General features: G+C 37.0%; 7 protein-coding genes across 9 annotated transcripts; 2 read left to right on the top strand and 5 right to left on the bottom strand.

The window, feature by feature from the left end:
• Positions 1–375: 375 nt before the first annotated feature.
• On the top strand, positions 376–198,579 carry CACNA1D (calcium voltage-gated channel subunit alpha1 D). Of its 2 annotated transcripts, XM_086470607.1 has the most exons (50): positions 376–412; positions 2,582–2,900; positions 5,410–5,515; positions 71,597–71,736; positions 75,621–75,763; positions 77,135–77,287; positions 78,300–78,496; positions 91,353–91,456; positions 103,677–103,846; positions 112,675–112,762; positions 113,465–113,491; positions 119,677–119,837; positions 120,406–120,631; positions 120,777–120,984; positions 122,872–122,992; positions 123,887–124,001; positions 124,691–124,760; positions 125,388–125,457; positions 126,228–126,372; positions 128,169–128,298; positions 131,179–131,238; positions 131,319–131,378; positions 135,659–135,765; positions 136,880–136,967; positions 137,472–137,579; positions 137,738–137,790; positions 138,048–138,194; positions 138,909–139,110; positions 140,293–140,451; positions 141,166–141,276; positions 146,851–146,934; positions 147,264–147,347; positions 157,917–157,955; positions 158,376–158,504; positions 159,254–159,319; positions 161,035–161,126; positions 162,430–162,589; positions 163,813–163,940; positions 164,054–164,150; positions 165,671–165,773; positions 166,863–166,964; positions 172,583–172,713; positions 186,485–186,601; positions 188,132–188,499; positions 188,811–188,837; positions 189,739–189,888; positions 192,097–192,260; positions 196,065–196,186; positions 196,962–197,282; positions 198,286–198,579. In XM_086470607.1, exons 1-50 carry the CDS (start codon positions 376–378, stop codon positions 198,577–198,579), a joined length of 6,603 nt encoding a protein of 2,200 aa, XP_086326733.1. The 2 variants fall into 2 exon arrangements, with proteins under 2 accessions (XP_086326733.1, XP_086326734.1); XM_086470608.1 differs by lacking the exon at positions 131,319–131,378.
• Positions 198,580–204,979: 6,400 nt separating this feature from the next.
• On the bottom strand, positions 204,980–214,060 carry CHDH (choline dehydrogenase). Its single transcript, XM_009946099.2, has 7 exons — positions 213,307–214,060; positions 212,708–212,859; positions 209,228–209,357; positions 208,223–208,357; positions 206,903–207,045; positions 205,982–206,084; positions 204,980–205,398 (listed from the first exon to the last, which is right to left on the bottom strand). The coding sequence occupies exons 1-7, from the start codon at positions 214,058–214,060 to the stop codon at positions 204,980–204,982; spliced, it is 1,836 nt and encodes a 611-aa protein (XP_009944401.1).
• Positions 214,061–234,169: 20,109 nt separating this feature from the next.
• On the bottom strand, positions 234,170–243,690 carry ACTR8 (actin related protein 8). The gene is made up of 13 exons (XM_086469996.1): positions 243,568–243,690; positions 243,197–243,367; positions 242,227–242,337; positions 241,885–241,989; positions 241,094–241,267; positions 240,437–240,530; positions 238,260–238,392; positions 237,809–237,962; positions 237,174–237,269; positions 236,624–236,764; positions 235,948–236,212; positions 235,456–235,619; positions 234,170–234,792 (listed from the first exon to the last, which is right to left on the bottom strand). The coding sequence occupies exons 1-13, from the start codon at positions 243,688–243,690 to the stop codon at positions 234,649–234,651; spliced, it is 1,875 nt and encodes a 624-aa protein (XP_086326122.1). The 3' UTR covers positions 234,170–234,648.
• Positions 243,691–245,128: 1,438 nt separating this feature from the next.
• SELENOK (selenoprotein K) lies at positions 245,129–248,965 on the bottom strand. 2 transcript variants are annotated; one of them, XM_086470303.1, is made up of 5 exons: positions 248,912–248,965; positions 248,248–248,338; positions 247,410–247,490; positions 246,616–246,708; positions 245,129–245,424 (listed from the first exon to the last, which is right to left on the bottom strand). In XM_086470303.1, the coding sequence occupies exons 1-5, from the start codon at positions 248,928–248,930 to the stop codon at positions 245,421–245,423; spliced, it is 288 nt and encodes a 95-aa protein (XP_086326429.1). In that variant the 5' UTR covers positions 248,931–248,965; the 3' UTR covers positions 245,129–245,420. The 2 variants fall into 2 exon arrangements, with proteins under 2 accessions (XP_086326429.1, XP_086326430.1); XM_086470304.1 differs by lacking the exon at positions 245,129–245,424 and having other exon boundaries at positions 246,612–246,708.
• A 92,854-nt stretch (positions 248,966–341,819) lies between these two features.
• Positions 341,820–808,540, top strand: CACNA2D3 (calcium voltage-gated channel auxiliary subunit alpha2delta 3). The gene is made up of 38 exons (XM_086470039.1): positions 341,820–341,938; positions 342,560–342,641; positions 440,735–440,851; positions 483,402–483,461; positions 521,617–521,779; positions 541,711–541,842; positions 543,207–543,267; positions 543,360–543,510; positions 552,240–552,314; positions 567,726–567,815; positions 574,137–574,250; positions 641,223–641,301; positions 648,758–648,891; positions 672,760–672,777; positions 685,379–685,450; positions 686,228–686,308; positions 690,389–690,463; positions 703,526–703,609; positions 710,626–710,697; positions 710,910–710,971; positions 712,843–712,910; positions 714,744–714,789; positions 714,942–715,039; positions 715,830–715,923; positions 717,204–717,299; positions 718,608–718,729; positions 719,295–719,375; positions 761,962–762,023; positions 762,940–762,984; positions 769,046–769,108; positions 772,357–772,427; positions 781,409–781,484; positions 785,130–785,182; positions 786,246–786,301; positions 790,151–790,262; positions 806,603–806,715; positions 807,536–807,618; positions 808,448–808,540. The coding sequence occupies exons 1-38, from the start codon at positions 341,820–341,822 to the stop codon at positions 808,538–808,540; spliced, it is 3,273 nt and encodes a 1,090-aa protein (XP_086326165.1).
• Positions 731,874–742,041, bottom strand: LRTM1 (leucine rich repeat transmembrane protein 1). Its single transcript, XM_086470294.1, has 3 exons — positions 741,981–742,041; positions 735,281–735,877; positions 731,874–732,307 (listed from the first exon to the last, which is right to left on the bottom strand). The coding sequence occupies exons 1-3, from the start codon at positions 742,039–742,041 to the stop codon at positions 731,874–731,876; spliced, it is 1,092 nt and encodes a 363-aa protein (XP_086326420.1).
• Positions 808,541–987,706: 179,166 nt separating the features above from the next.
• Positions 987,707–996,421, bottom strand: WNT5A (Wnt family member 5A). Its single transcript, XM_009959823.2, has 4 exons — positions 996,288–996,421; positions 994,874–995,139; positions 989,764–990,056; positions 987,707–988,165 (listed from the first exon to the last, which is right to left on the bottom strand). The coding sequence occupies exons 1-4, from the start codon at positions 996,365–996,367 to the stop codon at positions 987,707–987,709; spliced, it is 1,098 nt and encodes a 365-aa protein (XP_009958125.2). The 5' UTR covers positions 996,368–996,421.
• Between the last annotated feature and the right edge of the window lie 112,556 nt (positions 996,422–1,108,977).

The raw sequence follows: 1,108,977 nt of genomic DNA on the forward strand, positions 1-1,108,977 counted from the left end.
GGGAGGAGGGGGACTGAGGAGGAACAGGCAGCGGCAGGAGGAGGGGGATCGTGGAGCAGGCGGCGGCGGCGGCAGGAGGGGGACCGAGGAGCAGGCGGCGGCAGCAGCCGGGTTGCTAGGGATGGAGAGATCCCGTGTCACCCGGATGTGAGTGTCATGTTGGCCCAAACTCTGAGGGATTTGGCAGCGGCGAAGCAGCAGCAGCGGCAGGAGGAGGAGGAGCAGCCCCTCGCACGTCGCTAGTCTCTACCATGGGGGTCGGGTAGCGAGGAACGCAGGGGGCAGCGCACACCTGGCTCGGGGTGGGGTGGGGGGCGTCTCTGCCCTTTTTTGTTATTTTCATTTTCCTCTCACACGCTGGAGAAAGTGGGAACAATGCACCAGCAGCAGCAGCCGGAGCAGCACCCAGAAGGTAAGAGCCCAAGCGCCCACCAAGGGCAGCGGCGTGCCCGGGGCTGAGGGCAGGGAGGGGGGAGCGGGGGAGGATTTATGAGGGATTTGGGAGTCGGGGATTCGGGGGATTAGGGAAAGGGTTGAGGATGGGGTGGGTTTGGGATGGGGAAAGGATGAGCGGCTGGGTCCGAGGAGGGACCGGGAAGGGCAGGGGCTGAGGTGAAGGCGAGATGAGGCGTGCGACCGACACGGGAGCGGGTTTATGCACGTCTATCTCTTGCCCCGAGGCCATTCGTACCAGCCGGCCGCGCTGAGGGAGGAAACAGCTTGCGCTACGTTTCCCCCTTATTTGTGTAACCGTGGATAAACCTGCACGGAGATGCGGCTCCCGGGCGCCTTCCCCACGCCGAGCGGGCAGCGAGGGTTTAGGGCCGGGCGGTGGGTGCGGTGTGCTCGGTCCCTGCCCCTCCGGGGCGCATGGGGGCGAGACGCGGGGCTTCTCGGCGTTAATCCCCTCCGGCGCCGCCACATCCCCCGCTGCTGTTTATCAATGATTCCTTCCTCCTCAAATTAGCAGTAAGTTTGTGGGTTTGCCCCTGCCGGGGGGCAGGGACTCCCCGCGGAACGCAGGCACCCTGGCTTTGTGTCAAGTATTGATTTAAAAAGACGGTGGGTAGATGGAGGATAGGTGGGTGGGCGGGTTGTTTGCGCCGAGCCACGTTTCATGGCATCCCGAAGGGCAGGCGGAAGGCGGGGGAGAGATGGCTGTGCCACTGCTTTTTTATTTGGGGAAAAAAAAAAAAAAGAGGTGAGGGAAGCGGGGATGCTTTGGAAAGATGTTGGAGATGCAGTTCCCACCTTTGCCCCCGGTGCCAGCCTGCCCCCGAGGCGGCTCTGCCCTCCGTGTCACCCAGCTGTTGATGCGCCGCCCGCTCCCCGCTGGCCAGCGCTCGCCGCGCTGGTGCCGGGTCCCGCGGCAGCCCGGCCGCCTCCGTGGGCGACGCGCGGCCCTCGGAGTGACACCCCCGCCGCCATCCCGGGGAGCCATCTTAATGCTCCCGCCGCCCCTCGCCCCCGGCGCGCGCGGCCGCCCGTCGCGCAGGCAGGGCGCGAGCGGAGCGGGGCGGTGGGAAGTGGCGGCGGCGGCCGGGCCCGCCCGCACCCACGCGTGTTCGCGGCTCTCGCGTCTTTCTCGTGGTCCGTCCCCCCCTCGGGGAGAGGAGGGGTGCGCTGCTTGTGGCTCCTCTGCTTGGGGAGCTGCTTTCCTCTCCTGCCTGGGTAGATCCATCTCCCAGTCATCCCGCCAGCCCCAATTCCCAGCGAGAATATTGTGCCGTTCCTCCATTTTTTTCCCCACCCAGGCAAGTTTTGAATTTCACTTCGGAGTCTCTCCTTCCTACAGGTGCGTGTAGGAGTAGACTCTGTTGCTCTAGTCAAAGAGCTCACAAGGAAAGATCCTTGTGAGGAGGTGGCATTTGACTGCTTTGCTGTCATCTGTACAAAGAGGACTTTGTTATTGTTTGGAAGGTGCAGTTTATTTTTTAAACCCTTGTGAAGATGTAAACCCAATCCCTTTACGGTGGTTTCACAGTTGTAATTTCTAGTGTGAAATATACCTGTGCTTTATGAACATGCTTATTGGCTGACAGTATTTGATTTTTCATTTGCGGATGGCATCCATGCTTTTCTCTTTGAGATTGCAGAACAGGGCAAGATTTGACTTGCTTACAGCACTTCCCCCTCCCCAGTGGGGGTTAGTCTTAATTGAACAATCTGTAAGAATTTTAAACAACTACTTTTCTGACCAAAATGAAGTGAGGAAATAGTAAAAAGTTACTAAAGCAAATTTGATCTTAAGGAGTAGCTATGTTTTATTGGATAAACATGGTGACGGGAAACCTACCATCCAGTGAGGAAAAAATACAGTCAGTGGAAGAATCAAAATGTGAAGTGTTTGTGTCTTGATACTTGCGTTAAGCTTGAAGTTATAATACTGATTCCAGAGTGGTTTTTGCTACTGTTCAGTCACATCTGTATCTATATATGCGTACAGTTGTGCTCTGTAGTATAAGTAATGGAAGCATCACATTGCCAAGAGGTCTTAAAATAATCTTTTTGTCAGAAATATTGTGACACATTTTAGCATAAAAAATATTATAACCAAGTACTTTTTTCTTTTGTCACGCAGAGGCGAACTATGCAAGTAGCACCAGAATTCCTCTCCCTGGTGACGGACCAGCTATTCAGTCAAACAGTTCAGCACCATCCAAGCAAACTGTTCTATCTTGGCAAGCTGCAATTGATGCTGCTAGACAAGCAAAGGCTGCCCAAAATATGAGTACCACCACAGCCCAGCCTGTAGGATCTCTGTCCCAAAGAAAACGCCAGCAATATGCCAAGAGCAAAAAACAGGGTAATACGTCTAATAGTCGGCCACCCCGTGCACTTTTCTGTTTATCCCTCAACAACCCAATACGAAGAGCCTGCATTAGTCTAGTAGAATGGAAGTATCCTTTGATGCAGTTTCCTTTTTTACAATCTGTTCTTTGCGTTTTCTGAATGTATCAAGGGGGTTGTTTTACAGCATCCCGTACAGCATCACAGCTAACGCATTAGTTCACTTGCACATGCGGGTAACTGTCATTAATGTTGATAGTAGTTAATTTTGCTTAAATTGCTGTTAAAGATAGCCTCTTAATTTGTGTCATAATGACACAGAATATCATTTTACTGAAGTAAGTAGTTCAAAATTGGAGAAAAGCTCATAGCTGTTCCTTTTTTCTTGGAAGAGATGGGGGAACAATTTCAGAACTCTTTAAATTTACAAGCTTATATGGTGTTCCAGCAAATATCTGTATTACATTTGTTGCCCTTCCAAATTAAGGCTGAATGGATATGAGTGCATCTAGTGGTGTTAATGGGGAGATGACCTGATATGTCAAACGTGTATCTTCCATATTGCAACTTGGTGTATTGTCACTAGGGAAAATGAGTCAGATGTAGAAATCTTCTAAAAAAGATTAATTTTCCAAGTACTGAAAGTAGGGAAGATTTTTGGTTAAGCCAAGGACTCTAAGTACATACAAATGTCTGAAATATACTGATCTTCTGAACTTTTACAACATGTGTCTACTACCAATGGTATCTTGTAGCACGTGCAGCTGAAGACAGGAGCTCAGATACACTGGCCTGTGTTCGTGCTGTCCCAGCATACATGTCCCAGATTGCTTTATCTTTAGTTCAGTGGTTGTGATGTGGAAGTATGTGGATTTCTTTGGCAGAACTGATAGCATGTTGATTTGGTGTATTATTTAATTCTCAAGAAAAGGTTTGAAATAGAAAATAGTTTTGTTGAGGTAGGAGGAGAAAATGTTTGCCTATTAGCCATGGCAACATCCCTGTAATGGGAAGCAGCTGTTCAAGAGAGTAGATTGCTGAAGTAAAACTCATTTTGTTACTTTAAACAGAACAGCCAACCTGGCAATACCTTGTTGTTGTTATTGGGGTTTTTTTGGGTTTTTTTTTTTTTTTTTTTTTTTTTTTTTTTTTTTTTTCCCAATTCTTTGAACACAATTCAATTGCAAATTAAAGATTCTGCTTTCATTTAAGCTGGTACAAGTCCAACTCATTTCAGTAAATTGGCCTCTTCTTGGCTAAAGTCGGTTAAATGAAATTACAGTGGATCTAGAGTGGAATAACTCAGGGCAGAATTTGTCCCAGTAGCACTACATCATAAACCAAGCTTGTCAGTCTTGTGCTGGTATCATTTGTTCATTTCAGTCTGGAGAATGCTGCATGCTGTGTGTTGTAACTGTGTTTTGTACGCAAGGTAGCAGCTGTTGATGTTGATAGGCTTTGTGAACATAAACTCAGCCCTTGAGGTGACAAGCTGTTATAAGCCAACAATCAAAATTTAACAGATCTTAAGGAGCATATGGGCTTTGTAGGGTTGTTTTTTCTTCCAGGAAAAATATTTTAAACTGACAAAAATATGCTTTTGAGTATATTCGGTGGTCTTCCCTCAGTCTTTTATGGGACTCTTATGGACATATATCAGGAAGTTGTGTATTAAATTGAGGGAAGGATGTCAAAAAGAATAGTTAAAGCCCAAAACTTCCCTTTCCAAACTTCCACAAGTAGATTCACCCGGGTACCCTCATGTTTGTAGTTATAAGAAAATAATTAAATACTTTGGGGGAAAGGCAAATTAATGATAAACTGAAGGATGAACTTCACAGGCATGAATTTTAAGAAATACCTTTTGTCTTCCAGAAGGAAAAATATCTCCAGGTTTCAGCGGCTGTCATCCAGATATGGTATAAAAAGCGTAGCTGCAATTCATGCTATTGTCAGTGTGAAAGGCTATAGTCTCTGTGTACATGGGGCTGCCAAGCCAGTAATGATATTCTATTCCCCAGTCCACTTACCTAAACCTTCATCTGTCCTGGCCAAAGCAAAATGATTGAGGAATCCAGCTGTCAGGCACATGAAGAGGGGCTCAGAATTTTCCTGTGTCCGTTGTACAGCTTTCCAGCTCTCGTAAAGGAGAACAGTTGTGATTTGCTGGGAATATTTCTCATATCCTACTACAAACTAGGTCCCAAATGATTTTCCTGCTTTGGCAAACACATTTCTGTTAATATTAATGAGATTTATGTGAGCATATGAGAACAGAACAGCTCAGTAAGTATTCCTTACCCATCATGATGACCCATATATTGATTTAAGACTGTATAATTATATTCATCTCTGGAATTTAATATAAAGTGCTCTGTGGCAGCAAGAGTAATAGCTTTCTCTTTATCAAAAAGAAGAGGATGTTGAAAGATCACTGTGATGGAAAATAATACAGTGTAGTGCGATAACTAAAGGTGATGAAGTGTTTGTCACAGTTATCAGTCAAAAGATTGCCTTAAAAGTAAGACTTGCTTTACAAGTGGTGATGCTGAAAGGAGAACTAGACTTAAAAGTTTGTAGATACTCATAATTCACAAGTTCCTTAACAAGATTTTCCAGACCATTTGACATATTTATACTACTGTCTATTTTTGCCAATTGTGTGGCCTTAGCTGTTTACATCCCATTCCCAGAAGATGATTCTAATTCAACTAATCACAATTTGGTGAGTACTCTTGAGTTTTCATTTCATATTCGTTTGCTATACTTTTAACTTGATGGTCATTATTAGCTGCTAGTATTTAAGACTGTGTTAAGTATAGATAATTTTAGTAAAAAAATAAAATTGGTATATAGTGATACTTTAAAATACAATGTATGTGGAATTGTCTTGGGTGGGTTTTTTTCAGTTTTAGTATGTGCTCCTCTGTCATGTTTAAAATGAGATTTTTCAGCAGTGAAATTCTTTGGAGGGGAATGTACATTAATAGGCTGCTTCATGTAGATGTGTATTTGTGCGGTATAAAAACTTTAATTTGAATTTCTATTTCTTGTGTTGATTAAAAATGTTTACTAGCTGTTACTGTGTTTATGACACTTGTTTCAATTGCCTTTCCCAGTTAACTTGTCTAGTCTGTTTTCAGTTTTTAATGGTGTTATTTAGCTGTGTATTTTACTAGATATTTTAGTTTTTAATGAGAAGATGGGAAATTTGACACTAATACTTTTTAAAGTGGTAAGAACATCAATGTGAATTTCAAAAGCAGTTACTGCTGGTGTAAGTGGCCTTTCAAAAAAAGGGATGGTACTGCAGTAAGTGTGTAGAGATGTATTTCTTTGAAAATAGTATACTAGCATTGTGCTTGAAATTGTATCATGAAAACTAATGTTGTTTTAATTGTCTATTAAAACTTAGAAAGGCTATCATACTCAAGGGAATTACTGCATTACATCACAGTAATTCCATTGTTTATATTAAACAGCCTCTTGAAATAGTGGAGTTAGGAGGTCCTGTGCACTCAAAATCCACATGTGACTTTTTGCTGGGGGAAAAGAGAAGTGTGTTCCTGAAATAAAGAATTGGATACCAGTCAGTAGGTAATTTTGTATTAATTTACCCAGAAAATTTAGGTTGATAGGAGGTCTTCTATTTATGAACATGTTTGTGTGATTTGTGGTGTGTAAGCTTGTTTATTTTACTGAAAGTAATTATTCTGTGCATATGACCCATTTTATATATTTTTTGTTTATCAAACTTAAGCAAATATGGACAATAAAAAATGCTGGTGAAAGGCAGAATAATTCAGGTCAATGTAAAGAACGATTTATGCAGCTGTGTATCTAGCCAACCAACAGTCTTTATCTCTCTCTTTTTTTTTTTTTTTTTTTTTTTTTTTCTCTGAGAAATTCAGGGCACAAATCTCCATAGCTGTCAATCCACCAAGAGATCTGCTAATAACTAATTTCATAAAGCATTACATGAAAAGGGTAAAGCAGTTACTTGTGTCAGAGGCTAATCATTTTGAAAGAAATGGTTTTTAGCATTAGTTTTGTTAGGCTAATGTCTGGTATTTCTGACCTAATTCTACAGTGCACTAGTATTTAGGGAGAAATGGATCTTTTTATCCCTGATGTTTTTTCTTTTTTTTAATCTGATGTGGCCAGGTTAGTCTAAGCAAAAATAAATTACATGTTGTTTTTCTAGAGATCCTTAAGAGATCGTTATCCATTTTAAGTAGAAAGGGTCTTGAACACCCCCAATTATATGTATATAAATTTTACTTGGCCATTTAAATTCTCTCAAATTCCCATTTAAATTTGCATCCTGTTTATACTGATGTTAGGCAATTCCACTGTTTGGTCAAAGAACAGAATGTATCCTGACAGTGTACTTTCAGGTGCTGGGACAGGTTTAAGCCCAATAAGGGAACACACAGGCACATCCTGTGTACCTGATCTAGTGAAATAAATAGTTCTGGAATGAGCAGCATTGACTTAGAACATTTTCTTACAACTAAGGTTCTACATCATGAAAACCAGTGGTCTGGGTCCATGTCTCTTCTTCTGATATTTCACTGACATGTTTCCTAGTGTAAATCCACTGCCTTTGTTGAGCTGCCAGTGTGGATTCAAGTGCACTGTGAAGGAATGGCATAGAAGATCTGAGTTAGAAACCTTTAGGCTTACTTGGGAACTTGCTTGAGCGTGCACTTCCTGATGCTTGAGGTGTATGTATGGATATATATTTGAGAGAAAGGGCCATCAGTTGTCTTATAGTGTAAGTAGGGATTATTGTGTTGGATAATGATCAGATCTTTTGTGATACTGGTCTAAAAATCAGTATTAAATCTTATGAATAAGTTTGGCAGGATTTTAGTACCCTGCATGTAGACATGTTTGTCTTCCATGAGCCCTATACCGCCAGTTTGATCGTGCTGGGAGACTGTACATGACTCTGGCTTTAATTCAGGTACAAAAGTTGAAGAGAATGAGATAATCTCTCTCCTTCCAGCCCAGGAAGTTTGGTCTTATCAACCCTACAGTCTCTTCTTCCTCCTTTCGTCTTTCGACATGAGTGTCACAGAATCATAGAATAATTCAGGTTGGAACAGACCCTTGAGATCATCAAGTCCAACCATCAACTCTGCTCTACCAAGTGCATCCGTAAACCCTATCTCCAAGCACCACATCTAAACGACCTTTAAACACATTAAGGGATGGTGACTCAACCACCTCCCTGGGCAGCCTATTCCAATGTCTGACAACCCTTTTGAGGAAAAAATTTTTCCTAATGTCTAGTCTAAACCTACCCTGGTGCAGCTTGAGTCCGTTCCCTCTTGTTCTATCTTAAATTACCTGTGAGAAGAGGCCAGGACCTACCTCTCTACAATGTCCTCTCGGGTAGTTGTAGAGAGCAATAAAGTCTCCCCTCAGCCTCCTTTTCTTAAGGCTAAATAGCCCCAGTTCCCTCAGCTGCTCTTGTTCTTTAGGCCTTTCTCCGTCTTTGTTGCCCACTGACACGGTACAGATTGCAGCACTTGTATCCTCTAGTGCCTTGGGGGGAGAGACCAGAGTGAGGAACATGGGCTGCCTCCAGTGCCTTCACTTCCTCATCATGTAAACCCCAGAAGTTCAGCTTGATAAATTTTAGCTTGCATATGGGTATTATATCTAGGGCTTGGTTCTTAGGGAGTAAATCAGTGTTGCTTCATTGAGTTTAACAAATTAATTGCTTACCATCAGCTAGCTGAACTGGCTCATTTTTTAAATTTATAAAAAAAATTTAAATATTTATGCATGTAGATTGTTTTTGCAAATACAAAATATATATAATTTGTAATCAGCTGCAGAAAGAGGAAGCCATGGTGCAAGAGGGCAAAAACCAGTGGAACACTGGTAAGTGGGAACTAGAAATGGAAACTTTTCCGGTTTTGCTTGGGCTAGGGAGAAGATTGTTTGCATATATGAGAATTTGAGCAGTTGAAGTGTTCAGCTTTTATGACTTCAGGAAGTCTACAATGGCAACCTCCATCCAAGGGTGTATGTGCACAGCAAGTATTTGTTCCCCTTTGGGATGTTAGAAGACATCATCTCTATGACGGAATTTTGAGGACTTGTAGGAGAAACTTGAGATACAATTTCTGAGTCTGTCTTCACCTGTGACTGAGCCAGTGAAACACTGACCGTATGTCAACCACGTAACCCCTGGTTGAGCTGTGAGTGAGCCCTGTTCTTACTTCCTCGTGAATGTTTCAACATGTGATGTCTAATCAGCACAAAGTCAGTTATACATTGCAGTAGTAATAGCAAAAGAAATTTTAGCACCAACTAACCAAAAATGTAACAAACATTTTAAGAAACAGGTACATCTGTCTTAAGAGAAATAGCAAATCAAATGTATGCGTTTTTATGTATTTTTTAAAAAATAGGATGTATCTTTGGTATCTTATTCTTGAATATGAGTCAATTTTTAATCTTAAATACCTTAAGATAGATAGTCTGTGAGAAGGTTCCACACCCTTGTTTTGGAACAGTAGACTATAGAAAATTGGCAGTGCAAGCGAAGTGTAAGGATGGGACAATTTTGTGTTTCTGTGTTGGTCACTCATCCTTTGCTGGTATATAAATTGTGATGATTGAAGTTTTTGTGGTGGAGCCAGCAGCATGCTATGAGATACTTATGATAACCTAAGAAAGCAAGAAAAGGTTTCTTCATGATATCAGTGACTAAATTAAGCAGTTGGTAATCACTGATGATGTAGGATAGAAGTCCCTTTCATTATTAGTTTTTTTGTCTGTCTTTTTCATCTTCAGACTAGACAAGCTTAGATTTCTGTTTTGCCTTTTTGCCATTCTCTGAGCAGAGGGTGCACTACAGCTATCTTGCACAGTGGATTCATGGTCATCCTTGTTCTCTGTCAAGAATGATGTGCTAGTACTGGGTGGTACAAAAAGATGCATTTCAAACAAAGCAGAAGTGCAGAGTTAAAGCCAGACTGGACTGTGCTTGACTACTTGCCAAGTGTTACAGTCCTGTTATCTAATCCTTTGTCTAAAACACCTTGGTATGTGTCTCTGTGTGCCAGGAGAGGCAGCAGGAAGGGATCTTTTTTTCTGTGCTTTGAATGGAGTAGTTCTCTCATGCTTTTCGGTACTGCAGAGAGTGCAACGCAGACTAATGAACTTTAAAAGCAGTTACTGAACTTGATCCTGAATTCTCCTTAATAATTAGTACCTAGTCAATTAGTGTTATTTCATAAGTGAGACCAGTTCTTCTGCAAGTAGGTGAGTGAAACTATTATTGAACCAGAGAAGTTATTTTTCTCTTACAGCAGAACAGTGCAAGTGTACTCTGGGATGAAATCCTCATAAGCTCACTGATCCATATTTTAATGTAGTTTCTTTCATCTGCCTTCAGAAGCTTCAGGTGATCTGAACTTTTCATGCTTGATTCAGCTCTTCTTTTGGCAGTGTTTCTTGTCTGAGTTTGCTAAGAAGCAGTTTCTGGCAGGAAGGGTTTCCTGTGTATATCTTTCTTCTGTTTCTGTCTTTTCTGTTTATTTCCCCATCTATGGTATGTTATTTCCCTTCATATCTTTTGTCTTTGATAACTTCCCACTCATTTCTTTCTTTCTTTCTTGTTATCTTTTGTCTCTACCCTCTGGCTTCCCTCTGTGATTACTCTTCTGTTTGTTCTCTTCTGCAGCATGCATGGCTTTATCTCACTCTCCCACCTCACTTTTTCTTTCTTGTATCATCCAGCTGTATCATGTTCTCTTCTCCTGTGCTTTGCCTCCTACTGACTTTCCCTTTGGTCTGACTAGTACTGGGCTTCTTACTTTACAATGTGCAGGCAGACTGGGACAATATAAGTCTGGATTTTGGCCATGATCAAGACATTTTTGGTGGTTCTTTTAATTTCCTTTTTTTTTTTTTTTTTTTAAAAATAAGTAAGTGTGAACGATGTCATCCATCCATACTGAGTCTATGAAAACTATACCCCTGAAGTTTGAGTTGAGTCTGCTTTGGGTGTACTGCTTTTCTGTGACTGGACCCTGTAGGTTTTCACTGATGACACGGTTCTACTTGAGAAGAGATTGAAAGCCTGTGGATTTTGGGAGACTTACTTGCATATATTACAGCAAATTGACAAGTGCAAAGTTATGTGAGCAAAGGGCTTGACCCTAATGCATAAAGGGCTGAAACCTAACGATAATTAAAAACTTTATGCCCTGATAGGAGGATTCTTCAGCCTTGTCTCTGACTACCATTGTCAGTGAGGAACCCTCTCAAAGAATGAGGTTCTGCATTAAAATAAGATCTCTGCAGTCTGTGCTTACACACAGGTCAGATGATGGCCCTGGGTACCTTCTCTTCTTTCTCCTGGGCAGATAGGATTGGGACTGCCATAGTAGGGGATGCTGCTACAGAAAGGTAATGTTTGTGTCCTGTCTTTCAGTCAAAGACTTCCTCTGTAAGTAGATTTAGGTGGATCTTTTGGTGCCTTCAGCAATAGGAAAGCTAGTGTTGTCCCTGAACTGTTAGTTATGCTTTCAATCTAGGGCACAGCAGGAGAGTATTCTGAGAAGAACTGGTTGAACTCTTGACTTAGAGGTGACAGCCTTCCTGTCCTTATCTCATTAGCAACCCTATGACTCATTCAGTTCTGAGGCCACATGACTAATTAGTCCATTCATTGAAAATGTTGTTGGTTTTTACCTTGCACCCAGTTATCCTCTATACATAGCTTATCTGAAAATATTGTTGTAGAATGTTATGAATTTTAACCACATTTAGTAAATAAATCTAAACATTTTTGTTTAATTACTAAATGTTCTATGATGTATTTTAGAAAGATTTCTGCATGTAACTACTGTCCTTGCTGTGTTTACTTTTTCAGTTCAAGGGTTCTTTGAGGCCTGTGTCTCTTTCCCCTCACTTAGACCGTCTTCCAATCTAAATAACTTTTGATTACTGTGTTTCTGATCTTTTCTGCCCTTGGATTCTTAGTTAATGCTCTCTCCTAATGCTCTCTGCTAGCTGGCATAAAGGTGACCCAAGTAAACTTTTCAGGAAAGATGCAAGGTAATTTGGACTCTGGTGAAAATACTTCATTTTGCTCATGGGAAAACATGATGGAGACATTACAATGTTTTGTATGTGTTTAGCCAAGCACTTGACTAGTGGTACTAAAGGCACTAGGTGAATTCTTTCTAAGGGAAAATGTCTTTAAGTTTAGTTTGAAAAAAGATTCAAAAACATTGGATCTAATTGTAACTGATATATCACAGGAATTTTGTTGCATGTTGATTCAAGTTAGTGAAGTGTATTTATAATTCTGTGTATGAGTAGTCAGGAGGGCCTGTGAGAAAGTCAGTACTTTAGGTTTGAAAAAAACCCAAACGTTAGGAGCTGTCCTTTTTCTTTTCACACGGGCTTAAAAATGAACTCTCCTTGTCAGTTTTTGTGTCTACTTTCATATATGAGTGCTGAGGGATAGTTTTGATCATTTTTTTCCTGCTATTTATGTACATTGATTACCCTGACATCTGTTTTCTCATTCAAAAAAACTGAAGTAACTATCTAACTACTGGAGCAGCCAGACTTATCTTTCTGAAAATTAATAGTAAAGCTGTTTGATGGTTATTAGGTGAGACAGGATGCATCAGTAAGTAACCTTTGCACAGCTGCAAGAATTCCTTAATAGATGACATTTCTGCAAGGGGATTATTAAAAAATATTATAATGTTATTCTCAGCCCTATCTTCATGTTTCATTTTTTTATATATTACTGGCAGCCCAAATCTTCCAGTAGTATGTTTTAGCTAATTGTTACGGATTTCTTTGACTTTTATCAGTGCAGATTATGTCTTCAGAAAACTTTTTTCCTTTGTGTTGTAATGCACACCTCTGCAAAATACGTGAAAATTCTGAGTTAGTAGTGTTTTACACCCACTTTGTCCTGCAGCCGGTTCCTAGGCCTGTTCTGTCTGTTCTGCACTATACCAGTAGCATGAAATAGCTCTTGAGTTTTCGTCGTAAACATGATTGCATGTGTCAAGTCCATCTCTAGTGGTGAATGAAATATAAATTTTCTTTCACACTCTGGCTTAGGAGAAGGGACATTCCTGAAAGAAAGGTATGACCAAGATGACTGGCAATTTCCAACTGTTAGAAAGGTCACTTGGGTTTGTAGAGGTATGGGAAGAACATAGACTAGTCCTTGTTCTTTATTTTGTTTTATTTTGTGTGTCCCAATACAACTTAGGATCTGGCTGCTTCAGCACAGATAAAAATGGCTGTTTGGAGTGCAAGGGTATGAGAAGAAGGTCCACAACTTAGTCTTACAGGTTTCAGTTAACGACCCTGCAAAAATAATTCCCCCTCCCCCTTTTTTTTTTAATGCAGGAGATGAGTTATTCAAACCAGAAGGCCTTCCAAAAAAATTTATTTAATCATACCCATTTGAAAGGAAATTTTTTTTCCGTGTTCAAAGTTGTAAGCTTGTTCCTGTGAGGAATTCCTACTAAGGGCTTGTGTCTCCTTAAAAAGATTTGCTGGTAGTGCATTACTGGCAAACTGCCTAGGGAGATACAGCATGCACCAGAAAGAGTTCTTTTTCTATGAGAGCCTAAAGTCAGTCTCCCAACTAGAATAGTGCTGCACTGGTAAAGGCTCTTTTTTTTTTTTTTTTTTGGTTTAATTGTGCTGTGAAGAGTAGTGGTTCCCTGACCTTCTTTTCCCTTACTCCTTGATTGATAAAGCTATGCCCACAAAACTTTCAAGTATAGATTGGTCACAATAAAAGTAAAGCTGTGTACTTCCAAACACACAGAATAATCTTGTTAGTTACTGTATCACTTGAATGGTTGGTGGGAAAGTAGTTAGTTTGGCATTAAAATTGTTGTAATTACAATCTAAAGAGAACATTTAAGATGAGTGGGAGAAGTTTGTACTTTTCATGCAGACTGTTGGAACAGAGTAGAAGTGGATTTTTAAATGCTCTGAAAAAAAATTATCAAACCTAGATTATAAAATCAGTTTACTGACTGTATGTAAACCCTGTGAATTACTAATTTACTCCAATAAATTTAATGAAATACTAATGTATAGTTTTATTCCTTGACCATAGCTGCTATGCTAAAGGAAGCCTTGAAGGTTGTTTCTGAAGTTTTTACTCAAAAAATGAACACATAAAATCGAGAATCTTTATTTTGCCACATCAAAAGTAATTGACATAAATATTACTTGGATTTGCTTTATAAAACCTGTTTTAAAACTCTCAATTATGCATAACATGGGTGTTCACTTTCTTTTAAAAAGATGTTTCATACAAGAAGTGTATTATGCATTGAGAACTGTGTTGTTTTTTTTTAACATGGCCTGTGTGTGAGTGCTGCGTCTTGAAATGCCACAGAGTGGGGATCCATGCCTTTTGAAAGTGCTCGTCAAGGCTTGCTTGCTTCATTTGAGCAGAAATGGGGAAGTTCTGGGTGTTTTCGAAAAGCTAGTCTCTTGGTACTTCAAAAGACTCGTAGCTGTTAAGACCTACTAAAATGTATTTTCTAATCTGGTGAGCTTTAATGACAAACTGTTTTCAGTGATGGTTAATTAAATGTGTGATTTGGTTTACCATTTATTTTGCAAGAGTTCAGATTTGTTTATCCTGCTGTCATGCACCAAAACCTCTCTTTTTGCTGGGCCATCTGGAAGGACAGGGCCATGAAGAAAGGTTAAATGAATATATAGTGATAGCAGGAGAATGTTAATTAGGATGGATTTGCTTTTCAATGTTAGGTTTTTTTTTTGTTATTGTGTAATCCTTTGCAATAAAATTTTCATTTAATGAATTGCAAATAGAACATCATTCCCCCCCTCTCTCTTCAGAGGAGATTGAGAGCATGTGCTTAGCTCCTGCTTGTATAAAATTCACTTGATAGCACCCATTATCAGCTTACTGTTGTTTGTGTTTTTTCGTAGTCATTTTTATGAAGAAAAGTGCTTTTAAAGTTCCGTTCTTGAAGAATCACAGAGTGTGGTTCTTCTCAGAAGCCTAGGTGTTTGACTTCAGCATCTGAAACCAACCTTTAAATAAAGATTGGAGATTTATACTCAAAATTTAACTATGAAAATATCATTTTCAATGAAATCAACACAGCTGACTAGGATACATCATTTGCCTGTTCAGTGTTAGTACGGAGTCTTATTCTAGAATAATACTGTAATGATTGATAATAATATTAAAGTTTAAAATGATGCACAGATTGATTTGCTTGAATTTATTTGTATAGTTGTGAGCAAAGATTTTTTTTTTTCTCCCTCTTATTTATTACTAAAAGGTATTATGCCAGTACATTTTCAGTTTAGTTGCATGGCTAAAAGTTTGGGCAGTGTCTAACTGTTGCTGTTACATGATGCTTTTCACAGTAGTCACTCTTCATATGAGTAGAGAGCTGCTTACAAGTTTGAAATCTTGTAGAATTATACCTTTTGATAATGTCGTTAGTAAGGATCTGAATCTTGCTATTTGTTACTGTGGTAAAATACATAATACAAACTGTGATCAGTGTTGGTCACTACAGCAGAAGGGATGACACTAGACAAAGAACTTGCAGAAGATCAGAATAAAATCTTCAAACTTACTGTGTATTTCCTTAGAAGCTAATACTTGATGTATCATAATCGAAGAAAGTAGTTTAGCCCAAAGATTCATTTGACCAATTGTTTTAGTTGTCCTCTTCTCATGTGATACAAAACAGGTGGTATGTTGAATTTCATCACACTTGACAGCTTTAACATGTTGTACTGAACTACCAGGTTGCATTTCAGTAGAATTTTGCAGATGATCAGTAGCACAAAGGAGCATACGGAGCCAGTTACATTCATGTGGCATAAAAGCTGGAAAGCTCTTTACCATGTAAGAACATAACCATAAGAACTGTTAATTAATAAGGTTCAGTAGTTTAATTATTATGCTTTTCTGAGTTGGCTGAAGGTGCCACTGCATTGCTGCAGCCTCCAGCAAGATTGCATCTTATGCCACTCAGCTAATCAGAAAAATACAGTCTTTCCAAGGTACTGAGTAGCAAATACCCCAAAGCTGTATTATGTTTATCAGACATTTTGCTAGGGCAGTTTTCACTCTGATGGGTTTATTATGATGTCATGACTTTTTTCAAATACGCATCCAGAACCCTTTAAAACACATACCCATGATGTGTGGCATAAGTCAGTTATTAATCATGAAATGTTATTTAATTAATGATGTGCTTACCTTCATCCCAAGAAGACTTACTAGTTCCAAATTTAGGTAGCTTTTATTGTTCAATAATTTATTTCTTGCTGTAGCAAAGGAAAAAGCTGAAAAAACCCAGCCTACCAAGTTATATAGATCTTGTACGTTTATTAAAATAAGGTCTCAAAATCTTTTGACGTCATTGACTTCAGAAAAACTAAGTGGAAAAAATGCAGTGATAAAAAGGAACAATATTAACCCGACTGTACTAAGTCTCATGGTATTAAACGATACTTACCACAGTTTGTCCTCTTATTGACTGCTGGAGGAAAGATGAATATGTCCAGGTACAAAGGCTCTGTGACTGGCCTGCATCAGTAGTGCAAGGCAGCTAGCTCTGCCTCCTGTTGAGGTGCCTCAGCTGCTGTAATTCTCGAGGTATAGTACAGAACAGAAAGTTTCTCTATGTTCTGGTACCAAAATGAATGCTACTTAAAAATGCTTACATTTTGTTTATGTATAATGAAACTATCACATTTGACTCAAATTCCCTAAAACATGGTTTCAGCAGAGGCCATGTGACTTTACTGGCTAATGATTCAGTTTTATGTTTGCATTGTCATGGATGTGTTGGTGTAAGCCCATCTTAAGACCAGACGTGCATGCCATCTGTATTCTTAATACAATAAGAAGATCTTACCCTGAACTCTGAAACTCACTGGAGGCTTTGCAAGCTCAACGCCCATAGTTAATGCAGATTGAGCATAGGTAGACTGAGCATGTACCTAGTCTGTCAGCATAGGTTATATTTCTGACTTTTTAAAAGGACTTTGTCTCCCGTAGTAAAAGATTATTGGCTGCTTCTCACATCTATGTTTCCCCTAAGCACTGTATGGCTGAGAGTGTTTATCAAGTGGATGAGAAATACCTGGGCCACAAGTTGTGATGTAACGCTATAACTTCTGAGAGCATCTGATTTCAACCAAATAAAGCAGAAACAAAGATTTCAAAGTTACTTTTACATGTTTTTTTTGAGAACAGGAAGAGAGAAACTTTGTTCCCTCTTTCCCCAAAAGACAGGCTGCAGCAGAAGCCCACATGTCATACCAAAACTCATCAACCAATGCCAGGCTGTAGAGATGGGGCTTGATTAATTTTTGTGCTTATAGAACTGCTTATCTCCTCTAAGAGGAACACCGAATTATGCGGGTTAAGGAAATAAAATAGTTTGGTGCCACAGCAGAAAAGGTAACAGAAAGTAGATTAGATGCTAGCCAGGAACTTCAGGAATGAGCATTGAAATTTTTAGTTTGCCCTTAACTTCTTGTGTGTTCTGGGACAGGCTATTTATCTTTTTAGTATTTTAGTCTCCCACCTATAAAATAGTTTTCTGCTCTAAAAGGATATCAGAAGGAAAAGTAAGTTTGAGGCTGTGAAACTTTAAGATACGGTGAATAGGTTTCATATGAACAGAATGAGATCTGGGGAGTTCTTTTAAAACAGTTTCTTCTTTTGTCTTTATTTGGAAATGATTTGGCTGACTTTCTGGTGAACACTTTCTGGTGAATTTTGTTGTCAGAGGCTATATTTTTAAGTCTGAGAATGTAGAATGTTCTGGCAGCAAATTTTGGCGAAGAAAAGGTGATTGGTAGTGGCAATATGGGAACAGAAGGAACAGCCACTGTTCCCATAGTGATACAGCAAAAGCAGTGACATTTAGGTAAACAGCAGTAGGAAAGGAAATTTGGGGGAGTTAATGTTAGATGTCTCAGAAGATACAGTAAGCTTCCATACGGTGTTTCATGTGCATCTGAAAATGCTAATGTTAAGCTTCTATTAGTTACGCTGGTAGCACAAGGATGCATCAGTGTGTGTTTGGCTGGGAGGTCGAGTGAACCTTGAACAGGTGATCTGTGGGTGAGACCAAGGCAGTCACATCGCATGCAGCAGAAATTGCACGTAGCGAAAGAAAGCATGATACTGTGAGTGTTCACAAATATGCTCATGTGAACTGTCCACCTGGTGGGAATGGTACCACCAAAGGTGTCATTAGCATGATCATGTGACACATGGATGACGGGTATCTTTAGAAACCTTTGCATCATTGTTACTATTGATTCAAATATTATGTACTTCTTGGCCCCAAATAATTATTTTAAATATATGTATTAAAGCTCAAATGCAGGACCTTAGTATTCATTTTACTCAATGAGTGCTAGGGCTGAGGCATTGCATGATGTTGTGTGTACCTTTATGTACTCGTCAGTGCAAATTCTGGAGTCGTGTAAGGACTTTAACTTGAGGACTAAGCAAATAACTAAGTGGATGGAACTTTCCTTGTAATGGTAATTGTTTGAAATAAAGAAGTATGAAGTAGGAAGAACAGGGCATTAGGTGCAGGGTAGGAAATGAATTTCCTACAAACATGGGAGAAATAGAATTCCGGAGGCTTTTTTTTTACATTGAAACTTTCAGGAAAGTTAGCTAATCGGTTAAAGCATGGATTAGATAAACTGTCTTCTGAAGTGTTACACAGTAAGACGGGGTGGGGGTGAAGAGCACTGGCTATTGGAATTGGTGTCCACACAGGGACTCTGCGCAGGGGTTTATCTAGTCCACTTTGTCCATGTTTGGGAATGAGACTGCTTCAGAAAGTATCAGAAGGAAAGGCAACAACTGGAAAGGCTAATGGAAAGAAAATTAACTTAAAAGAGCAAATGCACAAAGATGGTACATCTTAGTATATTTTAGTGAGGTATGACATAGCATATTTTAATAAATAGTCTGAATGAGCTTGATCCATTCTTTGAACAAAGTAAGGCTGTGCTAGATTGTCTTGCATGTGCTTTGCTCTGTTCCAGTGAAAATAGGGTGAAGATTTAAAGATGATTTTGAGGCCTTGACGCAAGTGGATGTTTAGTGAATCCGGAGTTTCCAGTTAAGGATTAAGTACCATGGATTGTAAGCACATTAGAATTGTCTTTTTCTTGCTGTTAAACAAGTGTAGAGGTAACAAAGTACAAATGTGTTAGCAGATAACCTTCAGGCAAAGTGATCACGATGACTGAGTTAAGAAAACTATAGATTTCTGGGCTGAGGATATCGAAAATATTTAAAAAGATGGATTAAAGTTCTGTGCTTAAGGGCTGCTGTGCAATAGCTGTTTTCCAGTGGTTAGAGAACTGATAAATTGTCAAGGGTGTATTAATATCCTTCATACAACATTTATCAGTATAAACGTATTTCTAAAGAATATGTTTACGCATATAAGAAAAGTAGATGTGTTATTTTGTAGTCAGTTTACTTCATAAAAGAGTGATTTGAAAATGCCTATTTTTGCCTATAAAGTGGGTATCTTTGAGGTGGTGATGCTGAAAAAGGCTGAACTATCCCATGTGTCAGCCTCAAGTTGCAAGACCTGTGCAGTCTTTTTGGAGAGCAAGATTCTATGTTCAGTAATGTTAGTTTAAGTTCTATATTCCATCACTTAGTATAAAAAGATAGAATCACAGAATGGTTTGGGTTGGAAGCGACCTTAAAGATCATCTAGCTCCAACCCCCTGCCATGGGCAGGGACACCTTCCACTGGACCAGGTTTCTCAAAGCCCCATCCAACCTATAAAGTTATTTTCTTTGCTATATGAGTTTGTGAAATACTACTAAAACTGTGAAATACTTCTGAATTTGCTTTTACGAAAGTACAAGACTGAACATTCTTACTCAAAAGTTTAATCTCTAATAAAGAACAAATTTTACGTGTAGATAGTTCATTATTTGATTTTGGGACCTTTGGAGTGCAGAACATCTTTATTTTTGTAAGATGAATGTTTGCACTTTTAATTTTATTTATAAGTCAGGGAAAAGAAAGGAACAAACTTATGAGCCCAAGTGCATGCCAGAAGATATGTCATCTGAAGAGGATTTAGTTTCTAGAAGACATCCTCAAACTTTTCTACCAAATGTATAAACCACACTTTTGCTGAATGTAGAAGAAAAATTGCACACCCAGAAAAATATTTTTTAAATCTTCTTCAAACTATTGAAAGTCCAAATGATTATGGACATTTTATACCACAGAAGTTTAATATTTTGTATTAGACTCTTGTTTCCAGCATGGCATTTTGAAGAGTTTGTGTTTGAGATATCCTGCCTGCCCTGTTATTACACCTGGCAAATGTGAAGGACAAATTAGGGTGCTAGAGGTCCAGGTACTCAGACTATTTTCCACTTAGTTGTTTACTCATTTCTTTTTTCCCCTTTTTCTCATTATTCATGAGAAGAAAGCTGATAATGGAGGCTCCAAGCTGATATTTCCACCATAATGTACTTTTTGTCTTGGCAAGTAGTGGAAGCTTATCTGCTCTTCTGTGAACTAAATCTTGAAGGATATGAACTGACAGGTAACCTCATCAGCTATCAATGAACTTAGAGGATTTGGGCATCTCTTCGTAGTCATTGTCTGCACACTCATAGTCTGTGTAATTATATAGTGCTGATGCCTGCTCTTCAGTAAACTATTAGGGAAGTCACTGAGAACAGAGATACTTCAGTTTCCTGGGCAAGGGACAGATATGTGGGCTCAGATATGTCTGGAGGAGGCATTTCCTCAACTGACAAGCAGCATTCACTGTGCCAGACACTCCAACACAGGGTCAGCACTTGGCATGTAAGGTGACCATGAAACATCAGCTTTTTCTGCATTGTATAATTTGTAACCCCTTCTCCATATGTGAAGACAAGACAGGGAGATCTTAGGGTATAAGAGCACAAGTTTTCCTGGCCGTTTTCCTATAAAGATGTGAAGGAATAACCATGGGTAAAAAGTCTGTGAGTTTAAAGTCTGTGGGTTTAATGTACACAGGGGCATTTCGGGACATACCCTACAAAGCTGTGATCGTGTATTTTAGCAAAGACTTGCAAAGTTGCAAATGATTCCTCATTTTTACTTGCTTTTACTCCAGTCATGAGGAGTGCGTGTTGAAGTCCTACTGGAATGAAAGAAAACCCTTGAAGTTGAATCCTTGAATATGAACGTTACTATATGAATTTTTTAAGTTTGTGGTGGAATATTTGTTTATCTAAAAATGAAAAAGGGGTAACTGTAAGTGTTTATCTTGACTTAGGGAAGTTAAAAGGGCTTATTCTGCTTTGAGATGTAATTGTCTTTTGCAGAAGTCAAAGGTTCTGGATTTCTGTGTGTGTTATAGATGAAGCTACATTGCCTCAGATTTCAGTCTGTTCTGCATTTTAACGATCCGGCAACTTAGCAGTAGTGATGGTGGTAGATGCTTCACTAGAAATGGATTTTACAGCTTTGGTTTGTAGGGGAAAAAAGAGATTTTGTGAAGTATATTAAAATATTAAAGCATATTATCATTCTATCTAGAAAATAAAACTGAGTGAAATTTTTATTTTAAAAATATTGTTTATCCTTAAACTAAATATTAATAAGTCTTTGTATCTTTTTGTGTATTGACTTGATTAGAAATGGTTGGGTGTTGTCTTAAGACAACCTGAGTGGCAGAGGGAATCATCTTATGCTGCATTTTTGATGGCTGCCTATATTTTAAATGAATGCATTTTACTTGGAGTTAAGATGAGTTAAACATGAATACTTAAAGTATGACGACTTATCTAATGAGTGGTAAACTGCTGTGGTCTTATGATCACATGAAAATACCTGATTCCCATGGAGCAGACAAGTTTTCAGCTTTCCCTTTGTAATTAATTAAATGTTAGAGTTCTTACAAATAGGATATAAAGACTCAAGGGATTGTGCTTTTTAAAGCCAAGCCTAGATTGTGGGTGTTGGACATAGAATTTGCCTTTCTAAATAACTAGCTTCATGATTCAACTACTTTACTTGTTTCAAATCAGAAGAAGCTTATCTAAGTTTATATTTTGCCATCAGTAGTATTAAGTCTATTATGGATACTTCATTGCATCTAGTTAACTCTTTCTGAAGGCTAAAGGTTAGGTATCAAAGGCTGAGCTCCCCAGAAGAAGACTGAAGAATCCACTCATCTTTGGAAACCTATAGATAAGTATGTTACAGCAAAATTGTTTAAAAAAAATCAGAGTGGATTAATTTTGATAAATGTAATGGCTTCGTGGTGAAATTTAAACTGTCGTTAACTGTTAAGTTGTTAAAAAGCTATGAGGATTCATTCCCTGATTTGTAAGTTAGCCATGTGTTGCATGTATATTCACTCTACCAAAATAGTTGGATTCTGTCTCATTTTATTCTATAGTTTTGCATAATACAGTTTTTTGTTCCCATATTAACAGATTTTTATAAACAGTGATTTCAATGATAAAAATAACAACACTTCAAAATACGTTAAACTTGGTGAATGGTTTCCTTCAACTTCAGTAACAGTTGGATGCTGCTGTATTTTCTAATACATGTGATGATTATTTCCACTTCCACTAATACATGCGACACTATTGAAGCATGCTGTATGTGAGTTAAGAAAAATATCACATATTTTAGCTTATAGTTGTTAGCTGAGATTTTATACAAGTGGTAACAAGCAGTAAAATGTGCACTATGTGGTTTGCAGTGACCTTCATTGCTGGGAATAACTGTAAGAAAAAAAAAAATCAGACGTGCTTAGAAATTCTGTGTTTAGCGGGCCAAATAAGGCCTGCATGCTGCTGTCCTAATTGTGCATAGTGATTGGAGACCTTTTCAGCTTGGACAGATGCAGATCTTCCAGAGGGAAGAGTCAATGCACTCGGTTTTGTTTTTATTTTACAATACTGTATATATATCAGCCTAAAATAGAACAATATGTTTATCCTGAGCTATAGATTTCTAGTCTGCATACATTCTTTTTATGTAAATTTGAAAAGCATTCATGCCTCTAAAAAGGACTAGAAGGTTATTTTTATCAATAATTTAAGCATCATAATTAGTTGGAAGTTAAATGTCAAGATTTTTCTTTAAGTTTGGATGTGCCCCAAAATTAACTTGTCATGCTAGAGGCAACTCTGTATTTCAGCAAGATTTTCCTTAATGTAGGAACAGCAAATTCTAACTGCTGTATTGGGTTATAGCATCAACCCCTCAATCCTAGCTCTAACACTGACCAACAGGGGATGTCTAGGAAACAAAATAAACGCACCGTACTGTATCCAGCAGTCCTCATCTCAAGAACTTTCTGAGCCAGAGGTAAGGTCTTTGTGCTTAATGGTTTTAAATGAGACTGTACGTATCACAGTTAATAAATCAGTAGTTTCATGCCGTACTTTCTTTAAATGTTCTGGGAGAATGTCATCTGGTCATAGTGCTTTCTTATTAACGGTTACCAAGTTTGTTTTTTTTTTTATAAAGATGTTTCAGCTGAGACATTTTCTAACATCTCCCCCATAAAAAAAAACCCTTCCATTATGGAGCAATCTCTCACTTGCCTGCGTTTTTTTTGTTAATCTTTCCATTGCTTCTTTAACAAGCTATTTTATCCTTTTATGTCACTGTAGTAGATGTTTTTGCTTTTTCTATACCTGTAAGGAAGTAAAATTTAAGAATGCAATGATTGTTGCTGCAGACGTATTCTTCAGAAATAATGTTTTGAACCAGAACTGTTCATGACATGATAACATTTGGATTCTTTGGAAAGATGATCTGAGATGCTGTCATGTATGGTGTGTTGTAATTCGGTATTGTATCAGATTGATTCTGACCCAGTATTTACCAAGTAGTGATCTGGGTTACTGGAATATTCTGGTTTTGTTTTTTCCTGCCTTTGAAGGCTTTCTGGTCTTGTTTAGCACGTAATAGATAGATACTGTTTATTCAGGAACAGATACTGTTTATGGAGAAATAAAAATTTTTCTGTTCAAATAAAGCAGATGTCTTTTAAAAGCTGAATTTAATAGGATCTTATCTGTTGTTATTAATCTATGCTTATTTTGGTAAGCATAAACTTTCAAATTCAAAAGTAGTTGAAATATTTTCTTTGTCAGATGTCAAATAGAATCTAACAGCCAAGTCGATACCTATATGGGTCTGATTTCACCCCTCAGCCGCCCTCACAATTTAAGAGTTACTTTTTGCATACTGCAACAACTCCCCAACCTCTTGATTTTCTGAGATTCTGAACAGTAGCAGTATTTCTTGTGTTAGGAAGGGATAGCAAGAAAAGTGCATTTTGAGGAAGTAGCAACTGTGATCGTAATGTATCTGCTTCTCCTGTACCACAGGTAAACAGAACATGCATGTGGAACTTCCTACGTCGTTTAGGCTGTGTCAGCTATGCCTTTCAGCAGATTTCACAGTCACAAGTTTATCATTTTAATTGTATCATTTCACTGTAGCGCTTTTGAGAAATTTTATTGATCGAAGGTAAAGCCAGTAGGTGCTGGAGAGGTTCTAATAATGGCTTTAGCTAAATCGGACATTCTCCAGGTATTTCAATGTTGTTTCTGCATATTATTTGTAATGATACCACATTACATATACCTACATATAATGATGGCTCAGAAGACTGTTTCTGAGTATACTGTGCTTGCAGTATTTCTCATAAAAGTATATTGTAGTATTGTGAAATATCTTCCTAGCTTACTTAGTAAATAGAAACATATTCTGCATCATGCTACCATAAATTTGTTCATATGCTCTGGTGTTTTTTTGTGAAGGTGGCAGCCGGTAGTGATGAAGTAAGCTGCAGAATACTGAAACATTTATCTGTGGATTGAAATGTGTGGTGGATACAATTTAACAACTATTTCTTGCTTTATTTTTTGTTCCAAGGTTTTAGTCTAATTTGATGTCTTTTGTTACTGATTATTGTGTAGCTTTCTTAAAAACAATTTTCTATTACCAGATTACCAAGTGAACATATGTATACAGTAAGCCAATAGCATATTCTTAGTCCTAAAAGATAATGAAAGAAGCTGGTGATTCCAGCTGAAGTAGGAGGAGGAAAACAAGATTGGACTGAAACTTGTCAACAATAGGCAGCACCTGTTAAAAGAATCAACTGTTCTGTTTTCAGCCCACTTACTTATCTTCATCACCTGATGAGTCCTGAATTAGTTCATCAACTAGTCAGCATGGAAGTATCTAGGAGGAAAATAAGACCTTGTAGTTAAACAGTAGGAAACAGAAGTTCAGTTAGAATTAAATTGTGACAAAATGTTTGTCTGTTTTGTTTAGAAATTTATCTTCCCTCCTTGCTTCCTAAACCCAAGAATCTTTGTAGAAGTACTGAAGGCCTTAAGGGGACAGTACTCCAATCCTGATTCATGAAGGTGTTGTTTTCCCCATCTATAAGATGATGGCAGTCCCATCACTTCCTTTTTTCCAGTGAGATTGACTAAAGTCTCTATATGAGGCCCGAATTGATAGAACCTTCCTAATTATTCATTGGAAGAGCTTTGGGATCCCCTTCAGACATGCTTTTCATGACTGTGGTGTTAAATTTGCTACTAAAGACACTGTTCAGGAAGGAGGAATGGGAATGCTTCTGGGGAGCAACCTTCATTATCAGGTCCTTATTTTGGCCTACAGACCAAATGTTGTCTGTCTTCAATACTGTGGTGGTTCTAATAAATGAATTCCCAGCCAAGATGGGAAAAGATGCACTGCCCTCTTGGTGAATATATATGATTCCACTCAAATTTTTCTTTTCCTAGCTTGTCAAGCAGTTGGTGTTATCCTGGCCTTCGTTAAACCAGGCATTAAGGAGATGTGGACTGCATATTTACTTCTCATATTTCCTCATTATTCAGAATCTTTTAATTACCTCATTGAGAAGGGTAGCTACCATAAAGCAGAGAAGATGACTAAAAGCAAGGGATAGTGTCATCCCAGAGATCATGCCTCATCTGTAAAATTGTTAACTTCAAAGTCTTCCAAACTCTAGAAGCTAAAACCATGGATTTTGTTTGGTAGTAGGTATACAGCCTTCATGCCTGTGTACTTACTGCTGTTCCCCAACAAAATTATACCGACACCTCTCTCTCTGCCACTTTTTTTTTTTTGCTCTGTCCATTGTTTCGTCAATGAAACACATTTAAAAATCATTTAAATTGCCTAGATTCTGGAAGGCATTCCTCTGACTTTTAACTACCATAACACAAATCTGAAAGTCTCCAGAATAAAGTAAATGTTTTCCATTTATGTAGGGATGTTGCATTGTAATTTAGGGTAAATGATGAGTCTTAATAAAAGTAAGAAATGAAGATGTGAAGGCAGGTAAACAAGCTTAGAAAAATCCCTTTAAGGAAAAAACGCTTGTAAATTCCTTATTTGCCAGGAACATCGCTGGTTGCTTGCAGATAAAATAAGTGGATCCTAGTTTATATTCACTGGTTTGTAATTTAATGTACAGTGTAGAAAGTCCTTGTGGATAAGATCTTCAGAACTAGTGCTTTGGAAGTCTGCCACTTTTATTCAGGAAATAGTTATTGCTGAAGTTGATATTGTTTCAGTAGAGTATCTGTGTTTGCGCGCGCATGCACATAAATATATATATCTCTATACTATAAGTTTCTGAGAATATACATGTGATACCACATCAGTCCAGAATGGTTCCTCTGTATGAGAAAACAAAGCTGTTGATATATGGAAATCTTTAAACACAACTAGACACAACAGTCAAAATGATCATTCATTGTCCTAATTTCTTTTTGGGCTGGTAGATCTGCTGGCAGAGTAACCATAATTTCTCCTCCATTTCTTTCCTTTGCCTTGATTGTTGAATGTAACTTAAATTTTAATTGAGAGATTACTTTCTTGAAAAGAGCTTTCCCTTTAGCAGCTACTGCTGAACTGAAGTATGTACTAATTAGTACAGTAATGATGAAACTATGTTACAGAAATTCCTTTTTCCATTGAGATGCTTTTGGATCACTGATGATAGCTTCTGTGAGTTTTTAAAGGGGACTTTGTCTCTAAGTAGGACAGATTACTAAGTAAGGAGCCATCTCACAAGCAACTACATTGCTTGGCTAAGGTCAGCAGACTCTGAGGAATCTTGCAGATTATTTGTTTTAGCTGAGCTTTGTGCCTTTACACCTTTTTTACATCTTTTAGGAGGCTAGACAGGAATCATTGAGCTAACTGGGTCTGTTTGTACCCACTATGTGGATACAGGCATGCCACAGTTTAAAAGAAAGTTTCCATTCAGGATGCCTACAAACTTCAGTTGCCCTTGCTGCATACCCTGTTGGGTGTCGATCTAGGATAGCCCCCAAGCTGACCTGCCCATAGGGCACATGGGAGTAGCTGGTCACCGTCTTCCCATCCTTCTGCGCTGGCCACAGGCGAGTGCTTTGAGTGGGATGAGGAGGTGGGAGCCTGATAGCATGTTCTTCACCGTCAGCACTGTCTTGTGTCCTCATGATGTGGGGATAAGTTGGGCTGAGGGCCTAAGGGGAACTCTAGCCGCTGTCCTGCTGCATTTGTGCTGGCAATCTACAATGAGGATGTAGTTCCTGATAAGAAATTTTGCAAAATAACCAACATGACTTATGCAGCAGGATGTACTATTCATGTTGGTATCTCATTTGACCAGAGACTATGGAGTTACTAGGAAAATACATTCTGGAACACATACATCGTTTCCCAGTCTCTATAAATTAGTGTGTTTTATAGTACTTTTACACTTGTATTCTGTGTTTTTCTGTTTTCTGTCATCCCCAAAATGCAGGTTAGTGCGTCTTTTGAAGTTGTTACCATAATTTTTATATAGTACAACTTACCATCTTTTTAAAATAGAAAGTTATTCTGTGCCGAAGGCTGATGTTTGTAAAAGTTCTTTTACTTGTGAGAAGAGCCTTTTCATTTAGCTCATCAGTCAGCTGTAACTTTCTTTTTTATCTTCAGATGTAGACAACAGCTGGGAGAGGCACGTTCTGGATTGCTTTCACTGCTGATAAACACTTCAAAAATCATTAAAGAGAAAGCTCTCATGCTGAGAAAAAAATCCTGCTTTGTTGTCTATCCTTTCATGAAAACGTAGAAGATTTCATGTGTCTTGCTAGCTTTAACGTTATCTGTTTCAAATCTGCCAACTACCTCTAGAAGAATAAGCCTGCAGTTTTTTTAGCATTATTCTCAGCTATCATAATGTTGTTTTATCCCTCATCAGCATCCCTTGCGAACAGCATTTTACACAGTGAGCTTGCAACTTGAACTCTGTGCCTTAATCTGGTTTTGCTTGGAGGGTGGAGGAGGGAAGAAATAGCGAAATCCTTGCTGGACATTTTGTGTGGAATTAGTATCGAGGTCATATGCAGTAAGAAATGTACTGAATATAAAATTCAGTTATTTGCAATTATAGTCTAGAAGCTTTTTGCTTTGAACCAGAACACTTTTAAAATTTTAGTTTGCGTCAAAACTTTGGCCCATATGAAGATTTTCTGGATAACTTGTAAAGAAATGTCAAGTTCCTGTAGCCAAATGTCTGTTTTGCAGTGTCAAAGCCTATTAAATGCCAGGTTATACAAAGCCAAGATACTTATGTGTAATCTGTGATTCTCTCTTTGGGCTTTTTTCTAGAATGAGATTCCTAGTATCACATTTAATCAACACTAGTATTACAGAGCTTTCTTGCTTCATTAGGTGCTTTATGGAATGTTTTTAGGCAAAAATATACTGTGATCTCCTGAAATTATAATTTATTGTTCGTATTTTAAACAGTGACAACATATAGAAAGTTAAGACAATAATATGTTCATTTAACACAAAGGTTAGTAGTTAGCCAAGGGGCGCTCGTGACTGGAAGTTCATAGAACAAGTGCTTTTGTGTTTTAGTCTGTATTCTAAAATTGATTACATGATTGAGGATTACAAAGGTCACTAGTAAATGCATATCTGAAATATTCATTTAGGTATTAGCGGTATAGTCTTCAATTCGCAAGCTAATTTCAGGTATCCAGCTGTGATAAGAATGTGGTCCATCACCTTTTAACAGTAGAAGTGTCAATGACCTACAAGTTTTTCAGTGGTTTTCTGTACCTGAGCCTGCAGTTATGGTGGAGGGGAAGATAGAAGGATATTGGAATGTGGATACTTTGATTGACAGCAGAGACAATGCACAGGAATGATGTTATTTTATTTGTCTTTTATTCAGAATGTTGCAAGAATTGAGGTGTGGTTTCTTTCTAATTACACTGTTGAATTTGCTTTTGGAATTTTTTGGGGGGGGATTTCAAGATCATGTAATTCTTTAGATTTCAGGTGTCAAACTATGCCATATAATGCCAATTTATATGCATGTGAGTTGTGGTGCTCAGCTCCTGTCTTTCTTAGAAATGACTATAATTTTTTTAAATGACAGTCTAGTGCTATATTTCCTTTATAATTACTCTATTTACCAATTTTTTTTTTTTACTACCAGTAAATTTGCATATATAAAGAAGTTATAGGCTTAATTTCAGAGTTGGGGGCGGAACCCAAAACCTTCTGAGAATAGAGAAGTTTTGAATGTTACAGCCAGCTGTGCATGGTGAACTTTCTTTATTTTAGCACTATGTTTTTCTTAAACATAAGGCTTGGGCATATCTGAAATCAAAGTAATGCTAAACTCATTTTAATATTTCTTGAAAATCCCAGACTTTATTCATAGTATCTGTTCAGATTTTTCAAAGAGCACGCACGTATTTTGGAGGAACATAAGTAGTCTTCTGAGAAAATAAATTTTTTTGAGGGGTGAGATTTTGTCACTTTTATGATTTCTTTTTTTGGAGTAGGCTATTCATTATGAAATTTCAAGAGAAAAAGAATTAAATGTTGAGAATTGTAAGAATGAACAGCTAAAATGGCAAAAAAAAGCACAAACCCATGAAGTTGAACAGGAACTTTCAAGAATCACTTCAGCATGATTGCCCACTGAAACATTTAGTTCACTTTTCTTCATCTTCCTAAGTGTCAGCTTCCTATTTAGTTTCCTCAATGTCTGGGATAAACGGTGAGATTTAGGAGACTGAATTTGTCAGTTTACTTCCTATCCGCTCATTGTGAGACTTGGGCAATATACTTGAATTCTATCAGCCAAAGTCTTAGCAAGTTCTTCCCTGTTGCTTGAATATATGCTCTGTGTTAGCTTTCCAGCCTGTTAAATAGAGGATTTTATTGCCTATTGAACAAGAGGCCTGGTTATAAATGTACAAGCCTTTAGCTGACTTATCCTATTGATTTCAATGAGTGTTTATTTCAGTAACTGTTAACAGTATAATTTAAGGGACCTTAATCTGTCTCACGACATTAAACGATTAAAAATTAGTGACTTGAAGATGTAGGAGATGTCCTTTCCTGTGTTGCTCATTTAACACTGGGCTCCATCTAAAAGGGATTAAATGAACAAAAACTTGAGTTTGCCTCTGATGTTCTCTTATCTAATTCCTTGTTTATAAATCTTTGGTTTGTCTTCTCGTTTCCCTGCTTTTCTTACAGTCTTCCTTTCTATTTCCACTTCTATTTTTTTTTTTTTTTGGATGCTTTTTGAACTGAAATTGCCAGGTGAGTTTTGGACTGGCTTTTTGGAGTTTATTGTGCTTGCCCTTGAATGCTGAAAATGTTTTTCACCCCAAGTAGTGTGACTGCTTGAGCTGTGTAGAGCACAGCTGTGTAAGGAAACATATGCCTTCTACGACTATGTATGTAGAAGACATTTAGTATTTCTTTGTTTTACATTATGCTGAAGGAAATTCTTGATACAGCTCACCAGCATTTCCTATCTGACACTTGGTGGATTGTCTGTTATTTGCTTTTCTTTCTGGATGGTGTTATTTGTACTCATTATGGTACTCCTTTCTTAGGACTTCAAACTTGTAATGATTGTTTGACTGAATTTGTCAGGTCTCTTGCAAACAGATATAAGAATGAGAGCCCATTCGTACGGCTTTGGAGAGAGGCTGACACTTCTGACAGTTTGGGGGTTGGGATTAAAAAGGAGCAGCAGTAGAAGATGGTGCCTTCATCTGCCCATACAGCCAAGGAATCTAACATACAGAGGCTGAAGGGCATGTCTTATAGTTAAAAATGATCCACTTTATGTTTCCTTGCAGAACAGAGATCAGAGCCTATAAATGGGTGATAAGGAAATTAAAGGTGATAGTAGAGGCAAGGCTAACAGTTATTGGAATGAACTGAAAGCAAACAATGTATTACTTCAGACCTAATTTTCACAGTAAAACTAAATTTGTGCCAGGATGTTTGGTGAGAATTGTCTGTGTTTAATATTCTTGTTTGAAAGTTAAGTATTTAATAAACTTGACTATTTTGTTCAGATACTGGGTAATGTCCCAGTTTATGATGCTGTTGAAATGAGGGAGTGTTTAGAATGAGTACTGTTGAAAGCTACAGCAGAGGCCTTAATATTGATGGCATTTAAGTATTAACCAGGAAAATGGCATGTAGTGGCAAGTAACTATGTTCTTAGGTAAACTTTGTTACTTTGATATGACAAAAGATTGTTTCCTTAAAACTTAAAAGAACTGGATTGATTCCATTTTTTAGTCACGTAAACTAGGAATTTATATCGAAACACAAAAATGTTTTCCACTTGTCTAAACTAAATATTTGGTGTTGCTGGCAGTATAAACCATTGTGATTCAATTTAAAATGTCCAGATTTGCAAGCATGGGAGTTGGATTATTTTGTATAAATATAGCTTTTGAACTATTGAGTGTTTATTATGACAGCACAGTAAGTCTTCTCATTCGTTGATGTGAAGTTAGTTGCTTTAATGACAAGGAGGGTGGTTACCCTTCAGGAGAGTAAATGGATATTATATACCATTAAAATTTCCACACATGGATGATTCAGGAATGCAGTCTGAAGAGTTTCATAGTTGTAATGCTTTTCTGCATGTGTAACCATTGATATCTGAAAGTTTAAACAGGGTATCTTTCTATAACAGGATAGAGTGCTGTTGAATATCAGAATTTTCTATCTTGGTATCCTTTATTTTATCAGTACCTGATGAGCAACCATTACCAACAAAATATTCTTTGAAGTCTGGTTTACGTAAGGAGAAATGATGGGCTTAAAAAGACTTTCTCGTTTTAGTAAGAATTACGTAGATCAAAGACTACAAAATATCACTAGCTTTATTCTGTTTTCCTGCTAGAATGCCTGATAGTGTTACTCTTCAGAAAAAGCAAACTCAAAAATTATTTTCAGAGGAATAGGTTTCTTTACATTTGTCAAGCTACTTTTCAAGCTGGAAGAAAGCTAAAAGTTTGCTTATGGTGTGTGTTAAGACTATAAAAACCTGATTTTTACATGCTGATTTTTCTAGTATACCGTATTGGTTGAAGGGTAAGTTACGAAAAAAGTATAAAACCTTTGTGCAGAAATCTAGCTTTTTAGATAAATTGTGTTATAAAATGAAGTAATGAGAAACCAGAGAAATGGAAAAGGATTTTGCTTAGTAGTGTAGACTAGTTATTCAATTCCGGGCTTCTGATTTTGATTTTTGGCAAGCTAAATGACCATATCTTGATTCAATTATTTTTGTGGGGCTGAGGAGGAAGGAGGGAAAGAGAGAGAGAAAGAAGAAAACTGTTAAATTTTGGAAAATTCTAAGCATTTCCAAAACATTCAGAATTGTCAAAACTGTTAGATAGGACTTATTTGCATCATGAATGTTATAACTACGAAGATTATATAAAACCTTTATGATTGCATATTCAGAAGACCTGTCTTACGAAAAGCCTTACTTTTTTCTTAAATCCAAACACTTATAACATGACCTCTAACTTGAAAGGTAGGGTACATTGGCAGAGGTGGGATATTTTGTATAAACTCACATAGACAGGTTTTAGAAACCTGTTAAATACTATTTTAAGACTGATGTTCAAATCTGAAGTCAAGTTCAATTATACATATAAAAGATGTTATGAGTAAATTTAAAAATATATTGGAACATTTTAAAATCCAGATTCATCATTAGCTCCTGTCTCCTCTTCTCTGCCAGAGGAAACCATTGTCTCATCTGCCAGCCAAACTGTTGCTGTGGTTGTTCCCTACCCTAATGTTTTGAAGTGAGTTAACTAAACCAGTTTAAATAAAAAGACTCACTTTTTTCCATACTAAGCAGTGATGAGCAGCTAAGAACAGACTGAATGGGGTTGTTCTTTCTGCTCTACAGCTTCATCCAGAGGATCTTTGCCCACAGTTTCGTGTCCAAGTTTGACATGCAATCTTTGGTTGACAAGTCTTCCCCACTGTGAGGGATTCAGCAGCCAGAATCTTCCTCCTTTTATTGGAAGCACATGAGGTGGCAGAGGTTGAGAGCTTTCTGTTATTACACAGCATTAAGTGTTGGACCAAAGCAGGCAGAAGTGTTTGAGCAAGGGGCTTGCATAAAATTTGCCTATGACGGATTACAGTCTATTGTCTTTCAGTAAATTTACAGCCGCGTTTGAATGCTGTGAGGCTTCCTGCATTTGTGGAGGGATGCAACTTCAGCATCAGTGAAGAAAAAGAAATGAAATTCTGGGAATATAAACCTGGGTTTTCTGTTTGTTTTGGTTTTGCCCTCTGTGAACCATTTCCGTTTTGCAGATAAATAGTACTTAGGTTAGCACATGGCTAAAATGTTAAATCTACTAGTTCAGGTAATTCAGAATTAATGTCTCTCTTTATGCTTCAATGCATATACAGCGTAGAAGCTTTAATACATACGTGAGCATGCAACTTTTGGTAATGAGACGTTATTATAAATTTAAGCACACAGATGGTACCTTTAATGCTATACAAGGCATGAAGAGACATGTTGCCAAGTTCTTCTTTTAGTTATACCCATGTTGACTATAATTCTGCAGTTCTAGAATTATATCTGATTTTAATCCTGGCTTTTGGTGGGGAGGGAACCAAACATAGTGTCTGAAAAATAATTAATGCTTTTTTTCAGGTAACAATGCAAATGGATGATTTAATTATTGCATTTAACTTATCATGTGGTGAGAAATTCTCTTGGGATGATACATGCAATGAAGTGAGCTCAAGTCTACTCTCAGGAGTTTATTTTTTCTGATTTCTGCATTATTATATATGTACAGTTTTCAGTTAGGAGCAGCTTCTCTATTTTCATATTTTGTAAGGGAAGCTGAGAAATAACTATGACAGTCTACATACTTGCATGTGAAAAGTGTGGATATAATTTAAAGCATGTTGTGTTGAGCTGCCATTACCTTAAGGAACAGCGTGCTTTGCCAGTAATAGAGCATCTGCTCTCTGTTGACATTGTCAGAGGTTGAGGTCAGTAATGGTATTCTGATCTACTGTATACTTAGCAAAGAGCAGGGTAAAGCTTTTCTGTTTCTAACATGTTTTGCAAGTTGTGTTTGCCTCTACCATCATAATTGATGTGTCTGATTATAAAAACCAGTGCTGTTTGTAGTTTTGTTATATGTATTTGCACATTGACTTTACTCTGCTCTCAGAGATGTGAAAAGCTGTTAGTACTCTGATCCAATTATAAAATATGAAAGATGTTGTCAGGCCTGCTTCTGGTGAATTTAACTTCTTTGATCATGAGTATAATATTCTCATCTATGTAGCATATCTTTTGAAACTTGGAACTTAGAGATCTGTGCTCCGAAAGGTTGTATCACACCAAATCTGACAGTATTGGGTATTGCTGAGGAGCAGTTATGAGGGCTTAGATGGCATCAGGGAGAGCTACTAAGGATAATGGGTAGGAAACGGAGATATAATGTAGATGATCTGAATAGAGCCCCTTGTACTGTCACCAGATGCAGCAGAGAAAGGGTATGTGATCAACAGTTGCTGTTACTGTATCATTTTAGTGACATTCTGCTGATGCAGCAAAACTGTGGCCACAGCAAATCGTACAGCAAAAATGTACTTTCCTGGGCATGTTTTGCTGGTGCTTCTGGAGGAAAAGGAACCTAAAAGGTGTTCCTGTACCAGTGAAAGCATTGTTGCATAGCATATTCATTTCTGGTAGAGTATTAGTATCTCTTGTGAAAAGCGTGAGAAACTGAATTCCACCACCCCCCCCCCCACCCCCCCACCCCCCCCCATTTGAAATTGTCACTGGAGTCTGCTTTGGTCTAACGAATTTCTAAGGGGTTCAGCAGTAAACCAGAAGACCTTCTTCATTGTACTGCAGTATTTAATTAAATAGGTTTAGGAAAAAATAGGACAAGATCTTTGTTTTTAATTAAAATGCTAATTCATAATTACAGGAGGCACATATGACCTTTAAATTACAAATAATCTGTTTCTTGTCAGATCTTCTAAATAGTATAGTAGCAGTAACATTTCTTGTAAGAGTTGTTTTGTTGATCAAAAGCAGCTCCAGTTCAGCACTCTCTGGTCACCTATATATCTTAGGTACTGAGTTTGTTTTTGGATTTAATATTGAGTGCCTTTCATTAGGAAGTAAAGTACAGCCGCTCTGAAATACTACCAAATTTGTGGTCCTGCCAGCTGATCTGGGCACACCAACTTCTACCCCTGTATGGAGAGCTATTAATTTTGCTTGTGTGCTACAGCACTGCCAGGAGAATGGAGGAGTGTGATCACACAATGTGGTTTTAGTCTTGCTTAGATGGGTAAGCAAAGTGCTCGAAGTTGTAATGTGTTACTGGGGTCTCTTAGACACGTGTAACTGAATCTTACTGATGACTCTTCCTGTCCCTCTGTGCTAGGTAAATATTTTATTAAATTTGAAACACAGATACTGATGTAGCGTGGAAGTACTGCTTTAGGCACATGTCTTTGTGTTTGTACTCCTGAAACTTTTGCTGGCTGGCAATGCAGAGGCAGTTCTCTCCTATGACTGCAGAGCTAAAGCTTATATGATGTTGCATGTGTGACCTGGGGGCTGTTTGATAGTTTATTCTTTCTCATTCTAGGATCTGCTTGGAGATCATTTTTATGTGTTTACTTATACTCTCACATCTTACTCTTTTTTTTCCAGTGGTCTGCAAGTTATGTGAATTTAGTATATATGGTGTCTTTTACACAGGTTATGTATTACTTTGTTCTCTTTGTTACCCCCAAATTGGTTTGCCCCACTCCAAGTCTGCATTTCTTCAACAGACTGCTAGTGAGTTGTTTGTAGCCTTCACTGTCAGCCTGTGTTTGCTCTCTTATCCCATGCCTGTAGAGCTCTATGCTGCAACTTGTCTTTCCACTTTTCAAGGCCTCTGCTGTCACACCAGGCCTGTATTCCTCCACACTAATCATAAATATTTCATTCTACACAAAATAACTAGTTGTTACCGGTGTCTATCTACAGCTATGATTATGCTATATATGCATGTATATACATGAAAATAAGCAAAAGTAAAAGAAATCAGGCATAGCTACAAGGTTGTTAGAAAGAACTGCTGTTACAGCTAAAGCAAGTGAAAAGAAAGCTTCAGGTGTTGAGACAAGTTCAGACGATGTTTGACATTAGGCCTTGGGCCTGAGATCCAGCACACTGAATACAGAGTCTGTGCACTATCATTGACAATACCCCATTTACAGGGCTACAGTTGTCTCTGTGACAGAGAAGAGATCAAAGTAATCCTGAAAAGTTGGTGTGTGAGAATGGATTGCAGTCATAAGAGTAATTAAATAATATTTTAATCTTTTTGGTTGCAAACCTGTGTAACTTCTGAGATGTCCCTCTGAAGAGGTGGTTATGAGGAAGCTGTGTAAATCATTTTGGCAGCAGATGATTTCCCAAAAATCTCATTTATCAGAAACAGTTTGGGACTGATGAGGGACGTGCATGCTTTGAGGAGTGTATACTTACAGACAGTTGTAGAAATTACTGGGTTTATAAATTTGTGACATTCTATAGCATTTATGTTACATTAACACTCTTTTGACTTAAAGTTATACATTAGAAATACAATGCATGTATGTTAACTGCAAGGAAAAGTTTAGAACCAATCCAGTAAGATCATAACTGTTGCTCCAGGGTGTGTTGTGGGACTTTGCAAACTGTAACACCGATCATTTTCTGGGGTTGGTACCTTCGGGGACAGTTAACTATTGGGGAAAAAAGGACCAGTGCCTTATACAGCCACACTGACGCTATGGTAATATCGGAGTGTCTGCATATGAAAGTTGAGTAGGGAATGACCCTCAGCAAGTGTACCTTGCACAAGATAATGCCATCACTTGTTCTCTTCCTGTGTTCTGTTTCCTCAGATTTGCAGATATCCTCCTGGCATAACACATGCTATTAGAGATATCTCTGAGGGAGAAATCTTCTACCACTGGAGTGCAAATGCAGTGATAAAACTCCTAGTTAACTAATTCATTTAAATATTAACTGGGAACAAACTGCTACTACTGCGAAACCTTACATGTCCAACCTACCTGTTCTCACTTTCAATATAGGTTTTGGAGTAGGAAGGAAATACTTGCATAGTTCATGGCTAACAGATGGCACAGGTATCTGTCATGGTACTTTTAAGGCAATAACCTTGAATTTTTTCCTTCAGAGAAATCCTGAGATTAATATAACAGTTTAGTCTTAGGTGATCTCAGATTCCTTAGTTGAATATAGAGTTAATTTCAAAGCAGCAGTGTTATTCTTGAGCAACTCTATAGCTTCCAAGTGTTGCTGCAATAGTTTTCTAAATTAAAATTTTGAACAGTCATAATAGTTTAATGTAATGATAATAAACTATACAGATTGTCTGTTCATTTTAAAAAGGAACTAAAATGAGCATAAAATGACAGAAAAAGACAATGGGCTGTTCATATGGGCTTAATTTTTGGATGTTCTCTAACAAAAGTTGGAGTACAAGAAATTAAGATGTTAAGAAATTAAGACAGCTCCTAGGTGCAGTTACAATTTATCAGATTGTTTACTTCTGTTTTTTCTTAATGTGCTCAAATGCTTGGATGTACACATGAAGAACTAAAACCAAGATGAAATAACAGTATTGTCCTCTCATCTGTTGACTGCCCTCATGATTATTTGCAGGATGAAATCATGAGTTTGTGTCTTTATTGGATGTGTTGTACACCATGCAGCCCTTGTACCGTGTGTATAAAAGCTGTCACGAAAGGAATGAAGTGATAGGATTTTTTTTTTCTTTAAAAAAAGAGTAGTGTATCTAGCCCTGTTCCTTATCCAGCTGCTCCTTGATTAGGAGGGGTTCTTCTCTGAAATCAGTTTTGTTTCAGTCTTACAGAAGGTAAGAGAGGAAAATATCGCCTTTGGAAGAGAAGGCTTCCTAAGTTCATTCTCAAAAATAGGGTCTTTTTTTCTGGCAAGAATAGTGGCAAAAATTATCACTAATAAATGCCCTTCTTACTGCACCAGATTAAACAAGAGCACAGAAATGAGGAAACTCCGAAAGTATGTAAGAAGTAGAGGAAAGGTATGTATGTATACATACATGTATATGTGTGTGCGTGCATGACTGCAGACTGATGAATGAGTATAGGAATAATCGATACTGGAAAAATTGCACAGCTTGAATAAAATTATAAGATATAATGTTCATAAACAACGTTAGTTCCCTAAAGAAGGGAAAATACACATTTTTGTCTTCCACAATTTTACTAGAGGTGTAAATCACCTCCACAGAATGTTTGCCTGATATTGCAATACCCAGGAGGAAAGATATGGAGAAGTTTTAAGGCTGGTGGAAAGCTTGTAAGTATGTTGCCTCTGCTTCATACTGTTGAAGAATGGTGTAAGAGACAGCATATATTTTTTAATTATAAGTAAATAGATTAATATTTCATATTTTTAAAGAATGCTGTTAATCAGCAGCATTCTCTTTGTGTCTCTTAAATGCCTATTTAATTTTAATGAAAAACAAAACAAGTCATTCTTCTGTTCAGCTGGAGTGAAGGGACAAATCAATAAACTTAGACTATAAACAGTACTGTGATTATTGCCAAATAAATATGCTAGGCCTGTAGGTCTAGTTTGATTTTTTAATGTGTTCCAAAATGACTTAGAAAGTACTGGAGACTTATGTTTGGGAGTCTGCTATTGAAATTTCTGCATCAGAAGAAGGAATGAATCATCTTTAATAACATGTTCAAGTAACACAATCCATACAGTTTTTGCTGACTATGTACAAAGATAGTCATGTTAAAGTGGTCATGGTTTATGTGTTCCTACCTGCTGTATCTTCTCAGGAGGTGGGAAGTACTGGTTTTGAGTACTAGGTACAGAGTCTGCCTATAAAGTTCTGTGCTGTTACAAAAAGCACGTTCTTAAAAGTAAGATTGACCAGTTTGGAAAGAATATTGTACCAGGCTGGCATGGAGATTCACTGGCAGAACACTTTTCTCCGGAATGCTAATTTCTTCTTTTTCAACCTTTTGATCAAGTTAACTTTCAATGGATGTGAACTGCACCTTGCGTAACATCACAAAACCCCACAAAACTGAAGTTCCCTTCTTTAAGACACTATCCTTGTATATGAACGTGTTACAATTTTGTATTTGTCCAAATCTTATGACATTTTTTCCTTATGTAGAGCCATGAATTTAAAAAAACTCAGACAACTCACCATTGTAACTTGAAAAGCAATTGATCTCTTTCTATTTTCTGATCTTGGCTAGGTCTCTGTGCTCACCTAATGCTATCTTTAAAATTCTGATATAGAGGTTCAAAGCATGAAGAATTATGGCTTCTTTTTTCTTTTAACTTTTCCCTGTGATTAAAAAAAATAGTAGTAAGGAAATGGTTGCATTTCAACACAGCACATGAGCATTTCTATGGGAAATTTGAGCAGTTCAAAGACAGCAGCTGTGGTAGCACTTTAGATTGCTCTCAATGGAATGTGCTACTTTTACTGGGTATTTTTTGTGGATGGTTTTGCAAGCCAGTTACCAGGAGCTCAATTATATAATCCTGGTTTAATCACAGACTGGTGTAAATTGAAAGAATATTTTACACACAAGCCGAACTGATCTGGCTCATTGGCAAAGACCTGGCTTTGCAGGAAAACCTTCATGGTTTTGGTCAATAAAAATATGTAGTAGCGCAGGTTACCACCTAAGACCTTTCTGGGAAAGTTATTGGCTGTACAGGACACAAAAATGTTTGAAATTGTCATCCCTTCTGCAATAACTTTTATGTAATATTTTGGATTGGATTCTTGTAGCATGTACTGGAAGAGTATAAAGCATGAGTCTGTTGGCTGCATTCAAGTCTGAAATTAAAAATTCCTGAATTCTATTCCAAGCACATAGTGGAGAAAACACTTTTATATCTTAAACAGAAACAGTAATTCCATATAGGACCTTTGTATAGGGTTTAAGGTGTGACCTAAGCTTCTGATAAGGAAAGTGCAATACAAGTGCCACCTATTAATAAAAATTAACGTGAGAGAAAGAGGATGATAGGTTGCAAGGTAGAAGAAAGGCTATTTATAACAGATGCATGTTTCTTGTTATGGGACAGAATCTTTTTCCAGCTTCTATATGCACTTGAAAAGCCATGTTTTTGAACACTTTCAGTTTAGTGTTTCTATTTTTTTTTTAAATTTTTTTTTTTTTTTGGAGATGGATAGCTAAGAAACTGCAGGAAGGTCATCAGTAAAAGAAAAGTCTCTTAGAAATTTATGATTAAAGTTGTTTTATCTACCGTTATGGTAAATCAAAGATAGTTTTAATATATTCTGTTCTGAATTACTTTGCATTTCTCCTTGAGTAGTTACTCTGTAGAAGTTTTCCTTGTGGAGGAGTAAAGACAATGAATGCCAAAGTCACATGCCCTGGGAACTCGTTAGCTTTTCTGCAGTCTTATAATCAGAGCTCCACATAAAGAAGACCTCCTTTGTGAATGTACTAATCTAGGAAGTAGGCCTGTATTAATTATGTAATGGGAGTTGCTTTAGATGCAATTTCTAAATGTTACTTTGGATTCAGATGACCCTGCTCTTGAAGTGATACTACATTTAGTAATATGCTGAAGACCTCTAAATCATCTTTGTCAAAATAGTTAACGTTTTGTTTTCTAGCAGCAGAATTACTTTTATCATGTAAAATCTGATTGTTCATTTTTTGGGCCAGTCCTGACTAGGAGAAATATTTGAATCGATCTGTTTACTGTCCCTTAGTTTTTCAAAGCTACTTTTACACTTCCACTTGTGTAAAATCTTTGGATTGTAGTCAAATGAGTGGTTGGAGTCAAATGAGTAGAACATCTGAAGAAATCACAAAACTTTTTAAAGTAAACAATACTGTGGAAAGGGTAAATGTATGGATATTTATATATATAACTGTGAGATAAACACATTTCATTAGTCCTTACTAATTTAGTAATAATATGATTCATATGTGGTTGCAAATTTGGTTTTATTCACACTTTTTTAAAGTTACAGTTAAGGATACTTAGGTGTATTTACTGTTACTGTATTAATTTAAATTCAGAGGAGAAATGGTCAGCAAAAGTCAGCATCCATCTAATATTCTCTCAAGCATTGTGTTAACCAAATCAACTAACACTTTTGCGTGCAAAAAGCTAATTTTTCATTTCAATGCTCAGTCCTGTTCATTTAACCTCACTTAGCTGCTCTGCACTTTATTTTGTAGGCAGCAGTGTTGGTATCTTTGCAATAGTTGAACTAACAAAATTCTGCACCTGTATTGGCAATTTTTAGTACAGTATCTCTGGCTTTTTTTCCTTGCATAAAACCGGTTAAAGTAAGAGTATGACTATTCTTGCTAGAGGAGAAGTTTAAATATTAACTATCTTATCTGCAATATCTGTCAGGTTGAGCTGGTAAGGGAACATTGTCCCAGGTTTTATAATGACTTATTTTATGGCCTGTACTGTAAATTATATCCATATAGAATAACAAATACTCAGAGTTAATAGAAATGCTTTTATTTAATGAAATAGCTTCTGTAGGAATTTAGTTAAGTATCAGAATATGTATTCAAATGTAAATGAGTACAAAAGTACAGTCTATGAGTACACATTGGCATGAGAATGAAGTTCAGCTAGTTTTATTCTAAATACTCAGTTATAGTGGTGGAGAGCTTTATTGTAATAAATCATAGCTTCTTTGAAGCTGATGAGCACACTGTCCACAACCTTAGTCAACGACTAGCCAATTGTACAGCCTTCTGTTTTTCTCTATTTATTCTGAATTTTCATTTAAATTAAGGCTGCTGAAAACTTTTCTGACATGAATAACAAAAAAAATTGTGGTCGGGAGAAACAACGTTAACTGTGTCTCACATAGAGTTCACAACAGCATAATCAGATCTTGACAATTTCTTTTCACTGATGATCTAAAAAGTCTTTTGGAGTAGGGATACTGTGGTGAAGAAGTTGTAAAACTTGTTCACTTGTTTACAATTTTTAAAACAAATTATTTACTACTTTCAATTTCTGACAACCATGGTTTTTTTAGTTATTCTTCAGTCATTTTTGGTTTGCTCATTTTTTCATTGTGTTTGAAGTATTGTGAATATCAGAAAATGCCCAAGGAAACATTTACGTATATGTGGAGCCCCATGTAAATATCCCATGTTTATCTGTTGTCTTCCAAATAAGGAAATGATGATTCGTTTGAAGAAACTGATTTAAAAAAAGAATTTGATTATGTATATTGAGGAATGCACAATTTAGTTCCCTCTTGGAAATTTGGGGGAGACTTTCATAATCCATTTTTTTTTTAACTCAGGATGGCAGTTGTGATAGAGGAGCTTGTTGAAAGCATGCTGGTCTGTTGGGCACTCAGTTATGGCTAGGTTATTAAGAAGTCTTAATGCAGAATTGTCAAATTACTGTTTTCTGTAGGATGTATTTCTTAAGGTATCAGTGATTTGTTCATTAAATACTGTGAGCAATGTTCCTGCAAAGAACAAATTTTTTTTTTTTTTGAAGGTGGTTGCTGATTTTAAGTGTCTGAAATTGAGGCACTCCAAATTCCATATATCCTTCTGAAAATTGACTTAGAAGTAGAAATATTGTTCATTACAGATCAGACTTGTTGCACTGAGTTGTAAAGAAAAAAAAAAAAAAAAGAGAGAGAAAACCATTTGTCTTCCAGGCTTGTGAAGGAGTAAAAGGCAGAGCCACCTGTTTAATATTATTCTGTATCTGCCCTCATTGTTCCCAGAAATTAGTGTTTGGTCTTATGATTGAGGTTAATCTGACAATTAGAAAAGCTGATCCTTTAAATGAGGTGTCCAGTTTCAGTCACTCTTTGCCTCCAATAGATGGGTTCTAACCACTCTTCAGGGGGCATGTGGTATTAACTGGAGTGGTTTATAGAATCATAGAATCATTATAGTTGGAAAAGACCTCTAAGATCATCAGGTCCAACCATCAACTCAACACCACCATGCCCACTAAACCATGTCCTGAAGTGTCACATCTACACATTTTTTGAATACCTCCAGGGATGGTGACGCCACTGTCTCCATGGGCAGCCTGTTCCAATGTTTGACCACTCCTTCAGTAGATAAATTTTTCCTAATATCCAATCTAAACCTCTACTGGCACAACTTGAGGCCATTTCCTCATTTTCATGATTTGGAATAATACTGCTGGCATGTTTATTCACTAACCTTAGACCCAAAATATCAGGCTCACTAACCTATGGACTTGTGTAAGCCAAGGTCAAAAAAATTTCTCCCCCAAGCTGGCCTTTACTTGATCTGCTTATCAAATGGAGCAGTGCCTACTTCTGCCAGTTTTTTCAGTTTACAGTATATAGCAAATGACGGGTAATGAGTGGTTTCTTTGGCAAAATTTCATTAAATTCATGTCTCACATACATTCTAACTTCTGGAATTGAGAACCAAGATTTTAAACCTTGTTATGTGTAACCCATTATAAGTCGTGAAATTATTTATGCACACGATGGGACCTTTTAAAACTTAAGAATATGATTCAGCTGTTCATGCATTAAATCGTACTTACTCAAGGTGTAATTCTGTTTGTTTTGATTATTAGATGGTTATTGTAACACTTGATCAGAATGACTCTGCTTTTAATTAGTCTCCAAGGACGTGAAGTGACTCATCCTCATGCTGAACTATTTGTAGTAGATATTTATATTCTTACATAGCACTGAAAGAAAGTGGACCCCAGTATGTTGACAGAGGAAAGTGTAAGTCCCTACTCTGGTGGTGTTCTAAGGTGTAAATTAAATAGCAGGTTTTTTTCCCCCATGACTGTCTTCTATGAAATTAGGATTTTCTAGACCACATTATCACTGAACATGAACAAGGATGTAAGAGTTAGACATAAGACCTGAAATTCGAAGAAATTTCAAATCATTGTCTGGTTTCAGGTACATACTCTTTTTCTGTACTTAATACAGCTACTGCCCGCGTCCTTGAGCATGTTGGTAGTTTTGAGGGATGCTTTATACAGATGTGCAGAAATGAGAGACAACTTGTTTTTCAGCTTCCTGTGTAAGACCAGACTGGAGCGTGAAAAATGTAGTAATGCAGAGATGGAACTACTTTTTTGAATATGCAAAGTTTGGTGTTTTTTTTGTGGATATTGATATCATTCAGTAAATACTGGCTTAACAGGGACATTGGTTTACTTCCACTGGGTTGGTAGTATATTTCTCTGCACTGCCATTATCCTGAAAGCACAGAGTTTTGGGTGCTTTTTCTCAGATTGGTGTTGCACTAACTTGCGCTGATGTTCTTCAGAACATTGAGGCTTTTTCTTTATTTTAGTCTGTCATCGTGCTGTAAATTAAAGATCATATCATAACAGGTAATGAAAGAATATTCAGCATTTACCTACATTCCGTTCTGTACAATTTATGAGCTTTTTTCCTGTGTAAGATTTTGATCTCAGTATTCCCAAATAAGGTAGTAATATTTCAAAATTGGAAGACAGTCGTGCTGTAAAACATACTCACAGAAATAGTAAAGTTGTCAGCAGCAGCTTCTAAAATACATCCTTGTTAAATATTTTAGGATTCCATCATGTTCTCAATCATTTCCTTAGAAGGGACTGTGATCACAGTGGAGAATGTGTTACTTTTCTTTGAGCAACGCGTCTGTAGTCAACAAGAAATAGTTTGAGGCCCATGACCTTCTAAAGTCCTGCCAGAATTCTTGTTAGAAAGTTACTCCGTGGCTGGAAGGAAGGAATTAAGAATCCTGATGCATGAGAATGGAGGCCTCTGGGAGCAGAAGGTGATTTACATGTACTGTACTTTTCCTGAGGGGGCTCTGTTAGCCTGCTGTCTTTAAAGCAACAAGCATTAAAAAATGATATAAATAATTTCTGGGGACAGGTAATTTCCATATTTTTCTGCAGACGTCGCTATTGGGCAAAGCCTCCAGAGACTTGTTTTTTTCATCACACCAAGCTATCAGGAAGGTGTTCTTTCTCATATGTGAGCAGATCTTTCTGGTTATTTGTACTTGAGTGTTCAGATAGTAAGAAGAAAACACATTAGAAATGTAATATTTTAATGGTGTGGAGATAAGAGTGAAATTCATTCTGATAAATTTTGAATTTTATATTTGTGTTTTCAGGTCACCTTTTTTACTGAAAATATCTGTATTAAAAGTTTTTCAAAAAAATATGTAGCTAGAAGAACTTCATTAAACTATAGTAAAGATGAAGAAAATTTGATCCACTAACCAAAGCGTCCCTGTTGGTTTTCAATATAAACTATTGAACAAAATAAGCTATGCTTTCTTTAGGCCATGTGACACAAATATTGATGTATTCGTATAAGCATTTAAAACTAATTTGGCTTTGCATTCTTAAACTCCCCTCTCCAGTCTCCTTAGCATGAATCTAGTGAATTTTTTAATACAGTTTTGCCACATTTGAAAAAAAAAAAAAAGTAACATATAACCAAGAGGCAAGTTATTTCTCAGTGCACTAGAAATGTATGATTATTTCATTATGCATTCCAAGAAACTTGTTACAGCAAAATACTCTAGTGCAAAATTTGTTTGGAATAGGTCATGCAGCACAGGCCACTGACTTGGCTTTTTTTTGTTGTTGTTGTTAATGCAATTTTACTAAATATAGTGAATATGAAGCAAAGAACTCTGTTCAGGTAAAGTGGAGCTTTTGCTTAGCTCTACCTTGTGAGATTAGAAGACTGAACACGGTTACCTCCATAAGCTATGGATATAGCTGTAAGAGCAAAGAGAATCTGAAAGCGTTCTGGAGGGAAAAAATCATTTGGTCAAAATCTTATTTTCATCTAATTTTTGCTGTCCAACTGGGCTGTCAAAATCTTTCCCATCATGCTTTCTTAAACATACAGTTAAAAGGCTTCCTAATAAAATACTCTTCCCTTTGCTCTATTGGAAATAGATTCTTTTATTTAAGACTATCGATAACTCACTTCCCCTTCAGTTGCTGAAACAAGCTGGGTTAATCTTTGCAGTCTCAAAGAAAATCATAATCTATGAAAGCAATTTGCATGTCTTTTTCTTCCCTTGAGTACTCCTGCATTTCATTGCTATGCAATTGGTGCTAATCCGATTTGTTCCCATTATGCATTAGATCTCATGACTTTGCCTAGTGCAAATTACTGCCTGTGAAATTATGGTAGACTCGCTCAGTTTTTCTGAACTTACTTTTGTGTAGGCTGACTTAATTGTGACTACCGTTAACTATGTTCGTTCATTACATTTTGATTTGCTAATCAGTTTTTTTTTCCCTTACTAGTCTAGCTAGAGATATTTGTATCCTCTTTAACCTTAATTGCATCACCTGCCATTTTAGCATGCAACTCTGCTAATCTTGTACCTGTAATTCATTCCATGTTTTTTTAGATAGGTTATTGTATATTGTTATTTATTTTCAGACTAATCTATTTAGAGTATCTAAGGACATTTTGTCAAGATATGTCAATGCCTACATGTAACAGGACTGAAAGAGTTCTGGATAGGCCATGAAACACTTGGGCTTGATTATTACATTTTTTTTTCCATGCAAATCCTAAACCTCTCAGATACAGTCATCCTAAATGTCTTGATGCTGGAAGCTGAAGCTATATAAACTCTGAACTGTAAGGTGAGAATTTAGAACAAGTGATATAAATAACACTACAGCAGTTTGACAGTAGTTATATTAGATGCCCTGCATGCATCTGGCCACTCTAAAAATCTGGATGGGATGGTCTTTGCTGGTTGGCATGCTCCTCAAAGAGGGCAGAAGGAAATTTTATGGATTTGGAATTGCACACAAGGTTTGTTTTAGGGACCTGTCAGAGCTTTTGACTCAGCTCTCTAGTGAATGACACAAGGTTTGAGTATTCACTTCTGATACTTAAACACAGTTTCATGTGTTGTGGTTTTCTTCTGACAAGTTTACATAGGGTCTCAACCAAGAAAGAGTAGGGAAAGTCAGAAGTATGTTTTGGGGGCAAAATGGAGTTACTGAACTTATTAAAGGACACTTATTTATTCATAGATTAATTTCTTTCCTCTAGATTGATTGAAAGGCACTGCTTTTTGGCCTGAAGGAAGAGAGAAGCTGTTATTCACTGAGCTGAATCACTCTCTTGGTTTTGTAGCTATAAAGTCAAGTCTGATTAAAAAAAACATTTCCCTGGGTTGCTGTGGCAGCCATTGTTTCACGATGGCCAAAGGCAAAATCAGTCATATGGGAGATCACATAATGATGATTTCTGCTTGGTTTTATAGCTCTGTTGCTGTTATTAGTAACTTCTGTGGTCCCATTGTCAAATTCTTGGATACTGAAATCTGATATCAAGCTAGCTTTGCTATCTTCTTTTCTCTTTGTGCTTAAAGGATCCAGCTCTTGATTGTTCTTCAACAATTCCCCTGCTAGATATGTCTTCAGTTATGGTTTCCTGTGTCATTTTGGTTTTTATATGGACTCTCTATTATCTGAAGACTGCTTTTTTTTCCCCGAAGATGGAACATCTGACTTTAGCTTGATGAACAACTTTCAGTTTCACTGCGTGCTTGAGCATTGCTTTCATTCTCTGGTGCATGTTTCTGCTGCTTTCATCGTGCTGGTGTAATTTGTGTACAGCTGTGTTGAGACAGATCAACGAATGAATGTGTTTTAAAATGGCGCCTCCCCACAATGTTTAATAATTTTCTTTTAATTAACTGGATCAACATATGCCCAGTAGTTGCTCTCGTAGTTAAAACAGCATTGCCTTTGTGAGGAAGAGTAACAACATGGAAAGAGGGAAACATGCTCAGTTTAATTCGGTGCTGCTGCTGGAAAAAAAGGCTTGTCGGTGTCCTTCCCTGCATTTCTTACCCTGTAGCAGACTGGACCTGAAATCATAGGTAGCTGATTGTACGCAGAACTAATGTAAAATGAGGAGCTGTGGAAAACCTAGCCTTTAAGTCAAGGTCCAGTAAAGTACAGTTTGGTTTAGAGGCTGAAAGCACTAAACCAGAAATGCCATATGCACATGGTGTAGCATTCTGCACTCATGTAAATTCATGTAGCTGTTTCAAGTTTGATAAATATTGTTCAGTAGATAAACTTTTAATTGACACTTCATGCCGTGCAGGTATTATCTCTTTGGCCTACTAGGTCTTTTTCTGGTTTAGGGATCATTTGACCTACTATATCTCTCAAACTTCTATAAGCTCCATATTACATGCTGTGAATGATTGAAGAGACACATGGTCATGGGCCATGTCTGATGTGAATAAAAATTTTTACTACTGGGTGAACTGACATGCTTATACTGTGAATTTACAGCCTCAGCCTCCAGACTTATCTCAGTTTTGAATTCTCTGAGCAGAATTTTAAGGGAAGAACCTATTTTAGCAAACCATTGGGACTTGTGGGCTCAGACTTTCCAGCTATGGATTTCTGAAGTTTGAATGAATACATGTGAAATGATTGCAAAAGTATTCGCTAACACTATAGTAAAAGTAACTTTTTTGAGACACAACATTTTAAAGAATATTTCTGAATCCTGTCTTCTCTTCTATGTCTTTAAGTCTTGTAGGCTAATGAGTTTCCATTTGGAACTGATTTTGGTGATGGCAGTTTGGCTAGAAGTACATTATCATGGTTCCTTCTGTCACCGGGTGAAGTACAAGTATTATGTGCAGTTGTCAAGTGACTCAGTGTTGTAACAGCTATACAAGTTAGCTGCAGAGCATATAGTGTTTAGGCACTTGTAATGCTTCACTGGAAGGTAGTTATGAAAATGTTGAGGGAAAAAGATACCAGTTTAACAGACTTTGGTGTGTGGGTTTTTTTTGTTTGTTTGTTTGTTTGTTTTTAATATTGTGTGATTTTAGAATGAATGTAATGACGTCCATTCCACAGGAAGTTAAGAATGAAGTCTCAGTATATATTGTAAAGTTCAGGGACAGAAAGTCTTAAGCTATGTTTTTAAAAGTTGGATGGTTTCATGATTGATTATTTTTAATGAACTTTTTCTGGTAAATTAAGGTGGCATACAAACATACTAGCACAGTAAAATGTCATATGTAGGGGTGTGATGCCATATTAATAATATTCTCCTGCAAATTAACTTTAATTGCTAAAAGAATTTAATTTCTTTCATAACTGATGAATAAAATAACTGCTTGCTTACATCTTTCATGGAAGGCTGGTACAGCATTCATTGTATTGGTATCTAACCATCTGCATTCTTTGCGGAAAGTGCATTTATTGCTTGAAGCAAATGGAACAACTTTATCTACAAAAAGATACTATCCAGACAGTCTTCATGAAAGTTGTCAGATGCTTCATTATGAGGCTTAAGTACTGTAGTTACTGTTATCTACTTAGAATTTGGTCTGGCTGGGCAAGTGATTGCAGACAGATATTAGGATGGATTCTGAAGAACTTGACCTAAACTTTATGAAATGGATACACTGACATTTTTCAAGTAGGCACAATGTAAGGATTACAAGGTTCCTGCCATGTAATCTATAACTCAGGGCAGATCTCCCTCAGCGTACCAAAAGAATTCAGCTCTTTCCTTGAATTCTGCTGTTTTCACACTTGGTAGAAGAGCAGAAAATAGAAAAACAGTTGTTATGATTTACAAAGTTATTTCCTTCTGTAAGCATATGTATGATCCTTCACTTACATTAGAAGTCAAATTTATGATTAATTTCTGTACTGAATGTTGACTTCAAGATGTGCCACAATCTTTGCACGGCTAAACACAATCTCTAAATTTTAGTGTATGGTATAATATTTAAATTTTAGTAATGTTTACTATCTAGAAAATAACTTTGTCCATGGTTCAGTCAAGGGTAAAGTTAGAGGGCGTTAGCTTTTTTGCTCTTTCTGCCAAACAGATTGTCCAGCTATTTGTTATGTGAACACACGCATGGTAGGATTTGCCGTGAGCATCCTAGTGGATTATACAGTAGGCTACCAAAGAACATTCAAAGAATCCAATTTCAACCTCTCTGCACCTAAACTGAGTTTAAACAAATGATTGAAAAGTGAAAGGATTTATATTCTGTTATAACCTACCGTTTGGCTATGTTTTAAAGTTTTAGCCCTTCGCTAATCTTTACTTACATGAACTTTCTGTATATGTGTTCATTTTAAGATTAAGACACACAGGATTTTCCATCTTTTTGCCCTAATCTCATTTTCCTGCTAAAAACCAAAACTTCATGCGAGTCTTTTTGAAGAGAGTGTGAGTGATGTAGTTTTAATATTAACAGCGTATGGAAGCTGCCATATCATGAGGGGAAAAGAAGGCTTATATTTTGCCTTTTGCTTTTAAAGAGTAGAGATACTCAATACAGTGGGAAGCAAAAAATTAAGGAAATGTAATTTCATTTTTTAAAGAAACATTCATCTGTCTTATATTGGTGTGACAAGGAGAAATTCTCTGGGTTAGGACTGGAGCAAGGATAATTTAGATATAAATAAATAAAAGCTCTGCATTTACATTTTCAGTTTCTCACCTTTACTTGCTTCCTCTGGTTCTGTATGTAATGGTGTAACAAACGTATGGCAAAGCTTCTGATGGATATGTATTTTCATTTTCTCCCTTGCAGTCCACAATAGTTGGCCAGCATAAACATGTCAGGAAATAAGTAGGTCGCTATGACCTGGTTGTTATTTTTGAAAGGTGGGAGAGTACTTTTGTGTCCTTGTACTGTGCCTTAGATGCATTTGGAATAAGCCCAAATTGAGGGGATTGGTTTGAAATCTCACTTTCTCCCCACTTCTCAGACCATGCTACTACAAGGAGTCACTACCATTTACAACATCTGAAAAGTGTTGGACTTTTCATTCTCTGCTGTACCAGTAGTTTGTGTATTACATATATACAGACTATAGTGCAATATCCAGACTATAGTCTGTGTCTATATATATAGTCTGTAATATACAGGCTGTATATATTTTTAAGCTACCACTGTATATTTATCTGAGCTACCATTAAAATATTAAAGAAAATGAGATATATGTAGAATTTGTATATAGCAGTCTCTTAGCTGGCCCAATACTAGCAGAGTGGTGTTGGGCCAGATTCCTGGTCTCCATTTGCAGTGCCTGGTTTCATCGCTGCCATATACACTAGTGGTAGATGGAGAGTGTGTATTTCTGCATATGGTTCTTAGATGCTGGAATAGAGACCCTGGAGCAGCCAATACCAGGTTTTAGGGTGCTATCAAGCTGCTATGTCTAGCTGATGTACACTGTAGTCAGAGCTTTAATTACAGAACACACAGGGTAGATTTAAAACTAGCTAGCTTGGGCATGGAGATCAGTACAGCTGCAGTGTCAGTGACTTCACTCCACAGACTGCAGGTTACTAACCTGTGCTGATGTTTTGCTGCTACAACTTTAAGGCTGTTAGTACTCAGCTAGATTCAGCTGACACCAGTCTACCTATTTATGCTATGGTCACTTTGGTATTATTAGCACTATGGGTAATATATATGTAAATAAGATAAATACATCTCCCTGCATCTGTCCTTGATACAGTCAGGTTTACAGTATATATGTGTATTAATTACTTTTGACTCAGTTAAACTAGTTGAACAAATATGATCAAAGCTTGACAGGAGTTAAGAAGTAAAATATCTTTGTGATAGACAACATAAAGTAATGACACAAGGTGAATGCAAAATATTTTTCCCTAGCTTAGAGCAAACATACTTAGTAATGTGAGAAAGGCAGGAGATAAGCAACTATTCTGTATTTTTTCTTTCCTTTTTGCCCACAGGTTTTGCACTGAATTTTTGTCGAATTTGGTGAAACTTGGAGGTAAAGGGAAACTAGGGAGGTAAAGAAGCTTATTGGTTTCTGTCTACACTTCTCTGTCTTCAGCATATCAAATGAATTTCACTGATCCATCACTGTAGCAATATTTTGCTGCCTAACTTTAGACGTTAGCTGACTTGTAACGCCTCAGGTCCTCCAAGGCAGCAGTGTTCTACATGGCCAGTGGCTGGGAATTTTGGTCTGGAAAATACCCCGGATCACCCAGCAACTGAACTAAGTTATTGTGGCCTTTTCTTGAGACCTTTTATGCTTTTCCAGAGGGGAGATTGCATGGCGTCTCAACACATAATTCTTCAGAAATTAAAATATGCCCTGTAATTTAATCTTATTTGATAACACATCTGTACTGCCCTTTCTTATGTAGTGAACCAAAATGCAACTGAGTCATAAAACGTTGTTAGCAATCCACTGTTCTTGGTTGTTAGGATAATAGTTACAATAATCTAGAGTCTAATTTTCAAATTACCTTTTTTCAGCTTGGCTAAGTTGTATCAGAATGGTGCTGTCTGTGGTATTTTTGTTATCTTTTGGGAATGCAAGTTAATGTGAAAGGGTACACTCATTCAAGAGATAGACAAAGAAAAAATGACAGCATTTTAAATGATCTGTGTCAGTATATGCTATAGAAAGCTGGATAGCATAGTCCATGATAATCATACTTCTGGAAGACTACGAATAAAGGGGAAAAAATAATACTTCCTTTTAATAGGAACTATTTTTTACAGAAATGCGGGATTTTTTGAATAATCTCAAAGGCCGATTGCCTGGCTAACTTCTCTCTGCTCTTCTCGTTGCTCATTGCTGTGATGGAATCTAAATGACAAGTATATAGCCTGAGGACCTAATCCAACCATATTTTGTAACAATAGTAAAAAGACTTTGCATTTGTCCAACATCTTTCTTCCGAAGAAAACCTTACTACAACAAAGTATCACTGGATATTTTCCAAATTCTGGATTCTTTTTAACTTAAAAGAGGATATTATTTAACTCTAGACATAAATACACAGCAACACAGACATCATCAAGGCTTATGTAACACGGGAAAAGACCACTTTATGCAACAAACCAGAATAATCCTTTTGTCTTCTAAGAAAATTCATGTGTGTTTTAAGGATCCCCACAAAAAGGACTCCCCATATGTGAAATGTTATGAAGCTCTGTATGTTGATATAGAAAGGATAAATGGTTAAAGTGCCCTACTGAAATAGAAACCTGCAGTACTTTAAAAAAGAAATTTTGTTCTAATGTGATTGGAGAAACTAGTTTTTATTCTTTGGAGGTCAAGTGGTGAGAATTTTGACTCTAAAGTAAGGATTTGAAGGAGTTTAGAGAGAGTCACTGAAACAGAAATGTATAAGAAATGCATATTTTTAAATGACATAACAGACTTATGTGCGTACTTTGTCACACTGTGGAAATTGCTTTCTGACAGAGGGTAAATTAATCATCCTCCTTTGGATCAATTCAAATAAATAGGTGCAGAGGGAGGATGATAGGGTGACTGCGTAAAGAAAACTTACTTCATAAGAGGGAACTGTAGCAGCATGACATTTTTCAGCCAGGAAAATTGAAGAATGAGAGAGAATCTCATTGGGGGAATGTGAGGGGGAGAGAAAAGCTGCTTAAGCTAAAGGAAAGTGTTGACATAAAAACTGGTATTAACTAGCTGTGAATAAAGTTACATTAGGGATTGGAAGAGCTTTCTAAACACCAGAGGGGTGAGATAGAGGAATAGACTTCCAGTAGGAGTGAACAGGACATTCTTTTTTGTGGGATGATGCCCCCTAACTTTACATATTATCTAAATGCTGTCATGTCTGCTGGAAAAGAGTGCAACAAAGAATCAAGAAATAAAATAGGAAAAGATGCAAATCCAAATTTACTGACATATTAATAAAATATCTCTGGATCTATCCCCAAACTTAATAGTGCTAGACTACATATTTTTTGTGAAATTATTGTAAAATATTAGCTGTAGAATATCTGCAAAAACATAAAATACCCAGAGTTTTTTCAGAACAGTTAATTGGTGCTGCTGCTGCTTCTCATTAAAAACTTTGAAATTAGTGATTGATGGATTATTGAAGTACGGAGAGTCCTAAGCAATTCACCTGCTTCAAATACCTATAGTCTCTTAGGATTCAATAGTAGTGCATGTTTTATTATCTAAACGTATTTTTACTTTCAGGCTTATTCTTTGTAGAACAGGAAAGGTAGTATTTATAAAGCAAAGTCACTTCCTTAGTTAGAAAGGCCTGTAGGTATTTAATTTATATATATAGTTTTTGTAATGATGTGGATTAACGGCAATGATGGTTTATTGGAATATAGTTTCACTATGATTTTTGAGCTCCTTTCCTAAGTGATAATATGTTGGAAATACATAGGTTAATGCTAATCTCTAAAATTCAGAATAAATGAGGTACTTGGGCAGAAGTGCTGAAATGTCTCAGAGAAAGAAACTGTTGGAATTATAATGCAGATAAGACTAAAGATGGAGAACTATTTTAAATGTAAGTCATGTTTTCCTTCTTGTTGATTGTATATTTGGTACAATAAGAACCATCAAGTGTTGTAGATACTGGCACAGGACAAATACTATGTAATAGCATGGAAGTATTAAACTGTGAAGTGTATGCCTGTTTCAAAGCAAACCCTAGATTTATTTCTGAAAAGTGTTGAGTGATGTTGTTAAAAATGTGACAATAGCTAATCATAAATAAGAGGAATAAGGGTAATATGACCTTTTTATTTCAGTGAAATCAGGCATTTTTTTGTTTTTAATGTTGCTTTTCTATTGAAGAGTAGGCCTAGGTCTTTTAGCACACTTTTGCTGCAGGGACCATAGGAATGTTTTCTGTAGCTCTACACCAAAGAGTACTATAGGAAATTATGCAATTGCTGGATGCCTCACCAAAGCTAAATGACATTGTTAGACAACAGAATAATAGGTCTTTTAAAAGAATCACTTCTATTTATGCCTGAAGTGTTGTGTTTTGTGGTAGATCTTGAGTCTGGAGTCTTTCAGTGTTGATTCTTCTAAAATTCATATACTTATCTAATTTATCTGATTTCAGTGATGTTACTACCCATTTATGCTAGAAGAGAGTCAAGCAACTGATTTTCTTGTGGGACTATGTTCCATTTTACGTAATTGTAACTTTAAGGCTAATCTGCCTTTCAAAAAATAACAAATTATTCTAACCTATTGTAGAACTGAAACTGTCTTTGTGTTCCTGTTTTTGTCATCTTCGATAGTTTAATACTCAGTTCTGAGAGTCATCAGTGAACCTTTGTATCTTAAATATTATCATTTGTTGCTGTGAATGGATGAAAATTTGTATTTTGCATTCCCACAAATATCTAGTAGAAAAAAAAACAACCCGAGCTTTTAAATCTGAGCCACTTGTTAATCATGGCCGAGCTGCTTAACTTTTCAAGGATAAAAGCCAGATTCTTGGTCAACCCAACAAAAATACAATTAAGGAATTAAGGTTATTCTGTGGTCAACAAGGACATCATACTCTCTCCAGTCTGTTTTTGCATGCCACTTTTTCTTCTTTGGCATCTTTCAGTTTTAACTGTATTTCCAGGATAAACTAATCATGCAGATTAAAATGTCATTTTTTGTAAACTGTATTAATTATAATTGGAGAACATGTGTATTCAGTGCTTTGAAGAGCTTTTTTCAAGTGTGTAGCTCTGTCAAATAGGAGGGGAAAAAAAGGCTTAGTCTTATATGCTGTAAACCCCCAAATGACTAGTTAATACTTAAAAAGGAAATGGTATAATAGTTTAGATGCCAGATTTGAATTATGTGATCGTGTTGAGAACAGAGGTTCGTTCACTAGCATGGGCAGTACAGATTTTAATGTTTCAAAATAAATAGTTTACTATGTGACCTTATGGTTACTAAATCACCATATATTTAAGTAGTAGTAAGAAATTAACACATGCAGTCCAGTTGGTTGTTATGTAGTATCGTGCATTCTTTATTATAATGTACAAGGCAGAATTTGTTGCTGGTATTTTTGCCTATTTTTCTTTTTAAAAAAACCAAAACAAAACCAAATGCAAAAGAAACAACAAAACCTCCAAACATAAAGAAATTCAGATGCTTAAAAAAGATGTGAACTAAGCTATGTAATATGGCTGAATTTCCCTGAAGGAGGAGGAAGGTGTCAGTTACGATTAATGTGAACAACATTTATGGCCCTCGAGATGTGACCTCTCGTTACAGTAAATGTGACAGCATGAATTACTTTCAATTACAGTGAACTACATTCAGCTACATTAGTTCTGACACACCTCACTAGGAGACTGCTGCTTTGATAGCTTTAACCAAAGGAAAAAAAAAGGCAAGACTTTTGAGTGCAAATGTGTATGTCACTTGAGCAAAACCATTGGATTCTGATTAGGATGTGTTATTGCCTCAGGTTTTACGCACTTCTATTACATCATTTGTTATTTCCATTGGCACTTTCAGGTTTATGCCTTGGGCACTGGAGAATATGAAAACCACCTTTTTAATATGCCATGTATAATAAATATAAATGCTGATTTTTTTAAAAAAATGTATATTAATTATGAATTTTTTTTTGGTCGGATAATAACCTGTGCCTTTACTTGGAACTATGGCAAGTAGGGTTTACTGACTATCAACATGTCCCATTTGGTATGACATAACTACTTTGATGTTTATTAACACTATCAATTTATTCTTACAAATTAAATGTATTATAACGCAGGATATTTATCACTTGATAGAAGCAGCAGTTATAATGTCACTACTTTTTCCTTCAAGGTTCAATTACCATGCTTCAGTTTCTACCTCTAAGCTTTCATAGAAAATAAAAGATGCCCAGGGCAGAAGTCAACCTTTCACTTTTGCTACAGAGGAGATGCCATCTATTTCACGCTGTGCTAAGTATTCCATCGAAACATGAGTAAAACAATGCCTTTGGCAAATCGTAAGTTAGAAATAGCACTAAGCAAAAGAAATAACTTTAATTAAAACATTTTATTTCTCTTCAGGTCTTCATTTGCAGAGTATTGGGCATTTTTCCTGTGAAAATAAAGACCCTCTTTTTAAATTCTTGGGATTGTTGTTGTGGAATCACAGTAGAAAACTTGCAACATAAAATTGCCAGTTAGCAAAAGAGAACAAAAAATGGTGGTTGCTTATTCTAAAGTGATTCTGAATTAGGGCTGTGTAGGGTAAATTCCTTTTAGTCTTCATCCAGTGATAGTGATCCAGTCAGTGATAGATCAAAGGATAATGGTTGGAAGCTGGGAGATGTAGGTTTAGACTAGATACCAGGAAGAAGTTCTTCACCCTGAGGGTGGTGAGACACTGGAACAGGTTGCCTGAGGAAGTTGTTGATGCCCTGTCCCTGGAAGTGTTCAAGACCAGGTTGGATGAAGCCTTGAGTAACCTCATCTGGTGGAAGGTGTCCCTGCCCATGGAAGGGGGGTTGGAACTAGATGATCTTTGAGGTCGCTTCCGACCCAAACCATTCTGTGATTCTATGAAGATTCTTCTTTTTTCTTTGTGCAACAGGGAAGATTTAGGGGCTAATCTATGTATCTCCATTGTTGTAAACAGTAAGTGTGATACCACAGAGATAACGTAAATGGTTTAGAATAGGTCAAATAAAAAAAGGAGTTTGTGGCACGATCCTTATATCCTACCTGCATGGACAAAGCAGGATGGGTTAATGGATAACACCTTAGATTAATAACGATGACTTTTCTCCCGCTACTGGAGGTGATGCTTGTTATTAAATCAGTCAGTTTCTTTATGTCTTTTTGAGAAATGATGGTGTTTCAAGCTGTCAAACCTAAGAGAAGCTCACAACTAACCCCATTGGATTTCTTTCCTGTATTCATGCATTTAAGTCCTCACTTAAAAGTACTAATGGTATCTGGCTGGTTTTAGTTACAAGACATAGAATTTGACTTTATGGCTTTACGTACCACCTAATAACGCTTTCTCTCCTCAAAACAAAATGAGAAAATCTGGATGGAATGTCCATGTGGGCCATGTAGGCTGAGTGTCATTAGTAGAACTGACAAGTTATGTTGTGTATATATATAAAAGCATAGGAATGTCTAATATGAATTCCTGAGCACAGTTACATAGAAAGCATGTGAGATTAAATTAGTCTAGCTTTTGGAGAATTCCTAATGATTGCAGTTTCTTTTTTACAAGTATTGAAGTATATGAAAGCTGGAAAAATATAGAGCTGACTACACATGAATTTCTTCAGTAAATGGGTGTTTTTGAAATTCTGTGCATATAACTGAAGGAGAAAAAACTGATTTGTAGTAGAGACTCACGATTCTCTAGGGGAAAAAGCCCAATTTTTCCAAAAAGCAAGTAACAACTCTTGTTCCATGTAATTACTTTCAAGAACACAATTTTTGTATGTGCTTTAGGGGCTGTCTCACTGAATAGGTGAGAGAAAGTCACAGGGATTGTGACATTTTACATCAGCTGGAGAGCAGTTTTAGAAGTGGAGAAAAAACAGGTATTGGTATACTCAAAGTGTCTTATAGTGATAATGGAAGTGAACTTGAAGCAGTGACAGAGCACTTATGGATATATTGTTGTGGACAGTGTGTTCTCTGGAAATCAAAACATATCTCAGATAGGGAAATAAAGGGAAAAAAGGCTTAGATGCAGTTTAGATGGAAGTAATAGCAGTATAATTTTCCTGATAAATAGTGTGGAGAAGTGGAAAATGAAATAAGAAATTAGAAACCTAAATACATCTCCTGGGCTGCTAAATGGTATAGGACTGAAAGGAAGAAAATTGTTTTGCCTTGTAACTTCGAAATTTCGAGGACGCTCTTAGAAGTGTTTGAGATTTTTGAGTACTGCTTACCACCTTTAATATTATTGCTGGCTATGTGATTGAAAAACCCATGCATAGTCATTTGCAGAGTCTGGAACTGTAGTTGTAGTAAGCACTGGAGGGGCACTAACTAATGTTAGTAACATTCTGCAAGATAGAAGGAAAACTGATTCATCCATAGAGAAGAAAGAAATTTGGCTTCAGGACAGACAGACTCATATTTTCATTTCTATCAGAAGTTGAAGATTTTTATCAGCAAGGTTTGATCTGTAGATCACAGGCAGTGAACAAAAAATATTTTGTTCAACTGTATTCAGTTATTTCAGTTTGTTTTTACTGTAGCAAGTTTTCCTCATACTTTAGCAATGACTATCAGTAGCATTCCATGTGTTTATTTCTTTCAAAATTAGCACTTTTATTGTTACTGTTGTTAAACACTTCTCTGTCCTGTTAGAATGAAGAAAAGAGTAAGGCTTCATGATGGTGTTATTTCTAGAACCAATCCAAATATGTTTTCATTTTTTAATGAATTTCCATAAGAGTGGACCAGTGTTGTACCTGAGCATAGCTAAAATCAAAAGTTATATCACTGATCTTGTTTGTGGACTGGGTACATATTGGTGGTTTAGCTGTGCTATTTTTTTAATTTCTCTTGGAGCTCCTTTATAGGTATAGGAAGCGTTTCCACCTCTTAATATTTTTTTCTCCTTGTGCTCTGTTTTTCTGCTTGTGCAAAGTATGTCCAGGCTACTGTCCTTTAACTTTAGGGAACGAAGGGCTTCCATTGAATGCTATCATGGCAGAAGAGTACATCTCTCCTTGCAACCTTATCTTCTCTACAGATCTGCATTTTCTTGATTATGGAGAGCAGCCAGAGCAATCTGACCCTCAGATGTGTGGCATGTTCATTGAGCCTTCTGTTCAAGTTGAAAGAACTGCAGAGGTCTCCCCTTTCATAGTTATCCAAGTACTTACTGGGCACATAAAACTGGAATCTCCCTGCATTTCATTGCTACAGGGAAATACTAATTTCTGCAGCCAAATTGAATTTTGCATATCTGGAATTTACTACAAGATATTATTTCAAAACAAAGTCTTTTATCACTGGAAAAGCTTTGGGTTTTGATAATTGTGTAATAAAATATTTATTAAGTAGACACTTCAACTATTCGCTCCAAAAGCAACCACAGGAGAAGAAAGGCTGGATATTAGGAAGAATTTCTTTGCTGAAAGGGTTGTCAGGCATTGGAACAGTCTGCCCAGCGAGGTGGTGGAGTCACCATCCCTGGAGGTGTTTAAGATGGGTAGATGTTGTACTTGAGGACATGGTTTAGTGGTGTTGATAGAGCTAGGACAAAGGTTGGACTCGATGATCTTGAAGGTCTGTTCCAACCAAAACTGTTCTATGTTCTGTTCTAAAAGTACTAGGAGGAACTTGTTCAGCAAACTGAGACAATCAAGGGTAAGGTTGTGCTTTAACATTTTCATGTGTATTACAGAAAGTTCTCCTGTCAGTTTGGATAAATGCACATTTTTGTTCTTCACATTGTTGTTCTGAGCAGTGTCTACAAGGAGAATTCTATCTTGCTCTCTCCTATAGTTGCAAATTTATTTTGTTAACATCATTGCTGTTAAGATTTTTATAGTTTATGATTTCTGATGCCCTGGCAGGTTGTCTGCTCAGAAGTAATGCAGGACTCCTAGACTTCCTTGAGTGTTATCTTTTATAGTGCAGTACTGCATGTTACCTACTAACAAATATAAAGTAGTATGTATCTAAGTAGTTAAGAAATTGTTTCTAGAAGGGAAAAAGTTCAAAGAGATGTAAAACATGTAGCGTATCATTACCAGAAAGGCATTAGATCTTTCACAGTGGAACATGTTATTTACCAACCATACTTTCTTCTCAGTATAGTAGTGTCATATCCACATCATGTATTGCATTCACTGCCTTCTGTATGAAATTCTAGTGATGGTCTGATGTTAAGAAATACTAAACAAGAAACTAAGAACTAAATACATATTTCTGTGATCGCATTTCTTAATGCTTTAATCCCAATGTAAAGGGTTCATATCCTCTAGTACTTTTTAAAGCCCTTGTTGATTTTATTTTTTTAATAATACTTTAATTTTGTAACTGGTCCTGCTACAGAAGACCCAGTCCGTCATGGAATTTGACTGCTCTACAAAAGCTGAGGATTTGAAGAAAATGCTCTTTTCTTGATCTTGCTGGCTTGCAGGAGGCAATAGTAGACCTTGGGTGTAGGACATAGCTCCCCAGTTGACAACTGGTCTAAGGGTCTGCCATTTAAAGCTTGAGAAGGATGATTGGAAAAATTCCAGTAAGGTAATAGACCTGACCATGACCTCCCTTCACATTCTGAGACTTCAAAGTCAGACCAGGACATATGGTAGGTACAGATCTTGCTTGAGTGTTTTGAGGTTTTGAAAGTCTTATTCATGGGGATTTCTTAACCTCTTCACCATAGAAACAAACACACACCCCACCCCCACCCCCCCCCCCAAACCAAACAACCCCAAACTAACACTAAGTTATTTAGCCTTACATAATGAAAGTTTCTATCCTGATGAAAGTATTTAGAAAAACAGTCCCATTGGGTAGGTTTTTAAGAAATTATTCTGTAGTTTTTAAACTGGCAAAGGCAAAGAGCTACCATAGTCATATATCTGACAGATTAATGAGTAAAATACTATAATGAAACTATTCTGTTGGTTTTACCCAGTTCTTTTGTAATGAAAGTGGAAATTAGATTTGCAATCAGATGGATAAATCTAGGGCAAAAAACACCTACTCAATGAATATGTAATTGTTCTGTTTCACAACTGACACTATCAGTGCAGAAAATAACTACAAAACCAATCTGTTCTCTGTATTGTTTTTTAATCTTTTTTTTTACAGAAAGTCCTTGGCATTCTTAAACACGGCACTGGAACATTATAGAGTATTGATAAGTAGTTAACCACAAGAGTGTTACGTTTTTGATCTTCTCATTTCTCTTTTATTTGGGGTGCTGCGTTCCTTCAAAGCGACTTGAAGAAAGCTTGCATGAAGTATTCCTGGAAAATAATCTGTCTGTTAGGATAGACTTTTGCTTTGGCAAGCTTACCTACATAAAAGCTGAGCGCAAAGTAACTGTTAACTGGTATATGAGAGCCATGCTTCTTTCCTATGCTTCAGAATTATATTAGTAAAGGTTGGAAAACTATGAAAAAATCAAAAAATGGGCATAAGAAAAAGTGGATAGGCTTAAATCCAGGCTATTGCAATATCACCTGAACAGATTGACCACCTTTTTATGACAGTTTTTTGAGAAACTTATCTATAGTATCAATATATATATTTTTTTTTTTATGTATGGTTAGCAGGAAGATGCATATGTGCATACAGAAAACATGGGGGAAGGCTCACACCGGAGTATTTTTAGAGCAGAATTTTTTTTAATGTTTCATGTTGAAATGCTGAAATTCATTATATTTTGATTTAATTGGTGAGATTTTTGGTCTGGAATTTTTCTGTTTAAAGGAAAAATAATTTATTTTTGGCTTGTGGAGATTTTATTTTTTTACCCACCTTGCCCTTGTTTCTTAGTTTCTCTTCTGAATGCTCTGGGAAGTCTGTATCTAAGAAACACTTAAACACAAAAAGTGGGCTTGTTACTAGTCTTATAACATTTGAAAGTTTTCCAAGTTCCACCACATTAAAAAAAAAAAAAAAAATCAATAGAGGGTTTACTGCTATCAGTCTCCTATCTGTTTTCTGCTTGTGGGTTTCTGCGTGGTCAGATGTGAATTTATAGGGATTAGAAAATGCTCTTGTTCATAAATTCTCAGAGAATTTGAAGATGTTCACTGAAGTATCTGACACCTAGTAACAATCCCAGCCCCTCGTTTCTAGCCAAAACCTTCTCTGTTACAAATAAATAAAACTGCTAGCAAGTAACAAAATGTATTTAAAATTAATGCTGTGTTATGACTAGATGCAGGTTTAATTAATCACTTGACACTGACTGTAGTCAACTATGTAAGGTAAAATTATGTGATTATGTGACAGTATACATAAATATTGTCTCTTCTACTATCCTTATTTTCCTGAATATCATCAATTAGAGGGTGACAGAAAGAGACTCAAGTAATTTGGATTCTATTCCAGTCTTATATTCTTTATTGCTTACTTGGCCTGCTTTCTGTTGTGCAATTCAGAATCTTTGGCACACTGTGCTCCACCTTCAATATGAGTTGTATGAATTCAGGATTGAAACTCAGGTGTCGCTGCCTATTAGCATTTCTACAACTTGCCTTTCACACCTTGCAAGTATACAGTCATTGCGAAGTGATTGGTTCATTGTCCCTTTATTGATAATTTTTCACTAGATGGTAAATTTATGGGGGAGTCTTTACAGTTTTAGTCATTTATAAGCAAATTTCTAAAATCATGCTATTTACCTTGTTCAGAACAATATGAAACAGCCTCTGCTTCTGTAAGTGTATGTAAGGGAGTGCAAATAGTCTATTTAATAATGTACACACAGATATGTCTGTGGTTTCCACCTGGCTGTTATTCAGTGAAGCTATGTATTAGCTGTCAGAAAGCAGAGAGTTCCACTTAAATACAGCATAGGGGAAAAAACCAACTAGGTAAAAAACTTGGATTTTTCCTATTTAATGTTATGAATGGAAAATACTTATGTAGCATGTGTACTAAATAGAGCTTTTGCATGAACAAAACCATTGTGGATCCACAGATGTGCCTGTAATTGGTATGAAGATTTGTCATTTGGATGCAACATTTTCCTGTCTGTACAAATGCTTGTTTACAAAACTGAGGTGTTTAACTATCTCCATTATTGTTATTTACAAGGTAAAGTGGAAAAGACATGATTAAAAATATGAGAAGCAATCACACTCAAAGATGAAATGAAGGTCTACAGTGCATTTAGAGGAAGTGATTACAGAAAATAATGAAAAAAGTAATCAAAGTGTAAACCATGATCTGCTTATTCATCTATCTCTGGCTGCCAGAATCTGTCAGATGAAAGTATAGGTGTTACTGCTACCTAAAACTCTCTTTGAAGGTTTGAGATACTGTTTCAGTGATGTAAGTTATTCAAACGCTGCTTCAAACTTCAATAAAAAAGGGACTTTAGGAAACTTAATTACACTTAATCTTAATTACACTTTAGTGTATAGCTTGCACATCCATTTTGTTCATTTGCTGTGTTCAGTGTTTGAAATGTCCTGTTGCACATTCTTTTCTTGCAAGTATAAATGTCTGCTTGAGATCTAGAAGGTGGAACTGTTGTTCATGGGGGCTATACCAAGTGATAGTGGATTCCCAGTTCAAATGAGATGAAAAGATTTTGTGTCCTCTTTGGAAACAGTGAAAATTTCATAAGTGAGATGTGTTGCTTGGAGGTGGTACTGGGAGTGTGAAAACCCTTCAGTTTTATATAAAACTGGTTTTAGAATGTTTATGGTGTGTAGCACCCAGTTAGTTTTACTCCTAAATATGGAGTTTGCATTTGGTATTGACTTTTGAGTATCAAACTCGCTATGAGATGTACCAGTGCTAACTGCCAAAGCATCTGGATGTGCTGTAGTATGATGACGTCCTATAAAGGGCCTCAGAAGATTGGAGATATTTCTCAGCCTAATGCCAAATCCTGCCCAGAGTTGCCCTGGATTTTACATGTGAGCCAATGTATCCATTTCAGTTTTATTATTCCAGACTTACACCACTAAAGCTAAATTTCTTACAGTTTATGTAGCAGTTACTTTTGTAAATTCAGGAATGTGCTTGGACTCTGGTCACTGGATAGTATCATAAGGGTTAGGAAATGTATTCTCAGAGTTTCCTGCAACAGGCTTCTGAATGCCTAAAGACATGTTTTAAGTTAATATATGAAAGCAGCTTGTCCACATCAGTACTTTTTCCACTAATCCCTTCCGCATTCCTGAATTTTGGAAAGAACTACTCAATCTTTGTCCATACTTTTGTAAAACAGTTTTCTTTACCATATGTATCTCAGTGGGGTGCCTTTTTGACAATGTTGCTCAGCAGTTACTCTTGAAGGAGGAATGCTACTAAACAACTAGAAACAGAGGTAATTTAGTCACCAAGAGTGGCATCCATATGAGCAGTTAAATGATTCTTTAAAATACAATGTCTACACAAGCTGTCTCCTTTTCCACACTGGAATCCGAGTCCTCAGGAATTCTGAGGTCTGTCCAGCTTTTTGTACTCCAAGACGTGGCGTTGAGGGTGTCCTGGGAGTGATTTGAGGTCAGGAGGCATTGCTGGTCAAACATAAAATGGTCTCATGTATGTGGAACACCATGTGCACTCGGAAGCATGGAAACGATGTCTATTGGCCCATGTCTGTATTAAAGAAGTATGGGTATGTAATTTTTTATTTTTTTTTTTAGAGTTGCTGCAGAGCTCCTCTGTCAAAAAGCAAAGCTGCGGTTACAAGAACACTGATGCAGCCATCCAGCATATTTGAGAGCAGTAGTTGTGTTCCCTCAGGTGGCTCGGGACTGGTCAGGAAGATGCAACATGATTTAATTGGATTGCTCAGAACACAAATCCTTAAAATATTGTTTTTCAAATTCTTCATCCGTTGTTTGCTATTAAGTATCTAAAGACATAGTTAACCCAAGAGTTCTCACTGAATTCTTGAGTAAGAAATAATTCTAGTTCTTCTAATAAAGGGAGAGTAAATTCCATGTCTAATCTAGGAAGTGCATTATTTCATCAGCTTTAAAAGCAGAAACAAAGTAAAACTTTAGTGCTGGTTTTTTTCATTGCCAGGTATTTGTATTTAATTTTCTATATTGGGGAACTGCTATAACATTTTTCACATGTGGGAATAAGTAGGTTTACTTTCCTTTTATTTTTTTTTTTTTTTAGTATTACTGTGGTGCAGCTCACAAATTATTTTCAGGGGAATAAAGGTATATGAAGTGAAAAATTAAACTGTTGTATTTAAAAATAAAAAACTCAGTAACTTTTCTGTCTTATAAATGCTGCGTGTTCCCAGTGGCAGAATTTGAAAGAATGGCTGTATGTCAAAAAGATAGATGGTGTATGTTGTCAAGGCATCAGCCACAAATCTTACTTAATAGCACATGATTGAGTATTAGTTTCCAAATCAAGAATGTTAAAGTATCTGGTTTAGTATGTCTAAGCTGCAGAAAGCCAGTCAGTTTGGTTACTTTGCTTAAATTGAGTCACTTCTATCTGATAAGCAGTTTTTACTCTGATACATGCATGTTACTCTGGATGCAAAAATGTATTTCCCCACTTAAGAAATAATTTCCATTTCTGGTGCTCAAAGAGTAGAAATTAATATGAGAAGACTTAATTATGACTTAATAATAAGACTTAATAATAGATTAAATTTTTGCAAATTAATGACTTTTTATTTTGAAACAATTATCTTGTGAGACATCTTCCTTTAAATGCAGAGTTTTGGTGTTTCACATTATAACATATAACAGTAGCTTTGTGTATTTCTTTCAGAGATTTTGAAAATATGAAGATAATAAATGATGACTAATGTACACCATCTGGATGGCAGGGAAGGGAAAATTTCTTCCTGAGTAACAGGGTTTCTGCTAAGCTGATTTACTTAAAATAAGAAAGCAAATGTATTTTTTTGCTGAGAAAATAGTTTTAATAATTTCACTGAAATTCAGTGCATAAGGGTAGCCGTTGTTTTGTACTCCATGGTCAGTGTCAAAGTGGAGCTCATTGGTCTCTGTCAGAATGGCAGTGTATCTTATCTGTCCTATTGTTGCTTCATATATTCAGAAAAAAATGGCTGAGACTTGAAGATTTTGAACAACATTAACAAAAGTGTTACAGTCTTGCAGAAATCAGCTGCCTGTAAAGAGAGATGACCTCGCTCTGCGTGGTATCAAATCAGTGAACAAACTACTATTAATCTATACAGCTGTAGAATTAGATCCTTAGTAGCACAGACATATTTTTGTGCTTCATGTCTTTAGATTTACAGCTCAGTGTTCTCTCTACTTTTGTGATGCAATATAGAACTAAATGCAATAATAGATACTAGAAATTATGTTCCATTTCTAATTTAATCTGTGCAAGTTCCTAGGACCAAAATTGTCCTCTCTGTTTTAATACAGATTTTGTTTTTCAGGCAGTCACTTCATCTTACGTATTTAATGATTTTTTGTTTAGTTGTCATCTTTCTTAGTGTTTCTACTTCCATTTTTAATGAAATAAAATGTTCACTTAAAGATCTCAACTAATTTGAACAAAGTAAGATGTGCAGGGTTAGTTTTTTCCACTATAGTGAAAAGAAAGCAGATAACTCTGTGCGTCATAAACCACTAGGACTGCAGTCTTCAGTCTGTATCTTTAATTATCTCTTACAGCTTTAGATTTGTTTTTACATAGTAACCCTACCTCTGCAACTCATCCAATAATACTGAAAATGGTACGATAGGTTAAACTTTATTTACTCTTGAGCAATGGTTGCTTAAGCTCTGGACATGCTGGGTAATGTATGGCCTACTGATGTATCTCAGTTGTGGAGGCAAAAGTTGATGTCCATAGTGACTGGCAAGAAGTTACAGAAGTGTGAGAAGGGACTGCCAGTACCTTCCCGAGGGTGAGCAGGTTGTTAACTTTGCAGTTTGTGTTAGAACATCTGTTGGCTGCCTACTTATTTAAAAAAACAAAAAAACAAAAAACAACCAACCAAAAACCAAAACAAACCACACAAACCAATCTGTAAAGAAAGCACAGCCTGTACTTTAAATATGGTTAATTACTGGGCCAAATCATTCCTCTGTGGAAGACACAAGTTGTGATTTAATAAAAAATTGAGTGTGCTAGAGCCTGAAAGAAAAAGAAAGGAAAGGAGGAAGGGAGGAAAAATGAAACACTGGAAAATAGGTGTCTCTGGTTGTGCATGTATAGAAATTACCTGTGTTCCTTTTCTCAAGGTTTTCAAGAAATTGTGGCTCCTAGTGGGTAGTGTTACAAAGTATCTTTCCCCTGTGCCCTTGGCTCAGTTGATAGCGTCATCCCTGATTCTGTCTTGTATCCATTATGAATATGTTTTTCTAGGGGCAAATTCTGGAACAAGACATATATATGCTTTACAACAGGGAATGAGGATGGAAGAAAACATTTCTATTCTTCCACAGAAAGGAAGGAAAACTTTCTCAGTGTTCAACATTGCGTAGAATGCAGGGCGTTTTAGATGTTGAATGTGTAGTGGGTGTAAGTAGTTGTACATGCCCTGAATCTATCTGTGCTTTTCCCTCTGATTGTGTAAGTGTTATCTGAATCGTATCAGAATAATAGAAATTATACAAATATTAACCGGGAGAGACCTCTGGATTTTGCCTAGATCTTCAGCTCCTAGGAGGACTCTTGCCAGCACTAGATCAGGTCAGCTATACCTTTGCCTAGCTGTATGTACAAAACTTCCTGCTTTGAAGCTGCATGTTCCCATTCTGCACTACCTTCCTGATAAAATTTTTCTTAATATCTTCTGAACCTCCAAACCTGCAGCTTGTGCCTGTTTCACCTTATTTTACCATGTGCCGCTACTTAGCATTTGGCTTCTTAGACTTTTTAACCCCCCTTCAAGTAGTTGTAGTCTACTGTTAGACCTTCTGTTAGCTTCCTCTTTGGAGAGGAGCCTTTCCTTCACTGGAGTCTGCACTTTCTCAACACCCTGTTTGAACTGAGATCCAAAACTGTAATGGTGTTGTAGCCTCATAGCACTGAGTAGAGGTGGATAACAATTTCCCTCTATCTGCTCATCGTGCGGTTCCTAGTACAGCCCAATTTGGAATTTGTCTGATTTACAGTGGGCACATATTTAACTTGGTGCCCACTGTGACTTCCAGATCCTTTTTCAGCCCATATTTGTGTGGGATTATTTAACACAATGTGCAGAAATTTACATTTTTCCTTGTTGAGATTGATGTGGCTTCTGTTGGTCCAGATGTCAACGTTTCTTATGGTCCGTCTACTAAGTGACACACGTTGACCTTAAGCCCATCACTAGGCTTAAAAAATGAGCTGGTCTTACATCCTGTATTGTTTTAATAGAATATTTGCTGTACTGTTTAGGAAATAAGAAACAGTCCTGCCTCCATAAAAGAGAAATAAAATAAACAGGAACAAGACAATATTATTTTAGAAGTTGGATGCTAAATGATAGTGTTAGATTTGAACTATCACGTTAAAATGAACTGCAAGGGTATGTAACCATTAAGCAAGTTACACTGGGACTAGGACTGGTACCTAGCCCAAATAGCAGAAGAGCATTAGAACGTTCTTTGAAGGGGAGCAGTGAAGGGCAAAGATGCTTCTTAGGGTAGAAGCTGGTAGGTTGATGGGTGGAATTAAATGACATATTTGCCTGTAATAATGCGACAATGGAGATGGTGAGCCAAGAGGTTATCTTGGCCCAGAAGGTCTCATCCAGTCCTGTCGTATGTTCCCTTTATGTAAAGAAGCTGTTGAAATTCTGCATATGTGAAACTTCCTAGCTCTCTTGCCTCACCTTTTCTTTTACTACTATGATTTTGGTATATATTTTGCCCATAGCAAATGCCAACCGTAGTATTTTTGTCTTCCTTATGTTGTCTTACATTATTTATCTTTCTATATCTAAGCTACAGACTTAGTTATACGCAGGGAGACAGAAATAGCAGTTATTGTGAAATGCGTACATGGTAGGATTTGCTTGAATTTAAGTATTTTTGCAGTATGTTTCTTAGGAGTGCTGATAATTCATATTATTGTAACCTCTGTGGTCCTCTCTAGCCAAAGAAATCTGATGGCTTTTGGTGCACAAACCGTTCATATTTCTTCTGTGAGGCCACTTCATTCTTGTTATGCAGTAATTGTTCCAGTTTATTGGTGATAAATTAAAGGTAAGCGGAAGAGACAATTTTGAAAGAAGCATGAGAAAGTATAGGGAGAAGGAGGATGTCAATCAGTTTCACTGGGCTGGAAGATCTCATGCAAAATATAATACAGCTGAGAAGAAGCAGTGTTTCTGAAGGTATACTTAAAGCAGAGGAAAAAGGCAGGAGTATGGGACTGAGCTAAGCAGGAGATGAGATCCAGAATCCTTGCTTTGCACTAGGAGAAAGCCTTACCTCTCAGTGATCCCAGGGCGCTGCTTTCTGGAGTTGAAGACCTGGAGAGGAGTATGTAGTTTATTGATAAGCCTCTACATTTATTAAGTCACCATTGTCAGATTTAAATATGGATATATTACATCCTATACATAACCAACACTAAATGGCCCTTTTACGAGGAAAAGCTTCCCAAATTAAAGACTTTGCATGTGAAAATATAAAGATCTGTGTTTAAATTGCAAATGGTTAAGGTTTGTTTATTATTAGGTTATGTGTGTAAGTGCCAAGCTGTGTAACAAATATCAAATACGTATTTTTGTGTGTAATGTCTGTGCTATATCTGAGTATATGATAGAAGATTGTAATCCTTACTTGAGCAGTTATAGTCCATATAATTAATGTTGTGTGACAAGTGAGCAACATCATGTGTTCCAAGAGAAGTTTAAAAAAAATGAATCGTTCTCTCTGTGCCTTTTATTCTTGGCTCTAATATTTGCATAGCAACAGATAACTGAACAAAATATTATACAAAGTGATGAAATTATGATTTCTGAAGGTAAAACCAAATGTGTTAGCTGATCTGTATTGGTAGCAGTGACTTTTACAATTTTTCTAAATCAAATATGCTATTACTATAGAAAGAAGCAGTTACAAAAAATAGCATCCAATTAGCTAGGAAGAAAGATTCAATGTATAGTTCTGTTTAAAACAAAAATTTTGGTAAAATGAAGAAACCAATGTTTAAAAAAAAAGCATTGAAACAAATCTGAAGTTGGAGCTTCAATGATACGAGGTGGTGATATGCTAACTTAAAATTTCTTCAGGCATATTGGGATGATTTAAAAAAATTCTGGTGATGTAGAAGGAAGAATAAATCAATGTAAACATCCACGTCAAGACCAAAAAGTTTCAAGACAGTGTAAAATTAAATGAAGACCCTGTTAAATAGCCTATACTTCTTGAATCTCCTTAGTATGGGATAACACTACCTCAAACTTAGGTAGAACTCTGTGGGTCCTAATTAAAAAAAGGCTGATATAATGAATAGTGAAAATAAGTATAACACTGCGTACCTTTTAAGGATATTTTGAGGGCCCTGTTCTACAGCATTTTCTGGTTTTAATGAACGTAAGGGCTTCTATTGACCTGGACAGGACTATTTGCTTAAGCAAAGGTACAGTATACTTCCATGTTTGCAGAAACAGAGCCTTTTTCTTTCTCAGAATGTGAAAACAGGAGAATCTCATGCAATTATGTAATTATAACCTTGTCAGCACAGCTATCATTAAGTGCTATGCAATGAAAACTTGTAAAATAAACTGCCATCAAATATTGTATCTTCTTAGTCCTGATCAATACAACTTACCTGCTTACTGCAAATTCTAACTAGTAAAAGAGCTGTTACTGAATTTCATTGTACTTCTTTGTCTTTTACAGGAAAAAGTAGAATATGCCTTCCTGATAATTTTTACAGTTGAAACATTTTTGAAGATTATAGCATATGGATTATTATTACACCCCAATGCATATGTTAGAAATGGATGGAATTTACTGGATTTTGTAATAGTAATAGTAGGGTAAGTAACTTATCCTTATACAAACATTTGAAATCTTCTTTACAGTGAGGTAGATGTAGATCTGTTTGGCTGTGAGTAATGGCCCATGCTGGATTTCTGTTCCTTTGGAGTGAAAGAATGAACTGGTGTGAGTGAAAAATTCAAAACAAAGTCCTAAAAGTTTTTGACACTATCTGTGGCTGCCGGCTGTGTTGTACAATCTGTTTCATAGTGAAAGTTCCCAGGGAATTCTCAGTTCTGCCAAAAATTTTCCTTGCAGAATCTTTTCCATCTGATTTTTCCAAGGTGAACTCCTGATGTCTTTCCGTATGATAAAGATTGATCTGTTTAGGTCCATACATTGTTATATCATTTATTCATTTATCGCTATACTTTAGTTATGTGGAGTTCATCTATCCTACGAAGACCCCTGGGAGAATCCGTGTGTTTCAAAGTGGAGAAGAGTGGTCAGGGGAGGCAGTTAACTGAATGATTCCTTGACCTTCCTGAAATCTGAGACAAATTGGACTTTCTTTTGGGGTGCTGCATGTCAGGCCCCAGATACATACGTATATCTATATATCTATATATATGTGTGTGACTTTGTCTTGCCTGGGTGAAAATGTATGTTAAAAATGCCTTTTTTTTTTTTCTACCTTGTACCTTGCTGTACCAGGAAACCCTGTAGAGTTTGTTCTGCACCTCAGAGGAGGGACTGCTTGGCCCTTGTGCAGGTTACAGGACAGTGGAAAGTGGAACATCCCACACTTAAGTTATGCGCCTGCTTTTGATAAACAAAATTTTGTGTCAGTAATTTCATGTCAATGGTTTTGCTAGTTCATTAGAAGATCCTACCTTCTGCTATCTAGGAAATTTAATCTTGAGGCATATATTCCCCAATTGGTTAAATATTGCAGAGATTATGTTGAAAAAAAGGAATTTCCAGTACTATAAATCTTGTTTACTGGAAATATTTATCATGTAGAACGTGGAGAACGTTATCTGCGTAAACTTTGTATGTTGTGGCTGGCTTGCAAAGAAGACCTTTGCATGCAGCGTGCAATTCTAATTTCGTTTTTAAGTTCAAACTATATCAAGTGTGCCCTGTAATTGAAAAGACCCAGAAATCTAAGCATGTGTTGCTCTCAACTCATGTCGTTACATTAAGGGGGGAGAAAAAAAAAAAGACAGACACAAAGTAAAGGAATTTGTGGTAAAGCACTATTAAATTTGGGCAAGTGTTATGAATGTATGAATACCTGATTTCTAAGTATTTGGTTCTGAGATAGTAAATGTTATGGAGAAGATTGTATTTGGGCCAGTTCCTTGGAATTCAGACAGTTTTGGACCAGGACTAAAATTTGTGTATAAATAGATCCTTCATCAGGTCAGGTCATTCTCAACAGATTGGCCTCTGTGCCTGAAGGGGAAGCTTGGTGGGCAGGTGTGGATGCTATCCCACATAAGAACTCTATTCTCTTGCCAGGCAGTCACTTGAATAGACTTCTTCCCTTTTGTTAAGTGACCACGGAGTTACAGTAGCCCTGGAGCAGTCTAATTAACATGACCTCTTCTTTGGCTGTGTCCTAAATACATGATAACTAAGAAATTTTCCATTAACTCATAAAACACTCATTATTGGAGGCTAAATCCAGCTAGGTCAAATGCTCACACTAAATCCGTGGAAAACACGAATTAAAAAGGACTACATCTTATCAAATACCTAAAATAAAACACTAAGATTTAAATCCTAGTTCAAAACTAGACATTTTGGAATATAAACCGTTGTGTAGGTTGTCATCAATCTACCTTGAAGACAAGGTGGACCTTTCATAACATGTCAGCCACTGACAAAACTGAGCAATATTTTTGTTCTTGCATGCTGTGGGCAATGTTTTTGTTGTTTCTTTTAAGTAGAACACAACCTGCATAAGCAAGCATGAGTTCATTTATTTAATTAATACTTAAAAGCCCAGTGAAAATTGATTTTCATATATAACCCAAGGTGGATATGGAGTCGCTTCTGGATCTGATTCTATTTGACTAGTATCATTGTGAAATTTCATTAGGTATTTTAATAGCTTTGAAAGAGCTGCCATGATGTCCTGTATTGACTGTGTTAGATGAAATTTGCTTCATGTGCTTTTTCAGCAGAAACCGTAGCAGTCCAAATGAGTAAATCTTAATTGTACCAAAAGAAATCTCTAGTAGCAGAGGCTAAGCATGTATAGAGAGTTTTTTCCACAAAATCAAATTTGGCATTTAAACTTTGGTAAAATGTACAGGAAAATAAATGTGTGTTTTAATAAAGGAGATCAATGATTTTATACCTTAATGGCTTTATAGGGTAGACATAAAATGACAGAGCTGTAGACATAGCTGTGACTGTGATGTTTTCTCCTGTCTTTGTCAATTCTCTCTGAAGTCAGTCAGAGTATTAATTACATTCAGAGCAGTCTACTACTTGCCTGATGCTACGCCTCATAATTTCCATTGATTTCTGTGAAAGAATAAGGTCCTGGTAGAGAAAGCTTTCATAGCACCTTGCTATGCCTGTAGCCCTTTAATTTTCTGTGTGGTGTGTGAACTGACAGGCTGAAAGCAGATTCTCTTAATTCAGGACTTGATTCAGAAGTCTGTTTAATCATGTCTGCCTTTAGAGCAGGAATAGTCACTCTGAAATCACTGAGGTGGCTCATTTTCTTAGAATTATGCTCCTATTAAATTATAGGGCTGAATCAGGACCTGAAATATTAAATGTCTGGATTTCAATGGTTGTAACAGTATGTAGGTTGCTGGTGTTCAGTTTAAGTTCTGTAGTCTTCGTGGCTGGGTTTCCCTCTGGAGGAGAATGAAGCAGAATAAGTATGGGTATTGACTGATACAGGTCAGTTGCTTACTGGGGAAAGAGAAAGTATTCAATATTCTAGTCTGGGCAACCTATTAAATATTACATGATTTCTAGCAACTATTCAGCATGATGGAGTTGTGAACCAGAGTTGTGGAAACTTTTCTTGACAAAACCAAAACCCTGCACATTTCAGGAGTCCTTTACAAGTGTGAAACACTTTTCAGGATTACAAAACTATTACCTTGATAATCCTTTCAGGAGAAGTTCAGTTTTGAAACTACTGAACTGCAGGCTCTGTATAAAGGATAATATGGCTTGCGTGGTCAAGCCACAGTCTAGAAAACTAGGCATCTGAAATGCATGTCCAAACTAAAATAAATCTGAGATTACTTTGTACTTCAACCACTTGCGTCACTTTGAATTTCTGCTAGAAGTGGGAAAGAAAAATAAAACTCTTGTCTTCCAAACTGTCCTAATGAATGACTAGCTCACTTCTGCAGTGAAGAAATACAATACAATAAATGAGTCATCTGGGAGTATTTTTATCCTTAAAGATATGTGTAAGAAACAAATCTTTTTGGTGTTATTAAATGTTGGACCCTAATTATTTTTTAATATATTCAGTTTTTGCTGACTGGATTTAGAATACTGAACTGCAGTGTCACTTGGAGTTCATATTCAACCAAAATTAAAACAGATGGTTTCTAGTGATTATCTATTTCATGTTCTAAAGGGAAGACTGTTTCTCCAAACCTTGCAGCTAAAATGTTTGAACAAAGAAGTGGCAAAGTAGCTTCATTTATTTAAAAATAGCAGATTGTGTATACAAGCAGAATGTTAATTTATTGGATACTGTGTGATCATCGCTTTCTGGAGGGATTAGAAACTCTTGCACTTTATAACTCTTCCTGTCATTGTTTAACGTGTAAATATAACCCTCATTTTGACAGCTGAACAGGTTTTCAGAATTATCTGCGGTTCAAGTAATTTCATAATACTTTTAATTGCATGGTAAATGGATGGTAGTGACCTTACCTTTCATCTTGTTTTCTAGATTATTTAGTGTAATATTGGAACAATTAACCAAAGAAACAGAAGGTGGCAGCCACTCAGGTGGAAAACCTGGTGGCTTTGATGTCAAAGCCCTAAGAGCCTTTCGTGTATTGCGACCTCTCCGGCTTGTATCAGGAGTGCCCAGTAAGCGCTTTTCTATTTAATTCCATTGGAATGAATACTGTAACTGATGTGATTATTTAACTTTCTTGTTTCAGACACTAACATAAATGAGCTAACATAAAGTTGTTATATTTATCTGGTTACATATATAAAGTAAGTTTCAAGATGAATGATACCCTATTTCAAGTTGAACAAAGGATTGTGAATTCATTCAGTGTATGATCTTCTTACGCACTTCAATAAGCAGACAGGGGAATACACTTCCTTTTTGGAAGCTTTATATAAAAGTAAATTACATGTTAAAATGCAAATACACTAGAAATTTTTTTTTTTTTTTTTTTTTAATTCCAAAACTCTGCAGCTCTGAAAGTGTAGGTGGTCCTAGAATAGTTTATGTGTTGGTAAGCGTATGCCAAAGCACATTAGACATTTTGTGTTTCCTTCCCCCTCCAATGCACATGAATGCTTTCTGTTTATCTCAGTAGAGCTAACAGATAAATTAGGAAATTTAAAAATAGAGCAATATTATTTAAAGAAAGCAATTGAATTTTCTGATAACTTTCATGTTTTCTTTTAGTACGTTATTAATTACTGAAGCTATTTAGGCTGAATAAGAGGTTCATGGCTTACACTTCAGCTCCTTCCAAAATATTCAAAAGAAGAATCCTAATGCTGTGTTTGTTATATCGTAGTCTGTTACATGGAAGTTATTGTGATGGTATATGTTTAGCAAAAGAACTTCAGTGAAGAAAGAAGCAGCCTTATGAAATACCAGAATGAAGACCGTTATTAAGAGGCACGTTTTGTTCTCATTGGTGCTAGTCTGGGATTTACTTCTTTTGGTAAAACCAAAATTTAGCTAAATACTTAAGGGGAAAATAAAAGAAAAATGGAGTAATTCTGAAACTGATGTGAGGGATAAATGAGGAAAAAGTATCTTGTTCAGAGTAAAAACATGTTTTCCCAGGTAACTATGGGAAAAATTCCCAGACCAAAAATACAATTCTGTAGTTGGCTGAGTGTACATTTTCTCAGGTCTTACCACAAAGTTGTGGTTGAAGCACAGAACTTTTTAAATGTCATATAAAATTACCTACAGCCACACACTGACTACATGCCCTTTCTTTCTAAAAACCTGTAAATTCTTGTGACACATTTCAAGTATTGACGTCTACCACGTAACCTTTATTAACAGGGGCAATAATTAGATTTTGACACAAAATTTTAGATTGTTATGAAGTATTTTACGTTACAGGAACATTTTGTGGTGAAACAGTAGAATTTTTTTTTAAAACTGGTATACGTCTGTAATAATGTGTGATTACAGAAAATTTGGTAAGGCAAGACATAAAAGTCTGATTCATATCTTGTATTCTCTTTTTTTTCTTTTAGGTTTACAAGTTGTCCTGAACTCCATTATAAAAGCCATGGTCCCCCTCCTTCATATTGCCCTTTTGGTATTGTTTGTAATCATAATCTATGCTATTATAGGATTGGAACTTTTTATTGGAAAAATGCACAAATCTTGTTTTCTAATTGATTCAGGTAAGTCATGAAGCTGTTGACTAAAATGAGGTATTAATTCTGTTTTCTTTCAAGTCCGTGGGATTTCAGTTTGAAATAGAATGGGGGCCAAAGGACTAAAACTGCTGTGACCTCAGTTTTCACTGTGATTCATAATTGTAGGATGAGTGCATTAAACTTAAAAAACAAAAAAACTCCACCCTCCAAAAAAACAAAACCAAAAACCAAACCAAAAAACAACCCCAAATATGCAAACTAGTTACAGACTAGAACATGCTCTGAATGGGTTTTCATTTCTGAAATGTGTCAGTAGTGAAAATAGAGAGGGTGACTATCCACAAGGGACCACTTGGTAGTTTTTTTCCCTAATCTCTGATTGCTGAAAAGCTAGCTAGTCCTATTCCAGGGATGATACACTTTCCTGAGTTCACAATCTGGCAGTGTCCCTCCTTCAAGATTGTGGCAGTGTAGCAATAAGTGCAGATCTGAAAGTGAAGAAGAAAACTGTTCCTCCATCTAGGTGAAATAAATAAATGAAAGTGTTTCTTATGGGAGAATTTTGAAGGAGTGAAACATCATGAGTGAGAGATCTTATCTGATGGCTAAGGGTACATGTCTATTAGCTTAAGTAATGAAGTAGATGATATGTGTAGGAATTAGTCCAGGCCTGTTTTCCTTGGTGGTCCATGTGTTAGTATGAAGTGGCATGAAGTGAAGAAACAGCAATGAAGAGGAAAAAAAAAATAAAGTAGCGTGAGGGGATTCTAGAAAGTTATGCTGTATTGTTGCATGCGTCTTTCCACTGCTTAATTACTTCATCTCTTTTATACATTCAGTTTTGATTAACTTATTTTAAGGTTGTAAGACCTGGATGTGAGAGAGACTAAAAGCTCTGAAGATCCCATGGGTTGCTTTTCTCAGCATTTCTTAGGTTGATATCTGGATTTACCTTCCAACAGGGTTGATATTTCTTCACGTGAATTCACAAAAACTTGAGAACGGAAACTTCTGATTTTTTTTGCTCAATTTTCAGATATACTAGTTGAAGAAGATCCAGCACCTTGTGCATTCTCAGGGAATGGACGTCAGTGTGTCATGAATGGCACTGAATGTAAGGGTGGATGGGTTGGACCAAATGGAGGCATAACCAACTTTGATAATTTTGCATTTGCAATGTTGACTGTGTTCCAGTGTATAACCATGGAAGGGTGGACTGATGTATTATACTGGGTAAGTTCATAATTCAATGACCTTTACTTTTAAACATGCTTCAGTGTTCAAGTGAGAAGTAAGCTGTGTTTTACAATACCAACAGCAGGAGGTCTTGGTGAGTTTTGCAGGAGATGAGCTCAGCTGCGTACTTGTTCCAGTCACAGCATCTTACTGGACTCCTCAGGCTAAAAAGACATTTTAGAAACAAATGTATTCATTAATTATTTGAGGGCTTTTTTGCCTATTGCATTTGGATAAACGTAATATTACATTTATGTCCTTTGGACTTGCATTTTTTTGTGCAAGCCTGCAGTTTTTAAGTATGTCTTTTCTGATTAAGCTTAAGAGCTCTCTTTTTGCAGTATTTCTGCAATGTATTTCACAATATTAACATAAATTAGAGCAAAGCAAGCTCTAAGCTGTCGTTGCTTGCCATGGGGACTGTAAACCATTTTTTAACTGTTCAGAAACAACAAGTCGCAAGAGCTGTGAGCCTGACATTGTCTCTAGAAGCAGGAAGAGATTTTCAAAATATAACGGTGTAAGTCTCCACCTTTAAATGCTGCTCTAGCATCAGGTATGGAACCTCCACAATCTTACAACATAAACAGGCAGCTGGACACAGACTGGGAAACTGAAGGTGTATGTAGTCCTGTTTTTACAAATGAGAATGGAGGAAAAAGAACACACAGTTTTCTAAAGGAATAGGATCACCTAAATATACAGGTAGACATTTCTCTGCCTAACTCCATTCCAATCTAAGAACATTACATTCTTTTGTGAATCTTTAAGCACTAAATATCTGATGCGAGTGATTTGTCCAAGGTCATTCAAGAAGTCTGTGACAGAACCATGGTGCTGAAAATCAATGAGAATATTCTGTATTACATGGTACTCAGCAGTAAGTCTTTGCAGCAATTAGGTCCTTATAACAAGTATAAATCTAACAATTTGAATGTTGGAAAATATTTATGAAAGAAAGAAACAGATTACTAGTAAGGATCACTGTTAGCAAGCTGTTAAGAATGGTTGAACTATCTCAAGATATGTCTTACTGGAACTATACTCTGGGTTATGTTGCTCACAGGAGCTCACATTTTTAATTTCTTTACATTTGGCCAAGTGTGACTATTTACTAATAGCACATCTGTTGTGGACTATTGGATGCAATTAAGGATGTGGTATTATCCAGTGAATGCATTTTATGTGGTCATTTGTTGCAAATTAAGGTGAAATATGCTGTTGCTAAAAAATACTTTACCAGACAGTAGTCTTAGATAAAATCTGTGATACTAGAATGTAGAATATGGAGATGTTTTTAAGATAATGTCAAAGTTAAAGATAATTAAGACAGTAAACTGGCATTCTTTCAGGATTGGAAGTAAAAAAAAAATTTGTCAAAATATGAATTTCTGCTTCCACTGTTTGTTATCAGAGGTACACAATTGTCTATAAACATGCAAACCTTTGATACTAGAGTCTCTAACAATAATGCATAGCTACATATAGGCTAATGTATTGTTTCTCCTGGTGTTGCTTTATCAACTCTTTTGGTTTTGCTCTCCAGCTCTTCCTAATTTTCTCAGAGACTGTGTGAATGTAGACTTAGTATGTGCTTTATGATTTGTGTTCGTGATGGTGACAGTTATTTTTATCTCTCCTAAGAGAAAAGGGAAGCCTTGCTGTGATTCTCTAGGAAAAAAAATACACATTTAACATCTTTCAAGGCAAAAGTATGCCCACATTTCAGTACCTGATAATTCCTCCAACTGTCATCACTTTTTTCAAAGAAAATTAATGTAAAAACTTCAGGGTGTTACAGTTACTGTATTTAGACTATGATTGTTAAAAAAATATAAAACCAATTTAAGCAGGGTGGCTCAGTATCAAACATTTTTTCCCCTAAGATATTTTAATTTTGTTACAAATGATACTGGGATTATTAGACAGACAAGCGAATGTTTGTTGACCTAGTAAAATATAATCAAAGTCAGATATTCATGTGGCTTTGGAATCTGTCTTAAGTGATGTTTGTATAATTAAATTATAGATCTGGACTCTTTCTATCTGTAGGCCAACAAATTGCCCATTGTCAAGCTGAAATTACTTGCTGAGGACAAGAGGATGACAATTTACCTGTTTTAATTTTACCCCTGGATTAAGCTGAGGTAGATTTAGCTATTGTTAGCTAAAAATTGGAAAAGGTTTTGTTTTAATTGCAAACTGTGAAAACATTAGGGATATATTAAATTGTAAGAAAAATGTCCAGAGAACCTAAAGAAACCATTTTAGCTAGAGGTGCATGGGTTTTGAGGGTTGCTTTTTACTTAGAAATCTGATGATACAGAGACTGAATAAGCTTTGTATAAAATGTAAACAAATAAAACAATCCACAAATATTAGAAACCGCACAAAATTCTGATTTCCATTTGGTCACTGTGTGAACAGTAAAATTAACTATGTAGGCTTATCTTGCTAGCAGGTGTAATCTGAGTGGGTGAGATGTGCAATATTGTGCATCATGTAACATGGCATTCTGTTAGCAAGAATGACAGCTGAAAATGACAAGTTCCAATAACACTCACTAGCACAGCTCGTTATCACCTGGTTAACAACAACAAACTTGGCTTAAAAATTCTCCAAGCATCAATGATGATTTTTCTCTTATGGATTGAGGGCTTGATCCTGCTACTACTAGGCACCCTTCAGATCCTGGTGACTCACATGGACATCCTGCTGCTCACTAGTTTGCATCTGAATCCCATATGGCCAATTAGTTTTTAGTGTCTTCATCTGGCTATTTTTCTTTCTCTAATTTCTGCGTAACTTACTGAATAGCATGTGTTACATGTCCCATCCACAAAAACTGTGACTTCTTAGTGCCAAATGCTAGACTTAACTACAGAGGTTAAGGGGTAGTGTCCTTGTTTTCACCAGCCAACGCAGCACACGTGTACCCAAATTGTATAATATATTTGTGGCTGCACATCTGTACATCTTCTCCGTTTCTATCAGGACTGTGTTTATTCGCAGTCACAGTCCTTTCTGTTTGCGCTCTAGCTGTAACTGAAGGCTTATGCTATTAGTTTTGGATCCCACTGCAGTCCTCGTTATTGGCAGAGTGGCAGCTTCTGTGTGCCCAAGTTTTTAATGCTCTGGCTCACATTCTAAAGCTGAGAGCATAGTATTCTTTGCCTTATTTTCAATTTATGCTAGCAAGCACTCAGGAATTACAAAATCTGAGTCTGCATTTGCATATCTGGCTCTAGATTTTTTTCCATGTCTTTCAAACATCTACATTTATAGTCTATTAATGGCAAACATGTATTTTGTAAATTGCTCTTTATTTTTAGCTATTTCACTTGATACGTAGGAACACGCATAATGAGCAGCAGTACTTGCCAGTAAAACCCCCAATTTTTACGTGAGTACCAAAATTATCCCATTTAGTTCTTCTTGTTTTCACTACAGTGAAGTTATCTTGAGTTACTACACTTGAATAATCTACGCTGACACTACTGTAACTTGAATGAGAGATGGGCAGGGCCTCTGTGAAACTAAGTACTTTGTGATGAGTTGCCAGCACAGTTGATTCAATGATGGAGCAGCTCTGTTAGTGGCTACTGAATTTTACTGAGTCAATTTTATGGACAGACTTTGCATTCCTGCCTCAAATATTAAGAGCTCCTCAGTTCTCTGGCACCTAGCTAGCACTATTCAGATACATCTGGAGATTTTTGAGATTGAAGCACTCAAGCTGAAGTTGCTGAATAATGGTACATTGATGTCTTGTATGATTTTGCCTATTAATACTTTACAAGATGTTCTCTCAAGGATTCGTGTTTAAAATACACAGTTCATTACTTGAAATGTCTAAGTAATCTAAGATCTATCTAGAAGGTGCATAAGGTTTAAGGAAGGGGGTATCAGTTTTTTTAATATACTCTTTACTAATGTGTCAACTTCTTAAAACTGTCCTTTACTACTGTTTGGTGGTAACATACGTTATTGTCAAAGAAATATTTCAGTCTTAATTCCTCTGCTTTTATAACAAAAAAGTATGCACTTAGAAATATGTTTATTGCTTTATAAATTAAGCTTTATATGCCTCAATGTACCCTTTGAAGCATCTTAAAACATTTGAAGAAAAAAATCAATCAGTCTGTTTACGCTGCACTGCACATTTGTGTATGTCTAGCATACAAGTGTCTACACAGCCTTTGCATTAATGTTACTGGAAGTAACATATCAAGATAGAAAAGACTCTATCAATATTTCTCTAAATGTATTTCCATAACCAAATACAAGAGCTGTGGCTTCCTTACTGGCTTTCCAATGGTACAAGATGACTTCCTTTATTGTGCATAAATTAAAAGGTAGAAAATCACTACATGTTGGTTTTCTAACTGGATGAGAATTTGAAAAAATTACTGTAACTCCCATACAAACTTATACGTAGAAAAGAAAATAATTACAATAATAAACCAAAGCAGTCTATTGACAGTCTTCGAATCATGTCACTTTTTAGAATGCTCCTAGTTCAAGAATCTTAAAGGACAGCCTACTCAGAAGTGTTATAAGGGGATATAATGTACTAGACACCAGCTGATGTGCAGCCAAAGATTTTTCCTAAACACAAGCAAATATTTTGCAAATTTGTCTCACAAGAAAACCCCTTGGCTCAGGCACAAAATGTATTATTAGTCCATAAACAAAAAGTTGCAAAGAACGTTTGAAGTATCAAAACTGTCATCGGAGTGCTGAGCAGGAATATCTAAAAAATGTCTTTCATAAAATGTGAACAGACAAATAAGCAATAATACGCTAGAACGTTGAATTGAATGATTTAATAAACCAATAGGAAACAACTACTTTGGGTAATTTGTCATAGTAGCCCCATTACAGCTGCAGAAATGGAAGGCATGTTATTGCATCCAAACAAAACTTGTCAGCAATGAATTTCAGCTTGCAGTCTGAGAGAAGTCAAAGAATGCTTGACAGCTTTTTTCCCTTTGTAGATCAATTGCAAACATTCAGCAAACTGTGTAAAAATAGTCTAGAAAAATCTTAGAAAATATTTATTTCTGCCTTTGTCTGTTATGTGCTAAGGATAGCTTAATGCTCTTCTCTTAGCATCACTCAACACCACTCTCAGGTCATCTAAGGGAGACTCTTCAGTGAAACAAGTCAGCTCATCCCCAAAGGCATTGATGTGCTGGATGCACACTGCTCCTAGCCTTTGATGACTACATAGCCAGAAATTTAACACATGATATCCAACTGGAGAAAGAGTGATAGGGATTTTGGATGACAGTATTAATATACGGCATAAATCACACTTAAGAGCTAGGGATTACAGGTTGGATTTTTTTTAATTTCTGTATTAATTACTTGAATCCAATTTCATGCTAAAATCTAGTTTAACTCCCCCTCCCCCCCCCGCCTTGAGGTAATAATTTGGACTAATTACTTTGTTCTCTGGGTACAAAAATGTCCAAATCAACCCATTTTAGATTGCAAAGAGACTTAGATTGCAGATACTTTAGAAACCTCAGAAAAAGAGAAAAGGAATTATCAAATTCAGACATGCAAACAGAGCTACCAAGCCAAGGAATGTGCATATTAAAAGTTTGGATTAGCATCAAAAGGGATGACCATATAATACAATATTTTTTCAAATGAACATCTTAACAGAAAGACCCCACCTGAGGAGGATTTAAAACTACCACACAGGGAAATATCTCTCCCGTGAAGTGAATTTGATTTCCTTTGACAAGATATTGAGTATCTCAGTCTTGGCTGACTGCTGACCTGTACTGCAGTCAAAGCATGGAACTAATTTATTGTCATAGAGCATTGCAAATACTCAACATACTGTTCCTCCCCAGAAAGTTTACATAAAATGGATAGAAACTGGATTAGAAGTAGGCTAGACTTCAGGTTATGCCAAGAGCTGCACTAGTTGAATAGCTAGACTTTCTTCCAAAAACTTTGCCACAAGAAGCAAACAATCTGTTTAAAACCATTTAGTTTTATGTAAGTAAAACCAAGTTTAGTAGATAAATTCAGACCTACCTTCAGTATTGGGGTTTTGTTCATTGTTTCTACACAAACTAAGGTAAAAATTTTACGTCATCAATCTACATAGTACATGCTGTTATGCTTGCCTTTTTTTTTTTTTTTTCCCCAGCATATGGGAACTATTAAATACATCCAATTATTATATAATGTTGTATGGTAAATGTAGGTGGCATAGCAGATATGAAAAGTAAAAAGGTATTTAGTATGTATCACCAAAGTGGATCCTATTGCTCTGATCATTTTAGTACATTGTAGCTAAATATTTAAAAATAAACATGCTGTTCATCGTGTTTAATTTCAATAGTTTCTTGAGCACTTAGATTTAACAAACCAAATTAGTACGTAGGTTTTATAAATTTCTCATGTGAAATTAGTTTGGGCAATACAGATAAATAGGCAGAAGCACTACAAACGGTAATCCTAAATTAACATGCTACAAGCAATGAAGGAATCGAACACCTTTGTTCTACCTGGAATACAGGTTTTGTTAAACCTGGTAGAGTCCTTCCACAATCCAACACAAAACCTTCTCTGCGTTATTGTTTTGTTATGTTAGTGCTCTGCAGATTCAACCTGGGATAGCTACCTGAAAAAGAGAAAATAACTTGTTAGCAGTCACATTTGATATCTAGGCTTTCCTTGGAACAATTATTTGACACAACACTCCCCCCTCCCAGTTAAAGACAGTAAGCTGATTAATGAAATGCCAACAATAGTAATTAGCTAAAGTAGCATTATATGCAAAGTAAAGTATCTGAATGAAAAAAAAAAATTAAGACCTGGCTCTAAACTTTTTTCTAATCTATATTAGAAAAAAAACCCAGCTTTTGAAGAATAAATGCTTTATATGGGTACCTTAATGAAATACTTCATTAGCTAACAATGGATAAAACCAACAAAAGATAGGAACTGAGGTCCATTCAGATAATCAAGACAAATTAATAAAACTGAAGCAGTGTCTTACAAGCTGAGGTTTAGCTTGAGAAGGTCACTTGTATGTGTCCTATATGCGACTTCATAGCAGGATTTACATACAGAAGACGGGGTCCAAATTTAGAGGTGATTACATACTTAGGCTCTCTAGTTACTACAGCAATTTTTCACTACTCCGGGGGATATATTTCTCTTTAGGCCTACCTTAATGCCCAAGCCACGGAATTATGATTTTCCAGTTGTTGCTGAGCTGAAATGCCTAACAAAGCACTGCTGTCTGAGTTCACGTCCCTCCAGTGTATCACTCTGCTCATTTCTGTGTTGGCAGTACAACAAAGTTGAGTCTGGCCAACCAGGAGAATGTCAGGGAAATCTGTGCTTTAACTCCAGAACCCAGATAAGATTGAATATAAAATTACATGCTTTTTCAAACCAACCTGGAGGCTGTTGTGCTTCAAACAGCCTGTTTTAAGTCAGCTGTAAGTTAACTCCACTTCAGCCAAGAATATCCCAGGACACAACCTTTGAAGCCAGAAGTACTTGAAAAGCTGACTGGTATGCTCTAGAATGAGTATAATTCATAGCCTGTGATCTGAAGTTTTGTGAACCTATATCGTGTGCTTTCAAGAATGCAGGATTAGTCCTATTTCACAAAGTACTGATTTCTGAAGAATTTTTTGTAACTGTCAAGAGTCTGAGTTTGTTAGTCTTAATTTTTAAGATGATTAGTAGATTATAGGTACCAATAAACGACCCAGTTATGTGTCTGTTGGAATGTTATAAAAGGAGGAAGGTAAAATTGAAACCTGAGAAAACTAAGACACTGAAGAAATCAAGTGAGTTTGAAAAATTGTGGAAAATAATCCAAAATAGGTTCACAATCAGCGCATTATATCTGTAATAATATGAATGCAGAATTAGAGATGTTACTGCTTTGCTTTATAATTATCCTCAGTTAGGGCTTAGATTAATTGATACACATGGTTGTTGCAAAGAGCTTGCCACAATTTTCAGTAGAACAGTACCCGGTGAACAGAAAAGAAAGACCTTGATCTGCATGCAATTCCATATGGGAATTTTATTCACAATTATCACAGATAGGGGTAAATGAGACATTTTAATGATTTCTAGTTGCTGTTTTAGGCTGGAGTGTGCCATCTGCTGCTGTGTAATACTAATGGTTATGTCTGCGGTAAATCTCACGTTCTCCCTTTTTTCACTTCAGAGTCCTGGTCTCTAATCATATACACTGCGTTGTAATGCTGGGTGACTCTAGCTACAGCGCCGCTAACACATTAATGCGTGCCAAATACTAGAAGATAGTTCTTCAACATTTTGCAGACATATACTCACAAACATACGCATGTAAATATAAAGAGCCAAAGAGACAATGAAAATTAATTGTTCTCCACCAATTTAACTTGCATAGAGTAACTTGCCTCCAGATCTGGTAGCATCAACAAATGGGCCCTTTTACAAGGACTTTTGAACTGCTAGTTACTCTGTCATTCATGAAAGGGGTAGGAAGAGCTTCAGAGTTCAGTTCAAAATTCTTTTCAAATTTGTTTAAACGTACAAATCTAATTTAACATCTGTATGAAAGGAGTGAAAATGCCAGAGCCTAGCTGAAAGTGGCATCTCTGGAGAGTAAGTATTTTTAAACACTTATCAGAGTAGTACACATCTACTATGATGGTGAAACAGAATTAAATTACATGAAAAATACTTCGTCCTTCATATCATCTGTCATCTCATCTGTCTTCTGGTTGATGTGATGGACAAACGAATTAGAACTGAAATCCAAACAGTAAGACTAGACCTGGAAAAAGGCACAAAGAAGGGCAAGAAGGATGGCACTTTGGGGTGTCTTTGCAATAGGTGTTATGGATGCTACAAGCTTAATGGACTCAAAGTCCACTGAGAGCTGTTAAGTATGACACCTCCTTTGCTATAGTACATCCCTGAGCCACAGAGGGTGGGAGTCTTGTAAGGCTTTTTGCTGAGGATTTGAGATGTGATATCTCCTAAATTTCCTGGTGTTACTTTAGCGTAATCCAGGGGCTTTTATTGTTTATGTTTCTTAGTTGCAACTTCCAATGCATTTGGAATTTGTGTCTTCGTAACTCCTTATCCTGCACTTTGGGTGAGAAGTCAGTATTAATCCTTTCAACTGAAAATACCTTGTTTCTGAGGATGAAGATTTTCCTATGCTCATATATTAATGAAGCTCTGCCCCAATTTTTAATCAACAGTCAAATTGACTCCTTTAATCTTTCTTTAATTGAAAGTTGTGGAAAATGCCACTTGACATGCATGAAATGAGCAGCAAAGTTTTTCCAAAACGAAAGGACTTCTTTTAATACTTTCATCTCTGGCATTAATGCGATCATAAATACTACTTCATGAATAGGAATTACAATGCATTACTTGAACAGAGTTTGATTGTCTCTAGAATTAATTGGTAAAATTCTTGAGAGGATGCAGTTTCAGACTGTTGCTTTTAGGAGTTCAGTCTCAGATGAGTGCTAAGGTATTCTGCTAGATTAAAGGTTCCTGAGTTAGGAATGCTTTTGAATTAGTTCAGCATCTGCCCAAACCAAAACATTTCTTCTAGCACTGGTTAGCTGCAGTTTCAAATTTTTACATCACAGGGCATTAGTCCTAGATAGATTCGCCTAAAACATTTGGTTTAAAATCAAACTGCATAAATGGGAAGGATTTTTTCTTTGGTATGTTATGCACTATAAAGCGAGTGAAGGAAAGGGAAATCAGAGTTACCTATGCTAATAGAGCCTTTATGACAGCGTGGAAATTTCAGCTTTGCCCCTGGATTGCTAAGTTGGCACAATGACTGTTCTCTCTTTGTGAGCAAAAAGAGTCTATCAAGTTGGACTGCAGTAATTCCCAGAGCTCTTTTTTATCAAAACTGCAAATATTAATCTTTCAGGTTTTTCAAAAAGATTTATAGCAGGAAAATGTTGGCATCGACACCAGATAAATTTATGCCTTCACTCTGAACTCTGGTGACTTGCAAACAACTATTTGCCAATAGTACAATTCAGTTAGATGCAAAATGCACTCATATGTATTTGAAATTTAATCAAAACATTCACTTTTATCAGCTATTGTTAGAAAAACACTTCGACTGTATCATATGAATAATTTCTATGAAGCAGAGTCAATTCTAAAGTAATAAAATAATTAAGAATGTGCATTTTAAACAAAAGTTGGGTAAATTTTACTCCTAAACCTTAAGGCCGGATGCGTACAATTGAAAGAAGATGAGAAACTTCTCAAATGTAGGGGACTTGCTCTGAGGGAATAGGCATGGATGAAAAAGTCCAAACCACCACAACTGATTTCTTTAGCATAGGTGCCTGACATGCTAAGTATTGCTAAAAGTATTGCACAGGAGACTAAGTAGCTCAGTATAATGGCAGCATTATGAAAGACTGTATTTTCCATATGAATATGCTGTTGCAGAATTGGACTAGGGTTACTTGGGATCTTTTAAAATTGAAGGTAATGTTCCCAGACTTTCTGAATGGCTACAGCCCTTCTTCATTTTTATTTCTCAAAAATACAATTTTATTGAAATTTAAAGGAAAAAATCCAAATCAAATATATATTTTGCAGTTTTCCTTTTTTTCCTAGCAAGTATAAGTAATTTTAAGTTACTTTTCAGTACCTTGGTTCAATTACTAAAGCATTTTAAAAGGTAATACAGAGAGAGATTATTTTAAAGGATGCATGAAGTAGTTGTGTAAAATAATTTTCTTTGATTACTTAGGAAGTTTGTTTACTTTAGTTAGCATAAAGTGGCATTATTATAGATCACTATTGAAGAAAATACCTATGGACCTTAACCTGCAAAGACTTAATGCGTGTGCTTATATCTAACCATCCATAGGGCCACCTTGCAGAAACTGAGATTATGATACATTTTTAAAAGATAGAGGAAAAAATAAAATAAGAAGTACAGTTTGAAAAATGTTTGTTCCCATGTTTAATATGTCTTTTCCAGCAGAGATGTTAAGGACAGGAGTCAAACTTAACTAAATAGAGCTCAAAGCCTAATCACAAATTTCAGATAGAACTGATGCAAGAGCATTCACAGAAGAGGAAAAAAGGTTTGCTCAAAGATTTTTCTACAATACTATAACCAGTCTTGAATGCTTGTGCAATTTTTATTGTCTGCTGAATTTTCATAGCTGAAAAGCGTCCTAAGAAGAATCTAATGTAAACTTGTCAGTATAAACAAAAAGTCAGCGTAATTCCTCTCCCACAAGAGACACTTCCCAGAAGTTCCAACTTAAATTATTTTTGTAACTTATCAAAACGTCTTTTTGCACCTGAATGCTACCCAAAACCAATTTTCCTGTCTTTAAACATATCTATTTTTCTGAATAGGCCTTTTTAGATTTCCATGGGTGCGTTTAAGTCCATCTTCTGATAGGTACAATGAGCTCGCTAAGAATAGACAGTGGGAAAGGTCTTTATAGAAAAGTTTGTGTAAGTCTATAAAGAGTGTATTTAAAGCTCAGTTGCTTCAACCTTACTTAAAAAAAAAAAAAAAATCAATCAGTAACAACTTTTTAAACTTCATTTAACCTTGATCTCGATACAATTTTTGTTCAGAAGTGTTTCCGGAATGTTTCCATGTTTCCACTATGTTTCAAAAATTTTATTTCAGTTTTTCATTTTCATAAAACTGTGTTCATGTTTTTACATAAACTCATTCTTGTTTATTTATTTTTGCATTAATTTAAAATGTCTCACTGCATCCAACTGTAATAATTCAGGAAAAAAAAATAAAATTCCACGTTACAGAAAAAATATTGCTTGTACTGTTGAGATACATATTACTGCTTCTTTACTCAAAGGATCATTCACATAGCTAGGATATGTATGAACTATAATTTCTAATATTTCAATGTACTTTATAAGCATCATTTTACATAGTGAGATCTGAAATTTGATTCGTGTTCTAAGTGTTAAAGAACAGAGCTGTTTCAGCACTCCATTTATGTTTGATAATATTTTTGATCCAAGTGCTAGGTTCCCTCATTACTTTGATTCAGAATGTGTACTAGAAGTGCAAAGTGAATGTGGCCAGTGCCTTCTCTTGTATTGTTCTGCTTTGAATACTGAAGGAATGCATAGAATGCTATCTCACCTGAAAGATTAAATACTCTTTTTTTTCTCTGCTCTTCATTTCAATTACTATAGTGATCTACTCTATAAGATCATCTTATTTCTTGCAGATGAATGATGCTATGGGATTTGAATTGCCATGGGTGTATTTTGTCAGTCTCGTCATCTTTGGGTCATTTTTCGTACTAAATCTTGTTCTTGGTGTATTGAGCGGGTAAGCATACACCTTTTTCATCATGAAGGCAGAGTCCTGAATTCAGTTGCCATGAACACACAGGTTATCTTATACAGGTGAGACTTCAGTTGTGATGACATCTTTTAATAAACCTCTATTTCTTCCTCCTCTAATTAGAACAGAAACAGCTTTCTGTAGCTATCGTATAAATAACATACAAATACCAAAGTCAGAGTTGAGACATACCAGTGTATATTCTTCATGTCCATACTTGTGGCAAAATTATAAAAAGGACTAATAATTCTCCTGCACTTATGTAAATGTTATTTTAATTCATCTTTTAAGGCATCACATCTACAACATAATTTGGGTAAGTAAAGAAATAAAGCAAATGTTCGTTGATGATTCTTTTTAAGAACTGAATAAGCCATAAAATTTCACTGTTGAAACCTACGTGATCTGGCAGCTGCAAAAAGGACTCTGCTGTTTAATCAATGACTGAATCATAACTTATTTCCTTACATTTTACAGGTAAATGATGCAATAGGATGTGAATGGCCATGGATCTATTTTGTTAGTCTTATCATCCTTGGCTCATTTTTCGTACTTAACCTGGTTCTTGGTGTACTTAGTGGGTAAGCAGTTGAGTTAACATTGTGTATGCTACTGCTACTTGTAAGATGGCCTCTGCATTTACTCAAGCTTCTCAGCGATGGCTTTTCTGCATGCACTTGAGATTCTTCTGTCATCCTACCAGTGTTTGCTCTTTTGACTGAACTGTGTGATTCTGGTGCCTGTATCTGTCTGACATCACGTTCACCATGCTTGCCAAAAATATTCATTAAATGAGGCACTAATCTCCTTATTCTATAATATTCCAGCAGGGAGAAACATTATTTTGCACACAGAGATGGGTGGTGCACCTGTAAAAATATTCTCCCCTATAGTTATAGCCAAGTGTCCTTTTCTGAAAGCCCAACTTTCGCTTTTGTCCAAATATCCATAAAATAATTGAAGTGTTATTTGTGTTTGCCAGTCACATTGCAAAATATTTTTAGTGGATGCTCCAAGATCTGTCTTACAGAAAGAGTATGACTAGGTTACCTTGACACAAAGTGTTTAGTGCTTCCTATATAGCAGAGCTGTGTACTGCTGTGACAACCTGCACCAGCAAGCTGATATATTTATCAATAATCAAGTATCAATTTCATATACTTGTCAGTGGGAGATAGTCACAGCTTTTCGCTGGTTTGTGTACTCCAGACTCCAGCCAAGCACTAAAGTGTGTCAGTTGTAGCTGTATAATGTGGTTTAAAACAGTAGTTTATTTGCAATGTTTTTTCTTACAAAGCCTCCTTACTGAGGTTACAATTCCACTTCCTTTGCCATTTTCTGGTTTCAAACATACTTGAGCTTGGGAAACTTCAGTTTATGGTAAAGATATTTTCTGATAAATAAATAAATAAAAGATCCTGCTAGCATTTGAATACTAAAAGAAAACTGTTATAGTTGTATGTATTAACTTTTAGTTATACAACAAACAGTATTGTTCTGGCAATCTTAGGCAAGCTGTGCCATCTTTGTCAGTTGACAGAAAAATTTCTCTTGCATAGAAAGCAGTCTGACACCATAGTTGATAGTGTCATCAGACTGCTGATTGTGTGTGCAGCCCTATTCATGGTTTTGCCATGTTGTACATTAGATTTGAAAGGAATTGTAGTACATTATTATATTCCTGGAAGTCAGGCAATCAAACAAAATTTCCAGTTGCTGATGTAACTATGTTACGATAGTGTTTTTATTTGATGGTTTTACAATGTGTTTTTAAAAATCGTAAGTCATTTATCCGTGATAGATTAATGTTGCACACAGGAAACTAATGAAAGAATAGGTTTTGCTTTACTGTCAGAATCACTTTACAAAGCAGATGCCTAAAAGAAAAGAGGTAGTGCTAAAAACACATTGCTGACTTTTAGATTTAATCTCTTCCTTCCAAGTCTTACCCTGTAAAATCTGATTTATACAGTCATATCAGCTTTGTTTTATTCAGGGACAAATTTGTAAATTGTTGCAGAACTAAGGGCCTAGCTTTCATGTCACAGCCCCACTGGACAAACAAAATAAGCAAGAGAAGGACAGATAAATTAAGGGAGTTGTGGTGTAATTTATTTCTTCTTTGGATACTGTTACCTAACGTTGCTGTGTAACTAGACTTCCCTGAAATCATTAGGGGATTAGGTTTTCACAGTTCCTTTCCCTGGCCCTTAAGAAGGTCATAAGCAGCAATTAGTTTTCTTCCTGTCATGTGAAGGTGTCCTGTAGTAACAGTTAACTAAACATTCCACTTTTCACTTGCATGACTTGAATTGTTATTGGTTTCAGATTTTTATGTTTTTAAAAATAAGTTGTGGGGAAAGTAGTGCTAGAGTTGGTATTTCGTTGCACATATTAATTTCTTCTACTGAAGCTTTGGAAATCTGGAGAGACCCTCACAGCTAAACTTTACATTTGATTTAACACATTTAAAATACTTTGTAAGGTTTGCAACATTATGATATGTATTATATTTGTTGGAATATGGAGTCATTCTTTAGCTGCTGTTATGATACAGGGGAGGGGGTGTCCCCTTCTCCTTGGATTCCATTCTGCAGACAAGAAATCATCACTGATTTCTAGGTATTACTTGATCTATGGAGCTCTAATGCTCTTCAGAACCATTGCTGGCTTCCCTTCAATTTCCAGTGAACAGAAATCACAGAATCACGGAATGGTAGGGCTTGGAAGGGACCTCTGGAGATCACCTAGTCCAAACCCCTGCCAAAGCAGGATCACCTAGAGCAGGTCACAGAGGACTGCATCCAGGCGGGGTTTGAGTAGCTGCAGAGGCAGAGACTCCACAACCTCCCTGGTGCTTTGTCACCCTCAGAGTGAAGGATTTCTTCATCACATTGAGATGGAACTTCCTGTGCTCCAGTTTGTGCCCACTGTCCCTTGTCCTGTTGCTGAGCACCACTGAAGAGTCCCATCCTCTTGACACCTGCCCTTTAGATATTCACAAACATTGATAAGATCTCCTCTCAATCTTCTCTTCCCCAGGCTAAACAGACCCAGGTCTCTCAGCCTTTCCTCATAAAAGAGGTACTCCAGTCCCCTAATCATCATCATAGCCCTCTGCTGGACTCTCTCCAGTAGCTCCTTGTCTCTTGAACTGGGGGGTCCAGAACTGGACACAGTACTCCAGATGTGGCCTCACCAGGACAGAGTAGAGGGGGAGAAGAACCTCCCTCGACCTGCTGGCCACACTCTTCTTAATGCAGCCCAGGATACTATTGGCCTTCCTGACCACAAGGGCACATGGCTGGCTCATGGTTAACTGGCTGTCCACCAGGATGGTCCTTCTCTGCAGAGCTGCTCTCTAGCTGGTTGACCCCTAGCCTGTACTGGTACATGGGGTTATTCCTCCCTAGGTGCAGGACCCTACGCTTGCCCAGCTCTCTAGCCTGTCCAAGTCTTGCTGTTTTCTATGCTGAAGAAAATGATACTAGTGAAATGACACGTGATATATAAATATCACCAATGACTGATGTTGAGAGCAGAAGGAAAAAGGAAAAGAGAGAGTATTCCTAAAAGATACCTATCATACCATACTAATGTTTGGTATGTAAGTGAAAAAAAACCACATTCTGGCATACTCGAGATGTTGACAAGGGCCAGTGTGGAATACTGTTACACTACACTGATTTATTTTGATCACTAAATGCCATTTGTGTATAAATAATAATGATTATTTTTCACATATTTTCTATATAGAACCTACCTGTTTAAATTTTATGGGTAAAAATGATATACTAGTAAAAATCCTATGGGTGTGTTTGTATTCCTTAGTAGAAAGATAACATTCTTCATTTGGAGCCAGGCATTGAATATGTAACACATGCATTCTTTGTTTTTTGTTTAAGAGTTATAAGCTTGTACGTCTTATTCTCTTCAAACTATAGCATGAAACTTGGTTTATGATAAATCTACAAAGGAAGTTAAATTTTACTAAACCAATCAAACTTCAAGAATGCAAAAAGTATGCCAACTTACTTGAAAAGCATGGCTTTGCATACAGATTTTGGAAGTGGAATCTGAATGCCAAATACGCCTTTTCTGTGTGAAAGTTATTTACTGTAATATCAAGTTATGCCATGTACATTTAGATGTCTGCTGTTTTGATCTGTTTGCAGTTTTAAAATATTCATTCATCTCTTTGCACTCCTTTGTTACTCTTTGACCATCTGCCCCTTTGTATTTCTGTAATGCCTCTTGTGCACTGCATGTTTGATGTATTTAGATACTGTACAAATGGAGGAGAATGATGATTTGGGAGATCTTTTGTTTTATATCTAGCTGTTTCTGAAGGTGAGTATTTTCTGATGATCTACGTCAGTTTTGCCTTCTGAAGGTCACGTTCTTAAAAATAGTGTTCATATTTTTAATAGCAGATGTGTAAATTATTAGAAGTAATGTGTGAGAGGAATCCGCATGTGGTAAATATTTTAATTTCTGCATGGAAGGTGATTGTGGAGATTTTTTTTTTTATATATATTACCTTGAATAACAAACATGGAGAGAATTCATAGGCTTGAGGTAATTGAGTTTTTTTCAAAATACTCTATTTTTTGCTCTGTACTAGACACTAGTATTATTCACATTATTCTCAAAGTGAATTGAAAATCTATTTCAGTTTGCAGGACTCTACAGGAAAAGGCATTCTAGAAAAAGACCGCAGGTCAGGTTTTAGACATGGCTGCAGATCCAGCTCAGGCTCTAGTACATCTCAGAAATTGCAGAGCTAGATTTAAAAATGGTTCCAGTTCCAGCAATGACCTATACAATTTGTCCTAGACCTAGCTCTAGAGATGTGCTCCAGAAATGGGCTCTCGATTCAGCTCGAGAAAGGGAAGTGAGACAAACACCCTTAGAGCAGCTCCAGCAAAGAACTCCAGAAAGGGCTCTGGGAAAGCCCTCTGGATCATGCACTAAATCTGTCTCAAATAAATGGTTGGGCAGATCCAACTCTTTCCAGATCCAGCTCTGAAAAAGACCTCAAGAAACGGCCCTAGTCCTACTCTGGGAAGGGGCTCTAAAATTGGCCTAATATCTGTTTCTGGAAAGTGCCCTAGAAATGGCTCTAGAGCTAAGTAGAGATTGTAGCTCTAGGAAAGGGGTCTGATGATGGTTTTTGGTCCAGCTTTAACAGTGCACTCTGAAGAAGGCTGTAGCTCTGGCCTGAGAACAGACTTGACAAACAGCTCCTCCCTAAACATGTTAAAAAAAATTGGCTCTAGATCCAGCTTCAGAAATGTATCTGGAAATGTGTTTGGAGGTGTGGTTCAAAACATGTGTCTATTGGTAAATTGTTTCAGCACAGTGAATTTCTTAGGAATCTAGCTGGACACCTGGACCTGTCAGCTGATCTTTCATGATAAGACTGCGTTTTTTTAATTCTGCCAGTATTTGGAAATACAGAACAGAATACTTGCAGCTCTGGAAAGCTGCTATAGATGTATTCAGATATCTTTGCATTTTCATTATCTTGGGCTGATCTGCATTTGTTTGTTCACATTATAAATTTAAAGCTATATGTGACTCTGAATAATTATTTTCGCTCCTAGAAATCACAGGGTGATCATGACATGGTCACGCTCTATTTTGATTGCTGTGTCTTTTGAGCCAGCAGCAGGGTATGGGCTCAGTCTGTGAGAGATACCGGAGCACTTTTTTTTCCTTTGTAAAAATTCCTCTGGTTATGATGCAAGGATTAGGCAGTGCATCTTTGGGGCAACTTCACACTTGATGGAATGGCACAGAAATTGCCACTGAGGAGCTGCCCAGCTCTGTGAAGGGTGGAGGACTGCTTCAAGAGCCTGTTTTTACATGTAGCTTTGGTTACACACAGCATGTGTAATAGCCATAAACTGGACCTGTGTTTTCCAGAGCCGTGAAATACTAGGCACGGAAATTGGGAGCTGAGGATAGGCCTCCTCCAAATACTCCAGGATAAAAGACCAGAGCATATCATGACTATTGATGCAAGGGACAGTGAGCTGCAATCAGAAAGTTGTTAGAAATTACAAAATTAAGGTTATTGGGAAGTTAAATAAAGCTAAACCTTAAAAAAGGGAATTGAGAGATCCTCATCCACCCTGAAAGTACCTTTAAAAGAGTGTTGAAAGTTAAAATAAATATGCCAGTAATTCAGCATGCATTAAACTGCTTTACTATGAATAGAGAAAATAATAAATTATAAAACTTCATAACTTATTTATCAGGAGGCATGGCTTTTAATGATGCATGATAATCTATTCCTGAAGATAGTCCTTATCATTAGGGAATGGTTTTCACTGACGGCATTTTCTGCTCGAGGCATTAGTATTTCTTTGGGTAGCCATGGGAACAAATAAGACCTTTCAAACACACTTTAATAAATCTTTGTATGTTGAATTTATTGGCTTGCTAAAGGACACCAAAGCATAAGCTTTGACATGTCCTTACATACATCCTCCTGCTTGCAGGTCTTGCAGGTTACTAAGATAATGCTCATTTTTTCCATTTCTTTCCCACAGTATTTGCAATGTATATATATACATAATAATTCTAAAAGCTAAGGGTATGTACTCATCCATGCTAATCTCACGGCAATATCTGTCAATTAATGTCATATAAAATATGTAGGCATAGATAAGCTTATACACCAAAGAACTGCTGTCTGCAGTATATATGGAAAAAATTGTAGAAAAAGACATTTGAATAATGATGCACCAAATAGAAGATGGCAGTGAACTGTCATCTATAGTCTTTCAGCAAAAGGGAAACGAACTGTTTTTGACAGTGTTTCTTTTCACAGCAGAGGGAAGGCTTAGTAAAAAATAAAAAAGTTATAGATAAAAATTTAACTCCCTCACACAGATAAACAGAATATGCATTCAAACAGAGGAGAGGGACTTCAGCTCTAGATGTCAGCCGTTATGACCTAAAGCAGGTTCTTTTGATTGCTGTATAGCTGGCAAAAATAAAACTCAAACACAGATAGATACAAAATAAGGAAATACTATCCTTGACTGATCAGTTGAATATACTAACAACAAATAATCGGCAAATACTTTCAGCTGCATACAGCAGTAACTATAACCAACTGCTTTAGACAGAGACCACTGAAGTCAGTGTGAGTAGTTCAGTACTCTTGAAGAACTTGAAAGGAACTGATTTTATTTCAGTCCTATTTGAATTTATCACACCAAGGCTTCTTAGAGATTAGGCCTGTGAGATGCTGGCTGATGAGCTCCTAGCAAGCAACAAACCACATCAGTTTCAAAAACTGTGTTGACAGTGCACATCAGATGGTGGGATGAATGCACTCTGTGGTATGGTCCTACACCCAGTACTGCCAGTTCTTCCTCTAAGAAATCCAGTGTATGCTGAGCCAAACGGGTCTCTACTCAGGGCAGAATAAGCACATCTGAATATGCAGATATACTAACAGTCTAAAACATCGTGTCTCAGCGTTGTTCCCTATATTGCTGTTCCCACAGATGGGTCCATTACACTTGTGCACTCTGGCACAATAATGCCCTACAGGCACTCTGCGCTACACAGAGGTTGTGCTGGAGCCATTGAATGTACATTTTGTCAATAGCTAACAAACTATATAGAAGTAACTATGGGTAGGTAATACCAGTTTGCACTTCCCCATCAAGAACCCAGTGCTCCTTGCTCAAGGAGAATTCCTGTTAGAATTTTTTTTTTGTGCTGCAGAAATAACTCTATGGTGTTCAGCCTAGGAGTTTTTATTATTTCTAAAAGAAGAGGTAACAATGGTGTATACAAATCTCCAGTAACTAAAGATGTGGTGTTACTTAACCTTTTATGTCTCTCTGTATCTGTTACACATTAACACCCAGCTGTGAGCTGTTGTCCATGCTTATCTGTACAGTTGAAGCAGTTTGAGTTTTCTGATTTGATTCTGCTAATTTGTTGTTGGGTATGGTTACTACTGTATGAAACCTCTTCTGTGAGTCTGGAGGCCAACACTGTACTCCTATGAGTACATTTTGTTATTATGTGAATGTTCTCTGTGCATAAATGAGGGTCTAGGATGTCTGGGTGACAGTTCTACATATAGCACTAGCATAACACCTTCCACATACCAGACCCTGTGTGCAGTGAGTAGCATACTGCAGTAGATGAATTCTCTCTCTAACTGTGTTGCAGTGACAAAGAAGGGCAGTAATATCACCAATGAAGAATTAGTGTCCTGGTTTATGCTTAGACATCGAAGGCAATATTTTATTTCGTGTCATCAATGCCTAGTGATGCACAGCAGATACAGCAACACTTATGTTGCGGCACGAGCTCCCTTATGAAAAGTGTCTTTAGCATGGAAGAACTTTCAGCTGATAGGAGGCCAGGTCTGGGAATTACAGAGAGAAGGGAGAGTATATCAGATACTCACATTGAAGCAAGTTGTTACCTGAGGATTTTTGGTTGATGTGACCATGCCTCAAATTAAGGTGTGAGAACCAGAGCGGTAATGGAGTCCCAATAGGTACTCCCTGCTGCCACCTCCACTTTGCTGCATCAAGCCATTCCCAGCTGATGCATGCCAGCAGGAGTTATTTCACTCTGTTAAAGAAAAAAAACCCAAACCTGGCATGAAAATGATTGTCCCAGACTGTTGGAGCATGAACTCAAAACCTGCATTTTATATGCTTCTGCCTCAACAACCATTGATGATGATGATGTTGTGCCTAAACAGAAAACTGAGATCATCTTTCTGCAAGGAGATGAGGAATTTTTGGGCAATAGAAATAGAACTTGCATTTTACATAGTAGCTTAGTTATCACTAAAAATATGTTAGATTATGTAGATGAGTTTTCATATAATGCTTTATCTTGCAAGCGATGTCTCCTTTCTGCTGTATGTGCAACTGAGTTATTTACACTATAGATGCAATTTGAAACTTTACTCAGTTTACAGGATATTGTCGTATGCTGCTACTTTTAGTCAAGTTTAATTAGATCAAGATTAGGCTGTCTAGGGCTGGGTTGTCTGATTTATTTGCATTTGCAGTGAAATCAAAAAATGAGTTGCCTCCATCTAGGTAGTAATAGACTGTTTTGAAGAAAGATATCTTTGAAGGCAAACTGGTAATTAATTATACAAGGTGTTGTTATACAAGTTATGTAGGTGTGCTTTATAAGATTCTTCAGAAGTAGAGATTTGCAAAAAGCTCTTTCTAGCCCTGCTAGCCTAAAATACTAATTTTGAAGCATATTATCCTTTGAAATATGAGACAGTAGTAATCCTGGCTTTTTCTAGTTGTTGAAATTGGGACAAAAACGTGTTCATTGAGTCCTATGCTTTATGAAAATTACTTAAATCCATTTTGTTTTTAAACTGAAATCTTTCAGGCAATAGACCTGATTTTCATTTCACGTATGTTGGTGTCAAATCAGAGTAGCTCAGAATTTTTCAGTTTGCAACTTGGGTGGAGACTGATTTTAAATCACATTTTAGTGGAGAGACCCTTATGAATGCTAGCATAGTCATAACAGCCCTTTGAATACAATTTTTTTCAGTTTGGTCAACACCTCTCCCCTGCAAATATACACTTTCAAATGCCAGAATTTTATCAAACCACAATGAAATATGTATTTTGAAGTTAGCTCTTGTCACAGGCATTTGTGAAATCAAAGATTTACAGAGTTTAGGTCCACTTACTACAATTAATGTGCCATTTCCTAAATCTGTCAGCTTCATAGGCTTCTGGACTGAGTCCTGGGTTGATGACAGTTAGGGAGGACAGTTCAGGCCATTAATCTAACCATGCCAGTACCTGTGCTGCCTACATAGCCAGAACCTTTTTCTTTCTGCCCTGGACCCTACATTCTCCATAGCCGTGAAATACTGCACAAGTGGCTGTCTTACTCCTCATTCCAGGAGATCAGTCAGGGTCTACATATCTCTGTCTAAGTATTCAAATACCTTGTCTAAATGTCTTTGTCAGAAACTTTAAAGAACCAACATCTCTCCCTCATCTCACCCCTATCATCTTTTTCAAATAACTTCTTGTTTCTTGGAAAAAAATGGTTTTCTTCTGCCAACAGTAAACTCATTACATCCCAATTCCATTTAATTCCACTCTCTTATTCATGATGTTTCAGTAAAAGGACTATGTACATATGTGTGTCTGAGGGATGTCACTTCATTGTGACTGTGTGACAGAAAAAAGTACCATAGAGCCAGATTCTTCCCTCCCCTAAAGAAAATGCAGTCGTCTTAGGTGTTATATTTTCTTACAAACAGTCAGGTTTTAAAAATAAAAGTAAAATTTTTAAATATCATGGAAATGAAGCACCACTTCGTCTTCCTCTGCTGATAAATTGGAGCAGCATTTAACAAGACAGTCTGATTCTGTGCTGTATTAAAGGGAAAGGTCATTGTTAGCTGTGGATATTAAAAAAAAAGGTTTAATTCTCTGTGTGCAGCCATTTTAATGTAAAGTCAAAGTTAAAAGGTGGTTGTCATGGGTGAAGTGCTGTTGAAAGTACCAGCCTTGCCAACTGTTTAATTTTAAAATTATTTCTTTCACTTAACTCCATATAATAACAGCAGCTTTCATTTTACTTTACCCACACACATCACACATCCTTCACCCTAATGAAAAACACCTGAAGGACTTAGCTGAACAAAACATGAATACTTAGTAAAACCTAGCGAGGCTTGTTACTTCTGACTTCATACATCATAGCTCTTTTTTTCAAAGATACTGCCTACGGAATGAGAGTCACAAGTACGTTGCCTCAATCAGATGCAAAGGGCAGTCTCCTTGGTACTCTCTCCGAGAGAGGCTTAAACACAGCATTCCATAAACCAAAATATTTCTTATAGGCTTGTGATTTCTGCCAAAACAATTAAATATTTTGGTGGTTGTTTGTTTTTGTTTTTTTTGTTTTTTTCCCAAAACAGTTATCCCTGAGAGATCTGTTGAGATCTCTCTCTTTCATGAGCATTTTTGTGGAGATAGCCTTTTGAAGGACCTTGTCCTTGGATGCTAGGTGAAGGGTAGCAAATGCAAAGCAAGCACTGGCATTCTTCAGCTTCGTTACAGTGCCATCAGATGGAACAGGATGATCTCCGCATGCCAAACCAAATTTTTGTTGAATTAAGTCCTCAAGTGTAAAAGGTGAAGTGCCTGCCTCTTTGCTTTCGCAACAGAAGGCTTTTCAGCTTCTGCAACATAACATTAAAAAACCCAAAATCTGCACAGTTGCATGTAAAGAATTTAACTCTTAAATTTACTAATGTTAAAGGAGAAATTTAGTGTTTAGAAGATGTGTTTGAAGATTGCAAATAGAGCCATAAGAATAAAAAAAACCTGGAGAGATTATATCTTTGCAATTCCAAATAAATAACTGAAAAAGTATGTTGAAAAATTATGAGACTTTCTATTATTCTGCTATATTTTGTTAGCAGGGCAATATTATATTGATAGTTGTGTTCACCTTGTTAAAATATTTTGCAATTAGACTCCTTACACTAATTTCCCAATATTTTTCCACTTGAAAAAGGATATCATTGAGTGCTTTAATAAATTTCCCTGTGAGAGTGCATTAATTAGGGAATAATTTCAAGTGAAAGTTCATGATAAATAAAGGGGTGGCAAATTCATAATGAATTCAATATAAATAAATTCATATAGGCATTTTTTGGGTTTAAATTCAGCCCTATTGTAAGATTAACAGGTTAGAACAAGCTTAATTTTAAATACTGAATTGGTACATAGTTACAATACAGTTCAAAAGATGCTTGCCTACCCCTAATCATCCATATTGATACTCAGATAAATTGGAAAGTGTCTAATCCTTCTGGCGAAGGGAGTTACACATTTGAAGCTGTGTATCATTCCAAATGTTTTAATAACGTCAGCATATGAAATGTTGTGGTGCAGGAATTTACTTGATAATTGTCTTGAGTCATATAGCATTAAGGGAATCGTAGATTCAGGAGGTAATTCGTGTTGTAAGACACCTTAGTAGGCCATTTTATCCAGCCTCCTTCTCAAAGAGTACAATTTAATTGTTTTCAATATTCTGTGATAATTTAGGGATTGACCCAAATCATGAACTAAACTAGATTGTCTTGAGGTTGGGCCAATGATATAGGATTCAATTTATATAAACCAATGCATTTTTGATCTGTGAGGACAGGATTTCTAGGTTCTGTTAGTGAGCTAAAGGGCAGAAGGTCCAGATCTCAAATAGCACATGCATGATGTAAGTAAAAGAGAGCTTATTAGTGGAATTCTGTGAACCATGCACTGAAATAAGTATGTTTGGACATGGCCAATAAACCGTGTCTGGAAGAAGAAAGATTTTAGAACTGACTGTTGGAATTTCCTTTTCACTGAAACTGATACTTAACTCTTTGAAATTACTTGATTACTGCAAGTCAATTTCTCTTTGTAGCCATTAGGTAGAACTGATTTTAAAATCTGTATAGAAGAGCACACAACTGAATGGGGGGGGAGTGGGGGGTGTGTCTCTTTCCATATGGGGAGAGTCAAGAATACTGCTTAATTTTCAATTAAATCATAAAAGCTCTGAAAGTGTTGATGTAATGTGGTGGGGATTTGCCATGGCTTCTTTGCACCATTGTCTTGCTTTCAAAGAAGCTCTCAAATCTTTGGTGCAATTTATTCAGTTCATTTTCTATGTCAGTATGTTATTCTGCAATGTCAGGACCTAGGTCAAAATGCCTGAGAGTTTGACAATCACTATTTTTTTTTCTGCTTTATCTGAATTCGATAGAGAGTTTTCCAAGGAAAGAGAAAAAGCTAAGGCCCGAGGGGACTTTCAGAAGCTACGTGAAAAACAGCAGCTTGAAGAAGATCTGAAGGGATATTTAGACTGGATTACACAGGCAGAAGACATTGACCCTGAGAATGATGAAGAGGTTGATGAAGAAGGCAAGCGGAACAGTACGTGTTCTTTACTCTGTACTACTACGCTGTGGGGCAGTTTGACTGCTTTTAAGGATGTTACATTGGGGTGTATCAGCCTATCTGATGTCGCTTTCTGATTTCCCATTTGCAAAAGTGTTTGTTAGCAGAGCAATCATGTCTGTTAATATATTAAAAGTTAGTCATAATACATTAATAGAAACTTACATCAAAATTCTGCTCTGAGCTGTTCATGTGCAAATCATTGTCTGCACTCAATCTCTGCTGAGACTTTAAAAACTTTGTTTATCTGTGTTCTGTAAAAAGTTAGTGTGTACAAGCTGTGTGCCACTAAGTATCATCGTAAATCCTTAGTCAAGAAGAATATGTGTTTGCCAGTATGTGCATGTAATAGAAATAATAATAACATAAAAAGCTTAAAAAATATGGCCAAAACTACAGATAAGAAATAACCTTGTGCTAATAGTGAGGATTTTCTTTTTAGTTGTGAAATAGGAATATGATGTTCTGGATCTTTCTTTCTGATATTTAAGAAAACAATATAAAATCTTTTTTACTAGATGTATTATCCTGAGTGTGAAATAAATTAAGTCTTGTGGGATTTTTGTATAATTAGCACTTACAGTGTATTTATTCAACAGTAGTGTATAGTCTATTGTGGGAAAGGTAATTTATGCTGTAGTGGCCCTGTGGTGCTTCTGACCTGAGTCCTAACATAAAGGAACAAGTTAATTTCATGATATTGCAACAACTGTAAAAGTGATAATTTATTTCTCTATGTCAGAAATTTTGAGTGACAGCAGTATTATAATGTCATTGTTTAATAGATGTTATTTTAGCCTCTTAGCTGTGTTTACATAGTAGCAGTTAAAATTTTCATGAGAACTTTTAGTACGTAAATGAGAACATAGATTCAGGATGTGGTTTACGATTTTAATACTAAAGATTAAAGCCAAAATTTCAATATCTGTACTAATGCTAAATAGCACCTTATTATTCATGTGATACTGCAGAAAGTCATGGTATTTATTCATTTAGATACCATTGAGTATATTAAGAAAACATATCTACAAGTGGTTTGTCAAAGGCAACTCAGAATGTTATTTTCTGTATTGAAAGAATATGTTATTACTGTTCTTTTTCTTATGATGCTGCTAATTTATTGTGAGCTGTTCTTTTAAACCATAGTACTTTTCAGAAGTAGTAAAATAGTGAAAATTACATGGTTTGATACTGAGATATCTGTTTTTAAACATATCTCTGTTTTGCATGTAGTCAAGGTTTTTAAAATATCTATATTTTTGAGTTTCAGAATTTTATTAGTCCTTTAGTTGACAAGAAAAGCAGGGTATGAATCTGTGTTACTGACTGGAAGGAAACAGTTTTATGAGAGGCTGGAGGGGAACTTGTGGGTTTATGTTGATGGTAGCATCACCCAGAAAGGAACAATTTATCTATATGAGAATCTGTAACACAAAGAGGATTTTTAACTGGAGCAGAGCAAAAAAGTCAGAGAGTTCACTGTAATTCGTTATTGCTACTGATGTTGTGTGGAAGAGGATATATTAAATGTGGGTTTGACTATCAGTATAAAATCCTAAGACTGAGAAGTAAAAGATTGCATGTTATATGGAGTAAATACACTTCATACAAGATTGCCATGCAGAATTGTGGGCGATGCCCAGTTTGCACAGACTGTCGGACTGCCCCACTGTCAGCTATGGTGCTGATGGACTTGGTTTGCAAGTCTGCAAGTGAAACCCCAGGAACTTTTTGCATCCTGTTCACATTGGATGTTTGATAATATGCTGCAAAAGAACCATTTGCTCCAGCGTTCCTTAAACAGCTTCTAGGTCATACAGGTCTTTCCTAAATCAAAAATACTCGTTTGCATAGTTGTTGAGTTTGAGAGCTTTTGGCTTTAAACTGTTAACTTAGACATAATTTTAGGGTAAGTTAAGATTTGGAGGATACTTGCAGAGTAAAAGTGGGAGAATGAAAGTAATTAAGAGAACTTTAAACCAAATCACAAGAATTTAATTTCAGGCATGCATATGTATTTTGAGTGGAAATATCCAGCAAATTGACAATCTCCAAGCACTTCTCTGGGTTTGTACACATGTGCTTAAATATGTGGCTTGGAATTGCATTTTTAGTATCAGCTGCAAAAGAGTGTAAAGGAGGAAGCGTTGCTGAATTGCTCCACCTCCTTGCACTGAAGACATGCTCTGCTGTGTATCATGTTGCATGGGGAGGTATGATGAGAGGCAGCACAAGATATCTATCCAGTTATTCCATGGGAAGCTTTTGGGTTAGGAACATAGTTATGATAGAGAGCTACCTGTTTGGGAGTCAGGTGAAATTTATCTAGTTATCACCAGGTTAATAATCTTGAGTAGTAAGCTTAGGAAATAAATTTAGTCCAAATATACTGATGATGTGTTTCTAGAACTGTCTTTGAAGCGTAAGGTAGGGCAGCATCCCAAGACAGGCAGAATAATCATTTGCAGGCTTCTAGGCAGCTGGGTTGCTACTTTGAATACCTAAACCTCTGGATGATCAAGATTATTGCTGATTTATGGTGATAGAAGATCATCATAAAGCTCTTCAGCGATGTGGAAGAGCTCTGGGTTTAGGATACAGAAGATCTTTCTGTGACAGGAGAAGATACTTATTTCAAAGGCAGTTAAATCAGTGATTAGCAGCTTCTTACATAATCTTTAAAAATGTAGTTTATGTTCCTGCAACTCCAGCATTTTAAAATTTCTAACCAGAGAAGTCATTAAGTCATTTATATATGAACCCCCTGTATTTGTACATCTCTGTTGCTGATAGTAGGCAGGTATTCAGTGCTGTTAAATAGTGGAATCCCTTTCAACTACTAGAATTGTAAATATGCCTGTAGTAAAAGTCGTAAGTCTTTATTACGAAGCAATATCTAGTTACCCTGAAGCCAATTAGAAAACTTCCATTGACTTCAAAGCATTGCGAATTTAGCTCAAAATGCGAACATCGGTGAGAGGTGAGGGATTTAACTCTGATTAGTTACGCTGCCGGTAATTTCAATTTGTTTTGCCTAATATTGCCTGTGTGGTACGTACGGACACATTTTTATTTTTTGCGTTGCAACTGCTGCCATCTGCTGTGTAAATGCTGGGATTACATGTACCTAACACGAAGGGGTTACATTGGCTGACTTAATGGAAGAGAAGAAGAAAAGCAGACTTAGTTGCTTTGGCCGTTCTTCCAATAAACATGGTAAAATGTTCTGATGTGCAGTTGAACTTTCTCTTGTTCCAATTACTGCATTTGATGTGTTAGCTTTTGAAAGCAAATATGTACACATTTTCTATAACAAAGGCGTAATAGCTTTAGCATGTAGATTCTCATGCATGCAGTTCTGCTGTTCTAAGTGCATGTGGTGCTGCGGTGCTCTGCCTTCTTAAAACATACTCTTCAATCCCTTTAGATTTCCACTGAAGCGTGTTTGTCTGTGACTTCTTGTTGAAGCGTAGTTTTTCTCTTTTCAAGAGTCAGGTAAACCAGATACAAAAATGTATTTTAAATTAAGGTGTGAAAAAATTAATCAAAGTCTTTTACAAACTTCATAATGGACCATAATGTAAGCTTAGAACAGTATGATGATGATAATATTTACTATTTATTTATAATACTTTTAATGTATAATCTAACAAAACATAACAAACTTTTACTGTTTGTTATGGGTGGTTTCGTTTCTGTAATTTGTGTGTATTCAATTTTTTTCACATCCACAATGGAGATGGACAGGGGTTTTAGAGTATGATAGTTATTTTCAAATCTGCACTCTCTTAATACTGACAAATATACTGATTTGACGTAATCGCAATTGCAGTAATTAGGAGGGCTGGTTTTAATCCTACTTACAACAAAGTTGTTGAAGCTACTGACTTCCTTGCTGTCCTAAGAATCACTTTTGTGGCTCGGATGGAGGCTGACAAATCTCATCCAGTTACTTTAGAGAATGCAGAATATTAAGTCAGAAACTGCTAGGACCCGATGGACTCATTTTCTACAAATGTTGAGTCTGCTTGAAATTATCTGTGTAACAGTTACATATATTGTCTGACAGCTTGCACAGCTTTACAGGCTGGGATAATTTTTCCATAGAAATTGCTAAAAGACAGTGGTTGCAATTTTGCTTTGGATATGTTTCAACATAGCCTTTAAACTAGCAGGTTCAGGTTCTGTTGTCAGTCAGTCATGAAGCAGCATGTAACTGTCTGAAAACGCTGTCGTCTGCTGGCCGCAAATGCTGTCGTGCTGCTAGTACCTGACCTTGCCAGTCAAAAGCATTCTCAAGCATGTGTGCACTGACTTAGTTTCATCTGTCTTTTGCAGGGCATGTATACCTTTTATGATTAGGATTTTTCCAAATTACAAATTGGTGGCCTAAGTATATTTCTCTGTTTGTGAGGCTGTTACGCTGATCCTAGTAGCTCAGACTTAGACAGCTACTGGATTAGAAATCCCACCCTAAATACTTTTTTTTTTGGTTTGTTTTACCTCTGCCTCTATTTCTATTAAAAGCACCACATCTGTAGAATATACAACAATCCCAAGATTCATAGTGCCATCCTTCAGGCTAGAAGTGGTTGGTTCAGTGAGGCTTCTGTAATGAAGACTGATTAATTTGCTCTCCTTCCACTGCTATGCAACCGTTCAACCTTATGTTGAGTTTCCATGGGCTGCCTATAAAAAGAGGAAGCCTGTAAGAATGATTGCTGATAGTATCAACATTAAATCTGCACTATGAAAACAGATACCTCGCTACAGTCTCATGTAGAACATCTTCCAGGCAGCCCCTCCTTAAACTGAATTTACCCTGAGGAGCTTCACAGTCAGAAGAGATAGTGCCACTTCTTTCTGATGTGTTTTCTGGGCATACAGCAGACTTGGGAAAATTTGAGATTAATTTGTGATGATAATGTTGCCTCTTTGGGGATTTTTTTTGTTCTGTTTTCTTCTTTGACTACCTCAGATTTGGTGTAAAGGATTCAGAAAAATCCATGTCATGATTTGAGAAAGAATTAGGGAAATTTTGGGGCTCATGGATTTGGTTGGGTGTTACTAGCAGACAGAAAGTGATCATTTTGCAAGATTGATCTAAAACTTTGCCTTTTTTAATAATTGTAAGATTCTCTCCAGTGGCTTTTACTGAGTATCTGACTAGCTGCGCGGATCACTCTATTTCTTCAGCATATGTAACCAGAAAGCTACTCAAGGTGCATCAGTGTGGAAATGAGATCAGCCTATGGATCAAAAATGCATAGCTGAAGTTGAACCACATTAAAATATTAATTATATACTTTCTAGAGAAAAACATTTCCAACTATAATACTTGCCACCACAATTCTGTATTTCAGGGTGTAATTTAACCTGCTTCTGGATTCTACAGTGACACTAAATTGTCATATAACAGGATTATGCAATTTGTTTCTTCCAACTCCAGCTGACTAGGACATACCAATGCTGATGGACACTGACCTGCTCTTAGCTGTGCATTAGTTATGTTATGTCCTGGAGCAGAATTTGAAATCCCTTCTCCAAAACCTGAAAACTGTTTAGAGTAAATAGTGAACATTATAACATGAGGAAAACAATCTATTTTCTTATCCGCAGAAATAAAATGTAGTAGCTGATATATTTGACCTGTTTTCTATATACTCAGGAAAGCATTAAGCTGCATGCTATATGGGTTATTTATATTGCCTAATGCAAGCTTTCTTTTGTTTGAACCCAGTTACCATAATTGAAGAGCTGATACTATCTAGAAATCTAGATAACTTTTTATTGACAGAAGAATGTCAATAAAGTAGGGGCAAAAGTTGAATAAAGAATAGGGAAAATTTGGTATTTTCTTTTGAATATTGGAATACCAGTTTAAAGATCCCAAAGCTGGCCTTACTGAGATCAGACAGTCTTTCAAAAGTTCATTCTGTGTGCTGTACTTTGCCTAATGAACACTGCCCTTAAAAAGCTGTGGTCATGAAACTGAGTCTTTTCAAGACTTGCCAGGTTGCTTGCCTTAGAGAGAGTGGATGTGGTCATACAGTGCTGTTGTTGTTTTCTTCTGGCTAAAGATTTAATGACTTGCTAGCATTGCTGGAGCTAGACTTCCACGTGGTGCCTTTCTCAGTACTTCTGTCAAGTTTTTCTTCTGACATACAAATTACAGTATAATGACAGCTGAGTTTCTAATGTAAACCGAACTGTCTGTGGTTCTTTTCCTCTTCTGTTTTTGTAACACAGCACCTGCAAGTCACTAATAGAGCAACAGCCCTGTCTGAAATAGAGAGTAACATTCTGGCTGTGTTTAATAATTAGCAGAACTGACACTGGCTTCAAGAGGGACAAAGATTTTTTTCTTTTTCCTTTGGTATTTTGTTTTTCATCATGCAGTCATGTTCAAAAAGGGCTGGTATTTCTTACTATGGATTAACATGTCAAGTCTGGGTAGACTTGAATTAAGATTGTTACTTTACACTTTTTTAAATAATTTGCCATTTATTAAAACAAATATAATTTGTGTGACACTGACACTTTATGAGGAATGGGATTCTAGGTACTGCTTTTAGATGAGAGAGGGCTTGATAAATTTGAAACGCGAGTGTGAGAGACATGTTGCTCATATGTAATACTTTCAAAAGTGGGCCTAGCTCTATTTTGATGGCAGCTCTTAATAACAGTCTATGAAACAAGACTTCTGCACTCATATTTTGCAGTTGCCCATCGTAAGTACTGAAACGTTCATCATTAGATGGCTATAATGTTGTGTTTCCTAACAGCATGCAAGTCACCCAGCACAAGACAACTGTTTCAGTTCTTTACTGGACAGGGAAACTCCTTGCATTTATTGCAAAAGATCCTGGCATTTTTAAATAAAACCTCTTAGTTCTGAAGATCTGAGACTATGTCTGAAATAGTTTTATAATTATATTTTTTCTTAAACCCTTTGAAATTTTAGTACTTGAATTCGGATATCATCAAAGATTGTTTGCTTCACTTTTGAATGAAATGCCTTTTGAACTCTGTGACTGTGAAGTCCACACAAGACTAGCAATATTAATTTTTTTAAACTGATTTATAAAGAGAAGCATGGTATTAGAATTGAGGCACTTGCAGGTGCTAACCAGGAATTTTTCATATATAAAGCAGTTGCAATAATATTTTAAAAGATTGATCAAAATAGAAGAATCTTATGAAAGAAGATTTTAATATGCTTTCTGCCTGAAGTGCCTTCTTTATTCAAACACCTGCATGGACATTTCAGATCTTTCTTTCTTATGTGAACTGTGTTTAACATTTCATGTAAAGGTGACTTAAATTTATGGGGACAGATTCTCAGCTTTTCCAAATAATAACTGAGCATCTACCCTGCATAAATCTGTCAGTCTCTCAACTTGGATGGAATTGGTGGGCATGGAAACCAAACTGCCCTTTACCACTTCCATGTATCTCTGTGTCAGTGTTGAGGCAATATAAAGGCTGTGCACAGAAACTGTTATTAACATTCTCATTTTGTACCTGATCTGTAGACAAATCAGAAAATTCAAGGTCTGATACTGGAGTCTTACTTATATTAAGATGTGTGTAATTAAGCCTCCTTTAGGCTGCCAAAATAGTGAGACATCCCTAACAGAAATAGGCATTGTAGCCCTTCTGCCTTCAGTACTCTCAGTCCACAGACATTGGCTTAACCCCCCAACAATGAAACAAATTTAAAAAAACCAAAAAAGCAAACCATCAAAACAGCAGAAGGTATACCCCAGAATACCTTTAAGATACTCTGTTTTTCTTTTGTTCTTGCTGTTCCGTAATAATTTCAGTGTATCTTCCATCTCTCTTATTTTTTCCTACTTTATATGATATTTCTACTGTACAAACCACCAACATTAATTTACACTTTTCTTGTTACTGGGGTTTTCCTTTCATGCTTGCTTTGCAGACATGGAAGTAGTGTTCTCTTCTAGGAAGTACTGAGAACTTTAGCTGTTCATTGTTTCTTAACACCTTTTGACATAGGTTGTCGTCCCTCTATATTTCAGTTGATTTGAAGATAAACACTGATGATCAATCTGCAAATAATTTTGTCTAAAAATCCACTAGCAAATATTGCTAACTGTTAGTCATGATCCACTATATGTACAGTAATTCACTGTCACAAATGTAATAATCCCCTTTTTATTAGCAGTAATTCTCATAATCCTTGTAGTGCCCATTCTGTTGTTCCCAGTGCTCCTTCCTATCTGCTCATATAGTATTTGCAGGTACAGTTACTTTCTAGCATCTTGCCTTGATAATTCCTAATGGAAGTAAAAGCATGGAGTCATCCCTATGATTGGAGTATGATAGTTCCTATTTTCAGAAGAACTTTGATGAAGTTTCTTGGAATTAGTGAGCATGTTAACGACACTTAAACTGATAAGCACCTCCGAAGTGTTAACAGAACACTGCTTAAATGAGAGGCCACAAAATGTAGCTCAGGTTTGTTTCTTTACTAGAGGTAGCATGCTATTTGCCACAAACCTCCTCTACATTGCATTCTGTAGTGCATTCTCAACAGTTATGTTGAATCATTGAAAAGAAGCAAGAATGCTACAATACACTCTGGAAATCTGTGTGCTTTCTTTTGCTGTAAGAGGAGGACTGATGAAGTGTCTAGCTTTATCTGCTGTTCCTCAGATCTTCCAGTCTCTCATTAGACCTGCAAAAAGTGGAAGCATTCTTGCAATAGAACAGGAGATCACATTCTGTGTAGTGCCTTGCTTGGCTATCAATCTAAAGCAGTTTCTGTCTCCTAACAGCAAGCATGCCCACCAGTGAAACTGAATCAGTCAACACAGAGAATGTGAGTGGTGAAGGAGAGAACCCAGCATGCTGTGGGAGTTTATGGTGAGTACACGGGCTGTTTTCAAGTGCCCACGCTCATCATCTCAAAATTTAAAAGAAACATTATTTCCCCATTGTTTATTTAGCCCAAACTGCTTTCAAACAGTCAGGCTTTGTATGATGCTTGGGGTTTTTTTTTTTTGCCTTTCAGTAGTTTAATATTAGACCAATTATTACAGCATTAAAGCACTCCTAAAATTCTCAAGTTAAGATTTAAAACAATTCAACTAAATGTCCAGTGGAGTAATTTTTTCGTGAAAGTTTTTATAAAATAAACTTGTTGTCCAAAATAATAAGAACAGAAGTCCCCTATGATATCTAAAAAGAAACATTTTCTGTTAAATTGTGCATGATTTGGAGAATTTTTTTTTAGGCAATAACTGAATGTATGGGTGTATCTCCGTATTCCATGGTGGTCACTATTTATTTGCTCAGATTTTCATCACTTCCAAGCAGCTTCTACATGAGGACTTTATTTTCTTAGTTTTGAAGGAGATTTCCTTTCTTTCACTTAGAAAATTTGTAAATCTTTAGGAATAAAGAAAATAAATAACAGACAATAAAATTTCAGCATTCATGGTGCATCTTGTTAAAAGCTTACTTTTATGTAATTCCAATATATTGACTTGCAAAATTCTGAAGAGAATGAATTTGTGTTAACTATTTTTTCCACATTCTTAAAAATATGCTTTCCTTTTCTTCTAGTCAAACCATCTCAAAATCCAAGTTCAGGTCAGTATTTTTCGCTCTCTTCATTGCTTTTTTTCCTTGTGACTATTTACACATTATGATGATCTCATATAATAATTCTTTGTTTACTATACTTTAAATTTTACTGTGTGAAAATTCTTCCTAACAATTACTGGTGAATACAAAAGTAAGGTATCCATGAGCACTTTTGGAAATCAAACTCCCTGATTTGCTTTGCTGATATTTGTGGCTCTCTTTTACACTTATTAAGGAATAATAAGTAATAACTCATTTGGGAATGAGAGTTTCTATTTTCAAGTACGTTTGCAGAAGGGAAGTGTTATAAGCAAAATTAATAGTCCTGATATTGTAGACACTGAGTGTGCCAGTGCGAAATCAATATGTTTCTTTATTTTTATTTTATTTTCCAGTCTTATAGGACATATATTTAGTAATTAGGAAGGATAATTGCAAACACAGAAGAGATACCTCTTTCTGTTTAAAAAGGTTAGGCTACTCCATGAAGAAACAACAAAAAAAAACCGCTATGTGATCTAAGGTAAGTAATCAAGTGGTAGACTTAGTGAATCACAAAGGGCAAAGATACTCCTACAGTTGCAAACAACCCACAGAATAAATATTTTTCACAGAAAATTTTCAGTGGAAAAAAAGGGACAATCAAGAAGATTTGGCAACATCTGGCATCAGCAGTTTTGGCAACATCTGGAATCATTTCACTTTTTTAACCCTAGTAAAACTGATTTCAGTGTTGGATGTGTGGCAAGTAATTCATTGGTAACAGCAGTGTATTCTCCTTGCAGCAATGAAGAGGAATAGCATACCCAGGTTTATTCTACTAGCTTTACTATCTCTAATGACCTACCAGCGCTGACCAGTTGCGAACAGTTGGAGTGGACTTGTGTTCCTTCTGAATAGCCTTCTTTCTTTTTTGAAGAAGAGCTCCCAGGCAACAGTTAACTGGTGCTTTTCTACACTGAGAATTTTTTCATGTGATGCTATGATCAAGCTTTTTTCGTCATTCTTTTCAGCTAGCAAACTGGTGACAGCATATAAATGTGCCTCACTGCTGAAGACTCGCCATTTAGGATGGTAGTGAATACACAACTACCTCTTTAGAAATTTCATCATTAGTTATAAAAGTTGTATTATTTCTTCTATGCCTTCTGCTACACAAACTGGTCTTAGCTACACCAACTGAATGGACCAGCTATGTCCATGTGGACATTGAGCTTAACCCTCCATGCAAATTATGAGAGATGGGATTGCTTTTAGTTTAATAAAGAGAAGCAATTCAGTGTGCCTAATGGTCTGTAATTTTTCTTGCCATTGCTTCCAGTTACCATAACAGTAGGACAAATGGAACAATTCATTTAGTGTTTCATTAGCTGAGAATCTCAAACAGGCATGATTATTTTGAATCATGAGATTGTCTCCAATCAACCTTATAGCATACTATTTATTGCTATGAAGTCTACTCATGCTGGTTTTAAAGGAGAAACTCGAATATGAAGTGGTCGCGTGAAACTTCAAATACCAGGCAGTGCAATAGACTGCCATTATACTACTTTCTCCAAGTTTGGTCTGTTTGCACAGTGGTGGACTCAAAGAAGCATTATAGAGAAAGCAAAGCAATGTCTACGTTCTGAACCATGCCTGTTATTCATATTTTGAGGAAAAAGAAAACTCCAGAAGATCTGTAAAATGAAAGCTGCTACATCATCTTTGAGAAAGGACAATTTCTACCCAAACCTGATGTTTTTAATAGTCCAAGCAGTGAGTAAGAAGTAGTCAGTGCTATCTATCTTTACAATCAATGTTCATAATCAACACATCAATTTGAAAGAATATTTATTCGCAAGCCAGAGATTCACCAAAGTATCTCCAGCTGCCTAGATTTTGCCACTAAATTTTGTCCTAAATGTCTTTTGCATGAGCTCTTTGATCAGAATTTGTTCTCGTGGCATTAAAAAACACTAGCCATATAGAAGTTCATTCATACGAGTATTGCTGCATCTGTTCACAGAAGTTGTGGCAATTGGCAATGGGATGTTGGTGTCTCATTTGGAAGAGCTGCAGGGATCTGTAGCTGCTTGAAGTCTTCAGTCATACTTAAACTTTTAAGGCTGAATTTCGTAATAGGATTCCCCCTGCAACTTTCACGTCTTTACTCGTAGCATTGGAGAAAGATCTGTTCCTTTTATCTTACTGAGTCCATGTGAGAAGTAGTTTTGAGACAACAGAGCTCAAAATTATGGTTGTGCCATTGTCTTACAAACAGATGTGGCATGCACTGTGTCCCAGATCCCTAAAAACAGTTGACAAAATCTGTTTTCAGAGAGAAAAAGCACTGTGAAGAGCTGCTGACTTCGCAATGCCACTAAGAACAGAGTGTATTTGCTCTTCTATCTCTATAAGCATCTGCAGGCTCATGGTTCTCATCCCATTGCTTCTGGGCACCTAACATCTCATATTTGCAAAATCCGTTTTTCTGATATGTCAGAAGAATGTAAATTTGGTGGTTTTTGTTGAAATTGCCAGTTTCTAAAATGCTCTGTTTACCTAAAATACAGAAACTCCCAGTTTTGCAGCAAAGCCCTAGATTATGTGTTCAGCTGTCAGGGACATCCTAGCACAGTCTAAGCCAAATGCTGAATCTTGGTCTAATTCTCACTCTTCTGGCCTGATCCTTACTCCAACTTCAGGAATGTTATTCTGCAATGGTGGCACACTGTTTCGGGGCAAAGTAAATCAGGGCATAGCTTACCAAGGATAAGGATTTTGATCCAAACATCTTTGCCTTTGGATCAAAATAGAAAATGCTTCTTATTGCAAGATAGCCTACCTGCTGTACCGCAAGTTAAAATAGAAGTTAATCCTTGTAAATATGTTTCTGTACAGTCAAATGGGTACTTGATGAAGAGAATTACAATATAGCAATTATCTGCCAGCTTATTAAGTGAAGGTGTTTATTAACCACACATTGCGCTAGGATATATATGGGTAAATATGATCTGTGCTGTGTATTTGTGATCTTCCAGGTGGAATTTGAAATGTTTTGATACTAGAACAACTGTTTTTTCTCCTCACATGAAAATGACAGAGCTATGATTAGAGGAAGATGGAGATCTACTAGTTGAAGTGTCTCTCTAAAGATCCCTCTGTTTAAGAATTCAGTCCCTTATTCGTCAGTATGATTATATGATCACATTAACCTTCAAGTCATGCCAAAAAGCTGATACTGTGCTCTGAATCCTATAACTATGAAAAAGAGGAATGGAAAAATAACCTCAAAGGCTTCTGTTTTTTTATAAGAAGTGAGCACTCTGGTGCAGTTCTGCTGTCCCGTATTTTATAAATTAATAGTGAAGTCTAAGATTTCTGCACAAGTGATAGCACCCACAATTATAGAAGAATTAATCCTGGGCATTAATGTTTACTTCTCTGTGAGCTTACTGGTGAAAATATGAGGCATGCCGGTTTCGCAGATACAGGGGTTATGCATATGGTTCTAAACAGAAAGTCCAGTTTAGAAAAACACCATGTAATGAAAGGCTGCTGATAGGAAATAATATGAAAATTAATGTTCCTACCTTTGTGTAGGTCTAGTAGCAATACACAAACATGCATGAATAGCAAGTAAACAAACTAAACTTCATAGATTCTGCATGACTGACTAACACTGAGTTCAGTCAGACTAAATGCAAGGCTGGATTCCCCATGTGTGGATTCAAATTTAAGACCAAGGCCTAAAGGACCACCTAAACATGAATACCTGAGTCAATAAAAGTGAAATCTGGAACACGTTTGTAAGAATAATGATTTGCTCATACATAGCTCTGAAGAAAAAAATGATAAATTATTTAATGAGAACAAAAGCAGTGAATAATTCGGTTTGTTCTAACAAACTATGTCAACTGTAAGTGTCCTCTGTGATTTTAATGTTTATTCAACTACTATATTTTGTGAAAAATGCTTGATAATTTCATTAAAGCAATGTTATATAATTGCAAATTTTTGAAAATGGAATTTCTCTTCAAAATAAAAAGGTACACTTTGTTCTTCCAGAAAAAATTATGCTGTTTGGTTAAAACTAGGAGGGGTGGTTACTAAAAAATAGAAACTATTGAGGGAAAATAGTGTAATTTGTTTTCCTACTTTTGTGTAGCCGCAGGTTTTCCTGGCAGAACAGGCCATCTACTTCAGTCTGCTACTTACTGTTTATTTCTTTACTTTTATCAATCTAATGAAAGTAGAAAATCACTCTTATTCTCCTTTTTGAAATTTTGCTTTATTTCTGTAGGCTTTTTACATATGCTTATATTATTAATACACTTCTACATGTGAGTTGCATTGCACACCCTTTGGCAGCATTTTCATATGTTCACCACTTAGCTATAGGGTTTTGTCACTGATTCCACAGAACTTCGTGGGAAAAAAAAAGCGCACCTCATTGGCTTCAGAGAGCCAAGTTATACACTTGAGGCTGGTTTTGGCTCCTGTGAGTAGAGATATTCAAACAGTATTATTCTTGTCTCATTGACTTCAATGAGATGATGTTCTGTAAGCGTAAAAACGGCTGTTTTACCTAACCGGGGAGTGAGCCATCCTGGTGATGGCCATGGACATAGCACTGCTTAGCAGGGGACTAGGAAGATAAGAATGTTCTTGAATACCGTGTTGATTTAGGTCAGGACAGGATATTTTTCACTTATATGGTTACAATACTGCAAAGGCTTGAAACATCTTTGAACTAATATCTGAAAACAGTATTAATTTCCATTACTACAAGTACAAATTTCAGGTGTATAACAAAAACTCAGTTGATGCTTGAATGCAGTGCTAAGCTCAGTTATTTTTATGGTGGTGTTATTGCGTATTGGTTCTATTTTCTGAGGGATATTTAAAGCATTTCTGATTTTATTCATACTAAATACAATAGCTGCTAATACTAAAAATGTTAAGAAATCCATGTAGTTATTTGTAACAATTTTCCAAAGCCTCAGTTCCATGTTTTAGTACTGCCAGAAGAGCTGCAGTGCCCTTCCCCTGTCTCAGCTCTTCCCTCATTCTTCCTGTTCTTTCTGTGATGTGGTGATGCAATGAATGGAATCAACCCAGAAGAAAAGAAATTGGTTTCCACCAGTCAGTTCTCAGATCTGGCTTCACTTCAGTAGAGCTAGTTTTAGCAAAAGGGAAAGGAGATGATAGAATATGGAGGGCAGACCAGCCCTTTCCCTCACAGCAGGTTTATGCTAGACTGGCTTGATAGTGAAACTATAGGGGAAGAAGCTTATATGTGCACACTCTTCTCAGTTCTTTGCTATTTTAAGGCTAGGTCAAGCTTCCATTGGAGTCTGTGCCTGCTTTGTCCCTTGAATTTTGGATGAAGCAGTTGTCAGTTCCTAAAATTTCTTATCTGAATCCATGGCTGCAATTCTGAGCGTGTGAATTCTATATGCCTCCTGTTTAGGTAATATCAAGTGCTTTCTAATCCTTCTCTTCCTATGACTCAGCAACTTATTTTCTTCCTGTTTCACAAATGGCAATGCAACCCAAGGAGACTAATTGGTTTACTAAAAGTGAAGCAAAAAAATTAGACCTAGTTTTATGAATCCAAAGCTAAGCTAATACTCTCACTTGTGAATCCAACTCATATCTAGGTAGAGCCTGTTTACTTCTTGATTCAAGCTGCTATTACTCATTTCACACACATTTGTCCACTGACACAATTTCAGGTCGCATCAGTAGAAACCTCTAGGAGTCGCTGACTGAGATTTCTAACATTAGATTTCTAAAACTTGATGTCAATGTTCCTGCCTTGTTTAACCCTGCCAGAATTGTGTCTGTTGTTTAACTCAAAGCCTACATTTTCAAACTAAATGTAATTTGATTCTAAGTTGCTTCATTGTTTTTTCTTTGAATGCATCTTAATCTAATTATGTCACAGGCAATTAGAGTCTCTAAAAGTTGTGGGTTTGTACATTTAAAAATCTATAATGAAATCTAAAAAAAGGAATAACAAATTAGCACTCCCTAATCTGCAACTGGTAATAATTTACACAACTATCTGAAGTATCGTGCACATACTTATGAAAATACACCTGCTGACACGTATATACTTGCACAATGTTTTTTACACAGGAAAAACCCTCTGTCAGTTCATATTTTCTCTATAATAATAAATTTGGTTTTGTTTGAACTTTCAGTCGACGCTGGCGTCGCTGGAATCGATTTAATCGAAGAAAGTGTAGAGCTGCAGTAAAATCTGTCACATTTTATTGGCTTGTTATTGTCTTGGTCTTTCTGAACACATTAACTATCTCATCGGAGCATTATAATCAACCTGACTGGCTGACCCAGATCCAAGGTACAATCAAAAATTATTTATCCTGTTTTAACTATGGATCCTTGCATTCTATCAGTGGCTACTTTTGTACATTTTGTTGTTTGCTGTCATGAAGGATATACAGCCTAGCCAAAGGGAGATACAAGAAATGTCTGAATGTATTTGATTTCCACAACTGTAACACAGCTTAATGGCATACCAGCAAAAACCTAACAATACTAAATTGTAAATACCTGTACTTTTATTGTTAAACTGTGCTTGAAAGATGAGGAAGGAAATAGTACTTGGCACAGCAGAACATGCTGTGGGCTGTGTTGCTTAAGTTGCAGTGTTGACTCAAGCTGTGAGTTGAGCAGCCGTGAACTGCCCAACGGATTGGACAGATGAATAGTTTATAGGTGGCAGGAAGCTTTATACCCTTGTGTAACTTTTGCCACTTAAGCATTGTGAAAAAGCAGTACTTCCTTCTTAAGCAAAAGGCTGTGAACTACTGTAGAATGTACAGTACTAATATGTTAAAATAAAAAATAGAATCTATGCGACAATTCAGGAATATCTTTTTCTTTTCTTTTTTAATATTTTGTTCCAGATATCGCAAATAAAGTTCTTCTGGCTTTATTCACCTGTGAAATGTTAGTAAAGATGTACAGCTTGGGCTTACAGGCTTACTTTGTTTCTCTTTTTAACCGCTTTGATTGCTTCGTTGTTTGTGGTGGCATTGTTGAAACCATTTTGGTGGAGTTGGAAATTATGTCACCCCTTGGAATTTCAGTGTTTCGCTGTGTTCGTCTCCTGCGTATTTTTAAAGTAACAAGGTAAGATTAACTAATACTGCTAACTTTAGGGGTAGCTGAAGGGTGATCAGCAATTCTTTTGTAATACTTCATCATGCGCTGCTCTTTTACTGTTTTGTTTGGGGTTTTTTTTGGTGTGTGTTAACACACGCATTTTAATTTATAGGCACTGGGCATCCCTGAGCAACTTGGTAGCATCCTTGTTAAACTCAATGAAGTCCATTGCTTCACTGTTGCTTCTGCTTTTCCTCTTCATCATAATCTTCTCGTTGCTTGGAATGCAGCTGTTTGGAGGCAAATTTAATTTTGATGAAACTCAAACAAAACGGAGCACCTTCGATAATTTTCCACAAGCTCTCTTAACTGTATTCCAGGTAACTTTCTTTCATCCCGTATGAAACATTTTACCTTTGATGATCAACAAAGCTGTTTAAGTGATCAAGTTGCCTGAAATAAAATCGCAAATACTGTTTATTCAGTTTACTTTAAGTAGCATTCTGCTCATTAAATTCAGTACTCTGGTAACTCTGCACCATTTGTACCATTTGTTTCATGTCTTATTTGGTCTATCTATGCAACATAGCTGTCATGTTACTTCACAAAATTAAATCTCCTTTGTCCATCAAATACGTGCCTAGAAAAAGAGCTGGAATGTTATTTTTATTTTGATCAAATTGCTTTCTTTGACTTTGTTAGCTATATAAAATTTCAGCTAATCCCAAGCAGGAAGAAAAGAGAAGCATTGTAAGAGTGCATATTTGCATATGTGTCATATCACTCACTATAATACAAAAATAAGTATGAATTTCTTTAAAGATACGCTGTCAGGTTTATTAAAATTTTAAAGCAGCTTGTCCTTTACTTGTAAAAAGATAGGGCCATATTTACAGTTTACTTTTTGCTGTTTTATTATCCTTTTCTTTTCCCCCAACTTGGATTCTGGGATGAGGCTGATTGGTTTCACCTTTCTAGCCATTTTCACATGCAGCTTTGCACATTACCACAATGTTCGCTTTTAGTCAGTGTAGGTGAGTGGTTGAAGCTAACCCTGGAAGACTCAACTTCGTGTCTATTTCCTGTCTATTTGGTAGAAGTTCCATTTGATGACTGCCCAGAGCAAGCAAAAAATCTTACAATGTAATTTTAACATAAAGGAAATCTTAATGAGAAATTTCCTTAAGAGGAAAAGGGTCCACATTTGACCTGACATTGCCCCTTTAAAAAATGAAGGCTGTACTTTCAAACTCAGATGAGCTGGATTTTATTCAGATTTTAGACTGCCTCATTTTCAAAGGAAGGAGGCTTCCTTCATTTTCAGAATACACTAAGGAGCAACCAACCTGTTGGGTGCTTGACAACTATGAAAATCAGCTTGATGAGTTTAGCTCTCCAAAACTGAATTTCAGAAGTTGGCATGCATTTAATTTTTTTGAACAACCACTTAATTACTTGGAAGGAGAGTCAATATTACTCAGGATAGAACTGATAATTTTTAAGAAGTTACCTAGAAATATATAGAGTGCCCCTATAACCTGCATTGTAATAGTCAGAATTTTTGTTGTAGTACAGAAAAAGTGGAGGTGCCTCATTGTAAACTATCCTTTTAACTGAACAGATTTTAGAAAATTCTTTTAGACTTCAGTGAAATTATGTGAAACAATAGCCAATAAGAAAGTCATGTAGTTCTCCTGCAGCATTGAGCTCCATTCAGTTAAAAATAATTACCATTTCAAAAGCTATAGCAGTAGTGTAAGTGTGATAGGTGTATTATATAATTTACGATAAGGTGGTCAGTCCCTGTTAAAACTGAAGCTGGGTAGGCCAATTTGCAGGGCTAATGAATGGCAGACACTAGAAGAGCTTTGTGGCAACTGTTTCAAAAGAAGAGAACCTTCTATACTAACTTGATTTTTGAGTGATGAATATTTGTGGGCATTACTGCATATGTGGCATTACTGAAAGTCAGAGCTCTTACTTTTGCATGCCAAAATAAATAACATTATAGGCTTCTATTTTTTATTATTCTTGCCTTTGAAGTTCAGTGATGTAAATGTGTAGCATAAAATAAAAGCTAGTAGAGTTAAACCCAAGCTTTCAGGAGATGCTTATGTAAATGGAAATTTTAAAACAATGCATGAAAAGATTATGGTATTGCTTTATGTATGCAGAAGGTGAGCCTTATTGTGTATTGTGGTCAAGGAAATGTATTTCTCTATTGCTCTTTTTGATGTTGAGTTACTCACAACACATGTGCTTTGCAGATTCTAACAGGTGAAGACTGGAATGCTGTTATGTACGATGGCATAATGGCGTATGGTGGCCCATCATCATCAGGCATGATAGTCTGTATATATTTCATTATCCTCTTCATCTGTGGTAACTGTATCCTTTGCATGCACTGGAAATATCTCCAGATGGGGCCATGTGTCAGGGACATATGCAGAATTTCTCTAGGTGGTAGTAAATTGCAATGGACATGCAAATACTTTCTGTATGTGCTAAGTCCTTTAAATAGACTTTTCTTTGTACACCCGTTCCCTAATGAACGAGAATCAGGTGATCTCTGAGTCGATCTCCAGCCACCACAACAGCAGAAACCAGATAACTTTTTCTTTCTTCCTTCAGTGGGAAAACAGCCTTATTCTACCTGCTTGTCTCTTTGACATCTGTCCCTCTGAAAATGCAGGGATGTAGTCTGATATCTGTGGCAGTAGTTCATCATTTTGATGCTTGATACAGCCCTGTTAATTCTGACACACGCTGACAGTGGAGCCAGTGATCCACTGTATAGTGCAGGGATCAGATGAGAGAAATCTGCATGGAGAAATGATGAGTCAATTAGGATTAAGTCCGCTGAAGCATTCCTCTTCCCTGCCTTCAGTGGAAATACTTCCTTAGCCCCATGTAGCAACAGAAACTAGTGTCATTCTCAGAAGTTCTTTTGAAAATGTCTGAACAGTCTTCACTTTTAATAGACAATGTTTCATGTTTGAAACTTGCTTAGGCTAGCATAAAGTTGAATTTAACTTGTTTAAAAAATGTCAAGTATAGTGCTATTTTAAAATCAGTGGCCCAAATGGATCTCTGCTCATTTTACACCCAGTATTAATCTAGTCCATTAAATGAGTGTTATTTGCACTACAGTCCAGCATCACAAATCTTTACGCTGTATGTGGTGAATGTGTGTTTTATATCTCTCACATTGTCAGTGTTTATGCTGATAATAAACCAAACAAGTAAAGTAAGGCCAAATGTCCTTAAAATTATTTGAACTAGATATCTTGTTAAATGTCTTCTTGGCCATTGCTGTGGATAACTTGGCAGATGCTGAAAGTCTAAATACAGCTCAGAAAGAAGAAGCTGAAGAAAAGGAAAGGAAAAAGAATGCGAGGTAAACCAGCATGGGCATGTTGAATAAGCAGGAGAGGGAAGGAGGGGGGCACTGAATTCTTTCATAAAGATATTCTTTACCTTATATAAATGTGTTTACCATCTTCAAAATTTATTGGACTCAGGGAAAAAAAAATGAAAAAAGTTTACCTAGACATTAAAATTAGATCCAATTAATATGATTTTAGTTAAAAGTTGGGTAGTAATTGGGAAAATGGGATGTATTAAGGACAAAACGATAAGCCAGCTGGTATTTAACCACTGCAACAGTAGGATTTATTGCGCAATCAGAAGAATGTATCTGTTGTTGCTAGTGCACAACTCCCTGTGGAATCAGTTCTCTAAGCCTTATATGGGCAAGAGAAAAACCTTCCTTTGAAATTGGTGGAGGCCTATTGAAGTCAGTGCAAGTTGTTTGTATGAGTTCAAGGGCACAGTTTATCCCTCTAGAAAGGAGTAATGATCATGAGTTGAATTTTTTAGGGATTAGATTCTGGAGTTATATTCAAAATTATTATATTTTAAATGGATCGTTGCATTCAAATGCAATAGATCTTACTGCTTTGACACCTGCAGCTGTGCATATAATTTTAGATATTTTACTATATAGTTTTAAGATGGGTATAGTTCACTTAAAATCTTCTGTCTTTATATGACGTGCTTTGTAATTGTTATTGTATTGTTTTGTAGAAAAGAGAGTCTGGAAAATAAAAAAAGTGAGAAGTCAGAAGGTGACCAAAAGAAGTCCAAGGATAGTAAGGTGTTTATTCTAAGAATTGTGTCTTTTCTAAGAAGCAGTTTTACTGATTTTGCTAGGGAGTAACTTTTCAAGACTGCTGTGCATTGTACAATTTCTTTTATGAACACATCTTCCCTACATTTTTTTCCAGGCAAAGGAAACTTAGTTCTGGTGCTTTGCATCCTCACAGAATCTCTTAATCCAGAAAATCCTTTTGGTTTCAGGATATCCTGGGAAGGCAAGCTCTTAGAGCATGAAATAGTTAATGTTAGAACAATTTGACGTTGTTTCAGGATCCCTGTAGGTATTTTACCTGATAATCCAATGGAAGAGATTAGTGAATGATAAACTCTTAGTAGAATGTTCAAACATTCTTGGTAATTTTTACCAAAGGCTGTTGGTTATATTCTCATTGTGATCTACGCAGCCAGGAGAATGTGAATACTGTAGAAAAATCATCTTTTAAAAATATGTATTAAACTGTCAGCTCTCCTCTGTTCTTAGTTACCCTGTTTAAGAAAACTCAGACTAAACAGAGATAGCTTTACTGACTTCAGAAGCTTATTTGTTTTGCTTTCTGTTGAAATTTATACTCCAAGCTATATTTAAATTTATTTTTCTTCTTATGCATCCCTTTCCTTGCTATAGGTGACAATTGCTGAATATGGAGAAGGAGAGGATGAGGATAAAGATCCCTATCCAGCCTGTGATGTACCAGGTATGTGAATACCAGCCAGAAGACAAACACATTTGTTTGCCAAAATGTCCTAAACTTGCCCTTGCTGAACACTGAAGCAATTCCTTTGAAGTTGGTGAAGTTGTGCTCTGTTATCAGTGGACAAATGGGCCTGTAAGCTGCCAAGTATTATGTTTTCCTGCAGCTTCCTAGACAGTACAAACAGCATATGAGAGTTACTGCTGTAGTAATACTATCTGGATGTGAGAGCAAATTTTAAACTTTTCTGAAATGTTTGGCAAAAAAGGACATTCCAGGGCTGATGATATTTGGTCAGTTTTGTCTTGGCTTCTTCCAGTCCAGTGAACATATGTATCTAAAAATCTGTTCTGTCTGTCTGTATGCCTGTTACAGAAATCTGCCCTGCCTTTAGAGCACTCTGTGTCCAACCAGTGCACAGAGTTCCATGCCCCTACAACTCTGCTCAGGAATAGACTGATGGTTAGGGGCTGAGCATCAGTGGGACTCCAGAGCCCATGTGCAGGGGGTGTGAGTGGAGTCCCCAGATGAGGCTGGTCAGGGCCAATAAAGCCTGTTAGTGCACTCAGGTCACTTACACACACACCCCTGCATGCACATAAACATGTATATAAGCTTGTGACAACTATATGGATGTTCATATATTGATTCATAGGTTTTTAAAGCCATATTTCCTATAAGCCATATATATTTTAAGACAAGCCATGCTTTTATATTGCATGAACAGAACCTCAATGCTTTTTATTTTGTAGTAAAAAGTGCTTAATTTAAAGTAGGTGAAGATGAAGAAGATGAGGAGGATGAACCAGAGGTACCAGCAGGCCCACGTCCCCGTAGAATATCGGAACTAAATATGAAGGAGAAGATAACACCAATCCCTGAAGGGAGTGCCTTCTTCATTTTCAGCAGCACCAATCCGTAAATACAATTTTGAAAAGTACTTTTTTAGTCCATCACGGTTTAGCAGTGAAGGAACAGGCCACCTTCCAGTGAGGTTAGGAATAGAACTCCAGTATCTTCAACAGCAGAGAGACTGTCTTCTCTCCTAAAATTTTCCAAATTGGTAAATTAAAAGAATTGGATAAATACATTAGTTTGCTTCCCACTGTTGAAGATAATAGCATTTTATACATATAGTCTGTCAAGTCTGCACATCTGAAAAGTACCCTTTAATGTATATTAGCTATTTAGTATGTTAGTCACTGGATGTAAAAGCTGTGACATAAGATCTGAGCGTATTCGACATGAGATAGGATTCCTAGTAACCCTAGTAACCTTTGTGGAGCAATATAGGTGAGGAAGGAGAAGAGAAAATGAGAGAGAAAAAGAGAAGAGAAGGAGAAAGGATGTATATATTCCTCTTGGGGTAATTGCTTTTTCGCAGATTCAAGCAGACAAGGCAAATTATTTCAAAAATAAAGAATACTAGTTGGATTTTGGGGGGAATTGGAATCTTACACTGCTCAACTCCAGAGCATTTGAAGTTCTACACTGATGAAGAAAGCAAGCTTCAGTAGTCAGTAAAAGTCATTACTGACTGTTGGATGGAAGTGAACAAGTGAACTGAATTCAGTTCCTACAGACTGAACATAGCTGTTTCGTTTATATACGGCAATGTCATGAGCACTCTTAGAAAGGAGCTTAAGAGTTGTTTGGCAAGGGAGAATGCTGCCTTCTGAGTGGTAGAGGTCATCACAATTAAGTTTAGAAGATGATGTGATGATGAAGATGCAATGTTTTGGGCTTTTATCTTATTCATTGCATGGGTTTATCTAAAGCTTTTCAGAATTTTCAAACAAACTGGAAAGAGAACTATTTAAACTAGTAATTTTAAGAATACATATGCTGAATGCAAAAGCATTAGATTTGTTGAACATGTCAAATTGCTTTTGGCCTCAACTAATGCTACATATTCTCAGGCCAAAATGTTCCATCTTGCTTAACTAAGATACACTCAACTCAAATCATCTACTTAATAACAGGAGAAGACATTTTCCTCAAGAACCTTCTGATTCCTCAACAAAATTTAGACAGCTTAAGTGTTAGCCATTTACAAACCTGATCCTGCCTTTTTGCCACTTTAATCCCAACCTATTCTACCAAGGTGCTCAACAGCATTTGTAATAACCTTGGGCTCAGTGACTCGAAGCATATGTTCAGTTCCACTTCATGTTACGTGGCTGCAACTTGGCAGCTCTGTAATCTTCAACAACCACTTGTCCTGTAATTCTATAAGAACATCTTCACAGGAGATTCTGATTTGGATTGAGTCTCTAAGTAGCACAATAAGATCTGCAGCCTAAGCTGCATCTCACCAAATGAGTATTTTTGACAGGTTTAGTAAGAATCAAACCAAACTGGGGATCTGAAATGACTTACTATCTAGCGTTGGTCCTTTTGACATTGGCCTCTGTATGTGTGCAGTGGTACAAACACTGGAACTTGTAGTGGCATTCGTAACCAAATGAAAACCGATAGGAGCTTGGAAATCTCTCAGATTCCTTTGATAAGTGCATCTTCACCACAGGTGGGTTGGATTCTGAATTTATTTACATTTTTAGAAATCAGAGTAATAGCTTTAACACTTGGACTGCTTTTAACTGCTGATGGTTGCTATGTTCTGTCACTGTTGGCCAAGAAATAGAAAACATGTACATTAGCTGTCTGCTGAATTCTATTTGCACACATGGTATATTTTTGTTTCTCTTCTTCAGAATTCGAGTGGGATGCCACAGACTCATCAATCACCACATCTTCACCAATCTCATCCTTGTCTTCATCATGCTGAGCAGTGTTTCCCTAGCAGCAGAAGATCCAATTCGCAGCCACTCTTTTCGAAATAATGTAAGCCCTTCATTTTTCTGTCTGAGGATAAATATATCTTTACATATATGTTTATGTGTCTGAAGATAAATATATCCTCACAAAGGATAAATATATCCTTTGGGCCTAGTGCCTGATTTTAGTTTTCAACTTCAGAAACTTTCCTTTTCCTTTTTCAAGTTATAAATTTCTAATTCTTTTTGCTTTAAAAAACATAAGTCTTTAAAGACAAGTAACTTTATTGATGGAACATCTTGGGTATTAAAACCGTTTATTATGTACATACTGTTTTTCATTTGTTAGTTATAAATATATAAAAATAAAATGTGCTCAAGCTGAGCATAATCTTTACAATTTTCATATTTTTTCATAATTTTCAGCTGGTGTACCTGATATGCATTTCCTGAATCTCTTAGTGGCTCTCAGTGTTTGACACTGATTTAAAAATGCCAGTTAAAATTATCACTGTTTATAAATGTTGGGAATAGACTCTGACCTGTCCTCTCTTCTCTTTCATTGGCTCTATTGTATGGTCTTGGGGAACTCAGAGTGTCACTCCGTTAAGTGAGTGTATGGATCTGTAAGGATACTAACTCTTCTTTCAAAGAAGCTAGTGTGGCCTCACTGAGTTTGAGTACCACCACATCGGACCCGAAGATCCTTGGATTCCTGGTTGGCCGTATCAGACACTAAACAAGTTTCACTTTTTTCTAAACTCACACGTAAGACGAGGATCAGAGCATGCCCAACGCTTGCTTTGATTCAGCGTCAAATGCCATTTCAACCTATGTACAGACCAAAAATTTTGGAAATGTTTCTGCATCCTTTTTTAGGTATACTTGTAGAAACAAAATATATGTGAGAAAATTACTTTCAGGAATGTTTCTGTTACTCAGTAAAAGCGTATTTTACGTGGTGAGTAAACATCTGTGTTCTCCTAAAACAGATTCCTGAATCCCCCATTTTAAGTTCTTAATATAGTAGAAGACTTGCTTGTTACTCAAATGCACAATTATTGGACAGAGAAACAAACGTAAATCTGCTGTCGTGACCACTAAAGTTTAACTTGTACTTGTATTAGTGGTGAAGTAAATTCTCATGTTATTGTGAGTTGTGCATGCTTTAGATTAGGTATGAAATAGCAGAGACAATGCAACTTGGTAATAGTCTGTGGGGGCTTCTGAGATAGTCTGACAGAACTTCCAGGCCTCTCCTGTCTTAGGTATAAATTGATCTGTAGAGATTGCTGTGGAGTTAGAGAAACTCTTTCACCTCTTACAGGAAAGATGGGCATACTAGGTCAGTAGAGGTTGTATCTCTGTAGTTCTTGCTAGTGTAGATGCAGCCTCTGAATGCCCTCTTTTGGCTGTTGTCACTCTCTGAACGTTTTTTTGATATCATTAGTAAAAACCAAAAAGCTATAACTTTCTTCAAAGGTAAAAGGAGGTCAAAGCGCAAAGACACTCTTCATGTACTATTCAGTAGAGCTGTGTGCTTCCCGTATTTATAAAACTGGACAAGTGCAATCCTGTGTAAATCACACTAATAGATAAAAAGAGAGCTGGTTGGGAATAGTGAAATTGTTATTGTAAAAATGGCTCTAAGGGCTGATAATTGTTTTTGTAAATAGAGGAGTACTAGGAAAATGTGACTGGAGAGTGGTGATAACTGAAAGGATCATTCCTATTTGGGACACAGACAGGTAAAATGTGTTAATCATTTCAAGAAGGCATTGCCCTGTTGTAAATATTCACAAATGCACCAGACCTGCATATTTTTCTTGTTGCTACCTTGAATGATCACGTTCCTTCAACCAGCCAGCTCAGCAAGGGAATAAAAGTTTACAAGCTGGAATGCCTTTAAATATTTTCTTTTAAATCTAGAATGAATTCTTTTACCAATTAATCTTTGTGGAATGGCTTTAGTATTTGCCTGTTTTTTCAGCCACAGCAAGGGGCCGAAGGATGTGATCTTCAACTGAACATGGGGGGAAGATTTATTTCCTTTCATATGTTCTAATAGGAATACTTTCTTTGTATGTTGTCTATTTTATTTCTCCTTCCCATTTTATTAGTTGCTGAGCCACAGGCAACATGTTTTTGTGCACAACTGTTTGCTAGTTGGATTGCTGGATCCTTGAAACTGACTTGGACCCTACTGCAATGCATGTCAATCGCTAAATTAGGTACTAGCGATATGGCCACCTCGAAAGGGCGAAATCTTGGTTGTAGTAAAATATATGGCAGCTGTCCTATTGACAGCAGTGAGGTTAATATCACATCCACAACCTCTGTAAAATTTGCATATCACTATGCAACTGTTGTGGGTTCTTTTCAGTTTCCTACAGAAAATCACTGCCGTGTTTCCCAAGTTCAAGAAAGAAGAGTTGTAGTGCTGATTTTAAGTAATTAGTTATTTGTTAATTTGCACTGTGACACTCTAGCCCAATCTGTACAGGAACAATATAATGTAGCAGAATGTAGAATGATGTTCAATCTAGAAGCATCCATTGGGAGTTTTATTTTTTGATGCAATACTTCCGTTTAAAAAAAAAAAGACGTTATTTATAAGTATTTATTCTTTATATAATATTCTCTATCTCTGCTAAACGCTGAAGAAAGTACCTGTGAAAGCTGATAGAGGAAAGGCTGAATTAAAAAGACAGTGTTGCTTGTTGGGTCCTATTAACTCTTTAGGGGTGAGATCTAATATCACAGTGGCATCTGATAAATTTTTAAGTAAATAAAAGTGGTTGCACGATAGCTGGAATTTTAAACTACTTTGTCTAAATTCCCCATCTGCCTACTTAGATTAATTCAGGTGTTGTTGTGCATGTGGTCTAAATTGTAAAAAATTATTAATAGATGGATTTCTTACTGTGGCACGTATTATACCTTGCAGATACTTGGTTACTTTGACTATGCTTTCACAGCCATCTTTACTGTTGAAATCCTGTTAAAGGTAATGCATTGTTAATTGATCCTTGTTAGCTCAAAAGCAGCTTTAGCAATAATGTTTGTAACTTTTTGTTTACCTTCCAGATCCTAGGGTATGCAGATTATGTCTTCACTAGTATGTTTACATTTGAGATCATTTTGAAGGTAACAGGTTTTTAAAGGAAGTTTGTTTAAAAGGATTTTCCTTGTGTGTCACCTGCCAAGAAAAGGCACTTGAAGTGTTCTTCGCCTTTTCTCTAAGCGATCAAAGCTAAACTTTTTTTAAATCAGAGGATTTTTTTATTTGACAGTTCCTCATAGTTTTGATTGGTTATTTTTTTACCATTGGGTGCATGAAGAAGCTGATTTTTTTATCATTACATGAATTTAATAATTCATTTTTTACCCTTTTTAAACTTCCAGCTGTCAGAAAAGGGAAAAATAATCACTGCGCATGAGCTTTTCCTTCTCCTTGCTCTGGCATTTCCAAAGAGATAATCAGTCTTTTAAGGAGGGAGCATGTAATTTCTCATTTCTTTTGCTGAACTATATTCACAAAGCTAAAATAGTAGATAACTATTTTCTTGCAATAGGACTTGCAAGATATCTTGCATTTATCTATCTACATACTAAGAGAGTTTGCATTTCTCTTGGGCATACATTTAAATACACAGAAAGGCATAAATATGCTTGCTTAAATGTATTACCCATGCATGAGTCAAAAATTGGCATTTTAATGTATAGTTTGTGTACTGATTACTAAGAATATCCATTGGGGTTACTCAGATTTTAGATTTATGAAGCTTACTCTGGCAAGGAAGCCATATAACTGAGGATTAGGTTCACAAGTAAGAAAATACTCATTAAAGAAATCAAAATGTTGGCGGCAAAATATTTTTTCAGAGATTTACACGTAATTCCTAAAAGTTTTGTGCTGTGCATATTCACCATCAGTTTTTGGTTGAGTAACCCTGATCTATATGCTCAAGCATTTCTGGTACACTAAGAATCTGTACATAAACTTTGCATTTCCAGTTGAGAATTAAGCTTAACAAAATCTCTTCTCCCAGCTTTTGCTCATGTTGCTGTGCATACTCTTCATAATGCAGTTTGATTTATACTAATTGATGCAATATTTGGGCTGTTTACAAGATAAGCTGTACTGTAAGTAGTAGACTATTTTTATGTTTGCAAATATTCTCCCAGACTTAACGTTTATCCCCTTCTCATTTTCAGCAGTGAGGAGCTTGCTATAGTATTGATTAATCTTACAACATTTGTAGCATTCTAAAATAAATATCCAGTTTTTTCAATGCTAGGGAAAGGCCAAACTAAATGGAAGAACGAAGCACCAAAGAGAACTGTAGCATTAGATCAAACTAATTCCCAACTCTGAATTTGAGAAGCCATACAAAATGTTACCACCATTTCTCTGGCAGAAGAGAGCTGGTAAACTTCCACATGCACTGAGCCGCAGGTTGCATAGCTCCTGCAGTTCCAGTTGTGTTTCTCTAGGAGACAGAGGAATTATAAAGTGTGGCATAGAGGCATAACTGGATGTGCTAAGAAAAAAAACCATTCCCACTAACACTCAAAAGTTATCCAGGGAAAGCAGGAAGGTCTAGAGCTTGGACTGCTGAAATCTGGCATTGTAAAATATTACAAAGAAACAAGAAGCACCATCATAGCCAAAAATGTTGATGCTCCTGACTCCACTTTCTCCAGGAAGCTTGGCCCTGCAGTGCACTCACATGTATTTATAAAGGATAATAAATTGTACTATAAAAATGTAAGGGACATCCAGAACATGACACGAGTACATATACAGTGCCTGCTTTACTAACATATTCCAGACACTGGCTTTGCTTGCTTATGGCTGGAGTCCTCCACGTCTTCCATGCTGAGTTTTGCGCTGTGCTTTCCACAGTATCAAAGTCATACAGAAGCTGTGTGTATTCTGCAAGGCGTAAATTTGAGGCTAGACTTGCAGTAACAATGGCATTCCTTAACTTCCAAGTAAAAAGTATATGAAACTGAAATCAAGATAACCAGAGGCAATATTATCAGCTGCAGTGAAGAAACTTGTAAATGTTCAAAAAACAAGCATTAAAACAGAGTAACTTTCAGCTCGTGAAGGGTGTCCCTGTGCTCTATCTTTTTGACTGGTCTGCAAACATGAGGATTTCCACATTATATGGTGTCGAGGATCTGAATAACAGAAAAGCTGCAACATCAGTTTAAAGCATTCACAAATTCTCTTATGTAAACCCAACGTGGCATTGAAATCCAGTTTACCATCCTGTTTGCAGTACTTAGGAAATGTGACAACATCAGAGCATAGGTCAAGTTAGGGTCTTGTGCTTTTAACCTTGCCCCAGCTGTGCTAATCCTACACCATTTAAACCAGTCCCTGCTGGTGTGGAATTACAGGCAGGAGGGAAGGAGTGGCACTGGTGGTGCCCCAGGTGCTCAGCTTGTTGAGTGTCCTGCAGCATCTGCTCCACCAAAGGCAGTGTGACAGCGCTCACCATCTCCAATCTGCTCTGGGCTTCGCTTTGGTCTTGATCTATGCAAAGGATAGAATGATTTGCTATAGAGAGCTTTAGTCAAATGCTTCTGCTCGGATTTGTAGTGATGGAAATATGAGTCTCCATATAAAGATGGAGAGACAGATACTTCACCTGTATTTTTAGGTCAATATATCTTCACTTTTGTGTGAGTCTTTACATGAAACTTTGTGTGCTGCTAACTGATAACATACTACAGTGTATTTATAAACAGATGTAAGTTTGATATTCAGGCTTATTTTAGTGCTCAGCTCCCACTGATTTTAATAAGTTTAGCCATGTTCTATACAGCTGTAAGTGAAGAGAGCTAGGAATTTATGGGAAATTTTATTACATGTCTCATGCCATGGCATAGGTTAAAGCTTTAAATAAGTGTTACTCTTCTAGTTTTATGGAACAGTTAGTATTTTGATAACAAAGGAAAGTTTAACATGAGAATATGGAGAGAAGGGTTTCCAAGAAAAATGCATCTTTTGTAGTTCATTCCTTTGCAGATATATAACTTGCACTGACGCTGATAGCTTCTCATGCAAAAGGCCTACAAGTTGTGCATGTGACTATTGACACAGTGGACTGAGATGCCCGTTGACAGTCACTCTGTTCTACATTGTGGAACAGTCTTGAAAGATGTAATAATCTCCTGCAAGAGGAAAGGAAATAAAGTATTTTCATTTCATCTTGAGGAACAGAACAGAATAGAAAGTAATGGGTTTCAAATGCATAGTCAATACCATATGTTCTCTGGCTGGCACTGAGTTTGCTTAACTGTGGAAAACAATGATTAGCTGAGAGTACTCAGGTCTTTTTAAGAGGACCTTAAGGCTGAAGAAATTAGAATCTCTGTGCCTAAACTGACTACTAGGTATTTTTCAAAGGTATCCTTATTTTAATTTCAACTTTTTAGTTTCAGTGTTTCAGTCTTAATCCACAACTATGGAAAAACGCATGCAAAATTCTACTTAAGTGAAGATTCTATGCTTCTAGTGGCTTAACCGGATTCTTCTGTGCATTTTATAACTGGTGCTTACTTGCCGTTATGATAAGAGTCTAATCAGAGATTTAGGAGCTCAATTCAGCTTTGCAATAGCTGAGAACATCTGCCCAGACTTTGTCTGCAGCCATAATTAATAGAGCCTCTATCACTGGCTCCTAGTGAAACCTGCAAATGATGCATGCAGGTTCTTTCACAAGATACCCTTTGTGTGATTCGTTCATCATAATCTAGGCACAGAAAGCGAAAAATGAAGAGAAAGTCTGATAGGGAGAGCAGTGTTTGATATTCCCCACAGACCAGCAAAACTTGGGGACCCTTGTCCACAGGTAACACAAAACAACCTACAGGTCATTCCAGGTTATTCCAAGATATTAACATGTCTCCTGTGAGCCAAAGGGAAATACCGATGTAGTGCTGCCTTACGACAGCCTTGTGCTGGTTCTGTACCAGATTTGATTCTCAGGTTTTTGCAATACATTTTCAGCTCCTTTAATTCTTAAGACAGTATGAAGGATTAGGAGTCAGAATCTGTACCTTGTAGTTCAGTAAGCATGGAAATTTTATGGTTGTTGTAGTAATTTTTCTAACAAAGGCCAAATCAATTCAGTGTGATCACCTTAGCCTAATCAGTTCTTACACCAAATAAAACATTTGTTGACATCAGATACAATTAACCCATTTACTGGTGTTGCTTGAGTGGTATTTTTATCATTTAAATGAAAGATTTAATCTACATAGTGGAATTGTTTTATATCTCAATTGCTTTTAGAAAGTGAGATAGTATTTTATGCGTTCACACTGTAGGCAAGTGTCTTGTAAACAGCCTAAATGTGAATTTGAATAAACTGAAATGTAGACTAAACGTGTAACAATTCTATTTTTAGATGACAGCTTTCGGAGCGTTCCTTCATAAAGGGTCCTTCTGCAGGAATTATTTTAATTTGCTGGATTTGCTGGTTGTGGGTGTTTCTCTGGTATCATTTGGTATTCAGTAAGTACTATACTTACAATGTGAGTGATTTATTTTTGCTTTGGGGTTTTACACTGAAATCAGTGTTTCAGCTCCTTTTCTTCCCCCATTGTGTGCGGCTGTGCAGTATCAGTACTCAGGGTTGGGACTGGCAAGAGGTAGTGCTTTATATGGAGAGTGTGGTAACTCATTACTAATATGAGTTGGAAAGAAACTACTGCTTCCCACTATTATCAAGAACAAGGAAGAGCACCATGACACTGTGTTGTGTAGTAAGTAATTCCTGAAGCTTCAGGAGGTTTATATACCCTCTTTTGTGCTATTGCCACATCTATAATCTAGTTCTACAAGCTTGCTCTTTCAGCATTGACCTACTGGCATTTGTAACTTCACAATATTTGAAGGGGAAAGAAGTTGTACCTTAATCAGGACTGTAGGTGGTAGTGAAGAGATTTTCTTGCTTTGTTTGGAATAGGCTAAATGTGATAAAAGAGTCTGAAGGTGCTTATTGATTCACTGAGCAGTTGTGCCTTATTTAAAATCCTCTGTGAAACCCTTAGTGACTTAGAAAAGAGCAAGGGATGGGTGTCAGCCAGCTGCTTCCCGCTTTGTATTCTGCTCATACTAGAATACCTTTTACGCAAACTTTCAGATTCACAGTATGTTCTTTAAAAGGCTGTCTGCTACTGTCTCCTCAGTACTAGCTACTTAAACAAAGAGAATGTGAGTCATTTGAGATATTTTCACCTCCAGCTGGTTGGAAATTAAAGTATTCATTGATTTACAGGACTTACATAGTGTCTTCGAAAGAGCTTGTCAGCACTGAAAAATACTTTGGGGACTATTTTACTCCTGACCAAACTTAACTGCATTACAGTGTCAGACAAGCTTCTGAGCTGTTAATTCTCAAGTTGCTCCAGAAATCAAAATAATTTTTATGGAGTTTGAGATTGATACTATTTTCTAATATTAATAAAGGATCAATAAAGACTTAAAATTTTGTGTATATATATTAAGACATATATAAGGAAGACTTTATGTATAAGGAAGTTACAAGAACATTGTTATTCTCGGTAATAAAATCAGTTACCTTAGAAGTAACACAATAACTGTTGGTTTTTTTTTCCCCCCCTAGATCAAGTGCTATCTCAGTTGTGAAGATCCTCAGAGTTTTAAGAGTCTTGAGGCCTCTAAGGGCAATAAACAGAGCAAAAGGACTTAAGGTGTTTATTTTTATTTTTTAAGTTATATTTCTGTTGGCCTGATTCTTCAGTCCTGCCTCAGGTTAAAAATTCTTGCACAAGAAAAATGACCTAGAGAAGTTCACAGGGCAAAGACATAAATTGGATTCTGATTATTAAACATCCTAGGCCAGGTTCTGCCCACAGTTACAGCAGTTTGTATGTGAAGGGACATCAGTGCTGTGGAGAGCAGATTTTGGCTGTAATACTTGCTGTGAACCAAGACATCAGAGCAGTATTTTAACTGGTTTTCCATAATGCTTATGTAATTTTTAGTCAATTGATGTTGATAGGTCTATGTCAACGGACTACTAGACAAATTTAGAAAACGATTTTAATTATGGTAGTAAGTATAATACTGACAACACAAAAATTGTAATTTAAAAAAAATAATCTGAGTGTAATAAAATAGACTTCTGTGGTATGTATTCTGTGATACTAAGTAACAAGTTGTATTAAAATAGATATTTTTTTTTTAATTTCCAGCATGTTGTTCAATGTGTCTTTGTGGCTATTAGAACTATTGGTAATATCATGATTGTTACAACTCTGCTGCAGTTCATGTTTGCTTGTATTGGAGTGCAGCTGTTCAAGGTAAGTAGACACTCTCAAAATCAAGAAAAGCAAAGCTGGCTTGAATTCTTGGTGGCTTGCTGCTGAAACTGGGTTGGTCCCATTCTGAACCAATCATAGTATAAATGTGTTTGTTTTGCATATTCTGCATTTTGTCATTGCTTTTGTTTTGTATGTAGGGAAAATTCTACAGGTGCACTGATGAGGCAAAGCAGAATCCTGAGGAATGCCGGTGAGAACATCTTTGATCTAAGAATGTGATGCATTATATTCTGAATGATTTAAACTGTAGCAGATATGGGCATGTTTGTGTCAGGCATTTCGGTTTATGTAAATTGAACTTATCATCTTAAATCCACCAGAAAACACAGGTTAACAGGGAAATAAAACAAGCTTAGGGAGAGAGTGAGAAACTGTTTTGAATAGAGCATTGAGTAACTCTGAGGCTAATGTAATATTTCACTAATGGCATTTGTCTCTTTCCCACAGAGGGATATACATCGTTTATAAAGATGGAGATGTTGATAATCCAATGGTCAAAGAGAGGGTCTGGCAAAATAGTGATTTCAACTTTGATAATGTTCTGTCTGCTATGATGGCCCTTTTTACAGTATCCACTTTTGAAGGCTGGCCAGCGTGAGTGAATTCTCCATGTTTTCACAGCATTGTTAGGATGGTGACATTTTCCAGAACAGTTCTTTATCATTTACCAGGCCTTTTTGGACAACAAAGCAGTCTTAAATGATGGTATAAAAATGTATGAGTGGACGAAGGGAAAAAACCTACCGTTCTTCTGAATCTGTGCACTTTTCCTATATTTCTTCATTAACTTCTGTCTATAAAGGGCAAACTTTTTAAATATTGTTTGATTCCTAATCTTTTAGCTGCTTTTGCTATAATAAGCTATTCCTTAGCTCTAAGGGACGTAATCCTTTTAGATGTTTATCCATTGATGCCCTTTAAATAATAATAATAATAAAATTTTAGGCCTTTGAGTAAAACTTTTACTAAAAAAAATCAGGCAATATTACACTGTATAGAGAAACCTAGGAAGAGCAAACTACCACTCACTATTTCCCTAAATGAGAGAAGTCTTAGAGGATAGTTTATATAGGGAAAGAAAAAAAATAAAAATACGACCATCTAGTCATTGCCTTGATTCTTTTGGCAAAAAGTGTATAGTGTGGTGTGATTCTTCTGGTTTCAATATGCTTGCAAGCACTGTCAGTAACTAGAAAGAGATAACAGTAAACAGCAGACCATTTCTGAAACCTGTCCTTTAAGTCTGCATATTTTACTGTCTTTTGTTATTTTAATGGTAATAAAGAAAAAATTTTGTTTGTTTTTCAGGCTGCTATACAAAGCTATTGATTCAAATGGCGAGAATGTAGGACCTGTATACAACTATAGAGTGGAGATCTCCATTTTTTTCATCATCTATATCATCATTATTGCTTTCTTTATGATGAACATATTTGTTGGTTTTGTGATTGTTACATTCCAAGAACAGGGAGAACAAGAGTATAAGAACTGTGAGCTGGACAAAAATCAGGTTAAAATAAATAATGAACTCTTAACTTCTGAAAGTATCCTTTTTTTATGTGTGAAGAGTTTCCTTTCTGCTTTGGGTCAGAAGAGGGCACCAAACACATATCTTAGTAAAAAAATGGGATTCATAAATACTGTCAACTGGAATTCAGGTCGTTGTGTGTTCCTCTTTCTGTAAGCCCAACATATCAGTCTTTTTGTTGTGAAAAGTGTTACATAAAGCTTGTAAACTTGTTAGTGTCTCACTTGGTGTCACATTAAGAAGAATACAGCACTTGCCAGCTTATTCATAGGCAGATGTAGGTTTTACAGTAAGAACAGGAAAATAAATTTTGTGTTTTGAATAGTCTGAAAGTGTTCAAAGTGAAAGTATTCAAAATGTTCTACTCTTCCCCCCTCCTCATTTATTGAGAAATTCATGGGAATATTCAGATTCAAGTTAAAAATCTGTCCCCTCTTACTGTTTAGTCCTTTGACTGAGAAACTCATAACTCACCAGTCATGAATTTTCAGGTACTCATGTCCAGCTGCAACACATTTCATTTAAACTAAGTTGAGCATGAAACTTTAGCCAGCGTTCATTCTGCACTTTGTGCCCTGTCAGCTTTTGTAAGCATTCTTTAATGCTTAGATAAGTGGAAGGCCCAGCCTATGTGAAGATTTCAGGCACTAATAGAGATGAATCTGTGATTTTCCTACATAAATGACACTATTTCACTGGGCAATTTAACTGAACTATTAGGAATAACAGTTCCTCAGTATTTGTTTTGCTGACTCTAGGGTTTTATACTATGCAGTTTTGTTGGTGGTTAAAAATTTGGTAAAGACAAAGCATGACTTTTAGATGAACTAATGGTCATGCTGTATACTATACATGTACATACATATAGTCTGTGGTATACTACTGTATACTGCTGCACTGTATGAAGTCAGAATTTCCACGAGCATTATTTGATTCTTTGTATGTGGCTGAGTAGTGTATATGTATAGTAGTGTACGGACACAGTTGTAACTATCCAAGTGAGGACTGGTAAGCTACTTGATTACTTTATTAACACTTTATAATAAAAAACGATACACCAAGTAGATAGACTGCCTGTTTTTACGACTTACATTTAACAGTTTGCACTTAGTGATGTATTATCAGTTGATAGTCTGACAATTTTTGATGTCTTTGCTTTTACAGCGTCAGTGTGTAGAATATGCTTTGAAGGCACGTCCTCTTCGTAGATATATTCCAAAAAATCCTTATCAGTACAAGTTCTGGTATGTGGTGAATTCTACTGGATTTGAATACATCATGTTTGTCCTCATCATGCTGAACACACTTTGCTTGGCTATGCAGGTAGGAAAACGAGAAGCTCTTCTGAAGCTGTTGGCATGAATTGCAGGGTAGGATAGGGATGATATAATGCCTTTAATTTGTGGCAATCTGTATTTTTTTAATGAAGTGAAATTTAAAAAAAAGCACCTCTGATCATAGTACTCTTCTGTGACATGTTCTGGTCTGTTTATCAGTTCTCTGAAGTAAAATTGTTCAAAACAGCTTGATGTTGATAAATGTCTTCCTAACCTGATCAAGCTCTTTGAGCTTCATTTTGTACCTGCAGTGTAATTCAATTTGTATTATGCATGTGTACTCTCAAGATTATCCATGTGCAAGAAAATCTGAAAAGTCCAATTTTTGTTAGCAAACATTTCTCAACCCCTTAGATTCTTTTATCTAATATATTATTTTGTGCGATGCCTTTAAGCATTACTTCACCTCTGTGTAGTTTCTGTACTTGTTCTGTGTTCATTTTATATATTTACTACTCCATATTTCCCTGGATTGGACTAGATGATCTCTTTGGAGATTCCCTTAAGTTGTAGAGGAATGACAACTTTATTCCACTCAGTGCCTGAACAGAATAGATTTAAACTCCTTTCTTGGCCAGTGATGTTCAGCTAGTCTTCTATGTATTATAGGTGTGCATCATAAATACTACTAGAAAATATTGGGCTGCCTTTACTATTTTAAAGCCTTTACTTTTAAAAGTATTGTATTTTTCATTCACAGCACTATGGACAGTCTAAGCTCTTTAATGATGCAATGGACATTATGAATATGGTTTTCACAGGAGTGTTCACTGTTGAAATGGTTTTGAAACTGATTGCATTCAAACCCAAGGTAAGTTCTAGATGTGATTTAATTAGGTGATCACCACAGGAATTAAGTATAACGTAAGTTTCACACTAGCTGAGTATTATTCAAAGAACAAAAAGAAGATACATTTCGCACATTTATCTCTCAGTGAAATCATAATAGAAATGTTAGTCTGACAATATGTGTCTATATAACTCCAGGAAATGAAATGCAGATATCAAAAAAAAATATTACAAGGTGGTTGATAAGATCTGGAATATTTTGAGGTAATGAAAATGTCCCTTTATAAATCAGATGAATCATTTCATATTACAAGCATTAGTGCTTGTATTCATGGACTACATTCATAACTTTACGCTAAGTTAATCTCCAGTAAAGAGCTGTATGTTATGTTATATTTCCTATTTGAAAATGCAAAATTATTTCTTTGAAGTAGTTGGCTATAGTTTATAAACATACTCATAAATCATTTGCATATTCAATAGCCTTTTTAGATTTTTATGTTTTCAGTTATAAATACACAATACTTAGTTGAGGGCCCCACAGCAAGAAGTTGATTCCTTGCCTTAAAGGGACACTGTCAAAATGAATAGTGTGGACACATTTTCCAAAGTAGATTTGCAAGAGAAACTGGTAACTAATTACTAATTGAAAAAAATAAATAAAATCAGACTGTGAAAGTTAATGTAGTCTTTTTTTCAGTTCTCATACTGCATTTATGGCGGTGCAAAAGTTAATAATGAAAAACTAAACTAAATTTTGTTTTCAGTACAATGAAAGTAATGTTTATTCTGGGCTTATATCTATTTAAATAAGTAGAATGTGGTCACTTGTTATACATGGAATTTGAAAAAAGCCAGACATGCCATTTGAAGTTTACTGATCTCACCATCTAAGGCTGGTCTTTTTTTGCCCTTCTTTTAACGTATGTATCCACATCTGTAATTGGCTGTGAACTGTGCCCTTTCCTGGTGTTAAGTTGTGAACTGAATGACTGTAGGCTGTTTGGGCAATCTTATTCTTGCTTTAAACAAGCTAGCTCTCATACGTAAAGCAACATAGTCATGGCTGCCCAGAGCTCAGTGTAGGGTAGGTGTATAACTGCTTTCCAGCTTTTCAAAACTACTTACTCATCTTGCGTTTAGTCGTGAGCTTGGCTGTGGAGCCTGAGCTACTTGATTTAAAGCTAGCTTGTATTTGCCTGCAGAAGTAAACAAATTACACATCACTTGAGGTCTGCTGTTGAGATGTGAAGTGTGGAGTTCTGGGTGAATGCTTACCCACTCTGCTGTAGTCTTGCTCTGCACTGTCCAGTCCATTGTACATTTCTAATGAATTTATTTGTATTTTTGTGTCACCTTATTTAAATGCTATGAAAAATAACACAGTATGAGGCCCCAGAGGAGGTAGCTCAGCTATGTGGACTACAGCGTCATGAGTATGCTGATTGTGTTTCCTGATTTGTATTTACTGTTTTATATCCTTGTTTCACACTGAAGTTTCAGAAGACTTTGCTGCATTTTATCATCTGCTCTTTGAAAGAAGATTGTGAATCCTTGTATGGTTTTCCATGCACTTGTGACTGTAGTCAGAAATAGAAGCTCGCACAAAATATATTAGTCTGATCATAAGTGTATAAATAGCAGTGCTCCATTTGTACTATGGACTTCCTACTTGTTATCGAATGCAATGTCTTAATACTGGTCTCTAAGACTTTGTACAATTTGAGTTTTAACTCTGTTGTGACATGCTTTCTATCTGATTGGATGCTTTAACTGTGCGAGATCACTGGATCTGAACCCTGCGAATTTGAAGGGCAGACACTGTCAGTGAAAGGTTCTTATTTCCTGAATTGCGTTCCCACATGGATGCAGAACACCTTAAACTTGCTAACTAGCAGGACAAGGGTAAAAGGCCATAGTATTAATCAGACTTTTGGCAGAGACTACTTAGCAGGAAGGGAAGGGTGTTAAATATCTTTAAGGTTGTTCCTGTTATTCTTTGAAGACTGTCGCTTTTTTACTTGTCAGATACTCTTTAACAGAACACCTATTGGCAACATATGTTACGTAGTTCATTAATAATTGCAAATCAGTTAGCAGTCTTAAGCAGAATGTGAATGTCTCTTAGAAATCTAAATTTCGAACTAGATATACGCTTAAAACAACCATGAATTGCTTTAACTCATATTAAGATTTAATAATAGTAGGAACAATCTGAAATCCAACAATGTTTTGCTTTAGGGGCTGTGAGGAAAGACTGATTCGTGTCCTCTGTATTTGTGTCACTGATGGGTTTCTTAGTCTAGTCTGGCAGAATGGACAGTTTGCTTTATTAATTTTGTGTGCTTTAAAAAGTATTTTAAAGATGCTTAAAGATCGACTAAAAACTCCATTACCCACACTGTAAAAATGAGAATAGATAAAAACATGTTAGTTTTTATCTCCACTGCTTGACAGTGTCCCCTTAATATGGTGACAAAAGCCTGTGGAAACTGTGATGTTTTGGTTTTGCTGGTCATGCAAACTTAAGGCTACTATAAATTATTAATACTCTTACCATGATATTGTGTTGTTTAAAACCAAGGTACCGCAAACTTCTTCCAGCTCTGAAATATATAAAATTTGGATAAATGATAGATATTAAAGATGTTGCTGAGTCTCTGGCACACTTCTTGACTGGGAGATTGGAACACACAGTATTTTGCAAAATGAGGCCCTTAACTTTTCAACAGAGTACTAAAAGGACTAAAATATTTATGTGGTAGATCTATAGAAACAAATTTTGGTGTTAATTCTCTATGCCTACATATTCCCCAGGATTTATGATTTTATCCTTCAGCATTTCTCAATGAAAAAAGTTTTAATAATATAACTTAAAAAGCAGGCGGTTTTCTTCACATTGTTCTTCACATTTGCTAAAATGTTACTTAGCATGGTTTAGTACAGTCCAAAGCCTAATACAGCCATGAAATCTAAAATAATACATCAACACATGCCATATGTACAGCTTCATGATAGATAGCTGTTACTTAAACTTGTAATGATTTTCCATGTCATTTTACATCAGATTTTTGTAAGAAAAAAGGAAAGATGGCTAGTAAGTGAATTGATCTTGGGTCATTGCAGTGGTGAAAACAACTTATTTGCATGATGTTTATTTGCTGTGACTTGTCCATTCCTCCCTTTTCCAGAACCATCTTTATTTTCTCTTAGTTTTTTTGTTTCTTTGTATGCTTTTGCTTTACATATTACTTTGAACAATATTTGTCTATACTGATGGAAAAGGTTTCATAAAATAAATAAATGTGTAAAGTATTTTAGCTGTATTTAATCGAAGTGTGAATTTGTTATTTCAGTGCCTTATACTATAGCATGTCTAGTAAAGTAACTTTTTCCATAGCTGAAATTAACCTTTATTTGGAGGACCTCTTTTGGTTCCTGTTGTTGTAGAGGAAGATGGATAGCACAGCTCAGGATTGTGCTCATTATCTGTTTGCTGTTTGCCAGTAGTTTCTTATGTATGTATACAAATATCACTATTTTAAAAGGAAGAAGGAGACTTCTTTTAAATAAGAGAAGTAATGAATATGAATGATCAGGAAGTCTATTGTAAGAGTAGCTTCCCTTCTTTAGATGGCAGCTGCTAATCTCTTTAGGATTATGAATTTAAGTATTGTTGAGGTGGTTCAGCATGATGTTTAGTAGAAACTTTGGGAATGGCTTGTTCTCGTAAAGCAGGGCAAGTAAGGAAGGAACAATAGGGGATTGTGCAGGAGCTCTCTGAAGTGGATGCACTTGTCAGGAGGCCAAATCCATAAACACTGACTTTTGCCCCAAGACTGGAATTGATGACTAATCCCAAAGAGAAGCATGGGGCACAAAGGGCCACAGTGATAATCATACTCTGATTTATTTTCTTCTTACAGCCCCTTCCTTGAAGGAGGGAATAATTATAGCAATTTGTGATTTAAAAGAGGGTTAGAAACATTTGAAAGAGCATTAGAAACTTTAAAAGTAGCATTAGAAACATAACGTGGCTTTCCTGACTCTGCTCAGTGCTTACTCTCCCAGAATATGCTGTAGAGCTGTCTTCTGCTGTAGCAGCTCTCATAGTCTTCAAGAGTATATTTCCACATGAAATTAGATTTTTTCAAATAGTGATGCACTTGAGTGTAACTTTTCAACTGCGAAGTTACTAGAAATTCTAGAAGTTTAAAATCTTGGGAAAAATATTGTCCAATTCTAAAAAGTTTTGTAGCTCATTTTGCTTTTCTGTGCTAACAACACGTGTAACAAACTACTCAGCTAAAACAATTATGTTATAGTAAACAGTGTCATAATAAGTGTAACTAGGTGTAAGGTTAGATTTAGCACACTTGTAATTTTAAACCTTTTGCTAAATTTATTTTTTAGAACTTAATTGTAGTTGACAAGTCAGTATTTTTAAATTAATTACCAGGAAAGCAGAGTGTATGTGTACAAAATATACATTTCAGCCTTTGTCATGTAATGCACATTCCTTAGTCATGGTTGGCTGATAAATTAATATATCCGAATGAGAAAAAGGGCAAGGTCAGTAATTTTTGCAGTTCTGAATTTCTGTTATAACTAGGTGAAATCCACATATGGGAGAATCTCCACATATCTTGGCTCCGTAGAATTGCCTTCAACAGAGTAAAACATCTTAATTTGTTCCCAGTGACAGATCGAGCCTGGAACCTACCTCAAGGTTTCTTCTGAAATATCTTTTTGCTCAAACGTGCAGTTTTGGTGTCAATAGACAGCTAATTGCATGACAGCACTTTATAACCATTTGCAGCGGTGTGCCAGTAACATACACATAGGGAATATATTTAAAGCTGTAAAATGTCGGCAGGGTGACTAAGCAATTAACGAACATGAATTTTAAGGACTGGCTGAGTTAAAAGCATTAAGAAATTGCACTTAGCACTGACTTCAGTGGTTCCAGAATCAGGCCCTGACTGCAAATATAGTGTGAGTTCCTATATTAAACTTAGTTTATGAACAGAAGATTGTCAGTTCTCTAGTATTTATGCACAGTTCCACTTCAATAATTGTGCATGATTAACCAGTGATGAGCTTTGACCCTTTGAATATTTTTACCAGTCACTTAGATAGGACTATCATAAAGTCATTAATGTTAAGGAGGTTTCAATTGGCTTGGTGTTGTAGAAATACTATTAAAGGGACTTTGTCACGCTTCTTAGGGTATATATGTTAGAATTTTTCAGCCTTGGTCGAAGTCCAAAACCAGTTTTGGATGATGGCTTGCTTGCCAACATTGTGCTTATATGATGGTGTATTATGCATGTGTACTGCGTGCGTGTGTGCGCGTGTGTGTGTGTCTGTGTATGTGTCTGTACATGTATATATATAAAGTATATATATACACACACATGCACATATATGTTGCTTTTCCTTCAGTAGGCAATATTGTTTGTTTTGTTTTGTTTTCTCATTAGACCACAGGTTTTGTTTAACTAATTTCTGTTTATGCAAAACTAAACAGAAGTATGCAAATATTTGACATTTCATGTGTAATCACAAACGTTTGCACCCTGCCTGCTCTGTTCAGGGCTATTTTAGTGATGCCTGGAATACGTTTGACTCCCTCATCGTTATTGGCAGCATAGTAGACGTCGTTCTCAGTGAAGCTGATGTGAGTATACCCCAGCTTACTTTCCCCAGTCCCTACTTCTCTTTCTCTGTCTCCCCACTATTTCCATCATCTGGACAAGTCACAGATTTTGATCTGATGTTTCTAAAGTTTGAGTACAGACCAGTCATAGGTCAATTATGTTGATATGGGAAATAAATAGCCTTTTTTTTCTGCCAATTTTTTTTAGCTATGGAAAGGAAAGATTAGATTGTATAGTGGTACATCAGAGAAGCCTAGAGTGTTTCTGTGTTATAACACTGTCCTTTTCTTCTCTTTTTCTGTTTGTGTTTTTCTCTTGCTCTCTTTCTGCTGAATGCTTGTCCTAACAGCACTATTTCACTGATGCATGGAACACTTTTGATGCCTTAATTGTTGTTGGTAGCGTCGTTGATATTGCTATAACAGAAGTTAATGTAAGTAGCAACCGTTCATGCACTAAAAAGTAATTGCTGTCATCAAGAAATACAGAAAATGTAAACTTTATCCTCCGAAGTCTTTTTTTTTAGAAAAGTATGTTTTATCCTGGAATCAAAAAACAAAACATTGATATAGATGTTTGTACAAGCTATTATTATAAATCTGTATACCTGTCTAGTTGCACATGCACACAGCATAGTGAGACAATGAAAATTGTTTTTATATATGTACAGAAAATATTTAAAACATTTTATTTATAAAAAAGGAATTAAGCTTCTGTTACTATTTTACTTGAAGCCCAGTGATTTTTGTAGGTAGCTTAACCAAGATAATTCAAGATTCTACAAATTGTTTCTGTGGCTCAGTTTAACAAATAATGTTTTTTTTTTTTCCAGTGGGAGATTTGGTTTTCAGAGTGATATTAGCATTCATATCTCATGAGGTAGCAGAAGAAGAGTACATAGAGAAAGTAGTTTTCCATACTGTGGAAAATAGAATGTTTATTTTTTCCTATTCCTTTTGCTTTTCCTATCCTTCAGTAAATGTTTTGAAATTTGAATTACTCTTAAAGTGCTTGGAAAACTCTCATCTTTTCACCAAAATTTTGACTGATGGCCATTACATATATAGGTGTTTGGACAACAGAAAGATCCTTTTCCAAGAAAAAAAAAATAGGGAAATACTTGGTTTTTACCTGTTTTCTGTCTGACTTGCTGGTTTTAACAGGGAAAGCTGTATCACAAAAATGATAAATGAAAGATAACAAAATACATACCAGTTCTGTAGTAGACATGTAGGTGCTTCCCATACTCACATGTTTCTTAAGTAATCAAAATAAAATTTCAGAGGAAAGTGCCTCTTGCCTTTAAGGCTTCTTGAGACCTCAAAAAGAGAGACTGAAGAAGGTGAGACTTGGATCCAAGCCAGCCACTGAAAATGAGCACACAGCCTCAGTAGGTCAGGTTAGCATACTCCACCTGCTGATCTCACCTGCTCATCGTTCTGAGAACTAAGTTATCCAGAAATGCCCCAACATCCACATATTTTCCCTGTATCAAAGAATAGATTATCAGAGAAAGATGTAGATATAGAATCATTAGGAATCATTAGGTTGGAATAGACCTCTAAGATCATCAAGTCCAACCATCTTATATATACAAATAGTTGCTTGGTATCCTTTGAAGATATTTAGCTTGCATGTTTTTCTACAACAGTCACAGTTTATGAGCTGGCTAGTAACATTCCTTTTCTCTTAAATTTGTTTTAGTAAGGTACTTGATAGACATCTTTTCCCAAGTGGATGTTATTACTTACCAAATGGTTTCTTCTCAGTAGGAATATTTAATATGCATCATATTTCAGAATACTTCTAAATTTGAATAAATACTTTTCAGTGGTGAATATTTAAGTTGCAATACCTCTATCAAATTTTGGGGAAGCAAATCCATCCTGTGGCTATCATTGCCATTTAGTTGAAACAGTTTTTCAGAGAAAACACACTTTAAAATTTATTTTCCTAAGTGGTTCTTGTCAGGAACCCAGTTCTTAGGATTACATTCCTCCAGTCAGTAGCAGAAACGATACCCTTTACTCCATTTAGGCAGTACGTTGATTTTGGAACTGAGAATACCATGATAATAAAGCTGCCCAGGAACATAGAATAGAAATTGTATTTGAAAAACCTGTGATCTGTTCCAGGCATCCCAGGATGAGGGGGAAGAGAAAAAGGGAAAATGTATAATTCTCAAGAAGACAGTTTTTGGCCTTCAGTGTGTTGTTCAGATCAGCAGACCACTACTAGGAGCTTGGAGTTGTCAGGCTGGTCTTGATTGAGGCCATAGTTTGATGAGGATTTCTTTTGACGTCTCTGTGAGCTTAAGCAGCCTTTGTCCACAGCCCTTCTTACCCCCATAGCTGTGTGTGCTGCACTTCCACAAGAGTTTGAGGACTTCACAGTTGGCTAGAGAAGGTGCTGAGCACAAATTACTGGCAAAAGTGTGGGCCATGGTAGGGCAGAAATAAGCGGATAAGGCCGATGCCAAAGGAAATATTTCTTATACTATGCCCATACAGGTTTCCCTTCAGAGCATATTAGCATTGGCACAGACCACATCATTTAGCAGCAGTAGCTGCTGTTGAGAAAGTGGTGTACATAAGTTTCTTATCATCTTTGGTTGTAGCCTATTTGGTAAGCATGGTAATACCTATTATAGATGCGTTTCAACTTAATATAGGAAAGAAATGTACTCTATCTTTTTTTCTAAGATTACAGAATGTCTTCAAGCATACACAGAGTCTGTTATCCTGCATTAAAGACTTCAAATTTCTTTATAAAGCTGCAAATTCTACACTGCCATCTCAAAGAGTAAACAAAAATGAAATAATTTTAAGGCTGATTCACCTTAAAATTCCTTCCTGATTTTACATTAAACTGCAAGAATCTCAGTAGTGACTGTAGTACTGGAAAGAACAATGGAGGAGCAATATGATAGCATGGGAGCAGCAGGACCTTAGCCTGATCCTTAGATTTCAGACTGGTTTTGCTCGGTTCTCAGTGGGTGATGGATCTTTCCATCTGTGAACTGAGGGAACCTGAGCTGACAGGCAGGGTCAGTCAGTGCAGAACTGCATTGTCCCATTGAGACGTTTCTCAAAGTCCAATTAGAGTTAATGGAGCAGATTTCGAAAAGCTGCCTCTAATTTGGTTTTGGGGTTTTTGTTTGTTTGTTTTTTCCAGAAAAGTTTGGATTTAGGCTTTCAGCTCAAGTATTTACAATTTACTGACTATTTCCATTCACACTAATACTGGTATAGATGAGTATAATACCCGACGAGTGTAAAAAAAGCAGTAGTTTAGAATAGCTTTCCCTAATAACTGCAAAATGTGCTTGACTGTGAAGAGGTTGAAAAATAGCTGAAATGTACTCCCGTGACCATAGAAGATGTCCCAGTATTTAACTCCATATTTAACACTGTATGGACAGTGTTAATTTGACAGCATTACTTCTAACTGATCACTGCTGAGCTTTCAGCTATGAAGAACACTGTCATTTTAGTGATTCACACGGTTGTCTTCAATATATTCTGTAGATCAAGTAGTGATCTTCAGGAAAAGTTCACACTACAGTCAAGAACTAGCATTGTCGTTTCTTAGGGTTTGGGGTTTTTTCACTCACTAGAGGAAAAAGGTTCGTCTTTGATGTCTTTTAGTACTGCACAGCAGACCACTTGTGTCCTAAGTATTGTCTGTTTCTGATCTTTTCCACTTTTTTTTGTGCTTTGTTTGTGCAAGTCGTTAATGTATTACAGTTTTAATATATATTTCTGGGCTCGATTTCCCGTTTTCAACATGAAACAGTGAATACTGCAGAGCGTCCAGGGAATTTCTTAGATTTTTATTACTTTTATTGTTTTAATTCTACTAAATTATTCCTGCTTCATTAGTTTTGTATAAATTTCTATAATCCAAAGTCAGTGTTTGGGAATCTTTTTCTTAATATTTTTTGACGTTCTGAATTGTACTGTTCCACCTGTACTTTTTATCTAACACTGATAGTGATCCTGGGAAATCTACAGCTCTGCCAAGATGCTAACCAGACTTTGTTTTCAATGGGATTTCAAGCATGATTGAAATGGCGCCTGTGAAAATTCCCACTGTGGAAACTTCTTAAATGGAGGAAGCTCATCCTTGTTTAAGGGAGGATCTGGAACAGTGTAAATTGCTAGCACTGATGTAAAATCAGATCTTATTGCAGCTGTAACTGCACAAATACAGCCGCCTTAATTGATCAATGTAAAAGAAGACTTGAAAGAAATGTGAATACCTAAACCAATGTACTCAAGATGAATGAAACAGTCTTATAGGTTTGCATATACAATTGCCTCGTGCTGTGGAAACAACTCAGCTTCATTCTGATAGTCTAGCTGTGTACATTTAGACTAATTCCAAAGACCAGCAAGTTTTTCTAGTATGTAACATGTTTGTATCTGACCCATTTTTTGCAAGAGAGTGGATTGGACTTTCCAGTTACGCATCACCTTGATTTCAGTATTAAATTCTGGAAATTAAATGTCATCTCTTTATTTTGTTGTTCCATTGCTTATTTTTTTAACATTTTATAATAATGTATATGGTGCCCTGAGGCTGCTGCTTCTGATCCAGTAACATCCCGTTCACATATAATCCAGGAAATTACTGTGTTTTGAATATTTTTGGTTCCAATGGGAATCAGTGTTTAATTTGTTCAGCAATTTACAGGACCTCTCAGCATCCTCAAGGACTGGATCAGTAACCGACTCCAGAAGTGAACTGCCTCAGAGCAACATATATTTTGGCAATATGCTATTTTCTATGATTGATTTTTTTAATTTACTCTTTCATGTAATATCCCTTCCTTTTACCAGTTCTTCTTTATGAACCTAATTGGTTTTCATGTTCATTTTATTTTTAGAAATTTTTAGAGGCAAGTATTTATAAGTAAATATAAATATGGTATAGCAATAAAAAAATTAAACCCACTACTAAACCCTATGTAATTTTGGTTTTTGTGACCTTTTGTTTTCAAAAAGTTTCACATGACACACAAGTTCTTGTGTGGTCATAAAAATGGTTCCTTTTCAATTAAAAAAGCAGAGTAGTGATTTTGAGATGCGAGATGGACAGTCCATTCTGGGAGATGGACAGATAGAACTTAAGACAATGAGAGATAAATAAATTGGAAATAAATTCTGAATAAATGAGTTCTTAAATGGAAATAATAGACAAGTTTCAATCTGGTCTGACTATATAGAAATAAGCTTATTTGTCAGCTCTGAAACCATTTGGATGACCAGCACTGGATGACTTAAAGGCATGATCACATTGTTACAGTAGTAGTTACAAAGGTTTTGATTCACTTTTTATTTAAGTTTCTTTTTATCATTCACATGCTGCCAAAATGTCGAGAAAACAATGGAGAGTTCACTTTCCTCTTTTCTGCAAATGTGTAATGCAGGCCCTATGGGACTAATTTTATGCTCAAAGTAAAGTTCAGGTTCTTTGCTGAAATAGCACTGCTAATCTTCCCTCTGAGGCCCTCAGGAAAACCTATTTGTCTTGAATCACCACTGTAAACATGTGAGGCTCATTCAATGCTTATGCTGCCGTGACGACTACCGGTGGTTAGTAGCAATGTCATACATCAAAAAAGTCTCTCACAAAACCGGAATTGGATATTCTGCCATTTGGCAAGAAGTAGCACCACTATTAACATCTCAGCACTATGCAGTGCATAAAGTTGACTTGCGAACAGTGGGATGCTCTTTTCATTTGCTGGACTGCTAGTGGAGTGCATACTGGGAGGGCTGGTGCTTATTTTTATGTAGTTGCCCACTTGCCCAGTAACTGGTGGGACAGCTGATCCTGATTGTGCAGAGGAGTGGATTAAGCACCTCGTATCTCTCTCCTCTAAGAGATTCTAGATTCCAGTTTTGAACAAAAGCACTGGGATTTGGTTTGAATCCCACTTTATGCATCAGTATCATATGTTACAACTTATGTTTTGTTGCTAGTAATTGATATTTTTGGATACTGGTAATGCATTTTGTAGACTTTTGCAAGCGTATCTCTTTAGGCTTACAGATAGGTCAGAAAAATACATTCTGTATGGCTTTGCTTTCATTAGTATGAAGTTTTACTGCAATATGAAATGTATATTTTGTTGCGGTATCTGATTTAGAAATAGATTTAAATTTCTGAGCTGCTTTCATGAAGGTGTTACTACTACCAATTTATTTACTTTATTGCACAACTGAATATTTATTAGTTATTATAATAATACTCTATGTCAACATGTTAGTGATGAACTTAAGAGTTTTAAATACATATTTTGTAAGGAAAGAGATCTCTTTTTTATCTGCTCCGGGGTTCTTCACATTGATTCAAAATTTTTACTAAATTATGTATATGGGCATTTGGTTCATGTTGAACATGGACTATAGAGAGCACTGATAAGGCTATGAAGAAAATTACTTGCTAGCACATTTGAATTCCAATTATTCTTTGAACAAATCATGTATGTATATACAGAGATGCACACAGACACACTGCAGATTTCTGAAGATATTTTGGCAACCTGAATGCTTTTGTATATACAATAGTGTCATCATATGTATTTGTCATTCAGATGTTTCCTTCTGTATTTGTGATCATGATTACATCATCATTATGTGTTCATTTGTTTTGGCACACTCTCGTACCCTTTGGCACAATCCGTAAAAAAGAAGCATTTGACCAACACTGTATACTAATATCCACCGGTTTTCACCATGTTTATTTTTTCTTAGACACAGAGCTACAGTTTGCTTCCAATGCATGATGCAATCTCTTTCACACTGTTCACAGTTTTGACATTGAAGCTTTTTTCAGTTAGGATGTCTATTTTGAACTTTTGTTGCAACGTGAAGAGTGTAACGAGGAGTTACTGTTTAGGAAATGTGCTAAATTTTTTGTAAGCAGGAATAAATACTTGACTGAAATTGGTAGTGGTTTGCAAACATTTTAATCAATGACTCAGAAATTCAGGTTGATCATTGGTTAATCTTTTCTGAGGGTTGGGATTGTTTGGGGAAGAAAGCTGCTGTATCAAACTTTGATTAAGAAAAAGGAAAAGTCATATGTTACTGTCTATTTGAAGAATTGGCTTAAATTATATAGTTATAGAGCTTTGCTGAGGTAGGTTCTCGGTGTAGCTGCCACATGGCTGGCAGAAAAGGTAGAATGATTAAGCCAGTCTCTGTCCTTATTTACCTCATTGCAGTGTATCTGTTAGCCAAGCAGTGAAATCAGAAGCTGTTCGTTTATTGTAGCTGTGCTCATTAGCAGACTTCTAGCAGCGATCCCAGAAGCAAACCTGTTGTCCTAGGAACCTCATAGAGTCACAGGAGACAAAAAAAATCATAATGACCAGCCAGTGCCCAAGCATTTGGGACACAAGTAGAATTGCAATGATTGTCCCCCAGGACAGAGTGGAAAGAGGAGATTGTAGGTAATTGCCTTACCGCAGGAAATATTTTTATTTGGGTTCTTGTCAGCAGACATCATCCAAAGACACACTCTCTGCTCAACCTGCCCATGCCCCCGACTCAGTCTCGAGCCTATGCTAATACTTCCCTACATATACATAACGTGCCACCTGCTTATGTGTGTACAATCCAGGCAGGATTATGGAAGCTGCAAATATGATTAGGTGTTTGGGTAGTGTATGTTTTTTCCTTGGAAGCAGACATTCTCTGTTGTTGTCAGTCTGTTGTCATTGTTACTGAAGATTGTGTTATCTTGATCTTAGTTTCCCAGATCTCAGTATTACTTCATGCTGGATGGAGACACATAAATATTAACTAACTTTTCTCTCTTAGATGAGCATTTCCTTCATAAATAGGTAGTAATAATATTGTCTTTGTGGTATATCACTATATTAGCTTCATTATAATTAGTATTAATAATATAAACCAAGCTACTCCTATTATGAAAGGGAAATGCCAGAGAGGGTAAAAAATTAGATGCACTCACTTTAAAATGTCAGTACCCAAAACACTTGGCCAATGATGGACAGAAGTTGAATGTTTTCAGCTCCAATAGAATAAAAAAAACCAAAAACAAAACCAAAACACCTCTGGTATCAGGAGTTTGTTTTCATTGTTTCTAGCATCTCTCTCCACCTTGGTAATTTTGTACAATTTACTACTTGTAAACAGCATGTTTTCCTTTTTAATTCCTGGCCTGCTCTTTCCAGTGTCCATCTTTTATAATGTCTTGCATGTGACATCCTAACACTTACCAGCAGCAGATCAGCCATCAGAAACAGGCAATTCGGACTGACTAGTCCAAAGAAGCTGAGGAACTGATTTCAGAGAGGAGTCCTGTGCACACACGAATGTTCACACACGACTACATTCGGTGCCCTTCAGACAAAAAAAAAAAGTTGGGGGATTTTGCGCTTATCATTCCTGAGCATTCCTGCAGTAGAACTGTTCACATAGTTTTGTCTTAAGCTGATCTCTGGCTGCATTTTCAAAAGTGAGAATTAAGTAATTATTAGGATAGCTATATGTAGAAAAAAGGGGGTTTTTATTGACTTTTCCTTTTGTGAGGGTTTTTTCATAACTAAATCATAATGCATACTCCTCATGATTTTTTCTTTTGGAAAGCAATTAAATAGAAATCTGTAGGACTAAAGTATCCTTTTTCTGTTCCTATCTATCCCTTTACATATTGCTCTCCTGGTACTATCCCTGCCTTATTTGGGGCCCAATCCTTCTCCTATGAAAGCTAGTGGGAAAATGCAAATGCAAAACCAAATGCAAACCCCAGGATTTTTTTACTTTTTTAAGTGTAAATTTATGATGATACTGTAATATATGTTCTGTATCTGTCAAATACTTCATTTAATTTTTGATTATACAAAATATTGAATGCTAATTAAGTAATTTTCTCACTGATTGACAGTATCAAGCTCAGCATGAGCCAGTCACCACAGGTTAATGTGAAATTTCAGGCTTTGTCTGCAGAAGGTGTAATGAAACTTTTTTCTTTAAAAGTTTCAGATAAAAAGGGATTTTTTTCTATACCAAAAAGTCAATAGCAATGTGAGTTTGTGCTTGATGTAGGCAGACAGCTTTGCAAAGTTATTTCCATGTTTTGTGATATTTTGGCATTTATGATGTTTGTGGTTATAAATTTCTCCTTAATCTGTATTTTGATGGTTTTATTTCGAATTGTTGAAATCTGCAGGGAGTTTCTAATGCCGTAAATGTTTTTCATTGGCAGGATATTTTTTGTGTATTTTCTATAAGTGCTTACAAAGCTTAGATATAACAGCTGATTTTACAAATACTCTGAAGTGTAATGAGGAGATCTGGGTTTTGGTTAATATTAATGCCTCAATTTAGTAATAATCCCTTAAATAGTTTTAAAACTCTTTTGTTTCAGAAAATACTGATATCCTGGCAGGGCAGTAATGTATACTTATGTAGATTGCACATAGTTGAACAAACTTATTTTTACCTCATTTTGCCTTTATGATATCTTTATATATGTTTTGCAAAAAAGTAATAGACAAAACAATTTGTATTTTAATAAAAACCACTAATGATCTGACCTTAACAAAGTACTACCTATTCTTGGTTTTTTTACCATGGTATGTTTGTACAATACACTGCTAGTATTTTCAGCAGAATCAGCTCCTCTCTTTTCCCTTCCTTTTTCCCAGGTTTTATCTTGGGTAACAGCAATACTTGAGATTTTACTCAGTGAAGCATGGCGTTGAGAGTGTGTCTGATGCATCCACAGTATGTTGGAAGCAGCACTGGGGAGACATTGTGGTTATTGCCGTTATATGTGACAATAATTGTTGAAAGGTGCCCCTATATAAGGAGGATATTTTAGGCAAGAGAGTAAGACCCATTACTTGGGTCTAACGGCCAGACTCCCATATGTTCTAGCGCCATAAATGTTTTTAAAGATGCTTCCATTCACTTTTGGAAAAGGCTGCTGTGAATCTATCAGTGCACAAGCAAGCATGGGCAGTTGGTCCTTTAAGCTTCGCTAGCTGCTTTGCTAAGTGTCTGACCATTTACGATATCATAGAGTCATTAGTCTGGAAGAGACCTCTAATATCATCATGGCAGTTTCTCCACAGACAGACAGAGACATTATAAAGAGAGAAGTGAGTTTCTTCTTCACAGGACATAGAGTTTGGCTCTGTGAACAAGAAGTTGGTGTGTGCCTCTGTCCTCCCTTGTAGCCTCTGAGGGTTGTACAGGTCTGTTCCGAAAGGGTCAATCAAATCCAGAAGCCCTTTCTCCGTGGTTGATCCTGTTACACCAGCTGAGGTATATGAATACTTTGTAGATGCTGAGAGAGTATAAGTATTACCTTCTCATTGGGCTAACTCTGTGGAAGGGTTAGCCTTCGTGTCATTGTACTAAAAATGTTTTACTTTGGCAGAGTGAAAAATCTGTCCTTGTTAAGCACTACAAAATCCAGTGCTCGTCACTGAGTTAACTCAAATGAATTACTTTGCTTTAAGGGGACTCCTGATGTGATATTAAACACAATTACTTGAATATGGTTAGATTCCAGTGATGGGGTAATTCATCTTCAGAAAGAGCACAGCAGAAAAGTGGGCCTCGAAAGGCCAGTTTGGCTCCAAAGCTTTGTTCTTGAGTTTTACTCAGGCTTACAGCTACAGTTTTATGCAATCTGTGGAAATCGATGGCTAATTTTGTTTGGCTTACATGTGAGCAGCTTACCATTTGTATTTACTTTCCATTGAGTCTCTTAAACATGTTTTATACTGGCAGATTTTACTGTGAGCCAGCCAACAATGTTTTTGTATGAGCCAGCTAACATGAAATGCTAAAGGGAGGTTTTAATAAGGATATTAATGTTTTGCTTAGGAAGTATATTGAGTTGAAAGATGTTCATTTACATTTAGAAATGAAAAATGTCTTTCTGTTTATGGTTAAACTGATTTTTTTTAATCTTTTATTTGATTTTAATATTTAATATTCTTAATTTCTTAAAGCCAAAGCCAACTGAAACAGTCACAACTGATGAGTCTGGGGTAAGATTAGTAAACTGACCCCAGTGGTTTTACCTCTACTTGAGTTTATTCTTTTTACCATGTCTATTTTCCACCAATTTTTTTCTGTATTTTTCGTAACTGTCTTACTACAAAGGTGTTATGCAGTGGTTTGTATTCATTGTCAATGTACTTTTGAAGTCTACTACAAACAAACCCAATATGATCCTTATTAACAAACCAGAAAACTTGGAAATGCATGTGATGTGTGAAGCATTTCTACAGGTCCTGTGTTTTTAGCATGTAATTTTTCCTTTCATATCATGCTTATCAAGATGAAAAGGCCCTCGAGATACATTTTTCAAATCTTACCTCTTCCACCTGTGCATTTGTTGTTGTTTTTCTGGAAGTGTTGCATGCTTGAGTTTGTATTTGGTTTGACTTCTCCATGATGCTCTTCAGAACTCTGAAGACAGCGCTAGAATCTCCATCACGTTTTTCCGTCTCTTCCGGGTGATGAGACTGGTGAAGCTGCTTAGCAGAGGAGAAGGAATCAGAACTTTACTGTGGACGTTTATTAAGTCATTTCAGGTTAGCAAAATGTGTTTAAATTTGCTTTATAATTACAACCATTCATACACCAAATTTTATGAGGTAATATTCTGCAGAGTGCAAAAACCATTTCTTTTCAAATTCATGCTATCAATAATGACATATTTAATTATATTTGCATATTAATGCCAAAATAAACTTCACCAGTTACTTCAGGGAGTCCAAGGGTCATTCTTTCTCATTTAATATTAGCTGTTACTGTGAAATTTCTACATTACTTCATAAAAAAATATTTGTTATATCTAAAAGGGTAGGATAGGTTTGAAACTCACATAGGTCTCATACTTCCACACATTTTATTAGGTGACTACAAAAGAGGAATTTAATCTATTTTTTTAAATATAAAACTTATTTCATAAGTGTAACAAATAAATACTTGAATCCTTGCTCCTGAAAACTCTGATGAATGTCAAGTTAGTGGAACTCTATAACTGTATAGAAGGAAGTATCTCTGTGTTGTCAGAGTCAGTAATGAAAATAAAATTTAAAACTGCTAAAGATGATTTTTCTGCCTGGATTTCTGGCAGAAATAATTTAAAATATTATGAAGCTTGTATTCATTCTATGTGGCAGAATATTAAGAGTGACAGGTAATAACATTTTAAGCACTTGCAAAGGAATAAAAACCTTGGAAAAGCCTGTGTTGTACAGAGAAAGTATTTTTGTAAATGGAAATTGAAATTATGCTGTGAAATTATTAAAAGACAATGCATCTGTCCCATTTCTAGGCTCTGCCTTATGTTGCCCTTCTGATAGCCATGCTGTTCTTCATCTATGCTGTCATTGGAATGCAGGTAATTACAGAATTTTTTTAGCATTAAGCAAAAGTACAGTGTTGGCTACTCTGAGACTGGTTTGCAAAGTTGCTTATTGAAACATTCCTTTGATAGAGGTGCTATATATAAGACAGGGCTTTCAGAGTAAAGTGAAAATCTTTTATTGATTATGATTTTCGTAGTCAGAAAATCCAAAAAGATGCAAGAGAAAGGCTTAGTGTGAGCTTATAGTACTTGGTTTGCTGGAAGGAGCCACTCCTCTTCCATGTACTGTGAAGTCTATTCCTATGCATGAATGTATGAAAGAATGCATGGCTTCTTTTTACTATAGACTTGTTTTGGGAATCAGGCATTAGAACTCCAACTTTTTTTTTTTTTTATTCTTTTCATATGGGAAAGACTAGAGCTAGGAAAAGAATCTAGCTAAGGATTTAGGCACAGCTGAGCCTATGATTAATCAAGAGTAGGATAGACATACAAGATGTACAAGCACAGAAAGGATTTTGGTAACTTAAAATGTAAAAATGTGATGTTGGGATGAAGGTGCCACTCCTTCCACAAGCTGCAGTGCTGTGAGGGCAAAACAGGTTCTCCAGTCTTAATAATTGGAGATAGCTAGATAGGAGAAACCTGTCAGGAAACTGTTCCCAAAATTCCTACTACTGGGTTGTTTCTAGTGGGAGGATGGATGGGATAGCTAGTTGAGAAGGGACTGCTCAGACTGCAGGAAAGCAGCAGGTAAAGGCGCTGAGCATGGAGCTGTGACTGGGACTGCAGTTGGAGTTGCATGGTAGCCTCTGTGCCACACATGAGATCTGGTGCCTGAGGAGCATGGCTGGATGGTGCTCAACACTTTGGCAGAAGTTCCCCTGGATTTGGCTGCAGTTTTCTCTCTCCCTCTTTTTTTTTCTTCTCCTGATAACACTGGTTTTCCTGCCATAAGGCTGTAGGATACCTCTGCATTCCGTAAAACAGGTGTTTTCTTTTGTTCTCAGAGTTGTAAGGTTCTTCAAACTGGCACTAAAGGAGGTCCTAATTAAATAGGATGAGAAGAAATATGCTATGGAGGGTGGTTTTGCTTCCTCACTCTTTCTCTTCATCATTTATCCAAAAGCAGCTTGATGTCCTTACAGTCCAGCAGCATGTATACAGAGCAACATTGTGTTAATCTCTCTAAATTAAGTAACAGCCTTCCCTGTATTGTAAGAGGATATAAATGTATTATATTGGTGAAGAAGAACGATCTTGTGACCAAGGAATTGCAATTTAGTTTTGAAGAACAGAACTAATTTCCATCTTTGGCTGAGACAGGATGCTCAGATTCTCTGTACTTCAGTTTCCATCTTTGCATCTCTTTTTCTCTATTTAGACTCGAGGTTTTCAAGACAGCAATTATTTCTTTATTACAAGTATGTCCAGTATTTAATGCGGTAGGGCCTTAATATCAAAAAAGGACTCTAGGTGCTAGTTTAAAACAAATAATGTTTTCTCACCTGAAGTATAGGAATGTGTGTTAGTATTATAATGGTTTATTGATGCCAAAATAAATGATTAAGAATTATCTTGTATATGTGATAAATTTACGTCATTATCAGGAAAATCTAAAGAGAGTAAAGAAAGTGTATTTGTGAAAGTGTTTTTCATACATAGTGAAGCAAGTTTAGACTGCAAGGCCTACAGCTTCTGACAGTACAGGTCACTAGGATGAAAGTCAAAGTCCTATTTTATTGTAGGTGTTTGGAAAAGTGGCCATGAGGGACAACAATCAAATAAACAGAAACAACAATTTTCAGACCTTCCCCCAAGCTGTGCTCCTTCTCTTCAGGTGCGTAAACCTTAACTCTTACTTAATGCATCCCATTTCATTGTTATGTGAGAAATGTCTGTAGCTCTTGAACCACGGGTTTATTCAAAATGTGTTTGCAAGTGAGAAGCAATTTAGCATAGCAAGCACATACTCTATATGGCTGTATGCTGAGTGTCCATTGGCACAGCAGGGTTCTAATCAGGTGATACAGACCTAAACTCATTGCAGCTGTTGTGAAACATCTCATTTGTGGACTACTTGTCTTCAGGCAGAGCCCAAATATAGTCAGCCCTGATGTCACTGTGCAGGCGTGGGGAAAGGTGAAAAAGACTGTGCCCTTACTGTAATCTTCACAAGCATGGCTAGCATGACAGTTTGAAAAAATGAAAGGTTGTTGCAAAGATAAAGAAATAAACTGTTCTTTACATCTTTGCTGAAGAGAGGAGAAGAAGTAGAGGGTGTAACTTGCTGAAGGGAAATACCAGATAAGCAGTGGGCAAACCTTTCTGGTGGCAAAGGTAGCTAAATCTTGATGTAGGGAGGTTAGGGAATCTCCATCACTGCAGAGCTTAAGAGGAGGGTAAATATTTGCCAGGAGTGCTTCAAAGTGTTCTGGAGCAAGGAGAGGGAATGACATGGGACAGGGATGCCTCTAAAGATGACAGCCTTGAGGGCTCTCTTGCCTGTGATTCTGTAACTCCACTTGGCTCTTATATGTTGTTACTACTTTGGTTGGCAAAACTGGCAGGTCTTTCCTTGTCTGAGACCAAGGGCATCACCCCATGAGACCTAGGTCACTTTATGCATGTAAAGACTTGTCTTTGAAACTCAGTAATGAACACAGCCAAAAATGTCATAAATATGTAGTTGTATTTTGCTTATTTGAAATCATGGGTCTGTACACAGGCATTACCCAACTATGCAAAAAATGCAATAGCAGAAGTTAGAGACAAGCATTTCCTCAACCATGCTGGGGAAAAGGCAATTCATCTTTTACAAACAGATACCTTTAACTTTTATGACAGGTTTTCATACAGAACACGCTTTCATGCACAGCAGCTCCACTGCAATAAGTATTTAACTTGTAAATCACAGTTCGGGGTTCAAATTTTTACATGCTAGCCTTTATGGTACATTAGTCTGTCTTATAAAATGTGTCTGCAATCTCATATCGATGCTTGTCATTTCTGAAACATTCACAATCTGTCTTCACTTTTGTGCTTGTACAGCTCCAAGCATTTTCTCAGACCCTAACAAGTTAATACATCTTTATTCTGTTTTTATCAAAGAATGCCTAATTTATCTTTGTGACCTTGTAAAGGTGTGCAACTGGAGAAGCCTGGCAGGAAATCATGCTGGCATGTTTGCCTGGAAAACGCTGTGATCCAGAATCTGATTATAATCCAGGGGAAGAATACACATGTGGAAGCAATTTTGCCATCATTTATTTTATCAGTTTTTACATGCTTTGTGCATTTTTGGTGAGTCTATCTTGTGCTTATTAACAGAAATGAGCTTTGGAATTTTGACTTTCTTCTGAACTAAGAGTAGTGGGTTCAGTGAACAATTGAAAATCCCACGTGTAAAATATTTTTGCAGGGTTATGTTTTTCTATACACAGTCCTAAATCCTGTATCTTATACTGATTTTTGTGATGAGGGTGGTGAAACACTGGCACAGGCTGCCCAGAGAGGTGGTAGATGCCCCATCCTTGGAAGCATTCAAGGTCAAGCCGGACTGGGCTCTGGGCAACCTGATCCAGCTAAAGATGTCCCTGGTCACTGCAGGGGGGTTGAACTGGATGAGCTTTAAAGGTCCCTTCCAGTTCTGTCATTCTAAACTCTCGTGTGCAAGTTGTTATTCTGACTACAGGTATGCAGGAGTGATTGGTTGCATGTTTGAAAGCTAAGTTAACAGTCTTTTCATCAGCTGTTGTTTCATGCATTTCTCAGTAGTATTGAATATTCATTAATAATGTAATGGGTCTGCATGGCAAGGTTTTGGTGGCATACTGGTTAATGCTATTTGTATTATTTAAACTTAGCAGAATTTGGATTCGTATCTCTACAAGTGTACTCAAACTGTGGCATGTGAGATGTGAACAATAACCTTTCTTCATAATCCATGACATAATGGATTATTTGCTCTAAAATAGATGTTTTTCCTTGTTGCAGGTGTCTGGTCTAAGCTGGTTGATTTGTTCTGTTCGTAGTACTGTTCTCCTTATAAAAGGAGAGTGGTCAGAGTTCTGTGAACTAACGTAAACATACACGTTCTGCTGTTCTGTGTTATCTCCTGTGTTAACAAAACACATGCATAAGTCTTATTGTCATGACACTGAATCCTATTAATACAAAAGCCATTTCCCAAGACCTACACTGTGTCAAATAAATGTATGGGATCCATTCTTTAATTTGATGTAGTGGGATCTGGCAAATCAAGGAGGAGAAACAAAACTGTGTTAGAGCCTATGTCAAAGATTGAATACTCAGATAGAATCACACACTTGTCATGTCATTACCTGATAGAGTTCCAGTTAGTCGGTTACACGATTAGCAAGTATTTTCTGTGATATTTGATATTTGCCAAAAATCATTGTTTATGAGATCAATTTATTTGCTTGAATTCTTGACCTGCTACCTTTTTATTGAATATTTTTTTTAAATTTCAAAATAATTAAGGCAGATTGTTCTTAATTTTTTAGATTATAAACTTATTTGTGGCTGTCATTATGGATAATTTTGACTATTTGACACGTGACTGGTCTATTCTGGGTCCCCATCATTTGGATGAGTTCAAAAGGATATGGTCAGAATATGACCCTGAAGCGAAGTAAGTTAGATAGTTTTTCTGATAAGATTTATGTGGTAAAACCAATAAAAGCAGAGTATAGTATATTCTTTGGGAATGGTTGTGTGTTGGTAACTGATGTGTGTTGGTTCTAGGGGAAGGATAAAACATCTCGATGTGGTTACATTACTGAGACGCATTCAGCCACCACTTGGTTTTGGCAAATTATGCCCTCACAGAGTGGCCTGCAAGGTAGGTTTTACCCTGTTTTTTTCTTTCCAGGGTTCTCTCACAGTTCATTCATTCATTCTGCCCCTTATGTGTCACATATGCACACTGATCCTGTCTTCACAAGATCTCCTTCACTCTTGTTTTCCCCTTTTTTTGCAGGCTTAACTTAAACCAGCAAAGCTAGGGACATTTCTTTCAGTGTACTCATTTGAGTAGTTACCACCAATGTACAATTCTTCACAGAGCATCAAAATGAAAGGGGCCAGTCTGCAAATCAGTCACTAGTCTATTATTGTCACGTATATGAACTACCTCATCCCAGCATTTCTGGTGACTGTGTCACGTATAAGACTACTTCAACCCAATGACATTTCTGATTTCTTTTCAGTCCCAGGGAGGACAGTACAGTAATTTACGTTAATTGACCGTTAAGTTTGGATACAGTACTTCTACAGTCGCATCTATGAGAAGTTTGCTGCACATGAAACACAGAAATGAGATTGAAGTGTGGGGACTGCAAGATGATAAACCAAGCTGAAGTTAATAATGGCACGATGTGTAATTTAGATGAGGATTAATTGCATTTTAATATAAAAGTTTAAAAGCAAAACAAAGGAGATGAATAATTATTATGTTATTTGAGGATTTCAGAACTATGGATATTGTGGGTTTAGCAATTTCAGTACGAATAAGATCAGGCCTTTTAATTAAAGGATTGTTACAACAGCACTGGCAGTTGGATTTCTTTTATGTCTGTTTTATAAAGAGGTAAGTTGATGTATAAAACACTGGGTTCAAATGGAATGCTACAAGGGATACCTAAAGTGAACCTGTATCTATACATTAAGATAAGTTATCCAATTGAGTAATGCTTTTACACTAGAATAGAAGAAAATCCAAGTCAGACATTAAGAAAATATTTTTATAGATTAAATAGTGTTTCCTCTGACAGACAGCAGCGATACTGCTCTGAAAGATGAACACTGTAATGCAGAGATGGACTAATCCAAAGAGGAAAGCCCCCTTCACACCGTTTCAGTGTAGATAGCATAAGAGATGCATGGCGTCACTGAAGTTACCCGAGAAATGAATCAGCTTATACAAAACAGGCCTGGTGCTGTGGTTTTTCATGGAGCCTGAAGCTGGAGGAGCACATGGGAAACCTGGAACATGACTGCAACTGGAGTGCACGCTCTTAAATAACTGCATTTGTCCTTCAGACTTGCATAGTGTGACTTATAGCCAAGGACTGGGCTTCAGTGTTTGCAAATTAACTCAATAAATAGTTCGTGAAAACTACCAGACAGTGTAGCTCTTGTATAAGTGTGCATGTGATTAATACCAGCAAGAAGCGATAAGGGGTGGTTATTGTATGCAGCAGGGATGGCTCAACTTTTTTTGAAGACATAATTTTTATGCCTCTCAGTGGATATTATTCTTTGAATACATCAGCTTTTCAGAAATGAACATTACAGGAGGTTTGTTGGGTTTTTTTTCAAAGAAAGACACAGCAAAATTTGTTTTCTTTTTCTCATTTACAGAGGTTAGTAGCCATGAATATGCCACTGAACAGTGATGGAACTGTCATGTTCAATGCTACTTTGTTTGCTTTGGTTAGGACTGCTTTAAAGATAAAAACAGAAGGTAAGGTTCTTAGCTGTAAAGCCTTTACTGCACTTGTCAGAAGGTACAATGAGGAAGAGTTACAATTTACTTTGTTAGTTTTGTTGGACATGAGTATGAGCGTCTTAGTCTTACTGTATTTGGGTTGCTTTTGGATCATGAGTTGTATTCACTGTTGTAAGGAATGATTTGCTAGAAGATGAAAGGAAAAGGGGTAGTGAGGCTAGAGCCAAAGAAGTCTCAGAGATTATTATATGCTCTTATCTGGTCATATAAAAACATGTTCCAGTGGCATAACGGGAGTTCTAGTGCAAGGAGCAAAAGAGTTCCCCGTTCTATCCATCCAAGACGCTCCTTCCTCACTACTCTTTATCTTGGTGCCTTGGATCCCACGTTGGTGCAACTGCAACTTTTGCACACTTGAAAGCAACATCCCCAGTTTGGTCAAGGCCAGTTCTGACTGGGTTGAACGGATTTCTGTCATTTACTTCAGAGAGGGAGAAGTTTTAAAAAATACTAGTATGTTTCAAATAATTTTGCTTTCTATTTTCATATGTTTTCTCATTATTTTTATCACCTCTTTCTACTTTCTGTTCCATGTCTTCTGCCATTCTTAGCAGAATTTGAGTTCACTGTCAGTAACAAACTGATTAGATTAAGTCCCTCAGGCATTGCTGTAGCTTAGTGGAGCGCTGCAAGAGATGAAAAACCGCTCTGTAGTCAGTTGCCTGAACTTTGAAGCCTGTACGACTGAGTAATTACTCTGATTAAACAAATAAAGGCTCAGCTTTGGATCCAGAAGGAAGTGGCTTGCAAATAGCAAGTCATCACTTTCAGCACAGTTAGGCAGAAGCTAGTAAGCAGTGACAGAGTAGAGCCAAGATCTGTAAATTACTGTTCACCTATGCAGTACTCCAGAGACTGATTTGAAAGCCCCAGGAGCTCACTGTCTTAGGCCATTCTCTTTAGTTGTTATCTGCTACTTCTTGCTGCAAAGCATCCTTATCACTGTCTTTATTTGTATACAGCTAATTAATATCCAAAGGATTGTTCATTGCAGCTGCCTGAAATATAATTGCCATTTTGTGTTTTTCTGGTTTATTGCCACAGGTAATCTAGAGCAAGCAAATGAAGAACTTAGAGCGGTTATAAAGAAAATATGGAAGAAAACAAGCATGAAATTACTTGACCAAGTTGTCCCTCCAGCTGGCGGTCAGTCTGATAAACTTTGCAATATGCTATTCTCTGTGTGTTTTGGTCTTTCTAGACTGTTATGAAGCAAAGAAATAAAATTACTAAATTTTGCAATTACAATGTCATTAAAAGACAACAAACAATAATAACAAAATAAATATAGAGAAAATTATATCCTGTTACACTAGATAATCATGTAGGACTGATAAGTACAACTTCCTTAGATCAAAAAGAAAGAAAGGAAAATGTCACGCTTATTTTCTTGCTTGAAAAAAAACCCCTTATTAGACCTAAATCTAATCTTGATTTCAAGTCATTCAGCAAAATAAAATGAACTTAGTTTGATTTCAATGTATTGAGCAAAATAACATGTTTTGTACTAATCAAGCTTGACAATGTACACTATGTTATAGCTTAGATCCTTGTATACATTGAATACTTCTGGGAGAAAACTAAAATTTAATCACCAGCTTAAAAATTTTTTTTTGCTAAATTAATAAAGCAAGAAGCTAAATTTTCTCAGTTACACCAGTTTAAACCAGACCAGTTCCATAGTCAACAGATCATGGAAATTGTTCAGATTTATGCCAGTGTGACTGAGATACGGATATGGCCCACGTAAAGAGACATCTAAATTCTAATGACGCCAATACATTTGCGAGAACTACAAGGCACGCATATTAGTTGTTCCTACATGCTGTGAGGTCAGATATTTGTTATATCTCTCTTTTAAAATATATATATTCCAATATATATATTTAGCCTTTTTCAATATATACATTTCTATTAATATGCTGTAGTGTAGGTTTAGGTGACTGGGTTTTACTTGCTTTTTCAAGTTTTAAAGGTGCAGGATCTGTTGCACTGTCACCCATACCCAAGATATATTAACCGAAACATCCAATACCTAGATTCATTGTAATCATCTGGTATTTCTTGTAGTTTATTGTACTTTTATAGTGTTACGGCAGCTTTCAAGACTGATCAGACTCAGGTTTGGAAGCAGACTCAAGATCCCAGGCCCGATGGTGGTGGAGGCTGATCCCTTTCTGAAGGTGATGCTCTCAGTCTCTAGGGGAGGAAGAGCATGCTGGCTGCACTGCTGTTCAGCATGACCCAAGAAGCAGCATTAGCTTTGTTGCTGGAGAGAGCCACTTGCTATTGGTGTGGTGGCATCCAGATAATCGTGGGGATGAAAGCAAAAATCTGGCAAATTTGACAATCCAAAGGGGAACTGATACTGCACATTTAAAACAACTTTTTGTGTTCTACTCTGTTTTTAGCCTTACACCTAAGTGCTTGCATGGCATAGATGAATTGCTTTGTTATTGTTGTAACTATGTGCTTGAGCTTTTTCTGCAGCCTCTATTCCTTTCAACTATGAGTCTTTCCGAATATTCTGAAGCAATTCTGTTTTAGGGTGGTGGCATGGAATTAGCGTTGCCTCTTGCCAACTTTATTCCCCTACATTTTTTAATTGAAATAGAGATGCATGCTTCAGAATAGCGAGCTGTGCCTGCCTAAATCAATCTGACAAAGAATCTGTAAAGGTCACATTCCTATAACTAATCTTACATAGTAACTCACTGTTAACTTCAGCTTCATTTCATTGCTGAATATAAGCTGTATATTTGTTTTCAGCTGTACTAAAATTCATTGCTAATATTTATTCTGCAAATGTAGCTCTTCAGTGTAGCTAGAAGGCTGAAAACCTGGGTCATTGCTCAATTGATAGAAAACAGTATGGCTTCCACAGCCCAGTATAAATAAGAACATGTTGAGAAGTCCTTAAGACTTACGGATTTTTTCATTTGTTTGGTTTGTTTCTCTGTGGATGTTGTTGTGACTTACCTGAAAATTAAAAATATTTAACCCACCTAGAAAAAAGATGAATATAGCTATTTTACATTCATATGCCATAGGAGTGTAAAATAGCTTAGTATAGAGTAGAAATCAGTTTTTATTGATGCTTAATATTCAACAGAAAATTGTATATGAGAATAACACCAGTGACGTCTGATAATAACAACCTGCTAGAAGAAAATTCTCTTCAATATAAACCAACAAAGCATCCAAACTCAATATGTTAAAATCCCTTTCACTTAAAAGTATTAAGCAGTCTAGCTGACAATGTTTTTCTCCAGTATTACTTTTGCTGGTACTACTGAATGCTAGATCCTTCATGTGCTTGTGACCATACCTCCAGAACACAAACAGAACAATTATTTGCAGAGCAGAATGAAATTAATCCATATAGTATTTTTTCCTGATTTATAAATAGATGCACTAGAAATGAACAGCTAGTTAATTATTGGTACTGGTTAAATAACTCATTACTACAACTTAGTTAGTGACACCTATCCAGTACAGAAAAATGAAACTGTTTTGCAAAAACATAGAATGTCAGTCAAATGCCTGACTGTATGAATGAGTTAACATTCCTAGGAGACTAGAGAGTAAGAGAAATGTATACAACTCACTAAAGTCACCTGTATTCTCTAAACTCCCCAGTCTCCACCCGCAAGCCCATTTAATCCTGCCTAATACTTTTTGCCCTCTTCCAAAATCTTCCTACTGAAATGATTCCTTTTGCTGTCACTAATTGTAGTTATGGATTTGTCTATTCTGTGGTCAGTTATGCTTAGCTGCCTCCCTGTATCTGTCCATATCTGGCTATATGTGTGTTACTCAAAAAACAAAGTCAAGGATGGCTCTCCTGGGCCAGGCCTCAGTTCATGTGTGCACGTGTCTGCAGTGCAACTGACTGTGCCTGTGAAGCACATGTACATCTTGTTTGTATGTACAAACTTTGACATGCACAATTCAGCAAACTGATAATGCATTTGTCTAATATGCTTATAAAAATTCGGTGCATGTCCAGAGTGACCAATAAGAACCCTTGATTTCTGCATACTGAGACTTGGCAGGTATTGTCATCTCAGGCACAGTCAGTAGCCGTGCGATGTCATAGCCTGACTTGAGACATGCTCTAAGTGCAACCCATAGTAGTATATGTTACACGGAGTCTGTCACTTTTATGTGCTTGTTATTTCTAGGAGCTATTTGCTTCCTTAAAAGTTCTGTTCAAATACTTGAAAAAAAATAGTATAAAGGATGGGGAAAGACTTATCTGGGGAGTTTGACCAAGGCTATGTTGCAGATCAATGGATTCAGCTAAACTAAGGAAAGCAAGTTTAGATTACATGTTTTATAAGAGATCTCTTATAACAAAGCACTGTTAGTCTCCTGAGGGGCTGCCAAGGGAGACTGTAGATGAACATCAAAGCAAATGTTCACAAAAAGTTTACAAATTAGGTTTGTGGAGTCAATTAAAAAGCTTTTTACTGCTGAGACTGGATCTGTTCCTGCTGTTTCCTAGTGGGAAGTGGGGGGTCTTAGACCTTTGAGGAGATGTCAGTATTTGGCAGAGCAGGCTCTTTAATGTGCTAAGTTATTTCCCGCAACACACTGGTCTCCCAACCAAGATATTTTAAAGCAATTATTAACATTATTTTTGCTTTGATGCATTTAAAGACAAATAAAATGCTGGTAGAATACATCCCTGGTGCATTTTTACTGATATTAAAAGCTGTCGTACTTTCTCACATGCACACAGCCCATTTCAGACATTGTAACGAGAGAGGAGCTTATTTTGAATGGTAGAGGATTCATTTTGAGACAGACTTTGTCACAGAGGTAAAAATGAGTTTAAGCAGTATTGTACAGGGGTTGGATTTCCCCACCCTTTTTACTGATGTGAAAGCAAGTCATGAAAAATAAGTTAATTAAATTTAAATTAGCAAAAGCTGTCATATTACAGGTAAAAATACTATTAGATATATTATTGTTAGAGAGATACATTGGGACATATTATTATTGATAAAATGAAGACGCAAGGAAACTCTGTTTTAATCAAATGTTAACGTATGACATTACAGTATATGACAATCGATTACAGAATTTGCTTGACAATCAGAGAAAAAGCTTGCTTAACAGAACGTGTTTATACGTAAAAAAAAAACAACCAACAAATGAACCAAAATGGAAAAACAAACTCAAGTCTATCCTAAAGCTCCATTACAAAGTTAAAATACGGAGAAAACAAATGACATAAACCTAAAAAAATCCATACCTTCTAACAAAAGGTGTGTTACAATCTGTCTGGGCACATTAGATTTTCTGTATTTAGTCAAGCCACAACTGGGTACAGGGTAACCCGGATCCTGAGATGTGTTAAGCACCGGTCTGTCCCAGCAAGGGCAACTGGAGTGACGGGAACTTCCTTCCCATCAGGATGTGGGCCCTGACAGTGGAGAGAACTTTGATGCCTAAAACACACCAGCCCTCCTTTATGTATGGCAGTAGCCAACTAGCAGCCATGTTGCAGACAGCTGTCTCAAGACATTGGAAAAAGTTGAGAGATTAGGCAGCACAGCAGAAAGGGAAATAGCCAACTTCATGCCAGATAACTCTAGGGGAAAAAGTGTGTCAAAACAAAAGCAATGTTTTTGAATAGAAGACTATTCCTAGTTTTCTGGCAAGCATTACTCATCAAGAGATCAAACTTGCACAGATGAATGATTCAAGGGGAGTCATGAAACAGGCACATATATTCTTAACATGCTATGAACCAGGAGATTTTGATATCCTCACGAGGTACCTGCCGTTGAACTTTGAAAACTTTGAAATTTGGATTTTGTTCACAACAGTGACTCTGTAAAAATGCTAGGTTTTACTGTGCTTGCTGTTTGCATATCTTTTGAATTGTACTAAATTAACGGAGGGAAGTTATTTTCATTTCTGTCAGCATTGCAGAGCTGATACGATACAGCAATGCAAGAAAGTGACATATTTGTTTCATATTTACTATTATCATCATCACCTTAGAAGGTGGCTAAGGACCACATCTTCATTTAAACAAAGGCCTCATAGAAAATATGTGAAATTGTAACCTCTGTGAGATTTCCTCAGTCTAGAATATTTTATTGGGTAACATAAGATAGCAGAAGGTACAGCCCAACATGACCATCTGGGACACAAACATAATTCAAACTGGAAGATGCTTGGGTGTTACAGTGAGGGCATGACACCAATAAAAAAAAAATGTGCATAGTGAAGTAGGCTGTAAATATGTCAAAGTCCTTGTGCAATCAGAACAGTGCTATATTAATACACTGACTAAGCAAATTTGGTTCAACAGTGGGAAAAAAAGAGATGTTGTAAGCAGGACTTTTTTTTATAGAGTCACTCCTATGAACATAAGTGTATGTAAGTCATAGTAGCTTTTATTTTAATCCATTTATTCCAAGTAACTAAAGCCAGTCTTTTAGCTTCTATGCATATACAGACATGTTTGTGGTTTTGTTAGAAACTTACACAGACTTACGTAGAAGTACATGAGTCTTGGTAAAGTATTGTTATTGTCTTCTTAATTAAGGATGAGTTCACTTAACTGACTGAGCCTAAACTGCTTGCTAAAACATTGCTTTTAAGCTAGTTAGAGGTTCCATTGTTGTAAGCTGAAAGCATAGTACCTATTGCAGCCATCACATTTTTCCCCCCGAATCAGATATGAGTGTAGAGGCTATTGACAAATGTGCTGACTTGGGAGAGATCTGTCTGGTCTGTTCATTTAGATGATGAGGTAACCGTGGGGAAGTTCTATGCCACCTTCCTGATACAGGACTACTTTAGGAAATTCAAGAAACGCAAAGAACAAGGACTGGTGGGGAAATATCCTGCGAAGAATACCACGATTGCTCTGCAGGTGATTTTGTTTTTACATTTTTAACTAACCATTTTGTGAGCTTACTTGAAATAGCAGGTAGATGAATATTGATGATTGTGCAGTGCTGCAAGGATTTTATTTAGCTGGGACACTTTTGGCCCTTATTCGTCAGAAAAAGTAAAACGTAATCCTGCTATTCTGTCTATAACAAGGTAAGTGCAAAAAGTTGTTCTCTGTGGATTACTCACAGTAGCAATGGTTATAAAATTTCTTGGCAAGTCTAGTTGATACATCACAATCTAAAGTTGCTGATGTAAAATCAGATAAATGAAGTTCTGAGCTATCGTTTCTGTTCTTTGTTTTGCTTTAACTGTTCAATTTCTTGTGTTCCTACAATGCTATAAGCCAGTTCTCAGAAAACTGCCTAATATGCATTACCTCATAGTAAAGAGGGTTTTACATAGTATCATTTTTCTTCTTAATTCTCATTGTTCTTTTTCTTTTCCACTTATGATTACTGGTGAAATACCTTTCTAGCAGTATTTTTTAATATTTGCAAATTGTGAACTTCACATTCATCCATTTCTCTCAGGAAGTAATATTAGCATACTACGTTAATGTCATACGTCTGTCTGTCCCTTAACACAAGCTACCAGTGGAAACCAGGACAACAGATTTGGCCATCTGTCTCTCAGCGGGCCTGCAGCAAGCAGTCCATAGTGTATATGTGGTCTAAAGAGGATATTCTGAAAACTTCTGTCCAGTGAAACCCCTTGTATTATGAACTTTCAAACAGGCAAATGGAAGGCTGTCCTCAAATAATTCCAGACATCATACACTGCACCATTTTTATTGGATTGGGACTTTCTGAATTTCAGATAATGCTGACTAGATGCCTACAAACTATAAAGATATTTAATGTTTCTGATAGCTTTTTATTCTGATGCCAAAATTTAGCAATATGTTGTGAAAATCTCTTTCTAAAAGGGGTGAAATGTGTTAACCTGATTCAGATACTGTTTTCTTTTTTAAAAATCCTGCTGGTTTGTACTTTGATCTAGCAGAATGGTTTTTTCTGTCTTAAGTGGGTAATTTGTTTCATTCCTGTTTCCTGAGAATGCCTCTGCTGGCAGCTCTGACACACATTCTGTTCCAAGTCACCATAAGCATAACAGATGCAACAGGCAGAGAAAGATTCATCACAAATCTTGCTGTTGATTTGTAAGCACATAGCTTGCCAGGACAGTACGAACTGTATTTGCATATCATGAGAGAAGAGAAAATTATGAGGAGTAGAAGAGATTAAAAAGAAGACTGGAAACAACTGAGAGGGACGTGAAAGACATTGGATTTTTAGGAAGGACTTTGCAGACTTCTTCATTGCAGAAGCCTTTGAGCATAAGGAGCTCAGAGTTATTTTTAAGCCGCAGTATTATAATTTTCCCACTTGTGTTTTTGAAGTTGCACATATAACAATATAGAAACAGGCACTGAGTTTCCAAATGTGAGTGTGCTCTGTTGTTTATTATCAGATCACACTTCCTGTTCAGTAACAGGGCAAGATGAAGCCAGAAAGAATTAGCTCTTTCTCTGTCTTCAGACAAATATATTTCAATTCAAAACAGCTAAAAAAATGACCTTGAAGCTCTGCTAGGAATCTACAGAGGCTTATGGGATTTGAGGCATGGCATTTATTTTTTAGCTGATTAATACAATGCTCCTGTGGTAACCAAATGAGCCAGGCTGGCAGATGAGAAGGTTCATTCTTTCTTTCTCCCCATTTTTCTCTGTTCTACTTTTGTACTTTCTAACAAACCGGTAGTAACTCAATTTGATTTACCAAAAAAAAAGTGGAAATGCCATTTCAAAGGAATCTGAAACCTGTGGTTGGAAAAAAGCCCAGTCTTACAGGTTTTCAGTCCAGCATTTGAAGGAATAATATAATTCAGTACTGGAAGCTACAGCAAGTCAGACTCAAAGTCAAAAGACCGTGTTGGAATAATTAATTATATGAGGATACAGCTTTAAACAGACCTGGATAGCTTTCTAAAAGAGATGTTCTACTTCAAGGAATTGATTTCTTCTGATCAATGCCCCTGAGAACAGTCCTGTGGGATGTATTATGGAGAAGTTAGTATAAATTATCACAGATGATCCTTTTGGCCTTACAATGTGTAAAAATCTGATATCTCTCCATTTGCAGCCTCTTCATTCCAGAATTGCTTTGTCCAATGCTTAAATGCTTATAAAAATTTAATGTTTTCAAAAACCTATGTCCTTAACAACCCTTTTTTTGGCAGCATAGTTCAAGGGTATACCATCAAACTTGTTTTTCACTTACAGAACTTTTGTTGAATGATCTGTGAAAGGCTTGTAACTATGAGGATGTTATTTCAGTCCTTGAAGAGCTAATAGTAGCTATTTTTTCCATTTATTCTCTCAAATACTCTAAGTAAACTAATGTTTGCAGATATCTCTGGTAAACAATATACTAAGAAAAGCTGAAACATGCCATTTCACTCTGTCTCTCATCCAATTTCTTAGGGGAATTGTGATGACTGTTATGTAGATACACACCACATTTTCCTTATAAACACTAAAGGAACTTCATATGGCAGTCACGATGGATTTATATCTCTTGTTACTCAGTTCATCCGGATGAATTTTCTGTTTATTTGTATATCTCCATGTAAACTAATCATATGAACTGCACGTACAGTATTGCAGCACCTGACTTGCTTACTAAAATATACATGGAACAGATTGTGAACAAACAAAGTCCTAAATTAGTCAGCCTTCCCTCCTCTCTGGAGAGGAAGAATATCCCCAGCTACACCTGTGTTCCTGACACTGAAATTTGCCAGTAAATATTTTTATTCTTGGCTGTATTTTTCTTATCTTTTTGTTGTTTTGAGAACTTTCTTTTTGAAATGAGAAAATTCCTGTAACCAGGGCACGGACGTGACTTCAGCAGCCCCTTTTATTTAGTTTCTCTAAACTAGTTAGTATTTTGCAGTATCTAGTAGTCATGATAATACCACTGCAAACAGGGGCTGCTTTCTGGACTGCTAGAAGTGGTGAGAGCAGCAGAAGTTGGGCTGAGTCTGTCTTTTGTTTTTCAAGCTCTGTCGTTCAAACCTTCCTGTACTAGAATTGTTTGCTTAAAGCTTTAAATGAGATGAGGAAAATACTTTTATCAGGCTACAATAAGAAAAGGCTTTCCAGTGATCTAGTTCTTCTATTTGTACAGAACAAGACCAACTGTATTTTCATGTTCTCGTCAACAAGTCACCCTATTGCAGACCAGTTGTCATGTTGCAAAATCATTAAGCCAACCAGCAGATAAAAAGCAATGTCACCCGTTCCAGTTTGTGACAAAAGCTGCATGAGCAATAAATGCTCTCATACTTTTGCTGACATCTGTAACTGTCTCTTTGGGTGGTTGGAATTACCTGCAGAATTAGTTAATTAGTGAAGAACATGCTTCCTAAGGATCTCATAAACCCTGCAATTGCTGCGTTATCTAGCCTGGCCTTATCTCCTTCTCCTCCAAGAAAGGGAGAAAACAACATGCGATCAAGCTTTACAATCCATTCGTAACTGTTGAATGAAGCAAGAGGTGAGTTTTATAATCCTGCTGTTTTATAATCCTGCTGTTTCCTATCGTTGGACATGTCACACTTTTCTTGGCTTCAGGGAGTAAGCATCCAGTTTGAGAGAGAAGTTATATGCTCCTTGTGACAAAACCCATTCTGTGTTTTAATTATCAGGACAACTGTTGAGGCAAGAAATTAATGTATGTTGGCATTTTCGCTGTTTCTTGAGAATGTAACAGAATTTTTTTGACATAGATCGGTGTACTCTGCCTTCCTTTATTGTTCATGTTCTCAGCAGTATTTTGTTGGGGGGTTGGGGTTTTTGGTTTGGTTTGGTTTCTTATGCTACTTTTTTTTAGTACTGAAGGGAAAACCATGTAACTGGCAAATGGCCTAAGGCACAGCTTCACAGCTTCTCCCAAGAGAGCTACGCCTACTTTTTCTTTTTGCTAGTCCTTTAGTTATATTCTAGGGCATTAAGTTGGATGCCTTGCTTTTAGCTAAAACTGTTTAAAACATTTACTTCTCATTGTATCAGGAACAGCAACATGACTTATGTTAATGTAGGCAGAAAAATGATGTGCAATAATATAAGAACGATGACATTCAAGATAAAAAGTGTTGTAGAACTGCAAAGCAAAACCTTCACAATATTACAACTAGAATTTAAGATCATAAAAAATATTGTTTTCAGCAAGAAAAGCACTTGAAAAATCTAATATAAAAGATAAGGGATCATCTATACCATCTTTAGTTAGTTGAAGAGAATTGCATAACACACGGCAAGATTCTGTGAGCTCAGGAAAGTCCAGTGAGATTTCTCTGGTGGCCTACGTTAGTCATGTTAGTAAGTCCTGTTTCAACAAGTGTGGGAATAAATCTTCCCTTGGAAGCCACATTATTTAGCTAAAGGCTTCATCTGTGGACCCAGGAAGGCAGACTGAGTAAGGATCATGTGTAAAAATACTATTCTTAGAAGCTGTTATCTTTAGAGAGACAAAAAGGGTTTAATTTCAAGGTTAAATAAAAAGATTCACTTTTTTTGCAGGGGGGGGTTAGGTCAAGAACTTTTGGCAGTAGGTGTAATAACTAAAATCAATGGCACTTTAATTTTACCCTTTTCCCAAATGTCTTTTCTATCGTTTGCAATTCACTGGCTAAAAACATTCTATGCCTGCAGTTACATTGCCATCAGAATTTTTTTCCAGCACTTTACAGTCAAATTTCTACAGTAAAATTTACTTTATCAAGCCTTTATCCCAGCTGAACCAGTTATTAATGTATGTTTGTCAATAAAATATTCCTAAATTTCAAGAAACTTTTATCATCTTTGACTTTTGAAGCATGCAAGGGATGTACTTTTTTCTTACTTTTAAAGAATATTTTGAAATGTATAGTCACATAGTTACTGAAAAGCAGTTTGTATCAGGGGAGGTTCAATGGCTTGAGGAAATAATTAATAGGGTTCTTAGGCTCTCTGAATTAACTGTTTTACTTAACTCTGCTTTTTTACATACACACCTCTCACATCCTTAATTACTTCTAGTTAAAATTACGATGCAAACACTCTCAAATTTAATTTCAGGTAATGAAATTCAAAAATTCAAAGTTTGAAAAGCCAGAACTAGTGAAAAAAGTTTTCTGTTGCTTTAGTTTCTTCCTTTACTGTATTGCTTCGTAAAACAAAACAAAAATAATCATATGCATCACCTCCCTAGCCCTGATGGTATTTATGTATCTGACATCAGTGACAAAGATGTGCACAAAGAGGGAATCACACTAAGGGAGTCTGCTTGGCTGCTGCTTCTCTGATGTCACAGATGTTGAGAGACGCAAAATATCAAGAAAAACACTAAGAAAATAAGGTGTGGTTTTTTCCCCTCCAAGGTTCTGAGAGTTATGTAGGTAATGGGGACTTACCCTGCCTTTCTACCAACAAAATAAAGCAGTTCTTTAGAATCATAGAATGGTTTGGGTTGGAAGGGACCTCAAAGATCATCTGGTTCCAACCCCCCTGCCATGGGCAGGGACACCTTCCACCAGACCAGGTTGCTCAAGGCTCCATCCAACATGGTCTTGAACACTGCCAGGGATGGAGCATCAACAACTTCCTCAGGCAACCTGTTCCAGTGTTTCACCACCCTCAGGGTGAAGAACTTCTTCCTGGTATCTAGTCTAAACCTGCCCTCTCCCCGCTTCCAACCATTACCCCTTGTCCTATCACTGCAGGCCCTTGTAAAAAGTCCCTCCCCAGCCTTCTTGTAGCCCCCTTCAGGTACTGGAAGGCCGCTATGATGTCTCCCTGGAGACTTTTTTCCAGGTTGAAAAGTTGCACTTGTGTTCTGCATTCACTTTGAAATCAGCAGCACCTCTCATGCAGTGCTGTTAAAACTGCCGCCTCTGTCCTTTTAAACTGTTAGTAAGAGGATGTTATAGCTGATACGGATCAGTGACAAGTGTTTAACAAGACTAAACACATGCGAAATTGATACTGAACTCGCTAATAAGAAAACTATAACAGAGCTTTAAAAACATCTGTTGTAAAGATAACAATTTTTTTCTTCCACTCCCATTTCTTTTTAGCCTGCTTGAGTTTCTCTCTCTCCAAGGTCGTGATACTTGGTCCTTAATTTGATTTAAATATTTCTTAGAAATGCCTCTTTCACTATGCAGGTGGCTCTGTCGCATTGTAATTGTAGTGTAACAAGCTAAACTAGAGAAAGAAAAGGAAACTGATAGTGGTGGGTGGGCTGACATTTACTTCTGTAAGACATTTCATTCAACCATGTCCAGCATTTGATCAGACTTTTCCAGGCACTGTAGTGTGAGGAGTGGCTGTGTCTGCCTCTCAGGGGACAGCGTAGAAGCTGTAAAATCAGCAGCTTCTGAATTAACACTAGAATAAGTACAGAATACTCTTTTTTTGTCATTAAGACTTTAGGCATTTTAACACAGAAAACTGGAACTTGCATCCTTTGCCTAAATTTTATTTGGTTGTATGAGCCCAAAACTTGTGTACTGTGTCAAGAGAATGTCACTGGCAGCCCCCTACACATTTGGGGGCCAGAGCCTCAACCCAACTGGAATAAAGAAAACAGCTGCTTCTGATACTGGTTTCAGAAATGTTTTGGGGGGAGAAGAAACAATAAAAGTTTGGACTGAGTCAGCAAGTTAGAGCAGAGCTCCCTGCACGACTGGATTTGCTTTGTGAATGCCAGAGCATGCAGCAGGCAAGAATTCCCCTTCTCACTCCTTGATAATTGCATTCGGGGTGATTTTTATTCCGTAGAGCTCAGAATTTTCTCAAGGGTGCAGCATTTGCGGTTAGCCTAGCACCAGCTGCTGCTTGGGTACATGTAGTCAGAGAAGAGGAAGCACTCAAGAAAGCGAAGTGGGTCTCAGGAGATTATCTGCTCAGGCTATTCAGTAACATCTTTTTGCTGTGAAGTTTCAAATTCCTCCCCACTCAGAAAAGGACACTTCAGATTATAAACAACAGCAGTTTGTCTAAACTTGCGTATTGTCTCCAAAAACGTGTTCATAAATGAATTAAAGGTATCCCTTGGAACTACGACAGCCTGTATTCTGCGGACCCAGGGGTTTTCACTTCTTATGAAGGGAAGAAAAGTGAGTAGTTCTGAAATGATAGGTGGCCCGTTCACGTTAGCTGGCTGCTGTCACTTTTGTGGTTTTATACATGCTCCTAGGGCATGAGAAAAAAATTTCTTTAGGGCTCACAGTGCCTTTCTAATGTTATTGACTGATACTTATGCAGTGAGAACAGATCTGTTTTCTGGGTAAAATCAGAATGAAATTATATTTGTAGCAGTGGTTTAGAGACGTCTTTTTGTAGTGATGGAAATTTGTATTGAGCCAAACAGCAGTCACGTTGCTAGTATAATAAATGTTAAGTGAAGCATGAACAAGTTTAATTACTTTGTCTAGCACGTAGGGTAAATAAATTCATTCCACACTATTTTTCTTAAGGAAAATACTGGAAACTATGTAACATTAGCATCTATTTTTCACATTTATTTACATGTAACCCTCTTTGTTAAAACATACAAATAGAAGTGAAGGGATATTTCCCTTCACAAGTACACAAAAGCACTGATCTATTGGGCTGAACTTGATTTTGGGAACATGTTTCATATTAAACTAGTTATGCTTTTTTCTCTCTGCAAATTTTTAATATTAACCCTGCAGTAAACAGTGAAAGAAAAAAAAAAACCAACCCTCTCGTAGGCATCAGCTGAGGGGTTAATGTGTTGCTCAAGTTCAATTTAATTGTGGTCCCATGCTCGTGTTGTGTTCACAGAAAGGCTTAGCTTGAAGGGAGCCGGGGTTTGACTGAAAGCACGGAGATTTGTGTAGTTGTAGAGCAGTGCCCTCAGCTTCAGCGCTAGAAGATGGGCTCTGTGAAGATGAATAAGACTGGGGGACTGAGCCTTGACTACTATGTCTCTTATGTTCACTGCTATAGTGTAGGTCTATCCGGCTATTTTTCTGCATGCTGCTTTTCCTATTTTAGTGGTTCTTGCGTTGTATTCTGTTCGTACTAACCTCAGTTTACTTTTATGTTAGTGTGGCAGTGTAGCTTTGAGCTTTTTTGTTCTTTTTGGTTTTCTTTGCTATTAAATAAGCTGTTAGTAAAAACATGTTCATTATTTACAAATGGAATGGGTTTTATAAGTGTTTTTAGAGTCATAGGCTTTCTGTATTCTAAAGCTCTGAAGACCTAAGTATTTAGAATTCATGTTCATGCTTTATTTCAGATCTAGTGAGATTAATAGCAATAACATAAATATACATCATTCTTCTAAAATCTGTGAAGCAAAGTTTACAGGTGTGTCTTCCATTTCCTATAAGATACCTCAAAAGAAGGAGCATTGTGTATTTTATGTGACTAGAAATAGTGTAGATGATAGTGTTTCTTACTATTTGAATAAGGGTATTGTGGTTGCTCTTCTTAAACTAAGCTTAAACTGCCTCTGTCTGTAGGTTGCACCATATCTCTAAATGGATGTGGACTGAGTTTAGATATAAAGTAAATGAACTTTTTGCAGTTCCAGTATTTATAAGCATTTAAATGGTTTTCTAAAAGTCATCACGGGAGTCTTGCATTATACACAAATTTCTTAATATAAGACCTATATCTAGAGTGGTGTTAGTGCTTTACGTGTACTATAGACATGGAAAATTGATTTTAAATCTATTTGGCATTTATTAAAAGTAGTCTTTTCTAAATGTTTAACTGTTTAATATTATAATGTTTACTTTTAAATGTTTTGATGTTTTGATGTGAGGTGCTTTTCAAGCATCTTTAAGCTTATCTCTTTCTAAATGACCAGTTCAGAAATACAGTTATTAGTCTCATGACAGTTTTTCTCACTGAGGGACTCAGTTCTATTACTTCGGCATTTGAAAGCACATGTGTGTCTTCTCAATGCTATGCCAGAGTCAGTGGCATCATTAGTTGTCTCTTGAGATGCTATTTAGCACACAGCACTGGTGTATTAGTGCCTTGTGCCATCTTGAAAACATTGCAGGAGCTGTTATGCCACATAAAGCACAGCCGCACAGAATTATCATGTTAATTTGAAGTTGTCTTGCGCATTTACAGGAAAGCTATTTAAAGACGTGCTTGGGTTTGTTATGTAATTAATGTTGTTCAGTGCACTGTGTGTCACTGGTTTGCTAACTGACACTGGTGCCCCTCATCCTTCTCATGGCTACAAGGAAAAAATTAAGCAAGGAGGGCATCAAAAATTAAATTTTAGAGAGAAAGTGTCTGAATAAGAAATTTCTTTTTGCAAACTGGTAGTGAAATCTCTAGAATAGAATTAAAGGCAGTCAAACACAGTAGCATTAATCTCTTTTCTTCCTCTGCCACAAAGAAACAGTAACAAAATAGAAAAACCTGAGTAGAAACAGCACATGTCCTCTTGCACAACCACATGAATAATCAATGATGCAGTTCTGATCAATGTTATCCCTATAGAACTGGTGCCTAAACATCTCTTGCACATTTTATCTGTTCCATTACAGGACGTTTCATCTTCCAATGTCTTTGAAAACAAAATTTGCTAGAAGGTACAGGGTAAATGCACATAAAGATTAACACCCATGTGAGGAAAAAAAGAAGTATTTTTCCAGTTACAGATACATCGGGCAAAAATGTTTGTGTATAGCAAGTAATAACACTGTGTTGGAAAGTTAGAGATGAACAGAAAGGAAGAACTTTGTGTTCTGCAGTATTCCAGGATTATTAAACACATTTCGTGAGAAGTGTGGACCACCTGACTGATTCAACAGCCTTGCGAACCAGGCAGGTTTCCAGCCTGGTGAGCTGAGATGGATGTTAGGTGAATAAAAGATGGCAGAACTGGCCCCCTGCTTCTTGAAATGATGTGAATAGTATTTTGGTCCTCAAAAAATAGGAAATAAGTAAATATTTGTTATTCACATTTACATTTCTTTAAGGAAAAACTTTAAAGGTGTTTTTTACTGCTGAAATGGCATAAAATAATCTTGAGGCTTCCTTTAAGGAAAGGCAAAAATTCTCTTTGAGTATGAGAAAAATCTTCAGGAATTAAGAATCTGTCATAAAAAATAAGGATATAAGGAGACTAGAGAGAGTATGACCCTTCCAGCAATCTTTACCAACCAAATGAAATGTTATGAAAGTTCTTACATCAGTCTTCAGTATCTACTGGTTATTTTGTTTAGGGAAAGTAATGAGGATCTGGCTGTGATTTCCTTTCCTCTGCAGCTCTGAGAAGCATGCTCAAAGACTGTGAGGAAATAATTTCTGTATAACACTCAAATTTGACCTTTTTTTTTTTTTTCTTAAATCATTATAGCATGATACTTCAGGAATGTGGCCAGTCTTGAATTATTAGATGTGATAACAAAAAAAGGTCTTATAAAGTGTGACTTAGGGAAGTAATTGCCTCCTAAGAACTTAAGCAGTCATAGTGAAAAAGAAACAAGCACGCTTCAGGCAAAGGTAGATGCATCACTGTCCAGGCTTTCTTTTTGAAAAGTCCCATCTGCTCAGGTTTTTTTTTCTAAGACAAGAAATTATCTCAAATTCAAAGGTACCCTTTTTAGAACCTCACAAATGGAGGACAATGTATACTCCCGTTGCCCTCTTGTGCATTACAATGTCTCTAGGGTTCTTGCTGGGTAGAGTGAAATGAGCAACGTTATATAGGGGGAACTGTGGATCGGAAGGACCCTTCTTCCCTGTAAACTAATGGAGAGATGTGGGAAGGTTGGTTTGATTTTTATGTGTGTTGTTTTGGTTGAGAGGTCTTTGATTTGGTTCTGAAGTGCTTGAAGGTGAAGTCAAATGTTTTATCAGTCCGTGCTACCTCTACGATCTTCTCAGAAGACATTAAACGAGGTTCAGAGAAGGGAATTTCCTACTGACAGATAAGCACCAATTCCTGCATTTTTACATCAGCCCCACTTCAGTGGTGGGTGACTGATCTAATGAAGGATTGTTTCACCAGTAAGAGCTCAGCATAAGAGTTTGTCTTATTATGCAGTGTTCTCCTGGCATGAAAATTGTGCTTAAGATTACTTAGAATACTTTTAAATTACACCAGGTAAAATGAGGCAGTACATGGGAGTAGTCATTTTAATGACAAGAGTTCACAAAATTAATGCAGGTGGTTCTGTTAGAGCAAATAACTGAGGAATATTTTAATTCTGCAAGTAGATGTTACTTGTGGAACCTGTGGCTTCAGTACTGGCTGTGGGTGAATAGAGATGATTGATTTAATTTAACTCCATATACTTTTGTATATGGTGATCCAGGTTTTAGTCTTCTGCTGTTGACTGTCATTGCAAGAGGTCTGTTACATGAAAATGAGTATTATTGAAGAGAGGTGAGATGATAAAAGCTGTCTGTTTTTTTTTTAGTAAAGGAGTAATTCACCAAGAAGTAAACCAGAAGGCAGTTGGAAATGTAGTAAAAATTAAATTACTATTGAATATGGTGCTGCCAAACACATGGCTTTTCTCAGCTTTTAGGCATGTATTTGTGGGACTTTGTCACAGTTTGGCAGACAGCAATATAAGCTAGTAGTTTTTGCCAGGGTTAGAATTTGTAATACTGCTGTCTGAGAGTGTTGTGTTCACAGAAAGGCTTAGCTTGAAGGGAGCCGGGGTTTGACTGAAAGCACGGAGCTTTTGTGTAGTCGTAAAGCAGTGCCCTCGGCTTCAGCACTAGAAGATGGGCTCTGTGAAGATGAATAAGACTGGGGGACTGAGCCTTGACTACTATGTCTCTTATGTTCACTGCTATAGTGTAGGTCTATCCGGCTATTTTTCTGCATGCTGCTTTTCCTATTTTAGTAGTTCTTGCGTTGTATTCTGTTCGTACTAACCTCAGTTTACTTTTATGTTAGTGTGGCAGTGTAGCTTTGAGCTTTTTTGTTCTTTTTGGTTTTCTTTGCTATTAAATAAGCAGGTAGTGAGTGTGAAGTGCAAGTGACTATTCTTGCTAATGGCTGAATAACTAAAATATAATAGTAATCCCTTGCTAAATAAATACTCCCTTTGCCTCTGTTAAATAAATAGAGGCCTTTGGTCTTCTACTTCAAAATCTGTACCTTAAAATGTTAATTTTAATTCCCTTTAGCGCCTTACAAAATGATGACATTAGCAACCTTGCTAAGGTCTTGACTATGCTATTAGCATAAGAAGCAGGAGAAAGCACAATGTATTCATGAAAATATATATTAACTCACTGGTAAATGATTTTTAGAGCCTTGTTCAATTATAGCATAACTCTGAAAGTTTGTCCCTGAAGAAGAAAATATAATTGCCAAACATATGTAGCTAATATCATTAGTCAAGGGCCATTTTCAGGAAGTGAAATACTGGTATGAGTTAAACCTCAAGAGGAGCCTGTGGTAAATCTACACTCATACATACAAAGCTTTTTGGTTCATCCCTTTCCAGGTTCTTACTGCCCACACTGCATAAAAGCCATTTTGCTCACCAGCAAATGAGCTATTTACATTCTGAGCTGAAACCTGTCTGTGATGTTGTTGTGTACTCCAGGGAACGTGTGTGACAGGCAGCATGAGTGGGACCAAGCCACATTTGGTGCCCTCCAAGCTCCTTCAGCTCACTCTGGAGCTCTGAAGTACACAAAATTCTCTACACATCCTCGTGCCACCCCAGGGCAAGATGCAATTCCAGTGTCACACCACAGAAGTGCAGCTGTGATGGGCTGGGACAGCCCTCACATCTGTATCAAAAAATGCAGAAAAATAATAAATGAGGCTTTTAGATCATAATCAAGAATTGAGCCAAGTTCTGTGCATGAGTTTTAGTAGCATAAGTGTAATGTTAGTAAAGGGCTAAACAAGCAAATCTTTGATATCTTCTGAACCTGAGGAGATAAAAAAAATAATTGGGAAGAACAAGATTGTGCTGTTTGCTTCGGACCATGACAGCCGGAGTTAAAACAGGAAGAATACCTCCCTTTTTGAAGTAAGGCCTATGCAAAAGCACTGAATTCTTGCCTCTGAGTATGATATCTGTTTGCTCTCTAATCCAGGTCTGTCCTTGGCAGTTTCAACATTATTTCTTTTCCTAAAGCTTGCTTGTGGTAACAGGCTTGAGACGAATATGAACCGATATGCGCCAAGGTCTATGCTACTGTAGCTACATATTTTTCTGTCCTAAACTAAAGCTTTAAATCAAATATCTGTATATCACAGTGCAGTGCAGATGAACTGGAATTATTTCACTGCTTTCTTTTCCATCTGAGCTCTGCTAAAACTGCTGTTGCTATAGCAAAGATCTCCTTGTGTTTCCTTTGTGGACACAGGCTGCAAACATATTTTTAACATTAATATACATCTCATTGAAATGCATTTTATTATAGTTCTTGCTGATTACTTATGCTTTATTATAAGATGAATTTTGTTTCCATAAGGTTCCATAAAAATCAGTGGTCTGTTAGTCATGATCTACACTGTGATAATAAAGACATGATGACCTCAACAGGGTTGTACTGGAATATAAGCCTTTTATTACTAACAGTAGAGAGACATATTGTAGGATGCATCCTCTATAAATGTCAGGATACCAAAACTTGTTAACTGTCCTTTAAAATAGATTTACACGCCTGCAATTAAAGAACAAAAAAGAATTTGCGTTCCTAACGTATTATGATATTGTCATTGATTTAGGCAGGACTAAGGACACTTCATGATATTGGCCCTGAAATACGCCGAGCTATATCCTGTGACTTGCAAGATGATGAACCAGAGGAAAACAATCCAGAGGAGGAGGAAGATGTTTATAAAGTAATGTCAGAACACAGCTACATGAATTGTGTTTTATCATATAATATGAGATTAAAGAATGAGTTTATCCCAGAATATGGATTTATAGTAATAATAATTTTTTAAATCGCAAATCAGCTCAATATAAATATTTTATAAATAAGTGTATTTTATATGAATCTGTAAAAATGTTATTAACAGGACACCTGCATCTCATCATAAATTTAGGACGCAGTTCCTGCAGGGTGATTCTCCTGCCCCTAACTCTTTCTTATTAATTCTTATTTTTTTCTTAGGCAAATCCTAAGAAAAGGTATGAACCTTGCCATCTCAAATTTTCATAGTAGCAAGGTTTAAACTGGAAGTGTCTCAACTTCTGCAGTAGTAAATAGGAAGAAGAGAATGAAATTCTATGCAGCCAAAACACAACAGACACAGAGCTGCGTATTGTAAAATGAGTGCCTGGAATTACACGGAAGTCACGTAAATATAAATGCCATTTCCAATTTCCTGTGAGGGATGTCAATAAGAATCAATCAGAAAAAAAGATTAGTTTTCCTCTTTTAGGCTATAGCTATTCAGTCTAATGGTGAACACGTACAGTTGGCTTTATTATCAGGAGCGACCTGCAAACTATTTGTCAGCCAGCAAGAAAACTTAGTTTTTCATAAGCATTTCAGAAGAAGCAGATGTAAAAGCTTGCTTCTGCAGAAATTCTGTTAGAAGCCCCGTAGCTTGCTGTTGTCTTTTGCCAAAAAGGAGGATGTGGTGCTGGAGACAGTGCCGTAGCTGCCATCAGTAGATGCATTTCTCTGCCAACCATCATTACCTCCTGTCTTCCCTAGATTGAGCTTCAAGACAGACTGCTGTCATCCAAGACCCACACCTGGCTAGACAGGGAGGCTACATAATCTGGGTCAGATGTAAAAGAGAGCTGCATGTCATAGTCATAACTTAGCACGTCATTCTCTCTTTCACCATCCATTACACTCTCAGGGCTGATAAAGAGTTACTACTCTTTCTTGTACCTCTGCAAGAAGAAAGAATGGAAGCACTGAAGCTGAATGTTACCTACTTGAGATATGCTTGCAAGCTGATGCATGGCACTCCATCCTGTCTGAGTGACGCCTGTTGCAAACCGATGCTCTGGGAGAACAGGAGAGAATTCCACCAAAGTGTTCTCAAAAATTACGGAGACACATCCCTTTCTCAGGAAGCTGGTGCATGTTCATGTATGCAAATCTAGGCTTCTCCTGCCTAATCAAATGTGGAGAAAGCTGGATGTCACATTTAGTTGTATGGAAAAAGAATAATGATCACGGCATAATGCTGATTTGACTCCAGAATACAAATATTGTCATTATCACAGTCACATCTCTACCACTTCAGGAGATCCCACCTGAAGCACCATAAAATTAGAAAGAAAAATCACAGATTATTTGAATTGCTACTTTTGTATGCATGTAGGAGAGAAAAGTAAGCTATCACTGTCAAAAATACGTTCTGTTAAGGTATCTGATGTAATTTTTTCTTTCTCTTTCCCTAAAACAGAGGAATGGTGCCCTCTTTGGCAACCACATAAACCACATTAGCAGTGACAGACGAGATTCGTTTCAACAGATCAACACCACACACCGTCCCTTACATGTTCAGCGGCCTTCAATTCCATCTGCAACTGATACCGAGAAAAATATATATCCTCATGCAGGAAATTCTGTATACCACAATCATCGTCATCACAACTCAGTAGGAAAGCAAGTTCCAAACTCAACAAATGCCAATCTCAATAATGCCAACGTGTCCAAAGTTGTTCATGGAAAACACACAAATTTTGGAAATCGTGAGCATAGATCTGAAAATGGTTACCATTCATACTCCAGAACTGATCACGAGAAGCGTAGAAGGCCAAGCAGTAGGAGGTAAATTTACAGATACATATTTGCTTTTAAATAAACTTATATATTATAAATACTTTATAAGAAAACTTACGCTACATGAAACTAATTTGTATATTTAGCGTCATTTCTGTTGCCTACTGATGTATGAAACATTTAAAATATAGCTCTGATGTACAGGAAATGTGTATAACTTTAATAAGGTTGGAAAATAGTAGTTTTCTTTACAATTAAATTATTAGTTACAGCATGGACACTGTAGTCACCAATGAATTTCTCTAAGCTACCTGATTTTAATATATCCTTCTCCTTCTTTTCATGGCTTACCTGGGTAGAACCCGCTACTATGAAACATATATTAGGTGAGTTGATATTGTTCTGACATAATTGAAGAGGACAAAGTAGTTTCTTTTTCCTTTCCTTTTCCCCTTGTCCTATTATTATTTTTTTATTATTTTTTTTTTTTTTTTTAAAGCAGTACAGTAACTTAAGTGGTGATTTCTAAGACAAGTTTTCCACTGCCTGTTCTAGAAGGATAAACTTCTGGTGAAGTTCAAAATTATGCAAGCCCTTTTAAAAGTCCGGGCAGGTTTGTGCAGTTTTCAACAGACAAAAGATCACACCTGATGGCAGCCCTTGTTTAAAATTGACTTGCAAACACCGGAAAAACAGTGGCTTTATCTTTGATAAATACTAACGCATACAGTTCCATTTATAGGGGACCCAGAATCTTTCCTGGTCTTATGTCTGAATATTTTCTAAGGCAACTTTTAAAAATAGGATATATTGTGTTATTCGAAGTGCATCGCTAAATGTACATTCAGTGCTAGTTGTTAATGTCTAGATTTGCGTGCCCGTTCCCGATTTTCCTTGGCATGCACTTGAAATGAGCGCTCCTTAATATTTTAGCCATTTGGCAAACTTCAGTCATTTGAGAGAGGCTGTGTTTCTTCAAAGTACTCTGAATTTATATTTTGTAAAAATGTCTTAAATCTATTTGACTTCACTGAGGATCCCCATATTAATTATTTTAATGGGGATGGAAATAAAGTGAGGTCGTCTTTAAGAAACAGATGAAATAGTCATGTTCGGAACTGTAGTTCTATGCAATTTACTGTAACACCACATTCTGATAACAGGAGAGTTGTTAATGGTTGTCTTGTTTTTTTCTTGGAAGCACATTAAAAGAACTGTGTATAAAATATACAATATATCATTTAGATATATAAAATATAAAAAAATACAAATGTTTGCTACTTACAGATCTGACTCTGGTGATGGGCGTCGACCTACTATTTGCCGTGAAGAACGTGAAGTTCAAGACTATTGCAATGATGATCGTTATTTAGGAGAGCAGGAATATTTTAGTGGAGAAGAATATTATGAGGAAGACAGTATGTTGTCAGGAAGCAGGTGAGGATATTTGTTAAACTGAAAAATATTTAAATAAATTAGGTATGTATCTGTAAAGGCTTCACTAAGCACACCTATACTGAAGATTGACTAATGAAATTAATACTCAGCAACTGCTGGCAAGTGAAATGATGAATAGGAGTAGTGTGTGTACCAAAGATCTTTCGTATTTGGCATCATGTGCTGAGTCCAGCAAAAATGCTGTACCAAATTCAAAGGAAAGCATAAAGTTCCTTTGAACTGAACATGAACCGGACAGTGTGTAACCAAAGAAGCATTTTGTCTATAAATAAAATTCCACATACAATGGAAGCAGGATTGAGCTCAGATGGGGGAACCATTAGAAACAGTTCTCTTCTTTTAATTTAACTTGAAAGGTGAAACAGGTAAACTATGGACTGACATCATAAGGTAGTACTAGCTGGAACAATAAAGAATTGCATGACTTCCTTTTGAAAATTCTCATTATTAATAATCCTCCACTTGGCACCATTTTTTGTCTCCCTAGTACAAACACTTAACACTGTCAGAGTTGTCCTGGCCTTTGTATGTTTGGAATAGATGGTTTTTTCAGGTTTATGCATAAGCTTTATGGAAATGCCATCAACTGAATTTTAGTCAACAACTAGCATTTCTTACAAATTTGTATTACTGCACAATGTCCAACTTTGTATTAATATGAGGCTCCTTGCTGTAATTGCAGAGTTCTAGTTCTGTAACCTGGTTCCTCCCAGTTTTCTAACTAATTTCTGTTTTCTTCAGCCAAAATTTGGAGTAGTAACCTAGGTAGTTATAGTATTTCTGTCCAGTAGTGTTTTTTAACAACTCTTGCCTGATCCTGTGTGTTTAACTCCTGTGATGTTTGCATTCAATGTCTTAATTTCAAATTCAAGAAGAAAAGGCCTTGATTTAATTTTGGTAAATTTAAGATTTTCTCTGCAACTTTATTACATGCCGTTTCTTCAGAAATGGGCTGGGGTGGGTTTTTCTAACTTCAGAACAGCGGCTCCCAAGCTAGCTCAGCTTTGAGTACTACCAATTAGTTTGATTTGGGCACTGTGCCATTGGCTTCAGGCAGCGGTGGCTTCAACAACAGGGCAGGTCCTAACCTTGCCTTGGGACCACTCCTGTACTTAAGTAATAGGTTTCCAGTTGTTCAGGCAATGGATGGGTGCTACCTGGGGAGGAAGTCCTGATGTTTGAACATTTAGTCTTTAAAAGGTGAGACCATTGCAGTGTTTTCTGAGTATCAACCTGTCATGGAACAGAACCTATATTTGGTAATACTAAAAGGCTTCCTATTTGAAAAAAAAAAAGGCAACTTTTCCCAAAATCTCATGGTTTTTTTTCGTTCCATAATATTCACCTCATTATGACTTAGACATATGCATTTACAAGATCTTGAGTAGATTGTGCTCATCTTCCTTACAATAGATATTTTTCCCTTTTACTAAACAAATTCAATAATTTCTCAAAAAAAATCCTCCCCTTCTGTCAATAATTTATTTTGAAGTCCAGCCCAGAAGTAGAGGAACTTATTGTAATTTTATCTTAGATCCATAAGTGCCTATGCACAAGTGCCAGACGTGCTTAATTCGCCTCCTCCACTGTCCTTCTTTGTTATCTGAAGTCTGGCAAGATTGGCACCCTAATCTGCATCTTGTTGGTTTGCATAACAGCGAAGATTTGCATGAAAGGTAAATTTTACAGAATTCTCAGGTCACTAATTTTTTGATATGATAATTACAGCCAAATAACACCCTTCCAAGATTTTATTTTTGGCAAGAGAAATATCCAGAGCGTAAAAGGCTTAATTCCATTCTCTGAGTTTCTGTGCTCCGCATGTCACCCAGGGTTCACAAGAGTATGGCAGTAGAACCGAGTATTTTAATTTACTTATTTTTTAAGCAATGTACAACTAAGGTCCTACATTTTAGCCTGTACTGGTAAGAATAACTTTGTTGAAAACGTAATTTGATAAAAATTCCACCTGAGCACTTGCTATGTAGCTATACTAGTACAAAGTGGATGCTCACTGTCTCACACTGCATCCAGAAACTGAATTTTAAAATTGACTCCTGTAACTATATAATGTAATGTTTGGCTATCTTGCTGGAGAAAGAATAGATTTGAAAAGCTTCTAAAAGAATTCTAATAGATCAGTTTACAGACTGAAATAACATTTTCTTCATTGTATTTTAAATGCAGGCATGTATATGATTACCACTGTAGATATCACTGCCATGACTCAGACTTTGAGAGACCAAAAGGTTACCATCACCCACATGGGTTTTTTGAGGAAGACGATTCACAGATCTGTTATGATACAAAAAGATCTCCTAGGAGACGGCTGCTACCTCCAACACCAACACGTAAGTACATTAAGAACAGTTTGTTTGCAAATCCAGAATTACTTAAACGCATTCAGACATGTTCCAGTTTAAAAAGCTTTCTTTTTAACTTGGATTTCAAACAAGACATTTTTTGATTACTGTTGCTAGTGGATTGTTATGTGTGGCAGAAATATCTGTCCATGCTGAGAGATCGCTCAGAGAATCTGTGGATCCTAGTTGACAAGTCTCTTGCCTCGCTCATCCAATACTATAAAAATAACTAATTTACTTGCCAGTTTTAACTTGATTTGATAAATGAAGAAGGAGCAAGGTAGAATGCAGCAGTAGTTTGCTTTGGAACTTTGACCAGAGAGTTTCAGTCCGTGTGCCCTTTATTCACACCTGCAGCTGCACAGTGTTGCCGTGAGTCAGTGCCGCTGTCTCTCTAGTGACACACCTGCTGGCGCTTCCCCTGTCTCAACAGTCAGTGCTGCCAGACGATGCTGTAACCAGCCCCATTTACATCTTTACCTTGTACTAGTTTAGTAAACACTAAAGGCTGAAGTAGGATTTTTTTCAGGGAAAAGAGAACCAAGAGTGAGCTTAATGGTGTTTTGGGGCGCTTTTTTTCCCCTTACTTTTGAAGTGCTTTTAGCTTTTCAATGTGAGTTTCTCAAGTCCCTGTGAATAATAAAAGTGTTATCCTGAGCATAAGCATCTTATTTCAGTTTCATGTGGGCCCTTTATTCTGACAGCTCGGGACCAGTGTTTAATATTCTGTGTTTCTTCTGAGGGAGAAAATTATAGATCGAATTAGTGTTGACAATTGATTTTTTTACCTGTTTCTTTAATTTTCATTTGTTCTCCTCCTTAGATCCCTCCCTTGATTTCTCCTTATCTCAATTGATATTGCTTTATCTGCAGTTCTAAAAGCTTTCTTCCTTCTTATCTAGTAATTTTGGTTTTGTATGTTCCAGGCCACACTGCAGAGATTAGTAGTGCTAATCCTCTGGTGAAACCAGGCACAGATTCAAAGCTCTTGGATTTTGGTCTTTGACCTCTGACATTTCACAGGGAGGAAGCACTTGGGGTTGTGAAGTGCAAAATAAACCTCTTTCTAAGGCTTTTTCTTGTTGGTGCACAAGAAACAACACTTAGCACCATGTAACTCCACAGCGTCCCTAAGCATACCCTTAGGCATAGTGTGGTCCACACAGCCAGGTCTGTTACGTGTGTCTGGGTGATGCCATCTAACCAGTGCCACCAGGCAGGACAATACAGGGTCATTTCTACAAGAGTCTCCGTGTTTTGTCTGCTATAAGGTGGACTGGCTTTCTAGGAAAAACAGAGTTCTCTTTCATTCTGATGGTGCTAGCAGCCAGAATCACAGTCCATTTGTCTGTGGAAGCATGACTGTAAGGACCCCACGGGTAGGAAAATGGGTTTCAGTCCTTTCCTGCCTCAGGCACCCTAAAGGAAATGCAGGTATAGATTTAAAAAATAAACGTGTTTCAGAGACAAGTGTAGTGGGGTCATTATACAATGTCTAAGGTTTGGTAGTTTAAAGCTACCGAAAGCTGTAGTAAAGGACAGCAGCAAAATATTACGTAATAAAGGAAACATTCTTCAGCAATACCATCCGTGTTGGATTCTCACTTTGGCACTCAGCTCCTTGCAAGACTAGTAATGCTCTCTGCTATTTGGCTTTCTGACCTTAAGGCGCAGAGATGGAAAAAGCAGAAAGAATACGAGTCTTGCACTATGGAGGGTAAATAGCTCAGATGAATGGTAGTGAAATGTATGTAAAGCTGCTAGCTCTCTTCCAGTAGCAGAAGGAAAAGACATCAGACAAGGGGAGACTGTGAAAGGAGACTCCTGTACACCTTTCTACAAGCTTTTCTGATAGCAGAGGAATTTTAAGCCAAAGAAACAGATGGATGCTTTGTATATCCATTCCATACGTTGCAGGAGAACAACCTCCTTATAAAAATCCTCTGGGTCTTCCCATGGAAGTGTTGCAAGGGGAGGGGTGAAGGCTTCCTGTGCATGTAGCCTTTCATTTAACTTTTCTGATAAAGTTTGTTGACAGTATTAGGCAGGGACTTCGTTAGAGGAAGCTTACACTTTTTATCTTATGTACAAGAGACTAGATAAATGTACTAGATAAAGAGGGTATTTGATATCCTAGGATAGGAGGACCTGGTTCTGATCCAAGTTGCGTACAGGTAATGTAGGAAGTCCTTTGACTTACATCAGTATGTCACAAGAACACAGTCAGGCCTTTATTCAATGTTCAGGAACACAGCTGAGAAATTTTAGAGGCTTGGTACCTCAGCAGATTTTAAAAGAAGCTTAAGCCTATTATTTGTAACTAGCGTATGGGCTATTTGGCCTGGGGAGGAAGCCTTGATATTCTCATGTGAAAAAAGAAACAAGAAAAAGAAAAAAAACAACCTGCACCATTGCACTAAACAGTTCCTGCTAGCATCTGGATTCTGCCCAAGTTAATGTAGCATACAGTGCCTTGGCTGAGTACTGTAGATAGTCCACTGAGCTCCAAGTCAAGCTTTCTAGAGGTTTTTATACAAAACTCATCACCACAGTATTTGAGCAACTTCCAGAATTGTACTGAGAAATAATTAAGATGTTCTTTCAGACTTTTTCCTGGGGAGAAGCATGTGCAAAGCAGTGTCTTGTTTTGGATGGGGGGACTTTTTGGTTTGCTTTTTATTCGTTTTGGTTTTGGGACATTTAGCATTTGTTAGGATCAGGAGCTAAGGCTTACATTCCTGTATTTGGATTTACCATAGAGACAATGGAAAGAGATGCAAAGGTTGCATCAAGTGGACTGAATCACCTCCTGGAGGCACCTGTTCTAGTTCCATGGCTTTTTAAGGAACCTTGCTTGTTAGCATCCAGCATTAAGTGTCTGGTGGTAACTGTGAGGAATCCTCAGTCTATGGCACTTCAACTCTGTTCACAAATTCTTGATGTTGGGAAAAAGAATACCAAGAATAGTTTCAGTAATTCTCAAGAGAGCACAATTTTGTGTCATTGCTTTGTACACTCAGGCTCTTTCCAGTTTTCTACTGTGATGCTTGCAGCTGCGAGTGCGTATCTGGATTCAGCGTCCAGGCTTTCTTCACACTGAAGCTAACCCAGAGCGATGATACCCATGCGCCGCTTCCCATTGTTCCGCAGGCTTTCACCAAGACCAGCCGAAATCATTTCCACATCAGCCAAATGTCTTGATCCAGTTTAGATTTCTACTTTTTCCTTGCTAGCATTTACATGAAAAACAACCGCATACATAACAGCAGAGATGGTGGCTTATCGTTGTCATAAGTAACAGAATAAACGGCAGGAATAGACAACATGAGTCAACTTTGACTTGGCTATGGTTTTTCATATTGCACATTGCTTCCAAGGAACTGGGGGTTTAGTATTTCCTTTGGGAAGTCTGGTTCATTAGAATGAAGGGTCTGAAACCATGGGGAAGACAGAAGAAACTCTTTGTAACTATTCACAGCAGTTTATAGCAAAACTCTGAAGTTGAGCGTCTGAACCAGTCTGCTATATAACACAAGCTTGCTTTGTGAACCAGCTGTTCCACATTCTGTCATGTTAGGTTGCTCATATGGTTTCTACACAGGACTGCATTTGCTCCTATGATGAGTCTATCCTTTATCTTATAAGCAGCTGCTTTCTTTTGTTAGTACAGCTTGTTTCTTACTGGGGATATGTTCTTACTTGTGTGATAGTTGACTCACACTGGAATTCTAGAAATAATAGACTTTGAGGAAAAGTATTTTATTTTCCTAATGAATTATGGTTTCCCTGTAGCAAACAGACGATCTTCCTTTAACTTCGAATGCCTCCGCCGACAAAGCAGTCAAGATGACATACCGCTCTCTCCTAATTTCCACCATCGCACTGCTTTACCGCTTCACTTAATGCAACAGCAGGTAAACACAAAACTTCATTTAACTAATAATGGACTACATCTTTCCAGCTTCTGTATTGTCCTTTTGACTTTCATTGGTGTTTGAAACAGCACTACTGTATCATGTAGTTTGCCTGTGCATGACTTCTAGGCCAAGTATAGGCTTATAGTTGCTCGACATGAGGCTTCTCAAACACCAGCCTTCTACAAAACATTGAAAACGAGTAGTTTGCCCCTATGACTCTTTAAGTGCCCACAAAATGTCGGGATGCCCTAAGGAATTTTGACCAGGACTGCATAATATGGCAGCTGTCTATTAATCTTTGCCTGTGCAGTTACTTGTCTCCATTTGTGAGAATTTGCAAGTATAACACACAGTGGGCTCAGTGCCCAGCTCTGACGCAGCCAGGAGAAGATGGCAATTTCCATTGCCTAGAGACACCATCCAGAGTGCTTGGAAAACGCTGACGGCTTCCTATCTCGTCCCTACAGGACAGCAGGAATGTTTCTACACTTTGCTTTCTTTGTTTAACATATTGTACAAGAAATTATTTTTCTTTATTAATGCTAATACCAAGATTTTGAGATCAGAGTAATAATAGAAAAAAATACCATCTTATCCTGTCAATTTAGCAATTTCGGTCCCGTTCTTCCTTTACATGACTATTAAACATCAGAAAATGTTAGCTTTGCACAGCTGCTGCCTGAACAATTGGTTTGAACTAACTACTGAAATGAGAAATGAGTATGACTGAGCATTTAAAATCACTAACTTCTAAAATTCTTCCCCTTACCAGGTCATGGCTGTTGCAGGTCTGGATTCCAGCAAAGCTCATAAACATTCACCAAGTCGTTCAACGCGTTCCTGGGCTACCCCACCTGCAACCCCTCCCCACAGGGACCGCACTCCCTATTACACACCTCTAATCCAAGTTGATAGGGCTGAATCTACAGAGCATATGAACGGTAGCCTGCCTTCCTTGCATAGGAGCTCTTGGTACACAGATGACCCTGATATTTCCTACCGAACATTCACACCAGCCAATTTAACAGTACCTAATGACTTTAGGTATAAACATAGTGACAAACAGAGGAGTGCCGACAGTTTGGTAGAAGCGGTAAGTATTACAGAAACCTCTGAAGTAGCCAAGAGTGTCTGTTCAGGTTTTGTGTTAACTTTAAAAAGCATGTAATTCGGTTCACATTATCTCTCTGACAATTTGGTATTTTCAGTTTCAAAGCCCAAAACTGTTTTTAGGTAAAGACAAGGGAACTTATTGGTAGTGGTTATGTAGCAAATGATTTCTACTGAATCCAAATCTTAACATTAGTGTGTCAGAGAACAGAAGAGATCTCAGAGATGTGAAATTTAAGTTTTCTAGATGAGGATCGGCTACAAAGTGTCCTTCCACAGTGGCTAATAGGGAAGAGATGATGCATATGCCTGTTCTCTCTCTTGTTCCTATAGAAATACATCACCATTTTTGCAGTAATCTGAATAAAAGATCAAGAACTCCCTGAATCAAGTGTACTAAATGCAGTGAATAACAACTACAAGGACTGATTTGTAGGTGTACTAAAGAATGTTAAGAATTCCCTTTTATATTAAAAAAGATTCGAAGATAAAAAGTATATAGCTCTTCTGAATCATAGTTACTGTTCTTGCTTCCCTTTATCACTTCCTTTCTGTCGCAATGAGCTACACAATGCACTTTGTTAAATTTTATTTGCAAATGGGACTTCAGCATCTTTCTTCCACGTACTCTAAAGTACCAAGAACGTATCTAAAATTCTGTGTTTCAGGCAATTGTTGTAATTGCACCATCCTAGATATATTAGCTGTTGTCTTCAGTATATCAGCCTGATGACCGATGTTTATCAGACTACTCCCAAATTTCTAAAGAGAGAAGTCAGATGCATTGCATTATCAGTTACATGGTCACCTAACTGAGACAGTGTGGTTTGGAGCCGTTTGATTGTTCTTTACGCACACAGCTTTACTGGGGGTTGCTATAGTCATTCAGCGTGGAGTTTCTAGTATTTTCCACAAATGAGAAACATTATGACCTGTCTGTTCTGTAATTCCACTGTGTATCTCATTCTCTCCCCTCCATCTGCCAGGTACTTATATCTGAAGGCCTAGGAAGGTATGCGAAGGACCCTAAATTTGTTTCAGCTACAAAACACGAAATTGCTGATGCATGTGACATGACTATTGATGAGATGGAAAGTGCAGCAAGTAACCTTCTCAATGGAAGTATCAGCAATGGGACCAATGGGGATATGTTTCCCATTTTAAGCAGACAAGATTATGAACTTCAAGATTTTGGTCCTGGCTACAGTGATGAAGAACCAGAAACGGGACGATATGAAGAAGACTTAGCTGACGAAATGATATGCATTACAAGCTTATAGTATTTAGCAAGGAAAATTATTCTAATAACAGAAAAAGTGCCTCATAGTTTAAAGATGCTAGGCACTAGCTGGAGTGAATAACCAATCAAGTTTTGTAAAGTGATGTCACACCTCAAGGAAGCCATAACTAATAAATTTATTATCTCCAGGTTGCCGAAATGCGGCCAGAGCCGCAGTACATCAAGTCTCCCCCCACAGAATCTTCAGTTCCTCTGTGGGAGTAAGGTTATTTTGAAACCAAGCAGATTGTGACAATCAGTTTTTTGAGGGCTAGAGCAGGATTCTGAGGTGTAATATCTTGCCTGTCTTTCAACCTTGTGCTACTGTCCTTCATAGTAGAGCAGGATTTTGTCACTGAAAATGTCTGTATAAGTCAGCACAAAATTGTGTGGGAAATAGCAACATGAGACAAGTGATGACAACCAATAATGTCATTACCTCAGTACTCAATAGCATATCAGCCAGCTGTTGCATATCCATTCTAACATTGTTTTCAAACTTGCTTCCTGAATTCTTAATGCTCTTCTAAAGTACAGTTTGTCATGCTCTACTTGTTAGAGATGGTTGGGAAAAGAAGTTATATAAAGAATATTCTGTCATATGTAACACCAGTTTACATAGGAAAATATCATTCTGATAGTCTGTTTTATGACTATCACGTTAAGGGCAAAATATACTGGAATAATTGCATTCTTACTAATGCACTTGCAACCAGGTTATAGTAGAATTAGATAAGATAGTTTGCTAAAAATTATATAGTAGAAATTATTGTAAATGAATTGTAATATACAATGATTTGTATTTGTAAAGAGATGTTCTATATTTTGTAATTATTGTACCGTAATTGAACTGCAGCAATATTTATGGACCCTAATTATTGTAACTCTCCACAGAATTCTAGATAGAAGTATTTTTACTTGGAATATATAGATCTATAGCATAAATATTTAAATAGAGCCACCTCAGTGTAAATCTCTTTTTGGGATAAAGTGTCAAGTTTGACTTGGCAACAGAACAGGTTTTTTTTTTTAAATAATTGAGTCAAATCTCTCTGCATAAGGGATGCACAGTTGACTAGTTACAGTCTTATACTTGGAAAGGTAGAAGACTTAAAGTTATTTTAACTTTTTTGATGAAAAAATAAGCTCTAATTTTATTTTTGTATTAATCCCATGCAAAAAATAAATATTAAAATCATTAAAAATTGGCAAGGTCATGCCAGGATATTACTGGTCATGAGACAATTAGTTTTGAGAGAGTGTATTACCTATATACCCTACTTTGATAGGAAGCATCTTGGGCAGAAAATATTTCACAGATAAATGAAATCAGTACCACTTACTCTGCTTGGAAAGAAAGGAAATATGATAAATGATTCTTCACAGAACCAAAACCCTTGATATAAGAAGTATGCTGTTTTATTGCCTCTACCTTTCTGTTGTTCTACGTGTACTATTTCAAAGATTTATTTTTATGCAACCAAGAGAGGGCTTAGATATTGTTCACAATGCAGTGAAACCCTGAAATGACTTTGAGGCTCAAATGACCTTGGAGGAAAATCAAAAACCACTGAAAGCTACTGTCTATTTTGTTAGCACTGGATAACAGCAACTTGTCTACCAAGTTATCTTATCAGGTTTTACCTGTAGTTCATATGCTAGATAGCAATCCAGTTCACATTTTTACAAATGTGATGTTTAAAACATGTCAATAAACATTTTGTACATAAAGACAGTTTCCTATGAATAGCTTACAGACTTCCTCTGAAATCATTCTTATTTCAAATGCCAGGATAAGAACTTAAAGGTTTGTAAATTATTTCTTGACCTACATCATTTTGTATTAAAACAAATGCAAAATGTTCTTCAAAATAAAACTGTGTAATAATTTTATTATACTTGGGACTCCTTTTACTAATAGTTTTTCACCAAGAAGGTCCAAAAGGTAAATTCTGCTTGCACTGTTTGAAGAATGGGCGGGAATGTGTGGAATGTAGTCATTGGTCTGTGCTATCATAGCGTGCACGTCTTTTATGGATGATTGCTGTTAACCAGAAAGAAGTAAGTGATTAGAGTATTCATATGAAAAAGGATATTTTTCCTCCCCTACTATCTGGGGGATTATTACTTCCCTGGGTACAGATCTATGGAAACAATTAGGAAAATCGGACTAAAATCCCCTAAAACATCAAAACACATCTTTCATGCTGTCTGCCAGGAAACAGTGGGGTAGGTTACCCAGCAGTAGCCACTTTGTGTTACACTTTCTGCTTATAGAAACTTTAGGTGACTGATATGGAGCTTTCTGGATCTGTATCACTGTGAAATAACGAGTAGTCTTCAAAGTTCCACCTACTGCGGTATGCCCACTTCTGAAAACCGCCCTTAAGGTAACTGAAGTTGAACATTTAACACAAAAAAAAAATCCCAGACCAGGTTACTTAACTGCATCGACTTTTGCTAGCACAGCAAATTTGGCAGATTGAGCTGAATGACAATTTTTTTAATTAATCATTTGTCCAAGGAGACAGAAAACAATATGCTGACTTTACTGTATTCTCTTGCTAGTATGGTTAGTCCTGAGCTTTCAATAGTCTGATGAGAGACTCTTTAGGGCAGATACACTATTTTATGAGAAAACAGTCCTTACAAAAATAAATAATGAAGGAAATTTAGTTACAAACCATGTTCTATATAGTTAATGGTTTAAGGGAGAACATGTATATATGGATATACAGAGTATCTGTTCAATATCATTACAGAAGTATATGGAAAAAAGTAATTGATATATGCACAATTACATGGAAACTGGCACCCATCAAATGCTGCCAATCACAGTAATTACTCAGTACCGAAAAACTGGAAGTTATCTCAGCAATTAAAACATATATCATGGGTTTCCAGATTTGTTTATATACATATGACAGGAAACATTACTAAAGAATTAAACATTGCTATGTCTTACAGTGAAGTAACTCCATTGAAGAAGCGAATATATAAAATATATTCATATTTGAACAGTGTCATTTTTTGGAGCTTGGATGACAAAAGAGTAGAGACTAAAATTATAATACTGTAACAGATATGCTTGGGGTCTTTCTACAATAACTCTTCATTTTAACTATGATTTTTAAAAAATGCATAAATGCTATTATTCCTCAAAATACATTTCTATGTTTATTTTATAGAAAATGCATGTTCCAAGCCCACTTTCCAGTTTTCCAGCATTTATACACCTGCCTCATTTGGTTGCAGACTAATTGCAATCAGACTCTTGGAAAGGACTTTAAGCTGCAGAAACATCAAAAGTTCTGGTGTACAAAACCTTGAGTGGCCTTACATAAGTTAAATACAATACAGTTTCACAAATACTGCTGCTTTTAAAAGCATTTCTAATACTAAACTTGAACTGCAATATGTGTATGAAAGAAACATTTTTTCTTTCTTAATCTCATTGTCCCCAGCCAGAGACCTCCAACTGTGTTTGAAGCATCTGCAGCAAGCGATTACCATGGAAATGCTGGTGTGCTCACTCGCAGTACCGCTGCTGGTTCAAGCCATGTGGGCAGGTCTAGTAAATTCCAAATTCTTACATCAAACAGCTTTTATGGTTAACTGGCTTTGAATACATAATGTAGTACATCTGCACATTTACAGAGAAATTATATGTGGGTAGAACTGGGAAGAATATTCAATTCACACACCATATTATTTTGTTAAATAAGTAAAACTCTGGAATTACCAGTCTGTGTTCTGCAATCCAGTAAGGTGTAAAAGATGGTTAAGTTTAGCCAGCAGACTGCCAGTGCTCCACAGGGCATGTCAGAATATCTTGTACCAGTTCTAAGTATCCCTTAGCAGACTCAGCTCTGCTAGAAGTAAGAACAATTTTAACAGCAATTCAGTGTCAGCAACCAGACACGATGCAGGAGAAACTAATGGCAGCTTGATGCTACCTAAAGCTTTCCCCAGGGCAATAAAACTTTCAAATACCTGAGCCATTTCTTTAGCATGAAGGAGCCTCAGCGTTCTATAGCACTGAGGCCTAAATTAATAAAGCAACTGCAGTTCACAGCAATGAAAATGTTGAAGTGTTTAGAAGGGGAGGAATCTGCAAGGTGTCTGTGTATGTTTAGAACTGCAAGAATAGATGATGATGTTTCAGAAGAAATGCCCAGGTACCTGATTGCACAGTGCAGCCATGTGTACCTGAACATGACACACATGCAGTTTGGCACGTATATCTAACCTTGCTATTCCCTCATCTTTTTAGAGCTTGGCCCAATGGCAGAGGATAGCCCTGTGCATGTTCAGTAGCAAGTTATGTAAGACAGTGGCTAGTTAATCTGCTGCAGTTGCATAGTAACAATTCCCATCCTGCATGCCTAGAGCGGAAACCCACGTTGTAAATCTGCAAATGCAGGAACTTCAGTTTTCTGTCCTTCCAAACTGCTTCCCCACTCAACTGCAGCGGACTGTGGTAAGTGTCGCCAGTGTATATTACTCTGAGTATCCTAATAGTTTGTATTGCAAATGACACAAAGATACCTACTGAATACCTCTGAATGAAAATCTCAAAAGCTGCAGTGCTGAATAAAAATTATTTGCTATAAAAAGGTACACCTGACACAGTTCATGCTTCCCTTTCAATGCAGAATTGCATCAGGTGAATTGTCTTATTACACAGCTAACCAATCACCTATGGCTTAAAATATTCTTGCTCTTACCCTCATTCCAAAAGAATGCATCACACACAGAGAAAGGGTTTACCTGTCTCCTTCAGGTGCAGAGTTCACTACTACCATCTTCCATCTTCAGTATTTTTGTTTGTCTTTACGCAGATACTCTGATGAATTAAGTCCTTTCCCTCAGCAGCAGGGCTTCCAACCACTGCCTTCCAGCAAGCAGCACCAGGTAGAAGTATTTGCCTTAAACATCTGCAGTTGTCCCTCTAGCCAACATCTGAGTCAGCAAGTTTTTTTACAATCTGCTCAAATGATGTAAAATTCCATTTTTTCTGCAAAAAAAGTTTATTCTGTTTACCACAAGCCCTGAGCAATCTTAGACTACAGAAGCTTTTACTTCATAATTTAACAGCTGCTTAGTCAGAAGTTATTTTGGAATACTTAATAAATCCAAACAATTCAATGGATTCATTTCATTCAATGAATTCACTTTCTTTAGGCTTGTTTTTTTTTTTAAAAAAAAATCAGTACCCGAAAGTTAGATTGACACAGAAAACAGCCATGAAAGATCATGTATCTTGCTTTACACATCTGAAGACAGGAAAACAAAGATGTAAGTCCTAACTAAATATAGCATTGGTTCACTGAATAAGTCACTTGCCTTCTAATTTTAAGGTTTTTTTCCCATATAATTAATATCTGACCTTAGGCCATTATGGTGAGTAACTTTTCATTTTAAGTCTATCTCGGCTGTAAATTTTTTAATAAAATTTGAGTGATGTAAGGCACCATTCAGAATATCTGCTGAGAAATATCTTTTGCAAATGCTTATCTTTGAGCAAAGACCAGTAACTTTAGAGACCTTATAGGAAGTGCAGATCTCTTACTGTGCTAAATAATAAGTGGTACAACTAAATCAGCTTAAACTGTGAACTGAATTCTACTAAGCTCCTTGCCAAAAAAAGCAAGGAGAAATTTTAGTTTTCCAGTATATTTTTGTAACTATCAGCTCCTGCTCTGCATTTCTTAGAAAAATAAGTTTCTGATAAATACAATAAACGTCGTCTTTCTGAATACTATACAGTTAAGACTGCTAAGCGTGGTGACGTATGACTTTCAGTGAGGATTTGTAAACTGTGCAGTCCTCATAAAAAACCCACTTTTGACCAATTCCGAACACGTGCAGGTTCCTCTCTGTCCTATGAATTCTGATACAAATTACTCTGGCCTGTGAATATGAAATTGCATAAATGCTTACATTTATTAACCATTCTTTGCAGGATGTGGGGATTATTGACTAGCGGTTATCCTGGGTAACACTCTCCCGGCAGTTAAAATCCTTCCTTTAAATAACAAGGCATGTAAGTAATGATTTCCAAAATAGCATACAGTAATCTCTTCCATTCCTCATGCAATTGTACAGTATTTCTGGCTTATGTGCACAACTGCCTCGTCATTTAGCAATAGCTTCTCTTCAACAAAAAATCTGAATTGTACCACAAAAGGTCATGTTTAACTGAAATAAGCAGCTTAGGCCAACTCATTAAAAAAACAATGAGTAGACAGTCTAATATAAGAGAATGGTTCAAATCAATAGTTATTTTAATAGGATATGTTGTTTTGCATGGTATTTATTTTGTTGGCATGTTCAGTGTGATACCAACATGCTGATGAAAGCCTCAGCAGCAAAAGATGTGAAACGATGAGAACATTTGTTTATCTCTGTGTTTCCAAGGTCTTGGGCTTATATACAGGAACATTTTTCTCCTGAAGTGATGGGAGGCCCTTAATTATATCTGCAACTTTCTCTGCTATCATAATAGTTGGGGCATTCAAATTTCCACTGACAACACTGGGCATTATTGAAGCATCTACTACTCTCAAGTTTTCCACACCAATTACTTTTGTTTGGGGATCAACTACAGCAGTGCTATCTGAAAGCTGACCCATTTTACAGGTGCAGGAAGGATGATAAGCACTATCAGCCTTCTGCCTTATGAAAGCATCTATTTCTTTGTCAGACTGAATATGGTTTCCTGGTTGAATTTCAGGCCCACGAAATTTTTCAAAAGCTTTCTGAGCAAAGATCTCTCTGGTCAACTTGACACACTGGCGGAATTCCCAAATATCTCTTTCTGTATGGAGAGAAAATAAGAAAACTGTAAGTATACTCTTAATTGAGTTATAGAGACAGAATGCGTAACAGAAAAAAATAGCATCAAAGAAAAAAGGGTGGAGGAAAAGTCTCTCACTTATAGCTGAAAGGCATAATAAAGTAGAGTATTTTTCAAAGTCACAGATATTAACGTTGACTGTGAACAAAACTGTCACTTGTATTGCACAATCCCAAAAGGAACTAGGTGAGCTGTGAGGAATTGCTCTTTATTTGACTATACCCAGTGTCTAGCCAAGGACACTAGTCTCAGTGCAAAGAAGCAAATGAGATCTGTTCCCTCACAAGCAGAGGAGGGGATGAAATGAACAGCATGATGCAGCAAATACTAAGGACCCTGAGTGCATCCCCAACAGGGAATTCTTTTTGGTTTATACACTGCTTTGCACAATGGCCCCTTTTGATTCTAACTGACTTTTACAAATGAGACATAACTAACAATGTGCACACCAGCACTTCTGAGTAGTAGGAGTAGCTATGAAAAATCTGCTCCTGAAACAGGCAGGCAATCAGCTGACATTAGAGCAAGGAGAGGCTGCAGTTACCTGTTGACAAGTAGTTAGGCTCAATGATAGGATGGTCGTTTGGGTCTGTACTCTTCAGCTTTAGCCAGCCCACACTCGTGCTCCTCATGGGTCCTACGTGGACCTGCAACACCCACGCTATACTCATGACACATTCCCACCAGATGTATTTCCAAATTCAGTAAGAATTTTTTTTTGCAATTTGGACAGTCTTTACAAATTAGGCAAATGTAAACATTAAAGGGAGGTAAAGGAAAATGCCATTGAACATTTTTTCATTTTATATAAATTTGTTGTAAATATGATATTCCATAAGGGGAAGGGAACATACCTGTCTTATTGACTCACAGCTGTTCTTTTAATTTAAAATACAACCATACCAATTTAGCAGCAGTACAGAATTCTAATACAATCAGCAATCAGACCAAATTACTATCATCCTGAAGAAAAGAGATTAGCAAGAAGAAACATGTACATTCAGTGACAGTTCCCCAGCATTAGCACAGATTTTTTTTGTTCAAGACCACAGGCTAAAATGGGGCATAAACTTGTGCCAATGAATAAATGAATGGCCTCATACATTCTCACTTAAACCTGTCTGAACTGCAGTGCAACAGGGAACATCTTGTTTTAGCTTTGTACAGTAACTAGCACAATGGTATCCTAATCAAAAGCACTACGGACTTCAGTAGTGCAAATACTTAAACAGCAGTTGAATACTTGTCTGCTTTCCCAGAGACAAAAAGTAACATAATGTTGGTAGCAATATCACATAACAAGCTCGTGGGTTTTTTCCCAATGTAGGAGGTTAAGCCAGTTCTGTATTTTACTGAACAAAGTATTTTTCAGCATATAGTTGAATTATCAATATTTACAATAGAGCATAAGCCTCCTTGCTAATCGTTACAGAACATTATTGGAATATGTTCTTCAACAACTCACCTGGTAAGCTTCCATTGTGGAAGCAACCCGACCATGATCAATCACCTGAGAAGGGAGAAAGTGGAACTGAATGTCAGGGTGAGGAACCCCTGGTTCACTTCGGATAAAACCACCAGATTCTAAGTGGGCAGTGGCTCCCTCACCTAGAGAGCGTAAATGAGAGAGAAAACGCCATTAAAAGACCTCAGAAAGGCAAGAAATCCCCTTCTTAACCCTTGGTTCACCGCTATGAATAATTCAGAGATAACTGGCAATTGCAAGGAACACAAACCCGTTATGAACAGCTTGTAATTCAAGCAATACGCATCACTTTAATCTGCTTTATAATCACTAGATAAATGTAAATATGCATAACTCTGGAAACCCATTTATTTGAGAGTGGGATGTTACAGTTATGTCACTGTAACTGTCAGGCCTAGGGTCTAACTCTAGAGGCAGGTTTGGTCCCAGGAACCGACAGGTGCGGAGGGAACTGCCTGCAGCATCCTGGTGACACTGCGCTGCACGCTCGCTGACGTGCAGCATAGTTATCCCACCAGCCACGGCTAACAGGCACAACTGTCCACAGGACCTCCTCTGAAGGGGAAGGATGAAGAAGCAGCAATGCCCATCATGTTATGCTGTCTTCTCATCCATTTAAAACCATGTTCACACTCAATATTTACTTGCATGGTAAAAAGCCACAGATACCCAGCGTAAGTTGTCAAATACTAACATAATAATTCAGCAAGTGGTGAAGACCTCAACTTTGGCCCAACTATTTCACTGATTTCAAGGATTACTTTTACAGATGCTTTTTAAGCTACGACTTACAGTTGGGCTACTGTAAAGCAAGTGTGTCATTTTAACGGAAGTCACTTCTGATTTACATGCAAGCCTAAAGGGTTCTGCTCAGAGCAACAAACTAATTCTTTTGGGGCAATTATACAGAAAACTTAATTCAGTTCAACAATATGTTTTATTGACACAATACCTATTTCAAGTAGAATTTTTCTTCATTTTTTTTACAACATTTTTTTTCTACATTTTTCTCAGTAGCAACAAAATTTTTAAATGTAGAAATTTTCTTAAAATGAGAACTATAAAAAATGTCAAAAAACAGTGTATAAAAGGCTCCCTTGTTACTTAAGAGATAACTATTTTAAAATATTCTGATTTTTAAAAAAATAAATAGTTCGAGTCCATTTGCAAGCTCTAGTTATTTCTCAGAACAGGAAAAAATTGTATATGAAGGCTCCCAGACTTTGAAAGTCACGGATAGAAGTCTGTAATAATTCTAAATCAACCAATTGTAGAACGATTGCACATTTTGTTTCATACCTGTAAATTTCCAAAGCCATTCTAGACCAATCTTCACCATGTTAACTGGCTTTTGTGCATTATATAAAGTAATAGGTTGGGTGCACTTTTGCTGGACGTACACTTCTAAATGATCTTGAAGGTTCTGGCCTACTCCTGGGGGGAGGAGTAGAAATGGGGAGGAGGGAGAAGAAAGGGGAAAAAAAAGTTATTTCACACAGAACAATTGTACACAACATTTGCAACCAGAAAACAGCACAAATGGGAACTAAACTAACCTCTTACATGACTAAGACCAAGACTGTGAATCATATCAGCCTTTTGCTCATGTCAGAATAAGGTTTAACATAAACATAGCATTACTAGAATGAAAATGGAAAGTTAAATGGCAGACAGATCACTTGTTCTAAAATTGCCAGAACCGACTTCTAAATACAGTACTAGCTTTTCTAGTTTTAAGGAAAAGTTCATGTTATTCCTTCTATCTTTGGATATATATGACAATATATATACAATCTGTTATGGGTCAAAACTCATTCACAATTCTACACGATAATTATGCTGCTTTACTTTAAAAGAACTCAGTGGCATTTTTCAAAGGCATTTTTCACTGTTAAATGTAGTGAAGAAAGTATAGGAGTTTATTGCTCAGTTCTAAAATCAATGCATGTTTCCACTGATCTGTAACACATTTCAGTCCACACAACCTGACACAAAGACAACTGAATGGCATGGATTCATTTCATTTAGTGGTCTTTGAACTGCATCCATAGGAATCACAGAGTGGTAGGGGTTGGAAGGGACCTCTGGAGATCATCCAGTCCAACCCCTCTGCTAAAGCAGGTTCACCTACAGCAGGTTGCACAGGACTGCATCCAGGCAGGCCTTGAGTATCTCCAGGGAAGGAGACTCCATAACCTCCCTGGACAGCCTGGTCCAGTCCTCTGTCACCCTTAAAGTAAAGAAGTTTTTCCTCACACTGAGGCAGAACATCCGATGTAAGGTTAAAAGAAATAATAAAATTACCAGGAAGGTGGCAAACAACAGGGATCCCCAGCTTTTTTAGCTCATCTGCATTGCCAATCCCAGATAACATAAGCAGCTGTGGAGAATTTATGGCACCTCCACTTAAAATAACTTCTTTACTGGCAAAAGCCTAAAAGGAAATGAGCACAAAAGTCTTAACATTATTAAACCTGATCTGAATGCAAGCAACATGTCAAGAGCTTCTGTTCCAATATGCTAGTCTGAGCCAGATTAGACACCCTTCCCTCACATTTTTCTCATTCTAAATGTATTCCTGTCTTGCTTTCAAAGCTTTCACTTTGATCATTCCTGTGTTTATTCCCATGTTTACAACCCGTTCAAACTGTATGGCACACAAACATTCAGCTCAGCCAGTACTATGGCTGACAATAAACTCCTGTGTTACTTGCCAGGAAAAAAGTACCTCGGATCAGTCAGCCAAATGGCCCTTCCATTTTCAATAATGGTTTGTAAATTAAAACTGAAAATCTTATGGAAGATTTTGAATTCAGAGACATGCTAGCTCAAAAATTCTGAAGAGCTTATTTTCTTCATTCAGACAACACTAATTTGGTTTGGTTTCTTAGCTCACTGTAGTCCTCAGAAGCCCCTCAGCCACTAAAGCACCACTGAGACAACTCTGACTGCAGGCACATATATAATTCTGTTTTGCTGACAGACTTTTCATCAAGCAGTCTGAGCCCTGATCTGGTCAAGATACAGGCTGCTAAACTATTTCTCTGCCTTTGAGGCAGTTTTCTATGCTGTATACTTACTTTTCCAGAATCTTCTCTACAACCTCAAGAACTTTCATCTTCTTTTCAAGGATTTCTGCCCCCAAAAGTTCTCATTTAGTAACACCAAAATCCTTCTCTGTGTCATTTATATCTGGGGGCTACGTCTTCCCTGTTGCCACATCTCTTAAATTTAGGATCAGAGCTACCCCCTCCCTTAGTGCTTTTCACTGTTAAAAGGGAAAACTATGTGAAGTAAGGAAATACTGATACCCTCCTCCTTTTCCCTTTACTCTTTGAATGAGAATGATGTGGGTGAACACAACCTTGTTCAAACTATCCCTTTCTATTCAAATGAGGTGTCTCATGAACACACACACATTGGATGCACTCGATCCTCCCTAGTCGCACACTCGTTGCCTGTTAAAATATAAGATATCTTTTGTATACACACCAAGTTGGGTAGTTGATTACAAACTGCATAGTAACTCTTGCATGTTAGAAAAAAAAAAAAGATTCAAGATTCACCTGCCCTTAAGAAAGAACAACTGCACCACAGAAGAAACAAAAAGTATGCAACAATTTAATGGAAATTCTAATGCTACCTAAGCTAGTCCAATGTGTTAAAGCAACACACTTTTGCAAAAGTAATACCGTAACCTTTACCTGTGAATTCTAATAGATCAGGGTGGCCACAGTGAGGAGAAAATTGATAAGGCACACAGTTATGCCCCTGAACTTCTCATATCTGTGACTGCTGTATCAATACCTAGATCTGTATTTTGCATGTTATACAAATATAACTTCTTTATTTTTTCTGTGGTACACACAGAACTGGTGCTGGTTTGTTCCAGGTAGCATTCAAACGATGCTCCCTTGGTCTATGCTCACTGCAAAGTCAGCACTGTAATTATTCCTAGCCAATAAACAGTGTTTCATTGTGCTTAAAGTTAACACAGAAAGAAGAAAAACCGACTTTGAAATATTTTTGTATGGATTATTTAGTCTATGATACATTAAAAACATTTTTCCCCTTTAAATACTTTTCTGCGTGATTCTGAACTCAGAAACTCCAGGAATGTTCAGTCTACCTTCCCTGCTTTTGTCAGAGGGCTTACTGGAGTCCTGGGAGCTCTCCAGGACCCCAATGGCTACTGAAATAACAAGTCACTGGCTTCAGGAATAGGTTTTGGATCATGCTTGAACCAGGTTTTGATAATCTTTTAACTTTATTGGTGACTGACGTAAAAGAGATCCTATCTAAAATAGACTGTAAAAACAAAAACGTTTTAATGTAATCAAGTGTTTCATCTTGATGTTCATAATGTAATAAAATTATTAGTTCTTCCATCCTGACAGGTATAAAATTTTCCAGAAAGTAAAAGCAGGCAAGTCCTGCAATTTTGATGTTGGTCTAAAAAAAAAGGAAGGGAAATACTTTGAAGGTGTACTTTTAATGATATATGCTATAAATATATATTGTTCACTATGTATAATTCATACATGTATTAATATGTATGAAAATTCATAGCAATTAAAGAATTTTGCAATTAAAGTGGTCCAGTATTCAGAAAGTCTTTGATCATACATAATTAGCTTTCCAAGGCTTTCTTCAATGAAATTAATCTTGATAAAGGCACAAGAGCAGAAAGTAGAGACACTGTTTTCGCAGACATTTAATAGCTCATGAAATCAACTAAATTTTCTGCAACTTGTTTTACGTTGTTAAAATGATTATCATTACCAATCCACTTATTTAGAAAAAAACAGATTTGGTCTGTGCATTAGAAAATGAAAGAACAGTTTATATATACTACATTTTAACTTTTAGCAGGTGTTCAGTCACAGAACACTCGTCTGTTGAGTCTCGTAAGCCTTACTGAACTCAAACCATCAAAATTTGTACTCTCTCTTTAGGACACTGCTATTACACTTTTTAATTGTTTTATAATTGTTTGTGACTAAATATCTTAAGTTATTTACACACAATTCCCTTCTAGGCAATTTCCTAGTTACATACGCCATAATCAGCTATAATGGTAGAGTTAAGGGAAATCAGAATGTTTTAGGTCTTATAGAAGTCAATGGATTGAAAGCTGCTTAAAATGAACTGTTTAGCCACAGAGTTAAGTTGTAATTGCAAATCAAGCTTCCTGCCACATGACCACATGTTCAGTGGAAGTTGGACTGAGACTGAAAATTATTCATTCCACAGACAACCACATGGCACATTTCATCGTTATGTTTTGTAATTACTATCCTAAAATTCAATACATAATGCCAAAGTAGAAGTGAATGACTCATGATTTATCTCTTGAGGCATTCAGATTTCAGTATCTAGCTTTTACAGATTTTTGTAATGCCAGAACAGCATTTTCAGAATTGTTTTTCAGAAACATTGGCATTTCGGCACACTAGTCAATACACTGAGACAGTGCATGATGGCACCATAGGTTCAGCCAGAACCCTTACACAATGTTCCTGTGTAACATCAAGTTATGGCTTGTCCCCTCAGTACTGAGAAATGGAAATGTAATGGAGATATTAACCTCTAAATCAATACAGCTGAAATAGCACCTACTGTAAAATAGCTGACAAGGAGTCATACACTGGAAGAGACAACATAGCCTCTGAAAAGCAGACATCTTGCATAGTGAAGTGCCACTTTTAATGAAAGTTTGTGTTAAAAAAAATTTAATTCTGTTCTGACTCATGTCTTTCATACTAGAAAATAAAAATCTCTTACCTTTTTCCTTTGCCCATTTGTCACATACTCAACACCAATGGATTTTGTTCCTTGAAACAAGATTTTTGTTACAAGTGTCTTCTCTGCAACTGACAAATTTGGGCGGGATATGGCTGGGTGAAGGTAAGCACTAGCTGTGCTCCATCTTTGACCTACAATGTATATTTACATTAAACATCAGATTAGTTATGCTCAGTATTGTTCAAAATTTTGGCCAATAACAATCAGGATGTTTACAGGGGGAAAGCCTTCACACAGTTTATAGAGTTCAAAGCAAATGTGATTTGATATAATTACTAAAGATTTTATTTTAATGTAACAAATTTTGCAATGACATTTTGAAAACCTGCTCTCCTTCCCAAATTTAACTAGGAATCTAGACTCGCATGCCAATGTAATTTGCAATGAGATACACCCTAGACTGATAGAAGCTGCTGTGAAATGCACAGGGTGTAAATATAGAGTGCCATAGCTGTTCAGTAATCTAAACAACCAAATGGCATTCAGTGCAGATTGTATGTCCATATTCCAAAATGCTTTCAGAAGTACCACTGGTGCGTCAGAAATATAAATTACCTGAGGACCCCTTTATGATTTACCTTGGTGTACAGTCATGTCCATCCAGCCAAATCCTTCTTGCTGATAGCCATTCATATCATCTGTGAAGGGATACCCAGCTTGCTGGGCTGCCTCCAGGAATGCATGATGAAGAGGATGGTTTGTTTTCCCTCTTGACACATGCAGGGGTCCATTTCCACCTCTGTACTGATCTGGCCCCAGTTCATGTGTCTGTGCCTTCTTAAAATAGGGCAAGCAATGTTCATAGTCCCACCCTGTAGCCCCTTCCCTGCTCCATCGATTATAATCTTCTGCATGCCCACGAATGTATACCATAGCATTGAGAGAAGAGGAGCCACCCCACACTCTTCCTCGGGGCCAGTACATAATTCGGTTATCCATATGCTTTTGTGATGTTGTGTGGTAATACCAGTTATATTTCTCATCACAGAGGTTGTGAGTTAATGCAGCAGGCATGTGAATCTTCCACATCAGTCTTTTACTACCTAGAAGGGTATCTTTAGGGCCTGCTTCCAAAAGTAGTACAGTACTGAGGGGGTCTTCAGTCAACCTGTTGGCTAATACACACCCTGCTGATCCAGCTCCAACAATGACATAATTATAAGAGTTTGTCTTTTCAGAACTAAGCTGAGATGATGTACGTGAAATTTTGAACTGTTGTTCATTGATGCCCAATGTGTTCTTTAATATGTGTGATCTAAACAGAGTTCCTGTTGCTTTGTGCATCTGATTCACAGGACTGCAACATTTAACTCCTTTCATCAAGTATGACATCTTTACTGATAGTATCACTCTTGCAGAATTTCTAGCAGAAATCCAGTGTTTTACCCTAGAAAAACAAACAAAACCAAAAATCTTAATTAAGATGTAAGCATTAATACAGTGCATGACCTCTAAAATGTCAGTCATTTTCAGGTAAAACTGGTATACTTTACCATTTCTCGCTATTCAAAAGGTTAACAATGACGCAAATAAACCAACAAACATTTACTCTGAAACTTGCTGTCTTATTCTTTTAATGCAGTCTATGCACCAGTCAAGCGGCATACTATTTTGTATTGTATGCAGCCTGATTTTTATTTCCTTCTGGTTCCTGAGATAGATACATGAAACACATTTTCAAGTATCTGCCAAAACCATAAAGGATGGAAACCTTTGCTTACTTTGCAGTCTCTTTTCATCTGCCTCTAGTAGGTAAGAATTTAAGAAAAACAACAATTTGGCAAACTTCTCTGCCTAAGTTTGTGACAGTCAGTGATACTGCATAGCCAATTCACAACAATGGAAATTATGAGTATGCCTGCTCTACCTTCTGCCAGACCAAATCTAGGACAACACGGCTGAAGCATGGCTTCACCAAGGGCAAGTCCTGCCTGACCAACCTCGTGGCCTTCAGTGCACAAGGGAAGAGCTATGGACGTCGTCAATCTGGACTTCTGTAAGGCCTTTGACGCGGTCCCCCACAACATCCTTCTCTCTACACTGGAGAGAAACGGGTTCGATGGGTAGACTGTTCAGTGGATGAGGAATTGGTTGGATGGTCGCATCCAGAGGGTAGTGGTCAATGGCTCGATGTCCAGATGGAGACAGGTGACAAGTGGCATCCCTCGGGGGTCTGCACTGCAACCAGTGCTGTTTAGTATCTTCATCAATGACAGACAGTGGGATCGAGTGCACCCTCAGCAAGTTTGCTGACAACACCAAGCTGAGTGGTGTGGTTGACATGCCTGAGGGATGGCAATCCAGAGGGACCTGGACAAGCTCAAGAAGTAGGCCCGTGTGAACCTCATGAGGTTCAACAAGACCAAGGGCAAGGTCCTGCACCTGGGTTCAGGCAATCCCCAGTATCCATAAAGGGTGTGGGATGAAGGGATTGAGAGCAGCCCTGCCAAGAAGGACTTGGAGGTACTGGTGGATGAAAAACTGAACATGAGCCAGCACTGTGCGCTCGCAGCCCAGAAGGCCAACTGTGCCCTGGGCTGCATCAAGAGAAATGTGGCCAGCAGGTCGAGGGAGGTGATTCTGCCCTCTACTGCACTCTGGAGAGACCCCACCTGCAGTGCTGTGTTCAGCTCTGGAGTCCTCAGCACAAGACAGACACGGACCTGCTCAAGCGGGCCCAGAGAAGGGCCACAAAAATGATCATGGGGCTGGAGCACCTCTCCTATGAGGACAGGCTGAGAGAGTTGCGGTTGTTCAGCCTGGAGAAGAGAAGGCTCCAGGAGGGACTTTATAGTGGCCTTCCAGTACTTAATGGGGGCGTATAAGAAAGATGGGGACAATCTTTTTACCAGGGCCTGTTGCAATAGGACAAGGAGTAATGGATTTAAACTAAAAGAGGGTAGATGTAGATTAGATATAAGGAAGAAATTTTTTACAATGTGGGTGGTGAAACACTGGCACAGGTTGCCCAAAGAGGTGGTGGATGCCCCATCCCTGGAAACGTTGAAGGTCAGGTTGGACTGGGCTCTGAGCAACCTGATCCAGCTAAAGATGTCCCTGGTCACTGCAGGAGGGTTGGACTAGGTGGCCTTTAAAGGTACCTTCCAGCCCAAACTGTTCTATGATTCTATGAACAGTATCTATAAAACAAAGGTGTAAGGGCAAAACACATTTTCAGCTGTCCCTAAGGTGACAAACTGCTGGGTTTTGAGGCATGTCTATGTCTCCTAACATAGACAAAGGAAAAATCTATTCATCTATGGCTTTCTACTTTATTGCTAAAACCAGATCCTGCAGGAGTGCTCTGAGTGTAGTTACAATCTAACACCACCAGATCCTTAGGCTGAGTAGGAATGGCAATTTTTTCACCTTCAGAAAAGCCTGTGAGCCTTGCAGCCAACACAGGTTCAGCTCTGTGTTGCACAGGTTCAGGTACAGGGACTAAATGCAAGATTTTTAGAGCCCGTTAACTGTAACAGGTATCGATGCTGCTGGCCAGTCTCAACTGTGTTTCTCTTGCTGTCTCCCCTTGAAACCATTCCTCTCAGTATAAACCATTAATGAAAAAGGATAACCTTGTGCTGTAAATAGTATTTCTCTCTGGCTCATGGCATCTTTCTAAGCATTGCAGTGGATTTTAGAGACAGCAACCTATCCAGAGGCTGTTACACTGTAATGCACTGCCCATCTGAAACAAGCACACTTTCACCTGGAAATACGTTTAATACTTTTTTTTTTCAGAAATTAATTCGGTTGTTAATGTTGATTTTCGTACATTCGATTTTCATAGTTATCCAATATTTTGTAATATAAGACCTATATTTTTTAAAAAATATGGGTTTTTTCACTAAAAGAAAACATGCCCTGATGAATCACTGAAATAATCAGCTTTTTCTTACTAAAAGGTGGATCAGAACTATACTCGTTTTCTCAGGTGAAACACTACAATGTAAAGTTTCTGAGTGCACACATGAGCGTTTTAATGCCCAACTTTGTAACAAAATTAGGTGCAGGTTGCTGATAACCGTTAAAAGTCTTCCACACAAAACTACATTTACAATTTGATGTACAATCTCATGTGCAAAAGTGGTTTCTTTTTCTCTCTCAGGAAAAGGATGGGAAGAAGCATACATCTCTTGCTCTCCTTAGGAAAACTTGTCTGTACGAACTTTCAAGCTTCTGGAATAAAAACAACCCACACCAGAAGACAGTTTTCTTTGTTAAAAAAAAAAAAAAAAAAAAAAAAAAAAGGATGCAGGAGATAGGTCTGAGCCCAGAGTTCGCACAGATGATTCTCAGATGGCTAATTCAAAATTGATCCCAGCTAAAGGGGGGGGGGGTGTGGGAGGGGTGTCTTTTTACAAGAGGAGACTATTAAAGGATTCTTTCTTGAAATAGAAGGTTTAGCAATTTCCTGGGATGCAGCAGAGGAGGATGCAAAGGTAGAGAGGTTTTTACTTGTTTTGTGTTTCATTTGTGATGAGGAGGGCTACAATTCTGAAGCTCCTGTGTTTAATCTGCTGAAGTCGTTGGTCACAGGACTTCATTGTCTCAGGAACAACAGATTGTTGATGGTGTTGCTAGAATATGGGCCTGGGCCCTGATAATCTGGGAAAGATACTTTGTCCCTATAATGACAGTTGTTTCTTTTTTTCTGGTGGAGATTCACCATGATGAGGTGAAGTGATCAACCTTGCTTCTGAGGATGTACATATTCATATTTTAGTCCTACAGATGGTCAACACTTATTAGATAGGCAGGGCTCACAGACTCTGGAACAAGTACTGTTTGGCTTATTTTGACATGAGATCCCTAATGCCATCAAATTTCGCTGTGCTTCCTAACCAGAATGCTGGCTGTTAAGCCTACAACCTACTTAAGGTGTTGCCTGTAAAGAGGGTAGATTCTGCAGAATCCCTGGAATCATGTTCAGTCAGGGACTGACTTACTCTGGTGGTGCTGGAGGCTGTAGTTCTACAGCTTCCTACAGCATAAGCAGTGGCTACTGAGCTCACAAAAATACTATCTCCAGTGACACTCCAAAGGCAGCATTGATGTCATAGGACTAAGTGTTTGTGTCTTTGCCTTATGCCAGAATCCTAATACTGAGGTCTAGACCTTTTAAAAATTGATTTAAGAGCCTCTCACATGTGCAGGCTTCGAAACTCACAGAACAATTCAACCTTTTATTGAAGAGGTTCTATCAAAGACTGAGATTGTGAAGTCCTGAAGTTAGCACATGATGATACTTCTCTCTAAAATCATCTATGTAGTTCTATGAGCATACATGTGTTTATCACAGTTCAAGTTCTACAGAAGATAAGTCTTGTAGAATTTTGAAGGAGTCCCTCTTTGAACAAGAGAACATCAGTCAAAATTAACCTAATGCATCTTCATGCTCAACTTTCGCTCAGCTTTATCCAGCTTTTTTGCCAGAGAGAACTTACAACTTGTGCAGTGTTCCTAAGAACGGTATTGCAGCAAGACTGTGCTTTTCCCAGTAAACAGAAAAAAATCAAGTTGTTACTCTAATAAGTAGAGTCATCTGAGGCTCTGAAATGTGCTGGGGAAGCTGACCTAATTTACCTAGTAGGGAACTACAGTTTTATGGCCAGCTCCACTAAATATTGTAGTGGCTATGTCAAAACAAAATATGTAGAAATTTACACAACATGGTTCTACTGGGATGCTCTGTACTTACCGTCCACAAAAAGTTGTCTTCTGGGACTTACTGGATATTACTGCACGTTTTTATCACATATCATGACCTCTTTATGAACATGTAGTAAGATGTTCCTCAAGAATCAGTGAACAGACCTGCAGAAATGCACACAGCAGCACCATAAAATATATTCACTGTACTGCACTAGAGCTTCAAAATCTGGAGCTCATTTTTAAAAAGTATGCACTTGCAGACATTATTACTATTGAGCATGGCCTATAGACAGTGGTCTTACAAGAGCGAGGAGAGCAGGAGCATCTCAGCAGGAAAATTCAGTTGCTACAATTTAATAATATATCTAATTGTACACCAAAGTAGCTACAAGCAGGCAGTAGAGTTCTGAAGTTAGGTGTTTGGATCTCCTCGCATCATTGTAACACATTCTGAAAGTGGCATCAGGCTTTAATGAGAAATAGACCCTGATGTAACGCATGGGTACCTACTATGGCAACTCTACAGATGTTGATTTGGGGTCATATGTGAAAACAGACTTCTCCACGGGTCAATGAAGCTGTGAAAGGTGAATAATGTGTTACTTCACTTTTTTAAAGGAAGGGAGAGACCAAAAAAAGAAAAAAAAAAAAAAAAGAGAGAAAAAGATCTATAAGAGGCTGCAATAGGGTGTCTAAGGATTAAATTGGCTTGCTCTCTCTGTAAGAAAGCTAAGCAAAAGTGCTAGGATTCAGTCCAGGAACCTTACTCCTAGACTTCTAGTTTAAAGGGCTAGAGGAGGGTAGATATGCATGGGGGGAATATATTGAAAAATAGACAGTAGTGCATGAGGTGGATAATCTAAAAAAGTTACAGGGCACTGGGCATCATTTCTGTTAATCAGTTTTTTGATAAAACTGGACACAAGGGTGATCAAAAATATGTACCAAGACAGTTAGGGCACCCAATGTCTGAGCTAGAAGGCTGAATTAACAGGCAAGAAAGCTAAATCTAATGTTCCTTTCAAGGAGCTGAAGTAGTACTTTGAATCTATTCCACCATGTATGTTGGTCAGATTTATAGTTAGATGTTATTTTGTGTTTTTCTTTACCTTTTTTTTTGTTTGTTTGTTTGTTTTACATCAGATGGAACAGAACTGGGAGGGTAACATTTGAGAGAATTTTTATCTTGCAAGGAGTGAGTTGCGAGTGAAGTCAGTCAACAGTGTCCTGGTCATCACATTCAAGTGACTTTGAGAATCAGTGTGTAGATGATTCATAAATTTCTGTGCTTTTAAGTTCTGAAGTGCAGAGGTCAGAAATCAATCCGTTCTCGTTTAAATCCAACATACATAGTTGTATTGAATGGATTAAAATACTAGTTTCAATACATGATTTTTTTGTCATATTGATCCACACCCACTGTCATCTATGCATTGTTCTCCTACATGAGCACTATCTGACCTTACTTCCTCTAAAATGATCCTGAAACACAGGAGATGGTCACTGTGGCTGAAACTTTACTCCCTGTCCTATTTTGCCAGGGCCAAAACAAGAATATCCTCTCTGGATGATGTAAAATATGCCCTTCTCCCAGGGATGTCCAACAGCACGAACAATACATGGTGCAGCAGAGCAAATGGGACATGTATTGGATATTTTACCCTTCACTGAACTGCCAAATCCTGTCTAAGACGCAGGAGGAACAGCCTCTCGGGTAAAAGCAGCTCATGCCTTTTTTCCCCCACCACTGCAGACTGTGTGCACATTTTCAATTCATCTGCTATGTGGGAGTGTTTTGGACTAACATTTCCTTCAGTCCTGCTAGTAAAAAAAAAAAAAAGTTCATTCGCTCACGGAAACCTTGTGGCAAGTTTCATTTCCACGGCTGAGTCTCTTCAAGCCCACTTACCTCACCATTTCCTCCTTTATGGACAAACGTATCTGCCGCCTGGGGCGTCTGGCTGCTGTAAATTCCTGCAGCTCTGCGGGCTGCACGCGACCCGGTTCTGGGGGCGCCTACAACGGCTCTTGCTCCACACAAAGGCCGGGGGCCAGCTTCAGCCCAGTAGTCCCGACAAGGAGGGCGACCGTGAGCCTGTCCCAGTCCCTTCCGCAGGACGGGACACCCACAGGCCACGTCTCTCTGCTTCTCGGCCAGGGAGGCCTGTGCCTCCCCTCAGAGCCGCTTGTGTCTGGGGGGCTGCCACCAGCGGTGGAACAGAGAGGGCCGCGCTGCACGGCCGCGGCCCCACTCTCTCGGCCGCCCTCCCCGTCGCACCTCCCCAGCGCGGAGGATGGGGGTGGGCCCTGTGAGACGCTGGGGCCGCCGGCGGGAGGGCGCCGAGTGGAGAACGGGATGCGGCGCCGGGGCCTCTGCGCTCGAGACTGGCCCGGGCAAGGGGAGAGGTCCGTGGGGGAGGCAGGGCAGGGGAGCGGGTGGAACTTCCCACAGGAATGCACCCTTTGGTCTCCGTGAGAGGTGTGTCAGAGCCACTTCGTGCTGTTTCGAAACTGGCCAGAGCGGCAGCGGGCCGAAGTCCGCCGCCTCGCCAACCCCACGGCAGTGCCCCGGCGGCTTGGCGCCCCGCCGCTTCGCCCGCGGGCCTCCAGGCGCGGCGGGGCAGGCCCGGCCCAGCCTCGGCGCTGAGGCGTCCTCCGCGTCCCTTCGTGGGAGCGCTTTAACTTTTTTACCCAGCCCTCAAGTGGGGTAGACAAAAGGCATTTTTTTTCCTTAAAGCAAACGTATTCGACAGGGTCCCCACTTCGGCTGCGAAGCCGTTTTCCAAGGGAAGCGTCGGGAGCTGTCACGGGGCTGAGGGGAAGGGGGAGCGGCGGGAAACCGCCGAGGTGGGGCCGCACCCCGCCTGCTGTGGCGGTACCCTGGGCCGCGGCCCCTGGCGGGCGGCGTTCGCTGTGTTGGCCGGTGGGCGCTGTACTCAAGGGCTGCCTGGGTAAATTGGCTGGACCGTGCAATTCTAGGCTTTAACTGTGATCCTGGCTCACGTATTTCAAAGAGAACACGTTGGTTTGGAAGTGAACGAATAGCAAAACGAGTTGTCCTGCCGTGTCAGTCTGTGTTAGCTAGCTGGTTACCTCAGCAATGACGACTGGTCGTTTTTGGTAGTCATCATTGATGCGTGTGTGTTCAACAGCAATTCCCAACAGTACCCCAATGGGTAGCCAAAAGTACTAAAAATACTACAGTGCCTCTGTAACTGTCATATAACTTTTCTGTTGGCTTTGTCCTCTAAGAATCTTCGCTAAATCCTGCTTTAGTGCTTGTTTGTTGTAGGCTAAGCTGCATCAAAAGGTGGTGGTGGGAAGAAGATCCTGTAAAATTCCTTGGGAAATGGCCAAGGATCCATATTGTGCAAAGAGTCAGTGCTGCTGCTCTTCTGGGCTTCTGGAGGGTGAACCCAAGCGTCTTGTTTTTCGCATTCAGAATGCTCATGGTAGAATAATGATGATCCAGAGAAGACTCATCAAGATAGTTGTTGTAAAAACTTACACTTTCTCCAGACATCTGGTACTGACAATAGTCTCTGCTACAATACTTTCAATATTGCTTGTTGATGCTGGTTGTTTTCCCAAGTCCTTCCTTATTGCTCTGCTTGGAATGTATTGGATGATTAATAATTTTCAGAGATTATTGCCTGTTAATGCTCTTGCTTTTAGATAAGTCAAAAATAATGGATGGTCTCTGGCTGGTTGGTTATTCATACTTAGACACCAAACTGTCAACTTCTGAATAATTATTCATTAATGAAAAAGAGTAATTGTCCCCTGTGGGACTATTGAGTAAATGTGTAGTTGATGTAAGTAGTCTTTTATCTTTGTAGTGATTAAGAATGCATGAAACCAAGCTTTTGGATGTTTGCAGTGTTCGAATAATTTTGTACACCTTGAATGCTTTTATTCAGTAAGTAAATAAAGTCTATAGAACATATGCATTTGATGTGTATAATAATATACAAAAACATATAAAAATATGCATGAAATATATAAATTTAAGAACTGTTCTATTTCTTTTCAGTGACTAGTGGGAGTTTGATCTCTGATTGGATAGCTCCAGCATCAGTGGAGTCCTAGTCTTGGTCCCTTACTAGAGCTCTTAAGCACTCTGATGACACTAAGAATCAATAATTATTTTTCGTTTCCTACAGAAAAAAATGTTAACTTGTCGATTCGTTCCATTTCGATGATTTCTGCCCACAAAATGTGGCTGAAGCAAGACTTAAAAGTGTGGGATTAATTACTTGTGTGCAACCCTGTCCCTCACATGGAAGAGAGTCCCAAACAACAGCCTCTAGAGCTGACAATCAGGATCTTATGGCAACTGTCTATTGCTTCAATTTATCATGACAGCTCGTTTTGTTGGTGATGGAATTTCCTTCAGTCCAGTGTTTTTCTTCTGTATGCCTTTACGTAAGAAATACAAGGAATATCAAGTCTCATTTTTTGAAAATCTGCTATATGACTAAATGAAAGATCTACATGCTCAAAAAGAAGTAGTGAAAAAGAGGGCTAAAACTTAACAATATTAACTCCAAAACATTAACTTGTTGTCATTGTTTAAAAAAGTGGGAAATACAGAGGTTTTAACAATCAGGCTAAGATGACTTTCAACCACTTGGTGTTAAATTTTGTCTGTTAAGGTTGAAAAAAATGTTAGGATTATAAATGGGTACTTGTCATCGCCTGCTGTACTCCACTGCTTTCTGCATCTGCACTGTTCGCTTTCAAAGAAGGTACCAAAAGATTGAACATTTTCAGTTATTCCATTTTGTTTATTCAGTCTCCTGTTGACCAAGGTTTAAAGGGAGTTATAGCACTGTTAAGCATATCAAGGAGTGGACATCTGGTTCTGTGTTGTGCCTGTATGTTTGCCTCCATATTTTAAGTTATTTCTTCCTATATTTACTGACCTGCAGCCTAAGTGCAATAAGTTTTTCTTGAGGTGCTTTGAAAATATGCTGTTGGGAGTGATGGCATGGTGCATGGGTGGGGGACAGCACTGACATACAAACTGCCTGGGAGGGAAAAAAAGGATAACTGAAGGTCTTGGCGTACATCTTATGATGTATGAATGGTTTGTAGTGAAGTTGGTTTTTGGGAAGAAAAAGTAATTCTACCCAGACTGGAGAGATTGTATCACTTCTATTGATGGAGATGAGTTTGGCAGCTTGTGTCCTGCTGAACTGGGTACTGAGCAGCTGTAGTGGCAGGGGACAAGCTTAACCAGTAAGATGTAAGAAGGGCAAATCATCCCACTTCCTCTTTTCCCTGTCTATTCTGCATCAAAAGCAAATGAACAGTTTCTAACACTGACTTGAAGACCTCAAGGGAGACTGATTCTTCATGCCATAGAAGGAAAATGGATGCTACTGTGTTTTCCTGCTGTACGTCAGCTGTGGCTGCAGATAATGTCTACAGTTGAGTGACTTCTATTCCTGTATGGGAAAATGGCTTGAATCCATATCTGCTCTGCTCAGCTTTACTAATCAGGTTTCTTTCCTTTAAAATTGTAGTGAGGAGAAGCCTCTCACCTTAGCAAGAATACAGTTGTCCTAAAGGATTCATGGCAAAAAGGAAACTTTCTGAGTTCAAAGTCAGTACTTGGTGTTATCAAGATAGCCTCTTGCTCAGTAATGTTTGACTCCAAGACAACAAGTCTTAAATGTTGGTAGTAATCAGTGTTTTAAACATGATAATCTGCCTCTTAAAAGGGTGTCAGCTCTTTTCTGAAGAATAGGATTGTAGCGTAGAGCCAAAGCAATAACTCCTACCTGTTACAGGAAAAGTGTGCATAAAGTGCCCAGAAGTTTTGATATATTCTTCCTTTCTTATGGTCTGTCCTTATGGTCCAGACGGTTTTTGGTAAGTACTACACAAATATATATTAAAAAAATAGTCTGTTTTCCAAGATATTCACCTTATTTTCAGTCTCAAGGGTTTGAATAAGAAGCTAGATCTACCTTTATTCTTTTAAGTTCTGTGTTGAAGCCCCTAAGCATGATTTAAAAAAGAACACACAACAAAGCTATTCAGAAGCTATGTGGCTGCTGCGTGGTGACTATGGCTTGTCATGGTATTTTTAGTGATCTTGTCATTTTGTTCTCCCCTTGTTCATTTGCTATCTGTGAGCACACTTGTATACTTCTGGCTTAGGAATTTGCTGGAAATTGATTTAACAATAACTAAGTTTTTGTGCTTTTAGCAAAAAAAAAATTAAAAAAAATAATTGTGACCATAAACGCCCCCCACACCCCAACAAAACAACACAAACATCAAACATTATGGAATTTTCTTTTCTCTTGGTATGTGCACGTTTGCTGCAAGAAGAAATCGGCCATATAAGAAGACAGTGAAGATAATTAGACACAAAAATCCTACCAGATGTGCAAAACAAAAAGAGAGTTGTCATGTATGCTCGACAATAGCTCAAGGAGATTCCTGTAACTAGAGGAAACTGAAAGTGTGATTTTTGTCTTCAAATTAATGTTATTTCTTTAAAGCTGGGATTTTGAAAATACTGAAGATCGCAGAGAATACTGTCTTTATGTAGGTATGACTGCTCAATTTGTGCATTTAAAAAAAGTATCACTACTTTTCTTTCTTACAGTATGTGGCTTAGAAACAGGTACATACAAATAGAAAGCTTTTAAAAAATCCAATTCCAATTTGTGATTGCTAAAGCAAACTACAAGTGCCACACTTTCTTTACATACCTAGAGCTTGTGTTGCACCCTCCTTTAAATTTTTTCTCTTGCTGTCTCCACGATAAAACAGATTCCAGTTAAATCTGTCTTCCATATCTCAGTGCTCCCGGAAACTTACCTCCCTTCTCGGTTTGGATTTCTAGTTGCCTCCCAACTCCTCACTGACAAACTCTTAGGGTAAGGGGCGACGGTCAGTTCTGCAGGAGAGGAGGAGTTCTATGGTTGTTGCGGAACTTCTGGTCCATCCAAAGGAACTCCAGAATTCTGAGTTTGTTTCAAGCTCATTGCGTTGCCAGAGATACAGGATTAGTTAGCGACTCCCAGGGCTATTGCATTTTGCGTACTTTTAAAAAGTATAGCTTGGTTTCTTTTACAAGAAGTGTTTTTACCTTATGTATAATGGAAGAGATATGTATCTACAGAAAACATTCCACAAACATGTGGTGTACAAACTTATGCTAGTATTATGACTTTATCTGCTTGTATCATGTATCTTTTTTTTTTTTTTTAATTATTTTTATCAGTCACTGCAGCTTGAGAAAAATAGTTTTTGTCTAGCTTATCAAGAAAGGGAGTAAACATGAAGTTCTTTGTTCTGGGGTTTCTAGAGAGAGATTTTTCTGGGTGCATGGGAGAAGAATGGCTTTGTTATTCATAAACTGATACAGAAATTCAAAATTTGGTGTGGGGTTGTGTGTTGTGTCCTCGCCCCTTCCCCCCCCCCCCCCCCCCCCCCAGGTAAACATGCAATCCAGAGACTGATGGACAGATGGGGATATGTTAGCTGTGATCAGCCTGTTTTAGTTCCTGGCTATGTTCTTCACAAGGTTCTGCTCCTGAGCTGAGAAAGTGGTATGGCATTGCGCAAGCAGATCTTCATAATCCCAGTGCTGTATTGGTTGAAAAATAAGTTGGAGCCTCAGCACAGGTGATAAGTTTGTTGTCACAGTGGCTGGTGTGGATCCAAAGGAGAGTAAGAAAATGAACCGCGGAGGGTAATGCCAGAAATGTGGCATGAGCAAATGAAAGATATCCTACTGCCATTCAGTTTAGTTGTCAAAGTTTAAGACAGGTAATTGTTCTGAAGAGTTTGGGTTATATAAAGCTACATGCTTCCAAATCAGTAGAGGTGTTTTCTCCTGGGTTGACCAATATTAGCTGACATTGTGGCAGCTGGCCCCTCTAAGGAGCAAATCCACGTTCAGTAAAGCTTTTGATTTGTTAATGACGTGGTTGCAGTTGTAAATGCACAAGATACTATGCTATTGGGAACCATGAACAGCACAGGGCTTGTAGTCAAAAGCACTGTATTGAGAAAAAATAGCCAAGCTTTTGGGCATCAGACCTTTCTCCATGTTAGAAACAAAAGCAGTGGATGTCAAAGCTAGATAGAAGCTGGGGTAAAATATTTGGAGTCTAGGGAGGAGAGTATCTTACTGCTATTCTCAGAAAAGATATGTAGGTGTTATCTGTGGAGTGCAGGGGACATAAAAGTAGCTTATGGACATGGAGAGAAATTACAATCTCCTATAAAACTTGAGTCCAGTTTTCCCCAGCAGGATTACCCAGATGTGGGACCATACTTGTTAGGATATAAGGTATTTTGTATAGGATTTTCTGCCTTCAGTGGGATGTTTTTAAGTCTGCAATGAAAAGACTGAAAATCACTTTGTTAGAGCTACAAGGACAGACATGGGTACAAAGACCCAAGGCGAGTACACCTGTGACTGAGTGGAGAGTGGAGAAGCAGAGACTATTACTTAAATGTTTTGGGGGTTTTTTGTTATTACTTGGACATTTTTTTGCTTTAGAGTGATGAGCATGGCATGAACTGGATGAAACAAATTGAGAAAGGTGTTACAGTCTCTGGTGTTAGTTCTGTAAGCAGGGCAAAGGATCAAATACATGGCAAATTTTACAATTGCTAGGTTTTATTCAGAGAAATAATTGTAACAGAAACTTTCTCTGTTTAATACTCTATGAGGTGAAAAAACTTTTATTTTTTATTGATCAGCATATGTCATTTTTACTTCTGGCCAGCATCAAAGAACTGACAGCCACAAAGACCTGTATAACCAGCAAAGGAACTGTTGAACATTTTCAGTGTATTTGATGCAATTATACCAAAACCCTTTAAAGACAAACTGCAGTCGGTAATCAAACAGGAAGAATATTTTAAGTAGTTGTTTTCTTCACTTATTTTAGTTTGGGAAGAAGAAGGTGAGGAATAGGGAAGTGACATTTAAAAGTATGGAGTAAAAATTTCCCCTCTGCTGAAGTTAGTAAAAAGGGACATCAGAAAGAAAAAAAATAGTACTTCTATACTTCCTTCAGATGTTTAATGAAAGAGGGATTTAAACCCTATGTTTTGGGAGACTGAGAACAAAGATACGGGAAAATTACCCCATTTCTTTTCCATAATTTCATCTCTCCTGTTCTCAAATGGATTCTTGGAGCTACGGTAACACAAGCCAGAAGTACATGATCTGTCATTGGATTATCTGGGACAGAGGATGGTGTGATAGGGGACAACCTTGTAAGCTAAAATTTTAATTATTTCACACTGGCTGCAAGCTATAGGTGTGCCTATACATAATTAAGAAATTGACGCTCAGTATCTTGTTTCTGTCTCTGAGTATGGAATTACCTTTTCCTAAAAATCCATTTTTGCCTTTTTAAGTGTACTTTTAAATAAACTGTTAGCAGTTACTATTCTATATAAATTCTTCTGTTTCAAACCTGCTCACATTAGGATTGTAGATACCTAACTTTGTATAAAGTCATTTAAGTGAATTTTTCTACGTTTTTATTTTAGTGGCAGTTCCATTATATTGGATACCCTGTAGAACCAGAAACAAAATATTTTGTCTATGCTTGCAATCTACCTCCATCAAAATCTTATTTGCTAACTACACCAGGTAATTTATCAAGCATTCTCTGCTAAATGATACTACTATTTTTTTTTCATACATGTTATTGCACAGATTTCCTTAATAAGGCCAGCAATGGTTTCTGTTTTCAATGTGCCTTGAAATCTGTCTGGCACCCTATAGACACATAGTCATCAAAGCTGAGAACTCAAATGCAGCCTGCTCCTTAGCAGTGGATAGTTTTGGTTTGTTTGGTTGTTGTTGGTTTTTTTTCCCCATGCTTGTTTTGTTTCTGTGGTTGCTTGCCATTTATCTTTCAGCAACAGAGGAATGGATATTGTTTTTCAAAGGAAAAAAATGTTCTGCTGTCAATTTTAAAAGAATTTACACTTTTAGCTGTACAGTTCTTCAATGTAGTTCTTAATAAACATTAAACAGGAATATTCTTATTTCTCTAAAATTGTAAGGCAGCCTGTAAGTTTAGAGGTGCTTTAAAGAGTTTTGCTTGATGACTGTAGAACTGGTGATCTATGTCTCCACACAAAGACAAGCACCAGCTTGGTGCTTGTTTCCAGGACACCTGTCCACCAGAAGAGTGGGTGTCCTCCTTATTGGTGAGAAGGCAGCTCTGGTCATTATACCTCCCTTCAAGATTTGACTTCTCGGGTCAGGATCAAGGCATTGCTGCTGTGTACGTAGTACTCTTCCATACAGAGGACGTTCCCCAGCTAGAAGGAGTTGAATTAGCTACAGTTTGAAATAGGTTGTATCTGTTTATTTTGTAGATTTAAGCATGCAGATGTGTCATCAGCGCTAAGTACCACTGTTTCAAAATCTGTTGGAGGTTTAACAGGCTGGATATTTTTACCACATACCTTTTCACGCAACAGTGACTGAACTCAAACAATTGCAGGGAGTCCCTGTTGTAACTAACACTCCTGACTTGCCCCTTCAAAAGCACAAACGCTCTGTTAGGTCATGAGGTGCCATTTGCAGGGTGTACGGTGCCTATCACAAGCACAGACAGGAGAAATCCATTTCGTCACTTACATAGTTGTTAACGAGTTTAAACTGAAAACTTTTCAACCCTCAGGGAGTTTGTGGACTCCAAATACAACTGTTTGTAAAACAGAGACAGAATTAGAAGTGAATTTCACAACAAGCAGTCTTGGGCTTGAATATTTAATACTGTTTTATGAGTGTCAGAAGTATGAAGTACTTCTTAAAAAAACTGTGGAAGCAAAGGTAATTTTCTGTTAAATTGTAATAAATTAGAAGCATAGTTCTCTAAGTTCTCCTTCTGTATTAACACAGCAGGAGGCATATGCATCTAGTGAAGTCAGATCAGCAGAGCTGGCCAGCAAAGACCGAGGTGGAATAAAAGAACTGTGGCTGCTTTCCAAAGAGCTCTGCTCCACTGTTACAATATATTATTCTACTTTTTGAGATTATATTCTTTACTTTTAAGACTGTTTTTGAACAACATTATTTTGTCCAGAGTGAGATTAATCAATGAACATGAAAACTTAAGAAAATACATAGTAACTAGTAATTGGCTTCACTAACACGAAACGCACCTTGCTTGTAATTCCTATTCACTCTGTTTTGTTATATTAGACTAGTAGATTTAAAGATAAATATATGCACTATCTAGAATTCTGGTGTTAAGAATATGTAATAGTTTAAAGCCTATTAAATGCAATTTGAAATGCAATTAAATATTAAACGTGATTCAACTTAGTAATGACTCCTTTTGTGATAAATACCTTTGACTTTTTGTAGTCTCTCCCACACTCTTCTTTGGGATTTCATTATCAGGTAAATGAAACTAGAATTTCTGTGAGGATACCAGGGAGTGATGAGAGCACTGATATTTTTGTAGAGCTAAGTAACATTTTTTTATTAATTTTCAGTGAAAAGAGTATTTGCTTTTATATAGTTAATCGATGTAAAGATGGTACTAATTCTGACTAACAACCAAGACACAAGCATAGCACTGTGTATCACGTAATTTTTTTTAATTAAGATTTTTTTTACTTACGAATTGGTAGATATCAGGCCTCTTCTGTGGTGCTAATATAAGTCTATATTGTTCTGTAGTGTCCCCGTATAAAGCCTAAAGCAAACACTCCTGATATGTTAACACTGAAATTTCCTAGATTCTTACTTATCTCGTGAACCTCTCTTCATTTTTGTTATCTGTATCAGTTGTAAGAAACTATCTTTCAAGAAAATGGGGTAACAGTTTTAGAAAACACAGTGCTCCTGTCAGGAGCCCAAACCATAGTACAGAGAGCAATTCATTCAAGGAATTAATGTGTGCAGAAATCCAATTTAACTGTGTATTGGAATTATTCCGTGTTGGCTTTTTTTCCCCAGATAACTCCTTACTTTGCTAAATGTGGATATGACTGCCCAAGGCCTACAGAAAACCTAAAAAATCACGTGCAGATGAAAGCAAATGGTTAGCTGGGTGTTCATCACTCTTGAGTCAATAATTAATATAAACTAAACAGAAATTGCTCAATGTTTTCTGTTGCATTGTATCGTGTATATTCAGCAGATTTTCCCCTGTATGTTTGCAAAAATCTGGGAAAATAAATGGTTTGGTGTACAGATATTATTCGAATGTTGAAATCCTGTTAAAAAGCGTATGACTTTGGTCTTAGATGACTTTATGTGTACTGGTCTTGGCAAATTTTGCCTTTCATCTTCCTCTTTAAAAGTTGAAGTTTTCTGCTTAATACAGTAATGCTGCAGTTCAGCAATCAGTTGTTTTGTAACTACTGCTCATGGTAAAACTCTAAACAAAAGGGAAGAGAGGAGAACAACTGATGAGATGTCAGGCTGCAGGAGGGGGTACATTGCAGAAACATGGGAGGAACTTGAAGAGAGCAGATTCAGACTGATAAACATCTTTTCTTTCAAAGTAGGGAAGAAAATTAAGTCACTTAGTCAACAGCTCTGTAGTTCTCAATGTGATTATTAACTATTTTGCATTACCTTTTAGCAATTTCTCTTCTATGTACAGATATTGGAAATGCTCATTTGAATAATTCATTAACTGAAGACAGCTTTTTCAGCTGTGCAAGACTTATTTTAGAGATCCTCTTTTAGAGATCCGTAAATCAATTCAGCTGGAAGATTTGTCTGTTTTCTCCTTGCTGCTCTCCATGTGATGGTATGTATTATTGCTGCAGTAGCTTGCATCATCACAGACCAAAGTAAGAATTCTCACTTTTTTGAAATTTAGTGAAATTGCCGTTCTTTGAGTTTTGCTGCAAGCATCCTTTTGGATGAGATAAGATCATATGAAAGAGACTACCTTTTAGGTATCATTGCAATAGGAACTCTCAAGTTTGTCTAGGAAACTCCAGCTGTGGCTACATTAATGTTTAGTTTAAATCGGTATTGTGCTTTTGAAGGGAATTGCCCACCGGCTTCACTATGGTTTGGTTCGTGTTGCAGGGTGGTTGAGGAGTGCAGCCTTGATTGTCTCAGATGACATTAAAGTGGAAGATGTGCTCTAATGAATCTAACATAGTCCAACCACTAATGTGTAGGCAGGCCACAGGACTTGACCAGGGCTAGGCTGCAGTAACTCCCCTGAAGTACTTAGTGCAGAAGTCTGTTCCTTGGCCCCAATTGTTTTGCTTAGTGGTCTCTGCCATTCTATCACATTACCTGCTAATGTAGGCCTAGCCTTTTTCCTTCGGTTGTGTTTTTCCTAAAGGGAGAGTAAATATTTAATCTCTTAAACACTTGTAAACAGTGAATCATTTAGAGTGTGGGCAACTTTTGGTGAGTGCTTTCGTCTTTAGCAAACATCAACTGGAGTCAAGTAAGCATTTTGCTGTTTAATTTTTGTTTGCTTAGCACTTTTTTCCACTGTATTAGTTTTGCAGAGTGACCAACAGATTATGTACCATGCATCTGCTACCCTCTTCTCATCAGCCTGTAATGCAAGTCTGCTCCCTTGGTGTCGCAGACCTTAAACTGTTTTAGCCACTGAACACTGCTTTGCTAAATTATTTTCAACATTCTTGGAGGGATGAAGTGCAGATAAGTTGCCTAAGTTGGATCTATTTCATCATGAAGATGGGAATCTGAGCTCTACATTCTAATTTTAGTTTACTATTTTTGCTTTTCATACTTTTATGCAAAGGTATCTAATTTTTTTTCTAGGAAAATAGGAAAAAGTAAGAGGCACAGAGTCAACCCCTCTGTACCAATTTAGAATGCCATTCATGTTTTGTTTACATTGTTTCTAGAAATACTGACATTTTACGACAGCATATGGTGTCCTTTCTGTTCAACAGATTTATTTAGGAAGTGATTCTTCCACCAAGTGCAGCTAAAACTACATGTTAAAGTACCGGTTATATAGCTAGAAGCAGTGTGTTTTCATCTATCTAGAAGCAGTGTGTTTTCATCACATTGTCTTCTTTTGCTGAACTCCTGCATGAGGGCTGCCAGACTGATGTTATTCTAGCCATGTGGGAGAAAAGGAGAATTGCTCAAAAAGGTCCTGTGCCATCACTTGCTGCTCAAGAAGCGGCAGCAGACCGGGTGATTTTCCTAGTTCAAACGCTACCACTGCTGTATGTGATGTTTCTTGTAAAAGCATGAGAAACCACAATAACATGGAAAATATGTTCACTCTTTCAGTTAACCTCTTCTGCAGTGACATGACAAATCAGTCCTCTGTACAAAAACATATAGTTTCTTTCAATAACGTGAGTTCACAAGACACTTGACCAAGTGCTCTGGACTTCTGTCCAAAACGCTGTCTTATCAAGGCCATTTCGGAACTTCTGCAGAGACCTTTCTGTTTCACGCAATGCGGTGCATGGCAAGAAATAGGAAATTAACAGGTGTCTGGATATTGAACTCTAGTCTTACAAAACTGAGGACAAAATCATCAATAGCTGAACAAACATTAGGGCACTGTAGCAACTGGGCCATATTTAATACAAGCTTACTTATTTGAAATAAATCCTGAACAAAACATTTCTAAGTTGTGGCAAACTAAGAAGTGAAATTATAAGAAATGTGTGCTCAAATATAACTATCAGTCAGGAGTAATTGGTTGTGTAAATACCAGAACACCATCCATCAAGTAATTCAGAAGTACTGCTCTCCTCTGTATGGAGTTTGTGAAGTTACTTGATAGGAGCCTCAGGTGCAGTTAAGCAGAACAGGTTTTCCAACATGACTTCAAGGCTGTTACTTTGTTGAGTTACAGTGTGCATTTACAGCATGTTTGATATTCTGTTGTAAGAATAATGTAGCTTTTAAAGTAGAGTAATTTACCCTTCACTGTGTACAAGTGTCAGTACCCACTGATGTGAAATTGTGAAATGTTTGCCGTGGAGAACCATCTGGATACCAATAAATCTAAACAAGATCTTTGTATATATGTACTTTCTCTTCTGCATCACAATCACAGGACTTTAAAAAAACCCTCCATTTCTTCTAAAACAGAAATTCTGGACCCTGCTCTCGAAGGGAATGCTCCCCTCTCCCCCCAAAAAACAAACCCAGCAATGGCATCTAATCTTGCCAGAAGTAAAATTTGAAGTATTGTATGCTATCTTCAATAAAAAAGAGCACAAAGGTCCTAGTCTTAAATAAAACACAGTAACGTAATCACAGCCTGCAGTAAAATACTTTCAGATAAGATTGCAGCATAATTTGGGTGGAAATACCCTTCCTCTTTAGAACTTAAAAAGGAAGATTAAAAGGAAGTCAGTTCTTTCTTGTGTGCTTTGTAGAAACTATATGCATTGATCTTTGATATTTATTATATTGTTATATTGTTACAAGTGTTTTAATCTATAATTGCAGATATGGATTTGAGGTGTGATCTGAGGGTGAGGGAAGCCTTCATTACAGCAGAAAAAACCCAACAAATAGCGCTTCTTTAACTAAGGATTTTTTGTTGGGAGAAAAAGCCCATGTGCCAGTACCACAGGACTGAGATTGGTGCTGGCTCTATAAAAATGCATCTAGTTCACCTCAGTGTATTATATTGGATTTTATAAATAGGGAGATAAGTGGATAACTACCATGGGATAACGAAAAGCTAGAAAGAGCTTTTGATGGTGAGAACAGGCAAGAAAAAAAATACTCCACTTTCAAATTCTTAAGTCTTTCCACTGAATAATATAATTTATTATATAAGGAAAATACCAACATCAACTGTAGTTTGGGTTCTCCATTTCACTTTTTCCATAATGATCTTTTATATAATAATTTCATCTCCTGGTAACACTAGAGTATGAATCAGAATAAGGCATTAAACCCACAGCCTGCGCTCTTCAGCTATTGCTTCTGTGTACATGTTTCTGGAACGACTCTTGGCTTAACATCTAGCACAGCAATATTTTATACCTCAAATTCCCCCACTGTGCAATTTTAATATACATAACCTATATAATATAAATGTAGCTAATTTGGAGATTACTGTGATACTCTGTACACAGAATTCAATGCATACAATTCAAAAGATGCTGAAGACTTTTGCACCACTTCTGGAAAAAATCTCAGTTGAAGTTACATTGTAATAAAATACAAAAATATATATCAGCAGAAGATTAATGCATCTGCACTGGAAAAAGGGGGCATTTGGGGAAAGGAATCCTCAATTAATCATGTTCCACTGTAAACATCTCCATTACCATACGAATGCAGCTCGCTCTCGTAACATTCTGACACCAAATCGCTGCCATTCTCGCTGATATATCCATAGCTCCTGAGTTGTATCAAGACAGGCTAAAACTGCACCTCCTTTCCAGGCAATCAAGCGGGGATCCATATCCTAAATTCAAAACACAGTTTGTACACAATTACTGGTGTAAATTTGGATAGTTCTCAAAATTTGTATCCTCATTTTCCCAACAGTGTTCACCACTTAGAATCTCAGGGGTTAAGGGAGGAGAAAAGAAGTTTTTAAAAATTATTCAGGAAAAAGCAGTGAGATAAAAATATGGAAAGAATATTTAAGTTGTTTAGAGGAGTCATTTTTTTTTAAAATGCCTTCTAGGCATGTCATGAAATCCTGCCCTCAGCAACAGAGGCTCTGAAAAGTACTCGAGTTTTGATTTTACAAATTTTGCTTGATGAATGCCAAATGAAAACTGCTCTTTTAATGCCATACTTTATTTACCTTAATAGTAATGAAAACCCCCTAACATTTCTTGCTGACCAGACAGGTTAACATCATGGGCCAGTGCTAACTCCTTCTTTAAGAATATGGCCTTTAGCCAACAAACACTTCAGCTCAATACTAGTAACACTCTTGCTATACCTCTAACTTCCTGCCTATAATTGGAGAGTGCTATGTTATAACCTGAAAGCTCTCCTAAATCTCCTCAGATGTGCAACCAACCTGTGGTTTTGAAATAATTTTTTTTTTTTAATCTTTTGATGATCTCAACCAATCATAGTTTATTAGCCATTTAGCTATCCATTAACAGTATACCTTAGGTCTTGTGATGACTTCAACATTTTCAACAACTCTTCTAAAAGAAGGTGGCATTTTGTTGAGAATTCGGTGTTGAAGAAACTCTTGAGCTTTATGAAACATAAGGCCTCCTCCCACTACTAAGATGGAGCTGTACATCTTCTTTTTTGTATCATCAGATGCTGGAATGAATGGATATATAGAAATAGATCTGTTTTTTAAAGTTAATACAGCTAAATAAAGTTAATACAAATAATATCCGTATTATAAAGAATTAGTGCAAGTTGAACCAGATAGAAACTAGTGTTTGCTTTTAAAATTATTTTTCTGTTCCCTGGAGATTCAAAACGTCTAGCTCAAGAAACCTCAACAAAGATGCAAGTATAAGGAACAGCGTAGGTACTCTAGAGATGATGAAAACATGTTACTTTGGTAAAATAAAGCAAGTTGCCATAAATCCACACTGACTGGCATGAATATTTTACAGAACTGTACAAATGCAACTCTTACCACAGCAGTCAATACTATGAAGAATGGCTTTGTCAAGGCCTAAGGCTTTGCCTTCAAACTGAGAAATAGCTGTTTTCCTGGACATGTGTGCAGTTAAAGGTTCCTCTGAATCATTTCCAGATATCATACAATCACTCTGGGAAGATCCCAGTTCCACGTCTTGTGGGTAGATCCTCTCTGAAATGTCTGAGGCTTGGCCTCTCAAGTCTCCCTCAAACGCACCAGGCTTCGACATAGATTTTCTATCAGCTGTAGCTTTTGCAGACTTAAAAACGAAAAAACAAGTTGAACTACAAAAAATGCAAAAAATACATTCAGCAGGTTACACAGCAATGAAAAGACTTAACTAAACACCACTGTACTTCTCGTTACCTTTTTGCACAGAAAGGTTAAGCATTGTATTATTTCATTTTACTCCTCATTTTCCAAGTAAGGGTTTTATTTTGAACTCTATCAGATGTTACCAATGCCATAATACGAACCCCTCTTAAGACTCTTAAAATAAACAGTTCTAATTAAGCATTGTCTAGACATCTGTAATTCCTTACTCTAAATTTATTTTTTAATGCTTCTGGTCCAGATAACAAACTTTGGTTTCTGAGATGAGCTAATGAATCCTGATTTTATTCCTCAATTAAATAATACTTAATGAAAAATAAAACGAGCATTCACACACCTGCTCCTGCTTACTTTGTGTGGCTAGCAGATAATGTTCATCATGAGGATCCTCAGGGTCACCCTGTGACCTGTGTTGCAAAGTGGTCATTTTTTGTCCAACAATTCCAAAAGTTGCTGGATAAAACAGAGCCATTGGAGCCTGAAGAACGAGAGATTTGACATGGTTTTACTACATAGTGTTGGGGAATTTTGTGTTTACTATAAAAAAAGCTTGTTCTATTTTTCTCACAATTGAAAATTAAATACACATTTCTTTCAAATAGTTTGAAAGGTGTCTTCAGCTTTGTATAATTTAAAAAACCCCAAACCATACAATTGTACGTGTCTGTAAGTGTCTTTACAGATTCAGGCATTGAAGTCCTGTGCACCCACTAGTGCTGCATTAGGCACATTTGTACATATAGGAATTAATTTAAAAACTATCAACAAGCAGATGTTAAGAAAAATCCCACAGGCTTAGTAGCACTGGACCGATCCAAAGTGTGGCCCTGAGCCTGAATGCTGAATGTAATTCTTGTAATTTAAGAAAAAAAAAATTAAAAAGTCACCTGTAATTTTTCATCTCCTAATCGGAACTGGTATAATAAAGCTGGAGAATCTGGATGACGAATCTGGAACTCATGGTCTTGCAATCCAGAAATATCCTAAGGTCAAAAACAATGTAAAAAAAAAATAGTTGTATCTTTTACGTCTCTCTATCAAGCTGCATAATTTATTTAAACTGTAGGAAACAATAAAAAGTAACAAAACTCTTCAGACTGTGAATTTCATTTACATATTCTTGCACTCTTTTAAAATTCTTTTCTTTGTAGCACGATCTGCCCAAACAGCTTTCTACATGTCTAAACCTCTAAAATGTGGGTTTGTGCAGAAAGAGACCCGCTGGCAGATCTTACAAAACTGATGTTGAAAAACTGCAAATATACAGCTACTATCAGCTTCTTTCAGAGATAAGAACAAACTTTGCAAGAGTAGGGATTCTTTCAACTAGAAGAAAAATAAAACAAGTTACAAATACTTCAGGTGTAAAGCTTCTTCAGCTATTGCCAGTATTCTACTGAGTAAATTATTACATTTTATTCCCTTTGCAAGCAATTGTAGACTTGCAGAAGGGTTCCTCTCAGTAGCATTCTGTAATGGAAAAAAAGAATTACTTAGAGAATATACAATTTTCCCTTCTCACCTGGTCTAGATGGCAAAATGTCTCCTTTAAGTGCTGAAGCAGCAGGCAATCCAACTTATTAGTTAACTGACAGTCTCTGTACGGGAATCCTGCTCGTTGCATAAGCCAATAAAAACACCTTGACACATCAGATCCTCCATATGCAAGGCACAGCCTAAAGCACAGAAAAGAAAAAGATTATTTTATTAATTTGCTGAGATACTGGGCTTTTACAGCAGCATACATAGGAAATCAAGCAACATTTTAGACATGCTGTGATCATGACCTCCACATAGTTTGTAAAGCACAGCATCAGTTCTGCCTGTTTTCATCTTTTGAAGATGACAGAATTCTTTAAGCTTCATACCGTAACATGACGACCCTGTCATGCAGCTCACAGTAAAAAAACCCTTGTATTTGTAAAAAAAATTTCTGGTTTTTAAAATCAAGTCTTTGGTAAACAACTAGATACCTGGTGTTGCGATGGGAAACACCATCTTCTACACAGCAAACGCTTGTCTTCTGATCTCCCACATCTACTATACACGCGCTGCTTAAACCACTTCCGAAAGTAGCACAGACAGACTCCTGGTGTACAACAATTCCTAGCAATATGAGAAAAAATTAGATCCCATTTATGCCAAGCTCCAAAGCCATGTTGCTGACATTTAAAGGACATCTTAATGTCTTTTAAAATCTACTAATAGCCTGACTCAGCACTGAAAGTTTGTATATTTATTGAAGATGGGGGGGGCTACTTACAGATTTTTTTTAATTGGGTAGGCCCTTAAAAGTCCTGAGAAAACCTAAGAGCGGGGTGGATGCCTATATTCAAATGCTCTTATTTTTTGCAAGTTTAAAGATACTGCCTCCAAACTTTACTTGTTTTTGTACCCAGCGTTGCAGGGTCTTGGTTATCAGATGCACATGAAGCGTCTTCCCAATTTTTTCTAAATTTTAATGAACTATCATTACCATTAGCATTTTAGATATGTTTTTTAAATAGTTATAAAACAAGGTGCAATTTCACTGTCTGATTTCCTTTCAATCCACCTTTAATTCTGTAAAAGAGTATCTTTGTATTTGTATCACAAGTCCATACTTAAACCTGAGAAGTACTGGAGGCTTCAGTCTATCCTTCTAGCCAATGAAGGAAAAGAATAGCTCAATGGAGCTGTGCTTTGTAGACAAAAATGAAGTAGAATTACTGTTATAAAGGCAAATATTTTTAAATACAATACAAGAATTTAGTTATGCTGTGTAATTAGTTCAGCTCTTCACCAAATTATTATTTAGCAAATAGCACTCTGAAGACTTACTAATGATGCTTTCTGATTTTTCACTTTCATGTATAAGATGAATACGAAGCTTTGTATTTTCTTCTTAGTTTTCTTCCTGCTCCTCTGAAGCTAACACATTTCAACTGCAAATTCTTCTATCCTAGTGCCAGTACATTTTTACATAGTACTATTATTAGGTAATGTTCACATTACTTCTACGTAACAACTCAGGTTCAAAATAAAACCCTTACTTGGAAAATAAGGAGTAAAATGAAATAATACAATGCTTAACCTTTCTGTGCAGGAACTCAGGAGGAATCAAACCATTATGATCAAAAACTAAAACTATAACAGCCAATATGGCTTGTTCATTTTAACACAGTGAAACAAACCAAATATCTATATGAATGTGAACAAAATTTAGATCTCATGAGATCAGTCTCTTTTTTTGCAGTGTTTGTTTACAACGTGCTTAATTCTTTCAGATGGGAAGCAATAATATCTAAGCACATACTCTGCTGAGAGTAACACTTGGGAACTGTTTGCACTTTGTACTGATTAACTATTAAACAGCAGCGGTATTAATCCCCTACATCTTACAAACAACTTATAGTTTGACTAGTCTTTATCATTTAACTTATTCTTGTCCACTTTTTAAGCCTTTTTCCTTGCATACCTAATACAAAAAAAGGACTGTGCAGCACCAAAGGTACTACTGCTCTGATTATTTCAAATTAAGCTCCATATGGTTGGGCTACGGTGCCTTCTGTGATGACTTGCCGTGTTTTCTCTAACAGTGAGATCAGAGACAGATGGCTAAGACCACAGCAGTTCTTTCCAGAAGACTAGCCAGAACTTCCAGCAGTTTAACTGAGAGGAAATGGCATTGCTTTTTTTCCATCAGAGGGCCTTTCGGTCTAAAAATAAATATGCAGAAGCAGCTAACAATTACTTGGTTATTTTTTAAAAATTGTACTGCTCGTCTATATTTAGCATGTGCACTTTAGCAAGTCTGACATCTCTTATTATGTCATCCTGTAGACAGGACAGTAGCATTATCTTGCATCACTTTTGTTTTAAAGTCTAAGAATCTTAATACTCTGTGGATTTAACGTTGTGCATTTTAGAAATCCTTGAGAAATGAGGCTGTTGCTACTTTTATCTCAGCTGAAGTGAGAAGCCCACGGTTGGAATACCTAATAGCAAACGATATTGCCCCCTTAAAAGAGACAACAGTTACAGGAACAGGAAAAGATGAAAGGTGCTAGACCAAGCCAAACTGGGATGGATGTGCAAAAATGTGCCTTAAATGTAAAATAAAAATCTTTACATCATTAATCATTAAGTACTTGCTTATGTATGGTTTTACCTGAGAAGCCCATCTTCATTAGGATCATATTTACCAGTTCTTTCACGTGTTGTTTATTATAGATGTCTGGAATTAGTAAAATGCATCTGTAGTACTGAAGAGAAGAACAGTAAATCAAAGCCAGCTCTCAAATTAAGTTTCTCTTTACATTCTTGAATACCTGATGCTAAGGAAGAAAGCGTAATATACAAGTTATTAAAAGAAGCAAAATTATGGAAAGGGGGAAGGGTTTTAATAATTTAAAAAATGAGTTCAGAGTAAGTACCAGGTTAAGAGTTTATAGGTCACTAAAATGTTTAAAAGTACATCAGATATGAAAAAAACACCTACTTGGCAAGGAGAAATTATGAAAGTCTTAGGTACCCATTCATTAGTTGCCTCCTTTTTAGTCAACAAAAGAATCCCAAACAGACTAAGACTGAAATTTCTATAAAGGGACTTCCAAACCACCTTGGCAGAAGTTCTATTAACAATTTCAGTCTTAAAGACATGCGCAAAATTACACATGAAGTCTTAGAAACCACGCTCACCAGCAGAAATAATGTATTCTTTAAGAAAACCACCAGTAGGAGGCTAACAATAACAGCAGGTTGCTTCTCTCTTATCGTAACATTTACAGAAGTAAATACAGCCCACATTAACATGTTCACAGCTCACCTTTAGGTCTTTCAATGGTATTTCCAGATATTTTTGTATTGCATGTGACCATATAACTTCAAGGTCTGCTAATACTGCAGTGAGGGAGCCACCAGGTCCTGTGTGGAGATTCAACTGCCCTCTTCTAATAGGCCAATGTATGTTGTAAGAATCTAGTGGATTAACATACAGCGCCTGAAAATAAAAGATGATGTTCTATGTGTTGTTTTTCCCAAAAGATTAGTAACAAATCCTAGAAAAATATTTCAGAAGCAGATACAAGACATACAGCAGCACTCAGACAGATGTGACAGCAAAAGGATTGCTTTTTAACAGGGCTTGATTATAAAGCAGTAAAATAAGAGACATTAAATACACGTTTACATTGTTTGAATTTTCATATCCACGGACATCTACCAAACATAACGGTATATTTTTCCATTATCTCAAATTAATAACTAAAATAAGTCAAAGACTCGTTGAAGCTCATGAATATCAAATCACTCAGCAGTGATTTCATGGGTTATCAGATTCTTGCCTTTTCACTGAATTCTATCATATGGCCAAGGTTCTCACCTAGTCCCTGCAGAAACACTGATTTATAGCAGCAAAGAATCCAGAATACTTGTTAGGCAGATGGGAGAAACTGTCTGGTCTTGCTGAATGTAATACTCAATTAGTCCATAGTAAAGCTTCTCATGTATTGTTTGGCTAATTTCAATACATACTAACACATAGCAAACTGCTACTCATTACATAGCTGCATTAAAACATAACGCGAAGCCTCATTTCAGCAGAAAAATGAATCTTACCTCTTCTCCTACCAAAAATTCAGGATGGTTTGATGTGTTTGTCCACTTGGCCCCAGAGCTGTGATCTAAAATAGCTGGCCGCATCTGTCTGTTGTATGACCTGGCCTGAAATGTGATCAAAGCAAATGCTGTTGATAAATATTTTACAGGTCACTTTTTATGCATGAAAGAAAAAAGAAACTACCCACCCCTTGAATCATTTGAAATATTCATTTTCTCAGGTCACACAACAGCACTATCCATATTTGTTGTGTAAAGAATATCTGTTCTCCACTAAAATACAGCATCACACCAAATGACTAAATGAATGAACAATTTAATAAAATCTTAAGAATGCGTTACCTGATCAGGTGACACCGGTATACGCCTTGCGCCATTTGACATCTTTTTGGACCATATTGCTTGGTCCACCATTTTAAGGCCATTTTGTCTCTGCTCAGTACTCTCAGGTTTCTAAACAGAACCCACAAATATGCAATGTAAATACTTACTTTCCAACTACATGTCTGTACACTGGTAATACTGAAGCTATTGTTAAACATTGAAATCATTACTGTAGTTGATAGACTGTAGAAAGGACAGAGGTTTGTACTATGTAAAATGAACATATGCTTAATGTTAAATAAACTTTTTTTTATATTAGAGTTCCCAACACCTATTTGTGTAAGTCAACTTGAATCTTTTATCTGATTGTAATGGCTGCTGGACTTCATCTCCAGAGTGATGAGCTCAGGACATTATCTATTTAACTACAGAAATATTAAGTAAGAACAAAAATATTTAAATATATCTCAATCATTTAAAGGTGAGGTTTAGTAGTAGAAACACTGATTTGATTAACGATTCTTTTGTACAGATTCAAGTTATGGATTAGATCACTACATATATTTTTGAGCAGGGTGGACTAAAATTACCTGCTACATTATCCAAGTTACAAACCAACTTGTAACCAATGCATTCCCAAACGGAGCAGTCCAACTCTAGTTCTACAGCTGCCTTTCCATAAACAGAAATACTGTGTGTGCTTTCAGACCACAGAGCAGAGAAATCATCGAGTACAAGCCCTCAACCTATCAATTTATTTGATTTAGTTCATCACGAACAAATCAAATAAAGCCTTAACACAGGCTGGTGCAAACCTGCTGGCTTCAGTAAGGTGGCATCTACAGCACGTTAAAAGGGGAAAAAAGTTCTGTGGAAAAACATAATGCAAGAGGGGAAGATAGGCCTGACACGACTCAAAAAAGCCAGACAAAACCCATCCATTTCAGCAAGTTGTTTAGAGGCGCCACTGATGCGTGGCCCGGCTTACGTTGAGCCCGTCCCGCAGGAGCCAGCTGTCTCTGTAGGCCGCCTGCCCTTGCTGCTTGTGCCGCCGCGCGATGACATGGGGGATGCCCACGGGCAGCGTGTCCGTGGCCCTCCCGAGCCGCAGAGTCGTCGAGCCAGGGTGTATCACCACGATGAAGTTGCTCTGTATTTGCTGAAAGCACCACAACGCGCATGGGAGTAGGCCGCCGCCCCCGCAGCCGCCCCCCGCCCAGGCCTTTATTTAAAAGGCCAAGCCCGGGCCCCAGCCCGCACCAGCCCCAGCGCAGCCGCTCGGCCAGCGGGAAAGGAGAGCCGCCGTGAGAAGCCGCCACGGCCCTACCCCTCACCGCCCCGCGGGCGGCCGAGCCTCACCTCCTGCAGGGACTCGGGCACGGCGGCGGGGACGATGGGCCGCTTGACGCCGCGCTGCTCCCGCTCCCGGTCGCGCTCCTTGTCCTTCCCGTTCTCCGCCTCGCCCTTCTCCGCCTGGGTCATGCTCCCCGCCGGCCGGGCGGCGCCGGGCGGAAGCGGTTCCTGCGAGGGCCGAGCGGCGCCGAGCCCGGCGTTCGCGCGAGGCGGAAGCGGGCGGGCCCGCACCCGGCACCGCCCCTCAGGCAGGTACCGCGGGGGGGCTCGGTGGCCCAGGCGTCCCCTCAGCGGCGCCGGCCCCTGTCCCGGGCCGGCCGGGCCCGACCGGGCTCGCAGCGGGGTGCGGGGAAGCAGCGGCTGCCCCGGCCTCTGCGCCGAGAGGACGAGCAGCGGTAAGGTGGGAGCCCGGGGAGGGCCTCCGCCGCTGCGGCCAAACTCCGTCAGCTGGGCTGTTACCGCCGGTGGGGCTGGAGGAAGGGCAATACAGCCCTCCGAACGGCTGAGAAATACTGTCCGTAAAATATCATAGTACGGCTGATATACGCGTGATGCACCTGCAAAGAACTAGTGATGACCCACCTCCCCGTACACACCGGATCTGTGGGCGGGAAGTTCCGTTATGAACTATGAAGACGTGACGTTTGAGTGGAGCTGAGGAAGATCCGTTTATTAGACCGAAGCCTGCTGTTACACAGCAAGTTCAAAAGACGGTCACTTTGTGTTGCGTACGTGCAGCAGGAGCGGAAGCCACCGGAGGGGGCGATTCCACCGGAACTAGCTGGCAAAAGCCAGCTCATTAGGTTGCTTATGTTAATCAAGAGGCATTATTCGATGTTATTAACTCCCTGCTACAGAACCTATTAGAGAGGTTTAAGTAAAAAAAAATAAAATAAATGCAGTGGCACCTAGCAGATCAATCTGGATTCTTCGCAGCTAATCTTTTCTCAAATAGATGCAGCCAACTGAACAAAAAAAAAACCCAAACCCCAAACAAAACCCAAGAACTACAGTAAGAAACTTCCATCCTGAAATGGGGTAAATTAGTTAAAAGGTTGTTAGTTTGAAAGAAAATAACTCTTCTGTGTTAGCACTCAGTATGTGAGTCGGTGACCTTTTTGTTCATGTAATAAAAACAAAGCCTAATTTTATTGAAAAAAGTCATACCAAAATTCGTACAGCAAAATAGGCTTATATGTTTGATTAAGTTTATAATGGAGAAGGAAGCTGTTTCAAGAGGTGCTTATAAAACAGGCATGTTATAAACCCCATTATGGATCTTACGGAAGCAAGTTTGTAAAAGGCAAGGATGGTAAGTCATCTTCAAGTTGCATTTAGAAGTGTTTTTAGAGTATCATTGATACCATGAAAATACAGCAAAGTACAGAATGTTAGTACTGACAAAAACAGAGTAAATACAAAACCTGTTAGGAAGCACAGCTTTAAGTCTGACTCTTGAGGGATATTCTGTATCAAATATAAGTATGTTCAAATCTTCCTCATTTGAACAGAAAAGGGCTTACTGCAGACATATATTTTTTTTCTAAAAATGATGAGAAAGTCAGCCTTGTGACAAGCCAAATATAATTTACTTACTACTTTGCAACTACAGTAAAATGTTCAGAAACTATACAAAGACTTTAGACAGTAAACGTGTTTAATATAACTGTGGTTCAGTTACACTGGATCCTTGAAGAAGGAGTTCCCAGTACAACTTCATTAATCTGCTTGTATCACAGAACAGTTCCCAGTTAGACATACACATCCACAACATTCAAGCTCATTTGGTCCACCACTGAACTCTTCTTCCCTTTCATCTTGCAAATGTGTATGCTTTTGCCTGCCTCTTCAGCAGGAGTTTACCTAAAAGATAAGTAATTACAGTACATTTAAAGACAAGGCCTTTCTTTGTGAGATAAAATTATGTAACAATTTTTAATTTGGCTAAATGAGACATGCTAAAGGCTCGCAAAGTTCTGCTCCTGCACAGATTATTACCCTGCCATTATTACCCAAAAGCCTTCCCCACAGCCTGTGTTGGCCTCGTGTCTAGTCAAAAAGTAAAAAACCAAAACAAAAACCCATCCAAATGGAAAAAAAAAAAAAATGGGAAGAAGCGTATCCTTTTTCTAGGGGACTGAAATACTGGTGTATGTGTTTTTTTGGACTATAAAGTTTTTCCTACAAGACTTACAGGTATTAACCACCTGCAGGTGTGGTTTTTTGTTACCATAACAAAAGTTACAATGGGGAGTGATTCATGAAAAAGAAGGAATGTTTACTTAAGTCTTAAAGTAAATTACACCATACTATATATACATTCAGATGTATGTATAAAACCCACATTATATATATATATAATAATATATATAATATATAATTTATATATAATAAACACGTTAGATGAAACTCCCACCAGCCAAACTAATTACTAAAATGGAATTAAAGTTCAAGCAGCCGAAAGAAATTTAAAGACCAGGGCTTTTAAAATGTTTTTTGCCCCCCTTTTTAAGCAATTCTGATTTTTATGCTATACTAGAATTCAAGATTTAGTAGATTCAAGATTTAGATACATAGCTGTATCACTGTAACAGGAAAAAAGATTTTTACTAATAGCCTTTTAAAAACTTTATTATTTTTTCTTTTCTATTGAGAAGTATCTACTTTAAACCAAAAAGCCTCAAGTGTCATACGGTAACTACTAGAAACGCAAAAAAACAAGTCACTGCTGATCTGGACAGGACTTTAAATTAGCAGCCAAAAAAAAGATTAAAAGTTATAAATAATTTTTTATCAGCTGTGTTCAAAAGTCTTTGCTACACTTGATATATCTGCTTCTATGCAATTAAAAGTATAAGCTCACCATTTCTGAACCAAAAACCTTTTAACACCCCCTCTCCCTTTTCCCCCCTTACTGAAAGTATCTAACCGCTTTGATTCTCTTCCTGTTCTGATAACTTTTGCAAAAGGAGGGCAAAACACTCCATCCTGCCTTAACCTTCAATTATCATTGTTTAAAAAAAAAAAGAAGTTCGAAGCAGGGTTTAGACTTACCTTCCTCATCCACCTCCAGCCATTGGTGGTGGACTGGGGCCTCCACCCCAGTGATTTATTCGACCCATCCTTCGGCGAGGATGTGCTGGAGGCCTGAAAATCAAGCAAGGAAAACAATATCTATTTAGTCGGCATTAAATTGTTAAACTAGAAATATAATAACGCGGTCTCTAAATGATAGTAATTAGAAAGTTAGAATCTCTGTAAAAGTTGTTTGGGTTTTGTGTGAAAAGCAGTAAAAAACCCCACCCCTAATCCCACTTTCACAAAAATTCTCTTATGCAAATTGTTCTCGTTACCCCTGTCACACCAGACAGAGCTAGCTAAGGGTTTTACACAGTCCTTTTACAAAAAAGTTAGGCAACCCATTAAGAACAAAGAAACACACTAACTATAGACAGTGTTTATAGAATACTCTAACAAAGTATTTTGCTTTATCTGTAGGTAATCTAATACATTAAATGACTGATTTAATACAAATCAAATGCTGAGTATAAGCAGTGTAACAAAAGAAGAATTTCAACAAAGATACGTATTTTCAACAAAGATATGTATTTTCTGTTAGGCATGTCTGAAAAATAGTTTCAGTGAGGGTTAGACTATACTGTTAGCACAGCTGTCCAACGCTATGTATTGTTATCAACAGGTTTCAGACAAAATACTGCAAATGAACAACATTTTAGTCCTCTTAACATGACCTGATTCAATGCAAATCACAACTGTAATCTGAATAATTATGTGATTTTGCTAAGAGAGGAAAAAAAATCAGAACTAGTGTGAATATGAAAAAATACCCTCTTCCGTCACTGTATCCTGAATAGGAGGAAGATGTGTAGCCTCTTCGTCTCAAATCTGGTTGAATAATGCTCTGGAAACTGAAAAATAGAACATGAGTTAGGTGAGTTGATTGCTAGATACAGATTTGGAATTTTTGGATTGCAAGATAAGAAATGGCCTGAAGAACAGCAAGTAGTGTTCAGGAGTGAATAGTGTAACTTCTCAAGATCATTGTTGTTTAATACATCTTGGCAATTTTTCTCCTACATATGAAGAGAAAATCTGAAGTAATTCCAAATTACAGTGAGGCTCAAACTATAAAACCTAGTTTTCTGGTAAATATGCAATAAATAGGCAAGAAATGCATGAAGTATAAACCTGTAACAGAAATAATGAATAACTTTTCTTTTAACTGGCTTTGATCTGAGGCCATAAATTTGTGATTGTGCTGAGTGATTATTTTTACATAGCCAGAATCTATTGCCACCAGTAAAAATTCCCCAAATAGTATCTTCATTATTTGATCAGCTATTAGAAACTAGCTGTTTAACATAAGTATATGCTTTTTATTTTTGCAGTATTAAAATGGAAGAAATGTAAGAAAACTCGTTTGAGCTGCCAGTAAGTTAGCATCACTTTTCATATACTTTTCTTTTTATTAAATATACTATAGCGCTTAATAACCAAAGCCACACAGTCATAGTAAAGCATTCATGTATGTTTTGGGGCCAGTAAATATGGAATGCTGAAGAGTAAATCTAATATTTTTACTGTTGTTTCACTGATAGCACTGAGTAGCTTCTACCTATGGCAAATCTACAATAAAGCTCACCAAAAGAGTTAATTTCTACTTACAACAAAACCACAAAATCTGCTATTGACCAGAAGAAATCTGTTATAGATGACAAACGCCAAGGAGCCCGACTCTGGTTATCCAAAACTTGTCCTGTAACATATCAAGATACAAACCACCCAGCAACGTTTAGCATGTGACACTGTACAGTGCAGTACACAAACAGGCATCTGCTGAGTCTAGAATTTGCAAAGGGGATGGAGAAACTACCCTTCGTGGGCAAAGGCAGCAAGTTTCATTCCCTACAGGGTACTGCCCAAGTCCTCCAAACAACGGGATCCCCACCACCAGACAGACACGGGGTCCAGGTACACCGACAACCCTCCCCCCCGCCCCGTACGCGGTTAAGCTGCTGCTCTGTTACGCGCCCGGTGTACGCAGAACACGCTTGGACTTTTCAAAGTCCTTAAAAACTGTTCAGAAGCACGCCAGGCTCAGACCCAGGCCCCAGAGAAGGGCGTGGACGTGGGGCTCGCCCCGGACACCGTGCTGGGCTCTCCCGGGCACCGGCGGAGCGCGCTGGCAGTGCTCTGACCGGCATAGGCCCGATGCGCCCCAGCCGCCCCCCGCTCGCTGCCCAGCCTCCAGGCCGGCCCCCGCCGCCCCGCTGCGCTGCCGCCAGCCCGCTGAGAGGGAGGGGAAAGGCGCGACCCGGCCGCCCCTCACCGTTGGAGATGTACACCATCGTGACGGCCCGCGCGCGCTGCCCCGTCACCTGCCCTCGGCCCCGCTGCGCCTGCGCGCCCGGGAGGCGCATGCCCAGAGCCTGCCGTGGTGCCGGGCTCCTTGCTTCCGGCTGACGGGGCGGAGGCGCTGTGGGGTGTTACTGTGCGGTGGCGGCGTTTGTTTTACGGGTTCCCTCGCCACAGTAGTCGTAGCGGCCCCGCTGCGGGGCCGGGCGGCGTTCAGGTGGGGCATCTCCTCCCTCAGAGCGGGCCGTTCTGGTTCGCTCCTAAAATGCATTTATTGTAGCGTAACGCTGTGTCGGAGCTCCCGTGCCATACCCGATGAGCGCGTGGTTTTACCAGCAGTAACGGGAGACAATAACGGTTGTTAGTAGTATGCCAAGGTAGCTTTCATAGAAATTAAATGTTCTTGGTAGTCGTCCATGGTTAACTTCCGCTGGATCTTAGGTAAGAGCGAGCGCATTTGTCCTTTATCACGGCCTCAATTTTCTCCAGTTGTTGGAGGCAGCGTCGTCCATCCCTGTGGTTTTCTCTAATGGAGTATTAAAACTTGTAAGTCGCTGCAGAAATGTTAGGAATATGACCAAATGCAGGTGTTTATTTAAAACTTCTCTCCAAAGGGAACTTTTGTTCCTTTTGTGTAATGAGAGGTTTGTGGTTGAGTATATTCCTATTATGTTGGTGGGAAGTTCAGTCCAAAGTTGAACATTTGTTTTAATTTATTTAATTTTTATAGAAAACTTTGCTCTGCAAATAGTGGCTAGTGCTTCTTCTCCTGGAGAATCCATGCATGTAAAATTGGAGGTAGCCTATCATACAATGTATTGGGTTGGAAGGGACGTCTAAAGGTCATCTAGTCCAGCCCCCCTACAGTAAGTAGGGACATCTCTAACTAGGTCAGGTTGCTCAGAGCCCCATCAAGCCTGACCTTGAACGTCTCCAGGGATGGGGCTTCCACTACCTCTCTGGGCAACCTGTTCCAGTGATCCACCACCCTCACATTAAAGAACTTTTTCCTAATGTCCAACTTAAATCACCCTTTTCTAGCTTAAAACCATTACACCTCGTCCTATTGCTACAAACCCTTGTGAACAGTTCTTCCCCTGCCTTCTTAAAGGCCCCTTTCAGGTACTGGCAGGCTGCTATAAGGTCCCCCGGAGCCTTTTCTTCTTGAGGCTGAACAACCCCAACTCTCTCAGCCTGTCCTCACAAGGGAGGTGCTCCACCCCCATGATCATTTTCATGGCCCTCCTGTGGACACACTCCAGCAGGTCCACGTCCTTCTTGTGTTGGGGACTCCAGAGCTGGATGCAGTACTCCATAGCTATACAGGCAAATTTAATATTCCTTCTCTCTTTTTTTAAAACTAAACTAGTAGAGAAGAGATGTGTAATTCTGTGAAACAGCAGTAAGAAAAATTATTATAAAAGCATTTTAATACTGCCTTGGCAAGCTCTTTTTTTTCCCAATAATGATGAGGTAAAGTCTTTTGCTAAACCTCTTAATGCAAGAGTGTTGTCTGAAGTTGAAATTGTAATTTAGTATGTCTTTGAGAATGTAGTTGTCCCCTGGTAAAGAAATTTTTTGCAACTGCGTGGTGTTTATAAATGTTCAATGTTCCAGAAATAAACTCTTGCAAACAACTGAAAGAAATGTAGCTGTAACAACATACATAAAATAGATATTTATCATATAAGAGCTAGGGAATCTACCACTCAATAAATGGGAAAATACGGAAGTGTTTAGACAGTAGTGGGCGCTAAACAGTGCGTAATGGGCATAAATGCAGACAAATTGCAGACATATGCAGGGACAACATCCATCCTTTTTCTTAACTACTTATGTTTGTGATGATTTTTTGAAAAAAATGGTCAAGCTAGTCAGATCAGTTTCAGTTTACAAAGTGCAAAACACAGCCTACATAAGTATACAAGAAAAACAGATTCAGTCAGTAAGTTATTTGAACGTTGGTTTTAGATTCTCAGTGAAACCACATAAATGGAACAATAAACTGGAAGAAAGATGTATTGGTGCACTTTTAATGTATGGTATGCATAGTAGATCTCACATCGTGTGTTAGGTGATACTGTTATGTAAATACCAAGTTTATACGGAAAGTGAAAACATTACTTTAAAAGAGTACTGTACAGTACTTAAGGAAAGTATATGACAAACGCCTGCCTTTCTATTCGTATGCTAACGTGAAAATGACGTAGTCCTGTTTTTAAATGATTTTCATAAATATACTTTGTTTTCTTTTCACTAAGCTTTGAGACAAACCAGCAAATTATCTTCTATTTAAAGGACTATTGCACAAGTTGTAGATACAACATTTACCAAGAAGAAAACAGAGAGAGAGAGGATGGCACTGGAAAGAAAACGGTGGTAAGTAGAGATAAAGAAGGTATTGTAAATTTTGTGATGTATTGAAAACATACACAAACTGACTCTTGCTGGTATAAGAACAAACATGGTAGTCTGAACTTTTCACTGTACTTCAGACAGAAACATAATAGTGAACCTGAATATGGACAGATAATTATTCCACCTGAACTCATGCTCTGCCCGTAGTTGATGTTGTCCTGCATGAATTAATGTAATAAGAGTTTGAACAATTCATTCCCTTTTTGAATGTATTATCTTTCAGAGGGAATGTGTTAATCATGCAGAAAGGAACAGTGTATTTTTTGTTTGCCAAATGACAAAAAAAAAGCCTAACCCAAGCCAAAACAACAAAGATTAGTAGGTTCTTCAGTTATTTTATTTTTTTTAAAAAGTAAAATCATATGTGAGATAGTCTTGGTTTATTTCATAATAAAGTAATAATAAATGTTGTTTCAGTGCCCTAAAATTATGTAATTACAATGCAAACTTTCTCTGTGAAATGTATTTTTGTTGAATGAAATTAAAGAAATCTAGTTTTTAAATTGAGAGTACTAGTGTGTTCCTAACAGAGTTTTACTTTTCCAAGAAAGCATGTCCAGGTACTTAACAGTGTTAAAATAGCCAACTATTGCATAAAATGATACATGAAAATTTTAGTGTTATCACTATTTTTAAAATACTTACATATGCATTATTTATGTATTTATTTCCATATATAAGTTTTAGACACAAAAACGTGAGATTCAAAAGGTGGAGTTAAAAATCAACGGTAGCATTGCATTATCAAGCTTGTTATCCACCATCATGTCCTGGGATCAGGAATGGAGTAGAGAAGAGGAATAGGTAAACAGTTATTCATGTGCGTTTGCAGTTTATGGTGCAGTTGGGGCAGCAGGAACAACCATGTGGACACCCAGGTCAGTGAAGAAGGAGCGGGGGGAAGTGCACTGGAGCGGAGATTCCTCTCCAGCCCGTCATGAGACAGCAGGCTGACCCCCTGCAGCCCATGGAGATTAACAGTGGAGCAGATGCTCACCTACAGCCCATGGAGGACCCCATGTCTGAGCAGGTGGCTGCTCCCGAAGAAGCTTGCGACTCTGAGGAAGCCCACACTGGAGCAGCCCGTTGCTGGGAGGATGGCAGCTTGTGAGAGGGACCCGTGCTAGAGCAGGGGAGGGGGGTTGGACTGGATGGTCTTTCGAGGTTCCTTCCAACCCCTCACATTCTGTGATTCTGTGACTGCGAGGGCCCATCTCCCTGAGGAGGAAGGAGTGGCAGAAATGACTTGTGACGAACTGACTGATACCCCTGTTCTCTGCCCCCTCTGCTGCTGTGGGGAGGAGGTAGCAGAGCTGAGCCCGGGAAGACGGGAGGGGTGGGCGGAAGGTGTTCTTAAGACCCAGTTGTATTTCTCATTGTCCTTGTGGTGGTGGTGGTTAAATTAAATTGATATTTTTTTCCCCAAGTGGAACCATCTTTTGCCTGTGACCATAATTGATGAGTGAGCCCCCCCTGTCCTTTGTCTTGATCCTCAAGCCTTTTGGTTATATTTTCTCATTCCCATCCCACCGAGGGGGGCTTAGGAATGAGTGAGCGGCTGCATGGTGCTTTGTTGCCGGCTTGGTGGGCTTAAACCATGACATGAGGGATGACCTTTTATTTGTGATGCAAGAGAATTAGAAAATTGTGTATATAAAGAAGTGGTGATAGACCATCAACAGGGCTTGTACTCTAAAATTTATGCTACTTTTTTAATATGAATGTAAACTTTTAAAGATAAAAGGATTTTTAATTAAAAGCTGAACAGGGGAAACTTGACCCTGCCCTGAAGAGGATTTGAAAACTACTGACCACATTTGAATAGCAGAAATAGAAAAAGCATCTTTTTTTTTTTGCTGGCCTATAGTTTTTTATAGAATAGTGATTATTATGTTGCACCATCATGTAATTTAAATGGAAACATTCAAAACTTATTTTGGACTGGAATTATTCATAGAAGAGATGATTGTTGTGTAGTATTTGTCTATGCACACACAATTAATACTGTATGTATTAGAGTGAGAAGGTCTTCTAAACTCCAGATTACAATTGTAGGATGTTCATTGCAACATAAACATAAAATTTAGAGGCTATTTCACAAGATTCTGTTTTTAACAGCTTTTATTAAAAAAATTAAAATAATTTGCTGTTTGTAGAAGAACTGAAACTCAATTCTTGGAACCGAATGATGTTGATTTAATGTCAGAATTTTAGACAGAATTTATCTCTTGAAGTTCTGAAGAATTGATTGAAGACTTCTTTTTATTTAATTATTTGGTGCTCCGGACAAGGATATACACATGCACTGTGAGGTTTGAGTTAAAAATACCTTGTGCAGATTTCAACTGGAAGATATGTTTTGCAAAATCAGCAGCTCTGATCTCTGGCATAAAATCAGGTCAAGAAAATAAACACATAATGCTATGAACTATTTTTTCTCTCTAGCTGGGACAGAGACTAGATATTCTAGTAACAGAATTTGTCTGTGGATTGTTTTTTTTATACCATTTGTTGATATCTGAGTAAGAAACATGATGAGGCTTTAATGCAAACTTACTACAGTTAACAGTTTGAAAGCAAATATATGCTGGGGGAATGCCAAAGGACTGGCTTGTGCTTTTATATTTCTTTAGGTAACAGCATATCCTTATATACAGAAAGTCATAACCGTGTGTAAATGTATTCTTCTTAATAAAAAAGACTTCATCCCTCAGTAGAATGAAATTGTTGGTCCTCAATTTAAAGTCGTACGAGTCTAGAAAGAAGCTTCCACACACCTGTACACAGGGTGAATACTGTGCTGAGTTTTCTGTTCAGGCAGAAAAAGAGCATGTTCAGTAACTGGTGAAAGCACCTGACCATAGTGAAGAAATGTCTCATGCATGGTTACCGAGTAGTCGTGATACTTCGAGTATCCATCAGGTGGCAGTGTAAGTGTGAAATAACGCTATCTGTTTTGTTTAATTACACTGCAAACTTTGTATCAAGTTAGTCATAACACGTTTAGATTCTCCTTTATACAGCAGTACTTAGTCTGGTGCCACTAGACACATAATGCGTAAGTGGCAAACTCTTGCTGAATTAAGGACCAGTGTTGAATACACAGAGGTATACTGTTTTGGGAATTTGTTAGAAGTCTCCTATCGGTAGAGTTTTGGGTAAAGTTGGAGAAATACTTTTATGTTTACATATGGTTATTATATAAGAGGATAGATGGGGGATTTTTTTGGTTGTTTTTTGGGGGTTTGTTGGCCTCTCTTCTGCACCCCAGTTAGTCTGGGGAGAAGCTGAGAAGTCTGCTGTGGAATAGCAGACTTCCGATTTTGTTAGTGATACCTTTGGCAATTTTTTGTTATAGCTGAGAAAAGATGAACATAAATAAGTGTAATAATGACCTTTTGAAGTGTGGTAGGTAGGAAAAATAATGATCATTAGATGGGACAACTGAAAATAAAAATCACATCCTTAAACCTATGCGGCAAGTTAATGGCAAAGCCTGAAATAGAACTGACTTGCTTATTCTCATACCTGTGTTAATTTCTTGAGCATATGCTTGCATCTGTCAGGTAGAGGAAACAAAAGCAGTCTTAGACTCCGTTAGTATTTTGGTTTAAGGCAAATATCCTTTGCCTAGTTACGCTTTCTGCTAATGCATGAGGATTTGATTTGTCATGTACCTCATGAGACTGGATTGTGAATATATGCACACACAAAATGCCTGCTTTTGCGTGGTTTCTTTCCTACTCTTTTTCTGAACTCTCTTAAAAATAATGTGCTTTCTGTTTAGTGAAAAATAAAATTTAATGCAATGAAATTTGAAGAATAAATGTTCAAGTTAGGGATTATCCTTTTTCATTACTGTACTTACATTTTTAAATCTTTTTGTTTGTTTGTTTGTAAAGTTAGCTTGTAAGCACACCTACAGATTTCACATAGCTATTTTGACTTCCCAGATTTTAATTTGGTACCAAAAATTAAAACACTATCCCATTGTGGTATCTTCTAGAAATTAAAAGGAATGGTTAACCAGAGGAATTGATTGATTAAGACAGGTGGTGTGATGTGAATGTTGGCTTTTCTGCCAGACTGTTTAGCCCCCAGACCAAGGCACTACATCAGCTGCAGGTGACAATGTGGTTGAACTGATGTAGTCTTCTACTGTGATTTTGGTCTTATCTGCATGCAAAAATTTGCTTGTACCAATTTGTTTAGCACTGTGGTACTAGCAAACCAGGGAGAGGTGTTTTAAAGGCTGGGAAAAGATAAACATGTTAAAGACAAAAATGGCATCTCAGAGTGCTGAAGAGTGGTTTAAATGCCAGATGTTATCATAGCTAAGTAAACTTGATTTTGTTCAAAAGGCTTTACATTGAATGTGTTCTCTGGGGCCTGTTAAGACATATAGTGTGTTTCCGTTATCTGTAAAAGCTCTATTAAATGTTTGGCATATATTAGACTGTCCATTTTGGGTGATAACTGAGTTATGAATACACTCCAAGGAGGAAAAGTTTTAGCTCACTGATGCTGTAGAGCCGCTTGTAGATAGCTGGAGCTTTCTTATCAGCCACCTGGTGGGAGATGTATGGGCTACATGACTGAGAAAACTCGTACATGAAAAGTGGGAAAGGAAGCTGGAAAAACTTGCATTCCAACGAAGCACTACTGCTTGTCATTCATTTTTGTGTCTGAGACGACTACAACACAAAATATGTAATGGAATCCTCTGGCCTCACTGATATTCAGGTGAGCCTTGTGTGGGCAGTGCCTCATGGGATAGCTGGGGCAGGTGTGTGAAGACATAGCTGGAAAAGTATTAGATTTTAGTAGGAGTGAGTTTTTGGAATGTCTGTGCTGAAGGATGCATGTTTCTGAAAAAAAGAAACATGAATCACTCTGAATATTTCTCAGGTTCTTACTTTCTCATTTGTATGCATGTCAGTTTTGTTAGAGAGCTGGCTGCTCTCCGTTGTGCTCCTACATTTGGTTCAGTGTGGTTGGTTTTATCAGAAAGTTTTAGTCGCACAGCCTAATCCAGTTCTACTGAACATTAGTACTATCTCCAGCTGTAGCTCTTCGGAGACTTGCTGAATATTTATGGACTGAGATGTTTATACATGAGTTCTATTTCTTGATTATGTTAGTCCTTTTAGTATAATCATCATTCTTATTGCTAAATTGTTAAATATTCTTAAAGAACAGACTCACCTAATTGTTTCTTACTTCTCATATACTCAACTGAAATGACACTTGTCCCTGAAAATATATGCAGCTAGTACATAGGCAGTGCTGTTTTCTGCTGGGTATGCATGAATTGCAGCTACACTGATGATTGAGTGAGCAGGAATGTTCCTTCTTGGTGTACATTTGCTTTACTATGTCTGCCTTTGGAGGCTTGCGGTAGGCATTTGAACATACTGCTGTTGTGCTAAGAGTGGATTTCCTCCTGGTGAACCAAGGCTGAGATTGGGCAGCATCTGGAGCACTCCTGCAGCGTGGGCACAGGGTTATTAGATCTCTGTTCATATGCTCTACACACTGAGGGCGGGCTGCTAGCATGAACTTTGCTGCTGGTAAAGATGTAATGTGGATATGTGGTCCTGGAGTCGTACCAGATTTCAGCAAATGAAACCTTGTTTTTTCCCTCTTTGCAGCATAACAGCCAGCAGTGTGGATTTGTCAATGGAAATTGTATATGGCAAGTTTAACATAAAATTTGAGAATGTCCATTACTGCATTAGAAAGGGCGATGCAAGTAAGGTGACAAATTAAAGGCTTGAACTGTTGCTAGAGGCATCTCTGAGACTGGATCTACAGCTTTAGCTGTTGAACTTTCTTTAACTGGATCTACAGCTTTAGCTGTTGAACTTTCTTTAACTGTTTCAGACTTAACAGCCAAGGTAAAAATAGCAGTTGAGGTACTTGTCAGAAGTAGGTGGATGAAGCCAATTCCATAATCTATTTGGTGAATAAAACAGTGATGTGATAATTGACACATTGTTCTGAAGAGCTCTTATGGTTGTGTTGGAGTATTAATTTCAATTTTTATCTTCTGAAAAGTTATTGCTTTGATGGAATATGTTAAGGCAGTCAAAAAACCTTTAAAAGGGTGCAAACAGCGTAGCTATTTAAAAAACATGTAGTTATGATTTGTTAGGAGGTGTTTGGGAAGATGCGGGTACTGTGAAGCCTGGAGTGGGTGCTGACATGATGAATCCGTGGAGGTTTTAAAAGCACATTGCATTGAGGTTGCAGCATTCTTACTCCATTCCTATTGGTCCTGATTTTGGTGTTTCTCTGTATGCAACATGGCCATTCTTGGTTTTACTGAGTGTAAAAGGGAAGCTGCAGCCATGACAAAATATTCATTGCAAAACCAAATTGCCTCTTCTGAAACGTGTTTAAAATGGTGGTCTTCTGGTAGGAAAAATCCCCTACATGCTATAGAATTAATCTGGGACAACAGATCCCCAGAAAATTTCCCCATTTTGCAGGAGGTTGGTACGCCACGCTGTACGGTGTCTCATGGGTTGCAAAAATGGTTTTGAGTTACCATGCAAAATCAATTTAGGCACGTGTGAGACTTTTAATAGTAGAGTTCATTGAAGAAATATTATGTAATATCTGATTTGGAACATATACCTTTTTATGGCTTTTATGGCTTTTATACCTTTTATGTGAATATCATGTTTGATTCTGTCATTGTCACATGATAGAGGGCACCAAAGAATCTGTTTTTAAAATACAGCTGAGATTCTTTATTATCCTCTTTATTAATTTTCCATTTTTTCTCAGAAGCAGAACTAGCCCTCAATAAGAAATAGTTGCATATAAACTTACTTAATATTTTTGCCCATCTCCATCAGGCTGGGTGACAAACTCATGCTTTCAATTCTCCACATTCCTATTGCCATGACTAAAAATTCTCTTTCCTGCCTTGTTTAAATAAGTCGTTTTTAAACTTAGAAGGAATAAATTCAGGACATTGAGAAGAATCCCCAGTAACTTCTTTATGTTAAAAATTAATTGCAATTGAATTATCATGTGTTTCATGCTCAAGGAACAAAACCCCCTAGCCTGTAAAGAATTCATAAGTGCTAATTTCATTCACCCATAACTATAGTAAAAATTAAGGTTCTCCAGCAATCCAGTCAGCGTGAAGCTAGAGCTTCAATTGTAGGGAAAAAGAATGCAAGTTTAGACTAAGAGATGAGATGATAAAATTTCTTGTTAAATTCTTCCATAGAGTAGTATATTGAGTTCTAATTACTGCATCATTAAAAAAAGATATTAGTACAGAGGATGGTATTAAAAGTTGATTTATTCTAGAAGCAAAGTCAGGCATAAAACTAGATATGTGGTAATATCTAAGTATCTGAGAAGATAAATAATAAGAAAATTGAAATATATAAAAATGTAAATGGATTAAGCAGCGCAAAGTTTTGCATTTTCCTTGGTAACAAAAACTTTTGATGTCAGTGAAAATTAGTGGGTGATAACAGGTATCAGGGAGCCCTTTGTGCTATCTTGACAGAAAGACACTTCCATGCAGAAGGAAGCTGTGCTTGTTCAAACAAAAATACCACCAAAACTTGTATTGTAAGACTATCTTTCTTTAAAAAGTCTTTGGAAATCAAACATTTTACTTTTTATACTTTCAGAGTAGGATTTTCACATTCTAGGCTACTGTCAAATTTCTTTTTGGAAGAAGCAGAGGTGAGTTTAAAGACAAACGTTTTTTGCTTAGGCATTGGATTCCTTCATTCTTGTTGCCCTGGGACAGAAAAAAATAAATCAGCGAAAGTCAAAAGGAATTGGATGCTTTTGACTAAGTAAAGAGTTTTAATTTATGCTTTAAAAAAAGTCAAGGATATAAATGATCATGTCTGAGTCTCCAAGCAGTAGGAATTAAGCTGAGACATCTGACTGAAGTAGCTTATTTCCATACCTATCTCATATGGTATCTCTCGTACTTTTCTTTGAAGTGTTTGACATCAGGTACTAGAAAGAGCTATAGCAAAGCATTTGATGCCTGGAACTCCTTTCAGAGACTTTTCAGTCATCATTGCTGCCTCCTGCTTACCTTGCTGCTGCAGATCTGCAGCCTTTCTTATAGGTGTTAGAAGCAGTCATTAGGCTTCTGGAATATTTGCTTCTCACATTCTGTTTGTGTTACAGCTTCATTTTTTTCATCACTAACAAAAGTTTCTGTATACTGTCTTGGCAGTGTCTGTCTAACTTGTTGCTAAGGTGAGATAATAATGTACTGTGTGGTCCCATTGTGTGACATGGTCTTGCTGAGAGCCAGGAAGCATTGGATCAGGTTAATTGTGAGAGTGAAGTCAGGCACCAGTGAGAAAATGCAAGCATTCAAGGTCCTGTGACTAGCTTTCTTGTTAAGCATATATCCTAATCAAACTCTAAATGCTGCCAAAGCAGCAAGGCTACATTATCTATTAGAGTTCTCTGAAAGATGTTGGATTGCATTTGTATAATGCTTTAGGTGGATGTGACTCATGGAGAAGGTGCTCCTGAACATTCCCCACCTACAACATGACCCTGTAGGCTAGCCTTTGCTGTTGACCTCCCACACCAGGCATGTTCCCTGCTATGTAATAAAGGAGAAGAGATCAATATCTGGCTGTTCATATAGCCACCAGAGGCAAAGAACAAAAATGGCAGGCTTAAGGCAGCTGCTTTTGTTCGTTGTGCAGAAAGTCTCCAGGTGTGTGGCAGCAAGGTAAGCAAGAGACACTTGGTGATAAACCTCTGGATTTTCCTTGACTTGAAGATCCTTTCTGCACCCTTTAAACCTTTCATAATTCTAAGTCATTAAGAAGGCGAAGGGGTAAAGAGAATTGGTTTGTTTGGGCTTATACTTCCACCCTGAACATTTTGGCTCTCTATTTTGCCTATTTCTCAATTTCAAAAAAGACTCATTCATAGAGTCTTCTCCATCCTTTATGTTACAGGATTTTCTTCCAGGCTGTTAGCCAGGTACATGAATCACTGTAGTCCTGATCAGAGAAATGAAAACTAAAATTGTATGAGGGAAGCTTCCAAATAATTGAACTCACAATAGATTACAATGCTTTATTAGGCTAATAGACTTTAGAAAGTGCTTGTTTACAGATTTTCCTCTTGAAGCTGTCTGAAACATGCTCCTGAGAGCAATTAAAAAAAAAAAATCAATAAAGAGAGTAGTTTTGGCCATCACTTGCTCTTCTGCTGCAATGTTACTGGTCCCATCAGACTTCACTTGTTTAATGCTGAGCAGCAGAATCTAGGTTCTGGAACCAGTGAGCTGTATTTTGTCAGGTTGCTTTCTTTTGTCAATTTCAGCTGTTCTGAAGAGACAGAAACTTGACTAATAGCTTCTTAAAGTTCCTTCTGTTACTTTGGGTTAGTAGCTTTCCACGCATAGAACGGTGATGCTGTTGCCTTCAAATTTGAGATATGTTTCATTGCTTGACAGCATCACATGTTGATTTTGTGTTTGCCTAAGGCTTATTTTCTACAGCTGTTTTTCAGGTTACACCTGACTACAGTAATACATTTTTAAAAATAAAAATTTAATAGTAGCTTATGCAATCTATGGTTTTGCATGGAAATTGCATAATTTGATAGTAAATTACCTAATTTGCATAGCTAATAGTAGATTCCAGATATACTAATGAAGAACATGAGTCCTTTGGGGATGCAAATGTCGAGATCTCTTCTTACCAACGATATAAAATCAGAGGGTCTCTTTCATTGTGTAAATTGCTCATGGTTCCATATCTTTCTTGAACCTTAGCTTCAGCAGATTCTGATACATTTACAAATACTACAATGATACCATATCCCATGTCTGAATATATCCAGTATTTGGGTACCTATAAAGTAATGTTTCTGGAAAGAATGATTAAGCACAGAAGAGTAATTTATTATTAGAGATATGAATATGATATAAAAGAAAAACTGGAAGACAGCTTATTCCTTTCAGTGTCTGAAGCCATTATTTGAATCTCTTAATGTTGAATATATTTTTTTCTAGGCATTCTTCCTTTTTTGATGGTCTTGAGGCAACTCAACATTTTTACAGACAGAAGCAATTGACAGTATATGATTATCAGCATTTAAGGATCTGAGGTTTTGATCACAGCATCCTTTGCTTTCTTTCCATTAATTTTCCAATTAAGTTAATATTGCATTTTTCATTATTGCTATCATTGAAATACTTATAGTTGGCTCAAGGTACGTATAAAATAAACGTAGCGTATTTAACTACCCTGCATATTTCATTTTAAGGATGAAACTGAATAAACTTGATCCTTCTGGCAAAACCAGTTTCCTTAATAAGAATAATCAATTACATTTTCCTCTCTGCCACATGGCAAGACATGCAGAGCATATCTTTCCACCTGGATTCCTCATGTCATTTGAAAAAACAGAATTAAAAGGGACAGAACAGGGATTACAGTCCTCTCCATTTCATCACATAAACTTTCCCTCTGTGCAGCTGGTACACTGAAAACATAACTGCTTCAGAATAGACTCAATAGATATCAGCTGAGAACAAAAGAACTTTAATTCTATAGTGTGATTTTTGTCCTAGAGAATTTGTATTAATGATATTGTGCAGATCCATGATCATCTCAGCACCTCAGCATAAAATGAGCTTCCTTATATCTTTCTGTAAGTTTTGTTTGTTTGTTTTTCTCTCTCCTATTTGAAATCATAAGGGTCTTTGAGCTCCTAGCCTGCTGTGACTCTGTGGAAGTCCTATAGATTGTTGCTAATATTTTTGTAGGAGCTTTCCTACTCTTTGCATATTGATATATTGTGCTTATGTCTCATATAACTAAGGCAGCATTTTGTTATAAAATGTTGTTGTAAATCACTTCTATGTTTTCAAATGTCTTTGCAAGGTGGTGGAATGACTTAGCAGAAAACACTGCAGTTGCTGACAGATGATTCTTTCCCTTAACAGATAATGCTTGCGAAAAGAAGGCATATTATGATAGCGTAAGCAGAAAAAAAATCTGGAAGACTTGTTGCCCACTTCAGTTCCATGACCTTGGATGTAATTAAAAGACTTCTTGTGTTTGTCGCTGAAACAATGTAGATAGTCCTATACACAAACCTGGCTGATTTTATGAAGAAAGAGGAAAAAATGAGATAGAGTCTAGAAACTTGACATGAAAACTAACTATATTGGGGGGGTTTTCTAAGAAATTTTTATTAAAAATTGTGCTCTCTGAGATCGGAACAAATACTGATTTTTCTGTTAGTTCCATCTAATGCAGGAAATCTACTAAGGAAAAAAAAACAATAAAATAAGGGGTTTGGTTTTATTTTTGTTTTCCATGTAAACCTTTACCTAATTAAAGAGTATCATCTTTATTCTATGGAGTTATCTGATTAATTATATTATCTATTCCATTAGTCAGTATGTGTCCTTAGACCCTCTTAAATGAAAATAGAACATTTTAATCTGACCATGTACATGGTATGGTGGGAAATCCTATTCCAATTATTTCCTCTTTTCCTTTTTTCAAGGGTCCTATTTTAAATATCTGATGGCTGTGATAGCAGTCAGGTTGTGTAAAGCCTGATTCATACTCTCCTAGTACACACCCTGTTTTACATATCTTTATTTTATTATTGTTAACCAAATTGGATCCAAGTGCCATCAGCCATGATGTGTTTTTGTTTTATAGCATTCTGAATTAGTTCAATGCTACCATGTCTGTCTTTTCCTGTGATTGCACAGAGGCTAGCAAGACAATGCTATTTATTTTTTCTTTAGTCTGCTCATTCTTTGTTTTTCTGGGCCTCTGGAGGAATTATGGGAACTTTATGCGTTGCTTGAGCTCCTAGGAGAGTTGGATAGTCTTGGGGGAGGAATGTCTGAGAGTCAATGAATTTGTTGATGTATTTAGCCTGAAACTGTAGGGGAAAAACAAACAAACAAACAAACCCCCCCAAACCACCACAGGCTTTTCAGATGGCTATGGGTAGTATGAGGTTGCAGTGGTACTCAGTGGTAGGCTGTTCTAGGACCACGGTGCAACTTCTCTAAATCCTCTTGAAACTTCACATTAAAAAGACTCTGTAAACTTCCCAGACTGTCTTAGCCATGGTGGAACTGAGGTACGTGTGGCTATTTTGGGGGAAATGCTGCTCGTGCTTTCCAACAAAGCTAGTTCCTTCATGGTGAAATTTTTTAAAAAAGGGAAGAGTACATATGTTATAAGCGGAATGCCAATCATCTTAGGGCAGTAGCACTAGGTGACATCTCTCTCTCTCCTATTTTTGCCATCTTATCCCAAAATCAGTAACAGTTTTTGACCAGTGTTGATGTGACGAAGATAGACAGATTGCTTTGTTGAAGGTACTTCACAGAGTATGAAAAAAATAATTTGAGGACTGCTTAGGTTAATAATTCATAGTTAGCTGACATAGCAGGACAAACAAGTACACTCAAAGTTCTGGTTACCTGAAGATCATGAATGTCATGGCATCCTTAAGATAATGGACAAGATGCTGCTTCAGGACTTTCAGGGACAATGTATTCATTGTTCTTCAGTTTGTCCAATGTAGCAATTAATGTGATTAAGCTAGTGCCAAATCTGTTTTAAATACTGTTGCACTGGGTCGTTAACTTTAACACTGTCATCATGTTCTCCCTACTGCATTTACCTGATTTAGGGAAGACACTGATGCTTAGCATTCACTTGGATCAAGAATATATTAATGCTTCTCTAGTTCTCAAGATATTACTCAAACTGTTCGTATATTAGGAATTATATTGGACCAATAGGAGAAAAACATTCAGCCCTATATCCCTTAGCCACTTGAAACTCCCACTGAAATAGTAGCAATTATCTCTAGATCCATAATTTGCAAACTATTGGTGTTTAGCCAGTTGTGTCTGTGGTTTTTATCTTGATGGATGCTCTGTTAGGTTATCTTCAAGGTTGCCTAGAAGAAAAAAAGATAGAGCTGTTTGTGGGTCCTGTAAAGGATATGATGCAAGGTAGTTCAGAAGAAATCATCAGATAATTCTCAAGCATCTTTTTATTCAAAAGATATGTCAAGGTGTGCTGGATTTTCTAGTGAGAACCATTGGGATTGGCTGGAGGCAGCTCTAAGGGTTACCTGAAGATGAGGCAGCCGTGGGTAGTAGGTCTGGACACGGGTGAATTATTTTTTTTTAGAAATAACTTAAATGGTGGCAAAAACTGCATAGAAAATTGGTTGGTTTTTGAAAATTCACTCTTGTTTAGAAGTGTCCCAATGATCCATGTAACTGAAGTTCATTCTATAGAGACTTGGGGAAAGGTTCTAGTGTCAGCTACATGAACCTACAGAAACAGTTATTCATGTAGCAGTTGATGCAAGTGGCTTCTAGTCTTTTCCAAATATACCTATATACTTGAAACAAGGAAGTGAATTAATATCGCATATAAAGATACCTGTGTGCTGGAAACTTACTGTAAGAAAAGAAGAAAAATAAATGCGTTGATTTTGGTACTACAGACATCAGTCTGGCACCACTCTCATATTTCACGTGTGGGAACAAGAGTAATAAAAATGTCTAAAATAAATTCATAGTTTATAATTTGCATATATTTGATCTTAGGGGAACAAATCCTTGGTCTTGAACTTAAGATGAAGAGGAAATATGCTCATGTGGCTCCATATCTGAAGAAATTCCTAGGCAAGTGTTGAGTAGGCACGTGTATGTGCTAGTGGATTTCAGACATGATCTTCAAATGTTCATGTCACCTTACTTTTAAAACTCTCCCAAGTAAAGACAGATACTAAAATCTCAAGAATGTTGTGACCACCCATCATGACATGTGAAAAAGTAACTAGTGTGGAAATTAATCTGTGAACTCATTTTCACTAAGGTTAGAATACATTGACAGGTCTGAGATAGGATGTGGGAGTTCTTGACCAAATGATGCAAGAATGCAAGCTCAAAAAAAAAAAAGTTATCAGTGTCATCTGAAAGAAATAGAGGAATTAGGGATAGCATCACATAGATAGGCAGAAAGTTATTATACAGATTATAGGGTGTCCTAGCAATATGAAAAGAAGAGGAAAAGAGTGTAATAGAAGTCAACAGGAATATGAGAAAGGACACACAAAGCTTCTAGCATATGGGGGCACAGACCGTTTCCAGCCTAGGGAGACTGTGCATAGGGACTTTATGGGGGAAAAAGGAAATATGTAAGTAGGCCACCATGTGTGCAATCTGCTGTGCCTATGGAACGATAAAATGCATAATGTGCCTGGAATGATTTTCAGGGGGAGATAACAGAAAATAATTTTGGTTGTGAAGCTATAGTCGTCTGACTTTCCATTAAATCCTTAAATACTCCTAGAGAAATCAGAGTAGGCTGTTTTGTGCATGTTGAATGGTAAAAGACTGCCCAAAAAAGAAGTTAGGATGGACTAGTGAGTGCATTGTAAAGTCCTTGCTGCCTTATAGTGTACTGCTCCATGCGTAGAAAAACATGTAGATAGCTAAGGGCTTGTGCACATAGGAACAGTCATCATAGTTAAGGTAGCTTTACTAAAGAAAGATAAGACCTCAGTAAGTGAGATTTGTACCATATTAAAGATGTTGAGAGGGGCTGTCATTGAAGTGTAAAGTGATTGTGAAAACATTTCTTTTTTACTCGTGATACTTTTAAAAAATGTGTAACCTTCTATGAAGTGCATGAAACAATTGGGTCTCTTTCTGGAACAGGCAGTGTTATATTTTTATGTACTAGTCTCTGTGAAAATCTACATGTCAATACTTATGCTTGCTTTCAACCTCTTCCTTGGTTTTTGTGTTGTTTTTTCCCAAGTTCTCATAGTTTTCGAAGAAATTCCCTGTTTTGCAATTTGACCTGGAGGGTCAGAATGAAATGTGTACAAAACTGTTCCTATTAGAGCGGGTAAAGAATATAGCGGATTCTGTCTCCCTGGTGTAGAGCAGGAGGTGTGTTGTGTTAATTAACTTCTTTCATAGCTTCATAGTCATTCCTTAAAATACATTCTGGAGTAATGGTTTTAGTTCTGGAGAGAGGTTAGCTTGTTCACTTTCAGCCCTGGTGTATACTATAAACTGAATTACTTCTAATAGCCCTTCTGTTCTAGAATTGTTGAGTTTTTTGTCTAGGCAGCCTTTGAAAGCATATGTGTGCAGTACTTTTGTCATGAAATAAACTGAGAAAACTTACATGGTTCTGTAGATTCATCTGACTTGATAAGTACCAAAGAAGACGGAGTTTTTCTTGTGCGCTTGCCAGATGGATTCCACAGATTCCATATTGCACAGTCTCATCTATAGTCTTGGCAATAGTTAGTTTCTAATGTACAGCTTGGCTCCAGTTTTTTAATTTGTGATGAACTTCCCTTCATTAGTTAGTGATCCATCAGCTGTTTGTTTGATCCAGCAGCCATTATAGTTCTAGAAATTGCTTTCCAATAGATTCTCTTAGTGTTTTATGTTTTTGGAGGGAGGGTGGGAGGACGAATTTCTTTCTTCTTGGACATTTTCAGACTTTTACAAAGTTAGGATCAAGAATATATAATGCTTAAGAAAATTTCCTTTTAATGAGCTAGTTCACTTCCTTGTGAGAAAATTGGACCGTTTCTGGGCAAAATCCTTCACACAATAAATTTTTGGACAGAGAAGGTATACCTGCTGTTCTATCCTTTGCATCTTCCTCAAATGCTATCAAAATTTTCTATTTTAAAATGATAAAACATAGTGAATGTTCTTTGGAGATTCCCTTTTCCAGGTACTTGGGAAAATATGCACTTGTTTATCAGAAATGCTCAGTGTCTGTCACTCCTGCACAACTTAATGAGAGCTGCAGATGCTTGGCCCCTTTCACTGTAATGTTCACCATATAACAGGCTGGGAAATCAGCATTAGTGACTGTCAAAATTACACTCTAATCAGTTTTAAAACTGATTCAAGTGTGTAGCAAACTGGTTAATTCAGACAATTAGTATTAATCTTTCTGAAGCAGTATGATGTCTTTTAAGGAAACAAAGCCTTTCCCATGCAGCAATCAACTGAATGGAGTTAGAAATGCCTCACAGTTCCCCAGAGGACTTACTTTTTCTGTGAGAACTAACTGGACCCTGATTTTTTTTTATGGCATGTACCTGTCGTGAATAATGTAACGGGCAGGTAGGAAGTGAGAAGATACTTGTCTAAATAAGGCACCCTGTGAAATCCTTACCTGAGACACAAAGAGAAAGACAGACTTGTGTGAAGGTGCCATGGGCTTTGTTTACGGATAAAAAGAGAGGAATAATTTTATGACGTATCCCTCCAAGATAAAGTAGTAGCAGCCTGCTTAGATTTCATTTCAAAGGATCTGTGTCACATTATACAAATTTAGGAAGGTAAGAAACATTATGCAGTGATCCCAAGGCCTCTAAATGTTATTTCTTGTAGGTTCTGGTAAAAAATATCCAAATTTGGTGTATATTTTTTTCATATATGGTGAACTCTTTAGTTCCTCAAAGAACACAGAACTATCTGAGGATAAGAAACTTTAGCTCTGAGACTAGTGAAAAATTATCCCCAGGAGCAATTTTTCAAATCTTTCAGATGGAAATCATGCAGACTGAAAAAAAAAAAAAAGTGCATTTCAAGGTTAAAAGAGACTATTGTAATGAGATGAGTATACAAAAAAGTGCATAAATTATGTTTTCTAGTCAAAGCCTTTTAAACTATTATTCTTACTAGTGTTGCATTCAGTATTTATAATACAGAATCTATGGAATTCTGTCTGGTTTGAACCTAGACATTTGGAAGAAGAGTTAATGTTATTTGCAGACAGCCACTGTTATTTAATAATATTAAGGCCAGTATGGCATAGCAAAGAATTTGTGGGCATCTCTTGGCTAATAACCTGATTCTAATTCATTACTGGTGCACTGGTTTTGCTCACTGCACCAACTCTAAGAATGTCTATAATCAGCATCATAGGTCAAAGAGACTGTTCTCATTGATCGATGTAGTCATCGTTAAGATGCAGCTATTTTATGATAAATTTTCTCTTGGGGTAAAAATAAATAAATTACAGATGTATCTAATTAAAAGTATGACACTAAAGGAAAACCTTCATTTTATAAATTAAGTGACAGATAGTGCTTTGGTTCTTGTTTCTATAAATTGCTTTTATTGGCTTCTTAGAATGTCTTGAAGCAGCTGTATTTAAATTAAAGAGGAGTAGTTTATAAGCAGAATAAAATGGTCATAATGTTTCAAATTAACAATAAGTAAAATAAAATAACTGTACCATAAAAGTGAACAAAAGACATATAAAATCAACATTGTGTGCATTGCCCCTTCATCATGAAGGCCATCTCTTCTTAGGGCATTTGATTAGTTCTCTATCATTTGCTAGCACTTCAAACTGCATTTTGTCTTTGTTTCTAAATATATTGGAATATTTGGAGCTTAGTGGCCATGTCACGTAAAACCTACATTCAATAAATGGCGTGCAAGAACAGTATAAATATCAGTGTATATGTATAGATAACTAACAGATAATTACCAGTAGCTGTCATCATGCGTACAAAATTATGGTGATTCTGGGTACAGAAAATAACTACCTTTCTGCCTCTCTTTTTAATGCTAGTCCTTATTCTCATGTGAAAACCACAAGTTCTTTTCCAGGTCACTTTTGCACATGCTGTTCCTTTCTGTGAAAAACTGGGGAAAAAGAAGTCTGAAAAATAGAGACTTTTCAGGCCCTCATGGATAATCCATATTTGACCTTTTCCAGCAAATTAATCTCCTTTGCAAAGTAAATTCATTATAGATCAGATAGTTTTAGGCATAAAAACCAATAAAGCCAATGCAGTGTCTAAAATAGGTTTCCAGCAAATTAGCAAGAGTGGGGTAGCATGAAACAAATCAAGTATTTGTGATAGTTTGTAGCTTTTCCAGTTAAGAAATAGATCTTTTTCATGCAGTAATGGAAAATTCTCCCATGGTATGGCTTGTCTAGCATTTGTTTCCAGTGGGTGTCATTACAGATAATGGGCTTTGGTCTGCATCTCGGGATCTCAGAATTTTGCAGAGCAACAAAATTTGATTATCATGTTCTCACTGCATCATTGCAAACTCAGTGGCAGAAGCAATATCGAAACTGTCAGCAGACACAAGCAAACAAAACTTGGTAACAACTGTTAAAAGGCAAAGCATATATTCTTGTAAATAATACTGAACTTCAAGAGTACATTCATGAAAGACCCTGCTACTTGTGGGCTGTATTGTAAAATAACAGTTATGGTAAAAAATTATAGAACAAAAGTCAATAAAGTAAGGTAAAAGTGTCAGCCCTCACTGTTATTTGAAAAGGCCCGTTGTAATGATGCTCTTTCATGAAAGCATTTTAGATGTAATGTGAGGCACTTATAAGATGTTAGATATACATTTCAAACATGAAGATCCTCTTTCTTATCTTCATTGAAATGACCTTTCACACTTCTCCTCTCGTCAGTCTCTTTGCTAGAAAAATTTGTAGCTTGCACATCTCTGTTCATTTCAGTCTGTGGTTAATGCATATGAATTCCCTGATTTGGCAGGTGCAGATGCAGTTCGTTTCATAATCTCAAGGATAGCGATCCAGTCATTCAGTAAATGTGCAGATCGTCCGTCGCATCATTTATCTAACTACTCTGGCAGATTGTGTACAACAGATTTTCATTGCAGGGATCAACTCCAAATTACTGATCAATAATTTGTGTGTAGTACATGCTGTAACTGTTCCATTATAGCATGCACTGCAGAAGTAACTCCAGTCAGTTTCATCCATTTTAGCACAGAAGATCTGCAAGTGGCAAGTTAATGAAAAACTGTATGTGGTTCTCACCATGTAATTAGGCTGTGGAACCCTTCTATCATGTTGTAGATTTTATATAAATTCGAAAAGTGGCTGTGCAAATTTGTGAAAGAAAAATTCCTGAAAGAAAAATTCGTGAAGGATGGGGAAGCACAAAGATGTCACTTCTAGGTCAAGTTTGAGATAGAAACTGGTGGAGTTTAGGAGAGTATGCTTCGGCCTTATCATTCCAAGTTATTTTTCAATTTTTTTCCTCTACATCCGCTCTTGGTATCTGTTGGAGGCAGGGTACTGAGTTGGCTGGCTGGCTTAAAGCAGAGATTCTTATGCTAAGTTCTTACAATACTTTAAGGATTTTCACTAGAAAATTTAAAATTGTTTAGTAGCAAAGTCTTTTTCAAATGTCTTATGGGTGCTTCAGCACGTAGCGGGTAAGGTGGGGTTGTTGATAGCTGAGGTAAATATGTATCTTCTTGAATCTAAATCTTTGTTGCTATCTCCTTGATTGCTGGACCTACTGGGATTCTACCAGCAAGCTTAGGCTACCTGATTAGAAACACTGTTCCCCTGTTTTTCAGATAGTCAGTAGTTGCTGAGTTGCTAACCTGGTTAGGAATGGGAAGTAATGCGAATAATTTAGTTTATCATCTGGAAAAGCCAAATAATTGTAGAACAGATGGAATTGAACTGTATCGTTCCATCTCCTTCCATGTAGGTGCTTGGACTTGTCTGAGCATATTGCCTGGTTTCATCAGTGTAACAAATCCAAAAAACTGTCAGGTTTCCATTATCACCATCTCTTTGGCACATGAGGTAGATTTTAAGTAGATGATTCATGAGAATATGTTGTTGGAAAGGACTGCGCTGAAGTGTGTGTGACAGATGTCAAAGAAATATTGCTGATATATTTTAAGTGCTGCTTCTAATTGGGGCATCCTTGAAAGTGTAAATATCTTACAGCAACAAGGAAAAAATTCTTTCTGTGCTCATCAAGAAGTGCTTTGTATATAGTTTTCTGGACCCAGGCTGAACATTTCTAATACTGACAATAGACATTTTGCTGATAATGGACAGACATAGAATAACAATATTGAAGTCATCCTTCTGGACAGCATTCTTAAATACATTGCTGTGCTTCTACGCTACTTTGCAGATTTTGTGTAAAGGTTATATTCTCTTCTCTGCTTTTTGTTGTTACTTAGCACTGTAAATGGGACACTTATTTTGTAAATGACAGTTATAATAGCAGATATGCAGCTGGAACTTCTATTACATCACCCAAATTTCCTTGTATATATGAGTGGAACCATGTGAGTGGGACCAGCTTGGAAAAGTCAATCAAATGGAAAAGTTGTCACAGATACAAGATTTATTAATCAATTAAACCATATGAATAGTTGGTTACATGTCTACACTATGTTGAAGGTTCTTAAAAAATGAGACAAAGCAAAAAACAAAGCACAAACTCAAAAAACATTTTAGAAATTCCAGATAGGGTAGTAGGATAACAAGAGTAAAACCAGTTCATAGACGAGAGTGAAGGGATATGCATGTCAAGCCTCAGACAAGGACCCTTTTGCTCTTGTGGCTGTTCTGTAAGAACCATGAAAGGAAAAAGCTGAAATGAATGAGTTTGACCAGAAAGAGAAACTTGTGAATGGCTGTGAGACTGCCGTGTGTTGGAAAGGATGTTGCCAGGAAATCTAACAATACCTGAGGATAGTGGCAATAGAAGGGAGAGAGCTACTGAAACCCAGCCAAGGCTTCATGATTTAGTAGGTAACTCCATGAACTGAGTATGTTCAGTTTCTGTTTGTATTGGAAGAAATTCTTGCAACATAATAGATCTGAAATGTCTCTATAGTTAACAATGTTTAACAATTAATATGTCTATAAATGGCACTGAAATGAAACCTTTTTTTTTTGTTTTCTCAGCCCAATAAAATTGTTGTTTTTTTTTTTCCACTGCAAAATACTGAGGGAGTTTGGTTGACTAAAATAGAATACAGTACTTACAACTGCAGTGATACTGAAGAGCGAATATGAATAAAGATATGTGTTAAACTGAAAATAAACAGAATATCCAGATATTGAAAAAATGGCTAAATATACAGTTAAAGCACACTTTAAATTTTAGAAAATATATTTCCTGATCATAATTTCATGTTAACAGCTTGATAGCTTTAGTTCTTGCTACAGGATCAGGTTTGTATCAGGACAACAAGCAAAAGAAGTCTCTGTATATTAGATGTGTAAGTCCCCTTCCTAAGGTAAGAAGCAAATCTTTAGGATTTATCTCTTGTGGAGGACAGAATGATACTAGTGGTGTTTTTCCAAACATTGGCATGTAGATTTTCTGCAAGTATAAAATTTGCAAGTATAAATATGACAGAAGATTATTTGCATAAACTTCTCAGCCATTTTGTTTCAAGTGTCTCTTTGGATTCCAGTGGGGAAAAATCAGTTTGTATGATCAGTCCATAAAAATTAAATCCCCATTTAAGTTGGTATAGAGTGTGCTTGTGAGCAGGATGGAAGTGGTAGAGTTGAAGATTTGACTACATTCAAGGCTAGTTCTAGCAGCAGCAGAGAGCCTAAGCAGACTAAGTACCTATTTACCTTGGATCCAACTTCTGTCTGCTGAAGGCAGTGGCAAAGCTTCCAGTCAAGTCTTTTACTTCTGGATTTAACCAGAGAAATACACTTTAAAAAAGTGTTTGGAAAATGCAGGAAATTCTGTGTAGGTGAGATGTAGTAGTTGCCAGCTTTGAGCACATTTTGTAGTTAGGTTACGCATCACTATAAAGGGTTTCAGTGGAAATGCTGACAATCCTTAATTGTAGAAACAAAATGCACTGCGAAAGATTTTACTTACTGGTCTTTGGCATGGAGTATATACTTGTGGTTGCAATACCAACAATTTTCTCCTTGGAATAAACCATACATACATTAAAAAGTTAAATCCTTTTGGTTTTCTCTAATTAGGAATCAACTTCTGTAAGAATTCAGGTAAACACTGTTTCAGATTCCTCTCTTTCATCAGTATGGTCCCAAATGCTGATCAAAATAAAGTCTGATGCATTCAAATTTGGTGAAATATTCACTGGCAAGTTGGTTGAGTCAAGGCATTCATTTGTAAATGTATGTTCCCCCACAGAGTCTTGTCCTGTCCTGTGAGTTGAAGAACTGTGGTCTCAATAGAATACCTCCAATGATAATTTTTGTATCATGTTTTCTCAGGAACAGACTTTTAAAAATTATTTTTAATTACAGGTAAGATCATCTGGTCCATCTCTGTACATAACTAAGACAAATTTACCGGGACCAAAAATGCATAGGGAATTCAGAGAGGGGGCTTTGTCATCTAAAATTTTAATCTTCTGAACAAAATTATAAATGGTATAAAGAAATATATGCTAGGAACTTAATCAGATAATAAAGTCAGAATCAATTATTTTTGCCTAGAGAAGTGACCTTTTATATAGCAGCCAGTATTTTATTTTATAAGTGTTTGATGAAATGCTTAGACTGAGCTGGTTGTTAACAAACTACATAAATGGGTGTAAGCATACTGTGCTTGCCTTAGGCTTACTGAGCACTGTTGTCCATATCAGCTGCTGTACCTTTTAGGAGGCTGGAGGAGGCTGTGAGGAGAATTGCCATTGTGAATTTTGTTTACGTACCTTGCTGTTTGCAGTAAATGAAATTTTATAGAAGTCAGTATCATGATTTATGATACCATCACATATCTGTGAATGTATATATTTCTATTTGAAAGGCTTAATTCTTGCTTTGTGTCTGATTATATAATGGTGGAGTTAAAAGTCCGTTTCTGTGTTTTTATACTGTATAGGCCATGCTCTGAGCAATGGCCATAGAAATCATCTTTCCTCTTGGTTTCTGTCTGCAAGTTAAAACGAATTCCATGATGTGATACTGTCAGCTAGTTTTGCGCTTTCATGTACTTGCTCAAAAAGAAGTGCACTTTTGATGTTGTTCTACTTATGTCTCATCAAAGGTTTTGTAGCAGCTGCGTTTCATGGCTCTCTGCAAAACCACCTGGAAAACATCCGTCGTCTGAAAGTGATATTCTTAAGAGTGCCTTGCAGACTCAGATTTGCAGGTTGCTGAATGCTGCTAAATTGAAAATGACCTTATTTGAAAGGAAATAGATGCCGTCAATCCTTTAAGAATATCAAAAGCTGCAGTACAAACAGCTCACAAAATGTAATGGGTGTCTAGAGATCCAGCTGTAAAGCTACAGTGCTAGTGTAATCTGTTGAATTTTAGAGTAAGATTTTGTGTATCTCTTAAAATTATTTTGTATTGAATGGCTATTTTAAAAGTTTGCTGAATATGTGATTACCTTTGCTTATTGAAAGAGACAAGACCTATATTTAATGGAATTGTAGCTAAATACTCCTGTTACCTTCCTGTTTTCCCCTATCAAGTTGTCAAAAAGAAAATCGTATGCATTAAGATTTAGATCTTTTTCCAAATGTACATAACATTTGGATCATTGAAAAAGGATCATTGCTGCTGTTCAACAATAGTTAGAAGAGTATTTGAAATATTATTTTTTTAAAAGAGAGGTAAAGAATAAATTATGCATGTTCATGATGGAGTTACTTGTGAAATCCCACAAGGATCTGTCCATAGACCTGTGCATATACATGCGTAAATTATTAATATAAAAGGTAAATAATATGTATCAACAACAAATTTTGTTGCCTCACTTATTTTAAACAGTGAGAACTTAATTTGACTGCATGAAAAGGATTTTAAGTACTGTATGATGCAATAATACGAATTTTCAAAAAGTGCCAGGTAATATGAAAAGGGAAATCAAATAGAATTCTACACAGTGACCTCTAAATTGGCTATTGTTATTCAGAAAAAAAAAAAAATCTCTGAAGTATTCTGGGTGGTTCTCCAAAAATGCCAGCTGAAGGTTTACACTGGATTATTCCAAGTGGCTTTAGAATATACTCATTTTGCTGAAACTTATATGCTTTTTTAACAAATCCATTTTGGAAAAAAACTTTATTAAAAGTGTTTTCACATCCATTTTATTCCTTTAAAGTAAATCAGTCAAAGCTAAGATACTTAAATATCCAAAATTAACAAAAAATATTGAGTAAAATGAGAAGCTCTATTGCCTTTGTTTGTTTTGTTTGATAGTAATCTGCTATTCCTTTCCATCAATCATTTCTAGCAGCACTTAATGCTGTGATTCATACCATTAATTTATTCAAAGAATTACATAGATAGTATGTAATAATTAACTACTACACCTGGTAGTATTGGTTTCACTAACTGCTAAATGAAAGAACAGGTATCTCCTCACTGATCTGACATCTTTTACTGCTCAGGTGATATAAAGGAGCCAGATGCTGGCTGCAATTAATCAGTAGAGAATTATTCTGTTGATGGAAAGCTCTCAGCTGGAATAAAGCACACAGAGCTGGCTTTTGCTCCAAACACTTCTGCCTCTCTGACATCAGAAGAGGGACAAAATTTTGATCCATTAATCCAGCTGATGTGTAAGGTCTTATGAAAAGCATGTGTTGCTAGGATATTAGGTTGGTGTTGGCTTGCCCACAGAATTGAGCTGTAATTATTTCCCTGTTTTTCATTTGCTGCACTGGTTGGATGAAGAATGTAGATGATAACATAATGCAAGAAGAGTTTGGACTCTAGCATATTTCTGAGTAATGGTTGTCCAATTTAAAAAATAATTATAAAAAATATTAGGGAGACATGAAACTAAGTCTTTTAAACTATTTCTCCTGCTACATCTACAAAGATTCAAGAGGATCTCATTAGTCACAAGATGTACAATAAAGATACTTTAAATACTTTAAGCAAAATGTTTCTTTAAAAAAGGAAATTTATTGTTTCGATTTCTACACAGAAGAGCAGCTAGTAAGCTGCCCTTCTCTCTGGGTCACCCAAGTAAGTAGCATGCATATGTTTTCTGTTAAACCGTTTCCCCTGTTTCTGCATTACAGCACATTTTAAGGAAAGGAAGATAAAATCAGGTCAGAAAATAGAGTGAAAAATGAAATCTTTGTTCAAAATATAAACCTAAAACAATTTGTGGAGGTTTTTATGATTGTTAAAAAAGAAAAAGTATGAGATTTAATTCTTCCATAGTTTTATATCATCTTCTATTCCTTCCAAATCACAGAGAAAAGAAAAGCAATCTCAAAGAAGAAATCACTATTGGGAAGATTTAAATGTATCGTTTATTTGAGGTATTAGTTGTGTAGATTTTTTAACTGAGAACTTATCATAATTGTTAGCCAAGAGGCAACACTCAAATTGTTGGAAATAGCAACATAAATTAGATATACAGACGATTTTTCTTAACAGCAGCTCGAGTCACCATAACGTCGTTAAATTTCTGTGTTACTTTGTTTTTTCCGCTGGGTGTCTCCACACTACATAGGAAGGACATGCAAGTGTTTTCAAAGCAAATACATGAAAGCAGAGAGAATGTGTGAATACTAAAAAGCATGTTTTGAAATACATCTCAACAGTAAGTTATAGAAACTGGACAGATCTGACCGAACACTGTCTTCCAGATCTGAAGCCTTGAGCAGCAGCTGACTTTTATTCCATTCACCAAAGAATTTAGAAATGCATGCTGATAAAGTTATTCTTTCTATGTTGATCTAACTCTGAGGAATTCCTGTGCCAGTGTAGTATCAAAGTGGAAATGAGTGTTCAGTGGAAAGAGAAATTCCAAAGTCCTGCTCTTTTCTTTCTTTCTTTTTTTTTTTTTTTTTTTAAATCCTCTGTACATCAGTTACAAAACTCTGATCCAGACCCTTCTTTTGAATTAGACACTTGCTAGTACTTTCTAAATTTGTTTCACCTTTGGCTACAGACAGTCATTCCTGTTGCACACTGTAATGACAATGACTGATAGCTTTGAAATTAACCGCCACGTAATCCCTGGAGCCCATTTCTCCTAGGTGTGGGTTCTCAGCCACGCTCTTAACTGCAGTCATAATGGCCATACCCGCATTGCGCTTTAGTATTCTTCAGAGCACCATGACAGAGAGACTATTCTGTGCTGATGTTTTTCTCTCAGCATTCACACCATCAGGGCTTACAACCATCTCATGCTGGCTACAGATATGTGCAGAAGCACCTACCAGGTTATTCATCCGCTTTTGCTTTTTGTTTGGGATTACACTTTCCAGAGATGTGATGAAACCAAAGTGTGTCTGCATAGTAGACAGGATACATGTTGTAATCCACTTTCCAGTTTTGGGGTAATGAATAATTGTGACAATCAGAAAAGGTATCATTTCATCATAGTTGCCAAACACTGCGCAATTCTTACAGACCTTTGAGGTAGGTTTGCTTCCAGCATCACCCATACCATTTGGATTAATGTTGATACAATGCATTTCACAGTTAGCAAAATACTTCACACCTAGGAGTCCCTCCAACTGTGCAACTAAAGGAGGAAGATGTATCCTGGAAGTCCTCTTAATGCAATGTCAATCCTAAGTGCACCTTGAGGACCTCACCTGTGTATGATTTCTGGACAAAAGAGCCCATGAGAGACACCAGCATGGCTAAGAAGCTTATGACAAACATCTCCAAGGGAAGTAAAGCTTTCCATATCTGATGTCTTCATGTTAATACTGGATGCTTTTTAGGGATTTCTTTTTAGCCTCAGCTATACTTGACTTACAGCTCATTAAAGAGCAAAGTGGATGAAAACCTATGGCATATGATACAGTAAAAGACCATTTTTGTGGTAGTCTAAGAAGCCGTATTCAGCCCTTGACAACATAAGTTCCTGACAGTTTCTCTCACTTGCTATAAATATACAATAGAAAAATCTAAGAGTTAGAAATTTGGTGTTTTCTAGGCTGCTGCTGTGATGAATTTAATGTGCCAAAGTGGGTCATAGGTGAGCATGTAGAATGGGATCTGCTGTTCCATAATCTTATTACCTCATAGTAATATGAATGGTAAATTGCTGTAATAGTGATATTGTATATTCTGACATGTTAATCAAGTGAGACCAGTGTAAAGAAAAAAAACCTGTAAAAGCATTGAGATTAAAAAAATTAAGTCAAGGGTTTTTTTCTTAATGTAAAATGAAACATTTTTGAACAGCTTCTGTAGATCTTTCAATTTTGTTTTATACATTTAACTGGCTGTTAAGTAGCTCATAGATGTAGGGGCAGAGCTGGGTAGCACTGTTGGTTTTAGGTCTGAGGGAAATCTGTCTTAGAGCTGATAAACTAGTAAACCCTTGAGTGGATATTGAACATCTTGAACTTCTAATGCTGAGCGAAGGAATTGTTCAGTTCGGCAGGAATCATTAGCTTCTTCATTCATCATTATTCTCTGGAATTTCATGGGTTTTTTAAAAAAAATCTACAATGAAATGGATGTTATTTCTAAATTCTAACAGGAACCCACATAGGAAAAACACCAGGCTGCTGATGTAGGCATTTTCTTCATCACTCAGACTGGTTTTCATCAGTTTCTTTTCTAATGAGAAGACAGTCTACTGCCTATTAGCTTCCCTTTAGGGTCTGCCATCTTTTTCCCTCTCTATTGCAAGTACAAACCTAATGAATAGAGGTGTTGCAGTTCAGAGGAAGTTGCAACAGAGTTACTGTTAAGAAATGTGGAACACTCTGTTTTACAAGTGTACATCACATGTGGTTTTAATTATATATTTTTGCAAGGATGGTAAAATACAGCTTATAAATCACTTGCTCAGCTCAAAGTCACTTCCCTATTGATTTGACTACCTTCTTGCTGCTTTTGCCATGCAGACCAGCAAGCAGTTTTGTTTCCTTTTGTAAACTTTGTTGATTAAGGGAGAGAGAATGTGGAAGAAAATACGCTTGTTTATATAAAAAGATTTCTTCATGTGTTTCAGCAACGTTCACACCAAAACAATGTGCTTCTTGTGTTTCATTAATACTCCTGTAAGAAAAAGCAGTTTTTGACTAAGCATGGTTATTCATTTTCCCCAGAAGAGCATGGAATACATTCATGAAAAATACAGACAGATGCAACTGGTGGTACTGTTGTGTACCATTGGGAAGTCTTTGATGATTGGTTCCTTGTACATTATTTTCTCTGCGTGCTATGAATTGGTGTGTGTGAGAATAATTATTAGTTTCAGTACAATCTGTACCAGTGCCCTTTTTAACAGAAAGTTCAGGCTGCAGCGTCTAATTGCTAGATAGATGGATTTATAGTGAGCTGTGGTCTACAGGGCATAAGATTTAGTGGATACACCATACCTGCTTGTACACAGTTCTGCAGCTGCATGCTTCCAACTTTGTTTTTACAGATGACGGATGTTGTTAGTTGTGGTGTCTCCAAATGAATCAATAAGGAAACAAAATCTTGCCATCAGTACCATCATTTGCTTATAGTTTCTTGCCCTTGTATTCAACTACACTGGAATTAACTGAAGCATATTTTTTTGCAAATGCTTTTCTGTCCATATTCAGTTGGGTATTCCATGAGACACATTGAGTGCAAAAACTGTCACTTGTAACTTACCTTCTTATATTAGCTATACTTAAGTTTTAATATGGCTGTATCTGTTAAACAGTGTATGGTTTTGTTATCTCACCAACAGTGTGTTATGGCATTTCATATGCCTGGTGTTTTCTAAAACTGTTGGAAATATATCTGAAGAACATTTTTATTCCCACTTACAGATAGGAAAGCTGAAGCATAAAAACTGAAAGGTTCACTCAGAGTCCACAAAAAGGCTGTCGTATAGCTAAAAATAACCTGAAGTCTGGACTCTTATGCTCCTACTTTAGTATTCATAACTGATCCATATCATCTCTTATTTGAAACATAAGGTAATCAAGATTTTATTTTCCCCTACATTTGTTTAAATAGAAAATATTCCTGCTAATAGAGGACCCTGGGCTAAATACAAATGAGTGTAAGTTACTGAATCCACAATATGAAGATTGAGTTCTCTCCTTCTTTTGAATAAAGTGCTCTTTTTTTTTTTTGTGCCATGAAGTTACAATGAGAAAGATGTATTATTTTTACTCAGTGCTGGTTTTGCTATTGACATTGTGCAAAATCTCAAATTCCCATTCCCTCTGCTGAGAAGCTTAGAGCACAGAGGGGAGAGAGGCTGTAAGTAAGAAACTATTTGATTTGATGGTGATTCATCATAGTGTGACTACAAGTGTTTTTCTTGTTTTTCCCATGTATTATTAAATAGTAAATACAAAAATAATTGTCTTTGTTTTTTTTTTAATTGGGTGGAATGTATTTTCCTGACAGCAAATGAAACTGCATCAATGAAACTAATTGAGCTACAGAAAACATTACCTGGATGCAGACAAAGAAATGTTCTTTTTTCTTTATTTTCTTTTTGTCTGCCTTACTTTATTTTGAGTACTGTTTAGAATACTAGAAAGGATGAAGAAAAATCCATATCTGCATTGGAAGGCAGCCTCTTGGGAGCTGCTATCTGTTACTGAAGTACATTTTTTTTTTTAAGCAATACATACTGCTTTACTCTACAAGGTATCTTAGCTCATTAACATTTATTTCTATGACTGAGTCATGGCAATCATAAATAATTCTCTCACTATACCTCTTGCCTCTGTTATTAGGATTTGAGATGTTTATCCCTAGGAGTCCACTTGTATAAAGAAGTACTGTCCATTTCCATTCAAGAAAGGGCACTGTCGAAGGTAAATGTGGATGCACGCAGACTTGTCTGCCTTTCAGTGTTTGCTCTCTTCTCAAGGCAAATAGATGATCTGGGTTTGAATTCCACAGTCCTAATGCTAGTAAGCTTCTTGACTTTGCCTCTTCTCACCGTAAGTACATGACCAAAAATGGATGTATATTATGCGTAGAAAAGTGTCACTAACATGTAGTGTGTTAAAGAATATAATTTTAGTTTTAATATATACACACAGTCGTTTTTAATATAAGCAGGCTGTGATGTGATGCAAAGAAAGTATAAAATGAGAGGCAAGGAAAGATCCTTCAGTTATGAAATTGGTACAGGACTAATGAGTATGTCTGGTAAAATATAGTTCTAGCATTTCAAAGGACTCGTGGTCCACAGGAATGTGTTGGTATTAAGATGTGTACCACAACATGAAGCATTGCTGTGCAACATGTGTTAAAAATATGCTTCAAAGAAAATCTCTGCAGTTTTATTTAATTAGATTCATAATGGACTTTCACACAGCTTCCTGACTGTAACTAATTAGCTGACACAGAGCCCAAGCACATTCTTACTAAAGCCAAGGAGATTTGTGCCATGGATACGGGCATACATAGGAAGTATGTAATACAACCATCTACACTCTGTGGTGCAAATAGCTTTGCTTCAGCTCAAAAAATGACCTTACCAAAAAGGCTTTGCATTTAAATATATATATATATATATATACACACACACATGCAGACACATAGATGGACATATCCACGTATATTCATAAAAAAGGATTCTGCACAAAATAGTTGTTGTTTGTGTTTCACTATTAATTAATGTGAAATGTTTGTGTTACTATTTGAACAACTGCTTCCTTAAGTCTTTTTAGTGTACTTCTGAATTTTTATAATGTTCTCATAATGTTCTTGAGGTTACCAGTGACTGTGGTGATAGATTTTGAATCTTCAGTTTCTGAAAGCACAGTGAAGTCAGCTGCCAGTTCTTATTAATTTGTTTCCATTTACTCTTTCCTTAATATTTCAGCTTTCTCAGCTTGTAGTTCAAACTTCTGAGAAAGGTTGGTTTGCAACTCCAGCAAGTTCTTCAACAGCTGCTGCTGGTTAGTCAGCATTTTATAGATGGTTGTCATTGTATAGTGTGGCAGTAAAAATGCTGTACTGAATAATGTCATACATATTTAATAAATGTACAACTTTTGCAAGCAAAGTAAACCTTAAAATGCTTCCTAAAATAAAAAGCTTTCTAAATATCTTTTCATCTGGTATACCTACAAAAGGTATACATAGTATTTTCTGAGGCTTCTTTCAGAAAGTTCCATAGTCAACAGCCATAACCATGTTTTTCAGTCCTGCTTTGCTGGGCATGGGACTGCTTTGTGTTGAGGTGAGAATGCTTTCGTTTGCAGCTTTTACCATGGGGAAAGATTTTATTTTATGAGAAGGTTATGTGTGTGGTGCTTTTGCAATGAGCTGTGAAAGTAACTCTAAAATTTCTCTAATAGACCATTCCTCAACCTTAGGATCAGAACTGAGGACACCTTGGCCCTAGTCCTCAGCTGCACTGCAGGCTCTTTGCACCATGCCAACAGTGCAAGGTGACTCTAAAGCCAGTTTAATTGGCCATGGAGGGATGTGCTCAACACAAGGATTCTCCCTGGAGGCTGTACAGTGTGTGGTTGGGCCTTCCTTATAGAACTGCCAAACTGGCTAGTGCAGCAGCCTTTGGGAACATTGGCAGACAGTGTAAATCCTATTAGACTTTGGACAGCTATGATTTATGTGAAAAGACTAGACCAATGAATGTGCAGCCAGCCCACTTCTCAGCTAGTGTTTGTGGAGAAGTATTTACAGTGTACTCATGTGGTACACAGACTGGTTTGCATTTTTATTGTGTATGCAACCTATACTATGTTAAATGCATGACAGTTTCAGTTAAAATTCTAGGAAAAATAATTTAATCAATGTATTTGCTATTTCCATTTTTTTTTTGCTGCATAGTTATCGTTGTGATGGAAATGTCCCAGTCTGTGATTTAACATCAAGTCTATTCATACCTAGGATTACACACAACACGGTGTAGAAAGCTCCTCATTCCACTGGAAAGGGTTAATAGAAGAATAAGGGATGTGCAGTTGAGGTATTTGCATGAAATTGTTAGGGGAGTTGTGAGAAGCAATTTAATTTTATAATTTTTCATAAATTATTCATTTTTTAAATAACACCACAAATTTGAACACAGATAAAAGGTATCAGGCTTTACAGGATATCAGGGCTTCTGCAATCACAATGGAAAATGTGCCCCTTCAGATTCTTAGGTTTTCTTCAGCCATTTCTTTACTGAGAAAGAGAGTAAGGGAAAAGATATTCAAGCTTTTCTCTTTTCTTTCTCATACTCCTACCTAGAAAATTGTGGCACTGAGTCAGGTCGGTAATTCAGAATAAAAATAATAGCTTTTGTTTACATTCTTGTATCTAGTTTTTGGAGGTCTTTTTATCTTTCAAAATTATTTTGTCTGTTGGATCTGAGTGTATATTTTACAGGCTGCTCATACTGCATTTATTGATGATTCAATACCATTTGTTCTTCTCTGAGGAGGTAGTAGTGATTTTTTTTTTTCTGTTTTTCTCTCCTTCCTTCCTTCTTTCTTTCTTTTTAGGGCTCAGATCCTGGCAATAATTGACTCATTCCTCCACTAAATTTTTAAAAACATTCATTAGCATAAGGGAACTATCATTTAGAATCCCTTTGTGAGTCTTTATATCAGAAGTGTTCAAAAATTATAGGACTGCATACACATGGAAAAGTCTATATATGTGCTTTATGTGTCCTAGAATTTGAATAGATGGAGTATCAGAACTGAATGGATTGTTAGCTTCCCCAGTACTGTGTCCAAATGGTGACAATGGAGTTGTTGGAGAGGCAACAGGATACAGAGCTTGCCACTATTTCAACTACTTTCACTTTGGCTTGAGTTTGACACTGGTTCACTGGAGTGTCACATAGTAACTTAGTTGGTATTGATCTACACTGTGGCAAACAGATCGCATCCTTTGGATTACCAAACCCTCTTCAGAACAGATAAATTACATGTTCGTTTTAGCAGAAAGAGCAAGGACTAACTAGGCACGGAGATGGAGTTACCCTAGGATAGGTACATCCAGACAATGACTGAGGTATATTGTCAGGTCAGTGTCAAAGCCTGTATGGCTCTTTCCTCATCTTGAGTGGACCTGTCCTCTCAAACATAACTTTAAATTTCCATTGCTACCCAAAAAGTACTTCTAGTAGCATTTAATTATGTTTCTATTTTAAAAAATGTATTTATTATTGAGAAAAAGATAATTGCTATATATTGTGTATTTACAAAAATAAAGCTATAACCTAGCTGGAATATTTGCTATTTATCAAGTGATCAGCATTTTACATTCCTTCTCAAATAAAGATGTGAAATACTCTTCCAGCAAGAAATGCAAAGGCAGACGTCTCATGGAGATGCAGGTAATATTTAAAGAAGCAGGTTCATAAAGAAAGGACTGAGAATAGCCTGTTTTATTTGCATAATATGACATCTAAAGTTTCAGAGCAAAGCGATATAGATCTTTGCTTTGTCATTTTATGAAGAGCCCTATCAAAAACTTTATTTCAGAACTCTGTGTTTCAACTATGTGTTTGTGACTATATTTTGCAATTTTACAGTTTTAATGACACAACATGAAAGATTATTTCTGTAATTGCATTCATGACACTATGTCCCTTTGGTATTTCTGCTGTTGCTGTAGCTTTTTAAAGCAATCTTGTTCTGTATGTTTTGTCATTTGTGTATGAAAACATAATGTATTACTGGAAATTTTGATATGTGTTAAACCACATACTTTGTTGATTTCTGTATATTGAATATATGACCTATTTTGCCATTTTATTTTGTTTTCGACTTCTGCCAAAAATAGTTATGTAGAGGTTTTGTCATGCATTTACCATGTGCCTTCTTTGATAGTCCAATTCAGAAAAAACATTTATCTCCTGGACATAAAATACATGACAGAAGCAATGGTGATTAGCATTATGAGAGGATAAAAAATAGTCTGCAGTTAAAGTGTACCATTCAAACCGCTTGCCTAACATTTTTCCTCTAATCTCAAATGCTAATTGTGACTTCAAATTGGAGCAAATAGTGCAGCAAGACAATGTAACGTCACCTGAAAAATATGCCCCTGCAACATTTCACAGTGGGGGATGCAGCTATGCATGGCATGTGAAATTAAAGGTATGTCACATACTGGCATATCAGCTGTGTCATTTCACCCACACTGTAGCATTGCAGACTTTAGGTGACATGCCACAGTTGAAAAGCCAGCATATGACCAGCTCTTCATTTAACTGAGTATGCCAGATACTAGGAAATTCTGCAGTCTCCACTCATGGTTTCTATAATCAGTTTCCATGCCATTGTGCTCTCTCAAATGTGGTGTTTTGAAACATCATTTAGGCAGAACAATGATTATCTATACTTTAGGTATGCATCTGGAATAAAAAATGAAAATAACCCTCTCCCCCACTATCCTACCCCTACATCTGTAAAGCATTTAAATCTAGCTATTTATTTCAGGACTCTACGTTTGCCAAGGAATATCAGAAATCCACATGATGTCCCAAGTGCCAGATTTTGTATTTGGATCTCTGATTTAGATGAATAGCGTGTAAAAGTTCATGAGGTGTGAAATGGCATATAGATAGCTTCTCACTGGTTTATGCACATGAGGACATTAAAGTTTCTTCCAAGGTCGGTTCAATTTATACTCACCAAATACTATGAGAAATGTCACTTGCCTTCAGACATGGCAAATGACTAAGCATTTTGTTAATATTAAATTACTGTCCCACAATGCTCACTTTTGAAACCCCCATATTAAACTACAAAGGATTTAAAGACTCATACTTTCTTAAAGATATCATGATATATTGTTATTGTAATTTAAAAATAAGGACTGCTAGCTACTGTGACAGTCTTAATCTTACCTATGCTTCAGAGCTATGAACTACAGATTCTACAACAGGTTTAAAAAAAAATCACAATGGCTGAAGACATACCTATGCAGTTTTTTACAATTGTTTCAAATGTACTCATCCATTCTTTATTTGGACTCATCCATCCCATTTCTGTAAAACATGTTTATAACAAAATGTATTTTATTTTCCTGTTCAGTTGACCACATAAATTGCCAAGTGAAATTTTTCACTAAAAAACTATATTGCCATTAATAGCACTGTCAGTCTTTGATGTGAACAGTTAATAACTGCAGGCTATTGCAAATGCCACAACAAAGAGCTGTTTTTAAAGCATGCAGCTATATACTAAAGAACTTAGAGAATGGATTTGATTAAATTGGTTTAGATAATAGTGTTGGCTCATACAAAGTGAAGGGTCACCAAAGGATGTAAAGAAAATGAAGTGGTCATGAATAACACAAGATAAAGGAAACTGTTGGAGGAATCCAAGTAGAAGAACTCATACTCTTTATTTAATTTTAATTTATTATTTATTATACTTAATTTTGTAGTTCCCTGGTTCAAATGCGTTCCAGAAACAGAAGCTTATTGACATTTGAAAAATTTTGAGCTATTCTGTGCAAAATGATGCCCATGTTCATTGTGTCATAATAGCTTCCACATTTAAGTTTTAGATCCCTTGCTGGTGACTCATGAATAAGTGTAAGGATTAGCATGAACAGTAAAGATTCATGCCTACCTTGATGCAGGAATGGTCTTTTGTGAAAAAGGATAAGACATGTCATGTCTTCCTTACCAGCAAAGCTGTGCAGGGAAGCTTTTCTCTGTAACTGATCAGGTATGTGTGTCACTGAATCCAAATACTACCGGAATTCTAAAATGATATTCTTACTCTTTGGTCAGCATTCATCTTTGTGACTGCTAATAAGTTGCAAAAATAAGTGTTGGTATTTGCTGATTTTCCGTTTGTTTTGTAATCTCTGAGAAGCTGTTAATGAGAATAAATGCTTCTGAAGTTGTGTTTCTGAATTTCTGACTGTATCATATTTTGGAAAATAGGGCTTGAGGATTAAATCCGTAGCTAGTATAACATAAGAAATGACCAAATGAGGCATTCTTTATGTCTCATGTTGCCTAGAAGATAAGCTGCTGCATACTGTACTGTTTCTGCACTGGAATTTCTACAAGCATTTACTTTCAAACCTAAACTAAACTAAGTAGCCATCATTAGATACAATTCTGCGAGAATGTTTACTTTTAAGTCCAAACACTATCCATGATGTGATAATGAATACTGTTACAGTGTTTCAGCTTTAGGGTAAAACAAAAATAATAATCAGGGTGGGTAAAGGAATATTATTTATTTTTAGTGCTATTTGGATAGCCAGGAAATACTAAGTTGCGTGAGTTCCTAATAGTCATAAGGCAAACCTGGTTCGAGAGAACTTTCCTCTGAATTTGGCATTTTGGCATTGTATGCATTGCCGTGGCCCATCACATCTATGCAACAGTTTTGATTAAGGTACGTCAGGCACACTTAAATAAAAACAGAAAGTTCTTTACATATCAATGATCCTGATTTTTCAGATTTACCTATATATTCATATATATATAATATCTCCGTTCACTGCAACTATTTGCTTTAGAAAATTTGATCTTCATTTGCTCTGTCTTTAGGTATGCTTCTACTGATACTTGGCTTTCCTTAGGCACTATGAGGCTAAATTTATAAATGCCTGGTGGCTCTGTTAAGCTTTGTATTGAAGATGATATATTACTGTGGTAGCTAAACCCAAAAGAAACACAGAGGTAGTGAGGCACAGCAAAATGAACACAAGTTTGCAGAACTGTATATGGCAAGAGCAAAAAAGCTCTAGATACGTAGACCCTGAGCCAGATGATGATAGATCATGGCACTAAGCTACATATTACATATTCTTAAATGAATTTAATAGTCAGGCATTGATCCTACCTTATACTATCCCTGTTTTCTTTACTTATATAATTACTTAATAAAACTTATGTATATATATATATAAATAATAAAAAGTGTTATGAGGGTTGCATAATTTCTTAAGCGTTAGTGCTTGAAAATATATGTAAGATGTTAGAAAATTAGGGATAGTGACATGACTTGTTTATAACAAAGTCAAACAGTTTTATGTTCACTTCAGTGCTTACTACTATTACACGCTCGTTTGCCTTCTCACTCTCTATATGTTATGGATTGTTTAAGCAGAAGTAATGAAAAACTTTCTTTTTCACTGTTCCAGTTGATCCAGCATTTTTGCCCAACTGCATCCTTTAGTCCAGCCTAAGTAAAGGATCAGATCTTAAAAAATGCTTTATATTCATGATTGCAGCACCTTCTCAGGGAAAGAGCTGCCTTCATTACCTGCAACCATTCTTTGACATCTTCTCCCAGCGTCTTTTAAAATAAGATGCTGAACTAGTGATGATTCTTGAGAAAAGTACTTACATCATTGCCATGAAAAATAATGTTTATTGAATTTAAAGCCACAGCCCATTAAAAATCTGGTCTAGATCATTTTGGTCAGAAAGATGTGGCGTATTTTGCATAATTTTAATACAGAACTCATTTCTATAACTTTTGTTAGTTATTCGAACTGATCTTAATGTCTTTTTTTATAGATGATGGTGATGACATATAATGCACATATAGATATGTTTCTCAGTTTTTGAAAAAGTGCTGGATTATATCTTATAATTATATTCCCAAGACACTGATTAATTTAAAATAAATGATAATAAACACTTTGAAATGCTTTCATGCATGCAGAATTCCACAGAAATTTCAAATATTAAGCGATCAAGATACCTAAACTAAAATTGCTGGGGGAGAGGAACCTCAATCCACCCCACTCCTACCAGTTTGATGCCAGTGCCAGCAATAGATGCCCGGAGCCTGAAGAAGGATCACAGGTGGCAGGAGAGCACCTGAAGAGCAGTACAAAGGAATTCCAGCCACTCCAACCAGTAAGTCAGTTTTTTTCATGAAAGTATGATTGTATTTGCTAAGGACAAAGATACTCTATTTCCAGTCAGGAGACTGAAAACGTAAATATGTTGTTCCCTGAAATTTTCACATCCTTTTCTGGGTTTACTGGAGGGGAGAAAAGTTGGACAGAGTTTTAAGAAATTAAGTTGAAATGTTGCTAACTGCACAAGGAAAGACTCTGCTTCCAGCTTACAAGAGGCATTTTTAATGCCATCTTTAATTAAGGTTTGCAAATCATGCTACAAGACTAAAGAACCATGAGGTTCCAATAAGAAGGAAAATTTTGTAATACTAGAATTATTCTTTAAACTCTTTGTTCAGTATTGAAATAATTAGTAAAAAAAATGTTACAAAATAAGTATCAGTTTTGTTACTTTGAAAATCACAAGAAATGTCTTCAAATTCCTGCAGAAGTAAAACACATTTCTTTGGATGACAAAATACATATATGTTGACTTTGTTTAAGAAATAATACCTGAAGTCATAATAATGTTGCTGTTGCTGATGGTTTAATTGTCATGTGCTAACCATAACGCATTTAAAACTGTATCAGAATTTTTGCAAAAAAAAGAATAAATGACTGCATCACTTGCTTGGCCATCTCAATAGAATTTCAGTTGCATATTTCCTGTTATAGTTGTATAAGACGTAAACTTTTTCTGTTTTGCCTTTTTAACTCAAATTATACAAGACTGAGCTTTGCATGTCTAATGAAGAACAGCTCAGAAGATTAGGAACAAAGTATTTTTTGTAGAACTAACATGCACTTCAGACATGTGAGTGCAGAAACTGTTGCTTAGCCACAAATGGTTTCTGTCAGATTCAGCTTTTATCTTGGATGTTCCTGAAGGAGTCTGGATTAACATAATGAGAATGTTCATGAACCATCTCTTATAATTTTAGAAATTTCAGTGCTGAATAATGCACTAGGCTTTATTATCAAGCTTCATGGCTAGCCTTTTTATTTAATATTAGTTTTGTTTGCATTCACTTTCTTGTATGTCAGCGATTTTGTTTTGTTTTGTTTTGTTTTAGTCTAGAATTTGAAAGGAGGAGATGAAATATCAGCAAAATTCTGAGCATCATTGTATCACACAAAATATCAGACAATTACAGGTTCCCTGTATTTCTAGTGCCCTTTGTACTGGACATGCCTAAGGGGATGTTCATTATATATTGCTGTGAAGTCCAAGTAATTACAATTAATTCCAAATTAGCCCAGACTTGAAAATATATATAATCCTTCATCTGGATTTTATGGTAGAATGAGGCATCACATTTCACTTTTAAAACAAATTTGACATTCAAAAGAAATGAGTCATAAAGGAGTAAGTATGTATAATATGCTTTATATGTTTCATTAGTCTTGGACGTATCTATGTGGATGGAGAATTTTTTGAAATATAAAATATTTGCAGTAATAACAAAGAATTTGCAAAGATTTTTCTTAAACAGGGTTTTCTTCTTTTCCACATCACTAATAGGGAGCAAATGTGATATAGTGGAAGAACTGATGGTGAAGGGGGTTTTCTGTTTCACTGAAGCTATTGACAGCTTTTATTACAGCTTTATATCACTACATGAGTGTGTAGCATTTTTTTTCCTTTCTTCTTACTCCTGTTCCAGCTTTTAAGTTATTTTCCTTCATGTAGTGTATGATTCCACTACTTTTCTATTAAAGATGGAGAGTTCTTTACAAGGGAAACAGGGTTGCCGTCAGCGATGACACCACAATTTCTTTAAATGCTTCTACCCATAATATAAAAACTATTTGGTATGAAAGAGTTTATTTTGGAAAAGATCTTTCATGGAAGTTCAGCTGCTCTCCAGTTAAAATATGTTCTTACCTCCCTTTCTGATTTATAGATGAGGTATAACCAGCCTTTCTCTAGACCTAACATGATGTGGACAAAAGCAGCATTATTTTTTGGTGGTGATGGTATAGATTTATGTAATGGGTTTGCATGGCAAGGTTTTGGTAGTGGGGGGGGGGAGGGGGGGTGTTACAGTGGTGCTGTAGCTGCCAGAAGTTTCCGCTATGTCTGATACAGCCAATGCCAGCTGGCTCCAAGGCGGACCCACCACTGGCCAAGGCTGAGCCAATCAGTGATAATGGTAGCGCCTCTGTGACAACATATTTAAGAAAGGGGAAAAAGTTACTGCACAGGAGTAATCGCAGTGAGAGAGAGGAGCGAGGTTATGGGAGAAAAACAAGTCTGCAGACACCCAGGTCAGTGAAGAAGGAGGGGAGGAGGTGCTCTAGGTGCTGGAGTAGTGATTCCCCTGCAACCCATGATGAAGACCGTGGTGAGGCAGGCTGTCTTGCTGCAGCCCATGGAGGTCCATGGTGGAGCAGATATCTGTCTGGACCCCATACCAGAGCAGGTGAGTGCCCGAAGGAGGCTGTGACCCCATGGGAAGCCCATGCTGGAGCAGGCTCCTGGCAGGACCTGTGGACCCATGGAGAGAGGAGCCCATGCTGGAGCAGGTTTGCTGGCAGGACTTGTGACCCTATGGGGGACCCATGGTGGCGCAGTCAGTCCCTGAAGGACTGCACCCTGTGGAAGGGACCCACACTGGACCAGTTTGTGAAGGACTGTAGCCCGTGGGAATGACTCATACTGGAGAAGTCATGGAGGACACTCTCCCATGAGGGACCCCACACTGCAACAGGAGGAGACCTGAGCAGGAAGGAGTGGCAGAAACAAGGTTTGATGAGCTGACCGCAACCCCCATTCCCCATGCCCCTGTGCCACTCGAGGGGAGGAGGTAGAGTAATCAGGAAGAAAGTTAAGCCCAGGAAGAATGAAGGGGTGGGAGGAAGGCGTTTTTAAGATTTGGTGTTATTCTCATTACTCTTCTCTGACTTGATTGGTAATAAACTACATTTTTCCCCAAGTTGAGTCTGTTTTGCCCGTGACGGTAATTGCTGAGTGATCTCTCCCTGTCCTTATCTTGACCCACAATCCTGTCATTATATTTTCTCTCCCCTGTCCAGCTCTGGAGGGGTAGTGATAGAGTGGCTTTGGTGGGCACCTGGTGTCCAGCCAGGGACAACCCACCACAACTTAAAGAAAAAAGTCTGCCTGAAATCTTTAAGAGTTATAGAGCATGGAGAATTTTTAACTCTTACTTTGACATGTGTATCTCAGACCCAATAATATATTTAATGAAGACTTGTATCTGATTTGCACAGATGACCGTGAAGTTAATAGAGATTTTACCCGTTGTGAAATTCATAGCAAATATGTCCTCCTTGCTGTCCCCTGCGAATTACTCCACATGCACAAACCCTTGCTTCAAGAAGTCCTCCCTACTGTGGGAGATTTATCAGGTTCGTTACCTAATACTTCTTATTTGGTGAAATGAATAAAAGCATGCATGGAGATCAGGAGGAGGTGTAGCTGAGTTCTATCACAGACATAGCAGGAAAAGACAGGAGCCTCTGAGGAAGTAGAATATGCTGTAAGGCAAGTGGCTTTAGTGTTCACTGCTTAGAAGCATCTCAGGACAATCCAGAGTGCTGTAAACTGGGTTTGCCAAAGCTTTCTGATAGCAAAAAACATGAGCCATGACTAGACCTATGGGAGGTTAATTTTGAGCCACTCTCAGCAATTTTATGTTCAATGACGTTCTCAGTCTCTGCCAGGGCTCTGGCAAGGGGGTGGGACTAGATAATCTTTCGAGGTCCCTTCCAACCCCTAACATTCCGTGATTCTGTGACTACCATCTCTGCAAATACTCGTAGACTGCGGTACTTTAAATTTGGAGAACTAGTTACAGAGAATGATAGTTATATTAACTCCTCATATACAGTTTTTGGATGATGGCAACAATATGCCATATATACATTGCCAGACAGATGGCATTACTAGCTCAGCAGTGCGAGCTTCTAATTTGATTGATCCTAACTGTAGTAAAATCATATATTTAAACTTAATAATGTATAAGCATATTGTCCATCTTACGCTAAACCTACTATGCTCATAATAGTGTATTTGTGGAAACCAGAATTGTTGGCTTTGTGCAACTTGATTTTTGGATTTATTAGGTTAATAACACCTGCTGAGGAAGTTGTGCCTATTGTATTCTTATCATTGTTTATTCTGAAAGCTACAGTGATGTGAACATGATTTGATGATTTGGTGAAGTAGAGGTGTATGTTTCTGTGAAGACAGGACACGTTCTTTATTGCTTGGTTTTCTTTTGCTTTTGTTGTACACATCTTTTACCTCTTACCATAATCTTTATTTTCAAAATTATGAAACCTATATATTTTCAAAGCATATGGAAAAATGAATAAAATCCATACGGTTTACACCAGAAGAGAAGCCAAAGTCCTACTATCTGCATTATATGTTTGTAATACCTTTGGTTGAAAATGTGTCCTTAGGATATTGAAAGTATATGTAGACTGAAATGCCAGATTTCTCTAGTAATTTTATTACTTAACAAGAATATTGAGTGCATTTCTCTGAGTATAGAGGTAAATTTTCAATCAAGAAGTCTGAAATCAAATTCCAAGTCCGTAGATTGGTGCCTAAATATAACTGGCCTGATTTTCAAAAGGCTGAATATCAGTCAGTCATACTGAAGCAATGGAAGCTATTCCCATGGTATAGACACTACAGACCAGTTTTACGTGTTAGAGTTTGGAAAATTTGGTCTTTTGGCTTGAAATTTTATAACACAATAACTTTTTTTCTTTTTGGCACACCTTTTTTCTGCAGATCTTCACATCACAACATTTTTCTATTGAGCTTTGTTAAAAGTTGTAAATGAAAAGTTGCTAAGGATCTTCCTACGCATTTTTGAATTTTGTAACTGAAATTCATATACACAGATGATCAGGTGTCACGGGTTGAGGCTGGGCCGGCCACTAACAAATGACAGATGCTCTCTATTAACCCCTCTCCCCTCCCAAAAGGGAAAAGGAGAGAGAACAAGGGAGAGAGACTTTATGGTTTGTAAAAGAAAACTAAAACAGCTTTAATGAAACAACAACAATAAAAGAAAAGATAGTAAGAAGAATAAGGAAATAATGAAATACATACAATATGTACAAATACATACAAATATATACAAACCCAATACTGAACCCAACTCCCCCCACCCTGATGACAATACGTCACCACCACTGCAGGGCTGGCACTGGGGCAGTCCCAGGCTGGACTCTGCAGCAGACAGGGACGGGATGCAGGAGCTGGACTCAGGCACTGGATTCAGGGATGCATGGATCGGGATTGACAACAGAAGAACAGACAGAGTCCTCCTCAGATGTCGGCCATCGAAAAAGAGAGAGAGACCCTCGTGATTTCTCAGCTTTATACTGAATATGATGTCTATGGGATGGAATACTCTGTTGATCAGGTTTGGGTCACCTGTCCAGTTCATCCCTCCCTGCAGGTGCGACCTTTTACGTGCTTGTGACCCTTTTCACTTATGGCACCCCAACAAGGAGTACAAGATTTAGCAGTGACCTTGATTGCTACAAGAACAAGTATAAGCAAGGGCCTCTCTGCATACCATTCCTTGGTACGAACTATAAACATCAGGCCTTATCACTGCTAGAAGCAGTCACTGTCTGGAAAAACAGGCTGCTGTTTCAGAAAGTGCAGTTAGTAAGAAGAGACTTAACTGAAAAGTTAGAGCACTAAAACAGAATTAGTTCTGGTTTAACCCAGACCAGGACACCAGGAGTTTAAATCCAGATGCTCTGTAAGTGCCTCTCTACTGAATATTTATGAACTTCTCAGATGTAAACTGAGCTAAATGGAATAAATGTCAGTTTGAGTTAACATAGAAGTAGAGCTGGACAGGAATCATCTCATAAGATACTGTTCTGTTGGAAAATGCTACGTTGTTAAGTCTGAATGTTTAATGAAAACTTTTGCTGCGGTCCATTTTCCTCTGGTTGGTCAGATGTGTTACAGAGGTGGAGACTGAGCAGATGCAAGACTTGTCCTCATCTGCATGTTCCCACTGTTTTCCTTGCATCAGCAGTGATGATCATGTGGCCACAGAGGTAGCACTTGTGACAATGGCAAGTTGACCTGACGTGTGACAGGGTCATATAATATCTAATGTCTGTACCAGGTAAGGAGATAGAGTCTTGTGATGGTGAATAGTAGTGAGGACTGGACTTGCCCCTTTGGCTGTAAAGTGATTAATCTAATAGTGAAATGATAGTTTAGACTCCAACATTTACTACTTTAATATTATTATTGTTATTGTGCAAACAGTTAAAAAGTTAATCGTTGTTGTGGTTCCATATTTTAGTAACAGAACATTAAACGCGGTAATGCTGCACTAGTTTGTATCCATCTATTTGCATCTAGAATCTTTTCTAGATTTTTTAAACAAGATTTTGGAAAACATGATTCACAGAAAATCCTTTCTGAATTTGAAATTAGTTTAATGGCTCTTGAAAGAAGGCTTTGAGAGGTTAGTGAGGGTTCTGTGAGTATTCACAGAGTGATGGCCGTTAAAAAGATGACACCTGATGTGGTAATTACATGTTTTTATTGAAAAATTCTCTCTGCTTATCTGATCATTCCAGAATTCATAGTGAGTTTCTGAGCCACAACTCAAGGAGGTTTTAGAAACTGAGGACCCGCTACATAGGATCAGATTGTGAATGCCTTACTCCTGTTGTTGACCTAGTCCTATTGTCTTCAACGCTTATGTTTCTCAATGAGCAACTGTGCAGCAATGGAAAAAGGTATTATTGCTTTAGTCTTTAATAGATGTTTCTTCAGCAAATTGTGTAAGCTGGGAGGATACTAATTTGATGTATCTTTTGGGCATATGCAGGCAGCTCAGTGTAAGTTTGGGAGGCTATGGCAAAACAGAAATAAAGAAAAAATGTTTTAAAAATACTGTGAGGACAACACATGGAGATTCCCCCCCCCCCCCCCCGATATGTTTACCTGTACAGGTTTTAAAATACTTGAATGCATATTCTGTTAATCATCGGTTCAGTATTTGGCTGCATTTTTCTCCTTGTAGTTGTGAAACAGCCACATATACTGAAGCTTTGCCAAACAGCACAGGGAATTTGTTAGAAAATGGGGGTTCTTTACATAAGTAACATATGTAGATGAATATATAGTTAATTATAGTTGTATGAGAGACAATTTCCTTTTGATGGGTACATCTTCTGTAAACCTACAATGTATTATTCATGTTTCTTTGCCTTTTCAGTAGTTAACCTATTATTGTAATTATCACTCATCTTGTGTGTCAAGCTTTTTTGATCAGAAATAATTGCTCTTAAAATAATGCACTCCCCTAAAATATTCATCTAAGATGAATTCTTTTGTGGTGATGCAACCTGATATACCTTGGTGAAAATTTGTAGATGCAGCATTTTATAAATTAGGGAAGAACAGGCTGACTGCATGAGCAGTGGTGAGTCAGGAGAGGGAGAGCTGAGTGACCTTTTCCTTTTTTGCTCTTTATATTCATTTTATACTTGTGGTACATAGTCATCATTTTCAGAACAGATAAAATACTGAGCCAATTAATTCAGTATAATGTATTAATGCTTTGTGAAGTGGATAAACTGTATTAGATTATTTTTAAAATAATTGGGATGTAAGATTTCTAATGATAACTATATGCACATTATGAACATATAATATTTGTAAGTCACATGAACATTACTCTTGGGGTCTGTCAATCAATCATCCCAGAGTTTTCAGCCAAAAAGCTTATCTAATGTTCTTCGACATGCGAGTTTATGTATTATCCAAATGTTAAGAACAAAACCTAAGTGAATGAAAAATGTGCTCTGCATTTTCTTCTCCAATTTCTTTATAATAGCGTAATTTTGTGCCCTCAACCATAAGTTACAGTAATTACGACATCCCAGAGTGGATTTAGAAGTGTAAAAGCAAATCCAGCCAAGCTAATTATGACAAAGGGCTGAGGACTGTACATCTTTGTTGTTGTTGTTGTTAATGGCCTTAGAAACTGGTATGTGTGCCCTAGCTTGAGAGGGCAGTTTTGCAGTGTTCCCACCATCGTTTGCAAACACCTGGAGTACTTGTGAAAACAGAAGTTGTTTACATGGAAAAATACTAGGACATTTTTTTGAACCATACAGAGTGATACATAGTGTTGATAGGGAATTTGATGTGCTCTGTCACTTGCTTGGGGACAAAAAGTAAAAGGAAGGAAATAGAAGTTATCGTTTATGATGTCTCAGGAAAAGGAAGCATTTCATATTCAGCCATTCACAGACTCATCTACAATACTATTTTTCAGTTTGTGAAAGGTGCTTGGAGGCCTATTCCTATGAAGTGCACTCGCTTTTGCTACATGCTAGTGAAGAGGCAGGTAATGAGAAGAGAAGAAATTTTGGAACAATTAAATGAACTGCAACCCCTTGTTCCCTTATCCATTAGGGAAAGAGCATTACAGGAAGCAGCTATGGTGAATAATAACTCTGGAAAACTAAAAAGAGAGCTGATGTTAGTGATAATGCACTTTCTGCTGCTGGAAGGTAATATGTCTGCAAAACCAGTTTGAAATACATTCAAAAGCAGAGAATAAATACTGAGAGTGAAAATGCTGGATAGCAGACAAGCAAAATACAAGTTTGAAATGCAGTGATTGACAGTAGGGAGAGACATGAATTGGTATATAAGTGCTACTGGGATTTACATATAACATTAAATAGTTTGGGAAAAGCAAGTCAACACAGCTCGTATGTCAAAAATCATTGGAAACTATTTACAGAAGAAATTGACATAGCTATTGATTCCCCAAAATGCCTCATAAAAGTTGAGAGTATTGGAAATTGAATCGGAACATGTGATTATGTGTGCTGGATTTTGGCTAGCATTCAGTTACTTGTGGTTTATGGTCACTCCTAAGCTTACATATAGGTTAGGTTAAATCTTGTTACAGTTCTGACATCTGCTTATGTAAAATTAGAGTTACAAGTGAGGAATGACAGAATGGCTGCATACACATGACCAAAATGTCACACTTGAATGGTCTACTGAAGGAAAGCAGGTTCTGCTGAATATATTTATGTTCTGATGTTGAAGATTAGGTGATTTTCCTGTTAACTTTTTTTTTTTTTCTTTTTGGAGGGATGTGGATTTTTTATTTTATAGTGATTTAATACACCAGGAATGTGAAGATGACTAAAAAAAACATAGAAAATAAAAAGTAGATTCTTCAAAGAAGTATTTTTGCTTAATAGTTGCATCCTCTAATTAATAGTAAATCTATCTTAAAAACAATTCACATTGATACTCTCTGCATGGTAATTTATTCATATTGGTTTCCCAGTTTTTCAAAAGACTCCCAATGGAGAAAGGGAATTGCTATCACAACATTGCCTATATTGTGTTAGTATTATTTCTCAAGCTACCATAAACTATATTTTTTAGATAACTGTTGTGGAATTCCAAATTCCTGGAGATGCAGTTGATATACATAGGTGTGTGTATGTTTAAGTACACCTATACACCTGCAGACAGTACACACCGAGATGTCCAAGGTCGCATCTGAAATATGTCTGGATAAGTTATTAGATCTTTCAAACAGTATAGCTACTTTATTCTGACTAGCTTGAATGTTTGATTTAGCAACAAATGATGAATTTGTCATATTGATAAAGACATTTTCCTTTGAACTGGGTGTTTTGCATCCATAGGGAAATACATGAAGTTGCCAGGGTAACCATGAATTTTCTTGAAGTGCTAAGATTATTAGATACCCACAGTTCAATAGACATATGGCTCTGTATGGGGTGAAAAGGATTCTGTCAATGGCCGTTTTGACAAAGTCCAGGAGAAACGACATCCAGTATCACATGGAAGCCTGTAACTAGATATATACTGACTAGCTTCTAGGATCTCTTGTCAGACAGGTGAAGGTGTTACTTGGAATGTGCTTTAGCATAGTCATTGGATGGAGTGTCCCTGAATTTGCTTTCCCTCGACTAATCTAATTTGCTCTACTTCATTTTACTGCAGCCAGGAAAATGTGGTCATCTTTGCAACATAGAGCAGCTCCAAGAACTGCTCTGGTGCTTTGCAAGGGTGCAGACTAGCCATGATGAGCACCTTGTGATTTCTTTTGCAAGCTTGTATTACACTCATAGAAACCACTTCCATATATTGTATTCTATTGCTTCTAGGCAAAAAGTAAAGACAACACTAAAGGTGCCTAGGTGGTGAAGACTGAAAGCCAGAAATTGTAAACTTTAAATGTGTCTTGTCATGGGAATAGTAAGTCAGTCTCCCAGCTCTCTTCGACTGGGAGTTAATGGGAAAGCTGTTGCTATGCAAGCATGTTTGTGAATTCAGGGACTAGCTGCTACCGATAAATATAAGCTCAACTGCTGCAACAGATCCTACTAAGATACTTAGTTCCACAGAGATGGTGAGACTTTCCAGATTTAAAACTAATTTTTTTCCCAAAACCATATAAAGATGAGTCTTGAAACATTTACTTATGAAGCAAAGACAGTGGGCATAACTGCACTTGCACTTTCAGTCTAAAAAACATAGACCTAGCAATTTTAAAGTTAAATGTTATGACATAGCATCACAAACAATGTTCCATAGTAGTGGAAATTCAGGTTAAGAAAAGTCATATTCAATATAAATGTTTGCCTTGGTTTTTTTTGTAGTTTTAACAGAAAATATTGTTGCAGGGCCATTGCCGACCTATAAAACACATGGCTTTATATTAATGAGAGTACATATGAGTAACTCTGTTCTCATTACCTTTAGCTGTCATGCAATAATATTGCAAGTTGGAGCTGTAGCCCCAAGCTCACTTTTTCAGTAGTAATATCAGTTACTAGAAAAAATGTGATTAGACTCAAGTAAGATGCAATTCAACGATCTAGGCAAAGTTAAGTATTTTATTTTAGTGAAAAATTTAGAAGGCTCTCTTATGCTGAAATGATTTTTTCTGTTTAAGATGGCAGAGACTTTTTTCTAATTCTCTTCAAATAGCTTGGTTCTGCACAGGTTAGAAACTGATGTACTGTTTTATTCCAACCTAAAACTGTGATGAAGCTGTTTCCTATGCTCTTTTCCTTGCTTTTTTTCTTTCTTCTTTCTTTTGAGGTATGGATATCTTTTTGGCTGCTGCTAAGCAATGAATGACACTGATAAAACTTGACCATTTTCAACAAAATAGAACAAGGTCAATTTGAACAAGGAATATCTTTCTTATGCTAGTCAAAATGCTCAGGAACAGAGAAGAAGGGGAAAGGAGAGAAAGAATGGGTGTTGGAATTGCTTCAGATACTTTGTTTTTCAGGGGGAGTTCAATAGCTCTGTAAGTCTAAAATTGGAAATGTGTGCTATATTGAGAAATTAGCAGTAAGGAAGGTGGGCAATCTTTCTGAGACACCTAACAAAACTATAATAAAATTATTTGCCAAGGTCATATGCCTTGATTTAATGCTACTTGAAACATCTCTAAAATACTTTAGTGAAGCTGTGTGCAAATCTGAAATCACTGAAGTCCTATAGTGAAGGTTTTACAGTGAAATAGAAGATAATAAATCAGTGGAAGAATCACAAAGGATATCTATAGATCTTAGTAATGGCTTTTTAAGGCTGGAACATCTAGTAAGTACTAGAAGGACTTGATAAAAAGGAACCTTGTCAATAAATGTTCTGTCTCCAGGCTGGTTTTGCATGATTAGCTCCAATGGCTATTGCTTTCAAATGGTTTCAAATGTTTTGGACTGATCCTGAAATAGACAGATGCAGCACTTAACTGAATTCTGTCACAAGGGTTCATGTATTTAAATGCAGGCTTTTACCAAATAGCTTCCACCTGTATTCACTCCTGGGTCAGACATTCTCTTGCTCTCTTTGTGCTTGTACAAAAGCTTAATGCTGTTTATTGCATGTGTTTTTACTGTAATAGAAACATGAAACAGTAAGTATTTTGCACTGTTATAGGAGCTTGCTCCCAAAAAGCTTAATAATAATGTATTAATATCAGCATAAAGGTATGTCTACACTGAGCAGTGGAGTATATCGCAGAGAACGCCAAACAGGCTGATAAATCTTCATAGAGTAGGACAGAGTCAAGGTTTAGCTTCCATTAATAAGGTAAATCTGAAGTCTTTATTACGACCAATTAACTTGCAGGATGTCAATACAGCTGTGCTGCTTGAAAGACCTAGGAGAGAAGATTGTGGATGGTACTTTTGACTGTGAGTTGTTTCTCTGCCTGTCTGGGACTGAGGATCAGTCACATAGGCTTACTCTCGGTATACTTTGGATATGTGTGTCTCTGTTGAACAGTCCAGTGATTAGAGCACAGTTGTGATGTAAGTAGAAACAAATCTCTATTTTGCCTAATTTGATGACAAGCTATCGAAATGAGGCCTTGGCACAACAGTGCAGAAACAGTAGACTGCAGTATATGCATTTTCTTTCAGGATTTCTTTGCAAACAGAGGCAAGCTGTGTAACTGAAAGAGGTTTTGCTGCTTTGTGGTAGAGGAAGGTGTTTGTCTTTGAATAGCTCAATGCGTAAACCTTATATGGTTTCCTTTAGTTTAGAGAGCTCACAACAGTGATGCTTGTGGTCATCAGGAGCCAAGGGGAATTTCTCTGCCCCTTGCTTCTGGCCAGAGAGATGACAGTTGGCTCACAGTACAAAAAACTTATTTCCGTAAGCTGGCATCTGTTACCAATACCACACTTGCAAACCAGCTGAAGACATCTGTGCTAAATGCATCCTAGTCCCCAGGTCCTTCATAACTATATAAGCAATTTTATTTTCATTCATTACTTCAGTGAAGACAATGCCCTATAGCTTTGCTGATGTAATCTTGGTTTGCAACAGTATGGGAGATTAGTAGTAAAACATACCAATGTCCATTTAACTGTGTTTTAGTACAGGGTTGTAGTTATAAGTGTGAAAAGAAAAAGACAAAATGATATAAAATATACTTCTATTATGTATTTGACAAACATTACCAATTGTTCTGTGCCACTCATCTGGAGTACCTTTGGCATATCTTAGCTTCAGAGTTTAGAGTTTGTAGAAATTATGAAATTAAAGCTGAAATTATGCTTAAGATTGGGTTGACTCCATTCCCATTTATTCTTCAAGGAGTTAAGTTTTGAATTCAGGTGGAAATGCCCTTGCTGCTATGCCTGGCCCAATGCAGAAGGCAAACTAGAATTAAAACTCATTAAATAAGAACTATTTTCCAGGATCTTCCCCCAAAAAAGGATTTACTTGAGAGAAGGAGTAGAAGAAACATGGGACATTTACTTCATTAAATTCTATCTCTGCCTTCTCTCCTATGACATTTGGTAGGTGTAGGCTTCTAACGCTACAGTCCATGTTACCTCCTGAGGAAACAAACACTACATAATCTTGTGTGAGAAACTGAGAATGACCTAGTGCAGTGTGTGCACCCCTTTCATCTGGCTCAGATCAATCCCTCACTCATCTCAGAGTATGTCTGTCTCTGCCTGGGTCAAGTCTTTTATCAGTGTTTATATGAAAGTACCTGAATATCACCATCTTTTTACAAATATTTTCCAAGGATAGATTTAAATAACAACCACTGATATTATAGGTCTCTTGTGTTTCATGAAGTGGGTGAGACTAACTGTGGTTTAATCAGATTTTTCTTTCCTAATGCATCAGTTTGCACAGAGATAGTTCCCATCTGTGCATCTTTTCTTTTTGCCTTAAGGAATTTAGCAGGAAACCTAGTGCACATTCAAATAGTACTAGACATGAATAGTTTAGTGATTTCTATTCTGGTCGCATCATAAATAATCCTTTAAATGCTTGTTCAAATATATAGTAGGGGTGTTTGAGAAAAATACACACAATTGTGTTGAGTGGAGTTGATTTGGGATCACTAAAGTATTATTAAACCAGCATGTTTGTAGTTCCTTATTCTTAAAATTTTGCCATTAGCTATAACCATGTGGGAGAGGGAGATTTCTAAAATTGATGTATAATAATGAACACTAATATTTCTTTACATTTAGTAGTTTATTTGCTTTTCTGGATCTTATAGGCCTAAATTAATTTTGTCTCTTAGCTCTGTGCCTTGAAAACACATACAGAAGCCATAAACTGAAACACCAAAGCAGAATTAAATGCTTGAATACATGTAGAAAAGATGAACACCTTGTTCATAAAAAAAGCCAGAACCAGAGCAGAACAGTGAAAGTCTGAGTACCTTTGAATGGCAAGGGTGTGGAAAATGAATTTAAAATTTGTTTCCAGTGAGTTTATTTACAGGTAGTATTGTTTTTGTGTCAAACACATTAGCAGTTGTTCTGTGAGGTGAGCAAAGAGAAACGTTAAGCCAAAGGTGGTAAAGTTTATAGCAAAGATTCCTTATGCTATCATGGACCCAGACAGCTAAATGGCTAAAGTGTCCATACCTGAATATCTTGAGAGAAACATGAAAGCTACTGTAACCTCCAATTCCTTTGTGTCTTTCACATCCTGCTCCAGATAAAAAACTCATTCTTGTGTTTCGATAGTATGTACTTTTTTACCAGTACACTGGCTTCCAATCTACTCCGTTGTACTGGACACTGTTTTACAATTTTTCCTCTGAATACCTTGATGAACGAGGAATTTGCAAGGATATGAAATCCCTGAAATGCTAAAGGTGTTTTTCAGTTACTGAAGGTTCTTAGAAAGTAACTTCTTACTTTAATTACATTTTAAAACATGGAAAAATATCCATTACCTCAGTTATGTGTTACAATTATTTGTGTTCATGTATGATAAGTGATTTAATGCTTAATAAAAAATAGATGTAAGTTAATGTGTGAAGAATAGACGACAGCATTGAGCAGTCAGCAAAGCAGCTGCTAGAACAAGTAGTCTTGAATTCAAATAGAGACTGAATTGAATCTCTTCATTGTACTGATTAAACTCAGTTTTGAGAACCTTACAGAAAGTCTCATCTATAGATCTGTTCAATAAATTAACAGTAGTTTTGCACAGTCATTTTTAATATTTAAACTGCATTGGAAGTAATTCAGGGCAGATTTATGTCTGTTGTAAAGTCCACGGCAAAATTGTTGAAAAAAAACCCCAAAGAATCTTTGGAGGAAATGTACATTGTTCTAAAACCAGACATCCAGAGATATGTTCCATTTCTGGTTAACTGACTTTTCGTTAGTGAAAGTTCCTACAGCCTCTTTTACTGTTTTGATGTGTTTAATTTTTTTTTTTGCAGAATTATTTCATTTCTTAATTTTGTTACTTTAGCTTTGGTGAAAAGTTCTGAACCGACCATTATCTATGGATTCAGAAGTCCCTTTATTTATCCTTCCAGAAGATAATGCAGAACCAATACTCATACAAGCTTCCTATAAATTTTTCATTGAAATGTCTCAGCCTGGAAAAACACTGAGTTGTTATTAGAATTTAGATTTCTGCTGAGAATGTAAAGATAGCAATAGTGATTTTGATGTGAAAACCTATCCTATAGAACTTGAATTGGGATAGACAGTCACATCACAAAGAACAATGAAAACCAGCTAGGGGTAACAACTGCATTGAGTCTCTGCATGATTAGCTGCATTTGAACTGCAAATGCCAGCCTTTTTCCCCAAGCAGCTCCATAGCTTCAGTTAAGGCTTTCCTGGGTAGAATTGTCTGCATATGTGGAGCAGATTCCAAGGATGAGGTTTCAGACTATTTATCCATGTAACCTCACCAATTCACCTTTTCTGCTGTGGGCAGGGACATCTTTCAGTAGACCAGATGGATAGATGCAAATACTTTTTGATGTTTAAGGTCTTGCTTTAATGATTCTAACAGTTGCATTTGGGAGGCTAAGCCTCGTTTTATTAAGGGTCATAGCAGTGGCTTTGGTTAGGTGCTGCTTCTCTGACTTTTTCCTCCTAGGCATGCATCTTGCTAGATCTAAATAAACTAGCGAACTCCTGCATATCTGTTACAGTAAGCCTCAGAACAAGATAAAACATTTATGCTAAAAGGAGACCAGCATTCAGTGATACATAAGGAAAGCTTGTTTTAATGCAGTAATACTAAGGATAAAATTATGGAAGATTTAGGGTTACACTCATGTGAGCTTGTACTTAGGCGACTTGTAAAGTTGCTTAATTTGCACATGTTGCACACCAAAGTTTTTTTATTCAAGTCAAGAGACCTGAACACTGCTGAAATATTACGAGATATATATTGAGTGTTTAAACATAGGGTTCAGTGCTGGCATACAGCAATAACGGCTCTAGATATTTTAATTAGCACACCTGCAACTGGAAAATATTTTAAATTTATTCAGTTTATTTGTCCCCAAATTATATCTATTGTGATAGGTAGAGACACGGACAATTTAAAGTGTCAAAATCCAATGCGAATTTTATTATATTAGCAAGCAAACAAGAGCAAAGGCAGCGCTGGGCGACTGGGGAGTCTGCGCTCCGCCAACGGCTCGCAACTTCCCGCCTCGTGTAAGCACATTATATACAGTCTCATTTCCTGCATTCGTGATGTCGCAATCAGGTCGATACTCTGCGCATGTTCCTTCTGTTGCTGGGGGGTCTTTCTCTGCCTCCTGGTGATCGTAAGGATGAAGGCTGAAGGTCTTCCTCGTTGCCCTGTGGGTGGACTTATGCAAGAATGTGATTACTCAACCCCCTCAGCTACGGGTCCTGTTGACTTATGCAAGAATGTCCTTCGGTTGGGCTATCAAGCCTTGCGGGCACATAAATCTTCCATCCATACCTTCCCATACAGGTTTAATGAACAAAGCACAATATGTTACTTATTACATCTATTATGCTTTTTTAGCACATCCCATTGTCAGCAGCACGTGTTAAGATTGTCTGCATTCTTGAGCTCAGAATACTGATGTTCGTTACAGTAGTGCCTAGGGACCAACACAAATCAGTGATAGTGGTAGAGATAATCTATTCTGATATTTTATCACACCAAACAATTGTCTGTCTCTACCCCCAGAGCACCTCAGCTGGCTCTCTGTTAGAGGTAAAGATTTTTTCTGCCTGTAAAAAAGTAGGAATCCTCTAGTTCTTCAGGAAAGCCAAATTGCACTTCTCTAGAGTAGTGAAATAAGTTACTATTATAAACAAAATTTTCACCTAAAGAAAATATAGCAAAAAGGCTTTTTCAACAATGAAAATTTTTCATCGTTGTAGATCATGGATCCGTAATTCCTAAAGCTTAATGGGTTATTTCTAAAGCATTCACAATAGCATGTTCACTTAGTAAGGAGAAAGTTAAGTTCAAGTTTACCTTACAAGATGAATTGCAGAGATGAAATTTGTGGTAAATAACTCTAGAAAGGTACAAACTAGTAAAGAACTTTTAACAAATTCTCTGTGGTTGCTTTAAAAAACACCACACACATATGGACCTCATGAGTGCCTCATTATCTTCCCTAGTTGGGACTTATCAGTGCATTAAATTCAGGTGCTTTAGAAACAACAGCCCAGGTAATAAGAGATGATGTTAGTTGTGGAGAGAGTGGTGTAGTGGAAGAAAAAGCTGTGGAGAGTAGAGAATGCAGAGTGTAATACTAAGGGGTGGTTGAAGTTTGTCCTGTTGAGTCTTCTTCTTACTGTAAGAAGAATCTGTTGTTATGATTTGTGAGAAGACATGTGTGAGGCTTGATCTTATCCTTATCTACCGTGTGGGTGCATGTTCTACCTGACTTCTGTTCATCCTGGTTTTGGTGGGTCTAACTGTATGTTTGTGAAGTATGTGTGGCTTACAGCCTTCTAGTATGTGTGTATGCACATTCTAGTATTAAACCTGCCTGTTAAAATACTTTTTTTTTTTAATTTAAAAATAAAATGCAGTAAGATGACATAGAACAAAAAAACCCAAACAGGATTCACAACAAAACAATAGGATAAACGGTTGTGACTTTTCTGCCTTGGGTGGGGGGAAATGACAATGGGTGATGATATTGTGAGAGACAAACTGTGAGCGTTCTGAGTAAACTCTCCTCTGTTCTGACACTGGATTATCTGACTTGTCTTGTTTTCTTCTTCTAATACTTAAAAAACCTTCAAAGCCTCTGGCACGGGCTTTTGTGCCTTTCATCCTCTCTCCCATTTTTTAAACTTTCAGATCTTCTGGGCTTGTAATTTTAAACTCAAAATGGGTAGACTTATTAGTTGTTCTTCAAGGGACTTTGATTTTTGCTTCATTAAATGTCAATAATAAGTGAATAAACTTTGCTGTAAACCCAAGAAATTTTCATATAGTAACTAATGAAATAAGAAACTTTCACATAGTAAATAGTGAAAAACGCAACAGTATGTCCATTTGCGTAAAGTCTCCAGTTGCCACTTCAAGTGAACTTGGCATATTAAACTGTAGCTTTAACTTATTGTTGGACAAAGTATGCTTAAACTGAATGTCAAAGATTGTATATAGCTCACTTCCAAATGTTTTCACTTGAATGCTATGGGTCTTAAAGCTGTTGCATCATCTTTTATACACAGTGTCAGGAGGCAAGTCTCTAGCATATCATACCTCAGCCTTTCAGTATCCTAGCAGTATAACTGGATAGCCAGCTTGTGTTTACATGTGTGGACATACTACCAAGATCTGAAAGCTATTTGAATTATTAGTGTAACCCTTTAAAAGAAAATACTTTTCTGAAGAAGCTACTGCTGTATCAATTTTTCTAGAAAACCAACTTTTCTTAGGCTTTATTTGTGAACTTGATAATATCACCTGCTGTTCATATTGCCCTGAGTTTTAAGGGTCTGCTTAACACTGCCTAGTTGCCTAGTAATTGAGGCAGTGAGCACTAGCGTCTCAAGATGTGCTGCTTCTAGGCCTTAAGTATGATACTATGAAAAGCAAATAACGGTTTCTGTGGGGTTTTTATGTTCTAGTAAAGCTGAAGATCAACAATGTAAAAAGAAAGAGAAAAAGAAACACAAAAAAACCCACCCAAAAACCCCAACCCCCTAAAAAAAAACCCAGGATAAACCCCCTGTGATGTCATGGTAAAGGAAGATTGTGTTGTAGTGTGAGCGAGTTAGAGAGCGTAATACTCTTTGTCCCCTAACATTTCCATTCTGGTGCAGAAATTTTTCTTTCTAAGTTGAGCAGACTGGATGTTATTGTGTGCTATGAGAAATCTCCAGTAATGCATCATTGCCTTTTGAAGTGCTGCTTATAATGATAATGCTTTGCATTTATGGAGAACAGAAGTGTAAAACTGGTGACAAGATCAGGCATGGAAAAACAATCTGAGATTTCATAAGTACATAGAAATGGACGTTTGTCACTTTAGCCACAAATCAGATGTTACCCCATAGACCACTTCTTTTCTCCCTCAGCTCTGCACCGCATCCCCCCCCACACCCCACCCCCCGATATTTTTTGGTTGTGTTTGGTTGTGGCTAGATATCATGTTCAACTTTTCCTGTGTTTGTCCTGCAAGAATTGTAATTTGAAAAGCACTTATTCCAAACTGTCGGTTTAAGGGTAGGACTATGCTGCATGAATGAAGTACAGTGCTGAGTGTCCCAGTCTGTTGTTACTCAAAATTTTTACAGGGAGCAACGTAGGCATATTGGTGCGGAGCTATGCCTCAGCTAACAAGTTCATTGCTGTTGGGCTGGTATTGAGATATTGCTTGCGCTGCTGTAAATGTTGTGCCCATCTGGAAGGGCAATCTTGGGAGTTTCTATGTTACTCTCAGTGCATTATTAGCCTTTAACTGCGGACATATGCTTCACATCAGACACTCTCAAAGGTTATTAGTGGTGCATTAAGGCTGATGACACAATCCTTCTCACTTTTTTGCATCTTTTATTAACCATACTAGATTTGCCATCTACATCACATGTCTCTGTCTACTGGCACTATATGGGAACTGGACCTAAGTGCTTAGTTTCCCGTTATACCTCATGTCATAAAGCACTAGAATTATGTATCGGCTAGTGATGTTGGGAATCTGTGGCCTGCTTTTAAAGGGCGATTGAAAGGTAACTGAGCAAAAAAATAGCTACTGTCAGTAGACTTGTATTTGCCATATGGGGAGTCTAGTCAAAACAGCTGAAAATGACTGATCTAGACAATAATGCACCTGCATGAACTTCCTTGTTACAGTTTCTTTGTAACTCCTCAAAAGCTGTTTGGCTTAGATCAGTATCCCCTAGGGAATATCTTGTCCTTCCTCTCCTGCCTATAACTTTCCTGCTGAATCATGTAGGTGCTTAGTCTCTGACTTAACAGTCAATGCCCTTCTGGTCTCTAAAATGACTTGTGAGACCTTTTTGTTCTTCCTTTCCAAAGCTTTCATATGATATGCTTCCTCTGAAGGACTAAGTCCCCATCCAGGTGGTTATGTAGTTACTCCCTTGGAGTTCTGGTACAAAAAGCTCATCTTGCAATTAGTAGTAATTACTTTTGCACCATGGCGTCTTGTTGGAACGCATAACTGTTAAGATTTACCAACTGCAGTTAGACTTCTGTTGTTTACAGGAATCTCTCTTGTGTCAGTATGGAGATAAGTGGTTTCTACTCACTTTTGTGATGTTTTTTAAGTTTAGATCTATTCTAGTTTGGGTCTTACTGAGCTGGCAATTCAGCCTGGATTGCTACATTATTGTTATGTTCAGCTATTATCCCCTAACTCCTTGTGCTGCTGAATCATCCTGTCTCATCAACTACTGCCTTTGCTTGTGATTGGGTGGTCTAGTGACCTTGGTACCTACAAGAATTTTACTTTGGGTTGCTGTAGGAAATATGAAGTTAAGCAGAAGTCAAAGCTTCTTCAGAACAAAGCTGTGATTCACTTACTGAGCAATACAGACTGGACAAAGAAAAGGATTTGGAAACAAAGAAGATCTAATAATATCTTACTTATGCCTGGCATTTCACTCCAGTCCATAGATAAATATGACTTACCTTTGGCTTCCCTTGCCCAGTTCTCTTGGGGACCAAATTACAAGCTGCTTGCTGCAGACTCTGACTCTGTTAGATTGCTGCAGCTGACAGCTGCAGAACTCAGGACTGGCCATCAAGCCAACAGCAGTGAGTTTGCAGATGTGCTTATGCTCTGTATGTCTTATGCAATCTTAAAATAAAAATCTGTGGGCAGATGATACTGGTGGTGACTGACTTTACACATATCTGCTTTTAGTATGTCAGATAAGCTGCATATGTATGCATTTTATTCATCTATTAAAAAAAAAAAAAAGTGATGCTGGTTTTTGTCTTGTTTTCCCTAGCTCTTGCATTGTTATTTATTTATTTTCTATTAAATTAAAGTGTGACTTGGGGAGTGGGGGTAGGGAGGCAAACAGGAAAAGCATGATTTCTTAAATTATGAAAATTACTTTAGGAGTACAGGCCAACATACGTCACTGTCTTAACATCAACAAAGGAAATGCCATGTACTGGCATTTATGCTGGACAGTAATGTATGGTACAAAGGAGACTGTACCATACACTAAATTGTAAGTATAGAAATAAAAGTATGAATATTTTTAATTCACTAATGAAGCTGTCCAGTTCAACAACTAGGAAGTTATTGATGAAAAAATCATCTTTAAGAATTTTCAAGTACATGAACTTTACTTCATGGCTACTATGTACAAGTGCTTCTAAACATCTGTGCTAGTAAAAATATACTTTCATAATATAACTTGTTCTTTTTCACGAATGTTGTCATTTCATATCACTAGTGGTTTGGGAAAAAAGCTTTAGTGTAGGATATGGTAAGGTGAAACTACCAGTGGGACTTTAGTATGTATTTATTGTAGAATAGTTAGGGTTGGGAGAGACCTTTAAAGGTCATCTAGCCCATTTATTTAGAACAGTTGCTTCTAGTTCTCACTAAAACTGAAAAGGAAGCTGGTAGATGAAGAATTGATAGAAAAAAAAAACAAACAAGTTATTTGATGTGTACAACTTGTGGATTTGCTTTGGTAACTTTGAATGTTCCAGTTAGTCTCTCCGTCTCTAAAGCTGGTAGGCTTCCTCCCTTAAATGTAGCAGGGGTGACCAATTCATATTCTGCTACCTGGAACATTATGGTGTAGTTATTCTCTATATGAAGAACAATAGTAGAAGCAGAAGGTCATTTCCTGCAACTGTGTTGTCATTTACTAGCTTCAATAGCCACTTCATTAAGCAGCTGATATAATGGCAATATTGAGACAGTCTCTGGGGCGATAACAATTCTCTGTATGCCCACATAGAAGGTCCTTGAAGGGTTGTAGGTTTGTTTCTGGAATCAGAAAATATCTACAGCTTTACAGAGCAAGAAAAAGCTGATATCCGTGTGACTTGGCAACCAACCCTCTTAACAAACCTTGCAGTTAATGTGCTTCTGTATCTACTTGGCTCTCTTAGTAAAATGTGCATTAATTTCAATCTAGTGTCTGTTTTTGACTGTTTATTCTTACTTTGAAAGCTGTATGTGTTTTGAATGATACCAACTCTGGTGTGCTGACTTCTATCCTATTTGCAGCTTTTCCTTTTCCCTATTGGTTAGACAACCTATACTGCCAAATTGTTTCAATCTTCATTTAAAAATAATTTATTTCCCACTTCTTGCCTGTGTTTGGGTTTTTCTGGATTCTTTATGTAACTTGTTGATGTATTTCTATTATATTGGAATTCTGTACTTGGTTCCAATGGAGTACAGAAGAGCATAAGGTATAAAACAATTGAGTTTGATAAAAGAAAAACATTCTTCACAGTGAGCAGCGAAACATAAAGGTGATGCTTATCTGTACAAGCACCAGATGCATGTGTAGTATTCATCAACTTTCAGGATCTTTTGTGCTTTTTTTGAAATATCATCTCCTCTTTTACAGACATTCTACTACTCAGGAAAAAAAGGTTTGAATACTTAGCTAGAAATCGACCGTGACAGTGTACGTATCTTAAATAGTAGACAAAACCCATGTGGAGCACAACCAGCCATTCCAAGAATTAGATTTAATAATATGCTTCAAACCTATGGATTTTCTTGGATGATGCTAACAGAGAATTTATCAAGTCCCCTTTTTCTAAGGGTGATCTTCACTGTTTGTGATTCTAGAAACCTGTAAACCACAGGTATCACTGACTTTTCAGTTATGAAGTAGTTAGATCCTTTTGTTCTACTTCAGGGCTTGAATAGTTGTGCACGTGCTGAAAGTACGGTGACCTGTCTTGTGAAGGACTTTTTTTTGAAAAGAAAAGAGGGAATATCTATAATGAGTTGTAACTTGGCAGGCTGAGTCTCTATATTAAAAAAAAAAAATAACACACCAAGTCCTTTATTAGTAGAACCATTAGCTAGCCTTTTCATGAAACATCACATATCGTGGAGAAGGATAATACTTTCCTAGGTGCAGAAATGACTTGCTAGTTTTATTCCATTGCTTCCAATTTTCTACTACCTATAAAACACGCTTCAATCTTTTTTTCCTTTTTTAATAAGTGAAGGTTTATAGAGCAACACTAACCAGAGCTGAAAAAATAAGATTATTTCTTTTCTTAAAGTGCAAGAGGGGAAAGAAGTGTTCTGGGCTGTAATTTTCTTTGAAAAGAAAGTAGGTTAAAAAGGTTACACTATGCTCTTTTATTGTCACTCATAAAAGCTAAGCTGTTACTGGGAGTTGCGTGGAAAATCATGTTTTAGTTTGGCAAACAGAATTATCAATTTGCCTAGGTATTGCAGGGTTTTTTTTTCTGTATCATGATTAACATCTTGGAGACCTTGCACATACCTAGCTTCACTTTTATTTACATGCATATTAAAAAAAAATAATAAAATCCTGTGCAATGCTAGTAGCATGCATAGCTTTAATAGACCTGGGAGACACACACACAGACATATATCCACACACTTTGTTGGTAGGTAGATGTCTTTGCTCTACAGCACTTATGAAAAATCTTGGCTTGTTAGAATTCTGTGAGTAAAAATTGAAGTTTAATTCCTTAGGAAGGCTATGTAAAAAAGAATTAAGACCAAGAAGGCTGGAAAAAAAAATTAAGGTATGTCTTCAAATACGTTCTGGGGATTTCTTAAGACTCATGTGCGGAGATCAAATATAATAAAAAGTAGCTTTTGTAAAGCTGTATGCTCTTGAACCTGCAAGTATCAGCATGGGCATGTTTTCCATTTTGTTAAGCAACTTATGTACTTGAAACTACCTTCAATGTAAGGAATAGAACAACGGCCAATAACTATAATAGATTATTTCAAAGGTCTCACAGCTGCTGATATTAATAACTTTTAAAAGTTGTGTTATATATGCAACACTAAATTATTAACATAATATCTACTCAATATTCTTATTTATACTTTGCATACTATATGGTGTGATAGGTAGTAACAGGCCTCTTTCCTCACAGAAAGAAACTATTTATTTTTTATAGTTCCTTGTAATTTATGTAATTGGTTAATGTATGGAAACTACAATCTTGTACCAAGTTGAGTCTGGAATATAAGTCGAATTATGCAAGACCTGTGATAGTCAGAATATCTAAGCTTTAAATGGCCAGGATGAAACAAACAGAAAAAACAACAAATGTAGTAGTATTCTGTGTTAACTCCTTGGAAATGAAGACAATGAAAATGTTTACAGATGGCGCTGAAATAGAAAGGACAAATGTTGAGCAGTGCAGATACACATGAGGAGGTTTTGGTTCATAAGTACCACGTGTGAGGTGGACTCTTCATTTGACACAAATGTGATAGCAGATACTGAAAATGTCTCTATTATGGCATTATCACAATGAACCTGTGTTTTTATTCTTGGTGTGTGCAACCAACTTGTGTTTTAAAAATTATAATCATAATTTATATTGTGGTGAGGTATTACGATGCACAATCCTCAAGTTCTTGCAGCATGCACAACTTTTTAGTTCTGTTGATACCACTGTATTAATACTGCTTGAACTTTTTATAGCAGAGCAATAAAACGCTTATCAGTATTCTGAAAGATGATTCTAATTTGCATGTATTCCATTCTTTGGTTCCACATGTTACTTGTTGGTATTTTGAACTTGTGTTCCTCAAAACCACAAAGAAATGATGGAAAGTCCTTTCAGCCAACCATAATTTTTTTTCTTGGTATGTTTTCTTTTTAATGCAGTTAAACAGTATAATTTGTGTTTAAGTGACTGGGGATAAGAAAATCCTTGCCCCATACTAAGTATTTTCACGTGTTATATTTCAGTAGTGTCATGCAGGTCTTCTGTTTGGTGGCTTTTTTGTTTAATTGCCTGATATGAGATAACCATTTCCAGACCAACTGCTTCTGGAGCGATCGTTTGCTCACATTTGACTTCTTGAAAACACAGGCAAGCTTCAAGACCTTGTCTTGCCATAACTCACAAAAATAACAGCAGAAGAAATGTTTTCTAGAAATGTTCTATTTTATGTATACTATTCTATATATAAATGTTACATATAATTTTTCTGTTTATAGAACACCTGTTTTATAAATAGCTGTTTGTTCTTTGATTGGAATAGGTGCTGTTCTAAACTTTGCCAGTTCATCTGAGGTATACAGTGGAGCTTTAAGGGAAAATGGATGATATCTTGAAATGCATTACTGATTTCTATCTTAAATGTGCAGGCAATATTAAAACAAGAGCTAGGACCTTCTGACCTCCCTTATGCAGCTTAATTAACAGTTTAAATGAAATAGATTTACCATTAGCACCAGACTTTCTGAGCTGCAGGCAGTGGGTCATGGTACCCTGTATCTGCCCTGAGGAAAAATAGAGAGGGAAAACACTGATATTGAAGAACTGGTTTTAAATTCCTGCATCTTGATGGAGGCAATCTAAAAAGAAATCTAAAATAACCAAATGCAGTAGAAGAGCTGTGGGGCCAAGATTACAGAAGGATACGTTTTTTCCATTACTTACACAGAAAATGAAGCCAAGGGAATTGGATTCTTGCCTTGTTTTTCTCTTCCAATAGGAGTTTCTATTTCCTCTTATCCCTCACTTTTTTTGTACTCTGTAGCAATTCTTCCCAGATGAAATGGGTCTGAGATTTGAATAGGGCTTGCTTTTTCTTTCCAAAACAAATACAGTTCAGAAACCAGTGCACATGGGTATTTTTAACAGGCCTCTTTAATTTGAACTCAAAGGTAACTGCTCTGTAACACTGCATATCAAGTTTGCAGTCAAATTACTAGTTTAAGAGTCTTTTTGAAGATGTAAATAAGTGAAAATGGGAGGAAATCAAGTGAGGGTTTGTGTTTTGAGAGAGCAGTGCTAGTTGTATTTCTTGCAATCCCAGGTTTTCAGGCCCGTGCTCTTAAAACCTGTATTTCTGATTTTGTGCAAATTGATATACCTTGCTTTTGAGGTCTGCAAGCTGGTGATGATAATTTCTGCCTGAATAATGGCAATGCAATATTTTAAAGATTTCTTTCCCACTTCAAGTGCTATATGAATTTAAATTAGTTCTATTAAAATAAATTAGATTGTATTTTTGATTAAAGTTTCTGTTTTGAAAGCCCAAATACCCAACAGTTCCAATGTCCTTTTGAATGATCACAGAAACTGCATAATTTGATGTTCCAAAATGCATGGGTTCTTCATTCATCTGTTTCTTTGGTGGTATCAGCTGTGGGGAACAATTCAGAATAAATCTCAACCAACTCTCCTTGATACAGAAAGAGACACTAAGCCACCATTTGGCTGGAGAGATGGAGGCTGTTCAGTTATGCAGTTGCCCTGTAAAAACTAGAAGCGTGTGCCAGTTCAGATATTATTTAGGTGTGAAGGGCTGTGACTTCTGCTGCCTGTTGGGCCTTTCCCTGCTCGCTTTTGATTGGGTCTTCATTGTTATGGGTATGTCACCTGGTCAGCATGCACTAGTTCTCAGTTTAGTGTCCTCTGGTAGCTTTTTGTTTAGTAGTCCTATTTAAAATTAAGAAATAAAGTTTCAAAATATGGTCAGACTACAAAGGGAAAGTAGTGATTTTTGTTTATATCTCTTCTCAATATTCTTTGTAATGAGGGTGTTGAAATATGTTAAAAAATCTTCAGTGACAAGCACACATTAACAATACGGCAATTCACTAAGCTTTTTCTAATGGTACGAATTGTCAGCAATTACTGAGTTTTCTGGCTCCTGCTGCTTTGGATGATTCCTGCTTTCTGTGTGTTATCAAGGGTCAGGAAAAAATTACAGTGTCTTTTCTTTTGTGTTGCTCAATAAAGTGGCATGTTTCTTGACTTCTGAAATTAAACCATTTTGAATTTGTGTTTTTGTTGTGGTTTTTCTTTTGCACTGCCTTTATTCACCTTCTTTTACACAGTAGTTTGAATTCCCATTAGAGAAAAGAACCTTAGTAACAGGCTTTCAACTTTGCAGTGCTTGTGAGGCAATCATTAATGGAGGTATTTTGATATACTTCTTTCCATGACAGCCTTAAGCTGTAGCCACAAATTGCTTTTCAAATTTTTTATTTCAACTCTTTGTCTTTAGTTTCATGTTTTTGATGAATGAATGCTGCCTTTAGAGTTTCTAAATATATGTTGGACATATGAAAACATATTCAAGGTCTCTTCTTAAGTGGAAAGAAAGAGTAAAGCCCATAAACCATCAGAGCATTGCTTTCAGAGACCTGTCACACCTGTTGTGGAATTAGCATTATGAAACTTCAGAATGTCAGACTGTTTTTGGAAAGACTCTTCCTAATGAAGAGAAAAAAAGAAAAATAAGAAAGAAAACCCCCCCCACCACTTCAAAGTGTTCCTTGCCTGATTGAGTTGGAGTGAAAAAATGACTTGGTGCTTTGATCCTTCCATCAAATGGAACATCATGAAAGGGGGCGGGGGGAATGTGTGGCTTTGCAGAGTAATGTTATGCTGTCTGCAAGTACCACTGAAGATGTTTATTGGCTCCAGGAGCCTGTATCATAATACACAAGATTTTTCAGTTGCTGTAGGTCTTCCCTTTTTTTTTCCTGTATAAAATTTTTGGTGGTGGTAGAATGTTAATAAATCAGTACGAGTTATTTAACCAACACTTATTAGGTGAGTGGTGATGGGTTCAGTATTACTTTGCAAAGAACAAGGACTGTCAACTATGCAATGCTTATTCCCAGTATAAACAAACATTAAGTTAGGTAGATATATTTGCCTAAATATGCTGTGAATTTCTTATGCGTAGCTCTTACTGTTGCAGGGGTGGGGGGGGAATCAACCTAACAGACCTGCAATCTGTGAATTTCATCGAAGAAAAATGCTACTATTTCCATATCTGTTTCAACACTTGAACTTAGCTTTATTGTGAACAAATGGAGGGCGGGGGGGAATAGGTTGGACTCCAGTATCTTGGACTGGTGTTTTAGATCCTCTATCATTCACTTGATAAAAACACACATAAAAACAACAGAGGACTTTGAGGAAGGATGGAGTGTAGCAAGAACAGCAATGTGTATTGGTTGGTAGAGAAACCTGTTTGTGATGAGTGGCACTAGCAGCCTGCAACTGTTAGGGGAGAGGAGTCAGAGCAGAGTGGGCAAATGCACAGAGCTGTCGGGGTGGAAACATGGGCAATGAGCAGGGAAACTGCTTCCTGTGGCTTAGTTCTTACTGTCTTCAAGGAAACCAGACTTTATACCGCCTCACTAAAGATGGGCAGGATTGCATCAAGAAATATTTGGCTCTGTCATCAGTTTTGCCTGAAAACAATAATCTCCGGGATCCTGTACTTGTTCTCTGGCCCAGGAGGAGTTGTTCCTGTTCTCTGGTGTTATGATTGTGAGCTGGTTTTGAAGCCAAGCTTTGCAGCTGACCTTTCAAATTTGGAGTGCTATCTTCTGTAGCAGAATACACACTCCATTTTCCAAGTAATACTAGACCATTCAAGGTCTGTTTTTTCTGTTTTAAGACTTCATTTTTCTAACCTTCTTTTAGTCTTCAATAAAGAAGATAGAAAAGGAGGAAAAAGAGAATAGCAGCAAGTGCTTTTAAAGATCCAAATAAACAGTGATGCAAATATTTTTCATGTTTAGTCAACTCTAGTCACAGTTGCTTTCTTGTCATCTTTATTGTAAGCCTGTAATAAATAATTAAGTTGAATGCACTATTTCTGTACAGGTTGGTGTAATGTATAAACAGCTGCTGTCTGGTATCTGGATCTCATTTGACTTACTCCCTTCAGTGAAAATGCTGACCTAGAAACTGTCATCTCTGACCAGAGAAGTGGTTCTTCTGCTCCAATGCCTGCATCTGATAGTGATCAGTGGCAGCTGTTTTGGAAAACAGTAGTATTAAAAAAAAGGCTATAGTGGGAATATATAGAATAACTCTCACATTTGGGGAGCATTTCTAGTATATATGATAGTGTGGTAGAAAACAAAAGAAGTCCCTGGGGGGCAAGATGTGTTTTCTTGCCAAACAGTAAAGCATTGATTAAAAAAGTAAAATAATATAATTTTTAAAAGATACACTTCTTGGATTATGACAAACTTCATTTTACAAACTAGTTAATTTTTAATTAAAGCTAATTCTGTAATTGGTAAAACTTCCAATCAAAATTGGAGTATAATATAAAGAACCAAATCTTGAGCACTTTCTCAGAGGTAGGTCCTGTTAACATACGAATTTGCCTTGCTAGTTCTGTCATTATGTGCTTGGGAAACACCTCACACACCAACTCAGTTACTTATCTAAAAGATGTAAGACTGAATAAATATGTTTTTCTGGGTTCTGTGGGTACAGGATGCATAGGACATGCATGCCTGCTAGTGTTGTCTAGTACAGTTTGTGGTTAGTGCTATTCAGATGTGTTTTGAACATACACTGATATTAATGAAAGTGGTTACTATTGTTTTGGAAATGGATGTTGACTTTACAGCCTGTTATTGTTATGTAACACTTAAGATTAATTGAATATGAATTATTACTCTGGGTGGGAAGTGCTGGCTGCTGTTTTTGAGTGAAAAGCAATTGTAGTCAATTCTCACCAAGTAAGGCATTTAAAGTGCTAGATGCTTTTGAGAATCCTAGCAGATGTCTGAATCTAATTTTAGGTCCTTGAACAACACTTCAAAATCTGGTCTGAAAAAGCTAGATCACCCCTGAAGATTCCACTGGAGTTTTCCTGATAAATTAACATAGGTACACAGATTATCTTTTTTTTGTTTGTTTTGTTTTCTTAAATGCTGTGAAAGTTTCACAAGACTTGCAGGATGTTTTACTTTCACACAGTGCAGTATCATCAGAAACTTACTGTTCACTGTAATAGTAACAAAGGTCCTTCTTCATGGTGTTATTTGGATCCAAACACTCATAAAAGTGATTTCTGATTTTACTTCTATTTTTACCTTTGGTACCACCATGAACAGCTCTTGCTCCTTCTGTTTGTTCCCTGTCCAGGCTCTGTGTATATTCTTTGAGTAAGGAGCAGGTCTTTGATTTGGTCATGGTAGGAGTACATACCTTAAAGCCTCACGCTATTTTCTTCCATTGTCATCTCTTTCCAGGAGCCTTCTTTCTGTGAGACTGTCTGCATTCTTGTTTCTTCAAGAAAAAGAATTAGATAAACCTTTCTGAATATGCCCTATTTTTAAAAAATTCAGTTAAAACACACTTACATTAATTTCCTTAATTTGCTGGAAACTTCAGATAGCCTGTCCACTCCTCTTTGTGTAGTACCAGAAAGGGCATGATCAGGTGGGCTTATTCAGTGAGCGTGTCCACTGTCTGTATTCTGGTTTGCAGAGATTGGAATAGAAATTCTGGCATGAGGGTAGAAGTGTCAAGTACCCACAATGTAATCTAAAGTAGTAAGTATTTCAAACTGGAGCTGATGAAGATGTACCTCCTAAGCTTTTTACTTAACTCAGGTTTTCTCAAAATTATTTCTATACTTGATATTCCCAAAGATGCTATTGGTTATGTTTGAGGACTAAGAATCCGTTAGGTGGATGCTGTGAGATTTTGTTTTTCTGGTGCTAGGGTGGGGGTGTTTTTGTTTGGTTTTGGTGTGTGTTTTTTTTTCCCTAAATACACAAAGTAGTAAGAAGTACCTGAGGCAATGCTTAAATCATGGTGGTGGTTTGGCAGATACCTTCTCTTTGTTTCCCTAGTTGAAACTCCTTTTTGGGATGTGAGGGAAGGCTCATCAGTGAAATGGAAAATTTCTGGGCCTTGGCATGTGGTGACTCTGACCTTTATTATGACATTGATTAATGTTCTGGATGACACTGTCCAGAACTCCCTGCCAAGCAACCTTGGCTGTTGTTCCCCAGAAAAAAAAAAAAAAAAAAAAAAGCATGGGTGTGGGGTTGAAGCAGCAAGCTTGCTAACCTAAGAGAAAATCCTGAAGCTACTGCTGGCTTGACCAATGGGGGCTCAGAGCTTTGGGACCTCAGTGATATCTGTACTAGAACAAGTATTCTTTGTTTTAAGCTCTTCTGCTGATAGAATAACAAAACAATCTATGTAACTGGTCAGATAAATTGGGCTTCCTTTGGGGGATGATGCCTTCACACGAGCTGCTGTTAAGCATCTGTTGCCATCTTATTGGTCCTACACTATTCACTTGTTAGGTTGTTTGCATTCTGTCCCATCACTTCTGTTAGCCATTCAGATATTGTACTACCACCTGGACTGCTTGTTCTTAGTAGAATAAGTGGGTTAACCATAAGGAATAAAGTCCATCTGATAATTTTATTCTTAATGTCTATGAACGGGTGGGAGGCAACAGCAACTAAGTGAAACAAAATTCTGATGGAAGTGAGAAAAGTCGTTAAAATTACCATGGAAGTGGTAAAAATTAGCCAGCCTTGATGGCTTTAAAGGATGCTATTACTGCCTTCAAGTTCTACTTTGCAAGGTGAATTACTACAGAGAAATTTTTCTCGTCTCGTTTTTACATGGCAGCATGCATCCAGAATAATTATGTGTGTGTGTTTTATTTAAATGTGGCTTAGGAGAATGGAAATATCCCTTAACTTGTCTCTTAGAATGTACTTAAAACTTGCAGTGTTATGTTGTGTTGCCAGCACCACATGCAACGGTAAGCGAACAGCTATTCCTCGAACCACCTGGGGGACTGAAGAAATAAATGTTTAGAACTTGCATGAATTTGCATATTTTGAAGCATAATTATTTTACATATTGGACCTTCAAGAAGGAAGATGTTCTTAATTACAATTATGTTCATGTAAGCAGAAATGTTATATATAATCATGATTTTTATATATCTATTTTTTTTACCTTATGATAACTTAGAATTGTCTTTATTTGCTAGATGTTCCTCCCTTTCTTGCAAGATTTCCAGCAAAGAGTCTGTTTCTTGTGTGGAGTAGTACATGAGAAGTTGCAGTCTTCAAATAGCTTACTGAGGGGAAAAATTGTGAAGCAGTGTATGAAGTGACCAGGTGAAAGAGTTATCTAATTAGCCTGTTTTTCTGTGTATACTAAGTAAAAAAAAAAAAAAAAAAAAAAAAAAATCTTTCAATAAGTTTATTGTATGCTCTATAAAAAGCATTTTACCAGAGAGTATTTTTGAAGATTGTAGTGCAAGCTACTAGTCATGTGACAGAAGTGCTGCTTGTCATCAGTACTTCAATGGTTTTCCTTTGAGCAAGTTTCACAGAATTTGATCAGTCTAAGAGTGTCTAAAGTCTAAATCCAAATGAAACATGCCATATTCAGAGTTGAAAGCTGTAACTGGTGTTTCGTGAAAGGATGGCATCATTTTTCACTAACCATCTGTTTGTAGCTACTGTTGGACATAGACTACAGGATTATAGCAACTCTTAGACTGAACCAGAACAGCCAGACTTACATTGTTACAGATGCTGCAGTGTATATAGATAGGCTACAATTTTCTTCAGAAATACATATATGTATGAAAGATTTCAATCTCAAAGGATAGTTCCTGGTTTAGCATGGCACTGAGCTTCCTCTGCTGCTGCTAGAGGATGCCAGTTACCCCTAGATCCCCTCTAGGACTGTAGCAGGCAGGAATAGTCCTAGCTCTGCAGATCTGTATGTGGGCTTCTTTTCTCCAAAGCTGAGATTGCCAATCTGTCTCCCCAATATTCCATTTTCTCTGTCAGTTAGTAGAATAGCTTGTTAGCTTGTGGGAGGGTGTGATTTTCTTTGTTTGTTTTAAATTTCTCTTGCTTCTGAGGGATGATATTTGGCTAATTAAATACACTGGGCTATGTCACCAGGTGCATATATGTATGCTGGAGCTAAATCTCATTGTATGATTTGTCTGACTGGCCGTGAATCCAGCCTTCTAACTCATTTAGCCATTTTAATGGCTCCAACTGACTTTTTTCCCATCCATGCATTACAACTATGCTGCACATAAAAGTCATCATTTTTTGCCACCTGGTAAGTAGGTTTTTTTTAATGATAATACAAATTTGAAGATACAGCATTATGCTTGCCTAGCAGCAGTGCTAGCCAGATGGAATGGATTTCGAACTGGCAAGTGTAGGCTAACCAGCTACCTCTTGGTGCCGATTCTAGAACAGGGAAGTCACAAAGTTATATTTCCAGATGAACAGGATTTGAATTAGTGTAACTTGTCTTGAGGAATGGCATGAGCTGGTTGCTACTGTGCTGCTTGTACCAATAGCCATCAAACCATACTTCTAGTGGTATGCCTAGCTGCTATTTCCCCTAGGTGTCCTGCAAAACTAATGCACAATTGCATGGCTGTAAATTTGATGCCTTCCTCAGAAGGAAGAGCAAAGTTATTTTTGTGGTATCGAAAAGATGTAGGCAAAAATAAGGTTACTTAGCTGGTATTTATTTCAATGTTGAACTACTGACAGATGCCATCCTGTTGTTCTTTGGCAGAAGTGGAGAGTTGATGACTGCATTACACACAGGTCTGTGTTATCAAGGCTTAAAGACAAACCTAGAACTCTTTGTTAGGAAAACGTTTCCTTAACTGTAAGATTCTTTATTTAAAGTAGCACAAATTCTTGTTGTGGTTTTGTTTCCAATTTCTTCTGGGTTTCCATATGGTGTTTGTTTGAAGCATTGCCTTGCTTGAGTACTTTACTGTGGAGACAGTTTAGTGATTAAATTGTATTTCACATATGTGAAAATGCGGGAGGCTGGGGAAAGGAAAAGTCATTTAGTCCTATTTAAAAGTGTTTTCCATACGTATGTACTACCTTGTACCAAAGCTTACCTCATCTAGTATGATGATAAGGCTTTCCTCTTCCTTTATTACTAATAAGGCAAGGGGAACGTAGAGGCAGGCTTCATAAACAAAAAATAGATTATGCGATACAGTAGATGCAGATCCTTTTGAATGTCCTTTGGTCAGCACCTTATAATAATGCAGAGGACGTAATTTATAGTTCTGGTTTGGGGGGTTTAATAGAACTTCTGTCAATTATATAGTTCAATAAAGTGAGATTAGAGTCCACAAAATGGTAAGTTTTTGAATGAACACTATGTAAAAATATATGTATATAATCCTTTAAAACCAAAATTTGCTATATGTCCTTAAAACCAAAGCAAGCTCTTCTTAAATAGTCGTACTGCCCCCACCTTTGGCTTGCTTATTATGTAGGAAGAATGTGATGAACAACCTGTGCTTATATCTAGCTGATTTGAAAAGGTCTTTGTTTATGTTTAATGACTTATGCTTGCAAACAGTCATAACCACAAGCATGCCCAAACTTACAGTGAATGAGTTAATCTTTACAGAATGTTAAAATATATAATGGGTTTTGTAAGTGTTTTATATTTTAGGAGGAATTTTCTCAATATGGCATGTGAAGCTAACAGCTTGTTAGTAAACTTCTGTAAGGAACTCGATGTGTGTGGTGTGTTATGTGGGTGGGTTTGGTTTTTTTTTTTGTAGCTATAGTAAACAAATGATCTGAGACAGGCTGAAATGTGGAGGAGCATGCAAATGATAATAGATCAAAGCTTTTGCAAAACCCTGTTTTATTTTCAAAATGGATTCTCTGAATACATCATCTAAGCAGAAAAAAGGAAAAAATGTATGGATTAAGTACAGCAGAAAAGGTGAGCAGAGGTGGAGGAAAGGGGCAGATTATTTGATGAAGTAGCAGCACGTAGGAAAGGCACAGAAGAATCTTGGGCCAAAAGATCAATGATGGATCCAGGGGTCAAAAAAACAGCCCTGGGTCTGTGAAGTGGTAAATCACATAATTAAACAAACTACATTCATTAAGAACAAGGCTTTGAGCATGTCTTGTGCAGTCACTGGGCCAGAAGATGATATGGGCTTACTTTGGCAGAAAACATTAGGTGAAGTTTAGCTGTTACTTGGTCTTTAGAACTGCTGCTGCTCTGAGTATCCAATAAATTTCCCTTGATATTGACAGTTTTGTTTTTCTGCACGCTAGGAATTGTGCTGTCAGAGGGTTGAGCTATGAAGCTCTTCCACGCACAATGATGGGGATTCTGTTGGGGGAACCAGTCTAGTGATTGTTTCTTAATCTGCCTGGTATACACCAGCAGGAAAGACTTCCGTGGGAACAGGACATATCTACCTTCTTTAAAATAAACAAACCAGCCTGTAGCACCAATGGACACTTGGCATGGAGGCAGTGATGTTAAATTGTGAAACAGCTTAAAGAGTGAATTCATATCCTGGAGACACGAATGCCCTTTCTTAGAAGGTTTGTATGGTATCATTTTATCTTTTTTTTTTTTTTTTCTCTCTCTTTTTTTTTTTTTTTTCCTCTTTATTCCCTGATGGGTGGGAGGTGGTCACGGACTAGGCAGTGGTGACTGCCTGAGGAACTGCTTTCTACTGTTTCTCTTGATGCATTACTTAAATCTACTGTGCAGTAGGATGGGTGCTTTCTTGAAGATGTATGTGCATAGACACGACTGCACTGTTTAACAGGATTGTCCTACTTGCATCATATAGCACTTCATTTTTCTAATCCGCTCCTGGAAAAGGTGTGAAAACATCTACTACAAAGCATGCATTTTCTTTGAGTCTTCTGTCTCAAAAGAATTTGGAATGAATCATGGGTAATATGAGGAAAGAACAAGTTTTCTTTCTAGGCAAGTCCAGGGTGGCTGTACTAATATCTTGGTAATTGATGGGGCACAAAGCAAAAGCTGAAATTTGTGAAAAGAATCAGGTATCTGTTTTAGTGTGCTATTTTGCTTGCATTGGTACCTTGTAAAGGCAAGTTTTGCAGAAGTAAAGATCTTTTCAGTTGGTGGCTTCAAAGCCTTGCAAATTTTAGCTAATATTTTCATTTTATTGATACTGTGAATGCCTGCTTAAGCGATAATACTTTTACCCTAACTATCTCTGGATTAATCTGGCACTATTATTCCTTCTAGCATTCTGGTTCACGTATTTAACATTTAACTGGTAGGTTATTCTGTGTTTTCTGTAGTCTCATTCTAGAATAATTCCATCCTGAAGGGACTCGGCTGTCAGAACTAGGAAGTACCGTGTATTTCCCACTAATAAGTAATAGGCTTTTCTCAATCTGAAGGTTTACCAGCCTGTTCTTTAGAGACTGACATATTTGATTTGCCTCCTGTGGGCATGTAACTATTACTAGTATCACTGTTTGCCACTTTACAATTTAATTATTGCATTGTCACCAAGTTTTTTTTTTTAAAGTAGCCTAAGGCTTGAGCTAAGAAGAAACATGTTAAATATGCTCTGCTAATGCCACCTGCTGATGCTGAGAGCACATATCTGCCTGCAGTTTCGTTTTATGCAGTTTTTATGTGCAATCCTGTATACATTCGATGAATAACTTTTCACATGCTTTGTCCTAGTGTTATTTCAGATCTGTAGTAATGACTTAGTTCCAGCTCTTCCAATGTGCAGTAACTTCATTTTAGCTGTAGTCCAATTGTTAAACTGTAATTCCAGTTGTTAAAAGCAAACAAAACCCCCAAGAAATAAACCAACTTAGTCCTTGTTTTCACTGCTGTTTACTAATTCCATGCGTTGTTAAACAGCAGACTTAGAGGTTTTATAAAACTGTAAGGAGTTGTTTATTGTATCATACTGTCTCATAAAAACTTACTAAGTGTGTCTATAAACCTGCATGTAAACTCTTGGACTTGTAGGTGACACAGTGCAGTTAAACTCAGTATTTTGTGACCCAGCATTTTGCTTTCTTTCTCTGTTGCAGAGGACTTGCCTACAACATGTTCCTAGTGATCAGGATCACAGGGGTAACAAAATAATTGTATTTTTTTTCCTAGAAATAGTCTTAACTTTACCGATTGATGGTAGGAATGCCTGGCAATAGCGCTGCAAGACATGATGCAGTTACGCTTCCCCCCTCCCCGTTTTTTAGGATGTATTTAGCAGTGGATCGTTTTCGGTTTAAACCTCTTGTCTCTGCTTGCATATTTCAGTGTGATGTAAACAGCCCAAATAGTCGAGTCCTAGAATTACATTGTATCAAGCTGTAGATAAAGAGTAATTGAGTGGGTCTGAAGCGACTAAGAACGAGGGGAACACTTTTCAAAGTTGTATGTTACTGAAAGTCTGCTTTTCACAATAGCCTCTACTAAATGCGTAGTTTTGGGGGTTGGAAGGGAGAATAGTGAGTGATAGACTAGAACATGTCAGGCATGACCTTAAACTGCTGAAAGAACTAATACCATTTTAGGAGAGGGGGGAAAAAAAAAGCTGCGCTATTAGCACAATTAATTTACTCCTACAGGAGCATCTCCTCATGCTTGACAGACCTGTCCCCTTAAGGGGTGAGAATTCTGTTTCTTTCGCATCTTCTTGTCTCAGCCAGGATCATATCCTTCACCTTTACAGATGAGGATGTAGTAACTGAAACAAGATCTGCTTCTTGGGTTTGGTGGGATTTTTAAAGTATTTAATCATTATTAATGACTAAACTTTTCATTGGCCATTTTTAAACATGTACTTTGCTGTTACTCTCATAGGGCCCCTATCTTTAGCTCATCTGATTTGAATAGCCGTTGTCAAAATACTTCAGAAGTTTTATGTTTGTATATCTTTTTCAAATCCATTTTATTTCTTTTTCACTGTGTGTTTTTACTCTGACTTAGTTGCAAGTGTCCCTTTACTCACAAGGGGAAAAAGTGATCTTTCTGTTCCTCTTGTGGATCGCTGGGGCAGTTATCTTTTGTGTGCCCTCAGGCACTGTCCTTCCTTCTTGCCTGGCAGTGCATTTTGTTGTTTTAGCATCCTAGTTCCTATTTCCCACAACTGTGACAAAATTCTGTTCTTGTCGCATGTAATTATTTTCCATTGTCCTTCATTGCTCTTGCTATATGTTAGGTTTTTCGTTAATGTGTACAGTAAGAGAAATATATTTGGACTCCTGACTCTTCCAAGTTAACATAAGGAAAAACTTTTCCACTGTGAGGGTGACAGAGCCCTGGAAGACACTGCCCAGAGATGTTGTGGAGTGTCCTCCTCTGGAGACATTCAAAACCCACCTGGACATGTTCCTGTGTGATCTACTCTAGGTGGTCCTGCTCTGGCAGGGGTGTTGGACTAGATGATCTTTTGAGGTCCCTTCCAACCCCTCACATTCTGTGATTCTATGACTTTTCTTATGCTTTATCTCAGAAATACTAATCCTTTGGTTTAAAGTACAAAACTGAGTCAGGGCCTCTGCTGACTGGCACAGTACAAACCCTTTTCAAATGCAGTAGTCTCTCACTGTTGGTCTTCCTTTGTGGGAGGATGAGTTTATTTAACAGGGATGCTGAACTGGCTTTAGAGTATTCTTTGGGTACTTATTATGAAAGTGAAAAGTATTGTTGACAAAAAATGCAATATGAGCTTGGTTTTTTTTTATGTATAGATTTGCATTTTACCTTTGTTTTTGAGGAAAACGGATTTTTTTAAACTGAAGATATTAAGATGAATAATTAACTTTTATTTTGGTAGATAAATGCTTATCTGTAAGTTAAATTTTTAAAGCCATCTCTTAATCACTGAAAGAGGAATGGCTGAGGGAAGAGCAGACTGACTAGTTTGATTTCCTTTAAGCACCTTGAAGCTGTTTCTGTCGCCTTTGCAGATACTGGATTTGAGAAAGTGATTCTCCTGTGTCTTAATTTTTTGAAGCTATAGGTAAAATTAGAATAGCTCTTGCTTGCCCATTCCCAACTGTCATCCTCTTTTCTGCTTGACCACATCTCTACTGTCTAAATGTCTACTGCTGATCAATACAGAACACAGAAATTTACTGTGAAGACCAAACTCTCACACTGAAAATTTAGGACTGTTGAGGAAGGAAATATGTCACTAATTTGAAATCTTGTATTCTAGTTCAGTAGATTATGGGTTCTGTGGTACAGGTAACTGACATTCCTATTAAACTCAAGTGGATGTTATGATGGTAGCATCAATGTATTTTAATCAGTCTCAAATTCTCGAATTGGGATAGCTGAAGATACAGAACCATAGAGAAAAGAGACGGGTAAAGCATAGCTGAAAGTGGAGTTCCTGTCCTTGCTGATGAGAAGGTATCTGAGAAACCTGTCATTGGGGGAAGGACCTGCTCAACGTGTTGTATGCTGAGGAGAGCAAACCCACCAAATCTCCCCTGTTGTGGTGGGGAGCATAGAAAGGGAGACTGAAGATCACTGAAAAGGGGAGAGGTAGTTGCTGTAGTAATATTTTTGTCTATTTTAGTTTTGCTTTTGACCAATACGTGTGTGCATAGAACAGCAGAAGGTTTTGAGTTTAAAGATCCCTGGTTACAGCTGCTTGAACTCCACTTTACTTTGGACTAGAGCATGTGCTTGACTTCTCTGTCTGTCTCTTCTCCCCTCCTCCATCCTACAGCATGTGTCTCTGGAAGTGGACTGTGCCTTAATGCTTTGAAATACTGTAATAGCAGTTGAATATAGTTGTTAAAGGAAATGTGAGGAGAGAAACTCTCACTTTAACAAGGCATGAGAGTCTTTATATGTGTGGAGACCTGCTGTACCCACACAGTTGCCATGCGAAGATCATGTGATTTTAAAGCACCATTATAGAAGAAATTTAGTGCTAAATGATGGAATTTGTTAATACTGAAGAACAGAATTAAGAAATGCTACAAAAGGTCTAAACACATCTGGTTCTTGCTTTTCAGTCTAACAGTGTCTTGATTGCTGTTGCATTGGAGCACTTAAGTGCAGTCTCATTCTGACAAGTAAAATGAAGGGGTTTCATAGTCTCCCAGTATTTTCTTTTGAGGAGAAGGACTCAAAGATGTGGTACAGAGGAAACTGCATCTGATCTGCATATACACCCTAGTGAATGATACTTTATTTATAAATAGAAGTCCAAGATAGAGTGAAAATGTGCATACCTAACTCTGACAATCTTCAGATGCATACAAAAATGGACCAAATTCCTTCTAATCCAGAAATCAAGGTCTAGCTTGCTGGCAGATTTTGTACGCAATTTTGAATGTTGCATGCACACCAACAAAAGGCTCACCCAACCTTACTTAGCCTGTGAACTTTGAACTGAATAAGAAAAGCAGACGTTTTCACTGTTAAATTTTCGTTAAATTTTAAAATACATACACAAGTTTGTGGTGTCAGCAAAGAAAAGAATTTCTCCTGTCAGGGTTCAGAATCAGGACTCTAGTTATCTGCATTGGTGGATTGCTACTCCAACTGTTGCTGTGGTGCTATTTATGTAGCATAATACCCATTAGCCAGGAGCTGAGGGCTCTGGTCTAGTGGAGGTGTATTTACAGTGCATGCATAATCTTTACAATTTATGATGATCACTTTTGCAGCATGTTCACTAGAAAGTTTCCCTGCCTACAACAAACAACTCTCAAGCTCACTGCACATCTCTTCCTACCCTCTTGTTGAGCCTTGACTATCTGGTACAACTGCAGATTCTGCAGCTGCTTTTCTTTAATGAACGGCATTATATGAGTGCAGGCTTAGTGTTAACCTGTGATTGATGTGTTATTTCACTAGGTAACTTACTATGTGCGTGTATTACTGCAGAACAGATATGTTTCACTGCACACAATAGGTTCATTCTTCACTAGATAAATATAATGTGAGTAATTGCAGTTCATTATGTAAATACCAGTGTATGAGACTTTTATAGAGTAGTAATGGATTTTGCAGAATATTTTTCTCCTACATAGAATACTGTTTTTTAAAGCAATATAACAGTGTCCATCAGGAGGAAGGCTTCTGAGCCTACAACTTAGAACATTTTATTGTAACATGGTCTGACTTGATTTGGAGAGGACAATCCTGACTATTCAAACATCTAACTGTCTGCTAGTGGGGGGAGAGGGGGGAAAGGTCCTTCCATCATAGGCTTCCCAATTTTTTTTCCAAGCAGCTTAGTGGTTCAGTAGAAAAATTCCTAGATGCTGGAAGGAGATGATGCTTTTAAATATTTGGAAATGCTGATTCAGCAGTGATGGCGGTCCAGAAGACCAGATGAAAGGCTATTTGGTGTGATAGACTGTATTGTTCTTTGGTTTTGTTGGGGTTTTGTTGTTGTTTTTTGCAGAAATTAAGCTCTAAAGGCACAACTGTTTGTGGTAATACTGGAAAAATGTCTAAAACATGAGAAGCCTCCTCCTAATTCCTAAACATTGTAGGGTTTATTTCAAATATTTTTTTCCCTGTCTGTATATGTGTTAGTACTGGTACAGAGATAACAACAAATATTCCAATATAATAATAGAAGTGCATTCATTCCAGTTTGAAAAAATAAGCAGGTCATTTGCTGGTGAAGGATCATTCAGAATGAAATATTAAAGAACTAAAAATATATCCTTGTTAACCTAAGATTTTTTTTTGTCTGACAATATGATTTAAAATCCCGTCTTCTCACATTTAACTGCAGCTTTCTGCCTAAGTTTTGCATACTGGCATGCAGAAAAACCCCAGCCAAATGGAAAAAAAAAACCAAACCAAAACCCCAACCACAAACAAACAAACAAAAAAACCCCACCAACCCTGGCAAGACTTATTCCTCAGATTGCAGTGTTTTTATGAAGCTTTTCTACTTGGAATAGTGTAGCGTGCCCCTTGTTTCTGGGCACTCAAAACTGAATGTGTGAAAATTTACTTTTTCATTACTGTTGGATTATTCTCTTTTGCAAACAGAGGACAATGTTTTTGCTCCTTATGTTTTCTGGTAACACCGAGATGTACAATGAGGTAGTTAGCTCTGAAAAAAGGAAGGTTGCACTGTTGTGTCATGGTGAACTCCAGCGAACGCTGTAATGTATCTGGAGAACCCTAACAGACTTCCAATTTAACAATGTCTTTAAAATATTGACATATACAGAACGGAAGCCTTTGTGGTTTTTTGCTATAGCTAACTTCCTTGCATTTTGAACAAAAACCTGTAATGAGGAAAAAAAATTTCAACTGAGTTAGAAAAACAGCTCATCTATAAATGAATGAAAGGAAAAGCCAGATAACACAGCAGCTTTATGTAATGGCTAGCCTGTCTTTGAACAACTCGGCTGTGAAACAATGCAAGCCTTGAGCTTATTACTTTCCCTGTTGGCAATTTTGTGTTCTTGGAAGAGTGTGTGAACTACTGTATTTGTCTCAGGATCCGGGGTGGCAGTATGCTGGGTGGTGCATATTGTGCCAGTTGTAACAAATAAGGTCAATTAGGGCACTAGTTTTTCTAAATAAATCCCTAGTCACTTCATCTACAATTCTTAAAAATGTGTAATGCCAGTTGTCTTGGTAATACAGTTAAGGTAAGATGCCCAGAAAGATGACATGTCTTGTCTTAAACTACTGCAGTTTCCAGATCTTACATATTTCTTGGAGCAGTAACTGCTGCTCTAAGAAGTGCTGCTTGAAGTATCTGCTGTTGTGGAGTGCTGCTTTCCCTGACAACAGAACTGTGTTATCAGATGTTACCCAGGGTAGTATGAAAGAGCTGTTCAGTACTGACTGTATGCATCAGTAGGTTAAAGGCTGGGCATGTACTGATTATATCCAGAATAACTTTAAACATAGTCTTGGGAAACTGTTAGCAGATTTTTGTTTGCTTGAGTTGTAGAGAATATGTCCCTTCAGAGATTCGCTGTTTCTCAGCTGTGTGTTATGGCTGCCTTTCTTTGCCTAGCAGTAATTAGTTTGGTTAAGCAATGGAGACCAGAGTAGTCCACTAGCTTTACAACAAATGCAATACCATAATTGCCAGTTATGATTTTATTGATCTGAATAACTTATGTTGGACTAAAGTAAATGTCCAGAAAAGGCGTTTAGTCATAACTTTATTCTCCCCAATCTCTTACAGTAAGTGCTGTGTGCATGTAAACAGATATATAGACAGACAGGTATCTTTCTCACTATATATATATATAAAAATACATATGTGTATATATGTATTTCTGTCCTTTCCTTAAACTTGGGTTTAGTCATTTCTTGGCAGAGTAGGCGCAAGAATAGAACTAGTGATTCCAACTACTACTCCCTCTCTTACTGTCCTAGGAGTGCATTGTTTGCATCAGGACTGAATAGTTTGAAAACTTGTTATCTGGAAGTGAGAGAATGGCCCCAGCTTTGTAGGGTGTGGTGCAGCATCTTAAAACACACCAGGAAGAATGCGGACTTATTAATGATTTTGAATGTTCAACCCTTATATAAACTTGTATAGAACATGGTTGTCTTGTGCTTCTTTAATCTTCTCATTGGTTCTCTGTTTTAGAACCTAGGAAGCAATAAACAATCAAATCATTACTGTGATTACAAAAGTATCTGCAATATAAATGCACTGAAGTATGTGTATTGGTGTTAACACATTAAATGTAGATATGTAGATATGAAGCATCTCCAGAAATGCAGCTATCTTCTGAATACTACCTCAAACCTGTTAACAAGAAAAGCTATTGAAGTCTTGCAGTGATAATTATTAACTGTTTTCCTTAGCCATAAAAAGCTCATAGTTTTGCTTTCCTTTGGTCACTAAAAAGATCTGACTTAAGATCTTCAAGTTTGAAATAAAGTAAGGAGTTTCCTAGAACAGCTGCTTGGGAGGAGAATTTTGAACAGTGCAAGTAGATGAAAGCTCAGGTGGAGATTCCCTGGTAAGAAATAAAACCACAGTAAATTAGCAGTGCACTGATGAGTGGGTCAGTGGTCTCGATTGATGACAGATGAAAATGGGGACTCTCATGAGCTTGCACCCTTAGCACTTGATTACTAGGCAAGAAGAGCTACGTGAGCATAGTGCATCTTATAAAGAAGGCTCTTCATGAATTTCTTACACCTCCTGTTCTGGGGCTTCTGCAGTTTGGATTTGTGGTAATTTCAGATAAAACTGAGCATATAGATTGTGAATTAGATGTCTTTCTCTTCTCCAGGCGTCAGACTATGGGCAGCAGTCTGTACGAGTTGGAAGGGTATGTAGGATGAACTAGCCTTTACTACATTTATACAGATAGATAGGAGTATTTAACTTAGGGATCAAAGACCTCAGAAATCTGTTTAGGGAATTTTAAATGCTTTTGTGAGAAAATAGGCGGTACCATTCTGTTCCTTGGAAAAGTGGGACTGGCAGTAGACAAAGTCGAGAACCGAAAGTAGAGACACGTAGCAATGGGTTTGCAGGAAAAAAAGATGGCGGGGGATAAATGTATTGAAGGAAAAATAGTGAGCCATAATTTTCAAGTACCAAATTATGTATTAAGTAATGCTCAGGAGAAGCACTTGGGTCTGATATGTTTCTTAATCTTTTTTGTGAAACATCCTATTGCATTTTTCCAGTAGCCCTCGTCTAATGCCAAAAATACCAGTTTGGGGAAAGTTAAGAAGTTCATCCTCCATTAAAATGGAGTCGGTTATTTCTAGTGATGTCTGAGAGGTGGAGGGCTGGGAACTGCACAAACCTTTTTTTATGCTTATTTGATATGTCTTTGATAAATGGCATATATTATTTATTAACAGAAACGTCACGTTTTGGTTAAGAGTTGGTGTCACTGGCCTTTGATCAAATATTGTATTGAATCTATTATTTACATTTAGTGTATTAGTCCCTATTTTATCAAAAACTAAAGATTCAGCAAAAGGGATTTCATGATAGAAAACCAAACCAAAATAAAAAGTGACACAAAACATTGGGGTGGGGTAATGCCCAATAATAACTAGTTTGGCTCAGAATTTTGCTGCTTTCACTGTATTTTCTATAGTTTATCTAGTATTTGTTGCTTATAAGTAGAAGCATAGTCTAAAATGGTGTTTGTGGAGGTTTGGGTGGGGTTTTTTAGTCATAGGAAGGATGGCTATATTATGGCCTGAGTTAGTCTTATTTTTAAAATGGAGTGATACATTAAAAAGTAATGAGCGTAGCAGTCTGAGTGTGTCTCTTGCAATGTTAGTGACACTATGATGGATAAACAGCCTGATAAATACAAATGCACGCTCTGGCAAACATTTTGCCTAACACTTATTAGTATATTTATGGGTATCAATTTTGCTTTTACTTTGCATCTTTTAAGCATAATCATGCTTGAATGTATTTAAAAAAAACCCACAACAACCTAATGAATCTGCAGGTGAAGCATGAGCTTTCCATGGTATGTAATGTCAAGCTGTATCATCAAATAGAAGTAGACTTGAACCACTATACACAAATCAGAATTTGAACCCGCAGAGTAAGAGACTACATTGTATTGTTTTTCCTGTGATAAGATATTATTCTGTGTGATGCTGGAATTTTTCATTATGCCCTACTCCACTTTTTCCACTGACTTAGGGTATTACAGGAGTGCCATAATAATAGATTTATTTTTCGATCTGGTTATAGGCAGCAAGGTTTTAACTAATGTTCACTAGAAAAAGTGGCGACTTGCATTGGTAGAAAAAAATTACAGTCTTCAAATTTGGTTCTTGCTCAAAGTAACAGTGGCTACTGAAGAAGAGGAACTTGATTTGCATAAAGCAGCAAGTCTTAAATAGGTTTTATCAGGTTTTTGTTGTGACCTGAAGACAATTAATGAATTGCCTACATTATTTTTGAAGTTAAATAAATAAATTTTAAACTCTGAAAAGTTAAATATATTTAGTCCTTCCTAGTATTATTTTAGTCTTATTGAAACCTGTTTACCTTTTCGTAATTCTTGGTGTTCTTACTCTGCAATTCTGATCTGATATTTAGGACAGTCTAATATCCTCACTCTTTAGGTCTTTGTTGATGTATATATATATTTTTTTTTAAATCTAACAACTTTCTGGAGTTCATTACCATAATGTGCTTACTTTTTAATATATGCTATTTCCAATGGCCTTTGAGATAACTTTGATTTTCAGGATCAGTCAATGTTCACGATATATAAACAAGACTCACCAAAATGACAGAGCAGAAATAGATTACAGGTTAGCAACTGCTACCATAGAATTATACAAAATTCATTTTCTGTTACATCTCATAAGTAGCATTAAACTACCAGTTCTCGATCTATATTCAAGACTTAGAGAAGTCACATTTGTACCTCAAAATTCATCCTGGTGATGCAGGAGTTAATTGGAGAGTGATAGAAGTATAGACCTCTGAAGTACCTAATGGCTTTACATAATTACTTGACATAGCACTGTTTCTTGGATCAAAAGCTTTGTTATATTTTCAACTTTGTAGCAAGGACAGTATTTTGAAAATAATTAAATGTTAGTCTAAAGTTTGCAGGTTGCTTTCAGCTGAGTGGTTGGAAATTGAACCTCACTGATGGCAATAGATCAATAGATGACTCTTCATCTATTGATGCAAAAGGAGCTCCCTTTTGAAAGAGTCTGCTCAGTACCACTTGCCCTCTTTTTCTTCCCCCTCAAATACATAATTTTTGGTACCCAATATTTATGTGTCACTAATCCTACCAAGATCTGAGGTAAAAGCAATGCTTTTCCTTACCTTTGAAGTTTGTATTTTGGACTTTGACAAGGGTCTCTTAGAATGGCTCTGAGGGACGTGCAAGGTTTGGGTGAACATTCACAGGCCATTATAGATATGACTAGGGGTTTCATTCTACTGTGTAGACAGTAATAGATTAGCACTTAAATACGTTGTGACCTTTAGTCTTCATTTGTACCATAAGAGAAAGAATGCTAGGATGTTTTTTTCCACAGTATTCTGTCCATTATTTTAGAGCTCTCAATTACTGTTTCTCATTTTTAAGTCCTATCTTCAGTTTTCAAGTATTTTGAATACATTCAAAGCATTAACATTTACAACCTAGCACTAGCCTAAGGAGTAAAAAGGTAATTTATTTGCTTAGAGAAGTGTTCATTTCCTAGCATGACACTCGAAGGAAACCAAATGCAGACTTTGTCTTAATAGTTGAAAATTCAAAATAAATGAAGCTTATGTAAAATGGCACTAACAGACTAGAGCTACAGTGGACTGCTGAAATTGGATTTGGTTAGCTATAAACATCATTAGCTTAAAGCATTCTAGCTTACCATGCAGTGTGAGCTCTCATAGGCTGGGATGTGATAATGCTTTACTGTTTTACATTTTAACTCCTTGTGGAGATGCCAAAGCCAGCTGAACATAGGCTTTGTAGAAGCTAAATTAACCATGCATTCCTTGGGGGTTTATGGCAAACTGTGAGGTTTATTTGGTGTTGAAGTGTGCTAAATATAACGTGACAGCTACCTAAAATACTGTAGTTGCAATGTATTAATTGTGAGTCTGTAAGTATTTTTTAAATCTTGAGAGATTGTATTTATTCTCATGTAACTGATTCTGAGTATGTATAAACATAGGTTGCATATATCTTTTATGTTCTCATGAACTGAAATATTGGTGTTTGATTTGACCCAAAGGATATATACAAACCAGATGATGATATTTCAAAGCTGCATACAAAATACTTATATGGTTTAGAATTTTTTGCAGTATTTTTATTTCTACAAGTCACTAGCTCATACATGTTATGTGAAGTTGTGTTCATTTAATCCAGCGATTAACGTTACTTGACATCAATCTTTGTTGTAAACGGGTGGGCAACAGTCAATAACTAGACATTCCCGTACCAATGAAAGTTATACACATGGGACCTTCACAAAATTTTAAGAATACATGTACATATGTTAAGTGTCTACAGAATAGGTCTAATGTGCAGTCTGTTGCACTTTCTCTGATGTATAGCTTGCTTGAAACAAGTAAGCCTGTGTTCTCACAGCATGCAAGCACTATTTGATGAATCCTTCCACCATTGGGTTGTTTCCAAATAATGAATCCTGAATGTTCAGATTTTGCCTTTCATCTGACAATCTCAAAGTGCTTTGTGAAGCTGAGATGCTTTTGTTATTCTTCTACTTCTCCTGTTTTCATTTTCCATGTGTAAGTGCATGTTAAACATTACACTTTCAGAGAATTAAGGGAAAAGTTGCATACAGTTGTTAAAGGCTGAAAGGACTTCCAGTAGAGGAGATAATATTAAATTGTCTATTGCATGAAGTGGCTATATCCCTTCACTTCCTCTTATTTTCTCCTCCAACTGCCTTTAAGGGATCATTTTTTAAAAGAGGTATTTCAGAGACAGGAAAAAGGGGAGAAGGGACATTTTGATCTCTTGAATCAAACAAAACAAGACGTACCGTGGAGAACACGTTTGCAAATTATAATCTCAGCATTTGGAACTGCCAAGGAATATACTACAAAGTGAGTATTAACACCACATCGTGCAGTGTGGTTAGGACTTGTATATTTTTGCAGTATCTGAATCTTCTAATATGTGGAATTTAAATAAACTGATGTGTTTCCTTTTTTTTTTTTTAAATTAATTTCCAGTGGAGGTGGCTTGCATCTTCAGCAACGCTTTTAGCACTTTAGCCTTCTGCATTTATTCCTCTTTGTTTAGAACTCATTGAGGATAAGCATCTGAAAAAAGAAATACAATAAACATTTGTGTTAATTATATCATTTCCTCCTACTCTTCTCCCTTGCACCATATGTTCTCTTCTCTCTATGCCTCTTGATTTTTATTAGGGCTTGATACATGTCTAATCAGAAGACCTCAAAGTATGTTCTGACGATGCAAATGTGACCCAGTTCCTGTACCCTTTTGTAAGTGTAAATATATCTGGAGGTAGGCAGAGAAAAGAACAATGGGATTTTTTTTTTTGTCAGGTAACGTTACTGTATGTGTTTCCCTTAGTCTGTATTCTCTAGTTCAGCCTTTGTGTCAGATCTCTATTACTCTTTGTCCTTAACGTGGATTTTTTTTTTATTTGTTTGTTTGGTGTGGGTTTTTGTTTGCTTGGGTTTTTTTGGATTTTCTTTGTTTTGTTTTTTTCCTTAATCCCTCTGTTTATTTTCCTGAATGTGGTCCACTGCAAAAGCTTTGCAGATTCATCAACTTTCTCTGACTGTCTTTCTTTCAACACTTGATGATTCACATGTCCAAATTTTATTTCTGCTTTCATGGGGGAAAACAACTTCTTTCATTTTCTGTGAGATACAGAAATGTGCCATTGTACTTGATCATCAAAGACACAGCAGGAGATTAGATGCCACTTTTGTCCCTTAAAAATGGGGGGCTAGGGGCAGGGCAATCCAGCTTAATACACTTGTATGGGGAGCTCTGCTTCTGAGACCACTGGTGTGTAAGTAACTTACCTGCACTTACTGGTAAGATGTGATTTGGTTTTAGAATGTAAATTTACTAAGTGTGTAAACATTTTCCTTCTCTGATCATGTTACCTGTATGTACATTTTTCTAGCGGGACCTGCACTTAAAAGATTCTTATTGGTTCAGGCAGTTATCTGCAACAGCAGGACATGATAGAACTACCACATTACTTCCAAAATATAAATTCATTACTATGCTGCTTTGAAACTTATCTTTCTTCTGACTTTGCTCCAGGATATCACAAGGCCGTGCCAAATAATGAAGCACACTGCTACATCCCCAGCATAAAGGACTTGAACATTTCAGCAGAACTTACCACTTTTTTGTGTTTATTTTCCTTGGTCCTTATGCAAACCCACTTAGGGTAAGTTTCTGCATGGTCCACATGAGAACAACATGGGGGAAATGGTAGCATTAGTTTTGAACTGGATGTCTTGACTGCAGTGATCTGCGTACCAGGAATAGTCAGTAGTGGTCAGTCCAGGATACAATAACTTGACAGAAAGTGTTGTCCCTTCTAGTGGTTTATACGTGTGGTTTGTATGTGTTAAACCACTGTCACAGGTTTGCTTTCCATTCACTGAATTATCAAGAGGAACTAAATAACTGCATGAACATAACAAGTGTGTATTAATGAAAGATGCTGAAAGCGCTCTATGGTATAATGCATACAAATGTTTGTTAACACAAAAGGAGGTGGCCGTGCTTGTACTGTCAAGTATAAATTTGTTTTGCAAGTGAATGTTTTTCTGAGACTAGTGTTAGTAGACATATGATTTCTATATCACGGGTCCAGTTACAAATGTAAAAAAAAAAAAGTGGGTGTTCAGTTACACATGCTAAATGCATAAATTGTAGATCTGATATGGTAATGAATGTATAATAAATGTAAGTCAAGGTTTGACAAGTCACTTTATCATCTCTTTTGCCAATAATTATTGATGGTTTTAATACATGATAAATCTCACGCCTATTGAACGCAGGCACATTGGATGTGCTTTCATAAAGTTTCTAGGGCTTCCAGTAATTCTTTGAAGAATGAAGCTAGCTGTTCTCACCAGTGCACTGTGGTGACTTGAAGCAGATAAGAATCTTTGTTAATGTGAAAAAGAAGTTTGAGTCCCACAAAACTAGCCTTATGAATTTCCTTCCCGACATTGTTTAGCATGTAAAAAAGCGAAGCACAAGTAGTGAGGCAGTCCACCATTTCTGTTTCATTCCTGGTTTTGAAAAGATACTATTGTTTATATAATATGTTCAAAGGGCCACATAATTCATTATATGTGGTAAGTCAGCCATGTGCACTTTTACATTTCTGCCTGTAGGTAGGCTGAACACCTGGTGACATGGCAGCATATTTAAAACACTGCTTAGAAAATCCAGAGTAACAGCACAGATAATAGGACTTTCAAAATGGTTGATTAATACACAAAGTGTCCCTTTTAACAAAACTTTTAATTATTGCCATCATATGAAGGTAATATACACACAGAAATATGATATATTTACTGTTCCTCGTGGGGGTGGCCAGTGGGTGGTGAAAGGTGCAGTGTACCATGCTACTCTGTTCTATAGTTTCCCGAAGGTAGTCTTTCTATCTTTAAACTTCTAGTTTCCTCTGAGAAAGCAGAACGCTTTTATCAGCCAGGTGTTGAATAGAGGTTTTGATATTTAAAGCAAACTGTTCAGTGCTCTTAGAAATGTTAATGCGGAAAAAATTGCAGGTACCACGCATTTAGCTACAAGACAAGAACACTATACAAAGGCAGAGTGAATATTTTGAGGTGTTAATTCTAACTACAGAGGGAAGAAACTAGAATTCTGGAGCGGACACTGGAGCTACATTGTATGATGCAAGGATGACTCAGCCCATGCTCAGATCGTCTCCAGGTCTTGCCATACTTATTTACATTAAAGTTCAATTGCTATTTTAAGTTTGTGCATTTAGTGGAGAAGAAGGCGAGAAACAAGTAGAGGGAGAAGAATAAAAGCAAAAGGAGGGAGGGCAGATTTTTAAAACGCAACGCCAACAAAAATACCTGGACCAATCCCTCCTGCTCCCCACGCTGCTCTCTTCGTGGAGGAGCTTGTAATCCGATGTTTGCTATATCAAGAGGCTTCTTCTCTGAGCACACATTAATAATTTATTCATAGGCTCATGTCAGTTAGCCCGCATTGGTTTACTTATGCTGCATTTCTTTTCGTTCATAAGCCTGTGCTGGTCCCGATCTCTCGCGTAGCGACTCGCTGCAGCACTCAGGCGTGGGAGGAAGGAGCAACCGTGCCTTTATGCACAAGGACGTGCTATATACGACTCAATTCAATGTGCGAGCCTGACCTAAACCCGGGGCTCGCTCCGGGAACCTGCCGCTGCCGCTCGCCAGCGATGCTACCTCGGCGGGGACCGCTCCCCTCCCCACAGTGCCTGCCCGCGCCCTCCGCCGTGCGGCTCGGCGGCCGAGATGCGGGGCGCCCTCGGCGCAACGGGCTGAGCTCCGACCATCCTTCGCCTCTCCGGGCTGTGTGACAGATGCTTGTCATGCAGCAGTGCCCTGCCTGAATTGGCCGGGTCTCCGGTGGGTGTGCACGGCCCCCCGCCGCCCCCCCGCCCCTGCCAGTCCTGCCGAGCCCTCCCTAACTCAGCCCCCGGCAATGTGCAGCGTGCTCCTCTCGCCTTCCTAGAAGGGCTCAACTACACTTTCAGCTCCTCCAGACTTTCTCGGCTTTTGCCGTACAGAGGCACCCTCCCTCTGGTCCAGCTCCTCCTGTGCCTGCCTCCCTCTCTCTCCGCGCTATCCCGTTAAAAGGCTGCAGCTCCGGCTCCACCGAACCAGTGCGTTGGCTGACTTGATCTGGGATGAAGGCTGGAGGTTATCGGCGAGGGAAAGGAGAACTCTAGGCAGCTTTCCATTTGCAAAGTGAGCAGTAATTGCAAGAAGACAGCCTCCCCAGTTGGAATCAATAGTCTGCTTTCTTGCTGCTAAGGGCACTTTGGAGCAGCAGTAGGTCACTGAAGTAACTCCAGCACCCTGCTGACTGCGGAGTTGTAAAGAACTACATGCAAGTGGCTGCAGTAGTGCTGGAGAACGCTTTGCTGTTACCAGGGACACAATAGTTTTCAAGTCATTAGAGCTTTGCTTCTGGTCCTCTCCTTCCATTACACAGAGAGGGTCATTCTTTGGAGGGATGAGAATGGAACTGTGATTTCTTCCAGTGTTGTTCTAGTGGAGGGGGTTAAGGGTGGGTAAGGAGGCTTTAGAAGCAAAACCCCACTGCTACTGAATTCAGCTTTACTTGAATTTCCCCCAATCTTTCCAGGCACAGGGAGGCACAATGCCAGAGAATCCAAATCTTCTTCGGGCTTTTTGGGGTTTTCTCTTTATCTTCTGGACAGCTTTTAACACGGCCTTAGTGGATGTGGTTGGATCGGAGCAGCAGATCCCGTTGTCTGTGTAAGTGCTTTCATGCTATTGCTCTAAGGACCATGTTCAAGGATGAGAACTTGACTGCTCAAGTTCTTATCTTTTTTGTATTGCAGGTATTTGACTGTTCAAAGCACCTTTGCTCCTGTCATCTCTGTTTAAACCCGTCTCTGATGCGCTCAGCGCTACTTTGATTTTATTGTAGGAGCATGTGTTGGTGGAGTATGTGGCCGCAGACTCTTAGCTTAAGTGCTTGTATTTACTGAAGTTGATGCTGTTAACTCCTTCTCATGTGAGAATTTGTCATTCAGAACTGTTTTGCCATTTTATCTCTTTCTTTTAGTGAAGATATGCTATATTATGCTGAAGCATGTTTCTGTACAAGTTGATTTTTTTTAAATTCAAACAGTGCAGGTTGGGTAGTTTCATACCAGAGGCCTTACCTTAGCACAGCGTCTGGTTTGTGCTTATACTTGAACAGCTTTGGTAATCTCTTGCTGTGCTTAGGTTCCTTAGTGAGCTCTTTAATGTGAAATTTCTAGGATCCTTCTGAGTGCAGCTGAAGCTGTTACAGTCTGTGTTGCTTGCTATGACATGTGTATTACATTTCTTCCTGTCTTTTTTTTTTTTTTTTTTTTTTTTTCTTCACAGTGTAAAGCTCTGGGCCTCAGCATTTGGTGGAGAGATCAAATCTATCGCAGCCAAGTACTCAGGTTCCCAGCTCCTGCAGAAGGTAAGGATCTCTTCAGTGGCAATAAGGACTGTTTTAACAGAGAAAATGGAGGCAGATTTAATTTTTTTAATGAATAGGAAAGCAGTGCTGTACAGTGCTTTGGTCCAAGATCTATTTTTGTATTGCATACTAATCCCTGATGACTCTTTGCATTGCACAGCACTATCTGGAGCATCCTTGATTAAACTGATATTTTTCTGTTTAGATGATTTTTTTGGTATCATTAAAAAGTAAACTCCAACACTTTTATTTCTTGAAGTCTAGGCTTCAGCCTAGATTGTGGGTATTTAATCTGGTTGCTGCATTGTGATGATGATGCTTCTGTGTAGAAACAGCTGCTTCTTATGAAAAATATTAACTTCATTCAAGGAGCAGAATTAGTGCATATTGTATTATTTTCACCCTGTGCTGTACGTATGCAATTCACTGTATCAGGAGAAGGCGGCTGCACTGTTGTTTGTCATCTCTGCAGTTTTTACAATCCCATTATTCCTCCAATCATCTCAACCCAGTGCTGGGATGTATTACATCATTACAGATAAGAGGAATGAATGTGGTTATCTTCTTGCTCAGCTGCACAGCTGGGTAATAAGCTAGTGAAGTATTACAAAAACTTGAGAAATTGGTATAAGTCTGCATAATTGGGGCAGAGGGTAATGAGAAAGCAAATTTGAGTATTAGGTGTATATCAAGGATTGTGTCTACTTCAATTTAAACATGCAACCTATAGTGAGTGAAGTTCTGTATTGTAGGCAATTTTTTTTCACAGCAGTTACTGAAAAAAATGAGAGACTAAGAGGAACATTTTAAAGATTTTTAACACTGTGATTTTTGCGACATTTAATATGTGATCCTCAAAATGCAACATGCAAATGCAAAAACATTGAGACTTTCACTGGCTACAGAGACACTCGTTCAACCCATACATTAAATTTCCACTGTTTTTTTAGAAATGATTTTTAGTTCTGAGTAACACATTAATTTTTATTTGTCTGATTATGAAGGAAATTATTCCTTGAGCTTGTAGTACTTATTCTGAAAGGCTTGTATATGTGTGAAATTATGTAATGGATAGCATAAGCTCTTTATTTCAACTGCTACACATACTGTCCATGCAAAATGATATCAACTGACTTAGTGATTACTAAAAACATGTGAGTTCCTTAGCAGTATTTGTCTCTTCAGTGTTGTATACCCAGGACTGCAAAACATGAACTTCACTAAGCTAAAATACAGAGCTATTAAGAATAAAAATATTTGAGCTCTTTTACTACCTCTCAAGGCCGTTAAATTGCTTCACTTTGATATATTGGGCAAAAGTCTATTTTAATCTGAAAATCTGGACATTCAGTATTTACTATAATTCTAGCTCACATTCTTTAAAGTCTATGTAGTCTGGTATCATCACATGTTTGTATGAACCCCTTAATTTATAAAGCAGATGGACCTTTCAGTTCTGATTAGTATCTAATCAAGTATTATTAAAAGGCTTGAATCTTTTATTGGTCCATAACAAACAGGTACCTTTATTTAACTTTGGAACCGTTCCATGCACAGCCATTTTCTGCACTAAAATGGCTTTAAAAATTGTATCTACCAAGTACAGACAGTCCAACATTTACTAGAAAAATATGGATTATTTTGTGTTTTGCAATCGTGCTAAAATACACAAAGAATCAGTATGAGATCCTTAATAATTCTTCTCTTCCTCATAGCAGATACTGCTGTGATCCCTTCTGTAATGGTTTTTTTTTCCCCCCTCTCTGAAATAGTAAGATTTCTTCCTATTGGTTGTTATAATTGTAGGTAATTGGAAGCTATTAATTTTACTTTTTCATTAGCATCCTTTCTATTTCACTAACAAATCTGTGCTCTTGTTTTTGAAGATGGGCAGTGTATATTCATTCCAAGCTATTTTGGTGTTGTTTCATGATTTTGCTATGATTTTTCATTATTGAACGAAAGAGGAAGGACAAAAGCAGATTTGACAGGTTATTTAAAACACTTTTATTCCTCTGTCACATCCTCTATTGTTTTTTTCTTTTTCCCTTCTGTTTACAGTAATTTTAGGAAATCTCGGGTGCTTTTTGGTTTTATTCAGATTTCCAAGTCTCTCTGTCCTTTTAAGCTTACTATTTCTCGCTGTTGATCATGGCAAATGAGCTTGGATGACAGATGACTTTAACCTGTATCTTTTTATATTGTTACAATGCACATTTCTTCTGTAAGCTTGTGAATAAAAACACATCAAACTTCAAAATTTGCAAATATTTTCAACATGCAAAGTCAGTGACAGAAGTTGTCATAACAGTTAAGGAAGTGATAGCACAGTAGGGCTCTAAATGCAAGCACCTTTTTCCCCCCTCTCTCCCTCCCCACTAGCCAGGCACCAAGAATCCATTTGGTATTTACTCTGAGCTCTGGGTGACCAGAGTCAATGTCTTTTTAAAGTCCAGATTCCACTTTTAGAAGCAGTGTGACTTCTAAAATTACTGGAGAAATCCACATTTTCCGATTACGAATCAAGCGTCGTCAAACAAATGGAGATGTGTGTATAATTATGTATCTGGGCAGTATAGTATATATAATATATATATTTCTCAATTACCAACTGCTTTGTAGTGCCATTTAGTTTAATAAAGGCTTGCTAAATGAAAAATTAATGTAAAGGTTACTTGATTCATTTTTTTTTAGCATATATAGTGAGCACTATTTTCAAAGGAACACATTTGAAATCAAGGCACGATTGAGTCTCTACTGCCCAAATGTTTTACATATTAAGAGTACTTTGACCCATACTAAAACTTCATTGAGCAAATGAAGTTATGTGAGTTACTCGGTAAAGCAAAATTTTGCCAGGTTATAGCTGTGAATATTGATTTAGTTGTTACAGTTCTCAAGCCTTGCTGTACCATGACCATCAAATGAGTAACCAGCATTGCTCTCCTCTTGAATTTCAAAAATATGTGTAAGAATATTTTTGTCAATTTTTCAAACTCTTTGTTTTTTTAAAAAAATACTGCTTACCTTATCTTACTTGCATGTTTTATTATTTTATTGCAGTATGATAATCTTATCTGAGTATGTTGTTATGCCTCCTAAGACTATATAGGGATATGATTTTTCCCAAAATTTACTTTAGATGAAATACAGACAGTGTAAATAGCTCAGAAAATAATAATAATAGTTCAGTAAATCATTTCAGAAATGATGATGAGGTTTTAAGCAAAATTAACAGTTAAAGATGTAGCATTTTAATCTTCTACTATCTGCTGTCAAAGTGAAGGAAGACCAGTGTTCAAAACAACCATACAGAGGAAAATAAGACAATATTATTCTGAAGTTATTTGACTTACGGAGTTTTTACACTTGTCATACAGATTGGGCAGCGTGTAAGAAGCTGTTTGGTGCTGTAGAGACATGCATAGGCTTCACCTACACACCCCAAGTACTGCTGGGGCCTAAGAAATTGTTCAAATTTTAATTGCCTCTTAGGTGCTCATATTTTTTGCCTTAGACTTTCAAAAGACATCTCCCTTATTTGAATCTTGACACTTCTTTAAACTTTTTTTAAACACTCTGATTATGTTTAGTAAGTACTGTAGTAAATGTGAGACTGTAGCCCACTGGCGAAGCCACACATTAAGTATACAAAGCAAAGCAAGGGTTAGGTGCCAGGAAGAAATTCACTTCAGCTGCTACGATTAGAATTTTGGAGGAGCAGACTTTGGGGAATGCTACTGTTCACATTACAGTGTCTGATAATATTGTATTTTCAGCTCCATGCTGTTGCAAAATTATAGTAGTAATAAAATGAAAGCAAAAAATGCAGGTGATATGCCTTCTGTTAATCTTAAAAATAATTGTTGTTACACGGTAAAGCTTTTCTAACATCAATGAATTGTCTGATTCTCTAAAAATTCAGTATGGTCTATGCTTTCTCAGATTTCTTGTGGAGAGATTACTTTTAATATTCTGAGCTTTGGTAACTCTTGATTTGGTCCTGAATAGTCAATATTATTTTATTGCAAATGTAGGAACAGTTTCTAACTGAAAAGAAACTTTTATTTATTGGTTCTGCCATAAGCTTGTCTTCAGTAAGAAACCTTTGTATAAGGCTACCTCAGATTTTTCTTATGTAAGTTGTTTAACGGAGTCTTCACTGTTATGTAAGCACTGACTGCCTTGGTCTCAAGCAGTCTGTAGTCTGCATCTGCCTACCCCTTTCAAGAAATTCTTCATTGTGTTAGTTCTCAAATCATTGCTTTTCTAGAGGTGGGTTTGTCAATCACTATAGCATTCCTATTTTTTAAGGTTCAGAATTGCATTTTGTCCTACCGACTAGATTTCGTGCTATGCCTTCTTAGTTTCTTACAACTATGGAAATGTCAGTGCAAAACTAATATAGCAGGGTGATTTAGATCCATTAGCATTCAGCTGGTGTATTTGATTCACGCAGTACATCTATCTTTAGTTTTAAATCTTATAATAATGACTTAAATTCTTAGTGAAGTTTAGTCCAATCATCTTGACATTAATTGCTTTGCTTTTATTCGGCCTTATGTTGGTTTTGGTCTTTATAGGCTGTTTCTTTGCTTGAGACACTGCAACTACTGCTTTGAAGGAAGGGTCAGTAGGATTGAGGCATGTAGTTTAAAGGACAGACATGGACTGGCTTCTTGGATATCAATTTAAACTTTTGCCAGCTAAGAAGTTTTAAAACTGCAAAAGTAACACTGCTTTTTTCCCTATCAAAAATAGAAGAAAAATGGTCAAAAAACCTGTAGACATGTGACTGATTAAAAAACACAAAACAAACCCAACACCCCCATCCCTTGCAAAATGCCCAAACCAACAGCAACAAAACTCTCCCTGCCGCCTCCCCTCCCCTCCAGCCAAAAAACCCCACCCCCAAAAACCCAAACTCAAAAAAACCTGAACCATCAGCCAGGTAAAAGCTATAGAGCTTACCGAAAGCTCTATTCAGAGTTAATTCATTATAATTCAAACTCCTTAAGTCTGGATTATGTAAAATGTGTCGTCTCCTAGCACTGAATTAAAATCAAGCATTAGAAAATAAAATAAATATGCATCAGAGAATCTTAAATCACTTTAATTCTGATGATTAATGCAAATGATGTTTTGGAATTTGCGGAGCTTGAACCTCCATCCCCTGTAATTCTTACAGATCTTTGGGCTACATGAATCACAAGGTTGTTCTCTGTGTCAAGCTAGTTACGGAGCATTTCAGTATGTTTGGTGAAGTATCTAATATTGTTATCTGCAGACATAAAGGTGTAAATTTGTTTGGATAGATATTTTAATTTTTCTTTGTTCAAGGAAAAAAATAATCACACACGTTCATATGCTACTAATGTGTTAGGTGGAAAAACCTACTGGGTCTAATACCAATTTTCAGGTAGCATATTGATCTGTAGAGGAAAACATTGCAGTGCTATCAGACTTTCAGTAGTGTGGTCTCTCTTTCTCAATAACGGAGAATAATTTTTTCCTTCTTTCTTTACTAAAAGTTCTGCCTTCTCTGGAGGTATTGGAAAGATTTCTTTGCCTTCAGTGAAGTTATAACTGCATCTTGAATGATCTACAGTCTTACTCTCATCTCCTGTTTGAATTTTATGGCAGAAGTAATAATTTCTTGGTGTTGGTTATGTTTTTTAAATGTAGCCTAAATCAGTCTGAATATCAATCATGTTTTATATTTCTCTTTAGCTAAAAGGAAATACCTGTTTTAAGCCACGGTGAATTCATGCTTTTCTGCCATCAGCACTCTATATTTTGCAATATTTTCTGTGTCTTTCTGGGTTTTGCAAGCACAGCATGATCTTCTTGCTTGTATTATTGAAAGTAAATACGTTCTATTGTTAGTATGCAATAGAAATATGAGATGGCTTCAGTAAGTTTATGATACATGCATTACACTTTCAATAATGTCTTTTAATATGGAAATTATTGAGTGGACAATCCAACTGGAAAACATCAGATCTTGAAAGGAAACGAATGCTAATTCCCTTGCTTAATGCATTTATGGTTGTTTGTTTTCACATCCTGTATTGGAAAATGCTTACATTTCAAGGTTAAAAGAGCCAGTCTCCATGCAGATTATCTTGACAGTGAAGGTATGTAGAGCCATGAATAGATGCCACATTGTAGTGGTAATTCACTTTTAAGCAACTGCTAATCAATACTCTACACTTTCAACTGTCATTAGTGTTCTGTAGGGTACAAACTTTTGTTGCTGATAATAAGTGGTTACACATTGTACAACACAAATTATATATTGATAGACTGTATTTTAGGTTGCTGCAGAAGCTTCACCAAAAGGTCTTGACGAACTGCTTTTATTAATATGTTATTCTTGTGAAGTTCCGTTTTGCTTTTTCTATGTACAATGTTTTTGCAAAATTGCATGGACATTTTTGTGACTCTAGCATCTGCCCAGTTCATTTTTAAAGCTTAAGTACTTTCTTAGAGTAAATGACAAAATCATTGCAAGATTTGTATTTAAAAAGGAAGTCTGTGCAACAACACTTTCTGTTTGGTGGTGGGTTTTTTTTTGGTTTTGTTTCTTTTTTTTAAATCATAGCTGGAGAGAAGCTGGGAAGGTTCTTGGAAGCCTTTCCAGAGGTGATGAATTCCAGGGACAGGTACTTCCTGAAAATATCCTGCCCTCAGATCTCCTCGGACTTTACAGATGGGGTCATCCATCTTACAGCTGATAACTAGTACACTGTTTCTGAGGATGATGATATAAGATATGAGGAGACTGTGATTGGACAAAAGAGACAGACTTGTTCACATAGGAGTATACAGATGTTACAACCAGCATACCAAATTTAATCTGGGAATAAAATAGTAGACAGTATAATACAGAGCACAGGAATTAAACTGTCATAAATCCCTCCTGCCTAAGACAGGTGGGTTCATGCAGATTTTAGCTGTAGCCAGAGCATCTAGGATTGTTTTAAAGAGCCAGACTGGAGCTGACAGTAAATAGAAGTGAAGTTGAGAAGAAAATAACTTGTTTAGCTAGACAAAGGTTAAACAAGGCTGTTTTATCTGTGGTGTCAGTTGAGAATGAATGGAGACAAAGATTTGAATTTATAGTGAAGTTAGTGTTAGGTATTTAACTGTATGTTTGAAATAATCTGGATTCAAACCTTGGACAAGCCTATTGGTGGGATGTTTTTAATGTATCTTCAAAATAGGAATGCCTGAGCCACACCCAGTGCCAGGCAATTTTCAGGAAGCAGATGTCAGCTGAATAGGCAAGGATGGTTGCTGTAGTGGAAGACAGAAATACTTCCTATACTTTGTATAGGAAAATGGTTTTCATTTCATGCATGTGAAGTTCAAGTTTATTTCCTAGAAGATCCCTAACACAGGAAAAGTGCATTTTTTTTTCCCAGAAGACTCTCTTTCAAAACCCTATGACAAAGATTACCTTAGCAAGAGTTTTGGAGGCAGAGATGGGCAGAATTCTTGCTTCCGGTCCTAGACTAAATTATGTAAGTAGATGTTTGTAATCTTATTTAGATGACCTCAGGGAGACTGAACTCTTGCACTAGCTTCCTGATATACTTGAGTTTTTGTGTTTGCTAGGAGCACAAGTTTGTTTTCACTTGTGTTGCTTTTCATGCTGATTCCTTTTGCACCTACTACAAGCAAGGTTTAGTTTCTTTCTTCCCTCTAACTCTTTTTTCCCCTGTCAACTCCACCCATCATAACCCATTATGGATGTGTCAAGACACTGACTTACCAAAGTCATTAGCAGAGGAACTCACAGACTCCAGGTGTCTTTGCTGCTGCTGATATCTGTGACTATTGTGAATATACTGAGGGGATGAGGGTTGTTTTACCCTCAAAGGTTCATCTGATCTGACACATTTTACCTGCTCCCCATTTCTGCCGTATTTTCTGGTAAAATGGCTGATGTGGCTGTCTCTAATCTCTGTAGAGATCTGAGAAATGACTGGGAACCTCATGTGTAATAAAGCATATTTCAAATCTCTATTTGTAAGGCTAGAAATGTTTTAACTGTAGAAACTCTTGAAGGTGAGAGGGGGACAACCAGTCCTGATGCAGTCAGGTATGTGGTGTGAAAGAGACAATACTCTTCAAATAAGCTAGAAAACAGGAGGAGGGAAAAAACCCAAATTAAAAAAAAGAGTGTATTTCCTGTTGTGTTGGAGAAGGAAGTGTGGAGAAATGTAAATGGGGCAGGAGAGAGGGAAGAGAGGAAGAGCAACCAGGTCTATTTCTCTAGACAGTGATTTAGTGCCATGGGCCAAGCTGTGCCTGAGTAAAAACTTCAAAGGAAATATGTCAACATCTTTCACATGCAGGAAACCAGGAAGAAGAATGTATGTGTTCTCTAGATCGATAGTAGATGAACAAGAACTGGTCTTTAAACACAAGAATTAGTTTTTCCTTCTATCAACCTTTTTTTTTTTTTTGACTGAGAGAAAATACTGCTGCTGTGGACCTCTTCCAGAGCAGCTTTTTTGACCAGGTTACCTGCCATTATGTAGATCTCATTTAACTGTCTTATGTTAGGAAGATGAGATACATAATCTTTTATTTTGGACTATAAGCAATTAAAGTAATTGTATTTCTTCTCTCAAATCTGTATCTATGCACTGTTAATCTGTGTGCCTTTATCTCCTTAAGAGACATCTGGAGACTCCTTCAGCTTTCAGAGCAGAAACATATTATAAAACTCTGTCATTATTGCTGTACAGGTTGATCAGGTTGGCTGCTTTTTTTTTTTCACTCTCCCCTTTATAAGCATACAATCATTATCTTAGTAAAATATATGGCTTTTTACTATAGAAGGGTAAGTATATTAACAGATTAAGCTTCATCTATTTGACTGGAAGTTCAACAACCACATGGTAAGACTTCAGCAGGGTTAGCTTTTCAAGATGTCCCAACATGCTCTTACTTTAAATGTGACTACAATGTACATAGGTAATGGAGCTTCACTAGGGCTTGTAAGACAGTGTGATGTTCCAATGAGAGAGAAGGAAATGATTGATTAGATGCTAACTCCTGGTTTATTCCTTATGTACCTGTCACATGTTCTAGTGCTTTACTGTCAGCAATTGTTGGTATTTAGTAAAGTTTGTTCTTAATGCTTCTTACTCTTGAGAAGTGTTCTTCCTAAGCACTACTTATGCTGAATTTTCGCTTTTTTAGGTAGAGCCTGTTTGGTTGGTTGGATAGAGTCATCAAGGCATACAGGTTCTGGCAATGGCTGTTAATCAGAAAAGTGTTTGATAGGTGGTTGTTTCCACACATTTGTTCTGTCTGTCAAGATTCCTGAAGGAATTGTAAAGAGTTAAAACAATACAATTTCTAAAATATTAGAAGACATTCTCTTCGTCAGAGCACTTGCTTCTGCTCCTGTGTTTTGCCTTTCCTTAATTTGGCATGTTGTTTTATTGCTTTGTTTCTCCCTATCTTCCTCTTTCTGAACCACCTTGTTTATCTTATATTTGAATCTTTCTGTTTTAAAATGGACAGATGTTCTAGAGACAACTGTTTTCTTCTGAGACTGCCAAACGTTTTGCATAGATCAGTCTGCAGTACAGGAAGCGCTTAAAAAGATAGCTATTTATCCTTCAGGATTACTGTTTATCCTTCAAACTAGATTATGAGATCTTAGAGTACTCAAGTTAAGGAAGTAAAAGATGTGAGAAAAAAGTTATTTGGTCCATTAACAAAACAAATCGTGTGATGACCTAATCTAGTTCATAAGATTCGGGGATACAACATGAGAAGTATGTGTGTATAATTCATTCAGTGTATCAGGGCTTAACATGTAGATCCTGTTGATTGTTCATTAGTTAGCTTGCTTATATGTATGACTGACAGTGGTTTCCTTATTGAAATTTTACTCTCAGTTCTTAGGAAAGGGTGGAAATTATATTCGAGCTTCTAATAGCCTCATGAAACATTTCTTGATGTACTCAAAATGTGGAGTTGATGGGCTTCCCTGAATTTTGTATGGGTGGTAGATAATATATTTACATTAACGCTGTTCTTCAATAATGTGTAAGCTGATCGCCTCTGATTAATGTTCTAATTACAGTGACACTGAATTTAAAAATTCTAATTGTTCTTTTATAACTGAGACTTGTGTTTGGTACTGATGACTCAGCAAAACTGATTCTGGAAAAAAAACCCTCATCTTTTCCCTTTGTACAACTGTCTTGCTCTTTTCCACTGCAGAACTTTGTTCTTAATAATTTCTGTAATCATAGAATAATTTGTTCTGGAAGAACATATAGAAGGTCTTTTAACTCAATGGTCAATGCTGAAATCGGCATGGATTTCCTGGGGCTTCGTTGAATCTGATCTTCAGAACCTTCAAGGACACAGATACCACAACCTCTTTTGTTCCAATGCTTAACTCTGGATGAAAAGTTAGTTACTTAAGCTGGAACTTCCCATTTCAATTTGACTGCTGTCTGTCGCTTTCACTGTGCATCTCCATAAATAGCCTTGGTTCATTTTCTCTGTTACCTCCTCATATGTATTGAAAGGCATGACACTTTGTCATGGCAGGCCTCTCTTGGGCCCAGTCATAGATGATATTATACCACCTTCAGCTGCTTCATCAGGTCTCAGCACTTTCTTTTCTGACCGACCCATTCTTTTAAAATAGTTTGCACTAACATTTCAGGCTCTTAAACTGACCTCTGCTGTTTAGTATTGAGGTGGGCTTTTTTCTACAGACACTCCTGTTCTCACAATAGGACTATGTAACTGTTCTCCTAATTACAAAGTCTTAAGAATAATTTCCGCTAAGCTGACTGCACAAATGGGAGAAGTTGGTTTGGTTTTCTTTTTAATTTGTCATGGTAACACCGGATTTTCTCTTCTAATCTAAGGATAAACCAAACTCTTTAGCTCCCAATTGCTTCACTAGCCATTTTCTTTTACTATCTTTATCAGCCACAGTATCTTAAGTGAACTTACTGTTGCACAGAAATAATTTGTCAGCTGATAGAAGGTTTTAAGTCTTATTGCCTGTTTTTACTTCAAATTTTTCTACAGTAGCTGGCAAGGACCTTCTTCATGCTTTTATACACAAACAAGGATTTGACTTGCTCTCCTAAAAAGCAGGAATCAAAATTACGCAGTCATAGTATATCTAGCCTGTTAGATAAAAGCACTGTGAAAATGCTATTTGGAAGAGGTTATGAAAACTTTGGTCTGGGCCAGAGCATATAGTGTTCCTATTGTTCCTTTAGGTCATATTTTAATGTTTGTCTATTCAATGTACTACTAAGATTTTGTGTCAAGCTAAGTTGCTAATTTTCAAGACACAAAAAAAAGATCTACATGTTATGGATATTAAAGTTTGATGTGTTGGGAACACATCATTGGTCACAAAATTAGATAATAATCTTCTAAAGTGACAAAGCTTCAAAGATGAAAAGAGGAATATTCAAACTTCAGCTTTACCTTGAAGCTAAATGACTATCATTTTATGACAGCTGTGCAAAATATATGACTGTCTAGCTGTTTGTACATGATGCTATCGTATTACATTAATAGAAATTTTCACTGATAATGAAAACTGGTAGGAGGCTAAGAGTAAAGCTTTATGTTATGACTTGCAGCCATTGACTATCTGCATCCAACAGATTTATTACCCCCTACGCACATTGTGCCTTTTACAATATCTTCTGCCATTTCATCAGCAAAATGTAACAAGAAAGATGATATTGTAGATGACGTGATATGAAAAAATCTGAGTTCTCACTTCACACTTCAGACTTCCACCTATCATTACCAACTGCAATGCAATTTCACAGTAAAGGTAGAGGTGAGTTCCGACATGGAACTTTTAATGGAAAACGTTGCAGAGGATCTTGGTGGGGGGAATATGAAAGAAAACTGGAGGATTTTTGTTGGCCAACTCAGATTTTATTTTTTCTATTAAAATCAAGGCAGCGGACTGAGATCCAGATATATCTAGCTTCTTACCCTAGGTATCTGATAACTTTCTTGATAGTGCCTTTGGCTGTGTAATCTTGGTGGCCAAAATTCAGTGAAACCCTTAAGCAACGCTGCCTTTTTTCCTTAAATTTCTAAACTTTGAAGTTGTTTGGATCAGGAGCAACACTTTTGGTAGAGTGTTTAGCATATGGAGACAATCAGGTGGTGAAGAACAGCATTAGCATATGGATATGGAAGTAAAGCAAAGTACATGGAATGAATCAGCTCCAAGAATTACAAAGCATTAATTTTAACACACTTTAAAAATAAAACCTCTTTCACTACTGAAAAGACAAATGGTTTCCTGTAACAGTCCTGAATAACTATAAAATTGATAGAAACCCTCTTGTTTCTGCTGTTGATATTTGGTACCTGTAGCTGTCAATAAATCTGCATATGACATTGTGCTGGCAAGTGAAATCGAACCCTTTCTTGTCAGAGAATTAAATCTTCCTATGCTTTGAGTACAAAGTGGTTATGCTATGCTGATATTAGACAGTAATTTTCAATTTTGCAAATATTTTCTTTCCCTTGTATGTTTTTTTCCACACCAATGGCAATTCTTTCTATTATCCATTTTCCACATAACTATGGTTCTCCACTTGTTTTTTTCCTTCTATATCCTTCAGACCTTTTTCTTTTTTTTTTTTCTAAGTGACATCTAACCAATAAGACTTGTTACAGAGTCAAATTCGCAAATGTCAAATGCGGTTAAATTGGGAATCAAACAATTTTCTTTATCCTCTTGTGAGTAGCTGATTGTTTCTGTCTGTGTTGCAATTACCGTAGAAATTTATTTTCTGCGTGTACTTTCTCACTCTGTCTTTGTGCTGCCACTTGTTTATAGCCTTTTTCCTTTGGAAATTTTTACCATTAATGTATTTTTTCAGTGCCCTGAGCAGTTGTAATAGTAATGCTTCAGTAAGGATCTGGATCTAGAGCGAAATATGCGGAAATAAAATGAGTAATGGCTTAACAACACTTAAATACATAGGAATGGTGGAAGGTTATGTAAATACAAGTGTTCTTAAAATTATCTTGTCATTCGGTTATGATGTTTGAACCTTTAAAAGGAAGAATAAATACTTTAGGATCTACTGGTGCACCTTAAATGTTGTGAACATTATTGGAAGAAGGTTGTTATTTCCCCAGTAACAGCCAATATACTTGATTGTACCTTGGATGGTGTGTTCAGGAAGCAGAGGGCTGGGGGAGGGAAGGAAACAGGATTCCCTCCAAAATGAAATGGAAATCTGCTGTCATAGCAGGGAAGGCAAGTTTACAGCATCTTTCTGGAAATGCAAATTGCAAGGAGTCCTCAGTATCAGGAAGCTATTGCAGTCTGTATAAAAACAGCTAAATGTGAGAACAGGGACATGTAAAGGTAGAAAGACGAAGAGGAATGGAATACATTGGGAGCAAAGCAGCAGACTGACTGAAGAAAGTGTAATTCTTTTTTTCCTCTGTAGTTTAATGCAGTTGGAGAATACATTTGTGTGAAATTCAGTCAATACCTATGTTCTGGTGATTATTTTTGACAGATCTCTTAAATGAATAATTTTCATATTAAAAAAAATATAAGCCACAGTCAAAAGGTTGTTTGCTGTTCTTGAAATGCATGAGTACAACATGATTTGAAAACTCTTGCCAAGAATTAAAAATAGGAGGAAATTATATGCTGAGAAACATAAATTTCAATTCAGGAAAGGCATCTTGAAATTAAGCTGAGAATTAGTAATGACATAATTCTGACTTTTGTATTTGACTTCCCAGATACTTAAAATTTGAATGCTTTAACATTTTTTCAAAAAATTTGGCATTTACTCTGCTGAAGCTCTTTATTCTGTACAGCCCCAGTGTAATAGGAATAAAGTTCAACTACGTTCATAACTTGGCACGGACCCTGTTCAGTCCGCCTTAAGCATGTTATTAATGTAAATATAAGTTTGTTCAGTAGAAGTGTAGTTCCCCAGCATTACAAGGTGTCTGGGGATTTTTGTCTGAAAAAGGATAATAGAAAATGGCATTGTATGTGGGACTAGACCTATACTTATGTGTTGAAATAATTGAATCATTAGTGTACAGAATTATTCATGTATGGCCATATTTATCTGATTGCATGCTGTTTATTTATCTTGGTTTATAAATATACAGGAGTCATATAACCGAAAACTCTAATTATTCTGAAAATAATTTGTCAAGCAAAACAAGCTATTAACTCAGCTCTTCTCGAGAATCTTCAGTAAAATGCACAACTTAAAAAATAATGTCCTGAAAAGTACAAAATTACCATTCTTCACACATCTTCTGTGCCTATTTCGTATCTTCGTCTCAAGAGTCTTGTGAAAACTTAGGGGTTTCCACTGTAACTACAAATCTGGGTGGATTGTACTGTGACTTGCCATTGCTTGAACTTCACTCACTTAAAGCAGAGTTTTCAGTATTATAAGACACCTCTGTAATTTGGCAGAGATGATCCTTTCACATCTTGGTTACTTGCTGAAATGTCAATATGTGTGTGGGCTAGTTGGTGCAATCATTACATCAAATTAAATAATGTTCCTTCTGCTTTAGAAGCCCTGACCTGTTGATTGACCTTATGCAATTCAATTCTGATATATGTCTGGTTCCATATTCATAAATATGTGGAAAATTCTACCTACTATCTGCAGTTTAAAAAAGTCTTGATGACAACTTGTGTGCAAAACTTGCTTTTGTTGGGTGGTTTTTTGTGTGTAGTGGTCTCTGTTTTGTGGTTGTTTTTTCTGCTTGTTTTTATTTCGTTTGTGGTTTCTTTTTTTTTTTTTTTTTTTTTTTTTTAATAAAATGACATCAAATAACACTTACAAGTATGTATTGGTGAATGATTGATCTAGTTGACTGAACAGGTCAGCTTTCTGTAGCTTCCCATATAGTAGCAGTGCTGTCAAAAAAGAACAGTCTTGGAGTCTGGATAATATAGTATCTGTTTTCAAAGGCTTAGAAACTTGAATGAAAACAAGGTGTGTGCAGGATTAACACTATTATTTCAGTCTCATTTAAGAGTAAACTAATTACCACAACATTTCTCTTCAGTTCAGGAGCAATTGAGGCAAATGCAGACAGGAGTTCTTTGCTCATTGATAAGAATGGCACCTCTGTAGTAGTCTTGTGCTTGAAATAGTAATTTTTGCTAACATTATGCATGCTTTTAGTGAAAAGTACTTGCACACAATGTTGAACAGCCCAAATATTTTAAAAAGGGTAGCTGATTCTGCATTGACTGTCTAAGTCTGAAGTCATGACTGCTGATGGGAAATGTTGTAAAGAAAAAACTGAGAAAAAGAATTGCTGCTGGACTGGCAGCTAGTTAAGGTACATGCCAGTAAAAAAAGTAATTTTCATGTGTATACAGGATATATGAGTAGATCTGTCTGTTATGATTGTATGCTGCCTTGCAAGCCTTTAAACTAGTACTTGGATTGCTGACTATTATATAAATTGCAAAAGGATTGGATCTGCAATCTGGAAGTTTTCTTTTACATTCACAGTAGTCATACACAGTAATGAGACTGTTATCTATAATGAGACTGTATTCTATGGAAAAAGAGGTGTAGAATATTTGAGGGTGCAATGTTCTTTAGACTGGAAAAACATGACATTTTAAATATGAAGAGTAATTATACATCTCCTTGATGTCTTCACATTAAGTCAAGCTGTAATTTATTTTAACTTTGCTGATTTTTTTTTTTTAATAATATTTTTCTCCTTGGTGGGTAGGAGGTTAGAATTGAAAGATGTTTTTTACTTCCTTGGTTAATTACCTAAAAAGAGAAGTAATGGAAATAGAATCCCATTTCTAGTAGGTGAACAGTAAAGTAAGATTCTCTCACCTAGTGATTTCAGCATATGTACGCCTAATTCTTCAGCTCATTCCTTCCAGAGGAGCTGGCAATCCTTCTGTGGCACTAGCTCTTCGCCTTCATTATGTCATGTATGAGGAATTTCTTTTTCCTTTTTAATATGAGTGGCTTGGTATACAATATATCTTCTGCCATAAGCATTGATTTTTCTTTTTTCTGATACTTTTTCACTTCCTTCCCTGCCCCCCAATCCTTTGTCCTCATTTGAGATTTTCAGTATTTGATAATTAGCTTTTTCAGAAGGCAGCTTTTCCTAATCCTGTTTTCAGATTTACTCCTATGTGTTAAAAAAAAAAATTATACGTACATATATGTACTAAAGCTATTAGTACGTTCTTAGCTCTTTGGAATATCCCAATACTTATCTCTTAAGAAATGCAACTTTGATATACACAGAATCATAGAATCATTTATTTTGGAAAAGACCTTTAAGATCGAGTCAACTGTAAACATAACACTGCCAAGCCCTATAAAAAGTGTCGTTTTATTTAAATGAACACGGTTGCCTTTAAAAAAACAAGCAGGTAATTGGATCTGTTTCTTTGTGCAGCTATAGCATATCATATGACCTTGAACTAACTACTGTGCTAAAAAGGGGTAAAAATAGCTTTTGTATCGCTTCATGCCTCTCTTCTTATTCCATGTTTAAAATTGTTTTTAAAACTGTTTACCTGTCCTGTGTACATATTAAATTTTCTCTTACTGCTACTGACTGAAAAATTTTACAAGATATGTTGTATACACATGGCCTTATCCCATCCTTAAAAAAACACCACCGAACCCCCAAAACCAACAACCCAAATCTCCCCCCGCTAAATCTCAGAAAATCTTTTACTGATTTGTCTGTATTATGTAACTGCACAAAGCATTATGAGGTTAGATAAAAGAAGATATAAAAAGTTATAAAGCCATTTCAGTAAACCTTATTGTCTGAAATTGTGAAATTTATCGTTAATGAGTGTTGCTTACTGTGCTGTCTATACTTGGTTTCCTCCACCTAAATAGTCCTTAAAAATCATGTAACAGAACTGTGATATGATTCTAAGTTTGAATAAGGATTATAGGACAAACCTTTAATTTATTTTTGTAGCCTGGGTAACCATGTCATTGGAGAACAAGAAAAATGCTGATAGGAGAGGAAAAAAAAAAAACAAACCCAAACCACCAAAAAGAAAACCCCTGCACAGATTCCCCGCCCTCCCTTGTGTTCATTACAGATTCAAGGGTTGCTCTACCTATGCAGGGATAAAAATACCCAAGTACTGCAGCAAGATGTATTGCAGGTGGTGTTTGTCTAGGCATGAAGAAAATTCTCCCTTACTCTGGTCTTTCTGGAATGTGGAGAAATTGTGAAGAAAGATTTGCTCTGTTGCAAAGTATATGTCTACATAAGTATTAATGGTAGTCCATTATGAAATGTAGAAGTAAAGGAAAAAAGAAAGGCAGTAGGTGAAATTGGATACCATGGTTCATTGTACTATACAAGCCAAGTCTATTGTTGTCTGACTTTCTCACAGCACGATTTCTTTTTGGTTTTGTTTTTTTTTTTTATAAGATATCTCCCAGATCCTTTATTGACCTTTCAAAGGAAAATTCCTTTGCACATAAATATCCTTTTTAATTCGCTGACCAAAAAGGTGTTGCATAGTTGTAAAGAAATAAATAAAACCAGACAAATCTTAAGTTAAGCTGTTTGAAATCCTGTTTTCCATACATCTGGAAAACTTTTCTTTTTGCTACTGCTTTTGATGCTGGAATTTTGTGAGGTTTTTCAACAATACTAGGAATGATATAAAAAAAAAAATCATAAACCAAGAAACATTCTAGGTATTAAAATAGACTGAAAAGGTTTTAATCAGCTGGATATAAGTATTTTGACTTCCTCATAAAAGAAAAATATTGAATCCATTATTTAGAACTCAGTCTACCCTTTAGATCATGCAAGGTGTTCCATTTGGGAGAAAAAGTTAATTTGTTTTAATATCTGTTATTTTAAACTAATGGAAAAGCTATTTAGCCTTATTTTCTTGAATGACCCTATTAGCTTAAAATGTGTTGAGCCGGGCTTCCATTTTTAAAATGTAAACACCCAACACTAATATGATTCCAAAAGTAGAATTTGAAACTTGTTGGACTGAAGAAGACAAAATCCATGATGTCAGACTTCTCTAAGCAAAGTTGCTCACAGAAATGTTTTGAGGTTTGATATGACTTATAATGGTTTGTAGAGGCAGTGTTATCAATACAGTGTCATCTGACCTTTTCTCTTGCCTTGAGACACTGAAACAGTATTAGAACGCTTTAACTATATGTGCTTTTCTAATTTGTATGCTTTCTGATGAAAGGTCTCAAGCCTGTGTGATTTTTTATTTATTTTTTTTTTCCCCCCACACTAGCATTGTTGAAAGTACGTAGTGTGGTCAGTACCACGTTCAGCTGGTGCTGACTCTCTAGCCAGAATGACTTGGAAAGCATGAGGGTGAGCCTGGAACATGGCTTAACTTCATGGTGGCCTTGCTGTCATCTAGACTACCTCTGGAGTTTCCTTCCAATCGATGTGATTCTGTATTCTCTGCCGAGCTGCTGTGGCTTATATGTAAAATGCTTATTCAGTGATAATTAAAACTAAAATCAATCATACTAAATCATAAAAGTTAAAGAAACAAACAAAAAATCCCTGGGGCAACTTATTTCCCCAGAGCATGCATTGAAAGAGACCCTAGCTTTACTTAGTTGTTTTTGTTGTTTGTTTGTTTTTCCCCCGAAGTGTTTTTTGTTTGTTTTTTTTAGCTATTGAACATAGTAGCAATTCAGTACTTAAACCATGTACATCAAGTACCATGTAGAAGTGCTATTTTAGTGCTTGGCTATTGTCTAGGGAACTGCATAGGCTAAAGCTGCTACTGTGTCATGTGTTCAGGAGTAAATAGTGCTAAAAATACTAAAAAAATGTGAGGGAGGAAAAAGGGGTCCTCAGTCTACCCCTTACCCCAGGATATTTTTGTGGGTTACAGGTATATGAAGTTCTCATTTTCTTGGTACACAGTTTAAAGAAATTAAAACTAAAATAGAAAACTGTAAGGAAAACTTGACTTGTGGAATTGTTGTCTTAGTAAGGTTTGGTGTGTAGCAGGTTGTAGAAAATACTGGAAAAGGAAACAGTTATAAACTAAGGAATTTTCAGGTTGTGAGATTGTCATCGTAGCCAAGTGTAGATGCAGTTGTATCACGGATGGCCATGTCCGTGTCTCAGTGAGTCTGCTGAGGAGCGTTTTTGTCCCAAATGCTGTTGATTTGGAATGTGCAGAAAGTGTGCAAAAGGAAGTGATTTTTTTTTAATTAAAACTTCAATGAAATTAATATTAAAGTTTTAATCAAAGTCTGATTATTAATGACTTGCAACATATTTTTTTATGTACGTTGCCTATTCTGTGTCAGATTTGTAGACAAATGTGTTTCTGAAGATCAGGGTGTTGCTTGGGTACCTGTTTCTTATTCCTTCAGCTTTCCTGTTCTGAAACTGGGAATGACAGACATTAAGACCTAGGCTGTGGTGTTAACACATTTCTGTACAAGTTTGGAGTCAAACCTTGTGGGAGAAGACTGTTTTGTGGAATTGCCAGACTAGTTGAAAGCTATAATATGTTGGGTCATTTTGATTAATTTCAGGTAAGCTGAAACCTTTGGCCACTTTGTGTTCTTGACTCTGAGTCCTTAGCTCTTGAAGTTGACCCGGTTGTAGCTCATTTTGTGACCCTTGTTAGCTTTGTTCCTACTCCAAAAAATTGTAGCACAGAATCAGTCCTTTTTTGTGTACTTTTTTTCCCTACCCTTACTTTCACATTACATTACACCTGTGTAAGAGGAACCCTATGTGTGCTGTAATAATCAGTTAGTAGATAGACTGTTCGTGCCTATCTCAGTAGGCCTATTCTAAGGTTTGTTTTCAGTACCAAGATATTCTGAAGAGAAACGACCACAAGAGGAATAGGAAAAATAAATTAAAATTCATATTTTTGTACTTCAAACACTTTTGTTCTGGGTAGATGAAAACCAGGTAAATGTAAGTTTCAGAGAAACTGGATTAATATAAAATACTGTACTAATATATGGCTTAAGAAATGTAGGGATCTCTGTCTGCTAAAAATGGAAATCACATTTTTGTGTGGCTAGCCCATCCACTCAATGATACTTGTCAATGATACTTGTCAGTATCTACCTATGTACAGGTATCTCAATAAAAAAGTATTATATTCTGTATGAAATGCCTTTTTATGTGTCAGGTTTTTTTCTCTCTAATTGCTTTTTTTGTTAGGAATTTGAGACTTTAATTTTAGAACTTTGTGGGGAGTGTGAAGAATTTTCTGTAACAGTAGGTGTTTGTCTCTTTGTTTAGGCACGGTTCTGTCCTTTCTTTCTTCCCTCTCTCTCCAAAGGAGAACATATTCCTCTTGTTAACAGTTGGCTTTTAGTTAATTGCATGATACTAAAAGGTAAACTGTGGAAGTTCCAGAAGGTATTAATTCACACTGGGAATCAGAGTTGCATTGGCTGCAGTAAGACTAACAGCCTCAGCAATGAATCGTTGCTGTACAGCTCTCAGTCCAGCCCATGCTTTGTGTATGAGCCGATCAAGTTTAAGCCTTCATACCTTGAATCAAATTAACGAGGAAAAAAAAAAACCTTCAGCGCTGCTTCTTTCTGGGTGAGGTTCTTGAAAAATTGCTGTATTCAGATTCCACTTTTACAGTTACTGGCTGGGTTTAAACCACAACTATGTGTTTCTGTACTGAGACTTTCTCACCTGGGTGGTCTAATAAGCAATAGATAGTTATAAACATACACATTATAACATTTGCAAACACACGAAATATTGATCAGTTTTCACAAAAAGATATTTCATTTTCTAACATTTTATTAATCTATTTTGACTACTCAAGATAACTTGCTCTCCTCCTAAGAGGATGCAAATTTTCAGGAAATTCCATCTTTCAGGAGGTTCTCCTTAACTAGTGCCATGTGCAAGCTAGAATTTTTAGTTAATCTATCTTGTCTCAACTTTTAAAAATAAACCCTTCAGCATTTCTGCAGATGCCTGAGCATCTTCTGTCTATGATCTGTGCTTCCCCACCCCCCCCCCTTTTTTTTTTTTTTTTTTTTAGTTCTGGATAGGAACTGTGGAATTTGACAATTTCTATCTTCAGTACAAGTTAAAATACCTACAGACTGTTTCGGTCTGCTTTGACTCCACTAGGCTGACTGCCAATCTTTGTTCTCAGATAAGGTATAGACTCCATGACTACGTCCATACAGCCTTATGACAGGCAGCCATAAGAGCGGCTGTGAGAACAGCACCGTCTGCGATCTGTTCATTTTCTGTTCCTGTGACTGCTTTGGAAAGCAGACTGCCTGCAGTCTGCCAGTCTGAAAATCCTGGGCAGCATTTTAAGCTACTGAACTGTACAGCATGCGGAGCTGGCAGGCATGCTCAGGCAGGTGACATCCTCTGTGGTCCCAAAGGCATTCTCCAGCTGTATTTTCAAGTTGCCTGCCTAGAGATCTGAGGGCTTGTCATTTCTCAAGAGAACATGCTCGGTAGGTGTCTGTCATCATGACCTTTGTAAGACAAGGTGCATGCTCGTTGCTAAGTTTGTCCCGATATTTCCCAAAAAATGATTTGGTTTGATGTGTTTTGTTTTGCTTGTTTATTTTTTTCCCTCTGAGCCCAGATCCCCTTTCAACCACTGAAGATTCTGATGACTTTGTAGGGTACAGACAAAACCTGATGTATAGTTTAAGTCCCTTTCCTTCTGTTTTAGTATCACTGCTGATGCGCTGATACTTGAAGGGAGCCTGCATTGCTGTAAGGTTCTGTTTCACACAATAAACTTGGTACCTTGTCAACACAGGAGAAAAAACAGAAATCCCATGAATCTCATTTTCCTGGGATTTATTACCACTAGGAATAATTAAAACACCTTAAGAATATTTAGTTAAGCTTTGACTTGAAGTAACTGCTTGTATGCTTCTCTTTTCAGACTGCTCAGCGTAATGTGTAAATTTTCCTTGGAGCACAGTTCCGTCTCATTTCATGTGTTATGGATACTTTATTTCACCAAGTCAGGAGAAGCATTTTAATCTTCTGACACTCTGCCACAAGGCAAGGTGTTTCAAGAAAATGTTACCTGTTAGTGTTCCAACAGATAAAAAACAACACCAAAACCACAGTGAATCCATAATAAGCTTTTATTAGCTTGACCTATTTAGCGGTTTTTCATCCTTTTGTGACAATTTCTGTAATAGAGATTAGAAGTGCCAGTTTGTCACCATGGAAATGATAAAGCAATTACACAGCCCTTTAAGGCATTGTATTTTGAAATTTTATGTTTAATGCAAGACTTCTAAGCTTAAAAAATGGGAAGGAATTTCAGAAGTATTTCCACAATGGTCTGAGGTTTTTCTGGGGAACTTTTTTCTTGCATTTCCTGTTTTTTGTCACAGGATGGCAGCATGAGTAAGACCCTAAGAAGGTATAGCGGCGAGTCCTTTTTGACATGTTTTAAAGATTCGTATAGGGTTAGCTTTGTTGCTCTTCAAGGGGAGGGATCAGATATAATTTTTGTATCCTAATGACTCTGAATATCTAAGTTTCCAATGCTTGTACATTGTCGTATAATGCGTATAATTATGAAAAGATGAAGTAGATAACCACATCTTTTAAATGAGAAGTTTTCCATTCATATCATGCTTTTTAAATAGTACCAACAAGCATGCTTGTATGTAATTTGGAAATCTCTTTTTTTTTTTTTTGTGGTTACTGGCTTACAAACTTCTGGTTTGTAAGCGTATTTCATAAAATATACACCTGAACCTGAACCAAATGCCTGGATCCATAAACTCTGGAGAAGCTTAGCTATTCTTAGAACTTTGTAGGCCAAAACCATTTTTAAATGAGTTATTTGATCATTCATTTAAGCAGATCCTGGTAAGAGCTCTCAAAATCACTGGTTTGTGTAGGGCAGCTACTACTGCTAGACAGCCTCATGTCATGTGCAGTGATTGTATCTCAGAAATATACTATGAGCCTGTAAATCTTCTCAGCTGAAAAGGCATGTCTTTTTCAGATCAAGTGGTTCTTGAACATGTACATATGTGTTCTGATTTGTACAAAAATTATGGATTGACTTTTTTGCCACTCATTGCCATAATCTTTGAAACTGCTGGCTTAACGTGGTAGAGGAATGGAGGGAAGCTGACTTCTCTTCATGACCTAATACTTCTAGATTTTACCTCTGTTACTTAAATCTAAACTCTTCAAGTTTAACAGCCTTAGTTTCCTCTGAATTATATTCTCTGCAGTTCTTGTGTCCTGCTTGACTGATATGTTTAGGATCTTTATAACTGAGTATTCAGACTCTCAACACTTGTTCCAACTTTGGGAGATATGAATAAAAATATGTTCCTCCTGAAAACTCTGCACTGTGGACTGAATTCTCCCTGTTGCTATAGATGAATTTAATACAAAGATCCTAGGATGCATCTTCAGGGCAAAGTGCTATGCATTTATGGCTTGGGTACAGAGAGTGGTCTGGATTCATCTGTGCCAAAAGGAAGCAATTTCAGTCTGAAATAAAAATGACATTTAACATCGTGGTCATACAACTTCCAGAATAGCTGTGGCAGTTACTGGTTCAGCAACTAAGCATTTTCAATGTTATGTCCACAAACAGGAAAAATAGACTTGTCATCTTGTGCAACCTCTTTTCCCTTCCCATGATGTTTTGAATGAATCTTCCTCTCTTTTTTCTGAGAAGCTTGGAGGTATCTTTAAAAGAAAACAAAATGAACCTTTTTTTCTTTCTGTTTTTGGCTGAGGGCAAAAAGTGTTGATACATTTTGGAAATGGGTTACAGTAAGGAAGAAAAATATGCAGAATTTTGGTGCATGATATGAAGAAACAACTCTGGTTGTGTAGTTCCTAGTATTTATTTATTTATGCAAAATAACTGTTTTCCCAGATAACTATTAGCAGTAAAAGCAGCATGGAGTGATGCAATAGATGGAGAGGCATTTCTTTTCTTTTTTGTAGGATCAAGACTTGTTATTATAGGGCATTGTCAATAGAAGGGGGGAATCGGTGAAGGGACATCAGACTTCCCGAGTTTTGGGTGACACATGTGCTAATGTATCACTTAGTGTGATTCTGACTATGTAAACTCTCTCTCCTTGCAGACTTCTTTCCTGTCACATCTTCAATTGCCCCTGCAGATAATTCTGCTATAAACCACTTGTCATATCCTCTCACATAAAGTTACATCAAGCACAAAGCTAACAATGTCTTTGATCAATTCTGTGGTGTTTATTAGTCACTCTCCTTTTGGGAATTGCTGGGCCCTTTTGAAAGCATCAAAGAATTCTACAATAATCTCCAATCCTGCATCAAACCAAGATGCCTGTTCAGTTGAAGAGGGCTCTGCATTATCCCTCCAGATGCCATCAGTGCTCATTCCGAGTCTACTGGAGAGTTTATCAAACAGTAGTATAGTGCTTCTCTGCTGCTGCTAGAGATCTAAGCAAACTTGCTCTGTCGTGCTTCCAGCTGCCAATAATTTTTAGAGGCTTTAACCATACTGCTCACTATGCAGATTTAAATTTACAAACTCTATTACTTTGTCCATTTTATTCTGTGAGTGGTTCATGTCCTTCCTATTCATTTTCTGTGTATCAAGTGTTATTTCAGCTCTAATTTGTTTGACATTCTCGCTAGTAGTATATTTGTATTCACAGAAAAACATGTGAACAATTTCATCTATTGATGCTGTACAATGTGTCTATTAGATATACAAGTAGCAGTTGAATATATCCCCCAACCATTGTTAGGCCTCTTCAAATGATAATGTGGCCACGTTCCTCGGAGGCTGATGCAGCATAAGAATGAGTCTGCAATCTTCAAGAACCTCTGTGTTGTGCTAGCAGTGACCAGAAATTGAAAGTAATCACTTCCATTACTTATGCAGTGAATAGCAGAGAATATGTGTGGTTTCATTATGCTCATCAGTTTCACTTGTAGATCACAGCCATTAGGGAATCATACTATTGCAGTTCAACAGGTTCTGGGGAGCTGGTCCCTTTTCCCATGAAAGTATCGTGAGCAGAAACAGAGCGAAAAGTATTTGACCATTCTCCATATATTTCTACGTGAAGAAGTGTAGAATCAACCAGAGAGTGAGTTTTAAAATCTCTAGTTATTCTATACCAGCTCCTTCACTGAAAATGGTTTTGTACAGTGCAACTTATTATGCAATGATAAAAATAGATGCACAAATATTCTTACTCGCTTCTTTTTTTACAGAGCTATTTCTGTATATTTGGAAGAAGTATGAATATAAGGAGATTTGTTTTCCATATCCTAGGAAGGAGAAATTATGCTTATTTTGTGCTTTTTGGTTAAAGGTTCTAACAGTAATAAGTGATATTACATAAAGGGATCTCAATGTAGCATAACTAGAGAGCTGCAAAGTCGATGTTCTAAGAGCCCCTTGAAGGCAAGAACTAAGAATTGACAACTCGTTAACGCTTATTTCCTGAGCTGAATTTTAGGCAAGTCTGCGTCTTTTATAGAAGCAACTGTACAGAACAGCAAGCATGTGGGAGTCCTCACAGGATCACAGCGTGCTGCTACCAGTAATCTCTCTGAAAAAATAGTAATGAAACAAGATGGAAAACAAGTATCTGCCAATGATATATATGCTAGTGAATGAACTACTTGATATAAATAGTTCAACTACATCACAGTTGCAAAATGGAACAAAATCAACTGAAGAGGAATGTTAATTGGGCATCTTTAGGCTTATGTAGCCTCTCACTCTTCAGAGGGAACTGGGGAAATTCATGACGCAGAGTTCTTGATATTTTTGCCTTGATGTGATTCTGGCTTAGTGTAGTCAATTCAGAAGCACAAACTCCTGAAGGCACTTATAATTTAAATTTACAAGGTAGAAAAATACTAATGGAGAATATAAATTTGTGGGTGACTGAATATTGAACTTTGTCACACTGTTTTGGCTGAAAAAAAAAAAAAAAAATCAAACTGATATTGCAAACCACCTGAATATGACATTTTTCACATCAGCTGATGACTGGAAAACTCTGTACTTGAGTTGGTTACTTCCTTTCCTTAAAGTGGGGTGTTGAGCTGTAAAGTGGGCTGTGACAGAGAGCAATAGAACTGACAGCGTTTGTCTTTTCAACAAAAAGCAACCAAATATTGTCTTCAAGTGTGCTCCAGGTAGATTCCATCCACAAGTACTTTGACTAGAATATGTAATTCTAAACATTCTATATGATTCCAAGGAAAATTATTGACTTTGAATTTGGAGAGCAGCATTTTCATTTCAATTAATTGAGATTAATTCTATAATATCTGCTCTGTAGTTGGTGATGTCCAAGATACACACTGTTGCTAGTTGGCACCTATAGAGAACAAGACTTTATTCTAGGTTAGCAATTAATATTGTAACTTTGGTGTAACTACCAGGTTTATGTTTTCTTTGGCCTATAGCTCTTTGCTTCCGTACCTGCCTCCATTGGCATGTTGAGGTTTTGTTTTTCTGATACTGTGTAGTGAATACCCAGATAACATGTACCCTATGCTCTTTCTAAAAATAGATCCCTCTGCAGGAGAGTAACTTAAAACATTTGAAATAATTTTCATGCCACTTCCCCCCAGTGAAAAGTATTTGTGTGAGTAGTTTGGCATTTTGCAGTAGGGGGAACTGGATGGGAAAGGGGAAGAAGGAAAAGAATGGATTTTTCAAATGCCTAGGCTACTGGGAGATGGAAACCACAACAGTATATCCTCTACTTTGAGAGTTAGAACTGAGAAGCAAGGCTTAATTGCAAATTTCCAGCTACATCTAGGCCTGTTGTTCTGGCATTCTTATTGAGGACAGTTATTAGCTGAGGACAGTTATTAGATGAGGACAGTTATTAGATGAGGACAGTTATTAGATGTTAAGGAAACATTTAGTATTCTGTCAGAAAATCAGAGGCAGACAATTTTACAGTCAGGTTAACTTATGGAAAAAATGAGAAAGTTCCTTTTCACACAGAATGAAACAGTGGACTGTTGCTAGTCTGCAGTCCAATGAAGGTGCACCTTGTTCACTGGTGAGGTTGTGACCAGCTGGTGAATGCTCCTTGAATATTCCATTTCCCTGAATAGCTTTACAAGCCCTAAAGCTGAAATGAGTAAAATATATTTGTTACCTATTACCTCTTATTTTTAGTTTTAAAAATAAAAAACTGAAAATTGACTCCTTGGAGGACAGAGGAAAACAAAGCTCCATACCTAGTGAGATTTATGTTCAGGTTAATCTTAAAAAGTAAATGAAATATCTTAGAAGTGCTCTCCTGTGTTTTCAGGGGCAGTTAGTTGCTATAACTAAGAGATTCCCTTTTGATGTGTAAGTATCTGTCTTCCTGGGTTGCATTGGTTTCTACACTAAAGATTTACTGAACATTCTTCCTGAAATATATGAAAGATTACTTCATGTTAGAGAGGATTGACATCTGGTTACAAATTAGAAAATGGGATCATCTGTTCAAAGAGAGTTATTAATGAAAACAGTGTGACAACAATATTTTTCATATTGAAAAATGTTAGAGGTGAAAAATGACACAGTGAAAACACCAAATTTTCTTTTCAGATTTCTACAAACATATTGTGTTGAAACATAGAGTAGAAATTTAAATCTTTGGTACAAAGTGATCTGAAAAGTATGAATGGTCCTTCTAATGCTTATATTTCTAAACAGAATTTTGTTTTTAATATCGATGATTATAGTTATTGTTAACTGTGTTTTTGTTTGCCTAAGACTGTCTCCTTATTTTACTAGATTTATTTTTCTGTAATCTCATGAGATAAATGTCTTTCATAAATTTAGAAACACAGAATTGAAATATTCTTCAGTTAAATCCAAAGAATATTTTTAAAGGCTAAAATTCTAGTTCTGGAGTAGCTGAATGCAAATAAAGTGTTTAAACTTACTGGAGTTTGTTGCTGAACATCAAAAGAAAGATTAACTTTCTGTGGATACAAGTACATTATATTTATTTTGTATGTACGTTGTGTACAGCTTTGTTTAACGTTTTGCAGTCAAACATACCATTTGGTGATTTTAATTTTTTTTGTGTTTGACGATGTATGAGTGGTGAAAAAGATATAAGAAATAAATGAACTGCTGTAAGGTAGGCTATTACTGTGCAACAGAGCAGATTACATGATATGAGAGATTTTGCATAAGTTCTAGTACTTGCTGTTCCCTTCTACACCTGGATCCAGATACAATAATGACTTTTGTGATTAGTAAACTTTTCTCAAATCAGATTTTAGAGTATGCAGAGTACTAATGATGCCATTCTGAAAAAAAAATGGAGAAACAGCCTTTTAAAGCATTTATGGACTTCTTCCAAGGATACTGAAGTCAGTAAAAATCCGATGGGCTTTGCATCGGATTCTTAAATTTTCTGTCAAGTTCAAGGTTTGCTTGATCAAAATGTTATTTGATTTGAATTACTGTCTTAGCATGCTTGGCTAGTCAAAAAAAAGTTAAAAATGGTGGAGCAGTTCCTTTTTGTGCTGTTTAGGGTAATAGCACTGAATTGCCATCTCTGGATGGATACAGTCCATAGTCATTAACTACTGGATAGACGATCTAAAGTGCAGAAATGAATGCAATTACTGTGCATGAATATAGTCTGTACTGACCATCTTTTATTCCAAAGGGCAAACTCAAGGTTGAAAAAGTCCCTTCTTGGTACCATGTGTGTCTGTTTGTCCCAAGGACCATTGGCAGGTTTCTTTTATCTTGTTCATTTGCCCGTATATCCCATGAAGGATTACAGCACTAAGTTATACTTTGCACTCAATACTATTAATCTTAAGTGGGTAATTTAACTTATTATAGGTTATTAGCTGTTCACCTTGAAAACCTGTAAATAAAAATGAAACATATCTTGATATCAAGCATTATACATTGAAAATGCGGTGGTTAAATTCAGTAATTAACAACAGAAAGGAGACAATGCTGGTCAAAGCATTGTTTTAGATCAGCTGTTTTGTTAGTAACTGAAGTAAATCATAAAATCTTACGCCCTGGTAGCTTGAAGGAGTGTCTTCCCACTTTTTTTTTTTTCTCATCACCATGTGCATAAAGATGTTTTAGGGTTTGTTTAGCAAGTGGACACCCCCCCATGTCCATAATTCTCCTTAGTTTATCTTACTATTGTATGTTGGATTCTGGAAACTAAAACATTTAATTCATCAGACTGCTAGGGAAAGAATTGTTGGCTTTTATGTGTATTTCTTTGTGGGTAAAGGAAGTGTTTAGCATCATCATTATCAATCTCCAAAATATTCTTAGGAAAGAATAAATTAGGATTATGTACACCTGATATGCCAATTGATTCAAGGCATGAAAAGGCCATTCTGATGAACTTATTAATTTATTAATATGGCTGATAATTAAAAAAGGGACCTCTTCTGCAAAAGATGGTCTTTGCATTAAAAAAGTATTTTAAAACATATGTTTTTAATCATTTTACAGTTAAATCTTTTTGGACTAAATTTTTTGAGGTTTTTATTTAGATCTAGAAGCTTCTTTTTTAAACCGAATTTAAATTTGGATTTTTTCTTTTGGTTCTAAATGAAAATCTTGAATTATCAGGTTTTACTTTTTCTCTTTTTGTAGTTTAATTTCTGTCAAACTCATGTCTTTCACATAATTTAAATTCATGAGTTCTGATAATTGTGATTATACATGTCTTTCAGTTGTAGGGTATGATGTTTTAGTGTCTTGGAATGACTTTATGATGAAATAACTCTTCTACAGTTATTTTTTCAGTATGTGAGAGGAAAATAATGTTTGCTTTTAAGGGTGGGCATTTTTGATTTTTTTCTCTTTTTTTTGGAGGAAAGATGATACATACAAAGGAGGTATAGCCTGGTGCTAAACCTCCACCCCCCCCATGAGTTCTTTCCCCTTAGAGGCATGGACTTTTCTTGATTACTTCTCGTCATGATATATTTTGTCTTGAGACAGAAAAACATAAGATCTCTTGTTGATGTTACGGCAATGATGGAAGTTAGTGGATACCAGCTTCAGCTAGAAGGATTTTGTAGAAGTTATTTATTTCAGGTCATTAAATTTTTTCCTTATCTGTCTTGTGGATATGGGCACATTCATGTTTGTAAAGTACTTTCTGAAAATTGAAGGAAGGTGCTGGAAAAGTATAAAGTGCATCTATTCTCATGTTCTCTGCCATAGTCTTAGAAAGGGTTTAAACTTAAAAGCAGTCTGTTAGGATCAGTTCTGAGAATGTAACAAAGGGTTTCAGCTCATTTCACATGGTTCAAAATTTGAAAGAGGCTTTTTAAATCAATTGTATTTGCAAAGCTGTACTTAACCATATTTGTTTGCTGTCTTTTTTTACTAGGCCATAAAATTTTCTTTCACTGTAGATAGTTGACATACTATTTAATTTTTTGAAGTGTACAGAAGGGTCTGTCATCACTAATAACTAAACTCCAGCTTCTCACAAAATGTTATTGTCCTGAAAAGCTGTTATTGCTGATTGATACCATTCCATTTCTGTAACTTTTTTTTTTCTTCTACATTTCTGAATATGTTCAGGCCTTTCCATGCTGAATAGCCTGACTTGTGTGTGTGATATGGGGATGAGAAGCACCCAAAGTTTCCCTGATACTTATTGCTCATTTTTTTTCTCTTTGGAAAGAAGCTCGTGGTTATTAGAGACAGGCAGTGACCTTGTGCTCCAAGCCTAGTATTTCGTACATTATAGATCAAGATACTGTTTTAAGTTTTTTTTTGTTTTTTGTTGTTTTTTTTTTCAGGAAACACAGTGGGACTGTGTTTAAAGAACATTTTGTGTAGATATTATGGGAATAAAACTGATTTTGCAGCACAGGGTATTGGAGAACCCAGGGGAACATTGTTGACATTGAGGATGGATAGTTGCAGAATACAGGAAATGTAACTTGAAATTGCAGGGCAGAATACAGATGGTTTGTTTGGATTATTCCATTTGTCAGTGTTCATCACTTGCTAATGGAATTATATTCTTTCTGAATATACATATTTGTATATTTCTAAGCAAGGCCTGTGATACAGTGGTTGAACTAACTTGTTATAGCAGCTGAAGTACTTCAGACATTTGAGGATAGCATTGTAATAATTGGATATTGTTGAACCAACTTCAATGGAAGCAACCTTTAGTAAGGTACAGGTAGCTCTGCCAGGGATAACAGTTCTCAAAATGTTATTTCTGTGGTACTATGTTGATTTGAGTTGGAAAGAGCTTCTATGCCTCTCCCTTAGTAGGGGTTCTTAAAGCTTATCTGGAATCAATTAGTAATTTCCCCCCTAAATATTCTTCTCCAAAATGCATTTATGCCATTTCATCCTACTTTTGTTCTCTGTGATGCATATCAGAAACTGGTAAAGTTTGCAGTTTTTGATGATAAGTAACAAATCTTTGCTAGGGCAAAAGCTTTTTAAGCATTTAATGCTATATGTGCGGAGAATGTTGCAGCTGAAAAATCTGAGGACTTTTACTCTAGGTCATGAGGTTGAGACTTCTTAAAGAAGTCTAGCACAATTTTAATAGTTCCTAGGACAATCACTGGTTACTTTATTCTTGCTGTTCTTAAAACTCAAATCAATCTATCTTCCTTTTAAAAAGAAAATGTGTGGATGCATAGATATATTTTTTTTTCCCCTAATTTCTTGATGTAATGTTGCTATTGTTTCTTAAATTTTAATGTCTAATCTCTGGAAAAAGGCAGGGAAGTGTATGTACCACTGGAACACCAATAGAACTTAAAGCAGCACCTACCAAGAACTACTGCCTGTTTTCAAACTTTCTCACTTATCTCTTGTTGTATCAGCTGCTGAATTTGATTTGTAGCATGGAGATACAGTACTGCCTGCACACATCAGACATTCTGTATTTGGTCATAATCATGGTGCTTTTGTCCTGTTCCAGTCTTGGGTTAGTATTTTCTGTTGTCCTTATTTCTTTACTGTTTGCTGTATAAGTGAGACCCAGGCAAATGTTGACCATGTGCAGGAAAAAAATTATGCTTATTTTATGTGATATTTTAAATCCTTCACTATTTATTTCTGGATTAAAGATATCCCTTTATAGAAATGGAAATAAGGTCTAGCAGCTCAGTTGTATTGTGGACAGAGTTGGTCAGCTGCATGAGTTAGTGAATGAAAAGATGAAAGAATTCCAAATGAGCTTAAAAATATCACTGCATATTACTTCAGCCCTTCTAATTTTTGAAATTGTCATCTTTTACATTTAAAAATTTAATTGAAACAGTACTTTTCCTTAGGATGACATATTCTAGTGTATTCTTAAATTTGAAAGTTTTAAAAAGAGGATGGTTTTCTTTTGTGAGCTCAATATTACTACTGAAAGCAATAACGCCTTCAAGGAATATAGTTAAATGGGATAATATTCATGTGACCAAGACCAATTTTAAATGTGCAGTTGAATATTATGCCTTACAATTGGAAAGTAGCATAATACAGAAATTGTGCAATCCACCAGTATATCCTAATACATTCAGTATGACCTTGTTCATGTATCTACTACTTTAGACTTAGAGTCCAGGAGTTTGATGAAAAAAATAGTGGAGTGCTACATTACTATTCTGCTAAATCACAGTGTTTGCTTTGTAACATTGAGTTGACACTTGCAGGCTCTGATACAAACAATGTTGAGTTCAACAAATGACATGATCAGTCTTGATATCTGCCTTTTTATAAAAAAATCAACAAAATTAGCTCTCAGGTGAGGAAAAATTCAGTCTCTTGGGAAATTATATCTCTTAAAAGGATACACTACTACTGATGTCATGGAAGGGACAATGTGCTATTTTCTTGTCTCTCACTGGTCCCTCTGATTCCCTTTACCTATAAACTTACAGCAAACAGTAAGTTTAATAGTGCAACCGAGACATAGAATCAGCTTTATGCAGAGTGGAAGTCAAAAGTGGCAAAGAGGACAATAAGAATTGCTGGGAACAGAACAGAGAATGAAACAAAATATTATGCTATGCTATTAATCCATATTGGACTCCAATCTTGAATAAAATACGCAGTGCTGATTTTCCATCTCAATAAGATTACAATAGAATGAGAAAAGGTAGAGGCAAATCTTTAATATGGTGAGATGAACAGGACACCTTTGTGGGGTAAAATTAAGTTTAGCATACAAAAGAAATACAGGAAGAAAGGATAGTTTGAAAGCTTTCCTATCATCAGTGATTTTTCACAGAAGTGATTGAGAAACTATCCACAGGTTCTCTTACCAGAAGAGTTGAAGAGCATCGTGTGAAGCTCAGTTAAATGTTTTGATATAAAGGAGATGCTGTGTCTGTTAGACATAATCTATGTAATCCATTGTCATGGGATATTGCCAATGCCAAAGAATAAGTTCAAAAAGCAATTAGATAAGTGCACAGAGGAAAGGTTTACCAAAGAGCATTAAAAATTAAATGGATGCAGATGCTAGTTTTGTCTTGAAGTTCTTGCATCACAAATTATTGCGTGCCTAGGAGAATGTATTGGGAGAATATTAACACATACTACTTTCATCTTTTTAGCATGTTATTTAAGCATCTGCTGGTGGACACTGTATCAGTGAATACTGCGTTCATCCAGTATGACTGTTCTTGTGCTCATACTGATTATCTTTAGGCTACATAAAGAATACCGTGTTCGTTTATGCTAGTTATGGGTGACAACATCAATTGTGATTGCTTCAGGGCATGAACAATAAAGGAGTCTAGGCATAACTTCCTGTGCTTGAACAAAACCAAACCCATGGTGTGTCATTGTGTCTTTTATTTATAACTTTACTGTTGTGCTTGTGTGTATTAGCTTGTTGAATACAGTGTACAACTTAAGCACTGAATTATAAGTTTTGATAATGTTCTAGTATAAGTAGTTTTTGATTGCTGTACTTTAGACTAGAGGAATGATTTATTTGTGTTGTTTATCTCTTGAACTGTATGTGGCATCTTTAACACACGTAAAAGGAAAAAAAAATAAGAGGTATTGCCTCTTTGCTGCCAACTGTCAACTGCACCACACTATTTCTTATTGCTACATCAAGTAACTTGATGTGTTGTTTTGGATTATATTTGTTAGTTCAATTACTTTTAAATTCCTTGATAAAATCATTTGTTAATGTGACTATTTGGAAAGGTCAATTAAAATTACTTAGCCTTAGAGAAATCAATTGATATCTGAATAACTGTTTGAAGACAGCATTAAGTGCTGATTCACTGAGAAAACGATATGCCATTAGATTTGGAACTCTGTCTACAGGAGCCCCCATCTACAATAAACTTGCATGGGAAACCTGCCCTTGTCAGTTATGCTTACTGAAGCACTGTGAAAGGCATCATGAGTTAAGAGTTCCATGTTTGACTGTTTCTTCTTGTGTCATTTCACAGTAGTTCCGTACTATTCATTGCTTGCAATCATTTTTTTGGTTGTAAAACAACAAAGAAAATTAGAAATATAAGCAGACGTGATAAGTCTTTGATACATAGTTTGTAGTCTGCTGCTCTAAATGGACTGCTTAAATGATCAGATATCAGTAGCTTTATGGTTTTTTCTTCTTAGCTAAAATAGCAGATCTGGGTACAGCTAAACTTAATTTTAAAAGAACATTTTACAATATGTACACCACTGTCTCACCTCTTTTTACTCTTTGTTAATGGTGAAGAGCAGTAAATCGAATTGAAAGAGGGCCGAACAACTGACACTTACAATACTTATGCCATGCTTATTGCGTGAGAAACTAACTGTAGCATCATTAATCAAGCTGTCGAGTACAATATGAAAGTCCTGTATTTCTTACATAAAGAGGAACTCCATGAAGAAATGGAACCCCTGTGATGAATAGACACTGGACACCAATTACTGTGGTGCTATTAATCATTATAACCATAGTTATCATAGACTAGGGACTATGAACTTAGACTTCAGTGGGGAAGAAGTGCGCATATGTTCACATTCATATATATGACTTTGTGAGTTTTACAATCTTAAACATTCATTTGATGAGATGACAACTAGAAGTGAATGTTGCCAAGTTAACTTAGAAACACTTATAATGGAAAGTATGATGAATGAGAAATTTTCTTGCCATGCATGCTCTGGGAACACATGCATCATGCTGACTTCACTGTCTCTTGCTGTCGTCTTTATGAGTTCTAATGTTACATTTCACAGAGATTTCTTCTATTAATTCTTAAGATGATTCTCTTGTTTCTGGAGTTGGAAAACTTCTCATTGTTTGAGAAAAAAGGATGTACTTGCAAATGACAAGAATGGGATGTAATATGTAAAGAATATATGTTCCAATGGATAAGGAGAAGTCTGTGCACATCTATTTAATAAATCTGTATAACTTTAATTTCTAACAAATTGTTTTCCTTGTATGGTAGACATCATCGTGACCTACATAGTTTTTCACATAAGTTTACTGGAATTTTCTGCAAATAGTTCTGTGGCAGATGCTTTTTCACAGAATCATAGAATAATTCAGGTTGGAAAAGACCTTTGAGATCGAGACCAACCATCAACCCTACTCTACCAAGTACACCCCTAAACCCTATCTCCAAGCACTGCATCTAAATGACTTTTAAACACATTAAGGGATGGTGACTCAACCACCTCCCTGGGCAGCCTGTTCCAATGCCTGACAACCCTTTTGAGGACAAAATTTTTCATAATGTCTAGTCTGAACCTACCCTGGTGCAGCTTGAGTCCGTTCCCTCTTGTTCTATCTTAAATTATCTGTGAGAAGAGACCATCACCTACCTCTCTACAATGTCCTCTCAGGTAGTTGTAGAGAGCAATAAGGTCTCTCCTCAGCCTCCTTTTCTTAAGGCTAAATAGCCCCAGTTCCCTCAGCCATTCTTCATAAGACTTATTCTCTAGGCCTTTCACCATATTTATTGCACTTCTCTGCACTCTCTCCAGCACCTCAATGTCTTTCTTGTATTGAGGTGCCCAAAACTGAGCACAGTACTGTTTCCTGTAATTCCTAGAGCTTTCTGTATGAAATCAATTGGCTTAATGGATTTAATGTGAGTTAAAAATCCCAACCAATGAAACATACAAAGAAAAACAACCCCCCCCAAAAAAAAAGAAAAACCCAAGAAAAACCAAACCCCCAAACCAACAAAAAAAACACACCCAAAACTGTAGAGGCAGTGGGTCTCTGAGTACTTTATTGCTGCATAGCACCACTGTAAGGCAGTCTATATTATTAAAATTGTGTAATATGGAAAGTGTACATTTTACTTGATATTGCAAAAAATAATCTGCAGAAATTGCAGATTTTCCAGAAAATGATGTGAAATCTTTAATGTTTGTGGAAAATGAGGTGACTTTCCTCTTGAGTAGGAACAGTACAAACTGGTTTAGAACTTATTCCTATTTGAAAGAGCTCCAAGAAATTATTTGATCTCCAAAACAGAATTAATTTTAGCCTTATGTCTTTTGCTCCAACATTAACTTTTGAAAGCCATTCTCCTGTGTTAATTCCTCTCTCTGAATTTATTCTCATTCATTTCAGATATTTTTAATATTAAAGAAATATAATTATTTGGATGACCAGTGCCACAAACAAAATAGTGAGATTTTAAACTCTCTTCAGTTCATCTGCTTCATCTTTCTCTAACATTTTCATAGAAAACTCTCTGAGTTGTGGCAGAAATCTAAGGCTCAGTTTTACCCTGACATATTCAGAACTGAACTTTTTTTTTTTTTTAGCGGCGTTTGAGTAGAAACCCTGTCTACTGCTTTGCATGTGCTTTTCAAATTATCACTTGAATCCTAAAGAGTTTTTTAGGATTCCTTGTCCTTTTTTTCAGGCTGTTGAAAGCAAATGTTGCCATCTGAATGTTTCACTGCAGAAAGGAAACGAATCACATGAGGCCACTTTGTGAACAATCAACCACGGATGGTTCAGTCAGAGCTGAGCAAAGCCCCAGTCAGAATTAATTGCTAAAATGATATAATTACAGCTGCACTGAATGAGACTAGACCACAGCATCTGTTCCAGCCTCAACTGCATTTATTCTTGCTTTTGGGGGAGAAGTGCAAACTAGGATATATTCTTTTCTGTGCCATTTCATGAATTGCTAAATAAAAGTGGTTATTTAACAGGATATTCTCAAGTGAAATATATATTTTAAAAACACCATATGGTGATACTGTTACTGAAGAAAGAAGAATTATCACTTAAATCCTGAAGGGTTTTTAGGTTTGGTTTTCTTTTCTTGTGTTACAATAAGCTATCTGAAGATTATTTTCTGTAATCATCACAAATGAAAGCAGTAACTTAAAAATGAAAATTCCCTGCATCCTGAGTCCAAACAAATTAATATTTGTTTTATGCATGCGTGAGAAACACTTAGTTTACCTCTAAATAGCAAGTGAAATAGAGCAGAGCAGCGTAGAATGCTTTTGAACCTACAAAGACAGCATGAAGAAACAACTAATATTACCAATAGCAAGACTCTAGTTTTCTTGCTTACTGCATTTTCATAATCTAAAATTGGATTATTTTTATGCATTTAAAGGGTACGAAAGGCAGTTTATAGTCATAACATAAACATTGGTGCGTAAATAGTCTGAGCCCTCCTTTCTGGCATGTAAATGCCAAACTGAAGATATTGACGTGGTCTGCACATCAGTTATCAAATGGCTTTGCTTGTCTGGAACCAAGTTGTGACAGAATCGGCACTCTCTGAAAATTGCCATGGATCGCATACTTAGGAAGGAAATATGTACTGACTTTGGAAAAGTAGCAAGAAGAACTGAAGCTTCAAAATACACACTGAGAAAGGCAAAAGCCACATTTGTGTTCCTTGCTTGTGTGACCAGTCTTGCTGTCCTACTCATTGAATCTATTTCTAGGCTACCAAGCGAGCAATAAGGAAATATATCCTTCTTGCCTGATAGTACCAGTCCTATCAAGCAATCAAAAATTGACAGTCCCCTTAAAACAAGAGATGAGCTTGTGTACTACAGATAGAACCAATGCATCACACCTACTAGTTTTTAATCTTGAGGCTGGCCGATTTTCAGGATTTGCTCTAAAATAATGAAATTGGTATATGTACTTTTCAATTAGAACTCAATTTACATGTAATAACTTCTTTCCCTAGAAAATGCCTTTTAAAAGGCATCAAACATCTTGAGATTTGCAAAGATGAATAAGAAACTTTGGCAGACACTGTTCTGCTATGGAAACTCTGGGAGTTCACTGTTATAACAGAGCATTTATTAAAGCCAATTTACTGTCAAACACTTCAGAAAACATCAAACTTACAATGACTATAAAAGTTATGTTCTAAACTAAAAAACATCTGTCTGCATATTTCAAACATTTAATTCATAAATTGTGTTCTCAGAAATCCTGTCCTCTTTAAGATGTCTAGTAGCATGTTGCTACTGAATCCTTGTTACTCCCTTTGTTATGTCAACATAGCTAATTGTGAGCATGTTTTTTGCACCTATTAGATTTGTTAATATGGTCTGATTTAAATGCTGCCTTTCCTAAAACAACCAGGCAGAATGTGTGAGGCTCTCATTTATTGCAAAGAATCAACTAAGAACTGCAGCATCAGTTCTGTAATTTCATTTACTGCTCTGTCTTGCTAAGGCGGCAGTTTTTTATATTCCACACATATAATAAATGTTGACAATATTTGTCAAATCTTGTTATTAAATGGGACAAAGAGATAAAATTGGATTTCATAATAAAAAGAGCACTCAATCTCATTTAGAATGTATAGTCTTTCTTGCAGCGCCAATCTGCAGAGCTATTTGAATGGTGATGAGTTCTGGTTATATGAGCAAGGTATATTAGTGACTGAATTGTTAACGTGCTTAATTTTCAGCAGCCTTTGTAGATGCATGGTGGCATATTGTGGGTTAGAGCTGTCATCTTATGCATTTGTGATAATTGCTAAAATTATGTTTTAAAGTACTTTCTTGTTCCAAAACTAAGTTTATATTCAAGCATTAACTTCTCTCTCTGCACACTGTAAGACCACATTTATTTATGACCTACTGTTATATAATGGTTAACACAATTTAAACTGAAGTCAGAAAACAATGATTAATGTGATCAGTACCTGAAGGGGGCCTATAAGAAGGCTGGGGAGGGAAGAGACCTTAAGGATCATCTAGTTCCAGCCCCCCTGCCATGGCAGGAACATCTCCCACTAGACTAGGTTGCTCAAGGCTCCATCCAACGTGGTCTTGAACACTACCAGGGATGGAGCATCAACAACTTCCTCAGGCAACCTGTTCCAGTCTTTCACCACTCTTAGGATGAAAATCTTCCTGGTATCTAGTCTAAACCTGCCCTCTCTCAGCTTTCAACCATTACTCCTCGTCCTATTGCTGCAGGTCCTTGTAAAAAGTCCCTCCCCAGCCTTCTTGTAGGCCCCCTTCAGGTACTGGAAGGCCCCTATAAGGTCTCCCTTATAGACTTGAGATTAAACCTTTAGGGCATTTCCATTTCCTTCAGAGTTTGTATGTATCTGTGTGTGTGTAGTTTGTCACGTGAGTGTTCTGTGAAAGAGATCTTCAGCTCATGCTTTGATCCAGTTGTATAGTGTTTGCAATTCTGGATTAATAAAATGAAATATACTCACTGGAGTACTCAAATAACTCTGATATTTTGTCAGATAGAGAACTTTTTTTTTTTTTGATCTCTATTTCTAGTTCTGATATAAATATTTGTCTTAAGGTGACTGAAGACAGATTTGCAAATGTGGCTGGGTGCCCAGTATATATTGGGTACAATAAAGGACTTAGTTCTCCTGCAGCACCATAGCTTAGTTTAGAAGTCCAGAGATGTTATAAATACTGTTTGACCTTTGAATCTCCCTTCAGTTTTCAAGATTCTTCTTTCTGAAGGGGGTTAAACAGCTCTGAACTACATCTTGTCAACGTGTGGCATGTGTGTGATGCTGGAAAGAAGCAATGCAATCAATGTTTTGGAGAGTTATGATGTTTAAACAAATAGTGAAGTTTTTTTTCCGTCTTTGGGATATACATATTCTTACAACTCACAGGTTTTAGGATGCTATTTTTTTTAATAATTTCTGTTGCTATTTTCTTATGCCTGTAACCGTTCTCAGCTTTTTAATTAGTGACTTCATCTCTCTTTAATATAATTTGCATAATTGAATATTGTTAGTTTTTTATATTTTGAATTTATTTTGTTGCACTATAGTTTTAATTATAAATTGATATTTAAACATACTTTCAGAATAGTAAAATAGGTATATTTTTTAAAAAAATTACATGATACTATGTGAGTTGAATCAAAATCCTGCATTAAAGTTCCAATTATTTTCAAAATAAATATTTTTTCCTAAAAAATTAATTTGGAGAAACCAGTTTTTTACCTAAAAAGGGAAAAAAGGTCTTAAAAATATAATGAGGAATTTTGGGTTTGAGTTTGGTCTTTTATGGTATAGGTGTACTTGTATTTCATGGTAGCTGTATGGTTTAATCCTGATATGGACCATATTATTATGGGGGGCAGGGGGGGCAGCCCTGCTTTTCTTCATTTTGGCTTCTTTTAAAATAAATTTTCACTGTACAATAACTTCTATATAAGTACTGATGACCATCCTAGCAGAGACAGTTTCAGGAGCATGTTCCTATCTAAGAGAAGATGCAAATAGATTTGACAAATAGGTTGCAAGTATCTAGAATTTGGAGGAAGCAGCTGCTGTGTGTGGATTAGCTGTTAAGTAATATGATGGTTTTATATACTGTGGAGGAAAAAAACCCCAAACTCTCTTTGAAGACTCCAATTCTAAATCTTCTACTAATCTGCCTGCCCTCATAAGGATTTGAAGGAGAATCGGAGTGCCTTCAAGCCTTTATGCCTCTCTGTGCAGGCATATAGAGGGTTGTCTCGGTTTTTCTCGGTTTCTGTGTCTGTGAGGGTAGAAAGGATATTTTAGAGATGTCTTAGTGTTGCACGAATAGGTATGCTCTTTGTGCGATAAGAGTTGAAGGTTGGTTTTCATACAATTATAAGACTCTAAAAATAATCTGTAACTATACAACTAAGCTGTCTACTAAAATTGAAGTATTTAAAGACAACTACGACAACTGACTTCAACTGGATTTCTTGCCTAATTTTTATTTTACTTTTTTGTCCACCAAAATGGTGCTATTGATGATGAATCCCACATGCTACTGTTTTCTGCTTTCAGATGCTTCAATATCTGTTTATTTACTAGCTCAGTCTTACTGACAGTGCACCAGGCTGGTGCAAAGTCTACAAGTGAAAGGACCTTCTAATCACTAATTCCTTTATGGCCTGTTTAGACATCAGAATAGTTGGCCTTTGTCTTTCAGTTTAAGAATATGGCAATAGCTCGCAAATATCAGCAGTCTACAGCATGAAGTTTTCATGGACATGCTTATTTAGAGCCTGACATTTATCCTGATAACATAATTTTCTGTTGTTAGGTTCCTGCTGGTTTTCTTTTTGTTCATGGATAATGAAATTAAGTTTTATCTGGACTTGGCAAACTGACAGTAATAACCATTTCTAGTGTGAAAGTCTTTCCTTTTTTGATCAGGAGGCTGAAGCTGGAGGTAGGTCTTAGTTTGATTTTATAAAATGCCATGATGAACAAATGTAATTTGTATTCTATTTTACAGGTAGTAACTTACGTGTTTGCAGTTTTATTTGGCTTATACATAGTAGCTTCAGATGAAATATATTACAGGCAGCTTTTTATGCGTTGTTAATATTTAGTAGTTGAGCTCTATATTGAGCTTCTCAATCAAAATTGGTAATTAAAGGGAAATTAAACAAGTAAGCGTTAGGACACTGCTTGTAACTAACTGGGATTTTTGTGCTGGTTGAGATACATGACTGAAAGATATTTTGGTGGAAGCCTTGTTATGGCATTATGTGTGATTAAATTATATAGTGTCGTCCCAACTGTATTGCCTTTGACAATATCTCTGCAAATTGCCTTTATGTTTTTTGCTCTTTGAGTATTTGTAGCACGTGTATTTATATGTTTTTATCTGTCCTCAAGGGCCGTTCTTTCATAATTACGGTGCATCTCTCCCCACATGGTATTCAATGCAGGTGTGATTCCAGACAAGATGCAGAAAGTTCATCTAACTTCCTCTATTTATTCTACTACTGAAGAAACTTATTTCCATTCTAAAAATCTTTTCTCTGTGGTTTCTTTATGGAGACCTAAAGATTTCACTAACCAAGTGTAATTAAAATTTCTTTTTGACGAAATCATAGAATCACAGAATGACTTTGGTTGGAAGAGACCCTAGAGATCATCTAATCCAACCTCCCTGCCATGGGCAGGGGCACCTCTCAACTAGACTAGGTCGCTCAAGGCCTCATCTAACCTGGCCTTGAACACCTCCAAGGAGGGGGCATCCACAACCTCTCTGGGCAGTTTATCCAGAGTCTCACCACCTTTGTACTGAAGAACTTCTTCCTAAGATCTAGTCTAAACCTACTCTCCATCAGTTTGAAACCATTTCCTCTTGTCCTGTGGCTGGACACTCTTGTAAAAAGTCCATCACCAGCCTTCCTGTAAGGTCCTCCCGGAGTCTTCTCTTCTCCAGGCTGAACAATCCCAGTGCCCTTCAGCCTGTCCTCATAGCAGAGATGTTCCACCCCCTGGATCATCTTTGCGGCCCTCCTCTGGACTCGTTCCAACAGTTCTATGTGCCTATTATGGTGGGGACACCAGAACTGGATGCAATATTTGAGGTAGGGTCTCACAAGAGCAGGATAAAGGGGGAGAATCGCCTCTCTTGATCCGCTGGCCACACCCCTCTTGATGCATCCCAGGATACAGTTGACCTTCAGGGCTGCATGAGCGCACTGCCGGCTCATGTTGAGCTCTCGTCAATAAAACACCCCGAAGTCCTTCTGTTCAGGGCTACTCTCAACCCACTCTACCCAGTTTGTACTTGTGCCTCGGTGGTTTTCCTGCCAGTGGGAAGCTTCATTCAACACATGTCTGGTTATTACATGCCAACATTCTGAAGTTTTTATTTAACATAGGTTGAATTCTGTTCTCATTGATCTGGTAAATTAGACTACTTGAGTCACTGGCTTTGGTCCCGCAAAACTTTACTACCTTGATGTCAAAAAGACAATTTACGATGTCAGTGTTGAGCAGCAGAAAAAATAGGGATAGGGATTGTAAGGTTAACTAGCAGGCTATCTTCTTTCATGCATCCTTTTTGATAATTCGAACAGGCTCGATAACGAAGGCCTTCTCCATCCTGCTGAGCTGCAGTTGAGGCTTTGCCTTCTATTGAGTTGCTGGGATGTTTCATTAGGCAGTGAGCTGAGCAATGCTCTGGCACTCTAATCTTTGCAGTCTGAGTGATGTTAACACGACCTGTTTCCACCCGAGCTTTGAAAAAACTGAGAGATAGTAGGAAACCACAGTTATTCCACTTTTTCCTGGTCTCTCAATATGCATATAAATATAAAAGTTATTCTGACAATTTGTACTGGCTTTCTAAACTAATTTTAGTGGTCTAGTACTGTAAAATAATGTGAAAAAAACAACAGTATTTTAAATATTTCTACATTTCTTATCTTTGTAATGCATTTTGTGTAATTTGTGGTCATAGGCTGGTTCATTTCATAGGAGATATGTAGAGTGCTACTATTCAGAAAATGAGTCTCAACAAAAAGGATCATATAAGAATATATGATGCAATTAAAGCGAAACATTCTAACTGCTACTTACAACCAAAACCTTACTTTAAGTGACAAAATAAGCCTAGAAGATGAGTGGACAAATACATGGCCGTGGTGTGCGTTGGTGTTTAATATATATGCATAAAGAACAAAGATAATCTGAACAAATTAACATAAATGTGCCTGAAAAATACAGAAAATGTTGCTGAACGTACTCATGGCATGCTGAATGTAGGCTTCTTGGAGAGCTCAAGAATAGTACTTGTTAAGGTGCATGAAATTTCATTAGATTACTTAATTTAGCTGCCTAGTGTCCTCAATTTATATGAGAAAATATGCTCTTTGCTTCACTTCAGCCGTTAATATAGAACTTGATACTTGACTGTATATTTTCCAGAATCTGAGACTTATATTACAAAGTCCTGGGCATGTACAACACTAAAAATTATACGAATGGGTAAAGTGCACAGAGTTTTGGAAGGTTATGCTTGTATTACTTTGAGTATCTGTTAAACACATTGCTCAAAGTTGAAAAAAAACTAATAAAACAAGGAAGTGAGCTTTTAACAGAATGCTAATCCTTGTTTCATGTGCGGATTGTATACTGTATTATGAATTCTTACTGATAAGTAAGGCACAAACTAAAGATTTGGCTGATCAATTTGAGTGTAGTTGCATGAGTGTATTCCTTAATTCTGGGGAGATATGTTTGTGATAAATTCAAATTCTCCGTTATTTGAAAATATGTGAATTCCAGAAGAGACTAAATAAATTGACGTATCAGGCAAAAGTAAGAAATAATCAAAAACTAAGGGGAAAACCTTAAAACCCGGGTTTGGCTGTGTGTGTGCATTTATTAGGAACTGGGAACTACCAGTGCAGAAGGAAGGGGCTGGGACAGTGGTACTTTGAGCGAAAAAACAAACAAAAGAGCCGTGAGTCTGGACACACTAGAACTCACATTTCTGTTGTGCCAAGGTAGCTGCAGTGGTTTTAGTGTAATGGTGGGTGATTTCTTGAAAACGCTAGCAAAGACAAGGCTTTTGAGATGTTAATTTGCTCTTATGCAAATTAATCTGTCAGTGGCACAGTGAATGTGGAAGACCCAACTCTTTTTCCTAGAGTGGTTCCTATGGTTTCTGAGGTATGCTTTGTCACTTTGGAAGCTATGAATATTTATGGTGTACCAAAAACCTCATCTGTGTTCGAGTTTCTATAATTTTTATTTAATTTTACATTAAAAGATGTCACTTCTATCCATTGCATAGGTAAATGGCTTCATCAGCAATCATTTTATGCATGCAAGAGCTGGCCTGATTTACAGAATGCTAAACACAGATGGGTTTGTTCCTAATGCTCTCTAGTAGTTACTGTAGAAAATAGTGCACAGTATATGCCTAATACATTATTTACTGAAGATAAATGCCAGACACAATTATGGTAAATTAGACCTTTTGAATTATTTATGAGAGTCAGTGCTAAATGTTTTTCTCCTCCTTGTGTTACTATAAAAGCTGTTATATAATTGTTGGTAAACACTTTTTTTGTTAATTATTCAAGATACAGGAAATAAAATGTTTGGTTAAGTGAATCTGTTATCACTTAGAGCCATCTGGGTTTTTTTAAATCTTATTTCAACATTTATCTCTGCTTTCTGAGGTAAAAAATCAGTGCATTATTAGATAATGTTTCTCGTAGTCCTGCCACTACCTAGATGGAGAAACTGAAAAGCAGAGTGCTGTATGGAAAAAACTTTAGCGTTTGGAGTTTTTTTAAATTATTTTTTAAACTACCACACTTCACTTTTCTAATATTTCCATCATACATGAGCAGAAATGTTTTCCATGTATGCATGGCTATTCTTCATTGAGTGAGCTTGTGGCTAAAGTTTGGTACTCTAGCTTATGACCTGACTTGTACAATGGTTGCCCTCGTTTCCATTGAAATACTTGTTTTTGAGGAAAACGGGTCTGTGCAGTACTGGCATAATATTTTGTGTGTTCTAGCTGCTTCCCTGGTTTCCAGTAAAATACCAAATAAAAATTCCGATCCTGAATTAAGTATTCTATACAAGGTATTCCTCCTCCTCCTCCAGCCATTTTAATGTTTGTGGTTTTTTTCTTTTTCTAATTAGATTTTGAAATTGAAATTCTAAGATGCCACCATTCCCAAAGGCCAAATGAAAGTAATCTGTTCGACGGCAGGCTGGCTTTTGGCAGCAAGGAACACACTGACAATGAGGATATATACATCTTTTGTCAGTTTTCATTTAGCACGCAGAATATATTTCCCATGCTGTGAGAATGCTTCTGCACCAGTTTTGAAGCTACACTGGCCACTATGTGTTAGTCTCATTCTGCATTTTTCACAGAGAGCATGCCCACTTATTTATTCAAATATTTTGATACATTTTCTGTATTTCTTTTTTCACTCCATTGGAATAGCAAACTTACTTGTTTGTAGTTGTTTGGGCATCACGTTTGGTTCTGCTGTAAAATGTTGCAGTGCTGAGATGTGGAGATGATGTGGCTTTGGGAGACTACATTCCAGGAAAATTCTCTCCATACTTAGTTGAACGAGGTATTTTGTAAAACGCCCAAAAAGAGGTATGAATGGCGAAATGCTGTAAGCATATTCAAGACTGTTCTGTAATATTCTCCCAGTTCACATTCACCGTGTTTCTGAGTGGTGTCTGGAAAAAAAAATCCTGAATTGGTGGAAAGTGGAAGAAGCTTAGTTAGGAAATTTTAGGGATAATATACTTCTGCCATCAGATATTTATAATCAATCTTTCTTACCAAATTAAGAATCGGATAACTTTCTTATCAGCTAGGCTATTTTGGAAAGCTGTTACTATTTCTTATTTCTTTCAGTGGATTAACTTTCTCTTCCCTCCTTCTCTTTCTTGGATTCAGCAAAAAACCCACAAATGTTTGAAAACCCTTCTGTGTGTCCTTTTTCTGATAGTATTTTTGGAAGTGTTTCATTTTTCATAAAGCATTATGAGAACTAATGTTGGTTCTGGAAAGTTTCTTCTTTTGTTCTGTGAAAGGAGAATATAAAATTCCGGGTCCAGATCTAAGGTGTATATTTCGTGAAAGCTTCTGTAAGTAATGTTAATATATACATTTTATTCAATTAACGGGGTAGAGGGCTAAATACTTAGCACTTAAATCTGCAAGGAAAAATGGAAAAGAGCAGCTTCAATTTAAAGTAACTAAATTTTAAGACAAATTTCTACATAGGTCCAAAGTCTGGGTTTTTTACCCTTTAAAGTGACAAGTTAAATGAAGCAGCCAGAGTATGGTTTGGTGCATAATAGTTTAATTCCTGTATGCACTCTTTGTTCAGACAGTGGTGTTACTCTAAGAGGCAAGAGGAGCTAGTCGAATACATGCTGAGCAATGATTTATGTTTCTCCTCCACCCATTTACCAAAAGAATATGAGAAGAAAAGATAATGATTTGTCCATGCATATTCACATCACTTGACCTATTCAAATTGTTTCGTTCCCTGTGATCTTTTCATAAATGCAGGAACTTTGCTGGCTTGAATTTTGGATGTGATTAAAAAGAATAGTTGTGAAACCTGAGGTAATATACAATAGAGAACAAAATACCTGCTAGACTATAGAAAGAATTTTATATTGATCTTGAAAAGCAATTTCAGCCAGCCAGGGTTAAAAGTTGGTGCTAGCGAGGTGGTAATCAGCATTAGTATAAAAATGAATACATTGTAAAGGCTAGTATGCAGGATTTCAGTTTCACGTGGTGTGATGGCCTATTTATCATCACTTACACTACTTGTTTAGGTATCAAAGTGTAAAGATTTTGCACCAGTCATTAGTTTTTACAGCACTGTGTTTAAGCCCATTTTTGGAGTAGGATTACAGAGGAAAGAAATGGAGCAGTGCTTTAGAGGACTCCAGTTATCTTTTTCCTAATTAGTCAGTCATTCTATTCGTGCAATGTATTAAGCTCTTTTTTTTTTTTTTTTTTCAAAGTACATGTAATTTGGAGTGGGGTGGGAGTAGTGAATCAGGTGTTAGCTTTATAGATTTTTTCAGTGATGACCTTTGAAGTAAGTGTTGCTATGGTATAAAAAATGCTGTAGAATACCATTGCCCCGAATTTCTCTGAATTTCATGTCAGATGTGTGCAATATTCTGGGGAGGGAAAAAAAATCAAAAAAAGGAGATGGGGGTGTTTACTTTTCTCAGTGTGTGTGGCCTTTCTTGTTTGAAAATCGTAACAATCAAAACAATTTTGTGCATCCTGATCAGTCACTGTGGTTATAATTTCATTAATAGTTTCATAAAAGCTATGAGTTCAATCAAAAGCTAGATCTTCACTCTGCAGTTAGCCGCAGGAAAAAGGAAAAAAAAAAAATTTGTAAAATAAATATTCTGAGCATAAGTCGGTTTTGAATCCATGCTGTATTTTAAGGGAATTAATTACATTTCACACTTTGCTTATTAGAATTTGTATTTTGTCAAGAAAATGATTTTATAAATGTCCCTAATTATTCTGTTTAAATTTTGATCCTGTGAAAAAAAGGTATATGTAATTTCTAGTCTTGAATTTTTTTAATTTTTCTTCCCCTTTGAGTTCTATCAAATATAATTAAATATGGCCCCTCTGTTTTCTCTTAATCCAGTGGCAGCCTGCAGTTTTCTGATAAACAATTAGTGTAAGGATTTATCTAGAGGGAGAACTAAAATGTTTAGAAGGTACCTTATCTGGAAAATTATTTTAGAACTAAATGGTGAAGTAATGGACCCAGGGGGCATGATGACTCAAAACAGCACCAAGTAATAATTACAGTAAGGTTTGTAAACTAAACAACCATCAATATTTACACGTTCAGACAAATGGTGATTTATCGTGCACGGTTAATTTGTGCTTTAACAGAAACCTAGTTGCAAAGACAAAAAGTAACTGCATGTGCTATGAGTTTGAAATCGGACAAATGAGATTTTTGTGGCTGAAAATAACAGAAGTGTCTGCAAGAGGTGTGATGTATTCAATCTCTCGCTTTTCTGTTTAAAGAAAAAAAAAATCCACCACAGACTAGAAAACAAAAAATGAAAACAAAAAAATAATAACAAAAGTCAACTAAGAAAACAACCACCCCAAAACACCTAAACCCAGGAGCTGTATGTAGTGAGATACTGAGGACCACTTATAAGATGCTGATTACTCTCAGTTCTCATTTACTTAAAAAGATGTTGGAGGCACCCAGCATGATGTGTGTTTGGAAACACGCATATTAATGGATAGCGGTGAAAATACAAGTATTCAAAATGAAAAAAAAGTCATCATAGCTTAGCAGTGTATTATTCGCTCAGTATTAACACTTATGCTTTCCACAAAGAGTTAACTTCTCTCCACCCCTCAAGAGTACATCAATAATGCATTTGAAATTCCTTACTGGTAATTTTATCATTGGTAGCAGTTTACTGTGCTTTAATGCAAGTGTTGATAAGAGTCTGTCTGGAGATGATAACAGCCTCTTTTCTGTTCCCGTGGCCATAATCAGAGATGTGTTTGTCTACTCATATTGCTCATGGAATCTTAGCTGAATTAAGGAGGTGGCTGTGACACGCTCCTGCAGCCAAGCAATTTAACCAGCTCCCCTATTCCCTATGTCTTGGTGACTGTAGGGAATAGGACTTAGTTCCTAGTGTTCCCCAAATCCCAGGGAAAAAAAACGGTTTTAGAAGCATCATTTGGTAACAGTGTTAGAACAGAAATGATTAGGAGATGAATGGAGCTAGGTATTTAACTTCAAAAAAACCCCAAAACTTTTCTGAGGGTGTTTTGCCTATAGAGTAGCATAAAGTTAATATGGAAGGACCTACATTATTTTGCTGCATATTTAATTTCTTCCAAACATGGTGATTTCCAGGAGGAAATGACAGGAGGCTGGCTTGAGCAGATATCCTACAGTGTCACCAAAATGCCAAGTATCTTTCTGCTGTCTCTAGGTGTGGGTTGCCACTGACCACTGTAAAGGACGAATGGTGAGGGCTGCTGGACATGCAGGCAGCAGTGGCTCTTTGTTTCTCTGGTGCTCCATTCGTCATTTCCAAAGAAAGGAATGAGCTTCCTACTTCAGTTGAAGTCCATGCAGCTAAACCCTTTCTTTAGCCGGTGTGACACTTCCATGGAAAACAGACGACCTGTTTCTGCCTTTGCTGTATTTAGTAGAAAAGGTATTTAAGCAGAAGATGAATTGGACATCTAGTTCTGCTTCTGAATGCTGGCTGGACACTCGCTTGTGCTAACTCTTGAAGGAAAGAAATTGTATTGAATTTTTTTGTTTATTACTTTGAGTCCTTAATGCTTCAACTTTTTAAGTAAGTGCTGCTGGTTAGTTGACAGTGTTTGTTTAACTCTGATAAGTACTGAATTTTCCAGATCTGTCCATCATCAATGTAATATTATTCAAGCAAAAGTTTGTAACTAGCATCAAGTAGCATAACCTCACTCTTTCTTCAAAAGTTATCTTCACTGTATTTTATGCAAGTGACCAAAGCTCAGATATCAAGTAGCTTTGTAAAAGCAAGTATCTGTTCCCTCTGTGGTTTGAATGCTGGTGTTGCACACAGAGTTGCTCCCACTGCATTCAGTAACAAAGTTCTTTGATTTCAATAGTTTCATTATAAAGAGAAACACATGTCCATTCTTTTGCATACTGTATAAAGTGAGGAAACTTATGTTCAGCAGTGATTTCCATACTGTTAGAAAAATAGGAAGCTTAAAATCTTTACATAATTTTCAATGCTTTTCTAACTTGCATCTGTCCAATTAGTTGGTGGATTTTAATTCAAAATACTCTTATAGTGGAGAATGACCAACAATATTTTGTAATTGCTTTTAGCAACTATGTATTAGAATAATTACAATATTTTACATTTTTTTAATGTAGGTTTTTAAGATTTGGGGCTGTATTTTTCCTGTTACATGCTGTTCTGACTGTAGTGAAATATTTGAAAGAATACGGACAAATATCACTTTCTGATGAGTAAACTGAAAACATAACAGACTTCTGCTTTATCCCACAGAATGCAGCCTATATTCTGATTTTTCAAAAATTACTTTTAATACTTAGATATATAGATAATGGAGAAATTCTAAAGGAGATAAATAATTGCAGTTATAGACACTGGAATATTATCATTAACTTGACAGGCAAAAGACTGTTCCTAATAACTGTAAGAGTTGCTTGCATGCAGTGCTAGATTAAGCTGAGATTGCAAAATGTTTATTGCCCCCTTGCCCTTAGCTTTTCTTAGAAATTACAGCTCCTGCAAGATGGTAGAGAGGAAGTGGAATAACACCTAATATCCTCTGTGCAACTTGATGATTTACAGCTTGTATTAAAATCCTGAGCTGTGAATTGTGATGTTGAAGAGTATTTAAATGTCTTGTCCAGAATCCCTTTGGTGGAACTGAACAGACAGCTGGAAGCAAGAATCACTTAAATCCTGTCTCTTCTTTAAAGTTTTGTTTGCAGTGCGAATCCAAATGAATATTGAGTTTGGATGATAGCATGGAGGCCCCATCTCTTTAAGGTTGTTCTCTTGCAGAAACCTGAGAACCCAGCAGAACTGAGGGTAGCCTGGCTTTAACTGTACTAAGTCAGTATTTCATGACTGTCATCTTTTACCTGATTTCAATGGTTTTTGTAGGGTGACAAAGCTTGCCTTTGGCTATTTTTAAGGGCTGAGTTGGTTTTGACTGTATCAGAATATAAAGTGTATGTCAATGAAATAATTGCATATATTTTTATTAACTACATTTAGAGGGTCTAAATTCTAGCATAAGCAAATCTTTAGATGTATTCTGAATCATTCCTGCCTTAAATGAGAGGAAAATTGGCTCTGCTACGTATCCAGTTCTGTTCCATAAACAATCATGGAAATGCACAATTTTCTGAACATGAATAGTCCCATTGGCCCCAGCAGAAATGTTTAAAGGGTTAGCAACTAAACTGATTAAGAGCTGACTGATGTAACTGTAAGGCTACAGTCACCAACCATAAAGCTCTGTGTTTGGTCCCAGAAAAGCTAGTGGGGAGCACTGTCAACTGTTATAATAGCATCTGTATTCTATGAATCCTAACCAATTACAATATAAAACAAGTCCTGAAATAACCTAAATGCCAAAATCTAAGATCTCTGATAAAATAATCATACTATAGACATAGGCCTTTCTCTGAAAAGACACATCAATTTCTTTGTAGCTCAATATTGTTGAGAATATTATGTGGAAAACATGCAGCGACTATCATGAGGACTAGCAACATAAAATAACAAAAGACACAATCTTTCCTACTGTGCCTTGAATTGATTTCAACAAAATGAACCTATTACAGAATTGCCTTTAGTCTTCATTAATTGTGTGTTTTAATTCCTATGTAAGTATGGAACTGCAAAAAGTAAAGATAAAAACCAGTATATAAACTGGATCTTCTTAGAAAGGTCTATCTCAGACTTCCTTGTTTTCCCTGAGGCACACAGCTTTTAGTAACCAATCAGTGGCCCCTGTATGAAATTTACTCTACCTGAAGTTACAGTATAATACCAGACAGAACCCTGTCCTTGTGCCAGTAGGTAGTCCTATATCTTTAACGTTAGGCAACTCTTTGATGTGTGTTTGCTGAGCAGTTTGAAACCTGCAGGAAGAATTTGCTGGTGATAAAACATTAACTGCATGCAGGCTTGTAAGACAGTAGGATGAATGAGATATGCTATAAAATCCATGTAAAATATATGTTCAAACTGAAACACAACTCTCTTCAATTTTTTAAACTTTTTTTTTTTTTTTTTCTAAAAATATTATCAGTGTAATGCAATGGTAATATTTGAAGAATTTTTAAATTATGCTTGATATTTTTAGCAATGTGCAGTGTTTCCCTTAATCCGTTTTAATAGGATTTACAATCCTTTTTGATCAGAAGCTTCAAGCCTTTCTGAATCTTCACTGAAGCTATAGCTGTAGTAAAGCCAAAAAGGGTTGGTATGAATTTGGCTCGTGGTCTCTTGATGCAATTTATGTACATTCCTACCAAGGGAAATATCCCAACACAATATTTCTAGTATGGATCACACTTTTTGTAAATAAGTGGTCTTTGATAAAGGTTTATAGTTAATTAAGTTACTATATATTTATGTCTCATTTCATTAGAGTGTTTTTTGTTTAAGATAACATTTTGAGATTGATCAGTAAATTAAAATTCATTTCCAGGGCTAAAAATGTTAAAACTGGGTCCTGTTCAGAGCATTTTACATTGAGTCTCACACAATGAAGTGGTGATTCACAATAGGATATGCTGCTTTTGCCAGATATTTTCTTTAACAATTTGCTTCAGTTTAACCTTCATAATCAGATGTGAGCACACAGTCTTGTTTCAACCAGGTTGTCTGGATGCATCCAGGCTCCTCCCATCAGTAAAATCAAATGCAGTTCGACCAATTTAGAAATAAGGCATAGGTACATCTGTCCTGATCATCAAGTTTGATCACAGTACACAAACTTTCAATAGAAATATAAGTGTATTAACAAAAACGTGCTCTCAATATGATGTAAAAGTACCCTAACCATGTGATTATATAGCTTGTCCTCAATACATTCCTTTTTGCAAAGTTTGCTTGAGGTAGCTTTTAAAATTTTTTCTTAAAACTGGTATTTGAAAAATTCAACCAGAATCAGATTGAAAATCTTCCTATTGCAATTATGAAAGAAATCAGATAATTTATTCTTGAGAAGCCTAGAGGTCATGAAATTAGTATTGTGTGAAATTTCGCACCTTTTGACCACATAAATTCTGTTCTTTCTTTTATTTCAGGCAGACTTTAAAAGTTAATTTAAAACTATAAAATCACCTCTAGGTTTCTTCTGCATAATAACCCTGAGACATCCTACAAGGCATTGAAGCGATGCCAATTGATACAGAGTGCAATGGACAGGAAAAATAGTCTATCAAATGCTCTGCTTCTCTGAATAGGGAGAGGAGAAAAAAAATCCCTCTGGAATCTTGAATCAGTCCTCTGCAGATGCTTGGGGAGAAAATGAGCCTTGTATCCTTCTAAGGAACTCACAGATCCCAGTTAATATATGACTCAAGCCTGGGATGGTGCAAATGCCCTGAAAACGTCCAGTTTTCTAGTCTAAATATTTATGGCCTATCAGATGATGTAAGCAACATCTCACCTGTTTCAAGTTGCTGTAGTTACACTGAGCATGGTTCAGTTTATAAGCCTGTCCATTGAGATAGTCTCACTGAGATGATTTAGGCTAATGATAAGAAGTAGTTGAAGGCAAGACACTAAGCATGAGGTCCTTGAACTCCAGAGTTAAATTGTGGGTAGAGAGCTTCACTGGCTGGTGTTTTTGAGGAGAATGTTTGTGACATTGGCATGTGAGAGATTGCACGTTCTGAAAGAAAGCTTAGAAGATTGATTCTGTCTGGTGCTTGGAGAAAGTATCAAGGAGTGGTTGGCAAGGATAATGATTTCTGTTGTTGAACTCTTTCTGTGTTCAAAGAAAGGATTTTGCAGGTTTTTTCTTCACAAAGAGGATTATATTTAAGATACCTCACTTGACTTGATTTTTCCCATGTGGGAAAAATAAGCATTCTTTTCCTGAAATGTTGAGTGGGTGTCTTTGGCCCTTCATCCATATAGGACACCCTTGGGCTACATAAGTGCTGTAGAGCTTTGCATGGGGATGCTGGAGTTATGTTTAGAATCTTGAATAATGTTCTCTTTGTATGCTTATTTCTCCTTATCTCCATAAATATTTTTACGCTGTTGTATCTGAGATAAATGCAAAGTGCACCACAGCCAAACTTTTATTATTAGCTGATTAAAATCTTAGAGTTTTGTTATGAAGTCTTTCAAAGTTGCTCATTGATAACTTCAGAACAGCAAAAGTAGAGAATCTTATTATGACTTTCTGCTTTCTCTAAAATGTCTTAACTAACAGTGACAGAGGCTTTGGAACAGTAATAGTGCAAGAAAAGGTTTTATTGCAGTGGTTGTCTTTTGTTGTTGTTTGGTTTGGTTTTGGTTTTTTTTTTTTAAAAAAACCTATCTTCTGCTGTTATTATCTGCATATCCTTGGGCCCAAAAAGCACTGAGATGAATGTCATTAAAGACAGTGTATTCCCAGCTGTGCCAAGCACAATATTCTAGACATTTTCCTGTGCAGTTGAAAAAGTGTTTAAAGTGGTATTGGATCTATTTGCAGCAAGAATGAACCAGAGGAGGCAGTGGGGAAAATACTTTGGGGAAAAAAAGCTTGTAAACTGAAACAAATACATATTTTTCCCATGAATTTTGTAATAAATGCAGAGTTGTTACAATAATTTAGATAGAAAAGGTTTTGCTGTCTAATCTGATATAGGGCTCTAGTCTATCCCCCTCACCTTATTTATCCCTTTTAGGGGAAAAGTAAATAGGTTATTGCTGGGAGATGTTTTTTGGAATCTGAAATCTGCTAAGCGGATTCTTGTATTGCAGGTCACTAAAGTAACTTAGAAATTTGCTGTAAAGTCTGTTGTATTCACTAATGAGCTCTTGTTACATGAACACTCTGTATGCTAGATATTTTCTTAGTTCAAGCTGTGATGATTGCCAAGATTATGGTACAAACGAATTTTATTGCATATTTAGACAATTTCAGTCACAATATATTGTGAGGGTGCTCTAAAATGTTCTCCTAACTGTAGGAGAGACTACAAATATGTGGTCTCATTAAGCATGTGTTAGTTGAGTATAGCCTGTGTGAGAGAATAACCTGGCATCATATTGTCTCAATAGACTTAACTTTCTGAAAAGGAAGGAGTTCTAGATTATCACTGTACTCAAATTTCTAGTTTTTACATCTATAATAATGTGTATCAGTTACTCTTTAATGTGCAATTAATTCACTCTGTACAATTCTATAATCAAATGATTTAATTTGCCATCCTCTTTAAAAATCATAAATTGAATATTTGCAGAATATAAACCAGTGTTGAATTGGATAAACTTGGTTTAAAAGGTCTATCTCTATTTCATACTGCCCATGATTACTAAAAAGTATTTAAGAACATAAAGAGGTAAGTGCCGAGAAATCCTGAATTCTGAAGCAATAGAATTGCCATCGGCGATCTGCCCATCCCCATCCCAGAGCCAGAATAAACCTGTGTAAATGGGATTGTGTGATTCTGTTGGGAAGGCAATTAATCCTTTGGGGGAGAGAGAGAGATCTATTAACATGCAAATGAAGTTCATGACATGGTCAGCATATTTTACAGGGTTGTGTGTCACTAGCAAACATTTCCATTGGAACAAAGCTATTTTCAAGAATTTGCAGGAAAATGAAGTTCTGAAAAAAGGATTTTTTTTTTCCAGTAGCAGATGATACTTTCAAAAGTGCCCATTTGCTGCTTGTTTTGGACTGTAAGCTCTAGCAATGTATGCATTGAAGCAGTCTGCCTTCCTGGCATGAGTGCTGCCAGACTGATACAACTTGTTCCCCTGGACACTTTGGCACCAAGGAATTGAATCTTAAACTGTTGTTTCTTTGTCCCACACCATCAGAGAACTATTAAATGAAAGGCACAGACCATGCACTTTCTCTTTTAAGGGCTAGTGCATTTCTAGTTAGTTGTGGGAAGGAGGTGTGAGGATATATCTGGGGCAGGTGGCCAAAGTACGTGCACTTCCTGTGAGAGGCAGTGCAGGCAGACAGGGTAGGCAGCTGCAGAGGGTTTTGGCTGGCATTGGCACTGCCCCATCCCTCTGCTCTCTCCTGCCCTCTCTGTTCTTTCCTCTGCCCTGGGCTTCTCTAGCTTCTTCTCCTAGATGATTCCTGCCTCAACCACACACTCTTTAGCTGCCTTTGCTGCTCCGCTCCCAGTGGCTCCTCAACAGAGTGCCTTTCCTCTGCATCCCATGTCCTGCCCCTTATTTTGATCCAGTGATCGGAGGCAAACACCTCTCCTCCCCCAAACAAAGATGTGAGCCAGAACAGGGGCATCAACTGCCTCTAAAGAATCTTTGACATGCCCCCAACTCCCAATAACACTGACATTCCCAAGTCAGATGGGCTCTGAAGTCACCAAGACATTCTTAATACTCTAGATTTTTATGAAGGGACTCTGACATGTATTCTGTTGGCTTGATCTTCCCCTTATGAATTTCACTAAAGGATTTGTAAACTACAGAAGTGTGGACTCCTCTCAGCAGTGTCTCTGGTTAAGCTGGAGACTACCAGCTCTTTGCTGAGATCATCTCACGCCTCCCCTCAACCACACACTGCCTCTTGAGCTGCTTACTCCACAGCTTTCTGAAAAGGAGCAATCTCCCTTCACCTCCCCAGTCTCTGTTCCAGCTGTTAGCAGATTACACCAGCCTCAGTTCTTTTTGTAAATGAATGTTGCACACAGCCTTTGAGGCAGCCTACTCAAAGCCATGCTGCCTGTCACAGCAGTAAATGCTGTCCCTTGACAAGGAAATTATGCTGATGTGCATCACTGGGTAAAGAGCTTTGGTTGGAGAGGCTGGAATTGAGAGGAAAACTCAGAGTGTGCGAGCAGAGTGCTGAACTGCAAATCTTTTGTCCTCTGCAGACTCTTTGAAAAGCATTGAGAATTATTTCAAAGTATTTGGTCTTGTACAACTGACCAAGAGTCAGGCCAGATCCAGTTTTGCCCAGACAAATTTTCATAGGCAGACTGGGACTTCAATGAATAAGCACACACAGGCTAAGTATGGAAGAAAACTGACAAAATTGTCAGTACCCATTAAAAGGTTTTGATCTCCTAAAAAAAATCCGTGTGAAAGCAAACAAATAGTTGTGGGATAAATTATATTTTATTTCCTTAGTAAATTTGCTTTATATTTATGGCTCAAAAACACACCCTGAAAAGCAGGGGCAAAACTTACTGAATACAGTCAAAGAGGTATGAAAGACATTACTTCTGTACAGAAAATCCCAGAGCTTCCAGTAAGCATGGTAAAGTGAGGAGCAATAGAGTATGAAGGGGTTTAAGTTAAGAGATTAAAGAAAACTGCCATTCTGTGGTGTGATACAGAAATTGTTTTGCCCATAATGAAACACTGTTGTTTTCAGTAGCACTGGAAGGATTTAAGTGCCTTTTACATTCTTCACATACAATGTCAAGAGATGGAATGAACTGTTGAGAGTGTGCGAATTAGCATAGGAAAATAGTTTGTCAACCTAATTCTGTGGTCATAGTAATTAGGTTAATATTTTTGTTAATAATTTTGTGATACTGTTTTGTTAATATTTTTGTGATTGACTGCAGCCTTCATTGAAACTAAGGTCTCTAGAGAGAAAAGACACCAGTACTTAAAATGTCTCTGATTCCTGAACAGCAGCAAATATGACTTATTACTGTGAAAATAAGGAAGGTGCTGAGTAACTGTTGGGTGTCCAGAAGAGCTTGTTCCAGTACAGTGGTCTTTGAATTTGTGTAAAATGTAGCGGGCTACTTTTTAGCAGTGGTTTACAAAAAGCTGGGCTATGACTTAATGTAATAAATGTGCTTGTTTCTTAAGTAAGACTTGAGGATTTGAAAATAAATGTTAAAAGTCTGAGAGTGTCTGAAATGCTTTTCATGAAAATCCAGTTTTAAAACAACTAATATAAAAGGTTTGATTTTTTTCTTCCACTTAAAAGAATATTTGCATCTAGTTTTAATTTGTCTTGCTATATAAGTCATATTTTGATATGAAATGACAATTTTGTAGCATAACATAGTTCAGTAATATTCAGCCATATGTAGTAGTTGAATATTACTTATTTAATACGTTATTTGATGAACATTGACACTATTCCTATGTTTTATAAAAGGAGCAGAGGTATTTTAGTATATCAAACAATGAAAATGTAAGAAGGAAGAAAAAGTCATTTGAATTATAATGAAGTGGTATAAAATTCACAGTACATTAGTTTTCATCTGTGGGATCTTATAATGAGTATTATTCTGCCAGGCTAAAAATTAATGTTGTGAGGAACTCCCCTCAAGTGCTTTGTGATGTTTCATATCTTTTGCCATGTTAACCATCATAGGGTTTGACCCTAAGTTCCCAAATGTGTCTCATTAAAACAGAGGTTTCTGCTTTAGTTTAAATAATAAAATTACTGTAGCTGATTGTCTCTGTCAGTTTGTCAGTGGGATGGAAATCTGTAAACCTCTAGGTTTTTTACAAAAGTACCTTGAGAGCATCTATACGTGCCAAAGTAACTTTGTTGACATCTGTGGTACCGTACAAGAATAAAATTTTATAGTTGCATTTTCTGCAGTTCTACAAGTACAGAGCTATTTCACAGAACTGAGAGACAGCATGCAGAAACTAAATCACCATCAGTTTGCACGTTGAGCACTGGATTTGAAGGGTACAAAGCAACTCTTCTGTTATCTTTACATTTCAAATTGGTTGTGTGTGTTGTCTTTTGAAACTGAAGATTCAACCCATTTACCTTCATACAGGTTGTAGAAAGTTCTTTCTGTAAAAGTCATGTTAAATTGTGGAAGATGATCTCAGTGGGTAGAATCAAGACACTAAGCGTTTCTTTTTCAAACAGAAGATGCAAAGGCAAGTCTTTTTAGGGGTGTATTTTCTTAGGAGGTTTGTTGGAGTACATAGGATGCAGCTTTTGCTTTTATTCACAGTAATTTTCAGCTGTTGGAATTAGTGTCTGGTTTTCTGAGGTTCTGTTAATGATTCACATCTACATCTGGAGTTATAAAATGTTGTTGTATCCATAGAAATGTTTCCTTGATGCAAAACATTGAGAACTGAATAGAAATAAAATAGCAATTAAATATAATAATTTTGCATTAAAAGCATCATTACAATTGCAAAATTGCACATTTGAAACTAAAGCTTGTGAGACTGGGACCATCCTGTGCACTGAAAGTAACTGTGATCTCATGAAGTAAGATGAGCAGAGTTAAGTTTACATCATAAAGTGTTCATACATGCCAGCTCAAATGCTTTTACTACTGTAAATTGAGCTTTTCTTAGTTTGCAAGTGCTTGAGTTTGTCGACTAAATTGTTTTTTTCAGTGTATCTTCTTCATTTGCTCTTTCCCTGAGGGTTTTTGTTTGCTCCTTTTTAAAGATAGAGCCTCAAACAGATTCTTGTGTTTCCAATTGTAAATATCCTTTGTGATGGGTGGATCTAAAATGGCTGCTTCGGTTGAGAGTGCTTAATGTTTAGGACTGACGGTAGTGGCTCGTACTTGAGAAGATGATTGGACTAGAAAAACAGATGGATGGGGCTGCCAGCTGGGTCATTAAGTTACTGTGGTCCTGTGCTGCTCCTATGGGGCAACTTTGGCCTTGGGTGTCTTTCTGCCCTTCTTGCAGCTGCCCTGGTCCTTCCCAAGCATTTCCAACACCTTTGTGGTAGTGCTGTTGGTAGTGATCTTAGTAACATCTACATTAGAAATCTACAGTTTTTGTCTTCCAGGTTAACTTTTATAAGGTGACAAAGTAAAATGCTCCTGAAAAATCCAAGCAAGAGAAAGGAGAAACTCTTCCCATATTACTGTCAGTATCTCAGTGAAAACTAGCACAACACTGTAGCCTGTTTTCTTGTCCTTGGAGAATATCAACAGCTTTTTGCTGCAAACAGTAGCAGTTCTAGTAGGAAAGATCACAAGAGTGTTTTATTTAGGCAAACCAAACATAGGGGTTGCAGTCTTTTCCTCCTACACAGAGTTGGATTTTGTTTCCTCTTTGTACCCAGGAGATTATTAATTCAGCAGGAGGATGGTGTCGTAAAAATGCGAAGCATTTAATTTTTGCTTTTACAGAATGTTTTGGAAAAGTCAAAATTCAACCTTCGAACTTTGTCTCCAAACACTGCTCCTGTTTCAGAATTGACATCTGTATTTCCTTTTCAAAATAAAAGGACAAGGGAATAACCCATCTTGACCCAAGCTGAAGTAATTTATTTAGCCACTGAACTGGGAAGTCTATTGTTTGAATAACTTCTGTAATATGAGCAAGACAATACTGGCAAGAAAACTAAGATAGAATGAAAATCATAAACTTTTCATATGGTGTATGTTTTATTTACTTATTTTAACATATTTGTTTTAGAGCATCTCAGAGTTCAGTTATGTGTAGTTACATATGGGCAACGAAAAGACAATTCTAAGCCCCAGAAGTCAGCAGTCTAAACATAACATGAGAAGAGAACAGCTGGACACTGCAGCAGCACAGGCGCTCTAGGAAAGAGTGAAATAATTGTGATTAGCATGATAAGTGGTGGTCACAGCACACCAGCTGTCTCACCAACATATGAAGCAAAGTTTAAAGTGGATTAGATATTCATGAGTTTAGCTTCTCTGATTTACTGTCCTAAAGCTTACAAGTGGATCTATTACTGGTCAGATGGGTAAATGAGAAATTATTAGTGGCTGAAGTAACATAAGAATGTATCTTGGCAATGTGGCTGAGAAAAGTCCAAAGATAAGAGGATGACAATAAAGAAAACTGTTTGTGTCTTTAGATGAAGTGAGTTTCTTTGAACCAGCTGAGTTAATCTACATTTACGTGTGCTTCATAGTAACACACAGTAAAACCTGGAATTGGAGAGACAGTAAACGTAATGGAACAGCTTATTTAACATAATACTCTGGGTACGGAAGGAGAAAAAATAATTTGCAGGTGAAGCTTTGCTGTCATGCATGGTACGCTGCAGTTCGCAGTGCAATGCTTATAGGTGCCTAGGCTGGCCATGTTCTATACTATTGATGTTGGAAAAAAGTATATTTGTCTGTGTCAGATGAAGGCTAAATTTAGTCCTGAATTAGTCTAATTTTGTTTCTCCCAGTCAGATCTTCAAACATCCATATGTAATCACAATTAAATGCGTTGTAGAGCTGTGTCTTACATGTCACTGTGAGTGATTATTAGTTTTCTCTTCCACATAGGCAATTTTTGTGCAGAAGATGAATAAGACTTGTTCTTCCAAAGTATAGCACCAGGTACATAAATTACACTTGCTAACTATTCCCATTAGTGTTTACTTTAAGCATGCTATTTTAATTACTATTAGTTTAGTAGTTTACCGACTAAAATGCCTTAAATAGTATGCTTGCATGTCTAATTAGGCATTTAGATGAACAAGCCTTGTAGTTTTTTGGAAGCATGGAATCTTCCTCTCCTGTGTCTGCAAATAGTATTGCATACAGAGTCTTACACAACTAATAATTTCTTCCCTTTCAAATGCCTCTGATTCAATACACACATAGCAAGAAATATTTTCTGTGGCAAGTGCATACTAGCAGGACAAATGGAATGTTCTTTATTAATATTTTTTAATTTCTTCCTATTTACTGTAGTTTTAAGACAAGATATGTCAGCCTCAAACTAACCCTTGAATTTCTTCAGATAAATTATGGTGCCCTGAAAATGAGCATTGAAAATTATTTTACAAAAATAAGTAGATTATTTGTTTATTGTAATGTCGTACAGGGAAAAATGTAAGTCATTAACATGAGTATTCAGAAAATATATTCTAAATGAAAATTTTTACTTCTTTCACACTAAAAATCATAAAGTCTTCATGTGGCTATAGGGATAAAAAGCAGAGCAGTTAAACGCTGCAAGCTATTTCTACTGAAGACTGGAATTTTAGCACTGTAACTCAAACTGCTGCTTTCAGTGAAGTCTGAATTCCAGGGAACTACTGATTCCTTGTGATTTCTCCTTTTCTCAAAAGGAGAAATACACAAGAACTCCATGGTAAAGGACAAAGTCTTGATGGGCAGAGATTTCTTATGTTGCAGCTAGCTTTGGAGAATAACCTGTTTTGTTCCAATTTTCACAAGTTTCATAAAAAGACCATTAATGTCAATATGGAATATGAGGCTACGACTAGTCGAGTATAAATTTCTGCTACCCTGAATTCTAAAATTTTTGTACTGTTTGTGTTAAGAAAAGGACTGAAGTTGATGCAAGTCTTGCACTGTAAACTTTTAGGCATTTTCAATCTTAGTTTGAATGGGTTGGCTACTGTGCTTTTTTAAATGAATTTCAAAATGCTGAGGCATTTGAGAACAATTGGAGGAGAAAAGTATGTTGCACTGTAGTGAAAAACAGTAATTCTGCACTTTTGCTTAGATTCACAAGTTTATATTTACATTAAAAGAATTTTTAATGCTGGCATTAAAAGCTGAAACTGCCGTTGCACTGTAAACAGCAGTGAAAGGTTATACAACTTGGAGAGGAAAAAGTAGAAATAGCTTTGAAATTGCAGGTACACTGAAGAGCTGAAACTTCCAAATTGAAATTGTATTGCAAATGGAATTGAGCGATAAGTTTGCATCATGAGTTTGTAGACAGGCTAGCTTAAATTTGTTTTCAGAATCTTTCTGCTTAAATTGCATTTTATAACCACCTTATTCATAAACAACTGCTTTAACTGGGTAGTAATTAATATAATGGGCAGATCTGCTCAAATATTATACATACTTCAGTAGTTCCAGTGAAATAGTATGATTTGAGCCTATCGTCTTTCCTAGATAGTTGACTGATGAGAAAAAAAGAACATCCCAGCAGGCAGTTTAAGGAAAAGAAAAATGTGTATTTTATAGTAATCCTTGTAGTAAAAAACTAGAAGTAATTCTTGCCACTTTGTATTGGTTCAGAAAAAGATGTTTCTCTTGTTTTGTACGCCATCCTTTAAAAGGTAGGGGTTTCTGTAAGGGTAAAGTGAAACAGGAGAATCTAGAAGATGATATTTAACAAATTTTAGGGAATAACAAAATATTGTACAACTTGATCACTTCTGCATAAAAACTTTTAATAGGTTTTAGTTTTTCATAGCTCTGAGCAACATCTGACAACTGTACTTTCTGCACCTGCTTCTACTTAATTTTCATATGGGGGAGAGGATAAAAAATCTGCGTATCCTACATTCAGCAGGTTTTGTCAACAAGGCTTGCTCCATGCATATAAAGCAAGAAACAGGTATTTATTAACAACATTTCCTGCTTTGCGCTCATTAGTATAAACAGACCTTTTCAAAAATATATGCACATTTTAAAATCTATGGCAAGTCTGCCACAAGTACATTAACTAGGCCAGAAGGAACATAAGATGCTGCAGAGCTTAATACTAGTTCAAATATTTGTGTAATTGGGTGCACAACTTCAGCTCTTCGAGTAGTTAAGAAAGCTAAAACAGTGGTTTGTATTTCAAATGCAACTATAAGTAGATTTCTGTGCATGTACTCACAATCTAGTATGTGTTTACACACAGTGTATGCTGCTATGTCTTTGATCTCACCCTTTTTAATGGAGAGGTAGCTAGTTGCAATAATTAATGTTTATGTAAAAACACATATATGTTGTTTTACATACAGTATATTTTGCTAACTCTAATGATGACTACACTGAAAAAATGCTAGTGGCTTTGTATTTTAGCATTTGTATATGTTTCAATAGTAAGTTGTTTTATTAATATTCAATTTTTTATTTCTTTCCTGATTTCTTGGAAGTATTGGTCATCCACTAAATCTCTCTCTTGCCTCTCTCTCACTGTCTCATATACCTGGACATATAAAACAAGATCAGGAAAGATATTCTTACTCAGATATGATGGTGTCATATCTGCTGTGCCAAGTGTTTAACCTTTTACCACAGCTTAATTCTCATGTAAGTGGTACTTTATGCCCATTTTGCAATAGATTAATTTTGCTCTTGTTGTTTTCAAATTCAGGTCTCACAGTGCTTGCAGTTGTAGTGCTGGCAAGTTTCTCAGTTTTGAAGGCTGCTTATGCTGTGGCTGAGCAGAGATGTCAGACATGCTGTCTTGCTATGAGAACATGATATGTTTATTACAAGGCAGAATTTTGTTGTAAGTCTCGAGCCTCAAGGAAGCAGGCAGTTTCTACCAACTTCTTTCATGCAGTGATGTGGGTTTTCTTCTGTATGTAATAAGCTGCTGTTTAGTCAGCATGAAATCCGAATCAGCAGTCAGCATAGGTGTGCATGCCTCTACCGGAACTGCCATTAAACAAAGGTTAGATCAACAAAATATTGTGGGAAGATAAAATTGTATTTATTAAACCATGTCTGTTTTGTTCGAAGCAGTAATATGAAACCGAATCTATAATAAGATATCTGTAGAATCAAGACAATTAACTGGAATAATAATTTGTCAAAAAATGCTAAAAAAACTTAAATGTTTTGCTGATTATTTGTAACAAATTCTGCATAGCTTTGCATAAACTGTAGGTGGGAGCTTCTGGGAGCATGTCCTTCGATGTGTTACAGGAGACTTCAAGGAGCTCTGTAGCCTCTGTTGCTTTGGTTTGCTCTCTGTTGGTAAAATGTTCCAGTAGGAAAATGTACGTAGGTGGTTTATAACCTGCTTGCAAATATTGGTCTAATCTGGCTCTTGCAAAATACAATCTAGTGGAAGGTAGTAACATTATGGAATTGTCTCTAAGCATGAATTACCTACAAAGAATTCTGGCCCTTTGAAATGAGCAGAAACCAGAAATACTGTGGCAGAAAGTTGTTCCAAATTTACTGAAATAAACTGAATTCCTTTGCTTTTTAGTGAAGATGTCTTACAATAATAGTGAAATCTTATGATAATTGCAAGTTACTAAACGGACATCTCCTTAATAACATTATCCGTCTGTCTTTATCAATAAAGATTGTCAGCATTTTTATTATGTTTGTTAATATGTAGTTTTATATAATAGTGATATAAGCAATGCAGGGAAGTAAGTCGTACTTCTTTTTCTCCTACAGCATAGCAAGCAAACCATGTCTTGCTGGCATTTTGAAATTACTTTTTTTTTTTTTAAAACATGATTTGTTGAAATAGAATGGACAAATTCTGTGCTAACGGTAGCACACAGACACCTAAGGCATCATTAGCTGTTTTTCACTGTCAGCTATTTTGAGCGCAAGGATTTTATGACATTCATTCACCAGCTGTGCATAGCTTTTGCTCAAGGAAGGTTTTCAGAAAACATAATATTATGATGAATTAAAAATCTAAATTATAAAGACATAAGGAAGTATGTATCCTGAGTGCAGTACATGCATTTGGTTGAGAGACCTGCCTCTGTGGGAGTTTCCCTGTAGGTTCTACGTGTCCTATAATTTATAGCTATTTCACAAACACTGTTTATTGTCATGTTTTGAAAGCATACTATCATAAAATTTTACCTGTATTTACAGAATAAACATTTTTGTTTAGGCTGCTTTTATTCCTGTATCTGAAGTCTGGGCTTGTAAAAGCTAGTCCTGCTGCACTAAGCCACACTCTGCACCCTTAGCACAGAATAAATATACGTGTATGGGGAACACAGAAGGAAAATACCTTTTCTCTAAAGAAGATGTGCCATCTGTTTTGCCTAGCTTTGTATTCTGTGTTTCGGAGGGAAGTTTTTTAAGCTTAATTTTTTTAATTTGGAAAGGCTTTTCCTGAGCTTTCCTCTTCTGCAGAAAGCAAGATGAATGGGAACAGTACAAGCTTCTGATCATTCATCTTTGTGATAATAGAATTAAATATATATTGGTGCATATTAAAAAGTCAGTATCAGAAGTTGTTTGATAGTATCTGAACTATTGCAGTTCCTTCCTGATTAAACTTTACAAAACTGTGACAGTATTTGTGTCACGTGGCTCATGCACTAAGACTCCTAGTTTTTTTTAATATTGCATTTGAGAGACTTTGCCAGCTGTTAGGTGCAGGAAATGATTAAAGCATCTTGGATGAGCGTAGATTAACTTTCTGATGATATCATTAGGGTGGAAATGTAATCCTCTTGAGGAAAAAAAACCAAGGCAATGTTAGTAAAGTTGAATTAAATGGAGCACAACTTAGAGGGTATAAATAGAATGGTATAGAGAAAAACATTTAGATATTTAAATACTTAAAAAGTTTTGTGTTCTCACTGTGTTGGTATTTGTGGAGAGCTCTGTATTATAAGGCCTGATTCTAAATGCACAGAGGTAAAAAAGAAAATTCCTCTTGACTTCAGTGGGGTGTGAAACAGATCCTATATAAGCTCATGGAGTTTCCTCATTACCGTCAATGGCAGACTAAATGGGGGCTGTTATTTAATATAATAATCGTCCCTTACTGTTCTTACTTTGCAAAATGTAATTTATTTTGCCCTAAGCGTTCTTGCTTCAAAATGTTTCATGTTGTTAAGTCCAGTCTGAAGACCTTCAATGATTTGCAAAAGATACTCTTGGCAATTAAAACTAAATTGAAGCAATTCTAGTTCTTTTCAGCCTGCAGTCAGAACTGAACCATACTGTTTGCATTGGTGCTTTTCCATGTTTCAGCTTATCTTTTCATCTGTTGAGATACCTCAATATTTATGCTAATGTTATCAGCAAAAGATTTAAAAAAAATGCTTCCAGATTGCTGTTATTTCTTATGTTGCTGCTTTACCATTGAGGATACTGTAGAATTGAGCTCAACCTCTGTGTTTAACCATAGCAAAACTGGAATGCTTAAGGTCGACCGCTGTATGAGGTTCTGGGAAATCTATTATCAGGCAGAACATTTCACACTTCAGTAAACTCCAAATTAATTACATTGATGGTACATGAATACCAAAAGAAAGTGAGCATAATTAATGCTACTTCAGCAAACATCAGAGGAAATATTAGTGATTTCCAACTGATGATAATGCTAATGTGTTATATAAAAGTGTTTTATTAGAAGTGGTATAATACTGTCTCTTACAGTGCCTGTGTAATGTGCCAGTTTATTAATTTAAATATGTTTTTATTGGCAATTTAAGATTATATCAGTATGGAAATATATTTTAATGTAGTCTTAATTATATGCAGTTCACTAGTAGGAGAGTTTGGGTGTGTGAGGACAGACAAATCTCAAATTAAACAGGAACATGTTATGAAGTCAGCAAAACTACTACCTTGGAATTCTGGAGGGCAGACTTTGGCCTGTTTAGGAGACTGTTTGACAGAGTCCATTGGGAGGCAGTCCTGAAGGACAAAGGAGCCCAGGAAGGCTGGTCATTCTTCAAGAAGGAAATTTTAAAGGCACAGGACCAGGCTGGTCCCCATGTGCCAAAAGATGAGCTGGTGGGGAAGACCAGTGGCCTGGCTGAACAGAGAGATTCAGCTGGAACATAGGCGGGGGGGTGGGGTGTGGGGTGTGTGTGGAATATGAGAGTTTATGACCTTTGGAAGAAGGGCAGGTAACTCAGGAGGATTACAGGGATGTCATGAGGTTATGCAGGGAGCAAATTAAAGGGCCAAAGCCCTAGAACTTAATCTGGGTACTGCTACTGCCCCTGAGCTGGAAGACAGGGATGGGAAGTGGAATGAAGTCCCCGTAGTCCAATGGTTAGCAACCTGCTACACCACTTAGACACACGTGTCTATGGGGACAGATGGGATTAACCCAAAGATATTAAGGGAGTTTCAGAAGTGCTCATCAAGCCACTTTTCAATGATTTACGAGCAGTCCTGGTTGACTGGAAGTTAGCAAATGTGACACCCATCTATGAGAAGGGCTGGAAGGAGGACCCAGGGAACTACAGACCTGTCAGTCCGACCCTAGTGCCACGGAATGTTATGGAGCAGATCATCTTGAGTGCCATCATGCAGCATGTGCAGGAGAACCAGGTGATCAGACCCAGTCAGCATGAGTTTATAAAGGGCAGGTCCTGCTTGATTAATCTGGTCTCCTTCCTATGACAAGGTGACCCACTTAGTGGATGAGGGAAAGGCTGTGGATGTTGTCTACCTGGACTTTAGAAAAGCCTTTTGTACCCTTTCCTGCAGCATTCTTGTGGAGAAACTGGCTGCTCATGGCTTGGACAGGTATACTCTTCGCTGGGTAAAAAACTGGCTGGACAGCCAGGCTCAAAGAGTGGTGGTGAATAGAGTTCAACCCAGTTGGTGACTGGTCACAAGTGATGTTCCCCAGGCCTCAGTATTTGGGCCAGTTATATTTAATGTCTTTATCAACAATCTGGACAAGGGAATCTAGAGCACTCTCAGTAAGTTTGCAGACAATGCCAAGCTGGGCAGAAGTGTTGATCTGCTTGAGGGTGAGAAGGTGCTACAGAAGCATCTGGACAGGCTGGATCCATGAGCTGAGGGCAATTGTATGAGATTCAACAAGACTAAGTGCCAGGTCCTGTACTTGGGTCACAACAACCCTATGCAATGCTACAGGCTTGGGGAAGAGTGACTGGAAAGCTGCCTGGCAGAAAAGGACCTGGGGGTGTTGGTCGACAGCTGGCTGAATATATGAGCCAGCAGTGCGCCCAGGTGGCCAAGAAGATCAACAGCATCCTGGCCTGTGTCAGTATTAGTGTGGCCAGCAGGAGTAGAGAAGTGATTGTCCCCCTGCACTCGGCACTGTTGAGGCCACACCTCATATACCTTCTTCACAGTTTTGAGCCCCTCACTACAAGACAGACATTGAGGTGCTGGATTGTATCCTGAGGAGGGCAACGAACATGGTGAAAGGTCTGGAGCACAAGTCTTATGAGGAGTGGCTGAGGGAACTGGGGTGGTTTAGTCTGGAGAGGAGGCTGAGGGGAGACCTTGTTGCTCTCTACAGCTACCTGAAACTAGGTTGTAGGGAGGTGGGAGTCAGTCTCTCCTCCCAAGTAACAAGCAATAGGACAAGAGGAAATGGCCTCAAGTTGCGCCAGGGGAGGTTTAGATTGAACATTAGGAAAAATTTCTCACTGGAAGGGTTGTCAAGTATTGGAACAGGCTGCCCAGGGAAGTGGTTGAGTTACTGTCCCTGGAGGTATTTAAAAGACGCTTGTAGATGTGGTGCTTAGTGACATGGTATCGAGGTGGACTTGGCAGTGTTAGGTTAATGGTTGCACTTGATGATCTTAAGTCTTTTCCAACCTAAACAATTCTATGATACCTTCTAGGGTATATAGTTCAGCATTGAGTGCTGATGCTATCTCAACACTATCTGTAATTCAGTGAGTGACACTTACATGAAAATATCCCATTAATGGTATTATGCTTTTTATTGTTTACAATCTGAGCCATAATGCATTCCACCCTGTCTATTGCAGAGTACTGTAAAAGCAGCCACTGTAAAATGAGCTGTCGGCATCCAAAATGCAGTTTCTCACCCAGAAACAATGTAATAAGAAATATAATTAGATTCTCTGATTAGCAGAACACAGTGAAATTATATAAGGTGTTTTTGAATTTTTTGCAGATGTTAGCACTTTATAAATTTGCATTGGTATCTTATTTCAACCACTAAGACTGACTTTCAAGCAACAGTAAGCAGGGTATAGTTAACCACTGAAGCAGAAATCTAGAGTCAATGAGTAATTATTAAGAGCTTTCCAGAATATTAGCTGTTTCAGTTGCTGCAGTGATGGAATAGTCTATTAGATATTTCTGTTTCTGGCAACTCCTGAGAATTGATTCTGATACGAAACAACGAGCCATTTTGATCAATACTGTAATTACTCTTATTGATGGATTGTTTTACAATGATAGTCATCATTGCAATATGTCTGCTCAGGAGGCATCAAGACTGTCCACTGCATGCAGTAATGCACCACAAATATCTGATTCAAATCAACACACTATTGAGACTGGGCTGACAAGCGTGAAATTAATTGTTCCACTTCATGTAAGACCTGCATTCTTCTTTTGAGAGAGTAATTTGTTGCTGTGTGTAGCCTGGGAACAGTACAGCCTCGGTGCCATGTTAGGTGTGGTGCTTTTGGTCTTTGTCTTTTCCCCACAAGATCAGTTCTTTCATCCTTTTAAGCATAAGCAAAGGAATTAATGACTCGAGTTCTGACAAAATTCATATCCTTTCAGGTTTTTGAGGAAGGAACTGCATGTCTTGGTAAGAGGAAAATAGGCTTTATGATCCAAGCTATTGAAAGGTTTTAAAATATAAGAGTAGCGCTAAGGTAAGAAAATCCCAAATCCTTTTATATGAAAGTATAGCAGAGTGCGATAGTATTTGGAACCTGACTTTTTTTTCATGTAAAATGTTGCATTGTTGCTATTCATTTTTTTTAATGGATGGTTATACTGAAAATGTTATCTTCAAATTGTCTTAGTGGAAAAACAGGGACTATGTTCAGTGAAAGAAAATATTTAGAAACATAAATATTGATGTACACTGCCATACCACTATGGTCTATTGACCATAGGGTTGAAGAAATGGCTTATTAAGTAATGGAAGCTAAGTAATGCAACAATTATTGTGATAATGCTGTGCAGGTTATTAGTGCAGTTCACAAAATTATGTTCCCTTTAATACTTTCTGTGCTTCTGCTTTAAGGATGATACGGTTCAGCTACAGGTTTAGTTAAAAAATATTCATACTATTAAAATATTTGAACTTAAAGGTTTTTAACTTTCTCCTATTCTGTTTTTTTTTCATTTTCTCTTTTTTTATGAACTTTTCTCTTTCAACGGAAAGGCAAGGGTCTATAATAAAGCTGGCACAGTGTGCATGCACCCATGCATCTCTGTTTACTACATCTGTTTAAAATCTAAGAAAATAAAGTCATACCTGGGTATGAGTAAACTGGTTTGAATATGGAAAATATAGAAATAGCTCTGGAAATCATTGGCCATTTCTCAGTCTACCATCCTGTATATCAATGTTGGACTTAAATGTTTATGAGGCTGACGCTAAGGTTTCTGTTGTGAACAGCTGGGAACAGCCTTCTTACAGAAGTGAGGAGCCCAGCACAGAGTCGCTGCTCTATTTTCATAAATATAAAAGCTCATGTCTCTTCTGCTTATTGGAAAAAAATGTCCTGTCTTAAAGCCACTGTTCGCTCATCGGCAGAGGAGATGGTCAATCTTTTTAAATACTGCTTATCTAGTTGACTTCAATGGGGTTTTTTGTGATGGTAATTTCAGTGCTTTAATCATAAGTTATGCAAACTGGTGGTGGTGGTGGGGTTTGTATGTCTGAAGTGACTTGTTCATCGTGTTTCAGTGTTGTAACTGCATAGCTTTCTTATGGTCTTCCCAGGGAATCTTCCAGCAATGGCACACTAGCAGCAAGTTTTTAGCGTACCCTAAGAAGATGCACAGATATGTTATTTTTCAAGAATATCACTTACCAGACAAACCTTTCTTCTTGCCCAAAAAAACTCTTCAAGGACTTGAGCTGCACTCTGATAGCTTTTATCATACTGACCCCATGAGCCCTCTTCCTCATCTGTTCCCTGTGCCACATGTTCCACGCTTGTGTCATGCCTTATGCTTTAGTGATGGGCAGTAGCATGGTAATACGTAGTGCTATCCTAATGTATTAAGTACCAAAATTATTAGACACTGATAATCTCAATAGTATCTATCAACAAACATCACAGATACTGTCTCCCTGAACCATGTAATCCAGCCTGGCCTCACCTTGTACCATTCAACTCTGCTCTTTGTCTTTCATAGCAAGTATTCATGTGTGCGTATCCCTCTGCTTTTGTAGTAACTGAGGTTAGAGTTGATGCCTGTTTGAAACCCATAACTCAGTTTAGGCTGGGCAGAGCCTGAGTAGTGAGAGAAAGGCAGTGGTGAACACCAGTGAGACTGCAGCCAGCGTGCTCCTGGGAGCATGAGATAACTGCTGAACTGAGACTGGTAGAAGTTCGCTTATGGGTGGTTTTCAGGCCTGGTCTCCAAATTTGGACTATAATGTCAATGGAAGGACCCCTAATGATAACGAAAGCAGAGTGTCCCTAAGTAAGAAATGGGAGATGTAGTGGTGTTGGTAGTGTTATGTTGCTGAATTTTGAAATTTTTTTAACTGTATATGCCTGAAAGTAACGACTGAGAGGAAATAATTGTAAATATTGTATAATATTAGGGAAAATTCAATAAGAGGAAATAATATCTAGTTGTTCTGATCCTTGTCTAAACCTACCTTGTAGTTAACATCTTGAGCCTTTCCTTTTCTTTCTCTGATGCTCTAAATTAACATTTCTCAGCTGTTCCTGTTGATGTTAAAGACACCTCTGTTAACAAGGATTCATTAAAGGAAAATGATCCAGCGTAAAATGACTGGAATGATGAGTGTTTCTTGTGACCAAAAATCTCTGCTTTTGCTGAAAAGGTGTTTCCTGAGTAAGCGTTTACAAAATATTGATGGAACACTTATCTAATGACAAAGCTGGTATTTGCAGTCATTAATAGTCTTTATGATAGAAAATATGAAAGGAATCAAAAATAGACTGAGGATGCATAGCTATCATAGCTATCCCATCAAATATGGGGTGAACTTCCACTCGACTTAAGCTGTGTCTAGTTGCATTGCGGTACTTGCATTGACTTGCTGTACATTTTTGTCTTTGTGATTAATAACATGCAAAGAATTTTAATGCCAAATATTGAATTTGCTACATAGGAATAACTGAGTGAACTTCTGTTTGCACAAGACTGATAATCTGGGAAAAAAAGTTCAGAACTTCTAACTGATCTGTGAACAGAGTTCATTTGCATCATCTCCCTGCCACTGTCTTTTGACTGTTTATCACTTAACAGAAGAGCTTATCTGGAAAGATTTTATAATAAGGTTATTATATACAATATTGAAATAATATTTAAGTGAAGCAAGTACTTGAAAGTACATTTAATTAAAACTTTATTTCATATTTATTTTTAAATCCACCAAAACCTTTTATTTGGATGTTACAAGTGTTCAGGGACTGTTTATAGAACATAATACCACTGTCAGTGAGCCTAGAGGTACCTCCTATGGTCTAAGGTTAGTACTGTGTATCAGCAGGTCTAGAATCAAGTAGAATTAAGAAGTGTTACACCCTGGAAAAAGTGGCTTGGTTAAATCAACTTCCCTGTGTGGAAAGAAAAAAATATTTTGAGTTGTGTGAAATAACTCAAACAAAATCCAAATCTTTTATGAAATGTTTGGCTCAAAACTTGTCCTGCGTTAAGAGGATTTTTTTTTTTTTTTTACTTGTTTGGATTTTTGGTTGCTTTCTGTCTGAAACAGTTTAAGTTTATACTGCCATCTGAAATTTAAATTGAATTTCTAGGATGTAGGCATGAATCAAAAACATATTAAGTAAGTCCAGGGCCAGTTGTGGCTCAACTCCAGCAAATCTAAAAAAACTGTCAGGGTTATGTTGCTCTGCTCTCTTCCCCGCCACCCACCCCACCCCCCCCCCCCCCGCAGTTTTGCTGCAATAGTTGGCAGGGATCTTATTCTTTCAATTATATCGTGAGACAAAACCTGAAATTCAATTGATTTTTGTGTTTTGTTATACAATTTCAGGCGTATATAGCTATCAAAGATCATGCTTTCTCCTAAAGAAATACACACACAAATTAATCAACGGCTGCTGTGCTTCCATGAACTAAAAAGGGGAAAAAACCAACTCAAAAAACCCCAACCAACCAACTTTTTTTTTTTTTTTTCCCTGAAGTTCATTATTTTTTGTTGCTTTGACAGGTTCCTTGAAATTGTTTTTTGCAATGAACTCACTGAAATCTAACATTTATCTTTGATTCATCCCTAGGCTAAATACACAAAAAAGCTCTTTCCTGGGGCAGCGAAAAAGATGTATCTGACTGTTCTCTAAGTCAGAAACTCAAAGAGCTGCTACTTGCTGACTTTCCAAAATATAATAGCTATTTTATTGATTGGTCTACTTCTTAATTACCATAATCCTATCTGCTTTGTTGCCATTATGGTATGTGATCTGTGATCACTCAAGTTTTATTTTATCTATGATATCAAATATAATACACCCTCTGTCTCTTATAGTTCTAAGATTATTTCTATATGTATTGATTTTTAGCTTGTTTTATTAAATTGTAAGGAGAAGAAATTCAAAAGCTTCTTGCTTGATAAATGTCTTACAACTCTAGCTTCTTGCAGGAAAGAAGTATCAGCTACACGAAGTAGAAAAAGAAAATCAAAGTACATGGTTTGCCTTTAGAGATCAAAGGAGGGAGGTTTGCAGGGCAGAATAATAGGTATATACGACCAAGCATGCCCATGTGTATCATTGTTTCCCTGAAGATATAGATACAGGCTATTTATCTTCAGTCTGGACAGCTTCACCTGAGACAAATTTTTTTCTGGGCAGAGAACACATCCCCCTGCTTGAATTTCAAGTAATGCTTTCCATTTCTGAATGGCAGAAATAAGTTTTCTTGTTGAAATTCTTTGATATGCTCACTTTTGGTGGGTGTTGTATGTAAGCTAGTTTACTACTTCTAGTTTCTTTTATATAGGCTTTTGTGGCTGTCCATGTGTGTAGCAGTATGCATCTGGGTTTGTTCAGTGTTTTTTTAAAAGCAAAACAAAACTGTATTAGTTCACTACTAAATGTTGGTATGTATGTACTGTTTTAACAAAAACTGGCTATGACTTTTTAAGAATTGAAAATCAAAAGAAATTTAGACATGATAAAATAGAGCTTGCTATTTTCTCTGCCTTGACAGGCTAAACTATTTACCATCATACTTTTTTTTTTTCCTTGAAATTAACATTAAAACTTCCATTTATTTAACGGGTGTTTGTTATCTAAAAATTCTGTTATCATTTGTAGCTAGCGTTAATGCAATTACTGTCAGGGAAAATTTGTGTAAATTTTCAGGTGATAAATCTCCCAACTTTTTGTAGGCTCAAACAGTCATTGATTCTTTCTTTTACTTACTAACTTTTCATATCTCTTCCATAGTGAAGGCTGTGTATTTATCTGTTTAAAATATGATCATAATGGAAATATTATGCGAAACTGAAACTGAGATAAGTTGTTTTATGTCTGTAGTGTCCAGAGAAAATTGATAAATCAAAGAAGAAAAAAAAAAAAAAGAGGCTGAGAGCTTTGCCAGGTGTTCTTGGCTTCGTTTTCTCTCATACGATGATACTACATCTGAAGTTAACTTTGATACACAGTGGAAATTCACCCTTGTGTAACAGAGTGCCTCCTCCAAGCAAGATGCTTTAGAAAAATAAAGGAAGGAAGCAGCTGTAAAGAAAAATGCACAGCTGAATACTAGGGGGTGGGAAACACTTGGACAGAGAGGGTTTTGTGGCTACTGACACTCTGGATCTGGTACAGTTATGAAACTTGAGTGTGTTATTGAAACTAAATATAATGCTGCCTTTAAAATCAAAAATCTGTCTCTATCCCAAAGAGCCAGATTTGAAGTAGCAAGTGCTCAGTGTATAACTGCTTTGATCGGATTAGCAGATTTGATAATTTTGACAATGATATTTCTCTGGTTTTTGAATTGGAAAACACTTTTTCTAAAAAAACGCATAACTGCATCTGTATGCTAGTTCTCAGCAATTGTAGTTTCTTTCCTTATTTATACTTTAATCCTGGATAGTATAAATGTAGGCATATATAATGCATTGTACAATTAAGACTTGTTAGAAAAATGGATCAAAATTCTGCTTTCATTCACTTGTCAACCATCATAAATCTCAGCTGACACAGGTACCGATTACTCATCTGACATTGCCACAAAATACCCACTGCCAGATGAGAATTGCCTGTCTGCCTAAAGCTTAGTGTACAAGGAGGAATTACTTTTTTTCTTTCTCAATACCTCTATTCTCAAAGCATTTTGGGAATGAAGCTGAAGTGACTTAATTTTGAAAAACAGACAAGCTGGAGTTCTTGCTGAAGTAATTGAACGTGTTAGCACTATAAAGTGGAATGGACACTGGTGTGTTCTGGTAACATTAGGTCTGTCTACACTAGGAATTTGTTTTGCTCCCTGTTTTGTTCCAGGACTTATTTCTGGGCTGCCTTTGAGAACAACCAACTTGTTATCTGCAAGATGAGTTATGGGTACTAGTTTGCTGTAGGATCCCATCCAGCAGTGCTGTATACTGTATGTACTGTGCTGAGACTTAGGAGGTCCTCAAAGGTGTCACAGCAGGTCAGACGTTTCCATAGGCTCAAAGGCATTCAGGACACAGCCTCAGATTTATGCTAGAAGATTCCCAATTTGTTTTCCTGAGTCAGAGCTAATAGTATTAATGTGTGAGGAGCAGAGGAGCTAAGAGCAGATGTAGCACAAATGAAAGAGGGACTTAACACCTGCTGGGGCAGATAGGTCAGGCATGAACAGGCTGACTGTGCGCAGGTCCCCACAAATTGATCCAGGGCTGAGGGCTCCTCACCTTGGTCTGATCCACCAAGACAGTAGGGACATAGCAGTCCTGCTACCACGAATTCTCACCAGCAGACCCGCTTGGAGTGCTGCCAGCACTTCCTTTGGATGCAAGATGGTCCCATGCAGGTGGAACAGCTACTGAGGCAGCCACAGATGCAGTTACAGTAAAGTGGAGCCCAGTCAGCAGCTGCAGGAGTCTGGGTAGAATGAAAAAGTGCTGTGCCACAGAAGTATGTTGAGATATTACCCTGCCCCCCTACCACCTAATCCAGGTTACATTGAATATTCCTGGATTCAGTTGATTTGTATGTGTATAGCTGAACGTAATGTGTATAGCCCAGTGTTCTGCTCTACATGAGCTGAAAACTTTTAATTCTTTCATGTACTTGTATCAGAGCTGAAAATAATAGTGCAGCAAATTCTAGTATAGTAATGTATTTTGTATCTGCAGTTTTAAATATGATTCAAAACTGAGACATCAACACTTCTCCTTTTTTGGAGTGGAAAACTTGAAGCCGTGTGCATGATATGGACAATTTACACTGGAAATTTGAGGGAAAACATAAACAAACTGTATATGGAAATGAACTGGTTGTTATGTTTTAAAAAGCAGCCATCATGCCTGTGCGTGAACTTGTTTCCAACAAAAAATTTCAGTGGCAGATTTATTGAGCAGGCATGGTTGCCAAATTGTCATGGTAAAATGTAGTTACTTCTTTGGATCTGAATCAATATGCCATATAGTAAATATAGATGAGTGTCTGTATACAGATGATTGAATTTTCAAGCTAAAATTTTATGAATCTGTATTTTCAGTGGGTTTTCAAGGAGAGGACTGGTTTTGTACACTTTCAGACCTGCAGTCCTCAAACAAAATTGCCAATGAGAGTATTGGAGACACTGTAGGAACGGGAAGTACAGTATCCGTTCCTAGAAAAAAATGTTCTTTACCAGCAATCTGTAATTGTTAGATGAGCACTTAAAATAGTGATAAAACTGGTTTTTATGTTTTGATTAAATAGAACACAAATGCAAAATACATAACGGAGTGAAGGATTCTTGCAGTGCTGTATTTTGAGATTAATAGAAATTGATGATAACAATCACGTCAAGACACTGTTTGGTACACCTTCAGTCTTAGCAGAAATATTTAATTGTCCTCTGATTATAGAATATTATAGGATAACCGTATTTTGAAACCTCTCACCTTTTCCATAAGCTGCGGTAAGTAAAAACTTCAAGTGGGGTAGATAAATATGTTCATGAAATAAAAGCAGCATCAAATATTCCTGTTATCCCTCTGTGAAGTGCTATAAAGTACCATTTTGCTGCAGTACCTCTGCAGGTTTTGGGGCTTCACATTAGACCACTCACAGCATTTATTTATTTGTAGTAGTATTTTGCTATTTGTATTGTATGTAAGTCCAATTCGTGCTGCTGCTTGAATTATATATTCTTGTAACCACACTACTTTTACAGTGGTTTGGACTTTTTTTTTTCTCCTCTCTACATGTTATCTGTATATGCTTTTAAATTTAAGACCTCCGTCTGGCAGTTCCTACTCCTGTGAGCAGTATTTGCACAAGTAGGAGCTGAGCTGATGTCAGTTTGATCAAGTAGGCAAAGGAGGGTTTGCAGGAAGGTATCATAAGCTGTATGGAAATTTCTTTGAGTTTAAAATGATTTAGAACACTCGCGTTTAATCCATTAAGCAATTCCCTCCAGCTGTATGCAAAAAAAACCCTAAAAAAAGATTAATCCACTCCTACTTGAGAAATTTTTTAAGGCTAAATAAATATTTTAATTTTTTTTGTTCCTTCCCCTCTCCTGCCACGTTAGCATTATGAAACAGGTTAGTAAAGTCATGATTTCTTTCAAGCTGTTTTGATGATATTAGCTTTACCTCTGTACCTCATTTTCACAGTTTTTACCTGGGGTTACTAAAAAGATTTATCTGTTAATATTGTGGTTTGTTTTGGTAGAACATGTGAATCTTCTGTTTGCATTTAGTTTATTTATTATAATTTCCAAGAAACTAAGTATAGCTAGACATTTTGTATTTCTGAGTGGGAACTTGTAGAAGCAGCTAGTAGTTTGTGTAGAACTCTATTATTTTTGGACTAGAGGAATCAGACATACAAGAAAATTGCTTATGCAGTTAGATTTTGTTGTTTCTCCACTGGGATGGATTGCACACTCTGCTTTAGAAGAAAAGAAATAATGATTTATGCAAGTACATAATAGTCCAGGGGTAATGAGTGCGTGATTGCATGCTTTGTGCAAATGAAATTCAGGCAACCATAACATATAGAATAAATAGTTACAACTGTGAATTATAGACCCATAATTCCACCGTGGAGTTCTGCTGATGACAAATTTCAAACGCAAAGCCTGGATGGTTTGTGATGCCTCGTCACTGGAGTCCGGAAAAGGAATTAATTCCAGTTCAAGCTTGATAATTCCAAGTTCACAGAATATTAGGAGTTGGAAGAAACCTTGAAAGTTCTGCTCCAATCCCCCTGCCAGAGCAGGACCACCTAGAGTAGGTCATGTGATTTTTTTTATTTCTTTTCATGTGATTTTTTTCTTTTGTTACTCCACACAAGAATCTCGCCTCCTTTCCCATTTTAAATAGTGTGTCTCTATATCTTTCTATCTTCTGATAGCGTGGATGCTCTCATACATGTTTTCTTTCTTGCTAGCTTATGGACAAGAACAGCAATAGTTTTCATTTTCAAACTACCGCAAACTAACATCTAAGCTATAGTTGGAATGTTTTAACATTGCTTTTCTTTAAATGTCCAAAGTTTCATTGCTCACCAGTCAGCTTAAATTCTTTACATCATGTTTGAGAAAAGCTTTTAGCTTGATATATGTGTGGTTTTATGGAATCCAGAGTAAGGGTTTTGTGATTTGAGCCTCTGCAATTATTTGAGCCTCTATTTCTTATGGAGTTGTGTAGTTTTCAATTAAGTAGTGGTTGGAAAATATTTTTATGCAAGGCATTTCTTAAGACTTCTTTGAAGACGGGGGAAATAAAAATAGGACATTTATATTGAAAACTATTGTTTTTATTTTTAAGTGACATAAAGTCTTTGTGGTGCTTCATGATAGATATTTACCATATGCTCAAGAAATGGATAACTATTTTTACAAACTGAGTAACAGGTTATGTGTATAAATATTTCATTGTAGATAAACACACAAATAATACAAGGGTTAGAGGTCCCTTCCAACCCCTAGCATTCTGTGGTTCTGTGAAATAATTCTATGTTTCCTTGAATGTATCTCAGTACTTCAGAATGAAGTATTTTTGTGCTCTTGCTACATAAGGAGTGTTGCTTCCTAGTCTGTGTATATCTTCCTTGAATGTGGATTATCTAGAGTATGTTTTATCCCACCAGATTCAAGTTTTACTCAAAATTCTGTATTTATTCTCTTCATTTTTTAAACACACACACAGAGCATCTGTACTGAAAATACAGTAATACATTTTAAAAATATTTATTTGTCTTTTGAATTTCTATATTAGGTTTGAAGTTAGCTAGGTTTTCTTTTAGCAATTGGTGTAATAAGCCTTTGCCTTTTATGCAGATACAGTACGTGTGATACCAATATTATTGCTGGAATGCTATTAGTTTTGTTTTATTACTGTAGTTCCTAGGATTTTTGCTGGTGTTTGGGATTGCACCATACAAACTAGACTGATGCCAGGTCTTCAGAACAGAAACTAATTCTCAGTCCTGAAACTAATTGTTCTTGGAGCTAGACTGCTGGGGGCTTTTCAGATATTCTGTTTTCTGCCTAATTTGCAAGACTAAGCCTAAAAGCAAGGTGAAGTTGTCTATGGAAATATTGTTATCCTTGTTTAATACCTTGAGAAGACAAGCACTGAGGAATCAAGTGACTAATTCAAGGTTAAAACTCTGTGGCAGAGCTGGGACCCAAGCCCAAGGTTAATATCTCAATCACCAGATCGTTCTTCCTCTAAGAATATAGCCTTTGTTATAACCCCAAATTTCCCTTACGCTAATTTTACTGCAAAACCAAAATCCCTTTGACTTACATTTTCCATAGTTGCTCTCAAATAACAAGGGAATTAAAAACTGCTTCTGCAAAGTCTGTTTGACTATTATTAAGTTGTATTTGTTGGTAAAATAAATGATTTCTTTCAAAACATTTTTAAGCTTAAATACTAAGACTTTTTATACTGTCTGTGAGAAATCCTTTCCTCTGTCCCCTAATATTACAGATAATTTTGTTATTTACTGTAGCCATTCCCTGAAACTAGACTGATCATGTTTATCTCGTTAATATTTGAACTACAAAATGTAAGTTTTATATAGTTATTCTCTCTCTCTTAATATATATTTATATGTAAAACAAAAGGTGAACTCTGAAGACATTATTAATAATATGTTCAGCATTCTAAAATTTAAAGCCTTTGTAGAGGGACAGTTACCAATAGACTTGATTTATATTGCAGCTCTCATTTTAAAGAATAAAAATTTTCATATTCAAAAAAAAAAAAAAGAAGCATGAGCATATGCTGCCTAGAAGACCTTTCATTATAGAGCAAAATGATGATTTCTTCAAATCCAACTTGTGAAACTAGAGATTTTTTGTGGCTATTCAACCCTGGTAAAGGGTGACAAGCCAGGACCAGTAACTGGAAGAACAATTAATAATCAGGAGCCTAAACATGTTTACTACAAATTATCAGGAAATAAACAGAAATATTAAGTAAGTGTTACAATATTGTATATCTAATGTGAGTGTGCTGTTTTCGGAAAAAAAAAGCTAGTCTTTTATTTACCAAAATATTTTCAAGGGAAGTCTGTTTTCAGATACAGCTTCAAAGACCTGATTTGTTAAGATATCCTACTAGGCTCGTAATAAGTTCAATTGTACTTTGGTATATTTATCCATTCTTACTCACTTTGCTCTGTGATATATGCTAATACCTGATCCTCTTAAACTCTTTCAGTTTATACATACTTTCTATATGTTCCTGTAAGACAAGTCTAATTTTATGAATGAGGACATGAAGACAGAGAAAAGATAAAATAATTCCATCAGAAGACTGCTGCAGCCTGGAAAGTCATTGGCAGTGCTTACGAGACTTGTGTTGTCTTCGCCACTGTCATTTAGCAAGTGCTTTGTTTTAACTCTTAGTGTACTGTGCAAAAAAGAGAGACTTATTTATCCTTTCTTTTTGTCCATATATGACCTTTAAACCTACCTCCAACTTCTTAAACTAGAAGGCAAGGGAGCTACTACATTTTTATGGACAACATACAAAAGTTAAACTCTGAGTCATGGAATTGGATATCTTTTCTAAATTTATTGATCATTTCACATGCTGTTTGTAGTTAACCGATATTATTTAGAAATTGGATGACTGAAAAATTCCAAGGAAAGACAGGATGACCAGCCAATTATGACCTTGACTGATTTGTTGTTATAAAATTTGTAAAATGTTTCTGCTTGTTAGTGGAATTATTATCTAGCAACAAAGACTTTTTCTGGGCAGGATTATACCCCTGCATGCTAATTAATGGAACAAAGAGATGAGGATTACAGAGGCAATAACAGTAAAATATCCAGAAACAGTTGCATAGGGACATTATCTTCCTATCAGCTGTGCTGTTGTGGTCTTTGGCACTTCTCCTCTTGTTGTCCCACAGTAAGCAGAGACTTTTATGAGGGCCTCACAGAAACATGCCTCATTCTGTCCTTGTGGCTTTTCTTTTCCGGAGAGTAATCTTGCACACAGGGTCAGCAAAACCAGATAGAGAGAAGAAAATAATCTAGCACTGGTATTCTTAGTGGGATGTTAATTGTTCAAAGAAAGTGATAAAGGATGGCGATTTCTTTAGCCACTAACTGTGAAATAAACAATTTATGGTTAAGTGAATCACTCTTCAAAAATACATAGTGGTAACTTGGGTATCCTCAGTCTGTTTTGACAGGACATCCTAACATATAGTGGAGGATCTTCTCCCAGCTATCACGGTCATCAGAGATTTCTAAATATAGTAACTGATCATTACTGGAAAGCATGAATATATGATAAAAGGTTAGTTTGCTAGAAGCATATTTTCACTTCCAGTACTGAGTACCAGATAATAGAAAGAGCACGTTTAGATATCCCGTGTCTTCTTCAATTTCTGCTCCACTATTTTGTTTAGTAATGTCACCTTGTCAGGGCTCCTAGTTGCTTTTTTGTGCAGTGTATACTATTTCACACTGTTTGGCACCTAAATTCTGATTTTTAGATTGTTACTTAAGCAAGTGGGTTCATGCAATTTTCAATTCCCTGTTTTCAGTATGAGCTTCCATCAAAGGCATATCTCTTCTAAAGCTATTACCAAAAACTCTTCATTTGAAGCAAGGATATAAATGGGCTTTAGTGTGACTGGAATATTTGCATGCTTATTCCTTGACTTCAAATGCAGTATTGACAGAAAGCTGTAAAACTGACAGGAATCAAATTAACATTCTTTAATGTAAGTTGTTATTGCAAAATTATCTAATTTACTGAAATAAATGTTCACTCTCTCTTTCTCTCTCTTACAAATGTATAATTTTATTTTGTTGACTTGCAAGGAGCTAATGATGAAGTGATTGGCAATATTCTTGTGATTTGACTTTTAATCTCCAGTTGGAACAGGAAAATTTTGAAGGATGAGCCAGAAGCAAACTGCTGATTATGAACAGTGCAGCTTTTTATTTGTGCTAAAGTCTGGAAAACATCCCCATTTCAACTAAGTCATCTTTAAACGTAGGCCTGATTAGAGAGTTCTAGAGACACCTAGAAACCTAATATGGCACCACCAGCACCTTTAAAGCATAAATAATGCTCAAGAATCCTTACAGGCTTTGTAGATGCAAATTAGTGAAGTGTTGCAGGCAGGCGTGGGCTGTTCCTGCAAAAGGACTTTTTCCATTTTCAAAATCCCTTTAGATGATTTTTGGTGTAGGTGGTACGTAATCTGGTCAGAATGCTGCTGCATTGCTTGTACAGGGCTACATGGGGTTAAGCAACATGCTGCTTGTATATTCCCAGCACCACAGAGACTGAACACAACTGTAATAGCTCTTTTCCTGGTTTGTGACTGATAGCTATCAGTGACATTGGGTCTGGAATGACATCAGTGTCTCCTCATGTGCACCTCTCAGTAGTACTTGTACACCTGTAATAGGAATCTGAAAGATGTGTCGAACCAAAAGGAGATGTGGTGGGAAGGTCTTGCTATAACTAGCCTAAATAAACTGGTTTACTTGTCCTTTCACCATAGCTGGCAGAGAGAGGAAGAGTCTCCTTCAGTTGATGACTAGCAACCTTGGAGGTTTGTCTGTCTCAGTCCCCTGGCTCCATAAAGTGCTTAGGAAGAGGAGTCCCTTATAGTCAAACCTCTCACCAAGAGGTTTCTGTGTTGGCTTGGATGCTCCCTAAACAGCAGAATGACTCTGATCTGAGGGCAAATCTGACAAGTTCAGAGTACTTCACTATAGGTTTAGGATATCTTGTGGGTGCAGTTGCTCATATGTAAAGTTTTGGACCTTATTCCTGAAATAAAAATCCAGAAGGTATCATGATCTTGAAAGCAGAGTTGTGTTACTAAAACCAAATGGTTAAAAGGGAACTTTATTTTGAATGAATTCAAGGTAATCTTTTTTTATGCCTTGTTTTAAAGCCACTGAAGAGCAATCCTCATTTTGTGACAGAAACAAAACTCTGTTGATTTGCATGATAATGCTGAAAAAGAATGGTTAAGTACGAAGTTGTTTTTATTATGCCATAAGATTTTTCAATTACCAGAACACTTCCAAACCATTATACTGTAATAGGAATACAGGCTTTTTCAGAGTTAGGAATTTCTATGCAAATATTGAAAACTAATATAAAATAACCTGTTATAATAAAGCTATTTGTTTTACATCATGATAGTACAAAGTAGAATTCTAGTGCAAGAAAAAATGCAAGCAGTGCAATCTATGATTAAAATGGTGCTTATGAATTGTTTTCAGTTTGCGTTTTAAAAAAAATGTAGGTGGTGTTCTTGTGAAGTCTTAGATATCATGCATCTTTTGCTAGTGGCTATTATGCATTCAGACACCTCAGGAACAAAGAAATGACAGAGAAATGGATGGCCTGGGTTTAACTAAGTAGCTGATGGTACAGATGAGGCCTGATAAGCTTAACACTTCATCTCTGTGCTGCCACTGTGGTTTGCAAGGAGATTAGAACTGTCTGACTGTGAGGAGGGCAAGCTCCACAAATTCACTCATACATGGCAGTTCTGTAATGAGGTGATACTTCATTCCTTAAACTACTGAACTAGAACTGCACAAACAGATGTATGCCTCTGGCAGTCCTGTGCATGCAGCACAGGCTCTGCCGTACCTCCAAATGCAGACAGAATGTCCAGTTGCCACAATTATATTTTATTGATGTACATTGTTATTTGTACATTCGTAATAATAAGGGACAAATTGTATTTTATGAAGAGGAAACCTGCAAGTCAATTCAGGGTGTTTACATTGCATGGTAGAGTTTGACAAAAATCTAAATAATTATTACAATTTTTCCAGTAGGTTAACATGACAAAATCTGGTGTTGGAAATTAAGAGAGTATTCTGCCCTGGGTTATGCACGTTGTGTTCTTTCACAGCTTTTTTTTTCAGAAAGCTCACAAGACGGAGATGCGACCCTACATTATGAGTCTTTTACACAGCTGCTGGTAAACAACCAAAGGTCAGGCTCAGTCTCGGGAGTTAGCTGTTTTGAGCTTGATGGCGTGAGTTTAGCAAAACTACATAAGTATGAGTTGAGCATCAGAAATGACCACTGGGACCCTAATTCACACATAGATGGCTTTGAGTGCTGACTTGTTCTGCCTGCTTCAATAGGATCACTTGTGAATTTAATTCAAGTTTATGTTAATTACTCTGCTGTCTTAGAGGCTTGAATGCAGTTCACCAAGAAGGTCATTGCTTTGTGGTGAGCAGAGTGGAATTCATCAATAGATTGACTAGCAGTAACCTGTGATTCGAGCCGCTTTGTTTTGATGTTCAGTGGTTTAGTGAAATTGTGTCTTTTTATTAAGCAATGAAATAGTAGCAGTCTGCTAAAAGTTTACTTTGTGTGAAAATTGTATTTAAGAAGAAATCAAACATGATGAATATTAAGATTCTGTTCTTCATAAAGCTATGACACTTTTTACAACCAGAGAACCAGTAGCTTTATCTTCTTTCCTCTTCTAGAGGCTTGTTGGTCTAGGGCCAGTCCCTCAAGGTAACAGGACCACCAAAATTTTTATTTCCTAAGAAAGGAATGCTTCCATTAGATGCTGATCACTTATATCTGGTCTCTTTTTAATTGCAAAAAGGGCATTATTTAATAAACTGGTGGAGTTTAATTAAATAAACTAAGCCTAAACATAAGAAAACATAATTTTCAGTGCTAAGGCTTTCCATTATGGTATAATGAACCACATAAGGCTTAAAACATTTCTATATGTATATTCCCTAGTAGAGGCTCTGTGTTGCAGAAATGTGATTTTATACATCAGCTGTTTAAACTAATGAAATCACAACTAGAACAACATCTTTTATTTAAGAAGCAAACTTTCAAATTGTAGTACTTGAAAATATCAGCCAGTTTATGCGTATGTTTCTAAAACACAAGCTGATTTCTCTAGAAGTGTGCAAATAAAGTAATATTTTTTAAGTACTATAAGCGTATGAACAGAAAAGATACAGTAAGGAGATAACAGTATGTGTTCTTTTTCTAATTAACAACTTTTATGTGATTAAAGTGTTCTACTAGCATCCTCTCATGTAGGAAGGGAGCAAAAGTAAATTAATTACCATCAGCCTGAAGGAGAGCACACTGTATTCTTTATGACTCCATGGTATTGATTTGGCTATTATTCATGGCTTCTATTCTTTGCTATGCAGATTGATGCATCTTTAATTCATAGATACATTATCATTAATAGCGGTTTATTAACCAAGCAAAACAAAGCTGTTGCTGGGTCTTTTCTAGTGCAAAAGCTCCCCACTCTTTCTGATAAATATATTAGTTTATGCATTCTATTATAGACTCTCAAGTTAGTTTATTTCTATGTGCTATGGTGGTGATCTATCACAGTACTATATGTAATACGCTTTACTTTTTTGGTGAGATGAACTCTGTTGGTACTGTAATGTATTCCTAAATTACAAAAACTTTCTAGTCCTTTGAGAATCAGACAAAACCTGAATAAGCATCTCCATTTTTCTGTGTACATATGATACAACTAGCTGCATATAGAAACCTCTGTAAACAATAGAAGAAGAATGTGCCATACAATTTACCTTGAGATAGGTTTGGTTCAGATTTAATTTGGTTAAATTTGGGCAAAAGCCTTTTTTATTTTGCGAATCTGCACTAAACTAGTGATTTGTTGAAATGTTTCCAGTCTGATCAAACACTGATATGCAAGTGCACAAAAGTAAATCTACCCTAGCTTGCTAGTCAACTTATTTTCTTGTTTAGTTTTTTTTTGTGTGTGTGTGAGAGAAAAGAGACACGACTGTAATACAGACGTGAAAATATATTAATTTCGAAGCAGGGGATCCAAATCAGGTTAGTTTTTGACGTACATTTTGATGAAGGCAGCATCATTAGGGAGCTATGCACAGTTTAATAAAATGTCTTGTGTTTTCAGTTTCAGGGGAAAGTAAGGACTGAGATTGAGGCTGATATTCTTCACTCTCCTCTCTGCAAAATTTTAAATTGCTCAGTGTGTTTCTTTACTCTTTGCAATGATGTTTTGGAATACTTCCTTATGGTATAGCATGGGTGTCATATGATACAGAGGCTATTAGTCTGTAGAGTATTCATCTAATTTTCAGTTTAAAAACCCCAAATCAATAGCTACAAACAAAGCTCTGGTGGTGGTTTTGCTGTGTTCATTGTTTTGTGCACAAGGCTTTTTTCTTAACTAGGTTTGAAGCTTCATTTCTAAAAGTATGAGAGAAAAAACTTGGGGCGGGGGGGTGGGAGCAAATTGGGAGCTAGCAGTATTTCAGATGCCAGTCTAAGAATATATGCGTTATAGACAAATGGTCCAAAGAGAAAAAGATCTGAGCAAGTTCTGTTGTACAGGGCATTAGTTTATATCGTTACAGTCTTTCAAAGGCAGTTATTAAATATTGGATTGAACATGGTTTAGCAATCAAACTTTATCCCTTTGTTTTTCATTGTGTGTTTACCAGTTTGTTTTATGAGGCTTTGAAAGAAATCTCAGTGAATATACTACTCTACCCAGATGTACAGAAAGCCAGTCATTCTATACTGTTTTTTGTGAAGTTTTATAAGTGACTGAGACTCACACATGGAAGTGGAAAGCATTAGCTTGTGTGGCAAAAATACAAATGTGTTTTCACGCTTCCAGGCAGTGCCAAATACTATAGTTTGGTTTCCAAATCTTTTTTTTTTTTTTTTTTTTTTTATGATGAGCCTGCTAAATTCTTTTCAGGACATCTGCACACAGACCACGTGCAGGTGGTCTGATTTTTCAGAGATGCTGAGAACATACTGACATTGCTGGCTTGATGTGACTGAGGTGAATTTATATTTTTGAAATTAAAATAATTTTTCTTGCTCAATGATGAAGAATTGAAAGCCTAAGCTTAGGCACCTGAGTTCAGATATTCAGATGTTATGCTTCTTCTTGTAATTACAAGTCCACTTTGATACATAGTGTTCTGATACCTGTCTAAAACTCTAAATCAATATAAATACTTTTATCAGGTGGATACAGAAAAGTGTGATGATAAGATACAGCAGCAGGGATGGATGCCATGTCCTTCATAGTGACAAACAATGAAATAAAGCCCATCTAAGAGTTAATGTTGAAGGTCCCACACAATGCAAAGGGTAAAGGTTTAGAAGCAGTATTCAAGGAGATATATGTTAGTTATAAGGAACATTGCAAATTGTGAACAGAGTTTGTGTCCCAAGAAGATGAGATTACACGTTTCTTTTTCTGAGGAACAATAACCATTAGCTATTCTAAATGAACAGTGCTTTTAAGTCTTGTCACAAGACCTGAGTATTGCTAAGCAAAGGTTTGTCTTCAGAATGCGCTCCAGTTTTTGTGTCTATAGTCCACTTTGTCTCTAGCTTGCTTTTGAACATTTTATTTTATTGCTTATTTAAGGGCAACCATAGAAGTTGGGGAGTTAACTGTCTCATTTTTCTGGTATGGAAAATAAGCATTGTTTAATAAAAGTATACAGAAATACTGATACCTAGAACAACAGCTGGATGTAAGGCAGGCATAGATCTGCAGAAATGGAACAATAAGGAGGGAAGAGACAGACACACAGTGAAAAAAGGAAGTGTAATGAGAAAAAATATTATAAAGAAAGTCTGATTGAAAGAATTAGTTTGTGGATATATCCTGTGACCTTGCAGCACAAAGCAAGCTGTCTCTTTTGCTTGTCCTTGTTTCCAGTAACCATAAAGGCTTTCAGAGAAGGCCAATGCAGTTTGATGTACAAAAGAAAATGTTGTAGTATCTCATCCCAGCTGAGAAATTGGTGAAAATAGTAAGTTGTCAGATTCCTTACTTCTGAATTGTCAGTGACGCAGAATAATTATCCAGGATGAAAGGACTGCATTCTCACATTTCTTCAGACTTTTGTGAGAAGCAGATTAGAGGTACATGCTTCTAATATACTTGCTTCCACCTGAAAATATGGTGATGGCTTTGCCTTGGATGAACATGCCCTCTGGGTCATATTGTGATTCTGCAGATTTATACCTATGGGGGTTTTGTTCACTGTTTAAAGCACTTCATGTGATGTACTGTAGTGAGTTTTCAAGAGTATGTCTTTATGGAAAAAGGAGTCTCTGGGGCAGTTCCAGTATATTCTTTTTTAGTTTAAATGAGGGCTTTATGTTCTCTTCTAAAATAGAAGCAAAAATGCATATAATTACATAGGTAGCTTCTGTAAAATATATTTCTAAAGTGCTTTTTAATAGTCTTGGTTAACTGGCTCTTAAAACACCCATGCTGGCCTATGAAGGTGTTTCAGATGTCTGAAAGAGTTTATGGGACAGTAATTTGCTTTTTCAACCATTTTCAATATGATTGAGTATATAGTCAGGAAAGATGGTGAGCTGGCATTTTTTTGCAAAAGAGTCTGAAGTCCCCTTGGCCTCTGCCATGGGACGCTGGATGCAGCAGCAAGGCAAACCCTCTCTAACGTTTTCTGTTACTCTGGTTGGCCCTGACCCAAAGCAACTCTGTTAAAGGAAAGATGGGGTTGTATTCCTGACCTCTGCTTGACTGCTTAGAATTAGATCTAACTAGGTTGTTATTTGGATCACCGATTTTGGTGATGGTTGTGCAGGTGGAGGCTTATTGACCGCTTCAAGTAAAAATTGGACTACTGAATTAGTCTTAGAGAGCAAGCATTTGGTACTCCTGGAGAGTGTTTCCTTACGTTTTTGTTTATTAGAGAATATTATAATTTGTGCATCACCAATGTGACTGCTGCTTTTAAATTTTATTTGTGAAGAGAAATGTTCTAAATCGTAGAGTAGCTTGTATCTTTCCATGTCAGCTCAGCTGTTTTAACCAGGTATATATTCAAGACTCTTCCCATTATTGCTGTTTATGTGGTATATGTATACATACCTAGTTGTGCAAGGGCTTGAGGAGATACCTTGTGTGGACATGTTTCACAGACAGGGCAGAGGAATATTGCTAAATCAGGAATTGGGTTGGGTTGGTTTTGGTTATCGTTCAGCTTCATGCAATAATTTATTTAGTTTTGTAGCAATTGCATGTAACCATGAGGTAAAAATAGGTCAGAGTAAAGTATCTTTGTAAAGACTAAATACACTGGGCGTATAGTGCCCTTGCAAGGATACTTGCAAGATCTTGTAAGATACTTAGATTGAGTGTAAATTATTTTGCAAGGAAAGCAGTAACTATCCTTGTCAAGTCTGCTGATGATAACAGATTTCCTAGGCTTTGGCTCTAACATACCAGGTACAGCTTTGGGTAGCTAATCATAGAAAAATAGTATGCAACAAATATTTTGGTATTTTGCATTTCGAAGTGTATTTTATGAAGTAAATGGGAGTTTGAGGCAACAAGAGGCCCTCAGATGCCAGTGTGTGGCAAGTCTCAAATGTGACTGGCTAATGTAGAGCTCTTTGGAGTGATTTGATGACGCAAATAAAAATTTCTCTGCAGGAAAGAAAATGAGCATGCCATCACACTGGTCATTGCTGATGGATTTCATCAACACAGAGAGGTTTAGTAAAGGTTAATAGGAGTGTGTAATGTGGTGTAACATAAACTCCCAATTATCAAGGAGTTCTCTAATGTCAAGGTGAGGAAAGCATGCCATTGTGACTCATCTTTCCATGCAGATCAAGCTGAACTTAGTTACCTGTGGTCTATTGGGCAGGGCACTGGAAGAGTAACCAAGAGAGCTTGTTCTCTTTGTTCTTCTGAACTGTCATGTGACATTGGGCATGTCACTGAATTTATCAGTATCCTCATGTACAAAGTGGAGATTATCATAAGTAGTTCTTTTGTAAAGCCTTTGGAGCTCTGTGGATGAAAAATTCTGTACCAGCTCTGAACTAAAATAATTTTGTTTATAAATGCTCACCTGTCATTGTCAACAAAATAAAAGCAACTCTTACTATTGCTTAGTTTAAGGCCTTTAAAGTTGCTCCACTGAATATGTTTTAGAGTAAGCAGGACCAGATAACAAAAATGTAACAGTGGCACTCTAGTTTAAAAAAAACACACCACCATAGGGTCAATGTGATAATGGGAAAATGCAAAATCTTTTACTAAGGAGAGACTCACAGAGAAGTCTATCAGAGGACTGCACCATCTGTATTTGATATCTCTGCTGTGGTAGTGCCATCTGACTGCCCTTCTGCTCAGTGGAAAAGCTCAAATCCCACTCACATGCACATATAATTCTGGAGACTGCTTTTTATTTGGCTTCAAATTCAGGTTTATTCCAATGGTGCATATATAATTAGCGACCCCTCACTTCTAATGAAGCATTTAGAGGCTGTGCTGTATACTTTTTTTTAATCTTCTACTGAGAGTTGCTCTACTGTTTCTCATATGCAGAAGGAATGTGTGCTGGTGTGGTAGAGCAAAAGATGTACAAAAGCTTGAGCCATGTAAGGTTTGAACTGTTTGTGTCCCATCAATTTAAATACAGATATTGTTTTAAAATAATATCGTCTTATAAAATGCTTTGATAGATTTTTTTTTCCCACATCAAGAGCAATTTTTATTCTTAATTTTGATTCAAATGCTCAGAGCTATATTTTGCAAATAGGGGAAAGCCTTGCTCAGTGCATACCTCCTTTAATTTTGACAGAACTGTTAATGTTGTAAGCACCTGACTACATTGTCGGTTTGCTCCACATAAATTCTAGGGTTTGGGGTTTATAATTAAAAAAACCCTAAAACCTACAAAGGGTAAAAAGGAGTAGGTGTTTTTAAAGCCCTCTGAATAAATGCCATTTGTTTTAAATTTTGTGCAGCAGTGTTAATAACATACACATAAAAAAATCATAATTCAAGAAGAGCATAAAAAATGAATGTGAGCTTTATTTTTAGATTGTGATGAGGAATAGATTAGTGAAAAAAAAAATTCTTGATGCATAAAAATGTAGTATATTATCAACCTTCTGACACCTACACTCTAGAAGAATTTGATCTAAAAATCCAAGGTTACTTAGGGTAGGAAATTCAACGTTAATGAAGAAATCCAGGGATTTAGGGGTTAAGAATTAACTGAGATGGAACTCTGACATAGCTTTTGAGACTGTAACTAGAGTATTAAGAGCTGCAAGTTGTATTAGCTGTAAGCTTTTTGCAGCCTTGCAGACTCATTCATTGATTACATTTGATTGTCAGGACATCTCAAATATAGAATTGAAATGGTTCTAATAAGCCTATTAACTCATGTGGCCCTTCAAACCAGCACTACTGTGGCAAAGGGAGTCACTGTTAGAACTTACATGGCAGAGTGTCTGAAGCAGGTTTAAAAGGTTCAAGCAATGCATAGCACAGCCTTTCCTACTGGGCAACAGATATTAATTGAAATCACAATTTGATTTAATCAAAAGTGTGTTCTTTTGAATAAATGTGATCTGTAATCTAATTTTATATTTGCAATGTTGAGGCTTGAACATCTGAAAGTGTTTTTGGTGTAGGGTTTTTGTTGGTGATTTTTTTTTTTTTTTCAAATGTCATGGGGCAAACATACGTTTTTCATGGAACCAATGGAGAGATTGAATGCATATTTGATATTTCATTTGCGTGCTGGTTCCGCTTTTTCATTATAAACCAAAAAATATATACACACATTTATTTAACATGTGTGTGACAAAAACCTCTCAAATAGCAGTGTTTATAAAGTATGTACAACTATGCAAGCTGTGGCTATGAATGCACCTCAGAGGTGTATGTCAGTTCCTAACAGGCAGCGTAAAATGACAGAATACTTTTAAAAGTCTATTACAAAATTCCTGTTGAGTAAATACCTTTCTTTAATCAGGATGATAGTGGTATTTACTGACTCTGAAAATCCTAGAGTGTGGGAATAATTTTCGTCATCAATAATTGCAGTGTTCTGCACATGTACAAAGCACCCACAGACTTTTTGCAAGACTGAGACTAAGGACTATTTACAAACTCGTGAGTTACTTAACATATTTTTATATACAGCATAAAGGCAGTTATCTTGACTGTGATAAGAGTTTACTGAAGCAGATACAAATATGAACACAAAGATCATGTTTCTCCTTGGAGAAAAAACAAGGAGAAGAATTTCAAACTGTAGCTGTCATACGGCATCTTTCTGAAGCTGTCTTGCATCAAAGAGGGCTTCTTTTCCTGCCTTGGTCACTCAAGCTGTATGGTTTTGGTGTGAGGTTTTTTGTTTGGTTTTGGGTTTTGTTTGTTTTGTTGCAGGGGGGTGTGAGTGTGTATGTGGTGTTGTGGATGTTTTAGTGCCAAATACTTGAATTGCATTAAATGCTTCAGACTCGAGTTTTGTATAGTTTTCTTTCTGGTGTGTTATTTCTAGGTGATCGTTTACTGTGCAAGAAAAAAATCCCACAACTAAATCCATGAAAAGCGTTAAAAGTTCTGACAGTGAAGTACTCTCCGTCTTTTCCTGGAGCTTATGTGAAATGATCTGGCAAAACAGATACTGAAGAAATAATGTATTTTTTGTGTGCTTTCTCAAATGATAAATGTTCTTGTCTCTCTGGAGAATTTCTCACCAAATGCTGATTTCTGAAAGAAGAAATTTTTTTGGGTTTGTTTTGGTTTTATCTTTTTATAACACAGCAAATCAGAAGTTGTATCTGCTCAATCTTCTAGACAATTGGAAATCCATTTATCAAAAGAAATGTCCAACTGTAGCTAACTTTACTGTACACTTTCGTTATGCAAGTCAATTATTTGTAGCAAAATTAAGGCTGTTTTTAATAACAGTACAGATGTATTGCTAGGTTTGTCATAAATGTGGATGAGAAATTTTCAGTATCTCTTACTGGAATAAAAATACAGAATATTAAAAAAAAAAAAAATTGAGAGTTTAACTTTTAATTTTTTTAACCTAACCAAAAAACTTTATCATCAACTTCTTTTTTTTTTTTTTTTTTTTTTTGCAGTGGAGGGGAATGTCTGTTTAAGGCATTGCTCAGAAGAGCCATTCAGTGTAGCAGTACTACGAGGTAGCTTGAAAGTCTGGAATATAGACAGCCTCGCCCAGCATCTGGGTTTTTTCACCACTGTCCATGCTAGCATTTTGCTTAATTACAACTGTAGTGGCAGGCTGCTGATTTCTCAATATTGCATTAACACAAAATAAGTATTTTCATTTAAAAACTTTCAAATTTATTTCAAAGTGACTATGTCTCTGCTGTTTTAGCTAATTTATTTAAATTAAAAACAAATTTAATATGTAAAAATCTGGTGGTAGGGAAATGATGAGAGCCTAAAGGTCAGACAGACTGCAGTGAATGAGAATCCACTATAAATGCCTTCCTTTGTTATAGATTTATTGTTTTCTTTGGTTTTTCACTATGTGCTGTGATTCAGGTTTCTTACACTGACTGTTATTATAAAATCAACCATTTTCAAGATTGAATCTAAATTCCTAGCCTCATACATATTGAGTACTAAGATCCTCTTATGCTTTGAGTACTAAGAGGAAGTGCAGACACGCGCAGATTAAGTTGGCATCTCTTACCTCCAGACACAATCACTAGAGCACAAGTATACTAAAAACAGCTGGTGGTTTTTTTCCAACCACATAATTTCTCCTGTTTTGGAACCTTCCACTGACAGCTGACAAAATAATAGAAGTATTTTTATGGCAATGAAGTACTGAATGTAAAATACATATTATGTAAACCTCCTGGTTGCCAAGGTCTTGCAGATCAAGTAAATACTTCTAGTTTTGCAAATGTTCTTGAAGGTTTCCAACAATTGACTAGACATGCACCATGCAAGTTGTGTGGTCTTTTCACTTAGAACTTAAAGAATATCTTCTGTTTCCTCCGATATTATGTTGAAACTTTTGCATTTAAAATGAGACAAAATGAATTTATGTACTATGAACTAGCATAATTACAAAATCATAAATTGTCAGTTAATAAAACATTCCCATCTATTTTGAGTGCAAGTTGTTATTAATTTTCATAAGCACCAGTTACTCAAAATGGAAAAGTGCAGCTTTTTAGTATGTTCTCACAAGAGCCTAATAGACTATATTGTTCAATTCTCCGTGCCTAGAAAATTTGTTGACTTCAACTGTACTATTCAGTTTTCAGATGAGCGCAGTGAATAATCACCTGATTTTCTTTCACTTGGTGGCAGAGCTTAAATCAATAAATCTGATGACCTGAAAACAGTCTCTTGAAGTGATGCATTTTAGAACACTTTCTAAGAACTCAAAGGTCAAGGCCTGAAGGAAATAATTTTTATCAGAACTTGATATGTTGAACATGATCCGTGCAGCTTGAAACAAGTAATTCAAATTTGTACTTGACCTATTGACATAATAAATACAGTAGTTGTTCATGGCAGTGCGTTCTATTTCATGTTTTAAATTCTCCAGAGCTTCAAATCCTGTGGGACATGGACAGACTTTGACATCATTAACTAACTGAGAATGTTTTCAATTTACTGCTAACTTACTACATTTTATCACAGTTAGCGGTTTTTATGATAACATTTACATCTCCTGGCTACAGTGTTCTTGCCTTTTCTCCAGTAAAAAAAAAAATAATATTTTTCTATTTTAGAGAAACTACTGTGGAATCCTAAATTAATTTTTTCAGAGTGGAGAGTAGTGAGTTCAGTAATGGTATAAATGGACTTGCAGCATTGAAATCAGAACTCTGCTTATGGCATTTAAATGCAGACCAAGAAGTGGAAAAACCCAAATCTCCCCTCTTGCCTTCAGGGAGCAAAATGCAGGTGGTCTACTTGAGGTTTCTCAGATTACTTAGACTACTATTAAAATCTCAGATAGAATAGAGCCTTATAACAGGAAATAATGTGGGGAAAAATTAAATTATTACTGAAATTACAGAATATAAAATATTTAGTCCTAAATATTTACCGACAACTTGGCATTTTTTTATCCTTCTTATGAAATTGTCTGCGAATGATGTTTTATCAAATATTATTTCCCTATCAAAACATTCACACAAGTTTTGACAGAGAAGTATAAGGTTTAAAGCAAGTCCAAAGTGTCACTTTGCCTTGAAAATTAGTTTTGTCAGAAGAAATGAAATGGGTACGATATGTGCAGGCATTCTCTTACAATAGTCTTTCCTTCCATCACCAGCCAGGATATGGGTGGCCCTGACTTATTCACTGTTTTGGTCATTTTAGTCTTCATCTCGGTGCTTTGTGCCACTCTTTCTGATGCCCTGATTCTTCCTTCTCTCTCTGGAGTTATATAAGTTTTTGAGATAATAGTCAGGCAAATTTTAATGATAAATCTTTTTAATAATACCAGCTCATTCTGTTGACTCAAGTATTGTGCTGTGGATTGCCCTAAGAGGTCTCCTTGAGAGATTTGGAAGATGTTTTCTTCACATAGGGCTAAAGCTGGCAGAAGCCAGGTATGCGTTTCATCTTCCTCACAGTATCGTGGAGGTGCAATTATGTGAATAGGTTAAGCGTTCGGTAACTGGCAGTGATTAGTTCATCACAACTATACGTGTTTTAAATAGAGATAAGCAAACAATAACTAGACTAAAAGCCATTGTTACTTAGATTACATGCTATAGTGGAATGACATGGGAAAGAGGAAAGTTCTTAGTATTAAATGTGGGATTTTTTTATGTAGACACTCACAAGCTTCGTTGTAAATACTGGTAAAGAAAAAAATGTTGATATGCAGAAAATAGAAGATAAAAATAGTTTTGAATGTATTTTTAATGCTTGGTCTGAGAGTTGCTCACACTGTGAAGAGAGACCATAAGGTAATGCTTATCCATATTCTATAAAGGGTACTTTTATGCTTGTATTAAGATAAAGACTTATGTTTATGTGGTTTATTTAGGGTTTTCTTTGCATGGAAAGTTAAGAATATCTAGATAAGCCTGTAGTATAAGTATTTGTAATGTAAGTAATGTATAAATCTTGTGAAATAAAAATCTACAGGAAGTTCAGCTGAGGAGGATTCTTGGTTGCTAAGGTGCAGTAGATTGCCAAGCATATCACTGGTTTTAAATGATTTTTTTTTAATGGGATATGATGATTTTTTACTATTTCTGGCTGTTGTTCAGTTGCAGAGAGGGGTAATTTAAACATTGTGAAGGGGAATTACAATTTTCCTGCAGTGCATGAGATAAATATTTCTATTATATTTTCTTAATGGAGTTCTGGTTCTAACCCAATTGTTTTATCCCTGTGACAGCGTCTTGGCACAAAGCATCCTTCTGTCACCCAAATAAACATCAAATAAATGAAGAATGACAGCAAAAGTGTAATATGAAACTAATAATTAGTTGTCAAAATCTCAGCTGCTTCACTGTGAATAACTTTGTTTTTTTCATTTTTTTTTTCCTTCCAGAAGTACAAAGAATATGAGAAGGATGTTGCAATAGAAGAAATCGATGGTCTTCAGCTTGTGAAAAAGTTAGCAAAGAATATGGAAGAAATGTTTCATAAAAAGTCTGAAGCTGTACGGGTAAGCAGCAGATCAATCTGCTATTTCATTCTGTGATGTAAAACTAAGTATATAATTTAGGCTCTGCTCTGAAGGCTGTATTAGTGATTGAAGGTGCTGAAGTGGAAATGCTAAAACATTCAGAAGTATTTTAGTATCAGCGTTCAAGAGAATAGATATACATTGTTTTTTACATACATACAAGAGAATGTAACTGGGTTTGGATTACCAGTTTCCCATATGAGTTTGTAACGTATCACTTGTGTTCAGTAAAACATAGCTACGTACGGTTGTGTGTAAAAATGTTAGACTTCAAAATGTCAGACTTCAAATTGTCAAACCAAAACAGACTTAATTTCACTGTTCACTGTTATAAAAATAGTATTGCAGGGAACCTTCTGAGTTCAATAACTGTCCTTTAGTTCAAATCTAGAGAAAGATGCAGATACTTCAAATGGGGCTAAATCAAAAATTCCTCTAACTGTGATGAGTACTACATCACTCTGAAGGCAGCTTATTAACCATAGAGCTTTCTGTAAGTTTGTAGATTTTGATGGTGGGGTTGGGGTTTTTTGGTTTGTGGTTTTTTTTTGTTTATTTGTTTGGTTGTTTGGTTGAGTTTTTTTATCTCCATTCTGATCCTTCTTTTGTAGTAGCTTTAATGTCCTGTTAGATTTACCATTAAAAAACACAAAGTTTTTACTTCTATTTTTTACCATATTAAATAGGAGTTCATTGTAACAGAATAACAGGTGTCCCTGTTGTATTTTTCACTTTGCATTAATCTTTGCTGGTAATTTAGGTGACTGCCTGTAACTAGTTCCTGTTACATCACCTATCCCAACAAACTAACAGGACATTATGGTGATGCCATTTATCACCAGCTACTCTATTTCAGATAGATTTGTCTGCTCAATTGAGTTGAAGGTCTTTGCATCACAAATGTGTAGCTGAAGGCACCACCCAAGAATGGGGATTCTATTTGTGGAACTATAGATACAATTTAGCCTTCAGCCTTTTATTATTTGTTATGATGCAAAATGGAGGAAGGAATTTGGCTATGTTTTAGAGGTTGAATTTTCCAGGCTGGTAGTGAAGTTAAAACATATTTCAGCTTGTAAACTGAGCGCATTTGTCAGGGAAGCAGAGAAAGACAACAAACATGGAACCCTGCAATGCTATTTTTACAGGTTTTTTTCAGAGAAAAAACTGCACTTTAAGATGTGTGCAACAGCTTCCAGAAGTCTGCAGAATACGGACTCGTGTGTGTGTTTTCCTTGTTCCTTAGCAGAGAAAACTGCTGCTCTGAGATCACAACAATGTGAAAAAACCATTCTCAGAGCAACACTCGTTCAGAGTGAGATGTGACCAGCAAGCTACGTGTTTGCTGATCAGAGGGGCTCTATTCCATTGGTGTGGAGTGCTATTGTGGAAGAACAGTTTGGCTTTCAGAGCTTTGTAATGCTTGTTAGTGTTTGGAGGTGGTTTGGCCTCTTCATACAGATAATGTTTTCACCTAAGGAGAAAAAAAAATAAGACCAACATAGGCCACCATGCTCTGAGTAAAAATAAGCCCAAATTCTGTGAAGTTTAAACCTAGCGTATAGTATTATGAGAAAAAGCTTTAGTCCTGGAAAAAGTGACTGAAATCCGCAGCCTTCTCTGGAAGGTTTCCATCTTTAGAAAGGAAACCAGAAGCTTGGTTTGGCCAGGGTCACTTCTTTTAAAAAATGATCTGTTTAGTGTACCTTTCAATAAAGTTATTCTTTTTTTGCATATTTACAAGATGTGGTCCATCTTGGTTGCTGGAGATGTAGTGAGTGACCTTTTATGTTCTGGTAGTAAGCAATGCTTAGCATTTTATGTTCTGATAAGTACAAAATCCTGTGGTACAGTGGAGGTTTTTCACAAGTTCCATCTTTGGTACATCATAGCTAATTTTCCTCTCATATCTGGAGGGGTGAGGTAGGAGTTACAAAGCTCCTATGGACCCAAGACCTCTTCTCCATGCTGACACAAAGTAATACTGCATCACCTTGACTCTAAGATAATAGAATTTTGACATAATCTTTTGATGTAAACTTGTATGAAGATCACTGAAACCTACAATCCAGAGTAATATTTTAGATATGCTGTCAGTAATATTGGGGTAAGTACTAAAGGAAGAGTACCTTACAATGTATCTCTCAGCCCTAGAATACTGGGGTGACCATTGCAAGGGTTCAAATCCAAGTTCTCAAAAAATGTGTTCCAATGTTACCCCGAATTGTTACTCTACACTGCTCATTGAGTTAGCTTCAAGTAGACATCAAAATCCATGGCTTAATTTAAAGTACTTTTTAGATACAAAACATTTTATTAACATACTTTTTCAGGTTCCAGCAGATGTAGCAATCTGTGACAACTATTCAGAAAGCCACAGTATTACAAAATGTTTAATTTATACAAAAGGCTAAGAAGGACCTGGAAACAGAGAAATAGGATGGCTTGGAAAGGCCTTCAGGTTTTTTGTTATCTTTTATGCTTTCAAACACATTAACTTGTTCAAAGCTACTAATCACCTTTGAACTCTCTTCTCCCTTCTTCTTCTTTATATTCTGGTTGAATTTTTATCTTTGTCTCATCGCTTTTTATAGTGATTAGTTGGTTCAGTGTGATTTTTATCATATTCATCCCCTGTTTGAATTATCCTTCAGTATGCAATTATCCTATCATAGAATGTCCTATTTTTGTGCTGTCAGATACATAAAATAAATGGAAAAGTAAAAGTGCTAAACCAATTATATAACCTTTTGTCATCTACTTACTGATGGAAACCCTGGCAAGCAACTCTTCTTTCTTTTTTTTTTTTTCCCCTCCCCTTCCTAATGTTCACTATTTACCTTGGATTTATGTCAGTTTAGGATATTCCTGTTAACCATTTCCTTCATAATACTGCCCTCTTTCAAATTTTAGAGATGCAACTTCAGATTTTATTTTGAAATATTTGTGACATGATTTAAGTTAAAGCCACTGAAGAATGGTTTTGATTTAATGTTGCTGATGCTTTGCTTCTAGCTGTGACAAATGTAGATGTATCCATTCACCTGTAAGATTATGACATTCGAGTTGGGAAAAATCTTACTGCCCGTAGGGTGGCATAAGTGCAAATGTTTCTTGCGTGTTCAGCGGTGGGTTTAATTTTACAGCCAAACCTGAATGATCCCTTTGAGAGTCTTTTGTAGTCCGCTGTCGCTTGTGATATTTCTTCACTTGCTTTTCCTGGACTTTTACTGATTTCACTCACAGGAAATGTGCTTGATCAGTCTTAAATTAAATTTAGCTGTGATATTTTTAAAAAAAATTTTTTAAACTTTTTTTTTGGAAGGTTTTATGACATTTTAGTGATGCCACTCATTTGAAACTGAAGAGGAATAAAGCATTATGATATGCTCAGAAAAAAACCTTTTTTTTTGTGAAAAAGAGGTGGAATTAAAACTATTCATTTGATGCTTTTACTTTTCTTAGGTAATGGTGTAAGAGGAAAAAAAAATCAAAGGAAGATAGAAGGAAGTGAAAAAGAAAGCAAAATGAAAGATAAGTTATTAGGGAATATTTAAAAGGCTTTTATTGAAACTTTGCTATGCAGTTAAATTTCTATTTATTGTTAGTGTTTCTTTGCAAGTAAAGAGAATCTTGTAAAAATAATTGTTGATTTACTTGTAAGATGGCAAATGAAGTGTTAAGGATTATTTTTCTTTAAGGTGACTACCATTGCTGCAGTGGAAAATGCAAATAAGAGATTTCTTTTTATTAACTTTTCCTACTGTAGCTACCTGGTGTTCATTGTGAAGCTGATTCTCATTATAACTGTACTGTGAAAAGTAATTGCTGTTGTACAGTAATTCAATTTCACTGCATTCATGCATCAGTAAGCCAGTGGGGTTTATCTAGAGAAACCTGGGACTTTAAAGCTTTTTATCATTAAATTCCACATGCAGACAAATGTTCTTCCAAGGAGTAGAATATCAGCATTTACATTTAACAAACATTTGCAATGAAGAGAAATGGATTTTTTTCCACGGATGATTTTTACACCAGTCTTTAAACTGTTTTCAGATACTATTAGGATGATATTGTTTATGCACAGTTTAAAAAGTGTAATGTATGTGTTTGAAATGTTTGTGCTTATTCATCCATATTTTATTATGTGGATGTACGTATGTGTGGGTACATATCTTTACAGCCTTTTGAGGTTTATATGTGTAATATCAGCAAATGCAACTTACTATTGATTTTTTGCATATATATGTACATGCATATGCAAGCAAAATATTAAAGTACATGTACTACATCCACGTATTTCCAGACAAGTACTGGTAAACTGGTGAGTGAAAAGTGAAAGGGTGCTAGGGGTGATGCAGGAGGGACCTGAATAAATTATGGATGGTTTATTTAATGATTGAGGGGTAGAGACAAAGGAATATTGTGATGACATATTGAAAATGGAAACCTGATGAAGGATTAAAATCAAAACAATCAAAAAACCAAAGAAATGCACCTTTCTATTCAGTAGCTTTGGATCTATGTTCTTAATACCATTGAGCTGTTTTCTGGTTTTGTGTGTGCATGTTTGTGACCAAAGCAGATACAGTTCTGAATATAGGGGGAGTATATCTGTTGAAGTAGACAAAATAACATTTTTGCTCAGTTAAATTTAAGTCTGGCTTGAATTAGTATGTTGTATTGAAAGTACATTTAACACTTTTTATGCTGAAGGAGCATTTAACTCTAAGTGGAAGTACTAATCTGCAGGGTTATCCAAGTAGGTTATTGAGCTGATCACAGGTAACCATACTGTTGTCTAGACATTCATAAAACCTGGAAAGCTTTGGATCTTTTGTACACCTTACAGCTCAGAACACTTCCCAGCAGTATATTTTTCCTACTTTTATATCAAAGATAAAATAGATCATTAAATATATAATGCACTACAGGCCATTGCCAGTGTCTTAATTGTGTATTCTGTTTTCTTACAGCCAGGTGTCTCTGGTGTGGACATCATTATATATAAAATAATCTGTTTGATATTCCTTCTACTATTGTTTTAAATGCAATTTTAAAATAACAGCCATCTGCATAATTTTCTACCTTTTATTTCTTAATATATCGTCTGTGAATTAAGAATTGCGGTTAAAAAAATCTCGTTTACATTCCTGCATAGTGGAGAATTTTTGTAAAACTTGTTAAATTAGGAAAATTGAGGTTATCACTGATGTGTCATTATGCCAATTAGGAGCACTTACTGGGGTCAGAACACTTTTGCATGGTGGGGTTTAGTATTTACGTTGTACTTTTTTTAACTTGGAAGTTGAAAATTAGTGGCTTCAAGAAAAACTTGAGGCAACAGTGAAGAATATTCCAGGTGAATTTTGAGCCACTTTTTTTTTTTTTGGAGTGTTTAAAATGTACACTGTCTTCAGTGTCCACTGTGTATTTTATTACACTGTAATTTTATTCTGATTTTCTATCACTTTGATCAAGGCTAGATTGGGAATAGCATTCTTGAGAAGAGAAGCTAATAATAATTCATTCATAGTTCATATTCATATAATATAATAGAAAATAGAAAGGTCTTAAATATCAGAACAGATTATTTTGCTAGGCTCACTATTTCTAAATGTAGAATAAACACGTTTTCACTATGCACTCTGTTCCCTCATTGAGCTAACTTGCATCTGCAGAATTAGGAGGAAGAAAAATTGATATCAACATGCACTCGTTAAAACTGTGTTGCTCCATGGGTGCTATTCTAACTCCTGATTATTTTTTTTAAAACATAGTAGCACAAGCTGTTTTATGTAAATGGAAAACAAAATACTGGAAGAAAAAATTCTAAATGGTTGTGGGTGGAAGGAAATTATGGTGAATGAAGCCACTGCCACTATAAATAGTTTTAAATAACAGAATAAAGACATAATGAATAAAGAAGAGATGGCTACAATTGTGTTAATTACTTCCAACAAATTAAAGATTTTCAGCAATATTTTTGTATTCACTTTTAGTATTTTCACTGTAATTGTTGCTGGTTACTTTTGGGATCATTTGAGTTTTGCTCATAGTTCTACTAGTCTCCTTCATATGTTCGTGATGAATTTCTGTCCTGAAAGTGTTGAGAGCTTTATTTACTTTTTGGTAATAGAATTAGAATACACTGGAAAATGAAAATATAATATAGCAATCCACTGACAGTCAGTGGAGTATTCAGTAGCATAATACATAACTTTGATAGTCACATTTGAAGAATATTTAATGGCATAGCAAGTATTTTTCTTGTTTATTGCTGTTGGACTTAAGGGTTGCTTTTGCTAAATATGTATGAGTTAGGATCTTTGACAAATGAAGCATTAGCAAATGTAGTCTAGTGCAGATCAGATAGATTACATATTGCCACTCTGCTTTTTAATTCTTTGAATTTCCCAAGAAATGTGTGCATTTGTAAGGATATACTGTTATGAATTCTGAAAGGAAGAAAAGTTTCTTTTTACTGGAGCATAGGTGGGCTTCTCATATCCTTAACCTTCATTCCCATCACATAGCTGCAATATCAGTGCTCAGACTGTCCTCAAGCATGTTGCTGGTGAACAAAAGAGACAAAGGGAAAAAGTACAACCCGTTTGTCTCATACCTGTGCTACCTGTGTAATGGGATATATAGGTTTGATGGAAGTTGGGGATTTTGTCTGTAGACCTCTCTGAATCATAGCAGGGAGCCCAAATGTGTTGATTAAATCTTTATCGAACTCTTAGATGTCCTAAAATTTAGGTTAGCTGAGTGTACAGAAAGCTATTCTTTAAATAGGTATTGGGGGTGCAAAGAGGCAAAGCTTGAAAAACTCATATGCTTTCTCTCACGCATACTCTCAGTGTTTAACTTCCACCGAATTAAAAGAAAATCAGCAAAAACTTCAGGGAGATTTTTTTTTTTTGTCTGTTGCTTAATCTCTTGGTTTTTAACAGTTCAGGAATGCCTTCGTTGCAGAGACTTTAGATGAAAAGAATTTTGTAAATCAAGCTTTTTTTTTCTCTGCTCAGAATTAATTTTCTCTTTTCAGTCTCTGAGTACTAATATGTAAAATATATGAAATTGCTAGGTACATCTTTTGAGGAAGGAGCAGTAGTTTGATCATGTTTCGGAGAATCAGGGATATGTATTTGCCAAGATTTCCAGGATACTGGTATGTGCAGTATCTAGGAACTACTGTTTCAGAAACAAATCCTGTTATGGCTCTGCAAATTTGGAGCTTTCATTGTTTCGGTACAGCTTGAAATATATATCTACAAAAAATGAAGCAACTTGAACTATGCTTTGAATTTTGGTTGTCTTTAAAGCTCTGGCATGTTTGTATATTAAAAAAAAAAAAAAAAAGAGCCCACACAGTCTAGTCAGTCTTAGGAAATTTAGCAAATTTCTTTTGGAAGTTCAAATTTAGGAAAAAAAAATACTCTGAAGAAAAAAGGGAGGAAAATAAAGACTCATACAGAAAACTTAAAAGCATTTGCTGCTGGAGACAATTATGATGGTTTCATCTTCAGTGCTGTGAGAAGTATTTAAACATAGTGCATTGAAATATAGAACACTTATCTGAAAATACAGGCAGAGAGAAAAATCTAACCAGCCACTTCACAGACTAATTCTTGTATTAGACTTTATTGCAAAAGTACATAATATTCACTCGTTGCCATCAACATAAAATAGCGTTCCATACAAGGAAGGAAACAGTAAAGTAGTTTTGAAAGAATGAAGTAGTGTAAATTAGCCTCATGTATCCTTCTTTCTTATCACAGTTTTAGAGTATTAGCATATTTTAATATTTTACATTAACATTAATTATTTTAACAAAAAAGGTAATATTGTCAAACTTGCTGTTCAATGTGTGATTGAAACTAGTCACTTCAAACAGTAATGTAGTATAATTAAAATTTAATTCCACCTGCACAACTGTCATCTGTTTAATTTTCAATTATAATGCTTATCTCACATTGTAAATACATATCACTAAATCTATTTTTAATTATAAAAATGATTCTCAAATTTTATAAATACTGGTACTTTTATGACATAAAAAAATTAATGAAAAATGTTCAATGTCAGCTCACTTTTACAGTGCTTACTGATAATTATTATTATTAATTGAATATAAATCTTCTCCTCAGACACTTTCTGTCCATGTAATGTTAGCTTGTTTTCCAAAACCTTATGTACATTTTTTAATGTTTAGATAATGAAAAAAGGTATCTTGAAGAGAATGCTCAATTTGATGTAACCTGCATTTGTACAGAGTGGGTTTTCAAGCTGCTGCCTTGTTTTCTCGTAACACAGATGATGCCAAGCCCCTCTGTTCGATCTGTGGAGCATGAGGGAACACTAGGAGCAGTATTAAGGAGGAGCCTGTTAATAGCTTTCTTGGAGGCATTTAATGAATGGTCATTTATCAATATTTTGAGTAGGAGAGAGACTATCTTCTCTGTGTGATTCATTTTGAAGGGCTCAGAAGCATTTCAATGAAAAGAGCTGTAAAGAGAATTCGCTAGGGGTTTTTTCAGTGCTTTAACTCTTCACTCTGCTCTTTATTTGCAATAGGGCTTCCAGCGGGTATTGTATTAGGTCAGGTATGTTAGCTTAGCCTAAACTGCCACTGGTGCACCGTTGTGAGAGAATCTCCTACACAGATAACTGAGGGCAAATACCCCATTTATCCTCTTCACTCCCACCTTTCTTGAATTTGTTTGACCTCAGTGTAATTAGGTAGGAAGATGCCTGCTTAATCTAAAATACTTTTAGCTTAGTTCTTTTGTTGTATTGTCTCTAACAGCTGATTATATATTCCAAGCATACACAGTGCTGGTCAGCACAGTTACTTTCTCCCTCACCTTTTGAATTTTTAGCACTCGGTGATTCAAAAGTTGTTCTGCTTCATCTCATTTTCTCCAGACACTATAGTTACTTTTATCTTCTTATTTGAATAAATTGTACTTTGTAGATCTATACAGTAAACCCATCATGCTCCTTCCTCCAGTCAAACAGGTTCTTTAACACCGGAAGGCCGAATGGACTCTAGTAGCATGCTTTTTAAGTGCATAGGCTCTCTATCAGTTCTAGGCAGCTTCCAATGAGGGTGGGATAAAGAAACTCTTTGCTCTCAGCATTGAATTTCAGGTGGTCACAATTTCTGCTTGAGTAAATGAGGAGTTCAGGATGATCATGACTGGCCTAGTGCTATGTGAAACACTTTTGGGAGACAAAAGCAGACTGAAAGTGAGGTGAAATGCTGCTCTTTTTTTTTTTTTTCTCTCCTGGAAAAGCAGGGATTTTTTGAGAGTCAGTTAACTGAAGCATTTAGTTAACATTCTTGTTTTGAACTGTATTTTAACAGCTGTGTGAAATGCAAATTTAATAAAACATCAGATTTGATACTGTAAATAGAACGTCAAATGTTTAAACCTAATCTTCCTTTTGATGAATATCATGAAAAACCCTCAAGTTTTATTTGTTAGCATTAAACTTCTGAATTGCCCTAGCCTGTACTTGGATGCACTTGCAAGTTTGCACTGGCTCTTCAAAAAGGAGTCTCCCCACCAGCTTCCACAGGTGCTTGCTCCTCTCTCCTTTCTCCATTACTTTTGCTTTCCCTCCACTATGCTGTGTTTTTGTGGCTGTGCAGAACAGTCTGAGAATTATAAGACTGAAGAATTTTCCAGTCCAGAAACCCCAAAACAAAAACTTGAGAGGCTTGCTTTCTCTTTGATTAATTAAGATTTTGTTTGTTGCATGAGATGAGCCATAGTTGTATCAGCAAAGCCAGGAAGGAGACAGGAATGAGTTGGATCATATAATGGATGCTGCTTTGTTTTGTGTTGTGTTTTGTTTTGTTTGTTTGTGGTTTTTTTTGTTTTGTTTTGTTTTTCTAGTGGTGCTGGCATGATGACTTAAAACCATATTGAACCATCTTCCTAATTGTTTGGATGTTTTTTGAGCTCTGTTGTGTCTGCACAGTCGTTTAGGAAAATTGTCTAATCACTTGTGCACAAATGGCATGCCTCAGGTCTGATGTTGTATGTATTACTGTGCCAAATCTTTTTTGCTGTTGCATCCCATACTAGCAGGTGAGCATCTCCTCCTCCAACCCGTTCGTAGATAATCAATTTCTTATGTATGTTTGCTGCAGAAAGCTGAGCTCTTTAGCTCAAACTGTAGATGTCTGATCAAAAATGTTTCAAATTAGTAACCTAAATCTCTAGAGCTTCAGAAAAAAAAGAAATAAGACTTGAACTTTAATTTTCTGAGGTAATAAGGCAAACTTGCTCACTCATGATGTGTTTCGATTGTTAGTTTTGAGGCTTTTGCTAGACAGAAGGGCAACATCCCAGGGACAACATAAACCCACTGAAGCCTGAATTGCGTAGTGCTCAAATTCTGATGGTACTTCAGTCTTTGACACTGGAGATCAACCAGCTTTAGATGGTGGATAGGAGGGATGGAAAGAATCCTACTAAAAACATAGCCTTGCTGTTGATCGATCATTTTACTGACTACAGTATGCTTAAAAATAACATGTTAATGGATTCCAAAGATGGACTCTGAATGTGATGTTTCCTGAAAACATCTAGGTAATTCTTTCCATGTACACAGAGAAAAGGATCTTAAAACATTTATGTTGTAGAATTAGGACTTGTGGAAAGAACAGCTGAGGACCACAGCTCTGTAAAGCAGTGCTGCGGTGCACTGGTGGGTAAGAGCAGGTACTAAGTGTGACCCGTGTGCTTGAGATTGCTTTTAATTTTGAGATGATACGGTTAAAAACATCGGGGGAGGGGGCAGGGGGAGATCAGAAGCATCACTTTTGTTTTTGAGGTATTTTAAGTTTGGAAGGAAGAATATTGTGTAGCTCGTGTTCTCTTACGGGCTCTGTCATTTGGTGATTTGGTGCTGCAGCAACAGTAAGAACAACAGTATAGTCACTTATTTTGGGTAGCAGCTTGAATTCAATACCACACAATCATGCCACATTAACTTTGGTATGGTTTACAATTAGTTCCAGTGAAGGGAACAAACAATAAATTATAGAGAACACTTTATAACTTATTTTACTGTCCGCCTAAATAAATATAGCTATGTATTCTTGAATCAAACACATTTTTCTGTCCTTTAAGCTAGCACAGTGTATCTTGGATGATTGCTTCTGGCAGTGCTGTGCAAATATTCGCCAGGAGAACAAACTGTTTGAGTAAATCAGAACAAAAAGGTGTTTCATGGAAGAAATAAACAGTTCCAAATTAATACTATAAATTGAAGATTTATTGATAAATCTGGGGGGTTTTATTATAAAGGTTAAATTACAGCAATCTTTGTGGCACAGAGCACTACAGAAATACTGCATAATAGAAAAATCTTGTGCCCTGTATTTCTGATGGGTCATTTCAGTGCAATGAAAAAATGCAGCAGAAACATTATGTGCGATAAAAAAGGAAATAACTGCTCTGTAGCTGTGAGTCTGTTTTAAAAACAAGCTGGGATTGGAGAAGAATGCTGCAGAAAAGTGCGCTTAGACTGCATTTAGAGATTTTGTGTATCTTCATGGCACACTTTGCTTACTTACTGTAGCATGGGCTATACACTACAACCTCCCCAAAAGGATTCCAGAACAACTTTTTATACATGTCAGAAAAAATTTGTGGGACATCTGAAGTTAATTCTTTAGTTCTTTGTGTAAGGATAAGACAGTATTTAAACCCGCTTTAACTGGTAAATCATTGGCACAGGTAGGGGACACGCTAAGGGAAAACGCTGGTAAACATCTTTGCTAGTTTATACCTCACTTTGTATCATCAGTGGGGTTTTTGGTTTTAGTACCTCTTGGGACTAGCACAATGTGGGGGTTTTGTGCTCCTTAACATACTGAGATAACTAGAATAAAATATATAATTAAAAAAAGTTTGCATATATTGTAATTTTTCATTATATTGAAAAAATTTAGTTTTGTCAGGAAAATAGTATTTTTATCACTCATTTCCTGTATATTGTGGGGAGATGGTAATTTAGCACTTTGTAAATGTGCCACTAAATTAGTAATTCTAGTCATTAATTTTGCGTTTATCTTAATTGTGTTACATTCATGGATATTTATGGGATTTTACTTTTTTACACTTGAAAAATATTACTACAGTGTTATTTTTGAGATGGGTCTAAGAAGGCTATCTTATTTTAATGCAAATATTTTTGACATATAAAAATGGAAATAATGCCTTGATTTGTGAATTAAGCAATTTTCATTTAAATGTCACTATGAATCATTATAGAAATGGGAGTAGTTATTTTCCTTTTGCTTTTAGATAATTCCATGCTCATGATCTAGAAATTAAATCACTAACCTCTTGATCTTTATTTTTGACTGAGGTTCAATAAAGGATTGCATAAATTCATAAAAGATGAGTCCATAGGTGGCTAATTAATACACTGATGGACAACCTTTAACTCAAGGAGCCATAAAACACTGCCATAAGCTGTAATAGCTTACTGAAGAGAAAAAAAAAAAAAAAAATGTCCTGTTTCATAAGTTCTTTTCTTCAGTATGCGCTGCTGACCACTGCTGGAGAGAGGTTTGGAGCTCTCTCTCTTATGTTTTTTTACATGCTGACATTATCTGGTGTAGTAACACAGAATCATTACTGTGATTCTGAAAACATCATGAAGATCTGAACTTTAAAAGTTATTGGACGAATGCTATGCTTTTGAAAGACTAAGTAGTTTGCTGAGTTTACGATACAGTTCTTTGGGAGCTGGTATAATCTGTAACTAAAAAATTCTGGTTTATTTGACAAAATGCTGCATATTTCTGGCTTTTGTCATCATCTCATTCATCATCTTGTTTTCTGAGGTCAAATCAGTGTGATATGGTGTCAGACACTACTGAATGCTGAATCTTCAGCTTTTACTTTTCTGTCCAGAGGGAGAAGTGAACCACGCAGATGACACTGGCCTGTCTTCTTTGAGCAAACCAAAAGCAATGTTCGGGAGAAAGTCAGAGTATTGTGTGATTAGAACGAAGCCAGAAGTTCCTCAGGACTAGATCAACAAAATCCCAAAGTATAAAAACATAAACATAAAAACAGAGAGCTGCCTTGAATTTAAAATAGTCTGAGGTCTTCGGGGTTTTTCTCTGTCCTCTCTTTGGACATTGAAACTCAAGTTTGTTACATATAGTACCACGAATGTTGATTGATGTGGACAGATGAGAGAGGTACATTTTTAATGTAATAATAATAAAATATTGTTCACCTATTTCAACCAGATCTACATCTCTGTGAGAATACAGGCAGTATCTTACATGTTGTTCCTGTCTACAGGTGACAGTTTCAAACTTTTCCCCAGTACCCTGTTCTCCATTTGAGGACATGATTAATTGCTAGAAATACATTCTATTACTCCATTTCTCTCCTGATGACTAAAATGCAATATATCTCATAAATGCTTCAGAGAATTGCTTGCCATTTTTCATGACTAAGGAGATGGTGTGTGTTGGGAAGCTATAGGAATGGAGATTAGTTAATTATTTTAGGCTATTCCAAGTGACAATCTGCACCAAAGGAACTATCGGTGCCTTGATAGACTTCTTTAAGCCAGAAGCTATTGTAATTCTTGGGTTTGGAGTTTCATAGAAATTATTTAATTATCTTTGTTCTTCTCCTTTTTTTTTTAAGCACATATTCTCAAAAATAAAATTCCGGATCACTCTTTTGTGGCTTTTGTACTGAACTCTGAGGTAATTAATTCACTTGCCCCATGCTATATCAATACTGTCTGTCGCTTTCTTCCTGGATCCTTTGTGGTCTGGCTGTCTCCCTGCCAACATACTTGCTACTTATTAGAGAACTTCTGCTTTTCTAATATTTTATTGGATGTTTTAATTTTGGGCTACTTATTTTCTTCCCTGTTTATCTTCAATCCTCTGTAAGCTATTTTTTCTTAATCATGCTTAAGTCTTCTTTGTCTGTACTGCTGGGTTCCTCATCATGCGGTGCTTCATCTTCCATTCTAATTTGTTTACCCACTGCCTTGCTCCTTAGATATTTTTAAACTGTGATGGTGTACTTTTCTTTTCTCCCATAATTAAACCAGTTATTTGTTTGCCATTGTAAAACTAATGAAATCAACATAAACTTTCTTATTTCATCTTTCAGATGTACATTATATTTATGAATATAACAACTTATTAGAATTATATGTTCATTGTGAACAGATAAGGAAAATGCAAAGTGATTACCTTGTGATTACCTTGAGGTGAAATTCCAGGAATAATTTTCATTTCTTATGATACTTATTGTCTGAGTGTACTGTTTGCTAAAGAAACAATGGCTGTAAGCCCTTATGATGCACATTGCATTCAGTGCATGAGTTTGCAAGACAGGTACTTTTACAGCGATAAACTTTACAGCTGTCAATAACAATGGAAGAGGTGGAAAATTCGTAAGACATATTTTTTGTATGAGTGAGGTGTTTATTTTGAAGGTAAGGGTTTGAAAAGACTTCTGCTTTTTCAGAATGCTAGAAGTGATGACTGAAATGAAACCAGTTAAGCTAATAGAGTGTAATTGAAGCTACTTGGATTTTCAGGATTTCTCATACAAAATACTCAAGAATAAGGCATAGTGGTTTGGTTTATTTTGGTAGAATTATCTTTTATAATTAGTCTATCCCCTAAGAAAACCATCATGAAGTTGGGAATGGTTCCAGCCACTCCATGTGTCTAAAACTGGATTATCTTAATTTTTTTTTTTACAATCTCAGTATAATGATATGTGTTTTTAACATCAATTATTTAACAGTTGGGCTGCCACATGTCTGAAAAGTTTTAGTGAAAAAAATCACTTATGAAGAAAGATTAAGAATTATTATCTTATAGGAGCTGAAGGAAGAATAGAAGAGTATATTAGATATTTTTAAAGATTAATTGGCAAATGGCTAGATTGGAAAGTCAGTTTTTATCAGGCGAGTATAACCCAGACTGAGTTTTGCTAGACTCTTCTTTCTGCTTATGTGATAAACATGTAGTTGTGTCAGCTGATGGCACAATCAGGTGATGGCACAATCAGGTGATGGCACAATCAGGTGATGGCACAACAGAATATGGTTTACCACAAGACCAACAATGAAATAGAGCATACTTAAAAATGTTTAAAAAGTAAAGTAATACAAAATAATACCTTTTATATTTTACATGTTCTTGAAACATTTTAATGTAACTTATTGTGTCAATTTTTAGTCATATATTTCTACTGCTAGTATCTCATTAGAGTGCATGGCAGGTGTGGGAGAAACATTTTCTTATGTAGTTGCAACATCATAAAAGTCCAGCTGCTCCTGCTGAGGATTCCCTATGTTAAAGGGATATAGGATGTAGTCAACACAAACTCTAGGGTGTTTTTTTTTCTATGACATAACTAAAATATTTCCTGTAAAATGACAGAGCCAAGTCAAAATTAGAAGCCTTTCGTATATTATGCACAATTAAATGAAGTCTTAAATAGCTTCATTCCATAGCAGAAATGTTGAGAATCATGGTATAATGTCGTGCGTTGTGTCAGAGAGACAATTGATCTTATATTATTCTGATTATGTTGTAGAGCACGGACTCAAGAGGTTGCACAACATTCTAGGTGTAAATATAAACTCTGCAATGTTCCAGAATGCAAAGACGTGGAATATATAAGTAGCCACAAACATTATGTGTTTCTTCAAAGAGAATTTAGTGCTAGTCCTGTGATAAGTGCTCCATGCAGCATACCCTTACATCTGTTTTGCTCCCATACAAGACAAACCCATGCTGTTTGTGCAAAGGCTGTAAGCCTTATGGGTACTGGTGTAGATGGTATACTTTATTTCTTCTTGTGTGATGTATAAATGTACAGTGTGAAGAGGTAAGTACATGGGATAATAAAAGTCGTAAGCTCTAAGCTTTAGGTTGATTTTAATTTCTTGAAGTCAAAGTCTTCCAAGGCAGTTAAAAGGTAAGATAAACTCACAGACATTCACTGATTGCGATCCTGCAAAATCTGGTTTTCAGTTCCAGTGTAGAAAAACTGGTGATTTTGTATATAAAATTTATCATTCAGATTAAAAAAAAAAAAAAAAATTTAAATGCTTTTTCTTTACATCATGTAAAATATTTTTCATGTTACCATTAGTGCCAGTATTGAGGAAAACATCTTTTCAGACTGTAAATGTGAACTGATTTAGTTATGGTTTTTATGTATGGTGACAAGAATAATTTAGTATCAAAGCCTAGTTAATCCTCCACATCCAGCTTGTCAAAGCTAACACATTTACCAAGTCATACTGATTTGTGATATGGACGTTTTGTCCAGTCAGAAAGTAATAGCACCCGGTAATATTTCACAGGGGACTTTGACCGGCCTGCAATCGTAACCTGGAATTTTTGCTAATGGGACTGAATTTAAGAAAGTGTTTTGGAGGAGAAATGTCTTTGTTATCTATTAAAAATATATGTTATTTGTTCCCCTTATTTGTTTTACAAAGCACTAACGCTTTAAAAAGTGAAATGAGAAAGTGGTGTGGTGAATGTTACCACAGAAATTAATTGTACTGCAATCTAAAGTGGGCTGAAAATTTAATTTCAGGCTAAAGTAAAAGAACATAAAATTTTATCCAGGATGAAATATCAGTCTGATTTCACTATTGGTTGCTTGTTATAATGCTTCTTGGGAGACAAGCAAATATAACCTACTGGCATGAAAATGGCCTACAAAATTTAGTAAAAACACAAAGCTATTAATCTACCAACTTTGTAAGCTTTCTTTTTGTTGTTTTATTTATTTTGTTTCCATTTTCTTTTAGAAAGGGTGTATCAACCTCGGTATTCTTCCCACAAAATTCTGCTTCTTTTGAAAATCCAGCCTTCCTTTTCTAATAGTTAATTATTTTTTGTGCTATTTATTTATGAAGATTTGAGAATAGAAAAATTATGCATGAATTTTATTCCTTTCTCTAGGTACTATTGTGTTAGCTGACTGTTTTAGTCTTCTGGTATGGCACTGTATATGAATTAGATGATGCAAATAATTTTAATGTATTGTTTTGGTGCAGTAATCATAATAAAGTTAAAATAACTAGGAAAATGACTCATTCTTTGCACTAGAATAAAAAAAGAAAAATCTAAGTAAATACTATTAGTTTGCATTTTTGTATCACTTGCCTACTCTCACTTTTATATAGCTCCCAATATCTTTTCAAATGTTTTACATGTTATCGCATTTGTTGTTAAAAGCTGTTAAATTGTTCCCCTTTGCCTTTCTTTCATTGGGGAATTTGAGTACTCTGTGCCAAAATTAGCGCTCAGGTCATTACAAAGACACTGCTGATACTGTATTTCATACTTAATGAATCTTTATTGGCATCTGGATCTAACCTTGACTCTGCTTAGCGAATCATAACTTGTCAGTCTCTGAGTAGGTGCTCCTTTGTCCTACCAAATTCCACCGTAAATAAACTTAGTCTTTCACAGGTATTGGCAATTTCATAATAAGATGCAGTTTTGTAGGTCTTAAAAAAAAAAAAACCCAAAACACCACACCCAAACAAAAACAACAACCAAAAAAAAAAACCAAACCCCAAAACAAACCAAACCAAAAACCAACTGTGCTCCACTAAGACCTCATACTGCAGGCCATTGGGCAATGTTTATGGTCTTGAGGAAAAATTCTATAAATTTCAAATGAAAGCTACATTAGGTTTAAACTACATAAACTTCATATAATCTTGTTGTTAATAAAGATGATGTTTTCAACTTTCAGAATCTCCTCAACAGTTCTGCAAAATCCTGTTTCTCTATTCCTTCATCCCTAAAGATCTCAAGGCTTGTAGTGAACCTCAGAGTTTTCAATCTATTCAATTTTTTGGGAGAAGACATGAGAAATGGCATTTTTATTTTATAAGCTGTAAGTTGGAATAAGTTAAAATGTCCCATATCACACAGTAAACATGTGACAACTGCAAAGGAACAATTTCATGTCTTAACTTTCAGTATCAATGTAGAGCTGGAGACCTCCCCAACCCTCTTATGGGGTGTGGGAAGCCCTTTCAGTGCTTCAGATGTGTTAAACAGTACTCCCTCATGTTGCTGCTTCTCTTTCTTGACCATTAATGCATATGGTACTTCCAATATTTCTGTTCTCTCTGACTCCTTTTGATGTCAAAATAGGTAGCACAGAAGAGAAAATAACTATTTTCTTTAAAAAATGGTGGTATTCTGAGATGCTAGATAATAAAAACCTAGATGTGTTTTTAAAACATGAAAAATCCCACCTTCAATGTAAGAAGGAACTCATTTTGCCTTAGAAATGCTCAGATTTGATATTTATATGCGGTGGGGGGAAATGAAATAAAATTGTTTGTATACATTTATTTTTAAAATGTCTCATTTAGGTAAGTAGAAACTCAGGAACTTTTTTCAAAAAGTATATATGTTTCTAGTAGGTGAGTTCAAATGGTATTGTGATGCAGCGAATGGCATCATGATTTAAGAGAGATGTAACAGAAAAGATCATAGGCTTTCACTTAGTGGTGAGAAAGGTCTTACGGTCTTAAGAAGAGATGTAGGATGGACAGCCAGCTGCCTCAAGTCTTCAACCTTCAGGCTTAGCCAGATCTGTCAGATCATGTTTTAGACCCCAAAGCCTCAATCACTATTTGGTATTCTGGTTTATATTGAGGCTTTTCACCTCATGCTTTTGGGTGTGATAAAGGCCACTGTGCACTCCCTGATGCCCGTGTAAGCTGTCTGACAAGGAATACTCTAATTTACAGCACAGCTGCACTTTCAGCAGTGTGTGGTTCAGGTCTTTCTGTTTTAGGAAGGCAATAATGAGCTCAAAAAATTCGGAGAAGGGAAGCAAAGACAATCACAGGTTTGAATGACTTATTGCAAGTGGATTATGTACACGTGGATTCCTCACTCTGGAAAAAAAGAGAACTGTGAGGTGGGACCTATAAAAGGAGTCAGTAACATCATAAATGGTAGGGAGAATTGGAGAGCAAGTGGCTGCTCTGTTTTCCAGTGCAATGTCTAACAGAGGGTGCTTAGTTCTTGTGAAGTCCCAGAGCTGCAGACTGGAAGCTTGGCAGGATATTCTGGAGCTTTATCATATATGGTCACATTGCTACTCTGTGCTACCTTGGATTTCTTCTTTTGGCTACTTCTGAGACTGAATGCTGGTCTAGATGGACTCCATGACCTGAGCACACATGCTTGCTCTCAGGTGTAGGAGGGGAGTTTAGATCTGGAGTAGTTACAGCCTGAAAAGCCCAGACTCATCAGCTTACTAGCAAGGAGGTAGATTTCTATGCAGAAAGCAAATTAAACTAAAATGTGAAAAACTAAAGTGTGAAAAATTCAGAGCTCATCAACTTCTGTTGCAGGGAGGGTGTTTTTTAAGGTCAGCTTCAATCTAGACTCCATAATGCCCAAGTGTAAGTACCTCAATGTGGTTTCCCAGATCTTCAGATGAAAACCGCCACGGGTTGGCTATCAGGTATTCAGAGGTCTCTCATTTTTACAAGAAACGCCATTCTCTTCTTGCACACACACAGAGAAATCTGACAAGTTTTTGATCGAGTTTAATTTTTGACAAAAGTCAGCTTTGTGCTTTTTGTTTTTATTTTAAACCAAGCCCTATTTTTAAACCTGAGGTCTATTTGCTTTTCTTTAATTTTGATGTATATGCAGCTCTTGTACTGATAGTTTCAAGCGTTCATAAAGGACATTTGTTTTTTTTTTTCCCCAGAAACCTGCCTTTGGTAAGAGTTACTGTTGCAAAGTGGTCCCCAAGCAGTGTTTTGGATCTTTTTCTCATTTTAGCAATTAATCTGACTTTTGCCATAGGGCATACCTAGAATTTCTGCTCTGTGGATATTCCTTACAAATCAGAATATGTTGTGGTAGGTACCGTGCGATATAGGAGGAAACGTTGACAGCAAAGGATTTTGTGGGACTTAAGTGAATTAGGGAATACTGCAATCAGAAGAGAATATTTAAATGTCTCAAACTGTCAGGCAATGTAGATACGCAGTGATGCATATGTTCTGAGAATATCAAATCTGCTGCATGTACCACCTTCAAAGAGATGCTTTGAAATAGGAATTGCAGCTGAAATTAATTCTGTATAGCACTTTCCCCATCTTCTGGAGTTGGCATCAAATTTGCCTCAGAACAAGACAAAAATGAGCTTCTGGAAATGGTAAAATTCTCCCTGGAACTGCAGAACGGCAAAACTAGTAATAAGATTTGGTGTATCCTTTATAATTTTAATACTCCTGTCTACACTATCTGGAGATCACTTAATTAAAAAAGAAAGAAAGGAATACCACCAAGGCATTTATTAATTTTGGGGTAAGCTGTGTGAAATCTGTCAGTCTGAGTTCACAGTATCCCTGAGCTTCGTTTTCTTTGGATTTGAAAATAAACCTTAAACCTAAAGGATGAAATGCCACCCTCGCTCATTTCATTATTTCAAGCAGATAATAAACCAGCCCAGAATTAGCATTCCTCCCCCTCCCTGCCATAGCTGTGCCACTTTTCTTAGGTAGCTGCCTTCTGTGAAGAGAGGCTTGTGAGCAGTGCTGTCTTCCATCTCTGCAGCTCTCCTCTAGCTGATGTTAACCTTCTGTACCGAGGAAGGGTCTAAGATCTTTGAACTCACTCTTTAGCTAGCTCCTGATAATTCCATGAGTGGAACTACAGAAGATGTACTTGGAATATTAATCTTCCTATATTTTAATGAGCAAGGCATACTATTCCTAAACTTTCTCCCTCCACAGTGCACTTTCCCTGCTAGCTGAAGGAGCAGCTTTTTAAATTTTGTTTTGTTTTCCTCTATTGGTAGTCAGGCTGTAGAGACAGTAAGCTTTGTGATTTTTTTTTTTTTTTCTTGGAAAAGGACAGAATTAATTTGCTTTGAAATTCTTGAACCCGTATTTCTGAATGAGAGATTTATGACAAGTGACACTGAAAAGGAGTCTCCACAGAAGGCAGATAGCTCTGAAACCAGAGCAGTGCTGCCGAGGTCACAGATGCCTCATCTGAAGACCTCCGTTAACACTTGAAATTGAAGTTGAATGATTTCCATGTCTCTGATGGATACTCTCAGTACTGTTAAAACATCTGTGCAGATGATTATTTTTCCTGCTAGTTCATAGAAAATAGTCTGAAATCTTAAAGTATTTATTTACTTATTACCTCCTTAGGGAACCACAATGAATTAAGTAAACAACCCCAACAACACCAAATTCTCCACCAAAACTTAGCAGCAGTCGGTATACTCGGAGACAACTGTGTGCTGACTCCTATGTGTCCAGGAGCTGCAGAATCCTGGTGACAAGTCAGGCAAATTCCTTTGCTGTAACCCTACATAAGTTTGGGACTTTCAAAAAATGAGATTCACGGTAATTTTTTTAGGAAGTGATTTTATGTTTGGCTTTCCTGAGTGGACTTTTTAAACAGTAGGTAATGTGAACAATGAGAAGGAATTTATTCTGAGAGTTTGTCTGAAACAGATTGAACTTTCAGACAGGAGAATTTATTCTCTTGAAGCCAGAGCTAATGGGGTTGTTGGTGGTGTTGTGTCTGGTGTTCCCAAACTTCTAAATCCTGATTTGGGCAAAAAATTAATTTGAACTTCTTGAATTAAAATGTATTGTAATTGATACTGACCACTTACTCCTTGCTTTCTAAACTACTGGGATGGAGAAATCTGGGTTCTGGCAGGTACCATTCCAGAAATTTCCAAGTGAATTCTGCTATTGGGGACCTTGGAAATATAACATTCAAATTGCTATTGGAGATTTGCAAATGGATGTGAAAGAATATGCAATTCCAGTGTGAAAAGCATCATTGATGGCTTCATTTCTGTGGTGCAGCGGAACTTTCTACAATAAAAGCCTGTGGGAGGTAGGTTTACCTTTCACAAAAGTAGAATGAACTCTAACAGGAATGCTTGGCAAATAGCCTTAAATTTTCCTTTTGTCCACTCCAAGTACAAAACACATTCCTTTGTCCTTGCTCTCTCCGCTGTATGCTGTGTTAATGTGTAGGTTAAGAAAAGCACATGAATGGCTGAAAAGTAACAGCTAAAAAGCAACACCAACTCAAGTAACATTACTAAAATTAAAAAGAAACTGTTGCATTATGTATCATCTTTTGGGAAGTGGAAAAGGGTTTATTTGTGACAGGTGGGAGGCTGGTGTACTGCTGGAACTTAACGTCCTGATGTTTCTGTATGGTTTCAGAGGTGGTGTAGTATCCTGATTCAGGTTTGAAGTGTGCAATTCGTGCCTATTCATATTTGAAATCAAGTTATTTTGCTACCTATTAAAATTTCTTGTAGGTGATGTGTGGGTTTTTTTTGTTTGTGGGGTTTTTTTTTGTTTGGTTGGTTTTTGTTTTTTTTTTTTTGTTTTTGTTTTTTTTTTTTTTAAAGCACAAATTGTTCAGTATATGGAACCTCGTTCTTGTACTTGTTCAAAAATGTGGGCTGTAATAATATTAGTATATGGCTTCAAACACAAGGTTTCTATGCAATTGAATTTTCAGAGAAAATATTTTTAAAACATTTGCCTGCAATAATGTGCAAAGACAAAATAGACTGAATAAAGTATGATTTCTGGTTGCAAAATGTGAAGTGATGTGAAGACAGCATGGTGTTTCATATTGCAATGTGAAGGTGATAGTTATTAGATGCAGGTTGGTTAGTAATCTTTCTAATGTTTGTTTTCTCTTTAATTGGAAAGATTTTCACAATTTGTAATGTTTTAGGAAAAATTTATTGAGGTGGAAGAAATCTCTGTAAAGTCTATTAAATGAGCTGAGAAGTGAATGACTCCAAGCTACTTTGGGGATGTAAACAGACATCTCAGAGCAAACCACATAATTTTTCAAAGTTTGATCTTTATACATAAACAATATTTTATTATAACAATTGCCATGCAAAACTCAAGAATTTAATACTGCAATTTAAGGTGGCTGAACAGATACTTTTGTGCAGCTTTACCAGTGCACCTGCAGAAAACAATTAGCTGTCTTACAGTTCTAAAGTATTTTTTTCATCACTTTAACAGCTGAACCTGAAACAAAATACTATCAACTTTGAAGAAACAATACTTCCAAGTAATTTTTAACTCTATATGTATTAAAACAAAAACAGAAAAACACCAAAACCTGAGGTTTATTTCTTGATTTCTGAGGCTGAGTAATGCGATGCAAAAAGTGGCTTTGCACTGTGTGTTTCAGGGAAGGTGACTGTGCTATCAAGGTTATTAGAGAATTATGCATTTCACCTTTAAAGTGTTATCTGTCACTGCCACTACTGCTTATCATTAGCATAACCTTTGATACTTCCATGGCATTGGAAAAACAGTAAATGTAAAGCAAAATAGAGATGGGAGCCATAAGCAAAACGATATTGTTTCTCTTTGGCTCACTTAGTGTGGTATATTTTTCTTTAGTTTTTCTGAAGTCTTTTAAAATGGAGATAAAACTATTTTAAAAACAGTACAAACTTGTATCATAAGGTAAATTGTTTGGGAAAGTAGCCCAAAGAATTATAATCTCCATAAATGGAAGGGTTATCTGTGAAACTGCTTGTAAGGGTGGGACTGAAAATGTGAAAAATTATCATATTGGGACTTTCTATTAGGTTCTAACTTAGCTATCTTCCTCAAAATCATTCTTTTAAGGTGGTTTTGTGGTATTGATTCACTTCTTCAGAACATGAAAGTAGATGAAAAGACAAAGTACCTGCCTGGTAAAATACTATGGGACAATAACTTCCTTACTTTGGAGGTCATCAAGAAGATCTCTGATGCCTGCATAAACAGGGTAGGGTTGGAGCTGCAATTTTCTATGACGGTGTTTTTTGCAGTTGTTAAAATGCAATATATACAACATGTGTGTAAGGCCTAATTAAGAGATTATGCTATTCTTCCATGTACCTTATGTCGTCAGACAGTTAAACATGATGGTGGTCACTGCAACCTCTGTATCAAAATGTGATCTGAATTGATATATCAATACCTGTGTTTATACATGTGAGTGTTGTATGACTGTAAAATTATGCTACTGTATAAGGGCTTATCCTTTGTCATTTTGCTGTTTGACTGTGTTAATGAGAAAATGAAATATTTTCTGATATATTGAAAGAGCTAAACCCTGGCAATCCCTGACTAAGGCCTCACTGTGATCTGTTTAGTTTTCCTTCCCCCACAACGATGTTTTAGCTATTTGCTGAGCAAAGTTGGTAAATAGATAACATCTTGCCTGACACCAAGGAGACAAAGCTACAGATATCAAGGAGCCATTAAGGAGACATCGAGGAGACAAAGCTATCTACACATGCCAAATATTAGGGAAACGCCCAGCAAACATCTACACGACTGCTTGTTACAAGAGGAGGTTGCAACAGAAAAGGAGCCCTGGCTTGTGCTCAGGAAGGAAGATTCAACTAGTGCATGAAAAGACCCTAACCGTAAATTTACTGCGCAAGCTTGGACTATGTAAATGAATCCCGGGAACTCATCACCATAAGACTGCCCTTCTCAGGAAATCTGATGAATATATACGACTTTTGTGTATATGAACTGATGTGTTTCGCTAGCCCGTTGGAGCACTCATGGTGGAGCATCCCCAGTGCTGCCCAGCGCTGCAATAAAGAATGCCTGCTTAACAACATCCTGTTGTTACTGAGTTTTCATCTCGAAATTGTTACCCAGCCGCACCTAGCCTCCCACCTCGGTGAATAGTGTTAGAAAACAAGGGGGTTTGGAAGCTCCGAATTTTGTATCAATATCTGTAGAGGTCTCTGGGTTTCAGTGTCTGCTTTTGGAAACCAAATGTCTGAAGAAAGCAATATCACAACTTTCAAAAACTGAGGATTTAATTGCCAATTCCAGGGTCTGTTACATGTTTGTGTAATAAAATTGACCTTGCCAGTTTTATCGGTTTGACAGCCATAAATCACACTTAAAAATTCACAGGAAATCTCCTACATACATATTTTTATTTGAATATCATTTTCCAAACCATCCAAACATCCATTGGAAAAAAAAGATGCTTAAGTAACTCATGAGAATCATGAGAAGCAGCATATGTAACATAAACCCCCGTATCCCTACAATAAAAAACCCCCAATCAAAAAAAGAAAACCAAACCAAACCACAAAACCAAACCCAAAAAACTCAACAGCAAAAGAAATTCAGTGTTGAGGCTGCCAAGATAATGATAATGTTCTACACCACTAAGCCTAGCCTTTATATCTAAGAGCCCTAAAAAAATGTTTTTCTTTACTCCCTCAGTCAGCTGAACACTATCAAGGGAAGGATATTAAAGACATTAAGCCTGACCATCAACCAGGACATGATTTTGAAAAGACTGTAAATGGCGCATTCTTCCGCAAGTGGTGTAATATGTGTACTGGGAACATGGCAGTCCCCATATGAAAGTCCTGCTGACAGTAGCAAAATACTTTTTAAGCAGTATGTACTGTCATATTACTCCAAAGAGCTGTGAATTGTGTGATGTGGAAGTTTGGAAGCCTGTACCATATCCCTCTTCCATCTGTGCAGGATGGTTATGGTGCCAGACAGGTAGTAGGCTCTGTTGTGCTCTGCTACCCTTCATCTGCTTTCATAACTCCCACTAGTAAAAGCAGAATTATACTGCTGAAAATCAGTTAAACCAGTGAAATTCCATATGGCATGAGGTTAGTCACTTGTTTTCAATGCAGTTAGTCTTTAAAGGGGGGTGAGCTGTTAATTGTGAAGATATTCAGGTTCTTAAAATCAGAAGTAGAGTTCTGTTTATGTTCCCGGTTCTAATAGATTACTTGTGTTCAATACAATTAAAAACAAGGGCAACATGACAACAAAAAATTAGTTTCAAAACCCCTCCAACATTTGTAGAAATATACATACTTAACATGCTGGTATAATGTAACTGATTTTCTAGAGACCATTTTAAGCTAAAGCTTCTAAATGGTATTCTCCAATATCAGATTAGTTTTTCTGTAAAATGAGTAGATTCTTTTTTATTTTTTTTTTCTTGATGTTTTAAAACTGGAATACAGGGTATATCTCTCTTATACTTGAAAATTTTCCCCAAACTCAAACCAACCAAATAGCCCTATAAAGTATTTGACTTCCTTTTCCCCTCTTGTTCTTGATAATTCAGTGGCAAGATTACTCACACCTGGTGCTTTTGTTACTCCTCAGTATTCTGATTGCTGCTTGAAGCTCTTCACAATTTCATTCTTCTACAAATGGCTCAGCTGTCTGGAAAAAGGCTGATTGTTGTTTGCTTTTGTGAATTTCAGCATTGAGAAGCTCAGTAAAATACTCTTTTGATCTTTCTGTAATGACTACATTTCTGTGTTCATTCTTTAACTTATTAATATGATTTCTTCACACATTGATATGCTTACAAATTAGTCTTGCTTTATTAGTACTATCTTCACCTTCTCTGTTCTGTGCAGGTTCTGACTTTTACTTTAGCTTGTGAAAATAAAAATAATAATAATGTTTTGGTTGGGGTTTTTTCATGCTGCTGACTTACTTTAAAAAGTTTCCTCAGTACCTCTCTTGTCCTATTTTGGCCCTTTCTTTGTCCTCTGTATTACTTACCTCTTTTGGACCTCAGCATATTTTGTACACGTGGGATGGTTTGTTCATTTGCTATGAGCATTTTCTGAGACTTCTATGTACTCTTATAAAGCCTCAAACCATTTCCTAATTATTCCTCAAGAATTTCTGTCCATGGTTTAGGTTGCCCATAAAGGACAATTCTACCCGTGTTGTTTTTTGCATTTCTCAGAAGGAATCCAAAGGCTTGTCTATTCTGTTGATTTATTACAGTAAGTCTTTTGTCTTGCTCTACCAAGATGGAAGTTGTGGTAGTTTAAAAAAAAAAAAAAAATCAAAACCCCAGATGAAAACGATTGTTTCCCAAGGTCAAGCACTGAAAATGTAGGAAATGTCACAATTAGGATTGGCAATGTATTATATGTATTATGATACAATTGTTAATTATTTATACATTTTTTCTTTAGGTCTTTTGATCTAATGCATAGAACAGACCTACTCAAAGGTTAAATCAGTGCTGCATGTGAAAATAAAATTCTGTATAAAAGAATTCATATGTACCTTCCTTCATCTTTTTATCTTTAAAAAAATGAGTTTTCCCGTGTAATATTCAACATTGTGTGCCAGAGTTATCTATTCATAGCATCCTCCAGGGAAAAAAAACCTAGCTGTGATTTCTCTGATTTATGCTAAGAAAACTTGTATACAGCAATCCTAAAGGTAGGGGTTTTTTCAGGTTGACTTCAGTTGAACCTTATGTTTTGTTCTTCAGTTTGTTTGCTGGATGCAAATTGCTAAAATAAGACAATAAAAATATTTACTAGAACAATGTTAATTTGCATAAGAAAATAGGCATTTTTTTCATTACAGAGTGTTGCCAAAAGGTGGCAGTCTTTGTCCCCAAATTCTGTGCAATCGAGAACAATGTTGTGCATGGCAACCATAATTTATTCCTAGCTAGATAATAAAAATTACTTGTTGAGTAGACATAGAGGGGGAAAACCCCTATATTTGAAAGTTTAAAGGTGACATAGCTATAGTTATATCTTATTTTGGAAGTGGAATGTTAAAAAACAAGGCTTGGAAGAGAGCAGTGATGGGGAAAGAGCACTTCACAAGTAGATTGCTAATGAGCAAGAACTACTTAATTTCAGATTCCGTTAGTGCTTTAAGTATTTCAGGCTTTGGAGAAGTTATTAGGATCTGGCACATTAGATCAGTAGGTTGCTGTGCTCATCAGTCAACACGATGAAATGCATAGAAATAATCCACTTGCATAAAAATTCATTGTAAGGTAGTTGATTTCCCTTTCCAAGTGTTCAGGTACATCAGAGCTTGTTTCCTTACAAATTAGTATTAAAAACAGTATCTTAAATGGTAGTCTTTGCGAAAGACCTGCAACAAATGTGGCTATATATTTTGAATTTTAAATAGTAGTTATTTTGAGGGTTGTTTTTATGATTGGAGAAGATATCAAGCAAAATGACTTTTATTCATTTTAGAAAGATTCCAACCTTGCGATCGTATTTAACAATTTTTATTCGTATCTATACAGGCACTTAAAAAGCTATGATACTATATTAAACCATTGACTAGAAAGAAATCAAAATTTTATATGAAACTATTGTTGTTTATAGTTACAGGTAAAATTTGCAGCATGTTTTTGGGGACAGTTCAGAATAGTGATATCATAAACGACTGTATAGACCACATTTATGTAGCTGTCACAGCTGAGGGCACATACCTGTATCACTTGCTGCCTCACGGAGGCCACAGTCACCTCTGTTGTCCCTCACCAGTGGGACAGTGTCTGCATCAAACCCTACTCCTTCCAGACCACTTGCAGCAGCCCTGCAGTGACCATGGGCTTTGAATCTGAAAAGCTGGGTCATTAAGAACTGATCAAAGAACAACAAAACTTGGAAAAATCCTCTGCACTCAGGTAACATTGTGCTGGAACCTCCTCACAGTAAAAAGCTGAAAAGATGCCTGTCTGCTCTATGGGCAAGCAGGTTGTGAGGAGAGGATGTGCTTTTTGGTACAGCTCCGTTAGACCTGTACTGAAGCAAGAGTTTCTTCTAGTTAGTTCAGGAAATATCTGAGTAGTCTAGAAAACTTGGGAAAGTAAGTAACATGCCAACATTTGTTAATGACCTTATGTTATTGAGTTAGAACTGAGGAGAACAAAGAAATTTTAGGAGAACTTACCAGTGTAATACTTTGAATTCAAAAGTGTGGTAGGCAACTTGCTCATAAGCAATCAAAGATTGGAAAGAACAGTGGAAACAAGAGTATAAACTGAGCTGTAATTTCTTTTATAAATATTTGTGTTTATTACACATCCATGACCTCTGTATACTCTTTCTATACTTACACTGAATATTTCTCCTAAGGCTTTTCAGTCAATTCTTGTTTCAGATCTTCTATCAGTAGTTACACCAGACCACTAAAAAATTTTCTGATGCAAGAAGTCATTGCTCTGTCTTTTTTTTGTATTTTTTATTACTATTTATTGATACTTATATAATTGAGGTCTTATATAGTTTATATAGACTGTATCATCTATCAGAAATAGAAAAAAATCCACTTAGTAAGAATTCATTCTGAACCTTTTTAATGTTACACAGAAGTGTTTTTCATTTTAATTTGGTTCTTATCTTTTCAAGGGTCTATGATGAAAGCCTAATTACTGAGCATGTTTGACTCATCTTTGTATCCTGCTGTAGTAAAAACAATAATTATAATGTTTTTGTTGTAGAAAATGTATTTAATCTTCATTTCAATAATATTACATATTTTTCATGACAGATACCGCAAATCACTTTATTCAGTTTATTACTTTGGAATGGGTTGTAACTGCTAAAAGGGCATGAAAGGCGCTGTTTAAAAGCCAAGTCTAACACATAAGTCTTTAGGAGAGATTGTCCAACAGGTTTAGTAACTAATGGGTGAGAAATTTCACAAACTAATGTTGCACAAATACACCAGGTCTATCATAAAACCCTTTCACTGCTGTCAATGGGGTTACATGAAGGTAACATCTAAGGTTGGCCCTATGTGATTGCTTAAGGCAGTCTCCTCACCCCACAAACCCTGAGCTGGAGGAACTATCATTCATTCTCATACCTGGATTTGGCCATGCTGTTGTCAGTGCCAGGTGTAGATTTATTGGAGTGTACAAAGTCAAGGTGTTCAGAGAGGCTCCAGCCTGCAAAGCATAGGCAGCTTCACTGAGTAAGGGTGTAAAAAAAGGGAAATCTACCTCCATATGGAATCAAATCTTCTCTTTCTCCTTTGCTTCTCTTGTTTTTGTGAGTCTCCTGCACTAGTGTGTGGGGTTTAGATTGGAAAAACAGAGAAGATAAGGAGCAGCAGCAATTACAGATCTTCAGGGTTTCATGGTTTCTTCGGAAAAAAGCGTTTTGCACATGGTTCTCAGGATTAGATTTGACTCGGAGATAAAACTGCTTGTAAAAGCATTCATGACCTTGGTGGTTTTGTCCTTGTTAGGACTTTGGAGGTTGGAGTATGCTTGCTGATTGTAGACAATGTATGGCTGAAGAGCCTGTGGTGATGAGTGAGCGAGTTCAGCCAATAGAGGAAGCCTTGCTAGCAACATGGGGTGGTTCACTATTCTCCTATAATCCAAATTAATGGAAAACTATAGTTACAATTTACTCACTGCCTCGGCAAACATAAGGTATTAGTTTTTGTCAGCTTGGTTGCAGCCTTCGCTTGTCACTTTTTGAAGCTGCAGGTGTTAGCTATGTGAAGACTGATGTTACTTCCCAAGCACATTTTAGAAGTACTCTGAGATTCAAGAGGAAAAATGAAGAAAAATGGGAATATTCTATGAAATAATTCCCTAGTCATATCAAATCTAGAAGTGTGTCAAACTTAATGGAAACGACGTGCTGTGTTGCATATTTTACTTTGTTTTCCAAATAAACCTACTTATGATAATAAAATGCTGAACATTTCAGTTGATAAAAACTAATTAGGAGGTAAAGGTATAGCATTCTTTTAGCTACTAGGAGAATACAAATTACAAGACTTTTCTTAATAAAAACTAAAACACCCACTGGATTTGAACTCATTACCTTCACAAAGTAAAGCAGATAAGGCTTTGACTATGCAATGCAGCATTTCCTTTGGGTTTGGGAATTTTCAAATGTTCCTTTAATTACAAGGAGATTTTAATATTGTTCTTGAGATTGAGCAAAAAATACTGACTTGTCATAAAAAATTTATTTAAAAGAAATTAATAGATGGAATGGAGTCTGTACTATACATAGCTTGTAGGTTTGTGTATCAGCATGACTTTGGAAAAATGATGCCCCTATATTATTCTGTGACTTCAGCATTAATTCATAGTGTACCAGAGAATCCTTCTAGGATTCTCTAACGTCTAGTTACTAAGTGTGGACATAAGATCCCAGGATTAAGCAGCTAGATAAATGTGTGAGAATAGAGCTTCAATGTAGCTTTTTTACTTTTTCTTACCAGACCTGCCAGAGTATACAAAATTATGAAAAGACTAAATTAGCACTTAGTCTGAAAGTTGCTTTTGTAATTAATTCCAACATCTTCAACAGCAATCAAGTCTTCAGAATGGTAAAGAATGGTCCAGGAGACCAAAAAAGTCTTTGAATGTCATCTTTGAACTCCAGCTGTTTCCAAGAAAGAAACATGCTAGAGTAAAATGCATTGGTTTACTCTTTTAAAAATAATACTGATGTTCTTTTCATTACGACTCTGCAATACTCCTATGTTTGGGAACTAACTCTTGAAATTGGCAGAGTTGTGGCTTTGATACAAGGTTTTCTTTGAAAATCTGTTCCAGCTGGATCAAGTTATCATTTGGAAACTCTGCACATAAAGGCATATGGCCATTAGAAATGTATCTGAGTGAAACTGTCTATAAGTGAAATCTTTGAAAATTCTTTGCACTGTGATTTTTTGGTATATGGTTGAACAAGACTTTCTTGCAATTGCACCATTAGTTTCTTATGGCTTGAGCCAGCAGCAGGCAGGGGAAACAAAGCCTTTCTCTCCTGAGGCATCAGTGCATCCATGTGCCTTCTAGACCCAGGAAAGAGATTAAGGAGACTTGAGAAGAGTGACTTCTTGTCTCAACTCTCTCTGTGTTTGTGTTAGGGCACTGGAAAATGGAAGGATCAGCAGCTAAGGGAGGCTGTTGATGGGTTTAGGAGAGGCTGAGGAAGGTACTGGCACAAGGAGAGCAGAGAATGGATAATAATAAGGTGGTTCAAGAAGACAAAGAGAATGGGATTGGACTGTGCTGGGATTTAGAAATATAAATGGTACAGGATATTCTAGATGGGTTCAGTGAATAGGGAAAACAGGAAATACAGATTGGCAGAGCGAGGAATGAGTAAGTATTGGTAGGGGCCTGGGAAAGACTAGTCATAAACATTCTCGGCAGTGTGGACGCCAAGGCTGATATGAAGAAGGAAGAATAATTGGTAGGTGCTAGAGAAGAGGTGGAGGGTAGTATGAAAAACCTTAGCATTGGAGTTTGGGACACACAATATGAACTTAATGAGCTCAGGGTGTGGAGAGAGGGTGTCCTGGGTTACAGTGTAAAATGTGCCAAAAGGAAAAAAAAATATTCTATTACCATCTTCAGGAGCTGTTGAGACCAGGTGGGGCGGTGCTCCCTGCCTCCCCCCTCTGGACTATCTCCTGTTAATGGGCACAACAATGCCTTATCGCCTGACCCATCGATAGCTCGCTCCTGGGCTATCTCCTGTTAATGGCCCATCAAGGAACTGCCTCACGACTCCCCATCCCATTGTGAGATGCTCTGCCCGGGGGGAAGGAGCCAAGCAGTCCATGCCAAATAAAAACTGAGATCTCCAACACCCTAGCAGCCTTCTTCCACTGGATTCCCAGAGGAGCTTTTCCCCCCACTGGAGTTCCAGAGGACAAGAGCTACCTACCTACCACTGGACCTTCGGAGGAAGACCAGACTCTTTTACCTGATTGCTGCTTCCACAGAACTACATCCATCGCTTCAGGAGGACTGCAGCCACCATCTTATCGGACTGCTACTGCCACCCTAACAGGGGGTCAGGTTGTATTCCTGACTCTGTCAGTGTAAACCAGTGGGTTTGTTTTTTCCCTGCCTTGTATTATATATGTATATATATATATATATTAGTAAAGAACTGTTATTCCTATTCCCCATATCTTTGCCTGAACGCCCGTTAATTTCAAAATTATAATAATTTGGAGGGAAGGGGGTTGCACTTTCCATTTCAAGGGAGGCTCCTGCCTTCCTCCGCAGACACCTGTCTTTCAAACCAAGACAGAGGGGTAGGAAACAAATAGGAGTAGGTCTAGGGCCATGGTCAGATAGGAAAGGAATAGGAGTAAACCATGATTATGTTTGAAGGTAGAATTGGGTGCATTGCAGCATTAAAGGGGGGCAAAGAATCTGTGCCCATATAACCTGAGATGTTACACTGGATTTTGAAGTCTCCGATGAACGCTTGCAAAATCCTTTACTGATGTATATTGAAATGGATACCAACTGCTGTCATTCTGTGAGGACTGCAAAGGTCTTAGATGATATTTTTCAGTGTTCTAATCAAACAACACTGTATGGACAAAATGATACTATAAAAATCAGGACTGAAATTGGAGGCAACTTCGTTCTGGCACTTCCCTGCTTAGTTTGACTTTGCATCTCTAATAGTGTTTGAACTTTTTAGCATAAAGTTTTTGTTACAAAATTACAGAAATACAAAAATGCTGATAATGATTTGTTTAGATTCTCAGGACAATTATTGTGAGAGATGGAATATTTGCTACAGTATCTTCATGGTATCCCCATTTTAAACTGGCTCCATGCATTGAAGAGACACTACCCCTTTACTTCATGAAGTACTTCTTTCTTCCCATCTTCACAATAATACTCTACTTGCCTCAATATCTAGCTTAGAGAATTCCACTTGCAATAGGGATTTGGGGAGGTTTTAGTAGAAAACTCAGAGTTTGATTTCCCTTTATTTTTTAAACTTCCTTTTAATTTAGTCCATCAGCAACTGAAATCCTGACTCTGTGAGAAGTAACAAACAACGGTCCAATTGACTTCACTTGAGAGAGAGTAATACCTACTGTTTTCATGGCTTGGTTTGAAAGCAAAGACAAAGCTCAGTATCTTATGATTGAGTGCTGGGCTAGGCAACGGAAATGAGTCCCTGAAAACTTTGGAACTGACCTTTGTTTTATGTAATAAATCCTGAGGATTTTTTTGCTGTTGTGTGTGATAGTAATCTGGTTGGAAACTGGAAGAAGGACAGTGTATCATAGACGATTTTGTTGAACTAAACGACAGATTGCAAGCTGAATTTGAATTAACTTGGAGGATTGAGCCTTAGTGCACAGGTGAGGAAAAAGCTGAGAGAAAGAGCAAAGCAAAGACAATTGGTTTCACTTGGTGCTTCTTAAATATAAACAGAACAGAAACACCTTGACTAGTCCCAGGACTGCTGCCAGGACAAAGCGTGGCCTCAAGACTCGCTTTCCCCTACTGAGTGAGCCTGGGAATATTTCCATTTCTCTTTAGCTCATTTATATGACACATATGGTGCAATATTAATCTCACTTAACTTCATTCATACGGAATTAAACATCTAATGAAGAAAGGAGTGAATGAGAAATGCCAATGATCTTCCCATATCTTATGAGCTATTTTAGCATGGGACAAGCAGCACCTTGGAAGTTTTCTGTCTCTGCATATGATGGATGTTTAGTTAACTTGTGTAGAGAGATGATTAACTTTGAAATAGCTGAAGTTAGGTGAGGTAAATCCTACTAATGGAGAAATTTGCATTAAATGAACTTGCATGAAAACCGTTATCTTAAATCTTTCTTCAGCAATATTTTTCTTCAGCAATATCTGAAAGACGTTATCGAAACAAGGTAGTTAGTGATTGGGACAGTCAGGTAAAGAATATGACCTGTGGTAGCTTAAATGTATGAAAAAGTTCAATAAATCAGATGTTTTAATCTAGGGATTTCAGGAAAGGGAACAGGAATAAGGATCATAATGATACTTACAGGTTAGTATTGAATAATTATATAGAAGCATATGTGTACACAAGTGGATATTTAGACACGTGCACAGGCCAGCTTCCCTTGATTTTGGAAGGTGCTTTACAAAGTAACATTGTAAATAGATTTTTAAATTCATGTGAGAGTGAACAACCAGTTGTAAGTTATTAATTGAAAGTAAAACTTTACAAACTGTGTTGTCATGTGGAATTAAAAAGACACATAAGGTTGTTTCCAGAGAATTACCCAACCTTGGATGAATATGTGATTGGTGTGAAATGCTGAAGAACCTTCCCCTTGGCCCTGAGGTAAGAGAGATGTCAGAAGGACATGGTTGCTGCTGTACCCCAGGCAGGCAAATCATATTTTAAATAGCCCTGGAACAGCTTTAAGTAGTGTTTGCAGTTGAACCGATTCCTTGATGGCTAGGACATACGGAATTAAAAGTATGAAGTAAAACCTGATTTAGCACATCATTGCTTTCTGCTCTGTGGTAGACATAATAACATAGTAGGAGCAGATTTGATAATCTGCATATTTTGTATCTGATATGTTGTCTTTGTGCAGCCTTTTGAGCACAGCAGAACTCAGTACAAGACAAATGTGTTACCTTCTTCATCTGCAGTCTTCCCTCCATGCCATGGCAATCTCCAGATGCCATAACTAAATATAGTGTTGACCTAGTTAAGTTAGAAATGCATCTAATTATGCCAGGATTGTCTTAGCCACTGTTATGCAATGTGCGAGTTTCATGTACTTTAGTCCATTTACAGATTCATTTCTGTTTGTCCAACTCTGCCAAGCTGAACTCTGTTGTTTCAAAAAACCAGCTAGCACTCTAACAACAATTAACCTGAAAATCTGCCAGTCTTGAATGAATATAAGTGGGTAATTGAAGTTATTTATGATACTTGCAAATGCTGAGCTTTTAATTTATTTTTATCTTTTATTTATAATTTCTGCTTTAATTGTTCTTTGATGCGGCACTTACTGTGACTAAGCATTGCCTAGTTGAGTTGTTGTAGTGGAATTTGACAGTTGTCATAGAGCAATTTTTTTTTGTATGGCATTAATTGAAAGATTGATATTTGTCTTAAGCTACAAGCACCAGGAACTCTAGTTATCAAGACAACAGGAGCTAAATAGTTTTCAGTGTGTCTTATCCACAGCAACAGCAATTTTAGTGATAGAATTTCCTAGAAAATACCTCGTAGCTGAGGAGAACAGAGTGGGAAATAAAATATGCTGCTGGGCTTTCTGACAAGAAGAAATTATTTCCTCCTTGCCTGCGCCCCCTGCCACTCCACTCTCAAGGATTAAACGAGCCAAATTGCAAGTCTGTTGTCACCGGCCTTTCTAAAAATGCATGTGTTTCTGATGGTAGCAAATATTCCTCCAAGATCAGCATCAGTCTCTGATACCTACAATGCTTCTCCATTGGTTACGCCAAACGTGCAAAGCTATTTGCAATAAAACAGCGAGACTGTTTGCACATTGGTGCATTCATCGCCTTGTTATATGATACCGTTTTTGAGCATACGAAATAATAGGGATACTGATGAACAACATCAAATATTCCCTCTTGGCTTCTTTACCTCTTCCACTAAATGAACTGTGAAAGAAGCAAACCCCAGAACTCTGACAGAAGTAAGGAGGACTTACCAGAATTACCACCCATGCCAGAATATTACCTAAGCTCACTTAATGCTAATAAATCTTGTTCTTTCCCAAAACAGCCTGGCTTTTCAGAAGTTTTCAAAGCACCTTCAGCCTTACAGGTTTCCTGGAAAGGAAATCCCTTTTTCACTTCTGAAATGAACTCCAAAATGGGGAAATCATAGGAAGGTACCTGGGTAATGTTTTCAAAGTTTGGTAATCTATTACTGAGTGCTCCCACATACACAGCATAGGCTTCTCATGAAGAAGCCAGTGATGGAAATTGCTCTAATGGTTGAAAAAAAAAGGTCCTGTTTTTCTCCCAGGAATATACTCAACTCATGAACTATGTTTTAAATAGTTATCTGGCTGCAATTTAGGAAATATTTTTGGCATGTTCACAGCTCCATTGTATATCCGTGCTATAAATTTTGATTGGAAATTAGATGTTCAAATCAATAGTAAGGTTATTAAAATTGCACTGAGTATTTTTGCTGAAGAAGGGTAACTACTGGTAGTTGTAAGTATTTTCCATATACAAAATACTGTTGGTTTTTACTTGGTAATGTGCCAGAAAACTTGCTACAAAATATGAAAGAAATAAGCTCTTAAATACAGGGATTCGTTTTCCTTTGTTTTGCTACCTGCTGTCTTTATTAACAAAGTTTATTTACATATGATTAAGACAGAAATCCTTGTTACAATTCCATACATAGAAGTCTGGGATACAGGCTTTTAAAGTTAAAAAAATTCTTTTTTTTTTCCCCCTACATATTGTTTCTTAAGACAAACTTTCTGTGAAGTATATTCATAGGTTTTTCTTGAGTTTAGACTTTTTGCTCTTTTTTAATAAGGATTAAAAAAATTATTTTAATTGTTTTTTACTTCCAAAACACATCTCAAATCAACCTTGAAGTTATATACAAGATTTGTACAGGAGGTGAATCTCAAACCTGTCTGATGCCAATGGAAAATGACGAGAAAGTATGTTGGAGTTCAAAGCTATTTTTGAATGCATTCAGATGCTAGCATACAAGAGCCTCCTACAGGTTTATTTAAATTTTTTTTTTAATGATTATGATATCTCATTACTCAGAGCAGGGTCAGAATTGGTGGCTCTTGTCAGGCGTACTATGGATAAAGTTCTCATAGATGTAAAATGGTAATTCTGCATTATGCAGGCCAATACAGAAGTAACAGTTCAAATTGGCAAGATTCACATAATGTACTGAAAGAAACATTAAGGTATAGTCTAGTGAGTTTGGGAAGACTATGTTAGCAGAAGAGCTGCTGGAAAGGTCACAGTTTTTAACCTACAGAACTGAAGCTGTGCTACTTGGATATTTTTGTAGCAGTGAGGCATGAGCCTGGGACTGAGTAAAGAAGGAACATCTACAATTGAGAAGGTAGATCTTTCATTTTCTGTTTAAGTACATCACAATATAGGATTTTTTTGCTACTTTGAAATTAAATTTTATCATATTGATATTACAGTATATAAACTATTAATGTTATGGACTGAGATAATGTCAGTACCAAGTTGATATTAGTTATAATTAAGGTAGATTGGTCTTCTATCCTTTTTTTGAAATGTGTACCAGTTTGGTTTGGAGAAGAGCAATTTCTAGCAGCATTTCTGGTTTTCTGTGTAGCAGTTGGCTTATATTAGAAAAATAGAAAGGCAACTATGAAATATAAATATGCTTCTTCAAGATCTGATAGCTGAGAAAAGAGAAGGACATAATTTCAGTTAGCATCTATGGATAAAATTTAGTGACCCTCTGCATTTCAGGAGTTCAGAATCTGTTTCAAACTTTGTTATGTTTATGAATTTATTTAATCTAACTTCAAAAAGGGATTCTAATGAAGAAGAATCATTGAAAAGTAAACTGAAACCTTTACAAGGCATGGGGAAAGAGAAGAGATATTCACAGAAGCTAAAATGGTTACCCTATACTCCAGATGTTTGTGTGATATTTTTCCTCGAAATTGTTATTTTCTCAGTTTATTTTCAACTTTCTGCCCATCTGTTCCATTTTCCCCTTACTTTCTGTTGGATTTTTTCTTCCCCTCATCCATTCTGTTTCATTCACTTTTCCTTTGTTAGCTCTGTAACAACCTAACTCAAATAAGAATTTATCTGGGAATATCAGTTCACTGAAATTAAAATATAATTTGTCAAGAAAATTACCCTACTCAGAGTGATTTATTTTTAAATGTTATTGAGACAAAATAAACTTTTTTTTTTCTTCTCTCAGCCTTCTCTACATTATCTGTGATACTAGTACTACTAAAAATATCAAACATTGACATTGTGTTTCGGTGAATATTTTGGGGCTTTTTGGATGCGATATTTGTTCCACCTCCTGGTTCATGCCCGGTTTTTATCTATGCTGCATTGTGATATGCTGGATAAGTAAATCTTTCTCATATTTACAAGTATTGGGAAAGTTGTAAGGATTACTTCCTTAATGGGAGGAACCTCAATTGAATTGTGCCATACAACGTGAAAATTGTTCTTTATCGAAAGATTATATGCTGCCCTTGACTTGTTTGTGCATGCACATGCAAACACCTTTCCACATGTAGAGGTAAATTCTCCTAAAATATAGACCCTTAAATAGTGTAAGTCTAACAATGCTTACTCAGTGTTCATAATTAATTCCATGTAAATGCATATAGATAATTCACAGTTCCCTTCAGGATAACCACAGCTTGGTAAGCATTTACTTGCTACAGCAGTGATTTTAGAGCATGTTTACTCAAATGAAAATATATTGGCATTTGTATTAAGAGTGTCATTATAAACTCTTAAGTTAAAATGGCTAATCATGTTAATGTTGAGAATCATTGCTGGATAAATGTTCAGTCATTAAAATATTTTTTTTTATTGAAAGGTTTTTTTGGCCTCAATATAAAAATGTTCCAGTATTACATGTGGGTTTCATATTTTTGCCTCCAGATTGTTAAGAAATTTCTTCCATCATTCTTCATCCCTTTGGAGACAAAAAAAAACCAGAACCAAAAAAAAAAAAACCCAACAAACCAAAAGAAACACCCCCTACTCCCACCCCACTCCAATTAAAAAATCAAACAAAAAACCCAAGAAAAGCCAAAACAAAGCAACAAAAAAAGCCCAAAATGTTTGTATACAATTTCTTCATTCTGATATCATTTGTGTATATCCACTAATATGTCATCTTGTGGAGATAGGCTTATTTCTAGCTTACCTCTTCTGTTACTCTCCCAGACTTCTCACGGTCTCCTTCATAATGGTACTGAGATATTTAAAGCAAACTGCTTAAGCAGCATGTGCTTTGTGCACTACATTCAGTGCACCAAAATTTTAATTTTCTTAGTAGATTTGTTTGGGTGAAGCACACAGTATGCATTCGTATTTGTGTCTATGTCTTCAAGTAAAAATACATGTCGGTAGATTGTTCACTTTTTTGTTCTGTTTTCTGTAGCAAGTATGCTTAAATGTAACTTTTTATTTAAGTACAAATGTAACACCAGAAATCTTAATGAATAAATCAGTAAAGTACCAATCAGTACTTTTCATTTCTCAGCTGCCCTCCTTAGCAGGGTTTCTACCCATCTCATGCTTCTCTAGCTATTTCTTAGGTGGGGGGGATAAATCTTAGTCTAAATTTATTTCACTGAGACAAAAATGTACTTGAAACACATTGGGATCAATACAAACTATATACTAAGCCATGAATTATTTTTCTAGCCCACTAGGTACTAATATCTAGACACTGGTATCTCATGAAATACTAGAATAATTTTTCTTCCAGTGAATAAGTAAATATTTCAGCACGAAGAAAAGCATGTTTCTCTTTTCCCTGTATTCATTTCTGTATGAAGAATTTTTTTGACCCTTCTCACATTTTTTCTTCTCAAACTCATCAGAGTCATGATCTTTTGTATCGGATGTGCACGGAGTACTAATGCAACTGTGGTTTTAATATAAAGGAGTATACACCTGCAGAAATTCATTGAATGAGTAGTCACATAAAGTGACTTTTTCATACTTGAAAAATGAGTGCTGGTTTTATGAAATACTTTCAGAAGGTCACTAACATGCTAAAGATGGACTTCTGAGACAATTCAAACATTTAAGAATGTTTCCGTTGCTGCTAGAATTCCCCCTCAGAATAGCTAATTTCTGTTACTTCTCTATTTAAATGCAAAAAAATTGTGGGTCAAATCAATGTTTGAAAACCATTCAAATTGCAAGGTCTTTTTTCACTGCTATTCATACAGTATGGGAACAGTAGGAACAATTCCACAGAACTTCACTGTTTTACTGGAAATATTTTCTCATGGCTTCTCCTCATGTAGCCTGTTGCTATGCATCGTTAGTCTTTGTGTTCTTTTACCCGTGTATGCAGGAAGGTGGGCTGTCACATGTTTCAGTTCAGGTCTGGTTTGATTTGCCCAGTTTTGAAACCATTTCAGTTCAATTCCAGTTTGGGTCAAAAGGGTTTGCCAAGAGCAGCTGCATTTACATGGGGCAAGATTTTTAAAGGTGGAATCAGCAGTTTGCAGGGATGTACACACAGCACGGGGCTCTGGAAAGTGGATACTTCATCTATTCTCTCCTGCTTTTCTATATCAACCTGAGCATTGATAATGTTTCCAGTTTTTAATCAAATCTTTGAGGTCTGTAACTCTGCACTAAAGAAAAAGGTATGAAGACCCTTCCCACCGGGGTCTGCAGGGAGAATGCAGAAGCCCAGCAGAGGACTGAGGATTTAGTGATGCTTGTGCTTACCCGTGGGTAAGCTATGGGGTGAGACACGGACGTGGAAGCAAAGGCTGGGACATGCTGCTGCTTTGCAGACCTTGGTGAACACAAATGCTCTCTGTAACCAACGTGTCTCTGCTTCAAACTGTCAGGATTTTTGTTGCATTGGCAACCAAATATTTTTTTCTTGGATCAGTTTCCATTATAGTTCAAATTATATAGCAATTGATATGAATCCCCATTCCATTTTGATTTATATCCAAAGACTTGATAAAAGTGCATACAGTTCTGAAAAGGAGTGCAAATGTGTGCACGGCTGTCCGCTCTGTATATCATTGAGAGCTTATAGCTCACTTGCTTCATGATACAAAATATTTGAAAATATACATGTGTACTAATGTCTGATAGATCAAAGAAAATAGAAGTCATATATTGAGTATTCTGTGACAGATCATTCTTTGATTAATTTTGGGTTGTACATATGTGAATATTCAGGTAGATTAAATAAAAACTAGAAGGAGTTACTTCCACAGATAAAATATTCAGAACTATAAAGAACCCTGAATAAAACCTTAGAAAGCATGTGTCTCTTCACAAGAGAATGTGTGCAGCAAACCCCAATAAGAATTAATTTTTTCAAGTAGCTGTGTTTTAGTGCAGCCCTTTTTTTCCTTCAGATGTTAGTAGTTAATGAACAATAACTACTATAGGGAGTTCTGGACACAATTAAGAGGAAAAAAATTCTACTGAATTGCTGTCATTCAGTAAATATTACTTCTCTAATAGCAGAAAAATCTTGTGATTATGCACCATGTTAAGGAAGTATGTACAACACTTCCAATCTGCTAAGTAAATTCAGTCTCTATTTTTCTAATCTTTTATACTTGTGTTATTTAGAAACTCCTTTTTATTTCAGTTACTTGCAATCAAGCGCATTATTAGGAAATACCTAATATTTTAATTTTAAGAAAGATTTGGGAAGAGCTCCTATGTTGAGAATAAGGTCCAATGTGAAAGCAACTTTATTTTTGTGTTCTTTCAAAAATCAGTATTGAAATGGGAGCTACAGGGTGCTGAGCACTAGTGGAGATAAAACCTTTTTTTTTTTTTAATTGTTTATTGGTTTATTAGTATTTGAACTGTTTTGAGTTTTGTATCACCAATCATGGACGCTAAAGGTTTAAAAAAAATTGGTTTGTTTTTTGTTTGGTTTTTTTTTTGAAATCTGGATCACTTATTTTTATTTTATGAAGTATCATAGCAAATATATGGTGACAGCGAATTACACAATTCTCAAACAATCTGTTATACTGGAAGGAACATGAAGGAACACTTGGATTTAAAGATGTTATACATTACTTCAAAAATACACCTTTTTTTTTCTTTTTTTCTTTTTTTTTTCAGCGTCTTGTTGAAGCTGCAGAAGATGCTTACCTAAAACATGAGTTCGATGCTGACTTACAGGTAATTAATAATTCTTAAATATTTATCATCAGAGTATACTATAACAGTTTATACAATAGTTTGCTTGAAGAACTGCTGTAGAAAGGCAAGCATGTGAGTAATAGAAGGATGCTGATTACAGAAAATGGAATTAGTGAAGGCTGGCTCAGTATTTTGACAGGTTATGCATTTAGTGTTTCTGTGTTGGGAGACTGAGCAGGTGGATTTTACTCTTTTAGAGATTTCATTTAAATTCCCTGTGTGTCCGCTTAGGTCAAGATTTTTAAACACAGTAATTAGGAGCATGTTTCATCGTTGCAGTGTACTAGCAAGGAATTGTTCTGTAGAGAATTGAATTTGCAGATGGAGTGGGACCCACAGGGATGGGATTAGTATGACCTTGACTTGTGTGAACGGTTTGTGTTTGGATCTGTGTCTTGAGCAGACACCATTTTTTCCTTACCTAGAAGCCTTTAGAGCCATACCATTATTGTCTCAAACTGTTGCCTTTAGGAGTAACACAGGAGGGAGGAACACTGTTGCAGATCACAGTTAAAATGTTTAAAAGAAAAACCTTTGCTTGAGTAAAACACGTAATTAAAAACCAGCTTAATTTAGAAACCAAGTAATCTAATCTAAAATGGAAAGTTTAACAGAAAGTGTTTCCCAGTACTTAAACGAGTAAATACCTCCTCACCTGTGATGAATTCCTATATCCTTGGTTTCTTGAATGCCATGTTAGGCGGAGTTGTGTTTACTTTATCTAGATTTGATTTTAAATCCTTCTGTGAATATTTGCCATATGTCTATTTAAATTTTGAGCTTAAGCATTAAGGGAAACAGATTTTTTCCGTAGATGTTTTCCCATACATGTATCTAAGAAATACACAGATCTGTAAGTTCTATTTTCAGATTTTACCATGGTTTCTTCCAGTAATCACAAAACATTTCATTTTAATGAAAATATGATGCAAGTTACTGCAGAAAGGAAAAAAAAATAGACTGAAATTTTCACAACTTTTCAGAACTAAGGATAAAAAAATTGAGTTTAGAGGGCTGTGATACTGAGGTCTGTCAGCCCATGTTGGAGTAAGAATCAAATGAGCACACTGAGAGTGATAATTCATATTATTGTCATATTTAATGCATGTTGGCTTCTGTATTCAAATGCTTTAGAGTTCTATTACAGCCTTGTAGAGGTGTGCTGCCTTTTTTTTTTTTTTTTTTTTTTTTTTTTTTTTTTTTTTTTCCCCCAAACTTTAAGCCATGGAGAAATAGGAGCTATTGTCTAAATAAATCAGAAACACACTTTATAGAAGATTTTTTTAGAGGTCTACAGTAAGTGCTTCTTTACTGCAGGATGCTTCTCACTTTGATGAAGTCCTTCATTTGCTGGGGCTTTGAAGATATTAACACTTTCAGGAAACCAGTTAAAAGCCATTTGTGTCAGCAGCATTAACAGGACAATCAAATTTTTGTGTAGAGCTCTGTTGGTTATTACTGTCACGGTCCATTAAAGCTAATCAATTGTTAATCTTGGTTTCAGCGACCCCTTTGCAACCCTCACTGTGTGATTGTTGTTCTTTATCAAAAATCTCATAATACCATCTGCTCAATATAAAATAATGGCCAGAATGATTTGATAGCATACATTCAAGTGGAGGGGAACAGAAGGCTTATATAATATACAGTGTATATAATTCTGCTATCAAAGAGGAATTTTTTGGCATTTGTATTGCCTTGGCTGACGTGTGAAAGATGGGATTAAATGCCTTGAATTAGCGGTATGTGTTACAGCAGCAGTCTGTGCTCTTTGTGCTCAGACGTTCTGAAAATTCAGAAAGCACATAAAGGAAGTGTTTTTGTGCTTTTTATTGGTCCAACATCACCTTCTAAGTCTTGAGGACAGTGTAGATAACATCGTGTCAATACGTAACAATTATGTAAGAGAGAAATACAATTATATTAATATTTTTATTGTGTGTGAAAAAAGACTAGCTTAAGGAAATAACTGGAAGAGTTCAGCTTTTAGACTGCTGGTATTCTCTTCAGCAATGCTGAAACTATTTATTTGATTAGGCTAGACCTGATCCCTTCTGGGCATTTTTCTTAGTAACATTATTAGTTTTATCCTCAGTTATTGTATAGGTAATCAATATATTGTAATGGTCTAAGCACTCAACTGTCTATCCCTGAACTGAATCTGTTGGCACCACCAACAAAAACCTTGTCGTTATAAACATAAATAAAATTCACAGTGAATTGAAAGAAATAAATCAAGATGGGTGATAGGATGTTTAACTCCTCAGGATTATATATTGCATGTATGAGTAATGGCCAAACTAAGAATCGGTGAGAGCTGACTTTAAAGATTTACCCTGCAGCATTTGGGCTTTGAAAGATTCTTCTGTTAGGGATGTGAACCAAGAGCTTCAGTTTTAGCAAGTTATGAGGAAATAACCTTCGAAATGTTACTTATATTTGAACCTGGTGTGTATGGTTTCAAGTTATTCAGTGTTATTAAAGACTCTTCAAGTTGTTGCTGCATGGAATTACTGTCTTTAATCATGCCTAATAGTGTATTTGGGGATATAAAATAAATTACCATTTCTATTGCTATGGCAAGTTGCACTGTCACGATATTTCCATGGGCATAAAGACTCTCTCATCTTGCTTTATGGGACACTGTCTCTGTGCTTCCCTCTGTTTAAAATGCAGTAATTCCTTCTGATTTTGTGGCTTTAACATGATGAAAAAAACCAATATAGGGGTCAACTGACAAGCACAGACCCAGTAAGGTTATTGGATGTTACAGGTTTTGAAGTGATTCTACAACTATCTTTTAGTTTTGTTGACTTGATTGCCAGAGAAAAAATTCAGGAGAAGATGAAAAAAGAGGGTAACATCTTCTATTAGGAGGCAATCTATTAGGAAGAAACTTCAAATCATTTGTAATTGTTGTTAACTGAAATTTGGCCTCTTGATCATTTACTTCCTTTGTGCTTGAGTATGTGTTTCCGAAGATGTGAACTGCCTTGTTCTGGTTCACAGAAAAGCCATGGTGGAGTGTGTGTTAAGTCCCCCGGATGAGGCTCTGAAGTGGAAAACTTACTTGGAGCTCATGTACCTAAGAACTTGTTGCATATGCATCTGATACAACCACATAGGTTTAGAGGCTTTCTCCTCCCACCGCATTTCCTTAAACCGCTAGAAACCGGACAGATTTTGTTGTGTAAAAATACACCAATGTGATACCCAGCTGCTCTTCTCATGCAGTTACTAGTGTGGTGGTAAAGCACGCTTAAACTGCAGTCACATGGTCTGTGGTCCTTTACAATATTGGGCTACTTATGTGATTGTATCTTAGGACAGAAATGCATAGAGTACTGTTACTATCTGAACAGAGTGAGAACAAGCTCTCTGTTGTAGTGTTGTGTTATTTCTGGTTTTCAGTAATCTTGGAAGGTGGATGCTCAGCAGTGGAACTGATGCTGGAGTTCTCAGTGGAGCAGTAAATGTAACTTGCACTTTGTTTCTTACAAACCTTAATAAAATATTTTAATTTTAAATCAATAAAGATTTCTAATACTTGATTCCTATGCAGTTTTCATACGTATGACCCCAACAACAGGATGAAGTCATACAAAATATCATTATGACTACTGGTTCGTTTTCTGAATAGTTTCATTATACATACACATTTGCAGGATAGTTATTTTATTTTCTCTATGTTAATGAAGTTCATTAGTTCACTCACCTTACATTCCATCTGAGTTTGTTCTGTGTCTGTGTGATGTGATAATAAAAAGGCAAAGTTATTTCTTTGTAATAGAATCAAAGCTAGTGCATAGTTGATGTCACCTGAATCACTAGATATTTTCTTTTCGAATTGCTTTAGTTTCACTTTCTGTATAAGATAGAGGTGGTTCAAGTGCCAATAATTCAAGACAGTTGACCTCAAATCTTTGAGTTTTATGTCAGAAAACTAGAAGAGGATTAATAAAATATTTTTTAGGAAAGGGTTTCTTTATTTTAAGAATACTCTTAATTTAGTGGAATAAAAAATGAATAATGGTATAAGTCTCCTTTTCATTATTCATTTTTTTTAGATCTACAACATATGACTGAGTCTTAAGGAAGAGATTTTCTGTACTAGAGACTATACCAGAGTTAGGTACCTGTCTGCCAGATTTTACCGGCTGTTATTTCCTAATTCATTTAATGTCCTTGAAAATCTTTTCATTGCTCTTAGAGTATATATGTTTGCTATAGAAAAAAATCTTGTGAAATCAGCAGGTAGATAATTAAGGATTTTCCAGTGGTTTATACAGGTGAATGATGTACTTTTTTATACATATTTAATATTTTTAAAAGCCTACAAAAGGTGAGACCTCAAAAGTTTAGGAGAAAGCACAAATAGCAAAAGGGGGGTGGGGAACAGAATTAGTCCAGTTCATAAGCTCTACAGTTCCTAGGTCTAATCCTTCAACTCTTAATATTACTAGATAGGTTATTGTTGTCTTTCAAGGGGAGCTACCTGACTTCTAGTAATTTTGGAAACTGAACTGCTTGATACAGAGCTTAAATGTAGACATAAAAGTGTAACTTAAATTGCTGCTACTTTTTTAAAAAAACTGACATAAATGCTTGTTTAGTATAATTATACCATTGAAAAATTTATAATGATGGATTATTAAATACTCAGGTATCTAATTAAAATGTAATCAAATAGATGATAATTACATTGATATCAGTTACTGGAAAATACAAGGACAAAAGATAATTGAGAATAGCTTTCCTATATAATCTTATTAAACTCCTATTATAACGTGCATTTCTTTCATATTAGCATTTCAGAAAAGTCTGTTTGCATATTTCTTGTCTCACTAATTTTGAATGGGGGACATGATAACTAGATTTACAGTCTATTGGTATCAATATTTTTCTGGCTGTTGGAATAATGTCCACAAGACTGAAGTCAGCTTTTAGAGGGTCCTGAACAGCCACAAGGGAAAAAGTCGTCCATTGGACTTCAAGTGCTCAGAACCAATGATTGAAATGCCTTTTTTAAAAGTGAATTTAAAATAGCAGAGTATCTGCAGTTTCATGTGTTTCATGGATTACTTACCCAGGCTGCTCACTTTCTAAATCAGAAATCGATCTTTCTAAACTCCCAAGTCTGGAAACCTAATATGAGATCTGACAGCCTGGATTCCTTTTTAGACTTTCTTTTAAATATTTTGTAGATCAAAGTGCTCTCAGCTGTATTTGGATGGGATATAGGCAGCATACCTGTAGCTTGTAATACGGGAGGAGGAAGAGAACCTTAACGAGCACAAATCTAAACTGTCAAATTTTCGTGGCCGTGTGCAACTCTTGCAGAAGTAGCTACAAACCCTGGAAACATTATAGTTTATTCAGTTGTAAAATCTGCCTCTGGAGCTCTTTCCTGAGGTGTCTTACACAGAACCTGCTCTCAAAGGGTTTATCTTTGTGTTCCTCTAACACTTACAATATTGCGCCAGGTTCTTCTATATGGTTATGACCATCCAACTGAAAGCTTAATTTGGGTACAGTTGTGATGTAGAAATGCTGCCAGGACCTGCAGAAATCTTGTTGTTACCAAGTTTTCTGAACATTTTTAAGCTTTCAGTACTAATCAAGAGATAAGGGAGATCAAGGAAAGACATGTGTAAAATTCAGAATGTCATTAAAAACTAACAGCAACAACAAAACCCCGAACTCTTAAGAATTACACTGCAGATTGAGGGCTAAGAGGAAGGAAAAAGTGAATAGAAGCATGAGCATCTAGCCAGCAAACTACAAGGTACAGTAGGATACATTTAAATGATAAAAGCATCTGTTAGAGTGTTTATGTGGTTTTAGTTTTTTCTTTATTAATTTTTTTTTCTTTCAGAAAATACTTCTATACTTTTTTTTTTTTTTTTTTTTCTGAAAGAAAGAAAATGTTTCAGCTTTGCAGTTCTTAGTTTAGTATTATTTCTATTGATTTCTGTGAGCTCAAATTAAGGACTTCTCAACTGCTCTGATTCCAGAACTGCAACAAATTGATCTTCAGATTTTTAGCTCTCAGGATAAGCCCTTTCACGGAGAGCACTAGCTTGTTTACTCTTTCCTATTTATTTGCTGAGGTTGTGCAGAGGAAAACTGTAATGATTATGGAACTATCAAGACATCAGTGAATTCAGATGTTACTGGTTAAGAATTCTCTAGAATTGATGCACAATTAAGGTAACCTTCAGAGGAAGGCTTTCACGTCGCTTTTGCTCTGCATGCATGTCCAGGATTAAGTATCAGAAAGAGAGTATAGAGAAAGAGGGGCCCTGCACCTTTTGGGTTATTCTAGTCTCCAAGCTTTTATCTGTTTTCTGCCTCTGTGGTAAGTGAATAGAAAAAGAGAACAAGGTTTTATGAAAGCAGAAAAAAAAAGGCTAGTGATATTTCAGTTCATCTTTTCACTCTAGAGTTTTGTAGAATGTTTTTGAGAATTTTTGGTGGTTTAAGACACTTGTGATCAGTGAATAATTTTCATTACTTTTCCCCCTTCCACACATGGATCCTTCTAAGAATTCTGAAGTTGTCTTCATACAACAAATCAAATGTAAACTACTAGCATGATCTTATTTTTATGTGTGTTCATAACTTCCGTTGACAAGGAGTGGGTCTGATAGTTAAGCACAGAAATGCAGTTTAACTCACCATCTCAGAAGCAGAGACGCAGGAGATGATTTTTCAACAAATTCATAATATCTCTGCTGTAAATAATTGTCGGCATTTTGGTGCCATTCTTCCCTATATAAAGGAGCAATCAAAACAGGACAGTAATTCACTGCCTGCTTAGTTCAATAGCTGTTCTATCTACACAGGGCTCAACAGCAAAGGAACTGGCAGCTATGGTCTGAATTTGCTACTGCAAATAACATTCTCTGATTCTGAGGAGGTTTGGCACAGAGTTCTGGAGAGTCATTCTTCTGATTGCAGTTATAGGACTCATCCTTTCGGTACTCTTAACAGGTTAGACTCATTAAGCAACTACCAGAAGTAGTTTCCAGACAGTTCTGGATTTATTCCTGCCTGACTCTCTCGTGATAGCAATCACTATCTGAAGCGTGTGAAGTGTGTACTGAAGAACACACAATAAATTCAGTTCTACCCATCAAATATGGACACAGTCGTTTTTATCTAGTGGTGTCTGTTGTAAATAATTACAGAAATCTGAAATCTAGAATTTTCAAATAACTGCATGACTGAGCAGATAATTTTGTCTTCCTAAGATTTTTCCTTTTATATTTATTTGTTCCTTTATTACGTTTTCTTGCTACCAGAAATGAGAAGGAAATAGCTTTCTCATCCCATGGGTGTTTTCAAAATTTCAGGTTCTCTGATTAAACAGTGAGATACCCTGAAGTTTTTCCTGAGCAAGAAACCTCTGCTTTGGAATAACTCATAATCAAATAGGTGGGGCTCTCAGTTAGGATATGAGAAACTTGTTCATGTTGCTTCTCTAGTGAATATTAAATTATTTATATGAAGTGAAACAGCTGCAGCAGAAGAGTTTGTGAGACACTCAGCTCAGAAAAGCTTGATGAATGGGGCAGTCATTTTGGATATGAGAGGCACTAGTCTGAGTTTCTGTTCTGCTTGATTCAGAGGATGGATATGAACTGCAGTATAAGTCTTTTCCTCTCTGGCACAATTCTGGTAAAAATAAATGTACTTTCCAAAACTAAGAAGAATTGCAGGTCAGGCCTAACAGCAATAACAAGATGGAACAGAAAGTGTTTACCATACATATAATAAATACATATACACAGTTTTTCCTTTCCCATGTTCAAATCATTAAGTATTTCCAGGTTGCTTTTTCATGCTTTTCATAAACATCTTATAAGAATTAGAGACATGTTTCTAAGAAATAAAAGCTGAGATTATTGCATATTCACATAAATTCATAGGTTAAGGTTATAAGTAAAACAGAAGTTCTCATTAAAATAGTGATAAAACTCAGAGTTTGTGACACAGAATGCTTTATTTTATTGTTTTTGCAAGGCAATCCTTTAACTTTCTTCAATAGAACAGATAGAGGAATAAGCTAGTATTGTCTGGATAAAGGGGTAATGATGTACCAGAAGAAGCCAGTCAAATGAAAACAGATATGTTCACTTTCAAGCAGGGGAAAAAAAAAAAAAAAAAAGAAAAAGACGTTATGAAATAAACTTTTAGCAAAAAATCAATAATACTACTTAGTAATAATACTTAATGCTACAGCCTTAAATTTAGATTGAAATTTGTCATATCAAGCCGGGAGTGAGTGTAAGCTTGCAAGAACTTGCATGCATGCCACAATATATAATTGAGAAGTCGGTGTTTTTCACTGCATGTCAAAGCATACAGTTGTTTGGGAAGATGAGCACCTCTTGGATGCCAGGTCTACTGGTCTGGGCAGGGATGTAAGAGTAGGCAGAACAAGTTAAATGAAGCAAGGGGAAACTGAGGTTTGCGAAGGAAAGACTGGAGGATGCAGAAGAGAGCAGAAACAGCGCAGTAAAAGGTTAGGTGTCAGAAGACTGTAAAGTGTAGGAAAGAAAGCTGGAAAAGAAATAACTAAATAATGTGTAAAGATGAAGCTGTTAAGTGTTAATATCTTTGTGTTTCAAGAGTACTGACAGTAATCTTTTTGCAAGTCTCTCTAAAACCTTTGCTTATAGTGAGGCTAAAATGGAGAAACTATTTTCAGCTACTGTAAAAAAAAAAAAAAAAGTAAAATCCTCTTTATTTCCTCCATTCTCTTCCTTTCCTCCGTCCTCTTCTGTGTCAGGTTAGGCAATTACATAAACAGTAAGAACCTGTCTGATATAAGCTTCATTATAAAACAAAGAAAACCTTCAGAGAGGGAATAAGAGTAGGTTACATTCAGATATCATCTAAAAGTGGGTTTCAGAGAAGTGTGTGCAGGGAATGAGGGAGGAACACTGCATAGGAAATAAGGAAAAATATCCTAATATTATTGAAAAACATATGCTCCTTGATATTGCTGTAAACCTCAGAGAAACTCGCCTTATCTCTGTCAGAGCAGACAGAGGTGTTGTGTTTAAAAACATGTCTCTAGTAGATATTTATGGAACTATCAATTTCCAATTCTAGCTAACAAAGAAAACAGCTAAAGAGCCAGACGAAAGGAGAAATGACCATGCAAGATGAACTTAGAGTTGCCAATACTTAATGTTTGGTGTATTGGTGATAGCAAACAGGAATTTGGGATTAAAAAATCACTTCATAGTGGGCAATTGACTTGCTTGTTGAGACTTGTGGCCTTGAAATTAGTGATCATCCCTCTCTCGGGGAAAAAAAAAAGAGCTTGTCACCTTCTGAAAAGGCTTTCTAATTAGCTTTTAACCTTCTGCTGCAGAAAAGGTCAGCTACTCAGTGGCTTGAACTCTGCCCTGTGCCTTTCACCTGGCTAGCAGCAGCCCTACCCTCAGCACTGAGCAGCTTTACACTGGGAGCCAGATTTCCTTGTATACTCCTAGAGTCCTGACAAGATCTTGGTGAATGTTTTAACAAAACCACTCTCCTTGGTTCGAGCAATGCCAAAGGCAAGTGACAGTTCTGAGGGTTTTGATCCTACCAGGATTAATTTTGAAAAAAGCTGCCCTAGCTGAGCTGTCGTTTGTCTGTGGATATTCAGTATGTATCAGCACGAGGAGGAGGTGATGTACAGAGATTGTTGTTTTCTGCTTTGTTAAGACTTCTACACCAAAGATGCATAGCACAGTCTATCATGAAAGCTGTGTGTTTGAGATGTGCATTTTGCCAGGATCACATGCGTTCTGAGCTGTCTGGAAAGTATCTTTTAAAGAATCTGTTTGAAACATCTATTTAATTCTGTATGTACTTGTATGTATTTCGTTTCTGCATTTAGTTTCTGATCTGTTGAAAGGACAAGATGCTAAGGGGTGTTTAGAGGTGCAGGCAGGCAGTGCTGGAGTTAATGTTTTTATTTATAAGGCTCATTGGTCAACGATACTGAGCTCTCCTCCAGGAAAAAAAGATCTTTAATTCATTCTTGCAAAATTCAATGCCCTATTGTTCTCACTTTTCTGAAGTCACTGTTTATAACATTGCTCTCCTTTCCCCTCTGAGGAATAATATAATTTATTGGAGCAGTTCATTCATAGTCTATGTGATATCTATCTTTTGGGACAGAGATACCTTTTGCATGATGTACGCACTGTTAACTTCAAACTCTTCCTGTTTGCTTTATGTGAAAGGGTTTATAATCAGGAATATTTATGCATCCTGGTACCCAATTGTGCTGTGCTTGCTGTTTTCTGCTCTTTGTAGAAAATTAAACTTTTTTTCTTTTTGGCTCACACCTACCTGAAAAGCAAAAGATTTTAGAATATTACCCTATGGATTTATGATTACTAGGCAGATAGCCAGTAATAAGCAGTGATATCTGATACTCCGGCCCAGACATTCTCTGCTTTTTTTCCACCTTTTTCCTATTATCTTTGCATTTAATAAACTATAAATGGGAGAAATAAATGGCAGACCATCTTTTCTCTTTTTGTGTCTTTTTGGGTTTTTTTTGGAGGTGCTTGGTGATGAGATTACGTTAAAGGTCATGTATTCTTTCAACCTGGTATTTAGGAATAGGCAAATTATTGAAAAGGGTGGAAGTAATCTAGGTTTTTTCATTTTTGTGGGAGAGCAGCTTTTTTGCTACACAACAACCATTTTAAATGGAAATAACAGTATTATAGATAAAGATTTAGTGAATATATATGAGAAAGGCAAGATGGAAGTCACTAAGCAGTTCATAGCTTTAGATGAGGTCACATTTCTGACTTGTGTGGTATGAAAGTGAGTAAATCTTGGATGATCATAGTGGAAATATTTCCAAGGTATTGTACATACTGCTTATTGAGGGGGAAAAAAAAGATACTGTCTTGCCTTTGGCTTAAAGAAAGATACTGAGTGAAAACCAGCTACATTCGTACTTTAACATTTCAATTGCATGAATTGTTTCCTTGTTTTTGAATCTCACATAATTACTGACTAGAAAATTAAAATACCGAGCTCATTATTTCAATCCTAAGGTACAACTTGCTTTAGACTTATGCTTTGTCTCTAATTGTAGCGTCTGTGTGTTAAGCTTCATTAACTTGAAAGAGAAGGAGCCCCCACTTTTCTGTGGAAGTTAATTAAAGCTGGTAATGATTATTGTCTGAAAATTTTCTGGGTTCATGTAGGTTATTTTGCCTCTGCCTCTATTTTCATGCATCATTTCATCAATCATGTGGTTGGTCGATTCATAATACACAAGAATTGTCTGAATTCAGTGAGCTATGGGGTTTTTTAATCATAAAAATACACTTGCATATTTGTTTAATGGTTAGTTGAAAGCTCCTCCATGTGAAATAGTCACTGGTGACTTTTAAACTCAGATTTTTTGAAAATTATTTGGAAAAATAAAAACAATTATTATTTCATGAAGAATAGGTAATAGCACAAAACACCGTGGATTGATCTGTGTCAAGGGCCAGAGTTAATGGCTTTCAGGTCTTTTTAATATAAAAATTAAAAATTTTAAAATACGGCAATTCTGTGATGATGTGTAAAAACTTCCAGCTTAGAAGCCAGATTTCTGAGCTGTACTTTACATATGTACCATTTTGGCTGTGACTGATAGTATGAAATAATTATACATATTTATATGCATCCGTAGTTTAGCATTTATGTTTCAATTACTTTGTTCAAAGTTCTGCATTTCAACCTTATGTATATTGCCTGATGTGCACATCTTTATCACTGGTTTTGTGGGTCATGCTGTAGGAGAGGTCCTGCTTAAAAAACCCAAACAAACAAACAAACCCAACACCAACACTCCCCAAAAAACCCCCCTTGGTAAAAGACCACATCTAAGACCAGGCCCAGGGGTACTGCAACAAAGTGCAATGGGTAAATAGACCAACAGATGAAACAAAAAATAGAGGATGTATTTGCCTGTGGGGAAAGCTTGGAAAAAGTGATTGTATGTTCTTTGAAAAATCATAGAGGCAAGTTTAAATAAGGGTTTTGTTTGTGGTTCATTAGAAAAGAAAAGCAACATTACAATAACAGTAATTTGATTTAATGTTACATTTTTTGTGTTTCATATTTCAGATTTAAACTAACAGCTACATAGCTAAAACTTTCAGACCATTCAATTTAGATGTAAAAAAAAGGACTTGCAATCTTATTCTGTGTCCACTTAGCTTTTCGAAATGAAGAGCATGTGTTCAGAGAAATATTACTGTGGATCCAAAATGTGCATATCAAAGCTATTAGTGAAAGGTTTAGTGGCTATTTTGTGCCTATGTGAAGCTCCTGCTCACAAAGTCAGCTCAAGAGCCTCCAGCATCATATGCAAAACAGAATTTTGCAGCAAAGAAAAGTTGAGCTGGGGGACGTATGTTATGTTTCGGGTATAGGGCTGGCAAAGGCCAGCTGGTCGGCAGCAAGATAAGGAGATATCTGTACAATTTGTAGGGCTTGTGGGAGCTTATGCTGGTTTTGTGATTTTTTGGAAATGGTGTATGGAATTGGGATGAAGTAAAATGGTCTGGATGGAGGTGACCTGAGGTGAAAGGCTGTGGGAGGTCTTGGAGGTTCCAAGGGCTTTCCAAGGCTTTCTCGCTAGCCCATCAGTAGACCTTGCCATCCTAGCACGGTTCCGCATGGTTCCACACTCTTCTGCACGGCCTTCTCTCCTTTCCATCACGCTTCCCTTCTCACCAGGGTGCCTGCCTCAGTTTCCTCTCTCCTACTTCAAAATCTGCCCTCATGGCAGCAGCAGAGGGCTGTGGAGGCAGGTTGGGGGTCTGCTCTGTGAAAGTGTGTGCTACCCTAAATCATTTTCTTTCTCTTGCCATTGGCAACAGAGACATTCTGCGGCCCTGGACATTTTTGCCTATATCCAGCGTAGTGCCCAGCTGTTGGTTGATCCTATCTTACATGAGAATCTTTCGTAGCAAGTTGTGTACTATTTTTCATAAGACCATGTACCACTTCAGATCTCTGTAAATCTTTCTCCGACACAAATGTCATGTCTTCTAGTGTATTTGTGTAGTAGCTGGGGATTCCTGCAAACACTGAAGAAGTTAACAGTCCTGTGAAGTATCATTGTGTTAGTGTCACTGATCAATGATGAAGGTAGCAATGTTCAAAATTAAGTGCCCACCTCTCAGGGAAGGAGTAATTCGTGTTTTCTCTTTTGAAAATTGTCCCCATTTTTACTGAAATTCCTGTACAGGTAAACAGCTATTGATATAGCTCTCTAGAGGTCAAGTGATTATTGTTCTAGAAAGACCCAAATTTCCAGGCTTTAATTACCTGTAAAATGTCAATGACATGAAAAGGCATAGTAAGGAGGTGAAATATAAGATGCTGGTGTTATATGAAAAATTACTCTATTTCTATAACTGCTCCCCTTCCCTGCTGCATTCCATTTCTCAGAATTGCAATTTTCTGCAGATTTTATGGCTTCCATATTCATTGGGATCTATTACAGTTTATAGAGTGGGAAATCTCTTAAAGACTAATTGAAATTCAGAAAATAAGAATGTGTAGTATGTACTATAAAAATAATTGAAGCCCAAAATGTTTGTCATTTTTGGTCCAAGTTCTGCGCTGTATTCCATAAAATAGCAGCCCAATTAGCATCCACAATTGTCCCCATTGATAAATATGTTGTGTGGGTTTTTTTTTTTTTTTTTTTTTTAATTCCTTGTAGTCTCTTGGTAAATACCTTGCTATGTATTTCCTCCAAATAATGTCCTAGTCCTTGACCTTTCTACGTAGACAGCACCAGCGTTCCTCTTGGGTGGGGGTTGCTGGGGTTTTGTGGAGAAATGAAATGGTGATTAGGGAGATTCTGCTGAAAGAAAGCAGTGAACGATCAAGGTGGAGACAGAGCAGTTTTAAACAAGGACACCTTGCAATCCTGGTAATGTAGATTTTACACATTGTTTTCTTTCACTTCAATCAAAAGATAATACTTTTCAGTAGAACTTGGGACTGGTTGGAGTGAAAGCTATTCAGCCTAAATAGCTTTTTTTCCATCCATTGGTGAGCTTTTTTCCCTCCCATCCCTACTGTTTCAAGAGTTGTTCCTTCTCATCATCCTATCCCAACACAGGTTTTCACCTCATCTTCCTGGTTTCCCTGTGTGTGAGAAGACAAATCTGGGAATTGGGATTGTTGTCAAGTCCAAAGCTGATTCAGTTTTGTCTTACACGGCTGTCTCATACCCACTGTACTTGTGTAAAACAAGAGCAAGCTTGATACATCAGGGTAAATCTGGACAGAGATGCAAGGAGAGAGCTTACAGGATATAAAACTGTTTCATTTGTTGTCTTGCCCTTTCTCTTCAGGCTGCAGTTCAGCTCTACTTTTGACTGATAAAGTGTTTCTGCAGGGGCAAATCCTCTGGTGCACAACCGAGAGTGTGTCTGATGGTTGCATTATCTTTTACCATGGTTGCCTTGCTCCTCAGTGCACAAGCGTGCTCATCCATGTGTACAGGCACCTCTCTGCTTTTGTTTCCAGATAAGCACTGACATTAACCTGTGGATTTGGTGAGCATTGCACCCTAGCCTGTGTGTAAGTGAACTCCAGAAGACCGTATAAAAACTGTGTTTTTCGAATTGGACTTTATGGTTCCATAAACAGTGACATCATTGTATATACACACAAATACATAGCAATGAATATGGCAAATGCAATCTTGGATGTTGGCTGGAAATTGAACGCTCCAGGCCCAGGTTTAATAGGAACTTTCATATTCCATTCTTAGAATACGAGGCCAGCATTTTTGTCTATTTTGACTTTTGCGTTAATAAAATGAGGTCAGGAAATCTGTTAAGGTTTATCTTTAAAAATGTTTTCAACCCAATCACCTTGTTTTAAAAATAATTTCTGTTTGTTATCTACACATTTAAGTGGATTGTGTTTCCTCATGATTGATTCTCTGAAGGAAAGCACTAACAGATTCCTGTAATTGATTATACTTTAATGATAGATAATGGCAAGTTCTGTTTTTCATTATTGTTACCCTACACACTGAACTGTAACTGCCGTGATACCAGAATGTATATTGATATACAATTGATGTACTAACCAGTTGAAATGTCTTGTATTAACTAAAAACATGTCTCCACCTCTTCAACAAAAGCGGTGGTTCACACATTCAGGGCGGGTATCATAGGTCTGCAGATGGTCAGTTCCTTCAGCTTATTGGAGCTGGCAAAAGGCAAGGGCTGCTGGAGATCGGTGCAATCATTGTTTCTGGGTTTCACGAGTGATTACAGATGGGAGTTGACTGTTTTAACACTTCAAATGTTTGACTTTAATTACACTTTTTTCTTTTTCAACAAATGATCCTCTACTTCTCCTTCCGCGCTCCCCCCCCATGATTGATGGGGAATAATGATAGGAAAGTGTTGCTCATCTTCATGATCAGTATTACCTAATTATTTACTGATGTCCTCTGTCTATCTGTATAAATCTGTTCCCTTGTGTTTAGATACAAAAATCTACAGCAGGGATTACATTGCATGCAGGCATGTGGTGGCATGTGCATTTGTAACAGCAGTTAGCACATCTGAGTCCTGTTCCATGACTCAGACTCCTCTGTGCTCTTTAATTACACAAGTAGATAGTACAATTCAGTTGCCTCTTAGCTGTACTTTAACTCTTGGACATAGACCTGTCCTAACCAAAAGCTTACAGGGAAGGTCTGATGAGTGATTTAGCATGTATAGCTGGCCTATGTGGGAAAAATAAATAAATTTTTAAAAGGTAATTTAAATTTGAGTTCAGTAGATGTTTCAAAAAGGCATACAGCTGTTGTCTTCTAAATACTTGAAGGACAGGTACAGGAAGCTTAACAGCTAGAACATTACAATAATGTAGAATTGGTGATGTATATTAGAAATACTAGTTAGAAGTACACAATAGAGTCAGGTAATGTACTGACTAAGGCTTCATGCGCACCTGTATTTTAAACTTTCTTTATTCAGAATAAGATTGTACTTAAAACTTACAATTCTGGCAAGTTGTGTCAACAAATCTCATTTGTTGTATTTTAAGTCAGCAGCTTCATTATTGAAAGAATAGAAAATGGATAAGGGTTACAGTCTCCTCACTCTCATATTCCTTTATTTTCCACAGATTTAAATTCAAGCTTTCACATTATCAGCCATATTAAGCCAGTCTGACCTTTCTTAACCAAAAGTTTAGGGGCAAAAAAACCCCAAAACTACTGATTGGACTTGGTGAATGTAACTGTTCGGCAGAATCAAAGTACTTTCTAAAAATCTGAAATAATTTTGTATTTTGATTTTAAAACTGAAATTTTAGCTTTAAATTTGGGTTTAAAACCTGAAAACTGAAAATAAAAAGAATCACTTTTGAAGTATATAGACACTTTGGTAAGTTGAACTCTAAGGTAATGAATTGCCACAACACACAGATTTTTGTATTTTATTCCATGTTACATAATTTTTTCAATGTTTAAAGTTACATCATTTTTTAATATCTGTATTAACATTCAATGCTTAAATTCTGCCAAATGTAGGTTAAATATAAATATTAGTTTAATGGTTTTGTGTATGACACTGAATGCAATTAAAATCTTCATTGCATACTGTTCCAAACTGCTGATAGTAATAGCAGCTTTTGTGACATTCACTTTCATTGGCATTCTAATCACAAACTGTAATATCAATTAATATGTACTTATGCTTGTGTGGTTATCATGTGCAGGGATTATTAGAGAAATTATTTTTGCTATCAGAGAACAGTTTCAAAAAGATAAGAAATGAAAATACAGAGCAGATTAGGTTACTTAAATGGCGTTTTCTGTGATGAAATTTGAAGAATCCGGCATGTCTGTAGTATATCACACTTATTTTGGAATATAATGCACAATTTAATTTTCTGTTTATTTGCTGTTCTAGAGGAACAATTTTTGAACTGTGAAGTTAAATTTATGCTCTAGTGCTATGTATTCTCAGCTCGACTTCATATTGCAAAAGAAACCTCTACATGTTTCTTTAATTAAGAAAACATGAGTTTCTAATTAGTTACACGTAGACAGTATTAGATTTTTCCAACTGCAAAATGATTAATAATACGTAATTAAAATGGAACCTGGATCAAGAATTCATCAAGTCTCCCTAATACCATAATACTGTACCCTTTCCTTGGCAAAGAAAGTGATGTTGCCCCAGGGGATTTGTATGACTCTCAGAAAATCTGTTCCTGCAAACACATTGTCTCCTCTCATAAGGAATTTCCAAAATTCCCAGTTGGGGAACTTCCAATATTTTCACAGTAAAAATATGCAACTTGTAAAAGAGTATTAAGTAAATTTTGGAAAATGTCACCAACCATGTTTATGATGTTTATGAAAGTGCTCTATTAATATTCATTATAGTTGTAAGTCAGTGGTAACCAAACATGTGCATACATAAAGAACAGATCGCTATTGGTCCAATAGCTATACTAAATATTTTCTTAAGGACTACAATTCCTTCTTGCCGGATTAAAAAAAACCCCAACAATTCACAACTACTTGCTTCTAAGCTTAAATTGCTAACAAAGCACAGATAAACAGAAAATGATACCTCTGTACTTACTCTCTTACATGTGAACATTTCTCTCCCCACCCAACCGCCGTCCCCAAGTTTTGCTAGCAAAATACTCGCCAGATACTCAATTACAGCCCAGACGATTGTGATGAATACTGCAGAAAAGCAGGTCTGGAACATATCCCAGCTGTTCAATGGCAATAATGACCATAACACTGTAAGCCACTAGATGGCAGCCTTGTCTCGTCCCAGTGTAAGTCTAAGCGTATTTATGATTGTTTTAAAAACCCAACTATGCCCTCCCACCCCCAAAGCCCCTTTAAAGATGTTCCTTTGGTATTCCAGCTATTTCACTTTTTTTTTTTTTAATTAAAGTTACAATATGACCCTATTGTTTATAGTATTCCTTCCCTCCTCAGTAATGTTACACTTGTTTATAAATATTTCCAAAACTATCCCTAAGCAGTCTTTTTGTCAGGGGCCTCTTGCACAGCAATGTTGTGCTATGTCTCATTTTTCTCTTTGAGTGGAATTCACAAACTTCTGGCATGTGTATTCATCTGTGCTTCTGATTGATTTCACAGACACTTATGGTGCAAGAAGCTCTAAATCCATCTTTTTTAATTCTGCAAAGAATGTTGCCTTTGCATTTTTATGTAGTAGACACAGTAGGAAACTCTTGAACTTCTTGTATATTCAGATTTTACTATTGGCAACCTTTCTACTACAGTTGTCATGATACTTCCATGCGAGTTGCCTGTCTGTAGATGCCTGTCCCCCAGTTTGCATCTTTCAGGGCTTTCTTAGCCAGGTAGTTGGTGAACAGTAAGCGTAAAAATGCTCAAGTTATTTGAGAAAATACAGGAAGAGTTAAAAAAAAAAAAAAGGTAATCCCTACAACCTTCAACATAACGAAATTGTAATGTTTCATCTGCATAATGCAGACCTAGGCCTCAATATAGATTATTTTCAAGTCTTTGTTTGATCTCATAAAGGGAAGTGTTGTACCCCTAAAAGATATGCAGTTTAAATACTAAGCTTTTCTTCCAAATTCATCTACATCTTCTAAAGAAAATACTTCTTCTGAAGTTCTGAATATATGTATAAGAGTCACTCCTTTCTGCATCTTGCAAACTATGTGGAATATAGTGCTCACTTGTTTCCAGAGAAATGTTTCCATATTCTGGAATTTCTTTTAAAATGATCATTCAAAATTCAGTAAGAAAATGTTTCACAGATTTGCCTGTCTCACAAGAAAAGGAAAACCAAAAGAAATTTGTTATGATGTCAGTAACATTGAACAAATAAGTCACTAGATGTTGAAGACACCAATAGTAGAGATAAATACGTCCCTCTTTGTTGGTAAGACTGAACCTGTTCTCTTTTGTTTGTGCGAATTTGATATAGCCTTTAATTATGTAGTTTTAATACTGTTTTCCATATATCATCAAACATTTTTATTGCAGCTTTAGATGTATATGTGAGATAGGTTCTACATACTGTAAACTGTGTATGCCAGCCAGAGTCAATGGAAGTCACTTACTTGAAAAATATGTAATACGTATTTTGTGAGTAACCTGCAACAGCCTTGTGAATAAGTCTGAGTAATGGTGAAAAATTATAGACTTATAAAGACCTCCAGCACATTCAATTAAGTCAGATTTAGATTTGTCTGTGTACTTTCCGGCGCATGTGAAATGCTGTGAATCTATAGAAAAATGGAAAGGGATAAAAAAGAGCCTTGAGAAAGCCCTTCATACTCTGGTTAGATTCCTAGAGGTGAGGATAGTCATTGGGGCTCCCTGGAGAGAAATGTGACTGGAACGTCAAAATGTGTAAATACAGGAAAAAGATCTTGGTGCATAAAAATGTGTCAGTAGAGGAGACTGGATTATTTAAACAAGAGCTGTCTTTCTAGAGACTTTATAGACTCTATGCAGATAAAAAGTATTGTTCTGTTCCTTTTAGGAGAAAAACCTATTAGCACTTTATGGAATTAACAACCACACTACATGTAGACCAAAGCATAGAGCTGAGGATGCATATGGAACCTTAACTTTATTGCTTCCATATCTCTGAATAGTAACTGCACAACTTGAAAGTTCTCTCTTTGTCATTTGCAATGGAATGTTTTAATTTATTTAAGTTTCTGTGATGAACACTTAATGTCTTACACATGTAGGGAAGGGTATAGTCTATGACTCAGTGCTCAAGCCTCATAACTACAGTCTGTCTGCAATGCTGCAGCGAAGAAGCTTTTTGTGGTCATTAGCAAATGCTGACCCCTCTGTTTGTATACATTGTCTTGACCATGCAGTTGTTGAAGGGCAAGTGAAGGGGATGTGGTTAAATTAGTCTGCAATTTTATTGACTCACTTGGGACCATAGCAGTTATTCACTAAAGATCACTCTGTAGATCCATTATCCCCTACTATCAGATCCTGCCTTTATAATCTCTACCCAATAAGCTCCCTATTACTTCCCTTTTCTATGAATATTTAGGTCATGGTGGTGAAAAGAGAGTCTTTGTACCAGCTTCTCTAACACATGGCTTCGTGCGTGTACCTGGAGTAAATAAGTCTCTTACAAAGCTATATTGGCACTCACAAATGTGAGGAAGCATTTAGTTTGCATCTCCCCAAGGGGCAATGGCTGGCAGTTCCCTTTGTCAAGAGTAATTTTGTGCCCTTCGTTGGAGAGCTGCATGTCAAGGGCTTGCAGATGTTAGTTTTGCTCAAGAACCACCATCTGCAGAAGGAGCAGCAGCTCCTGGGCAGTGTACACACCCCCCGCTCTTTTCCCACAGCAGGACCCTCACCCTTTACCCATCGCAACCCCATCCAGCTCTGATGAGGAGCAGCTCACCCCCTGTACTCCTCAGGAAGCATTCATCCCCCAGCTGAGCCCCTGCTCCCACTGTATCCTTCCTCGCCTCTCCCAGCTGCCAGAGCACAAGTGCACACAGGTGGGTGTGGGGTGGTGCTGCTGTGCTGAGGAGGGGTAAAGCAACTCCAGCTGTGCCTGTGAATGGTGCAGCAGGGCTGGCCAAAGCCTTGGCTCCTCATCCAGGTAAGACTGAGCGCTGCTCCTCTGCTTTGCAGCAACATCTTGCTGCTCCAAAATGATTTGTGTACTACAGTTTGAAAACCTCTTATGTCTACTGTTATGAAAAGAAAAAGAAATCTGAGTATTCAGTACAGTTTTCCTCTCTGGTGAACGAGGATCTTCTCTGAGTAATGTCTCCCCACCTTGAACCATGGGCAAGTTGCGTATGTTGGGAAACATCTGGTCTGGCAATAAACTACCTTGCTGATGCCAACTTTGCAGCAACTAAAAGGGAGAGGGGACAGACGTTGGTACAGGAGTTTCCAGTCATATAATTGCATCTGAACCCCTGCAGTATTTTTTGCAGTCTGGAGAAGTGCAAGAACAAAGGCTGTGGCTGGTAGGCAGAATGAGGTACCGAGTTGCTTCATCACAGGGCTTGCTCAGTGGTGTTGGACCTGGCCCTGGAGAGGCAGTGGGGGCCAGGCCAGCACTGGGGTGTTCTCTGTGGGAAACCTCAGGGAGAACTTGTCAAGGAGTACTGGGGTGGGAGAAGACTGTGTTGTACAAAGGTGAAAGTACATCTGTTGTCAGAGTGGGGGGTATATGTGCATATTTTGCTGCTTAATTAACTAGTTTTTTCCCCTCCCCTCAAAATATTAAGTCAGAATGTTCTCTTCAGATGTAAAAGGGCAGACATTTTGAAGGAAATTAATTTTAATTTAATAAAGTCTGCTCCAAGACTTAGTGTTTGCAGTAAGCATAATCTTTTATAAATAAATCCAAATACAGTACAAATTACTGAATTTAAGAGAATCAGAGAGTACACAACCAAATGTTTTTTTTTGAGTAAATACTGGGACAAGCAGGTTTATTCCCCTGTTAGTACAGGTATATAATGTAGAGGCCAACAAGTGCCAGATAAACATGGCCTAAAAATACAAATAAATATAGTTAAGAGCAAGATTTTATTTTCATAGTTTTTACAGCCTTTAATATGTTGAATCTGGATAAAAATAGTTACTACAGAATAACAGCAATATGATATTTAATGAGCTTATGAATACAGTCAATGATCTAAATGCTTTTTAGCTAACAAGCAATAACCTAGATAGTAAAGAATCAGGGAGTATTTTATATTTAAAAGTGACACAATTAGACTTATTATCAGAGTAGGAAATTGTGATTAGAAGTAGGAACATGTTATAAAATAACTTTAGCATTATGATATGCCATTTATAATATTTTAATTTTAAGGGTTTTTTTTTTTTTTTTCTATTTCCAGTGTACCAAATGCTTCTTTTTAGGGAATTATACAGCAATAGACTGCGGAAGAATATGGCAGTTCAGGACAGTTCAAATGTAGTCTTATAATGAAACTGTCTGGTAAAATGATTAGAAATACCAGAGTCCAGTTTTTTTGCAACATCCTTTGTGATGCACACAGTGCAAGATGCTGTTCTATCTGCACGGCCAAACAGAGTGCCATGAGGAGGCCGTTAGCTGTGGTGTTGGAAACAGAAGGTCTGTGTAGTAGCAGGCCTGTGTAGTGCCTCTGATAGAGCAGTCATAGGCTATTCTCTTAACAATGCTAATTAACACAGGCATAGTACTATATAGGCAAGGTAATACAGCTCCCAGCTCACTTTTTTTAGTCTCTGAATTAGTTTCACACAGGTTGCACCAAATTTAAAGCCAAATGCAAGACTCAGGAAAGAAACTAAATATTTAAGACATGTAGGTATTTACTTTTTCCATTTCACTTCTCACCTTTTCAGGCGGCATGTGCGATTTTGGGCAGAGTAGGACCAAAGTCATAATTTCTTTTCCCATGCTTTATTCCTTAAATCACTTTTTTTCTCTGTTGTCTTGCTTTCACTTAATTTAAGCATGGTGAAATACACATCAAATTCAGAAACTGGGTATACATAAGAATGTATTCCTCTTCCTTATTGCAGGTAAGTAAACACTGGTGAAAGCATGTGCTTGCCAAAGCTTTGCAAACCTTATGTTAAAACCTATGGCATTGATGGACTTCATCTATCATTAAAAGCTAAATTTCCATGAGAATTTTGCTAAGGTTCGCAGAATTCTTCAAGCTGATTTGAACCCCATTGAAGTAACCTGAGGACTGATCTATTGCTCTGTATCAATCTCTAAAAAGGTTTGGGTTTCATGTTTTCAGCATTACAAGTAAACTTTGAAGATTTTTAGATCTGATCCTGACCCACAGCTCAGGGCAAAATCCAGAGTGAACCAGAGTAGAAACCAAACCTGATTCTTCCCAAAACACACAGATGAAACTGCAGCCTTTTTTCCTAGAACTCTGTGTTATGTGCCTTTCAAAGGACTGATGATTGTTCTTATTTGACAAATAAGGACAAATAAGACTTGGCAAACAGCCTTGTGAGAAAGAAATTAAAAAGAGAATGAATGAAAATAGGTACAAAGAAGCTGTGAGCCAACCAGCCCCTGAACCATACCGTGAAATAATATGACTAAAATATGTGCATAGCAAATAGTATGATATTGAAAAATGAAACATTCAATATTACAGCCAGAGGAGAAAAAAGCTAGCTCCCAAAATTGAATTCTGGCAGTATGTTCAGAGAATCAGGTAGGCGTATGTTTGATTGTAGTTTTGGTGGAGAGAAAGGAGATCCACAAAGCTTTATTTCAGTTCTTTCTGTATTTTCCCAAAGTATGAATTAATCACATCTAATACTAATTATATACTTGCAACATTCTGAATTCCTGCATAAACTGTGGAAAAATGTGAAGACATTTCCTAGGCTGGAGCAGCTTTAACAATGAATCCATATATGTGCTTTTGTAAGTGTTTGCTGTGCGTCATATTCAAACCCAGTTATGTTCTGCAGATTTGCTCTTCTGTACTTTGATGGTGATTTACACTCCTAGGGAAGCAGTTGGATGAAACCATGTCTCAGAAATGTGGAAACTTAATGTAAATAAATTAAACACAGGCACTTGATTTAAGTGAATCACAGCCTTTTGACGTTTGTAATTTCAACACATGATTGTCACCAGCTAGTCAACCTCTGTGACTCATGGTGATGCTTAAGCTCTTGGCTTGGTAGAAAATGTAAAAAGTAAGGATTTTTTTAGCTATTCTAGGATGTCTTCTGGCCTTCATCCATGCAAGTGAGACAGATTCATAGATACCAACAATGTATTAGGAAGCTTTCTTATTACTTATCATTCTGTATTAATGATGCCCTGATTAGCTTACCTGTAAACATTAGGTCAAATGAAAAGTTTCTTCCAGGCTTTGAGATACAGGCAGGATTTTGTTGCTGCTAAAAATAGAAGCATGGCCTGACTACAGTGGTGAAGTTATTTTCAGTAGGTAAGTCTGAGAAAGAGCTTAATTCTTTCTGTTGCTAGTGCTGCTCTTGCTTGGAATTAGACAGTGTTATTTATGCAGGCTACTGTGTGTAGATTTCATCCAAAAGGAACCTGTTAGGAAGTTGATTTAACGTGATCACAAGGTGCAGGTTCTGCATTCAGAAATGGCAAGTTTGAACAGGACTTTTTCAGTATGGTCTGTTAAGTGTTCAGGTAAGGAATCTGGAGTGCCACTCTGTATTATTGTTGACAGTGTATAGTAGGTAGAGGATCTGTTGATATGGAAGTACCAGTAATGCTTTGGAGGCCTAGTAATGCTATGGAGCATGTTTCATCAGATAGTTTCATTCCTGCAAGAGCGACAATGTGATAATTCCTGTCTTACAGCTAGTGAATCAAGATTGATCTCTCCCCTGAGAGATACAAAATGTTGGGTTTGGGTGATTTTTTCTGCATTTTTTAACAAAGTGGTTAAAGATCAGTATCTATTGAAAAAACTAATCATTTTAAGCAAGATTTTGTTGTGGAAATATATAGATACACTTGACTTGTCAAATGTATCTATTTGAAGTAAAAGAAGTTGCTGTCTTTTGAAGTGGGACAGAAAACTGAGTTTCAGAAACAACATTTAGAATTTCACAATTCTTGCTTGAACATCATTAAGCTACTAATTTGTAGTTGATAGCAGAGCCTACTCCATCAAGGCTGGTGTAAGGTAAGAAGTTTCTCGTTTTATCTGATTTGTCCAAGTTTTTGCTTCTAGCAGGCTAGTGATAGATATGTTTGCTGCTCCTGTTTCATTTGCATTTCATGTAAAGTAGAATTAGGAAGAATAGAAAGAAATTAAGAATGAATAGAATAAGAGAGAAACAAAGAGTGAAGCTCTTCACCTGTTGCCATCTTACAGTTCTTCAGCAGTTCTGCTGAAACATTGGGTAGCAATATGATGGAATGTACAAATACTGCCATTGGAAATACCCTTAAAGTTTGAGAAACATGAATATTGGAGCTAACCATGAAAAATATTGGTGAACTAATCTTCTTGCTTTCCATGGAGAACTGTAGAGGGCTGGCTGTATTTTGGGGAGTGTCTTCTCTTTTTCCATTTGTTAATACTTGCCTGACAAAGTTCTGACCTTGAGTGATTACTGTGAGGCTCAGCTAGGAGAAAACCCAACTTAACAGTTGAACTTTGTCTGGAAGATGTCAGTGTTGTGTGTTAAAACTTTGAGCTGGGCGCACAGGAAAATGTACTGTACTGTATGTGTGTCTTGAACTGTCAGCACTGGTGACCTCTTTCCAAGTGTCCTTAGTGAAGACCAGGAAGGTGATTTGCCCTTTGGTCATTGTTGACTCTGTGAATGACTGGGAGCTGTTAAGAACTACTGCCTCAAAGAAGCACTAAAAGTCAAAATTATTTCACCTTCTTATGCACACTTATACAGAGGATTTGGGGAGTGGGTATTAAAATGTGCAATTGGAAATCCTCTTAATTCTTCCATACACAAAAGTGGTACCATACCAGATTAGCTCATTAGTCATGTATATATTTCCAGATAAAGGGTCAGATATTGTTGTCAGCTGCAGCAACCACCATTGACATTGAGTTCCAAGTCTCCGCATAACTGTAATAGAGAGGAGAAGTTTTTTAATTGAATATGTCTCATTTCCTTGAATTATTTAGGGCTTGTCACTGTCTAACTGAACTCAAGATGCTGACAAATATGGAAGTCATTTGTAAAGCAGTTAAAGTACAGGATATATATAAGTAGAGACATTCTTCTGATTAGAAAATAATCTTGTATTAATAATGTCTTCCTGTCGTAAAACTCTTTCTAAATACAGTATTATTTAGAATGGGAATTGGAGAGATTTCAGGGATGACATTTCATTATTCCCAATCAGCTTTTCTATAAACAAACTCTGCAAATTTTCAGCGTCAGCATATAGCTCAGGTAAACCTGATCTCATATTTGTACTCTAAGTACCTGAATGTTTGCTGAGGAATTATCCATGGCATATTTCTGTTCTAAGATGATGTGTGTTGCATTAGGCATTTTGAATGTTATCCATTAGCATAAAACCTTCTATCTTTGAAAATATTTTTTGTCACTAAGGTTTATAAGTCTGGTTTAGGTCTCTATGTTTGTTTAAACTACAGGTCAGTAAATGGCTGAGATGTGTATTACATTTCAGGGTTTCTCAATGATATGTTTTACGTATTGTTGTTCAGATCCCTGTGTGGTCTAGTCACTCCATATATTATTTCAACGAAACGGCTAATGACAAGCTGGCTGCTTAATGGAGTGCTTCCATGGCACCTTATTTAGGAGGGAGGATCTTTTTCTGGCAGTTGAAGGCTAGCGTAACAATATATAGTGTAATTTCTTCCTTGGAATCTACATATAGTAAGTTATCTGTGCAGTAAACTTATGTCCAGGAAGCCTGAATTAATAATCTCTGGGTCAGCCTCACAAATTTTTCATTATTTCAAATACTTTCTCCTGTTGGTTAGGCCTTTTGTTCAAGATGACATTGAATTGCAGTGGTTGGATGGCTTATGACCTGTATTTTTCAGGGAAGGCTATTTACACTACATGTCATTTTTGAAAGCAAGCAAGCATGTAAGTAAGATACATTAACTATAGTAATTATCCATTAAAATAACCATTTAAAGACATAAAGTATGATTATATTTTTGTGAATATAGTTTTAGCTGTGGCAATAAGCTCAGAGCCAGCATATTCAAAACCGATAAATCTTTTCTATAAGGACTACATTATATTTGCACTACTCTTTGTTTCTACAATAAATGGTTAAAGGCAATGCAGGATTTTCCTGCAAACTATAATTAACAACTTGCATCATATTTTTACATTCAGCATTTCTCCTTCAATATAGACACATGCAGGGGAATTTATGCATCTGTATATCATGTTTTCCATTAAGATGACAGTAACAATTAAGAAAAAAAACCCTATATGTGTGTCCTTAAAAACATCGTTCTTCATATGATGTTCTGGTAACAAAAGAAGCAGACTCTTAGATAAACATCTGGTAGGGATGAAGGGTTCTTCGTGTTTTTTTACTAGATGAGCATTTCAGACTCATTTCTGACTGAATGATACTGTATTCCCTCTCATGTCTTGTTGTTTTCAATTTATTCTTTACCAGAGACAGGAAGGGAGCAGTGAAATAGGAAATTAGGATGTTTAGACAGAGTAACTAAAGAGAGCTGCAAAATGGTTTTTAATTTGTTTAGATGGCTGAGAGGCCTCTACGTGTGTGATCTTTCTGCTGAGCTGAGGAAACGCATAAAGACACCGTGTACCCAGTGTGGACTGACATTGTCTGCTGGTGACTTCCTCAGTTCTCAGCAGATGCCTCACGCAAGGCCCTTCCCAGGAATGTTTCTTGGATTCTTCAGCTTTGGAAGATGTTATCTCTCCCACCTCTTTAGCCTGCACTTCTAGTGCTTATAAACAAGACTGGGAAGCAAGCTGGATTCTTGGGTAGATGATTCATAAAACTACCAGTTATCCCATCACCCAGATGGGTTTCAAACTAGAATTTTACGTCTTTGGTTGCCTTGGTTTGCCTGACCACCTTTTCTAAAACCTTTTCTAAAAGTGTTTATCTGTTTTAATTCAGAATAAATAAAAGTGCCACACAAATTGTGTGTTCACATGCATCATGGAAAATGGTAATGTTTCTGAAAATCTAAATAGTTTCTTCAGTTGCTTTCGCAGAGCCTTCACTATGCTATGGTTTGACCATAACTCTGAAGTTATGTGTGGGAGTACAATAGCAACACAGTCTACAGCTCAGTAAGCATACTAGTAAATTGTTCCGTCAGTATCTGAGACTTTAATATAGAGAAGAAACAGTTGTACAGACTCCAGATAGTTTCATGAGGTTGCTCTGACAAGTTCAGTTTTACATAATGTGTTCCTTTATTGCTGCTGTTATATTTATCATTGTTAGCCTGTCCTTGCTTGATGTGAAAAATACTTAGTTGAAAACATAGAGACCATTTTTATATTTCATAATCTTGACTCTTGGACTGTATCACCCACTCACACAAATTCAGGAAGTGAATAGTGTGCAGGTATTCATTTTACCCATGTAGATATTTTGCAACATCCAAGTTCTTAACCTGCCCCTCTCTCCACCCTCCCCCCCACTCCTCTCAGCCCAGCTCCCAGGCCAAATATAAACTAGCATTTGAGGCAAATATGGTTTATGTGGATTCTGAGCTTCTGTGTCTAGGACTTCAGCTTGTTGAATGAAGTCAAGAAAAGGCTTACAGTATGACATGTAGAAGTATTTTCTTTGTGAATTTTTTTAAACATTATTTATACAATCAATGCAAAGCAGCACTGCACAGATTCAGAGAAGTGATACTTGCATTTCAGCATCAATCCCATCAGAAGGCATGCTGTTCTTAGCATGATCTACAGGTTTGAAGAGTTGTCTTACAGGATAACTTGGAAGTTAGAATACTCCAATATATTAGCACGTAACTACTGTTTGCAAAATATCTTAAGTTTAGGGGGGGTTTCTTTTCTTTTTTTTCCCCACACTTTGTAGAATACTTATCCTCATGACCAGTTCTCTTTGTGAGACATTTTTAAACACTTCAAATTCATTTTATGAATAAAATAGATGCCATTGTCCTTTTTTTTTTTTTTTTTTTTTCCCAGAACCATGTGACTCCAGAGACATGTGTTTCTTTTATTAAATTAACTCATCATCGTGGCCTTGTTATTTCAACTGTGGGCTTAGCAGACCAAATTTCTTTATTGCATGAGAGAGTCATTAATCACTTGAAGAGGATTTGTGTACATGCAGTTGCTCAACATCTCATCTCTCACTTTACTCCCAAATAAATCAAATAATGTTGCACGTGTTCATTTGCTTTCCTTTGTGTAGTCAATAATATTAATTTAACCTCCTGTGTGTATGGTGGGTATTTGGGAGTACCAAAACAAACCTTGGATTGCAGTGAGCACCATGAAATTTTGTTCTGTTCTAGTTCTTTGGTATTTAATTATTTTGATTATCCCCCGTTGGTATGAAAAAAAAAAACCTGATAAAGTACATGTTTAATTCATCATTCAGAGCCACAGTTAGTGTTCAAATGTTGTCAGTTGCTGGATATGAACTGCCTGTTACTTTCTGTTTTATTTGGGATAGTTATTAACACCTAGCCCAGCAAAACACTATATATAGGTTGTCTACTGTCCCGGAGCATATCTTGTTGCAGAGACAGTACAGCTCTTGCTGAGTACAGAGCAGCATTATATGCATGCCTTAGACTATGAAGAGTCTGGGTTAAAGTTGCTTCTCATGGGAGACAGAGAAGATGCAGAGCTTGAGAAATATATTATTTTTCTTCCTGCTTGGAAGTAGGAATGAGGCACTTAGGGCATTTGATTGTAAAAAGGCACAAAGAAGTCAGATACGTCTCCACTGATAATTAGAAGCAGCCTTGAGGTTGTCATCAACCTGAATGTGTCAGAGGAGCCAAACATGCATGGAACCACACTGATTTCACTTGAAAACTTTTCAGCTTATCAGTTTGTGAAATAGTTTGCTTTTCTATTTCTATAGCACATTTTAAACTATAGGAGAGATTTTTTTAATGTTCTGTATTGAATGACTTTCATGGGTTACCTTGTGGAAAGATGGAAAACTTTAGAAAATATTACTGCATTTAGTTTGAAGCAAGTCTGTAATTTTGCCATATTCTTTTACAGAATATTCTTTTACAGAATTATTTTATAGAAGTTGTTGATCCTGCCTGTTCACTACCTTGATATGTTCTACAGGGTTTTAAAGAGAAATGAAGGAGTCCTGTGGTCCTAGCTAGCCATGAAAATGGTATTAAATATGAGGCAAAATCTTGCAGATTTTTTGCATCTATAAAGATACACAAGTGATATAATTTTTTAAAAAAAGTCGGCCCCATAAAACTGGTTTTGGGAATATTTAAGTTAGTGGACTGTAGAGGGAAGAAATCTATTGATTGTTGGCTTGAGACATACAGCTTTTTCCAGAAATGGGCTGTGAGAGTAAATACAACAAACTTTACGTTGCTCTTGATGCACCTTTTAAACGTGACAAGTACCTTCACAATACTGTTCAAGTTTAAAATACACCTAACTTTACGCCCAGAGTATGGCCAGTAGAAGTCACTAGTTAATCCTGTAAAAATCACACGCTTCATTTTTGCTTCTTTTCCCAGTTGCTGAAAAAGAATGATCCCCTCCACTTTTAAAAATAAGTGTTTAAATAAAAAGGCAGATATTTTAAAATCAAGGTGCTATTTCTGTAACATATCAAACTGCATTTCTATTTCTGTCTTTAGATTTTAAAAGAGTAGCTGAAAGCAAGCATTCTCCAGTGTGTGTCTTGTGTCTGTGCATCTTAACTGCTCAACAGAGCTGCCGAAATTTTATAGGCTCCCCCCTGCGCGCCCCCCCCCCCCCCCCCCCCCGGCACCTTGACACCTTGACAACCTGTCACCATGTGTTTTACCATAAGTATTTTGTATCTGTGTTTTGGCCACACCCATGTCAGTGGGATACTACTTCTAATCTGAAAATAAAATCGAGCATAGTGAGGGTTTTTAATGCTCTGAAAATAATATTAATCTAGTCAAGGCTTGCTTGTAATGCTGTATCTCTGTTTTCCTAGTCTGAAAAGAGAGGATCACCACTACCGCAGTATGGTAGCAAGCTTGATACAAATGTGTTAAAAAATGTTTTAACATCCTCAAGTGTTCAGAAGTGCTTATTAGTCTTCCCTTGTTTTCTTTGCTCTTGCACAGAGCTTGTCCTTTTGGAGCGAAAAGTTTTAGGATAATTGCTGCTTCTTCCAAAGTGTAGTTTAAATAAAGCCCAAGAGACCTCTCATGTTTATTAGCAAGAAAAAAGAGCCTCTTCTGTTAGTATATTTCTGAATTGGAAGTACCAAGTGTAGAGTTCTTTACTGCATCCATAAGGAGTGAGTTGGGAAGATGTGTCCTTGGCAGAAGCGCAGAGCCAAGGGAGCTCTGCCTGTGCTAGGGCCAGAGTGGAAGTGCAGAAGGGAGCATTTCAGGTGCAGCAGAGAAGGGGCTGCCCCAGTGCCAGAAGCATGCTCGCTCAGCAATATGTGCAAGAGATGATAAGCCTTATCAAAGGGCCACACTACTATGCTAGTAGTTTTTCCAAATTGGGGATTTTTGCTTTTTTGTTGTTTCACAGTATTAGAGCGTAAGCTCATTGACTGGGATGCTGGCTTTCTGGTATTTGTGGTAATTATGTGGTTTTGAAACTCTCAACCTTCACAAATGCACAGACTCTGCCATTATTGTATTCTGGTTGCAAGATAATTCACTTAATTAATGAAATTCGTGATTAAAGTTGCTCTGGAAATTTTCAGGGAATCATCTCCATGGTTTACTCCAGCTGTCTGGGAGCATGATAACTGGCTCTGAACTTACTCATCTGTATAACTGGTATCTTTTTAACACACGTCCATTGGGTGAAGGAAGAAATTGCGGTGCCACCAGAGTAGGGATTTGTTTTGCTCTTCAGCAGAAATTATTACCTGGAGGTTTTTGTGTGTATGAAAATGAACACACTAAACACTAGCATTTCTAGAGCCAGCAAAATCATTGGATCTCCAGTAAGGCTTGTTATACAGTTGTCCAAAATGTCAAACTGAAAGCCCATTACAGAAGCCTTTTCTTCTTCCTTGTTGTGTTTACTAAATTTAAGAGCCACCAAAGAGTTTTTGTTCAGCCTTGTGACAAAGAAAATAATCTTGAGATCTTCTGTGTGTAAAAATATATATTTTTGAAGCTATTTATCTGTAAAGGAAAAGAAGGCTTCATCTGAAGCTTATAACCCAAAGTGACTGTTCAACATTAATGGATGACTTAAAATAGCCATCATAATTACTTACTACTTGAAACTTTCAGTGAATCGGTTAATCCTTACAAGACCTCTGAGACCTTGATGTGTTATCAATTTACATGCTGGTATAATTGATTTTATACTATAATAAATTATTTTTTATTTATCCTGTTTTAAGACAATTTTAATAGGGTAATCATATTGGGAGGGAATGTATAGCCTGGGGAAAGGTCATCTCATCTTAATCTAATTGTGTTGTTTTTGCAAGGATGCAAGTAGTATTTCTGTACTACTTCCATAATTAGAGAGGGACTGATCACAACATTTCAAATCCCAGGTGTTCTCTGAAAAAAAGGGGGGAAAAACTGTTGGAGGTTCCTACAGAGAAGAGAGTAAGAACTTTCAGAGAATAATCAGAAACTATAAAGATTGTGTCTTACAACAAGAGAAGTCAATTTTCTCAAATGTAAAAAGCTTTTTAAAATTCAGAGCAGTTTTTACTGAATGAGGCATTTTGCTTTTATGACCTTCCATACTTGCTCACTAAACATCAGATGAAGTTCTTGATCATGTGCTTTGAAACATAAATTCTCCTTACTGGACAACTGTCAGAAGATACTTTTTTGAGCCTTGGAAACTGATATGCATCCAGACATCTGCCTCTTTGTTAACACATGAATACCAGAGTGGAGATTGTTGTCAATGTGTTTTGTAGCAGGAAAGCCTCTGTCAGAGTGGATAAGTTTCCTCATTTTGTTTTTTTCCAGATCATGAACACTTCTGCCCTCTGAGATATGTGCTACCTGTCAGTATTGAGAAAATAAAATTTTCCTTTTTTTTTTTTTAAACTCATTGATCGTAATAGCTTTTTTGCTGAAACTGTCCTAGATATTCAAATTATTGCTCATTTCTAGCTATCTGTGCTGTTTAATGCTAGGTTTTGCCTCCCCCTTCATTTTCCATGTTATTTGATAATTTTTCATTTTCCCTCTAATGCTGTAGCGTTTTGGGGTTCAATGCAAACGCTGTAAACTTCCCTTGATTTAGTGTCTTACAGAGATGTCCAGCTTTGTCTTTAGACAGGCTGTATGGTTGCAGAAACACTGTGAAAATAATTCTTGCGTAGTTAAAAATTTTCAGTATAACCCCAATACTGCTATGGTGCTGACCCATTAGTGTAAAACTTTCCCAGTTGTATTCTTACACCTTCCTAGTCCTCATAGCTCTGTGAATGGGACTTTTTAAAGTTGTCTTGACAAAAATAATTTCTGTACTATAGAAAAAGTATATCAAAATAAAATCGTGGCTTGCATTGTTTCATGCCATTAAAACAAAATACTTCATTTTAAAATACAATGAAACCAGCTGATATATGTTTAATCTTATGTGCCAAGTACTTTCTAAGTTGCAAAGGCAATTTGCATTATAATGTATCTTTTAAATTAAACTGTAAATATTTATATTTAAATAAATAAGCTGTTTACAGTGTTAACAAATATTTGATAAATAATTTAAGCATCACAACATATCTGTTTACAATAAGATGTCACTCATCTACCGCAGTTTGTACAATAACGCTATTATGCAAAACGTGACTTTTCAGAATTACCTCTAAATCACTGATGTCTTGTTTTAGCAGAGTATCCACTGTAATCAAGGTGCTTAGTTGAGACATTATGTCAAAATAAGCGGCTAAATGAACAGATACCTTCAAAGTTTCCTTCTCACCTTGCAGATCAGTTCTCTTCTGTAATCTACCCCTGTGATTCTCATTGCATGCCGCAAACCTTGCATTTCCTCAAAATTTTTCTATAATACCTTTTGAATTAATTAATTTTTATTATCATCAACATATGTCTGTGGCAGCCATCCTAAGAGATCATACAGCGTACTCTTTGGCATTGTGGCTGAGTCTATCTTATGGTGTTTTGAAACAAAACTTGCCTTTGCTAGTCAGCCTGAATGAACCTGTAAAACAATTTTGTGATCAACCTCCTAACAGCCCCATAAGTCTCTACCTGCTGTGATTATACCAGTATGTTACAGAATCCCAGGGTTCTGCAGATTATTAGCAATATGATTCTTTGAGTTGTCTCACATATGGTTAGCTCCTTGCTGAGGCAGAATGGTCCACCTGTTGTTCTGTTGAGTGCTCCTGGTCACTTTATATTGGCTTGCGTTGGAAAGGCTTTCTTCACAAGGTTAAAATATTAGTATCACATGAAAGCTGGGATTCCTATTTGTCCCAAATTTTTATGTCCTTTCTCTAGGTCTTCATTAGAATACAATGGGCGCTTTCAAAATGGTTGATCAAACACTCAGAATGATGCAGGTGCTGTTACGGAATGTACAAACAAAAACCCCCAACATGTTTCCTTGAACAAATTTAAATGCACAAAAATATAAAATTTCTTGTTTAGATCTTGAGGTGCATATAATGGATTACATTAATGAGATTTTCTTCGAATGCTTTTTCTCCAGTTCATTGCTCACTGTGCAAGTCTATGTGTAAGAATAATGTAAACTCACCTGTTGGCCAAGTCACAGTATAGTCTGCTTATGCTCCAAAGCTGGATAATTATTTTGTTACTTATTGGACTAATAACTTTTTGGCATGTTATATTGTGCGCTGTCAGAACTCACCTAGTTAAGGTTACATTAGAGATTGACCTCCATTGACAAGATTAAATTGAAGTAATTTTCTCTTAGAGCTTAGCAGGTAGAGTATTTGTGTTGTCAGCAAACAGGACTTTATCCTCTTTCCCTTGGTCTTTATCTTGAATGCAGCATCAAAATGCCAGTCGGATTTACTTTAGCATTTTTTTTCTCCAATTTTTATTTTTAATTTTCCTTCTATCACCTTTCAGCTGTCACACTCAATGATTTTCTTGGAAGGAAAGTGCCCAAAAGAAGCAACTGTATAACAGCCCTGTTTAAATGCTTTTTCTGATCTTTTTCAGAAGTATTTTTTAGCTGTATATATTACTTGATGTTTAATCCTTAGAACTTGCAGAACTGTCTTAAATGCGTTATTTTGGTAGGCTTCTCACTCTCAAAGAAATCCCAACAAAACAAACCCCAAGCCCCCTAAATCAAACAGAAAAAAAGCCCCAGGGAAATATTAATTATCTGTAATACCATAAGGACTATTTTATGCTACAATTTCTTTTAAAAAAACCCCATATAAATCGTATTATTGTGTATACACTTGTAGAAATGAAAAGAGAAAATACAAACTCAAACCAATAAATCAGTGAATGCTAAATCCACCAAAGAAACAATCAGTCCTAAATATCCTTAATTGTGAAACAAGTGGTTTTGTTTATCTAGAATATAGCAGATTTTAATACTTGGCTACCCTTCCCAAATACAGAACATGATGAAGGAGGATGTCTAATAATTAACTCCTTTGGAAAAGGAAATAACCCACTGAATGAAAGGAAATAATATTATTTTGGAGGTGATTTCTATGTATGTTCTGACATTCTTACTTGAAACTTGTTCATTTTTCCTACCATTTCTAAAGTATTATAAAACCCATGGTCAAGGTAAAATTACATCTTTGAAATCACTAAGTGTATATGTGAATTACTGTAGAAATTATTCCACGGTATGTAGCTTAAATTCAGTTAAAGGAGAACAGTATGTTGCATATTTTAGCACAGAATCTTTTATCTCCAAATGTATTCACCTTTTGCATAAAGTGTAATATTTAAATACAGCTTTTTGCATTAGGTGTTGTGAATGCTTTCAATGGTGGTCTTTAATCAGGAAGCAAAAAACCAAAACCCCTTTGACTTTTCTGTGGCAATCCTGATAAGACTTACAAAGCCAAGAAGTGTCATGGAAGCAACACAACAGCTTATCTGTAGCTCCAGCAGCTGTGGAGGTGATGCCATGTTCAATAGAGAAAAAGGAAAACAAAACCTTGTCTTCAAGGACAAGAAAACAAGTGATTTGGAAACATGATGAAACAGTCATCCTCACCCTTCTGGAACTTAACTGTCCAGGGGGTGTGAAGAGAGAGGTGGCTGGCAAGAAAGAAGGATGAAATACTGTACTCCCAGGGGATGGAATATCAGCCTTTCTTCCAGGCTTAAATACTACCTAATATATCATGGAAAAGCTGCAGACCTTACTTCTTTCTTGCTTGGAATTGGAGTAGAATTGCATTTTACAATAGTCATTAGTACATGGCTTAATGTTGGAAGGAATATTCTATTTCTTAGTAAAATGTGAAATACAAGTTGGGCTTTCAGGTCTTCTGCCAACTGTCTCTGGCTTTTGCAGAAAGGGTAAACTGAAAAAGCTGCTGTTGCATGTGGGCGGCAGGAATGCAATGCAGTTAATGATCTGTGATAAACCTGGATAATAATCAGAGATGGAGAAGGTTTCTCCTAAATAGAATGAGTACTGGTGTTTCTTGGAAATGATCACGTTTCTTCATCCTTTTGTGTTCGGTATGAAAAGAATCAAATCTATAAGTGTGACAATTCCCCAGATGGTATAGAGCAGGTTAGCGTCTGTGGGGATGTTTGAGATTTCTCATACCTTTTGGAAATAATTAATCAATGAAACTACAACTTTAGACAAATTGTATCTCTACTCTTTTCTGTACCTGTGGCTCCTGGAGAAAAAAAAAATAAAAAAAGACAACTGCGGTTTTTTTGCAGAACTTTAGAAATTCAATAGCTGTATATATTCATGAAACGTATGCAATAGATTATTTGGCTCATCTCAGTATAAACCAATTAAAGTAAAATATCTTTGAGGTCAAATGTTTAACCATGTCAGAATAATTTCTGGATTTCTGTTAAATTGATTTTTAAATATTGATGTGTCTCAGTCTTTGCTGTATGTGATTAACAGTACATGGAACACTGAATTTGTCTGAATATTTGTGTCATACACAGAAGGTACTCAAAATGTAGCTAATATATAGTGGCTTCTTCTGTATTCTTCTTTCTAAAATATAAAGTATGGGTTGGTCATTTTGAAAATCTAAAAGCTAAAAGAGCAGGATATAGAAAGCTGTTTTCCAGGTAAGCCTCCATTGAAGATACTGCTTAAATTATCAAAACTTTTAATGGAAGCATATAGATTGTAAGATTTTAACTACTTCTTGTTTCGTAGAACGAGTTGTATACCACACTAAGAGTGCTTGTGAAAAGGCTTTTAAGTTTTTGTACTTGTTGGTCTGTTTTGGCTTTGTAAATGATATAATATGTTTAACCTTCTACAGGTTGTATAGAAATATATGATCTATGAACACATAGATTTATGTCTAAATATTATTTATATTGATTTACTTTCAAATTGATAGTTAGGGCAGTGGCCAATGTTTAAATTAATGAGATTCTTCAAAGACACTAAGCTTTGGTCCCTTTCAATTAAGAAACACATCACAAACTGTTGCCATGGGTTAAGGTTATTTAAGAGGTTAAAGAGTAGTCTTCACTGTTTGTTGTCTTCAAAGCTTGATAGAATTTCTGGTTAAATTAGGTCATAAAGAAATCAATAATTTTATCTAAATTGCTTTTGCTTATCTGGTTACAGTTCTGTACAAAATAGGCCGAATATTCCTCAGGAATCTGTAACAGGCAGACAATAATTTCTCGTTCACAATAAGTCACTGCTAAGTTTATATGCCCATATTAAAATATGCATAATTTTACAAAACCTACTATGATGTACATTTGTAAAATTCAGTGTTAAGCAAATATTTTTCTCTAGGAAATGTTGGTCAGTACACACTGGGCAAGCAACAACAGCTGTAGTTAATATTCCTGTGAAGTAAAAACACTTCTAAATTGTCAAAACCTAAGTTCAACATTGATAGTTCTTGAACTGATGGAAATAAGCTAAGCAGAGAGATCATAATTAAATAATTGTATAGAGAGCTTTGTATTAAAAATAGTGCATATATCATTTATGTTCAAAGAGTTTGTTGGGCTGACCTTAACATTTTCAGGGTAGCCAGAGACCTGAGGTTATACGGGGTTTTCTTGAGATGTGTTGGTAAGTCTGATTTCAGAAATGTATCTGTACTAGGAGTGTAGAGGGAATCTGAGATAATAAAAAAAATCTCGTTCTTTTATTCTAGATGGAGATCCATGCACATGTTAATCGATGGACTGATAAGTTAAAATACTCAAACCACATATTCTTATGCTGTACTTGAATTCTGAATGCTGGTTTCTGTTGCAGTATGAATACTTCAATGCTGTGCTCATAAATGAACGAGATGAAGAAGGAAACTATCTGGAGCTGGGGAAGGAGTTCATTCTAGTGCCAAATGACCACTTCAATAACTTGCCTGTGAACATCAGTCTGAGTGATGTCCAAGTACCGACCAATATGTACAATAAGGGTAAGAAAAGAGCTGTTTTATTTCATCATTCCACTGGCCTCTTGCTTTTAAAATGAAGCTGTCAATTAACTATATATTGTGTGTGTGTTTCCAGTTTGCAATTAAACTGAAATTTCAGTGAAAGAATGCTTAAAGTATGACTTTTGTAATATCTTTTGTTCTGTGGCAATTTAGTGATGTAATATGGTCAATGGTTTGCATATTAGACTTGCATAAATTCTGCCATAGAATACGGCAGAATGTGTTTATATGTGTTTATTCTTATATTTTCCAGAATCTCCAAATCAGTTTAACAGATCTTACATTGTCACTTGTAAATTATGTTCTGTCTTTGCTGAGAGCTAGAATTGTCTTTGAAAGATACAGGGTAGATGGGAGGCAAATATTTTATTAAATTTATGCTCCCGAGCTTCTGGGAACAACTCTAGCTGTATATGACTATATACACAGCTCCTGTGAGTTTTCAGATATTTAAGAGGAATAAACCACATTTAAAATTTCTGCTTCCCTGACTATTTGTTATAAGTGCTGGACAGCACATAGCACTAACAAACAGCTACAATACTTATTAGGAGTGATGTACTTAGGTCTAAAAATTTGGAATGCAAACTGAACTCAGGTATGTGCTTACTCATCTTCCTTTTGCCACTTCCCTTTATTCAGACAGCAGAATTTTCTAATTTTATGGTGCTTATGCAGCACCCATCTATTTATTTTTGTCAAGCCAGTAATAAAATAAAAATGAAGAAGGAAAGGGCCAAAGTTTCCAAACAATGTCTACAGTATATTTGTCACTGGTCTGTAGAGAGCTGCCTAATCTCATTATCTGGTTCCCCTTCCGTGTTTTAACTATACTAAAAGACAGCTAAAAATACGTTAAGTGCTTTCCCTGTAATACATTCCAGGCTAGCAATTGTGGTAATTCATGCAAGGATATTGTGTTATCACAAATGGAAGAAGAATTGATTTGGATATGTTCAGCTGATAAGAGAAGCAATTGATATGACAGCTTCTCTTCAAAGTTATGATTCAGATGTGAGAATCTTGAGAAGCCAAAAATTGTACAGTAATGTCTCAAATTAGGGATTACAAAATAAAAGCTTCCCAGTGAGTATTTGAAAGGCTGTGAAATGATTAATATAGGGTATTTTGAAAAGATTTGGAAAATGCTTAAAGCTTCTAAAGCTACCAAACCATATTTCTTGCAAGTGCTAATATTTTTTTTTAACTGCACCTGTCTAGAAAGTAATTCATTCCAGAATTGCTAAGCAGGAAAAAATAGAGAAAAAAAGTGTGGTTGCAAACGGATATAGAGATCAGGCAATCATATTTTTCTGGAGAAGCAACTTAACCTGAATAATTAGTGAGAGCAGTAAAACTAAAGGACCTTCAGTTACACGATATGTAGTACTGCTATGTATAAATACATTTTTATATGCTGATTAATTACAGTTAAAGGCCAAAGTCAAAGGGCTTGTTGCATCTTGGTTTGGCCTCTAATACAGGCACTGCCTGTAGAGATGGGGAAGATAGAGCTGTGTGATGATTCCTGTTTCCACTTTGTCTAATTGAAACCAGCCGAACTCATCACTTTATGCAGCTGCAGAAAAGCTTTTTTTTTTTTTTTTTTTTTTAATAATTTAAATGTATTCCGATTACTGAAATCTGCTTTGTTGCTGACATTTTCCTTACACATGAACATGATAGTCTTGGCTTGGAGACTGGCAATATCTGGAAATGTTACTCTTACCAAGAAGAGTCTGTATACTTACATTTTTTTGTTGCCCATTTTTCCAGTGCTGTAATGTGGAAGGGTGATAACATGTTAATTAAATCCTAGCCTGAGGGTACAGGCAGTAGATATTGATAGGTTTACAACCAAGTGTCTGCATGACACCATTTCTCTAGAAAATGTCTGTTGTTAGTTTCCAGGTTATGTTTTATTTTATTGAATTACTCGGCAAAACGACAGCCCAAACTCAGTTGAAAACAGACAAGTGTGATCACTGAATATTTAAACACAGGAGTCTCAAGTCAGTGTAGAAAAATGGATGCTTTATTTGTGAGGTAATTCTAAGGGGTTTCCTTCATTTTGGGTTTTCTAGTTGTAGGTATATTAATGATTTGTAATGTAGACTCATAGGACTCATTAAAGGGTTGAAAAATATGCCTTAGTCTGAAAGACTCCAGAAGCTCAGTCCTTTTAGCTTATTCAAGAGATGATAAAAGATTAATTAGTTGATGTCTAGTTAATTACTAAGACCAGGCTCTATAATCTGGTTGCCAAAAGTTTAAAAAGATCCAATGTCTGAAACTGGGTTCCATTATTTTGCAAATTGCACAAATATGGCCACAGTTAAGGCATGGGGGGTTGTTTGTGGTGTGGGGTTTTTTTGGTTGGGTTTTTTTTGTTTTTTTTTTTTTTTTTTAAATTAAGATAGATAGTGGTCTATTAGAAGGATGTCATCCTACGTCTGTCCCCCCCAAGCCCTTAGTTAAGACTAGATTCTTTTTTGCGCGGTTTTAAAAAAATACATTGTTTACAATTAGATTGGGGAAAAAATTTGGCCTGGTCAGCTTGCATGATCATAGTGATCCCTCTCAGCTGTAGAATTGCTAAAGTTGGGTATTCATAGTCCCTAACTAGGCTCTAAATGAAATTGGCTTAAAAACCCTGGGACATAAATACATTGCTATTGTTATATCTTCCCGGCTCTTTCAGCCTCTGCATAGAAAAGCTGAAAAATATTGATGGTAACAACAGGACTCAATAATTCCCACTCTAAGGAAACCATCAAATTTAGAATCTGAAAATAAAACGCAAAAGCAAATTTCATGACATTTACAATGAAAGCTGAAAGATGAAATACCATTAATGTTGCAACTATGATACTAAAATTTAACATGGAGCATTTTGAAAAGGAAAATGAAAGCAAATAAAAAAGGCTGCCAACCTAATTTGTAAGCATACATGTAACTCTAGTGCCATCTTTGAGTACAGATTGCATGCCCCTACTATAAATGTAGAAGGAAAAGTAAATTAGTGAATTTAATAAAGAATCAGTGCATTTATTTATTGCATTTATGGTACTCTTGATCATGACTGTAAAATATAAAGAGCTAGTCTGGTTACTGATGTGTTCTTATACTTTTCATTCCCTTTTTCTACACACTCTCGTCCCCTGGTTTCTCGATATCTTACAGTGCATATCAGTTAATGAACTTTGGAATACTATATATATTGTGAATATAATGTCAACACAGACATACCTTTCAGCTCTAGGCTGTTTCACAGCAAGGCTGGCAGTCCATTTAAACTGCAGAACATTCTGATGGAATTGGCCTCTGTCATTTTCCCTGAAAATAACTGCTTATGATGATGTTTTGCTTTTGAAATGTATAAGCACACATCGGGATTCTAAATCTGTCAGTGCATTGTTTCTTTTCCTTAGGCATTAAGTGTCTAAAGTTCATTGCCTATAGCCACAGGATTTGCAAGGAAATATCCTTTTAAACAATGAATAAATAATTAAGATTAAGTAAGAAGTTCTGTGATAACTGTCGTAGCAAGTGGTAGCTTTTTCTTCCATGCACAATTTTAGTAAGTGGTGATTGTTAACTGTGTACAGATTTCTGACAGGAAGTAGGGAAAAGGGCTCTTACTGAATTAATCATATAGGTATTTTCATAGATGAAAAAGGAAGGGAGGAAGAAAGTTACTTTTTTCATATTAGAAGAAAACTTTAGTTTTGGAAAGCAGAGAATCAGTCTGAACCCAGTTTGGACAATGCAGTACCAAGACAGGAATCTAGGTATGAGAACAAGTGAGTGTAAGGCACTAATTCAGCTGCTGCTATTTTTCTAATAAAGTTTATTTACATGGGTTATATATCAGCACCAAAGTGAGTTTTCATATCTCTTATTTTTTATATCTCTTCTATTATTTTAGAATGTAAGTGATTTGGGACATGCTACTTCTGAGACATATCTTGCATATATACTTCCATAGGTGTGTCTTCCGAAGATACTCAGATATACCTTTCTACATATCAGTCAGTATATATAAACAGCTATTGTGGAAGGTATTAATAATAATGAAAAATAATTAATGATTTAAAGTTTATGTAGTTTCAACATTTGCTTTATTGCTTTCTGAGATGCTGGTAGTATATTTATAAGAACCTAGGAATGTGACATACAATTAAAAAGCAGGCAGTTGGAATGTGGGCTAGGCTTTCTAGCAACCATCCACAGAGAACATGGTTTCTGGCAGTACGATTGCCACTGGGGAAGAAGTAAGATTCTACAATGGATTTATGTACATGAGCAGATGATAAAAGAAGGCTTCAGAACACTCAAATCTGATCTTGTAGATGTTGATAGCACATAAAAATAAAATTAAAATAGAGTAGCATTTTACCTTTTGTTAGTACAAGAACGTAGATAGTCTTAACTTCTTAAAACCCTACATTCTTTATCCAAAGTACATGCTGTATCTGAGCTGAAGAATCTATTCCAGTTTTATTTTTCTAAATCTGTTGCCTTATATTTACCTATAGTTGTGGACAGCAGTGACATGTTTTCTGCTATTGAGTTTACACTCAGCGTTTTTTCAAGTTCTTGGAAGATGCTTAGGAATACTTGGCTAAATGTGGATTTCAGAGGAATGTAGATGAAAACCGAAGCGAGGGCGAGCATGAATGCGTCTCGGTGACACACACTCAGACAATTCTAAAATATGGTACTTGTTGAAAAGTGTAGTATAGCATAGTACAGTACCAGAAGTGACAGACAGCAGGATCTCATCTGCTTATGTTAGCATCGCATAAAATCTAGTAAATTCAAGAAGATCTTAATAAATGCATTATCTCAACATCAACTGAAAACAACTCCTGTTTTTGAGCTTTTGCACTGAGTCTTTGTTTACATGATAAGGTAAACTTTACATTTGTGGTTCGCAGAAAGGGAAAAGCTCCCATTCTCTTCAATACTTCAGAAATTTCTAGATTCAAGCACTTCTCCTTGCCTTTTAAACTATCTTTCTATTGTACCTTTCTGTTTTTCCCTTCGGTCCTTAGAATTGTGGGCTTCTGTATTTTGCAAATTTTACTCTCATTCTCCTAGTGTTAGCTGCTAAAAAGTTAGACTAATTCACTAACTAACATAATTGACTAACTAATTTAACTGGCACTAAATTCTCCTTTATCAGTTACTGGTGCAAACTAGAGGGTTGGAATCCTTGGAAAAAAAAAGACAATTACATTATTGTTGCAAAATCAGTATTAAACTGCTATTGCCTCTTCCATCCCTAGGAATGCAAATAGGCAGCTACTTAGATACATCACAGCAGGCATTTGCCCATCTGGAAGACTTTTTAGTCCTTTTCCATTTCTGGGGAATTACTCCAGTGTTTCTTGAATATTTCTAGGACTTGACCTTGCAGAACACTTCTGGAATAACTGTAGTGTAAGAATTCGTAGTGATTTATAAGGTTAGTTGATGCACTATATGTTTTCTCAAAAGTGTAAAGTCTTTTGTTTAACTACCTTTTGTTGTTTCCAAAAATTAAATAGTTAGAATTTTGGATTTTAAGAAGTTCAGTGTCTACAGCCTCTGGTTGGGAATCAAGGGTAGATAGTAAGATTCTTAGGGATGTACTTCTACAGTTTGATTGCCTTAAATAATTTGGTTTTTACATGAGTAAACAATACCTCACTCAGACCTCTAGATACAAATGAATACAATGAAATGTGATGTTATGCAGGTCTCTTACAGTAGAAACAATAATAAAACTAAATGGGTTCTAATCACCACTGGATAGAAAAGAACCACTCTGTCTTTACTGAATCTGTTTAGCATAAAAGTGCTCAGTGTAATAATTTCTTCAGTGTAAGAAATTTAGAGCTAAAAAGAGATTTCTGTGCCTGAGAGCTTTTTCAAGTATAAAAATATTATTTATTTCAGAAACATTAGGTCTCAAAATTTTCACTCTAGCTCTGCCTCCAGATTTGTTCTGGACTAAAGTACTAGACACACAAAGAAAACCTTTCTAAATGTTCTAAAAAAATAACAATGCCATTTAGAATGAGGTCAGTTTTACTTTCCTAGTTGGATATCTGCTACCTCCATTTCCTTTCTTTGTCTTCCCAAGAAAACACAAAGAATGAATGTGGTTACTCAGGCCTAGTTTTGTACTAACTCTTAGATGAACTTGCATAGTTTCATCCTTGCGCCATTTCATTTGTTCCTGTTCAGGCCCATACTAACACTTTGACAGCTGCACATTGTATTCCTTTGCTCATCACAACTTTTTTCCCTGCTTACCGAACCGTACTGTATCCTATTCTCAATCCTGAACTTATATCTCCATTTTCTGTGAGCTAGTTCTTTCTTGATCTCCTTTGTGCTTATGGTTCTGACAAGGCTTTCTGTACCGTTTTTTTTGGAGATGAATTACCTATAAAGAAGTTCTGAAGTGTCTCAAGGCATAATTGGATGTATGATGTCAGCTGCAGGTTATTAGGGGATAAGAAATTACTGCTCTCTGCCACTTGTGCTTGCTGAGTATTACTATCCCATTCAAACCAGCTGTCATAAGCTATTCTGTAAGCTCTTCCCAAAACTGGTTTGGTAAAAGGAATTAGATCAGCATTTTTCCCAGCAGAGTGTTTGCAAATAGAATCGTTTTGACAGAAGTAGGGTGGGGGCAACTGTATGTGAATCTGTCTACAGATGGTGGAGGAAGGAGACATGTGCCAGTAGAGGTAGATTGGGGAAAAAGGTTAATCTCTTTACATAGGATGAGATAAGACGCATCCTGATCAACATGTCTGATTTTGCCTTTAAAAAAAATAAAAAGAGACAAGAAAAATAATTCCTCTTGGCAATAGAAAGGAAGTAGGCTTACATAAGTTGATTTAAACTAAAGGGAGTTTTTTCCTTTGTTGTCATTTCAAGTTTACTATATATATATATATAATCTTGTTTTACTTGCTGAGTTTTATAATGGAGGAATGTTTCCTAGAGACTAAACCTTCGTCCTATTAATGCAGCCGACAGTGGAATTAGATACATTCTACAGCTTTGCAAGACTTAGTTATCCGTTGAGTTTTTTGTATTTATTGAAAGTGATCGAGTAGGGAGTCCAAACTTACTACCAGATAAACAATAGATTTTCAAATCCTAAATTTCCTTGATTATTTTAAATGATCTTTTTTTTTGTCACTAGTGAATGTCAGAGGAAAAGACATATAGGCACATCTATGCTACATGGCGGAGAGTTGCGCGTTCTGATCTTACCCCAAAGAATGTTGACATATAGGCATGATTTACTAGAGTATTGCATGGAAATATTGTGGATGCAAGACAGTTTTGTGACCGTGGTTCTGCAACTAAGTTGTCAAGTCCTGGATGACAAGAATTTTAATTTATTAAGGTGCAGCACAAGGTTAATGTCTCTATTTTGCTTCCCATCCAGAGATAGCTAGGTTGCACCTCTGTACTGTCTTCCACTTGTACAGAAGAGTTCTTAGACTTTGTGAGAAGAATTGATCACTGCCTTTGGAGTGCATGAGGTGAAATGTTGATTGGTATATGGAAAAGCAGGGTGTAGTGGGTAATGCACAGAAGGAGCATATTAACGTGACTACATATAGTAAAACCTACAATAATAGCTATCTTCCATAAATGACTTTCTGAGTCCGGAAGGCACTTAGAAGCACCTTCCTGCTTTCCTACTTGTTGCTCAAGCTGAATTAAAATACCAGTGTCTGGGCACGTGCAGATAGTTATTCAAATGCATTTTCATTTTTTTAGAAACTTGATATCCATAACTGCCTGTCTAAAAGGTGAAGGACTACACTTCAGGGAGTAAGTATGGTCTGTGCAGGGAGAAGAAAATATGTTAAAATCAGTTACTGATTTTAGCAATCATATGTCAAAATAAAACATAAAATTTCCTCAAAAACGTGAACTGTTGAACCATGTTTCAACTTTTTCCTTATATCAGTATGTTTTATGAACATGAACTTTTTGTACAGTGCTTACACTGATTTCTTTTTACTGTTGACATTATTTATATGAATACATTTCTCTTAGCATATTCCTGCATCTTTGTCTGACATTTCACAATGTCTACCAGTATAAAAGGCTGAATTTTCCCATTCATTGTTACATCAAGCAAGTTGTAATTCACAGTACTGCCAAATGATTTGGAAATACATTTTGGGCTTGCAGTCGTGAATTTCGTGAATTTTGTTGTTGATTAAGTCTTCATTCCCTACTATAATATATTTTAGATGGGAGCAGGTGAACAATATGGTTTAAATCAAATAATTATAACTGACTTCTAAAAATATCTCTCCTTAATAACAATTCCCTCTTTCCTGCCCCTGACATTAGACTGCAATATGTGCATTCCGCTAGTTGCTGTTTTGGCACTAGAAGGAATTTTTCTTCTTATCAGATTGACTGGTCTTTGGCAAATATGTATCAGCAGCCCAGAGACTGGTTAGCTTATAAAATCTCTGCAATCATAAATTGGCAGGTGCCTTAGTAAATTACTTTTACGTTTTTGCATCATTGGGCCTGGTTCTCTATTAAATTAGGCAATATAGGTATGTTATGGGGAAGATGATTTTTAAGGAAGATGGAGAATAGTGTGGGCATGGTCAGGTGAAAAATTAATTTCTTCAAATCCTTTTTGTTTGAGGTGTTAAAAAAATGTGTAAAAAAGAAAAAGGTTACATTGGATTGCAGATTGTCAGCTATCTATACAGGTATATTTAGACAGTGAAGTAGTAGCCTTAGTACAAGACGTTGCTCTTACCAGCAGAGCAGAACCACCAAGACAGAAAATAAAATTTGATGATCACTGTTACACAAGCCAAGAGTTAATCTGCTGTTTTGAAAAATAAAAGCAATAATATAAATTTTGACTTTGAGAAGTCTGACTGTCTTCTGTCCCTTCCATCCTCATACTGTGGTATAGCTGCTGTTCTGTGTTTTTGAAGTACAGGAAGGGATTTTATCAGCTTTCCATGACTGCAGAGTTTTTCTGTGATTGATTCTGGAGTCCAAGAATATTTTCAAGCATTTCTGTCAACAAGAGATATGGTTTATGTCAACTCAACTAACAAACATAAGGCACAAAATATGTTGCTAAGAGTCTCAAGCTGTCATCAGCATTTAAAAAAAAATGGTTCATGAATGTAAAATGCAATTAAAAGTTCAATAATATGCAAAAAGATAAAGAAATCTTCATTAATAACAGTCTAAATTAATTTTTCCTTAAATTATTACCACACAGACTAATTCCATGTCATTGGGTTTGAAATACATTCAAGTACTAGTAACAATTTTGACTCTGTAACAGTGATCACTGAGTAAATATGGATTTACAGAACAAATGATTAAAAAGTATCTTGCAAGTCTTGAGGTATATTTGGACTTACTTCAGAGACAAGATGACTATACATATCCTATATTTTCCTATGGATTTCAATTAAATTTGTATTATTGCTCTCATTATTTTCACATTTCAATGCTTTCTATGTGGAAAACCCCATATTTAGCATTCTTCCATGACTTAGTATATTTGATTTGGTCTTTTTTCACAGGCTTGCAATACTCTTCTGCAGAAGTAGGCTTTATCTCTTTCTCTTATGGCTTTGATCATGACATGATTATTTGTAGCACATGTGTACTCTCTTTTGTGCCTCTCTTTGTCTCTCATCACCTATAATTTACTGGCTGTTGAACGTATAGATTTTATTATGTGTGCTTAAAAGTGTTGTGTTATTATTACTACTACTATTATGGAAAGTTGGCAATCATTTATTTGTGTGCTCTCATTTTCTGGGTTGTAGATCATAGAATCATAGAATAGTTTGGGTTGGAACGGGCCTTTAAAGGTCATCCAGCCCAACGCCCCTGCAGTGAACAGGGACATCTTCAACTGGATCTGGTTGCTCAGAGCCCCCGTCCAACCTGACTTTAACATTTCCAGGGATGGAGCATCTACCACCTCTCTGGGCAACCTGTTCCAGTGTTTTACCACCCTCATGGTTAAAAATGTCTTCCTTATATCTAGTCTGAATCTGCAGCCTTTTAGTTTTAAACCATTACGCCTTGTCCTATTGCAAGATGTTTTCTTTCCTTGCAATTTCCTTCCTATCTTTCTATCTTTATAATCACTGATACCTTAAGAGATTATTTACAAACAGTATGAATGCAATACAACTTTGAATAATTCTGATGTCTAATAATACTAAATGTCTTTAGTAACAAAAGCATCAGGTCTGCTTTTCCGCTTACCATGTTTACTTCTTGAATGCTGGGAACATTGCAAAAGTAGATCTTAGACTTAGACATCACAAATTGTCTTTAAGTTATGCTTGAACAATTTGGAGACTGGTAAAGAATATCACCTGCGTCAAATGGCATTTCCATTGCATGATTTTCACTGCATGTTAAAATATGAGTTTATGCACTACAAGTCAATAAATGCAGACTCTAATCAAAAGTTTTACTTGCATGGGAAAAAAAATCTGCTGCGTGTAATAGACCCTTCTCTAAAAGGTATTGAAATGTAATGAACCACAACCATTTTTTGATTAAGTGAGGTTTTTTTCAATTTGATACTTAAAAAGAGCAATGAATATTCTTCGGTCATACTTTCCTATCAATGTCTTCCACGTGTCTGTCAAAATCAAGATCACCTATTTTCTAGAATATTAAAACAAACAAAAAAAATCATTTCTCCAGTGATGCAGAAAGATTATAATTGCAGCTAACAGATATGTAAAACCATTCTCCTGCAAGGTGTGAAATCAAGAAATAAAATCTTGTCTGTCATTTTCGTGTATGATTTTATGGACTATGCTTCTGAAAATTCAACATCCTGGAGTTGTTATTTAAATAGTCATGGCCGCATATTGTCCTGAACCACTATATTTATATTTTGAAATCCTTCCCCCGACTTGTTTGTCTTCGTGTTTTAAGATCTCTAGGACAGTGTTTGCACTGTCTTCCTAACTTTAGTCATTGTTTAATTTAAAGGAACTTTCTTAGTCTAACTGATTTAGTCAAGGTTGCAGAGAATTTCCTATCTTCCCATATTTCTTTGTTTTAACTCTTACTGGCTATTGGACAAAGCTGCACAGACTTCTCCACTTGTTCCATCTGGTTTTGCTCAAATTCTGCCTGAAATCCGATTCCCAGAGTCTACTCAGCCTGCTGCTTTGTTCTTGCAAAGGTCTTTATCTTCACAGATTTTTTTTTAATTTTTTTTTTTTCACTTCTCTGTCTCTAACAGCAAGTCTTTTGGAAATGTCATCACAACGCAAGATGTGTACTGTGCTTTATCTTTCTTGTATCCTAGTCTGTCTGTCTCTGGCTGTGGATCTAATCTGTATGTTTCTAGTACATCCACATCACCATGGCAACTAGATGTCTGATACAGGCTACATGGTAACATTAAGTTTTTCCTCTAAAAAGCCCTACTTTTTACCACTCCTTATTCAGCAGCTGTTGCTTAGTTACTTGGGGTTGGGCTTTGCCTCTTGACCAATGTGAGCTAGTGGAGGTTCGTTAATATGCACTACCTCAGGTACAATATTAAGAGGCTTTCTGACCTGAGACATGTCTGTTAATTGTGATGCCTCCCCTACTTCCTTGTTGCTTCCAGCGGCAAGAAAGCAACAGTAATTTACCATTGTTCTATAATGGTAGAAAATCACTCTGTCTCCTCTTTTATCTTTCCTTTTTCTGTAGTATTGTCTCTGAGTATTAACTTCTCTGATTAGAAGCTGTAGAGCCACTGTTTCAGCTCACATTGTGAATGGTTGGAAGCAGCAGCTGTTTAATGCCGTTATTCCTGTCCACTTGGGCCTGGGTACTAGGTAACCCGTATGGAAATGTATAAAGGCATATCCACAGTAAACATTGGAACTCAACTGAGAGCATTAAAAGGCTACTGTGGAGTGTGGAGTTGCAGGTAATGAATGCTGCTATAAGGCTCCTCATTAGCATATGCTTGCTGCCATGTTAGTTCAGCTCTGTGACTTCCAGCACTGGAATCAGTATCTCAGTACGGTCCTGCACCGCATTTACTTGGGTATAAGTGTAAGTGGGCTCAATGTGAACGCAGGGAGATCTATTACCTCAAATTTCATAAGCATAAGTTCACATTGGGTCCCACTGACTACCTCTCCAGAAAATGTCTTGGGTTTGTACGTTCAAACTGAATTTTGTCCTCACTTGCTGCAATTCACCTGGTTTACTTTGAGGGATGTTATATTGGAATGGTGAATGAGAGAAATGCCATGTGGACCCCTTGAACTGTAGGGGAAGACTGTGGATTACGAAGAAAAATTAAGTAAATGAAGCACAAAAGCAAAAGTACCACTAGACTGAGAACACGAATAAGCAGCAAGGCAACGGCAACCTCTCTTTGAATCGGAGTGAATTTACTGAACTCGAAGAGAGTACATTTTAATCTGAGAAGTTTAAACTATTTTCAACCCAAGCACTATTACTGTCCATACTCTCAACATCCGTGATTTGGAGGCATGTTGTGTTTGTGGTGCTTACCTGAACAGGAGTCTGGTAAGTTACTTCAGCTTCATCTTTGATTATCCTGGAAATTACCTACTTTACCCAAACATCACTTAAGGGAAGAAAGTTGTCTTCTTGCCTGTTTACAATTAGCATTGCTGAATGAAAAAGAAACTTTAAGTATGTCAACACTCTTCTCATAGCAATAGATGTTAAAAAAATAATGAAGATTAATTAGAATTGGTTTGTTCTCTTTTAAAGTGCTAACTTTCCTTACTTGTTTTTATTTCATTATTTTAATGAGAAAAAGCGATCAGAGAATCAGGGTATGTTCTGCCATCGGCTTAAAATAACGATCAGGGAAAAGTACCTAGGGTATCTTTCATTGTGCAATATATTAACGAAAAAAAATCTTATGATTTGACACGTGGTTATTTTTAGTGGACTGAGTTTATATGCTAAGAATGCGTTGGAGGGGTTATTTGAGTGTTTTTTGGTTTATTTTGCTTTATTTAGGAATGCCTTTCCAATCCAGTTCTTAATCTATAACCTTAGTGGTAATTGACATAAAGTTTTCTGAAAAACTTTAGGACTGAATATGCAAAAACATTTGACTAAATGGTTGTATGGCAAATGTAAAACTTGTAGCTTCCGTCTAGTATGGAGCGGAGAAGATTAGATTGACATTTGACAAAGAATAACAGAAGTTTATATAAAGATACATTTTCTTCATTTTGTGTACTATTTTTGAATATAGTAATAATTTCTCTCTCCATCCTGCTATATAACACAGATCCTTGTTTGATTTTACTTGGATCTGTGTTGTGTGAAAAGGAGAAAAGAAGGTTTGTTCTGGTTAAGTATTAGTATGCTTGGCTAGAATGTAAACTCTTTCAAAGTATTGTTTGGCTGAAAACTTACAAAGACATTTTTACACTGTACTTTGTTTATCTAGGTGTCTTTCTTGCAGCTTTATTTGGCACATTCCTGAAGCAGCAAATAGTGTTTAAGAATCCATAACTGATTTTGTAATGTATTCATCCCAAGATGCATTTCTGCATCTGCTCAGTGTTTTCAGTGTGTTTTAATAGTAGTTTCAGAGGTTTTGAACCAGCTGAACATCTTCATATCTATGAGGCTTTTTCCAATTATTTTTTGAGTAAAACTTCCATCCTACTCAAATTGTGCGAATGGCCTTTTGTGCAAAGATGAACTGCTACACAAGGATTATAAAGCACTACAGCAGTAAGGGACTGTTGATTTGAGAAGACTAGAAATGATGACTTGTCATGCTAATAGATAAGTGTGCTGTCATATCTGATACTTGTGCATTCATACTATGCTGATACTCCTAGGAATGTAGTAGTAGAGGTTTAGTTTTTTATAGCCCAGTATGACTGTAATGCATTTTACATGCTAAAATATTTCTCTCTAGAGGTTCTCATGCCTCCGATTGTTGTGTGCAAGAGGCATGATGTGTTGATAAAGTAAGTCTTTAACATCTCCTGTTCAAAGCATTATTTGTTGGTCCTTACTGCACTATATTGTGTAACTAAGTTGGCCTGTTTTTATAGTTCTGTATCTCTCTGAATATCTGAACAGTAAGAATTAGACATTTATCGTGAAATGATAGTTTACAGGTTTTCCTGGTCTTGTGTTTTAAATTTGTGAAGAGGTCTGTCCTTCAGAAATTTCCATAAGGATGACTTTTATTTCCAAGGCTGTGCCTTGCCTTTGTTGTATATCACTTTGACAACAGCTCTGTTTGCACAGTTGGCTTCATTTAGTAGTAGTCACGTTTGCTTTCTTTTCCTCTAATTTGCAGTGTGTTCCCCTGGCTTCCTGTATTGTTTGTCATGACAATTTTTCCTGCCCTGCATTTGAGGAGGTTTAGATTTCCTGATTGCTGATAGTCACTGTTCCATCAGCCTGTGAAGAAATTTCTTCTTGCCATGTGTCAGAACTGCTTCTCTTTTTTCAGTATTAAAGACTAATTTTGTATCTGCGATGAAATTGCTGTGCATATAGAGTCTCTTCAATTTGGTTAATTACTACGTTCTGAGCATTTGTTTTATCTTTCCTACTTGGAAAACTGTTTGTTGCAGTGATTTTTCATGTTGTTTGCCCTGTCTCTGTCACACCCTGGCATTCTGGATTTCTGTGGTATGGTATTTTCTTACCGATCTTCCAGGTTTCATAGTCTTCAATTTGTATCCTGTAAAAATGTGGAAACGGGTATGTTTTTCTGAAAATATAGAAATCTCCTGCTATCTGTGGTCACGTTCATTTATAGAACGATCATCTGTCCAGATTACTGGGTTTTGACTTTAGTTCTCCTCAGCTAAAGTCCCCTTAGCAATTGCTGGTTAGGCAATCCTATTTTGTTAGACTGTGTTAGTGATAGGTGTAACTGCCCCATGTGCCTGTCTCCTGTGAGAACAGTTCTATAAAGCAGCATCATTCTAGTTCTTCCTGGGATGGACAGTAAGTGAAGCCTTTGACTTTTGCTTCAAGTTCCTCCTTCAATTAAAAAAAAAAAAAAAAAGATAGTGCTCTGTGTTTGTAGATCCTGCTTATGTGCTGTTTCCAGAGCTCTGCTGTGATTCATAGATGAACCCACATACTGGTTGCTTTTAGCTGTTTCACATGATAAGTTAAGCAGGTTCAAATCAGTTCAGTAGCCAAACAGGTGACCTCAAAGGTACACTGATTTCCTGGAGGACACTTTTTATAACTCATTGGGTAGCAACTTCTTGGCAGACTCAGAACTGAATCTCTATCCCAGAATGGTGTTACTGGGGAGTTTGTAGCTGTAATTCTGGCTTGCAAATGAACTAAAATTGAATCTCAGGCCAACTTGTTCACAAAAAAAAAAACAACGCAAAACCACCACCACAAAAAAAAAAAAAACCAAAAAAAAAACCCAAACCCACTCATGAAACTCAGCATAAAAATTAACACGATTGGCCATACTCCAATTCTTCTGGTGCCATTTCAAAGGAGAAGGGGAACATTATTAGGGCAATGTTGGAAGCTGAAATAACTGAATACCTTCCACTATGCCTTTATACAGTCATGCACTTGAAGTCCTTACCACCTCGTACACTTATAAGGAGGGAATGTGATTTCTGACATTGGTGAATGGTTCTTAGCACGTGAAGCAAAATGGACAAACACCTCCTTTTGTGTCTGCAGATGGCCAGATGCTTTGATCTGCAAGCTGATGCATCCACATTACTCAGTGGAGGCAGAGGGAGGGAAAGAGAGAGAAAAAAGCAAAGGCAATTGCCAAAATTGGCATCCAGCCCCAGTTCTTGAATATGTTGGACCACCCTGAAAAGCATTCATATTAATGTTGAGTAGTATAATTATTAGATTGTTGGTATATGTCTCATCAAAGTATGTGATTTTGTTATTCTTTAAAATATGACCAGACTAAACATGTTGTCAATGCCATCAAAACTAAGCTAATATTGTTGCTATCTTTGAGCCAAAAGGGTGCTGGATTTTGCATTCCTTTTCCAGTGCTTGGTCCTGTAGGGTGTGCTTGTTCTGCTTTATTGCATGACAGTACCACTCTGTAATGTTAGGGGCTGCCCTTGAGGTTGTTAGATATTACAAGAAAGAACACCATTTTGGATGCCAGCATCTTTCACAGCTTTCCAGAAAAAAATAATGATTATATTACAAAGGTAATGTTAGAGGGGGAAAAAACTAAGGATCATTGGTAACACTTTGTTCTTGATAATAAAGCAGAGTATGGCAAGAAAGAGAAGCACTTTCTTCATAGTCACTGAGTTCCTCAGTGGTCTCCCTTATTTTCTATAAAGCTTGCTGGAATAATTAGAAAGGAAAATATGTCATGTATGTATTAGTTTAGTTCCATAGACTTAGTCTATTCAGTCTGCACACCTTGGTTGCCTTTGTTGAGACTTCAGAGATTTCTTTGGGTCAGCAGTATCTATGACAGTAACTTAATTGCTACATGCATTTGTACTGTTCTTTGGCAATTTTGTTCAGATACATGTCACTGTACCTATTTGCCTGGGGGTAGGTTTTATATTAAATATCAGTAAAAAACAGGCTACATCTACACGAAAGCAGTGGAGCAAAATCCCATATAATTGCAAGCCAGCCCATCTAAAAGGCGAGGGAAAGTGAATATATTAATTGTATTTTAGCTGTTACTGCCAGGAAGCCAAAGCAGAAATTACATATCAAGAATTGTGGCAGAAGCTATTTACATTTATTGTCTTTGAATCCCACAACATCATGTTAATGGGTATGCATTTATATTAAGTTTTATCTTTCATTCTTTTTCTCCCTCCCCAAATTTCTGAATATTCACAAGCATTGATTTACCACTATTGACACATAACTATTTGGGGAATGCAAATGACATTCACTAGTAATGTAAAAACTTAAGAACACTGTTTCTAAATGAGGTACTGGAGGCAATTTAAGCAATTTAATGTAACTGGAAATTTTCTGGAACTACAAGCTTAACACATAGGTTACTAGATGATGAGACTGTAAAATTTTAACGAGGATATATGGTCAGGAACTTAATTGTATTTGGGGTAGTGCATGTGGATGGAGATGCATCCACATACCAGTCATTATCAAATCTAGAACAAGGAGTTCGGGTTTGAAATCCTTCTGCCTGAAGATATAGTAGCCAGTAAAGACACGTGATTTCCACGTGAAGTCTGTAGGACTGCAGTTTTGTACTGTGGATATGTTTTTTTTTCCCTACTTCACTTTTCTTTTTATTCAAAGGATTAAACTGAAGGTAACCTTATTTGATCTTTTATAAAAATGGTTGTTGCATTAAATGTAACTTGGTATATTGTAGAAAGAACAGCCAGCACAGTAGATATGCCAGGTGTAGGAAGGCAGTGAATTGTCACCAGGTTTCATTGCAAAGGAAACCAGTCGTCATAAATCACCCTTTAATTGTGCTCGCTTATTTAAAATGCCTGCTTAAGTCTCCTTTCAGCTAAAATATTCCTATTAGTTTCAGATTCACTGGATTAATGTTTATAGTGATCAGCATTTGGATGGTTAGTGATTAGTGTTGTCAGCCTAATGCACAATATAGACTAAACCAATCACACTCAAGGAAAATTTCCTGATTGTATTTCCATTGAGTTCTCTAATCTGTAGAACAGATACCTAAAAATGTTAAGTGTCTCTTCATAGATGGGCTAAAACCAGTGGTGACATGGGTATTTTAATATGATTTTTTAAAAGTAACTTATATATGTATTTTGTTATATAAATATATTTATCAAATGCCACTGGAAGGATTTCATATTCAGTTTAGAGCTTAACAGGTGGATGACTAAAGTTGTCCCATGACTTTATGGAGCTGGAGTGTATATAGAATTCAAAGGAAATTATCATTGGGTTGGGAGGCAGAGTGAAGACTCTGCTTAGATGAGTGGCACTGTAGCACAGATTCTTTAGGAAAGGGCATTAAAAATTAGCCTCTGAGGAATCCAGGATAGAAGACATCTGATGAACTGATGTTATTGTAAAATACTAAGGTACATTGTGCTGTCTTGGAATGAGATCCAAATGTAAGTTGCTAAGAGCCAATGCAGTTTAAGTAGAAATTAAGATAGAATTATTCTGTTTGATTCATTTGGCTTTTCACTAATCCTGATGACTGAAGGGCATTCGAAGAGTTTGTAGTCCTTTAGAGGCTTGAGGAAAGGTTCCTTGTTTTTCCTCTGAACAGGCTTTTCTAACAACACTTCCAAGTAAAAAGAAAAACAACAAACAAAACCAACCCTCTGAACTCTGTTGCTGTTTTCAAAGATGAATTCATTTATCACCTTATCTCAGTATTCTAATGCTGAGTCAATAATGCCACTGTACTTTTTAGTGATTCCAACACTCCAACAAAACTTGCGTATAGGACCAGAACCAGAATATCAATGTTTGAACTAGTACTGGGAAGTTCCAGTGAACTGAGAATAGGATTCTCATTTTAGTGCTTCACTTCTAATGTAATGTCTAAATGCTGAACAATGGATCAATATTTTGGGGTGCTGAAGGAGGAGCGTATTTTTACAAACTGATGACAGATCCCAGGATAAGCAGTCTTGGCAGTTAATTTATGATGTCTTAATCACAGCTTTTTATTGGAATAACTGCAGACTTGGAAACAACTTGACAATGGATTTTGCCAGCTTGGCAAAACTGAAGTAGTATCATTAGACTAGTCACATCGGTTTGTTTGATATGTGACTGGCTGGACAGATTTTAAATGTGTATTTTATCCTCTAGAGAAACAAGTAACTACACTAGACATGTTTTTAAAGCAACATCTGTTTTGTTGACCTTGGTTTTTCAGCAGTCCATCTATGTAAACATAAATATTTAGATGAAAGCAACATTCAAAGATTCATCGCTGAGACATTTTGCTTTTTCTGCTATTTTTCTTGATGAATGTAAGGAAAGATAACAACTCACCTTTTTTTCCACTCCATTAAAATCACATTCTAAGCAGTCTTCTAAAATCAGTACAGCAACATTATTTTGCAAGCTAATGGAAACATTATTTCAAATGCTTGAGCAAATGTTAGTGTGTATTCATGTATGCAGGCTTTTACAAATGAAATAATATGCCTATGATTTTAGTTCCATTTTTCTCTTTCTATTCTTCTGACTTCATATACAGATTGAATTGGGAATATAGTATATCTTAATTGTTTCTCATCTCTCAAAATTCAGTTTGAAATCGAGTTAACTTTTAAGATATGTTCATTTATTTGTGATTTCCTGCTTTCAAATCAAATCTGCAGCTTAAAAACATACTTGGGCAGCCTATACTTTTAAGAATTGATAGATGCGGATGTTTTAAACAGAAATAGCTTATTTTCAACATCAAGGATTTGCTTTGCTTTTCTATGGGAATAAAAAGTAGTGAGGTAATTGTTACAAAATCTGGATCCAGTGTCTTCTAAATAACAGTATGTTGTTCGTCATGAGATTTTGTGTTTGTATGTGTATTGTAGTTCATTCAAGTGTGAAATAGAAGTTATTTCACTTTCTGTTCCTACATGTAAACTTTCAGATATAGTGATACGGTAGTTCCAGATAGATGGTCTAATAAGCAATCTTAACTTATCTAAAAAAATGCACCTGGTGTCTTTTCTATATTTTAATCATACTTTCATTATTTAAGTGAATAATTTATTTTTAATCACTTAATTGACAAAGGAAACCAAAAGATGTTCTGCAATTTTTTGCAGTCACTGGATTTTTGGGTATGGAATAAGATGAAGATAAAAGTTCAAGGGATTCCATTTAGGTAAAATCACTTTACTCTGTTGTGTTTTGTTTCTGTTTTTGTCGCCCCCTGCCAGATCCAGCCATTGTAAATGGAGTTTATTGGTCAGAATCTTTAAATAAGGTGTTTGTTGATAATTTTGATCGTGACCCTTCTCTCATCTGGCAGTACTTTGGAAGTGCAAAAGGATTTTTCAGACAATATCCAGGTAAGAGGAATACAAGTTCTTACGTAAATTAACAATAAAGAATGCTATGGCTGCAAATTTCCACTGAGTACTGTCACAAATCACGACCTTTGCAGATAATTGCAGGTTTGATTTTACTTTATCTAGTTTTCAGAGATATATATTTCTAATCAACATTTTCAATGTTCTGAGTTTTTTCTACCAATTTTCATTTGGAGATGAAGCCCCCAAGATATCTCATATACTCATAAATATTCCTATTCAGATACATACACACACATGAAAAATAACTTCTAAACAGACTGTGGAGAAGGGGAAAAGGATTAGACCCTTCTTTAGTACTAAACTTAATGCGCTCTATCGATGCACACTGTGAGACTTGATTGTAATTTATTGTTCAGTTTTTAGACTTCCACTTAACCTAACATCTTTACATTTAAAGATTTCAAAAACTTTTAAGTTTACTTTCACCCTACTTGTAAGAAAATGCAATTAGATCACTTGTATTATTTCTGTAGAAATAAGTTAAAATATATAGTTGCCGATTAAGTTTTATGTTTAATCACATACAAAAATGACTACATATTAAATAAACTGATCCTAAGTTTCTGTCTTTGGGTCAGGCCCATAGTGGGAATTGTTCCTTTAGCTGACATGGTTTAGCAACCCATGTTTTTTCAAGTCTGAAGTTTTGAGTTTAATCTGAGCCAGTTTGCTATAAGCCTGTATGTCTGAAAGTGACCGAAAGTAATGGCTACTGCATCTGTGTTAGTTTTAGATTATAGGTCAGTTCTCAAACTCCATGGTATTTCAAGGTTAAAAGAAATGTTAGTCCTTATTTTAAAGGCTGTTCCTTATTTTGTGCTAGAAAACGAGTGTAAAAAGCAGGAAGGATTGCCCTGTCATTTTTTTTTCTTGGTGAAGTTTTTATTTTATTTATTTTGACCCACAATCAGGAGATATTACCTCTTCACAGTGGTGTGAGCAAAACGTCAGGTTTATGACCTGTGAGTGAAGCAGTTAGTATAAGTGGACCTGTGAGATCAGCTGCAGGTAGTAAGTGCTCAAAGTTCGAAAGGGACTTGGCAAGCGTGTGATGAAGCTTGCCAGCACCATTGACTCAGTATGACAATACTTTAGCAACAGACTTGAAGAGGTTTTCACCTTACAGTAGGCTAAAAAGGAGTGAGAAAAAATTGTTTCTGGTGGGCATATTTTATTAAATTATTTTTTCCAGTATTTCTTATGTTATAACACCATTGCCTGTCAGATTAAAATATGAAATTCCATTAAGTGCTACTTAGCCCCAATACCACAGATACATTTTGAACAGGTACTCTGAAAATGTAATTTAATTTTTTTTATCTTTTTGGTTTTTTAAACAGGAATTAAATGGGAACCTGATGAGAATGGAGTCATTGCATTTGACTGCAGAAATAGAAAATGGTAGGCAATAGATGATTACCGGTGTTTAAGAAATTTGAAAGGAAGAAAAGTTCAGTATTTGAAAGAGCAATTTGTTTTGTCTTTTGTCTTAGGTACATCCAGGCAGCAACTTCTCCGAAAGATGTGGTAATTTTAGTAGATGTCAGTGGCAGTATGAAAGGGCTTCGCTTGACTATTGCAAAACAGACAGTTTCATCTATTTTGGATACCCTTGGAGATGATGACTTCTTCAATATAATTGCTGTGAGTGTCTCAGGATTTCTTTTCCTTTTGTTTTTTGCTTCCATCATTTGTTGCCGTCTGTCATGTTTTACATCACACAATACACTTGAAAAATGTTACAGGCAGGCGATGGGTATAAGATGACATCTGAACCAACTGTGCGTACACTGATATTTCCAAAGCAAGCTCCTTCAGCTGACAGTGTTTTCAAACTGCTTTTCTATGACTTACAATCTGAAACCCCTGAAACAAGTTGTCATGAGTTTTGGAGTTGTAAAGAACAGTAATCTGTTTTGTAGTTTGCTTGAATTTTCTACATTACCTTAGTTTTTAACTTCGGGGTGTGCCCCCATACCCACCTCCATACATCCCACCTTCTCCTTGCCCCCGGCTTCTGCAATGCAGTACAAAATGGTTAATATGTAAGAATTAATAGAATCTGATCTAAGCTTTTGCTGCAGCTTGTATGGCACGAGAAAATGCCAGCATAGCTCCTCATTGTTCATGCTTTCCCCAGTGCGAATCTGAAATCTATGTACATGTAAGTTGTGCAGAGGTATGACTGGTGCTCGCTAACAGTCAAAAATTAGATGATCAGTAGTTCCTGTTATTTGTTTGTGGTAGGTAGTTTTCTATGGCACAGGCACATGTTTTAAATCTGTGACAAGAGGCTAGTTTTACAGTATTTAAGAGTAATGGGATTAATCATGTAGGTAAGGATAGTTTTAACAAGTTCAAAACTGAAATCAGAACTACAATTTGCATGGGGGATGGCGAGGCGGGGAGAGGGAAGATGAATTGGTTTATAAATTCTGCTTTGCTGATATTCTTTTGGTAATACTTCGTAAATATATGGTTTTAACTTATACATAAATCCTAAATATGTCTTCAAAATGCTCCTTATGTTCGAGAGCTTGGCCTTTTTTTTTTTTTTGCTACAAGGGAAGTGTGCTTTGTGTACTAAAATAAATTACCTCAGTGATACCAGTACAAATCATTGAGGTTGTATGGAGGATGAAGTATGTATGCCTGAAGTAGATGTGTGTTTACTTTACTTTTACGTAATAGCAAGCAGTTAGTTCAGAATATCTTTCATATTAATCTCCTTGTATGATAACTGCATAATTAGCAGAAACTCATGTAGTAGAAAGATACCATTACATGCTGTACCAAAAAACGGTTTACTGTCCTTCAAAAAATTGTGATTAACTGTAATCTAAATAATTTTTTTAAGTCGAAAGAATGTTTCAACTAAGTAATTATAAAGATACTTGACCAGCCATTTTTTGGTGTGTAATCTGTGTTTATCAGTAGTTATGACAGTTACTGTGAGTGATGTAGGAAGAAAAAAAAAAATAATGTTTTTTTAAGTAAAGTTTATTACTTTGGGAAAACCAAAAGGCTCATCTATAAAAAAAAATGTAAAAAAGTGTGTAGCTAGAATCCAAGCTGATGATTTTGTCTTTAGTAGTACAGCAGAAATACTGTTTAAATACTTCAAAACGAGCAAGTGTGAAATAACTAAACATAATTTTTTTCCATTTAAACTGTAATCGAAAATTAACTAAGCTGTGTGTAAATCAGCATGGAGTCACAGAATTTTTAGGTAATTTATTGCCAATTAACACAAACTTATGATCACTGATTCGGGTCTTGAGAAAAGGAAAGAAACACCCAAGTGAGCCTTTCCTCCCCCTTGCCCAGGCTCAACTTCTGTCCAACACCTCCCCCTGCACCCTGGTCTCAGCGCCCCTTACCTTCGCTGCCGGTTTCAATCCCTCCCCTCCCCTGGGTGAGGTGCAGGGTGGTGCAGGATGTTGGGGTCCTGTGTAGGTTTCTGTCAGCAGCTCTGTGCTTATTAGTTTCTGACTTCCACTTTTCGCTACTTACTGGTTTTCCTCTTTGTTTTTCTACTCAGTGGGGGTTGCCCACGGTCACAGTCCCTCAGCGGTGTCCCCACCTCACCTTGGGTTGCCCGTGGCTGTGGTCCCTCAGGTGTGTCCCTGCCCCAGTGTGGGTCACCTGCAGGCCACGGTGTCCAGAACTGCACTCCTTTCACCATGGCATTCTTCCAGCTATGTTTCCAACTGTTTGCAGCAGCCCCTTATGGCTCCTTCCTTGCTGTGCCTGCCTGCATGAGGATGCTGCAGGCCTGCTGCTGCGGCTTTGGTGCCTCACAGGTTGCTCAGACCAGTGCTAGTGCTGGCTGGATCCAGCTGTGACCAGCACAGGGCAGTTCATGGCCCACTCCCACACAGGCTGCCATTGCAGATCTCTCCTATTTACACCTAATACATAGTTTGGTTAGTATAAGAAATTCTTAATGTTTAGAAAGATACTATGGTAACTATAGTATTTGCCTGAGGTAATTTTTTCACCTGAAGATTCTTTCATCTCCATAACCTTCTTTAGGATGAATATGTGTTTATTTGTTGAAATAAGTAGAAATAGCAACTGAGAATGCAATTTTATTCTTACCAGCTCAGCTGTTTAATATCATTAGGTTTAGTTACTCTGCAAATACAAACCTTGAAATTATTCACTGCATTGAAAGAGGTACTGCAGAAATATAGGGGAAAACAAGGAGGCCATGATAGGAGTGACAATGAGTGGGTAAAGTGCTGTCCTGTCACCTTGACAGTATCTCTGAAGAAGAGTTTTTAAGGAGTTGTTTTGGACTAAGTGTCACAATATAACCCTTGCTGTCTCAGAAGGAAAAAAAAAAAAAAGTAAAGAAAACACAAAACTTGGTTTGCTTGAAAATGTAACAGACTGGTAACAGAGACCGGTGCCATGGTGAAGGGAGTGGATGTTTCAAAGAAGAATGGCACAGGTAGGCTGTGGACAGATTATGAACTCTTTTTAAAATTTGGTGGTTTAGAGGACAATATAGAGAGGTACACAGTAAAGCCATGCTTACTGTGATTTTAAATTATCAGCAAAAATTACTTCTGAAGCACTGCTCTGATTAAGTGCCAGCAGGGTTAAATAATCTTTGTCAAGACTGGAGATGATGTTTCAGTGATCAAAACACGAGACAACAAAGCCCATGCAAGAGGCTTCTTAGTGTGAAAGCACTGAAAATCCTATATAGCTTTTAACTATATACAAACGTTTGAGTGGGATTCTATCTTACTCTTTGTCATGTAGATGTAGCCTGGTGATATGAAAGCAATTTCATTTGAAATTTGTTGCTCTGTGAGGACCACTGGACATCTGGAAATCTGAGACAAATGCCCAAGTACCTTCTCCTCTTCCCTGACCAACATTTGAGAATAAGAGCTTTACATGAGAAATCTGGACAAACAATATGCTTATTAGATGAATCGAAAGTTTTGAGCCTGAGTGATTGTCAGGATGACTTTATTATGCACAGTGATTAATGGAACAAATATTTGCAACAGAAGACTTCTATGAGGAACTGGGCCAGGAATTAGGAGTCAAATAGGCTAAAGAGTTCTCGCTCTCATTCTCCAAGAGGGGAGAACCCTACAGCATGTCTTCATTTTCAGGCAAAAGAAGGGAATGCAAGGAAAACAGTGACGAAAGATGTGAGAGAGGACTTACAGATGAGCAACAGCCAGATGAGGCAAGTGGAAATGTTATGCAAGCAGATGAGAAACTTTTGTGTTTGCTGGAGTAAGAAGGAAGGGCACTTTAAAGTTAGCTGAAAGAGAACATGAGGTTAGAGAAACTGGACTAATGTAAGACAGGGCTCTGGAAACAGTGGGGTCGAGGATGGAAAGGATATGAGCATTGAGAAAGTCAGTATCTACATCAGTGAAAGAAGAGGGAACAGAACTTAGCAAATGAAAAAGCGTAAAAAGCATCTGTGCAAAATTTGTGGTGATTGACTCTGGTAGTTTTTTATTCTCCCTTTACAATATTTCACTGTACAAAAAGTTTAAAAGATTTTCAATTTGCTTTTCGGGTTGTTGTTATACATTTCAATATTCCACACACAAAAAGATGTTTAGGATTCTCATTAGCTGTAATGGGAGTTATGGTCACTACGTACTAACATTGTTAAAAACATCAGTTAACGCTTATAAAAAGGCAGTAGGATATAAAAAAAAAAAACCAAACAAAACCACCCAAGAACAAAACCCAAAAGCCACTAGTAGTACATTAGCTGTGTTCTTTTGTATCCTTTTGATTTTTCACTAAATGTACTTTTAACTTTATATGTGTATATAGCAGAGAACAGAATTCAGTGCAGATCTTTCCAGAGAATAAACTTAAAAGGATAATGTTAAAAATTGCTTTAGCTTTCATGGGTAGGTGGTTGTAAAATCTATTTGAAATTGATAGACTAGATGATTGAATTGCAAAAAACTGTTGAAATATAAGAGCAGTTTTATGCTGCCTGTGTTAAAATTTAAGGTTAGTTCACTGGTGCATGGATAGAGATGCCTGCAACAAGAAAAAAAGGCATATTTTTCCAATTCACTTTGAAATATAATTTCAAGTCATGCATTAAATTAACAATATTATCATAAATGGAGTACTAATTTTGCCGAATGCTGAAATTTTTAAAATGCTTTTATAAAAATGTAAACTCCACATTAAATTAACAAAATATTAACAGAGCCAAGAATGGTAAATTAGTTTTAATGCTTTAGCCACACCATTTTTAGCAAAATTGATTAGAATAAAAGTATTTGTTAACTCAAAGCACAGTAGTATATTTCCCTGGTTTTAATTTGTAGAATTTTCCATTATATATGTGTCTTGGTTTGAAAGACAGGTGTCTGCGGAGGAAGGCAGGAGCCTCCCTTGAAATGGAAAATGCAACCCCCTTCCCTCCAAATTATTATAATTTTGAAATTAACGGGCCTTCAGGAAAAGATATGGGGAATAGGAATAACAGTTCTTTACTAATATGTATATATATATATATATAACACAAGGCAGGGAAAAAACAAACAACCCACTGGTTTACACTGACAGAGTCAGGAATACAACCTGACCCCCTGTTAGGGTGGCAGTAGCAGTCCGACAAGATGCTGGCTGCCGTCCTCCTGAAGCGATGGATGTAGTTCTGTTGAAGCAGCGATCAGGTAAAAGGGTCTGGTCTTCCTCCGAAGGTCCAGTGGTAGGTAGGTAGCTCTTGTCCTCTGGAACTCCAGTGGGGGGAAAAAAATCCTCTGGGAATCCAGTGGAAGAAGGCTGCTAGGGTGTTCGAAATCTCAGTTTTTATTTGGCATGGACTGCTTGGCTCCTTCCCCCCGGGCGGAGCATCTCACAATGGGATGGGGAGTCGTGAGGCAGTTCCTTGATGGGCCATTAACAGGAGAAAGCCCAGGAGCGAGTTATCGATGGGTCAGGCGATAAGGCATTGTTGTGCCCAGTAACAGAAGATAGTCCAGAGGGGGGAGGCAGGGAGCACCGCCCCACCTGGTCTCAACAGCTCCTGAAGATGGTAATAGAATACTTTTTTTTTTTTTTTTTTTCGGGGGGGGGGGGGCCCTACTTTTTACACTGTAACCTAGGACAATATGGTTTCTGTGTAGTCTCTTCTTTGGGGTTCTTGTAGTCATACAGAATAAATTATGTATAACTTAACTTTTCAGCCTGCCTGAATAATCAGATTCTGTACAGCTAAAGTGTGAGCAGGCCAAGAAGGAGAAAGGCAGCCAATTGCTAACCACCAAATGATCGTTCCAAACAGTGGATTTTTTCCCTTTTTCACCTTAAAGATTTGGCACAGTTAAAAGAAAGGCATCACCAATAACACTGCAAAACACCCTATGACAAGGATAAAGAAATTGAATATATGCCATGAAGCATAAGTTGGTTGTTTTACTAGAAGCTGACAGTTGTACTAAAGAGCTTACCTACTGGATATGTTAGTTTAAGCAGCAAACACAGCTTTAATGCTTTTACATGTTGCATCAGAATTCTACAGTTTCCATGGACTTAGAGGCAGATGTTTGCTGTTTTGGGAATTTCTTTTGGAACTGAAATAATTTTGTCCAGTGAATTTTTCCATCTCTTCATATTTGAGTTTTTTAAAAGGGAAAGAAAGTGTATACAGTTAGCAAAAAGTATAAAAAATTAAAATGGATTATAAAAATGCACTCTTGCAAGAATTCAAGCCATCAGAAGCTGTTAAACCTCTTTATATAAAGGTTTTTCTTACTATGCTTTCATTTATATCCGTACAGCAGAGGAAGATCTGCTGACAAACAGAACACTTCCAGGTTATGCTTGTTATCTGTAGAACATCATTACGTGAAACACTCATTTACACACCTTTGTGTAATGCAGTTTCTTCTGCTATACATAGCAGATTACTTAAAATGCTTTTGATAGTAATAATCTCAATGTGAATTAGATGCCACAAATGTCACAATTTGGCTGGGTTTCAGAAGGATGAATATCTGTGTTTTCTTGTGTTCATAGTGACAGCAAAAGTGCTTTGTCCACATGGCATCTATGTAATTGTGCTGTTTATGTGAGGATGAATATTTTTATTCATCCTTTTCTGAAGTAGGTTGATTCTGTATAGTGGGGCTGAAAGGGGACTTAAAGCATGTCCTCTGTGAAAGTATGGGCATTCTTGATACTACGCAACTGAATAACACTAAAAGCATAGTGGGAAGCTACTGGGAAGCTATCCAGGTTATGGTGCAGCTAGCAGACATGCAAGCTACATATCTGTAGGAACAGCCTGTTAATGAGATTTACTCAAAATAATAGTTAAAATAAATCTCATAGAAATCAAATAAACAGAAATATGCTACCTAGATGCAAGGTCTGACAGAGTAGGCAGTTGTTTCATCTATTTGCTGGTGGTGATAGGCCCAGAAAAAAAATTTATGATACTACTGCAGCATAAGGAAATTCTGAGTTGATTAAAGAACATGCTGAAAAACAACTGTGTGAAGACAGGAAAAAGCTTGAGAGTAGGGGCTGGGATATTGGTGTCTGTTTCAGATTTCCAATATTTTTTTACAATAGAATGGAATATAGTCTTGACTTCAGCCTACAATAAGAGATGCTGTGTAGATTTGATGTTATTATTTTGCAATGACTGTCAGAAGGCAGACTGGAAAACAGTCCGAACAGAAAAACTGCAGGGGAATTACATAATTTATAAGATCAATACGCTGTTTTGACACTGAGATGCACACAGGACACTCCCAGTGACTCTAAAGTGTTCTAGAGGTCTTGGCCTTGGTTTTCATATTACCTTTGGAGCTATAGACATGTCCACAGGCTCTCATATATTGGAATAACATTGACATGAATAAAATAATTAGGGAAGAATGCCAATCAGCTGCAGAAATTATGTGTAAATGTCTTTCGAGCGTTTTTCTTTGATTCTATACAACCAACCAATTACTGTGTCGATGCTGATGTAAATAGTTTGCATAACCAGCCATATTAAGTGGAGTTACTCTGAGTTTGTGTTTCCTTATAGTTGAGAACTGAGTCTAGCACAATGCCTCAAGGATGCATTTCAAACTAAACACTCTTCCCTGTGCAACAGTAATTATGCAATTATGAGTATGATGAGCAGTGCGCTGTTAAAATGCATGATGTTGACAGGTGTCCAAAGTAGAACAGGTTGCAGGGGTCTATGGTTAGACATATGTGTGGAGAAAGCAGTGATGTTAAATTGAAGAGTAGAAAAAATTCAGAGCTACAGGCAGACAGACAGTGAGAACTTGCAGTGACAGACAACCTCCTCTAAGCAGCATTCTGTAATGAGTCATGGAAGGCTGGCTTTTTTTATTCCCACTGAGGTGGAGGAAGAAGTGAGTAAATGCATATATTAATCTTATACATTAATGCTTTTCCTGATTATTTTTTAGTTGATTTAATGTGTCATCTTTCGTTGTTTACTATGGATGTTCTGATTCAACTGATGCCTATGAAAGAGTGAAACTGCTTAAAGCCTAAATGCAAAGGCCTTATAGTTTGATCTGTGATAACTTCTAGATTAGACTAAATTAATGAGAGGAGGAATTAAGTTAAAACTCTATCTATACAGCTAATGTAACTTTTTGAAGGTACTTCTGTATTAATTTGACCTGTGTTGAAAGGTTTAAAAGACTTAATCAATTTTCCATCAAGTCACTTAAACATCCATGAATCTCCAAGATCTACTGACTGCAAATAAGACTTAATTTCTTATAATGCTTAAGATGCTTCTGAAAATATGACTGGGCTATGTAACAGACCTTGCAAGATAAGCAGATAATTCCCTAAAGATCTGTCACAGCTTCATGACTTTGTGTACAATAAGCTACTCTGCTTGACTGAAATTCTGACTGTCGTCAGACATGTCTAGGATTGATTCAAGCTTACAGACTTTTTGGTGTAGTTGTTCCACTATTAATCTTCCAAAATGTTAGCCAGTGCCTCAAATATTTGTCAGGACTTTTTTTACATGTAGCAAAGAATTGGGAGTTGTGACTCTGATCTATCAAACATGACCTCTTGATACTATCCAGATTTCAACTTGAAGGATATTTATGTCAGCTGGTGCCTATAGTACCCATTAACTCCACCTGAGTGTTGGCATCCATTCAATGAAATGCTTCTTTTTAAAAGCATAAACCTCTGAAACAGAGTTATGTAAAAGGAAAATAAATACTACAGACAGTTTTTAAAAATCAACCAAATCCTTTTGTTCTTGCTTTATATGTATGTTTCACTGTAGTTCTAAATTATTAAATGAAATTATATCTTTCAAAGCTTTTAATTAAATTTTTCATCATACTTTTTATTTCTTTTTATAGTATAATGAAGAACTTCACTATGTAGAGCCATGTCTAAATGGAACATTAGTTCAAGCAGACAGAGCCAACAAAGAGGTAAGGAATGAAAGTACAAAACAGCAGAGAGATAGGATGCAGTGTGTAACAATGTGCTATAGAGATCTTTTCCTTGTGCAATGCACTCCATTATTAGAATTTGTTACTTTTTCTCCTTATGCCATTTCAAAGGAGTCTTATGTCATTCAGTAGGAAGAGAAAGAAATAACCTTCTGGTCAATTTGGTTGAATAAACTTAATGGAAAAATACAGAAATCACTGAAAATATACTGTTCATAATGTTTAGGAATTATTTTAAGTAAAATACTTCAGTTGCTTTAAATTGAACTGTCATTCTGTTACCAAAAATTACTGAGGAAGAGATTCCATTCTTAAGTCAAACTAACACTAAACCTGAAATAAAAATCTCAAAACAAATGAAAATAAATATAATGCTATGCAAATTAAAAAAATCAGCATTCCAAAGAGGTGTGTCAAAATAATAATTCGTTCAAGAAAGTTCTGTGAAATTGTTCAAATTAATTACATCTTGCTGGCATTTTTCAGAAGAAAAATTAGAGTGATTTCAGTGAAGGTTTTATTTGAAGGGAGATTGCATTATGAATCTGCAGCTTGAAGTTTTGTTTATTGCCTGCCATCTAAATGCAGTTGCTTTGTGCAATCATTACTCCATCACACTTCTTAGAAGCGTAAGGTAAGATTGTTTATGTCACGTAAAAATACGAAAAAAGATAGCTGAAAAGTCATATGGTTTTTGTAGAGGGAAAGGCCTGTTAAAATAAGCCACTTGTGTTACTCTATAACTTCATCCCTGCTAAAGCTTCCTCTCTTTTTGTAGTGACTTGTCCACCTATACTGAGTCTTGCTTATGGCTGGAGAGGACAGCGGTCTTCCAACCTGCTTTAAATACTTCTCTCTCATTTTTTTACTAGAGGCAAATTGAAAGAGTTTCAGCTCAGCATTGAATTGTGCTTAATATTCAGCGTGATAGTTCATTTCTGCTGAAGAAGTCAATGAGATGTTACAGGAAGTAGAAAACATAGCTCTGAAAACACACTGAAAAAATTAATTTGATCTCGTTATGCTGAACTTTACTCCATTATATTATTCGCATGAGTTCTTCTCATTTTACCTGCAGATACACCTACATTCTACATGAATTATTCTTCATAGGCTGCTTCCTTAATGTACTTGGTGTTCTCCACTGTTGATTCTTAGATAATCTAAATATCATTTGGTTACTATGTGGAATGACATGAATTTTTTCTAATCATTTAGTGTTGAAGACCCTTACTTGTGAACTGTGATGCAGTTTTTGAAATGAGCACTTTATTGTGGGTGCATCTAATGAGCCATATGAAAGCTGTGCAAGTTCTAGACTTAAAACTAAAGATTGAGAAATATTGCCCAGATGTACTGTCTGGAATTAATCCTACTTGTTAACCTTTCCATCACTCTGCAGCTGATCAAAATGCAGATTACCATATACCCATATGTTACTTAATGTCAAATTCGTTTTAATTTAATTGATCAAAAAGTTTTTATGCCACCCAGATGATGCTCAGATATTATGAACAGTGCCCAGATTTTCAAAAGAGCTCAGTACAATTTCATGTTTTGTTCTTAGGAGTAAGCTTCAATATAATTTCTAGTTAGCTAAATTACTACTTTTTTAATTTCTGGAATTGCGTTGTGCTTTATTTTGCCTATAAATTGAAGAACACATTCCAGGTTTCAGAGAATAACTAAATATGACTTTTTTCCCACTATTCATATTAGTGAGCTAGTTATCCTTCTGTCCTTGAAAGGCCAGAACTAGAGAATAAATTTGAGATAGGTAGCATGTAATAGTTCCATATATTTTTATATACTCTGATTTTGTCAATCTTCATTTGTTTCTTAACTTCTGTGAATTTATATGTTCTTATTATTTTTCTAGGGTTTTTTATTTGTCTAAACACTGGAAGGCACAAAAGTGTGATTGTCCCAAGTATAGCTCAGGGTACAAAGCAAAGATTGTCAAGAAAACGGACAATAACTTTATCCTAAACAAGTGATTCAGTTATCATGCTCCTGAATGCATAGTTTTCTGAATTGTCTCATATTGTAAGATCTGATACTGTGTGACTTGAATGCACTGACACAGCAAAATCACCTGGGGGCCTCATCAAAAACTCACTGAATTTCCTGGAAAAGTTTCTCTTGAATTCATAGTCTTCTGGTCAGGTCCATAGAAAAAAAGATGTCTTAAAATGTTTTTACTATGCACATTCTGAAACTGGTCAAGAGCTGTCAGAGTGTTTAGTTGTGTTTTGGAACGCATCATAAGTATCCAGTCATTTGGGCTATAACTTCCATTTCTGTGAGTCTGACAGATATACCAGGCTTCTCCTGTAGTTTTTTTCTGTGTAATTGCCAGGTGTCCGTTGTAATATCAGACAAAAGTAGATGAAATTACACTTTCTCAACCAGTCTTACAAGGTAAATACTGCTTTGCACATTCACTGGTAATAATAGCGCTTTCTTTTTTTATTAAATGATAAAACAGAAACAATAAAAATAGCATGACAAACACTGTAATATGTATTTTTTCAAAGAACCATTATCAACATATAACTTTCTGTATTGGTAAAGTAGAGCACGTGATAGGCTATTGTTTCAGGGGTTTTTTCCTGATTTTTTAGAAGTTCAACATAGTTCTCGAGACGTAACTATATATTCCTTCCAGAAATTTCTATTCCTTATCTTTTAATGTCAAATATTCTCTTCAATTGAGTGGGAGCAAGGATGACCTCATCTGTTACTACCAATATAAGCTCCATTAGCACCAAAATAAATAAAAGCATTTTAAAATACGTTAGGAATGGTTTTAATTTAGCTAACAATTATCTATTCCCATATGCTAACTTTAAACAGAAACAATTAGAAATTGCTGTAATAGTATTTCATATTGCTGTAGTTTTCCCTTATGTGGAAAGAGGAGATGTATGTTGCTGATGATTGCAGGGATTGAATTTTTAACAGTTCACTTTACCACTCTTTTATATTGCTATATATGAACACCTGATCTCTACTAAGGACAGATATTTCTTAATGCAGCATTTGTTGCTGGAAGCATGCATAAAACCAGTTTTACCAAGCTATTAAGTTATGCAGAGTAAACGTTAATTTTTACCATTTTGGCAGTCTATTTCTCTCTCTCTCTCTCAAAAAAACCCAAACCATAATACATGAGTGCCAATATAAAAAATTCCCATTAAATGACCCTTAAAAAAAATAAAATCCACCCCAACATACACAGTTGCACACCCCAGTTCTTGCTAACTGCATCTTGCTAGGTTCATCTGACAGCACATGTAGCAAATAAACACAGTTCTTAAAAGCAGAGATAAGAAATTGCTTTGAGATGTTTGACTGGAGCTTTTTATTTCATGAGGAAAACAGCTGTTACAATAACTCCAAATAAAAATTGCTTTCACAGGATAAGTATCCCAGACTACATTTGTCTTGAAAGTATTTATTGAAGAACTACTTTGCTGTCTTTATAAAAGGCTCACATGTTTTCAAATGGAATCTCTACTCTGAGGTTGTCACTTAAACATGCTGAGAGTCATTCTTTGAATCAAGTTTTCTTTAAGCTCTAAACTTTAACAAAGCAAAGAGATGGAAAATATAGAAGATTAGGCTATCCTTACGACTTGCACTTTATTTGTAATGAGCTAAAGGGCAAACTGGTTTCTCAGCAGAATAAATAGGGTTAAATTATACCAATTTGGGGCAGATGGGCCAGGGATGGACTTGGGGAGAGATCTGGTCCTCTTTTTTTGGGGGAGAACTGCCTGTGGAGTTTGCTTCTGTCTGCCAACACAGACACTTCCCCGCTCATCCTGACCCCTTGCACAGCTGCAGTAGCAGCCAGCCTGGCTTTCCAAGATGTAGGTTTAAGTAAAATAGTTTGGTTGCCACCCGCAGCAGTCTGCTGCCTCAGGCAGTTGGGCTACAGCCAGAGTCTATTCTGTTCCCATGCACAGCCCGTCTAGGTAAAACGAAACCTGGGACTATCTTAAGGGAATGGAGCATAAGGATGGTGTTTTTTTTGGTTTTGTGGGTTGTGGTTTTGTTTTTGTTTTTTTTTTTTTTTGTTTTTTTTTTTGTAGGCTACAGGAAACTGCTCCAGCCTTAGGGTTTAGAGCAGCCTGGGAAATGAATGCTTCTTAATGGCGTTGGTGCTGAATATTCAATGCGATTAGGGGTAGCAAATGAACATGCTCTTTCACATTCAGGGATGGGTTGCAGAAATTCTTCTTCATAATGCGCAGGGAATGTAACAGGCTTCCAAAGAACCAGACTTTCAGAAAATCAAATTAGTCTTGCGGGGGTGTGTGTGTCTGTGTGTGTGCAATCTGGTGTCTGGTTTACACAGTTTCTCAGTCAAACTGTGACTCTTACTTTTTTTAAAATTTTTTTTCCCCCTCCCTTCCACATCTCTTCTGGTTTTGGGAGGGAAACAGTATTTTAAACACAGTGTTAGTTCCATACATTATTTCTAGACCACTTACTATTATTTTCTGGATCATAGTGTGGGAACTACTTAACTAAAAAAAAAAATAATCCACTCTTATAGCATGAAAAAGCATTTAAAGCATTGTAACCCTCTTATATCCACTCTCCTTTGAGTACTGTGGCTCAATTTTCTGTTCCAAGTGTCATGAAAAATACTATATATCTTTTATATACCTCCCCACCCCCTGCTGCTGCCATTTTTCTCTTTTTGTCTTTCAGGTAGGAACGTGGGCCTGACACTAGAGTAGATCTGTACAAATGCATACAGATCAAGGATGTTGCATTTCTCTTCGAATGACAGCCCAGTTATTACTGATGAAGCTGTATTTATTTCCTCTACATTGTGCAATCTGTATTCCAGTTTCATTTTTATTTAAATTATTAAAATAATAATTTTAATTTAAATTATTCATTCCCTATCCTTATAGTTAATATTTTAGGTCTCTTTTCTCACAGCCATGTTAGTAAGGGGTAGCAAGTTAAATTGATTTGTTAATTTATATGATATAGGAGCCCAAGTTGACTGTAGATTGTTGATCCTGCATTGTTTTGTTAAGTAAAGTGAGCAGTTAGAAAAGAAAACATAGCATGAGTACTTTTACCTTTGCAACTTTCATCTTAGCCAAATGTACGTTTTGAAGGCTAGTATGAATTTCATAGTGATCGGAATAACGAAGGCAGGATTTTTTCATTTATTTATTTTTTAACAAGACTCGTCATTCCTGTAGGGAATCTTCTCTTGATCAAGACCACTCCTTGATTAAAGCACTGATAAATATCTGTCTGGTGCATTACAGTAGATTTTTAAAGGACATCAAGTAAGTTTAATATAATTAAGCATTTAAACATTTAACTTATTCATGCATTTTTGTTATGGGAAAGGAATGAAGGTTTGAGAAAACAGGTTTTTGGCCCTGAATCTCCAGCATGTTGATGAAATAATATGCTTTTCTTTAAGAAAGAGTGAGGATACAATGAAGGAAGTGTTGATTCTAAGCATTTAAAGCTGTTCCCTACTAGCTTCAACAACATCAAAGTAGTGCAGTCTCGAGTTGTAAATCTTCATTTAACCTTATTTTTCTACTCCTGGCAACATCCTACAAGGAAGACATGCTCGTATAACATGCTTAACATTTTCCTCAGGTTTTGATCAAGTTTTTTTTTTTTTTTCTGCAAAATTGTTGGTTATGTAAAAGCTTATGTTACGTGTAGCTTTCGGGGCAGTGAGGATCTAATTTCACTTAGAATTTCTGTCAGATACACCTTCAGAAGGCATACTCCTTTTGAGAAATGTTATTGAATGAAGTCTGGTTTATGTACTTATAAAAGACAAACTCACAACTTCAAATACGAGAGCGTGGTGTGAGTGGTCTTAATATATGTGCTACCAGTTTTACTAAGATGCAAAGTAGGCATCCCAGTACTAGACCTCTTCCAACATATAGTTTCTGCTTTCATTTTTACAATAGGAGAATACAGTAATTTGTTTTAGGAGTAAGTATAATTTCAGGTGATATAGCAGGCATCAAGTTGCATCCAGTTATATCTACAATCTTTCACAGCCTAGCCCTTGTCATAAAATTTTTGTGTTGGCACATTGAAGGTTCAGTTTAGGTATGTTGACACATATTCTCAGAATGTTGTAAGCTATCTCTAATTTGCAAAACTTGCTTCAAGTTTCGTTTATCACAAAAATGAAATCTATAATTACATTGGGTAGCATAAATGGGGTTGAAATTAATCTGTGATCCTAAATGTGGTTTAGTAATATAAAATATGTAACATATATTTGAATTTTACCAGACTAATTTATAATTTGGCATTAGCATTAGACAGCTGCTACCTTGAAGTGTATCAATTTGCTATACATGAATTTAAAAAAGAGTGGGAAATAGTTCAGACGCTATTCTGTCACCGTCTGCACTTTCTCCACAAATTACAAACATGTGGAACTGCCTATTTTAATACTAGTTTTCTTGGGCCAAGAGGGTTTCATCTTTGAGAAACTCCATGTTACAATTTACCTATCCCAAAGGAATCGGATGACAATCTGATTTAATGTAACTCCAGATTTAAAGTAACAATATTACAATACACATTCCTCTTTTATATGTTGTTTTAATGTACTATATATGAGTTGAGGACATTTCTCTGTAAATGTTTCCATATGAAATATATCATCTTCTAGATGCACAGATAGGCACAGTAACTCCAAACTAAATCAAGAACTTACCCCTGTGTAAATTAGAATGACAAAAATAGACAGATGTAGTGTATAACTTCCAATGAGCTTTTATTTTTGTATACAATTACCAGAAATTAAATAACCAGAAGACTGGTTCAGCAATGAAGCTGAGTGAAATTGCCAATAAAAGATTGCTAAATAAAAATTTTGCATATTTAATTTTATTTAAGCGAATTACTTAGGTGTAAATTTATCTATCCATCTCTGTCAGATCTCCAAAAAAGATTGTTGACTGCATTGCATAGCTGTTAAAAACCCAAAACCATAAAGTCTCAATGAAATCTACTTTTTAAAAAACTGACTAGTCATTGTAGAACCCCAAAACTTTTAGCTAGCCTCAGACAAATGAAATTTGGTCTGAAGTTTTCTATTGCAGCCCCAGGCAACTAATTTACTTAACAAGAATCTGTTCTTCAGCTAAGTATATTAAATCTTGAGCTCTTTGTTCAGCATTCACCACCAGTGAGCTAACCTGTAATTGCCCTGGCAGTGGATTTTAAATGGGATGATGCTTAAATGCATTTTACAAATGTGAATGCATATTTATCAACTGTTAGTACATGTGGGTAAACTTCCCTGTGACACATCAGTAAACATCACTCTCCTACCTCACACATACGCCTCCTGATTGGCTTTTTTTTGGTTGATGTTTTTTTTAACTCTTTTATATGGGGATGTAGTTCATCTTCACAAATCTGATAAATCTTTGCCAAGTATGTCTCGGGAACATTTGGGTTTACACCATGCATGGGTGAGTATGGGAACTAATACTAGAAGTAGGAAACACTTGCACTAAAACTAACAGAGAAGTTTGGAGGAATGTTGAACCCATTAACAATGCTTTTCTGTAGGAAGCTCACCCTTGTCAGACAATTAATAGCAAATATCATAGCCTTCCAGTGTAACTGTATAAACTGCTGCATATATCAGTTTTGAACTGTTACTTCATTCTTTGTAGTCAGAGGAAAAGCATAGAATGAATCACAGAATGGCTTGGGTTGGAAGGGACCTTAAGGATCATCTAGTTCCAACCCCCCTGCCGTGGGCAGAGACACCTTCCACCAGACCGGGTTGCTCAAAGCCCCATCCAACCCTGAACACTGCCGGGGAGGGGACAGCCACAGCTTCTCTGGGCAACCTGTGCCAGTGTCTCACCACCCTCACAGTAAAGAATTTCTTCCTAATACCTAATCTAAATCTACCCCTTTCAGTCTGAAACCGTTACTCCCTGTCCTATCACCACAGTCTCTGACGAAGAGTCCCTCCCCACATTTCCTGCAGGCCCCTTTTAAGCGCTGGCAGGCCGCCATAACATCTCCCTGGAGCCTTCTGGTCTCCAGGTTGAACAACCCCAACTCTCTCAGCCTGTCCTCACAGGGGAGGTGCTCCAGCCCCATGATCATCCTTGTGGCCCTCCTCTCTACCTGCTTAAGCAGGTCCATGTCTGCCTTGTGCTGGGGGCCCCAGAGCTTGACATAGCACTGCAGGTGGGGTCTCGCCAGTGCAGAGTAGAGGGGCAGAATCACCTCACTTGACCTGCTGGCCATGCTGCTCTTGATGCAGCCCAGGATGCGATTGGTTTCTGGGCTGTGAGTGCACATTACTGGCTCACATTGTTTTCCGTCCACCAGAACCCTCAAGTCCTCTTCCGCAGGGCTGCTTTCAATCTACTCATCGCCCAGACTGTATCTGTGCTTGGGATTGCCCTGACCCAGGTGCAGGACCTTGCACTGGGCCTTGTTGAACTCCATGAGTTTTGCATGGGCTCACCTCTCCAGCCTGTCAAGGTCCCTCTGGATGGCCTCCCTTCCCTCCAGCGTGTTGCCTGCACCACACAGCTTGGTGTTATCAGCAAACTTGCTGAGGGTGCGCTTGATCCCACTGTCCATGTTTTGCTAGCAAAGGTGTTAAACAGCACTGGTCCCAGTACTGATCCCTGAGGAATGCCACTCATCACTGGTCTCCACTTGGACGTTGAGCTGTTGACAGAAATTCTTTTAGTGCTTTATTCATGTATGCTTAGACTTGAATCCATGGTCCTGCAACCCCACCTAATTTGGGTTTCCTTACGTATAAATTGTACCTTATATTTTGTAATCACAAGTAAGCTGTAATAAAATCTCTTTGTACTGGGACCTCTGTGTAGCATATTGCCTTAACAAGAAGGAGATTAGAACTTTGTTGATTGTGATAAAAATGCTGAAAAATGTATAAATGGCAAGTTGGGCATAACTAATTCAGAAGTCATAATGTAGAATAAAAAAGAGGCTAGTTTAGGTAGGTAAGTAGGAAGAAATGGAGACTTGATTTAGTCAGAAGTTTACATCAGTAAACTCACTACTAGTGTACTTCAGTGTTGTCAGTGGTAGAAAAATATAAAGGTAAGCAGGTTTTCAGGCCTTCAGAAAAAGGGTCTGCTATAAGCCATAACAAGCTGAACTTACTAGGTGATGTAACTCTATTTGTGAGGCTTTAAGTGGTGTCCTCATAATAAGGTGCATTAAAACAGGCTGTGAAGTCCTGTAGCCTGTGCCAATTAAAACTTGAGCCAAGCACGCCACTATTGTGACTAGCTTTGTCACGATGCTAGGGAAAAATCTATCAGTGAAATTCTGCAAATGTTTGCTATGGTAAAAAGAAGCTATATCAAAATATGAATGCCAGACATTAGGGATTATGTTAGCTGACAATTTATCTGCTCATTTTTGCATATGTCTGAGATGGCGTGGTGGTTATGGCACTTAACTGGCATTTGAGAATTGGAACCCAGTTCTCTGCTTTAGCGTATCATTACTTGTTTTCAGATGTGTTTGTTTCCTCAGGTGTTGAATGAAGATGGCTGTACTTTTTTCCTTCTCTTTTCTTTTTCTTGTTTAAAAAGGGTAAAACCTTGAAGGTTACGGAGTATCCTCATATTATGGTAACAGAGGCCAAATAATTTCCCTGATTGTTGCACAGATATGGGACTCTTCCTTGTTTGTTCAGAGTATGACCAGGTTCTGTTCACTTCCAGACTGTAAAAATTCGTTGTCATTTGATTATAGATATCATATTGATTACAGATATCAGTCAGTTTTATAATCTCAGAGAGTAAACCTTGTGAACCTATTAGAGCAGCCTGTAAGATAAGACACCAATAAAAAGTGATGCCTTAGAATTGCCTCTAAATCAGTAAATTATTCTTCAGCTTTACTATGGGCTAGATAAACCAGTGTGTCACTGCAAAGTTGGGAGCTTCTGCCATGAATGAGAAATTCAAACAGCTTTCACTGTTTTCTGGTCTTCATCTCAAAAGAGTTTTCAAATTGCCTGCAATGACCTGAAATAAGGAAAGTAACATCAGTTTCTCACCTGTATTCAGATGGCTCCCTCTACCTCCCTAAATTCTTGTGTGTTCTGAATTATGAAAAAGTGATCTGAATCTTTGCAAAATCATACATGTCATGTCCCAAGCATAAACGTTTAAAAATAAATTACTTGAGTCCTTTAAATTTATTAACTACTAAACCCTAATAAATCAAAAGTAGGAAATTGAAAAAAGAAACAGAAATATGACTTGCTATCATATTATGCCAGACAATTTTACCCTAATCCCTGAAGTCTGAAAATTTAATGTCATCTAACCAAGTATGGTCCAAAATGCCTACAATTGTGATTAAGCTGTGAGGCCAGAAAAGGTGAATATACCTGGGTGTACCAAAAATTGCTTTCAATAATCTCAGTATAAGAGAAACTCTAAGTTTAATCATGATCAATGGTTATAAATTTATCCTCTTATTCAGTTATGCCAAAGCCATATACAACAGTGGTGTGATTTTAATATTCTTTTTAACTGTCCCATGAAGACCAATAAAAATTTTTCTATGTTTCTCCTCATTTAAGTTCTGAAACAGTCCAAGTCAAGTTGGGACACCTGATTTTTAAGCAGAAATAGGCGTGTTAAAATTATTTTTCGTCTTTGGAAAAACAGTGTCAGTATACCCTGCTCTTCAAATAGGCTTTTGTAACTATACCTAGGACAAGAACCCATTTTCTGATTCTAGGTCCATTAAACGTATTTGCTGGTTTGTTTCTGACTTAGGGGGTTCTAACAAACTTTACACAGTTTAAAAATAAAAGGAGAGAACCTTTTTGATTTGCATACATGGTTTATTATCAGATGTTTGGATCACTGAGACTTTCTGTTTTTGACAGTGGGTGGTGTTTATAAACAGACAAAATTAGCAGCATGCAAGGTTACAAGACCAAGTGTATGCATTGCTGATGTTCTGGTTTGAACTCTTGTGTATATATATGCAAAGACCTTGTCCTGGCTGACATGTACAAGTGGATTTCTATCCTCACTTTCTTCAGCTCATATTTTTCAGTCACTTCTGAATGGATCATAGATACCTCCACAGCTGAACATGTCTGTGCTTCCTCACTGTAATAAGACACAAATTCTCCTGTTGAGATCTGACCCTGTAATTTTGTAATCAGACATCAGAGTCTGATTGTCATAATTGTGTGCATAATTTGCATTCAGAATTACCAAGATTATGCATGTCAATTAGGTATTTGAGTCCACAATTAGATATTGCACATTCTGGTAGTTGCACATGGAAATTAGGCATACAGTTGCATGTGAATATTTGTGCAGACAGTTGGACAGATATCTAATTCAAACTAAGAAATTCAGATGTTAATCTACAATGGCTCCAATAGGACAGTAAAGAGAAACTGAGATGAACCAATATTATTTCTTGTGCAGTTTATTAATAAAAAGAGCTATTTAAGATGTAAAGATTAAAATATGCTTTTTGACTCATTAAGAGCAGGGGACTGACTCCTGCTTTCAGGGATCTTTTCACTCTTTTCATTCCTAGTAGGGTTGAAATACATTTTTCTGTTTTGCAGTGCTTTTGTAAGGGACAAAATTATTGAGTGGCAGTTGGAGACACGTGTGGGCAAGCTGCAGAGAAACTTTGAGAAGTGTAGTAGTTTGAAACTTTGGGTTTCTCATAAGCAAAGGACATAATGCTTTTACAAATGCCTTTTCCAGTAATGAAGTGGGCACTGTAGCATGGCTGTCAGGACATTGCTATACTAACTGGACATGTGAAATGGGAAAAGATGAGCGTTTGGAGATTTGGATTTTTTTCTTATAAATTTTCCTTAAACAACAGCATGACAGATAGTAGTTGTGTCGTTAGTATGCTCTTTGAAGTCAGAAGAAGGTACCACTCTAAGAGGGTAAAAAAAACAGTTTCTATGAAAGTACAACAGTACATCTTGATTGTTTAATAATAAACAGCCCCAGATGAAAACAATCTGAGGAAGCTGTTCTTTGTGCTGACTCTAAAATGAAACATGATTTCCTTTGGCATGGATCCAATTAATGCCACACATCCAGGGCATCTGGTATGACAAAAAGAGGAAACAAAGAAATGTTAATTTGCATGTTGTGTGATTTTTCCAGTGGACATACAAAGTGCTGAAATTCTCAAAAAAAACAAAGACGAGACAGAGAATGGAGTTGGTTCAAAAGAACAAATAAAACCCATCCACAAATCACCTCCAGACAAAGGCCAAACTACACATACATTTTAGTTATTCAGTCCTTTTGCAGAATCACCTCGTAGCATCTGTTCACTGTGAAGCCTGGAGGCAGAAAACATTGATTTGTTAAAATTCATAGCGCGTGAAATAGATTTTTAACATTTTTACTATTTTGTAGCGAACAAATATCACTATTCTGTTTCTTCATATATCAACAGGGTATTTTTCAGAACCTATGTATATAGCTATGGCAAGAGAAAATATTTATTCTTCTGACAGATTAAGTGAACTGAATTATATACTAGAGATTATACAATTTACTAGTAATTTTTGGTAATTTGTTATACATGCTTGATAATGTATATGCATTGTAATGAACATTCCACAGTACTTCTCTGAAATGTTCAGAGATTTTATAAACTATTGTGGTTTTTTAATATCAAAATAATTCTAGTTTAATTATGAAGCAGCAATGTATTCCAAAGAGAAATATGATTTGTAATAAATATTTAATATATCTAATTTATGAAAAGGTAAGCTTAGAAACTTATTTCCAAAAAGAAAAAATTTGCTTTATCAGTTTTTAGACAGCTCCTCTGTTTCAGGGTGAATCCCTGTGTTATCAGGGAAGCGTCTGTGATAACTGTAAACTGACCTTTGTTCCATGTATCTGGGAGATATGTGCTGTGAGCATAGGACTGCTTCAGCAGCTTGAAAATGTCTGGTCAACACATAACTTTGATGTTATTAAATTGGTTTTGACATGGATGAAACAGTACTAAAGTGCTTGTTTTCCATATTCTTTACCTGTTAACTACACTTTCTGTTTTACTGTATGTAAAACTGGTTTTGCTAAGATGTTTCCTGGAAAAAGTATTAAACATGATACATTTCAGTTTTTGAAGAATTCCAATGGACAGTTTTAAATTCATGTGGACTTTACATATTTCATAAACAGTTGTATTTTCTGAGTTTCTGAAAAGCTTTAATGACTGTAACAGTCCTGTGCAGTAGTTAATCCTTTTGTATGTGGACTGATGGCCATACATATTAAAGTCACTCTAAGTACTGAAGTCAGTAGTTTCTGAATCTGACTGTTAGTCAGTTATTGTGTTTGAAATAGCTTTGTAATAGCACACTGTCTTGTGCTGCTCACAGCTGAAGTAGCCCTTGTCTGGGAAACTGCCATCTTCGCATTGCTGCTCTCAATTTCCAGGCCATATTAGTTGAGGTCAAGTATGCACCAATGTGGCTTTTGATCAATTTGGACCTAAATTTTGGAGATACTTTGGAATGACAAGCTGGATACAGAATAACAAGAGGGTGTTGCGTTTATTGCATATTTGGGTATTTTGTGTTCATTCTTATTTTCATTATTAATTGTAAAAAATATGAAAGGCACGATTCAAGAGACAGGGGGATTTAATCCTTTTACATAAATAATTAGTTTGATTTAGTTTTCTAGCCTACACAATAACGCTTCAATACCAATAGACTGATAAATAAAAAATTTCCACTTACTAACATGTTGAGGTAACTTTTTAATCCAGCTGTGGAGACTGAAATAATGTTTCATGAAAACATTGCCTCCCCTGTTATTTCCCACCACATATAATTTTCTTCTTACAAATTAATTTTTATATTTTAAAATGTATTTAAAACAGTAATTAATAGTACTATGAAGATACAGACTAGTATTTACTGAAGTCAGCTATGTAAGTTTGGGGGGGGTAAGAACCATTTTGCAGTGTAGCCGTATGGGCGTTTGCACTAAGACTGTGCCTTTCGGCTGTTAAAAGTATTGAGCTGCGATGAACCACATTTACTAGGTCACTATGAAGTAATTGTTTTGAAAAGGCAACCTTTTTTTTGTGGCTTCAGAATTGCCTAGAGGCTAGGATGTAAATTTTCCTGTTTCAACTTACTGAAATTTAATAATTAAATAGTAAGTTCTCTGCCCTCCAATATACTGCTGTAATATCTTTTGATTTTATGAACTTAAAAAAATGTTTCCATCATAGAAAATCAGGGGAGTGAAGCACTTGTTTGTTGATGTTGCATACAATGTCCATTTATGATAGCATGGTTCATGATACTGTTTTTAATGATACATTGCTCCTTCTTATAAACCTAAGATAATTTGTTTTTCCTCTGAATGTTTTATTTTTGGAAAGTAGTGCTAATATTGTTTTGAAAATGTGCTACTTAGTACTTCAGCTTACTTTATCTTACATTTTCTCTAAAAAATTATAGTTTAATCTATATATTTATAGTAGTCCTATATTTTTGTCAAGTACAAAATTTGTGAAATTTCTCAAACTTCTAACATATCCAGAGAGATAACATATGTTTAGAAAGAGGAAAATATAGGATGAATTCTGACCTGTCAGCCTCTAAGAACTGCCTGTTATAAATTTTACCCATGCTTATGGCCAGCAAGTGTGGCAGTGCATAACTGATGAGCCATTTAAAACTGCAAAAATTTGGTTTAAGTGTGACTATGCAACACAATACTGAAGATAGTCACATAGAGCTAGCAAGTGGTTAACCCTGTCTTTCCTCTTGTGTAGAGTAGTTCTTTAACGATCTAAATAATATATTGACATTGACAAACTGCATTTAAACTGCAATGGCCTGATGATTAGGCTCTACCATCTTTTTGGGAGGGATCATAACAAAAAATAGACTCTCAAAGCTAAATTTCAGAAAGAATTATTTTTATTTAGTAACAGATCTTGAAAACCTAGAAAGCGAATAGTTAGAAACAATATAGAAATTACTATATGAAGTGAAAAGAAGATATAGATATCCCTAAATACAAACCCAAACAAAAAACCCAAAGGGAAACAATTCAATTGAACAACTAGCCAAAAACATATCTTGTGATACATTCGCATTATGATTGTTCCAACACATCCTTAGTTTAGTGTGACTTCAAGGGTCAAAAGGATTAACCAGGAAATACTTTGTTTTATGAATTAGTGTATGCAGTCATTTAAGCTTAAGAAGTAGGTCTGAAGAAGAATTCAGAAATCCTTCATCATGGATATCAACATGTATGTCATAACAATATGCTGACAAATAAAACCTTGTTCATGTTTCAGCATTTCAGGGAACATCTTGACAAACTTTTTGCAAAAGGAATTGGAATGTTGGACATCGCTTTAAGTGAAGCTTTCAACATGCTCAATGAAGTAAGTTAATGCTTTTCAGGTTTACGCTGCTGACACCTTTCTTGCTATTTAGCAATTTCTGCCAATTTTAAGATAATAAATTAGAACTCACTCAAAAATGTGATAATAGTAAAATATTACCTATTGAACAAGAATTCTGTATGATTTATGTGTGGTGAAAGATATAAACAAATTTACATTTTCATGTGTATACATTTTAATAATTGTATTTTTTGTCTATATATACAGTACACACCTACATGTACATATGTACATTAAATAAGTTTTTTTTTTCAGTAACTGTTCTAAATGTTAAAAAATACTAGGGTAACACACAAATTTCATAGTTTAGTTTGTTCTTTTTTTCATTAGAAGGGCTAGCATTTTATAAATGACAGGAATTTGTATATTCATGAACGCTGAGAATGGACATTGTTATTAGAGTCGTGACATGACTGTTCATTGGTTTGACTTCTGGCATGACAATTAATCTCTCATAGCTTATACAAAAGAAGTTATTTGAATGCTTTTGTACTTCCTTAATACTCTTAAGATAGAGGGAGAAATAGATAGAACTCAGGTATTAATAAAATTTTAACTATTTATCTGCCAAAAACATAAGGCCAACTTTCTGATAACATTCCTGTGAATAATGTCTATAAACAGGAATGCAGTCTCTAGAAGATGAACATCATGATCAAAGAGATAATATAGTACAGGGCATCTAGTTTGCCTCCCAAACTCCACACAAAATCTGTGTAGCATTCTTAGTTGCCCAGGAAATCGTCCTTCAAAGGATATTTTAATTAATATCAGACCCATTGTCTTTGCTTGAAATGCTTTTCCTCACAAGGTGCACATCAATCTTAATGGTTATCATGAAATGATTTTATGTACTGTATTTCAGAGGCTTTTTTACCTGGCAAAGGTAAAATAAATTTTTGTGCTACATATCCCAGCAAAAAACAATTTTAGTAATGTTTTGATTCAGCTGACCATATACTTTCTTGGGAACGTATATTGGAAAAAGCAAGGAAAGAAAAAAGTGAACAGAAGTAGTAATGAAAGAGAATTAGTATGAGGGAGGAAACCGATGAAAATAGAACGCATCGTCAAATATTTCTCATGGCATTAAGAGTGAATGTGGTCTAGGTAGTGTGGTAGGCAAGAAAATGAGAACTCCTATTTCTGTGGATCCTTTCAGAATGCTCCATCTTGCCTCAAGTTCACTCTTTTTAGTTGGAGGCCAAACCCTTGTTCTTTGCATCTTGGTAACCTTGGAACCGCATTAGGGAGTCAGCAAAAGTGACTAAACACCTTCCAACAGGATCAACTCCTGCTAAGTGGTTGGATGTTACAAATAAGCATTATCAGCCTGTTAAAGCATTCCCTATAGCTTTCTTTTGAAGTTAATATTAACAGCTTAAGATACGATTGAAAATGCTTTGAAGTTTCCAGAAAAGCTTTCTCTTTACTAAAAAAAGAAAAGAGAATATTTAAAGATTATGCATATATTCTTTTTAATAATCTAAATAAATTAAGAGATGAGTTGATCCTGATTTAGAACCCCTATGTGTAGTGGGAGATTTATTTTATTTTATTTTATTTTATTTTATTTTATTATTTCATTTATTTTTTAGCGTGGAGGGAGGTATTGTCTAGAAATACAGAGCAACATCAAATTCCTGGCAGGTCTATTAAATTCATATGGACTTACTTAAAGTAACCTTTAAAATAGATTATGCAAGATCTGTTGCTTTGAGTTTTTCAGACAAGATTACTTAAAGGCTTTTAAAAGCTTTTCGAAAGCAACAAAAAAGGGAGATTGCTATGTAATTCGAGTACAAGATAGTGATTTGATGCCCAAATTACTGGGTTGAAATATATGGACTTTGTTTTTTAGATGATCAGTTTCTTTTACTAAATGTCTGATGATGTTGCGGTGAGAATGTAATTTCTTGTGTATTTAGGCATTCTAGTTTGTCTACAGATAGAAATTAATCCTTTTCGATATGTTTATCATGGTGGTGGTCCAGCTGGCGTAGTTAATATTGTGTAACATTAGTATGTGTTTCTTTCTAAGAACAGCTTGTCCTTGAGAGAGAATCACACTTTATATCCAGAAAAATAAATACATATTTTTGTGTGTGTATGTATATATATGAGCTTTAAAGATAAAAAAAAATTTACAAATTTTAGAGACAAGCTTTCAAAAATAAGCAAACCAATGCCTTGTTCATACTAGTTGAACCTCTGTAACATATCCAGGGTACCTCTTCTCAGTGAGCCAAACTGGCCTCCTGACATCCTTCCATGATTGCCTTTTTCCAAGAAATCTATAATTTCTATTTCTATGGACTCGAAAAAACTGGTATTAGTGTGATCTGTAGTATCACAGAAAATCCCAAGATTAGTGCTGACAATTTAGACCCCCTATCATGCTGCTTGATAGTTCAGATTGAGAACTAGTTTGCTTTATCATTCTTGGTTTGAACAATGCCTTGGAGTGTTGATTAGGAAACATCATTAGAAATTAAATCACCCTTCCTCTCTAGTCAAAGTATTGCTCTGAAAAGTGGTACGATTTTAAAAACTGCAACGTCTCTCCTTTAAAATGAGATACGTTTCTTTCAGTGTAAATGTTACAGGAACTTAATTTCTGTTTCACAAATTAAATTCAGTAAAAGTCTCTGTACAACTAAGCTCAGTAAGAAAAGTGAAGAAAGCTGGAAAACCATTTTTATAGTACATTTTTACTTCTGATAACTTCTTAGGCATATTCTTACTTGAGTTTTCTTCATGTCATGAAAACAGGTTTTGTTTCTCTTTTTGCCTAACATTTCCCAGGCCATTTGTTTATCAGCTTATCTAGCCTTAGTAGATCCTGTATCTTAAAAATCATGTACCTTTAGAATTAATATGCACCCTAATTAACCTCAATTGGACTCTAAGAATACAGACAAACTAGTCATAACTCATGAATTAACAAATGATAGAATAAAGATTGAGTTGTGCCAACTGATATTTTTAGAAACTTTATTATTGTCACTCACATTTATCAAGGTTTCTTTGGAAAGAAATATTTCAGTCACAAATACAAGAATAATTTTTCCCCCCCCCCCCCCCCCCCCCCAGTACCTTTTTACCTCCTCCTTTTCCCCCCTTTTTTTCAACTGAGCTTATATTCATGAAAATGAATTAAAGTGTTTTCTTAAGTATAGTCATTTCTTTGGGGGAAAAAATTTAAAATGAAATTCTTTTTGTTTTGTTTTATTTTAAAGTCTTAAGGCAAATAAAGTACTAATGACGAATGTAGTATAAAAATCTCTTTAGATACACTGATAATTTTGAGTATAAAGGGAAATGACATCCCATGTATTGAATCGTACCTGTAATGAGTGAGAGTCTTTTGATCTGTAAGGTCATGATGGATCATGCTACATGTATGTTCAGATCTATTCAAAGTGGAGTAATGGCTGTTTCTATTTATACTTTAAAAGGCAATATAATAGCTTCAAGCCTTCTTGCATACATACTTACAGAATTAACAGTAGAAAAATATTTTCCGTTATATACAGGAATATCAGTAAAGTCTCTGGGAGTTTCTATTAAGCAGTCTAGGCCAGAGAAAAAGCCATTTAATCTGTCCTTAAAAGAGTACAGATAAACATTTTCTACTTTGTCTATAGGATGTAGCCTTTATGTGCCAGAAATCTGTTCTTGTGAATTATAGGTTAGCTCAAGATGTCTCATCTGCATTTAGGGGGGTGATGTAAGAAAAAAAAAAAGAAAGCGGGGGGGTGGGGGTGGGTTGTGTGTGAGAAGAAAGAAAAAGGGGAAAAGCTTTGTTTTACACAGTCTATTAAGATTCCCGTTGGATTTTACAATGGTTCAGGGGTTACACTAATTAAAGTCCGTTAATTTTGCCTTGCAATTACTTTTCAGTATTTGCCTAGGTTCTTAAGACTTGAAGATAGTTGATACTGATGTCTTTGAAAAGAATATTTAAAAATCCACTTCCAAATTCTTTCTGATCATCAATTTATGCAATGTTCATTATACAGCATAAAAACATAGAAGTGCTTGGTGCAGTAGTAGGCACCTACTATGTCACATGACAACTGCAATTATCTCTTTTGGTGACAAATATGATCTTTGCAGTGATTACCTTTAAAAAAATCGTAGTCAATTAAATACAATTCTGTGACATTTCAAAGACTGTTAATCACAACCAAACGCTGTAATTGTCAGGATGCACTGAAATCTTTGCTGCTAACTTATGAATCGCTGAGTTAATTGTAGTTCATCATAAGGCTCTTGTCATTGTTATTATTATGGAAAGCACTTTCATCACTCTTGCTATTCAATAAAATTAAAATTCTAGACAAATACGAGAAGATATTACTCATCAAAGCATTTGAATTTAATCTCATTCTTCAAAATATTCAAACAGATAACTACATAGAATAATGCAGATGCATACAGAGTGTTTTTAAAATAAATATACGAAGGCATTCCCCCTTCGTTAATTGCCCTTTTAATATATCTTGTCTCTTTTAAAATATGTTGTCAACATGACGAATATATCCCTTGACAAAGTAACTTCATCTTTATGAGAAAATATTAGATCTAAGATCATACTAGCGGAGGAATTCCAGTTTAGTAATTCAGGTTCTAGTTAAGACTGGAAAAACTGTCATGACTGAAGGGTTTTAAGGCTAGACTGCCTTACAGGTGTCACAGATAAGAGTTTTCACACAGGCAGTAACCAGAATATAGCTAACTGTAAACCCACAATAGTTTCCCTTTAAGTAACGTGTTTCTATTACTGTTCACTGAGGTTCCTGTTTGATCAAAAGGAAATTGATCTGGAGGAGAGCTGCAGATGATACAAGTGATTGGGATTACTCAGATATAGAAATGTGGAGGCAGAAGAAAAGAGGAGAGAGTACTGCTGGAACGCACCATCCACTCCCTTTCTCACTGCAGGCATGTCTACAAAGACGATATTTTCAGAAGTTAAGAACTTTTTCTAGAAAAAAGGCTTTTACAGTTTTGGGAAGAATGGTGAATACATAAGGCCAAGTAGACTGCAGATATCTTAAAGACAGAGCGGTTGCTTGCCCAGATCAAACTAGAATACTCCAAATAAGTTTGGTTGAATCCAGAAGTAGAGTCCCTGCAAAGCAATTCACCTTTAAATTTAAATACTACTTCTCAAATGGAACCACCCTTTTTTGGGCACTACTCATCACAGATAAGCTGTTGAGTTGGGACAAGCTTGGCTTTCTCAATACCAAGAGAAAGGTGGTAGGACCTCGAAGTTGGTAATGTATCTGAAAACTACATAGTAAGAGAACAAAAGGAGACTACTAATTCATCAGCATGTATTTAAATGTTAGCCCACTCTATAAAGAGTTGTGTGTAATGACCCAGTTTATTGGTCTTTTCATAGATTCAGTGTTTGTACAGAATAATTAAAAAAGCAAATAATTTTCCAAGTTTGTATTTTTTTTGCTAAAAGCCAGATGTTTCACCTAAATTCCTTGAATATATAAAACAATGCACAGGCAAATAAGAACCTATTGTGCAATAAGTGCAAATGGAGACAGATGGATTCAAAATTAAGACACCAACTCCAGAATCAAGAGATCAAAGCTTATGGTATGACTTAGTCTAGTTTACTTGCTCTTTGCCCAGGAGAAAATCCTGTTTGTGGAATGATGAAAGTTTCTTTGCATACTCCAAAGGATGTGTTGACTGTTGTCTAAGTACTTGTGCTCAAATACAGTTCAGCAGCTTGAATTACTTAATATGTATTCGTTTTCAGTAATAGGAGAATCTGAGAATATATAATATTAATTTGGTTTTCCCACATAAACATTTTATGAAAAATAATATATGGAATGTAATCCTGAGTGAATATGAAGGCCAAATGGATAGTCATGTCTTTCTATAAATGGTGTATCTTTTGTACTTCATAGTAAAATTATCAGTCGTTCATTTCTTCTTCTTTTTGTGCGGCTTGTTCTTTGAAAATTATATTTAAATGAAAGCAAATCCTATGTATATGATCAATACATATAATCTGTCTAAAACAGGGGGATACACTTAATCTGAGGAAGTGCTATATTTATGTATGTTTCTTATTTATTAAGCTGATACACAACTGAAGTTACAATTCAGTAAGAACATGATATCTATGATAAAATGTTTTCAACCTGAGACTTTTTCACTTACTTCTAAGCATGCTAGAGATTCGACAAGATCCATGTTTATCCAGTGTGATCCTATCTCTCTTCATCTAACAGGAATGTGCTCTAACTTTGTTTCCTTTCACAGTTCAATCACACAGGACAAGGAAGTATTTGCAGCCAAGCCATAATGTTGATTACTGATGGAGCTGTGGATACATATGATACAATATTTGCAAAATATAATTGGCCAGACAGAAAAGTAAGTATGTTATCACCTTTATTTGATGGAAAACCCAAAGCTTCATATCCAATATAAAGTGTATGCCTATTGAAAAGTCAGTAATAGTCTTTCTAATGATGTAAAAATGATTTTAGATAACTGGATATTTCATTAATGACAAAAATGATGCTTATGTGATATTGCTCGAGGATAGAGATGGCCTTTTGCTGTAGTAATGAACTTAGGATAATAGATATTAAGGAAATATTTCCCTACAGGGTACATTTTTGACCATTATATAATGCTTCCCCTGTGAGACATCATTAAACACAAAAAAACTTTTCTTTCTCCCAAAATACTCATTAATAATTCAATGCTTTTTGAAGCTAAAGATGCGTATGTACTGTGGACAGTGAACAGTTTACTATGACTGGAGAAGGAACAGATGTAGTACTCAGCATTTTTAAATTTCTTTATTTAGCAGAGTGAGGGGTAGAGTTGGCAACTGGTGAGATTTTATTTAAAATGTATTTGGTTCTATTGATCTGTATAAAAAAAATTGCCCAGAATTAAATTATTTTGTTACATAACACATGGATGTTATATGGTAGTGCAGAAATTCTTCGAATTTTTCTGATTAGAAAAGTCTAGCAGGCCTCGTGTTTGGATGTGAAATAATTTCCTTCTACACTGTTTATCTTCTGCTAAAGCAACTTTTGGGACTATTATAGGAAGTTTCTGTAGTTTGAGATACCTGCCTTGTTATTACGCCCATGGAAGCAACAACCTCACTCTTCAAAGTGCAATTTGAGCAAGTAATTGATTAATATGCTGCATGGGGTTTCAGTATTCTATAGAAAAAAGTAGTAGTTTTGCTTTGTAGTTTTTAGTCACATTTATCTCATCTGTAAATTGGGGATTTTTTTTTTTTTACTGATTTTCTGAAAATGTTACATCAATTACTGTTGTTTCATGTAATAAAAGTGATATACTACTATTCTATTTTTTGTTGGTTAAGAGGATTTTCTTCAGAGAGTGTAGAGTAATAACCAACTGCGATCTGAAGATCTATTTTTCTCTTCAGAGAAAAGATCTATTTTTCTCTGAAGGAAGAAAGTACATACTTTTGCAATTTTACCAGGACATGCCAGGAAGTCTGTCGTCTTTAAAAGAATGCAAGGATGTATTGGTATTTGCGCATATTCTGAAGAGACCTGTCATACTCTTTATGTCAATTGATGCTAGCCTTTGTGTAGTGGAAAGGATGAGGATGTTGAATAGTAATGCATTAAGATGTAGGACCAGATATTATGAAAAGAGTTCCATTGGATGTCAGCATTTGTTCATTTTGGTATTGTATTTTTCCATTGGATGTCAGCATTTGTTCATTTTGGTATTGTATTTTGTTGGGTCACATCTCCATTGGCGATGGCAATATTGCTGAAATATAAGGAATATTTGTTTCTACTCTGTGACATTCAAGAAGTAACTCCTTGGAATGTGATGATCAACCATTTACAAAGCAGAATATGGGACCTTTGATCTTTGTCTCCCTACTGTTCTTCAGTACTTTTCACTGAGATTATTTGTCATTGCTATTTACGTGAATATAACTCCTGCCTTTTCTTATTCTGTTTTTACTGTTGAAGACGAGTGATTCTTCACGGGTAAAGCTTTCATTGATTTTTCGGCTGATTAATTAGACATGTGGAATATTAGGGCTTTTAAAATACATTTGTCTGATGAGATTCCTGAATAATTCTGGAAACAGTATCATACTTGAACTGTAGCTTGTTTTTCAGGTATTTAAATATTCAAAATGGAATCTGTTTTTTTTAGATCATATGTAATGTTTTTATCCCTAAGCAAATGGGTGTAACTCCTTAATACTGTATGGCTTAAGTCTTTTATCAGCTGGCTGTGCTCATATAAATGCCTGGTAGTAATATAGTCTCAATAAATCTCTTAAATCCTTCTTTGTATTCAAACTTAATTCTGAATGTTTTCTGAGAGAAACAGGACAACTGTAAACTGGTTGTGAAATTGTTACCTTATTAGCTGCTGCTTCAGATCACAAATGTTTATAAACAACAATTTTTTTCTTTTTTTTTTTTTTTTTAAGAGATTCCCAGGTGTTTTCATACGCTTTTATCCCTACAGAAATGGTCTGAAAAGTGTTAATTTCAGCTACAGGCTTCAATATTTACTCTTAATACTTCAGTCCATTAAATCTTGTAATGGTTCAAGATTTCCTTCATTAGATGATGTATGAAGAATTTTCATTAAGCAATATATAAATTTAACCAATAGAGGATATGAGGAATATGACTGAATCTAAATTATCTTCGGAATTGCAATCAGTATTTCTGGCACCTTCTCTCTCCCACTAATTTTATCTCCTTTCCAGTTTTGATATGACTGAGTGACTTTGTAAGCTACCATTAGGTCTGTCTTATGAAAACATAACTCATTTTTTTCCCCTGTAAAGGAGGCTTGAAAGTTTGATGGGGTTTTTTGGGTTGTTTTGGGTTGTTTTGTTTTGTTTTGTTTTGTTTTTTAGTTTTTTAAAAAAGTCTTGTGGCCAGTCTTCTATCTCTTATTTGATGGGATATTATCTGCTTTAAGTTGTTAAGTCCCCAAATGTTCCATGAGAACATTTTGCTTTATCTAGCAAACATAGATGTCTAAGGAGAGTTACAGAATCTCTCAGAATCTGCCTCTGATGTCTTGTATTTTCTTACACTATGAAGTTAGTTCCTCTCTTAAGAATGGGAAGATACCACGGGGAAACTCTGTCTATCATATGAAAACAGTAAGGAAAGAGTTCTCTGAAGCAGTCAGAAATGTATTTTCACAAAACCGTGTGCTATGTATCTTTCATGTGCAAATCAACCTCTATACCCAAGATGATAATACTTAGCTGTTGCAATAAGCAGCAGGACAGGTTTCCCTTTGGGTATACTTCTCCAAAGACCTAGCATGAAGAATCCTACCTTGTTTAGCAAGGGCATGGTGTTTAGGGAGTAGCTTTTATTTAATATGCAATATTCTACCCAACTCTTATAAAAGATTTCATGTATTGTACAGTCTTCTAAATCGTATATTAGAAAATATGTAGGAAAAAAATCAAACCAGCTTGTCCTCTTTTCAGCCTGAAATGTTTCAGTATGAAAAATGCGAAAGATTTCCATATGCATGCTTTAATGCATTAGAGCTTTCAATGTTCCTTGTTAAATTTGTTCTAGAAAGGAAGAATTATTGAAAACGCAATAGCCTACATATATGCAATGTCAGCATACCTAAAAATCATGCAAGCGGTGTCCTTCAGGATCCTCTGCTTTGGCATTACACCATCTTTATTCTCTCCAAAGAAATTTTTTATATTTATAAATCGTACCTTTAACTGCTTAGTAGGCTTTTTTCTCACACTTTTTGTTCTCTATTCACCTATATATTGCCTTGCCATCTTATCATTTATGTTCCTGCCATTTTGATACTGTGGTGGACAGTGATGGACAAAGTAATAGCTATAATTGGGATAAGTTCTTAAGTTTCTGTTTACCTCAATTACCCTGTCAGCAAAGTACCTATTTCAGTTTTATTTAACATTAGATGATATTAAATATGTCTTCATTAGTTGCAGCAGAAATATCTTGTTCTCTTATGGAAAGGAATAAATTCTTCATTTAACTGTGAAGGCTTTGTCAGTTTGTTGATGACATTCTCTAAAAATGAAGAGTGAAAACATACTGACACCATACAAAATTCATATTTTCTTCTTTTTTTCCAAGCCATCTATATCTTTGTAAAGATAGTCTTTTTAAAAAAAAAGATAATCTGTAAACAGGGATAAGATCACTTTGCTACATATGATTGTAGATATGTTCTGCCTGACAACTGATTAAAAACCTGATTCATTCTGATAACATATTAAATAAAAATTGTGTTGCTATAAGTTTGAAATGGAATAACGTGGCTCCAGTTAAATCCTCAAAGTAGTGTAAATTAAGTAATCAAGGTTTTCTGGGAGGACATCAACCTGATATTGTGTATGAGCTAGAGAATTATGACCATCAAAAGACTATTTAAAATTATCTTCTGGACTGTTTCCTTGAAAGAAGGGACACTTTCATTTTACTGTTTATTTTATGAGTCCCTATGTCCCTCGCCAAAAAAAACGCTTTCCTATGTTTTCCTAATATCTTCTGCTACTAAAAATATAAATCTAGTATATGCTATTTTTATAACACACTATGTTTTATTTGTATGACTAAGGCTCCGAGTTGTTAATGTCTATTTCCTTTTTTTTTTTATGAGTCCATACATGCAGTCTTGCACCTTAAGGAGCTAGATTTTCACACATTATAAATGAGTTTATGCTATGTACCTAATTTTTCTCATTCATGACACATTATTTCCAAGTATCTCTAATCCATTCATGAGAGCTCTGCCACATGAAGTACCAAAAAGAGAACAATAAATCTGCAAGAGTAAATCCATCTACACTGTCGTATAAAAGCCCAGGTTTTCACCATGTAGCAGAAATAAGTATTTAAAAAGAACAGTACCAAGAAAGTGTTTGTTTACAACTATGATATAGTTGCAATACTTTTTATTTTTCAGATTTCCTATTTCAGCAGAAAGCTTTTAAGTCTTAATATCTTTTTGATGTCAGTTGAAACAGAGAATGTGATGCTTTTACTGTATATTATTGTTTCTACTATTATACACAAAGGGACTATTAGAAACGAAGCAAAGTACTGCACTTACATATTTCATTAGGTACCTTATTCTAATTTAAAAGCATGAAAAGACACTGTTGTCATGGGGCAGGGAGGGCAGAAAAACAGACGTGACTATAGGAAAAATAGCCCTTCAGGTTTGCTCCCAGAAAATAGTACCACTAAGTGTCTCTTCTTAAATAACACAATCCTACTTCCTCTCTATTGGAAAATTCCAGGAAGATTAGCCTTGTAAATGTTGCTGAAATGCTATACCACATGTAAAAATGCAATTACAATGAGATCAGAGATATTACCGGACCTTCAAGCCCTGTCATTGTCTCTGTTGAAAGCCATTGTAGTCACTAATTGAAAATTAATAAACTTTGAACAGAAAGTATCTACTTAAATAATATTTAGTATATTTTGACATTTTAAATGTAGCAAGACTATTCTCAGTATGTTGTGACATTGAGAAGGACATACAGCAAATCCTTTTGTATAAATGCATGAGGAAATACTTGAAAACCGTAGTTACTCACCAGCAACTCCACGAAGACTCATGATCCTTTTTCTCCACTGGCTAAGACCAAGTGCCTGCATGTGCTGCAGCATAGGTCTTTTTCTCTCCTCCTTTTCCCCATTTTTTATGTGGTCATTAAGTTCTATATTTCTACAAAGCCTGTCTCCTCATTGTTTTGGAGAAGCCCGAAAGCATTTCTTCCATGACCATGATTCAGGGCAGAGTCTAAAATCCCATTGAGATCAAGGGGAAATAGGTACATAATTGAAGTATATAAGCAAATATTTTTGTGAAATTTCAATTTGGATACAATCTTCTAGTATTCCATTTTCTTTGATGCAGCACTCACAAGTGGTCATGGAAGATACTGCCTTTGTGAGATGTTGTGACTTGCAACATGCAGAAATGGATGTTCTGCTCCCTTAGCCTGAGAGCTCTTCACTTGGTGATATTGTACCGCATGCAAAATATGGAAAAGAAAGTAAAAGGACCATTGAATCAGTTGAACTATAGCCTTCTTTATGGGTTTGTCCTTTGATCCTGACTAGCATTTGCTTTTATAATTATCTGAAATAGCTATATGCTATGGTATACATGCAAAAACCAGAAGTAATAATCTCTCACTACTTAGTAAAGAGAAATGGAAACTAAAATCACACCTAAAATGTCCTCATTTTCTAGAATCAAATCCAGTTAGACAGGCCAGAAGTCTCTCCTGAATTTTGTCTCTGTTGGTAAGAAGGAAGGATGAATGTACTCTAGAACTCATGTTTGTTGTGGTGGTGTTATTTTTGTTTTGTTTGGGGTTTTTCTTAAATCTGAGTTAACCACCCCCCCCCCCCCCCCCCTTCAGTTACCTTATCATTATTCTGCAGCCTTTCACTTACTGGGTAAGTAATGGGGAACAGAGCTTCGTCCGTCTGTCTCCTATTATTCTGAGGGCTCTGGGGAAGACTTCATTTTGTATGGGAGAGAAATATTTTCATTCTGCTTACAAACTGTTACAACAAGGCAGGGTTTTAAGATGTTTTCTATCAATGCTAAGGCTTCAAGCAGGGTGAATATAAAGAATAACTGCAATAACATCTTTATTCCTACTGCTAAATGACTATGATGCAAAGACCTAACAGCTAATGCTGCATGTGTCTGAACAGAACTGTTGAAATTACAAGATAAATAGTTCCATGACTTTTAAGCATTTATACCTTATTTTGCATCTGCTTTATATGAAAAATTTCACAGTCTGGAAGGTGTCTGGGTCTGTATACAATACTTAAAATTGAATGCAGAGTGTAACACCTCAAAATTTGCTGGGTTTAGATTTTTATTTCATAATAATATGCTATATTTGCAGATGATAATAATTGGTTGATGACTCCTTAGGTATGTGGGCCTTCAATACATACTTTCACAGGATCAATATTTATAGTACATTTAGTAATAGATGGCATTGTGCTTTCTTAAATACTTAAGAAAATACTTGGTCATTACTGGTGACTACTGGTCACTTGGTCACTAAAGACCTTTATTTCAATCTGTTAATTTATATTAGAGATCTGTGAAATAAATATTTAATAATTCTACATTTAATTTTACTAAAAATTTTTTAGTGAGTTTAAAGATGACTGACAGCCTATTGACTTCAACTGCTGTATATGAAATGAAAGTCTGAGCTTTTGGGTATATGTAAAACTCCCCAAACATTTAGATTCTGCCATAGGACAGGAAAGAATGCTTTAACAAAGGAAGGTGAAATCATGATATGTTTTCATTTCCTTTGTCTGAAAACTATACTAAAGACGAAACATAAAATTAAGTGGATGCTGTGAAAACAGGCTACAAGAAAATAGCTGCATTGTGGCATTGCATGTGTGACAAGTCATCTTTTTCTTCATGTCTGCTGTCTGCAAGGTTACAAACCTTTCTGCAGATTTTTAACCATGTCTCTGTAGCTTAGGAACCTGCTGATGCTGGCAACATGGAACATCAGTACAGCAAATTGAATGTCTCATCTATAGTGTTGTCTGGATGTTATTAAATTGATTTTCTTTTTTTTCTAAAAAGACTGAAGCACTTTAGAGGTGGATGTTATTACTGCTACACAAACTGTATACTTTATTACTGATTACCTTAAGAACAAAAGAAGGTTCAGGCACTTTATAGGCCTTTCAAGCTATGACATAACTTACATTAATTAGCTATCTTTTTAGGTACCCCTGCAGTATGATGAAAGATGGGGTATGAAATCAAACAGAAGTTCTTGATTTGGGGATAAAGAGAAACAACTCCTTACAGAAATGCTGTAGTCCTAGTTTCCTGCCCCATCTGCATTTGGGGGTGTGTGTGTGTCACACAACACCTTAAAGAAAAGATTATTTGATTATTTTCTTTTTTATTATTTTTTCTCCCTTTTAAAGAGAAAAAGAGGCGGGTAGGTTTCTGTTTCAGTGAATGCTATTTTTTTTTAACTTTATTTATTTTTTTAGAACTACCAGAATGCTGTCTGTGAATCGGTCACTAGTGTTTCTACTTGTATTCTTTAATGTGACACTCAGAGTAGTTAAGCATTCTTTTCTATGCTAATACCAATTTGATTTGCCATGAAGAATCTTTTTCTGCAGTGCTTAAAACCAAAAAGTGGGGTGATGTTTTTTGTGAAGATAAGGGTAATAGAATGTTATCCTCAGGGAATATGTGGATTGCCAGAGGAAGGATTACTGCCTCTCGTTATACAGAGTTATATGGTTGGCTAGAATCATTTAGTGGCTAGTGCTTTCTGAATATTCTAAGAATTATAATTGGGATGATCATCTATACACAGTGTAAATGTATACCCAAAATGCCGTTACTCTCTTAATGGTTATTGTGTAATCAGAAATAGATACAAAAGTAAATCAATTATGAGTCATACGGAGTACCTTATAAACAATGCACAGTCAAAATTGTGGAGAATAATCCACAATCTGAAATAGATTGTCCAAAGTACTTTTTGGGAAGTCATGAGTATCAACAATGTAAAAATTATTACTTCTGCTTGTAAAAAACTAGTTAATTTTTATGTAGTGTATGTAGTCATAGAGTTCCAAAATTTAAGATAAAGTATGTGTACATAAAATGTGCCTAGATGACTACACGTATTCACTATTTGCATCTGGCATAAACTCCACATCACTGAAATGAAATGGCTGAAAACCATTATTAACAAGAGAGACTAAAGTATTGTAAGTAAATATCATAATAAGGACCTGATGTCTTAGGGATTCTGTTGATTCATTCAGAAAATGGATATAATAAAACCTAACCTGATATTTGAAGTGCTGCAAGGTCTTAATTTTTAAAAAATTTATGTTTGCGGAGTTATTACGTAAGAAGCAAGACAGTTAAAGCCGGTATAATAATTGTTCAAATATGCTTATTTCATTTTGTGGGCTGTGTTTATTCTTAAGGTAGTGTTTTTTGTGAAGAATTATGCCATCCACTTAAGGAAATAGTGAGATCACTTCTTTAATGTTTTCAACAGCACAATAAAACCTATATTTTAGTTTGTGTCGTTTAAACTGAACAATACTACAATTATACTAAAATCAAGGACACAGTTCATAGTCTGCTTGTTTTTAATTACTCCTTTTTATAATGTACACAACTTCTTACTTAAACACGACAGGCATACAAGAGATGTTGAAGATTGTTAGAGATGTTCTATTTTAGACAAGTATGTACAGTCTCTGTAAAATATCAAGAATGTATATTGTTAATTGTGAGTAACCCACCAAAAAAAAGATGACCGTAGCTGCATATATGAAACTTATTTTATTGTATTTGACAACAAAAAGATAACATAGTATCCTAATCAATTAATTAGGATTAATAATAATCACAGAATCACAGAGTGGTAGGGATTGAAGCGACCTCTGGACATCATGCAGTCCAACCCCTCTGCTAAAGCAGGTTCACTTACAGCAGGTTACACAGGACTGCATCCAGGTAGGTTTTGAATATCTCCAGGGAAGAAGACTCCACAGCCTCCCTGGGCAGCCTGTTCCAGTGCCCTGTCACCCTTAATGTAAAGAAGTTTTCCTCATGTTGAGGTGGAACTTCCTGTGCTCCTGTTTGTGTCCGTTGCCCCTTGTCCTGTCACTGGGCACCACTGAAAAGAGCCTGCCCCATCCTCTTGACACCCACCCTTTAGATATTTGTAAGTGTTGATAAGAGTAATAAAAAAGTACAGATAGTAAAAAAACTAATGATGATGTTGGACTGAATCTCTTCTTAAATTACCTGTTTAAAATTTGGCTTCTGGAAGCAGTTGAAATTATCTGAATCTATATTAAAGGTTACATTACAGAGGAGAGCCTTGGTGAAAAATACATTGGTGAAAGAGATAAAACTAGGGTTATGCTCAGTCATCTCTGCTTCCTTCACCTATACCCTGAAATAAGAAGGATGTAATAGATCTACAAGCCTGCCTGTTTTATAGGTACTTTCTCTTCTGTAGAGCACAAGATACTAAGTGAAAACTTTTGATTGATTCTACAGGCATGGAAGAGTGAAAACTTCATATATATTTTGGAGTAAGTTATTAAAAGCTATCTTTATGATGTTTTAGGTCTCTGTTATAACTTTTAGAATATAATGCAATATATTTTCAAATTTCTAATTTTTTTTTTTTTTCAAATGCAAGGTTAAGCTTGAATCAAATTATTATGTATTGGACATCAAATATTATGTAGTGGATAAGCATTAATAGGATTAAAGATATTTTTATGACTGACAAGAATGTCCACAGTTATATGCAGTAACAGAAGTAGAGGAGACAGTGCAATGGTGAGGCTTAAAAAAGAAAATGTGTTATTGCATCTTTTCCTAGCCAATAGGTCGTGTTCATTGCTAGTCCGATGAGGTATGGCAATTCCAGTAGCCTGTAAGTAATTGGTAAGTACCCTGGAAAACTAAGACCAGCACAAAGAATAACTGTTTTCAGACATTTTCATCTGGGTACTGAACTGTATTTCTACCTAGTTTGTATGATCATTCCTGTATCACTTTTCCTTTAATAACATCTTCATATACTTCTATTTTATATAACCGCCACTGAGTTAAATAAGCCATAGTGTGATGTTTCCTTACATACTGAGGCTTTAATTTACATTAAGTTGAGAAGGCTGGTAAATTGCATGTTTAAATATCAAATCTCAAGAGATGTTTGGAAAGAGAATGTTACAAAGGGAGGAAGTTAAATGTTTGGTATAGTATTCTCTTGCTGGCATCGCATTACATATAGTAAATGATATTTCTTGCTCATTTTGCTCTGAGAGGCCAAATTCTGCTGGTTTGGAAGTATAACAGACATTGTTTATATGAATTTATTATTCATATATGCCATTTTCCCATATTACCTCAGTTATCCTTCGTTGTGTCTGGCTATAGAACAATCCATGCACACATTTCAAGACAGTACACAAGATTCATTACATGCAGTGGACCATATATGTGTAGTTTAGTATTCATTTCAGCAAAACATTTACATATGTGAATTATTACATCTTTGCTAACCAAGGCAATGGATTCAGGCATACATTAATGTGCTTTACTGAATTAAGAACTAAAGAAGTTATCCAAACTATCCCATCTTTAGAACTCTGTTGTGGGTCTGTAGATTCTTTCTGAGTGGTTGAGTCTTTAACTGTGTTAGTGGTTCTGCATTTTATAGAATACCCATTTAGAAGGCACTGTTTGTTTATCTCACTATATTTATACCTACTGGTATAACAGCATTAACTACATCTTGAGACTTCTGAAAAACATGGCAGTCTCTGCAGACTTAACTTTTGTGTTCTGTTCCCATGTCCAGGCATCTGCTGCAAAACAGATAAAAACCTGTTCTTCTCTATGAGGTTCTAAATGCCATCATCTCTTAATCCTCTCTACTACCCTTACTGTAATTGTCTCTGTGCAAAACTGTCTGAGATTTGCACATCTGAATAAATATGTTCTGCTTCCTTGGGATAACACTTGTGCACTGACTTTTATTAAGATTCAAGCTCAGTCACAGGGGTTTCCCCTTAAGATTTCTTGAAAAGTTTCTGCTGGATTTTAACATTGAAGCTGAGCTTAGTGCATTGTTAGAAAACAGAAGTCCTTATTCTGCCATCTTATGTCATTAGACAGTCATATGGTCCTGCTCTGGAAGGGGGGTTGGACTAGATGATCTTTCAAAGTCCCTTCCAACCCCTCACATTCTGTGATATCTTGAGAAAACATGTAGGATTTTGAATCATCCATGACTCGTTATTGAAGAAGGCTTTAAAATCCATCGTAGTAGCAAAGTGTGCATCCCGATGGCTGCTGTTCAGCATGTCATTATGAAAACAGCTGTAAATACTGACAAAACATTTTGAAATTTGTGTTATATTGAGGTTCATAAAACAGAACACCCACAGAGCCTATGTCATTTGGAATAGGTCTTTTTTGTGGAAGAGATATCTGAGGCATACTTTTGTTTAACCCAATCATTTTGTGTATTTTTATGTATGTATAGAGAAAGAGAAAATGAGAGATAGAGAAGTCTACTGGATACAAAATAGGAATTTGTTTTTAATTCTGGCTTTTCTGGACAATTCAAGGCAGTAGCCACTAAGGGTTTGTTTTTGTGGAAAATAGCGTGTCTTGCAAATTGTGCAGCAAACTTCTGTATCTCATGCTTCAAGAGGACCTGGAAATATTCAGCAATTTCTAGTAACATTTTTATGTTCACTTCACCTATTTTAAAAATAAATAGAAACATGTTATCCTTGTTTGAAGAAAAAAATTTGCCACAAACACCCTCAGAAAGGTGACTGCTTTCTGTTATCAAGAAGACTAAAGGAGAACTTGGAAGTGTGCATGTATGGAGACAACAGACATATCTGCTAGGCAAGCTCCTGGGCATTCCTCTTGGTAAGAAGAAAAGATGATGGAATTGTGAAATACAGTAGTTATTCCACAAATTTTCTATCACATTGTTCCATTTTTCAGCCTCTGATGAAGGAGAATATTTTGGATTTTAATAATATCCAAGGTCGTATCAGTCATGGTCTGTCTCTGTGTTTTTTTTGGTTTAATAATACAAGATGTTAGTAAAATCATGAAGAATGTTTCCAGAATATAAAGACAGATGATAGAATAATACTGGTCTTTCAATTAATCATTTATATTTCCATCACTTTGGATCAATCTAAATCTTTAACTCTTACTAAACAAATACGCATTTTCAATAAATAAACTGAAAGATATATTCAGGTCAGGTAGAAAGCTGTAAGCAGGTTTTAACTCCTGTTTTTGTAGACTTTTCTTCCCCAAGTAATAAACAAACTCAGGCAAAAAAGGAATAGGCGCAACATACTGTAAATTACGGAAGACCATCTAAAAGTTAACTTCTGTTATTTTCTATGACTATCTGCCTTGTAGACATTCTAGTAGTAAAGCCTCATGCATAAAACTACAAGGAAAAGGGATAATGGAAAGAATAGGAGAGGGAAGGAAGTAAGAGGAAGTAAATGAAGCGGGAATCGAAAGGGAATTTCTCACACAGATTTCTTTCCTTCTGGGAAGAAGTCTTCTGTGGTGTTGCATGGAAGGCTGGCTACAGAGCGTGGTGAATTACTAATATGCACAAGCATGGAAGAAGTGTCTTGCCAAGCTGTGGACTGGTGTTGTCACTGAATATAAATTCCAACAAACTGCTTATAAAATTTGGGGCTGCAGTTGACCTCCCGTTCCAATGTGCCTTATGCTCCCAGATACATGAAATACTCGTTATATAGTGCTGGGTTATAGGTTAGTTGCAGCATGTCACTTATTCATGATCCCAATCTGCCTCTTTTGAGGTGCCTACTTTCCCCAGAATTTGCAGTATCTACGAACATCTACCAGCCTGAAAATTACTGTTCCAGTTGCCCTGCAGTAGGTGTGCAGTTGTTTTCAATTCTTTTTACAAATGAAGGGAAAAATCCCTAGGGAGTTCATCTACTCTATTAACTTAATCTCCAAGAGTGAAATTAACGGAGTATACATTTATTAGTTTTGCTCTCACTGTGAAAAAGAAATGGCTGATTTTTCCATAAAATGAGAGTTTGGTCTAAATACTGAAACATCTGTGGTAGAGATGAATGAAAATTGTAAACATTTGCTTTGGCTAAGTTGACATTATATTTAGGGGGTGAGTTTTCATTAAATAGTCACTCTATCAAGTTTTATAGGCACAAAATTTCATGGAAGATGAATTTAATCTTGTGTGCAAAAATGGCTGTGGTTAGATTATCTTTCCATCCATTTCTTGTCACTTGTAATTGAAAGAGTCCCTCATCAGTCACCAATCTGTGGGAGCACCATCAGTGTAGCATTTTTGCAGTCGTACTGCTGGCAATTTTGAGTGGGGACCACAGAATATAGCTAAGGAGTACAGATAGTCTGAGATTCCCATTGTTATCTTGTGTAGAGTTTGAATCTGGTCTTATGGTTTATATTGTATTGAAAAGTCATAATCAGCCCACCATTCAGAACTTAATATGGATTTTTACTGAGATCAAGTTGTTTTCCCCTCGTTACCTCACCTTTCTTGTATTCCTGTGCCATAGTGTCAGTGCTACTTGCATTTGTTCTGTGCAGTGTTGGGAACATAGCCAGTGGCAGCATCATGCCATTGTGCGGCAGGTAGAGATTAATGAGGATCTAAAAATCTCACTTCATAGCTTTGATGGGGACTATGCATCAGAGGGGTTCAAACTCTTTTAGTACAGTCTTTCTGTCTCTGCTGGGTCTATAATTGGGACATCCAGTATCCTAGCTGTGTTTATCTTGTTTTACCAGAAAAATCCGTGTTCTCAGGCTTGCTGTCCCTGGAAGTCTGGCATGTGGGCAGCACAGGCTGCCCAAGATTTGATCAGGATAACAATACTGTTGTGGTCCTCTCTGCTAGAAGAATTTCTTTAGAAAATAGCTCTACTTAAGAAACCAATAGCTGTTTCCTTCTCTCTTTGTCTCCTACACAGTGGGGAATATTTGCCAAGGCAAAGGGACCTGTTAACGGCCTTGTGAATAAGTTTTCCCTTTCTTACCTAGAGGTAGTTTATGCCACCTTCTTGTGTGTTATTCAGTACAATCCTGTCAAAATGGGAGTTATCTTCTATTCTGGGGCTATCTCCCTGATTATCATGGATTTCATGATGAGTAGTATCCACAATACCTATCTAGCAAACGGATCTGTTTAAAATTTTAAAAAAGGGTGATAGAACTTAGTCCATAAAAAGCATAATGGAAATTTAGCAGTAGTACTTACTAATGATTTTAACAAACAATTATATCAGTATGATTCTAATAACTATGATTATATTTTTAAAAATATTTTTATTCATTTAAGCAACCAAAACCAAATTTGTGCAAAATATTCAAATCTGTACACAAATAGCATGAGAAAATTGTTAGTACAGAGATTTTAGCACCATATCTGATAATACTGAGCTTTTAACTAAAAATTATACTGGCTGACTAAGTACATTTTGACATATGGCACCCCATTTTGAAACAAACTGTTTTATTTAGGCTGACCTAAATTCTCCTTAAAAGGTCATGTATGGAAACTAGCTATGAGCCAGACATCTGAGGATGCCTTTGTGGTACATCATTGTGCAATTTCAACCAGAAAAATGCAGTTGGCTCTACATTTGTGTGCAGCAAGAGTGACATCTAATAAGCTATTAGATCAATATAATTGGTGAGTTTTCCCCTATGGTTACAACAGTGATTGTATACCATACTTGGTTGTATTCAAAGGTGAAACTCAAAATGAAGTCTTTGACTGTGCTTTGCTTGCATTAGCAATAGGACATAATAAACATAATTTTCAAAATCTTAGCTTGGTTCATAATAAAATCCTAACATACTTTCCCCGTGTTAGTAGACATGACTAGACTGAGATCAGTCCGTTTTTGGTCACACAGCAGCAAGGATGTAGGAGAAAGGTTGCTCAGAATGGTGTCTCTTCTCCCAGGCAAGGACGTGGCAGTCATTAATCATTGCCAACCAGCCAGAAAAAACTTCTCAGTTGACAAATATTGAATCTTTAAGGGAATTAGCAAGTTCCCTTCCTAAAAATGTGAATCTCTTCATCAGTCTCCTCAATCCATCTACGGAACTCTGGTAAATACTGCGCCACTCTGCACCAGAGCAACTTTTAGTTACACTATTCTGTGCCAGATACTCATTTCTGTAGCTACGAAGCATTACCTTTAAGATGTAATTGCTTAGTAGGAGTGGACAGGATCTCTGCATGACATAAATCAACAGGGACTCTCAGGAAAAGGAGATGAACACACCAGGCAAGTGCTCTTATGGTGTAAATCACCACAGCTGCTTTTGTTGAGGAAGAGGGGGGAAAAAAGTAGAACTTGACCTCAGTCTCTAAGGTATAGTGATGTTGCCATCTTTCATGCATTTTAAAAGTTCTGTTCTGTTATGTTTTATTTCTGAGAGGGTTTTCCTGTTAGATGTTAATGGTGGAAGGTGGCAATATGGTCTTCCTTGAACTATATTTTAGTGGAGACAGGAGGAGAAAAATGGCAGATGGGCTTCACATCCTGGTGAGGTTAAGCTCTTCTACTGCATTCATACAAGCTTTATATTATTGGCCCTTTTTGTATAAATTCTGCATAAGATTAATACAGCAACTATTCCATCTCTAATTATACAGCTGCACAGTACTCCAGAATATCCTGGAAAGAGAGTAGTTGATTATAAATTTTGAAGGAGTTTCATGGCAATTGTTCCTTCTCTGCTGCAAGAGGCATTGGAAAGCTTTGGTATCTCTGAAGTTAAATGCTCACTAGTGTTCCCTCTGGGAAGCCATGAGCCTAAAATAGGGCTGAAATTCAGTGTAAAACTGAGTTGAAAACTAAAAGAATGATTCTTAAATTTTCATTTCACCTTTTGGTGAAGAGATTTGATTAAGGTTATTCTTAGCTTTTAAAAACAAACCATTTCTTTTTTGTTATAAGGCAAATTAATAATCTTGCATTTGCATTGGACTGTTGATGCTGTTTTATTTAAGAAACATGTTTGGTGCAATGTATCAGTGAAAAAGCATTTTGAAAAGGCATATGCTCTATTAAGTCACTAGAAATTAACAGAAAGTTGAGTCAGAAGGAAATTTTATAACTATTTCAGCATTTAGTATTACTATGTTCTGTATTTTTTAATTAAGATCACTTTTTATAGGATATGCATTTAAATAGATAATAAACTGCAAAATAACATACAGATTTGCATAAAACAATCTAGATAATTTTCCTTCGTTTAGTGAGAAATAGATGAGTAAACACCTGGTTTAGTTACGAGTTAGTTTGCTGGTTTATTTAAAGGTCAGAACATTTAATAGCCATAAAGGAATATAGCTATATAGGCATGTTTAAAAAAATGCTAATGAACTATTATTTTTCTACTAATGTATGGATATAGCCTTCCCAAACGGAAGTGGCTCAACAAAACATGTGTCTTTTCCTCCTTTCTCCAGAGCGACTTACTAATGAGTTGTTGAGTGTCAAAAGAACCTGGTGTTCGTTCCCACATTAATATTTAATCAAGTGTTAACAGCACTACAGTATCTACAAGACCCAGAACTACTCACAGTAGCTGTGTTAGTACAAAGTGTACTCTCCCTCCAAGTGAGACTGGATTTTTAAGTTAGAAGCATAGGCAAGATTACCATGCCATCATAAACAGATATCTTTGTAATTTTAATTTATGCAATTAATTTTGCTGATATTTTAAGAGTAAAAAAGTGCTATGCTGGTTTAATTGTCTGTGTATGACTGCTCAGATTGTGATATATTTCCAACTAGGGAAGTTCTTTCAAGGCATAACTTCTTGTAAGAAGTTTTCTGAAAGAATATTTTGAAACAAAATTTTTGAAAATTGATCTATACTGTGCGTGTATTTCTCTAAAATTTGGAAGAGATACATTAAAAATTAATGAGATTTCAGTAAGAAACTTTACAATTCTTTCTGTAAACTGCGTAAATGTATATTTAGATGTTTACGTTTAGCCTATCACGTATTAATTGAGTGTAAACATAATTTGTTACATTATTTCTGAAACTACAGAAGAGACTTGACTATAGCTGCAGCTTTGGACTGAGTTTTAAATTGTGCTGTGAAAATGTTGGATTTCTTTTATTTTGGTTTGTGTTGTTTTGTTCTCATTTGTGGTTTTTGTTGTTGTTTGGTTGTTTTTTTAACCTTCTTAAGAAACCAGTGACTGATAGAAACACAGAATCATAAGGGCTGTGCAGTAAAGGATAGTTTCAGTCACAGTCCAGAATGGATCTTGCACTGGAACAGTCTGTGTGACCTTGTGGCTTGACGCAACTGCCATCGTGTTTCTGACTGCAGCTCTTACTTGCCAAGAGAAAGCCATGCCATTTCTTGTAGTTATCCAGCAACTTCTGTATAAGGTCGTTCAGTGACAATGCCAGAAACATCTCCAGTGACTGTAGTCTAACCTTAACCACAGTCTCTGAACAGCTTTGAATGCTAGCAACCGAACTGTGAACAGTGTTAGCAAAACTGTACGTGCAGCCTCACTAGCATCTTTGTGGCCACATTAGAAGCCCTTTGCCAATGTAGTATTAAATTATTCCTGTGTTGCTGAAATGCCCTTTATGCGCTCTCAATAAGGATGATGTAGCTGATGTATTCTGTTCAAATAATGCATATACTTCACGGCAGACACAAATAAGCAGTTTTAGTTTTTGTTTGACACTTGTTTGTCATAATGGAGAGTTGTAGTATTTTAGGAGGATTGTACCGCATTCGTTACAAAGGCAGGCAAGACCCATGATGCAAATAAAAATGTAAGAAAACCTGGACTGGCTAGCAAAATGTAGGGCTTAAATGAATCTTAATATTCTGAAATTGGACAGGGAATTGTCTCCCTGAAAGATACATTGAGATTTATTTTTTTCTTATCCTATGCTGTATCAGTCTGGATCTCAACATTAATGAAATAGAATCTGAGAGATGATAACGTTTTAATGTATATAACAATTCCATTGCATTTCACCTGTCTGCACTGTACAAATTTCAGGAAAATGAAAGAAATTGTTTTATGTAAACATGTCATTATAACATTTTTTTTCCTACAACTGCTACAGCCTCTGCTGCTTGTGTGATTTTCTGTGATGGCACTGGCACAAGCTGTTAATAAATTAGGCCTATAGCCTCTTGATGGCAGTATATTTCCTTCTTGAGTTCATAGGCCTTACAGAACATTCCTGTCTCATTACAGCCAGTACAGCAGTTTATGCCCTAATAAATCAGAGGAGCTTTGCAGAGACGATCTTGACAGTAATGAATCTTTCTGTTGGCATTTCCACTTCACAGACACAAATAATGAAGCAAAACTGCCCCATCTGGCCACTCAGTAAGAGTCAAATCACAGCGGGAAGCTGTTTTCTCAAGCATGACAAAGGTCATTGTGTGCAGCAGGAGTGAGCAATAGCAGGTTGTGCTGTGAGTGACAGTGTAGAATGAAGCCATTTGTGAGCTTTTATCATTATAATTACATTTATTAGCTGTGCTGCCAAGGTTCTGCCCGCCCTTCTACCAAGTCTGTGTGCTCTTGCATCAAAAGCTACCATAACTGATTTCTGCAGATTATTTGGAGAGCTGTTGGTTAGTTACTGCACAGAAATTGATTTAATCAGCTCAATCAGCCATTGAAATAGTATTATTAAGGTGTCTAACAGTCATTTAAAAAAAAAATTCTGCAAATTTACTGCCTTGAAAGAGCAAAAACTGGCAAAAGCTGCTGTACACTAGTTATAAACAAATAGATAAACCAGGTTCACTCTGCTTTAGGAACATGTGGTGGAAATACAGGATATGTCATCTCAGGTTGTTGAGCCTGCTGTCTAGCCTTTGGCATTATGTGAGCAGGTGATCTTTCCACCTGTTCTAAAACCCTGAGTCTTAGGTCTGACTTTGTGCTTATACTATTCACTTGTTAATGAAGTCCTGCAGTACAGAACTTGAATACACACAAAGTATCCTTGAAGATTTTTCCAGGGCCCTTCACAGAGCACCTTCCACATTCTGGACTTCTGCATCTCTACATTCAACAGTACCACAGCACCTCCATTTTAAAGCATATTTCTTTTGTTCTGATTTTTCTCCTGCTTGATATCACTGTTGTGTCTGACTTCTTCCTTTTGTAAGCTAAAGTACTTTCTCCTGGCTTAGTTTGAGGTTTCTACACTGCATCGAACAATAAAACTGAAAAGAGGTTTTCTTCTGTTGGGGAAGAGTTCAAGGCTGCTTTAATGTATTTTTTTTTTTTTTTTCCCATCTATTTCGTGCCCTCTTCCGTCCTTTTCAGTATCATATTAGTCCTGCAAAAGTGGTATGCTAACAAAAGGTTGTTACAGCAGAGAAAACCGGGCTAGCTAACATTCCTAACAGCGCCACCAAGTGACATCAAGCAGCTGTCACCCAAATCTCCCTCACGGCTCATTGCTCTTCGCATTTTTTTTTTGCACACAACATATTTTACATGTCTGTAGGCGCAGACATTCACTATTCTCTCTTGACTTTTTCTTCTAATTCTGAAATGCTGTCGTTTTTGTAGACATAACTCAGCAGGAAATTGAAAAGCTATCAGAGGAAAAAGCAAGTAACTTATTTTAAATGTGCAAGCTTTGTACTAATTCTCCTTTCACCTACAGTACAAGTTTGTACTGTAAGTACAGGCGGACTTTACAGGGTGTATATTTAGGGATCACTCGTCCATCTCAGGAATACAGGTATTCATTCTATGTCAACAACATGACATAACAGGTTTTTTAGGGGGAAAGTCTAAAACCTACTTTTTCCGGTTGATTATTTTATAAGGATTATGTTGCACAGTGAGAATGCAATTGCCTGAGTACAAGTCTGTCCAGAATATGGACACAGCAACATGCTTGTGTGAAGTACCAAGTGTTCTGTAACAACCACAGGTAAATACAGACTCAGTTTTATTTTTCTAACGTTTATAAGTTTACATAACTGTATCATTATTACAGAAAGCTCCATGCTAATGTTGTCAAATTTGTACTCATAAATCGTATTTTTTTTACCCTTACAAAAGTTATTTGTATCTTTTATTATCTGTGGCATTCCCTTTTTTTTTTTTTCCAAATTGCAAGCATGGAAAAGTACATAATGAAAACTATATTTGATCCTAAAATAGGAATGTAAGCCTAGAAGAAACACCTTGGGCCAAATGCTGCTCAAATTAAAAAAAAATTCTTCTGGGCTTATTGGACTGAGTTCCCTGCTGGAGCCACTAAAGGAAGGGAAAGGGACAAAGAGTGATTTGGTCAAAAAAGGCAAGGATAGCTATAGGGAAGGGAAAGTAGCCAGAAGGGAGCAGGTTTGAGTCAGATGAAGTGTGGGAATGGTGAGAAGGAGCAGTCAGTGAGGGTCTGGTTGCAAAAAGGTGGTCAGGAGAATTGACAAGAATATTTACTTTGATACTACCTCCACACACTTTTGCAGTCTTTGTAATGACAAATGCAAAGTTTTGCTATGAAATACCAGAATGCTTTGAAGTGTTTGTATGTCACAGGAAAAGGGCAAGAGAGAGAGGAGACAGCTTTATTCTGGAGTCTTAGCTATAACATAGGGCTGTTAGGTGAAAATGTCTAAACGATCCTAGGAAACAGACAGTGTGGTGCACTGCAGAGGAGAGCAGTGATTGACTGCTGGTCCTGACAAATCTGATGTGAGGAAAATCTAATGTTTTGTTAAGAGTAAAACCTACTAGCCAGATCTTCAAGTGTTGGTTTTGTTGGTTTTTTTGTCATGTCAGGAGTACTGCTGTAGTCTATTCCAGTCTTTCACTGATAGCCATGAATTGCCACTAAAGCTTGAGAGAAAAGTGATAGGAGTCATCCTTTCTTTCTCAGTTAGTGACCAGCAGCAGCCTCAAATGTGACATTAACTGTCATTGTTTCCTATCAAAAGAAACACTTATATCTCGTTTTTCATTTGTCTAGTGTTGGGATATCTCTCCTTTTTAAAAACTAAATAATCACTCATCTGGCTGTTAATATTAAATATATTGTTAATAGGTCACAGTTTTATGCTTTACCAAAAACAATGGGGAAGTTGTAATGGTGTTGAGGCAATAACGTGCACATATGAATTTCACTGAATGAGGAAGCAAAATATAATATCTAAAGTGTAGGCTGGAACAAGAAGGTTTGTTATTTATAAGTGGTTTTGCTGTGGATATCTCTCAGCTTAGTCCTTACTTTTATCAATAGCTTAGTCAGCAGCAAAATCATAGGCCAGCTCAGCAGTAGTTAAACCAGACAGGTTGAGGAAACTAAATGCCACCAAAAGGCGGTGTTCCTTAGAGAATTATTCTATATGGAAAAAGGAGAAACAACTACCAAAAAAAAAAAAAAAAAAAAAGAAAAGAAAAGAAAAGAAAATCCATCACAGTACCAAAAGATAAGAAAGACTGAGAAGACTCTGAATACTAGCTAATTGCTCAGTGTAGAAAGCTTATAATGAAATAGTTTAAAGCAGAAAATTGTAAAATTTGGCTGTGAACCCCCCCCTGGAGATTATTTATGTAGTACTGCAAGCCTCTTTCTGATTGCTCTTTTTGAATGAATGTTGTTCCAGTGGTCTACTTTAATGAAGAAAAGAAAAAATTAAACTATTGAATGGAAAATGTAACCCAGGAAATGTTAATGCTGAAGAATAGCAATAATTACGTTGAAGGAAGAAGTATGTTTCAATGAGACTGAGGCACAGGTGGATGACATCTATGAAAAGTAACATCTAAGAATGAGGAGGTTTGGTGTATACTTACTGTTGAAAAAGAATATTCTAAATTGAAAATTATAAATTTCATTACAGAAGAAAATGAAAATTTGAAAGAAAAAAATTTATTCAATTGAGAGTAAAGGTTGATGAGTGGAAGTGTTACGTACAGCAAGTGCTGTAATACTTTTGTTACATGTGGTAAAACTCCTGATCTAAACGGTGAAATAAGTAATCTCTTTTGTAAAAGATGAGCCAGTGTTCCAAGAAAATAATAGAGGTGGCATAGTGTTACAGACTGAATAAGGTGCTGCACCAGTAATAGTGTTAGAGTTCTTGTTGCTTTCCAATTTTTCTTGCAAAATTTTCTTTGCCTTTGTCATCTCTGTCTTGCACTCAGTTCACTGATTGCCCTCTCGTCCCATTGTGCCCCTGCATTAAACTCCCTAACGCTTAAAATTTTTCTCTTGCTGCATTCTATAGAAATCTTGTTTCTGCCTAGCACAACTGCACACTGATTCCTGATCTCTTGTATGTTTTTTCCTGTCTCCCTTGCTACCGTCTCTATTTAGGAAGTCCTTTCTGATTCAGTTCATCATGAAAATTCCCACTTCTTTCTGCTTTGCCTAAAAAAATCTGCTTTTTCAAAGACCTGCAACAATCATATTCGTATTCAAATTTATTCAGATTTATTCCAAAGTAATTTTTTTTTTGCAGGACAGTAGGAAAATTAAGTGCTGAAGTTCTCCTTTAGTAGCAGCATACAAATTTTCCCAATTTATACAAGCAGTGAAAAGCTTCAGGCAACATTGTTACTCTTTAAGAACAAGAATCAAATGTACAAATCCTAGGCTATTTGTTTGCTTTTATCTTTTTTTTTTCTTTCCATATGTGAACACTGACAAGTTGAAAGATTATACCTCTCAACTGCTATCTTGGCAGATATTTATCTGTGGGTTTTATTTTGTCTGTCTTGTGATGGGAGTCACTACAAACTTTCACTAGCTTTGTGCCAGCATCTGTGAAATGCAGGGCAGAAAAAATATTTTTATGTTCTTTTTTTTCTGTCATGGCAACAATTTTGATTGCTGATATACAAGCTACCTTTCATAGTGCAGTGCCACTGGAATCTGCTTTTTATTACATTCATCTGTTTTTATATGTTGAGTGCTAACATGCTGGCCTTTGTGAAATATATAGAATTGGTGGTGTCTATTTCATCAGCTGTGAAATAAGCTGGTTATGATGTTCCTATGTAAATTCTTTTCCTTAGTTCTTTGAGTACCAAGTTGAAAGGAAGAATCAAAGAAAGTAACTAAAATTGGTATTGTGTCAATTCCTTTGGCTTATATATATTCTGGCTTTCACCAAAGTCCTGCCATTTTTTGACTCCAATTTTGAGTGAGAAAATATTTTATTTTGAAAAATTATGCACTGGTGCCTTAGCAAACGAGCATATATAATTATAGTTCTTCAATGTTAGTGACCCAGAAAGTATTTTGAATCAAAGCAGTTCTCCTTTTTCTCCCCTTCCTTGTCACACTGTATATCATAGCACAGTTCAACTCAGCTGATCGTTCTCCTCGAAGTCACTGCTCTTGGATCAGAGATGAACACATTCTGTTTTCTCTGGTATGATGTATCAAGAATAAGTTTGAGCTCTGCAGATTTTGCAGTTTTAAGTGTGCACTTTCTATGCTTAGAAGTTTTGCCAATGTGCCTGTGTGTCTCTCAGATGTAATAAAGAAGTATCTCTTTAGCTACCACTTCATTAGCAGCTTAAACCAATCTAAGACTATGGTGCCACTATGATAGGCGGTAGCGCCTGCAGTCACATTTACTGTAATGTGGTCAGTACCGTTGTATGGTCATATCACCTCTATTTTACTGTTGCTAGTGTTTTCTGTACCGCAGTAAAAAACCCTACTTAAAAAAAATTGTACTCAGACCAGTCAGATGAAAGATGAAGCAAAAGAAGGTGAATGAAATCACATGGTTGATGGCAAGAATGTAAGAGCATAGCACCATGGTTTAAAGTTGTGTTAGGCTTATCGTAGTATCCTTCTGGCTGATGTTTCATGAGACAACTGAGCTGATTTAAAACTGTCAGTGATGTGTGGGGCTTGAAAGAGCAGGGAAGGAGCAAGGTGGTGCTGGGGAAGGAGAAAGCAGTTTGTGGGCAAGTGGGGGAAACTGTGCCCCCAGGAGCTGTGTGCTAGCAGCCAGAGCAAATTGATGGCACTGCAGCCCCATGGCCACCTGTTGAAGCTCCATAATTCTCCACCCCAAAGAGTTTGGGGGCAGGAAGGAGCAGACAGGGCCAGGGCCAGTGGAGGGAAGTGGGCTCAATCTCCATTCCCACACCTCTCTTGTTTGCGTATTCTGTCCTGCTCTGGCAGCACAGGGGAAGCTGTGACCAGCCACAGGTGCCCCTGGACTGGGGCAAGCAGTGACACCGTCAGCAAGGAGTGGTGATATGACAAACAGGAGGTGGCAGCTGCCTGTATATCCTAATGCAGGTATTTCTGCTGCTGCTGAAGGGACATCCTCTCCTTTCCATTCCTCTTGCTCCCCCTTCAAGTGTATACTCCTGAAGTGGCTCTGGCAGCTCAGAGAGTGAGTTCAGATGAGTAAGCAGGCTGATAATGAACCCAGCAAAAAGAAGTGAGTACTGTAGAGATCTGAACTTGTCTCACTGAGGGGGTCAGAGGAGAGCCAGAGTCAGTATAAGGTAGACAGAAGGTAGCAGCCAGGTTGTTGGACTGACTTTGTCCTCCTTGAGAAACTAAGCTGAACTAATGGATTCAGGTCAGCAGGATTTCTAGGGTAGATGCTACTGAAACAGGGAAAAAAACCTGTGGGGGGAGCCCTGGTCATTGTAAAGTTTTTTTTTGTTCAGTAGCAAAAAGTGCTGTACATTCTAGTAGAACTACTGCCATATGTTCTATGAGTAACAGTAATATTCTTCCTCGTTAAAAGCTGTAGTGCTCATTGGAAAGTTTTTGTTGATATATAGACAGGCCCCTCTCTAATGCAGAGATAAATACATATATTCCACTCAGTGTTACAAAAAAATTTAAGGGAAACTTTCTCAGAACTTTTGCTTTAAAATAATATTTAAAGGAGGAAGGATATTAATTTAGAAAAAGAACAGCAGCAAAAAAAGGAACGAGGGTGGGGCAGCAAATTTTAAGTTGTGTAATAATAAAACAAAATGTTTTTAATATAAGTAACTTGATTCACTACCAATTTTTTCATGTTTTCTTCTTTCTGTGTTGATTACTTATTTTTAGTTTCTTGAATAAATTATATGTGTGAGGAAATGTACAGCTTGGGAACATTGAAACAAGAAAAAAAGCCATGTCATTGTATGGTGCTATTAGTTGGGTGAAGATACTTCTAGTGGAAGTGTTATTGACTCTATCTTGATCTTGCTCTCACTTGACTTAAGTCACATTTATTTGCAGTCACATTTGGGATCCAAATTTACCCATTCATAAACTTGGATTAATTAGTACACTTGCATTTTAAGAAGGAGCACATTTAAAAAATAAAATATGGTACAATATCTTGAAGAAAGAATTGCAGCTGAAGACCATCTTACTTTCATGTACAAATAATGCATAATAATTTGGGAGTCTGTTTAAGGTATAGTGGATGCCCTTTAGCTTGAGTGTGTTGTTACTCATGTCAGACTATGGTTTTGAAAAGAAAAATTGTCTGCTGATAAGGTTAATAATGACCATTTGACTTAAGAAAATGTAATGCGCAGCTGTTGCATGAAAATGTTTACACTGTAAGACCTGAACGTAAAAATAGTCCTTACATTTTCTTGATACTGAGAGATATATTTTCAGCTGCCTTAAAAGACCTTCTTGGGAATTACCTAATGAAATAATTAAGAAATGGCAAAGTGAAATTAGTCAAAGCTGAAACTTTGCAGGAATATATGAAAGTGATGCGTGGGAGAGAAACTAGTTTAATTTAGATTATTTACTATTCTTGCCATCAGTTTTTATCCTGGGTGTTTTAAACTGAAAGTCTCTGATTTAAATAAGGTATAGTATGGATTAGATACCACACAAGTATAGTGTTTGCTAAATCTTCCCTGATAGACCTGTTTTGTTTTTGTACAATTAATAATTCATTAGTTTACAGCAAGAGAAAAAGAGAGGAAGCATGAGGAAGTGTGTGTCTCGATATTCTTTAAAGATATGACATATGCCTGGGAAGTGGGAGACCAAGATACACCCTCCAAGAAATATTTTTATCATTTATAGAGAGCGAAGAAACAGTACCGATAGGATTGATTAAGACATGCACCTCAGGTTGCAGTTGTGTATCAGTTAGTGCACTTTGCATGTGAATAGCTGCATTTCTCTGGTCTAAATCAAGTGGAGTAGAAACATGAAACTATAGAATGCTCTAGAGCATTAAAGCTTTATTTGTCTCCCATTTGTGTTCCATTCGTAAGTGTTTTATCCATTGATTGTGCATGTGCACTTTGTATTTCTTCATTAACTCCTGTTTATCCATACCCTGTAAAACCTAATTTAACTTGATAAGATCCTTAAAAGTAGTACAGAGCTTGCAGAGTCCTAAAAAATGCACTTTAAAAATTAAAATGAAAGCATGGTCCTTTTATCACTAACCCAGTAGAGTTCCACAGTTTCTACCCTCTGAATGGTCTATGTCTAAGGATAGTCTTCCATGTAAATTCCTTAGCTGCTTTTCATTCCTGATTTCCATCCTATAAACAACACATATAATTGATGATGATTTTAGCATATTTGGGTCTAGGGCCCATCCCCTCTTCCAAGAGCGAGATGCAGGACCTTCTGGTTTAGGATGTCAATTCAGCCTGGGTTGAAGGTAGTCACCTTCTCAGGGAAGTTAGATACTAAATCATCCCCAGATACAGTGACTTTACAAAATTCCTACTGGTGGACAAGCAAACTTTTCCACAGCTGACTAGGAGTTATCTTTATTCCTCAGAAGAGATAGATGAGGTATATCCCTAGGCATACCCAGGTGAGTTCAGAAAAAACTATCAGTGTACAAGTGTGATATTCTTAGACATTAGGCTAATGAGGCACTCAAACCTGATTTTTCTGGGTTGTATCTATATGGTAACGTGCCTCAAAACATATGCTGAGCATTAGTAGTAAAAGCTATACTAAATTTACTTACTAACTGGAGTGTATACTGGTTTCACAAGCCAAATTGTTTCTCAGTTCAAAGATAACATTTCCATTTAAATTAGTAGGATTTATACAATAAGACCTTCTGAAAGAGGTTTATACCGTACTAATCTCTGTTATGAAATATTAGTCCTAATATTTTTGTTGTTTCAAATATACATTGATTTAAGTGTGTCTTTATTAAGAGATATTTATTCCAAATTAGAAAGTGGATGTCTAACTAAACTCTCACTGTAAGAATGTTTGGAAATATATGCAAAGATTTTGACAACAGCATGCATTTTTGTATACCCTATTCAAAGTCCCTGCTGGCAGGAAAACTGTTCCAGTCATCTTCAGGAGATCAGGATGACAGTCTTCATTTACCAACAAATACCCTGTCAAAAAGTGCAATTAAAACATGCACTGGTATAACACAAGTTCTAAACGCAGCTTGAGGTTATGAAGTTAACCATGCTAGATCATGGAGAAATTTCTTTGTTCAGAGCTGTGTGTTGGCAAGAGCTTTTTTTAATATATAGTTGCAATGTCCTTTACATTATGGTACACTTAAGAAATGGAAAAAAAAACCCAGTAACTTCAATCAATTGTATTTTCCACCTGGTAGTAGGTAAGTCAGTAATTACAATAAAGCTAAGATCAAATGATGATTAATTTGAAGTACTGGCAACCTAAAAATATTTCTCTTTCTTCCTGTTTAATTCTCATAACTACATTGTTTGCTAGGCTTACAGTTCAATAACTTGTATTCGCTTGCAAAAACACTAAACTTGTTTGGCTCTACTTTTTCTAGGATAGAACAAATACAAAGTTTCTTCCACCGTTTCTTAATAAATGCTTTGTGATTAAAGCATTCAGAATCCTTGAGATGTGTGTAGATTTGGCAGCCTTTTAATGCATAAATGTTCTATTAAATTTGTAAATTGAATTTTGGGCTTTGGAAATACTGTCCGAATCATTGGGTATTAGTATATGATGCTACTACTATACATTTCTCTGAAGTGTGATTTAGATGGTTTCAGATTTTTTTCTTTTTACCACATGATTTTTCTGGATTTCTTTTATATATATTGTCAAGTTGGTCAGATGTTTTATGACTTCAAAAAATCCTTTTGTCCCAAGACAAACCTTTAAAAAACTACTGATCTCTAAATACATGGAAGATTAAATAAATCCCTTGCTAATATAATTTATCAACAACTGAGTAAGATTTTACAGGTAGGAGTCTCGTTTCCTTTATACCAGACTGAAGACAGAAAAGGCTTCAAAATGGGGCAAAAAAGCAGAATCTCTTTTGCAGTGAGAGACTGTGCGCCTATTGCAAAGACAATGTGCATGCCCTCTCATACCCCGTCTTTGAGGTACTGATAATGGAATTGTCTGGATGGGAGCAGAATTCAACTGAATTGCAGTGTGCTTTGATTTAGGTTTTTTTTTTTTTACAAAAAGGGGCTGTGACTGGCAGCTGAATCAATGTGAAGATGTTTGTGGATGTGGGCAGCAGATGGAAGCTGACTTCCAGCTCAGTAATGCCACACTAAAAGATCTTGTTCGAAGTGCTTCTTAGTACTGAAAACTTTTTTTGTATGATGAGGTATCACAAAGGTAAAGTAAAAGTCATATTTACTTGTGATCAAGACAAGTTGACATCATCAGGTCCACCTGGTATTTGTAGGTGTTTTAGGTGTTATGCTTGGTAGTTGTAGCAGATTTGATACTCTGCATGGCCTGCTATTTTAGGTTTTGATCCTACAGCCCTACTTTACCAAGTTTCTGAAAGCATCTAAGTCCTATATTTCCGGTTTCTGACCAGCCACATATTCTCTGAGCTGTCATTTGAATATGACCTCAGGTAGGTGAGGTGATTCTTTGGTAAGTTACCTGATCAGCAAAGCAAGTCTACAAAACACCTGGAATAAAAAGGAAGGCGACACATGTCTTGTACTGTAGTATTTAGCTAGAAAATCTTCCTTGGTGACCACCATTATGCAAAAATAGGAAGCTAGAAACATATTCCTGAAAGAAAGCTTTCTGCACAATGTACATAATCTCTAGTTCAAAACATATATTCAAATAACATTAATAAAAGAAGTTAATACACTGCTTGCCTATCAGAGGGCTTACTGCTGCATCTAATTAGAACAGGTTTTTAAAATTTTAATCTATTAATGAATTATTTTGCATGCACATTAAGATGTTAATATTCATATTTGATTTGATTTTCTATTGGGTAACCCTCACAAAGCTTTTTTTTTTTTTTTTTTGCTTCATTGGAGGAGGTATGTCTGCATCTCACAATCATTTAATGAAAGCATTAGTTTAATTAATAGGAGTACAATTACGCTTGTGTTACCTATCTGTGCATACTTTAAAGTGTGCTTTTATATATCTGTTCTCTTGCATGTTTTTTCAGAGCCAGCCTTTTTGTTCCAGAATTCTTTTAGACAAGTTTAGTTTGCTTTTTGTTTATAAACTTTCATGATCATCATGAGTGATGCATGTTAAAGTGAAAAATTAAATTGACCAATAAATCAGGTAGTATGTACATAAAAAGATCATGCTAGTGTATAAACTTCATTAGCCTTTATTTTTTGTGATCTTTAAATGGGTAGCGTTTCCCTTGGGACAGAAGCGTAAATACTCAGCGATGGAGCCAAGGCAGGTCCTCCCAAGAATGTAAAAGTATCTGTCATAAAGGATGTACAAGTTCTGTCGCTTCTCCTCCCACATCAGAATATGTTGGAAACGTTATTGTATTACTTCATATTAAATGAAGGGGGAGACTGCCCTCTCCTTTTCTTGTTAGCTCAGGTGAGTATTTGTAAAGTCATTGCACTTTGTAGAGGATGCCTCTTAAAGCACTCTGTAGGTACTTCTCGTTTTTGAGCGGCACCTTCTCACACTACACAAGTTTGGGGAAAGCTTTATGCAAAAATTCTTGCACTTAACTAGTTTTTGTTATAAATCAGTGATTTGGCTCTGACTTCTTTTGGATTACACCCTCTGAGAGAAACAGACATTTAATTAACACTGGGACTAGACGCAATCATAAAACAAAATACAGTAGGAACCAGTGCCAGGGGTTTCAAATATAGTACACTGGCTGTGAAATAATACACATGAATACAGCATCATAATTATATTAGATCTCTTCACATAAGAGCATTATCTTTTATCTTCCATCTGTAAGGCTTATGAAGAATTGCCTAAATAGGAAAGTCCTCGAACTCTTTCCATTTTCCTCAATTTTTGGAACTGAGGATGCATACAGAAGTGGTAACAGACTCATAGATGTCAGCATGCTGAAGTGCCACTGTGCTGTGTGAGAATCTTAAATATGGCTGTCTAGCACATTTCTGTAAGAGCACTGCTATGCAGTATGTATCTGGAAGTCTAGGAAACTAGATGACAGGTTGCTGGTTCTTAGTGTGTAGTCTTATCTTACATTTTGAACTGATTTCTATTGTTCTTGGCAAGTGCCTTGCTTTTTATTATAGACCACAAACTTAACCATAAAGTGTGTTCCCAATGTGCAAGGAAGGGTCTTGAGGGAAAGGGAATAACAGAATTTTTGTGTATTTTTTTGTTGAGTACATGAAGCTTCACTCCAAGCTGTAGAAGAGTGCTTTGAGGTATCACTGTAATATAATGGAGATGCCAACAGCTGCATCTTACTGCTTTTAAGTTTTGATCAGATTTTTAACATGGTTCAGGCATCTTAGTGTCCATTTAGGTATTGGAAGCCAAAAGTACACCAAATAAGGCTGTGACAGAGTGTGGACTTACCCCTGTTCTTTTTTCCCAATTAAGCTCACATCCCTCTGGTGCATCAGAAAAGAGTGATAGTGACAGAAGTATTCCTTACTGACCTGTTGGAACTGTGAGCTAACCTGTCTGGGCTAGTTAACCTATGCACAGTCTTTCCCAGCAGTACTATGAGGAACAGTTATGCTGGTGCAGAGAATACAGTCTTCAGGAATTATGAGTACTTAACATGTTCACAGCTCTGTAATGTGTATTTAGTGGCATTTTCAAAAGCTCACAGGAGTTTTATATAGTGGATGTTTTTAAGAGTCATAATGTCACTTATGTGTACCTCTAAGTGTCTTTAAAAAGTGGTTCTTAATTCAGAGTGGGAAATCTTAACACTCTTGCATCTTTTCTAAGTGAAATGAAAAAGAAAAAAATCTTTCTTTTCACACCATAGGATTAAGACCCTGACTTATTTTTAACTGCAAATGTTTTGAGTTTCTGCAACTTTAGAGTTTCTTCATAATTTAGAATCTTTTAGAACATAATGTATTAATTGATGGCAGTGTATTTCTGTTCCTTTTGCAAAAGCATCATACTACAGAGAAAAATCCTGTACCTCATTACATGCTGTTTTAATAATATACATGTGTTTGAATATTCAAAGTTTCTTTTACTTGTGGTCTGGCTTGGGGTTTATCTTAATCTACTGTGTAGGAAGCTAGGTATTAAAATTAATAGTAAATATATGCATGCCATTGACTGAAGTGGCTATACAAAAGTTGAAAGAGAAGTGTTGAAATGGGAACAGAGGAGAGCAGAATCCAAAAGAAGGAATAAGAGAGTCATCATGACTATAAGGGAAGAATTGAACACATAGTCATCACTTTGTTGACGATAACAGACCCAGGAAGGAATTTCACTCAAGATGTCACATCTGTGCAGTATTAACAAGGGAAAAAGCAAGCAAGCTGGAGGAAGGTGCATTAAGAAAAGGGCTTTTACTTTTACTTAGACATGTGTGTGTTTCTCTGAAAATCGGTGCACTGTATGCCCCTGGGTTGGGCTCTGTGGACTGCCACTGCACTGAGTCCAGGAGTGCAGAAGTGGTGCTTGAAAATAACTTCTTTTTATCACTTTGCAAGTGAAACAAAGTATAAGCAGAAAAATAGGAGGAGACCAGTTTTTAGAGTTTGGTGAGAGGGATGTGACAGAATACAGCTCCTTTTCATACACTTCTTAACAAGCGTGAGGTTTTGCAACAATAATATTATGAGTGCCAGCAGCTTAAAATAGCTCCCTTCTGTCTATTCTCCATTTTACTATGGCCAGACTTCATTTAGTCCTGACAGAAAAGCAAGCCATCAGTATCTATTTTTTCATCTGTAAACCAGAGAATTATTTAAAGAAAATGGCATTAGCTGGCCATTGCTAAGTTACTATTTGTAGGAATTTGTCAGAAATTGCTAGATACTAATTATTAGTATTTGTTAATAATTAGTTGCTATTTTTAAAGAACTCTGAGCAGGTAAATGATTAATAAATGCGTAAAGGATTTATTCTACAGAGCAGCACAAATTTCTAGTTCTTCTAGGGAAATCTACTTGCATATTTACCTTTGTCTCACAGTTAGCAGAAGTATCAGCGTGTCACAGAATTGAAAGAGATTTTCTTACAACTGTCTTCCTCTTTTTGATAATAGCAGACAAAACTGAACATAGTTGATGCAGGAAATATACAGGCAGTATAATCCTGTGTTCCAACCACCAATGACAAAGGTTCTGGTTCCACATATATATATGAACATACTCAGTCTACATTATTCCTTTATGGCACTCTGAGTCTGGGCACTTATGGTACAAACAGTAAGGATTAATTCTACCTTTGCACACCATACCTAAGTACCATTGTTTGTGTGTCAATAGCATCTGAAGACTTCACTACGTACCTTTTCTTATGCTACTAATTCAAATTGAGATTTGAAAAGCCAAGGAAAATAGAAAATTTTTTAAAAATTCTCAGATTTGCTGACTTGAAACAATTAGACATATTTTGTTGAAGGGGGATTTTTTCCAATGTTATTTTTTGTGGCCACATGTAAAATTTAACAAGAATTTTCAGTCCATTTCAGTCCAGTTTTGTAGAGGTTCATGGTAAACATTTGTCATGACCAGCTTTCACTGATGAGTAACAGTCACCTGACATAGAATTAAAATGGCTAGTCTTGCAGCACAGATGATGCCTTTGACCTGTTGTCTTGAGTACCTCATAAAATAGTTTGTGTGTGCATGCATGTGTGCATGTGTTTACTCTTGATTTCAGGAGCAGAAATAGTACAGACTTCACTCATTTTTCATGCATTCCTAAGAACAAAGATGTCTGAGCCAATTAGTTTTGAATATAGGAGAGCTATTGTCAGTTTGTTCAAGTGACACATTTTAAAAGGTACCAGAACTACTTTTGGAGTACAAGGCGGCAAGTGAGGGTGGTATTTTCTTAAATGCCCTGAAGCTGTAGTAGCCACCTTGTAGATTCACATATTTTCATATTCTTAACTGCAATTTATCTTAGTAGGAACAAAATTGAGCTTAAGTGTATAGAGGAAAAACATTTTCCTATATTGGCAAATCATATTTCTTCATTCATAAAGTAAGCAAACATTTATGTAATACCATAGATTTTATAGCATAGTTTTCCATGCAATGCTGTACTACAGCAATGAATCAGAATTCTGTATCCTACAGTATTACATTTACTTCGACATTGTCACGTTTCATTGCTTAATTTCTATAGAAACAGTTAGATCCATAATATATTACTGTAACTTTGACCTGCCATCTAATGAAAATGAGAATTTATCTGTCTGTTCATCCTAGCCTTACTAGAGACTGGGACAGGTATAAGCTAAATAAACAATAAGGTACCAGAAAGTCAACAAATGGAGCACCAGAGGGAATAGCTAAATGATTTTCAATAGCTTCTTATATTACAAATTCATGATGGGAGAAAAATTTTGACACACAGGAGTTCTGGGAAGTTGGGGTAGGTTTAAGGACAAGTCAGAACTCAGCTTGCCTCTGAAGATATTGAAGGGAATGGCTATCTTACAAAAAGAATAGAATGCAGCAGAATATATCTGTTTTCATAATCTTTTTATTCACTTTGTTGCTATGTTTGCTATAAAAAATTAGTTAAGAACCTCCAACTACTTCTAGTAATATGTTGAGGATTCTGCTTAGAAGAATCTGGTGGTCCATGTTATAATGTTCCCTCCCCTTCTCCTAGTTTTTGAAAACATAAACAAAAGTTAGACTAGCTGTAGGAAATTCATTATTTAAAAATATAATATATCTTCTCACAAGAAAGGTTTTTAAAGAAAAGAAAACCTGTTAGTTACAGGAAATTCCTATTTTTCAGAATGAAAAGAAAGGAAAAAGATGAGGTAGTTGACAGAAAGTGTTTACTGAAGAGAAATACCAAGGAAAATTGAGACACACCTTTCTATACCAGTGCAGATTGAGAGTTGTAATAATAAAGTAAATAATTCATTTATTTATTATAATAATTCTTTTTTTTTTGTAATTTAGAAATCCTACTTAAAATGAACAGACTGTAGTGAATACATGGATGGTCAAGGGAGGTGACAAATCATAGATTGTCAAAATTTCTTGTCAATTATTTTTAAAGTAGGAACTGGCTAGAAGTCACCTGAGTTACACAAGCATTTAACTGGAAAACTGTTCTGGTAAATCAGGCTGCAAGTCTGTAATATCCTATAATTTACAAGACTGAATGGTGTATTTTACTCTTATATAGATACATATACTTGAATATATATATTCAAAGTATTTTTTATTTGGTAAATGCAAACCTTTTCTAGTTCTCTCCACATTCAATCAAAAGCATTGATTTTTTTTTTTCTCCGATACATTTATGTTATTTCTAAATGAAAATAATGGTTTTAATTCTTGCAGTAGGTTTTGTTTTCTTGCCATATACAGCAAAAGAGTACAAGGTTTACAACCAACCAAAAGAAACGTATCCTTGTCAGTAGCCTGGTTTGAAGTTTCACGTTCGAGCTGTTTCTGTATTAGTCTAAATTTGTTTACATTCATGAGGGAAGTGTTCAGAGTTGTAAGGACAGGCTCCTCATTGCCTCTGGATGCATAACACCATTTTTCTGTACAACAGTTGGATCATTGCTCACTGTCAAAGAATTTTTCAATTTGTATTTGTTCTTCATTAGTTCATAATGTTACAATTATATTCAGGACTGACACATGTTTTATTTGGCTCAACATCATTCTTTGTCATGTTTCTGATTTTGTCTGTTTGATATATATACACATTCATTAAAAGAGAAACATATTGTGAGAGGCATATCAATAGTGAAAGTCAAATGCTTCAAATTTTAATAGGAATGTTAAAATTAAAACTAAAATGAAACTCTTTGGTTCTGAATGTCACTAGAAAATTGTCTTTTTTAAAGAGTATTGGAATGGATCAATTAAAATTATATTCTGTGTACAACTGAAGTTTTGTGCATAATATACATTTTTATTAGAAACATTTTTCACTCTAGGTTTTGATGATAAACTCCATAAAATACATCTTCTAAATGTTTTGATTGCTTTCAAAATTTTCTTAGTTAACCAGATGATAGTGATGATCATGAATAACAGTTCACTTTTATGGAATGCTTTGAATCCAAAGTCCTCAAAATACTTTTATTATTCCTGGTTTATGGGTAGAGAAAGTGTGTTTCAGAGATGTAGAATTATTTGTTCAAAATTCATGAACTGGTAATACAGCCAGGATCACATTTCATTTGTAATGACTATACGACAATAATACAGGTAAATACACACCATAACTCACTTTTAGTTATAGAACAAAGCAAACTGTCCAGAAGAAGGTACAGCTGCTTAAGGAAACACATTAGTTGTAAATAACTTCTTGTAACTATGTGTACTCACATGGTTTTTGTCTTACAGTTCGCTGAACACTGCAGCCTATTTAAAACAGGCAATTGGTTAACCCCATTAACACTGGCAATCTCTCTTAAGTACTTAAGAAGTGATTAACCATATATATGCACAAAGATGTTTCTGTGGTGGCTACAACAAAAATAGTGAGCAGAGAGAATAATCATGAGGTATGCCACTCCCTTGTAAGAGATGTCGTTAGAAGAATCCTGCCTAACATTATAATAGCTGTCCTACCTGAGCAAGCCAGTTACTCATGTAACCTCAGAGAATGCAGCACTGCCTGCTGCAGCTACAAGGCAGGGCTGTAACTTCATCAGTTGCTTCCCTGTTGTGGCAATGATGCTGCTTTAAAATCCATGTGTCATGCCATGACATTTTGAATGTTTAGGAGACAACTGGTGGTGCTTTGTGAGAATGCACGCAAGGGCAACACTGCAAACAGGCAGAGAAAGGCAGGTTAAAAGCCTCCTTTCCCTGCTGTGTGCTGCAGCAGGTGTTGAAGAGTTGAGCTAAGTGGGGTGGTACAAATCCCTTGGGGAGTCTGGCGTGGGCTCACACAGCTGGTCTGCATTCATGCTTCTACCAGTGTCTTTGCTATTATTGCGCATTGACCTTGCTAGATTAAAAAGTACTTGAGTATTTCTGTTACTGTGCAACTCTCTCTGCTCTGCCTGAAGCATAAACATACTCTGGGAAAGTTTTACTTCCTTTCTTGATTGTTAGGTTGACTTTTTACTTTAAAAGAAGATATCTAGAGCAGGTAGATCGACAGAGGGGCAGGTGATTTTTCTGTTTACTTCAGTTAAAAAGACATAGGGTAGCTGTAACTAAATCTGATTGAGCCCAAAGGCTTTAAGAATGTATTTCTGTCAGTTTTTAGTATTTTGAGTTTTCTGCAAAGTTTGATATTTTTTATTTTACTTTTAAGTTTTGAGGGTTTATGTATTTTGTTTATTTACAGCAGTAATGGGAGATCCCAGAGTGGGCATATGTCTCACTACTTTTGCATGTAGTGTGGCAGTGATTTAAACTGAGGCCTAAAGTTTTCTCTGCGGCAGTCAGGCAGCATGTTACTGTTCTCTCTAAGTGATCTGCAGTCCATTCCTATGTATTGCCTCAGCCTAATTTGAGTTGATGTCAGTGAACAGTGTAAACCTTAACAGGCAAGACCTAAGAGGAGACTGTCATGCATTTAATGATCAATGAAGGGATACCTTTTAATGCTCTCTAGTCAGCACATTGTGTTCTCTGAGAAGCCTTTTGCATGCCAACTGCCAAGATACTGATTGGATAGTTTCCACTAGCTACTGTAAGTGCTATGATACTGCACCATATAATTTCCAGCTTCTGTTTTTCTGTCATCATTTAGAAAACTGCATATAGTCCAGACTGGGATTTTATGGTCTGCTGCCCCATTGGACAGTTTATTTATTTTTTTTTTTGGTGGAGAAAATCCTTGAAAATATCTGTGATCTAGAAAGTATATATATGGTGTACAGCAAGGACACTATCCCAGTAAGTGAAAAATCGATAGGTGTCATTGCTCCCTTGATAATGAAAGAATAATGCAGACTTGCATAGGGCAGAGGAAAAGGAAATACCCCAAACTGCATATAACAAATTCAAATATTTTTCACTGGTGTACTACTACTGTAGAGCTCAAGCTTTACATTACATATTTGGCACTTTGAAGGAGTAGGAGGGCAGAAGGAAGTGCCTGGTTTAGCAGTCATTGATAGGAGGCTTTAATCTAGAAGAAATTTCTTCATAAAGGGTGGAGCGAGAACTGCATTTTTCTAGTAACTCCCTAAAATAAATGAACAGAGCTTCTCTGTCTAAAAGCTTTAATTACAGAAAATTTGTGTGATAATAAAAAAACACAGCAGGGGATTTTCTAAAAATAGTGCTCTAGTGATTGGAAAAAAAGTGCTTTTGCTAATTCTTTAATCTGTAAATCGGTCATTAGGTAAATACCGTCTATGGAACAAATAGATTTTTTGTCACATTGTGAATGTAGGAGAAAGAAGTGAAGAGGATTTGCAGAGTAGTGAGAAGAGTTTAAAGGCAGGTCATTTTTGACATTTGTGGATTGGATTCACACTGGTAGGTACTAAGTTTTTCCTCAACCTCCAAAGTTTGGGGGCTTTTTGTGTTACTTACTTGAAAATCTTTCTTCTTCAGTGTTACCAAAAAAAATATTGAAAATAGTTGATGACTTTATATTTTGTGTGACTTTTACATATTTGATCTTTTAAATTCTTTATGTTAGTTATTGGTTGTACTTAAGTAGTTATGAAATCTTTACATATGTGTTTTGCTTTAAAGGCATTATTCAAAAATATATTACTCAACAACTCTTTACAGTGGATGTTGTTAAAAAATCATGGTTCAGTAATCCAAAAGGAGGTGAAGGTATATCTTAAAAGATACTACTACATTGCCGCAGTCAGTGGAAGATTACCCAATATTCAGTTATTAATGTCCACTCTAAATTCAATTAATTAGCAAGTAATTTAGAGAGAAATACAATTACTGTTCATTAATTACTCATGATTATTAACAACATTATGAGGCATATATTAAATACAAAACCAAGTATAATTGCTGTAGTTTCAACTTTCTTTTTAATTATCTTTTGACATTGCTTTCTGTTTTATGTCAAGATGCAGCTGTGATCTTGAAAAGGCTTAAGTATGAGATCAGCTTTATATGCTGGGAATATTTGAAGAGAGTGTTCTGTAAAATGCATTTTAATTTGTGACTGAATTTGTTGTCTGAATACTTGTGTTTGAGTTTGCCACTTCATGAGCAGATCTCCGTAAGACCTGACACCTTATAACCTTATTGCCCTTATGAACTGCCTAAATTTTATTTGAGCTTAGGATGCCTAAAAGTCAAGTCTGGCATCACATATTCGTGACTGGAGGGCAGCGATAGGCGAAAACTGTGTCCAAAAATGGACAAAGAGTTATGTGTCAGGAGACTATGAATTTCTCATTAGCCCATGCCTCAATAACATTTTGACCTCATGATAGGATGAAGGCACTTGGAACTGTCTCCAGAGGATTCCCCTCAGGATGGAGGTTGCATCAGAAATTGATGCAGGATCTGGGATCTTTTTCTGCTGCCCAGCATACAGAATATCTGAGGCCAGTTCAAGTCCTTTCTTTGCTCATTCTTCACCAGGAATTATTAATGCATAGCAGCTTTTTAGAAGAAAGAATATGTAATATTTCTCTTTAACTTTTAGAAAGAGGGTCAAGAAACAGGTATGTAGGCATATGTAGTAGGGCACTAAACTCATATTTTGTGACAGCCTGTAGTATGACAATGGTGATACCTAATAATTCTGGTATCATTTGACACTGTGGTTCTGCTACCATATGTATATTAGAGTCCATGAGGCACCCCGTACCCTTGTCTGCCCAGTGACATCTGCAAAATGTGACCATGACAGACAAGAATTGTCAAATCAGGCAGTGAGTGCTAGAAAACATCTGTTTGACACTAAAAGTTCATAAGGCACCCTGAATTTTTGCTGCAAAAAGTGGAAACTCAATGGACTTAAACTGTGCCTGAAGAACCTCCTGGACGGTCAGACAGGAAGACTGGGTGGTGAATTTGGGTTTGTATGATGTATTTGTAGGCAGTGGAAAAATTCCAGGAGATAAAATGAAGTATTTACCTCTATCTGTACAAGACCCCAGGGCCTGAGTTTATGAATTCAGATATGAAGATCTTGTCCTACTGTCTCCAAAGCAAGCAGTGCTGTTGGTCATTATTTGTAAAAATTATTTGACGCAATAGACGTAGTTGCCAACTAGAAAATTTGTTTCTATTTTTCGCAAAGTTTCCCATCTTTCTTTGTGTTTTTATAATCTGTATTTCCTGCAAAAGATTCTGCAGATATTTATCTAGTTAGTTTCATAAACTTTATTCAGAAGCCAGGAACCACAACCTGCAGATTTTTACAGAGAATTCTCACTAAAGTTCCCCTGTGATACATTGTTACTGTGATATGCCTTATAAAGTTGAGTGAAATTTACCAGAAGAGTTTGTTTTGAGGAACTTTTTTTCAAGAAAAACTTAACTCTGTTCACTTGTGTGTGTTCTGCTCCCTGGCTTGACTCAGATGTTGTCTGCTGTAGCCTAGATTTTTGCATGTGAATCTCTGTTTGCAAATGCTATAGGCATGAAATCTGCTCTATGCTTAAAACATGGTGTATTTGAAGAAATAAAAGACGTTGAGGATCATGGCTTGAAAATGAGATCTTGTGAATTCTATTCCTGACTTGTTTTAAGGCCCACAGTTAGTCTGCTTAGACCCCTGGAGCTTTTGTATATCTTGGCTTTTTTTAATGGAGGGATGAATAAACCCACCAAATTTCCACTTTTTTTTTTGCAATTCTGTCTGCATGAGTTCATTTTATTTAACTGTTTTGTAGGCCACTTGAACCGGAAATATCTGGAGGGTCTGTCCTGTTATAAATGAAATGTTATATGAAGTCTGTTTCAGTGTAGCCAAAGCTTTGCATAGAAATTTTAATATAATACAGAAATTCATAAATAGTTGTCTGTAAAGTTTAGATTAGTGGGCTGTTTGATTCTGGGGTCTCTATAGCTACTAAAGACAAAAATGACCAAAAAAAGGACAAAAATATACCTGACAGTGAATGGATAAACCTGAACAAAATCTCTTTGATTGCAGCATTTGGGATAAGTGCCAGGCTGGACTTTTAGATGTTTATAATAGGTTATGTGTTGATTGAAGAGAAGAGCATGAAAGGCACAGTTTTAGCACCCCCAACCTATGCCAAAGTATGCAAGAAAGTGGGGACTGCTGTTTGGACAGGGGACAGATCAATTACATCTTTTAGGACGGGATGCTTTAAAATGCATGTTTGTAAGTTAAGATATAACCTAAACATTTTAATCACAAGAGATTGTGAAGTTTTATCCACCCAGTGAGTTCTTGGTGGGGAATCAACATTGAAACAGACTCTCCTAGGTCTTCAGCAATTCATTTCTTTTCAACCACGTAGCTGTTGAATTGGTTGAGCATTTAAAATTCATTCTTTTCCCCTGCTAATTAGAGACTGTAAAGAGATGTGGTGATGTAGCTTTTCTCTCAGTTTCAGATAAGATACAATTTAAGTCTGATTTATTCAAACACATTTTGAATCCTTTTAAAGTGATAAATAAATCTTGGCAAAATGTCATGGTTGAACTGTAATCTTAACTAGAAATGCAATTTTACTTTTCTGATCCCCGAACTCCTAAACAAAAATAAAGGTTAAAAAGGGCTGCTTGTTTAAAAAAAGAGACAAGACACTGTCAAAAGGAAAACCAAGAGTAGTTACCATTATTTTCTCTAGCCCTTACAGATAAACAATTCCCATGTTTTGGTAGTTTTATCAACAGTAAAAACCGGAGTAAAAATCAGCTGTTACACATTTTGTTTGTAAAGTGACTTTGAAATTAGTAAATTAAAGAAAGTTGGTAAGTTAAAGTCTCGACCAAAGGATATTTTTGGTATGGAAATAATGTGTGGCTCATTAGATGGAAGAAGCTGGTTGTCTGGAATAGCAGTGATGCTTTTAATCCAGAAGATATAAGGTAAAAATTGACATGAAAATGTACACTTGAAAAATTATTCCTTGTTTTGCTTTATGCTATCAGCATCATTTAACTTAATAATCTTGCTTTGGGTTATCTTTTGGAATCTAAAATATTTTTTGAGAATTGTAATTTTTGACTGTGAATTTTATTCCTAAAATACCTCAGGACATTTGACAAATTTTCTAGTGTGGCACATATTGTACTGTTGCGATTTTTCTATTTAAAACGTGATTTTCATGACGAACTGTACTGTGCCATCCAGGTCGGCACAACAAGCACTTCAGCAGATAGGTAGTCCTGCTGAGTGCTCATTGACAGAAATATCATGAAGGCAAACAGAGAAGAATTATCTCAGTGAAAAAAAAACCAGCTTTAGCAAGTTGAAACAATAGAGCTAGTCCAAAAACAGATGAAGAAAATGGTCTGTCCTGATAAAAGCAGCAACCTTATCAAGGAGTATAGTAATTGTAAAGTTCTTTGTTGGTAAAATCAGAGGTAATAGTTTATGTAGAATGGACTGGACAGAAGCAAAGATGTAAAGAGAAAAGCAGGATGAGATTAAAAAGTCTGCTTTTTGATTCTGGAAATAAAGAGAAGGCTGAAGAATGTGGGAAAAGTAGAGTGAACTAAGGATTTCTTTTTAACACTGTGGAATAAAAATACTAAAGATGCATACATTCAGACAGTAAGCTCAATTCTGCTTTATTAGATAGCTTAAAGTCTAACGTAGCTTTATTAAATTAAATAGAAATAAAATCTATCAGATAAATTATTGGTACTGTAACAAATTTCAGTAAGAAAGTACATGAATCCATGACTGTTTACTTAAAACAGCTGGCAAAGTAATACAATACAGAAGAATTTGAATTTTTGTGTAGCAAATTCACATATAAGTCTACTGGTTAGTGCTGAGTTCTGTAACGGTGTCTGGACATAAGTTGTCAGACTGAAATTCAAACTCTGAAATGCTTTTGTCCTTGGCTATTATAATTTGCTCAAATCCTTTGAAATGAAATTGTGTTCTGTAATAATTCCATGAAGAATTTTAGCATCTTAATTTTAAATTAACAGTTATTTTAAAATCTCATTAGTTATTATTTTGGTTTTACTTAGTGTGCATGAAAGTGGAATAATGATAGCATGGAGTAAGCCTGAAATAACACCAACTACTTCTTGTCATACATCTCTCTTGTAATGTGAAACTGGTATATATTTGTTTTGATACTAAAATGCTGCTCTGATGGTCACAAACATTCCTGGTAAACACATGCAAATTCTGTTTTTTCATATTATTGTTTTTTCTGTGGTGTTAGTAATGATGTGTATGCATATGAAAAGCCAGTCCTGAAGTGGTGTCACAGTTTGAGGCTGAGCCGGCCACTAACAAATGACAGACGCTCTCTACTAACCCCTCTCTCCTCCCAAAAGGGAAAAGGAGACAGAACAAGGGAGAGAGACTTTACAGTTTGGAAAAGAAAACTAAAACAGCTTTAATGGAAGAATAACAATAAAAGAAAAGATAAATAATAAGAATAAGGAAAAAATGAAATATATACAATATGTACAAATATATACAAAACCAATACCGAACCCAACTCCCCCCCACCCTGATGACAATACGTCACCACCACACCGCAGGGCTGGCACTGGCGCAGTCCAAGGCTGGGCTCGGCAGCAGACAGGGATGGGATACAGGAGCTGGACTCGGGCACTGGGTTCAGGGATGCACGGATCAGTCCTCCTCAGATGTCGGCCATCGAAGAAGAGAGGAAGAGACGAAGAGCAGACGAAGAAGAGAGCGAGACCCTCGTGATCTCTCAGCTTTATACTGAATATGACGTATATGGGATGGAATACTCTGTTGGTCAGGTTTGGGTCACCTGTCCAGTTCGCTCCTCCCTGTAGGTGCGACCCTTTTCACTCCTGGCAGCCCAACATGGAGTACAAGATTTAGCAGTGACCTTGGTCGCCATAAGAACAAGTATAAGCAAGGGCCTCTCTGCATACCATTCCTTGGTACGAACTATAAACACCAGGCCTTATCACTGCTAGGAGCAGTCACTGTCTGGAAAAACAGGCTGCTGTTTCAGAAAATGCTGTTAGTTAGAGGAGACTTGACTGAGAAGTTAAAAGCACTAAAACAGAATTAGTTCTGATTTAGCCCAAACCAGGGTAAGTGGAAAATTTGGCCTTTAATTACTGCAGTCAGACTGCGAATAGGATATTAGGCAGGTATGTAAAGACACCTTCTGTACATTACCGACAGAGAAAGGAACAGATTTCAGGTTTTTGAATTCCAGATCCCTGCATTATTGTTGTCTGGGTGGAAGCCAGAATCAGTTTCCTCAGTGATATAAAAGTTCAACCAGTGTCTCCTAAGGCAAAATATTAATGAATTCACCTACCCAATTATTGGACCTTCTATAAATTTGTTATTACTTTTTTATTATATAGGCAATAGTATATGCCTTAGTCATCCTTGCATAAAACAGGTAAAACAATATTAAGTTCCCAGCAGTACAACAAACTCTTTTCCTGGCTATATGTGTTTGTTAAGGGAGTTGCTTTGCTCCAAGCCTCTGCAAAAAGATGGCTCTTGTATTATGTTTTTATGAAGGTCATTGATTCTTGACAATTTTGGGCAGATGGTGGAACCTTTTCCCAGATGAAGAGTTTCTAATGGAAAATGCTCTAATGCCATCCTCCTTTAAATTGCAAGACAAGGCAGCTTTGATATAAGTAGGGTAATCCAGATGAGACTCTTAAATGGACACTGTTCAAATTATTTGGCATTGACAGATTCAAACTTCATCTTGAAGTTAATGTAGAAATTATATTCTGTTTCATCTTGCACTTCTGAATTGACTCAAGATATGTTTCTGCATGGAATATGGTCCATAACCTGATTTTGAGAAAAAGTGACCATAGAAAGGGTGACATCTGAAATAAATTATTGCAATTCCCTGGGTAGTTGCCCATGTAGAAAGCTTTCTTGGGCTCAGCTGCTCGTTCCAGAGCAGCTGGGGGATCTAGTGCAGCTCTTGTGTTAGTAAAGTGCGTAACAAATTGCAGGGATACATGCTGCATAAAAAGGGAAGCTATCCTTCTCAGTATATAAGATGACTTCTTCCTTCAAGTATACTGGCATCATTTGAGTTTTCTCCTGATTCAACATCAGCCAGATAACTGTCAGCCTTATCCTAATCTCCCTCTGACAGTGACCTAGATAATCAATAGCACTGGCTGGATGAGAGAGACTGAGATGGCTGACTGAAACTAATGCTCCATATGCACAATAAGTGAGAAAAGAAAACAAAAGAAAGAGCACTTTGGAAGTCCATGTGCAGCTCCCCACATCTGAGATTTCGGATGTGCAGAGTCCTTCCGCACATCTCCTTGTCTAAGGAATACATTGAACAGTGGTGGTTTTTTTTTTAATATATATATGTTATCTACTTCTAGCGATGCTTTAAAATAAAACCCTGATACAATTTATCACTCTGCATTCAGAAAAAGGTACTTAAGGATATATGCTATTATGGGAAATTACATAATACTAAGAACATACCTCAGCTTAAAAAAAATACGTGTGGCAGTGAATAAAAGATACATCAAATATCACTGAAAGATGAAGTTCAGAGGTAGGAATAGGAATGCTATTGGGAAGGCATTTGGGAGTAAAAGCTCCTAAATAGCTTTCCAGGAAAAAAATGTTATGGAACATGCTTGCAAATTGGTGTGTAGATTCTATTTGCTGTAGGTGTTGCTTCAATAGAGAGGGTGGTTCATGTCCATTCTAAACTGCATTTATAGGGACATTGGGTTGATCTGAGAATTAAACCTGAAGTGTCAAAGTTGACAGCTATAAACCGAGAGATAATAGTGTCTGTGTGCTATTTGCTTCAAATGAATGCACTGCTATTTGAATGTTGTATTTACTCTTCTGGGAGATTTGTGAACTAGAGCTAGCAGTATACGAATTATGAATCAGAAAAACACCGTATCTGCATCTCCTTTATTGGATTTCTGCATGGTGGAGCTCTTGTATGTAGTTTAAAGAAATATAAAGTTTCATTAAAGTGGATAATCTTCAAGTAAAACTTTTTTTTTTGAGTAAATTAAAATAAATTTTCTAGAAAAAATCTGGGAAACCAAATTCTAATCTCAGTGAGACTAATAGTAACATGGTTGTGTGCTTCACTTCAACAATATGGCTGATGTCAGATGTTACAAAGTGAAAGGCTAAATAATAAAGGTTCTTTTCTGTCCAGGGCCTCCTCTTCCTTCCTCTTCTTCTCCTTCCAGTGGACGTATGTGGGATTACACAAGTATATCATATCTATGTAGCAAAAAAAGAGCAAGCATATATAGCCTATGGATGGCAATATTGAGAAGTATCCATTAAGAATTTGAAGGAGTATTTCTGAACTCCCCATGCAGCTATTCTTATCTTCATATCTTCCAAACAGATTAAACTGATAAGAACATCAGCACTTGTACTCTGAATTAAGTGGCAACTCATGGATTTATTCAGGAATAGATGTGTTTCAGTTCACACATATCTTTATTTCAGATCAGTGTTTAAATATGGCAGTCCCTAAATGCTGTGCATGATGGTGAGAGGAAATAGTACAGACTCCAAAAGTTTTTCCTGTGGAGGGGAAGGCAATGGCTAACCCAAAGGAATTGTGGGAAGGGTATGATAATAGACAGATAAGCAGGCAATTTCATTGTAGCTACATTTCTTTTCTTGCTCTCTGGCATCAGCCAGGCTTCCTGGAGTTTCATTGCCCCCAGCTGGCCATTCCTTTTCCTCTGGCACCCACCTGCGTTTCTTGCCTCCCTCAGTCAGAGTGAAGGGATCAGTCCTGGGGACTGTACCCACCCTCTGCGACAGCTGTCCCTGCTGCAGAGTCTGTGGGACTGCTGGGCCCTCAGGCTCAGCTGGGCAGAGACTGAATTCCACGTGTCAAATGTTGTCTGGCTTAATTAAGCTACTTCCTTTGATTGAATAACCCCTTTTTCTCTTTTGGCTGCCTCATTAAAAGATTGAATACAATCTCTGTCTTAATTTGTTGCACATTAGATTTCCCTTTCCTGAGGCATACTTTTTACAGAGAGAACTTGCATATGTTCTCTTCACTCTTCTGTATTTTTATGTTTTCTGATGTCTTCTTGCTCTCATATAATATGCAGTCATATATTTCCTTTTACTAGATCATAAGGTATAACATTAAGCTCATATCTCGATTTCCTAATGTTTATTACATTCCCTTTGTGTCTCAATTGAGCACTTTTTCCCTGCGTTGCCACTGCATTAAGGATGTTTATTCTATTTCGTGACACTAAGAGCTCCCAATGTCTAGTTTCCAGTGCAGTTTGTTAGTTGGTTAAACTCTGGGTTTTCTGAAAACTCCTCATTTTGCTCTGCTGAGCAAACTCTGCCCTTTGCAGTTCTCAGAAGTGCTGTCTTCATTCTATTGTAAGCTATTGTCTTCTTTAATGCTGTTGTCTTTCCTTCCAACTTTCTTTCATTCTTGCTTCTCTTGTCTTCTATTTGACACTGAAGGCAGTTTTTTTGTTCTTTTGTCTTTACTTCTCTACTCCAAAAGTCTTTTTTTTTCTCTGTTAATTTTATTTATTTTTTATCTCCTCCTTTTTTATTTCTAAAATATCCTTTTTATATGATTGCAGTGATATTCGGTGCTAAGCACTTATCCTTAAGATAATTCATCCTAGGGAGAAATTTGTTGCAGACAGCTGTCTCTCCAAAAAGGCACTCACGATTTCTCTGGAGATAACAGAAATGTTGGATGTTGGTGGCTTGTTCTGGCTCATCTGTAATGATCAGCTGAAATTTATTTAATTAAGGTAATCATGCAAGATGTGATATGTCTGGGTTTTCATTTCAGGTATTGAAAGCTTGTTTGAAATTCAGTAGTATTCCCTCCATCATTAGCTGATGTTACCCTGCAACATAGAAGTGATTTTAGCATACGTGGCAATTAACTGTTTCCTGAGAATTGTCATATTTTACATCCATTCTGCACTCTGGTGAAGTGGATGCCATTTCCTGCAATGTATTGCCATATAGGGAAGCTATCGTGTGAGAGTACCACGTCCTCTACATCTGATCTCTCTTTGAAACACAGACCTGAATTCAGGCTTCTTTTGATCTAGCTGGATTGTGAAATTACCCTTCATAGACAGACTTATTACTACTCATATGTAACGGGTATTGTTATGTACTGAAGGGTCAGTCACTTTCTGAAAACACTTTCTCTGTACAGGCCACTATCATTCTTCTTGTGGGTAAAATGTTTTTTGTTTGTGTTTGGGCCTCAAAGGAAGTATTAAGCAACTGTATTAAAAAATCACTGAAGGTTTAGGGTTTTTTTAGATATTTAAAACAATTCTATATGTTAAAAATGTCCTGGAGTTCTGAATTACTGATCTGATTTTAGATCTTGTAATTGGCATAGTGATAGAGGCAGTAAAAAGCTAGAAAAGGTGCTCTTTGAATAGATTAAATTATTTTTTGAAAAAGATTGTCACAAGGAAAAATGCATACAGTGATGTAGCGTGTCAGGAAGTTTTTTTAAGAAATCAGTTGCTTAGTGTCAAAACTCCTTCAGCAAAATAAATTATTTTTCTCTTAACTTTGGAGTTCCCCATTTTTCACCACTAACTTAACTTCCCTGTATTTCTTGATGCCAAATGTAAGTCAAATGTAAGCGTGCTGGTGCTCAATGTCCTCATTCTGTTTCTCAGTTCTCATTTTTTCCCATGTTTCTCTAAAAGGAGGAGGAAGCCTTTTGTTTAGGCTACATGTTCTAAGAGCGAAGAGTGTTTATAGAGTATTCATCTGTTTTTCTTGTCCGTGATACATGTGGTGACATCACTGCATACTTTTATATGGTTTGGACAATGCAAAAGCAGCAGTGAAAATGGAGAAAGCAAATGGAGCATGTTTTTATAATTAACTACAGAACTTAGAGCATAGCTAGTGAGTCACATTAAAAAAAAACAACCAGGCTCACTGTAGTTGTGAACTCAAAGGATGTACCTCCCTAAAATGAATTTCATAATTAGTGTCCAAAGAAGTTCTGCTCTTCATTCTTCATTCTTTATAGCATGAGGTTTAAAATAGTCAAAATAGTTATTTCCAATCACCTCAACTGCTGTTATTAACATTAAACAAGTGTTGGAACATGAATAAATTCAAACTGACAAGTAGAAACACCCAATGTTTTGTCAACATTATGAAAGGGTTAATAGGAAGACATATGTATCTAGCTCAGCAGCCACAGTACCTGGTGTCAGCCACAGTACCTGGAGTCAGCCACAGATAAAATCATTAAAAGACTTTTTCAGGATGTAGTCAGAAAATTAAGTTATGATGAAGCAAACCTGCTCTTTGTATTTAATGTTTAATTAACAAGGGTGACCGTTATATCACAACGTATGAAGGCTTATGTGAAATGTGTCTTACTGTCGGATGACATTCTAATTTACAGTGCTTATAAAATTAGCTAGGACAGCTAATGAGAAGTGAAAAAAATATCTTGTGGACATGCAGGGTTCGCACTTTATCGCACACCTTTCTATCAGTCAGGACCAACAGTGAACACAAAGTCTAGCTAAAGCTTTTTTCCATTTTTCTTTTTCACAGGTAGAGCAGAATAATCACCTCCTTTATCTTGCATTCATGTCAAGTATGTATTGCCATTTCTTTCAGCCACGTGCAGCAACTGCTTGATATTTGTTTTTATCTCAGTAGTTTGGCACTGTTGACCCACAATGAATTTGTGGTTCTTTCTAAAATCTAGATCTTTTTCTGGTTTTCTACTAACATTTGCATCATCTTTTCTCAATGCATTAGAACTTTCCCTCCTAATTATGTACTTACTTGCACTGAATTTAATCCTATTAATTTCAAACTGCTTCTGTTGCTCAAAAATACTCTTTTGAATTCTAATTCTGTACTCCAAAGTACTTAGAATAACTTCCAGTTTCATGTCATTTGACAAATTTTTAAGTATTGTCTTTAGTCAGTCACCTAAACCCTGAACTAAATTATCAAATTGCACTCTATCCAGGCTAGATCATTGACCCCTCTACCAAATTCTCTTCCTAATATGACAATAATAAATACACTTTGAGAACACAGCTAACTGAAAAGTGTGTTCACTTTATGTTCATTTCATTAGGCCAGTAGTCCTTAGAGATAGAAAACATCACTAAGCAGTCAACATCCTGTGCCTTATTTTTCTGTTAGTCCCAATTGGAAGCTCTCATGGATGATATACTGCCTATGTGTCTTAGTTTGGTATGGATGACCATACTTCTAAAAATTCTTACATAATTTAACCAAGATAGCTTTCTCCTCTTCTTTTCTTTTATGTAGTATGGCAGAAATCACATTGGTTTGACAGAATGGCTCTTAGATTGATGTTGGCTATTTCTTTCCAGGTTATTATGTTGTATATGCTTGTGAATTGATTGTTTAATCATGTTTGCTAGTGTCTTTCTGGGTAGTAAAATCTAGGAAGTAATTCTACAGGTTTTTTTCCTTTTTCTTGGTTTTGAAAATTAAATTTAAAAATACTTAAAAATATGTTTCCCTTTTTTTGACCTTGGCACTTGCTTTGCTGCCTACAGATCTTCAAAAATATTCACTAACAGTTTCAAAATTAATTTGATTAGTTCCTTGAATACTCTATTGGAAATTTTATCAGCCTTCATTGATTTCAACACATCTTATTTATCCACCATTCTTTTCCAAATATGACCTCAGCTCCTAATCCTAGAGTTAAAAATACTTGTGTCATAGTGACTGCTCAAGTTAAAACTTCTGGTGAAGGCTAAAATAAATAAACTGTTGACTACTTGAACCTTCTCTACTGCTGGTTTTTGTATACTTTCTTATGGCTTGGGCCTCATACTTACCTACTGAATAAAGCAAATACTTTCAACTATGAGAATTTGAAATGGGATTTTGATGCTAGATTTAAGGTGCCCTTTGGCCAAGTATTCCTGATTAGTAAAGAGAAACATTGTGTTGGCCCCTATTATTTCAATGGCACAGTAATTTTCAAGTCAGTTGGATTACAATATTGTTTTATAAAATATTTTTAAAATGTCTATGAATCACAGCATCATGAATTTGTTAACTAATGGAACAGAGTTCCTATATTTCTTAGCATTTTAAAGATAATACCTGGTATCCTCAATTTCATGTGGAAATGAGTTGGCAGCCTGTGTAGGTTAAGGCACAAAATGTAATGGTGTCTTTTTGGTCTGACTCTACAAGTCTGTGTGAATCTGCTGCAAGTATCATTTTCAGAATTCTGCTGTCTTGAAGATAATGCTTATCATCACACTGCACATGTTTGGAGAGCAGGGAATGGAGTTAAACTTTCTGTATTTTTCCCAAGTAGAGTTATTTTGAAAAATCAGCTGTCCTTTCCGACATGTGAACTGTACTATTTAATGTGATTCCTCTGAATTTACCAGTTCTGCAAAAGAAAAATAGAAAGTTTCCAAGATTAGATAAATCAGAACAAATAAATCATAAGGTGAAAAGGCCATGCTTTTACATCTAGCCTATAAATGATGCTGCAAATTTTTGTGGTTTAATGAAAGGGTTAAACAAAGTGTTATAAACTGTTTGCTGTCCTTAGGCATTTGTTCTGTATCCATGGACTTATTTTAATGTAAATAGGCACCTCAACAGCTGTGTCCCCTTAAGCACATTTTATTTAGCAGCTGGGTTATACACGTCACTTGGCAGCCATGGATTTTCAATTTTTTCCTGTGCCAAGGGGGCAGCTGGAATAATTTGAGTGCTCGTTAATTTGGGAGAAATATGAGCTGTGTAAGTCAGACAACATGAGTCTTCTATATGGTGTTGTACAAGGATAAGCGGATCAGGGTAGAAGCAATTTGCCCTGTCCCAAGGGGGCCTTCGTTTTTTAATAAGCTGGTTATGGAAATTCTATTTCTTTGCAGTTTAAAGAGTCTAATTAGAGCCTGTAATTTATCTCATATAACTGGAGTGGACGAGGGTTAACATTAGGCCTCCAGAGTCTTTTCACATTCATTTACAGATTTAAATCAGGTAATAGTTTGTAGCTAATTAGAACAGTGTATTAAATATTTAGTTTGACTTAACTGTGAGAACACATGGATGCTGTAGGGCTACAAAAATCATAAAGTACAGCTAAATTGAATTTTTAATCAAAGATAATCTTAAAGGCTGTATAGTAATTTTAATACTGGTATACTATGACAGTCTGAGCAGCAATTGCCTTCAGTTGGTTGAAATGTCAAGATAAAGCAATATATCTATTTAATGTCCTTGCTGTAACACTTAGATGGTTGAAAGAATTCATGACATATATACACAGTGTCTGAAGGATTAAATGTTTTTCAGCATAGGAGACAGGTTTAATGTAAATTTTTTTCTGTCGACTAATTTAGCATTTTTCAGAAAGATTTTCCTAAAGAAATTGTAGTGTTTCTGCTCACAGAAAGTCCAATAGTAAACACGCATTCCTACCAGAGTTTGCCAAACAGTGGGTCTGCTGTTCTATCAGAGCAGTATCTGCATTTGCAGCTTTTGCTTTGGCTGATTTTTGGTTTCAATGAATTAGCAAGGTAATTTAAAATTCCACGTGCAAACTTTTTTCCTGTCTTGTAAGTAAATCCTTCAGGTTTATTCTATTATGCTTGTAATTTGCAAAATTCTCTGCATTCTGTGAGCAGACCTCGCTACAGTTTTCTGTACTACATTATAAAACTTTTCCTGTTGCTGGATGGATTTCTAGAGCTTGAAACTTGGCCACTGAAGTTAGTATGAAAACTAATATAAAATTCAGTTGTACAGAATCAAACATAGGCTTACAAACTTGAGCTCAGCACCACATTGACTTTTACCTAAAATCGTTGGTTCAAAGCTCAGGCAGGGGTTTACACTTCCTTGCGGTGAAGGAAAGCTTGTCCAAGTCAAGCCTGTATGAAAAAAAGACAGGTAGATGATATCCTGAGTCATGAAAAGCGGAAGCTTACTTCAACACAATTCTGTAAATCTTCGATGAAACAGATCATATTTTATTCAACTGCACATTTTCAGTAATGCTGGTCAGTCAGAGCAGGAGTGGCTATGGTTCAAATTTTTCTGGCTTTGTTTTACTGTTTTTTTTTTCATTGAGCGAAATTTATTATATGAAACAATTGTGTTGATTAAATACATAGCATCCAACTAATGCTACTATCCTATGATATAAAATGGCATTGCATAGATGTAGCTGGGTTGGACCTACCAGAGAACTCAGGAAGACCTTGCGTCTGATACCATTTTCAATTATCCTTCTACAGTTTGATGCCTACCAAATTGTTTTGCCTTTGGTAACAGAATTTAGTGCTCAGCAACAATTACTCTCTGTTAGATTTTTAGCTGGTGAAATTTTACAAACCTTTTCACAAATTCGCAGAACTGATTCTTACTTCCAGTAAGAACTGTGCACTAATTTGTTTGACTATGAGTACCTTGGTACTATGGTCTGTTTGCTTGTATGCTAATGCCATTGTAGTTCAGACTGGAGTCTCAACTTCTTATCTTCTTCCTAACCTTCCTCACAGTTCTAGTGAGCTGATTTCTTATTCCATAAACTGAGTACAGCTCCCCTTTGTCTTGCCTGAAGGCTCACTTATATCCTTAGCGCTTGGTCCTGATAGCAATGAAGTCCCTCGTTCATTTGTGAAAAAGACTGTGGATCTAAAACTGGAGTAGTAACAGTGGTGAAATACTTCAAAGTGAAAAGGGAAGAGGTGAACTAGTAATTGAGATAAAAATAAAGAAACATACTATTTGATAGGAAAAAAAAAAAAGGACAAAAAAAAAAGCGTCTGTAACCTCAAAATAGTCAAACTTTTCTGGTTTGTTCAGGCCTCAGATTCTTGCCTTGTGATCTGTACCTTTAATCTCAAGTTTCCTCTCCAGCATTTTTTGGATGCTAGAAACTCCATTACAGATTGGTAGAAAATCAGTGATAAAACTTCTAAATATCACCTTATTTTGTTACACTGCTTTCCCAGTTGCCAATTTTTATAAAATGGTTTATGACTGCAATAATCCCCTCAAAATCAGCTGTTATGGGAGATAATAGCTGGTTGTCAGAGCATTAACCACCCTTGACTTCACTTTGGGCCATGATGTAATAAAAGAATGAACCGGTGGTAAGGTTGCCAGGTGTATTAAATTATATGATGAATTATAGAGATTCTGTAGCAAGGATTACTGTCCAAAAGAGACTAGTGGAGATTGCCAAACACATTATCTGATAGGACTGGAGGCTGGACAAAATCCCAAGGGTGAAAGGCCAGTGCTTTATCCATTATGTCACCCTCTAATCTGTGTCTACTGCAAATGAGTTACCATTGTTCTATGTTACATCCTGGAACTATGTAATAACAGAAGTGGAGACGTTGGCAGTATTTGATTACTTAGAATTTAGTCTGATTTTGATCTTTTCTCATGGATTCTTGCAAAAAATATTAGTTGATATACAAGAAAACTAGTGTAGTAGCAGATATTGTGTGAGCCTCCTTTTTTCCACAGAAGCTTCAGTTAGATACAAGAAAGTTGCTTATGTCATGGTTTCTGCTCTAATCCCTTCTCCTCTCCGTTCAGACAAATTAATTTGTTTAGGCTGCTATTTGCATTTAAGGAAGAGAATAGCTGTTCCACGTTTCAGCAAATCCACCAGCATTTTGAAGAATGGCAATAACAGGTATAGTTGAATTATCTTTAAGTAGTTCATCTGGGCTTGGCTGTTAATGGTTTGTAATGACTGATCTGGAATCTTGCATATCAGGACTGGAAACAAAAATTTCTTTAGCTTTTCAGATGAGAGCACAGAACTTGTTCCTAGCTTCAATAAATAGTATTGTGTTTTGCTTTGAAATAGTAACATTGTTATGATAGAAAACTTATGTCAGGTAATTTTTGAAAGTCATGAAAGCATTGGGTTAAAATTTTTCCTCTCCCTCTATACCTTATAGTTGAACTCATTATACCATGGCTGGCTTTACCAGGGGAAGGACATAAAATGCAGAATAAATAAAATTTTCTAAAACTTAGTAAAATATTTCTAAAATAGTTCTTCAGAAAAAGTGTGTAATAGATATGCAATATTGGAGGTGTTGTATAAAGATTTATCGGTGGTCTATAGATATGTCTGAAATATTTATAACACTTAACCCATTGGTCTCAGTAATTTGTAAAAGTTAGGAGAAATATTATAGCTTGTGCTGAAAGTAAAAGTTACAGTGAAGGTAACAAGTTGGGTTTTCGTACAAAAATTCAAAATCTGTGAAAATTTTCTTTGCTGAACTAACTGTGAAACTGATAAGAAGAATTTAGTATATTCAAGATACATACTGTTGTATTACACTTTATATATTATTGGTTGCTTATTTAACATCATTAATACATGCTGCATACTAAGCAGGAAAGATAAGCTAGAAAGTATTAGCTGCTGCTTAGACCTGTTTTATAGGGTTTCTTGTTTGTTTTTGTTTTGCTGTTAAATGCTAAATCTTAAATGGCTACTTAATCCAGTCTATTTGCTCTGCCAAATCTTTACATATAACTCTTTAGTGATAAGCTCTTGCTGTGCCATTTGAAGCTTATCTGCCTGCAAGGGAACCGATCTTGCTTAGTTCTCTGTGACCAATAATTCAGGATGTATAAGGGGATAGAACTTGTGTTCCATGTAAAAGGCCTGAGATGTCTTATGCCTTTCAGAACCATGTCAACCATCAAATTCCTTTAGGGAAGCAATAAGCCTTGTGCTAGTGTGGTGTTGGACACTTTCTCATCAGCTGCTCTATCCTTGCACAGTGTGAAACAGCATAATCTTGTTTTACTCTGCTAACAATATTCCTAATGTATTGAGTGAATTTTGACAGTGGGAAATTTGTCTTCCTAAATCTTGAGTTGCATTGCCATTTTCTGTAAACCAAGAAATGATGTCATTTTCAGTGCTAGAAGAAATATCTTCACTCAATGTCTCACATAAAACATGTAGCTTGTTTGAACTTCCTAAAAGTGACCCTCAGCAGCCCTAGACCTAGAGGGTGGATCTAGAAATGCTCCTTGCAGGCACAGTAATGCTGTCCCCTGACCACAGGGGATTAACTGCAGCATCACTTTCCTTTTTTTCGTGCACGTATTTTCTAAGGTAGGACTATACAAAGAGTTGTTGGGGTTGCGGATGTTTAGGAAAGCAGGGCTCAGCTGCTTGATGATCCCCAGATAGATTGTTCTTCTTTGTTACTGTTTTTGCTTAGAACATCTCGTTTTCCAGTTAAATAGACCTATTAATTATTTGGGGTTAGTTTCCTTAACTGTCCCATCAGTATTTAGGGTACAATGCATAGTGTTTCGGCTATCACTATAATTGAAAACACTGTTATAATATTGTCTGAGTACAGAGTGCAACTGCAGGAAGGAAAAAACATGAAGAAACTTACAAACACACTTTTCCAAAAGAGATATTTTAAATACTACAGTAGAAAAATTAACAATGAAGAACATTTTACTGAGTAACTTAATATTTAAGGGTTAAATTTCATGAGGTAATGGCTTCAATTTCATGGCTTCCTTGCACTGAGTGCAGTGTTGAGTCTTTCATCACCTTATAGGGTAATGGTCTCTAATAGGGTAGAAGATATTGTAATAGTGCTATCTTGCATTGTATCAAGGCTTTGTAGCCCTCATCAGTAGAAACTGGTGTGCTCATTTAAAACATTGTCTTAATGGAATTTCCTGCTGCCTTATCAATGCAAATAGATCCTTAACTCATTTTTTCACCACTTCATAATAAAAAACCGAAAAGAAATAAAATTTAAAAAGCTATGAAGACATTCAGAGACAAAGTGAAGTTTCTGGAGTGACCTTGTATATTTCTACTGCTCTTTTCCCATGCCTGTTCATTGCCTTGTATGTTATGGCCTTTGCAACAGCCAGATACACTGGAGTACTCTTGGAATTCGTGTATTATTTTCAGATTGCTTTGTGTGTGTGTAGGTTAAAGCTAGAAGCTATAACACATCTCAAAAATTGACACATTTTACAAACTCAACATTTTTCTCTTTTCAGATTTGGAAAGGTTTCTTGTGCAAAGGCTTGTGGCCTGTTCAGATTTTTTGAATGTGAATCTTACTGATTGTAAGATGAACGGACCAAGTATGACTCACAAAAACATTTATGACTGGATCTAGACTGTTCCTCACAGGAAAGTGTGGCAGGGCAATGCCATCTCCTTAACACAAGGACAAACCGCAGCATTGATTTCCCCTTTTCCTCTAGGTGTCCTCTGAGGTAGAGCTATAAAACAGTTCTGGAGAGACAGAAATAGGAGGATGAGATTATGTAAGGAGGAATGATGTTGAATACCAACCCTGAAGTGGCAACAGGCACAGTGTAACTTTGGGAAGGAAGCATAAATAAAACCTCAAGCTTTTTCCAAATTTGGAAGTAAGTTTTGGTTACTTACTTTCAGTGTTTGAACCTAATAACAGGCATCAGGAAATTATAAAGCAGCAGGACCCCAAGGAAGAGAAGTTAGTTATTGAGGCTTAAAGCATGGAGAGTTTATACATTTATACTGGGTAACTAATTTTAAGAATAATTCCACTATAATAAAGGGTAAGAAGAAATAGAGCATGAAAAATTCATAATCAATAGAACGAGAAGCTGGTTTAAAGGGACGGGACAATTAGTTTATAACATAAACCTGAAAATAGCAAAATAATAGAATCAGAAGTTAACTCTGGTAAACTAGAATGTGATGTAATTGTCAATTCTGCCACCAAAATTACAACTTGTAAAGTTAACTCTTCCCCCCCCATTTTATTTTTTAGCTCTTGGTAGACTTTCAAAGAATGGTGAACCTCCCTAATGCTATTCTTTATGAATGGAAAAATGGATCTACTCAGAAGGGATGCACATGAGAATTTCAAAATGGACATTTTTCTTTCCACCTTAAGCTCTGTTAAGTTTCCCTGTATCCTTCCTGTATCCTTCCCATGTGCTCTCTTAGTCATATTCAAAGACAGCGAACCAGAGCTTTGCTTTTTGTCAGCAACAGACTTTGTAAAAGTAGCTCTGGGCTTGTATTTAGAGGAGGGGCACTAGCTCTCAGTGAAAATTATTAATCTGCTCTGCTTTTAATCAAAGATAAACAAACACTTCCATATTTTATTTTTTTTCTACATATACTAACCTGTGTAAATGTTCAGTGCCTTTTAGATAACAGATGGATATGTATAAGGCAGAGTAGGAAAAGAAATGTCAATACAAAACTGTGTTGTCTTTTTCCTGGATGCCCATCTTTACTTTTCAGATGACAGTATGCAGCACAGGTTAAAATATGTTAAGGAAGACCAGTGACTTTTCTTTTTGAAAAGTTGTGTTAACAAGTGCCAGAGACCTATATATAGGTCTATATATTCAGGCAGTTAGAATTTGTGAACCTTGAGTTACAGTATGTAAATCAAATCTAGACCAGCTCTGGTCTCATCCACTTCTACTGTCATTTTCTTAGCTGTTGATCAAATGAAAATTGAAGTGCTTTGATCCAGCGCACTGTTGAGAGTGTTGCAAAGACCAGAATGTTAAACCATTTAGAGGGGTCTTTGGATAGGCTAATAGTCAAGTGGGGAATTGAGCATCTTGAACAGGATGGTCACATGCTGTCTAGATGATAAGAGTCTGTGCAACAGTGTCTTCAGTTGTATTGGGTGAGATGTTCTGAATTGCTGTTCTGTGGAATCTTCATTTCCAGCTGGCCTGCGGTTGTATATCAGTACTCCAGCACAGGAATGGTTCATTGCTATTTATCATCTTAAATTACGTACAAAACATTTCCTAACTATCTTAAGTATGTTCAAAAGACTATGCTATGTGACTGTTCCCCAGGCTTTCTACTGCGATACTATGCAAGTATCTTTCCTCTATACAGTTTGGTCCATTCTACAGCAGGAATTGCCTGAAGAAGCCTCCAGGATGATCAGATTCTCCAACCAAGTAGCTAATTAACACTTTGAAGTATACAAATAGTGCCTATCAGGTGGTCTAGCCATAGCATGAGTTGCCTGGGAAAACCTCCAGGACTGTCACAGATTCCCACCTTGAGAGCTTCTGTAACAATTAAGCCAATTGTTTATGGTGAGGTTACGTAGGAGTTCAGGCAATTAGTCTCATGTTGATGCATTGCTCCCAATCAGTCCATTCACTCGTCTATGCAGAGACTAGCTGGGGTGTTCCTGGACCACCATAACGTCTAACTATGAGAACTTGAATTTAATCCCTATATCTCACTTATAACTTAAATTCCGTAGTTCTTGCCACAGGACTATTTTTATTTCTTGCTGAGCCAGAAAGGAAAGCCTAATTTGCTGGAGGTGTCCATGAAATAGTTTGCAGCTGAAAGCAAAGGTCTGCACTGTCAGCTGCAAGCAGAAGTCACAGTTCTCCTCCCACGCTGTATTTTAACTTTCTGGAAATACTATTTTACCACCTGTTTGGCATGAAAATATGACTTCATGGTTCCAGTGCGTAGAATCTTGCAGATTAACTCATCTTGCTTAACACAGATAGAAGGTCCCTATTATCTTTGCTATGCTGCTAGGTAAATTAAGTTTCACAGGCGAGGACAGTTCAGAGACTGTAGATTAGTCCATGCATAATGGATGAAACTGTTAAGTGGATATTTCAGATGAAGTGGTTAGCACAAAAATAGCTGTCATTTAAATCATCATTCTTAGGTTTCCTCACTAATGGTTGAGTGTATGCATCTCTGATCTTTTATATAAGCTGTCTGTCCTAAGTTTAAAGGTTCAAACTTCAGGGTATTCCCTAGCTGTAGGAACAAGAAACTTATTAACAGTACTCTGGGGGCTGGTGGTGGTGTGGTGGTTCTGGGTTTTTTGGTGGCTTTTTTGATTTTTCAAAATTTGAGGGGATGCAACAAAGACTAGAGAGCAAACCACCTCTGTAATCCAAACCATGATTTGTGCCTAGGTAAGGCAGCAAGAGTGTAAAAGAGAGACTGGAAAACCGAAAGTAAGTTAAAAATAATGATTCTATATGCAGTTAAATATCTACTTTTGATTTAAGTATTTTACTCAGTGTAAGGTTTTTGTTCAGTTTTGTCTGAACTACTGAGCTTGGTGGTTCAATGCCTTAATATTATTTAATTCTGCAGTGTACATGGGAGTAGTTACCCACACAACTTGTGACAACTGTTGACATGTGCTGCTTCTCACTAGCTCACTATGGACTAGTGGTTTGGGCCAGAATCCTTGTATATAGAAGCTCACTGTCATAAAATACATTGTTGAAATTAGTCTTGCTTAATATGAATATGATTCTACAGCTCAGAATCATTTGAGCTTATGCAGCAATCTTTGACTAAGAATAGTGACTGAATGGGGTGCTTTTTCCCAGAGGTGATCCTTCTAGGTCAGGAATGACACATAAAATCATAGAATGGTTTGGGTTGGAAGGGACCTCAAAGATCATCTAGTTCCAACCCCCCTGCCATGGCGGGGACATCTCCCACAAGACCAGGTTGCTCAAGGCTCCATCCAGCCTGATCTTGAACACTTCCAGGGACGGGGCATCCACAGCTTCCTTAGGCAACCTGTTCCAGTGTCTCACCACAGTCAGGGTGAAGAATTTCTTCCTTGTATCTAGTCTAAACCTGCGCTCTCCCGGCTTCCAACCATTATCCCTCATCCTATTGCCCTTGTAAAAAGTCCCTCCCCAGCCTTCTTGTAGGCCTCCTCCGTTTACTGGAAGGCTGCTGTAAGTTCTCCTCAGAGCCTTCTCTTTTCCAGGCTGAACAAGCACAACTCTCTCAGCCTGTCCTCGTAGGCAAGGTGTTCCAACACTCTGACTGTCTTGGTAGTCCTTCTCTGGACTCGCTCCAACAGCTCCATGTCTTTCTTGTGCTGGGGGCTCCAGAGCCGGTGCCAGTATTCCAGGTGGGGTCTCATGACAGCAGAGTAGAGGGGTAGAATCACCTCCCTCGACCTGCTGGCCACACATCTTTTGATGCAGCCCAGGATACGGTTGGCTTTCTGGGCTGCAAGCGCACGCTGTTGGCTCATGTTCATCTTATCATCCACCAGCACGCCCAAGTTCTTCTCCCCAGGACTGCTCTCAATCCACACACTGCCCAGCCTGTAACTGTGCTTGGGATTGCCTCAACCCAGGCGCAGGACCTTACACTTGGCCCTGTTAAAACTTCATGAGGTTGGCCTGGGCCCACTTCTCAAGCCTGTCAATGTCCCTCTGGACAGCATCCCTTCCCTCCAACGTTTCGACCTCACCACACAACTTGGTGTCATTGGCACACTTGCTAAGAGTGCACTTGATGTCACTGTCCATGTCAACAAAAAAGATGTTGAACAGCACTGGTTCCAGTACCAATCCCTGAGGAACACTGCTTGTCACTGGTCTCCACTCAGACAGCAAGCTATTGATTGCAACTCTTCGAGTGCAACTTTCCAGCCAATTTCTTATCCACCAAGTGGTCAATCTGTCAAATCTGTGTCTTTCCAACTTGGAGACCAGGATGTCGTGCGGGACAACATCGAAGGCTTTCACAAGTCCAGACAGATGACTTCAGTTGCTCTTCCCTTGTCAATTGATGCCGTTACTCCACCATAAAAGCCACCAGATTCGTCAGGCAGGATTTTCCCTTGGGAGGTTTTTGTAGCTGCTGTTTTAAAGATAATCATTATACATCAATCTCAAATGGTATTCTTTGCCATTCATGACCCACTTTAGTAAAATATGAAGTGAGAAAGTCTATTAAAGATTCTGGTTCCACTGTGCTTTCAGTTTCTGTAATGTTACTGTGAAGCTCTCACTCCATTTTCTGTGAACATTGGCTTAAAAAAATAGTAGCCTATGGCACATCTGTAGGAGCTACATACTGTGCAGGAATAGCAAGTACAGTTCCAAAGATAAAGTTTTTGCTCTTGGAATAAGCTTTGTTTTGCATTCAGTGAATCTGACAACGTCAACAATTTTTTATTTTGTGTATAGGATATAACAATTCAAAACTAACGTTTCTGCCTGAAAATATTTCCTTTCTCCACACCTAACAGTTCATGTTAAGCCTTAATATAGTTGATACCATATTTTACAGGTCAGACATTGAAAACATTTTGGTTGTTATCTCCCCCAAATATCTTACAAAGCTTTCACAATTATCCAGAACTGAAGGTTTCTCTTTCTGTCACGTGTTTTTTGCCAGAGAGGTAGTTATACCCTCTGATATAGATTCCTTCTCAGATGAAAACGGTCTCTTGATTCAGTCACAGCACTTGGATTTTGAAAGACGTTTTTCTCATTTGGATTATGCTCAGTTAGGCAGAGCATATGTAGACTATGTAAATGTTGTTACTGGATCTTCTGGGACTGGCCCACAACAACTTTGAATTTATTCAGTCTGCCTTGACTAAAATGTTCTCTTCATGTGGATTTGAAAGAATTTTTAGGGTCCTAACATTAAATGTGTTGTACCATAAGACACTGATATATGTGTATCAGTGTATATGCATCTACATATGTATATACTTATTAAAGTTCATCGTCCCTATTGTGTTATTTTCTTTAAGGTCCAATGCAAATTGCAGAATAAGACACATCTTATACTTCCTCAGCTATTATAAATTACAGAGATTTCAATCATATGCCTCAGTACTATATATATTTTTCAGTAGACTATACAATATTAGTGCTATATCTGGATTGTTTGAATAAGATAAATGTTTAATGCAATCATTTTGCAAGGTTGAATTGCTCTGACACACTTTCCATTCAGTTATACAAAGAAGAAAATTTGGTGGTCACTATTAACAGTTTTTACCTAACAACATTTATCTTACATAGTATCTGAGAATATGGATGGATATTAAATCTGATACCTAATGTCTAGGCAATTTACAATGACAAATTCAGTGGTAACTATGATGCAGTGTGTCCTGTTTTGCAGCATACCTGGCCGACGTACGGGAGTTGAAGTAATTTGAACTTGTCCTGCTAAAGGAATGTAGTACTTCTGTAATATTGACTTAATTATATTTTTATATAGATGCAGAACAGGTATATGACCACAGTATCTTTTTCCCTGTTTGTTTGTCTTATACAATGGATGGTACTGGCACATCTAGAATTATTACATAAAATACTAAACCAGAAGAGTAAAACTAGTATGAAATGTATGTAGATCCAACTTTGTTTTGAAAAATGGGATTTAAAACTTATTCAGGCAAGTTTCAGTTCTAATCATTTATTACCTAAATCATTGCTGCGACCTCTGAAAGCAGAAAGAAATATGGCAAGCATTTATTTTGTAAAATTACCTCTACAGTGAATGGTTAGGCACTCATGAGTGTTTACCGCTGCAAGCTCACAGTGAATAAAGTTTACACTGGTGGATTCAATGAACTGATCAAATTAAACTTTTAGAAGTAGAGCTATGATCAGAATTATTTGCCATTAGAGCTGATTCTGAGGATTTTTCTTGCTATTCTGAACAGTGTATTAAACAATATTCATAATACCTATTGAAAAATCTTTAAGGTCAGTGTAAAAGAAAAACTTCAATGTATCAGTGACGCTATTTTTAACCAAAATACCTTCCTGTGACCTTACATGGTTATTTTCTTATGAAGTTACTATAAATAATAAGTCTTTCTATTAAGTAATGAGCAGTATAGAAATGGTATTTTAAAATTATAGTTTACCTTATATTTCAGTTTATAAAAGGTTTTACACTTCACGTTGTCACTGGTAAACACCATTTATGTAATGCACACAGTGAAAAGTGCATAGGGAAGAATATACAACTCTGGGATAGGGAAGGAAAGCAGCACTTAAACTCTGATCACTCATCTTCAGTGCTAGCTATCTACTTTTTAAAGAATTTATTTTTATTTTTTCAAGTAATGCTAAAGAAGTAGCAGTATTTTTTTTGTGATGCTTAATATATAATAATAGCGAAACTGCAGATACCAAGTAATCTAGAGGTATAAAAAGTACTCAGAGAAAAATCATTAAAGTCCTTGCAACCATATCACAGACGCAGCTCATTCCTCATGATGATCTAGGACACCAACTTGTTGAAATTTTATTTTTTGTAGGTTTAACATAGTTTGTTTGCTGCCTACAGCTATTGTAATACTTACTGCTCACGCTTTTACAAAAGGCTGGTCTCCTTTTATCAGGAACACGGTGTAGTTTGATTCTTTATAGATTAAAGAGATCATTGTATATAAATTCTCAGATGGATTCAGTCTCATCACAGGATATATTCGAGCATCGTTTTCAGGAAGATAAACTGTGATTGTGTTTTATGCTGTATTTTGAGTGTATAAATCCCACTGTGCCCTTTCACATGTGTTTAGAGAATAAAGATTTTCTTTATTAATGCTTTTCATAGCCATCAACAGAACATACAAGTACCATTATTTGGTTTAATGCTGTGCTCTTCAGCATCTTAAGAGTAGGATTATGCATAGTGTTTAATTCAAACTAATTAACAACACTACAGGATCAGTATCTATACTTTTTGAACCATATAAATCATGATTGAGTTCTATGTACATTTTAAATTTGAAAGACTAGGAAAAGTTTTGCAATTGAAATCTGGTCTCTAGGCATGATAATAATACAAAACATGCATGCCTAGAAACAGGATCTGGACATTAATAAAACAGACAACAGGGCAGTGAGAGAATATAGTATCACAACTGACAGTAAAGAGGGAAAATTTCAAAGACATTTTAAAACTTATCCTGTGAAGAAAGCCTATGGAAACTTTATATTAAGTTGGTATGTTCTACAAATAATTTATTTTGTCTTACTGTGAGTAACAAAAAGGTGTTAATTGAAAAAAAAATAAGAAATTTAATTCTTTGAGTATTTCTAATTGCAAATTAAATTAAATTAGAGGTCTTTATAAACTTCTCACATCGTGACATTTCTTTCTGTGTAATTAGCATTCTGTATCATTTAAGTGAGTTTATTTTGTGAATGTGAGGCAGAATTAGCTATTGAAGAAAATGTTTTGGAGCATATTTTGTTATGTATAGCTTTTTAATGATGATAATACAGTTTCTGTAAAAAAGATTGGATAATGAAGATTCTATTAATTATACTGATAAAAAGATAAAAGGATCTGATGTGGAGTTTAGTTACAATTTTTTGTGTTACAATATGGAGTTCATAATGTTCTTTCTTCTCATACATAATGATAGCACCATATTTGCAGCTACAAATTGTCAATTTCCAATCCTAATCTAATTTGTTTTATCTTCAAAATTCACAAGATGCAGAAGTTATTTCATTAGAAATCAGTGAAATTTTTAATCTCTTGTGTAAAATATTGCTAATTTCATAGAATCATTTAGATTGGAAAGGATCTCTGAAGATCATTTTGTTGAACCCCCTGTTCAGAGTAGGCAAAGTTAGATCAGACTGCTCAGGAACTTCCCCCGTCAGATTTTGAACATCTTCCAGGATGCAGGTTCTGCAGCATCTCTGGGCAATGTTTTCTAATATTTTTATCACCCTCATGAAAAAAATGTTTATTGACTCAGAATTGTTTAGGACCTTCTTCTGACTGTTGTCCCTTGCTGTGTTGTCCTCTTAGAGTCCACCTTCAAGAACAGCCTGTCTTTTCCAGTATGTCAGTCTCTGTCTTGTATGGGGGAATCCAAAACCGAGCTCAGTGATCCAGATGTGGTCTTAAAATTAAATAGAGGGGAATAATCACCTTGTATTTCTCTTGCTAATATGGCCCGGTATGCACATGGCCTCTTTTGCCTGGACAAATCATTAGGGAATGGGAAAATGGTTGCATAAGTTTAGGCACATGAAATGAGAGGCATAAGCCTTAGCGTGGCAAGGGCTATAGTGGGCAGAATATGGGCTGTAGCTGTCAGGTGCTATTCCCAATTCTCTTGCTGGGAGCTTAATTGGATCAAGTGAGGCTCACTATGATCCATCTTACCCAGCTACATCAGATGGTAGATGAAGGTATGGAACTGTGCGGGACTTCTAGACAGAATATGCTAGGACCCAGGATGGTGATTTCTTTGCTCAGCACACACATATGAGTGACTACAGACCCAACCTGAACAGAGGGCTGTGAGTGCCATGCAAACTTGCATTAAGGAGGCAGAGGAAGCTCTGGACAACATGCTCCTTTCCTACTCCCCGTTTATCTAGCTAAAACCCACTTGATTATCTTTGCTGTAGTTTCTCATGTATAGAATAAGGTTGAGAGCAGAAGGTATGAGGCAGACAATGCTATCATCAGTCTACTGTGAGGACAAATTTGCAGCTGTTTTTAAGGCTTGTAAAATAACACAACCCTGAACCTATCTCTATTTGATAAGAAAGAACTGAGAAACCGGTATAGTAAAGAGAGAAATATTTCACTGGAAATTTTCCTTTGCTTTCCAAATAGCAGCAGTCTGAAGCTGCTCAAACCCATGGTTTTGGATATAAATATTATAACATGGAACTGTGGAGTCCAGACAAACAAGTATTATCATTTAGCATCTATCAAGGCTTACCCTCCATCCAACATTTCCAAAGTATGCCCTTCTTCTCTGCCAAGTAATTTTATCTAGTCAGAATTTTAAGGAAAGTGGCAATTTTCCAGTATTTCTGGACAAAGAGGTCTGTGTGCATGCACAGCTTTTTGCACAGATATTTCTGTCTGGAAATGCTGCACACGATTCCGCTGTTTATCACTTGATAGCACAAGTGCCACCTGTGGGTACTTAAGTTGACAGAGATACTGCGTCATATGAACCTCGAAAACTGATGGGAATTTGCTTGGTCAGTGTTTCAGATCCTTCATCTTCAGAAGTATTTGCTAATTAAGTGCCTCTTCCTCCATACCATAGCAATTTTCTGGATTCATAAGTGCAGAAGAAATTTGTTTGAAACATGCAGTTTTGCCTTGTACCCCAATGATTTTAGTTTATTCTCACTTACACTTTAACCATTTAACCATAACTTTAGTTAAATGTCAGATATTAAAAACATCCAAAGAGATCAGCCATTTTGTTACATAGAACAAAAGCCACATTTTGTCATGAAGACATTATTGGCAGAGATTTTTTTTTCAACCTACTGTGCTGTTTAACCAGTAATACTCTCTTAAAAAGGGCCTATGTATATGAATTACACCTCTGTATCTGAAGTTCCACTGTGTAAGTTGCAAATACAGTGTTAATTGACTTGATCCTTTGCATTGTACTTTCAGGTTCGTATTTTTACCTATCTGATTGGAAGAGAAGCTGCTTTTGCTGATAACCTGAAGTGGATGGCCTGTGCTAACAAAGGTTAGTTAATGTCCACTGTGAAAGCCTTGTTTTCAAAACTATTACTGAGCCTTCCTGCACATCTGACCCTTCTACAGATATGTTGTCACTGTCAAATAATCAGAAAGGATGGGTTGTTTTTTTCCAGGAAAGGAAAAGGCTTATTTATCTTGTAGCATACAATTTAAAAAGCAAAAAACCAATTTGAAATGGTTTTTTTCCTTAAAATATGTATGAAGCTTTTAAACTATGTGATCTTAAATTTTTTGCTCAGAGAACAAACTTTCATTTCAAAGAATTTTTTCTATTATAGCTGTTATTACTCAGTCAGAGTTAGTTTGGTCCCTAAGGATATTTGGTACAAGTCCTGTTGAGTTAGGCATGGTATGTAAAGCACCAGACATCCTGTCCCTTGAGCAACCAAGAATATAATTGATAAAACAGTTTTATATTCTTTAACCAAGGAGTAATAAAACGTGTGAGACGCTGAGATGTTACAGTAAAAGGACTGACTAATATGAGCTTTGGCAGGGGGGTTGGACTAGATGATCTTCTGAGGTCCCTTCTAACTCCTAACATTCTGTGATTCTGTGAAGTAAGAATGATTCAGGAAAACCCCCAAACCCTAATTAATCTTCAGGTTTTCCTTTTCCTTTTCTCTTGGGGAAAAAAAAAAAAAAAAAAAGTAGTTCTTTTTTTCTGTTGTGCCACATTATATTATGATGAATTGCATCAGGTGCTATCCATTTAGTCATTATTTCTTTAACTACTGTTATGTCCAGCTGATGGAAATTACTCAGTTTGAAGTCTTGTCTTAATCAGCTAATATTACACCATAATTTAGTTTAAATAATAGTATAACAATCCTTTGAAGCATCTTTTTTGAAGACAATTTAATCAACAAAACCTTTTAGCTTTTTAGCCCAGCTCTACAGATTCAGAAAGATCTAAGTATAGCAACTCAGAAATTAGGACCAGGCAATACACACTGCCTCAGCAGATCATCTGGTCCACGTCTTCCTTATTCCCAGAGGGGTAAAGTGGTCACCTTTGTCATTCTTCAGGATTACTTTGTTCTTTTCAGAGCCATGTTTCTTTGAGCAAGAATCTTACTCACACGAATCAACTAAACAGCTTAATGACCGTTTCTTCTATAAATTTTTTCTCCCCATTTAATAGGTACAATAACTACTCTCTGATAGCTTACAATGCAAAAATCTTCTACGTCTAATCAGTAATTAAATACTTTTTTTTGTAGCTTTGAAAATCACAATTGGAAACAGCGTGTCATTATGTCAGACAGTATGGATTTAGATGTTTTTCTTGCAGTTTTCAGCTACAGCTCATCCATTTTCTTTTAGTGAAATGAAGGATTACAGCAAACAGATGAGTGTAGTAAAGTTGGTCTAAAGGTTGGCTGAATGGCTGGACTGCAGTTTACTACTTGCATGGGTGGACCAAAGTATTGTCACTGAGGGTCAATGACCCTAAAATCAATTTTCCTTGCAGTGATTTTCCCCTTGGAAGCACAGCATAGATGAAGGGTGTTTGCAGGGTTTCCAGCTGACTGGACTGTGGACAGCAGTCCTTTCCTTCAAAATGGGTCACAGGGGAAATTCATACCACCTTGCAAAACTTCTTTAGCTTCTAGATTCTGAAAAACCCTAAGCATGTTTTTCTGTTACATTTTTATGTGTAAGTAGGGCGTATCTAAAGGGAGTTGGCTTGAAGCAAAACACCGAACCACTTAAAATATATTAAAACATGCAAGAACCCCAAAGTCCCTCTAGAGCAGTTTGTGAAATTTGCAGTGATTTACTCTTCTGTATCATAAGCAAGTGCACATAAAGGAAAAGCACAAAGATTTACTAAGATTCTGAAGTGAACAAAGGTAAAAGTTTCCTAGTGCTTAGTGTGCATGTGCCAGATTTTAAAGTAAGTAGGCACTACCTTTCCCTCAGCAGTCACTTCCAGCAGGAAGCTGTAAAGATAAAGATGGGAGTTAATTCATTACTGACTAACAAAGCAGCCAGGATTAAGCATTTTTTTCCCAGTAAAATTCCCTGTTGCATTATTAATTTGACAGCCTCTATTTTAATTACTTTTTTTTAAAAAAATTTTATTATGGCTCACCACTGTGCTTGTGATATTGTAAAACGGACAAAGGAGAGGATTCATCAGTACAAAGGAGCAGAGGCTGAGAAAGCAATGTAGAGAAAAACACTTTGCATATCGGAAGACTGATAGTGACTCTCTAACTGCCAGCAGAGGAGAGATCAGCCCTGAGGCAAATTGTGCCCCAGCTGTAGCAGTTTATAGAGTATTGTATTAGCAGAGGAGAGCTGTGTACAGGAAGCCCCAGTCACATCCATTCCCATTATTAACATGACCCCAGCACCTCATGCACTGTGGGCTCTTGTGGGGGGTGGCAGGCAGCCAGTTACAGATACTGTTCACCTGCTTGAGAGGCCTCTTAAGTGAGGGGGCAGGAGGGGTATTCTCTGTGGGAGTTCTACAGCTGCAGAGAAACAATGAATTCCCTCCCCAGTCCCTGCCCAAAGAGGATTTTAAAATTCTGTTATTTTATTAGTTGCAAGAATAATGCATCTATTTTGCACAGTGTCCAGAAAACAGAAAGTACTGCACTCCATGTAAAAATCCATTGGAGGCAATTTGAAAAGTTATGAGTCTAATGGTAGACATTTTAGAGGAAAACAAGCCATCCAAAAACATTGCAAGGGCTGTGTAATATGGAAAAGCAGCCCACTTGCAGAGCATAAGTGTCTGTCTTTAACCATATTATTAAACATATCTTACGCTTGTCATTACCAAATCTTACCAATTTCCTTCATGAATTTTTTCCTGCTAGGGAGGAAAAAAATGTAGTGGTGACTCTAAGAGGCTTTAAGGTGGCATAATTCACACACCAGGGAGCTGAGAAGCAGGTGTTAGAATGCAAAAATGTAAGCATGGTTTTGCCTCTATTACTTACGTGGCCTCAGCAGCTGTGCTCAAGAACTTCAGAGCATGTCGTTATCTGATGATTAAACCTTGGTATAGAAAGAGTAAGGTTTTTAAATCCATGGGGTACCTCTGATATCTAGAGAAGAGAGATAAATTTAGCAGTGTAGGAAGTTAATTCTTGTTAGGTTTGGCATGTTACACATAGCTACAAACTTGTGAATCGTCAAAAAGTCTAAATATACAGTAAAAGTGAACTAAGAGATGTTACCTAATGCTGTCCCTAGCTATACTATAGTAGCTTTTGGTAGAATTTCCCGTTAGAAGATCAAAAATAAATATGAGAACAAACATTAAAAATATAAGCAATATAATTCATGTAGCTTTTGCAATTATTTTCACTTTGTTGTAAAGAAAGCTAAAACTTAAGGAAAAAAACTCTTTGTAGAAACAGTAAAAGTAAAGTAAAGAGATGAACCATAAATTCACAGAAGATAGGTAATTATTCATATTAGGGGAGTTATGGAAACTCTAAAATCATTGTAGATTTTTGCAACATGATCTACAAAAGCACAAACCATATTTATAAGGAGATTAAACAGACAAAATCTTCAACGTAAGAAAGGAACTCTTCCCAGAAATTACAAATGAAACCCACTCCTGAGATCACATTATAAAAAAACCTAGAGAGAATCCATATGGTTGTGTCTTATGATACCATCTTATCCAAGTCTCATCTTTTACATAGCTTTAGCAGCAATTTTTACATTTCACTAAATTAATTTATTTGAAGCAACCTGATTATAAGGAATAAAGTAACTTTTCATCTGTTGCAGCCTGATATACGAATAAATCTGTGAAAGGCAGATATGATTAAAACCCAGATTTTTTTTCACACTAACCACTTTTTCTTCAACTTGCTTTCTGACTTCTTTAGCTGTCATACTCACTGGGCAAGGAGCACTGCATGGCTAGCCTGCAACTATAGGCATGCCAACATACATATCCTGATTTACCATCTGGCTGCTTCCAAATAGGATGCTCAATGTCACTTCTTTCAACCTTGGGATAGTCACAAATTTTCATTTGTCTTTGAGACATTTATTTCTTTGCTAAGTTTATATGAAACTGATTCAGACTCACTGTCTCTTTTAGAAAATTAGGCTAGAACCTGTTTTCTATCTTGTGCAGTTTAGAGAGATATTTTGCAAGTACTACAACATGAAATACATACTTTGTAGCATGCTGCCTGAAGAGTTCTGTGTAAGCTGTGATATGACAGCATGCATTATCAGAAGTTCTACAAAGAGAAGTATCTAATGTAATATACACATCCATATGAAGAATAGTTACAAATAATTGCTCAAGTAGGTGTCTCTGCTCATGTTAGTCTGGTCCAGTCATACCTGGTCCAGATGGATCTCTCCTAAATGAAGGAAAACAAGAAAAGAAAAAAAAAGTCAGTGTTATCAGTGTCTTGTAACGTGTGCCATAAACCTGTATGGCACAACACTGACATAAAAACATTTCATGAGGCAATCACAATGCGTGATCATTTTACAGCCAGGTATTCTTTATCTCAAAGGTAATTTATAGGGTGTGATTAAAGAATTTTCCAGGCATAGACATCCAGCAGCTTCTTAAATGAGTCTTTAAATAAGTCTTTAAGGTTTTGATTTTAATGAAGTGTTAACTAGTTGTAATTTCAACCTGTATGGTTAAGAAAACACTGCTTGATTAAAAAAGACCTTTCTATTACCTTAGATACAACACAATTTTTTTTTTCAAGTAGTTAATCTCTGGCTTTTCAGGCATTGTTTAATATACATATATATATATTTATATACTTATATAAAGAGTTTAAGTGCAGATGTTATCATATTGTTCACTGTACACTACTCAGTGCAAGCAGATCTCTGCTCCAACTGTAATTTTGCACACTGTTGTAAGAGAAGTGCAAGTACCGGCACAACATGCACTGAAAAGTACATGAGCTCAACACGAGTAGTACTGTAGTGATGATGTAAGAATGCATGAAAAAAACACTGAAACAAAACAGTGACTAGGTCTGCTCTTTAAGGACAACTAAAAACTTGTCCATGGGGACATTGTTTGGTAAAAGGAGAGATGAACGTATGTGGAGGTCCCCTGCTTTAAATTTCCTGAAGAAATTGTACTCTTTCCTTTTAGTGTTTTAGTCCTCACTTACAGCCAATGTACACTAGTCTAAGATGGAGGAAGAAAAGCAAAAGGCTGATTAGTCTATTTGTGCTTCTGTTAAATTTTTCTGAATTTCTGAGTGGCCAGTGCTTTTGAGTATGTAACTTGAAACATGTGAACAGTGCTGAATATGGCCTCTGAATAGTCAGACTCATAGGATGGTTTGGGTTGGAAGGGACCTTAAAGAACATCTATTTCCAACCCCCCGGCCATGGGCAGGGACACTTTCCACTAGACCAGGTTGCTCAAAGCCCCACCCAACCTGGCCTTGAACATTGCCAGGGAGGGGGCAGCCACAGCTTCTCTGGGCAACCTGTTCTAGTGAACAGTGTTCCTGTTCCTATTGTCTATCTTTTAAGATTTCTGAAATGAGACATACCAAAATTCAGGCACTCTGAACGGCTTTAGGAAAATGTAGGTCATCACCTGTAAAATGAGGGATCCACACAGTTCTGAAGTATTTTGAATTCTTTATTAAAAGCGTTATAAACCACAGTGTCTATATATACATACATACAGATTTGTATATATTTTCTGAGGGTCTCTATGTGAATAGCTCATATTGGCCTATTTTGACTATGTATTGACATTTACACCAAATTAAAAAGACCAGATACTAAAGTATTATTAGTTACAGGAGGGAGAAACCCATACTTTGACTTGAGAGACTCAGCAGTCCCAAAATTGGAGCAGGCAGCGTTTCAGAAAGAGTAACGTACACATTGGTTTTCCCCATAAGTGTTCTAAGCCAATAATTCATGAAAGTACACTATAATTTTCTTTTTTTTTCACCATATACACAGAATTCTGCTTTCTCAAGTACAGATTTCCTAATTAAACTTACATCAATCATTTTACTCTATGGCTGAAAAAGCTTTCAGAACCTTAGACAAAAAATAGCTCTGTTTTGAAGCAAGAGTTAAACCATGACAGTATATGTAGTAGTCAGTTAATGTCCTCGCACACTACTGGACTTAATAGAGAAAAATTAAATATCAAATAAATAAAAATCCTTAAGGAGAATATCGACTTATTTGAACAGTATGAATACTATACTAGGAATATTTGAGATCATAGTATAATCAAATTGTTTTTGCAAAAAAACCCCACCACCTCTGCTTTTTTCTTATAATTGAAAATATGCATTAAGCTACCACTATGACTCGTTTCATTTTATAGAGCTCTGCTATAAAGTCTGTTCTTACATTGTGTCTTAATTCATACGTAGATAAAAAGTATGTAGAAACATTGATTCTGTACTGCTTGAATTATTGGCAGTATTAAATCAGAAAATTGTAACATTCAGACTACAGAGCACCCTTGCAATCTCACCCTGTGTACAATAAACACAACTCAAAAGTTCTTTGCAGTTGCCATGTTTTCTCCCGAACCTTAATATTCCAGCTCCACAGAAGTTGTGATCTTGTCAAAAGACTAAAATTGTAGCAAGGCCTCTTTCATGAAAATTCTGTATTGGTCTTTTCTGATTAAAGAAAAGGAAAGCATGTGAAGGGGAAGTGATGCATTTAAATAAGGCTCGATGAAACTATAGCCTTGAAATTTGTCAGTCCTTCCTCACTCTTGGATGATGTGGGCTCCAGATGCCAAGTTTGTGATGTATAAAGATACTTTAAATATAAGCATTGAAAAGGAAATGGTGACAGCTCAAATAGCTGTGGCCTCTGCTGTTCTCAGTGCTGCCAGGTTGCAGGAGATGTTTTAAATGATTAACAAAACTGTGATCACTAAGCCAAGTAATTCTAGTTGTAGTCTACATTTTCTGTGACCTGTCATTTGTAAATAACATATTGCTGTTATCTAATGTTTAGTCACTTTCTATAATGAGCATTTTAGAGCAACTACTGTTTTGTTATTGTAGGTCTAATCTGTAATGTTTCTTGAAACTGGACAAACTGGATGAGACCTTGTTGGACAAAGTTAATATAAGCTCTAACTTTTAAAGTACGCAGCATTTAAGAAAAAAACCCAAACTTCTTTACCATTAAACAACAAAAGTTTTCTGGAAACAGAGAGTTTAGGACAGACAGTGCAGTGGTTCATGGCAATACTGGGAAGGTAATCCTTTAAGATTGGCCAAAAATTGTGCAGACTTCTGTTTTCATCAATTATTACTGTTTGAGGCTGCTTCTTATGAAATATTCCTTTTTTTCCCATTTCTTCTTTGGAAATAAACAAGCAGAAAACATGACAGACATAAAACACATCACACTCCCTGTTGCAATCTTCCTTAAATTGTTCTTTCTGGTTTATAACTTGGAATTGTGTGTTTTCACAGGATTTTTCACTCAGATCTCTACCTTAGCTGATGTTCAAGAGAATGTCATGGAATATCTGCATGTTCTTAGCCGACCAAAGGTTATTGACCAAGAGCATGATGTAGTGTGGACTGAAGCATATATTGACAGCACTGTAAGTCTGAATGATAAAGCATTTAATACAGGCTTACTGCATATAACAAGAAAACCGTTGTGGTAGAAACACTAGTTGTGCATCTGATTTTTGTTGCTGGAATGTGCCAATTCAGTGTAACAATCAGGACTTGATTTTTTTGTTACAAGTAAATAATTCAAGATGACTGAACTTTAGCAGATACTTATACGTTGTAAATTACATAGAAAATAAGGAAACAAACATGAGTAACATGATTTTAAAATTTATGACCTCCAAATGTACTTTTATTTTTTTAATCAACAATAATCATTGAAAAGAAATTGATTAGATTGACTAACCATGTTTTCTATATGTTTCAAAGCATGTCAATGAATATGTCGGTATAAAAGCACAGAATGAAAAGAATCAATATTTTTAGTATATAAAGGTGGGGACAACTGTGATGTCTTGGGGAAGAATAATGAGAAGATTCTGCCTTTTAAAGTGGATTGAATGAGTGGTATGCTAACAAAATTGTCATAAACATCCAATTTTAATTTGACATCCTCGTGAAACATTGACTTGAAGCAGAACTTTCTGTTACGCAGTGACTAAGCACTTGTGATACTTCTGTATCATTTGTGACAAACCATCAAATTTGCAGATAAAAGTGGTTCATTTTCATGGGTTGATCTGAAATAGCTTTTTATCTGTATTCTTTTTCTTGTTGTGTTTCTCTTAATCCAATTAAAATATTTTCGTTGGTTTATTATCTGTAGAACAAGAATGCGTGTAGCAAATATCTGTCATTTAGTACAAGTGATGTTGAGTATTCAATATAATGAATAGAAACTGACAGATGACTACTGGCAAAACTTTCTTTCTTTCTGTTTTAAATTTTTACTTTCATGAAGATGGGGCAAGGTGGGAGGATCTTATCAGCTTCACTTTGATATTTGGGTGTTTGTCTTGTTTTGAGTCTGTAATGCTTCTAGAAGGTTTAGTTTTAAATTAACACAAAAATATCCTAGGAAAAAAACCTACCCTAGGAATAGAGTTTTGCTTCATTTTCACATTTGCTTAGGTCTTTTCTATTCTTCAGTTGTGGCCATGGGTGAAGTAAAATAAATACTAAAACTAAAGTTATGAAGGAGAAACAAAAAGTTGCTTGGAAATACTGCTTTGGAGGGAATTTACTTACCTCTGTTTCCTTTTTTTAAAGAACATATTAATGTTCTCTTTCTTTTATTGGAACATAACGATGAGACAAACAGAAACTACCTGTTGTGACTGTCTCTTCAGGGCATCCCATGAAATGGGGAGATGACTAGGAGAACCTAGTTCTTATTCACTCACTGCTTTTATATGCTTGAAGTAATCAATGTGGATATGTTGAAGGGAGTTTGAGTATTTGCTAGAGAGAGTAGCAGGAAGAGATCCATGTAAGTGGTGTCCTTGTCCTTTGCGTATGAATCTTGCATTAAAAGTGTTGCAAACAAAATCTTCCTCCTTTCTCAACACCAAGTCCTCCTCCTAACCTACCAACAAAGTACAAAATTCTGTTTCAAAAGTAATGTTACACTTTACTCTCTCTTTCGTCTGTTAATCTGTATTTCTTCCATCATTGCAGGGAGAAAAATACTCAGAAAAATTAGTCTAACTTTCAGCAAGCCTCCTGTAGGTTATGGAAAGGCTAAGGAAAATGTACAACAATGTAGTGTGTAACACCAAGTGAGTACAGCAGGGGTGAGTAGAGGCAAGTGATGAACACTAGAGGGAGTGTAGAGAAGGAATCTTGAGAAAATAGGAAAATAAAAAACAATGGAGTTGTTACATTCTTGAATAAAGGAACCATTTAAATAAATTAAAAAAAAAACCCAAAACTGGTTTACTGCAATCAAAATAAAATATGTCCAGGTTCTTTCTCTTCTTTTCTCAGTCTCTTGACTAAGGCTAATTAATGTCACTATACCCACTTACATATATACATACACACATGCACTCATATACATACTTACATGCACACATATTTTTAAGTGTCTGAAAACTCCACTCAGGACACTAATGAGTTGGATGCTATAAAAAAAAGATTTTAAAATAGAATAGCATGGTCTGCTTAGTTGCAAACTACCTTTCTCCTCCCTTGTGCATCCTCCTCCCCTCAAAAAACTCATAGCCAAAGGAACAGAAAAAATTAGGGTAGTCACATATGAAACTCTGGAAATAACAAAGGACAGAACCTTGCAATAAACTGAAGGTGCTTCTGCCTCAGCTAAAGCTACCTGAGTGCTATTACAGACAGGTTCCCTGGCCATCTCTAGTGTCTTGGCATTGGAAGAGCCATCTAAATAATCCTCTTCATCCCGTAGCTTGTTGGTTTTCACAGACAGTTTGTGTCCCTGCTCCTCTGCGGCTGCTGCTTGGACAGTGCCAAGTTAGAAATAGTAGTGTATTTCCAGACAGCTTAAATGTTCTTACTATCCAGCTGTGTCAGAACAGCCACGGCTAGATCCTCAGGGCTATATATGCATGGTTGTGATCAGTGTCACTGTGCCCTAACAGCATGTAGTATACTTCCCCATTCCCTTCTCACCAAATATTAGAGCTAATTGGCCAGCTGTGCTGTTTCTGAACAAGGAATATTAGGTTGGAACATTCTAGCATCCAGACAGAAAGAAGCTGAACAGGAATAGACTTAGAATACAAAACATTTCCCCTGATGCCCCAGTCAGTTTTCATCCAATATTTACCCAGGATAAAGACACCCGTGAAAAACAGAAGTTAGGTCATTTAAGTGTTTGATACTATTTAGGCATATTCCCAGAAGAGTTTTGCTACTAAAACAAGGTATCTCATTCCTTCCTCTGTTCACCTTTCCTGTAAGAGGATGTCTGCAAAATGTTCATGCAGCTGTCTGTTCAGCCTTGCTTTGACATTCTGAGGTGCTTCACTTACTGTTAGACAAATGTACAGCATATTTAGAACTGGAAGTCCCTGGCAAGATATCATGTGCAGAAGATGTAACATGGATGAACCTGAATGTACGTCAGGTCTGTGATGCTTTTGACACTGTCAGGATCACACTTCTGATAGCTGAAGGGTTTATAAAGCAACTGAGACTAGGCCTCTCTAGGTGAATCCTTGCTTCACAAGCAGCTGAACTGGCTTCCATTGTCTGCCCCTAGACTTTGTTCTCTTCCCAGTGTTTCCTGCTTTTTTTAAGAGGTAACCAGCCAGCTCCTACGATCAGTTTTAGTTACCCTCCATCAGAAAATTCTTTGTATTTCTTCCCTTAAATCCAGAATTTCGTGTTGGAAACATTATTATCAGTGACTCGGTGACTCAAAGCCTCATTTCTTTCAAAAAAATATTTTTTTTAACATAGGAGTGATGTAATCTTTAAGAGGTGTCACTGATTCTCACAGAAACTTAAGAGATTTCTGAAATAATTTGTACTTAGACCTGTGGAGAACTGGGTTGGTTCCTCATTGTACTTGGTTTAGTAATTCACTTGAGAAATAGTCTTTACAGGCGTATCTTGGGCTAATTCTAAAGTCAGCTTCACAATAGTGGGAGTGCTAGTCCTGTAATAGGCTAGTAGCTTAAGTGCTGCCAGTACCTTTAGACTAAAATGTTGGGACTGAAGTATATGATATATGCCAGCCAGTGTCTAGTCTTCCTATTCAGAGTCCTCTGATTCCAAATTCCACACCTTTCCATGGCTTGGTCTCTTTTCCATTTGTACTTGTCTTGTCAGTAGTTTAATACACACTAGAAGTAAGCAAGATTTGTTGGAGCTGTGCAATTCTATAGGAAAGGGTGTTTGGGCTCTCAAGAGTGAGAGGACAGGCAGATGATTCTTGATTGTGGAGTGTAATAGGAGAAGAGACTGTCTTGCTACCTGTTCCTATTCAGCTGTATAGCCTAGAGGTGCTGTAGCAGCTAGCTTGGACAGTGGCAGATGGTGAGGTCTGGACAGCACTCCTAACAGAGCAGTCACAACATAACTTTTCTGTCTCAAAGGTGGGTCACATTTGGATCTGATATTGCTGCTTTAACACCACTGAGGCCTACAAGTACGTAACGCTTCAGAAAATAAAATACCTTAATGGGTGCTTAAAAACAGAGTTGAATTTCTAATTGAAATCTTCCAAAGGTACTCTTTCCTGAGCAGAAAATAATTCTAAAACTACGAAAGTATTTCAGGGAGGGAACAATTTTAAAGTGGTCAATGACTTCTTTCAAGCCTATGTGCATCTGTAGCCATTTAATACAAGTGAATATATTGGGGGAAAAAGGAAAATTGCCTGGGCATCTGAATTTTCAAGTGAAGCAATGCACAGAGGTAGTCTTTTGGGATTATGGGTAATTATCTATAGAAGACAGAAGCCCTTAACTCATTCTTATAGTAACATCTGGAATGTGGAGAAACATTACTTTTTGCTGCAGGAAATAAAGGGGAAAAAGACTGGGCTGGCCCCTGAGTCCCTACTGTTTAAAAGCTTGCAATTGAGAATTTGTTTATTGGGGTGTATAATTTGACCTACTTGGACCTTCGTTGACTCTTCCTGATGAATTTTGTTTCTCATAAGCATAGCTGAATATATTCTCTGGATATAATGTACTGTTGAGTTCATCTCCTTCAGGCTATTATTTTCAAGCTGTGAGCAGATTCAGGCATACAAATTACCACGTTGGCTCTGTTCAGTTTCCAAACGGACGATTCCTCTGCATAAAAAGAACAAATTATTATTTCATTTAATATTTTGAGATGACTGTCCAGTGCTTCAGAATTTGAGTTAGTTTTTAAAAAAAGCCTTCTGAGTTATCACAGGTCACTATTGATTGTAATGTGAATGGTGAGTAGTTTTTACACTTTACACTTCAGTGTTAAAGTACTATATGTTGATTCTTTCTTTGTATTATCTCCACCTTTTCCTAGACATACATTAAATTCTACAATTGCTATTAAAAAATATATATATATATCCCTCTTTTCTTGCCTTTTTTGAAGCAGGGATTTTTTGGAAATATTTTCTGACCAAGAAGCTGATACTGTGCAAGTAAGGCAACCTATCCAAGAACCTTATCTCCCCTTGTGAGGGCAGTAAATTGAGGTAGCTCCACTGAGCTAAAGCCTAGATTAAGTATTTCTGAAATGCTTGTGATGGTTACAATTACATTATTACAGATATGATCAAACAATTTCAATTTATTCATCCTTAAAAAAAAAAATCAAGTACTATGTAGGCATACTTTTTATTCTGGTTCAGGTTCTTTGCAGAAATGCGGTAGGAAGTATAAGCAGCTCATCCTTCTCAGCTGTCACGTCAGAATCCAAATGTTTTAAGTATGGAAATTTAGATTCTGGGATACAGTTCTTTGTCAAAGATGAATTCTGAGCCAGTTCCAAACAAGCAAGGGAAGCTGTATCCTTGAAGTCCTGTGTAGAATGTACAGAGACATAACAGAAGGTCCTACAGGATGAAAGCTGGCATTTTTTCCGTCCAGGAGTATCTGGTGAGGTATCAAAATGCTGTTTAGTGCTTCTTCCATTCACACAGTTTTCTTTGTGTTCAAGGCACAGAAGAGCTTTTATGAAGTAACAAAAGTTAAATAGCATGCTGTTTCCACTAGCTTCTATTCCCAGAGATATCTTCAGATATTTTTGATGGCACAAGTTAATTGTGCTATTATAAGAAGTGGGTGTAATGAACATTTTTATCACAGTAGAATGTTCCCTGAGCCTCTATTTCAAAATAACTTCTAGATTGTGGTACTGGTATGCATTAAAAGGCATTAGAGTGTTCGTAATGCTACTGTGTGTCTACAGCAAGTAAATATTGGTAATCACTGCAGAACTGAATGTTAGGAAATGTCATTAGTTAGCAGCTGTGAAAAGAAAAGTTACACACAGGCAGTAATTTTTTCCCCAATGTTTTAAAAACTAGAAATCTGTGCTGCTTTTTTCACCAGTTCCACTTTGGACTTGGTTACATGTTCTAACCCTCCCTTTGCGGCCAGCATCTCTTAATGTCTAATAATTTACAGCTCTTTATCAGGGAATGTCATCACCCCTGACCGACTCTGAGGTTCCCATGAGAATTTCCTTTTCTTGCCTTGACATTTGAGTGAATTGGGTTAGGGAAGGAAAATCCCATGCATGGATATAAGGCTTCCCATTAGGTAGGTCCGTTCTTAAAATAAGGTCCTTCAAGCTTTGCTTTGTCTCCTACAGATCTGCAGTGGTCTTTTGAAGACTCTTAAGATTGGAGAAAAAGTAGAAAGTAGCCCAGGGAATGCCTTCCTATCAGTGCTTCAGTCTGGATTACTTTTCCTGGAAAAATAAAACAGCTCTGACCATTTAATCTTTTTCAGAGCTTCTATAAGAGCATGATTGCAGTTAGAAGTTGCAGACCATCTGGTCCAGCAGTTATGGTCTGCTGTATTTGCACTGGGATCCTACAGATCTGGGACAGGAATTGAAACATTAACAATGGTTATCAGTGCAGCTACTTGCACACACAATATAAACCTGGTTATGCACATACTTACATGTAGATACAACATCCCTTTATGCTGATGATTATCAGGCTTTCTGTGGAAATCTTCATTGACAGTCCAATTAAAAAAACTTTGAGCTATGACTTTTATGGTTTCTGCGGCCCAGCATTTCCAGTTGCCATAATTTAATGTTCTTGTTTTCTCCTAAACAGTTCTGATCTGTTTGTTTTACTGCTGAATCTGGAATAAATTAATTACCATTAAATAACATTAACTTTTTCAAATTCAGTAAGATCTGTGTCAATGGTCAAAATACAATGAGTGCTCAAGATAGTAAATGAATAAACCTCTCAACTGAAAATAATTAGTTCATTCTCATTATCTTTCAGAGGCAGCTCAAAATAACAATGGATGTTGTTCTTTTTTGTTAGAGAATACTTATGTTAGGCAGCAGGGTGCTAATCAACGCAAGGAATGCTGTGCCACTTAAATTTGAGCTTAGAGCCCTTGCTCACACACTAGTACAAGCATCATGGTGTAGTGTGTCCCAATAAGATACACGAATTGAGACCCCTGAAATGAAAATTGGGATGTGTAAAGGAAAAGAAAGTCTAAAATGACCTAGTGGGAATATGGATACTTTAAATAAGAATGGTTTGTGCATTGTTCCATGCAAACACAGCATCTACAAATAAAGACATGCATAAACATAGATAGAATTATGCACATGTATGTGTGTATATGTGTACCTCTCAGCTTTTGAAGTAAACTACTTCATTTGATAAATTACATGTTTCTTTACTCCACTGCTAGTGCCGGAACTGACGTTATTAGGGCAATTTTCAGTGATTGCATTAAGCAAAGAATATTACTACAGAGAACTAATTGCTAGTTGTCAAAGTCACTAGAAAAAAATATAAGGAAATAGCAATATTTATTTTAATGTATTAACACTTTTCATGTGTATTGCTGTATATTGTATTTACACTGTAAAATGCTGTATGTGATACATCAAAAAGATGTTTAAAACATCAAAACCAAAAGCAAAGTCCTTCACTTAAAGAGGAACATAAAATTTCCTGTTGGGGATGTGGAACATGGAATGCCATCTGTATTATATGGCACTGAGAAAACTGATTATGTTTGGACCTCTATTTCATAGCAGATGGGTTCATTAAATTTAATAGCCTCCAGAGCCTTTAGAAACAGTGTTAAAAACATGTGGAACATGCTGAGATACTTCACTTCTCGCCCCACAGTCATTATAACTCTGGCACAGACTATAAATATTACAGTACTTTATTTCCATTGAAACGGATTACTATTATAATTATTTTTTTCTAGTGTACATTTACATGAGAAATGCAACTTGTACTTTTTCAAACTTTGAGATATGCAGTTGATTTCTTTAAATGCATTTTAAAGTTCTTTGCACTTGGAGGTTTTGATACAGAACTTATTTTTATCTTCTTCCTGCAACATCAGCAAGCAGCTGTAATGCCACAGCAAAGCTAGGTCTTAAGCAGCTCTGCTACCAGTGTGGTGCAGATAAGACAAGCATTGCACTAAACCACAGAAGGAAAATCAGAGCAGTGTACATCTTGACTTTTAGCTACATATTGATTCTCTTTTCTAGTATTTTATGTGATAGGGTAGCTACAATTTGACCTTAGTCTCTGACCTTTCATCGCTGGAGCACAGAGAGATTAAATATCTAATTTCAAATCAGAGTATTTAAAATAAGAGTAGTTCCTGGGGAAATGTTGCTTTAAACAGAGTAAAAACTCACGTCTCTCTGAAATATTTTAGTGCTATTTATTTTTTTATTTTAATCATAGAATCATGGAACGGTTTGGATTGGAAGGGACCTTAAAGAACATCTATTTCCAACCCCCCTGCCATGGGCAGGGACACCTTCCACTAGACCAGGTCACTCAAAGCCCCATCCAGCCTGGCCTTGAACACTGCCATGGAGGGGGCAGCCACAGCTTCTCTGGGCAACCTGTGCCAGTGTCTCACCACCCTCACAGTAAAGAATTTCTTCCTAATACCTAATCTAAATCCACCCCATTTCAGTCTGAAACCATTACCCCTCATCCTATTGCCACACTCCCTGATAAACAGCCCCTCCCCACCTTTCCTGTAGGCTCCCTTTAAGTACTGGCAGGCAGCCATAAGGTCTCCCTGGAGCCTTCTCTCCTCCAAGCAGAACAACCCCAACTCTCTCAGCCTGTCCTCACAGGGAAGGTGCTCCAGCCTCTTGATCATCTTCGTGGCCCTCCTCTGGACTTGCTTCAACAGGTCCATGTCTGTCTTGTGCTGGGGTCCCAGAGCTGGTCACAGCGCTGCAGGTGGGGTCTCAGCAAAGCAGAGTAGAGGGGCAGAATCACCTCACTCGACCTGCTGGTCATGCTTCTCTTGATGCAGCCCAGGATGTGATTGGCTTTCTGGGCTGCAAGTGCACGTTGCTGGCTCATATTCAGTTTTTCGTCTACCAGCATCCCCAAGCCCTTCTCTGCAGGGCTGCTCTCGATCCACTCATCGCCCAGACTATATCTGTGGTTGGGATTGCCCTGACCCAGGTGCAGGACCTTGGGATTTTAAATGATGTTTCAAATAAGAACAGGGAGGCTTTACCATGTTTAAGTACTTTGACATGTCTAATATTCTTCCACCTCTTCATTTGCATGTTTAAACTAAATTAAGTTTTGACAAACTTTGCCATATTGATGATTTTTTTTTTTTCAAAATAGAACCCATTTTCCCAACAATGCAATCAGCTTGTTCTTGTACAATGTAATTCTCAGTAATGCTCTTCTGTTTCCATTTCTCCTATATAATGCTGTGGCTATCCACACTATCTTTTATTGTTTCCTATGGTCAGTTTTTGTTTTTAGGTTGTACTAACCAGTTTAACGTGGATTTTCCCCTTCTTCACATCACTGACTTCAACTCAGTTTTGTCACTGACCATTGCTGATATTATTATCAAGCCCTGCAAATTTTAGTAAACGCTAAATTCCTACTATGGTAGACCATATATGATGGTAGGATTAAATAACGATACCTTCCTCATATAATTTACATTCAAAGTAATAGGTAAGGATCATCAGTTGCTTAAAAAGGGCAGAGAGTGTAAGGACAGTAAGACAGTACAGGTCAACGCAATAAGCAATTATCAGTCTATGAGATCTCAAGTATGAAGGGCAGAACATGAAAACATGCATAAATGCATGTTCAAGTCTTTCACATTGTAGTGTCCATTTCTGCAGTGTTCCCACACAAGTGCTCTTTGTCCAGGTCTTAAGAATCATGGAGCCCTTGCTTGTGTTTGGGTAAGCTGAGTTTCTTGGTAGCATTTGGGCAATCCAGTATTTACAGCTCTAATAATGTTTCAAAGCGGTTACATTCACAAAACACATTCTGTGATTAAATTTTGGCATTCAGAAAATTCAGTAAGGTTTGAATGTTATAGAAACAAATATTCATGTTTCAAGAGCTGTCAAGTACAACGACATTATTTTAGGACTTTGCTGTAAATCGTTAAGCTATTCTTTGCTGCTTTTGCTGTAAACATGGTGTGTCTTGTGACATGAGTGCTTTGCACCAAATTAATTTTCTTCTTATATGAAAACTGGATGTATGTGAAAAAGAATTATAAATGTCTGTAGGTTTCACCTGCTGGATGTTCTCCCACCAGTTACTATATACAAATTACAGAAAATTGCTCTGCTGTGGAATTTGACTAACAGGCACATTCATGCCAACAGGGTATTGGTCTCATTTGCAGACACCTGCACAGTAGAGATAGAACAGCTTGGGACCATTTCCAGCTGTGGTCTGCCAATGACATACAGTGCCTTTAGGTGAGGTGACAGAAAACGCTTTTCATTTCCAGACTGTTTCACAGGGAATTTTCTGGTTTTGTTGTGACACAGAAATAAAATCAGAAGGTGACAAGTCACTAACTAGAGGGAGAATTTGTCTCCATATCTCTACATGCTATGGTGAATCCAACATTTAGGAGGATATGTCTATTCTTAGTGAAAATAACTACTTAAAGACGTTCACAGCTGATAACTGTCCGTCTTTGATCTTTTTGCCTCCATTCTGAGTGAAATTGAGTTAATTATAAGGAAATTGTAGCTATTTTGTCAGATATATCACCTTTTTTCTCTCTGTTTTTGTCTTTAGTTTTCACATTACAGATTTTTTAGGGCAAACGATAATGTAGAAAAGCAATGAATTTAATATAACATACTAAATCCCATCCTTTGATCTCATATATGTCATTCTTTGACTTGCTGGAAGAAAGAGGGCAGTGAAAATCAAATATACTTTATCTGCACTGCTGGAGTAAAAACCTGAAATAATAAGAAAGACTTATTAAATTATTGGTGCCATTTGAGCTTTGCTGCAGTGGCAGAATTCAGTGCCAAAAGGAAAAAAAAAAAAAACGGAATAAAAGGAAATAATATTCTCTTTCGTCTACTGTTCTGCAGATACTGGAGTTGTTAGTTATTTCCAGATTTCCTTTTTGTGTAATCAGAAGATTTCACATACAACTCAGTCATGCGCATAATAAAGTATACACATTAAAGTTAATGTTTATCACAGTCATTATGACTAATATTTACTTTGAAGTTAGTAATTTCTGGAGAAATTCAGAAATACACTTAATTCTACAAGCAATAATAGGATGTTTCCTACTGATGTTCTTGCTGTTTGACAGCAGGGCATTAGAGCTTTGTTCACACCATTGTATTTTGTCAGATCAGATCTTTCCAAGTATGCATTTGCCTTAAGGATTAATTGAAAGACGATCTCACCAGTTGATAAATGCATGACCTTCAGCAGCAGCAGTATCAGCAGGAGAAAGCTTAGAACACTTGTAAGTGTTTTATCTGGAATTCATAACAGCCGTTTCACCTGCACCAATGTCAGAGTTTTTGGGAGGAAAATGTAATCACACTAAATATTAGTTTACATTGCCTACTTCTAAGTAAACTATTAAAACCCCTAAGGACTCTACAGTAAGGGTTGACACAAGAAGCCTACAGGGCCATTCCATTTAAGGATTTTTTTTACAGAAGATGTTTGTTGTTTTGTTTTACAATAGTATTTGTTTGGTGGCACATAAATACTACAAGAGAATATGCATTAGAAATAGTATACTAATACCAAGGAACAATGCAACTTACAGAGCTTTCTGGTGTCGGGTTTTTTTCGTTCTGTTGCAGCCAGTGACCTCTATATAATAATAAAGGTCTCAATTTTCAATTTTGTTAGCTTTATTCCAGAAAACTCAAGGAAAAAAAAAGTGAACTACTTAAGTCAGCTATATGCTTGCATTCCATATGGGTTACATTTGTTGATTCTTCTTCAATTTACTCTGCAGTAAATGAATAGTATTTCCATTTATGTACCTGGAGTTACACTGATGTAAAACAGAAGACAGATTCATTATATTAAATCTCAGTTTAATGGGCTTGGATTATACTTCTATTGACTGATGGAACATTTCTAGCATTTTCTTTCTTGGATTAAAGGCTTAAAGACTGAAAAATTCAGGTTACAGTGACGAGAAAGTTGCCTTTATAGGAAAGTTTAATTTTTCTTGCATGCTTCACCTTGTCCTTTTTGTGTTCTAGTTCAGTTAAGAAAATGGAGATACAGTGAAAGCTGATATTGCAATAATCAGGTTTATGTTCATGAAATTTTTGCTGTGTAGCCAACTACAAGATAATGGGATTTATCACATTTTATGTCCTAGCATGCCTGAAAAACGACCATAATCTCTGTAAACAGTTCTAGCTCTGAGATAGCGGAAATAATTTTGAGACCTCTTCTTGTGAGTTCTTACAGTGAAAGAGTGAAGTAGGGGTAAAATTTTCTTGACCTGCTGGATAACGCAAAATGGGGAAAAGAGCAGAAGGTGATGGAGAAATTTGCCTCAGGCCAAAACCATTCCTTGAACTAGACTTCACAAGCATTGCATTAAATAATGAGAAACTGCATATTTGAAATTAACTTAGGTCATCTAGAAATGCTCTTAAATTCATGATCTTCCAACAGTGTCTTGGCTATTGACCAACAGGTCAAATCGGCTTTTAGGAAGCTTTGAACTTTCAAATTGTGCAAAGTAACAACAGAAAGCTGCTTTTAAAATAAAAAAGCAGGAGAAATTTAGCTCTTTCGACAGAGTGAGTGAATGAATGAATCTTTATAGAGCCTGATGAATTCAACTTGCAGTGTGAAGAGTCCATAAAATGCTCCACGGCTTTTTCGACAAAATGTAGCAATAAAATCTCCGTAAAACTAGAGTGGTGAGATACATTAGCCACATACTTATTAGAAGGATACGAAGACAGAACCTGTTTCTCAAAACAGAGCTAATGAACAAGAAGCAGCATTGATTATGGATTTCATCATTTATAATGGCAGTACTAGTCACATCTGTGGTACCAACCTACCCACAAACTGATATAAAATATAGCAAAGAGAAAGAACGTATTGTTACGTTAGGAGTTTATCCAACCAAGAGATTTCACAGTGTCAAATGGTGGAGTATTTTCTAAGCTTTTTAAAAAAATCCTTTGCTTTATCATATATCTTAAAAATAATGCTTATCACAATTAGAGACCTAAACCTGCCCTCTGATCTTGTACATGTCTGTTAGCTAATAAAATCAGTTACTTTGCTTATGCATGCGAACCTGAAACACACATGTTTCTAATTCAGAGGCACATGATGGCCACCTTGCTATTAAAGCATAGGATTTTAGCATATTGTTAACTTATTTCCAAAATACACACTGGATTCTTAATTGTTTATACAAAGCCTGGACACAATTTTTATAGAGATTTGTTTTCTGCGTTTAGGGAGTATGCCTCCTTCCCTCACAAAGAAAAACAGCACTTTTACACATCTATCTGAGTTCAGTTCCTGGGTTTCTGACTGTAGCTTTTATGCACTATTTTTGCACACAATTTGTTCCTTCTTTATGCTTCATCTGAACTTTTGCAGATGTGCCCTAAGATAGATCCATCGGTGTTTTGCCCTTTCAGAAGCAAACTGATAAACAAAAGAAAAGGTGATTCCCTTTGAAAAACTATTTGAAGCTTTTCATTTAGTAGCTGTGCATAAGCTGCCTTTCCTGCTGCTTTCTAGAGCCCTTGATCTGTTATCCTGTCTGTGGATTTCTTCTCAGTGAATGAAACTATGCTTATGCTTTTGTGCCTTCTTTCTTCCTTTAAAATGCATCTCCTATTGTCTGACAGCTCAAATAATCTTATGGGTATATGGTATCTATCTCATTACGTCCTCCAGCATACTGCTCCTCCATTCAGAGCAGTTCTGGGCCATTGGTTTCTGACATAACCTTCAAGGTATTTTGTACTAGCTAAATACAAAATTTGTACGAGAGTTTTGCTCATTCAGAAGTGATAAATGGGAAAAAAATAATTATTGTGAATGTATTTGTTAGGTAACTAACAAAGCAGATTGTTTCCTCTATAAAAAATGTTCAATATTTTAATTCTAAAAGATAACCGGTTCCAGCACTTAGAGGCCGGTGCTAGCTCCAGTCTTCACGTCAGACTGCTAGAGTCAATTAGTTGATTTCAAAATATTTTTGGAAAGACTTGTTTGTAAGCGAGTAAGAAAGAAAAAGAGTAAGTCCAGTTAATTACAACTTCCCTGCTCCAAAATGAGCTCCTTCTTAGCAGATTTACGATTAAGAAATGATTTTTTATTTCTAGAAGAACTATCAAGGAATTTGCCCTTTTTCCAAATGTGAAAGGGCATTTATGTGAGAATAGATGAATAAATGCATGACTATGTTTATATGCACCTGTCTTCTGAGGTTGATTATTTTTTCCTTGCTTCTCTTCCTTCCTCCTCTCTCTCCCTTTCCTGGTAATTCAGAACTTTAGAGTAAAAAGATCTTGCTTTTGTTTTTTTCCTTTGAAATACAAGTATGGTTGTTGTTGGGTTCTTTTTTTGCAGCTCCTGTTTTACTACAATGCAGTTATTTTTCTCTTACTAGAACTATATCTCTGGGAAGAATTCTCATGCTAATATCTACAGCCTTCCTAACAGTCTTTCTAAATGTTTCATTTAGAGACATTTATCATTAGTAATAATTAAAATTACACTATCTGTTCCTCTAGAGGTGGTAGAAATGTTGGTCAATACTACAGTGTATGAAGGGTATATAAGGAGAAAGGGCCTAACCATATAATTTGATGCCATTTTACATGGTTGAGAACCAGAATCTTACAGGTTTGTTGGATGTCATATTATTTGTAATGATGTTCAATTTTAGAAATTTCTTTTCATTTTGATATTATAAGTAAGAGCAAGGCTGGAAAAAAATGCTTGTTATCAAGAATATAGGTCTATTGTTTTCAGAGCTCGTATATGTAGACAAAATGGGCATTGAATTCTTGCTTTATACAATGTAAAACCTCTTCAACGCTCTTAACATTAAATAGTATGTGGGTGACTGGAGTGCAGTGTGAGGGTGGTTATTTTTTTTTACCAGACATTAGAGGTATGATTAGAAAGTCTTCCTCAGTTTCTGCCTCAGTTCACTTCTGCACCCTGTTTTGGCTTCCCTGGTTATTCTCTTTGTACATCTAACAGGTTTTTGGAGGGCTATTATTTAAACGTTCAAGATAAATTTGCTAATAAATTTGATTTGAAATATTCTGGTCCTGCAAAAGGGATAAAGAACTGTTATCATTTGACAATCCATATCCAGTTCTTAATCCACTTTACCTACACCTTTTTGGTATTCAGGGATTCCACTAATTTTTCATCTTTTGAATAAAAAATTGTGATTTAAATTGTGAGCTTTCTAAACTGTGGTGCTACAGCAAATCAACTAATGCTAAAAGGAAACACAGTAAAAGAAGTTGCAGAGTAAATACTTTAAAATAAATTAACAAAATTAAGAGAACAATATTCAAATACTGTTTTTCTGTAGCTTCAACTTTTTATTTAATTAGATAATTTACTGTAGAAAGCTCATATTCTCATCTTTGTTCTAACCTCTGATCTGGTGGTATGATGTAATTTTATAAATAAAATAATTTTGGAGGCAGCAGTAGCCTAATGGTTTTCTATGTAATAATATGATTGCTATACCACAAAACAGTAAAAAAATTAAAATATATAAAAAAAATATAGCATTTCGTTTAATTATTTTCCGTTTAACTTAGTGTGCATTGTGAAATATGATCATCAATGAAAGTTAACATCAGTCCGGACATATCTATACATTTTCTCCATAGCAACAGATGTTAGAATAATTATTCCAAATTAATTGCATTGCTAAATTCACTTCTGTAGCAGTTATATAAGGAGATAGACTGACTGACCACTAACATTGATTAAGCAAAGTGAAACAAACCCAAAACCTACTATCTCACTAAAATTTAAATAAACTATGTTAATGGAGATATAGGAATCATCACCAGTCACATCATTTAAGTTGTATTAGAACTTCAGATTTTACAGTAATAGGTATTTAAGCAGTTTGAAAGTTTCTTATAATTTTCAGGGCCAGGAACATTTAGGGACCTGTGCCTCTAGGCCTGGCAATTAGTTCTGAAGCTCTGCTCAGAGATGGGAACATTTTGAGCATGGTATGAATTAAAAAACCCTACTAATAAGCCATTAACTGTCAAAAAACTATGCAGTCCAAGTGCTGGTAACCAGTAAAATACAGGCACTTGGTTTAAATAAGCATAGGAAATCATACTGAATGACAGCTCTTCACTGCTGGTGCTCATCTGTTTATCCACCGTCTTAGAGTCTTATCCGGCTCGTGTTTGATCTTACGGAAGATATTAATTAGCTTTAGACCCTTTGTATGTCTGTAACCCAGAATATTTGCAACAACTTGAGCGCTGGAACTTGTAGAATTTGAAGTCAGTGCACAGATCTTACATGACATAAAATAAGGAGTATGAAAACCACCACCTCCAAAATAAATGCTATACTGCTTTATGAAGGTGAATCTATGTGCCCCAATAGAACAAGTTTTAGAGAAAACTTATTTACAGTCTCACAAAACAGCATAAAATTTCTTTACAGTAGAATGAATATGTATCATGCATGCTTAGTTCTCTTGTTCACGTTGTCCACAGCTAAAGTGCAATTGAACTAGTTGTCTCCATAACCTGAAGAAGGTCACCCTCAAAACATAAAACTTAATAATCCAACAATCAAATAGCTGTAACGTTTTGAAAAGTCTGTTCTTAATTATTCTGCTATTGGTAGCACTCTAATCCTGATGATCCCATTTTTAGAAACTGTTATTTTCAGTGGTTTTTATATGCGATAAAAAGACTAAATATGCAGATTTTAATGTAAATCATGTCACTTAGTATTACATGACGTGTATCTTGCAACCACTAGTTTTATTCGGAGTTGTCTATATTTAAATAAAATATTCCAATTCCATGCATGAATGTTTGTATAGTTTTTGATTAGAAAGGAAACATCTACTATATAACAGATAAGATAATAGTTACATCAAGAATTTCTATAGGGAAATCTAAATATAGTAATGTTTATAGACAATATATGTTTGCATGTATAAACAGAATTAACCATGGACATCTATTTTGCACTAATAAGTTTTTCTTTATTGATGTAATAATGAAAATAGAACTCACTTCCTTTAAACACACACTCATGAGGCCAAAATCTTGTTTGTGGCATGTTCATGGAGTGTCTGATTTCATGGATCAGTTCTGCCTTCGATCTTTAGTCATGTGGCTTATTTGTAAAATTAGCATAATTCTTTTTAAAATTAATTAATTATTTAGGACTAAAGTGTCTAACCAAACATTCAAAGTAATCACTCTGGGTAATTTAAATACAATCTTTCCTGTAAGTATTTTGTATTTATTAGAAAGGAGAACAGTTACTTTATGCAATTAAAAGAATCACAGTCACAGACTCACAGAATAACTGTGTCTGGAAGGGACTTCCTGTAGATCATCTAGTCCAATACTGTGCTCAAGTACTAGCTGGAGCAAGGTTGCCCAGGACTGCGTCCAGCTGGCTTTTGAACATCTCCACAAACTCTCTGGGCAGTGTGCTCCAGTGTTTAATCACTCTTGCAGTGAAAATGTAAGAATACTCCCATGAGAATGGGTTTCTTTTCTGTTAACACCAACATGAAGTTCAGAGAACAGATGCAGACAGATGTGACTTAATTAACCATTTTAAAATTTGAGCATATTTAGATTTTTTTTTTTGTGTTAATGATTCTTATTTTAAAAACAAGACTGCTAGACAGTGCATTAGAAATTATTCGGTCACTTACAATAATAAACATTTATGTAGTTCAGAAAATGTGTAAAATCTTCAAAGGGTGGAGCCATTTTATTACAAAGATGTTTGGAAGGTATTTGTAATATTTTAGTGTGCTCTGCTATTTCTTAATTCCAATCTGAATTTGCAGCCTCTCTATTTTCTGTTTTGCATATTTCACAAGAGCTAACTTCTTTCCTTTCTGTCATCTTTATAAAACTCTTTTTAATAAAGAACGAAATAGATTTGTATTTTCCATCTATATTTTACGACTGTCTTCTCCATAGCAGCATTTACATTTCCTCTGACTGGTATACTTTGCATGCAGTGCACAATCTATCCTTTACTAAAATGCTGCAGTTATTACAAAATGTGTAGCACAGTAAAATATGTATGTGAAGAAAGAAGGATTTGGTACTGAATCCCTTGGAAAAACCAAGTGCTTTTTCCTTACAGATGTTGGCCTAATAAGCTGCAGGTTAATCTCACTCTTTTAATATTTATACTGAAATCTTAACATTAGGAACATCCCAGTAGGAAGCTGAATTTAATTTCTTCTTCCGTGTATACATATAATTATCTAAGATTCCTCTAACACTTACCTGGTTCTACAAAGTGGAGAATAAGTGCATAGATTGCAAAAGAGAAATTGCCAAAATCGTAGTATTTAAGTGCTGTATCTTACTGCAACTAAGTAAATAGATTTTAAAGCAGAAAAATTACATTTTCTGCTAAAAATTGAGAGCTTGAATGTTTTTTCTATTCTTTCTCAAGCTTTCACCATTTTTGGGAAGAGCTGTGGAAGCCTGCCTAGCAATGTATGGCAAAATGCTTTTCATTTCTTTATACACAGAAATAAATCTACCCCTATGTTTAAATATATTATATGATGTCATAAACAAACAACCTATATTATAGAGTACCTGGCACATTTATGCACTATGTGTTCTATTCTTTTTTTTGCCTCATTCTTTTCTGAGGAGCTTCACTGATGTGTTTGACATCTTCCTTGTTGCTGTGTTGTTAACTACAGGACCTACGTGCTTGCCACAATATTTCACATTTTTCCTGAAAGTGTACTTCCAAAAAGTAAAAGTTCTAATACATGCATTCGATGCCAAGTTCAGAATCAATATGTGACATGTACAGGATGAGCCTGAACATTGCAAACCTCCATAAACTTAGCTATGCATAGATGTTAAATTTTGTGCAGCCCAGAAACTATTTAAAGAAATAGCTATACTATCAAAACTGTATCAATACTTGTTGATTATTAACTGGCATGTTTTTACTTAATTTTTATTGATTTGTATTGTGTCTGATTGTGAAACAATCAAGTCAGTAGGGTTGTTAGCCTTTTTTTGATGAGACTGGTGACATTAAATGCTTGGTAGGAGAACAGGACTGTGGAAATGAGGTGAAGGAATGTAAATTAAGAGTTATTTCTTTTTTTTTTGAATAGTTTAACAAAAATACATTGCAATAGTGGACCCAGATAATTTCATGCAATCATTAGAAAAATAGAAAATGAAAAATTAATTTCATACTGATTTATATTGGTTTTATTTCTTTAATAATAGAAATTATAGGTTTTTGGTGTTCAAGAAATTGTTTAGTATAATTTGGTCTTGCAGGAGATTTTTTTTTCTGCTAGTCTTCAAACAAACGTAACGTTGAATTCTGATCCAACAGAACAGTAACTTTATAATTCTATTATGTTTTCCTTTAAGACTTCTAGACTCAGTGTCTTGGAAATCTGGGACATACAGCTACATAATGTTTTGAATATATTGTTGAAATGGCTATTTTAGAAATGTATGGCGTTTTTGGTTTTCAATTATGAAGTCATTTACGAAATCAGTCTTTATGAACTTCTCTTGAAAAGTGTAAAAGGAGACAAGACTTTTATGAGGTCTGGCATAGAGTACTTAGCAGAGCTACTGGTCCTGTGACATATGTTTCCTTTTTCTAAAGGCAGTATTTCAGATCTATCTATGGTTTTGTTTCACTCATGTTGGCCTCACAGTTATCTGACCCAAGAAATAGTGCAACATCCTTAATGTTGCACTCCTTTGCCTGTCTTGGTTTGTTTTACCATGTTAGTAGTGTCTGTAATTTTTCTTTTTCTGATAATACCAAACATTTCCATGAAGGGCTCAAAACAATATTAGATTATTTGCAAATCTGGAAGGCATGACCCTGTGTGCAGTAACTGTATTGAAATACCTTCTACAGTTATTTGTTCTGTGATACATTGTGTGACAGGACTCTAAGTTGACCTGAATTTAGAGGTGGAATTCTCAACATATCTTACTGGAATCAGCCTACTGCGAACTTCAGGGGGCTTGCAGCCTCTGAAGGGTACTTTTTTTATAATAAAAAATATAACAAGAAAACTCATTTGGTAAAGAAAATTTGGGTTTTCTGGGAAAGACAGATTAAAAGAAAAGCATTTGAAAACAAATCCCACTCCCTTTTCTTCACTGAGTCCTTGCAATGCCTTATGCTCTAATCTTGCTCTTAATCTATCAATTTTTTTTTTAGGTTGCAGCAAAATTTACATAGTTCCATCAAGATCCTTAAGTCTGTTTTTCTACATCAGAAAATCCTCTTGAGCTTCCCCTGGTGCCTAACAGGTCTGCAAGGTGCTATGGTCCCTGCCATACTGGCAGTATGCAACAGCCTCTTCTTACTAAGTAGTGGTGTGGAGGAAGTTACACTTCCCTTCACAGGGCTCCCCCTCACCCAACTTGCAACAACCAGGAGACAACAAATGGCCAGACTTCCTCCCTGCACCTCAGCCACAGTAATTTTAGCAGAACATGTATTACCCAGATGGTAAACTAGGAGCAAGTAAAACAGATATATGCCCTATCGTGCATCTTCTTTAGAGACAATGACCAGAGGGAGGAAGAGACTGATGGAAAACAAACAGGAACAGGAGGTACTTCGGTGTGATTGAAGCTGAATAAAGACACCAAAATGGCATAGTTTGCCACAGCTGCAATAGAATAGGAAGATCTGCAGTGCTTTTTGAGGGCCAGGGAAAGATTACACAGTTTACTACAGAACTGCCTCTTGGCAGTGCATAAAGCAAACCACAGGAATCAGAGGTACCTGCTGGGTTTTACACAGAGACAGGCAGTTTTTAGACTATGCAATAAAGGGTCAGACCAGAAGACTATTACTGTTATTGTTAGGAAAATTATTTGTTTCCTATGGCCCCCCAGAAGGGGTAATGTCAGACAAACCTCTATAGTTTGTTTCAAAGGAATTTGTAGCAATTACTAAACAGAATTGCTGACATATAGGATCTTGTAACAGCCAAGTTTCAAATCAGTAACAGAATGAAGATTCGTCTGGCTGTAACAAAGACAGATTTTTGTTATTTTTTCTAATATATTTTTTAAGGAGGTTAACCTGGATTTTGAAGCTTAGGTGAAAAGTGACAAGAATGCCAGCCCAGGAAAAAGCATAACGGAATGTAAATCTCAACTGCTGACCCTATTATTATTAATCAAGGTTTTGACTACTAATATTTTAGAGCAAGGAAATATTCTTGATTTTATAAAAGCCTATAAATGGGATTGACAAACTGAGTTCAGCAACAGATAACACGGAACTAAAATTTGTAAACTCTTAGTAATGTGCTCTTGAAAATAATCTCAGTAAAATCAATAGGGATAGTTTCATACACAAAAGTGTGTAGCATCTAGTTTGTGTGGTAATTATTAATACGAAATCCTCACTTGCATTCCACCTAATTCCCTCACATGGCAAAACTTGACCGAACTATATGGATCTGAAGGGATGTGCTCAAACAGGAGTAAACTCAAGTTCTGAAAACGTAGTAGAAATTACATCAAAGAGTACTAATATTGCTATAAAGATTCAACTTAAATTTGAAGTCCCAATAGAGCATTTTGTGTGTGAGCATGCATTTGTGTTTTGGATTTTTATGTTTGTTCAGATTTTTACTGTTCTGCCCTACACTGCCTGCCGCTGGCCCCACCTTCCTTGAACCTTACTTCACTGTATGTGGACTATAAGCTTTCCAATTTAGTTTGCATGTTATCTGGAAGTAAGTATTTCTGCAGTGATGCTGCTGTACCTAACATTGCATATGTTGCCTTGGATGCCTTGACTGTACTTGAAATACTGTTTTGTAGAATGTGGCATACAAATTAGCTTATGATGAAAACATATGAGTTTGCTACTTGTAGTGGGCTTGGGCAATCTGTAAAGTTCTTTAGTATTTATTCCAAAGGTGCAAATTTGGACATCATTCTTTACTGCACGTGTCTTCATCTGAGATACCAGTGAAAGGATGCCTGTAATTTTTACATGTATTCAGCAAGAAGGTGGCATTAAAAAAAAAAAAAAAAAGCCAAAAAACCGAATAAAAAGCCAAAAAGTCAGTGTTAGCGAGAATACCAGTGTCAATGCTACAACAAGAAATTAGAAAAAGGCATATTGCAACTTCCTCCTTTTGTTTGAATATATAAAAAGAAAAAGCTTCCACTTATCAGAGTCAAAGTTGAAGATTAGTAAGAACATAAATGTTCAGAAAAGCTTTAAACTGCTTTAAGTAATTTAGCTCATATTTTTACAGTTCATCAGGGATTTCCAATTTCTGCAGCAACCCTTGTATATCGTTCTATATAATCAATTATTTAAACAGGGTTTTAAAGAAACAAATATAGGTCATACTTTAATGTGATCATGGCTTGTATTTTGCTATTGCATCATTCAAGTCTTAGGATGAAAGAATTATACTTGCAGCAATTCTCCCTGCTATGCATTTCGTTACATTTTATGTTGTGAAAACAGAGAAATTGTGGCTTTCAGTACTTGTGCATTAGAGATCACATGACAATTCTCTTTCGTGACATGTACTAATATAGACATTAGCTTTTAGCAGAGTACTATATGGAAGTTGTTTTTTCTATCTGTGTTGATTCAGAGCAAGGACAGAAGGTCAGTCAGAAGCTCACTAGAGATCTTTAAGGTTTTTTGCATTTGATATTGATTCACTTGCCTGTTTCTGTGTTCAGCTGATGCCTGTAAAGAAACAATTCATATTGGAAAAAGAAATTTTCTGAGAAGGTGGATTTAGCACAAGGCTAGATTGCTGTGTATGGTGAATTTCTGCACAAGTATGAAAGTAAGAGGAGAAAAATTCAGAAAAATGGAAAACTGTATTGTGCCTAGAATAGTTTATTTTTCTGAGTTCCTCTCCATTACCTACAATGGATTTTCTGTTTCCTAAAATGAAAACAGAACATATTTTTTCATTTCTTGATAAATAAGGTATTTTATATGTAATGGAGTCTACTGCCTGCTCTCCATGCCTTTTTATGTGAGTTGTAGCTTACAGTAAATACTGTGCATACAACCAGGTAGGGCTAATCTTGTCTAAGAACATCTGTGTGATATAAATATGCATATATGCTTACCTTTTATTTGCATATATGTACATATAATCATATTTGTGTTTACAGCACAGAAATGTATTGTTCTATGCATACATTATTGTATATTATGCATATATGAGAATATGTTTGCATAAGCAGTCAGTAACTTTCTATTACCATTTTGTTATTCTTTCTTCTGTCAGAGAGAATACAACATTCTACTTTAATATGATAAATCATTTTTAATGTCAATTTCATTCATAATAAGTGCAGGTTTAGATGTTTACAAAACAAGAAAGGCTGGTTTTAAACCTAAAACTATCTTTATGTTGAATTATATTTGTGTACAGAAAGATGGAACTACCTCACAGTTCAAGTGTGATACCATATCTGATAAGAAAACAGTCCCTCTCATTATTGTGGTGTTTAATAAATTGCACAGTGCTTTTGTGATACCTAGTACAGAAGCTGTCAGAAAATAAGCTAAGTTAATAAGCCCTCAATAATTTGAATCAATTGGCAATGCAAAGCTAGTTTCTCTAGTTTCTTTCCTTTATACCTTGTTTTACATTGTCTGTGGTTTTATGAATACAACAGCTAAAGTAGCTGCTCAAATTAATTTAATGTATAATGATTGCTTGTTCTGTTTTGTTGTTTTCCAGCTCCCTCAGGCTCAAAAGGTAAAATATTTTCATCAAATCTTAGTCATTCAAAGTAGTCACCAGTTCTTCATGTTTCCATAGTGTTGTGAGTATGGTACAGTAGCGATCAGTGAAAAAGTTCACTGTAATGGGGGCTCTGGAGTTGAGCAGCATGAAGGGTAGCTGACATCAAGGCCAGCTAAGGTGCTTGCTGAGAACAACTCTTCAAACATATGAGCTATTTTAACATGATATGCATATAGTACCTACAATTTTAATACAACAGGGAGGCTATTTTATCAACAATTGAAATAACAGTAAAGATTAAAAATCCACTTTATTACTCCATGTGAAACATCTCTGGATCATTTTGTCTCTATTGTAGAGACTGCAGAACCCAAGGTATAGCTGGTAGCCTTTCACTGCTCCCCACTGTATCTATCAACACACGTTTGAATACATCCAACATTTGACTTCTCTAATAGGTTGCATACAGTTTTCATATAATATGCTCTTGCCTTTAAACAACTTCTGCATCAATACGGTACATTCCAGAGTCACCACTGCACATCATGATAGCACAATGATTGGGGCAAACTTGAAGAATTGCTTGATGCCTGTTGCATCATCCTTGTATATTTCACAAATGTAATTAGAGCTTCCAGAAAATAGAAAATCTAGATGCTATTTTGTGGTTTGTGGTGAAAAATATTAAAATGAAAAAAATAATGGAATACACTGGGAAACTGCAATACTCACTCATCCAAGTCGTTCTTACCGTGCTAGGTAAAGCCCCTTTAATAAGAGAAGTCAAAGCAATTAAACCATCAAACATCACTGTTATTAATAGTCTTGGATGACGATCAAAGTTCAGTTTTTAATGAAAGCAATGCGTTAAGTGGTCTTCAATTAATAGCTTTTGCAGAATGGTGAGGACATTCACAAAACTCAAAACACTAAAATGGTTAATTAGTGTATCTCATCCACTGTTTAGTTTAAACAGCAAGATATATGAGCATGGGAGCTTTAATTTTCATTACACTACGTATTTTTGAAATTTTCTTGTTCTTGGAGCTCAGAAAATTCTATTTCAATTCTGCAGGTAATATGCTATTTGGTGACACTGGACTATGTCCAAAGTTTGTTCTCAAGCTTTTATAGTTGCCAAGCCTACCAAATGTGACATGGTAACAAAAATTGTGCCTTTTTTTCTTTTTTTTCCTCTTATGGAAATAGACGGTTTAAAGAAATCTTTTGTTTACAGCTTTCTGGAAAAGTAGAAGGACTAAAAGACTGCCTAGACTGGCTAACTTTGGCTTTTTCATGTTTACCTGCTTCTCTAAAAGTTTACATCAAATGCTTCTCTTAATAGTTTGCAGAAAGAAGAGACAGGATGAGGTTATAATATGCTGATGCAGAAAGATATAATCAGTCAGGCTGTTTGCCAGTTTGTGTCGTGTAGCGCTGTATTATATGTTCTGATGTCCACAATTCCAAGATATTAAATAATTTTCTGGTACAAATTACTCAAGTTCGAGGTTAGCTAAAATGCACAGTTTTCATGGAAGGTCAAAAATGCTAATTTTCTGTGTGTTTACCCCTTGAGCAAACGAATGCAGAACTAAACCCACATATTTTGTATATGAATGCATAATGTCTAGTTGACTGTATACTACTTTCATGCAGAGAAAGAGGAGAAGGATGGGAAGGAAGGAAAGGGATGGGGAGGGATGATAGATACAAGTAATCCACAAGGGCTTTTGGTAACTTCAGGTAACAAATAAGCCTTTTAATAAGCGTGGCCTGATAACTTATGAACAAAACAAGAGAATCTCTTGCCATCTACAAGGTGAAGGGAAGCAGCACAGGGCTCATGCATGCTTTTATGAATGACTTAGCCACTAGTGTATGTGTTTTACTATATGGTGTCTGAGCTTGTATTCTATTTTTGTTGGAATTATGTATCATCTTCTAAATATCTTCTCTATAAACATTTCAGTCATGTCTCTCTAAACACATTCACTTTAATCTTTGAGTGATCTGAAAGAAAAATGTGGCATTCCAAGATTATCTTTACTATTTTCTATCTGTTATAAATACTTGGTCATCTTGCTGAAATGCATTATGTCTTTTGTGTGAAACACTTTTGCTACAGTCTTCTCAGTGTTTAGTCAATGTTCTATGGTGATTAGCCATTGATTTTTGAAGACCTGTAGATTCTCAACTGTCTACAGCAGTTAAATAACAATTAAAACCTGCTACTGTTATGCTATCTGCTCTAAATCAAATTGCTGCAAATTCAGAATTGGAGTGCAGGTGAAATGAACTGACGAGTTTAAGGTGGATGTCTGTTGCACCGTGATATTTGTCTTGAAACAATCTTTGTGATATACTTTATACTTGAAATATAAAATAGCACAAAACCAAAAAAGAACCCCACCATAGTTTTAGGTGATAGCGATGCTGATTCAATATGGTTATGTAGTTTTCAGAGGAAAATATGTCTCGGAAGAGCTAAAGTATCTCAAAGAGCGAGCCACTATCCAGACAAACGGAAGAAATTCATATGAATTTTATATGTCCTCTGTGTTGCTTTTCTGCATGCTTTTAGGTAACCACCCCACAGGGCTGTGAAAATAGTAATAAACTAATAACTCAAATTTACCAATTTTCATACTTTTTCAGTTCGGCTTCCAAAATGACGCTTATCTTTGAAACATTTTTGAAAAGCAGCTTTTGTATTCATCAATGAGCAAAAGCTATTCTTCCTTAAAAGGTGTTTTGTTTCCTAGTAGGAAAGCCTTACTTGCTTTCTTGAGCAAACAGTAGGATTCAAAATCTGCTGCCTTACTCCTGCTGCGATGTTTTGTTCTTCTTAGCTTGTGTGAAGAGGTAGAAATGAGTAAATTAGGCACACAAATCAGAAGGAGATAATTGTGTTTAGGAACATTTAGGAAAGTTTTTTTCAATGATTCTCTGATGAACGGAAACATATTTCCTCCATATAGAAATGTTTTGATAATATTTGTTGCCTGAAAGTTCCTGACTGCTTTCTTCTCTCTTTCTGTCTTATCCCTTTACTTCTGTAAGTAGTGCTTTGCCCTCCTTTTATCTTGATGCTATCATCTTTCAGCCATTTGGGAGCATCATTTATCATTCCCTGCATCATTTACCTTCTTATACTTTGAAGTATTGAATTAACTGTCACTGGGAATAGAAAATAGAAAATTTGCAAAGCTGCTATTTCATTGAAGTGCATGACTAGTGATTTTAGCATTTTTATGAAATGATAGGAGTTAAATTGAATCTAATGAAATACAAAACAATAATGAAGTAAACATTTTGATGCTGATTTAGCATTTGTTTGGATCTGTTTCCTGATGACGAGAGGCTATTGTCTTTCAGTTTCATAATGTATATAAAGTTGAGTGATCCATTTAGAAAACTGTATTAAAATCTCTCACACTCCTCAACAAGCAAGCTGACTTTTAATAACATTTTTGAGCCAGCAATTTCCAAACTCTAAGTAACTGTTTTACACCATGAGGTTTTTTTGGTGTTTCATTTCTGTGTGCTAAACACAGAAATGTGTCTCTAAACTTAATACACTCACACAGGTTCCTATACTGTCCTAGGCCGTAATTTGAATCTAAGCCAAAATAATAGCTATTACTTATTCTTGTAGTCTATATAAAACACAATTAAATGGTCAAATTTCAATTCTTTGATGCTTCCAGCCTGCCTCGTGAATCTACTCAGGACATAAAAGCACAGTAGTCACAGAAGACAACTCCTCATGAAGCAAGCCTAAGCGCAGCAGGGAAAGGAAGCAGGGAGGTGGGTTGGGAAGGTGGCAGAGTTATAACAAGGTAGTGAAGAAAAAACCAAAAGCTTCAGCATGAACCTCATAGTTCAAATACATCCCTACAGAACTGCTGTCTCCTGTGGGTAAAGTTTCAGCAGCAGCATTGTGGCAACCGCTTTCAACACTGGTGCCTTGTCAGAGGGTTTGCAGTGTTCCCATGCCCCACAGTTTCACCCCACTTTCAGTCCCTCTGAATGTAGCAATATTTTCAGATTTAGAATCTGACTTGACTTGACGCTGTTTGCTGCAACATATATCCTGTTCTGTGGAAATGCACTACAGTTATTACAGTCCAATATAAGTGCAAAAATGAGGAACATGTCAAGCAAGACAGTGTAAAAAAAATTCTTATTTTGTTTTCCTAGGCATTGTTTAAATTGGGAAATGAAGACTGGATAGAATTAGCAATATGGAAGTTAACTTCTGAGCTGAGCTGAGCTGAACAGTCCTGCTAGGGTTTCCTGATGTATATCATAAACATAATAAATCTCTATTTAAAAAAGTATTTTGAGGTTTCATGTCTAATATTTTCTTGGATGAATATCTTTTTAATGTGGCGAAAGTTGGTGAAAAAATTCTAGAAACCCTGATACAAGTTGTGGTTGTCTAAAACACAAAGTTTAAACTCTGAAAGATACTGGAAGAAATATGAGGTTTAGATCTCAAAATGTGTTTCCTTTCTGTGACTAATTATAGTTCAAAAATTAGCAACAAAGGTCGAATTGCCTATCAAATTTGCCTTTTATTTAAATTCATTTGTATGTAATTTATTTTGCTTTTTTATTCATCGCGAACAATTAGGGAGTGTGTACACTTAACAAAACGTAACAATACCACTTCATAGCCAGCTAAAGTAAAACAAAATTGCATGTTGTCTTTGGAAAAAAATCAGGAATAGCATCTAAAACGGATATGGGCTTTGTTACTGTGCTTGTTCTTCCATCTAGGGAGACATCCACTGGTCTGTTGCTGGCAGAGCCTGGCTTCATTATATGGAAACAAGAATAACATTGTATTAACGGTAATAGACACGGATACTACTAACTGTCAGAAATTCTGGACAACTTGCTGTAACTCTTCTTGACTATGCACTCCTGAGGAAAATCTTTTAGGGATCCTTCTAAATTCCTATTGCTGCAATGGAAGCACCTAAGGAAATGGATAATCTTTCCTATATGTGTGTTTCTGGAGTAATTCTGGAGCCTGCCTTAATCTTTGTTCTGGGAGATGGATGTTAGTGCTAGATATGAGGCTAAACGCTTTGGTTTATATGCTTCATGTGAGCACTAAATGCATGCTTGGTTATTTGTTGTTTCTGGAGATTTATTTGGAGGTGTTCTGAGGCCGTAAACCCTGTAACAGCAAGGAGTTAAAGGGAAAACTGAAGCAGTTAAATCTATTTCTAAAAAGACTTTTTCTCCAATTATAAAACTATTACTGCTAGGCATTACAGACCTGTGACTTTCTCAGAGAGTAAGTTCGGTTCCTTTGTTCTAAACAGCCAAGAATCATTTAGCCTGGGAATGCATTTTTCCTCATTCTTGAGACAATTTTTAAAGGTTTGTTATTGTTTGCCTAAGCATTTTATCAAACTGTGTGTCCATGGCCCTTGTGTAGATTCCTGCCTAAAACTCTTACCACTAGATCTTTTCAATAGAACAACTTTCTTGGGAAAACCACTAATGCTGTCTCTTTCATTCATTGTTTTAGACTGCAGACGATAACTTAAAAAATCCTGGGATCTAGCTGAAAACTCTGTTTTTCTTTAGGGGTCTAGTTTTAGTTCTTTCCAATGTCATTGAAAGGAGTCTAGCAATTCTGAGACAAAACATAGTAGTGCAAGTTGGAGAAACTACAAGAACCTACTTTTTTGCAACACTATTAGATTAACATGTTGAAAAATGAATATGTGAAAGCATAATTCATCCAAACTTGAAATGAATTGAACTCAAGCATTGAATTACATGTATTTTTACTCTACCACTGTAATTCCATGCTTTAGAGAGCCACAGTTAAACAGTTAAACTACTTGTGTCTGTGAGGATATCTGTCCAGACTTGAAGGAGTAAGAAACATCTGAGGGGCTGTACAGTTGTCTCCCATAAGCATATATACCCATATACATGAATCCACACACGTTTAATATTTCACTGAACCGAATTCCCATGAATTCTTATTGCACCAATTTGACATTTTCATAGGTTCATTATCCTGTCAAGCACTGTCAAATCACTGTCATTTCACGGCTCTTTAAGGCTAAAGTTGTCCTGTATTTTTCTTGTAATGGTGGTTCTGCTTAAATGGTGGCAGAGTTCTGCATACATATTCCCAGTATCACCTGACAGGAGAGATATACTAGTTTCACTCATGATGTAAAAGAGATAGGAATACCTCCTGCTAAGGGCAAGAAGGAAAGAAAATGAATTAATGAAGATCTTGAGCAGAAGCTAAGCTCAGAAGGAGATTAAATTGAGGTTTGTTTTGTTGCTTTTAGTTTATTAATAAACTCTAGAAGGAATTATGTTATTGTGAGTTGATATTCTTTGCAGAAGATGACATTTGTAGTGTATTCAAATGTAGAACTAAATCAGAAATTAACAGCTCAGCAGAAAGGTAGAAAATGGAAGAATCTTTGAAATGGCTGGTGGAACAACAGCTGCTGCAATATGAAAACTTAATTGTTCACTGGCAGTACTGAAAAAGAGCTGCTCATTCAGCATGGGGAGGAGTCTTTTTTCCTGGTTTTCAGTGGAGGAACATGAATATGAAAAATTACTCTTACTGCAAAGGAACTCTGCCTGTGTATAAACAGTTTGCCTGGGTTCAGAGGTTCCAGTATGCGCTGTGCCTCTGTCACAAGAAGGACTGTAATGAGTCCTTGCATTGCTTTCACATTACTGCAGAGAATTTATTCAGGATCAGACCACTGGTGTGGACAGCAGAAACCACTCAATTTGTACATTGCTGGGGACTCCCAGACACATCCGTTGGTCTATATCCTGTCTGAGGAAACAGGTAGACCAATACTGGTAGAGAGATTAGTCTGACTACTAGAATAGTAAAGACTACTGAGGTTTGAGAACTAAATTTAGAGAAGAAGCACAGACTGATTGTGTGTATGAAGGCATGCAAACTGGCATAGACAATCTTTCTTTCCTCTCATGAATCACAGAATCACAGAAAGTTAGGGGCTGGAAGAGACCTCAAAAGATCATCTAGTCCAAGCCCCCTGCCAGAGCACAATAACCTAGAGTAGATATCTTCCTGATTCATTAAGGGAGATGCTAATCACAGCACACATCAACTGCAGTCCTTAATAAAAATGAATCAGTCAAAGAACAACTTAATTACATTGGAGCAGAAGAAACTGAACTAAAGTGTAGGTAATTTTTTTCCAATATTTGGATGGATAAACATTATTTCTTGAATAAATGTCTTTGAAGAATTTCTATGATAACTCAAGGTTTTCATTTGAAATGCATAAGGCTCATATAGAGTTGCTGCTTTGGCTTTTGGAAAAGCAGGAACTTTTTGCTATTCTATGTGGAATAAGTATTTAACAGAGTAAGGAAAATCTGAAAGGACAGGCACTTAGTGCCATACTGCATATAATCAGAGTTCTGTATTGTTTAGCATGAAGATGACTTACTCTGCAAGAGTGGAGGCTTGCTGACGTCAGACATTTAAAATGGTTAGTGCTTTTATAAATACGGATCTAAATAAATTAGGAAAGTATATGTAAATACAAATAAATATTTATTCTATAAACATAAATAAATAATACAGGCCTGGCTCCATTTGCCTTTTTTAAGAAATTAGTCTCCAAGGAAGTGACTTTGTTACCTATAATACCTTCTAAAATGCCATGAGTAATTCATCGTGTTTTTCCATTTATATTTTTCTGTCCAAAATTTTTGGATCTTTATATTTATTTTCTCATTTCATTTTCATTTCACTGATTTTAAATTGCTGACTGAAGCATCTGACAATGCCTTAAACATTGCTTTTGAATGTTACCCTTTATTGGTGTTAGTTTCCTTCTGTTTCCAGTAATCTGAAACCAAGAATTTGAAGAAACTGCAGTTCACATCCACTTGTGAAATCAGGAAGTACTTTCTTCAAAAATTGCAAGGGACCTTAACAAGTTTGTCTATGCAGATATGTTTATGCAGAACAAAATTCTAAGTGCACAGATACCATTGCTGGCCTAAAACTGTTAAACTGTTTTTCAGTGATTACTTTATGGCTATATTTTGCCAGCATTCCTAAAAAGGCAACAACAATTAATAGCTGCCTAGAATTTTCAGAGGCCTAATGAAATTAGATACCCAAGTCCTGGCAGAGGACAGTGGTATTTGGAAACTAAACGTCCTGAAGCATCCCTAGGAAATGACAGCAATATCCGACAAAAACCATTATTTGAGACTATTTTTGTACTATTCTACCAATTTTGATTTTGTTCCATCTTATATCCTGCAGAATGTTGTACTGAATCTGGGAAGTGTTTAGATGCATTTGAATGCTGCTTATATTGTTTAATTTTACAGCAAAAATTACTGAGCAGTAAAGTGTTTTGAAAGGCACTTCAAAGCACATACCTCTTCCTTGGTTCACATCTGTTGGTAGCCTCAAGTGTTGGAGCTTGCCAGTGGAATTTTTATTTTCCTGAGGGCTGGGGATGAAGTAGCATTTGTTTCCTTGCCTTTTTCTTGATTTTCTGTAATCACTTGGAAATAAAAACGCAGTAATTGATATGCTGCTAAATAGGTAAGAGACATGACTTTAATGTCAGTCGGAGCCTATGTGTGTAACTAATATGGTGCCCCAGGTAAAGAATAAGCTTAGAAACTTATCAGGGATATAAAGATTGAAGAAATAGAAAGGAGCTTCATTTGTTAATACTTAGAGTAATGTGTAAAGAGACATTATTAAGCACTGGAAAGTAAACAAACCGGTGTAGTAGTAGAGGGGAAGAAAAGAAATAGAGGGTTTTCTTTGAGAACAGAACAAGAATTCAAAACAGTATTGGAGGGATTGAAATTTATTAGTGGCTCTGCATATATATTTAGATGAGGTTCCAACATTCGGGTGAACTTTGGTCCAAATTAATCCTTATTTGTGAACACTCTTTGTCTGCCAGCAACACTTCTTTTAAGCAGAAATATATTCGTAACAAATATAATGTGCAAATGTATTTTTTTGTCAAACCTTACTCTTTGTTTCCCATGAACCCTGCCATCCCCCAGAATATGAGGAGTTAGCAAGGATGAGCCAAGTAAGCTTAGCATGTAGCTTAAAAAAATTCTGAATCGCGTGACTGGGGAATCATTATGCCACATAAAGCATACCTTTGTAAAAATGGCAGTAACTATTAGTATTAGTTACTCATATAAGTTTACTTCTAAGAGACTGGAAGAACAAAATTGGATAAGGTATGGCCTATTTAAAGACTGAGATTAAATTCATGATGCTTCACATTTCAGTCATTCCCAAGGACCCTTCACTGAATGTAACTTGTAACCATCCATCTGGTGATGTTATTGCATTATATTAGGATAAGTATCATTCTCTGTATCTCCCAATAACACTAGCAGCCCCCTGCCCCAATTCTATGTGTAATCAAATTATTTGTTGCCTGCTTAGAAACATGCATTTTGTACTTATTAAAAAAAAAAAAAAATCATTCTTCAAAATGTTTCTTGTAAGAAATGTTTGACTACATACTGTATATTTTCTTTTTTACATGCCTACATAATTCTTTTCTGAGCCTGTGACTTATTAATGTCCAGTTGATGAGTTTGAGAATCATAAGGATTGTCTACACTTTCTTTTGAAAAAAAGCAAATAATAATTGGGTAACCACAGAGTTTATTACTAATTACACAATAACCTGAACTGTTAGTACAGTCATTCAGCGACTTTATCATTATGTATTGATTTTCTTATTCTGAGTTTTGGTATTTAACATTTTTCATTAAGCATTAACTTCTAATTAAGTATCTACTGATGATTTAAAAAAAAAAAAAAATAGCCAGTCCTGAGGATGTTAGTGATACATGTTTGTTCTGAATGTAACTAATATAAGCTGAAGTTTTATTAGCGATTAGAGAGCACATTACTGTTTGTTTTTTTCTCAGAATCACTAGATTTTTCAAACACTTTCATGAGCTGTTACAGGGTTCTGCTATATGTAAGAAATTGTCAGGCTTGCAAAGCAACAATGCAAAATACTTAGATCATGGCTTCCTTTGCAATTTATTAATGGGCTCTACCATTGATTGTCTTAGCAGAAATACCCAGTGGCTAACATTCTACTATTTCAAAGTATTTCTGCCAAAATGTCATTGCCCAGGGAGTAAAGCTGTGCCTCTCCTCAGCAGATAATTCCTCACAATCTAACAATTTTTGTGAAGCAAATACTGCAGCTTGAGTTGCTGACTCAGTGAAACATCACAAATACAAGTCATGTCTCATGCAGTTATTTGCTGACTCCACTTATGGAAGTGGCCAACAACCTGTTCATCTGCAAAACAAACAAAAAAACAAACAGGCTGGACTATAAAATTGCACTTTTATAGAGATGACTGCAGCAGCCAATCCTTGGTGCTACTTGTAGATATCATAATTACAGGGCAACCACTGTCTGCACGCTTCCAGTTAGTTTTGAGAGATAAAGACCTGTTCTCTCAGAATTTCCCAGGAATTCAGACTTTTTTTTTTCTTTTCTCCATTTAAAGAATTTCAAACACCCTAAACCTTCACTGACTGTCCCTTGGCTTGCATCCTATCCAATAAGCCGTTACTGGTAATCTCTTGAGAATGAGTGGACTCATAAAATAATACCGTACTGATACTTGACAAATACGTAATGTCAGAGAACAACAACCCTGGGCAATCATATAAAATCTCTAAGTGCCCCAAGTTGTCACCGCATAATCAGCATAATGCTTTTTCACTTCCTGGTGTATGTGTGTTTGGGACTATTGACTGTCATAGTACAGAAGGCTCCTCTCCATACAGATCATGTCAGCCTGCTCAACTGTACTACTCTGGCCAAGGAGAGCAAATTCTCATGCTACTTAAGCCGCATTTGACTTTCAAGTGCAACCTCTGAACTCTCAGTGTTTTGCTGAGTTCTTGGTTTCGGGTTGTTTGTTGGTTGTTTTGTTTAATAACTTACTATTGCTTAATAGATCAAGGATTATACCAGGGCTGGAAATACCTCTTCTTATTAAAAAGGAAAACAACAACAAAAAAAAGCAAATACAATCATAACTTGGCTCCACCTCATGTCCCTATTGATTCCTTAACAGATGTAAATTTTCTTGCTCCTAAACCCAATTTGTGTTCCTGTCTGATGTCTGCAAACATTCTTCCTCACCATGACATAGTGCCATGCTTCAGGAAATATGCTTGTTTGGGAAACTGAAACCCTCCTGAAGCAGACTGGGAGCTGTAAGACATGTAATGTTATAGATTTTGTCCAATTTGTTAATGTGAAACGTTCTTCATAAGATACTTTGGTCATAATATATGACTCGTGTTCTGACAATTTGGCGAGTTGATAGCTGTTGCTTCATTAATAACAAAAAGCTTTGTTAACAAAAAATCAGAATTGCTGCAATTCTCAAAAAAAAAGTATTAGAAATACTACCTGAGTATAGAAAGTGTGATACTGATGGAGGGGTGACAGGAGAATATCACAGTTGCAATTTGGCATGACTGTCACCTACAGTATTTCTCAGGAAGATTGTCTCTATTGCCTTGTCTATTTGGCAAAACACAGATGCCACAAAGCCGACTTGAATTGTGTTCTACAAAACCTCCAGTTGTGATTATAACTGGATATCTCATGCTTTTAAATGATGGATAAGCCTCTTCAACTTCAAACAGCTTCCCAAATTATAGGGGCAGAAAGAGTTTAACAGTAACTCTCAGCTACTCAGTCTCTCCTGCTTGAGTTATCTTTCATATCTAGATGGTGAAGATCTACAGGCATACAGAGCAGTGCTTTTCTTGAGCATCACAGTTAGCCTTTGCTTTATGGCAAAGATGTAGCCTGGCCAGAGGGTGCAAAGAGTGAAGAGACAATAGTCTGAGCAATGTCACTCCTCTGTGGCCAATGATAAGTATTCTACATGTTTCCCTGAAATGGAACCAAGGTCGAGAGATCTGTTTTCTCCGTAAATTGAAGAAATATGTTGAAACTTGATGTGCAGAATGAGCTAATGCTTCATGCCACCTCTTTGTCCTGCAAACTGAAACTGGATGGAGCAAAGATGCTCCTGGGATCCTAACTGACTGTCACTCTTTCTGCTTCTGTGTTAGCTGATGAGATCTCAGTCTGGACCAGAACAAAGTGCATGCAACTCATGAACTCTTGTTCCTTGCTGAAAGAAAACAGCCTGAGGCATTGTTGGCAGAGCTGGCACTGGGAAAGATGTAGAACAGAACTCCAGCTGCTTTGCTACTGCACATGCTGCTTCCACAATCCACATTTCAGCGCCTTCGTATCTCGCATGGGAGACTGCAATAGCAATGAAGATGAGGCATCTTTCCTGCCAATGCAGATGGTGGGGTGGGAAGAGCTGGTATAGTTGAAATGGGGCTGGGGCTGGGGCTGGGCTGCACCGACTGCAAGTCTAACCACATAAGAGTCATTTAGATAAATTGCCTTCTCTCATTTAAAATTAAGAGAATGTAATTGAAAAATGCAATCACATGTCTGTAATTGTTCCTTAGTTCTTAGAGATAATATTTCTTTTTCAAATATAGCTTGCTGATGATCAGGGATTGGTGTTGATGACAACTGTTGCCATGCCAGTATTTAGTAAACAAAATGAGACTGTAAGTACTCAGACAATTTCTGTCATGTCATAATGGGTTGACTGCAGTGAACTTGCTTTCAGGGACCCAGTAAGACTTCAGCCTACTCTAAAAATTTTTATTCTCTTCTTATTTTGTCAGCGGTTAGCATAAAAATGTGGACAAATAATCCCAAAAAACTATACTCTAGAAACCATAGTAAAATAATGAAACCCTATGTCTAAAAGAAAATCTCAGATGATGTTGGGCCTTAGGGTTTTCCTACTTCTATATTACCTTTTTATAGCAAATAATCTATATCCTTTTCTTCTTTGCACTGATATGCTTCTATTTCATAGACTCATAATTTAATTAGTTATAAGTATATTATGTATATATCTGTTTATCTTTGCTAATTTAACAGGTTATTAAAGAAAAGTACATGTACTTTCCCCTTAATGCTTAAACTTTCTCTTTTGTTTGTCAAATGGCAGGAGAAATTGGGAATGAAGGGTGTAACATATTTTAACAGGAGTTTTGAATTCAAAAGCTATTTTTCATGAGGAAGTTTTCTATTGAGGGACTCAATAGCTATCAAAAATTTGCATGCTTTTTCTATGTAAATTGTAGATAAAGTAGAAAGGAGCAGTATTATTGATTAAATGACTATTTGATCAGATGAGTTGTTCCAGCATCTGCTTTCCCCACTTTTAAAATAATTTGTCTGTTATCTATTCACTTCTGTAGAGTAGCTGTGATGTGAAATGAGCAGAGAGAATGTTCATTATTATTGAGTGCATCTTTTATTGTTCTTCTCAGAGATCTAAAGGAATTCTTCTGGGAGTAGTTGGCACAGATGTTCCAGTTAAAGAGCTTTTAAAAACTATTCCAAAATACAAGGTAATACACAAATGATATATCATTTATACTCAGTATAATATAATTTATTTATTTTCCTCAGGAATTTTAGCTTTGTAGTGTCTGATGGCTAAATGTCATTGGTCCTGAGATCAAGTGCAGTTTTTAATACCAAAATTAATATATGGTTTGATCTTCACATTTTTGCAGATCACAGTGTGCTCTAGAAGGTATTATTGTATTGTCCACAATAAAATCAATGAAATGATTCGACCATACAGTATAACCAGAACACCACACAGAATAACCAGAATTCATGTTGAAAATTTGCACAACTTTCATAACCCTTATGAAAAGGGTCCAAAAATCTATCCTTAACATGGCTTTAGGTTTCCTGCCTCTGTATGGAACTTCCTGTCCCAATTCCATGTTCCAGATTAGTCACTTCCTTGAATTAAAGCAAGTGGCACATTTCAGGAATTTGAACAAGTTCCTGCTGACCAGACTGGTGGATCCTTCTCTCCTACTCAGTATTTGCTAGATATTTCCCTCTACTTGGTTTTCCAAACTCAGAGACAACTCTACTATAAAATTCTTAAAAAAATAATTATAATAAAATTTTTCAAAATTTGATGCACTTCATCTGTTGTGAAACATTTGTAATTCAGTAAAAGTAGGCTTCAGGCAAATGCAAAGATAGAATTACTTTCCATTTAAATTTGATGCAATACACTAGTAGTTCACTGCTTCACTATGTGTGAATCACTTTACTATAGTGCTGTTTTATTCACAAATTAAAATAAAATTAATGTTTTCCCTTTATTTCCTTTTTTTGCAAGACAAATAAGCACATAACACAATACCATAGACAGCCTTTACTAAGGAGGCCAGTCATTGGAATAGCTACATTTTGACACATACCTGTTCTGAGTATAAATCTTTATGTCATACTTCCCTCAATTGTTTGCCATGCTCTCATTTACTGATTTCTAAGAGGGTAGAGGAATAAGCTGATGTCGAGTGCCTTTGAATATTCCTCTGTGTTTTTGTAGATAATTCCAGTTAGAAGGAAAAGAAAATCCTCCTGCCGATTTTAATTCTAATTGAAGACATTAGCAATTACCAAATAATTTTGTAGATCAATATGCAGTAACTGGAATGTTTAAATTAAGTAAGAATTTGATTTAAAAAAAGCATAAAATACTGGCATTAATGTTGATAACGTGTATTGGAGTAATTTCCTGGGACCTGGATCCCACTAGGCTAGATGCCATGCAAAAACAGAACAGAAAGGCTGTCCCAGCTGTAAAAAAGTTTGCAGACTATGGGAAGAGGTAGCAGATGACTACACACCGATATCAGAACACAATGAATACAGACATTGCTGGTCAGGATAAATAACAGAGAACAGTCTCAGCACACTAACCGCCAAAGTTAGTTAACCACAACTTATATTAAACTTTTGTGCATGCAGAAATACAGAATCAGTAGAAGGTAGAAGAGAGACCAAAATTTGAAGCAATGGAAACAGTTTTTGGAGCAACCTTCTAAGGAGCTATGGGTAGAGCAAGTTTCATTTGAAATGAGGAGGAAGAACACCGTGGTAACTGAAGAAATTAAAGCCTAGCTGTGCATGGCTGGATAGAAAACGCCACTCACAGTGATGTTATTCAAAAGTCACGTGTAAGATTCAGACACAGTCTGAATACAAGAACCTAGGGAGTGTGTCGGGCTTTAATAAAACGTATTGCCGCAGAGTGAGAGTGATTCAGAAAAGAAGATAGGCAGGAAAATGAAAATTTCTCTTTTTGTCATTTGCTATTATATTTTTTAAGATTTAGTTTTCTGCAGAAGTAATATACAATCCTCTTTCTGAATATTAGACTTATTATTTGAAGGTACATTTTATATTGTAGGATGTAATGCAAGAGAGGATTATTACAGGAGGCACCAATATCATGCAATACAGTTAGGTTAGTGAAATCACTTGAGTTATAACTTCCAGTCTCACATACCATAAACATTTCTGAACAGTAAAATGACCATGCAATTGCAAGAGCATAATCACCCCTGGGACCCATTTCTGTAGAGGCAGCATGTGAAATAAAATTCACAAAGGGATATAAAATGATTGGTTGGAAATAGAATTCTGCTGACCTAGAATTCTCTTAGCTTAGATGAGGTGGATTTTATGCTGAGGAAAATGAATAATAACAATAAGCTATTTTCAGCAGTTATTATCTAGACTAAACTTCCCCAGATGTCAGCGACAGTTTCTCCTCAATAAGGTAGGGTTGGATTTAGGAATACTTAGTTTTCATGTGGCATCTTATAGCAGTTAGAAAAAGTTTTTTTGTTTCTGAAACTGTCATTTAGGGACACAGTTCAAGGTTTAAGATGGCAATACTACTGTACGTGGCAGTATCTCTCAAACCACATCATTTTAAGTGCAGAGAGTATGCAGTTTCACATATTGCACAACACACAATAAAATACTACCCTTGGAGTCTGGGTATGCTTCAAATAGACAAATATTTTGTGAAGTATACCGCCCACATTTGTTTCCGTACCTGACTTCCATTGCTTGGATGTCATTCTGCAGTTGTCAACACAGATAATTATACCCAAGATCTGATATTTAGCCAACAGCTAGTTCACTTGTCATACTATAATAGGTAAAATATGTCCACTGTTATTATTTTGGTTATCTCCTTTATGAAGAGATGCCAAGAACATATCATCTTCTACTACTTTCACTGAAGTTTATTGCTTTAGGAAAACCGCTAATTTATGAAACAATCTTCTATATGGCAGATACAGTTGACCGTATACAATCATTCACAGAGAGACAGTATAAATCTACCTGGTATGTTTTCTCTATGACCTTGCCAGAATATCATACTCTGGTTTATGTTTCCAGAAAATTACAGAAGCCAACAGACTTGCTGTCCTACTTGCCTCTTAGAAATGATTCTGACTTGTCAACCTTGCTCACTTTGCTTTATGCCAGACAAATTCCTAAGCACCTACTTCAGGAAAGCATTTAAGAATGTACTGAAGTAAAATAAAAAGGCTGTTAGTAGTGAGAAATGTAAATAGCAAAGCAAGATAGTTCTGGAGTTTGGGGTGTGGTTTTTTTGTTTGGTTGGCTGGGTTTTAATACCTCAGTTCATCACGATACTTAAGATATATGGGATGTTATATTATGTTACTTCAGAACTGAAAAAAAATGTGATAAAGTATAGTGAGATATACTCTTTGCATGGTAAAAGTTACATACTGAAGCTGCAGAAAGATTCCATGTTAGCAACAAGTTTATGTGAAGAAGGGATGTTTGAATGACCACATGAATGATTTGAAGGTACATTTATTGCATTCAGTGGGTGCAATCAACTGTGTAATAGGCATATTGTTAAAAGAGTACTATTGTTATTTAAATAAGTACAGTGCTAAATTTGATTACATATACCGTTAGGCCTCATAAAGCATTTCATTGCTCTCAAATGATCTCCCAGAGTTCCACTCGGTACAAATATGTAAATGTACCGGAGTGGAGTTTCTTCAGTGGAAATACGCCGCCTTCTGTGGCTCCAGATGAACCTTAACAAACAGAGAGGTAAAATGCTTTTAAGACTGGAAGATGTAAATACCACATATGACGTGCCACTGCTTGCTCACTATAATTGTACATTCAGTACTATTTATTTAAATGATTCTCAACATCTCTTGAACAAGTGAAGTAAGCTGAACTTAGCCACTCCTGGGAATAGGTGAATTTACTACATTTCAGTATCCCTTTGCTTTGGCACATGCTACGATGTCTCATATATATGTGTACATCTAATTCACTTTAAAGCACAGAGAAATAAGTGCCCTAGATAGCAAAGTGAGTGTGACATTTTAAAATTGTGCTACATGCTGAATTCGTTACAATGACGGGTTCTCATTTTCACAAAATGTCAAGGATCAGAGCTTTGCATGTGTTATAATGAAATACTATGTGGATAAGGGTTATGAATGTCAGCTTTAAGCCCTGGATAATTAAATTCTTGCCTGATTTTTTGCTTAAGAATTTACTGGAGACCGTGCTAATTAGTATTTCTTTCTCATTTACTCTTACAGTTAGGTATTCATGGATATGCTTTTGCAATTACAAACAATGGATATATTTTGACTCATCCAGAACTTAGGCCATTGGTAAGAATACTATTTACTGATCTATTTTATTTAGCTATATATGTTGTATTTGTTTTTCTTTCAGTGTGAATAATGTAATATTCATTAAAAATTAAATACAACAGGCCAGTTACTTTATATTGCTTTATAACACATTGTAATTCTTGCTAAATTTACCTCTGGAAACAAAGGTTAGCATGAAAAAAAATAAAGGAAAATAAATACACAAGTTGTTTCTGCAAAAGATGCAGGTCTCCATTACCGCAAAATGGCAAAGCCAAAAATTGCTATCATTATGTTCATGTTACATTAAAACGGAATGCCAGAATGCTCTATTGCTATGTAATAACCCCTATTTGTCATGTTAAAGTGTTAAAGCTAATTTAACATATGTGCAGAAATTTCAGTAAAGCACATTCTTAAGCAAAATAGGGGCACAAGGGATTTTTGTACTAAAAGAGAAATAGCAGCAAATTTTACCTTTAGTTTCCATTATCATCTTGTTTGCATTAATCGCAGCAAGAAAAATAGAAGTGCCTGTTACAGAATGTTTATCAACTTAACACCCTAGAGAAATGGTATATGCTTGATTGCATCATTGTTTAGGAACAGCACTTGCAAGTGTTCCATCACTATCAACTCTTAGCAAAGCATTGGTATTAATAATTCCACTGCTGTATACACATGGATGCCATATGCATTTCTTACGCAGGCACTTCCAGTAATGTCTGACTTCAAGAATATTTTAGTAGAAATCAGAAATATTAATTTGATGGATAATTTCATACAAAAATAAAATTATTGAAAATCATGATTTATTAAGTCATTTGCATATCTGATGTTTTCATTCAGCAAAATAATTTCTCTTTCTAATATTTGGACTAAGAATTACACAATCAACATTTGTATTTGCACTTATTGTTTCCCCATTTATTTTTTAACTGGAGTAGAGGTGACTTCCATGGGTGAATGGAAAAACATTTTCTCAGTAACTTCACTGTAAAATGGACAAACAACCAAATGGCAAAGCAGACATTACAGTGTCTTGGAAAAAATTTGAAAATAAATGCTGGAATTGTAATTTTTCTTCTAAGAATATCACCCATGATTCTGGATGGTAGAATTTTTCACAGCTGTAGAAAGGAAGACAATACCTGTAGAGAATTTGGCAAATCACTGGCTAATAAGCAACACAATTCTCAGAAATGGCTCTTGCAAATTTTCTCATTGGCTTTTTTACTATTCCAATGGTGAGTCACTACAGGTATATATGCAGGTACAGACAGCTCAGACATCAATCAGTTAAATGAACATGCTCCAGTGATCTTTTTTTTTTCATCTCTACACTGCTGACAAATGATTTCTCATAATGATAAATCTGTATCTTCTTGTTTTATGGGGATTTGGACCTCTGCTACCTGAATATATAAATGTTAGAAGTGAAAAGCTTCCAGCCTCAGTAGAAGCAGTTTAATCTTAAGGAAGACAGAAGACTCTAAATAGATACCTAAGCATTTCCTCCCTCAGTCAAAATGTGTTTCACCTCTACAAGATATTACATACTTGAGAAGTACGTAAGTGTAGGATTTATGAGGTTGATTCACCACACCTAGACCCAGCTATTTCCAGCAGTGTCCAACATAAGTTTGTTCCTGAGGAAGATGTGGGAACTGAGTAAGAGGATGTGGAAAACCTCGCAGCAGACAGTACAACTTTTAAGAGTTTCAGATAGGCTTCTGCTCATAAAATTTGGTCCTGACATTTTAACATGAAGACTTATTAGAGTGGATAATTCTGTTATCCATACTAACATACTCATTTTTGTCTGCTTGACTTCTCACAGTAGCGATTTTTCATATCGTAACCGTTTCATGCAGTTTTTATCTTGAATTAGATTTTTAAATTTTGTTAGAAATTTAGTTCTTATGAATTTGGAAAGCAGAAGCTCCTGATCTATTTTTTTCTTTTCCATTTTTTACTTTGTGTAATAATTTGTGATGCTTATCTCATTGAATCTTCTTATCACAATAAACAACCAATATTTGCAGTCTTGCTATAATGTTTTTTACGCTTACTTTTCTGCATTTTGGCATTTTGTTGTCATGGTCTCCGTATTTTTCTGATCTCTTATTTATCCATTCTTCCATGTTCTTTCCTTTTCTGACTGAGGTTGCCTGCTGGGCTTTATTTAGTAACCGTAGCAGAGAAGAGGCAGCAATAGGGCTGTACAAAACCTCCTTAGAGCACCTGCATTATATACAAAGATTTTTAATGCATCTTCAGGTCTCTTCTGCTGCATCTTCACTGGTTCGTTACCTCACCTAGCTTGTCCATGTTAAGTGACTGTAATTTTGCTTTTATCTCACATCCAGCTGCACCATTGACATAGCCTAAAAATTGCTTAAAAGAGACGAAGTTACATGCACACTGAGTCAATTTAAAATTTGACTGTCACAGAATCTGTATCTTTTCCTGTAATTTGCTATTGGAAAATCTATATTAGACTAGTTAAGTTAATTCACCTCAGTGGTTAAAATGCTGAAATAAATGTTGCTGTGCTTTAATGTAAACTTTTTATATTAAACATTTTTTTTGGTGGGAAATGCCAGTGTGTGGAGAAGTTGTTTGTTGCTACAGAAAATGTGATAGTGGATTGTTTTTAGTTCATGGTTGGCTATTCATACCTTCAGAATACTTTTTCTTATCTCTGTATGTATTAAAATCTATGTAGGTTTGTTTTGGGTTTTTTTAATATCCCATTTTAAATTGGATATAAATGCATTGTTTTTTGTAGTGTTCCCCAATTCTCATAATACTAAAATCATGACCTGGTCTTGTTTCCTAAAAATGCTTCTGAAATCTTCAAGTACCCTAAGTACATCTGACAGCCTATATTTGCAAGCCATTGGAATATATATTTGAAAGTTCCCTATCTAGATTGCAAAAGTTTGACAACACGTGTATCTTCTGTACTGTCCCTTTCTCTTCTGGCAAATTACTTCCTTCAAAAATATTAGTATTTATTCATTACAGGATAGATTTTTTTCATAAACAGAAGGTAAAGAAATCCAGGCACATTGGATAGCTTTAAGTTATGCTGACAAAGGGTGTTACCCTCTTTCCTTATTTCTGTTGTGGTGGCATGTTTTAATGAGGCAAAATATGGGTTTCTGTTACTATCCCTTGCCCCAGTGTACCTCTTGAAGGCACTTATTTCATTACCTTACACAACAATCACTCTTTTTAAAATCAAAATGTTGGGCAGTAGCCCATAAGCTGTCAACTATAGGGAACTCATTGTGATATATTCATGGTCTGTTCATTTCATTTTTTTGGAAGAGTCATTTTTACCCCTGGGTTCTGTCAGTAGTGCATAACAGGAGTCTTCTGTTGCCTTCAGTAGAGTTTTTGAGAATGAAGTGATTGCTGACTTTGGGCCCTTAGATTATACCGCAGGCTGAATCCTGATACCATTGTAACTAGTGGCAAAACATTCCACAAAACTTGTGACAAGAAGTATGTGAAAATAGGCATGTAGGACTGGAATTAGGTAATTCAACAAAGATATCTAAAATTTGGGTGAGTTAGAGTTTACGTTCAAGTTACATTGATTACTGACTTGATCCACGCTGGTTTATATTGCTATTATATTTTCCTATGGTGATGTAAACCTAGAATATTACTAGACTCCTGAGTTACTAACCCCAGTGGCCATATCTGTTAGTTCTGCAGCTGACATAACTGCTTTTTAAGGAATTGTCTTATGGGACACTGAGCAGACAAGCAGGATAGCAAATGGTCACTGAGGAAGAGTGCTTCCTGTTGCACCAGATTTTTATCTTATGCTGACCTGTGTATTTAATCATTAAGCCAGCTACATTTTTGTGCTGATTATCCTATTGGGTTTATGTTTTAAAATGTTTTTCTTTGAAACTTCCTGTTTCTTCTGCTTTTTTTTGAATAAACTCGGCTTTCAGTTAGGATGACTGGTTGCGTGTGCATGGGCAGCTGGTGGGAGGAATTGAAGGAAGAAGAGGAAAGTACTTTCTAGATACTTGGAAGGTGCTTGTAGAGGTTTATGACAGCTGCTGAAGGAGCCCGCAGGCTTCCAGCTCCGTGCTGGCTGGCTGTTTTCATGGGTGGCTGTTGCCATAGAGGGACCAGTTAGTCTTCTCTAAAAGACATTACTAGAGTGATGAGTCTTGATGTACAACATCATAAATCATGCTAATCAGGGAATAAGGAACCCCTTGGAAATTCCTTTTGGAGAATAAAAAGAGAGAGCTTGCGAGGCCTTGACAGGTCAACGACTGAGCGTAAATTACCCATATGCTTCACGGGCACAGAAACTGCGCCTCTGCCTCCCTTCCCCTTGCTGCCCTTTCCTCCCCCAACCCACCCGGGCCCGCGCCAGCCCTTTCCCCCAGCGGTGACTGGCCGCCCTGTCCGTCAGGCGCGGCCCGGGGTGGGCCGCCCCCCGCGCCGCCTCCCCCGGGCCCGGGGGGAGCGGGCGGGGCGACAGCGGCTGCGGTGCGGGGCGGCGGCCATGCGGTGGCGCCTCAGCACCGCCCAGGGGGCGCGGGGGCGGTGCCCGCTCCGCCCCGCCCGGGAGGGCGAGGCTGCGGGGGGGCTGCGGTGGAAACTGCAGCGCTAGAATCCAGAAACGCATCTCAGCCAGAATTTAAATGGCGAGAAAAAAAAAAAGCCTTTGTCATCTTTCAGGTGTATTTCTAAGCCTTTTTTTTTTTTTTTTTTTTTTTTTTTTAAATTACATAGCGGATGAGTGCGTTTTAAATGTTTTCACACGTTTTACTCTTTTTAGGGCACATTTCCTATCAAAGCTACTCCAGTGGTAACTCAGAGAACTATAGCTAATGGTAATGATATCTCGATTTTTTTCAATATTGCTGTATCAGAATGCTCCTATATGCTGCGTTTGGAATAAAAGGCTGTATTTTTACAGAGTAGTATTTTATTTTCCGTATTTTGAATTATATGATGTAATTTTGCATTTTATATTTAGTTTAAAAGCGTGACTTATTGTTTAGAAAAACATTGTTTGGGGGCTCAAAAGTGATTTTTTGAGATTTTTAGGGCAGTAACTTGGTTTCTGAGGCTCCTTCATACATGCTTGAAATGTGTGCACGAGGATGAAGTTTTTCTCAGCAACAGTTTGTCAGATTTAATTTCTTGCTTTTCAGTACCCTGTAAGCACTTGCAGTGTGCTAGTGTTACTCCATTAAATTTTAAAATGCAAAATATGTCATAGTGACATTACAGTTTGCTGAAGAAATGAGCTCACTGAATGTAAAGGAAGCATAATAAACAAGTGATACATCCTTTTACATGTATCTAGAAACAACCACCATATTAATTGTGGCTACTCATTCCTGTAACTGTCATTGTGTAGTCTATTAAATGTTGGTGCCAGAGGAAAACTGCTTTCAGGGAAGTGTGGTGGGATTACAGAGAAATTAAGGAATGCCATTGAAAGATTAGTGCCTGCCATAGTCACAGATTGACACCTTTGTTTTATCTGGTGTTAGGGGTTTGTACTGTTGCCTCTCAGTCTTAATATTTGCATGATTTTCAATTAATAATAACAAGACTGCTAGTAGATTTTGTGAAGGCTGTGGCTTTTTTGATTCATATTGGCAATGGAATTTGGTTTTTTGTTCAGAAGAAAAGAGGGATTTTGGTTTTGGTAATTATTAGGTTCATTTAGGGTAGAATACTTGAAGTTCCTGAACAAGGAGCTCAAGTTCCTTTACTAAAGAAAATATACATTTAAAGACAGATGCGTATGTTATGGAATCAAATTGCAGCTTTTATTCAGATTCTACCATTTTTTTTATAAGTGTAAGACTAAGAATGTGCTATGACTTGTGAATTAATCTAATAACACCCATGATCACTAAGGATTTTGTAATATCTCGGGGTTTAAATCAAAATCATCTATCTCTCCGAGAAGATAGAGGCATATGTTCTTACTCTCAGTATAAGATCTGCAAGGCTAGCAGCGGTGATTTTTCAAATGGCTATGTGTGAATGCTCTTTTTATCACTGTAAACCAATTCAATGGATACATTGCTTTCTCTAAAATAATGCACATCTTTATTTAATTTGGTAGGTCTTGACAGGGAAAATTGCACACGGAAATAAAGCCCGTGTATGTATCCCAATGCCCTCATCGAAATATATCGGTGGGTTAGCTGTTTGAGTAAGTTACCATTTTAAACTTAGAATGGTGACGGTCACAATATATTGTATTAAGCTAAACGACCTGGAGTATTTGAAGATCGGTAGATCAGTAATAAGCCTTCTGTAGCTGTAAATTCTGGGGAAATTTGTTTCTCCTAATACAGAAAAACAGAGAAATCCAAGTCTCAGGGGAAACATTAATGCCCCACTTAAGCAGTGTTAGCCTTTCATAAGCAGCAAATCTCATTTCTCTCTGGGGAGTCCCGCCTGGAACGTAAGATAACCTACACTTACCCTTGCTTTATTCGGCGACTCCATAAAACTCTACAGCTGTAGCTGACAGCAGAATATTTAAATGCTTTGAACAGTATAAATGCCTCACGTTCACTTAAATAACTGAAGAATTCAGTCTCTTGAATGCCAATGATTATTCCTATTGGAGTTTACATTTCAAAAAAGACAGCCCATCTGAATCCTTGTGAGAGCATTAAATTGCTATCTAATTAGAAGTGCAAAATTACATATATTTGAAAGATAATTAAAGGTTTGAAGGCTGTTGAGTAACTGGTTGTACATATAAATGAATCACTGAAAATTTGTTGGCAATATGCGAAGCTTTCTTTTATTCTTTGCTTTCAGCTTTGAAGTTAGGTATAACCGAGCTCATGGGTTTATGTCTGGTAGTACTAAGATAAAGGCAGATGTTTTTAATTATTTCTACTCAAACCTCAAATAATTATAAGCAGCTGCCAGTTTTACATAATCTCAAATGATAAGGTCCTGAGAATGCAAATAAAATCCTAAAGAGAGAGCTTGTTTTTTTCAGTGAAGTAAATCACATACATGTCGCAGTGCTGATCAACTGCAATCCACCTGAAAATGGGAGCTCAGCCGATGTACTCTTTGTGTAGTCTGTAGGTGTGTGACCTAAAGCTGGTTTTTGTATTTGCTTTTACCTCACTCTGTGTATTTCCATATTTTGTTTAATCAATTTAAGCATTATTGCACCATTTGTAATGCAAACTATAAGTGTAAGCAGACAGAGTAAATGTGGCATGAGAATTATTTTCTTCTGTTAATTTGTTAGAGGGTTCTTCGGTGTACATGGTACATCTAATTATTCCTACTTTTTCTCTGCCTGGAAACTTAGAATTGCATTATTCTCTTTTCCCTAGCAAGTGACACAGCTTCTGTTGTCAGCTATTCTCTGCAGTGTTTCTGCAAATTTTGTAGTGTGGCAGTTTTTCACTGCCATCTGGCACAAAAAATCAGTCCAAAATAACTGGTTTTTAGTGCCAACCTTAACCTAGGAACTTCTGGTTTAACATCTTAAATAATAGGTTTGTCATGAAAGTCCCTTTGGAAAGAGAGGCTATTCTCCCTATTTTCCTAAGAAAATCAAGATGTTACCTTTTTTAATGCTAAAATAAGGATCTTTGTGTAGAAAGCAACTTTGGTTTTGACTGGAGACCTGAGTGTTCTATGAATCCAAGATTAAGTGCAGATCATTTAAGGATCATTTGAGGCCGCAAACTGGATGCAAATCATTAAATAAAAGTACCACAAAAGACAAATTATGATGATATGAGCAGGAAAAAAAATCCAGATGAAATAAACAGCTTAAAAGCCAAGCAATAGTGATTTTCACTAAGATAGGATGCTGCTTCACATGTATCCCCAGGCAGAATGTTTTGGAGCTATGTAGCACATAGTGAATGAAAGCTCAGTCACTGCGGGTGATATGTGAACAGGTGAAGCACTGAAGGGAATTTTTCACAACTGGTTTTGGTTTTTTTTGTTTCAGTGTTGCAGTATGAATTGGTCTATTGAAGTGATCTCCTCCCCTATCTTCTCATGACCTTTCACTGTATTTTTGATTATCTTGTCTTTGTCCCATAGTATTTAAACTCTAAGAATTTTATGACAGAAGTATTATTTTATTAGTGGACTAATGTTGAAGGACTTAATCCATGTTTAAAGGAATTTGAAATTTGGAATTATTACAATCCTTGTTGAAGAGTAGGAAGGAAGTGCCCCCCTCCCCTTCCTTTCTATGCACGTTTACATAGCAGAGTGGCATGGCTGTTTTTGGAGAAGTGCCTCACTCAGGGATGTACTCCCCTTTGCAGCCAAGAAAGGAAGCAGCAATATACTCCTGCATTATTCTATGCAAAGAGCAAAGAAGACGCATTTGAAGGACTGATCACAGAAACAGATGGTTCTAATCCTAAAGTTGGTGTAAACTGAGTTTTCCCCTTGCACAGTCACCTCAGTAAGGACTAGTATGACTCAGCAGCAATTTATGCTAGAATGGATAGCTGCTAAAGATCTCAGTATCAGCCGTTGCATTGACCATGTAAAGTCAGGTTCAATGCAGCTTCCGTTCAAACAGCTGCAGTCTTTGCATTATGGCAATCAAAGCTACACTAGACAATAAATAAGTGGTAACATTAACATCCTGAATCTTAGAGAAGGGAGTCAGTGGAATAACTGGCTAGACCAGGGAATTGCAATAATGACAGTGTATTAAGTACGTGTCTGTTTAAAACTATATGGAGAAGTGTGTAATTTTAGTTAATGATGCTTGTCCTCTGATATTTGTTTATTCAGCCTTTGCTATCAAACTTTGTAGACAAGAAAACCTTTATAGGACGGCTTGATGTAAGTTACAGTTATACGTGCAATTGTATTATGTATTCAATTGTGTACAATTCAAGCTCAGCAAAACATATTTGCATATGTTCATCTCCTCTAAGCAAAAAACATTTGGATCATTCTCAAATCCCCATTAGATTAAAACATTATCCTAATTTTGAAGTACTAATCTAAAAAGATGAAACTTAAATGATTGATGCTATGTTTTAAAATTGGAGGAGTTTTTTTAGTTCCCGATTCCTTACTTTTTTACATAGGTGAGTAGTTTGGCAAGGAAGAGCTTTCCCTTGAAATTACTTTACCCCTCTAGCTTTTGGTTGTTGTTTAGCAGATACTTTCTTACTATAATATTTTCTCACAGATTATTCCACAAGTATGGCTAAGCAAGTTTGCTAAAATTTATTGCTGCTTCCAAGGCTGCTATCACAGCAATTTACTCTCTCCTACTTCCCCATTATCCAGATGGAGCATGTCTGAGAAATTCCAGTCACCTTAGACCCAAGGCTTGCAGCTGTTAAGATGTAGCTTGCTCCCTCCATGGTCAGATTGCTATACTCTGACTTTATAAACATGTGGCAGGTCATATTCAATGCAGATGGTTTGGGACTGCTTGTGTTTAAAAAAAAAAAAAAATCAAAGCAAAGAGTTTAATAGTGGCACATGTAAATGGTTGTATACGGGGTGGTGAAAAAATGTGATTCAGTCTTTAAACAGTACACGTCACATGTTGTTTGAATCATCCAGTGCTGTAAGAGTTTGGTCAAGCCTCAAATAAAAGATACTAAGATAAAACTCATTCTGATTACCAAACAATATCACATCCTGTGTTATTTTCATGAACAAAAATATATTAGGGATATCATGTAGTTTTCAGCAGACTAAAAGATGCTTGTACTGCAGTCCACATATGTAAAATTTTTCAATATTCCCTGCCCCTCAGGGGTTAACTACTATATAATATCACCACACGTTTTATACTGGCTAAAGTAAATTAACAGCACACAGTTTAAATCTAGCTCTTTTCATCATGTACTTAAATCAGAGTAATTTGGTAGAGCTCCTAGTTTCTATCTTTCCCAGTGGGTCTCTTAATAATTTGTTTCAATGCTTTACAGTAATCTTGCAGATGGGTTTGGCTTCAGCCTTCAATCAGTATTTTATACTTCACCCAGGAGTCTCAGAGATAAAAAGTTAGATTAGGTTTGCTACCAAAGAAAAAGATATAGATGAATGTCATTTTTTAAAAGCTAGTGAATTGCTTCTATATCCGTGAATAACTTTTACTAAGAAATTAGTTAAGCAGTAAAACTAGAAAGAAGCTGGAAAAGAATGGCCAATTGAACAGTACTGTTATGAGGTATTTTATATTTCACCTACTTGCATTTATGGTTTAGGCCCTAGTTACATAAGTATAAAGACATGTAAATTTACTGCTGGGAATAAGGTAGTATCTTCATGAAGATTAGATTTGAAAGTGAAGTTACACAGATGTACAAATAATTGCTGTTTTTTGGTGTCCTGTCCTTGCTGGAAGGGCTTTTTTTGTTTTCTCTGCCATCCTTTTCTGAACCATAACAAAAATCTACTCTTTACTTATTGAATTCCTGTGTAGAAAATTAAACAGTAGCCCCTAAAGTGTAAGGGCTGAATGAGGGGTTAGGCATCTCAATACTTTATTAGTTCCTGTCCTAAATGTGTTTAAGAGCTGTACTTTCAGTTCCTTCAAGTGCTTAAAGAGCCTAACACTTGCTTGAGCATTGGGATTTTGGCTTTGTTTCTGCTTATCTGAATTTTTAAGACATGAATGCTTCCCATTCTCTCTTTGCTGATGAACTTTGTTTTATGCAGTTCTTCATTTGATTTTATTTTCACTCTTTGAGTGCAAGGTGTGGAATCTATATGATTAAAATAAATACAAAACCATAATCAACATGATGCAAATGGTTTGCCTTATGTTTGAAGCCTACTTCTACTGTCAGATACACAAGATCAACAGCTATTGTCCTAAGTAAGAATTTGAACGTGTGTTTGAGAATGCGGTATAGCCCAGAAGCTCTTCAACATCTGTGAGTAAGAATGTAATTAAACATTGAAACCAGTACAGGAGCTGTTTGCACCACTCAAATGATCCCAGCTAGCTTCTACGTAACACTTTTCATTTCTCAGTATTTCAAAGCTTGACTGTAACCATTTCTGTACTAGAATGACTAAATCAGATCAAAGATTTGCTTGGTTTATTGGTGCAGCCACAGAGAGTAGACATAGTCTTTGTAAAGCTTAAAGATAATATTGGTATAGCTGCAACCATAATGAAAGGCTTACAAAACATAACTACAAAAATCAAGCCCTTCTAATGAACTGGACATTATCCTCCCATATTTTATTCTTGTGAGATGTAACTATATTGGCTGCAGATTTTGTACTCAGTATTTGGGTATAGTTATCTCTTTGGCTGTCAGAGCTGTCACGTAGCAAGTATTAATCGTAGCACTGAGCTGCTTGAGTTCGCAGTCTAGTGTATAAGCATGTGCTGAAAGCAGAAATTCTTTACATCTCTCTACCCATCAGTTGAATAGCATTATTCCAGAAGTAGATAACCTTGTTGTTACAAGAATGGTGGCTTCTAGCAGAGGGGCAAGAAAAACACATGAAAGTACTCTTCAAATGCATCTGCATGAATTCTCAGAACTTAGTCTAAGACTTACACCAACAGAGTTGCTAGGATTTTTTGTTATTCAAAAGAAGAATGAGAATTGATTCAGGATTTTATCCCGCATAGCTTCCCAAAAGAGTCATCTGTAGAAATAATTGGAGTATCCAAATTATTATGAGCAAAAATGAAGGAGGCTCAGTGAAGCCTGTGCTAGAAGAAACTTTACAGTATTACACTATCTCAAAATCTTTTTGTGATTATGAACCAGTAGTCAGTATTTTTAAAAGTTTGCTGTTGTTCAGGAAGGTTTTGTCATACCTATTTTTAAATATGATGGTCTACAAAACCAACTCTGGGATTCACATGAGAATCTTTAAAGAGGAAAATGTAAGGATGGGAATAACCTTCTTAATGCTCAGAGAGCAAGTTTTTTCTTTAGCTTCTCTAGTCTCACTGCAATCTGCAAAATGTGATTGAAAGTTCCTGCCTCACTGGCCCCAGTGATGAATTTGCTGTCTCAAGCACTGACAGGTTTGGTATATGGTATAGTTGGTCCTGCCCTGAGGGAGGAGAATCAACTATATATACTGCCTTACAGGTACATTTTCTATCCTTCTATGATGATGCTATTCTTGGTCAGTCACAAAATCAATTTGGGGATTTTTCACAGTATCCCAATGTCTCCTGTAATACTTCATAGAAAGACTTGGTGTTTCCCCACCCCCACTTATATGTGTCATAAAAGAAAAAAAAGACCAGTCTTCACATTATTCTGATCCTCTTGTAAATTTTTTTTTTTTCAAATATATTCTCATAATTTGTCTTAACCAGTTAGATTCTTTATTCACAGATCTTCCTAAATGTTTTTTTCTTCTTCCACCGAGCAAGGTTTCTGTTCTTACTCTAGTAGGCTCTGTGATTTCAAATGTTCAGCAGAGGGCAGAATTTCCTACATTTTAAACACCTCCGTGTCAAGTCAATTGACTAGACAAATAAACATTTAAAATGTGCGATTTACAGTGTAAAAGTGACTAGAGATAAAAAAATATAAATTATCATTATTAATACATTGCTTTTTCCTCCATGAAGTTGCAGATAAAATGTAGTGTCAGCAAATGTTAACACCATACTTTCTAGGACTTGCATCTTATCTTGCTTAAAGACAAATGGGTAAACATTTTGTTGATAAGTTTATATAGTAAGTATAACTTCCTGCTCAGATGAAAGAGCTAGTTTGAGACATTTAACATAAACTACAAGATCAAGGTCTCATGTATTTTCTTTGTATGGGGAGAAGAAGGTACAACTGCTCATTTTGACTTCCCAGTATGTCCATCAAGAAAAGCTTTGTATCACAGCAAGAGATCATGCAAATGATCATATGTGATGTGGGTTTTTAGTTCGCACCCAATATTTATGCAGCAATATGGTGCACTTGTATGAATTAAGCTACCTACTGTTATGTGTATTGCAAACAATCAGCATGCATCCAGCAAATTTTTAAAATCTTCTGGCACAAAATATTTGTGCAAATAAAACAGGATGTGCTAAATATTTCACCTTTTTTATGCCAGTATGAAGAGGGGAAGAAACGAAGAAAGCCCAACTACAGTAGTGTGGATCTTTCTGAGGTTGAGTGGGAAGACAGAGATGATGTGGTAAGTGATGTGGTTTAAAACCCTGTCAGAAGACATTGTTGCATCCCACTGCTGTAACTAGAAACTGTTTAAGTAGTCATAGAGAGGACACCTGAGTGCTCTCAGGAAGGGAAGAACAATAGCCCCTTTAATTTCATTCAGAATTTTATAACTGTTTTGTGTTGATTCTTCCTTACACATGCATATGCACAAACACAGTCTTTGTATCTTTGGTACAACTCATCACCCTTGTGTTTTCCATGCACTCAGTTGTGCATTTTTGCTGGCTAGCAAATATAGTGCTAGAGAAGGGAACAGAGTATCTCTTCAGGGCTGGCCCAGGCAACTGTTGAAACTCAGAAATGAAAGAATGAGTTTAACTTCTCTCCATGAGATCCCTCTTTCCTTAATTGACATAATGAAAGATGTTTTTCTTAATGTACAAAATTAAAAAACAGAAGAAGAATAAACAAAATTGGATTCTTTGACCTCTGTTCAGAGCACAGATTCGCTCCAACCCCCTAATTTCAGACATATGGGTAGCTGTAGAAGCATGCGTTCTTATGTCTATCATCTGTTATGCACACAATCCTTTTTGTTAAACTCATTTTTTCAGTTCTCCGTCTACTCTGTAGTTCACTCTATCTTATTCTTTCTTACCTTGCAGACTCAGCCTTTCCTGCAGTACTGTATCAAAAGCCTTCCTTATGTCCATGGCTTAACCTTTGCCTGGTCTTTCTGTTACTTCCTCAATAAATCTGATTTGTTAGGCATGATTCGTCTTGTGTGAATCTGTGCTGACTGTCCTTAATTAAATCGTAACTTTCCAGGTGTTCCGTTTTCTGTCCTGTAATTTAGTTTTTCCCGTAAGTTCCCTACTGCCAAAGTCACGACTGCATGTCTGTATTTTTCATAATGTCTCCTTCATCCCTTCTCAAATATCAGTCTGTATTAGCTTCTCTCAAGTCCCTTATACCTCCGCTTTCCCAGAGAGGTTTTGAATATATCCACTGAAGGTTGCCATATTTACTTTGTCATGTCCGTCTGAAATCTGGGATGAATCACGTACAACTACCCCTGGAGTCTTGTCAGTCTTCAGATGTACTAATTTCTTGATCCTTGTTCTGACATAAGTCTATATTTTCTTTCTTCCTTACAAAATATATATCTTACCTTCCTCCCTCTCTCCACCCCCTTTGTGAATAGTGAAACAGTTCCTTTATGTTTTAAGCAATGTCTTTTTCATCAGGTGATAGATTGTCCTCATCCTCTCCTAGGAGGCCACCTTACTTCCTTATTTCAAATTTTGTGTTGGAGTGCACAGTCAAATTTTTTTCAATTTCTTGTATAGCTTTGTGCAGTTTTCTACGTATACACTTTAAGGCTTCCACATTAGATCTTCGTAAACTGTAGCAGCCTTCTGCAATCTTGGCAATCTCATTGACTTCATATTTTATACCTTGTCTTTTCTCTTATCTTTGATCATGTGTTACTCAACCAGTTCCTCTGCAAATGACGTTTTAAAATTTCCTCCCTCCTTTCAATGTTGTTGCCACAGTTAAGTACAGCTTTTAAACCTTCGTGATTTTTTTTCTTATTATTTCTTTTTGGGTTGTTTTTTTTTTTTTTTTTTTTTCCCTTTTATTTCTTCCAATGCTTTCTCTGCTCAATTTTTACAGTTTCAATCCCTCATTTTTAATCTCAGAAGAAATGCAGTGGTTCAGTTAATGTACCATTGAACTATATCTATGACACTGAAAATTAAGTTTTACTTATAACTGAGATTCTGTCTGAACATAAATGAAAGCAAAAAGTCCAGATTCAGCTTTCTAAGCATTTCCTTTCTTTGAGACCCCTAAGCTCTGTCACTTTTTCTGAAAATTTCTAGCAAAAATTGAGCTCTATCTATCTGTAGGCTGCAAAAAGTTTCATTTCACATTTTGATGAAAGATGCACATACATTTTATCTGACTCCCTTTCACTTGAAAAGAAAGTTTGTTGAAAAGTATTTTTTAATTGTAACATAGAAACAAGCAGCCTTTCTAACTGTTTCATCTTTTGAAGGAGAAATATGTTAATCTACATTACAAATAGACTAAATTCAGCATTCCATTTGTAGGAAATGTCCAGGTCCATTGCCCAGCATGTAAGACTGACAAAATAGATAAGTCTTTAATTAATTTTCATAAATATTTAATACATAATAGAAAAAACATAGATATTCTGTTGTAGCTTTGGAGCAGCAGTATACACAATTTTTGGTACTTATGTATAATACAGGTGTGTTGTAGTGACTTCCTTGAATGATTCCCATCCATCAGTTCTAATAATACACTAGTGCATGCCTGAATAAACAGATGTTCTATGATAAATAATCCTCCAATAGATTGGTTTTGTAAAACAACCTACACATCTACTGTTTGATGATTAGTGACCAAGTGTTATCTGAAAAAACAGCAGGTTAAATATTGTAGAAAAATCTATTAACATTCCAAATGTTGTCCTAATACTTCAGCAATGTCACACACACAAGTGCAGACCTTCATGCAAATATCTAAATAGGAAAAAATGCAATATGAAACAAATAATATTGCTATTGTTTAAAGTAAACCTGATATATCACTACATACATTATCATTCTGTGTTTGTGTAAGTCATTTGTGTAATATGTAAGTAATTTATACCATGTTACTAAAACCTTCAGAGGGGCTTATGGTCAGAAATACTAACAGGAGAATAAAAGAAAAGGAAATTTGATATAAAGTAATATCAGAGCTACAGGCAGAGTCATTATTAGTATGAGAGCTAGAATGAGAATGGAATTTGAAGGAAGTTCTCTAGATCATTGTATTGTAATGAAATCCAGCTCTTCATGCAACTTTTCTGATGTGAGGATCCAAATGAGTGTCCAAAAAGTGTGTGTTATTTTTGTTGAACTTTTGTAATAGACAACTCCTTAATATTGTTAATTTTGAGTGAAGATGGTAAATATTGTGTAGGAGACTAAAAATTTTGCTAAGTAACTTACTGACTTGAGAGCTCCATGTGGCTCTATTTCATCCAAGGACTTGGATTTGATGTTGTTGATTTTTTCCAAGCTTGGGTAGTAAAGCATTGTTTATTCAACTGTAGAGGGAAAGAATTAATGTATTCGTATAGCAGCTTTTAATAACGTAGACTACTGCTGGTATGTTTTTCTCCCATGAAACACTCATGTGGAAACTGATTAAAACTTTTTCTTACTTTTTGCCACATGAATTCAATGATTACGTAGTTTTCCAAGAATATAGAATGATCTCATACTGTAGCAGTGAAACTGGGTTATTAGAAATTTATCAGAAGATACTTAGTTGAAGGAGTAATAATATGTGTTATTCTGAAAAGGTGAAGAAATAGGTTTTCTCTAGTCATCCAGTACAGAAAAGGTGGCAGAACTGAGGTTAGAATTTTTTTTCACCATGAAATAGAGTTAGTGTGAATATATATTCATCAGTTTATTTTACAGGTTCACAGTACCTGCTATCTTGCTGTTACTGCATTTTATTAGAAGAAGAAATCTTAGCATCACCTTTTTAAACTAACAGTGTCTTCCACCAAAGTTTGGGAATACACTGTGCCAAAGACAAGAAGTTTCAATTTGGACAGAAATCTTTTTCTCATTAACTCACTTCTTAAAATTCTTTTATTATAATTTCTAGCTGAATGAAATATTTTTTTTCCAAATAAAAAATACCATGAATGAATGTTTTTGGGCTTGAAGCCAACTGAGGCAGTACTTATTTTTTGCATTTGAGGGGGGAGATGAAACTGCAGAAGAGCTGAGAAACCAGATTACAAAGCCAAGAAATGTAATCACAGTGAGAAGAAAAACAAAACAAAACAAAACAAACCCCTCTAAATTCCACATGCAGACTTGATCTTAAACACTGTTGAGAGTTTGGAGGCCCTTTTAGTAAATCTATGACTTGCCTGAGGCTTGTGGGAGGAATGGGTCTTAGACAACTGAAGGCACAATAGGAGAAAAATGAAAACCATGTTAAAAATAAATGGAACTGTTCTGTAAATGTTAGAAAGTAGATGGTTAATTAAGACCAGCTCTCCAAGTCCAAAACCACAAAACATAAAATGGGAAACTATTTCCAGAATTGCCTATTATGTATTGTTAAAAAAAATTCTACAGTAAAATATATGCTTTATTTTATACATGCCTCCAGCTAAAAATTATTCTTTTACACTCACTGACAGAAGAGCAAGACTTTTAATTCAAATCTAGATGCCCTAGAATTAAATTCAAAAAACTGTATTTTTGGTAGGTCACCCATGCTCAACTTGTTAATGAGAATAAAACCAGATATTTCACTGGCAAGTTTGATCATTCTCTTTTCACTCCATACTAACTCAGAAAGCCTGAAGAGTGCATTGATATGACTACCTTCACAATTTTTCATTAAAATCTGGCTGAATTACCCAATCTGGCACGGGGTAATGGAGAATAGCAAATATTTATTCAGCAAGAACACAATGCCCAAAATTGTGTTCAGATATATAAGCAATAGAAGAGACGTAAAAATGCTCATTTTGTCAATATTGTTCTTCATTTTGAATATCCCTGAAGAGGGAGTGTGAGTTGATTAGTGATAGTGGAATTTTCCTATTCAAATGAAAATTAGAGCTGCAAAATATTTATAAGTGCTTCTTACCACAAAAAAAACCAAAAATCCAACAAGTATAGTAATTTCACTTTGCAATTGAAGATATCCTGGAACAACCACCTTAAGCTTTCTTCATCTGTGCCATTAATTAAAAATATAAGAAGTCACTTCTTCCGTTCATAAATCTGAGAGCATTCAAATAAAATACTTCCATATATGGATGGTATAACTGCTAAACAGTAACTTTCTTATTTCTTCCCTAAAAGTCCTGAACTGATAGGCAGATTCAAAACACTAAGGCTGAGGATTTCTCAAAACCCATGTCTTGTTGTTCTTCAGTTTCATCCCAGAGACTCTGCTCTCAGGCCATCTGTGTCAGGGTAGCATTTACTCATTGTTAAGGATACTGCAAGTCATTTTGGCTTATAGACTGGGGGGACAGTTGTTGGGTTTTTTTGCTCTTCTTTTCATCATCATGACATGTTCGCCTAAAAGAGAGGCTATGTCAGCCAGTGTCCTTTGGGAGGAAGGCTTTTATTTCCTAGGGAGCAAATAGGTGTGCTAAGGGAAGACTTCTGATGACACAAAACCGGGAGGGGTGGCTGACAGACCAGAAGGCTGTGCTGCCATTCATTGAGACCTGGTCAGGCTGGAGAGTCTTGCAACTGGGAAAGAACAACCCCATGTACCAGCACAGGTTGGGGACTGAGCTGTTAGAGAGTAGTGTAGGGGAAAGGGACCTGGGGGTCCTGGTGGACAGCAGCATGACTATGAGCTAGCAATGTGTCCTCATGGCCAAGAAGGCCAATGGCATCCTGGGGTGTATTAGAAGGGGTGTGATCAGTAGGTCGAGAGAGGTTCTCCTCCCCCTCTATTATGCCCTGGTGAGACCACATCTGGAATATTGTGTCCCGTTCTGGGCCCCTCAGTTCAAGAAGGACAGGGAAGTGCTGGAAAGAGTCCAGCGCAGAGCCACAAAGATGATTAAGGGGGTGGAACATCTCCCTTATGACGAAAGGCTGAGGGAGCTGCGTCTCTCTAGCTTGGAGAAGAGGAGACTGAGGGGTGACTGCATTAGTGTTTATAAATATGTAAAGGTTGAGTGTCAGGAGGATGGAGCCGAGCTCTTTTCGGTGATGTCCAATGACAGGACAAGGGGCAATGGGTGCAAGCTGGAGCATAGGAGTTTCCATGTTAATATAAGGAAAAACTTTTTCACTGTGAGGATGACAGAGCACTGGAAGAGGCTGCCCAGAGAGACTGTGGAGTGTCCTCCTCTGGAGACATTCAAAACCTGACTGGATGCCGTCCTATGTGACCTACTCTAGGTGGTCCTGCTCTGGCAGGGGGGTTGGACTAGATGATCTTTCGAGGTCCTTAACATTCTGTGATTCTGTGTGATTCTGTGATTGGTAAGGGACTTTGCAGTACAGATTTATGAACCTGCAGCTCATGTAGAGGCTGGAATAAAGTTACTGAAAAACACTGTTTGTGGTAATATAAGAAGTAACAGATTTAATTTGCAAAGCAGCAGGTAAATCATTGTGCATAAACCCTTTTTCGTTTATTTTTTTGTTTTCTGTAGCTCCTTTGAGGTTTTGTTTTATACACTAATGAAACCTGTGTTTGAATGGGATTTAAAAGTCTTTTGGATGACTTTGAGAGGGAGAGGTCCAGGCCAATTCTTAAAGCTGTGACTAGGGCTTCCATTACAGAGATAAAATTGATTACCTTGCAGGGTGTGCCTGGACACTAATTGACAACCAGATGGAATCACAGAGCACTGCAGCTGTGTGTTCCCGTTCAAACAGGTTACTAATCAAATGGGCTGTCATTCTTTTGCTAGTTCTAATTTCTGATGCAGTTAGGATGAAGTTTCTGGTGCTAGTTTAGGATGCAACCTAATGTGAGGTATCAAGGAGAAGCAGAATGAATAGTGTGGCCTAAGGGGTTTTCTCTTTTTTGCTTTGTTATTATATGTATAATTACTGATGTATTTAAACACTGAGCCCTGGTCTAACTTCAGCTAAATCCAGCTGTGAACGCAGTCCTTCTCTTCCTATGCAGTAACTGCAGAGTATTAGTCAATTAAACTGTTTATCTACTAAGATCCAGATTACTACACAGGGAGCTATTTCACTATGAGAGCTCCTTTCTTATGTACCTTAGCAACTTGCTTAAAGTTGTGTGACATGAGTCTTGGTCTATACAGTAAATAATAAAATCTCTAAGGGGGTTCTTCAGTGTTTAGTAGAACTACTGAAAATGAAGAGATTAAGAAAATTAAGTACTGCTTAGGCCAAACGAGTGTACCAGAGAACTCAGAATTGAAAGAATTACAGAAAATGCGAATAAAGGAATTGACACACATTTCCTTCATTTCAGCTCCGAAATGCAATGGTAAATCGGAAAACAGGGAAATTCTCCATGGAAGTGAAGAAGACAGTGGACAAAGGGGTACAATGTATAAAATATTATTGCAACTAAGTACAAAGCAAGCAGTTAATTTTTTTAATTATTTTTAAGATTGCCATAAGTATGATTCACTACTCACTGAACGTAAACATTGCTTGTAATTTTATCAGTGACTGACCACTTAATCTTTTATATGTTTCTTATAGCAAACTAACTTCTTCCCCTCTCTTCTGACTTTCTTGTTCTGAATCTAGAAGCGGGTATTGGTGATGACAAATGACTACTATTACACCGACATCAAGGGTACTCCATTCAGGTAGAGCCGACCATAATAATTGGACGTTTCATCAGACTCATTTGATTTGCATTTATACAAAGCTTCTGAACTCATTAAAAGCTCATCAGCAAAAGTTGACAATGAAATATCCCTGGACATTGCTGAAAATAGCAAGGAAAAGGAGCCTACCAGCATTCCTTTCAGCTTTTCCAGGGGTGGAAATTTTGTGCAAGCTCACATAAGCAAGCTCATAGTGTTTGTCATGGCTTACATTTCATTAAAAAAATATTCAGTTGAGTTTTACATTGAAAGAAAGGCTTTCGCAAGTACTTGGAGAGCTATAAATACTATAATCCATTTAAGTAACTACATATTGAGACCCATTTTGGTTTTTTTTTCCACAACAAAAATGTAATGTAAAATGAGATAGTGTTTCACATCCAATTTGAGCTTGGGATATTTTGTTTCTCTGAACTACCTTCAGCGTATTTGTATAGCTAAAACTGAGTAAGTCAGACATATAATGTGAGCATGCATCTCGTGAGGAGAAAAAAATAAGAAAAGAAAGACAGGAAGTCACTTTAAACATGCTCATATTTGAATTAGAAATAATCCTTTAATAAAAGAACACTAACTATACCTTATGCTTAAAGCAGGAGGCTGATTGTTGCAATACTCAACTGAAATTTTTCTTCAATGGAACCATTTCTCAGAACTTGAGCTACATTTCCACATTGAGAAAACATAGACACATTTCTCTGATCTCTAACGCATGTGTTTATTCTTGTTAAAATTCACACATGGGTGGTAAAATTCAGTGGTTTTTTGTTTTTGTTTTTATTTTGTGGGGGTTTTTTTTTGTTTTGCTTTGGTTTGATTGCTGTTTGGGTTTTTTTGTGGCACTGTCATTTTTACCCTGTTTAGGGTACATATATGCATCCAGTTCAAGTTCTGATTCTCAGAATAGAAATATAGTAGGAAAACTGTCTGGTCTTTTTCAGCAGGGTCTGTATCTAATTTTGATGGGTGGGAGTATAGATTCAGGAATACAGCAGGGGCAACATTTATTAAAATATACACTGTAGTGTCGAAGTTGTTTACTGTTCAGCCCATTTCCAGATTGAGCTGTTGATTGCAGCATGTGTGCTCTTGGATTGGTGCCTCTACATGTACTTAAAGTATCGGCCCATGCATTCTTAGTCTTACCGATTGCTGGCAGGTTCCTAGCCTGATATAATCCCCTTGAATGAATGAATACCAGAAGGTATTCTGTGTATGTGTTCAATAGGAAGAGGCATGGGATCGCCTAGCAAATTCATTAAACTTCAATAGTTTAAATGGTAGACTAAAAACAGAAGCAAAACTGGCATAACTATTGAGGGTTTATGAAGCTGAAGTCAATGCAAAAAAGATAAACTAGCTAAAATATGAATCACTGAAAAATTAGTCCAAGAGGAGTCATGATGCTGTTGTCACGTATGAAATTCTTTTCCTCTCAGCAGCACCATTGATTCCCACACTTATGTAGTTTCCTAACATCTTAGTCTGATTTACAAAAAAAATGACTCCTTCATTGTAAGGCCATGGGCATGTTCAAGGCTCAGCTGAAGAAATCTCATGCTGGGTGAACATGAGATTTCATAAGAGCTTAGAGGGGTTCGTTTATTAGTTTGCCAGAGAATAATGGTTTATTGCACCTCTAAGCACACATAAATACAGCCAACTGTTGCAGGCACATCAGAACTGAAACAGCATTGAAGCAGCTAGTTGAACAATAAATATAATCAGTGAGGGCCTGGAAACAAACAGTTTTAGAGCTAGTCATAGCAAACTAGCTGTAAATGTTAGAAAATGAAATAGCTCTGTTATTGTCTCACAGATTTCAAGGTCTGCTTTATTTCTTTGCACAGTTTAGGTGTGGCTCTCTCTAGAGGACACGGAAAATATTTCTTCAGAGGGAATGTAACTGTAGAAGAAGGTAAGATACCTACCTTCTTATGTTGCTTACACAGGTATTTTATTGTTGATGTGGTAGACTTAAAGCTTGTATGTTTGTCTACAGATTCCATAAAGGAATTAGATTTTTTTTTTTCTTTAAAGATCTTTTACTTCATGGGATCTTCCCCCTCACTTGTATTAAGCATACTCAGACTGTTTGTGAATCTTCTTTAGGTTTGGATCATCTTCCATTCTCCCTTCTCAGTGTTCCAGAGAATCACCCAGGATCAGATGTTAATTATTTCTGATGTTTTCTGAGTGAAGTAACCGCTAAGAGCACTGTAATGGCTATGGCTTTTTTGTTCACAGGCTATACACTATGAAATCTTTCAGAGTTATAACTACTTCGGGCATTGTCTACAGGGATTTACATTTTGCTTTTTCATAATAACAATAGAAGTAACCAGGGGAAGAACTGTTCTTTCTGTTTTACTTTTTGATAAGTCCACAACTAAAATGAGTGGAGGAGTCAACTGTGAGTGATGATAAAATTGTTTGGCAACAAGATCAAAAAAAAAGTTTCCTGAAGATGAAGGAAGAGCAGAGGCATCTCAGAAGAGTGAAGAGAGCACTGAGAACTTTTGGAAGTTGCTAAGCAAAAAATGTTTCAATAGAGGAATTCTTTCTGATTTTATGCTTATTTCTCCATTTCCAATTCTGCTTCTTGTTTTGTCAGTGATGTTAAACAAGATAGTTAATTTTTTCAGTTCTTTGTTCCTCAGCTGTATTTTGGGACCTGAATATATTCCTGTACCCAGGGGAAATGTAAAATAAAATGCTTTGAAGTTTGAGTCACTTGCACAGCAAAATACATGTCTAGATAGAAAGAGAGCACAGCAGAAGACTTGGAGCTGATTACTCTTCAAACTGTTCCCAACATACCTCTCACCTAGTTTCTTTAATCCAGCCACACATTTTAGCCAGTCTGTTCTATATTTCCTCCTGGATGCATCACCAGAAATGTTAACATAGCCATTACTAACTGTTCCTTTTCTCACACTCTGAGTTTCACTGGTTCTCTGTCACTGACACCTCACTGTCCTCCCCAAGGACTGTATTTATAGTTCTAGTTTGACTTCTATGCTTTCCTTAATCACTGTAGCTCTATTATTGTTTATTAAGTACTCAGGACCTTAAACCCAGACCCTGCCTTCTGAACCCTGGTTGCTTATTGTCTGTTGATAAAGTTGCTTATTGTCTATTGATAAGTGTTTTAAAGAGTTTTTAAAATTGCCGAAGTACATTTTTATTGTGTTATATAACTAATGATATATTTCTTATTTACAAGCATTTGCGTGACCTGTTAGTACAATAAACCTATTTTGAACGATTCTGTAAATCGCTGTTTGTGTTCATGGGATGTTGTTTTTGAGGGAATTGTTCTTTTTTACAAAAATATTTTTTTTAGAGAGAAAGAGAACAATTCATGAAATGAGAAGTATGTATTTTAACATAAAGAACTTCACTAGTCAAATAGAACAAGGGAGTACAAATAGGAGTCTTTCACCATTGTGTATTTCTTTTTGTTCAAGTTTTCTTCTAAACTTCAAATACCTCATGTGAGTAATTCGTATGAGTTAAACATACCAACACAAAAATGTTTTCCTACCTTTTCAGTTTTAGATCTGATTTAGTTGGCTTTTGTCAGTTTGTTAGACCCTAAAGTATATTTGAACATAGTTTACTGTGATTTATTACATTGTGGTAATAATACACTTTCCAAGAAGGAAAGGTTTATGTTATGGAGTGTATGTAAATAACCGTCTGTTACCCAGACTGCCTTTTAAATAACCCATTATTATTCCTCTTACAGGTTTACATGATTTAGAGCACCCTGATGTATCTTTAGCAGATGAATGGTAAGTCTTAAACAAAGCATGAAATTGGTGTCCGTTACCCTTCTTGGTTTCATATTTGAGTGCTTACTGAGCCCAATTCTTCATGTTCAAAGACAAAGAGAGATCATGCTTACACATATTAACATTTTAATGTTTTGACAATGTGTTCACAGGTCCTATTGCAACACTGACTTACATCCTGAACACCGTCAAATGACTCAGTTAGAAGCAATTAAACGCTACCTCACAGGAAAAGAGCCATTGCTTCAATGCAAGTATTTTGTTAAATATGGACGTAGTGGGCTTTACCCCAGCTAAAAACTGTTGTACTGAACCTTCTACAAAATGCAAAGCTACTTAGTTTAACCACTGCTAAATTGAAATTGGATTGCTTGGCTGATGTCACTTTGGAGTTTTATTTGGTTTTGAGCTTTTTCTAGGGTATCAATAAAGATATTGACAAAAAATATTTCTGACTTTTATGGTAAAAATGCCTGAACCAAACATGCAAGTTTCTGTTCAGATGGTGTAGCTCTACTATGCAATATTGTTGTGCCATCTGGTTTTATAAGTTAAACAGGATTGATCTGGATCAATCCTTGGATCATGCCTCTAAAGAATATGCCAGATATTTCACGAGTATTTTAGGGAGAATGTGTATGCAATTATATCTGAACTGCAAAGCAGAATTAAAAAAATTCAGATTGATAAGTGCATATTTTGTCTATTTGGAGAAACGTAGAACTTTTGTGACTGCTAATAGATGTAATTGTTTTAACCTTATGTTATATGCAAATGTGAGCATTAGATAATCTGTACATGAAGTGGAGAAGAATTTTTTTTTTTTTTTTTAATCTAAGATTGTTGTTAGTGCAATGAAATGATCCAAGAAAAACTGCACTGTGGTAAAATACCATGTAATATTGCATAGTAAATGCTTAATAGTGCAAAGAGTTTGAATGCATATCACAGATAAAATATAGTACAGTGTAAAAAGATGTAGTCATCTAAAAAACGCTCTGTATGCACATATGTTTGCTGATTGTAATATATTGTAATAGGTGATAAAGAATTGATCCAAGAAGTTCTGTTTGATGCAGTCGTGAGTGCACCAATTGAAGCTTATTGGACCAGTTTGGCATTAAATAAATCAGAGTAAGCAAGCTTTGTGTCATTCATGGGTGAATTTTTAATAGTTGTGTTGGTGAACTGATGGAATACCTAACAAATCCTGATATGCACGAAAATATTATGTTAACCATTTGATCCTAAATATCGCCAATTCTGAGTTTGGTGTTGTGTTTATATTGCAGTGTAGATCATGAAGATTAGTTTTAAGGTTACCCCATTTTCACAATGTAACTAATGAAATTGTATGCTAACTACAATGCTGGAGAACATCCCGATTAGATTTTGCTAAATTTGAACCGTTTTTTGAAAGCTGAATGAAAAAATATAGTGCTGTAAAACACATACTCGTACTGAATGAGTAAAATCAATGTGATAAGATCTGATTCATCAAACTAAGGATTAGCTAGTCTCCTCTTAGAAGATAAAAATAAGAAATAGTTCATGCTAATATACTGTAGACATTGATACGGCGGCATAAAGTTTCTTGGAATCCTCCTACACAATGAAATAACAGATCCAGTAAACACAAAAGACAGCTGCGGAGAGATGCTAGTGGGAGACTTTTGATCCCCCTTCATATTCTGACTTACACTAGTGAGACAGGCCATTTATTGAAGAATGAAGCATGAGACAGCAAGATGGCTAAGTCTGTGGTCCCTCATTTTGTATTAATATGTCTGAAGTTCTTGTAGCCATATGAGAACTAGTTTTAAAGTAGCTAGCTTGGTACTGATAACGATGCAGCAAAAGACTTCAGCCTGAGCTACCTTCCACATTTTTTTCTCTAAGCTCTAGAAGCTAAAGCCTATCCTTACGGCAGATATGTTTGAGCTAGCTGTTTTAAGTCTAGCTTAGTTTTTGCTTGCTAGGGCAACAGTCACATCTATGACTTGAAGCATAGCTGTACTGCAGAAGTGTTGAATGAATTGGGAGCAAGGCCCGGAATTCCTGCTCATTTTGAATCATGGGGTGACAGTGGCTATTAAATACTTGGTGTACAGCTATGGCACGCCTTTTTATTCTATGGCTTCCAAATAATTCCTCCCCACAAATCCTACCAAATTTACTGTCTCTGACTTTTTAGTGACTCTTGGTCTAAATAGCATTTCTACATTGTATGTTTTCCAAAACCCATATGACTTTAACTAAAAGAATAACATTTAAAAAATAAATAAATAAGGGAACTATACTTAAAATAATCTTCTCAAAAATGTGTACACTTGTACTTTCTGTGACCAGTAATATAGCTTTATCTGTCTACTGTCTGGAAACACTATCTTTGCTTGTGTTCTGCTCTATCTCAGAAACTCTGACAAGGGAGTGGAAGTTGCCTTCCTTGGAACACGGACTGGACTATCTCGCATCAACCTGTTTGTGGGTCCGGAACAGCTTACTAATCAGTAAGTAACAAAGCTATGCTTGGCAGCCATATGAGAAAAGGAGGAAAAAAAAAAAGTTTATTTTTAGGAAGCCCATCTGTTCCTTCCAGGGTTCTATGCTGGCACACTGATATACATAGAATTAGAAAGTTTTTAAGGGATCCCTTAGATTCTTTCATCAACTGGAACATTTGGAACAATGAGCTATTTTACACCTGTAGCCCACACATTTACTAGCCCCATACACTCCTTTGGAGTTAGCTTCACATCTTTATTCTTCAGAGCAGAATTATCAATATACTACATCTGCCGATGATTTTTTTTTTTTTTTTTTTTTTACTATGCCATCTAAACCAAATATCTGTAGGCTTTTTTAGTCATTTTGCATCATTGTTGTGGAAGAAAATTTTTTCATGTTCAAATAAAGCCAAGTGACAGAAGTGGACTGGGTGAAAGAGTAATCAGGAGATTTCATCATTCAAGAGTTTCCTATTTTGCTTGGAGATGTAATCTTGTGGAGGTACAGATTTCTTAAAATGGAGAACTATAGAAATGTTCATCATTAATGACTTTTTCAGGCAGCAGTTTGATAGTGTCAGGCAAATCTATATGCATTATGCATGTAAAAGAAAATCTGCACCTGATGTTTATGATAAACTAAGTTTACTGAATATAAAATTATGTGGTGCTTATCTGACCACAAAATATTGTTGTAGTGTGAGTAGCCTGACAGGTGAGATCAATAGCACTGTAATTTGTTACTGTCAGATAGCAAATGAGAACAATTGTGTGGAGAACATACTTGCTCTTTTCATTGACACAAACTTTCCTCTGCCAGCATTCTTGAGATAATTGAAGAATAAAGTATGTAGTTGTCCATTACCACCCCTTATATATTATTTGGAAAGTAGGCTGTTAAATTACTTTTTTCTGTTACTTAAGAGTGAATGCCAGTGGCAACAAACTACCAAATCTCCAGTGTTTTTTCCATTTTGTGCAGTTCACGGTTCTTGCATTGTGCCGAGAGAAGGCTTTCTAGTCTAAGCCCTTTTATTTGTACACGTCAGTCCAAATGTTTTTAGTGGTACTTAGAGGGACTATTTTTTTAGTATTTTTTCTGTCCTTCACAACAAAAGCAATTACAACTGCGTCGCAAATAATTATTAGGGGCTAAAGTTAACCTTTTTGTTGAATAAATGATATTAGAAAAATTGTGCAAAGCCATTCTCTTTCCCAAGATTGCATTTGTTTTTTTCTTGTCTTTCAAAGCTAGAAACTATCCTGTGCCATGCAACAAACAAGTATTTTCTTTCTCTCTTCTTTCTCAAGAGATTTCCTGACAGCTGAAGATAAGGAGAACATTTTTAATGCTGATCATTTTCCACTCTGGTACAGAAGAGCTGCTGAGCAGATACCTGGGAGCTTTGTCTATTCAATCCCATTTAGTACAGGTCTATAATTTTGTCATTCTCTAAATGCTGTGCCATATATGATGCTGAAAGTATTCCAAGTATGTCAGTACTGAGTGGGCTTTGTAGCTAATTTCGAGTGTTAATCTAAACTATGAATTGAAATTTGCAGCTAATTTACTGGTCTTTTGAACAGGTGCTGCTTTTACAGGGCTCCAAGTGAAATCCAAGATGTGCTGTAACAGTTTTCATTTAATATTTGCACAGGTTGAACTTATAGGCTAGTATTTTAAGCAAGACAAGTCCAATAGAACAAGCGTCCACATTAATAAGAAGCTCTACCAGTTGTCACCTTTGTTGCCACTTTTATCAGAGAATGAAAAAATACTTATTTCAGTGTTTTAAGCTTGATGTTGGGTTGTTGGGGAATTTTGAAATGGCAGTGCCTATATGTTCTGTGCATACACAGAATATGATGTTGGCTGTCTTATTTTCTGAGCACTAAATCCACATGGACTGTTATTTCGAACCAGGGGAAAAAAGCTCAGTTTACACATTCTGCAATGTTATTTCAAATTTTTTTTTTTTTTCTTATTACACCCTGCAGAAACCACAAACAAAAGCAATGTAGTGACAGCCAGTACTGCTATTCAGCTTTTGGATGACAGAAAATCTCCAGTTGTTGCAGGTAAAACTGTTGTATTTTGTTTTGCCCATTTTTTTAAAGCAGTTTGAGTTCCTCACTTTCTTTTGGGTTAGCAGGAATTTAATGTAGGAATATCATCTTTTAAGAAAGGAAGAGGGAAAGATGCAGTTGCACCTGTAAGATATAATTGAATAACTTAGAGAACACTTAATGCCTCCTCTCCCTAAGAACTTGATCCTTTATTAACTGACGACCCGAGATCCCTGTGAGCTATGGAGTTTGACTTTATGGAAATAATTATTATCAATGAAGCATTTTTAGTAGACACAATTCTATATCAACATGAATCAGAATATATTATGTTAAGGAAAACGAAATGTGAGAAAGGACTTTCTGATGTACAAAGGTTCCACTCAGTCTTCAGGTTTGAAAATCCTGTCCTATAACAAATGATACAAAATATTCATTTTGTCTAAATTATCAGAGATATGTTTTGATCAGAGCATATAAATTGAATAACAAAGCTCTACAGTCTGTCAGCCAAGAGTGTAACAGTACCTAAAGTATAAAAGGTGAAGTTTGACAACTACATATTAGAGACAAAACATACAGATTTAAAAATGAGGGTAATTAATTTTTAAATTGTTGGATGTTCCTCACTCAAGTCCAGGTGTTTTTCTGAACAATTTTATCTAGTTCCAAATGATTACTGACTTTTCAAGAAGGAATTAATGTCGAGAAGTCTTACGATTTATTATGCTATAAACCAAGCTCTCTTATCTCAGGGAAAATTAGGTACCTACCATATAAAGCATGAGCCATCCTATTTTCTCATATTTAAAATGCAGTAAGATACGAGTGCAATCCTGAAAGAGCAAGAATGTGCAGATAATTTGGAAATCTCTAGTCTATTTCCTCAAACACAGAAAATCTCCACTGATAATAACGCATTTTATAAGGTCAATAGGAAAACACCCTTCTGACTCCAGTTTGTGTAAATAAATTTTTCACAATTTATTGAAGTCTTCCATAATATAACAGGAAATCCTAAATACGATTTCACACTCCTGTTAAAGCATAAAGCAGCATTTATAAACTTACGTTAACACAGATATCTGAAAATTGCTGAAGATGTAATTAAGAGTTTTCACTGTACAATGAAGAAGGTTGACATGTTATTTCTAGAATGCTCCATCATTTGGAGTTAGAAAAAGGCTCATCGTGCAGTTTACCATCATCTATAAAATGCGTAGGGTTAAAAGGCGCCCTAAAATTTATTCTTTCCTCAGTAGTGTTTGTAATTTAGACTTCGAGGAGATATTGCACATAACCAACTCTAATACTGTTTCAGTAAGCTTTGGGTTTTTTTTTTTTGTGGTAATTGCAAAAGAGAGGCAGATGTTGCTTCCATGTTCCTAATAATTATGTCTGATTTTGAACATTCAAAATTACTTGGTTCACACACTTTCTATCTAAAGTAAAGACAGGGTCTTCAAAACTTTTTAATACCAAAGTGTGTAAAAGATTTCCATGCTAACAGTAAATGCATAATGCCATGAAAAATATGAGCAGTGTATTTACATTGTGAAGCACATCAGTGGTTTTTTACTTCTATTAGTGTAAACTTTAGAAACTGTGTGCTAGATATTTTTTTTAAGTTTGAAGCATTATTAAGAACTTGCTTTGAATAATTTTTCCCTTCACTCTTGTATGGTTGCATGTTTCCAGGTTTTTGAGGCAGGGGGCGGGGGGAAGTCCTCCTTGGATCTGTACAAACCATTTTCTGTGAAAGTATCACTCAGCCAGCTACAGCCATTCAGAAACAAACAAATATATGCATTGTTCTTGTCCTCTTCAAGTTGGAGATCATAAATGTGACTTGTCAGTCTTCGGTTTTCCATCAGAAAACTTTCAACAAAGTAACTATCATCTAGTTCAATTTTTAGGTGTTTTTATAAAGATTGTCAATATTTTGTTTTAAGTAAAATGGATTTGGAGGCAGACTCTGGAACAGTGGTAAATGAGAGAATATTGAAGTTTTTATTAGCCAGACTTGGAGACTAAAGTAGGATTGTGGGTAACATTTTCAAATACTTACATTGAAGCTCAAATTTGGCCAAAATGTCTCATTTTAATTTCTGTGAAGTAGGTATTTCTCATCCCCATTTAGTCTGAGTGGATTACAGAAAGCACCAGGATGGGATACACATTTTGTGTAAAATCACTCTGTTCACCAGAGGGATTTGACTGAAAATAAAGCTGTGCCAGAATGTTGTTTATTGCAGTTCACTACAAGAGTTTAAAACTGGCAGAGAGAAACTAGAACATTATTATAATATGGAAACCTGAGTTAGACGTGCTCACAAAGGGAAAAAAAGGAACAAAACAAGCTCTTACTACAAAATCTGCAGTCTCTTCTATTTTCTTTGTAATTTTTTTTTTTTTTTTAATTCTGTTTTTGTAGAAAAACATCAGTTATAACAGACTTCTTATACAAATCTACACTAAGGCTCATTGCAAGTAGGGAAGACTCAACTCTTTAATAGAGGTAGAAAATCCTAAAATCAATGAGTTTCCAGACTGTTACTACAGAGAACTTGAGTGCTGCTGCTGTTTCACCATCCGTACCTACTAATACCAGTTCAGTGTCAGAACGTGTTTGCTTATTGGCAAAAAACATGTAATTTTTTTTTTTTTTACTTAAATGAATACAAATTTCTATAGAAAATATGGAAGAAGGAGGTAAGTCTTTATTTGCAGGAGAGAAAGGGACAATACTATCGAATGCAGGGGTTTTTTAGATTTAAACACATCCATGCTCAAAATTGCTTTTTCTTAGGGTTCTGTATGACCATGTCTCCTATATCAATTTTACATTGAAATGTTGTTTCTTCAAACTGTCAGTATTATAATGTGAAGGAGAATAAAAGATAGTGGAATTTTGTCGTTTATTCTTCTCAACATGTTTTCAAAATTGTCAAATCACCCTAGTCTTGAAATGCCGTAAAGTTCATGTAAGATCAGCATTCCTTTTGGTGACCAAGATAAAGCCAATCAATACAGGCTATCTGACTTTAGGTAGTAATCTAGCTATTAAAAATGAGGCAAATTAAGACTGAATTATCTCTTTCAAGGCTCATGTGAAATGCAGAACACTTCTTGTTAACTGCTGAGAGAATTCAGCATTACAGTCTTGTATTCTGTGATATTGCATGATAAGTTAACTCATTTGAGGTCCTTTATTTGAATCTCTGTTTCCAAGTAGTGAATATATGGGCATCTGGATGAGGGCAGCATAGGATTTGTGTAGTTACATACATGTTTCTTTTTATTCTCAATTTATTTGGGAAAGGTTATGGTTTCATCATTATGATTTTGATTAAAATAAATTTTTAAAGCTACTACTCACCTAGACAGTTTTAGGAAAGGGATGAGGACAGAAGCAAGCAAACGAAAGTCATCATGGAGTAAATCAGGCTCTAAAAAATGAAAAATGTTTCTCTCTTGAGATTTTGAGAGAGTTGAGAAAGTACATGAACCTTCAGATATGTACTTCCTTATAGGTGCATTTTAGTTCAAAAGCTATAGTACAATATAGGACCTTAAAAGCCCTTCATCTTGAAAAAGGCTATCACTGTTCACAGAAAATATGAAAATTAGCCCTTTCAGATGTTTAATTAAAGATAACAGAATTGACAGAATATTGTTAGGGCAGATACTTATTAAAGAACACCGAGGAAAATGTCTGATGAAAATTGTCAAGATCTCTCGACATTTCTTCATAGAACAAGCAGAACCTGGAATTTCAAACTTCATTGGAAAAGTGCATAGCAATGCTTAGTAAAAAGCTCTGGACACCTAATCGGAAGAATGAAGGATTAAATCTTACACAGGCACAGTCTTTAGTCTCATAGTAATTTGAAATTTAGAGTTTGAAGGAGATGAGGAAAAACAGCCCATTTTTTGTTTAATACAAGGCTGCTTAAAAATTTTGATTTAAGTAAAAATTGTCCTTAATTCTTTTGTGCCTATTTTTGTGCAGAGTAGTTAAGTACATGAATGGTTGAGGTTGGAATTGACTTCTCGAGATAATCTAGTCCGATTCCAGTGGACTAGATCTTGAGCAGAATCTTGAGCTAGAGCAGGTTAGCCAGAACTGTGTCCAGTCAGGTCTCAAACGTCTCCACGGATGGAGAGGCTGGATCCTCTCTGGGAAACCTCTCCCAGGGTTTGACCAACCTCACTGTGAAAACAACAGCAACAAAGTGCAAAGTGTTGTGTCTTCCTTCTGAAACCAGGTCCATGTTGCAGAGGTATGCAAATTTGTCACAGAAAGACCATGAAGTGTGCCTGCACTTCTAGTATTGCAGGACATAGAACAGCAGTATGATACTATGTGAACACGAGACATCTTAAAGATTAGTAAGATTACTGACTGTCTGTATATCACAGTCTTTTCATTTTAACAAATGGCTATGCTCTCAGTTGCAAGGACTTAAGTACCTGGATTTGAAAAATAAGCGTATGAAAAGGTTGTACTACTCTGAAACCTAGTTTGAATGTCATCAGCATCTCTTTCTGTGATGGAAAGGCTGCAGCAGAAAATGATTTAAAATTATTAGATATAACTAGATAGGAGAACCAGGTGTGTTTGTATTACTATTGCCACCTAGCAATAAAAAAAAGAGAATTGCAAAGAAGTTTTGTTTCTGTGATACCAAAGTACAAGGTTTTTATACCTTGTTTATATTTTTAAAATGTATTTATATTTTTTGTAACTAGATTTATATTTATTTTTAAAATAATTTTATATTTCTTTTCTACCAAAATAGTTTATATATGATCAGTTTTGTATTGGAATTCCTATTTATTAAAGTTGAAATTAGCACATAGAAAATGCTAAATGAGTCTTACCTGCACACCTGCTTTTCTGTGGTCTCTCAATCAAAATCAAGTGATATTTTAATTTGTTCATTTTAAAAACCTAAGAAACTTTACCAATATAGTCAGACCTGTAGTTTCTGAGAAGAAGCAAGCCCTCATTGCTCTATGTCACCTTAACTTGAATAGTGGATTAATGGAAGCTCAGTGTAGCTAAATTAGAAAAATGGAAGTAATCCAGTAATCTGAAGATTTCTGTTATTCAGCGTAATTCTGGAAAAAAAAAGATATCCTTGTCGTTCTTACGTACAGGCATCTTAACAGTAATTTTTTTATCAAAGAAGAGTGATTGTCTGGGATGTGCATTCAAGCACTACCATAGCTCTGTGAATCTATGCTGACTCATTCTTTTCTGCTGAAGCTACACAAAAAGAATGATTGCAGCAATTCTTGTTTGGACAGAAGAGAAAAATCAGTGCAGCAGGAACTTTGGTTTTCTTCACAATTGCAAGCTTCTTGAATGGTATTTTTGTTTACCTTCTGTGTATTTAAGTGTTCCTTATACAGATGGCCTGAAGATGAGCCACTCTCAAAGCCTTCTGTGGTGAAGGTTGCCAAGAAGTCTATAGCTCTTTTGAGAATACTAGACCCATAAGGGTCAGATTCTGCCATTCATGAACATATTGAGTAGTAGTTATACTTTGTATGTAGTCCTTTCAAAAGAACAGATTTACTGTTAATTTCAGAATGATTAGGGATGGCCGAATTTTGCTCTCAGCCATTCTTTTCTGCTGCCAAGCAGCAAAAGCTGAAAAGAAAATGGTAGATATTTTCTGCCACCCGAGATTCATATCTTTATATAGCTATGTGACACAGAAGGTTCCAGGGAATCTGTCCTTAAATGCATGTCAGCTACATTTAATTCCATAGCAGATGGTGCTATAACAAAAGGGCATGATAAGTAGTAGGTTACTCCCATCAGTAATGCTGTGAGACTAATAAAAATAATTTATCACATAAGAGATGTCTTGGAAAAAAAAAAACATTTCTATATGGTTTAGCAGAATAAGAGAAATACCTAGGATTGATTTCTGCTAAAACTGTAGATCATGCTTGTGTTATGTATTTGAATATTCGTGTTTAAATATACATTAAAGTATCCATTTGAAATAAAATAAACAGGCCTTTGTAGTCAGATGTAGGAGGTACTGAATCTGAAGACAAGGCAGCCTAACCCTCTTCTATTCACTGACAGTTTGCCTTTAAATGCTTCTAACAAAAGTATTGTATTATGTGTATTATGTGTACAAGGAATTTACATTTTATACTGGCAAACAAATTGTCCCAAGTAAAGCCAGGACCTTATCCCTTTGAAGTCTTTAACTGATCCTTTATTTTTATAACCAGCCCATATACAATTTCAAGGTTGTTGTGGTTTTTTTTTTTCCTCCAAACCCTGGTTAGAGAGAGATTTTTTCCGATGTCCTCATCCGTCAACTTCATTGTTCTTGTTTTTATTTTAAGAACAAACATTAGTATAACAATAAATTCAGTTATTCCATGTTAAATATTCCTAGTCAAGATGCTAAAAGCCCTCAGGTACTTTGAATGACACAATTTGAAGATTTAGGCCCTCCTTTTGTTTCCTGTCCATATGCTAAAAAAGATATGGTAAAGATTTCATTACACCACTAATTTGTTAAAACTAGCATGCGATTTTGAATGCCTCTATTCTGGCCAGAGGAAAGTGACCCTGATGATTCTGCTGATTAAGATATTTCAAACTGTGCCTTGAAAACAGGAAAGACCCCAAAATCTCGTATTACTTTTCAAATACAAATCTGTCTTATTGAGTCTGGTCACACTTCAGTTTTTTTAATCTTCCTGTTTGAATCAGCCTCTACAGAACAGCAACTTGAAAGGAAAATTTGTGAATATACCAGTTTTCCAGTAACTGAGGTTTCTCATGATCTAGGCTCTAAGTAAGGAAGATCCATTTATAATATCACGGAAGTAAAGGTGCACACTGTATCTGAAAATGAATACCTTTACAACACAAAAATTTTGTTCTTCATTCCCTTTTTTCACTGTTTTTTTTTTGGTGTGTTAATGACTGTATATACATGACCTCAACACTCCATTTAGGGTTTTTTGAGTAAATTCAAATGGAGTTTGTACACACATCTCTCTTTGAACAAGATCCCAGATCCTACTTTGAAAAAGTAACTCCCAATAATTTAATCAAAAGTAGTTTGAGCTACTGATATTTCTAGGATACCGTAATGTTTCACAGATAGTTAAATCTGCTATTGTTACAAAAGTACACAGGGTAAACATATCTGGTCTGTACTGCTTAAACTTTTTATTTCCTTTTTTCTCGCATGTATTGCTTTGGTATTACTGTATTATTAAAAACATTCAAGCAAATGTTACCATCATACACAGTCCTTAAAATTTATGATGCCATCTATAAAATTGTATTTTAGTGTGAAGGCCTAAGGGAAAATGAATGTGTCATCATGACACACCAGCCAAATTTTTGAAGGGTTCTAAAATAGATGTTTTCCTTGTCAGGCAAGACAGTGATTTACTTAATCTTTACTCCACATTATAAGCCACAGAAGATTATATTCAGCAGTAGCATTTAGTAAATCCCTCAAAATGCTTTTCATGCTTTGGTGGAAAACCACTAGTTTATGTTTTTCCAGAGTTTCATGTTCATTTTGAGTATTATCTTTGTATTCATAAACGTAACATTAGTCTATGATGTTTTCAGTTTCAGGAAAATTGAAACGTGTATTTGTACAGTCTAACATTAAACAACTCAGAGATTTAGGTTAGGAGCCGTGATTTAGGAAGTGTGGTCTGTAGGTAGTGCAATGGAGAGAGGTAAGCTCCTCCACAGAATGCTGTGGTAAAATCCTGCCTCTCTCCGTTGGCTGAACAGGGAATCTGAATTTAGATGGACTATTCACAGCCATTCACACATTTGTAGTCGTTTGTATTTGTTCTCAATACACTTTACCACTTCACCATACAGAATTAGTGTGTGGAATAATTGATTAACAGGGCTTTTTAAGATAGTTCTCTGATAGTGTTGGCTTGAGAATTTAACCCCTATTTATATAATTGTTGGACTTCCCTCACTACTTGTTCTCAGAGAATCTGGAGCTCTGATGGATGAATTAGTAGAACAGTATCCCAACACGTATAGTATTAACATGTATAGTAAATTACATACAGCATTCTGCTCTTTGATTCTGCACTTCTGCTTTGCTGTTGGGATTTTTTGTTTGGTTGGTTGCGTTTTAGTACTATGTAATTGGGGTAAGAGGAAGATCCTTGTGATCTAATAGCGATCAGGTTCTAGGGGCATTTTGCTAAATAATTCTGCTGCTCGCAAAATAAATCCCTGACGGTAGAACAAAGCAGATAAGCTGTCAGGTCTTTTGAAAACTTCAAATAATGCTATGCAAGTATGAAGCTGCAATTACATTGTATATGAATACATTAATACTATTTTAAGTACTGTGGATTAACTAATTTATTTTCTCCTAGTAGATTGTATGTCCAGATATCAACAGTGTTTTCATATGTGTTCGCTGTGTCTTGAAATACGGATGAAAGCCTTATGCAAAAAGTTCAACATATTGTGTACATAGCCCTAAAACATTGGGGGATCCCTCTGTAATCAGCAAGAGAGAGCAACCACAGCTTTCATTGGAGATAGTTATGAAGTATGTTGTCATTGGTTTGTTTATTATGGGTTTCTAATTCCTACTCCTCCCCTGTTGTGGCTTATTTCCACATCCAGATGATTGACATGGCCGCCTGTCTCATCTGGGGAGCATACAATCACATTTTAGGTAATATAAACCCAGGAAATACCAAGACTCTCTTATGATTACTATGACTATGCCATTTTCAGCTAAGTTCAAAGAGCAAAGTTGTAAAAGTAGGCATACTTTCTGGATGCTTAACTAAAGCCTATGCATCTTCGTCTTCTGGCCAGCAAAGATACATGGTTATTAGCAGGCAATAGTTGGGGCTTTTTTGTTAATGTTGTTAATAATAAGCTATGAATAATGTCACTAGAAGTTCTACTTTGATATTCAAGAACAGGGATCCTGATTTTGTTTGGACACTGTATTACTAGGGAATAATGAAGCTGATTTTTAACTGATTTTTTGCAAGCTCTGGATAGAAAGACACATGTGGCAAGCAAGTGTGTTTCAGTTTAAGCTTTGTTTCTTTCAGTGTAGATACTAAGGATGTCTTTGGTAAAGAACATTGGCATATTGTGATTAATGTCTTTTCTAAACTGAAATTTTAGAAAGCCTTTTTTCTGTGAACAAAATAGTATGGTGACTCTCTATATGAAAGACAGTAACACAACAATATGTGTAATTTCTCTGTCCTTGTAAGTGTCTTGTAGAATAGTGTGTCCTGATATTTTGTTGACTTTGGGGGGAAAGAGTGTTCTTCATGGAGATTAGAAAAAAAATACTGTGCTTACTATAATACCTCTCATGAGATTGCAGGAAAAACAGCAAAGCTTTCTCAGGAACCTTTATCTGAAAAATAAATCTGTGCAGACAACTTATTTCGGTGACAGATGTTCATTGCTAAGCTTCAGAAATTAAGGGCAGTTCTGTGGGGAATCCCTAGATCCAGTCTTCCACTTGTTGTCAATAATTGTTATGAACAACAAATTGTGCCTTTTATCTCTGTTTTTCAGTAGTTGAATATTCTGTTGCCTCTACTGAAAAATAAATAATTTTACATTTACTAATTTAAACAATTGAATCAATACTTTTGTCTGTTGAATATCTGCTATTGACTTATCGTCATAAATAACTGGAATTTGTTAATTGCAAACACATTTATAAATATTATATATAGTCTTATAAACCTTAAATGAAAAATTTCTTGTGTTTTTTTGTTGTTGGGATTTTTGTTGGTGGGTTTTTTTTTTCATTATTCAGCAAACAGCAAGTTAGAAAGTATAAATCAGATTTTGCATGGATTGTCTTGCTCTACTCCTGTACCAGAGTGAACTTATGGAAATATGAAATACTGTGCTTTCTGGCAGAACTCCATATCCATTTACAGCCTTATGCGTGCGTGAAAATCCCCCATGCATCTTAAATGTGACTTGGAAAGAGTCTTTTTAAATGTTGTGCCCTTCATTGCCTCTTCCTCACCACCGCCCCCCCCCCCCCCCCCCCCCCCCCATTTTCCAATAAGAAAAGCCTGAAAGGTTTTTGTTGATAGGACTGTTTTTTAAGGACTAGGAAGATGTTCTGGTTATTCCTGACTAGGAAATATCAAGTAGTTCTTGTTTTTCCTTTACTTGAACGTATCAGATATGTAAAGCTATTTGTGATGGAAGCTACATTGCTGTGTCTGAGCCTATTAGAAACACTGTCAGTAAAATCTCTCTGGAGGTCAGAAGTTTGTTAGCCTTCATCTTAGGAGCTGCAGTTTCAGTGTAAGTGTGCTTATTTTAGGTTGTCACCATAGAAAAGCACTGATTTGGCGTGGCTCTGAACTAATTTTTTGGCCCATGCTCAATAACATCCTATCCTGTATTACTTCTATGTTTTGCTTTGTAAAATGTTATTGCAATGACTGGATAAGAGAGTAGAAAATGTAGTTCTACACACTCCAATGACTTAAGTCTGAAAGTAGATTATTCATTAAGCTTTACCAAATATTTACAAGGAAAAAAAGCAAATTTGCTTCTTAGATACATCATCAAGAGATGAGATTCAAAGAGCCTGAATATAAATATTTTAAAAATTCTGTGCTGATGATGTCTCGGTTGAAGTAATGTGCCAAATCTAGGGTACCACACTTTAAATGTAGAACGTAGAAGAACTGAAAAGGTTCCAGGGAATGCAGGGGGAAAAAAAAAAATGTTTGGAGAACGTGGTTTATTTAGTTCAGGACAGAGAAGAATGAAGAGAGCCTAATAATAATATGAAGTACTTAGCAGTCAAAAAAAAAAAAAAAAAAAGAAGGAGGACAGACAATAATTGATTGTTTCAGTGTCTGTTAGATTTAGGTTTAGACTGAGATGCTTAATTTTCTCTGGACATGAAAGTAACTGCAGATGCAGGAATGACCTTTAATGTTTAGGTTGCAATTATTACTAAGTAGATAAGAGCAAGGGTTACATCACTCCTGCCATATCGCCCGTTATGCAGTTGAGGTTGTTATTAGAATAGCTACAGAACTTGATCTTGAAATTCATCTGTTAGAAGGAGAGTGGAGGTTTCTGAATGCCATGACAGCTTCTGTTCGCTCTTATTGCAGACTGTTACTCAGCCATTGTCCTCAAGTCTCCTGCTCAATGGAATAAACTGGCAAGATTTTCACCAAAGGTTTAGGATAGACGCTAAGAAAAGCTCTTAGACTATAAGCATAGTCTAAGCTATATAACATATAAGCTACCTAGACAGGTCTTTAACCCTGTCGCTCTAGAGATTTAGAAAACATGTTAGAGGTCTCTCACAAATAGCCTAGGTCTTGGAAAAGGTAGATAGAGTTGCTGATCTCTGTTGGTTGCCTTAAAATAATTTATAAGAATTATTTAATAAATACTTCTGCACATTCAAAACATTCCTTCCGTTCTAAACTTATATTACTCAAATAGTTTTGTCTCTGATTCCCTCTGATGGCAAAACTGTGCTGCAGAAAGTTAGAGCGGACCCTTGAATGAATCCAGCTGAATGTTCTGTCTGTGAGAGGGAACATTTAAACCTGCAACTGTATTATCCTCCATACTGAAGGGCAGCACTATGGTGGGTGATGCATCTGCAGTCATGGTATTTGCAAAATGGAACACTTGTGTGTGAATTTGGGAATAAGAAGCTTCAGAAATGTCTGTAGCAAACATATATGCCAGCAGAATAACGGGTGGTGTCTCTTCATATACGCTGTATGTGCTCATTCCAGTGTTTGTATGTGGAAACAGTGTAGCATTTCTTCTTCAGCATTTTTTCAGCTTTCTTCTTTCTTACCTACCAAGTGATTTAAACAATTATACATGATAATTAACAATGTAGTTCCTATTTTCTAAGTCAAGTAATGTTTAATTGTTGCCTTCTAGGGCAGATGGGAGGGTAGAAAAAATGTATTTGGAAATGTTTTTAGCACATTTAAGTTATCAGTGGCAGTGTATAGACTGGCTGGTTCTAAAATTAATTGTGAACGATATTTCTGCATACATACCAAGTATTCTAAGATGTTAAAATATAGTCAGCCATTTGTAGCTATTTTGTACTTTTCTTTGCAGAAAGCTCACTCGTGTCAACTACTGATTGTAGCTGCACTGTAACTCACATGTTATACTAATATTACATCAAGAGCTAGTAATGGAGAATGGAACACTTCAAAGTGGCTACATCAAGATTTCATTATCTCAAACAGCCTTAAATAGTGACTTCAGAATACATACACAAAATATAGATAAACTAACATTCTTCTATATAAAGTCTTAATATATGTTCAAACGAATATATGTATTTACATTAGAAAAAAAAGAAGGGAAAAAAAAAAAAGACAATAATTACTATTAAGCCAATCCTATTTAGATTCCAGGCTTTTTAACTGAAGTAACAGCTTTATTTTAAAAAACACAAAGACAGAAGTAACTCAAGCCAAGGAACTATCAAATGGCTCTTTTTCCTCAGGAGTCCCGTGCTGTCTGACTGGGGCCAAATGCTCTCTGTGGTATTTAGCAGTAATTGCAGCATAGGCACAACCATAAACAGCAGCTGCCAACATCATTAGACACACAATTCCACAGACAACTCCAGTTATTACTACAGTGGCAATTGCATGACGTAAACTAACAGGCCTTGGTTTTGGTTTGGGTTCACAGGTTGAGCGGCTGTTTTCCCCATGTTCGTGGTGATGAGTATGCTTCAGAGAACTTCTGTGCTCAAAGCTATGGTGGTGAATGCTAGCCAGATGAACATGAGCTGTTGTTAGAGGGCATGCCCCAAACAGCTCATAGGGAACTTTGAGGAGGTCCTTTCCCTTTCGAATCCCTGGTGTTGAGCAGATAATGCCATCACTTATTCCACCTGAAAAAAAACCCAACATATTTATGATCTTCGGATTTGGCAGTTTCTGAATTATTTTAATATAAAATTAACAGAAACCTGAAATAACTTTATCATCAGCTTTGACTTTACCCTTTCGAAGATTTATAACTATATTTTTAAGATCTTCTTCCAGTTAGATCAATGATGAGATTACTTTGCTTTAACACTCATATAAGACAGTATTTGCAAGCAGCTGTTTATCGTGAATTAACTTATCTATAATTTTATGGATGTAAAAGTAAAAAACAACAGTGGTATAAAAGTCAGGACTAAGTCATAGATGGAAAAAAGAGGTATTGTTAACAGCAAATTAATTCCATTCAAATTCATACCATTACTTCTTTTTATAAAGAGAAATGGAAACAATATACTTAGAAAAGATTTCCCACTTGGTTGAAATATTCCATGAAATAGTCATTGTTCTGACATCATATGCTAACTATAGTGAAGCAAAGAGAAAGTTCAGCAAGTTGTACGTATACATGAGCAACTTTTAAAGCAAGGCTCATGGTAAGAAAAAATACAGAGATCTAAAGGAGTTAAGATTGATTAATCTATTGCATTAATTTATTGCCCTGCTCAAATGGCAAATTTCATGATTTTTCAGAGCCAGCTTCTACTCTATTCCAAAGGATGTTTTTAGTATAACTGGAAGTGAAGTAGGAAGCCTCAGTCCTGGTATATCACACAGTTGTTCCTTGTGTGTAGAGGAAAACACACACTTCTAATTAGTCCGTATACCACAGCTTTAGGGGTGTAATGTGTCAAGGAGTAAACAAGACAAAAAACAATGTTTACATATTTTAAAAAACTAACTAATCAAATCAGCTGAATTTTCTTCCCCTTCTCTACCAAAAGTAATCCACCTTTCAGCTGCAGCCAGGCATAGAAATTTTCATCTCGAAAAGACTTTGTCTGAGAAAGCAGTGTATGCAGATGGACCCAAAATGACATCTGGAGACTGCTCCACGAATATTGATGATATTCCAAGACGATGTAAGCGTAACAGCTTGTCTCTAGGTCTTTAATAGGCAAACCCAAAGCATGGTGCCAGACACCTCCAATGTGTGAGTTTGAATGTGGATATAGCTAGAACGTCAAATCCTGCAACTGTGATGCTTCTATGGTTTTAAGTAACTAAATATGCATGCTTGAAATGGGACAGGACTCTCAACTGAACTAAAGCATTCTATGTGTTTGTAAGTATGCATCAAATTCCAATTGCTTGAGCTGGATTCAGCTAAAAATACTGAAATCTTTTGGAGTTATATTGGACACAATAGTCAATACTTTTAAATTCAGACAATGTTCCATCTCTAGCAATGTTTTGTTAGGACTTGGAAGGAATACCTGTAGAGCCACAGTACTATTTTATCATAAGTATACAATATAAGTAACGGGAAAGATTAATGTGAAATGTAACTAATTTTTCTTCATGTGATTCACAAAATTAATTTTAGGAAAACGTAAAAGTAGAAGAGAACATGGTATTTGGGCTTCCTTTAAAACTTGTTGCTAAAATGAATTTCTAAGTTCCATAGGACTTCATTTAAGTAATCTCGGCAATGTTCAGGAAGATGGAAGGGTATCACTAAATTTCTAAACAATGTTGTTCTTTGAAATAAATTACTATACTTATGCCGCTGGCAGAGTAATTAAAATAATCTGATATGTATATCTTAGATCATTACATTCTTCTGCACAGAGAAGTCAGAAGCTCTGCTGATATTTTTTGTAGGAAATGGTTCCAGCATACTACAACTAAAACCCTGGGATAATGTAATATTTTACCAATCCGAAATATTAAGATTTTAACCCTGAGAGGAGTTTTGCCTTTTATCTTTTCTAAAAGGTTACTTCTGACAGTGGCTTTACCTCACACAGAGACTATTCCTGTATTAATTTTGTCCCTGCAGAACAGTACAGTTTTCCAGCTTTCCTGTAGAATTCTGATGCCTGAAAATGGCAGTTCATTGAATCATAGGCAACATAGACCATGTTCACATGTGCTATGTTGCAACATGCTCCATGTCACTTCCATATACAGATAGGTAATCAGTAGTTTGATCATATGCAAGCATCAAAGCCTGATTTAGAGAAAAGCAAATTGCTCTGCTGTTGTGAATTCTGAACATATCTCCTGGGAGAAAGAAATTAATATCTTTTAATTCTTAATTCCTTTAGAATTAAATCATGCTCTCTTTTCTACAGCATAACTCATTAATATATTTAAAAGCAGGTGTGACCAAAATATGAGACTATTTTTATTCATAAAATTCACTTTTATCCATGTTATGGTATTGCATGTTTCTGCCAGGAAATTGTCAATTAATTTAGTACCTCTTCTGGTTAACAACAAATTAGGAATCAATACTAGACAAGCGTAAACTTGTCCAAGGTGTAACATACATTTTTAGGTAAAGTATTCTTAAAATATTAAAGAGGTACTAAATGATAATTTATAGAGGAATTAGAGTCCTGAGTTCTCTAAAGTTAAATTGATATTGATATCTGTCTTGATATTTACCCTCATGCATCAGGTAAAAAGCTTTTAAACAGTAGTTTGGTTTCCAGCAAAAATATATTGGTAGAATTAAAGCAAGTATATGTGCACAAATGTACTTCTTGTATACATACATATAAGTGTATGGATATATATTCATAAAAACACTACACACATGTATTTCCAGAATGTATCTGTACATCCTATATGATTGTGTGTGTATAATTTCTTTTTGTACTGATATGAAATTCCTCTATGGTTGTAGTTTATCACTTGTATTTATGAAAGCACCTATATTCTGACCTATGCATAAGAGTGTATTTTAGTATGCTTATTTGAGAAGATGGCCTAAGAGATGACGTAAATTGTTAAGCCATAGTAGTGAAAATCATTTAGATGCTGGTTAAGTGTTCTCATGGGCATTGTAGGTAATGAGAAAGATTCCTTACCTCTGTATAAAAAGCTCTCCAGCCACAGTTTCAGGCCAAAGACATTACAATTACATTGCCAGGGATTATCTTTGAAAAGAACCACTTTCAGGTTTGGAAGTGACTCCAGCAGAACTCTTTCCATTTTCTGAAGTTTGTTATGCTTCACAGACAGCAATGTTATATTCCCTGTGCTGTTTCCAAAGGAGTCAGGCAAACGTATAATGCTGTTGGATGACAAGTCCAGTTCTTTTAGATGTGGGAGGAAACTGAAAGTCTTGTTTTCTATATAATGAATCAAATTTCTTGTTAGGTTTAGAACCTGTAGATACCGTAATTTTTGGAAAGCACCTGGTGCCAAACTTGAAAGAGAATTATTAGACAAGTCTAAGATTTTGAGCAATGGTGTTCCAGTGAATGCATTTTGGTTGATTCTCCATATACGGTTATTCTGCAACTGTAGTATCTGAATTTCAGGAGGTAAGTGGTCAGGAATTTCAGTAAATCCTCTGTTCTTGCAGTCTGCAGTTTTTGAAGCTGTATAGCATAGGCATTTGTTGGGACATCCATGAGCTGCACATATGACAAAGATGACACTCAAAACAAAAAGCCAGTTACCTGTATCACAAGTGAAAGAAGATTTAAAATTAGTTTAAAATGTCTGTATTTTGGCAATATACAGGTCATTAACATGGGCAAAGGATATAAAGCTCCATAATAAATATTAATGTTGATAGCATAAAGAAAGTTATTTCTTTTACAATACATTAGTAAATTACAGATAGTATTGAAGTGGTTTTACAATGCAGAATGAAGTTAGTGCTTCCATGGTCTTAAAATTAAGTACTTCCCATGGCTTTATCTTAAGTACAAATGATTTTCAGGAGTATTTGCCATCAGCAGAGCAGTGATGTTTGAAGGGAATGTGACAGAGTTTCTAAAATTACTAAATTGGAATGTTTCTCTGGTAGGAACAACTTGAGCCATCTTGTGTCAGAAGCATTGCAAGTAGAACTTTTGTTTTTCTGTGTTTTTACCAGTTGTACTACCTAAAAAGAATAAAATTAATGTGCCTTCAAAAGAGTAACAAGCTTCAAAGACGTTGCTATAAAAACAAGTAACAGTACTTCTTCAGCAATCCAGATTCTGTTTGTTCTTCAAAATATCTGTGTTTACACTTATTGATTTAACTCCCTGATCTGAGTGCCAACAGTATTTCCTATAGGTACAAGTTTCTTCACAATCAGCAAACATTTGTCAAGAAGCTGTTAAAAAGATGAATGAGTTGACAGGAGTACTTAGTAATATTTAGTATTTGTAATTATCTTCTGCTCCCTGATGTTCAGGTCGGTTTTAACTGAAAAAGTAATAGTTTTTATCTTTCATGTCTTGCTAATGATCTTACTTTGAAAACAAGGTACCACTTAAAGATATGTTCGTATGCATAGCATGAAATTAAGAAAAATATCAGGTCATGTTGAATAATTAGATTTTCTTTGACTAAAGAAAATCAGAATGATAAATTCTTTTGTAACACTATTTTTGAGATGACTTAAATAATTTTTAATATTTATTATTTCAAAGTGTTAAGCATTTTAGTTAGTTACTACTTGAAAGCTTTGGAAATTAAAGGACATATTTCTTACTGACTTACAGAGATCAAACATTAATTAGTAACAGGCAATATCATATTAAAGGCATAACAGGGTATGATTATAACATTGAATATGACAAATATATAAATGAAAGTTTCATTTTGAGACTACAGTTTGTCACAAACTAGTCATTAATTTTCATTTGAAAATTAAATTGTATTTATATTAAAATTATACATAATATTCTGCAATACTGAATGCTACATTGTAGAATTCACTTGAAAGAATTCAGCATTCTTGCAAGCAAGGAAAAAAATGCTTTCAGTTCATTACGTTGTTCTGCAACAGTTGGCTTCAGAAACTGAGACACAGCTTCCAGCGTAGAGTTAAAATAAACACTGCTTGGCAAAGAAATGCTTAGAGAACAGAAAAATTTCATTATTAATCTGAATGATTCAATATCTCACCTTTCATTCTGCTTTGCTTGTTCTTCACCTTGCAGAAGATTCAGTCCAGGTTTCTGATGCAGACCAGTATCAAATACTTTGTTCTGTTTCCCACCTCAAATCCATAATGTGCTCATCCAGTTTCCTTTCTGTGTGGGTTTTTTTTTTTTTTTTTTTTTGGATGGTATCTGTGGCTTGTTTAGAAGTGCAACTATTTCTAGTGAGTTATTCCATCAGCTTTTGACTTTTTCTTTATCACAATCTTCCCCCTTGCCCCGTGCTTTTGTGGCTCGCGGATACTTACTCTGCCTCTTAATCAGTCAACGGGCCATGCAAAGAGTGTCTGTCAACTCTAACTGGACAGCTGTAACATACAAATAATGACCTGATAGCCTTGCCTTTTTGATTTATTTAATCTGCCTCAAATGCAAGGCACAATAACAAAGCTGCCTTTTCAAATCCAGTACAGTTTCTGAATTCTGGTGGATTATTAGCTATGCTGTGTCAATTTTTGCAAGATCAGATGACTCTCAACACAGATTCTGATTATCCTGGGCCGTAAGTGGAGGCAGTGGAGTGTATAATATCACTACGAATAGGGCTGTGGGCTGATGACATGGTTTTGACAGCTCGCTTGTTTGCTCTTCTAAGCTTATTCATCTGATATCCATTAATTGTGCTGACAGGAATTTCTTGCATGGGAACAAAGGACTGGTGACTCCTTTCATAAAAATGGCGTACGTACTGGTATGGTCACCAAGAATACTGAACAAATTTATTTATGTTCAAAGATATTGGAAAGAAATAGCAGATGATAGTAAAATTGTACTTCATGTGTTCATATGGTGCCTTAACTTGTCTCTTTGGTACTTCTTCAATATAATTCATTCATATTGTACTATCTACAATAATAAAAGGATTAATGTCTTGTGACTATGAAGAGGTATTTAAAGGAATGAGAGATCTTGTGTACAATTGTCTTTCAAGCTCATGTGATCAGTCCATCTGTTAGCTGTTCTAAGGAGAGGGAAGTTGTGCAATCAAAAGCTTTCAGAGGTATTCTTATATGTAACACAGTTTTCTTGGGTTCAAATTCTGCTTTTAGTGCTTTTGAAAAGATCACACAAAGTTCACTTTCTAAGGCAGGATTTATATGCTGTAGACAATGGTATGGAAGGAATCCTAGAAAAGTGACATCATCAGGTCCAGACTGCTATTGAAAAAGGGGTCTTAGAAGAGGTTATCCAGGGTCCTGGAAAGCTGAGATTTTGATATTTCCAGCAAGAGAAATTTCCAGAAGATATGTCCAGTAGTGATTCCATCACTTCTCTGGGCAACCTACTCCACTGTGTGACTGTTCTCAGAATTAATAATTTTGTTTTCCTTGAAACAACCTGTGTCCATCACCTTTTGTCCTGTCGCAGTGCATCCTTGTAAAGAAAGTAACCCCATCTTCTCCATAGCTACTTTTTGGTTACTGAAAGTCTGTCTTTAGATCTCTGCCACCCCCACCCACAGGAGAGAGCTGCAACTGTTATTATTGTATGCTTTGCAAAGTTGTTTCTGACACCAGTCAAGATATCCAAGAAACAGTGAACACTGCTGAGCAGTGAAGGAGCATGTAGAACAACTGACATTCTATAAAGTAAACATGAATGTTCATTTTGAGGATACTAGGGTTATTGCTGCAAACGGCAGACTGTACCGTCCTTTGCACTTTTGATGAATGACGTATCCTGATACAGGATGAACGTCTGCAAATTAGTGTAGAGGAATACTGTAGATGTAGATTACCTGTACCGTAGTTATAAGAAATAACTCCAGCTTTACAAAGGGAGAAGGAGATAAGCTTAAAGATTAGCTGTAATGTACTTTAAATGAGTGTCAGGTTAAAGCAAAAAGCATCTCTAACCATTGTTGCACAATACATTTATTTGCTATTTCCTTTCCCAAGCTATGTATGTGCACACATATACAAACATAAACAGACCTCTCTTAAATAGTACCAGTGAATCATCTTAATGAAGACAGAAGGAAATGTAAAAAGGACCATTATAAAATGTGATCGTCCTTAGAAGTTTCAGCCTTGCTAGCTACAGATACTCTGTTTTGCACTTTCAAAGAACAAATTTAGGTCAGGTACTTGTTGCTTGAGATGACATCCCTCTATCCTTGCAATAACTCATCCCTTGTAGCAACGATAGCCCTTTTCGTGACTTTTGATTATATTGTAGGAGAAACTAGCTATTATGTTATTGTTTTCTGGTATGATAAGACTTTTTCACACTTCTAAATTCTCTTTGGTATCTAAAACATTATTTTGGCTTATGAATGCAAAGGGTGTCTTTTTAAATTTGTTTTTCCTTCTTAACTAATGTTTGCTGGCCAGGTGGGCTTACAAGCTCCCACAGCAGTTTATGTCATCTGACAGAGGGCTTAAAGAATGTATCTTAACTGCCTCTCTTATTTTAAGTAAGTCTTTGCTACTATAATTGTCTTATTTTTAGTGTGCGCCATATTAAAGAGATGTTCGTAGGATAGGGTCACTAAAAGTTAAGCACTGTGGGAGGTTCAATTCCAACAATAATGCAGAGGTTGTTTTATGTACTCTGAATTGTGGTATAAGAAGTTATTGCTTTTTTTAAAACATTCATGCTGAGTTCAGATTTGGAAACATATGATTAAATCTTGTTGATTTGCTTTTCGTGTAGATGTGGCTATTTTTTTTTGCCTTATATTGAGAACTCTGAATACACATGTTTTGTAAACAGAAGTTTCCCCAACCTATAATTCGTGTCCTATTCCCATTTATTAGTAATAATACTTTGGTTATGACAGAGAAGTCTGATGTGGTGAAAATTATAGTTGTGACACAGGTAGAGATTTCCCAGAAACAAAATAACTATTAAATCTACTCTACTTCTGGCCTTTTGAACAACCAGCAGGATTCTTTTCAGTTGTCTGATGTGGTACAGCAACTGTGTTATTGTGACTGCTTAAATTAACTTGTGCCTGCTTGTAACAAGATATGTTTCCCATCGCAAATACCAAGACAGCCCAATGAACTAATATCCCATCCCTGTTGGCTGGCAGGGGCAGTTCAGTGTTTGCTTTGCCAGTGAACGCTTTGTTGCAGCAGTTACTGCCATCTGCATTAGAGGAGTAGTATACATAAGAATATTCTCTTTTACAGAATTATATTAATTAAATGCTAGCAGAAGGAAACAATTTAACTATTTCAAATTTTTAAAAGCTACAGCATTCAGATTCCACTGCATTGTATATGGAGTCAAGGCAGACATGATCATATACAAAAATTTTGCTAAGACAGCAGCAGACAATTCTTATACATTTCTTTACTAGATTTATTTTCCTTATGCTTTTGAGTGGGAAGGTATTAAAACTGTAACACTTATGGGGAAACGGCATGTGCTTTCTCCTTACTAATGTGTGTCTCCAGACAGGTAAAACAGCTCAGCTCTTACTGAAGTCCTTAAATGTTACTCTGGGCAATGCAGAGTCCTCTTCATTTTGGTTCAGGACGAAAAAAAAAAAAAACAAAAAACCAAAAAACATATTTGTTAGTGAAACAGCCTGTATGTCTGTTGTTAAAAGTCTCTTCTTTTAACTGGCACTTTAAAAAATGCATCACTGCATCATGGAGAAAGATCTTATCCTTTCTGTGCTATGAGTCAGAATGCTGTGCAAACAAAGATGACAGGACATAAGAAAACCTTGAATCCCTCATGATTTTCTTTCTACAAGGGCAGTCTTTGTGGTCTAACTGCTCAAGACCCTCTCAACTTTTATCTGGTAGGGTACTAGGTTTTCAAAAGTTGACAAAAATTAGAGGAAGGTCCTGGATCCTACTTCTGCCTACTTTTCACAAAAGAAGTATAAGCCAATGAATCAAACCAAATTTGTCTTGAGGAAGATTTATACCTTAAAAAGCTGGCTGTATTTTCCAGAAAAGGTGGGGGCATGGATTTCTTCAGGCATCTTATTGTTTACGTAGGATAAGGGGAGAGTAATATCAGCTAGGGTTTAATAACATTGAATCTTGGTTACCACAGTATAAGGAGACACCATGATGTCTAAAGTGTTGTTCATGTTTGTCCTTGGCTGGTGTTATGACTTGTTTGGTGATACCCCTTTAAGGTGAGAAACAATGTTTTGTAACTTTAGAAATGAGGAAACAGGCAGGCAGTTGTGATTTTGTGTTTCGGATCACTGAGTTTGAGGGGAAGAGCACAATTTTCTTCTTTTCACTGGCTTATTTTGCTGTACTTAGATACATCTGGTACTTGTTTATACAGTACATAATTAATCTATGAAAAGCATTGTTGGAAGTTATCCTTGGGCCAAAAGTTTAGTAGGATTCATGTATATAATCTGGAGCCATAGTTACCTCATGGGGCAAAAAATTGTTTAAAAGGGATGTAAACTTTCACTCTTAAGGGCTTTAATCAACCACTAATGACACTAGTTATGAAGAAAAACCTTTCCCTGTGGGCAGGGCTTTTTCCCCATAATTATTGTTTATGGGAATTTTTACACCTTCTTCTGACACCTTTAGAAGAGGCCAGTGTATGAGATGTAATAGTGGACTAGACGAACTGGAACATACGGCATTCCAAGTGGAAATTTACAGCAGAGGAAGGGATAGCTGGGCAGACTTACAGCCTGCTAGTTGAAGCAAGCTGCAAACTGGTGAGGTGTCTGCTGCTGTATCAGGTGACATCATTGGGGCTGCGTGTCTGAGCACCTTCTCAGTTTAGGTCAGAACTCTAGTCAACCCCAGAGCACTCTTCTGGTTTAGAGGGGAAAATTCTTTTAACAGTCATATCCAGGTCTTTGCCGGTAATCTATAGACAACTGTTTGGGTCAGTCCTTTCTCTGCAGGTTTTTTAATTTTTTTTTTTTTTTTTTTTTTTTTTTTTTTTTTTTCCCACTAAAGTGATGCAAGACTTTAATTCCATTGGGTATATCAGTTGGCAATTTGTTGTGATATTATAACTTTAATATAAGGTGTTTAGGAGTTAGTTTGACTTGTATTCCTTTTCCTATGACTAAATGAGCAGAAATAAATGCAGGTGAGAAGAGTTACTTGGAAAATGCTCAAGCACCACCCTTACAGTATGCTTCAGTAGGTAGAAAATTTATTAGAAGGGATGCAAGGCCTTCAGAATGAGGAGAAGCACAGGGAATAGAGATGCTGGACTGCTTTACCTTAACTGCAAATTAGATGAAATTGCAGTAAGTGGCAGATTATCTGCCAGCAGAATATTTGCACTATAACAAATAGCGGGGGTAGGGGAGGAGGAATGCAAATTCAATTTTCAATCATTTCCTGACTAATGACAATGACCTATTATACATGCTGAGCATCCATATATAAATATATCTCCAGTGTGATTAATTAATGAATTCATTTTGCTGTTATTGTAAATAGAAAAATATATTGCTTGACATAAACCTAACAGAAATGAAAGGAATAAAAACAAAAGCTAGAAAAATAGGGACATATACATTTTGTTTTACCTCAACATTTTAGAAGCTTTTTGTCTGCTCTTAAGCTGCTAAAATTGAGATCGCTCACTATAGTTCTAGATAGCTTACTCATTCTACACCAAAGGCAATGTTCTCTTCTAAGCTTTTACTTAGTGTTTTTGTTTTCTTATTTTTGTATTTAATAAGAATTCTTTTTATGGCCATAGCTCACCCTGGACTCAAGAATAAAATATAAATTTCCTGTGCCTTCTCAATGATAGATTTAGTAGGCCAATTCTTGTAAGAATTGGGAGGATTTCTCTTGAAGAACTTCCTGTAAAAAGGTTTTGAAATGTTCTCAGTGTATGAAGAAAGATTGTAAATTGCACTAAAGGTTTCTTAAACTGCTGCTCACCAATTGTGCTGCAAAATAGAACTCACATTTCATTTATTCTTTTTGTGCTTTTAAGGCAAATCGTAGTAGTTAAGTAAAACTGTTACTTGTTGAGAACTCTTGTATTTACACGCTCAATAGGATTCTTTTTCTCTTTGCCCTGGTAGTCACTTGAACACGAGGACTTGCAGAAGCAGGGATGACATTTGCTGCAGTAAGAAGTCAAATAATTAAACTTCTGTAATTCTTGCAACACTTTGGAAATAGCAATGCGATTTTTTTTTGATTAATTTAAGCAAGGTACTAAATAGCCTGACATTAAAATTGTGCAGTTTTACAAGATAATACGTAGTTTGCTGCTTTTCTTCTTTCTTTGTTCTCTTTCGATTTCTGTGTCATCCTTACTGCTTTGACTGCTACAGCAGCAAGCACCAGATAGTCCTCTGTGTATGACAACATCCTAGAGATCACATGACACAATGTTCTTTTTTTTATTATTCCTTTTTTTTAACATGTAAGCAGGTTTTAAACACCAACTATGTTTTTAAAATACCTTTTTCTCTACAGAATTTTTTAAATGAAGTGACAGGGTAGGTCAAGTATATAGATAGATTTCTCATCTCTCAAGCTTATCTAGTTGTGCTGTTTTCAGACATGATAAATCCTTGGGAAACTCAGCTAGTGTAAAGGACAATGATGTTTCTGTTCAGAATTTAGAAAATGGGCCACTGAGAGGTCTTTCTTAAAAAAACAACCAACCAAACAAACAAAAAAAACCCCAAAAAAATTCTTTCAGAGGGCATTTTATTAATGAGAATTACAATACTGGAAAATCTGCTATAGATTAACAAAGAACAGTAACAGTGTATCCAAATGGAACTGGTTGGATAATTAAATTCCTTTAATAGGTACTGAAATTTAAACCTCTTGATCCCCCTGACATAAGCATAACTCTTAAAAGTCATGGAACTTGATTCTAAAAGTGTAACATGGAAGAGTAATATTGGGATGATGATTAAGGATTTCAGATACCCTGGGAGGAAATTTATGCAGGAGTAAAACAATAGGCATTTAAATAAAGGAAAAAAAAAACCCTACAGCAACCCCCCCCTCCAAAAACTACCAAACTGCAAACCTGTAGCTATGAAATATAAAAAGAAGCTTTAATAAACCCCTGTTTATATATGTGTGCAGTTTATACCAGCAGTAAGGAAACAATTTGACTGGGATAACCTAATGGCAAGTAAAGAACCTGAAGACTGAAATCTTTAAGGAATACCATGCTTTCACTATTCTTACACTCATGTTTACCTGTTCATTGTTACCTTGTCTGTTTTGAATATATGTTCTTTTGTATGTCCGTTTTGGTTTCCTATTTTCATGCCGTGAAGCGCAAAAGACCCTCTTTCTATGGTTTCTTTTCTCATTAATAGAATTTTTTTTTTATATTGATTACAATTTATAAAGTATCTGCAGGGTATAATATTTGCCTTTTCTTGACTTAGGAAAACAGATTTTTTTTTTTTACTAAGACTTAATACAACTGTCAGGAGGATCATAACAAATGGCTAACACGTTGTCTGCTAAGTAAGAATGAAAAAGTTTCAGTAAGATTGGCATAAATGATGAAGTCCTGACAGTCATAATACCGAGATATGCCTAGCTTTTGTTTGTACTAACCAAAGTTATCTGCAAGCTTTTATCTGTGGTTTCTGTTTTACTGTCCTCTAAGATGCTGAAGGATGAACTTTCTGGGTCGAACACACGCACTAGTTGGGAGAATAACAAATTTATAACAACAGTTGAAATGCCTGTGGGCAAGTATAGAGAAAAAAAAAACAGTATAAAAGTAGATTATTAGCCCTTAAGTTCAGGCAACATTTGAATATTGATCTCATCTTTTTGTCCTCAGTGTTTAGATCTGACTTCTGTTTCATCACCACTGAGTGATGCTAAAGTATACAGATAATACATAGTATCATTTAATATAATCCCTTTTTTTATCCAAAGGCACTTCTCTTTTAATAATATTTAATTTGAGGCATGTTCTCAAACGTTCCCAGCCTAGTTGAGCTTCTTCTGTCCATATAGCTGTAGCTGTCTTGGTCAAAAAGGGTGTGTTTTGATATTCTTTATTTGCTTTCATTCCCTTCTGCAGTATGTTATTTTGGAATATAATGGCAGGGCTGACCTTGGTTACTCATGTTTTGTCTGAGTCTTTTTATCCTTTTCCTCTTTCAAAATGACAGTACATTGCTCAGAGTCCATTTTCTCTTCATCTGTGTGTTTCAGCAGAGTTAGAATACATGAGTTCAAAGAACAGTACTACTGGCTTCTCTGTTTCTTAAAGTACTCATTGAGTGAAGTAGGCTAACTGCTTTTAGAAGTTGAAGTTAAGCATCATGTGCCTAGTTTAGTGAACTAATAATTTTCATACCTCTGCTTTTTAGTGTCAGGAAGATCTTAAATAGGTTTTCATTAGTTACTGCTACAAGCTTCCCTTCTAGAAGTTCTTTAGAAAGAAGAAAGAGCAGAAAGAGCTCTCTGTAATTTGTAGTTGACGATTTGGAGATGTGTTCCAAACACAGGCACTTAAGTGTACATTTGTATTTTGTGCAACTGAAAGGAGCTGTAATACAGGCTTTTCCATGGCAACAAAACACTGTCTACTATATGCCATCAGCTGGTTATACTTTTACATATTGTTGCTTTCTTAGCTTTGGAGTTAAGGGATACCTTTTTTAAAAGAACGGTTCTGCAGACTTTCTTAAATTGGAAATGTGAAAACAGTGTTGAGAAAGAAGTAGAGACCAATTTATCTGAAGAATTTGCATAATGCTTGACCCTCTGTAATACTGTGCACAAAACTTGGCTAAAACAGCCGTTCATGCATCATAGTTCAGTGCAGATTTACACTACAAAAGTGAAAAAAAAAATTATTTCCAGTCCTCTTCATTGTAGTGTCACAGTACTTTTGCTAAGGCATGTCTTGCAGTTTTAAATATTCCTAATTAAGATTTTGGGCCTGGTTCTTCCTCTAAAATCTTACAGAAATCTTACACTGAACTCAGGAGAGATAAGATGAAGTGTAATTTCTATCTTTTCATCAACATAATATTTGAACTGCAAGTGTGAGTATGGTATGACCTTTCTGTTTTTCTCAATAAGCATAGTATAAAATGGTGAACAAAATTGACTGTTCAAAGATTCAAAACTGTTTCTATCATTTTGGACAGATGATGACACCTGTCAGACATAGGTTTCTAGAGTTCTTGTGAGGCTAAATACGTGGAAAAAACCCCCAACTTCTGAAAGAGATAGCTGGGTTGTTTTTTTTTTTTTATTGCTATTCATATCATATCTTTATGATTGATAATTGAGGTAAATTAGGATGAAAAAATAATTGTGGTGGACAAAAATAAGTCTTTTAATCAATACGCTGCTTCTCCACTGAACGTAAAAGACAACAAGAGAGAAGACTCAAGTAGGCAATGTTAGCATTTAGACGAAGGAAAATATTTATGAGCAGACTTTATTTCTGCCAGTGTGTGAGTCAAGGTGTAATATCTGTAAATTGGAACTTAAAGTCATAATGTTCTGAAAAAAACGTATTTGTTGTGTTGTCTCTTTTTTCAGACTTTCAGGATTCAGAATTTAAAGCTTTTCTCTGGAACCACCGATAAGAAACCACCTCCTTTTCTTTGTGATCACCTTCTTTTAGAGCTAGTATACAGCTGCTATGTGATTCTAGAAAGTACACTATCTGAGAGATTTAAAAAAAATAAAAATGCTACAGACTATTTCTCTTATTTGTAATTGTAGACTAAAAATTGATGAGGATTTTCTTTGAAAAGATTCTTATTTTCTAACTTTTTATAAAGCATTAGGTCTTTTGGAAGAGTGACCTTTGCTTCTGGATAAAAGGTTTCCCATTCTGTCTTACAGTTTTAAAGATCAAATCCTGCCACATATTTCTCACCCAAGATTGCTTCATGCAAGTTGGCATGCCTGTTTCTGGATGGCACCCTGATCTATAACGTATGATTGTAAGAATATTTAAGTATTACTGCTTTCATTCAAAAATTTCAAATCACTTTTCATAGAATGTGAAGAATCCTTCCTTCCGTTTCACAAATAAGGAAAGGGAGCAGAGAAAAGTAAGGTGGTTTGGTTATGGTTGCACAACAGGTAAACAACAGAGCAAGGAACAGACCCTGAGCCTTCTAACTCCAGTTTAGTGCTATAGCCACTGGACTACCCTGTCTTCACAGGCAGATGTTCTCTGATGGACGTTTCACAGAAATCCAGATGCTGTGGGATAATGCCCTTATATATGAAGATTGTAAAACAAGACCAATGTTGTCATTTCAAGAGATTTTTTTATAGATGTAAGACCAGTTAAGACACTTCAAGCAATGGCAATGCCGATGTTTCCTGGTTTTCAGAGATTAAGTTGGGTTGGACGATGGAGGGTTTCCCATGGTAGAAGTACTGCTGTAAATGTTTCTTCTGGTAATGTAATTAGGAAGTATTGGCTCCAGCTAATGTAACTTAAACAAAACATGTTGTCCTCGGCAAACTTGTTTAACAGGCATAGCCTTGTCTAAAAAGAAAACAGGGACATATAGTGTTTCCATGGAAACTCAGTTAAAATGCTGATTTGTGGATAGGATCATAATCAGTACCACAATCTAATCTGATTGAATTAAATGAAAAAGAGTCTTAGTTATGAAGTCACCACGGTATAAAAGTATCTGTACACATGCAGAAGTCATAGTCTTCCATCCTTATAGATACTTTCCAACTGAACATAAAAACAGGGAATAAAGCAAGGAAATTCTTGTTAGACCCTTCTCTTTTTCCTTCTATGGTCAGTTGTACCATTTTCAATACTAAAATCAAGATCAGAATTTAAAATAAATCTGTTTAAATATGGTTATAGCTTACTGCATCTCTAATGTCTGTGTTTGATTTCCTTTTTTTAATGAAAGGGAGAAGGGCTGTTCCCTTAGGGTAAGGCATATGAGCCTTGTACTCTGAAAGAATAGAGAAGATAATCTTTGCTTCCCTTATAGGCATTCTGAGAAGATTTATTAATTCTGAAAAAGATTCTGGCATCCTTGTTTATAAAATAGCAGTAAAACGCAGAGTTTATTGAATTGACCCTATTGGAAAATTAAGTATGTTTTATAAAATGTGTTATACCAACATTTCTAAGAGAAGCTTTGTCATTTAGAAATGTCTCCATTTTAGAAAGCAGTATTTCAAAGTTATTTTGATGCCTAGGAATAGAGTAGAGACTTCGGAATAACGTCCTAATGTTTACTGATTGCAGTGTTAAATAAGCACTTCTGGAAATCCCATCAGTATCAGTCTAACTTTGGTATATGCCTTAATAGCTGTAAAAATCTGGCCTTTGGAAAGCTTGCTTTCTTTTTAAGATTTGACTTTATACGACAACATAATTTCTGAAAATTCTTGCCAAAAGTCCTGTTTTGAGTGGAGATTTGAGGACTTTTTGCATCCTCCAGAGCTCCATTCCGGAAGGTGCTAAGTATTCTTATCATATGCTGGGCTTCCCTTAACTGTTACAGACTTGGATGAGCACTAGCAGTGCTCAACACCTTTCAGGCAGAAGCCCCAGCTGAATTTGCACCTATTTTACAACTTAGTAGAAATAGCAGCTATTTAGTATGATAAATCCTTAGTTTAATGGAATATCAAAGACAGCTACCTTTCAGCAGACCTTCTTGATTTATTTCAAAGTTGTTCCATTAGAGAGGATTACAGCTGGTATCCATGATACTGATTTCTCTCAAAAATTATTAATTTATACTTATAAAATATGCTTTACTGCTGTATCAAAACATAAATCCCACTAATTACTAGGATATAAATTGCAATATGCTAGTTGTTGAAGCATCTGGATAATGTAAGATATAGTACATTTGTACTTCTATTGTGGAAGTCATGTCAGCAATTTCACTATTTCCAGAAGGTAATAACTTGTCCAGAGAAGTTCACTTATGATCATAACTCAGCACACAGATCTCAGGCAATGATGAGATTTTATTAAGAAATTTTAAAATTCTGTCAGTGTCTTTTAATTTTATCAGTCTCATAATTTTCAAAAAGCCTTCTTTCTTTGTTGTTTTCTTGGTGTATCCATTCAAACTATTTATTAATATTGGCCATAAATTAATCAATAGATTTTTCTTTGTATTTTGTGGCATTAAGGAGATCTTTCCAACTTTGTCTAATGAAGAAAATAAGCTCTTGGTCAATATGAAAACCTCTCTCAGTTAATGAATATTCACAAGACCAGACCTAAGCAAACATTTCTGCTGAAGAGTATGTCGCGTTATGTAGCAATTTTGAAGATATTAATTTGTTATTTTTCCTGGAAAGTGGTAAGTAGACAAGTAAAATACAAAGCTGTCATTCTGTCCCCCAATGCCTGAACTGTTGGGTGCACATTAGCTATTTTCCAGTTCACACACTCAAAAATACACACATAGATAAAGCAAAAGATAAATTATTTTACCCAATACAGTTTATTCCTAAAAGGTAAAAATTAACAGTTCTTGAGAGAGTTTCAAAATGGTGGCAATAAAATGTTCTCATGAAATAAAGTTAAGTAAATGTGAAAATGTTCACGTTATGGCCAATGTTAATACATGGTTTTAGGATCTGGATAAACTTCAAAGACATGTTTATATGTAACATACTGAATACATCCTGAAAGATGGTATGTCTTTTCTTTTACGCATACAGAGAATATGAAAAAGAAGAAAATTTATATTACAGTATACTGGAAAATCTTTCAGTGTCATTAATCTAAGATTACTTTCCATTCCTGACATGATTTAAATCTCTAGTTCAGGATATTCCAAGAATGCTAGTTTATAGCTCTAATACTAGCTCCTATTTTTGTTGAGGAAATAGGCAGCTGTGTTCGTTTCCACAGAGATTCAATAAAAATGCATTTTTGATCCAAAAATGAAAAAACAGGCAAACAAAACTGCTTTTGCAGCTAATACTCTTCATGGAAATGTATAATGGCTGTACCTTTTGCTATTACTATCTTTTAAAATTGTTCAGTAAAAGACATAAACATCAATCAGGAGGGCTGCAAATCCACCAGCACTATTTTCTTTGTATTTGCAACTACGTAATACTACAGAACTACACATGTCTATTTCAAACACATAAATGTGCACACCGAGTCTTTTGGGCCCATACTTTTTTTCATACCTTTCTAAAACTATAGATTAACACCATGTGGTTAAACAGCAAAAACATGGCTAAATAAAGTAATGATCTTAGAAAAATAAAAACATGAGAACTATTCTGGAACATGACAGTAAGGGACCTTGACAGGCTGGAGAAGGGACCTTGACAACCTGGAGAGGTGGGCCCATGCAAACCTCACGAAGTTCAAAAAGGCCAAGTGCAAGGTCCTACACCTGGGTCGGGGTAATCCCAAGTGCAGACACAGGCTGGGTGATGAATGGATCAAAAGCAGCCCTGCAGAGAAGGACTTGGAGGTGCTGGTAGATGAAAAGCTGAATATGAGCCAGCAATGTGAGCTCGCAGCCCAGAAAACCAACTGCATCCTGGGCTGCATCAAGAGAAGTGCGGCAAACAGATCAAGGGAGGTGTTTCCCCACCTCTACTTTGCTCTGGTGAGACCCCACCTGAGTACTGTGTCCAGCTCTGGGGCCCTCAGCAGAAGAAAGACATAGACCTGCTTGAGCAGGTCCAGAAGAGGGCCAAGAAGGTGTTCACGGGGCTGGAGCACCTGCCCTGTGAGGACAGGCTGAGAGAGTTTGGCTTGTTCAGCCTGGAGAAGACTCTGGGGACACCTTACAGCAGCCTTCCAGTGCTTAAAAGGGGCCTGCAGGAAAGGTGGGGAGGGACTCTTGATCAGGGAGTGTGGTGATAGGATGAGGGGTAACAGTTTCAAACTGAAAGAGGGGAGATTTAGATTAGATATAAGGAAGAAATTCTTTACTGTGAGGGTGGTGAGACACTGGCACAGGTTGCCCAGAGAAGCTGTAGCTGCCCCCTCCATGGCAGTGTTCAAGGCCAGGCTGGATGGATCTGGTGGAAGACGTCCCTGCACATGGCAGGGGTTTGGAAATAGATGATCTTCTTGGTCCCTTCCAACTCAAACCATTCTGTGATTCCATGACTTATAAAACATCGCGTAAGTACGATGGGGTCATATGAAGGGCTGCAGAGTTGTATTGAAGATGAGGTATTTCTGATGTATTTGACTTCAGATAACATTACTTATTTTTAGTAATTCAAAGTAATTTGCTAATCACAGTATAGCACAGACAGTTTGTAGAGAATGTCACTATTATTGTTATAACTCAGTCAATAAGAAATCCAAGACTTATTTCCAAATGATGTGATTTGATAAAATGTTGGGGTTTTCTCACTCAGTGTCCTAAGTCTGGTTTGACTAGTGAGTTTTCATGTGTTCACATACCTTGTATGCATGTAAGTACCCGTGATGATAACTGGATAGAGGAAGCAATTGGTAGTCAGTGTGTTCTGCAAGCAGGAAGAGTTGAGTTCTGTAGGTCTCTCCACTCTGTGCTAAGATTGGTAGCAGTAGAATCTCCATGTCTTGGCTTATAGGTCAATGGTAGGATATAAGGCACTGAAGTGATATGGGAGAAACTGGACAGAGACCTCATGAGTTCATTTTGCAGTGGATGCTGTCTTTAATTTCTCATCCAAAGTATTCTGTGCCTGGTGGTAGGACAACTTGTAGCCATTCTGCTATGACAGGATTTCAGTTTGGGATGGATAAACCTCTTTGGAAATAAGAGCAATAGAAGTTTTGCCCATTTCTGAAACCAGCCTTTCTCACAATGTTGAGATATGTAGACATTTTTTCACCAAAACAATTAGGTAGTAGCCAGGATCAAGTCTGAAAAAAAGAAGAAAATATCAAGGTTTGAATATGTTGTATTTTAGCTACAAGTGGAAACTGAAAGCCTGACATCTCTTAAGAGAATCTGGTCACAGCCTCCAAAAGTTTAGATAAGTATCCTAATTTCTGGATGTTTGTCTGAACTTTGAGCCTCTTAGGGTTTATTGTAAACTTGAAACCACAGCCTTTTGGCTGAGATGTAAAAGGTATACTGGCTAAGCTACTTCAAATTATGACCTCAGTTGTAAGAAGTAAAGCTTTTTTTGAGAACTTGACAAGTTGTGGATCCTCCCTTAAGATTTATAAATGTGCTTACGACTATATACTGTTCTTATTTTTCATTTCAGTCACAGGATGTATTTGAATATTGCCAAAAAATGAGCAAGAAAACCCTGTAAATCTAAAAAAATGCTTAGGGAGTTATTAAAATACTATTGCTGCTTCATTATTTTAGTGTTACTGTTGTCAGATTTCAGTTTTCACATGCTTCCTGTACCATCAGAATTCAGAAATATTTGTCAGACTAGTGGCCATGCAGGGTTGTGTTGGAAGAAAGCTGGAGGCCCATAGGAATTCCTTATAAAAATTCTGCCACCAGAATATTTTCTTTATGGTGCTGCTTGCCTTCTCTCTGAATGCTACTGAAGCATTTCTGAGACTAATAAAAATACTACCCAACCCATTTTTTTTTCCTTTCTTTCTTTTTTGGTAATGTAATGAACCAGGTGTCAGATATTTTCTAAAAGTCACAGGAAGGATACTCCAGACAGCAGACAAGGCTTAACCATACCCCACCTAACCCCCTTAAAATTGGGCAGTCTAAACCACTATTTTATACTATCAATGTATTTCTTCTGTTTCTCAGGAGCAAGGCATATATCTTCCCAGCAAAATGCACTTGCTGTAATTTTGCATGCCGAGTGGTTACCTCCCTCCAGGCTTACGGGAGGATTTTTTGTGGGGTTTTTTTTTTTTTTTTTGTTACAAATGGACTGCCGAGTAGCTCCCTCGGGCTGTGTTCCTGGTACACAAGGTTTATCATGGGGTAAAAGAGTAGATTTTTGTGGGAACCCTTTGTTAGAGTGTTGGCAGCTTCTATCTTGTAATGTTTGAAATACAGTGTAACTGTCTGAATGATAATTTACAGATAACCTGTTTCCCTCCAAGCTCCTCGGTGAAGACTCCTGGAGAGGCAATGGACTTTAAGGCAACAGCATCTATATTTTTTAATGTTTTCACTCAATTTATATCCTTTTTGTGTTTCCTGCTGCTCCTGCTGCTACTTCATTAGTCCTCTAGAAGGAAGATATGTGTCAGGGAGTCAAAGGGAGTCCGGTTTATGATGATGTTCACAGACTGCCCTTCACAGTTCAGTTTGTCAGGGGTTGGCTGCAAACCAAGCCTTTCAGCTTTCCCTGGTGGTTTGAGTTTGGATGAACTTCGGCCTCCCAGCAATCATCATCCTGCTCCCCTTTCAGCTTCACCTCACGTCAAGTTCCCAATATCTGCTCCCTTTCTGCTTGAGCTTGGCCTCCAGGAAATACCACTTGCCACCACCTTCCCTGTATCTTGGCAGTTTCTATCCAGGCGACTTCTTCTACCACTAATTCTAAAAATCTTCTGGAAGAAAATAGCAGGTTTGAGGTCCATGAGTAAAAACGCAGAACTTCAACTTTCCGTTGTCCATTTAAGAAGAATTCACTCACTCACATGTTGCATTCTGATAGCTCTGATGAAGGAAATATTCTTTGTGTCAGTAAAATCTTGTGATATCTTATGACATCTTATGACATATGAAAATTCTCCTACAACAAACTGATTTATGTATTATGTAGGGCTTACAAATGTATGTGTATGTGCGTCATTCCACTTAGATAAAAATATAAAGGCAAGATATCACTAATAATACAGGACTTTTTCCTGAATATGTGTTTAAAATTCAAAACTGTGTGGTAATTTGTACTTTGAGATTTTTTTTTGTATTTTACATTGTATCTAGGTTAAGAAAAGATTCATTTACAGAAAACTCAATCTGTAAATGTTAATGAGGCACTGTAGCTCAAATTTAAGTGGAAAAGGTAAGGTAAATGCACATTTACATGGATTTCACATGGATTTAATATTAAAATAATTGTAACATAATAAAATAATTTAAGGGTACTTTACAAAGGACATATTGTGGCATTAGGTAAGAAGGTTTCATGTTGGAGAAGCTACAAGAAAAGTTGTAAAGAACATTAGAAATCTTCATAGAGTTAAATAATAATTTTTAAAAAACACAGCACAACACATTTCAGTGAATAGTTTGGATAATAGTAGCATCTTATCCAAATGTATAACTGCTATTTTATTTTTGCTGAGGTAGGAATTATGCTTTATTACAAGAAAAATATAAGAAAGTACACAACTGCTAGACACCTTTCTGTCAATTTTACTCTTTTATCACAGGCTACTTATAATGCTTCATTATCAAGATGGCTGGTATGACCACCAAGCTTTGAGGTTGCCCAACACTTCCAATTATAAGCTCATGCTTTCAGTATATTAAAAAATAGCCAGACTTAAACTGTTAGGTTGATTTTTTTTGTGTGTTGGGTATCTGAATTAGATTCAGACATTCCAGAGAATAAAACTAATATTTTTTCATGTTAAAAGAAAATACTGGGGATCTTCTGTTTGAAGAGAGGTACTGAAGAAAATGGACTGGGGTGAGAAGAGGAAGGTATGGGTAGAATGGAAAAGATCACTGAGATCAAGAAAGAAACTGAATGAAGTGTGAAGACTGGAAGGGTGAAACTGCTTTTTACTGAGCAAGTAAACTGAAACTGGGATTAGAAGCTTTCTGGGAAATGCACATTTGATGAAAGCTCATTCACATTTTTTATGTATCCTGCATGTGATACTGACTATCACTGGGAATATAGCTATGTTGGATGATATTGAAGCATAACTATATTACTGTAAGAGACTGCCTGTTGCCCTAAGACTTCTTGGATTTGGGCGGGGGGGGGGGGGGGGAAATCTGTATGTTTTCTTTTTGATTACAGTATGTAACACATATGTTTTGTAAGTATTTTTAAGGGCATCATCTTTGGTGGTGGGAGTCTTCCATTAGACTGTACTAGAGGTACTTTTTGTCAGTTATGGTGTTTATTTCTCAATATTGTGCATTGGGGTATAATATTGAGCGTCTCATTCTATGACTGAGCTAAAAACCAAAGACAGAGAGATTTTGAACAGATTTACAGTATAAATAAAAGAAGTGTAATCAAACCAGGAAAACTTTTAAGCAGTTAAAGATTTCCTGGAATATTTCACATTTAGTTATTAGGTATTTTAAAAGAGAGTAATAGGCAATACAAGTAGGCAGAAAGAAGGGAATCTTAAGGACTCTAAGCTTAATACTCAAAGGCGATACAGATTAAAAAAATAATCCTACTACAAATCTGTCTCCAAGATTTCTTATTTTGAAGCCAAGTTAAACTTCATTTAAGATAATTCCATCAGAAATAGGAGGCCCAAATATCCTCAAAATGTTGAGTGTCTTTTATGTATGAGAAAGAATCTTATTCTACACTGTAAAAAATTTTTCTGACCTTGCCGATCTAGTGCTTTTATATAGTGTAACAGTCTATAGATAGTTCACAGAATGGAAATTGTTTTAGCTTTTACTACTTTTCCCTTAATTATGTATTTGGAATCCATCTGCCACATTTATATGGAGATTTAGCTCCGCTCTTGCCTGAAATAAGACTCTAATCTATTTTCTTCTCTTATTTTAAGTAAGAGATTATTCTTTTTACTTAGAGTCTAAGAGCTCTTGTAATTCTGTGCACAGAAGTAATTTGTTGAGGAAGGCTTTCCTTATCTTTCTGTTCATTTCCTTAACCATGGAGATCTTAAAATGAATACAAGCAATCCTGATCTATTCTTAGTTATTTGTTTTCCTTCATGTTTGACTTGATAGTAAGCAGCCCTGAGCTCTGTAGAAGTTAAGCACTTCCCAGTACTTCTATCCTCAAAGCATAGAGTGAAATATTACCCTCAGCCATGGAATCAATGCATAAGGTAATAACTTATTTAATAATAATTATCACTGAGCCAAGAATTTAACTTTGTAATTCTCAACCATATGTTATGTCATAGGGTATGCACTACAGAATAACAACCACTTTATTAAACAAAGGAAAGAAATCTCAGGAGTTTAATAACTTTTTTCCACAGGCAGCATTAAAGGTATTTATTGGAATCACCTAAGTAAATTTGCTGATATGATTGAAACGAAAAATTTAGTATGCAATATTCATTTGAAATAACATATATTGTGTTATACGGAGGAAGAGCCTTAATACCCCTCTGTCAGCTTGCATTAGTTGATCTCCTGTATACTTCTAGCTCCAGCCCACCCTCCCCAGTGACATTACAAAGCAAATACAGTAGTGAAGACAAAACCTTTTCTCCTGATTTTTACCCATTTTTTCCTGGCCAAAGAAAAACTATTTGTATCCCTTGGCCATTTTGGTTAAACCAAGCCTGCAAATGATGAAGAATACTTTATAATACACTTTAAAATGTATATTCCATGAAAGATCAATTGTAGGTTTTTTTGTTTGTTTTTTTTTTGTTGTTTTTGTAACAATGTGGGTGTTATCTGGACACCTTGCTGAACAATATTTAGAAAAATTGCAGTGCAATTACACTTTTTGTCTCTAACCTCTGTGGTAGCTGAGGCTAAACAACGAATTTGTGACATGGGACATGTAATTCTGAATTTTTATGTTTTCCCTTTTCCCCTACATGTAGCCAGTTTGCAAAGACAGATTTAAATATAAAGTAGCTTGAAGCACAGATAATTAATTCTGAAGTTCTGAAATGCTGAAGCAGTAGGGATTGCTCAGAAGAGTGTATTGTTTCTAACACCTTTTGAAGTATATTTGAATAGTTCTTAAGGCATTAAATGACCCGACCAAAAACTATCCTGTGCTAGTTACAATATTCTTGAACAGCTCAGTGAATGTGAAAATGCTTTAGTATCACCTCAGGGGTTGACAAGGAAATTATTTTCCCATGCATTAACACTGTTAATTTTTTGAATGTAGAGGCATTCAAATAATTATTAACTGAATTGTAGGAAACATTCATAATTGTAATTTATTATCTATTGCGTAGGGTATAGAATATTTAGAAGTTACTCATTCAGTGGCCTAGAAGCTCCTATGTGGAATTGTGCAAGGAACAAAACATGAAGAAACTGAAATGGTGAGATTAAAATCTCGCATTAAGATACACTCTTCAGAGAAAATGTTTATTGCTGCTTTCACCGTACCAAGTTTATGGGAGCTGTGTTTTCTCCTCCTATCCTGCAACATAGGTACAGATCATAGAATCATTTAGGTTGGAGAAGACCTTTAAGATCAAGTCCAATCATAGATCGAGTCCAACGTCATGTAGCACTTCATTATTTAATAACAAGTAAAAGGATTACAAAATTCTGAGAAAATACTTCACAAGGGAAATTATAATCTGTTGTGTGTTGTACTTAAAATGTTGCCATTATAACATTGTATTACCTTGACCAGCATAGACCAAGTTGAAGATGCATTTCTGTTTTACCTCCTTCAATGGTAAAAGAATAGTGATACAGGTCTTTTAAAAGTTAGGTAGAGAAATAAACTGAATCTTTTTAGAAAAAATAAAGACTACAGTAACTAAATTGATAATGCCTGGGCCTTCAGTTTCCACACAAACTACACTACTGCTGAAATCATGGGATTCTGCTCAAGTGGGAGCAAGCCCAGTATTTCTCACTGTCTTTTCTTTCCCTCACAGTCTGTCCAAGAAAACACCAAATTTCATAGGGTTGATACTATCAAAACAAAACTGCAGCTGCTTGCCTCCCCTCATCTTCGTGAAGAGGGGTGCTCTACATTTCATAGAAATTAGTCCCAGTATTTAAATTGTCTTTACACTACAGCATTCCATTGTGCAACTTATTAAAACTTACACATGGAATCTTTTACAGATGAGCTTTGTTGTAATTATCTTGTTACTGTTTCAGATTATCTCTCATATGGTAAGTAATAAAATAGAGAACCTTCAGTACATATTCACTTTCTTTTTCTTTAAGGAAGATTCTAGGCTGTATATACTTAGCACTTCTCTATAAAACATTTACACTTAAATCTTAGAATCATAAGATAATTTAGATTTGGAGGGCTGTTCCGAGGTCATCTAGTCCAACATCCTTCTCATATTTATATGTACATACAACTTCATTACGGGAGAACAATAGTTTTAATTATTCCTTAATGTTTATTACACTTTCATTAATAGTTTACAAGAGCAAAAATTACATTTAATCAAAAGTTGCTTTGCCAGGTATTTTAAACAGTCCAGCCGTGGCAGATCAAATAATCTCTGAATTACGGAGACATATCACTGACATGTAATGGAATATTTTGTATTCTGATATCACTGTTATTGATCTGTACTAGTATTTTGCAGTTTATGTATACTATAGGTCTTGGATAGATTCTGTATGTATTGGATATATAAGCACAAACAGATGATCTTTCATAAACATAGTGGAATATATCTTTTTCTTCATCCTTTAAAGCTTAATAAATGTTTCTTACAGGTTTCAACCTTAAACTGATGTTTGATAACAAGTCTGTCCTTTTACATCATCAGGATAATGAACTTAACAATTTTCTCAGTTTTGGCAACTGCTTCTTGGAGTGTGAGCTCTAAAGGATTGACTTTATCAGGACATTAAATGAACAATATCTAACTGCAGTCCACTCATCTGTGCCTCTTAAGAGCAGCAATATTTCTAACTGATAGAAGTCAACTTTGCAGAGTACAGATCTGTGTTTTATTCTAAGCCTCACTATTGTGACTCTCTATATCAGATCTTTGTGTGACCTGTGGTATTCGTTTCCTTTATGCATCATTTTCATAGCAACAAAATAAGAATATTAAGACTCAACCACAATTAGTGACTATTTTGAGATTCTTTTTTGAGAGGTACTCTATAGTAAGTACAGGTAGTTGAAGTTGTAAGTGTTCATGAATGAGCGAGGAACAGAATTTAAAAGGCGCCTGAGTCCAGAGATAGAGACAAGCATTTTGGAGGATTTATAGAAATAGTTACATGGATTATGAATCTGCTTGGTTATGGAACCATAGAAATCAGTAGGAGTTAATAACAACTGTGCATAAACACTTCCAAAAATCTGCATCTTTAAAAATATAAACACTTTTGAACATCCATTTTTCAGGAACTCAGACATTCAAAACAGATTAGTCAGAAGACACTGTTATAAAATCACTCAGGGAAAGATGCAGCCCCACGGTTCTATATATCTTGATTTCTTTGTTCCTCAGAGAAAAACGCCTACTGGCTTACAGCTATGACCCAGCTGAGAAGTGAGGTTGACTCCACTGGGTCCTGTCAGGTTACCTTTAAACTGAGAGCTCAGAAACGTTCAAAGATTCACAACACAGATTTAAGAATTTATATTTTTCCAACGCAGAGTAAAGGTGACCATTTCTCACTCCAGTTTCCTTTAGATATGTCTTACTGCTCAGAAAGCTTGTTCATTCTGGATCTTTTGGAAAAGATTTCTGATCCTCCATGGTCAGAAAGCTACTGATTCCACCTGAAGTCTGCGAAAGATGACATTCTTTGTGGGTTGGATTCTTAAGACTGTTAGAGTCAAATCTAGGTCTTGATTTAGCAAGGTGCCTATTTGTGTATCTAATGTTGATCATGTGGCTTGATTCAGGGAATCCAACAGGAAAGTTCACATGCATAAAACAAGGCTTGCTGAAATCAATATGACTTGTACTGATATAAATGGTTTTACATTAATTCTTACATGATTAAATGGATTGACAGAAATGTAGTATGAGATTGAACTTTCAAATACTGATATGGCATCCAGAAGCAGTATGATTTGCTTTGGAAAGTTCCTGAAAATGTGTGTGTTTTGCCTCCACTTCAGAAAAAGCAGATAGGATGTGCAGATCACCTGCATGCTAGGAATTAACCTAAAGGCAAACAACAGATGAAGAAAACATGTGCTGCGTGGTTGTCAGATAGCATCTTTTCATTGACCATAAAATAAATTACTAGATAATAAAACGTAACTGGTGAGAGTCTCCTCTGGAGCTTATTCAAAAAGGAGAAATGGGTTTCTCTACTTACTCTCTTAAGCAAAATTGTCCATGAGTTACAGATAGCAGAAACCTATTTATAACCTGCTATAATAAGAAAAGTCCTTATGTAATTTCACATCCCATTGTATCAGTTCATTACAGATTTTACTACCCACTAACACAAAATAAAATATATACATGACATCAGCATGTGTGTATTTGCAAAAACAAGTACCAATAATCTAAATGTAAATGTGTTTTTAAATGATCCCTGCTGTGGATCTTTGAGGAGGAATGAATAAATTACATTTTCTCTAATTTTCCAAAGCAATGGAATTTTCTTTGTTTTGTTTGTTTTTAAACAAAATGTTAGAGCAATGAATTTGCTAAAAGTTAGGTCTTCAGACTTTCAAGGCTTTAAAAACTGTAGCTTTTGTGAAGAAAATAGTATACTAAGGCTATAGATTAATCACTAGGGCCCAGTTCATTCTTTTTACCCTAGAAATTGTGTCCTCTACCCTGACATGAAAGTGCTGTAAGTCACTGAACTAGAACCCGTTGATAAATTGTACTGAACAACTGGATTATCATTTGGGACAAGGCCAGCACTGAAAGATGTTTGCAGAAAAGCCTAGCACAAGTTGTGCTCTGTGAGTGAGCGAGAGCATAAGAGGTATAGTCCAGGGATGCAGCAATACCTGGCAGGAGCTACCAAAGCAGGTGTCTTTAGCTCCTCTGTCCCTGTCTCCCTGCCATATCTTTCATCATATTAAATTCTTTTAAATAAAGGGAAGCTAATTCAGAAATTTTCAGCACAGGTAGAGGGATATGCTGTCATTCTCTTAGTTTAGGCAGGTGAAACCAGAAGAATCAACTCCCTTTGGAGCTTTTGCAAACCACAATGCATGATATTGTTATTCAACAGAAGAAATGTAGTGCTAGGTCTGATAGGAACATTGAACTAGGCTGGAAGAAAGATTCATTGATATTATGAAAAACGTGATCCCACCTGAGGTTATGAGAAATGTATCATTTAAACCGGTATTATCTTGAATCATTATTCAAAAAATTACAAGATATTGTCATTAGTATTCTTTTTTTTCTGATATTTGAAAACCAGTAATGTTTGTCAGATAAGATATTTTCATTTGACAGAATTTCACATAATGCTTTGAATTTCAGTTTTTAAAAGAAGCTTTTAATGTTTGAAATAGGCTGCTTGACTTCCACCAATAATTCATAGATTAAATGACCCAAAAGCGGATGATCACTTGTAATGGTAACCATTTTAATGTTGTTTCAGCAAAAACCACATAGTGTGTGTTCCTACAGCTGTTGCATTGGTATCAGTAAAATACAAATTTGAGATAGATGTGAACATAAATATGTTCAGCTTGTGGTTCTTTTATATAAGTTACGGAGACATACGCAATTTGAATGATGTTTGCCTTGTATATTCTTCACATTACATTAGCAAAATCTTTCTGTTTAACAAAACTGTAAATGGTTTAAAATATGACTGGTCTCCAGTTGTGTGATTTTATTTTAGGTCTTACTTTCTCTTTTTATTATAATACTGTTTTTCCTTTGGTTAATTTTAAATAATAATTTTGAAGGAATTAAACATGGTGGGTTTATTTTATTTAATTTTTTATTTACATCTTTCCCAGCTGTAGGTATCCAGATGAAACTTGAATTTTTCCAGCGGAAATTTTGGACTGCAAGCAGACAGGTATATTTTAAATGAAATGTTCTTTGTCATTGAATCTATAACAGCTTTCTAAATTTGCAGGTGATGATCTGCAATTTTTTTGTCACAAGCAAACCTACTGTAAAGGAACAATGTATTTGAAATATGTAGTGGCTATCTCTCTGATCTATATTCCAGTTCATCACTACAATAAAGAGAATTCAGTGGTCAAAACCAGTTGCTTGATCCCATATTTATGGAAGCAAGTAGAAAGATCATTAATTTTAGGCCCCTATATGTAAGGAGTAACTTTGTTGGCCCTCTCCCTCAGAAAAAGTGGAAACAGTAAACCAAACTGCAGTAGTTACTTGTTTTCAGTGATAGCAGAATTATGCCTTGTCTTCTAACATTCAGTAACTGAAGTGTCATGTAGATTAAGTAACTAAACTAGGTTGCTCAATCATGGTTGGCATTCATAGTCTTTAATAAATTACACCTAAAATGTGCAGGATATAGAATTTGTACTCATTGGAGAAGATAATCATATACTCTGTAAATATTGAGAGATACCAAACCTATTTTGAGAATAAATTTGAACTGTACTATTTAGAAAATAACCCCTAAAATGCAGGTTCTACTCCACCCCTATTGGAAAAACGTGTATTCTTGTCTATTAATGGTCTGCTAGCTTCTAACATATGGAGGAGACTATGGTGTTTAAAACTGTTGGAATTGTTACAGTGTGAATGCACCCTTTCTCTGCAGACAACAACAGAACAGGATTGGTGAACAGATTTAAAACTTTCTTAGTCATTTTTAGAGCAATTGCTGTCAGATAAAAATGCAATCAATATCAACTTCTTTACAAGTGTGCTCATACAGATATTTAAAATGTCATATTGTGTAATCATCAAACGACAAATGAAAATATTTTACTGATTTTTGATATTGTCTCTAGTGTGCATCTCTTGATGGCAGATGTGCTATAAGTTGTGATGATGAAGTAAGTATTTAACAGGTAGTTTTTTTCAATTTGTACCTCTACTGCGGTAGAACATAAAGTTGATTAATTTACTTTGAACATCTCATTGTACATTATAATCTGGCGTGATTTGGAATCACCTTCTAAATATCATGCTATTTAGATCGTGAGACCTTTTTATGACTGCTCACAAACATCCATTAATTACAAGGTTGACACTGATACCTCAAATATGTGTTGTAATAACTTGTGCTTTGTGAATCCAGTTCTGTAAATAATTCGAAGCTGTTCTGTGGCATTTTTTTACCGCTTCATTGTTCATCTTAGAAGCTAATCTCTGATGTTCACACTAGAATTAGACATGAATACAGAGTTGAATCTATGCAGAACTAATACATTAATAGCATTCAGAAATAAAAAAATGAAGTAACCTTAGTCAGTCTGGCTTAATGAACTCCCTGAAGTAGCTTTTTATGTAGTTTCATTTGTTAGATAAAAATAATATTTTTAATATCTTACGCGTAGATTTTTGCAAAGCAAAATTTGACATCATACCATAAGAAGCTTTGGTTAAGTAACCAGTGTATCACAGGTTAAATGAATTAAAAAGTGGTTAAAGCACAGACTGTGTTGATATATGGAGAGAAATTTAGCATACAAGATTCTAGAAAATCAGAGTTGGGTTTGAGATGTATCATGTATAGTTAGTGGTTTGGAAGAAAACAAAGCAGTTACTGGTGACATCTGTGTGCTGTCTCTAAACTGAGTGAATGGTGTGAGGAGATCTGGATAAACTGTGCTTGAACGAGCTATATGAATTTAAGTATGATAAAATGTAAATTCATTCATCTGGAAATAAAAACAGCAGGCTGTATTTGTATGATACTTTCCATACCATGTCCAAAAGAACTATTGTAAAACATGTATAAAAGGCAAGAGCCCGTTTGGATCTGTAATTCATGCTAATGCAATATTTTTGTAACCTTTTTTTAAAGTAGCATAACATTTTTAAAATACAGTTATAAAGTTTTTATATGCAGTTTTATTCAGTTTTTTATACATGCTTAGTTGTTTTCAGGAGAGCTGCTATCTGTATGGCCCAGAGTCAGCAGTCAGCACAGAATTAGTTTTACACCGTTTTCAACAAAGTATAACATACGATACTCAGGGCAAAACATGAAAAACTGAGCAGTTACCCCCACTATTGCAAGCACCAGAGTTTAAACAATGCCTTCTCATCTCTTTTCTCTGAAGCCATTTCTTCTGAATATCTGCAAGTTCTCACATATTTGTATCACTGCTTTTTACAATAGAAACCCACATATCTTATTTGTGATGTTCCATAAGTAATTTTCTCTTTCTCAGCTGTCTCTTCTAATCTTTCTTATAGTTTCACCTTACAGGACACTTTCTGACTGTCCCAGCCTTCAAAATAGTCTCCAACTTCTTATTACAGAGATGCTGCTTGCCCTGTATTAATGTATTTCCAATGAAATCTCACATCTTCCACCACCTGAACAGCTCCCCTGACTGTGTTCCTGCCTATACAACAGTTAATTCATTTGGAGTGTGCTCTGTGTTGTGTAGTTTGTTCAGGGCTGTTCAGGACATAAAAAAAATTGACAAGAATTGTTACATAAAGTACTGTCTGATGTTTTCTATATTGAAAGTTAGCAGAGTTGGGCTTTCCTGAGGACAGGTAATACAAAACTTTAAATAACCATGGTAAAAAAGAGTTCACGAATGTGTTTGAAGAGTGCTTTCTAACATGCACCATTATTGTATTGGATATTTAGATCTTTAAGGCAAAAAATGTTATTTTATTTTTTTTATTACTTTTGTGTCAATTAATTTGTAAAAACCTTAAAAGGCACATCATCAATCCAAGTAATCTCACTTCCAGGATGCTACTTCACAATCTAATATACTGTGACATTGAAACGTATTTTATTGAAAAGTGAGTCCAGGACACAGGTGCAGGGATAATATTTTTTAAAATATTATGTCTTCTTTATATGAGACTCAGATCATAGAAACCATTCCAGGGAGAAAGGCAGAACGTAAAATATCAGCAGTTATAAGAGTGGAACACAAACTTTTTCAGCATACCAAATCAGCAAAACTTAAAACAAAGTAGAATTCATCTACTAGGACCCTGGGATCTAGCAGTTGGAGGGTAAAGGTGGCAATAAATAATAGAAAATAAAATTTACAGTAAGCCAAAACACAAAGGCCTCATGATCATGCCATCTTTGGCAATGAAATGGACCATATCTCGACATAATCTTTTACATTTCTAGCTGTAACATCTTACCAACACTTCCATTTAAAGCTTGTATAATTTTAATTATTAAGTAAACTTTTCTAAATATGAAGTAATGAAAACCAAAGCAGATTCCACCCAGGTGTGGGTGAAAGTGCTACCTTAGCCCAAATTCCAGACTGTCATTTGCATATTAACCAATTTTAAGGTGACCTCATAATGTTTATTACACCATTCTCCTAAGCGTGATCAGACATCTATTGAAAAAGGTCTGCAGAACTGTCAGTTACCTAAGTTTTGTAGCCTTGCTTTGCTGTAGCTTGCCATAGAATTAATGTGAAAGCTTTATCTTGAATTGTTTTCAGCAGCTTTAAATATTTTCATCAATGGGTTTCCAGTCACAGCCAACCAGCTTGAGAAGTATAACTGCAGGTAGTCTGGATAAAGTTAGTGATGTACAAAATCTACTCCTTGTTTAGCCTAAACAACCAGGCTTTGAGGATTAAAAAATGGGCAGAGATTACTTCCTTAATTTGTGATAGCCCTTGTGATAGAACAGTATTATTACATAAGTTCATATGTAAAGCACGTTCATGCCGCAAAGTGTCCAACTACTTCATCAAACCAGGCATATTATCATTACTGCCGAGGTGTTTTATTCTGTCCTTGCTAAGAAGCGGGCACACACTGATAAATATTCCAAGAGGGCACAGCCAGAAACAGTCTCTTTTCTTTTTTATCGCACTGGCAGTTAGTAAGAATAGTCATATACTTTGCTAAATATTCCTGCAGAACTTCTTTTGCTATTACATCTGTATGCAAAGCAAATGCAAGCAATTTAAAGTCTTTTCAGTTACTTTCACTTGACACCAGCAGTAAGTATACAGAGAGATTTATTAGTGGTGTGAACCTTGGTGATTTAGAGATTCCAAACTTTTCTTTTTAATGACAAAATATACTATTGATAGGATTCAATCAAATATCACAACTCGTCTGTTGAGTCTGTTAACTTTCACAGCTGTCTTTTCTCAGTGGCAACAAAATATCTGCTGAACAGTTATAGTATAAAATAAAGCATTTAAAATTATTAAGACATTAATGCAAATAGAGTGGCACAATAGTCCTACAGAGAATTAGTTGATGAGTTTGTATGATACTTTTGATTCTAAAATACAGACATCCAATTAACTAGAAATCTTTTTTTTTTTTTTTTTTTTTTTGAAAGCTTTGAATTTGCTCGCTACTTCTTGTTTTCCTGATGTCTCACATTTTATCATAATGTTCTGGGTTTTTTCTTTTTTGTTTTTGGTTTCATAACCCATATTACATTCCGTTACTGTTATTGTATATTGGAGCTGTGAAAAATGCATAGAGGACTTGAACTTGATCAAAGTTATTGTAATTCAAATACGTTCTCAGACCTCAGCCAACATTCTTGCTGTGTTTATTCTGGACTTCATGCCTACTCTATTTTACAAGCTCAGGGACTCTCCAGCTATGGAACATTCCCCTTGAAATCTGAAGTTCACTGAACATGAACCTTTGGGCAAACCTGTGCATAGTACATTTCTAATACCTGTGAAACATTGTGAATTCAACCTCTTTCATACAGCTCTAGTCTATGCAAATGCTATTATCCCATGCATTAATCTTGTATGTGAAAACTTCTGTTGAGATTTGCTTATGTATTGGATAAGTATATGTACCCCGCTGTCCTTTGTAAGTGATAAATTGAAGGTACAAAATGTTTCTTTAACGTAGTGTGGAATATTGAAAGTTACTTACCTTGCTGGTAAGCAGGTAGATGAATGTTCCTGAATGAATATTTTTCCCCTGTTAATGTTTCTGAAATGGATTGAAATAGAAACCTCTTATCTTCACATTCCTCATACAGGTCCCACCAGGTACAGGTTCCACTTACTGCGTTATGCCTTTTTCCCATAACGATGCTAAAACATTAGTATCTTTTTAAATTCTGAACAGTGCTAGTGAATGACTATGGCTTAGAGATTTGAGACATGGCCACTAATTCTTAAATCAAGCCAGTGTTTTCCCAACTGCATATGATCTATAAACTATGAAATTAAGCCTCCATTCATCTTGTCCACTGTAACTACTTTTATTTATTTTCTGTACTGTGGAGAAATAATGTTTCTAAAGCACTATCTTTAGGTTAATCTTTCGTGCATGAGGACTGCAAATATGTATCCTCAAAAGAGCTCTTTGTTGACTTAGCTCCTCTCCTAATGAAGTTAGTGGGAGGTTTATGACTGACTTTGGGGAGAACAGTGTTCTGGTGTTACAGTCTACATCTGAAATTCCACCCTTCACACACCATTGAGGTTAAGTAGCTGCCTCTTCTGAATGCATCAGCTCTACTCGATTCTTTGCCAGCATCAATAGTTTTTCACATTGCATTTGCCAATTTTTGGCTTTCTAGCAGATCGAAGATTGGAAATGAGTTATTTCAACTTCCTTTTTGACAGGTTGTCTGTCACTGTGGGTGTCTGTAGCTTAGGTTCCGTTATTAAGAGTGAATATCCTGCATTTGCATTGGGGAATAATGTTCATTCCAAATTTTTATCTGATTTGGGCTTCTTTGCTTTTTTAAAAACTAAACTTCAAGCCAGTACTTCTGCAAATCTCTCCTCTTCTTCAGCCCCATAGAACAGTACTAATATGTGACCAGATCAAAATCAGACACATTCAAGCATCTCTTGGAAAATCAGACTGCATTTTCACAGTATCTTGCACAACTACTGCTTGCATGGAACTATGCTCCTCTCCAAAAGAGCAGAGAGATTTTGCTGGATGTGCAGTGTGTAACAGAAAGCATATTTTATCATGTCTCTCTGCAGCCCATTTGCAGCAGGAAAGGTTTTGAATTAAAAGCAAAGCCATGGCGCTTCCTATATTGGAAGCCATCCTACTTTTTTTTTTTTTTTTTTTACACAAATGTCACAGAAAATTCAAGAAACAATGATAAAATGTTTGCTAATTTAGACCAACAATAGAAATACGTTATAGATTTAATGCTGAGGTAGGTATTTGACAATACTGAAGAAAAACTGAGTTATGTCAAGGTTGGAGTTGAACCTTATGTTTAAATTCTGAAGCGCAGTAATTAAAACTTTGCCTGTAGCAAGTAATCCACTTGAGGTTAAAATAGTGCATGCGTGTTTGGAGGGAAGCACTGATTTGGGTTTACCTTGTTTTATACAGTTTATACGTCTGACCTACAAAAAGCTAACAGTCCTACCTTTAAATCCAGTTCCCAATTAAAAACACAATTTGAAAAGCTTTAGGAGACCTATGGGGCCTGTTTTAGAGAAGTTTCTGGTCCCATCCCCCAATGAACAAATTAAAAAATATTACCTGGTCCCCTGTTGGTCCTCCAGGCTGACACTGTGTTTTCATTAATACATCATTAGGGTAATGACATTGTGCTGATATTTTTCTCCAAACACAGGAGAAACCACCAGGAGTAACAAAGTACTGTACCTTTGCAAACTTAGTTATAAGGAAAACTTTTAAGAATGAATTATAAAAACACTAACTTTGTTCTTTTTATGTTTGTCTAAAATTATCTTCTATCCCCTCTTTCTGTACACATCTTTGTTTTGTTTTGCATGAAACAAATGCATAAAAATTAAATTGGATAACATCCCATTAATTGAGACTACATCCACTTAGAAGTTATGTAAGCTGTTATAATAACCTGAAGGCTTTCCCCATTTAGAAGTCACCTGGAATTAAAGTAATTAACTTATTGCTCTATCCTAAAATAAAAAATTAAAATTGTATTTTATTATTTTTCAGGCAATCAACTGTTACCTAATAGATAACAATGGATTTATTTTAGTGTCTGAAGACTATAGACAAGTAAGTGAAAGGTTTTTACTCAATCTTCTCATGTAACACATTCATACAAAATTACTTGTTTTTTAAATAGGCTACTGTCTTAAAATGTTAAGGAATTAGTAATATAAAATTTTAAAAATGCCTTCAACAAAGAATGTAAGTTGTTTCTCACAGGAGCTCAGTTTCTGTCTCCCACTGGAGCAGGGTCTGCTTTTAAACTCAGAAATGTTCTCTTAAAGTACTTTTTGCTGCAGAAGTGTCTGTCTTCTGTAAGATGTTTTTACCCCAAGGAAAAAAAGATTATTTGTGGTAATTTTGCCACATGGAAAGGCTGGGGAGGGAGGGAGGACTCTGGGGACACAGTGCTTTTACATTAAAACTTGAGATAATGAAATTTTACAGAGCTGTTAGCTGAGGAGTGTATTTTCTGAAGCAGATTACAGCCATTCAAGGATTAAAACTAAGCATTTAGCATCACAACAAAGAGAACAAGGATCATGGTTAACGAAAAGATCATTCAAAACATAAATTTGCTTTTTCTTAATGGAAAATTCTTGAATAATAAATGTATAATCACTCAATCCTGCAAACCTTATGAAGGAACCATCACCATTCTCATCAAGTTCTGCCTGAAAACTGCTGGGATAGTGCCTCAATTATGCCAGAATTGTCTGAATTTGAATTTCTTTTATGTATTGGGATTGTGAATAGGAATATCCACACTCCCTCTTAGCCCTCAGGTGAGCTAAATTCATTATGACTAGTTTGGTTACTGAGAAACAGCTATTGGAAAGAGCTCTGGGTGATGGAAGAGTGACTGGAGAGGAGATAAAATACTCAAAGTGAATGGCAAAAAAGAAGACAAACTGAGCATTTTACTTATAAATTAAAAGCTTGAGTTATTGCAACCTTAAATCTGTCAGTTCTGAAAGTAAAAAGATAGATATTCTTCACCTTTGCATAGCACAAAAGTAGTTGCAAGTTTCCTTGTGATCCCTCTCTCCTTTGCTCCATTTTGATTGATACTTTGAAAAGTCTATTAGCATGTAATAAATATGAGAAATTTCCGGAACTGTTATCCTTCCAACATGTGCTAGAGCATTAATAGTTAAATATGCTGTACTGTGTCATGCAATAGTCATTCTTCATGATATATCCTTATATGCAAAACTGAGCACTGAAATTTATTATTTTGTTTTACTTTGTTAAATATATTGCTTCCATTCTTTAGAATGTCACACATATTCTGAATATAATTCTAGGATGTACCCAAAAAATAATGTGAACTAAAAATATAACATTACTTAAATATTAACTGCATTGTTAGAAGCAGCTGTTAGGGGTTTTTTTCCCTTGTATCTGTCAAATCTGTATCTTCTACTTAGCTGAGCAGTAACATAGGAAAAACACTCAGTAGAATAACCTCGATACAGTTAAAACATTTTTGTCTCATTATTCCCCCTGTTGATGTTATTCACAGGTACTTAATAGTGACTTTTGTAACTGATTTGCTAGTTGATAGTTGGCTACAGCAAATATATATGATTAGGAAGATCTTTTTCCTTTGATAGGCTACCTGATAATAGCCCTTACATATTCCCATGAAGAATGTATGGACAACTGTTGGATCAGAACTAGGCTAGAAATGTGTTATGACCTATTTTTTTAGTTATGACAGATCTAAGCCTAAGACAGACAGTAAAGTTGTCTCTATGTTTATGTAATACTGTAGTAAGATTATGATTATTACAATAGTATGTGTAGGTATATATAAAATCTATATTGTGGGTAGAGAAGGGATAGGGAAGTGGGATGAGGCATTATCAATTACTCTCCTGTCTGGGGTTGCTTCAGCACTGTTTTTCTATGGACTTTTCAAAAATGACCTGAACTGCTCTAAGAATCTTGTTTGGGGGCAGTGTAATTCTTCATCTGAATTGCAACTAAATCCTAATGTATTAAAAAATAGCAATAATCCATGTGCTACTGCTTTGGGGGAGAACTAACGTTTACAAATGGAGCTTTTATGGGGAGAGCTGTCACTGAAATGTCTTTGTAAGACTGAAGCACAACTTGATAAAACAGGTTTATTACAGTGTAAGGTTCTACTAGTTATTTATGGTTTGGGCTTTTTGACATTGACTGCCTCTCCAATAGTTAGAATAATCTTTCTTCATCAGTCGGCTAGGGCTACTGAAGCTAGTATTTTAAGTCATGTAAGCTACAAATGTTCCTCTTGTTTCTAGGAGACTTTATACACCCGCATGTTTTGGAAAATGATCCAAGTTTCCTGTGAGAAAAAAAAAAAAAAAGGCAATACTTGCTTTTTAGGTGGAGGAATGTCTTTTTTTGGCTAGGGCTATAACTTTTCTGCCTGCAAACTCCCAGGTGCATACTTGAGGTCAGCTAAGTTCCTTGTAATGGAATTGGGGTTTAGTTCATACAAAACCTATGGAATCTATGCAATTTGAGAGTGTAGTGCCCTTTCCCCCCCCCATAAATTGTGGGATTTTTCCCTTTAAACAATGCAGAGAACATACCCAATCCTTCTGGGAGTTGAGGCTCTAAAACAAAATATATCTTCCCAAACTAGAAAAATGCTGTACATATAAGATTTTCCACTGTCATATGAATGACTGCAGATGATGGATTCACTTCCATGTCACATACAAAATTCATAACGTGAATGTTTTTTTTCTCAACAGAGATTTATTTTTATTAATTCACATCTACTGAACAAGGACAAAATAAGTAATTCAACCGGCTGAGTGGTTTTAAGTATGAAACGACTCTGAATGGAGTTAAAATTTATAGGATTGATGAAATGTACTGTTGCAGTTCCTTAAACAGGTCATGCAGGAATTATAAAAAATGCTTTTTAATGAGTGTTTATGAAATCCTCTCACAACCTGTTTATATCTTCTTTGAGTAACATTTTAATCACAAGGGTTTGTGATCAGATTAGGGCATTTTCTTTACAAGCTTTAGGTTCGGATGGCTTTTATTTCTGATATTAGATGTTATATAATGTACCTCAATATATTGTTTAAGCTCTCACATCTGCTCGAGGGTAATAATGTAATCCGTGTAACTTGCTATGACTGTGAAGTCCTCTTCGTTTTTTTGTGTAGCAGTAGTCCTGAAAACCTATCTATGTAACTGTCAAAGCTGCTCTTGTCAAATCCTAGAATGTGCCAGTTTAAATTGCATTCAGTGTTGTTTTACGTTTATCTACACTTCTGGTAATTTCTTGCATTTTCCCCTTACAGACTGGTTACTTTTTTGGGGAGGTTGAAGGTGCTGTGATGAACAAGTTACTAACAATGGGCTCATTTAAGAGGTAAGAATTAACTTTCTATGTCTTAAAAAATATTGTAACAACAAAATGCAATAAAATAAACCCAAAGTTGTGTAAAAGAAGGCCAAGACTTGCAGTGTGGCTGGATTCTCATCTATACCTCTTTTCCATACAATCTGAGTGTAACCTGATGCCATGCACGGTGAATGCTAAGAGTGTTGGAGACAGCCCACAGTGAGTTTCTTGTTAAAAAGAACAGTTTATTTGACTACGATGCTAAAACTGTGTGCTTCTCCTCTTTCCTCTTGTGCTCAAGTGGAAAAGGGATTGGGCCGTAGCTACTACTGAACAGTTTTAAATGGCTCTAAAGCAAATCACTGATACAACCTTAAATATTTTGTCCTGTAAAAAGTAGGAAATTGCTCAAACTAGATAGTGCAAAAGTGAAAGAGTGCTCTGCCAGTAATTCATTTTCATTCACATGCTAACTCACCTTTGAACATTATTGTGACTATTGACCTGGTCTTACTAACATGATGACAATAAAAACTAATAGTGATTTTATGTGTTGTCCTTTGAAATAAATTATGCGTCCTGGGGAAATAAGAAGAACTTTTCCTTTTAACCTGTAACTCAACACTGGAGTCTTCATGGCTTTCACATGGTCTAAGAACTGTTCCTTACCCTTTTGTCCTCTTACAATGTGAGAGAAGTACTGACCATACATATTACAATTTTCCCTTCTTATTTTCCCTTACATTTCTATTATTAAAAAAAGACACTACACTGATCCCATCAACCACTGAATTTAGTTATTACATGTGAGGGTGTGCACAGAGGCTCTCAAAACAGATGGTTTGTGTGCTTCCTTCGTAAACCAGCTCCATTAAAGGCAGAAAGCTTTCCATGCTGCCTCTGTGCATTGTAGCTGAATACCACTCCCAGTAAATGACTGACCTGAAATGGAAGCATCTAGCACTCACTGAATCATCCCAAATCCTAGTTTTCTCAGGGTGACAACCTTTTTGTGTTTAGCACTATGTTCTTAATATATGCTGTAAAAGGAAGTGAAGTAATACATATTTATAGACTGAGTTCTATGATGAAAAGATCTGTTTATACAAGAGGTGAAGCATTTTATACAGTAAAAACAAAAACATGTGGTCAAAATCAAGGGATAATACTTTAATTTGTCTCAATTTGTTTTCTCTTGACTAGCAAAGCATTTCAAACAGAATATCTACTGAACAATAGATGGTTGTAGACACCACCATTGAGAAAACAAAGACTGCACGGCTCAAGTATTCCAGCTAAACTGAGGCGGACGTCAATTTGGCGTGGATCACTGCCTTATGATTTTTCTGGTCTTGAGCTCTGAGGGAGTTACAGATAATGAAGCCACTAGCTCAGTGCATCTGAGCTGCATGCTAAAGAAAATGTAAACACAATAGGCCGATTATTTAAACACAAAAACCTGGCCATTGCCAATCAGTTAAAAATAGAAGAGAATCAAAGTGGTGTAATTGCACTAAATGAGCCACCTGGTTTTCCTGCTGTACAGCAGATAGCTCTGACCAGCAACAAAAAAACCCACCAAACTGTCTTTGAGCTGCACTAGATGGGGCCTTTAAAACAAATTATTCCGGCAATACAAAGAAGAAATCTTTGCTGGCTCTCATGAAAATAGTCAGAACATTTATCATATTTTTAAGATGACTAGTTTGTTTGGGTTGTGTTCTGGTTTGCTTTTCCAAAATGTATCTTATATGGAATAACAAGTAAAGAAAAAAGCATTGCATAATGCAGTGGCAACATCTATTACCAGTGCCATTTTCCTGAGAGCACAACAGTATAGATATTGCATGTTATACTCCACGGAGACAAAATCAGAGAGCGGGTTCTGTCCTTTAGCCTTTATTCTGATAATATCCAGAGCCATCCTTGCAATTTGATTCTTAAATGGCATTTGCCATCCAGCAGGTGAATTATATAGCTTGGCCCTGTTTGATCTGATCTTGCTTCTTTTTCATTTAGTTTAGAAGTAGAAGGTTCTGCAGTGCCTGATCTTCACTACAGAAGAGTTTACTGACATCCCCAGTAACCATGGGGAAGGGTGTTCTTTCTTACTTTTGCACCAATAATCTGAGTGGCAGTGCAGATATGTGCTGCCACCTCGCTGATTCATACCAGCTTTCAGGCTCTCCGTTCACAAAAGGAATGAAACAACCTTTTGTGCTTCCTCTCAAGTACCACTAATTTGGAGGTATATAGATGTTCTTTCTAGGATTGAGCTGGAAGTGTTAAACAAAAGGGGGTTGTTTGCTGCTGACTATATTTCTTCTCAACATGCAGCAGCATGAAATTCAATTTTTGTGTTTGCTGTTTATTTTTTAAAGTGAACTTAAATACCTCCTTCCCTCCTCAATTTCTTTAAACTCAGTACTTCTTTTGAATAGTGTGTACATATGTATGTATGTATATTTTCTTAGTTTATGGGTTTTATATTCAGGGAGAAAAATTATATCAGTGCCTCCATAGCAACGTGACATGTTCTATGATTTCATTTAGCAAAATGATGTTTATGTTATAACCTGAATATTGCACACAGTTAAATAATTTAAATATAATTTAAATTTATTATTAAATAAATTAGAATGTGCTTATGGAAAATTAATTGCTTCACATAACTTAGAAGAAAGTTTCTCATTTTCTCAGCATTTTATTTACTTTAAAAACAGTGAAAATTAGATTCAACTGCTCATGAAAATGTAAAAAAACCTCATTAACATCAGAAAAACTAGGGGCTATTGGAGCAATGAGATAAATCAACTTAACAAATCTGTAAGAGAAAATCAGTATCTCTTGACTTCCGAACACTTTCATCCTTTCCAGTAGGAGGAAAACTAAGCAACTCTGTAAGACAAATATGGAAGCAGCATCATTTTGTCTTAACAGTTCTGTTTCCACCAAGAATCCTCTTGGCCTCTGAGGAAGAATCTATGCTTTGGTATTTAATCATGTTGTCAGGACATACGCCTGAAATGGTGTACCCCTGAATTCCAGCTTTCGCAGGTGCTAAGACTCGCTAATAAATTCTTGCTTCTTTGAGAACTCTTATTTCCTAGTTTTTCTTGCTCTGTTCCTTTTGCTTCATCCACATGCTTCTTAGTGAAGAACACATACTGTCTGTGTTTTATGGCACGGTACATTCCAAATCCTTCACCTGTGTTCTCCAAGTGCATGGACATAGAGGCAGACTTTCATCTCTCTGTCTTGATTTGCTTTATAAGCAAAACCTAGCAAGTGTTTTGCCTCCAGGTTATAAGATTATGAAAAAGATCAGAACTCTTTACAAAGCTACTTGCAAGGAGCAGAACATTCTTAAAGGCAAATCATGAAAACAGTAACTAGGTGCTCACTGACAGGATGCTGATTTCCACTGAGACAGCACGGCCTCCAAATAAAGGATATTTTTCTGTTTAGTTTAGGCCACGCTTTCTTATTTAAGCATTCATTTTAGTAAGATATTCTTAAATTTTTGGTGATGTTAAATGAACACATTTAAAATTTGTGTTTATTTTCATGTGGATTTTTATAGTCATCAATTTGACCTTCTATTAATTTGGCAATGTTTTTGGTTCTAGATGTATACTTTGAAGATCAGTGATAGACAATTCAAACTGGAGTTGGTGGATTTGGTATTGGACAAATGCAAATATGATGTAGCAGTTCTGCAATGTAGCAGTTCTTATATTATAAAAAATTTTCCTATCTTTAGTGATGATTTATTTAGTAAAAGTAAGCTCAAAATACACCCTGTGTTTGTGGCATAAATACCACAAAAAATGGTCAGATGAATAGGCATTTTTCATATGGGCATGCCGAAGACATTCAAGGTAGGAAGATGAACAGACTATTTCCAGTAATTATCTTCTATATTAGCTGTCATGTGCACTGCAGAGCATGTATGAGGCCTGCACCCTTAATCTTCAATTTCTAAATCAATAGTATGTAATTGTACTGCCCTGAGGAATAATATTCCATTTTCATCAACGAAATAGAAGTCAGAAAGGCAACAGTATAACAGACTGCCTAGTATAGGTTTATAAGTAGGTACAAAGAACCAAATAATATCTGTCACTCTCCTCTTGTCATTACCAAGAAGAAAAGCCCTGTTCTGACGTTTTTCAGTTTTGCATTTACCAGATGTGCATCTGGTACCTATGCTCTGCTACTCCTGCACTGCTGTGTGCTATGTTTTCTGCTCACATTTTGTCCATATGATATCTAAAATTAATGTCTTAAAACTGAGTTTAGACATTGTTAATGTTTATATCACTTTAAAATATTACCACTAATTTAATGCAATGTGTTACTATATGGGAATTATTTTACCCACTTGAGGAGAAACCCAGGCATGTGTGCTATGTAAATGAGTTATTCTGCATGCTGGAAATACAGGTTGGAGCACCTTGGCAATTTGGAGTAGCTGAAAAATAAAGGCAAAAATATATGATGAAAGTTTTTTTGGTCAAAATGCTGTAACTTATTTTTATGCTTTTTATTGATTTTATTGGTGGTGAAACTTATTAGCCTGACAGCTTCTGGACACGATAATCTGTCTGTCAATGAAGATGGGAAAGCCAGAGCAGCAACAGTACGGGATTTCTTACAGTGTCCTGCTACCTCCCTACAAGGACCCTCTCTAGACTTTAGAAACTAGTTTACTCTTCGTACCATTCAACACTATCCCTGCTTCCCCTCCTTGCAAGAATGCCAGAGAGGCTGCATGTCTTTTGTCTGAGTTAATGAACATGTTTCCACCACAAATGGGCTGTAGTCACCGTTAATTTTTACATGGACTACTGAGTGAAGCATAGTGTCAATAATTAAGGCTTACTGTAATATTGGCTTCCTTTGCTGGATTCTTTGAGCACTTCTTCCTTTTTTCTATGGACTTGACATTTACTTCCATGGAAAGAAGCTTATTGTTCTTACACATTATATGTGAACGCCCAAATCTTGAACTAGTGACAAAACATTTGAAGTTTTATGCTTTGACGATCCTTCAGCAGTTAACGATTGACAGTGACAATTTTTTTTACTACCAAGTAGAACTCCATAGGTGTGCTGAAAATCTAGCTGAAAGCAATGGAGTACATCTGTTAATACAGCCTGTGCTGCTGTTAATATAGCCTGTGCTGTCTCAGAAGTTTAATTTGCTTGAACCAGATTTATACTCAGTTATAAGTACATTGCATAGTACAAGACTGGAATTTACTGTATCAGGAAATTGGCAATAAAAAAGGTTTTCACTAAAATGTGTTTGGCCCCTTAAGTTGTATACAACAGAGGTGCACATTTAGTTTTTGGTAAGTTATTTTCCACTAGTTAAAGATGATTGCACGTAGTCTGTGTTTGTCCTATGACTGATGTTGCAAACAATTGCTCTGTAGACTTGGGTGACCAGGTGTGGAAATATGGGCAGTTAACAGCATAGTGATGTCAGAAAGTATCAAACATATTATCTGCAGCAAGAGCAATTCTGTTCTGTCAGGTACTGTAATACATAACATGGACTTGGGCATCTAGATGGACTTGGATTGTGGGATGCAGGAAGTTATGTTCACTACCCATAGTCAGTTGAACAGGACACAGTTAGCTGCAAAGTTATTTAAAACTGAAATACAATCACTTCAGAAAGGGTAATCTGGAAGCCTTTCTTTCTGCAACACTAAGTCTGTCTGAGTGAGCAGGAAGTTTATTTTCTAAAATCTCGGAAAGACATTAGCAATAAAATAACATTCCGGAAATGACACCTGAACACAGAAGCACCACATTTTTACTACAAATACTATAGTAGCTTTTATAAGGAATAGGACTGGAAGGTTTTTACTTTCCTATTACATTTACAAGAATAAAAATGAAACAAAACTGGATTTGAATTTGTGGTTAGAACCCATTTATACTGAGTTTTAATACCATTCGCAGCAACAGAGAATCCAGAATTGATTCAATATATTTCAGTGTTCAGATTTCAACGTGGTTATGGGCTTCATCCACTAATCTTTGAAGTGTATTGCAAAATTCCTATTTGTTTTTAGTACAGAAGAATCAGGTCTTTTAAGATAATTTCACAATAATGCTTTTGCTGGTATATTATGCACATCCTATGTTATAGCTGTTTGAATCATCATTAGAATGATTTGTTCTAAAGATTCATTCACCTGCCCACTTTGACAGTTACTGAGATGGGAATACATTGTTCAAAAACAAAACTCATTCCAGGCTTTTGTTAAGAAATCTGTCTGCCTTGTACCTTTCTAAGGATTTGCTCCTTTGGACTTTTTTTTAACATAGATACATTATCTGTTTTCTAGTTTGTTCCTGAACCAGAATCTTCACACTGGAAACACCTTCAAATATATTTACTAGAACTAAACTCATTATAACATCATCCACAGATGAAATTCAGTCATTTTCAAACAGCAATTTTGCAGTGTTCCACAATGTTTTTGAGGTTGTTTATTAGAACTCTTCCATCCTGCTGTCACTCTAAAGTTTAGTGTTTTTTTCCTTGTGAAATGGAAGGGATTTTTTAACTATGTACATTTTAATATTTTTGTTCCTCCTGTTCATAATACAATCTTAGGTTGTATGTACTCCCTACAATACAATAAGAAAATCTACAAAAAATATAATCTAGCATGTTGGGGTGCAATATTAATTATATTTCTGATTCTTTGTATGAGTACATATGTCAATCTTTTAATGACTTTTTATCTTTGATCATTTAAAGAAACTATTACATGTATTATAATGTAATAATTACTTAAGAAATGTAATATAAGTACAAATACTGAGGGGGTGGGGCGGGGGGGGAAGGCTTTTTCCAGTATTTAAAGTGAAGTTCAAATTGCTACTAATGTTGCACACGGCACACTATACTAGTATTTGATTAACACTTCTTAGCAGAATAATGAAGTCCACAGATTGTCCAAGTGGTTCTGATGTATGAAATTGAAAGCTGAGAAATTGGTTGCACTTTCAAATATCAAACAAATAGTCATCGAACTTACTATATCAAAAACCCATTTGCAAAGATAAAACCAAAACCAAGTTCTATTCTACTTGTAACACTAGATATTGAATGAAGCAGGATGGGACCATTTCATCCATATAGAATTCCTTAACTACTCTGCAGAGAGCACATTAATATCTGTAAGCTGTCCTTCTCTGTGCGCTTATCATTTGCACCATCACTAGCAGGTCCAAATGGACATGCAACACAATCCTTGGATCTAGAGGAATAAAATAGTCAAACCAACCATGACTAGAAAGTCTGAGCTGCAGAGATTACCTTGCAAGGCCTGGATTCTGACCATGGTTAATGGGGAAAAAAAAAAGGAAAAAAGCTAGGGAAAGTGGTGTATTACTGCATGCCACACAGGCAGCACAGCTTACACCATGTACTGCTCTGTTTGTCTTGGCAGATCTGTGTGCGCGGATCTGGCTGTGGGCGTGATTCTGCCAAATATGGTCAGTGTTCAACTTACACCCATGTTTAGGTCTCCAGTTATGCGTTTGTCTACCATGTGCCTCTCTCTGCCAGTCCACAAAATAATGGCTTCCTAGCCATTTCTATTCTGAATATAACATAAAAAAAATGATGTAAACAGTATGACCATGTACTAAATGTTTAGCTGAAGCTGCGAGATCAAATATATTAGATATTTTGCCTGTAAGCCAAAAAGAAAATATAGGCATAATAAAGAAGCTTTTAGTGATGGTTGCTGTCACAAAATTAGATCAGAAAAATTATGTACAGTTTCTACCACAATGGATTACAACATTTCATTGGTACAGGTTGCAATGTTTCATGGCATACAGTGCAGAATGCCTCATGGTGATGCTGAATGCATTTCATGACCTATTTTTGGCAGCTTCTGGGACATCCTTTCTGTAGCTGAATTTGTGTGCTCTCCTTTCCTCTTCACTTAGAAGCAAGGCACACATTGCAAAATGTTCAAGTCCCATCTCATACATCTATAAACCATCTGTGTTCAATTGTGTTCCTTTGTCCCTCTGATGATGCAAAAGTCAAATGGATATGTTTAAATAATACTAGTAACTTTTATATATTTACACTTGTTGCAACTTAACAGCTAAAGATTCTTTACATCTGCTATAGATGTTAAATGCTTTTTATGTGGACGGATATAGTTAATTAATTGTTCTATGGACAGACAGATTTAGAGAAATAATCACAATTCCATATACTATCTCTTGCGTTCTGGATTTTACATTTAGATCTCTGAAGTGTATCAATGATGAGCAAAATCACAAGCAGAAATAAATTTTCCTGTTTACTATGCATCTGAGGAGGCTTCTAGCATATGTTGATTACTGAAGGTACCTGATATGGAATATTCTGCCCTTATGAAAAGAAGCAAAAGTAAACCCATCCTGCTTCAATCATCTGTAGTGCGAATACACTGAAATTCCACCTCTCCTTTGGAAGCCACATCATGTTTTTACAATTTAGTTGTGCACTGAGATGCTGGAACTGTAGAAGTGTTTTTCTGCATTTACTGGAGCTCAAGACTGGTCTGTTGTGAGAAGCCCCTCAAATGCATAGGTTCTTTCACTTTCTGGGGCTAAATGTGCTGATCTTAGTCCAGAACCAACTCTTTAAGCATCATGTTGAATGTGTATTCTCCTCCTCCTCGCATTGTTTATATCATTATGTGTTACACTGTATGTGTATCTTCCCTGGTTTCTCCCAGTCACACTTTTGCTTTGTTCTGTAGTCTGATAAAGCCCTTACAAAGTTTTCACAGTGTTTCTTATGTTTATTCTCCTTTGTGTAACCTGTATTTTAATGATCCCTTTCCCTCTTTTCCCTGCTGCTGTTACAAATTTTGTTTTCCTGTCTACTTTGTGGGCAGAATGTTCCATACCACCATTTTTATTCCACTGTATTTTCTTCTTTTAGTCAAGTAGTTTTCTGTTCTTCTCTATAGAATTACACTTTATGACTACCAGGCCATGTGTAGAACAAACAAAGAGAGTAGCGACAGTGCCCATAGCTTACTGGACGTAAGTATAGCAAATTTTCTGAGCACCTTTCCATGCAATCATCAAAGAAAATTGTTGCAAATATCTTGTACCCATTATAAGCCCATTTTATTGATTTGGAATGCTTACAGCTCTTGCGTTTATCCTAGTGCATACAAGGAATGGTTCGTTATAATCAAATGCAAAGTGTTAAGCATTTTCAAGTTCGAATACTTACACAATCATTTTTAATGCTGGCCACCATTTCTGAGGTTGTCAGAATGTTCTTTGCACCATATGAATCCTCCTTCTAAGGACTTTGTAAATTTGGCTATAGATTGTGCTTTGTTTGAGGGACTGGAATCACATACACCTTTTCCCTATGGAAACACATACACCCATGCAGAAATGTAATTCAAATTAGAAATCATGATTTCTTTTTTTTTAGTATATGAAAAGATTGGTTCATTGGCAAGGCATGCAAGTCAGTGATTTTTAACACTTTTTTTTTCCTTATTATTTAAAGAAGATGCCTTTTAAAGTAGAATTTCAATGTGTTTAAACCCTTGTCCTGCAATCAGATCTGAATAAAACCCCTGCCCCTCTGCAAGGCCTGATTAGAGTCAAGCTGGGTCTTGCAAGGGCAACTTCCTTTGCTAAATCATATATCTAGGTAATAACGCCAAGGATATTTTCTAATTGTGTATATGTTTTACTCATTACTATAATAATCTGTCATAACTGATAAGGTGTTACATAAAGTACAGTTTTTGCGTATTAAGAGGGACTGTTTTAACAAATATATAAGAGCGTGAATATTCCTTATGTAAAGACAGCAGCAAAACACTAGTAATTTCACAAGTCTGGAAAAGTTATGAGACAGTATTTTTAAATGCACAAGGATCCAGCTAGAAGAAATAAGTCTACACATAGCTAAACTGTTAAGTAAATATCAAAGTTCTGGCAAATTCCAATGTGTATATACAGCTTCCATGCTTTAATAATCATATGCATTTTGGGATGTTTTCATTTACATATTTACATGAATCTCTGTTTTTAAATACCTGCAAATTTGGATTTTCTGTACTTATCAGTCTGTTATCCACTAAAGCCTGAACCTGAAAAAGACTGTCTTGACATAACAGCAAGTACCAGGGTGTGCAATGAAACTTAAATTATCAGTGGACTAGAACAGGATTCTGTGAATCACATTTGCATGAAAAATTTTAAAGTATGTTACAACTCTTAGCAACAACCTTCCATCCCAAGGCTTGGGGCTTCAGCTCAGTTTGAATAAGCACCGAGCATGTAGCACTGAAGTATTTCTCTCTTATGAGTGGGCTTTAATCCAAGAGATTTTCATTATTTAAATTTAAGTCCAGAATGTGTTTATGGAGAAAAACTCTGCAACTGTTGTGGGATACACTGAGACATGACGAGCACCTTCTTTATTTTTTTAAAGATAGCCAAACTCTTCTTTAAACCTCAAGTGAGTTTTTGTGATGTTCAACATGAAAGCTGGGCAAAGCTTTTATTATTTTCCTGTTGATTCAGCCACTTCTTATAACCATGACTTCAGAGAAAGTATAAAGAGAACTTGCATTAAAAACAGGTAGGGCTAGATTCCTCAAAAGTATTTTTTCCTGGTTTTAGGCCCAGTTTTGTACACATAGATCAGCTTATTAGGCAGTATTCAGTACAGTTTCTACATAAGCAAAATGTTTGTTCACAAATGTTTATCATTCCTTTTGAGAATTATCGTTGTACAAATACAGGAATAGATAGAAGGGCAAGACTGGGACTCTTTAAAAAGTTCTTATTTTAAACAGCATAGAAGTGGAGCACAGGCATCAAAGACTGTATGAAAACTAAAGCATCTATCACAACATTCTGCTAAAATCATGGAAAACAGGTGTCAGGGCTGGACTCCTCTTTCTGTCATAGCTTTTTAGGCTGTGGAATAGATTTATATATCATCTGGTCCATTTCTTTGCCAGAATGGAATTGTTTCTTAAAAGATATCCAGATACATTGTAATTTAACATATTTTGTGTTTTAATTTATTCAAGTCCTAGACAACTCTCCATAGAATCACTGTGTTGCAAATATATCGGTGCCATAGAGTCACCCAGCTCAATTCCTTTGGCTCTCAATCATGGTTTAGATACATAGAGAGAATAAAACTCCTGCAGTTGTTGCCTCAGTTTTTGAAGGAACAGTCTTTGAGTGAAAAAGACTGTCTCAGTAAAATCAAATTTTGTGAGAATGCATTTATATCAATGTAAGGAAACGTTTTTCAACTAAAATTTCAAACCAAATTATTTTTCTAATATTCTATTCATATTATTGATTTTTTCCAGATATATTAAGGTTTTAAATTTTCTTTTAGTTCTCATATTAAAATACTTTTATAATACATAATGTATTTTACATTAAGTACGTATTGTTCATAAGTAATAATAAATATATTATTTTACACTAAATCATTTGACATTTGAAAACAAATGTATGCAACACAGTTAATTACTTGGATGTCTGAGTTCAGATTTTCTGATTTGGAGTGAAAATAAACAAGGTGTCCCACAGGGCTGAAATTTTGTTCTCTTTTCATCTCTGGGAAAGACTTGTAGCTTTTTATATTTTCCTGTAAGACAGCCCTTAATAAGTGGAAATCTCTACTGTCTCAGGCATTATGCATTCTGCTGGCTTGCAGTTGCAGCCTTTCATGCTCTGACTGACACTAGTTCATTGGCTTTGTGAGTTATCAACCCTGTGCAGAAATACTCTTTGTGGCCTCTGAAAACTTTAAATGGCCAGTTACTGCTGTGCAAAATGGCAGTGCTGAGTCAGCATGGCTAAGCATGATTTTAAATATTTGAGTAGTTCTCTTAAAGTCAATATGACTTCTTATATGTGCTAAAATATTCTGTTGATATGGAATCTAAAAAGTCTGCAAAATTTTTTGCAATTGGGAGAACCTAACACAAATGAGTGGGACAAGGATAGATTCCTTTCCAAATTTCTGGAAACTGAATTTTCTGCCTGAGATTCTTTCATAAAATAATAATCCTATTGATATTCTTTTAAAAAATAACATTCAAAATGTAGTAGAAGCACTGTAAACACAGGATTTTCAAGGTATTTGCTGTATGTTACGATCCAGAAAAACAGAGGGAGGAGGGAAGAATCTTAAAAACTATTAAAAGTACTTACAACTGGGCCTTCAGTATGACATAGATAACTTCATTTAGGTAAATTCAAACTTCAGAAGCTTTTCCTAGCCTAATTAAGCTGAGCTAATGGATAGAGATTCACATTATAGAGAGGCAAGCCTGTGAATTGCAGTCTAAGAAAAGCTCATAATATCTACAAGAGCTGTTCCTCCAGCAATAGCCTGGGAAATAGGAACCCCTAGAGGTTAAAGATTTAAGAATCATTTGCAAAACTTTCCTTTTCCAACTGACAATCTGTGTATATGACCAACCACATTAAAAGAAAATTTCATTACAATATATTTTAATATTCACTATAATAATATTTGCTACTTCATAAGGAAATGTTATTCTTCTTTTTCTCATGTTACCCATGCATTTCAATATCCATAAAATTGTCTTTACATTAAGAATTCAATTAAGATATAAATACTGCATGTTTTGCCTTTTTATTAAATGAATTGCTTCTCTTCAGCCTTATAATGCCTTCTTTGCTGCAGTAAAATGGATTATGACTGAGCTTGTCTTGTAAGTAAATTTTATCAAGAACTTGATGAATATTTGTATGAATTACTGAGTGTTTTTACTTTCAAATACTTAATGAGTATTAGCACTTTTTGCCTTTTGTATACATTGTGCTGCTTTTCTTATATAATTTTAAATATAGTAATATTTGTCAATTTTTTTCCTTTCTGATTTTGCATTGTTAAAATCTGAGAAAATTTTGAATATATGCATGCACAATTGCAACTTTATTACGTTATTCATGGTGTTCACTTATGTTTGTATGTCTTTGCTCAGTAAGTCTAGCAGATCACAATCTGATTGATCTTAAATGCAGCTTTCAAAGTAAATATCAGGGAAAGAAATTGTGTTAAAATGAGACTTTAATGCTAACATGTAACAGCTTCAAAAATTTCAAGAAGCTTTCTGTGTTTATAAGTGCTGTAGTTCCATGTCCATATGATAAACTGGATGTTGGTTTCGCATTCTTTACACTTACAATAACTGATAGACTGACACATTTCAGTCCATTCTTCAAAGTAAATTGCAGTATATTTTGGTAGGAAAATGCATTCTCTACACACCTAATTGGATTTGATTATACACTGATTAATCAATCTTTTGGTCCTAGGAATAAAATAGTATTAGTATTTTAGTTCCAGAATTAATATCAGAAAGTATTTTATGTGTACTCCTGTACTGTAGCCAGGATGATTATATTCCTATGGCATTTTACTAGAGAGTCAAAATACCTGCATAATGAAGAAATAATATTCAATACTTTTCAACAGTAAAAATACTGCCATGCATTGAGAATTTTAATGGATGATTCAAATAAGATCAATAATTTAAATTAATAATAAGTAAATCTATGATGTATTGATGGGGTTAATTTCAAAATAAATTCTTGATAGTAAAATATAACCAGTGAAAATATAAGAATAGCAGTAGTTGGTAATCTGGTAACATGAATTTCAGTTCTGTGTTAGCTTTTATCTAAAATCGAGTAATAGTATTGAACTATTGCCAAACTAGTGTTTTGAAAACATTCTGTGGAATAATATGAAAACTCTAATAATTTCTCTAGGTTCCTTGTGGAATTTAATCTATGCAGTTGGTGGCACTCTGATCTAACAGCAAAAGGTAAGTGTAATTTTTTTCCTGGCCGTAATGACAGAAATGTCTAGATTAAATTGGATTTTTAAAAATCAGACATGCATGAAATGTTTTAGATTCATAATAGTTGTTTGATAACAGTAGTTTGCCTCCCATGTCAGCATCCTCTTCTTTGTTAATTTTTCCCGAAATCCAGGAGAATTAACATCTTCTATGAATAACCACAAAGCAATTATGTATACTTTAGGAAAACAGTACGCTACTATAATGGAAAAGTTAAAATAGTAGATAATGATTAAATATGTTTTTAAAAAACATTTCCTTTCTTTCCTGAACAGTCTTTATGAAAAAAAAACAACAAACCACTAGACTTTTTATGCTTATACCACATTTTTTTCTAGAGCTGTAATATGTAGGGGTGTTATTGTGCTGAAAAATGCCATTTCAACAAAAGTCCACAGGAACATGGTCATCTCATTATAATTTCATATGAAAATATTTTTAAAGACTTAAGATAGTAAATTTTATGCTTTTGGTTTTAAACAATACTGGTCAAAACTGTATTTTGTTTTATCATTACATTCCATATAGATATTTTAAAGTAATAAAAACTAGATGAATTAAAATTCAATTTACTCAATAATTTGTAAGAATGTGGAGGTTTCATTTGAAATACTGAAATTTTTAACAGTTCCCAGAAGAACTGGAAATTTTATATGTCAACTGTCGCTTATACTTTAGCAGACTTAATAGCATTTCAGAAGTGTTTCTCAAAAGCAAAGGGCTAATTTGCAAGATCAGTGCTCTTCGATTGTCTATTTCTTAGGCAAATTATATTGCATGCCATTTACTTCTATAATGATTTAAATGGAATTCTTCAGCCTCATATTTGTGGATATGCATATTCCTTAGCAAAGCAGGGGATATAATTGCTACTTTAGGCTTCGGTTTATGTTTGCATTGCCTGGATACTAGGCTGTCTTTGTGCCAAAATAATATCCTGTCTGAAGTTAAGGTATCGGGAAAATGGAACATAATGATGCCCTGGAATACTCCGGTATCCCCTGTAGTAATAAGATACTGGAGGTCTTCTAGCAGAAAGACCTATCCTGGAGTAAGCAGAAAGTATGGCAGTAAATGGCAAAGTGCACATCAGGCTACTGCCTAACATGTTGTAAATGCTGTGTAGGGAGAAGAGGAGGTGGAGATGGGTGTCTGCTGGAGGTGAAGATTTGATAAGAGTCTTCTGGAAATTTAGGTGCACAAACTTAGTATAGCCTTTCTCATGATGATGTAAACTGTGCTCTGCATTGCAACACCAAAGCCAATTCTGTTACTTGAACAATAAGCCCCACATAGATTGGATGTACGTATACAAATAAAGCTTCATGAGAACCAGCCAGACACTATTTGCTTTTGGGGATGCTTTGTAATCGGCAGTGCCTAGACAGGTCTTCTAAAAATCAAGACTAACTTCCCAGGAATTTCCCTAACCATGATGAAGAACGTCTCCTACACTGATGGCTGTGAAGGACAGTAGGGTTTGCTGAGCTAGACCCAGAAAATGCAAAACTGTTCCCTATATCTGAAGAGGAATGGCAGTTATGCCAGTCTCAGTCCTTGGTGTTTGCAGGACAGCACAAAGCAGACAATGCAGGAAACAGGTAACTCTATTAGGTGTTTTTTCAAGTGTACTGTACAAATATGTCTTAATATATCCTGACATGAAACATCCAATGGACTTGCACTGTGTGTTAGGGAAAATATCCCTTAAAGACAGCATCCCTCTCATCTCATGAAAATGAATGTCTGTTTTGTATTTGAAGCATGTACTAACTACAGAAGACAGGCATTAGGAATTTGCAAACTTTCTTTTCTTGAAGACAAATCAATCGTTATAGCACTGTGACAGATAAACGTGATTGAGGGATTTTCATTCAAGTGTTAGCTGAAAGTGGAGTTTTAACTCTATAATTCACTTACTCCATTTCTTTGATGAGTAAAAGTATTGAAAATACATCTCATCATACTGATTGTAATGTCATCATTTTTATGGCACTGCTTGAGCAGTTCAAATTTGGTTAGGTAGCAAGTGATAGTTGTTTGGAAACCAACATGTGTTAGTTGCAAAAGCAAGAGAGAAGTCAACAGGAAAGAAAAGCATGTGCTTAGGTATGTTCTGTAAAAGCTACGTTATCACTGAGAGTTGTAATAATTATGGCTGCACTTCATGAAATTAAAACTAATGAACCTGCTCATTTTTACTTAGCAATACTTAACAAAGCTCAGAAAAAAAAAAACCCACTTCCTTTAACGGGGAAACTTCTTCCTGCTCAAATTGTGACATTAAGAAAGTGTCACCTATTACGAAGATCCTAGAGGGTTCTCACACATCTGCCAATTTACCAAACCCTAGTATGAAAAATACTCCTTCACAAGATTTGTAAGCTCAATCACATTTGTAAATGAGAGAGAAGAAACTGATGCCCTAAGCCTTGGGCAACCCCATCATCTTCCGGACTCTAACGAAGTGCTGGAAATCTGAGATCCGTGGATCTTCGGCAGTCTCTTTCTTACTTAAGCTATATGTTAATACAAGGGTAGACTCATAATATGGGTGATAAATTTCAGTCATTCTAGGCAACAGATAAGGAGAACAGAAGAGAAAGGGGAAAGGTGCAGTAGAGTTAGTCAGACATTTTTTATAAAATGCTAAATTGTTAAATATGTAACAACCATAGCAAAAACATGAGATATAACAAAATTTTTCTGACCACCTTTAGTACTTCCCATGAGATCTGTGCATTGGGGGGGAATATTTTTGTTAATTATATACAAAAACTATGAACAGTTCAGAAATGCGTGTCCTAGTGTGTGATTTTAAATGTAGTTTTGGTCATTTCCTTAGCCCTGTGCAGTAGATACACCACTGGCTCTGAAAGAGATTATCTTGAATGGAAGATCTGTCGAGTCCAAGTGCCTGTTTAGTGTAATCTATTTTTGTCATACCTTGTCTTGTTTTCTCACTTAGCCGTTAGTTTAAGATAGGCTTAACATTTGTGCTGATTTGCAAGTGTGTCTCTGTGTTAAGGAAGAATGAAGGGGTGGGGAGGAAAAAGAAAGGGAATGAGGGAGAGACATTGTCCAACAGATACATCTGTGTGAAAGTCAGAAGAGCTGCCTTCAGATCCCAGCTTTGCTGCTGTCCTGTAGTTTGACCTTGAACCAGTCTTACTGCTTCCTGGTGCCTTCAATTTCCCAATCTTTAAGATGTAAATAGTGACTTTTTCTTTTCTCTTGCACTGAAAGGCTTCAGATTAAAAGTGCTATGGAGTCTTAATTATTACTATTTTGGGAAGCAGATAACAAGAATTGGTTCTGGGCAAACTAACGCTTCTGTCCCCCGCCCACAAAGTTGTTCTAACTGATGAAACTCTGCAAAGATTCGCAGATTGTAATCCAAAAAATTGTTTTGGCTTCAGTAAAAGGTACCACAATTTAGATCTCAAATAAACGTAACCCCCCCCCCCCATAACAGTTAGTGATGCACAGAAATAAAAATGACAGTAAGTCCATCTTGAATCTACAGAGAAAGAATAAAAGCTTGTGCATAAATGTAAAGTAGGTTACCAATAGCTAAACCAGGAAAAAATACTTTAACAGTTATGTCTTACAAAATTGCATTCCATGGATAAACTTTTTTTTTTTTTTAATTGAAAAAATAGTGTTATGCACTGCCTAGGAAATCTCACAGGGTGGCAGAAGCTGAGTAATATTTCCATTCTCTGTGAGCTCTGTAATACAGCATTTCATGTTCAGAATTTTGTGTGCTGTTCTTCCCATGTTAACATCAAGATTTTTTTCCTGTGCCTATAGCGCAGAGGTTGAAACAAACCCTAGAGCCCTGTGATACTGAATATCCAGCTTTTGTTTCCGAACGCACTATAAAGGAGACCACGGGGAATATTGCTTGCGATGACTGTTTCAAGTAAGCCCTTTCAATTTTTTTTTTGTACAACTGTTTGTGACAAAGCAATAAAACTGAATTATTCAAGGTTATGTTGAAGAACGTATAAGTCTGTTATGTTTTATCTTATATAATGACCTCTGTCAGGGTGTCATTTCTCTTATTACAGGGGTGATTTAAAAGTTTTATACACTTAAATTAAAGCAGTGATTATTATTTTCTACCAAAAAAGAAGTAAAAATAGTAATTTCAAAGAATAGCGAATGTTTTAAGATGTTTCCTGGACACAGGCAGCATTCTAAGAGCATATTCTGTAAAGATTTAGATACAAAAAGGTTAATGCTGTTAGCCCTCCATACAGGAGTGAAATCCTGCTGGAGGGGTTAGAAGTTCCTTTGTGGTACAGTGAGATCTGGTTGTTTTACTTGAATGCCAAACAGTGTCTCCTTCTTAGAATTGTTCGGCTGAAGGAGTGGGAGAGGATTAAATCTATTCTCCAAACTTGCAGTGCTGGGAAGCTGAGTTAACAGTAACAAATCTCACATGTCAGTGCTGCAACCTTGTCAGTTCTATCAATGCTACTGTAAAGTTGTTCCTCATAGGGTTAAAAGCAGAGAAAGACTTCAGTCAAGCTTTCCTCCTTTATACTGAAATTGTCTTTTCTCTGCATTTAGTGCCTATATGCAGTGACATTTTGACTGTAGTTACAGTACATTTTAATTGAAGAATTGCATACATATTGTTTATGTAAATTTCTATGCTTCAGTAAGTCTCTTAATTGGATTTCCTTTATGCTGAGAGGTCATCATCGCAAAGGACATAAGTATTTATGACAATAATTTGTCTATCAATACAAATGTCAGGAAGAATTCATAAGTTAACCAAAAATTATTACAACTCTCCCTTTCCAGACTAAATCAAAATGCAATTAGCAAATAAAGGTGAAAACTTCTCTTTGAAGTCAATAGGTGTACTTCTGGACTTTTTTTCTGGCTAATTTTTCTCCTCGATATCTTCATTGTTTGAAAAGAGGAAATAGAAGTAAGTATGCTGGAGATATATTTTAAATGCTAATATTCACTTTTAATTTGCTACTAACTAGCTTTCAGTTATAAGGAAATTATTAATGTCTAGTATGAATAATTGAGTTTTATATGGCTTTGTGGGAAAGAATTGTGAAAGTGGTTTGTAAATTGAGCCTAGGGAACCCTTTAAGTCTAACAGTAGTTCCCACTGCCTGCAAAGTACAAACTCAACAAAATCAAGCCATGATTTTTCCACTTGACGTATCAAATACAATGTGTGTTACAGTGCTATGAGTGCTTCATGTCAGCTTTGTAGAATTCAAGCAGCCTTATTTTGTGATCATTTAGCAGAAGATCACTGAAAAGTTATGCAACAAATTATCATACATCCCAGGAAGTCTTCAAGGCCAGGTTGGACGGGGCTTTGAGCAACCTGGTGTAGTAGAAGGTGTCCCTGCTATGTCAGGGGGGTTAGAACAAGATGATTTGTAAGGTCTCTTCCAACCCAAACCACTCATGATTCCATGAAAAGAAGATTAATTTAACAGAACCAGGTTTTCTCAAAGGAATGCAGATTTCAGTCTGCCTTCTTAGGTAACTTCAGGTCAAAGGAAATAACTTTCAAAAATAACACAATTCTGCAATACTTGGACAGCACTGAGTTGGAAACTGAGTTTAGTGAAAATTATAGTATTTCAAAAATAATGCACTAAGATCTTTTTCACAGAAAAACATTTTCTGTTCCACAGTGGAACAAAAAAAAAAAATAAAAGAAAACCCTGTAAGTTACAAACTGATCTCAAGGCACCCATTACTTTTCTCCACAAGCAATGGCAAAACCTAAAGAAATAATCCAGAGGAACTATTAGATTCTCATGGGAAAGTTCTTCGTTATACCGTTTACCCACTGTCATTAACAATCTACAAATTGCATCTAAGATTGCAGACTGCATCGGATTCCAAATATTTTTGTTATAACCCAGGACACTTTCCCGCAGAACAGCTAAGGAATTTGACCCAAAGTCCTTTGTAGACCTACATCTTCTGACCCAGTTTTCTGTTTCATGGCCTCAGCACCAATAAATACTGTTACAAGCAAGTGTATTGCTTAATACTTGTAATTTAAGAATGATGGGCTTAATCAGTCAAAATTAGGGTTCAACCTTATATAGACAGAGATTTGAACTGACACCGTGTTCAATGGTTAAGCTACATGGCATTTGTTGCATACTAGACTCTCAATTCAGATCCCTTCGAGTCAGTGGAATTATTTTCTATGTCCTCCCTGGATTGTGTTATAGACTAATCTGTTTGTGATATATAGCTGCAAATCTTGATTACAAGCAGAAAGATACTTGTAAATATTTAGCTGAATATGCACCCACTCTAATATTGCAAACCTATTTGAAAGACACTGGAAAAGTCAGTATATTGTGAGCAGGTTTGCAAACAGATGTTGTGCAAATACTCTGCTGCAAGAACGTTTGTGTCATAAATTACTCATTCAAGTCACTGTCTTTTGTTCCTACAATGTCAGGCATTACTACAGAGCCCTTGTCTGAGAAAGCAGACAAAAAGCAGTCTCTTAGTAGAAGTAAAAATGATGACTGATGCTAATTGAAACCATATAACGTTACTTAGATAAGACATTTTGGAGCACAAATGTTGTGTTATTGCTAACAAAGTCACAGTCTTAGTCAACAAGGTTACATCGTGAGAGTCAGAGACTCACTCTTATTCTGTCCTGGGTGTCCTGTTACTGATCCTGAAATACTGATCCTGAAATACTCCATGCTTCACAGTTACCAAGGGAAACTGTTACCAATTGTAGTTATGAAAACTAAGCCTTGTTCTCATAAACATTTCCAATCATAATTTTTAAACATTGGATTTAAATTGAAGTGTCTGCACAAGTAATTTACACAGTGAAAGAACTACATGCTAATTACTTCATAAATAGCTGGCTCACCTTTTCAGCCACCTCTGAAAACTTATTCAACCAATGGAAGTGCACTTAGACACTTAAGCGGGCTTTGAGTCAGGCACTAAATGTACACAGACGTGAAATAGACTCTCTATATGTAAATTTATCACTTACTAGCAAAAAATAAATGCTACTTCGGATTAATTTGCAAAGTTTAAAACAATTTTCAAAAATATAGGTTTTATTAAGAAAGCAGGAGCCTAAAAGAAAATAAGAATTTACATAGTAAAGTCATTAGGGTCGGAGTTTGGCTGTCCCACCCCATAATTTGTTGTTATTCAATATGCCAATGATTATTCAATTAATCTGTTATTTAAACAGCAATCAAAAACAAGTCAACCCACATTTTCTAAGCACAGTCAACAAGAGAGAAAAACTGGGACTTTTTGAAAATCTTAAATGCTTTAATATTTTCCAGTAAGCTATTCCCTTTTATAGCAAAAAAAAAAAAACCTAAAAAAAAAGCATTACTTCTTAAAAACCAGATAATAGGCTGTTGAATGTTCTATGGCAGCTCCAGTGTTGGAAATACTTAATTGCTAAAGAAAAATGTTTTTTCTTTATCATTGTCAACTGACACTCTTTCCAGTGAGTCAGAACTACACTAATGCCAAACACACTTTGTATGGGTTAAAATGTCTAAAGAAATCATCCTTAGAAAGACAAAGTTTTTGCATAAACTACAAAGGATGAAAAGGATGATGGCTATTATGATATTTGACCAGAGAATGCTACCTGATCTTTTTAGTACATTCGCTCATCTCTTTGTAGAACAAACAAAAAAAGTCTTCTCAAATTGCAAATCTTGTTTTTGCATGAGAATTCGGACGTTTTCATTTAGCTTCGATTAGGAAAATATCACTAGTTTTAGCATTAACTCAGGCTGCTATGAATGTGTGTATAGATCTTTTGTAGGGACAGCAACTTACTCATCTGACTATTTATACTTTGCATATATAATTCAAAATTTCAAAGTTGCAAAGAACCATAGTTGCCAAATTTGTGTGTTCAACTGTAAAAACTACGGCTATACAAATCAGGCAGCAGTTGCACAGTTAAATGCTTAAAAATCTGCCCTTTTAACCTCTCCTGTTCATGTGTGATGACATATTGGACTTGGATGCTGATCAAAAATCTGGCCTTACTTCTAATGACCCAGGGAGCAAAGACTTCTTCTCTTTTAATTGCAGTGCTCTTGAGTCCACAAGGTCAATACCAAAAACCCAAAGAAACTGATTTGTTCACAGTTGATTCTTTGTGCACAGTCTTAAGGCACAAAATAAAGGGAAAGGTAAACACAAGAAAGCCATATTCTCACTAGGGAAGCAAGGAAGTATATAGCTACAATCATCCTAATCCTGAGAAAGTCTTACGTGTGTCTCTATTAGGCGAGATGAGGGTAAGTGTTCCCTTTACTTTATTGTATATCACATGTAAATTGCCTGTTAAATTGATAGGAACTACTTATTTGATTAAAGTGTCCCATGTATTACTTATTTGGCCCATTGAAATCTCAGTAAGCAGACAATTATTTAACAGGGAAAATCATCAATCAACCAAATGCCTTCTTTTGCTTTCTTATAGACTGGCCATTGAGTACTGTTTATGGTCAATAAAAAGAGGTAAATGGCAATGGAATTATAGTTCAGGATGACACTGAATCCTTCATGTGGATTTATAATGGCAAATTTCAGACTTGTCCACTGAATGTGCTTATTTGGCAGTAACAAATAACAGTATAAATTAGATTCAGATTGTTCCGGACATGAGTGTATTAGTGTCAGGAATAGTGTAATCTGCAGACATTAAAATGGTAATGGTTTTTAAAACCCTCCTAACCTTGAGACATACCATCATTTGCTAAAATACTTCTGCATTTCTTTCTCAGTAGAGGCTTGACAAACTGCTGTACTTGATCGTGTTTAAAATGTGTAAATAAATATGTAGTTCAATTTCCCATGAAATAAGTAATCATTTGTCTTTTCAGATGTAATTAATTTACTTCTAAACAAATCAGCTTGCCACATGAAACAAGCAAAGCATCAAGGGTCAATTTCTTCTTATTTGGAGCTCTATCTATGTGCATCAGAATATCTCTGTGGATTTCCTGGAGTAGTTTGGGCAGTCAGTTATAGTCTTTCTTCTAGAAGACATTTTTGGTTGTAAGCATTTTTCTGCATCCTTCTTATAGGACCCTGAAGAAACCCAAATGTTCTCTATGTTTCTTCATACTTTGTTCAGACTGTATGTTTTTGTATGTAATTACACATGTGATACCATGCACAGAAATGTTTTTGACCTATGCCCATGTTGAGTCACGGGTGTGTTATAGTCAAGCTGCTCACCGCTGATCTTGGCAATGCTGAACAGAAGTCAAGGAGTATCTTCACAGGAAACTCAGTACTTTGCATACCTCAGTAGCTAACTGTTGAAGTCTCAGGAATCAAAATCTTAGCCTATAGAGTCATCTTTCACCTCTGTTTTGAAAATCATCTCTCCCAGACTTGCAAAGTAATTATGAGTGTTAAAAACTCTATATTTGCATCAAGAACATTATTGGTAGAAATTTACCATAGCCAAAACTGCAAACCTAGAGAAAATCCCAAAATATTTTTTTTTCTTCTTCTTCCCTTGTAAAAAGTATCAAATTATGCAATTTAAACTGCTAGAATTATTTAGTAAACATCTTTATATTCAGTGTAAAATCCTATGTTGTGTATTACCCACACACCTCCGCTTGTATGCTGAGTAACTTCCTCTTCACGCCAAAGGCAATAGTGACTATGATGTTTCTCATGCAGGTGCAATTTAAAGTCACTGTACGGGTAATTTAACTCTACCCTTTGATAATGTACATTTTTAATGACCAGTTCAGGAAACACTGTAAATTACTATTTTCATTTAAGAAAATAGGTATATGAAACAATAGGGCAAGACATGTATGAGTTACCAGTCAGGTCTGTGTCTGCCAGTCATTAGTTTAACAATCCTTTGGGCAGTTTTCAAGGTTTTGTTTGTTTGTTTGTTTGTTTGTTTACTTGGGGTTTTTGTTTTTGAATAGACAAAGGCTTTCAATATTCCTTTTTTGTTTCAGAACTTTTTTAGTATAGTTGTTGAATTTAGGAGTATCGTAGCTGTTTATACACAGAATGCCACCTTATATTGAAAACAGTCTTTCATTATTACCTCAGTTTCAGTATTAAAGTGTTCCCCCAAAAATCAAGACCTTGGAGTTTGTTTACTTAGTTGACAAAACCATGTAAATTTGTATTCAGATTCTTTCTCTCTCTCAACTTGCTTGGCATTGTAATCATCATAAAAAAGCTAGAGAATGAAAGAATCGCTATGAATCAAAGGAGAAAAATACATATTTAATTTAAAAAAAATTATCTCCGTAGTAATATTTTTCAAGGGCATTTTTAATGGCAAGCAATATATGTTGAATGAGAGGGGGACTCCATAGAAGGAAGAGGAAGATGGGGACATATACAGTGGTCTTTTCTTACTGGTGTGTGCAACTTTTTCATTAGGAGACTGCATAGCACTGAGCATGTGGTCTGTCTGTAAGTACTATAAAATCTTGAAGGTACATGGGTCAGCTTCCTAGCAATTCAGTCTGTTAACATTGTCAGTAGTTTTGCTGTAGGGTTTTTTCTGACAGGTAGGATGAGATGTGCTCTTTCTCTTAACTCCCCACTTCCCTACTTACGTCTTCCAAATAAGCCTAGAGCTGAATTGCTTGACAAGTTTATAAATAAAACTTCTGCGTGGGAAGGTGGTGCTCTCCACCCACTCATGGTTCATAGTTGAGCCCAGTAGTGCTATAAAATGTAAATACTACTCTACTTAAACACTAACATACTTTTATATTTTAAACAAGCAGTAACAGATATTAACCAAATGATAGATATTAGCTGACACAATGAAAGGATGTTTTGTAATGACAGGAGATTTTAAAAGTTATATGAATGCCATAATATATAGAGGTAAGTAGTAATATATGTCTGTATATCAAAGGTAGCTTGGAACAGCTAAAATTGGAAAACATTGCAGTGAATTTTTAAAATCAGGCATACTTGTGAAGAATTGCTAATACTAGGAAATTAATTTCAGATTATAATATATTCATATTCTATTATAGTCTGATTGATGAAAAACAATGCAAACATGACTTAGGCATCTGTACATATAGCACTTCTCTTTATAAAGGATTTGAGACCTTAATGGATATTTAATAGCCTTTAACTTGGAAAAACAACATAAGTCTTAAGATTTGAGTGCCATACAGGGAACATTTATATATTACCTAAAATACTATAGAGTTTTAATTAGCTATGGAGACGATGACATGAAGTGTACTTAATTTGTTCAGATGTGGCCTTTCAGTCGTTGCGAAATTTTATATTTAGAGAAATAAACAGCACCCTTGCAAAGCCTACCGTGGGCACATCCGATGAGCACTTTAGTTCTAGGAATTATTACACTTTTAATGTGAATCTCCTGATTATCTCTGCTTTTTATACTTCAGTTTGTGTTGTATATCTCTTTGCTAGAGCCGTATTGTCTTTGTAGATTAGATTAGACTTAAAGCTGTGGAAAAGAGTGGTTATCAATTCATGCAATTCAAAAGTTACTTTACAATGCCATGTGATATTTGTGAGTCTTTGTAAATCAGAGGAAATAAAGTGGCTTTTTATTATTTTAAATTATACTTCGAATCTGTCTTAGAAATCACCTAGTATTTTAAAAACATTACCTGAGACGTCTCTCAATATAAACCACAGCAGCTTAAGTAAGGCTAAAAAAACTCTTCTAGAAACATGTCTTGGTTAACATGCTATAGTTGAACTGCATTTTCCAGTCTTGATAACTTCTCTGACCTCCCTATCGTTGTCCTGCTAACCACTGTCAAGAAGCAAAGTCCTTACTTTGAGACCCCTGATATGATTTGTTTTGTGCCAATTACTGTATCTCTTCTGTTGTTCGTTATGAGCAGTCTATCATAGAATCAGTTACTCAGTCTGCCTATGGAGGCCTGCTTAGACCGCACTCTCAGCTCAAGTTTTTTTCAGGGATAAAAACCTTGGCTCATATGTAGGATTTCTGAGCTTGGTTTCTTTGCAAAAACTTTGCAGGCCCTTTTAAACGTAATGATCTGAAACTCTCCATTATCATACATAATGGTAGGTGGCTGGACTAGAAAGCTTAGGAGCATTGTCAAATTCCTCGTTACACAAAGTACTTTTTTTCATCCTAAAGTCTGTACGCTCAAAGCTTTGGGATGTTTGTAACATTTCTGATATGCAGTTGATAAGGTGCTCTTATCTGACCATCAGTTATTTGAGAAAGCATCCTCTGATTGACAATAAAAGAGGAATGGCACTTCTGGGGTTTGCTATCTGAAACTAAGTGGTTGCCAACCATGCCACAGCTCTCCAGGGTTGCAAGCCTTCAGCAGACATGGGAACGGTGAGGATGATACTGTTAATTTAAATCCTTGATTTAAAACTTTGCTTTCAATAGGTATGTTTACACTGACATCAAATTGTGCTACAATCAATCAGGCTGTATGTGGTAGCAATATTTTGCTAGCACGAGGTCAGGTTTCAGGCCTGAGGCTCAGAGTTTATCTGTCTCTTTTTATATGAGAAAACCACTAGCTGCTTTTTTTCATATACTTTGACTGCTCCAGCTCTCAGAAATGTTGTTATTGGCTTATATGTTATTTTTATAAATTGCATTAAAAGTAGTCTATTCTCTATCATCATTTATATGGAAAAAAATGTAAACAAAACAAACAACAAAAACCCAAGTATCCCAACTTGACTATGGTATAAACATCGCATTCATTCATTTAAAAATCTTGTGACAGAAATGTGGGTTGGAAATGTGGCCAGCAGCCTGGAAAGCACGTGATAGGAGTTGGGAAACAGCACAGCGGATATCTGCATTTCAGTTGAATGCCTAAAGTTTGTTCCAGACCATTAGGGTTGAATGTTTGCAACCAGCAGTAATGTGAGTAAAACATATTTGAGTGCAGAGTGCACAATATTTTCCATTTACTCTACCCTGGTGTTGGTATGCTTTTTCTTTCTCTAAAAAATAAGAAAGATCAAATTTGACAGACATGAAATGTAATCCCTAAATACCAACTAATCTTAATCCAAAATACTCAGACTTCATTAATGCAAGTTTGTGCCCAAAAAATACACTGAAAGGCCCAGAGGGAGACGGCTGAATTTATGGAGATGGTCAAGCACCAGAGCACCCAGTGGGCACTATCTGAATTGAGTGCCATGGCAATTCAGACTACTTTTTCAGATCCTTCTGCATGTGTTTAGGTTGCCAAAAATATTGCCTTCAGTTTGTTTCTGTTCGAATTACTACAGTGAAATTCTTCCATGCTTTGTAGGATTCATTTGCATGGGCAAAACAAGTGGTAGCTAAAAGATCTTTTCTATTGCCTCCTAAAAATAATTGATATGATTATGAATGTGCAGGAGAGACATGCAAACACAATAATGATACATTATTCTAGTAATAATTTGAATCTAAGTCTCACAGTCATCACTGTAACATTAAACAATAGTATTAAAGTGTTCCTACGGTCATTACAGAAACAAAGGAAAAATACACATCTGGACTTTTTATTTTCTCCTTGACTCAGGCTGTTAAAGCTCCTGAACATGAAATTAAAGACGAATCTGAACAGCCATTTTAATGTTTATAGGATTAAAATCCCACTTAAGCCATGTGTTTATCGTGACCACATACTCTACTGCATAGCATCTGTTGTCATGAGCATCGATATAATAGCAGCATGTTTTTGTAAAATTAAGAAAATATGTATTGTGTGTAAAATACACCAATAATTCTTATCAACAAGTATGTTTTAAAACAAAGCACAATAACACATTATTTTTGTGAGAAAACAAGAATTAAGTTTTAATTTGAAACACAGCATTGTTTTTAGACAAGTAATTGCTTTTAATGTTGGTGCTGTGTTCAAATCATCCTCAGATTACAAAGAAATATCTTCCATTCTGCAGAATAATGGGAAGATATTTTCTCTAAATTGTTTGTTTCCTCAAGTGTAGTCTTATCCTGTAAGTATCTTCAGAGTTCCATGCTGCTCATCATTCATTTCATTTCCTCACTTTGCAATCTTTGTGACTGTCTGAAGAAAGGGAAAAATGGATCTGAATATCAGAGATTTCTGAATATTATTAAATTTATTACCATTCTTTGTTGTAGAAACAAGGCATGTAGCAGTGTTACTGGCCACCAGCTAATGGCAGCATGCTTGTAAGTCAGGAAATGGAAAACAATTTAGTGCAAGTGACGAATAAATGATGATATTTGGGATCCTGAGTCTGAACATTTTAATATGACAGTGTCCTCCTTACAGCTGTCTGGCCCACCCCAGTCCCATACAAAATGTGCTGCATTTGACACGTTTCCTTAAGATGGGGTGTCTCTTGGGCTATATAATTGGCTACTTATTAGTAGGGAAACCTCAGGTCTGTGTTCAGCTTATATCCTGTCTGAAACGTAACATCAGTGGACAAAGAAATTAATTCTTTTCTGCATGGAAATACAGAGACTAAGCTTTCTAACAGTAATATTGATTTCCTTTAATAGCAGATGTTACAGTCAGATAGTAGAGAGTAAACAACTTAAAGGTTAAGTTTGCTTAACTGGACAAGACACATCTTTTGCTTGTTTGAAATTGAATTACCTTAGCTTTGTCTGATATGGATCTAGCTATGCTAGGAAAGGAAAGTTGAAGCCAACAGCATTTCAGAGTCAAGATGTTAAGCCTACCACATACAGATTTTGCACCTTATGATTCAGGTAGTTGTAGTGCAGCAATGACCTGCATTAAGCAAGAAAACAAGTGACTTGCAGAAGTGCCTGATGTTCAAGTTGGCCAGTAAACTGGTCTTCTTACTTCAGGAGATATAGCAAACTCATAACCACAGCAGCCAGGAAGAAAAAAAGGGTCTAGCTCTGCCTTGCTACTGCTGTGCCTGTTCTCATCAACATGAAAGATGCTCTGAAATCCTGAAGGAGACAGACTGCAGAGGCCCCAGAACAAAGCCACCTGCTCCAGCAATAACCATCTTCCCTCTGTCCCTTTCCCACAGGGCACCGACACTGCTTGTCCTATCATCCCTGCCCTTTCCCCCTGTCTTGGAATATCTCCCTCCTTTCCCAGGAAGTTTGTCCTCTCCCAGTTGCCTTACTGATACTTTGTCACCCAAGAGGTTCAGAGGCTGGAAGATGAAAGGAAGAAAGAAACACATGGTATGGAAAGAGGGCAGTGCAGCAAGGGTAGTGTCAGCTCAGTCCCTACTCCTCTACTGCCCCGAGTATATCTTCTAGTTATTCCTCCTTACAGGAGGAAGTAATATTTATAATAAGAAATAGAGCTGACATCTTTGAATTTAGATTGGTTGGTGGGTTTTTTGTTAAACATAGTCTATACAAGAAATTATTATAATAACAATATAATATATATTGTAACTGTATGAATACTATCATATATACAAGCAAAAGGGAGAAATTCAAACTGGAAAAAATAAAAGAGCTTTGAATGTAGTGTGCTGGCTCTTTTTGCACAGGTGTTGTAGTCTGCATTTAGCTTTAGGCATCACATTTCACCCCATTCCAGATGCGTTTCTCTGCAGAATTACTATTCAGCCATTAAAGACAGAAAGACCCTCCTGCAGAGGATGGCTCAGATCACCAAAGCCAAGCTCCTGCTCTCAATTATCCTTGAATAGTCTGTGTCTCTACATGTACTCTGTTCAGAGTTGGAGATGATTACCCTTCTACTGTAGGAGCCTGAGTTACATGCATAAAGGCATCTGGTGTGACTGCCCTCCAAGATTTGTATTACAGTCCTATTATGATGCTTCCCAATTCTAGGCTATCTTAAGAAATTAGAAGGAACTGTTTCTCTGTGGGAAGAGTCATTTAGCCACCAGACACACATTAGAAGCATGCTTTCTTATCATGCCTTCATAAGCACGACTTTAACAGATATAATTGAGAATGCAGAGTACTTGAATTCCAAGTCTTTTCCTGTTTCATTCCACAATGGAAAATTCAGTTTCAAGGAACAGATTAATAAATGCTTGCATTTTTGAGCAAATATTTACTATTTCCAAGTAAAATTGAAGTTTGGGGTTTTTTTTCCAAACCAATTTATGTGATATTTGTGTAGATGTTTATATGGGCCGATACAGAAAAATGTTAGAATGAAACAGATAAATGAAACATGTGCAATATGAGAAAAGCATTCTGTAATGCTCTGACTCAAAATAGAGACTTTCTTGCAGATTTACTCTCTATTCTTATTTTTTCTTTGTTAACAAAATAGTTTTGCATGACTAGATTTTCTTCCTCTTTCTCTCTCTCCTTTCAAGTATTTTCTTCCTTCCTCACCTTACCTACAAAGTGAAGAAGCAGTTTGTGTTCAGGTCTGTTTTAAGCCTCTGAACCTGCACATAAAATAAACCAAACTGGTTCCTCAGTGGATGAAAGATGAAGGATAAATTATTAATAAAGTTTATATAGACTCAATGTGGCTTCAACATAACAGGAACACCAATGGTTTATTCCATTTTGTATACGGAGACATATGCAAGGCTTTTTCTGTGCTGTCACTGTCGAATATGGTGATGATACTCATGTAAAGGAAAAAGGTTCAAATCAAAAGATCTACTTTACTTAACACAAAAAGAGCCTTACCCTTTAAACATCAAATGTTCTCCATAAATATTAAACATAGGCTATTAAACATAGAGTTTCTTTTGATTGTTGAACCAGCAATAAAGTTCAATAAAAACCCTTACGCTGTCCCTGAGAGTTAGCTCCCATATTGCCAATGACAGAAATGACAGCCTAAGCCAGCAGGTGTTCAGAAATATTTATTGTAATATAAACTTTAGAGAATCACAGTGGAGCTCACTGAAAAGACAAGACCATTTTTGCTATTTTGTCAGCAACTTTATTTCCCACAGACGTCATGGAAGCTGTTTTGCTGGAGGTTTTTCTCCCTTGCAACGGAATTTTGGCATATGCAATGAAACATTGTGGCAGAATATTTCAGTATTTGAAAGACTTTGTTCCGACTGTGTTTATGCACCTTTTGTTTTCTGTGAATGTTCAGTTCCTGAGACTTACTGGCACGAGCATTCACTGAGAATGAATTTCAAAGATGCATGCGCATGTCACCATGGAAACGGGAAGCTGAATTCAAACAGAAGACCTGCTGCTGGGGTTATTGTGTGCTTATCCAGTTTGGGCATGGAAGCAGTGCCATGTGAATTATTTCAATAGTCACAGAGCAACTGCAGTGGTTATGATGCAGAAACTTCTTTGCCATCGATCTAGTGAATAACTTATGTCTGCAAAATGATCTTAAATTACAGCAGCTGAAAGAAGTGTAATTTGCTTGTGCACATTCTATTAATAGAAAAGAAAGCTAAATTTGACATATTTTTTTTTGCCCTTAATTATTTACTCGACTCAATTTCTGTCTTCAATCCTCTCTCTTCACTTGTTCATCTGTTAATCCTTCGCCTGTGACATCACAAGTCAATGACTCATGAGGACACGCACTTGGCTTTACATTTCAATCATTTCAAGATTGTTTGAGAATAGTGAAAGGGAAAACATTCATTTACTGCTTGTGGAAGATAGCATTTTCTTTTGAATTTACCTCTAGTATGGTGGATGACAGCTAGTTCTTCCACTTTGCAAGATATTTTTATGCACTGTGGAAAAAAATGCTGCAGCAAGCCTAAGGTTTCATCTTTTTAGGCTCTTTAGATGACAGTCACATGTTCTGAGGCAGTCACCATGAGGTTAGACACTTCACAAACATCTGTATTCGATAAACATGCTGTAGATTTATAAGACTATTTGCTGTTTGGTAAACTGAACTAGTGTAATTAATCAGTATCTATCATACAATTCCTAAAGTGAAAAAGTTTTTCTGACTTAACCTAATATATTGCTCTTTGCAGTTCCTTTAATTCATAATTTCCATCAACCCATACATATATTGCGTTCCCTAGGTTACCAGGTCTAGCAAAATTTTCCGTATCACTTAATTCCTACAAACTTTTACAGTTTTTCTCTATTTTGTCATAGAAGCCATATAGGAATTTACTCAGCATCATAGTTTTGTAGTGGAAACTTTCTTCTGGGTTAAAATGCTTTCTTTTTTCCTTCTAGCTAGATGAAATTGTAGGAAAAGGTTCCAATTTTTTTTTTACTTCTTTTTTCACCTCTCTTCTTTGGGGAAGCAACAGCCTACACTGTAACACCCTTATGCCACCCCAGAGAAGTGGACGAAAGAAGAAATGAAATGGGAAATGTGCCCACCTTTCATTAAATCACACCTTTAAGCCTGGCTATATGGTACATGCTTTCTCACAGGCTTCAGAATTCACCTGGGGGTCACAAAAAGGGGCTATCACCAAAGGACTTGGAGTCAGGCATACCATAGGTACAACAGAAAAGTGATTACTCCCTTCTCATTAAAAAGAGAAACAAGTCATTTAGTATCCAGTTAATTGTTACAACACTTTATGCCCTTCACGTCCTTTTCTGAGCTAGTTTTAAAGGTACAATAAATGTAAGTTTCAGACTGTACAAAATCTGAATTGTGACAATTTCTGGGAATAAAATTAGTAATTTTTTCCTGTCCTTTAGGGTTTAATTTATTCATAACTCTTTTGGGAAATTCATGCAGTACAATTTTGGTGTTATCGTCTGTTAAAGATTTTCCCTCCTTTCCTTTTATTGGCCCCATTTCTCCCACACACAAAGCCACAGATGCTCCATTACAATGATGTCAGTCTGCTCCAGCTGCTTGGTAGGTACATTTATAAAGCTCAGCCTTTTACATTATGCCATAAATGTATATTTCATGTATAAACATAAAGCCAACATATTGCAGATCACTCTGAGTATAATTTTAATGGAGGTTCAGTAAGTTTAAGAAATACTGAAAAGTGTTTAATCTTTCCGTTGGCAACATTTTTATAGTAAGTTTTCCTTTTTTTTTTTTTCTAAAGCTAGGTTTAAATATTCACTGCCCCCTCTGCTATTTCATCTTCATGCTCTTTGGAAAAATCAGAGTTATTTTAGTAAGACAATATGTATTTTAAATAAAGATGTCTGAGGAAAGATATGTTTCTCTCCACATAATTTTGGTGCTCATACACTCACTTAATATTCTGTACATTTTACCACCACACCGTACTGAAAAATACCTAATTCCTGGAATTGCCAGTTTGCAATTATATTTGATATGGCAGATATTCTGTTGATACAATATATAAATTCTGACATTGTTTTAAAAATTTATCAAGAATTGGGTCTGAGTCTTAAAGGCTTTCTTTGTATTGTGTCCTGAATTTCAAAGAAAAAGCTAAACAGTGCCTATTTAGCTCTGCCTCCACCTCCTCCCCCTTTTCTCTGTGGTATGTGCTTAAGAGTTCGGCTCATTGTAACTATGTGGATCATTGAATAGTGCCCATAGGATCCTTCTCTGGTCTCCCCTGGGTGCTTTCCTTCTTACAAGCAATGTCTTTATTTCTCACTCTTCTTTTGAGTTGCCTACTTTGTCTTAATTTGAATGTGGTGCTGAGTTATCACCATATTTGTACCATATACTCATCATTATTCTAAAATAAATCTCCTCGCTTAGGAAGATTTTGAGGCTTAATCTCTGTTTTGTTGGCTCAGTAACAAAACGACTCTCAAGAGGACAGTTGAAAGCTGAGAACTTTCTCAGTAGTTCATGTTGCTTCAAGCAAGACCCACAGTGAATAAAGGCCCTAACGTAATTGCAGAGGCTAAAGTTTGGAACCCTGAATTATCATTATGTGTCTGCAGAAGAACCTTTGTTATTTTTGCAGATTGGTTTCACATGTACTTAAAAATTCCAAATCATAAATACATAGCTAGGTATTCATAATAAAGCAGAGATTCAGTATTGAAATCTGAAAACGAAAAATCTGATAAACCCTTTGGTAATTCACTTGTGCCTCAGTCCCCACATTAACATATTGGCAGTATACGACTAGCTGTTCTGTATAACTTTCAGTTTCACATACATCTCAAGATGGACAACCATATTTTGTGAACTGAGGTAAGCATTGCCCAAGGCTCTCTACTTCTACAAAGTGTGGAGATATCGTATGATATATAAAGTCAATGATATTTGTGACTATAATACAAGTGGTGTTGACAAGTTCAAAAAACCCTAACAAAATCTGTTGCTGAGAAATACAGGTAACATCAACATTATTTGATTTCTTTCTAATTTTCAGGTCTTTTGTTATCCAGCAAATCCCAAGCAGCAATCTCTTCATGGTAGTAGTAGATAATGAATGCTTCTGTGATTCTGTCCCACCGATTACCATGGCACCTATAGAAATAAGGTATATCCTTTTATTTGCAAAGTTGACAGAAAGAGATTCAAGATACCGATATTGAAAATTTCATATGTAAAAGTTGCATTACATGCCTTAAGAATGCATTGTTATCCATTATAAAGTACTGGGGTAGTTTGAAATTAAGCCAACTGAGAATGCATTCTTACTTATTTTCTAGAAGACTTCACTTTTTTTTTTTTTAACAGCCAATATAAATTAAGCAAACACACTTATGTATATCTTCAAGTATCATAAGGTCATATTCATTTTTAGATACCTGAATATCTTTCAAATTAGGCCCTAAGTATGTAAGTTCCTGATGAGAATGGAACTGCTGGCATTGGAACTTATAAAACTCCCTACAATACAGATATCTTTTTATTTTATGGTTGATCTGGAGTATTGAAATGTTTCAGAATCCTGCTTTCCAAAAATATAAGAATGTAACAAAATAAATTTGATTTTTAGTTGATCACTTGATTTTTAGTTGCCCCACTTTTTATTTTGTGCTGTTCTGTAGTTCAGGATTTGTTTTCTCACAAAAGTTGTAATTTACCAAAAGTAGCCTGCAGTAAGCTTTTATGACAGACTTATGGAAAGACAGGTTAGCAGCATAAGTGCAAAATATACTGTCTAAACTATGGATCATTGAGGAGAAAGTGCTAGAATTACCTTCTTTTTCTTGTGTTGGCCACACATATCACCTTGGGTTTCTGATGGAGAAGAAGGAAGGAGCTGAAAGGTTCTCACTATATTAATTTCAAAATACTCACATAAACTCAGGACATTAAAATGCAATGCTCATATCTCTCCTTAACTGCCTTGTACATAATGAATCCCTTAAATGTGAACGTTTAAAATCTCAGAAGATAAGAAGACGGCCAGAATCTTGTCATGGATTTCACCCTGAAGTAAGCTTCTACCTACTTTTTCTTTCTCTTAGACTCTGGTTTTATTTCTTTAAAAAAATAAATGGGAAAACTACCTTCTAAGATGAAACATCAGGAAGTATTTTGAACACTCAGAACACAGTAGTAGGGAAATGAGTGACATTATAAGTGCTACCAAGCTTTTCAGTACTTCTGTAGGCAAAGTCTTGACTTACTGCTTTTGTAGACTGTTTTTTATCATATAAGAGAACATGGTAGGATGTGACACAGACTGGCAGGCAGGAATATCTGAGAACTTACTCTGGCTCGAGCACTGACCACAAGATTCCTCATTAAAGATAGTTGGGAACTTTCTGCTGTTAATATTTTTTTCAGTAACCGGCTTAAGTATCTCAACTGTCATGCTACAGTCATTATGTTTACACATAGTATTGCTTGAGAGGGATCACTGCACATATGTACTACTCTGTGTTCTGTGTAGTACTCTTATTTGTACAGCGCCAAGGAGATCCAATAGAGACTGAGATGTGATTACAGTGGCTTGTATGCACATGTTCATAGACATCCGTTTTACTGCGGAGTAACATGCCTTTGACAGTGTAATCCGATGTAGAATGAGACGTAAAATAGGACATGGAAGGGATTGTGTAATGCTTGTCGATCATGCTCACTTTCAGTCTACAATCTAAACTTGTTCAAATTAAAATGTGTTCCTGCATTACTTCCTGAGTGTTTTTAGTTCATGTTGGGTTTTTTGTTTGCATTGATCCTCTTCTGCCTGTGTAATTTGGTAAATAATAGTGTATCGTAATTGAGTGTAATGGCTTGTATATATTTTCCTTTTTTTTAGGAAAATGCAAGAGAATGTGGTGGTGTCTCAAGCCTTGCTGCTAAACCTCCTTTTGTTCTTCTTTCTCTGCTATTGATGATTTTCTCAAGGTGACATTGACAAATGTGTTCAATTGGCATGCTAATACATGGATAAACTGTGATCTGGGAAATGGTACAACATAGAGGAAATGAAATATAGTCAGAGCATCAGCATTTCATGATTTTAAACTGTTGGTGATATAAATTCTTAAGATATGTTGAAAAAAGATTTATCTTTTTACTTTGCAAGTCATGCAGATATGAATTTGGCGTATGGTAGTCATGATTCATCACAAAAGGACTTGGTAGATAGAGGTGACCATTGCTTTGTCCCATTGAAAACAATTTAAAACTGTGTACTTTTTCAATAAAGTATATTAAAATCACAATTTCAGAGTGTATTTTCAGTATTATAATATATTTGTTCCATTAGTTAATGATAGGAAGAGAATAAAATAAGTTCGAAGATGTTTTTATGCTTTTAGCTTATTTCTGAAAAGGCTCAGAGAAGAAAATGTGCCGTTACCTTTTGCAATAAGGCAGAATAGTCAAGGAAGCACATATGCACGTATGAAGCAGAGCAGGTAATATGCTGTACTGATTTATAGTGAAGGTTTGGTTTCTGGAAGTAGCTGTAAAACATCTCAACCACATTTAGAAAGTGAGCCAAAGCCTGATTAAAGCTTTTTCCCTAACTCGGGCAAGTTTTAGATCAAATTGGTTGATTTGGTTGCAGATGGTAAAATTAAATACGTTTCACCTGATACAATTTGTGGGAAGATATGTAAAATAAAAGCTACTGTTCTGTTAGTGTTCTGCCCTATAGACATCATGTCAGCTAGGAGAAGCTCATTATGAGGAAATTTGTAAGCAGTGAAGGCTTGACTTACAACACATCTGCATTTGCAGTATTCACGGTTTTCACTGAGAATTCATCGAGGCTCACCCTCGGTGGGCAAAGACCAAGACCAATAATTTTTTACTCTAGGCCTTACACACTTCTTTGTAAGGGAAAGGAGAAGATAAAATAAGATTTTTGAATCTTTTAAAACCCTATACAAAGAGCACTATTTATCCTACCTGTAGTATAATAAGTATATTCCTCTTGCAATTGGCCGTAACGTTCCTGTTGTGGAAATGTTTGCTAAAGATCTTGATTTCTGGAGAACGTTAATGTCTCAGTTTAACTTTGGAGTTTTATGTGAAGTAGAATGCTATCAAGAGAATAACGTGACCTTCCAACAATATAATACATGAGATGCAAAATAAAATGCCACTGCTCTGAATCTGGTGCTTGAAGGTTGCACTTTGCTGATTGGGAGTAAGTATGCTTTTAGCATTAGATAAATGCTAAGCAGATTTGCTATGTATCCTAGGTGAGAACATGGAATTAAGCCACTGAGAGAGGCTTTGTTTTAAGGAATACTATCCAGCTTGTAAGGGGAAGAACTAGTAAAATAAAATTTCCACTTAAGTGCTTTAATGGGCTCAAATGCACTGGTACTTCCTCTGGTTCTGAAACCATATAGATCTTTGTCTGGACTCACAATTTTCTTTTCCTCACCTTTTCTGCTTAGGATTGTTTTCCTGCAGACTTCTCTGTCCTTCCTTGCTGGTCACAAAATCACTCACTATGGGAATAATTTTCCAGCTGACATTCAGTCAATCTGTTGTCCTAGCGACATGCTCTGTTTACTAAGCTAATGGGGAATTCAAGGCATTTTCTACACTTGGACTGACACAGATATCCTGCAGTTCTTCACTTGGTTTCTCTCTGAGCACCATTCTTACTTACCCTTCATCATTCTTTCTAACATTTATCTTAATATTTTATTTATAAAGTATTTTAGTTTCTGAATTTCCTTATGAGTTTCCAAAATGCACCACAGCTCATAACGCTTTTGTATGTCAGATGTTTGTTCTTGCTCAATGCAACTTAAATGTGAAATGTTTGTAAACCAGCACAGTCCAGGTGATTTTTCCTTGTTAGTAGAAAGTGAAAAGAAAAATCTTTCTCATTAGAGCCATTGAAAAGCTCTGCATAAAATGCCTATCCTGTCAGATGTATAAATCATCATTGCCCTTACAAAGAAAAGAAATGCGTTAAAGGAGAAAATTATTTCTACTGAAACATGGTGAAAATGCCTAATAATTAATTAACTCATTGTTAATTTTGGAAAGAGGTGGACAGTTTTCTAATTAGAAAGGAGCCGGAGAGTAACAAGAGAGATTAAAACATGACAGTCTAAATTAATATTGTGAAAGAGATTAAAATACATGTGTGGTGGGTTGACCCTGGCCAAAATGCCAGGTCCCCACCAAAGCCACTCTATCACTCCCCCTCCTTAACTGGACAGGAGAGAGGAGAGAAAAAAAAAAATAACAACAGGCTTGTGGGGTTGAGATAAGGACAGGGAGATCACTCAACATTTACCGTCACGGGCAAAACAGACTCGATTAAAGGAAAATGTGATTTATTAGCAATTAACTCAGAGAGGAGTAATGAGAAATAAACCCAAATCTTAAAATACCTTCCCCCCACCCCTCCCTCCTTTCCTGGGCTTAACTTTGATCCCGATTTTTCTCCCTCCTCTCCCCCAGCAGCACAGGGGGGAAAACAGGGAATGGGGGTTAGGGTCAGTTCATCACACCGTTGTTTTCTGCCACTGCTTCCTCCTCAGGGGAAGGATTCCTCACACATTTCCCCTGCTCCAATGTGAGGTCCCCCTCATGGAGAAAGTCCTCCGTGACTTCTCCAGCGTGAGTCTTCCCACAGGTTCAGTTCTTCATGAACTGCTCCAGTGTGGGTCTCCTCCATGGTGTGCAGTCCTTCAGGAACCAACTGCTCCAACGTAAGCCCCCATCACGGGGTCTCTAGCAGCAAACCTGCTCCAGCGGGGGCTTCTGTCTCTCCACGGGCCACAGGTCCTGCCAGGAGCCTGCTCCGGTGCAGGCTTCCCATGGGGTCACAGCTTCCTTCAGGTATCCACCTACTCCGGCGTGGGGGCCCTCCACAGGGTGTAGGCAGTCATCTGCTCCACCGCCCATGGGCTGCAGGGGGACAGCCTGCCTCACCATGGTCTTCACCACAGGCTGCAGGAGAATCGCTGCTCCAGCACCTGGAGCATCTCCTCCCCCTCCTTCTTCACTGACCTTGGTGTCTGCAGGATGTTTCGTTCACATATTCTCACTCCTCTCACTCACTGCAATTACTGCTGTGCAACAACTTTTTCACTCTCTTAAATACGTTACCACAGAGGCGAAAAATGCTGTCGCTGATTGGCTCGGCCTTGGCCAGCAGCAGGTCTGTCTTAAAGCCAGCTGGCATTGGCTATATCTGACATAGGGGAAACTTCTAGCAACTTCGTACAGAAGCCACCCCTGTATCCCCCTGCTACCAAAACCTTGCCACGCAGACCCGTTACAATATGTATATAAATGAATATTGCTCAGAGAAATGTGACAGTTCATTTTCTTGCAGTAAGGCAAAATTATATTACAGAATGTTTTGGTGTACACAAACAAGTTGCTATTTAAAACAGAATTATCCAAGTGAGTTGCTGAGTGTAAAAACATTTTTTATGAGTTGCCATTTATTTGCTTATGAAGATATTTTTCTAATTTTTTGTTTATTACTTTAGAAGTTTCTGATGCAGTGTGAATCCAGATTCATAAAGCCAGTAGCTTAAGAGAAATGCAGATGTTGACTTTGATTCAGATTTGTGGATCTTTGCCTATGCAGGTCTTCATATTCAATTGAGTATGTTCAGTCATTGACATTCATGTTGTTTTTTCTGAATTTCAAATACCAATTATGAGTGTGTGAAACAGATCAATAGTAGGCCAGTGATAATGCTGTGAGATCTCTATTTATTTGAACTAGTTGGCTGCGTCTATACTAGTAAAGTGAGTGTGTATGGAGACGTTTTCAGCACTGAGGCCAACTAGCTCAGTGATGCATGTACATGCTAGTAAGATCTCTTGGTCTCCAAAACGGAGTGGCTGCAATATGAACAGCCTATGTCCAAACAGAAATGATTATTGTGGGTTTTATGGGACAGAGCTAGCTGACACAGGCTGAAGGCATGCCAAGGGCTATTCAAAACAGTTTTACAGAAAAGCTGATCTCATTCTAATGCATAGGAATGTTCCTGACTGTTGTTAAATTTACCAGTCTGTATGTCATCATTAGCTCTGAAACACTGAGAAGGTGTGAAGATACCGTGAAGTGGGTCTGTGCTGTCATGCCATAATCTGTGTCAGGTCGTAAAAGGCGTAATTAAATTTCATAACCTCACTAATCATAGGTACTACTCCTCTCAAATCCTAAAAATATCATGCAAGGTCTGATCCAAAGCCCAATGTAGTCAACAGAAAAACACAGATGTATACATATGCATATATACAGCTGCATATATGTAAACTATATGCAATTTTAATAAACAGGAAATTCAGACATCATCTATATTTTTTATCTCCTTAAATCTGAGAGCAAATCCAAGGAGAACCAGGACAACTGTGCAATCTCTTTCTACACAGCAAACGGCAGAGCTGAAAGTTTCAACTTCTGCAAGGCTCAGATTTTTTTTTTTTAATGGCATTGATTTTGAACTTATTAACCCCAGCTGCCTCATCTTCCTTTAATCCTGATACAGCAAAACCTGTTTGGGGGCTCAGGACTGGCCATGGACACACCATTTTCTAATGGCTTTGTGAGGGAAAACTGTCTGCCCATAACTGTTAATGCTGCAAACGCTTCTTTAAAACCCTGTAAGCCAGAGGGCCTGGGGCAAGTTTCTGCAGCTGTGCTATCTCCTCTCATTGTTTTTGTGACACTGAAACTGCCTGACCCACTGCATTGTGCTGCCAGGGCCAATTCTGCAATATAGATGCTAGGCGAAACAAGTGGTTGCCTAGGGCAAGAAGATATTAAAAGCAGCAGTGATTGTTTCTTTGCCTAAATGGCTTCAAGAGGCTGTTTCAGTTTTCTTCTGATAACAAGAGCCCTAGAACAAGGCACTGGCCTATTTAGCCCTATGAGTTTGGAAGGCAAGATAGAAGTTTGGCTCAGAAGGTTTGTGGTTAGAATATGCCAGTTATTTCTATTTGTCTCCCGAGCCCTTTATGGCCTCCAAGGACTTTTACATCTTGGGGCTTTCTGTGCCTCAGAAATTCTGACTCTGCAACTTTAATGTAAATAAGCATTCACAGTTGGAAAGTTTTCTGCAGAAGAGTGCATCAAAATCTTAAAACTATGGAAAATATTATTTAATTTTCCTACTTGATTATTCTTTCCACTGAGTTGTCCAAGATACTTCCATTAGTATGCTTTTTTTCTTCTTGTCTAAGTTCTTCCCCATGATTCTGAAGATTTCAAGTATGTGTTCAGCAGACTTGCTCTTTACTGTTTTACAACAACGTACTCTCTCTGACAAGTCCAGCTCCCGTGTATCTACTGAGAGAGATATCCTTCCCATATACAGCATCTTCAGAAGATCTCACTGGAGTTTATCACAGTCCAGTTTGAAGGCAGTATTCTCTCTCGTCTTTAGCCTTTGGCCATTAGGCTCAGATTATGTTTCTTCCCATATAATAATATTCTCGCTATAGCTCCTTAGGAGGATTTACCTCATCTTCAAGAGTCAGTCCTATGTTTCTTCCCAAGAATACTTTTGGAGCTGGATGTTATAATTTGGATATACCAAGTCATAGTGTAATCTTGTGATGCTCTGAGTGGAAGGACATGTTTCCAACTCTTTCAGACCTTTATGCATTTTTCTTCCCATAGTAACTGTGGTCAGCTAGGCAAACGTTATTTTCTTGTTTGCAATTCCAGTACAAATTATTTTAAAACCACAGTTCTGCCTAGCAGATGCTTTGAAGAATTTCAAAGCACATTGTTATTGCAGGAAGCATGCATTGACTTTCGTTGGATTAGAGCTGGAACAAGAGACACTTTTGCATTATGGTTGAGTTAGATCCAGGTTAAAGCTATATTACAGCTAAAAAAAAGCTATATTACCCCTCAGCAACTAGTCTTAACAAAATGTATGTAATACATTTTAAAACAAAGATTAACCCTTACACAACATTTTTTAAATGCCAGATGACTGCTTAATGATGAGTTTTAAGAACATGACACTTTGCTTGCAGAGTGAGATCTAACTGAAACTGAAATGAGTATAAACAAGGCATGCTCTTCATTGTGAAAGTATTGTGTTCCCACATACAGATATGTTAAATATCTAATTAATGAAGCTTCCTTTAGTTCTGTAATTTTTAACAAAAAGCACCTTAATTAAACAGAAAAAAAAAATTAGAGGACGGTAACTAAAATTTTTAATGAATTTCTCCTAAGTCTGGAGGTGGTCTTACTTAAGAGTAGCTGGTAAAGCTGTGAACTGATCCACCCATCCGAGTGATCAGATGCTGAAACCTTAAGAAGACAACTTCCCTTTCAACAGTTTTAACATATTTGATTACTCATCGTTGTGGCAGAAATAACCAGGTAATTGTGTTTATGTCAAGACACCTTCTAACAACCCATCAGTTGTCAAAAGCTCACGTTTGTTCTCTGCTCTGCTGCTAACAGTTTCTGAGGGCATATTGGGCACCTTGTCAATGCAGAGATTTGTAGGTAAATTTCACCCCAAATTGACAAAATTTTATTAAATAAATCAATGCAGTATCAAGACAAGTTGATAATTGAAAGTCCTCTGTTATCTTTACAGTAAATGGAATTGAGGCTGAATTTCCAGTTTGTCATGTCAGAGTGGTGCAGAATCCAAAATTCTTGTTGAAGAGTTGAGCTCTAGTTCATTCAAGTAGTGCAGAGTTTGGTTATCTCCCACTTGAATTCTTTTATCAAAAGGTTATAAGGAGTTGACAGCTAGTAGGCCCTCTGTAAGACCAAACTCAAAAGCTGGCCTTTTTGTTCCAGATGTGGTCTTGAAATCCGCTATATGTGTTTAAAGCAGCCTTGTAAGAAAATGTTACACTTGATAACTCTGAGTCAAATTTGAACCTTAACAACAGAAGTTCAAGTGTTTAATGCTGGGTTTGTTTGGCTATGTTAGGATTTAGTTTGCAGCTTTAACATGCTGGGTGTTTCACTTACAGGAGAAAGGGAAGACGAGATTTCAGTTCATAGCAAGAAGTGTTTTGAATCAGCTATTCAAATATCTTCGGAAGAGTGCTAAATATTTAACAGAGAAAGCTAGTTGGGACTAGTTGGGGTAGCTGAACTAATCAAGAATGCTTTTGGCAGACATGCAAATGTGCAGATGGCTCCTGAGACAGGAAATAAAGAATTGTTTTGTTTCATTTCTTTGTTAGTGTTTTGGCACAGGTCAGATGGGTTTAGCTGGAAAATGAAAGATTATTTTTCATTTGCCCGTGTTGTTTCCGGGGAAAAAAAATAGATAGAATTAATTTGTAAACAGCCAGGTGCATTCCTGGATCCTCTAATACCTTTTTGGACACACTACTGTGATATGTGCAATAGTTGAGATAGAATCCCAAGTTCTTGTCAATATTTTATTAACCATTATAGTTAATGAATCTGTTTGGGTACATCTGTTTCATGTCTACAGATGTGAGCGAAATATTTAAGGGAAAAAAATATCTGCTTACATTGATAGTTTCTAAGCATCAAAACCAAAACAGACCCACAATTAATTTGTAATTTCATTATCTCTAACAGACTTTAAAAAGCAGGACACAAAATGTAGTGATAAAGACTCTAATGGAGACTTGTGATTTCCCATCATCAGATCTTTGTGGGTTTCAGAAAGGTATTTTGCTTTAAAGCAGACATTCTTCCTGCTTTTTCTTCTTCAGACTTTCAAAGTCCAAACCAAGATAATTTCAAGAACTCCCAGGAACTCTATCCTCTGGAGAAATGGCGAACAAAGGATATTCTGGATTCAGCTTAAAACCTGAAGTTAATGTGCTACACTTAAACTCATACAAGTATGGACTCAATAAGGGATATCTAGTTAATATCCTCTAGGCCCACTAGTAGTGATATAAGCAGAGATCTCTGTAGGAAGATAAATATTCTGTGAGATAGTGGAAGGTCAAGAATTGTTATTTTCCACTGATAAATTTTTTCTTGGCAGAAAACCTTCAGATTTTATTTAAAAGAAAAAACTTTAAAAACTTGGATTTATGAGAACTTAGAGAGGCATTGTTTAAGGTCATTTTTTTAACCATGAAATCCTTTTGACATATGGCAGTCATTATGTATTTACATCTGTCTATCTAGATTTTTTTTTTCTAATAGAAGACACTTAGAAGTTTCACATTTAACATATTTTTCAATAAACACTTGAGAACTTCTTAGCAGTAAGCAATGATCTTAAACTGCCTTGCCAAGCATGTAAATGATCTATAACTCCTAATGCACCGAAGATTGTTGCATATTTTCAGCTCTGCATTTGGGACCTCTAGGCAGTGCTGTTTCAGGTTAGGACAAACCATGAATTTCTTAACTGTTTCACTGAGAGAAGAAGGCTTTAGCCTTCTGACAGTCATGGCAGAAAACCTGGAAATTTGTCCTGCCCATTCCTTTCCAAATACAGCAACCCTATCTTCATAAGCATCTGACAGATGCAAGATTAGTGGAGAATACCCCGATGCAAAAAAAATTTAAATACTCTGTAAGCAAAATAAAAGGGGAAAAACCCTCTATGCTTTATACTGCTTTCATTGCCTGTCCAGCCTCTTGCCTCAGTCTTACACAAGAAGAAAAATCCCTTGTAACAAGGCAGGCACAGAGAAGAAAGATTATGGCCTCTTGAAAGGGAAGAATGACACATTTTTCCTTCTGTCCTGTTGTAACAGTCAATAGAAATACCCATGCCATGTTCTTGGAAATATTCTTGCTTTCATGTAGACCTACTAACTACCTATGACCTGGTAGGGCTTATAAGATTCAGCTTTTTTAGGTGTTAGAGAGCAAAATTAAATTTTGCTTAGACAGCATTTTCATGACTTTAGTATAAGGCTGTTTTTATGTGGAAGGACACAGCCTTACACTATTAGAGGCAGTGCCTCAGTGCCAACTGGCAGAAAAGGTAACAATGCATGCTTGTATTTGTGACAAGCAAGGCATCTTAAGAGAAGCTTCATTTTCTATCCAAGAATGAGCACAAGCAAGGACAGCACAGACTCAAAGCTGAGGCAGCTGAAGACAAGGGAACAGGAAGGGAAGTTGGCTCTGAGTAAATTCTGAAAAATTGGAAAAAAATACAAGCTACGCAGTGGGTTCCTCTTGAATCCTTCTCCCATATTGTCCTCATTTTATAGTTGGGGAGATGGAAATACAGAGAGCTCAGGGTGTGAATCCCTTGAGATTTTGCATTTGTATTTTGATCAGGAAGTAAAAGTATTCCAGCACTTGACCTGACTGGGCTGTAAATACTTTGCCCCAGAAATGCTACATTGATCAAATCAAGAATTAAAGTTGAGGAGCCTAGTCAGTCAGTTAGTTGTGTGCAAGTAGTGTAAAGATCTGACTCCAAAGAATTTTACCTATTAATTTCATGTTCAGCCTATTAAACTCAGTGTCCTGTGACAAGGTAGGCTGATTATTTAAAGGGACACAAAAGAAGAAATCAAGTGAAAAATCTCATATCTCTTGCAAATGCTACTTATCCATTTTTTTTTAATAGAAATAACAGGGTTATAGGTGCAGGTATCTTTTCCATATCTTTAGTGAACTTTAGCATATAAAGTCCTTCATCTAAAATATCTAATATCTTAAGATAATTTATTTACATAAAGAAGCTGGTTTGAAAAATAGTTCTTAAAGTATGTCATGTTTATCACGCTTATCAGAAGTCTCATTGTCTCTCAGACAGAGAAATCCTGAATGGTGCCTGTAAGACCTTAAGTGTAACATCGCGAAAAGTCTACTTTCTGGAAGAAGAGTATATTAAACTATTTTTAAAGCCTTTCATGTAAATGAAAAAACAGGTGCTTATCAAACAGACAATGCTTTGACATATCAGTAGATCAGGTTTTTCCTCTTTTTTTAATAGCCGAATAATCACTGAAGAAATACAATCACAGCATTCATGAAGAAAAGAGAAAGCAAATGGATATAAGATTGACCTATCATTCTTTGTTCCAGTCTTTAGAGACTGCTTTACTCCACATCTGTTTCTTCTCCATAGTTTTATCATGATGGATCTTTTCTGCTATAGCTTATAGGGCTCTAGATCCTTTTAAATTCTTCCATTTTGTGTTTGTATTCCTGCTTATTTTTTCTCCATGAGTTCTGAAAAAATCCTAAAACACCCAACAAACTACTAAATCCTAGCATCAGATCAGAGAAGATAGAGTGCTCAATTAATTTTTTTTGAGTTTTACTTACAGTCTGCTAACATTAGAACCAGAAAGATTAGTTTCACAGTCCTGTAGGGGATGTCTGTGTGAATATGCATGTATCTATATATGTATGTGTATTTGTATGTATTATAGGTCAGGGAAAAATCTATGTTGTAAAGTATATTATTTTACTTATGTTGATATTGATAAGCAACATATCATCCTAGAACTGCCTTAGTTTCTGGTTCTGATTACACCCTCTTAACCTAGTCTATACCTATGCCCTGGTGTGCAATAATTTATGGAATATTATGGGCCACATATATTTCAAGCTGGCATCTCAAGTGACAGCATAACTCTTTTACAATCTCCTGGTCCAGTCTTCAACAGAGAATGTAAATCCTTGTCTCCTTTCCCTCCCCTGTGAATTTGAAGAGTGCGGCAGCCTTCCCTCTATCCATGCACTGCACAGCAAAGCTCCCTCCACTTCATTCCATCTGTCCTCCCTATGTGGACTGCTTCTAAATTGTCTAATGTATGGGCTGGGAGGGGAGAATTAGGAAGGAACATCTACTGAGAAGCCTCAGAGGACAGTATTTTTTCAGTTCCATTTGCTTTCATTTGGTATTTTTCAAGGTTTTGTTTGAGACAGTAAGCTTCTTTTCCTGTTCATATATTCGCATAACATGCTTTTTAGCACTTGTGCCCTACTTGAAGTGGCTTGGCAGGACCGTTCAAAGGTAATTGAAATCCACGGTGCACTTTAAAATTATGTTCTTAAATGCAATGTAGAGTATAGTGCTTTAAGATTTACCTGTCAATTCATCTTTACTTTAGTTTCAGGGCAAGAAAAGGCATTGAATTTATCTTGAGGCTTGACTGTAACAAAATGCTATTTTTCCTTCTATTTCCACTGAGTTTGCTGGAAGCTGTATCAGAAAGGACCAATGGCACCTAATTAGAGCAATTTCAGCAGGAAAAAAGTGTACATATGGGTCTGATTCTCTATTCCACTGCAAGTGGTGGGTGTTTGAGGTCGCTACTGGCAACTGAAACCTCGCTGTTACTGGGCTTCTGCAGCTTAGAGTTTGTTTCTCTTAGCAGCGTTTTAGATCACGTGTTCACTTCCTGGCTCTTAAGATCTGGTTCAAGCTCACTCCTGTGCTAACTCCTTCAACTGCAGTGAATTTAACCTGTTGGTTAACACAATTGCAAGAAGAAATGCTATTTGTATCTGTGGTGCTGCTATGTCTTCCCCTTTTTCTTTCACTTACATGGTTCTCAGAAAATGACTGTTCTTACAGGGATTGGAGACCATGATTTTTTTTTTTTATTCCATTGTCTCAGGTTAATATATGACCTTTTACCTTTACTGAGGAATTTCCCCATATGTCTGCTCAAAGAATTTCCTTGGATGATTCTCTGTGGATTTCATTCCATGTTTTGTGGAAGTGAATTATGATTGGATTAGAAAGGCGTAAATCTTCCTGAGTTTTCAGGAGATGATTTCCTGGATTTCCAAAGTTAGCAATGTGTCATTCTATCTTCACCCATGCCATGGGCTCTGTAACCCTGTTCCAGGTGGAATTGTTTTCTGCCTGGCTGAAATTCATTTGGTTTAAGTTGGAGTTCTTAAATTTTAGCAAAAGCAACTGAGATCATGCAAATATAAGCAAATGGCTTTTGAATAGAACTGTTAAAATCATTCAGAAAGCATACTGCTGAGAAAACATAGTCTAGCTAATCTTCTGTCTGTAGAAGACAGCTCTCTACCAGGTGAGATCTATTTGGTCCAACAGGACAAAGAGAAACATTCAAAGAGCTCAAGCTGTCTAACTAATTGACAGCAAATGATATTGTAATTTTTTTTTCTTTCTTGTGAAAGGCTTAGAAGGTATTGCATATTGCTAGTGTTTATCAGTTTGTTACAAAGACAAACGTGTATTCTTCAGAATTCACTTAGAACTGCTATTGCAATATGTCTGATTATTTTTATGCTGAGAAAAATAATGCATAATGCCCAGTGAAATGTTAGTTTAAATGTTTCTTTCAAAATTTGAATAAATATTCTCATAAGTTTTTAAATTTTCCATGAATGCAAAAAAATCCAGTTTCTGTGCACATCTGTCAGTATGAAGAGCATCATTCATTGCATATGGAAGGTTATGTCTGTACATAAGAATCTGAAAAGTCAGGGACTTAATAGTGAAATAAATAAACAATAGAGATGCCAGATTCACACTGGCATCACACAGATGCTTCCTAATTGGAGGAAGTAGAATATTAGAGCTGCTTCCTAAGTGCAGCATATAAGATCGTATCTTTATGTGAGGGTCTCACAAGGAGCACTGAGCAGCTGGCATGGTTCCCTGATCTGAGCCAGTGTTGGTCAGCTGTTACAAGTGCTACTGTTTCACTAAGAAGTGAGTAGATTTTTCAATCAATTCTGATTATTAAATGTCGGCATTTCGCACAAGTATAATTGCCAAGTCAAAGTATTTGTAGCTGGTGCTAGCTGTATCATCCACTGTAATTTTATCTCAATTGTCAGTCTTCATCCCCTGCTGCACAATCTCAGCAGCTGCTGAAGGCCACTTCCTTTCCAAGGAGTCTGTCAGGTAGATCTCCACAGGCTTCCTTCTGCTTTCTCATCCTCTTAGCACAAGGATGCTAGGAAGGGCTGTCTGCAAAGGAACATTTGTTGGCTTGGTTATACTGGTGTAATTATACCAGTTGTAATTACACTAGTCTGGCTAATATAACTTTTGGATATATTTAGTATGGAATAAAGATATCTTTTTCTCCTTAAACAGCTCTCAAAGTGACATAAGCTAAACCAGAGATAAGCACTCATAGTCCTTATATGAATGTCCAAATAGAGATATATATTTATATCCAAATTATAACAATTATAATATAAACCACTATACTATGCTGGTAAATTTCCCAGGGTAGATAAGCCCCTGATTAGGAGGTATAGTCTGAAGGGTTTTCAGTTGGCTAATGCCACCCAACTTTAAAACAACACCGCATCCAATTCAGCCAGCAGCATTTTGTGCCTAGTTCAGCATGGGGTAAGTCTGAGGTCAGAGGGGGACATTTACAGGCTGAAAGCTTTTCCTAATATAACTGAAAGTATAGCTGTAGAATGGGGGCAGGGAAAGAGATGATGTGGCCAGTCTGTGTTTCCCACCTTTTTTACGGATGCTTGGTCAGGGTGGTTATTTGCCTGGCAAAGAGCTTAACTGTTTCTTTCTGATGTGGACCAGGAGCCATTGCCGCTTCCAGGTGAGGCTGCTGCAATGCACTTTGATTAGACCCTAACTCCAGGAGAGAAGACTGATAATGTTGCCTACTTAATAGATGATGTTGTAATAGCACGTGATCCTGCTGCTTTGTCATCTACAGGTATTAGCTTGCACACTGGACTCAAGACACTAATTTTGATTTAGAAAGATCCAAACAGCTTTGAGAGAATGACTATATGAGAGAATGACCGTTCAAGTGCCAAACTTTCATAGTTAAAATGAGCAAAGGCATCCCCTTTCACTCTGAAGAGAGGAGGTAGGCATCTATCAATACTTTGTCAATGTCATCCCTTACTCGAAAAGCCTGTGTACTGATCAGTCTTCAGGGCATTTTGCAAAATACATCCTTTTCTATGAATTTTGGATCTTATGTGTTGTAATGGAAAATGGAGCTCTATAAGGGATAGAAAGTGGGTGAGTTTTGCACAGGCTCAATCCGAATGTTTGTTAAGGAAGGATGTGAATATTTAAATCTTGTCTGGGCAGTTTAAAAGGTTGTCTTGGTTTGAAAAGACAGGTGTCTGTGGAGGAAGGCAGGAGCCTCCCTTGAAATGGAAAGTGCAACCCCCTTCCCTCCAAATTATTATAATTTTGAAATTAACGGGCCTTCAGGCAAAGATATGGGGAATAGGAATAACAGTTCTTTACTAATATATATATATATAACACAAGGCAGGGAAAAACAAACAACCCACTGGTTTACACTGACAGAGTCAGGAATACAACCTGACACCCTGTTAGGGTGGCAGTAGCAGTCCGACAAGATGGTGGCTGCCGTCCTCCTGAAGTGATGGATATAGTTCTGTGGAAGCAGCAATCAGGTAAAAGAGTCTGGTCTTCCTCCGAAGGTCCAGTGGTAGGTAGGTAGCTCTTGTCCTCTGGAACTCCAGTGGGGGGGGAAAAGCTCCTCTGGGAATCCAGTGGAAGAAAAGGCTGCTAGGGTGTTCAAAATCTCCGTTTTTATTTGGCATGGACTGCTTGGCTCCTTCCCCCCCTTCCCCGGGCGGAGCATCTCACAATGGGATGGGGAGTCGTGAGGCAGTTCCTTGATGGGCCATTAACAGGAGATGGCCCAGGAGCGAGTTATCGATGGGTCAGGCGATAAGGCATTGTTGTGCCCATTGACAGGAGATAGTCCAGAGGGGAGAGGCAGGGAGCACCGCCCCACCTGGTCTCAACAGCTCCTGAAGATGGTAATAGAATATTTTTCCTTTTGGCACATTTTACACTGTAACCCAGGACAAAGGTACAGAAAGATTTTAAGTAACTGCTCATTATTTGTGACAATTTCTATAAATATTTAAACATATTCTGTCAGATGCACTGATAACCTTTGACCTCAGAATTGGTTATATTTTATTTGTAGAAAAGTTTAACATACTGTATTTAGAAATTATATACACTTGGAGAGCTGGCTGTTATGGGAAACAACTTTGATTTTTTTCCTAGTATCAGGAACAAGCACTGTACTAAGCATGGCAAAATTGATAGAGGACTTGCATATTTTTGGAACTCTAATTCTGATTTTCTAATATCAGCTTTTGGCCCACCCCTGAAAATAGCGTAAAATATCAATGGAGCTTTGCAGCTCTCCAAAAGAGAGGCCAGAAAAAAGTGAATAAATCCTCTAAATTGTTGAACACATTCAGAAGGGAAGGACTTCTAATCACATTTCAGCCTGCACTGCAGAGAATAAGTAATGAATTGAGGATATCAGACAAAAACTGTAACAACATTTCAGATGAAATCTGGAGCTGATAAATCAGGCGCAAATTTTCTGCTGATTCAGAGAGAAGTGCACAGTTGATGAATTACAGAGATTGATGCTAATACTTTAGTTCAACTATCTATTGCTTTTCTCAATAACACTAGAAATGAGAAATGCCTGGTAGTTGATGATCAGTATCTGCGTATCTTTTCTAAAATGAGAAATTTTCTACTGCTGTCAGAGTTGCGTGTGATACAGAGTGGTGTTCTGCAGGGAGCAATACACTTTGTTTTATTCTCCAGCTACATGTTTAGTTCCTTTCTCATGCTTCCATCTTTCCTCACTTGATTGCGGAGCCTAATTCTAACTGCCTTTGCACAGGGATATTTGCAGTTGAAGGCAGGAGAAATTTGGCAGCTGTGAGACAATCGTGGAGTTAGTCTGATAGCTTTGTAAAGTGCTTCAAGATCCTTTGGGATGAGACGTGCTATATAACTTCCAACTATTATGTTTTAAACTGTTCATTTGAAAATAAATCCCTGCTCAAGTTTTTGGCAGAGAGAGGCAGGACTTCTTGAACCAAAGTTGGAGATGCATGTAAAAGCAATAGCGAGTGGCTCTAATGAAGTTCTCCCTAGGCTTTACAGCTTGAAGAGCTTCTTAAAGAAGTGTGTACTGCCGGAATGTTTTTCCCCAAGCTCTTAGTTTGGGAAAGACTCAGTTCTAGTAATATGGTTTGAAATAAAAATAAAATACAGAAGCTTAGTTAACTTATACCACTGCCTTAGCTGTGTTTAACACACATACTGAGTCCTGAACTTACTTGGTTATTTTGATGATTGGTCAACTATGTATAATACACTGTACGCTTTGGCTTTTTATTTCCTGTTCAATTCCGACAAACAATTACAGTACCTCTCTAAAAAATTATTTTAGTCTTTTTAAATGTCACGGCATATTAAATACGCTTGTATTTTGGCAATTGTCACAATGCACTACTTCTTAAAAAAATCACTTATGCACATTACAGATAAAAGACAATAGATTTTGAACAAAGACTGCATGCCACAGAAATAAGTGGTGGAAGTTGTACAACAATATGGGTAGCTGTTAAGTTGTATTAAGTTGTGGTCAAGAGTTTTGAACAAAAAAAGTATTGTTTTGTGTAACCTTTTTTCTTTCCATGGAAATTATTCTTTTCCCTGGGGGAAAAAACCCAACATTTTTTTCTTAAAAAAAATATAAAAGTAAAATACAAAAATGTTTACTTTAGTCTGACATTATGAAACAGAATGAACAGCTTCTGTTCCTCTAAATATGTGCAATTTTAAATTTAATATTAAAATGTTTATTAGAATGACAAATGTTATCTTTTTGTTGACTATCTGTTAATTTTTTTTTAACTTGAGAGCTCTAGAACTACATAAAATTTAAGTGTATATAAATAGCAACATGTTTGAATAAGGAAATATAGTTCAGATCTGCCTGACTGTTAACTTTGGGAAAAGCAGATGAACAATGAGACACTTTTCTAAAAGAAAACGCTGTCTCTGTTCAATAAGTTTTCCCCTTCATATGCAGTTTAACAGTCAATGGCCCTGATCCAACACACACTAAACTAGAAGGTTTTTTCAGATTCATTCACAGGTCCATCAGCTTTGGTAGAACAGCTTTTTTGCTAAAAATTAAGCACGTGCATAAATGCCTGCTGGAGCAGAGCCTAACTTAGCAAGGGACTTACCCCCTTGAAGCACAGTGCTTCGCAAACCCAGTTCTGTGAGATTATATGCACAATATGTTCCAGAGCCATGCTCAATGACTGATGCGTCGTTTGACATCAATAAGTGCTCATTTTGGATTCTTTGTTCCAAAATGTGGATTTGAATACAAATGAATCTGAACACAAGCCAACAGAGGGACTTCTTTCTGTCTCAAACTATTAAATGCCTAAGCATCTTCAATTAAAAAATATAAACAAGGGACCTGACACTAACTGGCCTGAGCCATAACAGGCATGTGCTTATGTGGTTTTGTTTATTTTTCACATGTGTGTAATTGAACACTATCAATGCAAATCCACAATAAAATACAATAGGACTTCAGCATTAACATCTGTTTGCCCCATGCTGTTCAATGGAGGCAAACAAAGAACCCTTTTAAATCAGTCTCTCTTACACTCTTCTCCCCCAGTGAGCGAAGCAAGGTGGGCAGGGACCGTGTTTTGGCCCTTGTGCTGTTGGTTCAGGTAAGAAACATAGTGCTGGTGCTGGGTGTGCTGGTGCTGGGTGTGCTTTCAGTTAATCTTCTCAGACAGACACCCTTGTAATTTTCATACCCTCTCTGATCTTGAATCGCAGATCAAAGGAAAATGCAGACTGGTAATGTCAAAGCACGCAGCTCCCAGAGTATGAAAGTGAAAAACCTCTCCTCAAGCTGTAACCGTTAAAGGAATCTGCCATAAATCCTGTTGTGCCATTAAGGCAGGATAGGTGAAAGCCACCCACTGCATTTGGCTTGTAGCTGCCACTTGGGTTTTACAAAGCCTGTTCACCTTTTTTTCTTTTAAAAGATACTTTGGAGGACTCTATTACAGTGTCGTGTAGTTCAGGACTCATAAAAACAGGGACTTGCACGCTCTTTGCTAGAAGATGAGAATTTTTGATGAAATGCTCATTTATGTCAGGGGAGTGACAGGCATTAGTGGCAGCAGTCAGGACTTTCCTTTCAGTAAAGGAAGTGAGAAGCTGATTTCCATTCCAAGGCCTGATGCATTATTACAGCCTTGTATTTGGACCAAAACCCTGGCAAACTATAGGTAAGTGGCTAAACACTCAATAATCAGGATTAGGTAATAAAACAGAAATTGTTTATGGGACCTCTGTGGGTCCTGGGCATGGAGACAAATTTCCCTCACAATTTCCATTGAATTAAAGCATCTGGGGAAGAGGCAGAATGCCTGAATGAAGACAGAAGTATGGCAAAAGCAGTAAATGGTGGCCTGAGAGGAGCTGCTCAGTAGGTAAAGCCTGTCCTCAGAAACTGGAAATTTTAGCAACAAGGATTCAGCACTGTAGGAAAAATGTGTAAGCTTACCATGCTACAACCTGCATCCCTGTAGTAGGAAAAACTTTGATCGTGCTGCTAGGAGAGGTAAACTGCGTGTGGAGCTGAGGCAGAGGGCAGAGTTACCTGCTCTTGTGCTTTCCCATCCTCTCCCCTGCCTAAAACCCTAGAGAAATTTTGCCTGGGAGAGAGCAGGTAGACAAGAGGAAGAGGGAAAAATGACGCTGGAAGGAAGATGAAGCAGTACAAGACAACATCTTTATTCATTGGTTGAAGACCATTCAGCTTTGCATGAGACAGGAGGAGGAATGTGTCTAAATAACATTTAGCCACCTCAGCCCTGCAGTTGAGCAAATGAAGTAGTTGCCTGCTGCTTTGGGGAGTCCCTTTGGTGTTTTAGTGACTTCCCTTGTGTGATCATTATGGGCATTTTCTATAATCACGAAGGTGAAGCAGAACAAGCAATGAATGAAGTAGCAAAAAGAGACCCTAATACTGGAAGTTGTTGTTGACTCCAAACTGTTTCAATGGTGCCTCGATGGGGTTGGGTCCTTTCAGAAATGACATGTGTAAAGATACTTCCTGCAGGAATTGCCACACTATAGTGACCGATTAAACAATGAAAACAGATGGGCTTTTGTTCTGGGTGCTTTGTAATGGATGATACTCAAAAGATTAATGAGTTACTGGAGAATAAGTATAGACCTAACTATTATTTTGTATGACATTCATGAACTGCATGAACATAGCTGCTCAGCTGGAGAAAATCTCAAAAGTCAGAGCTTTGAAAACCTGAAGCACATAAAAATGTTACACTGTTTTGTGTCTCCAAGAAGCGCACAGTAATGTGAAACATCCACCACATGTTTAAATTGTGTAGGATTATTTATATACGTGTGTGTGTATTTATAGGGAGAGAGAGAGAAAAATAAAATGATGTGATAGTATTGTTTTAAAGCTATTTGTAGATACTCTATTGCAATTTTGTAAAAGGAATGTCTAGAATGAGAGAAACAAACAGCGTTAAAAAGTAATTAAGTAAATCAGATTTTCAGATATCATGCTGGTCTAAAAATTCAATCTACAAGAATTAATGGAGTAGCTGGACCATGAAAGCCAAGAAATAGGGTCTGAAAATAAACTTGATTAAGAAGATCATGCTCAAGATGTACAAAGGAAGACTGATTAGCATAGAAGAGAACATCAGTGAACAAGCAGAGGAATAAATCTAAAATAGACAGCTGCTCAGATCAGATTGGAACATATTTAAAAGATGAAAGACAACATAAGGAGCAATTTCTCATTTAGACTGGAGAGGAAGGCCTCCAACTGATGTATTCCTTCTATAAATGGCTTTTGGCCAAGACACAAAGCTTCATATACAAGAAAATGTGGTAGTTGGTTTGCTTTTATCCTGAAAATCTGTAGAAAGACCATGTCGGGAATTCCATTATGAGAAAGGGACACAAAATGATGAATAAACCAAACTTAATCAGCAAATACATTTAAAGTCAGAAAAGGTAGCAGATTAGGGATATGAGGGTGGAAATGAAGGTATGACTGATAGCTTACACACATGTGAAGTAAATGGTCCCTGTACCTCACAGGTGCTTTGGTGGAAAAAGCCCAATTGTGAAGGTTTTTTTATTTGGGTTTTTGGGGGTTGTTTGTTTGTTTGTTTGTGGTTTTATTTTTTTTATGGGGAAGGCTTTCAACCAATTTAGACTGTGAAAACATCGGAGTGCAGATTGCTAGCTGTTTATTAATTATTGTGATGAGGGTTTAAGAGTGAGAGTAAGTCTCTAGGAGATGGGTCATTCTGCAAAAAACTGAAATGCATCGTCTCTGCTCTGAAAGACAAAATTAAAAACAAAACCAGAAGAAGGGTGGCAGATATGTGTGCTACAAGGAAATATATATGATATGGACAAAGTTAGCTACAAGAGCTTTTTTTCTTTTCTTTTTTTTTTTTTTTTGACTGAGATTTTTGGCTTAGTGGAAGAGAATAGATAGAAGAAAAACCTAAACTTGTCACCTGCAGTTTACCCAGGGTGAGTAAATGGACATTTTTTTCCAAGGAGAAATGAAAAAGGAGAGACAGACCTGATTTTGCTAATGTTCTGTTATCATTGTTATACAGCTTTTTGGTGAGCCTGATTCTGAATCGACATTACCATAAGATGGCCTCACTAGCTCAAAGTGTCTGAAGGTGCACAGGGTTGGGTATTTTTGGTCAGGCACAATCACGGCTGTTGCTGTTTTTGTGCTGACTCCTCTCTAACCATTCGACACATTTTAAAACAAGATATAATGGTAGACTATGTTGCCAAGACAGAAGAATCAATATGAAAAGAAATGAAAATTCAAAATGTATCTGGAAGAGAAACATAACGGACAAAAAACTTTTGATAAAGGTTGTTTCTGTAAACTTGGCAATATACCTGCTATAAGTAAATATGACTGTCTGCCTGTCTTGGTTTATGTTCAATACAACCAAAACTGGGGAGGAGGGGGTGGGGGAAATACAAGGAAGTCTGTTCTCTTGGTACAGCCAGCTGAGGTTTCAGGCCTAATCCATTCTGAAATTAAAATTAGCTCAAATGGTTGGATTCTACCAGGAAATTTAAAATGGAGAATTTCCTTCATAAATATGGATAACCAGGTGACAACTTTTTGGATGATCTACAAAGTGACTTCCATGAGGAAAAAAAATTTAAAAAAGTTTTCCCAACAGTTTACAATCGATATCTCTGAATTTCAGATATTGTTTTATACATGACTTAGGATAGAAAATCACAAATCCTCATTACTACTTATGAAGTATCTGTGGGTTTATATTGACATTTTTAATAGTAACCGTTGAATCAGCTTACATGGAACCCAAGGACAAAGTTCCATTAACTTCAGCACTGCTGAATCTAACATGAGAAGCAGTAAAACCCCTTTGATTTAAACAAGTTAGGAAACAGCATGGTTTAGCAGTCCCCTTCTAAGCAATAAAAGTCCCAATCCAAAACACACTGACATAAGGACAATAACTTGTGTTTCTGATATCAAAGGGTTTTGGTTGCAACCACAAATCATGGTGAATTGGGCATAATCTAGCTATGCTTCTCTTTCCTTTATTGTAAATACTGTCTTTCCATCTTCATTGGGGGGAGGGGGAGTTTGTGTTTTTTTAAAATTATTTTTCAGGTATTTAGTATATCTAAAAATATTTTCTGGCAAATGTAGGAAAAATAAATTCCATTGTAATGACAAAAGTAGGTCTCCTGCTGTATCAAGTACTCTACGTACCGAGCACTGTAGAAACTGAAATATGTGACTTTCTGGAAACAGATCTTCTGCAATTATTAAAACTATATCATTTATGTTTGAAAAACATACAGTGCATCTACATTAGCAAGCCATGTCCTCAGCAGGAGAAAGTCTGTAACACAACATAGTGCAGAGGATCTGACATCCCAATGTATAGATAAAACCGGGAGTTCAACTCTGAGTGAGGTTCAGCCCAATCCCTTGGCCAGATCACCCATCAACAGCTCCAGTACTTTGATGTCTGAAAGACATCTTCCAGGTCAGGTTCATCCAGATCATGTGTTCTTCCACAGCTTCATGACATGAAGCCCAGTTGAGCAAGGGGGAGTCGCTTCAACAGGTATGTATCTGACCCTAAAAAAATGCTAACGTAAATGCACAGAAAATACCTTTTTTTGCTGTTGATTTTGCTGTTAGACATTCTAAAATATTTTCTAAGACAAAGCCATATGCTAAAAGATATTTGCGGATATTACTTTCCAGAGTTCTTTATGAATTAACTGCACTACCTCTTGAATTACAGATTGTTATTAAAATGAGAGAGAGATGGATTACACTGAAAATACGTGAAAAAGGAAAAAAAATTGCTGTGGTTTACAAGCTGTGTAGGAGGTCCCTACTAAGTCAGCATGGAAAATTTTTAATTTTATATGTAAGTTTTCATAAGTAATATATCATATTGTTTCAAGTGATATAATCAGAATTGGTTGTTTTCAAACTTGTCTGATTTACTAACATTGACTAAAACTAGCCACATACTGCATCTTAATCTGGATTTTTCATATGATGTTGATGTTGGATGCTATTCTGGGTAATCAAAAATCTTACAAAGAGCCAAAGTGACTTTTTAGAACCATCTGAATATATCATGTGAATTATGCTTTTCATTGCTTTGCTGATGCAGCGGTAAAATTTGGGGGTGTTGCTCTGGGTATGTAATTAATACCCTCCCTTGTGGCACAAAAGGCAATGGCAGCTTTGAGTATTCTTTTTTTTTTTTAACTTCTCTGGTACATCATATTACCAGATAAGCTTTTGGCATTTTGTTTGTATAATAGAAATGTGTATATAAAGAAATAATAATAGCAGTATTTCTTACCACACAACTAATCTTGAAAACAAGCTTTTGGAGAGAAGGCTCTTGGTAATGACCATTTCAATAATATATATTTCCTAATTTAAATACCACTTTTTTGCTACTATAAAAATAGATATTAATTTTAGTATTTTTCTTGTTAGTTACACTTGTCTTGAAATGCCCTTAGGAATAAATTCCTACACCAATGTGAAAAGAAATTTGGCATATAGCAGTTCTGATTTTATCCAAATAAAATAATTTTAACTGATTTTCTAATTAATAAGATTTGCATTGTAAATAGCACTGACTTTTTCACATACAGCTATTTCAAATGTAAATTTTTTTTTGTTTTGTAGCATTTAATTTGTCTGTAAATACTTACTGAAATCAAACCCCAATGTGAAAAACATGCTCTAATGTTTTAGGTACAACATTACAGGAATGTGCAAACAAGTAAGTAGAAACAGAGCTCCACATTTAAGAACACTATAGATCCTCAGTATTATGTAAGACATAACTTATTGACACATAACTCAAGCCTGAAAATAACAGATTAATGGAATGTTTTTTTCCTCAAGTGGGCAAACACTCCTTGCTTCTTCATAGTTTTTGTGCTAGTCCTGTTTCCTGAAAAATGTCATTGCCTATGTAATACACCTACTTATCATAATAAGCCATCCTCAGCACTTTTCTCTCAAGTTTTCCAGAATGAAGCTAGATTTGCAGCTGTGTATGCATAGTGTACTTAAAGTATTTTATCATACCAGTGCTTTTTCAGGTCTGTACTTTCCTTTGACTTCCAGAGGTCACCTACACATGGCAGGAGAGATAACCCCTGTGGTACCAGTCTCTGTCTTTGTCCTCCACTTGCCCAGAACATGAAATCTCAGATGTCTGGATCCCTACCTGATCCATGTGCCTTGGCTCCATCTCATGGAGACCGGGTCGTTCCCACATCTGGAGTTGGGGCACATCCAGGAAAACACCTGAGGTCAGGACTCACTTAACACACTCTGCCAGCAGCCAGAAAGTATCTTGACCCAAGTGCCATTCACACCAATGGATAGACTCTTACCTGAACCTGAAGTATGGAGTTCAGGCTTGGTTACTTAAGTAAAAGTTAAGTATTCAAAGTATGTCAAGCATTGATATTCAATCTTGAGTCAGTTTGGGCTGTTAATGCATTTATTGCATGAACATGGAAGATTCAAACGTAAGTTATCGGGTCACGCTGATATCAGTTATCACTTATTCACTTAGCAGGGTTGGAAGAAAATCCTTCTGTTTCAGTAGCTAGAGAGCCTTTTAGTATTTCGAAATGTATCCTAAAAGTCTTTAAAAACTCTTTCTTTAAAAAAAAATGCATAGCAAGTCCATCTTGTGTACCTATTAAACCATTAATACCCACTATCACCACATCAATATTATTACATACACATTAATATGTCTATGAAATGCTGTTGAGAGCAAACACAGGTAAATATCTCACATTCTTAACTGTGCCACATCTACTGTGCCCCCAGGTCCCCCATTAAAAAGCTGCAGGATGGAACAGGAATAATCTACTGCACTTGTTTCATTATTGTGATTTCTTAGTTGCATTTTAGCTTGGGCTCACAATATTGAGGATCTTGCCATTAACTGACAAGGGTAAATCTTAAGTGGGCACACATATAAAGAATTTTACAGGGTGGAAGATGAGCGTCTAATTCATCCTAAACACTGGGTAACGACCCACGCAGCCACTGGGATATGGATTACAAGTTATCAGGCTTCTGAAGATCTTACAGGTAAGGGGGACAAAAGAGTTGGAATACTTAAATATCTCCACATAAAAGTGAGATTTATAGGAGTATTCACTGTGTTAATTTTTCCAGATTCAGTCTTATTCTAGATCTTGTGCCTCACTTTCCTATCTAAATTGGTTTTTAAAATGCCATATTAAAATTATGTTTATTTTGCCAAGTGTAAGGGGAAATATTTGCGTGATCAGTTTCTTTAACTGCTTCATATATTTGTTGCAGCTTGAAACAAGAAAACTAAATGGCTAAAATTCCTGTACCTAATATACACCTACATCTTGTTATGCAAAGTCACCCTCAGGTAATACCTGTGCCCATATGAAATAACAAAAGTTAAGGCAAAAAGGAAAAGAGTATATAAAACAGCAACAACATGTGATACCAATTATGTTACAGCCAAAAATAATACTTCTTGGCATGTTATGCTTAAACTATGGTCTGTTAACATTACTTGAATATAGGCAGTTTTCGATGTACAGTTAGAAATATTTCTATTTGAGAACTATTAGGAAAATATTTTAAAATTACAATGTTCGAGCATGTGGAATGAGTTACCTCCCACAATTATGTGAACTACCGTATAGCAGAGCTGCATTAGCTTCCCTGCAGCTAATGAACCATGTCATTAATTACAGACATTCAAAATAAGAATTACTCCAAGGCAAGCCAAATATTTACTATAAATAAAAGGGTCAAGAACTACAAAGTAGACATTTCATTCTAAACCAATTGTGTTTAATTTTTACCCTCTTTCTCCTCAAATTTAATTTGAAGCAGATTAACTTGATTTCATATGTCAAATCTGACAGCTGTATGTGTACCCCCAATGAGACTTCCATCAGGGGCTAGGATCACTGGAAGATTTGCAGTAAAAGTGTTAACTATTTTAAGGATATGTTTATTAAACTCACATGACTTGTTCTCAGGATAAGTTTCTCTTGGACATATTTAGGAAGCAGATTTTCCCAGGTTTCCCTTTGATTGTCTCACTGACAAAACTGGCTTCAGCTCTCAGTCACAGCATCAGACTGGTAAATCGCTGCATTCCCTTATCTCAGAGGAGCTCGGGTGGAGGGTAGAACTCTGGGACTGCAAACAGGGCTCCTGGGCAGAGCCAGCAAAAGGCAGAGCTCCCACTTGCCAGAGTGGTGGGAATAGGACCCCTTAACCCTCTCTGTTTCTCCTCACCTGCTGCAGTAAATGGGACTTGGTGGACACCACCAGCTTTGCGACACCTGTGCAAGAGTGCTTCTCTGTGTTCACTAGAAGCTGGGGTCCTGCAAGACTTTGCAAGGGTGAACCGCTGCCATAATGTTAAGGTACAGTAAAACGCGGTGAAGATCCTAGAAATTAAGTTAGGGCCAAAAGCTGACTTCTGCTGTTGGGTCTGATTAAAGGTTCTGGGGTGGAGAAGTCCACAAAGATCCCTTCTGCCCATGAGGCAGAGTCTGGCTGTTGCCTCAGTGCTGGTTGCTGCAGCTGTAAAAGCCACCACACCCATTCTGGCTGCAGGATACATATAGCAAAAATGTTTTGTTTTCTTCCTCATTTCAGGTAGTCACTTTGCTCCTCTACTATGTGCTAGCTCAGTGGCAGAGTGGGGCACATGATCATAATTTTCATATGTATCTTTCTGTGGAGGAGAGTTTTCCTTGTCAGGCATTTTAAAAAGAAAACACCCTCCCCAGGTCACTCACTTCTGTAGGGAAAGCAATAGCTGTAGCTGAGGGCACTGCCATATGAACTGCACCATATGCTGTGTGACATGCAGCTTCCACCCAGGGTCAAGCTTTCTTCACAGTCATTGTACTAATATTTTGCTTGTACATTTGCTGCTTTGTCTAAGGTTAGTTTTGCTTGGTTTGGATGATTTATTTGTTTTTAGCAGATAATATAGAGTCCTAAATAATGTAATAACAATTTCTTCCGTGAACGCATAATGGTTTGTGTAAGTTGCATGATGTTACATTATTACAAGTTACATTACTGAATATTTTATACTAAGCATGGTATAAAATATTTGCCCTCTACTTTCTTCTTTGTCCTCTTTGAACCACATTGTTACCTCTTCAAAAGTCAGGCGTGAGGGTAGACAGATGCTTTGACCATATAGATAGCAAGCAAGAAGTTTCCCCAATGAAACAACAACATAAAAGTTCCCCAAACATCCACTCCCATGTTTGTAACTTAAGTGTTTGGCGTAATAAAGATAACAGCAGTAGATAAGTAGTTTATCTAAATGTATTGCCAAGAACAAAAGCAGACAAAATGATGATAAAGTATTTCTGATATCAGGGAGCCAGAAACTGCTGCAGTTCAACTACATTCTGTATTATTTTCGGTTAGTTTCAGTTGCGTTCATAGTGATTGTAACACAAGTGAGAAGAATAAGAAGAGGAATTGAGTGGAAAAAAATAGCTTAAGTAGGCTTTGTTGGAATGTGGGAAAGTTGCTAAACGTCATATTAAAATCAAGCATTCAGTACATGTCTTGGAGGAGGAGGTTGTGTTTAAGAGAAAGGGTTAGCTGTTAAAAAAATGTTTGGGCAATACGAAACATTACAAATACTTTCATCAGAAGTTTGGGACTCATTGCACAAGGGTGTAGAGACTTAAAAGTGACAACTTTTACAGCTGAATGATGCTCTCACGACGAAATCCTGGCTCCATTCAAATCAATGGCAAAACTCTTATCCGCTTCAATGGAGCCAGGATTCCATGTATATCTGTCTTTTTTCATTCTTCCTTGATGTTTGCGTCCCAGCTATCGGGCAGGCTGTTCTCTGTACAGGTCAAAATTACATCTTTCTATTCATATATGTCAGGGTTACTGTTTGTTTTCTCACCAAAAAAAATCAAAAAAATACCAAAAAAAGCCAAACCAAACCAAAAAAAAAACTCACAAAAACACCAGAGTGAAAAAATGTTATGCATACTTGTAGTGCTGTATCATTCACTTCATAGCCCAGAGTGAAGAGAAAAGAATTGTTTGCTGCATCTGCTAGGAGAAGGACAAAAATGCAAGCAAGAGGGCTAAATGCTGCCTGTGTGTAATTCTTAACTCCAAGGCTTTTAAAGAGCTCTTATTTTCAGTTTTATATGTATTAAGTTTTGGATATGGGTGTCACGGGATTTAAGTAGGGGCAGAATTACCTCAATGCTGTCTCCTCTTAAAAATACTTCCTGAATATGGAAAAGTACTGCATGGACAGGAAGGAAGGTGACTTTCATCAAACAAATCTGTCATGCAGTGAGACTATTTAACTCATCAAACAAACCCTGGCATTCGTGCCTCTGAATACAAGCATTAACCTAGAGAAATGAGGGATATTAATGAAAATTCATATTGAGAGAATAAACATAAGAGATAAACTACTACTTTGCGGATGAATGAATTTTTTTAAATGCTTAAATCCACAGAGCTTGTCAAAATGCACCAAGAAGTGCCTTGGTAAGTGAGAAATGACACAGAGAAGGTAATAAATGTGAATGGAGAGCTTTGTGTTCCCCCAGTGCACCATTTGTACACTACAAAAGCTTTAAAAGAATTGTAATTCTACACTCACTATTGCTTATCTTTAGGAAAATACATGCAGTCTGCAAAGCGGCTATTGCTATTCTGTTTTTAAAGACCATCTGAGAGCACATGGACATTACAAACCAGAACATTACACAAACATAATGAGGAGCCTTAGAAAAGTAAGGAAACATTCAGAGAAGTGAAAATCCTTTAATCATAGTAAAAGAAAGTTAGAAAAGATATATCAGCTGACTTTAGTTGGTATCATGGTAGATAAAAACAATACACATGATAGATAAAATATACATGGTAGTACATGTGCATCTATCAAAGACAAAGGAATATGTCAATAGTGAGTGAATTCCATGTAAGAAAATTATAATTATCCAGTATTGATCTCCAGAAATAATTCAGCTCCAGGCTAGATACAGAGTGAATCCAAGAACAAAGCAGTCTTGGTTATGGTCAGTTCATGAGAATGTGTTTATAGTTCTTAAGATGTTTTCTAGCCTCTAAACTCTTGTTGTTGCTATTATCCCAGATGAAGTAGATTAAGTGACATCAGAAACATTACAGTGTCATTAACTTACTGGACAGCTGATCTGATCAAATATATTTGTTGTTTGAAATAAATATGCACACAAATTCTTAATTTGGTCATAGTTAAATCTTGCACAGTCCACACCATAGTGGTTACACAGTCTGTCCTTTTTGGTGGGGTCCATGGGCATGGTATTTGGTATGCAAGTGATGTTGGAAACACTTGTGAGTACATCGCTGATGTTCAGTACCACAGAGGTCATTTCTGAAAGCTGTATCAGTAAATGTTTCTGCTAGCAATCTCATTCTGCAGAATATTAACAGAAATTTAACACTCTTGGGAAGTGCAAACAGCAGGGTTGATGAGCCTGGGATCAAGGCCAGGTTAATGAAGCTACACAGCTTTTGTACCAGCCAGCTCATATCCTACAATGTAAGATGTACTTAAACATCAAGGCAAACATCGTAATTTCTGATGGAAAAGGGTGCCAAACATATCACCTGTCTTCTCTTTTCAGCTGGCCAGTCGAAGAGAAGAAAATCTGAGTAGAAAAATTCCAGTTCTTCAAGTCTCTTTCTCCTGATTTCATCCTCTTTCTAAAAGACAGGCTGAATGCTGTTTTGCTCATTGCAAATATCAGTCATGGAGCTGTCCTTTTTCCTTTGGCACATTTGCTAATTTTTTTAGTTTTACACATTGGTAATGATTAGAACTTCATTAAAGCTAGAACCTTCAATTCACAGAGAAAAACTGCAACAAGCGTGATTAGGAAGCTTGCTATAAATCGCATTGACTGCCCAAATTTAATCCGGAAGCCACAGAGAGGTGATAAACATGGTAACCCCTGTTGCCACTTACTGTGTTACTTTTCAAACTACAGTAACATCATAGTTTAATTGTGTTTACCTCAAGAATCTCTTTGTGATATTTCCATGAAATTCAAGATAGTGCAAATTAGTAATTCTGTTTTGGGAGCAAAATTTACTAGTTGTTGCCAAAGAATTGTGTGCTGCTTAATTGAGTTTTGATGTTCTTGCTGCTATCCACAAACCTTTTTCCATGTGACTTTGTGAAGAGATCTAAATCCCTGTATCAAATGTTAAAACCCATGGCACTTGCAAAACAGAAAGATTTGTGTAACGAGCAGTAGTTGAGCAAAATAAGGATGTTCTCACTAGAGAAGGGAAAGCATTGTGGTGATCCAATCAATGCTTTTCTTATATGCAGAAGACTGATAAAATTGTCCTAGAAAAACTTCTCCCAGTGGCAAAAGCACAAAACTGAGATGATATAATGTACATCCTAGGAAATTAGAAATAGGTAGAAACTTAACCTGAAACTACTGTATTTCGTTCAAAGAGAAATACACATATTGAATGGATTATAAGAAAGGTCCACTAAGAGTGGCAAAATCAATTAGTTCAAGAGATTGTTAAAGAAATTGTAGACATGATTGAAGAGCATAGGAAAAAGCAGTATCTTTAAAAGGACAAAAAGGCAAAAGGGTTCCTTTGGTTTCCACACACCTTGAATTTCTAGTTTAAAAAAGATGGTAGTTCAAAAGCACAGAAGCAGGAAATTACATACGAATATTCCAAGTCTAACATCCCAACTCTGAAATGCCACCGTCTTGCTCCTATTATACATTGACCTTGAATATATATTGAATGAGACTTATACAGTCTTTTTGTGTGAAAAAGTCAGCTTTCAACTGGAACAAAACAGTTCTAACCATTTTCAGATGACAGTGCTTCTCCTGTGCTTCCTCAAACTCAAAACTATGAAGGTGCAGCAAGCACCTTTAAAAGTAGTGAAAATCTGACCATGGAAATCAGTTATGAAATGCTGACTTTTAATGAGGTCAGAATCTATTGAATGTAATCTAGATATTGTTTAATTAGGTCCAAAGGAAGTTCTTTGACTTAAGGAAGCCTTAAATGTTCCTTTGGCCCTGAATCTTCCAGCTCTGAAGATACATATTTGTAAGTATCACTGGCGTGAATTATTTCAGAAACACTGTTCACAGTGAATAACATAGTTCAACAGTTTGTCTTCTATTCCCTGAAAAAATAGTTCACTATGTCCTTCTGAAATCAAGGTTGACAAATGTGCTTTAATTGTGTCCTCCTCCTTAAAAGCATTGCTTCAATATCACAAAGAATTTATATACGTCCATGAAATTATACTCTTCCTCCTAGAAATGGAAAAAATTCTTTCAATGATCTATCTTTAGACTGGTCTCAACATAGGCAGAATTATAATTTTGTCCTTCTCACCAGCAAGATTGCCTCCTGAAGTCTCTCTCAGCATCACCTGGGCATCTTTGCTTATCAGTGTCTCAAGAACACATCCTGAGAAGCAGTCATCTTAAATGTTTGAAAAGACAGTGTTTAGCCTCTGAACTAACATGAGTTGAGTGACTGCAGCAAAGGCTGCACAACACATGATCTCCCCCCACTGGAGACCATGAAACACTGTTAAACCTTCCCGAGTTCCATCCAGGTGTGAGCTCCTTTAGAGCAAGGGAATGGCCACATCTCATGTGTGTTGTTTGTAGCAAATCTGAAAAATGGAAAAATCCCTGAACAGGAGGAGGAAAATATAGTCTGAAATATTAAGAATTTTAAGAAATATAATATGGGTTCAGAAGGCTGGAAAAAATGCTGATATCTTGGACTTGACACTTCTTCTAAGTATGGGATCAAATAAAGACTAAGGACATTGATTGTTGAGGAGGAAGTTTGGTTTGATTTGCCGCAGATGTCTAGTGAGAAAGGACTGTGTGCAGAAAGGGAAAGGGACCAAAATTCTAGCTTAAGCAAAAATGCTTGAAAATGGTCAGGAATCTTGAAGGATAAAAATGTATACCAATTTTCTCTTGCTTAGTTTAGATCTTGTACTACTTTTTGAAGTTTGTTATCTTCATTTCCATCTACTGTCAAGTGTCCCTGAAAAGGAGAACTGTAGAGTTTGTCTTTTGAATCAGCATCACTGGTCATTCATTAGCTAGGATAAGTCTAGGGACAGGGAAAAGGCCAGCCAGCCCCTGATACACAGGTCGGCAGGAAGACGCCAAGTCCCCTTTCCCAAAGTACCTGTGTACTGTATACCTGAGTACCTGTGCAAAGGCCATCTGCCAGAGGTAAGAAAGAGGTAAGAATGCACCACTATTGCCTGTTCAGACCAAAGGGAGTAGTTTAAAGAATGTCCAATGGGGTGGCCTCATCAGGGCTATTCTCACTCAAGCAGTTCCTCTGAGCTTATTGGACATGAGGGACTAAATGTACAAAGAAGCATATGCTTACTTGCTTCACTGGCTGAATCAGAGCCTAAGTACCTGAAGCAGTAGGTTATGCAGGAAAAGCTGACCATTTCTTGCCCTTTTGGTATCTACTTGTAGATAATGGTTTATTAATTCCTGCAATTACTCAGAGAGGAAACAAAAAGGGTCATAGCCCTAAGAAGAAAATATTTCTCCGTCATTCTCAAAGTGTTAAGGCTTCCCTGGCAAGGAATTCTGGTTTTCTGCTGTTCCAGCATATTGTTTGAAACTGAGGAACTGCATTAACACTTCTGGAACAAGGAATAAGAGGAGAACATGACAAAGCATCATAGAAGCCTTTCTGCTTGATACACTTAAAAATTGAATGTCTGAAGCTTTTAGAAATGTAGTGTAGAAGACTGACACCCAATGAAGAGGTAACTAAATCAGATTGTCTAGGAGCAATTTTTGAGTTGCAAAGTTTTGCCATTCTCTGGTGCTAGCGTGGGTGTTTGGCTGAGTCATTCCCAGGAAAATGACTCTGCTCCTGCTCCTACTGCAGGCTCCAGGCAGGAACTGACAGGAGGAGGAGGCAAGCAGAAGGTCTTATAGGGCATAACTCACTGAAAGAACAAGCTCGGTTGGTTCCTGGGGTAGAGTGATCAGTGGAGAGCAGCATTCTAACCATTAAAGGGTGCAACAGAGCTTTGGCCATTTAGGTATGTGTAGGAGCAGGAGCTGAAAGAGGCCAGTTTTGCCGGGACTGGTAAAAACTGAACCTTCTCCTTGCCCCCCACACCCCCAGTGCTCTTAGCACAGAGGGTGTAATAGAAAGAGTGTCTGCTTAATATGCCATAGTTCAAAAGGAGTGAGTCTTTTGACAGTCTCTGGAGACAGGTCCAGGGCTGCTCTTTGGGCTGGCGGGCCCTGCATCACAGTCTTGAACCAGGCTGCAGCAAGTCAAGAGCTTTGGAGGACACGCATCTGTTGGAGGCAATGAAGATCTTCAGATCCATCGGTTCAATTAGCATAAATCTCTGTATTTCCAAAATAATTATTTAAGGATTCTGGTATATCTTATAACATTATATTCAGGCCTGTTCATTACAGTTACATTTCTAGGGGTGACAAGTAAACCTTTACCTTGCTATTTAGCCTCATCTGCTGTGTCTTGCCTTGTCTTGCCCGTGCATCTGAGCCAACAATGAGGGAACTTTCTTTCTACTTAAGCAGACGTTTAACTTTCAGCACCTCACCTGACCTTTTGATTTGAGTTTGAAATTCTGGCCTTGCTGAAATGCGTGGAAGGTTTGGCACTGATTTTGATAGAGCAAGCATTTCATTCCAGGTGGTTTTGCTCAATAAAGCATAAAAGTTACAAACCATAGGCCTTTCCTCTTTCTCAACTTGTCAGTCATCCTAGGTATCACTAAGAGATAAACACAAAAATCTTGAGGAAACAAAATGGCATCCTAAAAAAGGCTCCTACATGAATGATTAAAATACCTTTTAATACATATAATAGGTACACCTTTGCACACATGCACACACATCTATAAGTTGTCAATGGGATCAAAGCTTTTCTCCAGCACTTTAATAGGTGGCATGCACTCTCACTTATCTGCTAAAATCAAAACTTGTACATGCACGTGCAGGTGCTGGGAGTTGCTTTTTCATATTATTGGCACAGGGCCACATAGTAGAGCAGTATACCTTAATTTTAACAAGCCCGTGTTTTCTCAGGTGTTCATTTATCTCTGTGAAGAAGTTTCCCAGACCTGTAACCTCAATTTTAGTATGCTAATAGGAAGAGGTGCTCCTACTTCCAATAAACAGGCCTTATTCTGTCTTAGATGCAAGGATATAATAAGAGAATTATTTTATATTATTTATAAATATTATTTGCAAATGTAGGGATCATTCACATTGCATAGTAACAATTGGCTTTGGAAGAGACTGCCAAAGGATATGGTAGGTTTTCTGCCACTGTGAGTTTTATCATCAACTCTGGATAACTTTCTAAAAGGCAAGTTTGGGTTCAATCTACAAGATGCTGTCCTAGAGGCATGAAACACCATACAAAGTGGATGACCTCTGTTGTAACAACTCTTCTAGGCCTTAAAAGTCCATGAGTCCATGCTGGTTTGGGCAACAGAAAGAAACTGTGAACAAAGGCAGAAGGCAACAAAAGATTCTTTTCTTGAAAAAAAAAAAAAAACCACAACCCGAAAACTTTGAATAATGAAGCAGAGCTAAGGTGCATATTACTATTCATGTGATTAATATAAGCACTCTGCTCAAGAGGGACAGTCTTTTAATTCACTGTTGTTTTAAGATTGCAGGGTGGATTGACTGAATTTTTGCGTGCCCCATTACAACAACTGTGATTTTTCTGCAGACAATATTGTCAGTTCCCATTTCTCTTTATACTCTGCATTTTGACAGCAATGCAACCTAGGAGTCAAATTACTGTTTTTTTTTTTTTGTTGTCTGAGAGACCTTTGCTTTTCTGCAGTTGACTACTTCTACAGTTCATTCCTTCTTCTTTGCAGTCAGTAGAGTTATATAGTTGTCTCCCACAGGCTAGGGACAGGACTCTGGCTTTCCTTTTGTGCATTTATTTGATCCAAAGAGCTGGCTCCTGTTATCTAAACTGAAAGTCACTTTCTCATGCATTAGTCAATGTGTGATAAAGATCAAAAGTTTGGGGGATTTGTTGTTGATTCTAATCTCACAACATTTTTCTTTATTTACTACTCTTGTAGATTCTGTATTTGAGAATTTGAGAAACTTGTTTTCAATGTCAACATCCAAGTACTTCCCATGAATAAAAAAGCTGGAGTCACTTAAAATAGTTTCAATGACTTCCCCACATAATCTCAGATGGAATAGTCTGTAGTTTCCTGGTATTAATCTGTTTTTATTTTACATTGTAATATTGTGTTGCCATTTGTTTTTTCTAGTCCTTTTGGATCACTGCTGAAATATATAAGGTTATGAAAAGACATTATATCTTTAAAGAATGCTAAAACCCTTCTAATTTCTGCTTACTTTTATGGGTGCTCTGGAAGATGTACTGTTTCCAAATCCTATTAGGATCAAAAATGTTTAACTCCTACCTATTTCAGAGTTTCCTGAATGAGCCTAGAAAAAAAATCCCAAAGAACAAACAAAAACATAGATTACTTAAAACTATGTTTTTCTAAGTTTTAAAATTATAATAATTTTCAGAATTATTAGCTACTTCTAGGAGAAGGACATATGATGGAAACAGGTTTTTGGGAAGGAATGTGGGAGTAGTCGTCTACTCAAGAGTAACCCAGCATTTTGTGGACAAGTTAACATCCCATGTGTCCACTGCATGAAGCAGCAGGAGCCATTAGAAATATTCTGAGGAAATACCCTGGCTCCCGATTGCCAGCTGACAGTGGCACTGCAGGAGCTGCTTTAGACAGTGCTTGTTCTGTACCTATAATGTCCTTGAATGATGTACCTGGCTCTATTTCTGCCTTTGCTGACTCCCTGTGTCCTACTGTTACTTATGGAGGCACTGCTACATTACCTGACAGCAAGTGATGCCCACAAGTATAGATAGATACTAAAGACACTGTTTTCCAAAGACTCACTGCAATAGGCATTGTATTGTCAGCGGGTCACCTATTGCCTTAAGGTTCATGTCTCCCAAGGGGTATCTCTCCAAAGCCAATGACAAACTCGTGTCTGCTTGCTCCGGGCTGTACAGAATTGCAGCCGCGGTGGGACATGGCAGTGTTACAGCCCTCTGCTGTCAGGGCACATCTGGATCCTGTGTGAGGATGTTTGAGGTGTGCCACCAGCAGCTTTGCAAATGAAATCTGAGTTGAAATGGGTGATTCCTCTTAACATGCTGTTTAAAAGCTTTCCTTTTAAATAGCAATACTTTCCTCAAAACAGTCATGATTCACTAAGGGGGATCTCAGAGCAGTAGTTTTGCCACTAGACCCAGCCCAGAAGCCAGGCAGATCTGAGACCAGCTGGGTCACACTGCCATGTTCACTGCTCATCAGAAAAGGTAGGAGCCGTCAATCCCAGTAGGAGCCATCCTTCAGTCAGTCATCTTTCTTCTCTTTTTCTTGCTGTCTTACAGTAATTGATTTTAGTAGTTTTTATGCCTCAACTCCTCTTTTCAACAGACTCAGTGGATGGCTTATTCTCTAATTTCTGGTATGGATTACTTTGATCAAAGTGCATTTTTCTTTTAATACACACTTTAAATAAAGCAGGGTGAACACTGCTTGAGAAAGGATTTGAATAACTCTGTTGGTTTATTTTGGTGTTTGCAACCACTTCATTTACTTTCTTTAAACTTTTATAAAAGGGATTTTAAAATTATTATTATTTGTGGGCATAGTGATAGGAACAATAAAGACTGTAAGTACAGGCGCAATAATTACACTGAAATTCTATGCCTGTTTATCTTGGGTACTGTATCTGAACTAGTCTGGGAAGCAAGTGATAGCTTACTGGCATGGGGCTCAGGTGGACCGTAATTATCACACACAGTCTGAAATGTTTCCCTTTGTCCATGGCTTTTCAGCAGTCCCTAAGTTGAGTTGCAGCTTCATCAAGCTGACAGGAGTTTTTTAAGTAAACACCTTTTAAAAAATTATAAAGCTGACTTGGAAATAATTTGTTAACAAAAGAGGGGTTGCGACTATGATACAAAATATCAGACATGGATAACTAGCCAAGGTCTGCTTTTGATGTTTTTTAAGTTCTGTCACACGCAAGCTTCATTTCTACAGAGGAATTTGCATATAATCCTCTTTAAATATTCCCTTAATTTTGTTCCCAAAGAATGACTATCTATTTGTATTTTTTCAGTTAGTACCTTTATAACATGCTTTATTCTCTCACTGATGTGTGTCCCTGCCCAGTAAAAACCACGAAGTAAACCATAGATTTCAAAATGAATGTCCTCTAAGCACTTTCCTAGGAATTTTGCTGAGCTTAAATGTCTTCAGCATGTGTGAGAAAGTAAATATACATGTAACAAAGAGTTCTTCCTTCCCTCAGCAAGAGTATGTTATATAACGGAAGAAATATTATTCTTGGCACGATAATTAAAAAGAAATAGCACATTTGAATAGTACTAGCCCACAAAATGCAGGGCTTACAGCTGTCAAGCTATATAACATTATTCTAGGATGAATTTTTTTTCCACTACAGTAGGAGTTACATGGGTGATACGTCAGGAGCCTTTAGCTTCGGTTAGTTTTTGTAGTAACATTAATACAACTGAAACTATAAACTTTTATTTTACATATTAATTTTGCAGAAGTAATTTTCTTCTAATTTCAACTAGACAGTATTAAGTGAAGTCCATACATACCAAATCCAGAATTGTTTCATAACAGTATAATGATTCCTTAATTTTTCTATGAGATTTCTTCTAGTATCCCCAGCACATTAAAGGTTATATGTTTACAGAATCTGTCTTTCCTCATCCTTCTTTCTTATTTTGTGTCATAGCAAGGTGAATACAGTCCAGATTTCCATTCACCTCCCAGGCAGCATGTCCCTGTCTGTAGACGTCATTCTGAGCACTGAAGTATCTGCCGCTTTCAGGGGTAATTTGTACTGTTATTAAAGATACATAAAGAAGTGTATCTTTAGCATCCTGCAGGTCAAGCTTTTTTTTTTTTTTTTTTTTTTAATAAGTGGATTTCAACAATGACCTCAGTATTGGGACATGACTAAATACCACAATTTTGCTTTAAACAACTATATTCCCCAAGTGCATAGTCAGTACCAAGAACCTTCTGCAGGGGGACCTGTTGAGGCAATGAAGCAGTACCACTGACAGAAAGAGCCAAGTACGCCCCAGCCTCTGCCGCTCTCTGTTTTTCCTGCACCACATTCTGGTGTCCTGCTAGTGCAAATGTAATCACAAGATACCTTTAAGAAAACATCTTTAACAAAAATAAAGAGTAAAAAAAAACCCCTCAAATCCATTAATTTCAGTTCTAATAAAACTAATTAACAGATACTATAAGCCATTTGTAGCCATATACTTGATTATTGCCGTCAGGGAAATCGATGGGGTTTTAGTGATTCCTGGTTCCAAGGGGATGGGCAGACGCACTGTCCCCTTTTCTAACAGGAGCTCAGCCCAGCCCAATGGCTCCAATGCAGATGTGATGTCCAGGAGCTGCAGTGTGCCAGCAGGCGTGCCAGGGAGCGGTTGCAACATCGTGTTCTGGTGGAGAAATCTCCGTGTTCACCTTCAAGCAAACGGTTGAACCTGCAGCCCATAGAGCTGTTGCTGGGTGGCTGGAAAGGGCATGCCTCGCATGCTTCTGTGTAAGTATTTGGAAGGAGGGTGGGTGGCCACACCTGCCAGCAGCCACAGAAGAGGCTCGTAGTTCCTACCTGCTAGAAAGGTGAGGGCTCTTCTAACATTATATTGTCATTATATCACCATTATATCTTCCTCCCCTGTAGTTTATTGTGACTAGTCTATAAAACAGGGAAGACCAACACGAAACCTTCCTGATCGGATAAAAATTGTAAAAATATTCTTCCCCACTCCATTATATAACAGTGTGAAGTGTTGCTGAAGATGACAGAAATACTGACAGAAAGAAGAGAGAAAGCACGTCACTCTGTGCAATCTTTCTTCTCCACTGCAAGCAGTATAAGCTGGGCTCACACCAGCGTGTACAGAAGCTTGGGAGTTTCAAGCTAAGGAAACCTGGGGAGGGATAGCCTGTGATGGAAAACAAGGGAGCCTCTGAATCTGCAGATCATTTAAGGGCTATTGCTTTTCAATGTGCATTAGTGTGCGTTTGCGTGAGGCTGGTGGGTTCCTTAGGCACCGACAGCCTTTTGGATGTTGCAGTGTATTCGAGGTTTGCTTTCGGCACCATGCAGACAGAGTCATTTGGAGCCTGATCATGCACTAAAGAACATGTCAGGAAACCACAAGACATAGTTTCTCTGTGTGGCAATAATCTGCAGGGAGCCCAGATAGCTGTAATGGTACATTGCTGCTTGCTTTATGTCTGGCTTCGCATTAACTCTTCAATTTGCTTGCTTTGGCTTCCTTGACTGTTAAATACATACACGCAGGGTCACTTCAACATAGTAAAAAATCAGTTTCTGGAATCAGCTCCTTCATCTCCAAACCCTGGAGCTCCTCGCACCGGTCCTGCTCCCGCGTGCTGCGTGGGGTTGTGTGCACCGTGCCACCAGGGTAAGTCACCTTCCCTTGCTAATTTGATGTGAAAGTGACTAATTCCAGAGGCATTGGGAATGAGCTAGGGATTTTCACCTGAACAAAATTTACTATAAAATTTACAAGGATTATTTTTAACTGCTATCAAATGAGAAATATTTTTTAAAAGATCTCTGTCTACTAATCCTGCCTTTGCTGTGCCAAACTCCAGCAAGCATGTGGCATCTGTTTTTTTGAACCTTTTTACAGTTTTCTACTTTTAGATCTCCTCTTCTACTAACACAGAAATTTTGCCATTTCCACCAGGCCTGGAGCGTTCCACTCCCCTTTTCTCTAGTTCTTCTCTATTTTGGTCATTTAGAGTTAAAGACACTGGACAAAAACGGGTAGCTGGGACATCCAAAATCCATCTTTGGAAGAGGGGGTTGTTGTCCTCCTCTCGCCACAAATCAGGACGGTGCTTGCAAGGCTGCAGAAGCACCATTTGCTCTTCCACCCACAATGTATTTACATAATGGGGTCTCTCAGGCCCAAGAGATGCAAAATGTATTGACTCGGGAAATGCATTTATGTTACTGCAGGAAACTTTGGGTAATTCTTGCTAGATCTAGTTTTTGTTAGTATTCATTGATGCTTTTATTTAAGTGAATGTGCTTTAGATACATTATATTCCTTGGTGATTGCATCTACTAAAACCAGACAAAATAATATTTGATAGAAATAGCCTGTTATTTGAAATACATTTTTCTTTAATGATTATCATCAAAAATAAGTGATTTTTAAAAAAATTCCATATTTATCCATACTAAAACCATTCCACCTCAGATTTACACTATCTATGACTTAAAATTAGATTGAAGAGAGAGAGGCAAAGAAGAACCAAATATTGACAACAAGAAAAGAAATGAAGTGTCTAGCAGAGAGCACAACAGATGCCTTCCTACTTAATCTGCTGTTTCACCTGGACTGACAAAATGGAAACTGGCCTTAGAACTAGGTGACCTGCAGAAATAAAAAGATGCAGCATAGGAAAAAAAACACATTAAAAAAAAAAAATCGGAGCAGCAATGTAGCTACATATACCAGAAAATATTTGGCTTGGCTGGAGTACCTGTTTAAGGTTTAAGCAGTTCTTGATTTTTTTCAGGTTGGTTTATGCGTCATTAACAAGGACTGTACTATAGTTAGCTCAGTCACACAGAAGCTGCTCCCAGGATCTTGGTATCTTGAAGTAAGCTGAACGTACAAGAAGAATAAATATACGGTGTTTATAATTTGTACTTAAAGTGAATAATGCTGCATTGTCAAACCTCAATTAGCCATGGTCGCTTATTTGGTCTAAGGATTATCTTTGCCATGGACCCTGAGCACTTGAATCTAGCAGATTTCTCAACCAAGATAAAGCATTGTGCAAACAGGGCGCTTCTGCCCCTAGGGCCGGCTCGGCTCCAGGGACAAATGGACGCAGAGCCCCCTTCAGCCCTGCTGCGGGGCCAGCTCAGCCCTTGGCACGGTGTCCCCGCCGCGGGAGGGACGCGCCCTGTGCCGGCACCCTGCCCCCCGCTGCCCCCCCAGCGCCCCCGAGCCTCCTGCCCCGGGGGATGCTGTCTGTGGGGACCCGCTCCCCTCGCCGCGCCCTTAGCAGCCAGGGCCGTCCCGGCGCCCCCCAGGCCCACAGGGGCATGGCCCGTCCCTCCAGAGGGCAGCTTGCTCTTGCCGGACGGCCCGGGGTGCCCTGTACTGCCCCCTCTTCAGCCGGCGCTTGGCTTTAGCCCGAATGGGTTGGGTTTGTAACTTGGTATATGCGGGTCGAGTTAGCCCTGGCTCCTGGCAGGGACACTGTCTTTGCAATTCTTTGCCATTTCGGATTGGATTCTTCATAATTTCACTCCTTAGAGATTTGTCTCCCAAGCCCTTATGGAAACCCAGTGAAGGACAAAATAGTGATTGGCAATTATTGCTTTATTATTGGAGAAAGAAAAAATGTAGCTGATGAATAGCAAATTATCAGAGAGGTAGTTACTCTCCTTGTCATGGATGTCTCTTTGGTAAGGGTGACAGTGCCACGGCAGGGTTAGATGATCATGTTCAGCTGTGTATAGATAGCTGTACAGCCCTCTGGGAGGCATTATGCCATATTTGTAGATGGCACCACCTGTTGTAACTCATACAGCAGTGATCTCAGTCGTAATATGAAGGCTTGCACTTAAATATAAAATGTGTGCAAGAACATGCATTAGACGTTCTTATCGTCTTAGCATACAAGAGGCAAAAGATTTTCCCTTGTAAATAGAAGCCTGAATTAGAAGTTAAAAATACCTCCTATAATCTACTGCCCAAATGTTAAGTGTTTTTCTTCAGGTAATGCAGATGCCTTAAGACTGATGAAAAAGAACATCTCACAATATTTTAAAAAGCCCTTTCTAGGATTCTGTGCGTGGATTTAATAGTAAATGCTGTTTCTGCAGCAAGGAGGGGTTAATCATGCTCGGCTCTGACGGTTCTATTTCCAGCTCCAATAATATACTCCAGAGTACCTTGCAAGAGAACCTATATATGTGAATACAGAAAACCTGAACACTCTTGTAGACAGGCAGGTCTTTTTCTCAAGCATAAATATTCTTAGTCTGCTTTTTTGAGGTAAACTCTGTATTGTTACCAGACCAATGGCTGGAATTTCTCTTTGTAAAGGAATCCTTGTAAATGCTGTCTCTGAAGCCAAATGCTCATAACTTCCAGTGAAAGTTTGACTGAATATTCTATACAAATGTCAAATCATATGCAAAGTTACTATCACATAATGTTGAAAAAAAGAGAAAGTTGTAAAGCCAATTCCTGCACAAATAATTTGGACGTTTTACGCTTAAGTAAATATAAATCCCTTCAAGATTTTTTAAATTATTCATGCACCTAAATCTTATGGAATTAAATGAAAGTTAGGACCATAAATTATAAAAATAAGTGTTTATTTTTATAATTTATTATTAATTTAAATCTGACATTCTTAGGATTTTTTTTTTCAACTTTTTTCTTTAATTAAAAAATAAAAATGTGAATATGCAAGCAATCATATTCCTCAAACAGTGTGTGCATGAAAACAAATCCACTATCTAAAACTGTAAAAAGAAAGTCAGAAGTCTAACAGGTTACCATCATGTATAATGTACAAAAATATCTTATAGTAGTTTTAGAAGACTATTTTCAACCAGTACTGAGCTCTAAACTACACAAAAAATTCCAATAGATCTGGATCTTTTTTGAGCTGTTTGTTTGAGGATGCTTGGCCTGATTATAAGAGCTTTAAGATATTCTTTGCCTTTTCTTATGATAACTAACATAAAAAAGTTGAAGATTTCCCCATATAACAGTAGCGGCTGGTGTCCTGTGTCAGAGTATTAACCTTTTTAACCCTGTCAGTTGACTGGGGCCAGGAAATATAGACTAGTCTTTTACTACTCTTCTGTGTGTCACAACTTTATTACGCATCACATTTTTACTCTTCTGAAGTGTCTATAGTACTAAAAAAAATAACCTTGTAAAGAGAATGCAGTGCTACATGGCCAAAAAGGTATGTAGGACTGAATATCATATATTTTATCAAAGCGATGTCCTTCTTCATCCGGAGGGCATTATTGTTGCTCTGTAAAATCTTAACATCAAAGAAATACTCAGGGGTTCTGTTTCATATTTTGTAAAGGTGATCTCTGAGCATTTCTAGTTGAATTATTCAATAGTTTGCTGTATATCATTTTGCTGATGACAAGAAAGCTGTCTCTACCTTTAGTGGTGCCTGTACAAAGTTGGCTTGTCTTTCAAGTTAGTATAAATCCATACATAGGTGATTAGCAATAAATATTTCAACTGCTATTAAAGAAATATAAGTTCCTACAGGCAACAGTATTGTTCATTGCTTATAAATATTAAACTGGTCTCAGATAATGTGTATACATCTTCCAGTAAGAATAATAATGAAAATTATATGAGTACTTAAAAATCTTGTTACAGTAAGATGGCATCATATTACTAGGAGAATCAAAGATACCCTTTAATTCATAGAAAAACATTGCTTTATCACTTAATTATAATCTTCAGAGACTTACACATTATTTTCATAATCCAGATGGTGGTAGAAGAATGTTACCTTCCAGTAAATATCATTTCATTAAATATATATCTTTGGGCCTTACATGGCAAGCTGCACCCAATTCTTTTCTCATTGCTGGGGTTATAGCTGATGCAATAGCTTGGCTTATTGCTCCTTACTCTTACGTCCATTTTTTCCAGATTGTAACCCATAATTTGTTATTCACATTGTGCAAAAGTTTCACCTCCAAGCACTATTTCTTCTGACAACCATGGTTAAAAGGACTTAGACAGAGTGTTCTCAACTGTAGGGGTACCTGCCTGCCAGGGGCAGGAGCATTACAGGAAAAGGAGTCTTTTCTCCTGTTTTGATCCTGACCTTGGATCCCCACCTGGTGCAGGCAGGTGGCCCCAGCCATCACCTTTGGCTGGGGAGAGCTGCCTTGCTGCCTGTACCTCCTGTCTGCATTTCCCTAGGATCCCCTTCACCTTGCTTGCATCTCTGCCACTACTCTATTCCCTTGGAGCCAGAAATGTGTTAAGGTTTGAATCCACCTCTGATGCAAAGTTTATGCCCTTTAACGGGCAAATCTGACTGGACCGCAGGGCACCTGGTGGGCTTCCACTTCCCAGGTCACAACCCTATCCCTATTACCTTGGGCCCTCCCAGTTCTTGCTTGTTTTCTCCCCCCTCCTCTCCCCTCTCCTTTTTTTTTTTTTTTTTTTTTTTTGGCAGCGTGTTTGGTTCATTTGGTTTCTGCCTCAGCAGCCTCCTTTTATTTAACTCCTGGCAGTCTAGCAGGGTAGTGCCACAGAGATAACCCGAGGGAACTGTGGCACTTATTCCCCATAAATCTGTCTTCCTCCACAGTAGGGTGTTGCTTTGGGGCAGCTTAAATATGATCTGGAGAGCATTCAAATGAGTCTTCACTACAACTAGATGGAATTTGGTTCCCAAAATCATTCCGTTTCTCCTTAGCAACTTTAGTCCTTTAGTTAACAATGGCAAAGACCATGGCAACACTTTGTGAGGAGGTTTTGTGTGCTTCAGTGGGATTTCAGCTTCATCCTGCTCCTTCGATGCACCTCTGGCAACCTTTGGTAGACAGCTTTTTGTGAGATAGATGTTTTGGGGATGAATTCAATCAGTAGAGCAGTAAGAAATAAAGTGAGGGGAAGTTTTCCCATTTGCGAGATGATGCAACACTGCAATAATCTGGAAAAAGATGGACTGAATAGCCTTTTGCTTGACTGATTTATAATTGAAGTAGACAAAATAAAGGAGAATATACTTTCAAGAACAATCCTACCTCAGACTTTTCATCTGAAACTAGTTTGAGTTGGTCACTATTCATATTTTCCATTTCTTAAGCTAATCAGTATTCACAGTTTCCAGTTTTTTAAAAAATGCTTATTATTCAAAATGCCCAACTCTTAACAAATGTTAACTCATTCTGACCTGAAATAAAAGCACAGCATTTTTGAAATTTTGCACAAAATAAAAATTCTGGGAAAAAGATGATTCCCCAGGATTTTTATTCCAGAATTATGAATGTGTTCTCAATTTTTGGACATATTCATAATTCTGCAACATATTTGTTGTTATAAGCCAGTTTTGCTCCTAGTTTGTGGTGTTAATAACAGTAGTAACTGATAAAATAGTAATCAGCATGGCCTATTCATTTTAAATTAGTTTTATTCACAGTGGATGTATCTTAGCCACCCCTGACAGCAATTTTTATCACCAGAAGAAACTCCATAGTGACTGGTGTGTCTGTATGGTCCAGAGTAGAGCTAAGCCAAGAGGTTAATGAGGGCCCTAAATGCAACAGAGCTGTGCTGGACAAGTTAAAAGAGTGCTAAGTACAGCAGCAGATAATGGATTTGCTGCACTTTATCATCTTTTGTGGTCCCCTTAAAAGTAGTCAAAAGACTTCTGAAGAGATTAGTGAAATTCAGGTTCATGTCTTTCTTTTCCGTCTTGATCCTTGCGCAACATATTTCAGTCCATGCTAAGGAGCTAAGGAGAGGCAAGCTATCACGATTACTTTGCGTCGTTAGGCATCAGTATTTTGTCTGGTGTGTATTTCTGCTGACGTGCCAGAAACTAAAAATTAAGAGCTTTATACAGATCTCTGCCTGAAAAATTGAGATTATAAACAAAATTTCAAAATATTTTGAGGGTAAAAAAAATCTCAGTGAAAATTTGTTCATTTTAGAACATTTATCTTGAAAAACTTTATCAAGTTTACGGCGAAGGAATATTCAACTGAATTCTCATAAACCATATATAAGGAGAAGGACCAGGCATATCTGTTCTAAATGAGTTGCAAAGAGAGATATAGTTTAACTGAAATTTCTAATCTAAGGAGTACTCCTTATTCATATATTTGTTGGGAAGGACAACTTATTGCCCTTCTGTTTTCTGTATACTGAGCTTGTTGACTAGGGGAATATGTTTTAAACCTTCATATTACATTTTAGATGCAAATTGTTTATTTTTTTGAAACACTATGCACCCTATATAAATAAATATTGTCCTGGTTTAGTAAGATAATCAATTTCACCTCTGCCAAAAATGGAATTTCCCTGTTCTGCATTAGTAGCTGAAATATTTTTTTAAAGTTCAAGGTTTTACTTTCATATTTTAACCAAGTGAGTTCTGTGGTAAAAGTAATTGAAATTGCAACACATTTGGTTCCAGTAGACTCTTGGGTTGCAATTCATTCAATGCCTGACACTGCTTTGCATGGCCTTGCCTTTCCCTCCCTTCCTTTCCCTATTGTCTTTTTCGAGCACAGCAAATACGATTGCTTTATACCAGATATCACATATGACTGTTTTTACAAAGTTATCCATTTCTGGCAGATTTTTCTAATTCATAGTATGTGGGTCCATCTTCATTTTCTTTCTTATTTCTGGCACGACTGAGCGTTTGTAACTTATTTTTAGATTTTTTGTCTATATACAATTAAATGCAATCAGCTTCCAGTAGTAAAGTTTTGGTCACTTAGTTCCAAATGCTGAAAGGACATATCCTTTTTTAAGGTTTTGCTTTTTCTTCAAGACACTAATATGGTGTTCATTATCAAAGGACAAAGGGCACTCTGAGTTGTAATAAGGACTTTCTGGTTTTAAATTCCATTACTTGCATTAAAACCACTTACTGCCACCAAGAAAAATGAGTATAACTTTGCACAGTTTGTGGCAAATAGGCAGTCTTTTGATATCTTATAGCAGAATGTTTCAGTTAATAGGCCTGTACTTGAAAGTACCCTTTCACACCAATGGTTGCAAGTGCATTCTGTGTTTTTGTTTAAGTCTGACATCCATGAAAAGACAACCAAGATCTGTTTCTTATTGTGCTTTAAAGAGGATTATTTGGAAATTGCTGAATAACTTAGCAATATGCTCTGTATCATTTTTATTGATGACAAGAGAGATGTCATCTCTGGTGCATCTGTCTAAAGTACCCTCTTGGATAACTTCTGTGTATTGCAATCTGCTTCATTTCTTCAAATAGGAAGCCGTTTCAAAAGCCCTGTTAATTGTCAAATACTAAAATATTTCACTTATTTGCAAGAAACAAAAATGGATCATGATGAATCCTGAAAATCAGTTCCCAATAACAATAAGCATTCCATTAAAAAGTAAAAAGAAAAAAGAAAGAAAGAACCCACAACACCTACACTTAATTCAAGAGCAAGTTTTAGATTAATTTTATTTTCTTTATCACTTTTGTACTTGGAACAAAAAAGAGGTCCTTTCCAAATAAAACCCTTCTGACTCAAGATGAAGGCTACCTCTCCCACTGGTGAGGCCATCATCTCACCAGGTTTCATCTGTAGAATGGATCAAACCTTATTGTGCAGCCTTTCCCCCTGTGCAAGGGCGGATGCAAGTGGGTGTTGAGCACAGGCAGCACGTGACTGTGCTGAGAGGCAGTGGAGGTTTTAGCCACTGGTCTCTCTTGTAGAGGAAACTGCAGATTTACCATGAAAACTTGGTCTAACAGGCACTTGAGGCACAGCTGCCTGCTGCTACACTTAGCATAGGGGCTTAAGTGAAAACAGAGGGAGTCACTGCAAAATGAAGCTGAATAGTTTTACACTACAAATTTCCTGTAAATATTCCCTTCCTTTAGAAACAGAAGCTAGGCAGAAGGGAAGGGAGAGGCAATGGGAGAGAGAACAAACAGGGTGCACCTCCAAGCACTGGCTGGTATGGCTGTGTATCATCCCAAACACCAGAGGAGACCAGCTCAGCAGCTAATATGGGTTTTCAAAAGGCATAACTGAGCAGTGGGCACTGGTAAAAATAAATCTGCCATGACTGAGGAAGCATCCTTCCTCAAAACCAAAGTAATTTGCAACACATTTTACTCAGTGGTGTTAGCTGGTGATGTTCAGCCTGTTGTTCCTAGTCTGTAAATATTTTTACCACCCATTACATGGTATCTCAGCAGAGACTCTTTCTTTCTAAATCCAAAAGTCTCAGGTTTGTGATATCACTGTTACATCTGAGGGGTGTTTGCTGGAGGCTGGTCTAACACTAGTCTTAAATGAGCCCCTTTTCACTGTGGCATAGACTCCTGCCACAAAAACTCATCTCTGAGGAAACTGCTCAGGATTTGTCACATTACTGTGACTGGAGTTTGGTAATTATGATACTTTGAGTGTTTTTTAAAGCCCTGAGTGTTTTGATTCAGCATTGTGTCAAGTTGTTATAGATACAGTCAGTCAGCATCACTATTCAAATGTGGATCAAAACCTCCCCATAATTTGGACTTTTCATATCCAGGGATTTTGTGACCCACCACTACCTCCCACTGGCCACAAAATTGGTAGCCTCTAACTGTAAAGTCCTCTTGAAAAGAGCAAATATTTTTTAGTGAGATATGAAGAACTTTACTCTTATTACTAACTTCACAGCTTGTTCCATCCTTCTTTCTCCCCAAATAAAATGTAAAAGCTAGAAAAACATTACCATTTAAAACTATAAAGCCTGTCTCTTTTCACTTTTCTTTATATGTGTATACTTTGTTTTCTGTCTTTTAACAATGTCAGTTCAAGCAAGGTCTCTGTCACCCTGACTAACACTATGGTTTTAAGACGTCATCAGAAACATTTCTTTTAGTGACTGACAATCATTATTTGCTTCTCCTGTATGTCTCCACAAACATTACATGTAGATATATTGGTATGTAATATTCACATGTTTTATGTTTGTATAAACATACTGCTAATATTCTGTTTCTCCAATAGAGATGTCTATAAATCTAGACCTCCAGAGATACCTTATAATGACTTAAACATTACACCAAACAAGAGATTCCAAGGGGACATGATCAGGATGTAATAATGGGCTAATGTCAAAAAGGATTTATGATTATTATTCATATGACTTGACCATATGCTCCAGCTACTGCTGTAATCTTGCAAGTCTTGGTCTGACATCTGTAGTGATAATGAGTAAAATTGCATTACGGCACAGAAAAAAATTAAGACACTTAAAAAATAACTAGTGAGCTGCCAGGAGAAACATTGACCTCCTCTGTAGGGTCAAGAGATGGTTTTAAAATATGCTGGATGCTCCTGACAAAGTTGAAGCTCTCCATGGATCTGGCAGCCAGCTGTTCTAGGTTTATTAGAGAAGAACTTAAATATAATTGAATTCCTAAACCATATGTATTTATCACTGCTGTTAAATGCCGCGCATGGTCCTACAGAGTTGACTTTAAAAAAAAGGAAGTTACCTATTTCATTTTATATAGTAGGACGAATGGTATCTGTTCTATTAATGTGAGATCAGGGAAGATGCTTAAATATAGCATATTTCCCACATCACCTGAGCAGTCATAGAATAGAATCATAGAATAATTCAGGTTGGAAAAGAACTTTGAGATCACTGAGTTCAACCATCAACTCTAGTCTACCAAGTACACCCCTAAACCCTATCTCCAAGCACCACATCTAAACGACCTTTAAACACATTGAGGGATGGTGCCTCAATCACCTCCCTGGGCAGCCTATTCCAATGTCTGACAAGCCTTTCAGTGAAAAAAATTTTCCTAATGTCAAGCCTAAACCTACCCTGGTGCAGTTTGAGTCTGTTCCCTCTTGTTCTATCTTAAATTATCTGTGAGAAGAGACCAGCACCTACCTCTGTACAGTGTCCTCTCAGGTAGTTGTAGAGAGCAATAAGGTCTCCCCTCACCTTCTTTTATTTAAGGCTAAATAGCCCCAGTTCCCCTAGCTGCTCTTCATAAGACTTATTCTCTAGGCCTTTCACCAACTTTATTGCCCTTCTCTGCACTCTCTCCAGCACCTCAATGTCTTTCTTGTATTGAGGGTCCCAAAAGCGAACACAGTACTTGAGGTGTGGCCTCACTGATGCCAAGTACAGGGGGACAATCACCTCCCTACTCCTGCTGGCCACACTATTCCTAATACAAGCCAGGATGCCATTGGCTTTTTTGGCCACCTGGGCACACTGCTGATTCATATTCTTGTCAATCAGAACCCCCAGGTCCTTCTCTGCCAGACAGCTTTCCAGCCACTCTTCCCCAACCACAGTCATGGCACCTGTCTGTCTTTCCTGGTTAAGCCTCAAGCTTCCAAGTGACTACAGTGAAAAGACAGGTATTTCTGGGTTGTTTCTCTCTAACGGTCTTGGTCTGTCTTGGTCTTTTATGGAGAAACCCTCAGCTCTGGCTACACCTGAACCTGGTGCTGGCTGGGAAACAGTAGCTTATCTGTTCCATTTCCAGTCTTCCCTGTTCAGTGGGAATTTAGCAAACATGCAAATATCTTCTGGAGACACATAGACATTGAGAACTCCTTCGTGTTTCTGGACTAATATATAGCATTATGCAAGCTAAATATATGAGCGTAGACTTCCTTAGTTTCTGTCAAAGTCCATTAATGTTCCATCACTGACTGCTGCACTTAGGTGGGAGGGGAAAACTCATTCGTTTCTCACTGAAAAAGAGAAAACTCAGGTGAAATGGCCTAATGTCAACCCTTCTAATCCTGCAGCAGTGGTTAGCAGATGGGCAGTAAGCGAAAGTCAAATGCATAAAGTGGGCTAAATCACAAACCACCAAAGTTGCTATAAAATCATGGCCAAACACAGCAGTAAAGGACAAATATTTAGGCAGTGTCAGTCAGTCAACTAATGTATGTATCAGCATATTAGTGAGGAAATCCCCAGAAGCTCTGTGGGAGTTTTGCTTTTTGATCTGCCATCACCTGCCAGGCTGCTGGCATTGCCGCTGCAGCCACCAGGCAGGCGGGAGTAGTTCCCCTGGGACTCAAACAAGTTGCTCCTTAAGGCAAATAGCCACTTCATTAATTCAAAGGCAGACTGAGCAGTCAGCAGCAGGTGAGGGGCAAAAGGCAGGGAACTAGACTAGAGGCAAACTTGTCTGCCTGCCCCAGAAGAGTGATAAGAAAGCTCCTTCTCTGCCTGTTGCTAGCAGCAAATGTTCTTCATTGCTGTCAGACTTGCACAATCTCCATTTTGCTCACACTAAATTCTGATGCCTCTCTTCATCTACTGAGATCATCAGCCAAAAGACACGTTTGACATCTGTGAAGCCTGCAGTCTTGGCTTGCACCAACACAAGCACTAGTAGACTCAAGATCTTGTTTTAAACACCTGACAACCTCCATCTGTCTTCTTTATTTTTAATTATTTCTAGTCTATGGAGTGACCTAATCAAACAAGCTCCCGTCTTATGTCAAGGTTCTTTCTTTGCTTTAATCTCTTCACATTTCTATATAATTTCTTTTTCCTCTGGAACTATCAAAGAATTTTCTTTAACAAGCCCATCAATGAAAAACAAAGTCTGCATTCTTGAATTTTAAGTCACACACAAATCTTAAAGATTCTGTTTGCTCAGTGTTGACAGAAGCAGTCATCTGCCCTAATTTACCTTCGTATGTTTTTATTAGAGCTGTGAGAGCACACATAAACTCACCGGGGGGACATGCACATTACAGGGCTCTTTTCTTAAACTCTCTCAGCTCTAATAAAAACACATAGGTTAAATCACTGTCCTTTATAGGGACACTAATATCTCTCTGTCCTGTGTTCTTTTAGTATCAGAACAATTGTCTCTGAGGATAGTCACTCACTGAAAGTCATCACAACAGGACTGAAGGAATGGTCTTTGAGGAATGATCTCAAGGAATTGTCTCTCTTCCATTGATGTTCTTCTGCTCAGTCCTCCAAAGAGCTTAGCAATGTGTTACCTCTAAGTATCAAGGCTGATAGCCCTATTCTAACCCAATTATTTTTTCAGGTGCTTATGGGGAGAGAGTGGTGCCGTGGACTAGGACTAATGGGCCTCCAGAGATAACTAAAATGGTCAACCTATTGCTGAATGCTCACATTTTCTAAACAGGATTTCCATATCTACTGCGAAATTTTCGAGGCCTTACCAACTGACAAATATTAGATATGGATGTATACAACCACATGCATAAACATCAAACAGAGACAATATGAGCTTAACAGTAGAAGGGTTATCACTGTGGCTGATTGGGGTGCTTCACGTTTAACTTGTAGAAATTACTTAGACTAGAGTAATGTGTCATTTAATCTTCCATTTTTCCACAGATGCTGCCAAATAGTTTTCTAAATCAGTCCCAAATGTGGCCTGGTCTCTGTGTTGGTTCAGTGTGAGTACGGTAGTGGTTTTGTTCCTCCTTGCTACCTTTTCTTCTCCCCCCATGCTTCCTCTCAGACTTTGGAGTGAGAACGCTGAGCCCCAGAATATGTCACAAGTTAGACAAAACAAAGCTCCAATGTGCACTAGATATAATAACCTGCAATGTCTCCCCTGTCATCTCAAATTACTGGAACACACTGAATTTCAGCCCTGCCTACCTGCATGTTTGCCTGTCAGAGAGTGGTTCTTCCTCCTCATCAGCTGGACTGGTGCAGGTTCAGGTGCCAGCTCCTTCTTGCTGAAATGTGCTTGCATTTTGTTCTGCTTGCCTCCAGGGTCACAGGCAAAGGATGCTTATGCTGATCACTGAGGGGGTTTTCATGAAATATCTGGCTTCTCAGAAATGTCTTGCAGTTTATTGGCTGTACCCAATAGCACTAGGGAAATTGGTCACTGCCAGCAAGCGAGTCAGGCACACAAGACTTCCCAATACCTGACTGGTGCCTTCAGCAGTGGCATAAACCAGGCTCCCCTTCTGGAGTTAGGGGATAATTTTCCCCTCCACACCAGGCTGGCAAGGCTGCACAGTTGGGAGCTATGTTTTTTTTAAAAAATAACTCTTCTATGACATAGTATGCAAGCCATTTCTGAAAAGATCTTGGATATGCATTTAATAAACCCTCTGCTATCGTGGGCCACAAAGGTGATCATGGGCCTGGAGCACCTTTTCTTTGAAGAATGGCTGAGAGTTGGGGTTGTTCAGCCTGGAGAAGAGAAGGTTCCAGGGAGACCTTATTGCAGCCTTCCAGTACTCAAAGGGAGCCTATATGAAAGACGGGGGCAATCTTTTTAGCAGGGTCTGTTGCGATAGAACAAGGAGTAATGGTTTTAAACTAAAAGAAGGTAACTTTAGACTAGATATAAGGAAAAAAAATTTCATGAGGGTGATGCAACACTGGCACAAGTTGCCCAGAGGTGGGTAGGTGCCCCATCCCTGGAAACCTTCAAGGTCAGGTTGACTCTGAGCAACCTGATCTAGCTAACGATGTTCCTGCTCACTGCAGGGGGGGTTGGACTAGATGACCTTTAAAGCTCCCTTCCAACCCAAACTATTCTATGGGGAGATAGGACTTTGGTGATGTCATTTATCACTTGCATTCTTAATGAAGTTCATTGTGATTTTGGTCTTTTACTTGCATTTTCTAGTGGGTGTTGAGAAACCACTGCAGGCCACAGCGGACAAATACTCTCCAGGCTTTTCTGTGCAAGACACTTATTACTGCAGTCTCAGGTGACTGGACTTTAACAGTTAACGTCCTGTTTCAGCCTTATGGATCTTGTAGTCCTAAAATAAGCCAGGTCCATTGAAATAGTTAATTAGTAGGTCTTTGAAAATTCATCTCAATCAGGTAGAAATGGGTTAGAAAGCCCTTGTTAAAGTTTACAGGAAGCGCTCACAGCTAAATGACCATGTGTACTTGGTAGTAGACTCTTCCATTAGATTGGGTGGGCCCAGACAAAAACATTTTCCAGAGCCACGTGGTGAGGGAATCCACACCTACCACTTTATTGCAGCCGTGTGTGCCTTAAAAAGGGTTGAGGCTACACAGTGACACATCTGTAATCTATCCTGGTGTATTCATTGGCATAGCTGAAAGATAAATGTATAAAACTAATATTCCGGGTAAACCAATGCAAACATGGCACGAAATGATAAAACAGATGTTTCCCCTGAGTCAGTGAATTGCAGCATAACTTGTATTTTTTCTCCACTTATCCCTGCAAATATTGTGTACTGCATCCATCAGAGGACTGAGTCCTCAAATAGCTCTGAGATTCTGTATGTTCTTGCATGTGATGTTTTTAACCACTGATATTTTTTGCTCTATTTCACTTGCTGCTGCCTTGTCTTACATCTAGTTGTCTTTTTTTTTAGGAAGGTTAATGGTGGAAAGGAGTTTGACCCTTTTGTAGGATGCCATTTGCTCTTGCTTTCCACATACTTTTTCCTCTCTTTACCTGACTAAAAGAAAGCAGCAAGCATGGCAGAATCCCATATATATGGCCTGGCATAGTGTCACTGGAGACCTCACCCACTCAGCAAAACAGATTTTTTACAGTGCTTTCCTGAAGCATGAGTATATGATTTTGGAGAAAACATTGTGGGAAGAACTCTAAGTGATTGAAAGGGCTTGTTTTGTTTTTATTTGGTTTGCACAATGTAATTTTTTGCTTGCAGCAATATTATTTAATGGTGATCATGGCAGAAATAATTCCTAGTGTCAAGCAGACTCTTGCTAGACACTAGGAAAACAACAGTCCTGTTTAATCTTGCATTTATTTTAAACCTTTTTCAAAAAAGCATCACTGGAGAACGAAGTGCTCAAGAGAACAGCTGAAAAGACAAAGCACAGGGCCTCAAATGCATCTGTGTTCTACTTTCAGATGTGAATGACTAACATGGCTAATGACAGGGATGTAAGTGAGAAAGAACATACATCATTTTCCGCCATGAATATACAAGGCAAGATACAGACAATTCTAAGAGGATGACTAAATTTTTACAATAACAGTTGCCTAATTCACTTCTTAAAGCCTGTCTAAAGATTATGCTTCTAAAGGAGCAATTTGGAGGAGGAGACTTGGAGAATCAGACTAGAAAGTCATACCATGTTCAATAGCGCAGCATGAACACCGGGTTTGAGGAGGCTATAGAAAAGGAAAATAGGGATATAGTAATTGGCACTATGGATAGATTAGTGAAGACAGATGCATGAAGGGATTATAGCTAAGAAACAGACAACACTCTTCTGCCCAGGTGTCCTTGGGTCATGTAACTGAGTTAGTTATGTGAGTGGACTCCAGATCAGGATTGCACTGTACTAAGCTAGGGGCGCATGGTGACAGCATGGCATCTGGATGTTGTGTGGTGGAGAATGATGTGAGAAAGATCAAATTCCCAAAGCCTGAAATGGACTAAAGATAATCTCTATTAGTGCCATTGCTGCCTTTTGATGTTTGCTTTTGATAATGCCTATTGGTCCCATTGCCTCCTTTTTTAGCACATCTGAAGTGCTTTCCTAGGTATAGAAGTACATAGGAGTGCTTGAGTATCGTCAAAGGTGATGGAAAGAGAAATCCTATAGCTTAAAAGTGTATTTGCACACTATTAACAAAGGTCTTTTGGTAGAATGCAGCCTGTACTGCTCCTAATCTACCAAAGTTGTCAATCCAGGAGCACAGTGTCCAAAATCAACCCAGGGAAATTTCCTCCCAGTGGTTACAGTGTAAGCATAATCACTGCCACCTTTGTATCATAAGGATTTCATATCTTTCAACAGACTTTTCTATCATCCTTGCAGTAGTTGTTTGTGAAACAAATGAGGTCCCATAAGTGAAAATGTAAGTAAAGTAAGTGACCTTCATATTTATACAGCTATAAAACAACAAATTGAACATTGCAACAAGCCAACAATGCAGTGTGCACAGATGAAGGCAGACAAAATAAATTAAAACAATGTTGACATCTGCTGTGCTCCCCAGTATCTCAGAGGTTCTGAAAAGTCACCCACATTTTTTTTTTTTTTGAGGTTGCTTATATTCAGATTTTTAAAAGGCCAAAATCTGCTTTAGAGATGTTTTCTCTGTCATTTAATGACAAATTGAGGGAAGGACTACTATAACTTCAATAACTAATTAATCGAGCTAGCAATTTAATCATATGTTAGATGGCAAATTTTTTTTTTTATTTTTGGTAATAATTTTTACTCTGTTTTTTGCTCTTTAATTTAAGATTAAAAGCACTTTTCAAAAAGCCACCATCTTAAAACTCAGAACAAAAAAGAACTTATAAAAGGAAGTAGCTGAAAGCTAGTTTCAGGATGTTTTTGTTAGAATACTTTTAAAAGAAATTGTTGGTGAAATATTGTTCTTGTAGCTCAGTTTTCCTCACTACTGAAGAAAACCAGAAGCAGAAAAGGAGGTGGTTTCTGGTCATACCACAAGTCTAGAGAATTAGGGCTCAGTCTCTGCTTACTGTTTAAACTCATAAAATGTGTAGGCTCATCGCTTAGTTCAGTGGAGTTACTCTGACTAGCTGGAAGCCGCACCAGGGTTACTTCTGACCAGATGTATGAGTCCGTATTCCACCTTTCCATATCTGTGTCCTTAGTGCCAACACGAAGGAGCTGTATCCTTCTGTAAGTGGAATACAGCCACGATAGCATGTCATGCCAGAAGAGATTTCTTTATTCCTGTTTTATAACGGTAAGAGAAATGCCTTTCCATTCAAATTCTAGCAGTGACACACTGAACTTAACAAATTTAAACCAGGAAAGAATTTGAACAGTACATCTAGAGTAGAAAAATGAGAAACAAAAAAACAGTGTGGTTTTTGTTGTTTGGATTCTTTTTATTTTCATTTTACTGTTTTATATGCTGAGTTCCCTGAGTTTCTGGATGTTTGAAGGGGAAGAGGCCCCAGCAGAGGCATAAACTGGGCACTTTTGTACACCTGGTCCCAAGTTTTCATTTAATGCGTGTATAGTTAACTACATATACAGCTACACAACCAGGTATCTATGCAAGCATTGATGCTATCTATGCTAGCATTGCATGAACGTTTTAGTTTCCTGTGTTTAGTTTTCCACAACCTTCCATCACCTGTGGGGGCTTAAAACAAAGTTATAAAAAACACTACTGATGCATGAATATAGTGAAACTCCAAAACAGAGAAGCAGCTATGTTACCGCCCTAACAATTCAACCAGCCAAAACATTTTCAAACATTTTCTCTGTGTAATCAAATGTGCCTGTCTCATTATCATGCTTAAGCAAGCAGATTAATAGGTGGCTCAGTCTAAGGGTGTACAACCCCACATAAGAAAATCCTGTTTTGTAGCTTGTCTTATGAAAAGAAAAATGTAGATTATGCCCTGGAAGTTGTTTACGAAATTGCTCTTGGTCTGACCTGAGGATCATGTTGGTTTTCAGCTTTAAAAGCCACTCGGCTTAGTTGCCTGATCATGTTTCTGTGCTGCCCACAGTACTGTTTTCCTGCAGAAATAAGAGTGTCCTCTGGTGGATGAGAAGCAGGGTCTGTAAGGACTGTAAGCTGCTGAGCCCTTATTTTTGTTTTGTAAATCAGATAGGTTGGGGTTTTTTTTTGCCATGCAGTACCTTATTTTTCTCCCAAGTATTCCTGTTATTCAAAATGCCCTGTGATCAACGCAAATGCGTGAATGGATCCCACAAAGAATGTCCTGTCCTCATGAGCCTATGCAGTGCCTCTGACACTCTCACTGGTGCAACCGTGGCATTTGTACCGCTTTAAGGGGGCATGTCAGGGTGGGTTAAATGACTTCTGCCATGAGATTTCTCATAACGATAGGTTGTGCTTGTGAAAGCTTGTAACCCAGCTTGCGTGCACCCACATCACTGGGGTGCAGTGGGAGCTGCTTTTGCCATGAGGGCTAAAATTACAGAGCAGTTTCCTTCCCAGCCTCGTGACTCCACACGTACACACATGCACATTTCCAAAATAGTCTATTCTAGGGTATGAGGGTTTTTTTGGTGGACTTGCTCTATGCCAGAATATTCAGCAAAATGTTGTGAGCTTTTTGGGGGTTATGAGAGGATAGCAATGATGCTTTTCCTGTTAGTCAAAAAATTCCAGTCTCTGTTTATTTCAGCAAGCAACAAATAAAACTACTGTGGGTCCCACAGTGTGTCTCTTCACAAGCCTCCTCTTCTCCAGTCATCCTCTTTTTTCCAGAAAGCATTTTCACTTTTCCTACTGCAAAAGCAAAAAATACCTCCCTCTGCTCTCTCTCCTTTCTATCAAACCTGTTCTTCTCTTTCCAAGAAAATCCTTGCTTCTCATTTTCTCCTCAGTGTTTTTAATACCAGTGGCTCGCCTGCTCAGACCATACCTATTCCTTTTCCCAGCAGGCAGAGCCCACAGTATCACCATCCATTGTTAAGACTACAAATGAGTGGAATTTGACCATATTAACCACCTGGACAGGACCTCAAACTCAGGGTTTACAGGAGTGCCCCTCTGAGGATTTCAATGCAAAAGGCATTATTCTCTTCCATATAATTTTAAGCAAAGGGCAACCCAGATACAACAGCATTTGAGCCCCAACGGTCTCACAGTTTCTGTGATGAGTTGGTTGAAGTATCCCTGAAAACAGTCCTCTGCTAAAGCTCCTGCACTGATTATTATATTCATCCATTAGCGTGATATTTTCATTCAGTGGAGTCAAACCCTCTCTCTTCACTCTGTCTGTCACTCAGATGAGCAGAGTTGGCCCATCTGGACCTCAGAGCAGGATCTGATCCTCTTACTTTATGGTATCTTTCTCTGCTTGTAAATTTTGTGTTCTGTGCTTTAGCCTGCATGAAGTTGTGGCATCTTTCTTACATTTTAAGCCAATCTCTTTGTAATATTTCTAAACTAAACATTTTGGGTTTTTTGTTAGTTTGGTTTATCTTTACTACCATCTACCACGAAGCTACAAGCTCCACATCCTTTTGGAAAACAAACATGACGGACAGCAATCGTTACACAGAAAAGCTGAAGCAAACCATGCTTTGATGGATTTTCTGTTAGGATTCATAATATCATGGAGAGAAAAGAGAGAAAATAGGTGCTTTGGAGCATAATATTGTAAAATGCTAATTTCAGTGACACAGTGGTGGACTGAGTAAATATAGAAAGGATTTATTATGAAGTTCTTCAGTGTTGTTGGCACTAACAGCAAATTGCCGGGCAACATTATATTGCCAAAATCCAGGAAATAGCACAAACATTGAACCACTGTATTTTCACTGACAATAATGAGAGAAGCTTTGATATTGGTTGGCATCCCCACAAAAGGCACATGTTGGCATGTTCAGGAATGTAAATGATAGATCTGCTGCTTGAAGTTTATAATTATTTAATCAAACCCAGACTGCAGAACCTAGAGGGACATCGTGTATCCTTAAAGGAGAAGAAAGGGAGAGAGAGAGAGAGAGAAGGAAAAGAAAGTCATACTTTGCAAATGACAGAATGTATCAGTCCCTTGGGTGTGCCTACCATGTATCTGTCTGCCGCAGAATGTGTGGGTGATCTTTTCTGCTTGCTACATCACCATATATTTAAGTAGCCCTGCAGAAAACAAATTGCTGACATTCTCATTTATGTGCTGATGGAAGTCAAATCAATTATCTCCATTTCCTTTCGTGGAAGAAAGAAAATCTACAGATAGGGACAGGAAACCACTCATTTGATGAACTATTTCTACACTACTGTACACACACACATACACAACCTCCCCCTTTCTCTCCTGCAGACAGACACGCATGCAGCTACAAGCCCTCTCTCTTCTAGACACACAGAAGCACGTTATTTTCAGCTCCCATTTCACGTTCAGATTATTATTATGGAATTTCAAGAAGACTTATTTTGTTTCCATTTTTGTAAGAAAACAAAGAGATAATGAACATTCCATTTTCAGAAATATACCTCCCAGCACTGTATGTTCTGGCTGGTAACAGGCTAAGTAGCAGAGGTCTGCTATGTTTCCAGCCCGGGCTTTTGCTGCAGACTCAACTTTCAATTTAGTTCTAACGTGATGGAAAAAGTAAAAAGTCTTTCAAAAGCAGTGATTGTGTGTTTCTGCAGAGAGAGAACAAATTACTAAATCAAATTAGCATTACATTTCATTCCTAGACCCTAAGAGATTCAAGGATTTACATAAGATACTTTCTTAAATTACATTGTTAGTCTAAACATTAAGATTCTGCACAAAATCCCTGAAAAGTGATGCATCTTTAGGTGATGTCATCATGCAACATTAAAAAAAAAAAAAAAAAAAAAAAAAGGAAGAAATGCCTTAGCTGCGTATATTGACACATAATTGCACTATTTTAAAATCTAAAAATGCAGGATTTTATTATATTTTGAAAGATTTAATATTAATCCATTCACTGTGTGTGCTAGGAATACTTGCATTGTTTTTTTCCTTTTCTCTCCTCACAGACAAAAATGTTTACTTGTAGGGTATTCATAGCTGTAGAAGATGAAATCCAGGCCCCACACAAGGCTGTGGAAGAGCTATTTCTATAGGGGTTTCTATGGGGTCATCACTTGACTCAAAAAGGCTAAATAAGGGTCCGGTTCCCATTCCAAATTCCTGTATCTAGCAATGTCCTCCTTTTTCGTATCACCAAATTCTCTGTAATTCTATCTCAGTTCATTGATTTCTTTTTCACAACACTGAGGTAGAGCACAGTTTCCATGTGGGGCTCCACAGCTCATTACTGCCCTATGGGCAGCCATGCTCTTGCATGCTGCCGCAACCAGCCACACGGCACCAGGCTTCTTCTAGCTCAAGTTTTAAAATTCACTCTGTCAAAAAAAAAAAAGGTGCAGTGATAAAAATAAAAAGAAAAAAAATGGCTTCCATGTCTAGGGTATGTGTATTTGATTATTAATCATTAGAAAATTAATCAGAGTACAATGTAGAGAATTTTTTTGTTAGTTGTACAAGTTTCAGGTCCACCAAAGAGCTGCAAATGGTAAAAGGAGAAATGAAGTAAAATTGTATTTATGTCCTAAGACATATAAAGGACAGTCAGTAATGTTGTAGTTGTTGAATTAGAACTGCCCCATTTGAGGAACTAAGCCACAACAGCATAAAGAAATATGCAACTTATGTTTAATTCTTTTTAACATAAAGATTACTTAAAGAGCCATACAAAACAGGGACATCATTAAAACATATGCAATTCAAAAAGCTTCATAACTGTAAAAAATTATTGCAGTGTTGTGGGGTTTTTTTAAGTCGTACTAAACAGTTCTGTTAATCCTAGGACTCTCTGTATATGTTTTCCATGTTTCAGACAATAAATGTTCCCTGCAAATTTATGCAATAATATATAATATATTCAGGCAAACTAATTTCTGAAACGATTTATGTTTGGAAAATTATCTCTAAAGCCAGAGGGATAGAAACATTTTGTATAATGAGAGCTTACATCCCACACATAATTTCTTTTACTTAATCTACCTGTGCACAGAAACGTATTATTAAAAAGAAAAAAAATTGGCAGAATAAATTCAGCAGTTGAAAGGAATAAGAAAAAATGCAAATTGCAAAATAAACAGCTAAAATTACAGGTATTTTATAACTCCTTTATTAAAAATAATTATGAAGTTAAACGTTGAGTGCATATCATAGTATGCTACCACTCTAAATGCAGCCTTCCACGACCTTGCAAATGGGCATTTATATTAATATAGTATTGGGAAGAAACGAGCAATGACCCCTTCTTCTTATCTTTTTTTGGGGAGTTTCTTTTCTTGGCAAGGAATGTGGGATATAAATTTAAACTTCCTGGATTTTGTCCGTTTGTCAGCACTAAGGCCATCTCTGTGATTTACATTTTTGCATTTAATGATTTTCTCAAACAGATCAAGAAACTCCCTTTTTTAGTCCTCCATTTAAAATCTGCGGTATTGATAACAGGCTTTAAATAAGAGCTATGATTAAACAAAGATGTGGGTTGATTTTACAGTTCAGAGGTTTTTTAAATTATAAATAAATTAATTAAAAAACAAAACCAGAATCGCTTGGGAAAGCCTTCACTCGTTTAAACTTTAAGGATCAACCAGAGAGGTGAAGGAATATCTACCCTATCTGGTTATATTCATACAAAAAACATAACCCATACACATTTTTTTTCTGTGTTGCAAGTTTCATTTCCTGCTAAAATTTCTGGTGCGCTGCTTAGCTGCTGGTCTTTCTCAAAGCCTGAAATTTCAAACAAGGTAGATCTGTTATCCGAATACATGTGCTCTCTTCAGCTGATCCCAAATCCAGCGAAATCAAGGGGAGACCATGTGTGACATCAGACATGCCAGCTGCTCCATGCAGGCACAACGTCACTGGAACCGAAGGAGCCACATCACTTTACATCAGAAGAAACACTATCTAGAGGTTGTTTTTAACTGATATTTTAAAACGGGCTCACGACACACAGAAGTCTTGGTATTTGAAACACGTAGGACTTACATTTTGAATGTCAGTAGTTCATTGCTAATAATATTGTGTTCCTAGGTGCATTGAAGACATTTCCTAGGTATGACTAGGAGTCATGCATTAATACAAATTGAGAACTAGATTTATTTATTAACTCACCTATGCCCCAGAAATGTGTTTCCACCTCAATGCTTTTTTTTTCTTTCTTACATTTTCCATCAGACCTCCCCCTAAACTACGTGCCATATTCGTGATTTTCTTCAAATGTTATCACTGTGACCGTGTCAGCTTTTTTATCCTGCTACTGGAAAATCCACACAATTCCTTCTTCTTTCCCCAAGAGATCTGTGTGCACCAGGAGCCTGTATTTTGGGAACTAAGAAAGCACAATTATATGCTTAGATATCTTATGTCCCTAGCTTATTTGCTGATAAGCAGCTGCCAACTTTCAGCCCTGTATTGTCGGTCCTCTCCAGCACTGGGAGCTTTGTGTGTCGGGAGTATTGGCACGTTCCTGGAGAGGTGCCAGCTGTGCTTGAGCTGGCTCTGCTTCTCCTTTCTGCTTCTGTATCACTGTGTGCATCTTCGAACACTGAAGTTGTTGACAGCAAATACGTGGCTTAGTTTGTCCTTCAGCAGCTTTAGGTACATTATAGCTCCTCTGTTAATAGTAATCTTCCTTGTGCCATTTAGGACAAAATCTGTTCTTCAAAGCATGCTGCTTGCTAAGATCATTTGTGTAAGATCGTCATGCAAAATTTTGTTTTACAGGATCTCATTTTGACAGGCACATATAAAGCACATAATATTTAAATGTGGTATTTTTGCATCAGATGTATACATGGTAATTCATTCATATCCCTGTATATCAGATAGATTTGTGTATAATGTAAAAAGCACATCTTTTCCAAAGAGCACTTAGGCTTCAAAAGCCTAAAACTCTATTCATCCTATGTTAGCAACATGATTAAATTTCTCCAACCCTTCAACCCAGAAAGTTAAATATGAGGTTGAGCTGTGGACCCCTAAATTAATGACATGGTCTCTGCTGATGTCACTGGAGATGACAGCAATTCCACAGCATAAAACTCTCCCAGTATACTATCAACACACACAAGACTTAAGACAAAGTTTAGACTGAACCCTTTTCTATGAAAAAACACAGTGTTTCACGGTTGAAGTATTTTGCATAAATGTGCTTATATAAACAAAATTGTCAATGGAAGAAAACGTACACTGTTTGTTTTATTTCTTTTTAATAAGAAATATGATACAATAAGAAATGTTTCATAATTCTAATTAATCTTCTTTGATTTTTATACCATGTTACTAATTATATCTGTTTAACATCATAACATATCACAATGATGAACATCACTAAGAACATTTCAGTGACTGTAAGCTACAACGTTTTGCAGCTTTCCAGCTCATGTCAATATTAATGTTTCAGCTCATTCTTATGCCTTATGATAAATTATTTTTGATTCCAGAATAGCCATTGTGTTGGAAGTTCTGACAGCATCAATATGAGGAAGAAATTATTTTCAAATTTGAAGAATTTAGTCAATATTATATTTTTATATATGCGTATATATATATATATTCATATCCTTTCCCTGTGCCTCATTTTCCCGCTTTGTAAAAGGGAGAAAAATAGGTCTTCCATTGTTAAGTACTTTGAGATTGACTTACGACAAATTGTTCATGCAATTTCTTATCATGTTCTTCTTTCTTTTGACTAAGTCCTCTAGAACCAGATTTTCTCTCAGAAGCATGAAGCTACCCAGAAGCTGACTCACCCACTGTACCTTGAGGCTTCCTCCTGCCTACAAAACTCCACCATTTCACCTCACCTTTCCAACTGAGCATGTATCGTGCTTGCATTCACTTGACTCAGCTTCTTCAGACAGAGCTGCAAGTACCTCATTGGCTGGAGCAAACGGCAAAGCATGCAGCTGACTTTGTTCTTTTCCAAATGCTGTTGCAGTGTGTGCCATAGGACAGACAAGATCAGGATCATGGGCAGCATTTTGAATCAAAATGGCTCTTGGCAGTGCAGTTAGAAGCATGTCTTTGGTGACAAAAGTGTGGGCATTGGGAAGCACAAATACACTTGGGCAAAACCATGCAGATGCACCTGGCATTACCTTTTGAACTCTCTCAAATACATAACGTGAACTAACTATGCAGTACACCGGTCTGATTGTGTATACACTTAATGGGAAATGCTTTGCAACATGCTTAAAATGAGCCCTGTAGATAAATTGAGTGGCACTGAATGAAATAGTTTAAACAATCAAGACACACAGGAGATTTTGTCTACCTTTTGCCGTGGAAGGTAGCATCGTATGGCAGCAAGCACAAGACTCTACAATACAGTGCCAAGGGTATCTCACAGGTAACATCCAGAACCCTGGGAGGATATGTTATATGCCTGAGAGGACAGGATGTGCAAGGCATTTTAAAATCTTACAAGGTTGCTGTTAAAACTAGAAAAATAGCAATATTGCTGTTAAAGTCCTATTTATATTCTGCTCTGCGCTGGTTTCCATCATGTTTGAAAACCTGGTAATACTTCATCACCCTATCAAAAAAGAGAAAAGAAAAAAAAATATTACTTTTCTGTAAGTGGGAGGACTGACAAAATTACAGCAGCTGGGTGTCTGTTACTCCAAACTACATTGTAGAGAGCTAAAAACGGTTCTTCCTACAGAAAGCTAATAAAGGTGGAAGAGGAAAATTTGTTCATTAAAAATCCCTGTCACTGAAAAGTCAAATAATTCTTAACTCTTCAGTTGAATCCAATTACAGAGATATGTCTAAGATATTTTTTTTCTGTGACGGAGAGCTTTGACAGTGGTTTTTCTGTTTTGGCACTTTGTTTATTGCTCACTCGCGTTGTACGCATTGCTGGGTGAAGATTAACACCTGTTACTGCTTTAACAGAAAATTATGAATGGTGACACTACTGGCACAGCTTTATGTGAACAAAATTAGTTTATGTGTGTTAGCTTTTCTATTACAGCAATTACAACCATTACTTTCAAATTATAGCTTGCACAGACTTTGTACCAAAGCTGAACAAATGAGAACAACCATCCTCCCATTTTCTTGGAGAGGGCTGCATGAAAAACGCAAACTGCAAGCTCGCTCCATGCCTCCCTTGAGTCAAGGGAAAGCTGTAAAACACTCCCCTTTTTTTGCCCTCTCAGATAGCTATTTTCATAACACTCCTCTCTGATTTATGTTTAAGGTTCTCACATTTCAGTTTGTAGCTACATTTGACTCAAATATGAAATAGATATTTATAAAGCTTGAGTCAAATCTCAAATGCTTATCTGGATTTTTGAAACCTGACCCACGTGACTAAATTAATGGGCATAGTTGTACTTTGACTTTAAATATACGTATCAGTTGTACCACTTGTGTAATTCATCTCACCTGGTGTTGACTGTCGAAGGTTTGAGTACCAGTCTAAGCTGCTCATGGAGGTTCCCTCTGTAGTCACTGAGGATCGAGACATGTCACTCCACCAAAGACAGACAGTATTAATGAGATCAGTTGCCATCCTGGAGTGCCTATTTCTTTCCCTCAACTATAGAGGGAGCCAAGACAAATGACTTGGACCAGAAACCCAGACTTATTTAGGTTTCAAAGCCATCTAGATGAGGCGAAGGAAAATTGCCATCCTCAGATAGTCACTTACTGCCATTCAGCTGGACCAGCCAGTTAAGCAGCTGGCTGTTGCACAGTAGCACGTTCTGCTGGGTAAAATTCTCTATTAAAATAGAGATGCATCTGAGTGCAACTTCTGTTTCTCTTGTTGGCAAGCTGAGTTAATTATAGTGAGATGTATAAAAATTATTGTCCATACTTTCTGAAATGTGATACTTCAAAATGTAGTTGCCAAGAGATCTAATCACCTTTTAGATTATTAAACTTATGGCTAATAAAAACATTAATGGCATTTTAAAAAATTTGCTTTCCTGAAGCTAACCACAACATTCAACATCCTTTCTTTGTCTTGTGAGAGCAGAAAAAGTATTTTTGTGATTTAACCTGATGTAAAATGTCCTCTAAAATACTTTACATAAAAATTGTTCTTACAAAGAAATATATTTTCCAGAAAGAAAACAACCAAAACAATTCCCATATCACATTTCTTGGAACTAATTATCCCCATTCATACAAACCAACCGCTATATCTTCCTGTTGACAGCACTGTGTTTTCTTTTCTTTTTCCTAGTACATTTGTAGCATGTGGATCAAAGGTGTCTGGATTCTTGTCTTTTCTTGAATCCACAAGCAAAGTAGCAATAGAGCCAAGTTTTAAAAGTTTGCAAATCATTAAGCAACAAAGCAGACAAAACATATAGTGTTCCCAAGAGACCTGAGGCATGAAAGCATCTTTGTTGTGATGTGCATGCACAAAATCTGTAGCGACTAGACTTAGTTGTTCTGTAGGACTTGGAATTATCTGTGGCTCAGATCTCCTATTGTAACTTTAAGGAATCAGTCTATATATTTTGCCACAAATCCCCCAAACACTATGTCTGCAATGGAGTTGGACCTGTTCATTACTCTGGACTGAAGTTCAGATTTTAGGATGCTCTGATCTACATCTACATCTCATAATACGTGTTCTACCTGAAGACAAACTCTGCAGAATTTTCCTAGGTTTTGGTTCCTTTGCAAACCTTGTATGAAAAACTATCCTTATTGAAGTTAGTGGGGCTTTGACACTGCCTTCAGGATTTCATTCTGGTTTCTTGCTGTTTTCTTGCTATGGTCTTCTGGTGATAGACTGTTCCTGCTCTCTTTTCCTGCTTGCTTCACCTGATAATGTTTAGCTTGACTCCACACAATTCACAAGAGAGATATCAGGCAGGAAACTGGCCATGTGCTACCATGTGCAGGTATTAGCCTCATTCTGCACTCTTCCCATAAACTACTTTACTCAGTGCTAATGCTTTAGTCAGGCTATAGTGAGGTACTAAGTCAGATATCTTATACAAGTCTCACACCTGTGTAGTTACCTTCATCAAATTGACAAGACTTATTTTTCCATAAAGCTGTCTTGACTGGCACCAATTATACTGTCATCCTTTAATTTTGTACTAATTGAATCCCTTATCAGCTTTTCCATTACTTCACATGGGACTGATGCCAAACTTACTGACCTGTAATTACTGTGATCATTCTGCTTCCTCTCTTTGTTTTCTGGCAATGTTGCATAATTCTACTGTTCTCTAGTAACCTTTGGACTTACAGTGCCTGGGCTCTTTGATACAAAAATATTCATCTCTAATAAGAGGATTTTATCAGTGACTTCCTGGTCAATGTGATGCAAGGGAGTTTATTGTAATTGTGTCATGTGAATGTATCATCTTTTTTCTTTTCAAATACTGAACAGTAGAGTGTGTGTGTGTCCACATGTGCTTGTATAAAATATATATTATTTCTGTCTTACCTATAATATTAGTAACACTGTTTATTTAAGCAATCCAGTAATGTGTTCATGCTATTTTAAGGAATTGGAGGGGAGACAGTATAGTCCTGAAAAACATTAGCAACATATAATTCCTCAGCTTTCTTTATCATATTTCTATATTTTTTCGTTGCTTATTTATACAGACTACTGTCTAATTTTATGCATGTATATGTACATATACACAAGCGAGAGAAGGTTTTCCATGTTACGCAGCAATGTCATGTTGTTTTGGTGTTTTCTGCCCAAAAAAGAGAGACATAATCACAAACACTGCTCGTATGTAATCAAGTGATCGGAAAAGATGTTCTGATTGAATTTAATCCGTTCTGTGCTATTTTACAGCCTAGAGCATTTATTCTAGGACGTTCCAGTAAAAATCATAAGACACCCTCAACCCAAGCTCCTCTTTATTACCTTTTCCATTGTCCTTTTTTCCCTTTGTTTAAATGTGAGTTGTTTGGAAATTCTGCTTGCTCTCCCAAACTCATTCGCTTTTCCTTCAAATGGACAGTATACTTACGTCACTGCACCAACGTGCACCAACATATCATCTCAAAACTTACCGATGACATCCTGACAGATGAAGCATGCATTCTCAATTTACTGGTTTTTGTATCTCTCCTGTTTACTGTAGCTTCACAAGAGAATGATATTTTATAAACACCTGGTTATCTAGTTAAAATAAGGAGCTGGACTTTTAACAAGAGAGCACTTTTTAAAAGATGTGGCATTCAGATATGAAACAGATGTTTATAGTGCTTTTTAAGTGTCCAGGAGAACTTGTCAGAAGTGTCTGGCATGTACAGTTATTTTTATGATATATGTAAGTGTATATTATTCTTTGTTTTCATGTATTAACATATGTATATTATTTCATAAATGAGTTTTGTTTTCTTATTATGGAATAATACTTTTAGTAATTGCCCACAGCTCTGCATATAAATGTGCTTTACAAAGGTGTTTGGATTAAAGGTGTCTGGCTGCAGCTTTATTAAACAAACTGTTAATTACCTCAAATATTATCTAGCATGCCAAAGGCTTTCCTTTTCCAGACAATGTAGGTTTATCTATGGAATCTCCAGTCACTTGGGCTTTCTTACCTCTTATATGCCAAACCCAATTCAGATGTTTCCCCATACAGAGCACTGGGTGTAGCAATGCATGTGCTGCCAAGAACTAAAGTCTTGATATGCAGCTTTGCATTGCCAAATCACATTACCAACCTGGATTGCACAGTTGTCCTCATATTGTGGGATGCAGATCTCACCTTTAAAGTTGCATCAAAGAAAAACACAAGATCAACTTTTTAATGGAGACTTCTCTTAGGACATCAGTCCTTTTCAAGTATTATTCTAAGAAGAGAACCTTTCTCAAGAAAGCAAAGCTCTGGGAATAGCACTCTTCCCACAAAACTGTTCGCACTAGATTCTGCATAGTCCACCAGTTCCCAAGATCTTGGCTCAGCTCCTGTTCCTGAATGAGGACTGACAAAACCAAGAGCGATTAGTTCTTTAAAACCCTCAGAGGACACAGTTTAGGGCTAGACTAACCATTTAGTCTGCCAGTCTCCATCTAAGTCATATTCTGCCCTTGTTTATGCTAATTCAAATCTAGTGCAAGACTGTTGACTTCAATAATGTTCCAGCCAAGGAAATGAAATTCTGAATTTTGACCTACTTTTTTTTTATGCCATCATTTCTATTCTCTTTCATCTTAACTGTTTTGTCTCAGACTATGTCCTCTCCTTTTGCATCAGCAAGTGAATCCCCTCTTCAGCTTTACTTCAGCTTTTTTTTTTGCCTCTGATCTTTTTCTCATTCTTCTAATGAAAATACACAGTCTTATCCAAAAGGTGGTAAAAAGACGTTTTCCTGGACTAAACATGAATATATAGAGAGGGACATAATACTTCTCTTTGTGTCTTCTGATTAAAAATGAATGCTAATTATGAAGCAGTTAGTGAAGGAAAAGTGATAATTTTAAACGAGCCTAAATTTAGAACTATGAGTTTGATGTAAAACCTACTGAAAACCTTAAGAGTCTCAAAAGGAGCACACCTAGTCTTAACTCGCTACTTAACATAAGTTTGGGTTAGAGCTGTATTAACAACCTAGGGAAACTCCCTTGAAAGTTAAGCCTGCCTTGTTTTCAAAGGGAAAGTCTGACAAATTTTGCCAGACTCTGGAACTTAATTAAAACTCTGAATACTTTCAAAGTGACAACTACTTTAATACTTTTTTCTTCCTATATTCCTTCTTGGGAGAATCAAGTAAAGTAAAAGAAAAAAAAGTGTCTTTGATTGTCTAGAAGTTTTTCTTTTGTTCAAATGCCTATCCAAACTCGATTCATAGAGAAGAAAATATATTACTTTGACCTCCTTGATATCTTATGCACAAATTAAATTATGGGGTATTTATACATGTTGCCCTGTTATTAAATCAAGAACACATCTGTTGTCTTAAAAAAACAAAATCATTACCAGTCATACTGTTCCTGTGATGATCTCGTGTATCAGAACTATATTTACAAGTATGTTTCTCTTTAACTGAATGTAAAATGAGTCTGTAATTACAGGTTTTAAAACTAATTTATTGAAAAATTTATTACTCTGATCCACTACAAAGATTTCAGGCCTACTCATATTCCCCTTTTGACAGGACTAACCACTCATTTGCTCTACCACTTGTAAGATGGAGGTGGTGCTCCCATTGGTGTCATTGGGTCCCTTGGGACAAGCCAATTGGAATTTCCTGCTCATATGAGATACCTTTGTGCTCCAGACCAGTAGCCATTTTTCAATGTTTTTGAGGAAATGGATGTAGAAACATTGACTTGAAAGCAATGCTACATGGTACTGCCAAGGCACGGCATGCATCTGAGGATCCAGAAAACACTGAGTGAGTGAGGTGGTATGGATGATGACAGCTGTGCTGGTCTTTACCATAAATAGATTTCCCCCTCCAAAGTTATAAGTCTATGTGTGTTTGGTTTGTGTGCATAGTACGCGTTAAAAATGCTGTGGTATGGTGGGCCTTCCTGGGGAACTGTGGGGAGTCTTAGCCTCAAGCTTCTTCCTACTTCAGCAGTCAGCGTGGTATGTTGTCCCATGTGTCTTTGAACTTTTTCATATGACACATATACGAATCTTGCATGTAGAAATATATGTAAATGTTGTAAGGCTTGTATATAATATAAAAAATACTAGTGTGTATGTAGACATGTATATAACTACATATATTTAAAGCATTTTCTAGCATTGTTCTAAATTTTCAAGCATTTTTCTCTGTTTCAATTCCCTTTATCCCATGTGCAGATCCACTATTTTCTTGAATCAGGAAACCAAAAGAAAAATTAAGAGTAAATTGTTTTCTCATCTCATAGCATCATCTGATAAAACGTAGGTTTCTTCACCAGATAAAGTATACAAAAATTTAGAACTTTGCCAGAATCCCTAGAGCACCTGTTAAATACTTAACAAAAGGCTTGTTTTGACAAAGGAATATCACCTCTAATTTTCAAATCCATTCCAAACAAAACTGGGAGAAGATGAGTGGGTAATATTTTCAGTCATCAGTCAGGCCTTCGAAAACTTAATTGTGGACAGTCAGACCTAATGCTGCGTTTTTGTCTTATCAGTCAGTTTCATGGATTTCATTATTTTCATGGGTTGCTTTTATTTGATACTTTAAACATAATGTTTGACATGTGGGGAAGATCAACACAACAGGACAGCATTTGGAAAGAAAACTGCTGAGCTGATTTCCTCATGGCGTGTGCTGGTATGTGCTAGCCCTGGCTGCAGAGCGGCAGGAGCTGGGCAGCAGTGGCGTACCTGACAGAAAGGTCCAGGTCCAGGCCCAGGAGTCCAGGTATAACAAGGTTTCTTGGTTTATTTGGAGTAACATCTGTTGAGAATGAACTAAGTTTCTCCTCAGTTTCTCACTGTCCCACAAGGGTAGTGTCTTACAGTCTCTTTGTCTCAACTCTTTTTTACTTTGTTTTGTAATCCCTTTGAGGCCTGTTCCCCACCCTCTTTTCTTTTTCCAGTACTGTGTTGCTTAGAGGTATTGTTGTCTTCCTTCCTCCAATGTCTTTGCACTTTTAGCTAAAATTAATGACATTTGGGTCAAACAGCAAAAAGAAAACTGGTTCTTTCCAGTTTAGGGACCAACTTTGTTGGCTTTGAAGAAGGACCAGCCCTGGAAATTGTTGAAATATGGGGAGGCTACACACTCATCCCTGCCTGTATATTTTAAAAGGTTTATTTTCAAAAAGGCCTGGTTTTGGAGAAAAGAAAAACCACAGGATACACTTATGAGGAAAATAATTTCTAGAACCATGCCAGATCCTCAGCTCTTTCCTTTGGCCCAGTGCTGAGAAGAAAATTTTAAGTTGCCTGTAGAAGACATCTGGTGATCCTGTGGTATAGGGGAGCCATCATGCTGCTTAGCCGCTTTAGGACATCTGCTCTTTTTAGCTTTAGGAGAGTGATGGGACACAGCCAGAATTTGCAGTATTTCAAAACAGATCTGTCAGCAGAATAGTCCCTGGAGAATTTTATTCCCGCTGGTGTAATTTCAGGTTAGTTATCTCTTTGCTATTTCTGAATCAACCAGAAAAGACCCAATGCATCTCCATATGAGACATCAGAGAGGTGTTTTAAAGCAGCTTTTGCCACCTCTGTGGACTCTGACCAAAAAGTAAGTTTCCAGGCAACAGGGACCTGTTCTTAAGACTGAATGTAAGTTTTTTCCAGGAAATATCTTAGCCACTAATAAGGACAAGAAGTGTGTAACTTTATAGAGTCAGCATGAACCAAGAGCTAGGGACTGTATTAAGCCATTGAGAGCACGAGGCAGTTGGTATAGCTCTTAACTTCCCTGGGTATGTCTTCAATGTAAGATGATTGCAAGTGCCTGCTGTGCTGGTGATGTTTCTGTATGTCAGAAATGCTGAAGGTCCGACATCAGCACTACCTCTCTGGACACTTTTACCACCTTCTGCTCTACTATTCTTGTATTCAAAACATCAAAGACTTGATTGCATGGAGTTGTGCTTTATTTGCTACAAAACGGATGTACGTAGATTTGATCTTACTTTCCTACCCAAACAAAAAAGCAGAATAAATCATTTACACATCCATTGTGACGGAAAGAGAAATGCTCAGAAGTAAATCTGTCTGAAAGATGGATGGATCATGGATTAGTCACTTTCTCCCACTCTCTGCTACCCTCTTTTTTGGTAAAGATGGCCCAACCTGCAGCAAGGAAATAAGATAATAAAAAGGTAATGTAAGATAAACTCATTTGGTATGAACTCAAAGAGGATTATATATAAATTTTCTTCCTCTCCCATGCTCTAGGTGAAGGCTGCATAATTAGACAACTTATTCTATCACATTTCTAACACATTTTTTAGTTTCATAAAGCAAGTCTCATAAGTGCTTAAATTGTAGTATGTTGGTCCGGATTGATCCTCTGAAAAGATTAATGTTTTTGACTTCTGGATAAATAAGCACTCACGGAGTACACACTGTAACTTCTGTATGTACAAGATGGACTGCAACCTATGGAATGGTATCATCCTGCTTAGCACAAAACTGATTTGGTATGTACTAAATTTTTTTTACTCTTTAAATATTATACGCACTACTTCTTCTCATAGCTCTAGGTAGAAAGCAAAAAATTAAAGCTTCTTTTACATTTACACTCCAGAATGCCAACAAGGGAGACCTAGGAAAACTGTTAGGAGTAATCCGGCTAACATATAAGATATCCATGGAAAGCATGGACATTTTTAACCCTGTTCTGAACAGATATAAATTCCTTGGTAAAAAAAGCGTTTTGGTCACTATGCAAAAGAGTAACTTATTCCTATTAGGTATCAAGATGTCTGTCATGTGTTTGAATTTGTGTAAGTAAGACATTAAATTACAAAGAACATAAGTGTTTGTGTAAATGTGAATTCCTCTTCAAGCATCGTAAGTGCTGAGAAGTAAACTGAGCTGTGGAATAATCAGGTGTAAAGCTTATTGCCTTCAGAAAATATTTGCATTGTTTATGCCATCACTGAATTTGGTGCAGAATCGTTTAATCCAGTAGATGATCTTTAGATCTAAGCCTCTTCTGCAGGTTTCTAGAGACAGACATGTTTCTAGAGACATAAACTTCAGAATTTTAATCACTTTTTAAGACTACTAACACCAGTGATATACATAATTCACAAGTTTCTCATTGCAGGCATGTCAAGGCATGTGAACTGTTGCAAACACATAGCTTCTTACTGTGTACGTACAAATCCAGAAGTAAATATTGTTCATATTTCACTGCACAGTGCAAAATGCCTTTCTGCTATTGAAATACAGAGGCAGCATTTCACGATTTCCACAGCCACAGAGATACAAGGGTGAATAAGTGGATTTCAGTATGTCTGCTATGATGGAGAATGGCAACATATTTTCCTTTCCACAAGCCTTAATTGTTAAAATACATCAATCTTAACAGTGATTCGAATTTTAATTAGAAATGCACCTTTTAATTAATTTTCTCCTCTGTTCTCATTCCTCAGAATCCAAAAGCCCTTTTCTGAATTCAGTCACAAATACAGTGGAAGTTTTTGAAGCAGTTAATTTGCAAATGTCAACCACAAAAGAGAAGCAGTCACCTCTAAGATAGCTGAACCACCTTAAGGAAAATGGCAATGTCAACTTTTACCAGTGAAGTGAATTAAATTTTTTATTTAAGGCACCCTTAACATTATTAAAAACCCTTTGTGTCTTCAGTGCCCGTGAAGGGATACAAGTTGCTGGTTGTTATTCTTTATCTACTGCTCATTTGTTCACTACCATTTATCTTCTGCATAACATTAGCCAATACAAGGCAACCTTCCAGTACTCCCCATGTGCTTGACACATCATGAAAAGCCACCCATGATTCTGAGAGATGCTCCTGAGAGATGCTCCTGGTTCTTGTAGCAGTTCAGGGCAGGGAATGGAACAAAAGTGTTCGAATCAGGCAAATTAAGAATGATCTCTAAGATAAACATGTATTATTCAGTAACCTTATCTAAATTCCAGGAAGCCCGAGGTCCATACCTCTTGCTTTGTGTTGCCCAAAGCCTGCTATTTGTTTGCTGTCAGATTTTCAAAGTATAACTGGGGGGTGAGTGACTTTTCCATTCATTACCAGGCATAACTGTTTTCTCACTCTTCAGCAATGCCTTCAGATATCTGTCACAGTCAAACTTCGTGACCGTTGGCATGAATTCCACCAGGTCTGAGGAGGAGGAAGATATTGCGTGCTTTCACCAAGACAACTCAGGTCACCCTTCTTCTATTTCTGCCACACTCCGCTGTCCCTGTCTAAAGTAATCAGAAAGCTTTACCTTTTGCTCCTAACTTTATATACTGTCTGTGATATCTTAACAGATCCACTATTTCTGATTTGTTTTTTTATTTTTATCCATTTACATATACTGTCTTCCTCTTTAACAAAGGATGTGGAAGAAGGAAAAAATTACTGCCTTCGGTCATTTTGCTGGGACTGAAGGTGGGTAAGCTTTGAATTTTACATACCAGTGGCATGAGAAGGGCGCAGGGAACATGCAGATTTCACATCTTGAATATGAAAATACGAATGATGGGTATAAAGTACAAGTTTGCTTCAGTTATTGTACCAGTGGAGCTCACTTTCGACAAGGCCGAGTGAATGAAGCAGGGGAATAATTGTTTACCCTTTGGGTTTTTTCTATTCATAGCAGAAAAAGATGAAAATTAGAGCACTGTCAAACATACGAGATCCATCTCATGCAAGGTCTTGAAATATGGCTTTGTTCCAAATTGGAACAAAGCTCCAAAATTTCCAAATGTTCAATGATGAAAAACGTCAGAGAAAAATAATTCACCCTGAGTTGGCTGAATCTTTTTACTTTGTCAAAACTGAGGCATTCTATTTTGACTTTGATTACTTTATATTTTTGATAGGATGCATTTAACCTGATGCAAAGTAAAATACCTCATTCAAAATATTTAAGTCAAACAATACTGGAAAACAACATATGCTGTGGATACCACTTTGAATGTAGACTTATCTAAATCTTCACAGATGTCTACTGAGATTGTTCAGAAGTTATTAATTTGTAACTGCTCATTTAGGATTGTTTATAACCATTTGTTCAACCATGTTGAATGAGTCACCCATCATAATAACACCAAGAAGATGGGAGGTCACCTGACATACACCCAAACCTCCCCACTAATGCCATTCGAGTGTGGTCCCAGCAGCACCTAGGGAAGCCCATGGAGATACGTGAGTTATCATGGCGTATGCTGAGTATAGGCCTCTAGCTGAGTGTAGTCACTGACTGCTTCAGGTCATAAACCTTTTTAGCTGAAGGATGTCCTGGTAGACAACGGTAACAAGTTTCCCTCATGATTTGAGTTAGGATGGACTGCAGCTTAGGTCCATAACCTTGGAAGATACTCCTGTGAATTAGCCTTGATTTGGGACCAGCAAGACTGGGGTCAGCAGGTATTCCCAGACCATACAGGTGGGTTTTATGCATCCTAGAGCAGCCATTGGCCATAGTTAAATATTTGATGGCTGCTTTATTCTTTTTTTTTTATTATTTCCAGTACCTAGCTAGAACAAAACTTGGTTGTGTAACCAGGAACACATGACTTTAAATGACCAAAGCCAACACTGGGAAAAGAGCGGTCCTGCCCCTTCTCAGCTGCCATGATGTTGATCCTGTGGGGCATGTTTGGTTTTGTTTGTTCAGTAATCAAGCAGGGGCCTTTTTAGTAATTCTTTAATCATTAGGGCATAACTCGTTCACATGTGGTCATGACACAGCTCCATCACGATTCCTTACTGACTGTAAAAGGCATGACCACAGTGTAACCTAGGAGGGCATGTTCAACCTTTGTTTTGTGCTGCACTCACAGCTTGATCAGCACAGTTTAATCACTGATATATGACAAAGTGTGAGCTCAAAGCACTGCGTTTCTCAGAATAATTTGTTGGTAGAGGGTAGACCTCTAAAATGCAAGGTATTAGGTTAGAGAGTTAGTCGATTTCCGACATTCATTTATTTCCTTATGGAGCATTGATGCAGTGAAATTCCCATCACAAAGAACTATCATTAACTAGTGCACATTTATTTGCTTAAGGAGTCTAATGATCAATCATCAAATTTCTCCCCTTGTTTTGTGGCATGGTATCTCATCACTTGGTAGGGTATGAAACATTATCATTCTTTACACAAGTTTGTTAACAGAATATTTATTTGAACACGATTCAATATAAATAAAGTTTTTCTACATATATTTATTTTAAAAGATTTATTTTTATTTCAACTATTTGCTTTCCTGTGAAAAATTTACATGAAAAAATAATCCAGAAGTGTAAATGGCATGAAAATGGAATTATCCATCAGATGGAAGTGGTGATCACTCAGAGTCAGGTATGTGGGTTTGGGTGGGGTACAGCAAATGGCTTCATTGGTTTATATGTTTGGGGGATTTCTCTCCACGTCCCTCTCTCCCCACTACTGTAGATCATTTATCCTTTGAGAAAGAAAAGGAAGGCTGGTATAAATTAGGAATGGTAATGTAAATCTTATACCCATAGCATAAAAGTTTTTCAAATTAATACAAGCACTAAATTGCCAAAGTTTTTTCCATATCTTTCCAGTATTAAACATGACATGCCTGCTGGGGTTGGTATAAAGTTTTGTCAACGTTTTTGGCAACAAGGTCTCAGCCTGGGGTCAATAGTTTCTTGACCAAATTTTGTTGTTTCAGTTGCCTTTTTACACTCATATATCGTAACTCAAACATTTAAAAAAAAAAATGAAATTTGGCAGGCTATTAGTCTATAATGTGGTCTAATGCCTTTGGGTATTTTTTTAAATGCAAATCTTTGAAATATTTAAGGTTTGAGGTTTAAGAACTGTGCACACACTTTAACAACTTCTTTTAAAAATATTTAGTATGCATATTTACTACATATGTATCTTATAGAGACTAGAGATTAAACTGGAGATTACTTGCTAAAATATGCAAACTGCTGTCCATGAATAAACATCCTCATGAACTCCTATTGAAAGTTTCTTATTTAAAAAAACTTGTTTAAAACTACAATAAAAGCAAAGGGAAGTAGGATGGGGGGAGGAAAAAGCAACATTTAAGTAACTTTACTAGTTTAAGTTGGCCACAGAAAATAAAGAAGTTCATTTTTTTTTCTCCTGGGATCTAATCCAAAGCCCACTGAGGTCAAAAGAAGGCTTTTCACCTATTCCCATGTGCACTGGATCCAGTCTCTGCTCTGTTGCTCCCTTACTGTGCTATGTTGATGGGCTGCAGGAGCAGCTCACATGACGCAGCAGCCCACTCATCTGCTGTATGCATTACATAGGTTTGGGGTAAGTCACTGGTGGCAGAGGAACTGTCCTCTGGAGAGTCTTTCCTCCCTCTGTAAATTTGAATCAGATTTCCACTTTTGCTTTGACATATCAGTGCTTACTAGTTAGTCATGATAGTCCTCACATGGTAAAATATGGGAGGAAAATTGTAGAATCCTGCAAATGTACAAAAGTCCCAGTGTGCCTGTGCACATAACAGCGTTAGGTACCTCAACCTGAGAATTCTTCTAGATATTAACCTCATTTCGAAGTAACTTTTAACATCAGCCCGGTAATACATTCTATAATTTTTGTTAGTTGCAAATGACAGGATTCTTGTAATCAATGAGCACTGGCGCCATCGCATGCAATGCTCGTTAGAATGCAAATCCTGCAGTTCCTGGACAATCTGTTCCTTATGGTGATTTCTGGGAGCTTGTAAACTCTCACTAAGACACAGGCAACATCAACCAAACATCTCAGACACATTGTCTTTCTGAACCTGAACTTTTAAAATAGTGGTTAAACATGTTGTCTGCTTTAGTTTCCTGTCTATCTTCATCATAAGCCAGCACCTGTTTCCAATAAATTATACACAAAGCTGTATCAGCAACACCTTGGCAGCAGCTGCCACCCTGAAAAGCAGAATGCCCTTGAGGACAATACACCTGTGAACACATACAGTGTTTATTTAGCTGAAAGGCAAAACTTTAAGTTACATAAAGTAATTATCTAAAGCCTAATGTATGCCCATTATTAATACAAAATAATATTGTTCTTAAAAAATAATAAAAATCTATTTAAAGGCTTTTTCCAAAACCCAGGGAAGTGTGTACTTGCACTGTGGATCTGCTATTAGCCTAGGACTTAAACGTCTGATGGTGGGAAGATGTGTGTGGGAGGCTCAGTGTGCGGAGTTACAAAGTAATAGGGCATAGATTTGGAGTTCATTATACACAGAGATGAGAGAAGAAGCCAAATTGTTTTCAGAGAGACTGTAGAACAACAGACTTCTTTTCTTTTTCGTTCCACATTATAAAGTAGCATTTTGTTGCCGAAGTATACAACTACTTTGTTTCAGACAGTCCTTGATCTTTCCACCACTATGAGACAGTAGGAAAAAGTGGTTCTGAGAAAAAGGTTTTCTTATTACTATAAACAAATCTTTCATATCCAGTTCACTGCCAGCACTGTCCTTTCATGTTATAACAGCAGTAAGTGGAGTTGGTTGTTTGCAGCAGATCACAGGATAATGGAAATGAAAAAACTTATCATTAAAATAAAACACAGATCTGAGATAAGTTCTCAAGTTTTGGTAAAGCACAGAGTAACACTAAGCATTCTGTAGTTCGAGTAAATTGTAATACAGATTTTAGTTTAATATGCATACTTTAAAGATTATTTGGCCCATGAACCTTATAAATCACTTAAAGGGGAAGATGTTTTCTACTTGATGTTTCCAAAATTAACAGTAAATATGAAAATTTATATATGCGTTTACATGTATGCATATATTCCTATATTAAATGCTCATAAAATGCTTACATTTTAAAGTCTTACTTTACAATACTTTTGTTCCTGCCTGATGTCTCCTGATACCATTTAAGTGATCAACTTGAATGTTCTTAGGTGAAAATGTGTTTTAACACTTCTGTTTGGCCAGAGTTGAAAGCTGTGGAAGGACTTGTTAATGAGTATTACAGCTTTCTTAGGTGTCATTTTTTTAAACCCTCACAATTCTGAATACAAATGCAAAAGAGGAGTGATGCCAGCATGTAGGTATTCTCCCATCAATAATTTTGTACAGTTAGATACAATGGGTTATGTTCTATTTTATTAAGTGCATGATAAAATTCCAAGAGAATAACATTAGCATAACCTCACAATAAATACCTTGTCTTTCAAACTCTGCTAATAAATGTAACATATTTTGTTCCATATTTTATTATCAGATAGTTTGAAGTTTAACATAGCTATATTTTTTCCAATTGACTTTCTTAAAACTGCTCTATTTAATCTCAGAACAAACATGGTACATTTCAGAGATCCAAACTAAAACATATGGATTAAGTCAATGATCCAGTTTCTAAACCTCCAAATGACTGTTCCGATTACTCATGCAAATCTGTATTTTCCCAGGTTCCCTTAAGACTTGAATACAAGTAAAATTAATAGGAATAGATTTTCTTCTCCTAACGCACATGAGAATACGATAGAATGATGGTCTCCACATACAGATACAAACCTGTTTCTTGATTTCAATTTTCTTGGCTGGGTTTGATTCTAATTGCATATAAATGCTAGGAGTACCCAGCTAAGGTTCCAACCAAAAGGAAATTCAGCTATGGCTACACAATAAAAACTGTTTTCCCCTGGAGTGTTTAGCTTTTATTAAATATCAACAAATCCAAAAACATGCTTTATTAATCTATGGTGTGTATTGGAAATAAGTCACAAGCACAAGTGACTGAAGATAATGTTTGCTTTGGTTTAGATACACAGGTTCCAGTGAACTGAAATCTCTCACAAGCGTTTAAAACCTAATCCTTATTTTCTAACATTTGCCATATCTCCCACTGGTGATCAAAGAATGCCAAGATGCTATATAGCACAGGGACTGAAAGCAGGCCTACGTTTGTGATGGTTCACTACTACCTATGATCAGTTTATCCATTAGTTTCTTTCCCATTGACTTCCATGCACACTATTAACCCGAGATGTTACATGTTCTCAAACAGAAAATGGAATTACAAGTGCCACCTGGAAGTTCTGCCTCTGTGCTGCCCATCGGAGAATGGCCTTGTGAGCAAGGACCACAAAAGCAGCTTTACGCTGGGACCTGAGGGGAGTCTCACTATGTGCAGTGTAAGCTGGATTCCTCCTGACCTCATATCTGTGTTCACACAGATTTTGCTGGGACTGGGAAATTAGAGTGGAGGTAAGCGCTGTACATAGGAGATATGCGTTAGTTATGAAAGAGAGCACACAACCACCACGCTCCTTGGCACAACTTTTCATAGATTCAAGGAAAGTAACAGGAGCACAGGGCCATGTGGGTCAGTCTAGTCTCACCCAAGGGATCCCAGGTTTGGTTCAACTTGGTGAAGAGACTGCTAAGACTTTATAAACCTGAGTTTCCTTGCAGAGAGGAGTGACAGGACAAACCATTACTGATATATGGCATTGCAGCCAATATGTTAAAGACAGAAGTGCTGAGCCAACAAAAAGAGGAGAGTAGAGCTGTGGAAACCTATTACCCTTTCAACACCATCCTTGCTGCTGTGTGGTCACTTCTGTGCATTAGCTGTCGTCACTAGCTTTCTCATGGTGTGATGTTTGGGCCAGGTAAATATAGGGCTTGGCTTTTATCTCCAGTCAGATGTCATCCAAAAATCGACATCAAAAGTCACCCAATTCTTTTTAAAAAGCCCAACAGAACAAAGTACAAATGCAAAATATCATTTGGTTACAGTAGACAAACAGCCACCAATAAAGCTGGGTACATATCTGATCATCTTCTTGGAGAACGTTTTATCTCTGGCACAGTAAGGTGGGAAGAGAGCCATCAGTATGAGAGTTTCCTTTAGCGCAATGTCTCTTTATTATTTTAATTACATTTCTTTATACGCATGGAGATACACAAAACAATAAAAGAAACCAATATAAAAGCTCTACAGTATGCAAGATTCATCTTGTATTCACAGGTTTTGTGTAACTCATTTTAAACTGGTGTTTGCCTGTTTAAGAATGCACACCTGCACATTACCACTTGTGGTAAATACATTTATTAGCCAAGGAATGTCTGAATACTTACTGGAAATCCCACGAAAAGTATGTAAATGCAGCTATGTTTTCTGTTAAGATCCCTCTTCAGTGAAATAAGCTATCCCACTTCCATACTCCAGGGGGAAAAAAAAAACCAGAAAATTATGTACAAACATGCAGGAAAGATGCAGGTGAAAATATTCACAGGGCTTAAAAGTATCATATGCCTGATGATTCAGTGTGTCATTCCATGTTCCAATGTACAATTTAAGCATTCTGTTTCATATTATATTTATGTCAGATCAAATGTTCCACTCAAAGACTAGGACTTTATTAGTGTCTCGTTTGTATTTGTTTTTACATTGAATTAAAACCTAAAGGTGGTGACAGAAGAAATTTTGATGCTTGGCATACTATTAATACTTGATGGCCATCCAACTTTGCTAATCATCCATTTGAAGAGAATTTCCTTATGCAAAAAGATTGCTTCATTTAAGACAAAATCATTTTTTTCATCTCTGAACCAAAAGAGCAGAAGGGTGGAAAGAAAGTGGGGAGGCAAAAGGAGCAAAGGGAGACGGAGCAAAGTGGGAAGCTTTGATCCTTTCACTGAAGGGCTGAGGCAGTTCAAAATGAAAGAATCTCTCACCACCTTTGAAAAAAAAAAAAAAAAAAAAAAAGAGAAACAGGGAGACCAGTATGACAGGAGACAAAAAGTGAAGCAGGAGGCAAAGCCTCAAAGTAAGGGCATATGCCAGGCTCTGAAAAAGAAGCTTTGCAAGGAACAGAAGAGCAGAAACATCTTGGCTTCCTAAACCCAAGGAACTTCCAAGAGAAGTAAAGAAATCATAGGAATAAAATACTTTCAAGTGAATTCTGATTTTGCATTGCTCATTACATTTCTTGGACTATCTAAATTATAAAATAATTGTGCCATAACTGGACTGAACAGCCTGGAGCTATGGAAAAAAAAAACATGCCAAAGCTATTGGGCAATCTGCAAGAGGAGCACTGGCCCCAAAGTCTTCAGCAATAGAACTGAGAGACGCCATTTCTAGAGCAGAGAGACACAGCCTGGGTATGTGCCAGGGTTTAGGGAAGGGGCAGTGCTGGATCCCTCCTGGGTCAGGGTAAACCTGAGAAGAAAGGGGTCTACCAGTAGGTCTATCAGCTGGTTCATGACCCATGTGGGACAGGTCTACTACAACCGTGTCTCTGATTTAAAATCAGCAGAAAATGAATAAATTCAGCACATGAGTTTAATTTTGTCATAGCAAATTTGACTGGTACTTTATTCCAGCCCAATGAAATGAGTACAACTTCCCACAGAGCAAAGTATTACTACACTTGAGGCAGGATGAGTCTTCTAATCTGCTACCCTTACAGAGTTCAGTATTCTTTGTTTACACATTTTAAGTTACAATGCCTACATCATCTGTCAGTAAGTGTCTTTTTGGTAGACCAACAAATTGAGGTGGATATACAAAAAAGTCAGTTTATCTGTGCCTGCACTTTTGCCAGGGAGCCTAATGAAGTATGAACATACAGCCCAAACATTGTAGTATGCCAGCACTCTTCCTGGCAGTATGAGGTTAAGTATGAATAATCTGCAATTTGTTGAAGACCAATAAGAGACTTGAGTCCTTCTTAATCTGTAGTAAGATCAGTTTTTGAAAAATAATGATTGCTGTATATATGGTGCTTAATATGATTTTGGTTTTGCATGATGGTAACCTCTACTGTCATAATTTATTCTTAAAGAACTACGGTGCATAAGTAATTATAAACAGCACATGAATTCAATGCCTAAATAACTGACACCTTTTTTTTCTACTAACACCAGTCACTGTTCAGATATTTGAATGATAGAAACAGAATACACACCTACCCATTGTAATTTATTTTAGTAATTTTCAACAAGATGTTCTCTTTAAAACAAAATTCCTTGAAAAATCCACGTCAATCCTTCATCTCTCCTCTGAGGAATGTGTATTTATATTATTCTTGAGCCAAGAATGGATCATCATTCACATATGCAAAAGAAGCATTAGATTACTTCTAGAGTTTGCCCATTCTTATTTTATTCTCTTCACTTCTGTGCAGAGTTATACATTAAATAAATTCCTCTGCTGACTCCAGTAGGACTACCTGGAACCTTACACAGAAAGGAGTGCTGAGCGACTAGGTGAACACTGCTGCTTACTTTTGCAAGAATCTGCTATTTATATATAGAAATAATACAAGGACAGTCTTGGGCAGGCTATTGCAAGGTACTGATTTTACGAATCCTTCTGAAAATACTATTTACAAACATACCAGACCTTTTCTTTGTTTCATTCAACGTCCATGCTCAAAGAGAACAGGATTTCACATTAATTTAGCTGTATATGTTTGTTCTTTCAAGTAAAAGTCTCAAAGCATCAAAAGGCCTCTACACACGAGGTATTTCAAGGAAGCAGACACAGGCACGCCAGATCAAAGGTACAGGATACAGTCTCATTAAACTAATTTTTAAAAAATGCATCCGAAGTAATTTTCTTTGATTCAGGGAACATGAAAACCAAAATACCTTTGAACAATAAGTTCCAATGAAATCTAATATTTTTTTTTATAATTTAAGAAATTCAGAGGTTTTAATGTTTCTTTGCTTTTACCTCTTTATATGCCAATTAGAGCGGGACAGCGCCACTGCATGAAATGTATATGGGGTCAAAGCCTAAAGTAGAGCCATCAATAATAATGTCTGCAGAACATCTGAGTTTTCTTTGAATTTCATGCTCCTTTAGAACAAAGATATTTGCAAAAGTCTCAGCAAATAGTGACACTTTAGGTTGTTTATTAAAAAATAAGCAGAGACTAAAACTTTGAAAACCCCACACCTTTGAAAAGTACTTTGAAAAGTATATTTACAACCAACCCTGTTATTAAGTTTGGAGACTTATTCTCTATTCAGCATTTATGCTGTTTAGCTGACACATGGCTGGTCTCGCTTGATGTTGTCCCGCCAGTCTCACAAGATGTAAAGCATCCCCAATATCCAGGACATGAGAAACATTATGGGAAAATTTAGGAACACATACAGATTGTGACTTACGGAAGCAGTTAGATATGAGTTTTGTCTATATCTTATTTTAGGTAGAATTATAGTATGTGCTTACTGTATGCTCAACTTTAAAAACTCAGTTAGCTCCACTCCTATGTCTTCATTAGTTTTGATGCTTCATTAGAACCATCATGCTGCTATAGTTTCTTGCCCTTTTTTAATCGAGAAAAAAGAAAAAAACATGTCTGTGAAGCTCTGAAGATCTGGGATTTTTCTCATTTTCATTGTCAAGAATTTCTCCAGTTAATGGCATACATCTAAAAGTACCCAGCCCTCACAACCTGAACTCTGAACTCTGCCAACAGCAACACACTTCTTAGTCACAGTTTCAGTAGCTTGTAGGTGGGGGAATCTCCAATAATATCTCGTTTCTAGTCAAGATTTGGAACCAGTCTGGAAAGTAAATGCTGTCATCCTAATTTATCATTTTTCCCTTTTCCTACAAGAAATTACCTGCAAAACAGTTGTCTCTCCAACAGCTCTGGTTTCCTGACTAGCTGGGGGTTTTTAATCCTATTTTTATACTGTTCAGTTGTCATCCCTTTCGCTTCCAGAGCCTCTGGACTTTCGTCTTCAAACTGTCTTTCAGAAGCTCCTGAATTCTCTGAACAGATTAGCTTTATTATGGCATTTTTACGTTCCTGATTCTAACTGTTGTGTTCTGGTGAACGTACCTTCTATAGACGCTCTCAGTCTCTAGAATGAAGGTATGGTGCCTGTTGGAAGTATTGCATAAAAAGTAATCAACTCTATCTATTTTCCTACTTTCTTCTCTTGAAAACAGTTAGGTGAAAGCCGAGATTATGAAAAATTTTCCCAGTAGCAAGTAAACTTTACTAGTTATGCTTATAAAGATGTGATAACTATAAACAATATTAGGGCTATGAGCTTTCAGTGACGGCAAACACAAAAATGGAGATAAATTGGCATCAGTGGCTGTTAATGCATTGCCTGGCATAACCACAGAAATAAGAAAATGTCTGTTTAAAAGTACATTCTGTCTATTTGACAGATATCTAATGACAGTCATCTTGATGACCAGTTGCCTGGTTCTTGCACATTTTCAGGATATTGATGCAAACATAGGCTTTGGACTGTGATTATAATAAACAAACGATTGAGTGCAAAGGGATTGAAGAAGCTGTTAGACATTCTTATGTGTTGTCTGCACTGTAATTTTTTCCAGTGGTCAGCAAAAAATGAAACAGATCCATAAGGTTTTAAAGATTAGGCTTCATGTCTCCCGTGTAGTCTAATAACATGATATGGCCCTTTCCTGGAACACTGTACGCACTGAAAGAGAATGATGAAGCAGAAAAATGGGCACTATGCCATTCCATCAGATGAAAGGGACGTTGGTGGATATTTGCCATGGGAATACTTGACTGTTAAGTCCTTGATCTACTGTCTGTTAGCTCATGGGAATGGAACTAGTAAACTTGGGAAACCTCAAATAAATTCCCATTGTATATATAATATAATCCAAAACAGAATCTTCTTGGGAACAATCGCTAATGATATTGGAAGTCATCCTTGTTTAGTGGAAGAAGAGACAATTTTCCATGATCCATTTCAGTACAGATTTTTATATTGAAAATCTTTACCCAATAGTTATAAGATGGGAAGTATCATTAGTGAAATCTCCTGTTTAGGCATCTGCTTACTAGGGGTACTACAAAGAATATTTTTTAAAAAGTCTGCTTCTGCCACCCTTGCAATGATTTGAGGAACCTTTGAAATTACCTAGATGATAAATGACTGTTTCAGAAGAATTCTTGAATGAGCTCATCTTTGTACTCTATCCACCATAGTCATGGTTTCTGTTACAAACCAGATGAGCTGAACATTTACCTTAGATCTTTTTTCTAATTTATGATACAAATGTGCTACAAAGACAAAGTTAGTTTCATGTACAAACACTTTCACTGACATCTAAAACAATTCAATGATCTTGTCAGCCTATGTTCGAAGATGAAACTATTTTAAAATTCTTCCTCAGCCCAAAACTTATAAATTTTTTTAATCAATCATCTGCAGCTACCTCACACTAAGTCATGTGTTACTAGCTGGCTTCCCTAACAGGGTTTTATTCAGTGTTTATGAGAAACCATTAAGTCATTGGAATCAGAACACACAGCTAACATATTACCAAGCCCAGAACAGAATAACTGAAGTCAATCTGTAAAGAATTTCTCTTTTAATTACTAGACCCCAAACAATGAATCAACATAGACTAGTGAATGACATATCAAATATATCTGCTTTATAAGGTACATGTAAATACTTAAATAGTGTAGCATTGGAGACAGGGACATGAAATATAATGATTTCTTTACATACCTTCTTTTAGAAAGTAAATTGACTAGTGTCAGTTTAATAAGAGTTTTCTGTTATTATTGAAGTTTAATAACAGCTTTCTATTTTCTGCCTTGCAGATTTGTTGTTGTTTTAAGTTATCTTCTCTAACCCTTGAAAGCATGTTTCTGTATTCACTGTCCAAAACCCAGTATCTCCATTCAAATTTTATCTCAAAAAATCCTTTTTGCCCAATTCTTTTACTTTCACAAAACATAGCCAGAAAATAATGAGTCTCGGCTGCCATAGAATGCATTCCACCAAAAGAATGCACCCAATTTTGACCCAGGGAACAAGATATACCCCACAGTATATAAAAACCTTAATATTAAGTTGCCAGAAGAGTATCTGGCAAGCTCCAAATTAAATGTCTTTTCAGCCAACTCTAGCTACTCTGTTACTCCATAACCTTCCCGTGGCCCATTCCTTGTATGTACTTCTAAAAAAACCTAAAAATCAGTTTGTTGGAAAAACAAATCTTTTCACAATAACTCTAAGGTGCAGGTGAAACTCGTATTTCCTATTTAAATTACACTCGTTTTTCATTCCCCACTTCGTTTACATTCTTCTCCCTTTCCATTTCTTTTTCTGTCCTTATTTATGAATGGATTAAAATTAAATTAAATTCTTTGGAAAAGAAGGGAGAAAAAAAGACACACACATGTATGTCTTCTCAGCTGTTTTTTTTTTTTTTAAGCTCTCACAGCTCTAGTAAAAATACTATATACTTAGGCATTGCAAACCAACATTATTTTTGCTGTAAAAACACCATGTGCACATTCTTAGACATGAGTCCTCTGTGTAAGATCTTTTCACACATGCAAAACCAGCTGACATTTCATCACTTTCACGCAGGGATAAATAGAAGAATCACGGAAGAGAAATCCACTGCTGTTCTTGTCTAGTTTCTAGTTACAGACAATGCTTCTTCAGCATCATGATTGTGCATGTTGATACAAAATATGAAAGTAATTTTCTCACACACCATCTACCTCAGTGGCTGTTACTGCAGAAGTTTAAATTGTTTCAGTGTCCCCTGCAACTGTCACAAACTTCTTACAAAATAACGAGAAAAACTTGCTGTTTTTCTGGGAAAAAAAAAAAAAAAAGGACCAATGTCCTGCTGAAACTAATACAAGTACGTATTTACTGTCCTGTTTCACAGAATCAGAGAATGCATGTGGGAGCTCTGGAGGGCATCTGGTCCAATCCCCGTGCTTGAGCAGGACAATCTAGAGCCAGTTGCCCTGGACCATGTCCAGATGGTTTTTGAACTTCTCCAAGGGTGAAGACTGTACAACCTCTGGTCAATCTGTGCTAGTGCTCAGTCACCCTTGCGGTAAAAAATGTTTCCTGATGTTCAGATGGACACTCCTGTGTTTTAGTTTGTGCCCATTGCCTCTTGTCCTGTCACTGGGCGCCACTGAAAAGAGCCTTTATATCCTTCCTTCAGGTATTTTTATACCTTGATGAGATCTCTCGTGAGCCTTCTCATCTCTAGACTAAACAGTCCCCGCTCCCTCAGCCTTTGCTCCTATCACAGGTGCTCCAGTCCCTTAATCATCTTTATGGCCCTTCACTGATCTCTCTCCAGTATGTCCAGTGTTTGCAAGTAAGGGTGGGTTTAAAGCAATGCAGAGCCTAGGTTAAACATGCTTGAATAAGGCAGCAACATAGTCAACAAAACAGAAGATAAAAAAGCTGGGCAAATAAAAACATATCAAAGATAATCTGTTACAGCCTGGAATTTTGTACATAAAACCTTAGCACACAGGAACACAACTTGCCCCGGGGCATGTTCTGCTTTGTTTCTGACGGGTACCAAAGAGGGAAAATCAGGCATCACAAAGAAGAACTAGGAGATGGGACAGAGCAGAGATGTTTAGAGGTAATGTGCATGTGTGGTTGCACATGTCCGTATGTTTCTCTTAATGCATGCCTACAGATAGTGGCCTGCTACTGCGAAGGCACTGTAATCTGATGCAAACTGTTTCATATATTAAAAGCTGCATTAGTAAAAAGTTCTTTTCAGAAACAGACAGATGTAGTATCTATGCCAAAAAATGACATCGCAAAGGGATTAACTGTTTAAGTGGTCAAATTAGACAAGACTGAAATAGTTAACTTCCCTTGGCCTGTAGCTCCTCTGCATGAGGCAGCTTGTCTCAAGTTGCCAATACCTCATTGCTGCTAAGGCAAGGAGACAGTAACATTAGGAATTGGAACATTTTCCAGTCTCACTGTCTGACCTTACACCTTGTAGTGTTATCTGTGCTAGGGCAGGATCTCCTAATCTCCCTATGTCTAAACCTGGGCCATAGCAGAGTGCTTTCCTGGTGTAGCTATTTCTAGAGAACTGTACTAGCACTTGGCGTAGACATGTTTATTCTGGCAAACCTGCACTTTTGCTGTGTAATATGGATGAAATAAGCTGCCCTGGTGAAAATACAGTTTTGTCATAACTAAGCCCACAGCAGGAACTTTTGCTGACACAACAAAGGATAATACTCTTTGACTAATATTGTAGTTTGTAGTGGAAGCCTGGCCTAAGTCCTGGACCGGGACCTATAACCTGCTTGTTACTATTCTTATTAGCAGTCTTATTTAAATTAAGACACTGGCTTGATACTTGATTCAGAAGATCAGGAATAGCGATGTGCATGTGGAAGAAAACACAGGAACATGCAGAGGTGCTCTGGCTAGACCAAGGGCTATTTCAAGACATTTGTGGTATTTCTGGCAGTCAGCTTTACTCTTCCAGAGAAAGCTCAGCTATGTTTGGACAGCACTGTATTCTGCCTTAAGACTGATAGGCCTCTTAAAAGAGTGTCAGCTTATGTGAGAGAGCATCAGCTGGACTTTTTTCTTCTTCTTTTTCCTTCAGTAGGAAAACCCCATTTTATAAATACCTATTCAGTTGCTTGCATTGATCTCAAGTTCCATAGCAAAGTGAGTGAGATGTGCTTTAGTCCTGTGTTAGCAATATCAATTTACAGTACAAAATGAAGGAAGCAGCTCTCAAAGTCAGCCTAGTTCTTCCAGAAACAGTACCTGTTGCCTTCTCCTTCCCCCTTCCTTGCCCAGCTGTTGTAATTTTCCCAACCTCTGTGCACGATGCTAAAATGGCAATGAACACACAGGCCTGCACAGACTGAAAGGGAGGCACTGAAATACTTACTAGCACTCCCAAGTAATGAGATCTGGAGCCATAATAGGTATGTTTAGGAGAACATCAGTTCACAGTCAAGCTAGACCATAAGGAATTATTACAAATGAAAAACAAAACTGAGGACCACCCTATTGTCTATATTTTGAATATAAGGTACAATCCTGGTGTCCTACATTTGAAAAATAGTAGAACCAGAAAAGGTGCAGAAAAGGGTACCAAAAACTGGTCAGTCCTGCAGAGTGGCAGGCGCAGGATGAGCTGAGTAGGGCACAATCCCCTTGCTATGAGTGACATCAGAGACAGAATGCAGCTCTTGGTGGACCTCTGGTTGGCCTTTGGGGTTTTTAAGATGGAAATCCTTCATGGAGTTAGATCTGCACGGCCTTGAGTAGCTGGAAGGAAACCTGGAGAACAGGCCAAGTAGAGAGAAGAAAACAGAGAGAAAATGTCCACCATCTCTGAAAGATCCATTCAACACAGCTGGCAAAAAGGTTCTGGATGAAGAACTGCAGCCAGTAGAAGTGTTGAGGTGCAGTTAGACTAAACTAGAGCAGTTTTGAGCAGACTTTTTTAAAAACACACTTGCACAATCAGTATCTTCAGTGCCACTCAAAAAGCTGTTAGTGTCAGCGAAGATGACTTTACTCAAAATAAATATGCATTTTTCTACTTTCAAGTATTCTCTAGATTTACAAAAATAGCAGCAGCAGCTCCAGTCTTCTACAGCATCTATCTGGAAGTCAGCTGGACGTACAGGGAGGGATTCACACATGCTGCCACAGGAGCTGCATCTGAAGTCTAGTGAGCTACAGCAAACGCAGCAGCTGCAGAGCCTACAATGATCCAAGGGCTGCCCCAGGTGTCAGATGACCGAAGTACTAATACAGCAAATTGCTGGAAAAATGCTGAGTACAATACATCATTGATTTGGTATTATTTGTGCTACATTTCTCATTTATGGTGTCATGTCTGACTATCGCTATGGCTTTGATCCTAGAGGGACCTGGCAAAGAACTGTTCTAACTATGCTTTGCATCGTTCTTTTTCGTGAGCGGCCTCTGCATGGTCAGTACCTCCCTGTGCAGGTTGCCTGTTTGCCACATGTTATCCTTATATATACAGACATATGTACATGCCGATTAATAAGTTAATTTAGCACAAGAATTCGATGGTGAGACAGAAGACCCCAAGAGAAAAGTTCTTTCCTGTTGAGACAAAGCAGCAACACTGTTAGCTTAAGCCAGCAGAGGCGTTTTTTTTACATTACCCAGAATTGCTTAGACTGAGATTTTCTGAACATCTATGCATTTGAAAAAGACTAAACTATTTGAAAGGAGCTATTAGCATGCATGCTTTAGCTTCACTTCTTTTTCATGTTTGGCTTTTATGGAAAAATAACAGATTTTGATATGAACATCTGTTTCATGTTTTTCTAAATGTGAGCTTAGTATGAAAATTAACCCCTGAATTTTTGGTTTCAGCAGCCTTCTAGCTCTTCAGCATGCATGTGTGAGCTTTGACTTCCTAGTATTGATAGGAACTCAACTCAGCCTATGTCTGCTTTGTCTTCTGGAAATAACTTGGCCAACACTGGATGTGCTCAAATGTTTAATAAAGATATTTTTCCCATAATCAAGATTAGCAGTTGTCACTTCTTTTTGCTGAGGCACTCCAATAGAAGTAATTCAACTCATGCAACCTCACTGAACTTTCACCCCAAGAAAATGTAGGGAAATAACAGTCATATTTGTGCTTTCCAGAAACGTGTTTTAGTTACTAACAGGCCCAGCAGGTGTTTAGCAATGGTGAAACCACTCTACCGAGCACAAGCCTGAGCTTGATTTAGTGGGAAGTTTCTTCTCTCTCACCAGAGGACTAAGGTATTAAACACTAACCTATTTTCACCTGCCAAAACAAAGGCAATTTTATTTCCTGTCAGTTTAAGGTACATTAGCTAAAGGTAGTGACAGATAGCAAATCTCCCCAAATGCAGGAGTTCTTTTCAGTATAGGTGAACACCCAAAATGCCAGAGGATTTTCTCCCAAGCCAACAAAACCAGACCTTTGGTACCTCCTATTTCAGGCTGGCTCAAGAACTGCTCAAATATGATCTTTCTTTTTGAAGACTGACAGTCCCCATCCAGAGTTAAAGGGGGACTATACAAGGGGGAAGAAAATAAATTTTAAAAAAAATAACTTTTATGCATTTTAAACTCTTCAGAATGTTTGACTTCGTCCTGGGTGAGTTTCAGGTACAATTCAACTCTCAACAGTTTGGCTATCTGTGATCATAACAAGGTTCAGCATCAGCTAATGGAAATGGTAGGTATTTTATTCTGTTATTGTATGAAGAAACAGTTTTTCTTTTACCACAGTGAGAAAGTTTTGCACATGTTTGAACCAAGGACTTAAAAACTCCAGTAGTAACATCTTTCAAAGCTAATGAGACACTGTTAATCTCTTCTACATATGTATAGATTATGTACAGGTTTTCTTCTAATATGTGACCAGGTATTTTTTCCATACCACCATTGTATTTCTGAGGCCATCAGTGACATCCAGTGGCCAACCAGATTAAGCCTACACATGTTTTATAGACATCTGTCTACTGCTTTCCTTAGCAAAAAAATCAAAAAAAATGTTAACCATGCAGTTGACTTATTTAGCTTAATTCTCTCACAGGTGTGATGGGAATCTCCCTGGAGAAAAGCTCACAGGATTAGACTCTCACTCTGTTCCCTCCCTTTGAACTGGTCAAACTCAGATGTTTCATGGAAGGCACAAGGATATGATTTGGGCTCTGCCTTCTGTGCCAGTATCACTGAGGAGAGTCAAAATGAAAGCTGCAACATCTCGTCATTTGAGTTGGTGCAAAACTATAACTAGATTTTTTTCTTCTTCATGCAAGCAGACATGAATCTTAATCTCAATATAAGCATGTCCTGTCTTGTCTCATTAATGACATTTCATTTTTATCAATTTATTTTAAACATGCTTCTCTAAAAGCAGTTAATAGGAAAGGCAAGGGACACACAAATATTTATTCAGCCCAAATCATACATGCAGATAAAAAAATCACCGTGAAGCACTACAGGACAGGTAAAACTCAGCACTACAGAAATGTTAGTCATACTTTATCTTACAGAAATGTGAAGACAAGATTAGGTGTGGCAACAAATTTTCAGCACTGAATCTTAAGCTGAATTGCAGTGAGTGACCATGTTATTAACTCTGTTAAAAACCTTCATTGGGTAAAAAGAGGTGTTCTGGAGAAGGTGGTTGATGATGTTCAAGCCCTTCAGCAGTGACAGCAGGGCAGCACAGGGGAGCCATATCTGGCCCTCGCAGTGCAGCCCTCACTGCAGGTGGTGAAAACATGTGTCTGCCCCCAGGCACCCCCTCCTCCTGTCTGTCCCTGAGGGCACCTGGGGCACTGAGTTCAGCTGAGTGTTGTTGTTCACAGGTAAATATGATACACATGGTAAAATTGAACGGGGGCGACGTTTACCCTCACATGGTTAGCCCGTGCAGAATATAAAATGATGATACTTTTGTTTGTAAAAGTTCTCTCTAAAAAGAAAGGATATGAAAGGAATAGAAGTTAGGGGCCAAAACTTTTGGTGTGCATTTCCAAGGGCGTAAGGACTTCAACTGCTGATGTAGCGCTACAAAGCACAGACAACTGTATCAATGGTTGCTACCATTGTGTTCCAACAGCAGTAGTAGTCATTGTGCTACTAACACATCCGTTTTGCAGTGCCTCTCATCTTTTACTAGATAGCAAATTTTCCTGTGACCTGTCCCAATAAAGTATTACGTCTGCACTTTGCAAAAAATTGAAGAGCTAAATGCAGTACATTGGAAAATGACATTCATGCCAGCTATTACCATTGTCGTATTTCTGATTTATTTTCCCCCCATTATCCTTGCTCCATAGCTGGCACAAAATAAAGGAATGGGTCTGCTTATGAAAAAAATTTGTGGTCATCAGAAACAAGAAGACAATAAATTCCAGAACTCTAGTTTAGAATAAAGTGTTTTACTTCTGGGAAGCATAGTATAAGTATGAAGTAACAGTGAACAAGAACTAACTGTCTGTTGTTCATTAGTCCACCAGATAGTGAATTAACAATACTTCATGGATTATATCATGTAAAGACGGAATCTGTGCTCATGTATACTAGTGGTGATGGGGAAGAGCAGCAATAAAACCAAAGCTTTCCCCCCTTTAGACTGATACTGTCAGAGAAGGAACCCCCTTTGTTCACAGTATTTTAAATTCTTTTATATATGTAAATAATATGCATTTAACTGGTCAAGAGAGGCCAAAACCAAATTCCTGGTTTCATAAGCTTACATATTTGAAGTGCATTAAATAGACTTTAAATTAAAAGGTAACAGATGTTTACTACGCTTTCTTGATTCTTGCCAAAGACACTGACTTAAAGGGCAGAGAGCCATAGCAAATATTCCACCTTCTTATTGTAGGCAGAAATTTTTCATCATCTCTTCATGCAATCACAGTTCCACTTTTGCCTCTATGCTTTCCACAGTAGCCAGCAGCAACTTAAATGGCAGCCTTGTGCACCTGGAATTTCAAATACCTACATATAAATACTTGTCGCAAATTTTTACTTACATATATAAAATATATATTAAAATATCTATTATGTATTATATAAAACAAGTACTTGTCCAGAGACACCATTTTAATGAGTCTGTTGAAAGCATCATTACAAATATCAGCATTCAGGTGCAGAGTATGAGTGCCTTCATTTATTTCAGTGGGAGACCAGCAGTTGCCTCTGATTTCACAGCAAAGAGGAAGGGCAAAGCTTGCAGAACTTCTACAGATGAAACACAGAAAAATTGTTGTGGATCATTTCTGTAGTAATTCCCTGTGGAAGCCAGTAATACATTTAGAAACTAGCAATTATACGTGCAAGGCATCGTTACTGGCAAGTAGCACTGCAATGAAAGGCTGTATAATTGGTATTGTGGCTACTGATGGTTTGTGTTGTTCTGCTATATGGTTTCCTTTTTATGTATCATGTAAAGATATTTTGATGATGTTACCACTGTAATATACAAACATCATTTTCTGTGAGGCAGAAAATTAAAACCCAAGGTGAATACCCGAAGGCATTGAGAAATATGTTAGCTACTTTATTTAAAGAATCTCATAAGAAAACTGGTGTAGCTAAGTCGACAGTACTCATTTGGACAGCATAGTTGAGCTCAAGATCTTCAGCTCACCATCAACTGCGTATTCAGCTCATTGCATTGAGCTTTTGCCATAGGTTTTCTTCTCACTGTGTTGATAACACAGAGTTCAAAAATCCCACTCAAAGCTTTGAAAATATCCCACTGTGAGCAGGTGGTGTGAGAGGATACTTGTGCCCATTGCCTGTGCCTGAAGCCCTCCCTCTATTCCTAGAGCTAGTCACCAAGAGCTGCCCCATGTGTGTGCTCTGCCAGAGTCCCTGGGAAGCCACAGCACAAGACCATCCTGCAGGTCTGAAACAAGGGAAGGTACGACCCCACAGATACTGCTCATCTAACTGAGAGCCTTGAGCTTCAGGCTTATGCAAGAGGCTATAGGTGTCATTGCTGGGATATACTTTTTACAGCAATGAGAGGGACTTGTGCAGCTGGATCAGAAACCATGCACAAACTGCCTGCTGACGTTGGTCTGTTTGGAAGCAACTTTGGCAGAAATATCTAAAAAAAGAAGAAATACTAAAAAAAGCACATCTGTTTCTTGGTGTGTCTCTGTCTAGAGGAAGTGCAGCCTCAGCTGAGGTTCTGGCAATGTCCAAGCAGTCTGCATGAAAGGGTTGTCTAGGCAGAAACTATGGAAGGAAGACATTCTCCACTAGGCTTCCAGATGCAAAGGATGGGCAATAGCTTCTCCCAGGAGCGACATACCTATGAATGTGCATCTCTGCCTTTCATGGCTTCTTCAGTCAGTGTAGAGCATTTCCTAACTTTTGCAGGAAAAATAATCATACCTGCGTTTTGGAAATCTTACTTTTAAAAGGCCCTGTTGCACTTCTAATGATGCAGTTCAGGTCTGCTGAGCTCTTTCTGGATGTTGCTGAACTAATTTTTTAGCATTTCCTGCGTACACAGACAGCTGATCACAGCATTGGCAGCTCTGTGTTTCTGTCTAAGATTTGTCTCAGTTTTGGTCTAGGTTAAAGCAATTATGGAATTAATTATTGGCTGTACAGCTGTTCTCCACTGCACCCTGCCAAAAGTCAGCTTAGCATACAGTCCTCCCTTCACGAAGTGCTGGTGACAAAGCAAATCTAGTGTGCTTAGTGTAGTTCAGAAACAGCAAGTCCCACCATATAGCCAAATCAGAGGATTATAAGCAAACGCTTTGCCAGGAAAGCTGCCATGCACCTGGCATGCATGTCACTCTGCAGCCTTTAAGCAGGTGGTGTGAACACACCTCTGGGATCTGTAACATGTAATATATGAGAGTTGGAGATGCAGTTTAGTTTGTCCTTAAGAAGTGGTTGCTCCCTGTTTAGACCACCAAATCCTCTATCCAGTTAAACTAATACTAAACCTGCTTCATCAGCTGTAATAGAATTATTTTTCAAGTACATTCTTTGTCCTGATTGTCCCTTACGTGGTCCTGTGCATTTCAGTATTCTGTTACAGAATTATATTTGGTCCACTTCCTGTCTTCACATAGACCCATTTTTCTCTAAGAACTAAAACCAAAATTATCAATAATCCAGTCCAATCAATGGCGACCTAAGTAATGGTTGGACTCTGTGATCATAAAGGTCTTTTCCAACCTAAGCAATTCTATTCTATGATTCTAATTGGTGGCGCTTTCACTACTTCACCTGCTTCCCTGCATCCTACCCAACCACTGGCCCACAAAAATCGTCCCATGTGCTTCAGAAGACTATCATTATAAAATCTGTTACTTAAAAGAGCTCAAATAATGATGTATGTTCTTGGAAAGTATAACCCTTGCCCAGAATGACTTAATTTCACTTGCAAGGTCTGATGCTGGGCAGCTGCTGCTCTCAAAGCCACCTCTTCCCTGCTTCCTGGCTCGGCACAGAGCTTATGATCCAATTAAGTGAATTTAAATGTTGGTTTCATCTTTGAGGATTTAGGTGACTCCCAGGCATGTCACCTCTGCTGATGAACTGATGAGCCATTAAACCGAAGTGAGGTGCCAGGAGGAGAAATGAGGGCAGGCTGGGACAAGTGTATGGTGTCCTGGTGGCAGGTGCAGGCAGGGTGCACGGGGTTGCCTGGCCCTCTAAGATGGTTGCCAAACTGGGACCCAGTGAGGGGTTTCCCAGGCCCACAAGCTGTCCACGGCCAGGGAAAGGGACAGCAGCACCTGCCCCAGACCTGGTGCTCCCAGCATGGCAGGGCTGCTGTGGCCACATGCTGCCTGTCGCCGCCCTCAGGACAGGAGTTGACAGGAGCGCCCAGATCCTCTGCAGGTACAAGGTGTGGGCACAGACCTAACATGTGGCTTTTGATTGCATTTCCCTTAGTTTGGTTCCTTTGCTTTAATCAAAACAGCCAACATGCACCTTTTTTTGCTAAGACCCTGTAGAGGTGCCAAGCAACTTGATGCTCTAAAAGAAATTCAGGAGCCTGCAGGACAAAACACAGATGCAATGAAGCAGCAAACTGGGCTAAAATTAAAGCTGCATCTTAAAACAAATGTCATCTGCAAGTGCTGTAGTTCAGCAAAGTTCTTCCTGAGGACTCTCACCAAAGACATCATTTCATTCAATAGTCCCCACAGCATCTCAGCAGAAAAGCATATATCCTTCCAGTGTGCTGCACGCTATTATCACCAGTTGTAAGTGGAGATCTTGAGGCATACAGGGATGAGGAGTCGGACTTTCAAAGATAGCACTAATTCTCCATCATTATGTTTGCAATATGCAATTCATTGGCTTATATAAATCACCAGAAACAATATCACATCGCTTCAGAAGCCAACCACACAGAGGTTTCCGACATTTGAATAGTGAACCCTTACAGTGAATGGCTTGTTTACTGTTCAAAAAGCAAAACAGTATTTTGAAGAAACAGCAAGCTATTTTTGACATATAGACTGGATAATTTTTAAAAAATATGTGGACAAAAAAAAAGAACTTGTTAATTATAGTTCATATTTTCAGCCTTAACCTCTGCAAAAACAAATCACATAGCTAGGTGTTCGCACTCTGACTATCCTCCTCATGACAGCTTTACTCAACAGCTAGCAGAATTGTTGGGGTTTTCTTCTTTTGAGGATTGTTTTCATCTGGAAGTATTATATTAATTATAGAACTGATAATAGGGATCTTTTTGGAACAATATATTTATTTTCTAATGAAGTGTGTTTTAGTGTTATTCTCATTCTCCTCTGTAACTGAAATCAGAATTGGCCCTGTAACATCTATGAAATTGTGCTTCCATGTCTACCCCTTACATCACTTCTAGATTTCAGTGACTTTCAATATGTCGTTCAGTGGCTCCCTGCCAATCTGAAAGTCTCTAAATGCAAAGCAGCTCTCTGAGGATCATTTTGGAAGCACAAATGGTTTTGGTTTCAGTAATAGACAAGGCAGAATCTAGAAAATATTTTGGGATGTTTATTTATACAGCACAAATGGGTATAATGTTGCATATCATGCTGTTGGAGTTTTAATTCCCAAAATGCACCTCAGAAATTCAGAGCTTTTCCCCTCTCACAGTGAAGCCTGATTGTTGCAGAAGCAGAGAGAGGCAAATTTTTCTAAAATAGTATGAAAGTTATCGATAACTAAGAGATCAAATTTCATCCCTCTGATATATATAAATCTGAAATGACCTGAGTGTTTTCAGCTGAGTTATTACAAGTTTGCACCAACAGATCTGACACTAGAATTTTGCTTCTCAGTGATACTCATCAGCTGCTCTTCCTATCTGTGCTGGTCATTTTGGGTGTAGGACAGGACTACACACCTCCACACACTGCATTCTGCCTGCAATGTGAGCACATCTGCTGTTGTCTAGTAAAACATAATAATAAGCTTTTAAATGTGTATTCAAGCCTACATTTGTAGTCCAACAACCACGTAGTCCAAGCAGCCCAGATTACAGGTGAGATCTGTAAGTGATAACACCTGCCTTCAGTGGGCGTTTGAGGTGGAGGACTGGACAATCAGGCAATTAACCCTGGGGTTTTGATGTTGTTGCTGGATGGTTTATTGGTTCGTTGGGGTTCTTTTACGTCTCTGAAGAATGACAAAAATTTGTAAAGCAGAGCCAGGCAGAGAGTTTGCTGGCAAAACAGGAAAATAATGGCAGTGACCAGAAGTTATGACTGAATTTTCAGCTACCCCAAAGCAAGCAAGAATTAACTTGGATAAAGCACTTTCTTTGGGGCCAGACAAGTATTTCATTCCAAGTGAAGTGTTCGTGGTTTAGTTTCTTTTTTGAGTGAAATTATTTCTGGCTAGGTTTTATTAACCTGAATAGATTTTTGGTTTTGGTAAAACAGACTGTCCAAAAACTTCATCCACCTTAGCTGTAGAGGTCACTTCTACACAGAACCAAGCATTGCAGAGCAGTGGAACTTCATCTATCATTTCTCCCCACCAATGCAAGAGAAATAGTGGTCCCCACCATGCTCAGGACAGAAGTCATCACAGCTTCTCTGTGTCAGTCCGAACATGTGAGAGTACAGGTACTTGCAGGGTGGCCGGGAGGGCTGAGCATCCCCACCTGCCCACTCACTTGCTTTTTCAGTCATCAAATACTATGCCGTTCACATTGAACTTGGATCAAAAAATATCTCTCTAATCCAGAGAGAATCTGGGACTCAAATGCAGAGGTAGGAGTTTGCTTATTTTTTTAAGAGCCTCACAAGCACTCCTTTCTCACTAGTATGCTTAATTAAAAACACTATCTCCTCTGAGATTTATTGATTTAGTAAATGTAAGAGACTGCATCATCAGCTGGAGTAAAGGAAGATCTGGCCCAATATGTTTTTCCTAATAAAACTACCGTGAGAATGTATGTATGTACAGCAAATACTAAATACACAATGTTTTCAGTTAACATGAAATTAAGCGGGAGTTTTGATCTGCTTGAGGGTAGAGAGGCTCCGCAGTGGGATCTGGACAGGCTGGATTGATGGGCTGAGGTCAGCTGTATGAAGTTTAACAAGTCCAGTGCCGAGTCCTGCACTTCGGTCACAACAACCTCGTGCAACGCTACAGGCTTGGGGATGGGTAGCTGGAAAGCTGCCTGGCAGAAAAGGACCTGGGGGGTGCTGGTAAACAGCTGGCTGAACATGAGCCAGCAGTGTACCCAGGTGGCCAAGAAGGCCAACAGCATCCTGGCCTGTATCAGAAATAGGGAAGTGATTGTCTCCCTGTACTCAGAACTGGTGAGACCACACCTAGAGTACTGTGTGCAGTTTTGGGCTCCACAGTATAGAAAAGACATTGAGGTCCTGGAGCAGGTCCAGAGAAGGGCAACGAAGCTGGTGAGGGGTCTGGAAAACATGTCTTATGAGGAGTGTCTGAGGGAACTGGGGTTGTTTAGCCTAGTGAAGAGGAGACTGAGGGAAGACCTTATTGCTCTCTACAGCTACATAAAGGAAGATGTAGTCAGGCCGATGTTGGTCTCTTCTCCCAAGTAACTAATGACAGGACAAGAGGTAATGACTTCAAGCTGCACCAGGGGAGATTTAGATTGGATATTAGGAAAAATTTCTTTACTGAAAGAGTGGTTAGACATTGGAACAGGCTGCCCAGGGAGGCAGTGGAGTCACCATCCCTGGAGGTGTTCAAAAGACGCATAGATGTGGTGCTTAGGGACACGGTTTGGTGGTGGGCTTGGTATTGTTAGGATAATGGTTGGACCTGATGATCTTAAAGTTCTTTTCCAGCCAAAATGATTCTATGATTCTATGATTCTACGATTCTTGTTCACCAGGATATATACTGTCCTATTTGGTCACTGTTGTACCAAATTATGCAAAATCAAGAAACAAGCAGAAAGAGTTCATTCTCCTGCAATAAAGCTGTTCCCCTACTAATGCTACTACAAAAGACTGGAATCAATTCTGGTTAGTAAAGAGGAGGCAATTGCAAGAGACACAACAGTAAGATATGCTTTTTCTGCTGCTGTTTTCAACAGTGTATTTCTATAATTACTTTGGAAAACTCATCTGGACTTAAGATGGATAGCTGGCTGAAGTGCTTTGAGTATCCAGCGGATACATAAGACAAACTGCTTAGCCCAGCTCTGATAAGCAGAAGGAATTGGGCAGACAAGGCTTTCAGGACCCGAGTCAGCTCTAAGCAAGAAATGAGCAGCCACCGGAAGTGTCCACAGATACCCCATGGCCATACCTTGGTCAAACACTCAGCTGAATAATGTAATGGAAGATCGGTCAGCTTGTACCCAGTACTGGTTTGGGGGGAAATGGTTTAAAATCAGATAAATTTACCAGCTCAGTAAATAGAAGTTCCTAAACCCTGCATTGTCCATCTCAGAAGTGGGGAAACTTTGTTCAGCTTACTTTATTCTCAAATACATCACTACTTAGGTACTAAAGTGGGACTAACTAGAAAAGAAAGAAGTGGGAACAGCATAAATAGGATGCCCAAAGTCACTTAGTAATGCTGCCACAGGATTAGAAATTGAAGCTCTTCTCCCTTTCTCCTGAAAACCAAACTCTACTCAAAGCCCATCAAGGAGAATGAACATCAGCTGACCTCAGTGGTGATTGCTTTTGCTTTGCACTCCAAAATGACTACACAGGCACTAATTATAATAAAACTAATATCAGTTGTACTTGCCTCGCCATGCCAGCTAGCAGATGCACTTTAAAAGACAAGAAATTATAACCTTCCAAGAACATTTGATTAGATTAGATTAGCAAAAATATAGCTGCAAAACAAAGCAGACATAAATTTAATTACCATGCTAATTTTCACTTGGTATGAGAAATACTGGTTATACTCCTGTAATTACTTGCTTTATACATCAAGCCTTACTAATACTACTGTTTTAAGTTACTAAAGCACTTGCGAAGATGGAAACTGCATTGCAGTTGTGAAGTATTATGCTGAAACAGCCTGTGAGTATTACGCAGTTCTGAGATCTTAAAAACGCAAAAACTAACTTTCATCCCTTTCTGGGGAAACAAAACCTGGAGCTGCTAAGCACTAGGGAAAATACACATTAATATATTTGTCCAAAATATGTCCTCCCTTTGATTAAGAACTTCTGAAACTTTTAATAATTGGTGCAAAATGAAATAATTTTGTGAAAAATCTGGGGATTTTCTCCTTCCCCAATTAGCATTTTAGCACTGATTATAAAAGAGGCTTTCTAATGAAATGAAAGAAGGAATCAGTGGAGCATTCACCCAGAAAATGCTGGACCCAAACCCCTGAATTTACTAACAGTTTTACTCAGGAAAATGAAAAGTGGAATTTTTCCACCTTTGAGACCTGTGTGGTTTCAATCACACTCTCTTTAATATCAAAAACCAACAGTCCCCTCTATCTTCAGTTTCACAAGATCAAAGTTTCAAAAAAAATGCGAGAAAAGAGTGTCTATGCTGGATTTGCTCCCTGATAGATGTAGACACTCCTGCTATTATCATACACAAAAAAAAGAAATCCATGCTTGAATCCTTCCCCAAGGGCTGTCAGCAGTTACTGGGTGTGTACAGACAGGTGATGGCTCCCCGCCTGGCCAGTGAGACCTGCAACAAGCTTGCATCCAGGGAAGGTGATAGCACCAGTGCCCAAGGGTCAGAGGCTGGTGCAGAGGGTCCAAGAGTAGGAATCTGCTGCAGGGGGTGGTGGTGGTGAGCCCGGGGGTGGGGGGGGGGGGTGGGGGGGGGGGGGGCGGGCGGAGTGGGGGGAGGGAGAGGGCTGTGCAGTCTTCCTGGAGCTGTGCAAGGCACATATGCTTCCACTGCTCCCCAAGGGTGACTAGGTTCCATTGCATGGGAAGGAGACAATGTCATGGGAGATTGGAAAATGCCATTGCTCTGGTGTCAGAGACATCAGATCAGCTCCCCTAGAAGACACAAGCCCATTTGGACATGAGAAATATCTACGATTGCTTTACAAGAACATAATTTTTTTTGCCATTTTTTTCTTGTCCTTTTTTGGAGATTAATTTTAATATTTTTGCTCAATTTATCTTTACCTTAGCTAGCAACCGCTATGACTTTTTGTATTTGGGAATATCTGCTATAGCTGGTATTGGCATTCAGCAGCAAAGAACTGCACAATACAAGCCTTCAGGAAACAATCTCAGATCTTCATAGACAAGTCCTATTGATCCTGGGGCATAACTTTACCTTATATATTGTTTTTATCAGCAGCATAATGTTCCTCTATAAACTGTTCTGGATTGCTAGAGCAAATGTAAAGTGCTATTTCTGAACAGTAAAGATATATATGCTTCTATTTTTGGCAAGAAAGTCACTCTCTACGTTGGGATAGTTTGAGTGGGTTAAAGGAACAAACCACTATGAATTGAATATGAAAAGACAGAAAGACAGAAAGACAGAAAGACAGAAAGAAAGAAAGAAAGAAAGAAAGAAAGAAAGAAAGAAAGAAAGAAAGAAAGAAAGAAAGAAAGAAAGAAAGAAAGAAAGAAAGAAAGAAAGAAAGAGAGAGAAAGAAAGAAAGAAAGAGAGAGAAAGAAAGAGAGAAAGAAAGAAAGAAAACTCTCCTCCTGCTTGTGAAGAGATCAATTCATTTGCACATGCTGTGTAAAACTTGCCACAAAGTCCTTTGTGCCATCAGCATGAAAAGAATCCTTTACCCAGGCGGGAGATTAGGGTGGCCAGCGGGAATCCCTGCACCCGAAATTCAGATCAGAATGGGTAAGTTCATGGGAATTTTGGATTTTAAAGGGATTGTTTTGATGATGCCAAAAAACCAGCGGTAACAACAGCCAACTCCATAGGCCCATCCAAAATTCTGTTTTCTCTCTCAGTAGAGGTACACTGAGGAGACAGAGTGCAAGGGGCTGGTTTAGCTTACCTTTAAGGGTGCTATACAAGAGTGAACAATAAAGGTGATAGCAGGTATGTTGGGCATCTCATTTGAGACACCTAACAGCAGCCTCTCTCTCTGATTTGCATTAGCAAACCCTGAGAGATTGGTGCTGGTGTTAAAAGCCCTGCAAGGAGGCAGAGGTGGCAGCTGAACACTATGGTCTCACGCAGCACAATCAATGCATCAATCTTCCTTACATCAGTGTCTTATCTTGGCTCCCAGAGTCATAGTCAACTCCAGAAATTATAAGGGCACTGGGGAGCGGGTGCTGAGATGCGGGCGCTGCAGCTGCCACTCCCCTCCTGCGCCGGCAATTGTGCTGCCACCTCGGGAGTGCTCCCGTCGCCCGGCCTGGTCAAAAGACCTTTGAATTAACCTTTTCACTAGAAAAGAGATTGTGGCCCTATAGAAAAGTATGAATTCAGAGCAAAGCCTTTCTGCAGGATTAGTCCATTAAAAGCAAAAAGGAGAAAGCTTTTATTGTTGTTTTGCAAAATATAAGTGATTATGGGATTTAAAGGAAAAAAAGAAAACCCTTCTGTCTATAGCAGGGAATATCAGTGTTGAAACAATGCGCACTCTTATCGTCTGCCTAAGTCCTTGTACTGCCCTTATCCCCATCACATCTGCTTGCCTGCCAGGAGTGTGAGCTAAGAGATATAGCGTAACCACTGTCCTGTGTGGTCCATTCCTTCGTCCTCTCTCAAGAGTAGAAGGTGTGTGTGTGTGTGAGATGTAGATCTGCTCTGCTATGGGATTTTTTTAGGGAAGGGAGAGGGCTGTGCTAAGACTTTATATCAGAGGAAGAAAAGCCAACTAATTCCCTGTCAGAATTTCTTTTTTTTTTTTTCTTTCCTTTTCCGCCCCTTTTCAAGTTCCTCCCAGTCAGTTATTTGTCCCATTAATAGCCAAAACACCCCCACCAGATAATCTCACCTTCGGGAGAAAAGTAAAAGACTGCGAACAGCAAAACACAACATTCTCCTCATCACCTTAAGAACACAGGACTTTTTTGTGTTTTCTTAATAAGATATCCATACACATGTGCATAGGTACACAGGAGGTTTTTTTAAAACGATCAGTTTTGGGGGGGGCATTTTCAATTTTGTGATAAATTTGAGTCATTTTAAAAGAATGAGATTTTTTTTTTTTCCAAAGGGCAGGAGAATAACACTTACTAAGAATTCTATTCTCTATTCAGCATGTAAAATCTGATAGAGAGCAAATAGTGAGCACTTCTGTTTTAATTCATCATACAACCTTAAATAAAGCTAGGGCTCTTATAGGCCCCATAGTAACTGAAGGTAAAAGGCTTTTCAAATTTCAGATCACGCAGTCCTTATGTCAAAACTATTTAGTGTGGACCTTATGGTCAGACTTTCAAATAGATTCTGATCTTTGTTTAGAAACCATCTGGCCAAAGAAAAATAGCCAAGTGTTTCATCTCTCTCTTTTTTTTTTCCTCCTTTTTTACCCCTTCCCAAAAATATGTTTTGAGATCAGCATTCGAGTTTTCATCCCTTTTTGTCAAATATGATAAAGGACTTTTAAATATCCAGTGCATGTTTGTTATACATAACAAAGTTTGTGTAATCACATGTTTGTAGCAGTAAAATCCCATATTAATTCCCTTTACAGATGGTGCAGTAATTATCGTTTAGCTCTCTGAATATAACTAAGGGTGTGGAAAAGATATGCAAAATTTGCACGCAAGCTAGCCCACCCTTTTACAGAATTTCAAATGTAACCAGTTTTTTGGTTGTATGGTCACATTAAAATTCCCCTTTTGAAATACTTTATGCAAAAAACAAACACCTGGATTCAGAGTTTCCTAAAGGAGTCATCTGAAAATAGGTACTTTCTGCCAAAATGTCATGAAGATTTATGTTCTTATGTTCATGGATTAAATTGAGGACAGGTGGGAGAACATTCAAGTATGAGAAGGAACGATAGGAAATTTATGTGCAAAAAAAGTGGGGGAGGGTAGTTATTATGATTTCTGGTGGTTCAGATAAAACAGACATAGATTTTGTAAAAGGGAAGGCACCATGCCTGGAAAGCCATCCTTCGGCAGTGAAATAATTATCTATGGGATTGTATTTCCTTAAAATGAAAATAGAGGCATTCTGGAATTCAAAACATACAGTCTAGACTACAATCACGGCACTGAATGGCACTTGGATGCCACACAGTGTGTCGGAACAGATGTTTATGGGGAGGATTCACAGTGTATCAGCATGGTGCAAGCAGGAGCTGAAACACTGAAGCTTGCTTTCCTTCCCTGGCAGGGATAATTCTTCCTCTCCCAATGACACTGCCTCCCACCACAAAACAGGAGACAGCGATGGCTGCTGCAGAGAACTGGATGGTCACTGCCATTCCCCAGAGCCCCTCAAACATGGTGACCTGTAAGGTCTCTGCAGAAAGCCCACGAACAAGTGAGCACTGGTCATGAAACACCAGTGCAAAGCCTTACCTCAGGGTGCGAGACAGGTCGAATCAAGTAAGCTGAAGTAAAAGCAAGAATACCAGGTTGTACATGAAAATTTGTTTTTGAATCTGATTAGTATTTCAAACACATTTTTAGCACCTAGGATGATCACTTAATGAGTGGCCTGCCAGAAATGGATGCTGGAGTTTACAAATGTCCTCCTATCTGGATTTTGGCAGGGCGGGGCGGGGCAGGGGTTGGTATCCGTTGAAACTCCTGCTGTGTCCAAACCCTATATAAGACACTTTCAAACCAAATTTTACACTGAAGAAAACCGTAACACAGCTCAATAGTCAGCCAAGCTGGCTGTAGTTTTAGCCTCTCTAAAACACCATCCCGACTATTATCACCATTCGTAACTAAGATACAAGCTGTTCAGTGGGCACTAAATTCCAGTCCATCCCCCAAAAGCTGGCTGTGTATATGTTACCTTTCCTTTAAAAAAAGCAGTGCAATGAAGATCAACATATTCCCAGCTTTTAAATCATGAAAGATGATTAAGCTGAGGCAAATGAAAACTGAAGCATATTAACAAGCTTCCTTTTTTTTTTTTTTCCCCTCTGTAGGAAATGACTGTAGAGATAGGCAGTCTAGTGTTTCACAGAAGTACTGTGTTTTATGTAAATAAATATATAGCTAGAAACAGTCATGAAGGTTAAAGGGCATCTGTAAAGAGAAAACTATGATTCCTAGACTCTTTGCTAAGTTTATTTAGTAGATGGACTAGGGAAGGTTTCAGATTGGACTGTAAGGTGCTAATAGTCCACCAAGATAAATGTTAGCTTCCCAAGTCTGGATGCCAGAAAAAAATGTAACACAGTTAAAAGCTGACAAAAAAATTATTTTATCCAAGAAAAACATATTATTCTGCACAAACATCAGGCTATAGAGTATTATATCTCAATATAACATTGATGTATTACTCTTTTTCAATTTCTAGCCTGCAGGATGGTGCAGTGCTATTGTTGTGCATTAATCCTCCCATGCATAAATTTAGTTTTAAAGTTGTTAAGTGGAAATCATCAACCTATGCTTCATAATTTAAAATTTATCTTTATTCACTGCTGCCTTTAATTATTTCTTAGAAATTTAAAGCTGAAATAGATTTCCTCTCAATTTTTTTTTTCTTTATCATCACGCATACACAAAGATTTATCAACATAGAGCACTTGCATGAATTCTCAGCCACTGGAATTGCTCTTCTGTCCAGAAGTGAATTGAATTATTTACACAGGGACAGTGACTGCCAGATTAGGCCTTAATTACAGCAATACTTTTGCAAGCAAAACAGGTTGGATCTAGCAAGTTTATCACTGATAATCATTAACAACAACTTCTTCAGTGAGTATTTTACAACTAATTTTACAATGTGCATCAGGTAATACTCCAAACACAGGGCCATTTTTGACTGCTCAGTTACCCTGTACCTACAGAGTTTGATTCCTGATCTCGATCAAGGTAACACTATGCCATCTGGTCCCATCTGTTGCCCCTGAAATCAGAAAGAAAGGTTATTTTTAAAATTATATTTAGTCATTTCATCCTGCCAGGTAGAACTGCAGCTTCTAAGAATTCATTATTCTTCAGATAACACAGTGTTTCCTGTGTAAGGCTTAACAGTTTAACACAACCTATGGAAGTACTAGTTAGGCTAATAGGTTATAGCTACATCGTTTGCAAACTCTTTGAAACTTGGCAGATTCAAAGCATTCTGTCTCCCCAGCAGGACGTTACATTTTGTATCTATTTACAGGGTGGGATCAAATCGCGCCCCCATTTTCACCTGCACAGTCACACTGAAACCAGTGGAAATAGGCAAGTGAAAAAGAAAGCAAATGTAAGGTGAGGTCGTTGTCTCTTTTTTTTCCTCAAAGATAAGAAGATTTCACACAGCAACGCCCTCTGGAAAACAATCCATTTTAGACCAAATTAGCCCCAGTGGTAATGTTGATTTAGCAACTGTGTTACACCAGGGATACATTTAATCCCACTGTTCTTTGTTGTTCTCATTAATAAGCCACATTATGTCACTCAGTCTGCATGCAAAAGTATCATTACTGTTACTTAGTTTGTTTTTGTAAGAAAAACTACCAGATTCGGTTGTGTATAACCAGTAAATGTGGCCAAATCAAAGTCGTGTGCTCCAACCCAAATATTTTTTACGTTGTCTCTGCACATATAATTGCGTGTAATTTTTAGTTGTGTACAGAATTTTTATGATAAAACCTCATTAATCACAAATTCATCAATGCAGCAAAAATACATCCAAGCAAATGTGGTATAATGTTACAAACATAAAACATGTTTTAGGATGGAAAGAGGCCAGGATCCCCATCTTCATCTATCCCCTAATGTTACATAAATGACTAAGTCATCATATCAGTGGTTTTCACATGGAAATATAAACACCACTGAAATTCCATACTGTATAAATGGCTATGACTCTGGAGTGCTTAAAATTACCAAGGGTACCATAAGAACAGTGTACACAATATCCATTGACAGATGAGAACAACCAAGGCAGTGCTGGCAGCATGGTGCAGTTGATACGGGGCGCTAATTGCCATCCAGGCTTCTGCTCCCGGGTGCGTTAGCAAATTCCCCTGTGTGTGCTCTCACACACGGGTTGCTTTAGACCTCTGGCTGTTCAATTCCCTCCAGCTCCTGAAGTGTTTGTTGTTACACTTCAGTCACTCTGGTTATTTAGCTCTGAAGGCCTAGCATGCATATCTATGGTTCTTGAGAGAATAGGGTCTTAAGCTTTATTTAGCTCCTATTCTAGCACTAATTAAAAATAACCTTGCATGTAGGGCACTCTGGACCCAGCTTCACACTCTTCTGCAGCACTGAGGAGCTGTAGTCAGTGGAGTCGCTCCTAATCTATAGCAGCATCCAGGTGAGAAAAATTTTGCTCTGTCTGTGCGTTTGCGATTAAACCAAAGCCAGGATATATTATGATCTAATTATAGTCCTTAAATCAGCAGTGTGTAACCAGCTCAGGGTCTTTTTAACTTCAGAGTCTCGAGAAGACAATTCACAGACAAGTGGTGGTTGCGAAATCCAGTCAGGCAAGACATGCCTCTGATTCTGAAGCAGAAATTCATTCTATGTTGATGGCACTATTGGCTCAAGTATCATATTTACATTCTAGTTTTTAATGGCTTGCAGTTAGAAATCAGACAAGCTGTTCTGTAGGTGGTCTAAATTATATTCTGTGTGAATGCTGCGTGCTGAGAAGAGTTTGCTGATCTAACGAATGATAAAAGACTAAGCTATCACCCACTGTAAGTCCAAATCTTTGCGCTGGCAAACCTTACACTCATTTTTCACAGACTTTTTGCCTAAGTAATGATTGTAGAATTTGGCCCATTTTGACCACACCAGTGACTAACAGACCAGCATCAAGACCCCTGTCCCTCCAGTACATTTTAAGTACTTAAAGCTGGTTCACGTTATCGCAGATTACGTGTGGAGTGACAGCTTTTACTCAGAGAAGGAAGAGTTTATTCTTCCAGGAGTGATGTCCTCATCTTTATGCCTTGTAGATGCTCAGCAGCAAAAAACTACGATTCTCCATGGTTGTGCTTCCCCCTCTTTCCCTTCCCTGGAGGCTGCCCACAGGCCTGCTGAAAGGCCACAAGTTAATGCCTCCTCCCTGTGCCCTGGATTGAACTGTGAGCTGTTGAACTGTCAAACGCGCTTTTTGGTGGGTGCACACAGTGATGTTTTGTCTGCTGCTCCTTCTAACTTGAGTTCATTTGTCTTGCTGTTTTTCACAGATGGTTACAATAAGACTGCAAATGGTTTTCCTGGTTTGTGTTTTTTGTTTTTTTTTTTTTAAAAAGGGCACCAATAAACCCCTTTCCTTTCTGGTTTCTTGAGTGAAACTTAGATATCTTAGGAACTATACTCTGGACATCACACTAAACTATTCAGTGAAGTAATTTGTCATTTTAGTTTTGCTCATCTGGGTTTTTATACAGTCAAATCTCTTTGGGATGGAAATGTTCTCTCTACAACCCAGGAAAGAACAATGTTTTCTGCAGTGTCTTAGGTAGAAAAGGTTATATATAATAAATAATAACATGGTAATATTTCCAATACTCTCTTTGGTCATTGCATTAATCATCCCTGTGCATAAAAAATAGTAGGCTTTCTGATCTTCTTATATATTGTTCTGCATATTTGTTTCACATTTGTAGCTTTTTTTCATCTAGCTTGCTAGATTGTGATGGGGTAATTTCAGGAAGCCTACAGCTAGATTCCCTTCTGCTTGCACTAACTCTGCTCTGAACAGCAGGACATCTATTCCACACTAATATAAGAAAAATAAGAACAAGCTTTCACTGCAAGAGGCTCTTCTTCTAATGCATTCAGACTTTCTGGGAGAGGGGATGAAAATGGCTTTTGAAATATGAAAGACTGCTATAGCTGACTCTTCACTAGGATTTGTCATATCTCATCAGCCGTGATCTAGAAATATCAGTGTCATAATGTGCTGGCGATCACTCGTCTTTACTAGTATCATATGAATGCCCACTCATGTCAACGTGAAACCTGTCACTCAAGCAGCTACACAAGCATATTGTGTAATAGGAAAAAATTGGTAATGCACGTAGACTTTCATGTTACCAATACAAGTAATGGAATAACATGCTCTATCCTGTAGAGACTGGTACATATGTCAGTGTATGCTAGACAAAAAAAAAATAAAATCACCATCACAGGTGCTTTCACCACACCTGCAGATTTTACATTTTAGATATTCTTTTAGCTCCATTAAAATCCAGTGCTATACATGTATTTCATGACCATAGTGTTTGCTGCAGTTCAGATGTAAAATAGAGCTCCTTTGCCTAATAATGTCACATTTTTTTCACTTGAATTCAATTAGACCCATTTTATTACAGGAACCTCTATGTTCAGCCATTGTAAGTGGATTACTATTACATATTCCTATAAATAATTGTTCACTTTAAGGATAAAGTGAGTAGGAATTTGCTTCCAAAGCATTTTTATCAATATACTGTCAGCTTACTGCTGGTACCATTTAATTACATGGGTTTCTTTCTGGAGATTTATCCTTAAATGTCTTGATGATCCCAGCAAAATCTTAATGTCAACTAATGGACCACTCCCCTTACAATGTAATTATATCAAGCAAAGAAAAGGATCTAAATAGTTCCTTTCTTTTTTCCTAAATTTAGTAATATAAAATTGTTAAATGGGAACAGAATATAGGAAATGTCAGTCCACAAACAAGAAAAATCTCAGTAAAAGAGACTGGGTTACATGTCTTCCTCTGAACAGAAGAAATTCAGCTGCAAGTATGTGTCATCCAATTTCAACTTTTAGGAATTTTATTCAGACTCACAAATGAATATGCATTATTTAGCTTTTGTCCACAAACGAAAAAACAAAGCCAATCGCGCCTACAAGAGTTCAGAACAGGAAACAGAAAGAAGCAAAAGAATAGTCTTGGATTTTGAATAAAATTTAGATGTTAGGTGGCTGAGTAATTTATTTGAAATACAATTGCAGTTGCAAATATTCTCGGGTTGTTCAGCGAAAAATAATAAATAAAAAATAAAAATTGGGTGTGAACACATCACTGATCTGGGTGTTCGGCAAAGTGCCATCTCTTACAGACCTACGGAGGTTTTGTGCACATTTTTGTGATTGAGTGCTATTCTCCCAGTCAGTCAGAGCACAGCACAAGTTGCCAGAAATCATTCATCAGCCCCTTGCAGAAAAGACTGTCAGCTAAGGCTACAGGCCTAGCGCCAGGCTGTCAAGTTTTGGGCTTGCAGCCAGTCTGTCATGGTTTGAGGCTGGTAGCCAAGCAGTAACTTTGATGTTTAAGGGGTTAGCCAACTGGTATGTGAGGGTGGCCTATCAGCTCAGAAATAATGTAGCGCACTCAAAGGTCATGAGTTCTGAAACTAATCTGGACTGTTATAATATTTCTAATAAAAACTGAGGTAGACCTTTTATATTGTAAAAAGTGTTCAAATTATTTCAGTATTTGTTTTGATTAAAATTTCCACTACACGTGCTTTTCATTATGCAACTCAATTAGTATATAAAAGATTTTCTGTTTAAAATGTTCAGATGAGCATAATTGTTCAATTTGGAAAGATTACAATGCTTTTATTTAATTAACACTGCAATAAATACTTCATTTTGTAATGAACCCCATACTTTTGGGCCATTAACCATTCAATAAATTTACAGTATGGAAGGTTCTTTATTGGGAAGAAGATAAATAAAGCTATTTAAATGAATGTGCAACAGCTCTGATGCTAAGCAGCAAATTATAGCTTTTTGCTTCCCATCCACTAGAATTGTACCTCAATTACAAACATATGGGAATGTAATAAACACTATACATTTCAATTACTATTTTGAACATGGGTTACACAACACTTTTTCAGATTTGTTACGTAGAAATGCAGTCACATTTGTGGCATCTTCCCAGAAAAAGAAGATGAAAAAAATTTTCACCTGCCTTTCGCCTTCCCCTTCTCCCACCCCATCTACAGCTTCTTCAGTTCTGAAAATCCATGTTGGAATTTCCTGATTTAGATCTGATCATTTGTTTCTTTATGAGAATAAAAGGAATCGAAAACCTCCCAGCTATTCAATAGTTTATTATTTGCAATATGAAGTAAGAAAAGCCCCTGGTAGTAGTGCAGCATGGTGCACTCATACACACTCAAATGACTGAAATAACAGAGAACAGGGGGTCTAACACAATAACAGGACCTGAGCAGTCCAGTTGGCTCACGTATTAACATCCCTCCATTCAGAGGCCTATGATGAGTGTGTCTAAACCCAGAACTCAGAAAGAGGCTAAAGAGGTAAAAGTGGCTCTTTCAGGTAGTGGAAGTACTGCTCAGTGGGATGGGAAGCAGGAGTCTGGAGTCCCCACAAGCAGGGTGATCTGAGCCTCCCAGTGCCTGACGGGACTGACCACAAGGTGTTAAATGCCTTCAAATCCCAACAAAAATCAGCACAGCTGTGAGTTCTCAGCACATGCAGAATATGTTCAGCATCTTGTTTCATCCCAAGCTGCCTGGGAACTGCCGCTGGGGCCACAGTGCCATCCACCTGCTGGGTAGCTGTCATGGAAAAGAGGCTCACTTCTGTCAATATTTTGTGTTGTTTCGTGGCTGTATGCAAGGATATAAAATGGGAGGGCAAAGCTATTTCAGATTTAAAGGGTGGCTCAGACAAAAAAAACTCATAAAACTCTAGTTTGCCAAAAAAACAGCAACATAACCAGTAATAAAATCTAATTTCTGCACTTCACTGGGAAAAAAGCCTCTTTGTAAAAGTGCATCTAGGAATTCATATTCATCTAGGAGTATGGATTCAAAAGATCTTACTGTTTTATTACCCAAACCTTCATCTAATGCATCTGTTATAACCCAGTATCTTTCAATGAAAACCAAAAAAAAAAACCACACCGAAAAAACAAACCAACCAATCAAACCCAAGAACCTACTTTGGAAATGTATTAGACTTTCATTTTTCACACTTTTGAAAACAGCTGGACAGCATTTTTCGACAATGTCCACTGGAGTCCTTTCAGGTGTTGCACTGTGTTTACAGTATCAATTGTTTACAATAATTATGAAATTAAAATAAGCCATATAACCATGTATTCAGGCATTCCTTATGAACTGTAACCACTGAACAAACTATGTGAAAAACATTACCACATGCTGTGTTTCTCAACTGTTATTTGAATAACTTTTTTCCTATCTGAAAATAATATATAAATAGCACAGGACAAAATAAAATAAGATGTAGATTTAGAGAATGTTTAAAACTACAGGTGAAAAGAAAAAGTATTGCTGAAACTTGACTTAATAAAAAGGGGTTTTTTAAGAGCCTTTAAAATTCCTAAGTATACCTTAAAACAAGTAAACATTTAAAATGGATTTTTTTCAGGAAATCTAGCCACCTGCTTTTGTATATTCTGGAAAGGGAAAAAAGATAAACTCCTGTTGTGTAAAAATAAATTGTGCAGTTTGTGGTAACTTTATTAAAGATGAGTAATTTTTAAAGCTAGCAGTGAGACATAAATGTTTAGCACAAGAGCCTCTTTCTTATGGAAGCGTTGAATAAGGACATGACTGTTTTAAACTGTAGATTTATAGGGAGAGAAGAAGTAAAATATTTTAAAATATTAACTGTATAGTCTGGTCCATGAAAGTGTTAAAGTCAGATTAAAAACTCAACAAGCCACTTCCTGTCCTATACAAACTTCTTAGTCCCTGGCACTTGCAAACCTAGTGAACTGGGGTATGAGCCTCCATGTATTTCAGTGAAGCTGGTCTCACTGTAGTAAGTGTAATAATACACTTAACGTTGGTAGGAGAAAAAAGGATATATCCCTTCAAGTCTATTTGGAGGGCCTAATTCAAGGGCCTGATTAATAATTGATACACTTAAGCATGTGCTATATTTCATGGAATTTAAACACAAGATTATGAAGTAGTTTAGTTTAAATCCAAGTGTTTCTGTCTGATAGTAATGTCTATCTGATTATCAGTTTTCTTTCTAATTTCAGACTATGAGAACTGCTCTTTTCTTGCTTAACTTGTATGATTTAGGGTCAACCAGACTGAGAAATGATAAAAAAATTCCTTTATAATTAACTGACGTTATCAAACTACAAACATAAAAAAAAATTCTGGTCACCGGTTTAATTCTGCATGTTGTCTCTGAACTCTCTACTTAGGGAGGGAGACGCCTGTTTTAGAGCTCAGGTACCAAGGAAATATGACATTCCTACCTTTCATCTATATAGCAAATGAAAGAAAAAAAAAATCAGCCAAAATTATCTAAAGGATACGTTGTTAATTTCCTGCTTTTGACTGTTCTGGTGACATGATTTCTGTTTACACAAAAGACGCTGATTTTTGTTTCGAAACATTTTTTTTCTTTATCATTCTTATCCCAGTCCTGAAAAACGCTTAATCCTTCTCTTTTTATGACAATATAAACAACGGAAGTAATAATGATATGCTCTCCAGTGCTGTCTTAATCTATCTACTTATAGCATCTTAAGAAAATAATTTAAACTATCAGAGTACGGATTTTTTCAGATCATTCAATACATGATTATGAACGAAATAGACTATTTTATGAAACGTGTGTTGTATGACCCTGGCCCTGTCCTGAAGGGTAAACTGGGAATAGGGTCAAGAATGCTAATTTTTTAACCAAGCTGCCTCATAATAGCAGTAGAAAGGGCTGGTGGTTTGCAGGCCTTTTTTTTTTTTAGCTTTGTGGAAGTCTCTAACTATGCCATTAAGACACATCTGAGTTTCATGACCAACAGACAGTCTTGTCTGCTGCCTTAAATGAATGTCTTGTCCTTTATTATAAAGATCTGAAGTTGAAGTATCACGCGTCTCATATGCACAGCACTCAGCACTCAGTGTGAGCTCTTCTGAGATCCTTATCTCTAAACCAGTTTTTCTTCAAAGTCATAAACATCTGGAAATTGTGCACTATTCTTGCTATAGAAATCAAATGCTTGAGTCCTTATTTAATCTCCCAGGGAATATTCCCATTGCTTTCTTCTGCTCTTTAAGTGCCACGGGATTTGGCTTTCTATTTGACAGCTTCTTTTCTTAAGTGACTGGGAATCAGTCAGACAAGGATAAATTAGGTCTTTTTTTGACAGCTGCATTATTTAACTGACTAAATAATAAAATGTTCAAGAGACAGCAGGTGTTATATTGAGATAAAGTTGTTATAAGAGAAAAGTTAGTCCCATCTGCCCTTAGCAGGCACAAAGTGTCTGGTGCCATCCAGGCTTTAATTGTCATAGAAAGCAGTGGGCCATTATGAAATCCAAACTATTAAACATGCTTCCAGTTGTGGGTGAGACATATGCTTAACATAATGTTTTGCCTTTGACTAGCTAAGGAAAAGAAATAAATAAACAGAGTAGGTATACAGTGATTTCTTCCTCAAGAAGCCCTTGCAGCTCCTGACAGTACCAGGCTTTGGGACCTCCTAAGTTGTTTTCTAAGAGATAACACTCAATACTGTCACATAATTGAGACATTAATAGTTTTTCCAAAAGAGACAGATCTTGCTTCATCTGAATGTGGCAAGAGTGAAGCTTGGGCTGATTTTTAAGAATGGAAATTTCCATAGCAGCTTCTTAAAAACAGGTTTATGTAGAAGGCTCTCATGTGTGGCCACAGCTCAGCTTTAAATGGAGGATTATTGGAAAGATTTACTATCTCATCCTGATTTTCCCATTTTCTCTGTTGCTAGCATCAGGTGATCGCAGTAGCTTCATAATGAATTGAATTTAGACTTTTTTTTTTTTTTAATTTGTCAAAAAAAACCCCAATGGTATATGTTGCATCCCTGATTTATCTTTAGAGCTAGGCAATACAGTCCCCTATATCATGGTGATCCTACTGGCCTTGTGGTTAAAATCCTGCTCCCATTAAAGCAGAGTGGCCAATGTTCCCTAATAACATTTTATTTCATGCTCTTCACTCAGAGAGATTCAGAATGTCTCACACATCTCAGGAAGCAATGAGCATGTACTGGGTTTTTCGTGGAAAATACAGTCTGAATAAAACATCATGAAAACGGAAACATAAACTGCGTGTTGGAGAAACAAATCTGTTTTTCATGTCAAACACATCCATTTCTTATTGAAAAAAAATGAGAGTTTTCTATCTGTGTTTTCTTTTTCCCAAAAAAAAAGGTGAATCCCCTCTCCCTCCTGTTTTTATTTTTATTTTCCTTTAATGTTTCCTTCAGAAAATGAACAATTCTGACAAAGTCTATTTTCCTGAATGCTCAAATACAAAATTTCCTTGGCAGCTTTGCACCTGCAGGATGTGACCCCTTGCATGGAGCAGGAGTCGCTGGAGGAGCTGGCTGATTAGAGCATCTCGTAAATAGGAGAGACCAGCAGCAGGTGAGCAAATGCGCTATGTTTCAGATCTCAGTTTATCTTTGTGCCCTAAAAGCCTAAAGCTGTTTCATATAAATGTCTTAATTGTAAGGCTGTAAATAAGGTGCACCAGATTCTGAAATAGAAGTTATGGAAAAATACTTTTTTTTAACAAGTTACTCCACATCATCAAACTTTCTGCAGTGCCGTCTGTATGCCTTAAACTTTTATTTTTGCACAACCGCTTACAAACATTTAAGTCCTAAAGCTCATTCAGATGATACTTATAGTTATGAGAAGGATAACAATTTTCGTGTGAGCATCTGAATATATGAAAAAAAAGCAGCAAGTGAGACTGACTATACACTGGTGAAGTATCAAATATGTATTTACTTTCATGAGTTCAGGATGCCAAGCTAATTTATGAGCAGCTGAATGAAACAGAGCCATAAGTAAGTTCAAGTGGACATCCCAGATAAGTGAAAAAAAACCCCAACACTACTACCCTCGCATCTAACCACTGGAGATGTTGTCTGTCATGTTGGACCGTGAATATTATCTGTGCAATATGGAACAAGGGGAATTCAATGCTCTTCAAGGGGTCTAAAATGTACATTTAGTGGTATTAGTAAGCAATTGTGCTGCAGGAATCTTCGTGGCTGGCTGTCTTGTTCTGGTCTGGAAATTGTCAATCTCTCTACAGCACGTGAGAATAACATGTTGGGATGCCACAAGTATGTGGGTAACATTTATGTAACCTTCAGCCTTTGTGGGAAAATAAAAGCCTTTGTTACTTGGATTTGACTCTGTACCAGATGGTATGAATAAATGTTTGCAATGCCAGTGTTGTTCAGCTTGGCTGATCGATTCTGTCATAGTCTCAAGGAGGTAGAAAAGGCTTAAATAACTGATTCAGGATGTAGAAAATATTTTCCTTTTCCTGTTGAGTAGCATTATGTATAAGTAATGCTATTGTGACTGTCAGCTTCTCACTTGGTGGGATGCATGAATTATGTAAATATTGATCAGGTTATTAGCAAAATTCACACATCTCGTTGCTAACCGTTTCATGTATTTTAATTCCCAAAGATGCTTAAAGCACAGTGGTCACTATTTTTTTTGGGTTTGGGGGTCTTTTTTGTTTGGTTGGTTTGAGGGGTTTTTTGCTTTCTTTTAAAGTATTATTATTGTTTGGACTAACCAGAGCTGATGCAAAACCCGTGTTTGGTTCTTGATCAAATTCTCTCTCATTTCCAGCCTGGCCAACAAACTTAGTCTTATGGCAGAACAATTTGGCAAGCCTTTCTTTGGCCAGTACAAGCCTGATGACAGCAATCACCTTATTTCTTATGTGTGGAATATAGTGCCTAGTACACTGGCCTGAAGCTGACTCAGGACTTCTAGGTGCACGCTATGAATAAAAACAACAAAGCGATTCATTTATGGAGTAAGTCTTCTCCTTCTTAAAATTTCCCCCCTTTCTTTTCGGGATTCAAGGTGGTAGATCTTGCAAGCACAGGCACCAGATTTTTTTTCTTGGAAGAGTTCAATCCCCTGCGCCCCACATCCCCAAAAGGCTTCAACCCTTAAAGTTTGATCATGTGCCAAGCTTTTTGTGGGCCTTGCTAAAGCTAGGTCACAGACCCCAAACAGCTTTTTTTTTATATAAAACTGCAACCAAAAACCTCACTGATTTTTCATAATTACAATTACCAAAAGTGTGTGCTTCTTTGAACTTCCTTGCTACATATAAAAATTTGCTGAAACACCTACTGCGGTATCAGGTGGGAAAAGTAAGTTTCTGCATGTTTCTGATGCAAAACCATTTTTATTTTGGCAATGTCACATAAACAGCTTTATATTGTTCTTGTTCTTCAAACTCCTGGTTTATTTTAACCTATCTGCTCCATTTATGCTGTATTCTGTCATTTAGAAAGCTGTGAAACCTCCAAAGGTTTTTCAGCCCTTTTATAACCTTACCACAGTACATATAAGACCTGCTCCTGCAGAGAATTCCTCACTGCTTTTATCAGACCACAGCAAAGTCTCAAGATAATCTTTTTCTGTGTCTTAAAGTGGGGGAGATAATACATAAGTATTTAAATACTGGTGTCTACAAAACTTATTAGGAAAAGAAAAACCTGTGGGACAAATTCATATATGAACAATTTCATTCATATCAATAGAACAAATCTGTATTTACAATATTGTAACTTAGAAAAAAATTCTCCTATCTCTCTCCTACCCGAATTTATAACAGATGCTTAAGTATTCTTTTGGATATATACATTACGAACACAGCACTGTCATCGCGACACTCGGGACTACATTTTAACCTGTACATGTGGTGTACACCTGTGCTTTTTCTGACAATGCACTTGATTTGTGGTGTGGGAAACTTCCAGGTTCAAAGCTAATCTAGTGTCTTTGTTTTCTCTTATGAGATATTTTAAGCTTTTCTCTGTAATTCTTACACAGCTTCTGGGGTAGCTGTATCTTTAGTTCCGCCTTCTTTAAGAATATGGAACTTATTTTCACTAATACAGAGTTAACTACTAAGAAGGACCCGTTGCAGAGCACAAAGGATTATGTGTCAGCACAAAGGATTATGTGTCACAGCAACGTTGTTGTTCAAATGCTCTACTCTATATATTTTCTCTCAAATTCAGTAATTTTCAAGAAGAAATCAATTTCACCAAATTAAAAAAAAATATAGAAAGTCAAACCCCACACTTAAAGGTAGTGCTTCTTCACTGTTTCACTTCAAAAACCATAATCAGTGTCTCTGCTATTTTCACCCTGCAAACAACCCTTGCACTTTCATGTGATGAGCACTGTAGGGACGTTATACTCCTATTTTCCTTTCCATTTTACTCATTCAAAAAAAAGGTGACCAACCTCTTCTCTTCCTCGCTCTCCCAGGCCAGACTGTTTATGGACAGAAATGGAACCGTCCACCTTGCTTTTCTTGTACTTTCCTCAGCTTCCCTTGCTGCACACAAGGCAGCTGCTGCATCCTAAACTCAACTATAACAGAAGTTTGCTATCTGGACTTTTACAGGCAAAATGGCTGTATCCTTTATATGGAGTATACTAGCCTCTTTGTAATTTAATGCTGGCATCTTTGACAAGGTAGCTGCATTCTGTCTCACAGCATGTTGTATATTTTAAATGCTGTTGTACAACTGCTAGCCAGACCGCACAGTATAAAGTAACGGCTGAACAAAAAAGAAATTCAGTACTAACAGGCAAACCACAAAAGTTTTGGCGGAGCATCCAAAACTGCTAATGCTTATCGGGACCTCCTGAGAGCCCCCCTCCTTCCTGCAGCCCAGAAACCTCCACCGCCAAGTGTCCTGATCCTCATTAACTTCACATCACTGTCATTTGCTGGTTTTTTGCGGCAGCAGCCTCCACAAGCTGCTTGGCACTTCCCAAACACAGTAAGAGACATGCTTTGCCATTGTTTTCTCCTCTTTTTTTTTTAAAAAAAAAAGAAATTTGGAGATGGCAGGAGACATGAGCTGTGCTGGAGAAATTACAGAATTAGTGCAAACCCTGCTCTGTTTCTGTGCAGCAATGTGGTGCCCTCTGATGAGAGCTGGAATTTCCCCCCCGCCCAGCCCTTTGTTATTTCCCACACCATCAGGCCTCCAATCCTGCCAGATTAGTCTGAAGCATGGAAGCAGCCCCATTAGGTTAAAAAAGAGGCCCATTTTAAAAGGTATGCCCTAGAGCTCATGTCTTAGCAGAGACAAGGACTCTTACACATATTATGTGAGAGTGCATCAAAGTGTAGTGAAGGAAAGTTAAATATAGCTCTTTACATAAATGCCTACACCTCTCAAGCTTTTCCTTCTCCTTCCCATTCCTGTTTGGGCTGAACGTGCAGGAGCAGGACCACAGCTGCCATCCACAGCACAGCTGTCAAATGCAGTGCTAGGATTCTACATATTTCTTGACAGAAATACCATCATTGATCCTTTCCTCTGCCAATAAGCACTCCTGCAAGATCATTCAGGGATTTATGCAGTTTCTTAGAAAAGGCCTGGGACCACAGATAAGCTTCAGGATGCACCATGTAATCACAACTTTATCTGAAAGACTGCAATCACCCTTACAAACGACAGAAGTTAGAGGAAGACAACACAGACTCTATAACAGGATCAACATTTTCTTCGGTAATTCTCTTTTTCTTTCCTTTTTCTTCCTCCTTGTCTGGATGTTCTTCTTCTCCTAGTGCTATTTTGCCCATTTGGCTTCTTGTGATAGACTACCCTGCTTCCTGCCCCTCTCTCACCTCTCTGTGCTTCTGTGGTTTGCAATGCTTTACTCCTACGTTACAATTTATGCGTTACATCTGCAATCACAGGACCCAGTTTCTGAAGGGCTGATCAGGTGCAATAGCATATGTGACCTAACACCAGCAGAAAGATTAGCAAAACCAATTTTTCTACAGATTGTTAAGACTCACAATTTTACAGGAAAGCAGCTACTCTAAGACTTTACAAATCTGTGACCTGCCACTGCCCTGGGAAATATCTGTTAGGTGTCACCAACACTCAGATAAAAGTGTTTGCTAACATAATTTCACTCACTCAGAGTGTGACAATATGATGTTATCTCTTGGATCTGATCCGCAGTGCCAAGAAGGGTGAATATGTACTGGGGTTTTTTGTTTCTTGTTTTTTAACAACAGCGAACATGGCTTCTGACTTCCTTGTGGGTGGTACACTAAATCTGAATTTTTTCCCCCCTGAAGATATTCAGCTATGAATTTATTTTCTCCCCACCCTGCTTGTACCATAACATTGTGCTAATATTAGTTACACCTTGGGGTTGCTACAAATCAGCTATGCTGATTTTAGGATTTTCTTCTTGATTTGTGCCAAGAGTCAGAAAACAATTAATTAGCATATAAAGTAGCACCAGAAAAATCCTGATTCCCAGGATTTCATAACATGGAATGTCTTCTTACAGACATAGTCTTGCTGTAGATAATAAAATGATATAGGTTCAGTAGCTGTGATGGTATTCCTCAGCAAAGGACAGCAGAGCAGATTACGGATAAAATAGCAAATTGTCTGAGGTATAATTAGAAAATTCTCATGATCCCACAGACAGGTCTCCATGGGAAATGAAGTGACACAAGTACCAGTGAAATGGCTCTAAATAACAAAGTAGTGCTTGTTTGCAATTGAAAAGCTAAATAATCCTTTACCTTAGGAAAGAAGTTGAATCCAAATAATAATTCTCTGAGGAAAAAAAGCCCACCACGAAGTATATCCTTATTGCTGTTTCATTTCTCACTTTGATAAGGAGATGAGTTTTTCTTTCCCCAGCTGGGGAAGAAGAAAATAATGCACAACTCACAAAGCAGATCTGTTTTTTAAAACTATATATTAGAATTAGCCAAATCATCTAACATGCTTCGCTACTAATAAGAAATCGAACTCATGGTTATTTCTGAGCAGCTGTGTTAAGAAAGAAGGAATGGAAAAACCCCTACCTGAAAACATGCTACTAAAGGTTGGATATTGTTTGTGTGATCTTGCACTAACTGCTATCAGTGGACACTATAGTTTGGCCTGGGGTTACACATTGACTGCTTACATATTTCATAATTATACAATATTGCACAGATACCTCATAACAGCTCCACGGCTTTCTGGGCATACTTCCCTTATCTGTGCCACTCTGCTATACAGTCATACAGTGCAGGGGAACAAGGACTTTACTCTGTGTTTCACTGAAATTCTGTTTTACTTAAGCTAAAAATATGTGTTAAAAGTGGCTAGCGGAGTTTCACGAGCAAGAAACTAGACATCATGCTTTCTATCTCATCTCTCAGAACTATCAGAAGTAATGACTTGCCGCTAAGAAGTCCTCTCCAAGCACTTTGGCTCACTGGCTGCACAGTGTAAGAGTTTATATACACTGGATTATATACAATCTTTGTCTGTCTTTTGCTTTTAAGTTTGTTAATCCTGGTATCTTTGGGTTCTGACTCACAAGTCAGATAGTTATCTTAGGATGTCTGTGGTGATTCCTGCTCTTTGGTGCCTGGACCACCCGCTTCTTGGAGCTCTCCCCCCCAACACCACCTTCCTCCTATTGCAGTGTGACTCACTGGCCCATGGACCAGCTGTCACAGTCTCGCATCTTTAAGTAAGGAAAGAATGGTAAATACACACAACACCTCCAGTATTACTGCTCATCTGCAATACAGGTGATGCAGATGTGTGTCCTCTGACACTTTAAAGGAGGTTAAACTCAGTTATCTGAATTCTAGGCAAATAGTAAAAGGACCTCTCTTCTCTCTTTCCCTCCCTTTCCAGAGGTTTCACCAGCACTGTTGTGCCCTGCTCTGTGTGAGGCTCTTTTCTATGAGATCAGGCCATGCACCCATGTGTCCTTGGAGGCTGTTTTGAACAGCCATGTGCATAGTACATCAGCTGTCAGGCCCTGCGAGGTCTGGCCATGTTCAGAAACAGGTATTTAGGTGTTTAGGGATATTTACAGTCAGATATACACTCACGTAGAAGTGCAAGCAAACTAAGGTACAAGATGCAGAGGAATTTTTCAGGACCTACAATTTAAAATGCCTAAGTCCCTTTAGAGAGCTTTACACATCAGTTAGTGACTGGTTTAGTGCTAATGAGGAAAGAAGCAACAAGTATGGAAACAAAAAGTTTGCTGAAGCATGGATGTTTGTTGCAGAGTCCAAAAGACTGTGGTAAACAACATGAGGCACGACAGGAGCAGAATTTCCTTTTCAACAGATGCAGCTTTTGAGTGTATATGATGTGTAATTCTGTTTTTATGATGATAGAATTTAGTAAATGTAACTTTGCATCTTGTAGCTGATAGTGGACAACGCACTGCTTGTGAAGAGGCTGGCAAGTATCATAAATTTGTGTGAAACGTTAGAAACAGTCTCTGAGGCCAGTTCACATAGGCTGTTTCAAGCTATTCATTTTTCTGTGGGGAAAAACACAAAACACACTTTGGGGAGCACTGACCTCTCCGAAAACCTTCTCTATAAGCTGTCAGTGTTGATTGTGATCCCATGGAATAATAGAAAGTTTTATAAACAATATAATTTTTTTGTTGTTTGGTAATGGAATGAGTATTAATACAAAGTCTTCCATGTTCCCAATTGGAAGAAGTAATCTCTAGTACTGATGTTCAACCTGGGAAAATCTATTAGTACCTTGCCTAGTACCTAGAGCTTTTCTATTCTTGACTTTTTGACTGCAAACTTTGTTTCAGCTTTTCATGTCACCTGTCGAAACAATATTATATAACATGATTTTTTTATCCTCAGACAGTTCTTCATAGAAATTTACCATCTGGCCATCATGGCCTTTTTTCTGCATGTCATCTGTTTTTGATTTAACAATTCTGGTTTGTGGTTTAGAAACTCTTGTCTGTGACCTCTGTACCTTGAATATGCTCTGTGAGTCACCTTCATCATCAGTGTCTTCTAATTCCTCTAATTTCTTCTGATGTCCTCTTCTTATACCTGACTAAATAGATTTGTTTATTTTGGCCCTAGTCTAGCCTCTGATCTTGTGCTTATTTTATCCTTAATCCTCTTAACACATCAGTTGAGATACATTTTTCTTTTTGGGGTGTCTGTTCTTTCTAAATGAATTCTTAACTACAGCAGTGTCTCAAGCAGCCACTTAGTATTTTGATCTTCCTCCTTCAACACTAATAACACTCAAAATTTGTTACTGATATCAGCAATGCAGTGCTTAAGCAATAGGTGAAAGAGAGAGCTCAGTTAAACCAGGGCTCCTGTAGTATTTTCATTGCTCACATAAATGCAGCTAGACACGTGAGCTTAGGCTCTGAGACAGAAAGTTTACCAACATAAATTTTGCAGCTGACAGAAGGAGATACAAGACTACCTTTTGTTTGACCTTTTGTCCATGAGCAACACCATGTCCACATTTGCCTCTATTGTTTGAGAAGAAGCAACAGTGCAGCAGACACAACTCTGCAGACCACCAGCCACATTTAATAGACTTTCCTGTTCCAAAAGAGATGAGCGATCCCTTGTATTTCTTCATTACCCCTGTGCGTAGTATTAAAGTCATTAAAATTGTATGTACACCTACTGGAGTGCAAGAAAGATTATGCATTGATTCAATGATTTATCCTACTTCTTCCACAAGACTAATGATCGGGACAAAACTTGTATTCCTGATATAGTGACTGGAGCTACAAAAAACATCGTGCAGTGGCTGACAGTCAATAATTTAGCAATCTTTTTGCTTTTTATTAATACAGCTTCTCTGAAAAGATGATCTCCGTTTGCCTAATTGTCTCACCTTGAGACCGTCTGAGGTAGGTGTCAGTCAGCCTGTGTGGTGGGAGCATCACCCAACACATCAAACATCTGTGTCATCTTTTTATTTTTCAATTTTACACTACTTTCGTAATGTATTCATGGAAACACAGCAGATGTTGAGCATCTAGATTGCTGCTGTGCTGTGCTGCTGTCTGGAGATCTTCCCACACTGCTGACCTGGCTCGCTAAGCAAGCCCTCTGCCACAGTTTGGCACTTTCTTTCTCCTACAAAGAGTTGCTCCTAGCACCTTCTGCGTAACCAGTGCAACTCTCCCAAAACAGAACTCCATGTAGCTCCCACCGCCATCTGTGCCACCATTGGAAAGTATTTCTTCTTAAAGACTGGGCTGTGATGGCTGAAACATGAGTGTGCAGTAGGCACAGGGAAAGATTTGATTGGTGTTTCAGCTACACATCACCTTTATGATAAACCCATTTCTATAACAAGAACATGTCTTAAATAAAAAATTACAAACCAGAGTCTTTCAAATGTACTAGTTTGGATGTTTCTCATTGACACACAACTCTTTTAGCAATACTAGAGAAAATACCTGAGTGTCTGCAATTAGAATATTTTTTGTTCAGTATTATGTACAATATACATAACCCTTGCTGAAACCACTACTGAATAAACTCTTGACAAAACTCCAAGTCTATCCAATTCACCTGTACTTGTCTTAGAAGTGCTTTTCAGGGAAAGATGTTTAAGGGAAAATTTATGTAATCCAGCCTTGAACAAATAGCAGATAAAAAGTCATTAAAACTTCAGTCTTTGACTACACTTACATTTTTCACTTTTCTCAGATTTGGAATATTTCTTAGTTTTCTTACCAAAACCCCGTTATTGGTGACCTTTGGTGACAACAGTATCTAACCTATAAGAGATCCCGGTTAAGAAGAAAAAGCATACCTTAAAAAATTGCTTTCCTTTATACATATATTGGAAAAATTATTCTATAACAAGAGAGGAAAATAGAATTGAAATAGTATTTAATGCAGATAGTTCATGAATATTTAAGACCATAAGCTGACTGGAAATTACTTTGTTAGAGAAACATGTATATTTCTTAGGATTCCTTTCCTTTTTGTGGCTTTTTTTGTTCTTGTTTTCTGAGCTGCATACAAGTGTTTTGTACATGGCAGAACATGTAAAGAACAGCAATGACTGAGCTCAAAAAATAGAAATTCTGTGTAATATAGGAAAGCTTTTTTGTCATTCTGTCAATTTTAATCAAAATAGTTGATGAAAAGAATAGCTCTACAAGGCTGTTAAAGGCACGTATGAAACAGCAACAGTGTCACAGTAATTTCTGCCTTCATGATGGACATTAAAATTTACTTAGTTTACAAACACTTTTCATGCTTAGATACATGTTATTAGTAATTAATGTTAATTAATTAGTGTTTCAAGCAGATAGAGGTCTCTTTTTTTGCCTTGAATTAAAGTTGCTTCCTGGAAAACGGCACCACTGTCTTTGCTAACATAATGGTAAAAAAACATGCTCATACACAGATCAATGAATGTAAGCAAACATGCCTTACCATACATGGGCACTGTGAAGACTGTATTTCCCACAAAATTGAACTACACAGACCCAGACCTTGGCTACAACTTGGCAATATATAGAAACGTGTGGATAATTTTATTATTCCATCATCTGTAGCTTTGGTAATGGTGATGTAAAATCAATGATAAATCACATCTCTGTGTGAAATTGTCACTGGGATCTCTCTTGACTGTTGCAGTTTTGGAGTCAGGCAATATAAATCCACTGCTTCTGCACAGACCTAACTTCTTTAGAAAGAAAAGGACAAAACTTCACCTGAAAGGCTCCCGTTTCATACATCAGTTGGCACTTGAGTTCTTTGTGAGGCTACATTATTGAAACAGGTGTGTACATCCTGATACTGCTTGGCTCTACCATATTATATGAAATATATATGAGAAATATAAATCCTGCTGGTATCTTCTAGCTCTGGTAGCTTTACAGCAAGCTGCTGGCAAATTTCAGGTCTTCTACTCGGACTTAGGCTTCCCCCCTCCCCAAGTAAGAACAATGATTCACAGATGCTTGTCTTCGGACCTTTGGGAATTGTGGAAACAAATACAGAAACACATAACTACTCTGCCTTTAAGAAAGGAGAACCTCAGCTTCTGTGTAGCTTTTCTAGTAGAGCTGCTGAAAAACTTGTGATTGTTCCTCTTTTTTGACAACTGCTTCATAACTTTAAAAACATTATCTCTGTTCTCCTCTCCTTATTAGGTAAATTTAATCACTTTGCAGACATGGCAAATTCACCCTATTACTGAGAACAAAAAAAAAAACCCCAAACTATGCATAGTTTTCACAGTTCAAATGGGCCATATTTCAGAACATAAAAGCAAATATTTTCTACAGAAAGATAATTTGTTATCCAAACAAATACAATTAGAAGCAATCTGGTGAAATAATTCACAGTCCAAATTAGTGTAAAAGAGTCTAAGAGACAATACAAGTCTAAACAGTTCTTAGAATCTTTCTTGAGGGCTTTTTTTCTGATGTATTCTAATTCATCCATTACTCAAAGTTTAGAAGTGAACAAAGAAATCGTACTCTAGATTTTTAGCCAGAAGATTGAAGCAATCTTGCCATCCAAGCTACAGACGAAGTCTGGGCTATAATGACTCTTCTTCTTTGAAAAATATAGTAAACAATTTCACAGTTATGCAACTAGATTTATCACTGGCCTGTTAATTGGTATATACTGTATCATAGCCAGCTCAATGGAAAAGCATTAGAAAAATGAAAGATGCAGAAATAGCCCTTATTTTAGTATGTTATATACACAAACAAATATACCAGTTTGTAGTAATAACAGATTCAATCTTCCAGAGAGCATTGAGATTTTGTGAACTGTTCAAGCACTCATTAGCTGTTGACATTCTTTAAAAATGAATAATTTATTTGACTTTGGGAGAGCAGCACATGATCTAATAAAATAAACAAGTCATTGTCATCTGCAGGTAGTGTGCCAGATATATGACTTAAGCCTTGGTGGGAGGAATAGTACTATTTGCATAGAATACTCATTCAATGCTAATGTTTGGAAAACTTTGCTGACAGGTCTTGGCCTCTGCAGAGAGATATGTATCTTCACCTGCTGTCTGCTCCCACCTGCTGTTGAGGTCTCTTGTAAACTTAAGGGCAGCCCTTGGCTCCACTAAAAAAAATTAATCATTCTGTATATAACTACTCTGCATCAGTCATTTCAAGCATAACTCGTTAGCCTCAACTTTTTTATCTGTACTTACATGAGCACATGAGCGTGCTAGACTGTGTCTTTTGTGAAAATAAATATGAGTGATTTGTGATTGGTCCCTTCTGCTCTACTCAGACTGAGGACAAGGGTTGCACAAAACATCCTATTCCAAGGCAGCGCTCCTGGCTGAGCGGACGTATTGAAGGACTCCAACTGGCACGTTCAACACTTCGTAGTGAAAGGGCGTCCCACCCGAGAGGCAGCCACTCCTATATTTCACTCCTTATCTCCGGAGGCAACTGACTAGTCCTATGGAACTGAGTACAGTTTGGCACAGATATCTTTAATACCACCACAGAAAATTGCACCAGATCCCTCAAGCGCATTATGTTTACTCAAATGCTCGCTATTTACCACTCTGAAGGGTTTTGTTTTTCCCAAAGGACAAGAATAGGGAACAAACTAGAAGGAACATTTTAAAAGTTCATGGATTTGTAATAAAATTGCAGGTTTCACCAACTGTTATGCCATGGGAACTGATAAAATGTACAATCCAATTGAACGGACTTGCTAGTTGTTGTACAAAAATAACCAACACAAAAGTATGAGCTTTTAAATGTTCAAAGCATCAGCTTACAGAGCAGGAACTAATTAAGCATGCACTAATGAGGTATGATCTTATAAAACAAAAATTAATGAAACTTCAAAGTGCTACCTTTTGAAGTACAAAGCTGGCAAAAACAGCTCCAGATAATTGCATAACTACTCAGAGTCAGCTCTCAGTCCAGGCTCCAAGACTGGCCTAAAAATCAGTCGACATCCACTCCCATAGCCACAAGGAAATGAACAATCACTGTGAACTAATTTCTGATAGTGGCCTTTAAGGACTTGCTCCCCAACATATATATTTATATAATATGGACAACCTCCAGTAGGAAGTGAGCAATACCATCACTTCGCCAAGAGGAAACAGCTGGGGGCTAAACTACACAAAGATGTTCAGTCCTGTGTCTGCAGGAGACTGTTTTGAAGTTAACAGAGAGAAGGCAATTTCTGATCTTGGCAGCTGGAGCTTTACAGCTTTGCTACCTGGAACTTCATAAGCCAGCATTTAGGCGTTTCTGTACCTGAGGTACCAAGGGAGTGACAAAATAAAGGTTGGAGTGTCCAACTCCTGTTGCTTCCCTCCTTGCTTAATGAAGAGTTAGTTAATACAAAGCAGCACAGCTACAAAATGAAAATCAGGGACACATCCAGAAATAATAAATAGTCTGGTAGCTAAGGATGCTTGCCAGACATGCAGAAGACTGTCTTGTAGGTCCTGGATCTGAACCAAGGCCAAGCAAGGATTCAGTTTTAGTATCCAGCACCCATATCAGCAGGTTACAGGGATCATAGGAGCACTTGTATTCTCTATCAGCAAAATATTTTACTAGGCTAGAGAAACATGTTGAAAAATTACTATTTGGGAATTTTTCAGAGCTTATTGGTGTAAGACGTGTCCCTTTAAAAAACCTGGTGATGAAGCTACCTGGGGCAGAGAATGAATTTGGAGATACTTTTCCAATCAGTTCAGCCCTATCACCTCATCTGAACTTTCAAGGCTGCAGTAACAGTTGGTGAACTCTCATTTGCAACTGTCTAGACTCTTTCAAAATGTGCTTAATCCAAAAGATGCTGTTGGCGATTCTTTGCTTTGACTACAAATCATGCTTCACCAGAACCAGTCCCTAACTGGCCTACAGGACCATGGGAAGAATGCATGTAATAAAATAAAAAAAAAAATGGTTTATGCACTGGTAAGGAAAATACAACTGGGAAATGATGCATTCTAACACGTTATCTTCCAAATACTTCAAAGTCACTTACATGAAACATAACTATACTGCTCAATATGTTCCCTTCTCTCAGAGTACAGATCATTATTGTCTTTAATCAGAAAGACTCTAACCCGTTCTGTCAGACAAAGCCTTTACAGGAACTCTGTCAGGCAAAGACTTTATAGGAACCATGTATTCTAGCCACTCTCACAAATATCTCTATAAATATGGATAGAGTTTGCATACTACTAGTATTTAACATGTGCCTTGAAGAAAAACCTCAAAGTCTAACATATTAAATGCACTTTCTTCCTCTAGGTACTGTAGGAGAGCAATAAATGACATTCCTAGCCTCTGATCTGAAGCTTATTATTTGAACAGATCTCAGGTGACTGTGTGAGTCATGAAAGACATCAGGACTTCCAGTCTGGGTTCGTTTCTTAGAACACTAGAAAATGGTACTGTGCAACAATATGGTTCAAATTTCCCAAAGAATATCCGCATACTGGATTTTAGATATAAAGAGATAATTTTCACCATTTCACAACTTGTTCACACATCCCAAGTTTGGATTTAGAATATTCCACTGTTGACCTACTCTACTGTATCTTGTCACCCACTTTACCTTTTGCTGTGTGAATTGCTGCTTCCCCATCTTTTGCACTATGTCCACTGTGTATCATAAAGATTTTGAACCACACCTGAAATGTCTGGAACTTTAGTCTCTCCCCAATCACTGTGCCTTTAGCTTCAACAGCTTTAGTTTTGATCTGATTAATTAGTACTTGTCCTTGTTATTTTTACTACACGTTCAAGGAAGAAAATCAAAACTCTCATACAAATTATTGCTCTCATACATATACTGGAAAGCCAGATAAGGACCCTGTATGTAGATTTAAAGCCCCTTTCTTTTATTTAAAAAGAGTAGGATTGTTTTCATTAGATCTTCTATTAAAGTTTGCCCAACTTTTTCATAGATATGTTTTTGTCTTTTTTTTTTTTTTTTTTTTTTTTTTTTTTTTCCAATGGAAAAATAGTCTCCAAGGACATTTCAGTACGTTTTAAACAGTTAGTCAGGAAATATTCAGGATCATATCCTTAGCTGGTGTAAACTGATGACAATTAATTTCTTTCAATGCTAGCTTTGTGCAACCACCCTGTATTTCGCCAGTTGTGGCTCAAAATCTATCTGGAAAACAACCACTTTGGAAATGTTTACAGGCCTGGCTGGTCTTATTCTATCCTCTTTTGTTTATATCTTAAATATTTTGGACCAGATATATGATTAATTCAGTGGAAATTTTACCCTCGTTACTCACAAGTTGCTTTACAGTGGTTTGATTTAACTTCAAGGAGTGGAGAGATTGTGTTTACTGATGGAGGAGAAAGAAACAGCAGTCATAAACTCCACACTTTGACACTGCTGATGTGCAGGAATGCTGCATACCGCCCTGTCAGCATTGCACCATGCTTTCATACTTCTCCTCTCACAGTTTACCAGTGAGATTCAAGATTCCTACAATTCCCAAAGTACTCAAATCTTCTAGACTGAGGCCAAAATCAAGTTGTCACAGTAAACCTCAATGAATTGTTGTCGTTTTTCAAACTGTATTTATAGGTTAAGAGAAGGATTTGTTTCGCTTTTCCCTCTTTGAAGCTTCAGAACATATACTTTTTAACAAGATATTATCTTCTAATTAGGAAAAAAGAAAAGGCTTTCTGGCCCTAAAATCTATGGCGTGCAAAAATAAACATAGAAGCTTTCTTCTTTCATGTTTTCCAGACCAGACATCTTTATACTCCTGGGAAGTTCCTACCTCCTGTTCCTATCAAAGGAAGACACTGAGGAGGGGGATAGGGGAAGCTGGGGCTTTCAAAATTGGTTTATTGGGGGATCAATTGTAGACTCCCTGATGTTGCTTTTGTTTTACACAGATACCAGACTCACAGCTTCCTTCCTTCCTTCCACAGAAATCAAACTTCCCTGGTCCTCCCTGCCACTTCTGTGGCTATCAGAGCTTTCAGCTACACAGAAGTGGCAGTGAGAACAGAGATCCAATCTCCAATGGAGCCTAGCTACGTAGGGAAATAACTTTCATAAAAAGCTAATTCAAGCACAATCCATTCTCCCAGCTGAGGTTGAAAAGACCCCCTGCCACTGTCTACGCTTAAAAGATCGGGCAAAAGCCACTCCCTTTCACTTTTTAATGAACAATTTTAACGTCACAATACTGACATTGGAAATGATCTTGAGACAGATAGCTTAAAAATACTTCATTGAATGAAACACAAGTTGAAAGAATATCCCACAGACAACTGAATGGGTAGGGAGAAGATGAACATGTGAATTCAACTCCCACAATGCTGCTGTTTAATGCACTGGAATTGCTTATAAGTAATAGGAATACAATGAATGCACGTCAAGTATTTTTAACTGTCTCTTAATGAGAAATAGCAGGTGGAAATAGGGAGAGGAGAGAAGCAGCAGTTCACCACAGACCATAGAGCCCTTCTGTGAGGAGGCATTAATTCAGTAAAGCTGGTATTCAGTATAGCCAGATCTACACGCCCAGAAATTGTGAATGAGACACCCAGAATCACAAGACTGGCTTTAAAGTTAGATTTAAGAAAAGTATGACTGTTTTATTTGCTTTCTGGGTGTTCAGCCTCTAGAGTTAACATTTCTAAGCTTCTGTTTGTAATCACAAGGACTAGAATCCCACTATTTAAAAAATGGAAGCTGAGATTTATACATGCTTCAAGGGCTGAGGTGTGAAGAAAAATCCAAAGCCTTGTAAGTGATGTGATAAAGTCGTCATAGTTGGCAGTGCTGTGGATATTATATAGTTTGGCCTTCTCCAGGAGAAAAATATTCTCTCCAGCTGCTGACCTAACAAATTCTCCTGGTCCCTGCTGGTAATACTGCTCAGTCCCAGGCAGTTCCTACACCTCTGCACAACTCTTTTGAACTCCAAAATGTTTAGAGTTTATTCCACAGTAAACTGAGCTCAACCCTGAACGGGCTGATCAGCCAAGGAGCCAACATCAATAGCTTTTTACAGTTTGGTTGGCCCCAGGAGTGCCAAATATACCATAGCAGATAGAAATCTGAGACATATAATATTTTTCTAAAAAGAGAGCTAATTTTCTCAACATCTAATTGAATCCTCTAGTAGTTTCACTGAGAAGTCATGTGCTGGTTTCATCGCAACATTTAATGAATACTGATTTTTTTAAAGAAACTGTTTATTTGCATTAAAAATTTACTTCCCCACATTCCCCGAAGTATCAAAAGAAATTGAATGTTGGACTTACAATTAATGTGGTTTGGATTTAAAAAGAAATTTTTTACAGCAAAGAACATTTCCATAAATCATGTCCATGATTGAAAAAACATGGTCATAACTGAAGACAAAACTACTTCATTTTGCATCTGTTTCACATATATAAATGTGTCAGGTTTACATAAAACACACTGATAAAGATGAGGAAGAAGGGAAGAAAATTATAAAAATAACATAGGTTGTATCAGTAACACCTCTTTTATTGTAATTCTCTCTGATACTATTGTGACCAAAGTCATTACTTTTCTTGCCTGGTTTAGTCACTTAAGCTATTAAAAAGTTAAAAGAAAAATAACCTTTACGGAATTAAGCTTCTAGTTCAACCCTAGAAAAAAGCTGGCATGCCCAATGTGTCACTACCTTATTTTTTGATGACCACTTCACAGATAGCAGCCCTAAATTAGTTTATCACAGAGGTGATTTCTCACAGAGGTGTTTTCTTTCTGCTCACATCAAATGTGCTCTTAATGTAGCTTTGATTCCCGGGCCAGTGTTGGCAAGGCAATGCCAGTTTACACCAGGAAAAGATTTGCCCAGTGCTCCCATAATGCAGCAGAAGTGAAGGGAAGCAGTTTGCCAGCAGAACCACTTATCACATGAAATGTCCTATTTGTAGTATTACTCCACAGCATAACATATGTCTTCCGAATAAATAGCTTTGCTGCCTAGTTGGCCAACAATCTGCTATTAATAAAAAAGGAACACTAATATGTTTCTTCTAATATTTTTAATTAAAATATACGTCTTTAATATATTTTACTACTTTTTACCACAGCAGTTTGGCATGAAACATCAGAGAGAACAAGAGTACACAGCAAAAATAAATTAAGTGTTTAACTTACCACCATCTTGATGGGAAAGCATATGTAGTAAATTATTCAAACAGAGGTAAGTAATGTGCTACATAACTTTTTTTCTCCTAACAAGTGTGTAGCTGCTGTGGCTAATGCAAAGTGTATCTCCTTCTTCACACATAAAGTCTCTTTAAAGTTGTTTTCAGTCTCTTTCCATTTATAGTAGAATCTCCTTCAGTTTACTTAGGACTTAAGTATTTAACTGTGTGCTTAAAAAAAAAAAAGTATGCAATTCTTATTTTCTATAGCTCATTTCAGCAGCAACACATTATTTAGGGGAAAAAAACTGTGAGAAATTTCTGCCAATAAATTCCCCTGTCCTTCAATGGCAAGGTGTATTTCTTTTTGTGATATGTCCATTCATTTACAAATTAACAGGAAAAAAAGAAAAATGCTTAAACATTCTTCAAGAAATGGTAGGTAAATAAAACTATCACTCAGTTTTCAGGTGTTTCAATCAGGCAAATTCATATGCACTTTGCAAGCTTGAAGGGATCTAAATGAGACTGTCACTGTATATGTGGTTTTTACTTGCTCTTACCTTCTGATATTTAGTAAGTAAAATCTGAGAACCTTACTGATTCTAACATTGGTCTGCCTCTGCCCTCTCTGCGTGTTAGTAATGCAGCGCAGCAGCTGTTACTTCCAGATGCTTGTCCACCACCATTGCCTATGTACACAGCCATGGGGCCTTTGCTCCCTTTCCGGAGGAGGCAGCCTGCCCTCGCTGGTGCACCCTGTGCGACCCTCTGGCCAGGGGCCACCCCTGCAGCGGGCAAACATGGCCTTGGGGTGGAGAGCCCAGCAGCCAGGGCGCTTTACACTCTGCTTTCCCATCCAGTCTCGAGAGGCTTCTAAAGCTGGCATGTGGCAGGCCTCATTATTGTTTTGTGCTTCCTTTTTATTTTAGTTGGCATTTATTTACTTGCTGAGGGCAAGGTATCCTCCAGACTAAGGCAAACCACATTTTTAGAGGCACAGAAAGAAAGCAGTGATACAATTTGTGCTGACAAAATAGAAACTCGATTTGCTTCCCCGCAGCCCCTTGCAGCTGAACTGCTCCCTAGCCACAAGGCCCCGACATGGCTGCCCAGCTGGGGCCAGGCCTGCGCTGCAGCTCTCAGTCTTGGTTCCCTGGCCACCCTGCATCACTATGGCCACCAAACACAAACATGAACAGCCCCATGCTGTCCCCAAAATGTCCCGATTGCCATTTGAAAGGGATTTCAAAGGTCCAGCCTCTTCCCCACCTGCTGAGAGTGGGCCATGACTGAAGGCTGGGTGGACATGATGAGTGTGCCCACTGAAGGCTGTGCTGTCCCCTAGGCACTCGTTGGACACAAAGAACTCCACAGCAAGGAAAGGTCCAGCCCCATTCCCTTCTCTGTGGCCAGGAAGCATCAAGCCAAGAGCCAAAACGCTGAAGCCCTCACTGGTGTCAGCCACAGGTCCCCAAGGACCCTTCCACCTCTTGCCCAGCACCATGCCTGGCCCTGTGCAGCCTTGCTGGCACAGCCCAGTCCCCAGTCTGAGGCAGAGGAAAACACGAAACTAGGCAAAATGAGGAGTGGAGGGAAGGGGGAGAATGCAGGACAAAAAGACAAAGGTTTAAATAAATACAAATAAACCAATGAGGCAACAGAAACTGCAGCATGAATCTGACAAATGACTGTCCTACTGACAGCTAGCCTGGCACTGGGACACATGCTGGCGCAGAAGGGCTTGTATGCGCGCAAGGGCTCAGGCATATTTTGGGAGAGCCCTGGCTGTGCTTCCCCTCCTGGCTCCCTGAGCAGCCTTGCCTTCTGTGCCTCCGTGCTGACGAATTTGTCGTGACTTCAACCAGCACAGACAGCATAGAGCAAGGCAGGACGCACCGGGATCCCTTACTGCTAGAGAAATGTTCGTAAACCTGACAAGAAAATGGCCCAATCACGGTATTTTTCTCCTGATGTGAATAAGCTGTATGAGAAATTTGTTTTGCATGAGCAAAGGCTGCAGGACTGAGCCTAGGGACCACCTTATGAAGATGAAATATCTCTTCTGATTTGGTTTTTATATTCCTAATCCTTGCATTAACCAGTCTCCTAAACAGCAGCAATGCCAAATTTCCTTTTACTGAGCCTCATGCAGCTGGCTTTAGCTGCCAAGCCAAAACAAAAAAAATAATTTATTGTGTGCTGCTATCTCCAGCTCCTAACAATATATTACTCAAAACCTGAAAATTTAACTCTGCCAAGCATTCTTTATCAAGGAGGTACCTGGATAGGAACCTTAACTTCTGAGTGTTTCTGCAAAGAATAAACTACTGCTTAATAGTAGGAACATTACAAGATGGATATATTCTGGCTCTACAGATTTGAATTCTGTGCTGATTTAACCGCGTATACACAAGAACATAAGAACAGCCATACTAGGGTGCATCTCACCCGTATCCACTCTGCAGCAGTCTCTTGGCTGGCACACAGGAAAATAAATTTAAAAAAAAAAAAGTCAAACATGTTGAATACTCCCAATACTAGGCACATTCTCCCAGTCTCCAACTACTTGCAGCTCCACTGATTCCCAGCCCCAGTCTGGTTTGCTCAGTAACTCTCATGAATCCTCCTCCAGTCTTGGCTGTACCCCGTGTGAATGCCCAACACCCAAAATGTCCTCAGTCCCCAGAGAGGTTCTTTTGCTCATCTCATAGAGAACTTGGGGGTTTGGACCTGGCCCCCACAGACCTCACCTGTGAGCTTTCATCCTCCAGTTAGAGTCAGGCAAGAATCAATCCCAGTCCACCCACTCACAATTTTCTAAACTTAAACGAAAAGTAAGTAGTAAGGCACTGTGCTTTTAAGAGGCAGGGGGTAAATGAAGAAAAAGGCAATTACAAGGTAATAGCTCTACTGGGTGAGCTATTGAAGCACTTTGATTTCCACATTAAACCAGCAAAACTCTGATGTTTCCAAGTTCACTGGGATGTGTGTCCAAATTGACCTTTTATTGCATATGGTCAAGTGCTGTGAAAAATCTCACCACTTAGCATCTCTCTGTTATCTCAGCCACAGGCAGGGAAATTCTCCCGTTCAAAGAGAACCATAAAAAGAGATAAAACAGAGACAGGGACTTCTGTGCCATCAGCATTTGAAACTCCACATCCCCTCAGGAAAAGAGGGGGTTTTTTTTGTAAGGGAAAAGAGGGTTATTTGTAAGAGTAAACTGATCGGTGGCAGTAGTTTCTCATCCACCAATCTTATGCAACACAGGCGAAGAAATGCCTCTGGGCCCTCCACCTGGAAAATGTAGTTGCAAACCCGTGCAGGTACAACTCTTGGAGCACTAAACTGTTACCATGGCATTGGTAAATCACCTTATCAAACACATAAGCTTTCAATTTTCCCATACATTTGCAGTGCAAAGACAACTTCCTACCCAATTCTTACATGACCTCCTTTCAGCCTCCTTTTTACCAAGGAGCATGATTTTTCTTACACTAATAGATCTATAGTCAAAACTTCTTGCTGTATACTGAATGCCAAAGTAGATGCTGCTGTACGTGGGTGGGAGGGGGAAGGAGTCTGCCAGTATAGCACATTTCATTCAGGGAACTGGTATAATCTATATACAGACAAAACACTAGCTTGCCAGTATAAGCTGTGGCTACACTAGGAAAGTTTGCCAGAATAGCAAACTGCCAAATCTTTTCTAGCATAGAGAATCCATGCTATGCCACAGATAAATGTTGCTTCAGACATTAACTCTCACTAGTCTCACCATAGTGCATGTAGGAGCTAATGCACTGATAGATGCAACTTCTGTTCTCAATAATCTGTCTGAGGTCAGCAATTTCAGGAGAGCTAAACTGTTTTGGGGAAAATGGGGAGGGAAGAAGCCTTTGGAAGCTGGGTTATGCCCTTATATGTTTGCTGCAATAGGACAGATGCACTGGGGCATGGCCACTGACACATACAGAGACAGAAGACCTGGCTTTGCTGCATTGGAAAAGAAAGGGAACTACCATTTAATTTCACTTAGCTGGAGTAGTAAGTAGTATCATCAACTGAATTCATCAAGTTGTCTTCTATCATAAAACGTGAAGGAAATGGATTTTACAACTGAGAGGACTGGACAACAGCTTGACAACAAGTTGGAATAAGAATGTGTTACTAGAGAAGGAAAAAATATCACCTGGTATAGCACTGTAATAATTTCACAGGGTTTCCCACATGTTTGTGCAGCACCTTTTCATGTACCACCTGTGGCCATATTTCCTATACTTTTACCCAGAGTCAAAGCAATGACGGCTATGGTCCTTCAAAGACTTACACACTTTACAAACTAAAAGTAAACACAGAAAGGCCAGAACATTTGGCACAGTAAATACCATAGATGCAGAAGCAGGATTATCAATCTAGCACAGAAAACAAAATAAGTGCATTCCTTTTTTTTTTTTTTTTCAGATGGCACTTCAACTGGAAGAAGATGTGTAATAGAATACAGTCATATCTAAAAACACACCAAAAATTATTAAAAAGATCATGCTGTATTCAAAGCATTTATCACAGCCTGAGAAAATTCTTTTTATTGTTCAAAGTAATGGTTGACCTCAGCATCTGAAAGCAGATAGATAGAGGTAAAGAAGCCAATCAATCATTTTAGTAGAGCGTTGCAGATACGGCTTTTTCTGTGCAGGTTTTTTTTTTTTTTCACAAAATCTCAATAATTAACTTGCTAAGAACATTTAAACACTATTTCTCTAGAGCACAGGAAATTATACCAATGAAACCAACATAAATAACCTCATTTTACAAAATTTTGGAGGTGAAGCCCCAAAGGCATCCAACTGGCTAATGCTTTTTGCCACAATGAAATAATTATTTTCTGATATAGGTTTAAATTCCAGTCCCCTACCCTTTTTTTTTTTTTTTTTTGGTGAGAATTTTTCCTTCCTTTTTGCAGGTAGGTCCTTTGCTTGCTTGTTTCATGTATGTATTTCTTTTCATTCATCCCACATAATCCTGTCTTTTATTAATCTACATTCTGAGAAAAATGAAGTCTTCGGATTTTCCCTGCATCCCCAGGCTGGCTGGCAATTGGTCCTAGACTGTTCAAGGAGACATGACAGCTTACTAAGCATTAAGCTACAGGCTAATGAGTTCTTGCCAAAGCCTGTCAGAATTAATTCATTTTCCAATGAAGTGAAACGAGTGGCTGAATGGATCAATACAATTGCCTGCAATCAGTGCTCCTCCACAATAAATGCAGGAAAGCACTGCCACTAATATTCTACTGTATTTGCCACTAGCGACTGAAGTCTCAAGTTACCCAGCTTCTCTTCCGGCTGCTTTTGCAAAAGAGAGTTTGCCAGAGAGGGTGAGGAAATTCAGGCCAAGTAAATAAAAGTGTTATTAACCAATTTCTTATTCTTGTCTAACATTTTTCCCCCTATTGCCCACATTTGCCAGCACTCAGATTTCATGTCTCCTTTGACTTTCAGTAAGGAGTATTTCAGTTTCTCGTAAGGGCCAGGCTTTGGCTATCGTACCACTGCATGGGATCTGGCTTCAGAGATAGTCCCACAGATTTCTGGGAGGGGACCAAAAAAAAACCAACAGTGAAGAAGGGCTTCAGATCAGTGGAAATACACATTCCTGAGTTAGGCACTCCTCAGTGCGAGCCAAGGTGTTAGTGGGTTGCCACCAGGTTGTCTAGACTAATTAACTTGAAACACCACTGTTTATTATTAAAATTTATTTCACAGCTCTGTCTGTTATTCCTGAGCTCCTGAGTTGGTCCTCGTGACTCATTCCTCCGAATGCTCCTGCTCCATCCCCTCACAATTAAAAAAATAATTTAAGAAATCTCCCTTTGCCTCTGCCCTGGCCACCTTTTGTAGAGATAGTGCAACCTAACTCATACATCAGCTCTGGAAACACAAAAGGCTCTGGAACCCCTTTAACATAGCCACTGACTGATTTAAGAGGCAATTCTTATTTATTATACATTACAGTAATTCATTTTTCATTGTTTGGAACATTCAGGGGGCTTTGTGTTACCTTTAAAGAAAGTGCTGACAAGCTACCACAAGTGTAAGGAGAGAGGCCACACAAGAGGAGGAAAAGAAAACCGGTGCTAATGGCTGTTTGCTCAAATATGGCTGATACTCTTCATTCAGTCTGTATTTATTTAGGAACTTAAGGAATATTACAATTGTGGCAACTAGTCAGGGGCTACTGCATTTTATAAAGTGGTTTGCTTATTCACATCAAGTGCTCAAAGCCAATAAATGTCCTGGTTTGGGATGTATGACACTGAAGTGTGGAGTCACCGAGGAAGGCAGTGAGCACTCTCCCTCACTCCAACACTCAGCACTTAGCAATCGTTGGCTGCTACATAAATACCGTGCTGTATTATGATATGTGCTAGGCACAGCCTTGTTCTCTAGTTGAGCCCCAGCACCGCTGCTTTGGCTCTGCACAGAAACAAGTTAGCTCCTCTCTTCAGACTTGGATATAAGAAGCAGCATCCAGTTTTCCTTTCCTGTGTTGACTTATTTCTTGTGTCTTTACTTTTAGACAGATGAAATTTATTGGTTTTCTAGGATCAAGAATTTAAAATGTTGATAATTATCCTGTCTCGGGGTATCTTCATAAGCAAACTCCCTGAGAGATAAGAGTCTGTTAACAGCAGAGCCAGTAAAGCCTGCTTTCCTAAGAATTTGTGCCTGATACCAAACTGCTGCATGGATGTGCTGTTATCTGTAACAAGAGATTAACATTCACTACAACCTGTCCTTTGGTAGGGACACAAGTTAGGTCCCTTTTCTCTGCTAGGTTGTTTTCATAAAACAAATAAAAATGGAAGTTATTTTAGAATTCTCCCCTTCTGCAAAGTTTGGTTTAAGAGTCATTGGATAAGAAAGGAGGAAAAGTGACAGTCAAAAAACAAAATCCCCTTCAGAAAGAGTATTAAGTACTGTTAGAGCTGATTAATAAACTATTTAAGGCATTATAGGATTCAGACAAGGAAGAGGAATATGCAATTAAAATAATTCCTCCCATTAATTGCAGAATTACACTTGGTACACTGTAAAGTGGATATAAATACAGTAGAAGAGCAGCGATAATCTCTCATCTCTTTCATACTATTTCTACATATGATCAGTATTTGTTAATTCTAGCTAATTCTATGATACATTTTTAGTTCCTTTAGACTCTAATTCTGTAGAGATAACATTATAGAACAAATCTTCAAATCCCAGGCCCCATGCATTCCTAGGCTCAAAATTAATATACACATGTACGTTATGCACAAAAAAAAAAAAAAAAAAGAGGACACATTTAAAAGAGTAAAAAATCATTACTTTCAAGCCAATTTCTCTATACTTTGAGGAAGATGGAGGGAGGGGAGAACAGGGAAAGTGAAGAGGACTGAGTCAGTTTTTGAGTTTTCACAGATACTACTATATACAGCAGCCTGAAACAAATAGGTGACACCAATGTGCTCTTTCAGCTAGAAGGATACCTACATTCAGGGTGCTCTCTTGATGTCTGTGCTTAGAGCTAAAGCTGACCCTTTTTTTCTTTTTAAACCTATATTTTTTCCAATTTCAAATCTGAAATCTGCAACTTGGTTACAAGTCTGCAGATATAAACTATTGGACTAAGTAACAGAGCTCCCTCTAATGGTGCTTCTATAGTCATACTGATTTATAGTATATTGCTATGTCGTGTTACTCCTACTTGTTGCTAATAAAGTTACATCAAGATCAGGATTGCCTTTGTTGTATATATTCGTGTTTATTCATTCCTGTCAGGTACTACAGCTTTTCTCTCTAAGAGCAGTTCATTGCAATGAAGTCTGAATATCAAAGGGATCTTGTGCAGAAGCGGATCGTTATTACGTATTAAGCAACCCAAAAAGGCAGTAAAAGCATTAGCATCTAGATAGTATTTTATAAGGTGAGGGGTTTTTTTCTTGTTTGTAAATACTGGTTACTTTTTTGCAAAAAGCATGCATTGAGAAAGATAGTATTATTTTCTTTCCATGTTGGGATTTTCTTTATTGCTTTCTCATCTTGGCATCCCATCATGGGAGAGGCTGCTGCTGTCTTTGGGTTACTGCCAGGCACACAATTATTGAGGTGGGTTGAAGACAATACAGGATTCAAAGAGAAAATTTGAGGGAAGAAGGGTAAGCACTTGACAAACTCAAAGTAAGATAATACAAAATCTTGCTGAGGCAGAACATTAGCTTTTTCACTTGCTTTTCATCCAGAAATTGGCCGAAGCCAGGCTTATTTCATGTAATTCTCCCTGCTCCTCCCAACTTGTTACAAATTCAAACAAAAAAAAGACCTAATTTTGATCCGGAAAAGGAAAAACTGCAAGGAATATTCTGTTTGTTGGTTTGTTTGTTTGTTTTACTCCAAATACACTCCTATTTTGCCCAGAAGAGCTCTGAATATTCAAATTTGACCACAAGTAGAAATGCTCTGCAGTGCCTCATTGTTCCCTTCATTTGTACACATTACCAAGGTTAGTAAGTTAAGCAAAACTACAGAAGGAATAAGCATAACGTGGAAGGGATATTGCCAATATGAAATAAGAGGTATTGACATGGTTGTATAAAGAAGTCAGCATGATTAATTCCCTCTTTAGTATAAGTATGAAATTCATGCACACTTCTTAAACAGAAGAGAGAATTGGACAGAAGCTTTACTGTGTAGTGTTGAAAGAATAAAGCAAGCACAATCTATCCAACAAAAATTTAAAAATAAAAAATAAGTGAAGGAGAGAAGGAAGCAGAAGCTGTTGGAAAGAAACCTGCCTTCTCAAAACTGTAACTATGCATAGCTATATTCATACATATGTTGTATTTTATAAAAAATTATGAGTATACACCACATTGGTTTAAGAAAAAAAGAGCAGCAGAAGTACTGAGAGAAATAAAACACACCCTTGGCTAAGTATCTTGGTCTGTCTCCCCAGGGAAAGAAAGCATTTTTGCTGGTCAGGCAAAAAGGAAAACAGGGATTCATTACTATTACTTTTGTAGAACTATATTCTACGTGCAAAAGGCAAGAATATGCAGAGGGGACTTATTTTAACTTTCCCATGTACTTAATCGGTAGCAGAACTTTAAATAACTCATTCTTTTTCTGCATACTACCTGCCTATAAAAGGGTTGGCCAGTAACCAGATCCTTTTTTGAGTTTGGTTTTTTTTTTTTTTTTTTTAAGTTGGAAGTGTTGAAAATCAATCTCCTCAGAAAGTCATCTCACAAGCTCAAAAATCTGGGAATCAAGAGTTAACAGAAGCGTTGTTCAGCAGCTGGGACACCGCAGGTGTACAGGTTGCAAGTCCCTTTTAGGTCACAGTAGTGGTTGGTAGTGGGTGGCACTAGTGGTAGCTTATTTGATCCTAAGCTACTGTCTTATTTGAGTTTGAAAAGACGCCTATTTGTGGTTTTCAAATTATGGAATGAACTTAATTAAACTGTAAAACATTAAACAACAGTAGGAAATATGATATCCTTGTGGGAAAAAATGAATAAATGAAGTGCCTTAGTGACTTGGAGAAAATAAATATAAACTGATTGTAAAAATAAATCAACAGTTTCCAGTCCCACCCACCACCTTTTCAGTGGTGATAGTAAGGTGAGTTTGCTTTATTAGAGAAAAGTTTCTTAAAAAAAAAACAAACAAACAAACAAACAAACAGAAAAAGCTAATATATAGATGCAGGTCCATAACAAAGATGTATCACCTCCTTTCTCATTTTTGTCTCTTCTCCTTCCCCCCATCCAGTCACTTTGTCATGCTAAGAACTGCACACTCCAAACAGTTTAAATGTTTTTCTAAAGCTGAAGAAACATGGTAAAATGTGGAGCATTACAACATTACTACTCTGATTTATCAAAAGTTTGGAATGTTCCTGAATATGTGTGAGTGGGAAGGTAGAAAGAGGCATTTTTGACATGTAAAATCATGATTGGAGAACTTTATAGAAAGTGCAGGCAAAAAAGGAGAGCAAAGGAAAAAACTGAAAACAACATAAGGAGAGAAAATTATGTTGGGGAAAAAATTCACAAGTGTATCTGACACTAATTTTTTTAAAATAAAAAAAAAAACTGTCAAGAATTGTAAAGATTTCCTGCATCGTAATTAAAATGAAAAAAAAAAAAAATTAAAAATCAGATTAAGTCTTTTACCTGAGGCAAAAAAATATGTTTTTTACCAGCTGTCATGAAAATATTGCACAATGACTGGCACAGAAAAGTAACCCTCAACGGTTTTGGGTTTTTTCTGGTGGTTTTTGTGTTGGTTTTTTTTTTTGTGTGGTTTTTTGTTTTGGTTTTGGTTTTTTTTAAATGTATATTGAATGCATCAGAAATGTTAAACTGGAAAAAGAAGTTACCACACTGTATTTAACTTTCAAATAAGCAAAAGCCTAATTCTTCTCTTACTCTGTGCATTGCAAAACTACTGAAGACAATGTGATACTGAGAGATTAAATCAACAACGTACTTAACAGTGTGCCTAACTTCAAATCAAAGTGACTGCTCAGTTGGGTCAGTGAAATTCTCCAAGCCAGGGCTGCAGAAAAAATCAGGGACAATCTTAATGTCTTCTATAAGAAACTGTCAGTAAGAAATTAAAGTCCTTGGTCTTTACAGGACTCTTGGAACTGAGTAAATCACAGAGATTGACCAGGAATGTGAGGAGAGACTGTCAAAGAGATAGGCTGAGACTATGTAACACCTTACAAACAAGGAGAGCAATTTCAAAACCAGTACGGTATTTGACTGGCAGCCAATACATTTTCAAAATAAATCAAATGTGCTCCTGTCATCTCCTTTTCATAAGAAACCTGGCAGCCACATTCTGTACTAGCTGGAGTTTATGTAAAGTCCCTGGTTCCCTTAACATAGAGAAAACCCAGCCTACGCTACAAGTATTTTCACTGTTCATCTAAACCATACTTGCATCCTCAAACACCACTCTGTTTTCGCATGATTTTTCATCAGAGTGCATTCATGAAGAGTTTCTAAAAGGTTAGATCACACTGCCGAAAAAACAAAAAAAACCAATTTACTTGCAGTGTGTGATCTCAGGAACATCATAAATAGAAGATTAATTCTGTATGCATAACTGAATGCTGAAACAGATCTGATCATTTTCAGAAACAAAATTAACTGATCTCACTAAAATTCAGAATGAATTATTCCTTTCTGAGATTCATTTCACATTAGTACATGAATAGCTTTTTTTTAATATGATAGTATTCTTCTCCAAGCATAGTGTATTAATATCGAGAATTAATATTTACAATAACAGAAAAAATATTTCAGTACCAGTTGAATTCTGAGTAATAACCGACTGTTTTCCTCAGATTAAGCAGAACAGGGATTGGCGAAAAGTTGGGGGCTGGGTGGGGTGGTCAGGAAAACAAAGGTATTGGTAATCATTGAGCAGGAGGGAAAAGATGCATGCAAGCATGATGCAATAAATCTACCTTTAGACAGTAACAAAACAAACAGCCAAAATAGAAAATGAAGAGTCTTGCCATGATGACACGCAATATTCAGCAGCAACCAAACCTATAAGTGAGGAAAATCGTTACACTGCTTTATACAAGCAAACAAAACCAAATTACATTAGTTCAGTTAGATTTTTGAAAATTCCACTTATATAAAAAGGACCAGGTTCTTAATATCAGACTCTTGACTGTAATTTGGGGAAGATTCCATTAGAAACAGCAAGACTGATACAGCAGCAGAATTTATGTGAAAGAAAAAAATGCAATGGATATAGTGTGTTGTCATAAATGTCTTTATAAGGGCAAAGAGCAAGTGATTGCTGGATAAATGCTAGAACCAATTTTATTTAATATCTTTATCTGTAAGAGGGAGCACACAGCACATTAACTGAATATGCACAGCACATTAATCAGGAAGTGCTACAAACATCAGGAAGGACCTAGAGATGTGTAAAACCCCAGAGAGGAAAAACCAAATGAAGTACCATCCAGACAAATATATGCTAACATCCTGGAGAAAGAGGTGATTAAATTCTGCACTGAACTTGGAGGTCTACTGGCTCTTGCAATATGTGCTGCAATCAAATTAACTGTGCAACACTTGCTTCACATAATATCACACAGGGCAAAACCACCTAGAATTTTTTATGTGACACCATTTAAACAGGGAAAGATATTCAAGTTTAATTGTGGCAAGGCTAACTCTTCACAACAATGTGTCAAGGGAAGAATGCTACATTTGGCTAGGATTTATCTAGACAACCAGATGAATTATTATGGTTTTTCCTTTCTAATTCTTCTACATCTCCCCCCCTTTTTAAACCAGAAGAATCCTCCCCCCCAATCCCAAATATGAATTCTAATTAAAAAAAGAGAGTGCAATGCAGCCTTATTACTGTGTTTTACAAGTTATTTGTCTAAATTATGTGGCTTCTGTGTGAATAATCAACTTTATCATTCAGTTTGCTCTCTATAAAGATAGCTGAAAGCTAATTAGAAATTGTTCAGTGGTTAGCCAATGCTGTCTTTGATCACTCCTTGCTTTTAAAGTTTGTGCCTGTGCCCATACTGCATTCCCAAGATGTTTTCATTTACCATCAGGGAAACAGGCAGAATTAGATCAGGTCACAAGAGAGGAGTGCTGAGAGGATGAGTAAAATAAATGCAAAAAAAAAAAAAAAGGCAGTTACAGTTTATCTCACAAGTTTTTTTTTTTTTAAAAAAAAAAAAAATGGGGTATTTTAGGATTTTTTTAGTACAGGAAGGAAATTGGTACAGTCCTTCCAACATGCTTATGATCAAAACCACAATGTGGCAGCCAAATATCCAGTGCTCATTGCTCGTTGCTTCAATAGCTCCTTGTTAATTCACTTAACTCAAACATTGAAGTTATGTTTGGGAAGCCTCACTCAAAATTTACATGGTCAACTGACTCAGAAACGTCCCCTTGCTTCCATTAACTCTTTTTATATCTTCCTTTCAAAGCCTCATCACTCATGGAAAATGAGCCACTTGTGGCAGGTTCTGATTTTGATGGGAATGCCATGGGAAAGGTGATTCACACATAGGTGGGGTGGGCAAAGGACTGTTCATGTAGCACTCTCCAAAGCTCTTGTGGATACTTCTGTATTCAATATCACAATAAACAAGGAAGTTATCAGGACAGACTCCACACCGCTGGCTGTTTGATACCTGATTTGCAGCAGGCTTGCCAGTAAGCTTGCTGAGTAGGCTTTAAAAAAATCTTATATGGCTCAGTGGTCTCATAATCCCCATTATACGAGACCTGGAACATCTCTTTTGGAATTCACCTCTGCTTCGCTCAGTGTAAGTCTGTCTTCAGCCTAAGCAGAACATATTGATCCCATTTGATTCTACAATACATCTTCTTCAAAGAGGTTTTGCCGTTACAGCTTTTACTGGGAGGAAGCTTCACTACAAAGGGCAGCCTACTGCCTGCCCAGGATTTATCAATACCTATCTTCAGGGAAAATGAGCTTATTAGCAATGTGCTACGTGGAAGGTCTGGAAACAGCGAAACTGCATAACAAATGACAACACATAAACTAGAAAGTAAAACATGCTATAGCAGTGATGGACAAATTTGACACCACAGCAATGCCCCTGCCCATGCCTACAGAGTAAAGGAGGTCTGCACTGTGTTTGAAATTTATTCTAGAGAGTAAACAGTAAGTGCTTCTGTTGCATTTGTCTTGCAGATTTAGCAGTGTGGCTAGAAATTGCTTTTCTGGGAAAAGCTTTACATTTTATGTTCCACATCTTTTGGGAATTGTTGGCACCTCTGTCTAAATCTTATCAGTAGGTTTTATGAGCCATCTCCTTTCTCACTCCAATTAGCATAGAGAGAAACGAGCATTTATCTTTGTCTTCTTCAGGGGCTGAACAAGGTGATAGGAGTGGCAGAAACTACTGGATGCATTATGGGAATTTTTAGACCCACAGTTGCATACACTATGCCCTGCAGTACAGGTTCTGAGATCCTGGTGCTCTCCAGCCTTTGAGGTCTTCTACAACACATCTCCAGGAGGATGGTAAACAGGGATGTGTATTTCAAATATTATGAGTGGCCCTTCTATTTTTTTTGACAGAAACTTGCTTACCTGAAGGCAAGACCCAAGCTTTTCATATAAAAGTGTCAGTACTGAAGCCACTGACAGCAGCCCCTAGCAGACAAGGAGAGGATTATCTGAAGATATAGATAAGTGTGCAGTGGTACTGCCTCCAACATCTGCCTCCTAACTTCCAGTCGTAAGGTCGCACAAGGACATCCAGAGCTGAGGGCTGCACCTGGACGATAGATTTTAACATCCCCTGAAGGACTCAGCATCTATTAATGCATCTAGTCCATTTTTTAAGCCATTAAACCTTCAAAAACATAGGCCCAAGGTTCACATCTTCCTCACAATCAGCTCACAGGGAAGGGAGAGACAGTCAGAACATGCAGTCACTGCTCTCTGGCTTCTTGGCTGTGCCTTTTCTGGAAATTTATGATTGCTGAGGTGACAGTTGAGAAAGGGATAAGCAGGACTTCTGTTTCCATCGTGTTTAAAAACAAACTTCCAACACCACCCAAGCAGCCTGGCAGCCTACAGTAAAGGGAATTGTATCCACTCTTACAAGTCCTGTGTGGGAGATGGGTATATTAGATGTGAAACAAGTAGTGCTGCAGAGCAGGATTTGATACATGAAAGACTAGACTCCTCATAGACTGTCTCTGCTATTGAAAACAAAGCAAAGTCTTTTTCTAAGAGATTAGAAGGTGCTGAAAACAAGTTGCTGGTCTGCAAATTAGCTGTGCTAGATATGTTGGCATGTTTAATATGTTGCTCAAGGAAAATAAAGTGCTACAATACAAGATAGACAATGTAGATAATGAGGCCAGAAATGGGAATTCTAAGAATAGTTCTGCATGTCTGAGAAAACCAAAACAGGGAAAGGACATGTTTTCTCTGCACAGTGGCCTGAAGGATCTGTAGTACTGGGGGAGGACTGGATGCTGATTGCTTTGATCTCTGCCAGAGGAACACCACAGAACAAGCAATATATTCTACAGGAGTCTGTTATCCAGCGTAGAGGGTCCTTCCATACCAAAGGGAAGATCCCAGAGATCGAACTATCTCAAAGGTGGCTCAAGGCTGGGGAATTAACTCCCCCATCCACTTACCACTTCTTCTCCCATGGTAAAATACAGCTTTTTTACCTTGTCTTCTCTAACAATTGCACATAAATTGCCACAGAACTGCCTTGGTACAGCCTCTTACCTTTGGGATGGGATGAGACTCTCCAGGGACTGCTCTGGTTCATGCATGGGCGGAAAGCACCTACAAAGTGACAAATGATCCTCCTAGCCTCATTTACTTGCTTTCGTGTCTTATTAAACTGACTCTCCTCCCTGCTAAACACAGCGCGTAGTTGTTCATTTCACACATTAATGTCTTGTTCCAGTCACATCAGATACTCACCTTAAACTAGCTCAGAGGCCCTTTTCTCAAACTGTTTCTCAGACAAACATTATAACAACCAGATGGTAATGACCACAGTAAGCAGAAATTCTCAAAGTCTGTTTTCTTTTACACTCTACTCAATAGCATGTTCCTCTGATATCAGCCTGCCCATTTTTCCCAAGTGCTGTATCTATTGACTGCAGTAATTTTGAATTTGAGTTAATTATCCTGACATAAGGCGAACTCTCTTTATTTGCATGTGAGAGTAAGTATGTATAAATTTCTATCCTGAAATCCCTTTTTGCTTCCAGTTTGCTGCTCTTTCCCCTCTCTTCCCCCTCATAGCATGATCGAGACCTAGTTCAGAAAGCATCTTCAGCGTCAACACCACCCATAAGGGGGCTGTTTAAAATGCCCACGTGGTTTCTGAGTAGAGGCCAGATAAAATGCATGTTTAAGTCTTTCTAAATCAAGTTGTTACACTTAACACAGGCCACTGTGCAAAGCCTTAGATAGTCAGTTTGTTGGAATAGAGACAACTCACCATTTCTCCAGTGCTAAAAATGTTGGGTTTCTAACCCTGATTCATTCTGGTGTTGCATAAACAAAGACCTTTCGCTGCCTGGTGAACAAGAACAGTTTTGGTGCATATGCAACGGCTTTACATTTACAGCTCCAATTCAGCTTGTTTAGATACCCACAAGTTGCATGCGAATAGGTTTGTTCCTGTAAGTCTGCTGCATTCTTGTCCCTTCCGTCACTGAATGCCGTTGCAGTGGATGACAAACAACTCCCCACATAAAAGGCAAGCTAAAGGTCATACTGCCTCTTCATTCCTAAAGCACAGCTACTCCATTTCATTTGCTGCGAGAGAAAACACAGTCCTCTTCACAAGAACTCTTAACTAAATCTGTATTATTTAGGCCTACATGCAGAGGGTAAGAAATGGGGGCATCATTTTGCAAACACCTATACCCACATGTAATCTGACCCTGCAAGACTGATTGGAGCCCAGCTGCCCTAGTGCCACAAACAGTGGCTCACATGCACCAGTTCCAGGCTTGAGGATCGCAGAGATATTTTGTAAATTTTAGGAATTACTTCAGGAGAAGGGTATGGAGGGGGTATTCAAAATTCAGAAACATCTACTTTGATGTTGCATGATTTTACCCTGTCATTCAAACACATGTTTTTTTGTTTAAGGATGATTAATATATTTTTAATGTTTTTCCTAACTGAAGGGAAGCCTGTGCTGTGTATTAAAGAGGCTAGAAAAACACCCTGAAAGCTGAGCTGGCATAAGTGGGTAGCCTGTATGTGATGTTTATTATGATTTTTACTTGAGATCCTTGTCTCCTCATTTTTCACTGTTTCTTTTTGCATTTGTCACTGCCCTGTTTGAGGCATCTTGTCTTCACTCCTGTATTAGTCCAAGTCCCAAGAAGAATTCAACCCAAAACACCCTTTGAGAAAGCTTTAACAAGTATAAAACTGAGCCAAGCTCCACACAGAGCTTTGCAATACTTACAGCCATTGCAGCTCAACTGGCCAAAAATCTGGGTTTGATATTGCAGTTTTCATGGTGATTGTCAGGTACCTGGGTTAAGGTACAACCTGGGCCATTCAAGCCTGGGTATGGGAGACCCAGAGCTGTTGCTTTGGCAAGGGAAGAGGAAGATGAACCAGCAGTCACAGGCCAAGGCTCCGTGCTTGCCCCACGTAGCAGCAGCAAGGCCCCAACGTGTCTCTACTCCAGCTGCTCTGCGGGACCCAACTGCCCCAGCCCCAGAAGCCCCGTGGAGAGCGCCTTCCTCACCTCCACCTGCTGCACACTAAAAAGCCATTTCAGTGTCTAATCCTGAGTTGAGTCAGATACAGCAAGTCCTACCAAAGGCAGAGGGTTATTATGTCTCTCATTATTACATTTTTCAGCATTAACGAGGGTAACTGCAGGAGATAGTTGCACTTGACACAATGGAAAAAATGGCAGAAGAAAAGTTTGCCAGCAAACATTCAAATGTGAACAGTTCCTGGAACCGGATTCACAGCACTTGGTAAACGCTGGAACTGGGGGACATACCAGGTTTAGCAGCAGTGGCTAAATCTGTGCTCAGGCTTATGGGTCAGATGAAACAGCTGCTTAAACGTCCAGGAAAAATGACTGCTCCACTGGCATGTGGCACAAGCTGTAACATTTATCAAATAAATAAACAGTAGTCCATGATGTCCTCGAATTCATTCATTTCTATTCCTATCATTTTCACCTTGCAGAAAAGACAAAAAACCTCATTATATTTTACTTTCCTAAGTTTTATGACTCTGACATATACTCAGAAAGATTGCCTTTGCTGCTAACTACCTGCTGGCACTCTCATTAAGGTTCATTTAGGAATAATCTATTACCTAAAAGGAAAGGTCCAAGTTTCAAGGATGGATTATTTAAATCACAGCATGCCATTCTGCAGCAACAGGAAAACAGACTGTTTCCCCCACCAGCATCTTTCAGAGCTGCTCAGCGGGGGAAGAGGCAGCCCATGGGAAGGTGTATTGAATTTCCAGATGGGAAAGTAATGGTGGAAAACTCAGGCCATGAAAACTCTGGACAAGTGCAAAAGAGCAATATTTTACTCTAGTATGAAGGGCTGCATATAAAGAATATACATTCTGCACTGTCCCTTAAAAAATATCCAGATGGATGATGAGAATATTTAAGAAAGCATGTGCCATGTAATATTATTTGCATATATAGTAGTATTCTTACTTGCATTTATAAAATAGAGATACAAAATTACTAATATATTCTTGGAAAAGATACAAACATAGGCAACATATAAAGCACGAGAGTATTCTAAACTACAGGTAAAAATTAATACACCCATTTTTCTGTTCTTTGATTTTAAAAATGTCTCTAGAAACTCAAATGTATGTTTGAATCAAAATTTAACAAACATTATAGTTTATGTTATTATCAAAGTACCTTTGATGGTTCACTTTAAAATGTTTCTTATTTAGTTTACTTTTGAAAATGCATTCAAGTATAAACATTTTAAGAAAAAGTGAAAAAAATGCTAATGGAATAAGAGAGGAAGAAATCAAGTAATATTGACTGACACATAAAAAGTAGGTTTTGTTAATGTTATATTCATTACCTTAGAAAACGTTTTACAGGAAGTGTAGTAAATCCACCACAGATGCGATAAAGATTAAAACCTCTTTTAAAGCAAATCTGTCCATTTAAAATAACCCAAAAGGCATGTGCAACATTTCTTAGCAATTCTCCAAATAAATAACTGAAACAAACTCAATATAAAACCAAAGCTTTTCATAAAAGCTACGTAAATACAGTCCTGATAATCAAGATGAAAATCACAAAAATCCCCATTTTTCCCCTTCATCTCCAAGAGATATTAAAAAGCACTTAGAAGCTAATTTGAAATGGCAGTCCATTTGCTCTAGCACTGTGCTACCTACCACAAGGACACACAAAACCACTTGCAGTGCAACACACAGGAGAATATAAATACTGCATTTCCCTTACAGCACTACCTAAATTTAAAAAAAAACAAACATTTTGAAATACAAGTATCTAAATTAAGAGCACATTATCTGATACATTTAAGGGAAGAAATCTTACTATTTTATCCACCATGTTTCATTTTGTTTTTTAATAGACCATCTTTAGATGAACCAGAATTAAATATTTGCATTAAGCATACCTATAAATGCCATTGAACAGCTGGATCCTATCAACCCAAACATCACAAATGGCTTGCAAGATTCTGATTTCTACATGCATATTAAATCAGCATTAACATTTTTTTCCTAAAGAATATTTGACAGCACAGTAGAGTTAGATGAGAGTTTAAAACCAAAGAATTAAACCAGCCACTTCATCATGATAACATGTTGTATTTCATTCTCCTCCAATGAGTGTCCACATCTTGCAATTTTGATTCAGGATTTCTACTATTCTCCCATATATTTAATCAATGTTTTAAAGCAATTGAATTAAAAGGAATATTTGGATCAACAATAGACACCCAGAAGAAAAATAATCACCACTTCTACATACAAAAATATTTTGCTATTGTTTTGTAAGACAAGGTATAATGTGATCATTACATACTACTCCCACACATGAGGGCTATAAGAGAATACAAAAAAGTTGAAATGGTGCAGCTGAAGCGGAAAAACAGCCTTCGGACCCAAACCTGCAAACATTTCTTTCCCATGATTAACTACTCTGCCATGAGGAATCTTACTTGAATCATTAAGACTACTCAAAGTACCAAAGTTAAAAACATACATAAGTATTTACAGGCTTGGACTTTGATAGCAGGAAGCAGCAGAGAAACTCTGTCCCTATTTTTCTTTGTCCTCAGCTGAGCTAATTCACATCACTAACAGGAAGGATTTCTTCAGGAGAAAGACCAGTCGTTGGATGGCAGCTTCCCCTGGGTACACGAAATTTTAATTCAGATTTTTAATCTGAAGAAAAAGTTATCTTTCTCCCAACAAAAGCACTATAAAGGGAACGCGTGTGCAGATTGCAGCCCATAAAACAAGTATATTTAACGTTAAATATTTGCCTATCTTGTATGTTAGCTTGGCAAGAATTAAATTTGCTGCTCATGGGTATTGCTGACATTCCAAGTTCGTGCCAAGAAATGTATTTACTACCACACGCTGCCATCTTTAATATAACATAACATGTGTGCTTATATGCATATACATATATGCACATGCAGTCAGAAAGGGCTGTGCCATAAATAATAATAATAAATCGTGTGAAAATAATATTTAACACACACACAAAACTCAATAATGAACAAGCAATGTACAGACAAAACCTATGCTTGACTTTCATCACGATGTAATTGCTATTTCAGATCAAAATGAGAAAATTAACATGCTAGCCAAACTAACATGAAGTAGGCTAATTTGGCCCAAACGCTCAATTTCTCACTTTCTTTCTGCAATAAAAATATTACCAAAAAATTCCAATTGTGTAAATAAGGTAGGAATAAATAAAGTGTTTAAAACATAATTCAGTTCCAATGGAAATGGACATACATACAAGGGTACGAATCTGCTTCTTAATCAAGCTAATTCTCTGCTGAAAAAAGGACTGCGCAGATTGAGGTATGCCAAAAAGAACACAAGCCATCCAAATACAGCACCATGTATTACGAGGAAAATGTAACATTTTTCTTTTTTAAAGAAAGCAATGCAGTAAGCACATAGGCTTCAGTGCTAAAGAAATTTTCCCCATGGATGGCATACATAATTTGATATATTATATGTATTTCCTTATACATTTCCCTCAAATTCCTATACTCAAATTAAGTCAGTTATAATACACTATTTCTCAACAGGAGCTTTAACAGACATTAGATCTTTAATTCATCTGTGACTATGCTATTTTCTCACAAAAATAACCAAGAACCAAACTTGCTTCCAGTTAATTCCCTGATGTCCCATGTCTATGAAAGAACAAAGCATCAGCCTAAGTGGAGCCCACAGCACGATAGCCATGGTACAGACTTGGACAACGCACAACCCCTGTGTCTGTGGAGTTGCTGCATTCTCTGCTGCTCAGAAGGTGGGATGTCTTCAGTGCTGAGCAAAAGAGCCACAATTTACCTTTCACATCTGCTTCAGTGCCTTAGAGCACTGTACATCCAGATGCCAGGTGGTGTGCTGTGTTGGTACCAGATGTCCTGATAGAATCCTGTCGGGCCCCTGCACTTGTTTTGTTCCAAGAAAAAGAGCAGCTCCCACCAGCTGAAACAGTTCCCAGGGTCCCTAGAGGCACTTGTCATGGTTTAGAGCAGCTGAAACAACCAATTCAGACCCCCAAAGGAGTTGTGAACAGAGACATCCACATCTACACTATTTGTGCATCTGTATTGACTTGATTCTTCCAAGTCAAGTGCAGCTCACCTGTAGCTGAGTCTGTAGCCCTGCAAGAGCTGCAGTGACTCCTACGAGCCACATCACGGCAACCAGCAGAAAGATGAGTATGCTCCCCACTTCACAAAATTCTCTGACCAATATCAAATGCTTATGTAGCCCAAGAGCATATCAATTATACAAATTAATGTAAAGTTCCCCACAAAAAAGAAAACCAAAACATTTGGACGTTTTCCTGTGTGACCTGCTCTAGGCTAACCTGCTGTGGTGGGGGAGTTGGACTAGATGATCTCCAGAGGTCCCTTCCAACTCCTACCATTCTGTGATTCTGTGATACACAAGATTCCACAGAGAACACCCTCAGTATTCCACTAGTGAAATACAGCAAAATGCCCACAAAATGTAAATAGCTGGTAATAACATCACGGCAAGGAAGCCTCTATGCATTGCTTAGAAGCTCAAGTACTTTTCAATTTGAAAATGCTTAAGCATACTACATAAACTGAGTGTGAATCATATTTCACTCATTTACCTTCTCAATAAGAAAAACAACTTAAAGGGAGACTAAAATATACAATTTTAGAATTTCTTTGCATAAGAAAGACACATCCTAATTTTTGTAATGTATAGTCTTAATAGTATATATTTAAATGAGCTTCTATAACCTATCATCCTGCTACTTTGAGTGTTTCTTTAATCAGCAGAAACAGGAGCCTGGATGTCAGGAATTCTGAGAAAACGCAGATCTCTTTACCTTCTGCAAGAGCTGTGCAAAGCTCAGGGCTCTCCAGCAGAAGGTCTCCATGAGGCAGGGCTGCATCTCACCCAGCTGAGAGGTGGTGGCTCTTGGTTTGGCATAGCTGCCACCACCATATACCGCACTCTCTTCCTCATGCGAAGGCCTCAGAATTTGACCTAATTTTAATTTAAGCTAGAAAATCATAACCACTATTTTGATAATACACTAAAGCCAGCACTAGGCCAGGGAACTATTGGTTCCTGTCTGCCTTTCCAGATACAAGCCAGCTACAATTTCAGGAACAAAGTGGACAGTGCCCACAAAACCCTTGTGACGCTACTAAACATCAGAGCAATACGTGGAGCAACCAGTTAACTTCTATAGTAGGAATTCCAAAAATCAGCATTCCAACAAAGAGTTCATAAAAAGCATCCATCTATTTAACAAGAAAAACCCATTTCATCAGCTCCTGAGAGGTATTAGGATTGTATTTTGTGATGCTCCTCTGGAAAAAAAGTTGCCCAGGAGGTAGTTTAAGCAGTCAGTGGAGAAGCTTTATCCAATGCTTTGGGGTCCTTGGGATCTCTGGAGACACCAAAGCATCACTCAAGCCCCACTGATCTTTACAGCAGGATCAATAGCAAAGGGAAAGGGACCTGTCCTCTCCCCCATGTCCCAAGCATCCCCTGGGCACAGCCAGGGCTGGCTGACAACATGGGCAGAGGGGCTGAAGAGCAGTGACCCTGCAGAGGGGCACAGCAGAGGCAGTAGAAGCAGTTGAGATGGTCACCTCCTTCCCCTGCTCCTGGCTTACACCTTTCTGTGAACTCTCCACCTTTGACAAGCCACAGGAGTTTAAACCAGGACATGTATTATAGCAGTTTTGGGAACACAAGAATCTCTACCCATCCAGAGATGATTTCTTCTCTGCACCATGTCTGCCAGTAACAGGTACCAGCGCAGTAGGAGAAGATGCATAAGAACTGTAGCAAGCACCTATGAAGCAATCTTTTTGTGAGAACAAATTCTTCCAAACCCTGAGTCTAGGATCTGAATGCCTGCACTCCCATGTGTTCTGAGTGTTTAAGTGCATTTGGTTGTATTTTAATGTATGTAGTAATCCAGTTGTAATAGCTGTCTATGAGGTGTCCTTCTTGTAGAAGTAAGTTTCAGACAAGGTCCAGTCATTTAGGGGATTTGATTAACAGCTACCTGGAAATTCTTACTTGAAAACTGACAAAGTTAACGAGTATGCAGGTGACTGTCACCAACAGGGTTGCTAGTCACCAAAATCATTTATGAAACTTGAAAAAAAAGGAGAAGAAACCGGCCCCCCTCAATTTCAAGTTGATGAATGATATATGTGAGTTGCCCTTAAACAAATAAGCAAAACAAACAAACAAACAAATTAAAAAAAAGGTTTCCTGGTTAAATAATGAGCTAGTGCCTGGAACAGCAAAAACACATGAACAAATGCAGTGACTAGGAGAGCTAAAATAAGGAGAGAAAAACAGTTTCAGTAAAGACCAAGAGCCTCTCCAGAGCACAAGCTGTGAACAGTAAGCTGAGCCCACATCACCAGTATGGTTGGCACCACTTACTATCGAGGCTGTTAGTTACCAAAATGTGCTGATTTTTTTTTAATTCCTACTCCAGTTCCTTCCATCTCCTGGAGTGCATTTCTCTTTTTTTTGTTGTGGATTTGTTTTGGGGTTTTTTTAAGTAGCAACACAAAGTAAAGGGGTGGAACAGGTTGGTATATTGATGGCATTAGGTTTTGATCTCTTGCTTCAAACAAAAGATGCACACCCACCTATCAAAATAAAGTGAACATTGTTTAATGCTACTTGTCTGACTTTCTCTTGCATTTTACCTTGTGTAGTCATACAGATCTGGGCCAAAAGGATATAAAATGTTACTCAACCGGAACTAGACACAACACGGATATTTGATATCCATGTTGCCTCTTCTTGTTTCTGAAGTCCTTTTATAAATGTCCTTTTTACCTTACTCCTCTTTGTAACATTTAAGTCATTTTCAAGAGGATAGCAAACTGCCATCTAATGCACGGTGTCAGAAAGGGAAAGTAATTTTTCCAAAACAGCTTCCCTACCTCCCTAAGAACAGCAGGCTATGGTCTCAAAGCAGGTGACTAATTTGCAGAAATGTCACATACAATTAGGAAACCCTTCTGTGTTAAGCAGGAGTAACTGTAGCTGCTACAAAGGTAACATCATCAGCATTATATAAAGCATCCTTTTAAATGTCAAAGTTATAATATTGATATTCAATTAGGAGCTTCCACACAGTCCGTTACTTTAATATTGTCCAATCAGAAATATGTCAATGTAGGTCTTATTCATAAGGATTCCAAACTTTTAGGTATCTCTAGGTGGGAAAACAAACAACACTCCCCCTGCTCTCTCCAAGCCTCCCATTTTCAATACCCTCCCCAATGCAATAAAAATGTCTGCAAAAGTTTTTGGACAGTCTCCTATCTTTTCTCCTGTTTGAGGAGAAAAATAAATGTTCCTCAGACTCCTTATAACAGAGAGAGGTTTAAAATAGTTTCTAAAAGATTTTATAGCATCTTAAAATATTCTCTTTTATCTTTTATATTTTTCTTACAGTGTGTGTAGATTATGGTCTGAGTTTAAAAAACCCTTGGGTGCTACTTTTGGAGTTGAGAGTATGCATATGGTGCACACATTTCCAACTAAGTGATGACTTCCATGAGACACAGTACTATATGTGGGTGGGATGCTGGCAAGTAACAGATTTTAATGTACAATTCAAATAAGGGCATGAAAATCCAAGTTTTGCAATAAAAGAAACATGTCAAAATTCAATGGGAGAAATTTAAAGTTATTTATTCTCTGCTTTCAAAAGAGCTGGGACTTTTGGTTGTGTCCTGAGGCTGTACAAAATGGCTACATGGAAAAATCTGTCTCCAACCAAATGTGCCCAGGACTGCAGGCATGAGGCTGGTTTTGTGATGTCATCTAGAGTATTGTTTCACAGAAAATATGGAATTGATTGCATTTCGCTAAGTGAAGTGGAAACAAAAAGATTTCTCATGCTCAGTTGTAATCACTTCAAAATTAAGGCTCTGCCCTCAACTAAAACCTCTTTACCTGTAAGTGACTTCAGCAGCCTCAAACCTTGATGCCACCTAAGAAGCGGGCTCTTGATGTTAGTCAGGCAATAGCTGTGGCTGCATTAGGATGCAGCTAGCATGGCCTTTCAAGCTGGAGTAGCAACACTAAAAAAATTCTTTGCCCAAGGCACGAGCATAATTAGGGATGGCTCTGATCATTAGTGCTGGAGAAGCAGTTATATTGTTTTGCAATTTATCCAGTACCAGAAAAATTCTCAGCTCTGTACAGTACATAGTTCACATTTATTTCCTTCCTCAAGGAAACTATAGATTGACCACACCACGAAATGTACTGTGACTGGGACATAGCGTCCCAAATATGTTATAACATGCTCTGCTCTTTGTTGTGTAGACTGTTACTGCATTGTGTTATAGCTCTACATTAATAAAATATTTTTAGGTCTTTAAGTGTGCTGACAGCATAGTATATAACAGATAACCACCAGATTCTTGAAAGTCTAGTATCGAATTTGTACAGATCCAAGCGATTTAACAACAAAAATCTGAAAGGAAGGACTTGTAATAAAGACAGTTCCTGAAGGAAGAAAAAGTAGGTGTCTGTTTACTACAAAAATGGGAAGACGTTTTCACAAAGGAAGGGGGTGGGTGGTGACAGCACAAGGATAGGAACATAAGCGGGAGAAGGATGAAAAGTTTGGGGAATGCGGTATCAGGAAAGAGCAAGAGGTTATGTAAAACTAATGAGACATACAGAGCCCTAAAACCACAGGCTATTACCCAGAGATCAAATCCCACAAACATCCCATGCAATTTAAGAAAATCATTTTTTCTCATCAGATCTAAGACATACAATATGGTAGGAAAATAGCATCTCCTTTTTTTTTAAGCTTGGCACATCATCAAAGTCTCCTGTGAAGTCAAAGAAAAGCACCTCCACCCTAAAGTGAGGCTTCCACACACAGAAAGAAAACATGTTTCCTTCACTGGCAACTTCTACCAGTGAAAGCAGAAAGGAGGTGGGAGACACACAGACACCAGATCTTCCCCATCCACCTTGATTAAGCTGGAATTCAGACAGGACATTACTTTTACAAAAATGCCATCAAAACCTGTAGTGATACAGTCCATCCCTTCACAAAGATGGCACCTTTGGAAATCCACCACTACCTGAAGCATTAATTTACCCCTCAGTCAGAAGGGCCATACCTCCTGGTAACCCACCCGCTCCTTGATGAGCCTGGGCTTTGGTGGCTTTCCAGACAACTGCAGAGGCCTTGCCCTTGCCTGTAAGCTGACGGCTCCCAGACCAATGGGGAATGGCTGCAAACTTGAAAGACACGCTGCTTAAAAGGCTCTCTCATGTTTCAGCTGACCATGTGTTTTCTTTTAGTACCCTGCAAGTTCAAATACCTCTGTATAACAGAAGTCAGACTGAAAAGGCATTGTGCATAAAATAATTCTTATCCGCACTGGTACAAGCCTTTGTACTTTTTAAAAGATTATATGAGAAGGCAGGGTACTATTCAAGCTACTTGGTCCATAGATTGCATCTTGTTCAAATTCAGTGATAAAAAAAAAAAAAAAAAAGGTTTGTAAAGGTTTTCTTTTAAACCTGATCTGTAGCAGCACAAAAAATATTTAACAACATCCACATCATTCATAGGTAACTATTTTTTGAGAAAGACCAGATTTCTTCTCTTTGCATGTAACACTGCTAACTGGAGTGCATGTGCCAACTGCAGGATCAAGCTCATGGTAATGACAGTTTGCAACTAAAGCCAATCCCAAATCACACGGTTGTTTTCTTTAAAAAAAAAATTTAAAAAATTGCAGTAGTAGTTCTTTTTATCGAAGGATGCAAGTCCACAAGTGGCAAGAAATGAGAAATGTACCAACAAGGTGTTTGGTGAACGTATCCCAGAAAAAGTGTCTGCAATCTCTGATTTTTTATTACTTATTTAAAGGTACTGGTTTTATAGTTTGTTCAATCCACTTAGAATGACACTAAATGTATAATCACTGAAGTAAAACTTCTACACAGAATGAGTAGAACTGTCACAAAATAAGGTGGTATTGATTCAACACAGAAACTGGGACTTCTTGAGGACAACAGGTTAAGAAAGAATTTTGATTAAATTGAGAGGCTCATATTTTACTATACTTTGCTCTCTACCAAGTTATTCATTGTCCATGAGCAAACATTTCAGCAGCACTCCTCAAAGTCTTTGCATTTATGCCGCAAACTCTGGCACTTACTGATAAATATCATTTAAGACGAAGCGATAGACTCTGCATATTTGATTTCACCATCTACTTACCAAGCTAAGCCCATTGCTCACTCGTAGGCATGGGAGTTAGGAAGCAGCTGAGAGGTATCTTGATTGATGACTTTAGATACTTACACATGGAAAAATATAACCTCTTGGTGGTGACTTTCCAGCCTTGCACATACAGAGTCTAAAATGAAATGTAGATAGAGACAGACAGACAGACACACACCCACTCTTACTTTTCCACTCAGCACCCCCAGCCCAGGGCAGCGTTGCAGGTTTGCTTTCAAGACTCAGGAGAGCCTTTCAGTACAGGGCCCCATTGTATGGCATTGTCCTCACTCCATAGCCATCACATCCTCCCCACTGCAGCCCTGGCATACCTTTTCCACTCCCGTTTACTCTCTTTTTCTAATAAGAACACTGCGTAACAAGAACGGGATTGCCCACACTGCCCACAGACTACTCCAAACTCCTGCAGACCCACACTTGGATTAATGCCAGTCATTAGGGATTTATCCAGTCATTCACACAGGTCAGAAATAACTCCCTTCCTCTCCTGCTTCCCTACCCCTACCCAAAAGTCCAAAAAACAGAGAGGTCAGGGATGTGTTTTGAGGCAGTACAGACAACGCTCTCAGGCTACCAGAAATCCTTTCCTCAAACCGGTTAAAAGGGCAGGGTCGCTGCATCCATCTGAGCAAACCATACTACAGGAGCTCACAGCTACCAACAAAGTCTCATGGAGGGCAGCACTGAGGGTTTCCTATTCTCTGCCTGCAGTTTAATTTCCCAGTTTCCCCTAATCAGCCTGCGTGGAGCACCTCATCACTACAACCATGTTATTCCGAGTACTTAACTCATTCTCTGGGTTGTGATATTCAAACTACTCTTAATTATCCGGGAAACACAGACTGCATGATCTGATGCTTTCTTATGGATTTTAGGAAAGTTGGAATGCTCGCATTAACATAGTGCATTCCATAGTCATGACAATTTTTATCATTACAGAAAAATTCCAGTGTCATGAAAGCATTTACAATAATCATTTGTACGTCAGAACAGCATTTTACAAAAGCTATTTTCATTTGATAAAAATCAACCTACTTTGTTAAGTAAAATGTTCCCGAGGAAAAGCAAGCCTAATTCAAGAACAGCAAAAAGGACTGAAGCTTGTATTTGCACCAGAAACAATTAGTTATAAGGTGCATATTAATGTATACCTTTATGACTATGTTGACTCAGCCTTCCATGCGTTTCTTTTCCTTATACACCACTTTATACCATCCATCCTCTCCATTCATGCAGAAACTTGAGACTGGCAGGCTTTAAGAAGCATGTTATCTGGAAGAGCTAGAGGTATATTCCAGATATTATGTATTAAATTCCTTCTGCCTGCTGACCTCTTCTCTTCTCAGGGAAAATGCAGGCTGCATCACTGGATAGGACTTCAAAACAATTAGGGACAGGGATTAGACACTACTGGACTAGTCAGAGTGAAGATATTCTTTCTTTAAGAAAATCTACAAGACTCCTGATTCAGTTTTCATTCACAGTTTTTCTGGAGCACAACATGTTCTGAGTTGCTACGGGTTATGAATATGTGTCAGGGAAATTAAATAAGTACCTAATCCAAGCACCACTCAGTTAATTAATACTGTGCTGTTAACAGGGTTATAATAGCATTCATTTCATGAGAATTAACAAGATTTGTTTGCATTAACAAAGTCTTATATCTCCCAGGTGACAGCAGGGACCATGTAATGGGGATTTATGCTCTGCTCTGGCTACTGTCATCAGTGCCCAGAAGGGCCGGGCAGGGACCCCAGTGCTGGTGCACAGGGGACTCTGACCCCCACCCATCACCTCCAGCGCCTGCTGAGGAAGGACACAGCTTGCTCCCCACTGTTGAAGCTGACTGTACTTTGCATGGGGAAATTACTGATGGCTTGGCGTGGAGAGAGGGGAGATGACCTCCTGGCCTACTGATTAAATGGACTAGAACTGAACTTGCAACAAAAATAAACACAGCAAGTACACAAATCAGCAACACTTGCGTGACTTTATGAAGACAAAAATCAAATTACTTCAAGATGATATTTACAATTACGTTAGCAAGTTCAATAGAGCATCAAAGATGACAGCTGTAGCTTTCTGCGGCGAGAAGCCCACAGAAGACGGTGACAGAACTTCTCTGGGCTTCCGCAGCAGCAGGGCTGAGCCCCTCTTCCCTCTCATTCCTCAGCCATTACTCACACGAGTACCACAAAGATTTTCATTAAACAGCATTGGGAAAAAAAGTTAGGATAGAAATGATAGACCTGCTTTGTGTTTGGCACTGTTTGGGTGAGACTTAGACTATTATCAGTTCATTATTTCCTCTATTTGCTCCTCTTCAGTTGTCTTTCTCACCTACTTTGCCAACTCCTACATCTAGAGAGGAGATGCACCTGCATTGCTGCCTGCACACTGCCAACAACGTCTGGAGCCTTAGCAATGGGCCCAGGGTGCTGACAACAAAATGGTGGACATAACTCTGCAATAATAGATGAGTTTTGCTGTCTGTCTATGTGACTATTCATTATTAAAAGAAATTATCTTGCTTGCTTTTATAAATATCAGCTGCAACAACATTTTGCATTAAACCATTTACCTCCAAACACTGAATTTGCCTCCATTACCCAAGATTTAAATTTATCCATTTTCAGGAGCAAGTAGGAGAGTAGGACCCACAGCAATTTATAGATGCACACCACACTAAATATAAGGTTTATTTCCTTGAAAGGTCAGTACTATGTGTTTGATGTGGACTACACAAGGTTTAGCCAAATGATAGAGGCCACATTATGGGACAAATTTCTGTAGATCTAAGATGAGGTCCACATATTCTGCTAGTTTGTTCATTTGCAAACATCTGTACCAGAACACACTGATCTTCCACTAAAAAAAAACAAAAAAACAAAAAAACACAACATACGAATGGAGTCAGTTCCATTTGTTTTCCATATATGGGAAGAACTGTCTCTAAACAAATTTAATTCTTGACTCCAAGTGGGATTGAAGATGCTTTTCAGATAACAGTGGTAAAATAAAATCACAAGAGATCACAGAAAATGATGTTGTTATTCCCTTCCTGCAGCATTCATCTAATTTTATGTTTCACATTGGGGCAGTTTGGCCTTCTCATAAGACCAGAAAGACGGCAGACAAACAGCAGTTGAGCGGTGGTTAGACTGCACTCATGTAACCCAGCAATCATAACTCAAGGGAGAAAATGATTTCCTGTCAGAAATATAGACTGAAACTGCCAAGAAAATCTCTCCAAAGCTACAAACTTATCACCATTCACCCATTAGACTTGTGATGAGAAGAAAAATCAAAATTGCACCACTTAGTAAACCATGGGTGGAATATCACACAGAGAGGAAGAAAATAAGACATAGCCATGAAGTCAGCTTGAGTTCTACTAAATATTTTGGTTTGAAATCACATTTCTAAAAAATCAGAGAAGTAGGTAAAAAATACAGTTGCATTTACAGCCTATCCACTGTGACATTTTTTCCAGACAACTGGTAAGATTTTGTATTAGCTACAAAGACATGTCTTAACAATCTTGTGGATTCACTCATCTCTCCATCCTTGGTGGTAGAACTATCGTGTGTGATGAACAGCAAGTTGGCTTTAGGACACTGTGCATATGATGTGCAACAGAGGGGGACACTGACCAGGGAGCAAGGGCCTGGATAACTATTCAAACCTCCCTAGCTGCAGTCCAGCTTTTATAAGGTTTACACCAGGTTTACAGTCTGTTTAAGTTAAAATAGCCAGGAAAGGAAAGTCCAAGAGGTGACATTCCCTGAGCTTTTTCAGAAGTATTTGCCCAACAATAGTGAATTTCTCTCCCCAACATAGGGTGTTCTGCTCCTTTGGCACCAACAGTAGGAAAAGAAAAAAAACATACACAGTGTGATTTCCTGATTGAGCTGCTTGTAACTTGTAACCTTCTTGGTCTATTTTCATCTGTTTTGTTCTGTTGGGGTTTTTTTTACCATTTCAACTGATGAACCCTAAGCAGATCTATGTAAGAAATGGATGGCTGGTTCACAGCAACATTATCTCATGCAGCACCAGAGATTTTCAGATGTGAAACCCTTGCCCAGTTTTTTCACACTGGTGGCTATAGCAGATAAAGCATCATCACTAATGCATTATCTGATGTATTATTTCGACCTCTCAGAGGAAAACAGGCTGGAAATTCAATTATCTATTGTCACAGGTCACTTTGTCATGCCATGAAAACAAAACCTAAAGTAGTTTTTTTTCATAGACCTCCAGAACACAAAACTTACCAAGAAACGAGAAACACCGTAAGAGCTGAATCTAACTACAAATTCTGACATGTCTCCACTAATAATGATTAATTACAAAGAAAAAGAAAAGCGAGGCTGCATGCACAAATGTCAATCTGAACTGACATTAAGACATACAGCTATTTTAAATATTTTCCCTTCTAATTATATATTTCTTACTGCTGTAACATTTTCAACATACAAAATGAGATTGGCTCTACTGCCTGTCTCAAAAGCAGCAGGCAGTCAAATCAGCTCTGAAAAGCTAATTCAAATGCCACAACTAAAAGAGCACTGCTGTTTCTTCCACTGAAAATCCAGATAAAGCTCATTTACTTCTCTTGTGAGTATAAGACAAAGGTATTAACACCACAGCAGAGTTGTTCTACTTAATATATGAACACGGAGACTGAATGCTCCAACCTGCAGTCCCTACTACAGCCTCCAATATTTTTACTTACATTTCAGTGGGAGCACAACTCATCTGACTCATGGAGAAGGCTGAGGCCACACTAACTCAGCGTGTTCACCATTACAAGAGTGCTCTCCAAGAGGCAGCTCAAGACCAAGCTAGTAAACAGTATTCAGGGTATGCCACTTTGTTCACTACTTTCTAAGGACCAAAATTACTTTTCCTGGGAAGAATGGCACTTTTTAAGGCAGCTTTACAACTAATGCATGTCACATTCTACATGATGTGATTTTCACCATTCAAGTGCAAAAAATGTAAGTTTTGGTATTTCCCTGTTTCATTGACAGGTGTAAATGAGTGTTTGTGTGCCAGAGAGCACATTTGGACAGAGCTATGCATGCAGCTGTAAAGGCTGTGTGTTGGAGCCCCGTGGGTCCACATAGCAGTGGGTGTTATATCAGCAGCATGACATCAGCAGGAGGCTAAATGCTTGTGGTATAAAACATACCAATGTTATTAGCACGACACCAGCATGATGCCCCACTCTGCACCCCACTGCTCAACCCACTCTGATCATATGTTTCTTTACCTTCACCCTCCCAGCCCGGCTCCCGGGAAAGGACGATGTCTCTGCAGCTGTGCAGGAGGGCATCATGGCTGGAGCGGGGCTGTGGATCTCCTTCTGTTCTCCAAGAAAAGAGCCTATGCAAACCAAAGCTGCTGAGCACACAAATTCAGGAGGTGTTTAGGGTTTTGCGATGTGGGTGAGTGAGAGCTTGGGTCATGCCCAGGGGTCCCAGCCAGGACTGGTTTCAGGAAGGCCACATCTGGAAAAAAGCAGGTGACTACCAACTGAAAACAAACCTCATCACTCAGTGCCACTGACCTGTCATACAAAAAGCTTAATAGCACATTGATATTTGAGGATGTCAGGGTGCCCTTCTTGCTGTTAATTATCACACAAGATTGAAATAGCATCATTGGTCACTGGTTCAATGCCACATAACACATCTGGAAGCAGGCTGTTGGCAGAATTTGTGTTATGCTCTCAGTGGGAGACGATTTCGCTGGTAGAGATCATGACAGCACTGCTGGAGATGAAAACACCCAAAAAAGTGTCCATGACTGGCAACTTTTATTTTGCAACATATGTCAAACCCTTGCCTGTGATGAGGCACAACTAGTTATCATATGAGGTAAGTGCAACAGCACATATTTTAAAATACAATACTATTGTCTGGGAGAAGTTAATTGGACTCCCCACTGCAAGATGCATTACGTTGACAACCAAGTCCCGAAAAGTGCTCTAGCCCACTTAAAATAGTGCTGTGAGCTGAAAGTGCTTCTCATAAGGCAGGACACACTGGGCAGAAATTTCCAGAAACTGTAAATGGAAAACCTTCAAACAAACACAAATATTAACTGAACTGGATACAGAATTACTAGTTTGGGTTGGGCTTCCTCAGAGTAATGAAGCAATTCCCCTAGAAATGCCTCTATATGTTCAGAGCCTGCATTTAAGGTGAATTAGCCATGTTGTCATCTTATGCGAATACTAGTCTTTGCTTGGGAAAATGAATTAAGACCACACCAAAATTACTCCAGAGAAGAGTTCTCAACACCACTTGTAACCTCAGGGATGCTGTTACAACAGCAAAAGGAACCAGCAAAATACAGCCTGGTTTACCAATGCTCTTTTACTGCAGAGCAAAAACACGGTTTACGAAAGTGAAACACACCAAGGAAACACTTTGCTCAGACCCCAGCATGGTAGTGCAGTTCCTCAAGATAAAAAAAAAAGTCCTTCTTCATCCCTTCCAACATGGAGCTTAGGAAAAAATCACATCTGACATGAGTCATCTTCTCATTCAGACATGAATTCAGTTTATCCTTGCTGGAAGGATGATCTAACCCCTACCTTCTCCAGACTTTCTCAACAGGGGATTCAAGCACAGGAGTAGAGAGGAGCTCAGTGACAGAGGTGAAAAGAGGAAGGAAAAACATACACAAACACACAGAAAAGCGATAATTCTGGAGCTTTCCTCCAGGAAACCATGTGCCACTGCACAGCAACGAAAATAACCCAGGGGTTCCCCCTCTGCTCCGGCTCCCTGTGAGGAACCACTTTAAAGCTTTTAGAACATTTGCAGAGTTTGAAATAAATGGGTTTTGTTTAACTTCAGCTACTTCAGAAATGCCTGGGGCCTGAAGAAACATATTTTTGGATTGCTCTTAAAGAACAGGCTGAACTTTGAAGTTTGGGGAATTTTTTTCAGATCAAATGTTAAATTAATAAACACCAACATGACAAATCGGTCTGAGTACCGGGGAAAAAAATTAACAACCACTAAAAAATCTTCTTGGATTAATTAATTGTGGCATTTTGTTACTTATTCTAATACGTTGATGGGTCTGGCACTTCAAGTCCTATAAGCCATGCTGCATAATGTGTTTTTGTGTCCTAACTAATCACGTTTGATATTATTGCCCATTTGCCCCTGCAAAATAAAAGGCATATCATCACCATTGAATACATTTCAGTTTGGGTAATAATGAGATCATTTAAATGTAAGAAATGTGCACAGAATTCAAAGCATCTTGAATCTAAATTACTTCTTTGTACACAGCTTCTTTATAGCAGAAGTTTCATCAGTGCCACTGAATTTACCCTGCACTTTCTTGTTAATTGAGGTGCTCAAATAAAGTGTCTCGTGTGACTCTTTTATTCTTCACTGTATTGCAAGAAATGGCTGGATAAGGAAACCTTGACTCCAGGGGAAGTCATGGGTCAGTCGGCTGCAAGCCACACACAAACTATTAATTACAGCTACGTTGTTGCAGAATCATCTGCTAACACTGTACAAACAGGAACAGTATCATGCCAGTATTGCCACATCCACATTTTTGTATTCTCTCTTCAATTTTCCTCACCCTATTTTTGGAAGAAAAATCATGATTCATTCTTAATAGGTGCCCTATTAAGTACTAAAAATGCAATAATGTAAATCAACCTCCCTCTATAAATACTGGTAAACAACAGTTCACTCACCACTGCAGTTCCTCACCATCCCAGTGAAGCATAGAGGGGGAACTATTCAATGTACTTTCCTGTAGATTTCAGGGACACTTTTTTCAGGGATCTGAGGACTGTAATGCCTCAGCGGCGCAGAATTGTACCTATCAAGGACCACTGGAACAGGTTTGCTTCTTACAAGTCAGCAGATTTGTAAAAAAAGGGAAAAAAAAAAAAAAAAAAAAAAAAAAAAAAGACACTCCCTTGAGATTCTAGTCTATTCTCATTAATGCAAGCAAAGTGAATTGTACCAGGACACTCCTACTGCAGGATGGAGCTGAGATGGGAGAGTTCCTACCAATTTTATCCCTGGTGAATCCTACACCAGAATCAACTCCCTGAAACATGTGGTCCCTGCAGAGGGCCAGATCCTCAGCGGGCACTGACAGACAGGGTGCTTTGATTTAACACCACAAGCTCCTGACCCAGAACATCAGTGCCCTGAGGAGGATTCCAGCAAACATCTGTTACCATTAAAGATCGCTGGTTGAGATCTACACCCAGAGAAGGCCAGGGCTGAAAGATTGCACAGTTCCTCCCTGAAGCTTAAACAGCACGCAGATCTGAATGTTAGCAGAGCAACATTTAAGGAAATCAGCTTCAGCATCAGGAATTAGGAATGTGAAGCTATTCATTTAGTGGTTTCTCTAATGCTTGTCCCTTTAATATTTACATATGCAAGCCTTACAAAAATCATGCTATGAAGAACAGCTTCTGTACTTCTCATAATAAACAACCAAAAATACATGGTATGTATAGCAGGGGTTTACAGCTGGGATCCTATATTACTTCTTAGAGCCACTTATCTAAAATCTAGTATCTATAAAAAGCCTCTCTGTTTGCTATTTACACAGGTGTCTGGGAGCATCATATAATCATGTAGCAGATCAACATAGCCTTAGGATCTCAAAGTATAATAAAAGTACATTAGGATCATGACATAGAGGGAAAGAGTTGGCTACCATTTGACACTGGTCTTTTATTCCTTCCAGAAGTTCACCTAGACATGGGGGATAGATGTCTTCAGTTCTTCATGAGAATAAGGTGAAGAAAACACATCTTTTCCTAATCGTACTCACCTAGATTTTTTTAAATGTAGAGTCAAGATGGCTCCTCACATAAATGTTTAAATTTTGCCACTCATTTATGCTAAGTATTTCCACTAAACTTGGCAACAGATCTCCTACAGTAAGGTCCACAAGTCAGGGGTCTTACAAGATCTCTACTTTCAAGAGTCAGGCTTTAAAACACTAAAGTCAGAGTAACTGAAAGTGTTCAAAATACACACCACCAAGGAGGACAGTAAGATATGAGAGATGACAGAGTCTACACAAGGCATAGATGTTTCCACATATTCTCTAACCACAGAGAGGATCAGAAACTACATTACAAATTAAAGCAGATTCTATGATAAAAATGCCCTCCAGAAAAGGCATATATCATCCCTAAAAAAAAAAAAAAAAAAAAAAAAGTGATGTATTATCCATAAAATCCTCCACACTGACTAATCTATCATTTCAGTCAGCCAAATCCTGAAGACATGGTTTGAATCTTAACAAGGTAACAACAAAATCCACTTGAATGTAAGAACAAGGGCCATATTCAGTTCCTATTACATCTGGCTTCATTAGAGCTTATTCTGCTTTTAATCTGCTATAATAAAGACCTTACGTTTGAGTAAAGATCTTAGAATTTGACATGCTCTTATAGAAATATATATTGCACGCAAATGACATGGCAAAGGCAACACTAGTACACCAGACCTTGTACTTACTATGAATGAATTATGTCCTCCGTTCATGAAGTCCTCCTGTCATTCTTTTCCAAAGCATCTGTTATGCCGGATCTGTACATACTGCCTTGTTACAGGGGACAACATCAGGATGAAGAAACTTCCACTTCACATTCCCTAGGCTGTGTACAGCTGCTGCTCATGCCAAGGTGTTGCACCCTCTCCCACAATTTTTATCAGCTATTCAGATTCCCATAAACATTAGAAGGCTGCAGCAAAAAAAAAAAAATTCTTATATATAATGAAATGCAAACCATAATATTTTTACAAATTAAAAAAAAAAAATCTAATCACCTGTTTTCAGGTACAAGCATGTCATCATGCATACTGAGGACTGTCAGAGGACATAACTAACAAGCATTGCACATAATGCATATAACTACCAAGGAATTGCTCCCAGACTACTACCATTTGCATTTGCCCAGTTGTACATACATAAATGAAATGGCACTGCGGCTTAAAATGGACATACTGTCTTTGACTGAAGTAACTATTTGCCTGCTCGAGAACTATTGCAACACTAACTCATCTTGGACTGTTCGTTTTCTTTATAGTGTTTTTTTGGAGCTGCTTCTTTCCTTATGGTTTTACTTCTGGCTCATTAAGTCCTCAAATTTGAACTACCTACAGGCTCTTTATTCACAATTGTAGTATGTAAGATGAAAGTATCATCAAGGGAATACTTTCATCCAGAAAGCATAAATACAGAAATACACAGATCTTTGGTTTTATATGAGTGTCAATCAACAACAATGAGAACTGCTAACGAAGTCCATGTATTCGCCCACCATAACTTGGTCTTTTCCCCATTTTCTTCAGGTATTTACTAGTTCACATCTTGCTGAGTAGCAACTTTCTTTTTCATGCTGTGAAGCCTGTCACCCAAAGGAAAGCACAAAAATACACCTGAACAGTATTTTATAGCATTAATGACCTCAATCTCCCTGACCCAAGTAACGGCCAGTTCAAGTTTGCTCAGGGATTACCCTTTACTCCTTCAAGGTTGCTGATTTACAAAGCAAAGAGATACTTGAGAAGTCCTAAAACTATTTGCCTACCAAGCATTAGCTCTTCTGAAATCAATAGACATGGAAAGTAAATCCCAGCCCATACTTGAGAAAAGATGTATAAAAATGAAATTCTCCTTATGAAAAACAACAGGAAAACCTACCAGCAGATGGGCTTGCTTCTCTGGTAGAAACAAAAGGCAGAAAGCAGCAGCTAAGTCTTTAACAACTGGCAAGCTGCAGCTGCTGCACTCTGCTAATTAACTGCCAGGGGAGAAGCAGGAGGACACCCTGAGCAGTGGGTGGTTTCTGAAAGTGGTCCTCACAACGTAACCTGCCACTGAGGTCCTGGAAGTCACTGGAGGAACTGCACAGAGATTATCATCTTTTATTGCAGGAATTGTTTCCTTTCCTTGGGGTATGCCTCCCAGACAAGGACTTTAAAAAAAAAACTTTTTTTAAAACGAATTTTGGAATGGGTTGCTTTATAAAAACAAAACCAAACCAAAAGGAACTCTGAGCCACACTATGAACTCTACACTATAGTTTGCATTTTTTAAATTCCTTGCAATGGATCTGGAATAAATCAACAATGGGACAAACTGGTTCAGAAAGTGTTTGAATAACTGCCCATTGAGTGTCCAGGGGTTCTTTGTCAGCTGAGCATTTTGACTGCTGCTGTTCAACTACCATTTGAGAAGGCAGGACTGCTGGGAAAGATAACACAACATAAACCAACATTAGCTATAAAAGCATACAGTGTACCAATATTCACACTGCACAGCCCAGGTTTCAGAGACATTACCAAACGCAACTTCACATCACACTGCTCAACGACACTCCTAGCCAGCAACCTTCAATATAGCCAAAGGTAAGAGGTCTTCAAGAAATCATGAGAGCCCGAAATATCTAATTTTATCTCTATAATAGAAACAGTAATTGACAAATCATTATTTCACATTTATAAAATATATGATGAGGAACATACCACATGCATTCTAGACTTTCTGTCTGCACTGGAAATCAACAGGGAAATTAGGAGGTATGGCATAGAAACATCACTGTAAATATACTGTATTACTGCTTTTGCAGCTGCAGTCCCAGAATTTGTTTCACAATAATTCAGTTACCCATGTTTAAATAACCAGACAGCAGAAGAAAGGCTGATATATTTCATATGCATTCTCTTTGAGCAGGGGGGCCTTCACGTCTGGTCGAAAAATGTCAGGCTCATATGACACCACCAAAGTCAGGAGAGATGCCTAACCATAACTAAAAGCAGAATTTGGCCAACACAATTGGAAAATACCAGCAGAATATATACAAATGCACACACGCAATCTCATATAAGAGCAGAGAATGAGACAGATTGAATTTTTTTAATCGCACCTTTTAAAAAATGAAATTGCCTGTACAAACCCCTCACTGCACTCCTATGTGGTTCATTTATCCCGCTGCAACATAAACAGACATACCAGAGCCTGTAGTAGGGGAGAAAGTTCTCCCCCCCCCCCCCCAAGGATTTTAAATAGTTTGAAGAGCGCAAGAACAGATTTGCCTGCCTTCCAGACTTCAATCATAGATAAGCAATTTTAAGACTACCATAGTCAGCAAGTATGTACATAAGCTATACATGAATATATTTATCTATATTTCTGAGAGCTTTATTTTTCCCCTTTGTTTTCATAGTTCCTTTAGCATACAGTCCAGAAGAAAAAACTAGATGTCTTTCCTGATTCAGCAAAACAATGACTATCCTAACAGTTTAGATATTATTTCTCAAGAATCCTTACCTAAAGGAAAGCAGTCTTTGTCAGCTTCAGCACCAATTTCTACAAGTTTTCTATCATCCTCACAAGACGGTTCTGTCAAACATATCCTTCAGAGAGGAAGGGGTTTAGCTTCCTTTCTGCATGCAGTGCCTGACTCGAAGCTGCCATTCACTTCTTCACGTTTCTTGCCTGTTCCTGGTACACTTCCTGCCACCACCTGGGGCTTCAACATTTTGCAAAAACAGGGTGAAAATCGGTATTGGCAAAGCCATAACCGAACACAAAGATTTGAAGAGATTACTAAAAATACAAGATTCTGAACCATGGGATAACAGCATTTTTAACAAAATTAAACAGATAAACTTTGCTGCAAATTAAAAACAATTCTCTTGTATCTGAGCCCATAATGACTATTTTGAATACAGATATTTACTGCTGCCAATAAAGAAATTTTTTGGTAACTTTTCTGTTATTGAGAAGAGCTTGAATACAATCCAGTCCAAAAAAATGCTGACTTTTCTAAATAGGGGTTGTGTTTTTGCAATAAGGAATACTGGTCAATATACAAGTGAAGGAAAACTGAACCAGATGTCAGTAATAGGACCACAGAACGTTGCATTTGCCCAGAATCGCTATTTTAAACACACGATGTTGGTCTACTGGTTTGCGGGATAATACATTCTTGGCAGCCAGAAGGAGTTTCGATATGTTAGAAGGTTATCCTTGAGAAAAAAGAAAAAAAAAAAAAAAAAGAAAAAAGAAGCAGAAGAGAGGTAGAAAAAGGCCACTAATTCATCAAGCTCCCTATAGCAGAAAAAAATTATTACTTACTCATGAAATCAGTTCAAAGAAAAGCCAGTCTCAAACCAAAAGGCTTGTTTTTTACATTAATTTTAATTTTCTGCTTTACTTCCTTACTACTAATACTTCATTGTGTTTTGCCTTTTTTTTAAAAAAAAAGGATTCTTACCTCCATACATGCTCGATTTCTCAGCAAGAAGTCTAAGGAAAAACTGGTGAGCTTTCACCTTGCAGTTCAAATGCAGCCAGACTGATGGGTGGGGAATCACACCCCCGCAACTGCATGCACAACCCAAACCGTACAAAACCCAGTCCCGAAAACTTTTCATGTCGGAAACCTTCGCTCATACAAAGATCCTACTGCCATCACTGGCATTATTGGAGAAAGCTGTTCACAGGATCAGGCCCCACTATCCCAGAATCCCTACAAGCAGCCCTGGAATCCATATGCACACAAATAACATTAACACAGGTCCCTATCCATTGCCAATTAAGTACCTGCCCATCTCTAAAATGCTTTCTAGTTCAGAGTCACAGGGATTTTGGATTTATTTCTTTTTGGAGGGACGGACTGATGTTCTCCTTCTATTCAAAAAGTAGTTCATCTGTATGCCTTCTTAACATAGAAATAAAACTTCAAGATACACTTTGTATGTTTGGCGAACAATCACTTCCCTGTTTTACCACATAGTAAATTTAAAAATCAACTCTGTTCATTGCTTTAACAAACCCTCCTCTGAAAGATAATTAAAACCACTTCCCAATATACAACCAAAGTTTTATTTTTATAGCCTATCTTCCATTACGGCATAATCCTTTCTTTTTTTTTAAAAAAACCAGTGAAATATACAAATCACGCAAGAAAGAAATATGTACATTAAATGTACAGAACAGAGGAAAGGACATAGAAGATTTACATATCTGAATGACAAGTAAAATATATTTTACATTAAATAGTGTTTCAATAGCTAGGATCATAAGATTCCGTTCTGCTCAGACAAAAGTCGCTAAAAAGGAACTTGAGGTGATTCAGCAAATGAAAAAAAAAAAAAGATGGTTTTTGTACAGTAAAAAACAAAATGACATATTCAATGAATTAGTGCTTTATTTATTTATCTTACTTTAAAGATATTCTTTGCAAATGTCTGACAATGAGGGGTAAATATGTCCTTGTACAATAAATTAAGAGCAATAAAGCGCCACTTAAGAAGCTGATAAATGATCAAGATGAACTTAATGATACAGCTTAAAGGCTCGTGAAAAGTTAAGGCTTTAGTACAACTAGGCTAAAGTGAAAGGTTTTCCTCACTTGGTTATTTGCAAAACCCTTTTCTTTAACTGGGTGGATGGAACTGAGTTGGAAAGAGGCATCTGAACGAATGACAAAATCCTGTGTAACTGCACAGCATTGAGGGGAACGCATATTGATCAACAAATAACCATTTCCATTTCAAAAACTGAAAACCAAGGGCTAAATGCAGCACATTTTAGAGTTGGAAGGTCTCTCCTTTCAGCAATAATCAATAATGCCCTTAACGTGAGAGTGGAATAGAAGTGATCACTAAACCAGTATCAATTCAAGTGCAGGGTGCTGCCTCTACCAACCACCCAAGAAAGTCCTAAAGCTGGGAAGAGGCTTACTTCTTTGTGATTATCCTTAAAACTTCTGAATTATAAAAGCTTTTAAAAAGTAATAAAAAAATAAAAAACACCAAAAGGTTAGACTCAATCTAAAAACCTGAAAAGATTTGAAAAAGAAAATGGGGGATGAACTGCCCCTGTAATTTAGACATTTTACTATTTCTTAAATCATTAAAATATATATGTACAAAAAGCTTTGAAATATCAGACACCAGTAGACCACAGTTCTCCCATATATATGTAACTGCTCAAGTATAGTCTGAACAGTTGTAGTGTATATCTGCAATATATTATCTAAAGCATGTGTATTAAAGACATAGGATGATAAATTTGGTATTGCTGCAACATTTCATTGAACTATAATAGTCAGTTAATGTTATTAAAATACGAAACTATTGTCTCCTTGAGTGAAAGCGTTCCCAAAATCTGTGAAAAAAAAAAAAAAATTAAAAAAAAAATCAATCATTCCAAGAGTGGATATCTATTGATTTATTTTCTCACATAAAATTAGAGGAGTTATTTGTCAAGCTGTGTTTTGAAAGACAGTCAGCTATTACACAATTTTTAAGGCATTTTCAAATTTGGGGAATTCTATGTTCTATGGGCTTTGCAGGCTGGGAGATCAAAACTGTCTGCAAGCATTGCAGCTCCCCTCTGCCTGGCTACAGTGCTCCAGACAGTCTGCACCTCACCTGCTCTCCACATTCGGCAGCAGTGAAGTACTGCTCTGCAAGATGAGACACTCGAACGTCACAATTAGCTAATAAGGCTAAATTCTGCCTTGAAGAATATATTTATTATTCATCGAGGCAGATTTTTTTTCTTCTTTTTTTGGTCTTGTTAGGTTCTGGAACCAGACACAGCGACTCAGGAATAGCGCAGTTGAAGCCTTTATGATCCTTTGCTCTTTACCGTCCGATGACATTGCGTACTTAAGCGGGCACATTCAGATATGCAACCGATACTGCACTTTGTGATGAATGCACCCCTTATTTATGGAGCCCTAAATGTACTGAACAGCTTTAAATATCCTATTCTGATAACTTCTAGTGTCTGAAACTAAAAGTCATGGACAGGTCTGTGTGTTTCTCACATCCATAAGGACTGTTCTAACATCTCAAGCACATTACATGGTTGCTCTGTCTACTGCACATGTATTAAGTCCCATGGGACTAAATTAGGATATGTTGGATTTTCCCCTCAAACTACTCTATATTTTTTAAGAAAGTCAATTATTTTTCTTCTACTTTGTAAAATAAATACTCAGGTTCTCCCCCATTATTGCCAAAAATATAAGCCGCACACAGTTCCGGGATGGACACAGAGAGATTTTCCAGGCACTTCTATTTGTAACCTTTATATTTTTCTTTTTTCTTTCTTTCTTTTTTTCTTCTCCTTCCCCCCACCTATTATTTTTTTTTTTTAAAGACAACAACAACTCGTTGGACTCTATAAATAAAGTGGAGATAGTCCTGTGGAAAGGGAGAGGGGCCTGCACCCCTTGCTGGCAAGTGGCTGCAGTTCCTCCCACCTCGTCTGTCCCCTATTTGCACACAAATTGGTCCACAATCTCTGTGCACAACTTGCATTTCACGTAGCAGCACCAGTGGAACTTGCAGTGGCAGCGCTCTCGCTGCACCGTCTTGAACTGGTCGTACCCCCGGCCACAGCACATGAGTTCGCAGCCGTCCATGCCCTCTGAGGTCTTATTGCAAAGGCGGCCCTGGGTGCCCAGGGACCCAGTGCTCTCGTTGCGCACACAGTAGTCAGGGCTGGGATCGATGTAGACCAGGTCGTGGATGGTGGGTGCATTGAAGCGGCTGTTGACTTGCACCAGCTTGCCCCGGCTGTTGAGTTTCATGGCAGCAGCACTATCGTATTTCTCCTTCAGGGCATCGCCCACCTTGCGGAAATCAGCAAGCTGCAGCCAACAGGTCTTCAGGCTACAGGAACCAGAGACACCGTGGCACTTACAGGCCACATCAGCCAGGTTGTACACAGTCTGGAGGAGCCAGGGAGAGAAAGTAAAAAACAATGATGAAAGATTAGCATGGCTGTGAAAGCATTTATTCCCCTCATTTCCTGCCCTCTGTCACATTCCCACTTGCCCCTCCACAATATTCGCCTCAGCATCCTCTTTCCTCCTGCAGTATGCTGGGAAGGAAGAACAAGTGAGCTGACACCCGTGCACCCCAGCAGCCTGGTCAGCCGGGGAGGAGGAGGCGGATGCTCTTGCCAGCCTCTCCCCACTGCAGAGACAGCCGCAACAGCACACATGCAGCCCAGCCAGCAGCATCAGTCAGGCTGCAGACAAATTTTAGGAATTTGCTCTCATGCCAGCAAAGGATTTTGCTGTTTCATTGAGAAATGTAAAATATCCCTTTATTTTCTGAGTTACTCTCTCTTGATCTCAGCTTGAGGCTGCAATTAGGGAAAGAGTTAAGATTCCTCCTGCTCCTGGCTCAGCTGCAGCTGATTGTCTACTCCTGGCTCAGCACCCTCCTCCTATCCCAAATAGTGCTCTGCAAGAGAGACTTCATCCAAGAAGAAACCCCCAAACACCTATGGGTGGAAGACAGAGCTACATAGCAATATCCTCTTTACAAAGCTTTGGCAGGGAAATATCAGTCATTTGCCCTGTACAAATAGAAATAAGAGTCAGTGTTGACACTGCCCCAAAAATCCTGGGGTCTGACACATTAGATGATACTGTAGACAACTTCCACCCAGCAGTTACAGAATATTAATGCTGCCAAATGGCACTGCAAAAACAAGGCTGAGGAAGGAAAAAACTGCTTGAGTCTCTGTAAGCAACTGTGAAAGTGTAATTTTTCTTCTTGCTAATAGCAAATTGGCCTGTCCATTGCTTTCAGACACCCTCCTCTCACATTTAAATACTATTAATTTTCAATTATCTTTCATCCTTCTTCACCTTAGAACACAAGTGTAAAGTCTCCAGGCGACTATTTCTGGCACTTCAAGCTCAAGGAAAATAATGATTTTGGCTCTTCATATTCAGACTATTAAAAAAAGAAAAGTTTACACCCATTCATTTAAGGCATTTTTGAGATTAAAGAAACCATAAAGACATGTTTAACCACAGAAGACCATGTTTTCTAATAATATGGAGGAGCTTTTCACATCCTCTTAAAGCAGGGAAAGAAAAAAAAAAAAAAAGTCAGAACAATCCCACGGCACGATCTCAGCCTGGGAAGCCCAGCGTGTCCCTCTTCCCTCCAACGCACACTGTCCTGGTTGGAAATACAAACTAACAAAATTCTGTTCTACAGAGGATCCACAGTGAACAGGGCACTTTTAATGAAACAATACAGAGGGAAACACAACACACTTCAGTCCCAATCCTCCCCCAAGGGGAACGCAATAGGGCTGTCACCCAGCCAGGAGCAACACAAAATCATATACTCCCCACCCACCTACACCCTGTATTTGCTGTTTTCTTGTTTTGTGCATTGAAACGGAGACAAGCCTTGGCGGCTGGTCACCGCCCAGTGCTGCTCTGTGCCCCACCAAGGCACGTCTTTCCCTGAAAGGAGGGACGTGGATGGAGGCAGAGGGACATGCTGTTCTGCAGCCACTTACTCTTCTCCCGGCCTCGTTGTTGTGCAGGTTCATCATGATGCGGGCACTCTCATAGGAGCCTCTCTGGTAAACTCTCTCGCGCTCCCGGGCGTCAACAAACTCCTTGGCGAAGCGGTATCCATATTCAATGTTATCCCCGCAGCCACCCCAAAGCCAGTCCCGGGGCAAGTCCTTGGGCCGCGCTGCTCGGCTGCAGCCACAAGAGGAAAGCTCGCCCTCCCGGCAGGCACGGCTCATGGCGTTGACCACCCCAGCCGCGCTCACCGCATAGGTGAACGCCGTCTCCCGGCTGCCTGCGCAGAAAGATAACTGGTGTTAGGGGAGAGCTCACGCACACCACTCCCCGCCTGCCAATGAGCCGGGAGGGCAAAGACTCTCCATGAGCCACCAAAATTCATTCACCCACTAAAAAGAAGAGTGGCCCTGAACCATGCTCCTCAAAATGTCTTCACTACGAAAAAACTGAGCGAAACCAATCCATTAGAGCATGCAAGGTGTCTGTGAGGAGCGGAAGTCACCTTCTCATTCACGTTGGTGAAAACTTGGACGAGGGAGCAGGAGGAGGTGAATCGGGGCCGGAGCGTGATGCCAGTAGGGCCAAAGCAACTGTGCCTGTGTGTGAGGGGCAGAAAGAGAAACAGAATCCCTGTCTTTCAGAAAAAAAGAGATTTAAATACAACTTTTTAAAGGCTGGTTCTTAAATTACTACTTCTCAAACATGATTTATGCACTTCACCCACTTGTTCCAATTTATTTAAAGTTATAGCGTTTTACAAAGCCTCCTGGTATCAAAAGAAATGTGCAGCAGAATGACACACAACTTTTCACCCTACGCGTAAGCCAGACACTTCTGTAGGAGGCTATTTAAAACTAACGACAACCTGTGCTGTTTAGTATCCACCATTCCAGCTAATGTGAATACGTCAAGTGAGTCCATGGACAATCGTCTCTACAAATTGCAGGGAAGGAAAAAAAAACGTCGGCACATGGCGGTCTTGAAGGTTTTCTCCTGCATCTGGTGCCCTTAAATGGAAATTGAAAACCTCGAGTTTCAAACTTTCAGAAGAAAAAGTTACAACACACACAATGCAAGACATGGCCATGTACCATCATTTTGACAGTATCTAATCCCACCTTTATTTAGATCCTGACTTCCCCTACCACATTTCCAAGGGTGCCACAAGTTCTGACTACAACTAGAAAAGCTTTCGAACAAACAAATGAACCCACAGAACTTGCACCAGAGCACCCACTTGAAGTTTGTTTTTCATCTTAAGGGACAGCATCCCACTGGCTCTTTTCCAAGAAAGATTCCCAGAATGACTGAGAACAGACTAAATATATTTTTTTTCTATTTATATGAGTTAAGTTTTATTGATAATCTTTAGTCTAATCTATAGATCAATCTAGTTTTTAATCTTGATTTTACAAGATTTTTCTTAGGGAACAGCATGGACCTTTGTAAAATCAGGGTTTTAAGAGGTTGTGTTTTGGACATGTCATACGTATTTAGGCAGCAACGTTTTAAGGCAGAAACTCTTTGTACAAGACCTACCATAAGAGATCAAATCTAAGAAGAGCTTTCAAGCACTTCTGGAACACAAATAATTTGCAGTCTGGTCCACATTTAACATCAAGATGACACCATGCTCAGAGCAGCTTTGTTAATATAACAGCTGTCATCCACTGGATTAATTTTATTAATAGATGCTGGTTTTAAATGGGAAAAATCAGAAGTTTTATGTAGGGAAAGATCAGATTTAAGGAAGATGAGAAGCACTTTGTTCCCTCCCTTACAATCGCCTATTCTCACAGACACCTGCTCATGGAAATACTTACACGAATTATGGGTATAAAGGGTTACAGGAGTAGCCTTTTCAGTTAAAACACATTTGGCTTTACGTGGTGACTTATGCCTTGCATTTACTGCAAACTATAGCAGGGGGAACCTCATACAGATTTTAATGTTCCCATTTGTTCTGTAACACACATTTTTGGATTAATTCCTTAAGCAAAATTTCCACTAGATTGAAAGGAAAGAAACATGGTCTGCTTTGGACCACAGGACTCGCCTCTTCCGTTCCTTTTTGTCCTTTTTCATGTTTAGTTAGCTCACACTTTCACATGGTTAACTACAACATTTATTGCAGGATTTAAACTCATAAAGCTGATTTTTTTTTATTAGCTTTCATTATTGTCCTGCAGCATATTTTAAAGAACTTACTCTTAGCAGGAAGGGGAAGGAAAGGCTGGGGTACAGAAAGGAGAGATGCCCCCCAAGTTCCCTTCCTGAACATTCAGGCAAATTATAAAATAGCATCAGCTGCTGAAGGAGATTGCAAGCCCCTGCAGGTTGCAAGCCAACACTGCCTCACATCATCGACCCCAGGAACACATTAAGAGTGATGGTTTCCCATGGATGAGTTACTCTGTTTTTTTTTTTTTTTCTTTAAGTCTTTAGGCACAACTGTGCTTTCCTTCACTGTCAAACATATCTGTCTTTTCCCACAGTCCAGCATTTCTCTCTATTGTAGCCATGGCAAGGAAACACACATTCCAAACACGTTTGAGTCCCCTCTCTCCCATATATATATAAAACATAGAAATGGAACTGTTCAATATACACACACTATAGGAAGCCACCCACAGAGCAAGGAGCTGAGCTTTACACTTGATATGAATAAGTCTGCAAGAACAATTCTTTTTATACCTGAACATAAGATACAAAATGTTCTTTGTCTTCTATTTTAAAAGCATTCAACATCAGGCAGCAGACAGGAATAAACTGCACTCCAACTACACTGAGCTGTTGGGGGCGGATCCAGTTATTTTATTTTACGTTAGCACTTAGCTGTTTGCAAAGTCCAAGTGCAGCCAGCCCAGGGCCAGCCACAAAGCCAGGAGATGGCGCAAGGCGGTGAAGGCAGCAAGGACCATGGCCTGACCTGGGAACCAGCAGCAAAGGAGAGCAGCAGAGAACAAAAGCCCTAAAACTTTGCAGTTCAATATGCCACAGAGCTAGTTTCCAAGCCCAATGCTAGGTTTATTTGTACAGCTTTAGCTAACTTTGCAGCATAAATCCTGGAAGAAAGACTGTCCATTTATACAGTGGGGCAATTACTGTGCTGTCAGTCAGTGCTTTGCTAAGCACTCTCCTGTGCACAGCCAGCAACAGCGCATTGTTAGCTCAGATGACAAAATCCTCCCAAACTATGTGCATTCAGCTCCTGACTACCATCTTCTCATGTCAGTGAGAGTAAGGAGTTATCTGACAGTCCCCAACAAGCCAGGGTATGGCAGACTGAAGTAAAATTAAATCAGGCTCTAAAAGTACCCATTTTTCCTTCCACTCAGAGGAACTGCAACTGGTCATTACCAAAGGTCAGCATGAAATAATACAACTGCTACCCACAACACCTTTCTTGTTCTCAGTGAATACACTCTTTAGGCTCTTTAACTCTTGAATATGGCTATTAACCTTGCTTCCATCTGCAATTAGAATAAGTGGCTTAATTACATGATGAATTGCTGTGTAGACACCAGCTAATACAGTCACAGTCAGCAGAAGGGTGTGGCAAAGTTATTTAACTTGAAAGAAACCACCTTTAAATAGATCTGTCGTACTTGGGGAGGGCAGAAATGTCTATTCTGGAGAGAGACACCACAAATCACAGGCCCATTCCTATACATTTCTTCACACCAATAATCCCCTTGAGCTAATTTTTGCTTGCTTAGGCAATATGGTCTGAAGGATGAAGGCCTAAATTTTAAACAGATTATTTTTCTGATATTTGTTAGATTATTAGAACAGAAAGGTGTAAAGAAAAAGTTTTCTTTCATGTTTCATGTGCTTTTAGACTTTTGCTTGAGTAGGGTAAAAAAATAAACTCTATGGGGGGGTTAATACTGTGCTTGCAAAAAAGCATAGGGAAGGTTATTTATCTAAACTCAGCTGCTTCAGTTAGGAACTTTTACTCAATACATTTTTTTCTATTCATCTGGCAATCCCCAAATATTTTTTTTTTTTAACAAAAACTGACACCAAATGTGAATCCATGTATTCTTTCAACCTTAACTGCAGTTAGCCCATTTACAGATAAACCTAGCTTGAGTCTGATTTTAAAACTTTCTTTTTTTTTAAAGCAGGACAGAAAAACACTGACATATAAGCTTTACTTTACATCTCCAACTAAAAAGCACTGCTGAGTTCATCAGTATATTGCTCACTACATGAAAGATCACAACTGTCACACAGAAAAACAGGCGGTTTTCAGCTGCTTACACAGAATCAGCAATCTGACTTGACAAAGTCAGAGGAAGGTTTCACCATGGACCCAGTTCACCAGCACCAGTTAAAATTTTGCCAAGGACTTTAAAATACTATGAGGTCCTTAAATGACAGAAAAGGCAGGCAGCACGTGAGCATTGGAGAAGCACGTTTCAAAAAGGATCTGACAGGGAAAGGGTTGGGTGCCCACCAAATTGTGACAAGATGTTAAACAGAAATCTCTGTCTCTTACCAGCGATGTGATTATATTAAATGTGAGTTACAAGGGCAACCACACATTGTGTCCTGATAGAACTGATTTCATAAAAATTACCCTGTGATATTGTCTTTAACATAAATCTACCTTTCACAAAAAGAGAAAAAAGTTACCATATCTGGAAATAAGAAGAAACTGTCTATAAACACTAATAGAGCAGCAATTTTCAGTTAACCTCCAGACCGAGAGCAATTTACTATGCAGCCACTAAATTTGGAACTAGACACAGGCATCTTTAATTTTACAAGACGCTGCTGGTTTTAATTCTCTTAGATTGTCTTTATTTTGTCTCAGGTTTTCTAAAAGGAGATTTCAGGGATGCATTTTCCGTTCTCCTCTATTCTCATATGCAAATATATATTCTTACTTTGTCTTCCAAGACACATGGCTGAACAGTGGTGGGAAATCACCTCTGCTAAAAATAATACAACTCCTTTGCCAACTTTTAAAAACACTTGATTGTATACCGTACTCAGTAAGAACCTGGCAAGAGTTTCAAGTGCAGAACAGTACATGCCATACACATCCTTAGACAAGACTTGAATCATAAAGATGTTGCTTCCTACCTATCTGCATGACTCTGCCAAACACAGAGTTGTTGTCCACAGTGCTGCAATTCCATCTTCTATGTCTGAACTGATACTGGCACTCCTTAATGCCCGTCTTTGCACCCTCTCCAATGAACTGCATATGGTCCTGATACAATTGGCAGAGTTTCTTCTGTCCTTGGGAAAGCCCTGCTAGTTGGCTACATAGTGGCTGGGCTCCTATTATATACACCTCTGACATCTGAACAGGGTTCATGGGGTTCATAGGGTTCATCCCTAAAGACCTGCATAAAGAAAGATTTGGATTAATAAAGACCAGACTCAAAAAAAAAGAAAAAGTCTATAAATCCTAAACAGAACTGTATCTTATACATGAGTATACAACTCCTGGTTTTGCTGACAGGTGAGAAAAAAAACACTTAAACATGGAACTTTTGTTTTAAAGACAGCACAGAACAGAAGTATTAGTTCCCATTCACGTAGTTATCACCATACATTAGGGACTGAAGTAAGATGCAGACTTGGAAGACTTGCACCTAGGCAGTCCTTTACCAACTTAAATGGATGTAGTAAAAATAACAAAAGCTCCAAACAACTTCAAGGCCAGAAAAATAAATAAAGCAAAAATGACAAAAGCCCCACAAACCCCAATTTATTTTAACACACATTTTAGATTTAAGTCTGGATTTTTCAATCTGTTCTACTATAAACAAATAGGGAAACCTTTAACAAGCTAGAAGTTAGAAACTTGCTACAGACTACTTCCAGCTTCTTCCAAAGGACACAGAAAAACACAGAGGCAAGTATATTCACTGTAAACAAAATCAACTTTGTTTTCTTAATTCTTAAAGTGCTCTTCACATGATAAATTTCGATTAAAAAGTGGCCATTAATCCAAAAAGAATCACTCGAAACAGCAGAGAAACACCTATTTCAAGAACTCCCAACATCGTAAACTATGCAGAAACAGATTAATTTGCCAATGCAGAAATTTAAACATACTTCTTTGCACTAAAATATATTTATAAACATTTAAGTTACAGAAAAGTTCAAAACAAAACTTTAATAAAAGGTTTTACTTGTAAATCAGCATTCTCTCTCACATACGCAAAATTTCTGATCTACGAGAGTTGAAATAACTCTCTTAAAAGAGAGGCAATTCTAGTCATTTACCAATGACCAAATCCATAGAGAATCTACTTTACAGCATTCTAAAAACTGACTTTTACAACACGAGATGTTGTACATTTACACTTATTCGAGAGACCCGTTCATTTTACTACACAACGTATTGCAACCGAAACATTACTCCCCTGCTGTCTTGTTCATGCGGTACTCCCTCAGAAACAAAGTATGTAAGAAGCAAATAGACATTTAATCAAAGCAAATCTTGACACCCCCTTTTAAAATCAAATCGATACAAGATGCTTACCACCAAGAGCTGGCTTCTATTACAACCTGGGTAAAAGAGGAGAAAATGGCCAGGGCCACTACGAGGTACTGAGAAGCCATTGTACTGCCAACTGTCCCCAAAGCACCTCCTTGGACTAATACTGCAGTGGATTTCTAGACGGGGGAGAAAAAGGATCAGATTGTTTATTGCTTCTCAGACCATTTTCGAGCATTCAAGTTTAAACAACGGAAGCATACGGGCCCCTTTTAACTTGACTCTGACTCGCCTGCCCTTCTCCCCGCCGAGGCTTCGGTGCCAGACGCAGGCACGTCGCGGCTCCCGCTTCACCGGGCAGAACCCACCCCTGCACCCCCACCCCCCCGCGGACACCGCCTTCCCGGGGCGGCCGCAGCACCGGCCCGCGCCCGCCTATCCCCCTGCCCCGGCCCCGCCGCTCACCGCACCCCACCCGCGGCGGGACGGGACGGGACCGCAGCTCTGGACACGGGGGACCCCATCCCTGCACCCCGCCCGGCCATCCCCGCTGCCCCGGGGCTACAGGCGACCCGCGGGCCCCGGGCCGGGCATTACCCCATCGCTCCCCGCTCCGGAGCCAGCATCGCGGACACGAAACGCTCCCGGCTGGCTAAAGGCGGCTTCAGGTTTGCAAAGCGAGCCCGAGCGGGAAGGGGGCGGGGGGAGGCCGCTGCCACGACGGGGTCGGTGCCGCGGCGGGGCCTGGTGGCTCCCACCCGGGGACGATGCGGCCGGTCCTCGCCCTTCCCCGCCGGCCGGGGAAGGCGCTCCCCCCTGCCCCCTAAACCATCTCGCCGCAGCGTCCGTGCTGCGCCGCCGCCCGCTCTCCGCGATCGCCGAGGCAGCCCCGAGCTCCGCGCTGGCGCCGCGGTGACAGCCCCGACGACAGCCCTTGGGCCCCGCCGGGGTGGGCACCGGCCCGGGGAGGTACCAGGAGCGACAAGGAGCGGCTCCGCGTCCCGACCCGGCCCGGCCCAACCCCTGCAACAACCAGGCTGCCGTCTTGGAAGTCAAACGCTTCCCCCGACAGGTCCCACGATCACCGTCTGCGTCCTCACACGGGACTCTTTAACTTGCTAACCAGTGCCATTCACGGTTTTTTATTTCCCCTCCCCTCGGAAGGGGGGAGGAAAAAAAAAAAAAAAAGGGACAGACATTTCGACACTTGGGGGCTCCCTATTCATTCTCAAAAAGCCCGTAGTGTTGTAATGCTGAATTGAAGGTGCTCTTAATTCTAATTTATTTCTGTCTGCGAAGGGTCAGGAGGAGAAGAGCGATCGCAAGCGCCGCGGCGATACGAAACCTGCCTGGGCACACGCGGGGAAGCTGCAGTCAGCGTGGGGGCCCGCACGCGTCTGCGTGTGCCTGCGGAGCACTGCGGCCCACCACCGCGCCGGGGCTGCAGCCTCGGGGGCGAAGCCTCCCCTCGCCCCTGGCCGCCTCCTGCCCGGGGGACCCCCCAGCCCCTCACCGCTGGTGCTGGGTGAATGGGGGCCGGTCTTCCGCAGCAGAAAGAGCCCGTCCGGTTTAGATGGGATCAATCCCGGGAAAGATGCGAAAGCCGAGGGCATATTAAGCAAGGGAGGAGGCAAAGAAGGTGTGCGAGGAGCTCGCTGCGACACCCAAAAGCCAGCGTGTTGGGGTTCTTTCTCTCATCTGTTAGTTCTTAAAACAAGAACACTAATAACGAAGTGTCACGGAACTGCCCGAGGAGGCTGGAGACGCCGGTGCCCAAGCAGGACCGCGGCAGATGCGCAGCTGTGCGGCCCAGCAGCCTGCCCTGTGCACGCCGACCTGCCCCGGCGGGGGGGGGCGGCCGGGGCCCGCCGGGCGCGGAGGGAGCCGGTAGGCCGGGTACCGCGGGGAGGAGGGCGGCGCCCCCCGCTGCAAGAGCCGGACGGCGGGGCCAAAGCCCCTCTGCCCCGTTCGAAGGGCCCGGGTGCTCTCCTGGGCCTGGCCGTCGCCGCGCCGCTGCCAGCGCTGCATCGGGCCGGAGCCCCCGAGGCCCGGTCCGGCCCGGCGGCCCCCGGGGAGCTGTGCCGCCCCGCTCCCAACAGGGGGCGGCCTCGGCCGCCGCAGCCCCGAGAGGCGACGGGGATGGGCGGCTGCTGCCCCTCCGACGGCAACTCCCGCTCCTCATCATCGCTGTTATCGCCCTTCTCGTCCTCCTGACACGGCGCTGCGTGGCGAGGCGGAAGGAGGCACCTGCGCCCGGGGCCGCGGGCGGGGGCCCAGCCCCTCCAGCCCGTCCCGTCTGCCCGCAGCAGCTGCCAAGCTGCCATCAAAACCAAACCAAAACACACACACAAAAAAGAAAGACTCGTCGGCAGCATCGGCTATCAGGAGCGTGAGGCACCATTTTCAGCTTTGTAGGGCCGCGGAGATTGGTTTCTGGTATTTAATGCACCCCATGCGGAGCCCGCGCTCTTTGCTGAGATGAAAAGGGCGGCTTTTACAGATCCTGCAGCCGCGGGACCGCCTGTGATCCTGTTTTACGCGGGGTGTCTGGAAAGCCTGCGAAGGCATCTGGTTTTCTGGGAGCACTACCTGCGGGAAGGCGGCATCCAGAGCTCCGGCTCCGGGGGGCTGTAAACCGCGGTGGCCTCCGCGGGAGGCGCAGCGGCTCCGCGGGGAACCCCGCGGCCGCCCCCTGCTCCCCGCTGCGGCTTTACATCCATTTTGGACGGGCGAGACCAGGTTTCACGTTTGCAGAGAAAGGCACTCGCTGGCTCCCCAGCCCAGCTCTCTCCCGGCGGAGGGGGGTGTTTTCCGGGGGGCGGTTAAGACGCACCTCCGTCCTTCCCTCCGCGCCAGCTCCGGCCGGGGAAAAGCCTCGCTCCTCGGCCTAACTGAACTCTCCGTGACCCTCCGAGCGCAACCGATTTACCATACAATTGACAATTAAAAACAAACAAACAACAAAAAGCCAACAGCCTATCCAACATGGAGTCCTCGCAGCTCCAAGGGGACCCCGAGGAGCCGCGCTCCTCCGCTCTGACCGAGGCGGGACCCTCTGCAGATGCAGAGTGATAATCTCCAGAAACTTAGAATAAAATTAAAAGGGCGGAGGGGGGGGGCTGACTCCGGGTCCTCCGTTGGCCCCCAGCCAGCTCTCCTTAAAGGTACAGGCCACCATTAGTGCCGACGTTGAGTTCCTCCATAGCGATCCTCCTCGGGAAGGTTTGGGAAGTTTGGAAAGATGTCTTTAAACTCGCGTTAGGAGCCGCTGCCAGAAAGATGCACCGGGACGCGGGGGGCAAAGCGAGCCCAGCAAGTGTTCCTGAGGCGGGCAGGCCCTCCTCAGGGACAAATTTTTTAAAAGAAGAGGAAAAAAAAGAAAATAAAGGAGCTTTTCCAAGCGGGGAGCAGCGCTCTCCGCGGTGGAAGAGAGCGGAGAGGGGGGAGCGCCCGGCGGCAGCCTGGGTAGGAGAGGGCCGCCCCGCGGCCGGGACCCGCGCCCGCGCAGGGCCGCGCCCCGCCAAGGTGCAGCCCACCCTGCGCGCCCGCGGCGGCAGCGCCCGGCGGCGCGGAGGTACGCGCGCCCCGCGCGGACTCACCTCCATTGCCGCGGGATCACCGTGCGAGAGCAGCCAAGTAATCCAAGCAGAGCAGGAGGGGAAAGGGCGAGGCGAAAGTAAAATCCTGGATCGCGGGAGCCGGGCGGTATCCTCCCAGGCGGCAGACGGCGGCGGCTGCCGGGGGAGCGCGGGGGCCCGCGGAGCTGGCGGGGGGCGGTGTGCGAGCGGCCGCTGTGTCCGGCGCAAGCTGAGCGTGTCCGACTGCGGAGCGGGGCACCAGTGGAGCCTTCCTTCCAAGGTCCATCAGCAATCGCAGTAATTAGGACTTTCCACCACCAGAAGAAGGAGGCAAAAAAAAAAAAAAAAAAGGCCAAAAAAAAAAAACACAACCCAACACACGCACACAGCGCCCGTGGGCGTGATTGTGCGGAAGCAAATAAAAATCTTCACAAGCGGCAGCGAAAGCGCCGCGGGCGACGATCTGTCCTACCAGCCCAGGTGGTGCCGCCGCGGGGCTCCCCGCGCTCCCACCCAGCCCCCGGCAGCGCTGGGGCCGCCGACGCGCCCCCTCCGCGGCTCGGCGCGGTCCGGGCAAGGGGGTTGAGTGGAGCTGAACGGACGCGGGGCTTCCCCTTGCCCACTCCCCTTCACTTGCTTAAAGGCCAGGCGGTGCGGAGCCGGGCGTCCGCGGCTGCAGAGCCATCCTGGGGCTAGCTCCCTCCATTTTACACAGAGAAGAAAAAGGCCAACAGAAAAAGAAGTTTCTGCACAACCGGGGAAGAGGGAAGGGGGGCCTTGTGCACGCGTGTGTCTGTCTTACGGGGCGACTGATCCTGCAAGGCGAGTAAGGGCAGGGGGAGGGGAGAAGTCTGGGGCTTCAGGAGCTGCAGCTCCCCCAATCCATCCCTGGCAAAGGTACCCAGCGCCGGGGAGCAAGTTACGCGCGGGGGAGCGAGCCGGAGCAGACGGCGTCGCGCTGCAGCCGACCCTTCCTCCTCGGGGCTCTGCCCCCCGCCCGCTACAGCCGCCCTAGCTGCCCCCGTGTCTCTCTCGCTCCTCTTAACTCCGCTGCTTAAAAATGTTAAAAAAAAAAAAAAAAAAGGAAAAGAAAAAAAAAGTTGGAAGAGCCAACGGCGGCTGAAAAACTTTCTCGGCAGCGCATGCGCCCGGAGCCAACCTATTGCAGACTGGGCTGGATTTTAAAGCTGCACGGCAGCAAGCGGGACCCCAGTGCAGCCTCGGGGCAGGCGGGGGGCGCCTGGGCTCCGCGGCCGCAGCGCGTCCCTAGGAGCGCTCCTGCCGCCCGTCCCGGCCGAGCCCCTCAGCGCCGGGTCCTTCACGGTGGCCAAGGGCGGCGTGAGGCCCCCTGAACACAAACTTTTCCCGCAAAGCTGTGCCCTCTGCGCCCACCCCGGCCGGAGGTGTGCGTGCGGGGCTGCGCGGCCCGCCCTGTGCCACCAGCACCGCCGGCTGGTTATTCTGGGGGGGTGGTGGGAGTGCACACACAATAATCTGCCGGACCGGCCCCGCGGAGGCTCCCCCTCGCATACATGTGCGTGCAATGTGCGGCGCACATGGCCGAGCCGGAGGGGGCCGCACCAGCATTCCTGGCGAGTGCCTCATTTGACAAGTCCTGTTTATCGCATGCTCCGGGACACGAGAGGTGGCCGCGTGTGCTGCTTGCCAAGCGCTGGGGGACGGAGCGGGCTCGACGGTTTGGGTTCCTCCTTCTTCAGCACCTTTTTTCCGCTGTAAATTTGGCAAGTTGTTGACAAAACTGTTTGGGTTAAATCATGTAAGACTCAATGAGAACTACAGGCGAGGAGAGCTTCGTGAACCCTTTGTACTTCAGAGTGCTTTCCCCACTTTGCAGTCATCTGCCAAAGGTTTTTTATTGCACCCCTCACACGAGTGCAGGAAATGGGAGCATTCCCCCAGCCATGCCATAACTCCGCATTATTTCCCTTGTATTTGCCTGCGACTGAGGGTCCACGGGGGGATGTGGGGGAGGGGAGGGGGCACATTATCAAAGCAGCCCTGGGAAATCCAAACAGACTGCGAGAGCAGCTCCGCCATCAATAAATGCATTCACTCCTTCAAAGCCGTTCCAGTGCAAATAAAATCCCTTCAGGAGTCCAACGAGGGGAAAGGCGCATCTCGGCCGGCCCGAACCCGCTGCACACACGCCCCCAGGGCCAGGAGCTCGCCCGCCCCGACGGGGCGCTGCCCGCCAGGTAAGCGCAGTGCTCCGCCGGCATCACCGATCGCGGCCCGCTCTCGCCCCGGCCACGGCGCAGACAAGCTCCTCTCCTCCAGGCCCGGGTGGCTACGCTCTCTCTCGCCCTGCTCGGCGACCCCCCGGGCCGCCCCCTATGTCGCTCTGCCCGGGGCGCCGCTCCCCGCCGAGCCCGGCGGCGCCCACCGCCTCCCCGGGAGGGAGACGCGCCGGAGGGGCCGCCGAGAAGGGGTTCCCCGGCGCTGGGAGCTGAGGAGCGGGCAGGGCGCGCCGCGGGTGCGCGGGCGGAGAGCGGGACGGCGCGGACAGGGGAGCGCTGGAGGCGTCAAGGCAGCGCGGAGCCCCTCTCGCCCCGGGGCGGGCGGGCTGCCCGGGACCTCGCGCACCGGCACCTGCCCGCCCGGGCGGGGCCCGAGGCCGCAGCGTCGCTCCTGGCAGCTTTATTTACTCCCTAATATCCGAGGAGTCTTTTCCATGAGGCATCTCCGCAGCCTGGGCTGCGGTTCATTCCTCGGGACGGCTGGTGAGGAATTTATAAATTAGGTGTAGCACCAGGGCAGGAGAGGGGGGAAGGAATACAGGGGTTGTTCATTCCTTTTAGGAAGACCAACCTTAGTTTTATGCCTAGTAAATAATATTTTATTGCCTTTGGTTTACTGTGGCATTTCAATTATCCCCTTTAGGAGTCTGCAAACTGCGTGGGTTAAAGGTCATTTCTCAAATCACTAGAATTAGTAAAGAATAGCAGAAAACTGTAAAAAGGGGAGGAGCTGAGCAGTAAAACAAGAAAGATCGCCTGAAATAAACTAATAAAAAGCCCCGAGCTGTTTACCTCTCGCATTTGTATTCCCGAATGATGTTTATCATCATGTAATTGCATAATGTCATCAGGCACAGGAGAACGCCTAGCCTGGGATGGTCAATACAGGCAGGCAAGCAGGCAGGGCTGTAGCAGCAGCTTGGCAATAGACAATGCCAACACCAGATCATTTTCGTTGCCGGGATTCCTCATCGTTGCTTTTAAAAAGAAAACTGAACAGGGAATTTATAAATCATGGGCAAATTTTCAAGCTATGGCGCATAGAAGTGGAAATAAAGGGCAGAAATCCAAACATCCTGCAAGGCTTTAAGAATTTTAATTTCTCCTCACTATTTAAAACAGCTGGGTGAAGCTAGAGGGGGGCAGGAGGGAGAAGTATTGACAATGTTACAGGCATTCGTGCTGCCCAAGCTTTTGTTTTCCAGGTTTGCTGGCAATGGAGCTCTTAAGTTAACCGGACAGTTGATCTGGTGTGCTTTACTGCCAATGTCAAAGTGTTTTCTGGAGGAAAAAAAAAAATGCTTAGAGTAATGTAATAGGAAGTGTAAAGATATTGTTGAATGTCTGAACAGCAGAACCTCAAACAAAAACACTGCAGGATTTCAGAGATGAAGGTCTGCTATAGCTCTGCAATTCTCTATAAGATTATTTCTGGTGTCTTAGATGTGTTTCTGCCATTTTTCTGCAGTAATGCATTTTAACAACAGAGCAGTCACATTGAAATATTGCACACGTGTTAATTTTAGTGTGCAGGGCTGTGTGATTGGTATCTTCACACCTTGGCCAATGACAAATATGCAGTCAGAGGCAAATAGGCACCATTTTCCATCATGAAGAACCCATTTGGGAAGCAGACCTTTCACGAGAAGAAGGTATTTTCCTACATATCTTTTTAGTTCATCATGGTATTTGTATAGATAATACAGGAATTATTACGCATATTGCACTGAAGGTTTGTGAAGGCATAGCCCATCTGCAGCTGCTCTGGCATTACCATGCATAGTGTATCTGCATATATGCTTTTTTTAGGTGAGGGCCATACATAGTACCATAACGACCATTTGACAGAGCAAATATGTCATCTTATTTTGAACATGCAACCTGCACTCTGCCCACCAGCACATCTACTCCAGAGATGCTTTTTAATTTTAAGCTCCAAGGAACTTAGATGTAACTGTCTTGGAATCATATACACACTTTCCTAAGGCTGTTTTCTTCCCTAAAACACGTTGTTGCTTTGTTATACAGACCACCATTATCCAAAAGCTGTCTAAACTATAAAAGAAATGCCCAATATGTTTTTATGCCAAATCTTGCAGTAATTATTATTTTCCTATATCCTTAGCCACTAGAGGCAAGACATAGCATGGGAAACTCTTTTGTCTTTTTAAATAATAGTGTTATATTTCTAGCTTGCCTAACTGCTGAAGAAACTCTGACAAGTTAAGAAGACAGAGTATGGATGTCCATCATGCCCTCCTGCCCCATCCCCTTCCCCTCCCTCAAATCCCAAATTCATGATGATGAAAGAAGTCAGGGTATTTGGGAGCAGCAATAACCACTAGAGAGGAAGAAATAGAGTCTAGATTAGCATTCATCTTTATGAGGTGAAGACATATTTTAGATGCAAATAAGAAGCAGCAGGCAACAAAGGAAAGTTTACAGGGTAATGAAGCATCACAGATTCTGGTACATACACCAATCTACAAGCCTGCAAAGTCTGTAGAAAAAAAAAAGTACCATTTTATATTTGAATTGATGATAACTATACCAATTTGTTATTACTAGTAATGAACTGCATAACAAATACCCCCCTCAAAACACTCAGCGTTTGTCTGCATCAGCTGGAGAAAGACAGTTGTGGACTCATTTTTCATTTTTAGTGTGCAAAACACAGATGCATTCTTTTCATTCCCTCCTACTGAAGCCTAAACCTTGCTGCCACTGCAGAAATCACAGCCCAGGTACAAGATGTGTGTGTGCTGAGTCATGGAGGAAAATGAAGATGTGAGAAAATTCTTTTTTAAAAAAAGACAAGTAACTCTAAAAGCTGTTGAACCAGGACACCAACCGGGTGCCACGTCTGTTGGAGCATGGGGCTCAACTGCTGTGAGCTCAGCCAGGTGGAAGATAGTAAAAAAATGCCCTCTCACAAGAGAGGAAAGCTGCATTTTGGTGCCCCACAGTGATGATTACTTTACTGTTCTGGGAGCCTGGTGCCACAGGCAGCTGCTGATACCCAACCCCAGCTCTGGTTCAGTAAGCTGAAGGTACAGGTGCTGACGCTAATGCAGGTGTCTGAAGGAGGTGTTCAAGGACAACATGACTCCTGCACAGCCAATAGGACATGGGAAAGGTGCCTAGACTTCTGCTTTCTGTGGTAATAGAGACCATGAAGGGGGAGCTTCTGACATTTTTTCATTTTGTCTCTGAAATAGCAAGGTGGTTGAAGGTAGTTATCAAAGAGATAACTTTATGCCCCCAGAAGCATCTGCTGTTTTCTGCTCTGTCCTGCCTCTCTCCTGGGCAGGTGTCCCTCTCCTTGCACCTTGTGCCTTTGCTTACAAGCTGTGGGGCTTTATCTCAGTGATACCTCTCCCGTCCACATCTCGGCCATCCCCCTGCTGCCACCATATGTCACTGGAATGTTTCAAGTAGTGAGTCTGGTTTACTTAAAGAATAGTGCTTTTAGAGGAATAATACTTCGCTTTGTTTCCATTAGGACCTTAAAAAAAACGTTTATGAGAGGAAAAATAAACAATCCCACCACCACTCCTTAACAGCAGAGTACTTTCCCTCTCATAATGCTACTAGTTCCTTCTTTCACTGAGGCCAAAGGCACCTCCCATAAACTCTGGAGGGCTCTTACATGTTTCTTCTGAGTGGCCTGAACATAACTCTCCCCAATACGCACACACAAAGGTACACAGAGAGTTTATTTTCCAGAGATGACCAGGCAGGGAGCTTTGTCACACGACTACAGACCAGCACAGTTTCCTGGTTCTTCCTCAGAGAGTTGCAGAATAGTTGAGGCATGGAAGGCCATAGGTGCAGAGAGGGTCCGCACAGGAGATGATGAGGAAAGGACAGGACAAGGCTTTTTTCCACAGCCCACCTGTATCACTCGTGTAACAGCCCTTTGGCAGCCCCGTCCTCACATGCAGGTCTCTACCTTGTGGCTGTGCTTCAGGTTCCCAACTGTAGCAGCAAAGAGAGGGCAGAAGCAGCCCAGCACCAACTATAGAGGTGAGGGATCACACTGGGGGGATCTCTGCTTTGTAAACAGACACCCCTGTCAGCAGCCTGCCATGCACTGCTAACATACCCTGGGCAGCCTGAGATGTGGTTTGGGGCTGTGTGTATGGTGCTGGGTGGTACATCACCACACTCATTTCACCGTCCTTTTTGGACTGTATAAGATGGTACTCTTACTTTAGGAAACTTTTTAATCCCTTTTTCTGCCTGGCATATTTTCACGGTGTTGGTGTGATTGCTGTGCCATACTCATGACCCACAGGTAATTAAGACTCTCAGGAGATTTTACTGAGGCCATGAATGGGCAGGAAGGGGAAGAGAGGAAAGGGCACCGCAGACTTCCTGTGAGCATGGACCAGTCTGATACCCGCTCGTGACATGGTCACAAGCATGTGTGGTTGCCTGGGGTCGCATCTGCTCCTGAGTGGCACTACTTACCTCTGAGAAGATTAGGCTTGAGTTTATAATTGTGGCAATATTAGATCCTCAATGTCTGCATAGCTCAAGGAGGAATGTAGGTGGATGCTGTCAGAAGCTCTCACCTGAAATATCACTGAGCATTTCTTCAAAATATGTACACATACATGTCATCAGTAAGGTGTGTTTGAGAGTGAGAGGAGGGAGGTTGGTTAGCCCTTATATGATACTTATCTGAAAGACTACTTAGCTAATTCATCATTTCCTTTGGACTAAAGATATGTCATAACAGCTAAGCCAATGTATATTTGTCCATGACTGCCTAAAGCCAATACAATCCTGAACATAGCTATCAATCTATGCACCATGAGCAGCACATCTGATAAATTTAACCCCATATTTCAAGCTCCGTAATAGTCTGTGAACTGACCTTGATTCTTACCAGTTTATTTAGAATACAGCACTGTTTGACAACTAATTTTACAAAGATATTTAAGGTTTAGATTAATTTTGACCTCTTCATTTTAACTATTTGATTAGGTGAACCTTGTGACTTATTGCTCCAGCGATAATATTGTCTTTATTTTTTCATGGAATGATTAAGGTACCATTTTAGCTCTACATTATTTTCCTCAATTTAAAATAAAATTCTGAAAGCTTTTGAAATTGGCACTGGCAGTGTGAATGTCTGACCACAGTGAATAACACAAGGATTTACTGATAGCCCAGTCATGGGACAAAGCTGAATAGTATGTATTAAGATTCTATACAGAATAGGTGTAATGGCCACAGGTGTAGACCTGGCACTCACAGCAAGTGCATCCCCTGCTAAAATCACTAACCCAGCCTTGAAAAGCTGGAAGTTGATTTATCATGGACTACCTCTCATTTGCTTCTGCTGTTTAGAGTCTGTAGACTGTCACTTTTTGTGGAGTGACCTGACAAAAAATGCTTATGGTATAATCTTGGAAGAAAGAAGGATCATTGTGGTAGAAAGTCTATTATGCTTCCAGGCAGGACCTGGCAACGAAGTGGATGAGGGCTTCTGCAGCGAAGTCTCTTCTGCGCTCCAGCCTACCTGAGTTCTGGTATCAAAGTCCATAGCCTGTGTATGTTGACTCCTCTTGTTCTGCTTCTTCATTCAAAAGCAGAGAAAAACCATCTGCGCAGCTTACTGTGCTGTTGGAGCTGACAATCCCACAGAGATGGGAGATGATCTGCTCTTTTTAATAGTACAGAACACTGCAAGCTTTTTTGTTAAGTAGCTGTATTTTTGCTTCTGGGAGAGCATGATAGGTACTCATTACTGCCTGGTGTGCTGCTTTGAACAGCTATGGTAATTGCCAGCCCTGCCTCATTGGTAACTGTCCTGGTCACAGCATTTCTTCCACCCAAACAGTCAGTAATAACCTATAATTCCAAGCATAGTGGTGACTCCATAATATCACTTTTAACAAAGCAGCCAAGCAAAGGAACAGCTACAGAAATAGCCACTTAATTGCTTGATAATAGTAATTGCACTTTAGTTTATCTAATTGTCTTTATTATGGGTTATTTAAAATTTATAAAATTTAGCAACTTTATTTTATCATCTGTTTTGCTCATATTTTCATAAAACCCTTCCAGAATGTCTGAGGTTTACAGGGTAACTTATGCAACACAGAGGTGGAGGTCCCGACCTACTATTGGTCGTAGTGAACTCCACAGGAAAACAAAATCTCATTAATTTCTGTGAGGTTTTATGCAGAACATTTATTTCATTATCCTTATCAGTTACATGTATTTCTGTGGAATGATGGAAATGCCAGAGGCTAATACCCTACCTGCTTTTCAAGCAGAAGTGCATTTCTATGCAGTTCCATCATCCGGTTGCTTTTTTTTTTTTTTTTTTTTTTGACAATATGCTATGAAGTTATTGTGAGGGCTGCATTATCATGAGTAGGATATCATGAAGATATTCTTTATTTCCACAGAAGTTGATAGTATTTCCTCACTATCCCACAACATCAGCTTGTGTTCCTTAGGAAAATATTCCCAAGTTTTTCGGTATTTTCTTTGTACCTCTTCTTTATCAAAAAGGTGCCTTAGTTATAAGTCCTAGCTTGACTTTGTAAAAAAAGGAGTATAGACTATACATAGTAAAAGTCACTTAAATAGTTAAATGTGTGTCACAGCAGGGCTTTTTGCCACTGAGTAGGCAGGGTGCTCCCCTTCAAAATGCTGGACTTTATACTTGCCATTTGCACTGGAATGAATATTGACAGTCCTGTCCCTGAGACTAGAATAGTTTTGGGGAAAGCATTCCTTGTCTGAAATACAATTTGAGCAGTATTTTATTATGCTGTGACCCTGTGAGTATACAATCAGGAGGGACTCCTGGGGGTTATTTCAGCTGATTATGGAAGACAGAGCAGAATACAGCCAGTGACCTCTGTAAATGATCACATATTTGACTTTTGGATAAGAAGTCATCTAGTCATAAATGATTTATCTAAAAGATTGTATCTGATCTGAGACTCAGCTTCACTCAGCCACATTAGCAAAGCATTTAACAATTTATAAATTTCACATACTGTAGTACTTTAGAAAATATAATTACATTTTATATTCTTTACATATATATATCTGGACTGGATTTTGAAAGCTAATTCAAAGTGAAATCAGATTTTTAAAATATTTGTTAAAAAGCCCTTCCTAAAAATCTGGTATTAATTTTAAGATGATATCCTGTATTTAATAAGAATTGTTAATATTGTCTGTGTAGAATAATTACAAAACTGTACTAAGATGTGGCACTCAAAAGAAGCGTCCTTTTCATCTTCATTCCTGCAGTGCAAGTAGGATATGCGTAACATCAAAACTATCTCTTCAATTGCCATTTTGTTTGTAACATAGTTTAAGGCAGCATCTTTGAAATGTTTTGAATATGTAAATAGGAAGAAATTTAGCAAAATAAAAATATCTGTTTTTTTAAATTTGTCCCATTCCCCTGGTGTTTGACCTTCCTGAAAGTACCAAGCTATGGCACATCAAGATGCTATTCCTTTCATATGAATTACTCGATTCAAATATCTCATTTAATTTATTTTCAGACTGCAGTTTAATGTCTGTGTTGCTAAGTAATCTAAATTCTTCTCAGAACTCACTATGGTGTCAAGGTCCAACAAATCAGTTGCAGAAAATGCCCCTTTAGTGCAATTTCTTGCTCAGAGTTTAATAAACATGCCTGCATCACATATGTATTTGAATTTCAAAAGCGAGAGGGGAAAAATAATCATTGAGCAAAACTGATTAGGCAAGTGAACTAAAAAACCAGCATTTCTAACCAATCTATTTTAATATTTCCTCATTTTCCTGATTCTTTGGGACACTAATGATGGCAACCTAATGAATATTAGGAAAATTTATAAGGTTTTCCCTATTTCAGTCTCTATTGAGCAAGATGCTGATTACATTCAAATCCCATAGCAAGCAAAGGAAGAAAAGCATTTTGGTATTTACAGAATAGGGCCCATAGGTAATCCAAGTCTGAAGTATGTGTTTAATTTCAGACAGTCTTACCTTAGGTGCCTACTGCCTTATGCAAAGTCCTCCGTGCAACCTCAGAGAAGATGGCAAAGCAGGCAAAGAATCACAGGATTCCCTCAAAAAGAATTTTTCATATGACACTTCTGCATTCTGAGGGAATTTAGAGCTAAAAAGAAAGCAGAAAAAAATAGTCCTATATGCCCCTATGGGTGCAATGGAGAAGAGCAAACAGAATAGCAGCAAAGCATAAATGTTTTAACCAAAATCATTCTCTGTGATGTATGCAGAGAAGATGCGGAAGAGGACTGCTATGAAAAGGTATCAGTATGACCATGAGCATTCACATTACTCCAAAAACATTTATAATTGATAACAGGTTCTGAGTCCTGTAAAATTTGCTCACATGTATAGTTGTATTCTTCTATAAGCTACATGGCCAATTATAGCCAAAAATGCCAAGCACTGATATCCCTTATTGACTTGAGAAGGACTGAGAGTAGTAATTCCTTCCGACTTCAGCAGCGTTACTCATGGAAACAGCATGCTACTCCTGCTCTCTGATTTTAAATTCTTAACCTGTTTCAAAGACACTAATGAATGTAATAACATTTATAGTCAGATTAGTAAACAGTCCTCTGTATTTAGCACAATAACTGCATCTAGCGCACTGTGCTTCACACAGAAGGAAGATTGTGAGATGTTTCAATTAATTTACTTACAAATTGCAGTAACTGATGGTAATCTTGAAGAAAAATTACGAATACCTGAAGAAGAGGCTTCCACTGAAATATTCATGTTCCTGTAACCAAGAAAAAAATCCTTATCATATGAGCTGGACAGGTCTTTTCCTGTAGTTTTCAAACCTTGATGTTTTATTGACCAAACTTCTTGCTTTAGACTTGAGCTCATGTTCTCCGAGGAAGTACAAGTGGTAATTATGCAAGTCTTTCCTTCCCTGTCATAGGCAACATTCACAAGGGAGATTTACAACCTTCAGCATTCAGATATGGAGACTGGTTGTTTAACTTCAGTGAGAATAACTCTGACATGGAGAATGGCGTTAGAATTAGAACAAATCCTCTAGAAACTGGCTACCTGGACAGCCATGGGAGTTAGTTATTATGGGAGGGGTTTGCCTTTTCTTTTTCCTGTAGTAACCCCAACTAAAAGATTGGTCAGAATTTATTTTGGTTTAGAAAACAGACTCCTTAAATATGATGCATTTTACTCCCTGAGGCAATAGCAAATCTATCTATAGCAATAGCAAACTAACCTATGGACTGAATGATAGTTATTCAGTCATAACAAATACTATGAGGTAAGTGACCATAATGTAGAAACACTATAATGAGCCTGTGTAAGAGTTGGTAGGAGTAGAGTGCTGACCTAGAAACACGGTCAGGACAACTATGAAGAAAATATATTGTAAATGAACATCAGTAATGAAACCTAAAATAGATTTTCTTACCACAAAGCATTAAAAAAGTCAGGCAGTTTGTTCATCTGAATTACATTTAGCTCAAGTTCTGATATATGGAGGAAATGGTTTGGTCCCAAGCTCCTGAAAAAGTACCCATTTGCTCCAGAAAGAAGCAAGTGGGGTACAATCAGAAACTTACTTTTAATCAGTAGTCTTTCAGTTCACTTCAGTAAAGTTTGGTTAGTCCCTTAATGCACACCCTTATCATGACTGATAGCAATCCTGCTTTCACATGTTTGATTGATCTAAGACTGAAGAAGGTACAGAGGGCAGGGGAGTTATGCACAAAGAATACGGCTGGTCCATAATGGCTGCATTTCTGTGACCCTTAGTGGATTGTAATATGGATCTTTTTATTAAAACAAAACAAAATAAAATAAAACTGTAAGAGCTCCAGGGCAGATCTGTGTCCTGTTTTGGCCTGTGTTAACATCTAACCAAAATCTGGCCATTTAAAAAAAAAAGGTACTTCAGCTGTTTTTCTTTATTTTTGGAAGTTTAAAATTAAATATAAAGCCCATAATAAAATGCATATGAGGATACAAATCAATAGACTTGAGAACTACATTAAGAACCATCCAACCATACAGGTCCTCTTTAACAAGGGCGTTCTCCTCATGAAATTCAGAAAATGCTCTTATTTGCTTGTACGCATGTTGTTGTTCATATCATTTATTTCTATGGTAACCAAAGCAATAAATGCAGCAATATTAGACAACAATAATCAAGGAAAAAAACCTTATTGCAAAAGAAGACAACTAAGAGCCAAAACAGAGGTGTTTCGATGATGGTGTAATTTGCTGTAATAACTGTTTAGCTGCATATTTGGCAAACCCTGGATAACTTGCTTATGAGTAATGCATTTGTCTAAATTACATTAAAAAAAAAAAACTTACCATGCTACACCGTCATGCATTCTGCACTGATATTTCCTCTCTATCAATTTTCCCACGACAAGACTTCTTACTGAACCCAGGTTAACTGTGGATTGATGCTTATTTCTCTTGTGGAGCCTCTCGAAAGTTGGTTAGGTGATGAGGAGCCACACATCATCAGTCCTTCACTATCTGGAGCTATCTAACTTCCTGGTGCAGCCTCCCACTCGCCTCTCTGCTGTCTGCTCCATCTGGAGGGAGCTGGCTGCTCTCCTCCAGCCCCAGCTCCCGGAGCGCAAGGCAGCCTGCAGCTGCCAGAACATCTGCTGTCTCCTGGCCTCGCTGGGGTGAGTACCAAAAGCATGGCCTTTTTAAAGTTGGACAGTCGCCTCCCTTAGAAACTGGATGAGTTCAAAGTTCTTGTATTTGTCTTGAGACTTGTAGCTATGTGGGAATATATGGTATAACCATCTGTAGCACAAATTCAAGTGCATGTTTCAAAGGGATACATGCCTTGTCTTTAGGATGCGCTGGTATTTTGCCTGCTCTTCCCCTGCATCTGTGGTGATCTGGTTTTAGAACAGTCTCATTCTGAAGAAAGAGTAATTTTAAAGATCAAGGAGCGGAAGGAATGTAAAACCAAACAAAATCAGTCCTTGATTCTGCAATTGCGTCCATCAAGGGTGAGCTTCTCAACAGGGCTACTGCTGCATCAGTGCCTCCAGGCCATATAAAATCTGTAGTGATGTGTCGTGGGCTACTCCTGGTGAAGGCAGAGAATGCCTCTTGTTTGAAAAGGTGTATTTGAAAAAGAGGTGTCTTGTTTGAAAAGTTAGGAGCATGAAATAATGTCACTCTAATCTCACAGGAGGAAAATCTGTACAGCAGCCCCACATCAGCTGTCCTTTTCGTATATGGGTCAAATCATGCCTGGCGATGTGCAGACCTCCCACTGACTTCATAATGGGAAATGTATTACTTATTTAGAGCTGACTTGGCTTTATTTGGAATGATTTAATACATTAGTTATTAAAAGTTTTGTGTTTTGGAGAAGCAATATCAACAGGTGAAATACAGTCAAGCAGTTTTTTGACCTTCTGTTTTGCACTTTCTGACAGGTTTCTGCCCAGGGCAGGACACAGTGTGCGAAATTAGTGTGGCTCTTCCAGGATCAAATCCTGGACCTGGAGCACAGTGTGAACACCCAGGAGATGCAGTAGGTGTTCTGCAATTGGCTTTATCCAACTTGTGCTGGCATGGGGCTGGTTGGGGGTCTCAGAGTGTGTTTGATCTGACATGTTGGCTTGAAATGCAAGCTGACACATGGCTTCATCCCCTGAATGTCCCCCACTGCTTATACTTTTGCTTGCTCAAACATCGAGCTACCTTGGCTTAAGTCTGGAGTGAACAAACAGGCTCTCTTAGGAAGAAACCTCAAGCTCAGAAGCTTGACCCTTATTCAGTCTCTTATAGGGCTGTAGAAGCTCTTGACTGTGTGAACTCAAACTTCAACTCCAGCTGAGACGTTCCTGCAGCCGGAGCTGCCCTCTGGGGAACTCCCCTCCCCTGAGGCACCTAGCAGACACAAACACGCTGGTCCTGCCCCTTCCCTTTTGTCCGTCACAGCCCCGTTCTACAGAGGAAAGAGGAGGCTCCTTGCTGAAAACAATCCTACAGAAAATGGGGCTCAAGAGCCTTTTACAGTTTCCCCAAATTCACTGCTGCCCTCCTTAGTACAACGTGTTGGCACGTACTGTCCCCTTCACCCCTGTGCAGGGAGGCAGGAGCTCCTTTAAAGCAAGATGTGATTAACACTGAAAATAGAATTAAAAAAATGTATGTTTTCAGTGGAGTAGGACGGACCCTAGTACAGGCACTGCCTGAATATAGCACAAGATCGTTCTGAAAAATTGTGCAGGTCTAGAAAGAAGATAGAAGCAACTGCTACTCAAGTTACAGTATTGCAACTCAAAGCTAAGTAGGCATAAGTAGAATGTAGTTGAGCTGTAGTTAAAAGTGAAACTTAATATCTTATGTTAGTACATAGTACTCTCTAACCAAGAAAACTAATTTGTAAGTAAAGAAACAGAGCTTAAAACTAAGACACTGTGTGTTTTTAAATAACCTAAGTAAAATGCATACTTACTTACCTTTTATTCTCCTGCTGTGTGTGCCCTGAGCTGGTCCAGGGAGTTCTATGAGGTAAGAAATTCCTGTACAACAAAAGTTCCTTTTCTAAAAAAAGTGAACATAATGGAAACGGGGAACCACTTACCAGGCAGCTGAAAAAGGAGCTGACTGTGCAGAGAATTTCACACCTTATGGCTTTTGGTCAGTAAAGTACATAAACAAAATGTAATTTTCTATGCAATTACACAGGGTCACACAAGAATATTATGTTTTAGAAACCCACTCCAAAGCATATTGCTCTGTAAGAGCCCAATCCAGAAAATGGTTCCTCAATTTAGTAAAGTTGCTCGTAAGCATTTTGGGGAGTGAGGCCTAGAAGACATTTTCCTTTTTATGCTTTCTTAAACAGTTTATGTGATAGTAACAACAGGAAGATAAATTACTTTGAATGGTAGCAATTAGAGAAATAAGGAGTGTGATAGATTTACCATGTGGAAAACATCTCTCACACATTTTCTTACAGTCATTAAAGCTACTTTTAATGACACAACACTGATTTCAGAAAGAAACAAAGTTTATTTGATGAATATAAACAAGCTGATCAACACTAAATACTTCCCTTACACATGATAACAATGTTATGAACTCTACCTTGGTACTTTACACTTCTACTAGACATTAAATTACAATGACTGTCTAACACATGCCCACTGGTAATTTCTAGGAATTCCTTAGTTTCATATCAATATCCTTAACCATATATCAATATCACAATCCAGAACATGCCACTCACTTGAAAAAAATTATTACAAGAAGCACTATCAAATGAGGATCTAAGGTAAACAGGGAATACTGACCCATTGCTGCAGAACATCATATTCAAACGTCACCCTACACACACAAAAGAAACATTGCAGATATAGTTTGTGTCAACACATCTGAGGTCTTTTCATAAACACTGTTTAAAAAGTAAATGGAAACCCACTTTCAAATGAAAGTCAATGTGCAGGTACGTGCATACCGGATACACAAAATTCATTAAATACAAAATTCATACTGTACATTTAAATGAAAGAAAGAATGTGCAGTACAAGACTGATCTCACATTAAAATAATAATCATTATCTTAAATGTTAACCAAAACTTAGTTTGCTTCTTTACACTTAGAGGGGGGAAGAAAACCTACCAAACATTGCTCAAATAAAATATTTCCCAACATCACAGTGTTTATTGTAACCCCGAGATTCTATTTTAGTATATGAAAAGGTTTTCTGCAAACATCATAGAGTATCACATGAAACGAAAAGAAAAAAAGAAAAGAAACAAAGAAAAAAAACAATGTTAGACAAAATTTTCTTCTTTAGGGGCTAACTTGTAGGCCCTGATAAAAGTTTAGATCAATACTCTTACCAACATGAGTGGAGCAAAAATGCCCCTAAAATAATATCTGTGACAAAATTGGCACATACATATAAATATCTAACTATACAGCTTTGTATCTGTGACCCTATTTCCCCCCTAGTTTTATTTCCTACTTCAAGTATTCAGTTGCAGAGTTAAGGTAAAGACCTGATTGTAAGAGACTGACGATTGTCCCCTACTGCGACAACAAATTTGTCGAGAAACTAGTTTTGTTGTCTGAGTTTCCAAGTGCAACATTTGTCATATGTGCTAATTATACTCCCAAAATCTTTGCTGCTTCAAAAACAAAGATCTAAAATGCCATTGATAGTTAAAGGACAAACTTTTTAAACATGAATGAAATTGGGATTATCTATGCTATACTTATTCTATACAGTCTACTCTATTTACTGAAGACAGTAGCATCCAGCAGGACTCCTGCTCAAATAAATTCCTCTTTGATTGCACCAAGAATTATGGTACAAATAAATAAAATATAATCTCTAGACAATAATTTTAAAGGGATTACTATGTATGGCTCATGTAGGATGTTTAGGGTTAATTGCACCACAAATTCAAAAAATATTTTTTCTAAATTCAGTGCAAGACTTTAGGTGTATCCAGATAGATTTCTCTTTTTTACAGCAGCAAAGAAAAACTACTGAGGATTAAGGCCACCCATGCTTACATTTATTGTTTGTCCTTTAAAAATGCAGATATCCTATTCCCACTCCCATTGGCATGGAAGCATTTCTTCCATAGACAAAAAGATGCCTCAATAAAACAGCCAAACATTTGCACACATTTGCCAGACTGACTGAAAGTGTTCATGGAGTCATAAGGATCCTCTCTTTGAGAAGTGGTAGAGATTTGACTATCAGTTATATTCTCTCACTGAATATATTCTCTCACATTTTCATTTTTCCTTGCATGTGCTTTGAATTTATTTTACTAGATACATTTTGTTGACACAAACAGCCTTTAAATGCTATTTGTTCATCGGTTTCTTTAACATCTAAGATTCATTGGGATCCATGTTGGAGACTGTTTTTCAATGTAGAAAACAATAACAAAGTTCCTCATTTACAGGAGACCTAGTGCATATACTGTATTCACAGCAATCCTATCTTTATTTTTGTTGTGTTTTTTTTTTCTTTTTTTTTTTTTTTTAGAGTCCCAGCTTTTATTGTTGAAAACCTGTATGCATTTGGATGGTAAAAGATTGAGACATCCTTATGTATATGTCCATATATATAGATACATATCTATTTATATACACCTCAAGCTTTTACCATCCAGGAATAGATACATCTTGTATATAATCTTATATTTATACTCAAATTAGATGTCCTATGCATTGTCAGAGACACACACCATATTTTCATAAAGCTAATCTTTGTCCTCAGTTATTAGTACCAAAAATTGATTTCATTTCCAACCTGGCCCAGAGCTTAATACCGGTTATACCAATGCTTTTTTGTTTTTTGGTTTGGTTTTTAATTATTATTATTTTATCAGTAGATATAAGAAACCAGAGGAGGGTAAAGGCCTGGTTTTTGTCTTTTGGAAAAACCCACATCTAACTGGGGGTAAGATTAATGCCAACACCTTTATATAGCATTTTACTAATACCTCTTTGATAATCTAGTGCAATAGAAGTGATACTTTAGAATAGACTAGGTAAAATTGGCAAATGCAGATACCATATCTAAGAGAATCTGAATTACTTAGTAAAATCAATATCAATTTACCAAAAATTAGTTAAATAACCTGTTTAATTAAACTTCATTAAACAATAATATTCTGAACAGGTGGTTTCTTTGTGAAAACAGAATAACTTGCAAGACCCATTAAAGACGGAAATGAAGCTTATAATATCTGCTTGAGTCTCCCTTCATTATTTTCCAAAGTATCTGATTTCATAGTAGACTACAAGAAATAATGGAGAAAATGCCAATTAATGCAGCATTTCATTAGATATCAACCTTAGCATTAATTTTCTGCATCTGTGATCTTCTCCAGGATATCATGGTCATGTTGGAGATCCAATGCAATAGATTATCATCGTTACCTTCCAGTGCTACATTTTTTTCTTCCTCTTTCGCTAGTTCCTCTGACAACTGTAACAAGGGAACAAAATATTCCAATTAATAACACGATTGAAGCATGCAAAACACCCCAGTTCTCATCTAATCAAGCTTCTCATAGACATCAGTGGATGTATTGCTTTTCTAGGGACTAAGGATTAAGTAAGGATTTAAGTTCGATTTGAACCCTTATTATGTTCCCAGGGTGGCAATTAGTTTTACAGCTGATTTGTATGACAAGATTCCCTCTAAATAGCAAAGATTTTAAATTCCAAAAATATGAAATTATATTGTGCTTGTGATTCTGTAAACAGTGAGTATTCTGATTTTTTTCTATAAGTATGGTAGCTTTGAAGTGGAAATGCTATTAATAAAACTAAATATTTTTATTTGGAAACCAAAGGAATCATCCAATTATTTCCACTCAGTTTCACGGCAGGTGGGAATATGTAGTACATCTAGCAACTCTCCAAAATTAAAGGTACTGAAAGCAACATTTTATTGTTATATTTTAAGCACTTTAAGTCCACTTCAATTTACCAAACAGTGGAGAAAGGTTTTATGGATACAAGAACCTCAGATTTATTAAAGTTTGAATATACAAGAATCTGTTACAAGTTTTTCAGCTATTCAGTCACTAATCAATGGCTGTTGCTCTTCATGCCTTGGCTGGCATTGCTGAAATCTTGTAGGGGACTACGAGTGGTAACTGGTATAAGACTGATCAGTTAGTGGGAAAAGCCCTGCTTTCCATGGGCTTTGGGTAAGGCTCTGTGTCTGATTGTAAGCAACTACAGAGTGAAACCTGAGTGATTTTTATTGTTACACCAGTTCTGCTGCAAGCAAATGGCACATTATTCTTCAACAGAGAGCAGTGAATTAATCTTATTCACATTATCCGTATATCAGATGAGTGGGAAGAATTATGTGATTCCTTTACAGGGCAGTTGTTCATCTATCCACTGACTTTGAAGAAAAGTAGAAATGCATTATGTGTGGGATTTTCTGTTATTGCCGTTGCATTTATGTAACCTTAGAGGTTTCCAAAACATTCAATTTTGTGAAAATTGCTGTAGCATGCTTACACTTTTGTATACAGTTGAAAAATTGTTATGTTTTGTAAATTGAATTAGTTGACTAAAATGCCCCTATAAATTCTAGAATTTATTATTTATCAGAGTAATTATTCTGTGAGTAATTCTGTTTACAGAATAAATTTGCAAGTTATTCTAAATCCCTATTTTCAAGTTCATGTCTTTGTGGCAAGTATATACAACAGTTCATATAATACAAACTTAGATGAATAGTTTTACTTTTCTGATGGGAGGCTGGTACAATTCTTCTGGTTAAAACACTTAGGGACTAATCCAAAGCCTGCTGAAATGTGGAAAGGTTCCCACTGATTTTAACAGGTTTTGGATCTGGCCCTTGAATGGCAAAAAAATGACTTCTGCAGAGCTGGAAAGCCAGGGAGTTCCTAAAGTGGATCATGTTACTAGTTCTGGCACATAAAATCTTTGCAAACTTTTTATGAAAACTGTAAGTCAGAGCATGCATCACATTTCATGAACTGTGCATAGCTCCCCTTCTTTTGTGTGACGAGTACTTCTTAATCATCATTCAAAGATACATAGGCATAGGAAGCACCCATATAAATTAACAAGGAAAGTACACTTCAGAAAGCATAGCACAAAAATGTCTGGCTTTTTTTAAATAGGTTCCCTAAAACGTAATCACAGCAAATCTTCAATATACTCGATATTTTACAAGCTGAAGTTCTTTTGCAATTAACACTCATTTATGCTCTTAAAAATAAGAACCCAGAATAAAGTGTCCAATCTAAGGAACAGCAACAAATCACAAAATACAATCTCTCTCTGGCTTGCTCCCCAAATTTTCACAGGGGTTTTACTACAGAATGAAACCCCAAATAAACCCCACCCACTTAATCAACTCACCCATTCATCAGGAAACCATATATGTATTGGAAGTGTAACAAAAACTTGTTCACCACAGGTAGGAAATGCAAAGTATTTCTCAAGTAAGTCGAATAAATATATAAAAGGATATTGCTGTCAAATACCAACTGAGGTTGAGTAAATTAAATTTATATTTGTTTCTTCAATGCTGTACTTGGTATAGGTCACTGAACCTCTAAAACAGAAATAAAATTTGGTAACATACATTAGGCCTGAGATTCAGCAGTGCTCCAGCTGAAATTAATGTCTTATGAGTTTGGCACCTCTGACAGTCCATTAGATACCAGTCAATGAAAACAGCAGAAGGATGTGAAGACATAAAAGTGTAGTAGCCCACAAATATTTGTTCAGATTGTTTTTCCTTTGGATAAAGACACCTGCCTGATTGCTACTTTTTACCTCCAATCCTTTCCTCTCAGCAGTGATTTGCAGAAACAAGCTGGAGAGGGTGGGTAAACACAAAGGGGTTAAAGGGGAAACTGTTTAATAACAGTAGTAAAATGCAGGCTATTTTTGACATCTGGGTTAATGTCCATTATGCTCCATATGCTTTCCAAATGTTTGCAACAAGCACCCAGATACAAAAACAGATACCCATTCACATAGACTTAAATTGCCCTCTCCTAACCTGTTACACATGGTACCTACATAAAAGGCCAACAACTGATATGGTAATTAGTGAGTCAGAAAGAGAGGGAATAGCCACTTTATTGCAGGGAATTGGTATCTGACCAAATGTTAGTAGAGAAGCATATCACTAATGAAAACCTGTTAGAGCTATTTCTGCCCCTTAATCTATGACAAGGCATCTGCATTATAATGTGACATCTTTTAAAAAGCTGTCAGGATGAATTCCTCAGTTTCCTTTTCTAGACTCATTCATCGTTACTGCGATCAGAATAGCAACAAATGATGGGAAATTATTTAATTTTCTGGAAACAAGTAACTAGACTGAAAAGTAGTATTTAAAAAATAAGGCTATAACTCATAAAGTCTTTCACAAGTGACCTCCTGGAACTCACCTGTGCCTCTTGCAACAACAAAATCTAAATGACACAAGGAAAAAAAAAAAAGCATTCTCAATTTTTACTTTTGTCTGTGCAAAACCATGAAAAGAATGACACAATTAACTAAGACAAAGCCCTGGCATGGTACTGTTCTGTGCTCGCCACTAGGTTGTTGTGTGAATAAGGAAAAAGTCGTATTATTTTTCCCTGCCTAACTTGCTCTTTGCTATAGCAGGGATAACATCAGGCTCCTCAAAGGAATTTGCAAGGCTTAATGTTTCTAATGTGCCTTAATAGTCTTGGTTGAGTGCTAAGTATTATTAATTTTCAATTCCTGCATTTGATTAAAACTAAAATAACATGGTAAAAATTAAATTAATATATTAAGTTACAAGTAGAGAGCAAGCATGTGGTTTGTGGAGCTACTTGTAACACTTTTAATACGAACATGTATTACAGACTAGGTGATTCTCAAGGTCTGTAATGACATGTACCATGTGGGCATAACTTAACAACTGCAGAATCCCCCCAGATGTTTGATGCAGCCAAAAATCTGTTTGTGGCTTCTGTGAGAGCCCAGAGCTTGGACCAGTTTGAACACTGCGGGTTGCTTTTCCCCTGCCCTTGAAGTGCAGTTGCAGACATGATCACAGTCCAGATTATTTGGAACTCAGCACAAGTAACAATATTAGGTAGCACAGATCGGGGGGAGTGCTTGCCACTGTATAGTTCCCTTAACACAGGCTATGAAATGGCATGATATGTACTAGTTGAACTTCTCTGTCATTACAGTTCCAACAATAAATATGGTTTTTTGCTACTTTCTCCTGGGCTAACTCTCATGGAAGGAATGAAAACCTACCTCTTGCTTTCTAAAGAATACAGTAACCTGTTAAAGCCTGTTATATCAATGTGAAAATCTCTAGCGAGGAGGGCCAAGAAGAGAAATAATTAAGACATAGAGCTGTATCCAACCTATGTAGAAAACTTTCAATGCCGAGATGCCAAAGACACCTAAGACACTTGAGCTGAGTGAAAAGGTAAAATCTAGTTTAAATTTATAGCATTCCTTCAGTGTCCCTCTAGGAGTTTGGCTTTTTGCCAGTGTTCCTTGTTAAAAATTTGTTAAACGTGTTTGGCATTAATGCAAACACAAAGTGCTCATTTGTTACAAATTCTATTGGAATGCATTCATTTAAGGCAATGAAGTAGTTACCAGAAAAGAAAAAATGTTCATTAAGTACATTTTAAAAATACAATGATGTATGCGGTGCATAACTATGGCGCCCCAGTGGCTATATAAATATCTGACAGAATAACCACAAGTTGTGTTTGGTTTGAAATCGGAATCTTTTAAACATAACTGATAGAACAAAAGCTGGTTTTGTTTGTTGTCAAAACTGATGTTAGTCTTTCTTGTTTAGAACTAGTTAAAAAACCCAAAGTTTTGGCATACAATTTCTTACATCTCAAGTCAATAAAGCCCACAGGTTAAAGTAATGCTAAAGGAAGTTTCTTGATTCGAACGGTAAGTGCAGCACTGTACATTATCTGGAGAACACTGAACACAGAAAGTAAACACCCTGCTTGGAGGAGGACAAATTTTAGTCATTCTTAAAAACTCCACTTAAGGAAATGTTACCTGGGAGATCTGCAACTGTCTGACAACATTCAGGTACACCCAGGCAAAGGTGTCCTGTTCTACTCTTTAATGCACTAATCCTTTCAGAAAATAAATAGCTCAAACCTAGTTTACAAAATCCTAATAAGAAATCTCTCTTTTAGAATAACTTGAAATATCCCTGATAATGATAACTTTTGATTTTGAATAAGCATTTCTTAAAAGCTACAAAATATCTTCTTAACTACATTGTAAAAGTAGAACCATTTTTCATTTTAATTTTTCAGTTATTTAGAATTACTTACAATAAAGCTTAAAAATGGTAAATACATGCATAAAATATATTTTAAAATAAAGATCCAGGAACTGTGTGATTTAATAAAATATTGAAAGGTTTGCAAAAATCATCAGTATAAAAAGTTATTTATAAAGACAAAATTAACTTTGTTCCAATTCTGGCAAAGAAATTATTTATCACATTTGTTGCTATTTATGTTTTAAATTCATTACACAGTAAACTTCAGAAGGACGTGCAGCTGTTGGTAGAATCACTGCATGAATTTGATGAACTTTCAATAATGCCAGAATTGTTAATCTGAGTTAGGGATAAAAGCAGTTGCCATTGAGATGAATAAAATCAAATAGATTCAGGTCCTCTAGAGAGTAAGAGTCCTTGAAAACTACTGTACAATTACGTCATAAAATTAGATGAAGTTTATGAACCTTGAGACTACTTGGACAAGGATGCTTTCTCTACTGGGAATGTAAATAAATCAAAATTAGACAAGTGGTATATGAGTTGAAAGACAGCTTTTTTTTTTTTTTTAATAAACATTTTCTTTTCATAAAACAAGTCTAGTCCAAATCAAAGCTCTTCAGAAATATGCAAAAACTCAGCACATATTCTTCAATCTGTCACTTTCATACTGAATTAAAAAGAGTGTTATGGGAAACATTAAGGATGGCTTCAGACTAGCACTCTTCAGTGGGCTGAGCTGGAGTGTATTGAAGAGGATAGAAGAATTTCCATTGACTCCAGTGGACCCAAGATCTGCTCACAGAGACAGCAGTGACTCAGCAGTGGAACCCTTTGTCAAGACATTTATGACTTCCTTAAGATGCAGCATATTAAGACATTTTATTATTATTTAAATCAAACAGAAGTGACAAAAAAATAGAGTTCTCAGGTAAAGTGGTTCAAACAAGAGTTCCCAATGTGATCCTAACAACTGTCAATAGGAGAGATTACTTAATGAAATTTGAAGGAGTCTTTTTCATCCTTGCTGATGTGGAATGCCATTTATTCTCATGCTAGGGACTAATTAGGGGCCTTTTTTGAAGATCAAGGTTTTGCGATCTCTGCTTCTTAATAACATGGTTGCCTGTCTGCCACCTGGGACAAGGCACGGCACTCTCTCTAACTCCTGAACAGCAGGCACTGCCTTAGGCCATTGCAAGTGCAGGCAGGAAACTGATCCTGCCTTTTCAGTCGTTTAACCCGTTCACTACCGGCCCTCCACAAGCCCACTCAACGTCCTGCATAGGCAGTGACCAATCCAGTGGGAAAGCATTAATTTAATGTGATAAAAAATCGTGTGGCTGGAAATCTGACACTAAGGGCAAAATTATCTTATTGGTGTAGTGATAAAGATGGCATCAGAAACCATGCTCTACTTATAGACTGGATTGGATGCATGTGGCAGTGCTTCCTGCAAATCAACATACCACTTGCTGTGCTCCAAGCAGACAGTTTGTGTTTCTGGTGGCTGGGAAAAGAAGTGGTTAAATAAAAGCTGTGTCAAGCCCCCAATCTAATAAGTCATCTTATTAGGAAGTTGTGATGCCCTGTTTGCCCTAGCCTGTGGCTTGTCTGCTCCACTGAAAGGTCTCCTGCTGGGACCTTTGTGGCATTATATGAGGTAGAGAAGGCTGCTGCAATATATGAGCCTTGGTTTTGAGCAGCCAAAACAGCAGGAGAACTAAGCTGCAAAGAATTAAACATGTAACAACTTTGTAAAAGCACAGACAGTGATTGAGGTTGGCCCTTTTGCTGTTGACACGTTCTGGCCCCTGTAGGTTGTGGTCACTAAGCCCATTAGAGTTGCAGTGTGGCAACATCTTGTTCAGCAAGTTCAATGTGTTTCTGTTTTATTTCTAAATACTGGACGCAAGCTGGCAGTGATAGGAGAGTGGAATATGGCACCAGAAATATGTCATAAACACAGTCGTCATTGTCAGGGATGTGAAACTACTTTTCAAACTATTTATTTCTGGCAGATGGAGGTTGAGTATATTTTTGCATTTTGTTAACTGAAATTTAATAGCAACTTGCTGTATGTTTTGTTTAATTGAAAAAAAAAAAAAGGAAACCTCAAGATGCTGTTTTCTCTTAAAAGAGAAAATTTTCACTGGATAGAGAAATCTTTGTTGCTAGAAATTCATTGCAAAATGAAAACAGAAAAAACAAACCCACTAAAATATCATCTGGAATAAGTTTCACTTATGAGCATCCACTTATTTAAATCAACACTCCCCACTGTTCTTATTTTTTTCATTTATTTAAGATAAAACATATATTTAATTCAGATTTTAAAAACTGGCTTGTGAAATGAACAAGAAAGCTGAATTAAAATAATGAAAGGAGATATTACTGCTACAACTGAGGGGTAGATTTAAACTATAAACCCTAATATGGGATACAAATCAGAAGAATACCCCTTCCTGTCTCCCTAAGGACTATGCTTTTTTCAGGGAACAGTGCAAAGTTTCTATTGCACGTTGATGAAGATACTTGTGGTCCCTAAGCTCTGAAGTTTCTGTTTGCCTTTCAAAACTGCATTGTGGCCCCACGTTTTGTAAATCCCTGCAGATTCATCACTACCAGGGGTTACCAGTCTGTAGATATGGAGCAAATGATGAGTTGGCTGAACACTTGTGTATCTGAAATATTTGTTACGTGTTGCCGCTGCCCTCATTCTCAAATGAGCTAGAGCTTATGTAATGGTTAAATGTGCAGAGAATGATAAAGACAGGGCACAGCTGAAGGAGAGAAGGGGTTGGAAATCTTATGTCCTTTCGGTCCAAGGGCATTGCCCTGGTGCCCTCCCCTGTTTCTTCATGGATGAGGTAACAGGGTTTTGGCTCAGGCGTAGTCACCCTTTGGGTGCACCCAGCTCACTGCTGCTGGCAGCGCTGCTGAGGGCTCAGTAAGTTCCAACTTGCCAGTCCACAGAAATGACTGGCTACTCTTTTTGGAGGGACAAAAATTATGTCAAAGGCAAAACACATTCTTTCTTTGGCTACCAGTGATGAAGGAGTGTTTCTTTTCTGTTCTTAAGAATTTGCCTGAGCCAAGCAAGGTCATAGCTGTGGCTTTTCTTTGGAGGAGGGGAATTTCTAGAATTTGTAAGACTTTTTTTTTCTCTGTCATCTTTTTAGATTTGCTGATAGTTTGGGACTAGAAGGAAATTCTTAAAATCTCATACGTATTTGTCTGGTTGTAGGGAGTATGACTTGGTTTTCACCACATGCATCCTACCAGAGCCAGTCAATATTTAATAGCTAAAATTGGCTGGCTGTTGTGCTTGGATAACTAGTTACTGTGGCTGTCACCACACTCTGTTGTTAGAAGCATATTGGTTACTAGATGTTGGACCAGAGTAAATACTAATAAATTTGGTGGTTGTGGTGAGGAAGTTTAATCTAAAAGCATTCCAGCCAATAAGCAGGCACACAAGGGCTGTACTCCTTCTTTTTAAGTACCCAAAGGCTGGACGGAGTCATGAGGAAGAGAGGCAGTGAGGGCTGAGTGCAGGTTTGAGGTACTTCATGTGTGGGCCTATTTCTTCCCTTAGGAAAAGCCTGAAATCTTGGCTAGAGAGGACAAGTCTTCTTGGAAGTGCTGGGTATAGCATGGTGTCCTTAGGGCAGATGACTCCAGTAAATTGGCAGAAGTTTCCTGGGATTATCTTTTTCTTAGCCAAATATTAATAAGAAAACTAATAAAGATGCATCTAATGGCTTGTGTCTGCTTTTCCAATCACCTTAGATTGCTTATCTTCTAAAGTTGAGAACAAACTAGTGAGCTTCAGAGTATTGCTCTGTGGATCTGAATATTTGTACCAACAGCTGTATGTCCCTATCTATACTTCATAATTTAGGTAAACCACTAACATGCCATTTCATTAGTTTGTTCTGCTAGTTAATAGGCCTGTACTCTGATTTAAAGTTATCCTATCAGTTATATTTAAATACTAATTGTGCTGTGGAGGGCATTGTGAAGTATGCTTATTGTATTAACACTAATATAAAAGAAATCAATATGCCAAAGCATTGCTCAGTTTTGCTATATACCAAAAGCCTGTTTTACAGTACATGAGATGCGCTTTCATCTTCTTCCCCTCCAAATGATCCTAAGTATTTTTTATTTTACATGGTTCATGATATGAAGCTACTTATAAAAGTGATGTGTGATATTTACAGTTGCATCTTTCATGTCAAGAAGAGATACAACTAAGGAAAGTGTTCGTAGGTTTGGTCTATTTGAAGTAAAACCAATGCTGGATCCACTTAAAACTCCTCGAACTGCTAAAGGATTACAATGACTGTGTGTGGCAGTGTGAACATGACCATACATGCTTGACAGCTACTTGTTTTTTAAATACCCATCCAAACAACACTCAGCATTTTGAAATCTAACTTGTGTGGTCTAATTATGCAATAATTTTTATACTTTAGGCCCCAATATTATAAGCTTCTCCACAATTATGGGTCTGCCCACGCGTTTCTCAGTGCATGATAGGGAACACTTAGGGACCAGTTTCTGGTAAGCATATAAGCATATATTTTAATTTTCACTCAAAGTCATACTTAGATGTGCACCTAACACTAAGAGAATGCTTAAGAGTGTATCCTGAAAGTGACGTTACAGGCTATCCTTTTACTAAGGGCATGCATATAATACGCCATGCAGATCGAAGACCCAGTTATCAGCATATCTGTAATAATGACTATTGCATAAAGAGAAATAATAAAATATCAATAAGCAACTTGTTTAAGCAAAATCTTGCTCCCCACCCAATCTCAAAATACCATCTTTTTAACCATTTATGAACTGAAAAGCATGCAAGTATGTAAGAGCCAGTGAGATCAGAGGCTTAGATTGCAACATTTCCAAAGGAGATACTCAGACCTTCCATGCAAGTGTCAAATGACTGGTAAACATATACAAGTAGAAATACGAACTTCATTATGAAACTGTATAAAATTACAAAGGAAACATTTTCCACTTGGTGCATTGCAATTAAACTGTGTTTAGCAATACAAGACTAGCAAATTTATGGGCAAAAATAATCACTACAGTCCATCACTAATCACAATTTACACTGAATAGTAATTTTTTCTAGAGAACACCTATTTCCCTATGCCCATTTTATTTCCCCTCCCAATCTCTATTTTTTTCTCTCTATTTTTATTCTTGCTTAAGCTTTATTTCTGCCCACTCTTTTTTATTCCATTCTCTGCAGTAGTGCTCTTACCACTCTTTCAGTCTCTGTTGCAAATCTCTGACCAACTCATTGCTGAGTGCTGGTATTGGACTATAGCTGGAAATTGTGTGATACATCACCGTCTACTTTACCTGCATATTGCAGTTCTGTTAGTTGGAACAAGTTAAAACATGAGAAGAGTAACTCACAAAAGTATTTCTGAGGACAACAATTTGCTAATTAAAACCAGCAAAACAAAACCAGAAGACACTCTTCTTGTGCATGCAGAAATGTGCCGACCCCACTAAGGAAAAAGTAAAGCTCAGAGTGGAACTTAACTCATAAGAAAGAACTTGGAAAAAAATAAAAATGATGGCAGTACAAACTTTGTTCATTCCTCCATTAATTTTAGAGTGAGTAGCAACAAAACTAGCACTTTAAAAAAATCTTTTCCACTGAAAAAACTACATTACAAGAAAGATAAAATAGTTTCCAGACTACTTTCCAGAAACTTTGTTTTTACTGGACTCTCTAATTCAAGAAGAGAAACCAAATTTGATAACACATCCTAATTTCTCATTAAGTATTCTAAACACAAATAAAAGTATCCAGCTCATTTAAGTCTAATCTTCTGGATTTATTTTTTCCTTACACTTGCATGTCGTAGTCATTTTCTATCTGAACTTGAAGATATAACATAGGTCACCACTGCTACATATGCCTCCACATTCATAGTTATACACTTTGGTTATGAGACACAGTGGCCTGTGTTACATGAAGAACACTAGAGTTAGACACAAAGATGTGGGAAATTCAGCAAAAAAGCACAGCTGGATCATAATTTCATATTTGAATTTAGCACACTATTGTGAGCGCTAGAATATAAAATGCGAGGATTAAGTCAATGAACATGGTTTTGCAGCATTTTTTTGATGAAAAAACCTTGTTTTTACAAGCATTTGCACAGATCAAATCAAACTATCTTTTTATTATTTTGTCTAAGCTACTTGTGCTTTGGAACAAGCTAATTTTTGTAGCTTATACCCTAACTGTAATTTATCAATTGTTTTATTGTCAAAAGCAATTGATTAAGCCAGGAGTAGCTTTTTAACAAAGCTCAACAATCAACAATCATGTAAAAAACAACAAAAAAACCTGAGTAATTTTCTCATGCAAGTCATGAGATCACAAACATAGGGCAGAAAAAAAGAGGAGGAGGACTACCTGTGTCCTTTGCAGAATTTTTTTCCAATAGAATGTTTTGGGATCTTTACTTTCATCTCATTAAATGAAATCTTATTTTTAATTCCCCAAGGTATGTACCTTCCACCATCAGGCATCGGCACAATAATGATAGCAAATTTTTTTGTAGGCTCACAGAAATTGCAGCTTGTTCCAGTAATATTTTCTAATTTAACTCTCTTCCAAATTTTGAAGTGTGGATCAGGAACCACTCACACCTTCCACCATCCCTAAGCAGAAGGAAACAGGGTCTGCCCTTCCCCTCCAGGGAGTGCATCCTTCAGGCTCCCCGCAATGCACATGCCCTTGAGAGCTCAGGGCTCCCTGCTAAATCCAGAACATTGCATTTAATAACCATCAATAGACCAATACCATCCACAAACCATTTAGCACTGTTCCAATTTCATTTATACTTGTGGTCTCTGCAGTTGGAATGGCAAGCCTGGGGAACAGTTACATGATATTCCAGTAAGTCTTGCGTCATATCTAGAATCCACTGCCTTCTCATTTCACTATGTGTCTATCTTGTGGAAAAATTTACCAATCATTTCATAGTCATACCCTTCAGACTTTTCATTATTTTAGAGGCTTCTCATATTTCTACTTCTTTTACAAACTAAAGAATTATATTGCAATTGCCTCTCTTTATGTAGAAACAATTTGAAATCACTATCATCCCCATCACCCTTTTTTTCTAGCCTTTCCTGTGCTCTCTATTCTTTCTCAGTGACTTACAAGGAATGTGTGGAATAGCAAAGATGTGGGCAAGTCTTGAACAGGTACAGGGGTTGAAAATGGCTTTCTGTTTAGGTATCTCTTTCTTTCCTAAGTATTTATACTATTGTTTGCCTTTTTGATTACTGCTGCAAATAAAGCTAAGTTTTTGGAGGAGTATGCACAACAATTCCAACATCTCCATCCTGAAGAGTAACAGCTAATTTACATGCTGATATTTGGTATGTAGTGCTAGTGTTCCTTTTCTCCCATATGGTTCATTTTACATATATCTGAATGAAATTTCATCTGCCATTTTGCTGCCCAGTCCCTCAAGTCAGTGCAACCTAGATTTTGAATTTCCAAAATTCCTTCAGTCCTGCAGAGGAACAAAATAGATTACAAAACCGTTTCATGGGAAATTCCCATTAAATATACCTGGTTTCTCAAGAGAGTGAGTCGAAACCTGTTGAAGGCAACAGACATATTTCCATTCTGTGCATAATTCAACAAAGTGCCAATCCATACTTGTGGAATCCTTTTCTGTGCTGGTGTGGCTGGCCAACAAAGTATCCGCATTTTTCAGGATTATGCCATTATCAGCCTGTACTGGGACTCTTTAAAAAAGCTGAAATAAAAGGGCTCTTCTTGCATATTTATGCCATTCTGCTCTGAGCACTTCCTGTTGGCCCCAGTAAATCTCTTTGATAAATTTCAATTGACTCTCATGCTGTTCCAGCTGTTAGATAAACTTCCAAGGATATTTTTGTGACAGTTACAAACCTAGGCAGGAAATCTCAAGAAGAAATCCTAAATTAATTATAAGTCAACATACAAGCCACAAGAAGGAGCAATTGTCATAAATTTTTGAAAGCTGGAATCCAATTTTAGTTGTAAGTACAAAAAAGTTCACTGACTCAGTTGTGAGTCAATGCCAATAAAACAGTATATTTCACATTCTTTAACAGTTTGCTTCAGCTAAACGTAGAAGGGAAGAAGCTAAGACTAGTAAGCTGCATATTTAAATCACATAAAAAGACACCAACTAATAACAAACTGTAGATTTACAAATTATAATTCAGTGTTGCCTAATCTTACCTCACCTTTTTGAAAACACATACAAAATCTAATTTTATGCGAAATGAAAACATCTTCACTACCTGAAAATGTGATAATGGTGCCAACAAAATCTTTTTGCAATACCACACAACACGTATCTCAGCTGTCTTCCTCTATACACACACACACTGTGTGTTTAATTTGCTTTATGAATGCTAGTAATATCGAGCAAGCAAGGGGTTGAGAGGGCAAAGAGTGTTGAAACAGTACTGTTTCAATACCAAGTTACAGGTCAGAAGGAGAGAAAGATAGTTCAGACTATTGACATGAGAGGCTAGAAAACAGTCATCTTGCACAATGGGCATGAGGCCATGGCTGAGAATTCTATTCATAAACAATATTGTTTTATAAAATGCAGGTAACGTTCCCCCTGCTTTACAGAGTGCTTTCTCTTCACAGATGAAAGACACTAAAAGGATCCATCCAAAGCTCACAGTAGAGAGAGTCTTTCAAATTATTTCAGTGGAGCTATGTCAAACTAGTCCCAGGAAGCAAACATTCAGAGGCCTATCTGCAGGCAAAACTTGGCCCACAGCATAAATACAAATACATGAGAAATCCAGCAAGGCATCAGCAGGAACATACTGCACTTAGCTGACCACCTTGATTCTGTGTCTCTGAAATGCTGTGGATGAATAACTGTTTATGTCACCCTGGGAGAAAAGGAATGTATGATATGGCTATGAAACCACCTGGACTTTTATATATAAAAAGTGTTTTCACTACTTATGGAAAGCCAGACATGTAAATTACGCCACCTTTAGCAGGAAAAAATATGTGCCAAAGACCATGCCTAGGAGCAGAACTCAGGAAGAATGGGGGTATGGTCATGCCAGTTTTGCAGTGTTTCTTTTACAAGCCTGTTTTACTGCTGAGGTGGGAGAGACTAGTGTTATTGCTTCCTCAGAAAGCTGTTCTCACAGGATTTGACTATTGGTCATGAAATTCTTATAAGGTCAGACAATCCTGCAAGATTTTAACAAATTGAAGGTTTAAATGTGTTCCCAAGAGTTTGGTTATGTCTGTTTCTAAGATGGAAAGTAATCCCCTCACAAATGTGTATCCCCTGGGAAACCAGAAGTAAATAAAAGCAAATCTGGAGATCTGAATTCAGTTCTCTTGAAAGTTTACACAGATTTGTTATCAAATGACTTACCTACTTTCAGCATTTCCACAAGGACAGATAAAGCTGGCATTATTAGCAAAACTACATCTGCATCTTTAGTATGGAAATAAATAGGCTTAGCCTGTTTACTTGGTGCTGAAGACTGATCATTGTGCAAGACCAAGATGACACACAGTCACAGCATCCTATCCCATTAGAGGTCCCCTTGAGGCTGACTGTTAGCATTAGAACATTAGCAATCTGTGTATTTATCAAAATGTGGACACTAGAGTGGCTTGAAGTAGTTTCACTTCCTCTTAAATGATAATAAATTGGCAGTGTGAGTGCTGACTGCCTGAAATGCAGCTTCATTACTTCAGAGGTTAATGGAGCAACCTCTCTCTGTTGATCTTCCTGTCACCATTGGCTACAAAAGACTCTCTGACACAGTGTAGTTTTCAGGAGAGGCACAAGTGTAACAGAGACTAACCACATCAAAAAGAATACTGTCCCACTCTATTATATTCTGCAAAGCTGGTATGCAGTAAATCACAATGGCCAGCAGTGTGATCTGCCTTGTCTGAAAACAAAATTAGCATAAGAAGTGGTGATGATGCTATATTACTGAGACAAACACCTTTCCATCTTAAAAAGAAAAGAAAAAGAAAAAAGAAAGAAGGGGAAAAAAATAAATAGAACAAGAAAAATGGAAAGAGAAAAAGAAAAAAGAAAGGAAGCGAGAAAAGAGAGAGAAGAGATAAGGTGAGAGAATAGAAAAAAACAAAATGTGAATACTTTAATTATGATGTAAAGTATTAGGAGCTACTGATGTTGAGCTATTTTGCACTAATTCTATAGAACCCATCTTGTATTTCTTACAGAAAGCTACACAGTGATTTAGCGAAACTACTATTCTTTTGAAGGCTGAATTCATGCTTTTGCAGGAGATGAAGACTGACAGAAAAAGAGTAGGAGGTGGCCTCTGAGATTCAAAGAGGATTACATTTAATGCTGGTTAAGTGAATAACCCACTGAATGAAAATGTATTCGTTTAGGGAAATATGCCTCTTCTTGTTATATGTTACTGCCCTGAAATGCCTGGAAGGTGTGATAACTTTCAATAATTCATAATTCCTCTTGATCACTAACACCACAATGAATATGTCCCTCACAATTCTGGACAGAGAACATTGCCCAAGGAAGCAGAACATTCTGTACATCCTATCCACAAATAATTGGAAGTCACTTCCAAGAAGGGAGATTACTTCTGTCCTACAAGCAGCATCCACTTTGTCAAGAACACTAATCTCAACTCACAACACATACAGGTTGTTTGATGTATTTTTAGTTATGTATTCATCTGTTAATCTGCTGAAGAAAACAGAAATCTTGAGCAAAGTGAAATATTTCTAATGAGAAATTTTATTTCATCCACACATTCACAAAAAGAAAAACAACCTGACATGCAATTACAGCACTATAAATGCATGCACATATCAAGTAATTATATATGTAGTTGTGCAAACAATTCTGGTGTGTTTCGGGTCACTTGTATCTACTCTCCACTTCCCACCCCCGCTAGTGTTTGGGATGGTGTTTAGCAAGTCTGACTACATGTCTACAGAAAATACACCAAATTCCCTTGTTGAACTCTTATCTTTTAAAGTTTCAATTAGCAGTAAATAGTTTGGACCATGAAACACATCAACCTGAATGAAAGTATCCACTTCCTACACACAGTGGCAGATGCCTAGATTATAAGGCAATATTGAGAATAAGAAGTGTCTGTGATAGCGTAAGGGAGGAAGAACCTACTGGAAATTATGGGGGATAAGGAAGATTGGGATTTCTTGCTGGAGAAGCAAACTGGGGGTGAGATTCCAGGAAGAAACTCCTCTGAATGCCAGAGCAACTGTCACCTTCCAAGCCGGTGATCTAAGTGTTGTGAACAATAGGACAGGAATTTAGTGCTCAGCTCCGACTGTGTTAGTGGCTCCTTTTGAGAGCTTGGACAAATTGCTTAATCACTCTGTATCACGATTTTTCTCAACTGTAAAAATCAAAAAACAGCTATTAAACCTGGAGAAGTCCCTGACAACCTACAGATGAAAGCGGGATGGAAATGCTAAGCTTTCTTCTGTACTACTATACCATTTTCAATTTCTTTAGTTTGAAAACCATATGCAGTGTCATCTGAATCCAGGCTGATTAGGAATCATGGCTTACATTTTGAAAGAGTGAATAGTGGTTCTGGATGACAAATTTGAAAAAAAAAACAACCCACGTTTTACTTTCACAAAGTATTCAGCCTTTTTCTAACTTAAAATCCAAAAATTAAGTCCATGAATTTGAGGTTGTGTTTTGCAATAGCTGCTATGCTGCTATAGAAAGATAACCCTTTATGATTCTTAAGAAAAGAATTGAAGAGAAAAAACCTGGTAATTCAATGGCACGTTGACACCATGACTCTCAGAGAGTTGAGAATGTCCCTTCCACAAATATATCAAACTCAAAATAGATAATTAAGGTGACAGTCCTGCAGGTTCTAAAAGTTACCATTTAGAATATCTTAAAAGTCATTGTCCCACTGAAAAGAGTTTGAGAAAATGTATATTGCATAAAAAATATGAATTGAATATAAGAGTGTAAGACAACACTTAAAACATGGGAAAACTCTACCTCTGCATCCGCGGAGTATCAAAATGCAACAATATATACTTCAAAGCTCCATTGCTGCAGACAGAATCAGCCACATCTCACATTGTAGATTCTGAAGAAGGGACTGTATACGTAAGTGGGTGAGAGATATAGCTGCCACTCGTAGCTACACAAAGTTGTCCTTCCTTATCCCAGAATGCTTTATTTTCAGACCAGTCAAAAACGGACTACAGGTTAAGAAAACACTTTTGAATATCAGTGAGAATTTCATTCCAGCTTTTCTTCTATATCCACAGATTTTTTTTTATTTATTTTTTCCTCTCTCTAAATCACAGTTTGGCTCTGCTGAAATGTTGCTGCTGCAATGCCAAAGTAATATACAGCTAACATAACATTCAGAATCGTGTAATTCCATCCTGCAATATAATGAATACTGTTGTGGATACATTTATATAAAAGCACTTCACTTGAACAACCCAGAGGAAAAAAAAAGTCTATTACATATTGCAGAATCTATTCAGTAACAACATAACAAAATATGTGTGATTACAGATGATCACCTTGGACAAAGGAAACTTACAGGAAATAAGAAACTTGTACCAGAAATCCTAATGCAACAGAAAGTGTCATATTTTCTGAAATAGCAATATCTTATTACTGATATTAGGCATCAGTCATTAATCATGTGGTGTATATATTTACAGATGCCTTATCACTCAACATTGTAGTGCAACAGTGCACTTTTATCTGAGAGTAAGCAGTTCCCATTCTCAGCATATCACTGAAATTAAAGCAACATCCTGATTTACAAAAGTAATTGAGCATAGACAGTTTATAAAACAACTACTATTAACTGCATTTTAATGACAGGTATGGTTTCCAGAAAAGTCTATGGTAGCTAAAATAATCCAAAATATTTCAAAAATTTCAGAGTAAGGAAATATTCTGGATCTTTAGAATAGATTCTGACTGTAACCTGAACTTTCTTTTTTACAAAACCCCCTCAGTTCGTTCTTAATTATAATTTTTAACAACCAAGGGCAGAAACATTAGAGGGAAACCTGTACCAGTGTATTTTTCAATGAGATGCAGATGTTAGAAAGATTTTCTTTGTTAAAAAAGCAACATTTTTTTGATCTTTATCTCCATTTGCATGGTAGAAGTATTCAAAGGAGTGAAGTATTACTGTCATTAGTAAGCAAAAGAGATATCAAGTGTATTAGACTCAAAGATTATCCATCAGAAATGAAGGAAAACAGAGACTCTACAAGTATAAGATGGCCTCTTTTTCTGCTGGCTGAAATTTTTCATATGGTATATAATGCTGGCAAAACATAATTTTTCTATTCACATGTTTCCCTATTGAAAAGTAATGCTTTCTTTATCTAACCTTTTCTAAACCACCATCGAAAATTGTATTTTCTGATTCAAACAAAACGTTGTTTTTCTTTCTGCCTCATATGGCTAATAATAAAGACTTGAGGTAAGTCTCCCTACAGCTGCTTTCAGTTCATTTTAAGTCAATGAAACCTATATAATCCTGTAATACAGTCAATTGTTTCTTTTCTACTAGGCCTGAAGGGCTGCAAGCTTAGAAAGGGAAGAATTACTGTTTTGCTTTTAAGCACCTATTAATATTTTGCCCCTCTAGCAGTTCTTTTTTTTCCCCTTTGAAGCCTTTTTCCCACTAAATTAATGTTTAACAATTAAATCAAGCTGAAGGAGATCTTAAAAGATCTAGACAATTACTGATTGGGTAGAAGAACAGGCCTTTAATTTAAATGGGAAACATCTCTGAAATGATGGTATGAGACCCCACAACTAATTACATAATTTTCTGCATCTGAGAAAACATGAGCTGAGAGAATGCAAATAGAGCCACACATGTAATATCAGGAAGGAAGGCTGGAACTCTAACATCTACCTATTATCTTTGAAAACAGAGCAACTTGTAGAAAAACAAGCTTTGTGCTACTAGATATACAGAGTGAAAATATAACTTTACAAAAAAAGGAAGAAAATCCAAGGGATGACATCTCTTTTTCAGGCAGATATTACCAATACACCTAGAATGGCAATACTAACTGTCTATGTAAACATCACAAGCAGGCCTAAGAGCCCTTTCAAAATTGTATATTCTTTGTATACATAATATACTTTTGTGTACTTGTAAGATAGAAGTGTTCTGAATTTCCTGCTTTCTTCTATAGTGATGTGTATGTTAACTTAAAAATATATCCACAGCGGAGTAGTAAGGTACAATAATGGAGTTTTTCTGTTAGGCCTGAATAAATAGAGTTTGTCCTGAATGAAAATCCTTAACCTGAACTCAAAATCTGGTTAGTGGCACCTCCTTGTCAGATCCTCTGAGCACCCAGTCAGAGAATTGTCTGCCCCTTTGATTCAAGACAGTCCTTTAGGTGTTGAGATCTACTCAGCTCCATAACCTCATGTGTCTTTCCAGATCTCACAGATACATTAATGTGCACTAAGACCCCAAACACTGTTCTTTTTCCCTCCTAACCCAAGAAAAAATCATCTGCTCCAAGCAGAGTATCACGACTAGCTTTGCTTCCTAAAAAGGGTCAGATTGAACTATGACCAGGGAGTGTTTGGACCAAATGTGCATTTCCAAGACCTAGTTAACAGAGTCAATGACATTATCCTACTTCCAACATAGGTGCAGAAACAGCTACAGGCACCTACTAGAATGTCCAAGAAAATGATGGATCATACCAGCAGAAATCAAATAGGTCAATGGTGTGAAACTTCCAATGCTGGAACCACACCTTTTAAGTCTGACCATCACACAAGTATCACGGACAGACACTCAATGAACTAGACACCTAATTTCCTGATACGCCCTCTAAAGTATTTCCAAAGGAACCTGACTCCCACTGATTCCAAATAATGAGAAAACAGCAGTTTTTGAGAGAGATACTTTATGTTGGTTCCAGTTAAAACACGTAATAGTTGAACTCTCAGGGAACTTGAAGGTTTCCTTTGCAGTTTCAATGATGACTAAATTATACCTATTCCTTAAACATTTCAGGAATTGCACATTGTTCTCATGTGAGATTTCGAATACTTCCTACTACAAGACAAGCCACAGGTATATGAATTTAAAAAAAAAAATCCCAACAGCTTTTCACAATTCAAATACTTGCTTAATATTTTAGATGGGAGTTTTCTCTAATTCAACGGTTTTATTCATCCCTAGATAGAATCAAAACATTATCTGAGAAAAAAGTGTTATTCAGTTTTATGAGTCATCAAATCATTTTGAAACACCGAGCACATTTTAGCTCACCATCTGTCATATAATCTCAATGCAAAGTAAAAAATATTATGTTTTTGGCTAGAAATCTGAATTTCATTTTCAGAAAGAAGTTAAGATGACAAACAGACTACTATGAAGGACACCTTCAGCCAACCAAAAACACTCTAGCACTTTCAGGAATTAAGCCTCTCATTCCTATAATAACAAAAAAACATCACTGACATAAGAAGGTCATGTCCTTTCCTGCTTTTGATTATTTTTTTAATATAAATTGTTTAGTATCTATTATTAATTTTATATATTTCATTTCACCAATCCAATTATATTAACAATATATTTCCCAATACAGACTGTAACTGATTCATGAATGTGTGCATAGCTGAGCCATATGCACTAAAAAGTTATCCTCAGTCAGATGTCTTCTTTTTGTCCACAGAAAGAACAGGTAAGGACCTCATGTTTGTGTAATTTACACTTTGTTAAAAATCAACAGAACTAGGAATCACTTGTAAATTATACAACCCCCGCAGGACATTCCATAGTAACATTTCATTTATGCTTCTGAAAGGAACTGACTCTTTCAAGGAAATATATATGCTGAGGACCAACATAAGCACCAGCCCCTTGCAGACAGCTGAGCACAGGCTCTGCTCATAGGTTTGTTCTGCACAGTCCCTGTTTGAAATCATCTGCATGCGAGTTGGTGGGATGGGTGACAACCTCTGGGGCTGCAACTGAGCAGGCAGCAAGAGAAGGAGACACAGCTGGGCAAATCAGATAGGAGCTCAGGGGCTCCCACCACCGCCAGCATCAGTCAGGTGCAGAATGTGTTGGCGGTAGTTTAATGACGAATCTGAGGTGTGGTTGTAAGTGCACAAGTCTCTGCTAAACAACCAGCACTTACTCCAGTACAGACTTACCTGCTGCCACTTTTTTTTTCTTCTGAGTCATTCTGAGTGCCGCCAGAAGGAGCTGTCCCACACATCCAGTAAGATGCTGGAGCTTAGCCCATCCCCACGGTCTCCAGCACCTTCTGAGGTGCTGAAGGCCCTATACAGCCAGTTAGCTCAAAAGCTGCTCCATCACCTGAGCATGATGTACTCACCAGGGTGAAGAGTAATGCCTCTCACAGCGCTGCAGGAAGCAGCAGCTGTGGTGGGCTGGTGACTCAGAAAGGGATGCACAGGATGGATGCCACTAGGAATAATGCTGGCTTCCACAGAGCCTAGGACAGGCAATGGCAAACCTCTGCTGTGCCCAAAAGCCTGATCCTGCTGAGCAGCTGTGCTGTACCTCTGCATTTGGCAGCAGCTCCTGTTACCAGCAAGCTGTGAACCATGTCCTCATTCTTTCCCCCCCATTTCACATACCAAGTAAATCTGATGAGGACAATATCCTCTGACATCTTCTGTTTCAGACAAACTACATAACAAGCAAAGATGTTGCTAACACTTTAAGAATGTGCTGAGCTGGGCAGCAAGTTTGCTAAGGATTGCCTGAGAAGGCAGAACCACCCTCCTGGGGCAATCTGAAGGGAGCACAGTATTAAATACTGGTTTTAAAAGCTGTGAAGATAGGGTGGGTCAAGAAGACAGATGAGGCAAAAGTAGGAGAGAGATGAACAAAGGCACAGGCTTTGGGCCAAAGAATAACTTTTCCTTGCTGTGTAATGGCAAAGGTGAAGGGGAGTTGAATGGCAGCAAGAAACAGGCTGCAAGTTTCCAACGAGGGACTGTGCCCTCCTCTAAAAGCTGTGTCCCTAATACAAGAAGAAAATGATGCAAGGACATAAAGATGTTACTTTCTTTTAGATTCAGTATACTTCTTGCAGTGTCAAAAGTTCAAAGCCAAAATTTCCATTTCAGCCTGAAGAAGAACAGTGCAAAGATTTGAGCTCTGGGAAAGCATGAGGATCTTTCTGGAGATCCAGCATGAACACAGGACTAAGCAACAGAAAGCAGGTCTGAGCAAATAGGAGAGCACGTCTTGAGAAGGCACGTAGGAGCCCAGAGCCAAAGGCAGTCTCGGGTTCTGCTCAAAGTCAGGAAGATTGAGAGAGCACAGCTCCAGCATGGTGGGACTTAAAGACAGAGCTTGGGGAGCATCCAGACAGGGGAGCCTGTCCAGAGCCGTGACACCTAGTAACAAATAAATAGCAAACAAAGATATACCGGTGACAACAATCAGCTTTAGAAGTTAACAGGAGAAGCCTGGAAAGTGTAAAATGTATTTGTGTTGCTAGGCAAAAGCAGTGAAACTCATTCTAGAGTAATGCTGTGTCAAGTAGAGTTTTGCACAGAGGAATTCAAAGACCAGAAAACAAGGAAGATTAATTGTTAGTTAAATTTCCAGATTTGGATCCTTCCCATAAGCCTGACAATGAAAAATTAATAATACAGATTCATGAAATTTGTAATAAAAAGAGGCCAATATTATGTTCTCAACACACATTAGCTAACGGGCACGGGAAGGTTTAAACTGTTACCATTCAGAGCAGTGATGATGAGTGAAAAGTGACACAGGAAACTTGGGGACTGTTTTTAATCACCCTTGCATAGCTGTTAAAGGCATAATAAAATGGCAACAGGACATTATAAATAGAGCATGTAAAAAAGCCTTCTGTGACAGGGAGAACTGTTACAGACTCCCTTATTAGACAGGTTGGCTTAAGCATTCACCCCGTCACCTTCCCCAGTTGGTCAAATGCTCTGTTCCATCTTAAAGATAACTCAGCTTGTTCAGCTTGGTTTGGCCCATCTCTAATTTACTGTTAAAAGGTTATTTATCAGGGAGTTAGTTTAAAAAACAAGCCAAGCAACAACACAAATTGTGTTAAAACTTTTTCAATTTCACAAGGACGCCAGCTTTGTTGTAAAGGCTTCACATGAGCTGAAATGCAATTTAAACAACCTGGGATGTCTGGAAATCAATTTGTTTGTAGAAGAGAAACCCTTCTTCCCACAAAGATGCTGGGAGATGATGGAGCTTCTTGGTGATTTCTGTTTGTGTCAGAACTGAATTTTGCACATCTGTCTGCAAATCACTCCACAAACACCATTGCACAACATTGTCTTTTGGCCTAATTTTCAAAGATCCTAATAACAGTAATTCCCACTGAAGCCAGTGGGAACATACAACTAGTGAAAGGAATCTGAACATTTATGTCATTTATGAGGAATAAATGATAATCAGTCCATTTAGTCTTGAAATGTAGCATGCAAGCATACTAAATTCTAGAGGCTATTCACAATTTAGAGCAACAGTTTCAGCATAGAGCATGCAAGCTTAAGAAAAAAAATCAAGACAAATGTTTCTGTTTTTTTAACAATTCAGTTTGGATTCTTATTTTACTGCCAGTTATGAACTGTAATACTGAGCATAAAATCAACTATCATTCAGAGTGAGCACTGGAGAATTACAAATTTGTTTCCAGCTTTTACTTCGTTTTGCTATTATACCACAGATGCGCACACATTTATTTTACTAAGAGTTTTGCGCATTTAAGGCCACAGAGATAAAGAAAATGGGGTCTCCTTTTAATGACTTGTTAGCAATACTTGCTCTTTGTAATCATACAACATTCAGCATGAAGCCCATAAAAAGGAATATTGGTGCTTATGCCATTTAAATTTCTTATTCATCCTTCCTTTCCCCAGATGTGTGCTGTGTTCAGCTAATCTCACTTGTCATTCTCAGAAATGTTTAAAATAATGAAAAGAAACTCCTTAAACAGAAAGATGATTTCCCTTAAGGCTAGGCATAAATGAAGTATTCCAAGGAAATAATATCTGTAGTGCTCAAAGACAAAGAACTGTTCACAAGACCTAGAGTTTTGGACATTTTTACTTACATTCTTCTCCCAAAATGAGGCAGAATATCAATGATTAAGAGCAATTAATGTTTTTTTGGGGGTCACCTAACAGAATTAAAAAAAAAATAAAATTGAATAATAGAAAACGCACCAGAACGTGGAGAGGGAAATTAAACAATAAATAAATATGATTAGATTTAAGCATGCACTTAATACATGTTTAGAATTCTTCACCCGTACCTTACTCCATTATTGCACAGATTACCTTTCCTTTATGATTCCCCCTTTGGAAAATTAATTAATGGTATGGATAAGAGATGCTCACTAGGCACAATGAGACATGCAAGGGACATACAGGAGGAACACTCTGAATACTCTGTGTAGTACATTTTCCCAGTTTTTGTGAACAAATGAGAGTGTAAATAAGAAGTTCACATACAAGTCAATCACACCACCCTTCTGCAGACATGCCTTACCTCACCAGGAGGCAACTAGACCAAACCTTCAATATATGTCATCTCCTAAGATGAAAAAGGTACACACAGCAACAACTTTTACTATTATCTTTATTTTTTTAAGTTTGGTATTTTTGTTCTGCTGTAAACTACTCCATTCTTATGGCTCACAGTAGCTGCAGACATGCTTTAAAACTTCCATGCCTTTTCCATTTACTGTATTCAACTGTTTTTAAACAAAAAACATTTGAAAGTCTTTTCCCTCAAAAATTATCTCCTTATATAAAATACTGTCTCTGAAATAATTAAGATTGCTCAATGCTAACCTAGAAAAGCATTGCACAACTCTGAGAAATAACCCCCTAGATATAAGGACATGGTAAATGACAGGATGTCAAAAACTAAAGGAGGGAGACACCTGCAAATTAATTCTGTCATCTGCTCACTACTCACCCACTCACATCACGTGGGGCTGAAGAATGAGGGACCTCATCTCAGTGGGGTGGTGAAAGGATCAGAAAGAAGAACAAAGCAGCAGCTGATTATAACAGTTGCAAGCGAAAATTGGAAGGGAAAAGCACAGGGAAAATTGGAAAACTGAATTTAAATACAGACGTGGAGAAAGGCCAAGATAGAAGAGATAAAACACCCTGGACAATTAGAGAGAGAAGACTGCATTAGAAGAAAAACAGGGTTTAACCCGGTGTGTTAAACAAAGGCAGACTGCAGACTTTGTACCTGAGGGCCCCTCTGTGCTGAGGTACATGGAGGGGACTGATGGATGTCACTGCTGTTTCTGAACCTGCAGAGAAACTTCCCCAGGTTCTGGAAGACGAAGAGGGCAGGTACAGGCACGAGTGATATCCACCATCCTTACTGAACTCCACTGGAAGGCTGCCAGAAAGTGAATGCAGTAGAGTATTAATTAAACTATGAGCAAACCCTTCCCTCCTCCCTGCATCTGAGAAACTGAAAGGGGGAAGACTGAAGTGCAGAGGCAGCGCAGAAGCACCCATCACCCCTGAGGATGGCTTTGTGGCTCTGGAGGATTCCCTGTGATCTCTGCAGACCTCACTGCTCACTTCACAAGGGAAAACTGCACTCCTCCTGCTGCACTACAGGCAAAACCACAAAAAACGGAGCAACATACAAGGACATTTTCCATATTTCTTGTAGGCTTTTTTCTGTTAGAGTTAGCAAGTCCTAACTCTAACATTGAGATACAGATGACTGGCTTGAACGTCTGCAAGGTTCATCTGACAGTATGCCTTTAAGGAAATGTTTGTGTGAAGGGCTATGTCTGTGGGAATCTACGTTTCTTTCAAAGTTTATGTATCCTTATCAATGTGCATTTGCCTTTCCTCCTTGGGAGTAGGTACAAGTATCAGTGTAAAACGATAGATTGATTGTTCAAGCATTTACATGGTTTTAATGAGTAGCTGCTTAAATGGTTCAGCAATTCCACACAAATATTTGACCCCAGGGCTACAGTAATTTATGGACCTTCCAATTATGGAAAGTATTCTTTTTTCTTCTGTGTTGCACTTGGACTGTTCCTTTTATTGCTCACTCCATGTCCTTTCCCACTGTTCTCCTATGTAGCTTCTGTGATTGTGGGAAATGGCAGAGGGATCTGTACATTACCTTCACACATGAAGGAAAAGGGTCTATTTAGACTATTTATAAGCCAGGCAAACAAAATACAGAGAATTGTGGAAAAGTTTATGTGTAAAGGTTCCATATAATTTTTATTTTTCTAGAACAGTGTGAAAGGGGACCTGAGCTTAAAAGTGGGGTCTACAGCTAGATGTTCAATAAGATATATATATTTGGCTCCAGTTAAAAGTTAAAATCCTGGCCTTTCAGGTACGTGTCAATAACTACTGTAAATGTTTATGAGAGGGAAAATGGAAATTCTCATCTAATTCAGGCCATGCCAGAAACATATTTGCATTGTCTACAGTGACACAGAAACTGTATCAACCACAGCCTGACCATATTAAATCATATTTTAATTACAAAGTCCTATGCAATTATGAACAAAGTTTTTGGATGTTCACGAAGTCCAACTTAAGACACACATTCCAGTACTTAAAAACTCTTGCTGTTTATGGCAGGGGATTCATTAAAGTACTTTCAAAATATAAATTCTGTATCTCCCATATAATATTTGCAAAACCTGTTCTAAGTGTGTGTTTCTCAGTGCTGGCAATATAACAACGGAATTGGAAAAGAAGAAAGCCAGAAGTAATCTCTGTCCAATTAATAACAATCTTTTCAACTATCTGCACTAGCTAAAAATACACTGCTTGGATGAGAAAGGAGAGCTTTGAGGTAAAAACAGCAGAAACAAAGAATAATTAAGACAAAACAAAAAAAATCCCAAATCATTCTTAAGAACTTGTGCAGACCTTTAATATTTATAACCTCCTTTCCCAAGCAGAGCTTCCAAACACAAAGAGGACATGAAATTGCTAACAAAGGAAAGACGCCAAGAATGTAGAAAACAGAAAGAATTTCTGCATTCCTTCTATGAACATGGAAGTCCTCCTTCTGAAGCAATTTATCTTGGCTGATGAGGGATAAGTGTGTGCGCCCAAGACAAAACCTGTCAGACAAAGACATGTTTGTTTGCTTTTTATTTATCTTAAAGTCAGAAGTACAATACGTTGCAGTGCTAATGTGGGCCTTTCCAGATCTTCACTCTTCAGTGAGATATGAGGTGGAGAGAAATATTTATCTCAAAGGGAGGACAGAGCTGTAACTAAGTCTATAGTTATAATGAATTTGTATAATAAGCAGCCTCTGAAATAGCTGTACAAGCATACTGAAAAGCATTCTAAACAGATAAGACAAATAAAGACTGAAAACAGCAGCAAAGACAGAGGTGAACCAGTATGTTCCACCTCCTACAGCAGAACAATGGCCCACTCATTGCTAGAACTACTAGACTATAAGGCCTCACTCCCTGCAGTGATGTTCCACCCCAAAGAAACATAGATCCTTAAACTAACCTAAGTTAGTCACTCAGAACACACTCCAGCTAAAAATCAGGTCTACCTGGAAGACAAACTTCATTATTTTATGTTTTCACTTTCAGTCTTGCATACACTGACAATCTGTTTTTGAAGGCTAGGTATTAGTGAAAATTAATAGCTTCAGGAGCATGACACAGAAGATGCTGCTTAGAGAGTAGGAAGATGGAATGGGTGAACTTATATATGCATTTTTTAATTTCTGTTGTCCATGGCTCCAAGTGGACAACAATTAACCTTGAAAGCTACGTTCCTAGCAAGATTAAACAGAGCACAATTAACTTTCTGTTTAGAACAAGATTAAAGAAGATCTCTGGAAGACTGAGAGTCAATGCTTTACTTCAAAGATATGTATGAAAATCTATTCTGACAAAACAAAACAATATCAAATGAAAAGTCAGGAAAATGGTCTTGGATCTCTACTAATCAACATCTCTTATTTTCAAAATGGAAGTCCAGGAATTCCATCATCAGGAATTCTTTGTAGATGAATTACACGCTAAATGACCAGTTCAAAGCAATTTATTCATGCCACATGTCTGGATTTTCATGCATTATAGCTGATATTATTTTATATTTTTAACTTAGCTTGTTTTAAAATGCAATGGGCATAGAATTAATGCACTGGACATAGATTCTTCATTCTATTTTATACAGTCACAATTGCAATGAAGAACTTTTGGAAATTGGGAAGTTTTGAAATGCTGAATTGTTCCTACATCACTCTCAGGAAAGTTGTGCCTTGCATATTCTTTTGCGTGACTGACAACAAGAATAAAAATAGGACCATGTTAATCCTTTCTCTTGATTAAACTTCATTAATTCTAGTTACATTTACAATCTTATTAATCTCTTGGGATTACTAGTTTTAAGCTATGCAAGCTAAAATGTATTATCTGATGCAATCATTTGATGAAAATAATGGGCTAAGTGATTACTACAGAAAATGAGTGTTCAGTACCTTGGGGGTTGAGGGCCTATCAAGGGGATAGCATGACACTGTTTTTTTGTCCAAATCTTAACAGTTACATAATATTTACTGCTACCCACCCATACACTAAAAACACACAATGCAGATGGTATTCCTAACTTGAATTTGTCTCATTCTCAGAACAGTCCACGGTGATTTTATTTATTTACAAAAAGACACTGAAGAAAGAAGATATCCACTGCACTTGCATAATTCCTGGTCAAAACCTAGGGTTTGCTTTAGGCTGTATGAGTTTTAGAAGACTCACGCCCTCCCTCATGCTGGAGTATGCCATATTCTCCCAACACCTGAATTTTAGTCATATTATTCTCAATCCTGGACAAAATTTTATTGTTTTTTGGTAAGAAAATTGGAAAGAGGGAAAATGGGAACAGCTGGAACTCTGTGGTGATAAATGGAGTTTGATAGTTTGTCCATGACCTATTTACCACGAGAAGAACACCTTCCACCAGCAAGGTGCAGGAAGAAGCTCCTACCTAAATAAGATGCTACAAGGTATGTATCATTTTCTCCCCAGTCTCACAAGTTTCAGAAGACACAACAGCACTATACTTTTTTTTTTTTTCCTTACAATCCCTTTTTTTGTGTGTTCAACCAGTTCTGTCTCACATACCTGTTACTCAAAGATTCCAACTACGTAAGATCATTATAAGAAGCATTTCCATTTTCAGAGGCAGGCCAACAGCAGAGCATTCCATATGAAATGCATACTCTCTCATGAAACAACATCTAACGTTTATCTTTTAAGCAGATAGTGACTAGATGACACAAAATAAATGTAATTAAGTAGCCAAGCCCAATAACAGCGGGGTCAGAACGAAATCTTGAACAGTCTGCAGTGCAGCAAGTTATATTTTACTATAGGTTTTAGTCCTAAAGTAGAGAAATCCTGGAAAATTATATCTTTTCACAAGATTCATATAAAATGCAAAACATTCATAAATATGGTTTTAAGCTCCTTAAAATATAACACTGTAAATCTTATTACAGACTTCAGATGTAATTGTCCTGCTGTTTGTCTCATAACACTGTGCCTCTTAACTTTATATGGTTACAAAGGGGATTAATTTTGCTTTAGTCCTTTGTTTTCTTTTGCTAATAAAGACCAGACTTGTTTGTTCATTTTCTTTCAAATACTTCTGTTTCTTATAGGGTGAGCTCATATAGATGTAATACAGAAAATCAGTATAAAAATCTAGATGGTTCACGTAAAGTCCAAAAATTTGGATAACTTGAGAATAATCAGAAGCTTTGAGGGTCATACATTCCTCTTTTATTCCCTCTTATATTTCTCATATTCACTCGTATTTTTCTTCCTCTGAATTTTCCTTTTATTTCAAACTAATAGAAATTTCTTTCTCTCCTCTTAACTTCATATGGTTTCCTCTCAGAGTCTATTTTTCTCTTTCCAAAATATTACTAGCAGTTGAGAACACCTTCACATTACAGGCTTATCAGTTCATCTTCTTCAAAGGTCATCTTGCAAAAAGGATGTACACTTCCAGAAAAGACCATCTGACCCTCCTGCCAGCTGAAGGGACAGGCCCCTGTGTTTGTATAGAGCTTTGCTGGTATGAATGTGTTGGCGTATGGCAGATTTCCCACATCGCACATCTAGATCAGGTCCAATAGTAATACTTTCTTTTAAATACATCATCGGGCTCCGAATACATGCTTATACTTCAAAAAAAAAAAAAAAAAAAAAAGTGAAAGATATTTTGGAAAGTCAACTGGAGTAGAAATTCCTTCACATTTTAAAAATAACATAAATAATATTTGAAATTATCTTGTATTGCGAGCCCTTAACCTGTGCTGTGATCCCAAATACAGCAGCATTATGAACAAAAAGACCGGGGTAGGTAACGCATTATTGCCAAAAGTGAGAGTAAACAGTCTCATAAATTTATCCTTACAAATGAATGAAATAAAAATGTTAAAGTCAATACAGATTTTGGTACTCTCTTCTGCTGCAGAAGCCCAAGATACTAATGACAAATTAGAAGCTATATAGTTTACCTTGACAATATTCCTTTACATTCTCTATAATTCTATTTAAAGGAAGAAATACTGTTTTAAATAAAAAATTTCATTAAAACAGCTCCTTTCATTGTATTCTTCAGACAACACAGGCCCCTCTGACCTGTAATTTCCTAGACTACAGCTTATGTACATGTTAATGAAGAGATAATAGCTCTGACTTGTTATCGTAAAAAATCTTCCTCAGCTTAGTAAGAGATAAGCTCTTAGAATATATACACCATAAATACTAGAAGGTTTGCTTATTGATTTTTTTTTAACAATCTCATACAGCTGTCTAAGGCAGGATGAATAAAGTTCAAGCATTACTATGCTGTTTAAGTAGACCTTCATACAGTCTTTCTGATTTCATCTTTCCTTCCCTTCTGAATATATAATAGTGTAAGCAGCATACAACTATGCTTGTATATGCACTTGGTACTAATAAGTTTAAAGTAGGAAATGATGGTGATGTGATAGCAAATGAATGTTGGCAAAATGTCAAATGTCCAATGTAAAATTTTATGAGCATGCACATTCCAACATAATGTGGACACAAGCCATCCACTGTAGTTCATTTTGGCAGAAATATTGCAAAAATACAATTTTAGCATATATTACAGTTCACTTACGGATGCTTAAAAACACATTCATCAACCTCCCAAGAAAGGTCAAAGAAACAATGGGTATACCATATACAAGAGGAATGGGTGTATCAGAAAAGATTGGTTGAAAACTGAGACACAGATGCATCAAAGCTATTGCATAGGCTTCTTAGTGCTGACTGGGCTAAAAGTGAATACAAGGCTGACAGCAGGGAAAATCTAAGTGAGCATGGCTATGTTGATTTTAGGAGAACTATTTAATCCAAGTGACAATCAGGCAATTGATTTGTAAAAGAATTAAAATCCTTCTCATCAACATTAAATGTAAGATGTTTGATGCCTTATGATGTTACATACATAGAGCCATGTTTATAACCATACCTGTGATGATATCCATTTTTTCCACAGAATAGCCTAGTGGTTTAATTTGTGCATTAAAAAGATTGAGTAGTGCAGTTAGTTGTGTGTGTTTAATTCTGGGTAGAAACTGGAAATTTGTTCTTGTAGGGGGAGAGCTGGTTTTTTAAAAACAAAGGAACAGGGAAATTGTGAAGAGATGAACGAGGTTAAATTATACACCCTGTTGCTGTACAGCAGCATTTCACACTGGCACAAACGTAAGCAGCAAACAAGCAAACTCTGGGGCAGGACAGTATAGCTAGCATCCACCAAACAGAAAGCTACTTTTACACGACGTCTGAGTGAGAGCCACTGCTGTCAGTGGGGTTTCTCCGTGTGTACAGCTCTCAGCTCAGTAAGTGTCGAGAGGTGCTGTGCTGATACAGGGTTTTGTGCCAGCAGGTTGGTGTGCAGTCAGGCACTTCTGAAACTCTGTAAACAAAATCTCTGTGCCTCAGTATATAAATATATATATAAATATAGCTAACTCTACTATGTATAATATAGACAATATATGGTGGACACTCATGTCATAGCAGCAAAGAAGCAAGTGCATTACAGTGTTGAAAATTTTATTAAATCATTTGAGTTGGTAGGTTTTGAAAATAAGATATCTTTACATTACCTGATTTCCTAAACATGTAGTCATTGAGAATTAGAATTTTTTAGGATAGATGTAAATATTCATTATTATATTAATTCTTATTTATATAATCAATTCAAGTTCACTAATGGAAATATGACATTTGTCACAGCAAGAATAATCCCACGGTGTGCAGTATTTCTTGACGTCACAAAAAGCACATTCATTCTTTAGTTTGCAAAACACACCTGATACCTGGAAGAATTGTCCTCTTGCAATCTTTATCTCTATACTATATATTACTGTTTCATCACTAATCATTATAATATTTGTGAAAAAAGGGAACCTAGTCAAGGCTTTCAGAATCTCTGCCATAACTTACAAAACCACTAACTCTCAGACAAAACTCTCCTTTTAAAAAACATATGACATGCCTCAAAGCTCTACCTCTTCCAGATTCATAAGTAGTACGTAATAAAAGACTTTAAGGAGGGAGATATTTTTAATGAGCTTGCACAGAGGTCTGTGCATGTCCGCTAGCAGCCCAACTCCTTCTTGTACTCCTTGGGCTCCTGTCTTACCAAAACAAATCTCTTCTGAAGCATGATTCTCTTCCTTCAGCCCAAAAAGAATCCTGCTAAATACTAGCTGAAGTCTTCATTATGGCTGCACAAGAGTCTCCAAACACACCAATTAAGATGCCCCAGATGACAACCAGTAAAGTTGCTTTCACAGCAGAAGCATGTGCAGAAAGCATGTGATATCTGCTGCTAGTGCCTGCTTAACACTAGGCAAAACCAAACAGCCAATGTCCTTCACTTGCTTTGTTTGGCCAGTATTATTTCCCCAAGAGCAGAAAAAATGGCAAAAGCAAAGATCCTTAAGACTCATTGTGACTGGAGAGGCCATGAGAAGTTAATGAAACATCCTACTGGATCATACACCCACAAAATCCCTATCATAAACATTTGCTTGTCCATACGGTTAGCTTCAGGCAAAAGTTAATGGAGAAGACCTCTAAATGTGGAGTGGAAATGTAAAAGTAATACTGATTGTCAAAGGTGCCCTGGGAATGCTGCCCAAGACACTTAAGAACCACCTCGATGACTTTTTCATTAGTCTCCAGAGTTTCCAAAAGTCTAGACTTACTATCTTGAAAATGTCAGTATCAGACAAATTTATGGTGAGAAGCAAATTTCATGAGATAATGGGGGTGGGGAAAAGAGGATGTTGGGGGAGCGAGGGAGAGAGGGGGTGGGAAGAGAGAGAGATAATAAGTTTAGACTTTCTTTTGAATATATTTCCCATTTTGTGACAACATCTTGACTTCTAAGCATCTAGTTGATTTGAGCTCATGAGGAAATAAATCCAGTTCGTAGATACAAATTAATAAAAACAACCGTCCTTGATTTATCCAATTAGACTAGCTGATGACCAGGGATTCATTGTGATGCATATATAGGTAATTCCTAACTCAAAAAAAAGTATCAATTCAATGTTTCAAACAAAGAGTGTAAGACAGAATCACACAGAAATGAATATGATGATAAACTAACAGGTTTTTTATGTGCATCCTTCAGTCAAAGTTTTACACTTGACACTAAAAGTAAGGTAGATGTCAGTCCTGCCCAAGGCTCCTTCCATTCTTATTCTTCAATCCTTAATTCTTGGTTGTGTTGAACTTTAGGTGTACTGTACATATTGGCTCCTATGCAGCCTGAAAGCAATTAATGCTTAATAAATTTGCTCACTTCACCTGATGAACAGGCTGACCAGAATGAGCTTCCAACCTGCCTGATTAAACAAAGGAGAAAGGCAGACCTGAAAACATTAAAGGGCTTAAAAATCCTCTTTGATTGTCATTAACTGCATCTGGAAAAGGCATCAGAGAGCATAATGTGATAAAACTAAAAGGTTAAGATGTTTGCAGAACAAGAATAATCCTTATGCTATAGACAGGAAATATTCAACTCAGAATAAAGTTTAATGAGGGCAAAATAAAGCCTAGGCATGTGGAAATGCTCCTCTTTGAGGATATTCTTTATACCAATTACTCTTCAAAGGTATTGCATTAATGTTTTTGGCAAAAGATTACAATTAAATCAGATGAATAGTTTCCAGTGTTTTTGCATCTAATGTGCTCAAAAATGTTCTTTTGCCCACATTATGAATCTGTCATCCTTGTATTTTATTTTGGCAATTCGTATAGATACTGATTACAATTATGTCAAGAATTTAAAAACATCTCAGCCTATTAATCTAGGTTATGACATGACAAATAATTAATTGGCTTTCATTATTGCTTTTTGTTTTGCAAGAATATCACATGGGGAGAAAAATTGCCAATAAGTTCCTACTTCAGTCTTATTTCTTCCAAAAAGACTTATTTTCTTATTTTTATTACTACCATTTTCCCCTTAAGGATTAACCACTGTCTTGAACTATAGTCTCTTCTAATTTCATTCTACAAAATTCTTTTGTGTTACTGTGCTTCTGATGTCAGCACAGTAACAAAATAATACAGCACAGTAATTCCCTGATAAAGCTAAATTTTGGGACACAAAAGAGAATATTTTTTGAGCAGTGAGTGCAAGACAGAGAGGCACATCTGAGTTGGGATATTTGTTAGTGTCTAACTTCCCACACATGCTCTCAAAAAATTAACCCTGCATTTCAAAAACAATGCTGTAATGTTTTTTCCCCCATAAATTTTAATAATAGCAATAATGATCTGTCTGAATGCACTTAAGAAACAACAGCAGGGTTGAAATCTTCTATCTCATGTATTCATAGAAACCTTAAACTCTGGATTACTCTTTTTCTCACACCTTTTCCTGTTCTCCTGATACCACTTCTGCAAGTTCTCCCACATTTGCCATATGCTGTTCTGCATAGGAAACCCCACCTTTGCAGGACTCAGAAATTCAGCCTTTTTTCTGACCGGTATTCTTGGACTTCTGTGTTTGTCCCCAAAACATTGCCCCCATTGAGGTATCTTGCAAGCATTTTGGGGATCACAGAAAGCAATCTGAGGAAGCAAGTGGCAGTTGTGGGCAGTTAGGAGATGATGGACATTCTATTTTTTGAAAAATAGAAGAAAATTGTGACATAGGAGAGAGTTATGGGGAAGAATCTCAGACAGGAGGATGGTTTGCCATTCTGTGTTTTCAGACAGAACTATCTTTTAAAAATCCCTGTCAGAAGAGTTGGAGGAAAACATTTTTTGTGTACAGGTGACAAGAAAGGGACAGCCTGGGCTGGTCAAAAGCAGCTTCTGTCAATAGGCACTGATATAAGGATCCCTGCATATTACTCCCTTACAGTTTAGCTCAGGAAGACAACTGCCTCTCCCAGATTACCAAGACTCTGAATGAAACAACAGCCATAAATAAGTAGGTTAACCAAAAAAACCCAAACTAAACCAAGCCAAAACAAGTTTGTAGTAAGAATAGGTCACCATTTTGTTTAACCTTTTGTTTTCAAAACATCTAAGTGAGCAGATAGAACCTTCTTATTAATCTAAGTTTTTCTTTTCCTACAGACTAACATTAACTACCTAACCAATATATTTAGAAAATAGCAACATGACAGATACGTGACTGATAGATCAGAACTGCTGCACCAGCACCTTGCTGGATTTGGCCTCCCCTCACCAGACCCTAGTTGCTTTGAATTATAGTTCTCATCTCTTTGTGTGTTTCTTCTTGTGTTACTTAGTGTACTACTTTAATCTTTTTCTAAGTCCATACTTGTTTCCACTGCTGTGCTCTCCAACAACAAATCTTCATTTTAGCTTTTTATATATTATAATTGCTTTATAGTTTTAGGAGGTTTGCTAAAATGAAGGAGGGCAGGATCATCATAACGGTGACAGAATACACCTTCCCTTTGTTTCCTAGGCTATTACAAAGAATTTAGAGATAAATTCATGTATATAATCAGCATTTTATTCCTCCAATATAATGGCTTTTGTGCTGTTCTCGCCACAATTACAATGAAAATAAAATAGATATAGTATGTCAAGTACCAAAAGAAAGAAAAAATTTTGTACCTCTCTTTTGTATAATTTGTATTAAATTAGGACAACAAGATGGATTTGAGTGGAAACAACGTAGCTGTTTTTCTCAAACACCACCATAGATTTGACTCAAGTGCTTTGGTCAGAACTACTGTAAGGAGCTGTTACCATAATTCTCCTGCTCTCTTTTTCCATCACACATCTTCAGCAAAAAAACATTGTTCATTCCTGTGCTTTGAAGTGCATCCTCAGCCAAAGAGATCCGCTTCCTGTCACACACCCTTGATGCCATTTACCTTCTTAACTACTACAAAATTTGTTGGGATGCTTTTTCCAGGCAGTTGAACAATCACACATGCTACTAGTAAAGAAAATTTGCAGAGTCCAAAAAATATGAATGGAAGCAGTATTTGTGCAGCAAGGTATCTAAACTTGCTGCCTGCAGTTATGGAGCATTCCAGTCTGCATGTGGAACATTCAGCAACTAGCAGGCAGCCTTTTATGGTGAGATACAGGCCTGACAATAATGACAGCAGTAAAAAATGACAACACAGAATGCCTTTTATAATGCAGCTAATTCATTTCAGACTACAAAGTACACAGGCATGCAAAAAAGAAAAAAACAAAACAAAACAAAACATTGCATATACTACTAACAACTCTTGTATAAAATACAGCAGAATAATTTGAAAACAGGTATGCTAATTATAAATAGCTGTAGACATTTCAACATTAAGGTCTTCCAGTGATACTGCTGCTAATTTAGAAGTAGTAGTTATTAGGTGAAATGTCTTAAACCATGTCATCAATGCCTGTTGCTACTTTTCGTCCTTTTTGCTCTACAGACTTTTGAACATTACTATGCTTCTTTGGTTTTACCTAAAGCAGAGGAGCCAAACAGCATTCCTGTTTAATCACTGCGGCCCTCAGGTGCCTAATGTTGATTCCTGGGGTCTGGAGTGACCGTAAGCTGGAGTGCTGTGGGTCACATTTAGCTCACAGGTTGAGTTTTTTTGCTATAGGTGCGTACATTTCAAGTATTAATCCTGATTTAGATTTTCAGGATATTCAAGAACTTTGTGGTTCAGCTTAAAGAAGTATGTTGTCTTATTACAGAAAGGGGGGACAGGAGGGGGAAGTGTATAGAAAACAGTTTTCTGAAAGGCAGCCTCTCTTCTGCCAGTATAATTTCAAAATACCAGTTGAATTGCAAGTAAAATTTCTGTTCGTTGCACCTCTAAGTGGACTTGACTGTGGATTCAAAAAATATGTACCTGTTTATGCTCTAAGGGAAAAGACTATTTAGAGTAAGTGTATGCTTACAATTATGGTAATGCTTAGAAAGCTCAGTTATGAAAGGGTTTGGGGGTTTTTTTGTATATAATTTGCAGTGCAATCTAATGAATTGTATTGAAAATGTATGATTTTTGCATTCACATCACATTGCTCCTTCTCTGTTCACAAAATCTCATAAATGTAATCAAGACAGATCAAGTTTCACAGAGATAATTAGCCTAAAAAAAAAGCAGAATTCCACTACCACTTCCACTACCACCCTTTCTGCATTGCTCATACACTTACAAGAAAAAGACTGGGGAAATGTCTACAGAGAAGAAAGAGATTTGGTCCAAACTTGAGATTTCATGCTACGTCTAGACTTTGTATTTAGAAATACAGATTTACATGTCCTGGTATTTGTCAATAAAAATATGTCTCTACTTAAATTCACAGAAATTGTGAAACACGCTGTATTTTGCCTTTAATTTTTACTTATCCTGTGAATTTTGACTTCATACGCAGAAGAAAAAAGATTACTTGTCAAAATAAAATGCTATAAGAATGAAATATACAGTATGTACTGTGGGAAAGTACTTGGTTTACTTACAGATGTAGCAGCTGGTGTGCACTACTGAAAAGTGCCTAATTTAATCATCCGGAAAAATAAAAGAGTTTATGGCATATTTCAGGCAAAGACATCTTGAGTTTTTCACATGCTTAGTATTCAGTATTATTTCAATATTCATAAGTCTTCACTGAAAATTATCACTTCCAGTACTAGAGAAGGTTAATTTTTAACTTTTTTTCCCATTCAGTGTTACATTGCAAGGAAATCAAGATGCCTTTTAAATCCAGCTTTAAGTATCCACACATTCCATGTTAAGCTGCAATGCTTAATTTAGTATCTGTACAGCAATTGTAAACATTTTAAACAATAGATTATGTAGCCTAAGGGACAAAGCCACAGTATTCAGAAGGTGGTATAATAGGTTTGAAGGATGACTGTACACTTGAGAGGAGGCAGAAAAACCAAAAGCAAGGAAATCTTTACCACAATTGCCAGAAAATAATGCAGACACTATGTGAGCACACCCTCTGGCACTCTCTTCTGTCAGGACAGGAGAGAAGTCTACAGTACTGTCATGGTCCACAGGCTGCAAATGTTCCCAATGTAGCTTTGTATTCAAAGCTTTTGACAAAAAAGGTCAACAGCTGTGGTTCACTGAAAGTCTGGGGGCAATAATTCTGTGTTTTAATGACATAAATGACAATAGTTTTTCAACAAAAGAAAGAACAGAGAGAAGACAGACAGCAAAAATGGGAAATAGAATTAGTCTTATTTCATTTCCTTCCTACATTACTAGTTGGAATAAAATGTAAAATATCATTCCAATCTCCCTCAAGTGCTTGAAATAATTCTTCAAAATGAATTCTTCAAAATGAAAGGCGTTAATTACCTGCAGCAGTTACGTTCATCTAATGTAACAAGATTTCATCTAGCCTGTCTTAATCTCCTCGTAGTTGTTATTGCTCTTTCATTTGGGCTGTGAAGCAAAGGCATGAATGTTATTATTAAAAGATCCAATCCCAAATTTGCAAGCAATACTTCCTCAAGCACCAAAGGCAATAAGATCATTAATATCATAGTTGTGCATACATTTTAAATTCTGTTGCTAAATACTGGCACTTACAGCAAAAAATTCTACAACTACTGCCTATGACACTGCAAACATCACTTCCAGGAGTGATATAAAAAAGCAGCATCTAGGGAAGACAAAATGTTTCCTAGGTGATATTAACATTACCATTTAGGATGAGACAAAAAATATCCTTCTGCAGGTTCAGCTAAACACCTTGGGAAACTCAGGCATCAAAATATTTACTAGATCCAGATGTTAAGAACTTAGAAAACAAAAACACTTATAATCTTTCCTTCTACACTTATTCTACTGTTTTTCTACCATTCCTAGCATTTCATGATGTGCTTGTGATTTTTCACAGGACCTCGAAAGTTTCAGCTCAGCTAGGGAACCAATGGAATAACTTTCCGCTCTCTTATTCTCCATAATCCCTTTTATTCCCCAGAACACACCCTCTACCACTGACCATGCGTGCTGCCTGCATGATCTTTTTCTCCTTCAGTGACTACTGGCAGGCTGGGCACTAATTTTTTTTTCTCCCATATGATCCCTAAGAGCTAAATTTTGTGGTCCTAATGCAGATTTTCCTCTTCCTGTTTTCAGATTCATAACAAAGCCAATAAAAATGGAGGGTCTGCTCATGGAATCAGTTCCACGCATAGTTGTCTCATGGAGTTCACTGATTTCAAAAGAATGACAAATGTGCATGAAGTTCAACATAAGTGTAACTGATTGCAGGCTCGTGGCCTGGATGCTGATCCCAGGATTTGGCTCCAGCAGCACAACCTTATGCTGATAAGTCTTATTTTAATATTAGTAAAGGGGATATGGCACAGAACGTGTCTGTTAAAAGATTTAAAATACATGTGCATTTTATTTAAGTAACGTTGAATTTCTGGGCAACCTCCCTAAATTCCTTTAGTTTGCTGAACAATTAGAATCAGCTTTGGCATTCTTGTGTAATGACGCAGTGGAGAATTAAATGACAGACCATATGTATATGAAATGTATGTAAATTAATACAAACATGCAGTAAAATTAGACATATTATAAAAGAAAAAATGCAAAAGTATATGCTTTTTTGTGCACACAAGGTTCAGCATTGTAGTAGAAAACGTGCTCTGCTTGTCTGTGAATTCATCCTAATTTGCTTTCTATATAGAACAACTGTTTAAAATTTTTCAGACACATTTCTTAAAAGAAAGTGCACATCTGTTCACCAAATCTGACCTGAATTTGCACACAGATTTGCATCCTTCAAAATATTTTTTTAGAAACAAATTCAGATTTTTCAACAAAAATGCTCCTAATTATCCCCATATAAAGGTAATTTTTATACACTGTAAGACACCAAAGCCTGAACTAGTAACATGTACTGAATCCTAAAAAAAGGAAGCAGACCCCTCTCTTATCTGCATGCCCAGCCACTTTCCTACGAGAGTTTGAAAGCCACACACACACACAGAGGCGCTTATATAGTCAGTCAAGAGGCAGTGCTTAGATACAAGATTTTAGCTGTGGTGTTACCCATATATATATATATATATATAACTCTTCACTTACAGAATGTCACAAGTATTTTAACACCCATAGCAAGATGTCACACTGCTTACAAAGCAACCTCTCAGAAGTACAGGCAAACCAGATGATTTGCTTTCCATCATTTCAGTGGTGTTATTTCCCTGACATTCACATGGGATACTTGACCTAGGAGCCAATTTGATCCCAGTAAGAACAGCAGGCCGTACAGACCCGCCTTGCATGAAGGGGTTCCTAGCAGGGGAAACAGAACTTGTGTTTTCCTGCTTCTGCTCCATGGGCAAAAGCCAGTTGCAGTAACTGTCCTGGTTTTCCTGAACGCAACAGCCTGAAAAAATCCTACACTTGCAGATAATACTTATAAAGAGAGGCAGAACTACCACTTCTGTAGCTGAACCAGTGAACAGGGAAGTGACTGGTCCTGCTGCACAGTCATCAGCAGAGAAGCGGCCAAAGTGTGACAACTTTGAGCAGGGTGCTGCCTTGGATCTCAGCAACTCTGGGCCAGGATTAGGAGTGCTGCATTCCTGCTCTCCTGGAGGCTGTCATTTGCAAGTCACATTACAGTTCCTGCAACTGGCACGATTCTGTATTTTGTATGGGTGAATGTTTTTGGAATGTTGTCGTATTTGCAATGAGGTATCTCAGTTGTAGGTTATATTTTTAAAAGAAATAATTAATGAAAGCATTGCTTTCATGCAAAGTAAATTTTGAAATACATCAGTAGTTTTGAATAGAACTGGAAAAATCTTAGAAAGTTAACCTGCACTCTGAGTAAAACCACTAACTGCAAGAAGAAAAGAACTCAGGAGATTTTGGAAACATTTTCCAAAATACTTCAGGCAAAAATTTCCACAGGCTTTCTGAACCATGATCACAGCATTTATGCATGTATGATGACTTGTTACAGATGTCCATCTAGCTCAAGGCATTTATTTACTTAATTTGTTACATATCATAACCAGGAGAAAGTGAAACTGGTTTGCAACGACCACCAATGAAGATCTGTCAAATAGGGACCACATTGATCCATGACAATAGGGAATATGAACAATACATGGACTGAAAGCAATTCTCTCTCAGAATGCAGTGCTCAAAAAATCTCTCCAAAAGCAACACTGATTTATCATTAAAGAACAGGGAAATGTTAAAATGAAGGTCCATCTCTATCCATTCATCTGATTTATACATTCGATTAGGAAAAGAATAAACCAGTATGGTCCATAATCTAGATAGAAACATCTGCTAAAATAAAGTTTTGTTAACATTCCTACAGTAATTTACTACAGTTGTTACTACATTACAATTAATTTCAAATTATTTTTGCAACAGGAGAAACTCCTAACAAAAAAAATAGCTAGATATTATCATTGGTTGTTAGCAAAAGCAGTCATCCTTATTGTGAAAAATTTATCATCACTGTGGACAATCCTAAATAAGTAAGGAACATTTCCATTGACTTTTGGTAAGCAGCAACTACGATAATGTAAATTAATCTGAATTTGTTCTTTGCATACCTTATTTCCCCATGAAGTGGTCCAAGCTCTCATTTGCTACTGCTATTCCCAACTGGTCTCAAAATCAGAACAGACTTCTTGAATTTATGAGTGTCTGTTAGGAAGCTGGACAGCTTCCAGCACACAAGATATGAACTTGACCCTCTGACCTGCAGGCAGCAGTTCAATACTTCTAAAGGAAAGTGCTTTTAGAGTGTTCAGTAGGAACTGAAACTTGCATGTACTGCACACAACCCTCTCTGCCCTCCCAACCACTCCCAAAAATCTCCAAACCTAAAACCAGACAAACTAACACACATTAGCAAGAGGAAGAGAAAACAGTATGTAGTTTGCATCCATTTGTTCTCAGTTCTATAGGGACTGGGAAATACAACTGACATCTGAAAATGGTTTGCAATGCAAAGAATATTTAATACTGGACCTGGTTCTTCCTTCAGAGATTTTTATATCCATTCAAATGAAAGATGAATTGTAGAGCTAAAAGAAAAGACATCACACTCCTATGGAAGCCATAATACTAAGAATTCAGTGTTTTTTCCAAGAATGATTTAGTAGGTCATATACACAGCAGTAAACTTTTTTCTGAAAGAAGTTTCTATGTTTGTGTATGTGCTGCAAGTGCATGGATTTGGTCTGATAAAAGAAACACTGGTCACAGATTTTACTGCAAAACCATTCAGTTCAGTAAAAAGATAGGGAAAAATAGCAATTTTTCTGTTTGAAAATATTTTTCTAACAAACTACTAAAGCAAAATATAGTTCTTTTTTACTTTCATCAAAAAAATCAATTGGCTTTTAAGCATGGAGCTTCATTCTGCAGCAAGGTGCTATAGATACATACATTTACTAACGAAAAATAATCCACTAATGGCAGATCCCTTCATCACAGTTATATGTCACTGCAGATTTATCAGTTTAATTATGGCATCCAAGAATGTCTATGCAGCTGTTTTTGTTATTAACTATGTATCCTGTGGTAGTGCTAAGTTAAAAGCCTTCAAAGGAATGTCATTTAGCTAACTGTTTGCTAACTGTTCAGCAGCTTGGATTTACATAGCATAGCAGAGCTATTACTGTATTTGACAGCATGCTTATTGGAAGTCATACATGACTGAGCTTTGATATTTATGCTATGTACTTTTACCCAGAAAGAAAGAATGCACCCATGTACCAGTTAATTTCCTGCATTCTATAATTTAGATATTCTCTTAACGGTTAGTTTCATAGTATGCAGATAATATTAATCACTACTAATTGATTTATGATGAACTAAAGAATTATTTTGTTAGCTTCAAGAAACTTAAGATTTGCCATTAGGTATTTCCAGATCTTCTGTTTCCAAACTGAGGGTATAGAGCAGAAATACAGAATATAAATTGAAAACAGATAACAAGTGCTTCTCTTGTGAATGACACAAAAGCAGGGAAGGATTTAGATGGCTTTATGACTGGCATCGTTTCACTGCTTGAATAATTCATTCCTTGTTTAGTACAAATTTAAAGCTGACAAATACTATTTTTTAGAGATTGATTAAGTACAATTCTAAGTCATGTTGTGAATGAATTTAATAATTAACTAAGTGTAACTAAGTAATTTGGCAGCCTCAGCCAACTTCAATTTTTTCTGGTTGAAAGGAAAAACAATTACTGTACTCTGTGTTACTCCCAAATCTCAAAATACACATAGGCTAAATATAAACTTAACATTAAGCACAAAGAAATGCATTTCAAGTATGGATATTCTGTATCATTTATAAATATTAAGTAACAATTATACATCGAATTTTTCATCGTTTGATGAAACTGTTACTCTAGAAAGCCCTTTAAAATTCCATTTTTTTTTTTCTTAAATTAAAAGATATGCAATCTCGGGATCCTTGTTCATGTAAAACCTTACATACAATGGAGGATAACAACATACAAAATAGACCCTCTTTTCAGTATCATGGGAATTAATTTTTTATTAACTACTTATATTTAAGATACGTAAGTTGGAAGACTTAGATCTGATTGACAAATTAGTTCCACGCACTCTGTAACGAATAAATACCAATTTCTGAAAACTTTGTTAAAAACAACACAATATAATACAGTTACTGAAAAAGAAGGAATTTTTATGTTTTTACAAACTGGTAGACCTACAGCATATGTAAATATTTAGTGTATGTAAGTTCTACTACCAATATGACCAATCTACTTACCAATATATCAGCCTTTTCTAGTAGCTTCAAAAACTGAAATTACTAGAAGTATAACAGTTGTATACAGACAATGCCTCCATGATTCTTCTCTTAAAGAACCTGTGTCCCAGAGCAATAATAACTGTCTGAAAGAACAGCAGCTTGCTGTGCTCTTCACATACATGTATATAGTATCATTCATTGATACATCTTTTCATACTCCTTAGACAATATTATCAAAGTCAAATTGTAGCTACCATTTAAACCTTGATTTCACAGTCAGGTCATGATGAGTAAAATCTTGTCTACAAGATGCAAGACTTCAGTGATCAGAGAAATTCCTGTATGGGTGTATAAGTAGAAAATGGACTCTTTAAATTCTCTATAGGAATAGTAAATCTCTCAATACAAGGATAAGTGGAGGTGCTGAAGTTCTTACTTGCATAAGTAAGAGAAAGCAAAAACAGAAAAAGAGAGAGATATAGATAAATTAAGTACATAAATATTACCAACACCAGTAAGGAAAAAAAAAAAAAGAAACTAAATATTGGGAAATCTGAATATCCCCCACAAATCACTACAGGAAAAACTTTGGCTTAGGCCTCTAGCAAAGACAATTCAATAAACCAACAGTTGTCAAACTGGTAGCAGACATGACAGCTATTTCCTGTCCAGTGCTGTCCATTATGGAAATAAATATACTAGATTACTACATCAGCGTGAAAAGTGCTGCTAAATGAGTAATTCTAGTAGAGACCTTTTTTCCCCTATTTATTATTTACATTAAAATAATGCCCAGAGGCTGTAAACAGGACTGGAAATCAGAAACAAGTTTAGACAGCTGTTTGCATAGTGTTGTCTAAGCTTGCTTACATAGGTGTGTACACATAAAACGAACGTGTGTATATACACACACACAGATACAAATCATCCTTGCTTAGTACACATACAAACATACAGGCCTCATTTACATTCTCAAAACCATTCTTTTACACTCTCAGGATCATAAATATATATAGATTCATATAGTATATAATGCAATAGCCTCCTGGTCCATAAGTGGGCTGAGTAGACATTTCCTTTTTATAAAAAGCAATCTAGCACATAATCATCTGAGATCTGCTGGTTTTGTAAGCAAAGTCCATAGTACCAAACAGAAATAGATGCCATACACATTTTGGTATTGTTAATTATTTTTCTCCCACTTCTTTTCATGATATACAAAGAGGAAAACAAGTTACACTTATTTGTTAATTATCTGATCGGTATTTTGAACTTGTAATAAAGTAGGCATCATTTTTTGCTACTTTCTCATCTCTGTGGCACTGTAGCAAATAGCTGATTAAGACTATGGAAAAAATCCTTTAAGTAGGATTTTTCATTATACTACATGTTAAAAGACATGAAGACATGGTTTCATAGCACCTCTGTTAACTAGGCAAGTAAGAATGCTCTTCATCTCTGCCCAGAATTACAGAGTACTGTGTGATGCTGTGGCTGTCAAATCCAAAGATATTGGCCTAGACACACAACTTGCTCTGTAAATCACTTTACACCTTGTGACAATTTAAGTTCTATATCTGTGTCTGCAATCTGAATGGAAGGGAAGACAGAAAAATAAACATATAATACATCTTAGTTCCATGTTGAGACCTCTGTAAATTAGGTCTTCCTCAATCACTATCTCTTTAATTGGCATTTACTAATATCAGGAAGAGATGCCTAATGTTTAGGTGTCTGATGCTGTATCAAAAGGCCACCAATAATGGCACAGCCCTATTACAGTAGGATAGCACGTGTTATCAATAGAGTTATTTCTTGTTTTAAAAACAAAGACAAAGCAATGAAGAACTTACAGTGTCAGAAGCAAAAAAAAACTTTGGTGGAAGAACAGAAGAAGAAAAAGTGTTACAGGCCATTTCTAAAAAAGATAACTGTTCCCTAAGTGGACATGCCACCATCAGAACAGGAAGACGAAAGAATAAAAGAGGACTGTACCACCGGAAAATCTCAGAGACCAAACGACTGAAACATGCCGATGAAAGCAAAGAAAAGAACAGCACAGAAGCATTTTTCTCCATCTATCTGTAATTTTCACATGTGTTTTGTAAGTAAAGGGCATATATTTAAGAAATTCCTCTGTGCAGACTATGACGCTAGGATTATAATAGTCATATCGTACATGTGGCATTCTTAACTAGACTGCCACAAGGAAGCAGATCTGGAGACAGAATGTATAAATACAGGAGATACCAAGGAGATTCAAAGCTAGATGTAATGTTGTATGACATACCAGAAATGTATTCAAGAGGCCAGATTTAGTAGACAGAGCCTGAGTTGAGGAGGATGTGAATGTACTGTGCTGTGTATTACCTTGCCATCAGCTGACAAGAATGATTTGGGTAGGACGCCAACTCCATAGGTTCCTGGACAGAATATTCCCAGATATTAAAAAATACCTGCACATATTGTTTTTCTGTTTTGAGATGTATACTGTAAGGTTTTCAGAGATGTAATGCACCTCAGGCTTCCATGAGCTTTCTGTAGGGTTTTTGTTTTGGGGTTTCTTGGTTGTACAAGGAATAGGAAAATAAAACACCTTAAGAACTGTTTCCTCCTTTCTATATCTGGTTATTTTCAAAGTTTTTCTTCTAGTACTGTAATATTTGACTCACGCTCCTTTTTCATCCTGAAGAATCATATCTACTGGAAGAACTTACCTGCTAAAATTCTCAATTATTATTTAAAAAAAGCTCTACAGAATTCAAAACAATACACTTCAACTAGGTACTAATGCATTTATTTATGCATTCCTTTGTTCCTTTCAAGCAAAATCTGATTTGGCCCTACATCTGTATGCCTCTTAAAGATAAACAGGGGACTATTAAAAAGTTGTTGTTTAGGCATAAGGCAGACACGGCTTGGTGAATGTGACAACAGTTCTTATATACACACGATTAAATCAGGCTGTATTTATTCTATATAGCTTAAGCATTTTCTGACATCATGAGTTAAAATGATTCTGTTAATTATTTAGATGAGATGAGAAACATTCAGCTTTTTGATTCTATTTTATGCTGAATGGCATTCACTTACTGTCTTCATATCTTTGTTATTCAAGATAAATGTTTTTAGTTATTTTCAATGCAAACATGTTCCAAATAAGTTTACCTAGCACTACATTTTTATTCATGAACAAAGAGCTAGTGATTAGAAGCTCATGATGTAGCCAATAGAACTGTTTGTCCAAAAATCTACACATCTGTTTAATAGAGAGAGAACAAGGGCAGGAAGGAACACTTTTTGGTTAGCTAGAACTGGATATATTTAAACTAAAGGGTTGTTTAATAGCATCTTAGGCTTTGATTTATTTTACATTGCAGGGATTCTGTCCCACATCAAAGACGTCTGTTAGAGAGAAAAAAAAAAAAAAAGACTCCTTTCTAAGAAAAAACCAGCTTTGGCTGAACAAATAATTTTCAATTTAGGAGCAGGTGACAGTAAGATATCTCCCAAGGGCAGAGTATTTAGACTTACATGGAACTAAACAACTCTGTTATGATGAAAGCCGGACATTATTCAGTGCTGGGACCTAATGAAAACATCAATGTTTTACTAAGTTTTGAAACTGACAATTTAACAGTTTTACAAGAACCATTTAACATTTACCATCACTTTCTGCAAGTTACATTTAGACAAGGCAAATAGTCACATAAAGGAAACAATACTTGCATGAAGTTAAAAAATGCACAACTTCTTAAGATGAATGCACATTTAAGAATAATGCCTATTTGCATTAAACTGTCAGCAATGATGGGTTCCCATGAGCAGGAAATGATATTATAAAAAGAGGAACAGATTATTATCATCTCTGATGACAGAAACTGCATGCTTTATTTTTCTCTGACCATGCTCAGTGCAAAGTCCATCAGGTTGAGCACTTGCATGGACCAAATAACAAGAAATTGTAAGGTCAGAACAGAACAGTGAAAATTACTGTAACACAGCTGTTACAAAATTTCTGTGCCACTGGAGAACAGCAGGAAAAAGCTGAAGAGACAGAAGATAGCTGACATAACCCGGGAAAGTGGGGTTTTAAGTTTGTTAAAAGAGAATTTGAAAAGCCTGCAGGTTACTAATGAGGAAAGAGGAAAGAAAGGAAAAGACGTTGGAGATAGGCTTGAAAATAAATCAAATGAAGCTGAAAGCCTGGAAGGAATATTGCAGATGGAAAAGGTTGTAGAGGAAAAGGAGAGCACAGCTGAAAGCCACATAAGAGAATGAAGAGCCACTAGAGCCTAGAAGAAAGAAGACATTGAAAAGCTGGATGAAAAATATTGAAAGAACGAATCTGGCAAAATAAGGATAAGGTGTTTTCTTGAATTAGGTAGCCAAAGCTGAATATGAGGCATATCCATACAAGTGATGAGATATTAGCAACTGGAATATTGCTACATTTGTCATTTAGATTATTGGTATTAATGACATGAGGCCCGCTGACTTTGACAGACGTGGTTGGCAGAAGACAAGCTCTAGGTTCTCAAGAAGACAGCTGGAGGACAAATTTGGGGAAATGCCACAGACCACAGTTCAGGATTTCTGAGATGTCAAAAATGTAAAAATGATGAAAGGGAGAATACAAACTGATTTTCTTGTTTGTCCTATAATGCCTAGACCAGGAAGCTTCTATACTTTAGAACTGTGTCTTATGAGTCTTATGAGTACTAAATGACATGAAAATGAGTTAAAACAGATTAAAACTGTTTTAGGAATACATGCTAACTTTAAAATATCCATTTAACTGCCTATACAAACCACTGCTATACAAGAAATTGCATGTCTGTTTTGCAAACCACCATTTCCAAAAGTGAAGCTTGCTCTCAGTGAAACACACTTAAATATTTGTGTTCAGATGACTAATTCATTTGCTTGTTCTAAACATTCATTATTTAGATTCTGCGTCTATAGGGAAAACAAATTTGCACAGAGTTTTATCATTACACCATTTCATTAGCACACAGAAAACTGAAACTGTTGGAAATGTGCAACTGTGCCTTATGCAACAAAAGCCTATTTATGAATTATGACTCCATACACAATATGCCTTGGGCATTGTTCCTGTTCCAACAAAATACTTTTGCAAATTTGTTGGCCAGGAACTGATAAAGTATTTACCTGCCATAGTTAGGTAAAAGAATGATACTATCAGGTAAAATATATTTTCATATATACTTTGTATGTTTCATTCACTCAGTAGCCAGCCTCCAAAGGTTCCACAAAAAAATTAAATCACATAGCTTAAATATTTGTCTGCAAATAGCACTGGTTAAATAACTGCAACATCTGGTTTCCTTGTCTGTTTGCTATTTGAGCACTTTTTCTGAGTATAATTAATCCTTATAAAATGGGAATAAAGCAAGTTATTGTCTTTTGGAAACTAATGAAGTATATTACAACTACAGACAAAGGGACTGTACTTCATTCTGCACAGCAGAGTTAAGATGCCCAGAAAGAGAAGAAGAGTTTATGTTCATATGAAAATGGTACTTTGAGTTCAAAGGTCTAGATTCACTTCACAAATTTAGTAAAAGGAAGTACTTAGAGTAACCGCATAGCTGAAGTGGAAAATTTCAGGACAGTTCAAAGATATGGGAAATAAAAGCACAGGGAGGCATGACAGGACACTCTCCTGTTTTGATTTTCCATGTTGAGGGCCCTGTGCCAACACAGACTGAATTTGTGGGCTGGTACAGATAATCAAGGTGCGAAAAAAACCCCAATGTGTGAATGGTGCTTCTATGGGAGCTGTGGTAACATACAAAAGTATTTGCATTTTCATTACAGTATTGATCTAAGACCAAAGAAAGGTTTTGTTCTCCCTTTATCTGTCAGTGTGCACAGGAGAACAAAGCCACACACTCTTAAGAAATCATCTTTGAATTCAGGATTCATTACTGTAACACTTCCACCAGGCGAGCTTGAAAGGGTAGCTCCAGACCAAGCTGTTTAAAAAACTGCACCAAAAAAATTCTTTGTTATGCCTAATTACAGAGGGCAAAACTAACATAACCGAGTTTTTCTTTTACAAATCAATGAAGCTTTTGCCATTGATTTCCATCAACATGGGTTTAACATAAAAAGTCAATAATAGTCACTGAATCTTATTGAAAATACTGTTCCACCCTCCTGTTCTCATGGAAGGAGAAGAATGGAGATTAAACCATTTTATGTTCTCTCACATCTTTTTCTATTTGATGGAAAAACAAAAGAAAAATGAGAAGCAATGCTAAACTTAGCTAAAGCAGTCTTTAGCACTGGTCCAGTTGAGGTACTTAGTTTACACATGAAAAACAATTAAAATAAAGGCTGGATTTTTGTCTCCCCTTTAAAATTAATTCTGTGACCTCATCAAATTCAACAAAGGAGATTCATATTGATCAGTTAATCATGTCTCTGTAATGCATAATAAAATATTATGTACTTTCCTGGAGGAAAAGGTTTGGTCTGATTTTGCCTTGTAAAAACAATGTGCTATATTTGTAACTGTTTATAGAAGACACCTTTTATAATCAAAGCTTATTTTGTTTCAACGATACACTACCCACAAAAGGATCCAGACTTTACCGAAAGGGCTGGTCCAACCCATTAGCTACGTATACAATCTATAGTTTGACCCACAGACTCCGAAACATAACAAAGAGCTTGTCTTTTCTCAAGAAAGCCTCAGCAGGACGGTTCCTCAGGATGTGACCTTCAATATCCCTCAGCATTTCAGACTGTACAATATATATGGAAGAAGAGTGAGGAAAATACATAAGAGAGTCACACAGTCATATCATTGTAAAGCACAGATACCCACTATTCATTGTATTCAGTTTAATAAAACTTTTTATTTTTGCAGCTCTCTTAATTGTATCTTAAGAACGGGATCTAGACCTGATGCATACCTAGACATGTATTGAACTTTACTTGCATGGATCAAATTAAAATCATGAATTTGCATTACCAGTTTGGACTGGCAATAAAGCCAAAATTAATTAAGTACTTCAGATATGCCACATTATGCCGCTTACAAAAACCAGTTTGCTAATGTAAATATTCCTGGAGAAAATATCAGTTGTGTACTTTTCAATATGCTTCATGCTTCTGCATTTTTCTGCATCCATTTGTTATGGAGCTATCTTTCAGATTATCCCTGCTTTTATTTTGTTTGGTGGGGGTTTTTTTAAGTATTGTCATAAATATATTTCCATTTCATGCTATTTCCAGTAAGGAATAAAATGGTGATACTTCCAAGAAATAAAATTACCAGGGAATCTGTTCTGCATTTGTAGGCAGGAGTGAGGCACTCTGAATGGAGAAGAAGAATTAAATTAGCCCCAGATATAGGGGCTGAATACTAGCCATGTGTTTTTGAAGTAAGTATCTGCAAACCCTTTCCTATAGATCCTTTATAGTCTGAACTTCATACATATAAATATAACAATATAGGTATAATCTGGTAAAAAGTTTGCTGCCCCACAGCAAGCACAAGTCTGTTCAATTTTTAGGCCAAACACTTCCATTCTTCTCTTCCAAAGGGACCACTGATCTTTGAATAAAATATTTTTACCCTCCCCCCAGAGCCATCAGTTTAGAATGAAAGCATATTCCATGTTTAAGATTCTATATTTACTTGGTTTAAATATTTATGGGTGAGATGTATATACAATATTGAATAAAACAGAAACCAGATTCATTCCTTAATGAGTGAGAAAGAATAGACTTCATATGGGGCAAAAAAGTAGTGTTAGAAATTGTCACTACTTCTTTAAAGTCAGCAACCCCAAGAAATGTTAAGTCTTCTCGACTACTGTATAGAATAATAAAACCAAAAGAAAGTGTTTCAGTTTTTCTCCTATATTATCAGATTTTTATGACAAAGGTTAGAATGTTCAAAAACGTGTTTAAATTTATTCAGCTGTTCTCATAGTTTCATGTTTCACTGGGCTGCTACACTGCATTATATTTCCATATGACTGGATTAAAGCTATCTAACAGGCTGGTTAAGTTAGTAGTCCAGCATCTGAATACTTGTTCAGAAACTTCTTCATCAAGTATTGACAAGCTGCAAAAGTCACATTGGAATCTTTTTTTTTTTTTTAAACAGGACATACAAGTATTGATCTGACAAATAGCATCAGAAGACTGTTATTCCTCCAAAGACACTGATAAGACTAAAAATGGTGTTAAATCCAGTTGTAGGGGGATTGGACAGCACAAGGGAGAGGTAATGGGATACAAAGACTTTAACCTTTAGGTCATCAGTTTAAATTCATCTCAAGTTGATCATGACCAACATTCCCACATGATGAATGTTTGTTAGCCTCTGTAAAGAAATAGACACAATAAATATTGGTGGACACATTACCAAGGTAACTGATCCCTTTTGGTAATCTCAGAAGAATACCTACATGCTGACAGGGTACAAAACAGTCCTGATACCTGTAGTTTCATGGAATCCAACCACAATCAAATTACTTATGACAGGTTTTGGAATTTTTTTTCAGTAGGTGCACATTTGAATTAGAAGCACCTTCAACAGTGATCACCACTGAGTTTGCCTTGTCATAATAAACCATAAGGTGCCAAAATAGGGATAGAAAACTATATTGAAAAATGCCATTACATTAATTGCTATTATATCCCAAGTACTACTTCTAGGCAGATTTGGTTGAATTGTTAAAAGTATGGATATAGGAAAACCAGAGAAACACCTGAGTCAGCTGACAGGAATAACCAGAGGCATGGAAAGACAGCTCTATACGGAGTCTGAGATTGAGTTTAGAGTCCAGATTAATAAATGTGACCTGGTATGAATATATGAAATAATGATTATTACAGGCATTTCTTCAGAGCCTGGGGGTTATGAATAAAGCTAGGCACAAAGGTTCTTTCCTAGCCTATAAGAATTCTGAAGATTTCAGAAAGGTCTTGTCAGTATTAGGACAAATCCTTTCACAATTTCCACAAAAGCAGAGATACCCAACCTATTACAGACAATAGCTCAGTGGTAATGACAGTTGCCTTGGATGCATTAGATATTCAGCTGGGTTTAAGTCTCTATTCAACTGGATTCAGAAAAGGAAATTGAACCAAAGTTGCATGTCTTAAAGGATAATGCCCTAACTATTAGGCTCTGGGTATTGTAATGCAGATTTCTCTCAAGGTTTCTTGTTGAGCACTTCCATTTTTAATAAATTAGTTATTTGCTATTTGAAATTAAAGCTCCCTAAAGGAAGTTTATTTAAACTACCCTTGATATGAGAGAGGGTTCAGGTTCGATAAAGCAACAATTTCTATCAAAAACTCTGCTAACTTGAAAAATTCCCTAGAAGCTTTAGCATTTCCAAGAGCAAATGCAAATAAGTTTCAGGCATTTGTAAACAGTCTTTTTATTCTTTGTGGCAACACTAAAGAAGGGACAGAGAGACTAGGCCATGCAATCTTTTCCTGTTCAAGATATTGAGTGATTTAAGGCTGAGGAATTATTGCAACTAATCATCCATCAAGAAACTTCTCAAACAAAATAAAAATAACAAAATACACAATAAAATAAAAAAAGCTTTCATTCAAAATTGATCAAGGGAAAACACAGCAGCGTTCATCTTACTTTTTTTTTGCTAACTGACAATGCAGTTGACAATTTTTATACCTGGGAGGATAAGGCCTTTAATCTGAGCTTCAACTAACATACGAGTCATCTTTACTGCAACTTCTTTTTACCCTTCCTATCTGCAATCTTGAAAATAAGATGTTCCCAAATTAAATGCTAATTTTCACATGATTTGAACCCCAAGTATGTTTTTCATTTCTATAGCTTGTCTTACATTTGACTGTTACCTGACCCTATCAAGATGCTTATTGATCACAACTTTTAATTATTATAACTGTCTTATGCGGGGCTTCCCAAATTACATCAATTAAATTCAACTAGAATAATATAATATAGTTTATCCATAGTTATACAAAATTTATTCATTCTTGAAGACCTCCACTCACCTCCAAAGTTTACCACTCTATCAACTCATAGCTTTTAAAAATTTTCCTTCCTGAGAAACATTTCTGTTTCCTCCGCTCTCCTAGTCAGTTTTCCAATTCCAGTTTTTTCCAGTCCTCTCTATCCTTCTCTGTCATTATGTGGGTTATTACAGTGTTTTTTTAGCTATTTATCCCAAATTCATTGGTACCTAGGCACGCACTTTAACATACCAACAAACACCCACTTCTCTAGAGCAATCAACTCAACACTGTGCTAAGCAGTTCCCCACACCAGCAGATCCCCATGCACACAAAATCATCAACATGATGTTGACTTACAATCTTTATCAATTTAACTTCTTTTCACTGTGAAAGGAGAGATAGCATTAAATTCTGCAAATGGTAGCCCTTCTAAAGACAGATTATGAGACAGTGAAAGTCCTGTGTGTGTAAACATAAATGTTGCCAAATGAATCACACATAAATCTACTCAGTGAATAACCAGGATACGGATTGCATCCTTCCTACTTCTGTTGAGTGCTATCCTACTATATAAAAAGCTCCATTGCAATGAAAATAAACACTAGTGAGGCAGAAAAACACTTGTCTTTAAAACCAACAGCTTATCATGAATATAAGTTTTTATTCCCACCTCCACCACCTCCAATTTACCCCCAATTACAAAGCAGCAATAGTTCACATTTGGATACCAAACTAGGTGATATATCTACTTCCAGAAAAGTAATGTGTAGTGAATTACATTATTCCTCCAATGTTTTAAACAGGTAGAAACAATAATAAAAGAATGGGCAAGGAAATCCATAGTTCTAATTTTATACTATCTGTAGCTCTTCAGATTAAAATTAATTCACAGATGTAATTTTCAAAATTAGCATTTCTATTCAAAAGAAAACCAGACTTATCCCAGTTGATCTTAGACATTGACTTACTCACCAGAGTAATTCCACTGAGGCAGATAAATGCATTTGCATGAATAACAATCTGCACTGCAGAACTTAATAAAAACATACATATTGAAAAAATAAAATGATAGTCTAGGAACTAAGTAACATTTTGACAAACATTTGTTTTACAACTGCAATGCAGTTAATTTACTTGACAATTGCTGAGTTCGGATCTGATACACACTGCTCTACAGAACTGCCTGAAAAGCATTAGCACATTTAAAACAAGTTCACTTTTTAAAGCTTCAAAACACGCTGTGTTTTTCTATGGTTCATAACTGTCAATGCAATTTTGAACCACAAATTCTTCTTGTTTAATTCTAACACATTCTTTTAAAGTTATCATGTTTGAAAAACAGGTTTATAATCCCTCAGTTCTACATTCAAAGGAACTGTTAAATTAAAATAAACTAATTACAAGCCTAAAATATGGGAATTCAAAATGGGACATGCGGAGAATTTAGGCACCTACAGGCAAAATGGTGATCTTCAAGGCCTCTATCTCATGCTGGAGATGTCTGTTCTGTGAAGACAATACAGTTTTCAATAGTAAGATAGGCCAGACACAGGAGCTGCATCTCTGTGCATGGCCAGAGTCTACCTACCGAACATCTCACTGCACAGCTTATGTCTAAGCCTGACAGGGATCTAGAAATGAATCCCACCCCTGCATAGATGATCTGAGGAGTTTCATCCAACAGGTGTTCTCAAAGCCAGCCTAAACCAGACTAATAAACACCAATTTGTAGGGTTTCCTACAAAATTCTTCAGGCATATTTCTTTCTAAACTGGTACATGAACAGCAGTCATTCCTAGCCTAGCTGCAAGGCTACTCATCCTAGAAGCAAAATTCCCTGGTCCCATTCCTTCTTCAGTCTAGGACTCAAAGCAATGTCCTTTAGCAGAATGTTCTAATCAATAGGCTACAGGCTGCGTCAAATGCTGGGATGAGGAAAGGGATATATTAAAGCTCTCCTGTGGAAGCTGTATTATTGTATAGAAAATAATTCAAGATTTATTGGGCCAGAGGAAGAACACAAGAGGGAGCAAGAGTCTTTAGCCTAGTGATTTGGGCACTCAGCTGGGAAAAGGTGTCCTGGTTTCCTGGCCTTTGCTCCATAGAAGGTTCATATAATTTATCTCACAGTCTTTCCATAATGTAAGTCCTAGCTTGAATCTGGCTACATTTTCCTTCTTGATACAAGTTTATAAATAACATTTTGTGTAATCATATTTATCAATTTGAATTTTGAAAATATCAACATGTCTTTTGTATGCTTTTAATGCTAAATTTTAAATAGATAATGTTGATAAAACTGGAATGTGCCAAAACCCTAAAGCTTGTCTCATATTAATTTTGCCTTATAAGTATATAAAATACAAAACCTTAGTTGAAAGCAGGTTAAAAATAATATTAAAATGTAAATACATTTATTTAACTTTGTCAATAATGCTGCTTTGAATTACTAAATTGGAATTTATTTTTTCATCTCATCTTTCTCAGGATGTGTTAAGAATTTCAAGAAGTCATAACAATAGTAATAGACTTTTAATATCTTAATTCTGCTCAGTTTCAGGTTCTGTTTCTCACTTACTAGTATTTTCATTTGCTGGCTCTCGTTCTCTAGCACAACAGTGCAATGTCATGCAGGCGACTGTTTAAATCAAAGCAAGTTTACCCTGAAATTCCCACCTCAACAATTTCATGGACATATTTCTGTTTTTCCTAAACATTCTTTTTATAATAGCTTCATTTTGTGCCTAAGCCTACATAACAGGTCCCTTTAAAAATATTCCATGCCTTGAAACATACTACAGAAACTGTTATATCAAGGCAAGTTATGCAACAGCTCTCTATGGTTTTAGCATATTTACTCTGTCATGCCATATGTGAGACTGCAGCCTCCACAACAAAACCTTTACACACTGAAGTCATTATCTCTGTGAAGTCTGCAACTGGCATTTAAAACTTATTGATGGCCTGGGTATTGGTGGCTCAGTAGGCAGCACTCTTGCCGGAGGCCCAGAAGGTCAGAGGTTCACATTCTGCTCAAAGAACGAGTTGGACATATTCCAGGATTGTGTGTGGGCTGTGCTAGACTCCTAAAGGGGCAGTCCTTAGGACAGTAAGTGAAACCTTGTCTGTTTTGTGGATATCAAAGTCCTCTTGGAAAGGGAAGAGTAAGAGTAAGAGGTAAGTTTAACTTGCCTGAAACAAGTGAATGAGAATGAGCGCAGTTGCTGGGGGCCTGGATTTAGTCGTGTGTGCTAAATACAGAATTGTACAACTGCAGTACTCTGAACAGTTTTAAACAAGCCATTTTGGTCTTTGTGGTCAGCATATGTTCAAGAGACATGTACAGACTGCCAGGCATGCTCAGTATCAGCTAACTTCCTTAATAGCAGAATGACTTTGGATTCAATTTCACACCATGGAACTACAAAAAATGCATGTGTAGTTTCAGTAAGTGAGGAGTGTAAACAAAAATGCTTTAGTGCTGGTAAAACTTCAGAGCATACGATATGATTACTGAAAAAGATCTTCAGTCAAATATCCAAGTCAATACTAGCAACATATATAGAGAATAATATAAATGGAGATTCAACCTGCTCTGGTGTTAAACTTTGATACTTGAATATCCCAGATGTCTCCCTCCTCCTCTTCTTCTTTATAGACATGTAAAGACGGATCTCTTGAAGGAACTGGGGATCACACTCTAGGCAAAGGTTGGACAGGTGATCAATGTACAGCATGAGATTTTGCCGTGGCTATGTGCCTCCAACAGTGACTGGATCATCTGGTTTAGAAAAACAATTCAAAATTGTAATATTTTTAATAGAAGTTACTTAGGGAAAAATTAGAAAAAGGGAGAACGAATTATTTTTATAACATGGAATGTTTCACAGAAATTCTTCCCATAATTATATAATTAATTTCAAATATGCATTTATTTCTTATTTAACATTTAGTTCATTAACTTTTTAATTCCTTAGAAGTTAGCCTTTAGCGAATTGTATCCCATTTCCATTGGCAGAATGTGTTCAATAGTTACTGACAAGATAGGAGATTATTCTTACAAGTTTCAATTTCTTTTTTTTGGTGTCTAACACAACCACACAAAGTGCCAAGGGCAGGCCTGGCCCATTACTTAAACAGGCTTTGGAGCAAGTCACTATTTATTAGCCAAATGGGATTCTACTCTGTAGTGCACTTCAGGGAGGTATTCACAGACGTTAATGTTTGTTAATGAAGATTCATCTCCCAACACTCCCTTCATTGTCAATAGACTGAAAAAGCATTTTCTAAAGGCTCATTCAGAGAACCTAAAGTGAGACTTTTTCTTCTAGCGTTTAGGAACACCATCTTTTATCTACCTATCTTGTACAGAGTGCTTTTTTTTTTTTTTTTACCATCACAGAAAAACAAATAATGCCCTCCTTCCCAGAAATATCCATTAGTATAATGGACCTTTAGGTTTAAGTTTATTGAAATCAACCTGTATTTAAGTAACAATGTTTACACACATTAAGAGAGATCATGAATTACAAGCATCATGACATCTTTAGGCTATCGCACAATTAATGTGTAAGCAATGAGCTTTTTAAACAAAACAAGTTAATGATGGCATTATTTCTAGTTTAGAAACAGAGGAACCTATAAAATAATCCCAATGCAAATTTGCAAAGAATTATGAATTTGTTTTGTTGCTAAAATATGAAAAGAAGCTATTTCAAGGAATGAAGTATGTCCTCTTAACCTGTGACAACAAATTTGTTTGATTTTTTCTCTTCTCAGTAAGAAAGCAATTAGGGATTTTTCCAATAAAAATATCCTTGTCCATATACAAACACTCCTAGTAATCATGTAATTACCGTACCAAATCAGATTAAATTGCTGTCAGTTGAGTTCCCACTGTTGATTAACTTTCGTATACTCTAAACCTAAATGAAGTCTTTGGTAAAGTCACTTAGTCATTTACAAAGGTGTCTCTATGATTCCAAGAAGTATAACAGCAATATATTATTTGCTATAATCATCAAATATCCAAGGTCAAGGATAGATCACAGTGGACCCCTTCTTTAAAACCCAAAGAAATACAGAATTAAATTATGTTGCTTATTTTTGTGTTTCTCGCCATGACTTCTAAATGTAATAGTAACCTTTGACCCCCACACATTAAACACCATAATTATGTAATTAAAACTAATTATGCAATTTAACATACATATTTTTGTCCTACAACAGGCAGGTCAATTACCTCACTCATTGACCTTGGAAGCTTTCACAGTTTAAACAAAACAATGAGGCTTTCAATTAATTTTAAAGTACAAACAGAGAAGGAGCAGCAGAACCACAAGTCTTCAAGCTGATACTGCAATAGATGGATCACTTACAAATCTCTTCATTTTGTATTACATAAAATAAATCTCTTGATAAAAAAAACTTCCAAATGTCTGTCTTGTATGTTTCTGTCATTAGAAATGTTAACACATTTGTGAACAAATTATATATGCACATTACTTGTGAAATGCAAGCAAGAAAGTAGAACAAATAATACTTTTTTCTTTGTCCCTCTTATTTTCTTCATTATGGTTTTATTTGCTTCCCCCTGCACTTCTCTACCTTTCTCCCTGTCTCACCTTCACTTTCTGAAGTCTTTTCGTTTCCCTTTTTTCTTTATCTTCTCCGTTCCATTCCTAGCTATAAAAGTTGATAGCAATTTATATATTATCAAACTGCCATTGCCGTTGTCTTTCCCAGTTTCCACCTGCATCCCTAACTCCATTCACAAGATGGTGTTTCTCATCAGGTCCTGGCACCAGTGGTCTTTGCTGATAATACAGCCCACTGAGGGAAATCTGGACTGCAGAAAGCTACAGCTAAAACAAACATGGTACATGCTCTAAAAAACATTCCAAATTTTCCAGTGCAAGAAGTTTGGTACAAGTGAGAGACACTTTGTGAAATTATTGAAATACATTTCACCTGGATAATGTCTTTATTCTCTTTATATACGTAAGCTATATATACTGCACTGGAAGTTTTTTAAATTGTACAACAGAGACTCACGCAATATTACATTGTGTCCAAGGAACTTCTTTCCTTTCATAGAGTAAAATTAGCATCATAATTCAACCATGTTTTTACTTTTCAGTAAACTAAATCTCAATCACTAAAGAACAATTCTTAAAGTAAATAATAAGTCTTATAAAAAGGATCATGTTCTACTATCCTGTTTGTTCAATTGCTATCTTAGCCACAAATAGTTCCACCAAAATTAATAGGCTTAGCTGTGAAGTAATGACAGATGTGTATATATAGGTTTACCAATCAAGGTTTAAGTTGTTTTCTCTAAACCTTGTTTTAAATCGCTACTGGCAAAATATGTACAGAAATCTTTGCTGACTTCTGGAAAGTAAAGCAAAAATATCTACGGCACACTTTGTGTTTTGGTGTCATTTCTAACATTTTTTGAGTACTTCTGGTTCTCTGCTTTAATTAGGCCTGACTTGCACAAAGGAGCTTGAAAAGATATCAGTAAACCTTTGACATAATGGAAACAAGGAGCACTGAACTCTGAATGGGGAGTTACAACAGGAAAGAAACAATTTAAGATGGTAGCAGGCCTTATTGCAACATTAAACCTCAAACTGGATCTGATTTATATAAAATAAACCAGTATATTGAAATAGTGCCCCAAAATTCTGGACAATAGTTTGAAGGAAAATAATGTGGTACATGTGTAGAAATTCTATCCAAGAGAGTGGAGGAGTTTATTTCTTATATTCACATTTAACAAAAAGGTTCCTTCTGTTTTGAACAGAACATTAAAATGCTAATTCAGCTCATAGAGCATCCCAAACAGAGCAGCAAAAGAATGTGTGAAGAAATCCAAATATGGTGCTATTGAAACAGAGTGGATTAGAGGAATTGGGACAGAATCCTACAAGTGGCTAAATAGCAGCAGGAGATTAGCTTCACAAACAGCAGGATGCTGTTCTTTCCAGACGTGAGTGACATAATACAGGCAAAACAATCAAGATTTTAGCTGATAAATGTATGCATTAGGAAAAGGCCTTGCCACAGAACTTTCGTACTCAACAAACATTTAGGCAAATTCTGTAGACCTAATTGACACTGGAGAGCATTTTGTCTTATATGAATGTTTACTTGATGTAAAACAGAATCCTTTATAACATAAAGACAATAATTTTAAGATCCTAAATGCAGAAAACACAAAAGTATTTGCTTAATGATTCAGTAAAAGGATAAAGCCAAAAGCTTTCATAGTTTGACACCATTTCAATTCTGTCCTGAGCAATTCTATGTATACTAGGTTAAGCATACATAAAAACATTAGCTCCAAATATTTAGGATATCTAGAATGAATAAGTAACAGAATCTATGGAACCCTACTGATTATTCATAAATTCCATACTATAGCAGTAGTATTAGATAAGTTTTAAGGTTCTGAAGGGAAAGTTGCATTTGTAAAGAGACATATTGAGATATCAAAATAAGATGCCCTTAATGAAAAAAAGGATTAATAGATCTTTTTGATTTCTAAATTTGATGGGATTTTATAAAACCACATTTTCATTCTAAACATCTATTTTTCCCTCACATTATTTTCAAAATACCTTTTAAAAGGCTGAGATTACGTTTACTCTCCATCTTATGCTATGAGCAACCAGAAGAAAATTTATTCAATTGTTTTCTAGCTAGGAAAGTGCAAAATATTATGTTTTCCCCAAATTCTTCTCTGTCCTCCACAAAACATCCCTGTGTACTAATTACTTAAGTTTGAAATAAATTATAATTCTTAGGTCAACAACAGATTCTAGCTTGGAGTAGAGGCCAACTTCCCCTAGACTCTTAGAACGTTGCAAGACAAGAATTTCTGAGTGGTGGGTAACTGCAGGAGGCCTAGTAGAGAGCTAAAGAACATTGGAGCACACCACAGGTCCATCCACTGCAGCCCTGTGGTGGCTCCTGGTATAGTCTCACACCTTAAGCAACCTTCACATCATAGACATCATAGATTTTACACATTGCAAACAGTATCTCAGAATTTAATAGCCTCTGCTGAACATCGCCCCCCCCCCCCCCCCCCCCCCATGAATTCATCTAATTTCTTTTTGAACCAGTAAAAACTTTGGCACTCACAGTATCATGTAGCAAGAAGTTCCATAAAAGAATTGCATTTTATACAAAGAAATAAACCATGCTTCCCGCCCCCCCCCCTCCATATTTGGTTTTTTTTACACTACCCAGCTGCTAATTTTATTTGATACTCAGATTAATCATAATATGAGGGATAGTATGTAGCTGGTTTGCATTCACTACTTCATTGGGGACAGCTTTATATTTTCCGGAAACTCTCAGGCATTTGATTAAACCTTATTAGTTCTCCAGTTATCAATTATCCAGTTGACTGTTTTCATTTAGAAATCAGTTTAAGAGGCAGTTGTGCCTTTGAGAACATGAGCTATAGTGATTAAGGAAGCAGGACAGAGAAAAGGCCAACCAGAAGTACAAAGGCACAGAGTTCTGCCATGGCTTGGGCAACTGCATAAGAACATTATGACATTTGCAGAAGACACCTGAAGACTGTATTCCCTGAATCCTTTCTCAGCACATGACCAGAAGTTCACCTATCATCTGATGACAAAACAGGACTTTAACATCACATGACTGAGTGAGGGAACATGACAGATGATGTCTGTATTTTGGTAATTTGATGGACAGGTAAATAGATCTATGGTCATTTCTTCTGCAGAAAGACCAGATTACAGAGCAGATCAAGGTCTTGCTAGCTGGCTCCAGTCTGTGGATCTTGTCACAAGCTGGTCATCTGTGATGTTAATATGTATGATTTCTGGAGATCATTCATAAAACTGTACGATCAGGAATTTGAAACGGTGTAAAGATAGCCATAGTATTTAGCAGTTCTAGCTCTAGACCCCTGCTCAGCTGAAAAACAACTCAACGATGCTGCTTTTCTATTACCTGCAGCATTGTGCAGTTATTGAAATATGTAGTCATCTTGTTCTCATCACCACAGGGAGTGTGACTTATTTACATGTACGGATGTATTGCACATTTATAGCATGTTTGGTACAGAGCAGAGCAGCTCTGTAAAAGCTGATTAAGACATTATGCTGAACTAAAAATTGGATGCTTTGTGAATATCTGTGTTTTGGCCTTTCCCCAAATGTCTTCCCCCAACAAAGTGAGAGAGGACAGCTGGACTAGACTAACTTTCTGTACACAAGAGACTTTTTTCTTTCCTTTTGAAGGTATTACTTGCATGTTATTATATTTACATAAAGGATCTTTATTCTTTCCCATATATAGTAAGTTTCACTCCAGTATGTGAATGTTGTATAGCCATTTCCCCCCAAATACAAAATAGAATTATCCTCACTGCCATTCAAGCTATTTTTTTCCCATTACAAAGAATTGATGCAAATCTATTTTTGTTTGGTCTGTTTTATGCTGACAGAAATTAATTCTAAAGCCTACAGCACAAAGGCGTACAAGTATCACATATGTTTTTAATCTACAAGCAAGTTATCCAATTATTTTAGGTAAACTTTATGTTCACAACCATTCTTACCAACTCTGATATGATAGGTTATTTTCTTCTTAATGGCTTAAGACTGATATGCATTGCTATGGGGAATATACTCTTGAACATTCCTTACATTTTAACTCCCAATCTTGAAATAATAATACAATCAATAAGCACATTTTGTTTATACTTATTAGTAAAAAGACACTAAAAGCATGCTGGGAAATAATATTCCATGCCTTAGGACTCAAACAAGTTCTCTTTATAAATAGGGCTTGTGTAAATCACAGACAAAGTTGACAAATTTCATGGATTAGTCATGGTGAAAATATCAGATTTCATGGTTTAAAACAGATTAATAGGAAAATCGTATTAGAATCCCGATTATCCAAATTCTGCATGTTGTTGAAGAACAAAATGAAAAATAGTGATAGTTCCAGAGTCCATTCACTAATTTACACTTGCACTGAGTCACATATAGAGTGTCTATATGTGTCTTCCTCATCAACCAAGTGCCTTGTGAAACCTCTGAAATCTATATTTAGCTACATTAGGCAAGACACACTAGAACCAGAAAATCAGGAATTATAGAAACTACAGTACATTCAAGTTATTTCAATGCATTTTTCCATCAAAGTATCCTAATGTAAATATTTTGTCACCTTATAGAAAAACTTTAACTAAAGGAAAAAACAGACTTTGAAATGATAGCTGCTATTTTCACAATTACTGATATTTGGTGCATTTAATTAAAAACTAGGGAAAGAATCTCCTATAGTAGTTTAACTTTTACAGAATATCTTGGTATTCTGGTAAAAATATAAAATTCATACCAGTGAAAAACAACATTTGGAGTTAAGAGAAACTATCAGTTTTCATGTAAAACTTCATGGCTTTTAAGTCTTTCATGATGATGTAATTTAAAGTGAGGCCTTATTTAAAAGAGAGGTTACATATGACTATGTGATTCAAATAGACTTGTTGACTATGTAAGTATTTGGCTTGATGCCTACATCTCTTCTACTTAGTTGTATAGACCACTTGTCATCTTTCCGTACGAAGGCAGCCAATTTGTCAGACATTTGCTTTAATTCTTTTTCTTTGTCTTCTTTTCAATGTCCTTCATATACATCCTGGTCATCAATATCATATATCTGACTGGAGGATGGAAATTCATTTGCGTCTCCATCTTATTTCCTTTGCATGCAATCCTCCTGGGTCTTATAGGATGTACTTAATAAGAACCACATTATTCTGCTAAAGGAAGTCCTTCAGCAGACTTTGAGAAGCAGTATGGCAAATTAGTTTCAGAATATGGAAGGTCAGGTTGGAAATAAAAAGCCGCAGTTTTCTGCAGTATTTTCTGCAGTTCAGAAAGTAAGAAAAAGAGGTCTAACTTTCAAGAAAGGACTTGTTTGATGTTTTTCCTTTAGAAAGCTGGATTAGTTTATGCACAAACAATAATGTGGCAGATATTAGCTGAAAATAATTAAAATTAGCTTTCAGTGAAATTCACATTTTTTAATATATGAGCAATCACACTTCTCTTCCAAGTGTATTTAAACACTTTAGTTTCCACAGTTTTAGAACATTATTTGCAACGAGTTCTATACCATTCAAATATTTAAATTTAAAAGTTTGAGTTTGAACATAAATAGCCCTTTAGATGGTTGGAAGTGCCAGGTTTATAGGTGGCCTTGCAACCTTCATTCTGCTCCCTTGTGTCTATAAATTATGGTTATTTCTAACTAATGATCACACATTATTTTTCACTCTAGGATCCCAGTGTCATTCTGTTCACAGGCTAAATGTTTCTTACAGACTGAAGCTGCCCATTTTAAAATGCTGCCTTTGCTAAGTGTCTGCCTGAAACTATTTTTTTCCCGGGCTTCTCTGTACTGCTCATCACCGTATCTGGAAATCTCTAGAACACTAACAAAATGCTTTCTGCACCTTCTGTGTGATGTGAAAAGAGCATTATAATCTGTGTGGGATAAGATGGTGCACAGACACTGGGCACAGTTTCAAAAGTCTTTGTTTGTTGCAGATGCCTTGGTCATTCATTCTAATGCATAAGACTTACTTGCGCAAAGTTCTTCAGTTTTTATAGTCCTTTTCATTTTTGAAACAGTTGTATAGACTTTAACTTGTTATATTTGACACAACTCTATAAAATAAAATTGTACATTTTATTTTCCTCATCTTGTAGATGTTAAAAAGTGACTTTTGCCTAGGCAGCCCAGAGAACTGTTAGAAATGGCCTAAAAGTCAAAACCAGCTGGTGCTTCAGCACTGGTTTTGTTCCTGATGAGCAGATACTTTTACTCCCCTAATGGCAGTATTTTCATTGCTCTGAGGAATTGTGAAGGCTCTATACATCTGAGACAGGTCATGACTGAAACAAATAGAAGTTCACAAAACACCTGTAATTTGGTCTTCACAATTTGTTAGCACATAAGAAATCTGAAAAAAGAGAATGGATAGGGCTATGCTGACTAATAACATTACTGTTTGTCTCTCCCACAGTCACTGTCCCATTTAATATGTAACTCAAGAATGTATTTAGTATAATAGATAGCAATCATGGAACAGCAGTGAGGTACAACACAAAAGGTAGTAAATGGCTGTATAACTGAAAAGCTCTGTAACGTGTACCAAAAAGGGCACCAAAATAAGAATTATATGAACAACTTCAAATCTGGCACTTCCTAACTTGCAGACTCTTGATTTACACTGTAATGTCTATTTAATGTAGCCATTTTGTTGACTTGCAACATGTATTTGCTGTATTAAAATACAAAAGTTACAGACAACTTTAATGATGGTTCATCAGTATCAGAAGCAAATTTTGAGCTCTTAAAAGTGACAGCTGAAGTAAGATATACACCATTTAAAATAAACCTGTGGTTATTAGTGATCACTTCCAATTACAGTGTTGTACACTGAAAGAAAAAGCTGCTAGCTTATATACCTGAGAAATGAAAGCATTTTTGTTTGCTTTGTTTATATTTAAGACACACTGGAGCATAAATCCATCACTCTGAACGAAATCTGAGTGCCCTCTCTGGAGTGGCCATGCAAACTAAAATAGTGAAAATAGGGCTTTTGATTCTTTAAACCTACCAGATTTTCCTCCTTATTTTGAAATGGATCTGATCCAAAAATCAGCTGGACTTATAAGGAGCCCTTTTGTTGATTTTACACTTAGTTGACATACAACACGGAGAGGTTTGAGCAATGCATATGGTCAGGTTAAAATTATTTGATCTACTCTTTGTTTTTACCATCTGTTTTTTAATCACACAGATCTCAATGTATTTCTCATTATCTGTTCTAACATCAGTAAATTAAAATCAGCTAAAAAATTTAATTAAATAAATTTGTTCGTAGAAGCAATGAATGCATTAGGACCTAATAGTCTCAGTCAAGTCTATCAAAACCCATTTTCATTGGCAAAAGCAGATTAAAACTGAAATACTATGAAAATTCCAGTTAACTCTCCAGTAGTGAACTTTTTTTTTGTGTCTGCTTTCATTCCTCTCAGTGATGAAAAACTATTAGAATCAATTTTTGCTTCTCAACATTTTTGGGTGCAAGAACTGCAAAAGACGTGTTTGATTTTCTGTTGACACTAAAATGAGAACCTCCCCCCCCCCAATATTTCCTTTGCAATTCTTAAAAAAAACCCCAACCAAACAAACACATTTTTGACTAAATTTGGTCAAAACTTTGAAATAATAATCTCTTCCCCACCATCTCATATACTGAAAGAAATAAGTAATCCATGTTTGTAAAGTGTTTTAATGACCTCAGATGAAAATTACAGAAATGCAAAGCAAGTGTAATTGTTGTTATTATGATGAAAATGTCTAGTTCTACTCACTATGTTCATTGCCTTAAGTAACGCAGTGGGTAGCCTGTTATTACTAAAGGAATAAACTTTTTCATCAGTCTTTATAAAAATATTTTCCTGGAAATGTAACACAGCATGTAGCAAGACTACTACAATTTTCCATCATCTGAGTACATGCAGCATAGGTTCTGTATTTAGATAATTTTACTTGAGCTTTTTGGCAATAGTTCCTCTCAAGGAAACCTACATTAACCTGAAGTTTAGAGCCTGTTATCCCCAGGCCAGATTCATTGGAATTTTTAATATGGCACTGTCTATTCAACAGTTGTGTGTAAAATGCCAATAAACTGGCCAGAAAAGAGCTGAAGGGCTAATTGCCTTTTAACTCCACGGTGATGATAAAGTCACGTAGAAAGAAAGGAAAAACTCCCACTGCTTTAACAAGTTTATCTGACTGCCACTTTAACATTCTCTGTCTGCATGCACTTTAGTGTATTCACCAATAAAAGGATAAAAGCATTCAAAATCCTGTACCCTCAATAACTAAGAAAATCCAGATTCGAAACGTCTGCTCTGCTGGAATCAGCCCATTAGGTCAGCTAGTTTCTGCATGGTACTTGATTTCAACTATACAGTATATAACACAAAAAATTTTCCTTTTGATGCAAAAGATTATAAATCCTTAGGAAACTGGAGTGAGAGAAGAAAAGGAAGGATATCGTTTGGAAATAATAATAAAAAGCAGAAACTGCTTCTCACACATGAAGGATGAAATAGTGCCAATCAAGTCAGTGGTGAAATTCCCATTGACTTTAACAGGTCAAGGATTTAATCTCAAGATAAAATATAATACAGAAAAATATAGCATCATTTAATTTTTAATGCTGTACACATATATAATTAAAATTTTCAATTATTCTCTATTCCTTTAACCACATTTTATATTTTCTGTTCTATACTTCCTTCTTCAAAAATGCAGTTTTATAAATACAATTTTTTTCATCTGATTGTGAATGAGACTTTCTACCTAACTCTGGTTTTCTGCATTTCTTCACAGTGTTATTTCTTATTAATCTGTAATTAAAAGTAGGCATTAAATAATGTCAGTTATGGAAGCCAATATTTATAGACAAAAGGCATATTTTCCTTTGCCAGCTGAGTGATAACCATTCTTGTCCTACTTGATTCCACAAAATGAGATGGTTATTAAAAGACATTTCACAGAATGATCGAAAGGAAGAAACTAGTGGTCACTTAACTTTTTGCTAGACCTGTATTTTCACTTTGACCAGAGAAGCAACACAGTCAGCTCTGATATTGAATTGACCTTAACAAAATAAAAGCAGCAGTAGAGGCATTGTGATTGCCAGCTGCAAACCACTGAGTGTTGTTTTTCTATCAAAAATCTCTTCCATATTTTTCTTATTGTAACCTGGAAAGAGTACAAAATCTGAAATCCAAAGGAATTTCTATAGAAAAGAATACTGTTAACACCAAAAGATCCTCAAGTACTCACCAAAGCAAATGGTATATCATGTTACAGAAAAATTTAAAAGCAGAAGTTCAAACTAAAAATGAAATGTCCTTCAAAACGGACTTATGTGCATCAGAGCCTATGCATTAATATACTTATTTCCATACAGTTCTGCATTTCCTTTCTCCATCACTTCATAATTTGTTCCAGATTTTGTTATTTCTTTCACATTTGAAGGTACATTGTTCCACATTTGGGTGATGAAAGACTGAACTGGATGGAAGTACAGTGAAATGTTAGAGGCAGAGTGAAAACAAAAATTAAGTTAAATTTTAAATTTATAAGGTAGTAACAAAACTAAAGAAAATTTAGTGCTTGAGGAGACCTAGAATGTTCATGTTCACAGTACAAAATAAACAAGTCCGCTATCCCTCCAAATTTAAAATGCCAATACCCAAGGGAAGTGATATATTTATCCATAACAATACACTATTTTTAGGTTGTCACTGCAGTTCAGGGGTATTCTTAAAGCTTAGATCTTTGTTACTAGATTAGAAGGCAGAGTAAACTAAAAGATCAAGCTAATCTAGGATAAACTTCTTTTCCACAGTTCAAAGGGATTGGTCTTTCCACAGGTTCAATTGCAGATTTCTTTGAAGATGTGCCCTAAAGTTCATTAAAGAAATTTCACTGACTTGAACTGATTTCAACATTAAAAAGATAATGTGAGAGCTTCATTGCCACAAAGAACCTGACAGGCTGGCTTTGAAGCCTTTTTAGGTGGTATTAGATTGGGGTTTTTTATTCTCCCATTAAAAGCCTTTATTTAAACAGATCTTTATATTTAAATCCTTAAGAAAACTTTAAAAATTAAATTAAAAAAAACTTTTAAAAAAATCCAGTAAAAAATCATTACTTAATTCTTTCTACAGAATTTGAACTCAACATCACTGATTTTTCCCCCCCTCACTGACTGTTCTTAACAAAACTTCCAGGTGGTAGCACACACAGTGAACCGTCACTTATTGCTTATGCAGCATCTAATCTGCGTACAGAGCTTTGCGAAGAAGTATAATGTCAAGAACAACTGCAGTCTTTAACAATGTAAGATTTAGACAGATGTACATAGTCTTGTCTTACTAACAGGTACTCCGTAGTCTGCGTTAATAGTAATGTGAAGAGGAAAACACTGATTAAGATTTTCTCAGTCTCTGCTGAAATCAAGAGAAACACATTTGCTGATTATAACTGCAGTTATACTTGGTCCTTAAGAAAGACATTTGTTTTTCTACACTAGGATGAATGCTAGTCTCCTTATTGAGAAACAAAACTAGTAATTGTTGGTTTGACAGTCTTAGGAAGGGGACTTTTATTAACAAAACTAGCTGAAGTGGAGGCTCTGCCTAGAGAATAGGAGTGCACATACTTTCAAGATTTGTTATGAAACAGCTTGCAATGTCTTACAATAATATATGGGTTTAGTACATAATGCTGCACTGATGACATGAAAAACATTAAGAGAAAATTTCCCAAATCAAGGGTAAGCGTATGAGCATGAGTCTTCAGAATAACCAGGCACCCTCCAACTTTCTAGCAACACAAGCTCAGTTCCTGGTTACTATAGACTTCAGACTTCTGCACCAGACTCACAAAATAGTGTTCTTGAATTTCATTCGACTTCACGTTTACTCTAAACACTAACTTACTGACCAGATCCTGTCAAATAAAAACCACATCATGGAGTCTGACAACCATTATTTTGTAAACACTGCTGATGCATGCAACTTGCCTTCTTGGACAATAAACTATACATATTTAGGTTAATTAAATACTTGCATTGCCTCAAAAAATAGCCTACAGGCAAGTATTCTGGCAGTAGTCTATTCCACCTTTAAGTTATTCTACCTTGAACCTTTACGAGAAAATGCTAAATGGAGAACTGTCATATGTACCAAAGTTTATTTGAAACACATCATCTTTGGCTTTTTGATGTATCCTTTGTTATTCTTTCTCTTCATAGAAGCACACAGCTGTCTCTTTAAGCCTATTTATTTTATTTACTTTGCTTTTTTGAGTTCAAGATTTTATCTTGTAGATTTAAAAAAGATTACAGAACTACCTGTCAATGTTGACACGTTTAGGCCTTGTGGTAAAAGCTGTCAGGCTATACAGCTCACTTAAGAAAACTGTGTTTTATCAGAATAATGGAATTGATTACAAAATAGTTATTAAAAATTACAAGATGACTGATACAGGTATACATACTGAAGACAAAACACTCACTGAAATTCACATTAAAGCTTTTGTCATTTAGCAAATCTCTTGCTGTATATTCAACTTTTGCAATGATGAACAAGCAAATACTTTACTGACTAAAAAGATATTGAAAAGCTGATCCTTCTTTCTGTCACCTAGCTTAATGTTAACCATATAATGTGATTAAAGCCTAGACACACATCAACAATTTTTTTTAATTTACACAATGAATTTCCAAAATTTTGTCTACTATCTTGCATACAATCTACTTAATGTGTATTCCACACACAGAAAAAACTTCTACGAGTTGAAACAAGCAAAATGTAAAGTTCCAGAATTAACATTATCTGTTCAGCTGGAATTTTGCAATTTATTAGATATTAGTTATGATACAGCCCTTAATTCTTCATGTTTTATTTTTCCCCAGGATTCCTGCCTCAGTCAGTACATGGAATGGATGTCAGGCCCTTGCCCATGACCAACTAGCCAACATTTTTGATACATCTTACCTTCAAGCTTGGTTAATTGCATGTTATTCCAACACTATTGTCAAAACAAAACTATTTATTTCATTTGGGCTTTTCCAGAGTATTTTTTATTATGACATCATTGGATTAATTTTCCTGAGTATCAGCACCCACTACTCAGTTGATTTGTAGATATCCTTATCACTTTGGACTCTCTTCAGTTACTACCATTAGGTATTTTGCTCAGCCAGTTCCAATTTCCCCTCTATCTTCCATATTCAACCATTCCTATTCATGTACTCTGACCTCCGACATGCTCTCCAATCCCCATTGCACAATCCCCTCCTTTACAGTTTAGCAGTCCCAATTTTCCTCCTTGTCTCCTGAACCACCAACTATTATTCTCATCTGTTTGCACAGCTACCTCAGCTCTACCTTACTCCTGTGCTGATTTACCCTTTCTTTTCTACTGAGATATATTCCCAAGCTCTTTTTCCTCCTGCCTCGAGGTTTTTCATCAGCCTCAGGCCTCTCTGGATCTCATTCTCCCCCCTCACCACACCATGCTGTTGAGAAAAATCCCAGCTATGGACTGGCAGATGACACAGAGGATACGGGAGAGAGATCTCAGCTTCAGTTCTGAACATGGCACAACAAAAGCCATCCTAAACTGAAAATAGGGGAAATCTTCCTCAGTCCCAGAGCTGATCATGCAGCTGGAATCCTAGTTGCTAAAACCTAATGATCTCATGGAAAGTGGGATTCTTCTAAATTAACCAAATTTAACAAGCATTTACCTGAACAAAAAGTACATCAGTGAAATGAATACTATCCAACTGTTAAAACTCAGGACACCATCTTGAAGCAACTGGATCAGTAAGTCTTTTCAAAGAAGTTGCCACTTGTATTGTTTACTAGTTTGTTGGGGTTTCTTTTCCTATATTCTCTGCCTTGGAAATAGCTGAGACTATTCATCTAAGCACATGGAACCATTTGTGCAGAGTATAAACTCTTGAGACAGATCCCTCACTTGGCAAGTGTCCCAAGTAATTTTATGAAATTATCAGCTTAAAAAAAAAAAGGATTTCTTTATGGGAAAGGTCAGAGAACCTTTAAAAGAAGAAAGGATACAAGGCAGGTCTGTAAACTGGGAACATATAACGCAGGTAAATAAACCCATACTACTGCTTTATTGTAATAACCTATTTAATTTGTTTCTTTTTGTTGTCGTAACCAGAAAGGAAATTTTGGAGTGCTGTAATTATAAAATAAAAAGATGTATAAAATCTTGGGTTATAATTATTTGTTAAAACATTTAAAAATTAAAAATACCTACCAGAACAAGTTAATACATATTGTAAAAGTTCTTTATAAAAAATTATGTTGATATAATTTTTATATATTGATATATTTTTCCACATCTTGATTTAAAAGTTCATACATTTATATATTTTTGGGGTCCTTCTTGCTCAGAACAAAAAAAGCCCTCCAGCATAATAGGAACAAAAAATTGTTGTATATATAAATATTAAATAGAAGGAAAAAGGATACATAACACTTACAAGCTACAGTATTAGCAGAGAGAATCTAATTCAGAGCTGACTAAATATATTTAAAGCTATCTTAATAAATAAATTGAGAATTATTTTTTCTTCTAAAATTTTGTAAAATATTACTGTTCGAAATGAAGTTGGGGTACAATTAGTCACAAACCAGGTCAATACAAATAGATCAGTAAAAAATAATCTATGAACAAGTCATAACATCTTCATAGTTCAGTTTCTCAAAATAGAAATATAATAGTTCTTACTTACAAATTATCTTGTGAAGTTTAAATTTATTAAGAAAAGAACACATTATTAGTAGTAATTAATACCAGATATTGATTATGATGAAAGATGCAATCAAAGGCCCCTCAGAGGAACATAATGCATAAACTATATACGTAATAACTAAAAAGAACAGGCTGCTTGAACAACACCCTTACGCTTCAGCTGTGAAGGTAAAACTTGTGTTTATAGTTTGATGTAAAAGGTAATGGTTGACTTTCAACTGACATTGATGGATTGTAGATCACACCTTCAAACCTAGCTGGATGAATTCCAGTTTTCATAGGTGTGATATCACTATCAGTGTTGCTACCACAGTCAAATAATTGACCAGTGAAATCACACTCAAATTGCAAGATTTTATTTTAAGTCCATGGGCTGCCATGTGTTTAATACTACAGTGTACCATGAGGGCCCTTAAAGCATTTCCTTTTAATTTTTTTCCCTCTGTTAGCTGGGTTATTAACTGTATTAGCAGTATTTCCTATTCGGCATATAGGAAATACCTCCTCTTACCAGTAATACCTTGTCTAACTGTAAAAAACCTAAAGGAAACTATCCACTATCCTACACTCCATAAATACATCAAACTCTTAGGCACATAAAAGTGAGACTCTGCGATCCCTGGTTAATACCAGATAGATCTCTGTTAGAGTATTTTGGCTCCTTCTACACACATCCCACCATTAAATTTGATTCAACTTAATCCTGTCTAAAATTAAAATAATGATAACCTGCTATTATTTATTTTATCGAATGTGAATGTGTCTAAGTGGAAGAATGACAGCAATCATAGCCATTTGAAATATAAGTATTTGGCAGCTTTTAACGTCTAATTATAAAATTAAAATGTAAGATATTTTAAAATCAGATTTATTTGCTGCCAAAAAAAAAAAAATGGTTGTCTACAATGTCTGTTGAACTCAGCAAGTGTATTGCCTTACTTTTTAGGGCAAGGACCATTCATGAGAATACAAACACATTTTATCTTCCCTGGGTTCTTGGGAGTGACTGTTCTTTTGCTAAGATACTGTATATTTTATTCTACAGGAATGCTATGAAAATTAAACGTCATTAAATTAGTGTCTCACATAAAATTCAGAATTATTTTTTCCCAAGGATGATGGTGTATGGAGGATAATTTTGTTAGCACATTGCATTTCCTTAATTTTTAGCCTGGTAATTTCCACATCACAATTCCATTTTTGTAGAGTATAAGCATAAACAAAAGTCTTAGTTTTTTTCATTTCAGAGGTAAAAAGCTCAATCCACATTTTAATCCATTCATTCACACCTTGAGATCAACACAGTCTGATACTCCATCTAAGTCCAGGATACATAGTCCCACTGAAATTCTATATTAATTAAATATTTGAAAGAGGAATCTTTATTTCTACAAAGATTACTTTTAAATAATAACAACTTCAAGAATCTCTTTGCTGTAAATGTTGTTATAGTTAGAATTGTAATGAACTTTCTCTTCCTTTTAGAGAAACATGAAGAAATATATACATCTAAAAACATTTCATTTATTAAAATTTAGTCATCTCATTTCTGGTGTTTTGTACCACAAACAGATGCAGAAATGTATAATATTCAGTGTAGACATGTCTAAAAATGAAAGGCAACAGAGTACAAACCAGAGTCAAATTCTTTCTCAGCATTAATTCCACCCTCTTTTTCCTCCACCATGCATTCTTGCGCCTTCTACAACAGTCCTTGAAGTTTATCAGCTTGAAATCATACATCTGTCCATTAAGCTGCTAGGTATGTGGAAACAAAGTTTTTAGGAGACTCATAAAATCAAACAAGATCAGACTAAATTTGCTGCTGATCTGCACTGATACATTACTGCTAGTCACTAAACCAGCCACTTTAGGTCCTGAAAAAAATTCAAGGGCCAATGAACCGTGATATGCAACTTCATTGAAAGGTTGTTAAGCACATTATCAGACAGAAAAAGCATTTTTGACCCCCTTGGTTGTCAACTTGGAAAACAGTGAGTGATAATTACCTCTTTAGCACTAGCAGAGACCAACTGAAGTATTACAGCACGAAAGCTCTTTAATTACACAAACTGATCTCCTACTGACTAGGAATGCATTCAACTATTTTTTAATTCTGGGATGGAAATTACACCACAAAATTTCTACAGAAGCCTACCTGAAGAAAATAAGGCTGCACTTCAATCACTTTCTCCACTGTCATGCCTGTGCAGATACCTTCTCCTATATGCCAAATATCTGAGATCAGATCAAAATGTGGTTGTTGGGCTTTCACTGCTCCATCTTTTCCTTTTGGAAGGCAGTATAGCAGACACTGCTTTATTTACCTCCCACTACAGAGCTGCAACCAAGCAACCATGTTTTCTTCTCATTCCTCTGCTCTTTTTCCTATATCACACATGCAGTTATTTTCCTCTCATGTTTATACTTTCTAAGGCAAAAAAGGGACTGCAGCAGTCATTTAAACATAGTGTTCCAAATCTTTTCAGATCATCTGCTAATTCTAAATGAGATTAGAATTAGCCACAAGAGTAGAATTAGTCACAACTCCCTTATATTTGCTGTATTAAAGACAGTATGAAAAGGTGTGTAAAAACTAAGTATTGAGTATGTATTTGTGCATGAGCTTCCAGAGGAAAGTCTTGATCTTGGAAGACAGCAGTGTGCAGGTGGGGAGCAAGTGAAATCTTCCTTACTTTATAATGAATCTCTTCACACTTCTCCAGGTCCTTTGCTTTGTATAATTCTCCTCATGGTAAAAGCCATGAGAAAACAACTGATAAAGCTGAAGTCCCTCCATGGCATTGTGCATAATGTACCTTCAAGTGATTCTTTCGACAGATCCAGAATTCTTTGTTTAGCTGGAACACTGCATCTTAAATGAAGGTTTCAGAATGGCAGAATCCATCACAATTTTTTGATGTTTAATTGTCTTCCCTGTTACAAATTTCTCTCTCACCTGTCCTGTGAATTTTTTTGGTGTGAAATACACAATTAGTTCCATCACAAGTTTCTAGTCATCCTAAGGGGCTATTTGCAATTTTCAATCCCTGAATGTCATGACAGCAGCTTCTAAGTGCTTCATCCCCTGTTTTCCTCTAGTCATGACTGTTTCTGTCTGCTTTATAGTCTTCACTCATCAGACTCCTTTTACTTCTGCTTCATGCAAGAGTCATACTTCTAATTTCTACTTTCTCTGTTCCTGCTCTCACTTAGCAAAATATCATGAGGCTTCCTTTGTTACAAATTTATTCATTTCCTCAATTTTTAATAGGCTTACTTTGTTTAAATTATTTCATCAAGCCATGATTCATTCCAAGATCCAGGTATTTATTTGCCATTTCTCTAGTTTACCTCCCAGCATATTGTTGTTTTCTTTGCTTTGAATGGTCTTGACAACTTTTTCAGCTTGTCACATACTATCATATAAATTATATATCAAAATGGAAATACCAAAAAGTAAAGATGGAAACAAAAATTATTTTTTAAAATGTATCCATATGCAGATGTGGGCCAAAAGAGGTACTAGAATATTAAAGCGATAAAAACTGAGAAAGCATGTCATTTATTATAAAAATGATTTAAAAAATAGCATTTTCTAGGTTAGATACACTAGTTCAGAACTATCAACAAATTGTTCTTTTACCCACTGTTTGACCTATACACTTAGCTGAGAAAAGGTAAAAAAACTTGAAGAAACACAAAAATCATCATCTCTTTTTTTTTTTCCTCATAAGACAAAATTAGGCAAAATGGAGTCTTCAAGAATTATTTCAAATACAAGTAAATCCCAACTTACTCCCCAGTCTCTGACTGCTGTATTTCAAATGACCAGGATAAATATATGAGGAAACAACTTGAAGAGTTAAGCATAAAACTGAATAAGAAATAAGAGTACAGATGTCTGAATATTGTGATGAAATACTAGAAATTATTAAAACTTTGCCTGCTATTAACAGATTAATAGTCAACTATAGAAATACCCATAATATACTGAAAATACTTATTACAAAGTAAAACACAAAAAATCCACTGGCATGCCCTGGTTATGTATGGCTTATGATCTAAATCATGACAGCATATAGGTTAAAGGTGTAGCTACAAAAGTTTTGAAACATGTTCCCAATTATGAATCTTGCAAGCCGGGATCTCCTAATGTTGAAATATCCACCCTTGATATTAATATCCTATCTTCTTCATGGACTCAATTTAATTACCAACATTTGAAAAATATTTTGGCTCTAATAAAATAAAACTTCTTTATTGTTGTTCCAACAGATATATCAAACCTGTCCTCAAAGGCTCCAAAACCTCTGGCTGTGAGAATAAGCATCTTTTAAGTCTTCGATTCTCTGGAGACTTATCTTCTCTGAGTACATCAAGGAAAATAAGCAAATAAATAAATAAGCAAATAAAATAAATAACCCAAATTTGAACTGCTATGCCTAAGACCTTTAAGTAGCAAACAAAAATACTTGACTGAGGAATGTTACAGAAAACATATATATGATCCAAACTTCACATATACCATGCACACATGCTTAAAACAAGGAAAATGAGAGCCACTATACACAAAAATATTAAGGTTTTCAATTCTTTCTGAACACACGAAACATCTTATAAATCAACATAATGCATAATAGATGTATGTCTTCATCCTTTTTTCATATTTTAGTTTTGATCATTAGCTTGGAATTTTTTTTTTCTTCCTTTTTATGTATAAGGTGAAAGGAAAAGCAACAATCACAGATTAGTTTACACAGCTAATGATCAGGTAAGATGTATGGAACACTTTCAGGCACTAACCTTCTCAATCCCTTGCACTTCCGACATGCCTGGTTAGCTCCCTATATTCTCAGAGTCATTATCATCAGTTATGAGGCAAGCACAGTAACAAATTGACACACAAAAAAGCTTTTCCACTCCTATATTCTGGAAGCTTTTCCCACATCAAATACTTCATGGGAGACATCACTAGAGGAGGCACAAAATGATCCAGGACTTAATAACATGCTCAGTAATGTAAACTACACACTAATAGCTCTATTACAACTACACAGTATGCAATTTTAGTGCACGCAACAAAGCCAAGGAACGCTATTTAAGTTGTGGATCTCAATTGACTTGAGTTCAGCCTCTTGTTTCGATAATCCTTTCCTGTCTCCACCTTTTTCATTGAGAAGCTACCCTCACTGCGAGAAATTATTCATCACTCTCTGTACAAATAATGACTGCTACGATTATAATATTCCTCTAACATTTCAAAAATTAGTACTCCTGCTAAAGTTTATTAGATAAAGACCGTCTTATATTCTGTTGTAAGCAAACATTTAGTGTGCCTACAACATACAAACTACAAAGAAAATATCTTTCAGAGATATAAAGCCTTAACAGTCATATCAATCCTACCAATTTACACTTTTAGAAATAATACCATTTCTACACCTACACCAAAAAGTGAAGTCTATCAGGTAATGAGGGCTTCTGGAAAAAAATATTCAGATTAAGTATCTATTTGCCCCATGCAGTCAAATTTAATAGTAATTCAAACTTTCTAAGGAAGGTGGAAAATCACTCACTTCAGAGCAATATAATGCAATGGCTGTAACAGTGAGTATACAGCTTTCCCAGCTCTCCAAAGCCTGTCACAATCTTAACAAATTGTGGTGCAAAGCTTCCCCTGCTCCCCAAAAAGGTCTGTGCAAGAGTGGCCAAGAACTACTATTTTATAGAATTGCTTTCAATAAGTTCCCTAAGTGCACATTTCCTGATTTGACATGCCCTGTGATTTACTGAAAGTGAAAATCCAAAATCACACTGCTTAGAACATTCAGAATTATTGATTTCTATTACAATAGTACCTATTACCTATTCAACGACTTAAGTCCCACCATGCTATTCACAGTATAAATACGTTTTGCCCATAATTTTCACACCTTAAGATAAAAATATAAAGAAACAAACAAAGGTGAGATGAAGAGGTAGATACAGCCCCGAGTTGAATTAGTATTTATTCATCAGCTTTGCTTGTCACTTTCCCCTCTTTTGTCAGACAGAAGTTAATAGCCTTGAAGTATAATTGTTAGTGATTTAAAGGGTGACACAGTGGTGAGTTTATAGATTTGGACACAGCTTCCCCTCACCTGGAAAAAACGTGAGAGAAAGTGTGAAGTTATTAGAGGAACAAGTAGACTGTAGTAGCAATAAAGGCTGGACTTCCTGATGCAGCCAAGGAGCAAAAGACATTGTTTCCTGGAATATTTTTCGAAATGGTAGAGAGACAATTTCTTATTGAAGATGTGAAATCCAAAATGAAACAGGCCTAAAATATTCTAATTTATTGCATACTTTTCTGAGCACTTTAAAGACAAATTTTACTGACCAACCTAGGACTCTATTTTTTCCTACTGCATTAATAGTAGATGCTCCACAGAAAGCAAGTAGGTATGAAGACAGAAAATAAGGAATTTTCCTTGAGAACAAAACAGCAATATTTTGATGCACAATGAATTCCCAAAGCCTAAAGACTACCATTTAGAAATCTAACTAGGTTAAAAGCATTGATAAAATATATCCATAACAAATTTTGTACTAATTTTACCAGAGACTCAGGGACAAAACAGATATGCTTATAGTATAAAAATGGCAACCACTACATATATAATACAACCGTAAAAGGTATCTTCAGGCTTGTCAGCATTAAGTTTTCTGAAGGGTTCAAGAGCTTCCTACAAAAACTTGCCACATAAGTTAATAGAAGGTGCTTGGGCAAGATATTACCAAAGCTGGTGATCCTGAAGATTGTCTTACATTTTAGACAGTAGACCTAGGAAAGCTCTGGGACAATCTCCAAAATATGCAAAAAACGCAAAAGTGCATATTGGAAAAAAGGAGAGATGTTTCAGTGACTGGTGTTTCAGTGCACATACATGACAGGGGAGCAGCAAAACAGCACAGGACTGACATGAAAGAGAAATTAAAGCACAGCTACAGAAATTCTGATGCCATGACTGAATGCTGCCAAAAAATATGATACTACGTCAAGTAGGTTCAGCACTTCTACTTTATTTCTTCAGTGCTCAGGAAAAAAAAAAAAAAAAAGCTGTGTATATTAGAACACAGATATATCAGTCTGTAACAAAGACAGTTCATTATCAATCATCTCTGTTCCTAGGATAAGTGCACCAGGCCCCGAACACTAACAAGTTAAAAGTGGTAGTTCATCATTCTGTTGGAGAGCTTGGATATTCATAGCATCTCACCTTGGTGTAGAGATGGAAGAGCCATTGATATCGGAAGAGATTAGATCACCCATTAAAAGTTCTAGTAATAGACCTACCTTCGAAGAACAAGAGCAGCTGTATATTCTGCTGTGAAACCTTACATGCTCATCTGGGCAACATTTGCTTCATACAAAAAGATATTTTATTTATATTTCATACAAAAGATACTTTATTACAAATTCTTTACCTACTTTAGTAGGTGCATGTATTCAGTTCTTGCTTTGATTAAAAAAATAATACAGCGACTTAGAATTTAAATTGCCCAGCATTCATTTAAAATTATGCAGTTTGGTTTTGCTAACATTTTTTAATGCATAACTTTTCCCTTGTACAAATGCAAATATAAGCTTCCCCAAACACATGCCAATAACTATATCTGCCAAGTCTCATGTGCTAAACACGGAATTCATTCTTTTCGCCTCATGCTCTCCTGCTGCAAGACCTCATGCATTTACAGCATGGTGCTGCTTCCTCTCTCCAAAACCATAACCTAATATGCCACATGCAACTCACAGGCTAATCAACCACGTGTGTCCAATGCAACTTCAATGGCAGTGGTGAAGTGACAAGGGCAAGTCATGCAGCTGAAAAAGCATGCTACAAGGCCTTCATGGGCCAGACCGTCTCTATCATGTGAGCAAATACCCATCTCCCTCACCTACACACCTCATGTGTTCGGATTCCAATAAACTGAAAGAGCTGGAGTGCACAGGGGGGATTGACATGTGGAAAATCAAATATGGAGGGGAAACACTTCTTTTATGATGCACAAAACCCATTGGTGTGGTCAACAGATGGAATGTAGCCAGATGCTCATTACAGCAATGCTATTGACATTGCTACAATTAAGGTAAGAGTCACTGTTTCCACTGTAAACTCCTGTTTGCAAGACCTTATAAATTGGCCATAAAACTTCACTTCAGGCAGAACCTTAACACACAAGGTCTCAGCATTAAAGTATGTTTCACATATATTAAAAAAATGGTGTGCCTTTCAGATTACATGGTAGCTCAAAACAGGTTTCCCATTCTTATTCTAGTATTCTCAGCACTCCTTGCACTCAGAAAAACCTTTGTTTCTACTGAATAGAATGATGGAATTTTCCATTCTAATTACAATTTTCCATAGTTGGTAGCAGTTTAATTTCTTATTTTACTATCGTATTAATAAGCTCAGTTGTTAGCTTTGGAAAAGTGGTTATCTTTTGAAACCGTATTTTTAATTCACAACACCTCCTACACATTCATTTAACATAATAAAAATACAGCTTCATATTATAAAGCACCTTGGTTGAAAAGGATGCATTATAGTTTGTAGTCTATTTTCCTCGCATAAACACTGTCTACCTACAATGTAAAACAAATTCAGACAGCTAATGTTATCCCTTGTCCCTGAAGAGGGAAAAATTTCCTTGGATTTCAACAGAAGCAGATCCAAGCTTTCAAAATACATGGGTGCATAACACTATAATTACTTCTTATTTATAGAGTGCTGACAGTAGGCTCAGTGCTGTACAAACAAAAGAAGACATGGTCCCTGCCCCTTGGGGCCTACAATCTGAAAACACAACAATTGAGGCACATAAAACATCAAGTGGTGATACAGTCCACAGTGGAATACTGACATGTTTGTTCTCCCATAAATAATTCGCTCTTTGGGGGTAGAGAGAAAAGGGGTAGATAGTCTTCAATTTGCTTTTTAAGAGAGGATTCAAAAGTATTCATATTCACAGCACCCAAATTGCCCATCAAATATGATTATGAGAACAAACAATCTACAATACATAAGGACTTCATAGACAATTATTGTTATGCAAAAAGGTTTATGATTTTTACATACAAAATCAGTGCACTTTCTGTTTAAACAACAAATGCAACTGGGTTTTCTAAAGCTCAGGAATGACACTGGTCTAACTGCTCTAAGATAGTGTCTATTTCAACAGCCCTCCAGGAGAAAGAGAACATTTCATTCCATTCCCTTCCAGGCACTTTGCTAGTTGCGTTTCCAGCAGACAAGTCAGCCTCATCCTATTCTACAGTGCAGTAGTATCAGTAGTTTTACACTTAATTTAATCAGATCAGCTACAATGCAAACATTAAAGTAAGGCAAACCACTCCTTACTCCTAATTTCATCTCATTCTGAGTATGAAATGTCCCACCTGGGGCTGACACCGGAGCTTATTAAACCCCAAATGAGGGGTGTCAGCCCTTGCACCAGCAGTGGGGCCGGCCCCCAGCCCAGGGTGCCTGCAGCAGCTCTGGGCCAACGGGGACATCGCGTTGTGCCGTCGTAGCCGCTGTCTTCGGCAAGGCTGGGAGATAAGAGCGGCGCAGAGCAGAGCGTGGCTGCGCCGTGCAAAGTACAGGGCGGCACAGCGAGGTGGAGGCCGGGGAACACCTGCCAGGAGGCTGCTGGAGCTGGTGGGGCACATGGCCATGCTCTTCAAGGAGTACCTGCTGCAGGGTAAGTGCAGCCCCCTCGCCTTGGAGTATGTGCTGGCTTTGGGAGGGGGGCAGAAGCAATTGGGGTGACAGAGCACTGGAACAGGCTGCCTGGAGAGGCTGCGAAGTCTCCTTCTCTGGAGACATTCAAATTCTGCCTGCATGCGCTCCTGTGTGACCTGCTCTAGGTGGTCCTGCTCAGGCAGGGTTGGACTAGATGATCTTTCGAGGTCCCTTCCAACCCCTACCATTCTGGGATTCTGTGAGTAGCGACAGGTGTAGAGTGTGCCCTGTGTGTCTTCCTACTGCCAGATTAAGTTAGGAAAAATGTTGCAAACTGGAAGAAAGTTTAGCACATGTAACACTTAATTCTAACTAGAGTGCTAATGTTAATGCTTTTGAAGCACTCCCCAATTGTGTATATGACGAAATTCAGTCAAAACTTCGTAGGAGATGGAACCTACAGCTACTAAGCTCCACGGTGCACATGCCTGAGACTACGGCTTTGCATTCTTCACATAGACTTCTTATGACCTATGGCTTCATGGCTGGATACAGTTTTTAAATTAATCCAGACTTGATTATTTATCACACTGGGTCAGTGACAACTTTTTAAAAAACCTATTCTTTAAATAAATATTTATACTGTTAACTTAATAGACTGTAATGTCTTCACAGAATTATAGGGTGGTGGCTTTATGTTTTGTTTTGATTTGTTGTTTGGTTGTTTTTTTTTTTTAAAGTGACAGATCAAGACTGGAAGGCCTAAAATTTGGCCTATCCTGGCATCCTCCTTTCCACTTATTTATTTTTGTAACCTGCTTGCTACTAGTAAAATTAGGCTAAGGAAAGGCAAGTGATACCAATACCAAAATAATCAAACTAATGTATAGTGCATATTAAATAATACATAAGAATTAACAATAAGCATATTTGTTTACTGCAATGTCCAAATAATCCATGCCTTTCCAAAAAGTTATTTAATTGAGGGAATGTTCAGATTCTAAAAGCAGCAAGTATTACTCCTTCCATGGACGCATCAGGAAGAATACGCCTGTTATACACATGGAAGAGAAACACATCTGTACTGCATGGATATGCACAACCTATCTGAACAGCATCCTGCTAGAAAGAAGCTTTCCCAGTGGACAAAGTAGCCTTGACTTTAAGGGCCAACTTCCAGTACACAGTTTAGTTAAGTGCTAGTGATAGTACAGCTGAGTTAGGGTCAGCACATCACAGACGCACGAATTTTTATGGTTCCCTAGGTATAAAAGAAGAGTGCTCTAAGGAAACATGAGTGCCATGGTATTTGCAGATTTTTTACCAACTATAAAACCAGATGGAAAGATTTTTACCATAAACTTTTACCATAATTGTGTAGGGGTTGCAACTGAAAACATTTCAGATCAAAATAATGTTACACTTAGAGGAACCTCTCAGGGAAGAATTGACATGAAAAGTGGTACTTGGAAGACACACACACAGACACCAACTCAGGTATGCAAAAAGGGGCTTGTAAAATGAGCACATTGTAACCGAAGAGAAGAATGTTGGTGAAGGGATGAGAATGTCCAGGCCCATGGTGGGGGGAAAACAAGAAGAAGATCTTTGAAGGTGCCTTCCAATACAAACCATTCTATGATTCTATGATAAGGAACCTATGGCAGATTAATTCAAATTTGAAGTTTTTCTCATACATCCAAATATTGAAATAGTGCACCAAATTAACTTCAGTATAATTACTCTGAGGTTGAATATCAGATGTTAGAAGAGACAGTCGAAAATATAGGGGAAAAAAAGGAAGAGGCATTTAATTTTTGAGCACCCAACTACAGTGAAGTATAATTTGTGCTGACAGCACCTTGGAACTAAATAAGTGAAAGAAAATGTGATCACCCTCCCTTTGTCTCCACTTTAACACATATGTTCCTGAGCGTTCTTCCTCTTCTGTCCCTCAATATTGTGATTGAATCCACTTATGCTACTTAAGACACCTTTGCACTGTTACTACATATTCAGAGGCAATGAAGAGTGTTACACACCGAGTGGAGGTGAATGTAGATGGTGTCTAGAAGTATACACTGGCATAAGGGACATCTTAAGGATGAGAAATGAGATTTAAATCAGCCCAGATAAAATTCTCTCCAAACTTAACTACAACCCATCCACAAAGAGGTATTTGCAAGGTAGCTATAGATTGATTTTTATCCTGACAATACAACAGAATCCATAAATAGCTTGAAGGGGATAGTGAAATAGATAGTAAAGAAAGAATTGAAAACTGCTGCTCAGTTTGCACCATCTCAGAAGCCTTTTTATGTTCCATGTTAAGGCATTGTCATGGCAAGCCAGAGACTTTGTTGTAAATTCTATTGTTTTTATTGAGCACTGGAGGAACCAGGCTTTAAAGTGTAGGTCACCATTTGGAATGTAAATTACAGAGGACCAATAGCTGTCACTTATTTATATATATTTGGATTGTTTTAAGTTTCAAATCCTTTTTTTTACAACTGGTATGGCCTATTATGTAGAATGAATTATATTTCCATCGACTTTGACTTCACTCATTGTGTTGCTCATTTTCCACTGAAAAAGCTGTACATATATATGAATGTCTAGTTGTGAAAAATGGAAAACACCAGCAATTTCACTTTCTGTGTGTTTAAAACAATGCATATTTAAATCCAATGCTAATTCAATTTTAAGCATATTTAATAAATTTAAACATTAAAATGTTTGATGCATTTCTAGGTAAAGACATCTGTTGCTAGAGATTAATCTGCAACCGAATAAAACGTTTTATTAATGCCTAATAAAAAGCAATTGACTTAACTATTGCAACAGGATACAAAACTCTTACAGAACTCCCTTATTTGCTCCTTGCTGAGGTTGGCTCAGTCACAGGGAAAGGAGGACTCTTATCTTTTCTTTGATAAAAGGCTATTGCAGATACTCCGCTGATATCCAGGAAATATCATTTCTAATGAATAGGCACTTTGTTACAAAAGTTCAACTTCTGGTTAGAAATAATTTTTCAAGTGCTATATATAAGAAATGACAACTGAAATCTGTCCAAAGAAAGAATAGTCTGTATGATTTATAGCCTGCAATGATGGGAAAACTTCATTTTCATTATGCTGAATCAGTAAAGACATTACAGGGTGAATTTGTATGTGACCTTTAAAGAATTGGTTATGTAGGTAAAATGCAAAGACCTTATGTCAATGAACTCTTTAAAGGGAACAAAAAAACCCCATCTTCGTTGAACATATCAGTATTCCAAACTCATTGAATTATTTTTTTTCTTTGTTTTAGCAGTATATTCCTAAAACAGCACAAACATGCAGCAACAATGAATATTACAATTGATGCCAATGGACGTAATTTCACAACTGCCTTCAGTTTATCTGCTCTCCTGCTGAATGGGGACATCTGCCCTCCTATGCCCCCTCTCCCTGACCCTCCCACATCCCAATGACAGCCATGCAGTTCTCATCATTGGCCTTTTTTGGCATTACTATTCGTTTGGCTAACTGGTGAGCTGGATATGCTCACTGATTCAACAAAGCAAACTTCTTTTCTTTTTTTTTTTTTTTGGTAAGGGTTAGTGTTCAGCCAGATCTGCAAGTTGAGTATAAGTACTTCTATTTTATGAAGCTGGGAAAATGGACAAGCCAGGCTATTGATAAAGAAACTTAAAGCTCTTCTCCTTTAGGTAACAGATTCAAGTTCATAATTATTGCAAATTTACTATAATCAAATAGCCTTACAGCTGGCTAACATTAAATAAGTTATTATAATCTGAGTTCTTAATAGACAGTAAGAAGTACTATATAGCTGGCCAGTACAGTGTTACTAGTGATCTAAAGGGAGAAATCAAGGCAGGGAAGACAAGATTTGGGGTTTCCAAATGTCAAAAAGAGGTCCATCCATAGTGTTCTCCTGACTCTACTAATAAATTCACATACCAAGGTGTATTGGCACTGGTGGAGTCACCAGGAAGGTATGTGCTAAGTTCCTTTCACAGCAGTTCAATCTCACACAGAAAAAGGGCATTTAATGATCTCTAGATATGCAGGTAAGCTTGTTTCCTAACTTCTCTGTTCCTGACTGACTGCCGACGAAGTAAAATGTCCTCAATACAAGCCCCAAGTTCTCCTGCTGAGAAGAATTATTTACATACCATTTGTGATGTTGGCAAAGACCTTTCAGTTACATCTAGTAGTTTATTATCATCTCCACAACACCACAACATCCCTGCCTCATCCTTGCTTGCATGAAATGCAGATAGACAAATACATAAATTATTCTTATTTCTGTACTACCTGTTTATGTTTCCATATCTTTCACTGACCATATACTCTGAGGTCTTGGGGAAAAAAAAAAAAAAAAATCTCAGTCCAAACAAGGGCCTGAGTAACCTGATCTAACTTTGAAGTTAGTGCTGCTTGAAGCAGGAAGGTCATCTTAAGTAAAAACCTATTCATGATAAAATATAGTGGAAAATTTATACAGAATATGAATTTCTAAGCTTTATGTAAAATTTTGATTTAAGCCTGAAGTCTGTCAAGATGGGACCAAGTGTCATAACACTACTGAGCATTAATCAAGTTTAGCTCAGAAAGTATTTATTCCGTTTTGTCCATCAATGAACATGATTTAAAAAAATTATCTGAGCTGCCACTTGGTTGTGAAGTGCCCCAGACCCGAGGATGGTTTATATACAACTGCCTGTTCTCTAAGAACATAAATCAGCAGTAATTTTTTTTATATTACTTTTTACAAACACATGCCTTATTCAAGGACATTATCTACAGATTTTCCGCTAGAGGTGCTTGCTACACATGTGTGTATATGTTAGCTTTTTCCATTAAGCTGAGCTACTTATTTTCTGCAGTTCCACCTGAACCATGCCTATTAAAAACTGTCACTCCCATGTAACATAATCCTAGCTAAAATCCACATGCAAGATGTAATCTTGACAAGCCACTTGGAATCATCTCTAAAGTAAGTAAAAGCCTGCATTCTTCCAAGGGAATGAATCAATACGATAAAAAAGTCTCAGATGGATGTCTAATCTGTTCACATGAGAACCTGCCAGTAAAACACTCACTTACACTGTAAGATTAAACCACCTTTATAATCTGTCATTAGAAGGAAGAGTGATTAATTCAATTTCCAAAACTTCTCTTAGAGTCCCAGTCAAAAACTTCCTTTCACATTTTCATGTTTGCATGGAAACTCCAGCAACAAAATGCATTAAAATATTTTTTTTTTTTTTAAAAATCTTAATTTTATTCACAAATTCCTGTTTAGCTTTGCCTCTCAAAATCTACTTCCATTCAAATCCTTCCTCCAGAACAAGTATATAAGGTTTAACTACTAAAACAAGATATCAAGAGCTCCGATTTATAAGAATTTTCTTTAACTTTCATCAGTTTTTCTTTTAAATTAACAAATTCAGATCTGAAACGACAAGTTATCTTCATGCATTCTTAATACTGATAATATGTCAAAGTAATTATTGACAGTAATACAGAAAACATTGTATTTCCAACACAAACTTCAAATGAGGAATCCAAACAACAATTTAACAAATTATTTTAAGTGCAAGCTAGTTAAGGTTCCACATGAAACTGAACTCTACATAAACCCATCAAATGGCCAACCATATCTTTAATCACTAAAAAGCAATTATTTCCAAGAAAAATATATCCACAGCACAAAGTAACCAAAAATATTATTTCATGATGTCTTCTGTAATGGATTTTTTTGAATTTTACTTTAGAAAATTGTTTCCACTGACATTTTTCTCATTACTATTCTTTAAAGGTAAAACGTTCATACTTCAGAAACTACCTCCTGGGAGCAGAGATCTCTGCCTTATCTCCCTACCAGAACCAGTAGAGACTACTATTTTAGAATTAAAAGGAGACAAGTCAGTGGCTTAAAAAAAGCTTTCTAGACTAGGAAATAAGTATAAGCTAATTCTGTCAGCTCTGCTAATCACCTGATAAATCACCTTCAGAGACAATATTAGGGCATATGACAGTAGTTTATCTTTGTAATATCTGTCATCCAGAAGGGTATCTATCTATCCTTTAAATGATGTATAGTTGAATCAAGACACTTCAAGCCACACCTCATTTTGAGTAAAATCAAGAAAAGTTAAATAAAGATAGCAATGTGGCTGAAAAAAATTAAAACATACTGACTCCAGCAAAAAACACCATGGAGACTTTTAAGTGAGGCAGAGTATCAAGAAAATGACTACCTAAGTTAGATATGAAGTTAAAGAGCTCTACCTTCCTTAAAAATGTTGTGGTATTTTGAAGACAAGCAGAAAATGGTGATACCACCAATACGACAGCAAGCAACCTAATCTTTTTTTGTCAGAAGCAGTGTTATCATGATGATTTCACAATGGGTAAAGCAATATATTGGAATTAAAAAAATCCTCACAGGTAAGACCAGGATAGTTCTGTCACACTTTTTTTTTTTTTTTTTTTTTGAGATTCAGAAGATTATCTAAATCAATGTCATGCTAAAATTTAGAACAAAAATTAGAATGAGAGAATAAGCACGAAGTGGTTAAGGAGAAAGCCTATGAATAGTCAAGACTTACCTGGATTATAAAATCACAATTTGCGAGCATTAACATGGAAAATTATATAAATTCCAGTTCCAATAAGAAGCTAGAAATTAATAACATGCTGAAAGAAAGAACTGTTATTGTTCACTTCACCTAGGATGGATTTCCTATGGTCATTATTTTAGGCAGTAAAAAAAAAAAAAAAAAAAACGCATCTTTTCCTTGCTCCAAGAAACATACTGAAATGTCAGCTCTATTTCATTCAGATTGATCCTATCAGAACAGTGCAGTTACCCATGGCAGAGGCCACCTGGGAAACAGGGTTACGGGTAAAACTTAAATACATGTTACATATTCATTAAGAATAGTGACCAGTTCACAGTCTGCACAGTCTCTGCAGCTACATCAGTTCCTAAAAGTATAAAATACAGCAGGATGCTATTTCTAACCTTTAAAATCAACAGTGTATCACTTTGCTCAAAGGATTCCTGCAATAACTTATCCAAGATACATAAGGTTTCTTGTATTCTGACTCACATCTGCTTCTAAGTCTTTTATCAGTCACTCCTCCATACTGTGCACTTTGTTAAATCATCAAAAATCCCTGATTTGTGTTTCAAAGGAAGCACCATACTGCTCAAAAATTATGCTAAAAGTTGAACACCATAGATGATCCTTCTAATTTGAACATAAGCCTTTGTGATTCCATTGACTTTTATTTTCATAGTTTAAGACACCAATATTTTTGATTAGGGAAACAGGGGGAAAGCAAATGAATGCAATATCAATGGTACAAAGAACCTTTTTTTAAAAAAGCACCATTATTTACAGTATGGAAAATAAAAACCAGAGGCCAGCTGAGGTGTCAGTCTTTTAATTCAGAGTAGGGCAAAATGATTACCAG

Source organism: Leptosomus discolor, chromosome 9 (assembly GCF_034619465.1).
Source record: "Leptosomus discolor isolate bLepDis1 chromosome 9, bLepDis1.hap2, whole genome shotgun sequence".
Taxonomy (NCBI): Eukaryota; Metazoa; Chordata; class Aves; order Leptosomiformes; family Leptosomidae; genus Leptosomus; species Leptosomus discolor.

Excerpts from the sequence above, each read along its gene's own strand:
- CACNA1D (XM_086470607.1), top strand. The coding sequence starts at position 376 with ATGCACCAGCAGCAGCAGCCGGAGCAGCACCCAGAAG. Across the intron at positions 135,766-136,879 it reads CTGGTATCATTTGGTATTCA|ATCAAGTGCTATCTCAGTTG; the intron begins GTAAGTACTATA and ends TTCCCCCCCTAG. Across the intron at positions 172,714-186,484 it reads ATACCACGATTGCTCTGCAG|GCAGGACTAAGGACACTTCA; the intron begins GTGATTTTGTTT and ends TCATTGATTTAG.
- CHDH (XM_009946099.2), bottom strand. The coding sequence starts at position 214,060 with ATGTCATACTTGATGAAAGGAGTTAAATGTTGCAGTCCTGTGAATCAG. Across the intron at positions 208,358-209,227 it reads TGTTGTTTGCCACCTTCCTG|GAGTAGGCCAGAACCTTCAA; the intron begins GTAATTTTATTA and ends TCCTCCCCCCAG. Across the intron at positions 205,399-205,981 it reads GCCTAACTACTTGTCAACAG|AAAGAGATATTTGGGAATTC; the intron begins GTAACTGCAGCC and ends CTCTCCATACAG.
- ACTR8 (XM_086469996.1), bottom strand. The coding sequence starts at position 243,690 with ATGACCCAGGCGGAGAAGGGCGAGGCGGAGAACGGGAAGGACAAGGAG. Across the intron at positions 237,963-238,259 it reads GTTTCCCATCGCAACACCAG|GCTGTGCCTTGCATATGGAG; the intron begins GTATCTAGTTGT and ends TCTGTGCTTTAG. Across the intron at positions 236,213-236,623 it reads CACAAAGTAAGCAGGAGCAG|TCTGCAAAAGCTACAGCTGA; the intron begins GTGTGTGAATGC and ends TTCGTTTTTAAG.
- CACNA2D3 (XM_086470039.1), top strand. The coding sequence starts at position 341,820 with ATGCCAGAGAATCCAAATCTTCTTCGGGCTTTTTGGGGTTTTCTCTTT. Across the intron at positions 552,315-567,725 it reads CAGACAGAGCCAACAAAGAG|CATTTCAGGGAACATCTTGA; the intron begins GTAAGGAATGAA and ends TTCATGTTTCAG. Across the intron at positions 719,376-761,961 it reads AAAATCTCCAGTTGTTGCAG|CTGTAGGTATCCAGATGAAA; the intron begins GTAAAACTGTTG and ends CATCTTTCCCAG.
- LRTM1 (XM_086470294.1), bottom strand. The coding sequence starts at position 742,041 with ATGTCACCTGATACAGCAGCAGACACCTCACCAGTTTGCAGCTTGCTT. Across the intron at positions 735,878-741,980 it reads CTTGCTTCAACTAGCAGGCT|GTAACTGGCTTTTTGTTTTG; the intron begins GTAAGTCTGCCC and ends CTTGTGATACAG. Across the intron at positions 732,308-735,280 it reads GGAGAGCTTTTTATACAGAG|GTGGAATAAGTGATGGCATT; the intron begins GTAAGGAATCTT and ends GTTTTTTTTCAG.
- WNT5A (XM_009959823.2), bottom strand. The coding sequence starts at position 996,367 with ATGGCTTCTCAGTACCTCGTAGTGGCCCTGGCCATTTTCTCCTCTTTT. Across the intron at positions 990,057-994,873 it reads TGGCAGAGTCATGCAGATAG|GCAGCCGGGAGACGGCGTTC; the intron begins GTAGGAAGCAAC and ends CTTTCTGCGCAG. Across the intron at positions 988,166-989,763 it reads ACAACGAGGCCGGGAGAAGA|ACTGTGTACAACCTGGCTGA; the intron begins GTAAGTGGCTGC and ends TGGCTCCTCCAG.